General features: G+C 39.8%; 1 protein-coding gene across 20 annotated transcripts; it reads left to right on the forward strand.

Annotated features, from left to right (window-relative positions):
* The first annotated feature begins 176,680 nt into the window (after positions 1–176,680).
* LOC136879195 (modifier of mdg4) lies at positions 176,681–794,215 on the forward strand. Of its 20 annotated transcripts, none has more exons than XM_067152979.2 (8): positions 176,681–176,817; positions 206,354–206,541; positions 244,248–244,427; positions 244,508–244,600; positions 255,628–255,910; positions 298,330–298,470; positions 538,878–539,160; positions 730,422–730,554. In XM_067152979.2, the coding sequence occupies exons 1-7, from the start codon at positions 176,814–176,816 to the stop codon at positions 539,153–539,155; spliced, it is 1,167 nt and encodes a 388-aa protein (XP_067009080.2). In that variant the 5' UTR covers positions 176,681–176,813; the 3' UTR covers positions 539,156–539,160; positions 730,422–730,554. The 20 variants fall into 20 exon arrangements, with proteins under 20 accessions (XP_067009080.2, XP_067009081.2, XP_067009082.2 ...); XM_067152980.2 differs by lacking the exon at positions 730,422–730,554 and adding an exon at positions 690,559–690,613; XM_067152981.2 differs by lacking the exon at positions 730,422–730,554 and adding an exon at positions 654,992–655,010.
* Positions 794,216–1,153,433: the final 359,218 nt, after the last annotated feature.

The raw sequence follows: 1,153,433 nt of genomic DNA on the forward strand, positions 1-1,153,433 counted from the left end.
CAAAAGAATACCACTTCATTCTCGCTTTCGGTGACGTCAGGCGCTTTAGCCAATAGCAACGCTGCTCACCGGAATGACCTATCTGACCTGTGAATTATTCTATTTACATTGAAAAACCCCATTTCCAAGAAATACAAGGATTGTAAACGACAGTTTTGTATACCTACCCGTTATGAAACTCTGAAACGGTGCTGGTAAAGAACGCCACAGCTGAGGGGCACTGCAACTTCCCTCTGTAGGTGGGGGTAGTAAAATAACCCACAGTATCACCTGCCTATCGTAAGAGGCGACTAAAGCGGGCCCCATGGGCTCTGAACTTAGGAGTCTGGGTCGGCGACCACGGAGCCCTTAGCTGAGTCCTAGCTTTATTTCCACTGACTTGTGCTGGGCTCCTCACTTTGATATATCCCTCTTCATCAAGTGTCACCTTTTTTTTTTTTCTGCTAGTTGTTTTACGTCGCACCGACACAGATAGGTCTTATGGCGACGATGGGACAGGAAAGGGCTAAGAGTGGGAAGGAAGCGGCCGTGACCTTAATTGAATCGATTATTTCAGAAAGCAGTCAAGTGCCAAAAAATGGAAAAATGAGTTAATGGCAGAATATGTTACTAAGAGGGTATACGCACATTTTTCGTGCTGAAACCAGTCAAGAAACGTCCTATAATGGTCAGGCATTACATTGAATTTCGTATTTAGTTCAGAAACCAGTTAAGTGATACCGCTTGGTTGGTTTCTGCGGTAAACTGCTGGTACCTTTCCAGTTGGCGCTGCTGTTCTGAATCCAGAATAACCAGCTGTTCATCTGTTTTTGTTGTCATTGTTGTGTTTCTGGAATTGCATGTTCCTAGTTTTGTGAACAAATGATTCAAAAAATATTTCTTTTGTTTAGTGCAGTGTTTTTTATATTCTTAGTGATATGTCTGAAAATTCAGAAGCGGGTTCGAATCCCACTGTCGGCAGCCCTGGAGATGGTTTTCCGTTGTTTCCCATTTTCACACCAGGCAAATGCTGGGGCTGTAACTTAATTAAGGCCACGGACGCTTCCTTCCAACTCCTAGGCCTTTCCTATCCCGTCGTCGCCATAAGACCTATCTGTGTCGGTGCGACATTAAGCCACTAGCAAAAAAAAAATTTCAGAAGACGAACCTGTATCTAAAAAGCAAACGAGCAGTGGTAGACAAACAAACTCACATGCGTAATATTATTCGGAATGCAAGGGTAAAAGGAGAAGGTTACATTTCCTACTCAGACAAGGAAGTACCTGGTCTGAGCCCTACATTATTCTTTGTTACTGTTTGTTTTAGGTGCCCATCAATATCAAGAAGGTACGTGAATTAAATGTCTTAAAACCTTGCCTGATGGAATATGAACACTTTTATGACAGCATTTTACAATGGCCTAATACAGAGACAGAATGTGCTGTGGAGTTTGTTTATGAGGACTGATTACCTCTTGTCATGATGAGCAGGCATTGCTGATTTCATCCTTTTGTATCAGCAATACAGTCTAAACCTATTAAAATATGTATTTTTTAAAACAAATATGGGGTTTATGACAAAATCCCTTCAAAACTCAAGAATTATTCCATAAAAATATGTTTGCAACACTCGTTTATTTCAGAAACTAGTTAAATGGAAATATTTTCTGGTTTTTTATAGCAAAGTTAATAAGCACAAAATATTTTTCCTTGGATAGAAATTATTAAGAGATATAATACTTTCGTGCTAAAATATTAAAACCCCTACCATAACATTTTGTCTGATGCTAGACAGTTTTTTTTTTCATTTTCCAAAAAATAACAGACTTGGCGCTTGACTGGTTTCTGAAATAATCGATTCAATTAAGGTACAGCCCCAGCATTTGCCTGGTGGGAAAATGGGAAACCACAGAAAACCATCTTCAGGGCTGCCAACAGTGGGATTCGAACCCACTATCTCCCGGATGCAAGCTCACAGCCGCGCGCCCCTAACCGTACGACCAACTCGCCCGGTTAAAAGATGCTCGTTTGTTCTCGTTCCTGAATATGTCCCATGTGAGGTCTTGCAGACTGTTACGCGCATTGAACAATTTAATAAAATGCTCCATAAAACAAATGGCTTATTTTAAACTGTATTTTATGCTCTCGGGACAAAACCACCTCCATACTTTACAAACCAGAGATTGTTTCAGGAGAAAATACAATATTTTTAGCTCTTGCTACATTCATTTTCATGAAATTTGTTGGGCAAATTATTTTCCTCGTTGGTTTCCTAATTTAAGGATTTCTGAGTTTGAAGATGCCTCTCAAATGATTGCCGGTCACGGTAGCATAGTTTAAAAAAAAATCCAGTGACAAATTTTGGGATCGCCCGATTCTTATGACGGGTAACTCGGATCAAAACTTCGGAAATTCACTGGAAACTTGTGAAACGAAATTCCACTACCTTTAATTTCTCGTGAATAAACCATGACTGGAACTGTGAATGCTTAACATCAGACAAATACATAATACATTCACAACCAACTCAGTTAATGAACACGTTTAAAGGCGCGAGCCTGGTCGACATCAAGGCCTGTCTAGGGAGGTCTGGTCACGCTACCACAATCCTTTGCGGTGGCGGCCATACTGGGTCTCAAATATCGTTGTTATGTGGCGTGCACGATGTAATGATGTGAGTTATTACTTGTATTTTGAAATAAAATGGGATACTGTGCCGCTCCAAATTGTCAAAATAAGACAACTAACGGAATTAGAGTGTTTCGCTTCCCGAAAGTTAAGCAAAGGAGAGCTCAGTGGGTACAAAACCGTAGGCATGACAAATGGTAATCTACAGATAATTCCGTCTTGTGCGCGGTTTTGTGAACTTATACACTCGTATTATTCCTGAATAATACAGTAATATGTTTGTATGAACGATGTTTTATATTAATAGGTCTTATTATGTATTTTCTTCCAGCAAAATTTTGAAGAATGTTTGTATGAACGATGTTTTATATTAATAGGTCTTATTATGTATTTTCTTCTAGCAAAATTTTGAAGAATCGCTATTTGAACTAAAGAGGGCAGATGCACGGAAACTACTCAAGTGGAATTCCATCCCAACAATTTTCAACGTCCCTAATCCACCCAAGTCTTTGACATGTGATAGGAAACCTCCCAAAGAAAGGGAACTGTCTTTCAAAACAAGCAAGGAAAGTAACAGGAAATGTGTAATAGTAGTATTGTTGTTTATGAAAATTTCATTTTCATGCGTTCGGCTCCATGGCTAAATTATTAGCGTGCTTGCCTTTTGGTCATAGCGGTCCCGGGTTCGATTCCCGGCAAGGTCAGCAATTTTAACCGTAATTGGTTAATTTCGCTGGCCTATCTCTTCAAACCAACAATTTGTGTCCAGCTTGTCATCATTACAACAATAATTGTTAATAGCAGTCTTTTACGGTACTGTAGTTATTATTTACAGCTATATTTCATTCACCGTAAATGCTCTATGGAGTACATTATCTGGCTGGACAAATACTTAAAGATCACAACACTCGCACTAACCAACTACTGTAATTTAACGTACCGTAGCCTAACATAATATCCTAATGTAATCCCTAAAATAGCCTAACCTAGGTTAACTCAACTTAATAGTGACTGAATTTCTATTTATTATTATTATTATTATTATTATTATTATTATTATTATTATTATATGCATGAACGTTAGGACTCAGTTGAGAGCCCCGTGGTCGCCAACCCTCGCTCCCTAGTTAGGAGCTCCTGACGCCCCTTTCAGTCACCTCTTATGACGGGCAGGGGATACCGTGGGTGTTATTCTATTGCCCCCGCCCACAGGGGGAAATCAATCTGGGTTGTGACTACGAGGGCCTTAGCTGAGTCGTGACATTGCTTTCACTTGTGTTTGGCTCTCACCTATTCTATCCTATCCTATCCGACTTCCCCTGGTCAACACTTGTTCTTTTCCGACCGCGACGGCATTAGCGCATTCGAGGCCTAGGAAGTTTTTCATTTCCATGCACTTTGTGGCCTTCATCTTACTTTTGCCGATACCTTCATTTTTCGAAGTGTTGGACCCCTTCCATTTGTTTTCTTCTGATTAGTGTTTATAGATAACAACAGTTACCATACATCATTTAATGCACTCAACTCAAGAGGCATTCAGTGTTCGTCAACACACTGGGGTAACCCCTTAGAAACGCAGTATTGGTAATTACTTTCTTAATAAAGAAAACGCTGAAGGTAATTTATTACAACTGTCTCTTAGTACTTTAAGTATAGTACTTCAAGTTCAGTATTTCATGTACCGTTAATAATAATATGACACATGTACTGTACAGATTTCTATGTTTCTGTCAATAAGATTACGTATTTGAAAGATTATATTAATAGGAAACACAGTAAGACCAAGTTGTAAGGAAGTAAAAGAGTAGGACATGAGCTTTCCTGTTGATTCTTGTTTCAAAAAAAAAATCAGGCTCTGCTAATTATCTTCCTATTCAAATAGCTGTGAATGTATTCATATCATTTAAGTGTTATACAGTTATATATACATGAACAGTACATGCCCAGTTAAATTCTTTACGAAAAATAGTTGATGTTCTGTTATTATTTCAATGTACGGCACCGAAATCCTCTAAATTGCCTTTGGTTACGCTCGCTTAAAGACCCAATATGGCGGCTCCATAAGAAGCATTCGTGACTTGACCTCCCTAGACAGACCTTGGTCGACATGGGGCAACATAGCGATCCTAGCGGCCCGGCATTGAACTTCAGTGTAACCACTTCCCACCGCCGTCTCAATCCTATATACTGCCTGCTCTATGCTATGCGGTTAACATGCTTCTCAGCGTGAGCCGTTAGTATCACGAACCTCCGCTAGGGGCGCCAGCTAACGCACCCACGTTATTGTGTTCCAGTGCTTTTGCATCGAGCATTTATGTGTTTGTCTCTGGTTGCAAAATAATGAATTGTTGTGTTCCTCTCCGTATATCATAGCAGGGAATCCAAATTCTTCAGGTGTGAGGATTTCTGATATCGCCCCAAGTAAAGAACTTTGGGAAAATTGGCTTAACGCTATATCAAAGCAAGGATCAACCAAGGGTAATGGATTCCAACCGATTATTTCTGTGTTTGTAGCCTGAATTTTAGAGATGGAGATAAAAGATAAAACTAAAAGAAAAATATATTGAAGCCAGAGAGCGAGCTTAGTCGGTCTTAGAATTATCCCCATTACCTTCAAACCAGAAAAATAGCTCCACGAAAGACCAGACAACTACAAGATATTTCTTCGGAAGAAATCTGTCATGAAACAACCTCTTCAACCGCGGGAAATGCATTGGATGACGAGTACGAAATTCATTTGAACAACGATGTATCAATCCAAGTCAATAATCCAACGAGTAAGAATGACAGCAGTAATCAGAAAATCAGACATTAGAGGTTCTGATCAAGAATTCTGAGACTGCGATAACAGCTGATGAGTAACCATAATGAAGTTGAAAGGCTACAGAGACAATTCGAGGACAAGCCAGAAACTGATCATCTGAATAAAGTAAAGGAAGCAGACAAATATAAAGGAAAACCGACCGCCTTTTAAAAATGAAATCTATAATTTTCGCAAGACAAAATCCAGGTAGTCAGAACAGATCACGCGGTACTATGTGGCGTGGGGAATAGTATCCCAAACGGTTACGAATATGGCAGGACTCCTGGTCTAGTGTCAGCTCCGTCACGAAGTACTCTGGACAGGTAGCTAAATGGAAAATGTTGATAGTATTTGTCGAGATCTCCCAATTAGTGAAGGAAAGACTTCGAGCTGAATGTACAGAAAATTCCCAGACCAACAGAGAGGTGTGTAACAGTGATCGCCGAATAAATACTAATTAGGTACGGCTCCTCTACGACCGAACCAGTGACAAGTTCGTTTGCGTAGTGAGCCGAGCTAGGGAAAAATTTTCTTGCCATGAGTGGGCGACTACCTTTTTCCTGAATCGAACGCTTAGTCCCGCGGCGTCTTTCTCCTTTCGAGCTCTACGAGTGGGTGACAATTTTTTTTCTTGAGCCGTGCTACAGTGCCTATCTCACCTTTCGGTCCTCCTCAGCAATCAAGAAAATTCAATGTTCAAACAATATCTCAGGGAATAAGTTACATCAGCATTTTTTTACCGTGAATCCGACTGGGATTACCCTCTCTACCTTTCATTGTATGCGAACATCGATTAGAATATTTGGTCATGAAGACTCGGTTTCAAACTCAATTACCATCATCAGGTAAGATATTACCTTAAATTAATCTTATAATCTATAAATAATATAAAATCACTTAAATTCTAAATTATTAATATTTATTCAAAATTATATCATATTTTCAGATGAGCTAAATGTTTTCTAAATATTTTGTATGTACATTGGTATTTCATCCAAACAAAAAAAATCTTGAACTAGTCCTTGAAGTCCATGACAATTAATCAAAAAAACTGCCTCATTATTGCCTATGGTCTCATCCTACCAAATAATTCTTCTCCTAAAATTTTTCATGGATTAAGATTGTTTGATGGATTCATCCTGACTTTTCATGAATTACAATCTATCTTCATATTCTCATTCTCTTATTGAAAAAAAATTATAATTGTATAGTTCTTTATATTGACATTTAGAAATTAATTAGATTAATGAATTAGCTTGAAATTGTGTAAATGACACAAGAAGAGTAAAATAAAAGTGAAACTTTCATGAATAAAGTCAAATTCTCGTGAAATTCCAGCAGAAAGTCGAGTTCTGTCATACATCCAGTTTCGGTTATTGATATTTTACAAAGTTTCAAACTTAAAAATCCGAGAATATTTTTTTTAACTTTTGGTAAGTAAGCTTAATTATCTGTCTGGGCTCTTCAACTAACTTTATCTTTCAGAAAACACACGCAGAATAAGAAATGTTTCATGATTGTAGCTCGTAATAGCTACCTACGTTAATATATATATATAAACACACACACACATATATATATCGTTATTCATGACTAGATGTGATCAAAATATTCCTATGAAACCTGTAAAATCTTCAAGATAGACTCAACACATTTGCATTCAGGTTATAATATGTCGCACCGCTTAATAAATTCAATTATATGTTTGCAATAAGTCAAGGAATACCTTAGATGACAGTTCCTAAGCCATTAATAGTGATTAGCTAACATTACGATGACACTAATTTCATACCTGCCGACACTAATCTAGTGTTTCAGCTTAAATCAACTTAAATATCAAATAGGATGTAGAAATTTTCTTTGAGGTTGCCATAATAGCCTGAGTTGTAGGTTAATTGATATTAATTTCCGATGACCATACTTCATTAACATCCTGTAAACCCATCTTCAATTTGCCAATACGTCACATATAGATTATTCGAGGTTACGTCGCTTTAAGCATTAAATAAAACCTTAATTCTACACTACGTTACATACACTCTCATTAATTACTTATACGTGAGATTCTTTCCTCAAACGACCTTCCATTTATTATCATTCCCCAAACAAATATTCAAGGATATCTATTATTTATTATTCGCACTCCCTATCTCATATTTCCATCATATCTTACATCACCGCATACATAAACTTCATTTGATCTATTCAATGTAACGCTCGATTTGAATAATTCCATATCCCAATGAAATTACAATATTATGGATCGACAACATCTATTTTTGACAATATGCACTTGATTTGTCAAAATATATATGTATAAATATAACCCATATTTATTCACGTTTGGCAATAAGTTGGTATTAATGATGATCTAGGTAACCTACGATTCGATCTGCATTACCGGTATTTACTTACTCCAAGTACATTTGAACGGCTTGATTATGGCATAACTCTTTGAAAATCGACTGACAAGACGTTATTATAGTGCTTTATTGGCGAATGCGACATTTCCTACATATGGAAGTTCTTATCTGCTTTTGAAGATTACCAAACACCTTCATCTGAACAGCATTATCAATACGTTCGCGATGAAACTATCTTTATAAGTCATCTCTCGAAGATACATCGATCCATTCCTTACATCAACACAACCAACATATTACTACATGATACTACACAAATATCTACTTTTGAAAAATACAGCTTTTAAACTTATCTTATTCTGCCTGTGTTTTGGGCTGGGACTGCTGTGATTTCGTCCTCTTATGTGGCGATCATCTCTGGTTTATATCTGAGGCATCTCCGAGTCTTGATCGCTGGACTTGTGTTGTCGGGCAAGGCCGGTTCGGTTCCCGTCTGTCGCCAATCCCATCTCCATTTAGCAGGCCATCACAGCGTTTTCACGTACATGCATGAAAAACATAGATAAATATAACATTAATTCCACGGTCTCCATAGTTATAAAGCCTTCTTATATTCTTTAGGATCTTATGAGGAGAATATGATGACGTAAATTCAACTATTGCAGTTTTAACAACACGAATTGCAGTGTAATTTGCCTATGACCCTATATCTTTACGAGAAATATAACATTTGGACTTCGTATTTTTGTTAATTCTTCCGATAATGTTAGTATCTTCTCTCTAAAATCTGCTATTTCTTTATACAGTAGCTTCTTGAAATATTCTGTGTATATTCTTCCTTTTTACGATCTTCGAATGTTCCTACTGTTCGTAGTGATGGGTAGTTCGCGAACGAACTAGTTCTCGGGAACTACTTCACTCCCACGAACTGTGACGTGTTTACTCGTCTCTCGAGAACTACTTCTCGAACTGTAGAACTTCACGAGTGTGAAGGGAATGGGAAAGAACTTGTTCGCGGACGAACTACTTCAGCGGTTGCAGAGTAGTCTAGCGGGAAAGTTAAACATTTTGAAGTAGTTGGTGAAGTAGTTCATGAGGTAGTTCTTTCTTGGGAGCGAGAGTAAATGAACTAGTTCCCACAGGTGAACTGCTCCTTCCCATTACTATACTGTTGGTTTATAGTGAACTTTTCTTATATCACGGTTACCTGGATTCCGTTTGCCTGTATATTTTCCCTTATGTTAGCGGCCACATGGATTCCATTAGTCTGTATTTCATTACTTCGAACTTTCTGCCGCACGATTTACGGAACTTTACCGCTATTCTCGGCAAATGACGATTTCAATGTCGCGATTCTAAATGACCAGGGCAATGAAATGGTACATTTTTCTCCCCTGCTATGGGTAAATAAATGTACTGCTTGCAGTATATTTATTTCCATTTCATTTTTGTATATAAATGGAGCTTTCATTGACCTGTTTATATTATAGTGTCCTGCATAGTTCTAATGAAGCATTCTACATTCTATTCTCGGTCTTCTTCATAACTGACAAGTTTGGGTTTTCGTATTCAATTTCTGCTCTTCTCTATCTTTTCTTTTATCCTCCTGAAGTTCTAGACCCTCGGCTTCCTCTATATCTCCATTGATATGTCGACCTTTAATCGCTCCTTCCTATTTCTTCTTTTCTCTGGTTCGTTTTCTTTTATTTCGATAATCCATTTCGTTCTTCCTTTCCTTTGGAAATTTCCTTGTCCGTTTGACATTCGTTCTTGCCTGTTCTGCTTTTATTTTCACCTTTGGATTCGGTTCACCTCCTCCATGGTGATGTACTTGATTTACATCTGTTATAGTTGTAAGCTCTCTCACGATTCTCTTCATCATTATTTGGTCTGACTCAAATAAGTGTCTTCCTTCTTGGTCCTGTTCGTTGATTTGGTTCCTCTATAATTCGTTCTGCATTTGCCAAATTTCTGCTCGGACTATTCCAATTTCCACCTTTCTTCTTTTCTTCTGCCTCTCTTCCGTTCTTCTTATTTGTCCTAGCTGCTTCTGCCGCCATTCTTCTTGCTTCTTCTCCTGTTTCTCGGTTTCTTCATGTAATGATTTTTGTGGACTTATACGTTCTTCTTCATTTGTTTCCAATTCTTCACTAGCTTCTTGATCTTTCTCGTTATTTTCTCCTCTCAAATTTTTCATAAATTTTTGATGACGCTCATCTATTTGTCTCATGGATTCTTGATATCTCTCCTCCATCCGTCTCATGGATTCTTCCATCTGGTTTCGATAACTTTCTTCTTGTTTCTTCATCATTTCTTTTAACAATTCTATTATTCCCTTCTGTTCTTCTTTCCCTTCTTCTTCTTGCAATTGTTTTCTCTTTGTTTCCTTTTCTCTTTCTCTTTCTTCCCTTTCACTTCTTTCTCTTACTTGACTTATTTTTTTCATTTTTCTCTCGAATTTTATCTTCCACTCATCACTTCTTCTGTAAAGTTCTTCCATTCTTTTTCTTCCTTCTTCCGTCATGCCTTCCAATAATTTATCTCTTCTTCTTCTTCTTTCTTCCAACCATTCTCGCTCCTTATCTTCTAGTTTTCTATCGTCTTCTAAATCCTCGGTTATCTTGTTTATTTGTTCGTCCTTCTGTTTCTGTTCTCCTTTTGCCTTTTGTACATCCTCTATTATCCTATTTATCTCCTCATCCTTTTCCTGTAATCTCTCTTGCTGCTCCTTCTGATACTCCTCGAATTGTGAGCGAAGTTGATTTATATGGGACATTTTAATATTTGAACTATCAAGTTTCGCTAAAGTTCCAATTTCTCAATATATGTATAGATTATAATTACAATACTTATATCAATACTTCAATCCAATTTGGGATTGACGACCAGACATTCACCAATAAACCGACTATCCTATTGTCCCAGCCCTTCATAAAAAATATTCTCGGTATTTCTTAAATTATTGTCTAATTAACTATATCTATCTTAATATTAAATCATACCATAATCTAAAATAATACTATTAATTATCTTAGCCTATCAATTATTCAAATTATTATTGCAACTTTAATTAATATTTATTATTATCTATTTCTTCTTTTGTTTCTGTATGCATCTGCAGGACTTCTCTCTTGACTGTTGATTTGTCCTCCTTTTTTCACTCTTCTATACCGTAGTATTACATAATTTTTGTTCTTCTACTCTCCTTTTCCTCTCTTGACCTCAATCATGAGTGTCAAATTTTAGCTATCTTCGCATTCATCTCAGTTTCATTTCAAAATTATGTATCAAATTTTCTTATTTATTCTTTCTCTTGGTCATGTTATCCTCTTCCTACGACTTGCCTCACTGTTGGGCATCCTCCAATCTCTCAGTCCTGCTGTACTGTTAGGCATCGACTTTTTGTTGTCGTTACGCCCAACATTTATTTTTGTATCCACGTCGGGTATCCTCAGTCTTGCTCCAACGATGGGCGCCAATTTTTCTTGAGCCGAGCTAGGGAAAAATTTTCTTGCCATGAGTGGGCGACTACCTTTTTCCTGAATCGAACGCTTAGTCCCGCGGCGTCTTTCTCCTTTCGAGCTCTACGAGTGGGTGACAATTTTTTTTCTTGAGCCGTGCTACAGTGCCTATCTCACCTTTCGGTCCTCCTCAGCAATCAAGAAAATTCAATGTTCAAACAATATCTCAGGGAATAAGTTACATCAGCATTTTTTTACCGTGAATCCGACTGGGATTACCCTCTCTACCTTTAATTATATGCGAACATCGATTAGAATATTTGGTCATGAAGACTCGGTTTCAAACTCAATTACCATCATCAGGTAAGATATTACCTTAAATTAATCTTATAATCTATAAATAATATAAAATCACTTAACTTCTAAATTATTAATATTTATTCAAAATTATATCATATTTTCAGATGAGCTAAATGTTTTCTAAATATTTTGTATGTACATTGGTATTTCATCCAAACAAACAAAAATCTTGAACTAGTCCTTGAAGTCCATGACAATTAATCAAAAAAACTGCCTCATTATTGCCTATGGTCTCATCCTACCAAATAATTCTTCTCCTAAAATTTTTCATGGATTAAGATTGTTTGATGGATTCATCCTGACTTTTCATGAATTACAATCTATCTTCATATTCTCATTCTCTTATTGAAAAAAAATTATAATTGTATAGTTCTTTATATTGACATTTAGAAATTAATTAGCTTAATGAATTAGCTTGAAATTGTGTAAATGACACAACAAAGGTAAAATAAAAGTGAAACTTTCATGAATAAAGTCAAATTCTCGTGAAATTCCAGCAGAAAGTCGAGTTCTGTCATACATCCAGTTTCGGTTATTGATATTTTACAAAGTTTCAAACTTAAAAATCCGAGAATATTTTTTTTAAACTTTTGGTAAGTAAGCTTAATTATCTGTCTGGGCTCTTCAACTAACTTTATCTTTCAGAAAACACACGCAGAATAAGAAATGTTTCGTGATTGTAGCTCGTAATAGCTACCTACGTTAATATATATATAAACACACACACATATATATATATCATTATTCATGACTAGATGTGATCAAAATATTCCTATGAAACCTGTAAAATCTTCAAGATAGAATCAACACATTTGCATTCAGGTTATAATATGTCGCACCGCTTAATAAATTCAATTATATGTTTGCAATGAGTCAAGGAATACCTTAGATGACAGTTCCTAAGCCATTAATAGTGATTAGCTAACATTACGATGACACTAATTTCATACCTGCCGACACTAATCTAGTGTTTCAGCTTAAATCAACTTAAATATCAAATAGGATGTGGAAATTTTCTTTGAGGTTGCCATAATAGCCTGAGTTGTAGGTTAATTGATATTAATTTCCGATGACCATACTTCATTAACATCCTGTAAACCCATCTTCAATTTGCCAATACGTCACATATAGATTATTCGAGGTTACGTCGCTTTAAGCATTAAATAAAACCTTAATTCTACACTACGTTACATACACTCTCATTAATTACTTATACGTGAGATTCTTTCCTCAAACGACCTTCCATTTATTATCATTCCCCAAACAAATATTCAAGGATATCTATTATTTATTATTCGCACTCCCTATCTCATATTTCCATCATATCCTTACATCACCGCATACATAAACTTCATTTGATCTATTCAATGTAACGCTCGATTTGAATAATTCCATATCCCAATGAAATTACAATATTATGGATCGACAACATCTATTTTTGACAATATGCACTTGATTTGTCAAAATATATATGTATAAATATAACCCATATTTATTCACGTTTGGCAGTAAGTTGGTATTAATGATGATCTAGGTAACCTACGATTCGATCTGCATTACCGGTATTTACTTACTCCAAGTACATTTGAACGGCTTGATTATGGCATAACTCTTTGAAAATCGACTGACAAGACGTTATTATAGTGCTTTATTGGCGAATGCGACATTTCCTACATATGGAAGTTCTTATCTGCTTTTGAAGATTACCAAACACCTTCATCTGAACAGCATTATCAATACGTTCGCGATGAAACTATCTTTATAAGTCATCTCTCGAAGATACATCGATCCATTCCTTACATCAACACAACCAACATATTACTACATGATACTACACAAATATCTACTTTTGAAAAATACAGCTTTTAAACTTATCTTATTCTGCCTGTGTTTTGGGCTGGGACTGCTGTGATTTCGTCCTCTTATGTGGCGATCATCTCTGGTTTATATCTGAGGCATCTCCGAGTCTTGATCGCTGGACTTGTGTTGTCGGGCAAGGCCGGTTCGGTTCCCGTCTGTCGCCAATCCCATCTCCATTTAGCAGGCCATCACAGCGTTTTCACGTACATGCATGAAAAACATAGATAAATATAACATTAATTCCACGGTCTCCATAGTTATAAAGCCTTCTTATATTCTTTAGGATCTTATGAGGAGAATATGATGACGTAAATTCAACTATTGCAGTTTTAACAACACGAATTGCAGTGTAATTTGCCTATGACCCTATATCTTTACGAGAAATATAACATTTGGACTTCGTATTTTTGTTAATTCTTCCGATAATGTTAGTATCTTCTCTCTAAAATCTGCTATTTCTTTATACAGTAGCTTCTTGAAATATTCTGTGTATATTCTTCCTTTTTACGATCTTCGAATGTTCCTACTGTTCGTAGTGATGGGTAGTTCGCGAACGAACTAGTTCTCGGGAACTACTTCACTCCCACGAACTGTGACGTGTTTACTCGTCTCTCGAGAACTACTTCTCGAACTGTAGAACTTCACGAGTGTGAAGGGAATGGGAAAGAACTTGTTCGCGGACGAACTACTTCAGCGGTTGCAGAGTAGTCTAGCGGGAAAGTTAAACATTTTGAAGTAGTTGGTGAAGTAGTTCATGAAGTAGTTCTTTCTTGGGAGCGAGAGTAAATGAACTAGTTCCCACAGGTGAACTGCTCCTTCCCATTACTATACTGTTGGTTTATAGTGAACTTTTCTTATATCACGGTTACCTGGATTCCGTTTGCCTGTATATTTTCCCTTATGTTAGCGGCCACATGGATTCCATTAGTCTGTATTTCATTACTTCGAACTTTCTGCCGCACGATTTACGGAACTTTACCGCTATTCTCGGCAAATGACGATTTCAATGTCGCGATTCTAAATGACCAGGGCAATGAAATGGTACAGTAGTCAATCTTGAAGGTGTATGCGGCACAGGTATAGTAAAATCTCCTGCTCTCACGAATTAACAGTTGTGTTTTCTTGTAATCCGACTTTCAAAGAAGTTCTCTAGTCCTGCTGCCTACTTCCCCGTCAAAGGCTTAGAAGTCTCCGATCTATCCCTTTTAGTTCAGAAATTAATACTGTAATGCCTTTCGGCAAAAACAATCCAGATTGTGTGCATTTCTATTCACCAGCAGATAAAATACTTACAATGGTTGAATGATGATTCCATCGAGTACGTTAAAATAATTCGGTTGGAATCAAAACGTGAAAAACTGAAGTGTCTGACTAATAAGACGGCACATGCTGTCTCGCTAACTGCGAAATCTATAGTGGAATGTGTGTCTTATCTGTTAGAGAATCGGTTATTTTATGTTCTCACTAGATGATTTTATGGAGACGCATTAGAAGCTCTTTTTAGTGCAGTGAGATTGGGTGGTGTATTTAATGACATGACGAACGTATCCTGAAAACTGGTCATGAATAAAAGGGCCATCGAAATAGTGATAGAAATATTTTTGCGCCCACCACTGGTAAATTACAGCAAGAAAAGGACTCAAAAGGTGCTCCGTTACTCTTGTCGAGAAAATTCTGAAATTTGTATGTACCACGCAGCAGTGGGATGATCCTAATATACCTACTGTAAGTGGTAAGATTGTATACATTCTACGTATCTATATCTTAAGCCAAGCTCATATGTGAAATGTAAGTTTCTGTATGTGCATTATATTCTCAATTAGTGACATGTTAAGGATTATTTTTCATTATATATTGGTGTTACGGACCAACTCTCATTTAACCAACATGTGCTCTGGGTGCGGTAAGTGCTGCCATCTGCAATGTCGCCGTAAACGCAATTCTTGCGGCACAGAGCAGGCAGTATGTAGAGATTGAGACGGCGGTGCCACTTCCATAGCGTTTTACGGGCTCTATTTCCAGGCCTTGTATTATAACGTAGGCAACGGTTTCACCGCTGGAAATCTTCTTTCGGACACGTGGGCACGAAAGTAAACCTGATTTACCACCATCTCCACGTTCCGTAGGATATGAGTCACGTCCGGGTATTTACATTCTAGTAGGCCGGATTCCGACCGTGGAAATGTTATCGTATCTAAAACGGGAACTAATTGGACGGACGAACCAAGACCAACTACAATATCTCAGACCTTAACCGACCATCGAAACTGTACATAATGGCGGCAGCTGGAGTGCTAGCATGCGTTTGTTTTGATTTGTGAAAGTCGTGTTGTTACCAAATATTTACGGAACTTTGAATATTATTAATCGTACATTATATTTATTTATAGTCTTAAGAAGGTTATAGATCCTCTTGCAGTGCCGTAAGAAGTTGTTTGTTCTCAAAGAGGTTATTCATTCCAACAATATCGGTAGTGATTAGGTTAATGCTCATTCTCGTGTTGTTCTCTGAAAGTATTTTCATTTTTAGTTACCTATGCAATATGTGTATCGATGTGTATAGTTTAATGTGCTGTATGCCTGGATGTAAGTATAAGAGTTTCAGTGTTCCCGTTTCCAAAAGACCTAGTATTAAGGCAAAGTTGGGTTAAGAGCATTCGTAAGGAAAACTTCGAACCAAATCATAGGCCTAATAATGTTCTGTGCATTAATCATTTTATCATTTTTGAAATCAAATGTATTGTTAGGGAAGACATTATATACCCATAGAAGGTGATGATCTAATTCGAGTGCCGCGCAAACTTCCGAAGTTTAAACTAATGATGCCCTATCAGCCAACGTACCTTACTACAAAGAAAATTAAATCAGTCCCAGAAAGATCCGGAAAATCATGATCAAGATTTATGACTTAGAGACGAAATTAATCTTAAACGGTGGTGCAAGAATGATGTAATTAATTTTCAACGTTTTACAATGAACGTGCGTAAACTAAACCTAACCCCATTTCCCGTGAGTGAACATGAGGATTATGTTCTTTTTTATATAATATACAATTATGCCATCAATTCTGGTGAGTTTTAAGGTGACGAGTGCTTTAGATGGTCAAGTGTATCATACAAATATCGCTTGTACCTACTCAACAATACAGGTGGATTTTGGAGGGTTGAAATATTGTTGGAGAAATTTGTTCGCGTGTTTTACATAATGGGCTGTGGTTAATGGTGGTGTCATAGTATTTCATGTAAGGATAATAATGCTTTGTTGACATCTATATATCGTATTTGCTGACCGGAGATTCATATGTGAAATATTTTTATACAGTAGGCCCTACTCTGTGTCTTTTTCAACCTGACGTTGATACAATAATTCTCCCTTCGTTATTATTTTCCCCTCTGAAATTACATTTAGACTTACAATACGCATTACGCTACTTTTGGTGTTTAATTATTCATATTTCGAGTTAATGAGTTGCATTTTATGACGTTCGACTTGTGATCTTTTCTTTAGGTGACTCTGAATAAACATGCATAACCTTACTCTCAACCTCTCATATCGCCCACCGATGTCCGCCATGTTTTTCCTGGATTACGGTCTGATGTAATTGTAGTTGGTCTTGGACGAACCCTAGCCTATAAAACCAGATCTACAAACATGCCAGAGATACCTGGTCAACTCAAAGCTTAACTCAATATTTACATTTGTCAATACGACAATAACGTACGGGAAGGTTATTTATGATGCTCACATAATTATGACATGTGCTTCCGTGGGTTATTCCGCACATACTGCCAACTATCTCCCAAGTGGAGGACCAATGATGGTTCCGACCAATGACGACTGTCACCATAATATTATCCTATGATTATCATCATTTATTTTCATTATCACCTTATATTTGATTATTATCATTTATCATCCGGGATGATTACATGGTAACCTTCGCCGACGTTTCAACGAAGGGTCGTGTCTCCTCGTACTTAATCTGCACAATTTAATGATCAGTTTTACAATAAATTATATATATATATGTATGTATATAATTCGCTGGGGCCATTAAGGACCACGTTAATGGCCGGTTTCTAGTACACCACAGTTACCTGTGAGTTACCTAAATGCGCTTGTAACTTTAACTGCGCTGTTAACTTTAATGAGTTTCCGGAAACTTAAATCCAGATTTTTAAGCCCTGGTAATAAACAGTGCAGTTATCGTCATGTTTAGTATCTGTCGTCCTCCAATAGATGTCTCCACGCAAATGATTTTAGGGTTATTTTAGTAATATCTATTTACTTTTACTACCAGAAGTTTTCTACAATGAAAAATGGTTAGCAAATATGTGCACAGTCATCTCAATCAATCTGATTAGCATGTAATAATCTCTCATAATATGAATATACAGTATGTACGATCAAATAATGCAAACATTATATATATTTCCCGTTCATTCTTATTTACAGTACGCAGTCATCGTCTAAATTGCACCTTGATCGTTGTCGTCAGTAAAATTATAAAAATACACAGCAATTTCCAAACAGATCACTTTTGACTGATCGAGAACACAACAAGCGTAAACGAAAACAATATATAAATGAAAACGTGCAGCACACTTTGGAACCTATCATTCCAGCACTGAAGTTCTGCACTGATGGTGGGATATCCATTTGTTCCCGATGTGAACAGGCATTTCATACTGCATCGATATGTCGTACGGCAAGGTAAATAGGCCGTGCCAAGCGATCAGGTTCAGTGCGACATAAAAGTGACGCTGAAAACGACAATACAGAAACAAACAGGTATTGCAAACAAACCGAAAACTCCTACTTAAAGCACGCATATGCCGTTTTTCTCTTCAAGGATGCTGGATATGTACGGCAAGATTGCAGTTTCTTCAGTTTTCTTTCGCCTCTCGACGCCGAGACTTACGTACGAAATGTTGCTTATTCCTGTTCTATCTCCCTGGGAACTCTCTCATTTATCATTCATCTTTGACATGTAATTTCACCTGATCAGATGCCAAACCATTCAAGAATTAATTTTTTCCGGGCTTTCGTGGCACAACTGGGACAACACGAAAGCATTACAATCTGCGATCTCCAACAGCCAAAAGAAAATAGCCATATCACTCAATTTTTCACTAGTACTGTAGTTCCCTAATGTACTCCTCGAACTGAGAATTTGTAGTTCATAATAACTGCAACATTTGAGATGTTTTACTTACACTGAGCACGCAATATGCATTGACAAAAATACTCTCGTAACTGCTGACGTGAAGTCCACTTGAGAATTTCAATCAACCCTAGCGAGGTGTTCCCGACCTAGGGTGTGAAGTGTGTTGACACAGATAAAATGATGACATAATCTACAGCTCCCTGCAAGATTTTTAATTAAGTCCAGATGTTTTATGTTTACTGGGAGTCTATGAGACCTCACGTCACCGGTTAAAGAATATATTAACATTAAAAAGCAATGAAAAATCGATATTTATTATTCAGCAGGCTTATATTAAATGCATACGGGTACCTGAGATATTTATTATTTAATACAAATGTAAATATTCCATAATTTCAGACTGGGTGTTAACTAACTGTTGGTGGGACACATGAATAAAAGCCTGGCAAAAGAGATCTTAATATTCATTCTACTGTACACAGAAAGATCAATTTGAGCCTGATGAAAATCCATTTGATTCGAGTTCTATGTTAATTGATGATTAATTTCCTGTATTGCAAGATACATCTACATTAGAGGCGTCATACTCCGAGAAGACTATAACCTAAACAGATGACAGGGAATGATGACACCATTTAAGTGGAATCAGTGACTAAAAAATGTCGACTCCAGCGCACCCAAGCACGTTAAAACTACAATGAATGACTGTAAATATATTATAACCAGTTCATTATCACGTATTAATGTTTACTAAATTAATATAAGACCTTCTACGAGTGGCGCCTCATAGCGGTCTATGTTGGAATCAGTTCTAACATAGAGGTTACTACAGCACTAGCTGCAGTTACCATTCGTTGCGCAGATAACTGTGAAGAAGCCGATAACTGGTGTTTCGGAAACTCGTTTTAAACATATCACCATGTTAAGTCACTGATAACTACGCATCTACAGATAACTGTCATTCCAGAAACCGGCCATAAGTCTTGTTGCATTAGACACTGAACTTGGCCTTCTTTAGAGCCCAAATTTCCCTCATTCTTTGTGAGTGGGCCTGCTTACGCTCCTCTGTCCAAGGGGCACCGTGTCTTCTCTTCGGTTGCTCGTCTCGGTGTAGCCCGTTCGTCAATATTTTCTTGCTGAAGCTATCTCTCTTAAGGGCGTCTTCAGCTGAGATATGTAGCATTTGGTATTTCTAAACCAGGGAATTGTGGTTTTGGGGTTTGAATAAAAAAAGTGAGAGATTTCTTTAGTTAACTTTCTTCCGTCCATTCTTTTCAGATGACTGTAAAATCGTGCCCGTTTTTTTTACTGTGTCGGTAATTTTCTCTATTTTGCTGTAGACTTCCTCGTTGGATCTCTTTTGATGCATTCCATTTCTGTACTTTGATCCCAAGATTCCTCTCACAATTTTGCGCTCTTTTTTCGCCAGTTCTTCAAGGAGTCCTTTGTTGGCATTTAGAGACAGCGTTTCGGCTGCATATAGAACTACTGGCTTCAGAACTGTTTGATAGTGACGCAGCTTGGTGTTTTGAGAAAGGCATTTTTTGTTGTAGATTGTGCGGGATGTTTGGTAGGCTATTTCCAGTTTGCGTACTCGCTCCTGAAGTGCTTCTTTGTCAGTCCATTTTTCATGATGATCTCACCCAGGTATTTGAATTTATCTACTCGGGTGATGCCCCCGTATTTTGTATGGAGTTTTGGTGGAGCCTCTTTGATGTTAGTCATTACTTCTGTTTTCTCAAACGATATCTGCAGACCAGATTGTTCGGCAATTTCCTTGAAAATTTCAACTTGAGCTCTAGCAGTTTCTATGTCGTTTGAGAGAACAGCAATATCATCGGCAAATGCTAAGCAGTCTGTTGTGATCCCCTTGGATTTGGTTCCTATTCTTAATGGACTGTAGTTGGTTTCCGGTATTCTCACCCTCCAGGTTCTGATGATCTTTTCAAGAACGCAGTTGAAGAGTATCGGGGATAGCCCATCACCTTATCGGACTCCTGTTTTGATGTCAAAGGAATGCGAGAGACATCCGCGGATCTTCACCTTGGATTTTGTATTGGTCAGGGTGGCTCTAATTAATGCTAGCAGTTTCAAATCAACTCCAAATTCAATTAAGATGTTTAGCAGGACTTCCCGGTCAATGGAGTCGTACGCTTTCTTGAAGTCCAAAAGACAGACACGTACTGCTTGGATCTTAGTGTATAACATCTGATGATCGTTTTGAGATTTTGGATCTGTTCAGCTGTTGAGCGACCTTTTCTGAACCCTCCTTGGTATTCACCTATTTGATGTTCGACTTATGCTTCCAAAACTCCAGGATGGCAAGTGATAAAATTTTGTAGTCACGGGTAGCAAAGATATTCCTCTGTAGTTGTTGATGTTATTCATGCTGCCTTTTTGGTGTTATGGATGAATCAAAACTATTTTCTAATCTTCGGGTAGGGTCTCCTTGTTTCAAATTTCTTCCATTTGCATTTGCCACTCTGGGGCATATTTCCATAGTTCTGCTGCTACTGAGTCTTCCCCGGCGCTTTGTTATTTATGAGACGGCCAATATGGCGCTTGATTTCATCTCTGTCGGGTGGTCTGGAATCTGGGTACCTGAGTAAGGGTTCCTTGGTCTCAATGGGGCTTTGTGGTTTAGAGCAATTAAGTAAATTCTCGAAGTAGTCTGCCAGAATGCTGCTATTTTCTTCATTTGACGTCTCCAGTGTGCCGTCCTTTCTCTCAAAGCATAGATATGGTGGTTTATAGTCAGTGATTTTGCATTTGAAGGCTCTGTAGTACTCTCTGCTTTCATTCTTCCTAAAGTTTTGTTCTATCTTTTCAATGAGAGATTTTTCGTATTTACGTTTCTCAGTTCTGATCACCCTAGCTGCTTGGGCACGTTGGGTTTTGTAGGTTTCCCAATCATTTTCTGATTTCGTAGAGTAGTACTGTTTCCACGCATTGAGTCTTTCTTTGAGGAGTGATTCGCAGGTACCATTCTACCAGGCATGCTTTTTGTTTGTCTTGATTTCTGCAACGTCTTTGGTGGCCTCAACAAGGAGACTTTTGGTGTTGTTAAAGTTACAGTCATTTGGTCTAGCCTTCTCCTGGAACTCCTCGACCCTTTGCCGAAGTTTATCATTGTCGAAGCGTGTGATCTGTTTGGTTGTCTTCCTTGTGTTTGCAGGAATTGGTTTGAATTTGATCAGAGACATATAGTGATCTGAGGCCACATTGATGGCTTTCTATACCTTGACATTCATAATCTCAGGGCTGTTTCTGCTGGAGATTGCAACATGATCTATTTGGAACTCTCCTAGAGATTGGACGGGAGAACGCCCAATACATTTGCTTTCTGGGTAGATGGCGAAAGTGGGTCGATATGACCCGCAGGTTGTGATTTTCGCAAATGGACACCAGTCTTTTGCCGTTGGGATCGATTCTTTTGTGAGCAGGGCAATTTCCTATAACTTTCTTGTACTTCTGTTCACGACCTAGTTGGGCATTGAAGTCACCCAAAAGAAGCTTGACATGGTGTTTGGGGATTTTGTTTAATTTTTCATCCAGCAGGTCCCAGAAATTATCAACTTGGTCTGTATCAGACTTGTTCTTATCGTTTGTAGGAGCATGTGCGTTAACTAGGGCGTAGGTTTTGTTCACGCATTTAATTGTTAGTATAGACAATCTGCCATTCACAGGTTCGAAATTTGCAACCGATTTAAGGATCTTGGTTCTCACAGCAAACGCGGTTCCAAGCATCACAGCTCCATTGAGGATTCCTCTTTGCGCTTTGCTCTTGAAAGATCGGTAGCCTTCGGATTCAAAAATCTCTTCATCTGGGTACCTTGTTTCTTGTAGGGCCATTATGGATATCTGATTTTCGTGAAGAGCTTTGGTGAGTGTTTTCAGCTTGCCGGTTTGTGTAGGTGAATTTATGTTGAAAGTTGCTAGAAAGGTTTTAGATTTTGGCCTGAGTTTTTGATACTTCGGGGTATACCGAGACGCTCCGACTCGTCTCTTGCATGATGTCGAGTCTCCCCCAGAATCCGACCGAGACTCGTGCGCCGTGGCGTTCACGACGAAGGATTTATCTGAAGATTTGCCCCCTGGGACATGTTTCTTGAAACGTTGTGCCATCATGCTTCTTGACTTGACTTTGCCTTGGACGGATACCCATCCTTTTACAACTAGGGTTGTTAGCCCTAGAGGTTGCCTCAAGATGTTTTCTGGCTTGTAGTCATTTACCAATCTTCGCCGTAACCCTGGCAAGGGAACAGTTTTTTTCACGGTGGTATTTTATTTCGCTACTACCCTCTGATTCCGCTCGTGGCAGAGCCAGCGAGCTTCCCCAATTCCAATGGGACGCGCCCGATGGAGGTAACTGGTATATCCCCACACGGGATAAATTGTTATTATTATTATTATTATTATTATTATTATTATTATTATTATTATTATTATTATTATTATTATTATTATTATTATTATTTACACCAGTGGAGATTATCATTATCGTAACACTTTTCATCATTGATTTAATATTTTTATTTTCACTTCTCATCATTATTATTATACTCAGAAATAATATAAAAAATTCGTTTTATTATTGTTCAAATTATTATTGTGATAAATTAATTTCACTTGTTACAATTCAGTTCACTATTATTATGTTTAATGCATAAACTTTTACAATTTCGGTCTAGTTTGGCACTCAGCAATCAATTAAGACATGATTTACTTGGCTTAATATTATTATTGTCCGCCTCTGTGATGTAGTGGTTAGCGTGATTAGCTGCCACCCCCGGAGGGCCGGGTTCGATTCCCGGCTCTGCCACGAAATTTGAAAAGTGGTATGAGGGCTGGAACGGGGTCCACTCAGCCTCGGGAGGTCAACTGAGTAGAGGTGGGTTCGATTCCCAACTCAGCTATCCTGGAAGTGGTTTTCCGTGGTTTCCCACTTCTCCTCCAGGCGAATGCCGGGATGGTACCTAACATAAGGCCACGGCCGCTTCCTTCCCTCTTCCTTGCCTATCCCTTCCAATATTCCCATCCCTCCACAAGGCCCCTGTTCAGCATAGCAGGTGAGGCCACCTGGGCGAGGTACTGGTCATTCTCCCCAGTTGTATCCCCGACCAAGAGTCTGAAGCTCCAGGACACTGCCCTTGAGGCGGTAGAGGTGGGATCCCTCGCTGTGCCTGAGGGAAAAGCCGACCCTGGAGTGTAAACAGATGATGATGATGATGATTATTATTATTATTATTATTATTGAATATTGAATTTTCACGACCGCATTGTAATCGAAACAGACTTTCAACGTATTAGGTCGTGTTACGTATATGTAGTACGTGTTGAAGAGATATTAAGTACAGAACAAAAATGGCCAGCCGGACACCAGGGGGATCCGAAACCACAGCCTCCCGATTTCGCGTCGGTTGCTCTACCAGTTGAGCTATGGTGGCCTAGGCCATCTTTGCTCTGTTTGAAAGGATCTGAGCTACAGGTCTGGCACTGCTGATAGCACACTGTAGAGTGCGTTTAAGTCGCCCGTTGTGGGGCATGTCAATGAATATTGGATTTTCACCACCGCATTGTTGTGTTTCTGGACTCGCCTTCAACATAGCGTGACCATCATATACAAGTACCTCTACCGCTTCTAAACCAATATTTATGATTACTGTAGAGTCCAAAAAAAGTGAAATCAACAATTTATGTTAAAATCCCATTTACTGCCCGAATTAAAATCTTTTACGCCACAAGTTATCTCCACATTTAAATTACTTTAACCTGCAATCATTCTATTAAATTAAGCCCGTGTCTTTTTCACAAAGTATTATTATTATTATTATTATTATTATTATTATTATTATTATTATTATTATTATTATGTTTACTTTAACTTGCAAACTCACAAAGCATTATTATTATTATATTTTCCCAATACCTTCCGTACGCAAGCACATAATTACACACCCTGGCACTTTCATATATCTGGATGTCTGGTAACAAAATACGCATAACTACAGTACAAATAATCACCGCAGTGATTGAGAAATCAAAATAAACTGGGTTAGCATTCAGAAAAACCTGACACTTGAAATGAACTTAAATCAATGTACCAGTATTCGGGAGATAGTAGGTTCGAATCCCACTGTCGGCAGCCCTGAAAATGGTTTTCCGTGGTTTCCCATTTTCACACCAGGCAAATGCTGGGGCTGTACCTTAATTAAGGCCACGGCCGCTTCCTTCCCACTCCTAACACCTTCCTGTCCCATCGTCGCCATAAGACATATCTGTGTCGGTGCGACGTAAAGCAACTAGCAAAAAAAATCAATTTACTATTACAAACAGCATGAACTATTTGAAAGATATAACCCATATTAGCATTATATACAACAAACGAATAATCAATTAATCTAACCCATAATTAGTTTATGTAAATTAGTTCTTCCGTCTATCTTAATCAAATAATGGTGGATTCATGAAGCGATCCATGCGTTACGTTAGGTAACCCTGATTAATTTATCTTATCCCCGTCTTATCGCGATAACATCCCCAGATATATCCAATATATATGTACGGTGCTAATTCCTGTGTAGAATTCCATTGTCTCGTGGCTATTGAGGAGCCTCATGGCCCCATATATGACTTCTCATTTATCTTGCGGAACTTTATAACATTAACATAAAAAACACTCCTGGGCGATTACCCATTATTAACACCTTAATTATGAAGTTACAATAATTTATTCAACAAACAAGCTGCCTCTGTTGGTCCGTGGTAGAGTGTCGGCCTCCGGATCCCAAGATAGCGGGTTCAAACCCGGCAGAGGTAGTCGGATTTTTGAAGGGCGGAAAAAAGTCCATTCGACACTCCATGTCGTACGATGTCGGCATGTAAAAGATCTCTGGTGATACATTTGGTATTTACCCGACAAAATTAATTAAATCTCAGCCATAGACGCCCAAGAGAGATCCGGTTTACTCTAGGTCCGCTAGATGGCAGACAGAGTAAACCGGAACGTCGAAATTGACGAGCAGACAGCCAGATGGCGTCAAATCGAAATGTCTGCAAACGGTAGCTGAGGCCATACGATTATTATTATTATTATTCAACAAACACTTATAGGTACCTAAAACCCATTACACTTTCTTCGCTTGTGCCCGCACCACAAGCTTTGACACTTACGACGAGGTGTCGTTTTATTCGATCCGGCGCGTTTCGCGATTTTCAACCGGCATTTCCAGAAATCTTTCTAGGCCGTCTAGTGTTCGCCACGCTCCTACAGTTCCCTGCTCCGGATAATTGTTTTACGTCTATCTTGAAACATATTAATTCAGGCTCCGCATACTGCCTTCATAAAGTGCTATCGGCTCTCTCTTGATAACTTATTTTCAATCAAATGAAACTGTTATAAGTGTATAAAATCCATCATACAGTTATACTGATATTAACAATCGGTACTGCGAACAATATCACTGTCCGTCTTCTTCTTCCATAAGGACTCACGTACTTTCAGCCCTAACTGACTTAGAATGCGTCTCGAGGTACTGACTTGCAGTGTCCACGGGGCAAAGTATCAAACTGTTGTGAGGTTCCAGTCCCTCGTATTTATGAACGATGTGCCTTCCCGCGTGGGTCATTTGCGGTCATACCAGAGGGAGGGTTGTTGGTTATCCTAAATCGGAACTTGCACGTTGATTTGGATCTCTTAATTTATCCCACTTAATAAACTTAATAAATAAATAAATAAGACTGGCGATAAACATTCACGTGTCGTATTCTGATCTCATATCGTTCGGAGATCACGAAGATATTACTCGATTTCTGTCCTCTTTCCACGCGCTAAGTCGGCGTCTATGCTAGCGTGATCATTCTGACCAATAGCGAACCAGCGGGGGTCTATTCCTGGAATTCTATATTTTAATTCATCAAACTAACAATTTATTAACATGGGGATTATATCTAAAAATTCCCCTCTGTTCAATTCGATGGTTGGAATTTTTTAATTGTCATTATTTGAGAAAATAACTGGAGTTCATATTGTATTCTGTCATGTTGGTGCATCTGTGGACCCTTTAGAAATGTTGTCATTGGATGAAACCGCAGCGGGTACTTTATATATCTCTCCTCGACAACTTGACAACAATATGCCTGGAGGCACGGGAAAATGTATTGCGACATGTCTCCGTATTGGTGAAGCATGTGTAGCAGCCTTGTTCAGAAATAAACGCTCCGTTACTTCCTTGTAGCAATCAGCACTTTTGTTGAGTGCTCGATTTAATCCTCTTAACTTTTGACATGGAAATACATCACCCATTATACGAGCTTAAAATTCCTGGTGCCAGCCTGTCGCAGTACGTCTGACAATGTTGAAATCCTCCCGTCAACTTAAGACTTACAGTATGTATTTCAATGTTCTCATATCCCTGAATTTATTTTATAATACCAAATCATGATACCTTCGGTACGTCTCACCCGGGTACAATATAGCGTAACCGAAGCAAGAAATATCAAAGCGGCGGTGAAAAAAAATATTATTTATTCGTGTAGCACAATATAGATTACAGATGCAAATTAGATAAAATATATGAAGTTACAATATTACATAAAATAAAACAGTTATTTACAAAATATCGGCCCAGAATTTGGCCACATTAACAGCACTGATACTGGCCTGTGCCAGATCAAGTTCTGTGCATTTAACAGGGCATAGAGGGCAATTAATAAGGTGCCTTGTCGTTTGTACCACGCCGCATTCACATAGGGTCTGGCCGCCCTTCACGAGGCCCCATTTCTTCATATTGTCCTTTGATCTTCCAACGCCTGCTCTTCGTCTGTTCAGTGCCTTCCATGTAGTCCAGGTTTCTTCATGACCAGGGGGAAGCTTTTCCTCCAATTTTAAGTGTTCTGGATTAAAAGGGATCTTCTGATTCCTTGCATCTGCACTAGCGGGGGACGAGGAGTGCATAAAACTGTTCCTGGACTTCAATCGAGTTGGTGGTAGTTTGTGTCCATGTAGAGGGTGGGCTGAGATGGTGGAAACCCGTAACCTCTCCACATTTGCAGCTACTTCGTGCCTGATCTCCGGAGGGGCTCTTCCTGCAAGAGAGTACAATTTGTCTGTTGGTATTGCTTTCATACATTCTGTAAAATGGGTGCATGTTTCATTCAGTTCGACATCGACATTTCTGGCATGTGTAGATTTATACCAAACGGGACTAGCATATTCCCCTGCTGAGTAACAAAGTGCTAAGATTGTTGTCGTTACCATATAGGGTGAGCGCGCCACTTTGGAACTGTCACTTTACGGAGCAGGGAGTTCCGAGAGGAGACCTTTGCCTTGATGTTTGAACAGTGCTCCCTGTAAGTTAGAGAACGATCCAAAATAACACCCAAGTATTTCGGTGTGTAATTATGGTATATTATTATTACTACCACTTCTCGTAAAATACAGAAAACTAGAAGAAGCAAGGTACTAGTCGTGGCAAAATAAGCATATAATATGAGCAGCTGACTGAGATTTGAAGAGAATTATTATAAAATTTGGGAGAAGAAGATCAGAAATACAGAGTGCTACGCTGAAACGTGTAAATAAACGCCAATAAATCGAAGTGGCATATTGAGAAGAAGATTGCATTTAACCCCTACTTCGTTACACACGAACACAAATGTACGAGATGATACACGATAATAATAATAATAATAATAATAATAATAATAATAATAATAATAATAATAATAATAATAATAATAATAAAGGCAAACTAAAAGTGTTTAGACGCAATCAAACAAACGAAAACCGTATGCATATTTAGCACAAGAAAACAAACGGTAACGATCAGGTTAAGCAACATGACGGCTAAGGAAAGGATAGTGGAAAGCGGCTAGGACTATACTCAGGCGGTGAAAAGTATTGACAGTGCTGATGAAAAATTCAAATTAAATACAATTTACTTAATAATTTTGATTGAAATAACATAACTTGCAGAAGTGATCAAATAATATTACAATACGATATCGCAAAATAATAATAATAATAATAATAATAATAATAATAATAATAATAATAATAATAATAATAATAATAATAATAATAATAACGAAAAATTACCCAGAATGTACAAATTCAGTGACGCTAATTTACATTACTTTAGGAAGGAAAATCACACAGAATGTTCAATTTTCACAGGGCAAACTTTAAGTAACATTACACTGTAAGAAAGAATATACACGGAAAGAAGGGAAAATTTAACATTTGAAATTATAATCTTAGTACAGATCTTATTTAGGAGGCAGCCTCTTCAAAAACACTTCTGAGAAAAGGTGCTGGTCCTAGATGGGAATATCCTAAGATGAAGCAGGTCTACGCGAGACAACCCTGAGGGGGAAAACTCGCGATTTACATTTACAACCAAAAAGGGAATTGAACATTTTAACACAATTTAAGAAAACAAAAGGAAAAGGGAACTGTCTCTTAACAAACATGATGTGACTTGCCGCAAAGGCTAAGTCATATTATTTTAATTTTGGCGACTGAGAGAAAAAGGGGTAAGCTCCTGCGTTAAAGAGAAATTAAACTCAACACTTCATTGAAGATTACTACCAGAAAAATAAAAAAGCTAAGTTCTTACCTTATCGGGGGCCATAGAGACCCGTCACCTGGAGAAGGCAACCTCTCCCATCGCTGGTCCAAGAAACTAGACGGCTTGGAAGAACTTTGCTCTCGCCGAGAGTGCCGCTGCCTTAAATGGTGAAATTGTGAAACAACCAATGAGCGCCACGCATTTCTATCGTTCGTCAATCGCAAATAGTCTTATTATAATCAATACGGCCCAGAAAATAATGATGACATACATCGTGTAGCATCGAGAAATTTCCGAACTGATGCAACCGGAAATTCCTGGAAGCATCCTTCCCGATCTGGCACGTGTCCCACCGTATGTCCCACAAGTATTTCATCTTACCTTAAAACGTTCTTAATGCTAATTTTTCACGATAATTAAATAATTTTGAAGTAGTGTCATAACCAAATAATTCTAGATATCTTTACACACAGGAGACATAAAAAAATCAATAAATGAACACAAGAACATAAAAAATTCCCCACAGCTCAATCTTCCAAGTCCAAATCACCACAGTTTTTCAATCACTACATTCCTCACCGCCCTCAACTTTGAGCATATCTCAAATAAAAATAATTTTGTTACACCTTATTTAGCAGTCCAGTTTCTGCATTAGGTTTTTAAAAATTAAATAACTTAGTGTTATTACTGAATTTACAGAAAAAGACATTGTCACTTTCATGTCCACAAAAAACACAACACCGTGAAAAAGATATTACTGAATTTTCAAAAAATTAATTGTCCCCTGAAAATAAAAACACTGTGGAAAACAAAAATAAAGGTATCTTCTGCATTGGATTTTCAGTTCGTTCTTTATTTACACAGTAGGGCCACTAGTTTTCTCTGGCCATGTGACTGACGACTCGGCCGATGTCCGCAGCCTCCACATTATTTCAGTTCAAACAGGGTTCACAAACAAGTAGTTATGTGGTTCCTCCATACTTTGAACCAACGAAATAGCAAAACAGGGCACAGTCCAGCACGACTGGCGCCTTTAGGACACCTGGCTACTGGGTTGCGATGTCTGGTGACATGTCCAAAACATATGATGATGTGCCCCACCAATAGGCATGTCAGGTATAGTCTGGCAAACATGCATCAGTGTTATCTGGGTATCTGGTATGGGACGATGGTCACCAAAATGTAGATGGTGCCCCTCAACCAGGCACGTCCGGTTATCATTCAGGGAACGGTTGTCGTCACCTGGACATCTCGTCACTGGGTTGCGGTGTAGAACGGCAGAGCCCAAGACATCACGTACCTCTCCTCTAGGCACGACAGTAGAAACGGGGATTGCATCGCCCTCCGGCCACTGCAACATAAATTTATACGCAGCGGACACGGAATTCCAGAAGTTAAAGCCACCCTGGTGGACAAGAACTTCGAGGCACCCAACTGGTGTCTCCACGACCTCCATTGGGAGATCCCCCACGCACAGATTTGGGACTACCTTAGCCCCTCCCCCTTGAGGCAAGCACTATAAATAATTTAAACACAAAATTTAGAAAATGGTGAAAATCTAAAGAAAATTCTACCGGAGTTTACCCTCATTCTCTTTTTTTACCACAATCCCTAGTTATGAAGATCTTAATTCTACCCAAAACACATATTAAATTATAACTGACATGATTAAAATGACCATTCTTACTACAAATAAGGCAACTCTTAATTAAATTATTAACTATAAAACCCAGAAGATGGCTGGCCAGCCCATTAACTAGAATTTTGCTTACAACAAATTCCTTATAACTACCTAAATGCCCCAAACACTTTATATTATTATATTATTATATTTGCCTTTATTTGTAGTGGCGAAGTTAGGACTCATGGTCCTCTCTTACACTTAACCACACTTCATTAACATTGTACATCTGAAAGCAATATTCATATTCTTATCTTAAAACTACCATTACAAACTAGAAACAAAATATGAAACAAAATAACATAAACTCTATAAATATTCTTAGTCATCTCCTAAAACTATCGTTACAAATTAAAAGTTGAATGACACTAAATACCATAAGCACAGTAAACGTACATTCATACACACATTCACTCTACCAGATTCATTCAGCCTGGCGGCACACATCGAGGAGATGCTCACGGCAAGACAACTTGAAGGAATTTAAGGATTTTATGGCTCTAATGTTGTGGGGGAGAGAATTCCATATTCTAGCTCCATTTGCAACAAAGGAACGGCTAAATGCTGCTGACCTGCTGAGAGGGATAGCAAGTGTACTGCCAGAGCGTGTGTTATGCTGGTGGAAAGAGGATAGGAAATTGAGTTGTGAAGATAAGTAGTATGGGATATTCTCTTTTAATACTCGAAAGATTAATACTGCCACGTGGAGGTTTCTATATTGTTCAAATTTTAGAAGGGAAAGTTGCCGATAATAAGGAGGTAACATGAACATCATAGCGTAAGGAAAAGATAAATCTGATACACGAGTTCATAGCACGTTGTAATCGGTTTAGTTGTTCTCTCGTGGCATCAATTAGTACTACGTCACAGTAGGAAAATATAGGGAGGATAAGAGTATTTATAAGCCTAATTCTCATGTTTAGTGGCAGCATATTTTGATGATATTTTAGTGGGTGAAGGGACGCGTACACTTTTCTACAGATATTTGTAATGTGCTCTCCCCAGTTAAGATTCTCGTTTATAATTACACCAAGATTTCTTACCAAATTTTCGTACGGAATAATTTTACCAGATAAAGTTAGTGGAGGAATGTTTTTGTTTTTTGCCGCACTGATTTGTTTCGTCTGTCCAACAATAATAGCTTCAGATTTTGATGGATTAATTAAAATACAGTTTTCATGAGCGTATGCACAGATATTATTTACACTGACTGACAGAGCAAATGCAACACCAAGAAGGAGTGGTTCGAAAGGGATGAAAGTTGGGGAAAAACAGAGACGGCACGGACGAATAATTGATGTTTATTTCAAACCGATATGCAGGTTACACAATGCGCACGGCATCGACTCAGTAGGATGTAGGACAACCGCGAGCGGCGATGCACGCAGAAACACGTCGAGGTACAGAGTCAATAAGAGTGCGGATGGTGTCCTGAGGGATGGTTCTCCATTCTCTGTCAACCATTTGCCACAGTTGGTCGTCCGTACGAGGCTGGGGCAGAGTTTGCAAACGGCGTCCAATGAGATCCCACACGTGTTCGATTGGTGAGAGATCCGGAGAGTGCGCTGGCCACGGAAGCATCTGTACACCTCGTAGAGCCGGTTGGGAGATGCGAGCAGTGTGTGGGCGGGCATTATCCTGCTGAAACAGAGCATTGGGCAGCCCCTGAAGGTACGGGAGTGCCACCGGCCGCAGCACATGCTGCACGTAGCGGTGGGCATTTAACGTGCCTTGAATACGCACTAGAGGTGACGTGGAATCATACGCAATAGCGCCCCAAACCATGATGCCGCGTTGTCTAGCGGTAGGGCGCTCCACAGTTACTGCCGGATTTGACCTTTCTCCACGCCGACGCCACACTCGTCTGCGGTGACTATCACTGACAGAACAGAAGCGTGACTCATCGGAGAACACGACGTTCCGCCATTCCCTCATCCAAGTCGCTCTAGCCCGGCACCATACCAGGCGTGCACGTCTATGCTGTGGAGTCAATGGTAGTCTTCTGAGCGGACGCCGGGAGTGCAGGCCTCCTTCAACCAATCGACGGGAAATTGTTCTGGTCGATATTGGAACAGCCAGGGTGTCTTGCACATGCTGAAGAATGGCGGTTGACGTGACGTGGCGTGCGGGGCTGCCACCGCTTGGCGGCGGATGCGCCGATCCTCGCGTGCTGACGTCACTCGGGCTGCGCCTGGACCCCTCGCACGTGCCACATGTCCCTGCGCCAACCATCTTCGCCACAGGCGCTGCACCGTGGACACATCCCTATGGGTATCGGCTGCGATTTGACGAAGCGACCAACCTGCCCTTCTCAGCCCGATCACCATACCCCTCGTAAAGTCGTCTGTCTCCTGGAAATGCCTCCGTTGACGGCGGCCTGGCATTCTTAGCTATACATGTGTCCTGTGGCACACAACAACACGTTCTACAATGACTGTCGGCTGAGAAATCACGGTCGAAGTGGGCCATTCGCCAACGCCGTGTCCCATTTATCGTTCGCTACGTGCGCAGCACAGCGGCGCATTTCACATCATGAGCATACCTCAGTGACGTCAGTCTACCCTGCAATTGGCATAAAGTTCTGACCACTCCTTCTTGGTGTTGCATTTGCTCTGTCAGTCAGTGTAAGTCAGAGTTCATATAACCTCTTGCTGGATTGATGTCTGAAATTTTGGAATGATAATAGATCTGTAGATCGTCAGCCGTGTCTTAGCCGTGTCGATATATCGTTAATATAGATAACAAAGAGAAGTGGTCCAAGTACAGAGCCTTGGGGTACTCCTGAAAATTTCATTACCCATTCAGATGACCTATTCTGAATAATTACGCGTTGTTTTCGTTCCGTAAGATATGAGAGAAAGAATTCTAGAGCTGTCTGTCCAAGGTGAAACGATTTCAATTTAGCAATCAGTACGTCTATATTTACTGTGTCAAAAGCGCTGCTAAAATCAAGATGTGTAAGTAACGTCACCTGCCTTTCGTCCATAGCGCGTTTCATGTCGTCTGTAACTTTCATCAGGGCAGTAGCCGTACTGTATCCCTTTTTGAAACCCGATTGTAAAGGTTCAAGTAGTTTCTATTTATTTAAATAGTCGGTTTTATTGCACGTGTACTATGCGTTCAAGAGGCTTGGAGAGAGATGAAAGTATGCAAACAGGTCGCTAATCTGTTATAAGTAGAGGTGAGGAAGTTTTAGGAACAGGATTTATAATGGCATTTTTCCACATTTTTGGAAAGTGGCCACTTGTGAGGCACGTGTTGTATATATGAGTAATGGCAGGAAGAATAATGTCAATGACGTGTTGTAGTATGAGTATGGGTATTTCATCAGGTCCTACAGCAGATGATGTGATTGATAATACCTCGCGTTTCACGTCAATCTCTGTGACTTCGCGAAATTCAAAGAATGGCCTATTTGGTGGTGGCTGGTTCAGAAGAGATTTTATAGTCTGTGATATTGTGTGTATTTCCGGTTTAATTTTTACTTCAGAAAAATGAACATTCAATCTCTTCAGAGAGATGTCTGGATTACATGGCTGGGGCAAAGCTTTCCCAATTCCAATGGAACGAAGTTGTTTCCAAGTGTTTGACACATTTAAATTTCCAGCCAGCTGAGTGTAAAAAGAAAATTTCTTATTTCGAATTATTACTTTAATTCTATTCCGAAGTGTCCGATACTGTTCAAGCGCTCTGGAAGAGTGTATGCGTCTGTAGAGCCGGTGTAACGCGTCACGGTGAGACATCATTTGTTTAATGTCATCGGTCAGCCATGGAGAAGGAGGTCGGGAGACTTTGGCCGTACGCTTAGGTGCATGTTTATCAAGGAGACCAAGTATAAGTGAACTTAAAGTTTCAACTTTCTTATCGATACCGTTTATATTTTTTACGTAAACCCAAGGACTATTCAAGGCGTCAACTCTCAGATGATCTAAGTTTATATGTTTAATGTCCCTGAATGTCAACGAGCTAGAAAGAGGACTATAGAGTGGCTATTGGACCGCCATATTTGAATCTACTTGAAAGCCACGTCCACCATATTGTAAGCGATCAAACCGAGTGGGCGTGTCATGAAGCAAGTACAGAAGCTGCGGGAATAAATACAGTTTCACAGTTTTCTTTATTAGAGAAGCACTCAAAGATTCATAATGCCTGTTTAAAGGGACATTAAAAAATACAAGGTACAGACTACATACTTACATTTATTTTTTTGCTATTGGCTTTACGACGCATCGACACAGATAAGTCTTACGGCGACGATGGGACAGGAAAGGACTAGGAATGGGAAGGAATCAGCCGTGGCCTTAATTAAGGTACAGCCGCAGCATTTGCCTGGTGTGAAAATGGGAAAACACAGAAAACCATCTTCAGGCCTGCCAATAGTCGGGTTCGAACCCACTATCACCCGAATACTGGATACTGGCCGCACTTAAGCGACTGCAGCTATCGAGCTCCGTCTTACATATTGTATAAAGAAAGAAAATTAGTGCATTTCCAGTACGGTAGCCCTAATTACAAAACATATCACAATAGTACATTGCCATTAAACAAATTTAGACCTACATACAGGGAATGAAAATATAGAACAGAAAACCTTGAACAAAGTAATATAACAACACCGAGAAATAATGCATATAACTTTAATGAAAATGAAAACCTACAACCTGGTTTCCAGTCATTGACCGGGTCAGGAATGTAATGAATGAAGCAGATATAGGCTGTTAGTGCGATGGGGTCGCCACTCCCAACGTGATTTATTAATGACTGATGGATGCTATGAAATGAGAATGGAGTGTGTTGCTGGAATGAAAGATGACAGGGAAAACCGGAGTACCCGGAGAAAAACCTGTCCCGCCTCCAATTTGTCCAGCACAAATCTCACATGGTGTGACCGGGATTTGAACCACGGTACCCAGCACTGAGAGGCCGACGCGCTGCCGTCTGAGCCATGGAGGCTCCGATAACTTTAATAATAATAATAATAATAATAATAATAATAATAATAATAATAATAATAATAATAATAATAATAATAATAATAATAAATCCTGGTATTTTGCCAGTTACTTGGATTTGGCATTTGTATGGATTTAGCCTGATTCTACGACCGGATGCCCTTTCTGAGGACGACGCCAACCCTGAGTGGAGTGATGTATTTACTATTACGTGTTTCTGTGGTGGTTTGTAGTATGTTCTGTTGTGTGTAGATGAAGATTGTTAATCAGTCGCCGATCCAGAGGAATTAACTGTCAACTACCCGGTAAAAATCCTCAACTCGGTCGAATCCGGAGTCTTCTGAACCAAAGGCCAGCACGCTGATCATTCAGCCAAGGAGCCGGACACAAAGCAACTTGGCAGGTTCGATCCTAGCTCAATACGATGGTATCTGACGGTGCTCAAATCCCTCAGCCTCGTGTCAGTAGATTTACTGGCACGCAAAAGAACTCGTGCGGGTCTACATTCAGGCACCTCAGCTTATCAGAAAAAGTAGTTAGTAGGACGTAAAACTAATAATAATTTACGAAAAATAAGTATTTGTTCACATTACTTCTTTTTCAAAATGCTGGGGAAATGTGATCTGTAGGATACAATGTAATAATAAATAGTACCAACTATTTGGTACGGTTTTCGGAGACGCAGAAGTGGCGGACATATGTCCCGCCGGAGTTCCCTTACGTGCTAGTAAATCTACTGATAGAAGGGTGACGTATCTGAACACCTTCAAATACCAAATATGCCAACTTAGCTCAGAATACCAGCGCTCTACCGTCTGAGCCACTCAGCCAGGCAGGATACAGTTTATCGTGTCCGGCTGTCTGGTCAGTTCCTACAACAAAATAAAAGTAGGCCTACCCTATACGTGCTGGATTGTGCTACACAGGCAACGTAATTCTGCTAATCGCCCATAACTGTGTACTTTAGTAAAAAAAATCTTATTTGAAATATGATTACATTCTTCGTGTTTTTTCTACAATGTATGCATTAGCTTGCCACACACGTAGAGAGCATAATCTATTCGATCTAATCTATTAAAAGTAATGCATCGTAAGCGGAAGAATGGCGCTTAAATTATGGAGTCGCTATTTCGCCTTGGCACCACCCAGAGCGCTATAGCAGCCATTTTAGCCACTCTATAGTCCTCTTTCTAGCTCGTTGCTGAATGTGATGTATCTGGGCTTATACTTCGGTACTTTGAGCGAGGAAGATAAGCATAGTAAGTCATGTGTCGATATGCTAGGGGTAGGAATTTGTCCATGTGATTCTATTTTCTGTGGGTTGTTAGTAACCATTAAGTCAATTAGTGTATGTGAAGATGAGGTATGATTTGTCGGTTTTAGTGGAAGTATTGTCATGTCACACGTCTGGAAAATACTTAAGAGTTGCTTTGTATCTCCAGCCTGTTCCAGTAAATTAGTATTGAAGTCTCCAAATATTAAAATATGTTCATAAGCAGGTGATAGTCTCTGCAGGATATCTTCAATGTCTGAGAGGTGACCTACCCGTGGTGGCTGATAAACAACTCCTATTAGGGCTTTAAATGTTGTCACAGTTATCTCGGCAAAAATGAACTCAGGTCTCGCGTCAACACAGTGGGCAGATGTGCATACGATTTTACATTTAATATCATCTCTACAGTACAAGGCTACTCCTCCACCTCTTTTATCTATTCGGTCATGCCTGTAAATATTATAGCCCGTTATGTGTACCATACTACTAGGGATAGTTGCGCGTAACCAGCTCTCACTGATACAAGCTACGTGTACATTACTGTTTTCAAGGAGAGCTGTTAGCTCCTCATGGTAAGCAGGTAGGGATTGAGAATTTAAATGAATGCAGTTCAATGAACGTGCGTTGGCCTGAAATACTTTCACTAATGAGCCTTGCAGCGGGGTGTCTCCGCTCTCGGATAGGAGAGGTTAGGGGTAGCGGGACAGTCAGGTTCACAGCTGGTAGTGGTTATAACAGTACTCATCACACAAAGCAGAATACCAAGAAGAATACATGCTCCTTACCTGCGTATTTCCTCTGATATCGTGCCGGCTTTTCATGTACTCATTCACATTCACACTCAATAATAAAACACTATAATACAAACTTAAACTAATCCACATTGTCGTTACTTCACACCAGGGGCGTAGCCAGGGGGGGCTTACTGGGGGTTAGAACCCCCCCATTGAACTTTCACAAAAAGAAAATAAATAGAAACTGACAGTGAACAATAAACTTCTTTTATGTGATCAAGATAAACTCCCTGCAATCTACTGCTTGTTGAGAGTGTTTGCCACCCTACCTGTCACCACTGCAGCCAGTGAGAGATCATTTTCAACATTAAGACGCCTTAAAACCTACCTCAGAAATACCACAAGTGAAAGTCGACTCAACGGGTTGGCTCCGTTGAACATTCACAGAGACATAGTTGTAAAACCAACAGATGTGTTAAATTTATTTTCTAGGAAGCCTCGAAAATTAGATTTTAGATTGTAAACTGAACATACCGTTTGAGATAAAACTGCTGACCACGATCATATTGTTCTTGTTCTGTATTTTAAAGTAAGAATTTTGTAGTGTATTGCAATCTGAATATCACATACAGTAATTCACTCTTGTATCAGTATCCTTATGACAGTCATGCATGCGCGTACCAGACACGCACAAGCACAAGCACTTTCATTATGTTATATCTTAATTTTGTAACTGTAACCCCCCCCCCCCCATTGGCCGATCCTGGCTACGCTACTGCTTCACACTGTTTCACCCCCTAGCTGCTTGAATAACATTGTTAAAGTCAGCTCGTGTGGTCACTTGAATTTTCTTCCCATCAGAGCTTAGAATAATGATACGTCCATCCTTAGTCCATACAGATTTCTGACCGAAGTGGTCACGCCCGGCGTTTAGTATGTCCTTTCTCGTTGCTGTTAGCGATTCTGTTATCAGCATACCCGATCCCTTCAGCGATTTCTTTGCACGCCAGATACGGCCACGTTCGTGTTATCGCGTGAACTTTATTATGATGGGCCTCTTCCCTCCCGTCACTACCTCTGCTGTTGTTCTCCTTGGTTTCTCAATCCTGTGACAGCGATCTAAATTGTCCAATGTCAAGTCTATTCCTAGGTGGGATTTCACAACACCGAACACCTTGTCATAGACGTCCTCGTTCGGAGCGTCTGCCACCCCGTGGAGTAATAGGCAGTTTCTCCTGCTGTACTGCTCTGCTTCGTCGATTAGATCGTCCTGTTTGGAGATCTGGTTGTGCATTTGGGTAAGTTCGGACTTCACCTCCTTGAGCTCCGCGGTGACAGCAGCTCTGAACGACTGGAACTCAAGGACGAGTGCGTCTAGGGAAACATCGCCGGGGTTGGTAGCACTGCTGTTGGCGGCGCGCGTTGCTTTCTCGAAGCGAGCTTGGATGTCGTTTAGCTTGTCTTCGAATGAAGAAATCCGCTTGTTCAATGACTTAAAGACATTGTGAATGAATGTATGTAACCACTGAGTGTTATTTAGTTATGAAACTTGATCTAGTACACACGAATTGTAGATAAACTTGCTGATTTGCTAGGTGGTTTACGGAGCTCTCTCACATGCACTTCTTCACTGCCGCCATTGAGAAAGCATTATATGTTTCCCCCGTCATCAGGCCTTTCACAATTTAAAAGTGATTGAAATTTAAATCGAGAAGCACATCAGCACATCATCTCATAACTGGGGGATTATTACTTGAGACAAATGAATACGACTGATCCTCTTTCTTTCAGGATCACTGACTAACAATGACACAGGGGTTAAAAAAATTCAAAATAGTGCAGGACCTCGAAATCTGGGGGATAACTTACTAATTACATGGTCCGCAGCACTGCTAATGGGATGAATCATTACATAGACCTGATCACCCACAGACAGATTGTGAGGTCTTCGCCCGTGATTGCAGTTACGTTGAACTTTAGAATAATAAACCTTCAGATTTTTACGCGCACGATCGTTTCTGGATTAGCGACATGAGGCAGAAGATCGTTAATGGACCACAGATTGGAAAGTGGAGAATTAGGGGTGAACGCGAGCATCAACGAAGCAGGAGTTTGCTTATGACTTTCGTGAACAGCGGTACTGAAAGCAAATGATAGCAAATTAAGTGATGAATCCCACTTGAAGTGGTCAGAAGATTGGTAGGCAATAAGAGCAGATCTTAAATTCCGATTGACTCTTTCTGCATAATTAGGCCTGAGATAATAAGGGGTGCTAGTTACATGAGAAATAGATAGGTCAAAGCAGAAATTACGGAATTGCACAGATGTAAAAGCTTTAGCGTTATCACTCACCAGAAATTGACAGGGTCCAAATGAAGCAAAGATCTGTTTCAAGCAAGAAATGGTAGTATTAGCATTACTCATCCGAGTTAGGAACAGCCACGTAAATCGCGAGAAAGCATCAACACACACAAGTATGAAACGATGGCCGGTCCGTGATCGCGGAGAAGGACCAATGTTATCTATAAACAGTCTCTCCATTGGGCGAGAAGTATGCTCAGATGACAACAGACCTAGGCGAGTATTAGGAGCAGGTTTACTAATATGACAGGCTTTACAAGATTTGTCCATGGTGCGGATTTCACCATCCGTGGATTTCTAAATCAAAGTTTATGGATTTTCTCTCTAGATTTGAACAAACCAAGGTGCCCACCAACAGAGGATTCATGGAAATATTTGAAAAGGACAAAACTAAATTAGCTGGTACAACAATTTTGGAGTCTCTGCGGCCACGAGCAAGACATAACAGAACACCATTCTTAATGACATATGGTTTGATATGTTCACCAGATTTAATCCTATCAATAATAGCCTTCAGTTCAGGGTCGTATTCTTGATGTTTAGAAATATCTTTGAAAAGGAAAGGGGAATTGGTCAAAACTACGTAAACAAATGCCGAAACTTGTTCAGAAGAGGAATCTGCAGGCTCTAATTGAGGATCGGAACATCCTACTGAGACTGTAGCAACGACCTCGGGCTGTGGTGTATTGTTTTCTTTGCAAGCCCTTTCTTGAGGAGTAAGAACTGGTTGATGAAGTTCTTCAAGCTCCCAGAACCTTAGAGTTTAGTGTCAATTGAATCAAGTTTTACAAGATTGGCACGACGAGCCTTGGAATTATTCTTAATGCAAAACTCAGGGAAGGTGTCTGACAATACCTAACCAAATTCGGTATCTAACAAGGCAAAAATTAGAAGAGACAATTTCATAGTAGACCTCAGCTCCTAGCAAGATATCATATATATACATTCATTTATTGAATATAACAGGCGACTTCGCCCCTATACATGTTCACATGCAATAATAATAATAATAATAATAATAATAATAATAATAATAATAATAATAATAATAATAATAATAATAATAATAATAATAATAGTAATAATAATAATAATAATGATAAAATGAATAATAAATAATAATAATAATAAAATGGATAATAATAATAATAATAATAATAATAATAATAATAATAATAAGGATAATAATAATAAGAATAATTAGCAGTCATTAGCTGAAGCAGTTCACTCACTCAGTGTTCATCCAGTGTCCTTATTATGCTCTGTACTTGCGTCACATTCTTGTTACTGACCTACACCTGATCAATAGTCAAACAACAACACTCAGCATTTCAGTACTTGCATTCCAGCTAACTTTAAAACAAACAGACCATGCAATCCTGTCCTCTTACCCAACTCCACCTAACTAAGTACTCTGTCCCTATATTCCCTAATCCATTAGAATTCTAACATACTATCCCCTTCCCTTATACAGATAACTATTCCACCCCCCTATTCCCCTGCCCACCCTCTAACTCACTCTCCTTCATTTTACTCTCGCAGGCCTTTTTTGTCGCACAAAAGTACCTGTTCAATTCACCCCCTTTTTCCCATTGTTTAATAATCCATCTCAGTATTGCGTTCTCATCCCCTCTCCCTAATATTTCCCGATGCTCGGCACTCAATAATCCATGTCTTAACCCCCTCGTTACCTCACAGTCTCTTAGCAAGTGAAACTCATCATTCACATCTCCACAAAGTACACACCTTGTCTTATCCCTCCCCTGTAACCAGCCTGCATTCCTTGGCAAACCTAAAAGCCACCACATCATCCCATATCGTTTTGACCTATCGACGTATCTAATATTCAACCCTGCTATCTCCTCTATGTTCGTCAAAACAGTCAGCGAATTTCTTAGTCTGCTTTCCCCCAATAATTTCTGCCTATGGATATCTCTAATTCTCCTTTCCAGTATATTCATCCCTCTCACTTCTGTCTTTGACCAAACCTCCCCCCACAGGTGTCCTAATCCTATCCCCTCCAAATATCCCTTTATTTTTTCTAACCATCCACCCTTATACGTGCTCTTACATTGCTGTACATATGCTGCCTGTAATACTCTCCCACCTTCCTGTCTTTTTAAATTCATCCAGTTTCTAACTATTCTTTTCACACCCTCTGATTCCAAATCCTCCCCACACATTAATTCCGCCCCTACATTTGCTGTACACCTCGGTAAGCCCATCACTAACTTAGCAAAACTACTAACAATCCTTCTTAGTTCCTCTCTTTTCTCATCCAGCCCCCAAACTTCTGCTCCGTATAATACCCTCCCAACGATTACCGACCTGAACACGAGTCTCAGTGTTTTATAACTGATCCCCGGGTACTTGAGTAGCAAATTTCTGACTGAGGCTAAGGCTGCCAATCCTCTATATTTCACTCTTTTGATCTGGTCACTCCAAGTTCCTTTATCATTAAAAATAACTCCTAGATATTCCAACTTCCTTACCTGTTCCAATCTTTCTCCCTGAATTACCCAATTCCCTTCTATCTTTCTTCTTTTGTCCACCTGTACTACCAATATTTTAGACTTATTTCCATTAATTTTCAATCCCCATTTCCTCGCAAATAGCATCACTGACTCTAAGGCCCTATTCATCGCCCCTGAAGTTAGCGTCATCAATAACACATCATCCGCAAATATCAGTCCTGGTACTTCCAAACCATTAATTACTGGTACAGCCCAATTTTCTGCCCCAAACCCCTCTAAAATATCGTTGATAAATAAAATAAACAGTATTGGCGATAACTTGCATCCTTGTTTTAAACCCACCTTGGACTCTAATGGTCCACTCAGTCTCCCTTCTCCCAATTTTACACAAAACCTGACGTCCCTATATATTCCTTCCACTGCCCTCAACATCTTCTCCGAAATCCCTAACCTACCTAATTTCTCTAGTAGGGCCTCTCTATTCACCTTGTCAAAAGCTTTCTCAAAATCTATTGCTGCTACATAAACCGTACTTCTAGCCATATTCTTATACTTTTCTAAAATAGTCTTTACTATCATTATATTATCCACTGTTCTTTTCTTTTTCCTAAATCCCCCTTGGTAATCTGTCAAAATTTCATTTTCTTCCGCCCACCCGCTTATTCTGTTCGCTAGCACCCCAGTATATATTTTACTCAAAGAATCCAACAGAGATATACCTCTATAACTGTTCACATTGTTCCTACTACCCTTCCCCTTGTATATAGGGCATATAATTCCTGTTTCCCATTCCTTAGGGTAATTTCCTCCCTCAAATATCCTATTGAATAGTTTAACCATGCCCTCTATCATTATCTCATTTTTACTAATTTCCTTCCAAAACTTGTTATTTATACCATTACACCCCCCGGCCGACTTCGCTCTGGCTCTGCTTATCACTTTCCGGATTTCCTCTCTTGTGATTTCTTTATCCAGGTCATAAATTGCCACTCCCCTATTCCTCCAAATTACTTCTTCTCCCGAACCTCTCCATCTATCACCCCCCTTTTTTCCTAGTAATTCATCAAAGTGCCTGACCCATTGCACTTCCTCAATACTTTGTTTGTCTTGCAGTCATTATTTATGACTTCAATTTGTTCCTCTAACCACGTCTTTTTTGTCTCAGAGATTTTCTTTTTATACTCCTTCCTCAATCTACAGAAAAACTCCCTTTCTTGGCTCCCACCTTTCCTTCTATATTCCCCTAACGCGTCCATCACCTTCCTCCGCAATCCTTCACACTCCCTATTAAACCATTCTTCTCCCTCTTTCTTATTTCCTTTTCTAGCTTTCACCTTCTGCGCTATCATCTTTATTGGATGTAGCAACAATTCCAAGGCTTTATCAGTATTATTCTCTTCTAACGCCCCTTCCCACCCATATTTCAGAAGATGTAGCTCCTCCTTTACTACCCTATTCCAATCCCGGCCCACCTCCTCTGTCCATTTATACTTATTATAACCACTCCCTCGTTTATCATTTGTCTCATCTTCCTTCATTGTACACTTCTCTTCCTCCCTTTTCAGCATAACCCTCACCGGGAAATGGTGTGATTCAATACAATCTCCTATTTCCATCCTTACAACTTCCTCAATCATCCCTTCCGAACTTAAAACCATATCTATCACACTACCCCCCTTCTCCGTAACATATGTCAATTTCCCCGTCCTGTCACCCTCTATCCACCCATTCAGAATATACAAATTTCCCACAGCACACATCTCTAGGAGCTTCTCTCCATAACTATTTGTAATTTTGTCCTCACTCCTTCTACTTTCCAACAAACACATTCCATCCTCCCTACTATAAACTGGGCTCTGTTCTCCTATTCTCGCGTTCCAATCCCCAAATAACAACATATCCTCCTCACCTGGATACATTCCCCTTATCCTACCAATATCCACCAATAACTCTTCAAAAAAATATTTATTTGCATATGCTGAATTACTAGGGTGGCAGTAAACAAAAGCTAGATTTATTTTCTTCCTCCTTCCCTCACTCCCTCCCAAATTCAATCTCAGCCATATGGTTTCCATCATATCGGTCTCTATATCCTCTACTCTTTCACTAATTTCTTCCCTAATTAGAACTATCATCCCTCCTGGTGCTCGTCCCTTATTCCTCTCTTTTCTTCTATATTTATATTTTATCTCAAACCCCTTCCATGAAATCTCCCTCCCTGTTTCCAACCACGTCTCCAAGAGTGCCACAACATCAAAACTTTCAATTACTTCCCGAACTTTCTTGTTTCCTAATTTGTTCCTTAGTCCCTCAATATTCACACATCCTATCCTCCAATATAGTTATAACTTTCCCTCCCTCCCTTCTAGGTCTCCCCCTCTATTCTTACTTCTAGTATTTATCGACCTCTCATCCTCTGTATCCTCCATCCCTTTACGTACTTTTCCCCATATGTCTTTTAAGCTCTTACTTCTGACTTTACTCATAATTTTTTTTACCTTCTTGTCGATCTGTCTCCTCTTGACCTTTCTTGTTCACTACACCACTGCACCCTGCTCTCACCCCTTCTTGCTGCTCACCCCCACTCACCCCCTCACTGTTTTGGACTTCTGAATCCACCTTCCTTTGTCCTTTCTTGCTCACTGCACCTCTACACTCTACTCTCCCAGTTTCTTGCTGCTCACTCTCACCGTCCACTTCACTATCTTGATCTTCTGTCTCCCTGCTGCACTGCCCATTCTCTTCCGAGATGCTCTGCTCTCCTACCACGTCCCTCCTCCTCTTCTTTTCTTCTTTCTTCTTCCCATCTTGCCTTGTCCTCTCACCACCCTCAACCCTCTCGTTTTCGTCCATTTCCTTTAGCTTCGTCACTGAATGAACTCTAACCCATCGCCCGTTTGTCACCTCCAACCTCAGACCTCTTATTCGGGCCTTTAGCCCCTGGTTCTTCGCTCTCCATAGGTGCCTATTCAAGATCTTCATATTTTCACTTCCTTCTCTTCCCATGTCTCCTTTCACCCCTATTTTCAGTCCTTGTAAATTCTTGCTGTTACCCAACACAGTTTCTGCCATTAAGGTTGAGAACAATTTAACCCTAATTGGCCTCCGACCTTTGATTTTACCAACTCTCTCTGCATCATCTATGTCTATCTCACTAAAGTTTATCTTCATTGCATCACGTATAACTTCCACCACCTTATATATCAGCTCAATCTTGCTCTCTCTCGCCCCTTCCTCAACTCCATATATAAATATGGCTTTTTTCAATCTCTCCTGGCTGTACCCCTCCGCTTCTTTCTTCATCTTCATCACCTCCTCTTTCAGATGTTTCACTTCCCCTCTCAATAACTCGATTTCTTTCTCATTATTGACCACTCTCCTGCTCGATTCCTCAGTCTTCGTTTCAAGCCATTTCTTCATGTTCCCTATCTCCTTTCTCTGCTCCTCCATCATGTCCTTTATTTCCTGCACCTTATCCCATTGACACTTTTCCTGCATAACTTCACTTACAACCACCCTGAGTGCGGCCAAGTCCTCCGTACTATATTTTCCACTGGTATTTGGGCCTGGGTTTACTTCCACCCCCCCAATAACCAGTAGCACTGCTATCACTGTCACCACCAGCACCGCTTCACTCATTTTCAATCCGTCCGTACTTATCACCAATCCACTCCTGGTCTCCTTCTTCTGCCTTGCCTGCCATTTCCCAATAGCGGCCCGGTACTGTTCAATGCCGACCATGTTTACAGCACGCACTTCACTACGCAACCTCTCTCCTCGACCGCTCGAGCTAGACTGCGTCCTAGCAAGATATCAACAGTAGAAGCCTGATTGAATGTCCTATCATCAAAATAATATCATGAGGAATAATCTAATTGGAAATATCAATTTCCTGCTCAGGAAGTGCACAGTTCAACTTCAGTGTATAATCTGAGGCATTAGAGAACAAAACAAGAATACACGTGGACCTCACAGGCACAAAATAGGCATTGCCTGTACCAACAATAGGTAGACAACAAGCCCTTGTATGGATGCCAAGCTTCTTGACAAGATCAGAAGTCACAAAGGATAACTGACTCGCAGAGTCTAACAAAGCTTTAACTAGTACAATCTCTCCTGAACTATCTTTCACACCTACACAAGCTGTGCTAGGCAAACCATTAGAGCCGAGTCATAAAACAACCTTCATAGCAGTGGGTTAAACAATTGCAGACCTTGTAGCATTCATATTCTTCTTCTTCTTGCGTTAGGTCCTGCTAGGGACCACGTTCCAATGTATTCTTCATCGTTTGCTGTTGTTTCTTCCTTTTCTTTCAATATTTCTTCAATGTTTCACTCTGTAACTTTTTCATTTCTTCAGATCACTTTGTGCCAGTTTTCTTTGCCTCTCTCTCTTGGAATCCTTCCATCTTTAAAACTTTCCTCCTGAAAATTTCTCCTTCCATTACTTTTTCTTCTCTGATGTTTCTTTCCAAGTCTTTTTTGATCTCTTGAATCCAGGTGGTCGTTGACTTTTTCTTCCAAAGATACGTGAAGCTCTTTTTGGTTAGTCTACTGTCGTCCATTTTGTAAATATGTCCAAAAATAGCAGTCTCCTCTTCCGTACTGCTATATATATGTTTTCTATGTTCTGATAAATTTTGTTATTTCTTCTTAATTTCCAAAATTCTATAGTTTTTAGAGGGCCTAATATTTTTCTCATAATTCTTCTTTCCAGTAACTCAAATCTTTCAAGTTTATAACTGAGTACTAAGCATTCGCTGGCATATAAGCATTCTGGATTCACAAGTGTGTTGTAGTGCTTTATTTTAAGATTTTTAGATAAACATTTTTTGTTGTATGTATTTTTTGTTACACCATATTTTGCTGTTCCTGCGTCCAGGGCGGGTCGCGAAGAAATCCAGACTAGCTCGTTTTCGATTATGTTCCAAATTCCATTTCGTCCTGAGGTCGTGGATTCACAGAGATCATTAGATAGCTGCATTTTGCCGGCTGATTTCCTTTCAATGAAGTCGATGGACTTCTCCATCGCACCGATCAATCATTTTTACATAATATAATTCGTAATCCTGAATCTAAAGTTGACTACTACTGTCTGCTTATATTAGTGCAACATAAAATGCCATTAACTTTTGATTATTCTCATTTATTCTAATAGGAAACTCTAGAAAAGGAAAGAAAAATAAAGTATCTTTGGGAAGAAATATCTATCTTCATTAAAAATTAGTTAACTGTTGAACTGATTCATCAAAGATCTTTGATTAAAATATAATATTTACAATTATGTACCTTGAAAAGTAGAAAGTATGTATCAAATTATTTCATGAATTCTGTACCAAGAAATTAAAATCACATCTCTGATTCATTTCTTTTTGTGATTGAATGAGATTACTATCCCTACATCATTTATTGCAAAATTTACTAATCTATCTGGAAATGTTTTATTGAGCATCAATCCGTTGCCTTGAATTAAATATCCTAATCTTAAATATTCATATCTTCACACTTTCATCATATCATTAATATCAATAAAATCAATAATATCGAGGACATCAATCACATCAGTTTTTATATGCGGATACGTCAGGAAAAAGATAAGTGATAAGTCATTTACTACATCTGCACTCATCAAAATTATCGTCTATCATCATTACCAATAGCTCATGTGGATATCATCCCTCTCATAAATTCTATAACTTAGGTCAACTCTATAAATGTGTCACTTGAAACATGCCAACAGGTCATTTATGAAAATAGGTATCGTATATCATTTAAGAAGACTCTAACAACCATTATCTTTAGCAATTATGTGAGAGTAACTATTCCAATAGCATAAATGTGATAAAATAAATACGATATAAGTCTATCTATTAAGCAAACAGGACTCTGGTTGAAATCTTGGTTAATATTGGTTAATATTCTACTCAACTTTCCATATATGGATTTATCTCGACGGTTTATAAGTGCCTGCCTTCTATATGTGAGCTATACAACTCATATTCAATGTTGGATATGGAATATCTAAGAATTATAACTCATCAGGGAATTAAATATATGTTATCAACCTTAAATTGCGTCAATTTTATTATTATAACCACTACGATAAATCATTCTTCTTTATCGACGAAATAATAACTATCACAATCATTCTCCTTCTTCTTCTTCTTCTTCTTATTTACTCATTCTTCATATATATTCTCTGCGTCATATCTGATTATCATAGTTCTCCTTTCATATCGACTACCTTCATGTACACGTTGATTTGATGCAGATAATTACCTGATCATCATCTATTTGCTTGAATATTTCCTTTTCGTCTTAATTCACTTCTGTTTCATTTCATGTTATTCATATATCTTCTCAAATCCAACTATAACCTACATATGGCACCGAATTATTTCCAATTTATAAAATACTAACCCTAACTTACTCATCACATTAACCATTACGTCAACATACCTCTTATAATTCACATAATTCACACATTACGAACGCATTTACAGGTTATATATATCACATTCACATCCTAGCCAAAGATTTGTTATTTTGTTTAGATGACTACCTATCATCCCTTTGCATTGTCACATGTATATGTTATCTCACGAAAATCCGCTATTTATTAGCTAATTCGAAGATCTCACCGCTTCACTAACTATTTATCACATACGAAATTAACATTTCGTGCAAAAGAATCTTACTTTACTTACTGCATTGACGTATATGACTTCTCTTTTTCCCTCCGCTCCAATGACGTTGGAATTAGATGTACTGGTACATTTGTGATTTAGTTTGGCTGCTACATCCTCCTGGTCTCTGGGATGCTATGGGAGAGGTCATGCTTCCATCTCCATCATATCAGGCAAGCCTTCTCCGAACATTGGGCCATGGTCTCCTAAGCTCATGTTGACGGTCATCTTTTGCGCAAATGTAACAAAAATGCACACAAACAGAGTCAGTTTCGTTATCTTAAAAACTTCACTGCCTTCTAACATTAATATTGGTATCAAATGTAGCGTTTCTTTAAGTTTCAACTCTGATTTTTCTCCTAGATTACAAATATGTCTGCCTAAAATTCAATTACCTGTTACGATTTCTATTTGATACATTGATACTAATTGCCGTGAATTAAATATTTCTATCTGGTCAGCTATGAATGCTATCTGTTGCTCTTCGGGACTCGTGACGTAATCCTTCCCGTAATTGTAGTAATTGAAAAAATGTGGTGATTTGGACTTGGAAGTTTGAACTGTGGGGAATTTTATATGTTCATGTGTTTATTTATTGCTTTTTTGTTTTTATATCTCCTGTGTGTAAAGATATCTAGAATTATTTGGTTATGACACTACTTCAAAATTATTGAATTGTTGTAAAAAGTTAGCATTAAGAACTTTTTAAGGTAAGATGAAATACTTGTGGGACATACGGTGGGACACGTGCCAGATCGGGAAGGATGCTTCCAGGAATTTCCGGTTGCATCAGTTCGGAAATTTCTCGATGCTACACGAGGTAGTTTGTCAACATAATTTTCTGGGCTCTCATTGGCTATAATAAGACTATTTGCGAATGGCGAACGAAAGAAGTGCGGGGCGCTCATTGGTTGTTTCACAATTTAACCATTTAAGGCAGCGACACTCTTGGCGAGAGCGAAGTTCTTCCAAGCCGTCTTATTTCTTGGACCGGCGACGGTAGAGATTGCCTTCTCCAGGTGACGGGTCTCTTTAGGGCCCCCCACCCCCGATATGGTAAGCACTTAGCTTTTTCATTTTTCTGGTAGTAATCTTCAAATGTAGTGTTGAGTTTAATTTCTCTTTAGCACCGGAGCTTACCCGCTTTTCTCTCAGTCGCCAAAATTAACATAATATGACTTAGCCTTTGCGGCAAGTCACATCATGTTTGTTAAGAGGCAGTTCCCTTTTCCTTTTGTTTTCTTAAATTGTGTTAAAATGTAAAATGTTCAATTCCCTTTTTGGTTGTAAATATAAATCGTAAGCTTTCCCCCTTAGGGCTGTCTCGCGTAGATGTGCTTCATCTGAGGATATTACTATTTAGGACGAGCACCTTTTCTCAGAAGTGTTTTTGAGGAGGCTGCCTCCTAAACGAGATCTGTACTAAGATTATAATTTTAAATGTTGAATTTTCCCTTCCTTCCGTGTATATTCTTTCTTACAGTGTAATGTTACTTAAATTTTGCCCTGGGAAAATTGAACATTCTGTGTGATTTTTCTTCCTAAAATAATGTAAATTAGCGTCACTGAATTTGTACATTCTGGGTAATTTTTCGTTATTATTGTTGTTATTATTATTTTGCGATTTCCTTGTGTAATATTATTTGATCACTTCTGTAAGTTATGTTATTTCAATCATAATTATTAAGTAAATTGTATTTAATTTGAATCACATTGATTTCGCTTCATCAGCACTGCCAATACATTTCACCGCCCGAGAATGGTCATAGCCGCTTTCCACTATCCTTTCCTTAGCCGTCATGTTGCTTAACCTGATCGTTACTGTTTGTTTTCTTGTGCTAGGTATGCATATGGTTTTCGTTTATATTTGAGCGCTTCTAAACATTTTTAGTTTGGCTTTATTATTATTATTATTATTATTATTATTATTATTATTATTATTATTATTATTATCGTGTATTATCTTGTTCATTTGTGTTCATGTGTAACGAAGTAGAGATTACATAATGGTACCTGAACCTTTGGTTACTGAAGAAGTGAGATTGACGGTGATTATAACTTAAAATTTACTGTAATTAAAGTAACTTATTATCTCGTAGTGCCATTTGGTCAACATGTCTCGTGTTATCCCTGTCCCTTTCCATTTGAGGGAGGAGGAATTAATTTACGAATTTCGTGTTCGTAAATTGAATTCGACGGGAAGGGTTAGAGATGACGCGTGCTTGTTAAAACAATGTATCAGTATCCGTCCCGGAATTATCGACAGACGAAATGTGCGCATATTTGACAACCATTAGAGATAAAATTATTGAATTCAATGCTATGATTTTGTCCTTTTTCCTCTGAACCGTCTAGTGGTCAAATAACACGTGTGAAAGCCCAAGTGCAGCATTACGTGGACAGGATTCGCGACCAGTTAGCTCAAAATTTATCTGCAAACGAGCGACAGGAGTGTGAGTTGTTGTTATCACAGTTTTCTGGCATTTTCGATAAAATAGTTGGCTTGCTGGAAGGCAATGCGTCGCCTAGCACCAGTTCTGTAGTTAATGTGTCTGATCCATCTGATACTAGTGTCAATAATACTATCTCTGTATCAACTGCTTCACAAATTAGTACAGTGGTAACTTGTGATAATGTTCCCCTGCAATCTTCTCCTATTGTATGTACAAGTGCTTCTCTGCCCGTGCGTAATGCCAGTGATGGTTCTTTTACACGAGTTGGTATGTCTATCATTCCTATGGGAACAGTTAATTCAACTGTGTCTTTGTCTCAACCTTCTGTTGAAACCCAGGGTGTTTCTCTTCCAATAATGCAAAGATATCCCCTCGTCCATGTGTCATCTGGATCAAACGCTTCCGTGGTTTCTCAGATGTGCGAAACTGTTGCGCAGATGAGCGTATCTGCGCCAGTTTCGTTGCAATCGAACTGCAGTCCTAACCTCACATTCAGTACTCTTAACTTTTCCCAAGGACGTTTGAGCCAAGAATATTATACAACTGTGAGTCCTTTCCAGAACCTTCTCAGGTACCTACTACACCTGCTGTTCTCGTTTTTTCTTATTTACCTCACCCATTAACTGCTATATTTAAGGGTGTATCGAAGTCCACCGGTAATTCAATTGATGAAATCATTGCCTTTCTACGTTTCTTGATTGAATTTAAAGATCAGGGCATTGTATACTCTTTAAGTAGGGACAATTTCTTCCAAGTCTTACATCCACATGTATCTGGAGCTCTTCCTGAGCATGACATAGGAGCCATTTCCTAAAAGTGGTCTGTTGACCAATTCCATGCGCATGTGTATTTGAGTTCTTTATTCCTTTCCCTGCATTGTCTTCTTTGGTGCAAATGTATTTTTTCCGTGTGCGCATTTGAATGAAACATTGTCTGAATATATTCAGGACATTAAGTTCAATGCTAGGATCTTTATGCTCAACTATTCTGAAACTCAAATGGTTCTTAGCATTGTTGAGGGTCTTGCATAAAATTATCGGTCTACCTTGCTCTGTCACCGCGACCTGCTACCTTCGCTCAATTGGAAGCTATCACTGCTTCTGCTGGCGAAGGCATTAGGTATGCCGACCAGATACGCGTTGCGTTAGCTCCGCCCCCCATGAGCATATCTTCTCAGGTCGCTAGTACCGCTTCTACTTCTTCTAAGCCACGTAATTCACGTGCATGCTATAGTTGTGGCTCCACTGATCATTTCCAGCGGAATTGTCCTAAGACTGGGCCCTTAGGCAATTCAAAACCTGCCGTGGGTGGTCAACTTGAAAATTTCCTGAGAAATTGTCCTAAGATTGAGCCCTTAGGCAATTCAAGTCCTAATGTGGGTAGAGTTTCTTCCTCGACTAATTCTTGCAGATACTGTGGGTCGAATAGACATTTTTCTAGACAGTGTCCTCGCAATTCTTCCGGGTCTGGGTGTTCTGTAAATGGCAATTCCAAATGACTAGCCGCCAATTATTTTGCCAAACCTCATAGTGTAGCTTCATGTTTCGTCTGTTTTCGCTGTCAGTTAGATGATGACTTACCCAATCCTGTAGCTGATGATAAGCCTTTGTCTGACCCTAGTGTCAATTTCCCGCAATATTGTGGTATTTCTGCTATTCCTCCTTGTAAATTACCTTACATATTCCTAGAGGTGAACAATAAACCTTTCTGTGCTTTGGTTGATTCTGGAAGTAGCCTCACCTTGATGAGTGAATACTGGTATAATTCCATGAAATCTGTTTGTAAGTTCCCTTCCTTAAACCTGTGTCTTTAACCTGCCACACGGCTAATTCTAATTACTTGAATGTGATTGGATGTTTGAAAGTCAAAATTAAAATCCATAATTTCACGTGGAAAATGCCCGTGCTTGTGGAAAAAGATTTATCTTGTCCTTTCAATTTGGGTGCAAATTTTATTGCCAAAACTGGTATGATATTGGACCTCCAGTACAATGAGTTCCAGTTTCAATTTTCCGTTAGCAACTTTAACTTGTGTAATCGTTCCCCTATTCTTTCTCATCATGTCAATGCTGTCTCTGAGGACACAAGTGAACCCAAAGCTTTTGACTTTAATCATTTGCCTGATGACCAGGCCGACCAACATACGAATTTTTGTGATAAATTTCCTGATGTCTTTACAGATATGTTAGGTGTGCCCAATGGTTTGGAATATAAAATTGAAGTGACTGATAATGTACCTGTTCCTTCTCCTCCGTATCGGTTGTCGCCTCCAAAGATCAAAGCCCTTAAGGCTATCATCAACCAAATGCTTGCTGATGGTGTAATACGTCCCTCTAAATCTGCGTACTCTTCTCCCATATTTCTGGGCCCTAAACCACAGGGTGGCTTTCGCCCTGTAATTGACTATCGGATGTTGCATAAGAGAGTTGTGCTTCAATCTGTTCCTCTTCCGGACTTACACTCTTGTTTCTCTTGGTTTGCTAATGCCAACATTTTTACCACTTTCGATTTGAATCAGGCATATTATCAGATACCTCTTGCTGAGGAATCCAAGCACCTCACTGCTTTTGCCACTGACTGGAACCTCTATGAATTCGAACGCGTGCCGTTTTCTTTAGCGACGGGAGCTGCGGGCCTCACTCGGCTCCTTGATAATGTTTTGTCAGACATTAAATTCAAATTTGGCTATAATTATTTGGACGATTTGGTTAATATAAGTGAAACCATTGAAGAGCACCTTGTTCATCTCAAGGAATTCCTTGAAGGACTCCGTAAAGCAGGACTAACCCTTAAGGCTAGTAAAGTTACCTTTGCGTAGCCACAGATATCCTTCTAAGGGTATATTGTTTCTGAGAAAGGCGTCTCTAATGATCAATAATTTTATGGTCAACTGTGTCAGAAGTCTTTTTAAGATCTTTTAATAAACCAGCTGCTAACATACTTGAGTCTAAAGCTCACTGTAGTTTCATAATAATATCCTCAATAGCATTACTGGTACTCGAGTGAGGTAGGAAACCATATTGAAATTGATAAAAATGTTTATTATGTACCAAAAATCTAATAATCTTTTCTTTTAACCACTTATAATAAAATATTAGGTAAAGGAGGTGATACCGAGATTGGTCTGTAATTACTAACATTAGATTTATCCATGCCTTTATAGACTGGTACAACTCTGTCGATTTTAAGTTTAGCTGGTACTTTACCCTCTGATAGAGATTTGTTAACTAATTTTGTGATGTGAGGTATAATAAATTTAGAGAGACTCTTTATATGTGTATTACTGATACCAAACGCGTCAACAATAAAACTGTTTTTAAGGTTATTAATTATTTGTTAAATTTCATTTTCATTAGTAGGGGTTGAAAATAAGGAATTAGATGGGCCAGGTTAATGGGGAGGGTATTTAGATTGAGGATTATTCTTAGCTAAAGACAGCCCCAAATCAGTGAAACAGTCATTAAATATAGTAGAAATTTGACTTGAATCAGTCACCAACTTATCATTTACTTTCAATTGTATTTTTTCATTATTATGGTTTTTAGTTGTTAAAATATTGTTAATAACTTTAGGATGATTATTTGTGCTGTTTAATCTATTGATATAATTGTTACGGAGTTATCCGTGGAAGTCAGAGGTGAAAGAAGGTGCGGGCTGGAATGGGTATAACTACAAGTTCGAAAGATGAATTAAAATTTCAACAAAGGTTATATTTTCAAAACTTAACAACGGTGTCATAGAATTTTGAGCGTACAACAAATAACAACCAGTTAAATCAGGAACACGATCAAGAAGTCCAAAATTAGAGGAAAATTTAACCAGTTTCCACTAGGGGAAATAACAAAGAAAATTAGGTACAAAGCAACTTTACAAATTCTGGGCTACGAGCCCCAAAGTCTGAGCTATCAGCTCACAACCACAAATTACCAAAGGGCAGAAAACCCCTTCATTACATGGAGCTCTTGCTCCCGCTTAGTAATGTCAAGCCTCCTAGAGGCACCTTCCTAAATACCGGAAAGAGCTGACCTGCTCTCAGTTTTACAAGCCTATCAAAGGCCACAACAAACTTTACTTCTAACTGCCCTCAAGGCACACTTACAAAGAAACAGGAGTATCATGTACCCAACCTACAGGGCCTTCGCATGAAGAAAAAACATCAGGTTAAGTTACTGGCCCAAAGTATAGAAAGGACTGGAGGCGTGAACTTGCACTCCTAAATATACATTTTAAAACCTAAGTGGCTCTAGGCCGATACACAGGGGCTAATCCCAAGCTAGGGAGTTGACCCGTATGAGAAAACTTTAATACATTAAGGAAGAGAAGAAACGGCTATGAAAACGTAGTCACCTCAATTTCAAATGAAGGGGAGCTCGAGAGGGTAAAGCACTCTCTATCCCCTAATTACAGTTCAAGTTATGTAAAGTTTTTTACAAGGATTGAAAAGGGTTACATTTTTAAAGATATAGGTTACATATTAAAGGTATCGAACCATCCCCGGGAGTTAAACTTCTGAGCTGGCAAGAAATAAAGATGTTAAGAGGCCATTACCTTGAAGAAGAGCTGCTGCCTGAAGAACGAGACGCTTCCCGCCCCTGCTACATATTCACACACTGAGCAAGATGTTATAATAGTGGCCCGGAGACAAGAAAATCAGCAGTTTTTATACACTCGTGGAAAATTCGAGACCTTTCAGGAATGAGTAGATACACCCACTCAATTCTTATTTGTTTACAGCAAAAACTTATACACAAGGCAATGAAGAAACACCTTATTGGTGGGAAATTAATTACAGAAATTTAGGATTGGTTAAATTCAAAACAGGCGGAAAGGAAGCTTAATATTGCCAACCCTCAAATAAAAGAACAAAATTTTGTAAAGACAAAACTTATGAAAACAAAATTTCTTAAAGAAAGTTCATTCCTTCACACTAGAGTGCATAATCATAGTTTTTGGGTAGAGACCTCTGTTAGAGAATGTCCACACTTCTTGATCAATGAAATACAAAAGCAAATCAAAATCACATCATGACATCTTCTGATAAACAGTAGAGTTAGTTCAGTTGTGAAAGTTCCGGGTTTCTCCAGTAGAGAAGTTTCAATTGGCGCAAGATTTGAACTTGCGTCGTAGAGGCGTACTGCCCGGTACAGCCCTCCCCCACCCAAAAGTCCTTCCAAGGGGTGACACAGAAGAAAAAATCCATAACAAAGCCCAAGTTTGTTGCTGATTGGTTGATGAAGAATTTAGAAGAGAAAATACAATTTTTGCAGTCGGAGTTCTCTTAAGTTGTTTGATATATAGACGAGTAGGACTAGTTTAAGTCCAGCTTTAGAGTTTCTTTATTGTAGTAGGATTGCGAAACCAAAAACATTAATTCATGGGGTAATATTTTTCTAAGTCCACCAAAGGTTGATTGAAGCAAAAAATTATTAATTGCAGAAATAGAGTGCCCATGTAGCTGAAGAAGTACATTAGCTGCCGATTAATTTTGAAGGCAAGACCTGCCGCCGCTGCCTGTATCCAGAGGAGGCCGCTCGGACCCCTCAAGTACCCTGAGATAAACCTCTCCCACTACTATGAGAGGGGTAGTCGTGGTGAAGCACGCCGCAGATACGAAGTTTGTTTACAGTACTCGAGTAGCTTGCGGGTGGTGCGCCGCACGTCAGCCTTGGCCGGAAGGAGGGCTCCGGCTCGCCGTACATTGGTTGACCTCACTAGAGTGGAGTGGGCCCGTACCCCACCTCAGTGGCGGTACGGTGCCGCATGGCTGCGGGGGCACTGAAACAGTAAGATCTCGGCGGCAGAATTTGTGTTGGACATTAATGTTTTAGGGTACAGTCTTTGTGGTGAGGCTGAGGGGCCTGCGGCATGGAAACTTTATGTTATTTGCCACTGGTGTGGGTTAGCAGGAGACAGGAGAGTGGTAATGGCCGTATTGACAGGACAGCAGAGTACTATGGGGAAGGTTTTATAAGGTAAATGAACAAACACAGAGCAGAAGGCCTTAAAAATAAAACCCAAAAAATATAACCTTTGTGGTTCTTACAAGCTGTTAAAGATCCATTGAGCAAGTAATTTACACCGGTTTCACCTGTGACAGGTGAACCCTAAAGATCCTCTCGGTGGCTGGATTGCTCACTAACAATGTGACCGGCGTAAGAAAACCTAAAATAATGCACGGCCCATGAAATCCGGGGGCAAACTTGCCCGCGGGAACAAAATTCTTGACCATAACTTGGTCTCCTACCTTTAAATTGGTGGGCCTCCGTCCACGATCATATCTTTCCCTAACCTTATCATGAGACACTTTAATATTGGCCTTAGCCTTCTTCCAACGATCCAGATAATATTAATCTGGATCTATTGTCTCAGGTAGAATATCACTAAGAGACCAAAGGTTAGAGCGGCGTGTTGGGTACAAACTTGAACATGAATGAAGCAGGACTGAATTTATGAGATTCGTGAACCGCCGAGTTCAAAGCGAAGGCTAACCAATGCAAGGACGTGTCCCACCTAGAATGATCATCGTGATGATAGGCAATAACAGCCGACCTCAGATTACGATTGACCCGTTCAGCCAGAGATGGTTGAGGATAGTATGCAGAAGTTGTTACGTGTGAGATAGATAGATCAAAACAGAATTTACGAGAGATATTAGAGGTAAAGGCTTTAGCATTATCAGACACAATATATTGACATGGACCAAAAGAAGCAAAGATAGAATTTAAACAAGAAATGGTGGACTGAGCGGTAGCCAGCTTAGTCGGAAATAACCAAGAAAATCTTGTAAAACCATCTACACACACAAAGATAAATTTATTGGCATTCCCCTTTGATGGGGGGAAGTGTCCTACGTAGTCGATGTAAAGACGTTCCATGGGGCGCGACGCTTGGTGAGAAGCTTAGTGGACATGGTGGGTTTATTAAGCCAACAAGATTTACAAGCCTTTACCAATTCACGGATTTCTCCTTTCATACCCTTCCAAATGAACCTCTCTTTGATCTTTTCTCGAGTTTTAAAGATGCCTAAATGCCCCCCTAATGGGGTCTCATGATAGTACTTGAAGATCATGGGCACGAGAACAGCTGGAACCACAAGTTTCATCTTCTTATCATGCCCCGACGGGCAACATGAAACACCATTTCTCAATACATAAGGGACGACATGTTCCCCAGAAGAAAGGGTTTCCATAATGGGAGCCAGCACTGGATCTGCACGTTGATATTTTTCGATAACCCTAAATAACATGGGATCATCCGTTAGAATGACATTAACCTCAGGTAGAATGGACTCGGGAGGTGAAGAAGTGTCTTCCTGTTCAGAGGTCTCTACATCATTAGAAAACATACGGCTAAGTCCATCTGCCACAACATTTTCAGTACCTCTAATATGCCTAACGTCATACTGGAAGGCAGAATTTCTGATGGCCCAGCGGGCTATACGACCCGTACGACGCGGCCTAGCTAAGACCCAGCGTAAGGCTTGGTTATCCGTTTCCAAGTCGAATTTGACATGTTCCAGATAGAGGCGGAACTTTTCTAGAGCAAACAAGACTGCTAAACCTTCAAGTTCATAGATGGAATACTTGGATTCTTGGGCCGATAATGTCCTAGAGGCATAGGCGATGAGTCGCCTCCCTAGTTCAGTCTCTTGAAGAAGGACTGCAGCTACCGCCGACGACGACGCGTCGGTTTGGACGATAAATTTCTTCGAGAAATCCGGCATAGCAAGAACAGGGGCATTACAAAGAGCTAATTTCAGCTCTTCAAGAGCGGCTTGTTGAGAAGGCCCCCACTCAAATTTGACGCCTTTCCTACGAAGTAAGTTCAAGGGCCCGCTCTATTAGCAAAGTTAAGAATAAATTTCCTGAATTTCACCATGCCTATGAACCTGGCAATACCTTTGATGTCCTTAGGAGGCTTAAATTCACGGATGGCCTGTGTTCTAGAATGATCTACAGCGACACCATCGGGCGACACAATGTGCCCTAGAAATGACATGGAAGATTTAGCGAAGGCAACCTTGGACAACTTCACCGTTAACCCTGCCTTACGAAGGCGACTCAGGACCTCTTTCAGATGATCTAGATGTTCTTCAAAGGTCTCAGAAAATACGACTCATCAAGATAATGGTGTAGATACTCAAATTTGATATCGGAGAAGACCCTGTCTGGCAGTCTCGTAAGCACGGCTGCTCCCGTGGGGAGCCCGAAAGGCACGCGGTTGTATTCCTACAAGTTCCAATCAGTGGCAAACGCTGTCAGATGTTTAGATTCTTCCACCAAAGTTATCTGATTATAAGCCTGATTAAGTTCTAAGATGGTAAAGAACTTAGCTTTTCGAAACCATGAAAAACAAGAGTGAAGGTCGGGAAGGGGCACAGATTGTAACACCACCTTCCGATTGAGAGCCCTATAATCAATCACAGGCCTGAAGCCACCTTGGGGTTTCGGGACTAGAAAAATAGGCGAAGAATACGCCGACTTAGAGGGTCGAATAATACCATCCTTCAACATCTGATCTATGATTTCCTTCAAAGACTTCATTTTTGGTGGAAACAACCTATCAGGCGGAAACCGGACTGGAATCGAATCCGTAACCTCAATCTTGTATTCTATAAGGTCAGTAACGCCAAGAGTATCAGAGAAAACATCTGGAAACGACTGACACAACTTACGAATACTCTCTGCCTGCTCCTCAGGTAGATGTCTAAGGTCTAACAACATCTCATCCTGGGTAGGCGAAACAGATGAACATGATACAGAACTACATTTAAGTAAGGGGATTTTGATATTACTAGCAAATTTGAAAGTGCAAGACTTGCTCTGAAGGTCGAGCACTAGACCAGTGTGAGACATGAAGTCAGCCCCCAATATAATGGGGCAAGACAAGTGTTTTGCCACCAACAATTTAACTTTCCAAGTGAATTTAGAAATGCGAAATTTGTCATACAGACAAACTTAAATTTCTAATGGAGAAGAGTTTGCCGAAACGCATTGAACCAAAGACGAACCGTAATCGGGAAGTTTACAAACAGATTTCAATTTGGAATACCACTCGTCCGACATAATGGAACACACACTGCCAGAATCTAAAAGAACAGTTACAGGCTCATTATATAATTCAATTTTGAGATATGGGACCGGTGCCGGAGTATCCGCCGCAATCCTAAGACATTACTTGGGACCTTCAAATGATAAATTAGAGGACTGAGTTTTCACTGAGATTTCGGCTGGTTTACTTGGGGCTGAGCCTCGAAAAGGTGAGTTAGCCGACTCAGCCGATGCCACTAGTCACTTATGATTGTTGGTGGAAGTTGCACCCGAAGTTGAGCAGGAGGGAGTGCTATTCGAATTCGGGCAATTTTTGGCAATATGGGAGAAAGCGCCGCATTTAAGACAGCCTTGGGATGACCCTGCTCCATTCCTTGTCCCGCTAGATTTATTTAATGGACACTTGTTCCGAAGATGGTCAGGCGACCCGCAAGCGTAACATTTACGGGGTGTGACGGGTCGGCGAGGTGGAGGCCAAAAACTACTAGAGGATGGAGGGGTTCTTTCGCGACACGTAAGGTGTCGGCGTATCTAACCCCTTCGGCTGAAACAGCCATAGCTTCCAACTCGGCTAAAGTTTGCGGACGCGACGCAAAGCACAAATATGACCTGTACGATGGAGAAATGCCTTCCACAACGGCTTGTACAATTTGATCCTCAGGAAAATGGAGGGCAAATACTCCGGTGTAGAATTTGATGTCTTGGATGAAGTCGGCAAAATTTTCATCCAGCCGCTGTACTTGGTAATAGTACTTCTGAATTAGAGATGACCTAGCTCGAGCCGGAATAAAATTAGCTAACAAATGGAAGTGAAATTCTTCTATAGATGATTGATCAGCAATTGCTCTTTCTATTTTGTCAGATAAAACACCAATTGAATAGGGATAAATGATCTGCAAAATTTGACACGGAGAAATAGAAAAAACAAGAGCATGATCCTGAAACTCAACGAAAAATCTTAGAAAAGCAATAATATCACTGGTGGAATTCACGGAGAACTTCGAAATACCTCTGAGCAACATTGCTAAAGGATGGGGCAAACTGCTGAAGTCAGGTGACATAGTAGGTAGAGGCCTAAGTGGCGGAGAAGCTGTTTCAGAATGTGTGTTATTCAACGAGTTGCGACGTTCGGATTCATTGTCTAATGGGACAGAGGTTTGTTGAGCTCCTACGGATTTCCTACTTTCTTCTCCTTTAGAAGAGTCTTCCTCGCTAACTACGTTTACCAGAGTGGGTTGGTCAGTTTTGGGGGTACAGCTCCAGTTAACAATAGGGTAACCTTACTGGACAGTTTAGAAAGTTTTTCGAGAAGAGCACCAGCCTCCTTCCCTTGAATGTCATTCAACTTTAGAGACAACAGATCGTTAACTCTATTAGAAAAATGGTACAATCTGGCCTGTACTCTTTTGAGTTGATTTGGGGTGGATCCCCTAAAAAAAACTAACTACGGATGCTAGCTCAGTAGTGTTGTCAGTGATCGTGGAGAGAGAGTCATCAATCTCTTTCTCTCCCAAAGTTGGGGTGGTAATCGGCAAATGAAGAGAATCTTTAATCTTAGTGATATCGGCCGCAACCGTGCCTCCAGATTGCACATTTCTAATTGTGAATTCATAGATTAATTGCTCCTTGCACAAATAGCCGTGATGGAGGACATCGCGAGGGCCGGGCATGATGACAGACACTTTACAAATTTAGAAAAAAAGAAAAATTCCAGCGACGGAGAAAATTGTTAGAGTTCGAATCAAAAACAATGTTTAGCCGTCATAAGGGGCTAAATTGAGACCCATTCAACCACGCTCTGCTACCACTTGTTACGGAGTTATCCGTGGAAGTCCGATGTGAACGAAGGTGCGGGCTGGAATGGGTCCAACTACAAGTTCGAAAGATGAATTAAAATTTCAACAAAGGTAATATTTTCAAAACTTAACAATGATGACATAGAATTTTGAGCTTACAACAAATTACAACCAGCTAAATCAGGTACACGATCAAGAAGTCCAAAATTAGATGAAAATTTAACCAGTTTCCACTAGGGGAAATAACAAAGAAACTCAGGTACAAAGCAACTTTTCAAATTCTGGGCTACGAGCCCCAAAGTCTGAGCTCTCAGCTCACAACCACAAATTACCAAAGGGCAGAAAACCCCTTCATTACATGGAGCTCTTGCTCCCGCTTAGTAATGTCAAGCCTCCTAGAGGCACATTCCTAAATACCGGAAAGAGCTGACCTGCTCTCAGTTTTACAAGCCTATCAAAGGCCACAACACACTTTACTTCTAACTGCCATCAAGGCACACTTACAAAGAAACAGGGGTATCATATACCCAACCTACAGGCCCTTCGCATGAAGAAAAAACATCAGGTTAAGTTACTGGCCCAAAGTATAGAAAGGACTGGAGGCATGAACTTGCACTCCTAAATATACATTGTAAAACCTAAGTGGCTCTAGGCCGATACACAGGGGCTAATCCCAAGCTAGGGAGGTGACCCGTATGAGAAAACTCTAATACATTAAGGAAGAGAAGAAACGGTTATGGAACCGTAGTCACCTCAATTTCAAATGAAGGGGAGCTCGAGAGGGTAAAGCACTCTCTATCCCCTAATTACAGTTCAAGTTATGTAAAGTTTTTTACAAGGATTGAAAAGGGTTACATTTTTAAAGATATAGGTTACATATTAAAGGTATCGAACCATCCCCGGGAGTTAAATTTCTGAGCTAGCAAGAAATAAAGATGTTAAGAGGCCATTACCTTGATGAAGAGCTGCTGCCTGAAGAACGAGACGCTTCCCGCCCCCTGCTACATATTGGAGACAAGAAAATCAGCAGTTTTTAAACCCTCGTGGAAAATTCGAGACCTTTCAGGAATGAGTAGACACACCCACTCAATTTTTATTGGTTGACAGCAAAAACTTATACACAAGGCAATGAAGAAACACCTTATTGGTGGGAAATTAATTACAGAAATTTAGGATTGGTTAAATTCAAAACAGGCGGAAAGGAAGCTTAATATTGCCAACCCTCAAATAAAAGAACAAAATTTTGTAAAGACAAAACTTATGAAAACAAAATTTCTTAAAGAAAGTTCATTCCTTCACACTAGAGTGCATAATCATAGTTTTTGGGTAGAGACCTCTGTTAGAGAATGTCCACACTTCTTGATCAATGAAAAACAAAAGCAAATCAAAATCACATCATGACATCTTCTGATAAACAGTAGAGTTAGTTCAGTTGTTAAAGTTCCGGGTTTCTCCAGTAGAGAAGTTTCAATTGGCGCAAGATTTGAACTTGCGTCGTAGAGGTGTACCGCCCGGTACAATAATATTTATTTTCTAGATCTCTTTTCATTCTATTAACCCTGTTATGTATGTCTTTATTAGCCTTGAATTACCGAGCTCGATAGCTGCAGTCGCTTAAGTGCGGCCAGTATCCAGTATTCGGGAGATAGTAGGTTCGAACCCCACTGTCGGCAGCCATGAAGATGGTTTTCCGTGGTTTCCCATTTTCATACCAGGCAAATGCTGGGGCTGTACCTTAATTAAGGCCACGGCCGCTTCCTTCCCACTCCTGGACCTTTCCTGTCCTCTCGTCGCTATAAGACCTATCTCTGTCGGTGCGACGTAAAGCAACTAGCAAAACTTATTAGTGTAGAATTAACTGCTGTGAAATACAGCCACATCCTATACCAAAACTCGTCTGTTGCCTTTTAATTTTATAATACGGCCTAATTATATTTTTGTCTGATTAAATTTAACAGCTCTAAAGTAAACCATTGGCAAAAGGGTCTATCTTTTTTATTTCGATTTGGACTTTCATTTTTAACTAAAGCAGTACTTACTTTAAAATAATTAATTTATCTGTTATGATATCAGAGCTATCATCACCATTTATAGTTAATGGTGTTTGAGACATATATTTTTCCATAGATGGGACATGGTATTTTGTAGGTTGCATTACATAATTTATTTGTGTATTCATTTTGGGTGTAATATTAATATCCACAATTAATGAATTGTGATCACTCAGATCAGTTATTATGTTGTACATTTTATATTTGCAGACTCTGTTTACATAAAAATTATCTATAAGTGTACTAGAAGTCAGTTAAATTCTAGTAGGAAAGACAGTGTTACATGAACTCTGATTATAACACCCACAGAGATTCTGAAGCTCAATAGATATATGACTCTGTTCTCATTTATTTATATTAAAGTCACCAACAGTAATACAAAGGATTTTACCACCTTTACTCCAAATATCTTCTAAGAATTTTAGAAAATCTTTGGAGAATTTGGTATGAGTGTTATATACTGCCACTAAAAGAATGTCATTCACAAAACCGTTTATCTCGATTAATAATATACTATATGAAATAACATTACTGTAAATAGATAATAATACATTAGCCTTATATGGTTTCATTATGGAAATGGCAATTCTACCACCCCTATTAAGTGATCTAGAGCAAAATAGACCATCATATGCATTCATTTGAAAATATTTTTCTTCCTCAGGAGAAACTCATGTTTCAACAATTACAATGATTTCAGGATATTGTGGTTCCTGTATTGTATATTGTATATTGTATATTGTATATTGTATGGCGACGGTGGGACAGGAAAAGGTCTAGGAATGGAAAGGAAGCAGCCATGGCCTTAATTAAGGTACAGCCCCAGCATTTTCCTGGTGTGAAAATGGGAAATCACGGAAAACCATCTTCAGGGCTGCCGACCATGGGGTTCGATAGCACTCTCTCCCAGATGCGAGCTCAGAGTTGCGCGCCCCTAACTGCACGGCCAACTCGCCCGGTGTATAAAGTAAATTATTCCACTTATTATGAATGCTTCGGGAGTTGATGTATAGAATTATAATTCCATCTTTGTTTGAACCTCCTGTAATTCACTTATTTGGAATTCAAAACATTCCATAAAGAATAACGTGGATTATTCATGTACCTACAAGTAAATAGCCTACCTACGTCTAAGAGAAAGAGAGAGCTAAGACATCATGAATGTTTTTGGTATGAATAATGCTAGAAGTATCATTGCTCCTCACAAAAAATCTCCTTTTCCTTGACCACACGTACTCGAAGTCTTTTAGTCTATGTTCTTTAGCTGTCTGAAGACCTTTAGATTTAGCTGTTAGCTGGACATTGATATAAATAGTATGGTGGTGGCAGTAATATTAAGTGCGTTGGATGAAAGTTACCTAACATTTTTCTTTGCAACCATAAGATAGTTCTTCTTCCATCTGTTCACGAAACTAACCACAATAGGTCTAGGCAGAGATTTATTTGATGTTGGAATTCTGTGAGCAATGTCAATGTCTTTTTTATTGATTACACAGCCAACCACTGGCAGGGCCAAATGGGGCGGGGGGTGGTCAGGGCCCCTCCCAAAATATTTTCTGAAACTAGAGCGAGTATCAGCCCTTGTTTTCGTATGATACGAACAACTTAAAAACTTACGCTGAAATGTTATATTAACATAGCGACAAAGAATCTACTAGCAAGGCTCAATAGGGCCATATATAATTCTCCATATTTGTACTGCTTGAATGAAAGGAAAACACTTAGGATTGTGAGGTGCGGGGATATTTCCCTGTAAAGGTCTCAGTATTGGGAATGTAACCGTGTGTTGAAGACAGTCAAGTGATGACAAAAAGGGCAATTAGCAAGGGATTACTCAGTATGAGGCCGGAACATGACCACCGAGATAACGGAGATAACGGGGGCCACGGCGAGAAAGCTGACAACATCGTGTCAGGAAACAACAATGCCCTACCGATTCTGGGGTTGTACCGTGGTTGAGAGATGTGCTGTGTTTACGTTGGGAAGACTAAGACAGCATTATGAGCTGCACGTTAGTTCCTCATTTTGTGCCATATAAGTAACTTTCTTGAAACCAAAACTATGTGCATCCTCGGTAAGTTATGAAAACGTTTTTTTATTCTGACAGTAGCAAGACAGATCGCGTACCTAAGTTCTATAGGTAGACCTGTGTATTTTGTCAATGCCCGGGGACTGATTGGAACCTCAAATGGCACCATCAAAAGTGCGGGTAACTATTTTGTAATTAGCGTGCGTGATAACTCAGTTCATTTTCTCATCAAGACGGCCAAGGCTTCTATCGCGGTTGATGCATGAAACATTTTTAAAATGGGAAGTGACGTTCTATTGATTCGGATTCTACTTAAAACACTAGATCCCGTCCCTTACCTTTCTTTAGTACTTTTGAGCCATAACCGCATCATTTATGGTGCTGTATTTTGAGTATCCAACCATTCTTCGAGCTTACCTTGTACCTTAAATGGTGAGTGGATGCAGTGGCGTACCCAAAAAATAATTTCTATGGGTGGGGTATAAGTCCAGGCCAGTAGCATGGATACAACTTTTTCTTGGAAGGGGTTGTGAAAAGATTTTTTATTTTTATTTAGAATTTGCTTTACGTCGCACCATAGGTCTTATGGCGACGATGGGAAAGGAAAGGGCTAGGAGTGAGAAGGAAGCGACCGTGGCCTTAATTAAGGTACAGCCTGGTTTGAAAATGGGAGACCACGGAAAACCATCTTTAGGGCTGCCGACAGTGGGGTTCGAAACCACTATCTCCCGGATGCAAGCACACAGCTGTGCGCCCTTAACCGCACGGCTAACTCGCCTGGTGGATATGAAAAGAAAGTCGGTCCTACCGAGAGCAGTGACGGACCTTCAGTAGATAATGATGGTTTTGATTGTTATTATGTACAATAATAGCTTATGTACTCTTAACATAAACCGGCTGCATTATTGAAACTGTTAGTAAAATTGATAATATCGTTCTTTGTTTGTGAGGAAGTAGAATCTTAATTTATTCTGTCTTCTTAAAAACGGAACCACGTTGGTACTACGCCACGTGAAGGTGACTACCTTACAGGTCGTAGATATTTCGATTACGGGAGACTCAAGGCCAACTCTACTGCACCCACAAACAAGGCTGTATCTTCCCCATCCCATGCCTTTCTTAACTCTGTCAGTGCCGGGAATCAAATGCAGGATGCCTTCAGTCAAATTCTAAAATAAGAAGACCCAACAGTAACCAGCTGGCCTCGCAGTTTAGGGGTAGCGTGCCTACCTCCTACCGGAGACCGTGGGTTCGATTACCGGCCAGGTTAGGGATTTTAGCTCGATCTGAGGGGTGATTTAAGGTACACTCAGCCCGCGCGCTTATAATTGAGGAGATATCTGACGGTGAGATGGCGGCCCCGGTCTAGGAAGCCAAGAATAACGTAGAAAACACGTAGATTTTAAATTTCATGCGCCTACGTCGTTAAGATGACAGCTTCTATCTTAGCATGTCCTGTCTATGTGCACTAACTTAACTACGTAGAGCGCGGAATTTAAAATCCACGTGCTTTTTTTTCAAGTTCTAACCACATCGGCGTAGATTTTGAACTTCGCGTGCTGACGCAACATACCACGTGACCGTGACGCCGCGACCACGTGCTCTTGTTTGTAAACAATGCCACGTGCTTTTGTAACAGCTATCACGGTCACAGCTGTCATCTTGACGGACACTAACCTCACTTTTTAGGACATTAGAGCATCGCTAACCTCACTGCTGCCATCTTTACAGCGCTAAACCTCATTGCTTTCACCTTATGAGCATCGTGGTGCGGAATTTAAAATTCACGTACTTTTTTGACACCTGTCAAGATAACAGCTGCCATCTTTAACCACGTGGGCGCAGAATTTTAAACAACAGAACACCGCTAACCTCACTGCTGCCATCTTGACGGGGCTAAACCTCACTGTTACTACCTTGGTTATACGCTTTTGTGTTAGTTTACTGTTAATCGTTAAGCTGTTCGCATCATCGAAGTAGAGAGTAACAAGTTTCTAGTATATTTAACTTGTATCTTTTAAAGAAGAATCTGTTAGCAGAAGATAAAATTCCGTCATGGAAAACCTATTTCTAGCTATATTTGCTAAGAGTGTGAAAAAACATTTTCCCGAGGCGATCACAAGAAACGTCATGAGATATCATGTAGGGCAATATTTCAATGCAAACATTGTAGAAGAGAGTTCAAGAACGCATACAACGCTCAACGTCACGAAACCGCGTGTAATGCAGTTTCATCGAGAAGAAAGTACAAAGAGCTCAATCGTAGTCAAGCAAACACTGATTTATTTTTAAAAAGTACACCTCTGCGAGAGACTTTTAATTTTCCCTTGTTGTCTAGGCCTGCTACGTGTTCTGTTACTAAGCGCACATTTCGAGACAAAGAGAGTCAAGTTCATGATTATGATAATAAGGATAACGATGGGGATAATAACAGTGATAATAAAGGAAAAGGAGAAGAAAAGATGACCTCATTGTTTCATTGCAATTAGAGCTTGATGATTTTACTTCATTTTCTAAGCCTACTACACGTTCTGTCGCTGTGGAAACCTCATGCAAGATGAAGTAGAAGAAAATTTCAACGCTTCGTTGCTATCGATCATTGTTATTGGGTCCAAACTTATAAGGTTTATAAGAAAGAAGCTCACTTCGCACTCCACCTTCATGTGATTCCCCTGTGTTCATGATGTCTAGCATTTCCTCCATTTTGTTGTAGTAGCGTACAACCTAAATGTTGGAGGATCTGCTTGTTGAGACTTCGCAAACATGTAGTATGTCCCCGAAATGTACACCGTGTGTTACAGATTTTTTCATACTGGTTTAAGATGAAGTATGTAAGCTACGTGCGTGTGTCGATCTAAATTAATAAGCTGATTATGTTTATTCACAAGCCTAAGAGTGATGTTACTAACGTGTTTACAGACACAGGGTGGTAAAGAACTACTGCTGGTTTCTCACGAACAGTATAACCACTTTCCTTCAGTGTGTGATCACATGCACACTTGATATTTGTCTACTGTCCGGGCTTGATATAAGAACATAAGACATAATCGCCCGCACGTGCGTGTATTGAATTTTTGATGACGGTTTATTATGAACAATGTCTGCACTGCTTCCGAAGTAACGCATGAGCTCAAATATAGTAGGTAATTCACCATAGCTATCAAAATACCATACTTTAGTTTTACGTTTAACGTAGGCAACGTAATGAGTCCCAGGTCCACGACTGTTGTCTAAGTTATTTACGGCACTTTCACGTTCACGTGGGCATGCTGGTAGTTGATCGTGCATATACACACTCGAAAATAATGAATTGCTAGTTGTTTAGCAAACGTAAAAACTTTTTCGTGGGTTAGAGCTCGATGTGGCAGTGCATTCAGTAGACGTTTTTTGCAGATATGTATATGCCAAGCAATTTTTATGGCGCTAGCTTTATGTGTGCGCCTTTTCACCTTAAGGAAATTGCCTCCACTGTCTTGTTATGACGTTCACTCTCTTTCAACTGTTGCTTCGCTCCTTCTAAAGCCTTAATAGTTCTTGCTACAACATTAGCACCGCCCACTCTAAACCTGCTGGGCCAGTAAACAATGCAGGAAGAAATCCTCGTTTTGGTTCAAGAATAATTCGTGCGCGTTTAGAAAACATTGCTCTGCAGTTTGGAGAAATTCTCGCTCTTGCTGTGCGTAGTGCCTTAGTAATAGCTACACGTGGATTCTATTCCCCTCGAGTAGTTTTTCGTGCAGACTTTACAACTTATTTCCATCCAGTAGTTTTAGGTTTCTTCTTCATAACGTTGGGATATCATTGTTTCACCATTCTGTACTCGACTTTACTCGTCAAGAGCAAATTATGAACCGACAGTTACTTGTTCTTTCGTTTGATTTATATATATTACTATTGACTTCTTTATTACTCAGTTATTCAGCAGAAAGTCACACTACCTGTTAGTGACATAGTGCCACATCTCATACCTAGTTCTGGTAAAACAACAAAAGGACGTCATGGAACGTTGTTTCCTTTTACTCTTCGAAGTATTATATCTGGCCCATCGGCATGTGGGAAGACAAATCTTTTACTCACACTCTTTAAATTGCATGCGCTTCGAGAATATTTACGTTTTCGCAGTGACTCTATCAACCGCTATATACTATTTTACAAATTGTAATGCACGACCTGGTTAAAGATGGACTGAAATATTTTCAATTTAACCCCTGAAGCGGGGAGCTCGGTACACAACGGCTCACTCCCAGGTGGGGAGCGATTTCCCTGATTGAAAAAAATATTTAATTACTTGATAAAAAGCAATCTTAGACTAAAATGAACTATTGAAGGTCCATAAGAGAAATATTTATTTGAATATAATGAATTTAATTGTTGAAAAATTCTATTATTTTAATTTTTCAATATTTTGTGCAAAAACGTACTAATTGCTTTCACAATGTGATATCGAAGTTGCTTCTTCTTGATAGGAAAGGTCTGGTTTTCGTTTATACAGTAACTTTTACCTGAATATTTTAGGCAGTTTACTATAAATCTCTGTATGGAAATAAATGTTTCTGTATATGTAAATTGTAGATTTACAAAGTTTACATGTACTTAAAATATTTACAATGGAATAAATTATAATACTCACGAAATTTCTGTTATGCTGGTTAGCGCTTTCGAGGGTTCAAGTTTATATAGCCTACCTACAATTCATAAGAGACACACACGGACTATATTACACTACGATACAGGTAATATTTACAGTATTTACAGTCTTCACAATGTTATGTCTTTTACTGCTGTTCATTATGATACACACGGAAGCAGATCATGTTACATAACCTGTCTCGGCTTCGCATAATTTATGATTCCATTCCGAAACGCCACTCTTTCCGAAGCAAGAGTTTCTTATCAATTGGCATTTCACCATCAGGGGTATAAGCTTCGTAATATTTTGCTAACAGGTGGTCAAATACTGGATTTATCTTGTATATTTTGGGAGGAAGTTGTCCATTATTCACCTCATTGTCAGAGATATTACATCTACTGACAAGAGGCCGACGTATTTGAGCACCTTCAAATACCGCCGGTCTGAGCCAGAATCGAACCTGCCAAGTTAGGGTCAGAAGGCCGGCCAGCGCCTCAACCGTCTAGGCCATTCAGCCCGGCGAGAAAAAATCTCTTCTGTGTCATCAGCTCATAGAAAATAGGCGTAGTGAACAAGCGATTGCAAGGAATAGAGTGTCCTAATTTAGGTTCCTGTACAATCCCCTGTCGCAACAGTAGGCCATAAGAAGCTTTATTTCGTCCTTATTTGTTCGGACACAGTCTTGATCTCGACTCCTTCGTTTCATCTTACTAAACTGGGTATTATGTGCGATTACCTGCTCGGCATCTTTTATCTGTTGAGATATGTTCTGGCATATTTCGTCAAAAAAAAGGTAATTGAAGTATTTCGCTCAGTTTTCTTTGCCCTAAAAACTCTCCCTTTACATCACGATGGAATTTTGGATCAAAGTGGGACTTTTCTTTGCCCATTTTCAGTATAAGTTGACGAAGAACTTGCAATGGTTGGATTGTAATCAGTATTATTGTCACAACTGTTACTGTCATGATCGCTACTTGAACTGGAATCGAACACGTGATGTCCCTTTTGCGACTGCTGAAAATTCGCATCAGCTACGCCCGAACCCTGTTCATTCAAGCCTGCAGTACTTATTCCAGGTAAGTTCTTGTCACTTACGAATTCACTTTAGGCAGAACTTACTTCACTAATATCACTATTCTCCCCACATTCCAACATTTCGTTTTATGACCCGTAAATTATCTTCCTCTAACTGTGGGGGCCGGTAATTCGTTATATATAGTTTACCGGAGAAAATGTAAGAAAAAGGATCGAATAGAACCCCGGTCTCTGCAGTTTGGACGGAAATCATGAATTGAGCCTGTATTACGGATGCGTACGATAATAAATGATGTGTAACTCGCGGTAAACAGACACCCCGTCGTAAAGGAAGAACTCAAGACTGGGAATAATAAATCAGGTCACAGTTCTGATATGTCATTAGAGAGGTCTGTTCAGTATCATAATGTCTAGAAATCTCTTCTACAGCAATATTATAATATCCAAGGGACGATTAGACGATAAGCTAAAGCTTCAGTGCGAAGCTATTAGGCCTTAGGTCGTTCTTGCCCGGACGTAAGCTGGGTTCTTTATGATGGAACTCGTGGATGACACATTGGTATTGGGAGAATATAGTTGAAAAATTCACATCAGAGAGGAGACCCATCCAGAATACGCTGCTGAAAAGGAAATAAACCTATGCAGGCAGGCAACTGAGAAAAAAATATAATTTGAATCGGCGGATGTATACGCGTTCCCCGCCGAGCGAGCGACTTGTAGCCGCGGATGTCGCTCATCGTCCACCGAACGGGTTAATGCACATGAGCAAATGCCATCACCGCATGATGTGCTTCCCAATTCTCTTATGATATTTGACGATGTCGCAACGGAACAGCAAAACGTTATTCGTACATACTTTAATATGGGGCGACATAAATATGTAGATTGCATCTATTTGTGTCAAACCTATTCTCGTGTGCCTAAGCAGTTGACACGTGACAACGCAAATATTAATGTGCTTTTTTCGGAAAGAAGAGCGCAACATGCGACATGTGTATGATGATCATGTTAACAATGATATGGCATTCAATGACTTTAAAAGTATGTGTGCTACATGCTGGTCACCACATCGTTGCGGCTTTTTAGTTATTGATAAAGAAAGTTATGTTCACTATGGACGATATCCCATGGGTTTTGATCATTTTATATGCATTAACACAGAGTTACAGACACACTTTATCATAAACCATCATCATGTCAACATCCAGCAAAGAGATTACATAACATATAATCCGTGCACGAAATAATATTCGACGAAAATTTAAAGAGCTTAAACGTATTCAAGAAGACACTGGTTCATTTTTGAAAACGAAATTAGGTACGCCACTGAAAGGAATTTTTGATTCTACTTCATTGCCCCAGTCTACTACAAGTTTTGTTTCCATATGAACATCTTATGATAGAAGAAGAAGAGAAGCATGAACAAGAAAAGCATGAAGAAGAAAAGCGGGATGGGGAAGAGGAGAAGCAGGATAGGGATGAAGAAGAGGATGAGGAAGAACTTAACGAAATTTCACCATCTAAGGATGTTAAGTTTTAACTACATATGTTATTGCTGAAACACCTACTATATCAACACAAGATCTAATTTTTTGCCTGTGGTTATGCTCACGCCAGCGTATCGTAATCAGTTTAAGATTTTTATTCGAAATACCTATGGATTTCCCTTTGCTCCTTATATAGAAAACTCTGTACAGGACAAACTGACACAACCTAAGGTATTCGCTATGAAGACGACAGTTTCTGGACAGGTAATGTAAATGTTAAATTAATGTCAACAGACTCATCATAAAAGGAGTTACCTGTAAACCTACTAAAGGTCTCTTAGAACTTCTTTTCTCACGAATACTTGACAACGATATAATTTTACAAGATGATCTTAAAAATATACATCAGTACTTTTTGCTACTGACACAACACGACGTAATTACAGGAGGACAGAAACCGTAAATACAAATAAGAGTCACAAGTATCGGGAGAATATTTCTAAGCTGTTTCCTTCACATCAATCAAATGCACGTTGGTCTTAATGTTATCTACAAGCCTTTGTTGCCGTATGTAGACGAAAAGTACTGGAATGACACTAACTTACTCGTTGAACGATTACAACTTCCAAGAGCTTCGCAAGATATTGGTCACATAGGTCACAGATCAGAAATTGTAGAAATAGAGAGATAATTACGACATGCAAGTATTTTTCGGTAATAGCTCGTCAAGATAAGACATCACCCGTAAAGATAAGCATCGCACACGAGTTACATAAACCAGCACGTCTCACCTACTGTTGCAGACGCGTTACTACTCGCGGGAAAGATTATCTCTGGCAAGCAGACTTAGCAGAAATGATTCCATATGCCTCTAGCAAAAATGCCGGCCCCGTGGTCTAGGAGTAGCGTGCCTGCCTCTTACCCGGAGGCCCCGGGTTCGATTCCCGGCCAGGACAGGGATTTTTACCTGGACCCGAGGGCTGGTTCGAGGTCCACTCAGCCTACGTGATTAGAATTGAAGAGCTATCTGACGGTGAGATAGCGGCCCCGGTCTAGAAAGCCAAGAATAACGGCCGAGAGGATCCGTCGTGCTGACCACACGACACCTCGTAATCTGCAGGCCTTCGGGATGAGCAGCGGTCGCTTGGTAGGCCAAGAGTTTGGTTTGGTTTTCTAGCAATAAGGGGTATAACTATATACTTACTGTAATCGATGTGTACACCAGGGAAATGTTGAGAATTTCAGTCAGGCTAGCCTACCCGGATTTTTCCCTACCATTCTTTATAGAATGTGATGCCAGTTCTGTGGGAATAGGCGCGGTACTCTACCAATTGAAACCTGAGGATCCTGATCACAGATTTTTCATTTCATTTTTGAGTAGAAAATTGCGACCTCATGAAAAGTCCCACACCATTACGGAACTAGAAGCTTTGGCTATTGTTTATTCTCTCCAGTATTGGAAGAAGATCATTTATGGATATCCCATTACAATTTTCACCGATCATAAAGCTCTGACATTTTTACTGTTGTCTGATATGACGAATGAGAGCGTTACCCGATGGTCTCTCTTCATCCAACAGTTCAACTTGACAGTAGTAAACAGGCTTGGTCAGAAGAATATTTTAGCGAATGCGCTTAGCCGCAATCCTACTGACATCATTCATTTCCATCAAGTTGACACAGTTAATGATGATGACGAAGAATTTCCTCGCAATCTGCGCTATTTAGGCCTGATGCAACGAAGGGACGCTAAGTGGAGAGAACTGATTAGATTCCTCTCGGGTTCGATCCCCGTTGACGACGAAGATTTTCCAAGGCTTCAACGTGTATCTTCGAATTACTGCCTACAGGATGGACTCCTCATGAAATCTATTGATTTAGCCAGGACACAGTACAGGATTTATGCACCTTTGAAAATGAGGAAAGCCATCATGTGGCATAGTCATTGAACCTCTGGTTACGCTGGTACTGACAAAGTCGTAAGTCTTATTGAGGAAAGGTTTACCTCAGAAGAGATACGCGGTCTTGTGACCTTTGTCAGCGGGTAAAGCCAAACAATTATCCTTAACCGCTGATCCCGGAAAAGTCCGGAGAGGTCGTGGCAATCGACCTATACGGTTCACTCCCCAAGGCGACCAGGGGGAACAGACATTTCATTGTTGTAGTGGATGTCTTTTCTAAATACACCATGCTATTGCCCATCCAGAAAGCTAGCGCCGGCAATATCTTGAGGAGGCTGAAAAAGAACATCATTCCCGAGATGGGAAAACCTGTATACTTACTGACGGATCACGGAACTCAATTCACATACCTATAATTTCAACAGGCTCTAGAATAGAACATCTCTTTATTGCCCTCCGTAGTTTACACCATCGGCTTACAGGCAATAAAGACAGCGAAACGCACAGAAACAAAATTTTTAAAACAAAACAATATCTACTATCTATCTCTTAAAACTACTTAACTACATACTCTAACTAATTTGGTGTCGCCGCACAGGCGGAACGCCAGACCATGAGCTGCACCACCCTTCACTAAAACTATTATTGTACTAACTACAACTAACTAATAAAAAGGAAAAAAGAGACAACTGGCTGTTCGCGGTATCCCCTGATAAAGAGGTAGCCCTTTCCGCCCATGATACCACTATCAGCCACACCCGTGGGTCAGATGTCATCCCCACCAAAGCTCGTTGGCAATGTGCTTCCCTCCCATTCTTTGCGTGGCCAATCGCAGAGGCGGAAACCAGACCATCATGCGACTCGTCACGCTCTTATCTACTGACCCGCCTACTAATCCAAGTCGTCTTACATACACATTGCCTGCTCCCATCCTTGAATCTCCAGTATCTCTGTGTGCGGACATGCTTGTTCTTTTCACCTTGGGATGGGTCTATCAAACCCCATCCTTTCATCTTTTATCCCCCCTCCCTTTCCCAAATCTTTCCATCTCTCTTCCTCACTTACACCTTCTCAACTACCTTATAGTAACTTATCCATTATAGTTTTCACACTGCTTGCTTAATTGAACACTGTGTCTTAGAGTTAATATTTTAAATACCATTTAACAACATTGATCTTTTCAACAGTTCTACAGTTTCCTTATTCCTCGCCGATCTTTCATCTTATTTACGTCTCTTAGTCTAAAAAACCGCTAATTAATTGCACATTTCTTTACATTACCAATTTCAATACACCTGTTCATCTACCTTATTGTAACTTATCCACAGTCGTGTTTACCCATTGCTTGCTTATTTCCATCCACTGTGTCCTAGTGTTAATCTTTTACACATTTATTACAACACCTAACTTGCCAACAGTTCTACAGTTCCCTTACTCATCGCAGTTCTTTCCTTTTATTTATACCTCTTAGTCTAAAAAACCGTTCACTATTGCACATTTCTTTACATTACCAATTCAATTATTATTTCCACCTTGTGATGGGTCTACCCCACCCCATCTTTCCACCTCTTATACCCGCCCCCTCCCTTTTCCAGTTTTACCCATCTCTCTTTCTCACTTACACTTGTTCATCTACCTTATACTAACTTACCCACTATAGTTTCCACACTGCTTACTTATTTTCAACCCTATGACCTAAAATTAATATTTTAAACACCTTTCAACAACACTGAAGTTGTCATCAGTTCTACAGTTCCTTTTTCATCTTATTTAGATCTCTTAGTATAAACAACCACTAACTAATTGCACATTTCTTAACATTACCAATTTCAATACACCTGTTCATCTACCTTATTGTAACTTATCCACTGTCGTTTACACACTGCTTGCTTATTCTCATCCACTATGTCCTAGAATTAATCTTTTAAACATTTTTAACAACACCGTACTTGCCAACAGTTCTACATTTCCCTTACTCCTCACAGTTCTTTCATCTTATTTACGTCACCTAGTCTAAAAAACCGCTAATTAATTGCACATTTCTTTACATTACCAATTTCTATATACCTGTTCATCTACCTTATTGTAACTTATCCACTGTCGTTTACACACTGCTTGCTCATTCTCGTCCACTATGTCCTAGAATTAATCTTTTAAACATTTTTAACAACACCGTACTTGCCAACAGTTCTACATTTCCCTTACTCCTCACAGTTCTTTCATCTTATTTACGTCTCCTAGTCTAAAAAACCACTAACTAATTGCACATTTCTTTACATTACCAATTCAATTATTATACCATCTCTTTACAGGTTCTCTCTCAATTTACGTTCATCTTCTAATTTCTTTATAACAAGATTTTCCTACCTCAGTTTATGTAGCAAGTACCTACTCATCACTTATTAGAATCTTTTACTCATATTTACTGGCTTCTTCCATTATGTTTAGATTATCTATCTTTTAACATTTTTTCAACTCATCCTCGTCCCTATCTAACTACTTCAACTCTCTTCTTAATACTAATATACAATCCCTTCTTTTTGTCACTACATTAACTGAAATATAACACATTCAACAACGTAATACAATCTTCCTTCAATATCTACAATTAAAAAATAATAATTTCTTTTCCAGTATATTCAGATCTCTTATTTTTTACATTATATATAATCTAACAGTTTCGCCTACATGATTCCTCCCATTCCTCTGAAACTCCATTCTTCCTATTATTAATTTAATTTCTTAAAAATCTAGCTCTAACCAAATTTAAATATTTTGATATATTTGTTCCTCTTTCCCATTCTCTGCATAGCCATGACGTTATCTTATAACCCTTTTCTACTTTTCTATTTCTTATTCAACACTTTCTTTTTCATCTCCTCTAACTCACTCCATTGAGTAAATATATGCAGGTCCGACCATCCCTCTCCACATAAAATACATCTATCCTTATTTTCTCGAACTATCCATCCCCTATTTTTTGGAACTCCCATAACCACCAGTATAAACCTCTTTTACCCCTCCTACCCTCAAATTCGGTTCTCGGGTTCGTAGTTTCTGCCAATGTATTTAATACTGACAGCGAGTCTCTTTCCCTACATTCCATTATTAAACTCTGTCTTTCTATATCAGCCCCTCTCTTTTTCACCCTTCTCCATACCCATTCTTTCCTCTCTCCCCATCTTTCACACCTTTGTTCTCCTCACCCTAGCTTTCGTAATTTATTTTTGCACTTATTCACCCAGTACTCTTCATTCTCTATACTTTTCTGGAACCTATACACCTCTTGTAATAAATACCCTCCCTTTCCTTCTTCCAATTTCATCCAATACATTACCCTCTTTGCTATAGTAATATCTATCGATTCTTTACATACTAATCTAGTCCCCACATTAGCAGTACAGTCTGGAACCCCCATCATAATCTTACTAAATTTTGCCACCACCCGGTTTAATTCATTTCTATTCTCCTCCAATCCCCACACTTCTACCCCATATAACATTTTTCCTTTAACCATTGATTGAAACACCATTCTCTGAATTTTGTACTTAATATCCGGGAATTTATTTTCTAATACGCCCACTACTGCAAGTGCTCCCCTCCCCTTAAGTTTGGCTCTCCTGGTCTGATCCTTCCAGGTTCCGTTGCTACTAATTATTACTCCTAAATACTCGATTTTTCTCTGGTCTGATTTCTTCCTGCTCTACTATCCAAAATTCCTCTACTTTCTTGTTTTTCCTTTTCCCACATACCTTTATCTGCGACTTCAGTACATTTATTCTAAGTGCCCATCTTTTAGTATATTCCACAACCTCTTCTAGGCCTTGTTTCAATCCACTTGCTGTTAGTGCCAAGGTCAATAAATCGTCCGCAAATAGCAGTCCCGGTATCTAAGGACATTGCCAGACCTCGCCTCCATGTCTGCCTAATATATTATTTATAAACAATAAAAATAATATCGGTGACAGCTTACAGCCTTGTCTCACACCCCTCTTCGATTCAATACACTTACTCAATTCACCCCCCTGTAATTTAATCATCACCATCACTTCCTCATATATTCCTTTCATCGCCATCCTCATTTTCTTCGATAACCCAATATCCCATAATCTAGTAAACAACGCCTCCCTATTCACTGCATCGAAGGCTTTTTCTAAATCTATTGCTGCTACATAAAATCTTATCCCTGCTATCTTGACATACTTCGTAATTAAGGTATCCAAAATCCATATATTATCCACCGTATTTCTCTCTTTTCTAAACCCATTTTGATACTCCGATATCCTTCCATACTTCTCTGCCCAATTTCTAATCTTATTGGCTAAAATTCCTGTATATAACTTCGACAGCGAGTCTATAATTATTACGATCACTTCGACTCCCTTTATTCTTGTATATAGGACATAATATTCCTTTTCTCCATTCGCTAGGAAATTTCGCCGTTTCCCATATCTTGTTAAAAATTTTAACCATCACCTTCAACATCGATTCATTTGTCCCTACTTCCTTCCATACTCTGTTAGTAATACCTTTCGCCCCACCCGCTGCTTTCGTTTTTAATTTACTTAACACACTAATTACTTCCTGTCTTGTTATCTCCCCATCTAGTAACTGTACTCCTACTTGTAATTCTCTTAGAATATAAGTCATGCTGAAGTCCCCATGCCAGTCTCCCCTCCCACCCAAAAGACCTGTAAAATATACTACCAACTCATTTTCCTCTATGCTTGTTCCCTTCCCCGTAGGCCTAGTTCTCTTTAGTTTATTTATAGTTTCCCAAATCCTCTCAAATCTTTTCTCTTTGCAATATCTGTTCACTTTTTCCGCTTCCGCCTCTTTCCAGCATTTCTTTTTCTCCTTCAGTAACTTCTGGTGTTCTCTTCTTAATTTACAATATTTCTCTCTTTTTTCTTGCTTCCCTCCTTTCTTAAACTCTGCTAGAGCTGACATAACTACCTCACGTTCCCTCTTACAGTCTTCATCAAACCACCCCGTGACTCTGTTTTTGTCTCCCTCTTCTCTTACCTTCATTTTCTTTCCCACCTCCCATACTTGGCGTTCTATTATTTTTAAAACTTTATCTATGTCCTCTTCTTCCAGCGCTCTTTCATATTCTACCCTTATATTATCTCCCCTCTCACTTAGCTCTAATCTCAATTTCTCAACCCTAGTTTCATTCCAAATATACTTCCATCCCTCCTTACACCTCACCCTTTTTCCTACCCCTCTCTTCACTTCACCATTATCATCTCTTAATTTGATCTTAATGGGCATGTGATCTGTTGTCCCACATTCTACCACCTCAAAACTTATTATTTTCCTTATAGCTGTTTCCGTGCTTCCTCCTATATCTACCACACTCACTCCCTTCGATGTGATGAATGTCAATTCTCCCATACTGTCTCCCTTCATCCATCCGTATAAGATATATAGTTTTTCTATAGCACGTAGCTCTAGAAACCTTACACCATAACTATTTATATCTTTGTATTTGCTGCTTCTTCTGTACCCTCTCACTTCGGTATCCTTCCTCCCATAATCTGGTACCATATTACTCACTCTTGCATTCGAATCTCCTATTAATAACATTCCATCTTCCACACATGCACCTTTAATTGTGTTTATTTCTTCAGTCAGTTCTTCAAAAAAATTATTCGCATAAATTGAATCCTTAGGATGATTGTACAATAGAGCTAGACAAATTGCCTCTTCTCTTCACTTCCCATTTTGATTCTAAACCACACCACACCTTCTACCTCATTCTGTATTCTCCCTACTCTCCCTACTATCTTATTTTTTATTAAAACTGTTATCCCACCAGGGTTTCTTCCATCCTCCCCATTTTTTCTTTGTGACGTTGATTACTCTATACCCATCCCATTCAATTTCTACCCACTTCCCTAACCAAGACTCTACTAGGCAATGATCTCAAACTCCTTCAATAATTTCTCTATTTCTTTATTCCCTAGCTTCCCCATCAACCCCTCAATATTCCACAAACCTATCGTCATATCTAGTTATATATTCCCTCCCACTCTCTGCTTCTGTGCTTCTCCACTTCCACCCTTACTCCTTGTCACTCTTCCTTGCAAGTCTTCTCCATCTCTCTCCTCTTCTTCCTTTCTCTCGTCCTCCTTCCGTTTCTCCGTACCTACGCTTTTTTTTCTTTCCCCATAAATCCTTCAAGCTTAATGATCTTTCCTTATTTGGCACCTGCCTTCTCTCCATTTTATTTTCTGTATTCCTTTTACTTGGGGAGGACGAATCTTTACCCTGCTTCCTATTATCTTCATTCGCACATTTCACTTCACTCTGCACCACTCGTGACACATTACTTGCTTCCTCCACTTCTACGTTGCGCTGACTCTTCAAGGTCTCTGCATTCCCGATCATCTGGTTGCTGGCACTGCTGTCCAGCAGTTCTCTACTTTCCGCACCTGATATGATGTGGACTTCACTCATTTCCGTAATGTCACTTTCCTCTACGTCACTGCCACATCTCCTTGTGCCCTTCCTTGCTACTTCCTCTGCTGTCAAGGATTCATTCTGCTGTTGTTGGTGTTCCTCATCAAGTTTTTTTAGCCGTCCCACCCCAATATACGATTCCATCTGCCGTCTCCAACCACCAATTGTTGCCCTCTATTATATGCTTTAAGGCCTTGTTTCTTGCGTCTCTTAAATGTCTATTTAGGATCCTGTTCTTCTCGATGGATTCCCTGTTCATCTCCCTTCTTATCCACACTTTCTCTCCTTTTGAATTGCTCGAATTTCTTATCACAATATCAGCCATCAACGTGGATAATAATTTCACTCTGATGGGCCTCCTTCCCTTAAATTTCCCCACACGATGCACATCGTCTATATCAACTTCACTAAAGTTGATCTTCATGCTATTCTGGACCAGTTTCACCACTTTGCATACTAGTTCCACTTTTGACTCTTTTTCCTATTCTTGGACACCATATATAAAAATATTGCTTCTCACACTATCTTGCACACTCCTCTCTACTAATCTCTTAGTTTCTCTCAGGTCCCACTCCAAACTTCTTACTTTCAATTTCAAGAAGTCCAACTCATCTTTATTACACCCTTCCTCTTCTAACATCTTCTTTAAGTCTTCCTTAATACTTAACTTTAGGTCCATAAACTCCTTGGATAGCTCTCGAAACATTTTCCTTATTTGCTCCGTCTGACAAGCCTGTCTTATCATCTCTCTTATCGCTTCAAACACTTCCCATCCAATGGAACCCACTGGACCTGGGCCAGGATTAACTTCCACTCCTCCTATTATCAACAGCACCATCACCACCGCCGCCACCAGTAGAGTAGCCACCATCCTCCTTTTTTCGCCCTTCAGCTCCATTCTTGTCTCCATTCTGCTTCCCTTTTTACGGTTTCAGCTACCAGTCGCTATCCTGTACTGTGTCAACGTATTACCTATTGCTTCGCGCTCCACTCAGCACATCCGCACACCTTGCTGACTCAAAGACGACTGAACAGGCTCTAGAAGAACTAAACATCCGACACATTATGAATTCTATCAGGCACCCTGAAGCTAACCCAGCTGAGAGAATAATGAGGGAACTAGCGAAATTCTGCAAAATTTACTGTAGTGAACACCATTGGAAGTGGACTGATGTGTTACCTGTAATACAAAGAAATGTTAGTGCATGAATCCACTAACGATATTTCCCTCAGCCTGCATCGCGGAATCCAGAGAGACCGTGGGATAGAGTACTACCAGCTCTGCCTGATGTGATCGTGCCTCAGCAAGTCTAGACTGACAACGCACTAACCCGGCTGAGACATGCAGCCACTATTAGAGAACGGCGCCAGCGTAATAGGAGGTTCAGAAGGCCATTAAATTCTGGAGACTTAGTTTTAATCCGCAGACCGGCTACCTCAAATTCAGAGAGGAGAATTTACGCTAAGTTTTGTCCGCTATTTGTGGGTCCTTGTCGTGTCCACACTGTTTTAAGGAATGGAGCCTACGAAATAGTACAAATAGTACAACTCATTCAATCTGAAGCAATACATCCGACAAGAGGAGTAAGACCGATGAAAAGAAAATGCTGAGAATTTTCTTCTGCTCAGATCGGGAGGAATATGTACCAGAAAGGTATAGGCCCTTGGAATATCAGTGTTATGAAATCCTTAATCATGAAGAACGACTGAGTTGCGACATTTGAAACAGCTGTACGAGGGAAGGTTCTCCTCTCTACTACTCTGTGTAAGTGTGAGGGAGACAGCAAGAGAGAGGAGCAAGGTCGAGTGACGTCAGCGCCACATGTATCTCACCACCCCAGGGAAACGCCTAGAAGTAATTTTTATAACTTCTCAACGGCTTGACAGATAAATATGAGACGAACACGAACATGTAGCCCACATTTCAAATGTACAATGTTGAATATTTGAGATTAACCCACCTAGAAATTTAAAAGAAATGACGGGTAGAAGTTTGGAATGCATAACCACCCCTCTGTCGCCTGACCCAGTGAGCTCGCTTCCAGCAGAATATAAATAGATCTACGCCTCAGGGTATAATCAGTTGAAATCTACAACTCGAACATGACTAGATGTCATACTGCTCCGTCGCACTTCGTGAGAGATGTGAAAGTCATATTCTAGTACCTTGAATTTATGCGAGATCGTAGTCAGTGAAACTGCAACCGCGTCGTGGACGTGTGAGATGTTACAAAGTTATATTAAACTGAGTTTCCGTCGGATAAGATTTGCGAATTTCTTGAACGAATGATCTTGCAATAGAAACTGTGCATTGAGGTAGAATTGAGAATACCAGTGTTAAATTTACCATTCGACAGTATTATGGACTTCCTTAATTTCTCATATATTTGAACACTGTCGTGATCATTTACAGTGACCAGCATATTGGGGAATTGTGCGTGATAAACAGAACTTTCAATTTATGAGAATTTCATTAATTTTGACGCATTTCCCGTATACAATTACGATTGTGAACTATTTGAAATACTATTCCACTCGAATATTCGGTAATTCATAGGTCTGAATGTAACTGTTTTTCACCTATTTTCTCGAAATTTCGATTAGTGCCATAAGAAAAGAACTGAATATTAAGGACATTTTATGGTTATATTAGGTAATACGGAACTTCATTATGCAAGCTCATTCACAAAAATGCCTTAAGCAGTGATTCAAGAGACTGTTATAGAAGTGACCTAAATTGCATTTTCTCGAGTATTTTACGGACTGTGGTAGTTACTCTAATATTGAATTTAAGACATAATCAGTGATTATTATGAACTGTGACAGTGCCTAACTTCACATCTTATAAACTCTGAGTGAAAGACTGTGTGTTCGACTTTAAAACACGATCTTATTTAGTTACCACAGTAACTTGACTTATGATCCGAACTGTAACATAGTCAGTGTTATTCCAAGTCACGTATTGAATGCCATAGTACAAAAGTGCAGTCGGACTTATTTCAGTGTGAAATGCAACTCATTAATGATAATTAATAGTCCTACAACTCGCTGTATAGTTCCAATTGAACTTTCCCGTGTTTCAACATTTTAAAAAAATATCGGAAATCTTGGCGATGTGTCCTGATATCACACTACGTAGAACGTCTTATCCAGCGAGGGATTAAAACGTGGTGTCTTCGTGGGGTGGAACGTGGTACGCTGCTGATTCTGAGTTCGAGTTCAGGCCGTTCGCTGCAGAAAGTTCCAGTCACCAAGCTGCAGAGCTGTACTTTATCCATTCTTATGAGCAGATCACAGGTGACACAAGTGTATTTTACATTTTCTTGAGTGAGTAATTACACTTAGACAATAACTGACCTTTTGATGAAGCACTCAATCATTCAATAGTGCTACGTTCATCAAATGAAAAGTGCCTCGTAATTTTTGATCAAGTGAACTCTAATTCTCCTACTTGTAATAATTATAGGAAGTTATTCAGGAAGACTTCAGGTCTTATTTAGATGAACTGTAGGTTTCTCTTAGAAGTTTGTGGAAATTGAAGTCATTTTACAATAACTTAGATGAACTGTAGGGCTTGTCATATAACAACTGCACAATTTAACGATCTTGTATAATAATTTTTTAGATGAACTGTAGGATTTTTTCAGCAAGTGATTAAAAATATTTAATTTGAAGTATAAGATTGCTAAAGCAAGTGAAAGTTAATATTATGTTTAATAATTTAGGAAGACTTTAGGTTTGCATCACAAGTGATGGACTTAATTTTTTGGTAATCTAAAATCTTGGTAAATCAACAAGTGGTTGAATTAAGTTCTAAGTTCAAAGTGTTATTTTGAATTTGAGACTATATGATAGATCCTAGATTAACTGTAGGGTATATTGAGATCTTAGAAAACTGGTATTTTTCTGAAAATTATTAACATCGAGTGGATGTATCATAATATAACAGCGCACATATTTCATTTTCTTAATTGCATTCTGAACGGATCAATGGAAAATTTAAGTTTGATAAATCAGAAGCAGGGTGATTTACTTGAGATTATCAAAAAAATATTGTCAAACATTTTAATTACCATCTATTATTCGCCATCGAAATTATCCTCCTCTGTACCTGCTCCAATAGTAACCGCACACAACCAGATATACTTCCCATGCTCCGGCCCCATAACTATTTCCCGGTACAATATACTGTATGTATATTTTTTCTTTCTTGAAGTAAATCTGTTCTGTACTTTCTTACATAGATTATTCCTACTGTCTTCGCTGTTTAATGTCACCACGCAGTAACAGTTTTCCTTTCATTGCACCGGCAACGACAAATGCTGCTATCTTCTGAGCAACTGTAGCATTAGGTGACGACACACGCTGCATAGCTCTACGATACAGATTTTCAACAGCGACACGTCTTAATTTAGGATTGTCTTGACGATAAACAATGCCATGCTCTTTGCAGGCGGCATCTAACATACGTAATGCAGTCATTAAGTTCCTGAGACTTGACGCATGGGTGATAGACACTCACATATCTCTCTATGTTGCACATGATGCCGTATTACACGGCGTACACCTCCGTAGAACCACATCCACCCTCAAAATAGTCGCCGTTGGCCGTAATGCACGTTGGCATAGCTGCTGGAAGCACCGCTGAAAGCACTTGGCAGGGAGGTCCCGTATGGCTTCTCTTGTGGTCGTCATGGCCTGTTCGGACGACTGAAATCTGTGCCCACGTAGGAGTGCATTCAGGCAAGGAAAGAGAAAAATCGCATTGTGCGAGATTAGGTGAGTACGGAGGGTGTGGAAAAACTGTCACCTGTTGCCTCCTCTTGGACAAGGACAGAGCAATGTACAGGGGAGTTTTCGTGTAGCAACAGCCAATTTTTTGTACGCCAAAGCCCAAGTCGCTTACGGCGAATTGCATCGCGTAAACGGCCAATGACCTCCTTCTAGCGAGTTTTGTTTACCGTTGCACCGTCTGGGAGGAATTTAATGTGAACGATTCCATTTGAATAAAAACAGTTCCAGCACAACCTTGCCTTTTCGCCTGTTTTGTCGTGGTTTCCCTGTCGTGGTAATGATAGCGTTTTCCAGGTGGTAGATTGTCATTTCAGTTTCAGATCGCAAAGGAAGCACCCAGTTTCGTCTCCAATTATTATTCGGTTGAGATACGTCGGATCATCGTCAGCACTACCGCAAATCGTCATTAGATCATCACCTTCGCCTTGCGACAGGATTCGTGGCACACTGTGCAGGGTAACAGGAGACAAGTTGAGGTCATCCGTCAGAATTTTGTGGCAGGTACCATGGCTGACCACTATTTCAGCTGAGAGATCGTCTACCGATTGGGAGCGGTTAGCACGGGCCAATGTTGCAACATCTTGGATCTTGCATTCCGTTCGAACTGTTTGTGGCCGACCAGTAAGCAAATCATCTTCTAAACTGTCCCGTCCTTGCACAAGACGTCGGTGCCTCCTAAACACAACACTGCGACTCAATACTTTCTCATCGTAAACCTTCTGCGTCATTTCATATGTTTCGGCAGCGGTTTTGCCTCATTTCTGGCTGAACTTGATGTTTGCGGTTGCTCAAACTGTGACATGTCAAGGTCCGACTGGCGCATTAAAATTACCGTCACAACAACGACCTTCGTCTGCTTCCAGTGCATGCACTCAAATGTCTCTTGTAGGGACGAGATACTAACCGACATGGTACGATACCACGGTGCTATAGCGCACCAGAGCGCCAGCATGTGGTCAGTCTCAGAACTTAATGACTGTACTAAGTATTAATACCAGGATCGCCACTTGCCAAGCGGACGTCAATCGAGTTCCAGGGCCACAGTACTGGTAACTAGGAAGATGAAACCCGAAAGGAAGAAGATCAATCATCTTATTGATGTGTCCAGCATTCTTCCTCACCTTTCTCCCAGCACGTTTCTTCACCTTTATCTGTGACAGCTTGCTTACTCTTCGCAGCCATGATAAGTGTTTATAAGTGAAGACAACTCGTCAATTTTAGGTTCGTGATACAGTTTAATGAGCTGAATGTACGGCACTGTCTCACTGAATATCTCCTAGCTAAATTCACTTGTCCATGGTGTAAACTACACGTTTGAAGCTCTGACAAAACAGGATTTTGAGTCCACTCACGAGGCACCTTACCCCAGATATACTTTACATCATTCGCAGCTACATTAACCAAAATGCCTTTGGTAATGTATTCAGCTCTTCTTCAGTGAAAGTGTTTACTTCCTTTTTGCAAGCATAAAACTTTACGATTGCCTTTTTAACTGTGTTACACTTTGTATGAGATATAAATGACATGATGTCTTTACTCTAGAAATGTTTCTTTCACACTGACGTCATTTTGACACTGTAATTTACATATTTCGTTCACATCCCGGCATGCACTGTAACACAGCCAACCAAAGAGCATGCACACATGGCGTAAATACTGTTTAATTGTTTCTCCACTGTGCTCCTTCAGAAGAGTTTTAAATGATGGACATCCTAATTAATGCATGTCGATAATTCCACATGTTGATGGTAGATACTCACGCAACCATTCCTTCTTTTCACGACTTTTTAAAAAGCAAGATCTGCTCTTCATAAATTTGCGTTCATGATCATACCTAGAAAGCGATAAGGTATTCCTTTTTATTTCCACTGCAGACCTTATTTTTCTATCCATTGTGTCTGCTTTTGTCTTCATCTGTTTGCAAACAGTAAGGGAAAGGCGGGCTAAATATTAAACTGACGGGTCTTGGAGCCCACGACATCGTGCAATCCCAAACAGCCACCTCTTTGAACACACATATGTAACCGTTCAATTTAAAGCCTTGCAGATCATCTATTAATGTTCCGGTCATGATGGAATAAAGCTCTCTATTCTCTATCACAGTATCTCAGAGACTAAAGAAAAATTCACACTTATACTATCTATAAAGGCTTGAGTTTACTAGAGAGTGTCCTTGATAACGAACAAGTCTAAACATGCGTAACCATGTCGATGTAATCGCTGCATGTTATAACAGAATGACCTTAGTATGGCACGTGCTCAGTCCCTGCAGGAGACAACTCTAGCACAGGTGGACAACTAAGTAGAGATGTGATGAGCAGGAGGGAAGGGCATCTGACTCTAAAACTGGGCCAAACAAGAAAGAGGGAAGGGCATCTAACCGTAAAATTGAGCTAGATCAGGACACTACTACGATGAGGAAGAGGGAAGGGCATCTGACTGTAAAATTGGGCCAAATGAGAAGGAGGGAAGGGTATCAGACCATAAAACTGGGCCAGATCAGGAGGAGGACACTACTAGGGTGATGTTGAGGAGGAAGTAAGGTCATGTGACCGTAAAACTGAACCAGATAAGGAGGAGAGAAAGGCATCTGACCATAAAACTGGGCCAGGTGAGGAGGACGGAAGGGCATCTGACCGTTAAAACTGGGTCAAATCAGGAGAAGTAGCGTACTAGGATGAGGAGAGAAGGGCATATAGCCGTAAAACTGGGCCAGATGAGGAGGAGGGGAGGGTATCTGACTGTAAAACTGAGCCAGATAACGAGGAAGACACTACTAGGATGACTATCAAAGGGTAGGAAGGGTCAATACGGACCATAATGAAATTCATAACTACGAGGATGATGTTGAGGATGAAGAATGAGCATGTAATTGTAAAACGAGGCCAGATGGCGAGGAGGGCGTATCTGACCGTAAAACTGGGCCAGATTAGGAGGAAGACACTACTAGGATTATGATGAGGACGGATGAGCATATAACCGTAAAACTGGGCCAGGTGAGGAGGAGGGAACAGCATCTGACCGTTAAAATTGAGTCAAATCGGGAGAAGTAGCGTACTAGGATGAGGATGAGGAGAGAAGGGCATCTAGCCGTAAAACTATGCCAGATAAGGGTGAGGGAAGGGCATCCGACCGTAAAACTGGGCCAGAACAGGAAGAGTACACTATTAGGATGTTGGTGAGGAGGGAAGGGCATCTGACCGTATAACTAGATCAGATCAGGAGGAGTAGTCAGGTTAGGCCCCTCTAAAATTGTGTCTGTGAGGTTAAGCTTGCTCTCGTGCGCAAAATCCGTGAATCACCATACCCGTACTACTCAACTGGGGGTCAAAGTCTTCGGTGAGAACCCCCCTAGAACACCTACTCACTAGGGATCAATGACCTCGTGGGAAAATGTTGACTCGGCGCTGACTCGGTGTTTTAGAATCGGCCTTGCCCTGCTACTTACATTTATCATCTGCCTTGACGTATTTTGTAAACGAAGTCCACTGCTCTCTATTCTGAGCAATTACGTCAAGTTTTTCATAGGAAGCTCCATATTTTCAAATAATGAAGTGCGAGTCGTATACGGATAAACTATGAAATATATCCGGGATTAATTTAGGGGATTTATGCTTCATATTTCAACTATTATGAGCAGTACATACATAAACAGCATGTCAAGTGGCCATGATCAAAATACGCCTCTGTAAATATCACTCTTCATAGAACTTTCATGTTTTCACAACTCCGTTCCTGTTCCGTTGGAGTTTCTGCATATAAATTACGGCGAAATAAAAAATACTGCACGTATCTCAAGCGTTTTAAGAACACTTTAACAGCATTTGCTTCTCTGTAATGCTCAAAGTTATCTAGTGAGCTATCGTAACTACATTTTTTATTATACCCGCAACTATGTGGTTCATATCTGTGGGTAGTGTTGGTAGGAGATATGCTTTCATCCAGCGAACGTCACTTTAATATAGCCTCAGTGTAGGCATATACATCAAAAGGAACTCGCATCTGCTTTTTATAATTCTCAAACACTTTATTAGAGTTTTTAGGAGTGGGCAGGAATGTACGTTTTTGATTACAGTTTTGCTTGGAGTGTCTAATTAACAAGATTTCCTTTTGAAAATATTGGAAATATCTATCATATAACAACCTCTTACTACAATGTTTTGACAACTGACTGCTTACAAGTCTACTGAAATTATTAATCCAAAAATAACGAGTATCTGCATTATCCTCTGTGTACGGTAGATTGATGTGCCTTTCTTTCATTTCTTTCATGAAATACAGAGGACCGGCTATATTTATCTCATCTATCCTATACGCATTAATGTTAATATTATTATTCTGTGTTCCATACCGCTTAAAGTCTTTTGCGACAAAAGAAATTCTAAAATAGTTCGATCCAGCTTTGTTGAATACGGGACATACGATGATGTTTTTTGGCTGAGTTTGAAGGGTGTAAGGTAGGCCTGGTCAAAATCTGAGATTTATTCGGCTACGCAAGTCTCCAAAGACCCTATGACAGGATTAAATTTGGTCTTCTAATTCTTCATACCAAGTGCAGAAAACTGAGCCTCAATTTGAAGAAAACATACCTTTTCTCCAGACAGGTGATATTTCTACGGAGACTCGTCCAAGTTGAGCTTCAATGCTGGGCTGCTTGGTTTCACCGTTCTCGTTCAAAATCAGAGGCTGTTTGTTTGTCTCCAGTGTGATATAGCCACTGAAATGTTTTCTTGTATCACGTCGAGTAACGTAGTCAATGCACGAGCGAATAGAAATACTGACCCGCAACACATGTACCATTTGGAACGAAAATTCGTTGATACAGTTCATGCAATACGGAACCTTTCTGCTCAGAGTTCTAAACGGAAATATTATCACGTAGCGGTTTTTCTAAGCGCACCAACGACATGATTTATAATATTATTATTGAATTTCCCATTACAAACCCTATTTTACAAGTAGTATATTAGGGTTATAGATAGTGAGACTGAGTTAATACATGACAATTCAATTAAAATAGAGATGACTTATAAATTAGATGGAGAAATTTAACAAACACTTTATAACGACATCTTCTCTGAAATACCATAGTGAGGGGTGCTTGGTATTCTATATTACACATGTTTAAATGCATTAATAATTCATATCTACTCCTGTTAAAAATCGGACACTCAAATAAGAGATGAGGAACAGTTTGTTGCATTTCACAGGTACAAGTGTAGGGCTTCTGAACACTGATTCCAAACCTCTCGAAGTATGATCCAAACTTTCCACGTCCTGTCACAAACTGAGTTGTAATATGTTCATGTTGCAACAACCTACTTTGTAATCTGTCTTGGATATTTGGAAAGAACAACTCTCTTGTTAGGCGGCCATTATTGCTGGTGATCCATTGGTTGTTCCACATATCTTGGGTATACTCACTCAGTGCCTTTTTTACATGAGACAAAGGAGACTTTTCATATATCAACAAGGCGTCAGAAGAAGTAGTAGCTTCTTTGGCAAGTTCATCAGCTCTCTCATTTCCTTCTACTCCGTCATGACCTCGGACCCATTTCATGCAGATATGGTTACTGTAGCCTAATATGTGTGATCTTATATTAACAGCTACCGGATGAAAGTTATATTTTTCTTGGATTGCTCTCAAAGCTGCCTGAGAGTCACTCAATATTTGTGCAGCACAATTGTGTTTTTTAATCCACATAACTGCCTGTTGTATAGCGCAAAATTCTGCTTGAAAGACTGAACATGAGGGAGATAGTCTAAATTTTTCAGCATGCACCTCACTGTTATTCTGTAGCACTACAAAAGCACATCCTACAAGCCAGCCATCTTTTTCTTTGCTAATCCGGGATCCATCCGTATAAATATTGTAATGATGTGTGTTGCACACTTCTTGCAAAAGAATATTGGCAAATTGACTTGGGTGACCTGCTGTCAATGCATTAGCTTGTAGTTCAGGAGTGACCGTTAATATCCTATCAGGATAAAAAACACCTTTTTTGTTAATGTGAGCTCAGCTTTGGCAATGGCTGTTAAATACAGAGGTGGGATTCCCGCCACAAGAAGGGCTGCTTCCGTGGATATTGTGCGGTACGCACGAATAATTCTGAGTACAAAACCTCTTTGAATTTGGGCTAGTTTGGCTTGAACCCACTTCCTTTTCAATACATTACGATAAGCAGATGAACCATACAATAATAATGGTTCCACTGCTCCATGATATATTGTATTTAATAGTTCTGGATTAAGACCCCATGTCATTCCGGTAGCAATAGTAGACAGAGCATTGAAATGACCTCTGAATGTTAGTTTTCTATCTAAAACAATACCTAAGTATGACATTTGGTCCACCAATTTTATAACTTGTCCATTCATGTGTACTACAGGTGTTTCAGCTTTCCTCTTCCTCGTAATGAACATGCCCCTTGTTTTTTGAGGGTTGAACTCCAATTTATTTTCTAATCCCCAGTTGTAAATTATATTCAGCGCTGTATTAGCTCGAAAAATCAAATTTGAAACATCATCACTTTTAAGTAAGAGAAGGGCATCATCAGCATAAGCAATTATGTGACAGTCAGTAGGTAATTCCAAAGTCAGTAAATCATCATATAGAATTGTCCAGAATCCTGGACTACATTCACAACCTTGAGGACAGCCTTTTGTGATATTTTTGGTAAATGTAGTACTGCCCATTGTGAGCTTTGCCATTCGATTATTAAAGTAGTTTTTAATTATTATATACAAGTTTCTAGGACAGGATTTTTTCTTCAATTGATGTAATATTTTTGGCCACTAGGCATTGTCAAACGCTCCTGAAATATCTAGCGAGATCAGCAGAGCGGTCTTCTTTTCTGCAAAGACCTCTTCTATCCATTCGACTACCAGTCGTATTGCATCCTCTGTTGACTTCTGTGCTGTGAACCCAAACTGGTTGTCCCTTAAAAGATTGTTACTGCGGAGGTGGAACATAACTCGATCAATTAAAAGCTTTTCTAATATTTTTCCTAACACTGGCAATAGACATATAGGCCTATAAGATTTTTCCCTAGCCTTATTTGAAGAATTTGGTTTTGGAATAATTTTCACTGCAGCCACCTTCCAACAGTCAGGGAACACACCAAGTTTCAGGCACATGTAATATATATTTAGAAATAATTTTGGGCAACACTTTTGGTTATTTTTTACTATATTGGCTGATATTCCGTCTATTCCTGGGGATTTATTATCACATTGTTTGTTGATTACACGTTGAACTTCTTCAAGTGTAAAGGGAGAATCATTTACCGTGTATGGTGCAATTTTTGTGGAATTTCTGACATATTTCTGAAAATTATTATCTTGTGATTCTTCGGGGAAGAATTTTCTCAAACGTACCTCAGCTGTTTCTTGAATGGTTGTTGTGAACCCACTCGCTGTTTGTAAGGTTGTGATAGTATTATTGAAATTTTCAGGTCTTCGTGTCATTTTATATACAATGTTCCAAGGGTTACTGGTGTGTTGTGCAGAGCAGAAAGCTTTCCATGCCTCATTTTTTGTTTGAATTATTTTTATTTTATAATCCGATTTAATTCTATTATAAGCCTCTTCATAATGTCGACGAAGTATTTCACAAGTAGATCGCTTATATCTCCTGTATGATGCTAAGACCTTCTTTCTCATCCGATCTAGTTCCGAGTTCCACCAGTAATTTTTTGCAGGTTTCTGCGACAATTTCGGAAGATGCGCTTCAGAGATATTATAAATAGTTTGCGTAATGTCATTTATCATTATATTAAGTTGTTTGCTCGTAGTCACTTGTAGCACCTGCTCTGCTATTCTTTCAAGTTTCCGAGCAGCCATCTGAAAATGAGTCCACTGAACACTTTTTGTTTTAAAAATACGTGTGATGGATTGATTTGCACTAACCGTATTTATGTCTGTTTTAATTTTCATAGTAATAAGTCTATGATCAGAAAGACTAGGAGCTTCACTAACTTCCCATTCCACAATGTGTTTTAAAAGTGCAGGTGAACAGACGCTAACATCTATAAAGCTATTACTATAATTTCGACTGAAAGTTGGAATTCGTCCATCGTTAAGTATTATTAGGTTATTGGAGGAGCAAAAATCGAAAAACTGATTTCCACGACTGTCGGTCACAGGACTTCCCCATGCACTATGTTTAGCATTAATATCTCCCATTATTAAGAAGGCCTTGCCTTTCAAATCAATACAGAGTTCGTTGAGGTCATTTAAAACTTCACTTAAATCATCCTTGGATTCACAGTAAATATTACATATATAGAAAGTCCTACCATTTGAGTCGACACCTACTACAACTCTGTCAGGGGAACAGTATTGTATCAACTGAAAAACGGACGTTGAAGTTGTTACGATAGCGGCACACGGTCTATCACAGTTTTGCACATTATTATTGGTAATAACTGTACAGTTCGGACCAAATCCTACGACTTTGTTCCCTCTGGTGTTCGGTTCTTGTACACACAGAAGTTTTATAGCATGTTTCTCTTTTACATTATTAAAGTCCGATTTTTGTATGAGTTCCTGCGTTGGGACAACTGATTTATGTAAGTTTTGCTGATATATATTAATTTCAGCCATAATTGATTTTCGATTTGATAATATTTACAATTCTTTTATAAATGGGACAGTCAGTTGATGTGGCAAGATGATAAGTTTTCAAGTGTTCGTACTTTGTTCTGCAAGCCATTTTCCGATTTGTGTTCTTGCAGTTAATGCATTCAGTTTTACTTTTAGGACAGTCTTTTGTTTCATGTAAGTCAGAACATTGAGAACAGATTAAAGGACTTTCACATTCTTTCGCAAAATGATTGAAGCCGTGGCACTTGTAACAGCGTATCACACGTGTATACTCGTTGACTGGACAGCTACAATAGCCGATGTATAACCTCTCTGATCGCATTATGATGTTATAAACACTCGGTGACACTTCGAACACAGAGTATTGAGATCTTCCATTCCTTGACTTCCTTACAAAGCATTTCTTCAGGAACGCACTCGTATCTAGCAAGCTGTGCTTCACGAGAGGATTTTGTTCCAATATGGCTTCCGTTAGCTCCTCCTCCGGAAAATCCACCTCGATCCCGTGTATCATAATTCGAGGATTTAATTTCTTCGGAATTCGTGCAGACAAGCTAGATTGCGTCCCTTGCAGATGGTTTACAAAGGTCTTACACTCATCATTATTCCTTAATTCCAATATAACACTCTTATTTGAAGTTTTCTTGATGTTTCTAACTCCTACCTGCAGTGAAGCCAATTTTGTCTCAGATTGCAATATATTAAGGGTTTGCTGCGAATCTTTAACTTTAGTAGCGTCTTTTGGAGTAACCAGTACAGTATTAACTGTTTTCTGTGAAACTGATTGTGTGGACTGTGTAGTGGCCTGAAGAACATCCGAGTAGCTCTGTTGTTTGCTTTCAGCTGTAGTTATTCTTCCCGTAGCTTGAGTATTTCTTCTTTAAACGATTCAAGAGCTTTCTTGATATGATCTTCTGAATCAAGTACTTTGCTGTTCCAATGTTTGTTGGTCCTTTTGTCAGAATTAAGCACCTCCTTAATGAAATTTATGTGATTTTCAGCACTACGATATAATTCATGCACATCTGTACACTCCGCCATATGATTTATAGGATACAAATTAACATTAAATTGACAACAACATCGCTCCTTGTCCAGACGTAACATCATCTCGCAATTGATTTTACACTGTCAACACGTTACCAATACATATAAAACGGAATAACAAACACAGTTTAATGTTCTTTCACTCACAGAAACCTCCAGGGATATCCTGGTAACTTCGGCACCTTCCAAGGGGGCACCAGGAGCTGGAAACCTTGTAGTAGCTACCTTGGTATTTTTTGAGGTAACATCTGGTGTTACACATTTACGTGGGCTTATGGGAGAGAAACACGTCTCTAACGGGTAGATGTGTTGTATTGGCCGGATGAAGCAGTTTTTACCTTCACTACTCGTAGTACATCGTCCTTCCCCGGGAACACTTCTATCAATCTCGCTAAGGGCCAGTCTCTTCCCTCCTGATCTTCACATCTCCTTTCTTGACGTAGATACTCCCAACGGTTTTGTTATTGCGGGTTATCAGTGGAATCGAGATCTGGCAATCCCACCATTTTGATATGTTGTATGTGCATTAAAGGTGTCTGAGCCACTAGGTCATTCTAGTCATCTGATATGTATGTCAATAATCTGGAATTTACAACCGCTTCACATTCAATTAATATTGTCATCATTTGTTGATAGTTTAAAGAAGCATGACTTAGTACACGTCGCAAAATCTTTTTGACCATCTGAACGACTCGTTCGCACCAGTCACCCCATTAGGCAGCAATGGGCGGTTCAATCTCCATTAAATTTTTAAACTGCTTTTTCTTTGGTTATCTTCTTCAGTCAAGTGTCTTGAATAAATTCTCCGTTCCACGGACATTTGTTCAACTATCGCTGTATATAACATATATTCTACCACGATGCCTTTGCTGGCGAGATGTAGTGTTTACAGTGCACTATGTCTTCTGGTATAGGCTATATCAAATTTGTTACTTTCATTGACCTTTTTCAGTCTCTTGCTTGGCTTTGACAATTTGAAAGTGACTGAGGTATGAGTGATGCTAGTAATACCATTGTTTATGCAGCCAGTCCCTGTTATGAATGGTGTGAAGATATCGCTCATAGGGTCGGTTGGTGCATGCATTTTAGTGGGCTTGGCAGACTGATATGTAATAACAGCGGCTGGCTCGGTGAGGAAAGCAACTGGAAACTACCTCGCTCCTCATTTCTCTAGTACGCCTCTCCAGTGACGCCTAGGCTATCTATGACTGCTGTTGGCGGAGCTGCAGAGGATCAAACCAGCCTTCGGGCCTAATACCCAACATACATACTTAGTCTACCACGTCGTATCAATGCCAACATAAAACTGGACACACAGATCGAGGTGACTAGTTCAAAATGAACTGCCCTGACAACAACACTTGTAAAGATTGCTATCCGCGATTATGTTTTACTTCTTATGTGCAATGGACCTTTAGACCAATTCCGGCGACTTAAAATACAAAGGATGCTCTTACTCGAACTTATGGCAGTTCCATAGTTTCTTTGATTTAAACCTTCTACATCGAAGACAGTTCCCCAGAATGCTGCAAATTGTTTGCCTTGTCTTTATGATCCAAGATCGTTCTCTTGATCGACTGCCACAGGATTTCCCAACCTCACGTGCAGTAGAGCTTCGGGTACACAGGATTCCACTAGTGGAAATAGAAGTATTGCGTTCTTATCTGAAGTCATCCCGATTCATTGCAGTGCTATCAGGTGTGCTTTTAACTTATCGTAGGGATAAGCTACGTATTGCTTGGCTTTGGTCTCTGTTACATTCCTTATCAAAAGTTCTCCAGTACCTCTCTCACAGAATACTCGGTCAACAATTCTTCCTTACCGAATCTATTCCTTAAGCTTTCTATAGCTTTATTACAGTTGTCAGCAGTCGCGAAGAAACTTAATACAATCTCACTGGCCCGTGAACGTTTTACTGTAACCTGAAGTAAAAACTGAAATTTATCTGCATCGTACATGTCCCTGACTATATATGTTCTTTAGACTGGTTCCAAAATTCACAACTAAGATTTTTTTATTTTCCACCTTGTCGATTGGTTAAAAGTTAAAAGTGGTACATGTTTCGGTATATTATTAACATATTCAGCCATATAACACTGTTTAGATGTGAGACATGCTAATATACCATGTTGCTAAAAAGCGATGTTTCCCGTATTGCTAAGAGCTTGTATCAGCTTAAGCTTGATTGACTTAACTATTTCCAAGGTTGTACTAGAGAGGGCAGCACCCTCAGTTGTGAACACGGAGGGTCATATATTCCGGCGAGTCTGTAACTTCATCTCTTTGACTCGAATGTTTGTTGTGGTTATGAGAGAGGAATATAAAATGGACTCCACAGAGATCGGAGCGGCTTTTCTGAGCTATAGATGGGTATTTATTAGATTTAAACTCAGCCTATACTGCCATCCTTCTTTTTATTCTGACGGCTAATATTGCAGGTATGGTGACCCTTGTATTAATATTTTTTCCACGTTTCTGTAGCGATATTCTCCGCATTTAATCATAGCTGACTGATATGCATCTTGTGCTCTGCGGCGTGAATGGACCGCGTGTTTGTTGCTATTATTGTGATTGTGAGATGTTGGTAACTGGGCCTCCGATCAATTCTATTTATGCGCACTGCATTCTAATGTAATTTGCCATCAAATGAATGTATGCCCTGCGTGTCGACGCGGAGATCAATCAATCAATACTGATCTGCATTTAGGGCAGTCGCCCAGGTGGCAGATTCCCTATCTCTTGTTTTCCTAGCCTTTTCCTAAATGATTTCAAAGAAATTGGAAATTTATTGAACGTCTCCCTTGGTAAGTTATTTCAATCCCTAACTTCCCTTCCTATAAATGAATATTTGCCCCAGTTTGTCCTGTTGAATTCCAACTTTATCTTCATATTGTGATCTTTCCTACTTTTATAAACGCCACACAAACTTATTCGTCTACTAATGTCATTCCACACCATCTCTCCGTTGACAGCTCGGAACATACCACTTAGTCGAGCAGCTCTTCTTCTTTCTATCATTTCTTCCCAGCCCAAACTTTGCAACATTTTTGTAACGCCATTTTTTGTCGGAAATCACCCAGAACAATTCGAGCTGTTTTTCTTTGGATTTTTCCAGTTCTTGAATCAGGTAATCCTGGTGAGGGTCCCATACACTGGAACCATACTCCAGTTGGGGTCTTACCAGAGACTTATATGTCATCTCCTTTACATCCTTACTACAACCCCTAAACACCCTCATAACCATGTGCAGAGATCTGTACCCTTTATTAACAATCCCCCAATGAAGATCTTTCCATATATTAAAACCTAGATACTTACAATGATCCCCAAAAGGAACTTTCACCCCATCAACGCAGTAATTGAAACTGAGGACTTTTCCTATTTGTGAAACTCACAACCTGACTTTTAACCCCGTTTATCAACATACCATTGCCTGCTGTCCATCTCACAACATTTTCGAGGTCACGTTGCAGTCGCTCACAATCTTGTAATTTATATATCACTCTACAGAGAATAATATCATCTGCAAAAAGCCTTACCTCCGATTCCTCTCCTTTACTCATATCATTTATATATGTAAGAAAACATAAAGGTCCGATAATACTGCCTTGAGGAATTCCCCTCTTAATTATTACAGGGTCAGATAAAGCTCCACCTACTCTAATTCTCTGAGATCTATTTTCTAGAAATATAGCAACCCATTCAGTCACTCTTTTGTCTAGTCCAATTGCACTCATTTTTGCCAGTAGTCTCTCATGATCCACCCTATCAAATGCTTTAGACAGGTCAATCGCGATACAGTCCATTTGACCATTCGTGTCGTACGGAGTGCATAAGCTGGTGGACGTATGCGTGACCAATGGGTCCCTATTATCCTACTGATGATATATTTGCGTCGTGCACGCTGCTCTGACATATGTGAGACATTTGTTTGTGACCATGAGAGTCATACTACATGACTTTGTGATTAACTTATTGAATGGAGCTACTGCTCGCATTGTTGGCCGATACAGACAATGTCTGAATGTTTGGTGTCTGTTCGTGAGTGTGGGGTGTGAAAAGATGACGTATCAGTCAGTTTAATTTTTTCCTTTTGATCTTGTTTCCGTGCCTTGTGTTTGTTTTCGGTACGGTGTTTATTATCTTGCCTTGGTCTCTGCCTTTACCGTTTGCTTGCCCACGAGGTCGCCATGTTTGTTTACCTTTAATTCAGGTTATGTGTCTTCCTGTGATTCTCTTTGGGTTTGAATATTGTCCTTTGGTCCAGAGATGTTTTCTCTCTCTGCCATGCTGATACCTACATTCCTTTATTATATCTGCTCTGTGTTTCTTCTCCGGGATGCTTGGGGATCTTATCTTTCTATAGCTATTGTTGTCGAGATGATCATGGAGTTCGATGGACGCGTATGTAAAACAATGTAAAACAATGTAATTAATCTCGTGCAAAGAACGACCAAACAAATCCGTGTGGATTGCGTTCAGATTAGCTTATTATGTAGTGAAATTACAATTGGGACTGTGAGCAAGTCGTAAATTAAATGTTAAGGTTGGTGTTTTGAGAAATGCTGTGCTCACGCATTTACTTTACTACTTCGACTGAACCAAATGAACACATGTATGTATCCTTTTTATTCTTTCTATTGGTGGCTTCATTTTCTTTTTCTTTGAAATTGATTACATTAATAAACCCTCATTTGAATTTTATTTGAATTTTATTGCTAGTAGAATTAGTCTCATCCTTGTTGTGCATTGTTAATGAGGGACGTTTCCAGTTCAGGGCTGTGTCTTCGGCCTTTCCTAGTCGCGGTCCACGCCTCGAATCTCCCGATGTGAGTATTATATTATGTCATATATTATCGGTAAGGGAGGGGTGCGGTTCAAATTGTAGCAGGTGTGTGGTCGACTAGGATATCTCCTCTGAAAAAGACTCGGGCGAGATAGAACTGGAAATGGAGATTTATGTTTGATATATTAAATGAAGCCCTAATTTATCCTAGATTTAGCTTTGTGCAGCCAGTATATTCTGACCTTAATCTTGAGCATTATTTATAATTTATGTGTATTGTTGTGACCATTTGCATGTGTTTGTCGGGTTTGTTACCGTTGAAACATTGCCTAGAATATGAAAAATCAGAAAGCTTTAGAGATGAGTAATGATAGCGAAATTTTAACCGGGGAAATCTCCAAACTTGAGAGAGCAAAGAGGGAAGGTATTGAAGAGGTTAATGCATCACTCGTGTCTGGTAGCGATAGTGGTAAATGCCCTGACAGTAGGAATGCTATTGTATGTAGAAATTGTGCCCTCGACGTGAACCGCGTGGAGCCCATTTTCCCCAATTCTAGACCCGCTAGTGATCGTAACGCTAATGTTAACCCTGTTTTTGATGTCGTCAGGAAATGGAAGCTAAATTTTTCTGGAGAAGGGAACAGCTCCAGTGTCGCTGAATTTCTTGAGCGGGTGAATGATAGCGCCGAATATAGATCACTACCCCTTGATCTGTTCGTTCCTGTCATTTCGGGGATGCTGGAAGGGCCAGCGTTAAAATGGTTCAGGCTGATCAAAGCTAACATTCAATCCTGGGACGAATTTTCTACCCGTATCAAACAGCGCTTTGGGTTGTCCGACATGGACTACTGTTTAAAACAAGAAATGTTCAGAAGGCTCCATGAAGTAGGGGAAGGAATCGATGATTACACCACCGGTATTTCGACCTTGTTCAACCGTTTGTGTATCAAGGTGCCTGAATCTGAAATATTTTCGACCAGTTTTATAGAAATCTAGCCCCTGATTATAAACTATACATAAAAAGATCTCACGTTGAATGTGTTGAAGATATTATTAATTTAGGTCGTGAGTTCGAGTCGAGAGTCAGTCAGAATAAATTGTACCGTCCGCCTCCTACTCCGACCGATTATTCATTTCGCGACGTTGCCTGTCGTACGCCCGTCAGATCGGTCTCTTTTGGTGCAACCCCTTCCCCGTCTTGCCCCGCTGGTAGTCCCGATCGCAGGTCTAGCTTTGTATTTCGGCCTCGACGCTGTGTAAACGCCATTCAACCTTCTAACTAGCCAATAGTAAGCTATACTGCAGTAAGGAAGTGCTGGAATTTGGGAAACAAGGGCATATTTCAAAGAATTGTCGGTCTAAGCCTTCTCTGAAATGCTCGAAGTGTGGTCTAGCTGGTGTCACTCAGCACGTGTGTCCTCGGTGCAACTCTCGGCAGGGAAACTAAAGGCACACCGGCGTGATAGCCCGTCGTTGGCGCCTAATGTTGGTGTTAATAAAAGTATCTGGGGCCTTCCCTCGTCTACACCTTGGGCCAAGATTTATGTTGGATCGCGCGTACTGTATGCCTTATTGGACACCGGTTCTTGCGATTCGTTCATGAACCAATCCCTTGTGTCTTCTATGGATTTAAAATATCTCCAATCCTGTGAGAGCTTGGGAAAGTTCATGTCTGCTGATGGCCGTCAGGTATGTCCGGTGGGCCGAGTCAAGTGTCATGTTAAAATTCATGATCTTTCGTGGGACTGGACATTCAATGTTCTTCCCGATCTATCTGTCCCGGTTATTTTAGGAACCGATTTTATGCTGGCTACTGGTCTGCCTATTGATTTCATCACTCGTAGCATTGCCTTTCGATTCAAACCAGGAGTAAGTTACCCTTTTGAAGCCCCTTTCCAACGTGCTACCGTATGCGCCCTTTCAAAATCTCAATTCCCCAACGCCTAGTGTGATTTGACTGAGAACCAAAACTTGATGTTAAACGGTCTCTTGGAAGAATTTTCTGATGTTTTAACTGCTGATTTAGGTTTACTAAAGAGGGCAGCACCCTCAGTTGTGAACACGGAGGGGTGCAGTTCAGATGAAAAATTAACATATGTTGACAAAGTATCAACGCTTTGAGATAAAGTGTCCTTAAAATTAGCATAAGAAGATTAAATGACATTAAAAAGAAAATACTCTAGAAAAAATACATAAATTCTTTCTACAGTTGAAAGCAACTGTCAGTATATGTTAATTTTCATCTAAACAGTGTTATGTGGCTGAAGATGTTAATAATATACGAAACATATACCACATTTAACCAATAAGTTGCCTTAAGCAACTAATGTATCGACAAGGTGGAAAATAAAAAATACTTAGTTGTGAATCTGTTAATGTGCGATACGGACCATGAAGCTGATTTTATGTAATGGTTCCAAAATATCATTTCCACTGAATCGTTTAGGTCTACATTAGGATGTTTAAGTTTCCTCCTACTTGAGGTTATGGATGAACTAAGCGACAGGGCACCGTTGACTAGACCAACACGACCGAATTTTGTAATAAAGTTTTCCACCTTCACCTTAACACGATCCATTTTTTCTGTTTCAAAATCAGCATTTCCATCATCTAATATTGACGTGGACATTCGATCTTCTACTTGATAAAAATCGCAACATAGCCTATAAAGTTGAAAAATTATTTTCACTACTTCCTAATTCGGATTTTCAGAATCTATTTCTTGTGTATGTTTATAAAACATGCTCTCATAAGTACTGCCTCCATTCCTTTCGTTACGATAACAGACCTATGATAACCAGATTAGATCATGACAGGGTCACCATTTGATGTTGCAACAGCAATGAACTACCGTTTTACCGAGCTCGATAGCTGCAGTCGCTTAAGTGCGGCCAGTATCCAGTAATCGGGAGATAGTGGGTTCGAGCCCCACTGTCAGCAGCCCTGAAGATGGTTCTCCGTGGTTTACCATTTTCACACCAGGCAAATGCCGGGGCTGTACCTTAATTAAGGCAACGGCCGCTACCTTACAATTCCTAGGCCTATCCCATCGTCGCCGTAAGACATATCTGTGTCTGTGCGACGTGAAGCAAATAGCAAAAAAAGAACTACCGTTTCATTCTTTCTCTAAATTATCAACCGTATATTTAAAGATGAAATTAACTTTTATATGTGTCACAAATTACAATAGTAACATTCGTCTTATTTACAAACTTAACTCACAAGTTTACCGCCGTCTTGATTCATAACAATGTAGCTGCTTGTCTACTACTACTAAAATTTTTTCATTCCTCCCCTGAAGGGGGAGGCGGGCCTGTTAGGCGGTGACTCCGTCTCTCAGGCCGGGAGATTTGGTACTGTGAAGGAGATGCTCAGATAAGGTGAGGGGGTTGGCGGCCGTATCCTATACTAGGAACTGTACCGACATTCGCCTTAGTGCAGAAGAATGGAAAACCACGGAAAACCATTCTCAGGACAGCCGAGAGTTGGGGCCAGCCATGATGTCCAGCCCTGTCCCGTCTTCCGAATGCAGAGACGTAGAGCCACGGTAGAGACGTGGCCACTTATAGGCCGAGACCCACTCTGCATCTACCGACCGACTGCTTGTCCAGACTCAACAGACTCACCATCAGCAACTTCGTTCAACTTGCAGAAAGCTGGGTGGCATCCATTTATATTATAACGTGTTTTGGAAACGATATGTTTGCCTTAAAACATTGGTAGAAATTTGTGTCTGTAAACATTAAGATACGTGTTATTATGTGGTTGGCCTTAAGGCCATATTTTTCATTTTCCTGTAATTTCAGCCTACTGGACTCAAAAAACAATATGACTCTTGTTATTAGTACATGCGTAGCGCCAAACGACAGTGGATGTTTTCCGCTCACCGTACTTTGGCACTATCTGGCGGTTAGTCGTGCTACTTCCACAACAGTCATTTATCGAGTTCAAACTGCTCGTGACAACGGACTGATCGTTGACTGGCTTACCCCTCGGTGTAAGAGAAGCATCGCGCATTTGCTGCAGCTCCGAAGTTTTCTCTAAATTTCAAGATAAAAAGTGGGAGATGGTGCCTCATTTGGATCCTGGCTGACCAAATCACCATTGGGCAATATGCCTTGAAAACTGTTGCATGATTTTTAGTAGTAGGACAGGGCCAGTTCTGAAACAATGGGTGCTGCGTCAATATTTTCCTACGAGGTCATTGACCCCGGCCAAGTCCACTGACCCCATTACGTCATGACCATGCGACCGTGACGTCACGACATCGTGCTATTGTTTGTAAACAAAACCTCACTGTTGCCATCTTAATCACGCAGAGGGCGCGAAATTTAAAATCCACGTGCTTTTGACAGCTGACATCTTGGCAGGTCATAAACACGTGGGCGCGAATTTTGAAAAAGTGAACGTGGCTATTCTCATTGCTACCATCTTAACAGGGTGTAACCTCACTGCTGCCACCTTATGCATGTGGGCGTGCGGAATTTGAAATCGGCGTGCATTTGACAGCTGTCAAGATAACAGCTGCCATCTTGACACCACGTGCACTTGTTTTGAACGCGTGGCTAACCTCAGTGCTGCTACAGAACATAGCCAGGGTGACTAACTACAGAGGATTATAGTTATAAGGCTAGCTGCCCTTCTCGACAGCGTAACGTCACGGAGGCCAGGTAAATCCTTCATCCTCCTCCTCCTCCTCCTCCTCCTCCTCCTCCTCCTCCTCCTCCTCCTCCTCTCAGTTACTGAGGTTAGCTCAATCCTTCCTCCTCCTACTTACAGTTTTACGGACAGGTGCCCTCTGCGCTAGATGGTCTACCCCTAAGCTCTTTTGGTTTTGTGTAAATTTGAGATGAGTTCTAATTTGTTATATCGTAACAGTAAGATTCTAAAGGTATATGATTGTGTGCCAATCAGATGGTAGAGGGTAAGAAAACTGCCATTAACACTACTATGGGGTTTAGTCCCGGCCAACGGAAGTGTAGCACATTTCCCTACGTCCCCTCCAACATCAACCGATCAAAGCTTACAAAAAATTACAATACATGAAAATATAGAATTGAACGTCACATCACAAAAAAAAATCTTTTAGTGCGGATATACTTACGTTATTAAACTGGAAAGCATGGTGTTGTCCTCTTGTTCCTTTTACCTCCTGATAAGATGTGTCGCATAAGTTTTTGTCACTTTTTTATTTTACCCTTTTCGTTTGATAAAAGAAGAGGAAGCCCTTCTCGACGTTCCCCTTGATAAATCTATAGGGGAAAAATCTCTGAACTGACTATGAACCGAAGAAAACAGAAACACACTATAAAAATCGGAACATATAAACATGTAGGACCTAACCGCGTAGCCAATTCGCTCGGTATAGGTGTCTTGGAATGGCATTAACACATAATGCTACTTGAACTTTACATTATGAATATATAATGATTATTATTTCTCTAATTGCAAAGCTTACAGCTACACATCTCTAACCGCGTAGCCGATTCGCTTGGGGGATACCATGCAAAAATAATAATAATAATAATAATAATAATAATAATAATAATAATAATAATAATAATAATAATAATAATAATAATAATAATAATAATAATAATAATTCGTGCCTGGGGTGAGCAGCGGTCGCTGGGTAGGCCAAGGCCCTTTAGGGCTGTATTCCGCGAAATTGAAAGTCATTCTAGACTTCGCAAATATATGTACTGTTATTATTATTATTATTATTATTATTATTATTATTATTATTATTATTATTATTATTATTATTATTATTATTATTATTATTATTATTATTATTATTATTATTGTACCGGGCGGTACACCTCCACGCCGCTAATTTAAAATGTGCGCCAGTTGAAACTCCTCTGCTGGAGGAAGTCTGAACTTTATCTACGCTATTAATTCTCTACTTTCTCAGAAGATGTCACCACGTGGAAAACTTTGAGTTTTTGAACTGTGTCATTTTTGATGTGTTTTGTTTAGCTTGAAGTAAGAAGTGTGAACTTTCTCTTCTAGAGGACACTACTGAAGATCAACAATAGTGCAACCTAGTGCGGAGTCAAAGAACTATTTTGTTGGAGAAATTTTTATTTCAAATGTTTGTTCTTTGCTAAATTTCTTTCTGTTATTGTTTAAGTTGGCTGTATACCCCTCTCTTTCCCCTTGTTTTGCATGTGACCAATCCCGAATTTCTGTTATTAATTTCTGACCAATCATGGGTATCTTCTCCCAAATTGAATATGTTTCTGTACCCTAGCCAATAAAAACGTTGTGGGAGGGTATTTTCATTCCCCTAACGCCTAGAACCTTCCGCGAGAGGATATAAACTGCTGATTTTTGGGTCTCCGAGCCACTTCTGTTCCATCTTTCAGTGTATTAAGTACATAGCAGGAGGCGGGAAGCGCCTCTTTCCTCGGCAGCGGTCAACAACAAGGTAATGGCCGATTAATAAATTCTTTCTTTGCTAGCTTAGCAGTTTAGCTTTCGGGGCGGGTTCTAAGTGTTCCACTATGTAACCTTTTCCTAAAATGTAACTTCTCTTTTCTTCTATTCTCTTGTAAAGCTACATACTGGGATAGAGAGTGCTAACCCTCTCGAGCTCCCACTCACATTGTCTTGAGGTGAACTTATTTTCTCAACCAATTCTTCCGTAATGTAATGTAAATTGTTATTTTCTTAAGTCACCTCTGTAGTATGGGATTAGCCCTTGCACTAATGGCCTAAGGCCAAGTAGGTCTTAAACAAAGTGTATTAGGAGTGCAAGTTCGCCTCCCCTCCAATTGTATTTTAGAGGTCATGTATTAACCTTCTTGTCATTTAATAGACCTCAGTAGGTTGGGTATTTTACCCCTGTGTATATGTCCTTTGAGGACAGCTTAAAGGTGGAGTTTGGTGTGGCCTGGGAGAGGCTTAAATTTGAGAGCGAGTGGCTCTTTTGAAAATTGTATGTTGTATGCCTCGAGGAGGCTTTTCAGTGTAATTTGGAGCAAGGGCTCCTAGGTATGAATGGGGTTTTCTGCCCCTCTGTTAAAATTGTGTTTAGGGTAAAACTGAGCTGATTGCCCAAGAATTATGTTTCTGACTTTTGAAGCCCCAAATGGGGTACCTATGTAAATGTATTTTTCAATCGTGTTTCGGCTACTAAGTACCTGTTCTATTTGTTGTTACCTAATTTTGAAAAGAAAATATAACCTTGTTGAATTTTAAAATTAATTTCACTTTAGTAGCTTGAGACCTATTCACCACCCAGCACCTTCTTTCATGCATAACTACCACAAAAACACGGTAACAATTATTATTAATTTATTAATTTGCATTAGATTCTACCGAGTGTAATAGTACAAACCACGGACCGTCGCAGTATTATATTACATTACTTTATAAGTGACGGAACAGTACGGATTATATTCCAGAATAGTATAAATTGAATTATACAACAGCTATGACAGTACATAAGTACATAAGTAATACAAGACATTCATCTTTAGGAAGACAGCGAGGCGATAGAACAGTATTCTTCTGTGAGAACACAGCATTCTTCAAGATTTCAACTGCCGTGGATTCCAGAATGTTCTAGTAAGCGTCAATACGCAACGTAATTATTGATCTGGAAACTTCGGGTGTTTTCTACTTCGCTGGCGAACTTTGTTCGAGAAGGTATTTAACAAGCTCGTATTTTGTATTCGAAACTTTGGAGATTCAATGTAGTGGCATAGAAATTACAACAGGGTAACGATTCAAGTCTTTAACGAAGTCTTGAATCACATTGTACATTGTTGCACCAGTTGAGTATTTTAGTGCACAAATTAGGGGAATGCAACAGACGAAGAACGTATTCTAATATAAAATCTTAGTTGCAGCTATCTACGAGAGCCGATTTTCATCATGGATCTACCAAGCAGAAATTCCAAGGGAAATTCGGTAAATCGTCAGTGTGAATCCATATTATCTGGCTACACCGGAGCCACGAATTATTAATCCGAAGTTAGAGCCAGCACAATGAACCTGTTCATCTATAAACCGCCATAATTCGGGGAGAACCTGCAGCTACATCTATGTTCCTGATGCAGGGATTACAAGGAAACCATGGGTATTCTTTAAACATTATCCTTTCTTTCTGTAGATTACTAGTTAGATTGTATTCTTGTGTAAAGTAAATTATGATATTAGTTAGAGGAGTATTTAATTCAAATGTTTGGTGCTGGTAAAGTAGAGCATTGATTTCTTGAATAATTGATTTATTGATTCATTGATTATTAATTCATTAATTTATGAATTCATTGATGGAATGTGAATTAGTCAAGATCTTCGAAGATGGATTACTGGTATATGGAGCCCTAAATATTAATAATAATAATAATAATAATAATAATAATAATAATAATGAGAGTTGTTATTAAACATCAAGATGATAATAAAAATTCATCATTCGATCTTAAAGCAATGATAGATAGATATTGTGATATCTTGAACATAAATCTGACCTTAAATGGATCTTAGATAGTTGTCAGCCACTAGGCATTTATCGAGATAGTGCATTTGTAAGTAATAGTCATGGAGATAATAATAATGGTTAGAACGAAGTGTAATAAATTTGTTGAGATATGTAAATGTGAATGATGGTTGTTTGATTTTATAATGGTGATAATTGACAACGTAGTGACCGCTAAGGTACAGGTTAGTCTTGATGATGTTCGTGATTGTATGGATATAGTCATTATATTTAGGGAATAATAATAATTTGAAACTCAGCAACTAGTGTTATGTAATGTAGAGATTTAGAAATTTTTCCATGAAGTGAAGTAGATGTATTCTTCGAAGCATTCATAATGAGTGGTGGTGATGATTTTTTATTCATCTTATTGAGGTCATTTGTTTTCATGTTATAGTGCTATTCATTGCTACGAGCTATATGATATTTTGCATTAGTATATTTCCGATTTTAGTATTTCTATTGGGGGATTTTTACATACTCCTATTTTGAGTATTTGGATTTGAATAATTGTCTGTGATCGTGATATTTTTCACAGTTAATAATTAACTTAGTATATGAATGATAATTTGTAACTGAATGTAGGAATACAATCAAAGAGAATCCGAGAAAGAAGGGAATCAGCCAAAGAATTTGAATAAATAATTTAAAAGAATGTGAAAAGTTGTAAAAGAATATGAATGAATAGCTTAAAAGAATTTGAGAATTTGTGAAAGTATTTATAAAGGGAGCATATCGAAGAATTTGAGCAGAATTTACTTTTAAAAGGAAATATTTCAATTATAAATAATTATTAATTCGTAAATGAAATAGAGAAGGCAGGAGTATTACCTATAGCATAATTTGAAAGGAATTAAGAAATAATTGGATCCATTTAAGATGAAAATAAAGTAAACTTTTGAATTAATTAAAGTAATTAATGAGCAATAAGAGTAAACGCTCAACAAAAATGATATGTTAAATGCAAGTGGATACAGTGATTTCAATTTTAACGATCTTTCCACTAATGTTATTTTGATTTGTTCGATGTTACAGTCAAGTTAAATCAACGTTGAGACCGGAGGAAATACTTGTGGATAAGGAATCAAGAAATATTTTGATTGTAAATTTAAAGGAAAACAAAAGTACACAGTGTAAATAATTTTATTATTCGATGAGTCCAGGTGCACTCATATATGTTATATTTTTTATGTCCAGACTGTTGTTCAATAAATGTTTGTCGTTATTTTGGTTATGATTTTCATTATGCTATGTCACCTATCAAATCACCTACAGCCCTGCAAACTATAAATTTTAAAAGGTCTGTCCCGATATAGTGAAGGCGCCCCTGCTAACGTTCCACCAATGAGACTCTCTCTCCGCCGACTGAGCGACCCCGGGAAAGGGGACAGTGTATATTTCTGCATGCGATCGAATCTCCCCTCTCCGTTATTAAGTAGAAGAGCTTGCAACAAGTTCGGCTTTTCTCAAGGTAAATCATATACTATCGCTACAATGTTGAAGTCTCTCTTCTCACAATCAGCAACGCAGACTCCAGTAAAATAAGAAGTAACGTTACTTACAACATCACCACCACCATCACTGTTAGCTCAACAATTCTCACAAAACGTCCAGGACTTATTAGACAACTCGTCGAACTATGGCGTGTCCCCTACAGAAGAAGAGATTCAGTGCCTAGAAGATTTATCCGATATGATTCTTTTCAATCAAGAAGCTCTATCGAACAATCAAATGAAGCACAAACTAAATTTCAAGTGATGTTCGGAACTCTCAAAAAACTTACGACAACGCCACGACCAGTGTTAATACCATTAGCAACCTGTCTGACGAAGATGTTTAAATCGATTGCACAGAAATTTCAAAGGACGGACGGTGGATACTTGTTTGAGAATCTGTTACAGGGCCATGCTATTTTGAAGACAAAGAAGATACTTACTGGTTGTTCGGTGCCAAACGACGAGCAGAAGCACCTGATCACCGTCTTCCTACAATGTTTGCAGGAATGGTGGGAGAACGTCAAGGAGGGTGTAGAATCACTTCTATTATATCGCTTGAAGAGTTTTACGCAGCATGTGCAAAGCCTTACTTCATTAGAAGTAACAATCCCTATAATGAGAGTGAAGAAACTTGCTTTGTTGTGCGGACGTGGTTCTGCTTATGGGTCTGCAGTTCGACATGTATACGACTACCCCGAACGCAACGACATTCGACACATCCATGATTGGTCGTTCTACAGAGGACAATATATGTGTAACTAGATCAAGGGTTTCTGCATTGTTAAACGTTCAAAGGGCAGAAGTCGGTCAGTCCATGGCTTCTCCTACCTCAACTTACTTAGTCAAATTACGTACCTCAGTTCGTGGCCCGGACGGAAATAACATCTATTCTGTAGAAAAATACGAAGTTCAAATACAGGCTGTCTCTTCGCTTGTACGACAGAGACATACATTAGGACATCAAACCAGCGGAGGAATGGAAGAATTCATTAACCGATATAGCGATACATTTCGAGGAGTCAGATGACAAGATGTGGCGGGCTCTTCAACACCTCCTAGTAGTAGCGAACGGGTTCATTGAAGTAAAAGGAGGCAGTTCGTGTACCGTTAAGAGTCCAACACACTTTGTCTAGTAAATTTTATCACCAACGATTAGAAGTGCTAGAGTATCTTAATAAAATAAAATAAAAATTTCTACGTTCCACCAGAGTATGTTGTGTCTAGTACAGTCATAGTTTAAAAATATCAGCGATCAATGTTTTAGTGATAGATATATATTTCTTAAAGAAACATTTCTACTTTCTACGGGTGTGAGTTGTGTTGAGTAGGAAGTGGTTACAGACTCAGTTTAAATTTTTAAATACCAGTGATCAGGGTTTTCAAAAAGCTTTGCATGGTTTTTTCGGTCTAAACTTGTGTGTGTGTGTGTTATCCTGTTAAAAATTTTCATATTTTGTAGAAAAATGTAGAACAACCACATCGGATGGCAGAGGATGCTGTGGCTTAAGGATATTATTAGTTTAATATTGATAAAAATGAAAGTGTTTTCAGTGATTTATTCAATATATAATTTAATAATTTTATCAGAATTCAGTGCATTTACTTGATAAGACTGTATCAAAGAAAAACTGATTAGAGATAGTAAGTCGACCAGGTACTGGTAAGAATTTTTTTCCATTTCAGTGTGTAACTTTTGTATATCATATTGAACTGTTGGAACTGCTTCACAGCATAGTTCATTTCTATTAAATAATGCATACAACAAAGAAATTGCAACGTTTATAAAGCAGATTTGAGGTTATTTTTGGAAGAAGCATTCAAATTATTTGTCGGTAATCCATTAGCATTATGATTAAAAATGAAAATACGTGTGAGAGTGATTTTAAAAAATCGGTGTATGTTCTTAGCCTAAACTTATATGTTAAAGGATTTCATATTTTATTGAAAAACCGCATTCATGGGCAGAGGATGTTGTGGCTTACGAACATGATTTTTCAAATCTTCATAAAAGTGCCAGAAAAGCCGAAGTTGTTGCAAGTTTTATGAAGTAAAATATAGACATCAAATAACAATAATTTTATTTAACAACAACTAGACTTCTCTAAGATGGTGTCGGGGAGGATCATGTAAGGAGAAAAGAAGGAGAGACATCTAACTGCAAAACTGTAAGGAAGAGGAGGAAGAACGTGGCTAAGGCCCGTCAGAGGAGGAGGAGGGACTGAACTGACCTCCTTAAAGGTGCGTTTTCCAAGGTGCGACTGTAGCCACCACGACGGCCAGAGCCGCAACGACTGGGGTCGCCATATACGTTAGCGACAGCAGCCGCAAGCGACGGGCACGTGGGGTGTTTTCTTAGACACGACTCCAGCCGCCAGTCGCGCAGTCCAGTCCATCAGAAATGGACGAGAGCACGGGCGATTTCGTTAGTGGCAGGGCTTTCCTTGACATTTGAATGGAAGAATAAGAAGAAGAAGAAAAGTTAATGTAGTATCTCGGCCCGAAAAGAAGGAAAGTCAACAGTATATTTGCATTGCGCTATGAGGAAGGACGCTATAACAATTTAATTAATAGGCATCTTTTAAGTGATGAGACAAAGTTCAGGAAGTATTTCAGACTGAGTGTGTAGATATATTCTCTAACTTTTAAAAAGTGAAATTTTGAAAACCCCGTGCAATCGGTACAAGAAGCCCATCACCCCATCTGAGGAACTTACACTCAATCTCAGGTACGGATATTTTAATCTTAGTTTAGCAGTGTTTAGCTCAGCTGAATAAGTGTTTATACAGTAACACATAACGATCAGTAAATCAAGATTTTTTGCTAGTGCATTTATGTCGCACCGACACAGATAGGTCTTATGACGACGATGGCATAGGAAAGGCCTAGGAGCTAGAAGGAAGCGGCTGTGGCATCATTAAAATTATGGAAAACCATCTTCAGGGCTGCCGATAGTGGGATTCGTCCCCACTATCTCCCGGATGCAAGCTCACAGCTACGCGCTCCTAACAGCAGTCAACTGGCCCGGTAAACTTCAAGTTTAACAAACCCGCAACTTAATTGAGTGACAGAACATTAATTGCACAAATATGTCAATTATTTACATGCCATTCCATCGGTGTAATCTAGGGAATGAAAGAATCAACAAAAACGCATTTTATTTGATAGTGCATATTATACTGTATATTCATTCCTATAAATATGACCCAGTAATCCTGACAAGATATCAAGACTGTTTACATCTGAGCACAGCTTTTATCGGCCCTTGATTGACAGAAGAGAATACCTGAAGAGGTGTTGAGCATTAGCGACTGCGGCCACCAGCACTGCTCACTGCACCAGTGTGGCGGCTCAAGCCGAAATCGCAGCGAGTCGCAGACCAAATTCAAACTGCGCATGCGCAGAGGTGGAGACTGCTGTCGCCGTGCGGCTACAATCGCCGTTGCGGCTACAATCGCACCTTGGAATATGCACCTTAACTGTGAGGAGGAGGAGGAACATGGCTATGTCCCGTCGGAGGAGGAGGAGTAGGGATTTACCTGACCTCCGTGACGTTACCCCGTCGAGAAGGGCAGCTAACCTTATAACTATAATCCTCTGTAGTTAGGCACCCTGGCTATGTTCTGTAGCAGCACTGAGGTTAGCCGCGTTCACTTGTTTAACAAGTGCACGTGGTTAGCACCTGTCATGATAACAGCAGTGAGGTTAGCCATGCGTTCAAAACAAGTGCACGTGGCTAGAACTTGTCAAGATGGCAGCTGTCATCTGTCACGTATTCAAATTCCGTGCCCCCTACGTTGTTAAGATGGCAGCAGTGAGGTTAGGCCCTGTTAAAACAGTAGCAGTGAGGTTAGTGACGTTTATTTGTTCAACAAGTGCACGTGGTTTCAAGATGGCAGCTATTATCTTGAAAGCTGTCAAATGCACGTGGATTTCAAATTCCGCGCTCCACATGCATAAGGTGGCAGTAGTGAGGTTACACCATGTTAAGATGGTAGAGGTGAGGTTAGCCACGTTCACTTGTTCAAAATCCGCGCCCAAGTCGTTATGACCTGTCAAGATGGCAGCTGTCAAAAGCACTTGGATTTTAAATTCCGCGCCCGTACGTGCTTAAGGTGGCAGCAGTGAGGTTAGGTCCTGTTAATATGGTAGCACTGAGGTTAGCCACGTTCACTTGCCTAACATCCGTGACCGCGTGGTGAGGATCTGTCAAGATGGCAGCTGTCAAATGCTCGTGTATTTCAAATTCGGCGCGCCCTACGTCGTTAAGATGGCATCAGTGAGGTTAGTCCCTGTTAAGATGGCAGCACTGATGTTAGCAACGTTCACTTGTTCAAAAATCCCCGCTCACGGGGTTAGGACCCGTCAAGATGACAGCTGTCAAAAGGCCGTGGAATCTGTCACTTATTTAATTTCCGCGCTCGTACGTTGTTAAGGTGGCAGCAGTGAGGTTAGGCGGTGTTAAGATGGCAACGTTGAGGCTAACCACGTTCACTTGCTTAAAATCCGCGCCCGCGTGGTATCCTTTCGATACTTAAGCATTTAACCAAACGCAGTGTAGTGTAGTGTAGATACATTGTAGTATAGATACAGTAAATTTAGATAGTGCCGTATCCTGCCTGCTATATTCGTGTGTTATTTTTCGTGTGTATCTATTAGACCGTAATACTAATAATAATTTGTCTAAGCATTTAGCTTCGTTGGTAATCTTTGAGTACAGTAGTTCTTGCAAATTTCATTTCTGTTGTGCTTAGTTTTGTGACATACGGTTCAGTACCGGTATCGTAATTAGGATACGTCTGAAAGTAGTTTAAAATTTCTGTAGTGTACTGTACAGTAGTATACGAGTAATATCCTATTAGAATTTAGTGTGATTATTTTATTATTGTAAAATATTTGTGTAGTACTGGTGTAGTAGAGGTATCCGTAGAAACTCTTACTAAAATACTGTTGTTGTAATTAGAATAGGCCTAATTGCAGTTTGGAATTGTGTAGTTCTTGTGTAGGCTATTACTTTCGATATTCAGTAATTAACAGCAGTTTTTATCCTGTCAGGGGTTGTAGGATAAAAAACAAATAGAGCACGACTAAGTAATATTGTAGTGTAGTCGTATATTAATTAGGTACCTTATTGTTGTGTACTATCCCAGACAATATATCCCTCCGTTCATTTATATTTTGCAAATAAGTTATTTTATTTTTAATTTCATTTTTTCCTCGTAAAGAATGGCTAAGGAGCGCGAGGGTACTTACTGTGGGTGTAGCGAGGCATTGAGGGGTATGAGGGAGGAGTTGGAAAGTTTGAGGGAGATAATTAGGATTCTCACAGAAGACAGGAAGGAAGATAGGACTCCCTCAAACAATGTCCAGGTTACAGTAGGTGTACAAGACGGAGGGGAAGGAAAGGGAGGAGTTGTAGAAGACAGGTGGTCTAATGTTCTAAGGGGAAGGAGATTGCAGGCTAAGGGCTCTATTCAGGATCAGAATTCAGGACAGGTGTCTGTGCGAAATCGGTACGAGTCACTCCAGGTAGAACAACAGAGGGAAGATGAGGGACAGGGAACTGTTGGTGAGATGTGTGGAAGTAGGAGGAAGGGAAAAGGTAGGAAATGAAAACGTAGAGTAGAGGATAGGAAAAGACAGGTGGAACAGGGTCACGGGAAGGAGAAAAGGGAGGAGCAAGTAGCATCTGCAGCTATCAGGAAAGATAGGGCTGACCAGGAGGGGAGGAGATCAAGTGAGTTGGATAGGGTTGAGGCTCTGGTCATGGGGGATTCCATCGTCAGACACGTGGGGAAAGTGTGTGGAGGAAAGGGTACCAGGGTAGAGTGTTATCCAGGAATTAGGTTGAGGCAGATGTTGAGGAAAGTAGAAGAGAGGGAGGAGGGGAAGGAGATGGAGAAGGTGGTAGTGTTTCACGTTGGTACCAACAACGTAAGGCAAGCTGATATAAGTACTAACATAGTTGGAGATGTGTGGGATCTGGTAAATGCAGCACGGGTGAAGTTTAAGAAAGCGGAGATTATTATTAGTGGAATACTGTGTAGAAGGGATACTGACTGGAGGGTGATTGGGGATTTAAATGAGACTATGGAGTGGGTATGTGGGAAACTGGGAGTGAAATTTTTAGATCCTATTGGGTGGGTAGGAGATAGGGATCTGCGCTCAGATGGCCTTCATTTAAAAACCGCAGTGGTACGTATAAGTTAGGAAATTTGTTTGGAAGGGTAATAGGGAGGTACATTCAGCGAAACGGGATGGCCTAGGGAGCGGTGATAAGGGAACAGGGAACTGAAAATCAAGTAGGGATGACATAAAATTGTTAGTGTTGAACTGTAGAAGTATTGTAAGGAAAGGAATAGAATTAAGTAATTTAATAGATACATACACTGACTGACAGAGCAAATGCAACACCAAGAAGGAGTGGTTCGAAAGGGATGAAAGTTGGGGAAAAAACAGTGACGGCACGGACGAATAATGATATTTATTTCAAACCGATATGCAGGTTACACAATGCGCACGGCATCGACTCAGTAGGATGTAGGACCACCGCGAGCGGCGATGCACGCAGAAACACGTCGAGGTACAGAGTCAATAAGAGTGCGGATGGTGTCCTGAGGGATGGTTCTCCATTCTCTGTCAACCATTTGCCACAGTTGGTCGTCCGTACGAGGCTGGGGCAGAGTTTGCAAACGGCGTCCAATGAGATCCCACAGGTGTTCGATTGGTGAGAGATCCGGAGAGTACGCTGGCCACGGAAGCATCTGTACACCTCGTAGAGCCGGTTGGGAGATGCGAGCAGTGTGTGGGCGGGCATTATGCTGCTGAAGCAGAGCATTGGGCAGCCCCTGAAGGTACGGGAGTGCCACCGGCCGCAGCACATGCTGCACGTAGCGGTGGGCATTTAACGTGCCTTGAATACGCACTAGAGGTGACGTGGAATCATTCGCAATAGCGCCCCAAACCATGATGCCGCGTTGTCTAGCGGTAGGGCGCTCCACAGTTACTGCCGGATTTGACCATTCTCCACGCCGACGCCACACTCGTCTGCGGTGACTATCACTGACAGAACAGAAGCGTGACTCATCGGAGAACACGACGTTCTGCCATTCCCTCATCCAAGTCGCTCTAGCCCGGCACCATACCAGGCGTGCACGTCTATGCTGTGGAGTCAATGGTAGTCTTCTGAGCTGCTTCTGCTGACTGAATACTTCTGCCTTTTGAAGATCCTCACATACACACTCCCCTTGTTCATTAATTATTCCTAGAATGTCCTTCTTGGAACCAGTTTCTGCCTTAAAATACCTATACATACCCTTCCATTTTTCACTAAAATTCGTATGACTGCCAATTATGCTTACCATCATGTTATCCTTCGCTGCCTTCTTTGCTAGATTCAATTTTCTAGTAAGTTCCTTCAATTTCTCCTTACTTCCACAGCCATTTCTAACTCTATTTCTTTCCAGTCTGCACCTCCTTCTTAGTCTCTTTGTTTCTCTATTATAATAAGGTGGGTCTTTACCATTCCTTACCACCATTAATGGTACAAACCTGTTTTCGCATTCCTCAACAATTTCTTTAAACCCATCCCAGAGTCTGTTTACATCTTTATTTACCGTTTTCCACCGATCATAATTACTTTTTAGAAACTGCCTCATGTCTGCTTTATCAGCCATATGGTACTGCCTAACAGTCCTACTTTTAAGACCTTCCTTTCTATCACATTTATTTTTAACTACCACAAAACAGCTTCATGATCACTAATACCATCTATTACTTCAGTTTCCCTATAGAGCTCATCTGGTTTTATCAGCACGACATCCAGGATATTTTTCCCTCTGGTTGGTTCCATCACTTTCTGAATCAGCTGTCCTTCCCATATTAACTTATTTGCCATTTGTTGGTCATGTTTCCTGTCGTTCGCATTTCCTTCCCAATTGACATCTGGCAAATTCAGATCTCCCGCTACAATCACATTTCTTTCCATGTCGTTTCCCACATAGCTGACTATCCTATCAAATAATTCCGAATCCGCGTCAGTGCTACCCTTTCCCGATCTGTACACTCCAAATATATCAAGTTGCCTATTATCTTCAGAAATGAGCCTTACACCTAGAATTTCATGTGTCTCATCTTTAACTTTTTCGTACCTTACAAATTCTTCTTTCACCAGAATGAACACTCCCCCTCCCACCCTTCATATCCTATCTCTACGATACACACTCCAGTGCCGTGAGAAAATTTCTGCATCCATTATATCATTTCTCAGCCATGATTCAACTCCATTTACAATATCTGGTAAATACACTGACTGACAGAGCAAATGCAACACCAAGAAGGAGTGGTCAGAACTTTATGCCAATTGCAGGGTAGACTGACGTCACTGAGGTATGCTCATGATGTGAAATGCGCCGCTGTGCTGCGCACGTAGCGAACGATAAATGGGACACGGCGTTGGCGAATGGACCACTTCGTACCGTGATTTCTCAGCCGACAGTCATTGTAGAACGTGTTGTCGTGTGCCACAGGACACGTGTATAGCTAAGAATGCCAGGCCGCCGTCAACAGAGGCATTTCCAGCAGACAGACGACTTTACGAGGGGTATGGTGATCGGGCTGAGAAGGGCAGGTTGGTCGCTTCGTCAAATCGCAGCCGATACCCATAGGGATGTGTCCACGGTGCAGCGCCTGTGGCGAAGATGGTTGGCGCAGGGACATGTGGCACGTGCGAGGGGTCCAGGCGCAGCCCGAGTGACGTCAGCACGCGAGGATCGGCGCATCCGCCGCCAAGCGGTGGCAGCCCCGCACGCCACGTCAACCGCCATTCTTCAGCATGTGCAAGACACCCTGGCTGTTCCAATATCGACCAGAACAATTTCCCGTCGATTGGTTGAAGGAGGCCTGCACTCCCGGCGCCCGCTCAGAAGACTACCATTGACTCCACAGCATAGACGTGCACGCCTGGCATGGTGCCGGGCTAGAGCGACTTGGATGAGGGAATGGCGGAACGTCGTGTTCTCCGATGAGTCACGCTTCTGTTCTGTCAGTGATAGTCACCGCAGACGAGTGTGGCGTCGGCGTGGAGAAAGGTCAAATCCGGCAGTAACTGTTGAGTGCCCTACCGCTAGACAACGCGGCATCATGGTTTTGGGCGCTATTGCGTATGATTCCACGTCACCTCTAGTACGTATTCAAGGCACGTTAAATGTCCACCGCTACGTGCAGCATGTGCTGCGGCCGGTGGCACTCCCGTACCTTCAGGGGCTGCCCAATGCTCTGTTTCAGCAGGATAATGCCCGCCCACACACTGCTCGCATCTCCCAACCGGCTCTACGAGGTGTACAGATGCTTCCGTGGCCAGCGTACTCTCCGGATCTCACACCAATCGAACACCTGTGGGATCTCATTGGACGCCGTTTGCAAACTCTGCCCCAGCCTCGTACGGACGACCAACTGTGGCAAATGGTTGACAGAGAATGGAGAACCATCCCTCAGGACACCATCCGCACTCTTATTGACTCTGTACCTCGACGTGTTTCTGCGTGCATCGCCGCTCGCGGTGGTCCTACATCCTACTGAGTCGATGCCGTGCGCATTGTGTAACCTGCATATCGGTTTGAAATAAACATCAATTATTCGTCCGTGCCGTCTCTGTTTTTTCCTTAACTTTCATCCCTTTCGAACCACTCCTTCTTGGTGTTGCATTTGCTCTGTCAGTCAGTGTACTTATTTTATTTGTCGCATCGAAAAGTTCTGCATAACAAAAGTTATAGAGAATACAATTTCCTATCATTCATGTTTTATTCAGTTGTACCGTGCCGACTATGATAAGAGTGGTATTTCAGAGTCGGAAGAAAACTAAAAGAAAACTACAATATCGAAGCGCATAACATTAATCAACAATAACATTACACTGACCATTGTTTGTTGTGATATTCTTTGCCTCTTACGCTGCCGCTCAACTCCGATAGATGGGATTGCTGCTGCGTATCGAGTATAACAGCCTGACTGTATATCGGCGGGAAATAGCCGGGGAGTTAGAAAACTTTCTTCTTTAGCATGACATTGCTCCATACATTTTCTGATACTGCTGGTACGTAACACACTGGTTCATCATAATATTCCAGCTATTCGATCCCTACACTGACAAGCTGATTGAATGGGCAGTGTCCACACTTAGCGCAGAGCCTCACTTAGTAGTAGTAGTAGTCTGCCCATTAATGATGCAAAACGACACCTGTACACTTACACTAAAGTTAACTTACCTAAAGTTACAAGTGTTAGTCACTGCATTAACGAAGTTGGTTTAACCCTTGCAGACTTCCAAACGCAAACCAGGCGTGGTCAGTTCCTGGATGGGTGACAAGTCAGGACTACCACTACCGACACACACGTTATTGCTGTGACAGTCATCACGAAGCGAACTCTCAAACGCTCTGGTCACACGCACAAAACTTACATGCACTACACATACACTCAACTCGCACCCATACTGAATAATATAGTACACAGTTAAGCAATATCGGGCGCGGTCACCCATTGGATGGTATAAAACACAAATACAGTCACAACACACTACAGGCCGACAGAGGAGCTCGGAAGAGACACCGGTATCGGCACGTCACAAACCACCTATTTCCTCGGAGATGGGCGCAACATACAGATACCAGTAGTAGTAGTAGCAGCAGCAGCAGCAGTAGTAGTAGTAGTAGTAGTAGTAGTAGTATGACCTGGTCTAGAATTACAATTTAAGCCTATTCCAAATTATAGCACTACAATTCACTAAATAACCCAAAATTCAACCCAGAAAGTGCCGTTTCTTAAGAAGAGCTTCTTCCTCTTCACTTTTATTAAATTCTATATTCATTTTATTCCAAATTAGCAGTGAAGAGGACGTTTCACCTCTGGATTGGAGGAAAAATTCCCTCCAAGCCAGACAGATTTTTTCGCCGCCAGTGTAATGAATTGAGATTTTCCGACTTACCGGGTACTCCTAGGAACAGGTTAGTAAAAGGGCATAGTTACCCTGGGACTCTCCACTATTCGACCCTCCCCCCACCGAAAAAAGACGAAGTGTGTTCACGGATCACGACTGTCTGCGGCCTGGTCATTCAAGCTCTGGAACTTTGGACTGTTAGATCGGCAGCGTAGTACTGTTTGTTAAAAGTGAGAAAATGTGTGGTTTTTAATTTGATCGAGTATTTCATATGAAATCATTGCTTTTACTCTCGGCATTCCTACTGACGTCATTGTAATGACCTATGTTCATTTCAGTTGGGAAAACCACTAAGACAGTCTTTTTGAGGATGTAAAAAGGCAGGTGGAGGGTGAGTGTCTGCCATTATAATGAAATTCCCCAACCTGACTGTGACTGATGGTAGGCAATTGGGCCTACCATTACAATGAAAATTCCCTAATCCAGTCTTCATATGAGACAAGACGCTTGGTGATTTCCCCGTGCATTTCTAGGGCAATGTTAAGAGCTATACAATTTAATACAGTCTTGCTTACAACGTGTATATTACCTAACCCGAAATTCTGTATTACAATGTAGAATCCCGTAGCGAAGCACGGGTACATCAGCTAGTAAATAATAACCCAAATTAACTTAGAAAAAATATAATTTAAATAAAATAGGCAAAAGGGAATTGAATAAAAATGCCACCCATATAAATTCCTAAACTGTCAACTTGTCATAAAAGCAAATGGCATCTGGAATTAAAATAATACAATCTTTTAAAATAATAATAATAATAATAATAATAATAATAATAATAATAATAATAATAATAATAATAATAATAATAATAATAATAATAATAATAATAATGAGCCGAATACATAGAGAACCACCATGGCGGCACCGACTCAAATCACGAATTGAAGACCTACGACAGAATATCAATCGACTTACTCAATACACCAATGGTCATCGAAGTCCTCGGCTTTGCAATCACGTAAGGAAAATATTGAGGAGGGCCAAAAACCACTCTACTAAAGATGCAGAAAACTCCCTCATTACCGAATATCTAGATACAATGAAGCAAAAACTATCTGCCTTTCCTGAACGTCTCAAGCGCTACACCGAGGCAACAGAAAGAAAGGCACAAAACTATCTTTTTAATGGTAATGAGAAACTATTTTACAACAAACTTAGGACACCTGAGACAGCTAACATGCAGAATAGCAATGGGATACCATCTGCGGAGAGCATAAGAGAATACTGGTCAACTATATGGGACGAGTCCATACAACATCATGAAGAGGCACATTGGCTTAAAACTATCAAGAAGAAAGCTGAGAATATTGAACGCACGACCCAAGCAGATTTCACATTACAGAAGGTTATAATAGCGATTAACAATTTACATAATTGAAAGACCCCAGGAATAGACCGCATACACAATTACTACTATAAGAAATTTACCAGTGTTCACAGATTATTCACCTACCACATACAAATTTTCATCAGTAAACCAGATGCCCTCCCACATTTTCTCACTACAGGAATCAAGTATCTAAAATCTAAAAATAACAACACGGCAAATCCTGCTAACTGCCGACCAATCTCATGCCTACCAACTTTATACAAAACCATAACATCACTTGTAGCAAATAGAATCAAGAACCATTGCAAGGTGACATCATCTCTGAGGAACAAAAGGGCTGCAGACGGTTAACATAAGGCTGCAAAGAACAATTAATAATTGAGAGTATAATCATGGAACAAGCATACCATAACAACCGAAATTTGCACACTTGTTTCATAGATTACAGAAAGGCATTTGACTCAGTGCCACATTCCCGGCTTGTTGAGGTGCTTAGAGTGTATACAGTTGATCCTGAAATAGTGACATTCCTAGCAACTACCATACAGACTTGGAAAACTACTATTAACCTCCACAATGGAGAAGAATGTGTGATAACTGACCTCATACCAATTAAAAGAGGTATTTTCCAAGGGAATTCCCTCAGTCCGCTATGGTTTTGTCTTGCTCTGAACCCACTATCAGACTTACTGAGTTCAACAACATATGGATTCACTATCAAAAATAAGCAAAGAACAATCTACAAAATTTCACATCTACTGTATATGGATGATCTGAAACTGTATGCTGCATCACAAAGACAACTTGAACACCTTGTTTCAATTACCCACAATTTCTCCACAGACATCTGCATTAAATTTGGACTCGATAAATGTGCTACTCAGACAATTAGGAGGGCCTCTTTCTCGGCACAGGGCATCCACTCTGAAGCAACAGATATCTCACCACTGACAACAAATGAAACATATCGATATCTTGGATATAACTAATCAGCAAGGGTTCAACACAAGGACCCAAAACAGGCATTGAGACTGGCGTATATTGAACGAGTAAGACGAATCGTGCGTTCCAAGCTCACAGGAAAAAGTATCGTTAAGGCCATCAACACGTTTGCTATACCTGTTCTCACATACACATTTGGAGTCATAAAGTGGACTACAACTGAGTTGAAGGATCTTCAAACGAAAGCGAATGTGTTACTGACAAAACACAATATGCATCATCCAAAATCAGCCTCAGAAAGACTAACTCTGCCTCATTCCGGTGGTGGTCGTGGACTAATAGACCTTGAGCAATTACACAATGAACAAATTACATCACTAAAATGTTACTTCAAACATAAATCAGACACCTCTGCCCTACATAGTGCAATGGTTATAGCAGATAACGGTTTTACACCCCTCAATCTGAACACCCCGGCTTCATTTACAATGTCATTCTCCACAAATGAGGAAAAGATCGTTGTGTGAAAAAAGAAGCCTCTTCATGGACGGTATCCAAATGAGTTAAATCAGGCATATATCGACAAACAAGCGTCGCATGAGTGGCTGACACACTCGGATATATACCCAGAAACAGAGGGCTTCACGTTCGCCATACAAGATCAAGTCATTGCCACAAGGAACTACAGAAAGCATTATACTGCATGATCCATCTGTCTATTCAGATCTGTGCCGACGATGTAATACATCTCCAGAAACCATCCAGCACATAACCTCAGGTTGTCAATTAATGGCAAACACAGACTACAAGTACAGACATGACCAAATTGCAAAAATCATTCACCAGAAATTAGCCCGATAAAATAACCTAATCAATTGTACCACAGCATATTGGAAGTACAAACCCCAATCAGTCTTGGAGAGTGAAAATTACAAAATTTACTGGGTTAGAAGTATCATTACTGATAAAACTATTACCTGCAATAGACCAGATATAACTTTTGTAGATAAAAACAAGAAAATCTGCTTCATAATTGACATAGCATGCCCTAATACTCACAATATCCAATCAACACATACAGAGAAGATTTCCAAATACACAGATCTGGCCATAGAGATAAAAACCATGTGGAAACTCATCAATGTTGTCATAGTTCCAGTAGTGATTGGATGTAATGGTATTATGGGTATAGTGCGCATTGGTATCACCCAAATATCACTATAAAATTTGTCACAAATGGAACATAATAATTGCTTTTACACATATCAAGTGAAAAATCTTTGGCAGATAAAGAAATATTTGATTTTTTGGAGAATATTATGTATACGTACTTCACCACTTTACAAGTACATTTGGTGTTGCGCTCACAGTGACACACGTATGCCTTTTGTCTTACACTTTCAACAATTTCGTGTGTGATATCTGTGTTCACTGAAGTTCTTTGCTTTCGTTTCATTGCTTCACTTGTCAATGACATCATTTCATGAATTGTATCGCGATATACAATATTTAATAGGCGACAAAATGGTATGGCCAATGTGCATAAGAAAAATTCAGTGGACTTGTGATTTATTGGTCCAGGGATCGAGCTACTTTCGTTCGAACAGAAATAAAAATATTTATTTGTCCAGGGATCGTGCTATTTTTCTGTTGACCTCCATTTTGCTGTTTGAACTGGCCGCTCTACTCATAATGGACAAAGATAATGAGAATCCACAGACATAGCACTCGCATTCCTCGGTGCTAGTCCTGGACCTCAAGAAAGTAACAAAGACGGCATCAGCAGCGGAATACGACATAAACCATCCCTGTTTACAAGCCTTAAGTATGTTTTCGTATTTCTCAAATAACGACGGTATTTCTTAATTTGCCAGATATTTTTCACTTGATATGTGTAAAAGCCACTGTTATGTTCCATTTGTGACAAATTTTACAGTGATATTTGGGTGATACCTATGCGTATCATACCCTGGTATTATACCAAAGACACTACACAGGAGAATCGAAGCTCTTAATCTCCACCCTCTCACTTACAGACAATTACAAAAGCAGCAATCCTGGCCACTTGCCATATAGTAAGGAAGTTTATTGGCATGAACCATCCATCATATGCAGAGGACTAATGAAAATCGTCCAGTAATAATTTTGACCATTTATGTACGTTATAGTAAATATCTGTCAAGTTTAATTGTCAACAATGTAAGTATATACCGATATGTATGAATCATATGTGCGTATGTACTAAATAGTACTTCTTCCATGTACATTGTACCGAAGAAGCTCATAAACCCAATTATAAAATTGTGAATTATATATAATAAAATAATAATAATAATAATAATAATAATAATAATAATAATAATAATAATAATAATAATAATAATAATAATAATAATAATAAGTGTCTCTCTCGTAACACCGAATTTAGGCACTACAAGAGAATTATCCGCGCAGAGGCCCTATACGCTACAGAATGATTGATGCTGAACAGGAAAGGATTGTTGGACAAACTGGAGGTCCCGGAGAGGAAGATCTTCAGAAAGATAGTAGGGCCGATCAAAGTAGATGGCGAGTACAGAAGGCGACCAAACGAAGAGATATACAGTTGTACTGAAAAAATCATAGACGTAGCCATAAAGAGACGTCTGACCTTCGATGGACATGTCTCGAGGATGAACCACACTAGGATGACCTACCGGATTCTCCACTACTGGACAAACAGAAAGATAGGGACACCATGGCTTACAGAAGTGAAGAAAGACATGCAGGAACTGGGAGTAATTGAAAACGACCACAGAAACCGAGCACCTCTCAGAAGAATAATGAAACAAAAGAGGTTTCAGGACAGGCCATCATGCAAAAAAGAGGTGCCCTTTGGAAAAAGGAAAGAAGAAAGGAGCATGGCCAGAAAATGCGCCAATATTGGGTAAATATCATGTCGCTCTCCAAGCAGAAATGTTTAACATCGTGGTCATACGAAGAAGACAAAGAATAAGAAGAATAAGAATTTGAATGTTATATAATATACCAATCTTGGGATCTCGCAATATCTAATAAAATCTGAAATAGTTATCACAATATTTTGTTTTAGAAAGATAAATTTTATTTGGGTAAAATTCATTTAGTTTTATCCAAGTTGTAGTGAAGCAAAATTGTGGAAAGGCCATACAGGTCCATAACCCAAAATAAACATCAAACATACGAATAAAAGAATAAAAATTCACAAGAGGTGGGGATACCTAATGTATCTGCCACACGAAATGTAATGTACAAAAGACTTATGAGCATATCAAATGGTACTTCGGTGAAATTTACGTCATACTTAATAAATCAAAATAGGGGACCCTCGGATCAAATCGTATCTTCTACCTGAATCGACACAATCCGAAACCGAAGTGTCTCAAAAGAATTTGCAAAGAAACTTCAATCTAACACCTTCAAGAGAAATGCCAGTGACGCTGCTAACGAAGAACCAAGACAAAAAGCAAGGGGACAAAAAGTGTTGAAATATAGCAGTAAATGATTCTCTTCAAAAGGTAACGTGTCAGTTTAGTTATACTGTTCCCTCTATTCTTGAGTAATGGAACTGAAAGTTACCTGATTTTCTTATGATTATACCTTTAATTGAATTTTTAATAGGCACTAGGCTGTGAATGTGTATTTGTTGAGAATGTTCTTTCACGGTGCTGGGTAAAAATGAAATGAAATGGCGTGTGGCTTTTAGTGTCGGGAGTGTCCGAGGACATGAAGATGGTACATACACCCAGACCCTTGCCAGAGAAATTAACCAATTGTGGTTACAATTCCCGACCCTACCGGGAATCGATCACGGGACCCCTGTGACTAAAGGCCAGCAAGCTAACCATTTAGCTATGGAGCTGGACTGTCCTGGGTAATTAGCATTTATCCTGTAACATGTGCGTTGATGTGGTTTACCAACGAATAGTGGTTGAATGTTTTTCATTTTCAATTGTACTGGCTGTCGGGTTATGCTAGTGAGTCTTGTGCATATTTACAGAGCGTTCGTTGCTGAATTTCTTATATAGAAATTCCATGCCAAGATGGCGGCTATAGTAGACACGCGCAAGCTTAGTGTTGCCGCAGTATGTGTTGTTTGTGTTATAATAATCAGAAGTTGTTGCGCTTTACAGTTCTCGGCACGCTTCTATTCGAGTTAAGGAATCGATGTGTGCAAGTGAAAAAGTGAGCTCTGCTTTTGCATGGCTACTAGCAAAGAGAAACTACTATATTCCAGCGTTCTCTCTGACTGGATGCGCTATTTTCCAGACTTATAGGCACCTCCCTACTCGCTTTGAGCCAAACGACCTTAGGCCTAGTCGCTCTGCTTTGCTTCCTACTACTACCACAGTCCTACCACTTGTGACATGAAAACAGATCTAGACATCTGTTGCCAGAACATGCAAAGCCTAATAAACTGTCTGATTGTGAACTAGCTCTGCCAGACTGAAGAGAAGTTGATGTGATCGGACATACTGAAACCTGGCTCTCGTGGGCTAACGACACTGAACTACCACTCAGCAGTAACTGGCCTTGAACGCGCTACTCTGGGTGGTGATTTTAGCAGTGAACAGTGTGTTACCATGTAAACTAAGAACAGATCTCGAACAGAACTATGAGTTAGTGTGGGTGGAGGCACTCTTTCCTGGACGCCATTTACTTGTGGCATGTTACTGTAGGCCACCAAACAGCCCATTCGGTGACCTTGAACCACCAAACAGCCCATTCGGTGACCTTGAACAATGCCAGGACTCAGTCATCGCAGCTCTCCCTCACGATGAGGTAATTTTAATGAATGACTGTAACGTGTCTATAAAGTGGTCTTCTACATCTACAGGACTGACAGCTAACAACTGTGACACATGTTTTAAACAAAGTTTTATTAATGGCCTCGGACTGAGACAGTTTAATATGTACCGGTTCCCAACTCGTAGACCAAACACCCTGGACCTCATTCTCTCCTCATTAGAACTTAAAACAATAACCCCAGGCAGAAATCTTTTCCTATGCGACCAGCAGTCTTTCGATGCTACATCCCTCCTACCACACCCGTCCTCAAAGCCTCACAGCAGGGGACATCCTACCACCTTACGTACATCGGGCGCCATGCCGACTGGCCTGCAATGTGTCGTGCCCTGGAATGCCTCCCCTGGAGCCTTCTAGAAATAGCTGATATCGAATCGGCTCTTGATCTGCTGTACGAATGGCTGCAAGTTGCAATTTAAGACTTCGTACCTGCACAACGGACTACTACATGGTCAGAAGAGACTACAAAACACACGTAGACACTGTCACTATCACTGAAAACGTCCGCAGCAATCCCAAGCGCTACTGGAGTCTCATCGAAACACGGAGAAGGACGGAGCGGATTCCTGTCAGCGTGAACCACAACGATGCAACAGCAGACGGCGTCGATCGCAATGAAAATTATTTAACAAATGTTTTGCCGCGGGCTATTATCCTTTTACCTGGAAACAGGCAAATATTGTTCCACTTCTCTAATCAGGCAACAAATTTCATGTTTAATCTTACTGACCAATTTTTATTCTCCCCATACTATTCTTTATCTTTTAAAAAGTTATACACCAGCGTCTCCTCGCATTCACCTTGCCCTATATCTCAACCAGGCAGCATGGTTTTCTGCCTGGTGGCTCTTGTCTAAAAAACCTGGCCACTCTGCATAGTTTTGCATCACATGCCATTGCAGCTAAATCACAGCTGGTTATCTGTTACGTAGACATTTCGAAAGCTTTCGATTCTGTAGACCATACTCTGTTGCTCCATAAACTCTCCACGCGATTTAATATAAATGGCAGTCTTCTGACACTTCTTGCTGGCTTCCTACATAACCTTAGGCAGAGAGTAGTAATATCAGGCACTTCTTCCTCATGGTTACCAGTCACCTCCGGTGTTCCACAAGGTAGTGCTCTTCGCCCCATGCTGTTTCCCTTGTTTATGAGCGATCTGCCGTCCGAACTCAACGAAACATCGAATACCCTACTTTTTTCTGACGACTGCAAGATAATTAGGGAGATCAGGAATTCTAGCAGATACAGCTCTGCTACAGTCCTCACTTAATGTCCTCTCGAACTGGTGCCGTACGTGGAAACTTATACCCAATTCACAAAGATGCAGCCACATGACCATAAGACTACGTAAATCTCCTCTACCGACATCATATTACCTACTCGACAAGCCCATCACTGTAGTTACGCAACAGCGTGACGTAGGTGTAATATTCGATACAATATTACTATTTAAGTCGAATATAGATAACATATATAACCAAGGCTATGAAAATACTAGGCATTCTCTACCACTTCACAGAAATTTCTGACCCCATTGTTCTTCGTCACTTCTTCCTCACGATCATTCAACCTCTCTTAAACCACTGCTCTACGTACAACAGCCTCCCCCACCAATACGAACCATTTAGACAGAGCAGTAGTATATGGGCCCATACAGGACAATCCCAGCATTCACCGGCATGCCGATTTACAACACATAATTTTTTTCCTATTGTCCTTAATAAGCCCACGAAAAAATAAAATAACACTATTTTATTATTTTTTCTTTTTGTCCCAAACGCGCCACAAGGAAAAAATTGTGTAAATAACTAAAATGGTGAAAAAACTGTTTAAATACCTATAATTTGTCCTAAGTGTGCCCCTCGAAAAATATAAAATAACAGTCATTTAAGACTATTATTATTATTATTATTATTATTATTCCGATTTGTCTTGAAAAAATAAATAAAATATCACCAAATTGAAAGACAAATATATTAATATTATTATTATTTTCGCATTTGTCCTTAAACTCCTTACAAATGAAAATATACAAATATAAAGGAAAGACTTTAAATTAATTATTCTCGTTCTCGCGTTTTCTAAGAAACTTAACTAAGGATGAAAAACATACAGCAATCAACTCTAGAGTGCTTTTTAGTTTTTTATTCATTTAAATAGCTTAAAATTTTTCTGTAATTAGTCTATGCTGAGCATCGAAGATTAGATTCTTCTTTCCATACATGATTACATACATCGATGTATTACCAGGAATAGGTGCATTAAATGTTGCACACAACTTCATACTTGTTTTTGTAGAAGTTATAACATTTCTACGTTTACTGATATTAATAACATAAACAGGATATGATTTAATATGCTGACGACGACTAATACCAACATCTGTGCTTAATTGAGTTATTCTCTTGAAATCTGTAAATGCGTCGTAAGCTTTTAAGAATTTTCCTGGAGGGTCAAGATTCCAAGATTCTTCCGGAAATATTTCATCTCGAGCAGTTTTTACGTATATGTTCTGAAGCTGTACGTGGTCAAAGAGAGACGAATCTAGCAACTGATTCCCTTTCCTGTTTGTCTGGAATACTACAAAAATAAATAAAGGTTGATCAAACTCCATAGACTGATAGCAATTGGTAATATCTATCTCGAAGTTCCTTTTACCAACAATATCTGTAGGTCAAAAAATGAGATGAGACTTTTTGGATTTTTATATATTTGTTCTCTGCACTCAACTTCATAATTTGGTTCGTACTTGACAACAGGAGTGCGTATCTCTAAATGTGTAATAGTTACTTTTCCTTCCTCAGGCCGAGTTCCAGCGATATCACCTCCTGTTTCATCTTTACTGAACCATCTATATAGCACATCTCCTGCGTTTGGTCTCCAAGTGAAACTAATTGTATAATTACCTTCCCACTCAATATCTTGATAATCTTTGAAGAATCCACCTAACTTTTCTAACGGATACAGTACTTCGACTGATTTTGATTGCAACTTTCCATTGTTGACAATGTTAGATTCAAGTCTAACTTCCTCACTTAAAGACGAAAGGAGTTGATGCAATACAGAGGCAACGATACCTGGATTCTCTGTTCTAGAAACAACATTGTTACGTTTTTTAACGGTTACTGCAGAGAACAAGAATGCTGGATAATTATCTATGAGTCTCACGTTCGATTTTCCTTCGTAATGTGTATAGTCTGTGCCATTAACGTGAGTAACATTTAAATTCATGAATAGTTGGAATTTATCTTTTACCCATTCATCACCAACTTTGATATCTATTTTAGTGTCTTTGTTTGGAACCATGACATTATTTTTAGTTCTTTCATTCACTGGGAATGAATGCCACTGATAGCTTTCGATTTTCTCCATTTATATAAAAGAATATATCGTGTCTTTGCTTTAGCGTATGAGGCTATTTACGATATCTAAAATTTCACTCGGATTACTATTTCCTTCCGAAAACAGTTTCAAAACAAATAGATACAAGTGACCACAGATATATTCGTCATAGTTTTGTATTCTTTCAGCATTAAAGAATAAATTTTCGGGTTTATGATAATCAAAAATTATTTCGGAACATTACCACCGCAGGTATCGAATACAAATTTTTCATCACCTTTCTTGTAGTAGCAAATCCAGTGCGTACCAACATGATTAGAAGTATCTAGATTTACAATCCCTGACTCAATTTTTTTATTAGGTTTAGTTGGTAGTTCAATCTTAAATACACCTCTAAAATTTTTTATCTTTAAATTTTTAACTAATTTCTCTATGTCAAAATTACTCAGTGCCTGTGGGTATTGTTTGATCAATGAATTTAATATACCATCGTCTATTTCTCTAAAAAATCCCTCGACCAGATTTCTTTTTTAGTGCCTCAATAATTTTTTCTAAACCGTACTTGACTAAACGTGATCCGAGAATTGTTGGTAAACCAGAACCTTTTTTCTCTACAGCTAGATTATGTCTCTTTTGTTCTTCTAGTTCAGCGTCATTCTTTTGTTTATTGTGTACAGAACTTGTTATTGCTGCCGCACCTCCAGCTAATGCACCAAGAGCACCCAGAGCAGCAAATATAAGAGGCAAAATTCCTCCTTAATGTTTTGATAGACCTGAACCCTCTTTCTGTTTTATTAAATGTTCGTCAATTTTTTTCAGTACAGGTATAGTAAATATTAAGAGTAAATTACCACCTTTCTTTATTTGATTTTGTTTTCTCGTTTTCTGTGTAGCAGTCAAATAATCATCAATGCTATGGGTTCTTTTATCTTATCTTTTGGAAATTTTATAGAAACAGATTTGGGTTTGGGTTTACCATTTGGACAAGTTGTGTAGTTAATACTAATTGGACTCATTTATAAAGATAAAAATATATTACAATCCTAATCCGTCCTCATCAACTTCTATACCCATACCTAATTTTCTTTTAGAGTACATTATTCCTCTAACAGCTGCAGCAGCCAATCGTCCTTTCATATCAGCATCTTTACTATACATTCTCTCTTTTGCTGCTTGTTGTAATTGTTTATCAGCTACATGTCTATGTTCTAAATCTTTATAATCTCTGTATGCAATATCATGAGATTTACAAGCTTCATCGAGAGGGTTTATTCTTTTATCACCTCTCGCTAATCGTTCTTCTAACTTCGTGTAAGGGCCACAATAATTAAATCCAGGTATATGCATTTCTGGAGGAGGTAAATTATTTAAAGCCCAATATACAATTCCTTTTCCATGTTTTTCAGATTTCCAAAAAGAATGAGGAAGATTACTCAAGAACCGAATAAGATAAGGAATACCTTTAAGATGATTCACAATGAAGTCATTAAACTTACTCCTTAACATTTGTGTGATTCCAACCTTCTCATTTAAAGAATTATTATTACCAGCATTCTCTTCACCGTGAATGACAGCAAGTCTATCAATCAAATATCGAACATCATTCATCCAAACATATTCTACAGGCTTTTCTGTGTATTTTTTCACAAAACCTGTACCAGTTTTTACAGGGGACATTGCAGATTTTGGAGTAGTTAAAGATGCTGATCTTGATATTTTTCCTATTCCCCTCTTTACCTTAATGTCTTTCCATAGATCACTAAAAATATCTGTCCATTTTTCTCCTCTTGATGATCGTACTTTTCCTGTATCTGGATTATAGTCCTCGAAAATCAAATTCGTGTGTTCAGCTATCTCTTTGTAGTTATTTAAATCGTCTTCCGTATACTCTTTCTTGGATATCTTCTTCCTTGTTAGAATTGTTAGAAGACCTTTTGTCCCTGTATATTTTTACCTGTTTTCTGAACGATGAAATCATCGTGATCGAATGTAACTTTCGAATCACCAATATATCTCTCTTTTCCTTCAGGTCTAAATCCAAATATAAAATCGTCAGAATTGTTAATGGTTTCTAGTAATTCAGGCCCTACGTTTATGGGGTTCGGATTATCTTTTAACATACTTTTTCTAGCAATTCTATTTTTCTTTCTCTTCAACTTCCTCCTAGAGTGGTTCTAAATTTCTCCTTACTGGAGAAGAGATTTATTCATCGTCACTTTGTGATGCTTGGGACATCACTGAATGTTTTTAATTATTGAACTATATATTTAATTGATAAGATGTATATATTTAATCACTGATAGGTCACTTTTAAATTAATATGTATATATATATATATAGGGTTTTTATCATCCATTTCAATCATCATTTCATTTCTTTGTATCGCGGCTATAACGTATTCTGAACGAACAAATTATTGGGTAAAGTATTTCAACATCATGCATATTAATAACTTGCAGTAAATTTTCCAATAGCCGTTGTGAGGTGACCAGAGTCAGCAGGCTAATTTCAGCCCAATTCCAGGAAAAGTACGTCATCTAGGTTACGAGAGACCTTACCCTCTCTACCTAATGAAGAGACAGTTGATACATTATTAGCACCCACTTTTCAAACTCCGCTTCGGGACGCTTTATTTCAGCGGGAAAGTTCAGCCTATGTGAATGAACGTAATGAAGCAACGTGATGGATTCACAGCTATACATCGGAGAAGGGATGAGAACTCGAATCTTACTGGACCATGTGATATGGCTGATGGAAGGAGACTTTCGAACCGATATATACCACCGACAAGAGCTGGAGTATACATTCAGATTCTTATTAGCATCAGCAGTCGTTTTCACATTCATACTCGTATTCTTACTCGTGAGCAGATTGTCACTTGTATTCGGACATTCTGATTCTGATTCTCACGCTTGGAAGATACTCTTACTACGATTCTACGTCTATACATCGGAGAAGATTTTAACTTAGTTCACTTCGCATCTGAGTATATTCTACTCAAAAGTTACTCTCATTGGGACTTGTTATCTCAATGACGGGAGATAGTCAAAGGGAGACCGGTTCTGACTGGTATAGGGGAGGAGAGCTTTTATCATGAATTTAGCTACGCTACTGTTCCGTAATACGGAAGAATACGAATGTATTCTCTCCATGAACATAACCCATGGTGGTTTTGCACTTAGAATTAGGACTTATTACGACTTTATGTAAGGAGTACAGTAGGAAGTGTTAAGGACAGGAAATGTAGAAGTAGGACTGGAATCCAACAACAGAGAAGGCAGCCGGTACGAGATCCACATATCATCAGCTTCAAGACAACAGAGTCTACATATGGTGAGCTTATGGCATAAGTTACTGCAAGTCTTCGCGCAACAGTTCATTTTTAAAATTAATTTCATTCAATTTTTATTTTGCTTCCGTAAGTTCAGATGTCGTTAAAACGCCGTTACGTCACGTTTTTCATCTTAATAAATAGCTGTTTTAATTTATGTTTTATGAAATGATTAACAATGATCCTTAAATTCCAAGTTAGTGTACTTAATGATTTGTGTTCCGTTCACCTCACCCCTGGGAGTTTTTTGAGTCTCATTACGTATTATTATTATTATTATTATTATTATTATTATTATTATTATTATTATTATTATTATTATTATTATTATCTACTTTTGTTTTCAAGCCATAAGCTTGAAGACTGGCGCCCTTGGGATACTGTTTATGGAGAAACAATGACATATCATTTATTTATTTTAATATTAAAGTGACCCGACACGTTATAATTTTGTCATACATATGTGGGCCAAGTGGGTACGTCACAACTTAGGAATAACTTTCTCTCAAACGATGTTTCTTCAGGTGTTGGTGGTATCGGAAATAAATCACTAAAGTCATCGTGTTTGTATGGTACTAATCTTTTTCCAACCTCTCTGTTTTCTTCTATAGCTTTTACAACGCTATCTTCTAATGCCTCTAATTTATTAGTAACCATACTAATGGCATCTATAACAGGTTGGTCTTCTTTCTTGTACTTTTCATATTCTGTAATTGGTTGTCTCTTCCAAGCTTTGAAATATTTTTTCAATTCTTTTGCTTTTCTAATATTTAATTTTGCTTGTTTGACAGCTTCAGATTCCACCGAGTCCTTCGAAGTCTCTTGTTCTCTCTGTTTGGTTGTCTTCTTTTTCTTTGGCTTAGCCGTCATAGACTCGTAATGTGCTAACATTTATACAACGAAAAACAGTGTGTTTGTCTGTTGTGTCTGTTGTGTCTGTTGTGTCTCTTTACAAGAATGTTTGAATTTTATTTCTGTACTTTCCATCATGTGTCTTGCGTGTCAAATCTATAGTTAGAAATCCGAACGTATCTTGATTCCAACAATTACTACACATGTTTTTAAATTTATCGAATTTCATATCTCCGCCTTCTTTTTCGTGGTAAATGTGATTTAAGTTGGTGTCATCTTGTCTGAATATATTTAAAAAGTTCAAGTTATCTCTAACCAATTGTTTAGGAATACTAGAGTAAGTTTGAGCTAAATAAAAACAATCAATATTCTTGTGTCTTCCTCTCGTAAAGTATTCCCTAACAATGTCTTGATTTTCTAGAATAAAGTCGTCAAATAGAACTATAGAACAATCTTCACAATCGTCTAAAGGTATAGCATCTTCATTATTATCTATAAACGTAGCTATCGAAAGACCATTTTTATCTTCAATTTTCTTACATCTGCTGATGAGATCCTGATACTTTGATTGATCTAAGCTCTTTGAATAAACGTACAAGTGGTTGATTTTCTTCCAATTAACCCATCCTGGAGCTAAGATATAATTATCTATCATAAGTGTAGTTTTTCCAGATCCACTCGAACCAACGATAGCACAACGAATAGAATTCGGTAAAAGCTCTCCATGCTTAGTTTTTATCTCCTTTTCTGTAATCGTATTTTTGGATCCCAATCGATCTTCGTTTATTTAGCTATAATAAATGAGTACATTATTAAAGTTGAGCGGAGAGTCATCTAGCCTAGAAAAGAGACTAACAGTACCCTTGAGTAATGAGTTTAGAAAACTTAGGCTCGCTGGATTTTATTCTAGATTTTTGACACCAAATGTAACTTCAAAAAACAATAAACTACATTATGAAAAAGTTGTCCCTGGTACATAACTATGATGATTATTCCTCCAGGACAATACACATTAGAGAGTTTAGAAAAAAGTATTCAGAGTCAACCACCTTTCAATACCATCAATATAAGTATTGAAGCAAATAAACTGCTGAATAGAGTTGAAATTAAAAGTGATTTTAAATTGTACTTTGATAAAGAATAGAGTATTGGTTCAGTGCTGGGATTTAATGATCAAATCGTATATCCAAAAACAAAAACCCTTGCGCTTGACTTGCCAAAAATAATTTCATTCGAAATGTTCGAAGTTCACTTTAATTTAGCCGACGGAATGTTTGAAAAAGATGGACATCACTATCGCCGAGAAACAAACGCAATTGCTTGTTTTATGCCAGATGTTGAATTTGGAGGAGCGATAATCTACGAACCACAATACCCTCTATTTGTTCCGATTTATGACAGAATTCAAAATGTACATCTCGCGATTACAGAAGAAAATGATGACTTGATTGAATTTCAATGGTGCTATGACTAGCGTAATATTAGAATTACAATAATATTAGAGGTTGAGAATTTTTTAACACTATAAATGAGACATATTTGGTGCCTGAAGTGTAAGAAGGAAACAAACACAATTGATTCTCAACGAGTGAAAACAGTAAATGGAAGAGAGAGAATATCAGGTATATGTTCGGTATGTGGTGCAAAGAAAAGTCAATTTGTAAAAAAAATTGATCGGTGAGGGAATACGAGATGACATTATCGATGAAGTACACAAACCAGCTAGAAGAAATTGTCCTACTAGAAAAACTATCACATATGGAATCGATGATCTATGACAAGCTGATTTTGTAGAAATGGATTCTGGTAAATTGAAAGGAATTTCAAAAATCAATAAAGGCAATAAATATTTACTGACGGTCATTGATGTGTTTTCTAAGTTTGCATGGGCTATACCACTTAAAGATAAATCAGGTAAATATGTTAGAGATGCACTATACCATATATTTAAAACATCAAATAGATCTCCAAAAATATACAGACAGATAAAGGTAAAGTGTTTTACAACAAGGATGTACAAGATATCATGAAGAAATTCAACATCAATCACTACTCTACATTTTCAATTTTCAAAGCAGCTGTTGTTGAGAGATTCAATAGAACACTGAAAGAAAAAATGTGGAAGCAGTTTTCACTACAAGGAAATTATAAATGGGTAGACATGCTTCCAAAATTTGCACATGATTATAATAACACATTTCATCGCACTGTTAAAATGAAACCAGTAGATGTTAGTCTATAGAACCGAGAAGATGTATATAATAATTTATTTGATTCTGAACGTACTATACATGGAAAACCAAAATTTAAAATAGGTGATTACGTACGCGTAAGCAAAATAAAAGGCTATTTGAAAAAGGATATACTGGTAACTGGTCCACAGAAATATTTAAAATTGACAAAGTTTTTGCAACGAATCCGATTTACTATTTTCTTAAAGACTAAAGAGGAGAAGAGATTAAGGGCACATTTTACGAACAAGAGCTGCAGAAAACAAAACATCCTGATCACTACTTGGTTGAAAAGGTTCTAACAAAAGGTGATCAAGCCTATGTCAATTGGCTCGGGTACGATAACTCACACAACAGTTGGGTACCGAAAGATAGTGTTATAGGACCATAAATTTTGGATATAATAATTGGATATATTCGGAAATAAAATTAAAGAACACGATAGTATTATAATAAGGGAAGAATTGAAGAGTGTTTATGAAAAGATAGATATAGATGATAAAATTAAAGATTTTTTACCTAAAAAGAAATTTGACGATGAATCCAAAAAATATTGGAATTAATAAATAATACTAATGATAATGTAGACAGTAAAATGAAAGATTTGTTACGTAAAAAGAAATTTTATGACGAATCCAAAAAGATGTCAAAATTAATAAACAGTATTGATAATAAAATTAAAGATCTTATATCTAAAGACAAATTTGATGAAGAATTCAAAAATAAAATCTGGTATAGTGAGGATTATTTTGGAATCAGGAAAAAGGTATTAAGAAATATTGGCGATGGTGTTGAAGATAGTGATGCACTAAATTTGAAACAATTTAATACAGCATTAGAAAAAGTCACCAGTTCAAAAGATATATTTAAAGATGAGTTTAAAAATTATTATACAAAAGAAGAAATTGAAACAGTATTTCGAGACTATTGTACAAAATCAGAAATTGCTCCCTTAACAAATGATATTCATAATCTGACGCGGAAGGTAAATAAAATAAACAGGAAAGTTTTTGATGAAATTGAAATAGAAAAGAAATTTTCAACTGAATGCGATACTGAAATAAGCTACGTATTTTGCTATGAGCTATATATTAGAAAAATAGTTGTTTTAATTTTTGATATCCAATATCCCGTTCCAGAAATATATTCTGGTAGTGGTATCAATAAATTTTGTAATGGGTATCTCCAAAATAACCCAATGGAAAAAACTATCACTGATTTAAATTTAAGCAAGCCAATTAAATTTAATCCTTACAATAAAATAATATTTAAAATTAGTGAAGGTCTTAAGATCTTACCTGCTCAAGTGAAAATAATTATGTTCGGTGAAATAACACTTGATGATTCTATTAAAACCGAAATTGATCCTGATGAAGGTGTTTTTAATAAATGAATAATTATTAATATTTAAGTGAGACCGTCTTTTTAATATTTTTTCATTACTGATCATGGACTAGATTAAAAGTATTACCTTCAGTGTAAATAAAATAGAATAAAAAATAAAAAATATAATAAAAAATAAAATAAAAATAAAATAAAAAACAGTTTTAAATTACTTTTTCTGAAGTAAGTTTTTCAATGACGTCAAATAAATCTTGTAATGTTTTTTCATTTTTAATTTGAAAATGATTGTACTTACAATCAACATATTCCAAAGTATCTCTCATTCTCTCAAATAATTAAATGCATTGTAATCAAATTTCATTTCACCAACTATTTCCATATTTGGGTATTTTGCTTTAAGACGTTCAATACTTTTCTTGTAATTACTTCTTATTGTTCTTATAAAATAATATTCTCTTACAGGATTAATGCTATTCTTTCTAACAGTCGTAAAAGTGTGTTGTTTACTACTTTTTCGGGTTTTTGGAGCTACATCTTCTTTCACAGTTTCGAGTTTTGTTTCTAAATTTTCGTTTTCTATTCTTAATTGATCCATATTTTCTGTTATTTCATTGAGTTTATTTTCTAGCTCTTCATTTTTGGTTTCATATTTTAATGTGTATTTGTTTACAAAATAATCAAGAATTATATCCTTACATTTCAAATAAAACTCTGGAGATATCCATGAAGAAATATTTAAAATCAATTCCTTACACATATAAGTACCTCTAATTATTTCATCTAATTTTCCTCTTCCTCCAGTTATTTTTATTAGAATTTCTTGTTTATTTTCATCTCCCCGATTTCGTTGAGATGAAATATATTCCACCAATTCTTTTGAATTCTTTCTTTCCAACCATTTATCAAATCTCCGGCCTCCATTTTGGCACAGCTTCGTTGCATTAAAATATTAATTTAAAATCTCCAAACAATCCATAATAATAATTATCTTTAATTTGCTCGTAACAAACATCTGTATGTGATGCCATAGTTTTATTTAATAAAAATTAATTATTTAATAGATTTTATTTTTAGAGATTTTTTACTGATGTTTTTCGTCCTTAATAAATGGAAACTGTTTCTACGGTTATTTGTCCCTTGTGTAAGGAATGCATAAAGAAATCAAAATAACTAAACAGAAATATTTACCATCGAAGAGTGGGTGCTTTGAATGTATATAGAAGAAACAAAAAGATTATAGAGAGGAACATTCTGAACATCTTAAGGAACTCGAACGTAACTGGAAGCAGAAAACAATTACCTGTCCAGTATGTAATGAAGACATTAAAAATGGTAGCAGATATAATCACAAATGTGGTCAACCAACAACAGAAAAACGATGTTTAAACTGTACCAGCGAGCATAGGTGTAAAGATTGTGCGAAGGCTTATTATGATAAATATCGCCCGAAATTAACAGAGAAAGTTGAATGCATTTGTGGTAAGGTTCTCTCCAGATGTAGTATGAGTAGCCATCTAAAACTACCTTATCATGAGAAAATTACCACTTAAATTATGCTGAATATTCTTTTATTTTTCATTTTTTATTTTTTATTTTTTATTAAGAATTGTTTTAGTATATAAATAGAAAGGGCGTAGTCTCTTTCACAAGAAAATATTATTCATAATTTTTTCCTATATAAATGGGCAACTTTAGAAATCTGTCAGTGAGAGATTTAAGAGAACTAGCTAGAACAAGAGGTCTTAGAAATTATTCTCAATTAAGAAAAGCTGATCTAATTCAAAGACTTCAAAATCCCCCAGAGCCGCCACCAATTGATAATAAAAACTTGAACACTCTAAATGTAACAGAATTGAGAGCATTAGCAAGAGAAAATCGTATTAGGAATTATTCTCCATTAAGAAAAGCTGATCTGATTCAAATACTTCAAAATCTTATACAAGGAGAACAATTTGTAAGCAATCCATTCCTTGAGTTTAGTAATGATATCTTTGAAAAACCAAGACCTCCAAGACAAAAGCGTGTTCCGAATATAAATTACTTTTATCGGTTCGATGATGATTTATTTAGTAACAGTAGAGAGAGACCACAAAAATTAAAAGATATATTTCCCTTCAGCAATAAACTGTTTAAGAAACCAAGAGATGAAAAGAAAGAGTCCAAGAGAGAAAGAACAGATATTTTTAACATTGTAGAGTCAAAACCAAGGTTTAACGAAAAGTATAAATCCTAATTAATTACAGATTTGAATTCAATAACAACGCAAATACCACTACAGATGTTAACGTAATTGAAGACACACTGACCAGAATGCTAAAGTTGGTTGCAAAGAGGACTAAACTACGGAGAGACGATATAGTGTGTATTGTGGCTAACAATCTATCTTTTAATAATCCCATCCCTACAGGCCTTTACAAATTTCACAGCTACAAGGAATCAGTTCACTCATTTTCCGAAAGAATAGCACAGGTTTTAACTTCAAACGAAACTCTAGACTTTGCTGAAACTGGTTTTAGCATTCGAATTATTTCCATGCCTCGAGGTGCTGGTGGTGGAAAGAAAATTATAAATTTAAGTCAAGATGTTAGAACAAAAATGTGTGTAACTCAGATCAACAATACTGATAATTTATGTTGTCCGAGAGCTGTTATTATGGCTTTAACCTATCACACAAAAATGATTCTTGACCGTGAATTAAGTGATAATGAAGTAACATATATTAGAAAGGGTAGACAATTACAGGATCAACTTGCTGCAGAATTGTGTAACAGACTGGGTGAATTTAATGAAGAAAGCTTTACGTTGGCTGATATAAAAATACAGAAGAGTTATTAAATATTCAAATCAACGTTGTATGTGCCGAAAATTTTAACTCGATTATTTACAGCGGCAGAGATAGTGAGACAAAAATATACCTATATAAAATAAAAATCACTTCGATATAATCAACAGTATGCAGGCTTTCCTCGGTTCTTCTTACTTCTGTGACAAATGCAAAAAGCCATACAATAATAAAAATAAACATACGTGTAAAGGAAAAGAAGTAAGAAACAAATGTATATTGTGTTCTGGAGATGAACATGAAACGGAAGAGGATAAAATATATCGTCGCCAATGTAATAGATATTGTTACAATCAAGAGTGTTTAGATAACCATCAAGAAGTTTGTGACACGGTTTTGTAATGTACAGGATGTTATAAAATTATCTTCAGAAATCAAGAACAAGAACATAAATGCGGATTCGAATGGTATAGAAACTGTAAATAAGAGGTAGAGATTAAAAATCACAATTGGTACAGCACAGAAGAAAACAACGGGGTGGAATATGTACGAGATTAATTGATAAAGGTAGAAAACCTTTGATGGCAAGAGGATGTCCTAATTGCAGTAAAGATGGCTCGACTTTAACGAATGCTTTCGATAAGACAAAAATTGTAGAGCGTATTCCATATTATTATTTCGAGTGCTCAGAATGTCACAAAATTTTAAAATGTGATAATATCTCTGAATTCAAGTGTTGTAAGGACAAAAAAGGCAGATATTTAAAACCTAAGAACGACTGTGACTATACAGAAAAGTATATGTGGTTTGATTACGAGGCTCAGCAAGAAACAGGTATTCATATACCTTATTTAATAATAGTTCACAATTTCAGTGGTGATAAAGTTTACCGATTCAAAACAGATGAAGAATTCTGTAAGTGGATGATTTCTAAAGAACATAAGGGTTACACATTTATAGCTCATTATGCTAAGGCCTACGATTCACAGTTTATTTTGAAATACTGCGTTGAAAATACAATCACACCTTACACTGTTTACACTGGAACGAAACTTATGCTTCTTGAGAGTATCAGACTAAAAATTATTGACAGTAGTAATTTTGTACAAGCTGCTCTGAGTGCTTTTCCAAAAACATTTGGATTGAAAGAACTGAAAAAAGGATACTTCCCGCACTTGTTTAATACTCAAGAAAATAACAATTATATAGGTTCTATTCCAGATACAAAATATTTCTGCATCGATACAATGAAGCCAAAAGACAGAGAAATGTTTTTGAAATGGCATAAGGAAAGAGTTGAAGATAATTACGTATTCATCATGAAAAAAGAAATTAACGAATATTGTAATTCAGATGTTGATATTCTGCGAAGAGGCTGTCTAGAATTACGGAAACAATTTTTTGAAATTGTAAATATTGATCCTTTTTGTTATCTCACCATAGCTGGAGTTTGTATGGCTATATATCGTTCAAAATATCTACAAGAAAATACAATCGCTGTACTAGATAAAGAACAAAATGAAAGATACAGTAAAGAATCTATTTCGTGGTTATCAAGTCATTACAAGAAAAATATTCATCATGCTTTGAATGGTGGAGAAGTCAGAATTGCGGGTCGATGATTTTGACAGAGAAAATAATACCGTTTATTAGTTACACGGATGCTTCTGGCACAGTTGTCGAAGATGTTTTAAATCTGAAAGTATTAACAACAAAAATCAGGAAACTATGAGTGATTTGTATCAAAAAAACATTAGAGCGAAGTAAAAAATACGAGATGCTGGATACAACCTAATTGAGATTTGGGAATGCGAATGGAAAAATTCTCAAACGTATAAAACGATGAAAAAGAACAAAAAAACTGCCTGAAATTACTGAACCTCTTAATCCAAGAGATGCTCTCTTTGGAGGAAGAAAGAATGCCACAAAACTAAGAGTTACAATTGATGGAGTTCATGAAAAAATAGAATACATAGATGTTTGCAGTCTTTATCCAACTGTTCAGTATTATGATTACTATCCTGTCGGGCATCCAATAAAAATATATAAACCAGATTACTATGATCATACTTGGTACGGATTAATAAAATGCAGAGTTACAGCACCAAGAAAATTATATCACCCTGTTCTTCCTGCAAAAATAAAAATTGACAAGAATGAAAAATTATTATTTCCTCTATGTTACAAGTGTGCAGAGGAGCAAATACAATATTGTAACTATGCCGAAATTGAACGAAGTTTTATAGGCACATGGACAACAGATGAAGTCAACAAGGCTATAGAAGAGGGATATAAAATACTAAACATATATGAAGTCTGGCATTTTGAAAACAAGAGCAACACATTATTCAGAGGGTATGTGAAAGATTTTATGAAAACCAAACTGGAAACAAGTCTTTGGAAAGATGATTTCGAAAGCAAGGAACACTATATACAGGCTGTTAAGGAGAAATTAGATATTAATCTAGATTTAGACAATATTGGAGAAAATCCAGGAAAACGTAATGTTTCAAAAACATGCTTAAATTCTTTATGGGGAAAGTTTGGTCAGAGACAAAATATGAGTAAAAATGAATACGTAACTTCGCTAGATAGATTCTATGAAATTCTTCTAGATGACAGTTTAGACAAAATAAATGTGAATTTTCTCAATGACAATATGGTTCAAATGAAGTACAACTTTAAAGATTATTATATAGAAAATAATACAGCAACAAACGTCTTTATTGCTGCTTTTGCTACGTCAAACGCAAGACTACGCCTATATCACATGCTTGAAAAATTGGGGGATGCTGTGATATATTTCGATACGGATTCAATAGTGTATAAAAATAATGGTTTAAATACTATAGAAACAGGTTGTATGTTAGGTGAATGGACAAATGAACTGGGAAAAGGTATTTGCGGCGTTGAGTGGACTTCAACAGGTCCTAAGAGTTATTATTTAAAAAAGAATGATAGTTCCGCTATTACGAAAATTAAGAAATTCACTCTAAATTGGAGAAATTTACAACGTCTGAATGCTGAAGCTATGGTAAAAATTATTGAAAGCGAAGTAAGGGAAAATATACCATTACACTACAATCAAATATCCAGAGGCGCTACGATAAAAGAGTAGTTATGATACCGTTATTAACACATAGAAAGCATAGACGAATAATAATAATAATAATAATAATAATAATAATAATAATAATAATAATAATAATGTCTGAGAGGCAAAATAGTCACACAGGCTTATGCCTTCATGCTTTCATACAGCAAAACTCCTAACTTAGGAGAAACCCGGGTTAGGGTACTTTCGAAGTCCGACGTCGGTATTGTAATTATCCTTCGCTGTACCCTTTTTACCCGGGTTTTTTATTCGCTCCTTTCTCCTTCTCTCTTGCCTCCTTCTATTTTCCTATCCCGGGGCGGCCACCCCTCCGAAGTCATTGTAAACGCTGGAGAGCATCTCACCTCTTCTCACTTCTCAGAATTTTTGAAAGGAATGAATAGAGATTCGAACCAGTCAGTCGAGGCACCTTCGACCGAAAGAGGGCAAATCCTACCTAACATATAACCACCTGAGCTAACGTGGCAGACAAAGATTCTCGTTCTGTTAGGAATATATATATGAACTTAATGTTGAATAAATCTTAAAAATTCTTTCAAATACTCGAACCGTAGTCTTTACAGTTAACAGTCGCACACGTTACTCACTGCGCTACGATGGATTGTTGAGTGAAGGCCAGATTAACTTGGTATATAATGTTAATATTAATACCAGTATATTTCTGAAAGTTCAATCTGTACTCTTAAGAGTGCGCTTTTATAGTCTTTGTCTAAGTATGTATCATCGGTAGCTACTAGAGGGCATTACTAAAAGCATCTGGTAGTATCTAGTATTATCTACGAGAGAGAGCTGCATTCATTCGCTAACATCATTGTCTGCCGCTGAACGCGTGAAGGTCGTTTCAAGTTGATTGCATCACGCTACTAAGATATAACTTGCTTGCAATAACCATTCGCTGTCAGTGAGTGAAGAGTGTTGTTAAGAGCACGGACTTCGCTCGCTCGCTTATACAAGGTCGTTTCCACTACGATACTTACCTCCTCAAAACATCATGAGTACGGCTTTTATTGTTTATTATCATTGTCTCATATAGCTTAACTTAATAAGCTGTTTAGGCCTGGTACTTTATATCATAAAAATATGAAACAAGAATTAAATCATATTATTATTATTATTATTATTATTATTATTATTATTATTATTATTATTATTATTATTATTATTATTATTATAAAGGTCATAAATTGTATGTATTTATCCACTTTTTTATTTTCGTAACCCCCATCTAGGACAATTAGAAAATAATAATAATAATAATAATAATAATAATAATAATAATAATAATAATAATAATAATAATAGTCTTAAATGATTGTTATTTTATATTTTTCGAGGGGGTACACTTAGGAAAAATTATAGGTATTTAAACAGTTTTTCACCATTTTAGGTATTTACACAATTTTTTTCGTTGTGACGTGTTTGGGACAAAAATAAAAAATAATAAATATAGTGTTATTTTTTCGTGGGCTTATTGAGGACAATAGGAAAAATTATGTGTTGTAAATCAGCAAGCCGGTGAATGCTGGGATTGTCCTGGATGGGCCCATATACTACTAGCAGTGTCCTTCTTTGCTGCAATTGTAAGCGACAGAAACCCCAAATTCAGAAATACGTCTACGCAGCAGGTATGAGGGGCAATAAATGTGTCACCGTTGTACATCAGGCGACAAGTAGCTGACCTGAGTTTCCTCCACGGGATCTTAAATGGGAATTACCGCTCAGAACATACAGACTTCACATCCCTGGACCCTTCTGTTTGCCGATGATGTGGTACTTGCACAAGAAACCCGTCCTGAACTCCAGCATCAGGTTCAAACGTGGAAGGACAGACTGGCTGAAAATGGACTGCACCTCAATATCCAGAAGACAGAATACCTGGAATGTGGCCCCCAAACCAGAGGTACCATAAGTATCAGTGAAGAAGACCTGCAGAAGACCATGCAATTTAAGTACTTGGGATCCGTCGTCACCTCAGACTGTGACACCACTCCTGATACTCGGATGAGGGTAAATGCAGCTTGGCTCAAGTGGAGACAGGTCACTGGAGTCCTCTGTGATAGAAAGATGCCTCAATATCTAAAGGCAAAAGTTTATAAGAGTGTTGTACGGCCAGCAGCGATCTATGGGACTGAATGTCGCCCCATGACGAAACAACAGGAGCAAATGTTGACAACCATGGAGATGAAGATGCTTCGATTGTCCATGGGGCTGACCCGATGTGACCACATAAGGACGTCCGGCAAAGGTTTGCTGTCGCGCCCATCATAGACATAGTGAGGGAAGCCCGTCTCCGCTGGTACAGCCACGTCATGAGAAACAGGGCGACTCAGTTGCCAAAACAGCGCTCCACATCAACCCAGAGGGAACAAGACCACGAGGAAGACCGGCAAAGAGATGGACTGACAACATCAGGGCAGACATGCACAGTGTTGGCTTAACACCAGAAGATGTCAACGACAGACAGAAATGGAGGAGATGTAGCAAAGCAGCAGACCCTGCAAGTCGGGATTAATGCTAAGGAAGAGAGACCGCTCAGAACATCTTGTCTCACTTTTCTTCCTCCGTGTTCCTTCTCACTCCACAGAACCAATGATCTTCTCCACAATCCCCACACTCAGCACTCAATACTTCAACGATCTATCCTAAACAGGCTCCCAACACACTTTAGCAATATTAATAGGAGACATCAAATAAAAGCATATTCGAGAGGGGTGTAAATAGCCTCTTAAAGCTAAGTTGATGTGAAGTGTTTATACCGTCATCTTGACCCACGACGAGTTGGCTATGAACATGGACATTCTCATGGTTTTCGATTTAGACAGTTGTGTACCTGATCTTCTCATACTTTTTACGTTTGTTGTATTTTATTATGAAAGTTTACATTTGTTAATTAGTCTGTTGACAGTGCAAGTGAAATATGCTCAGTGTAGCTGTATTTTGTGCATCGTGAATAAATAAATACAGTGTACAGTATACCATTTGAGTGCTATGAGTGTTCTTCTTGTAATGGGATCTGCTTGACCAACGAAGGTTGTTAAATTATTTCATAATCAAGTGTTGTAGGGTTATATTAGTAAGTCATGTACTTTTTTAAATAGCCTTGGTTGCTGAATATCTTTACAAGTAATCATGCTCATACTGGTCGGTACTGAATATACTGTATAACTCAATCATCAAGATATGATTAAAACGGGAATGCCCTGCGAGCATTCGCGTTCATGTATTTTTGAGGAGAACTCGCTAGCACCCAGCTGTATGGATTCAAAACGAGCGCCGAGCGCACAGGCATTTTGGGGGACAGCATGCAAGCAAGCGCTGCTACAGAGTGCCAGTCAAGGCCAAGTGACGTCACACCGAAAGTTCTGTTCGATTCTATGGCATTGCATCACGAACGGAAGGTTAAATCGTAATTTCGAGAACGTCACCTTGTAGGCCTGGACAACAAATGCTACTACCCAAAATTTCATTAAAATCGGCGGAATGATGGCCGAGATATGAATTTTTTTAACATGCTCGTATTTCCAGTCTCGCCATCCGACCTTGGGCAATAAAAGGAGGTCGCCAGCCTAGAGTGTGTCAGTGTGTCACTGAATGTGTCAGTGTGTGTGCGAGCGAGCACATCGTCGTGAACCAGTCGCCTCGCTATGTGATACGGTTTGTTACTCTGTCCGGCTTAGGACCGGGGTTCGAAAGTACGTAATACTAGTGTTGAAATCCTTCTCTCGCTTGTAAGCAAAAGCTTATTCAATGATAATATCGCTCTGTCGAGCCGAGTAACATCATTTCGTTTTGTGAATTGTGCAATTGAAGGAACTGTACAGTAATCGCTTGATATTTTGAAGCTGTGCTTAAAGGACTAAGGCATAAAGACTGTGCTTTAGTTGTTTCCTCTACAAGATACTGTGTTAGGCTATTTCGTAAAAATTGTGCCCTAGTGAAAGAACAAATCTTTTATGGACAGTGTCACTTTGTTTCGTCAAGGACAGTGCTTACTTTTCTTTCAAAGACTGTGCCAATCACTCCGTGAGAAAAACAGTGTCGACATTTTCTTTTCATACAACTGTGGCAACTTTCATTTTTAAAAGACTGTGTCAATCCATTTCACAGAACTGTGCTAATATTTACTTTCATAAAACTGTGCCGATATTTCCTTTCAAGGACAGTGCTGATTCGTGGAATACGGTACCTTTTTTTCTTTTCAAGGGACTATGTTAAATCCCCTCATAAAGACTGTGTCTACATTTGCGTGTTATATTGTGCCTCTGAGAAATTACGTGATCTTTTTAAAGACTAAGTCGTAACGGAACTTGGTTCTCTTTCATAAGACTGTGTCATAAACTGTTTCTTCCTGTCTTCGAAGAAACTTTAATTTCTTTCTACGAGTGTGCGTTCTAGGATATTGCATGTACTCATTACAAACAGTGCAGAGACTGTGTCCGAAGTACTTAATTTATTTTCTTTTGCACTGAGATTGACTGAAGTGGTAAACCATCGTATCTCAAAAATCCAGATTATTTTCATTGCTTCAAGTCCGATAGTGACTATTGCATTATTCTCACAGAACTGTGATTTTGTATTCATCTCTTTTTTTTTTCAAATGTGCGTCCAACACCATTTATAGTGGAACCTATTCGGCCAGTAAACAGTGTCTCGCCATAATTTGCAGTAGAGAATTGTCGTATCAGATTCCATTGACATTCTGTGCGAAAGATTTACATTTCTCTGCTCCTTTCATGGGACATAGTGGAATACAAAACTCAACAACTGTTCCACGCTGCACTATCATCAGAAGACCAAAACAGGTTGGAGTCTCCTTCAATATCAAGGGCTAACTACAGCCGTGGGTCATCACCGACAACGTGGGCGACTTCGACGAAATGGGACGACTACAATCAATCAATCAATCAATCAATCAATCAATCAATCAATCAATCAATCAATCAATCAATCAATCAATCAATCAATCAATCAATCAATACTGATCTGCATTTAGGGCAGTCGCCCAGGTGGTAGATTCCCCCTCTCTTGTTTTCCTAGCCTTTTCTTAAATGATCGCAAAGAAATTGGAAAGTTATTCCAACCCCTAACTCCCCTTCCTATAAACGAATATTTTCCCCAATTTGTCCTCTTGAATTCCAACTTTATCTTCACATTGTGATCTTTCCTACTTTTAAAGACACCACTCAAACTTATCCGTCTACTGATGTCCTCCCAAGCCATCTCTCCACTGACAGCTCGAAACATACCACCGCATTTCGTCTTCTTTTTCCAAAGTCTTCCCAGCCCAAACTTTGCAACATTTTTGTAACTCTACTCTTTTGTCGGAAATCACCCAGAACAAATCGAGCTTCTTTTCTTTGGATTTTGTCCAGTTCCTGAATCAAGTAATCCTGGTGAGGGTCCCATACACTGGAACCATACTCTAGTTGGGGTCTTACCAGAGACTTATACGCCGTCTCCTTTGCATCCTTACTAACACCCCTAAATATCCTCATAACCATGTGCAGAGATTTTGTACCCTTTATTAACAATCATATTTATGTGATTACCCCAATGAAGGTCTTTTCTTATATTAACACCTAGGTACTTACAATGATCCCCAAAAGGAAATTTCACCCCATCAACGCAGTAATTAAAACTGAGATGACTTTTCCTATTTGTGAAACTCACAACCTGACTTTTAACCCCGTTTATCGTCATACCATTGCCCACCGTCCATCTCACAACACTATCGAGGTCACCCTGCAGTCGCTCACAATCTTGTAACTTATTTATTACGCTGTACAGAATAACACCATCTGCAAACAGCCTTATCTCTAATTCCACTTTTTCACACACATATACGTAAATGATTTCCCTTCAGATATGTTTATTTATACGCTATTAATCTTATTTAAGTATTTCTGTCCTGATGATGGCTGCAAGAGCCGAAACATGTGCACTTTTATTTGATAAAAATATTTATAGATTATATTGTGTATTGATTATGTGCCTAATGTCTCTCTATATTATTCTCATGCTGAATATCTTATTTACTGACTGCGGTTTGTCATTTCACTGTTATGGATGTTTTATGTTTTCCTTGTAATGTATTGTGCGTTGTTGTTTTACCAACGAATATTAATTACTAACATTTTGCAATTGTCATGGAAGCTGTATTGACAATCATTAACAAATACCAGTATAGTACCCGGTCATAAACTGGATAGTGGAATTACATGGTCCAGAAATGCTGCCACTGTTCAAAATAACCCCTCGGCAAGTGATTCCTGTCTGCTTTCTATGATCAACAAATTAATCTAAAAAGCCACCTAATCGATACTTTATTTCTTTTGCCTTCGGCAAACTTAAAAATACATTAACAAACGCAGTACATGTTTCGACCACTTAGTGATCATCTTCAGCTGTATATAAAAAATCTTAGATGATAATATTTAAAAGCAAGCACATTGGAACTTAAAACTATATCCCATGGGAATCCAAAAACTATTGTTCTAGATGCTTTAAATGAAATGGAAGGTGGGGTAGTGGGGTTGGGGGTAAGGAGAAATATGTGAATGATACTTAAATTACAGTATCGTTTACAATTGTGTTTTAAAACTTAAATGATGAAAAACATATTTAAAATATTTAAAAGCGTCTATGGTAAAATTCTTTTTGATAACATTAGGTGGCGTGAATAAAAAGTCCGTGTTTGTAATAATCTTCAGGCATTTGTGAGAAAATAATTACATAATTAAAATTCGCGTCTGTGGTGATGTTAAACACTTTGTTTTTAATAAACATACTTTAGGGTTTTAGCAAGTTAAACGACTAACACAATTTCTTTTATCACATTCCGAAAAGCAATTCTCGGAAATTAAACAGTCAACACGGCCTTTCAACCACAAGAATATCACTCAAGGAAGTTATTAAATATAAACAATAAATACCTGAAGACTGGTACATATGACATAAACTTTCATTCAAGCACAAGTTTTTTGAATAAGTGCCATCCATAGACACTTTAGAATATTTTAGGGTTTTAGCAAGTTAAACGACTAACACAATTTCTTTTATCACATTCCGAAAAGCAATTCTCGGAAATTAAACAGTCAACACGGCCTTTTAACCACAAGAATATCACTCAAGGAAGTTATTAAATATAAACAATAAATACCTGAAGACTGGTGCATATGACATAAACTTTCATTCAAGCACAAGTTTTTTGAATAAGTGCCATCCATAGACACTTTAGAATATTTTAAAGTATGTTTATTAAAAACAAAGTGTTTAACATCACCACAGACGCGAATTTTAATTAAGTTATTATTTTCTCACAAATGCCTAAAGATTATTACAAACACGAACTTTTTATTCACGCCACCTAATGTTATCAAAAAGAATTTTACCATAGACGCTTTTAAATACTTTAAATATGTTTTTCATCATTTAAGTTTTTAAACACAATTGTAAACGATACTGTAATTTAAGAATCATTCACATAAATCTCCTTACCCCCAACCCCCCACCTTCCATTTCATTTAAAGCATCTAGACCAATAGTTTTTGGATTCCCATGGGATATAGTTTTAAGTTCCAATGTGCTTGCTTTTAAATGTTATCATCTAAGATTTTTTATATACAGCTGAAGATGACCACTAAGTGGTCGAAACATGTACTGTGTTTGTTAATGTATTTTTAAGTTTGCCGAAGGCAAAAGAAATAAAGTATCGATTAGGTGGCTTTTTAGATTAATTTGTTGATTATACTCATCGATACGGCCATAAAGTGGACAGCTTGCAATGCTTTCTATGATTTATTTCTTCATCAATTAATATTCGAAGCTACGCCTATTACGCACACAACACGCTCAACACTTGATATTTTCCTAAGTATAATACCACAGTCCGTCCAATCCCTTAAAATCCTGGATTCTATTACCATCAGACAATTCTTACAACCTCCCCCAAAATCCATATCAAAACAGGTTATAATTTTCCCCGACAAAACTGGAACGCTCTATCCACTTTACTACCAAACCCCTTCCCTGTTCACACCTCAGATATCATCGTCAGTACAGATATAAGCAAGTTACGGCGAGAAGGAAGAACATTTTCTTCCAATGCATAGAAGAAACCACTCCAATAGTAAATATAACGGGCAGATGGAAATCCCCCATGGTTTACTAAAGAGAGATTCGAAGAATAGACAACCCGTATCAAAAATGGAAAAGAAACTCAACCGATTGTGAGTGGGAGAAATACAGGCTTGTTAGGAAAAATCCTAAACAATAAATTAGAGATTCCTACGACTCTTATATTCATAGTCTCAACACCAACTCCGAGGAACTAATGGAAAACAAACTATAGAGAATATGTGACAAACTGCGAGATATCGCACGACGTTGAATACCAGCGCACCTAGCGGGACGACCTTAAAACTGAGTGTAGTAGTAATACCGATCAGCTTGCGCAGTGTGAAATTTTAATCTAGGTTTTGCGTTAGGAAGAAGATTTTCGTGAAAATTAAATTCATCCGGTGACAAAAAGTTTTTGGAATTACAATCATACAAGCACCGAACCATGCTTGGTAAAGTTTGTGCTGTTTTGGGCTGAAATAACTTTGAACAAGTTCAGCTATAGAAATATTCCTTGTGCTTTCCTTGAGACAAAACATTGTAAGTAAATTACAGCATTGTAAAATATTAGTGTACGCATCACATTAGGTTTAATATTTACCTATATGGTATTCTTATCTCAGATAATTTCGTGAAGAAAATTAAAACAAAATACATAAAATATTCTTCTTTTTCTAACGCTCTCTCCAGAACTGTTGGGTCGATAGTGCGAGCTGTGTCGCACATGTGGATTTGGCCCAATTTTACGGCCGGATGCGCTTCCATACGCCAACCCTATCTGTCGGGATGTAATCACTAGACCTCAATGAATGTTTTTCTTCCCATAACAAAAACAGAAATAATGAATCACATAGCTGCACTAGAAAAGACTCAGCCAATGGCTATGACAATATCACAAGTAAAACACTTAAAACAATTAGTTCACATATTCTACTGCCTCTGCAGTATATTTTTAATCTGTCACTAATGAAAGGACAATTCCCAGACCCATTCAAAATTGCTATCATAATCCAAATCCATAAATCAGGAGATAAGATAGAGTTACTCAATTATCGCCCAATTTCTCTCACAACCCACCTTTCAAAATTACTGGGATGGGGAGTGTTGGAGGGGTGTGTAAGAGAGAAGCGAAGATTGTCGAGGAAGATGGTTGGTGTGGAACAATTCAGGGCAGTTATAGGAAGATCGCAGGAGAAAAAGAAGAAAGAAGAAGCGAAAAATGGAGGAAGCATGATGGAACTGCGAATGAACCGGGAGATGATGGTGGCAGCAGCGGTGATTACGATAATGCTATTTATCGGGGAAGTGGAATTGAATCCCGGGACGACCTCCAGTGGAAGCATGAGCTGGGAAGACGTGGAAGTAATTAGGAAGGTGCTAAAAGAGGTGGTAGAAGAAGTTTGCCCGTTTTAGCAAATTAAAAACATAATGCAGGAGCAAACGAAGGAGTTCGAGAATATGAAGAAATGGTTCCAGGTAAAAACAGACGATACAACAACCAAAGTGAGAAACAACGGGGAAGAAATTGCGTCACTAAGAGAAAAAATAAGAAAATTAGAAAAGGAAGCGTCGAAGCTGAAATCAGAAGTAGAAGGCCAGTAGTCAAGGTCGAAGAAATTAATGTTTATTTATATATGGTGCTCCGGAGGATAAGAGAGAGGACAAAATAAATACAACTTATAAAGTGGTGAAGCTAACCAGGGACAAAATGAAAATTAATTTTAGCGAAGTTGATATAGACGTTGCGGAAAGAGTAGGTAAAGTGCAAGGAAGCAGGCGCATAAAAGTGAAATTGTTATCTACTTTGATGGTCGAAATAGATTAGAAATGCGGGTAAAATCCATAGTGAAAAAAATTTGGTTTAAGAGAGAAGGGGGAAGTGAAGTGATTAAGAATTTAAGAATTTAAAAGTTCTTAAGAAACATTTGGTGAGGGCCAGACACCAAGGATTGAAAGCTTACATTAGAGGACAACAATTAGTAGTAACTAATGGCAGGTGGATAAGATTTTAGTCAGTGACAAAATTACTGAAACTAGAAGAAAAGATTAAACAGGATGAAGATACAGGGACGAGAGTGGAAGAAAGGATTGTAGCGGGAAACTTTCCCGGAGAAGATGGTCTTGAGGAAAGGGGAGGAACATGGACCAATGAGGTAGTAGAAACTGCTTCGGAGGTGACAAATGCAGAATAAATAAAGAGAGATGATCGCATTGATGGAGTGGTCATACATAGAGAAAAAGAGAGGACAGTAGTTAATAGAGAAGGAAGGGTATCACTTATGACAGCAGTCAGGGACTTTGTCAGTGAAGCACATAAGGAGTTGGATTTAGAGGGTTGTTTAAGTGTATTGAAGCCGTACCACGAAGATCAGGAAGAGATTAAGGAGATATTTAGTAAAGGGGAGATTTTGAGGAAAGGGAGAATCATGAGTCTAAAAGATCTTTGGGAAAGAAAGATAAAAATGTAGAGGGTATAGTAACGAGAAGTAGAAAGTTAAGTAAAGAGCGTCAGTAGATGATAGAGTAAAGTCATGTAGTGTTAGTAAGTGAAGTAGGTATTAATTAGTTTGGTAAGAGACCGGGCGAGTTGGCCGTGCGCGTAGAGGCGCGCGGCTGTGAGCTTGCATCCGGGAGATAGTAGGTTCGAATCCCACTATCGGCAGCCCTGAAAATGGTTTCCCGTTGTTTCCCATTTTCACACCAGGCAAATGCTGGGGCTGTACCTTAATTAAGGCCACGGCCGCTTCCTTCCAACTCCTAAGCCTTTCCTATCCCATCGTCGCCATAAGACCTATCTGTGTCGGTGCGACGTAAAGCCCCTAGCAAAAAAAGAAAAAAGTTTGCTAAGACAGGTGATTGGTCTGTTAAGGTAAGTTGAAAACTAATCTGTGATTGTGTTTATTTGAAATGAATAATGTACCTGATATGATATATAATCGGTATATTGTATTTGAAATATATAGTGTATTTAAGAGGGTATGTGTTTGTTTATGTTAAGTGTACTTGAAAAGTATGGTGATTTTGATGTTGATGGTGGCTAAGAGTAAGCAAGTGAAGGGTGGAAGATAAGAGAGATGGAAATATGGCTGGACAATTGAGGTATAAATATTTGAATGAGATGTTGGTGGCAAATTGCATTTGAAATGACTAGTGAATTGAGTGTAATTTAGGTCATTTGGAAGAGTGATTAGCTGAATGATAAGAGTTTGTTTTGTGTGGATATGTACATTCGAAGAATGTGGTTATGAGTATCAGGTTGATGTGTGAGAGGTAAAGAAAGTTGCTGCGTGAAAAATGATGGTTATAACGAAGTTTGGCTGTAAGGAGTGGATGTTGGTCACAAAGTGATCTGAGTTATTATATCTGAATGGTAAGAGAGGCAGTGAAGCCTAGTTGGCAATTACGGATGATGATTGGCATATGATAGTTATAAGTGTACTTATAGCCAGTTAATGGTGGATCTTTATGTAAAGAATGTTGTAGAGGTGAAATGATTGTTAATAAGGTAAGGGAGTGATTGTAAAAATGGCGAGATGATCAGGTTGGCTTTTGATGGTAAAATATGAGGGTAGAATTTATTAAGTTAATGGCAAGAGAGTAATTGAAAATATGGGATGTTAAAAGGTTGGCGGTTGATGGTAAAATGTAATGGCATTGTTTAACATTGTGAGTGGTTAAGGTGATTATAGTTGATTATGTAGGAATGGAAAAATGAATTCTGCAGATTTATTGTATGTAAATTACGGAATGTGAGTAGAGGGAGGTAATAATGACTAGGAACAATGAAGTAGTTCACGAGGTGATATAAGTAATAGATCGGGCACAGATTCAGCAGGTGACACAATGTGATGACGCATAACTAGTTCTAGTAGGTCTCGACTGTATAGGCAGTTATGGAATGTGCAAGGACTTGCTGTGCCAGTCAGGAAAGGAAAGTAGGGCATTGCCCTCTAGGTGTCAGGGTGCCATATTGTCGTCAATTAAACTTTATTTTATTTTATTGCTCTTTAGTATATGTCAGTTTGTTCATCAAGTTGCCGCACTAGTAGGGCTAACGGATCTCCAGAAGGGAGTAGACCGTGGGCCATTGCATGTTGTGCCAGAGTGCCGTTAATTTTATTTTACTTTACTTTATGTCCTCTGTTATTTGATCATTGCATTTAAGCAGAGTTTGGTATTACTGATAGGTTTTCAGTATATTGCTTAGGCTATTTTGGATTTGAACTACAGTATGTATTGAGCGAAAGCCTGTGGTGTTCAATAAATCCACTGCTTTGGCCAAGCTACTTATCAATAGCAAAACTTCACCAACAGTAGAGTAGGAAAGTCACTGATAATTTAAAAGTGAAGAAGTCTTATCTTCACAATATTTTCGTGAAAGTCTACAACCTAAGTTTTGGGCCTCCAGCAGTAACAGTTGCTCCAAATGCGTCCAATACCGACTCAGAATTAAAGAAGATGACACCTCCTGTGAAACAGGGTTAGCTGTGCACAAGCGGAAGAGTGAAGCATATGCCTCCTTTTTGAGGAATAAAGAGTCAGAAGAAATTACGTTCTCCTTTGACTGACAGAAAAACCCGGTAATACCTAGAATACCTGGCCAGGCAGCTTAGTATAGCCGCCAGTTGTATTTATACAACTTCACAATCTGTGAGGGCACTTCAAAAGATAAACAGGCTAAAGACAAAGTTTTTATCTATGCATGGACTGAGGCAGATTGTGCCAAAGTTTCAGCACAGAATTCTTCAGCAGTCTTCCACCGTTTACAAAACACAAGCATGGAAGGCTACAGTAAAACTAGGCTGTCCACAGGTGGGTGCGGGGGCCAGAACAAGAATTATTCCATGATCTGTATGCTTACGTACTGGTCGAGCGTCTGTGTCCCAAGCAACATCAAGGAGAAAGAGCTCATAATCCCCATACCGTGTCACTAATTCATCACACCGGATCGATTTTTCGGTAGAATATAACGTGAACTCCAAAAGATAGACACAATAATTCAACCTGACGACTTTCTGAAAATATTACATATTCATGGAATTGTTTTCAAGTTAGTGGATGTCTGTACAATTCATGACTGGAGAAATATCTAACTGGTTTACATGAAGAAACCTCAACAGTGGCAATCAGTTTCGCAACAACAAAGCGTTTTATCATAAGGCGCAGTCCGTTGCCTAAAGCCTCCATTCTTCTCATAGTTGAGCCATACTATAATAATAACATAGGAGCAGCGAAGAAAGACCTCAAGCCTGGTATTAATTTTCCTGATTTTTACCTTCCTAACTTCCAGGGATGCCTTGCACGAAGTCAGCAGGTGTCAAAGGCTCTGAGTTTTCAAACACATCTTCAGTGTATGTGAAATGTCGAGAGTTCATGATTGCATCACAGTCACACAGCAGAGTTTCTAGATCGTCGTAGGTGAGTGTCTCTCTTTTCAGATTTCTTCTCCGAAGCTGTTTCAAGGTTCTTACTAACCTGTCCCACCATCCTCCCCACCAGGCAGAAGTGGGAGGAATGAAGTACTATTTAATTTAATTTCGTGTACTGATGAGAAAGACATTATATTCTTCCAGACCACAGTTTCAAAACATTATTCGTACCAACGAAATTAATCCCGTTATTCGTGTACACATTGTCGATTCTTCCTCTCCGAGCTATAAATCTTCTGAGAGCGAGGAGGAATGAATCTGTGCTGAGGGATTTATGAAGCTCCAAATATACGGCTCTATAAATGGCATATGTAAATAAGACCCCGAGATATTTTCACCTGCAGTTAGATTCAATGGGACCCCTATGTCTATAGTTCTTGTTACCCGAAGAAACGCGGCGCACTTTGTGCCTCTTATCCAGTTTTCTCGCAGTTTTGACAAGAACGTCCGAAGCCCAGCGTTTTTAAATTCGATGTTTCTGAAAAATCATTCTCTGTACAATTAGATTCTTACCCGACAATACTAATGGACATTTGAAGTCATCACATTCATCTCCTAAGATAAGTTTTGTACTAACTCGCGTGAGCCCTTCATCATCGGTTAAGGTTTACATTTTCTTAATCACTTTCTTCTCATTTGGGTCAGAAATTTCATCCTGAATACACTTGAACAGTTTCTTCTCTGCCGTCTGGTTCTCTTCACACGCAATTTCTCCATATGTCTTGACAACCCTTCCGACAGTTGATTATAAATCTTAGCTTCAATCATCCTAACTATTTTTGAGTATTGTGAAAAATATATACCATTGACGATGTAAAGGCTGTTTCCCCGCAAAAGATGCCAGCTACCACTGTCTTCCTTCTTTCAGCATTTACTTCTTGATCTGGAGCTTCTTCATCTGAACAGGAACATTCGCTTTCTCTCGCCTTAATCATTTTGGCCCCTCTTACCAATGACCTTCTTTCATTAATTTTGCATTACAGCCTGTTGAAGGAACATCTGCAGGGTTCAAAGATTCTGGGACACGATATCAGTCAGTCGGATGGGTGTGCTGTTGAATTTCTTTGACGCGATTTCTAAGAAATGTTTTCCACCCACATACCTTCTCTTTAATACATGACAGTACGTCTGTAGAATCACTCTAGTAATTGGTCTCACAGTCTGAAAGACCCATTGCCTCCTTAACATGACATCCAATTCGAGTGGCTATATCAGCCCCCAAAAGTTCTAACCTCGAAATTGACAACTGTTTTATGGGAGCTGCCCCTGCTTTACATCATATAAACCGAACTAAAATTCTCTCACCAAACTCCGCTCGGAGAATGACACAAGCCGCAAATGACACACTACTCGCCTCACTGAATATATGAAGAGTCTTTTCGCAGTCCTCATAAGGTCCCTCCGTGTATCTCCTGGGATTGCGGCAGTTGCTCAGTTGGTTCAGATGTTTTAATCAGGGTAAGAATTGCTGAGTTATTCCTTCTGGGAGAAGGCCGCGGTTGTTGTTGTGGCTCTCCGTTCCTCGCCAGATACCCGACTGCCGCTCCCTGCATGCCGTGCACCCGTTATATAGTTAAGGGACGTCCGCGTGTAAAGTACCGTGCACTGCTCTGGAGGAGCGTCAGCCGGATTTTCGCGCGAGCAGACGGAACACGACGAGAGAGTAACCCCTTTCTCCGCTGCTCCCGTCATTAAATTAACTTAAGTATACAGGGTGTATCCAGAATAATGTAGGACAGGACCGTGGCCACGGCACTGTTCGTGTAAACATTCACATTATTTTATCCATATGGAGTGAGATCCTGTCACGGCGGCGGCGACGTATGCGACGTTTATGGAAGCACGTTGACGGATCCCCTGAACCCAGTCGTCGTTGCACGCTGGAGTGACGGCGGCCATAGACTGAGGCGTAGCGTCAGTGTAAATGTTCAGTTGTTGGCGGCGAGTTTGTATGCGGCGCGGGTACTATTATAATCTCATGTGAGTAGACGCTGCACTCAATACAAATCTCGGGAGGAACATCTAATGAGTCATCCAATAACCCATGCAAACCAGGAAAGATAACCAGCGGGCTGCTGCAGATGCAGGTCGGAGAGCGATGGTAGGTCATGAAGAATTGACATCAAGTGGGTCTGGGTAGCGTGATAGATCGTGATCTCTTGCGCTTGAATGTAAATGGTGACGCCTATGTACATCAGAATAGGGACCGGATGCAGCAGCGATTTGAAATGGTTAAGGGCGATTCCTAGGACTACAGAGAGATAAAGGTCAATCTGATAGGCCATGCCATCGGTGAGAGTTGTGCCGTGAATTAGCCAGTCATCGAGGTAGGCCACCATACGAACAGGAAACTCTTGGTGTATGACCTCGATGACGGCTAGTGCCCATCGCTCAATGATGGACGCTTTTCCGCTATTCCTGGTCCAGAAGGAGTCTAGAGCGGCGTGGATAATCTGCAATCTCAGTGGGTGGACGTCGTACATCATTCGATCCGAATTTTCTCTACAAGGCCCTGTCGAAGCGATGGTCTCAATCCCTCACCACCATCTAGCTATCAAGATAGGCTTACGTTCAGAATTGAATCAAATTCCTGTGCACCCAGTGACCCGCCACGCTTGTGGTATCCTTTACCACTTGACCCACTTGCTCGTGGCTCCTAGTCCCGCCCCGTCCATCATGCGGGGATGGTCCCTGTCCGCGGTCCTGTCCTACATTATTCTGCATACATTCTGTACACTTATGTTAATTTAATAAAGGAATCAGCTGAGAGAATAGTGGTGCTCCGTCTCCTCGCGGGACAATCCGGCTGACGTTCCCTCCAGAGCAGTATTCAGTACTTTACACGCAGTCCCTCGCCATGAAGGGAGCGACAGAGAGGTATATAGCGAGACACGGAAAACCACAACAACTGGTATAACATTTTTGCTTTCCCTGGAGGACTGACGTAGTTTAGGTGCCGTTATGCAATCTCTAAGCTCAATTTTTCCGGATGCCATCAACTGAGTGGATTCCTGGACGAACTTACTAACAGACTTCTCAGACTCAGGGCTGAGTATACAGGTGTCCAAATAAACCGCCTGCTTCGGAATATCAATAGCCTTCCTTAGTTCTTTCGGAGCAAGATTTAGATAATGAATGATGGTACCTGCTAACAGAAAAGGACTTGATGAAACCAATAGCGGTGATTAAGTGGGGCAAGGGAGAACGCGTTATATTTTTATTCCATTTTAGCCTGCTGAAAATAGGAATTACTAAAAACACAATTTGTACAAGCTAATTATCAGCTAATTCTTTCCTTATTTTCTTTAATTATTAACAAAATTACTGACGGTAATATGCAAAAAATGTCGTTCGTCGTGGCTAACAGATTTGTATAGCGCCACAGCAATTAGTGAAGCCTTTGCATGTACTGTGAGGAAGGATAGCAGGGGTGTTTCTTTTTTTCGCCAAGCTCATTCACCCGCTTGCCGCGTGCATTGGTCAGTTTGGCTGTCTCCTTAGTGTCTGTTAGTTTCTTAGTGTGTCGTCAAATACGGTACTAAATGTATAATCACACCGTACTTCTCTTTAATTCTAATACATGTGTAATATTGATCCTTTGGTGTGTTTTATTTTATAGTATTTAATCAAAATCTCAAAAAATATTATTACCGCACTTAATTTGGTTAACTGTCAACCTTTACCTCTCCGTGAAAATTCGCTCAGAGAGCATCAAAAACTTACCTACTTTTTCAGTTTTGATGTATATAACCCCCTCTCCCGGTCACTTTTTGTAGTCTGTACATGTTTGTCCCCCAATTTTAATTGTAGATGAAACACCAAATATCATGTGACGGTGTCTGAAACGTATCATTTCCTGTGCATCAACATTGCTCCACCATAGGAATGTTAAAAGAATCCCTGTCATTGGGCGATGGGCTAATTTACAAAAATACCATTTTAATGTCGGCACTTATACCAATGCCATGATTCCTGAACTGAATTAATAACAGACTTTCGAAATATCTCAATTAAATTTGAACCATTTTCTAGGCAATCATTTAACGATTTCCATGGTAACTGCACCTAATAGCTGTCTTCTTCATTGATTTTCACAGTTTCATTGAAAAACAAAATGGTAACGGTATCTAAATTATCTTTCAACATTTTTTAATTTCATTCATTTATTTAAATTAATTCCAACGAGCCTGCAGGATCACACATAGAAATTGTACAGGACATTACACACTGGCGGACACTTACATATCAAAATATAGTTTGTGTATATAAGATTATTAGTAAACGGTTGAGCATATAAACACATACAATATATAAAGTATGTACATCATCAATATGAGGATTACAGCTAATTATTTCTGACTGCATTTACATTTACATAACATGAAAGTTGCAAAGGTACAAGAATAGATTACAGAGTATTTTTTTACATGACATACGAGTTGCAGAAGTGCAAGTATAGATTTCAGATTATTTACAATTACATAACATAAAAATTGTGCTGGATATAACACGGTAGCATATTCATCTATTCCTAACATTTCTAAAGTTCAGATTTCGATTTCTAAACTGTCTTATAAATGGCCTATGTTCATAGTTTCTTTACCTGCAGCTTTAAGCATTAGTAAACCAAGCAATTCTCGTCATATATTTCTATTAAGATTTCATCACGGGCGAACCTTGCATTTAGCTGTTCGATGGCCTTACTGTTGTTAGCTCCTGAAGGAGGAAAACTTTCTAGTATTTCTTAGCACTAAATCCTGGTACTGCAGCCTAGATTAAACACTTGAATTTATCCTGATCATCTATAGAAATATAATCATTTATCTAATGAAACTCTCCCCAGAATCCTAATCAGTTTCGAATATTACCATCAAATGCTTTTAACTCCAGTTTAGGTAGTCGATGTTTCTTATTGGAGAGCACAAGTAAATGCCAACTACGACACTTTCAGATAATACTAATATAAATAGTCCGTTATTGAACGCTGGCCAGTGCATACCATTGGAGTCCGATGCACTATGAGAGACTTTGTCTCTTTACCAAACACTGATGCCTGCTTGGCCATGATATAAAATCTGAAATATTTGTCCCGAATGAGAGTAGTATAATGCAGGGATTCTGCGGCCTCCTCCCGCGGGAAATTTGAATTTTGGCATGAAATTTGAATTTTGGCGGGAAATGAGCATTCTGGCGGGAAATTTGAATTTTGGCGGGAGATTTGAATTTTGGCGGAAGATTTGAATTTGTAAACAAAGCCACGTGCATTTTGACGGCTGTCATCGACAACAACGCATCGCTAACCTCACTGCTGCCATCTTGACGGGCCTAAACCTCAGTAGTGCCAACTTAAACTAACTAGCGTGAGGTAAACAAAGCCACATGCCTTTTGACAGCCATGTGCTTTTTGACAGACAACAACGCATCGCTAACCTCAGTACTGCCATCTTGACGGGCCTTAACCTTAGTGGTACCAACTTAATCTAACTAGCGTGTGGTAAACTAAGCCACGTGCTTTTTGACGGCCACGTGCTTTTTTGACAGCTGTCATCCGCCATCTTTAAACTACAGAGCACTGTGCTGCCCTCTTTATCGTAGTAGATGTAAAATTCGTCACCTGTCATCGGCAGTGTTGCCATATTGGCGGGCCTAAACCTTAGTGCTACCAACTTAACCTCACTAGCGTGAGATAAACAAATCCACGTGCTTTTCTGACAGCTGTCATCCGCCATATTTAATCCATAGAGCACAGTGCTACCCTCTTTGTGGTAGCTGATAATTTGAAAAATGCTTTTTGACAGCAACCATCTTTGAGCACCGTGCTGCCCTCTTTAGCTACTTACCTTTGAAATGTGGTGGCAGTATATTCCACGTGCTTTACAAACCGATATGCTTTTCTGACAGCTGTCATCCGCCATCTTTAATCCAGAGAGAACAGTGCTGCCCTCTATGCGGTGGCGGCAAATTCCACGTGCTCTTGTTTGGAAACAAATCAACATGATTTTTGACAGCTGTCATCCACCATCTTTAATCACCGTGCCGCACTCTTGCGTCAGCTGTCATCCGCCTAGCAATTCTCTTTCTATATAATAAATTCGTGTGGCTATTTCTAGCCAAGTGCAGTCTAAAAAATCCTAGTCTTGTTACATCAGGAAGGGTAACTGGCTAAATCCTGGTCTTTCAGCGTCAGGAAGGGCAACCGGCCATACCGTGAAACAATAGTGTATGATGTAAGAGGCTAGATACTGCTTTGAGCATCTAGCTTTAAAACCCCGATTCTCGTGTTAGAAGTTGTAAAACAGATTCTTAATCCGAGTTCTTTGACTCAGGAAGGGTAACCGGTCGAAAACAATAGTGTATGATGTAAGAGGCTAGATACTGCCAGTTTTGCGTCAGGAAGGGTAACTAGTCTTAAAACAAATTCTTGCGATTTAAAATCTTAGTTTTGCGTCAGGAAGGGCATCCGGCTGTAAAACAGTAGTTCGTGATACAGCGATTTAAAATCTAAGAAGTGCATCTAGCTGTAAATCCCCGATTCTCGTGTTAGAAGTTGTAAAACAGATTCTTAATCCAAGTTCTTTGACGTGAGGAAGGGCAACCGGTCGAAAACAATAGTGTATGATGTAAGAGGCTAGATACTGCTAGTTTTACGTCAGGAAGGGTAACTCAACAAATTCTTGCGATTAAAAATCTTAGTTTTGCGTCAGGAAGGGCATCCGGCTGTAAAACAATAGTTCGTGATACAGCGATTTAAAATCTAAGAAGTGCATCTAGCTGTAAAACACCGATTCTCGTGTTAGAAGTTGTAAAACAGATTCTTAATCCGAGTTCTTTGACGTCAGGAAGGGCAACCGGTCGAAAACAATCGTGTATGATGTAAGATGCTAGATACTGCTATTCAAAATCCTAGGAGGGTATCCAGTTGTAAAACGGATTCTTATGATTTAAAATCTCGCGTCAGGAAGGGCAACCGGTAGTAAAACGAATTCTTGCGATTTAAACTCATGCGTCAGTAGGAGGCACTCGGCTTTAAAACATATTTTTAATCCCGGCCCTGCTACGTTAGGAGCCACATCTAGCTGTAAAAACGGGAGCTTCAAACATTTACAGTTTTAAGCTTTAGGAACGGGTTATGAGTTACATTTTTTGTTCTACTGCATAGAACACTATCTTTGAAGTTGTATCGGCGCAGTCTGAAGCGAGGTATGGAATGTATGTGTTAGCTGAAATTGTACACTTGGCTTCCGGCAGCACTAACCTTGAACAAAGACACGGTGTGCTGATGAGCGACTTGTAACTCATACAACGTCTTATTGCTAGATATAAGCGTATTAAGGTTGTAAAATATTCTGTTCTGTAAAACTGAAATAGTCCTCCTCTGTGGTGTAGTAGTTAGTGTGATTAGCTGCTACCCCCGGAGGCCCGATTTCGATTCCCTTCTCTGCCACGGAATGTGTAGCATTTAGCCTATGTAAGTTCCTAACGTAAAATATCATGATTGTACGGAGAGGTTAAAACACAGTGCCAGCATATAGCCTACTCCTATCGAAAGAGCCTGCACGGTGCCGGCATGTAGGCTTCTCCTGATGAAGGAACCTGTACAAGGTTTAACACCTCTCCATCAACAGCCCTTACTTAACGCTAGCTTTTTTGCACACCCGCCTCTTAGATCATACACCATAGTTTTACGACCGGTTGCCCTTCCTGACTAGGATCTTAAATCGCAGTATACGCGATAAATTTGTTGTAGCGGGTTTTATAACTAGATATCCTGGTACGGGCACATAGCCTACTCCTACCGAAGAAGCCTGCACAAGGCTTATTGCCTCCATCCGACAGATGAATCACCCTCAACGTCTTGTACTCAAAATCATTTTCGAAGGAGCCTGCACAAGGTTTAACGCCCCCTATCAACAGCCCTTACTTAATGCTGGCTTTTTTGCACACCCCGCCTCTTAGATCATACACCATAGTTTTACGACCGGTTACCCTTCCTGACTAGGATTTTAAATCGCAGTATACGTGATAAATTTGTTATAGCGGGTTTTATAACTAGATGTCCCGGTACCGGCACATAGCCTACTCCTACCGAAGAAGCCTGCACAAGGCTTATTGCCTCCATCCGACAGATGAATCACCATCAACGTCTTGTACACAAAATCATTTTCGAAGGAGCCTGCACAAGGTTTAACGCCCCCTATCAACAGCCCTTACTTATTGCTGGCTTTTTTGCACACACCGGGATTTTAAATCGGAGTATACGCGATAAATTTGTTATAGCGGGTTTTATACCTAGATATCCCGGTACCGGCACATAGCCTACTCCTACCGAAGAAGCCTGCAAAAGGCTTATTGCCTCCATCCGACAGATGAATCACAATCAACGTCTTGTACTCAAAATCATATTCGAAGGAGTCTGCACAAGGTTTAACGCCCCCTATCAACAGCCCTTACTTAATACTGGCTTTTTTGCACACTCCGCCTCTTAGATCATACACCATAGTTTTACGACCGGCTACCCTTCCTGACTAGGATTTTAAATCGCAGTATACGCGATAAATTTGTTATAGCGGGTTTTATAACTAGATGTCCCAGTGCCGGCACATAGCCTACTCCTACCGAAGAAGCCTGCACACAGCTTAACGCCTCCATCCGACAAATGAATCACCCTCAACACTCTTCAATCATTCCCGGTACTTCGGGAGATAGCAGGTTCGAACTCCTACTGTCGGAAGCCGTAAAAAATAGCAAATGCTAGGCGAGGGGGCATGCGCGATCGTCATAACGTGTAACTACATGATCTAGCTAAATGTAGTTTTAGCTCAATACCTTTAAGTGCCTACAGGTAAGGAATACCGCGGATGTAGCTTAGTACCCTCCCGTTTAAGTCTAGAAGTCGAGGATCGCGCGCTAACTTTCCAAGGCTCGATCCGCTGCAGAACTCTTAAATTCTGACACCTCGGCATCAACAGGAGGTTCGATTCCGGCTTAAATACGTCAGCCTGCTGGACTCAGTGTAAGACCCTCAGGAGAGCTCTTGTCCCATAAACACTTCGTTCCGACTGTACTGCAGTTGTCAGCGATTTTCACATCCGCTTGGTAACAAGCATCATATTTACTCGCTGCAGTCTGCGTGAAGCGCTCACAGTTCTCTGTATGCGTTTATTACGTACACACATCTCCCGTCTAAGTACTGTCTGCTGTGAATATTATTCTTCAGCCTTTATCTTAAGGTAAGCTAGAACTGTTAGTTACTTTTTGCAAAGCAACTTCTACGCTAGGTAATAGACATCTATATTCATATATGTTTGTTCTTTCCTTTTTTAGGTACCGTTCGAGTTATAGGCTTGAAAGTACGCATTTTATTCATCCGAGTAACAGTCTGCAGCACATGCATTGTTAAGGTATGTTTTCGAACTTTGAGTTGTAAAGATAGCTAGGTTAACTGATGTACCCTACACTACATTCATATATGTTTGTTCTTTTCTTTTAGGTACGACCAGAATATTATCATTCGAGTTACAGGCTTGAAAGTACGCATTTTATTCATCCGAGTAACAGTCTGCAGTGCGAAGATTTTAAGGTATGTCTGACCTCTATTCGTTGAAACTTGGTTTCTTCCGAACATCGTAACTTTATGCTAATCATAAATAGTTGTTCTCTTCAATCCTCATGCTATAGACGAGGTTAATCTTATAATTTCAAACACGCACACATAGCTATGTCTGTCTTCAACAGGCTGAAACTTAGTTTCTTCTAAAACATCGTAACTTTAAGCTGATCATAAATAGTTGTTCTCTTCAATCGTCATGCTATAGACGAGATTAATCTTATAATTTCAAACACGCACACATAGCTATGTCTGTCCTCAACAGGCTGAAACTTGGTTTCTTCTAAAACATCGTAACTTTAGTCTATTGATAAATAGTCGTTCTCTTCAATCCTCATGCTATAGACGAGGTTAATCTTATAATTTCAAACACGCACACATAGCTATGTCTGTCCTCAACAGGCTGAAACTTGGATTCTTCTAAAACATCGTAACTTTAGACTATTGATAAATAGTCGTTCTCTTCAATCCTCATACTATAGACGAGGTTAATCTTATAATTTCAAACACGCACACATAGCTATGTCTGTCCTCAACAGGCTGAAACTTGGTTTCTTCTAAAACATCGTAACTTTAAGCTAATCGTAAATAGTTGTTCTCTTCAATCCTCATGCTATAGACGAGGTTAATCTTATAATTTCAAACACGCACACATAGCTATGTCTGTCCTCAACAGGCGGAAACTTGGTTTCTTCTAAAACATCGTAACTTTAGACTATTGATAAATAGTCGTTCTCTTCAATCCTCATACTATAGACGAGGTTAATTTTATAATTTCAAACACGCACGCATAGCTATGGCTGTCCTCAACAGGCTGAAACTTGGTTTCTTCTAAAACATCGTAACTTTAAGCTAATCATAAATAGTCGTTCTCTTCAATCCTCATGCTATAGACGAGGTTAATTTTATAATTTCAAACACGCACACATAGCTGTCTGCCCTCAACATGCTGAAACTTGGTTTCTTCTAAAACATCGTAACTTTAAGCTAATCATAAATAGTTGTTCTCTTCAATCCTCATGCTAGAGATGAGGTTAATCTTATAATTTCAAACACGCACACATAGATATGTCTGCCCTCAACAGGCTGAAACTTGGTTTCTTCTAAAACATCGTAACTTTAGACTATTGATAAATAGTCGTTCTCTTCAATCCGCATACTATAGACGAGGTTAATTTTATAATTTCAAACACACACATAGCTATGTCTGTTCTCAACAGGCCGAAACTTGGTTTCTTCTAAAACATCGTAACTTTAAGCTGATCATAAATAGTTGTTCTCTTCAATCCTCATGCTATAGACGAGGTTAATCTTATAATTTCAAACACGCACACATAGCTATGTCTGTCCTCAACAGGCTGAAACTTGGTTTCTTCTAAAACATCGTAACTTTAAGCTAATCATAAATAGTTGTTCTCTTCAATCCTCATGCTATAGACGAGGTTAATCTTATAATTTCAAACACGCACACATAGCTATGTCTGTTCTCAACAGGCCGAAACTTGGTTTCTTCTAAAACATCGTAACTTTAAGCTGATCATAAATAGTTGTTCTCTTCAATCCTCATGCTATAGACGAGGTTAATTTTATAATTTCAAACACACACATAGCTATGTCTGACCTCAACAGGCTGAAACTTGGTTTCTTCTAAAACATCATAACTTTAGTCTATTGATAAATAGTTATTTTCTTTAATCTGCATGTCATAGAAGAGGTTAATCTTATAATTTCAAACTCACAGCAATGTCCGACCTCTATACGTTGAAACTTGGTTTCTTCCGAACATCTTAACTTTAAGCTAATCATAAATAGTTGTTCTCTTCAATCCTCATGCTATAGACGAGGTTAATTTTATAATTTCAAACTCACAGCAATGTCCGACCTCTATACATTGAAACTTGGTTTCTTCTGAACATCGTAACTTTAGTCTATTGATAAATAGTCGTTCTCTTCAATCCTCATGCTATAGACGAGGTTAATTTTATAATTTCAAACACACGCATAGCTATGTCTGACCTCAACAGGCTGAAACTTGGTTTCTTCTAAAACATCGTAACTTTAGTCTATTCATAAATAGTCGTTCTCTTCAATCCTCATTCTATAGAAGAGGTTAATCATATAATTTCAAACTCACAGCCATGTCCGACCTCTATACGTTGAAACTTGGTTTCTTCCGTACATCGTAACTTCCGCCTAATCTCTATTGGTCGTTCTTAACGTTTACAAGGCGTGATAACTTCATGCGCCATATGAAATCAAAACACCCTAGCATAACATCTGCTTTATGTAAAGTTTGTAGTGTGTATTTCACTAACGTAGAGCGATACGAGGCTCACTTAGTAGAGGTACACCAAATATCTACTTGCCCTCAGGTAGTAGTAAGGGAAAAAGCGTGCAGCTACTGATGTAGCTATAGAAAGTACTAGTAGTAAAAAACCTAGAAAAATCATGAACTTCAAACTATTCACTGCGAGCACTGTAACACTGATGTACGATCTTCGCATTTTCAGGGCACTTACGGAGTAATGCACATAAAAATAATGCGTGTAGAAGTGGTAGTAACGCAAACATCGAGGAAATTAATGCAGCATTTAAAAGTAGGATTGCTAGTTACAGAATTCGCACCAGTCATAAGTTTCAGAGCACTTCAAACTTTTTAAATTGCGTTCAACCGGATGTACAACAGCTTCTTGCTAAATCTTTGTCCAATCATAATTTATTTAAAGTTAATTTTGAACTTTTCGCCTTGTACATTAAAAGCACGGATGAATCCGAAATAACGGACATTAAATCATTTAATACGAAGAATTTTGTCATAAGTGAGTCGACTAATTTTGGTGATGTACTTAGGGATGTCTCTAACATTATTTCAACTAAGAGCGAGGAATTTCAGGAAAAGGATTCAGGGTGGGCTTTAGTTGAAATAATGTATCTAGAAGTTAACATCAATAAGTACAATCCCATGCGAGGTTCATCGTACATCGAGCTGCCGACATGGATTCAGCAAAGAAAAGCTGTTGTAAACATCCAAACCAATGATGAAGCATGTTTTGTAAGGGCGGTGATGTCGGCTTTAAATCCTGCGAAATCAGACGTAGCTAAGAGAACATCATCGTATCCACACTATTCAACGCAACTAAATTTCGATAGTATAGAATTTCCTGTGCAGATAAAGGATATTAAGCGCTTTGAGGAACTAAATAACATTAGCATTAATGTGTATGGTGTAGAGAAAAAGTCTGTAGTAGGTCCTCTGTATTATACATGTCATAAGAAGAGTACTCATGTTAACTTACTCTATATTGAAAACAGTGAGAATAGCCACTTTTGCTGGATTAAAAATCTGAGTAGACTTGTTGGTAGTCAGTTGTCAAACAGGTGTAACAAAAAGTGGCTATGTGATGGATGCTTGCAGTATTTTAGAACTGAAGATCAGTTAACGAACCATTCCAAGAATGACTGCAATCATGTACGTACAGAGATACCTACTACAGGCAATAATGTTTTAAAATTTACAAATTTTCACAAGCAGATGTGGGTACCGTTCGTGATTTATGCAGACTTTGAAGCTATCCTCACGCCATGCAACACATGCTCACCTAATCCTGACAACTCTTTCACTAATATTACGCACATGCATGTCCCGTATAGCTTCGCGTATTACATCAAGTGTAGTTACGATAGTACGTTTAACAAGTTAGAGCTGTATCGAGGACATGATGCTGCTAAAGTATTTTTAGAAAGACTTGAAAGTGATGCAGTTCGTCTTGGCAGTATTCTAAATAGTAATATTCCTATGAAGCCACTCACCGAAATTCAGTTAAATGATCATGAACGTGCTACAAAGTGTAGCATTTGTGATAGGGAATTTTCCGAAAATGACCCTAAAGTTTTTGATCATGATCATTTAACTGGTTTCTACAGATGTGCCGCTCATTATAGCTGTAATATTAAGTATAGAGTTCCTAAATTTATCCCTGTAATTTTTCATAACTTATCTGGTTACGACTCTCATTTCATCATTTCACAATTTGGAGCTTCAGATGAAAGAGTAGATATAATCCCTCAGAATAAAGAGCGGTACATTGCGTTTGCAAAGTCTGTAAAAGTAGATGCTGAGCATTCTATAAAACTGAGATTCCTTGACTCGTTTCGCTTTATGACGAGTAGCCTCGATAAACTTTCTAGTCATTTACAGCCTGAACAATTTACGGAAATTCGATGCGTTTTTCCCGAAGAAGCGCAGTTTAATTTACTTCGGCGTAAGGGTGTTTTATGTTATGAATATCTCGACTGCTTAGAACGCCTCGAAGAACGTGCCTTACCATCGAAACAATCCTTTTACAGCTCGCCGAATTCAGCAGATATTAGTGATGATGACTATTTACATGCACAACATATCTGGGAGCAGTTCCACATTCAAACGCTGGGTGAATACTCCGATTTATATTTAAAGACAGATGTACTTTTGTTAGCTGATGTTTTTGAAAATTTTCGCTGTGTTTGCAAGAAAACCTACAGTAGCTAAAGAGGGCAGCACGGTGATTAAAGATGACGGTTGACAGCTGTCAAAAAAGCATGTTGATTTGTTTCCAAACAAGAGCACGTGGAATTTGCCACCACCACGTAGAGGGCAGCACTGTTCTCTCTGGATTAAAGATGGCGGATGACAGCTGTCAGAAAAGCATATCGGTTTGTAGAGCACGTGGAATTTACCACCACCACATTTCAAAGGTAAGTAGCTAAAGAGGGCAGCACGGTGCTCAAAGGTGGTTGCTGTCAAAAACCATTTTTCAAATTATCCGCTACCACAAAGAGGGTAGCACTGTGCTCTATGGATTAAAGATGGCGGATGACAGCTGTCAGAAAAGCACGTGGATTTGTTTATCTCACGCTAGTGAGGTTAAGTTGGTAGCACTAAGGTTTAGGCCCGCCAAGATGGCAGCACTGCCGATGACAGGTGACGAATTTTATATCTACTACGATAAAGAGGGCAGCACAGTGCTCTGTGGTTTAAAGATGGCGGATGACAGCTTTCAAAAATCACGTGGCCGTCAAAAAGCACGTGGCTTTGTTTACCACACGCTAGTTAGGTTAAGTTGGTACCACTAAGGTTTAGGCCCGTCAAGATGGCAGTACTGAGGTTAGCGATGTGTTGTTGTCTGTCAAAAAGCACGTGGCTGTCAAAAAACACGTGGCTTTGTTTACCTCACGCTAGTTAGGTTAAGTTGGCACTACTGAGGTTTAGGCCCGTCAAGATGGCAGCAGTGAGGTTAGCGATGCGTTGTTGTCGATGACAGCTGTCAAAAAGCACGTGGCTTTGTTTACAAATTCAAATCTCCCGCCAGAATTCACATTTCCCGCCCAAATTCAAATTTCCCGCCAAAATTCAAATTTCCCGCGGGAGGAGGCCGCAGAATCCCTGCATTATACTATTAATGAGTAAATTTATAATACCAATGTCAATGGTCCGTTATTGGACATTATACATTTTCTAGCTAACTCATTCCTGATTGCCACCGGCACTGCCGGTGGCTCCAAGTAGCCTACGCAATGGCCTCCACGTTATCCACTGGCCAGCGTCTTGGTAGGTGTGCTAGGTACCAACTGATGAGCATAACCTAGCACACGATGGCGAAACGCTGGCAACCAGGAATGAGTTAGCTGGAAAATTTATAATGTCCAATAACGGACCATTTATATTGGTATTATAAATTTACTCATTCGGGACAAATATTTCAGATTCCCTATGGGAATCAACATCTATTTCAACCACTTTCAGGTGCAACATTTAACGATTGATCAAGCACACTCTCATACCCGCTTTTTGCTGCTATCCATTCATCTTTGTACTCTTCGGCTATTTCGTATTCTTGCTCAAATACCTGGTCGTATATATCTTCAGATATAAATAATAAAACTCGAATTTTTCTTCTATTACAAGAAGACGCGATGCTTTATCATCGGATCCCTTATACGATCTAACAACGTCGTCCTTCTCGAGTGAATCTGATTCCGACTGCTATTTAATTTCGTGAAGTGAACGTTTTAATTGACGTCGTACGGTAATAATATACGCTCTCTCTTTAAATTCTGCATAACGTGACCTTGAAGTTCTGTCACGGTCGTAGATGTAGGAGATTCGACAAATTATAGAGCAATCAAACTGAAACTGTTCGTCAAATCGCACCATTTGGAAAAAAACCAAAAGAAATTAAATAAAGGGTAAACAGAATAGTCCAACGTTACTATATCTACAACATCTTTATTTGTGTATAATTATGATTTTTCATGGTGAAATGACCTAAATCTTCTGGCGTTTCTGTAAAATTCAGGATCCTTGTGGTGAGACACAGTACGCGTACTGACGTTCTAATAAAAAACGTAATTGCAATTATTGTAATATTTCTCAGGTATCGGTAACTTTAATTCATCCATTTTAATTCTTCGTTGCACTTTTCCCATCACTAGTTAAAGTAATTATACCTACGGTATCGCGAAGGATTTACTAGATTTTTTAAAAGTAATCGCGATGGGTCTTGTTTGTAACAGGTAATTTTTGCACGTTTGAGGAGTCGGAGCAATGTCGTCGCAAATAAAAATTTGTCTTATTCACTGGGCTACAACCCAACAAATATTATCTTATGTCTATGATCCTGGGCCATGAAATCATCCGTTTAAAATATATCACTATTAATTAACAGCTGATGAATCAATCGGTTTCCTTAAAATGCTTAGACAACAATAGTTATAATCACTTTTTTCCTTTTTAAATAAATGTATCTCTTCTTGGCCGCTAAAGCTCGATGTGAAATATGGTTTTAATCGCACATTACGACAGCAGAGTTGCTGACTGGTAGATCTAGTATTTGTGTATTTTGACAGAGCAGTTTAAATACTTCCTGTTTCCTTGGTCTGTTTTATTCTCTTTGGTCTGTTTGTTCCCCTTTTGTCATTCTTTGGATTCGCAGTGTGAAAAAGTAAGAAAAAGTCGCTCGATTGGATGTTGAAGAAAATTTCTTTGTTATTTTAAAGCCAAGTGGTGTATATATGTGGAGTTGTTTATGGTCTCATTCGTCACGTTAATGTTTTGGAACTAAAAATGGGTGAGTGAAAGATTATAATTATGTATCTTTGCGTCAAGTACAAGAAACGCTTTGTTTACATGGATACACCTTTCAAAAGAATTGCGGCTTTTTTTTTTTTTAATGTTTATCTTCTGATGCTTGAGGGTGAACGAGGTTTGTTACCAGTTTGCTTTCAATTTTAGGATTAATTACCAAATTTCTTCGCAGTAGATTTTCATTGATATTGAAACACTTTCAATACATTTTTTTGTGGGTTCTGAATTCTTAAAATTACTTTCTTAAGTGGATGGAGATGATCGATGAAACCGAATGGAAACAGGTCGACACTCATTTTTTAAGTGGAAGATTATAGTGGTGTATCACGGTGGTGCATTATTCATGCAATACTCGAATTGCCGTTTAAGAGACGGTCTGAATCGTTGCATATAAGGAAAAGACTGATAATATCCATTGAACTGTCATTTTTTATTTTTGTCGAGCGTCTGTCTTGCGCTACGTGTGTATTATGAATTTTAATTATGCTACTATGGTATTGTGTATAGAGATTGTGGTTATTGTTAAGAAGACGACCAGTCTTTATTTTTTTAAACATTTCAATTTAAAACTGATGCCTGATAATATAATTGAAACCCCCTGTGGGTGGGGGATGCAGACGAAGAATACACCCACGGTATCCCCTGCCTGTCGTAAGAGGCGACTAAAAGGGTCGACCAAGGGGTGACTGTATTAGAACCATGAAGCTACTTGTGATTAGTACCATCAAGCGGGGGACACCATGGGTCGCTGTCACATGTGTGCATTACATTGCCTGTGAGTAGTACCGTAATGTGTGGAATATCGCGAGTCTACGCTACTTTTGATTAGTACGGCAACATGACCAATACCATGGTTCTACTTTTCTAGCAATACGTTCCATTACGAGGGGCTGATGACTTGAATTTTGGACCCGTTTAGAATAAAAGCACCATCGATTCAATATTATGCTATACACGCAGTCCCTTGGTCAGTAATACTATTGTTTCACGTCGGTTTCTGTGAATGCGAGACATTATGGGTCGGATCCACTGATTGTTTTAAATTCATATCCATCCATTCATTCTTTGTCATCACGTTTTGAATTCTAGTCAGTGGGCGATTTTGGACTTCTAAATTTTCATTACATTTCGTACCATTAGGGGCCGATGACCTAGATGTTAGGCCCATTAAAACAAGAAGCATCATCATCAGTATAATTGAAGGCTTCAAGAATAATATGTAGGTGAACATTACAGTGGGGAAAAGAAACCCTGAAATTGAATGAAAGCAGCAGTGGATTATGAACTTCAAGACAGTTGAAGCCAGAGTTTGAGTGTAATACAGAGGGTTGTTTTTTTTTTTTTTTTTTTAGTTGCACCGACACATGTAGGTCTTCTGGCGACGATGGAATAGGAAAGGCCTAGGAATGGGAAGGAAGCGGCCGTGGCCTTAATTAAGGTACAGCCCTGGCATTTGCTTGGTGTGAAAATGGGAAACCACGGAAAACCATCTTCAGGGCTGCCGACAGTGGGGTTCGAACCCACTATATCCCGGATGCAAGCTCACAGCTGCGCGCTGCTAACTGCACTGCCAACTCGCCCAGTAATACAGAGGTATGAGGTTGGAGATGCATTAAAGTAAGTTTCCTTAATAATGGGGTATTACTTCAGCCCGGCTGTCATTTTATTTGTAATGTTATATTAAGTGGGAAATAATGAAATCTTACTTGGAGAGCATGTCAGAGGGAAGATGTGTTCATTGCGAAGTCTAGGAACCCACCATCCCACCTGAAGAAGTATATTTACTTTTATAACCTAACGAAGACTGTTGCACGCATTTTCATTTCTGAAGTAGCTACTTGCATCCCTATAGGTCAGAGTGAAGTGCCATGCGATGTTGTTGCAGTCGGTAATGTTAATCATGATCTGTTACCAACCCCAGCTCAAGAAAATATAACATGTTAAAGAAACAATGTAGAATACACAACAGCAATAAAGTTATGTGAACCTTACCTCAAGTTAGAGACTTCAAAGAAGGTATTTTTTTTTTCCACTAGCAAACCAGTCAAGCTAGCATTGCTGTAACAACCTGACGTACTTAATACGCTCTGTACGAAAAATCCTGAACATTTCTTCCAACAAATGTTTCAACGGAATTATAATATCAACTTGACTATCTTTTAGATCCATTCGACTACCATAATTTCCGAACTCCACTAGCTTTGACATACGTTTTATCACAAGCAACGCCTCTACAGAAGTTCCATTTTCTTCTCGACTTTCAAATCCCAAACATATACATTTTAAACTTGTTTATTACATTCACACTTCCGTTTTAAATCACTGACAGTGATTTTACCACCTTGGATTCAACTTGGGAATTGAAGAAACATCCCCCTTTGATGATTGTGTTTATACTCAAGGCCATCACAGTCTTAATGATATTATTAAAATATGGATCCATTTTAGTTTTAGACTCTCAAAATTTCATGTTTAATCACGTTTTAATCTTCAAAACTGTTAATTTCACTCTCTTTTAACATACTTTGGTGCATTATCGTTGTTCTAGATGTTATTGTATAATGTTTTACGAAACCATTTTTCAACATTTTAACCTATAATTTATAAGTATATGTATTATTTTTAAGATTGATATAGGCTGATGATGCCCGTAAGGAGGGTGAAACATGTACCTTTGACTTTTATGTATTATGTATAAAAAATATTTGACCATATGAAATAGTGGATCATATTGTATTGTCCTCCTCTGCGAACCATGTGACCTTGCCACGGTGGGGAGGCTTGCGTGTCCCAATGATGCAGATAGCCGAGCCGCAGGTGCAACCATATCGGATGGGTATCTGTTGAGAGACCAGACTAACGAATGGTTCATCGAAAGGGCGGTAGCAGCCTTTCGGTAGTTGCAAGGGCGGCAGTCTGGATGATTGACTGATACGGCCTTGTAATAATACTCAACATGGCTTAGCTGTGTTGATACTGCTACACGGCTGAAAGCAACGGGAAACTACAGCCGTAACTAACTCCCGAGGACATGCAGCTCTCTCTGTATGAATGATGTACTGATGATGGCTTCCTCCCGGGTAAAATATTCCGGAGGTAAACTAGTCCCCCATTCGGATCTCCGGGTGGGGACTACACGAGAGGGGGCGATCATCAGGAAGATGGATACTGACATTCTGCGAGTCGGAGCGTGGAATATTAGAAGTTTGAATCGTTGTGGTAGGTTAGAGAATCTGAAAAGGGAGATGGATAGGCTAAAGTTACATGTAGTTGGCATAAGTGAAGTACGTTGGCAGGAAGAACAAGATTTTTGGTCAGGCGACTACCGAATTATCAACACAAAATCAAACAGAGGAAATGCAGGAGTTGGTTTAATAATGAATAAGAAAATAGGGCAGCAGGTAAGCTACTACGACCAGCATAGTGAAAGAATTATTGTCGTCACGATAGACACCAAACCAATGCCCACCACAATAGTGCAGGTCTATATGCCTACTAGTTCAGCGGATGATGAAGAAATCGAAAGAATATATGAGGAGATAGAAGATTTAATACAATATGTAAAAGGTGACGAGAATCTAATTGTGATGGGAGACTGGAATGCAGTGGTAGGCCAAGGAAGAGAAGGTAGTACAGTAGGAGAATTTGGATTGGGACGAAGGAACGAAAGAGGAAGTCGTCTGGTTGAATTCTGCACTGATCATAATTTAGTCCTTGCCAATACTTGGTTCAAACACCACAAACGACGGCTGTATACGTGGACGAGACCTGGAGACACTGGAAGGTATCAAATAGACTTCATTATGATTAGGCAGAGATTCAGAAACCAGGTGTTGGATTGCAAAACTTTCCCAGGAGCAGACGTGGACTCTGACCACAACTTGTTGGTCATGAAATGCCATCTGAAGTTGAAGAAATTGAAGAAAGGAAAGAATGCAAAAAGATGGGATCTAGACAAGTTGAAAGAAAAGAATGTGAGGGATTGTTTCAAGGAACATGTTGCACAAGGACTAAATGAAAAGGCTGAAGGAAACACTATAGAGGAAGAGTGGAGAGTCATGAAAAATGAAGTCAGTAGGGCTGCTGAAGAAATGTTAGGAAGGAAGGAAAGATCAACTAAGAATCAGTGGATAACTCAGGAGATACTAGACCTGATTGATGAACGACGAAAATACAAGAATGCTAGAAATGAAGAGGGCAGAAAAGAATACAGGCGATTAAAGAATGAAGTGGATAGAAAGTGCAAGGCAGCTAAGGAAGAATGGCTGAAGGAGAAATGCAAGGATGTGGAAGGCTGTATGGTCCTGGGAAAGGTAGATGCTGCATACAGGAAAATCAAGGAAACCTTTGGAGAAAGGAAATCTAGGTGTATGAATATTAAGAGCTCAGGTGGAAAGCCACTTCTAGGGAAAGAAGACAAAGCAGAAAGATGGCAGGAGCATATCCAACAGTTGTATCAAGGTAAAGATGTAGATAATTTGGTTCTGGAACATGAAGAGGCTGTTGATGCTGATGAAAAGGGAGACCCAATTTTGAAGTCAGAGTTTGACAGAGCTGTGAGTGACCTCAATAGGAACAAGGCACCTGGAATTGATGACATTCCCTCTGAATTACTGACTGCCTTAGGAGAAACCAGCATGGCAAGGTTATTTCATTTAGTCTGCAAGATGTATGAGACAGGAGAAGTCCCATCTGATTTTCAGCAGAATGTTGTTATACCTATTCCCAAGAAAGCCGGTGCTGACAGGTGTGAAAACTACCGCACCATTAGTTTAGTATCTCATGCCTGCAAAATTTTAACACGTATTATTTACAGAAGAATGGAAAAACAAGTTGAAGCTGAGTTGGGAGAAGATCAATTTGGCTTCAGAAGAAATGTAGGAACACGTGAAGCTATCCTGACTTTACGTCTGATCTTAGAGGATCGAATCAAGAAGGACAAGCCCACGTACATGGCATTTGTAGATCTAGAAAAGGCATTCGATAATGTTGATTGGACCAAGCTATTTAAGATTGGGATCAGATACCGAGAACGAAGAATTATCTACAATCTGTATAAAAATCAGTCTGCAGTGATAAGAATCGAGGGCTTTGAAAAAGAAGCAGCAATCCAGAAAGGAGTGAGGCAGGGCTGCAGTTTGTCCCCTCTCCTTTTCAATGTTTACATAGAACAGGCAGTAAAGGAAATCAAAGAGAAATTTGGAAAGGGAATCACAGTCCAAGGAGAGGAAATAAAAACCTTGAGATTTGCCGATGATATTGTTATTTTATCTGAGACTGCAGAAGATCTCGAGAAGTTGCTGAATGGTATGGATGAAGTCTTGGGTAAGGAGTACAAGATGAAAATAAATAAGTCGAAAACAAAAGTAATGGAGTGCAGTCGAACGAAGGCAGGTGATGCAGGAAATATTAGATTAGGAAATGAAGTCTTAAAGGAAGTAGATGAATATTGTTACTTGGGTAGTAAAATAACTAACGATGGCAGAAGTAAGGAGGACATAAAATGCAGACTAGCACAAGCAAGGAAGAGCTTTCTTAAGAAAAGAAATTTGCTCACTTCAAACATTGATATCGGAATTAGAAAGATGTTTTTGAGGACTTTCGTGTGGAGCGTGGCATTGTATGGAAGTGAAACATGGACGATAACTGGCTCAGAAAGAAAGAGAATAGAAGCTTTTGAAATGTGGTGTTACAGAAGAATGCTGAAGGTGAGATGGTTAGATCGAATCACGAATGAAGAGATACTGAATCGAATTGGTGAGAGGAGATCGATTTGGCTAAATTTAGGCATAGATATCAAGGATAATTAAATAAAAAACCACCTATTCAATACTTTCCACGTTTAATGTGGTTATTATCTACATGATTTTATGTAGACTCATTTGGTCAGGTACATGTTTCACCCATTATTTTGGGCATCTTCAGCCTGTAAACAACCTTTAGGTAAAGGTTTGGGACCTTTTTAACTAATATAAACATACTAATATATACACTATATACAACATATACATTATATACAAAATATACAAACATAAGTCAATACAGTAAAGTTTTTTGGTCCTAATCTATTTAATATGGAAAATGTCCAAAACTAAAATGGATCTTCTTTTCGGTGAAGAGGATTGCAAATCGGGGTTTATGTGACCCCTATATCATATTAAGTACTTGACGTATCGTGTCTGGTGACAGGATGTGTCGTCAACAATAAGTGGAGATTTGAACTGATTGTAGGTTGGTCAAGATTGAAAATATAAATTTAAATCGAATGTGTTTTAACTTGGCAGTTCTGGTTAACTCAAAATGTTCAAAACTAAAAATAAAATGAAACGGATCTTCTTTTTTCTTGAGAAGGGGTGATATTAAAACTGGAGCTTGTTTGACCCACGATTTTCATTTTCATGTTCTTGGCGTAACTAATATTTAAATGCGTTGTCGTGTACAAGTGGAGATTCAAAAGCCGATTGTTGTAGGTAGACTGGTCAAAATCGTTGTGAATGAAACTGTTAGCGTCTTGACTTTGGGTCTCATGTAACGTCAAGGAATGCTGAAGATGACAGTGGACATGTTGGCATTTTACTCACTGCAAAAAAATGCACCGTAGTTTACGTGGATAACATCTGTTGGAGTCAATATCAAGCCAGACGATCACTTTCCAGACTGGTGATGAACAGTTTCGAAGTACTCACACAATTTTGTTCAAAATATTCCCAAGGATAATATTATAGTCAGCTGCAGGCATCCGGAGTTACGCATAAAGTTGCATTCCAAATTTACACACAAGTTTAAATTAAAACACTATCAAATAAACAAAATTTAAAACTAAAACCATTTATTCAGACCTATGCCGTTCTTTCAATATCACCTTACGGTGGTTTCATGTCATTCTTGCCTGCCATAGCGAATGGCAGTAAGACAAGTGACATCACACCTTGCTCCTGTCGAGCGCTGGAACGGAAGTCAGGTTTTGAATAGCGGCCGCTATCGAGCGCCTTGCAGAACAGTTGAAGATCAAGCAGCAGAGCTACCCAATAGCAAGTTCATAGAAAATAATGTACAATAAAGGTCCAATGGCGAAGTGATTGCCCACATTTATATTACAATTTAGTCCAATCAGATCTTTTAAATGCATAACAATTAACTATTTATGGCCAATTGCTGCGTTGTATGACATGGCACCAAGTTAAATGATAGTTTTCTGTCTTCTTTTAAATTCCACATGTACTAAATTCAGGTGTAGTGATAATTCCACATATTCCCTACAAATTATACTGCTAAAGCCTCACGCCCAAAAGCACACACCGGGGTTAATATGGGTACATAGCACCTGGGAAACCTCAATCAGTCACAAGATTTTCGTGCCATATGGATACTATTCATCCACGTTTATTATACTGTTTCTACACTGCAATAGTGTTAACCCAACTACAACAAATTACAATTTCATTTTACAATAAGACTGAATTTAGATTAAACCTGAGACCACCACCAGACCAAACAGGAAAACAGAAAAAATGAAATACATTCATGCTTAGAAGCACAACTGATCCCTAGTCGCAGTACCAGTAATGACATAACACCATGACAATGGGGTCATTCCATTGTACAGCATGAAGCAGGTATCAAGACAACTGCTGACACACATGGGCACTAAGACAAGCTAAAATAAATTTACAATTAGCAATATTTACAGTAGAGAAGCCTGAAACGAGGAATGCCATTAGACACAGCAAATCAAATAGATCAGGAAATTGTATAATGAAATGAGTTCCACTGGACGTCAGTCAGATACCTAGCTGCAATAGATGACAGTATTAGATTAAAATATCACACATTCTCTAACAATGTGAATTACCAGGAAGCATAGAGTTTAGAAATAATCTCACAATGAATCAAGGCATTTATGAGATACACTGAAGACAATATATATATATATATATTTACCCTATTTACAATTACTGAAGGTCCCACGCTGACCTTATCCTAAAACCGAGAGATATACTGAGACTAAGCAGCACTATCCCAAAAGGACATAAAACTGATCGTCATTGACAACTTAACCTATTCCTCACCATGGGACTTCCAAGGTTCAGGAATGCACACCCACAAAAGGACAAGTTCCTCAGCACATCCTGCCTTAGCCCCATACGCAAAGACACAGCACAGCACAATACATGTTAAAGCATAAATGCACCTGATAGTAAATTACAAGCTAGAGGAAATCAACTACCTTACCAAGTAGACCCCATAATCTACTGTAACAAGCATGAGACACAAATGAACTAATCCCATACTCAGTCCAATTGGCCCAAACCTCGCTTAGATGACTGACATGGAGCACTCCCAAAACAAGAAGTTGCAATATAATCAACAGCATATCACTCAGGTGAAGAAGTAGTAAGCATAGGCACAGTAGAGTATGATGGAATGACAAGAAATTATTACAAGACATAATATTACAGAATCATTTACCAATTTTGATATATCTCGACCATCTCAAGTAAAGCAGACCATATGACACATAAGAGGAAAATGAACGGTTCAGATATATGGTAAATATGATGACCAGTACACATGGACTAGCAATAACCTGATAACCTTGAATGTCAAGAAAGGTAGTGAAACAAGCAGTAAAGAGACAGAATGTTATAAACCAAACTATCCGTAACATGAAAAATCGATCAAGAATAAAATTAAGAAGCAATGGTAATAACTGGAGACTTCACTAGCATAATAATAGATGGAGGGGAGTACTCAAAGTGTGTCCACAAGAAATTACCAAGCAAAAATTACAAAGGTCAACAACCACATGACAAGTGACAATAACGGTAAGGATAATAGGGAACAACGAATAAGAAGGAAAATGGTTTTACAATACCAAAAAGAAATAGTTCCAACACAGCATAAATAAAGGCCAAAATTAAAGCAGATACCACAAGTTATTAGGCACTGAAGTATGCTGATGAAAACATGACAACTACGAGACCCACAACAAAATACCAGGTGGAAAATGCAGTAAAAACAAAGCACCAGCAACGGTACGCAGATGTTGGAATAACAGGTGAGAATGATCAAGAATCAATACATGCAGTGACCAACCAGCACTAGCAATGAAAAAATCAGGAAGAATGAGAAATGCATTCAAGCACATGGCCAAGACTGACATCCATCAACCAGGACAAGATTACAATACATGCGTGACACCAGTCACTCATCATAAGTAACAGAGAAGAAAATACCAGAGGATAAATTCAGTACACAGACAGTGACTAGTAAGGATAAAACACAATGCAGAATTATATGGCAAGGATCAGAGACAATCAGGTTGAGGCAGGTTACAATTTAGATGAACTAGCTAAAGTGGACAATACCAAGGCTGAAAATAAAGGACAGGTAAATCATCTCCATATACAATCAATTTTATGAAGCACAGTCACAAGCACTTGTGTACAATCACAACCCATCAGGTACTCAACTCTGCATATACCAGGGCTAATAATATGGTGGCTTAACAAAGACGTACCCTATGCCATTTGGACAAAATGCACATAGGCACCCTTCCTAAATCTAGGAATACCAGGGATATAATAAGTAAACTAAGAGACAAGGCAAGGAATTGGTAGATGATGGAATAGGTGCAGTGGTTAATGAAGAATGATTTACAGTGGACACAGAAGATCCCATATTCACAGCTAACACAATATTTAAGCAGTAGATAAAAAAAAGAATGGCGTATGGCTTTTATTGTTGGAATGATGTCGAAGACGACACATACACCCAGTCCCCGTGCCAGTGAAATTAACCAATTATGGTTAAAATTCATACTCTGCCAGGGATCAAACCCGGGACCCCTGTGACCAAACGCCAGCACGCTAACCATTTAGCCATGGAGCCAGTCTGAGAGAGCAGAGTAATTCCACGGTAGTTGATGCATTTCTGTCTATTCCCCTTCTTAAAAAGAGGTACGATTATACCCTTCTTCCAGTCTTCTGGGATAGCATTTTCCTGCCATGCTGTGTCAAGGAGTCTATAATGACAATTAGAATGCTCAAGTTCCTGCTTCTCGCAATATATCTGCACTTAATTCATCCACTCCAACTGCTTTTCCTTTTCTCATACTTTTCAGGGTCAGGGTCTTATCTCCAAACATGTGAATGGTGGTTCTATGCTTCTACGAAGGTCAATCAAATATAAACAGGATTTTTGTTCCTCAACATCAACAGTTGGTAGAACTGGCCCTGCGCTTCTGCTATGCTTAGACGGGTCCTTTAGGAGTGGGGAGAGCTTGCTGTTAGATATTTCTCACCATTTCGTCAGTAACGTTCCGATGTCGGAGCAACAGATGCACCCCTCCACTGCGCAACGCATAATTATAAAATTTCTTACTCGTGAAGGAGTTAAACAGTGGCGGAAATTTGCCAGAGATTGACTGCACAGTTTGATGATCAAACATTGTCAAGGACACATGTGTTTGCCTGGCATAAAATGTTCAAGGAAGGACCGCAACGTGTAGAAAACCAGCAACATGATCACCGTACTCAGACCAGCATTACAAGCAAAAGCATTTGTGCGGTTAAAGACATTATTGACGATGATCAACAGGCGAGAGTATCAGAAATTGCAGAGCAAATCAGAATCCGTTATGGGAGCTGTCGAGCAATCATACAAATGACCTACAGTTCCGTAAAGTGTGTTTCAGATGGGTCCCTCCTCTTTTGACCGAAAATCTGAAGCTGAGACGTTTGGAGGCGTCAGAGGCTTACAGGAAGGTTTGCGGAAATAGGTGATGCATTTTTGAGTCGGATCGTCACATGCGACTGGACTGTCAGCTGGCAAGGTTCTTGCAACCGTTTTTTTGATTGGCAAGGCATTTTGCTGATTGAGTTTTTCCCGTGAGCAACGCACAATCATATCAGCTTACTACTGCGAGTTGTTGAACAAGGTGAGGGTTGCATATTGCCGCAAAAGATGAGACCAACCAATTCGACAGGTCATCCTCCACGACAATGCGCGCTCCCATACTGGAGCTCTAACTGTCTCCAAGCTACAGGAAATGCACTGGACTACATTTGATCCTCCTCCTTACAGCCCAGACTTATCACCCTGCGATTTCCATTTCTTTGGGTCGCTTAAAGAAGCTCTAGGAGGGCAACGATTTGAAGATGATGAGAGTGTGGTAGACCTGTGCGCAGCTGACTGGTGACACGACCCTGTTCTATTTACGATAAGGGCATCGAAAAGCTAGTCTTTCCAGATCAGTACCAAATTCTTCCTATGACTGCTTCTTGGATTCAACAGTTATTTGTTTTGCTCCATTTCTTTCATCTATGTGCAAGCATCAGCCCTTATCTGGAGCCGTTTCTGATACGCCTTCTTTGCATTTACAAGTGTTTCTAACTTCATCATTCCACCAAGATGTTCTCTTTTTCCCATCTTTACACACAGTTGTTCCTAGGCATTCTGTTGCTGTTTCTACTACAGCATCCCTGTATGCCACCCATTCTCTTCCCATAGCCTGGAGTTGCTTACTGTGTATTGTTTGGAACATTTTGCTTATATCCATTTAGTTCTGTCCAATTTCCTCTTCTTGAAGATTTTCTACCCTTATTCATCCGCAGACATCATAGGCCTGAGATACTTCACTAAAAATCAGATAGTGATCTGTATTATAAAAATTTCCCCAGAATACCTGCACATTCTTGACAGATTTCCTGAATTCAAAGTCTGTTATGATATAGGATATTATAGATCTATTGCCCCTATTCTCCCATGTGTAGCGGCGAATAGCCTTGTGCTTGACGAATGCATTCTTCTAACGGATACCAGGAAATGTTCTCCGCAGCGCCTACATGGTGCTGAGTAAGGGAGCATGAGCAGTTTTGTTGGCAGCTGTCGTAATCGTCAGTGTGTATTGCAGTGAGCGAACGTTCAGATAGATTACTGAAATAGTGCAACAGAATACAGGCAGTAATGAAGAGAGAGTTTTTTTGGTGGAATACGTTTTTCGTGAAGGCGATCAGTTTACAGAAAATTTAAACTAAAATTTCAGGCACGGTTTCCTAATTCAAAGTGGCAAACCGGGATACCGTTCTGGATTTTATAAGTAAATTTCGTGTGGCCGTCTCAGTCCACAATGTACCGGGAACAGGCAGGTGTACAAAACTAATCCAAAAACGATTGAATATCATTAATTATGTGCAGTCCATTGCGCAAGAAACTTTAGTGAAAGTCTTCGACAATATGTGTAGAAGTGTTGAAGTCTGTCTTCGAACATAAGGACAACACTTCTAGCATCTGTTATGAATTGCTGTGGTGAGTACAAAGTTTACTGTGTGTTGTTTGCTTGTTTTGATACAAGCGGCAGCAGCCGTGCTGCCAACTTAACTGCTGATGCAACCTCACGCAGCAGCACCTAGGCGCTGCGGAAAACATTTCCTGGCGCCCTGTATTTCCAACACTGCATTGAAATCACCCATTAGCACTAAAAAATGATAATAGTATGGCCTCAGCTACCGTGTGCAGACATTTCAATTTGACGCCATCTGGCTGTCTGCTCGTCAATTTCGACGTTCCGTTTTACTCTAGGCCGCCACTAGGTGGCAGACCGAGTAAACCGAAACTCTCTTGGGCGTCTATGGCTGAGATTTAATTCATTTTGTCGGGTAAACACCAAAAGTGTCACCAGAGATCTTTTACATGCCAACATCGTACGACATGGAATGTCGAATGGACTTCTTTCCGCCCTTCAAAAATCCGACTACCTCTGCCGGGTTTGAACCTGCTATCTTGGGATCCGGAGGCCGACACTCTACCGCTGATCCACAGAGGCAGCACTATCTTATCCTTACTGTTGACACTGACTACGATGTCACTCGTGCTTCATAAAACTTGTCAATGTCGTCCACATCTGCACCCTCACATGGTGAGTAGACGGAGACAATTCTCATGATAATTCCTGTAACTCCTAAATCATTTACATGCCTAACAGAAACTAAGTAATATTGTGATCTAAGTAGTTTAATGAATTCTTGACTTCAGAATCTGTGGTGAATTTAATATACATTAAAGTTATAATTATATTAGATTTTGAAGCCAACAATTTCTAAACTACGTAGATCTCAATATTACTACAAATAATAATTGTCTTATGAAATTTTCAGAAAGCCCATTAACAGAAACTTATGTTGCTTGCAATATTATTCCTGATGAACAGTCCTACCCCACATTGTGGCCTTCCTTTTTAACACCTGTTAAGAATAATTTATAATTTCTTTTTGGTTATCTCTTATCTGCATATCATTAACTCCTAACACATCCAAGCACATCCACCTTGTTGACTCAGCAATTCTACTTTATTTCGTTCTTCCATAAGTCCCATTAATATTGTTAGCTCCCCATTTAATCCAATTTTGTTTGCCAAGTTGTGTCGAAGGAGTACCTCGCCTGCCAAATGGAAGTGGGATTTCGTTACTATCATAAGTGTAAGGCTTGCTTAAAATGTTCTGAGCTGATAAATTCTGTGAAGCAGGATGTTACCCTACTTATGCATAGTCCCAGTGAGGATCTCTTCTTAGGGACCATCGGTGGATTGTATAATCCTAGCACCGAGCTCGATAGCTGCAGTCGCTTAAGTGCGGCCAGTATCCAGTATTCGGGAGATAGTTGGTTCGAACCCCACTGTTGGCAGCCCTGAAAATGGTTTTCCGTGGTTTCCCATTTTCACACCAGGCAAATGCTGGGGCTGTACCTTAATTAAGGCCACGGCCGCTTCCTTCCCACTCCGACCCCTTTCCTGTCCCATCGTTGCCATAAGACCTATCTGTGTCGGTGCGACGTAAAGCAACTAGTATAATCCTAGCTGCATGAGCACTACGGGTGCCATGACTCAGAATATGTCCTGAGATGCCCACTGTCATTCCACAGCACCTGGTTTCCCCACTCTCAGGACTGCTTACTAGGCCTCTCAGGCATTGCCCATGGTTTACAAGCCAACACCCTGATGCCTAGTTTATCTGCTAATGATAACAACCTGTAAAATCAGAGAATGGCTTGTTATTCTTAGCTACAGTATTTAGTATGCCATGTTAAACATATTCTTCAGTTATTGTAACATCTTTTTGTTCGTTTTCTCTGCCCATACTACCAAAGGATTCGATTTTGGCAAAGGTGATGCAATGTTTGCAGCAGAATACTTTTCATGTTGAAGGGATGTATCATGTTCTTTTTAGTTTTTCCTGTTTGGTCCGGCCAGTAAAACCTTCACAATCCTTGTATTGCTGTCTGAAAAGGAAGGAAACAAACCATGCACTTCAAATCTTGCTACACCTTCAATTGAATCAAATTTAAACCACTCCATTTCATGACACCATTCTTCCATAACTTTGTTTTTGGTTGAGAAGCTGAAGAGTATATTTTGCTAAACACTTAAAACATGACATGCAGTATCACAGCATACCATTCATTGGGAAAGCTTTGTTGTGAATATAAAACTCCATCTGTTTGATTACTCTAATTTATTTCAGGATGGCTTAATTAATGCACACATGCACACACACATATTTAAACACAAACAATTCTAAACCAGTTATATACCGAGCTCGATAGCTGCAGTTGCTTAAGTGCGGCCAGTGTCCAGTATTCGGAAGATAGTAGATTCGAACCCCACTGTCGGCAGCCCTGAAGATGGTTTTCCGTGGTTTCCCATTTTCACACCAGGCAAATGCTGGGGCTGTCCCTTAAGGCCATGGCCGCTTCCTTCCCAGTCCTAGCCCTTTCCTGTCCCATCGTCGCTATAAGACATATCTGTGTTGGTGCGACGTAAAGCCAATAGGGAAAAAAAAGTTATAAATGGCCACACTAATTACAGTCTATTTACAAATCTCTCTTCTGTACGCACAGTAAGGAGGTCTAGTCCGCCCGTCTACCTGCGGACGCTTAAGCCTCACTTGCACTTCCCCAAGTCCAATCAATCGACTCATATAGCGGCTGTGCGTAGATAGCTGGATTTGAACACAGTGTCACTGGCTATATAACACACGACGACTGTTCGTTGGTTCGACTCCAATGATAGTCCGGTACTTCACACAGTCACATGAAGTGAACAATCAGCAACAGCTCAACAATATCCAACAGCAGGACGATACTCACAACAGCAAATATTAACACACGTCCAATTATCCTCACACTAATGATAACTGCTTCAGTCGCTGATTCACGGCGGTCCTTAATCCACAGAAGTACACACACACAGTACTCTTAAGGCAGTACACAGTCTTCTGTCCCATATGCCATCTACGAAGCAATTACTCTCTGGACACTCCGAGTCCTAAACACAGCTCGCTTACAGGGGCCATGTATTTATGCCTTGATGTTAGGCCACTAGAAACATTCAGGGTTCGGATAGAGATCGAAACTTCCCGTCGTATCTTCCAGAAATCGCATGGAGAAACCAGATGAAGAGAGCAATAGAGGAAGGGCCATGGCATGTCCTCGTGGGAAGTTCCCTGAGCTGGTGTAGTCATCCCCTTTCAGGTAATACCGAAGGGGGTCCGACAATGCTGATAGTCGCTTGAGCAGGTAACATCGCTCCCCTTCGAGAGCTGATTGTCCCAATCAGTACCTTCTTCAGCTTCTCCCTGGTAAGGCGCCATTCAGTCCAGATGCACCAGCTTCATCTTGCTCCTTGGGTTCTGTTGTTTGCGATAGATGACTTCATTTATCCTCTTGACGGCACGGTAAGGGCCTTCCCATGCTGACGTAGTTTGGGGGACAAACCTCTCTTCCTTATGGGGTTATACAGCCATACCAGGTCTTCTTCCTGGTATCCGGTAGCATCTGCTCGTTGGTCGTATCATGCCTTCATTCGGTCGCTCTCTGTTCTCAGTCTCTTCCGGACAGCGGCATGTACGCACTCTAGTTTCCTTGCTAGATCGAGGCAGTACTGGTCGGTAGGGGCACGATGATCGTCAGGTCGACTGAACGTCAAATCTACCGTGAGGCGCAGTCCTCTGCCAAACATCGTCCTTGTTGGTGTGCATCCAGTGGCCTCATGCAATGCAGACTGGTACGCTAAGAGTAATGGGGTAAGATGATGATCCCAGTGTCTCTCTGATGTTCGCTGACAACTATACCCAGGCGATTTCTCAATTGTCCTATTGAATCGTTCCACCATTCTGTCTGATTGGGGATGCAGAGGTGTGGTCCTGGTCTTCCGGATACCCAACAAACGGCGCAGATTTTGGAAGACAGCTGACTCGAAGTTCCGTCCCTGATTGGAATGCAGCTCCATTGGTATGCCATATCTGATGAACTCGTTCACGAGGATTTCTGCCATCATAGTTGCCTCCGACCACTTCGTGAAATAATCAGTGACGACGAGTATGTGACGATGCCCATGTTGTAAGTCTTCATTCTTCCTTCACGTCTCTGACTTGGTCCCTTGCTGGCAGCACACTCGTTGCATCTAGTGCAGAAGTTTTCCACATCCGATCGGCACCCGACCCAGTAGAATCTCTCTCGGACCTTTTCCAAGGTCTTCATGATTTCGAGGTGCTCTCCCGAAGCTAATAATAATAATGCTATTTGCTTTACGTCCCACTAACTACTTTTACGGTCTTCAGAGACGCCGAGGTGCCGGAATTTAGTCCCGCAGGAGTTCTTTTACGTGCCAGCAAATCTACCGACACGGGGCTGACGAATTTGAGCACCTTCAAATACCACCGTACTGAGCCAGGATCGAACCTGCCAAGTTGGAGTCAGAAGGCCAGTGCCTCAACCGTCTGATCCACTCAGCCCGGCCCTCCCGAAGCTCCACCATGAATTTTTTTCAGGACTTCCCCTACCATACTGCGTGGGACTACCGTCTGCTCCCGGAGAGTCTTCGTGTCGCTGCTTTCCCAGACGCGCTTTAGCAATCCATCCGTAGTCACCAGCGAGTCTCATTGTGAGCAGTACGACTTAGTTTTAGGGCTGAGGACACTGACGTTTATCCATCCAGGCCTCGGTACATGGGCGATCTTCCACTCGGCCAGCAGTCCAATGTCCTCCTCATCCCTTTGAGCATTAGTCCAGGCTTCGCGACTCCAGCTTTCCTCGAATTCTACGGTGGTTCTTCGGCAGGGAATGTCGTGTTAACCTTCCCTTATGGAGCAGAGCTTGCAGTCTTCGCGGCAAGGCCTTTGGGACAGAGCGTCAGCGTTGGAATGTATAAAATGAATTTCATTATAAAGCCTGTATTGTCGTACGTGTACTTAAAAGGTATGGTCAACTGTTCCACCACCTTACGTTATTTAAATAAATTTTTTTTATAGTATTGTAAAGGTGGAACATTTGACCATACCTATTAATTTGGAATGTAGGTGACCCTTGTGGTGTTCAATCTCATAATAGTACTGCTGCAGTCTCTCCAGCCATTGTGTGAGCTGTCCTTCCGAATTCTTGACTTTTAGAAGCCACCTGAGTGATGTGTGGTCGGTTCTGATGAGGAATTCTTGGCCATACAGGTACGTATGAAAATGCTCGATGGTCTTCACAGTGGCCAGCAGCTCTTTCCATGTGTCGCAGTAATTTCTTTCCGGTTTGGAGAGGGCCTTACTGAAGTGTGTAACTACCCGCTCTTTGTTGTCCATGACCTGAGACAGGACGTCTCCAATACCAAATTCACTGGTGTCCGTGTCGACCACATTTTTCACCCCAGCTCTGGGATATACCAATACCGGTGCTGTACATAGTGCGTGCTTCAGGTGGTCAAAAGTTTTTTGGCATTCCTCTGTCCAGGTGAATCTCCGTAAGACGATGCAACAGATTGGCAATGTTAGCAAATTCCCTGATGAATCGACGGTAGTAGGTGCAGAGGCCCAGGAAGCTTTGAAGCTGAGACCTGTCCTTAGGTACCGGCCACTCCCTCACCGTCGTGGTTTTTTCAGGATCTGTTCAGGCTCCTTCCTCCGAGATGATATGGCAGAGGTACTGTACTTCCTTCCTGAAGAGCTGGCATTTCTTCAGGCTCAACTTTAGCTGGGCTGCTCTCAATTTTCCTAGAATCTCCCTCATATTCTTGAGGTGCTCGTTGAAGGTGCTTCCGAGATTGATGACTTCATCCAGGTAAATCAGGCAGGTCTTCCAGTGCCGCCCTCTCAGCACAGTCTCCATCAGTCTCTCAAAGGTTGCCGGGGTGTTACACAACACGAATGTCATTGCCTTGAATTGCCAGAGACCATTTCCAACTCGAAATGCAGTCTTCTCTCAGTCTTCAGGATGAATTTCTACTTCCCAGCAGCCACTCGTCAGGTCCAGCGTAGAGAACCACTTCGACCCTGATACCGTATCCAGAGTGTCATCAATCCGGGGTAGCGGGTGGCTGTCTTTCTTCGTGACATCATTTACTCTTCTGTAGTCGACACAGAATCGAGTAGAGCCGTCCTTCTTCACCAATACTACCATTGAGCTCCAAGGGCTTTCCAAGGGTTCTGTTCTTTCATTTCTTCGATCATCTGGTCTATATCATGTTGCTTCTCGAGTGGAATTCGTCGAAACGGAGCCTTGATCGGCGCGCTGCCACCCACATTAATCCGATGTTTTACGAGTTTCGTCTGTCTGATATAGTTGCTGTCCAGGGAGAAGACGTCTTGATACTCCAGCAGTAGGTCCTCCAGCTTTTCTCATTCCCCGCGTTGTAGGTTGTCGGTGGATTTTTCATACACTTTCCGCAGGGCCTCTGGCAGGTTCTGCCCTACTCTCGCTCCTGTGTCTGGCCGATCCGACTTCATGGCTTTGCAGCATGCCATCCGTACAATGGGCTCACAAACTCCAAGCGTTGTGCCTTGCTGGATGGTGGCGTCGTAGTCATTCAAGTTGGTCAGTCGAACGTAAGGCTGATGATAGGTGCTGATCAGGGTTTTGGTGATCAGTAATCCCTTTGACCGTTCTGATATTCCGGCTCCACAATGTAAGGCTGATGATAGGTGCTGATCAGGGTTTAGGTGATCAGTAATCCCTTTGTATGACCGTTCTGATATTCCGGCTCCACAATGGCCGTCACGCTTCCAGCAGCTCCGTCCATGTCCACCTCAGTCCTTGCTGGGATGGTCAGGTCCTTTCGCAGCTTAACCTGGCGTAAGGCAGTGCCTTCCTGTGCTGGTCGCATGGCAATTTTTCATTTCTGTACCGAAGCGTGTTGGCACTCATATCCAGGATGATTTTATGTTCGTTCAGAAAGTCAAGTCCAATGATTATCTCATCCACAATGTCCACAATGAGAATCCGGTGCTTGACTGTCCGCCGCCCTACGGAGAATTCCATCACTGTCTCGCCGTGGACAGGCGTCGTCTCTCCTGTGCCAGTAGCCAGGCTGAGGTTCACCGGCAGGAGTCGAATTCTCCACCATTTCACAACTGTTTGCTTCTTGATGGTCCTTGTTGCTCCAGTGTCAATCAGCATGCTCCGCGCTATTCCGTTGACGACTCTGTCTACCATTAGGTTGCTACTATCTGATCGCAGTGGGCATGGGCTGCTGGGGCTTGACAACTTTCCTGAGCCAACCATCGCACCCAAGTATGGCTAATAGTCGTTTCCCTGACTGGCGAATTTCTCGGCCATCAGGACGTCAGAATGAGGCTCTCATCTTCCCAGTTCCGGCTTATGTGTCCCTTGATACCACAATCCAACAGGTGACAGGTCTTCGAGGTACCCGATGGCTCGAGCATTGTTCCGCTTGGCTTGATAGAACCTTCCCACGGCTTCGAGGAAATCGGTCAGGGACTTATAATCCTTCAACCACGGAGTTTCGGTCACTTCCAGGCGGCGCACCCTGGTTTGTAGTCTCAATGCCTGCTTCGTGGCTGAGAGTATCTCCTAGGTTCTTGTGGCAGGCGAGGCGAAGGGCCTGATGAGTATCTGGGTTGCGTAATCCATCTATGATGGTCTGCCTACCCAGCTGTTCGAGGAACTCTTCTGGTGCTGAAGAATAAGTCAGGCGAACAAGACGGGCAACATCTGTTTTGAATTCCTGGAGTATGTCCGTACTCTTCTGAGCTGTGGTTCGAAGCTGGGTCTGGTATGCCTGTTGCAGGTGGCAACCTCCATAACGGGCTTCCATGTGGGCTACTAGCGTTGTTCTGAGCAGTGTTTCCAACACCCTAAGAGTGAAAACCGTTAATTGACAATGCCAGTTCCGCTAGAAATCCGCTAGATTCTTCAACATTTAATTTAATAATTAAAAAAAAGTGCCATCTTGTATATTTGTTCCTCGAGTTGGAATGAAACTTGATAGTGCATAGGGAATGGTTGCAATAGCACCACCGAGTTAAAAGAGAGTATGATTGATAATCTAGTGCTTAACTGCTTACCGCTTACTATTAAGCCATGCACTCTTAATTAACGCAATATAAATCCACTACTACAATCACCAGGCATTAGGATGCTATTACACCATACATTTTTCGCGGAATTTTAAGACCCCAACATCTGTTGATTCGTCAATGATGATACTGTAAGGGCTGTCACTTATGCAATTTTTCAACTCATTTATGAAATGAGAGCCAAGTCTGTTTTAATTATTGCAGTATACTTCGTTCTATGCATCTGCTGGCAACAACCGAGTCTGTAAACATCGTCTTTGCAAACTTCGGCAAAGTGATTAGTGGTATAAACTACTGTGTTCCAGATTAAATACACTTCATATTTAAGCACGAACACACAATAAGAACAATGAGTCATTAAGGCATAGGTAATATAAATTTATAAAGTCGCTTAAACATAAAATAACCCACACAGAATGCATGCACAACACACTGATTAAAGTCATTAAAATACTAAATACTTTTAAAAGTGACCCGTATGGTGTTGCAGTAGAATGACGTTGTCCCACATAGGCACCGGTGATGACCTGAACTAATATACACACTCACAAAGGAAAACAGATTTCGTCCAGTAATAAAACGATACTTGCCAATTACACAAAGATGATTTACAAGCTCTACCCGACGGAATTGAAAGACAGTTTTAGTGGTACTTCCACCGGGGACTAGGTACATTCTAATTTTCCCCATTAATTTGATTCAGTAATATTTATGCTATAAATGTGAGGCATTACGTTTACATTCTACAAAGCCACTACAAAATCCCCTGACACATCAAAATTCTGCCAAAAATTCCACTAGCCGCTAAATGCAGTTTTTCGTCGCTAGAAGGATTTAGAATCCGCCAGATTAAGCGGGAAATCCTCTAAGTTGGCAACACTGATTCTGAGCTCCTTCTGGTAATGCCTGTAGTACATTGAGGGCTTCCCCTCTCAGAGCCACAACGAGGGCTGTAGCTTTGTCCCCTTCACTCTGGTGGTTAGCGGAACATCCCATCCACATAGGTGCCATCTCGTACGTTATCGCGTAGCTGGGCAACTTCTCGCTTCAGGTCCTGGCAAATAGCGTTGCATTTTTTATCGTCCGTAGCTATTTATCGTCAACTGTCCCTATCCTTTCATCAATTTTCTCGTCAGTTCCCACTGGACAGTATTCATCTTGTCTTCAAGTTCGTCTTTCACTTTAGTTATTTCTGCCTGCTTCCATCTTCTTTTGCCTGAATTGCACCTCCTTTCGATTGTCTTCCATCTTCTCCATCTTCTTTTAATTTTGTTCCATCGTCTTTTGATTTTCTTCCAACTTCTCCTCAGATTTCTTTTGATTTTCTTCCAACTTCTCCATCTTCTTCATCATCATATTGAAGAGCGCGTTTATCTGTGCCTCCATTTTCGTGTGGCCGGTGGTCTCAACTGGCATGCAGTAATTAACAAAAGATGAAAAAAATATTTATATGAGTGTGCATTCACTGTACACCTCTGTTCTGGAATGTTCCCGATGGCAGTTGATACCTGCATTACCTGGTCCGCTGATTAACGCTGATTACAATTATGTATCACACATGGGGTCTAATTCTAACTTCTGACACCATTTGTTATGAATATAAAACTCCATCTGTTTGGTTACTCTAATTTATTTCAGGATGGCTTAATAAGCACACACACACACACACACACACACACACTCTCTCTCTCTCTCTCTCTCTCTCTCTCTGTGGGTGGGGGCGGTAGAATAACACCCACGGTATCCCCTCTCGTCGTAAGAGGCGACTAAAAGGGGCCCCAGGGGCTCTGAACTTTAGAGCGTGCGTTGGCGACCACGGGGCCCTCAGCTGAGTCCTGGCATTGCTTCCACTTGTGCCAGACTCCTCACTTTCATCTATCCTATCAGACCTCCCTTGGTCAGCTCTTGTTCTTTTCCGACCCCGACGCTATTAGGTTTGCAAGGGCTAGGGAGTCTTTCATTTTCACGCCCTTCATGGCCCTTGTCTTCCTTTGGCCGATATCTTCATTTTTCGAAGTGTCGGACCCCTTCGATATTTTCCCTCTGATTAGTGTTATATAGAGGATGGTTGCCTAGTTGTACTTCCTCTTAAAACAATAATCACCACCACCACTCTCTCTCTCTCTCTCTCTCTCTCAAACACAATTCTAAACCAGTTATAAATGGCCACACTAATTACAGTCTATTTACAAATCTCTCTTTTGTACGCACAGTAGGAGGTCTAGTCTGCCCGTCTACCTGCGGTTGCTTAAGCCTCACTTGCACTTTCCCAAGTCCAGTCAATCAACTCATATAGCGGCTGTGCGTAGATAGTTGGAATTGAACACAGTGTCACTGTCCATATAACACACGACGACTGTTCGTTGGTTCGACTCCAATGGTAGTCCGGTACTTCACACAGTCACATGAAGTGAACAACAATCAGCAACAGCTCAACAGTATCCAACAGCAGGACGATACAACAGCAAATATCAACACACGTCCAATTATCCTCTCACTAATGATAACTGGTTCAGTCGCTGATTCACGGCGGTCCTTAATCCACAGAAGTACACACACAGTACTCTAAGGCAGTACATAGTCTTCTGTCCCGTACGCTATCTACCAAGCAGCTACTCTCTGGACACTCTGACACCATAGCACAGATTTTTATGCCTAACCACAACACAGCTCTCTTGCAGGGGCCAAGAATTTATGTCTCAATGTTGGGCCACTAGAACATTCAGGGTTCAGCTGGAGATCGAACTTTCCCGTTGTGTCTTCCAGAAATCGTGTGGAGAAACTAGAAGAAGCGAACAATAGAGGAAGGGCCCTGGCATTACATCGGGCGTGCTGGGAAGTTCCCCGAGCTGGCTTAGTCGTCCCCTTTCAGGTAATACCGAAGGGGCTCTGACAAGGCTGACGGTCGCTTGAGCACGTGACAATATTCTTCAGTTATTGTAACATCTTTTAGTTCTTTTTCTCTGCTCGTACTACTGAAGGAGTTGGTTTTGGCGAAGGTGATGCCATGTTTGCTGCAGAATACTTTTCTTGTTAAGGATGTATCATGTTCTTTTTAGTTTTTCCATTTTGGTCCGGCCAGTAAAACCTTCACAATCCTTGAATTGCTGTCCGAAATGGAAGGAAACAAACCTTGTACTTCAAATCTTCCAACACCTTCAATTGAATCAAATTCAAGCCACTCCATTTCATGACACCATTCTTACTTAACTTTGTTTTTGGTTGAGAAGCTGAAGAGTATAATTTGCTAAATACTTAAAACAAGACATGTAGTATCGCAGCATACCATTCATTGGGAAAGCATCATACCAAATATCCAGAACTCTCAACAAGCAAAATATACTCTTCAGCTTCTCAACCAAAAACAAACTGAGTCAGATTCTACCACACTCTCACTACACCACATAAATTCAGACTGGTGTATAAAATATCACCTGTTATAGCTGTGAATTGTTTTACATTGGATTTGACATCAGTTTCCAGAACACCTGACAGTACTTCGGCTACATAAGCATGGAAAATCAGCAGTTGCTGCGCATTACATGACATAGGTAATGAAGTATCAAATATACAAAATTCTCTCGCACACATCCAAAAGGGATAAATCTCAACATTTTAGAAACTTCAGTGATAAAATTGAAAATTAATATTTAAAAACTTTATTAAGCTTTAATAGTGTAATATTCTTTGAAAACAGTTGTGTATTGTCCCCTAAAATGAATTAGGGATAGAAATGAGCATGGAAATCTTGGGTCGATATGGTTCAGTATAGAACAATGAGTTTGGTGGTTATAGTTAAATGAGAAAAACAACACATCCAAGAATACATATAATCCTAACGACAATGTGGAAAATGACATATCACAAATCCAGCTTGATCCCAAATTTAACAGATATTAGCCTGTCGTAATTCTACTGACACAAATTCAGGTAATCATTCATCTAAAATAAAAAGTAAGAGATGTACACATTGTGTTTTTCACCTTTTATCTTTCTTTGTTGTTGTTGTTGGTAAGTTACACTGTTTATAAACTGAATTTGTGCTTTGGCATTATCATCAGCGGGTAAGAATTTACCTTGACCTATTTCAATTGAACGACAGAACATAAGCTTCATAATCAGCTGTGGCTCTACAGGACCAGCAGTTTTTTAAAATCAGGAGTTTATAAGATCAAATGTAACACCTGTGGAAAAACCTACATCGGGCAAACCGGTAGAAACTTCAATATCGGATACCACGAGCACACTAATGCAATAAAATACAACAAGTTTTCAGCCATCGGCCAACACATGCAAGATTATAACCATAATTTCACCAATATCGAACAAGACATGGACATCCTCGTATTAGCAAACAAGGGCCCTTTACTCGACATAATGGAAAATTACTACATACACCTAGACCAATACTTTAACGCCAGTCACAATCTCAATGAAATCTCAGAGAAACCCAACATACTCTTCGATCTATTTATCACTTTCCTCAGAAACAATAATGCAACCAACCAAAACTCAATCCTAAATTTAATCAAAGGTACTTTTCCGAGACAATTACCCTTTCTCCCGCAACCTTCAACCCCACCTTAAGCCCTCTTCCCCTCCTAAACCACCTCCACTCTTCCTAAGTCATATATAATTTTATATGTGTCATTTCACATTGCATTCTTCATTATAAGGACTTACTGTTTTCCATGATTATATAATTTTTACAACACTAAGCCCCCTTTTATACTTTGTTCCAAACCTCTTATGTATATTCCTTGTATATTTATTAGCTATTACTCACCTGTCCCATACTAACATCTCTTTTCATTTACCACATTCACTTGTTATTCCATAATAATCTTTCTGTTGAAATTAACATGTTCTTAGGATTTCGTCAAGAGTGATCTTTGCTTTGATGTGGCTGATGATGACCCCTAGATGGGTCGAAACTAGTTCTGTGTAATTTTAAAATATTGTGAATATATTTTGTATTGAACAGGTGGAAACCTTTACTGTGTTGTTATGTGTTCTACTTCCTCTCCTGTTATAATTTAACTATTGAATTCTCTACTTCATTAACACTTGAGTTTTCTTTATTGTTTGATTTAAATATGTGTTAAGCTTCAAACCATATATTTTAGTACTCTATAGTCATCTTATGAAAATTAGGTCAATGATACTTAGATTATGGATACCACACTCATTCAGGTAATTCATAAATATTTAAATGTTAACCTTTTAAATGGTACATTTATTTTTGAGTAGCTACTAACACAGTAGCACATTTTCCATAAGGTACTGGGAAGAAACATATAGTGAGATACTCTTGTGTAGTATAGTATTTTTATCAGGTTCAAAAAGTATCAAGCTGTCAAAAATGATCATAGTACGAAGGGCAAGGCTTGCTGAGGAAAGCAACGGGAACTTACGGTGAGATAATTTTAATTAATCAAGTATTTTCATAAGTTTTAAAAAAGAAAAGTCTCACTTTCAAGCTATTAAAATGACTACAGTGCCGAGGGCAAGGAAAGAGAATCTGACTCAGACTACAGACTACTGATCGACCAAATGCAGACCAACTTCGCAAGGGTAAAACAATACCTAGACTTTTTATATAGGTCTTTTTACATATGTTGTTCATGAGAAGATAGTGAATTTAAATATCAGATTCAGGTTTCAATTTGACAATTGTCCTTAATCATGAGAAACAACACATTTGACGGTGTTATTTTCATGTGACATTCCTTGTTAGATTTAGTATTGTTTTACAATTGCATGGTATGTTAATATCAGATTGTGTGACCAGCTAAGGATGGCGTAAGAAAGGTCAAAACTGGTCCTGTACATTAAATAAGATTAAATAAAGTATTAATTAGGTGGAAGCCTTCTTTTCATTGTAATTGGATACAGTTTGCAACCGACAACAGTCTTTCCATTATGATAACCATGTTTAAACACTACAAACGTCGTCTCTTTACGTGGACCTCCCCAAATGGGCATTTTAAGAACCAAATTTAATTACATCCTTGTTGATTAAAGATTGAAAACCTCCTTCCGTAATGTGAAAACAAAACCTAGTGCCGAATGTGGATTGAATCATTGTCTACTCTGGGCCTACCTTAAAATCAAACTGAACAAACCAGTGATCAAGATAGTCGAAAATTTTAACGGCCTCTGAGCCAGTTACTTTCCAAGAAACACAACACTCCAAAGCACTGGACCATCTGACCTAGAGGGAAATTGTGACATGACTTGGAAGAGAATTGAAGAATGGATCACAGATGCAGTGGGCAAGGTCACAAAGATGAACACCGAAGTGAAGCGACAATATTGGATGACTGACGAAACTATGGCACTGGTTGAAATGAGTTTTAACATCTGGTTCACAGTTACAGATCCAGAACAACAAGGACGACTAATGAAAAAATGAACAATGACATCAAACAGGCTTGTAGAAGAGACAAGAATTAACATATTAAGAAACTGTGTGCAGAACTAGAGGCACATGCGACCAAAAATCACAGTGCTGAACTGTACGACAAGGTGAAATATTTAGCATGAGAATATATGCCTAAGATGCAGATTATTAAAGACGACCAAGGGAATATCATCACAAATGCAGCGGGCATCGCCAAAGTATGGAGAGAATACTGCATCAATCTGTTCACTGATGACTTACAACCAATGCCAGGTCACCAGAACCCAATAGATATTGAACCAACGATCCTTAGAGAAGAAGTGGAACATGCAATAAACAAGCTCTGAAACAGAAAGCACCAGGCCAAGATGAAATCACTGCTGAAATCCTAAAGAACATGGGTGACCTAGGTGTCCACATCCTCCACAAGTTATGTCAGAAGATATGGACATCTGGGCCGGACCAGTGGTGCCACTCCGTCTTCGTACCACTGTTCAAGAAAGGTTCTCCATTTGACTGTGCAAACTATCGAACGATAGTCCTCATCTCCCATGCTTCCAGTACTCAGGAGATAGTAGGTTCGAACCCCACTGTCGGCAGCCCTGAAAATGGTTTTCCGTGGTTTCCCATTTTCACACCAGGCAAATGCTGCGGCTGTACCTTAATTAAGGCCACGGCAGCTTCCTTCCCACTCATAGCCCTTTCCTGTCCCATCATCGCCACAAGACCTATCTGTGTCGGTGTGACGTAAAGCAACTAGCATCTCCCATGCCAGTAAAATCATGCTCACGGTGCTGAACGAGAGGCCGAAGACCTTCTACAAATATCAGAGGAACAAACCAGGTTGGTTCCAGGCAAAGGAACTCGTGAGCAGATCCTAAACATACGGCAGCTCATAGAGAACACAAGGGAGTACAATATCAAGATGTTCCTGTGCTTCATGGACTACAAGAAAGCCTTCGACAAGGCGAAATGGTGAAAGCTCTGGGCTATACTCATTGAGGATGGGGACACCGAGACATTTAGTGTACCTGATCCAACAATTGTACTCTTTGAACATTGCGGCAGTGAGAGTTAATAGCAACTTCTCAGACATCTTAGCTACTACTGCTGGAGTGCGGCAAGGTTGCATTCTCTCCCCCCCCTCCTGTTCAATGTATACAGTGAATACATTATGAGAGAGATTCTCGAAGATTGGAGTGACTGTATCACAGTTGGTGGCAGAAAAATTAACAATCTCAGATATGCGAATGACCCTATGATAATTGCAACAGATGATCAAGAACTACAAACCATCATGTGGAGGTTAGACGAGCAAAGCAGAGAATATGGTCTTGAAATCAACAATAAAACGACCAAAGAGAAAATTGTAGATAGTTTTAATAACAACAGACCTGCCATAACAAGAGTAGCTGATTATGAGGTTGTCAGTCCCTTCGAGTATCTGGGATCTCTTGTCACAAATACCGTAGACTGTGAACCTGAGATTCATAAGCGCCTTGCGATTGCGAAAAATTCAACAGCAAAACTTGCTCGCATCTGGAAGGACACCTCAGTCGGTTCCAAGACAAAGCTCACCCTCATTCGAACTCTGATCTTCCCTATCGCGACCTGTGCAGAAGAAACTTGGATGATGAAGATGGTGGATTCCCGCAGGATTGATGCTCTAGAAATGTGGTGCTATAGATTATTGCGAATCCAATGGACAGCACACCGTACTAATGAATCGAGACTGCAACAGCTCGGTATCAGAACAAGACTGTAGATCCTTATCAACCAAAAACAACTCAGATATTTTGGTCATATTGCCAGGAAACAGGAGGCAATGGAAATACTTATCATAGAGGAAAAAGTCGACGGCTGAAGACCTAGAGGACGTACACCGTTACGATGCAGATTACCAAAAGACTTGTCGTGTGATGCCACTACACCCTTACGAAGGGTTGGACTCAGAGAGATGTGTGTATGTGAAACAGAAATTAGCTCCTAAATGGCAAATTTGTAATTTTTAACTTGTAAAGAACAGCTTGAGTGTTTTAAGAAACAGGGCCTAGGAAGGATGAAAACAATGTTGTGTTCAGTGACTACAGTAGATTTTATGTTGGTGCTAACGATGATTGTTTGAATGTGTGGTGTCTTATCAGTTGTTTGATGCTTTCTGTATTGTATATGACAACTATACACTATGGCCTGGAATCATTGTGTTGGGAGCTGGAGACTACAATATCTTGTCTGTCTCTATTGTTAGTACAGGGAATATTAACAATGCATGGTACATTCCTAACATTATCTGATTTATTGTTCCACAATTCATGCAGTAACGGGGAATGTGCTGCACAATTATGGCCTTATGCAAATGGTAGGGATGGAATACTGCTTACAGTGTCTGTGAATTAAATATTCATCTCCTTGGACAGGTTTCATTGTGTTATGTATGCAGAGAATGCTTAGTTCTTAAAACATTTGATACTTTTGATGTGAGGTGAACATTAAGGTAGCCTGTTAGTCTCCTACTCAGAGGGGCTGATATTTTACATGTCCTTTAGATTCCAGATAGCTTGTGGTTTTCAGTCTGCTGTAAAAGTGAATATTAGAAGATTTCCTCTTAGGAAAAGATATAGCGAGATGTGGTGCTGATCAAGGCAACCTTAAATTTCATTACCCTCATTGAAAAGCTGATTAGGGAGTATTTTCTCTCCTCCATGACTTGAGTAAACATACATACATCTAAATGGAATAATAAATGATTTTTGTGTTTGCAGCGCTTGGTGATATGGAACAATTCTCACTGCGTTGGAACAACTTCCATTCCAACCTGACCAGTGGCTTCCAGTCCCTGTTGGCGGAGGAGGATCTAGTAGATGTAACCTTGGCTGCTGGAGGTGGTGTTGTACAAGCACACAAGATAATATTGTCTATTTGTAGTCCCTACTTCAAACAGCTTTTCAAGGTGAGATGTGTTACATTGATAAACGTCTTTATTTTTAAACTGTTTATAGAAATTACATACATTAATGTACATACATTGTTTTGATATTGGTTTTGACCACTTTCTGAAATTGAAAGAATCGATATTAGTTACGAATTCATTGAAAAATTAGAGCTGTAATGATAACTTGGCTTTTAAACTAACTTCCACCTTGTAAAATACAGCAGATAACTACAAATTGACTGTTACCTTTCTTATATCTTATGTTGACTCCCGTTTATGATTTCATCCACGAGAATACATAGTGCAAGTAACAGTTGAACTTATATATGTGGAAAGGCCAATCTTCAGGAAAGCTAGAACATGAGATAAGCCATCCATTCATAGTTCGGAAGTATTTGAGGAAAAGTAATTGAACTAATACTTTTCTACCTGTAATAGTTACTTTCACGAAATCTAATTTATTTATTACATAGTAACACTTCCTCAATTTAGGGGTTACCTAAAAGGCAAAGTACCGGGCGAGTTGGCCGTGCGGTTAGGGGCGCGCAGCTGTGAGCTCGCATCTGGTAGATAGTGGGTTCGAATCCCACTGTCGGCAGCCCTGAAGATGGTTTTCCCATTTTCACACCAGGCAAATGCTCGGGTTGTGCCTTAATTAAGGCCACGGCCGCTTTCTTCCCATTCCTAGGCCTTTCCTGTCCCTTCGTTGCCGTAAGACCTATCTGTGTCGGTGCGACGTAAAGCTATAGCCAAAACAAAAAAAAAGAAGCGAAGTATACTTAATACCAACTGATGTTGTGTAACAGAGAAAAATACATTGAAGTCTATTGAATGTTAAAGCAAATCACCAAAGGTGGTTTCTTAAAATGTTTATTGAGTATTTGCAGTGAGGATAGGAATTGTGCTGGCTGCCGAAGCCTGTTGCACGCTTCTGGGGCAATGATTATTGAATGACTTGCTAGAATGAAATATGGCAGGGAAAACCGAAGTACCCAGAGAAAAACCTGTTATGCCTCTGCTTTGTCCAGCACAAATCTGACATGGAGTGACCGGAATTTGAACCATGGAACCCAGCTGCTGCCTGAGCCATGGAGAAAGTTATAACCAGATAATTTTTTGATGACCAAAAAAATGTTTAAACAATGACCTATAAAATGACTGCAAATATCCCATAAAATGACCCAAAAACTTACTAAAAATTTGAATGAAACTGACAGTTTCATCACACAAAAAATTCAGACTACGTCATTGTATGTTGAAATGATATGATAGGTACCTAATATAATTTAATTATTATTTAATATGGTTCATGGTGTGGGTTACTGTGGTCACGTCCTAGTTCGTGAACCATGGACAACGGCTGAGTGGCCTAGTAAGTGGTCCTGAGAGTCGAGATACCAGTTGCTATGGAATGGGAGTGGGCATCTCGGACATAGTCTGAGTCATGGCCCCCTTTATGCTCAGACGGCTAGGACTATACAATCCACCGGTGGTCCCTAACCCGTTAGGGGAGAAATCCTCACTTGGGCTATGTGTAAGTAGGATAGCATCCTGCTTCATAATTTACCAAGCTCAGAACATTTTAACCAAGCCTCGGACCTATGGGAATAACAGAGTCCCACTCCCATTTGACAGGCAAGTGACTCCTTGGAAACAACTTGGCGAACAAAATGAAATTGATGAGGAGCTATCGATATTAATGGGGCTTATGGAAGAAAGTAGAACTGGCTGAATCAGCAAAGGGGATGCATATAGATGTGCTAGGAGTAAGTGATAATTCCGGTAAGGAGAGATAATGAGGAAGTGATAGGAGATTATAAAGTGTACTTGATGGGTGCTAAAAAGGGAAGGGCAGAGTTTGGGGTAGGGGTCTTTATCAGGAATACCATTGCACGCAACATAGTTTCTGTTAGGCATGTAAATGAGCGAATTATGTGGGTAGATAGATTTGCCAGTTGGAGGAATTAGGACGAGAATTGTCTCAGTGTATTCACCATGTGAGGGTGGAGATGAGGATGAAGTTGACAAATTTATGAAGCATTGAGTGTCATCGTAGTCAGGGTCAACAGCAAGAATAGTATAGTGTTAATGGGCGATTTCAGTGCGAGAGTTGGAAATAGGACTAAAGGATCCGAAAGGGTGATTGATAAATGTGGGGAAGATATGGAAACTAATGGGAATGGGAAGCGTTTGCTGGACTTCTGTGCTAGTATGAGTTTAGCTGTTACAAATACATTCTTCAAGCATAAGGCTATTCACCACTACACATGGGAGGCTAGGGGTACCAAATCCATAATAGACTATATATCTTTACCGACTTCGAATTCAGGAAGTCTGATAGGAATGTACAAGTTTTCCGGGGATTTTTCGATGATACAGACCCTATCTGATCTGTAGTGAACTAAGTATCTCTCGGCCTAGGATAGAGAGAGTAAAATCTGTCTGCGAAGGAATAAGGGTAGAAAATCTCCAGGATGAGGAAATTAGAAGAACGTGGATATGATTAGAGAGAAGTTTCAAACAGTAGACAGTGAGCAGGATCAGGATATACAGGGTGATTAATTTCAAAGTTCAGAGTGGAGTGCCAAGGATTACGCGCTGGGAAGCGGAGACAGCGAGCGCAGTGCCCACCATGACAAGCAGGCATAGTCGGCTCAAGGAAGTGGCATGATTACGCCTATAGAAACTAAACGAAACTGAACTCACCAGCTATATAGATGCTCTTGACAAATAAGTAAATGAATAAACAAATAAATCAACTAGGAAATTAAACTGAACTTACCAGTATTTACAGATGATGCTGAAAGTGATCTCCGTCAGCTGTAATGCAAGCTTCACATGTTGTAATGAGATTTCAAAACCCACTCTGCAGTACATGAACACCGATGGAACGCACAATGTTCCTAATTTCTTTTTTTAATTCTTGTGCAGTTCGAGGATTATTCCTGTAAACTTTTCCTTTAAGATTTCCCCATAGATAAAAATCACGTGCTTAAATCAGGCGAATGAGGGGGGCCATGAGCCTTTACTGATGATCTGATCATCATCGAACATTTCCCGTAACCGTCGCATAGAGCTATGCGCCGTATGGGCCGTTGCACTATCCTGCTGGAAATAGCCGTACCTGTTCTCTTCTTCAGTCAGTTCAGCAAACATTGGTTCCAGAATGTTGTGAATATAACAGTCAGAAGTAATCGTGTCCTGAAAAAATATCGGACCGATAATTCGTCGGGCACTGATAGCGCACCACACACCCACCTTCGTGCACAGGTCTCAGCTGTAAAATGTGCGGGTTGTCTGTATCCCAGATTCTATTGTTCTGTGAATTGACATATCCAGTCAAATGCAACCAGGCTTCGTCGCTCATGAAAAGAAAGTTCGGATCCACAATACCGTTGTGGGCACTATTCATTAGCCAATTCCAAAATCGTATTCTTGCATTGAAATCTGTAGGCAGTATGTTATGGACTGAATAAGTCCGATAAGATCGTAAATGTAACAATTTTGTTGCATTACGTGCCGAAGAAGGTGAAATACCACTTTCCTGAGCTACTGTCCGAAGCGACTTATGTGGACTGACCTGGAGTCTGGCCTCTATATCTTCTAACCTCTCCAGTGTGAGACCTGTTCTCCTTCGCTTCTTTTTCTTATTGCTTACAGCACCAGTACTATGCCACTGTCTTGTAAATGAGCTGATGCACGTAACGTTCTGATGGTACTGTCGCACTGGGGAATTGTCTATGGAATTTTCAAAGGCACCTTTTAACTGGTTTCTTCTTCTTGTGCAAATAACACTCGACCAAAAATATTCTTTGCTCTATAGCGTATTTAACCCTGGAACTGCGGACCGTCTTTCTGGAAGACGGTGTACTGTTTCGTCAAGTGCGATCGTCTTTCTGAGAGACGGTGTCGGTCTTCCGCCGTAGGTTTATAATTGGTCACCAGATGGCAATAATATAGATACCAGCTGAATACTTATACTTTTATCTTCAATATTGAAAGTCTTTGAAACACAAATATCGGTCTGGACAAGTTTGTTTAGCTGTAGAATTTAAAGTACTTTCACATGTTCTTAGAATCAAGATGGCAGCCCGCTTTGTTGACGATTCTGAAATCAAGCACTCGATTTTCAAAGATCTTAGTGACATACTGATGGTGACAGTGGTTATTGTTTTAATTCCGACGAGAAAATTATTCCTGAAAATAGTAAAAGTGACAGCGAAGTACAAGGTGCCTTGGAAGTAATGGGAATTTCCGATGACCAGAATGATGTTCAAGTGGGTGCAGGTTATGTTATTATTGATAGTACGTCAGTATTTGAAGAAATCAGCGAAGGGATAAGTGTGAACTGTTGATATTTTTGTAGATTGTTATAAGGAATTTGATCACAACACAGGAAAGAAGAAATTGACCTAAAGAAAACTAAGATAAGCTGTAGGTTCAAAATTTGTGAAAAGAACTCGAATTCGTTTCGATGAAAATTTGAGTTTTATTTTGCAAAATAAATGAACAGTGGATAACTGTGGAGGAATACGTAAGAAAATAATTGTTCTTTTCAGAATATCATGTTTCAGAAATAAATTATCTATCACAAATTCCTTTATTTGTGCAAAATATTTCAACAGTTTCCCTTGTCTAAAAAACTTTTAAATTGCATTTTACGATAGTTAGAAATCGTGGCAATATTTTTCGATATTTGTATTATCGTCATTTAGATCATTCTTTTAGCTTTCTGTTGGTGTATAATATGGATTTATTAGGATTAATGTCCGACTCGTTGGCTGAATGGTCAGCGTACTGGCCTTCGGTTCAGAGGGTCCCGGGTTCGATTCCCGGCCGGGTCGGGGATTTTAACCTTCATTGGTTAATTCCAGTGGCCCGGGGGCTGGGTGTTTGTGATGTCCCCAACATCCCTGCAACTCATACACCACACATAACACTATCCTCCACCACAATAACACGCAGTTACCTACACATGGCAGATGCCGCCCACCCTCATCGAAGGGTCTGCCTTACAAGGGCTGCACTCGGCTAGGAATAGCCACACAAAATTATTATTATTAGGATTAATATGTGATAACAGGCATGATTTTATTTTCATGGTGTATGTTGAGAAAAATAACTGCAGCATTTGACAGAAAAACCTGCAGCAGTTCTAGGGTTAACCATCGTGATAATAACCTCTCAACACAACCTTAAAAGTCCAATAGTTTCTAGCGAACTGAGGGACAGACAGCTGCACGCTGGCAGTGAAGACTTCTTATATCGCCAGTGCTGACAGAAGCCATATGGCGCTTGCTCGGGACTTCCCACAGCATACGAGGAGATGTCTGAACACTTAAATTATTCTCCCTGTAGAAAGAGAATGGGTGGCATACAGGGATGCTGTAGTAGAAACAGCAAGGGAATGCGTAGGAGCAACTGTGTGTAAAGATGGTAAAAAGCGAACATGTTGGTGGAATGATGAAGTGAGAGCAGCATGTAAACTTAAAAATAAGGCTTATCAGAAATGGCTCCAAACAAAGAAACAGGGCAAAACAAAGAGTATTTGAATCCAAAAAGAAGTCATGGGAAGATTTTGGTAATATCCTGGAATGACTAGTCATGTAGCAGGGAAACCTTTCTGGACAGTAATACAGAATCTTAGAAAGGGAGGGAAAAAGGAAAGGAACATTGTTATGGGTAATTCAGGTGAATTCATAATAGATCTCGGGGAATCACTGGAGAGGTGGAGGGAATATTTTGAACATGTCCTCAATGTAAAAGGAAATCTTCCTGGTGGTGTTGCGAACAACCAAGCTCATGGGGAGGAGGAGAATTATGTTGGTGAATTTACGATAGATGAAGTGGAAAGTATGGCAAATAAAATCCATTGTCATAAAGCAGCAGGAATAGATGAAATTAGACCTGAAATCGTGAAGTATAGTGGGAAGGCAGGGATGAAATGGCTTCATACAGTAGTAAGATTAGCATGGAGTGTTGGTAGGGTACCTTCAGATTGGACAAAAGCAGTAATTGCTCCTATCTAAAACGGATAGAAAGCTTTGAAATGTGGTGCTGGAGGAAAATGTTAAGGATTCCTTGGACAGCTCATCGCACGAACACATCAATCCTGAACCAACTTCAGATAAAAGTCCGTCTATCGTGTAAGGTCTCTTAGCGGATTATACGCTACTGTGGACATATAATGCGCCGAGATGGTAGTCTTACAAAAGCTGATTGTTGAGGGCAAAGTCCAGGGAACCAGACAACATGGACGAATACCAACACGATGGATTGACATGGTGAACGGCCCCCTACAGTGTTCTCTCAGAGTAACCACATTGAAAGCTTTAGGTAGGGAAGAATGGCGGAGTATGGTTCATCGGCTAGAGGGCTGAATATTATGATAGTCACGACGCCTCAGTCATGAGGCAAAACGAAGAAGAAGAAGAAGATAAGCAAGGGAACATGAAGGATTGCAGCATCTATAGAGGTATCTCATTGATTAGTATACGAGGCAAAGTATTCTCTGGCATCTTGGAAGGGAGGCTGCAATCAGTGGTTGAGAAGAAGTTGGATGAATGGATGAAAACCAGTGTGGTTTCAGACCACAGAGGTGCTGTCTGGATCAGGTTTTCAGTATGCGCCATTTAATTGAAAATGCTACGAGAGAAATAGACAGCTGTGTTTGTTTAGTTTATCTAGAGAAAGCATATGACAGAGTACCGAGGGAAAAAGACGTTCGCCATACTGGGTTACTATGGAAATTAGGGTAGATTATTAAAATCAATCAAAGGCATTGATGTTGACAATTGGGCTTCAGTGGGAATTGATGGTAGAATGAATTCTTGGTTCAGGGTACTTATAGGGTTTAGACAAGGCTGTTATCTTTCACCTTTGCTGTTCGTAGTTTACATGGTTGATCTGCTGAAGGGTATAAAGTGACAGGGAAGGATTCAGTTAGGTGGAAATGTAGTAAACAGTCTGGCCTATGCTGATGACTTGGTCTTAATGGCAGATTGTGCCGAAAGCCTGCAGTCTAATATCTTAGAACTTGAAAATAGGTGCAAGGAGTATGGTATGAAAATTAGCCTCTGGAAGACTAAATTGATGTCAGTAGGTAAGTAATTCAACAGAAATGAATGTCATATTGGGGATACGAGGCTAGAACAAGTCGATAATTTCAAGTATTTAGGTTGTGTGTTCTCCCAGGATGGTAATATAGTAAGTGAGATTGAATCAAGGTGTCGTAAAGCTAATGCAGTGAGCTTGCAGGTGCGATCAATGGTATCCTGTAAGAAGGAAGTCAGCTCCCAGATGAAACTATCTTTACATCGGTCTGTTTTCGGACCAACTTTGCTTTACGGGAGTGAAAGCTGGGTGGACTCAGGATATCTTATTCATAAGTTAGAAGTAACAGACATGAAAGTAGCAAGAATGAATGCTGGTACAAACAGGTGGGAACAATGGCAGGAGTGTATTCGGAATGAAAAGATAAAGGCTTATTTAGGAATGAACTCGATGGATGAAGCTGTACGCATAAACTGGTTTCGGAGGTGGGGTCATGTGAGGGGAATGGATGAGGATAGGTTACCTAGGAGAATAATGGACTCTGTTATAGAGGGTAAGAGAAGTAGAGGTAGACTAAGATGACGATGGTTAGACTCGGTTTCTAAGGATTTAAATATAAGAGGTATAGAACTAAATGAGGCCACAGCGCTAGTTGCAAGTAGAGAATTATGGTGACATTTAGTAAATTAATATATTATTTTGGGTCCACCTTTTCAATACAAAATGTAAATAGTTTAAATTACATAGGGACTAGTTTCGACCAATTAATTGGTCATCATCAGCCTGAAGTAAATTAAAGCGTAAATATCGAAGAAAAAATAAACAATGTAAACATAAGTACAGTCTTTTTAAAAGTACATACCATGTGGGATATTGAGCAGCAATATATTAAAAATAATCTCATCCAATTGACGAAGCATTGAGCGGAAGTTATGTTGTTTGTTATTATTTGGTATTATTTTTAATATATTGCTGCTCAATATCCCACATGGTATGTACTTTTAAAAAGACTGTACTTGTGTTTACATTGTTTATTTTTTCTTCAATATTTACACTTTAATTTACTTCAGGCTGATGATGACCTATTACTAGGTCGAAACTAGTCCCTATGTAATTTAAACTATTTACATTTTGTATTGAAAAGGTGGACGCAAAATAATATATTAATTTACTCTATTGTAATCACAGTTCAATACGGATCTATCATTATGAAACTTATTTCTTTTAATGACATTTAGTAAATTCACAGAGGCTTGCAGACTGAACGCTGAAAGGCATAACGGTCTATAATGATAATGTACATATATTATTTGAGAAATACGAATTATTTGCACACAAATACTGGTTATTATTTCAGTCTATCATTTGGCACTCCAAGTTCTGTGTTCTTTTCTTCAAAGAAAATAACATTTCATGGTACATTATTTCATCCAAACTGAATTTCCTCTTGCCATTTTATATGTTTTATTAAAATGGTCAAGCCATGCAAACTCAGAATAGTAGGCCAAGTTTACTGTCCTGTCGCATCTCATGGAAATTCTGTTAACCCATTCTACCTCCATCAGTAACAAAGAAAGAACAAATACGAGGCATTTCGAATACGAACAGTCTGATTTTTTTATTTTTCCACAAAGCCAAACAATTGGAGGAGGTTCACGACCTTGGGAAACTAGAACCACAACTTCCATCTTCTAGTAGCTAATGGTCTTACGCTATAAAAGTGCCATAATCACTAATGTTCTAGAGTGGGTATGCACCCAACTAAATGATTCTTTTGAATAAAATTATTATTATCATTGAAATGACGTATGGCTTTTAGTGCCGGGAGTGTCCGAGGAAAAGTTCGGCTCGCCAGATGCAGGTCTTTTGATTTGATACCCGTAGGGGACCTGCACGTCATGAGGAGGATGAAATGATGATGAATGCGACACATACGCCCAGCCCCCGTGTCAGCGAAGTTAACCAATTATGGTTAAAATTCTCGACCCCGCCGGGAATCGAACCCGGGATTCCTGTGGCCAAAGGCCAGCACGCTAACCATTTAGCCATGGAGCCGGACATTATTATCATAATTATTGTGTCAGAAACATCATAAATAAACATTTAAACAAATACTTAATAACATTACATACATTTAGACCAAAACTTTGTTACATCAAATGCATTCTGTGTGCCGTGAAAGAGTTCATATTCTGTACAGGAAGATGGGCACAGCGAACCTTGAAGCATGTGCTTCAGAGTAGGGTCCTCCTCACATTCTTCTTGTCAGCATCGATATAACCCCATCTCACTAAGGTCGCTTTGGATCTGCTTACTTACGATCTTAACTTCTTTAAGGATTTCTGCATTGTCCAGGGATGTTGGAAGACTTTATTTCCCATAGTTGTAAACTTGCTTTTTTTGGCTGATCTGATTAGTTCCTGGGGTGCTTGTAAAATACTTTTCGAAGACTTTAATCTCTGAGCTGCATGTCCATGTCGTGGAATAGCACTTACTCTTTCAACTCTGGTCTTCTTGTTCTTGTCACCTCTCTTGGAATATGTTCACCAAGGAACAGGTCCCATTGAAGGTCCACATCCACTTGTTTGGCATGAGATGACGAGTACCAAATTGGACGTGCATACTACAAAGGGCTATTGCTGATGTGCAGACCCCACTTAAATCCAGCCAGTTTGCACAATAGGTTATTGTGGGTGGTGACTTTGTTTACATTTCATACTGTGCAACTACCTAAACTCTTGAAAAAGTTTATTGAAGCAGATGGAGTGTACTTTGGAAAGTGAAATTTAGAAATAATTTGATTATCAAGTATTTTCTTGAAAAAATTGGTTCCCGTTATATTTTAATTGCTTTATAAATCTGTGGCCCTTAGAGCTCATAAAGGCCATTAAACCTGCCGACATGTTCAGATATTGGGAGCGTCACGTCATCAGCATGACGACTTCTCTGCTGTATTACTTGACATTCCTCTGCCTTTCATATCAGGCAGCTCCCTCATTAGACCTTGTGAGACTTGGTAAAACCTATCCCAGTCTTCAGAGAGTGATCAAAATCCTGGCATAGGAAAGAATCTGGTATTATAAGTTGGATTCCATATATATATATATATATTTATACGTACAGTAGAAGTCCGCTATAGCCAGTACGGCATATAACGAGAACCTTGTTATAACATCAGTTTATTATGTCCCTTCAGAATCCCCATATTGAACTGTGTACTGTATTACCCTTCGGTTACAGTGAGAGCCATATCACTGACGCATTCGTTATTACGAGCGATTTTACCAATATTTATGCACCCAGCCATTATATTGCATGCGATCGATCATCTTTGGTATCGTTTCCTCACTATGTCCACTAGCAAGCTGTCTCGTCGACATTTGAAGGCGATGTCGGAGTCGATTAGTAATACCCGTCGACTGCTGTTCCATAAAGAAAAATGGAAATGAAATAGGAGAGCATATTTTCATAATAAGTGCGTAAATGATGTGTCCAATAGCAGTTGTTAACTTGTTAAAAAAGGCTAAAGTAAATCATTGCTTAATTTTAATGCTAAATACTGCAGTTAATTAAAAATGGTATACACCTCAAAATATGACAGAGTGCTTTACCGATTTCATAGGTTATTTTTATATTTTCTCGTGTCTGGTTAAATTTCGGAAAGGCTATTATCATGTAAATTTATAGCGAGAAGGTTATTACTTTTCTACAGGCACTTGATATATTTTTTCATGGTACATATGCTGTTAAGTTAGGTTAGCTGACACTGTTTGAAAAAGAAAGCTGAAGCGTTTGCCACAAAATGTGACCTTCAGTATCGTTTTCTCGCTGTGTGCACTTGCAAGCTCTCTCGTCGACATTCGAAGGCGATATTAGAGTCTGTTGGTAATACCCGTCGTCAACTGCCGTTCCATAAAGAAAATCAGAAATTAAATAGGACAACATGTTTTCTTAATAAATACATAAATACATAAATAACGTGGTCGATAGCAGTTGTTAACTTGTTAGAAGTAAAGGCTAATTAAACGATAGCTTAATTTTAATACTCTATACTGAAATTAAGTAACAGTGCGATACACCTCAAGATATAGCATCACTGATTTCAGAGGTTAGATTGTATGTTCTCACATCTGGTTAAATTTTGGTAAGGCTATTCCCATGTAATTTTTAGCGAGAAGGTTGTCACTTTTCTACTGGCGCTTGATATATGTTTTCATGGTACATACGCGGTATACGTAAGTTAGCTGACGCTGTTTGAATAAGAAAGGTGAAGCGTTTGCCACAAAATGCAACCTTTGTTATCGTTTTCTTGCTATGGGCACTTGTGACATTCGAATGCGATGTCAGAGTCTGTTAGAAATACCTGTCAACCGCTGCTCCATAAAGAAAGAGAGAAAGAAAGAAGAGAACATTTTTTTGTATGAAATACGTAAATAATGTGGTTGATAGCTGTTGTGATCTCGTTAGAAATAAAGACTAAGTAAGCGATCGCTTAATCTTAATACTCTACACTGAAATTAAGTATGAATGCAATACACCACAAAATATGGCAGAGCGCATCACTGATTTCAGAGGTTAGTTAATATTTTCTCACGTCTGGTTAAATTTCGGAGAGGCTATTTCCATGTAAATTTATAGTTTGATGATATCAATTCTCTACTGGCGCTTGCAATATGTTTTCATGATACATATGGTAGGTCAAGTTAAGATAGGTGATGCTGTTTGAATGAGAAAACAAACATATGCTACTTACGAGCCCTCTTCGAAAGCGATGTTGGAGTCTATTAGAAATACCCGTTGACTGCTGTTCTTTAAAAGGGAAATTCAAAGTGAAAGAGGATATAATAAATGCTTAAATGACGTGGCCGATAGCAGTTGTTAACTCGTTAGAAATAAAGGCTGAAGCAAATGATCGCTTAATTTTAATGTTAGATGCTGAAATTAAGTAAGAATGTGATTCATCTCATGATATGACAGAGTACGTCACTGATTTCAGAGGATAGTTTATATTTTCTTGCGTCTAGTTAAATTTTGGCATATTGCCATGAAAATTCGTAGCAAGGTGGTCATAATTTCTCTATGTGTGCTTGAAATGTTTTCATGATGCATATACGGTTAGGATAGGTGATACTGTTTGAAGAAGAAAACTGAAACGTTTGCCTCAGAGGCCTCTGGAATGATGTTGTTGTTGTTGTTTGAGTCATCAGTCCATAGACTAGTTTGATGCAGCTTTCCATGCCACCCTGTCCTGTGCTAACCTTTTCATTTCTACGTAACTACTGCATCCTACATCTGCTCTAATCTGCTTGTCATGTTCATACCTTGGCCTACCCCTACCGTTCTTACCACCTACACTTCCTTCAAAAACCAACTGAACAAGTCCTGGGTGTCTTAAGATGTGTCCTATCATTCTATTTCTTCTTCTCGTCAAATTTAGCCAATATATCTCAAATATTATTATAATATTTATAGATCCACCTGTATTATGTATAAATTTTAACCACATGAAATAGTGGGTTATATTGTATTGTATTGAACAGGTGGATCTATAAATATTATAATAATATTTGAGATATACGTCAACTTCATTACGGAACCAAAATGAGAATAGTTACTTGTAAATTAGGCAAATCGATCTCCTCTCGCCAATTCGATTCATTATCTCTTCATTTGTGATTTGATCTATCCATCTCACCTTCAGCATTCTTCTGTAACACCACATTTCAAAAGCTTCTATTCTCTTTCTTTCTGAGCTAGTTATCGTCCATGTTTCACTTCCATACAATGCCACGCTCCACACGAAAGTCTTCAAAAACATCTTTCCAATTCCTATATCAGTGTTTGAAGTGAGCAGATTTCTTTCTTAAGAAAGCTCTTCCTTGCTTGTACTAATCTGCATTTTATGTCCTCCTTACTTCTGCCATCGTTTGTTATTTTACTACCCAAGTAACAATATTAATTTACTTCCTTTAAGACTTCATTTCCTAATTGAATATTTCCTGCATCACCTGCCTTCATTCGACTGCACTCCATTACATTTGTTTTTGACTTATTTATTTTCATCTTGTACTCCTTACCCAAGACTTCGTCCATACCATTCAGCAGCTTCTCGAGATCTTCTGCAGTCTCAGATAAAATAACAATATCATCGGCAAATCTCAAGGTTTTGATTTCCTCTCCTTGGATTGTGATTCCCTTTCCAAATTACTCTTTGATTTCCTTTACTGCCTGTTCTATGTAACCATTGAAAAGGAGGGGGGGGGGGGACAAACTGCAGCCTTGCCTCACTCCTTTCTGGATTGCTGCTTCTTTTTCAAAACCCTTGATTCTTATCACTGCAGACTGATTTTTATACAGATTGTAGATAATTCTTTGTTCTCGGTATCTGATCCCAATCACCTTCAGAATCTTAAATAGCTTGGTCCAATCAGTATTATCGAAAGCCTTTTCTAGATCTACGAATGCCATGTATGTGGGCTTGTCCTTTTTGATTCGATCCTCTAAGATCAGACCTTTAGTCAGGATTGCTTCACGTGTTCCTACATTTCTTCTGAAGCCAAATTGACCTTCTCCCAACTCAGCTTCAACTTGTATTTCCATTCTTCTGTAAACAATACGTGTTAAAATTTTGCAGGCATGAGATACTGAACTAATGATGCGATAGTTTTCACACCTGTCAGCACCGGCTTTTTTGGGAATAGATGTAACAACATTCTGCCGAAAATCGGACGGGACTTCTCCTGTCTGATACATCTTGCACACTAAATGGAATAACCTTGCCATGCTGGTTTCTCCTAAGGCAGTCAGTAATTCAGAGGGAATGTCATCAATTCCAGGTGCCTTGTCTCTATTTAGGTCGCTCACAGCTCTGTCAAACTCTGACCTCAAAATTGGGTCTCGCATTTCATCAGCATCAACAGCCTCTTCTTGTTCCAGAACCAAATTATCTACATCTTCACCTTGATACAACTGTTGGATATGTTCCTGCCATCTTTCTGCTTTGTCTTCTTTCCCTAGAATTGGCTTTCCATCTGATCTCTTAACATTCATACACCTAGTTTTCCTTTCTTCAAAGGTTTCCTTGATTTTCCTGTATGCAGCATCTACCTTTCCTAGGACTATACAACCTTCGACATCCTTACACTTCTCCTTCAGCCAGTCTTCCTTAGCTACCTTGCACTTTCTGTCCACTTCATTCCTTAATCGCCTGTATTCTTTTCTGCCCTCTTCATTTCCAGCATTCTTGTATTTTCGTCCATCAATCATGTCTAGTATCTCCTGAGTTATCCACTGATTCTTAGTTGATTTTATCTTCCTTCCTAACATTTCTTCAGCAGCCCTGCTGACTTCATTTTTCATGACTATCCACTCTTCCTTTATTATGTTGCCTTCAGCCTTTTCATTTAGTCCTTTTGCAACATGTTCCTTGAAACAATCCCTCACAATCTTTTCTTTCAACTTGTCTAGATCCCATCTTTTTGCATTCTTTCCTTTCTTCCATTTCTTCAGCTTCAGATGGCATTTCATGAACAACAAGTTGTGGTCAGAGTCCATGTCTGCTCCTGGGGAAGTTTTGCAATCCAACACCTGGTTTCTGAATCTCTGCTTAATCATAATGAAGTCTATTTGATACCTTCCAGTGTCTCCAGATCTATTCCACGTATAAAGCCGTCGTTTGTGGTGTTTGAACCAAGTATTGGCAAGGACTAAATTATGATCAGTGCAGAATTCAACCAGCCGACTTCCTCTTTCGTTCCTTTGTCCCAATCCGAATTCTCCTACTGTATTACCTTCTCCTCCATGGCCTACCACTGCGTTCCAGTCTCCCATCACAATTAGATTCTCGTCACCTTTTACATATTGTATTAAATCTTCTATCTCTTTGTATGTTTTTTCAATTTCCTCATCATCTGCTGAGCTCGTAGGCATATACAGTAGACCTGCACTATTGTGGTGGGCATTGGTTTTGTGTCTATCTTGACGACAATAATTCTTTCATTATGCCGGTCGTAATAGCTTACCTGCTGCCCTATTTTTTTATTCATTATTAAACCAACTCCTGCATTTCCTTTGTTGGATTTTATGGTGATAATTCGGTAGTTGCCTGACCAGAAATCCTGTTCTTCCTGCCAACGTACTTCACTTATACCAACTACATCTTACTTTAGTCTATCCATCTCCCTTTTCAGATTCTCTAATCTACCACAACGATTCAAACTTCTAACATTACACGCTCCGATTCGCAGAATGTCAGTATCCATCTTCCTGAGGATCGCCCCCCTCTCGTGTAGTCCCCACCCGGAGATCCGAATGGGGGACTAGTTTACCTCTGGAATATTTTACCCGGGAGGAAGCCATCATCAGTACATCATTCATACAGAGAGCGTTGCATGTCCTCAGGAGTTATTTACGGCTGTAGTTTCCCGTTGCTTTCAGCCGTGTAGCAATATCAACACAGCTAAACCGTGAGTATTATTACAAGGCCATATTAGTCAATCATCCAGACTACCGCCCTTGCAACTTCCAAAAGGCTGCTACTCGCCTTCCGATGAACCATTCCTTAGCCTGGTCTTTCAACAGATACCCATCTGATATGGTTGCACCTGCAGCTCGGATATCTGCTTTGTAACCTATACTACGGTGGTTACACCAACAAGTACTAAACACAACAAAAGGAGGGAAGTAAGAGGAGCTACACCACTATCAGGAAACACTATACACACAGAGAAACATCAGCTGGCCTACGCGGGTCTCAGCCAACAACAACATAATACGAAATATCAGTAGGGCCAACTAGTGGATAATAAACCAGGAAAGTGGAAACAGGCAGGACCTACTGAGGGCATGGACTTGGCTTAGATTGCAGACTCTGAAATAAATCGCCGTGATCCTTAAATTTGAAAAATATTATTTACAAGTGAAATTTTACAAATACATTCCGAACAAAATCCACCAGGTTACAACTTACGAACTATAATCTCCATGATACACATGTCTTTGAGTTTCTTTGATAATGGGCTTCACTACGAGTTTCAAACTTCAAACCAACTATACAGCTAGTTACAAATACAGTAGTACAATGCAAGTTAGTAGGTTAAAATGAATGAGAATTTACAGTGAAGTGAATTTACTCTCCTAAATTCGTGCATCAAGAGACACTGAACTACCAGAGGCAAAACCCAAGGTAAATGTTTTAAATTACAATCTACATCTTTAGGGAAGTAAGAAATGGGAATGCCTCGAAAACAAACAGGGAACCACAGCAGAAAAGCTAAGGCATCGTAAATAATTAATTTGGCAAATCTAGGTTAGGCTAGGGCAGACTCTCATACGAAATAGCAACTGACATTACGGAAATTTTAACTGGAACGGAAAGTAAGAGTGCTTACCCAAAGGTGCGCCATCCCGGAGGCGAAGAGTCGCACACGACGCAGACCAACACAGACTAAAGGCAGATCAGGCCAAGACAAGACCGAATTATTGCGAACGCTGCCTTGCTCACTCTATAAAGGAAAACTCAGGCCTTGGAGTACTCAGTCAGAATGCATGAGTCTGCCCATCCCCTTCTAGGTTCACCAATCACAATTCCTATTCCGTTTGCAAACTTTAACTAACATTCTCGAATACACACGTTCGCGAATCTTCCATTTTCAGAATAGTAAAAAAATTCCTTCTAGAAAACATAACCCACAAAAGGCACACACCCTGTTCAATAATTTTCTAGATACTTCCAGTAAGTACAGAATTGAAATCTACTATTTACAAATATATATGTTACAAATATTACACAGTACAGGTTAGGTCTTTATGAATAAAACATATCATACTTTACAAATAAAGTCTTCAAAAACACTTTCCGCTTCCACTATATTGATCATCTGTGACATGCTTCATTGGGACATGCAAGCCTCCCCACCGCGGCAAGGTCACATGGTTCGCAGTCTAATATACACAGTCACGAAGCTCCTTAGTGATGAAATGGCATCCTGTTGATAGGCAGAACGACGCCAGCATTAGCAGCTCCCAGCAAGCTAAAACTGTCAGGAACAAGTTGTCTACTCAACAGCTGATTGTACCTTCCCACGTAAATTATAAACTGTAACCACCTGAACAACTACATCAATCGTAAGTTTTTAAGAAAACACGTTGGTACACTAGACTACTTATTGCTGAAGCGTGGTAATAACGCCGAAGGACAGCGACAATAGTTTATTTTCGAAGGAGCAACTGATGATACCACTGTAGTTACGGTCTTAGCCAATTTTGAAATCGTGTTTTTGAACTGAATTTGGTAATAAATCAGAAAAGTAATAGACTAATGAAGTAAAACAATTTAAACAATATTCAGATCTCAGCAAACTAATTTTAGTTACTAGTACTTCATGTTTTTGATATGGCACTGAAAACCTTCATTGCAAAATTTGACAGTGTAATTATAATCTTAGTTTTACAAATAATTTTGGGTATTGACTTGGTACCTTCACAGCATTCATGTGAAAAATCAGGTAGTTCTGTTAGCAAATTTGCAGTGTACCACATCCAAGCTTGTGAGCATTCTCCTTAAACTTACAGGAAAGCCCTAAAACAGCCCTGTTCTCTCAATGCTTCTCATCTTCTTACAAGACAATTTCTGCTCCTCTTACACAGGTTGATCATCCCTAATCAATAACTTTCGTTTTGAAGAAATCTGCAGAGGTTTATTTGGAATAGAACTGCATTCCATACTAATTTCTCCTTCCCTGCTGACATAAGCTGACTGTCTTCTAAATGATTCAAACATAACTTTATATTATTGTATAAATAGTTCAAATTTTTCTTCATTAAACCAGCCCCCTACTATTTACAGGGTATTTTCTACATGTGGAATATTAAAACACCGCTACATGTTAGAGGTTTCAATTGCGTTAATTAGATGAATTTTTAATTGAGTTACATTTCTGGATCATTAACAAACGAAATACAGTGAAACTCCGTTAAGAAGTTCCCGCATAAGAAGTTTTCCCGCCTAAGAAGTGTGATATTCTTGGTCCCTTGATCAGTTGCATTAAGATATATGTATATTTTTCCGTTTAAAGTGTTCTGTTGTAAATATATTTCCCGGTTAAACAGTTCAGATTTTAGAGCTCCTTGAGATAGAAAACGTCCGCTCAAAGCAGCCCATGGTTAGAACCCTCCATCTCCATGCAAGTTGCACCGCATGTTAGACCGTTCGCTTGCGGTGTGTCTCTGGTGTAACGGAACCTGTGCGGGCTTGCCAAGGTCACATATGACGTCACACTATGACAACACGGACACCAGATGCTCATTCTCACCTTGTGGAATTGAATCAAACCCAACCCATCAGTCGAAATTTCCACTCCACCGTTCCATCTAGCGGAATAGAACGAACGGGATTCTACGTGGGAAACACAAAGCACGCAATGGATGGTTTGATAAAACTTTAATGCAGTAATTTGCGGGCCGCAACAGGGTGAAGTCATTAATCGAGGTGGCCTAAACATTAATTAAAAACTGTAAAGTGTATTTGTCCACAACATTACTGTTAATCTACCACAAAATTGAATATTCTGACCTGTTTGACTTTTCATTCCCTTGCTTATTTCCTTCCAGGCATTGATTCAACTATAATTTGGCATTAAAATTTGAGTCATAAATATAAATATTGGATGTTAATATATAGGAACCATAGTTTCTGAAGTGCGTTGGTTTCTAGAATACAGTAACATTTCAGTATTGAGAATTTTAGTTAAGAATTGTGCTCTCTAAATAATGTTATTTAAAAAGACTGTAATTTTGCATTATGCGTGATTAGTCATGATGATAATCTAGAATTGAAGTCTTGGGTTCGTTGGAAAATGGCTTCTAGATTTGATGAGGCTTGCTGCTGCAGATTGGCAATTTGATCAGAGGAAGTATTGACATATTTAATTCTTGTTTGTAGCGACCAGACTCTCCGTTGGAAGTTGATTGTTTTGATGTACCGGTAAGTTATGGTTAAAAGGGGCTTCATTCCAAATTTTGAGTATCTGATTATGTTTCTTTCGATTTATAGAATGGAAGAAGCATCTGGAACAAATGGAAATGAACTTAAGTAATATTCTGTGTGTGTTGTGCTTGTAATGTGAGTGTTGATGTTGCATTATCACTTACCCCTTTGTCTGCTGCTACAGAATCTTGTGGACCTTATTGCGTTACTGTGACTATTGTCTGTTGTGTTGTACGTATGAAAGAGCTGTTGTGAAGGGCAGGTAGGGGGTTGAGGGGAAGAGATGTTGGGCGGGGCATTTGCTATTGACGTGCTATGTGGTAGGGAATTCTTATCTGTTGTCGAGGTGGGAGTAGAGGACGGTTCTGCAGGCGGGGCGTTAAGCTTTGGCGTGTTATGTGGAGGGGGACTTTTTTTGCGTTGTTGAAATGGTTTCAGTTGTGAGTGTATTTAGATTGAATATTTTAAAGAATTTGCTTTTATCTGATTTGAGATTTCGTAATAATGTTGGCAACTGCTCTATTAACGGACTTTTTATTTCGTCCGTGTCATTCAAGTTTTTTCCTTTATTAAAGTATTGATCCAAATAAATATATATATTTTCGAATTCTGTCATTAGCTTCCCCTTTTCGATTCTTTTGATTATTGTAAGGTCTTTGTCTGTTGAGGTGTAATGGTGGCCGGTTTCTTTCATATGATTACTCATTGCGGAGTATTTATTGTGTTTTAAGGCGTTAAAGTTTTCCATGTATCTGGTTAGGAAACTGCGTCCAGTTTGGCCAACATATGAAGATTTACACTGTACGCATGTTAGTCTGTATATTCCGGAGCCTTGAAATTTGTTATTGTAGGCATTTACTGTGTTATGGTTAAAAAATAAGTTTTTGTTAGTGTTATATGTTTTAAAGGCTATTTGCATATCCCGTTTTTTGAGTGGGTTTGCTATTTGGTGAATCTTTGAACTGGTGTAAGTGAAGGTTGCGTATTTGGATTTTTTAGTCTTTTCCGGTGTGAGGTTGGTGGCTATTTTGAGCTTTACTTCGTTGATGATTCGATTTACTATGTCTGCTTCATATCCATTGGCTAGTGCTAGTTCTTTTTATAAAATTTATTTCTTTGTATAATTCGCGGGTGATAAGGGTATTTTGTAGGTTCTGTAGACCATACTGTAAAAGGTTGCTTGTTTGTGGGATTTGGGGTGGAGTGAGTCATTTCTTATTGTTATTGGCATGTGTGTTGGTTTTCTGTATATCTGATAATCAAATTTGGATTTCAAGCGTGTTACAGTAACATCTAGATAATTCAATGAGTTGTTTTTTTTCGTCTTCTTTGGTAAATTTTACGTATCTATCTATGTTGTTTAAAAATTCAAGGATTTTTTCGCTGTTATTTTTTCGGTTGTCTGTTATTACAAATGTATCGTCAACAAATCTCAGCCAAAGACAGATTCCTTCTATGTTTGGTTTTATTATGCTATGTTCTATGTTATCCATATAAATATCTGCTAATATTCCTGAGCTGGGGTCACCCATGGCTAAACTTAATTGGTGGTAAATTTTATTGTTAAAGGTGAAATAGTTGTTATTTAGTACGAATTTAAGTAGTGTAATAAATTCATCTACTTCTAGCTTACTTAAGTTGCTATATTTGGAAAGGTTTGAGTTAATAATTTTGATCGGTTCTTTAATGGGGATATTTGAATACATATTGGAAATGTCAAACGAGCTCATTCTGTGGTGGGGTTGTAAGTTGAAGTTTTTTAATCTTTCGCAAAATTCAATTGAGTTTTTAATTGAGGAGTTACTCTGGAACTTATAATGCTTTTTGAGGAACTGATGTATAAATTTTGATATTTTATATGTTGGGCTGTTTCTGCTGTTTATAATTGGTCGAATGGGTGTATTGTTTTTGCGTACTTTAGGTAGTGCCTTTGCCTTGGGTAATGTTGGGTTCATGTTGACCATTTTTTGTTGTTCTTGCTCGTTAAATAAACAAATTGAATTTTTAAGGATTGTTTTTAGATTCCTTTGAATTCTAGAGACCGGGTCAATGTGTTTTAGAATTAACACTAGAACCGCCGGAGCGGTGAAAATGACCGCTACACATTTTCAAAGCCTTATTTTGACCACATTTTCTGTCGTATTGCAAAGAGCTTCAGTGACTTTTCCTGATTACTGTTGTATGTCCGGCGCTCCCTTCTCGCTCCGCCAGCCAGCTACACGCGCGCCAAGTGTCATTCTTCTAGCCTCGACGCGCAGCCCTCAGTGCGCGTGCCTGGACCGTCGTGTGTGTACTATAAAGAGGAACTCCCAGCCTGTCCAGATGCCCACTTGCCCCGGTGTCCAGCTCCAGAATACACCCTACGTCGAGCACGGAGGCTACTCCTCTTGAAAATGTGCTTCGGCCAGGTGGACTGAATTTCTGGCAGTACGAGGTCTCACCTCTGGTCACCGCTCCTCTAGCCTATTCCGCTGCCCATATCCAGTCATACTATTACATACCGTTATATTTCCCTAATTAATGCAAGCTCCCTTGGTTTCGCTAAGTAAGAATTCTTCCAACATTGAACTTGCTTTTATGAACTCAGCAAGGAAGGACTTTCCAAAACATTTATGTCAGTACTTCCGATAGTTTTCGACTATCGACTTTCATATCACAAGGACTATCTTTTCGAGATAGTAGTGGATGTAAATACTGCAAACTTGTATATAGTGTACAAAAGATAGACTCTTTCTCAAGATTCCTAATTCATTTTGCTTCAAGTTAAATTTCAGTTTTATTTGTGTAAATAGTGTATTTTGCATTTGAAGCGAATAAAGAAGTTGTGTTTTGTAAATCTCAACCTTGGTTACAACAATTACCGGTCAGAATCATCCGTATTACATTTAATTAATTTTGCGTCATTGGTTAGGACGTAGGTAATGAGTATACCTAGAACCGCCGGAGCGGTCAAAATGACCGCTGTATTGATTGTCATAATAAAATGTGTTAGAATATGTGCTTATTTCTCTGGTTGAGATAACATTTGTTTATAATTATTCTCCTCGCAATAATGTAAACACAACTATGAAACTCTGATAGTCTATCTACGGCCCTTGTTCATTCCCTTCTTTATTCATTTTTCTAAAGGCGGCTAATGTGTCACTCTCCTCTGAGAGTAGCGAACATTCTTCCACTGTCACAATTTCCTAATGATATACATTGTTTTGATGTCAACATTTCAACTTTGGTACTGAAATTCAGCATCTAGACTGCAATTATGCCTGGTATAGGCCAAGAACTGAAAGTTTTCAATTGTTATATTGCTGCAGTAGAAAATGTCATACGAAAAGCTGGAAATAAGAAGGGACGCATCAACACAAGCCTCCCAGGACCAAGTAATACGTTGTTAGGTACAGATGGCATCACGGAGTGGACTGTAGGAGAGTTTGTGAAGACTACACCTGGCAGGATGGCTTGTTACAACATCTTGAAAGAAAATCCAGGACCTACTCCAGATTCAAAGCGGCATGTTTCTGACGACAGTGTAGCGTGTGCATGGCGTCTTTTTATTGATGAATCCATAGTGAAACACATCAAACACTGTACGGAAACTAAAGCAAAACGTGTTTTAGGAGATAAATTGTGGAGTGTAAGTTTAGAAAACTGCAGGCATTCATGGTCCTAGTGTATGCACATGGTGTTCTTGGAACCAGTAGCACTAAACTTGATGAACTCTGGTCCAAAACGTGGGGGCCACCATTCTTCAGTGAAACAATGGGGAGGAACTGTTTTCGAGAAATCCAAAGATTTTTGCGTTTCGACGTCAGAATTACTAGATTAGAACGTTTGAACACGGATAAATTTGCGTTAGTATCAAAAGTATGGAACAAAGTCATTGAAAATTGCCAATTGACTTATATTCCAGGTGAAAATCTGACTGCTGATGAGCAGCTTTTTCCAAGCAAACCAAGGTGTCCATATTTACAGTACATGCCCAACAAACCAGATCAATCTGGAATTAAGTTTTGGCTTCTTGTGGACGTTGACTCAAAGTTTCCGTGTAATGGGTTTCCTTACCTAGGAAAAGACGACCCCAGACCACGTGACGAGACTCTACCCGAAAGTGTAGTAATGAAGTAGTGGATCCGTTTCAAGAGAAGGGGCGAAAATTGACTATAGACAACTTTCTTTACAACAGTGAACCTTGGTAAGAAGTTAAAAAGTAATGTTACGAATGTTGTTGGAACCATTAGACAATCAAGGAGAGAAATTCCTAAAGCTGTGAAGGCTATGAAAGCTAGTCTTTACAACTCAACTCTCCTGAAGCATTCCAATGACTCACTTACTGTTTATAAAGGTAAACAAAACAAGAACGTCCTTCTATATAGTACTTTGCACTCAGAAGTCGAACTTCAAGCTAATTCCAAAAGGATTCCCAAAACAGAATAAATCTACAACAATACAAAATATGGTGTGGACATGGTGGATCAAATGGAAAGAAAATATACTGTTCGATCCGTTACACGAAGATGGCCTGTTCATGTATTTCATAATATTCTTGACTTGGCCGCTATAATTTTCTGGATCATTTTCAAAAAGTGACGAGGGAAGAAGATCAGTTGCAGAAATTACATCCTGAAGCTAGCAGAAGAGCTTCGTATGGGGTACAGGGGATCGAAACCTAAGTCTGTGGATACAGAACCCGAATTTAGGGAGCCTGTGGAAGGAAATGTACAGAATAGGCAGTGCCAAATGAAGAAATGCAGGAATAAGACAAGTTTTACCTGCCGAAAGTGCAAACAGCGAGTGTGTGGTTTGCTCAAAGTACATAACTAAGGTTATGGTATGTAGTTCCTGCTTCAAAAGACGCAGGATTGCACCAGCGTGTGCAAATACATTGAAGGAAAAGAAGGAGACAAATATGTTATGATACATGGATTTCGCAAGCATATATCAGGTCATAAATTGCACTAAATGAGATGTTACAGTAATTTTATTTTCTGATAATGAGTAATAAATATTTTACCGTTTAGACTAAGAGAATTTGAAGTAAAGACAATGTTTGTTTATTAGATAAATGTGTTTTATAGAAACGTTTATGTGTTTGTAATAAATGAGGAACATACTACATTTGCAATACTATTAAATAATTTGAATCTTTTCCGTGTTAGATCCCATAATTAATGTTTTATAAACTTAGTAATACATATTTGAAATGATGATAATGAGTTACTATACGTATTGAGAATAAACATAATAATTCCAATACAGCGGTCAAAATGACCGCATCGGCGGTTCTAGGTATACAGTATGTTCCGGCAGTCCTAGTGTTAAGAGTTACTCCATTTTAACATTGCAAATCATATTGTCATAATTTTTAATGTGTATATTATTCTTGTGTTTTAAATATTATCACTGAAATTAGATTTACATTCAATGTAATGAAATTTGTAACAACAATCCAAATATGACAAACCTTGAGGCAATTGTATAGGCTGATGATGCTTGTGAATAAAAGCGAAACATGTCCCGGTAAATTAGTGTTGTAACATTACAACTTAGCAACACAAACTGTAATTTGTATTGAAAAGGTGGATCAAAATAACCAACAAATTGTTAGTACATCACAGTATCCAGTGTTCGGTAGATAGTAGGTTCGAACCACACTGTCGGCAGCCCTGAAAATGGTTTTCCGTGGTTTCTCATTTTCACACCAGGCAAATGCTGGGGCTGTACCTTCATTAAGGCCATGGCCACTTCCTTCCCACTCCTAGCCCTTTCCTGTCCTATCGTCGCCGTAAGACCTATCTGTGTCGGTGCGATGTAAAACAACTAACAAAAAAATATATATATATAGGTATGGTTCCTCGAGTACCTAACATCAATCTGATTACAGAAATGGATGAGAGCTTATATTTTTGCTTATAGAAGTCCACCGTTTCTTCATAAATTCTTCCTTTTTCTGCATCGACCTCTTCCGGTTGGTTTTCGTTGGTCTCAAATCTAATTGTTGGATCAATGATGAAACCTTCAGAACCGGATGGCTTAAAAGCAATAATGTCAATGCGTCGGTTGCTTCCTCTGTTGGAGAGACTGTTTGCTGAGATCAGTAATGTAAGATCAGGAAAAATATCAAATGTCACATCTGAAGCCTGTCATTATTTAAAAAAAAAAAAAAAAAAATTCCATCATCAAATAAATGCTAGAAACCGGCAACAACCCAGAACAACAGGCAAGGCAAAATATAACGTACAGAAACTAGCCTTAAGGCAGCTAATAATTTTTGAGGTTTCATTTTCATTAGAAGAAATGAATGTGACGATATATTATTAGGCCTAACCTCGCATGTAAGAGGACTTCAATATACCTTGAAGAAACTTTAACCAAGAATTAGAATAATAATATAGCTTCTAAATCTTACTAGGAATGACATTAACAGAGGAAAGTTTTCGTTTTAGCACTTATTAAGGATTCCAAATTCAATAATTTATGAATTATTATTTATTTAGCGTATGGCTAGTACATAACTCTATATACAAACAATACAAAAATAACAATATAACACTTCAAACAATCAACCAATCTCAAAAACAGATCACAAACTCAAATCTAAACTGTCCAACCATTTATAACCCTGTCAGAAGCACACACAAACTCCTTCAGCTGACCGGAATATGACCTCCTTGGACATTCCCTGGCAATATGATGGATGGTCTGTTTCTTCTCACCACAGTCACACTCAGGGGAGGAGCGCATACCCCACTTATGCAGCAATGAACCACATCAACCATGATTGGTACGGACTCTGTTGGGAAGAACCCAAGTTGTTCTAGGGAGATTAAAACCAGGTGGTGGATGTTGAAGACTAAAGAGGATCTGCTATTCATCTGGAGCTGTGTTGGTCCACTCCAGTTGCCATTCATCAGAATCATTAAAGTTCCTATTGATGAGTTCCCTTGCAGTCTGAATGGCCGGAGTTCTTGATTTCAGACGTCCATATCTTACAACTATATCGTCATGAATGGGAAGACTTCGGCTCATTGTTATCTTCTTGAACTTGCGTATTAGGTTGTTATGTCTGCGTATTCTTGGAGGTGTTATTTGCCTCAAGACTGGCAACCAAAAAGGAGGAGTGTATTTGACTGTGCCGCTGATAATGTGGATCGTCTGATTCAGAACATCAGTATTCTTAACATAAGGGTTATTCAGCCAAACAGAAGAACAATACTCGGCTGTAGAATATACCAGTCCCAATGCTGATGTCCTAAGAGTGGATGCTGATGCTCCCCATGTAAAACCTGCAAGTTTCTGAATGATATTGTTCCTGGTCTTCAGTTTAGCAGTGGTATTCATTAAATGTTTCCTGAAGGAGAGTGTCCGAACAAGAGTTACTCCAAGGTACTTGGGGTTAGGATTGTGTGATAGAGGAGAGTTGTGGAGGGAAACATTCAAAGTAATGTTTGCCTGCCTGTTATTAAGCTGAAAGACACAGGTTTCTGTTTTACTGGTGCTAGGTATCAAACACCACTTATCAAAGTACTCACTTAAAATGTCAAGGTCTCTGTTCAGAATTGCTTCTATCTCATTCACATTGGATTGCTAAGTAACTATTGTTAGGTCATCTGCGTAAGCGAATTGGCGTGATGTAGTTCAGGGTATATCGGCAATGTACATATTAAACAGCAATGGAAAGAGCACAGATCCTTGAGGGGGACCATTGTTGAGCTTTTTGACTTTACTATGTTTGTTATCCATAACTACCTGGATCATTATATCAGATAGCATGCTGTTTATGAGTTGTGACATTACCCTGCATCCAACAAGTTTAAAAAACTTATACACAACTCCCTCTCTCCAAACTGTATCATAAGCGGCTGTAAGGTCTATGAACACTGCACCACTCTTCAGTCGTTTTTCAAAACCTGCTTCAATGTGGGTTGTTAATGCAAGAACTTGGTCTTCACAGCTACTGTTTGGTCTAAAACCGGCTTGTTCTGCTGGAAGTGATCGTAAAATTAGCGGGCTTATTCTATTGTAGATGAGCCGTTCCAGAAGTTTGTAACAAACTCTCATTAGAGCAATTGGACGGTAACTTCCAGGACAATCAGAAGGTTTACCTGGTTTTCAGAATAGCCAGAATCTTGGTTCGTTGTAACTCTGGAGGAAGTTTGCCTGTAATCAAAATATTTGACCAAGCTCGATAGCTGCAGTCGCTTAAGTGCGGCCAGTATCCAGTATTCGGGAGATAGTGGGTTCGAACCCCACTATCAGCAGCCCTGAAGATGGTTTTCCGTGGTTTCCTATTTTCACACCAGGCAAATGCTGGGGCTGTACCTTAATTAAGGCCACGGCCGCTTCCTTCCCATTCCTAGGCCTTTCCTATCCTATCGTTGCCATAAGACCTATCTGTGTCGGTGCGACGTAAAACAAATAGCAATATAATAATAATAAAAGAATATTTGAGAGAAACCGTGACAACCATTTCCTTGTATTCTTCCCTCAATGCTTGAGGAATTCAGGGTGAATACCATCACAACTGGGTGATTTGCAGTTCTTTGTTATCTTCAGAGCAGACAGGAGCTCTTCTCCGGTGAAAGGGGCAGACGTATTTGATGAACTAATATTTTGTCTTTTCATGAAGGTTAGTTCTTTTCTTATTAACCGATTGAGTTCTTTCCCGGGTTTCACTTTAGACAATCCAGCAATTTGTTTGACAACTTGATGAGGTAATACAGCAGATTTGGGCTGTGGAATGTGAGGTGATCTCCCCAACTTCTTTAAGAGGCTCCAAGCCTTCCTGCTAGAATGTTTGAAATCCATAGTCTCCATAGTTTCTATCCACTTGTTCCGTCTGGCTTCATCTAAGTTGTTCATGAGTTCATCAGCAACGTCCGTTTCACCATTCTTTTGAAAATCACTGTAGAGTTTTTCACATGTTTCATTCAATCCGGGTATATACTCCTTTCTGACTCCTAGGAACGTGTCTTTTTGCAGTGGCAAGTATTGCTTTAACAGATCTACAGTAATTGTTGACAACAGGAGGAATCCATCTTATGCTGCTATCAAGATCAGCAGAGAAACTGCTCCAGTTAGCTTTGACAAAAGAGGAGAAGATCTAATAATAGGGATCTGAGTGCCTATTTCTAAAAGAACAGGACGGTGCTGACTGTGTGGGAAGTTTGTGAGCACTCTACGAATAGCAGGTAAACTGTAGCCCTGATGATCTGTGGACACAAAACATAAGTCAGAATTGGTTTCTGTGTTCCACCTTGCTGATTTAAAGAAGTCTTTTTCCTTTGGGTTGAAGATGAGCTGAATATTGATCAAGTCTGACCATTCAGTAAGTTTCTCTCTACAAAAGTCATTTGATCTGTATGCCCATTGGGTGTGGTGGGTGTTAAAGTCACCCACATAGACAGCAGGATGTACAAAGTTTGGAAGAACATCATCAGGCCATGGGATGCCTGGAGGTTTATGTGTTCACAACTGTCAAGCTGTTAACCTGAGTCACGATGTTAAAAATATTGTTCTCATGGTGTGAAGAGACTAGATGAGCATCCGTGATGGAGTTGCAAACATAGGTCGCAGAACCGTACGATTGATGATAAGTAACTCCCAATAATCTGTAACCATGGATCTTTTGTCTTGAGTGCATTTGTGACTCATCAGAGATGTGAGTTTCTTGAACACAGATCAAATCAATGTTATTTTCTAATGACAGTTTGGACAAATAGTCGGCCTTAGATTTACTCTTGCCTTCTATGTTAATTTGAAGGACTCTTAATACAGGACCCAAGGGTTTGGTTGATTGGCTCTGAAAAGGGCTTCTGTGAGTTATTTGTTTGTGTACCATTGGTCAGGAGATCTTGAGAGACAGTCTGACCACCAAGTGCTGATGTTCAGTTCAGTAATGGAAATTTAATTCCAACTACCTTAGCAGGGCCACCATGGGCAAGAATCAGCTTAACCCCCATTTATGAATTACAAGTATAGTTTACCTGCTGATAAAATCGAGACAGGAATTAGTCATACATACAATTTTGATTTACAGTATGTTAATAACTTTATATAATTAATTTTAAGGTTCCAAAATCAACACTTACTTAGTTAAACTGAAATACATAATGAAATCAATCTACTACATGGGCATAAGAAAAATAATTTACCCGAACTTGAATAAACCTCAAAAATACCATTTCGGCGGCTAGCGCTGATGAAAAGGGATTTTCAACCCTGAAACCAATAGTGATTTTTATCCAGGATCATATTTTACTCTTCCAGACATTCTTTTTTTGCAAAGAACACTACCTTCCATCAGATTCCATCTCCATGTTAGTCCAGACTACCAAAGTCGTTTGTCTCTTGTCTGCCTCAATTATTTGCTTCATTGTTGCAGTTCAGGCTGGCAGCCGCAAGGAGTGCCACCAACTGGATAAAGCTTTAGTAAATAGTTATGCCAACAAGCAGTGTTGTGATACATATTAGCTCCGTTTCTTCGTAACTTAGGAAATTTGTGACACGGATTTCCAAATATTTCCTAAAGATTTTAAGTTCTTTAGTAATGTCACACATACAGGTACTGTGGATATCATCCGCGAAAATGCAAGTCTTGAACAAACTGATTGTCGTTTCATACCAATTTTAATGTGTATTGGTTTCCCCCCAACTTTTACAAAAAATCAGATATAATGACAATCCTTTATAACGAGTAAATTTTTCGCTGTTATGAATTCTCGCTGTAATGGACTTCTACTGCATGTTACTGTGTTCTGCCCCAACCCCGTTCATGATGTCACCTTACCTATCTTTACTTCAGCAGTAGTAAACCCTGTCCCTGGCTTTCATATCAGAGAACGAGGACCATAATTCAATTAATTTTCTCGATATTACAATCACAAGAACTTCAAATAAATTCAAATTTCAAATCTATAGAAAATCTTACTTTAATCCCGCAACCATAAAACAAAGTTCTCTACACCCACAGTCACATAAACAAGCTTCATTTTACAGTTTAGTGTACAGAGTGCTAAAAATTCCTCTTTCAACCACCAATCTAAAGAAGGAAATAAATACCATAAAAGAAATAGCCAGCTTCAATGGATACAATCCCTCAGTCTTACATAAAATAATTAGCAAAATGAAATTAAAACTAGCTACAAACCTCTCTCCAATAGATACAAACAAATCAAAGTATGCAACTTTACCTATACCATTCCAATCATACATCAATTTGCCAATCTTTCAAAGAAACATGAAATTAAAATAGCCTTTAAGGCCCAAAACTCAAATCAAAAGTTGTTTTTCAACCACAATACAATAAATTCTGACAGCAATAAATATTCAGGTTCCGGCATTTACAGACTTAAATGTGCCAAGGGCAATAGTTCGTATATTGGTCAAACCGGAAGAAGTTTTACAACCAGATATGCTGAACATTTCAATGCCCAGAAGCATAACAAACACTCAGCAATGCAGCAAGGATGCAGGACATACAGTAGCTTCACTACAATTGAACAAGATATTCAAATTTTAAAAAGAATTAAAAAAGGCAGACTCAGGACCGAGTTCGAGAATTTGTACATTTTCTTGGACCAAAAATACAACGTAAAAAAAACCTAAAGGATCCAATAGACAACAAAAGCCCTTTGTTTAATAAGGTACAAAAAATTCTTAGAAGTTTTTAAGACAATATCAATAGGCACACCCACTAAGCCGATAAACATATCACACCCCTCGTCCTCTCCCAATACACACAACTCCCTCCCATGCGCCAGCCACAAGCCCGCAGCCTCGCCTTCCCAGGTCCACTCCCCTCCACCAAGACGTCACACGTACAATACGAGGGACAGAATGTTAGTGACTGCCAGTATTCCAAAAACCACTTAGGCCCTAAGCTACAAGTTAACAGCCCAACAACACTAAAGTTAAGTGTTAACACCACAGACTCAAAATTTAATTATAAACCTTCTCTCTCTTCCTTCAATCAACTCAATTAATTATGGATTTCTCCTTCCTTTCAGAGCTTATATACGATCTTAAATCATACCATAGTTCGACAGCCCCTTTCAAGTAATTAAACCAACATCCAAATACTCCATCAACAGAAACACACTATCAACATTAAAATATTAGTCAACAGAAGAAGATATTAATGACACTTCAGTAGTCCTCATCCAGTTATTAATTCAATTATTCAAGATAGGTTCGATTTGAATTACGACATGAAACCATCATCTTTCTGCGCTAGGCACATCATTAATACAGAGAGTGCTCAATGGAGGTGGATAGTCTAATGAGCTAATGACATTTTGGCAAACTCTTTTGGGTGGTCTACAATAGATTTGCTCAACGTAAGTGCTCAGGTAGAACTGCGACGTGAAAGTAACGTCTTTTCGGGTTAGTCACAAACTGAAAAAAAAAAAAAAACCTTGTTCGCTATTTTTGAATAGACTACATCACGTACGACGTGCCAAAGTCAAACATTACGGAAATTGGCACAGTATTGGAATGCTTTACCTCATCATCTCGTACATAAATATTTGCATTGTTCTATACTCATTTCCACTATCTTATAATAATATTTTTTATACTTTCATTAATAGTTAGCATCGTCGATGGCTCCAGGCCATCAATATTATTAATTTTACTTATATGACGGCGTTTTTAAGTGATGTTTGTTCAGTGTATTATTGATGTAGTAGATCTTTGATCAATTTTATACATAGGTAGCAACATGGTTTGTAAGTTTTTTACTGTAATTTTCACTGCAGATTATAGAACAATTTTCAACCAGGTACCTGGTAGGATTTGAGGTATTGATACGGCTGATGATGCCCCATATGAAAGGGGCGTTTTAATAATGTTTTAACTCAAATGTCAACATTTTGAATTGTATTGAATAGGTGGAAGTGAAATAAATTTCTTACATTTATTATATAGTTGCATATTTGCCATGTTCTAATTCTTATTTCTATTGCTTTGTCTCGTGTCATTTCTCCATCTGTGTTTCAGTTTTCAAGGCGGTGTACCAATTTTCTGGGATGCCTTGCATACTGTATTATTTAGATTATTCCAGTCGGACAGGATATTTGATGGTACCTAAATTTGTAAGGAAAGTATCAGGGTTTAATTTTAAAAATTCTGGGTCATTTTTGGCGTTTTCAATGGACCTGTTGGGCCGAAACTTAACTTTTACTAAGGACAAGTAATTATCTGAATCTATAATTCCTTTATTGACTTTAACATTCATGGCTTCTTTTGGGTTTTGCTTGGTGATGGCTACATGATCAATTTGAAATTCGCCTTGATATTGATTGGGGGATCTCGAGGTAGTTTTCTTTCTGGGTAGGGCCGAGAAGTGTGTTGAAATTAGTTTTAAATTGAAGATTTTGCAGAAGTCTATGAATCTTTCTCCATTCTTGTTTGTCCTATTATATGCTGGATATAATCCTACTATGCTCCAAAATTTCTTTACCAATTTTTGCATTGAAGTCTTCTAACAGTATTTTGACATGGTGTTTTGGTATCTTATTTGAAACTTCCTCCATCAGTTCCCACTTTATGTGGATCTTTCCAATCGTGATTATTTGTGGGAGCAAGGGCATTGATTAATGTGCGCTTTGTTTTCCAATTTGATCAAAAGGAGTGAGATTCTTTCAGAAGGAGACGTGAAATTGAATATGCAATTGGTAAGGCTTTTCTTGACTGCTAAGGCTGTTCTGAACTGCAATGGAGTTTTGGGGAAGGATATTGCCGGCTTCCCTTGATAAATTCTGTACTTCCCCTATTCCATGTGATTTTCGTCTGCATATAGAGTTTCTTGTATTGCAAGAATTTTAATGTCAAATTTGTCCAATATGTCTGTTAGTTGTTTTAATTTACCAGTTTTAAGTCATGTGGTGTTGTTTAAAGTATATATAAAGTGCTTTCACTTCGGTGGAAGAGATTTGGAAAGCTCCGATTCATTTCCGCTTAAAGCTGTAAAATAACAACCAGGGAACATTTTGAAGCAACTTCTAAGGCTCAATACCCTCAGTACCCTGAAACTGACTTCGATCGATCTCCCCACTATCTTCAACTTGCTAACATGATGGACATGTCAGTTGAAAAAGAATTATTATTATTGTTACCGTGGTTGGTGGATCAGCAGAGGTGAAAGTTGTCGGGGTGCATGGGTCTTACTACCAAATCAAGGTTAATTTAAAACTTTAACAAGGTTATATTCTTTGAGTTTTAACAATCAATAACAACAAAATTTAACAGCTCTCGCCTAGGGAAATTACAAGGACATAGCAATCTAAGAACAAAACTTAGAAGGATCCAAGAATTTTAACTCTCTTGGGCTACAAGCCCCTAGTTTTACAATTTCGTGCTCCTAGCTCAACGCCCCAATCCGTTCAAGGGCAGAAAGACCCTAATAACATGGAGCACTTGCTCCCACATTACAATGTCAAGCCTCCCAGAGGCATTCTTACAACACTAGAAAAGAGCTGACACGCTCTTAGTTTTTCAAGTCTATTCAAGGCAATGTCAGACTTTACAGTTACTTGCCATCAAGGCACAAATTATATAAATGAAACGGGGGTATCTTGTACCCAACCTACTGGGCCTTAGCAGAAAATAAAACAGGTTAAGTAAATGGCCCGCAACACCAAGTTGAATGGAGGCGTGTACGTGCACTCCTAAATATGCATACTTAAAACCTAAAAGGTACTAGGCTGATGAAACAGGGGCCATTCCCAAACTATGGAGGTGACTCGTATAAGAATAATTTATGACATTACAGAACGGAAATAAACCAGTTACAAAACGTAGTCACCTCAAACCAATATGAAGGGTTCATGTTTGTGGGTAACTGTAGTCACGTCCTAGTTCGTGAACCATGGGCAACGGCTGAGTGGCCTAGTAAGTGGTCCTGAGAGTCGGGATACCAGTTGCTATGGAATGGGAGTGGGCATCTCGGACATATTCTGAGTCCTGGTCCTCCTTGTGCTCAGGCGGCTAGGACTATACAATCCACCGGTGGTCCATAACCCATTAGAGGAGAGATCTTCACTTGGACTATGTGCAAGTAGGGCAGCATCCTGCTTCATGAATTTACCGAGCTCAGAACATTTTAAGCAAGCCTCGGGTCTACGGGAGTAACGGAGTCCCACTCCCCTTTGACAGGCGAGGGACTTCTTGGAAACAACTCGGCGAACGAAATGGAATTCGATGGGGAGCTATGAATATTAATGGGGCTTATGGAAGAAAGAAAGTAGAACTGGCTGAATCAGCAAAGAGGATGCATCTGGATGTGCTAGGAGTAAGTGATATTCGGGTAAGGGGAGATAACGAGGAAGAGACAGGAGATTATAAAGTGTACTTGACGAGTGTTTGAAAGTGAAGGGCAGAGTCCAGGGTAGGACTCTTTATCAGGAATACCATTGCCCGCAACATAGTTTCTGTTAGGCATGTAAATGAGCGAATGATGTGGATAGATTTGTCAGTTGGAGGAATTAGGACTAGAATTGTGTCCGTGTATTCACCATGTGAGGGTGCAGATGACGATGAAGTTGACAAGTTTTATGAAGCATTGAGTGACATCGTGGTCTGGGTCAACAGCAAGGATAGAATAGTGCTAATGGGCGATTTCAGTGCGAGAGTTGGGAATAGAACTGAAGGATACGAAAGGGTGATTGGTAAATGTGGGGAAGATATGGAAGCTAATGGGAATGGGAAGCGTTTGCTGGACTTCTGTGCTAGTATGGGTTTAGCTGTTACGAATACATTCTTCAAGCATAAGGCTATTCACCGCTACACGTGGGAGGCGAGGGGTACCAGATCCATAGACTATATCTTAACAGACTTCGAATTCAGGAAATCTGTTACGAGTGTAAGAGTTTTCCGGGGACTTTTCGATGATACTGACCACTATCTGATCTGTAGTGAACTAAGTATCTCTCGGCCTAGGATAGAGAGAGTAAAATCTGTCTGCAAACGAATAAGGGTAGTAAATCTTCAGGACGAGGAAATTAGACAGAAGTACATGGATATGATTAGTGAGAAGTTTCGAACAGTAGACAGTAGGCAGGTTCAGGATATAGAAAGTGAATGGGTGCCATACAGGGATGCTGTAGTAGAAACAGCAAGGGAATGCCTAGGAACAACTGTGTGTAAAGATGCTAAAAGGCGAACATCTTGGTGGAATGATGAAGTGAGAACAGCTTGTAAACGTAAAAAGAAGGCTTATCAGAAATGGCTCCAAACAAGGGCCGAGGCAGACAGGGATTTGTATGTAGATGAAAGAAACAGAGCAAAACAAATAGTTGTTGAATCCAAAAAGAAGTCGTGGGAAGATTTTGGTAACAACCTGGAAAGGCTAGGTCAAGCAGCAGGGAAACCTTTCTGGACAGTAATAAAGAATCTTAGAAAGGGAGGGAAAAAGGAAATGAACAGTGTTTTCAGTAATTCAGGTGAACTCATAATAGATCCCAGGGAATCACTGGAGAGGTGGAGGGAATATTTTGAACATCTTCTCAATGTAAAAGGAAATCATCCTGGTGGTGTTGTGAACAGCCAAGCTCATGGGGAGGAGGAAAATGATGTTGATGAAATTATGCTTGAGGAAGTGGAAAGGATAGTAAATAAACTCCATTGTCATAAGGCAGCAGGAATAGATGAAATTAGACCTGAAATGGTGAAGTATAGTGGAAAGGCAGGGATGACATGGCTTCATAGAGTAGTAAAATTAGCATGGAGTGTTGGTAAGGTACCTTCAGATTGGGCAAAAGCAGTAATTGCACCTATCTATAAGCAAGGGAACAGGAAGGATTGCAACAACTATCGAGGTATCTCATTGATTAGTATACCAGGCAAAGTATTCACTGGCATCTTGGAAGGGAGGGTGCGATCAGTCGTTGAGAGGAAGTTGGATGAAAACCAGTGTGGTTTCAGACCACAGAGAGGCTGTCAGGATCAGATTTTCAGTATGCACCAGGTAATTGAAAATGCTACGAGAGAAATAGACAGTTGTGTTTGTTTAGTTTATCTAGAGAAAGCATATGACAGGGTACCGAGGGAAAAGATGTTCGCAATACTGGGGGACTATGGAATTAAAGGTAGATTATTAAAATCAATCAAAGGCATTTATGTTGACAATTGGGCTTCAGTGAGAATTGATGGTAGAATGAGTTCTTGGTTCTGGGTACTTACAGGGGTTAGACAAGGCTGTAATCTTTCACCTTTGCTGTTCGTAGCTTATATAGTAAGTGAGATTGAATCAAAGTGTCGTAAAGCTAATGCAGTGAGCTCACAGTTGCGATCAACAGTATTCTGTAAGAAGGAAGTCAGCTCCCAGACGAAACTATCTTTACATCGGTCTGTTTTCAGACCAACTTTGCTTTATGGGAGCGAAAGCTGGGTGGACTCAGGATATCTTATTCATAAGTTAGAAGTAACAGACATGAAAGTAGCAAGAATGATTGCTGGTACAAACGGGTGGGAACAATGGCAGGAGGGTACTCGGAATGAGGAAATAAAGGCTAATTTAGGAATGAACTCGATGGATGAAGCTGTACGCATAAACCGGCTTCGGTGTTGGGGTCATGTGAGGCGAATGGAGGAGGATAGGTTACCTAGGAGAATAATGGACTCTGCTATGGAGGGTAAGAGAAGTAGAGGTAGACCAAGACGACGATGGTTAGACTCGGTTTCTAACGATTTAAATATAAGAGGTATAGAACTAAATGATGCCACAACACTAGTTGCAAATTGAGGATTGTGGCGGCGTTTAATAAATTCACAGAGGCTTGCAGACTGAACGCTGAAAGGCATATCAGTCTATAATGATAATGTGTGTATGTATTTTGGATTTCTGGTAGAAACGTTTTGGTGTAAATTTCACTTTGATTCTCGTTAGATGATGGTCCGAGTCAATGTTGGCTCCTCTGCGGACTTGGACGTTGTGTACTTCTTTTTATTCTGGGAAGGAGATGGCAACATGATCGATCTGGTGTTTGCCGCAGCAGGTGTTGGGTGATTCCCATGTGAAGAGCTTATTGGGGTTTTTCCGTAGGGATGTTGACATGATTTTCAGGTCGTGTTGTTGACAGAGCTCGATGAGGTGTTTGCCATTTTTGTTGGTCTTTTCGTGTGCTGAGAATCTTCGTGCGGTTTTTCTGTAGCACTTTTCTTTACCAATTTTACCTTTGAAATCGCCGAGGAGAATGATTGTGTCTTTTTCAGGCATTTGGATGAGTGTGGTTTCAGGTTTGTTCCAGAAGTTTTCTGTTTGTTTCTGATGTTTGCAGTCATTGGTGGGTTGGTGGGCATTTACAAAGGTGTAGTGGTGATTTGCACAGCGAAGTCGCAAGGTCGTTAGTCTGTTGTTTATGGGCGTGATCCCTTCCACAGAGTTCACGATCTTTTTGTGTACGAAAAAAGGCCATGCCTAACATTGGTGTGGCTTTTCCTACTGTTCGTGTAGTTTTGCTCAGGGCAAGTGAGTGCCCTGAACCTGTACCCGCTCATCCGCCCTCCGAAGAGGCCGTTGGCACTTGGTAGAGAAGGACCCCTTTTACCCGTGGTCACTAGGTTTGTGGACGCAGTTTAACGTTGTTGTTGTTGTTGTTATTATTATTATTATTATATTTTTTAACTGTAACTCAGAAACTGGAACTGTAAAAAAGATGGTGATGTGATTTTTTTTTTTTTTGTTTCACAGGTTAACCCATGCAAGCACCCGATAGTTATTTTGAAGGATGTTCAGCATAAAGACCTGGTGGATATTTTGCAATTTATGTATCAAGGAGAAGTGAATGTACGCCAAGAAGACCTTGGTGCGTTTCTAAAAACAGCTGAACTGTTGCAGATCAAGGGGCTTACTGGACAAGATTCACCTACGGTTTGTACCCAACTAAGGATATTGTTTTGAAGGAGATATTTTTGTCTTGTAATGGATCTAAGGACTTGTTTTCGTTGCAGGAGCCATCAAGTGAACGTGAAACCCCTGTTCAGAACCAGTCGTTAGACCGCATTGTTCCTCGAATTCGTCCGCCTCGTCGCCGTATAGATAAGGTGGGTTAATTTCTTTTCTAATGCCGGGCTGAGTGGCTCAGACGGTTAAGGCGCTGGCCTTCTAACCCCAACTTGGCAGGTTCGATCCTGGCTCAGTCCGGTGGTATTTGAAGGTGCTCAAATACGGCAGCCTCGTGTCGGTAGATTTACTGGCACATAAAAGAACTCCTGCGGGACTAAATTCCGGCACCTCGGCGTCTCCGAAGACCTTAAAAAGTAGTTAGTGGGACGTAAAACAAATAACATTATTTATTATTATTATCTTTTCTAATCTTCCTGGGTAATGTTCTCGAGTCTAATCTAGTGGGTAGAACTGTGTGAGAAGTATGTTTAGAAAAAAAACACAGAATTTAGCATTCATTAAAAATATACATATGCCCTACATAATGTTTGTCATAATTAATTTCATTGTAAAGTCAGGATATCTCTCAGTCATAAACATAATACCAAAAATAGATTTTTAAAAGTTAATATTGGAATACATCCAAGAGAAACTGAATACAGTTGGGTATCGATTATCCAGCTGTCCGTATTATCCAGATGATCTTTTTTTATATTAAGGTTCTTTAAGTAAATTTTACAGTACCCTACTGTATTTAGGTTATGGATTGTTGTGCTTCGATAATTACATTTCCACCTGCGTGATTTATAGTCCTGTACATTGTTGACTGAAATCACTCCCTGCTTTTCTTTACAACTGATTCATTATAATCACTATGTAACAATTTAAAAATTGTCAAGTGAATTAAATTTTTTGCTTGTGAGTAATTAATTTTTTTGAAATTTTTAGGTTGTTAACATCCATAAACATTCTGAAAATATAAACCATTTATACCTAATTTCATTGGAACAGATTGCAGGCTTCCCTTTTTTCTTGAAGAAGTAAATGCCGAGCTGCCTGTTTTAGTGCAAAAATGGTCAAGGCTTACCACACAGCACATCACAAAACACTACATTTATTTTTCATACACAAAACTCAGCTGTGATACTTCATAATTCACTATCACTAATTCTAAAGTATAATTATTGAACATGATCAATTCATTAATACAGTAGATATGTACAGAAAAGTGTAACAGTACGGTATGAGCAATTCGTCACACGTAGATATTGACAAGGTCTTTATTTCCATGTTAAAACAACTAAATCATGGGAAACACACCAGCATACCACATGAAGTGCTCAAGATGCCCTTCGTTAGGATTAATTCCTGCCATTGCTTTGAATCTTTGTGTTAGTTTGTGAATGTACGTTTTTGGAGATTGGCAAGTTTTCTTGGCTCTCAAAAGCGCTTGAGAGGTCTGTCCTTGCTTTTTGAATTTTTCTGTTTCTTTGCATTACTGAACACGCAACAGTTCCTCGTTCTATTTCATTCTGGAGCTGCATATTCAAACGGAAAACTTCTTCCTTATTGTTGAGATAGGACAGTACAATTCCTGGCATTTATTTATTTAGCGTATGATGCATAATGACAACCTATAAACTATTTACACATCCAGTGAAAGATAAGTACAGAGTAAATACAAATTATCATATCTCAAAGTTTAAAAAAACAAGAAGAAAACACAATGGGCTGATTGCAGAAACGGTGTTTAGATGACATCTGCGGTTAAACAATGCTTAAGTATGGCTGCCGCATTGCAGAGACGTTATTTATCACTTAGACACTGTCTAAAACCGATGTTCAACCGGTCATGTTTAAATACTGCCTAGAGCACTGTTCAACCTCAAATGAGAGGAGTGAATCACAGAGGTTATGTACCATGAAACATGGAATTTGTATTATCATGTTGAGACGATTCCAGGAAGGAAGGTTAGTCCGACGGCCTCTCTGTGGGTCGCCTGCTGCTAAATCGCAGCAATTCATTTGACATATACGGGGATATAGATTTTTAATAAGGTTTCGCTTTTCAAGAGACTTGTTTCTTCAGACTGACAAAGGGACAGTCCGGTAAGTGACAACTTGAATACAATTCTCGACAACCGATATATTTTATTGTACACCTGGGGTAATTTCCATGGAATTGTAGGTCACTTAGACTATATACGTATCAGAATTACGTGCCCCGATTGTCAGAGGGTTGTCACATACATCAACCGGAAGGGATTCACTTATATTTACTGCCAAGTAAACACACATAATAGTGAAAACTAAAAAGTAGGTTTTATGTGGTTTTGATATTTATAATCGTATAAGTTTTCGGCAACTATCAGATAGGAAAATGCAATTGGTGGTGATGGTGGTGATTATTGTATAAAGAGGAGGACTAGGGAAGAAGAGCTGTGGCCATAATAACAGCCCTAGTATTGGCCTGGTGTAAAAATAGGGAAACTACAGAACACAATCTTCAGGGCTGCTGATGATGCGTTTCGAACCTACGATCTCCAGAATGCAAGCTACATCTATATGGTCTGTACAACACACTCGGTTGCACATTACTATTTCTTCATCTTCCCTTCATCGAAGCTACTGTATTATGAGTAGATTACACTCACTGTAACAACGCTATAATCAAAGCTACACTTCCTGTACAGTGGCGTGTCGCTTTATTGTCGATAATATTATTTAATTTCCACCAAAAGCGATACTTGTAAGTCATGCTCATGCTTTGCCATATTTGAGTAATGTGTTGGAAGATAAACAGCTGACTGGAGTTCGGCGTGCGCACCGACGAATTTCATTGGTTGCGACAAGCAAAGAGTTGCATGAAAGATACTTCTATTTCCATTTTCAAACCAATATGGAAACATTAAACGATGTCTAGTTAAACATCGGCTGAACATTGTTTATGCAATGGAAGATCATGCTCGATTTAGACGTTGTTTATGTAGACCAGGGTGCATGCGCGTGGTGCATGCACTGTGCACGGTGCAAAAGACGACTTGGCTTGGTTGACCAGAGTGCAGACCCCCACTCCTCGATTTGGAGCAATAGCGCTGTCTCTCTCTTTCCTCACGCCTGTCTCGCTCGCTCCGCCTGTCTCCCTCTCCCCCACTTGCGCCGTAGCGCTCCAAATCCTGGCTGAGTTGAGCCGAGTAGAGCCGAGCATAGCCGAGTAGCCCAGAGACGAAGCGTTGATCCGAGCCATACCGAGCGGCACCGATGCACAGTGCACGGAGCTCTTGCGCCTCGCTCTGCACGCGTGAGATTTTGGGCGTTTGAGAGGCCCTGATGTAGACGTTGTCTAAGGCATAAAACTAATCATCGTTTCTGCAATCGGCCCAATATATTTACATCACTATCTACCTATCAACTCTGACAGTTCATATATACACATTGAGTGCGAGTGATGTGCATCTCACTGAATGTGAATGTCCAAACCCGCCACCCACTTCACTGCTTCGGGTGTTGCTGAGTTGAGGCCTTCCATGGTGCCAGTGAAAGCACGGAGTGGACATTCCTGCACTACATGTTTCATTGTTTGGCGAACCTCCCCACAGTCACTGTATGGAGAAACTGACCAGCCCCAGGTGTGTAAGGTAGATACTGTTCTACCTACTCCACATCTGAGATTGAGTCTACTTCAGATGCAGCGTGACAGATCGAAGCCTGCCAGTTTTGTGGATGGATTATTAATATCCTCTATTGCACGAGGTAGGGATAAAGACCACTCTGTTGACCATTTAGAGGTGGAGTTGAAGTCGCTGGATGTTATCTTCACGGCAGTCTTCCAAGCAGGGTGGCGAGACTTAAGGCATGTGCATTTCTGTCTGATATCCTCATGAACAGGTAGATGTTCATTCTTCAGCATTCTGATCCATACCTGAAAAAGGGCCTTCTGTCTCCTGATATTGCTGAGTATCGGTAACCATTGGTTCGGTGTAGCACGAAGTGTACCAGTTATGATCCACATGGTTTGGCCAAGTTGTAAATCTACTAGCTGTGTGTGAGCACTGTTAAGCCAGACACCAGAGCAGTATTCTGCTGCATAATAGACCAGACATTCACGTGTTGTCCGTAATGTGTTTCCATCCGCTCCCCAAGAAGTTCCAGCCAGTCGTTGGAGAATGTTATAACGACTTTTTAGTTGGTTGGCGGTTTTCTGCAGATGATTTTTGTATTAAGAGACCTATCCAATGTTACTCCTAAGTAACTGGGATTGGCACAATATTGTAGTTCCTGACCATTGAAGGATACCCTTGGATTGTAGTTCGCTTCTGCGTTGTTCAGGTGGAATATAGATGTCGCTGTTTTCTGTGGATTGGGATGAAGATGCCTTCTTATTCCTGGCATTATTACTTGTCATACCAAAAGCAGAATAAGATGGAAATTACTGGAGAAATATCATTATATGAACACCAAAACAAAGCTGTCAATCAGAGTCTTCTTTCTGGACTTTGAGGAAATCATGCCAATATTGTCCTATTTTATGGCAACTCCATTTTTGCCAGGCTTGAATTCGAAGGTTTATGGCTTTGTTGCAGATCTCGTTCCATCATCTGTGTTTGCATTTTTGCGGAAGAACACCAATAATCTGGAAAGCACCTATGAGCGTATCTTTTCATTCTATCCAATTGGAAAGATATTGGTCAGAGATATTTGCAAGGAAAATGTTTGAATTATTTTTAAAGAAATTCTGGATCAGTTCTTGTGTTTGTGACTTTTTTTTTTTGAATTTGGGCCCATCAGGTTGAAACTTTACTTTGATTAAAGCTGGGTGGTAATTGGAATCAATGACACCATTTGACACAGGTTGCATAGAGAAAGAAAATGAAAAACATGTGGACTTACAGAAGACAGTCATTTGGACAATTATTATTATTATTATTATTATTATTATTATTATTATTATTATTATTATTATTATTATTATTATTATTATTATTTGGGTGATATTTTGTAACATTGAAAATTGTAAAGGGCTGGAGTGATCTTTGGTAATATTGTGAAATGTCTATTCTAGAAAAAACGCTCTACGTCTTTAATATTGTGAAATGTAAACGTCGATTCTAGAAAGACGTCCTACGTCTTTAAGAGTTTCATAAACCGAGTTCAATAGTTGCAGTCGGTTAAGTGCGGCCAGTATCCAGTAATCGGGAGATAGTGGGTTCGAGCCCCACTGTCGGCAGCCCTGAAGATGGTCTTCTGTGGTTTCCCATTTTCACACCGGGCAAATGCTGGGGCTGTACCTTAATTAAGGCCACGGCCTCTTCCTTTCAATTCCTAGGTCTTTCCTATCCCATCATCACCGTAAGACCTATCTGTGTCGGTGCAACGTAAAGCAAATAGTAAAAAAAAAAAAAAAAAAAAAAAGTTTCGTAAAAGGAAGATTCTCAACAAATATTTGCGTTTGAGAAAAAATAACCCCAGCAGTTTTGATTGGTGAGTCTGGGTGGTGTGAGGTAAGCTTCTGTGCTCTGGTTGGTTACCTGGTGATCGCACTGGGGCCAGCTGCGCCCTCCTTCAGAGAACGAGGAAAACTTTCATCGTCTTTCGTTTCTCACCTGTCCAGCGAGTCAGACGTACTTCTGCAATTCTTTGTTTCATTTGCACTTTAATTTAACTTCAATGCTTTTTCATTTTCTTTTCACATAGGAGTTTACCCCTACATGCCCAAACTCACCACTCAATTATAAATATGGCTTAGCTTTTCAGCTGGGTCTGCCAGTTTGATTTTAGAGGTATTCCCCTCTCTTTAAATTTGGTAATATAATTAAAAGATAAATTGTATTTCCCTCTGGGGTGGCCTCCAGTAAGTTGGCGTCTCTTGTTGCACGCTAGTTTTTCCTCTGCCCCGCACCAGAAGTGTTTTCAGTGTGGGAGTAAGTTGAACTAGTCTCTGCATCAAGTTCAAGTTTTTCTGATTTCCCCCTTGTTTCAATTATGTGGCGTGATTGACTGAAAGCGCCGTTAACTGTCACTTAATGTTGTATTTTTTATATCGTGTGTTTCCTTATTACCCTTACAGGTTGTATTTTGGAAGTTTGTGTTATGTTAGTGTATATATTTAACTTAGCCACTTTGATTTAAAGGAATAGCCCTTAGCACCTTGCATCTGATTTGTTGTTTTGTAGATATTGTAACTTGATTTGTATTAATGAAATTTATTCAAATTTTATTTTGGTGTAACTTTTATGTTGGGAAAATAATATCATAGATCAAGGGATCACCGTTGATTTTTCTTAAAATCCGCAACACACGCATCCCCATGGCCCTGGTAAGGTTTCCAACATCCGTTCCACATCTGTTGTTATAGTCGTCACGTTGTCCAACCTGATTTTCATTTGTTTATTTCTCGACGTAGTTTCAGCTGGTGTTTTTTTTGTCTTACAGCTGTCTAAAGTACATGTGGTTTAAACATTACTATTATTATCATTATTATTTCTTTATTATGTGTCATGTAGCCAGTTACCGGTTACGTATTGAACCGGAAGCCGGTTACACCATTTTTTACTTTAACATTCATAATTTCTTTCTGGTTTCTTTAGAAATTGCTACAGGGTCTATTTGAAATTCTCCTAAGTGAAATTTGGTGATTTCCAGGTTATTTTCTTGTGTAAAAGGGCCAGGAAATGGGTTGACATCAGCTTTAACTAAAAATTCTTGTAGAAGTAGGGTATAGTCCTACAATGGTTCTGAACTTCTTTTCTTTACCAATTTGTGCTTTGAAATCTAGCAAAATTTTAACATGATATTTGGGAATCTCTGCTGTAGTCTTTTCTAATAGCTCCCAGAATTTCTCTGCATTTTGTGTGCCTTTTTGGTTGTAGTTGTTTGTAAATGCATGTACAGTAGAATGTCATTGTAACAAACGCCAGTTGAACAAAAGATGGACGCTCGCAGTTAGAAAATAGTTCCAAATAGTGACATTTGGTACCGAGCCTGGTTGAGCTTTCTTCGCAAGCATCATGGACATCACAGAGCAATGCAAGACGCAAAATTATTTTTAGGGCCCCTTCCCTTTTCCTTATTTAACGTGTGGTTAAAATATTTCCTTGTAATGAATTTCGAACTTTCAGTATAACTAATTAAAATGTAGCCTTTTTCTTCAAAATATAATTGGATTTTATCCTGTTTTAATCGCCAGGATTTGGCACAACTACAGTTAATTGTGTTCCAGGCGACACACACTATACAATACACAGGTGAAATTACCCGATTACAGATCAGGGGAAAGTAAGCAAACGCCTTACAATTCTGACGGGCAGGTTGCCTACCCAACAGCATGTGAAGATTATCTTATTCAGTTTTGGCGTACCGGTACTGAACGTCATTACAGTAAAGCCACGTTAATTTAAAGTCGTTGGGACGCAAAAATTGGACTTCGAATTAACAGTCAGCTCGTAATTCAGAAATGCCAAACCTTGCCGCATCACAAAATATTCTAAGGCTCGTTACTGCATGCAGTTAATCTTGATTCACAGTTTAAACCTTTCAAATGTCATGGAAAAAGCTATTTCGAAAATTTATCCCACAGGGTGCATTTACAGTATTCAGATAATGCACTCAGATAAGTCACTGACAAACATAGCCTCACTCAACGAAAGAAAAACAAAGCATGATTCAGAGGCGAGGAGAAATCTATGCTGGCTCTCGTGTACAAGTTCTTTATTAATTGGATTACTGTGTTGTATGCATTTTATATGCACCGTGCTTGCATGGAAAGTGCCCGACGCCCTTCAAACATTGTGGCTTATCGAAGTTTCCTGTGACGAGGGGATAAAGTCTCTTGCTTCCGCATACATTGTAACACAGTACAATGACCTCAACCCTTGTATGATTTCCCGGCTAGCACTTCTCTTCTTTAAAATCATAAGTCCGTTTGGGCTCGGCATTAAAAGGAACAATGCAGTTACATCGGCATTGACAATATCGTTCGATACGTATGAATTGATTATACGAGCCATATTTTTCGCCAACTGTCGGCATCGCTAGTGTTTGCGGATTCTGCTTCTCCGCACACTGCTTGCTATGTGATATTGTGGCGTTCCTTAAAACACTGAATACAAAAGAATTACAATTTCACTTGAACCTAGCAAATGTGAAGCACACTGTAGACACACCGAAGTGAGTGAAAGTGCGGAAAGCTATCCTGTACATTCTGGAAGACGCGTTCTATCATGACACGGCTAAATGCTGAATTTAAGTTATTCAGTAAAAGATTTTTTTAATGTAAAGGTACTTTTGAAAAATTTTGTGTTAAATTCAACTGCAGTGGTTGCTGACTACCTTGAATATTCGTTTGTGTCTGGGAGTGTTCAGAATCACAGACTTATCAAAAAACAAAGTTGAGGAGATAATGTACCAGTACAGGGTAAAATCTGAGATGCTGAAAACTTCTTGCAATTACCTGTACTTTATAAAAATACTTCATGTAAATATAGGTATCCTAATTTTCCTCTCATTTAATAAATACAATATTAAGGTTTTTTATGTGTAAATTCATGTCAAAATAATGTAGATTCTTCAACAGGTTTAGCAATAGGCAAGTTCTTAAGAATTGACTTATTTCAGTACAACAAAATTCCACTATAACGAATTAATTTCTGAGGTCCCCAAAATTTTATTATACTGGTATTTTACTGTAAATTTTATTTCCTGATTTGATTGTGGGCATGGATATTCTTTCAGAAGGAGATGTAAAGTTCATTACTGAATTTGTGATATTTGTTCTGACTGGAAATCCAGTACCGATAATGGTGTGTGTTAGGAAGATGGATGGCCGGTTTACCTTTGTAGATTCTATAATTCCCTGATTCAAAGTGATTTTCACCACTGTGTCTAGTTTCTTAAGTGCTAAAGCTTCTCCAGTACATCAGTTCGCATAGCTTGCCTATTTTGAGAAGTGTGTTGATGTTCAAAGTACCAAGAAAATGTTTGGTCTTTGGGCGAAGAGATTTGGAAAGCTCCAATACATTCCTACATGACAATCTCAGTCCTCCAGAATCCGATGACCGAGATAACCTAGTGTGTATACTAGGCCCTGGGGTAGTTGCTTCGTTTAAAGATGACATCATGCTGGTGAGTTTAAGGTATTGGGGAGATTGATTGTAATCAGTCTCAATGTTACAAGTAGGGTATTGAGACTTAGAGGATGCCTCAAGATGTTTTCTGGCTGCTAATTTTTATGGCTTTAAACCAACCCTCCTCCTTTCTCCAGGCTTGGGACCAGCAACAGCAACTACTGAGCTACTCAATCCACCTACCAGGTACTGCAGGCAGTGTTTATTTATTTATTTAATTAATTAATTAATTAGTTTATTTATTTATTTATTTATTTATTTATTTATTTATTTATTTATTTATTTATTTATTTGTTTATTTATTTACAAAAGGAAAAATGTCTATTGACTTTAACAAAATAAAACTAGAGAAAATTAGAATGTCATTTTTTTTGTTTTTGTTTTTCAGGATTATAGTAAAAATAGTTTATGCGCTATCATAGTTTGAAAATTGTAAATACCAGCAGTTGTCTGTGCTCCATGTGTCAGCACTAACTTGAGAAAAAAAAGTGAATAAATAAATTCTTTGGATTCTGAAGAGAGAGAACTGGCCTTCAAAAGGGGTTGTGTTCAAAATGACTACTACCAGCTTCAATACAAGCTTCCATTCTGTCATGTGAAGATTGATGCACATGTTCTAGAATTTCATCAGAAATTTCAGCACAGGCGGCAGTAATATGTTGTCTCATATCATCTGGTGTAGTCAGTATGACCTTGTAAACAGCGTCATTTAGCTTTCCCCAGCAAAAGAAATCTAAAGGTGTTAAATCTGGTGAATAGGCTGGCCAAGGTACAGGTCCCCTTTGTCCAGTCCCCTGATTTGGAAACAGTCTGTGAAGACATGCTGTAGTACATTGTGCTGATACCACATGTTCCTCTTAGTCTGCAGTAGAATGTAGAATGTTTTTTAATCTGTGGAAGATTTTCTGTTAGGAAGTTCAGATACTTTTGAGAGTCTAGTGTTCCATCTATGAAAGAAGGGCCTATGAGCTAATGGTTCACTATTCCACACCACACATTTAAACTCCATTTCAGAAAATATTAGGGGTGCAAGTTGTAGGTGATTCACCCTGTAGGCCTACAGCAGATCTGTATCCTAGGTAACGTTCTGTAGGTAGTTCTTCAAACTCGCTGTTGTCGTCCCTTTCTCCCGAGTCTTCATTGAGCCGCATGTCCAATATTTCATTGGTTTTCAATCTTCCTTTGTTTATTTCACAACACACTTGCCAACACTTAGAACGCACACTGAGAAACACAATCGTGCTGCTTGACCTAGACTTTCATTCAAATAAAAAATAGCAGCCATATGGCCTTAGAATGCTGCCTCGCTTTGCTCTTTTATGTATGCAAGTGTTTCTTCAAGGAATTATAAGCCCTCTGTGTGAGATATGCCGATAGAGTTTTTTTCTTTCTCTTTTTCTTCCATTGGTGTAAATGCAGTCCCAAATGCTACGTCATTTGTTAACACTATCCGAGGCTTGCCTTAAATTCAGTTTATAACGGAACTTCTCCTCTCTTTTTTATTTAAATGCTAGGTGACTAAAATACTGCCATCTATGTGTTATACCATGAAAGACACAATTGGAGCTCACATGCTGCCAGAATTGGAATAGTGACCAAATCTGAATTCATTAGCACAGTGACACCAACCCCAGTATCAATCAATCAATCAATCAATCAATCACAAGCCACAGATTGGAAAAAGATCTTCAGTACTTATGAAGAAATTTCTGTGTATTTGTGACCTTGATGAAGTTTCATCTTTCACTGTCCAGGCCAGTACAGTTGGGAAATGATGCAAAGGCTGCACATAGAAGATGACTATAATTTCTAGTAGTACATTTTAACGTGAAAGACAGTGGCCTATATTCGGACCAGTATGGTAGTTCAGCTTCTTGGATTGGTTATGAAAGTATTTTTGGAAAAAAGTAAAGACATAATATTTAAAATGTGCATGTACCATTTTCTGATTACACTTCTTTGTTAGGTGGACTATATGTAAATCCTGTCTGAAGTTTTCTCACTTTTCAGATCATTGTTAATTTTCTTTGCCGCAACATTTTCATTTTACATTTCCTTCACAGCCACCACAATCTGCAATGCCTCGATTAGAAAAGCAGCTGTCACCACGAGCTCAGTCTCCTCTGCCACCCTACAAACGAATGCGTGCAGATACACCTGTCGTGTTGAGTGATGATACTTCTGGTGTAGAATGTATTGACCTTAAATCTCCGAAGGTGGAACCTGTTGATTGTGAGCCAAGTGCCGAACCAGAACCTCCCTCAGAAAGTAGTAGTAAGGACGGTATTATGGATGAAACATTGGGAGGAGAAAGCAGTAGACATTCTCTTCAAGACTCTAAACAAGGTAACAGTGAAATTGGCTTCCCATGGCATGCATGAGGTGTGTTTTCTACTGTTTATTTACATTTTAATATTAGAAAGAACACATGTTGATGGAGAAATAGGATAATGATTCATTTCATTTCATGGTATGGGAAGAAGTATTATTTGATGTATATACTCGTAGTTTGAGGTTTTTTTAGATGAACATTATAAGAAGGATACAGGGGCAAAACAATGAGAGTCCACCATTTTTAGTTTTATAGAAAATGAAAAATAAAGTTTCATGTCTCCTATGTGCATAAGTATCAACTTAAATACAGGTCTTTTAGCATAATAAGGTATGTATGGAAGTATGTATGGACCCTACATAAAGCACTTGTGACAGAAAAAATGTAGAAAATACATTTTATCTTACAAAGTTTCCTTCAGGCTAGCAACCCATCGGAAGGACATTTGATAGCTTTCAAGTCTTGCAAAATGTAAAATGCAAGACCGTAACGGGTCACATGGCCTATACTTGGAAGGAAGATGATGATGATCTTACAGAGTTTTTCAAAACATTGCATGTCACCTGTATTTTCAGGGAAAAAACAATGAGGCTCCATTAGCACAGTTTTTTATACTTTTTAGTTATGTAATTATCAGTTTCAGAAGGTTTTTGGAAGCTGAAATGTTTTATGCCTGCATTTCAAAGCTGTTGGTTAAGTTAAAAAGGCTACTCTCAAATTTGACCAAAATGTTTAATGCTGGATCCAACCAGCCTTTGGCCTGATGACTAAACATACGTATATATAGGCGTAATAACAAACTTATGTAAGTTGTAGTAAGTGAGTAAAAGTACAATATTTCCTAACATTAATACTTTATTATAGCCAGTTAAAAATGCAACTCAAAGTTAGTTTGACAAAAGGTAATACAATAGAAGTCTGCTATAGTGAGTACAGCATATAATGGTAGATTTTGTTGGTCCCTTCAAAATTCGTCTTAAACTGTGTATTATCCTTAGGTTACAGCGAGAGTCTGATCACTGATGCGTTATTACGAGCGATTAAGCGTGCACAATTTTTTCCATTACCAATATTTATGCATCTCAACGATTATGTTGCATGTGATCGATCACCTTCGGTTTCGTTTCCTCGCTATGTCCACTAGTGAGCTCTCTCATCGACATTCAAAGGCGACATTGGAGTTTATTAGTAATACCCGTCGACTGCTGTTCCGTAAAGAAAAGTTGAAACGAAAGGGAATGTATTCGTAATAAATGCGTAAATAATGTGCCCGGTAACAGCTGTTAAATCGTTGAAAATAAAGGCTGAATTTTAATGAATTTCAAAGCTCTTGGTTAGGTTAGAAAGTTTGATTAAATCATGGAAAAAGGCTACGCTCAAATTTGACCGAAATATTTAATGTAGGATCCAACCAGCCTTTGGGCTGATGACTAAACATATGTACATACAGACTTACAAACTTATGTAAGTTGTAGTAAGTGGGTAAAAGTAATATTTCCTAACATTAATGCCTAATTTTAATGCTCAATACTGCAATTAAGCAAGAATGGGTTACACCTCAGGATATGGCAGTGTGCATCATTGATTTTGAGAGGTTAGTTTATATTTTCTCGGGTCTATTTTGGAAAAGCTATTATCATGTAAATTTATAGTGAGAAGATTATAATTTCTCTACTGGCGCATTAAGTATGTTTTCATCATAGATATATTACGGTTAAGTTAGGTTAAGTGACGCTGTTTGAATAAGAAAACTGAAACGTTTGCCACAAAATGCGATTGATCATCTTAGGTAAGGTATCGTTTTCTCGCTATGTGCACTTGTGAGCTCTCCCGTCGACTTTCGAAGGCGATGTTGGAGTCGATTAGTAATGTCCGTCAACTGTTGTTCTGTAAAGCAAAATTGAAGTGAAAGAGGAGAACATGTTTTTGCAATAAATGCTAAAATAACATGGTCAATAGCATGTGTTAAATTGTTAGAAATAAAGGCTACATCAAGTGATCGCATAATTTTAATACTGAAATTATATAAGAATGCGACACACCTCAATGTATGGCAGAGCACATCATTGATTTCAGAGGTTCGATTATATTTTCTCGCATCTGGTTAAATTTATAGCAGGAAGATTATCTCTTTTCTGCTGGCGCTTGAATATATATTTTCATGTTATATATACGGTTAAAGTAGGTTAGGTGTCCGACTCGCTGGCTGAATGGTCAGCATACTGGCCTTCGGTTCAGAGGGTCCCGGGATTTTAACCTTAATTGGTTAATTCCAATGGCTCGGGGGCTGGGTGTGTGTGTGTGGCGTATTCAGCATTAGAAATCATCATAGGTAGGGCCCTCATCTTCACAGACATGCAGGTCGCCTAATAGGCCGTCTACGAGAAAAAGACCCGATCAGGCCTCTCCGGAGCCCATACGCCATTAAATTAAAGTTAGGTTAGGTGACTCAGTTTGAATAAGAAAGCTGAAGCGTTTGCCACAAAATGCGACCTTCGATATCGTTTTCTTATTATATGCACTCGCTGTAACGATGGGGTCGCCACTCCCAAAGGCATTTTAGAGCTATTGCCAGCCCCCAGGCCGCCCTTTACATGGGGAACAGAAGTCCTTGCAGCCGCCCCTAACATGGGAAACATGCTGCTCTTTCCTCCTATATACCTTAGCAGCCGTTATAACCAATGTAGACCAAGAGGTCCTGCTGCCTTTATCACTTTCACTCATATTTCATCCATCCCTGATGCTTTTCCCGTTTTCATTTTTGTTCCAGATAATATTGCCCAATAGCAGTATTATAAGAAGCGGTAGGCCTAGGGGCTGGAAAATAAGGCACCTTAAATTAAAATATGCCCACAACTTTATTTTACAAATAGAACAAATTGCCTTCCTTCATTTTCACAAGATTTGAAGTTATTTAACATAATTAAAATCACGCATATCTTGAGTAATACAAAGGAACGAGAAGATATTATAACCACTTTAAAACAATGAGGGAGCCAGCTCTCATTAGCAGGTACCATTCAGTTTACAACAAGTGAGAGAAAAGTTTCTTACTCCGAACACCAAGAGCATAACCAGGCTATCAGACCACAATAAACATCGTAATCTATAATCTTCATATCCGTATTGACAAACTACACAATTATAAATAGGATAGTATTGATAAGGTGGAATTTCTTTCCTATTTATAATTGCACAATAAACATTTCAGTTTAAATTAAAACACACTCAAAAGTAAGTGGAGAACACTTAAACAGCTTTAATACCAAGGGGAAACCAGAGTTTACACGGGATTAGTTAATAGCCTCCATAGTTCGAAACCAATTCTTAAAGGCATGTTAAGAAATGCCCCCAAATAATTAACAGCACCATGGAAAATACAACGTTAGATACAACCTTCAAGTACTTGCATGACTTAGCAGAGGCTTATTCCACCGGGCGAGTTGGCCGCGCAGTTAGGGGCGCGCAGCTGTAAGCTCGCATCCGGGAGATAGTGGGTTCGAACCCCACTGTCGGCAGCCCTGAAGATGGTTTTCCGTGGTTTCCCATTTTCACACCAGACAAATGCTGGGGCTGTACCTTAATTAAGGCCACGGCTGCTTCCTTCCCATTCCTAGACCTTTCCTGTCCCATCGTCGCCATAAGACCTGTCTGTGTTAGTGCAACGCAAAAGAAAAAAAATCTTATTCCTCTACATTGCCCATAGTTAGAGGCACCTGTTTTCCGCAAAGCCCGAAATCGCAAAATGTTTGCAAAATTTTACAAATTTGGCTCAAAAACACGAAACTATTTGGAATTGCATCATTTGAAGTTTACGACAGAGATTCGAGGCAAGTTGTGGCAATAAAACCCGATAATCGATGCCACAATCAACTTTATCGATTATCGCTAAAATATCTTCCTGTGAAGCGAGAAATTTATCGTATTCATCGATCCTTGGTATTCAATTACGTGTAACGTCACTGTGTATTTCCTCTTGCCTTTTGAAAATCCCTGCTGATCGGAGCTTTTAATTTCCTATTTTGTGCTCAGTTTATTAAAATGGTTGTGACAGTTTTTGATCGAGAATAATAATTTGCATCAGAAGGATTTTACGTCTTTAACAAAACTAGAAAGATAAAGCATTGTGTGAATTGAGTGGCAGAGAAAGGACACATGCCTGAAACATACTAATAACAGAGTTTCACCTAAGAAGAACAAGGAAAAGGCACTAACGACAACAGGCATCAGAACACAAGCTAGTCTAACAGACACTAGTTCAGCGGCAAAACAAGCGAAATACAATTAAGACGCATTCATTTTATCTACAACTCGAGCTTTAATGAAGGCAAATATTCCACTGGAAAAAGTTAATCATCCGAAGCTGAGAGAGTGGATGGAGAAATATATACCAGGTTTGTGCAATAATATAAATTTTTCTGAGGAAGAGATGCAAGGTTATGTTTTTCTGATAACTTTGTATGGTTATGATAGTTTTCTTGTTTAATCGTACTTAGGCCTAGATAATGCATGCCAGATCCCTCATTTACAATTATAAATCATTTAATTCATTCAAATGATGTTAAATAGCCCTCTAATATTAGGCCTATTGATTTTTTTAAGGTGCTGGAGACTTGCCCACAGCTGGATGACTGAGGGAAGGTTCTGTACCTCAAATTGTCAAAGAGGAGGAGGAAAGATAAAAGAAACTGTGAAAGATGAGAGAGTTTCAGTTCTTTGTCATGAAGCGATTGATAAAAAAGGGCAATGTGTATTTATGGTTCTTATAAAAGTGCTTAGTTGTGGCGATAGTACAGTTCAGAAGTTATTTGTAAGGGGGGGGGGGGGGGGGGGGGTGTGAGGTGAAAATTAGTGCAAATGCTACAGAATGTTCATAAGCAATTATGAGTGTAATTCACAAACTTGAAATTCGGTACCAGAATGTAGTTTCTATAACTTCAGATTCAGCACGTTACATGGGCAAGTGTATAAACGCAATTAGGATTCTAGTTTCAGAAGAGTTGGTACACATGCACTGCTGGGCTCTTTAACTGAATTTGGTGGGCAGTGTGTGGGCCATGGAACTTATTGCTTTGAACTAATGTGTTGTACAGGCAAAACACATCTTCCCTAATACACGAAAGGGAAAGCATGCATACATTCAATTCCTGAAGCAGAAATATGAAGACGAACCCACTAAAGCTAAACTCTTCCCTATTCCTGTGATCACCAGGTGGAACTCATGGTTTAAAAGTGTTGAGTATCTTGGAGGGTATCTTTATGATCTAGTAGACTTTGTTGAAACTATTGAAGACGAGAGTGTTGCTGTGAACTATTTCAAAGCTTTGACCCCAAATGAAGTAACAACAATTCATTACCTAGCTATTTTTCCTGTTGAGCATTGCTCAAAATGTTGTGAGTTGCTGCTCACATTAGAGAGTTCCAACATGCCGTTAATTCATGTACTTTAGTCTAAGCTTAGTGACCTTTCATCATCATCATCCTAAATCATCTCCAGTTTCCTGGGTGTGGTATATGAGCCTTCTCCATCTCATCCTGTCCTTGTACCATTCTTCCTCCACCAACTTGTCCCAATCATGACCTCTCAGCAGTACATCGCTCTTAACTAAATCTATCCATTTCCTTCGTGGCCTTCCCACGGGTCGTCTTCCTTCTACCTTTCTGTCAAATTCCTTCCTTGCAGTTCTGTTTATTGGCATCCTCTTCATGTGACCAAACCACTTCAGTCTTGATATCTGAATCTTATTGAGGAGAGAATCATCTATTCCTACTTCTTCTCTAATTTTCTCATTCCTAATCTTGTCTTTCCTGGTTTTCTGGATCATAGTGCGTAGGAATTTCATTTCAGCTGCCTGAAGTTTGGAATTATCTCTATTGGTCAGTGTTGTGGTTTCGAGACTGTACGTAAGAATTGGTGTATAATAAGACTTGTACAATGTCATTTTTGTTTTCATGGGTATTTGCTCATCCCACAGCAGGTGTCTTACCTGGTGGTAAAATTGTGTTGCCTTATTGATTCGATTGTTCACCTCATGTTTTGCTAGGTTGTCATTTGATATGACGCTACCCAAGTATTTGAAAACTGGCACGCTGTCCAGTTGAGTTTCATTTAACATGACTATTGGTTCTGCTCCTTCCCCATACACTTTCATCACCACCGTCTTGGTCTTGCTGATGTTTAAACCATATTTCTTAAACTCCTCATTCCAGCTTTGTATTCTCTCTCCCAATTCCTCTTCTGAGTCACTCACCTTTCAAAGGGCTTTAAATTACTAGAGGATGCATTTTTTTGAGACAACCTCGGGTAAACTTTCCAAGGGTTATGAACTTCATGTTGTTGGTCCATATTGAACTGAGATAACATAAGTAATGCACAGGAGAGTATTGAATAGGTGGAAAACTCTCCTGTGCATTATTTATATAAACTTTTCAGACTACCAAAACCAATGCAGACACAATTAATATCTTTGTTTCAATCTGTAGGTAGAGCAAGCCTGAAAAAGCTGAACCAATGAATATTTTCACCGCCTTGTCAATTCTTATACATTTTATTTTATTTAATTACCGTCCATGTACATGTTTCGAGAGCCACCGCTCTCTTCTTCAGTTTGAAGTTTATCTTTTCTTCTCTCGGTTAGCATAATGGAAGGGGATTTAGAAAATGATGAACTCTCTCGTCTAATAAAGTAAATTCCCATCTTACGAGAACTTTCAATGTCAGAATACCTTGAACCATACACTGTGTTTAAGGATCTAGTTACTAGTTCATGTAGAGCAGGTAGAGATATTGATGTGATTGCCATTCTTCTTTCCCTGAAACCAGAATATGAAGCTTTATGGATCCCTGTCAGTAATGTTGATAGTGAGAGGGCATTCTCAACGTATTGTAATGTCTGACAGGAGAACAGCTCTGACTCCCAGTAATATGGAACTCATGGTATCTCTGTCTTTTTCAGACTGATAGGCCATACTTGTTAGTGACAGCTGATACAATTTTTTCAAACTTCCATGTTTTGATATAATGTGTAATACTGTATGTGTTTTAAGCAGAAGCATAACTCGTGTATTTATATACTGTACCAGGAAGGCATAGGCCCTGGCACATCAGGTATTAAACCTTTAACCGGACGAGTTGGCCGTGCGCGTTGAGGCGCGCGGCTGTGAGCTTGCATCCGGGAGATAGTAGGTTCGAATCCCACTATCGGCAGCCCTGAAAATGGTTTTCCGTGGTTTCCCATTTTCACACCTAGGGCTGACTGAATTAGAACCATGAAACTAATTTTGAATCGCACCATCACGCGGGGAACACCATAGGTTGCCTGTACTTGCGAGTAGTACCACTAAATTCGTTACGAAATAGGTTTGTGATTAGTAGCAGTAAAAGCCTGGCCTGGTGGATGACAGTACCCGTGCGTCGTACCCATGTGTGCAACACCGGGGGTCTGGGCGTAGCCTGTGAGTTGTACCACTATATGAGCAGCACCGTGGGTCTGCGTTGCCTGTGATTAGTACCCACTATGTGAGGAACACCACGGGAATACCGGCGCCCGTGTTTAGTACACCTAGGTGGGGAACCTTCTCGGTTTGCGTTGACTCTGAGTTGGGCCATTGTGTGAGACACACCATAGGTCTGCGTTACTTGTATGTATTGCAATACTTGTGAGTAGTACCATCTTTTGTGGAACACCGTGAGTCTTCGCTACTTCTGATTAATACCCCAACATGACACATACCATGGTTCTATTTTACTCGCGACATGTACCATTCTGTGGGCCCTTAGACGTGGATTTTCCACCCCCTTTAGACACCAAGCATCATTGTGCTTTATAAGTGGTTCCTTGGTCGGTAATAATGTTATTTTCGATCTGTATTGAGTCCGATCCACTGGTTTTTGTTTGTTTGTTTTGTGTTTTGTTGAGTTCCTGTCCATCCATTCATTCTTCATGCCATATTTTATTTTTATTTTGGCAGTGGATGCCTTTGCAATTTTTGTTCTTTCATTTCGTACCATTAAGGGCCGATGACCTTCGATGTTTGGCCCCTTAAAACAACAAGCATCATCATCATCATCACCATTTTCACACCAGGCAAATGCTGGGGCTGTACCTTAATTAAGGCCACGGCCGCTTCCTTCCAACTCCTAGGCTTTTCCTATCCCATCGTCGCCATAAGACCTATCTGTGTCGGCGCAACGTAAAGCCCCTAGCATAAAAAAAACAAAAACAAACAAACAAACAAACCTTTAATAATGAAAGAATGGCCGAGTTGTGACATAAGGAACAGCTGTCCGAGGGAATGTTCTTGTCTCTACTGCTCCGTGTAAGTGTGAGAGAGAGAGCGAGAGAGGGGAGCAATTTCTGTGAAATATTTTCACTGCCTTGTCAATACTTATACATTTTATTTTATTTAATTACCGTCCATGTACATTTTTCGAGAGCCACCGCTCTCTTCTTCAGTGGTGCCAAACATTAATTGATCCTTGGACTATGGTACAATGGTATAATATAACAAGTATATATGAATTTTTTAAAATTGTTACAACAATTTCTCTTAGTTTCACCTTTCCTATTTACTATGTCATTTGTTTCAGATAGGGGCCGATGACCTTCAATGTTAGGCCCCTTAAAACAATAAGCATCATCATTCGTTACAGATTTTACTGGAAATTTCCTAACTAATGTAATCTATTAAATTAATCTCTATATGTTAATTTATGTCCTTATTTACATCTGAAAGAATACTTATTTCTTCTTGTCTAAATTTAACATTTACTTGTCATTTAGTGGAAATCCTTAAATAAATCAATTTGTAAAATAATAGATAACATCTATAAATAGTCTTTATCCTAAAATCGTAAAATAATAAATATCAATTCCTAAATTAATAAATAACATCTATAAAATTAGTTATCCTTTAAAATGTTTCTGCTCTCTTCTTTCTTCTTAAAGTCTGCTATAATTTTCTAGACCTCTCATATCAGAATATCTTCTCTTAATCTCGTCCAATTCCTTAAATAAATAAACCAAACAAACTAACTTTAGAGACCTTTTGCGAAAAAAGACGGTTACTCAGATGTCTGGAGAAATTATTTAGGCCTACTTACTTCATTCCATTTAATTTATCCAAAAATTAAAATGATGTGATATTGGTCTGAACCCAAACAATATGTCCTTCCTTCCTTCTTGTCAATCTGCTACTCTGCTACTGGTTATGCGATGACCGTGCTGGTCGCTTTCTAACCGTCAAACTCGTTTAAATAATAAACCCAAAACTAATCCTTAGTGACGTGTTTATAAAAGGACGATATCTCAGATATTTAGAGAAATTTGTATTTACTTACTTCAGCTCGACTGGTTGCCAAAATTTAACCTTGACCAAAGTATTCTTGTACTAGCTTGAATAAACAAACGTGTTCTGCTCTCTGCTGTCAATGACTTTGTTAGGCTCGCTGCTACCTGTTGTTGTGCTGCCGGTTATGTAATGTGACCGGAACTATTTTTTTCGCTCCTTTTTTCTCTTTCTCTTCTTATATAATTGTATGCCAATCGGTACATTGCATTTTCTTCATTCAGTGGTTCGTTTAAGTTATTTTCATTATCGTTTCTCTGATCAATATATATATTTATTTTCTCTAAAGCGTCAGCGTATGAGTATGCAACTACAGCACTTGACGTTGTAAACACCGTGCCGATCTTCTGGAGCTTGCAAGTTACTTCGGTTGAGCTGCTCGTCTTCGGCTTCATATTTGGATTGTGTTGTGACTTTGTGCCTGACGGTGTATGCAGTCTGGCTCATTTAACTGTTCTCTGCTTTTCGTGAACATTGTGAGACAGTGCCAAACATTGCATGTGCCGTGCTAATGCTTGGAAGATTACACATTACTTCTTTTATGTGACTTACATTCCACTTCGTCTGAATTTTACAGTGCCTACCCCTGTCATTTTTATATCGCCTCTTCAACTGATATTGTGTGGACTTGACCGTTAACTTCTTTCTTACTTATGCATTGTTTTTCGGGTTATAATCGGCTGATGATGACCCAGATTGGGGTCGAAACCGGTACGATTTCCGCTTTCAATTAAATAAGAATGTAATCTCTACATCTCTTATTTACTTGTATTGAATAGGTTGAACTACCATATTTATTATTTCAATTTAACCGGAAAGTATAATCGTGTGAACTTATGAATGCAGCTTGATACTATGATTTTAATCAAGGACATTCTAATAATTTTTATGTTTAGACAAACACCTACATTGATATCCTCTTTTTACGACTTGTAAGAACAATCAGGATCCTGATTTTTCACCATACAGGTTTAAGTTTTTAGGCTGTTGATGCCCTTATTATGGGCGAAACATGTCCTTTAACATTTTATACTAATATTTAATTTCTAAAAAAGAAGATCTCTTTGTATTGAATAGGTGGATATTAAAAAAATAACACTTGTAACGTACTTTGTATTTACGTACATTTCAATACGGACCTAACAAGAGAATTATAACGTGTAATCATGAAGAAGTCGTAGATCAAATACAAAATCAGTCAGGTGTTTTGACTCTTCAGCTAGCAGAATCTGATAATACGTTTGGTTCAAATCAAGTGAGGTATTAAATATAGTATCATGGAACCAGGAGAGACAAGTATGGATATCAGGAAGTGGTACAGATTGCGGAATTATCTTTTTGTTCAAGGCTCTATAATCCAAAACTGCTCTATTACCACCTTGAGGTTTCGGAATCAGGAAAATAGGGGATGAATAGGCTGAGGTTGAGGGACGGATGACTCCTTCCTTTAGTAAATCATCAATTATCCCCTTTAATATTTTCATACGTGGAGGTGTCAGTCAATAAGGGGGTGATCTTACTGGAATGTTGTCCGAAATATCAATTTTATATAATAAAAGATTTGTTAACCCGAGAGGATCAGTTAATACATTAGGAAACTTGGCACATAAGGCACGTATTTGATCAGCCTATACCTCAGATAGATCATTTAAATTGAATTTTGCCTAAAGTTCAGTAAATGAAGTTTGATTGGCTGTAACAATGTGTCTACCAATTAATGGAATCACAGAATAGGAGGTAATTTGAAAAATAAGATCCCTTCCTGAAGGTTAATTGTCAACCCATATGAGATAAAAAAAATCAGACCCTAAAATCATATCATAGCACAAGTCCTTCACAACAATAAGTTTAAATTTCCATGTGAAATTCTCAATGTGAATTTTGACATTAATACAACCTAAAACAGAAACAGTTGATCCATTAGCAGTGAAATAATTAATTTACATAGGTTGAATTGAAGGTAGCTTGCAGGGTGACTTAAAATGGTTATACCAATAAGACATTAAGTAAGGAGAAAGCACTGCCAGAGTCAACCCAATGCTGATACAGGTTCACTGTTAACCTCACTGGAAAAGGTAGATTATGGCACACATTAGCTGAAATTCTTTGACAATCAGCATGGCATATGGAATCAGCACTAGCAGAGAAACTATTTAGATTCATAGAATTTTTAAGTAGTGTATCAGTTTCTGGTTTTTCTACATATTTCTTCCTTAGTCACATTTGCAGCTTAAATGAGGAATTATTGGAACCCTTTTGGGAGGCCAAAGGACAGAATCTCTTCACATGTTGTTTAGATCCACATAAATAGCATGCAGCATTAGGATTTAATTTACTGGTAGGATTCCTCTTTACTAAGGGACACGTATTCCTGAGGTGATCCTTTGATCCACAAGCATAACATTTTCTTTCAGTAGGCACCACGGGTTTACTAGGAACAGAACCTTTACTAGGAGGAAGTAGTGGTGGAATGTCAACAGGACGACATAAATCATCATATGTAATACTCTCAGCATCAACACATGCAGCTTTCAAGTTGAATAAAATTTTGAGGTTTAGAAATAAAAAATAGATAAAACCTATACAATGGAGAAATACCACGTACAATATTATGTACAATCTCTTCTTCTGGCATAGGCACTTTAAAGACCTTGGAATAAAATTTAACATCTTGCACATAAGATGACAATTTTTCATTCAACAATTGTGGTCTATCACAACAACGTTGAATGAATGCCCTTCTGGCATGATTAGGGATATATTTCTTAAGAATCACTTCATGAAAATCACTAATGGGACAACATTGTGATAAAAAAACGAAACTTTGATATCTCACCTTTTAATACACCTATTGTATGTGGAAAGAAGACCCTAAAAATACTTGGAGGAGTTCAGATTAAAAACTTTAGCAGATTCTAACAGTTCCAAAAAAAATCTTAGGAAACGGATGGTTTCTTCTACCGATTCTACAGTAAAATCAGAATTCTTTTTAAATAAATCAGTAATTGAAGTAGGGATAGTATTTAGTATCATTAAGGCATGTTCATCTTAAGGAATAACACGGTCCTTAGCATCTGTTTTACAAGAACAACAGTCTAGAGACCATGAAGCTGAATTACCTTCCTCATCACACTTATTATTCTGGTCACGTAAGGATTCTGAATAAGTGATAGAGAAATTTTGCAACTTCACATTCAGTATTGCACCCGTAACATAGACATCAGTGGCAGAGCAATGAGACATGCCAGGGGTTCTCAGTAAGGATTTAGCAAGCCGGAGTGACAAAACAAAGGACGTGGCTCGCTTGGAAAAGTCATTAATGCTGTGACATGTAATAAGGAAAATATTGAATAAGATTCAAATTTTGGCATGGTTTATTTAACATGAAAACAATATCATTGTGTTGTCATCCTTTTTAACTATGATTATGAAAATGATCGATAATAAAAAGATTAAATGCTGTTCTTGAAGTACATAAACATAAATCAAATGGGGTGGTACATTAATCTTTGCCCTATCTCGCTTTAACAAATTCAGAATTACAGATTGTTTTCGATCATTCATTAAGCAAACAATTTTATTTAATTAAATGGGAAAGATCTGGGTTCGGATGATCCAATCCGAAATATTAGAGAAAAAAAATTAAACTTTGTATGACAATCATACTAAATTACAGTCATTTGTTCATCATCATCATCATCATCATCATTTCCCTTTATCCAGCTGTAGCCGGGTAGGGGCAAATATGGTTCCTCTCCACTTTCTTCGGTCTTTCCACCACTCCTCTTCCAACACTGTGTCCTAGTCCAGGTTTCTTTCTATAATGCTGTGTTGGATGGTATCCTTCCATCTCAATCGTGGTCGTCCACAGCCTCTCCTTCCTTGAATTTGCATTTCCATCACCTTTTTTTGGCATTCTTTCGTCGCTCATTCGCTTTATGTGCCCAAACCATCTTAGTCGGCTCTTCTGTATTCTATCATTCATTTTTTCCACTCCAATTTCTTCCCGGATTTTCTCATTCCTTATTTTGTCTCTTCTACTCTTCTGTATCATACTCCTCAAGAATTTCATTTCGGCTGCCTGTATTCGACTCTCATCCTTCTTTGTCATTGTCCAAGTTTCTGCTCCGTAAGTTGTTATGGGTACGTAATACATCTTGTACATAGTATCCTTTGCTTCCATTGGCACATCTTTGTCCCATAACATATTTCTTACACTATGATAGAAACAACTTCCAGCTTGAATCCTTTTACTAATCTCAGCATCCAGTCGAGCATTCTCCATTAATTCACTCCCCAGGTATTTAAACGTTTCCACTACTTCCAGGGACTTGTCTGCAAGTCTAATCTGACCTTTCCCTTCTTTCTCCCCTCTAGTCATAACAAGAGTTTTACTCTTTTCTACACTTATTTTCAATCCACATTCTTCAATCTTCCCATTCACCACATTCAACTGTTCTTGAACCTTCCTGTCGTCTTCTCCCCAAATCACAATATCATCTGCAAATAACATCATGTTCATTTCTCTTCCTCCATATGCTGCTTTTGCCATTCTCATGATGTCATTCATTACTATTGTAAACAGGATTGGTGATAGAACACTTCCCTGTCTCAGCCCACTAGTTATTTTGAACCAACTTGTCCTGCCAACTTGTGTTTGCACGCAACTACAACATTCCTTATACAGTGCCATGATCATTTTTATTAATCCCTGTCCAATTCCTTTTTGCACCAGACTGTCCCAAACTTTCATCCTAGGGACACTGTCATATGCCTTTTCAATATCAATGAATGTCATCACCATATCATTCCTGTACTCCCAATGCTTTTCCATTAGTTGTCTCATAATGAAAATGGGCTCTATTGTTGACCTTCCACTTCTGAAAACAAACTGATTTTCCTGTATCTGCTTCTCAACCCTCAACCTTATTCTACTTTCCAGTATCCTTTCCATTATCTTAGCAACATGGGATATTAGAGTAATTCCCCTGTAGTTCTTCAAAATTTTCTTATCACCTTTCTTGAAAATTGGGATGATTATTCCTTTTTGCCAATCCTCAGGGACCTCCTTATTTTCCCAGACATTCCTGAGAATCCGATATGTCCACTGCAGGCCTACAGCTCCAGCTGCCTTTATCATCTCCACTGAAATTTCATCTATTCCAGCAGTTTTTCCATTTTTCATCTTTCTTACAGCCATTTCAATTTCATTCATTGTAATTTCTTTATCCATTTCTTCGTCAACTAATTGCCTTTCCTGGTCGTCCATTGAATGACTGTCATCCGTTCTTATGTTCAGCAGCTTCTGAAAATACTCTCTCCATCTATTTCTTATTTCTTCTGGCTTTGTTAAAATTATGCCAACTTCATCCTTCACAAATCTGGTGTTTACTTGATCTCTCTTTTTGTTTCTTAAGATACCGTACAGTAATTTCTTGCTGCCCTGCGTATCATCTCTCAATGTCTGTGTGAATAAGGCCCAGCTTTTCCTCTTTTCTTCCTCCACTACTTTCTTGGCCAAATTCTTTGCCTCCACATATTTTCTTCTACTTTCTTCAGTCTTAGATGTTTTCCATGCTTTCCATGCCATTTTCTTTTCCTTCACTTTAATCTTTACCCTATCATTCCACCAGTGTGTTTCTTTGTCTTTCACATTTCCTGATGTTCTACCACACACCTTTTCTGCACATCCAACCAGTGCTTCCTTAAATCTTTTCCATTCCTCTTCAACATTCCCCACCTCTGTCCTGGGTACCAAGGGTATTATTTCCCTATGAAATTCTTCTTGTATGCTTTTCTCCTTCAACTTCCATACTTTAATTCTTTTCTCTCTTCTTAATTGGGGTTTTTCAATCTTTCCAACTTTCAATTTTCCTATCACAACTCAATGATCTCCACCAAAGGCTTCCTCAGGCATGGCTGTTACATCTACAAGGTTCTTCCGGTGTTCTTTCTCTACGATTATATAATCAATCATGGTCTTTGTCCGTCTGTCTCCCCAGCCATACCTTGTAATCTTCTGACTGTTCTTCTTCCTAAACCAGGTGTTTCCAACAATCATGTGATTCCTCATGCAAAAATCCACCAACAACTCACCTTCTGGATTTACATTTCCATATCCAAAAGGCCCTACAACATCTTCCTTTCCTTGTCTTTCCATTCCAACTTGTGCATTTAGATCTCCCATCAATAGCACTTCCTTATCTTCTATCTGTCTCTCCACTTCCTCTAAGAAGTCCTCTAGATGTTCATCTATGCAACCAGTTGTGGGGCATACAACTGAAATAGATGTTTCACGCCATTTTCAAACTGGAGTCTCATCATCATCATCCTATCGCTGACGTACTTTGTATATTCCAGATATTCTTGGATTTCTCTTCTAAGTATGATGGCCAGTCCATTTTTTGCTTCAGGTCCTCCGCTGTAATACAACCTGTATCCTTCTCTCAGAGGGATCTCCCCTGTACCCCTCTTCTTGGTCTCGCACAGTCCAAGTATGGCTATATCTTTTTCTATCATGAAGTCGACCAGTTCTTCTGTCTTTCCTGTCAGTGTCAGTACATTAACTGTTGCAATTTTGATGTAGTTTGGTGCTGGTTGCCCATTTTTCACAGTTCCCCCAGCACCTGAAGAGCTGCGCGTTGCTTTTAGCAGGGGACGCCCTAACCTTTTCCGAGGCACCATATTTGCTTTGTCCATATAGGCTATTGTTACGATGGGCTCGCCACACCCAATGGCATTTTATACCTACTGCCAGGTTCAAAATTAGGCCGCCCCTAACATGGAGACAGACGCCTTTCGTAGCCGCTCCTCTGGAGTACAGACGCTACGGGTATGCCCCTTCCGCCATCCCTGCTGTACCGAAGTCCACCTTCTCCGCCGTAGATGCCGTTGAGGTCTTCACTCGTAACCCTGAGCTGGGACCCATACCAGATGTTACACACCGGGTCAGTGTGCTCTGGGACTCACATAGGCAGGGGCGCCACTCCCTGGGTAAGGCTGCCTCCGAAGAGGGTCCCTACCTGCTACCTGTATTTGTTCAAAATCTGAATTTACTGTGACTGATTATGTACATAATTTGTTGCGATGATTTTCCATTAAATTTAATCGACACAATGAAATAAGTATCTTTTCATTTGACAATTCCTTACTAAATTAAATAAATTAAATACATAAATTAAAGTATTGAAATGCCACTTCAAATGGTCTACCTAACTCAAATAAAATCTAACTCCAGATAATGCCACATTATAATTCTTAGACACTGAAAAATGAAAGAAAATGACCCTGCCTAATCCGCATTATAACACGAGACATAATAAAAATATATGATGAACTTACTATAACTATCATACACCATGATTACAGTTCTACTCCAACACAGTATCTTCAGAATATTCTACAATATCTACAAGATTTGGCAACATGCGAGATGACCATTACGTTCAAATGCAGTCACATATTCATAGCTTTATTAGATGAGTATCTGCGTCATGTAAACCTAAGTAGTTGACCCGGATGAAAGTCATTGAATGTTCGGGAATAATCTCGAAGAATGATCCATAATCATCGTGAATAGACATGAAAATTAAAGTGACAATAACTCCCGGAGAATTCTGAATATAATACTGGACACAAATATACCGAAGACATAGTCCAAAATCAAATACGCGCAGTCTATAATTATCCAGTATCGTGCAAAGATTCTAAATATCTCAATGCTCAACTGAAATTTGCATAAATAATGATCTCCAATAATCATAGCGTGATTTTACTCTCGAAGAATATTCTAATACGCAGTGGCGTATCCTGGATTCGCCACCGAGGCATGCAACTAGTAGCGATGCAGTAGCACAATGTAGTACCGTAAGTAAATTCCAATTCCACTCACCCTAATTACATGTAGGCGAACTCCACCCTAAGATTCTCTTTGCAGAATTCCTTGGTGACGTCACTGCAGAAGTCCTTACGTGACTTCATTTCAACCAGAAGATCCTTTTCTATAGATATCATTCCTAATGCAGAGAGACAACTCTGACTTACAAAGTTCTAGAAGACCACTGTAGAGATCACTGGTCAATAGGAATTTCTGGATTTGAGCCACAGTCTTATCTTTGAACTGTTCAGAAGTAAACATTGCCCTCAATTTGGATTTAAGCCGTACTATATCAAAATATTTTCCATAGACTTCAAGAGATTTACTGAATTGCTCTTTAGGAAAACCGCCAGAAAAATAAAATTTCTTACACTCAACCATTTCAGTGAAGGACAAATCTCCTAATGAACGGAAGCGATATTTTAACTGTGCTAGAATAATATCATGCATTTCCAGGAAAACCCTCCTATACTAATCTTTAACCAAAAGCGAAGTTTTTTCCTTTCTTCTTTCCATTGGTGGATTAAATGTATCTTCTGTTCTCTCCCAGACATTAGCAAATCCACTGTTTTGCATTATTGACACTTTAGTTTCTAATGAATTCACTTCGCTGGTGTAAAATCCGTGATCTAGGGTCTTAGATTGAAGGATGTTAGGCCTATATGTGACATCAATCAATGAAAACATTTCATTAAAAATATTCAGAAGAAAATTGAATTGAAATTTCATTAACTTCGCAAGAAACCCGCTTGCCTCATTGATTGTAATGTTATCGTAGTTCCCAGGTTCCTCCAAAATACTGTCGTAAAGCTCTTGGAGAGGAGCACAATATTCCGTGATGGTCTGTATTAATCGGCTGGAATAGTTCCACCTTGTTGGAGCTAGCTTAAGGAAACCTTTTCTTGAGGACACTGTCCAGCAGGAAAGTTCTCTTAGAAGAATTGCTAAAAAATGTTGCACCGAGCGAGTTGGCCGTGTGGTTAGGGGTGCGCAGCTGTGAGTTAGCATCTGGTAGATAGTGGGTTCGAACCCCACTGTCGGCAGCTTCGAAGATAATTTTCCGTGGTTTCCCATTTTCACACCAGGCAAATGCTGGGGCTGTACCGTAGTTATGGCCACAGCCGCTTCCTTCCCATTCCTAGGCCTTTCCTGTTCCATCGTCGCCATAAGGTCTATTTGTGTTGGTGCGACGTAAAGAAAAAAAAAAAGTTGCAAAACCACTCATCGTTGCGAAGTATGTACGGACATTCTTTTGCGCATGAAACAGCTTGAGAAAGAATTAAATTAAGTTTGTGAACGTAGCAGTGGGTGAATACAGCCTCAGGAACCACTTCTTTTAATTTAGCTTGCACACCATTCAGGTGACCTGCAAGCAACGCCGCTCCATCGAAAGTCTGCGCTACTAATTTTTCATGGCAGTCAAAGTTATCCAGACACTCAATCGCAAGACACACTAATACATTCGCTGTCCTATCAGAAGCCACATTATAGGAACCAAGCAATCTTTCAACAACATGAACGTATCTGAGAGCCAAGCAGTTTTACTGTAAGTTTCAGTATTGAACGTGTGAACATATTTCTTGTTTTCAGTTTTTTAAATTTAAATTAAATTTTCATCAAATTAACGGGTTGTAAAAGGCTTTTGAGAGAACCTTTCTTTCTTTCTTCCTTAATCCGTTTACCCTCCAGAGTTGGCTTTTCCCTCGGACTACCCTCCAGAGTTGGCTTTTCCCTCGGACTCTGCGAACGATTCCATCTCTACCGCCTCAAGGGCAGTGCCCTGGAGCGTGAGACATTTAGTTGGGGATACAACTGGGAAGGATGAGTAGTACCTAGCCCAGGCGGCTTCACGTGGTATGCTGAACAGGGTCCCTGTGAGGGGAAGGAAGCAGCCGTGGCCTTAAGTTATGTTCCATCCCGGCATTTACGTGGAGGAGGGGTGGGAAAGCACGGAAAACTACTTCGAGGATGGCTGAGATGGGAATCAAACTCAGTTGACCTGCCGAGGCTGAGTGGACCCCGTTCCAGTACTCGCACCACTTTTCAAATTTCATGGCAGAGCTGGGAATTGAACCATCCGGGCCTCTGGTGGTGGCAGCTACTCACACTAACCACTACACCAAGGAGGCAGGCCGTTTTGGACTTATCCATCGTTAATACATAAAACATCGAACACGAGGAATAGCATAGAAAGAACACACAATTAATGAATTTACTAATCAACAAAACAATAAATGAACTCCCTTCTCAGCCATTACTCAAGCACTGGAAGTAAATCACCCCAGTGACAGTGGTCACTTTCGTCACGTTGGGTTCTCATTAGGGAGTAATCAGTGGTTCCCGCTCGCTGTAAGCTTGGGCATGCCGACTTTCTCCAAGATGTTAACAGATGGCAGAGGATAGCACATGGATGGTGACCAAATATGAATTGCAGCGACATCATTCGGAGGGTTTCAGAACTATGTCTGTGATCGAATGCAATTTGAAGATTGAATGCGTTACGTCCTTAACTTCTCCTTTGCTTTCTCTTTCTGTCTGCAGTGGAGTAGATGGCGAGACTACATCCGCACCACACGTAGTCAAGCAACGGAACTAGTGCAGTTGCACGGACCTTTTGAACTTCTGAGAGATGAAAGTGTCAATGCTTGACTTGAAACAACCTCGAATCGTTCTTCAGACAGTTCTTCGCCCTAACATAACGCATGCATGCAAGGAGAATACGCCCCTGCTAATACGTCATTATACAATACAACTTATTTTCTCTCGCAGACATAGGCCTAACACATTACCACTCGTAAAATATACTATAATGTCCCATTTAACATAGCCATACATTTGTAATCTGCCCAGGGATGTCATAAATTCAAAAATATAATATCACGCAACATGTCCTACGTGTACACGATTCTTAACTAACACATTTGGATTCTCGAAGATCCAACCCATCTTCCGGTTTCCATGTCTCGACTTAATATTATCTTTCCTCTTGTTTCCACGTTAACTGGTTTTGATCCAAAGGAATGGAATCATTTCCAAGACTTGAGTTTTAATATAATCCTCTCAATTTATATTCAGACATATATGATTTAAATTACAATTCGATTATGATGATTTTACACCCGAGAAAATCTAAGTTACTCATATGAAGATCCTGACACACTTCTCCACATATTCAGCTAATTAAGGTAAATCATAAGAATTATTATCAAATGATTTGCTGTACATGATTAAGAAAATCACATATACCATTCACTTTGATATCAAAATCTGACAGAAACAAAGTATATGAAGATCGTATGGTGAAACTACTACAGAGCAAAATACCAGAACTACACAACTATACCATAATACAAGACCATTTACCAATTCTAAATACATTAACTAACCCACTACTGAACAGATATTTACTGCAATATAGTGTCGACGTAGCTTTTGATGTCTTCTTTAAGCTGGATGGCTAGTTGTCCTCCATGATACAATTACATCTGGCTTCCTCCAATCCCATCGCCGTCAGCTGTGGTCTCAGGGTTTAGGCTTCCATGTTGAAACTATCACACACGGTACTAGGCAATATCTCCATGTCGAATTATCAGATGTACTCCTCTTGATTTAAAGCTGAAATTGTACAAGGGTTATTAATAATGTTGTCACTCCACAGATTTCAGAAAATATTGTCATGAAACAGTCTCGATTTAACTTGACGTCTGTTAATTTTTGTACATGTTATCAACCAGAATATGTGTCTCGGAACACAAATTTAATCAGAAGCAAGGTCTCGCTTGCCCAAATTCAGCTGGGAGAATGAATGTCAGCCGGTGAATGACGTATGGCGAATGAATGACGTCTGGTGACTGAGTGACCCATTAATCCACTGTGTTAACAGCTGGCGAGTGTGTGTCCTTGTAGAACTCCTACGCATCCCTTTCGCACATGCCGGAAGTATCACCAAATTCACGACTGTTTTGTTATCATCCAACATTCTCTCTACCTGTAATATTATAATTTATGATGATGATGATGATTATGATGATGATGATAATAATAATAATAATAATAATAATAATAATAATAATAATAATGGCGTATGGCCTTCGGAGAGGCCTGGGGCGGGTTTCTTCCTCGTAGACAGCCTATTAGGCGACCTGCATGTCTGTGTAGATGAGGGTCCTGCCTAGGATGATTTCTAATGCTGAATACGCCACAAACATGCAGTCCCTCGAGCCATTGGAATTAACCAATTGAGGTTGAAATCCCTGACCCGGCCGGTAATCGAACCCAGGACCCTCTGAACCGAAGGCCAGTATGCTGATCATTCAGCCAACGAGTCGGACAATGATGATGATAAAATGTAGTTATTATTATTATTATTATTATTATTATTATTATTATTATTATTATTATTATTATTATTATTGGAATGAATATTCTCTTTCAATTACACTATTTAATTATAACACCAGTCGTTTGCTAAGCTTAACATAGTCAGTGTCATAGCTTTCAAGCTTCTTGTACATTCGCTGGCAGTCATCTATTTCTTTCTTTTTTCTTCGCTCTCAGAACAGGTTTATGCGTCAGCTGCCGACACCAGTATGTAGTCTCATGGCGTAAATTAGATGACCAGAACTAAATAATGGTAAGGGTAACAACTCCTCAGATGAAAGCCATACATGTGCAAAGATCACTAACCCAAAGATATACCACTTGGTCTCATTAAAGCATGCCATCAGTCCTTTCAAAACTGTCACAATGTCAATATCGCATGATAGGGTAGTAACCTCACATAAAAGCATTGAAAAATTTTCTAGGTAGCTGGATTTGAGTTTCAATTTTAAGAGATCCCCTACTCTATTCAGGTAATGTGACGTATGGTCTTTTAACCCTTTCCGCTCGTGTGTCGACCTGAGGTCGACAGCCGTCATTCAGCGTTATAGCTCGTGTGTCGACCCTGAGTCGACACAATGTTTCGCCGCTCGTTGCTAGGTTACCTGGAATGACAGGGCTTTTGTACTTCGTTTCGTAAGTGCTGGTCCCTTCCGGAAACCGAAATAAACCAAATGGGTGTGTTTTAGTTTCTCTTTGCTTGGCAAAATTGCTCCGTTTCCTTGACAATGGAAAGCAGTCACGTGAAGCAACATGGCGGTGCACAGTCTGACCGAAGCTGAGATTCTTGCGTCTCTTTCAGCTGATTTTTTTTTATAGTGACCATGAAAATGATGAACATTTTGAATCTGGCGATGAAAGTGCTATATCTATTAGTGATTCAAATGACGATATTGATATCAGCATCGCAAGAAATCATGTGGAGGAGGCGATAGTATTTTGACTCGTCCCGGTCCCAGTCATACATTGCTGACTTCAAACATACCTTGGAGATCGCGGAGAACGGGTGTTGCAGGATTACCCAAATTTCCTTACAGATTAGTCAGTGTATTCTTAAATTGTAGCAATAGACTTAAAATAGAAGTAGAGTACTGGTAGCTATTTTTTACTGATCAGTTGACAACCTCTATTGTCCATGAGACAAACAAATTTGCCGAAATGAAGATATAGCAAAATACTCCACTTCAGAATAGATCTATCTGGTTTTCTTGGAAAGCTGTGACATTAGAAGAGCTGAAAGCATTTATTGGTGAATTATTAACATGGGGATGAACAGTAAGGCAGAAATGCCGGATAATTTTAGTGCAGACTGGTTGGATAAGCAAGCAGGCTCCATCCAAGCATTTGCTTTGAACGCTTCCACACACTCAAGACATACCGTTAAGAAAGTGAAAAACATGATTCTGTGTCATGTACAGACCATACATTCATTAATTTTGTAGTTTCTTCCTGTATATATTGTTACAACCAGTACTTAACACCATGTTTTAAAATATGAAGAATGCTGACAGAAATAAATACGAGTTGGGAGAAATCAGGACGTACAAATAATTTGAGTGGAAAGGGTTAATCGTTTCAATTGATTCACTGATGGGTTACTATCCTCTAAGCAAGAAATACAACATTTTATTTCATTCACAGCATCTGCAATAAAGGAGGTCGACCTGCTCACCTCTTCCTCAGAGAGATCGGTGATGATAAGAACCTGCATAGAATCCTTCAGCAGAGCAATATCTCCCTGGTTAGTGCCAGTGGATTGCAGTTTACAAATGGACAACTCATAACAGAGTTAAGTTTTTCTTAACAGATAAGGCTCTGGAATCAAGCGTGTGCTCATGGCCATTTTTACATGAAACAGAAAATAGATAGGATGAGACAAGTTACCTTTGCCGTACATAACAGTTTAACTACCTTATAATCTCAGTTCACAATTCATGGGCAAAGTGGGATGATAATATGAAAGATTTAAGGCAACACCAGTGGCATCTAAACAGTAGTACAAGGCAAGAAAATAATACAACCACGCCTACTGCTAACAAAAATTACTGTCACAAAAACAATACTATACTTACCAGTGACAGTAATTACATGTGGAAACGGCACAACCCACCCCGATAATAGATCAATTCAAAAGGCCAGGAACAAGTAGTAAATCAGGTTTCAGCTCTCATGAAATGAGAAACACCAATTAAAATAAAATAAATTCAATAAATCTACTCATAAATAACAGATAACATATATGAAATTAAATGATGAAATTTGTATGTTAAAATTAAAATAATAATTTTAAAATGAGGTACCCCAAATGTTTATTTAATTATACTAATTTCTGACAACTAATCAATTCATCATCATCATCTTCCTTCTAAGTGTTGGGCCATATGTCCCGTTACGGTCTTGCATTTTTCTTTTCGCAAGACTTGAAAGCAATCAAATGTCCTTCCGACAGGTTGCTAGCCTGAAGGAATTAAGACCATTGGTGGGCCTGCCACCTCTCAGCTAATGGACTAGCTGAAATTACAGCATTTCCTCCGTAATTATTGTAACGGTTATACTGCCGTGACTCAGTCCAAGTAATTAATTATTTATTAATTAATTAATTATCAAAAATATCTCTTGAAGGAAACTGATTACACCCAAATGAGTTATAGCACAACATCCTGTTTGATAAGCTCATAATAAGATCAGGAAAATACTGTGTAAATTCTTAGCTTTTAAGATTCAGGTATCCAGTGACAATAAATTAAAGGTTGAGCCAGTATTAAATGGATCACAATTTAGGATACCACCACGAAGTGACAAGCTTGAAGAATATGTTATAGTCATCTGGTAACCACCCTTCAAATCAGTACCGTCTGAAGTCTGTCATTATTTTTAAAAACAAGAGAAAGGGCAAAAAAAAAAAGAAAAATCATCAAATAAATGCCAGTATCCGGCAACAAAAAAGAACATTAGGCAAGCCAAAATATAAGGTACAGTAAACTAGCCTTAAGGGAGCTAATAATTTTGTTTTTTTGTTTACATTAGAAGAAATGGATGTGATGATATATTACTATTATTAGGTCTAACCTCACATATAAAAACACTTCAATAGACCTTGGAGAAACTTTAACCAAGACTTAGAATAATAACATAGCTTCTAAATTTTACTAGGAATGGTGTTAACACAAGAAAAGTTTTAGTTTTGGCTGTTATTAAGGATTCTGAATTGAATAACTTATGAACTGCAAGTATAGTTTACCTACTGACAAAATTGACACAGAAATTAATCATACATCAAATTTTGATGCAAGTGTGCCAATAACATTTTTAGATCATTAATTTTAAGGTTCAGGAATCGATACTTCGTTAAGTTGAAATACATAATGAAATCAAACTTCTGCATGGGAGTAAAAATAAACAATTTGCCCCAACTTAAATAAACCTGGAAAAAAATTTTTAGCAGCTAGCGCCGATGAAAAGAGTTTTTCAACCCTAAAACCAATTGAGATCCTTATCCAGAATCATAATTCACTCGTTCAGATATTTTTGGCGAGGAACACAAAATTCTGCCAGATGCCGGCTCCATGTTAGTCCAGACTACAGAAGTAATTCGTCTTTTGTCTGTATCAAATTATTTGCCACATTGTCGCAGTTATGGTGCCAGGTGCGCCTCCATCTGGATGAAGCTTAGTCACGCCAACAGGCATCGTTGAAATGCACTCCAGCTGCATTTCCTCGTAACTTAAGAAATGAGACGACACAAATTTCCAAATATTTCCTAAAGCTTTTAAGATCCTTAGTAACGCTGCAGTTCAATGACATTTTACTGTACTATCAAGCAGGATTCGAGTATTTGAAAGAATGTAACCAAAGGGGGTTTAACGAATACAACCGAAAACTTGTATATCTTCTTGATCAAGGATATGATAATAATAATAATAATAATAATAATAATAATCTATATGGTACAGAGTTCAAAAATCCATTGTTCGAAACAATACCTCAACTTCATAGAGTTCTCAGAACGAATAAAGAAATCGTATTGGCGAAAAAGAAACCGCCACTCTCCAATCAGATCATAGTCTCTCCTCCTACTAGTTCAACTTCCTCTACCACTCCTTTGTTACACAATGGAACCCAGCTGGTCACAACTCACGGGTATCTAATCAGATTTAAAATGCACACATGTGAAAAGAAATAACAGCAAAGGCGGCCGTTGAGGATGAGAGGCGGCGAGTACATGCTCTCTTACAATAACGATTAGTATGTTTTCAAAATGTATTACAGAACTATTTAAAATAGTTATATTTGAATCCGCCTTGTCAATACACTTATTAATAAAAGAAAACTATTTATTTAACCATACATGTTTCGGGAAGTCAACCATTCCCTTCATCAGTGATCAGTACAAAGAATAAAAACAATATAACACTATCTTTTGTTTTTACAATTCAAAGAAGTATTGTGTCCTAATTCACCATATCAATGAATAAAGAAAACTTACGAAATGTTATGAAAGTGATTAATCTTCTTGATCAAGGATATGATGATGATGATGGTGGTGATGATAATAATAATACCCGTGTGGGGATTTACCGGTTACCTCCATCGGGCGTGTCCCATTGGAATTGGGGAAGCTCGCTAGCTCTGCCGCCAGCAGAGTCAGAGGGTAGTAGGGAAATAAAATACCACCGTGAAAAAAAAACTGGTCCCTTGCTAGGGTTACGGCGAAGACTGGTAAATGACCAGAAGCCAGAAAACATCTTGAGGCAACCTCTAGGGCTAACAACCCTAGTTGTAAAAGGATGGGTACCCGTCCAAAGCAAAGTCAAGTCAAAAACCATGATGGCATAACGTTTCAAGAAACATACCCCAGGGGGTAAATCTTCGGATAAATCCCTCGTCGTGAACGCCATGGCGCACGAGTCTCGTTCGGATTCTGGGGGAGACTCGACATCATGCAAGAGACGAGTCGGAGCGTCTCGGTGTACCCCGAAGAGTCAAAAACTCAGGCCAAAATCTAAAACCTTTCTAGCAACTTTCAACATAAATTCACTTACACAAACCGGCAAGCTGGAAACCCTCACCAAAGCTCTTCACGAAAATCAGATATCCATAATGGCCCTACAGGAAACAAGGTACCCAGATGAAGAGATTTTTGAATCCGAAGGCTACTGATTTTTCAAGAGCAAAGCGCAAAGAGGAATCCTCAATGGAGCTGTGATGCTTGGAACCGCGTTTGCTGTTAGAACCAAGATCCTTAAATCGGTTGCAAATTTCGAACCTGTGAATGACAGATTGTCTATACTAACAATTAAATGCGCGAACAAAACCTACGCCCTAGTTAACACACATGCTCCTACAAACGATAAGAACAAGTCTAATGCAGACAAAGTTGATAATTTCTGGGACCTACTGGATGAAAAATTAAACAAAATCCCCAAACACCATGTCAAGCTTCTTTTGGGTGACTTCAGTGCCCAAGTAGGTCGTGAACCGAAGTACAAGAAAGTTGTAGGAAATTACCCTGCTCACAAAAGAACCAATCCCAATGGCAAAAGACTGGTGTCCATTTGCGAAAATCACAACCTGCAGGTCATGTTGACCCACTTTCGCCATCTACCCAGAAAGCAAATGACTTGGCGTTCTCCCGTCCAAGCTCTCGGAGAGTTCCAAATTGATCATGTTGCAATCTCCAGGAGAAACAGCCCTGAGATTATGAATGTCAAGGTAAAGAGGGGCATCAATGTGGCCTCAGATCATTATATAGGGTGTTTACAAATGAATATCGGAGTTTTAACACCTTATAATATTGAATACGTTAAACTTACAGTTATACATTATATGTCCAATGAAAGAGCAACTCAAACAGTTTTGTTTGTTGGCACCAGTGCGCATGTACGTGCAATGGTTTCGCCGCAATCCGCTAGACAGCGGTAGTAGTAAAGATGGGGACTAGTGAACAGAAAGCTTTTTGTGTTTTGCAGTTTGCAAAGACAGAATCTGTAGTTACTGTGCAACGTGCATTCCGCATTAAGTTCGGTTGAGATCCTCCAAGTGATAATAACATTCGCAGATGGTATCATAAGTTTGAAGACACCTGTTGCCTTTGTAAAGGGAAGAGCAAGGGACGACCAAGATTAAGTGAAGGAGACTGTTGAGCGAGTGAGAGAGTCATTCACTCGTAGCCCAAAGAAATCAGCCCGGAAGGCTAGTCATGAATTACAACTCCCTGCATCGACCGTTTGGAAAGTTGTAAGAAAACGCTTATAGCTACGTCCTTACCGTTTACAGTTATTACAGGCTCTAAAGCCGGCAGACCACAGATTACGTGCCAACTTCGCAAACGACATGTTACATGATTATGAGTTTATGAATCGTGTTGTTTTCAGTGATGAATCGGTCTTTCACCTTAGTGGACATGTAAACACTCATAATGTGCGCATCTGGGGCTCAGAAAATCCTCACGAGTTGGTACAAATGCAACGAGATTCCCCTAAAGTGAATGTTTTTTGTGCCGTATCCCGGCGAAAGGTTTATGGGCTTTTCTTTTATGGTGAATGTACTGTAACTGGTACTTCTTACCTCGATACACTAGAGCAATGGCTCTTCCCTCAGTTGGAAGAAAATGAGCCAGAGAACTTCATTTTCCATCAAGATGGTGCGCCACCTCACTGGCATAACGACGTACGCGATTGGTTGAACGTCACTGTACCCGAGCGCTGGATAGGCCGCAAGGGCCCCAATGACAGGACTTGCTTGGCATGGCCTCCACGTTCTCCTGACCTAACGCCATGCGATTGTTTCCTTTGGGGCTTCATCAAGGATCGTGTGTACGTGCCTCCGCTACCAGCTGACCTTCCTGAATTAAGAAACCGGATTGAAGCAGCTGTTGCTGAAATTACTGAAGACACAATAACGTTTGGGAAGAACTCGACTATAGACTTGATGTATGCCGTGTAACAAATGGTAGTCACATTGAACATTTGTAAAGTTCGTAATAAAACTGTTTGAGTTGCTCTTTCATTTGACATTTAATTTATAACTGTAAGTTTAATGTATTCAATATTATAAGGCGTTAAAACTCCGATATTCATTTGTAAACACCCTGTATGTCTCTTATCAAATTCAAACCAATTCCCGCAAACACGAGGAAGACAACCAAACAGATCATACGCTTCAATGTAATAGACAAGAAAAATGTTCCACCGATCTATACATTTATTGTGAATGAATTATTGCACTAGTACCGGTCTCGGCCTATCTTGGCCATCATCAGCTAGCACACAAGTTAACAGTCATTAGACAAAATTACAAAGATGTTACGTTAGAGCATCCGGATGTCTAATGAAAAATGGAAGTAAAATATATTGCAGTAGGTTGCGTTAAAATATCTCTGATTAAAAGTGGTGGTGGTTATAATAAACTAAAACCTATTGATTGAGCATGGACATGAGTACATAAACACATTAAAATATATATGCCACATCATAAGACACTAAAAAATATAGCACATTAAACACATTAAAACATGGTATATTTTAAAAACGTCTATTAAAATTTGAGTTCATGTTGCGTTGCATTCGTTCTTCAATCCTCTTGTAGTTCTTGTGTTGATTAAGTTGTATTAGGTGATCATCGAGAATGTTCTATGGCTGATATACTTTGTATTGGTATATAATAAGAACTCTTGTCATTAAAATTTGAAAATTGAGTACTGTGCAATTCAACTGTTGATGTAGTCCAGTAAGATTTATATATACAGCGAGATAGGGTTTAATTTTAGAGCAGTTGGTGGTGACACCTCTCTCGTCTATGCACGTTATATGGTTGTTATCTGTAAAGAAAAGCTAATATGAATATAGCGTATGTATGAAGGAATGCCTGGATGTATGTGTGAAATGAAAAGAGTACTTACTGTTGTTGCTGTGGAGGTTGTGTACCGATATGTTTGAAGATTTGTTGTGTTCTGCTACGAGTACGTCTGGGGCTCATGTTAGCTGTGTGGAGGGATGTTGGTGGAGGGGATGGAGGAGTGGCTATTGTGAAGGTAGGGGCGGGGTTAGGTTTGTGATTCGTCGGTTTGTTATGACGTGTGTTTACTAATTTGAGATAGTCATATTTTATTGCAGGAATGACTTTATCAAAGATGATACTGGTTTTCTCTGTAATGTCGTTAATGTTATGATTGGGGTTAGCGTATTGATCCAAAGAAATATAGAAATCTTCGGTTATGTTGAGCAGGGGGCCCTTAGAGTTTATGTTTAATATCATCATGTCATTATTGATGTCTGTGAAGTTGTGCTTAGATTCTTCTACATGTTGGCCTATTGATGAGAAATGGTTGTGCTTTACTGCATTTATATGTTCATTATAACAGACGGTGAAGTTTCTGCCTGTACGTCCAATGTAGCTTGTGTCACAGTTGTTACATTTGATGCGGTAGACACCTGATTGGTTGTATTTATTATTATTATTGACTGTTTTGGTGTTGTGTATAGTGTTGGTGCTGTTGTGTGTGATTTTGAATGCTATTTTCAGGTTGTGCTTCTTAAAGATATTAGTTATACAGTAGAAGGAAATGTTGAAAGTGATGTGATATCTATCCAGGTTCGTTGTTATCCTAATACTATGGGTTACAGTACATTGCACGTATATAAAAGACGCCACTTACAAACTTGCTCTTTATCCGCGAATTTCTGCGACCACAAAAGTCACTATTTTTCAAGAATGATGACATGTACACATGGTAGATTTTCTGACTGTGCTGTTTTGAACCTTTCTTCTGTCATTTCGAAGTTATTCGCGATCACAAATAATAAACAATCGGCTCTTAGCAACGGCTGATGCACAACGGCTGGTAGAGCTGCATGCGGTACTGGATCGTGACGTCACAGCGCGCCGCTTACGTCAGAGGCCGTTTCACTCGCCTTGCGGAAAGGCACTATTAAATATTTTTTAATGGTAGAAAACAAGGCAACTTACCACAATATAATACGTTTACGTACTATTTCATTGGCGTACTTTTCAACAAACGTATTTTTGAAAATGATGCATGTTCCCTATTTATGTTGGGAATTCTTGTTAAAATGAGAAGGATCTATATTTTTGGTTATGGTTAGTGGTTTCGGTTTGCTTTGTTGTTTCAGTGTTTCCAGTTTCTTTTAATGTGTTTTGTTTCTTTATGGCTAAATCTTCTATTTTATTTCTAGAAATTTGTTGAAAGTAATTCCAATAGCTATGTGGGACTTCATCGGATACTTTGAGATGTGTTGTATAAAGTTCATTATTGAGATGTTGTTTCTTACGATATAGGAATTTTATTTCTTCTTTTAACCAAATTTCATTAGTCTTGTTTAGTGTTTTGCGTGTCTGAGCAGTTCATCTATGTTTGTTATTGTATTTCTGGAGAAATTTCAGTGTTAAGTTGTTTGAAAGGCATTCCTTCAAGAAGGCAATGCTTTTGGTTGCGTTCATTAGCTTGATTTTTAGGTTTTGGTATTTGAATGCATTACGTTTTGCCTGGTTGGCTTCCGTATTATTATTTATAAGTTTCATATTCCGTATTGATTGGATTCAATGTAATAGACAAGAAAAATGTTCCACCGATCAATACATTTATTGTGAATGAATTATTGCACTAGTACCGGTCTTGGCCTATCTTGGCCATCATCAGCTAGCACACAAATTTACGGTCTTTAGACAAAATTACAAAGATATTACGTTAGAGCATCCGGATGTCTAATGAAAAATGGAAGTAAAATATATTGCAATATGTTGCGTTAAAATATCTCTGATTAAAAGTGGTGATGGTTATAATAAACTAAAACCTATTGATTGAACATGGACATGAGTACATTAACACATTAAAATATATATGCCACATCATAAGACACTAAAAAATATAGCACATTAAACACATTAAAACATGGTATATTTTAAAAACGTCTATTAAAATTTGAGTTCATGTTGCGTTGCATTCATTCTTCAATCCTCTTGTAGTTCTTGTGTTGATTAAGTTGTATTAGGTGATCATCGAGAATGTTCTATGGCCGATATACTTTGTATTGGTATGTTATAAGAACTCTTGTCATTAAAATTTGAAAATTGAGTACTGTGCAATTCAACTGTTGATGTAGTCCAGTAAGATTTATATATACAGCGAGATAGGGTTTTATTTTAGAGCAGTTGGTGGTGACACCTCTCTCGTCTATGCACGTTATATGGTTTTTATCTGTAAAGAAAAGCTAATATGAATATAGCGTATGTATGAAGGAATGCCTGGATGTATGTGTGAAATGAAAAGAGTACTTACTGTTGTTGCTGTGGAGGTTGTGTACCGATATGTTTAGAGATTTGTTGTGTTCTGCTATGAGTACGTCTGGGGCTCATGTTAGCTGTGTGGAGGGATGTTGGTGGAGGGGATGGAGGAGTGGCTATTGTGAAGATAGGGGCGGGGTTAGGTTTGTGATTCGTCGGTTTGTTATGACGTGTGTTTACTAATTTGAGATAGTCATATTTTATTGCAGGAATGTCTTTGTCAAAGATGATACTGGTTTTCTCAGTAATGTCGTTAATGTTATGATTGGGGTTAGCGTATTGATCCAAAGAAATATAGAAATCTTCGGTTATGTTGAGCAGGGGGCCCTTAGAGTTTGTTTAATATCATCATGTCATTATTGATGTCTGTGAAGTTGTGCTTAGATTCTTCTACATGTTGGCCTGTTGATGAGAAATGGTTGTGCTTTACTGCATTTATATGTTCATTATAACAGACGGTGAAGTTTCTGCCTGTACGTCCAATGTAGCTTGTGTTACAGTTGTTACATTTGATGCGGTAGACACCTGATTGGTTGTATTTATTATTATTATTGACTGTTTTGGTGTTGTGTATAGTGTTGGTGCTGTTGTGTGTGGTTTTGAATGCTATTTTCAGGTTGTGCTTCTTAAAGATATTAGTTTTAGTATATATATTGGTGTTGTTGAAGGTAAATAGGACATAATCTTTTTTCGGTTTGGCTGTTTTGTTTAATTTAGTTCTAGGTTGGGATTTTATTTTGTAATGATTTTGTTGACCATTTCTTTGCTGTATCCATTGTATTTGGCTATATCGTGGATTAATTTTAATTCATTATTTCGATCTTCTATTGTCATTGGGATATTCAAAGCTCTATGTATCATACTATAATAGGCTGCTCTTTTATGTGTGTTAGGATGAACGGAGTCATTTTTTATGGTATTTAAAGTGTGTGTGGGTTTCCTGTAGATCTTGTAAGATAAGTGAGTGTCGTGCCTGGTTATTGTTAAGTCCAAGTAATTTAAGGTACGGTTATTTTCTGTTTCTTTAGTGAATTTAATTTGGGGGTCTAAATTGTTAAGTTTTTCTAGTATAGTATCTGCATCAGTGAATCTATTATCTATATTTACGAAGATATTGTCGACAAATCTACACCGAAAATATATATTATCTATTTTATTAATTGACGTGTGTTCTAGGTAGTCGATATATGTTTCTGCTAATATTCTGGAAGCAGGATATCCCATAGGTAATCCTTGTTGCTGATATATGATATCATGAAATCTGAAGTAGTTATTGTTTAAGGCGAATTTAAGCAGAATCACGAATTCTTCTATTTCTAAGGTGCTCAAGTTACTATGGTTTTTTAGGTTAGATTCAATTATTTTGACTGTTTGTTTAATAGGGATGTTAGGGTACATATTTGTTATATCAAATGAAGTAAGGGTATGATGTTTTTCGATCTTTAGTTCTTTGGTTCTATATCCACGATATAGCCAAATACAACGGATACAGCAAAGAAATGGTCAACAAAATCATTCACAAAATAAAAAATCCCAACCTAAAACTAAATTAATCAAAATAGCCAAACCGAAAAAAGATTATGTCCTATTTACCTTCAACAACACCAATATATATTCTATAACTAATATCTTTAAGAAGCACAACCTGAAAATAGCATTCAAAACCACACACAACAGCACCAACACTATACACAACACCAAAACAGTCAATAATAATAATAAATACAACCAATCAGGTGTCTACCGCATCAAATGTAACAACTGTGACACAAGCTACATTGGACGTACAGGCAGAAACTTCACCGTCTGTTATAATGAACATATAAATGCAGTAAAGCACAACCATTTCTCATCAATAGGCCAACATGTAGAAGAATCTAAGCACAACTTCACAGACATCAATAATGACATGATGATATTAAACAAACTCTAAGGGCCCCCTGCTCAACATAACCGAAGATTTCTATATTTCTTTGGACGCTAACCCCAATCATAACATTAACGACATTACTGAGAAAACCAGTATCATCTTTGACAAAGACATTCCTGCAATAAAATATGACTATCTCAAATTAGTAAACACACGTCATAACAAACCGACGAATCACAAACCTAACCCCGCCCCTACCTTCACAATAGCCACTCCTCCATCCCCTCCACCAACATCCCTCCACACAGCTAACATGAGCCCCAGACGTACTCATAGCAGAACACAACAAATCTCTAAACATATCGGTACACAACCTCCACAGCAACAACAGTAAGTACTCTTTTCATTTCACACATACATCCAGGCATTCCTTCATACATACGCTATATTCATATTAGCTTTTCTTTACAGATAAAAACCATATAACGTGCATAGACGAGGGAGGTGTCACCACCAACTGCTCTAAAATAAAACCCTATCTCGCTGTATATATAAATCTTACTGGACTACATCAACAGTTGAATTGCACAGTACTCAATTTTCAAATTTTAATGACAAGAGTTCTTATAACATACCAATACAAAGTATATCAGCCATAGAACATTCTCGATGATCACCTAATACAACTTAATCAACACAAGAACTACAAGAGGATTGAAGAATGAATGCAACGCAACATGAACTCAAATTTTAATAGATGTTTTTAAAATATACCATGTTTTAATGTGTTTAATGTGCTATATTTTTTAGTGTCTTATGATGTGGCATATATATTTTAATGTGTTAATGTACTCATGTCCATGCTCAATCAATAGGTTTTAGTTTATTATAACCATCACCACTTTTAATCAGAGATATTTTAACGTAACATACTGCAATATATTTTACTTCCATTTTTCATTAGACATCCGGATGCTCTAAAGTAACATCTTTGTAATTTTGTCTAATGACTGTAAATTTGTGTGCTAGCTGATGATGGCCAAGATAGGCCGAGACCGGTACTAGTGCAATAATTCATTCACAATAAATGTACTGATCGGTGGAACATTTTTCTTGTCTATTGCATTGAATCCAATCAATACGGAATATGAAACTTATAAATAATAAGAACATACGCTTCGACAATGATAAACTTCGGCAAAGGGTCGAGGAGTTCCAGGAGAAGGCTAGACCAAATGACTGTTACTTTAACAACGCCAAAAGTCTCCTTGTTGAGGCCGCCAAAGATGTTGCAGAAATCAAGAGAAGCAAAAAGCATGCCTGGTGGAATGGTACCTGCGAATCAGTCCTCCAAGAAAGACTCAATGCGTGGAAACAGTACTACTCTACGAAATCAGAAAATGATTGGGAAACCTACAAAAACCAACGTGCCCAAGCAGCTAGGGTGTTCAGAACTGAGAAACGTAAATACGAAAAATCTCTCATTGAAAAGATAGAACAAAACTTTAGGAAGAATGAAAGCAGAGAGTACTACAGAACCTTCAAACGCAAACTCACTGGCTTAAACCACCATCTCTATGCTTTGAGCGAAAGGATGGCACACTGGCGACGTCAAATGAAGAAAATTGCAGCATTCTGGCAGATTACTTCAAGAATTTGCTTAATTTGTCTAAACCGCAAAGCGCCATTGAGACCAAGGGACCCTTGCTCAGGTACCCAGATTCCAGACCACCCGACAGAGATGAAATCAAGCGCCACATTGCCCATCTCAAAAATAAGAAAGCGCCGGGGGAAGACTCAGTAGTAGCAGAACTATGGAAATATGCCCCAGAGGAATCACTTGAGATCTTGCAAAAGCAAATAGAAGAAATTTGGAACAAGGAGACCCTACCCGAAGAATAAAAAATGGCTTTGATCCATCCAATACACAAAAAAGGCAGCATGAAGAACATCAACAACTACAGAGGAATATCTTTGCTACCCGTGACTTACAAAATTCTATTCATGAGTTGTATTTTTGGGCTTATGCCATGTAAATAATTATAAACACACTCAACGTTTCAAAAGGAACCTTGCCTTTCTTCATCAGGAGACAAAAGAGAAGAGAAATGACGTATTGATGGTTGCTAGGAGAAAGCAACAAGAAAGCTTCAAATGGTGCCCAAAGATGTAAAGGGGACGCCATTTTGGCCCAATGCTAGAGACAATGAATAGTAACAGCAAAGCATTACTCTCTAATGGTTCTGATTATAGGTAGCCATGATTCACTGAGGTTGTAACCTGTATCGCGGTTGAAATTATCTGGATGTTTACGTATTTCAACCGCCTCCCTGATAATTCTTGAGCGATATTGCTTTATACGGGCAAGAACATCCACTTCTTGGAACAAGACATCATGACCAGATGTTAGGGCATGGTCAGCAACAGCTGATTTATCAGGTTGGTTGAGTCTGATACATCTGGTATGTTCTTTGATGCGAGTACACACCGTTCTCGAAGTCTGCCCAATATAAACCTTGCCACAAGTACAGGGAACTCTGTAGATACCAGGTTGTTGTAATTTAGGCAAACTATCCTTAGTTGGTCGCAGGAGTTGCCTAATCTTAACTGATGTTCCAAAAACAGTTTGTACATGGTACCTACGTAAGATTTTAGCAATATGATCTGTCGTGTTATGTATGTAAGGTAGGTAAGCAGTTCCTTTTACATCTTTTTTCTTAACAGACGTCCAATTATGTGCCGATTTCAGAACCCTTGAGATCAAAGCTCTGCTGTAACCGTTGCTCTCAAAGGTGGTTCTCAAGGTGTTAATTTCCTCTTGTAGATCTGACGCTTCACAAATCCTCCTGGCCCTGGTAGTCAGAGTTGTAAGGATACCATGTTTCTGGGCAGGGTGATGGTGAGAATCTGCATGGAGTTATCTATTGGTGTGTGTAGGCTTACGATACACGCTGTGTCCTAAAGATCCATCCTCTTTCTTGGTGACGAGAACATCTAAAAATGGTATCTTGCCGTCAGATTCCATTTCCTAGGTGAAACAAATGGAAGGGTGCTGGCGATTAAGGTGATCCAGAAAGTGACCAAGATTGTCTTCACCTTCTGTCCATACGACGAACGTATCATCCACAAATCGCCACCAGATCTTCGGTTTGCAAGGTGCCGACGACAAAGCTTTCTCTTCGAAGTTTTCCATGAAGAAATTGGCCACAACAGGAGAGAGAGGACTTCCCATGGCCACACCATCTGTCTGTTCATAATATTTCCCATTCCATAGAAAGTAGGAGGAGGTCATGCAGTGATAGAAAAGCCTTGAGATCTCTTCAGTAAAAATATCAGTAATAAGAGACATAACACCGTCAACAGGTACTCTCGTAAACAGAGACACCACGTCGAGACTCACCAAGATAGCGCCTGGCTGAAGTGATATAGTTTTTAACTTCTCAATGAAGTGTGTGGAATCCTTAATATATGAAGGGGTGTTACCCAGGTGTGGTTGAAGAAGACTACCTAAATATTTCGAAAGGTCATATGTCGGGGAACCAATCGTACTGACAATAGGCCTAAGAGGAATACCCTCCTTATGTATTTTGGGAAGGCCATACAGTCTCGGAGGAATAGCATCTCCTGGAAGGAGACTCTTTGCTGTATCTTCTGGAATAGAAGATTGCTTGACCAATTTGACGGTCATATTTGAGTAACGAGTTGTGGGATCACGACTGTTGATCCTGTATATAGGATCAGCTAACAAGGACGAGATCTTGTTGTCATATTCATCTTTATCCATCACCACCGTCGCGTTACCCTTGTCAGCGGGGAGAACAATTACATCAGAATTGTCCCTTAGATCTTTTAGCGCCCGGATTTCACCTTGTTTTAAGTTGGACTTAGGTGGATTAGCGGTCTTGAGAACTCTGGAACATTCTTGTCTAACTTCCTCAGCCTCTTCAGGTGTGAGGTTATGTATCGAGGATTCTATAGATGAAATAAGTTCCTCAATTGGAATTCTTCTAGGCGCTACAGCAAAGTTGAGACCTTTAGCGAGAACTGCCTCTTGGGTTTCATTCAAAGGCATACTGGACAAATTCACGACAACTTTGTTGGAATCATGTCTAATGGCATGTGGTTTCTGCTTCTGACATAACCTTTCATATTTGGAAATATGCCTGCCCCTAACCTGATCTAGTATGTTGTTGGCTTGCACTGCAGTAATACGATCAAACACCTTCCATAATTCCTCATCTACGAAGTTCGAGAGGCGTAGATGCAGCTGTAGCAACTCCCTCGAGATTGAATCCAACTCCTTACGAGTCTGCTGTATCCTCTCGTTGAGAGCAACGGTTACAGCAGAGCTTTGATCTCAAGGGTTCTGAAATCGGCACATAATTGGACGTCTGTTAAGAAAAAAGATGTAAAAGGAACTGCTTACCTACCTTACATACATAACACGACAGATCATATTGCTAAAATCTTACGTAGGTACCATGTACAAACTGTTTTTGGAACATCAGTTAAGATTAGGCAACTCCTGCGACCAACTAAGGATAGTTTGCCTAAATTACAACAACCTGGTATCTACAGAGTTCCCTGTACTTGTGGCAAGGTTTATATTGGGCAGACTTCGAGAACGGTGTGCACTCGCATCAAAGAACATGCCAGATGTATCAGACTCAACCAACCTGATAAATCAGCTGTTGCTGACCATGCCCTAACATCTGGTCATGATGTCTTGTTCCAAGAAGTGGATGTTCTTGCCCGTATAAAGCAATATCGCTCAAGAATTATCAGGGAGGCGGTTGAAATACGTAAACATCCAGATAATTTCAACCGCGATACAGGTTACAACCTCAGTGAATCATGGCTACCTATAATCAGAACCATTAGAGAGTAATGCTTTGCTGTTACTATTCATTGTCTCTAGCATTGGGCCAAAATGGCGTCCCCTTTACATCTTTGGGCACCATTTGAAGCTTTCTTGTTGCTTTCTCCTAGCAACCATCAATACGTTGTTTCTCTTCTCTTTTGTCTCCTGATGAAGAAAGGCAAGGTTCCTTTTGAAACGTTGAGTGTGTTTATAATTATTTACACGGCATAAGCCCAAAAATACAACTCATGAATAGTTACACGGGCCGTGAAAGTCTAAATGATAATATTACAAAATTCTATCACTTGCCATCCTGGAGCGTTTGGAAGCACAAGTCGAACATCAAATAGGTGAATACCAAAGAGGGTTCAGAAAAGGTCGCTCAACAGCTGAACAGATCCAAAATCTCAAAATGATGATCAGATATTGTACACTAAGGTCCAAGCAGTATGTGTCTGTCTTTGTGGACTTTAAGAAAGCGTACGACTCCATTGACCGGGAAGTCCTGCTAAACATCCTAAATGAATTTGGAGTTGATTTGAAACTGCTGGCATTAATTAGAGCCACCCTGACCGATACAAAATCCATGCTGAAGTTCCTCGGACGTCTCTCGCATTCCTTTGACATCAAAACAGGAGTCCGACAAGGTGATGGCCTATCCCCGATACTCTTCAACTGTGTTCTTGGAAAGATCATCAGAACCTGGCGGGTGAAATTACAGGAAACCAACTACAGTCCATTGAGAATAGGAACCAAATCCAAGGGGATCGCAACAGACTGCTTAGCATTTGCCGTTGATATTGCTGTTCTCTCAAACGACATAGAAACCGCTAGAGCTCAAGTTGAAATTTTAAAGGAAATTGCCGAACAAACTGGTTTGCAGATATCGTTTGAGAAAACAGAAGTAATGACTAACATCAAAGAGGCTCCACCAAAACTCCATACAAAATACGGGGACATCACCCGAGTAGACAAATTCAAATACCTGGGTGAAATCATCATGAAAAATGGACTGGACAAAGAAGCACTTCAGGAGCGAGTACGCAAACTGGAAATAGCCTACCAAACATCCCGCACAATCTACAACAAAAAATGCCTTTCCCAAAACACCAAGATACATCACTATGAAACAGTTCTCAAGCCAGTAGTTCTATATGCGGCCGAAACCCTGTCTCTAAATGCTAACAAATGACTCCTTGAAGAACTGGAGAAAAGAGAACGCAAAATTGTGAGAGGAATCTTGGGATCAAAGTACAGAAGTGGAACCCATCAAAAGAGATCCAACAAGGAAGTCTACAGCAAAATAGAGAAAATTACCGACACAATCAGAAAAAGACGGGCACGATTTTACGGTCATTTGAAAAGAATGGACAGAAGAACGTTAACCAAAGAAATCTTTCACTTTTTTGATTCAAACCCCAAAACCACAATTCCCTGGTTTAGAAATACCAAAGAAGACCTGCAAATGCTACATATCTCAGCTGAAGATGCCCTTAACAGAGATCTCTTCCGCAAGAAAATATTGACGAACGGGCTAATCCGAGATGAGCAACCGAAGAGAAGACACGGTGCCCCTTGGACAGAAGAGCGTAAGCAGGCCCACTCACAAAGAATGAGGGAAATTTGGGCTCTAAAGAAAGCCAAGTTCAGTGTCAAATGCAACAAGACTTAACGTGGTCCTTGATGGCCCCAGCGAATTATATATAATAATAATAATAATAATAATAATAATAATCTAAATGACACCGTGAGGTCAAAAATCCGTTGTTTGAAATAATACCCCAACTTCTTATAGTTCTCGGAAGGAATAAAGAAATCGTATTGGAGAAAAAGAAACCGCCACTCTCCAATCAGATCATAGTCTCTCCTCCTACTAGGTCAACTTCCTCTACCCCTCAATATGGATCAAATAATGAATTTTGTAAGTGGTATGTTCCGAGCTGTCGAGGAGAGATGGCGTGGAATGACACTAGTAGATGAATAAGTTTGATTGGTTTCTTTAAAAGTAGGAAGGATCACATTATGAAGATAAAGTTGGAATTCAAGAGGTCAAGTTGGGGGCAAATATTCATTTATAGAAAGGAGTTATGGATTGGAATAAATCCAAGGGAGTTGTTCAATAAATGTTCAATTTCTTTGGTATCATTTAAGATAAGGCCAGGAAAATAACAGATAGGGAATCTGCCACCTGAGCGACTGCCATACAGATCAGTAGTGATTGATTGAAGAAAATAGGGGAGGACTGGACCTACATGACAACAGAGAGATAGTACGAAGACAAAAGACAATGGAGTGGCTTATATTCTTTATTCATTGATATGGTGAATTAGGACACAATACTTCTTTGAATTGTAAAAACAAAAGATAATGTTACATTGTTTTTATTCTTTTTACTGACCACTGATGAAGGGAATGGTTGACTTCCCGAAACATGTATGGTTAAATATATAGATTTCTTTCATTAGTAAGTGTATTTACAAGGCGGATTCAAATATAAATATTTTAAATAGTTCTGTAATACATTTCAGACTAGTCAATATGGATCAAACATCCATATTAACCTATCATAGTTAAGTATATCAACAGTAGTATGTTTCCGCTCACAGTTTCAACTGTTCACCTTTTTTTTTTTTTTTTTTTTTTTTTTTCGTTCTTTACAGACCTTTTTCTATACGATGCAAGATCTTGCTGCATTTGATATCTTTTTACTGACCGTTTTTTCAAGCCTTGCCTTTGAGAGGTCCACTCTCTCCCATATAGTCAAAACTTTGCCTGGATTTTAGCATGAAGAATTTTTAATGCAACAAGTGCTATGCAGTAAGTTTTTACTCTCTTCAAACTACAAGATTTTGGAAGAACTTTCTTAAATGGTAAATAGACCTATTTTAAATCTGAACTGTTTTTTAGTGGGCAAAATTATTTTATAGTAGCAGTTGCATGTTTTTTCTTTCTTTCTTATATTTGTTGATTTTATCTCTAACCAGACTACAGCTGAAGATGCACTTCAGGACGAAACATGTCCCTTGTGTTAATGTGACTTAGTAAACAAATAAATAAAGTATTTTGTATTGAGTAGGTGGACTCTCACAGGCCTTTAAATTCTTCACAATTATTGACTCTCAATACGGATCAAATAATGAATTTTGTAAGTGGTATGTTGTGAGCTGTCAGTGGAGAGATGACGTGGAATGACATTAGTAGACGAATAAGTTTGAGTTGTTTCTTTAAAAGTAGGAAGGATCACAATATGAAGATAAAGTTGGAATTCAAGAGGACAAGTTGGGGCAAATATTCATTCATAGGAAGAGGAGTTAGGGATTGGAATAAATCCAAGGGAGTTGTTCAATAAATTTTCAATTTCTTTGCTATCATTTAAGATAAGGCGAGGAAAATAACAGATAGGGAATCTGCCACCTGGGCAACTGCCCTACATGCAGATCAGTAGTGACTGATTGAAGGAAATAGGGGAGGACTGGACCTTCATGACAACAGAGAGATAGTGTGAAGACAAAAGACAATGGAAAGGCTTATATTCTAAACAGATCTGGCCACTGGCTGAAAGCTGTGTAAGATGATGATGAATTAGAACATTTTAGGCTTCTACACATTTTTTTTGTTACTGTGGTGATGGGTGCCTTTTTTGTTTTTTGTTTTTTGCAGCCCTGTTCTACTCTCTGTAACTGTCATTTCCCTGCTGCTCTTGAATATACCTGAAAAGACTCTGCAGGAGGTAATTTGTATTTCACCTGCTTTGTTTTTATCCTGCTCTTTGTAATATGACGTACTTACTTTTTAGGACTTACCTCAGAACCAGAATTAAAAGATCCATTACTACAACAGCACGCCACAATGTCACCAGACACCAGACCTGTAGGACTTTCTCCTAGTGTTTCTGGTGCTGCATCGGAAATGAATACCAGTCAAGACGGCGAGTCAGGTAGGGTCTCTCATTATTTTTGAAGTTAGAGTGAGTTGTCAGAGCAACAGCCACAATTTGCCTGCTAATTTTTCAGTGTAGCTCTCTCTTTCTCTCTCTCTCTCTCTCTCTAATGAGACTATATACTAGTGCGGTGTGTATGCAGCTTATTTCCTGTAGTCAAGACTATGGAATGAGGAACAGGGAGAAAAGGGGTGAATAGATTATCTTTTAGATACCAAATTCTTCAGAAGATAATAGTCGGTGTTTTGAAGCGTGACATTTAAGTACCCATATAATATTCCCTACTCATACGAGTTAAAGGCACACTCTGATATGCTGAGCTATTGTTATTAGTAGTCTTTTGTGGTTCACTGTGCTTCACGAGTTCAGCAGTGCCACAAACATTTTAGTTAAACCATGGAAAGAAGAGGCAACACCGAGGCTATAGATGATCATCTGAGAATGTTGGTTGATTTCCAAACATTGCTGTTAGAGGTTAGCTATGGGGAGGTCTCACATGAAGAAATGTTATTATTGTGATAATTGCATTACTGCTTGTTTACATTGTCTGATGAGTCATGAGTGAGCATGCTAACATATGTTTATAACCTCTCTTCAAGATCATTAGCCATAGGAATGTGAACCTATTTTTTATTTCGTTGTATGGGGGAGGGGTATTGTAATTACAATCCGGTTTACTTCAAGAACGCTTTAGAAGAGATTAATAAAGGCACAATAACAGTAAACGGGGAAGTTTATCCCGACAGGAAGGGGAAAGACGGTTCCTATTTTCAATGATAAATAGACAGATATCAGTTGACATGGACGATACACATTTAAGAACTTGATTGACGGCCCAGATATTTTCTAATTTAGAAGACAGTGTAATATGAGGACAGTCGACAAGATTGCTTCTTTTCCAACCTCCTTTTTTCTCCATACAATTGGGCTTTATGATTTTCGTACCTTTAATTTTTTATCTTTTGTACCATTACAAATATTTATGCAATGCAACATGTAATTTGTAATATCATACAATGCTTGTACGCTTAGGCTAAATAAAATAGTTTCTTCTTTGGGAAAAATGTGAATGTGATCACTATATATCTGTTTCACCACAAATCGTTTTAATTTGTTTGTGATTGTTGATACTGGGCGTTCTGCAGGTATTTAAAAAACATTAACCATGGCCGAAGTAATACTACATCTAAGGTTGCTTGCAGTGACAGGAAAGTTGTTGGAGGGAGGCGAGATACAGTCCACTTCTGTAAAACCTGTGAGACACAACCAGGGCTCCATTCAGGCATTTGCTTTGAATGCTTCCACACACTCATGACATACCGTTAAGAAAGTGAAAAACATTATTTTGTGTCATGTAAATACCACACATTCATTAATTTTGTTCTTACTTCCTGTATATATTGTCACAACCAGTACTTAATACCAGGTTTTAAAATATGAAGAATACTGACAGAAATAAATATGAGTTGGGAGAAATCAGGATTTACAAATACTTTGAGTAGAAAGGCTTAAAGACATTTGCCATACCACAGGACAAGTTCTTGTGGATGCTGGTCACAGAAAACAATTTCTGAATAGTTAATTTCACTTTGTTGTTATTGAGAATATCCTTGACGTTGTAATATGGACCTTTAGTTTCAGTAGCTCAGCTGCAAGGTCGTAACTAGTATAGAACTGGTCCGTAAAGACATGAAACCCAGTTTCGTTGGTGGCTTGCAAAACTTTTGTAACCAGATGAATAACTATCCTGTAAGCATAGCATATCCCACATCGTTCCATCTATACGATGGGTTGGCGAATGAAGCCCCTCCACCAACTTCTTTGTAATTTTCTCCTTCTTCACTGTCGTCCCAGCCCCCTTCTCGTTGCTGAATGTCGTTTTTCACCATGTCTATATCACATTCTTGTCCGCCCTCTTGGTCGTGAATATTTGGACTGCAGATCATATATTTTTCTGGGTATGTGATCAGGATCCATCCTTCGCATGTGACCATACCATTTGAGTCTACGCAGAGTTATGTTATCCTGCATTCTGCCAACCTGAGCCATGTCCCTGATGTTCTCATTACGAATTTTATCTCGTCTTGTTTTGCCAACCATCACTTGGACTATTCCTATTTCAGCTACCTGAATCCTTGCTTCATCCTTTTTCCTCGTGGTCCAGGTCTCGCTCCCATATGTCAAAATTGGCATGTAATAAGTCAGATAAATTGCTTGCTTGAATTTGGGTTCCATATTAGGTCTCGGACAACTCTATAGAATGCTCCTGCAGCTTGAATCCTGCTGGTAAGTTCCTCTTCAATGGAGCCTGTTATGTTGCTGATATCATGCTTCCTAGATATTTGAATTTGTTGGACATCTTGAGTTTTTTTACCCTTTGTTTCAATGTAACCTTCAGGTTGACCATTTCTCTGCATAACCAACACTTCACTTTTTTCCTGACTGAATCTTGGGCCGTACCCTTTAGCTGTTACTGTCCATGCATTAATCTGATCCTGAAGTTCCTCCTTGGAATCTCGCCATATACAGATGTCATCAGCAAATAGCATGACTTTCATTTTGTTGTCACCAACATTATGGCATACCTGTTGTTGAATCTCATTCGTCACAATAATGAAGAGAAGAGGTGACAGAACTCCACCTTGTCTTAGGCCTGTAGTTATTCTAAAGGGTTCCGTCATTCTTGATGGTGTTTTGATGTGACTACTGATGTCTTCATATAAATTCTCAATTCATTTTATTATGTCATTATTGATTCCACTGTTCTTCACATTTCCCAGACTTTGTCCCTGCTTACAGCATCAAAGACCTTTTTGATATCCAGGAAGGCCAGCCAAAGGACCTTATTATGTTCATAATACTTCTCCATTAGCTGACACAGTCCAAATATTAGATCAGCCTTTCCGGAACTGTTTTGTTCTTCTGATAACTTTAATTCTATCAATAGTCTTATTTTCCTTTCTAAAATCCTTTCATACAGCTTTCCCACTTCAGAAGTTAATGTAATTCCTCTGTAATTGGAACATTTCTTCCAGTCACCTTTCTTAAAAAGTGGAATGATGATACCTTTTTTCCATTCTGCTGGTATCTGCCCATCCTTCCATATCTTGTGAAAAAGTCTGTACATCCTCTGCTTTCCTGTATCACCCATAGACCTGATCATTTCACCACACACTTCATCAATGGAGATTTTCCTGTTTTGATGTATTTCCATGCATATTCCATATCATTCCATGTCAGATCTGTTATAGTGCCTTCCATCCTTCCATCATTAACTAATCTACCTAATGGAATGTTTGTAATATCATTCACATTTAACAGCTTATCAAAATAATTCTTCCATTCTTCTTTGATCTCTCTGTCATCTGTAATGAGATACCCACTATCACTAGTCAGATAATTAGTCTGTTCTTTGTCCGTCCTCCTATTCTTCATCATTCCATACAACATTTTTCCGTTGCCATCTACAGCCATATTTAGTTTTAAACTCCATTCCTTCAACCATTTTTCTCTTTCTTCTGTGACATCCTGCTTAAATTCTTTCTTCGCCAACTTATAGAGTTCTTTGTCCTTATCTGTTCGACTTTTGAAATATTTTCTGTAGGCATTGTTCTTTTTAAGGACTGTGTTTCTTGTTTTATCATTCCATCATGGTGTCTCTTTCCATTTCCTTTTGCCATTTGTTCTTCCACACGTCTCCTCTGTTGTCTTGACCAAGCATTCCTTGAAATTTTTTCATTCTTCTTCAACTGGTTCCAGTGTCTGTTTTTGGTATTTGCTGCTGGATTTTTTCTTGATATTCTGTGGCCTTCTCTTTATCCTTCAATTTCCATACCTGTAATATCTTGTCCTGGATGGTTCTTACTTCCTTCAACTTTTTAAACCTGAAACAACTTAACAAGGAGCCTATGATCACTCTCAAGAGACACACTTGGGATCACTTTCATATCCAGCAACATTTCTTGTGTATGTTCATCTACCATAATATAATCAATGATGGACTCCTATTGCCCATTCCATCCATATCTGGTGATTTTGTGACTTTTATGTTTGTGATACCAGATATTACCAATAACTATGTTATTTCTCAGACAGAAATCTAGGAGTGTGCTTCCCTCAGTGTTCCTTGGTCCCTATCCATGTGTGCCTATGATGCTTTCATAACCTTGCCTATCGGACCCTACCAATAACAATGGTTCCTTTACCTCTAACTTGCTCTTCCAAGGATTCTTCAAATAGGTCTTTCTCTGAACTATCACAACCTACTTGCGGATCATAGCACTGAATGATACTAATGTTCTGGGTAGTGTTTAATTTTAGATCGACTTGGATAATTCTGTCAGATTTGAAGTTTATGTATTTACATGCTGTTTAATTGAATGGTTCATTATAACACTCACTTCATTCTTAGCCGAACTTCCTCCTGACCAATATAGATGGTAACCTTCTCTGAGTTCTTTTGACCCTTGTCCCTTCCACTTGGTTTCACTCAGTCCTACTACATTAATTTTTCTCATTTTCATCAAATCAACACACACTTCTGTTTTCCCTGTCAAAGTAATGATATTCAGAGTTGCTACTCTGATTGTGGTCGTTGTCTTGTAGATTTTAGTTCTCTTGCTGGATCTTTGGAGCATCGAGCGTTGAGCTGTCACTAATATCAATACCAGGAGAAGTTGCATTGTTATTGGGTTTGTTTAACACTACAAGGCCTCTCTTGATTTTGAAAGCAATTAAAATTTTGCTCTTCCACTGACTTGCTAGGCCTAACATTTCAAAGGATTTTCTGTCGGGGGTTGTCTCCCCTTCATCAGTCCCCTGCTTCAATGCAAGGCAACAGCTGATGAGTTTGTGTCATTTCCTTCTAAGGGAAAACTCCTCTACCTGTAACTGTTGGTTTTCCCCTAGTTTGTCGGGTTTGGTATCTGCAACCTTACCAATTAGAAAACAAAACATCCAATTGAAAAGCACAAACATCAAGAAGAAAACAAGCACAATACTTACCGAAAGGCAGTAGCATAAAATATGAAGCGTGGAGGGCAAAAGCGAGAATAAAAAGGCCAGGGTCTTACATAACTTTGACAGGTTGCCAGGTAAATATTGCTAGCTACTAAATGACACACCAGATAAATTTAAAATGAAGAAAATTTACTAAGTAAATGTAATTTGAAAATGGTATAAAATAAGAACAATAAAAATATATATTTCTTTTTCTAAAATTTAAAAATGCAATCAAACTAGATGAGAAAAACAGTATTTTAAAATAAGGTTGAAATCAAGATGAAATGAAGCTCACATTAACATAGGTTTCCGCCAGAATTAAGGTTTGAAAATTCATTAATAACTCATTACCTTACATATAGAAACATTAAAATTGGTTGCAACCGATATGCGGGCCCGCGATATAAAATCACTTTAAAATTGAAATTTGCTACACTACTAAAATGCTAAATTACAAGACGCACACAAGGACACACGAAAAAGGAAAAAAAAATTAGTGGCTCCAACCGCGGATAAACATTACTCCAAGGAAACGAGCTAGATGAAAACACAATAAAATAATAGCGCACAGCAACCCCAACAAATGAAGTATATTAAAGGGAATTTACAATTAACGGTGCGCACATAAAAATAATTAAGGGACACAGAAGCACCCAACAAGAGCTACCCGTTACCGACGCGAAGCCAAGATCCCATAATAATCATCAAAGCCACCCAAAATATTAACGTATCATCAGATTAGATAAGAAGGGGTGACATGACGTAATAAAGACAAAAGCAAGGAATCCAAACAATGGGAGAAAAGATAATAAGACAACGAAAGAAAACTCCCATTATTAAACTTAATTTTGACCAGCAAATTTCAATTTTAAGATTTTAAGTTATTAAAATAATAATAATAATTATCATTTATCCAAGAGGTGATAGTACCAGTTTACATTAGCCTTACTTAATCAATTCACCAGCGCTTTACATACTTTAGAACAGAGGGGGCCGTGGAATGCGCTACGATGCGAATATGAGGTGTCATTAATTAAGGCCCGTAACAATGCGATAATCATCACGTACAGATAACCAGCCACGAAGGCAATAGGACAAAATCAGACAGCAATTACAACCAACCAGGAAAAAATTAAGGGAGAAAACACGCACCGAAATGAATTACAAAAAAAATAAAAGTAATAATAATAATAATAATCGTCATCATAATGAACATCAAGAAACACAGTTGGCAATAATGCACCCCGACAAAAACGTAAGACAAAATCACTTACACAAAATATCACCTCATAGATGCATAACTAGCGATCCCGAGCTCCCTACATTACATTAAATTTTCTTTTTCCAACGGGTTCGGTTCAAACAGATATCAAATTTTGCTTACACGGTTGCACTATACCAAAATTGTCGTTTATAATGTTGCTCATGTCCACGATGAAATTACTCACACTAGTGCCTGAACGAATGGGATCCCTTCAATAAATTATAATTTTCAGTACTTACTTGGAGTTAAGATATCCAAACTTACAAGACACTTGAAACTTTTAATACCGATAACGGTTAACTCACTGCACCAAGTTTACATGTTACATTAAGAAAATATTAAGGTTGGAGCACACTGGATAACTTTCAAAAAATAACAGGGCCTAGCCCTCACATTACTCTTTAACCGCCGGAGTCAAGCTCCATTATAATAGCTTTCCCTTCTCGCCAAGCCGTCCACTTGGGAGCTTCATACAACACAGCCATCTTGGAGAGTAACGGCGAGCAGACTGCTACAGACTACTGAGCTCACACCGAGCTAGGCGAGTAGCCAGTCCCATAATTCAATGCGTGCACCGCGAAAATGCGCAGAAGTTACAAATGATAATTCGGCTCATTACAGAGTCCAGTCGAATGCCTGACAATAATGGATAGATAACTTGAATTAAATTGGTCTGGTAACTTCCACAGTTAGGAAACAGTTCCAACAATGGCCGATAATACAGATAACGGCTGGATACACAAGTCGACATGACAGATGAATAAATAAATACTCTTAGATGCTTTGATGTAATAATTCAGTTATGTCCAGTAAATATTAGTTCCCATTTTCACAGTATCGGCCGCCTAACCCTCGGCCATGATGACGCAGGTAGTACCGTCTACTATAGCAGAGTTTTTCCTGATCTGACCTGCAAGTGAAGGGTAAATCAGACATAACAAGTGATTGTGTGGTTATTGAAGCACATATGTATCCAATATATTATATCATACGGCTTTACAAGTACACAAAAAATCTAAAACCAAATGGAAATGTCCAAATTTGACAACCAGTCCAGAGCACTCGGAGTCACTTGGTGTAGAAGCCTCAGATTATCGCGAAATGCTCGAAATGGGCACTCCTTAACAATGTGTTCCATTGTCTGTTCCTCCGCTCCGAAGTCGCAGTCAGCAGATGGACAGAAACCCCATTTCTTCAACGTGTAACCACACCTCCCTTGACCCATTCTAATTCGCTTCATCTTCGACCAGGTTTGACGTGGCAGTTGGAATCCTTCAACTTTCTTTGTTGGATCTTGAACCAAGTGAGCATTGTTGGGTGGATGTTCATGCCAACATTATTGCTACTCGGAAGTCATGTCGAAAGAACTGATACTTTTAAAATCAGTCTGGGGTGGTTTGCGTGATTTCAGATGAGTTGTTGGTGGGTCTCGTAGGGCATCGTACAAGGGAGAGTTCTTATGAGAAGAGATCTTCTTAAGCAAGTTTACCTTAGCTGCTTTCCTCCTTAGATCTTGCAGGGCAATATTAGGTAAGACAGGTAACTACTGAATGGGAGTAGATCTGACAGTACCAGTGATAACTCTCCTGGCTTCATTAAGCTGGACATTGATCTTTGTTGTGTGAATGCTATTTTACCATACAGGAGCACAGTATTCACCTGCAGAATACACAAGAGCGAGTGCAACAGAGCGTAGGGTATTGGCATCCGCACCCCAGCTACTTCCGGCAATCTTGCGGAGTAGATTCATTCTGGAGCCAAGTTTCTTAGATAACGTGAGGCACTGTTGTTTGAATGTCAAGGACCGATTCAGAGTGATTCCTTGGTATTTTGGATTGTAGTTATGCAGTACTTCGGTTCCGTCGTAAGTCACATGTAGCTTCCTATGGGCTTCCTTATTATTTAGATGGAATGCAGTAACCTCAGTTTTATTTGGGTTAGGTTGAAGTCTCCATTTATGGAAGTCGTCACTCAATTTCGTCAGATCACTGTCAGTACATTCTCACAGTGCGTAAGATCTTTACTCTGGAAGACGAACACTAGGTCGTCTGCATACTGGATTTTCAATGAATCAGTGTCTGGCATATTATGAATATACAAGTTAAACAGAATGGGGGCCAGAACTGATCCATGAGGTAGGCCATTGTTTAGATTCCTCCATATGATAGATTGTCCATTCAGAAACACCTTAAAGCGTCTGTCAGAGAGCATTTTGTTCACTAGAAACACCAGCTTTTGACATGGGATGATTTCGATAAACTTTGACATCAAGTCAACCCTCCACACAGTGTCGTAAGCTGCTGTAAGGTCCACAAAAACTGCAGCTGATCGGAGACCTTGTTGAAATCCAGTTTCAACTAGAGTTAAAAGCTCCGATGTTTCCTAAAGCCACGTTGTTCAACAGGGATGGTTTGATCAATGAATGCGATTTAGAATAAGCCTTTCTAGTAGCTTATAGGTCATGCTGAGTAGCGATACTGGCCGGTAGTGAGAAGGATCGGTTCCGTCTTTGCCTGGTTTCAGGATGGCAATTATTTTACAATAGAGTTAAACTAATGTATTATTAAGGTCCACCTTTTCAATACAAAATGTACAGAGTTTAAATTACATAAATGATTAGGGACTAGTTTTGACCTAAAGCAAAATTAAAACATAATTACCAAAGAAATGTAAAGGCACATAAGGTCCCGTAAATTTGCATAACATGTGAGATATTGAGAAAAGAAATATAGAGATGTGCAGCACAAAGTCAAAAAATAACTCTATGACAGAGATTCATAAAAAGTCCAGTGCGCATTAAAAAGAAAGATAGGGATCCTTGAGTTGCTGGATAAGGAGATTAGTATATGCTGGCTGCTTAAAGATGCTGTTATCCAATTGAAGAACAACTGAGCCTGCTTGAAGAGGTTTGGTAATCTTCTAGTTTGTAGAATTTCATTGAAGAATTCAATGAGCCACAATTTTGTTTTAGGTCCTATGGCTTTAAGAAACTCTGGATATACGCCATCAAAGCCAACAGGCTTTATTTACCTTTAAGCATATTCAAATTTATATCAAGTTCCTCAATGCTGAAGTCACCTGAGTAGTCAGGATGTGGTGTTGGATTGGATCTCTTTATGCACAATTCATTTCTCATGATTCGTGTCAATGTTAGCTTTCGAATTCTTCATTAGTCTGGATGTAACAGCATTGGTATAAACACGTGGGACTCTGCTTGACAGCAAGTTTTCTTATAAGGTTCCAGGCTTTGCGACTAGAATGTGTAAAGTTAAGTTCCGCCACTATTTTATGCCATTTTTCTCTTCTGTTCTTATTGAGAGCTCTCAAAAGGTCATCAGCTGTTGTACCATCATGAGATTCTTGATATTTAGCATGTAACTCATTGCATTCTTGAGACTATCCAGGGGTGTATCCCTTCCGAAACCCACGTGGAATATATTTTTTGGCATTAACTTTAATAGCATGCACAAATTGTTCATAATTGGATGGAATTGGGGAATCTACTGAACGGTGTTATCAAGACCTTTCTAAAACAGTTCTCAGTTTGCACGTTGAAAAGTCCATCGAGGTTGTGGGATAGAGGTGACTAGTGAAATTTCTGTACCATAATAAGTAATGACTGGCCTATGTTGGCTGTGTGGGAAAGACTTAATCCAGTCGCATCATTTGATGACCCTAGCTCGTCATAGATATTTGTAGCATATGAATCAAATGACGAGCTCTGCTCGCGGCAACGCACAGCTGTACATCAGTCCATGTAGTTCAGTCACTAACCCACAGTTGCCACTTGTATGCATTCTGAACTGAAGTTTACAAATGTGGCTCTGGTGTTTTCCCTTTCACCAGGTTCTTACACACTTCCAGAACAAGAGATAAGAGAATCTTTTTGCATATTATTTCGCTCTTGTCAGTTGCCATCATGGCGTCAAGCAGATGTGCTGGTGTTGATGAAGAAGGAATACGGAAGCTAATAGATAGTGTTGTAAAGAGTGATTTTGAAGGGAGTGATGTTTGTGATGACGAAATAGACCCTGAAGTCTTTAGTTTGAGTACTAGAGATGCGCATAATAGTTCTGATAACGCGGGAAGTGATGCAAATAACGATGGTGAACCGAGTCTTTTGAAACGAGCTTGTACCTCGGCACAGACTAACTTGACTGACTGGAACAGGACAAAAAGTGACAAACGTGTTGTACATAAGTTTAGTGAATACAGTGGGGTTAGTGAAAACTTATTGAAAAAGTTTGATACGCAACCACTATCTGAACTCTGTTTTTTGTGAATACATGAACCCTTTGTTTGACAAAATATCTATATAGAAATAATATGAGTCACCACCTTATCAATACACTATTTTATTTACCAGTTTGGTAGTAAATAAAATAGTGTATTGATAAGGTGGTGACTCATATTATTTCTATATAGTGATACCAATCAATACGGATATGAAGCTTATAAATAATAACAAAATATCTGTCGAGACAAATTCATATGCAGCAAAACAGTCGAGCAATCCTGACAGAAAAAAGTTGAAAGACGATGACAAATGGTTTGAGACTAAACCCGACGAAATTAGGGCATATTTTGCGTTAGTTATACTAATGTCACAAGTGCGAACGTCAAGAATACAGTTATACTGGAGTGAAAACAGGTGTATAAACACTCCTATTTTTCGTGAAACCATGACATTTTGTTGACGATGAACAAGTCGATAGTAGTGACAAACTAAGAAAGATTAGGCCTATAATACAACATTTCTGCTCCAAATTTTCAGAATTATATTTACCTTCACAAGACCTTGCTCTAGAGTAAAGTCTAATGAAATTCAGAGGCCGCCTTTCATATGTTCAGTGTAATAGGTCTAAACGTTCTAGGTTTGGAATAAAAATTTACAAAATTTGTGAATCAAGTTCTGGCTACTGTCTGTCTTTCAAAATTTATGTAGGGGATGATGTAACAGATCCAAGTCTGCCAGCAAGTACAAACGTTGTACTCAACATGTGTGAACCCTTGTTAGACCGAGGACATACATTGTTTTTAGATAATTGGTATTCTTCCCAAGATTTATTCAAAAGGCTACACGACAAACAGATGAATGTAATTGGAACTGTTAGACAGAACCGGAAAGACATGCCTCGCGATATCGGTAAGACGAAACTGAAACGTGGAGAGTATGAGACTGGGCTGCCAACAGTATGTTGTGTGTGAAGTGGAAAGATAACAAGGATGTTTGCTTTCTCACCACTAAACACAAATCAGCTGACATGACAGGGACAGGCAAACTCAGACAAAAGAGAGGACAAACCCCTAGGGAAGAAGTGATAAAGCCCAAGCGTGGCCTTGAATACCAGAAGGGGATGGGTGGTGTTGACCTTCAGAATCAGGTTACAGCTCTGTTCCCCGTCATGCGACGCACAGTGAAAGGGTATAGGAAAATATTCTTTTACCTCCTAGATATATATATATATTTTCAGTTCCTTCACTGTGTATCACAAGATCGCTTCTAACAGAAAGATGAGCTACACGGGCTTCAGAACTAGCATTGCACAGCAGCTACTAGAGACTGTTCAGTTGCCGGAGTACTCGGTTCGAGGTCGACCTTTAGCGAGCACCACTCCCACCAGATTACAAGCTAAATAATGGGCCCACTTTCTCATGCGTAATCAAAAGTCACAAGAAGGTGTGTTGTGTGCTACAGCCGGGGTAAAAGAAGTGAAAGTTGCTGGCAGTGCAAAAAGTGTGGCATAGCTCTTCACTTAGAAGAATGTTTTTAGGTCTACCACACCCAGCAGACGTGCTAAAATAGCAGCATTGGTAAGTTTATTACTTTGTTATGATGCATGCAAATTTTCAGAAAGGAATATTTACTGGTTGGTTTTGTATGATTTTCTAAATAATAGTGTGATGATGACGGCCATAGAGCGGTATTTAAATGTGATTTCTTGGTGCACTCCTATGGTATTTAAATGTGAGGCGAATTTTATTGTGTCATGTTGTTATTTCCAGATTTAGATACGTTGCACAGATCAGGGGAATAATCCTTTAACCATCTACTAGATGGTAACGTTCCTGGATCTTTAGCTTTGTTCACAAGCTGAAGATTGTATAGATCCATCCATTCATTTAGAATTGCCCCACTGCCGTCTACATTCTGATATCCTCATACATGACTATGGCTGTTGAAATCACTGACATACACTACTGGGTGACTGAAGGATTTTACAGGAGGATTTGGCCAACTGACTTGTGGAGGTTTGTAAATGTTTACTACAGTGATGCTGGCAATCTCTATAGGCAAAACAAAGGTCTGTTGTTCTGTCTTGATAAGTTACTTTGTAGTCAGTGAGATGGGACCTACCATATGTAGCAATACTGTATTGTTCATCATTTATTGCTCCAGCCAGATCATAACCATATATGCTTCCTCTTCTGTAAAGATCTGTGTCATCCTTGATGTGAGTCTCTTGTATTGCTATTACATCTACAGTATTCTGCGACATCATACGTGAGAGATATTGACTCTTAGCAGTTGAAATCGATTCGATGTTCAAGTGACATATCCGTAAGTTGTTACCAATGGGAATTGATGAGTGTTCCGTGTTTGGTTGGTCCTGACAAGGACTATGCGTAGATGAGTTCTCTTGCATACTTGTTGCTGTGTAGCAGCACCTTTGTGGAAGAATCAGCCGGTTAAACCATTGCCCAGGGAATGCCCGATTGCTTTAACCACAATCTTCGGGGAGGCTTCTTCCTTGATCCCCTATGTATCCAATACTCAAGTCTGACAGTACATAAATACAGATTCTCCACTTTATTGGTTTCTGCTTCTTGTAACACTTGAACACGACACAACCCTTGAAGCCTACAGTGCTTTCATCAACACTGAGATTCTTTCCTGGAATGAAGTGTTCTGTGAATTTCATGTCCAGGTACGACACTATTTCTGACCATTGAACCTCTAGATTGTGGGCCTGCCTTATCAGCATCAGGGGAAGAAAGGTGGAGATTCCAGAATATTTGTAGAAATCTGTCTCTAGAGAACACATCTTCGTAGAACACCTGCTTATCCAACCAGTCTTCACTGAAATAATCCTGCATTTCTGTCATTCTGTTCATCCCCATGTTGATAATTACACTAATAAATGCCTTCAGCTCTTCTAAAGTCACAGCTTTCCAAGAAAACCAGATTTATCTCTTCTGGAGTGGAGTATGTTGCTGTATTTTCATTTTGGCAAATTTGTTTGTCTTATGGACAATAGAGGTTAGCAACTGACCAGTAAAAAATAGCTGCCGGTTCTCTAATTCTATTTTAGGTCTATTGCCACAACTTATAAATCCACTGACTAACCTGTAAGGAAATTTGGGTAATGCAGCACCACCCATTCTCCACAATCCTCAAGGTATGTATGACTGGGACGGGGACATAATATTATCGCCTCCTCCATGATTTCTTACGGCGCCGATATCGATATCGTCACTTGAGTCACTCACGAATATATCACTTTCATCGCCAGATTCAAAATTTTCATCACTTTCATGGTCATTATCATCATAATCTGCCGAAATGGATGCAAGAATCTCAGCTTTGGTCAGACTGTGCGCTGCCATGTTGCTTCACCGCGACTGCTTTCCATTGTCAAGGAAACTGAGCAATTTTGCCGAGCAAAGAGAAACTAAAACACTCCTATTTGGTTTCTTTTCGTTTCCGGAAGGAACCAGCGTGTACCACATGAAGTACAAAAGATCTGGCATGCCAGGTAACCTAGCAATGAGCGGCAAAACATTGTGTCGACTCAGGATCGACACACAAGCTATAACACTAAGTGACGGCTGTCGACCTCGGGTCGACACACGAGTGGAAAGATTTAAACATTAAATTATGTGGAAAATTAGCTGAAGGTATGTTGAATGGTAAAAGAGGAATCAATAATATATACTGGTTTTTATTTTATTGACAAATGGCCCTTAAATAAAAAATAGCCCTCATATTTTAATCTACCTGAATATACAACTTCACACAGAAATATGGTATAGTATTGCCATAAACACGCAGCATCCGATGTAGAACATGTGTCGTAAAATGTTCATCTGCTGTGTCTGTCGAACTACGTTAAGGTCGCCGACTGTTACACTGACGATGTTTTATAGTTTTGTAAAGAAGAAAAATGAAAGGACTTAGAAGTGAGAAAAGCATGTGAAACATTTGCTAGGCACTGTGACAATGCAGATTATTCTTTTCAAACCAATATCTATCATGATTCTTTCAAGTTACTGCTCTACTAATACGTTACAGCACCAATACTTCATAATACTCCAAAAAAAGTTCAGAAATAATGTTGTCTTCTTCACACTCGATCGATGTTTACGTGGAGTTAGAATTTGAATTCAGTCCCTATTCCTTTTCTCAGACTGTCTAACAATGTTATGTCGTGACTCCTCACTTCTATGTAGAGCCTTTCAGGGACCTGTCTTCTTTTCTTCTGAACAAAAATTAAAATATTATAAATTAACTTTCTCTTTTGAGAATGGATCACTGAATAATTTTTTTGGAGGCATTTCCATTCTGTAAAGAGTTACAGTTCTGTTAACCAACACAAAAGTTAGAAAAAACAAAAGAAAGAACTGATCGCTGATATCAGTTTACTGTTCATGAACAACAAAAACACCATTCTTAAGACAATTCACTGTTCACTGGTGTTTTGCAAAGACGTGAGTGTATCACTTGCACTAAGATTACAAATTGTGTGTGCACTTTATCGCAGGTAATTCCTGTTGCTGCCACTGGTAATCATTCATCAGACACCCATTAGTTGGTAATGAAATATCGGTCCTATGTGGCAACTATCAGTGATATGGATAGTGGTTGGTCTATTGAGTATTGTAACCTTAAATAAAGTTAACTGCAGAGAATGTATTGCACAACAAAGGTTTCTGTATACAGATGAAAACAACTTTTCATGCACATATGGTGATGAAATTGATGAAATGCTGTGGAGAACAGGAAAGGTTCTCTCCTGACTGGTGGCACAAGACAACATATGCCCAGAATGACACACTGGCTACACAAAACAAAACAAAATACAAAACCATAACATTTCTGCTATACTCTCATGGCCTAGCATCCATTGTTATGCATCTGAAAACCTGTCGAATAAACAAGATCTTCAGAGGCAGGAAGGATGTGAAGATTCCTTTCCAGACTTTGTCTCAGTCAGAGGGTCAGTTTTCTTGAGAACTAACATGGAGTTATTTGAGCTGATGATGGAGGCATGTAGCAGTAAGCCAGGCAACCTTTTCGAGTGATCCAAGCTTCCATTCATGAGCCAATTGTTGGTGTTCATAATGGGTGACAATATTAGTGGTCAAACTGGCCTAAAATTATGCAGGCCTGTGTACCACAGTGTTGTTCAGTCCTCTACCACGCTGTTCAGTCCTCAGCCCGAAGGCTGGTTGGATCCTCAACAGCTCCACGATTAGCTGTCATAGATAGCCTGGGCATCACTAAAGGAGTGATGTAGTTTTCCATTGCTTTCCTCACTGAGCTAGAGGTTCCTATCACATATCAATCTGCCAAAGCCACTGAAATGCAAGCACCAACTGACCCTATGAGCAACATTTTCACATAGTTCATGGCAGAGACTGGCTGCATAAGGAATGGCATTACTAGCATCACAGAAGACAAGATGCACTGTAAATACTAGGTCTCACCAGCAAAGGGATGATTTACTGTGTGTTGCGATAGATTTCTTTACACAAGCTCTGTGTAATTAGGGAGTGGTAGCTGTTCTGTTAACTCATACTTCACATGAAAGCCTTTTTCTTGCCATTTGTGATTTTTTGATCTCCCATTAACTTACTGACTGACAATAGTAGCATTCAATATGTTTGTTCAACTCATATTTTAATTAGGACAATACTTTGCATATATGCTCACTTTTACATTTCATCAAGATTATGAATGATTTAAAGTGTAAAAGTGTATCTACGAAGAATATCAAAAGACTTCTTCTCTACTACAACAACATGAATGCATGTATGCCCAATTACATACCTCATCAAGATTGAATTTCAACTTGTATCTACATTCTTGAATACTACGAAGAATACTAAGACTTCTTCTTCTCATATATTCCCACAGCTAAGTGAACAAAAGTGTTTTCAGGAAATTCTAAAAAAACATTTCTTTCACAGTGTCAAACTTCTATGTTTTAAGACCATCTTTAAAACAACTGCGTTTCAAATACGTTGCTCTACACACAATATGGCTGAAGATGACCTTTAAATAGGTCGAAACTAGTCCCATTAAATGTTTATTTAATAAACACTATTTAATTTGTATTGAAAAGGTGGATTTAACTCGCTTATTTTAATTTGGTTTAATCAAAGTTCAATACGGATCCATAAAATGAAATTAATTTCTCTAGATGTCCTGTGGGACCTGGGATTTCCCTGAGTATATTTTGCTGTCCTCAACGGCCTGGCAAGCTTTGTAGGTGAGAACATGTTCCTTCGTAGTAAATTACAAACAATCAGAAAATCTAGTTTGAATGTTTGTAACAACTGAACACGGCAATTGACTGCTCATTATGATTGCACACCTTTCATTACTGAACAATTTTGCTGTCAGTGTACTTGAATCATTGTTTCAAAGGAGCCAACAGCTGCCCCATTGTAGTACAACAATACGTTCTATTTGATACTACGGTAATAAAATATACTGTTACAGCTTGTTAGAGTAGTATCTTGATCTAAATGAATGCCACAAAAGTCTGATATATATCTACTGCAGTAGCGGTCAAAATGACCGTTCAGTAAAAGTAGGTATATGACCTCATAGTACCAACTAGAAATGAATTACGGGTATTTAAAGCTATATGTCGAAAAGTACACTTAAAATTATTAAAAGCCACCAAAGTTCTTGTATGTCCTAACTGCAAACCAGAGTGATAGAGAAAACAGAACTGAAAACGGTCATTTTGACCGCTGCGGTAAACCTAGTGTTAATACAGTGGAACCTTGGATTGCGAGCATAATTCGTTCCGGCAACATGCTTGTAATCGAAAGTGCTCGTATATCAAAGCAAGTTTTCCCATAAGAAACAATTGAAACGCGGATGATTCATCCTCAACACAAAAATATTTATTCGCATACTATTTCTAAAACAAAATATAACGTAAAACAAAATAAAGTGTACTTTTCCTTACAATAGAATCATTGTTGGTGTGAGGGAGACGAGAGATGACAGAAGAGTTAGTGTGTAGCACGAATTTCACTAACGGAATCACTGCTATCTGTTGCCTCACTGGAATTGTTTTCTTTTTGTGAAACTTTAATGAGGAACCTGTCCAATGACTGTTGCTTTTGCCTCTTCTTGAGGATTTCATGAAAATGTGACATTGCATTGTCATTGAACTGATTTATTGCTCGCACTGCTACAGACTTATTCGGGTGGTGTTTTTCTACAAAATTGTGCACCGTTTCCCACATTTTGCACTTCTCCCAAATCTCAGTTGAAGTGAGAGATTCCATTGACTTTTCCTCTTCCCCGGATGAGATCTCCATAACCTCCTCCTGATGTTCGCGATGCAGGTCCATCAGTTCGATGGTGGTCAGTTCCTGGCTGTGTTCTTCCACCAGCTCTTGAATGTCCACGTCATTCACCTCCAACCCCATTGTCTTCCCTAAGAACACAATTTAATCGACAATCAGCAGCTCATTGTCACCAACAATCCCCTCGAGGTCACGTCCAAGAACACAGTCAGGCCACAGCGTTCTCTTGATGACTCCATCCCAGTCTTTATCGATGATCTTCAGGCAGTTCACAATGGGGAAATGATTTCTCCCAAACTCTCGGAGGGTAAGGTTTGTTCCTTCGGTCACTTTGAAGCATTGCTGAAATAGTGCTTTCGTGTATAGCTTCTTGAAGTTCGAAATGACTTGCTGATCCATAGGCTGGAGTAGTTGAGTAGTGTTAGGAGGAAGGAACTTAACCTTAACGAACTTGAATTCTTCCAATAAGTCGGCCTCCAGGCCTGGAGGATGAACAGAAGCATTGTTCATACCTAGCAAGATTTTGAGCAGCAGATTATGTTCTGAAAGGTATTTCTTCACTATAGGACCAAAGACCTCATTCATCTATTCAATAAACGAACAGGGGAGGCGAAAACATAGGCACACGCTACGCTCGTGTTGTGGAACCTCACTCGCTTATCAAGTTACGATTTATTTAAAATGTTTGCTCGTCTTCCAAACACTCGTAGACCAAGTAACTCGCATTCCAAGGTTTCACTGTATTGTGAAGTTGTGATGGTAGTGGGCCTGGATGGTTACCTGAGAGTCTTTCAGAATTGCAGTTTTGCTTTTCTCTTCTCCTGTAACTGCTACAGTAAATCACAGTGGAATAGATTATTCCAGTTTCACATACAGTAGATGTCTGTTATAGCAAGAATTTATAACAGCGAAAAATTGATTCGCTATAGCAGATTGTCGTTAGCCGATTTTTCATAGAAGTCGGGGAAACCCCATACACATTAAAATCAGTATGAAACGGCAATCAGTTCTTTCAAAGCTTGCGTTTTCACAGATGATATCCACACTACAGCTTACTCGTTTATTATTTTTTGAAATAACATAAGTGAAATTGTGTGTTTAATTTCATTCTTAAAAAAAAAAAAAAATCACTCCAGAGGCTTCTGTTCCTCAAACAGCATCACCTATCCTAACCGTAAATGTATCATGAAAATATATTTCAAGTGCCCATAGAGAAATGATAACCTCCTCGCTATAAATTTATATGGGAATAGTTTCCAAAATTTAATCAATGCAAGAAAATATAAAGTATCCTGTGAAATCAGTGATACACTTTGTTTGACATATCTTGAGATGTATCATATTCTCACTGAATTTCATTATATAACATTAAAATTACCATAAGCCACTGTGTACTTCAGCCTTTATTTCTACCGAGTTAGTAACTGTTATCTGTCACGTTATTTATGCATTACGAAAACATAATACCAATATAAATGGTCTGTTATTGGACATTGTAAATTTTTCAGCTAACTCATTCCTGGTTGCCAGCGTTTCTCCCCCGTGTGCTAATTTGGGCTCATCAGTTGGTACTTAGCACATCCACCAAGACACATGGCTAATGCATACCGTGGAGGCCACTGCATAGGCTACTTAGAGCCACCGGTAGTGCCAATGCACTATGAGAGATTTTGTCTCATTACCAAAAAATTGATGCCTGCTTGGCCATCAGATGATGTTGATTCCCATAGGGAACCTGAAAATTTGTCCCGAATGAGTAAATTTATAATACCAATATAAGTGGTCCGTTATTGGACCTTACTCTTGACCTCATTTGTCCAGAGTCACATTTGATGGTCGATTGTGATATCTGGGCTTTGTAATGCATAGATGTTCATGAGCAGCTGTGATGATACCTTTCATGAGAGCATTCCACGTTGTTTTGACATCATTAACAGGTGGTAGAGTGGTATTCGAAATGATGCTTGTTTCCTTCTCTTTGAATCACCACAATTTTATCCATGTCGGACCAGAGCGTGGTATATTCTACACCTGAGAGTGAGAATTAATGTAAATAAGTTCCTTGGACCATGTTATCTAATAATTGACAAAGAGGAATGTGATTTCCATTTCCAATAAAGAACTTAATAGTTTTTATAGTTTTTATTACTACAACTGTACTATATGGATGTAACCTTTCAAGTGGTACGTTTCTTTTGAGTAGCTACTAACACAGTGGCACATTTTCTGTAAGGTACTGAAAAGTAACATATAGTGAGATACTCTTGTGTAGTATAGTATTTTGATCTGGTTCAAAAAGTACAGAATATGTATCAAGCTATCAAAAACAATCATAGTACGAAGGGCAAGCTGAGGAAAGTAACGGGAACTTACGGTGGAATAATTTTAATTCTTCTCTCGGTGCCTAACCGTTTTGGATGTTGGTGATCATGTCTTGTTTGTGGCAGCGTGGAACAGTTCAACTGATGACATATTGCACCAGCCTCTAAGATTGTCTAGCCTAGATATTCGTCTTCTTTCAGGACCTCTTTTACTTTAAAAAACAAGTCTCACATTGAAGCTATTAAAATGATTACAGTGCCAAGGGCAAGGGAAGAGAATCTGGCTCAGTGAGGAAAGCAACGGGAAACCTACATTAACATAAGAGACTCATTTATAGACACATCGCTTTCAAGTGTGTACACACTTTAGAATCTGCTATTCAAGTGGTCCAGAATAGGTTTCAATTTGTAGAGTTTCTTTGGACCACATGTGGCTTCATCATATGCTTCATTATCGACAAAGTCCAAGAATTTGAGAAGGAGATGAAATCTTCTTACAGAGAACAACTCCGAAAATATTGGGGTCTCTAATATCTGTCTACGAGAAAAGTAGTTCTTGTTGTGAGGTAGCTGCAAGAGAAAGAATGCAAGTAAAGTCATAATTTCATCTTTATTCATGTCAGTCCACTGGTTCACTCTCGAATATAGTTTCAAGGTTGGTGTGCTTTCTAAAAACTGTTGAGCATACCGGTTTGTATCCCTACTTATTAGCTCCGCTAATTGAAAAGTGATAAACAATTGAAAATATACTAGCGGATTATTTACGTCTTCAATTTGTACATGTAGTCCAGGTTGCGCCGTAAATGTAAATCTCGGCCGTTCAGATCCTACCTTTGACCATACACTGAGCTGAATATCACTGCTAGTGCTATATCCATGTATTTAAATATGCTTATATTTTTCTAATAACACTTATATGTTACATTTCAAACGATTGTCAAATGAAACATCATACGCTAAATAAATAAATAATAGATGTATTTTGAAAGAAAAACTGGGACCAAATGACAAGTGTAAAGGAATAACAATAATAATAATAATAATAATAATAATAATAATAATAATAATAATAATAATAATACCTATATTTAACAAGGGGGACAAGAAGATTTGTGATAATTATCAAGAAATCACACACATCTCAGGTAGCAAAAGTACAGAAAAGGGAATGAGAAGAAAGTTCGAAAGATAGTTATAACACGCATGTCTTTCGAAATGGAAGACCAACACCAGACCCCATCCTCACTAGGAGTCAGTTAATGGAAAAGCGTTGGGAATAAGGAAGAGATGTGGTGATGACATTCCTTGATTTAGAAAAGGCTTATGATAGTGTACCCAAAGGCATGGAAAGTAAAAGATTTTGAAATCAAATTATGGAATATATGCAGGTAATGTACAAAAAATGGTTACAGCAGGGTTGAGATACATTCAGGGAGGACAGACTGGTTATGGAATTAAACTGGAGTATGACAAGGAAATATGCTGTCACCTCAGTAATTCTTTTTTTTTTTTTTTTTTTACAATTCATAATAATGTAGGAAATTTATTTAAACTTCAACCTATTCAATACAGTGCAATATGTTAATGAGTTAAACATCATTAAAATAGTTGAGACATGTTTTGCCCCTTTTGTGGGGCATCACCAGTCCTATCAATACCTCAAAATTCTACCAGACGTCTGATTGGAAAATTGTAAAACATGTTGCATGAGTGAATACATTAAGAAACTTTACAATATCTTATTATTAACAAAATGCCAAATTGATTAAAAATATGTTAGGATTGGTGAACATGCTTGTAAATTTTCACTTAAACAATGGCTGTCATATGTGTAATAAATGACAATAGTGATAGTCTAAAATCTTATGCAATGCTGAAGTTCGAAGACAGTTTACAATTTATATACAAATATTGAGAATGAATGCAGAATACAATACAATTACAAAATACTGTACACGTATTTTACATGTGAAATGATGTGGAAGAGCATTCCAAATTTGTGCTAATTTCACTTAAATTTGATCTTAATATTACATTCATGATGTGGTCTAATGGAATTAGCATCAAGTTGTGGAAGGTTTGTATATGGTTTTTGACCAGCTCATGTGAAACACGTTGCTGTACATCATAATTCAACCTAGATGTCTAAGTTGCGTAATTATATTTTAGATCCAAACAAGTTAGTTCGCTGAAGTATCCATGGGCTGTTCAACTCTGTTGGACACACTGTATGAGATGGAGTGTCTAGTGCATGTAAACAACAGTTGATATTTGATTCAAATTGAGCCTATGTTGAAACAGTTGAAATAATGGCTTGAATGAGGGCAGTTGAAGTGTCGTTAATGTCTTCCCATTTGACTTTTATTTTGAAGTTTTAACGGTGTGTTTCAGTTGCCGGAGTATGGGATGTTGCTATTATTAGTTGAATGGGTGACAGTCGAAATGTTGTGCGATGTAATTAATGTTGAGCCATGACGAATAGAATACCAAGTGTGATCACTCCGCTCTCTTAACATTGTAGTTAGTGGTCCTGCCGGAGTGTGGCGCTGCAGTCTCAACGATCCAACTGCAACGACACGTGCGCCCAATTGCCGGCAAATGTATAGCGAGCGTGCGTGAAGTCATGGTGATAATTTTAATGCCTATTAGTTTGTTTTAATATTTTCTGAAAGTCCGTGTTAGTATCTGTGCAGTGCTCTTTGTGTGTGCAATCAACTAGTTTTCTATTATTTCGAGAAAATGTCGTACTGTTTCGTTCCTGGTTGTAAATCGGGTTACGGAAGGAAGCGTGGTGGTAGACGATATTTTACACCGCCAAAGGGAAATAATGTGTTTGGGAAGTGGGCTAGAGTTATTCCGCACAAAGATAAGCAATTGTCGGCCAAAAGCAGAATATGTGACCTGCATTTTTCGGCAGATTTAAGTATAAAGGCGGACTGTTTCGTTGTGAATGGTGAAAACGTTTATCTTCCTCGTGTGAGCTGGAAAATAAAACCAGGAGCGGCACCTCATATTTTCATTTTTACTGAAATACCTATCCACTGAGGTAAAATCGCGAAAGGCACCCAGTAGCAAAAGGAGTGAGGACAGTATCAAGAGGATAAGGAACGAGAATCACGGAGTGAAGCAGTGATGACAACAGTAGGCGGTGAAGTTAAAGTTCAAGGTCAGCCTAGTTGTAGTCAAATTCAGGGTCAATCTAGTTCTCTTACCGATGCCGAAAATATAATATTATCTCTTAGAAAGCAACTAAAGAATGCAACTCGTAATTTAATGTGAGCTAAATGCAGTCTTTCCTCAGCCAAAGCTGGGATTAATGTCCTACAGGGGCAGATTAAGAACACTGAATTTCAATTTACAGATTGTAAATTTTTTAGTAAGAAGCAGACAATTATTGCACTGTGTAAAAGAAATGTCAAGTAAAATCTCCCAATGGTATGAGGTACAGTACTGATTTTCTTTTAGAGAGTTTATTACTTAGAATAACATCATATAGAGGATAGGATATAGGCATAATTTGTTATCTCTTCCCCCACAAAGCCATTTGAGGAAACTCTGCAAAGGACTTAAATGTCCCTATGGTGTAAATCCTCATTGCTTAAGTGCTATTTCACATTATTTTAAGGATGAAATGAACAAGAATAAACGGTACGGGATAGTTAAATTCGATGAGGTTAAACTAAGATAAGAGATTCAATTTAATGTGGAGCGATATTTTTTTTGAGTGTCTTGACTAGATTGAGGCGATTTCAGTTGTGCCATCAGGAGCTGGCTGTCGTATTGAACACACTTTGAACATTATTCCAAACCTGGTCTCCCACTATAGTGCCAATTCTTCTTCAGAGCGGGAGAAATCCACAGAGAAATGCAAGCTCGACAATCTGCTAAGTCCACTCGTAAACTATCGAAAGTGGCCTCAAACTAGTTTTGGTGAGCAATTTACTTAATTTATTTGAGTAAAGTGTCAGTGTTATTTAGAGTATGGTGTATGTTTAATTTGCTCTGTTTAAAAAAGGATTCTTTAAGTATGTAAAGCACAATATGCTTTCGCTTTTCGTAATGTTTCATTTTATTTCACGTGTTCTCTTATTACAGTTCAAAGATATTTCTTCGTGCGGACTGATAATATTATTTATAACTCTCTGACAGTGTTATTCATGTGTTGTATTTGATTATTTGCATATCAATGTAATTTCCATTAAATCAGCTGACCGTGTAGCGTTGGTGTTAGGCTCCACCAGTGCCGCTCTGCGGGAGAGCGCTTGAACTAGGTGAGTGATCTCACTTGGTATTCTATTCGTCATGGTTGAGCTATGTTACGTATGTGAAAATCTGAAAAGACTGACATCGCGAAAGATGGCTTCAGAATCACATGGCCAAAGTATCTCAAACAGATACATCCTGTCCAGTCCCTGGCGAAGATCTCAATCCTAGCAACGACGGGCAAATATCAGATAATTCATTTCTTAAAGTACAAACCAGAAATTCACATTTGGAAATCAAAATTTGAACAATTCAACGACGATCATGGCTATAATAAATTGGTTCAAGATTTTGCATCATTCCTCTTCACATCGATTAACCTTCTGCCTGGTACCAAACAGCCAGCAAGCAAATTTTATGAGGCTAGGAAGAAACGCTGTCTAGCTCTTAACAAAAAACACCACAGTCACTCGTCAAATCCACAGCGTGCAGACAAACGTGCCTCCGAAAAAGGAGAAACAAATATAACTATGAACTGACCCAATACCAGTTCTACAATCAGAGACGGAAGGCAGTGAAGCAGGTGTTGGAAAACAAGTTTGAGGTGTGTAAAATCGACCTTGGAAACATCCATAGCTCCTTTTCCGATACATTTTCCCATGAAAATTTACACGATAGGGAAACTTTCCCTTCAAAAATCACTGAAGTGGAGCGTGTGGAAATTAATGAAATGTTCATGCCTACTGTGTCGAAGGAGGAAATTACTGCTGCCGTCCATCATATCGCAGTGGATACTGCACCGGGCCCAGATCGCGTTTTGATGAGAGCCCTTGAAGACGACGACGTACAGGCTATCATCGCAAAAATAGCAACCAGAATGCTACAAACTGGCGAAATTCCCGAATGTCTGCGGAATGCACGAACAATTTTGCTATATAAGAAAGGCGATCCGAAGGCCACGTTGAACTGGTGACCCATCACTATCTGTTCAGTCATTAGGAGAGTAATAGAAAGAGTAATTGACAGTCGCCTACGTGGGTACATCCACTATAATGAACACCGGTGAGGGATTCTGTTCAACTCCAGGCACCGTTATAAATACTTCCATTCTCGGTGCATTGTTAAAATCTGCTAATCAGAGGAAAGAAGACATCACGGTAATTTTTTTGGACATTCGAAAGGCATTTGACAATATCAGTCACAGCTACCTTCTAAAAACTCTACAGTCGAAGGAATACCTTCAAAACTCAGGGACATAATTTCCGACCTTCAGACCGGGCACGTCACTCAGATTGAAATGCAGAAGGGTAGAACAAAACCTATCCTCATAAAGAGAGGTGTGATGCAGGGATCTCCATTATCACCATCCCTCTATAACCTAGCCGTAGATCATATCTTAGACGAGCTAAGCGAAGATAGTCTCTTGCGGCATTACAGGGCATCTCTGTCACCCGAACTACCATCTATAACCGTAATGGGCTTTGCCGACGACACTGTCATCATTGGGAAGAACAAATAAGCCACCTTAGATCTTACTCGACTAGCCTGCAGGAGGTTCGAAGAAATTTGTCTTGATATCAATCCACAGAAGTGTACAGGGATATGTGTAATCCGAGGCGAGTTGAAGCAAGGGTCGCTATCCATGGAGGAAGACTGTAGCATTGACTTAATCGGAGATTGAAATAATAAAGAGGTTCAACCTATTCAATACAAAAGAATAAGAAATGCAGTGATTACATTCTTATTTAATAATAAGTAAAAGTGGTACCGGTTTCGACCTTAGTCCAGATCATCATCAGCCGATTAAAACATAAAATCAATGCATAGGAAAAAGAAAATAAAAGATCAAGTTCACTCCAGATCATTAGAGGAGGCGATATAAAAATGACGGGGGTAGACACTGTAAAATTCAGAAGAAGTAAAATGTAAATCACTTAAAAGAAAACAGTGCTTAATTTTCTGAACGGCAGATTGGCACAAGCAGTGTTAGGCAAAGTCTTATAATGTTTATGAATAGCGGAGAACGGTTAAATGAGCTAGCTTTTATACACTGTCAGGCACAAAGTCATAACACAATCGAACACATATGAAGATCCATAATCGTGCTGAAGCTGAAGATGAGTAGATCAAATGAAGTAACTTGCCAGCTCCCGGTGATCAACACGATATATTCAACCTCAGGCACTGTGGTTTCAAACGTCAAAGTAAAATGAAGAATAGCTTAATGATCCAGTATTTGCTTTGGTTGCGGGAAAGTAAGTATATATAGATACATTTAATATAATTCAATATAATTGAATGAGTAATTGTGATCCTGTAGAATTTTTGGAACAGTTGACGTGAAAAAAAAAACAATTGTGAAGAGAAAAAAATATAGTAAAAAGCACAATACCGGAAACGAATGAAAACATATATGCACAGTGCGCTATTTTTTAAATTGTAAAAAATTCAGGTCGTGATTGAAGTAGTCTAAGTCGGCACAAGGCAAGAGTTAAATTTGAATTAGAAGAACGGAAATGAAGGTTGCGTTCTTTTTTTTTTTTTTTTTTGAGGTGAAAAGAATTGCTAGAATAAATTAATAGAGGAAGAGGAGTAGTGGAATAAGAGAAGAATAAAAGAGATTGATGTTAAACGGTGTCAGGAAGGATAAGATTAAGGAGGGGTGGTGTAGGGTGGGTTATTGGAGGTAGAAAATGTGGGTATGAACTTTGTAAGGCATGGAAAATAGAATTGGGGTTTTGAAATTTAGAATTTTTGAGAAGAAGAATTAGGAAGTCGAAAAGGATGTTGGGTTTTTCAGAAATGTCGTTTAAATTGAAATTATGATTAAAGTATTGGTCAAGGTGAATAAAGCAATTTTCGGTAGTGTTTAAGAGGGGGCCTTTGTTAATGATTTTAAGTATTTTCATGTCTTTTTCAATATTGGTGAACCTATGCTTGGAGTCTTGTATGTGTTGTCCTATGGCAGAGAATCTGTTGTATTTAATGGCGTTGATATGTTTGGAGTATCTGATATTGAAGTTGCGGCCAGTTTGTCCGATGTAGGAGGAGTTGCAGTTCTTACATTTGAATCTGTATACTCCAGATTTAGAAAAAGCATTAGATTTATTTAGTGATTTAGAGTTGTGTAAAATATCAAAATTTCTATTGTTAGTTCTAAAAGAAATTTTCATGTTGTGTTTTTTAAAAACATTAGTTTTTTTATAAGCATCTTGAGTGAAAGTAGAAAATGCCGTTGGTTTTGTTATGTCTTTAGATAAAGTGGTTTTAGGACGGTGTTTGAATTTGTTGATGATGCGGTTTATGAAGGAGTTGTTAAAGCCATTGAATTTAGCAATGTTACAGATGGTGTTCAGTTCATTATTCAAATCTTTTTAGACTTTCCCGCAACCGAAGCAAATACTGGATCATTAAGCTATTCTTCATTTTACTTTGGCGTTAGAAACCACAGTGCCTGAGGTTGAATATATCGCGCTGATCACCGGGAGCTGGCAAGTCACTTCATTTGATCTACTCATCTTCAGCTTCAGCACGATTATGGATCTTCATATGTGTTCGATTGTGTTATGACTTTGTGCCTGACAGTGTATAAAAGCTAGCTCATTTAACCGTTCTCCGCTATTCGTAAACATTATAAGACTTTGCCTAACACTGCGTGTGCCAGTCTGCCGTTCAGAAAATTACGCACTTTTTTCTTTTAAGGGATTTACATCTTACTTCTTCTGAATTTTACAGTGTCTACCCCCGTCATTTTTATATCGTCTCTTCTACTGATCTGGAGTGAACTTGATCTTTTATTTTCTTTTTCATATGCATTGTTTTTATATTTTAATCGGCTGATGGTGACCTGGACTTGGGTCGAAACCGGTACCACTTTTACTTATTATTAAATAAGAATGTAATCACTGCATTTCTTATTCTTTTGTATTGAATAGGTTGAACCTCTTTATCTATTATTTCAATTTCAACTGTAATACTTTTCAGTACGAACAATGAAATTTTTATCTTTAATCGGAGATGGCGAACAAATTTGTTATCTTGGAACTACCTTCAGGGATACTCTAGTATTCGACGAGACTGCTGTAATGAAAGACCTTCACAATAAGCTCCAACTTCTAACATTGTCGCCACTGCTTAAGGAAGACCAAAAGCTCATAGAACTAAAGTCCTCAATCTATTCCACCTTGATGTACCCTTTCCTGACAAGCAGTTTCAAGAAAATCGCACAGAAATTTTAATCCGATAGCGATAAAATGATTAAAAATGCAATAAAGGAGATATTGCAGGTGCTGACGGATACCCCAGATGGCATCTGTACACCAAAAAGGAATACAAAGGACTCGCTCTTTTTAAAACCTCATGGGAAATTTACCTACAATGCATTAATGCCTGCAATATCTTGCTGAAGATTAAACATGCATTTTGTGTCGCTTTGAGGGATTCTCATGCATAGAGTCGGGAATGTATAGAACGCCTAAAACTAAAAAACGCTGATACCCAGAAAATAACCGCCAAGAACGGCCTGTACGATACTAGAAGATCCGTCAAGAGCTACGAGAACGTGAATTCACCTCCTGGTGTTCACTACCGCAAAAAGGACTCGGAGTACAACTTTACAAAGAGTATACACCAGCAAACTCTTGGGTGCGAGATCATACCGGACGGTCGTGTAACGAGTGCAGAGAGGCTATAAAGATGACTGCTAATGTTTCTGCGGTGCGCTCGGTGCCAGGCAGATCCCTGGACAACAACCTCTGTCGGCATTACCATGGAGAGAAAGAAACTCTTGGTCATGTCCTGGGATTTTGCACACGCGGGGAGCTCCTAAGGAACACGCGGCACCACCAGATGAGATCCTTCATTGCCGAAGAACTGAGAAAGAAGGGGTTCAATGTACATGAGGTACACGGACTGGCCATAAATGGTAGTTCGCAGAGAATTTACATCATAGCCTTTAAAGACAACAGCTCTCAAGGATTCATATTAGATCCGACTGTCAGGTTTGAGCACCATAGCGGTCAACTAGAGGAGGTTAATCTAGATAAGATTAACAAATACAAACCCACTATTCCTTACTACAAATCTAAATACCGCCTTCAGGAAATTGAAATAATAGGTATAATGGTCTGAGCTCGCGGTACCATACCTCGTCACTTCGTCGCCACATGGAAGTGCTCCCAATGAAGCTCATCCCCAAAATCGCGACCCTCGTCCTCCGAGGCTCCATCAAGATCCTGAGACACCATCTCTACAGCTATAGCTCTGAAATGCCGCACTAATTATACTGTTCCTTTAATTAATAGATATGTACAAAAAAATTGATATGTTTTACCTTGTTCTTAGCAGCAGCCTGTAAATACAGGAGATCTTTCCAAAATAAATGGAAATTATATAAATCAAACAGTTCTTCTCGCAGATGTTTCCGAGCTGCACTTGGACCTGCCATAATGCACTATCTACCACTCTCAGCAGCCTGGTGGCGAGCTGGGCGCGGAACGAAAGCATGTCGCCTGGTCACGTAGTTTTAGGAGAGTGCTGCAGTAGGCAAGGCTTGAAACTAACATACACGCACAAAGGAAAGGGATCTCAGATCCTACGATGGAATAAGTCGTCATACCCGTCGCCAAAAGACATTTACAATGTGATGACAGAATATTCCATCATTACCGCTTGAAAGGTTAAGTTACATGAGCTGGACTTGCCAATTCCTAAACTTGGTGTAATGTGTTATTTAGATAGCAGTGCAATGAGTGGTCTTGCTCCTGACATCGTGCTCTTTAGCTGTACACAGGGATCATTGTGCAATGATGTGTATTGTTTTATTCTAGATTTGGCCACAGCCCTATCTGTTTTTTAATGTTGTGTGTGGAAAGCTTATAGAAATCCTATCTACATCACCTGTCTTTTGTTCGGTATTGTATTTTGTGATAAATTTTATGGTAATCTTTCCCTTTCCTTCATGAGATCAGTCATATTTTTTGAAGGTATATTTAGGTGCTTATAAATTATGCAGACCTCATTTTGGCAGTTACTTCTGATATAGTTGGTAACTTCTTGTTTACTCCTGCAATCAGGGTTGCCATATTTGCGAGATGAAAGTTAGGTATAAAAACATAGTAGTTCAACTTCCTACTGATAATCAGTTTCCTTTTTTTTTTAGTATGAAATTAGTTATAGTTGGGTATTTAACTATAAGGTTAGCTTTCCAGAAGCCTACATGGTTAAAGAGACCTCACTTTCTTCCTCATTTATTTCTTTTTTGATACATTCCTTTCTTTTGTAAGAGAAATATACATAGACTAACTACATGGCATTTAATTTGCACTTGTTACTACAGTATTGACTTCAGTGCGAGTAGAAAGAAAAACAAATGCTGCGGCATTATTATTGTGTCCAAGCTTTGAATTATTGTGTTAGCTGGTAATTGCAGCGTGTTGCGTTCCAATTCAAATAGATAATGGAAGAGTAAGGCATTGTCATGTCATTGTAGACTCACTGCTTTCACAATGAGTTTAGTGAGTTTCTTTGTGATAATCTGCTCATGCAGGTGCTTTATATAATTGTGAAGATTTTACTGTCCTCTAATGTGTTAGGATTATATCCTTAAGAATATGAAAGTAGTAGTAAGAAAGAGAAATGTGAGAAGGAAGGGCATTCTGAATTGCTAAATATCTGGTTAGGGCTTGTGACAAAATAAAATGAAACCTCAGAGCAAACAAAACATTGTCAGTTCAGAAGATTGTGTTCTAGAAAATCTAATTAAAAAACATTCAATCCAAATAATATTCTCAACAATTATAAAAGTTAGCGCAGATCAATTGGATTTTAGTTTGGGACTGCATCCTTCACCTAATTGTTGCTAGAAAACAAGTCTGTAGATTGAAATATTTTAACCCATTGCCTTGCAATGACGGAAATTTCTGTCATTGTCCGTGGATTGCCATAAATGCAATGACGGAAATTTCCGTCCACCCTCTTTATTGCTTTGTTGAGGTTTCCAAGGATACATATCGATATTTCTTTGCAATCCCAACATGTCTACGAGATGTTGGTAATCGTATTTCAGCTATCTTTGCCCTTCAGCTAAGTATTTCGCTGCCAAAGAGTCTAAATACGATCGAGTAAATTGCCGCGTAAAGCTTTAGTGAAGGCAAAGTCAACGTCATGGCCGAGTCGGATGAAGCTCGAATATTACGTTTTTTGGAGGAAAGCGATGTCAGTGACGGTTTTTCCGATGAAAGTGATACTGAATTACCTTCAAGTGACGTTAGCAGTAGTAATTCCGAAGAATTAGATGACATTATTGAAGAAAATGAAGGCGGGAACGCAGGTGGGCGTGTGCATAACCTAGAAAACTGAACGTGTACACAAACAGACAATGTACCGAATAATATGTGGTGTAATCTTCTTGCTACCACAGAGTTCAGTTCTCTAAGCCCCATAGTTTTTCTTCTGCTGAAAGAAGGTATTGATCTGGTTTGTCAGTCTTGTATTCATTATTATTATTATTATTATTATTATTATTATTATTATTATTATTATTATTATTATTATTATTATTTCCTTATGCCCAACTAATGAGCGCAATTAAACTTATTTAGCTGATGTCGTTGACTTTTCCTTCTCCCAAAATCTCTTCATCTTTTCACTGTGGCTTTTCTTGCGAGGTCTGCTATGACTGCAGAGGAAAAAATCTCAAGGGAAAGAACAGGGATGAATCCCGCTATGAATGTGATAAGTGTAAGGTGGCACTGCATGTATATGAGTGTTTTAAGATCTACCACACTGTTTTGAACTATTGTTACAATGTGGACTGTGTTTCAGTGTGTTAACTTGCTGTAGCAAAAGTGATCTCTTTTAGGTCAGATTAAATTGCAATCAATGTATATTTATTTTCAACAAAAATTGTAGTTCAATGGGTTAAGTCTTTCACTGTCAGCCCGAGTGCATACTCAGGCATGTAGCCAAATATGACTAGAAATGCCATCTTGCGTATTGTTGAAATTGGGAAGAAATGTTGAATGATATAACTAGAGACAAACGAACCTTCCTTGTTCAGGTAAGATAGCTAACAGGAGCAAAGGAAAGGGGACCTGGAGAGCAGCGACGTGTGGGCCGAGTGCACATAGAAACAAAACATGGATTGCAGCCTCCATCAGTGGAGGATAGAATAAGAATGGATGGTTATCATTGTTGACAAGTAGACTATAGTGGGGAGATGGCTGAAACAAGAGACTGGAGAAAAATTAAGGCTGGATGTTTCTCTAGACCTGAGCACCTGTTAATGTCCAACTTTGGAATCTCTAACGGCAGGAAAGTGCAAAGTTATGTTCAAGCAATAATGAAATGTTGTTTTTGATGGAGCAAGGTTTCAATGGGAATAGGAACATCCAGGTACTTCAGTGGCCATGTATTCATTTTGTGAGGGTATTTATAGTTAAGCCGATTAGAAAACTAAAATGACTTTTCAGAGAGGAGGTAAATTTTACTATTAACTAAATTTATTAAAACTACTACATACAGCTAGTATAAGTACACTCAAGTTAAAGTTTTCCACTGATAAAGATGTTGATTCCCGACCAGTGCATATCGCGGAGGCCACTGGGTAGGGTACTTGGAGCCACCGGCTAATGTTTTCCGCTTTCACATTTTTGTACTCCCTAACTCATCCAACTTCACAACCCTCTGGCCTCCAGCAAGGTTTATCTCAGTGCACTGTCGTCCCCAGAGCAATTTACTCGATGACTCCCACACCATACCTGCTCTGTACTTTTCTTAGCCAAGACCATCTGATGGACTCGCATCCCCAGGTTGGTCAACAGAAAATTCTTGTTAAAGCATCACACACTTTATCCTTCCATATCATTTTGGCCACTTCTCCATTGTTAGCCTGCATCTAGCATCTCTGAAGGACCTCAGCCAACTTCCTTATCATTAGTTCACTAGGGCTATTGTTTTGCCCACTCTTAGCACCACCCACATTGTCGTTGGACTCGTGTCAATTTGTCCTTATGAACTGTACCAGAAGTCTGTAGTTTATAAAAGACAAAGCTGCTAAATAAATTGTGAGTCTGTAGGTATTGCCTGAGAGTGTCCCATAGATTTCAATGTATATACTGGAATGCCAGCTTAAAAATATCTGGTGCTGGCTACACCAAAAGATCTGGTTGATTGTGATGACATGAGGAATTGTGGAAGAAAATTTTGTAGGGCTGGTATTACAGCAGCCCCAACCTTCTTTCTTCTTAATTCAATGAACTGGGATTTAATGCCTGTATTATTGTCGAGCCAAGTATAGGACGTGTTCAAGGACAAAGATGAAGTAACTGGAGTTTGTCATGATCTTACGTGAAGGTGAAAAGACAAGAGATGTGTCCATGCTCATGATTTATCTCTGGCAACACCTGACAAAGACAAACAAGCCTTGGATTATTACTGCAAGATGGGAAGGGTAGATGTGTCTGATCAAGGAAGGCAGCTCCTTCATAAGTTCACGCTAGCCTTCTCCAGACAGCCCCGTGCCCTAAGAGAAGCGAAGCGTTACAGTTCATGTCCATGCACATATACCACCAACAGCTGAAATCAGGGAGAAAGTGTGTGTGTGAGGAGACCAGGTCTGAGTGTAAGGAATTTAGCAATGTTTTACTGCATGTGCATAACTGCTTCAAAACCTTTCATCAAACTCTGCAGTAGGTGGTCCCTACAGTTGTGAACATTTCCTGAAAGTTGTATAGTTTTTAGTAAAACTGATTTGTTATCAAGGTCTGTATTTCTGAACACTGGGGCTGGCAGGGTAGCCCGACTAGGACAGTGAAGGGAATAAAAAATTATTCAGACATTATGAAATATCTAAGAATGACAATTTAGAAATCATGAACTTTGGTAGTGGGCCTTAAATCTCAAGTTATACTGTTGCTATTAGTCTAGCCTAAAATATGACTTACGGTATTGATGGATTGTTTACTCATTGTCCACCTCCGTAATGTAATGGTTGGTTTTGTTAGCCTGGGTTTGATTCCCAGTACTGCCAGAAATTTAAGATTGGCAGGAATGCTGATATGTAGTCAAAATAGTACTTGCAGCTCACCTCCATTGGGGGTATGCCTGAAAAAAGCTGCACCCTCTTGGGACGAGAACAGGAGCTTACTTTTACTTTCTCAATGAGTAGTGTTAGTGATCTAGTCAGAGGGTAGTTTAATGAAGGAACATTTGTGATATTAAATGTAGTTATTTTTGCAACAGTCCAATATTACGAACTAAGATGCTTGGAAGTTTTCATTTGTTGAAAGAATCACTTCTTAAATGCAGACTTGAAATGGCCAAGTGTGTACCAGTATTTAACCCTGAAAATGAAAACCTAGTCAGCCAGTCATTGACCGGGTCAGGGATGGCGAGGACAGGAATTGTGCCGGCTGCCGAGGCCTGTCGCACTCCTCTGGGGCAATGATTATTGACTGACAGGTGAAATGAAATGATAATGGAGTGTGTTGCTGGAATGAAAGATGACAGAAAACCGGAGTACCCGGAGAAAAACCTGTCCCGCCTCCGCTTTGTCCAGCACATGGAGTGACCAGGATTTGAACCATGAAACCCAGCGGTGAGAGGCTGACGCTCTGCCTCCTGAGCCATGGAGGCTCTACCAGTATTTAACCCTTTGGAGTCCAATTATACTTCCACTTGCATCCTGTGAAAGTTCAATTTGCATCTTGGAAAACGGTAACAGTAGTTAGTGGGATGTAAAACAAATATCATTTTTTAATTAATAATAATAACCATAATGATAATAATAATCATAATAATATGTCCAACCCTTGTCCCGTTTGTCTGTGGGGTTGGGTTATAATTCTTCATTGCGATTTTATTTTACGTAAATAAATATCACACGAGAACACGTTCACTTCCTTCTTAAATTACTTTATTTACACTGTTCGTCACAACACACAATTATACACAGTAGCAAATGACACTATAAACAACACTCAATAGCGAAGTACCCTGAAGTCGATTCTGGCAAGTACAGATATCAACAACACTGACGCGCGCACTATAACATACTCTCTCTTGAATTTCCCGCCTCACTCACTCACTTGAGTCCAATATTCTGACTCCGACTCAGACTGTCTCACCGACTTGACAGCTCGATATTTATACTACTCGATCAACCATCTAGAATGAATAATTTCTAGAAGAGTTCTTACAGCACTCTAATGGAACACACTCGAAACATCGATCGACCAGCTAGTCGAATGGGTACTCGAAGTTTCCTTCCTTATTTAAAAATGTACGTGGAAATATCTACAACATTCATAATGTCTCTACGCGTATCTGGATAATAAAACCTTACAGTAAGTTTCCAGAACCTTTCATATATACCAAATATAGTACAATAAGTCTAACACACGAACATTATGGAATTTTCTACTGCTTTCGACTCTATAGATTTGAGGTTAAACAATACGTATTTGAGGTTATACAAAGTTATACTACATATTTACAGAGGAACCATATACTAGTCATGTTTAACACTTAATAAAAGATAATTTAGCATTAAATAAACTATGATTAAAATATATTAAACATAATAATTGAAGGTTTTACACCAATTACAGCATCGTACGTACGACAGCGTAGGAATTGAGATGAATCTTTGTTGCAAATTTTGCCTTTGTGACTTCAACATCATCACATGAGTTAATGAGATGAAATGAATGACGTGATATATGATAGTAGGAAGGGAGAGGGTGAAACCCGGTGCTGGCACATAGCCTCCTCCTGTCGAATAACTCCAAGGGGTCTGCTCAAGGTTTATGTATGCCCTCACTACATACGAGTACTGCAGAGAGGTTTGGAATTTAATCCAGGCTTTTGGCACGCAATCTAGTGATTAGAAATTGTATACCTACTCTGCTAACCAACATTCTGATGGTGAAATTTTTTGACCAACAGGACTTGAACCAGCTAACCATGGTGTGAGACCTATAGATTTGACGCCCTAATGATCACGGCCACCAGGCGGGCTATTATTGTTATTATTATTACCAGTGTAAATATGTAGCGAATGTAAGAGAGTAAAAAAAAAAGCTTTTGACAATATAGTAAATCAGTACAGTATATGGATGGAGTCTTGGGTTCCTTGGACAAGTTCCACAGATAAATGTCTACTACCCCTTACTTTCCTATCTGAATGTACAGCAGAATCCTTTGTTTTCTTGTCTTTTAGGGCAACAGTGATATGTAGCTTACCATTGGGATGAAAAATCAACATTGGAATCGCTGCCTTCATATACTGCTTAAAAATATAATCTGTATTTGTGCAGCCTTGTCATTGCAGAATGTTAGCATTATTGCACAGATATCCCTTCTAATATGGAACAAATGAATCGTAGTTGTTAGCAGTGTACAGAGCAATAGTTAAGTTATATACAGGCTAAACTTCTCTGCCATTTTCATGCAAATATATAAGAAATCTAACCTTAAAGTTAGGTTGTACTATGATCTTTGATTGGGTTTTGGACTTTGGTCGAAAGCAGTAGGAATTAGCCATCAGATGTTAAAATATCCGATCTAGTCGGGAATCAAACCCAACGTCGTTTGAAGTGAAGGCCAGTATGCTTCAGTATGCTGACCATTCAGCCAGGGAGCCAGACTTGTTATCACTAGTATTTAGTATTATTCATTGTGGAATTCCTGAATTTATAGGTTGCTGCTATGGACAAAGTGAACTATTATAATATAGGCTTACATTAGCTCTGTAAATACATTATCTCGTGCTGTGTATAGTGGTGGGATTGTACAATTCCCAGTAATGCCTGGTATTCCATTTCTGGCGAGCCAAATGCTTCCAGAACTTCATGATGAATGCTGGTACCATATCGCATGCTCCAAGCATCAGTTACTTCAGTCTCTTGTAGATGGTATTTATTTTTGTAAGGATGTAAATGGTCCTTCTCTCAATTTCTGTATGGTCCATTATTGGACATTGTAAGTTTTCTAGCTAATTCATTCGTGGTTGTCAGTGTTTCGTCCCAGTGTGCCAATTTGGGCTTATCAGTTGGTAACTAGCACACGTACCAAGATGCATGGCTAGTGCATATAATGGAGGCTACTGCATGGGCTACTTAGAACCACAGGCAGTGCCAGTGCACTATGAGCAACTTTGTCTCATGTACAAAAATTGATGCCTACTAGGCCATCAGATAATGTAGATATTGTTTTCCTGTAGGAATCAGTATCTGTATCGTATTCCTTTTCTCAGCATCTACTTATTCCACTTGGCCTTTATGATGCTCAAACATGATGGTTGGGTCTATTATATATCCTATTTCCTTGTTGTCATAATAATAATAATAATAATAATAATAATAATAATAATAATAATAATAATAATAATAATACATCTTTCCACAAATTCAAGGACGTCCTTTCCTGTCTTCTGTCTTTCTAGAAGAAACTTGTGCTGTAAAAGATATCTTCTGTGAGGAGAAATCGGCAACATTGTGCCAATTCATTCAGTATTCCATGATTTCTTGGAGCAGTATGTTGCATGTGGTACACACAAAGCTTCCTGAGTGCAGCATTTTATTTTTGAAAAATAAATACCTCAGGGATGAGGATATACTTTTGCAGTAAATTAATAAGTGAATATTTTGAAGATGGAACTTGTTGCTCTGTGTTTTGCAGTGTGTTAGGGAGCTAATGAGAGGTGAATTAGACAACAGGAGCTTGAAGTAGTGTATTTGGGGATTGTAAATATATTTTGTCCAGATTGATTGCAATTTTGCTCCATAAATTTTATGTGGATGCACTGTATACATTCGAATCACATTATTTTGACCTCCTGTTAGTAACTACAGTAACCGTCCTTTGTAGCACAGACAACAGCTAGATGTGCTGGCAGACAGACAAAATAATGCTGATAGGTCTCCACAGGTATTTGGAGGCAGACTGTGAATTCGATGATTGAGTGGTCTCTGAGATGTTCAGGTGGATTGAGATTGGGGCTGTTTGGGGGCTGGGTAAAGAGAAGTCTTGAATTAGTCATTTGGCAAGGTGCATTATCATGCTAGAAAATCCCATCCTCCTGAGGAAAGACAATCTTCATCTACGGGTGGACTTGATCGCCGAGGATGGGGAGTGCCTTCCACACAGATGATGGGACTTGCTTGGAGAATACCACGAGAATATTTTCCATACCATAACACTGCCCATACTGCTGTGTGTTCGTTCAGCAGTCGTTGCAGGGTGTTGGTTTTCCAACATGCTGGCGTGTCCATCCATTCTGTCCAGCTGAAACCGTGACTCGTTTAACCCTTTGCCGTTCCCCATTTAAAGGATGCCCGGTCGTAAATTACCATGTTTTCCGAGAGAGTCCTTAAAATCCCAACAGGCACAGCAGAATAAACCTACCCTTTAAAAGAAAATAAGTAGAAGTCAAACGAATAAAGATAAAAATGTAATTTCTTTGGCATTTTGTTCCTAAATGATTATTGCATATAAATGTATACTCACCCTAATTCTGAATATCCACATTTCGCTCCTGATGTATTCCAAAAAAACACCCCGTCCTGCACAGTGGTAGATCGCACTGCTCACACTGGAATGTTGTTTGCCTCTTCAAGAAGCTGCCCTATTTTTCAGTTGTAAACACAAGGCACATACTTTGGCACGGCCAGGTATCTTCACAAGAGAATGAAATAATTTAGGGGATGGGCAGCCGATGGGTAAACTTCTTTTCCTTCCTGTACTTTTGCAGGATGTGAAGTTCCCGATCAACTGTTGCACCAAGTTGCGCCGGAAGTTCATCTGTCTGTTTCCCATGAGCTGTGAGAGCTGGTCAGTTAGTCATATCATAAAGAATGAAACTGTTCACAATGCACACATTGATCACAAAATGAAAAATAATTTTCCACCATTTTTTAGACAATCTCACAACCTTGTAGTATTCTCTTTTCTGATCACTGATGTCCACGCCACCCATATGTTTTGTGTAATTTATGTTAGCATGAGAACACGCAATTTCTATTTCGTCATTGCCTTTACCAGATTTTTGTTTCACTTTACCATCATGCACAGAATCTGAATTTGTTGACAGCTTAACAACAGTACGTTTATCTTGCCAGACCGTTGCTATTACACCCTCATTTTGCATTTTCCTACGTTCTCTCTGCTTGAGTTTCAACTGCAGGTTTCCTAAACTGATCAGGCCAACCCTTTCCCTTAACCCTCGTCACACAACTATAGGTGTTAATGGGTTAGCAATAATTTCATCAGTTTTTCAGAACTGAAAAAGTTATCAAAGTAAACGTGATGCCACTTTCCTCAGTATGACTCTGTCAGGTGTAAAACCACCCGCTTTTCCTACTAATAAATTCTGGTCTAGTGTTTCTTTCTTCCCCTTGTAAATCTCACATTTCAGAAGGTAGCCATTTCCACTGTCAGCAATACCTCATGCTTTGATACCCTATTTGGTGTGTTTCCCTGGGAGGTACTGTCTCAAGATAAATCTTCCCTTGAAATGTATCATAGCTTCATCTACTGCGAGTTCCCGGCCTGGTGCGTACAAAATTCCGAATTTTTCTGTAAGTTGCAGAGCTGGTCTTGCTTTGTACAGAATATTGTAATGTTCACCTTGTGGTGGTGGCCTGTTTACATAGCTCCTTAGATGTAAATATTGCCCAAGTTTCCTAAACGGTTTCAGTGTCATTGCCTGCCTTACTAATGGGCATACGCAAAAGTCTCCTAGGAAGTAATCGTCTGTTTCAGGTAAAACACCCAATCCTATATAAATTAGAACTCCTGCATACGCTCTTATTTCATCAGCGTTATTGTCTTGTCAGGTAGTATCAGTAGTGCCAGTTTTTCTTTGTAAATATTCAGCATGAATATTCGTCTGCTCTGCTACTAGCTCACAAAATTCCAATCCCACAAATAATTTTTAAAAAGTATTTTTTCTGCACTCCTGGAAGGTAATTTGTGATTTGGACTGGCGTTGTTTTCCCATATTTGCAGTTCATCAAAATGAATATTGTGACTCCAGATATCACTAGTAACATTTCTTTGTTGCATCCGGGAGATAGTGGGTTCGAATCCCACTGTCGGCAGCCCTGAATATGGTTTTCCGTGGTTCCCCATTTTCACACCAGGCTGAACCTTGATTAAGGCCACAGCTGCTTCCATCCAACTCCTAGGCCTTTCCTATCCCATCGTTGCCATAAGACTTATATGTGACTGAGCTCGATAGCTGCAGTAGCTTGAGTGTGACCAGTATCCAGTATTCGAGAGATAGTGGGTTTGAACTCCACTATCGGCAGCCCCGAAGACGGTTTTCCATGGTTTCCCATTTTCACACCAGGCAAATGCTGGGGCTGTACCTTAATTAAGGCCGCGGTCGCTTCCTTCCAACTCCTAGCCCTTTCCTGTCCCATCGTCGCAATAAGACCTATCTGTGTCGGTGCGACGTAAAGCAACTTGCAAAAAAAAAAAAAAATTCTTTGTAGCCCTGTCCCTCGATCTTCACACAATATTTGTTCACACTCATGATTCTTGGAACCATCATCACTACTACTGCTACTATAATCATCAGAATACAATTCTGGAACACAACTAGAAAGCTCATTATCTCCACAAACTTCTAACATATCTTCAATTTTGCATTATTTCATACTTTTCGACTCAACTCCGCGATTATACGACATGGTGTGAACTTCAACAAGAATAATATCTAACTAAAAGACGATGTTTATAAAGGTCTGCTTGGGAAATGCACACAGGAAATGCTGTCAACAAAGTCCTGACAGCTTGCTGAGTCAAGGGAATAGAGTGTGGTTTCACAAGACCCTTCAATATATCACTCAACACACTTCTAACGAATGCGAGTGTGACGAGCACTTTGGAGCATTTAGCACGGCAGGTGGATGATAATATTTGAGTGCTCTGGAGCGTTCGGGACGGCAAAGAGTTAATAGGGTTACTGTCGCCAATTAGCAGCGGTCCAGTCACCATACCGTTGAGCAAATTATATTTTTTGTTGTTGAACCTGTGTTCGTATGGGTACAGTCACCCTCCATCTACTCATAGAAGGGTTTGCCGAACTGTTGTGATAGAAACTGCTCTGGATGCCCCCCCCCCCTGTTCATTTGGATGGTTAGCTGTTCCACTGTAGTCTGTAGGTTGGCCTTCACGCACCATTGTGGTCCATGTTCACCTTGGACATGGTAGTGCGTGGAGCTCTACAGTTTCCACAACAGTGGTGCCATTCATCAGTACACCTTTACCACAGAGGCACGTGAACAGTTCACAAACATTGTTGTTTCCAAAATGCTGCTCCCCTTATGGCCCAAAAGCCGATGATCATCCCTCTTTGCAACTCTTGTGTTATCACTTCCCTTAACCATGATAGCAGAAAGTTCAATGTATAAAGCCAGCCTGTTGGTCACATTATATACCTGCTTCACCAGCTTACATCGTGGGCTACGTGCTGCAGTTGCCACTTTTAGCAGGTTGTTATAAAAATGTGATTCAACTGTAGGCCTATGTATGCGTTCTTAAGAAACCTATATCTAATACCATGTATCTTCCAAAATTGGAATATTCTTCATCTCATCATGCTGTACAAATATGAATAATAAAGAATTTTAATGAAATGAGAATGTTTAATAAAAATATATTTGTAACATTAATTCACTTGTGAATTCGATGGTGGGTGAATTGCTCTCCTACAGGGCATTTAGATGAGTATTATGATGGCTTAACACATTGTGCTTTTTAAAAATTATTATTCTAACAATGAAAAACTTTTGTTCTTAGTGTGTAATATGCTTTACGTTTGGTTGCCATTGCTTATTGCTAATTACGACTTGTGGAAGTTTTTGTGTTTCTGCTATTGAAACTATCCTGTAAATACCCTTTCAGAAGAAATGATAAGACCTACAAGCTTTTCATTCAGAGGTATTTCATTGTTCTTTTCCTGTCAGCATTATAATTCTTCTAGAAGGTGCATAGCGACCGTCATCTCTTACCAGCAGTCACTACTAAACACAGTCTAAGAGCTTTTTAATTTTATTGATACCGGGCGAGCTGGCCGTGCGGTTAAGAGCGAGCAGCTGTGAGCTCACGAGATAGTAGGTTCAGACCCCACTGTTGGCAGCCTGGAAGATGGTTTTTTGTGGTTTCACATCTTCACACCAGGCAAATGCTGGGGCTGTACCGTAATTAAGGCCACGGCCGCTTCCTTCCCATTCCTAGGCCTTTTCTGTCCCATCGTCGCCATAAGACCTATCTGTGTCGGTGCGACGTAAAAGCAACTAGAAAAAAAAAAGTATATAGTTATTGATACAGATATGTAACTGTAAAGAACCATTTCTCTCTAAAGCAATTTGCAGTGGTTGAGGAGACTAGATTACTAAAATTGGCAGACTAAGAAGTACGTCAGAACTGTGAGGTAGTGCATAACAAGAATTTGTAGGGAAGAGAATTGTAAATTAGCGTGATTCTAGAAATAAGCACTTGTGGTGAATCACTAGAACTATAGGCCTCAAATTATGATAACACCATGTACCATGCATGCAAATTCAGTAACTTATATTGATGTTTTTTCTTTTTCTAATCATCAGTAGTAAAAGAACACTGGGGGTTGAGATTAGCTCTGTGGCTTAGCTGCTGGCTTCCTGCCCAGAGAGTTGAGGTTCGATCAATTCTGGGTTGAGATTTTCATCTCAAAATTCACATGATACTGCCTTAACCCCTGGCCAAAACCAAAACGAGTAACTGGGATAAGCTGAAGAAAGTAAAACATCAAATTACCAATGCAGAATATTACTGACTTATTTTTCTACACTTGTTTTATCCTTTTGTCATGGACATATTATGGAGAACATATCTTGAAGAATTAGAAGAAATGAATCATACAGGTGTTTCAAAAATGAAAGAAATGAATTATTCTTGCAGTATTTTTACTTTTCGTAATCAACAGCATTACTTTCTGACATACATGTTCATAAATGCCGTAAGTTTAGTTTACATTATGCCATTTTGTACACAAGAGTGTTCTGAGACATGGCTCATCTCCTTCACATAAGCAAAATGCCTTTTTATTTCTCAACATTTTCTGATTTAACTTTTCCTACTTGCCAGATCTCGGCCACAGTAGGCTGCATTATAGACCATGCTGCTGTTTCTTCTGAACAAAATAATGTAATATTTAATATTTATTCCTGTAATGTTGTAATGAAGGAGTAAAATGATTGTAGACATCTCTCTAGTATAAGGCCAAACTGCTCTAGATCCTCTTTGTATTTGTAATTTCTGAAGATCCTTCATTGGAAATCTTAAAATAGGTGCAATGAGTATGGTGTGAAAATTAGCCTTCGAAGACTAAATTGTTGTCAGTAGGTAAGAAATTCAACAGAATGGAATGTCAGATTGGTGATACAAAGCTGGAAGAGGTCGATAATTTCAAGTATTTAGGATGGGTGTTCTCCCAGGATGGTAATATAGTAAGTGAGAATGAATCAACGTGTCGTAAAGCTAATGCAGTGAGCTCGCAGTTGCGATCAACAGTGTTGTGTAAGAAGGAAGTCAGCTCCCAGAGGAAACTGTCCTTACATCGGTCTGTTTTCAGACCATGCTTTACGGGAGTGAAAGCTGGATGGACTGAGGGCATCTTATAAGTTAGAAGTAACTAACGTGAAAGTAGTGAGAATGACTGCTGGTACAAACTGAAGGGAACAATGGCAGGAGGGTACATGGAACGAGGAGATAAAGGCTAAGTTAGGAATGAACTTAATGGATGAAGCTGTACGCATAAACTGGCTTCGGTGATGGGGTCATGTGAGACGAATGGAGGAGAGTAGATTACCTAGGAGGATAATGGACTCTGTTATGGAGGGTAAGAGGAATAGAGGGAGACCAAGATGACAGTGATATTCCTTGATACTGAGGTGTACTTTACCAGTAGTGTGCTGCTGTGTGCTACTGTTTTTACTCTTCGGATTTCACTTTCTCTATCCTAGGCCTACAGATCAGATAGTGGTCTGTGTCATTGAAAAATCCGTGAAAAAACCTTACATTCCTAACGGACTTCCTGAATTTTCCATAGCTTAGTAAGTGGTACTGAGAGTCAGGATACCAGTTGCTATGGAATGGGAGTGGGCATCGCGGACATATTATTTTCCCCACATTTACCAATCACCCTTTCGTATCCTTCAGTTCTATTTCCAACTCTCGCATTGAAATCGCCCAATAGCACTATCCTATCCATGCTGTTGACCCTGACCACGATGTCACTCAGTGCTTCATAAAACTTGTCAACTTCATCCTCATCTACACCCTCACGTGGTGAATACACCAAGATAATTCTCGTCCTAATTCCTCCAACTGCCAAATCTACCCACATCATTCGCTCATTTACGTGCCTAACAGAAACAATGTTGCATTCAATAGTATTCCTCATAAACAGTCCTACCCCAGACTCTGGCCTTCCCTTTCTAACACCCATCAAGTACACTTTATAATCTCCTGTCTCTTCCTCGTTATCTCCCCTTACCCGAATATCACTTACTCCTAGCACATCCAGATGCATCCTCTTTGCTGACTCAGCCAGTTCTACTTTCTTTCTTCCATAAGCCCCATTAATATTGATAGCTCCCCATCGAATTCCATTTCGTTTGCCAAGTTGTTTCCAAGGAGTCCCTCACCTGTCAAACGGGAATGGGGCTCCTTTACTCCCATAGGTCCAAGGCTTGCTTAAAATGTTCTGAGCTCGGTAAATTCATGAAGCAGGATGCTACCCTACTTACACATAGTCCAAGTGAGGATCTCTCCTCTAACGGGCTAGGGACCACGGTGGATTGTATAGTCCTAGCCGCCTGAGCATTAGGAGGGCATGACTCAGAATATATCCGAGATGCCCACTCCCATTCCAACACAACTGTATCCTGACTCTCAGGTCCACTTACTAGGCTACTGAGCCGTTGCCCACGGTTCACGAACTAGGATGTGACTACAGTAACCTACACCATGAACCATGAAGGCATTTTATAGTGCTTAGGAATAACCTAAAATGGTCACCTAATGAAGAGGGATGATTCCCGTGTCATCAAATACCAAATCCACCTCTGTTGTTTACATAAATGCCTAAAAGGGCCTAGATTTGACCATTCTTAAACCTTCTTCATGCTCGGAATAACTAGAATTTGTTTTTAATACTTCTCTTAAGACAGAAACTTTATTTTCCATTTTAGGTTACTCGCTATAGTGTGTATACCATTAATACTGATTTCACCCAAACAGCACAAAACTCATCATCATCACTTAAACTGCAGTGGTACGTATTAGTTACGAAATTTGTTTAGGAGTATTATAGGGAGATTCATTCAGGGAATCTGGGCAGCCTAGGGAGCGATGATAAGGGTACAGGGAAGTCGAGTAGGGATGACATAAAGATGTTAGTGCTCAACTGTAGAAGTATTGTAAAGAAAGGAATAGAATTAAGTAATTTAATAGATATATACTTACCAGGTATTGTAATAGGAGTTGAATCATGGCTGAGAAATGATATAATGGATGCAGAAATATTCTCCAGAACTGGAGTGTGTATCGTAGAAGGGGATGTATTCATTCTAGTAAAAGAAGAATTTGTGAGCTACAAAGAAGTTAAAGAAGACAAACATGAAATTCTAGGTGTAAGGCTCGTCTCTAAGTATAATAGGCAACTTGATGTCTTTGGAGTGTACAGACCGGGAAAGGGTAGCTATGACGCTGGTTCAGAATTATTTGATTAGATAGTCAGCTATGTGGGAAACAATATGGAAAGGAAGTTGATTGTAGCGGGTGATCTCAATTTGCCAAATGACAATTGGGAAGGTAATGCGAACAACAGGAAGCATGACCAACAAATGGCAAATAAGTTAATATGGGAAGGGCAGCTGATTCAGAAAGTGATTGCACCAACTAGAGGGAAGAATATTCTGGATGTGGTACTGGTACAACCAGATGAGCTCTAAAGAGAAACCGAAGTAATATATGGTATTAGTGATCACGAAGCTGTTATTGTAGTACTTAAAAATAAATGTAAAAGAAATGAAGGTATTAAAATTAGGACTATTAGGCGGTACCATATGGCTGATAAAACAGGCATGAGGGAATTTTTAAAAAATAACTATGATCGGTGGAAAACTGTAAATAAAAATGTAAACAGACTCTGGGATGGGTTTAAAGCAATTGTTGAGGAATGTAAAAATAGGCTTGTACCTTTAAAGGTGGTAAGGAATGGTAAAGATCCACTATATTATAACAGAGAAGCAAAGAGACTGAGAAGGAAGTGCAGGTTGGAAAGAAATAGAAGTGGCTGTGGAAGTAAGGAGAAATTCAGGGAACTTACTAGGAAATTGAATCTAGCAAAGAAGTCAGCTAAGGATAACATGATGTCAAGCATAATTGGTGGCCTTACAAATTTTAGCAGGTGATCTCCATTTACCAAATTTACCAAATGGAAGAGATGTATGGGTACTTCAATGCAGAAACAGGTCCCAGGAAGGACGATCCAGGAATCATTAATGAACAAGGGGAGTGTATATGTGAGAATCTTCAAAAGGCATAAGTATTCAGTCAGCGGTATGTAAAAATTGTTGGTTACAAGGATAATGTCCAGATAGAGAAGACGACTAATACTAAAGAAGTATTGACATTTACCTATGATAGCAATGACATTTACAGTAAGATACAAATTTGAAAACTAAAAAAGCAGCTGGAATTGGTACGGTTTCGGGGGATATTCTAAAGACAATGGGTTCAGATATAGTACCATATCTGAAGTACTTATTTGATTATTGTTTGAATGAATGAGCTATACCAAATGAATGGAGAGTTGCTATAGTAGCCCCTGTGTATAAAGGAAAGGGTGATAAAAGCTGAAAAGTACAGGCCAGTCAGTTTGACATGCATTGCATGCAAGCTTTGGGAAAGCATTTTTTTTCTGATTATATTAGACATGTTTGCAAAATTAATAACTGGTTTGATAGAAGGCAGTTTGGGTTTAGGAAAGGTTTTTCCACTGAAGTTCAACTTGTAGGACTCCAGCAAGATATAGCAGATATCCCGGATTCAGGAGGTCAAATGGACTGTATCGTGATTGACCTATCTAAGGCATTGATAGGGTAGATCATGAGAGACTACTGGCAAGAATGAGCGGAACTGGATTAGAAAAAAGAGTGACTGAATGGGTGGCTATATTTCTAGAAAATAGAACTCAGAAGCAAAGCTTTACGTGCCCCTTTAATAATTAAGAGGGGAATTCCTCAAGGCAGTATTTTTGGACCTTTATGTTTTCTTATATATCAATGAAATGTGTAAAGAAATGGAATCAGAGATAAGGCTTTATGCAGATGATGTTATTCTGTACAAGGTAATAAATAAGTTACAAGATTGTGAGCAACTGCAAAATGACCTTGATTATGTTGTGAGATGGACAGTAGGCAATGGTATGATGATAAACAGGATTAAAAGTCAGTTTGTGAGTTTAACAAATAGGAAAATTCCTCTCAGTTTTAATTACTGCGTTGATGGGGTGATAGTTCCTTTTGGGGATCATTGTACTGTAAGTACCTAGGTGTTAATGTAAGGAAAGATCTTCATTGGGGTAATCACATAAATATGATTGTAAATAAAGGGTACAGTTCTCTGCACATGGTTGTGAGGGTATTTAGAGGTTGTAGTATAGTAAAGGAGAGGGCATATAAGTCTCTGGTAAGACCCCAACTAGAGTATGTTTCCAGTGTATGGGACCCTCACCAGGATTACTTGATTCAAGAACTGGAAAAAAATCCAAAGAAAAGCAGCTTGATTTGTTCTGGGTGATTTCCGACAAAAGAGTAGCGTTATAAAAATGTTGCAAAGTTTGGGCTGGGAAGACTTGGGAGAAAGGGGACGAGCTGCTTGACTAAGTGGTATGCTTATTAAAATAATTAATTGTTTGTTGTTCATCTACCTATAAGAAATTTTAGGATTTTATCCTCATATTAGATGAAATGGGACATGTTTCACCTGTCTTTGAAGGCATCATCAGCCAATGTATCTCCTCAAGTTTAAATTAGGCACCTGATTTAAAGTTAACTTATAAGTTACTAAGATTATACATCTATACACTTAAAATTGGATAAGTGGTCATTATAGAAGAATTGAAACTTAAAATTATGGTAATGAATTGAATTTAAAAAATTACAGCAGTAGCTATGATTAAAGATTGATTGTATCAAATGCACAGTGATATTGATCACTTGACATAAGTGCTATGTTCCGAACTGTCAGTGGGGAGATGGCATGGAATGACATTCGTAGACGAATAAATTTGAGTGGTGTCTTTAAAAGTAGGAAAGAACTCATTATGAAGATAAAGCTGGAATTCAAGAGGACAAATTGGGGCAAATATTAATCTATAGGAAGGGAAGTTAGGGATTGGAATAACTTACCAATTTCCAATTTCTTTGCAATCATTTAAGAAAAGAGTAGGAAAACAACAAATAGGGAATCTGCCACCTGATTGACTGCCCTAAATGCGGATCAGTAGTGATTATGATTATTGTATCATCATCCATTTACCTTGTCCAGCTCCTGTTGGGTTAGAATGTTTATGGCACCTTTCCATTTTCTTATATCATTTCACCATTGTTGCTCCTTAACTATGTTACAATTGAATCGGTTGAAGCTAAAGGGTAATAAGTCAGTTTTTACAACTTTTCAGGAGAAGCAAAAAACATTCCACTGTTTAAACTGTTTTATATATTTGTATCAGAAGATTTCGATGTTATAGATAATGAAAAGACACTTCACTGAGACAAATGTTGACAGTGAATTGCTATATACAGTTGAGAAGTAAATATTAACAATTTTCGGACTTAATGACTTTTAGCTCTGTATAAATTAAATGACCATTGAAATGGATATTCAGAAACATTATGTAATGTAGATTTAGTCTTGAATGATGTTTATGACAATACAAACACTGTATAATGCACTGTCACTACTTTGATGCCATACTCAATAACTATTTATGCAATTCTGTCGAGTACTCCAGTCTTGGCCATTCCAATAGTTCATCATAGAAGAATCTAGCATCATGGCTAACATATTGCACCACCTTTTTTATGTTGTCAAGCTTTGATGTTTGGCATAGTTATCCCTGAAAAAAGTTTGGGTTTCCCTAAGAAGAATGTATGTTTAATGGGAGAGTTGATGTTCTTTGTTAAAAACCTCTTATTATGTATATTCCTTGTATTATTAACTATTACCATAACATCTCATTTCACTTGTTATTCTTTAAAATAATATTGTCTTAGGATTTCGCCACAAATGATCTTTGCTCCAATACGGCTGATGATGACCCCTAGATGGGTCGAAACTAGTACCGTATAATTTTGTAATTTTGTGAATATATTGTATTGAAAAGGTGGAAACATTTAAGTTATTATTATTATTACTATATATTGTTCAATACGGACCAAAAACATGAAATTCATAACCATCAATGATGTAGATTGCTGCTTCAACTACCCCTACCTTTGTGCAGTTTTATACGTAAACTGTTTAAAGCTTGCTGGTGTGAATTGCTGTTTCTGGTTTCTCTGCAGATTTTTAGTTTGCACAGACGGTACAGTTTTCTAGAAGAGCATCCACCAGTTATCGAAGTTAAGTATTTCTTCTGTTTTCACCATACGAACTTCAATGTTTTTCTTGCTATTTGCTAATATCTCTACGTATTCCATTGGAGTGTAAATACGATCACTTTTTTTTAATCTTCTTTTTGAATACTCCAAAATTCCTGTCGCATGGCAAAAATGAATGCCCGCGCTCGGGAAATCTATGGACAGTTGATTGCAATCTCCCATTGGCTGTCAAGGCCTTGCACATTCTGATCGTGTGTTTCTTGTTCTAATCTGGACAGCCATCAGAGAATAAGTTGACATGTTTAATATGTTTGGGCACATAATTTTCAAAGTAATGCGACAGGAATGAACAAACTTCGTTTGCACCCTTTTTCCCTTCTCCTTCATGATACAGGTAAATTACAGATTTGTCCGTCTTAATATCATGCACGTTGAAAATATTCACCCAGAGTTGCCGCAAATAGAATACATCTTGCACAGGAATGTTAGGGAGTGGAAGATTCTGCATGAAATCGAAGGCCAGTGCACATGTCCTATCGTTCACATTACATAAGATCTTCATGCTGTGTGGGGAACTGTAAAATTTCTGACTCTGGCGAAGATGTACTTCCAACTCTGCTTTGGCTGCTACTTTAACATTGTCACTTAAGTGAGGACTCTTTATTTTAGTATTAAGCTCTTCACATAAAGAACATGTGTCTATTTGCGGTCTTCCGAAACAATAATTAAAATTATCACGGAAGTACTGCCTGTAAAAATCATATTTGACTTGAATTTCTGGGTGTGTAGTGCAGTACATTTCATGCATTTGTTTAACATCCAATCTGGCATCTAAGTATTGCATTTCTTTCCCAGCATAATGCGAAGATTTCACCGGGAATGATCTGATGTTGTCATCAATGCTCTGAGTCACATTTGCAGGAATCTTGTTCACAGCTGGTGTTCTGCCTCCCTTGTCTATCGGTTGTTCACCCCTAAGCAGACATTGTCTCAAATTAAACACTTGTTATGTCCCTATAGCGTGTAAGCTACACAAAGCTTGATGACAGACCATTGTCCTAAACGCCCCATCCATAACAAAATATTGAAAACTTGCAGTGCGTCTGTTTTCTTGTAGACCATCTTTTACCCTAGGTCTGCGCTGTTTAACTTGCATCGCTTTGATGAGACCCTTTAAGTATACATCTTGTGCGCTTTTGCCTGGCATATTGTGAAAGGTCGTGAAAATACTATTCTTCATATCATCACCTATAGTTTGGAAACATTTCTTCCGACATCTGGAAATAAGATTCATAAAAATACTAACCATGCTGAAATAGTGCACTGTATTCATTACCGGAAATGTGCCTTAGTGACAAACCATGGCGTGATAAACTAACCAAACTACTTACCTGCAGTCGTCTCCTATTGTCTTTTCATTCACAACATTTCCACTATGATTTGTGTATTTTAAACCTTTCACTATAGCACGTTTGATTATATTCTTTTTATGGGAAGCGTCGTTCCTTTTCCGTTTTGGCAACATGACATACCTATCTTCCACGTTTTATCAATGTAAACAATGACAATATTATAGCACGAAATTGCCGAGGAGTTGCAGAGAAAGAAATGAAGGTCGTGCATGTCGGTGGTGCCAACATTAGATTCAAGATACGGCGTTATAAGGAATCAATTCAAAGAGTTAGTTCTTTCTTCCACCGTATAACAATTCATGGTATATGATTCAGGCAAGAGGGAGAAGTCTGACTTGATTCCTTCTTTCGCCGTTCGAAGCACATCACATTGATTATATATTTTGCTTAGAAAAATTTGAAAAAAGACATATTGTGACTTATTACCCTTTAGCTCTGACCGATTCAATTGAGGTTTCTTCCAATTATCGTTTAATCTTGATTGTTTTCAACCTGAATGTGAGAGCCACGAGTGTAAATCCCATGCCATAATTGGTTATCTCCTGATTGCCCCATTTCCGGCTTTGATTTGTTTATTTATCTTCAACAGAGTTATTAATTCTCCAATTACAAATGATATTGTACATGCAAATAATAACAATATTAACAGCACTTACTACTACTATTAATTGTAACTAAGCAATATATAATATATACATACTGTATATACAAAAAACATCAGGAAGAAAAAAAAAGCTTGGCCAGAGCCAAACTTGTTTCCATCGTCTTATTTGTGACCAGCGAAGGGAGCAGAGGTTCCCTCCGTCTGTCCTGTGATGGGACTACCGGCCCTCCGAGGTGAGCACTGTTTGGTTCATGTTTTGGATTTTAACTTTTAAATGTAAATTCTTAATTAAATTTCTTTGTGCGCCAGAGTTTGCCCGGGGTATTTTCCATTCGCCAATTTTTTACTTCAAATGACTTAGCCTTATTTTAACTCTATTGTAGTTACACCCCCCTTGTTTTCAGAGGTAATCCCCTTTTCTTGATCTGAACTTTCTAATCAAATGTAAATGTCACTTTGTTTTCACGTCTTTTAGGTTGTATATAATGTGTTATTTCCCGTGGGGATGTCTGCAGTAACTCTGTATCAAGTTAACATATGCCAGTTTGAAGCTATGCGCCTTTTACTGAAGGGCTTTAGGAAACGCTGCAACTGATCTGGCCTCTGCGTTAAATTTGATTATTTTGCTGCTATCTGTCGTTAGTAAAGGTTTCAACTGGCCCCTTCCATAATTTCACGTTATAATTTTCACGTTGATTTCAATTTTTAAAAATGTCCCTTGTTTTCAGAGGTAATCCCCTTTTCTTGATCTGAACTTTCTAATCAAATGTAAATGTCACTTTGTTTTCATGTCTTTTAGGTTGTATATAATGTGTTATTTCCCATGGGGATGTCTCCAGTAACTCTGTATCAAGTTAACGTATGCCAGTTTGAAGCTATGCGCCTTTTACTGAAGGGTTTTAGGAAACGCTGCAACTGATCTGGCCTCTGCGTTAAATTTGATTATTTTGCTGCTATCTGTCGTTAGTAAAGGTTTCAACTGGCCCCTTCCATAATTTCACGTTATAATTTTCACGTTGATTTCAATTTTTAAAAATGTAAATACCCTGCCATCACCTTTAATTCAATGATTGTCACCATTTTTGGTAAACATTGTTTCAAGAAGAAGTAAGGTAGAAATGTTTTTCGTAACTGATGTGCGCTAGCACATACATTATTATGTGTTATTTTGGCTGTTAATTTGTTTTGAGCCTTAACTTGAACTAATGATCAGTAAATTTGAGTGTTCAGAAAGGGATCACCGTTGATCTTGTTTTCCTCGCAACAGACTACCTTTCACAGACCTCGGATGGTTCCCAGCGTGCTTCCCATCTCTTTTTTTTAAGATGTCACGTTGGTTAACCTAGTATTTATTTCTCAACGCGTTTTAGGTATTGTGTGCGTCTTTCGTTTTACTCAAAGTGACAATAATGTACAACAGGTGATTGTTTGGTCCGCCCTGTCAATATATTATTATATTTGAATAATTTATACGTACATGTTTTGGGAGCCTTAACGCCCTTCGTCAGCGTATTTACATTAAAATCTACCTCACCCAAGTCTCAAGATACATCATCTTATTGACATTAAGCATTGTCCTGTATAACCTCAACTCTAGACCACTATATGTACACTTTTTGTATAATAATGCCTGTTGTAACCCAACACGTAAGACATAGAACATCTTGATTTACTAGTTTAATCTCCATATTGATAGTTTACATATGTATAGACAAGAAAGGGTTCCACCTTATCATTACAGTTTTTATTGTAAGGATTAGCTTGTAGGACCGGTTTCGACCTTAAATAGTCATCATCAGCTGAACATGAATACCTTTACATATGTGTCAAGCATTAATTGGTATTACCCTTTCTAAAGGGAGGTGCCGTAAGAAAGCATCATGTCTGAGGGTCCAAATTGGGCATATTAAGTGTAAAATGATTATATATTATAATTTTGGCATTCAGGTACTTGGGTATAAAGCTATCTTCTTCAGGACTAGAATTTGTCTATGAAACCTAACCTAAGCTTAAATCTAAGTTACAAATACATTAAGCACATTAAAATGCACAGTACATGTTAAAATCCATTAAAATAATGATTAAAATGCACGGTACATGTTAAAATCCATTAAAATAACGAGAGAGAATCATTGTACCTACAGATTAACTTGTTTAAAATCTTAGCAATTCACCTAAGCTTTAATAACAGCTGAGGATGTTCCTAAGTAGGAACGAAACATGTACTGTTGATAAATAAAAATTTGCTAAAAGGCAAATAAAAAAGTATCAAAACGGTGGAAGAATTTTAATATTGTAAATCTCAGTGATTAGATTTTGATACGGAAAATGAAGCTGATTACTTGCAATACTGGATACTGGCCGCACCTAAGCGACTGCAGCTATCGAGCTCGGTATTGATGCTATCTATTGTCCTTTTTCTTTCTCTTCACTTATTGGTTAGCCAACTTGAATAACGGATTTTCTTCTTTAATGTGTTCATTTAAATTGTCACTATTTTGTTTCTGATCTGTGTAAATTTCTAATTTCTCCAGGACGTCCATATATTTCCCTTTGTTTGTTGAATGTATTAATTTCATGTCTTGTTCGATGTTGGTGAATGAATGATTATTTTCGTGCATGTGTTCGCACATGGCTGAATATTTTCCATACTTTTTGGCATTTATATGTTCTTTATATCTAATGGCTATATTTCTTCCTGATTGTCCGATGTATTTTTGGTTACAGTTTTGACATGTCAGTGTGTATATCCCTGATTTATTGAATTGGTTGTCTGTGTTAATCTTGCTTGAATTTGCAAACATATTATTATTATTATTATTATTATTATTATTATTATTATTATTATTATTATTATTATTATTATTATTATTATTATTATTATTAGTTGGGTAAGGTAGATTTTGATGTAAATACGCTGACAAAGGGAGTTAAGGCTCCCGAAACATGTACGTATAAGTTATTCAAATATTAATAATATATTGACAGGGCGGACCAAAAAATCACCCGTTGTACATTATTGTTATTATGAGTCAATACGGACCAATTAAGGACCGATATGGTCAAGTTTGTCGACTTTACTCAAAGTGTTCAAATCTCACGAAGTCTAAATCTCTTTTATTATTAATATTTCTTTACCGTGTGTCATGTAACTGCGTAGTGGTTACAGTATCAAATGTACAAAGATATTAATCACTTTCAGAAAGTGGTATGTCAGTGGAGAGATGGCTTGGAATAACATTAGTAGACGAATAAGTTTGAGTGGTGTCTTTAAAAGTAGGAAAGATCAAAATACAAAGGTAAAGATGGAATTCAAGAGGACCGATTGGGGCAAATATTCGTTTATAGGAAGGGAAGTTAGGGATTGGAATAACTTACTGAGGGAGATACAGTATTCAATAAATTTCCAATTTCTTTGCAATCATTTAAGAAAAGACAAGGAAAACAACAGATAGGGAATCTGCCACCTGGCCGACTGCCCTAAATGCAGATCAGTAATGATTGATTGATTGATTGATTGATTGATTGATTGATTGATTATATCATCATCATCACCTATTTACCTCGTCCAGCTCATGTTGGTTTAGAATGTTTATGGCACCTTTCCATCTTCCTCCATCAAATCACCATTGTTGCTCCTTAACAATGTTACAATCAAGGTTTCTTCCAATTATCATTTAATCTTGATTGTTTTCAACCTCATTCCCTCTTGTCACACCTCCTCTTACTTGGGTCAACAATCTGCGTCAGCATCCTCTTAACATGTCCAAACCATTTGAGTGTATTTTTCTCCATTCTGTTATAAAGCTTTTCTACTCAAGTTTCCTTCCTGATGTCCTCATTTCTTACTCTGTCCTTTCTTCAAAGATACGAGTTTTATTGTTGTTTCCATATTGAACTGAGATCTTAGAGATTAGTTATTTATAAGGTTCAACCTATTCAATACTAATTACGTGTTGTATAGATGTTATTCACAACATTAATTTAACAAGGGACCGGTTTCGATATTTAAACATTTAAACAGCCATTAAACAAATCACAAACAAATGAGCAAGGACATATTAATTAAAACTGGTGTAGTTACACATTGAAATATGTACATTAAAAGTCTTTATACGTCTATTCACACCCTTTGTCAAACAAACCGTCAAAACAAAAGAGCAACGGCATAATAAAGCTGGCGCAGTGACACGTTGAAGTATGTACATAGCCTCTCACTATTCCAAGATTAAAAGAAGGTTCCTTGAAATGTAGTCAAAGCACAAAAGTCTCTCCCATTCATATCCCGTGTTAAACAACAATGATCAGAACCGGCGTAGTGACACACTGAGACATTTGCATGGTCCTCTCACCATTCCAAGTCAATAGAAGGCTCCGACACACTTCCAAAGTTAAAAGTCATTAAAACGCCCATACACGCTATGTGTCAAACAAAACGTCAAGAACTTATTGGGAATCACTTGGTATACAAGTTTTTACACTGATGTATATGAAATTATAAGAGATAGTCAGTGGTAATAGGTTGTCCTTCAGTATTTTCTTACAGTACAGATGAACAATTTTTTTTTTTTTTTCCCCTCAGTTCAGTTTGGAAGGATTTTATAAGCTTTGCAACAGCATGTTGAGTGTAACGTGATAGGATATTGTGTATCACGCTGAATAATGATCACCTACTTGGAAGATCAACATACCTAAAGACTTTAGTTAAACAATCAAAAAGAATGTTTTTTTTTTCTCTGAGTTATCGTTCAGGTTCAAATTAGAGTTAAAGAACTGGTCTAAGTGAATGAAGCAATTTTCTGCGACTTCGTGAAGTACAGCAAATCAACTTGGGTCTGCCATCGCCAAGAGGCGTTGGTCCGTTCCCACCTGCGTGTTCCTCTGCCTCCTGGTAGTCTGCGTCTTGACAGTAGACGTCCCCTGTGACGTCTGGGTGGCTGCCTCCTGGCTGTCTGTGTCGTCCAGCTACTCTCTTGAGTCCTGGTAGCTGGAAGTGTTGAGACACCAGGCTCTCGTAGGCGCGGATGCAGCTTGGGTCCTTAGGGCGGATGATGACCGCCCAGCCAAGAATCACCTCGTGCACGAGCTGGGTGATTGTCTCCTCTCCGAAGTGCTCTGCTATCGCTCTGAGGAGATTGATTATGACAATCCTTTCCCTGTAGGTGTACTTCCCCCAACGGTTGTACACTCTCAGCGCCGGGAGGCTAACGTCGGGAGCGGGCTCCGAGCACAGCCTCACTCGGAGATCATCGCTGCTGCGAAGTCGTAGTCGGCCGGTGTCACTGGGATGGATAGCTGCTCCATTCTTGTCCTGAAAGAAAAACCTGAAAAAGAGCTAACACTGAGAAGTGCTTCCTGACAATGCTCTTACTGAGTATTTAAAAGTACAAACAGTAGACATTGCTTGTTTGGAAGATGCACTATCAAGTACAGTTGCCTGGCTAGTACTTGGAAAGTACAGATCGCCTGGCGAGGAGAGATGAGTTAGTGGGAAGCACATACGTCCTCTCGCTGTGACTGCCAAACTTGTCCTCATTTGCCAAGAGATGGCACTAACATATATATTTTTGGAAAGAGGAATACTTGTGCTCCCTCGCAGTGGTAATTGTGTTCGATTATCTCAAACAGTTCGCATTATAATCAACTGTAAAATTCCCGGTTGTGTCTGTCTCCATCCATGATGAACAGATGAGTAGCATGGCACATAGCAGGCGGTTGTTCGCTAGTGGTGATATATCGGATATTCTGAAATAATGAAAGTGAGTCAGAGATTTCAGATTGTGAAAAATTATTTAGTGTCAGTGGTGATGGTGACAGTGGCAGATCTGGGAAAAGTGACAGTGAATCAGAAAATTCTGAAAGTGATAGTGTTGACTGTAATGTTGCAGGGCCGGGCAGGTCCTAGGCAAGATGACCACAAGAGTGTGTTTCCCAATGATATTGCAGGCTGCTAAGGGGGCCCATTTTGTTAGATTTATTCCACCCAACTCCATAAAAAGACGCCATCGAGACAGTGAGTGGTGTGCAGTGCAGAGAAAAAATGAAGCAACAGCCGTTATGAATGCAGCAAATGTCTCATAGCTTTGCACATCTCTGACTGCTTCAGAATTTTCCACACCATGAAAACCTACTGAAATGCCAAAATGTCCAATGGTAAGATTTATGATTTCTTCAATTCATAAATTAAAGTTTGCAAGAGATAGTTGTGAACTATTTTATTAAATTTCTCATGAATTGTGACCATCATCATCATCATCCATTCCCTTTTCCAGATTCTCTCTGGGTAGTGTAGTGTACCAAAACCCTCCACCTTACTCGTTCTTTCCACCATTCCTCTTCTAGTACTTTATTGCTATCAATTCCTCTATTTGCAATACAGTCCATAACACAGCTCCTCCATCTCATTCTAGGCCGTCCCTTAGGCCTTTTTTTGGTCTCTTTATCCATGAATGTTCTCTTTGGTATTCTCTCTAGTGGCATTCTCATGTGTCCAAACCATTTTGGCTTTGCTATATCAATCTCTTCTTGAAATTTACACACTTCCACGCTTTTCCTTATTTCCTCATTTTGTATTCTATCTCGTCTTATCTTTCCCTGTATGCTCCTCAAGAACCTCATTTCCACTGCTTCTATCTTACTTTGGTTCCACTTAGTTAACGTCCAGGCTGCTGAAGCATAGATCAGTATAGGTTTATAATAGGACGAGTATAAAACCTTCTTGCACTTCATTGGCCTACAATGTGTCTCACACAGTGGTAGAAACTTGCAGACTGCTGTATTCTTAAATCAATTTCTCCATTCAAATTTCCATCTTGTGACATCATACTGCCCAAATATTTAAAAATTTTCACTACTTCAAAAGGTTCATTTCCTATTTTTATCACTCCCCTGGATTTTCTGTTACCTCTCGTCTTACTTTTCGCAGTCTACTAATCTTCATTCCAAAATTTCTTATATCCTCATTCCATAAATCAACTTGTGTCTGTACTTCGTCTTCATTATCTTCCCAAACTACAATGTCATCAGCAAAGAGCATAGACTTTACTTGCTCGCCCATCATCTTCTCCTTGATATTATGTAGAATTCCATCCATGATGATAATGAAGAGTAAGGGAGACAATACACTTCCCTGTCTTAAGCCTGTCTCAACTCTGAACCATTCAGTTTGACCCACTTTGGTTCTAACACAGTTTTTGCAATGTTGATACAATGCTATTACCATCTGCATTGTTTCATTCGCAGTCTGTGCCTCTGGCAATGTTTTCCATACCAAATTCCTTGGACCACTGTCATATGCCTTTTCAGTATCTAGAAACATTACTTCCATGTCCTTTCCATATTCCCATTACCTTTCCATCAGTTTACGCAATGTAAATATTCGGTCAGACGTGGACCTGCCTCTTCTGAAAAGATACTGGTGTTCTGTCAGTGTATGTAAATTAAATACTAATCGCGTGCATGCGAAGAGCTAGAAAATGAATATGCCGAATGGTTAAACACATAAAAATTTCTTGCTGTATATTTTTAAATTATTAAAGAAAACTGTAGCATTCTGATTAGCGAATATGCTTGCCAATACCTCAAGGACACCTGAACTGTGAGAGCGCTGAGCAGGTGGCATGATAGTGAAGGTGGAAGGGGATAGGCTTGCATGTGCATTCAGATGTCTTCCTGGTCAGCTGTTAGTGCGACGTTAGAAATGAAAATGTACAAGGAATGTCGTATATAAGGAAATCCTTCAATAAATATGTACTTCATTGACTGTTGTGTCTTGACGGGTTTCAGCTTGTAAATTACTATAATAGCCTATAGATGTAAGTAGGTTAAGTGTATAGTTCATCTGTGTATAGCGTGACTCTGTAGTTTGGGAAAGACAAGCAACAAGAGATCAGTGGAGTGTTCCCTGTGTCAGCCATCAGCCAAGAGTAATTTGTTATTTCTTTTATTCTTAATAATATATTCTCATTTTAATGTTGGATGTTGTTAGTAAGCGTATTTATGTTTGAAGTTTTTATGAATTTGTTTTCACTTGTGATTCATTATCTTTTCTGGGTACTGATTTACATTTTTTTCAAGGGCTGTGTGTTGTGGTTGTATTGCAGCAGCAGAGCGCTGGCAACATACGTAAGGCAATGCTCATGTGCTTTGGAAACTGTCAGTTTAGCAGGAAAGCTGTACGGAGCGTTGTAGAATCCTTTTGCTGATATCCAGCCCTGCATCCAGCATCAGTTTGCTTCCCAAATACTTGAAGCTCTCCACAATTTCAAAATTCTGTCCCCTAATTTTTATAATTCCTTTCTCCTGCAGTCTACACCATTGTCTTACTCTTTTCCACGCTAGTAATTTTCAACGATCTCGTTCAACATGTCCAGTTGCCTTTGTGCTGCCTCTCTGTTTGCTCCCCGCACCACAATATCATCTACAAATAGCTCTCTGTCTGTGAGCTGGCTGTGCGGTTAGAGGCACACAGCTGTGAACTTGCATCCTGGAGATAGTGGGTTCGAATTCCATTGCTGGCAGCCCTGAAGATGATTTTCTGTGGTTTTACATTTTCACACCAGGCAAGTTGTATCTTAATTAAGACCAGGGCTGCTTCCTTCCCACTCTTAGACATTTCCAGTCCTATCATCGCCATAAGACTTAGCTGTGTTGGAGCGATGTAAAGCAAATTGTAAAAAAAAAAAAAAAAAATTACTGAGGTGACAGCATATTTCCTTGTCATACTCCAGTTTAATTCCATAACCAGTCTGTCCTCCCTGAATGTATCTCAACCCTGCTGTAACCATTTTTTGTACATTACCTGCATATATTCCATAATTTGATTTCAAAATCTTTTACTTTCCATGCCTTTGCTGTGGGTACACTATCATAAGCCTTTTCTAAATCAAGGAATGTCATCACCACATCTCTTCCTTATTCCCAACGCTTTTCCATTAACTGACTCCTAGTGAGGATGGGGTCTGGTGTTGGTCTTCCATTTCGAAAGACATGCGTGTTATAACTATCTTTCGAACTTTCTTCTCATTCCCTTTTCTGTACTTTTGCTACCTGAGATGTGTGTGATTTCTTGATAATTATCACAAATCTTCTTGTCCCCCTTGTTAAATATAGGTATTATTATTATTATTATTATTATTATTATTATTATTATTATTATTATTATTATTATTATTATTATTATTATTATTATTATTCCTTTACACTTGTCATTTGGTCCCAGTTTTTCTTTCAAAATACATCTATTATTTATTTATTTAGCGTATGATGTTTCATTTGACAATCGTTTGAAATGTAACATATAAGTGTTATTAGAAAAATATAAGCATATTTAAATACATGGATATAGAGTATTTACAGACCAACTAGGAGGTAAACACACATACACGCATACACACACAACTGCAGGTTCTGAGATTTCATCACAAGCTGATGTCAAGTCCTTCCAGCCAAGTGAGTGCCGTAGGTGTTACTTGATTTAGGTCCTCCATAGGCCCAGTGAATGCTCGGAGAGGACATTCTTTCATGATGTGGCTGATGGTTTGCACTTCAGCACCACAGTTGCAGAAAGGAGACTCCAACCACCCCCATTGGTGTAGTGTAGAAGCAGTTCTTCCAACACCGCAGCGTATCCTGTTTAATCTAGTCCTGATGGTGCGTGGGAGGTTGAACCCAGGAGGTTTTGCTGTTGGGTCATCAATGTTGATTAGACCATGTGGGTGTAATCTGGCCCATTCTTGCTTCCATGCTTCGTCAGGTCTAAAAGGTATGTCAGTTCCCTGGCCATCTTCCAGGCAGGTTTCCGGGATTTCAGCCTTGCAACGGCGTTTTCTGCTGCATCCTGGTGGATGGGAAGTGAGCTGTTCATCACCTTAGTCCATAATCGGACAAGAGCATTTTGTCATCTGATGTGAGGAGGTTGAATGTGGCTCAGTACGGGTAACCACTGTACAGGAGTGGAGTGCAGGGTGCCAGATATGATTCTCATTGTGTGGTGCAGCTGGACATCGACCAGACGAGTATGGGAACTACTCAGCTGTACAGCAGAACAGTATTCAGCTGAAGAATATACTAGTGCTAAAGCAGTTATTTGCATCTGCACTCCATGAAGTTCAAGCTAGTCTACCCAGAAGGTTGTTACGACTTTTCAGTTTTGCTGCCAGTTTCTGAAGGTGATGGCGGAAGGTTAGGGATCTATCTAAAGTTACACCGAGGCTTTAGGGGATAGCATTATACCGCAGTGTGTGATTTCTGAACCTGATTGTTGGTTGGTAGTTTGCATTCCTGTTACTGAGGTGAAACGTAGCTACTTCTGTCTTTAGAGGGCTAGGTTTCAATCGCCACTTTGTGAAATAACCGTTCGTCTTCTCAAGGTCCTGGGATAGGATTTCTTCAGCTTCACTGAAGTCTGCTCTTTGTATGGTGAGGTTGATGTCATCTGCATAGATAAACTTGCGAGATGTGGTTTCTGGAAGGTCGTGTATGTATAAGTTGAAAAGAATTGGAGACAGCACTGAACCCTGTGGCAAACTATTGTTGAGTTTGTGGAAACGACTGCAGACATGTTCTGTATGAACCTGGAAAAATCTATTTCCCAGCATATTTTTTTACTAGAGTGAAGATCTTAAGACATGGTATTGCTCTGCTAAGTTTCAGGAGGAGGCCTTCTTTCCAGACTGTGTCATAGGCAGCGGTAAGATCGAGGAACACAGAGACACTTTTCTTCTTCCTCTCAAATCCATTTTCTATAAAGGAAGTCGGAGCAAGCAACTGATCGCTGCAGTCACGGCCATGACGAAAACCAGCTTGTTCAATCGGAATGAGGCATTCAATCGCAGGAGCTATCCTGTTAAAAATCAATCTTTCCTGAAGCTTGTAAGTTACGTTTAGTAGGGCTATTGGTCTGTAGCTTTGGGGTAATTTGGGATCCTTGCCTGGTTTCAAGGTAGCGATAATTTTAGTTTTCTTAAACAGCGGAGGCAGTTGGCCAGACTGCATAACATTACTAATGAAAGAGGCAAGCCAGCGCTTGGTTGCAGGACCACAGTTCTTTAAAAGTTCTGGGAATGTGCTATCAAGTCCAGCAGCTTTACTACTACGAAGGGAGTCGAGACCATTTTGTATCTCTTCTGAGGAAAACGGACTTGAATATTGGTCATTTGGTTGGATTTCTTGTTTTCTCCGCCTTAGTTCCAACTTAACTTGCTTTGTGAATTTCTTATTCTCCTGAGCCCGTGATACAGAGACCAAGTGGTTTGCTATGGTTTCCACATTAATGAAGGTCTGCATCCTCACTGGTGTGGAAGTTGGATCTAGTTTACGGACGAGTGACCACGCTTTTCTGCTAGAGTGTGTGAAGTTGAGATCTTGTACTGCTGTTATCCACTTCTCTCTTCTAGCATTATCTAGAGATTTCAGAAGTTCAGTTGCTTTCTCTTGACTGTTTTCTTCTAAATATTCAGCAAACAAGCGACTTGTTTCCTCGTTCCAACCAGGTATCCTTCCGATAGCCACGAGGAATGGTTCTTTTCGCAGCTGATTTTATTAGCCCAACAAACCTCCAGTAATTTTCTGGCGTTGGAGCTATCCACCTAATGTTGGCATCTGTGTGCAAAGCATGACCGGGCGAGTTGGCCGTGCGCGTAGAGGCGCGCGGCTGTGAGCTTGCATCCGGGAGATAGTAGGTTCGAATCCCACTATCGGCAGCCCTGAAGATGGTTTTCCGTGGTTTCCCATTTTCACACCAGGCAAATGCTGGGGCTGTACCTTAATTAAGGCCACGGCCGCTTCCTTCCAACTCCTAGGCCTTTCCTATCCCATCGTCACCATAAGACCTATCTGTGTCGGTGCGACGTAAAAGCCCCTAGCAAAGCATATGACTTCCAGTCAGCTTTCTGGAAGTTCCATCTAGGTATGGGTACAGACCTAATAACAGGGATCTGAAGACCAACTCTATAGATTATGGGTCTTTGTTGGCTCCGAGGGAAATTGTTCAGTACCTGTCTGTGTATTGAGGTAGTTGTCATAAGGTTATTTTTTTTTTATTTTTTTTTTTTAAATTTTATTTATTTATTTGGGAAACCAAAACAGCGAGAAGCCGAATTACAGAGTTCCGCAATGAAATACATATTTACAATAGAGTAGCACAAGGCAAGCATAAAGAAAAGTGGAAGAATAATGACGAAAAAACATCTAACGATAAATATAGAGGAAAAAATTAAAAACTAACATAATTAGAGACACAACATACAAAAACAAAAAATAAAGGCTAAAGAAACAACGAGAAAAATTGTTGAACGTAAAACGAAGAGAAGAACTTATAGCTAGGCACAGTAAGATAAATACAGATATAACACTTAAGTAATGGTATAGTACAGTAAAAAATAAATATTATATTATGTACAAAAGAGAGGACAGCAATGAGAAGAGAAAAAAGGAATATGTAGAAAATGAACTAGGTTAAGTTAAGGAAGAATCGATTAAAGGAGGCATACAAAGAAAAAACGTCCAAGTTCCTGTCAGAAGATAAAGAGTGAAGGAGGGTTGGTATGCGGATAAATAAACTTCTTTGAACGAGCGAGAGGTGAGAATATGGAATATGAAGGGGCGTATTAATCCTGGTTTTGCGAGTTGGAACATGTATGGAAAAAAAGGATGCAGGTTCAGGAGAGCGAAATAAACCGTTAACAGCGCTATATAGGAATCTAAGGTCGGCTACTTTCCTGCGACTAGATAACGGATGAAGGTTTAACTTGTCTAGTATCTGATTACTGCTCAAGTTTCGACAATCAGATACTCTGGCTCTAACAATGGCACAGAAGAATGACTGCACGCGGTCAATATGATTCAGATTAGTGGGTGAAGAGGTAGACCAAATGGGAGACGCGAATTCAATAATCGGTAGGATGCAAGATACATAGTAGGCTCGGAGGGCGTGGATATCGGTGATGTCAGAAAATCTATACAACAAACCGAGAAGTGACATTGCTCGTGCGGTTATCTTTTGTATATGGGGGACAAATAACAATTTACTGTCAAACATCACTCCTAAGTCATTTTGTTCTGTTAGAGTTGGGAACGGGTTACTGAGGAGGGAGTATTTACTGAGAATAGGGGATTTACGAAGCGTGATCGAAATAGAGGAACACTTGGCAGGATTAGGCTTAAGACGCCATGTGGAGCACCGTTCAGAGAGTGAATTAAGCCCACTCTGTAAGGAGTTTACGTCTGATAAAGAATCGATTTTTTAAAAATATTTTACAATCATCTGCAAATAGTAGAATTTCACAAGAAACCGAGGATATAGAATTAATGAGATCGTCAATAAATAAGACGAAAAGAAGCGGACCTAGGACACTGCCCTGCGGGACGCCAGAATGTACCATAACAAGAGTCGAACTGAACCCATCAAGAACCACACGCCGAGTTCTGGTATTGAGGAAGCTCTGCAGGAGAGTTAGCAAGCGACGATGGATATTAAAACGTTCTGAGAGTTTATAGGAAAGAAGTGCGTGGTCTACGGTATCAAAAGCCTTAGCAATATCAATGTAGCACACGTCCAGTTGAGAACCGGCGTTAAGAGCAGATGTTGCACGATGGAGAAGAACAGCCAGATTAGTTAGGCAGGAGCTACCAGGAAGAAAACCATGCTGTTGGGACGATATATAAGGAAGTGTGAAAGAAAGAAGGCGCTGGTGGATAATCTTTTCACAGATGAGTGACAGAGTGGGTAATATAGAAATCGGACGATAGTTTCTGACATCAGACCTCTTTCCACTTTTAAAAACCGGAGTGATGTTTGCGATTTTCCAGTCGTCAGGAAAGTAGCCGGCTAAGAAGCAACGGTTAAATATAACAGCAATAGGATGGACAAGAGTCGTAGCGGTATTCTTAAGGAAGACAGGACTGAGACCATCCCGACCAGTAGGTTTATTTTCTGGGAGGAAGGAAAGTAACGAATAGACTTCTGACTCAGAGGTGGAAAGATTACTGAGACTATGAGAAGGAACAGAATCAATAGACGGAAAATCTGGGAACTGAACAGGTGCAACAAAATTAGACGCAAAGTAATCGTTGAAAATTTTCACTGGCTAAATTATCACCCCAAGTCACTGTGTCTGGCACACGCTTTGTATTTTTCCTACTGTTTATCAGAGACCAGAATCTTTTACTATTACTTCTCACTTCTAGGCAGGCAGAGTTTATGTAGTCCTAGTAATCCCGTTTTAGAGGCTGTTTATGGTGTTTGCGAAGGTCAGAAAAAGTTTTATAGCTGGCTTCAGAAGGTGACCTTTTCCAGTCTTTCCAGGCCTTCGTTTGATTAATTTCTGCAATTTTGGTGTCACTTTTCTTCCAAGGTGGGCATCTGGCGGATGTTTTACGAGTGGGAACAAGGTCACGGATCACAGCACGAGTCCAGTCATAGAACAGGTCTACTGCTTCTTGCACTTCACCCACTTGCAGCAAGTGCCAGGGTAGAAGAGAGAGGGTGTGGTTGACAGCCTGCCAATCAACCTTTCGCCACAAGGGTACACAGTTCCTGGGAGACAAAACAGAGATCTGGCGAATAGTCTTTTTTCCAACGACCAGAGTGGAAATTTCCTTTGTCCTTGGCATCGTACACTAGCTTAAGATCGCTTACATCCATCCATTCAAATAGTCTTGTCTCCATTTTCATCGTACTCATCGTATCCCCACAGCGTGTGGTGGCTGTTGAAGTCTCCAAGAATGATGCTGTTTTCTGGAGGTACCAACATTCTGTGCTCTGGCCAGCTGACGCTAGGTGGCTTATATACGTTAGTAATAACGACATTATCTACCTTTATAGATGAGGAGAAGAATGCTTCGTGTGTAACGTGTTCCATTGCTTCACAGTTTGCTATATCGTTCTTGACAAAGGTGGCTATGGCATACTTAGGATCATTCACTGCTACCGCTAGTTGGTATCCTAGAATTTACCCCTGTGTTTCAATTGCTGGTCATTTCAGTGTGAGTTTCCTGGAGTACAACCACATCCACGGAGAGTTCATGAAGGATCATGGATAAATATTCACTTTTTGCCTTACTACTGCCTTCTATGTTAAGTTGGCAGATGGTTAATACAGAGCCGAATGTTCGTGTGTGTGTGAATGTGAGTCCTCAGAAGGACTATTATTTAAGTTTGTTGCAGGATTGTCATAGCCGCTAGGCCCTGTAGGGCAGTACGGCGGCATCTTACTGTTGTTGCTCGATTAGCACCACCCTGAGGACACGTGTAGGGTACTTTAAGGTTAAAACCTACGGACGTTGAGCAACGCTGTCCCCCAAAATACATCTAAATAGCCTTTGAAAGCCATTGCCATCTGATCTACACCTCTTCTCACATTCAAGAGTTCATCAAAGTAATCCTTCCTTCTTTTCCTTGTCTCCTCTCGTTGTGTTAAGATCTCTCCTTTTTTTCCCTTTGACTTTCTTTGTGTAGCCTCTTTTTCTCTTCCTTCGTAAAGTCCATATTCTATTACACATCCTCTTCCAATTCTCATGTAAATCCTTCCCAGCTTTTCTTCTTTTCTGTAGTTATTTCTTTCTTGGACCTTCTTTTCATTTCCTGATACTTTCTTCCATTCTATCCCTGTTCCATACGTGCCATGCTTTCTTATTTTTATTCACTGCTTCCTTTGTGGTGTTTCAATTTATATTGGAATTTTTCTTTTACTTCCATGTCATTTAATTTCCATTATTTAAATTCTTCTGTCTGGCTACATGGTGTGCTGGCCGTTGATCCAGTGGGTGCTGGGTTTGATTACTTGCTGCGACGGGGATTTAAACTTCGTTGGCTAATTCCTCATTAGAATTCATCATAAGTAGAGCCCCATCCTCACCGACACGCAGGTGGCCTATATGGCGTCAACTCCAAAGACCTGCATCAGGCCTCACCGGAGGTTTTCTGCTGTTTTCTGGAGGTACCAACATTCTGTGCTCTGGCCAGCTGACGCTAGGTGGCTTATATTATTATTATTATTATTATTATTATTATTATTATTATTATTATTATTATTATTATTATTAGAGAGCCTCTGTGGCTCAGGCAGCAGCATGCCGGCCTCTCACCGCTGGGTTCCATGGTTCAAATCCCGGTCACTCCATGTGAGATTTGTGCTGGACAAAGCGGAGGCGGGACAGGTTTTTCTCCGGGTACTCTGGTTTTCCCTGTTATCTTTCATTCCAGCAACACTCTCCAGAATCATTTCATTTCATTAATCATTCATTAATCATTGCCTCAGAGGAGTGCGACAGGCTTTGGCAGCCGGCACAATTCCCATCGTGTTACATACTATCCACTTCATATCCGTATCGACTATATCATCCAATTAATTGAAGGAACAAGAATCCACCTGATCGATACTTTCACTTTTATTTAGCCTTAGGCTATTTCAATAGACATTAGATTAAAAGTTCAGAACATGTTTCGAATGCATTGCATTCATCATCAGCTGCTTACATTTGGCAAAAGTAAAAATTAGCTAAGAACAGTCTTACAATTTTCTTAAAACCTTAAAAACAAGTGTTAGTATTGCATGTGTGAATGGATGGGGGGGGGGGGTAGAGGGAGGGATGCATTGAAGGCGATTGTTAGTTAAACTATGACTTATTATTAAAAATCTTGATGTTAAAAACACTGATGGACTAAAATATAGTTCACTATAAGTCTTGTGAATTTTCCATAAGTTTGTTGATTACTGAAGAACTTGTATGCACTATGTGAAGTATTTCTGTTGAGCTATTGGTAAAAAGTTTCCTTAAGAAGGCATCCAGTGTTTTCACATCTCTTATCTCCTGTTGGGTGGAGAGGTGTGGCTTGTTTCGAATATGAAGTTTGCTATTTGTAGGTGCCACAAAGGAAGCAGTGAATAAAAATAAGAAAGCATGGCACGTATGGAACAGGGATAGAATGGAAGAAAGTATCAGGAAATGAAAAGAAGGTCCAAGAAAGAAATAACTACAGAAAAGAAGAAAAGCTGGGAAGGATTAACATGAGAATTGGAAGAGGATGTATATAGAATATGGACTTTATGAAGGAACTTTTTTCAATTCAAACTACAAATAACAAACTTCATATTCGAAACAAGCCACACCTCTCCACCCAACAGGAGATAAGAGACGTGAAAACACCGGATGCCTTCTTAAGGAAACTTTTTACCAATAGCTCAACAGAAATACTTCACATAGTGCATACAAGTTCTTCAGTAATCAACAAGCTTATAGAAAATTCACAGGACTTATAGTGAACTATATTTTAGTCACTCAGTTTTTTTTTAACATGAAGATTTTTAATAATAAGTCATAGTTTAACTAACAATCGCCTTCAATGCATCCCCCCTCTACCCCCCCCCCCCCCCCCATCCATTCACACATGCAATACTAACACTTGTTTTTAAGGTTTTAAGAAAATTGTGAGACTGTTCTTAGCTAATTTTTACTTTTGCCAAATGTAAGCAGCTGATGATGAATGCAATGCATTCGAAACATGTTCTGAACTTTTAATCTAATGTCTATTGAAATAGTCTAAGGCTAAATAAAAGTGAAAGTATCGATCAGGTGGATTCTTGTTCCTTCAATTAATTGGACAATTCCCATCCTCGCCGCTAGGCAAAGAATGAAAAGGGAATAATGACCAACAAGATCGGAGATGAGTAAGTGGATAAGGTGGGCTTCATAACTGATAGGCATTTTTAATTTACAGCTTAATATTGTCATCAGTGTTTAGTAATCTTGGTTTGTATGCAGCATGATTACCAAGTGGGTTCTTTGAGACTATTCTTAGGAGAAAATGTCACATAGTCACATATGAAATATGATCATGCCCCAAAAATGATGCTAATTTTTTCATGGCCCATATTTAGTCTGATGTACTTTTCGTGTGGTAAAGTGAAGTGTTCGTTCATGGCCCATATTTATTCTGATGCAGATTCTTTTGTTTGATAAAAGTGAATTTTGCTGGGCTTCTTATTAACCTCATGTCACAGACTTATTGTGTGCTTATATTATGATTAACAATGTTGTTTATGCAGTAAAATGTTATATTTATTACAAAATTTTAAAGTCTAATCTTAACTTGTAGGGTCTAATTTAGTATTTTTGTAGCCTATCTGAGGTGCCTGAAGCTTGATTTGTCAAGCCTAATATTCCATGGTACTTACCATTGCTAAACTCTTCTACTTTCTGATCATCGATTTGTTATGGATGTACCATGTTCCCTGTGATTGCTAGTTGAGCGTGGATTTCTGTCTTGAAATGATATTTCTAAAGAAGAACGATGCAAGAAAATAATAATCTGGCATTCTTACAAAAGGAGATTAGCGAAGAAGAGTGCTGCCATTGAATAGAATTTTGGTATATTTACTCAACTAGTAATTAACAGTGATATTGACTTTAGGTATTTAAAAGTTAGTGATTAGACATGAAATAGGTCCAAGTTCTGTCTTACAGAATTTAGCAGAAAGATTTTGTTATAAAAAATGTACACATTGTCAGTATTTTGTGACAAAAGGTCTCGTGCAGTTTGTTATTATTCAGTTTGAAGCGGACTGCTAACTTAAATATTCTAGAACTTCTGAGTTGGGTTGTTTGTTTTATTTTTGTGTTGATAAATTACAACTGTACAGCGAAAAGTAAAGCTTTTTACTTAAAGACGTTCTATAGGTCATGCAGGTAAGTTTCTTTTCGGTTGTTGCTTTAAGAGAAATTTGGAGTTTTAAGAATAAGGTAAATGTGGAAGAATGTTGTTTTCACTGATAGAAGCTTATAAGAAGATTTAAAGATGAAGATACGAAGATTTGCTGTGTGAATGGTAAGTCCTAGCTAATTGCTAATGTTATTTGTTAAGTAGTTGTGATTCCTTGGTTTAGAAGTTAAAACTGATTTGCTACTTGGAGCGGGCTTTTGGGTTGTTAAGTTGTGTCATACATTTGATGTTTACCAATCTTACTACTTTGCAAGTGCATTTAGCATCTGCAGAGTAGGTGACCCAGTCACACTGAAGTAGGCATCATTGTCTTGAACATTTTCCAATTTCCGACTGGGTCTGTTGGGAACATAAGCCTGTCTTCTGTCTGCCCACGTTCTGTTCTCTTCTGTCTTTCTCCGTTCAGTTCCTTTGACCTCTTCACCCTCCTTAACTCCTCTAGGTCTCCTTCCTTCTATTCTCATGCCAAACATGCATCTCGGCAATCTTTCCTCGTCCATTCTCTGCGTGTGCCCATACCATTATAGTATTGATCTTTTTATTCCAGCTGTTATGGGCTCCTCTTCCACTCTTCACTCCACTCTTGTCATAAACTCCTAGTCTTAGGAAACTTCATCTCACAGGCCTGTATCTCCTTCCATCATTACCCTTGTCTCTGATTTACAAGTCACAAGGGGAACATAGTAGAAATTATATTAAATCTGTTTGCACCTCTTTGGCACTTCTCTGCTCCATATTAACCCTCATAACACTTGAAGAATTAGTCTGCCTTTCTGTCCTGTTTGTTTATTTCCCACCTGTTTCTCACATTTTCCCCAATGATGCTTCCAAGATATTTAGAACTATCTTCTTTCTGTAGTTTTCTCCTCCACTTTTCCATACATAGTCTATTCTTATTTTGTGTTGTGACGACTACTTCATTCTTCTTTGCTGAGAACTTCATTCCCTGTATTTAGACTGCTTCCCATGCATCCAACTGTTCTTGCACTTCTCCCTCAACCATCACCCCATATATCTGCAAACAACATTGGTTTCATTTTGTCTTCTCCAGTCCTTCCATCTGTGCTATTTAGTTCTGTGTATGTTTTTGTCCTACAACTATACTGTGTCTTTTCTTCCCACCTTCACACTTCTGTCACATATCTGCCTTGTCAGAAACCACATTGCTCTTTTCTTAATCCACTCTCTGCTATCTTCTTATCGGTTTCTCCAGAAATTTCTCATAAATTTGGAATAGTCTTTTGACGATTGCATTTTCTCATAAGAAATGTTTTTGAGGTAGCTCTTGTTGAAATTTAAAATAGTTTTTTAAATCCACAAAACACATTTTGACCTAACTTAATGATGTACTTCATTTGAGGAAAGCTCCTTTGCAAATCTACAAAAATAATTTGTGGTTCACTTGTTCAGAGAGAAAGAGAGTGAGTGTTGAGAAATAGAGATTTCCATCCTGATTGGCTGAATAGCAGTTGTACGTAGAACTTTGTTCTGGCAGGATAAGAGAGTGAGTTTATTTCAAAAGCCTGTAAATACGGTCAGATAATAGATCAAGAGATGAGATTCTGATCCAGGAACTAGTCTTGTTGGATGCACTGAAGAACTGTCCACTCATCTTTTTTTCAGTGTCTGAATAATTCATCAGAGAACCTGATACATGCTGCATTTGAACTGTGCACAAGTACAGGGAGGTACAGTGTTGGATTGTGCATGGACAAAAGAACATTGTCACAGTATTTGTAAAGCTGGAGAACAAAACTGTATTGAATATGTCTATAAACTACGAATTTTCTGTAAACAAAGCTTATAAATAATTAGTGAATGTCTGCAGTACATTGCTTCAAGCCTTCTTCATTTTCACTGCTACCTACTCTTCATTAAATGTACAAGAAAACAGATTTCAAGATGAAAGTTAGTTCATGAGGAACAAAGGGAAGTTTGTAAGGGACCTGAAGTTCTTGGTTTCTTAACTGTCTTTCAGTACCTTCAGTCATATGTGACCTTCCTGGACTAATGAGATTCTTCTAAAGCACATTTTTCCTCTCTCCATTGAAGTGCCTCTTGTGTCAAATATTTTCTGAAAATATTGAGTATGTTTCCTTTGTCAGTTTTGTTTTGTGCATGAGTTCTTGATTGTTCTGTAAACTTCTATCAATTTGACTTGTATACTTAAGAGACAGGGATATGTTTATGCCGAGTATCCAGATCAGGTGGATGACAATGAAAAACTACTTGTCCTTCAGCAGTTTAGTTGTGTGTGTGTGCATGCATGCGTGTGGGGCCGGGCTAAGTGGCTCAGATGGTTGAGGCATTGGCCCTCTGACCCCAACTTGGCAGGTTCAATCCTGGCTCAGTACGGTGGTATTTGAAACATCAGCCTCGTGTCAGTAGATTTACTGGTACGTAAAAGAACTCCTGCGGGACAAAATTCTGGCACCTCGGCATCTCTGAGAAGCATAAAAGTAGTTAGAGGGACGTTAAGCAAATAACATTATTATTAGTTTAGTTGTGTATGAAACCTGACTATAAAAGCTGTATTCAGTAACAACTCTTTTTTTTTTTTTTTTCTCGAGAATACTAGTAAGCAGCTTTCTCAGTATGTTTATTTTAATAAGAAAACTATATTTAGAAGACAGGTCAGGACACTCTTGAGGTCATTTGTTGAAAATAGAGGGTAAGTATACTTTAGCCAATTCTGAACTGTATTTAAATAGTTTAAATAGTGTTTCAATGTATGAGGCCTGTTCCAAAAGTAACCAAACTTTTTAGGGTGCTGGCCTACATCCTTGTTAGCTTTACTTTGAGGTGCTCTCCTCCTCTGTTAATGCACTAATGGAACTGCACGTTAGTTAGTTGGGAGATCACATCTAGTTCTACCAGCGATTTTAATTTGATCTCTTTAGTTGACTGAGATTGCCGTTTGTTCAAGATGAATTTCAGTTTGGGGAATTGAAAAGAGTCGTCTGGGTAGGTTAGGTGGGTAGTGTTTATATTCATTAAGAAATTCATGTAAGAACATCAGTGCACGGTGAAGGGTTCAAGAAGTTGTTTCCTCACAAGTCTAGTCTCTTTTTCCTGGCATTTTGTCTCAGTTACAAGTAATATATGACATGTTATCTCAAACATTTTGGAACTTTGTGGTTATACTCGTGGTTCACCATTTGACCCTCGGGTAGGAATTAATGTTGCTCAACACCTTTGATATCAACAACGTGTAGGCTCTGCTATTTGAACTAGTAATAGAAGAGCGGCCGGCATATGTAGTGAATTGTTGAGGTGGTAAACAAGTGCGCAGAGAGAAGGTTATTATCTACAAGTCATGTGTATTGCAGAGATGAGATACATGTTTAATGAGTAACTGGCCTATTAATGACTTCTGATAGTGAATTATGCACACATTAAGAGATTTCACTACTCCAGGAAGGGGTGGGGAGTATTTCTTATTGAGTATTGAAGTATCACCCTGAATGTATTCCTGAACTATAGGTCATTTCATATGTTGTTTTTGTTCGACTTGTCTCACTTTCTTGTCATTCTGAAATCTTACTGCCTTCCACTCATCTTCTTTCCGATGAGGCCTGCTAAGGATCACGTGCCAATTTCAATTCAGTTCTTCATACTGTGTTGTTTTCTCTTCTGTTCCTTCCAATATTCTTTCATCCTTTCACTATGCTGTTTCCTTCTGTCCTCGGACCACTTCGCACCAGGCTTCTTGTTCAGGCTTTCTTGGAATCCTTCCATACTTATTTCCCTCTTTTTAAAAATTTCTCTGTCCATAGTTTCTTCTTCTCTTATATTATTTCTTTCTAAATCTTTCCTTACTTCTTGAATCCAGCTAGTTGTTACCTTTTTGTCCCAAAGGTACTGGAAAATCCTTTTTGTTAATCTGGAATCATCCATTCTGTAAATATGTCTGAAAAATTGCAATCTCCTTTTTCTTATGGTTTTTGTTATGTTTTCTATGTTTCTGTATATTTCATCATTAGATCTTAATTTCCATACTACTTTTGTTTTCACAGGGCCTAAGATTTTTCTCATGATTCTCCTTTCTAGTACCTCAAGTTTATCTAACCTATAGTTTAGTACCAGGCATTCACTTGCATATAAGCATTCTGGTTTCACCACTGTAGTGTAGTGCCTTATTTTAAGATTTCTTCTACTGCAGATTTGTCTAAACCATTTTCTTGAATTATTTCTCCAAGATATTTGAATTTCCTTACTTTTTCTGCTGGACCAATATCTGTTGCCAAATATTTTGGAGCATTCTTGATGTTTGTAATAAATTTTGTTTTTTCTATGGAGATTCTGAAACCTGTCTTGTTGGCTATTTCTTCCAAGTGATTGATTTGTGTTGTTTCACTTGTTAGGTTTTCTGACAATATAGCGAAATTGTCTGCAAATGCTAGGCAATTTATTTCAATGCCTTTGTTTTTTCTCCCCAAAGTTACCGGCAAAATATTATGCTCTTTAAGCTTTATGTTTCAAATTCTTACAATTTTTTCTAGAACACAGTTGAATAGAAGGGGTGACAAACAGTCACCTTGCCGTACCCCTGTATTTATCCTAATAGGTTTGGATATCTTACCCATAAATTTCACCTTTGAAATTGTGTCAGTAAGAGTGTCACGTATTAGGTTTGCCAACTTAGTTTTCACTCCAAATTCACAAATTGTTTTATTTACGGTTTCTCTATCAATCGAATCAAAGGCCTTTTTAAAATCTACAAAAGTCACAACAATGTCTTTTGAATTCAATATCCTATGGCGAATTATGGATTTTAAGTTAAATATTTGTTCTGAACAAGATATACATTTTTGAAAACCAGCTTGATACTCACCCTGTTGCTTGTCAAGTGATGTTTCTACTCTATTCAGCAATATTTTTGAGAAACCTTGTATGCAGTTTGCAGAAGAGAGATGCCTCTATAGTTTTCAACCTTTTGTTTGTCCCCTTTTTATGCATTGGGTGTATTAGAGTCACTTTCCATTCTTCTGGAATCCTCTCTGTTCTCCAAATATCTTCAAAGATTAACTGATGCTCTTCAATGACTTTTGACTAAGACCATTTCAAAAGTTCAGCTGTTATAGAGTCTTCTCCACTAGTTTTATTATTTTTCAGATTGTTAATTACTTCTTTAATTTCTTCAGCAGTGGGTGGTATATCTTCTTCCAGATTTTCAGTTGTTTGAGAGAATTCCAACTTATGGTCGGGTTCAGGGCAGTTTAAAAGTTTATCAAAGTGCTTCACAAGTATTTCACAATTCTCAGCATTGTTTAGGCCAAGTCTACCATTTTCATCTTTGAAGCATAAGCTAGGTGCTTGATACCCCTTTAACTGACTTAAAAGTCTGGTAGATGTTTCAAGAGTTATTTTTAACAAAACTGTCTTGCAGGTCAATAAGTTGTGATTTTTTGAAAGTTCTTTTAACTCCCCTTATTATTCTAGCAGTGTCTTTCCTTTGCTGTTTGAATTGGTCGTAGTGCTCAGTCTTTCCAGAGGATTTAAACTTTTTCCATTGTTTTATTCTCTCTTGTAATGCATTTTCACATATTTGATTCCACCAAGGTTTCTTTTTAGGTTTGACTAGCCCAAATGTTTTCTGGGCTGCATTAAATACTGTATAACACAAACAGACAAGAAACATTGGAACCATTTCAGGAAGAAATAAAAGTATCTCATCATGGGAAGTGGCACGATTTATCTAAAGAAATAACCAATGCAGCCTTCCACTCTTAGTGTAGAGTGCTTTTGACTTTTTGAAGATTTTTTTTTTTTTTCTTGTGTTCAGCTCATTAACCTAGCTCAAACAGGAGAACATTGTATTTGAGAAGCTGCAGCTCTGGAAGGATTAAGGGTACATGAAAGAGTTGGGAGGGTGAAAAATTTGATTTTTTTTTTTTTTACTATAAATTTGTTAGGTAAGGTGTTTAGGATGTACCAATTTAATTTCTTTTCTTCATACTATGGGCTTTTAAATGTCCAATATTTAAGACATTTAAAGATGACGCTCAACTGACGATACCTTCTAGCCAACAGGCTCATTGTGAACTGCGGACGATTTGAAAGTAGTGTTGTGTATTACATTGTATTTACCTGTTCACATGTCAAATTATGGACAGAATTGGGAAGTACCATCCTCATTCTGTTAACATTTTAAGTAGTGTTGTAGAAGTGAATCTGGGCATTTTTCCCCTCATGTGCAAGAAGACATAATGCATTGAAGAGAGAACTTGCATCTTTGGAGCCCAAGAATAATGTGTTTGATTGTGAATGGTATCCTTTTGAAATTAATAAACTCACTTGTTAATTGTGAATATTGTGATGGCACCGACTGTATAGTACTAAACAAGGAGCAGAACAGTAGGAGAGGATTAGTCACAAGAATATAGTAGGAATAAGAAGTTCACGTGTCTTCAAAAGTAGTACAGAAGAAATATGAAATAATTTTAAGATTTTTATGTGGCATTAGGCTTGTTTTAGGTTTGAAAGAAGCATATGATAGTGTTCCTCGAAACAAGATATGGGAATGTCTGGAAGACCTAAAGGTGCCAAAGTACTTAATTGACAAAGTCAAGATGCTATACCAGAAGTGCTACAGCTGTGTCCAGGTAGGCAACGGACGATCAGATAGGTTTGAAACAAAGAGAGGTGTCCAACAAAGAAGTGCTCTGTCACCACTCCTGTTTGTAATGGTAATGGACAAGGTCATCAAATCTATCAAGAAAATGGACAGTGAACCAAACACCCTGGTATTTGCTGATGTTGTGCTTTTATGGGGAGGGACAGAAACTGAAGTTCAGAAGAAACGTAATGAATGGTACAACACATTCAAAAATTTTGGACTGAAGATGAGCAAAATGAAGACAGTGGAAATGACCATCAACAGGGAAGGAACAAGCTCAAATATATTTCTGAAAGGAGCAAAAATAGAATCAGCTTCTCACTTCAAGTACCTCGGAAGCACAGTATCGAAAGACAACACTGTTAGGCAGGACATACTCAGCAGGACACAGAAAGCATCAAACTTCTACAGTCAAGTCAGGAATCTCCTCTGGGACTGCAAAATACCACAGAAAGCGAAAACAATCATGTACCACACTTACCTCGTACCAATCCTCATGTACGGTTTAGAGACATGTACCCTACTAAACAAAGACTTCAGTAGAATCCAAGCAACTGAAATGAGATTCATTAGAACCATGAACCAAACAACCAGAAAGGACAAGATCAGAAATGAAGTGAATAGGAAAGTAGCTGGTACTGAGGTTCCTATTATCAGTGTAATAAAGAAACGCAGACTTCAGTGGTATGGGCACATATTGAGAATGGACAGGGAAAGACCTGCCAGAAAATATTTTGACCTTAATCTCATAGGAAGAAGACCACAGGGAAAACCAAGAAAACATTGGATGGAGACTAAGATCAGATGTGGAGGAGAGAGGATACAAATGGATGTACTGGATCAGAAGATGTATGAAGACAGAAGGAGATGGCAAGCGCTTATACACCACATCTGGGAAATTGGAGTTGGGAAATGATGATGATGATGATATGTGGCATTAGATGCATCAATAAAGTTTACAGGGCTGCAGTGATGTGATGAGCTTGCCTCCACCACCATGCACTTCAGGAAGTGGCAGAAGAGAGCATGAAGCATGCTACTCAAGAAGCTATAGAAATTACTACTGCATTTAATGGATCTTGGCAGAAGCGGGGCCACATATCACAGAATGGTGGTGTGACAGCTACACATTAGAAAATGGCAACATTATTGATGTAGATGTTACAGCACAACTGTACAAAGAGTGTGTGATGGGGTACTCGCTATGTAAAAATGTGAAAGCAGCAAATGTGTATAGGAATGATGTTTTGGCCATTAAAAAAAAAAAATGGATCCCAGCCTCAGGAAGCTGTAAAAAAAGAATGATAAATACATACATTTAGGGATGGCAAACCACTGAGATAGTGTAATCAGTCAGCTTCAGTTGTACTATGGTGTGACAATAAGAAGACATGCTTGAGAAAAAGGAGGAAGGCAGCTTCACAAATGTTCAAGTGATGAAAGTCTTCAGCAGGGCGTAGGAACGAACAGCAGGTTGCCCATTTACACATGGCTGCTGTGGAAGGAATGAAGCCTATTTGCAGATAGTTATGCCATACCGATCTCCTCCTCCTCCTCCTCCTCCTCCTCCTCCTCCTCCTCCTCCTCCTCCTTGCCCCTTACCCAGCTCCTGCTGGTTCGGGGCATTTATGGCACTTCTCCACCTTCTTCTCTTCTTCCACCATTCGTCTTTCATCATTTTTTCCCAGTCCAGGTCTCTTCTTGCACTCCTCTTTATTGAATCAAACCACCACTCTCGCTCTCTTTCCCTCGAACTTCACCTCCATCATCTATTTTGATCTTCTTTCTTCCTCCATCCTCTTTACATGTCCAAACCATTTAGTTTACTCCTATCAATACTCTCATTTAGATTTTGCATTCTGACCTCCTTTCTCATATCTTTGTTTCTCAATGTCTTTCCTTCTCTTTCCCATAATACTTCTTCGGTGTTTCATTTCACTGACTTGAATTCTATTCTCCTCCCTACTTGTCGTTGTCCTGGTCTCAGCCGCATAATACATTTTGTACATTATCTGTTTACATTTCCTTATTCCAGAGAAGGTTTCTGACACACTGGTAGAATGCGTTACCCTATTGCATCCTCTTGCTAATGTAACCAGCCTTGTGTTCTGCATTAAGTCACCGGGTGAAACTCTGCAAATGAACACTGCCTAACCACCCAAAAGCTGGTTCTGTTCCCGAGATTTTAAGATCTGCGGCCGTGAAAGCCATTTTTGAAACTTTTTTTTCAGTTTGCTGCTTCTTGCATAATTCATCGCACAGTTGCATGTCCACAGTTTCATAGCAAGTGATGGCTTTTACCAGGCGAGTTGGCGGTGCAGTTAGGGGCGTGCGGCTGTGAGCTTGCATCCGGGAGATAGTAGGTTCCATGTAATTAATCTCATAATAGAACCGTATTGAGGATAATATATTAAAATTATATTGTATTGAGTAGGTGGTTGTTATTAAAAGAATTTTAAGATAGTAGGTTCGTTGTAGTCTTTGTTGATAATTTCATCTATAGTCTTATCTTGTTGCTGCTGACAACATTTCTTATATTAATGATTATATTGTGATAAGATGGTTGTGTATTGTCTAAGAACTTTCACGACCTAGTAACTTACAAGTTACTTTGTTTAAAATAATGTTTGATAACACCATCATTTTGCAAAGATCCTGAGAAGACTGAGATACATTTTCCGATGGAGATGAGCTGCTTTGTGGTTTCTGTGGCTAATTTTCTGTTTACACACTTTTTTATGTGTAGCCGTGCACTAGCCATGCAACTGTGTTGTTGCATTATGAAACATTTCTCAGTCATTATTTTGATTTCACACATTTTAAAATCTAAAACATCTCCGTGTGTACTAAAAGACGTCTCAACAAACTCTTTAATAAGACCATACAGAACACTTCATTTATCTACTCAATGGAAGAGACAAGAGGATACTGGATTATGTGTGATTAAAATTGTAGGAATAGGGAAAAAGAGAGAAGTAGTTGTTTATTTGTTCTCCTCATGTAATGCATCTTACTTTTGGCATCTCAAGCAGGCTCATGTTGTTCCAAGCAGAACATACGTTTGGACAGCACGTTACTTCCAAGTGAAGTTCCTCACCATTGGCTCTTAAGCATTCTGGAGAATTTTAACCCTAGACCGGGCGCGCCAATTTCTGTCACACTACCGGGCGTGCGGTTGACTTTGTCAACCAATTACGTTCTCATTAGTTTACAGGCTTTCAATCGCATAAACATTTCATTTAATGGCGTTTTATCTTTTGTTTCAATGTTATTCTTCAAATAAAATTAATAACTTGTATTAGTGATTAATATGAATGTACTTAAAATGGATAATCATGAACACATGAACTAATTCTGATATGGACATGAATACTGCGCCTGTTTAAAATGAGTTAAGCAGTAGATACATAATTAAATTAAAATAATGGTCATATTTCAATATTTGCACAATTATGTAATGAAATGATCAGATATAATAGCCAAAAATGACTGGATGAAAAATAAACTTCGTTACCATGTCCAAGAAATCTTTTCACTCCTTATCCCCCGAGTAAGGCCATAATTTCACTGTGGTTCGCAAATTTAGCATCGCCCTCATGGCTGTAATTCACCTCCTCCCGCTTCCTATAAATGTACAAATTAATCTAGTATAATAGTTCATCAACCATCTCAGTGTATATCAACTGAATGAAACAGTCAATTTCTATTGATATCTTCCTTGCCTCCCCTTCTGGTCCTGGCAGTATTTTTACAATATTCCTTGCTTTTATCCTCGAGTTCCTCCATCTCTCACGAAGATAAATTCCCTTTCGTTATCGTCTTCATAGATCTCACTGACCTAATCGGCCTCCTGCTCCGTATCACTGTTATGATCCTGATCTGATACTACCAATGTAATGGTCCGTTATTGGACATTATAAATTTTCCAGCTAACTCATTCTTGGCTGCCTGCGTTTCGCCCTCGTGTGCTAAGTTAGGCTCATCAGTTGGGACTTAGCACACCACCCAAGATGCAAGGCTAGTGCATACCGTGGAGGCCACTGCATAGGCTACTTGAAGCCACCAGCAGTGCCAATGCACTAAGTCCCAACTGATGAGCCTAACTTAGCACACGAGGGCGAAACGCAGGCAGCCAAGAATGAGTTAGCTGGAAAATTTATAATGTCCAATAACGGACCATTACATTGGTATTATAAATTTACTCATTCAGGACAAATATTTTAAATTCGCTATGGGAATCAATATCTGTATTATCTGATGGCCAGGCAGGCATCAATTTTTTAAAATGAGACATAGCTCTCATAGTGCATTGGCACTGCTGGTGGCTTCAAGTAGCCTATGCAGTGGCCTCCACGGTATGCACTAGCCTTGCGTCTTGGGTGGTGTGCTAAGTCCCAACTGATAAGCCTAACTTAGCACACCAGGGCGAAACGCAGGCAGCCAAGAATGAGTTAGCTGGAAAATTTATAATGTCCAATAATGGACCATTACATTGGTATTATAAATTTACTCATTCAGGAAAAATATTTTAAATTCGCTATGGGAATCAATATCTGTATTATCTGATCTGATACGTTTATAATTTCCTCCTCCCCATTCGAAAAATCCGAAGCAGAGTCCTCTATTTCATCAGACAACTGGCTCAAAATGTCACATATGTCTTCATCATTGACAAAACAATACCTAAAATAGAAATATACCACTTGTAATTACGCCTGACCTCCCCTAATTACCCGAAAAGTACAGAGGAAAGGAAATTTTAAAGAAATAATTTTACTTACATGACCAGGCGCGCGGTTGACTTTGTCAACCAGTTTCGGGTTCCAAGATTTCGCTTGAAATAATTACTCACGTATCTCTTCCACTGTTGTCGAAATTCGACTGAAATGAAGGTCAAGAGTGAGAGCAAAGGTATTAGTTGCGAGGTGGTGAAAGACTGACAGTTCTAGGAATTATGGCGTAAAATAGAGAACTGGTTGACAAAAACAACCAGTGCGCCTGGTGTAGGGTTAAAAACAACCAAAAATTCCTTAAGTAATCTGTTATTTAATGATGTGGCCAAAGTTTAACCTAACACTAAACTGTAGTCAAATATGCATTTACATAACCAGTGAAAACTGTGTCATCACATTTGCAAGCCTCGAAATGTGCTTAAGTTAACTTAGTCATAGAAAACCAGAGTAGGATAAAAATGACTTGTCATGAAACATTTGAGCTCTAGTTATACCTAATGATCTGCAATTTTGCTTTATTCTTTAATGGAAATCTGTGTTATCTTTAAAGCACTTCACATTGTGTTTAGAACTTTGATTTAAAACATTAATACAACTGTATTTTGAAGGTAGTCTATATATAATTTTTATAAGATTTTGGTGATACGACAAATTTAAAAGAATGTGATTTTTAGTGATTATTTTCCATTAAATCGTTAGCCTGTAGGTAGCACCACTTCCCTTTGGTGTGATGCGCTTCTCTCTGGCGCTACCAGATGGCCTCCGGATGTTCCCTGGCAGCTACGGTGTGTGTGGGGGTGTGAGGGAGGGGGGTGAGTGAGTGGGGGTAGCTCTGGACATGAGAGACGGAGATGTTATGTTTGCTTGAGAGTTAGTGGCAGCGGAGCCCTACACGTTGCAGCTTAGTCCTGCACCAGTGTACAAAGTATTAGCTACCTATACAGCATGTATTGATTGTTCACATGACAATGGTTAATATAGTTACTCAAGTTTACCGTACCTTTGCTGGTGGGACCTAGTGTTTACAGTGTCTTCTGGTATGGGCTAGAGCAGTTTTGTTACTTTCATTGATCTGGCTTTATCCGTGGCTTTGACAAAATGAAAGTGACTGAGGTATGAGTGATGCTAGTAATGCTATTCCTTCTGCAGCCAGTCCCTGCTATGAATAGTGTGAAAATTTTGCTCATAGGGTCAGTTGGTGCATGCATTTCAGTGGGCTTGGCAGACTGATATGTAATAGCAACTTCTGACTCGGTGAGGAAAGCAACGGGAAACTACCTCACTCCTCATTTCCCTAGTACGCCTCTTCAGTGATGCCTAGGCCATCTATGACAGCTGATGGCGGAGCTGCTGAGGATCCAACCAGCCTTCGGGCTGAGGACTAAACATACATACATACATACATACATACATACATACATACATACATATGAGTTTACCGTTATTTATCATTATCCTTCTTGCATCCTGTGAGGGAACCAGCCTCCTGGCAATACAGTCCACTTCACAATCCTTAAATATTTTCAGGTTTAATCATGGCCATCATGGGCCGGATGCATAGAAGGTGTACTTTAAAATTAATGGATTGTGCATACTGTGAACTAAATGTAGTCTCAAGAGTGTTGTGACTGTGATACAATATACGCTTGTGGCATATTGGCCAGTAGTTCGAACGTGTGTATGGAAGCAGCCATCTTGCGGCGTGACATCACATTCATTGCGCTGACACTGGATCCAGCACCATTGCGAATTCATCAGCAGAACCAACAACTGGTAAGCTCAGTTCATATACTTCCTTTCATTTGTCAAGTCCTTGCACACAATGGATCCCAATATTAGAGAGTCACTAATAAAGAAGTGTGGGATCGCGAAATCGAAGGTAACCAACATAAAGAAGTATACTGATTCTTTAACTGGTCATATTGACAAATTCAGTGTTAAGGTTAGACTTGATGCTTTACAACAAGCGTGGCAGGACTATACTGTCGTGCAAGATCAAGTAGAAATAGAAGATGATGACTCCCAACATCATGAAAGGGACAGGGAACAATTCTCAGAGTTGTACTATGATCTGCAGGCTCATATGACGAGATTAATCGAAGATCAAGAGGGCAGTAATTTTCCACCAAGTTTACATTCTGTGGTCTCAGGCAGGGCTAATGTAAAACTGCCGCCTATAAAAGTGCCTGTGTTTAATAACAATATTATTGACTTCAGACATTTTTATGACACATTCAGTTCTTTGGTGATCAATAATGACACTATAGATAAGATTTTTGCCGGGCTGAGTGGCTCAGACGGTTAAGGCGCTGGCCTTCTAACTCCAACTTGGCAGGTTCGATCCTGGCTCAGTCCGGTGGTATTTGAAGGTGCTCAAATACGACAGCCCCGTGTCGGTAGATTTACTGGCACGTAAAAGAACTCCTGCGGGACTAAATTCCGGCACCTCGGCGTCTCCGAAGACCTTAAAAAGTAGTTAGTGGGACGTAAAACAAATAACATTATTATTATTATTATAGATAAGATTCAGAAATATTATTATTTATTGTCAGCAGTATCAGGTGAAGCACATAAGTTAATTGAGAACTTGCCGGTCACTGCTGACAATTTTGATATTGCCTGGAATCTAATCTGTGAGAGATATGACAATCCACGCTTAGTAGCCAATACACATATAAAGGCATTGTTTTCTCCACCAGCAACAAATAAGGATTGCGCTCATTCCCTATGCATTTTATTAAGTCATTGTAAGGGTCACTTAAATGCTATTGAAGAACTAAAATTGTCAACTCCACTACATGAACTAATCATTTCTCAGTTGTATTTGGATAAAGTTGATGTCAATACAAGGAAGGACTGGGGACTCATGTTTTCAGGAAAACAATCTCCATCACTCGACGAATTTCTACAATTCTTAGAGAAAAGGTGCCATGTCTTAGAATTTATTAAATCTGACATGCCTATCATTATGAAATGAAATGAAATTCATAACTATCATTATCCAACGAGAGAAGACAAAACCTAAATTAAACAGAGATACTAAATACAGCTACGTTTCAACTAACAATGCATGTGTAGTCTGTAAGCTCTCTCATCCTATCAATAAATGTGGAAGATTTAAGGACATTAGTGTTCGAGAAAGGTTAGACATTGTTAAGGAACATCAATGGTGTTTCAATTGCTTGGCTAGTGGGCACAATGCTAATAATTGTTCGTCAGGTAATGTGTGCCGTCAGTGTGGCAAGGCACATCATACCCTTGTCCATCAGCACCATACACAGTCTGCCACGCCAGTAAGTGCCAAGAATAGTACGGAGTCGGATTCGTCACAAGACTCACACAAAGGATTCGGTTCTTATTGTTCCTTTAAACCTAAGCCTTCTGCTCATGTATTGCTTGCTACAGCCATTGTCATGGTTCGTAATCGCTTGGGACAACTTCAAAAATGCAGAGTTCTTTTATACTCTGCATCACAAACTAACTTCATTACAGAATCCTTGGTTCAGAAGCTCCAGTTGAAGAAGTCTCACATATCTTTTCCAATCCAAGGGATTAATGAGGTAATGTCCGAGTTGAAACACTCAGTATCTCGGCACTTACAGTCTACTGCAAGCAATTACAAGGCAACAGTCACTTGTGCTGTACTACACGTGTTACGGGAGATATGCCATCTGTGAAGCTTTGCTATGATGAGTGAAATCTTCCAGATGACATCCAACTCGCGGATCCTAACTTCCATCAGCCAGGAGGAATAGATTTACTTCTAGGTGCTGAAATATTTTTCAAAATTTTGCGTCGTGGGAAGATGACCAAACCAGGGAACTACCCAGTGTTGCGAGAAACAGAGCTTGGATGGATTCTGTCTGGAACAATAAATGCATCGAGCACACCGTCCTCAACTGTACAGCCACAATGCTCATTCTTTATCCATGAAGAAACCTCATTGGACGATCAGCTTCAACGATTCTGGGAACTAGAAGACCTCCCAAACAAACTTCGAACTCTTGAAGAGATGAGATGTGAAGAACACCTCACTCACAACACGAGAGATTCTACAGGTCGCTACTTTGTCCGCCTTCCTCGTTGCTCAGAAGTGGGTCCGGTGGGAGACTCGTACTTACTCGCAAAACAGAGGTCGCAACAGTTGGAACGTCGTCTGCATAGACAACCAGATGTTCGGCGTGCCTACAATGAATTCATGTCAGAATATGAGCAACTAGGTCACATGACGGAAGTTTCAGACAATGACAGTTCCGAAAGGGAAGTGTTCTACTTGCCACACCACCCCGTCTTCAAGGATGCAAGTAGCACCACGAAAACCCGAGTAGTTTTCGATGGTTCTGCACGATCTAGCAACGGACTGTCACTGAATGAAACATTAATGCTGGGCCCCAACATACAATTGGATATTTATACTATTTATTATTTTGCATTTACGGATGCAGCCTGTAGCATTTTTTGCAAAATGTACAGACAGGTTTACGTTCACCAGCTAGACTCTCCACTCCAGCGTTTCCTCTGGAGACCACTCCCAGATCAGAAGATTAAGATCTGTGAATTGATAATGGTAACATACGGTACAAGTTGTGCACCATCTCTTGCAACATGTGTTCTACAACAACTAGCCGATGATGAAATGAAACAATTTCCATTAGTATCTCAAATCCTGAAGAGGGACTTCGATGTCGATGACTTAATCACTGCAACTGGAACTGTTGAAGAAGCTGTACAACTACAAGAAGATTTAATTGCCTTGCTCGAGAAGGGCGGGTTTGAGCTTCGAAAGTTTTCAGCCAACCGTAGCGAGCTTCTGGAAAGAATTCCACCCACCTGTAAAGAGACTCAAGATTTGATTTCACTCTATACACATGATAGTGTCAACACCCTCGGCCTACTTTGGAACCCATCAGCAGACCATTTCCTGATAAGAAGCATTTCAAGAACAGTGGATAATAAAATCCCTTCAAGGCACCTTATTACTAAGCGTGAGGTCGTATCCATAGTTGCTTCTACATTTGATCTGTTGGGACTTATAAGTCCAGTTGTTATTACATATAAGGTGTTCTTGCAAGACCTATGGAGCTGTGGTTTGGGCTGGGAAGATCCTTTCTCAGATGAATTGCAGGATAAATGGCTCAGCCTAGTCAACCTTCTACAACATTTAAACTACATTAGAATTGAGCGTCTTGTGGTTCCACACCTCACTTCCAACATACAACTTCATGGATTTTGTGACGCTAGTGAAAGAGCATATGGAGCTTGCCTCTACCTTCGTGCCATGGATGTTCACGGCACAATCACTAGCAAACTATTATGCGCCAAATCAAGAGTGGCTTCAGTGAAACGGATCACTCTGCCCAGACTGGAACTCTGTGGAGCAGCATTACTCGCAAGATTAATTGACAGGGTAGTTCCTCGACATTCATAGCATTCATTTATACACTGATTCTATGATTGTGCTCGCCTGGATAATGGGCACACTCACCTGCTGGAAGACCTTTATAGCTAACAGTGTGTCTCAGATTCAGCAGCAGACCAACATGCAATGCTGGAGATGTGTATCGACGCACAATAATCGAGCAGATCTAATCTCTAGGGGCGCCGATCCTGCAGCACTAAAGTCAACGCCATTGTGGTTGAAAGGCCCGAAGTGGCTCGAAGAACAGAATGAATTCTGGTTAAATTCAACTCCCAGAGACTTTCCTCAAGACTTGCCTGAAGTACGACCACTCACCTCACTGCTAACTACTACAGGAGCCTCCGAGGATGTAACCGAAAGATATTCCTCTTACAGTAAACTAGTCCGAATAGTTGCTTATTGCAAACGCTTCATCCTAAACTGCCGCAGCCCTATCACAAGATCTATGAATTGATAACACAACACAAACACATCGCACCACTCTCTTCAACGGAGCTTGAAGAGGCAAGCCTGACCTGTATTAGACTGATTCAGCAGGTCAGCTACCCACATGAGATCGCAGCCTTAAGCAAGGGGCAGCCTATTTCCCATAAGAGCAAGATTTTATGTCTAAGCCTTTTTCTGGGATGAAATGCAAATTCTGCGAGTTGGAGGAAGACTTGTCAACTCAGACCTAGCCTACGATAGAAAGTATCAAATAATCCTCCCTCCTTATCACCATTTCACTTGTCTAATCATTCAACATGAGCAGCACAGACTTTTCCACACTGAGATTCAGCTGCTCCTCACATCCTTACGATCTAGGTACTGGATAACCATTCGGTCAATCATCCACAAATGTATGCAGTACTTTAGGCTTAACCCCTTCAGTCCTGAATTTTTCTGTTTAGAAAGAAAAATCATTTCTGACTGGATTTTGATTTTAGGTCATACTGGGGATGTACTTACAAAATTTGGTTGATAAGAGACCTCCCGTTACAAAAATATATCATGTACAGTATACTGTACATTTGGTCTCAAGTGTTGCTGAATCCTAAACTCTTACCTTGGGATGGCAACCTTCTTAGGACAGGATTTGGAGGTATACAATGTTTCTACTGTACTAAATAGTAAACCATACATTCCTATAGAACTGAAATTATCTATTTTTGAGATATTTTCATTGTTTACAGATAATTACTTACAAATATTCATATTTTGTTCACATATTACCGACAAAGAAATGCTTCATAACAATTCACATTCATTTCATTGTTTATGAAATGCTGCAAAGCACTTCCTGTTCCTATTTATACAAAGATGTACTCCACATTTTCTGCAGATAATGTGTGATCGCTGGGTGCAATTAATTTTCTTGCATCGAGTAGGTTCTTTATTGCCATCATGCTCTGGTAAGTGATCAACACTATCCTGCACTTCCCTCTATGGTCTCCTCTCAGTTGTTTGTTTTTTACTAGTTGAAGGTGATATTACAGGGCTTGTAGATAGCCTTCCTCTTTTGATACACTTGAATTGGTTATCAACCTTCAGAAAAGCTTCAGCTACCCTAAGCCTGAAATCTAACAAATCCATTATCTCCTTCTGTGCCAACCCAGCATTTCTAGCATTTTGACTGTACTCCATTACTCAGAGAAAACAAATATGTATGCACTTCAGAAAAACGTGACATACAAGCCAATCAAACGTGAGGAAAGTAATTAAAGTGTTGTTTGGTTTGCGCATTGTCATGGGAGCAGAATATCAGGCCTCTGTGTCAGGAAAATATCTTCAACAGAAAGTTCAGCATCTCCAGAAGTACCAATAGTATATCCATTGCCACTTGCCTCGGTTGGGCTGCTTACAGATATCATCTCAACATCAGCTCCTGAAATATATCGCAGAATAAAGCTGTATTTTAATAATTATTAGCTAAAAATTTGGGCAACTCAGTTTGCCATAAGAGTACTGGAGTTTCATAATGTGTAATAATACTGAATGTGATAATGTACCAATGCGCTGTATTTGTGGCTGGTTTGTGGTTCATCCTCACCATCACTGGCTAGTTCCTCCACATCAGACACATCTCCATTCTCCAACAACTTCAATATCATATCAAAGTTGCTTGGGTTCATTTTCATTCTTGATGTGCCTGAATTTCAACAAAAATATATTTTTAGGGAACTCAGAGAACAAAAACAAAGTTTCTTTTTACATTTCTAAGAGACAATCTAGAGTATACAACACTTAATCTTCTTCTATATTACTAGAAACTACCAGGTATATAAATAAAACTTTGTGAAAGATAATGAACTCAGTCACACTATTTGCAACACTTGAGACCCCATGTACAGTATACTGTACATGCTAATATACATGGATGTTATGAGTCAAGGGATATGAAAGACCAACTATAATTAGTATGCATATTCTATTCAAACCTTTATCTTTAACCCCCAAACAGAACTTTACCCTAAACAGAATAAAATGTTAAAAATAAAGAACAAAATTTTCCCACTTACCTCCACTAACAGCATGCTTGTCTGCCATGTTTGTTGTTTATCTTCATAATTCACTAATGTGTTGGTAGATGTAACTTCAACCAATTGAGAAACAAAGACAAAGCATAGAAGTCTCTAGCAGCATAGAGAACTCCTCTATTCACTAATAATTCTTGGTGCTATAAGCTAATGAATTTGATGTACAGTATACTGTACACCTGGACTGAAAGGGTTAAGGCAAATAAGGCAAGTCAACTCGTGGGCCAACTGCCAAAGGCTCGCATCCGGATGTCTCGTCCATTCCTGTCCTCAGTTGTTGACTTTGCAGGGCCAGTTGATGTTAAAATAGGATCCAGGAAAGGTAAATCGATCTACAAATGTTGTGTTGTGATATTCGTTTGCTTCAGCACGAGAGCTGTACATATCGAACCTGTCACAGGTTTGATATCTCAGGCATTCATCGCAACCCTCGGAAGATTCGTTTCCCGTCATGGAGATATTCAAGATCTCTACAGTGATAGTGCTACTCGTACAACATTTGTTGAGGCTAACAAGGAACTGCAGCAAATGATGGACGAACAATTCAACAAGGAAATAAGCAATCATGCTGCAGCATCAAAATTCAAATGGTACTTCATTCTGGCACGTTCATCACACTTTGGCAGAATATGGGAGTCCGCAGTGAGGGCGATGAAGTTCCACTTCCATCGGGTAGTGGGTCAAACAGTTTTAACCTACGAAGAATTGTTTACCTTACTCACGCAAATTGAATTTAGATGACTATGTTTTGCTCTCTCTGATTAAGTTTCTCTTTCATATTTTTAAAAACAGAAGAGTTGCATTCTTTTTTTTTTTTCTGAAAGCCCACATTTTCCATTAAAACAGCCTGGCTTTTTTAGACTTCACCTTTAAATTTTCACCTGGCATTAAAAAGTTCAACAGGGCGGAGGATGTTTAATATTCTATTCTCACACCTGGTCACTTTCTCATTGGAGCTCCACTCATGTCCATCCCTGACCCTGATATGACTGAGTCTCATCCGAACAGACTGTCACGCTGGCAACACCTTCAGCAGATTCAGCAGCACTGGTGGCGTCGATGGTCCAAGGATTATCTTCAAACTGCAACAGAGGAAGAAATGGTCCACGTCGCATCCGAATCTTCAAGCAAGCACTCTTGTTTTGCTGAAGGAAGATCACCTGCCACCTTTGCAGTGGAAGATGGGCATTATTGAGCAGGTGTTTCTAGGAAGGGACAATTTAATAAGAGTTGCCGACGTCAGATGCAATTCCAATATCTTGAGGCGTGCTATCACAAAGCTGGTGCCTCTATCTCCTCTTTAACTCTATGTGCATATTGTCATAGTTATGTTTTGAACAAGTTCAACAGGGCGGAGGATGTTTAATATTACAGTAATGTATATCTGTCATTAGCCTGAAGGTAGCACCACTTCCCTTTGGTGTGATGCGCTTCTCTCTGGCGCTACCAAATGGCCTCCGGATGTCCCCTGGGAGCTGTGGTGTGTGTGGGGGTGTGAGGGAGGGGATGAGTGAGTAGAGGTAGCTCTGGACATGAGAGACGGAGATGTTATGTTTGCTTGAGAGTTAGTGGCAGCGGTCACCACTTGACTCGCCACCCATCAGCTGTACGGCTGTTTTTCATTGTTGTCATTTAATTGGATTTACTTGTGTACCATTGTTGGTGTATTTTTTAAATATGCTAGATTTTAGAATTTCACATTTTTGACACCCCTGCAGATGTCTATCGAAGAAACAAAATGTGGTTCCTGTATTATGTCTGTGTGCCCTTCAGTATTCGTTTTTACTCCATTTATAAGCGTATGGTAACAGGAATAATAACATTTTCCAACTTTTATTTTCCTGAATAAATTATTTTAATTCATTAATTGAAAATGAATAATTTTCACAATCTAAAAGTTATCCTGAATTTAGATGACTATGTTTTGCTCTCTCTGATTAAGTTTCTCTTTCATATTTTTAAAAACAGAAGAGTTGCATTTTTTTTTTTTTCTGAAAGCCTACATTTTCCATTAAAACAGGCTGGCTTTTTTAGACTTCACCTTTAAATTTTCACCTGGCATTAAAAAGGTTAAGCTTGGCTGAGAAAAGTGGACTGAGGGGAGATGCATGGTCTTCTTTCTAAGAGTGTTAGTCATTGAAATATGGAGACAGAAAATGTAAGAAAAAGAAAAGGAAGCCAAAGCACCCTGATTTCATGCTATTACTTGTGTAAAGTTGATAATTTAGGCTTAGTTGTGTTTACTATCTATTTTGTTTTATTTTGGGAGAAAACCTACTTAAGTTTTGAAATTAATAACATACGTAATATTTAGAAGCTGTTTCCTAAGCGTTTTGGGATTTTTTGAAAGGTCTGTTTTAATGCTAATGTGAAAAACGCCGGCCCCTAATTATGTTCCTCGTACACAAGCTGTGTTCATACTTACACAAGCTGTGTTCAACTAGTATGGTTCATAATAAAGCAGAGAATTACAGCTGTGGCAAGTTTTTTCAGATGTTAATCCAGAATAAAGAAAGCCCTAAATGTTTAGTTATGAATAAAATGCCAGTTGTAGTTTTACAAGACTGTGGAGATATTCTGAAAACTTTTCATTTACTTTAGTGCGGGAAAATATTCTTCTTCTAGGAGCTACTTACTAAAATATACACAGTATTTTATTTGCAATAATATTTTTATTCTTAACCCTTTTTAAAATGTATTTTTATTTGTACATTAATAGGGAGAATTTATTTTTCGTTCTAAAACTTTGCACGATATTGATATTTTAGATCTTCACTATGCAGAGTGTATGAAACCTCTGGCAAAACTTCAGGAATAGATTGCTCATATAGAGAGAAGATCAAAAGATTACAGCAACATGGATCTGAAAATGACTTGGTCCATAGTGTACTCCAACACATCTTACTGTTACAAAAACATTTAACATATATCATGAAAGATGTTGCAATGAATATGTCTTTCAACATCCACCTCCTGCCTGAATACAGGTTTCTGTTATTCTTCACATTACTGTATGTTTTGAAGAGGGTCAAAACATCCCTGAGTTGTAAGTACTCTTTGACTAGCGGCCACAGTTCACTCGCTGAGAGTTGCTGCATCATCCATAGCAGTCAAATGCAACAAAAACTTTAAGTACTTCTGCAGGAAAAATCCATTGGTTTTAAATCGGGCGATTATAGGGGCCAAGCAGTTGGTCCATCTCTATCTGATGATAATGTGGGCTCAAAGACTGAAATTTGCAGGAGCACGTTAATAAACCTATCACATACAGCCGAGTATGATTCAGATTATGGCAATCATTTGTGTTCTTGTGTGACATGGTTACTTTTTAACAAACGTAAGAAGCACTCCAGCAACGAAGACGTGTTTGAGTGTATAGATAACTCAGCAATTGCACATTTCCGGATGCATATTATTGCAACATTTTCTTCTTTCTGTATGAGGACTTCACAGTGGTTTTGTTACAACCTTTATTTTTACTGTTTTCCTTTCTCTTCATCCACCTCTCCATTTCGGTAAATGCATGCTCTCAGCATTCTCTTTCTATCCCGACAAAGTCAGCCGCATCCATACTTTGGATAGACAGGACCCAGTTGGGAAACTCTAATCTTTAGCATTTTCCATATGCTGTATGTAGTATTTGTAAGTCATCAGCCCATGGCCAGCATGCACTGTGTGCTTGTAGGGCTGCTGCACTACGTGGAGAGCCGTAAAGGGCGCCTACAGCTGGTGCATGATGGCTACCTTTATGGCTTGCTCGAGCAGAAGGGTATAAAGAGATACTGGCGTTGTCTGGAGTATCCACGGACTGGCTGTCGAGGCTTCTGCAAGACTATGGCCGAGACAGACATAGCAATGACTCGACCCCATAATCATGTCCGCCAGCACGACAAGATTCGTGAGAGGGCAGAGCAGGCTCAGCGCAGGAATCAGATGTCAACGTGAGTTAATGTTGGATTAAAGAAGAAAAACAGAACTCTTATTTTTAATGTGATTATTGTTAAGTTTTAAATATTTATTCTAAGAAGTAATTAAAAATGATATACACTATACTTGCACACACAGGCACAAAGAAATTACTAAAGCTCTGTGAAAGTGTTTCCCAAGGGTGTAAGTCTTGTAAACTACTTGAAGGGAGTTACTTAAGAAAATTATATATACACAAAGATAATCCCAAAAATAAGGTCTCCTATTCTTTTTTTATAAATACAGAATTCTGTTCATGTGGCTGTTGGTCACAATATTGTGAAATGTGTTTCCCGCGCTTGCATATAAACATGCGTATGTCATGCTGAGGCACTCAGTCTTGGGTTGACAACCATTGAGAATGGAGCTCTCGTTGGATGTTACCGCCAAGTGCACGGATGTCAAAAATGTTCGTAAGTGGTGTAGAGAGTTTGTAGCCGGTCGGACTGAAATTCACGACGAACAACGGAGCTGGAGACCGTCAATTTCCGTCGAGACAGTCGTGAAGGTGGAGCAAATCATACGTGAAGATTGGCAGATCACCCTGGATGATCTCTGCACTTTGGTTTCTGAGGTTTCCCGAAGCGCTGCTCTTAGAATTTTAACAGAAAAGTTGAAATACCGGAAGGTGTGCGCAAGATGGGTGCCAGCACCGATGACGAGGTGAAAGTTGAGGTTCACAACTTCCTGAACAGCATGGCGGCGAGCTGGTATGACATCGACATACAAAAACTGTCACAGCGTCTACAAAAATGCATTGACCGAAATGGTGATTATGTAGCAAAATAGCTAAATGTTCAAGCTGTAAAATGATGTAAACCATTCTAGAAATAAACAGGTCTGTGTATTTATTAAAAAATAGGAGACCTTATTTTTGGGAATACCTTCGTATATGATGATACACATTTCCAATACGAGTCCTTTTAATTCCCTACTGTTCAGTACATGTTGCAAATAGGGGAGGTTTAGTGCTCAATAAAGAACTGTGTACCGTATCTGATATCATCAATGACATTTTACAAATACTTAGGTACAGAATATGAATTTCCGTTTTCTTGTTCAAATTTGCCATTCACGAGACAGCTAATGGATTCTGGGGAAAGAAAATATCTCTCCATCACACACGCGCGCGCACACACACACACACACACACACAGGGTTATCAAGATAATGGAAAGGACTGTTTAAGCAGGATTAATACGGTGTACCCAGTGGCCTTTAGCCTGTCGTACAGCTGCAGTTCATGACAGAATAGATGCTTACAACTCGTGAATTATTTCCAGAGAAATTTTGTTTTATTCATGATGCAGTGCAGCACTCATTTCCATTAGTGGTAATGGTGGATGAAATCAACACTGGATTCACTTCTCTAAAGTAAACCACAGAGGTTAGGTGGTGTTGGAAGTTCATCTATATGTTTGTGAAACCATGCCTGAACAGAGCTAACACTGAGGCATTATCACCGTGGAAGACTGCATCTGTACCATAGGATGCACTTTGCCACCTAAAATGACTATATAATCCTTGGCCATTATTAGCCCTGAGAGAAATAATGGGACCAATGGAATACTGTGAAATTAGCGCCCACGCCATCACAGAGCCTACTTCATATTGGTAACAGTAAGAAGTGGGCAGTCCAAATTAAGTTTCTTTAGGTGTCCACCATGTATAAACTCGATTTAATGGGAACAAGGGAAAGGATGATTCATAGCATTATATTACTCTTTTCAGTCATTGTTGGTCCATGTTGTATGGTCTTGGCACCGTTTGCAGCATGCCAGCGTGTTTTTGTTTGTGATCAGAGGTTGAAGATTGCCACCTGGGAATATATGTTCAATTCGGGCAAGTTTTTTGAGATAACAGATTAATTTCTGACGTCACTTGTTGCATTAAGTCAGTGGTTCTTTGTGGTAATCCTCTTCAGTGATCTTGATCACCGAGGATTGGTTTTGATGTCTTGCCACAAGTTCTGTGTGCTGTGATCATCTTTGATGCTGTTGCTCTCGATTCACATAACACACTGGGGATCTTCGATACACTTGCTCTGACTAATTGCACTGCAATGATCTGTCCTCATTGAAAATCAGAAAGCCTCGCCTATGTCTAGCTGATTGCAGATGTGAATACATACTAGCATACTGTAGACCAGTGTGTCTCAAAAGCCGTGCCATGGTCTGCTACCGGAGAACTTCGCTCTGCGTCTTCAGAAAAAAATATAGACTGTTCACTAGAAAGGCTTCTCAAAGAATGAGGTTTGAATTTAGACGTTATAATAGAAGTGGAAGTGGTACGTTCATTTGTCACCAGATGCCTCACCGGATGCAGTACAGTGCTAGGTTCGAAGCGGAGGCTAAAATGGTGAGAACCTCGAGCTCGATTAGTAGGTGTTATATTTATTATTATTACTTCTCTAATACTTCTGTAGTACTTCTGTATGGTTCCGAGACATGGAGTATAACCGAGAAAGAGCAGCAGCAGTTACAAGTCTTTGAGAATAAAGTTTATAGACAAATATTTGGTCCATGGTTCGATCCTATCTCTCAAAGCTGACAGAAAAGATCTAATTACGAGATTTACACCCTCTCCCAACAACACACTATAATGGGTGTGACAGAATCCAATGGACTGTGCTGGACTGGACATGTACTGAGGATGCAGGGTAACAGAGCACCAGTAGATCTATACAAGCCATCTCTTAATGGGAAAAGACCTTCAAGAAGACCCCGAAGCACCTGGAAGAAGGAGATCAACAAGATATGCCGGACCCTTCAAATTGGTAACTGGGAAGAGCAGGCTCAAGATCGAAAAGGATGGAAGAGGATTGTGAGATTGGAACTTCACGTACCTCAGAAGCCTACAGAATGAGTGAGTGATTATTATTATTATTATTATTATTATTATTATTATTATTATTATTATTATCATCTACATATTTATATATAACAGGTTATCAGTACAGACTTTATTTGGTATAAATTGTAGTCGTATCATTTATTATTCGTGTGTTGTATAATCTGTCTTGCGTAACAAAACATGTGAGGTTATGTCACGATATGTCTGCTGTATGTATATTAATAATAGGATTACAAATATCGTTTGAGAAAACTGAGATCATGCCAATGAAACCCCTTGACATAAACAAAGTCATCATAAATGATAAAAAAATTAACATAGTCCTACAATTTAAATACCTTGGAGAAATCATGCACAACTTAAGTGAGAAAGCAACATGGATAAATAGAACCAACAAAATGAAAAATAGCACAATTTCTAACCTGGTCAACTTATAACAAAAAATGCTTGTCAATAAACACTAAGATCCAACACTACAAAACTGCAATTTGGCCTAAAGCCACTTACACTTGCGAAACCTTGTTCCAAATTAAAAATGAAAGAAGAACTGATCAGCTTCTCAAAAATGAAAGAAGAATTATTAGAACTTGCATAAATAAAAAAGTACCACGTTGAAGGAGTCTGGAGAATCCTCCCCAGTGAAACTGTCTATCGAAAGATTGACCCAGTTACCAGCACGATGGAGAAGAAAAGAATCTCTTATTTCTTTCACATCTTACGATTACCAGAAAACAGGATTTTACGACAACTAGTGATGAGAAATCTGGGAAAGAAGACAGGGCATTGATCAAAGAAATTCAAGAGGATCTCCAGACAGTTGGACTCGAAATTACAGATGCAGAGAACAAGGATAAAATTACCACTCTTCTTAAGGATCACAAATTTTCAACTGAAATGATGCACAGAAAGCCTGTAGAGATTTCAGACCAATTAAGAACACTGTGATCAGAACAAATGAAGAAGTACTGGGCAGATAAGAAGAATCAAACAGTACAACCTTCAAAGTCAAAGTGTACATGGAAGATTCAAGTGGTCCAATGTGGCCAATAAAGTTAATAATAATAATAATAATAATATGACTTTATTTAATGCAAGAACACATAATTAATAGTATATAATTTATTACCTGTAAATATGATGTATAAATTCAATGTAATGTTGTGCAGCACAGGTTAATAGTCCAGAAGAACATCACACCTTTGTCACCCGAGTTTTAGAGAATGTTCTATCCATTTGTACATAGGTTACTGGAGACTCGAGAAGATACGAGAAAGCATGTTGTGTCGTACTTTTCTAGAAGCCTGGCCAGGCAAGGTACATAAAGAGGCGATCTTTGGTTGTCGAGTTGAGTTGTTGCTAGTGAATGTTGTTAGTCAAGTGTGTGAACTCGTGATTTTGTTTTGTTGGTAGGTGGTTGACATGCTAATTTGGCAGTATTCTTCTTCTTCTTCTTCTTCTTCTTCTTCTTCTTCTTCTTCTTCTTCGATTCATTAATGTGTGTGTATAATTTGTAAATGAAACAGTGTACACAACTGACAGCATCTCGTATGTGCGTCTTTGTGATTACGATAAGTGGCGACCATGACAGGACGTAAGAACAATTTTCGGTAGTGAATAAGAGTGTAATGGAAATCAGAAAAAATGAAAGTGATACTGGAAAATATGTCTGTAAAACAACTTCAAGACGAACTCGCAAAACAAAATCTTCTGACGAACAGCAGTAAGAGAACATTGAAAACATGGCTACAAGAACACCTCATTAAGAATGGTAAAGAACCAAAAGGTTTTTTTTATCAAGGTGGACGAACAACTGGACTCGTCATCGGAAGATGAGGTAGATATGACCACAATGTGTTCCAACATAATGAGCATGATACAGGCACTCAATAGTAAGATCTCCGAAGGTAATTCATCTTAACAGAACAGATTTCACAAGTTAAATCTGCCTTAACGGAACAGATTTCTGACAACATTTTGAAAGTAAATGACAAAATTTAAGACAAAATTTCACAAGTTAATTCCACCTTAATAGAACAGATGTCCAACAACTTTTCAAAGGTAGACGACAAGATTTCTCAAGCTAATACAGTTTTAACCAGACAAATATCTCAAGTGTACACGCATATTTACAAAGTAGAACAGTGCCTAGAATAAAAATTTTCAACCGTAGATGATAAAATTTCGCAGATCAGTTCCCAAATTAGCGACGTCACCAATCGATTACTACAGCAGATATCGGACATCAGGTCAAAACTGGGACAGGTTGAGCAGATCAATAGTAGGGTAAGCCAGTTGGAAGGGGACATCTCGAACCTCAAGCAGGATATGGAAATCCAGGTTTCCGACTTCGAACAACAGGTTGAGGGGAAAATTTCTACCGTCAAGGGAAACGTTGGAAGCCGTATCTCTTACATGTTGTAATTTTCATATTTTGGTCTGTATTGAAATGTACAATAAAGTCAAAGAAAAATAAATAAACATTTAATTTTCTTTGACTTTAGCCGTATCTCCGCAGTTGAGGGAAATTTTGGGAGCCGTGTACTTCTGCCATTGAAGGAACATTAGAAAACCAGATTTTGACCATCAGGGGAGATCTTCAGAATATGAGTGAGACCATCCTTCACGCGGTAGAAGATAGATTAAATCGAACAGGACCTATCACCACGCCTTCAACCCCCTCAAACCTAACTGGCAATACAGGACACCTAGACCCGAAGGTGATTAAAGAGAGCCTTCTGGAATTCCATGGGAGACTGGAAGAGAACACAACTAGCTTCATCGAGGGATTTGTCAGTCTACTAGGAAGGTCTAATCTACCGGAGAACATTTTTGTTCAACTCGTCACACCGCATTTAAGGGGGCAAGCCGCTATTTGGTGGAGTAACTTGAATGGCTTGAACTTAAACTGGACTGACTTCAAGTGGGAATTCCTTGCTAGGTTTAATTCCGAAGGAGTAAAGAGCTCTGTGAACAGGAAGTTACTGACTGATGCACAACCCACCAGCATGAGAGCTAGCATGTTCGTCCTCCAGAAGTACCAGCTCTTCAAGCGGCTGCATCCTGAAGGAAGCGAGAACGAGATCTTACCAGACATCGTAGAGCTACTCCACAATAAGATTAGACCCCTAGTGAAAGTATCACAACCAAGATCCTTTGATGATCTGCGTAGAATCATCGTGAATTTGGAAGAAGAACACAAGAGTAAAGCCACGGAAGAGACCAGCTCGGTTAGGAAATGCTACCGGTGTGGAAGAACGGGACACCTGAAGAACAAATGCCCAACGTTAGCATCGGAAAGCTAGGTTCGTCCCATTCTGCATTGAGGGGGGGGGATGGGACCGGGAACAGGAATGTCCCTCAAGACCCGATAGACAAGCAGTCCTGGACAAGTAGGAAAGGGATTGGTCAGATCGTGAGCAGAACAGGCCAACCTCGCCCAGCTATCATCTTGAGGATAGGCAACGAGAATTTTTCAGCCATACTCGACACCCAAGCAAGTCACTCATTTGTAAATAGGACTGTTGCCAGATTACTACTGCCTATGAAGTCTCACCGTCTTGGAAGGGGAGTGGGAGCAGCAGACGGGCAACCTATTCCATCCAAGGACAGACTAACCTAACTGCTAAATGCATGGACCTGCCTATTGTAGTTAACATTGCAGTGAATCAGAACCTAATACCTGACATCATATTAGGTCATGACATTTTGGTAGAATTATTACATGTTATAAACCTCATTTTACGTCCGTATTGAAAATTTTTTTACAGTTCAACAATAATAAAGGTGTTTTAATTTGTTCCACCTATTCAATGCTTATATTTTCACTTATAGTGGTTACATAAATAGATTCTTAGTTACATGGGACATGTTTCGCCCTCAATTAAGGGCATCTTCAGCCTAAACACAATCATCAAACAATAAAACTAAATTAAAAGTGGAAGTTAAAAGTTTAGTCAGTTATTAAAATTCGGTCCATAAAAATGTGAAAAGTGATACAATATATAAAGATGCTAGTCGGAGACTAAAACTTTTTCTATTAAAATTCTAATAAAAACAGTTCATATAAAATATTAGTGGAAAACCAAAGTGGTAATAATATAAAGCCAACGACATGAGGGCGTGAACACAAGCATAAACTTGATTGTCATGAATACAATCTTTCCAAGGCCGCTGATGAAATTCGTCAGCAAGTGAGACAGAAGCATCTGTTGAAAAATTGTAAGTGGCCCTTAGCACCGGTAGGTAATAAAAATGGCTGAAACCTTGCCAGAAAATGTCAGTAGATGCAGAAATAATGTTTGATGTAAGTGGAAGTTGTTATTTGTTATCTACTGTTGTGTTAGTTGCTAAAGACGATGTCTGTGGGTCACCTGGCACGGTGGAAGCCTCCGGACTTGCAATGATGTGGAAGTCGATGTAGACCTATGAGATATTCAGTTAACGCATCTTCAACAAAATGAAGAAGAGGAGCTGAGACATGCCTTAAAGGACTTTTCAGAAGTAATCACCAATAAAATAGGATGAATTACCACTGTAACGTACACCATTGTATGCAGCACCTCCTTATCCATCAAGTAACGCCCATATCCAATCAACCCAGATAAGCGCAACTTCGTCATTCAGAAGATTCAAGAGATGGAAGGGCAAGGTCTCATCGAACCCTCTACATCCTGTTGGGCTTCGCCTATCATCCTACCAAAGAAGAAGAATAAGAAGAATTGGAGAGTATTGACTGTGCGTGGACTTTGCAAGTTGAATGAGAAGACCGTTAGTGATACCTACCCCATGCCCGACCTGAAAGACTCACTGAAACAAGCAAGTGGATCTAGGGTTTTCAGCACACTTGATCTCAACTGCAGATACTGGCAAGTGGAGGTCGAGGAAAGTTTTAGACCACTGACCTTCTTCATGACACCGAGAAGATTGTACCAGTTTACAGTAATGCGTTTTGGACTGAAGAATGCTCCTGCAACCTTCATATGACTGATGGATAAGGTATTGTCAGAATATGTTGGAGACTTCTGTCAATTGTATCTCGACGACATCTTAATCCACAGCAACAATTTTCAAGAACACCTTGTACATCTGAAGAAAGTGCCGGAACGACAAAATTCATGGACTGACTTGCCAACTGGAGAAGTGCCACTTCGCCCATTCCCACGTAGAATATTTTGGCCATGTCCTAACGTCTGAAGATTTAGAAAGGCAACCTGAGAAGAATGAAGCTAGGCATAGTCATCTTCAATACGGAACAATAATGAGAGTTGTTACTTGTAATAAGAATGAAGCTATCGAAGAAGCTGAACGTCCATGGACCAAGCGACAAGTACGTCAGTTCCTTGGATTGTGTGGATGGTATAGCAGCTTCATGCCAAGACAATACCCCTCACGGATCTACTCCATAACAACCACCCGTTCCGATTGACCAGCAGGGAAGAGGCAGCATTCCAAGGCATTAAGGCTGTGATATGCAACACTCCCAGTCTAGCCCATCCCGACCCTCAACGGAAGATGTGCCTGCAGACGGACACCAGCGACTCCGGCTCAGGAGCAGTGTTATTCCAAGAGAGGAGTGACGGCAGAAGAGACATCATCGAGTATGCAGCAGAAAGCTTATCTCCCACCGAACAATGCTACTGCACTGCTGAGAAAGAAGCCTTAGCCATCGTGTGGGCCATGGGCAAATTTAGAGGCTACTTGGAGCTGTACGCTGATAATGCAGCTCTCAGATGGTTGAACTGTGTATCTGGCTCAAAATTTAAACTGATGCGATGGGCTCTGTTAATTGCAGAATTTGATTTTGATGTGTGTCACATCTCAGGATCGACGAACATAAGAGCAAATGCAAAGAGGAGAAGAATTCCACCTAATCAATACTTGTTTATTATTGTTATTAAAAATACAGGATCGGTTTCGATCCTAGCAGGTCATCCTCAGCTGGACATACATATACATATCATGCAGTTGCAAACATTACCATATCTAAAAAGGAATATCATGTGACGGTAACATGTCAGGTTGTATTCATGAGTAGGGCATTCATCAAATTGGAAGTTAAGTATATGTTGTCATGCGTGAATGTGCTTCTATGAGAAGTGAATATTCCTAAACTTAAAACTAACTTACCGTACAAGTATTCATAAAATAAAAACAACATATGTGTAAAACACTTTCAAGTTTGTGAATGTTTGAGTTTATGGCTAGCAATGTTTCTTAATTCTTCAGTTTGACTGCTATCATTAAGTGTAGTTAAAAACTCAATGGTTTAAATTGTAATATGAGTTATACTTTAAAATACCTTTATCTCATTTAAAAGATTTTTGTCACCATCTGTACGTGAAGGGTAAGAAACATTTTGCATCTTTAAATGGCAAAATATTGACGTAGTGTGGATTCAGTTGAGGTATGGACGTAAGTGTAGAAATTGCAGCTTGCCGTACATAAAATCCAGTTGTTTACATTAAAAGATGAGTCATAATGTCCTTTGCCGTATTAAGTAATGTTGTAATGCATTAAACCAGAGTGGTGGCTCCTTCCTTTTTGTAGTTGTGTGATATTGTAAGGATTATCTGTGAAAGATAAGAGTACGATGTGAGCGATATTAATGTATTGAAGGGATGTCTTAAGTCATGTGAGAGAATCTAGATGTGTACTTACTGCTATTGTGGTCTTGAGGTTGTATATGGTTTGGGAGCACATTGTGTACTGCTTCGTGTTCATCTTGGGCTAACACCGTTTGCTGTGAGGGGAAGGGGCGGAGGGGTGGGAGGAGTGCGTGTCTTCCGGTGATTCTCTGGCTTGGGGCAAGTTTTGTTTATTGATTCTCTTGAGATAAGCATTTTTTAGGGAAGGAGTGACTGTATTAAAGATACTTGTTTTTTCTCTGATTTCGTTTATATTTAAATTAGGGTTGGCGTATTGATCTAGAGAAATGTAAAATTCTTCTGTTATGTTGAGCAAGGGGCCCTTGGAGTTTATATTCAGAATTTGCATGTCATTTTCGATATTTGTGAATTTGAGTTTATAATCTTCAATATGTTGGCCTATGGAGGAAAAATGATTGTGTTTTATGGCATTTAGGTGTTCATTATAACGGATTAAAAAGTTTCTGCCAGTACGTCCGATGTAGCTGGTGTCACAATTGTTTCATTTTATCCGATATACCCCTGAATGGTTGTATTTATTATTACTGTTGATTGTTCTAGTGTTGTGTATGATATTGGCACTATTGTGTGTAGTTTTATATGCTATTTTTAAGTTGTATTTTTTGAAAACATTGGTTATGAGATATATATGCGTATTATTGAAAGTAAATAATACGTAATCTTTCTTGGATTTTTCTGTTTTTCTTAATTTTTATTTGGGTTGAAATTTTATTTTACGAATAATTTTGTTAATCATTTCTTTCTTATATCCATTGTGGTTGTCTATTTTATGAATTAGTTGTAATTATTTATTTAATTCTTCTGTTGTTAACGGTATGCTAAATGCTCTATATATCATGCTTATAGTATGCTGCTTTTTTATGTATAGTGGGATGAGTAGAATCCATTTTGATTCTATTAGAGGTGTGTGTGGGTTTTCCAAATATTCTGTAAGATAGGTGACTTTCATGTCTGCTTATGGATATGTCTAAATAGTGTAGGGTACGGTTGTTTTCTATTCCTGAATAGGAAACTAGAAGCACTCAAACAACCACTCAAACCAAAACCGCAAACCAAGATCCCGAAGATGAATCCTCCCACCCACCCTAATGGCGTTATTGAACACAGATTCTACCCACCTATAAAAAATCTGACAGAAACGGAATTCAATGAAACGGAAACTGTCATATTGAGCAAGGGACCCAAACATAATTGGAAATACATCAACTTTCCAGAACATAACAACCATCATCACGGAAACCGAAAACGCTATACAAAAAATCCCATTTGATTTACTCGATGAAGCCAGATACGAAAAGAAAAAAAAAAAAAAAAAGAGTTCCACAATGTATGAATAGAATTCACGACAATAGTCATAACAAAAACACTATCAACAGTTCACATATAAAAAAGCTCAAGGTGAAGATTAAGGCCCGGTTTCACAGTATACGCTTAAGCCTTGGATCGGGCTTAAGCGGCAGCTTAAACTCTGGACGAGTTTCACAGTGGGGAGTGCAAGTGGTAAGCCGAGCTTATCTGTGACTGGCTTAAGCTGTATGCAACTGAAGTTTAAGCTAAGGATTCAGTTCAGATGGTAGAGCGCTGGCCTTCTTAGCCCAACTTTGCAGGTTCGATCCTGTCTCAGTCCTGTGGTGAAGGTGCTCAAATTCATAGTTGGTGGGACGTAAAACCAATAACTTATATTTCTGAATATATTTCGAGGCTCGTGAAATAATACAGTATCCGTGTTCCGATATACAGTAAAAGAGACAAAAATGTTGGTCGGCCACTTGCTTTCTTGGCTTACGCTGCGTGATCCATCAACGATAGACCCCAAGTGTAAGCGTACGAATTGTAGAGCATAGAAACCTCTACAAAAAAGTCCAGGATGGTATATACCTATTTCCAACCGTTTGCCCTCTAGAAGCGATTTTATGCTATACTCAGTGGTAAAAAATATAACTCCTTAACATGAAATAAATATTTCGATATTATCCCCGAATTCCTCATCGAAATAAACTGTTTGACCTCCTCCAGTATTTTATAAGGATTACAATAACCTTGTCAGGACATTATTTGCATGAATGGTTCAGAGGTTATGGCCATTTTAGACTGTAGTGGTAATACGTGTCAGCAGGCCGGGCGAGTAACCTTTTTTAAACTTTATTTTTGTTACTATTATTGGAATCACATTTTCCATTCATTTTTCTCAATTATCTTGGCTGAAAACGATGTATAACCTACAAGTCAATCAAACATAGGCTACGGGTGTAAACAAAGATGAGAATTGTATCATTGCGCATGCGCAAGCATTACCAACGTTGGAGATGTTCAGCTTAGTAAAGCTGCACATGGTCCCCCTACTGTGAAACTCGTAGTGTTTAAGCCGAAGCGTAAGCGTTGCTTAAGCGGCGTGCGTAGCTTACTGAAGCTTCGGCTTAAACTCAAACTGTGAAACCGGGCCTAAACAGAACAACCTACTCATAACCAAAGCCGACAAAAGTAATACTACTGTTATCATCGACAAGGATGAATATATAACAAGAACTAAATAATGTTTTCAAGATAGTACGTTTCATATCATACGCAAAGATCCAACCACTAATATACAAAGAAATTTCAAAGCATTACTAAAAAATACACATTTTCTTTTAACGGAAGAGGAATCCACGAAACTTATCGTAATGAACCCACAGTTACCAACCGCTAAAGCTTACCCCAAAATACATAAATAACACATCCCAATGAGACCCATCATAAATTACAGATCAAGCCTGACCTATAAACTTTCACAATTTATTCAGAAATTCCTTAAAAAACACAACACATCCTTACCAAAAAAAAAAAAAACAGTACGGAATTCAATAGATTTTTGCAATATTACGAAAGAACTAAAGATTGAACAATACCATATTCTTGCATCATTCAACATAACAAATATGTATCCTAACATACCTACACAGAAAACAATAAAAATAGTTGAGTCCAATTTAAAAACTACAGTATTCTAAGCACTTTAGAAATAGGAGAGTTAATAAAACTACTCGAATTTGCCAGCAGTAACAGCCATAGATCATTTGGAGCATCAATCAATCAATCAATCAATCAGTAAAGTAGATAAATTTGCTAGTGCCGATTTGTTGATGACATTTTTGTTATCATTGATAATAGGTTTACCAATGAAACCAACATATTGAACCAATTGAATACAATAGACCCACACATAAAGTTCACTAAAAAGATAGAAAACAACCGTACCCTACACTATTTAGACATATCCATAACCAGGGCCCTGTTTCATAAAACTAACTAATAATATTAGCTAATAATATTAGAACTCATAAAAATAATTATTAGTTAACCAAATTCTGTTTCATAAAGATTTACACATGACTAATAAAATACCTTCACTAATAATATTAGTTCATTAGTCAGCTGATACAAATGGAGGTTAGAATTGTTGGGTTTGTTCCTAGCAGTAGGCTAATGCTTGACTACAACTGACTATTAATCCACATGTTCAAAAGGCTCACTTGATATTTTCATTATTGTGACTTCAATACATATGAAAATGGATAAAAGAAGTGAAAATAATGTGAGAGAAGAAAATTTCTTTGCGAAAAGTGATTGAGTTAAAGCATCAACTATTCGCAGCCTTCTGCACACTATAACTCTCCTTGTTCCTTTTACTTTTATTTCATGTGCTCTTCAAAATCTCTGTTGAGATGGACTAGCAAAATCTTTGGTTACTACCCCTGTTGGTGGGGGCAGTAGAATAACAGCTACGGTATCCCCTCCTGTCGTAAGAGGCGACTAAAAGAGGTCCCAGGGCTCTCAACTCGGGAGCGTGTGTTGGCGAACATGGGGCACTGAGATGAGTCCTGCCATTACTTCAACTTACTTCTGCCAGGCTCATTTTCATCTACCCTTCTGACCTCCCTTGTTCAACTCCTGTTCTTTTCCGACCCTGACAGTATTAGATTGCGAGGCCGAGAGAGTCTTTCATTTTCATGCCCTTCACGGCCCTTCTCTTTCTTTAGCCGATACCTTCATTTTTCAAAATGTCGGATCCTTTCCATTTTTCTATCTGATTAGTGTTGTTATAGATGATGGTTGCCTAGTTGTAGCCTACTTCCTCTTAAAACAATAATCATCACGAGCATCATCTTGGTTTACTGGTGATATAAGCCAAGATTTTAACAGATACTTGGAGTGTCCGAGCAGAACTGCACTAGAGAAACACAATGATACTGTGTATCACTGCTAACCGGTGGAGTGCAATGCGAAGCTGCTTCATTCCTTGCAGTGGAACGTTCTATTACCTACCAATCCTATGAAGCAAATACTCAAAAGTTATGTATAAGCTAAATCTCCCGTTGTACCGGTATTCATATGTTTGTTACATTTCAGTACAGGCTGTTTTTGACGTAACATTTATTGAACGGTGAATACCTACACTCATTCCTTATCACTATTTGAATCAGAGTTGACCATTTCTGTGATCATCATGATTTATGCCAAAATATTAAAAAAATACCGCTCACTTTGTTTTCACTAATAATATGAATTATGAGTCAAAGTACACTCATGGAAATAATCCTAATAATATGAGTAACTTTTATTAGTCATGTTGTCTATGAAACAATTTACTAATATTATTAGGAACATCTACTAATAATTTTGACTCGTATACTAATAACTAATATTATTAACTAATAATTTTATGGCATCCGGGAAATAGTAGGTTCGAATCCCACTATCGGCAGCCCTGAAAATGGTTTTCCGTGGTTTCTCATTTTCACACCAGGCAAATGCTGGGGCTGTACCTTAATTCAGGCCACGGCCGCTTCCTTCCAACTCCTAGGCCTTTCCTATCCCATCGTCGCCATGAGACCTATCTGTGTCGGTGTGACGTAAAGCCCCTAGCAAAAAAAAAAAAAAAATATGAAACATAATGCTAATATTATTAGTTAATATTATTGGTTTCTTACTAATAATATTAGTGAAAGATGTTTTATGAAACAGGGCCCAGACATGAAAGTCACCTATCTTACAGAATATATAGAAAACCCACACACACCCCTAATAGAATCAAAATGGTTTCTACTTATCCCACCATACATAAAAGAGCAGCATATTATAAGCATGATACATAGAGCATTTAGCGTACCGTTAACAACAGAAGAATTAAATAAATAATTACAACTAATTCATAAAATAGACAACCACAATGGGTATAAGAAAGAAATGATTAACAAAATTATTCGTAAAATAAAATTTCAACCCAAATAAAAATTAAGAAAAACAGAAAAATCCAAGAAAGATTACGTATTATTTACTTTCAATAATACGCATGTATATCTCATAACCAACGTTTTCAAAAAATACAACTTAAAAATAGCATATAAAACTACACACAATAGTGCCAATATCATACACAACACTAGAACAATCAACAGTAATAATAAATACAACCATTCAGGGGTATATCGGATAAAATGCAACAATTGTGATACCAGCTACATCGGACGTATTGGTAGGAACTTTCAAATCCGTTATAATGAACACCTAAATGCCATAAAACACAATCATTTTTCCTCCATAGGCCAACATATTGAAGATAATAAACACAAATTCACAAATATCGAAAATGACATGCAAATTCTGAATATAAACTCCAAGGGCCCCTTGCTCAACATAACAGAAGAATTTTACAATTCTCTAGATCAATACGTCAACCCTAATTTAAATATAAATGAAATCAGAGAAAAAACAAATATCATCTTTAATACAGTCATTCCGTCTCTAAAACATGCTTATCTCAAGAGAATCAATAAACAAAACTTGCCCCACGCCAGAGAATCACCGGAAGACATGCACTCCTCCCACCCCTCCGCCCCTTCCCCTCACAGCAAACGGTGTTAGCCCGAGATGAACACGAAGCAGTACACAATGTGCTCCCAAACCATATACAACCTCAAGACCACAATAGCAGTAAGTACACATCTAGATTCTCTCACATGACTTAAGACATTCCTTCAATACATTAATATCGCTCACATCGTACTCTTATCTTTCACAGATAATCCTTACAATATCACACAACTACAAAAAGGAAGGAGCCACCACTCTGGTTTAATGCATTACAACATTACTTAATACGGCAAAGGACATTATGACTCATCTTTTAATGTAAACAACTGGATTTTATGTACGGCAAGCTGCAATTTCTACACTTACGTCCATTCCTCAACTGAATCCACACTACGTCAATTTTTTGCCTTTTAAAGATGCAAAATGTTTCTTACCCTTCACGTACAGATGGTGACAAAAATCTTTTAAATGAGATAAAGGTATTTTAAAGTGTAACTCTCATTACAATTAAACCATTGAGTTTTTAATATAATGCACAGTTGTGGACAACTACACTTAATGATAGCAGTCAAACTGAAGAATTAAGAAACATTGCTAGCCATAAACTCAAACATTCACAAACTTGAAAGTGTTTTACGCATATGTTGTTTTTATTTTATGAATACTTGTACGGTAAGTTAGTTTTAAGTTTAGGAATATTCACTTCTCATAGAAGCACATTCACGCATGACAACATATACTTAACTTCCAATTTGATGAATGCCCTACTCATGAATACAACCTGACATGTTACCGTCACATGATATTCCTTTTTAGATATGGTAATGTTTTGCAATTGCACGATGTGTTATATGTATATGTATGTCCAGCTGAGGATGACCTGCTAGGATTGAAACCAGTCCCGTATTTTTAATAACAGTAATAAACAAGTATTGATTAGGTGGAGTGTTTCTCCTCTTTGGATTTGTGTGAATCATAGATACGGATATGAAGCTCATAAATTACGAACATAGGAGCAGACAGTTTATCTAGACACCCGGCGATGGAACCTAAAGTTAGGAGCACCATTGTAGAGAGGGAGTTTCCACAAAAATACCAGAGCAAACCTAATGAACCTGTACTTATGATCATCAAAAAAGAACTCGATCTGGGAGTAATCAAGCAATGGCAAGAACAAGACAAGCCCTGTAGGACTATGATGCAGTGGATTAGGAGACAGAACACTGATAGTTGACTCGTCCCGAGGGAATTCAATGTGTGCTACAAGAACTTCCGTGTTGATAGAGGACTCGTGTACAGAACTCATCTCTCCGATGTGCCTGCAGTACTGGTGATCCCTAGACAACACATGATGGACATCCTCGAGAAGTTCAACGACAGCTCTGAAGCTGGATATCCAGGAGGTGAAGAGACATATCAGTCTATAACATTTGGAAATACATTTTGATTATATGAAAGGGTGCTACATCTGTGCCTGCACTGAGGAGAGCAACAGGAAGGCAGATTCCAGTCAGCGAGGAAGACGGCTACAACGCCCTTGGGAGTTCATAGCCCTGGACTTGATTGGTCCTTACCCTAGAACACCAAGGGGTAAAACAGGATTCATAGTAATCACCAACCTCTTCACAAGATGGATTGAAGCCTTTCCGATTCCAGAAGCCATGATGGGATGCATCACCAGTCTTGTACAGGATGAGGTATTCAGCTGTTACGGTTATCCACGGTGCATTCTATCGGACAACGGGAGTCAGTTTACATCGAGAAAGTGGCAGCAAATGATGACGGCGCCTGGGTTTGGGAGATTCGTCCACCACTCACTTCTGGTCAAGATGATGCAGCTGAGTGGTCGACATATCAGCCTCCGCGTGGGGGAAGTTGTATTAATAATAAATAATCAAGGAAAAGCAAGCTTTGGCCGAGAAGAGATCCCTTACCCTGATCAAGGCTCAAGATGTCGAAGAGACCCAGACCTTCCTACCAGGCCAACAAGTATTGCGATGTAACCACTCGGTCAGTTATAAGATTGGAGGGTTTCACACAGGTCTCGCACCCAAGTGGTTTGGTCCCGTTGAGGTCGATAAACAGCTCAGCCGTGGTGTCTACTTACTGAAGACCAACCCTCCTGTCAAGGTCCATGCATCAGAATTGCGGTGAGTCACCCAATTGCTGCGCATACAGAGTAAGCCTGGTACTGCCACGGGTCCACCTGGAGGAGAAACGACTGATCACATGGCACAATCTGGTCATGGGGAGGAGAGCACATCCAGTGACGTCGAGGAAGAGAGAAGATATAATCTACGACCAAGGCAAATTCGACGAGTGTGATATAGACTGTTGAAATTGTTTCAGGTTAACAAAGGGATATTGATGCAAGTGTAATGGATTAATGTATCTTGGAAACAATTCTCTATAATAATAATAATAATAATAATAATAATAAATAACAATATATTATTATCTACATAGTTATGTATGGCAGGTTGTCAGTACGGACTTTATTTGGTATAAATTGTAGTTGTGTTATTTGTGTCTTGTATGATCTGTCTTGTGTACCAAAACGTGAGGTTATGTCATGATATGTGTGCTGTTCTTCGCGAAACGTAAAGAATTTCACCTTATTTTCTTGACACGGCATAAGCCCAAATGCCTATATCTTGTCTATTCCTGAGTACTTAGCAATTTTCACAAATAAATATTTTATAGTGGAAAATTTAGGATAATTTTTGTGACTGTCTAGAAAAATGCATATCCTGTTCATCTCTAACCTGTAAAATCTTACTACCGGTAACATAATTGTAGCAAATGGCAGTGACCAAGCCACTTAGTTTTGAATGATTGGGTAATTTTCGTATGATGAAATCTTTCAGCACTGGAGGTAATAGATGTAAATTATATGAATAAAAAAACAAGGGACTATGCTCATGGTGTTAAGAAATGGCATATTGAATGTGTCATTGTACTCACCTCAGGTGCACAAAGCATCTTATAGAAAAATTAATTTACAAGGCCACAGTCTCTTAAAGCAGTTCTCGCTTTATAGACCAACATTCCTCATTGCATTACTAAAAGACATTGTACGATATAGACTTCATCATGATCTGTATTGATGCATATTGATTCCGCTTGATCAGTTGTGTATGCTCCTGGGTATGTGTGCATAGTTTGGCATCATGAAGGGGTAAATCTCCAACAACTTTGATTAGCTACTTGTTCCTTTTTATCTTGTGCGTTTATTCCGGTTTTCTTCTCTTTTCAGAACTATTTGATCAGCACGAACCTTATTGACAAACACCTTGTCATTTACGATTTCAACTCAAGTCCTTTTTGATTTGCAAGGTCCCTTCTATCAAAAAATTAAACTTTACCATCTTAAGTCTACTCATTGTGTGTATACTTGTTTAAATACAGCTGTGTTTCATTTGATACAACTCTCTCTGATACATGTTATTCAGCAAGGCAGACTTTTACCAACTAAGCACACAAGATGGTTATTTTAATTTCCAACACCAGTGTAACAGCTCAGCTCCAATTTTAATATTTTAATTGTACATGTACAGGGGTTACTTGTTAGGACTGATCATTTTAGATTAATACCAGTGGCAATGTCCCACATGACAAAATTCGACTAGTAAACTTTAAATTCCCAAATTGTAGTATTATAGACTGAGAAATCTTTTACAAAATAATTTGTAATATGTACATAATAATTTTCAAAGTGTTAACTTGATTGTATTTGCACTATATATTGTCAATTTTAGTCCATGGCTGAAGATGACCCATAATGGGGTCGAAACCAGTCCCATTGTATAAGTGATTTGACATATTAAATGGTATTGAATAGGTGAACCTTCATGTTAATTTCTTGTCAGTGTTACATGCACACACTTCACACAGATACTGTGTTCTGGAACATTGATGTTTCCATTATTTTGATAATCATCTGTAGATACACACACACACACACACACACACACACACACATACATACATACATACATACATACATACATTAAACAAGACTGTTATGTCTCTGGGCAGTGGTATTTGAAGATGCTTAAATATGCCAACTTTCTGCTGATAGATTTACCAGCATGTAAAATTCTGAAACTTTGGCTTCTCTGAAAACCGTAAAGGCAGTTGGTGGTATGTAAAACCAGTAATATTAAATTTGAAATGAAAGAATTGAGTTATTCTTTTACTAAGTTAATTGAATTTGCCTTCAGCCAGTAGTGAATAAAACACTTTTGAAGACATTCCTTGAGCAGTACTTGTCACATTTTGAATACTACATCCCTGTTTTCTTTGCCGATATATCAGTTGTTGTTGTTGTTGTATCTTGTGGCTAGCCCGCATTCCAATCCATCAGTGTAGTTTCATGTTTTTTAAAACAATATAGTACTGTTATCTCAGGAGATATTGTCACTCAGTTCCATTATGAGGCCTTGTTGGCAGTACTGTAAATGAGAGCAGATGAATATTTTGCAAACTCACCCTGTATTTTGTTTTAAAGTGGTTTGTTTTAATAAGAAATGCCAGCAGAAAGGAAAGGGTCACATAGGCCATGAAAATGAAAGACTCTCTAGGCCTCGCACCTAACATAGTGGGGTTCGGAAGAGAACATGAATTGACCAAAGTAAGGTCAAACAGCAAAGATATGAGAAGACTGGCACAAATAAGTCGGAACAATACTAGACTCAGCCAAGGCCCTATGGTCACCAACTCATGTTCCCAATTTGAAAGCCCGTAGGGTTCCTTTTGTCTCCTCTTATGACAGGTAAAGGATACCGTGATGTATTCTACAGCCCTCACCCTCGTGGGTACTCGTGAATTCTGGTTATGAGTGGACACAAATCTCACAGTGGACCATTATTTTAACATTGCATAGTTTTTCATTTTACTTAAAGTCAAATACTAGGATAGTACCTCTTGTGATGGCCACTGCTCCTGTCTAGCCATTCCTTAATAGTATTAATTGCTAATGCACCATAATAATACTGCTGTCAGTCAGAGTCACTCAGAGAACTATATCAGACTATCTTAAGTCACCAAGTGTTGAAATCCTTATCTTATTAGTGAGGTAGAGTTTTATGGGAGTCCAGCTCCTTGATTGAATGGTCAGCATTAAAGTCTTCAGTTCAGAGGGTCCCGGGTTTGATTCCCGGCCGGGTCGAGAATTTTAATCACGTCTGTTTTAATTTCTCTGACTATGAGACTGGGTGTGTGTGTTTGTCCCAACACACTCTTCATATACACACAGCACCACTACCCTACCAACCACCCCAGAATAGTGAATACATCCTTCCACATAGAGTGATCTAACTAGGGAGGTGTGAAAAGCAGTGGTAAAAGAAGAAGGAGCTTCAAGGAAATGTAATTATGTAGACTTGTCACTTAGTGACGTAAATATATTAAAATGTCTACAATGAGTAGTCTCGCTCTGTGGCTAAATGGACTGTGCCTCTGTCTTTGAATCAGAGGGCCCTGGGTTTGTCAGTTCAGCCATGTCTTGTTAGTTCCTCTCACTTGGGGACTGGGTGTGTGTTTGTCTTAATACACACAAGAGGACCCAGAAAGCGTGGCTTGGCAACAACAGGTCCACTACCTGAGTTTAGCATTGCTTCCACTTACCTTCATCTTCCGTATCCAACCTCCCTTGGTAAAGTCTTGTTCTTTTCTGACCCCACCAGTCCTACCCCTTTGGGTGGGGGCGGTAGAATAACACCCACGATATCCCCTGCCCGCCGTAAGAGGTGACTAAAAGGGGCTCCAGGGGCACTCAACTTTGGAGCGTGGGTTGGCGATCACGGGGCCCTTAGCTAAATCATGGCGTTGCTTCCACTTACTTGTGCCATGCTCCTCACTTTCATCTATCCTATCCGACCTTTCTCGGTCAACTCTTATTTTTTTCTGACCCTGACAGTATAAGAGCGCTTGAGGCCTAGGGAGTCTTTCATTTTCACGCCTTTCATGGTCCTTGCCTTTCTTGTTCCGTTACTTCATTTTTCAAAATGATGGATCACTTCTTTTTTCTTTTTTCTTGCTCTCTGCTCCCTGTGGGTGGGGAGCGCAGACGAAGAATACACCCACGATATCCCCTGCCTGTCGTAAGAACCGACTAAAATGGGTGACCAAGGGATGATCACATTAGGACCATGAAATGACTTGATTAGTACCATCATGCAGGGAACACCATGGGTCGCTTTTACTTGCGTGTAGTACCACTATGTTAGGGACACAATAGGTTTGTGATTTGTAGCAGCGGAAAGCTGTGAGTTTACAATTTTTTTAAAGGTAGTTTCTGGGAAGGTGGAGCATTATGGCTTGGATCCACTGATTATTTTAAATTCATATTCATCCATTCATTCTTCATCACTATGTTTTGAATTCTGGTCAGTGGGTGATTTTGTACTTTTAAATTATCATTGCATTTCGTCTCATTTCGTACCATTATGGGTCGATGACCTAGATGTTAGGTCCCTTTAAACAACAAGCATCATCATTATCAGAATATTTGACAGAAATAATCAATTGCAAAGTAATTGGGAAAGGACCAGGAAGAAGATGACCTACGTGCAGTGGAAATGAGTTAATTGCGTATGTTGAAGGGTCATGAGTCTGTCTAGCAGTGATAACAATATCTGATAAAAATGGGCAACACAGCTAGCAGGAGGGGCCTCGATGTGCGTGCTAATTTGTTTCAGAAGGGAGTCATACAACAGCTATATTCTCTTGGAGCAAGTTGGTCTTTTTCGGCACTCAGTCAAATAATATCAAAGCTGATCCCAGTTTTATTGAGAGCAGGTCAGGAGATCTTGTTGGCTTCGATAATACTTGAACATCAGTTGATTTCCATTTAGAAGGGAGTTGTATAGCCATTGTGTTGTCTGTTGAAGCAAGTCAATCCGCAGGTGTTGTAACTGGCCCTTGGTGTCTTGTATTGGTTCAGGTCCAAGCTGATCTCACACATATTCTATTGAAGGCAGGTCGAGGGAGGCACTCCATGAACACACATCATGTTATCTTGTTGACAGTATGTACCAGGATGCTGTCTCATGAAGTATTGCATTAGCGTCGGGTGACTTGAATATATGAACAAAATTCTCAACTTTATTTCTGGGTCTTACAATATCAAATATTTATTAAAAATCAATAGTCATATTACATATTAGGACATGTTTCGATCCTCATTTAGACCATCTTCAGCTAATTGAGGAAAATCTTTAATAAATATAGATTAAAATGGGTTGCAAGTTATCTTGAAAGTTGCAAGTTGTGTTGTATACAAAAAAACGTGTTAACACGTGGGTGACGGGCCCCGGGAAATCTCGTAGTACGGTCGCCAGCAGTAGGTGACGGGCCCCGAGAAATCTCTTTTTTATTCACGACATTGTTTTCGGTCTTCCTGAGACATCTCTTGACCATATATTGAACTATTTCGGACTTGCACATTGAGTAGAATAAATCGTAGATATATACCTGCCACTTTTCTTTTATTCACGGCCTCTTTTATTCTTTGATTTGGTTTCGAAACGTCGACTTTCTTTCTGCCAGTTCAGTCAATGACAAGATGGAGCGCCCGCGGAATACGGTGTTAGCTGACGACGATAAGAATTATATGCCGATGATCGTTCAAATGGATACTGTGATAATGAATTCGTTGAAACTGAATGTGAGAGTGATAGTGGAAGTGATATTCAAGCCTCTACAGGCCGTAATTTACCTAGCGTGCTTTTTTATTCCAGTTACTCTGACGACAAACACAAGTTGGCAGGACAAGTTGGTTCAAAATAACTAGTGGGCTGAGACAGGGAAGTGTTCTGTCACCAATCCTGTTTACAATAGTAATGGATGACATCATGAGAACAGCAAAAGCAGCATATGGAGGAAGAGAAATGAACATGATGTTATTTGCAGATGATATTGTGATTTGGGGAGAAGACGACAGGAAGGTTCAAGAACAGTTGAATGTGGTGAATGGGAAGATTGAAGAATGTGGATTGAAAATAAGTGTAGAAAAGAGTAAAACTCTTGTTATGACTAGAGGGGAGAAAGAAGTGAAAGGTCAGATTAGACTTGCAGACAAGCCCCTGGAAGTAGTGGAAACGTTTAAATACCTGGGGAGTGAATTAATGGAGAATGCTCGACTGGATGCTGAGATTAGTAAAAGGATTCAAGCTGGAAGTTGTTTCTATCATAGTGTAAGAAATATGTTATGGGACAAAGATGTGCCAATGGAAGCAAAGGATACTATGTACGAGATGTATTACGTACCCATAACAACTTACGGAGCAGAAACTTGGACAATGACAAAGAAGGATGAGAGTCGAATACAGGCAGCCGAAATGAAATTCTTGAGGAGTATGATACAGAAGAGTAGACGAGACAAAATAAGGAATGAGAAAATCCGGGAAGAAATTGGAGTGGAAAAAATGAATGATAGAATAGAGAAGAGCCGACTAAGATGGTTTGGGCACATAAAGCGAATGAGCGATGAAAGAATGCCAAAAAGGGTGATGGAAATGCAAATCCAAGGAAGGAGAGGCCGTGGACGACCACGATTGAGATGGAAGGATACCATCCAACGCAGCATTATAGAAAGAAACCTGGACTGGGACACAGTGTTGGAGGAGGAGTGGTTGAAAGACCGAAGAAAGAGGAGAGGAACCATATTTGCCCCTACCCGGCTACAGCTGGATAAAGGGAAATGATGATGATGACTCTGACGACGACAATTATGTAAACATTGATGATGTGTTGTTGAATTAACTCGCATTTGCTTATCTTAGATATGTAGAAGTACTACTAGGGGCATTGGCGAGTACTCATACCAAATTTAAAGATAAAATCTTGATTGGTTTAATATTTATGTAAATTTTTATAATCAAGTGTACTCTAGTATGCTTAGTGTAAAAATGTCTGGTCCACAGGGTATGTGACAAGCTCGAGCATCCGGTCAGCAATGTGTTAAAACACAAAGACATTAAAACAGTCCTAAAACATCAGTAGTTTTTTTGTTTTTTGTGAAATTCTCCCACTTCAATTTCTTATGTAACATGGTGCTATTTTAAATTTGTGTAGCTGAACTATGAAGAACAAATCATGTCCTACGTTTTAAAATGACTTGTTATTTTTGGTGATTTCTATATATCGTGATTTGTATTTGAAAGGTGGATCAAATACATCTCTTAAAAAGTGAATACAAAAAGCATAGCATGATGTTTTTTAAAGGATTGTTTTAATGTGTTTGGTATCCAACCCAGTTTAATCAATATTTATTAAAATTTGCCTCAATTAGCTGATGAAGGTCCAAATCAAGATCAAAATATATCCTGTTATTTAACATGACTATTCATTTTTAATAAATAGTTGATATTATATTGATTAGGTGACCCAGAAATAAAGTTCTTTTCGAGAATTTTGTTCATAATATTGTAAGTCAGTACGGAACCAAGACGAAGTTAATCTGTTGCGAGGTGATTTGAACTCGTACATACCCTATGGCTTCATACACCGTGATGACAATGTGTTTCTACAACATTGGCTGGATGTGTCCTCTCTCCTGGACACTGCCATTACTGAACATGAGGTGACATGCTTGTCATTAGCCATATCTCTGGTTATGGCACCACTCCGAATAGCAGCTGATACCTAGTCAAGACATGCTGCAGGATGATGTGGAGTGTTATAGTTTGTCCAGTTACTGTATTCGGTTGGTAGATACAGATGTCTTCTTTAGTGTGGAACGTTTGTGACCCGTGGGAATCACTTCATTGGGCCATTATGGTATCCAAATGCCCACATGCCTGTCAACAATAGGATCCCTATCAAACTCTGTCAGGAGCTGATGATGCTGTCGAATACTTTTGGGACGTACTGTGGTTTTGGTGACCTTTCCTCTTTGTGTTGATTTTGGGATACTTTGTATATTCCTGATAATGCCATCTCTGTAATCATGATCGCACCACTTATGAATTCTGGTATCACTCCAACTTTAACCTTTTACGTATCCGAATTGATTATTTTCACCATGTTGGTCCGTATTGACTTATATTCAAATTTCTGTAAAATATTTTCACCGCCTTGTCAATACTTATACATTTTATTTAATTACCGTCCATGTACATGTTTCGAGAGCCACCGCTCTCTTCTTCAGCGGTGCCAAACATTAATTGATCCTTGGACTATGGTACAATGGTATAATATAACAAGTATATATGAATTTTGAAAATTGTTACAACAATTTCTCTTAGTTTCACCCTTCCTATTTACTATGTCATTTGTTGCAGATTTTACTGGAAATTTCCTAACTAATGTAATCTATTAAATTAATCTCTATATGTTAATTTATGTCCTTATTTACATCTGAAAGAATAATTATTTCTTCTTGTCTAAATTTAACATTTACTTGTCATTTAGTGGAAATCCTTAAATAAATCAATTTGTAAAATAATAGATAACATCTATAAATAGTCTTTATCCTAAAATCGTAAAATCATAAATAATAAATATCAATTTGTAAAATAATAAATAACATCTATAAAATTAGTTATCCTTTAAAATGTTTCTGCTCTCTTCTTTCTTCTTAAAGTTTGCTATAATTTTCTAGACCTCTCATATCAGAATATCTTCTCTTAATCTCTTCCAATTCCTTAAATAAATAAACCAAACAAACTAACTTTAGAGACCTTTAGCGAAAAAAGACGGTTACTCAGATGTCTGGAGAAATTATTTAGGCCTACTTACTTCATTCCATCTAATTTATCCAAAAATTAAAATGATGTGATATTTGTCTGAACCCAAACAATATGTCCTCCTTCCTTCCTTGTTGTCAATCTGCTACTCTGCTACTGGTTACGCGATGACCATGCTGGTCACTTTCTAACCGTCAAATTCCTTTAAATAATAAACCAAAAACTAATCCTTAGCGACGTGTTTATAAAAGGACGATATCTCAGATATTTAGAGAAATTTGTATTTACTTCAGCTCGACTGGTTGCCAAAATTTAACCTTGACCGAAGTATTCTTGTACTAGTTTGAATAAACAAACGTGTTCTGCTCTCTGCTGTCAATGACCTTGTTAGGCTCGCTGCTACCTGTTGTGCTGCCGGTTATGTAATGTAGGGGATGGAGGGGGCGCGTACTTGTGACCGGAACTATTTCTTTCGCTCCTTTTTTCTCTCTCTCTTCTTATATGATTGTATGCCAATCGGTACATTGCATTTTCTTCATTCAGTGGTTCGTTTAAGTTATTTTCATTATCGTTTCTCTGATCAATATATATATTTATTTTCTCTAAAGCGTCCCTTAATTTTCCTTTCGTTGTCGTGTCTAGTATTTCCATTTGTCTATTTCCGTAAAATTATGTTTGTGTTCTTCCATGTGTTCTCCCATTGCTGAGAATCTCCTGTGTCTCACCACATTCACGTGCTCCTTGTATACTAAGTTTTACAATATTTAAAATACTTCCACCGTTTTGATACTTTTTTTGCCTTTTGGCAAATTTGTCAACAGTACATGTTTCGTTCCCTATTTAGGAACATCCTCAGCTGTTATTGTAGCTTGGGTGAATTGCTAAGATTTTAAACAAGTTAATTTGCAGGTACATTGATTCACTTAAAAACTACTAAAAATACCAATTAAATTAAATGATATTAAAAACAATGTAGGGGTTAGTGTGTTAATGATATGAGAACGAATGATTACATAGTTGGTCAGCTTAAAAACTATGTCTATTCATTTGAATAGTTGTTAAAAATCTCATTTTGTTACATTAAAATGTCTGTTTACGGTTTAAAGTTTTAAAAATGTTTGACTTCGTATCACTGTTCAAATTATTGAATGTTTTTTCTTCTGTTCCTTCCAGGTAAGTTGTTATATATTATGAGTTTGCTTATGGTGCCTTTGATTGAGTCTAATGTGAAACTTTGAAGTTGATTGCTGATCAGTTTTTATGAAGGGAGCTTCGTTTCAATTTCTGAAATGAAATAAAATAAGGAAATGGGAGGGACAATAGTAGTTTTAGATAAGGAGGAATACATTAAAAAAACAGAAACTTTCTTCAATAATAGCACTTTTTCGGAAATAGATCGAGACCCTACAACTAAAACTCAGAAAGAGTTCAAAACGCTTAAGAAACGCAACCTTTATTTTAAGTGAACAAGACGTCCAAAAACTGATAAACATGAATCCTGGCCTTCCAACAGCAAGAGCCTTACAAAGTTACATAAAGAAGGAATTCCCATAAGACCTATAATAAACTTCTGCAATAGCCCTACTTATAAAACATCACAATACGTACACACATTCCTAACCAAACATTACGTTTTTCACAACAAAACACCAATAAAAAATTCAGTAGACTTTTGCAAAGTACTCGTAAACTTTAGATTAACACCATATCAAGTAACATGTTCCTTTGATATCAAGGACATGTATACAAATATTCCAGTGGATGAAACAATAAAAATTATCAAGAAGAATCTTATAGAACATAAACAACTCGGCATACCAAAAGTAGAATACACTTGATTCCAGAATAAAGTTTACATTAGAGAAAGAAAAAGAAAGCTCCATTAACTTTTTAGACATAAATGTAACACGGAAAAAGGACGAGTTTGTGCTCAAGATACACAGAAAACCCATTTTTACTCCCATTACAATAAAGAATTACTCATTACACCCAGAATCGCAAAAAAGGTCAGCTTATTACAGTTACATATATAGAGCGTTTAATATACCCCTTACACACACAGAAAGAGAAAAAGAACTGCTCTTTATTCACAGACAAGCCCAATACAACGGTTTTGAACCAAAAATAATAAACAAAATAATCGGTAAATTCAAACAGAAATTACAAACTAACCTAAAACCCGAAACAAAAAAGAAAGATAAATACGCCAAGTTCACGTTCAATAACCCTAACTTATACACAGTAACCAATTTGTTTAGAAAATATAATTATAAGATCGCATATTCAACCAACAATAACACAAAGCATAAATTATTTAATTACAATAGTGTTAATTCCCTAGGAAAAAACAAACATTCTGAATTAGGAGTTTATAAATTGAAGTATCACCAATGCAAAAAAAGTGTCGGACAAACAGGGCACAGTTTTACTGTAAGATACCAGGAGCATGTCAACGCTGAAAGACATAAAAAAAAAATCCGCGATGGGCCAACACGAGTTCAACCGGACATCAATTCACAACCATAGAGCAGGATTTAACTATATTGCATAAAATAAACAAAGGAGCTCTCCTTAATACATTAGAAAATCTATACATTTATTTAGAACAAAAAAGCAATCAGGACAACAACCTAAATGAAACTATTGACATTAGAAACCCTATATTTGAAGGGACACTATTAAGTCTTGAAACTTTAGGCAAAAGACGCAATACAAATAGTAAAATGATAAATAAGACCGAACCTCCGCCATTTTGTACATCCCCTCTCCCTAGCCCTTCTAAAGTTGATGCCGTGACAGTAACCGACACGCCCCCTCCCCTCTCCGCAACCTTGCCTCCCCATAAGGAGGAGCATACAACGGAACGCGCACACCATTACTATACAAGACGCAAAGCAGCAACAAACGTCCCTCCAGGGTCATAGTTGAATTGGAGTATAACAATAGCAAGGTAAAGAACTTTTTTATACATTTAGTTATTACGTAAAGACACATGTTTTTTGTTTTTTTAATTTTTAATTGTTTTATTTTTACTTTTTTAAAAAACAAATTCCCATTTCCTTATTTTATTTCATTTCAGAAATTGAAACGAAGCTCCCTTCACAAAAATTGATCAGCAATCAACTTCAAAGTTCCACATTAGACTCAATCAAAGGCACCATAAGCAAACTCATAATATATAACAACTTACCTGGAAGGAACAGAAGAAAAAACATTCAATAATTTGAACAGTGTTACGAAGTCAAACATTTATAAAATGTTTAACCGTAAACAGACATTTTAATGTAACAAAATGAGATTTTTAACAACTATTCAAATGAATAGACATAGTTTTTAAGCTGACCAACTATGTAATCATTCGTTCTCATATCATTAACACACTAACCCCTACATTGTTTTTAATATCATTTAATTTAATTGGTATTTTTAGTAGTTTTTAAGTGAATCAATGTACCTGCAAATTAACTTGTTTAAAATCTTAGCAATTCACCTAAGCTACAATAACAGCTGAGGATGTTCCTAAATAGGGAACGAAACATGTACGGTTGACAAATAAATTTGCCAAAAGGCAAAAAAGTATCAAAACGGTGGAAGTATTTTAAATATTGTAAAACTTAGTGATTAAATTTTGATACAGAAGATGAAGTTGATTACTTGCAATTGCTCCTTGTATCTCGTCTAAACTCCTCCCTGATTGTCCAATGTATTTTTTCCCACAATTTTGGCATTTGATGCAATATACTCCTGATTTATTAAACCTGTCGGATCTATTAACCTTATGCGAATTAAATAAAATTCTCTTATTATTATTGTTCGTCTTTAATGCCACGTCAATGCCTTTTTTATTAAATATCTTTTTTATTCCGTATGAGTGTCTATTATGAAATGTTATTGCCACTGCATTCTTCCTTCCTTTCTTTTCTTTTTCCAAGGTTGATGTCTGTTTATTTATTAATTTGTCCTTTATTTTATCTACGTATTTCTTCGTATATCCATTTCTCTTCGCGATCTCATATATGGTGGTCATCTCGTTTTCGAACGCTTGTATTTTTAAGGGAAATTTAAGTGCCCTGCTGATCATACTATAAAATGTTGCCTTCTTCTGTTGGCCTGGGTGATTGGTGTCCTTCCTAATAATAGTACTAGTGGTCGTTTCTTTCCTATAAACCTGATACTCTAATTCGCTATCATTTCTCGTTACTTTGACGTCCAAGTAATTCAGTGAACCTCCTTCCTCTGATTCCATTGTGAATTTGATATCTTTGTCTATTTCGTTCACCCTTCTTAATACTTCTATCGGGCTTAATTCTTTCTCATCTATGATAATGAACACATCGTCAACAAATCTCAACCATTTAATTAATCCTTTAATTTTCTCAATTATTTTATTTGTTTCCACATAGTCCATGTAAATATTCGCTAGAATATCTTAATCTTAAGAAATTTCAAGTCCTTGGATATTTTGGCTATTTTTATTTTTGTGTTTTTAAATTTATTCATTAATAAATGTATAAATAAAATGTATAAGTATTGACAAGGCAGTGAAAATATTTTACAGAAATTTTACGTATCCATCGACAGTGTGCACATATATCAAATTATGTCCAAATTGGGCCGTTCCTTCTGGATGTTAAACATATTTTGTCAGTGAGTGTTTTATGAGTAAAATATCTATGAATACAATGTGTTGCTCAAAACAGAATAGTACATTTAGATTCATTACCTTTCTAATCTTCAGATGTTACATCACAATTTTTTTAAATAAGGTTTCAGACTACTTCTTCTCACTCCCCCCCTCCTTTCCCCATTTAATGTTTTCTACTTTTTCATAATTATATTTTGGGCACCTTACACTCAAGGTGATCTGCCATAGAATTGGCAGCGGAGCAAACTGTGACAAGAGGATGTGATGCTTCCAGGTGTACCTCAGTTCGTGGAAAGCAGGAAGGGGAAGTTGCAGTTGGTGATGGATGGATTCATCTACAACCTTATAAATCCACGCGAGAGGCGCCAGTATTGGCGTTGCACAGAGTATTCCAAGAAAGGTTGTCGGGGGCATATCACCATGCTGGAGAATCGAATAGTCTCGCTGTCACCGCAACCTCACAATCACGAACCCCTGCACGATCGAATCCGTTCCAAGATGGAGATGACTCGTCTAAAGCAGCAATTCCAACTTGAGAAACTTCATCTTCAGCAACCACAGTTTGACACCTTATCCCCATTTAGTGTGCAGAATTATGGACCCATGAAATCAACTTACAGTTAGCTTAATCATTAATAATAAAGTATAACCATCGATTTGTTCTTTCGTAAATGTGATGAAATGTAAAAGAAAGTAGGCCTAATGTAGCATTCTTATAGCAGTTGAGTTATCAGGCTATGTTATATATACGTCGTGATATATATGAACTGTTTATATTTGTTTTTGTGTATCTGAAAACAGTTTTTAAAGTGTTTGTGGAAAATGTCTTTATTTTTAATCAATGATGAATTCTTTTTTCATTTTTAAAAAGAATTGATCAACTGATGTATTGCTTTTTTTGAAGCTTTTTTAAAGTGCGTAATAAATGCTTGTGGCAGTTACAAACACTTTTCATTGTAGAAGTTTCATTTTGAAAATATTTGTAGACTTATGATAGAGGGTAGTGAAATATGGTGTGCTGATTTAGCCACTCGTACAGGGTGGTCCGTCTGAGATGACAGAAAAGCAAACTGTTATTTACAAGAGGCTAATGTACATAACTCTGAGCATATTGTTGCAGTATGTGCAGGAAGGATGTTTCAGGTGAGTGGAGGTGTTCAAACGCAGCTTTGTGCTAGTGTGCATGATAAACATATGTGATGGTTACACCGCAACAGTACATGCAGCATGTTGTATGGCACACGAAACTTCCAATATGCCTCTTCACGTTGGAACATTATGAAATAGTACAACTGTTCCTTGCCAGTGGTCTGCCTGTGCCTTACTCAAGTGGAAGAGTGCATGGCAGGAACAGGGAGGAAGACATTTGGCAAGCCACAATTCAAGAGTCTACGGAAGTTGCTGCACCGCTTGTCAGCAGAGAATCACTTTTCTTGCAGTAGCCTGTGTGTCATAGCCAGCATACACAAATGCGGTGCATGAGCAGGAGATAGCAGATGATGTTCACGGACAAATCAGTGGGCAAGTCAGCACACACAATGCTCTCATTTGTGGAACTGAGAATCCACGCATCTGTGAACTGGAACGAACCTGCTCTAAAGTGACCTGTGAGAAAATCTACAGCCAGTTCTGGTTTTTATAAGGAACTGTTCGTGCTGTCAATTAGAGCAAGATGGGGTACCGGGCATCATTATCTTTCAACATGATGACACTCCGCCACATTGGGCTTTCGTAAGGCAGGAGTGTTTAGATAAGACATTCAACAGTCACTAGTGCTGTCATGGTAGAACCATCCCACTATCTACAAATAGCCCGAGCTTAACTCCTCCAGACTCTCTTGTGTCGGGGTGCGGATAAAGATCAATGGAACAAAGTCGATCTTCAACAGTCGCTTTTGCGCAGATCATTCCAGAAATGCTGCATGTCCCGTGGCGCAACCTGTTTGGGCGGTACAATCCATGCTGTGTCCGCAGTGGCTGTCGTGTTGAGTGCTAATGTGCTGGGACACGTACACGTGTACACACTGTTGATAGGCAATTCTTCTTCTGCCGGTTTTCCCACACCTGTTGGGTTGTGGGTGCGAACATTGTTGCACGTGATTTATGGCCTGATGCTCTTCCTAATGTCAACCCTATGGAGAGAGATGTAATCACTATTGCATGTTTCTGTGGTGGTTGGTACTGTGGTCTGAGTATGAGGAGGAGAGTGTTGGGACAAACACAAATATCCATTCTCTGAGCCAGAAGAATTAATCAGACATGATTTAAAATCCCCAACCTGGCTGGGAATCAGTCCTGGGACCCTCTGAACCAAAGGCCTTAACACTGACCATTCAGCCAAGGAGTCGGACACCATTAACAGGTAATAAATTTCAAATATTTTCTTGTATTTAACAATTTACTTTTTTGACATGTCAGTGAATCACTGTGTATAATGTCAAGATAGAAATATTATTCCTTCCTTCAACAGTCCTGATATTCTCGGAAGGATTTCTTGTACCTTCCAATCATGAGGGTGTTCCTAAATACCGAGTATAAATTGCTCCTTTGAAATTTTAATCCCTCTTGGTCTTGGAGGTTATTATTTGAGATATTGCCTAACTTGCTATATTATTACACTTGTCATAAATTAAGGAATAAATAGAGAAAAAAAATTACATAGATCATGAAACATGGAAAAATATTGCAACCAATAATTTATAACCTAGCATGGGAGCAAAAACAACAAATGCATTCTGAGAAGTTGTTTCTGACAGCAGGACTCTGACTGCATCTTTTAACGTAATGGGCCATGTAGTGAAGCACGCAGAGTTCAGACTTCATTGGAGAAGTTTGATGAGTTTCTTTAGCTAGATTTGTTACTCCAGTCAACTCATTGACTTGGTTTTTCATTTCAATGGCATATGTTTATGAAAATAATGGTGTATTATCAAGATATATTTCTTTCAGAAGGGAAATGGTAAACTAGAAATAGCTAAGTGCATGTCATTTTATTCTGACAATGATAGGAACAATTCTTGCCATGTATTCAGATCAGAAATGCATTTATTTAGATTGTGATTTTCTACATTAATAATGCATTCATAGGCAGCACTGGTGTGAGTAGGGCATTATTATTATTATTATCCTAAGCATTTCTCCAGTATGTATGTTGCTATGGAAATTGGTTGTCTTGTCCATGGAATAAAGGGTAGTTAGGATGAGGAAAGAGTTTGCCAATATCTTCTCCATACTGGGAATGAGAAACATGAGTGACCGTATTCTGTAAATCTGTCTTAGGCGAAACAGTTGAAAATGAAACTTCTGTAATGATTCAAACACAATTCTCCTCTTACAGAAAATCCACCACAAGACTTCATTTTAGGAAATAAGTTATGTAACTCAATGATGTATATCACAAAATACATTTTAAACACTTCTACTTTTTGTAACCTAAAATGTAAAATTAATTCTGAGGCACATCGTATGCCAAATGCTGGCCAGTGAAGTCTTGTTCAGTACATGGGCAATACATTGCTTCTCTTTGTAGCTGTAGGCCAGCCTACACATTCACAGCGGTTCACCAGGCTTGTTACTCAGAATTTCAGTGATGTCTAGTGAGAAGTCGCTGGTAATCAATCCTATAGATGTGAATCTGTTAATTGTGGTCATGTTTTGTTCTTGAGTTATTTCATAAATCACAGGTAGGTCATCCCAAATATAGCCAGACATTTGAGAGAAACATTCAGATATTTGAAACTTGTTAGTTTATTCCATTCCCCAAAAGATTATGAATTTGTCCTTTTCAGCATTAAGGAGGACTGGAAATCTATCAATTCATGTTCTGCATGAGCAAGCATATTATTTCTAACACTACAAAACGTAGAGCAGTAAATTAGATTAGCATAATCAGCAACTTTAATGCCACCAAATGCTAGAATATTGTAATGAATGTATAGCAACACTATTGTTCTGGTTTGTATTGCAGGATCTTCCGTGCTTGCACAAGGTTGAGGACATCTGGTTTAGAATAATATTTTATCCCAATTGGATGCATATAGATGAGACTGCAACAATTGAGGTTAAGTTTACGTGCTGCATACTTTTTACAGTTCATCTTGTTTACCTTCTTCTATTACCGCTCTTTCTACGTTGTGGGGTCGCGGGTTCGAACTATTAAACAACTATTAATTTTTTATTTTCCACCTTGTCGATACATTAGTTGCTTAAGGTAACTTACTGGTTAAAAGTGGTACATGTTTCATATATTATTAACATCTTCAGCCACATAACACTGTTTAGATGAAAAATTCATATATTGACAAAGTATCAATGCTTTGAGAGAAAGTGTCCTTAAAATTAGCGTAAGACAACATAACAAAATACTCAAGAGAAAATATATAAGTTCTTTCTACATTTGAAAGCAGTTGTCAAGGAAACACTTGTACAATAATCCATAGAGAATATGTCCTGATGAATATTCTTTCTTAAAAAGTTCATGTAAAAAATAAGCCAATTTATAAATTATGCATTATAAATTTACAAATGTATTATAAATTAAAACTTCTAAATTTTTTTTAGTAATTGTCGAAATGAAGAAATCTAAGTTTCATAATGTGGCTTTTATTACTATTGGAGATAATAATGTCACTAATTCCTAGTTGTCAATTCTTTTTAAACCTGCTTTCCTCTGGAACAGTATCTCTTGTCTTTCTTATGGTCTTGTGTCTGGTGTAGTAGTGATGTGTTCTTTCTTGTTTACGTACTTGAGGAGGTGGAGGAGCAGGGGATATTGGTGTGTCATTAACTTCCTTGTTGTTACCTTCTCCTTCGTAGGGCTATCTGGAGGTGGAGAGATTCCAATTATTTTTAAAAATCTTTTTCAAGTACTTAAGTCTCTGAGTTAAAGCAAACTATTTAAGGGAAGAACTGGGATTCCATTACAAGAAATTAAACAGCAGGCAAGTATTAACGGAGGGAAGTTATATTGTGATGTGGCCCTGCCGATTTTTAAGGGACGTTATGAATGAAAATTGTAACTCATATATGTGGCTGGATGAAATGTATCAATGCTAACCATACCGTAGGAAAAGGTTGGACAGATGATTCTGTGGAAGGTACATAGCAGTGGCCATCGGAAAGGGGGGGGGGGGGAGAATTATTGATCTATATGCCGGTACTGCAAATGGATTTTTATCTTACTGTTTATACGTACTGATGTCTAAGAAGAGTTGCAATTACCATGAGGAGATGAATAGTGTTAATTTTCAGAACTGGTTTGAATACGCGTTACTGACTAACCTGCCTGAGAATGGGCAACACCATCTACCAATCCATGTTTCAGGTCAAGGCTCTGACAATAGCAGCAAAGAAGCCGATTTTTAAGTGGTTAAGGAGGCACAACATTCCTGTGTGGGACGACATGAGGAAAGGTGCACAGTTGCTGTGTTAAAACAATCCACAATTACCAGTGTATATTGTGGACGAAATTTTAACACATCGTGGATTCGAATTCCACCTTATCATTGCCAATTCAATGCAATGGAGAAAATTTAGGTTCAGATTAAGGGTTATGTTGCATAAAAAAAGTAAGCGGTTTACTGTTCTTGAGTTGGGAAACGTGTTAGCTGAAGCTGTGGCAATTGTCATTGCCGATGACTGGAGGAAAGTTGTGCGCAGTACACAAAGATTAATACGGGAGGCTGAATCTTGTTGAAACCACCCATGTGATTCTTCTTCTTCTTCTTCTGTTAACTGATGTAAGAATGGCGTCAAAGTGTCATCTTGGTCCTATCTGCATTTACTGTGGTCTCGAAGAAAATAGGCTCATTTATTCATTTTGCACTAACAGCACACTAATCTTCCTATCATAATGAGGGACTTCATAAACACCATAGGATTTTCTGCACACCAATGACTAGAGTTATGACTGTTCACACGACCATTAAGATGAAAGTACAGTAAGTCTCATCCGAAAAGAACACAAGTGGTGGGTCGAATAAATGATCATTCAGTGATCCAAGATACCACTCTCAATATCTCACTCTTGTGGCTGGATCAGCAAGTTTTAAATAATGGGCCTATGTAAACCTATACGGTTTGATGTGTAATAGCTTTGTAGCTATGTGTGCAGAAGAACCTGAAACCCCTACTTATGCACATTTTTAAAGTGATTTTTTCGGTGACCGTTCAAGATTGGCATAAATGTGATCTAGATTGCTTATATGCATGTATGTTTTTTATTGAGCACTGAGCCAGTATAGCTAATAAAACAGGCATGAGGGAGTTTTTAAAAAGTAACTATGATCGGTGGGAAATGGTAAATAAAAATGTAAACAGGCTCTGGGATGGGTTTAAAGCAATTGTTGAGGAATGTGAAAATAGGTTTGTACCTTTAAAGGTGGTAAGGAATGGTAAAATCCACTTAAGAGACTTAGAAGGAGGTGCAGGTTGGAAAGAAATAGTTAGAAATGGCTGTGGAAGTAAGGAGAAATTCAGGGAACTTACTAGGAAATTGAATGTAGCAAAGAAATCAGCTAAGGATAACATGATGGCAAGCATAATTGGTGGTCTTACAAATTTTAGTGAAAAATGGAAGAGTATGTATAGGTACTTTAAGGCAGAAACAGGTTCCGTAGAAGGATATTCCAGGAATCATTAACCCTCTCATGCATGAATTTAAGAAAAGTTAAATTAAAAATATTGTAATGTGATTTTCCTGGTTAAAACGACCCTATTAGATGATACAAACATAAAACACAAAACGAAGTTACCATACTTGGCAGGAATTTGATGTCCTCATATGAGGACATCATGCATTTAGTGGAAAAATGTCAACAAGTCATACATTTACTACTTTGGTTTATTATACTAGTATTTACAAGAACATTTTACATCTGAGGCAATTGTATGAGTACAGCGAAATTACACTGGTCCTACTGGGGCATTTATATGTAAGTGATGTACTTCACACGTTCATATTTCAGGCAATGGTATGGAAACACTGAAAGCGCTCTGGACATAGTGGTACATTACATTTTCCACAAATATACTGGGTTTATTGCACAGTTTTTGTCACGGCACCTGTTAGCATTTCTAGCCTTTGTTTTCTGCGGATAGTGTACTATTCCATCCATCCTCTTTTCAGCAGGCACAGTATGTGTAGCCTGTTTCTTGAGTGGTGGTGATGGGCCATTTGCGCATGGCCGTCCCCTCTTCCGTGGTGCTTCTTCTGCCTCACCACTGAAGACAAGTCCTGTTGCCACTCGACTCTTGAAATCGAGCAGATCGATAGGGGTCTTACAGTCCATTTTCCATAGTAACCAATCATTTACAACTGTGCCATTGAGCATATGGTAACTATCCTGAGAAATACTGTGATAAGAGGCACGTCAGCACAAATCTTACACTGAGGTAATGCAATAATTTCTCATAATAATTGCTGTTACAATTTTAATGGCCGGCCCCATGGTGTAGGGGTAGCGTGCCTGCCTCTTACCCGGAGGCCCCGGGTTCGATTCCCTGCCAGGCCAGGGATTTTTACCTGGACCTGAGGGCTGGTTCGAGGTCCACTCACCCTACGTGATTAGAATTGAGGAGCTATCTGACGATGAGATAGCGGCCCCGGTCTAGAAAGCCAGGAGTGGCGGCCGAGAGGATTCGTGGTGCTAATCACACAACACCTCGTAATCTGCAGGCCTTGGGGATGAGTGACGGTCGCTTGGTGGGCCAAGTCCCTTCAAGGGCTGGGGTGCCATGGGGTTTGGTTTTTTTACAATTTTAATATATTCTTTAAAATTGTAAGTAAAAAACCTACTTGAGACAGCTTGAGACGGTGAAACAGCTCAAAGTAAATGTAGTATGTTGTTTGACACTGGAGAAACACGAACACTAATTATTTCATGCTATCAGTTAAATGCTGCTGTCTGGTGGGAATGTTGTAAACTACTATAATCTTATCCTACAAATATCACTTGTTCATCTGATAACATTATAAACCATTTGGAGAATCCTGGAAAATAAATATTGGCTGAAGCAATTGAGAATACAAGCTAACCTCAAAAATAACACATGGTAGTTTGTTGCATGATTTCCTCATATGTGGACACCCATATTATACCAATATTGTGTAAAGACTATAAACTAGATGAAGCTTAATTATATTGGTAACGATAGTAGAATATACAAAATGAAGAACTACACACTTACCTTGGGCATTTTCGAAACAGGAACAGCTCAAAACAATTGGAAACTATGATGACTTCTCAAAAAATGGCGAACCATGAATATCTTGTTTTCAATTATGCCAATTAAATGCTGCCACCAATTGGTTCTTTTTAAAACTGATGTTTTCCACTCTTACCAACCTAAAATAATATTTTAATAACTTTACCTCCATCTTTGGTAACTCCAGGGACTAAATAATGCCTAAAAATTCGGATGTCCTCCTATGAGGACACCATGCATGAGAGGGTTAATGAACAAGGGGAGTGTGTATGCGAGGATCTTCAAAAGGCAGAAGTATTCAGTCAGCAGTATGTAAAGGTTGTTGGTTACAAGGATAATGTCCAGATAGAGGAGGAGACTAATACTAAAGAAGTATTAAAATTTATCTATGACAACGATGACATTTACAGTAAGATACAAAAGTTGAAAACTAGAAAAGCGGCTGGAATTGATCAGATTTCTGGGGATATACTAAAGACAATGGGTTGGGATATAGTACCATATCTGAAGTACTTCTTTGATTATTGTTTGAATGAAGGAACTATACCAAATGAATGGAGAGTTGAATAGTTACCCCTGTGTATAAAGGATAGGGTGATAAAAGCTGAAAATTACAGGCCAGTCATTTTGACATGCATTGCATTAAAGCTTTGGAAAGCATTCTTTATGATTATATTAGACATGGTTGCAAAATTAATAACTGGTTTGATAGACGGCAATTCGATTTTAGGAAAGGTTATTCCACTGAAGCTCAACTTGTAGGATTCCAGCAAGATATAGCAGATATCCCGGATTCTGGACGTCAAATGGACTGTATCGTGATTGACCTATCTAAGGCACTTAATAGGGTAGATCATGAGAGAATACTGGCAAAAATGATTGGAACTTGACTAGATAAAAGAGTGACTGAATGGGTGACTATATTTGTAGAAAATATAACCCGGAGAATTAGAGTAGGCGAAGCTTTATATACCCCTTTAATAATTAAGAGGGGAATTCCTCAAGGCAGTATTATTGGAACTTTATTTTTATATATACCAATGATATATGTAAAGAAGTGGAATCAGAGATAAGGCTTTTTGCAGATGTTGTTTTGTACAGAGTAATAAACAAGTTACTTTTTTTTTTTTTTGCTTTGCGGCACACCAACACAGATAGGTCTTATGGCGACGATGGGGCAGGAAAGGCCTAGGAATGGGAAGGAAGCGGCCGTGGCCATAATTAAGGTACAGCCCCAGCATTTTAATTAAGGTACTCCCCCAGCATTTGCCTGGTGTGAAAATGGGAAACCACAGAAAACCATCTTCAGGGCTGCTGACAGTGGGTTTTGAACCCACTATCTCCCGGATGCGAGCTGTGCGCTCCTAACTGCACGCCCAACTCGCTCGGTTAAATAAGTTGGAAGATTGTGAGCAACTGCAAAATGACCTTGATAATGTTGTAAGATTGACAACAGGCAATGGTATGATGATAAACAGGATTAATAGTCAGGTTGTGAGTTTCACAAATAGGAAAAGTCCTCTCAGTTTTAATTACTGCGTTGATGGGGTGAAAGTTCCTTTTGGGGATCATTGTAAGTACCTAGGTTTTAATATAAGGAAAGATCCTCATTTTGGTAATCACATAAATATGATTGTAAATATAATAGAGTCACGTTTGAGCATTAATTAAATTTCACATTTCAGTCTTTGCTATAGTCTGTAATTGTCCTGGTTCTTTTTGTGCATGGTTTGATGTGACATCCACTACACTTCTGTCCACACAAAGTACACTTACAATCTTTGTCTGGCTCATGGAACTTCTTGTTTACGCATATCTTGTGGTGAAACCAATGTATGGAGAGTCGTGTTACGACATGGTGCTGCGTGTTGCACTCTCTAGTCCATATATTATCCGTCATCGCTGGTGAGGCATAGAAGTCGAGATCAGTTTAACTTTTCCTCCTTTCCCTGATGTTTACGAGTGCCCTGCTTGCTTCCGTTGATTGTAGATATAATTGTGATCGTATGTCTTCTATGAAATACGTCTCCTGCATCATTTCATATACCATCTGGGATAGCGCTGTCTTTCTAACTCGGGTTATCCTCTTCATGCACATTGCTTTTATTTTTTCTATTCTCATCAGGTCTCCGATCTTCAACTTTTCCCACACAATCTCAATTTCATATGTTATCACTGGCGCTATTGTTGTCTTGAAAAAGTCTCATCGCCGTGCTAATTGAAAGGTTTGATATGTTTTGGATGCTGTATGAGGCTCTGATTGCTGCTGCCATTCTTTCTTGAATATGTATACCAAAGGAAGCTGCCGTTGTCTGTAGTGTTATTCCCAAATATTTGTAATTTTGTACCTGTTGTAATGGCTTTTGGTGTAACGTTTTGTTGTCTTTGGACGTTGATTTCCCACCTTTTCTGAAGGTCATTTGTACTGTCTTTTCTTCATTTATCTGTAGGCTGTTTGCCTCCGCCCAGGTCTCTAGTCTGCGGAGTGCTCTTTGTACATCCTCCTTTTCTTTCGTTCCGATCACTATGTCATCTGCGTATAGGATCAGCTCTGCTTTTGATCCTTCCTCTACTATACGGTTCACATCTGCTGTGTAAATGGGATCCCCTTGCATAACTTCGTTTGTCTGTATTATGTCTTCAGAAATTTCTACGTTGTTGTTTATTCGGTTTATGTTCCTCTGTTGACATGCTTCAATTATTCTCACTAGTGGGTCTCTCTTGCCGATTGTCCATTTCATTTTCTCAATTAGCTTTTGCCTGTTGATTGAGTCATACGGCTTCTTGAAGTCAACTAAGACTGCGTGATACTTCCCTCCTTTGTGTCTCAAGGCTTCTTCTACCTCATTTATTATTTCACCGCCTGGACCATGCTCCTGCCTTTCATAAAATCAAATTGATTTTCAGGAATATGCCCACTGAAGGCTTCTAGTAATCTTTCATTTAGTATCTTCGTGAAAACTTTAAAGGATGCGTTTTCTATTGCTATGAAGTACTCCTCTAAATGCGTCTAGTGATGTTCTGCTCCCTTTTCCTTTGAACAGTATCTTTAGAGTCGCTGTGTTCCATCCCTGTGGTATTTTCCCAGTCTGTTTGCATTTGTTCATTAGGTCTTTCCACAATTCTTCCATCTCACTGAGTGAGTCTTTTAAGTGTTCCATGTAAATTTTGTCTGATTTCTTGTTTCTCCCTCCTTGTATTGCTTTCCTAATTTCATACGTTGTTATTGGCTCCAGAACATGTGTGGGTTCTGTTGTTTCTTTGTCATATGCTTGCTTCAGCCCCTCCTTATTCAGTATGTTCAAAAAATGATGTTCCCAGTTCTGCATATGAATTTCTCCTGTTGCGATTGATGTCTTCTTTTTCAGCGCTATGTATGGGTCTGATTTTGCTTCCTCGACTTGTTTCCTTCCTTGTTTCTCTGTATATTCTTGTTTTTTCTTTTTTATTAGTTCTTTATATTTTTCCCTTTTTTCTGCATATGTTGTTAGGTCTTTTGGGCGTCTGTACAATCTTGCTGCATTCAGGGCTTTTGGGGTTGATTTTCTTTCCTTGTAACACCCTTGGTCAAACCAGGCTTGTGCGTGTCTTCTTTCCTTTACTATTATGGCTTTCGTTATTACTTTGGTGGCTGCTTCTAGGGCTTCTTCTAGTCTTTCTTGTTCTGTTAAGTTTCTCACTTTCCCGATGTTTTCCTCGTTTTCTTCTATTGTTTCCCGTTGTATTTTCCTGGTATATATACTTGGGTCTTTTTGCTTTCTCCCTCTTTTGTTGGATTTCCGTGCGTATGCATGTCATTATGGGTATGTGTTTCCTTATTGGTGCTGCCGATGAGTTCCATAGCGCTTCTTGTCTACATAATTGTAGTTGTGCTCCTCTAAAAAATAGTAGGTCGATGGCGCTGTGACTGTTCTGTGCAAAGTACGTTGGGGTCTCTTTTTTGTTCGCTATTCTGAAGTCTTCTTCTTCTAGTGTCTCGAGAAGGATGCAAGTTTTGGTATTTTCTTTGTCTATCCTGCAGTTAACATCTCCGGCAAGTATTACATTCCTTTCTGCTTTCATTGGTTCTATGGCTATAGATATTTTATCCATTATGTTTTCTATAGGTGTATTTGGCTGAATATAAATTCCTATAATCGTAATTTCTGATGTGATTACTGTGACCATGTTTTCCTCGATGATTCGCTTGATACCTCCCAGTTTCCCTTTTATGAAGATTGTGACTCCCCCTGCTGGTCTTCCTTCCGTCGGGGTCACTAGCGTGTGTATACCATAGTAACCTTGCAGCTCCATAGGTTCCGTGAGGAATGGCTCTTGTTTCCTCTAATGTATTTTGTGCTGTCCTGTCCATGTGGCTTATTTCTGTTGTAGTTTTGCTTTTCAGTCTTTGGTTTATTTTTTGCTCATTTATTTGATCTAGCTTGTTTTCTAGGAATTCCATTGTTTTCTAGTTTCTCATTCACTGTCTTGACATTTATTGTTGTCTGCTTGACTATAGCGTTATTACGTTTCTTGCCTTTCCTTGGTGATTTTCCTCGTCATCGGCAAATGCTGTGCTATTCTGATTCTCAGTTGCACTTTCATTCATGCGGCTAAGTGATGTCCTCATGTTATTTCTTTCCCCAAATGTTTGCTGGGAACGATCTATACCCTCTATATCTATACCATCCGGATTGCTGCTCTCTCCGGTAGTTGGTGCCTTTGCCTGGTTGTCTTCCCCTCGTGTTTCTGTTGTTGCATCTATAGATGGCGCCACCTGTCTCGCACTGCTGCTATCATCCCCTTCTTCTTCTTCCAAGTCAATGCGATGTTTTCTAACCTCTACTGTTGTATTTGCTTTGAAAATGTCCACACTATTTCCTGTCTTCACTTTTTCCTCTATTGCTTTTGTATATTCTGTTATAGTACTCACTGCTTCCAGAATGTTGTCTTTGGTATCCTTCTTTATATATCCTCCTGTTTCAGAGATATTTCTTAGTTTTTGTAGAGCACTTTTTGCTTGCACTTCCATTACTTCCGCCATGTTGACCATGATTGTAAATAAAGGGTACATATCAGTAGCGTAGCCAGGATTTCTGTTTGGGGGGGGCCCATTCATCCAGAATTTTATTTTGATAGGTGTCCAAACTTCCATAGTTTAGGTGGTGTAGAATACCGAAAAAGGAAATGAGTGTCCTTGGATCCAAGTAAGAGTGGTGGATTCGTGCGGATTCCGGAAGCTAATAGTAATTTCCTTCTTCTTCTTCCCCACTTTTCCCACATCTGTGGGGTCGCGGGTGCGAAATGTGTCGCACATGTGGATTTGGCCCTGTTTTACGGCCGGATGTCCTTCCCGACGCCAACCCTATATAGAGGGATGTAATCAGTGTTGTGTGTTTATTTGGTGGTTGGTAATGTAGTATGTTGTCTGAATATGAATATGTTGGGACAAACACCCAGTCCCAAACCAGAAGAATTATTCAGACGCGATTAAAATCCCCGACCAAGCCGGGAATCGAACCCGGAACCGTCTGAACCGAAGGCCTCAACCCCTTCAGCCAAGGAGTCGGACTCCGGAAGCTAATATTAATGCACATTATATATAAAATGCTCAATAAAAGAACTTTCGTTAAAACTCCTGGGGTGTCTGGACTCCTTGGACGACAACCCCGTCCCCCGGCTACCTCTGTTACTCCCATCCCAACATAACTGCAGCATTTCATATATGCCGCGTAGAAGTGAAATGAATGTAAGAATAAACACTTTGAGTAAGGATGCAATATTCTGGTTTAGAACAAATACGGTAATGTTATAATAATAATGGTCATGTGATAAGCAATAAAGAAGTGACATTTTATACAAATAATGCGGCAAAGATACACACACAAACACACGCGCGCGCACTTGCGCGCGCTTCGAATACAGGTTTCTCGTCCTTCTTGTCCATGGCTAGATGATGAAGGCAAGAGAATGATGGCCCACCGTGACTCGTTATTTTGACATTATAAACAAACCCTAGATGACACAGACTTCGAATCTAACCGCATCTTAAGAAATCGCACAAAGCAGTTAATCAGAAATTTAAAAAATGCATATATTTTCGGATTTCAGCTAACAACTTAAATTCTAATCGCACATGGGACCAACTTAGAGCTCTGGGAATAGGAAAACATCAACAGAGACAGACAACTCCTGACATTCCACTTGACGAACTGAACGATTACTTTAGTAGAATAAATATTCAACCTACCCAAATTAACTGCACCGACTCACCGCCCTCCCCTCCAGCCAATCCGCTATTCACATTTCACAGTGTCACAGAAAATCAGGTTAAAAGGCTTTGTACTCGATTAAATCAAAGACTACAGGTGTATATGATATTCCTATTACTTTTATACATAACATTATGAGTAACCGTCAACAGCGTGTAACAGTAAACGACAAGGCCTCTAAATGGAAAATGAAACTTAGTGTTGCTCCACAGGGCAGTATTCTACGGCCCCTAAGTTTCTGTATTTATATCAATGACATACCATCTGTGACAGGAAATAACACACATGACCTCTGTGCTGACGATCTTTAAATAGGCTATATCGACACTGCAAGACAAGATATTAACATGGGCCTCCGACGACTCGGTGTATATGCACAACGAAGCTCTCTTATACTAAACTGCAAAAAAACTCAGACAATTATAATTGGATCACGAAAATTACTGAGCTTCTCAAACAATGTCGCAATCCCGCCTATCGTACTGAATGGTAACATTATTCCCTACAGTAAAACGGTTAAAAATCCCGGCGTAATGATGAATGTAACAGTTGATTGGTCTGATCAAACGAAAGAAATACGTAAAAAGATTTTTGGAGTACTTCACCCTCACAGAGGAATGCATTTCCATTTGAGCTACAGGCCAAACTAATACAGACACTCATTCTCCCTATTCTTGATTATTGTGACGTTGTTTTAGTTGACATGACGAGAGAAGAAACACTTAAACTTCAACGAGCACTGAATTCCTGCCTGCGATTTATTTACAATATCGAGTACCGTACGATTTTCATATCACCCCATACTATCAGGCTGTCTCATGGCTGATGTCTGATAAACGTCGGCAGCTGCACACTTTAACGATGGTGATCAGAGTGGTAGCTGAAAGTCAGCCAATGTATATTTCTTCTAAATTCGTCTTTTTATCATCATTTCACAACATTAATACACGTTCTAGATCCATTCTTTCTATTCCACTGCACCGCACAAATAAAATTATTAGATCATTTGTGGTGACTGTCGCCAGATTATGGAATTCCCTGCCAGTTCAAGTCAGAGAAACTAGCTTTTCTAAATCACGATTTAAGGTCACCTGCCGAGACTACCTGCTGAGGACAGCTGACTGAATTGTTGAAATATGAATGTGTGCGTTCCTGAGGAACAGCCATGTTTAAGAGTTTTTAATATTAATTAGTTCTAATATTAATTTACATACATACATTATCATTATAGACTGTTATGCCTTTCGGCGTTTAGTCTGCAAGCCTCTGTGAATTTACTAAACGTCGCCACAATCCTCGATTTGCAACTAGTGTTGTGGCCTCATTTAGTTCTATACCTCTTATCTTTAAATCGTTAGAAACCGAGTCTAACCATCGTCATCTTGGTCTACCTCTTCTTCTTTTACCCTCCATAGCAGAGTCCATTATTCTCCTAGGTAACCTATCCTCCTCCATTCGGCTCACATGACCCCACCACCGAATATTTAGTAAGTAATTTATTTAAATTTATTTTAAATTCTATTAATTTGTGTATTAACTATTTTAAGAATCTCAGTATTTTATTTAAGATTTTGATTAGTGTGTGGTTAAGTGTACAAGAGGGCCTGGAGCCCTAACTTCGCCACTGTACTGAAGGCACTAATAAACAGACGAATAAATAAATAAATAAATAAATAAATAAATAAATAAATAAATAATGTAAAGCGTATGGGTATAGATATTTTGTTAGTTGGTAAAGAAAACTACACGTTACAACAAATGCTATGTAGGGTTTACCTTGTCCTGTTAGTTTCCAACGCGGTTAGGGCCACGCAGCTGTGAGCTTGCATCCGGGAGATAGTGGATTCGAACCCCACTGTCGGCAGCCCTGGAAATGTTTTTCCGTGGTTTCCCCATTTTTACACCAAGCAAATGCTGGGGCCGTACCTTAATTAAGGCCACGGCCGCTTCCTTCCCACTCCTAGGCATTTCCTATCCCGACGTCGCCATAAGACCTATCTGTGTCTGTGTGACGTAAAGTAAATTGTTAATTACTTTTCCACGCAAGCGTGGGATACAGAATATAGTAGTATAAAGTTAGAGTTTTGTGACGCTAATATTCGTATGTATAATTTTTATTAACGTGCCAGAAATCAACGGCACTGAGCTGTTGCCATTTCAACACCGTTTTAAGGGTTAGCGATCCAATCCGGGATTTGAACCTGCGAACTCAGACACAGAAGGACAGCGACTCAACCAACCGAGCCACATGAAAAGGAGGCGTTTGTGATTATTGTTATAAATAGATGCAGCTAGTATTTTTACAAAGGTTTTATGAGGAGCATTTATTAAGGCGTACGTTTTCTTACTGTCCTAAACGCACGAGGCCGGACAGAAGAACTAGCTGGAAGCTAAGGAACCTTGCAGGGGTGTCGCTTCCTTCTCTGTTCACTTTTCCAAATTAAACTCCATGATGTAACAGCCCCGAAGCGCCATCGCCTACCAAGCGACGGCTGTTCAGCCCGGAGGCCTGCAGATTACGAGGTGTTGTGTGGTCAGCACGACGAATCCTCTCCGCCGTTATTCCTGGCTTTCTAGACCGGGGCCGCCATCTCACCGTTAGATAGCTCCTTAATTATAAACACGTGGGCTGAGTGTACCTCGAACCAGCCCTCAGATCCAGGTAAAAGTCCCTGACCTGGCTGGGAATAGAACCCGGGGCCTCCGGTAAGAGGCAGGCACGCTACCCGTACACTGTGGGGCCGGCTGGTACTTTTAGGTCTCCTTATTTTCGAATTTGACTTAAGACATCCTGCATTCGATTCCCGGCACTGACAGAGTTAAGAAAGGCATGGGATGGGGAGGATACAGCCTTGTTTTGGGGTGCAGTAGAGTTTTCCTTGAGTCTCTCGTAATCGAAATATATACGGCCTGGAAGGTAGTCACCTTCACGGGGTGTAGTACCAAAGTGGTTCCTTTTTTTTAAGAAGACAAATTAAATGAAGATTCTACTTCCTCACAAACGAAGAACGATATTATCAATAATGCAGCCGGTTTATGTTAAAAGTACAAAAGCTATGATTGTACATGGTAACAATCAAAACCAACAATATCTACTGAAGATCCGTCACCGTACTCGGTAGGACCGGCTTTCTTTTCATATTCACCGGGCGAGTTGGCCGTGCAGTTAGGGGCGCACAGCTGTGTGCTTGCATCCGGGAGATAGTGGGTTCAAACACCTCTGTCGGCAGCTCTAAATATGGTTTTCTGTGGTTTCCCATTTTCACACCAGGCAAATGCTGGGGCTGTGCCTTAATTAAGGCCACGGCCGCTTCTTCCCACTCTCAGCCCTTTCCTTTCCCATCGTCGCCATTGAAGTCCTACGGTGCGACGTAAAGCAAATTCTAAACAAAAAATAAAAAATCTTTTCACAACCCCTTCCAAGGGAAAGTTGTATCCACACTACTGGTCTGGACTACGTTACCCACCGAAATTATTTTGTGGGTACGCCACTGCATCCACTCACCATTTAAGGTACAAGGTAAGTCCGAAGAATGGTTGGATACTAAAAATACACCACCATAAATGATGCAGTTCTGACTCAAAAGTATAAGGAAAGGTAAGGGACGGGATCTAGTTTTTAAGTAGAATCCGTATCAATAGAACGTGACTTCCCATTTTAAACCTGTTTCATGTATCGACTGCGATTCAAGCCTGGGCCGTCCTGATGAGAAGATAGAAGCATTGGAACTGAGTTATCATGCCCGCCAATTATAAAGTATTTACCCGCACTTTTGATGGTGCCATTTGAGGTTCCAATCAGTCCCCGGGCATTTGACAAAGTATATAGGCCTACCTATCGAACTTGGGCACGCATCCGCGATTGTCTTGGCACTGTAAGAATTTAAAAAAAATTCATAACTTACCGAGGATGCACATAGTGTTGGCTTTTCAGTGACAAAACGGTCCCTTTTCAAAAAAAGTTACTTATATGGCACAAAATGAGGAACTAACGTGCAGATCACAATCCTGTCACAGTCTTCCCAACGCTGCAACTCAAACACAGCACATCTCTCAACCACGGTACAACCCGAGGATCCCTAGGACATTGTTGTTTCCTGGAACCGATCTGCAAAAGCTAACACGATGTTGTAAGCTTGCAGCTGTTTCTGGACGTGGCCCCCGTTATCTCGGTGGTCACGTTCCGGCCCCCTACTGAGTAATCCCTTGCTAATTGACCCTTTCTTCATGTCTTGACATTTGTTAATATATGGTTTCATTCCCAATACTGAGGCCTCTACAGGAAAATATCCTCGCGCATCACAATCCTAAGTGTCTTCCTTTCATTCAAGTAGTACAAATATGGAGAATTATGTATGTCCCTATTGAGCCCTACTAATAGATTCTTGTCGCTACGTTAATTTAACATTTCGGCCTACGTTTTTAAGTTGTTCGTACCGTACGTAAAACAACGGCTAATCCTCGCTCTAGTTTCAGGAAATATTTTGGGGGGGGCCCGGCCCCCCTGGGCCCCCCCTCTGGCTACGCCAGTGGTACATATCTCTGCACATGGTTATGAGGGTATTTAGGGGTTGTAGTAGTGATGTAAAAAAGAGGGTATATAAGTCTCCGGTAAGACCCGAAGTAGAGTGGTTCCAGTATATGGGACCCTCACCAGGATTACTTGATTCAAGAACTGGAAAAAATCCACAGAAAAGCAGCTTGATTTGTTTTGCGTGATTTCCGACAAAAGAGTAGTGTTACAAGAATGTTGCAAAGTTTGGGCTGGGAAGAATTGGAAGAAAGAAGGCTAGCTGCTTGACTAAGTGATATGTTATTCACAGCAATTATAATAAGTTATTTCTTGCCCACCTATTCAATACAATCCACCTTTGGTGTTTACAATTTCATACAATTAATTTCTCTAAGGGACATGTTTCGCTCACTTAATGAGCATCTTGAGCCTTAATTAATCTTAAAATGATGTTCTTGAACAGTCATAAACATACTAAAAAGTCAATAGTCAATATTAAAATTACAGTAGCCTAAAGACCCAACTTACTTTACATCTAAAAAAAAAAAAAACATTAAAGCACTTCTTAAAAACTTGATAACATGAATAATTAAAATGATCACATTGTCAATTCAAAACCTTGTGTCTGAAACTAATATTGAATCTTCGTCTTAAGAACAGTAGTAAATGTTTTTTATTAAACAACACCATGCTGAACACCAATCTTATGGAAAAACAAAATTGAAATGCAACTTGTGTGACATGGTGTATCCTGAATGTGTGAGAACACAATAATCCGTATTGCTTTAAAACATTACAGGCAGGGCGCAGAATATGTGCAGGAGTCAAATGTGGGATCCAGGTGAAAATGCTGATCAACTTGTTTACAAATGTAGGTTGCAAGTTGTATTACGCAAATTTGCGAGGTATAGAACGTCGGGCTTGACCTCCGACCAATTTAGACAGATAGTAGGTAAGTTATTCCAATCCCTAACTCCCCTTTCTATAAACGAATATTTGCCTCAATTTGTCCTCTTGAATTCCAACTTTATCTTCATATTGTGATCTGTCCTACTTTTAAAGACACCACTCAAACTTATTCGTCTACTAAGGTCATTCCACGCCATCTTTCCGCTGACAGCTCGAAACATACCACTTACAGGTCATTATCCTCATGGTTACTCTGTATTTTATTCACAGCAATTATAATAAGTTATTTCTTGCCCACCTATTCAATACAATCCAACCTTTGGTGTTCACAGTTTCATACAATTAATTTCTCTAAGGGACATTTTCGCTCACTTAATGAGCATCTTCAGCCTTAATTAATCTTAAAATGATGTTCTTGAACAGTTGTAAACATATTAAAAGGCAATATTAAAATTACAATGACAATAGTCTAAAAACCCAATTTAACAAGCACCACGAGAGCATCTCATTTTATTACTTTGATTGATGTCGAAAAAACATTTAGCAGTTCTCCGTCAGCTGCTGGTTATTTACAGTGGCGTCCAATGACTTGCATATGGCTAGCACCACTCAAATACATTTTGGTGATGAACTACGGGATCAACATTTAACAAATCTCACTTACAATTGAATTAGTAATGATTAGCAGTATTAGAACTAACAGTCCTGTGAATATTATTACATGAAAGAGTCTCGATGATGAGCATACTCAAGATGCAAGAATTTAGAACCTAGTTATTTTCATATTTATTCGTAATTTCATCCCAGTTTTTAATGTCAATTTGTATATATTTGTTTCATCTGTTTTATGTCAAATGTGTGCATGTACATTTATTTAGTTATTAAATGTTTTACATTAAGGCTGGAGATGGCTAGTCCCGGCCGAAACTAGTCCCTAATTAATGTAATTTAGAATATTGCATATTGCTATTACTCATACCAGAACAAAGTGATAGACCCATTACTCATACCAGAACAAGCCAGCTTTCGACCAGGGAAAAGTTGTACTTCCCAAATACTGCACCTCACACAATATGTAGAAGACAGCTATAAAAACAACAAAGTCACTGGAGTAGTTTTTGTTGACTTGACATCAGCCTACGATACAGTTAATCACCATATACTGCTTCGTAAAATATACAGTATAACCAAGGATTATAAACTCACCCAAATGATTGAGTGCTTTCTACAGAACAGGTTTTTTGTTGAATTCCAAGGCCAGAGGAGTAGATGGAGGAACTTAAGGAATGGCCTTCCAAAAGGGAGTGTGCTAGCACCTATACTTTTCAATATCTACACCAATGATCAGCCTCGCCCACAAGGGACAAAGAGTTTTATTTATGCAGACGATGTCACTCTGGCAGCTCAAGAGGAAACGTTTGAACTAGTTGAAGAGAAGATCTCCCATGCTCTACAAATTCTAAGTGGTTATTACCAAGAGAACCAACTAAAACCAAACCCATCAAAAACACAAGTCTGTGCCTTCCACCCAAAAAATCGACAGACAGAGAGAAAATTGCAAGTGATTTTGGAAGGTAAAATACTAGAACACTGCTTCACTCCCAAATATCTAGGAGTAACTCTTGACCGAACACTAACCTATAGAACACACTGTCTGAATACCAAAAGGAAGGTATTTGCAAGGAACAACATTATCCGGTAATTGTCGGGTTCAACCTGGGGTACGCATCCTCTCCTTTTAAGAACATCAGCAATAGCTCTCTGTTATTCAGCAGCAGAATACGCCTGCCCTGTCTGGTGTAGATCTAGTCATGCTAATCAAGTGGATGTCACCTTAAATGAAACTTGCAGACTCATTACAGGATGTTTGAGATCTACACCACTTGATAAAGTTTATTGTCTAGCAGGTATCCCACCTCCAGATATCCGCCGTGAGTGTGCATCCAGACTGGAGAAATCTAAAGCACTGAACCTGACGACCCATACTTTATATGGGTACCATCCAGCAACCCAACGGCTCAAATCAAGGAAAAGCTTTCTCCATACAACTGAAAGCCTCACTGAATCACCATCGAACTTCAGAGTGAATTCATGGCGTTCCAGATCCAGCCACGTTGCAGGATGGATGACTCCTTCCGAAAGACTTCCTCCAGGCCACGAGGAAAGCTGGTCAACATGGAAGACGTTCAGCAGGTTGCGTTCAGGAGTTGGAAGAACAAAGACCAACATGAGAAAGTGGAGTTTTGTCTGTGACTCCACTCTATGTGAATGTGGTGAAGAACAGGCAGTGAGCCATCTCCTTGTTTGTAACTTGTGTCCAACTACTTGCTCTCTCCAGAATGTGATGGACGCTACCAAGGAAGCATATAAAAAAGCCGCTTACTGGTCACACCACATTTAATTAATTTTGTATTTATGGAGAGCTTAAATCACATCGTTACCTGCCATCATCAGAAATGATTAATGATTATGGTACCAGATTTGTTATTGTCCTGTTATTATTATTGTAAGTATAATGTATGTTTCTGACACGATTAAATAAATATTGCATATTATAGTATTGAAAGGTGGACGATTACGGCATTAATTTAATAATTATATTGTAATTACAATTGAATACAGATCAGAACCATGAAGTTTATATCCAATGAAGGGAGATGTTAATTAAATTTCCAATTTCTTTGCAATCATTTAAGGAAAGTCTAGGAAAACAACAGATAGGGAATCTGCCACTTGGGCGACTGCTCTAAATGCAGATCAGTAGTGATACATTGATTCCAATTTATTCACAATTATATGAATCTGTTGTCGTGAAGGTGGCGTTTCAGCAGGAAATTTCTGAACAAATGCATTGCATACCCATTGAGCTGACTTGTACTTTAAATATCTTTTACATATGAAAAGGCGTTGTTGAAGTGATAACTGTCACACTGTGTTAACAGCTCAGATTCAAACTGGCTACTGATGCTTGCAAGGTGCTTGCAAGGTCGAACACGTGGACGCTGCTGGCTAGGTCAAGAACTATGTGCGCGCCTCTAATAAAAGCGGCGCTGGGACAGTCTTAGTTTGTACGGGAGACCCTGTATTTGTTCAGGCAAGGTAAACTGGAGGTGCAAATTGTTCCAACAGCTACACACTTACATTGCTTAGTTTGAGATTGGAGTTTGCAGTTATACCTTGTACATTCCTGCCCCCCTGCAATTGACTGAGAAGTTTTGAATTGGTGCTTTTTTTTCAGTAGATATTTTATTATGTCCTATGAGTTTATTGGTTCCTTGTAAACAGTTCTTTTACAGTACTATTCTTGTTTCTTAGCTTGAACAATCCTTTATTTCCATAACCATCAACAGAATATTTCCTAACTCTAACTCAGGAATTTGGGTACAGTCTATATCACCAGTATCTCTCAGTTAATTATGTCTAGGCCCGCCTTGTCAGTACAATTTAAAAAATGTTATAACTATCTAAACCATCAAGTACTTATACAGGTGAAAAAAAAAAAAAAAAATGCAGCATGTGGAGGTCAGCATGAGGTTCCTCCTCGAAATTCACAACAAAAGTTTATCTTGCAAAACCTAGTCCCACCAGTAGGTTTAATAGAAATGCGAGTTAAGAAACAAGGCTCTGGCAACGCTGTAATGGCGTGCAGCGTGGCCAAGCACAGGTCGCATGAACTCAGCGCTCTGCCGGCGCTGTCTCGTTAGCTCAGTGAGACAAGGTAATGCCGGTTGTGCGGGCGCAGCGATGTTTGTGTCGCGTTCGCGCCAATTTTTTTCCAGTTAATGTATCAAATTGTATCCAATGTACACCTCCACTATGCAATACGCTATGTTCTGTCTTACCATTACAGTTATCTTTATTTAAACATTCAAACATAATATGTTCTTACAGACGTAAATGACCACTTTGTTTCGTCCATGCCACAAATAAAGCCAATACGTAGAACATAATAGTGGATACAGTAACATCGTCTCAATCCAATGCGGTACAAGGAAACACAATACAGTACAGTAGGTAGGCTACACTGGATTGCTCATTATGCTACGCACAATAATTCCATAGTGTACGTGTGACGTCCAGTCTTATCTTCACAGAGCCGGTACGTACACTTACGAGCAACGTTGACTTCACAGCAGATGGTTCAAAGCGATCACCTTGCATTTGCAAACACTTCATCACTCGCTGGAGCATACTTTGCCGGACCCTACGCAACACACCTGCATCCACCATTGCCGATGCAGCATGCACGCGAGCTATTAGGTCTTGCACATCTATGGATGGAGTACTATGAACATGTTCCTTTAAGTGTCCCCACAAATAAAAGTCTAGTGGATTAAGTTCCGGGGAACGTGGAGGCCAGAACATTGGATCTCCACAACCAATCCATTTCCCTGGAAACTTTCATTTAACCAGTTTATTTATTTATCCGTGTCTGAAATCACTTCAATATATTTACAACTACTCTATTTACACTTTGTCTCTCCAGTATTCAACTGTCGAGATTGCACATTCATTGGCTTCCACCAAATCCTTCATACTACATGATTTAGGCAGATTTCTACAGATGAGAAGGTGTCCATGATCTTGCTTTTCACCACACTCACACAAATCTTGATTACCATACCCCCACATTTTCAGGTTGGTTTTACGTGTCACTCCAGATCGTAATCTGTTAAGTGTCTTCCAATATCCGTACTGAAGATGATGTCCTGCAGCTGGCTTCTCTTTCACGTCCCATAACCCTACAGGCGACTTCCTTCTCCAGAGTTCCTTTCGCCGAGATTCGGCTGATGATGGGATTGACGTTGTTGTTTGTAGGAAACTCTTCCTCGATTTCAATCTTGATGGGTGGGTGTGAAGTCCAAACATTGGATGTCTTGGATCTGTTTCTTGCTTCTTCTTAATCTATGCTGCAACTTTTCTCCTAACATCTGGAGGTGCTACTCCCATAAGTGGAAAGATCTTATTAACAGGTGTTGGTCGTAAGCAGCCTGTAACAATGCGACCTGTCTCATGGAGGGCAACATCCACTTGATTTATATGAGCGGAATTCCTCCAGACTGGAGCAGCATACTCTGCAGCAGAGAAACACAGGGCAAGGGCAGATGTACGGAGGACATTAGGCTGTGCTCCCTATGTTGTGTGTGTGAGTTTGCAAATGTGATTATTCCTGCTGCATACCTTCTGTTTGGTATCTATACAGTGCTGTTTATAAGTTAGGGCACGGTCCAACTTTACCCCTAGATATTTGGGTTGATCACAATGGTTTAATTTGTGTCCTTTCCAGGTCACATTCAACTCCTTTCTTGCTTCCTTGTTGCGCAGGTGGAATGCACATACCTGAGTTTTCTCCGGATTGGGTTTCAGGTTCTCATCATAGTAGACAGCTAGTTCTTCAAGAGCAGATGTCAGTTTTAGTTCTACTTCTTCAAATGTCACTCCTTGAGCAGCAAGAGCTGTGTCATCTGCATAGATGAAAGCCCTTGTTCCGGTGTTAAGTGGCTGATCGTTGGTATAGATGTTACATAATATTGGAGCCAACACACTTCCTTGGGGAAGGCCATTCTTTTGACATCTCCATCGACTTTTCTTATCCTTCAGAGTGACAAAAAGAACCGTCTGTTCTGGAGCAGGCATTGAATAAACTGTGTCAGTCGATATTCTCTGGTTGTTGAATACAGCTTTGTTGTCATTTTCTTACGATTCACTGTATCATAAGCAGCCGTGAGATCAATAAAAGCAACTCCTGTTATTTGTTTCCTCTCATATCCATCTTTGAAATGCTGGGTTAGATTAAGTATCTGACCAGAACATGACTTCCCCGGTCTGAAACCTGATTGTCCCTTTACAATCTTTCTGTCGATAGAATCAGAAATACGATTCAGTATCATCCTTTCCAGAATTTTGAAAAGATGACAGAGAAGAGATACGGGTCTGAAGTTTTTGGGGTCATTTGGCTCTTTTCCTGGTAACTTTTGCTTTGCGCCAGATCTTTGGAATCAGCATTCTAGTCACACACGCATTCATCAGTTTCAAAACCCAGTTGATAGTTATGGGGCCAAAATGTTTTATTTGCTCTGATCTTATGTCATCCAAGCCGGCAGCTTTGTTATTTTTCATACATTTGACGGCAGTTCTCAGTTCTTCTTCAGTGAATGGTGTGCCAAGGTGGTCATTCTCCTCTTCATACCGTTGGATTTTTATTTCTCTGAGTCTTCTCGTGGTTTTGTCATTAAGCAATAGTTGATGGGCTATTTGATCAGGAGTAACTTTACTCAACTCACAGGGTGAGGCTGTAAGATCACCGTTAAGATTCTTAAGTAATTTCCAGGCTTGTCGACTTGAGCGTTTCATATCCAAACTTTCGAGAAGGTTACACCATTTTTCTTTTCTTGATGTTGATATAGCTTCGAGGAGGTGCTCTCCTGTTTGTATTGTATCCTCTGCGAAGGGGTCAATTTCAAATAGCTGTTCATATTTATTAAGGAGGGATTTTGAGTTCTAGGTATGTAAATTGTTCTACAACCCCTAGGGATGTGTTTACGGGAGATGCTTTTTACTAACTCCACAAAATCTAGGTAATTTACTGGATCAGGCTTGATTTTTGCTACTTCATCATCCAGATTTTGAGAGAAAGTATTACACTGAGCTTTTTTGAAGTTGAACTGTCTTTTAAACATAACTTTCTCTGGTTTAACAACTGCCTGTACGGTACATATAAGAGCTCGATGCTGTGTTCTTGGAAATGGATCTGCAATTTGTTTCTTGGTTTGCGAGCATTGTGTTCTGTGACAAAAATGTTGTCTGGGTTGTAACATCGCCTCCATCGACCACTGTTAAAGGAATGGGGTAATTTTGGGTCATGTATTAGTTTAAGACCCATGCATTCGGCCCATTCTTCTAATTTTTGGCCATTTGTGTCAGTCTCTTTGTATCCCCAAGACGTACTATGACAATTGAAATCACCGATGACTAGCTTTGTTGGTTGAGAATGGAAATTGCAAGTTTCTATAAATTTATATTCTTTATTTGGTGGCTTATAGATAGATGTGATAGTGCAGGATTTAATTTCAATGGTCAGGATTCCATTGTCATCTACACAGGTCAAGTCTGCAGATAAAATGTTGGTGCCTTGTTTAATAAAAACTGCACTCCCATATTGTTCATTAGGTCTGTCCTTCAAGAAACATCTTCAGAATACGGCTGCTAAGTTACGATCAAGAAACAACATCTTACAGAAGCTGTGTGGAACCACCTGGGGATCATTAGCATCTACCCTACGGTCTTCAGCTCTTGGTCTTGTATACTTTGCTGCAGAATACTGCTCATCAATATGGCTGAACAGCAGTCGCACAAAATTAATTGACACTCAGCTGAATCACACTATGCGTATGATATCAGGGACAATTAGATCTACTCCCACTTTCTGGCTACCTGTTCTATCCCATATTCCACCACCTCACCTCCGCCGAGAAAATGCTCTCCTACGAGATTATAAGAAAATAACTAACAACAGTCAGTTGCCAATTCATGGCGACATGAATGATGTTCTTATTAACAGGCTAAAATCAAGACGCCCACCTGTTAGAACAGCCAGAAACCTAGCAGACGCTAACTTTAATCTGCTTCAGGCCTGGAAGCAAGTATGGATATCCAGTGCTCCATCAGAATATCACTATCTACCATGGCTGAAAAACAAACCAGAGGGTTTTGATCTTCCACGGAAGACCTGGACAACTATCAACAGGATTCGCACTGGCCATGGCAGATGTGGCGACTCCCTCCATAAATGGGGAATACTTAATTCGGCAGCGTGCAGTTGTGGTGCTGTGAAGCAAACAGTTCGGCACATTGTGGAGCAGTGTCCTCTCACTGCCTACCAGGGAAACCCAAGAGACTTTTTTCTGCTCTCACCCTTGTGTGTTGAATATGTAAATAATTTGAACCTGTAAATACTTCAAATTGTAAATATTATTTATTATTATTGTATCTATAATGTGATGTGTTAGCCATACGCTAAATAAATAAATAGGACAAGTTTCATTCCATTCACCTTTGGTCGGCAATCATTTGACCCTCTGTGTATCTCCTGAACCAGTAGGATATCACAATTATGTTTTGTGCAAATGTCAGATAATAGGGCTTCCTTCTCTGGTGAAATTCCCTATATATTAATTGAGATTATTACTAGGGCTGGCATTGAAAAATGCCGTTTGTAGTTCATAATAACTAATAAGTTAGTGTTTCGGTGATGGAGGAATCGGCCGCTGAGGATTCCTCAATGTTGCCCAGGATACGCCCGATTGTCTTTACAATCTTCGTGGAGGCATCTTCTGTGTACCCCATTTAACCAGTTACGCACAGTCATTCCAAAGTGTGGTGGTGCACCATCATGCTGAAACCATAGCTGTCGCCGAACACCAAGTGAAATGTTTTCTAAATCGTCAGGTAAATTATTGCCAAGAAACGTACGATAGTGGGGCACATTCAACTTGTCCGGCAATAGGTAAAGGCACTCCTCCCACGATTCCAGTCCACAGGTTTATGCCAAAGCGTGGCTGAAAGCCACGTTCATGGGTGACATGTGGGTTGTGATCAGACCAATAATGGCTGGATTGTTGAAAATACCTTCCCAAGTGAAGCTACATTCGTCACTCCATATCAAATTCTTTATAAAATGTTCGTTATTTTCAACTTATTGCAAAAGCCATTCATTGAACTGTACTCGTTGAATGCGGTCTTCTGGCCGCTGGTGTTCAGTTAACGTGTAGTGATATGAATGCTGTTTTTCATCGTGCAACACGTCAACAACCAGTGTTTGAGATACGTGGAACTGCCTTGCAATATCACGGGTACTTCGCCGAGGTGATCGGTGACCGGCTTCAAGAATGTAGTCCTCTGTTTGTGGAGTACGTCTAGTCCTTGGTCGACCTCTGTCCCCTACTTGTGAACGAAGATTACCGGTTTCCCACAGGCGTTGCTCAAGGCGACAAAAAACATTCTGATCGGGATGGCACCTTTGAGGGTAACATGCCGCGTACTCACGAGCAGCAGCAGAAGCTTTATTATCAGATGCAGCCAATACTAAAAGCATATCGACGTATTCGCTGTTTGTGTACTCCATCAGGAAGTCGCCGTACATGCACTTGACAGGACCAGTTATGGTTGTGCACTGCGTGGTTAGTCGACTCGTGCATTTAGTTGAATGAATCACACTGTCATGTGTTCGACTATTGTCATGTAACAACAGGATGTCATGCTTACAAACGCATTTACACGACGGGAACTAGGGACCCGATGTCACACACACACACAAGGAAAGAAACTTGTAGATTCGGGCCGTAGCTTGATGGTGCATGTGGGTTTGATAACCCAGCAGTCTACTCAGTGAGCTGCGACGGCGGGTACGGTAGGGCAGGATGATGCACGTTTCTCTATTACATTCCGATGCGCTGCAGGATGTGGCAGTGTTGCCAGCTTCTCGTTATCTACTTGTTTTCCAACAGCACCAGATCCGATTTGGGTATAGAAACTTTTGTCGTGCAGTGAGATGAGGAATCGCATGCCCACCTCCAAGTGCGGCATTTTTTGTTCAGCCTGTGTACACGCAAGTATATGTTTCGAGAATTTAAAATTCTCTTCTTCAGCTTATGGATAAAATCACATTCATTTGAAGACCTTACTTACAATTATTTAATGTGCAACAGATTGCGGATAAAATGACAATACAGCAACATTAAAAATTCAAACATGAAAACAGTTGTATGTGGTATGTTAAAACTGAGGTGGTTGACTGTTGATCTTTTGTATTTTGGTGTGGCATTATTTATGGTCTTTCATAGTCCCACCACCCTTCTTGGGTCTTAAGTGTTGACACCGTCTGCTTATCCAACACAATATCTTAACAGAAAATAATTCTATTATTTGTAGATCAAGTCTGCCAGGTTAAATTGGACATTTTCATTTGTTTTAGATGCAAAGTCTGTGCAGGTGTTGATTGATGTTTATTGTTTAAAGGGGCCTAAAATCGAGGTCATTGGGCCCTACCGTGCAGGTGTGTGGGCACTATAAGCTCAATTGGCCAATCTACAAATAATAGAATTATTTTCTGTTAAGATATTGTGTTGGATAAGCAGACAGTGTCAACACTTAAGACCCAAGAAGGGCGGTGGGACTATGAAAGACCATAAATAATGCCACACCAAAATACAATAGATCAACAGTCAACCAGCTGAGTTTTAAAATACGACATACAACTGTTTTATAGAACTTGGACGTAACATGAAATATTTTCATGTTTGAACGTTTGATGTTGTTGTATTGTCATTTTATCCGCAATCTGTTCGGACATAAAATAATTTTAAATAAGGTCTTCATATGCAAGTGATTTGATCCATAAACTGAAGAAGATAATTTTTAATTCTCAAAACATATTTGAGTGTATATATGTATTAAATGGTTTAGATATATAATACATTTTTGAATTGTAGTGACAAGGCAGACTTAGTCATAATTAACTGTAGTAATTAAGTCAATACAGACCATTAGTGGCCATCTTGGTTAAGTTAATAGATATTTACCAATATCTGCTGGAGGGAAATAGAATTTGACACCAATTTCATTTCTTTGCTCTGATTTGCAAGGGTTTCTTTCAATGCATATAAAGTTCCCTTCTGCAGCGAATTTTAAACACATTGCATAGCAGGGTTCTCAGAAGGAAATAACCCAGCATTACCCAAGCAGACATGGGTAGTTCACGCTTTAACCGGATAGAGTCTGAATGAAATTGAAATAAAATCGATTCCATGCTTTATCCTATATTATCAGGTAATGTCAGCTTTACCTGGGTAAAGCGCCGACTATCCAGTCTCCTTGCTTTACCCGTAACACATAATGAACTTTACTCTTTATTTGTTGTTTGTAGATTTTGGCCGCTACGTGTTCAGTAAGAAAGGTCACCGCCAGCTGGTGCATTGTGGTTACATCTACAACCTTTATCGGCAGAGCGACACCAAGAAACATTGGCGTTGCGCTAACTACCACACGTTTGCGTGTCGAGCTCTCTGCAAGACTATTAATGACAGAGTTAATTGTGTATTGAACAGTCATAATCATGCTCCTCAGTATGCAGAGATTCTAGAAAAGGAATCTTGGACCAGGATGCAGCATGAATACATTGCAAATATTATGTCAAGTACTCTTTAAAATTATTGGCCTTTTTTGGCTTTGGTAACAAAAAAATTATTTTCTGTTCGAATTTTGTTAAATAAAATGTTTTTATAAAGTTATTGAAGCATTTTATTAAACATACAGAATAATTAAAAACCGTCTTGCTGACAGCAATAAGTTACCTTATGAACGTGTGTATAGGCCGCTCGCGTGTATAAGCTGCACTTGAATTTTGAGTCAACTTTTGAGGGGGAAAACTTTTTTTCTGAATTACGTTGTAGACTTGAAGTATGCAGTTTTGTGCTGTGAAATGTGGCCTTGTTGTAGATTACCTAGAGTTCAGTGCTCACCTAACGGTATCAGGTACAGCCTTAGCTGAGGGGCTGAGGGTGGTGAAAGTACGGTGGTAGTAGTACTACTAGTAGCATTTATTGTTTGCATGGCAGTTGACCACTGTAAATTGAGGAATATGGGTCGTGTCATTGCAAGTTACACTTGGAAATTTAAATTACAAGCGGTGTGTTAGCTAAAAAAAATAGTAATGAAGAAGTGGGAGGGAAGTTTGATGTTGATGAAAAGGACATGTGGCGTTGGATTTTAATGAAAGATGCACTTAAAAAGAGTCTACAGAATCAGCACGCATTTCAACTAGAAAAAAGCGCAATATTCAGAACTGGAAAACGATCTTATGGTTTACGTATGTAAAACACGAGCAGATGGATTTTCTATTTCAGTTGAAATGCTACAGTTTGAAGGACGAAAAATTGCTGAAAGAATGGAAATTCTGAAAGTCAATTTGAAGCAAGTTAGGGTTGGGCATGGCGTTTTATGGCACGACATGAGTTGGTGATTCACAGAAGAATGCCAGTGGCTTAGCAGCTACCCGAAGCATACCAGGAGAAACTGCTCGCATTTCAGCAACATTTCTTGAATTTAAGGAAAATACATGATTACAACATGGGAGCAATAGGAAATGCTGTCGAATCTTGTGTATATTTTTATGTACCTGGGGAAACTATGGTCAACAATGCAGGCCAAAAAAAAAAAATCATTCAAGTACGAACTGCAGAAAAACAGCATTGTACTGTAATGTTCTGCATCGCTGCTGAGGCGGACAAAATACTGCCTTTCACCTTTTTTAAGGGAAAAACAATGTCAAAGGAAAAGCTCCCTCTCCTGGGATCCAAATGAGAGTGCAGGAAAAGTGGTGGATGAACGAAGATTTGTACATGGACTGGTTAAAAACAGTGTGGTTTCATCGTCCTGGTGCTCTGTTACGTCAGCCATCCATGTTGATGATCGACAGCCTCTGTGGTACTTGACAGAGAAAGTGAAAAGGGTAATGAGAAAATAGTGATGTGGCATGGTTGTGATTCCTGGTATAAATAATTTCGTGTGGCTATTTCTAGCCGAGTGCAGCCCTTGTAAGGCAGACCCTCCGATGAGGGTGGGCGGCATCTGCCATGTGTAGGTAACTGCGTGTTATTGTGGTGGAGGATAGTGTTATGTGTGGTGTGTGAGGTGCAGGAATGTTGGGGACATCACAAACACCCAGCCCCCGGGTCACTGGAATTAACCAATTAAGGTTAAAATCCCCGACCCGGCCGGGAATCGAACCCGGGACCCTCTGAACCGAAGGCCAGTACGCTGACCATTCAGCCAACGAGTCGGACGTGATTCCTGGTGGAATGACTAGAATGCTGAAACCCCTAGGTGTCTCCATCAACTGGCCTTTTAACCCTTTCAGACCTGAAAGAAAACTGGAGGTGTGAATTTTTGTTTGTATATCAAAAACTTACTAAAATGCTCCTCAATACACATATTGATAGTTTATTTTACAAAATAAAAACTAACATCTGTAAAAAAGGACCCACACAATTGTGCGTGTCAGGATTTAATTCTCACATTACACATACACACACAAAAATTCAGCTCAGTACATGTTCAAATGTTCTAATTCATAGTGTGAAACAACTTAAAACAGTTAAAATCCTTGTTCAAACACAAGTACACATTACACTTCATACATCGTGTACGAGTTCGACTCTTGCAGTCCTTTTGGCGGTAGCACCTTGCTGATTTTAATTCATCAACTACAGGCCAGTGGTCATAGCCATTGAGTCTCTTGTCCATAGCAGGGATTTTCGCGACTCTAGTTCTCGATGCATCAGTGCTGGAGCAGTCATCTTCTGTTGAATGTCTACGTTGTTGGTGCAGCAATTAGGGCTTCTGAGACAGCTGTTCGAAACCCAAACAAGTCCAAATTATCCTTGGCAGGAATATGAGCCTTTCTGCAATCCTCCTGATATTCCATCCATGCATTTACCTAGGCGAGGTCCAAGAAATGCCGGGATACCTTGAGGGTCCATTTCTTGGTTTTTATCCATGTACGGTAGCACTCCATTTGCTGGTCACAAATATCAACACCACCCATACATGGATTGTAACAGCGTACAACAAAGGGACATGGTACCTCATTATATTTTCTCTCTTTCTTAGACCATCTTTTCAAATTTGCCACTGGTTCTGCTCCACTACATGTTGACAAAAGTGTAACACACTTGCTATCTCGCCATTTCACTGCTACCAACTTCTCATCGTTTCTACAAAATTCTTCATAGTCACCCTGTCTAAGCTTTGAATCATGACTGAAATGTACCCCTTTCAACCTATTAACCATGATGGTGCCTGTACCCTCCAGATTAAGTTCTATCAACTTATCCATCAATCCCACAGTTGTGAAGAAGCAATCAAAATATACATAACTACCAGGTGGAAGAGTCTGTACTAATCGCAGAACTACTGAAGGCCCTAGTCCCAATTGTGTCTCTGGTAATGGTGTGGCTGTGGCCTGGTAAATTTCAAAGTCTACTGCTAATCCAAAAGAGGTAGTAATAACGAAATTCTTTAGTCCTACTGGCCTTGGTTTATTCCTCACATACTGTCTGAGCTTACATCGCCCAGTAAATGGGATAATTTGTTCATCGACCGAGTAGGACTTTGATTCACGTGGGATGGCAGGACATTTCTTACAAACAGTGTCAATAATTGGTTGCACCTTCTACAGTCTGTTAGTTGAAACTTCTTCAGAATTCACTGCAACAGTCTCCACAAAATGTAAACACTGTCTAAGATTGAAAAACCTGTCTCTAGCTATTGCAGATGCCACAATGTCCAATCGTATATCATCACACCAATACATTCTCATTCGTGGTTACGGAATATTCCCCATAACTATAATTACTCCAAAGAATTTTTTAATTTCAGATGCACTAGTTTTCAATTCTTTTCCATTCTTAGACAATGAGTAATTCTTGGTGTAGTAGGCAGTAGTTTCAAAACAATCATCTGGGAAGTATTGTGAGAAATATTCCAATGACCTCTTGACTGTGTAGTCCTGAAAAAATGAAAAAAGCCATCTGAGGCCATAGAATAATTTCTGTTAATCTACAAAATACAATTAAAAATAAAACTAGTGCTCACCACTGTTTCCACATAATTAAAGGGTGACGGTGTAGGTTTCGATAAAAAAAGGCTTCCGTCTCCAGAGTAAAGGTCTAGAATTTGGAGTGGGTGCTGGTAATTTTGGCGATGGTACTGCATCAGGTTCATCTCCTTCACTGTCACTTTCAAAATTGCACAAAACTGCTGGTCTTTCAAGAAGACCAGCAGAATTATCATCATCATCATCCGAAAGACCTTCGATTTCAGAGTCACTTCCTTCTAGCAATTCCAAAATTTTTCCTTCGTCATTTTCCAGTGATGGTATAGATGTTGATTCCCATAGGGAACATGAAATATTTGTCCTGAATGAGTAAATTTATAATACCAATTTATTGGTCTGTTATTGGACATTAAAAATTTTCCAGCTAACTCATTCTTGGTTGCTTGCGTTGGTACGTAGCACACCTACCAAGATGCAAGACTAGTGCATACTGTGGAGGCCACTGCATAGGCTATTTGAAGCCACCAGCAGTGCCAATGCACTATGAGCAACTGTCTCACTTCCAAAACTTGATGCCTGCCTGGCCATCAGATGATATAGATGTTGATTCCCATAGGGAACATGAAATATTTGTCCTGAATGAGTAAATTTATAATACCAATTTAATGGTCCGTTATTGGACATTATAAATTTTCCAGCTAACTCATTCTTGGTTGCTTGTGTTTCACCCTCGTGTGCTAAGTTGGGCTCATCAGTTAGTACTTAGCACACTTACTTACCAAAGTTCTTTTTTTAAAATCACATCAGATTCATTCTAATTATTTTATTATTATGTATTGTTTTTATTGAATGTAGCCTGTAACAAGGTTACAGACCTGGAAAACAAAAGCAAATATCCTCAAGTGGCACATGTAATGCAAGCAGTTTACTATTAACAAAAGCAGTGGATTGGTTATCACTTAATATATCTGCAATTAAGGATTGATATCTTACCAAGTATCCTCACACTCCACCTCACAAGCCTTCAGCAGCCAGTGCAATATTTCATTTCATCTTTAACTCCATGTGAAGTTCTAAGTTCAAGCCTGATAACCGAATTTTCCTAGTTAATGAAACCTAGAAGACTAATCAAGGAACCCTCAAGCGGCCAAGAGCTTGAAACTTTACTTAGTTTCACAGTAACTACAGTTCCTTTCTTGCGGGACAAAATTCCATTCTACTTCCAGCATCAATTGCGGCGCTACACTACTTTTCTCTTCCAACAAGGTAAAGTTAATCATCATTTTAGAAAATATGCATGTTCTAAAATGGTATATATACCTTGACTTAAACACTAATTTTTAGCATTGTGAGGCATGAAAATGTTAAGTTTAAATTATCCAGGTTCTACTGTATAACCACAGGCATGACAGAGGATCAGCTTTAAGAGAAGTCTTGGTAAAGTGAAAGTTGAATGCTGTAATGAAAAATGAAAGAAGTAAAGGAAATAGGAATGAAATAAAACCTGTCTACACCTATAACTTCAGCAGTCTTTGTTTTACTTCATGTCACAAGCAGTATCAGATTTCATCCCCCTCAGACTGAAGAACTGTTCCTGACCACTGGGACTTTCAAGTCTCACCGTTACAAATACACTGACAGCTCTGGGGCTGTATATGACCAAAGGGACTTGCTCATCTCAATTCTGAGGTTAAGCAGAATTCCATGTAGTTACCCACCTACTCACTGAACAGAGAGAATTAGGTAAGAAATGACCAAGCCAGAGACTCTACGAATCCTAACATACCCCTACAAACAAAAGTACCTCCTCATAAACTGCTGGAAACAGCGGGTGTCACCGGCCTGTATTTACACGAAGTCAAGGAAGATGTGAACTGTACAGCCTAAAGAGATCGAGCCTAGGCCTTATTCAGTTTGTTTGTGCTGCAACAACAAGAAGAAAAGGTGCTTTGTAATCTCTCGTAACATTAACAGAATTAAACGTAAGGAACTTCATCTTATTTGCCTGTATTGATCTGAAATTAACAAAAGCTAAAATAGAAGTCCACACAGTCTGGCAGGTATTTTCTGTTGTGATGGTGGACAACAAGGAACATAATCAAGCAGTATGCCTGAAATTATTCTTCACGACGACTATATACCTAATTATTCCAGTCTTAAGTGATTATGATGTACACGTTGCATGAAAGATACAGTACCATGCCGTGCCATTGTTGTGTCAGTCTGCACTTATCCCTCGTGTTTGATGTGTGTTTCATTTGCTCTTCCAGTTACTATTGTGGCTTTTGCATCTACTGTATTTCGTTGTTTGTTTTGTGTTATGGCATTTTTGTGTAACTTCGTGACTTAACAGTGGTATATTATGGCTGTACCTCAGAAACTCATCACAAGGCAGGTATTTGATTGCCCTATATTTGCTGCACCTAAAGACATTTCATCAAACAAGCTAAAGTTAAAGTTGTTATCCTTCTAGTAAAGGTAGCGATAGCGACCAAGATATTGGTCTTCATCATCAGTTTCATTTGAATGCGAGCACGAGGGTTTCAGATGAGATTCAGATTCATCATCCAGAGTTAAATGGCTATCACGCGATCTCCTTTCCAATGATTTAATACGTTTCTTTGTTTCAGACATGTCCAACCCTTCAATTTTTCCTATTCTGTGTGCTCGTAATAAGTGAACAAATCTTAGCTCAATAGCAGGTATTTTGTTTGATTTTGCACACAGTTGACAGTTATATCGCATTTACATAAATCAGGGGTTCTGTTACAAATGCAGTTAACAACAGTGGGGCATTTGCAAGCTGCTGCGTCAAAATGCAATGAGCATTTTTGCTTAAACTCGTCAATTTTCTACTTAAACGAATCTTTATTCTTAATCAGAGTATATAATTTCCGAATGCTGTAATATTTATCATGCAACGCTTTTGTAAGTTGCACAATTCTCTTCTCTGTAACCGTTGGAATGGATGCTTTCTGATACAAACCACTTATTTTGTTAGCTATTGTACTAGCAATGTGTGAAAAACTGACGCTCTTATTATTAACTTTAAGCGCCAAGTGGTATCTCTCCTGTGAACAACACCGAAAGAAGTGCTCACCAGTAGGAAGCTTGTTTGATGAAAAGTCTTTAGCTGCAGCAAATATAGGGCAATCAAATACCTGTCTTGTGATGAGTTTCTGAGGTACAGCCATAATATACCACCGTTAAGTCAGAAAGTTACACAAAAATGTAATAACACAAAACAAACCTCGAAATACAGTAGATGTAAATGCCACAATAGTAATTGGAAGAGCGAATGAAACACACAACAATGGCACGGCGTGGTGGCGAGAGTGGTAGGTGGGCGGAGCGTCAGGGTCTTTGACCCGAGCCACGGGTGGCGCAGATTGGTTGCGCAGTAGATGTTAGTTTTCGCTCGTCCTGCTCGTGACGTCATCACAGGAGCAACCGTGACTGTGTAGCATACAACCGCAGGTGTGTCTCATTTCGTTCTTTACACATGTCTGTCTTATAAAGAAAGGATTTCCACGTAATAACTATACGTGACTTCTTTCAGTATATTGCTGTAGGTTTATATAGTGGTCTACTGTATTTTGCGTAGTGTGTGTCGTAGTTCGTTTCTGTGAGATCTCTGTTAAGTTGCTGTGTTTCGTGCAGTGAGGTGCACTTATTTTCTTTTCGTTAGTTGCGTGAATAGTGTAATACTATCTGGAGTGAAAATGATGTGTTCGTAGTACAGTATAATTTAACCGTGCCGTAAATGAATCTAATGAATCTACAGCGACACCTGATTGTTCAGCAGAGGGATTTCGGTACCTCTCCGGCTACATCGCCTACCGTGAAAGAAAATATGACAGGTCAGTGGGAAGTCCCACTGGGGAAATGCTTTCCAGAAGTGTTATATCGGGGAGGTCTACTCGTTCCATCAGAAGAATGGTAAACCAAATAAAGGAATTTGAGTTAATTTTCACGGACAATCACGGACGTGCTGAACTGTGACGCATACTTAATATTATACGCAAAGTGTGTCAAATAATTAGCAGTAAAATCCCCGCTGTACTACCAGAAATAGTAAAAATGTATGTTAGAACGAGACTATTTATACGCATACGACAAATGAACATTCGGACAAGAACTGAAAAATCCATAGCAGCTCATCGGCGAAAGGCACGACAGTGGATTTCGTCTTCAAAAGCACCACTCCATGACATCTAATCTCACAGGTAGGACTGTGTTCTAATGAAGTGTTTTTCCCGTTCTTTCTCATTGTTCATTTTTTTAAAGGTAGACTATCTATGCGGAGCCTCCGTGGCTCAGACGGCAGCGCGTCGGCTTGTCACCACTGGATACCGTGGTTCAAATCCCGGCCACTCAATGCGAGATTTGTGCTGGTCAAAGCGGAGGCGGGACAGGTTTTTCTCCGGGTACTCCGGTTTTCCCTGTCATCTTTCATTCCAGCAACACTCTCCATTATCACTTCATATCATTTATCAGTCATTAATAAATCACTTTGGGAGTGGCGACCCCATTGTAATAATATCCTATATACAGTATGGTTCATTCATTACATCCCTGACCTGGTCAAAGACTGGAAAACATTTTGTAAGTTTTCCAGGCCTATCTATGCATGTTTTCGAATATGAACTTACTTCTGTTGCTGTTATAATATGTGTTAAGCTTTAAACTCGATACCTGCGGAAGTGAGTCAGTATATCGTATGTTCAAATACGGCAGTTCCATCACGGAAGTTCTGCTGTAAAGATTTAATATTACAAACATTTAATATCTCTAAATATTTATGTTTACAGATTTGAGAGCGCGTAACCTTCCTCAAACTAAATAGAGGAACTTGGAAAAGTTAATAAATTTCAAGCGTTGGTCACTGTGCCGTCACGTTACATTTACGCCTCATTCGTAATAGAAATAATGAAAAGTTGCTATGCTGTTTTTTCAATCTTATAACAGCAGTAATCTTTATGTCTGGTCTGCAATTAGTTCTGAGAAACTGTAATGTTTGCTGATATTATGAGATTCCTACTGATTTGCGCGCTCTGGGCTCTGCTGCTTTGCTCCTACTGTGACGTCATTTCGTTAACCAATAGCAGCTCGGCTCGCGTTGGGCCCAACCTTTAGTAGTGTTTAAGAACCTTGGACCCGAGCGAGTTACGACGAGCGCGAAAATTTGTTAGATGTTAGACGGCTGTTGCGCGAGCGGAGGACCTTAACGAATTTGAATCATTCTTTTTTTCTAAATCATTATTGGTTCGAGTAAGAGTCGACTAGAGCTATTACAATTAAATATTGACAAGTTAAGCAAGCTAGAAAATTATCGTAAAAATATACATTTTTCCGAATTTCGGCAAACTTTAGAGCACGTGCGCGACCTGAAGAAATGAACCTATTTTCTTTTTTTACCCCGTTTTATTCTCCCCAATTCACAACTTTTCCGCGGTATTACGACTTGGAGAAAAGTATTTGAGCTTTTTCAGCCCACCCTACTGTATAGGCTTTCAGGATTATGCCTTGTCAAGAAAATAAGGTGAAATTCTTTACGTTTCGCAGAGAACTGTGCTCTGGCGTCATCGGAAGAAAATCTCGACTGTCCATGAGGAAGGCTTCTTAAACAATCAATTTTCGAAATTTAGACATTATGATAAAAGTAGAAATGGTACGTTCATTCATCACCAGATGGCTCCCTTGACGTGGTACAGTGCTAGCGTTCGAAGCGGAAGCTGACCGAACCATCAGAATCAGTCTAAGAGGGTCCCATAATATGTGTTCATAGCATATGACATTGACAGGTATATGACTTTGACACAAGCCTGGAATGAAACATCTGGTGATGACGAACATACGAATTTGGAAAACACCGAGACGAAATAACAATAGGGAAGGGAACTACCTATGTAAATCCTTAATGGCTGGCAACCAGGTATTACTTAACTGATAGCCAGTGTCCGTGTTGAAATTGTTAGGATTTCTACGTATTTCCACAGCTTCCCGTATAATCCTGGACCTGTAGTGTCTTGCGTGGGTAAGAGTTTGAGCATCTTGGAATATGACATCATGACCCGACAATAGTGCATGCTCAGCTATTGCCAATTTGTCTGGCTGGTTGAAACGAGTATTACGTTCATGTTCCTTGATACGGGTACCAATGGACCGGCATGTTTGGCCGATATATACCTTACCGCAAGTACAGGAAATTTTGTATACCCCATGACGTAAGAGTGGGAACAATTTGTGCTTGGTTTTACTCAGACTGTGAGCAATTTTAGTGGCGGTGCCAAACACGGGTTTTATATTGTGTTTGGTGATGACCTTGGCAATTCAATCTGTGGTGTTGTGAATGTAAGACAAGTAGGCAGTTCCCTTCACTTCTTCCTTCTGTGAGCTTTGCTTGGTCATTTCTCTGGGATGCAGGGCTGTATGAGTCTGCAAACCGCTGTAATCATTACCCTTGAACGTGACTTTGAGCGTGTCCATCTCCACCTCGACATTTGATGGCTAAAATTGAAATAATTTATAAAGAGATTCAACCTATTCAATACAAAAGAATAAGAAATGTAGTGAATTACATTCTTATTTAGTAATAAGTAGAAGTGGTACCGGTTTCGACCCTAGCCTAGGTCGTCATCAGCTAATTAAAACATGAAAAACAATGCGTAGGAAAAGGAAATAAAAGATCAAGTACACTCCGGATCAGTAGAAGAGGCGATATAAAAATGAACGGGGTAGACACTGCAAAATTCAGAAGAATTAAAATGTAAGTCACTTAAAAGAAAACAGTGCATAATTTTCTGAGCAGCAGTATGGCACACGCAGTGTTAGGCAAAGTCTTATAATGTTTATGAATAGCGGAGAACGGTTAAATGAGCTAATTTTTAAACACTGTCAGGCACAAAGTCATATCATAATTGAACACATACGAAGATCCATAATTGTGCAGTTGAAGATGAGTAGATCTATTGAAGTAACTTGCCAGCTCCCGATGATCAGCGCGATATATTTTACATCAGGCACTGTGGTTTCAAACACCAAAGTAAAATGGAGAATAGCTTGATGATCCAGTAATTTTCTTCGGTTGCGGGAAAGTAAGTATATAGATAAATATAATATAATTCAATATAATTGAATAAGTAATTGTGCTCCTTTGGGTACTTGTCAATGGGTGCCTCAACTGAAGTAATTAACTCTTCAGTGGGAATTTTAGAGGGAGCGACAGCAAAATTAAGACCCCTAGCTAGAATTGTCCTCTGGTTCTCTTCCAAAGATTTCTTGGATAGATTGTCGACAGTTTTACTAGCATTCGGGTTCGTGCAAGAGACCGCCTCTTTCTGAGCTAGTTGGAGGAACTTTGATTTTGATTTCTGTCTGAATGACACCTGGTTGAATTTGTGTTCAGCCTGTATAGCAGTAATGCGATCGAAAGTCAACCACAATTCCTGCGAGCGAGTGTTGCTTAACAGCAGGTGTAAATGAAACAACTTTCGGGAGACTGAGTCCAGTTCCCTACGAGTATAATGCACTTTCTCGTTGCAAGAGCCTTCCTAGCGTGTTGATTTATTCTCCTGGCCTTCTACCTACGGATGAGGCTGAGGAGTTATGAGAGAAATGTGTGAGACTCATAAGGTCCGCTGTTGTACCCGCCCCCAATTTAACAAGAGGGGAAAGGAGAGCTCTGAAGGAACTTAGAGATGATTCGAGCTCTGAAGAAACTTAGAGATGATTCTGAACACACCATTCTCTCAGCTAAGGGTAATGCGACAGTGGTTATGGACACTGACGAGTATGAGAATAAGATCTTGGCTATATTGTCGGAGCCTGTTCACAGACTGAGCTCACGTGACCCTACCGCTCATGTGTCCAACTCCACCGTGAAGCTCTTAAGGCAATCTTCAATTCCAAAAGAGGAGGCTAAACATCTGTCCCCGGGGGATGCAGTGCCACCTAGATTATATGGACTGCCTAAGATCCATAAAAAAGATGTTCCCCTCAGACCTATTGTTAGTGTGATAGGTTCTCCTATGTTTGCTGTGGCTAAATACCTGAGCAAATTGTTTGAGCCACACATAGGACATACTGAATCATATGTCAACAAGCTGTCAACCCTAACCCTTCAACCTAATGCACTTTTGGTGAGTTTCGATGTGGAGTCCTTGTTCACTAAAGTGCCGATTGACTCGGTCATGTGTCTCATTGAACGTCTGTTCCCTGAGGACATTACTAAGCTATTTTACCACTGCACGACTTCCAGCTATTTCTTGTGGGGGTGGGAATTTTTACGAACAACGGACAGAGTGGCTATGATTTCTTTATGGAGCATTTTGAGGAGGAGGCTATTGCTTCGGTGCCCCTCAAACCTATGATCTGGTGGAGGTATGTTGATGCAGTTGTGGTCTGGACAGAAGATCCTGAGAAACTTCATCTATTTCTAAAGCACCTAAATTAGCAACATCCTTCAATTAAATTCACTATGATGATGGAGTCGGACGGATGCCTTCCTTTCTTGGATGTTCTAGTAAGAAAGAAACCGGACGGCTCCTTAGGACATGCCGTCTATCGTAAGCCTACCCACACAAATTGCTATCTTCATGCAGATTCTCGCTACCATTCAGCACAAAAAACAAGGCATTCTCACGACACTCGCCAAGAGGGCGAGACGAATTTGTGAGCCATTAAATATCCAGGCCTGTGTCGGTGCGACGTAAAGCAACTAGCAAAAAAAAAAAAAAAAAAAAAAAAAAAAAAAATTATATATATATATATATCCAGGTGAGATGGACACGCTCAAAGTCACGTTCAAGGGTAATGGTTATAGCAATATGTAGATTGATAGAGCCCTGCATTCCAGAGAAACGACCAAGCAAAGCTCACAGAAAGAAGAAGTGAAGGGAACTGCCTACTTGCCTTACATTCACAACACCACAGATTGAATTGCCAAGGTCATCACCAAACACAATATAAAACCCGTGTTTGGCACCGCCACTAAAATTGCTCACAGTCTGAGTAAAACCAAGCACAAATTGTTCCCACTCTTACGTCATGGGGTATACAAAATTTCCTGTACTTGCGGTAAGGTATATATCGGCCAAACATGCCGGTCCATTGGTACCCGTATCAAGGAACATGAACATAATACTCGTTTCAACCAGCCAGACAAATTGGCAATAGCTGAGCACGCTCTATCGTCGGGTCATGATGTCATGTTCCAAGATGCTCAAACTCTCACCTACGCAAGACACTACAGGTCCAAGATTATACGGGAAGCTGTGGAAATATGTAGAAATCCTAACAATTTCAACACGGACACTGGCTATCAATTAAGTAATACCTGGTTGCAAGCCATTAAGGATTTACGTAGGTAGTTCCCTTCCCTGTCCCTTCACTATTGTTATTTCGTCTCGGTGCTTTCCAGGCTTGTGTCAATGTCATATGTTATGTTCACATGTTATGTGACCCTCTCTGACTGATTCTAATGATTCGGTCAGCTTCCGCTTTGAACGCTAGCGCTGTGCCACGTCTGGGGAGCCATCTGGCGAGGAACGAACGTACCATTTCCACTTCTGTCATAATGTCTAAATTTCAAAGTCATTGTTTAAGTAGCCTTTCTTCTGATGACGCAGAGCACAGTTCTCTGCGAAACATGAAGAATTTCACCTTATTTTCTTGACACGGCATAATCCCAAAAGCCTATACAGTATCATGTATATAGATACAGGCCATGAAAGCATCAATGGCAACAAAATAAAAATATATTGGAAGGGAAAAAATAAAATTTTGAAAGGCCAGAAGAATTTGACAGTTACCGTTCAACAATACGCATATCTTTTACATGGTACAAACATGGCGCACAAACGGCATACTGAAAAGAGAATACCGACCTAGAAAATGTCACCACAAGAAGCACACAAAATAAATTAAATGACAAATAAAGAAAAAATTACATGAACAGATGAAGAATCTTAAAATGGGTAGTTACATCGTAGCGAAAGAAAGAAAGAAATCGGTTCCAAAGTAACTTATCGGTATCGACCTATGCACTGATAATACCCAAAAGGAAAGTTTAAAACAAATTAAACTGTTACATATTGCTTTAAGATATTAACATAGAAACAACAAATGACCAATCCCTAAACGGGATATACTACTACATTTTTAGCCGACACCGGTGGGATGGTCCTCCATATTAGAAGATGAGTACAGAGACATGGCCTCAAAACGTCCACACCCAACCAGTTCCAACAGCAGACAGTCTCTTTCCCAAGTAGCCCACGTGAGAGCGGTGATGTCTAGCGTTTGTTGTGCGCTCTAGAGATAAGAGTCCGTACAGAATACTAGTTATACAGTTCACGGCTGGAGGGCATCAGAGTTCGCTTTGCCGTCTCATACACAGCACATATTGGCAACACTGAGAAATGTTTCAGAGTAACTCGATGACGATATACTGCACAATAGTCTTATATGTAATGAGCAGGAGAAACGTGGGCAAATATTCCATGCGCCTTGTCATTTAAGTTTTACCGCGCCATACAGACATGTAATTTAATTATACGGCTTCTCGAATAGAGTCAGATCCTGAATTTTATATATATATATGTTACTCTAATATCGTCACCGCACCCCCGCCTGAAGGAGGACACCGGGGGGGCCAAGAGGTAGCATGTCGAGTTCAGTAACATGCACTAGAAGTTGGCACAGCATAACGCTGAACAGAGTAGCGTCCAATGTGCCTTGTGTAGTTTACAAGGAAAGTTCAATCATGTAGGGATCACAATCGTAGCATCAATGTCTATCCACAGCATTGAGTACAATTCATTTCACGCAACCGGAAATAACATTTAGGAACAGTCTTACTAGGCAGTAGATGTCGTCGATAGCACAAACACGGCATAGCACGGACTGTTCATTGTGCAGGAAGCTGGTGTACAAATGGCCAGTAAGCACAGCGCTCAACGCACCAGATGGTAAACAGACTCATGACTTGCGAGGATCCATCACCAAATGTTGACGGTGTGATGTATCAGTCCTCAGATGTTTCAAGTAATAGCAGCTTCAGGATGGGAATATGCGCACAAGCTGTAACATGAACAAGAAAGCAGAAATAGAGTAAGATCCCGAATTATATATATCGTAATGGTAATATCGGCACATCATGTAGTCCTTTACCTCTTGAAATAATTAGAAACCGGGTGTAAGCATCATCGTCTCTGTTGCCCTCCACTTCTCTCTCCCTCCATGATGTGATTTCATTATTCTCCTAGATGACCTATCCTCCTGCATTCGCTTCACATGAACCCACCACCCGAAGCCGGTTCATATGTACAGCCTCATCAGTCGAGTTCTTTTCTTTATCTCCTCATTCCGCGAACCCTCCTGTTTTGCTTTATTCCATCGTCGCCATAAGACCTATCTGTGTTGGTGCGATGTAAAGCCAATTAAAAAAAAGAAGACTCCTCTGTGCAGAATTATGTTTTCCAATATAAATGTCTAAAAATACAGGAAATATCTTGAAATTGAGCAAAAATAGTAAGAGATGTTATCTTAATGCAGACAGCTGGCAACAGAATTCCAGAATAACTTTCAGTTTTATTTTTTTGCACAGAGATTAAGGACAGAGAAAATCAGGGTTGGCCATGAGGGCCGAAAATGTATATATCCTGTATAAAGTTCAACATTCCTGTTTCACAGGTGCCAGCTTGCACAGTCTTCTTCTTTTCCTAATGCTTTTTCCCTACACCTGTGGGGTCGCGGGTGCGAACTGTGTCGCACATGGGGACTTGGCCCTGTTTTATAGCCTGATGCCAACCCTATATGGAGGGATGTAATCACTTTTGTGTATTTCTGTGGTGGTTGGTAGTGTGGTGTGTTGTCTGAATATGAAGAGGAGCCAGAAAAATTAATCAGAAGCGATTAAAATCTCCGACCTGGCCGGGAATCGAAACCGGGACCCTGTGAACCGAAGGTCAATATACTGACATTCAGCCAACGAGTCGGACGTGCCAACTTGCACAATGCTCTTTCAAAAATGGTGAGAGATTTTAGCTAAAGTGTACAGAGATCAGGATGACTAATTAATTCATAACAGACAGCAATCAAAGAACATTACATTGTTTAATAACGTTACAAATTTGAAATTTATGTCAGGGTTGATCAACATAAGAAATGTAGAGGAAAATACTAAAGTATGAACTCGCATTATTTAAACCAAATTGTTTTATTATTTACATGTGATCACAGCAGGGGTGATGACAGAAAACCATTGGCACGCGTACCTGGTCTCTTGTCTTTTCTGTTTGCCAGTTGTGTTGGAACAAGAGAAGGGCTTGAGAATTTAGAACGGTGATGTCCAGTTGGTACCATTTCTTAGCCTTCCTCACACAGTCGATGGAACTCTTCACCATGTCTGACCGGACAACAGGACCCATGTACTCATAGTGAATTACACAATGGGGTATTACAGGCTGTTTTGTCTGCCTGTCCATCTTTCCTGTTTCATGTTGTTAGTGTGTCGTGTAGTCATCATTCAAACATTCCTACAATTGAACCACCTTATGGCCATCATGTTATCTGTCACTGTTGATTCACTTCATCATTTCTCACATTTTTGAGTAAATTTTGGCATACCTCTCTGGTTTTTGCTGACTGTACCGCATGTATTAGTTATCTTTTTGTGCAGGTGGTTGTACAGTTGTGGACGTGAATACCTGTTATCTATCCATAAACCTTTCAATTAGTGTCAGGATAGCTGCAGATTAAGGAATTATTTCTGTAGTTGTCCCTGTGTATACAATGAAATCCAGCACATATCTGGTGCAGATAACATAACTGCAGATAACAAATGTCTTTATTCCAAATCTATGTCTCTTTGGGATAAACTAAATGAATGAAAGTGTTAAGCTTTTATCAATGCACATTTTTTCGAACATGGTGACTGTTATTTCTTGGATTTTGTTTCTGAGATGGTCAGTTACAGATTAAATTTTATACAACCGGTGACCTTCAGGCTGACTGTTGTCATAGAAATGTAATGACAGCATTAATAAGAGGTACCTGTCTCTACACATGAATTCTGAGAGAGGCTCTGTTCACAAATATTCAAGAATTGTAAGTTTCTTCATTCTTGCCATAAGCATGTGTAGCAAGTTGGCAGCAAGAGCAGACATGCGTTGATGCTGCAGTTTGTATTGTTACGCTTTACAGTTCTCTGTTCGGTTCTATTCGAGTTAAGGAATCAGTACGTGCAAGTGAAAAAGTGACTTCTCCTTTTACATGGCTACTAGCAGAGAGAAACTACTACACAGTCAATCTTGAGGGTAAAACCAATTTACACATTTTACAACTTCTACATCCCCCCCTTGCACAAACTCGAGCATAACTCGAGACAGATAACTTTCTTCACAGTTTGACAGTCACTCTACTGGCAGTCATTGTTGTATAACGTTGAATATCCCCAAAAAATGTTAAAATGTCATTATATTAAAGGTTCTTCATTAACTTGAGGGATTACTAGAATTACATATAAACACAACATAGCAAAATACAACCCTGTGAAAATATATTTATAATCTTAAACTTTTATGTCCACTGAAAATTATGTATATTCCTCGCTTCCACAATTAGTTAGTAATGCAGATCCCATTCACTTTCTGTAAGAAGGCATCCACTACCTCCTTCACGACAAAGTTTGAAATAAGTAGATCTTGCATTAGTTTTCACTCTAGTTAGATGATAGAAGTCGCCCCACTCGACCACTGGCTATCGTTGCATATGTGGCTGCCGACACTGCCGTTTGCCACCAGCCTCGCTACAAGTTCAGTTCAAATATGGGCACCAGGCAAGTAGTAGTGCAGCCGATCTGTATCCTGAGGCCGCGGGTATCAGGCCGCAACGTGGGGCGGAGTCTAGCAAGACTGCCGCCATCTGGACATCTGGCCACTCGGTTGCGGTGTCATACGATGGTGCCCATGACATACAGTGTGCCCCTCAACTGGGCACGTCAGGTTGCCATCAGGTAGCAACAGAGATTGCAGCCACTGCAACATAAATCCACACACAACAGACAGGGGAATACTAGAGCCAAAACCACCTGGGTGCACAAGAAGCTTCGAGTCACCCAACCGGTGTCTCAACGACCTCCACAGGGAGATCCTCTCCCATAGACCTGGGAATACCCCAGCCCCCCTGGGGCAAGCACTGTTGGTAAATTTCAAAAGAAAAAATTGTGAAAGACTAAAAGAAAATCTGCCAGAGTTTACCCTTGTACCAGAAAATTTTACAGAGAATCCCTAGTTATGAACATGAAAAAAGATCTTAATCTTACCCAAAATACATTATACTAATGTATACTTAGCATGGTCATAAACGACCATTCTCATTACAACTAAAACAACTTCTAATTAAATTATAAAATCCTAAAGGTCGCTGGCTAGCTTTTCTAAATAGAATTTGCTTACAACTACGATTCCTTATAACTACCCAAATACCTTATTGCTGAAATTCTCTTATAATTAAAGGATCAATGTAATCAATGAATAATCTCTCCTTAGGACGAGAAGCATGTTCTGATGACAACAGACCTAGATGAGTATTAGGTGCGGGTTTACTGATATTACAGATTTTGCAAGATTTGACAAAGGTATGGATTTCACCATCCATGGATTTCCAAATGAAATGTGTACGGATTTTCTCTCTAGTTTTGTAAACACCGAGATGTCCACTGACAGGGAATTCGTGGAATTGTTTAAAGAGAGCAGGTACCAAGTTAGCTAGAACGACAATTTTGGGGTCCCTGCGACCGTGAGCAGGACAACACAGAACTCCATTCTTAAGAACATAAGGTTTGACATGTTCACCAGACTTAATCCTGTCAATACTAGCCTTAAATTCAGCATCATCTTCCTGATGTTTAGCTTTATCCTTGAAAAGAAAAGGCAAATTAGTGAGAACTACATTAACAAAGGCCGAAACTTGTTCAGGAGGGGGATTTATAGGCTCTGATTGAGGATTAGAACTGCCAGGATAGAACATCCTACTGAGACTATCAGCAACAATGTTTTCAGTGCCATGAATGTGACGAGCTTCAAATTGAAAATCTGAGATTCGTACTGCCCAGTGCGCAAGACGACCAGTCCTCCTTGGTTTGGCCAGTACCCAACTCAACGCCTGATTATTCGTTTCAAGATCAAAAGGGAGATGTTCAAGGTACATTCTAAATTTTTCTATAGAGAAAACAACAGCTAAGGGTTCCAGTTCATAGATCGAATAGTTGCGTTCAGCAGGATTTAGACTACGGGAAGCATTCTGTTATACGGCATTGAGGCATGGACACTGAGACCATGTGCAAGAAGTTGCAAGCATTTGAAATGTGAGCGTACCGAAGGATGCTGAAGATACCTTGGACAGCTAAAATGACCAATATAGACGTTTTGCACCGTATGAACAAAGAACCGGAAATTCTCACTACCATCAAGAGAAGGAAGCTAGAATACTTTGGTCATATGATGCGGAACTGTAAATACCACCTTCTGCAAGTAATAGTCCCAGGGAAAATTAATGGAAAACGCGGTCCGGGGAGAAGTAGGACATCATGGCTCGGCAACTTGAGCCAGTGGTTTGGAGTGACAAAGCTTACTCTGTTCAGAACAGCTATGAACAAACAACAGATCATGCTACTGATCGCCAACGTTCTGCGAGGACATGGCACATGAAGAAGAAGAAGAAGAAGAAGAAGAAGCATAAGAAATTGGACTTCATCTCTCTTCAAATTCCTGAAGGAGAACACCCGATATACCTGTAGGTGAGTCATCGGTTTGAAGAATGAAATGTTTAGAAAAATCTGGCATAGCCAGAACCAGGAGTATTTCATAAGGCAGATTTCAAATCATGGCAAGCTTCAAGTTGGGCATCACCCCACTCAAATTTAGCATCTTTTCTTCTTAAAGCATTTAATAGAGCTGCTCTTTCAGCAAAATTGGGGATGAATTTACGGAAGAAATTGACCATGCCAACGAACCTAGTCTAGCTACAGCTTTGACATCTTTAGGGGTAGGAAAATTTTGGATAGCTGCAGTACGAGATTGATCAATAGAGACACCTTTCTTAGACACAATGTGCCCTAAGAAAGATTAATTAATTAATTAATTGCTAGGGGCTTTACGTCGCACCAACACGGATAGGTCTTATGGCGACGATGGGATAGGAAAGGTCTAGGAGTTGGAAGGAAACGGCCGTGGCCTTAATTAAGGTACAGCCCCAGCATTTGCCTGGTGTGAAAATAGGAAACCACGGAAAACCATTTCCAGGGCTGCCGATAGTGGGATTCGAACCTACTATCTCCTGGATGCAAGCTCACAGCCGCGCGCCTCTACACGCACGGCCAACTCGCCCGGTCCCGAAGAAAGACATCTTGGGTTGTGCGAAACTAACCTGCTAGCCTTAAGGGTTAGCCCTGCTTTACGGAGTCTTTCAAGGACTTCATTGAGATGGACAAGGTGCTCTTCAAATGTTTAACTGAAATTAACTAAATCAACCAAACAATTGTATACAAATTTGAATTTAATGTCTGACAAAACATTATCTAGTAACCGAGTAAGGACAGCAGCGGCAGTACTTAATACGAACGGGATGTGTTCAAATTCATAGAGGTTTCAATCGGTGGCAAAAGCAGTAAGGTGCTTGGATTCCTCAGCCAGAGGTATCTGGTAATATGCCTGATTCAAATCAAAAATGATAAAAATTTTAGCATTAGCAAACCAAGAAAAACAAGAGTGCAAATCAGGAAGGGGAACAGATTGAAGTACAACTCTCCTGTTTAGCATCCGATAATCAACTACAGGCCTGAAACCACCCTGTGGTTTAGGGACAAGAAATATGGGAGAAGAATAAGTAGATTTAGAAGACGTATTACACCATCAGCAAGCATTTGATTGATAATAGCCTTAAGAGCTTTCATATTGGGAGGCCGTGTCGGCAGGTTAAAGATACAGGTTTCAGTGGAGGGAACTTGCAAACAGTTTTCATCGAATTATACCATTTCTCACTCATCAGTGTGATGCTACTTCCAGAATCTACCAATGCACAGACAGGTTCATTATTCACCTCTAAGCATATGTAAGGTAATTTACAAGGAGGGATAGCAGAAAGGCCACACGATTGTAGGAAATTGAGACTAGGTTCAGACTGGAACTTATTATGAGCTACAGAATTTGGTGAATCATCATTTAACCTACAATTATAACAGATGAAACATGAAGCTACACTTTGAGGTTTGCCACAAGAATTGGTGGTTAGTCATATAGAATTACCATTACCAGAACACCCAGACCCGGAAGAATTGTGAGGGCACTGTCTAGAGAAATGCCTATTCGACACACAGTATTGATAAGAATTATTGGTGGAAGAGATCCTACCAACACCAGGTTTTGAATTGCCTAAGGGCTCAATCGTAGGACAATTCCTCTGAAAATTTTCAGTGGAGTCACAATTAAAACATGCACGAGAATTATGTGGCTTGGAAGAACTTAAAACAATAACCCCAGGCAGAAACCTTTTCCTGTGCCACCACCCGTCCCTCGATGCTACATTCCTCCTTCCCCACCCCTCCTCAAAGCCTCACAGCAGGACATCCTACCGCCCTACCTACATCTGGCGCCGTGCCAACTGGCCTGCAATGTGTTGTGCCCTGGAATGCCTTCCCTGGAGTCTGCTCGAAATAGCTGATATCGAAACGGCTCTTGACCTGCTGTACGACTGGCTGCAAGCTGCAATTAAAGACTTCGTACCTGCACAACGGGATACTACTAGCAGACATCAACACTGGATATCACAAGAGACCAGACTGATACTATTTAATAAGAAGAGAGCGTGGCGCCTGTGGAAAGACTTCCCTAACCCACACACTCACAATACCTTCGTTAAAATCCGCCGGCACGCGAGGTTTATGGTCAGAAGAGACTACAAAACACACTTAGACACTGTCACTGAAAACGTCCGCAGCAATCCCAAGCGCTACTGGAGTCTCATCAACACACGGAGAAGGACGGAGCGGATGGCGCCGATCGCAATGAACTGTTCAACAGGCATTTCTTCTCCAACTTCTCCCCTCCCTTACAAATACAACCGCTCCCTTCCGTTGGTACAGCTTCAAACAGAACCCTATCAAGCATAACTACGACACCAACTGAAGTTCATAACCTTCTTCAAACTCTTCGTACCAACAAAGCTACCGGTGCCGACACTATAGGTCCTCTTTTCCTAAAAAATACTGCCAGCACTCTTTGCGTCCCTCTCTCTAAATTATTTAACAGATGTTTTGCCGCGGGCTATTTTCCTATTATCTGGAAACAGGCAAATATTTTTCCACTTCTCAAATCAGGCAACAAATTTAATGTTTCATCTTACCGACCAATCTCTATTCTCCCCACACTATCCTTTATCTTTGACAAAAATATATACCAGCGTCTCCTCGCATCCACTTTGCCGTATATCTCTACCAAGCAGCATGGTTTTCTACCAGTTGGTTCTTGTCTAACAAACCTGGCCACTCTGCGTAGCTTTGCATCACACGCCATTGCAGCTAAATCACAGCTGGATATCTGGTACGTAGACATTTCGAAAGCTTTCGATTCTGTAGACCATACTCTGTTGCTCCATAAACTCTCCGAATGATTTAATATACATGGCAGTCTTCTGACCCTTCTTGCTGGCTTCCTACATAACCGTTGGCAGAGAGTGGTAATATCAGGCACTTCATCCTCATGGTTACCAGTCACCTCCAGTGTCCCATAAGGCAGTACTCTTGGCCCCTTGCTGTTTTCTTTGTTTATGGACGATCTGCCGTCCGAATTCAACGAAACAGCGAATACCCTACTCTTTGCTGACGACTGCAAGATATTTAAGGAGATCAGGAATCCAGCAGATGCAGCTCTGCTACAGTCCTCACTTAATGCCCTTTCGAACTGGTGCCGTACTTGGAAACTTATCCCCAATCCACAAAAATGCAGCCACATGACCATAACACTACGTAAATCTCCTCTACCGACATCATATTACCTACTCGACAAGCCCATCACCGTGGTTACGCAACAGCGTGACCTAGGTGTAATATTCGTTACAAAATTACAATTTAAGACCCATATAGAAACAACCAAGGCTATGAAATTACTAGGCATTCTCTATCGCTTCACAGAAATTTCTGACCCCATTGCTCTTCATCACTTCTTCCTCACGATCGTTCAACCCCTCTTAAACTACTGCTCTCCGATTTGGACAACAGCCGCCCCCTCCAATACTAAGCAGTTAGACAGAGCAGTGTCCTTCTTTGCTGCAATTGTAAGGAACAAAAACCCCAAGCTTAGAAATCTGTCTACGCAGCAGGTATTAATGGCAATTAATGTGTCATCGCTGCACATCAGGCGACAGGTAGCTGACCTGAGTTTCCTCCACGGGATCTTAAATGGACATTACCGCTCGGAACATCTTGTCTCACTCTTCTCTCTCCGCGTTCCCTCCCGATCCACCAGAACCAAAGACTTTCTCCACATTCCCCACACTCAGCACTCAATACTTCAACGATCTTTCCTAATCCGCCAATATTAATAGGAGACAAGAGCTTGATATAGCATCAAATAAAAGTGTATTCGAGATGTGTGTAAATAGTATCTTAAGGATAAGTTGATGTGAAGGGATTATACCGCCATCTTGACCCGCGACGACTTGGCTATGAACATGGACATTCTCATGGTTTTCGATTTGGACAGTTATTGGTAGGATGTGTACCTGATCTTGTTATATTTTATTATGTTTGTTATATTTTATTATGAAAGTTTATGTTTGTTAAATAGTCTGTTGAGAGTGCATGTGAAATTTGCTCAGTGTAGCTGTATCTTGTGCTTCATGAATAAATAAATAAATAAATAAATAAATAAGTAAATAAATAAATAAATACATAAATAAATAAAGAAGCGGTTTTAGCAACCTGAGGAAAAGACATGCTCATAGGAGAGGGAGCTAAAGCAATGCGCAGCTGGTCGGCATATCTAATACGTTCCGCAGAAACAGTGATAGCTTCCAATTGAGCAAAAGTTGCTGGTCACGGTGAAATAGCAAGATCATCATCATCATCATCATCATCGTTGACCAACTTCAGTTTCCCTGGTGTGGTATATGACCCCCTTCCATTTTTTCTTCTGTCCATGAATCATTCTTCGTTCACAATCTGCTCCCAATCCTGACCTCTCTCCTCTACATCCTTCTTCACTAAGTCTGTCCATTTTTCTCTAGGTCTGCTCACTGGTCTCTCTTCCCTGATTTCTCTTTCATACTTCTTTTTTGCAGACCTGTTGGCGCTCATTCTTTTCACATGACCAAACCATTTCAGTCTTGCCTATTGGATCTTCTGGAGTAAGGAGTCTTGTAGTCCTACGTCTTCTCTGACTTTTTCATTCCTGATTTTATCCCTCCTGGTCTTCTGGATCATTGTGCGTAGGAACTTTGTTTCTGCTGCTTGGAGTTTCGAGTTGTCCTTTCTTGTTAATGTAGCGGTTTCAAGGTTGTATGTGAGGATGGGGGTGTAGTATGATTTATACAGTGTCATCTTAGTTTTGAGTAGTACTTGTTTATCCCATAGTAGCTGTCTTACTTGGAGGTAAAAATGTATTGCTTTGCTGATTCGACTGTTTACTTCATACTTAGCTAAGTTATCCTTATACATTTTACTATCCAGGTACTTAAATACTGTGACACTGTCCAGCTTAGTGCCATTTATCATGATTTCTGGCTGATTGTCACCCTTCTATACCTTCAACACCACCGTTTTAGCCTTGTTGATGTTTAATCCATATCTCTCAAACTCCTGACTCCACCCCTGCAGTCTCTCTTCTACATCTTTCTCTGAGTTACCCCAAATTACTACATCATCTGCAAATGCAAATGCTTTTAAGTCTTGTTGTCCCCCCTTTTTTTAGCACCTGTAATATGGTATCCATTACAATGATAAATAATAGGGGCAACAAAGCACTACCTTGTTGCTACTCCCCTTTTTGTCTCAAACCAGTCTGACAGTCCAGAACCGACTTGTACACAGTTTCTGGTTTTTTCGTAAAAGCAAGATACGGCCGTTAATTTGGGGCAAGACCCTCAACAATGCTGGCCACCATGTGAGACTCAGAATAGTTGTGCAAAACAATTCTAGCATAGAACTTAATATCCTGAATATACTCAGACAACGATTCATTCAAATGCTGCACTCTGAAATAATGTTTTTTGCACCAACAAAGACAAGGCATGAGAAGGAATAAAGAATTCAAGTACATGTGCAGCAAAACTGGTCCACTGTCCCTCTATCAGAAATGGCTCTAATGATATGCTCAGGAAGAGTTAAGGCGCTGGCCTTCTGACCCCAACTTGGCAGGTTCGATTCTTGCTCAGTCCGGTGGTATTTGATGGTGCTCAAATACGTCAGCCTCGTCTCGTTGCACGTAAAAGAACTCCTGCGGGACTAAATTCCGGCACCTCGGCGTCTCCGAAAACCGTAAAAGAGTAGTTAGTGGGACGTAAAGCAAATAACATTATTAAGACTTGGAAGAAATGATCACTGCTTAAATTGTATACAATAGCCTGATCTTTAAATTCAATAAAAAATCGAAGGAAAGAAACATCATCAGTCGAGTTAGCAGTGAACTTTGACACACCCTAAATACAACAGTTAATGGGTGAGGTAAATTGGAAAAAATCTGGGAGGCGGCAGGTGTAGGAAGTACCTGAGAAGGACTAGAGTGGTTCTGAAAAGGAATCACGGCAGCATAGTAACCTTGATTCAAACGCCGTTGAGGAAAGGATGGAGTACTGAAGGTGAGGTTAGGATTAGCATTAGACTGCAATGAAACAGGCTTAGATATTCTCATCTGCGAAACATTCTCACACATTGGAGAAACCACCGAAGCATTTGATACAGGTGGCACTTGGACATGAGGATATTTCTGCATTATCCCATAAGAAACAGGTTGTGTAGCAACAGTAGGCTGACACAAAGACATAGTAGAATTACCAGGTGCCATTGGGATATTAAAAGACATACCAGCTTGTGTAGAAGAACCATTATGTACATTACTTACAAGCACAGAAGCACTTGTAAAGAGAGCAGAAGAAGATCCCAGGGGAACATTATCACTAGTGACCACAGTGCAAGTTTGAGAAGCGGTATATACAGAAATTGTTTCACTTTCACATGATTCAGACGGGCTAGACACTTGAACTTCAGAGCTGGAATTAGGCAACTTGTTCCTTTCAAGTAAGCCTACGATTTTATAAAAAATGCGAGAAAACTGGGTTAATAAAGATTCACACTCCTGTCGCTCATCTGCTGAGAAATTGAGAGATAACAAGTCGCGAATCCGATTTACGTAATGCTGCAGTTGGGCTTTCACACGTGTTAATTGACTGTGGGAAGGCTCGGAGGAACAGAAGGACAAAAGAATGGCGTTAAATTCTGACAATGTGTCTCTAATGATTGCCAAAGATGCGCACAACTTGTCTGTTGCGTTAATGACAGATGTAGAAGAGAGACTGCAGGGGTGGAGTCAGGAGTTTGAGAGATATGGATTAAACATCAACAAGGCTAAAACCTTTCCTGCTGAATTTCATTTACGAATACGAAGTTCATAAATTAATTCATCCTTCCTCAAATGGAAAGGGTTAGGGATGGCACGGGACATGTTGACAACAAGAAACAGCAACACGAGATAATTCTTTAGGTTATAAGTTAGTTATCACCATCACCGTTAATCTCCTTTTCATCAGCAACCAAAGGCTCAGCTATCATTTTGTAACCACCGGGATTACACAGCATCAAAAAATTTAAAAAATAATAAAAAATGCCATATAACTATCAGGTTAGCCAACATGACAACTAAAGGAACGGAGATGGGAAGCAGTTGGGACACTACCCGGGCCGTAAGAAGTTATTGTGTTGCCGGAAAAACGAAATTAACAGTGGTTCTATTTAAGTACTACATTTACTGAAATGATAACAACTGGAAAATAACATCAATGACGCAAGTAAAGGTTAACACAGCAAATTTAGAGAAATGAATAATTCCAAGAGTACAAGTTTCACAGCGATAATTTTAAACGAATATAAAGAAATAATTCAACCAAATACATTTAAGAAAAGGACTCACGTTAACAATCCACACCTACATATTAAGGTTTAAAGAAGGAACAGAAAGGGTGTTAACTATTAAAATCTTAACTCCAAGCCCGATCAGGCAGCTGCCTTTTCTGAAACTCTTCAGAATAAGGAGCTTATCCTGAACGGGAGTATGCTAAGATGAAACAGCGCTACTAGAGGCAAACCCGAGGGAAATTTGAAATTTACGTATTTGACACAATTAAGACCAATTAAAAGGGAATGAAATTTTACATAATTACTACAGAGTTTATAAAGCCAAAAGGCAAAGGGGAATGCCTCTACAACAAAATGGGTATGATAGCAGTGAAGACTAAGTGATTTGACATTAAAATTGGCGAATGGAAGAAATCCCGGGCAAACTCCGGAAGGCAAAGGAAATGTAAATTAAGAAACTACATTTGAAAGTTAAAACCCAAAATATAAACTAAATAGTGCTCACCTCGGAGGGTCGGGAGACCCATCAGATGGAGGAGACTACTTCTCCCTTCGCCGGTCGCCAAGAGCCCAGATATGGTGCAATCAAAAGATAAGTATTTCTTCTCCAAATTCTCCCCTCCCTCATAAAAAAACAGGTCCCTTCCGTAGGTACAGTGTCAAACAGAACCTTATCAAGCATATCTACCACACCAACTGAAGTTCATAACCTTCAAACTCTTTGTACCAACAAAGCTACCAGTCCCGACACTATACTGTAGTTCCTCTTTTCTTGAAAAATACTGCCAGCATCCTTTATGCACCTCTCTCTAAATTATTTAACAGATGTTTTGCTGCAGGCTATTTTCTGTTGACGTGGAAACAGGCAAGTATTGTCCCACTTCTCAAAGCAAAGGGGCTGCCTGGCCGAGGCGGTAAAGGCGTGCTTGGTTTGCCCGGAAGGATGTGGGTTTGAATCCCTGTCAGAAAGTCGTAAAATTTTAGAAACGAGATTTCCACTTCCGGAGGTGCATATGGCTCTGAGGTTCACTCAGCCTACACCAAAAATGAGTAACAGGTTCATTCCTGGGGGCAAAGGCAGCCGGGCGTAGTGCTAACCACTCTACCCCATCAGTTGCCAAGGTTACGAATAGTGGAAGCCTTTATTTTCCACCACTCCAGGGGCCATCATGGCCTGTACGGGGATGTCTCTAATCAGGCAACAAATTTCATGTTTCATCTCACTGACCAATTTCTTTTCTCCCCACACTATCCTTTATCTTTGAAAAATTATACACCAGCGTCTCCTCGAATTTACCTCGCCCTATATCTCAACCACTCAGCATGGTGTTTCTTGTCGAACAAACCTGGCCACTCTGCATAGTTTTGCATCACATGCCATTGCAGCTAATTCACAACTTGTTGTCTGCTACATAGGCATTTCAAAAGCTTTTGATTCTGTAGACCATACTCTGCTGCTCCATAAACTCTCCGAATGATTTTATATACATGGCAGTCTTCTGACTCTTGTTGCTGGCTTCGTACATAATCATTAGCAGTGAGTGGTAATATCAGGCACATCATGCTAATGGTTACCAGTCATCTTCGGTGTGCCACAAGGCAGTCCTTTTGGCCCCTTGCTGATTTCTTTATTTATGGACGATCTGTCGCCCAAACTCAATGAAACAGCAAATACCCTTCTTTTTGCTGACGACTGCAAGATATTTAGGGAGATCAGGAATCCAGCAGATGCAGCTTTGCTACAGTCCTCACTTAATGCCCTCTCGAACTGGTGCTGTACTTGGAAACTTATCCCCAATCCACAAAAATGCAGCCACGCCATCATAACACTACGTAAATATCCTCTATTGACATCATTTTACCTACTTGACAAGCCCATCATGGTAGTTATGCAATAGTGTGACAGGTGTAATATTCGATACAAAATTACAATTCAGGAACCACAGCCAAGACTATGAAATTACATGGCATTTTCATTCGCTTCACAGAAATTACTGATCCCAATGCTCTTTGACGCTTCTTCCTCACGATTATTCAATCTCTCTTGAATTACTGCTCTCCGATTTGGACAACAGCCTCCCCCTCCAATGTTAACCAGTTGGACACAGCAGTGTACTTCTTTGCTGCAGTTGTTAGGAACAGAAACCCCAAGCTCAGAAATCTGTCTAAGCAGCAGGTATTAAGGGCAATAAATGTGTCACTGCTGCACATCAGGCGACAGGTAGCTGACCTGAGTTTCCTCCACGGGGACTTAAATGGGCATTACTGCTCAGAAAATCTTGCCTTACTCTTCTGTCTTCATGTTCCCACTCCACCACACTCAGCACTCAATACTTCAGTGATCTTTCTTAACCTGCCTCCCAACCCTCTTTAACACTTTTAATAGGAGACAAGAGCTTGATGTAGCATCAGACGAAAGTACATTCCAGAGTGGTGTAAATGTTCTCTTAAGGACAAGTTGATGTGAAGTGATTATACTGCCATCTTGACTCACGACGACTTGGCTATGAACATGGACATTCTCATGGTTTTCGATTCGGGCAGTTAATAGTAGGCTGTGTACCTGATCTTGTTATGTTTTGTCATGAAAATTTACATTCGTTAATTAGTCTGTTGATACTGCAAGTGAAATTTCCTCAGTGTAACTGTGTCTTGTGCCGCGTGAATAAATAAATAAATTGTTACGGCAAAGGTTATTTTCTTCAGGCGTTGTTTCCCTCCATTTCTGTAGCTTTGAACTTGGTAGCATTTTTGCGTAACATTCTTGCTTGTTTCAACTGTTCTGGTAGAAAGCACTGAGAATTACACCAAGTGATATGCAGTGAACTAAACTAAACACATTACCCATACACCATCGAAGTAATGCAGGTTCAGAACAAATTATTTTTCTTAGTTTGTGAGGCTGGTTATTGAAGCGCAGCTCTATTATTGCCATCACTGGGATTATAATCACTTTCCAAATCACTGTTATCTGAATGCTCATGTTCCAGTTCAGTAAGTCCGAACTCTGAAAGCATGTTCTGTCCGCTATTTCAAGCCATTTTTACAAACCCTTGAGACAGGTGCTTCGCAGGGCTGCCAACCTGTGCGGAGTGCATAATTTCAGATATTTATCCTCAGATACTGTTAAAATGCATTGAGCACTTCGATTAATGGTCCATTATATTTATGTAGCTTGCTGTCTCTTAAGTTTAAAAAGCACAGAAAACTCCTTTTGGGAAATGACATACTACCTCGCACGAGGTATCTCAAGTCTAGCAGTGTAAAGGTTAATGCCATAATCGGAGAGATCTGTTCTTGTTTTAAATTATTTAAGTAATCCACTTCCTGTATTCTTACTGTATGTACAAAAGTAATTATTTTAATGACTACTGTATAATAATAGGAACAATTTTCTCACTCATTATAGGAATTAGAATAGAAAAATTGCTGTACCGTATGATTTTGTTGGTGGTGGAGATACAAATCTACAGTGAACGCAGGAATTGCCTGAAGGGACAGATTTGACTCGAAAGAACCGAACATGGACAGTCTCAGCTGGATCTTTCATATTCGGTTGTAATATACAATACTAGTTCACAGAAACGTTTGGTGATTTGTCGATATTTAACCTGTGGTCTTCATACTCAGTCATGCATTTTTAGGACAGACAGACATGACAGAAATTTGTATTTTTTTCTTGCTGTGGACGTTACGAACACAAAATTACAAATTTTTATTCATTCTGACCAAAATGCAGACAAAATCCACTGTACCAGTTTGCAAAACAAAAATATCTACATTTTTTAAGATCTCCACACTGTCAAAAGAAGTATAAAACACATTGGTTCCACCTGATCGATACTGTTTACAGTTTTTTAATAACTGCAATTTTTAACTTGCCTTAAGCAAATGAACAGTATCGATCAGGTGGAACCTGCTACCTCAGACTACAGGGGTAACACCAAACAAGGCACAAACACAGTTTAAACGCGGAAGGTAAGAGTACAATACACAATATAAGAAAACACTACACACTCGGAAAAACAGTAGCTGGCATTACGCGGATCTCCAACAAAACAAGTACGAAATATCAGTAGGGCCAACTAGTGAACAACAAACCGGGAAGATGAAAGGGCTGGGAACCTACCAAAGGCATGGACATGGCTTAGATAGCGGATTCCGAAATGAATCACCGTGATCCTTAGTTTTTAAAAATATTATTTACAAGATAATTTTACAAATACATTCCAAGTTATGAGCTATAAGTTCAGTGATATACATAGGTTATTCGTAGCAGTGTAAATTCAAATTTCAAATCAACTGTACATCCAGTTACCAATGCAGTAGTACAATGCAATTTACAGGTTATCCAAAATGTAGCGTACCTAAAGTGATACAGAACTATCAGAGGCAAACCCCAAGGGAAATCCTATTAAACTACAATATACATATTTTAGTGAAACAAAAAATGGGAATGCCTCGGAAACCAACAGGTAAGTCCAGCTGAAAAACTAAGGCGTCATAGGTAACTAATTTGGTGAATCTAGGCGAGGTTAGGGTAGACTCCTGTATGAAAAGCAAATCGGAACATTACGGAAATTTTAGCAGGAACGGAATTCAAGAGTGCTTACCCGAGGAGTGCGCCATCCCGGAAGCCGGGGGACGTCAACCAGATAGGCTGCTCGCAGTCAGATAAACCGAGACCGACAGAATTCAGGATACAGAATCCTTCTAACACTGCCTCGCTCACTATATATAGGAATTACTGGCCTTGGAGGCAGCCAATCAGCGTGCACGTGTTCCCTATCGCCACCTAGACTCACCAATCACAACCTTACTTTCGATCGCGAACTTTGACTTAACATTCTAGAATACGCATGATCGCGAAAGTCGTATTTTTTCAGAATAGACAGAACACACTTTCTAGAACACATACCAACAAAGTAACACACTCTGTACAAAAGTTATGTAACTGTCTGGATCTTTCCAGGAACTATAGACAGAATTCTACTATTTACAAATGGCTATGTTACAATGTTATACAATACAGGTTAGGTCAATAAAAATAAAACATCATATCGTATTTTTCAAACAAGGTCTTCAAAAAATACATTCCACTCGCATTACATAGTTCACCTGTAACAGAACCAATGTGTTTTTACTTCTTTTGACACAAAAAATGTATCAAATATAATAGATTGCAAATATTATTTTCTATAATGTTTGTTATTTACACTTTTTGGTTAGAACTAATATTTTCGGGGATATTTGGAAGTTTGTGTGAAATGTAATAATCATGTGCGGCTCCGTTTATTCCTCGTATGGTAAAATATATGCAACATAGTAGATTGGAAATAAAGTTTTGCACAATTTTTATCATGTACAGTTTTGTGTGTAGCTAATATTAACGGAGACATTTGACATTGCCTGTTCCCCTCTTAATATCACTAGACCACTATATACTAATCAAGTAATATACAGTATAGCCTATTGCACTACCTGGCTATCCTTTGACTTATATATTCCTAGTTTCTAGGAATTCTGTTTAGCTGGTTTCTCGTGATGTCATTAACAAACAGACAAAATTGAACTGATCCTACTTCCAACTTTTGATACCTCATCCGGAGTGAAAATGAGGCATGAGGGAAATACTTGAAGTGTACAGACCAGGTGCTGTGTACCTGTTGGTGTGACAGAGCTCGCTTCAACTGAGAACAGAAGTCAATCTGTTATTGTTGTTGATAAGTTTAGGGGCTTGAGACATATCTGGCCATCACATTTTGTTTCCTTCCAGCTCTGCAGGCCTAGGCTTTGAAACCCCCTCATTTGGCCCTTGGCCCTTTCATGTCTTTTACTGACACCTGCATTCTTTGAAGCGTTTTCGCTCTCATCAGTGTTGTACTTCATAAAACAGTAATCACTACCACCACTCTTCATGTAATTGTTCCTCTTTTTCTTATAGTTCTACACATATTATCAAGCTAGGGGTTGATGACCACCTTGTAAGACCAATTGCTGCCACCATTGCCAGTATGAGAACCGAACAATCAGCGATGCTCACCTTCGATGGCCTTGAATATCTGCACTATAGTAGCTCGTAATTTAACAAGCGTAGAAGATTGGAAAACAGATTTTCTATCCTTGTTGTTATCTATTCCTTTTAGATAGAACTAATATGGAGTGGGAAAAATGAAACAGGCCCAGAAAATATTTACAAGACTGCTGGAAACTGTGATTTTGATGTCAAGCATCTCCTGAGTACTTCGCTGTGTCATTACGTGTTCATTGTCGAGTTTTATGGGAACTGCTTGCCCAAGGGTTTAAGATTTGAAGTGTTTTGACAAAACCTCCATCAAAGTATGTAGCGAAATGACACGAAATGGGCTCTGTAGCGAATAAAAACCGCAACTATCCGAAAAGAGTTTGAACACCAGATAACGTCGCTTGAGCAAAAGAAAGCCTGGAAGGAAGTCCGACAAAATCTCGACGCCGTTTATATGTGCAAGAGATTGTCGTGTCAAAACATCTAAAAGGGCCTGCAACTGTTGTGCATCTCCCGGTGGTTTCTGAGTGAAGTGGTTTCTCGTGTTCATTAACGAAGGTTAGTCCTATTGTAAATATTTTCCGGGCCAGTTTTATTTTTGCCACCTGGTATTTATGTGTAAATTTGTGACAAATGTAAAACCGTAGAAGCCCGATATAACATGGAGGTTTGTTATAGCTTAACCGAGGTGATTTGCACAGTGATTTGGAAATTCTCGGTGGTAGTGCACTTTATAAATATTTTAAGATGGCAGGGTTAAATGACTTCTCACGGATAAACAATGTCTTAGTGGAACCGCTTACAGAAAATATCATCTAAGCCTAGATGCAAAAGGTAATGACGCCATGTTAACAGATTTGAAGCATCTTCAATTTCAGCTTTTTGCTGCACCGAGAGGTTTAGTTATGACTGCCTGATTTTATTTGCGACAAAAAGGAGGGTAACTCTGTCCCTTCTTTTTTTAAACCCAGATTTACTGAATTATGCGCATCCAGAGTTCTCTCCGAAGCAGTTGATAATACAGAGCAGTTGATAATACAGAGCAGTCTGATAACTTATACATTTGTTAACATTGATGCTTTCACGGCCCGTACTTGCAGACATGATATGCACTTATGCCAGGTCAAGAAAACAAGGTGGAACTCTTTAAGTTTCTCAAGAACTTTGCTCCGCGTCTTCACAAGAAAGCCTCCACGGTTCATGAGGAAGTCTCCTGCAATAATGAGGGTTTGAATTTAAGATTGTTTTATCGTTGGAACTGGAGTGGTACGCTTGTTTGTCACCAGGTGGCTCGCAGCCCTCCAAGCGGGAGCTGGCGACGCCATTAGCCTCCAATTGAAATGTTTTACCCATCTGTGAGGAGTAACAGAGAGGACATCAGACGAATGTGGTAGAAGAAATAAATAGAAACTAGTAAAATGCACAAATACACCATGATAGAATAGACCAGGGCTGAAGAATGAAAAGAAAGAATGTGGAGGAAACCGTAGCACGATGTGAGATAATGTGTTCATTCCAAGCTATGTGTTATGTGGAGCGCTGTGCCAGCGTACAACGAGCCACCTGGTGATGAACGAGTATACAACTACAGATCCAATGGTAAAACAATCTTAAATTCAAACCCTCATTATCGTAAAAGACTTCTTCGGGAGCAGTCGAGTTCTCTGTGAAACATAAAAGAGTTCCACTATATTTTCTTGACACAGCATACACCCATATCATGTCTACTGGTTATACATTCAATGGTCATTTAAATCACTCGCTCATTCCTTTGTTTAATAGTTCAGGAAAAAAGTGCTGCAGCTATACTGTCACGTGACTGTGCCTCCTGGCTTGTATCATGACAAGATTTCCACCATGTTGCCATTTAATTTCACAGGTTGAACTGTAATAATGTGTCCTGGCAGCAGTACCCCATCACCTAGCTCACTTTTGTGCAACCCCTCTTCACTTTCAGTAGAACTTCTAAGTTCTGGTATCCACCCTCTAATGATTCCTCCTGGGATGTTACACTCACGTGATCAAGTTGTGTTTGACTCCATGCTCTTCCAGCGATCATTCTCAGAATATGCTTTCATATTTTGCGATGTCACAACACGTGCAGTGAACATGGAATGAAACATATACAGTACTTGGCGAGTTGGCCGTGCGGTTAGGGGCGCGCAGCTGTGTGCTTGCATCCAGGAGAGCGGGTATGAACCTCACTGTTGGCAGGTCTGAAGATGGTTTTCTGTGTTTTCCCATTTTCACACAAGGAACATGCTGGGGCTGTACCTTAAGGCCATGGCTGCAGGCCTAGGAGTTGGTCTCTTTTATTAGCTCTCAGTCTCTTGTTTGGAGGTTAGTCTCTCATAGTCTCTTTTTTTCAGAATAAGTCTCCTCTCTAGCTTTCTTGCCTTTGGCAGGTGGAGAATTTAAAAAATGTGGAGTTGGAGTAGAAGAATTATGTGAGGTGTTATTCTCCCAATACAATTAAGGTATGTGGTTTGTCTTCTTATATTTAAAGCTGATCAGTATCTAACTTCCTTCTGAATTTTCATATGATAAGAATATCCGGGTAATGAACGCTCTTTGTGATACTCTGATAAAACTAATCTTGAGTTACATTTTTCAGTAGAATGGTTTAAAACAGAGTTTTTCTGTAATGTACTTATTGTACTTTTGTATTCCACCCCCCCCCCCTTCTTTTGCAGGATTTATGTTGGAATGGTTGGTCGCTGATCTGTGAACACAAGTTTTAATAATGGAAATGTGAATTTTAGAATCAGTTGGCAGCTTAAAAATCACATGAAATGGTCATTTGTTGTCAAACATGCGCATCAAGACACGGTGGAACTGAAGTATTTTGCAAATTTTGTGTGTGTGTGAAAAAAGATTTTCAATACAAGGGGTGTCATGCTGCTTTTCAACACTGACACTATGCTTAACATACAAAATTAGCGCCTGATATTCTAGGGTATAACGAGATAGTTTTAGTCGGAGCGTATCCCGGTGATTCTTCTGACACAATCCAAAGTGCAGATACTGAGTCAAGCTGTAGTTCTTCTATGCATGTTATTAATCTCTATAATAGAGTTCGAAGAATGTGTCAACAGTATCTGAACTAATTTGGTTTATAAAGTCTGTGTGTTGCAACTTGAAGATGTGAATTTAATAGTGATGCACTGACAATATTTTCAACAGATGATCTCATATGTATTCAGTCTGTTTTGATGAAACAAAGAATGTTGAATGCAAACAAGAGCTTCAGATATTGGTGAGACATTGGCCAGAGTCAGAGAGTACCTTCAAGACATTTACATATATTCTTCACCAAGAAAAATTATGCACAAACTCTTCATGGAAAAATTCATTCTGCAATCAGTAATTCAAACCTACCTGTTCACAGACTTATGATGATGATGATGATGATGATGATGGTTATGATAATGATAATAATAACAATCGTATGCTCTCAGCATCTGTGTGCAAGCATTTTGACGCTGTCTGGCTGCTTGCTCATGAAGTTTTGTCATTCTGTTTTGACCTAGGCTTATTATATGTCACAGTAAACCGAATCTCTGTTGGGTGGTGTCTGTGGCTGTTTTTAAATGAATTTCACCGGGTAAACACCAAATGTGTCACCAGAGATCTTGTACATGCCGACATCGTAAAACATGGAGTGTCAAAGATTTTTTTCCCGCCCTTCAAAAATCTGACTACCCCTGCCGGGTTTGAACCTGCTATCTTGGGATTTGGAAGCAAACACTCTACCACTAATCCACAGAGGGAGCTACAAACTCAGATGGTCAAGAAGTGGTTAAGAAAGTTCCGTAGACATTCAATGAGCTCTCACGGATTAGTTGATATCAGAACCTGTCCCTTTCACATCATTCGTTTGGTGAACATGCATCTTGCTTGTGACCAGCCAGGCTGGAGGAATATGAAAGGATTCAAAAACATCTCAACTCGCCTCAAAAGAAATTCTTGAAACATTCTCCGTCTAGGCGGCTTACATTTTGTCCCACTGCTGAGAAATTGCTTGAACTGTGGGAAGGATAATATAATTTCTTAAATTCTTGCCATCAGTAAAGAATCAGACTGTGAGGCAATCTACTTCTTACAAAAATATGACTAAACTTTTAGGTTGTTCAACAATCAAAGCCCAATTGTACTTCACTATATCTTCTGCAGAACGTTTTACACGCTTCACCGAAATATTCCAATGAGATGAACCTTAATTCACATGCTATAGCCGCAAGTACAAGATCTGTTAAGGAAAACTGGCTCGACATGTTTGCAAGTCTATATCTGTTGGTAACTGTGATCTAAATGTGTTACTTGACAGATATCGTTACTTCCCAGAAAATTAAAAATGAACTTTCACATTGTGTCCAAAAATAATTTTTGGTTTTCATGAACACTGTTAAAGAGCATGTTTTCGGATGCAAATATTTGATTGAAACTGCAATGAAAGATTGTGATTTGATTAAAGCACTGAGATGTTCAAACCCAAAAACTGACGAAACTATCGAGATGTAGTTTCAGTCGCCAGAGAGCTACCTATCCATATAAAAGGATATGCTCGTTGACGAATGAAAGATATTGCAGATAGAGACAGGGAGCAGCTTTCGAAGAAAGAATTGATGGTTATTGGGATAAACCTTTAAAGAAAACTAATGTAGCAGGCCAAAAACAATGTAAGGAACTGGCAGCTTTGAGGCTGCATTTGTCTATCAGTTGGGAATAATAATTACATTTCCCTCTTTTACTGTCTTCTTACAGTATGTATGTATGTATGTATGTATGTATGTATGTATGTATGTATGTATGTATGTATGTATGTATGTATGTATGTATGTTCAGTCCGTCAGCGATGCCGCTGGTGGGATCCTCGACAGCTCTGCATCAGCTGTCATAGATGGCCTAGGCATCATTGAAGAGGTGTGCTAGGGAAATGAGGAGTGAGGTAGTTTCTCGTTGCTTTCCTCGCCGAGCCAGAGTTGCTATTACATATCTGTCTGCCAAGCCCACTGAAATGCACACACCAACCGACCCTATGAGCAATATGTTCACACCATACATAGCAGGGACTGGCTGCATAAGGATTGGCGTTACTAGCATCGCTCATACCTCAGTCACTTTTATATTGTCAAAGCCAAGGATAAGACAGAGACAGATCTATGAAAGTAACAAAATTGCTCCAGCCTATACCAGAAGACATAGTGTACTGTAAACACTAGGTCCTGCCAGCAAAGGCATCTTCTTACAGTAATGTAACAAAATTTATTTCTTGACATAGGTAGCGTCAAGGTCCATAAACAAATGAAATTTGGCTTACAACATCGAATTAAATAGCTACTACTCTTTATCATTTGGTACTTAATGTGTGTATACTTGTACCTACACATTCAGTTTTTTCTGGTCTCCACTGGTCTTTTTTTTGGTTGGGATTACTATATATATTTATATTATTTAACATAATTTTCAATGTGAACACCAAACATTTGACCATATTGATCATTTGGCAACTTTGACTCTTTGTGGTAGCTTCTTCTGCCATTTTAGTCTCTCTTCCTCTTTTTATGGGGTGATCTACCACCCCTAGTCCTGCGTCCGCTTCCTTCCCACTTCTAGTCCTTTGCTAACCCATCATCGCCATAAGACCTGTGCCTGTGCAACGCAAAGCAGATTTGTCCTTTGACAGGCCTTCTCTATTTATCTGTAGAATGTGAGCGCTGGTTCCAAGCTTCCTTGTCAGTTGGCTCTGATAAGTGCCTTTGGTAGGTTTCATCTTCTGATGTAACTTTGATTGACCATGAGAGATCCAGGATCTAGTTTGGTCACCTATTTGTGTCGACCATCAGCTGCCCTGTATAAGCAGTCCGTTGCCCAGGGTACACCACGAGGAGGTTATGTACATATCGCTGCTTTAAACATACACAAAGAAGAGCCAGGAATAACACCAAATGAAATGGCACTACATATCAAATCAAGAGCTGACAAAATTCAAAATTCCAATACACCCCACTACGGAGTAACACATTGAGAGAGATGAAGAAATTGGACAACAGCCTCCAAAATGACTACTCTTGCTATTTCATTCAGCCATCAACATGCTAAAAATCAGTAAGGCCACAGGTTCAGATGGTATTTTCCCCAAATTTATAAGATATCTTGGGAAGCATGGGAAAATATGGCTCAAGAACTTCTTCAGTCACATATTAGAGACTGGAATCATTCCTCCGGAGTTCAAGATGGCCCGTTTTTCTCGGGCCAAGAACAAACAAACATTAAATATAAAATGCTACTTATCTTTGACTGTAGCTGAGCTATTTATCCCCTGTGGGAAGCTTGAATATCCCAAAGCAGCAGAAGTACTTGTGACTGTGTCGCATGGAGTGCCGATGTGGAGAGAGGTTTATCTCAGTCGGATCACAAAGCAACTATGTCAGTACAAATGTTAAATGCAGGGTGATTTAAAAAACTGTGAAAACGAACTGGAATTGATCACAGTTGCTAGAAAGCTACTGACAATAGAAAGATCAGCTCACCCTAGAAAAGAAAAAAATAAATAAATGGGGCATCAGATGAACCCAAGGAGAGAGGAAGAAGTACTAAAATGGAACAAGAAAACGAATTAGAAAATAAGAAGAATAAGTTAAATTTTGAAGAACTTTATAAAGATTTGGAGAAACTTAAAAAGATCAAAGTGGGAAGACAAGCAGAGGTTAACTTTTTGAAGTTAAAGACAGCTGTGGATGCAAAACTTGCTCAGGCAGTGCTTCAGGAATTGGAGTTTTAAAACTCTTGCGTGTATGTGTCTTGTCTTATTATAGATCTTTTCCAGAAAAAATAGCAGTTCAATGGTTGATTCTACATTTGTGTCCAGTTATTTTCATGTATTCGTTATTATTGTAACTTTCTCATAATTGCATTATGGTAACAAAGTACTTCTGATAAACATAAAAAGTAAAGGACAAGTGTGTAGATTGATTGGCTACAAGAGATGGTGTGAATGCCATTTTGTAAAAGGAAGATTCAGTGTGTTAATTTTGGGTTGCTTTACATAAAAGAAGGTTACTTTTTGATTTTTTAAAAGTTGTTACTGAATCCACGTCCTGAGGTCGTGCAGCTCTTTTCAGGCACCCCTCCCCCTGGAGTCCTGCAAATGTGAAGTATCTGACAGTACCAGGGCTGGAAAAATATATGAATCAAGTCATGTATAGGAAGATACGAACATGAAAAGGAACATATTAGATGAATGCAAGTACAGGTCAGGGTAAGAAGGGGAAGCAATAGAAAGAGGAGACAAGGGAGAACGAATAGGCCCTCTTCTCATTGATCCTTATACATTCATGAGGACGAGCATCAACATTGGAACACATCAAACTGAATGTGAGAAATAAGATTACAATCTAAAGAGCTTGAAACGCAGTGCAGTGGCTGTGGTATGAAAATGAGCATTTCGAACATTAAAATTATGACAGTGTACCCAGACAGTTGGTATGGGACACATTAAGGGAAAAAAACAAGTTAACAGAGTGGAAGGGGCCGATGACCTTCGACAACAAGCATCAAGCAGAGTGGAAGTGCAGTTGATAAAAGCTATGTACAAAAGTTGTGTTAGTAGTGTAAGACTAGTATAGGAAAAACAAAATGGTTTAAAATTGAAACTGGTCTCCAACAGGGAAGTGTACCAACATAGTCACAGATGAAATTCATTAAACATGAAACAGACATTGGGAAGACAGGCAACAAAAGCCATGTTGTTTGCAGATGATATAGTGATATGGCGTGAGGATGCAACGGAAGTGCAAAAACAAGTATATGTATGGACTCAACAGATAGAAACATTTGGGATGAAAGTAAGCATAGAGAAAAGTAAAACAGATGTGATGACAAGGGGAAGGAAGGAAGGCAGAGGAAAGATAAAACTGAATGATAAAATTCTGGAAGTGGTTAAAAGTTTCAAGTACTTCGGAAGCGTGATCACTAGAGACGAGAATTATAGGCACTAAAAACAGTTAAAATAGGCAGGCATATAGGCTCTTAAATTAGCCAAAATAGGCATGTAAATAAGCACTAACGTGTAAAATAGGCAACATAATAGGTATGAAAAAATACTTACAATTGAAATTGAATAACACGCTCAATTACTATAAAATGAATTTACAACAGGCAACGTTTCAATGTTTTCGGGCAACAATCTTGTTCTCCTGTCGGGCAGAATGTTTTGTAATGAGAGAAATCTCTTAACATCACAGGAAGTGATTGGACAAAATTTCAATGAAGCCACTTCATCTGGTTTTAGTTCAGCTGCTTCATCTACCTCACCTCGTAGCATCCTGGCTACTTTTACCGTAGTTTTCCATCATAGATTCTGCTGCAGGACTCTTATGGAACTTTTTACTGACAGCGGCTACCTTCTCAGAGGTTCGGTCAATATTTCTCCTGACTTCTTCCACTACCCTAAATAAGTCCACCGGGGGAAAGCCACTCGTCTCCTACTCGGTGATTGCTCCCGGCAGCTTGTCGAAGTCTGAAGATGTTCCAGTTTATGCAAGGGGAATATTAGCTCCCATCATTGCAGTGCACAGGTCTATAGAAAATTGTTGTTGGTCGCTGTTCACAGTGGACTGGTAGAAAAGCTGCGATGACAACGCTTTCTGTACTCGTGTCAAATGCATCGCAATATTTCTATGTTGATCTATATGGTATTTTTTCACATTTGATCGGAAAAATAATAAAATTGACTTATATTACAATGTTCTTATATTCCTAAAGCTGGGCTAATTGGCAATACTGTTTAGTATAAACATAATAATGGCTTATGGCCTCCGGAGAGGCCTGGTGCAGGTCTTTTTATCGCAGACGGCATGTCTGTGGAGATGAGGGCCCGTCCTAGGATGATTTCTAATGTTGAATATGCCACACACACCCAGCCCCGGAGCCACTAGAATTAACCAATTAAGGTTAAAATCCCCGACCCGACCGTGAACCTGAGGCCAGTACGCTGACCATTCATCCAACGAGTCGGACAGTATAAACATGCATTTGTTTCATTAAAAAAAGAGAAATACTATTAGAGGTGAAAACTTTAAAATAGGAACAAGAGAATTCGTAATTTACATGGAAATATGTCCTCAAAATGTTCAGTTATAATCTGGCAGTTTTCTGTTGAATTTACCGGGTGAAAAAAAAAACCCATGAAAATGACGCGATACGATACCTGAGTAGCGTAGAGGAGAGATCCTTCCTACATGCTTGCCAGAAACTCACCAAGCTGCCTCTAGCAGTATTCTTACTTATATAGAAAAATGAAAACGGAGGCACTATAAATCTCAGATTTGTGAACATTTTATATGTTGCTATTCGCCTACTTTGGTCACCCGGGTCAGCTGTCATGAAGACTATTTTCTGTTGCCTGCAATAGATCCTGCATCATGTGTGCCGACAAGACTGCCACCCTCGTAGAAAATTAGAAAACCGCGTGATTTGAAATTGTCGTGGCATGCGCCCATAAACTTACTTTTTATCACAATTTAGCAGAACTCTAGATGGGATGCTAGAGCTTACGCACGCCAGACTCTCTTTGATTGTCTCTGCCCCCTCAGCACAACGGGTACAAACCGGACCTCACCAATCCAGACCAGCGGTCTTTCCACTGGCCTGGTCTTGTAAAGATAGTCTTTGTAGCCTTGTTAAACACGCTGTGACATCGTCCAAGCCATGCCATCTTGTACGTCTAACCTCTGTGATATCGTCCTAGCTGCACCACATTCGATCTTCACCCTATGTTTCGCGAAAGCTTAGCGGAAGCGTAATAGAGTTCACTAGAGCCTACACATAGCGCTGGTGAAAGTTGCTCACGATTTTTAAAAATTACAATTCAGTTGTAGTCCGCTTCTGTGGTGTAGTGGTTAGCGTGATTAGGCGCCACCAACGTAGGCTCGGGTTCGATTCCCGGTTCTGCCACGAAACTTGAAACGTGGTACGAGGGCTGGAACGGGGTGCACTAAGCCTTGGGAGGTCAACTGAGTAGAGGTGGGTTCGATTCCCACATCACTGGGCGAGTTGGCCGTGTGGTTAGGAGCGCACAGCTGTAAGCTTGCATCCGGGAGATAGTGGGCTGGAATCCCACTGTCGGCAGCCATGAAGATGGTTTTCTGTGGTTTTCCATTTTCACACCAGGCAAATGCTAGGGCTGTGCATTAATTAAGGACACTACCACTTCCTTCCAACTCCTAGACCTTTCCTATCCCATCGTCGCCATAAGACCTATCTGTGTCGGTGCGACGTAAAGCCGCTAGCAAAAAATAAAATTCCCACCTCAGACATCCTCGAAGTGCTTTTCTGTGGTTTCCCACTTCTCCTCATGGAAATGCCGAAATGGTACCTAACTTAAAGACGTGGCCACTTCCTTCCCTCTTATTTGCCTGTCCCTTCCAATCTTCCCATGCCTTCACAAGGTCCCTGTTCAGCATAGAAGGCGAGACTGTCTGGGAAAGGTACTAGTCCTCCTCCCCGGTTGTATTCCCCGACCCAAAGTCTCACGCTCCAGGACGCTGCCCTTGACACGGTAGAGGTGGGATCCTTCGCTGAGTCCGAGGAAAAAACCTACCCTGGAGGTTAAACAGATTAAGAAAGAAAGAAAGAAAGACAGACAGAAATAAAATATTTCAGTTGTAAATCTCTATTTTCGCGGGAATTGAATCAGAGTTACCAATGTTTAATTTTAATCCACTCTGTGACAAGAGACCATCGGCGTTCTAACTCCTCGTTCAGTAATAAAATGACTATTTACATTTTAGTAATACAAATTATTGAAAATTCACGACTAATATAGCATTGCAACAAACAATACGTAAATTAGTAGGCCTATAAATGCTACAATGAAATGCGATCGTAGTTCAGTTTAAAAAAAAAAATATATAAGGAACAAACAAACTTACCAAATTTGGCAAAAGACTACCTTTCCATCCGTAGTGAAATTGGGATCCCCTGTGATCCACCGCTTTAGCCAGTAGGACTTCGACGATTTTTCTTCGCAATTACATTTTTTACGTCACGTTCTGAAGATAAAGCGCACGCGTACAACAGTTCACATCGAGAAGGAGGTATAAGGGTTCGACGTTGATTGGTTCTCACATGTGTCTTAGAATGTTGGAGGGGTTGAAGGCTTCGAGGTCAAATTGCTCCTTGTTTCTCCTGATGGAAATTTCTCAAGAACTATTTCTGGTGACTTCCAAGAATTCCCATTTTTGTTCCTGGGGTAAACAGATCTTGAGAAATGAGAAGATAATACTGTCGAGCACATCAGTTACAATATAATACACTGGAAGAAAACCGGCTTCTTTAAAATGGTTTAAAAAAGCATCAAATAGGCATCGAATAGGCAATTATACTCCAAATAGGCACAAACCCCTGAAATAGGCATGTATAGACACAATAAAACCAACTAAATCTAGCTTAAAGGAACCTGAAACGGATTTATATCTCAAAAGCCTACGTTTCTGAGCACAGGAATAAAATAGGCAAATTCCCGTCTTTGGTGATCACAGAAGATGGAAACATAACCCGACCCGGGAAGCTAGAAACGGTAAATGAAGCTGATGAGAAGAAATCTAGTAAGACAATTGAACGTGACGTAGGGAATACGAAACTGGAATTGGGGGATCATTTCAAGTATTTTGTCTACCACAGCCTAGGTCGTATATGTTGTGTCGAAAAGTCTGGCACGACTGTCGAGTGTTCACTGTGAGCCATTTCCAATGAATATTCAATTTTTAATAACACATGTTACTGGAAATAGAAAAATGTTTTAGTATGGCTGTTGCTAGCTTGGTGCAGGTTAAGGTGGGTGTACTAGTTGCAAGGATGTTGGAGACAGCACAAACAAGTAGTCAGCCACCAGGCCATTCTGCACTACGCAGGCAATAAATTGGAGGTGGTGCAGCTGAGTCCTGTAGTACCGGGACTGGAGAAATATTCAGTTGATTATGGATATCTTGCTCATAATCTGGAAGTAAACAGACATGCTTGTAACAAGAATGATTCCTTTGCTGGTGGAATCACGTGAGATGCACAGAGGATGATTGCCTACCTAGAAGAATAATGGAATCTCACTGGGGGCCATAAAATTCATCTATTCGGTTTCTGCTGTGATAAGCAAGTGAATGTTCCTGTTACACTTATGAAGTACTTTCTATGGAGTAAATACTATAATTTAGTTATTTTGCTTAAGGATTCCTTCAATGCTTAATATTCCTTTTTTCCCAAAATACTATACTGAAACTAAAATAAGAATATGCAGGGTAAGCCATATCAGATAACCTGTAAACCATTAACGATATGAAAAATCTGTTTTCACTTGTGGTAATGTTTATCAAAGAGCTGATAATCAAACTCAGTGTCAACTTCTGATGAGATAGCTGTACTACATAGTCCTTCATTGCACTTTATTGTACTTTATTATTTTTATTTCTGTTTATTTCTTCTACCACATTCTTCCCTGATTTGTCTGATGACCTCGCTGTTACTTCGTAGTGCACATACCACTTACAGGAGGTACATAAAGTGCCTGGAGAAATATCATCGCTGTCTGAGGAGGATCATTACGGTTAAATGGCAAGATCACCGAACTAGCATCAGTATCTTGGAAGAAGCCTGTACCAACAGCATTGAGGCTATGATCATGAAACATCAACTTCGTTGGACAGGTCGTACTGTTCGTATGCCTGAATTTTGCCTTCCAAAGGAAATTATGCATGCTCAACTGAAGGGTGGCCGTCGACACCAGGGTAAACAACAAAAAAGATTTAGGGACGTACTAAAGTCAGACATGAAGAATTGCAATATCAACGCCACTAACTGGGAAACAAAAGCAGTTAACCAACTGGTATGGCGTCGTCTAATCCACGAAGGTCTAAGAACTTCGAACAACTCCGGAGATTTGAAACTGAGAAGAGAATTGCTCGGAAAGAGCGTGTGTTCCTCAGGATAAATAACCCTCAACAAATGGATCTCAATGCTGGCGATGTTTGTGCCACCACCGTGGAAGAATTTGCGGCTTGGGGATTGGCGTCCACAGTCACCTAAGAACTCACAGGCTCACCAGTAACATCTGAGGAAGACAGTCATAATTGTCAGCGACTATCATCGCAGTGTAACAAGATACATCTTAATCGGAGCTTAGACAGTTTCATCAGCTTCCACTTGGAAGGCCTGTGTACAATGAGCCATCTAGTGACGAATGAGAGTACCACTTTCTGTAGAACAAGGGTCTTAAATCCAAACCTTCATTATTGGAGATTGTCTTCCTCTTCTTCTGAAGATGCGGAGCAAAGTTCACTGCGAAATGTAAAGCCCATGTCTACAAGTACAACTACACTCGACAATTAAAGCCATGAATGGTGAACCATGAAAGTTGTGATTATTTTCAAAATCCAACAAGAGCTTCGCAAGAATGTGCTTCATTCATCAATTGAATGCTGCCCTTATTGAATGGATCACTAACCACATATGTATGAATCCCGAGTCTGTTAACGTCTTCTGACACCGAAGTATTCGTTGTAATAACACTGTAACACTGTTTAATATCTTTAATATCATTGTAGAAAACAGTAAAGAAAAACTGAATGAGTTGGCTATTCAGTTTGGGTCACATAGTTGTTAGTTTTGCAGTGAGTTTGAACCCCATTATTGGCAGCTCCAGGTCATTACCAGGTCTGTCTATTTCAGTGCAACACATAGCACAGGTAAAGAACATATCCGACAGCTTCTAAGCCGTTTCTTATAATCCATGTTTTATTATTATTATTACAACTTCAGTTTAATTTTGGTTAAATTGCACATTTTAAATATGAAATATATTACTGCGCATTGCTGTGTCTTTGAAAAGACCGCGAGACGACAATTGAAGGATGAAGGACAACCTAAACAAATGGGGCTTCATGAAGGCCCCTTATGCGAATGTGGGGGTGGAGGAACTACACCCCACAAAACATCCAAAGATTTGATACACATGTAGTGAACTGTCATTTGGCTGTGCTGATCCCATCAACATTGCCAAATTCTAGTCAACTGTCTTGTAAAGAACTGATGTCTTAATTTGTAAATATGGCAGTAACTTTGTATATAAAGTGTCATCAAATAATATCATGCTGTGTTTATGTCAGACTAGGGTGAAGGATCTCTGTATGTTCACAAGCTCAGGATTCATTAGCAGCGCGTGCTTTGTCCTTCTGGTTAGTGGTTGTTTCGAATAGGGTGGTCCACTGCTGGTGAACAAATTACTCATATCTCGGCAGATACGGAAACTATGGAAAAATATTAAAAGTTCAATCACGAGTCACATGGTAATGTTACCAAAAGTGAAAAGAGGTTTTTGATAACTTTAGTGGTTTACAAGTTATTTGCTGACTTACCCTGTATAAACATGATATTCTCTTGGGTTTATATAATGTGAAGTGAGATTGAGCCATCTAAAACGAGACAAGCTGCCGATGACCTTGCTCCACTTCCTCAGAAGTAAACAACGACAGTCAAATGTTGGACTATTTACTTCTGAGAAAGTGTTTGTCTTGTTCAACACATTATAAAACCGAGAGACTAACGTATCTAGTATTCTGAGCCGTGAAAGCATGTAATTACCATATTAACAATCCCCTGTAGTATTAACATCATTAACAAGCTAAGAGTTCTCAGTCCTGACAGAACACTGTTTTTGTAGGTTCATTTCACTTCACGTGGAGCAGAAGGGGGAAGGTGCACCTCGTCCACGATGGCTTCAGATTTTACTTGCATCGCGACACAGGGAAGAAGAAATGTTGGCGCTGCATAGGACATAGGACCATTGGATGCCGAGCTTGGCTTTATACTGAGGGAGACAGGGTCTTGCACTTAACTGAAGAACATAGCCATGGTCGGACCCAGCACCCTCCTTACGATTCTTCCTTGGATCATTCATTAAGTTCCATGAGTTTCTTTCAGCCTGTTAATCATCCTTGGAACATGAGAACAGACTAGTAAGAGGATGTAAGAATACAGAGAGATTATATTCTATTAAACTTATTATTGTGGGCTTAAACTGGAAGAATAAATTTACTTTTGAAAACCTATTAACTCCCTCTGTCCAAATTGAGAGATATTAAAATAGTCTCAGGGTTTTTATACTATTGCTTGCAAATGGCTTAGCACTGAAAAATACACATTGTATTTATATGTATGTAAGTGTACCAGTGTTACCATAACTTCTGAAAATAACAGTAATCATTTTATTATCTCGACTTTTCTGAAAGTCTGCACACTGCTCTTTCAGCTCTGTATAAATAGATTATTCGGTCACATCTTGGGATGTTTTGTTATTAATTGCAGTTGCTTATGGGAGATTAAATTATGTATATTTTTAATATTTGGGACCGAATACAGGCAGTTATGCTATAGATTGTCCATGAATTGAAGAAAATTACTAGGAAAAAGCAAAAGTGCTTCACAGGGAGAAATAGCAATCTTGTAAAAGGCTTGTTTAAAAAATTAAAAACACAAAACTGAACTTTGAAAATACTGCACAAATACAAAGTCTCAGCAGTTTCTGTTGAGGATGCTTCCCAAGTAACTTTCTGTTTGCCTTGCATTTCTCAAGTAGTGTGCTGAGTACTATTGTGTTGTGGTTCCTGAACATTATGAGCAGTGTTTGGACATGTACTTCAAACTGAGAAAAATGTTTACGGGGTTACAGTGGTGTGGAAAGACTTTGCTGAGACCGAAGAAAGCATGGCAGGTTAGGTTGAGTGTTGTTGAGGTAGTTTTTTCCCCCCTTTTTTTTTGACGTCAGCAATGTCGTGGATCATAAATTCCTACAAAGGTGGATCAAATATAAACGGGAATTTGAATGTACCGCTCCTGTTAGTAATAATTCTGACGCGGGGCTTTGCCACGATGTAGGAGGGGGTATCTGGAGAAGGGGTACGCGTGCGTAAATGACGGTGTAGAGCTGGGCTATTTCAGTACGCCATGATTGAGCAAGAGGTGCACACGTCTGTTGCGCAATGCATCATCATCAAATTTCTCGCAAAAGAGGGCACCAAACCTTCTGAAATTTTGAGACAGCTCCGTGCACAAAATTTCTTATCTTCTCATTCCATAAATCAAATTGTGTCTGTACTTTCTCTTCACTATCTCCCCAAACTACAATGTTATCAGCAAAGAGTATAGACTTTACTTGCTTGCCCTTCATCTTTTCCTTGACGTTGTTAAGCCAGAAAGTGAAATATTATTTAAACTGAATACCCAATCAACAAAAGACAAACTGTAGAAAGTTGACAGAAGAATTTTTCAGACAATTATTAATAAAAAAACACCAGATTCATGGCCAGTGGAGACTTTTGCCAAATTCTGTACTTTACAAGGAATGTGAATCGATCATTGACACGATGCAAAAACGGAAGATTGCATTCTTTGGACACATATACCGCTTACCAAATACTAGACTCCTGAAACAACTTTTTTTTATTTCTTTTGGAATAGTTAAACAAAAAACACATGGTTTAAGGAAATACAAATGGATTTAGATGAATTGAAAATCACTAAACTTCAAATTGAAAATGGAGAAGAGAAACGGATTCTAAATAACAAGTACACAAAACTATCACTAAAATATTGCAGCGTAAGCAATATGTTTTATCTGCGGAAGAATGGGCTGTAAAATCTCCAGAATGAAGGAGGTTTGGGAAAAGAAAATGTTCTCAAGTGTTAAAAGCTGAACTTATTGATTGAAGACTTTGTTGTATAAGGTTTTTTTGGTGCTCCAATGTGGGCGTAAACAGTGTAAATAATCATAATCTTCATTTCCCGTTTCCAGCTTCCTGGTTATTATTATTTATAAGTTTCATATTCCATATTGATTGGATTCAGTGTAATAGACAAGAAAAATGTTCCACCGATCAATACTAGTACCGGTTTCGGTCTTTCTTGAATTCTTTTTGACCTATCCCCTTCCATTTTGTCTCACTCATTTCCATCATTTCTATGTCTTTCTTCTCCATAGACTCTATCAATTCTTCTACTTTGCCATTCAAAGTCATGACATTGATGATACCGATTCTTGTGATGTCTGGTAGCCCACTTCTCACAGTTTCCCCAGAACACCGGGAACTGCGCGTCACTTCAGGGTGACGCTTTTGCATTTTCCGCGGCCTCGATTCACTGGCACTCATTTTTTAAGCTGTTTGTACGATGGGTTCACCACTCCCTAAGGCCAGGTTCAAATTAGACCACCCCTAACATGGAGTCAGACGCCTTTTGTAGCTGCTCCTCTGGAGTACAGACGCTATGGGTTTGCCCCTTCCACCATCTCCACCGTACCGAAGTCCATCTTCTCCGCCGTAGATGCCGTTGAGGTCTTTACCCATAACCCAGGGCAATGGCCCTCCATATTTATGACCCCTGGAGAGAGGGTGTCCCAGTATTTTAAAGCCCCCAGGAATTGAGCTACCTGTTGGTTCGCGGGTTGTATTGAGTATTTCAACCATCCCTACGTACTGTAGGGAACCCCCATTTGCCACATGGGGACGCGCTCTGTAGAAGTCAGGTTCCCGTGGTTACTTATTGGAAGTTAACCCCACCCACAAGGGCTGCAGTTATTTGCAGAGAGTGTAAATAAATAAATAAATGACATGATTGCACACTCAGTTAAAATACATTACTACAAATAATAGTGATGTTGGTATATAAAATATTGTCCAGACTTAGCCGAAGTTTTAGATTATACATGCCAAATAAATAAACCAATGGGTAAAAATCACAGCACCCAAGGACGTTTCTATATTGAGTGACTAAAATTTCACCGCAATGCTGTTCTTGCTTGATACACTCAGCGTGAGAAAAAAAACAACAGCTAAATGAACTGAAGATATTTAATCAGTCTACTGTATATTTTTCAAGAATGATAGGTTATAGAACTATAATGCTGGCTGCTGAAGTCCGACTTGTTACTTTAGTAATGGTGAAAGCCCGAATTAATGCATTTTCTAATAAGGGAACCAATCTAGAAATGAATTGCTAAGGTGATTTGAGTGATTTCTGTTCATGTTCCTTGTTATCCTTGTACTATGAGTTACAGTATATTGCATGTATATAAAAGATGCCATCACTATTTTTCAAGAATGATGCCACTATGATGGCATCCACACATGTAGACAATGACTGTGCTTTTTTGAATTCTACTTCTGTCACTTTGAAGTTATTTATACAGATGATGATGGAGGGGTGGTCAGAATATACCAGAAGATTCCTGAGAAAGGTGATATTGTCCAATGAGGCTAGTGATTTCAAAGTCAGGTGACGCAAGGAGGTGAACAGCTAGCAGGCGAGTGAGGTAGCTATAATGCATTCCATGTTTTTTTTTAAAAAACAGTATTGCTCTTATAACAACAGGGTTGCCATATCGAACGGCTCTTTTCCACACCATCACGGCGGCACATACATTTGTGAAATTAAGCATTTAAGTTCAAGATAAAATATGGAAGAAACTAAGCTGCAAATTATTTTTATGAACTAAAGGGGAACAGGGGGTTTAGAAGGGCTATTTTAGGTTTGTACAGAATCAGAGGTAAACTACGGCACATAAAAAATCTCAGCATTGAAGTGTAAGGCAAATTGGGGAAGAAAATAGAAAACTATTCTTTATGGACTCGAGGGATGAGGGATGCATTTAATTGCATTTAATAAATTTCCCCAGGCAATGTGGGGCACTACTGTGCTGTCGTACCGCTCACAAAAACAATACTAAAAATTAAATGTCGTAAAAAAAGTGGTAAATTTAAAAAAGAACAGCCAAATAACAAAACCAAGCACAAATAAAACACACGGCATTTTTTTTTATCAGTACAAGTTACGGCATGACGTATCGCTGCATACAACACCAAAATCTTCAGTAAACCCTTCCGTACAGTACGAAAATAATAGAACGCACACATATACTATGCAATGTACAACCTACTCCCACTCAACACAAAACAATTACGCACTGATTTAAAGCCTAAATACACACACGCAAGAAAAAAAAATACTCTAGATGATTTCACTACAGAAGTGAGCTGACGGCGGTTCGCAGAGTGGGGGACTTTACGGTGCTTGTACCGGAGCAACACAGAAAAATGGCAATGAAGTATGGCTGTTTCTGCCATTGTACTTCCTTCCTTCGAATATATTTATGAAGAAGAAAATGTTATGTAGTTATTCTAATAACTCACGGGCAAAAATCCGTCATCCTTTTTATCTGTCTTTCATATAATAAATTACAAAGTACAGTATAATATTCCTTAATCACGAGGAAGGGTGTCTCAGATGGGGTGTGTTCACTCCATGTAGGTCCATAAGAGCAATACTGCTTTTTTAACGTGGAATGAGCCATAGCACGTTTCGTAGCTAGTTGAATTTTAACTCCTTTTCACTGTGAAACACCTCCGTACGGTGCAGTCATGCCCGCAGAAGTAGGATTTATCACTAGGCGTGTAATGGAGATGGACAATGCCAGCCGCCGATCAGGAGAATAAAGCTTACAGCAAGAGAAGAAGGCATTCATGGGTGAGTGACCATTACAGATGGATAGATTGAATTATGAATGAAGAGGTACTGAATCAAATCGGTGAATGATGTGGCAACATTTGACCAGAAGAAGAGATGGAACGATGGGACTTGTTTGGTTGGTTTTTGAGGGGAGTGTAGCGGCAGTGGTAGGCTTAAGTTTGAATATGATAAACAGTTGTAGTTGTTACATAGAAATGAAAAAGTTTAGCACAGTACAGGCTGGGATGGAGGGCTGCATCAAACCAGTCCGTGGACTGATGACCAAAACAACAACAACTTTGCTCCAAACACTCAAATATTGCAGGATCACCGTAAATAGTAATGTGAACGGAGTCAACCTGAACCCACAATAAGAATGGGATCTGGTTATCATTATCAAATATTATTTTCAAATAAAAATGAAGTTTTGTTGCTGTTGCAGGGCATAGACATTACTCACTTTCAAGGAATGCGAATACAGTGTAAGCAACTGAATTATGCATGTAAACCGTGTAATGAGGTTTATTTTACCACCTGGTCACTATTATATTTTGATTCGGCATCTTTAATATATTTGCCGTTCATATCATATTTTAATTGTGCTCACGTAGTAGGAATTTGTACCTTTTGTAGTGATGGGCAGTCTGAGACGAGGTCTCGAGATTTCTCGGGATTTCTCGACACTAGCGCAGGCACTATTTCTCGCGAGAAATTTCGAGAGATCTCGAGAGCGTTGTCCCCGCATTGTGCGGCGAGCAGCGTGTCGTAGGCTTACAGGTAGTCGAAGCTGTGTTGTTTGTGCCGAGTATGCGAATAGCCAACCACGGGCCTTCTCAATTTCGTAAATACATGTCAACAAGCGAGTAAGGCGTTCATTTCTACCGAGGTCTATTTTGACGGAGTATAACAATTATAAAGGAAACGCATTCTGGCATTGTATGCACTGGTAGGTACACGTACCTGGATACCAGAGGCGTGCATTATTCGAACTCGAGACGAGGCAAGATGCGCCTTGCTACATATGCAACCACCATTACGCATGAGTGGAATGTGTAATTAAAATGCTTCAGTTTGCTCCAATTCTTTCGACAGGTAGGTGTACATCGGTATCAGACCCCACATTCAATAACATATGACCACTGATTGTGTTTCCCGATATTTTGGTGACGAAGGAAATAATTCCTTACAATGTTATAGAGTATTTGCTTCATAATTAGGTACTTCGATATATGACGGTGCAATGTGAAATTGTGTCTAGTTGTACGCGAAAACTTGAAGACGATGTCCGAAACGCAACGTAAGTCGTGGATGTCTGTTACTTTGAAGAGATGTCACATGCACAGCCCGCTGTGTTGCTTATTCAAAAGAAGTAAAATACATCGGCAGAAATACTTTTGGGATGATCGGACACTTACAAAAGCATGATATCAATGAAGAGGAATCGTCACAGAACACCTCCGGCCCTTCACAAGAAACTACTCTGCCGACGATTGTGAGGCATCCAGGTAGGTTTACATCCTAATAACAATTATTAACAAATTATACGGGTTAATCAGCTAAGAAGTCCACCTGACATAACTCGTGAACAGTTTAAGACACTGACATTCTGTCTTCACTTTCGTTAATGGTATTAAGGAGCTCATAGTTCAACATGCAGTGCTTTCCTAGGCTATTGACAAAAAATTTCGTCACACGTTTCCATATGAGAACTGCTGATGATAACTATCAAGCTTACACTCGTAGTTACTGGGACGTCGCCCAGCTCGCAGCACACGAGAATCGGCCTCGAGAGCGTTGCCATCACCTCTGCTGAAAGAATTGGAGCAAAGTCGGGCATTTTAGATTACACGTTCCACTCATGTGCAATGGGGGTTGCATATGCAGCAAAGCACATCTTCCCCGTCTCAGCTTCGAATAATGCACGTCTCTAGTATCCAGGTAGGTGTACTTCCTATCTACAGTTATTCACAAATTATGCATTGTTATTCAGCTAAGATGTCCATCCCAAATAAGTCGTGAACTGTTCAAGATACTGACATTCTGTTTTCACTTTCGTTAATGGTATTAAGGGGTTCATAGTTGAACATGCTGTACTTTTCCAGGCCTTTGACAAAATATATTGGCTTACACGTTTTCATATGAGAACGTTATTTCATGCAATAACTGCCAATGATACACTATCATGTTTACAGTCGTAGTTACTGGTGCGTCGCACAGCTTGCACTACAGGAGGATCGGTCTCGAGAGTCTCGAGATATGCGACGTCATTCTCGAGCGAGAGCGTTGCCATCACTCCTTTTGTTTACATTTTAAGTGAAGGCTGGTTTGGTAGAAATGAATGCAGGTTTCAGCTGAAGTGAGTCCACTGGTGATCAATATGTTATAGAGACCACAAATTGCCAAAGTGGTACCCCAAATTGTCTTTCTTTACTTTTTATCTCTGATGTGTATAAATCTTCCGTTTTTTTAAGTGCTGTACTATTTTGTCAATTTGTTTGTTTTGTAGTTGTGTTCTCTTTGCAGAACCATTGGGTTTTTATTGAAATATTTCCACAGGCATTTTAATTGTTCTGTTGTACCTCCTAAGCACAGCACTTCCTTTCAATAGGGGTAATGAAGCTGGGCAGACCTCGGCTATAGTGGGAATTTCAAATAGTTTCCTGCCTAAATATGTAAAGTTATTATTTTATGACCTATGACAGTTATCCTGGCAGAATGTTGCTGGAAATTGTTATTCTTACACCTTCTAGGGAAGCCCTTTGAATAGGTGTTGAGATACATTCATTATTATTGTCTTATCCTATTGTACAAAACATCACATGTACAGCAACATCAATGTGAAATAAATACATATTTGTGAAACACTGAATTTTGTTAGCAAATACGAGGGTTAATCCATAAGTCGTGGCTACCATGTTTATCTTCCGACAGAGCAGCGTGATGCATTGGAGGACTTCTGGAATTTACCCCTCACTGGTAACAGCAAATTAGGTCAAGACAGGAAGTAATGCAAGGCGCAATCATAAGATAAGTAAATAGATGTCAGTAGAACTCAGGACTTTCAAGATTCCATCTTGAGTTAAATAATTATGATACGTTAAAGTGTCGTTCTAATTGGGACTGTCATATTTACAGAGAAACTCTATATGTGGTTCGACCTTTGTATAACATTTCATTTATGATAACACTTTTTATTTATTTGAGAATCTTACAGTTCTAAGTCGAACTCAATACTTTCAAAGTTCTAACTTGAGTGAAAAGAATTATGTTGTGTTAAGTGTCGTTCTAATTGTGACTTCAAGATTTTGAAATTGTGATTATTTGAAGTTTTCTCCAGATACTGTTAGGGACATCGTAAGTCTCATTTTAGGAGTGTTTATATGTGAATTGATATAATGATGACATGTTTATTTATGATTGCCTCTTCTCATATTTGGCTGCAGATGACCCTCACCACTATCGAAACTAGTTCCAAGTAAATCTTATAACTTATTTAGTTTAATATTAATATTGAAAAGGTGGATTTTTAATTTGACTTATCTGTTATTCTCGGTTCAGTACGGACTTAAAAATGAAATTCTTAAATTTGAATACCAAACTTGTCAGATCGAATCTCACAGATACCGAAATGTAAAGATGCTAGTGAAATTGAAGTTATGGGATGGATGAAGAGTGATGAACGGTTTGAGCTTACAAATGCATCAATCATTGAAATGTTGAATGAACCAATCGAAGATAGTGAGGAAGAAGTTTTAGTTGAGACAGTGCCAAATATATATATATCATAACAAGGATCTCACTGCATTGGAGGGAGCATTACATTACGTAGAACAACAACCAGAGGCAACTTCCACCAAATTAAAATTGTACAGAAAACGAAGTCAATTAAAAACTTTTACAAAATAACCTTAATCCATGCCATAACACTGTGAGAAATGACAATACGGGACCTTAGCTTCAATTGTTGCCATTTTTCTTTTCTTTTTTTCTTCATATTTCACGATTTTCCTTGTATTGCTAGATGTAGTTTGAGTTATTCCAAATCCGAGGTACCTTTCCCTCACCCCCGCAATTACCTCAGATTATTGGGACTCTACTCTAAATACATGTGAATGGGGTAATCTCAATAAATGTGAGAATATAAACAAAGCTGTTGATATCTGTAGTTGATAAATACGTTTCCAAAGAAGCATGTCAAACCTTCATGCCCTGTCTGGTTTACTCAATCCATAATATCAGATTTAAAACCAAAAGATAAATACAAGAAAAAAGAAAATAAAGTCTGAATACTATCTTAAATATTAACTTAGATCTGAGATTAACTCCAGTATTAAAAGTATGAGAAGCCGGTAGCATTAGGGCCTAGGGAAACAGGAACATGCCCAGAGAGGAAACACGGTGGACCGAGGTTAGTGGGCTTTCCATCCGTAAATTCACCCTTTTTATTGAACCGTAATAACATATTTACAATACCATAACTGAAGAACTTTTTCATAGTAATCCAGTAAACTCCTATTGGCCTCGTACATGCAACCGAGAACATAATATCCTTTACCCGTAGGTAATATAAGAGAAACACAAATAGTACTAGAGTATAACATTTGAAAATACATATTACAAAAAGAAACGGCCTTCAACTGGCCATAGGCCCCTGGACTACGAACCCAGCACATCCTTAGAGCACAGCACACACAGAAGCACAACTTTAATCCAATTAAACACCCATTCGCGGCCACAAGCATTAACCTTTCACTCAATATACACATGCAACATTCACTCACGACTTACGCTCTGATGTTCGCAGCCCAGAAGCCTCGGGTTCGAAAGGAAAGGAGCGACAAATAAATAATGAGGATCAAACTCTGGATACAACCCGCCACCAAGACTACGACTGAGAAGAGGAGGAGGGGAACAACCAATATAGAAACAGAAAATACACTCAACTCACAGCGCAGGCGCACTTCAAGTGTCTGTAAGAGTCTTTTGAGTCGGAGAGCGCAATTAGAAGTTTCTTGTTATACAATTTTTAAATACCTGAAAACATCTGTGATATCCTCCCCGCCTGAGACCGGGCCAAGCCCATACAACTCACTTCACAGTTTTATTAGTCCATTGGGGATGCAATATACACATAGGCGTGGCAGTGAATATTAAAGAAAATACTTCACACAGTAGCTGTCGACATGCACGTAGCAAGGCTTGTGGGAGAGAGAGTAGACGAGGTCGGTTACCCAACCGGTTTTTCCAGCACGCGACACACACACTACCCCAAGTGTGCCGACTGTCGATACGAGTTCATAGAAGGTAAACAGAGCGGGTAGCACACTCTGCACAGAGGAGACTAAAGTCTCCAACAACTGGACAGCAGTCTAGATCGCAGAGGTGACAAGCAGTGTCTCAGGACACCACACAGCATATCCTCGACGAGGCAGCGGGTTACAGGAATACAATAATGATGTCCCAACATCACTTAGCACAGCACCAAGCACCAAAGAGGGAGGCTGCAAACTTCTCCTAGTGGATCGACTGGCCATCTCGAACCATTAGGATCGGATTTCAGGATTCTCCAAAGTCTTGTTAACATCAAACTTGCTCCCGGAGGAATTCCTGCGACATAAATCACACAGCAGAAAGGCGACACCAAAATGGGGAAAGGGTTGAGGAACAAGGAATACTTCTCAAACGTCGTAAACAAGTGAACGACAGGACATTACACACACGGTACGAATACTTAATCTGATATGAGGCCTCAAAACAAAGAATTGATATGTCAAACTGAGAAATATATATATATTGAACCCTTTGGTCCACTATGAAGGATACCTACCTTCCTTACCTATCAGCAATTTTCATGAGATCTGTCCCTTGGGTCGTTTCGGGTTTTTCGTCACGTGCTGAGGTAAAAGGTAGGGTTCAGTAATCCTAATCTATCTACTCAAATGAAAGGTCTATTCATAAAATATTTGTATTTTATTTTGGAAAAATTCACTGAAGAAACTGATAATTTGAAATCTATGTATAATCCGGACTCTTATCTTGTCCAGTTGACACCACAATCATTTTTACCCAGAGGGGCCGAACGCTGGTTTGAGCCTTTGACATAACTGCCTGATGGGTATCCTTACTAGAAACCATTGTCTCAATGATTAAATAAAGAAAGGAAAGTCTGGAAATCCTTAAATTCGGCTTCCATGTGAGACTACATGTGCCATCATAATGATTATTGATAGTCCAGCCCTCGTAAAACGAACTCTGGACTCTGTGTATAATTAAGGCAGTCCAATCGGTGTATACCACACAGTGGTTATACGGCATGGACCCTTAATTGAATTGATGTGACCTGCGACTGTGTCATGGACCGACTTCTAAACTTCTTACTTTAAAGTCATAGTGGACGATAACCGCAAGGAAAATGATGCTACAGTGGCATATGGCCCTAATCTAAGTCACTGAGGTTGATGACCACATGGCCATCCAAGTTTCTAAGCTGAAGGCTAAACACAATTAAGTTATATCGGTTGATGACCAAAGTTTCCACTTCACTAACCCCGGCACATTTACTGCTCAATCAATCAAAGTCAAATAATGCAACAACAACAACAACGCTCACAATACTTTGTGGCAGTAAAATCCATTACCTTCGGGTATGTCCCCTTAATCGTTGCGTTTACATTTAAATATTCCTAGGAAAATAAACTAAGATTTCCAGAATGCATCTTCAAGTTATTCGCTTGGTTTAGAGTTATTTCATAAATACGGTTTCCACTGAATTTAATAAATTTAAATGATTTAATGAAATGTTAATGAACAACAAATTCTATCTCCACGTACGAATGGTTTCTTTCACAAGTCCCTACTCAAATTTTGATAGAATTAAATTTTAATTCCCTCATGTTTATCATCTGTTATCGTGCAGCTGGAAACAATTTACATCATTTATTTCCAGTATTATATCTTGTTTCATGACATCACACTTTAATCTAATCTAACACTAACAATTATTAATACTTGGACGAGCCTAATAATTAAGTACAAAACTATAAGTAACTCACCGTACAATGTAAGCCGATTACGATGTCACATCGTGTCATAACATTCCATAAAGCTTTGTGCACCCCTCACAAACAAATCAATCATCATTACCATCACTCTATATTTTGGACAACCCTGAAATTTGCTAACCTCGCTCATTATACTCTAACTTTGTGGTTTCAAATATACATTACGATCTCAATTAAACGAATTCACAGTATCTAATAACCTACACGTTATTCCCGGATGATATTTTCAACTAGTTCTCACAAATAATGATCTCTGTTGCCTAGAATGCAGTTTCATTTTAACACGTAGCAAGCGCACAACCCCGTTATCTCTAGCGGCGAACTCCGATCAGCTGGCGGCATTGAAAACAAACGACTCTCACCCTGTCAGTCAGTTTTAATATGAACCACATGTCTTTTGCCACGTCTGACTGGCCTCTCAGAATGAACCCTTTCACTTAGCCAAATAGAATAAAATACGATATTTCTGACCAACAAATATGCCCATATATTTTACTTTTAAATGTCCTACAATAATTGTACACGTCGCAAATTAATACCTGCGCGGATTCTCTCGCTCTACTCCATCCCAAACATTATACAAAATCTTCCTTGGGCTCCCACAAAAGTCCCGTGTTCACTACAGGCTTCCAATCACCTGATTCACTAATCCTTATCTCAACTCATACGACAAATCTAACCTCTTGCCTTCAACTCAACGACTCTCACTGACAAAGGAACTGAGGTTAACATACTAAGAATCCACGACGTACAAATACTTTAATAATGACCAATTTCGCATAAAATGATCTCGTATTTTAAAACTTGGATTTTCACAAAAATGAGTGACAAATTTTACTATTATCTATTGTCACATAGTCACAGTTTTTGGCTAGGGTCTTTACGTCGCACCGACACAGATAAGTCTTACGGCGACGATGGGATAGGGAAGGCCTAGGAGTTGGAATGAAGCGGTCGTGGCCTTAATTAAGGTACAGCCCCAGCATTTGCCTGGTGTGAAAAGGGGAAACCACGGAAAGCCATTTTCAGGGCTGCCGATAGTGGGATTCGAACCTACTATCTCCCGGATGCAAGCTCACGGTCGCGCGCCTCTACGCGCACGGCCCACTCGCCCAGTCAGTCACAGTTTAAACGGACATAGAATATCATTACACTTCGTGACAAAATTCACCGGTCTGCATTACTCAAAACTAAATACAGCGCTTCCACCCGATTGAAAATGAGCAACCACGGATCTTTTGCCGCAATTCCATCAAAATTCCAAACAAAAAATTTACGTCGAATAAAATATCTTAATTTGACATCACAAAATATAGGCAATAAATTCACGGAAATGACGATCTACTTTGGACGTGATATCACGTCGAAACCCTCACTAATAACTTTTTACAACATTTACACGTCACTCGCAATACTTTAAACATTTATGCAAGCAGAAAATAAAACAAACGACTTTCATCACATTTCTAACATTCACAAAAAACATATGGGTGACCAACTGCGTCATAAATACCCCTTTCAAATACATATAAGTTTGACATCATAAAACAAGATACAGTAGGCGGTAAGATGGTATGTCACCTACCTTATGTTACGTCAGCGTCCATCTTTGGGCTCACCTCTGACCCTCTGTCATTTATTTAGCCATTTTTACATGTCTGGCTGTACATAGAATTCTCTTAATGTTTCCTGGAAATAAAGCATTAAAAATGCCCTTTCACTCGGCGTCTTCGTTGATCGCACTCGACTGATTGTATTTATTACCCGCACACGAATTACTTCTATTCACAATGTTACAAATTTTACAAAAATACTTCGGTATCTTGACCGTCCTTTTTATCAAATTACTTATGCTCAAAAACCATCCCCACATGGATTCAAGACCCAGCCACATCGGCAGAATCTAGGTTTGTAGTACTTCCTCTTCTTTTGACGAACGATTTACTTGCACAGTTCAACCCACTCTCTCACGCTTCAATGATACAAATGCAGGGGGTTTCAACATGGTGTCCCTTCTTATTTATAGACACTACCCCCTCTCTCCAGGGATTTCCCCTTAGCCGTCAAGAAAATTTGCGACTATTCCGACTTAAATGAACTGTATTTAAAAGAGTTTTTCATGTACCCACCTACTTGTTACCTCGTTGGCAGTAGTGTTCATGAAACATTTCAAATTTATTAAATTAACCGGCTAAATGACCTCATTTGATAGGCACTATTTTCTGTCGACTTAACTTGGGTAAACTAGATACGCGCGTTCTTCTGAAATAATTCCACGGAAATAGCTTAGCAGTCTCAAATCCGTCTTACTAAAGACCATGTGTCTTATATTAAATACAGGACCCTCATTATACTGCGTTCACCACTAATTATTTATTTTAAATATATTTATTCAACCAAAACTTTCCTCTGTATCCTTCCACATTCGACGCGTGCGGATGACGTCACATCTCAGAGCGTGGGACAGAAGGTAGCCACCCCTCTTGCCACGTGTCGCCTCTAATCGAACTTCATTTTGCAATTAACAATTTAATACTTAAAATTCTTGGGGTACAAAGGTCATGGGTTCCATATATACAGTCCCTGGCCAAATTAATATGACCACCTAAGGAAACCTAGGAAAATAAACTTTAAATTGCCTTTATGTATTTCATTCATGTTTTATTTATCTTAATTGTGTGAAATGTGACTAGACTTCTACATATACACACAGAATAACACAACTAATCACAAAACTCAGATATGGACCCTCATTTAATTGTCAATACTAGTATTTTGGCAATCCGACTTTTGCTGCAATAACGGCCTGCACTCTGCGAGGCATGCTATCTATGCATCATGAGCTCATATCCTTCAATTGCTGGTTGTGGTACTAGTGGAATATGATCCGTTCAACTAAATGTATCCTCGTAGTGACATTGTCTTTTGCCACTTCCCTCTTTAACAGTTCCCATACATTCTCAATTGAGCTGAGGTCAGGAGAATTACCTGGCCAGTCCAACAGAGGAACTTCAGGGTGGCCACCCGTATGGAAAACCGGGAAATGTCAGGGAATTCGAAAAATGACTGGAAAACGGGGAAATGTCAGGGAATTCCGAAAAAAATCTGGAAATTCGTTCTGCCATATAAAATTGACATACCGTATTTATCCCTTAATAGAAGCACATTTTTCAGTTTTTATAACATTAATCTAGGGCATGTCTTTTATGCCAGGAATAAATTGTAAAGAAAACTGAACAAACATTTAAAAAATCAAGTGTGATCTCGAACGTGAAGTAACCAATAGCATCAGTAGCTATATGGATAGGCTATAACAAGCAGTAGTGACTATGATAGATAGATTGATCGATCGAATTTTCAGTGTTATGATCTGCTTACTATTGAATATGCTGTGTTGTTGGGGAATGGCGAGCATGTTGAATTAGGCCTATATTGCGTTCTCAGTTTTTCTAATCGCTTAAATACATGGCTTCCACAACAAAATATGCATATGGACAAAATTACACAACCCAATGGATGACTGTTTGTTTAGTGTGTAATGACGTGTGCCATAGTCACTACCTCGTAAAGTGTCAAAACAAGACAACAAACACTAACTGAATGCAGGAAAGTGCGAAATTCACTTAAACTTAATACTCATTGAGTGTTCATGATTATTATTATTATGATGAAATGCGCTGATGTAGGTAACACCGTTTGCCGCGCCATGTTGAGTTTCTAACCTAACTTTCGTGAGAGGGGTTCGGTAGTTTTCAGGCACGACTAGTAGCTTGTAATATCACGTGTAATTTTGTGAATAGAGAACAAGATTTAAAATAAAGTGCCATCACACTGTAGGATGAAGGTTGTTTGTTGGTTAGGAGATTTTGAGTTTGTGAAGTATATTTGTATGTATTCGTTCTTGATCCAGTCAATCCCAAACCACCATTCATATCGATTTATATCGGTTGAGCGCAATCTTGAAACCTGTCTGCCAACTGTATTGCCTACATCACCACGTGGTTAAGTTACCTAACTCGGCGTGTGTGGTATATAGGTTTAATAGTGTTCAGTGTAGTTGTAATTTTATTTACATCCGTGTGTTGGTAACCATATAGTTCATCTGTGTCCCATACCCCTGTATAGTTCGTGTAAGACAAGCGGCAAGAATGTGACTCGGCAAAAATTGACACCGTGGTATCGATTAGCCATAACCTCCTTCTTATGCCGGTCATTAGCCGCGAATAATTTATTTCTTTTACACTTTATAATAATGTACCTATTGTTGTTTTAGTGTATGATATTGTTAGGAAGTTTTGTGAATTTGTTTTCACTTGTGATTTGCGTGTGATTTTCATAGTAGGGTATTACATTTTACGAGTGCATCAACTGTTATCGAAGCAATAGAGTGCTGACAGCATAGGCAAGGCAGCGCTCACTTGTTTTGCGAACTGTCAGTTTACAAGAAAGTCGTGCGGAGTATAGGACTATTTAATTTTTTTTACAATATACGTACTTTTTTCAGCTAACAATGTCTTCATCAAAGCCAAGGAAAACTTCGTTTAATGAAAGGTGGCTGCTTGATGATACTTTCAGAACGTGGTTGAAACCCATGCCTCAGGACAAATTTTCAGCATATTGCATAATATGTAAAACATCATTTTCTCTTAGCAACATGGGGAGGCAGGCATTAAAAAGTCACATGGTAGGAAAGAAGCATGCGAGTAGTGTCAACTTCACCCAGTTCTCATCATCCCTTTCAAGTTATTTTAAAAAAGAACATTCGAATAGTGAAGTAAAAAATGACTTAAACTCAGTAGATAATACCCTGGCCGCAAACACAAATTGTCCTCTGCCTGCCACAGCTACCACAACGAACTCTATCACATATGACTCCACTGCTGTTGTTTCTGCTTCTTCTTCTTCTTCCATTAAAGAAGGTTCACCAGAGACGAGATGTCTACAGAATTATCTTTCAAGAGAGCAAGTAACCAAAGCTGAGATTATACGGTGCATGCATACGGTCATGCAACACCATTCTTTACGTTCCAGTGAAGCTAGTGTACGTTTGTTCACAGTAATGTTTCCAGACTCTGAAATAGCTTCGAAAGTTCAACTGCATAGAACAAAAATTGCATATACAATCACTCGTGGTTTGGCCCCCTATTTTCATAAGCAAGTTCTTGAGATGTGTCATAAGTGCACACATTTCACCGTTGATTTTGACGAGTCACTCAATCTAAAAAAAACTCTTACAAATTTCAATGGATGGTCCAAATGTTAATGAAAAGTTCCTTCAGGATATTGGTAATTTATTAAGTGATGATCCAGATGCTCCTATTTTGGTGAACATTGGATCTTGTGGCTTGCATACTGTGCACAATTCATATAAAATAGCAGTAAAAGAAACCCAGTGGAATATTGCAGAGTTTCTTCGTGCTCTTCACTTCTTGTTTTGCTACGTTCCTGCAAGACGTGCTGATTATACACATTATTCAGGTTCAAACGTATTTCCTTTGAAATATTGTGCTATAAGATGGCTTGAAAATTCGAAATTCATTGACCGTGCTATAGATATTCTACCTAATGTTGACAAATATGTGGAAGGAACAAACACAGACAAGAAAATCCCAAACTGTAACAGCTTCAAAATCGTATCAACTTCAGTTAAAGATGAGCTACTTAAGGCCAAGTTGTCATTTTTATTATCTCTTGTTGGAGATTTGGAACCATTCCTAAAACAGTTTCAGACAGATCTTCCATTTGCACCACTCCAGTATGAATCTGTCATTGCAACAATGAAAAATGTCATGACACGGTTTGTTAAGTCTGAGTCACTGCAGTCTTCAGGAAATGTCCTCAAAATTAATTTAGACAGTAAAGAAAATCTTCCGCCTGCATCTAAAATTGACATAGGTTATGCTGCTAGAGCTGCACTTCGTGGCACTCCTGGGTTAAATGATAGAGATATATTAGTATTTCGCACAGATTGTCTAAGAGGAATGGTAGCTTTGTGCAAGAAGATACTGGAACGGTCACCACTGGCATATAAACTGACTAAAGGAATTTCTTGTTTTGATCCAAGTGTAGCCAAGCAACCTCTAAGCAGCAAACGGCTAAGGGTAGCTTTAAATGTCTTTGTTGAAAACAAATGGATCTCGGGTAATGAAGCTGATCATATACAAAGGGAGTTCACTTCTGTGTGTGAGAATGATACTTTCAAAGAAGTAATGAATTCTTTGTCTTCTAAAAACGAGAGATTAGATCACTTTTGGCTCCGTACTGTCTTGCCAACAGTAAATTTGAACACAGAAAAGATAGCTTCATTTCTCAAAATGATACTAATATTGTTTCATGGACATGCTTCACTTGAACGTGGTTTTTCTCTGAATAAAGAAATTATTGTAGAGAACATGCTACAAGAATCCCTTGTAGCACAAAGAAGAGTATATGATGCTATCTCAAACCTTGGTGGAATTGAAAAGGTCTCCATTAATAAGAACATGCTCCATGCTGCAAGGAATGCTCATGCCTTGTATATTCAAAATCTAAAGGAGAAACGTGAAGCATTGGAAGCAGAATATTCTTTGCAAAAAAATAAGAGAAAGGCCACTTTGTTGCTGAAAGAATTAGAAGAAAAGAAGCGGAGGGTGATGGCAGAAGCTCGACAGACGTTGCTCGCTATAGATGAAGAAATTTCTTCACTGAAGCAGTAATGGTAATAACTTTTTTAAATCTTAAAGTGAATTAAATTGGACTAAATTAAACTTGCAAGTTTTGAAATTTAATATGTACATTAATTACTCATTTATTTTTTGCATTTTAAGGTTTTAAAATGTATTTTAATATTACGGCTATACCTGGAAACCTATTATAATTTAATTTTTTTGTCATTGTGTGTCAGGGAAAAATTGTTTTTATGTCTGGAAAACAGGGAAATGTCAGGGAATTTCAAAATCTGGATTTGGTGGACACCCTGATTCCTTTTCCTTCAAGCATCTTTTGACCGTCTTTGCCGTATGGCAGGGCGCACCATCTTGCATAAATATTTTCTTTTCACCTCCTTTGGACCAATCCCGGAGTTTTGGAAGAAGTTGAGTTTGCAGATCATTGATGTAATGTTGTTGTTTCATCTTACCTTCAACGATGTACAGCCTACCCAAACCTCTGACACTAATCACTGACCATCTCATCACCGAAGTTGGATGTTTGGTAGTCTTTATCACACAATTTTCATTGAATTTTTCCGATGGCCTTCTCTTAATAAACTGAGCCTTGTTCATTAAAATCTGGAAGGTACTTTCGTCACTAAAGCATACTTGAAACACAAAAGCACTATGTAAACTTTTTAAAACTATGGATAATTTTCAAAACAAAATGAAGAGCTGGAAAACATACTGATCTCCAGTCTTCTACAGTGAAGTGTTTGTGCATCTTAGACCATTCCAACCGTTGCTTCATCATCCTTGGATTAAGTCTTGGCTTGCGAGCAGGTCTGCAGGTTTTGTAGCCCAAGTCTGCAGTCTCCGCCGAACTGTCTGGTAGACACTGGAATTCCGACATCGTTTAATTTCCTTCTTATGTTGCTGTTCGTTGCCGCTCTATCATCTATTATTATTTTTTCTCAACATTCGTTCACCGCGAAGTGATAACCCTTTTTTCTGCCACATTTGCCCTTACGATTCGATGTCAGAGTGTTCTTTTCATGTAACCTACGAATGATATTAGCCACTTAAGTTTTTGAAACTCCAACTTTACCGGGCGAGTTGGCCGTGCGCGTAGAGGCGCGCGGTTGTGAGCTTGCATACGGGAGATAGGTTCGAATCCCACTATCGGCAGCCCTGAAGATGGTTTTCCGTGGTTTCCCATCTTCACACCAGGAAAATGCTGGGGCTGTACCTTAATTAAGGCCACGGCCGCTTCCTTCCAACTCCTAGGCCTTCCCTATCCCATCGTCGCCACAAGACCTATCTGTGTCGGTGCGACGTAAAGCCCATAGCAGAAAAAACCTCCAACGTTTTTTGCTATTTCTCGCTATGAAAAATTAGTTTCAGTCAAAAACCTTGAATCATTCCCCTTTTGGTTGGTAACAGGTCCATTTCTAAGCCCATTTCTGAAAACATAACGATTTGAGGTTAGAACTGGAAAATTTTGTTAATTTTCTCCCAAAGGAGCATAAAATCATCGTGAACGGGCGTGAAGTATATGTACATGCAAGCAGAAATGAAAATAATTGATTAGGTTTAACGTACTATTAGAATTTTATCTTTAAAAAGCAACTTGTGTGCAGAGAAAATGAATACAAGGGCGACACGAATTTCCCTCCGTAAGTATAAATTGGCGCCAACATGTAAATAGTGTGACCAACATACAATATTTTTCACAACTCTCTCATTTAAATGTTTCCTTGATATATAAATACACTTACAGTCTTCCTACAAACACTTTCCAGTGTCAAAATGGTTAAATGAATCCATAAAGAGAGAAAATATGAGGTATTCATATTAATTTGGCCCGGGACTGTATATATATACATACACAGAACTTACAATAGTAAGTAACCTGGAAATAAACTTTGCAGTATCCTAAATGTGACCTGACAAATCATAGCTCCAGGCACAAATTTAGGGGAATAGAATAATACATATCCCATTATTGACCTGACATACAGTGAGCGGTCCAAACATTTACTATCTCGGTCATTAGCTTCTGAATAAGTTACAGTATTAAAAGTCAGAACACTTCATACCTTTAGACGTTACCCAGAGACCAATAGTATATTACCGAAACTTGGCGAGAACAGCATTACCAAGACATTCTCTAAATAAAGCATTAAGTGGCCTTTACCTGAGAAAGATGTATACGAGTCAATTTCCCGTTTGAATTATCCCGAATCAAAAGAGTGACGGGCGTCAAATACTTCACAATTTCTCACGGACCTCGATATGGGGGAGCTAGCTTAGCAGCCTGACGATTGGCCTTAGAACTCACAGGATAATTCCTAATTAAGACAGAATCTCCAACTTTGTAATTACCAGCTTTGCGACTCTTATTATAATAACGCTACACACGAGGATGTGAAGCAAGCAGATTACGACGGGCTCTAGTCCACGTCTCACGGATGGAGGAGGGTTCAATAACCTCCGGCAAAAGGTCATTAATTGACCAGAGATTGGCTAATGGAGAATTAGGAGAGAACGCATACATGAGTCTGATAGGAGTTTGCCCATGCGATTCATACTTAGCTGAGTTGCAAGCCAAAGACAACCATTCCAAATTTAGAGTCCCATCGAGGGTGATCATTTGAGTGATAGGCAATCAAGGCTGATCTATGTTGCGGTTATAATGTTCCGCATAGGCAATCAAGGCTGATCTATGTTGCGGTTAAAATGTTCCGCATGTGAAGGATTTGGGTAGTGGAGAGAAGTAGTAATATGGGTTATCGCTAACCCAAAGAAGAACTTCTTAAATGCATGAGAAGTGAACACTGAAGCATTGTCCGACACCAGATACTGGCAAGGACCAAACGTTCCAAAAATCTGTTTCAAACATAAGACTACTTTTGGTTGTGGTATCACGCGTGGGAAATAACCAAACGAAACTGGAAAATGCATCAACACAAATTAGCACATATCTACGGCTAGACCGAGAACGCAGAAAATGTCCTAAATTGTCTACAAACAGCTACTCCATAGGGCTGTTAGCTAGTTCAGATGCAAGGAAACCTAATCGGGTATTCTGAGCTTGCTTACTTAAGGAACAGACAGCACAAGATCGGATGCACTTACGAATACCTCCATCCATACCCTTCCATATAAAATGATTTCTAATCTTCGCTCGTGTTTTGAAGATCCCAAGATGACCACCTAAAGGGGAAACGTGGAAATATTTGAAAATCATGGCAGATGGAAGAACGACTTTCAACTTACGATCATAACGAGAAACACAAAGCAGCACCCCATCATTGATGACGTATGGCTTGACTTCTTCTCCCTCAGAAATTCTCCGGATTATGCCAGCGAGAGTTTCATCTTTTTCTTGATGCTAACGCAATCCCTGAAACAATTCGGGAATTTCTAGAAGAACATAATTAGCTATCCCAACCTTTTCTTCTTCTAGCAGATCATCAGTACCACGGTAAAACATACGACTCAACGCGTCAGCAACAACATTCTCGGAACCCTTAATATGCTTCACAGATAACTAAAAGCGGAAATACGAACGGCCAAGCGAGCGAGTCTACTAGTCGAACGAGGCTTCCGTAAAACCCAAGAGAGGGCCTGATTGTCGGTCTCAAGGTCGAACTCAGAGTTCTCAATGTAACGGAGTTTTTCCAAAGCGAACAAGACAGTGAGCGCTTCGAGCTCGTACACAGAGAATTTTACTTCCGCAGAAGTTAACGTTCTGGACGCATAAGCAACCGGACGGTGCCCTAGCTCAGTGTCTTGGAGAATAGCCTCGTTCGACTGGTAGACTCGCAGAGCAAAATTGAGCACGAACTTCCTAAAGAAATTACACATGCCAATGAAACGGGCAACAGCTTTTACGTTACGAGGCGGAGGGAACTCGCTTATAGATTTGGTACGATCAGGATAAATAATTACTCCACTAGATGACACAATATGTCCCAAGAACGAAATCTGTGGTCTAGCGAACGAGACCTTGGTAGGTTTGACAGTTAAACCTGCCTTCTGAGGACGGCCATAAACTTCCCGAAGGTGATCGACATGTTGGTCAAAATCTTTACTGAATATAATCAGATCGTCCAAATAATTGATGACGAACTTGAATTTGATGTCAGAAAGAACTATGTTTAACAAACGAGTCAAAACAGAAGCTCTCGTGGTAAACCGAAAGGAATTCTCTCGAATTCGTAAAGGTTTCAGTCTGTAGCAAAAGCTGTTTAATGCTTAGATTCCTATGTCAGGGGAATTTGAAAATATGCCTGATTCAGATCTAAGGAAGTGAAGACACTGGCCTTACTGAACCAAACAAAACACGATTTTAAATCGGGCAATGGGACAGATTCAATAGCAATATTCCTGTTCAGTACCCTATAGTCAATAACAGGCCGAAATCCACCTTGTGGCTTAGGTACCAGAAATACCGGTGACGAGTAGGCAGATGTAGACCTCCGAATGATACCTTGATATGACAGCTTGGAATTGCTCCTTGAGGACTTTCATTTTGGGCGGTGCTAAACGATACGGTGGTGATTTAACAGGGGTGTGATTGGCAAGTTCGATCTTGTACTCGAGGACGTTTGTTAACCCAAGTTTATCCCTAAGGACATTGGAAAATTCCTTACACAAACTCTGAATACACTCTGCTTGCATATCAGGTCGGGCAACATCAACAGTCGTCAACGTAGTCTCATTCGACTTGACCTTTCCATTCAAAGGATATTGATGAAACACAGTTATCAATATCCTGGGCTGAAAGTGAAAATGAATAGATCCTTCAGACAAATTAAGAATGAGCAGAGAATGTGCAATGAAATTGGCTCCCAGTATGACTGGACAGGATAACTCGTTGACAACCACGAAGCTGAATTTCCAGGAAAAGGAAGCTGTTCTTACAGAAACTCGAAATCTGTCAAGAATCGACACAGGTTCTAGTCTATTAAAGTTATCGGAGCTCTTTGACAGTTCATAAAGTTCCTTATCAATTAAGGACACTGCTCTTCCCGAATCAACTACAAAAGACATGGGTACCTTCTTTACACTAGTTTAACATTCAGATAGGGCAGTTGAGGTCGATGAATGGCCTTTACCCTAGTCCAATCTCGCAAATTACTAGGAGACCCAAACAAACAGCTTTCAAACAAACTTGAAAGATTAGAACAACCTTCTTTTTCAGGAATGAACATCGGCAGATGACCGTTGAGTGCGTCCGGCACTCCTTCTGCCACTCTGTTATATGATAGCTTTCCTAGTCAACTCCTGTTGCCGCGATTACCTCTAGATGATTGGGTACAATTTCGCTGAAGTACAGGACAATTAGGACGTACATGTGTGTTAGACCCACACTCGTAACACTTACGTTCTACGGGCTGAGAACCGGAGTTACTACGGCTAGGTTTAGTAAACTGCCGCCGAGGACAAGCATTTCGTAGATGATCCGCCGATTTACACAGAAAACAACATCGTGTTTTGTCTACAGAATTCGAAACAGGGACAGAAGCGCTACTAGACCACGGTCTATCGATATTACGGAGCGAGTCTGCATACTTCACTCCTTCTGCAGCAACACAAGCGTTTTCTAGCTCAAGGAAAGAATTAGGCCTTGATGAAAATGACAAGTAAGACCTATACTAGGGCGTCAGACCTTCAACAATAGAACTGACAATCTCACCTTCAGAATATTTCAACCAGAAAACCCTCAAAAACATTTTAATGTCCCTAACATACTCTGAGGGTGATTCATTACTTCATTGTACTCGAAAGAAATATCGCTGCACTGGAGATGATAGTGCTCTGGTAGGAATACATTCATGTAACAGTTTTACGTGGAAATCCCCAAGAGAATCATGTTCAGACATAGCCACAGCTATGCGACTTGCTAAGTTTCCAGAAGCATGCGGGTAAATGATTTGAAAAATCAGATCATCTTTGACGCCATATACAGCACTGTACTCGATTAGAGTGCACAAGAACTCAGAAACTTATTAGATAAGGTCTATAGAATAAGACTTCATCCCTTTAATAAGTAATTGCAGCGGATGTGGTAGCTTTGTGAAATTAACGACTGAAGAAATATTCTGTGTCGCACATGAATCATCGCTGGATGAAATGGGGTGACCAGGCGGTGGTTGCGAAATTCCCTGTTCAGTAAGTTCAGCAACTTCAGCAGGCTTATTTTCAATGGAGACAGAAAACAAGCTATCTCCCATCCTCAAAAGAGACTCAATTTTATTCAACCACAAATCTAATAAGGTTTTCACATCATCGCCCATACTATCGCCAAATAATACCTGGAGATCAGACACACGGTTCCTGTAACGAAGCAGGCGAGCTTTAGTACGACGAATCTGCTTTCGTGTGACATCACTTTGACCTTGACTAAACTCGTCCAACGTGGACTCTATTTGAGGCAGAGAAACTCTGACACGACCTAACGCACTCTCAAGAACAATGGAAGGTTGACAGCTCAATAAACTAACAGGGTTACATAACGAGGAACGAAGTAATCTAATATTATCGTCTAATGAGCTGGCAGGAGAAACGCCCCTTAAACTCAGTTCATATCTCAGCTCCTCGGTTTGTAGCAATTCGAGACTGAAACATTCGCATATCTTATCTTCATTAACGGGTCCCATTGACCCTTGTGCATCTTTACTAGTATCCATCATATTTGCTCCTTTAATTATGAAAGAATATTAGACAAGATTGAATTTGCTGATGGAAACCACGCCATAACGCTACCACCTGAGAAGCTGCTAGCATTAGGGCCTAGGGAAACAGGATGCCCAGAGAGGAAGCTAGGTGGACCAAGGTTAGGGAGCTTTCCATCCGTAAATTCATCCGTCTTTTATTCAATGGTAACAACATATTTACAATTCCATAACGGAAGAACCTTTTCAAAGTAATCCAATAAACTCCTATTGGATTCATACATACAACCGAGAACGTAATATCCTTTACCCACAGGTAATATAAGAGAAACACAAGTAGTACTAGAATATAACATTTGAAAAATACATATTACAGAAAGAAACGGCCTTCAACCGGCCATAGGCCCCTGGACTACAAACCCGGCTCATCCACACAACGCAGCACACACAGAAGCACAACTCTAATCCAATTACACACCCATTCGCGGCCACAAGCATTAACCTTTCACTCAGTATATACATGCACCATTCACTCACGACTTACGCTCTGATGTTCGCAGCCCAGAAGCCTCGGGTTCGAAAGGAACCCCAAGTAGATGCTCTAGAGAGCGACAAATAAATAATGAGGATCAAGCGCTGGATACAACCAGCTACCAAGACTACGGTTGAGAAGGGAAGAAGGAACAGGAGAGGGAACAACCAGTATAGAAACAGAAAATACACTCAACTCATAGCGCAGGCACACTTCAAGTGTCTGTAAGAGTCTTTTGAGTCTGAGAGCACAATTAGAAGTTTCTTGTTATACAATTTTTTAAATACCTGAAAACATCGTTGATAAGTAGTTTATGAAGGTTATGTAGCTTTCGCATAGGTAAATAAAGGAAAAGATAACATCTACTTCTGAAATTTTATGAAGAGTAGAAAAGGGAGCAGGAATGGTATGTGATGGTAAAGAGTATTGTAAGTCACGGGATATAGCGAATACTTGCAGTCTATTCCCAGCTACAATACTGAAATATTTACATTAACACTAATGCTTCTCAATTTTCTAGATTATTGGGACATTACTAAAATGACAGAAGATATGGTTGTGGCAGCCATCAAAACCTCAAGGCAAAGAAAGTCATCTGGACCTGATGAACTGCTTTAAAGCATGCGTAGAGTACATACGTAAAAATGGTAATATATAATGTCATGCTGAGGACCAGTACATTTTCTGACAAATGGAAACATATGAAAATAATGCCAGTTTTAAAAGGTCGAAACACAACTCAAATTAATAACCAGTAAACCAGTTGTGTTTTCATCATCACCAGCAAAGAGCATAATATACTGCATTCTTTTTCAGCATGCTACGCCTGTCATCTCATTTTTTTCTAAATCATTATTCGGACTAGTGATGTCTTATCTCAAAAACTGAACTCGGGTTGTAATATATAAAACCGGGCGAGTTGGCCATGCGGTTAGAGCGTGCAGTTGTAAGCTTGCATCCAGGAGATAGGAGGTTCGAACCCCACTATCAGCAGCCGTGAAAATGGTTTTCCGTGGTTTCCCATTTTCACACCAGGCAAATGCTGGGCTGTACCTTAATTAAGGCCATGGCCGCTTCCTTCCCACTCCTAGCCCTTTCCAGTCCTATCATCACCATAAGACCAATCTGTGTCAGTGCAAAAAAAAAAAAAAAAAAAAAAAAGAGAGAGAGAGAGAGATAAATTACATCTTGATGTAACTGAATGTGTGCAATACTAATATTATTTCCTGGATTTCCTGGTTCGAACCCCACTGTTGGCTGCCCTAAAGATGGTTTTCTGTGGTTTCCCATTTTCACACCAGCCAAATGCTGGGGCTGTACCTCAGTCATGGCCATTTCCTTCCCATCCTATCCCATCATCGCCATAAGATCGCCTGTGTTGGTGTGACGTAGAGCAAATAAAAATATCCCCTCCATTTATCTATTTCATTTGTAATTATGTTCTGTTACAAGTTCAAACAATTTTTTTACTGTATTACTTGTTATTAATATTCAAGTAGAAGTGAACATTGTAATTATTGGGGAAACCTGTAATGTTCACTATACTTCCTAACTCACCCCATTTCCGCTCTATAATCCCTCTAAACAATCTCCTAATTTATGTTACCACAGTGGTTCAAGCGAAGGCTTTCTGAGCGCAGATCCGTATCTCACGCACCCACTCCATAGTCTCACTTAAATCCCCGATACTGATAACAATGTCCGTTCTTAAACTTTATTTATTCACAAAGCACAAGATGCAGCTAATCTGAGCGCATTTTACTTGTACAGTCAACAGACTAATTAACAAATGAGTTGACCAGTTGCAAAACCCGCCATTGTATGCAGCTCATCAACATACAGAAACCAGTAATGTAAAATATGAGCAAATTCCATTTAATCCATATGTTTAAAGGTGACAAATAAGTGGAACTGCTGCAGAAGTCGTTATGTCCAGCGTGTGTTATGCAGCAAAGCTCGTTATGTCCCAGAACCCTGTGAGAGGATCATACTTACTGTACACAAACAAAATCAGGCACTGTGTGATAAGAGGTGAAGTAAGCTATAACAGCAATTGTGGTGAAGTGAAAAGCATATTGAAGCATGGGAAACCCTTTTTTGCTATTGTGCCGGTACCAGTGGAGGAAGAACACATTGCTGGCCAAACATTATGGGAAAGAGTATATATGGGACGATGACCTCACGTTCTACGAGATACAGTTTGACCAGCGGCAAACTTTAAACAGTGAAATGCTAGACAATGACGCTGTTGTGGGAGATTTTGCTGAGAACAATAACAGATTGTTAATATAACTGTACAAAATGTTAAAGAACTTATAAAATGTTTTGAATGATGATTTCTTGGTATAATCATAAAATCAAAGAGCGGGGATTAGATATCAAAACATATCCTCACCTTAAAAATATTTCCATTCATTCTATTTTCATAGTGTAAGACGTAGCTAATAAAACATGTTTACTCTATTCCATATATTGCTGCACATACCTTTTTTATCTCCACAAAACTGCTGCAAAACGCATTATGTCCAAATGTTTTTTGCAAAAACATGGGTTTTATAAGTTATATTTTGTGGAGATTTTGTAGTATGATGAAGATGAACTCTTACTCTTTAATTACAAAATTTCAACCTCTTATCTTTGTTGCATTACAAATGACAGTTTTTTATGCTTCCTGAAAAATAGAGGATTCAAAACATAACGCAACCAAAAATCAATCAAAGAAATACCTTATGCAGTAGATATGAATTCGAACAGGCTATCTCACTCCTTCCTACTGATAAACAAGAAGGAAGAAGTTAGAAAGAAACTAGAACACAGGTTTAAACATAACAATATTCCTCCTACTAACCATTTCACTAACATCCATTTATCCAATTTGAAACAAAAAATCACACATAACAATCTTATAATAACTAAAGCAGACAAAAGATACGTAGACAAAGTCTCTTACATAAAAAAGCAAAACCTTTTTATTAATAATAATAATAATAATAATTTTCTAACAGTAAAAAAAAGGCCCTACTACTAAAAGCCAGAAAATCTTAAAAGAAATTCTAAAAACTCTACTTTCCTCCTAAATTACTAAGAATGTTGTAAGTTATTTATAATGAACCCAAGAACTCCGCCATTGTCCGGTCCCAAGTCCGGAATGAGAAAGGAGGAGGGTTTGCTGGTCTGGCACCCAGCTGTAAAATTGCCAACGCCGAGTGTTGGACGGCGGGAAATAACCTGACTCCCTAAGGGGGCCAACGGCTTCGGGCGAATGAGCCCCTTTGGGTGGGGTGATGGTCCCCACAGTGGAGGAAATGCCACTGGAATCCATTATGCAGTGTCTGTTCTCCAGGTTAGGGGCGGCTGCACAAGGCGTCTGTACTCCAGAGGAGCGGCCTCATTATCACCTCACTGGATCACATCCAGAGTTGTAATTCGGGACCTAGTCCCACACAGGTGACACCTTGACAGTCAACCATGGAAGGTCTTTTAAGGAATACTCCACCGGCTGAACTAAGAGTTCAGAGAAGGCAGCATTCGGATACAGTGGGCTGCCACCTGAAAGATACCGTGAAGTCGGAGGCACGGAAATACCCCAGTACTACATACACGAATGAGACAAAATCAAGAATCAAACCAAAGCAGATAACATACTTCTCTACACACAACATAAACTCACTCATGCAAACCGGTAAACTAAAAGTGATCACCAACATAATGGACCAACACAAAATTCTTATCATGGGATTACAGGAAATTAGAAACACTGACCAGGATGCCTTGGAATCTCAAGGGTACAGACTTTATAAAGGTATACCCGGGAAGAGAGTGATGAAGAATGTCCCACAATTTGGAACAGGATTTTTGATCAGCCTTAAAATAATAAACTCAGTTCAAGAATTCAGATCACAGTCTCCACGACTCTCAACGCTCACCTTAAAGGCATCTAATAAAATCTATACTATAATAAATGCCCATGCTCCCACTAATGATAAAAACAACTCCTCAAAAGACCAGGAGGAAACAGGAGAATTTTGGGACCTATTGGACCAGACCATAGATAACATCCCCAAACACCATATAAAATTATTAATAGGCGACTTCAACGCTCAACTAGGCAGAGAAAGAAAATACCGTGACATCATCGGAAAATGGCCAGCACACAAGAAAACAAATAAAAATGGAGAGAGACTAGTTGACCTGTGTAGAAACCATAATTTAATCTCAAAATCTACATGTTTTAAGAGAAAACCTCAAAAACTCAAAACATGGAAACACCCTGACTACACTAAAGGAGAATGGCAACTAGACCACGTCTGCATGGACAAATACCACCACAAAGAGATCTATAACGTCAAAGTCCTCCGAGGAATAGACACAGGTTCAGATCACTACGTAGTTAAAATTAAAATTAAACTCACTCCCCAGAGGAGACAACAAAAGCAAGCCCTTAAAACTAAAAGAAAAATAGATCCTACCCAGCTAATCAACAACAAAAATTACCAGAAAGCAACTGAAAAAATAAAAATCACAGACAAACTTGAAGACTTAGTACACAACCTTAAACAAATTGCAGAAGACCTAGCTTCAATTAAACCACGTAAAAAACACCAATAGTGGAACAGTGAATGTGATGAAACAGTGGAGAAAAGACATCAGGCATGGCTATTACATCAGTCCCAAAAGACAGAAATATCCTATCAAAAGCTAGTAAAACAGAGAAAAGAAACTACCCAAGTCTTAAGAAGAATAAAAAGACAACATCATAAGGACACCCTGCAGTTAATTGAAGAACAGTTCAGTAAAACTAAATCAAGGGACTACTACAAAACCTTCAGAAAGCAGCTCCAAAAATATGAACCCCCGACCCTACTGATGAAGGATGAAGATGGTAAGCTGGCCCATAACAATAAAGACAATGCAGAAATTCTGGCTAAACATTTCAACAAGCTTTTAAATTGTGAGGAACCTACAGAACTCCTTCATTTGGACACCAACACCCCGATAAAAACATCACCAGAAAACATCAATCCCCCACAATAAAGGAAGTCTACCAAGCTCTGAATAAATTAAAAAACTACAAAGCGCCAGGAGAAGATCAGACCTTTGCGGAAATCTGGAAATATGCAGGAACCTCAGCAACTTGTCTCTATCTGGATTAAAGAAGAACTACCAGAACACTGGACAACAGCCCTCATTCATCCTCTGCACAAAAAAGGGGACAAAACCGACCCTAATAACTACAGGGAAATCTCGCTCCTAGACATAACATACAAAATATTTTCAATAATCATCCTTAATAGGATAAGTTTACAACTTGAGAAAGAACTAGGAGAATATCAAAGAGGTTTCAGACCCTGGAGGAGCTGTCCTGATCAGATCATGAGTCTTAAGTTGATAATGGACTATAACAGGAGAAGAAACAGAGATATGGTGATAACATTTGTAGATTTCAAGAAAGCTTATGATTGCATCCATAGAGAATCTCTGTTTAAAATTTTAAGACACCTTGGACTACACCCCAAATTAATAAACATGATAAAATTGACTCTCACCAATACCAAGTCAAAAGTGAAGTTTAGGGGTGAAACATCAGAGACATTTGAAATTAAAACTGGACTACGGCGGGGAGAAGGGCTCTCACCACTATTATTTAACTGTGCTCTAGAAATGGTAATGAGGGAATGGTTTAGAAAATGTCCCCCCAAAATAAAGATTGGCCGAAAAATCAAAACAAATTGCCTGGGTTTTGCTGACGATTTAGCATTACTAGCAGTGGACATAAAAGAAGCAAAAACCCAGATATCAGAACTTCAAAACATTGCAAATAAAATTGGCCTCAAAATATCATTTGAAAAAACAGAAATTATGCCCCAAAAACCAACACAGCTAAAAGAAGTCACCATAAATGGTAATAAAATCAAAATAGTAACTCAGTTTAAATATCTTGGAGAAGTAATAACACATAACTTAAATGAAAAAATCTCAATCCAAGTAAGAACAAATAGATTAGCTAAAGCACAAAAATTAACATGGGATATCTACAAAAAGAAATGTCTATCAATAAATACAAAAATAAAACACTACAACACAGGTATAAAACCGGAAGCTACATATGCAGCAGAAACACTCTTTTACCTGAATAAACAATCAAAGACTGACAGACTTCAGAAAATTGAAAGGAGGATTGGAAGAACCTGTATCAACAAAAAATATCAGAAAGATGGACAGTGGCGGTTAATACCTAACAAAGTCGTGTACAAAGAGCTAGAACCCATTACAGATACTATGCATAAGAGGAGACTGGGATTCTTTGGACATATCATGAGGATGCAGGACTCGAGACTTCTGAAACAACTAGTACAACACAATCTCGTCTCAAAAAATACCACAACAGGATGTAAATGGATCAGAGAAGTAAGAGAGGATCTGAAGGAAATAGGCCTTACAACAGAAGACACCAAAAATAAGATAAAATTGAATACAAAACTCAAGAATACAAACCTCCGCTTTACCCTTACACAAAACAAACCAACAACACGCACATTTTCAACTGAGGAAAGGGCACGAAGATCGGAGCGTCTGAAGAAGTACTGGGAGGACCGCAAAGCCCGAACAATCCCTTCAAAGAGACCTGAACGACGGACTGACTAAAGTGATCCTATGTGGTCATAAAAGAAGAAGAAGAAGAACCCAAGACTCCCTACAGCTTGAGGATTCAGACAGACAGCTTAATATCCTTCTTGTTGTTGTCTGTCCAGCACTTTGCAGGCCTTTCAGGTGATTGATGTCTTCCTGGGTTGAAAAGGAGGGTCGGTTTTACAATGGAGTTGTTGTTGCTTATGACAACATGGCCATACAACCCTTCTTTCTTAACAGTAGGGGTATAGCAAGTTCCCATCTAACTTAGTCAAGTCAGTCTGGGTGTTCATCTGAGCATTTTTTTTATCTGAATGGTATGGAGAGCCTGCTTGTGTCTCGTAAACATTCTGCCCCGTAAAAACATCCTTTACCGGTACTTGTCTGCACTTGAGCTCTACTGCAGTGATTTTTATCCGGTTATCAGAAGTTTTGACATTATCTGAGGTGACCATTGTCTCAGGTATTTAAAGTGCGTAGTTTGCCACAAATCGTTATTATCGGCGGTGATGTTGTTGGTTTGAAGGCCACATTTGAAGTACATGGTCTTTAAGAGGTTGAGACATATTGTCTGGTGGTGGATGACAAGGTGGGTTTTCTGTCAAAAAACGTATTCTTTCAAATTGAAGAGAAGGCGTTCACTAGAGGACAGGTAATAAAGTACTACATTTATCTTTTAATGGTGTCTTCATATACAATCACAGAGTTCTAGCTTTGTCATACTGTATTTTACAGAAACAGGATTCCTTTCGCTTGTGACATTTTGACTAAATAGATTATTATGAACCATGCTCTATACTGATCACACTGTTATTCTCTACTAAATATTTTCTTGCTGATAACACAGACAAGATTAGACTCTCCAGGAGTTTGTTTACTCTCCATTGTCATATGCCTTTAAAAGCTGCCTCACTAAATTTTTCTTCGCACTGATGATAATACTAACATATTCCAGAGAATGTAAAGTGATGCACACTGACATGAGATTGCAGCAAGTTCCTTTCTCTACTAAGACATTAGTGCTAGCATAGTAAATTACAATGAAAACAAAAAGAGATACCAATTTCTCAACAAACAATCCCTATGGAAACATCATAAAAGGCTATGTAATTCCCACTGTCCTAGTTCCGATGGCATTTACACACATACATATAGACATCTGAACTGCAAGGTAATGAGTTTTGTTTCGGCTCATATTACATTCCTTACATTTTTTAATAAGTGGATGGCAGGGAGGGATTCAGTTAGGTGGAAATGTAGTAAGCTGTTTGGCCTATGTGACGACTTAGTCTTAATGGTAGACTGTGCCGAATGCCTGCAGTCTAATATCTTGCATCTTGAAAATAGGTGCAATGAGTATGGTATTAAAATTAGCCTCTCGAAGACTAAATTGATGTTAGTAGGTAAGAAATTCAACAGAATTGAATGTCGGATTGGTAATACAAAGCTAGAACAGGTCGATAATTTCAAGTATTTAGGTTGTGTGTTCTCCCAGGATGGTAATATAGTAAGTGAGATTGAATCAAGGTGTAGTAAACCTAATGCAGTGAGCTCGCAGTTGCGATCAGCAGTATTCTGTAAGAAGGAAGTCAGCTCCCAGACTAAACTATTTTTACATCGGTCTGTTTTCAGACCAACTTTGCTTTACGGGAGTGAAAGCTGGGTGGACTCAGGATATCTTATTCATAAGTTAGAAGTAACAGACATGAAAGTAGCAAGAATGATTGCTGGTACAAACAGGTGGGAACAATGACAGGAGGGTACTCAGAATGAGGAGATAAGGGCTAATTTAGGAATGAACTCGATGAATGAAGCTGTACGCATAAACCGGCTTCGGTGGTGGGGTCATGTGAGGCGAAAGGAGGAGGATAGGTTACCTAGGAGAATAATGGACTCTGCTATGGAGGGTAAGAGAAGTAGAGGGAGACCAAGACGACGATGGTCAGACTCGGTTTCTAACGATTTAAAGATAAGAGGTATAGAACTAAATGAGGCCACAACACTAGTTGCAAATCGAGGATTGTGGCGACGTTTAGTAAATTCTCAGAGGCTTGCAGACTGAACGCTGAAAGGCATAACAGTCTATAATGATAATGTATGTATGTATGTATGTATGTATGTATGTATGTATGTATGTATGTATGTATGTATGTATGGAAGCCATTTATTTTTAGTTTCAACCAATAGAGTGTAAATAAAATACCTGAAAAAGATGTAATTTAATTGATTCAACTATATCTTTTACAAATAGAGTCTTTAATTAATTTATAATTTTATTAATGCTGTATTCGTTTTGACAGTCTGAAAAATTTCACAGTTATAGACCTTATATGTCTGTCAATGAGTTATTTTCCTAGCTATAAATACTGTCACAAACTTCTGGCTTCGAGATTGTAGAACCAGTTTTCCAGGTAGCAACAAAATGGGTGTTCAACAGTTAAGCATGGAGTAGAGTGAATGTGACAACAGGATAGCTGTAATTGCCTTGCACAAGATTGGAAATTCACCGGTTGAGATTTTCCAAACCCTGAAACAGCTGTAAATCACAAGAGATTCATACATCAGACAAGTTACTGAGATGGGCAGTGTAGCCTGGTTGTCCTCGCAATGTGAGAACAGTGGGCGAAATCTCATCTGGAAGCAAAATATATAATGGCATGGGAGCTAGGGTACTTTCTGAAGAAGCTTATTGGCGGAGCAACAAAGATTTCCTGACACCGGATCTGAAGCAGCAGAGAAAACTAAAATCAAGCGGTACACCAACAGTGGAAGTCAGAGAATTCTTGTTACCGACAAGAAAGTCTTCGTCATCGAAGAGACCAAGTGCTTGGGAAAGTCGTGAGATAATTTTTTTTAAGGTTCAGAGAAGTCACCTCCCCACCTCAGTCGTGGTTTCGTTGGAGGTGAGCTATGTGGGCCTTACCAGGTTTCATTTTTGTGAAAAAGGTGTATAAACAAGTGCCTGAGGGTACGTTGAAACTGTTGCAGACCTCTTGTGAAGGACTTGAGCAAGATTCTGTGCCAGCACATAAGGCAAGGCTGACTCTACTATGGTTGCAGGCCATCTCCCATGCTGAGTAGTCAGTCTTAATCCTCTGGATTTGCTAGTGGGAATGGTCTGCAAAATAGGATGCCCCTTGCTTGATACCAGCCATCCTGTAAGAGATGACTGGCCAAAGAAACTTCAAGCCTGTGCATGTGGTAACAGTGGACATTCTCAACACATGATTGGTGGAAATTGTGAGTACTGTGTGTATCTTATTAGAAGAAAAATATAAAGTCTCAAACCATATCTTAATTTGCAGTAGTATTTATGGCTACATTAGCTTTATCATTATCATCATCATCATCATCATTTATTTGCTTGGTGTCACACCGACACAGATAGGTCTTATGGCCACGATGGTATAGGGAAGGCCTAGGAGTGGGAAGGAAGCGGCCGTGGCCTTAATTAAGGTACAGCCCCAGCATTTGCCTGGTGTGAAAATGGGGAAACCACGGAAAACCATCTTCAGGGCTTCTGACAGTGGGATTTGAACCCACTATCTCCCAGATGCAAGTTTTACAGCTGCGCAACTCTAACCGCACGGCCAACTCGTGTGGTATTATTATTATTATTATTATTATTATTATTATTATTATTATTATTATTATTATTATTATTATTATTATTACTGAATTTTCCTACCATATGATATTCTGCTTAGTGTCAAGAAGTACGGAAAGAAAGAACCATTTTCCACATGAAGACCTGGTGGAAAATACCAGATAAGCCACATTTTCCATTTTTTTCAAGAGAGCAAAAACAAACTTGTCAGATATTTCATAACATTGTTTTCAAGTTGTAAATAAGTTAATGTCTCTCACACATTACCTTATTAGCAAATGGTATGCTTGTTATTATTAAGGAGTTATTCAAGTAAACATGTAATATACTCAGGGAGAAGATGTCAGCCCCTGGACTTGTCAAATTTTCCATGCTTTTCGTTAAGCACTACTCCTTATTTTGTAGAAACCAGCTGCAAGCTTACATTCGGCAGACAGTAGCAAGCGACACTGCAACACTTAATAGCGGAGTACCCTGAAGTTGATTCTGACAAATACAGATACCAACAACACTGACTCGCGCACTATAACATACGCTTTCTTGAACTCACCGCCTCACTGACTGACGGCTCGATATATATACTGTTCGATCAACCGTCTAGAATTATAGATTTCTGGAAGGGTCCTTACAACACTCTAATGGAACACACTCGAAACATCGATCAACCAGCTAGTCGAATGGAGTACTCCAGTAATGGATCCAGCTAGAACTTTCCTTACTGTTTACCAATACACATGGAAATTTCTCCAATATTCCTAATGTCTCTCTACATGTATCTGGATAATAAACCTTACAGTACGTTTTCAGAACCCTTCATATATACCAAATTATAGTAGAATAAATCTAATATACGAACATTAGAGTTTTCTACCGCTTTCGTCTATATAGATTTTGAGTTTAAACCTGTACACAATATGTATTTGAGGTTATACAAATTTATAATACTTATTTACAGGGAAACCATGTATTAGTTATATTTAACATTTAATAAAAGATAATTTAGCACTTAATAAAATATGACCAACCACAATAATTGAAGGTTTTACACCTGTTACGATGTCGTACCTACGACAGGTTTTACTTATCAGGTAATTTTACTTAACAGGTTCCCAATGAGCCACCTGCTGGCATTGAAACCACAAAATTGCGATTGTGGTCTTATCAAGATTTTCCCCCCAGGCCTTTGTATGTTTGTTACATGACAATTCCTCATATATTTTTCTGTCTGTCATAGAATAAAGTGGGCTACAGACCAAATAATTATAGAACTTAAAATTTTATATTGTAAAATAAAGAAGCCTCATGGCCTAGTGCTGAATACTTTAAGCGAATAATGATATCGGGCTGTGCCTAATGAGCTGCGCTCTTTCTAGGTGCGCTGACGTACGTGTCCAGTATCCGTGGAACTTTGCAGCTGGTACACGATGGATACATATACAGTTTGAGTGAAGACTTTGGAGCCAAAAAATACTGGAGATGTACGGAATACATAAAGCAGGGATGTCGGGGGTTTTGTAAGACTCTAGACAATAAGACTGCTCATCTAACTAGACTGCACAACCACGATAAGGTGTTTGACAAGATCCGAGCTAAGCAGGAGATTGCCAAGAGGAAGCAGATGACCCTACTCCTCCTTCAAGCCAGACAGTAGAGATAGTGAGTGCCAACCATATTCCTTTCAGTGTGAGTGCATGGGTCCGTAAACAGTTTCAAGAATCAAGTGGCATGGCTTTCGTTACAGTGTTATGTCTAAAAAAGTATGCATTGTATGTAAAATCTGGCCTTGCCTAGCCTTGCTTTGTGAAGTGTTTAATGTCTCTCCCTTTATGGATTCATTCTACTTTCTTGGTTGTTCATTATGTGTGGAGTTAAGGGGAAAAGCATGGTATTTACAAACTCATCATCAGTTTCCCTTTTCCAGCTCCAGCTGATTTGAGATCTCAGTTACACCTTTTCGTCTTCCTTTATCCAACCACTGTAGATGCTCCTCAACAACTGTGTTTCAATCCAGGTTCCTTCTTATGTTGATGAAGCCCAGCTGTCTTAATCTGGGTCTACCTCCCGTTCTCCATTATCCACTTCGATATCATAACGTGCGTCTTGTCTATCTGTTTCCGTTCTATCTGACATTTCCAATCCATTTTCCTTCCTAACATCCTCATTTATTACCCTGTCTTTGTCTTTCGTGTCATATTTCTTAAAAATTCATCTCTTTGATCTGAATTTTACTCTTGGGTATTTTTGTTAGTGTCCAGGTCTCTGCCACATATGTCAGTATGGGGCAATAATAAATCTTATATATCGTCTCTTTATATTTCCTTGGTACTTCCTCCTCCCAGATCAAGTTTGTCACATTCTGGTAAAATGTTCTATCCTTTTACTGATTTTCATGTTCAGCCCTAGATCCTGCATCTGTTCACTTCCCAAGTACTCAAAGTTTTCTACAATTTCAAGATCTTGTCAGCTAATTTTTACAGTTTGTTTCCCTTCTTGTTCTCCTCCAGTCACCACTGTTTTTAGCTTTCCTCCATGCATTTCATATAGCCACTCAGCATGTCATCTCCATTTGCTACCCATACCACAAACAGTTCCGTATCTCCATATGTTTCTTCACAGTTTCAACCATTATCATTATAAACAAAAATGGCAATAAACTCATAAAAAAAAGTCCCTTGAACCACATCTCATAAAATGATCTGGAGATGATAATGTCCTATTATGCAGTTAAAAAAACACATTAAGTTTCTGTAGATACTATGACAAAGGCTCAAATTTCAATGTACAGTATTTCAATCCAGTATTTAATCTTGTTCTGAGACAAAATTCCTTCATGTGTTTTCTAAAGCAAGTTCCTGATTTGTTATCTTTACATTAGAAGGCAATCATTTGCTTCACGGAATTTAAATGACTATAAATGCTCTTGTGTTGTAGTGATAGTCGTCATCGTGTTCCACACTGTTCCTGACTACCTAGACAATGAACCTCCTCCGTTTCTCAGATGCTGCCTTTCTCCATTTCTGGAGATCACATCCTACTACATGCGCAACTCAGTTCCACTTCTTGAACCATACCTCTGTTTGTACATCTGTTAGTCCAGTTTTAAGACTTACAATATGAAAACATTTCCTCAGAAAAACACCCAGAAATCTTTTTTCCATCCTTTGCTAACATGCTAAAAGTTGTTTGACCTGTTTATAAGTATGTGAGAATGCAAGTGTCTATAAATTGCGTGCTCCAAAAGGCAGAATACCTAAATGAATTCTTGAGTGTATTCTAATGTCTCTTCTTATTGGTTCTTCAAGGCTGTTCATGATTAACGTGGTCTTCATGTACTGTGCTCGTACAGGGGTCATTCAACATAAATGGAAACTCGGAGTTATTCTCTGAAAATAGGACATCGCCTGCAAATTAAAGTTGGAAAGTTTTCTGTTTTAATTCCAATTCATATCTCAAAACACATCCTCCAGTAGATGATATAGTATCTCTTTGGCAGTAGGTCTTTTCATCTTGATTAATAACTTGACATACTGTAGGTCTTTTCAGCTGACTCCGGGTAGACTTTTGCATTACTTTGATGGTAGATATGATGAAGATTTTTATGTAGGGCTTTAGCACTCCTTGCTTCATTAAAGCATTCAAAAGACATAAATGTGCCATTTTTCTAAAGTTCAGCAAAGGATACATACAGTTTCTTGTATTAATCCTTATATTTCTTAGTGGCCTAGTCAATTGTAGAAAATCCATATAAAAAACCTTCTTGTTCAGCTTGCTGATTAGTATCCATCCATCTCAACAGTATCATAGTATTATATACTGACTAGCTCGTGTACCCGTGCTTCTAGGTAAAATGCTGTTCCCATTGCGTTGCTCTTAGCATTACCCGAGAAACACCCTGGGGAGGTCGCCACACGTTGTTTCTCATGCAAAGTCTGGGTTGTGGAGTTTTCATTATAATGACTGCCCCATTTCCTACTGCCAGTCTCAGTTGTGTTTGCCAGTTTAGTTTATAATGTCCAGCCACCTTGCCTACTGCCAGTTACAGTTGAGTTTGGCAGTGTAGTTTATAATGGCCGGCCACCTTGCCTTCTGCCAGTTACAGTTGAGTTTGGCAGTGTAGTTTATAATGGCTGGCCACCTTGCCTTCTGCCAGTCACAGTTGAGTTTGGCAGTGTAGTTTATAATGTCCAGCCACCTTGCCTTCTGCCAGTCACAGTTGAGTTTGGCAGTGTAGTTTATAATGGCTGGCCACCTTGCCTTCTGCTAGTCACAGTTGAGTTTGGCAGTGTAGTTTATAATGTCCAGCCACCTTGCCTTCTGTCAGTCACAGTTGAGTTTGGCAGTGTAGTTTATAATGGCCGGTCACCTTGCCTTCTGCCAGTCACAGTTGAGTTTGGCAGTGTAGTTTATAATGGCTGGCCACCTTGCCTTCTGCTAGTCACAGTTGAGTTTGGCAGTGTAGTTTATAATGTCCAGCCACCTTGCCTTCTGCTAGTCACAGTTGAGTTTGGCAGTGTAGTTTATAATGGCCGGCCACCTTGTCTTCTGCTAGTCACAGTTGAGTTTGGCAGTGTAGTTTATAATGTCCAGCCACCTTGCCTTCTGTCAGTCACAGTTGAGTTTGGCAGTGTAGTTTATAATGGCCGGCCACCTTGTCTTCTGCTAGTCACAGGTAGTTTATAATGTCCAGCCACCTTGCCTTCTGCCAGTCACAGTTGAGTTTGGCAGTGTAGTTTATAATGTCCAGCCACCTTGCCTTCTGCCAGTCACAGTTGAGTTGGGGTGTTTTCATTATAATGGCAGATCCCCTTGCCTAGTGCCGGTCACACTCAACTTGGGCAGTTCTCATTATAATGGCAGTTTTCCTTGCGTACAGCCAGTCACAGTTGAATTCTACTGCCGTTCAAAAAAACATTTCCTTGTTAAGTACATTTTTCGTTCCCCCGCCCCCGCTCCTTGGCTGCAGAATGACAAGGCTGTCATGAGAGCTTACATGTGAGCAGTCTACGTATAACTGACCATGGGAAAAACAATAATTCCTTAAATCCACACCAGTAGCTTTTAATGACTGCTCTCGAGCTTAGTTTATTGTCATTGTGAAGGATACTTTAATGGGAAATTCCTCTCATTTGAATAGACAGTGGTAATTGGAGGGAATCCTGCACTACATCCAGTGAATGGTTGCTTCAATGACTTCACTTGCAGCTTGGTGTCATTAAAAAGCTTAGGAGATATCAGATTCCGTAGCAGCATTATAGGTGCTCCAACTTTCAGATTGAGATTGTGAGATGGAACCCTGATGGATTTAAAGTGTAGGGAAACACCACAGGGTAAAAGACTATATCCTCTGTCTCCATCATGGAGTCCACAAACTAATATCTCAGCATTTTAGTAGAAATTTGTCCAGTGAGGAATCATTGATGCTTGCACCAATTTTATTCTTAGGCATGAGAATAGCTTGTTCCGTAAGCCAATTCAGCCAGTGAGTCACTGCTGTACACTAAGTAAGATAGAGAATAGTAAAGGCCTTACCCATCTCCCTTCGTGGGTACAACATGGTGAGGAACCATTATGCTGTGAATAGCAATGTGCTGTTACAGATATTCTGTTATGGATAGGAAAAGAAAAATAGATCTATGAGAAACTGGACTGCAGTATACAGGACCTGTAGGTAAACAGAAAGGGAACCCTGGTAGAACAACTACAGTATTGTGACCAAAATTAAATGTGAAAATGTGGAAAAAATTGAAATGAGATGTCGTATGGCTTTTAGTGCCGGGAGTGTCCAAGGACACGTTCGGCTCGCCAGGTGCAGGTCTTTTGATTTGACTCCTGTAGGCGACCTGCGCATCATGATGAGGATGAAATGATGATGAAGACAACGCACACCCAGCCCCCGTGTCAGCGAAATTAACCAATGATGGTTAAAATTCCCGACCCCGCCGGGAATCGAACCCGGGACCCCTGTAACCAAAGGCCAGCACGTTAACCATTTAGCCATGGAGCCAGACTGAAAATGTCGAATATATTAAGAATAAAAGAAAAGAAGAAAATATATGAAGATATGTATGCCAAACAAAAGTTACTTCAGTGAGCTGACGTCTGATCATACTGCTGTAAATGAGGTGCTGCACGTAGAAGCTCATCAGGTACAGAAGGTAGGTATGGGAAAGAAAAGTAGTGTCAGCTATGAGTAACAGAAAAGCCTGGTGGAACAACTATAGTGCTTGCACGGTTTGGGCGACGTAGGTATCAGCTTGCATTCGGCAGCCCTGAAGATGGTTTTCTATGACTTCCCGTTTTCACACCTGGCATATGCTTAATTAAGGCCATGATCGCTTCTTTCCCCCTCTTAGTCCTTTCGTACCCCATCGTCGCCATGTGTTGGTGCAACTTGCAGTAAATTGTAAAAGAATAATAATAGTGTTATGAGCAAAATGATTCTGAAAAGATGTGTATGCTAACAAAAGTCGGATCATACAGCTGTAAATGAGACAGCAGTGTGCAGATCCTCGCCTGATAACTGTAGTGAGCAATATTTCTGCACATCTTATGCAATCTGTCCAAGCAGAAGCTGTAATGCTTCTGATCATGTAATTTGTGAGTGCCCACATCTGCTTTCAAGCACTTGGACCTAGAGCGGTGGCAGTTGGTTTTAGGGTCTTAAAATATGGTTTTTGGCATAAAGGGACTTGCAGAGGTTTGTTCCTTTCATCCTTAGACTTAAAATAACTTTTGTTTCATCCTTATACAACAGATTTTATTTTTGCCTATATTAGTCGATGCTATTGTGGCAAAGGGCCTAAATCTTGGGCAGAAGCTGAATTTTGAACAATCCTTTCTTAGTGCAAATCTAGGGAAAAGGGTGAAGCCATATTTCTAATTTCTGGATCTGTAGATTTCATGATCAGTGAGGGTATTTGAATTTTACATATATAGATGTACAAGTAAAACTAGGAGCTAAGAGTGTTCTATTCTTTTGCAGCTTGTACATAAAAGCTGTCTATGAGAATTATATTTGCTTATGAAATGGCAGAAAACACTCCTTTTGAGAGTTTTATTCTTGGAATGTAGTATATGATTTTGAAATCAGCAGCGTAATCTGCTCATTCTCTTGCCCAAATAAAGCACATGTAATATAGAGTTTCCATTGCATCTTCTCAATGGGAAAGTGTCCAATTTTCAATTGCTGGGCCCATTGGAATGCGGGAAAATTATTGAAGTTTTATAAAAATATATGTAATCCTTAATTCTTGGATTATAATTTATTATCCACTTGTGGTACCCTTATGCTTCGCTACATACACAAATCAGAAAGTGTTAACACATTCACTTTCTGCTACCTGTTAGCCTTTCAGAGAACCCCAGGCGAGGCATTTTAGAGGCTTCCAATTGTTACATTCATGTCCAGTTTTTTATAACTTCTGAAAGAAACTACACAAAAAAATCTACAAATTTTCATCCTACGTTAAGGATGATCTCTAGTAGATCTTATATGTGTGGAATGTTGTGTCACTCATTCAGTGATGAAAAAATTAAGTATCCTGTGGCAGTCACTTATTCTGTGTATAAGTTAGTTGTCAAGTATAATTAAACAAAAAAATTATTATGGCCCAAAATATATTTATATGACATTAAAACTTCCAGTTAGATTTGTTGTGCATGGTGCCAGCGTTTTGTTTGTTTCAACCACTTTATCAATACAAGTCACTATTGACGAACAATAGTGGTAGATGAACAACTGCTGCGGCCCACCACTTGCTTGTTCACTGCTTTCGTCCGATACTCAAGGTTCTCTTTGGAACCTTCCAGTTACAACTTTCAGCTGTTTGTGGTATGTGAGCTTCCAATAGAAAGCAGATGATTTTAGCAAAATGAACGTAGACTTCTTTATAAGCTCATTGAGAGTTCCTTACGAGTCTAACCATTATTGCCTTGGTCTCCCTCTACTTTTCTTACCCTCTATGGTTGAGCCCATTGCACTTCCCGTTGACCCCACCACCAAAGCTGGAGTATTTGTACAGCTTCATCGATTGAGTGAATTTCTAACTTGGTCTTTCCGAGTGCCTTCACCTGTATTATTCTCATTACCTTCATGCCCGTTGCTTCCAAGTTGTGAATAAGATATCCTGTGTCCACCGAGCTTTCACTCCCATAAAGTAACAGACCAACATAAAGATCGTCGTCCCAACTACGAGCTCACTGTATCTTGTTAGTACAGCCTACATATCCTAAATACTTGATATGATCCACCTGTTCCAATTTCATATTCATGCCACTTCCATAAATCAGACCAAGTCTGTATCCAGTCACGAGTTCACTTGTTTTGAAGACATTGTGTTGCAAAACATGGTTATACTCAAAGTGAGAACTGAAGCTAAACTATAGTTAATGAAATGTAACCTTGTTATTGATTTTGTAAAACTTCTGTGAATGATCGTAATGTTCGGTAGGCTGGTCTCAACAGATGATATTAGCTGGGATTCAGATGTGACCCATTTCCATAGTTGATTTAGTGAATGTCAAGCCCTAAGTATTTTGAACTGCACCCAATAGCCTGCTGTGTTGTGAAGGCTGTTTCACTAGCTACTGCCCTGGCCTCTGCTACTGTCAATACTCAACACCAAAGCGGCTTTGCGGCAAAATGAATGGAATGCTTGTCTTTGGACTGATGGGCCCGGTTCAATTCTCATATTCAACCCTCTCATACTCTAATTCCTGCTTATGACATCTTCGGCATTCATTTTATCCTCAATGTCACCACCAAGCCTATATAGATGCCATGCATTATTATTACTACTACTATTATTATTATTAGGTTCGTTACGACCCCTGAGGATCACGAATGACTTGTTTGGTAAGTCTTCTTTCTTCCCAATACCTCTTCATTCTCTCACTCCTCCTCTTTCTCTCGGCTTCCGTGATCTGAATCTGGATCCTGGTGTCTGTCCATCCGTGACCTTCCACAAGCTTTTTGTATTTGGACCTATCCTGTACTGTCATCAGTGGATATTTTTCCTTTATGCCAATAGTCTCCCAATCTTCTCTGACTTCCTTCATCCACTTATTTCCAGTTAAGCAGGTTGCATTCCATATCTTCTTCGTCAGCCTACTGTCATCCATCCTCGTGAGATGTCCAACAAATCCTAACCTTCTCTTTCTTATCACACTCAAGATTGGTTTTATACTCGCATATAGTTCCTGCCGTGATCTTTGTACCCAGATTTCACCTTGCTTTTTGGTGCCCCATATATGTCTCAAGATTCTTCTTTCCTCCTTCTCCAGTTGTATGCAAGCTCTCTTGCCCAATGTCAGCGTTTCAATTGCATATAATGCAGCATTCCTGATGGTTATCATGTACTGTCGCAGTTTGGCATTCCTCGAGAGGTTCTTCTTTCCATATGTAGTCATGGCTGCATATCGTAGTTTCAGCAGCAGTTGAGCTCTGTCTGTGGTACTTTTGTTGCTTTACCCGTGATGTTCTCACCTAGGTACCGGAAGCTGTCGACTCTCTCTACCACTTGGCCTTTTACATTCCAATCGGTCTTCGTATTCAGTACCTTCGTCTTGTTGTAGGCTATTTTCAGACCAACCTTTGCTGCAGTCTCTGCTAGATTTGCTAGTGCCAACTTTGCTTCTTCTTCCTTCTCATGTAACAGCACCATATCATCTACGAAGGCAATGCAATCCACTATGACATTGTTTTTGATCTTATATCCAATCTGTACACCTTCAATTCCCATAGTTCTATTCAACTGTCTTCACTGCTTCACCACTTCATCCAAAACTAGGTTAAATAATATTGGCGACAGCCCATCCCCTTTACAGAAAAACAATATATATACAAATCTCCACCTTATCAATACAAATTTATTTTACATAAGTATAGTCAAATAGTCAAGACTAGTTTCGACCCCTAGGGGGTCATCCTCAGTTGACATGCATTAAAAATTGTATTGTTCACAAAAACATCACATATAGTGGTAAAAGCTTAGACTAATTTAGACTGATCATTAATGTTGGTATGTCTAATGCATGACTAGTGTGCATCGTTTATGAAGACACATATCACCTTACTGCTACTACCATCCAATTTTTAGGTTATATAATATGGAACACACATATGTTTGTGTAACTCATCAGTGGCAAGTTCAACTATATACACAATTGGCTGTTGATTAGTCACATGAAAGTACAGAACACTGGCTTGAACATTCTGTTTGAGATATCAATGCAACACCTTACTTGCATACATCCTAGAAGCTAAATTCAGTTTGTAAAGCCCATTACTTCTGATTGAAACTTAGTATGAAGTTAAAATTTGAATAAAAATATCTGCTTAATGTAGACATTAAAATATTGTTAAAATGGGCATATAGTCAAAAACAGTGGTATGTATGCCACACATGTCTAGTTAAAAATACATTACATTGATGTTGTTTATGTATGGTACAACATGTACATTGATTTGGAATAAATGGGGTTTGTATATATAGTGTTCCAACAAAATGGATCCGTAAAAAATATTATATGTAAAGACAATTGGTATTATAATGATCCGCTGCATATCAGGTAGTACTAGTTATTTATCTGGAGATATTTTTTGGCAGCTACAGATGTTGGAGTTATTAGAAATGTTAATGGAGCATATTTTCTTCCGTAGTCGCGATGTTTATAGTTGGTGGCATTAGTCAAATATGTTGAAAATTATGCGTCTTGGTACATGTTGATTTTGTCCTGGAAGCTTATATGTTGTAAAAAACAAGGTGGAGTGTGTAAAGTGTTGGAACCGTGCGTTCTTTGTAGCTGCCTGTTGGGATCTGATACGCATAATTTTCAACATATTTGACTAATGCCACCAACTATAAACATCGCGACTACGGAAGAAAATATGCTCCATTAACATTTCTAATAACTCCAACATCTGTAGCTGCCAAAAAATATCTCCAGATAAATAACTAGTACTACCTGATATGCAGCGGATCATTATAATACCAATTGTCTTTACATATAATATTTTTTACGGATCCATTTTGTTGGAACACTATATATACAAACCCCATTTATTCCAAATCAATGTACATGTTGTACCATACATAAACAACATCAATGTAATGTATTTTTAACTAGACATGTGTGGCATACATACCACTGTTTTTGACTATATGCCCATTTTAACAATATTTTAATGTCTACATTAAGCAGATATTTTTATTCAAATTTTAACTTCATACTAAGTTTCAATCAGAAGTAATGGGCTTTACAAACTGAATTTAGCTTCTAGGATGTATGCAAGTAAGGTGTTGCATTGATATCTCAAACAGAATGTTCAAGCCAGTGTTCTGTACTTTCATGTGACTAATCAACAGCCAATTGTGTATATAGTTGAACTTGCCACTGATGAGTTACACAAACATATGTGTGTTCCATATTATATAACCTAAAAATTGGATGGTAGTAGCAGTAAGGTGATATGTGTCTTCATAAACGATGCACACTAGTCATGCATTAGACATACCAACATTAATGATCAGTCTAAATTAGTCTAAGCTTTTACCACTATATGTGATGTTTTTGTGAACAATACAATTTTTAATGCATGTCAACTGAGGATGACCCCCTAGGGGTCGAAACTAGTCTTGACTATTTGACTATACTTATGTAAAATAAATTTGTATTGATAAGGTGGAGATTTGTATATATATTGTTTTTCTGTAAAGTAATATCTATCAATACGGAAATGAAACTTATAAATAACAGCCCATCCCCTTGTCGGACTCCTTTCTTAATTTCAAAGCTGCCACATACTCCGGTGTCTTACTCTAGCAGTTGTATCCTTCAATGTTTCCCCCACCAATCCATGTGTCGTAGAATCCAATCCTCTGTCGCGTAGGATGTTCAGTAGTGTGTTCCTGTCTATTGAATCGTAGGCTTTTGCGAAGTCTACAAATGTAACTATTGTGTCTTTTCCTTTCCTGTGTCTGTGTTCTGTGATTCTCTTGAGTCCAAAGATCTGTTCTGCGCAGTTTTTCCCTTTCCGGAAACCACCCTGGTATTCTCCTATGGTTGATTCAAGCTGTGCTTCCACTCTGTTCAGCAATAATCTCGAGAGTATCTTGTACCCAATATTTAGCAGTGAGATACCTCTGTAGTTATCCAGTATTCTTTTGTCTCCTTTCTTATGTACTGGTATAATTATGGCTTCTTTCCAGTCGCTAGGTATCTTCTTATTTATCCAGATGTCCATTATTATTCTGTACATCCTTTCTTCCATTGCAGGACCACCCCATTTGATCTCCTCGGCGCATATACCATCATTACCTGCCGCTTTGTTGTTCTTGAGATCCTTGATTGCCTTCACAACTTCTGTTTTGGTGGGTGCTCGTCCTTGGTTGATGTCTCTGCTATACTGTAGAGTAATACTCCCTGTGGGTGCTTCTGTGTTCAGTAGATCTTTGAAATATCTTGCCATTTCCTCGCATACATCTTTTCCTCCTATTTTCAACTCGCTGTCTTGTCCTTTCACAAAAGGTTCTCTCGCCTCATAACCCTTTATCCTGCTCTTCATCTCCTTAAAGAAGGATCGTGATTTGTTTTTCTTAAACGCATGATCAGCTTCTTCCAGCCTCTCATTCCACCTTTTCCTTCTGGCATTCCTGATCGCCTTGGCAGCCATCCTTCTCACTGTCTCGAAAGTTGACAGGTCCTCTTCCTTCTTGGTAGTCTGCCACCTTACCCACATCTTCCTCCTGTACTCTACCGCCTCTTCACATTCTTCTGTCCACCACTCATGCTTCCTTCTCTGGGCTAGGAGTGGGAAGGAATCGGCCGTGGCCTTAATTAAGGTACAGCCCCAGCATTTGCCTGGTGTGAAAATGGGAAACCACGGAAAACCATTTTCAGGGCTGCCGATAGTGGGGTTCGAACCTACTATCTCCCGAATACTGGATACTGGCCGCAATTAAGCGACTGCAGCTATCGAGCTCGGTTAACCTTATCCTTTAAGTTTTCCCATTTACTCTCCACTGTCAGGTTCTTCATGTACTGATCATGGTTTTTGTTCAGCAATTACTACTACTACTACTATTATTATTATTATTATTATTATTATTATTATTATTATTATTATTATTATTATTATTATTATTATTAAAATTTTGAATTTTACAGCATTATCAGCGGTTGTACCCATCGTTCACTGGTTTATTAGCTTCTTTGGGAGATCAGTGGTGGTGTCCGACCCATGATCACAGGTTTGATTCCAACCAACCAAAGAGAATACTAAACCAGAAAGAGTGCATTTCATTCTAGCAGATCTATATATATAAAATAAGAGTTTTGTTTGTACATTGCTCAAAACTTGAAAATAATGGTATTTCTGTATCAGTCATGTCCATAGTAACAAGGAAATGCATTTTGTAATTTTCTGTAATTTCTGTCTGTCTGTATGTATGTACACGCATCACGAGAAAACGGCTGAAGAAAATTTAATGAAAATCGGTATGTAAAGTCTGGGAATAAGTCGCTACAATCTAGGCCATAAATAATCTTTTTTCACGCTGAGAGAAATGGTAGTTTAGGGGAAGGCCTAAAATTTAATTCTCAAATATTTATATTATTAGTGGCCTTATCTTAATGAAAACCGGTATGTAAAGTTCTAAAATAAGTTGCTACAATATAAACTATAAATAATCTTATTCACTCTGAAAGAAATTGTAGTTTAGGAGAAGGCCTAAAATTTTATTTGCAAATATTTATGTTATTAGTGATCCTATCTTAATTAAATTAGGTATGCAAAGTCGGCGAATAAGTCGCTACAATCTACATCATAAATAATCTTATTCACGTTAAGAAAAATGGTAGTTTAGGGAAAGGCCTAAAAATTTAATTCTCAAATATTTGTTATTAGTTGTCCCATCGTAAATAAAATCGGTACGCAAATTCGGGGAATAAGTCGCTACAATCTAGGCCATAACTAACTTTATTCACCCTGAGCGAAATGGTAGTTTAGAGGAAGGCCCAAAATTTAATTCTCGAATATTTGTGTTATTAGTGGTCTTATGGACAATTACTATATAAATAAAGTTACATAGTATTAAATTTCCGATCATTTATGCCTTATACATTTTGACCTGTCGGTTATGATGACGGAGATATTTATGAATATGGATTTTTATTACTAAGATCATATCAGTGCCGTCACGAGAAAATGGGTAAACAGAATTTAATGAAAATCGGTATGTAAAGTCGGGGATTAAGGAACTACAGTCTACGCTATAATTAATTTTGTAAGACGGCCATATATTACAGAGTCGAAAGAAAACTGAATGTGAAGGACTACAATACAGAAAGCTCATATCATTGATCAACAATAACATTACATTGACCATTGTTTGTTGTGATTTGCTTTGTGTCTCTGTTGCCATTCATCTCCGATAGATGGGATTACTGCTGTATACCGAGTTTTTTAAAATTTGCTCTACGTCGCACCGACACAGATAGGACTCGCGGCGACGATGGGATACGAAAGGGCTAGGAGTGGGAAGGAAGCAGCCCCCACGTTAATTATGTTACAGCCCCAGCATTTTCGTGGTGTGAAAATTGGAGACCACGGAAAACTATCTTCAGGGCTGTCGACAGTGGAGTTCGAACCCACTACCTCCTGGATCCAAGCTCACAGCTATGCGCCCCTAACTGCACAGCCAACTCACCCGGTCGTACCGAGTATAACAGCCTGCCTGAAAATTGGCAGGAAGTAGCTGGGGAGTTAAATTCCTGATACTACTGATACGTAACAAATTGGTTCATCATAGCACTCGAGCTATTCAATTCCTACTAAGAGGCACTGATTGGAATGAGCAGTGTGCATATTTAACAGAATAATGGCAAAGAAGTGTTCACAGCTGTCTGCGGTCTGGTCATTGCAGCACTGGAACTTTGGATTGTTAGATCGGCACCGTAGTACTGTTCGTTAAAAGTGAGAAAATGTGCGGTTTATTAATTTGATCAAGTATTTTATATAACATTGCTTTTAATCACTACATTCCTTCTGACGACTTCAGGTAGGAAAACCACAAAGACAGTCTTTGTGAGAATCCCGTAGCGAAGCACGGGTACATCAGCTAGTCTACCTATATAACTCGTACAACAGTAGCAAAAGGGAGTGAAACACTAGCACTCTGTTATCAGGAGCGCATGTGTCACTTCAGAAACTTCCAGAGAACTTCAAGTCTTTTGACTATCTCTCCTTCGTTAGCAGTGGCGATCTGACTATCCCTATCCCCCCGGCCCCCACACCATTCGGGCATTCAGCAGCAAGCTGCGTTCAAGCTTTGTAAATGGAACAATGTGCCAGATGCTTACAATATAACATGTTTTAGATTTCCATCGTTCTCATTTGAGGTTAGGGCTTCACCGATAGCCTACGCCACTGGATAATACCATGTGTTGTAGCCTCACACAGATTCTCTGCTTGGACATTTTATAACTGGAATGCATTGTTATATTCTAGCAGGCACATAGAATTTTATCTGGGATTATTGATCAATCAGTCCACTGGCTTACTAATTCTTTAAGGATAAAACATGCTGAAAGAAATCATTTTTCATGAAAAGTTCAGTTAACTACCCATGTTACAACATGGCATGCTTGACGCTCTCACTACCAGACCATATTTATGTACATGTCCTTGAAAACTAGACAATTTGTATGATAATGAGATTGATTTTTTCTTGTAATTATGCTCCAAACATCAATGAAACATTTACAGTTTCAAAGACCTATTCTTCTGCAATAATGCATGAATAAACAAGTACAATTATTTCCAACAAATCTCATATCTTATGGTTTTCTTTTTCCAACCATGTAAATGTCACAAAAGAAAAGTCAAATAATGGATCTCATTTCATAATATTGTATCATTTCACTTATTACCACTGTGGATTGAATTTATAGCACGTTGGACATCATTATTGTTAGTTTTAGGTAACTACTTCCTTACACAGAATCACATTGTTTCTTTGTATGATAAATTTTGAAGCATGTCTCCATACACAATGTGACACCACACTGCTCACAATGGTAGCATGTCTCCTTATGAGAAGCTTTCCCCCTTGATTTCTTACTTCTGTGTTGCAAATGTGGCATAACCTAGCAAAATAATTCTATAACCAGATCCGTTGAAATACTGCTTAGCAAAATAACATTTGTTCAAATGAGCAACTCCAAGGAAAGTACGGGCTTGGCTAGTTTCAGGAAAAACATGGCCTGTAAAGACTATGGGTCAGGTAGCGAGAGCGATAATATTGTTCCAAAATTTGTTGCGTTAACCTTAAAAATCAGCTGTTATAGAGAAAATGTTGTCACTCATTATCTCACAAATTGAAGTTGATTTGTTCAGTTTTATATTTGAAATGTCAGACTTCTCCCATTTTTTTTTTTTAAATGCTATTTGTTCGGGGCGTTGACCCATGTGGATCTTTTGCCCCTACTGGCACCATATTGTATGAATCTGCGTGTAATTGGAATGACGGTAGTGTGGAATGTTGTGTGGGAGGAAAGGAACATTAAGGAATCACAAACACCCAGTCCCCAGGCCAGGGATATTAATCATTACAATTAAAAACCCCTGCTCCAGCCAGGAAACGAACTCGGGGCTGCCTGGTGACAGGCGGATGCGTTGCCCCTACACCGCAGGGCCAGACACTTCTCCGATACTTCTTCACTTATACCACTCTCACCCGTAAATAAAATGTTCTGAATCACATTGACAGTAGGCCAGCTAGCAGCTTTCCTTCCACTCACGGTGCCATTTTCATCATTTCTGACATCAATATATGTTTTGATCATCATCTGTAGTCAACAGTCTGCGAAGGAAGTGCCATGGTCATTCTAAGGATTTGCTGCCTATTGGTATGCGCACGACAATATGTAGATCAGAGAGCATGCACGGAAGAAGTTTGAAACAAAATAATTAATTAGTTCCCTGTACTGAGCAGTCTTTAAAACTTCTCCCGCTTACTGGTGGTAGTTTGAAACATATGACCAAAGAATTTGCTGCTATATTAAAATTATAAAATTTTATTTACAACCACCTATTCAGTACATTACAATCTACTCATTGGATTATAGTATAATCATGAAGTATCTTAAATAATGGGACATGTTTCGTTCGGCATAGCGAACATCATCAGCCATTAAATGCACAAAGACTAGGTCCGGGCCCTGAGTTTAAAAATGATCAAAATAGTATCCTCATGTCAGAAGAGTAACCGTGTTGTAATAAAAGATTGATCGTCAATGATCAACACAATATGAACAGTAGACTTGAGATTGTAACAAAATATGTGCAAATTAAAAAAGTATTTATTGTGAAATGCATTAACAATAAACATCTGTAAATTAAAAACAATCATGGGGTTGTTAAAGTATGACATTAGACATTGTGAACATTAAAATATACATGAATGTGTGAAGCGTGGATTAAATAAAAAATTATGAGGGCCGGGCTGAGTGGCTCAGATGATTAAGGCCCTGGCCTTCTGACCCCAACGTGGCAGCTTTGATCCTGGCTCAGTCTGGTGGTATTTGAAGGTGCTCAAATACGTCAGCCCCATGTCGGTAAATTTACTGGCACATAAAAGATCTCCTGCGGGACTAAATTCCAGCACCTCGGTGTCTCCGAAAACTGTAAAAGAGTAGTTAGTGGGATGTAAAACAAATAACATTATTATTATTAAAATTATGAGGTTGGAATTCCTTCATATTAATTAAAAAACAAGAGTTAAAAGAGGGTTTCTTAAATCATCGCAAGGGCCAATGACCTCGATGTTAGGGCCCTTTAAACAACAAGCATCATCATCATCATCATCAAATCATCGCCAGTCCAAGTTGAACCAGTCAAAAGGCACATAACAGCAATACTGACTAAGGTTTACATATGACGTGAACACCAGTAGTTGTGAATTCCATAGGAGATACACGATCTCGATACCAAAAGAGAGTTCAAGTTAAGCAAGTCAATATGCACGTGCTAGCAGTAAGACTCGGAAACTGTATGTAACGTGGAACACCAAATAGTGGACTCTTTATAAAGTAACGACAATCTTGAACATAGTCTTTGTGCATTTAATAGCTGCTGATGTTTGCTATGCTGAAGGAAACATGTCCCATTATTTAAGATACTTCATGATTATACTATCATCCAATGAGTATATTGTAATGTATTGAATAGATGGTTGTAAATAAAATTTTTGTAATTTTAATATATCAACTTCAATTCGGTTCCATTATGAGATTAATTACATGGAATATGCTGCTTCCGCTCATCAAATAATTACCACCACTAGTCAAAATCAGCCAGTGGGTTAGCAAAAGGGAAGACCATTAGATAATCCAGTGATCAATTAATCGAGGTTCACCACCTTTCGAGACATGACCTTTGTACAATAACATACAAAAGTTGAAAACTAGAAAAACAGCCGGAGTTGATAAGATTTCTGGGGATATGCTAGAGACAATGGGTTGGGATATACAGGGTCTTTTTCTGGCTCGCTCTGCAGCACCACTCAGAGCACGATACGGCTGGTGCAATGACATTCTGTTGCTAGCCGGTATAATGCGCGCTTTTCCTCCCCACTACTCACAGCAATTCACACTTAGAGAAATCCATTTATAATGAAACTATTAGTCTAAAACCTACCTGGCATTACATTTGATGTTAAAAATGTTATCTCTCAGCTGTCAAACACATCTGACACCTCGTAAATAGGTTTGCAGACACTCGGCGAATCTCAGTCCGTGTGATGTTTGAAATGACTTATGTAATGTTCTTTTATAGTTCTTCTCTTGTGTGAGGGTTGGTCACATTCACTTTTCCCTTAGCATCCCCCACATGTAATAATCACAGGGATTTAAATCAGGAGATATAGGGAGAAAACTTCCCATATTACCTCCATAGACCAATTAGCAGTGTGTGCCATCACATTATTTTGCATAAAGTAACCATTCCTCATTCCTTCTTCGATCAGCTCTTAAAAGAATGGTCTGAGAATGAGGTTTATTTATTGTTTATTGTTTCATGGAAAAATGTAGGCCTATAATTCTGCAAACACTTATTGCACACCAAACTCCTATCTTTACATCATGAAGTGGATGGACATGCAGCTGGGGGGATTTTCTGCACACCAGTAGCGATTGTTTTGACTATTTACATAGCCACTTAAGTGTAGCCATGCTTCATCACTATTCTGGGTCAACATACCCATCGTGAACTGACTGAAGCAACGAGTTATAATATCGAACCCTAGCAAAACTGTCAAGTCCTCTTAAATATTGGGTGCCGGGCTGAGCGGCTCAGACGGTTGAGGCGCTGGCCTTCTGACCCTAACTTGGCAGGTTTGATTCTGGCTCAGTCCGATGGTATTTTAAGGTGCTCAAATATGACAGCCTCGTGTCGGTAGATTTACTGGCACGTAAAAGAACTCCTGCGAGACTAAATTCCGGCACCTCGGCGTCTCCGAAAACCGCTAAAGTAGTTAGTGGGACGTAAAGCAAATAACATTATTATTATTTTCTTAAATATTGGGCAGGGGTGGGTTTGTACGGATTTGCTTTTAACGGTTTTGTTGCTTTGTGGGCAGAAGATAATGACATTAGCTTGTACGGCGAGACGTGACAGGGATTTTGTTGGAGTTCTTTCCAAGAGAGCTCCTAATTCCTCAAGCCTTTCCTCTGTTAAAGTGGTTTGTCTCCTGTGTGATTTCTTGTTAAGAATGGACCCGGTGGTGCGGAACATCTTTACTAATTTACTGTACATACCGTACTCCTATGGGGAGGATGGCAGGAAATTTGCGAATGAATCGAAAGCGGCACTCTGTATAGGAAGAACGCTTTGCATAGCACAACACAATGAATACACGCTGTTCTACTGTATACATCACTTATTAAACACACAATTAGTATTCCTACAGAAACTACGCTATTTTAAAGCAAACACATTGAACACGCTAGCAGTACCACAGATCTTAAACTAAACGATTACTGTGAGGCAATGGTTATCGCTACCATACTGCATTAGGTCATCTTAGCGGGTCATGAAGCAATATATCTTTCGGAAAATGAGTCACCCAGATGCGCTATCACCTTTGATGCATGTTGCCCTGACACACGGAGCCAGCCGGAAAAAAAGACCCTGTAGTACCATATCCAAAGTACTTATTTAATTATCGTTTGCATGAAGGTGCTATACCAAATGAACAGAGAGTTGCTGTAAAGGAAAGGGTGATAAAGCCAAAAATTACAGGCCAGTCAGTTTGACATGTGTTTCATATAAGATTAGGAAAGTATTATTTCTGACCATATTAGACTGTTTGCAAAATTAATGACTGGTTCGATAGAAGGCAGTTCGGCTTTAAGAAAGGTTATCCCACTGAAGCTCACCTTGTACGATTCCATCAAAAAAGAGCAGACATCTTAGATTCACAAGGTCATATGGACTGTACCATGATTGACTTATCTAAGGCATTTGATAGGGTAGATCATGGGAGATTACTGGCAAATGTGATTGCAGTTGGACTAGGCAAAAGAGTGACTGAATGGGTGGCTATATTTCTAGAAAATAGAACTCGGAGAATTAAGAGTGGGTGAAGCATTATCTTAAGGCAGTATTATTGGACCTTTATGTTTTCTTTTATATATATAAATGATATGAGCAAAGAAGTGGAATCAGAGATAAGGCTTTTAGCAGATGATGTTATTCTGTATAGAGTAATAAATAAGTTAGAAGATTATGAGCAACTGCAAAAAGACCTTGACAATGTTGTGAGATGGACAGCAGGCAATGGTATGGTGATAAACAGGGTTAAAAGTCAGGTTGTGAGTTTCACAAATAGGCAAATCACTGCGTTGATGGGGTGGAAGTTCCTTATGGGGATCAGTGTAAGTATCTAGGTGTTAATGTAAGGTAAGATCTTCATTGGGGTAATCACATAAATGGAATTGTAAATAACGGGTACGGATCTCTGCACATGGTTATGAGGGTGTTTAGAGGTTGTAGTAAGGATGGAAAGGAGAGGGCTTACAAGTCTCTGATAAGACTCCAACTAGAATATGGTTCCAGTGTATGGGACCCTCACCAGGATTTCTTGATTCGAGAAGTGGGAAAATTTTATATGAGCAATAATTGTAAACAGTCTTAATTGTAATTATTTGTTTTAAGGTTATCCATTGTGCTGATGATGCCCATTAAGAAGGGCAAAACATGTTCACAAACTTTCTATTTTTTATAATTATTTAACCACAAAATGTGGTATTGTAAGTATTGACTAGGTTAACATTAAACAAATATTTTGTAAATTGTATGTAATAAGTGGGAAAAATCCAAAGAAAAGCAGCTCAATTTGTTCTGGGTAATTTCCGACAATTTGAAGAATGCACTTCACAGAAAACTAGGAAGAAAACTGAGACTTAAGACCTGTGATCATGATGAGTATTTAACATCCAAATCTTTACTTGTCTTGCACTGAATATCAACAACACGTGCTTGCTCCATAAATTTTATCTATAATTCATGTCTTACCTTAACTTTTATTGATTTTGACTCATGACGGTCTCTAGCAGGACCAAAAGTAGTTTTATCATATATGTAACTTTTTTTACGGTTACAATAAATAATATTGAATAGGTGGAAACATTATAAGAGAGTAGTGTTATGAACAGTTTGGAAAGTTTGGCTGTGTAGGCTTGGGGGAAGGGAGACGAGCTGCTCGACTAAGTGTTACGTTAAGAACTACTGTTAGCTTTAATAGTCCACCCAATCAATACACTTCACTTTACAATTGAAAACACATTCAATATTAAAATATATTAAACATTCTTTGGTACATGTTTCATCTAATTTAAGACTTCTTCAGCCATAGCGTCTCGTAACAGATTTAGATACATCATTGTTGCTGTCTGATAATTTTAAAAAATGGATGAACCCATGTCCTTCACGAACTGTTTGAGAATACACTTAGACAATAAACACTCTTTTTCATAAAATTGTCTATCACTTCCTTGTAAAAATTCTTCACATGTTAAAATTTGAATGATGTTTCTTTAAAATATGACATGCAGTGCTGGTAGCCAGTAGCTTCAGTGTACTGACTGAGGGAGATTTGAACTCTGGACTTGGAATAGTAAAATGGGACCTTATCCACATCAGAATACAAAAAGCTTTAATTCTTATGAAGATTCCTTTCAAAATAAAAGGTATTTCTGGTAGTAGGAAACTAATGCTTTTGAGATAGCCTTTGGTATGGCATAGATCTGGATGCGTGACCACCACCATACTAAAAGCTTTAATTCTTATGAAGATTCTTATGAATAATTCAAGAGGACAAATAGGGGCAAATATTCACTTATAGGAAGGGGAGTTAGGGATTGGAATAACTTACCAACGGTGATGTTCAATAAATTTCCAATTTCTTTGAAATCATTTAAAAAAAGGCTATGAAAATAACAGATAGAGAATCTGCCACCAGGACAACTGCCCTAAATGCTGATCGGTATTGATTGATTGAAGATTTGTTTCAAAAAACAAGGACATCAAAGTTGGCAAATCTCCCTATAGCCGGTTCTCATCCGAGCCTCGCTCTGACTTGGTTCTTGCCATGCTACTGTATCAATGCAGATCTATATGATGAAGTTTGTAAGTTGTAATAAGGGTTATGTTCCGAGCTGTCATTGGAGAGATAGCGTGGAATGACATTTGTAGACAAATAAGTTTGAATGGATCTTTTAAAAGTAGGCAAGATCACAATAAGAAGATAAAGTTGGAATTCAAGAGGACAAATTGGAGCAATATTTGTTTAGAGGAACAGGATTTAGGGATTGGAATAATTTACCAAGGGAAATGTTCAATAAATTTCCAAATTTTTTGCAATTATTTAAGAAAATACCAGGTATACAACAGATAAGGAATCTGCCACCTGGGTGATTGAACTAAATGCAGATCAAGGGGTGATTGATGATAGTCTTCCAAAGGTTCCTGAGGCTTTGTTATTGACATTAATAAATAAATATGTTCAGAAACTAACACGAAGCTTTATTTGCATTGCTCGTTAAAATATTATTAGTGAATTTATTTCTAGTCAGAACCTAATATTCAGTTTCTCCTGCAGGGCAGCTCCAGTTCCTGGATAGTTTACGTGGAGGCCAACAATTGATGCATGATGGATATCTCTACAATTTGCACAGAAAGTATGGAGAAAGAAAGCAGTGGTGTTGTGTTGAGTATCGTCACCACTGTCGTGCTTCTTGTGAAACACTGGACAATAGCTCAATTATATTAAAGAAACCACACAACCATGATAGGCAGTATGACAAGATACGTCTTAAAGAAGCGCAAGTTAAAGTGAGGCAAATGATTGACTATTGTTGTACCAGAAAAGATATATAAATATAGCCTTATTGTGAATTTTATAGTTTTATCTGTTTGTTGAATGTAAACAACATAAAGTCTTAGCTTTCTCGGGTATCTTCTTCAAGTAGAAGAAATAACGTAAAATGCTTTTTGTAATTTATACATTTTTATCCATTTTTTAATGTCTTGTATTTATTTGAGAATGTGCCTCGTTCCTTTTGACAGAGCATTGTATACTAATGTATCTGTACATATTTAAAAATAAAATGCCTTCTGGACATCTGTCTGTATTTGTATGGGCTTATCTGGGGAACTACTTCTTCTTCTTCTTCTTCTTCTTCTTCTTCTTCTTCTTCTTTTTCCAGATTCTCTCTGGGTAGGGTAGTGTACCTTACTCGATCTTTCCACCATTCCTCTTCTAGTACTTTATTGCTATTGACTCCTCTATTTGCAATACAGTCCACAACAGAGCTCCTCTATCTCATTCTAGGCCGTCCCCTTAGGCATCTTTCCAGTCTCTGTATCCATGAATGTTCTCTTTGGTATTCTCTCTCCTGGCATTCTCATCATGTTTCCAAACCATTTTAGCTTTGCCATATCAATCCCTTCTAGAAGTTTACACACTCCCACGCTTCTCCTTATTTCCTCATTTCGTATTCTATCTCGTCTTGTCTTTCCCTCTATGCTCCTCAAGAACCTCATTTTCACTGCTTCTATCTTACTTTGGTTCCGCTTAGTCAACATCCAAGCTGCTGAAGCATAGGTCAGTATAGGTTTATAATAGGACGATTATAAAACCTTTTTGCACCTCATTAGCACATCTTTGTTCCATACAATGTCTCTCACACACTGGTAGAAACTTGCAGACTGCTGTATTCTTAAATAAATTTCTCCATCCAAATTTCCATCTTGTCACAGTATGCTGCCCAAATATTTAAAATTTTTCAATACTTCAAGAGGTTCATTTCCTTTTTTTATCACTCCCCTGGATTTTCTGTTATCTCTTGTCATGATCACAGTCTTGCTTTTCGCAGTACTAATGTTCATTCCAAAATTTCTTATCTCCTCATTCCATAAATCAACTTGTGTCTGTACTCCCTCTTCATTATCTCCCCAAACTGCAATGTCATCGAAAAGGGCATAGACTTTACTTGCTCGCCCAAAATTATTCTCTGTGCCCCTTCCCTTTCCAAAAGAAGGTGTATGCTATACAGGCTTCAGATTTTTCTGATAACCTTCATACCAATTCTTAAGTGATATCTCTCCTGAACTTACTCCCCAGGGAGAAAGCTTCCCCTTAAAACATTTACCCACCTGTCTTCCACATCTGCTCTTCTTGCCAGGGAGACCTACCTTGTCTGTTAGTGTTGTCCTTCAGAATCTTAGATTTCTTTGACCACAAATTGTGATGTTTCCCAGCCATGTTCAAGTGCAACTAACCATGGTTAACCCACATTTGCGGAGTTGATAGCAGTGCAGGACCGGATCCTTGATCATTCGCAGGATCTCAGCAAGGCAACCGTAACATATCAACTGCCAACATGTAGGTCTAGTTACACCTGTAACCGGCTTCTGTCATCTTTATCTCATTACCGTTGGTCTTTTAAAAGGAATGATAGCAGCGAATGGCATAGGCATGGTTTTGTTTGAGGTGGATCAGAGTTTGTACTGTGATTTTGGACCCTTACCCTGCGACCGTGTATCATAAGACATGCTGGATCATACTAGAGACTCAACTGTTGGGAGCTAGAACAACCTGTTTAGCCATTGAGCGTTTCTACAAGCTGGCTGTTCTGCCTCACCATGTTGAAGTTCATCTTCTCTGCCTTGAGGTCTTCACTGCACCCTGGCAAGGGGCCTGTACTGGCCAGGTGGACCTGCGTGACATTCCTGCTTTCCTGTTTCTTGTGAAATGGGGAACCTTAAAATCTGAAACCATATCAGTGTTCTCCCCAGAAATTTTCATCATCTGGGTGGCAGGAATGAGTAACCGGGCAGAGAATACTACGTAGAAAATAAATATGATAAAATCTCATTGTATCCCCCCTCAGAGCATTAATATCAGACAGGTAAACATTAATGTAAAATTGAACTATTTTAGTGTTATTTTCACAAACAAGACGAAAAAAGCATTTTAAACTTCTAGTGTTCTACTGCTCATTTATATTGTTCCGGGGTATCTGTGGAACGCAGAAAGGTGAAAGAAAGTGTGGGCTTGAATGGGTCTAACTACAATATCAAAATTGAATTAAAAGTTTAACTAAAGGTTATATTTCTTTTAGAATATCCAACTTAAAGGAGAACACCACACAAAAACATATATTTCGTTATTCATTGCTAAATATGTATTATGGGAATGTAATAACAGTGCCGTTAATCCGGTGCCTCTACGTCCAACCATTCTCAAGTTATGTGCGGAAGTAGTAACTGGTCGTGACATCATTGTGCTGTAGAGTCTACCTGTCAGTCTTGTCGCTGGGAGTAAACTCGCACAGTCTTTTCCCGCACTGCTACTGCCGTGTGCTTCTGTTACCAGTGTTAGTGGGCTTATTTTTATTTATAATGGATGTAAATATCATTCGTCCGTATCAGTATGAGCCAGAACGAACAACGTTTGCTGATGTTCATTCAGATAGCGATCTTGACATGGATATGCTAAAACACTACAGGCCGTGCCGGCACACAAATTTGGTGTAAATGTAATGAGTATACCATCATGGATACAGATGAAGAAAGTGTATACTGTTGTGAATTAGACAATGTAAAAGCAGTGAAATCTGAGAAATTTATTTGTATAACAAGAAATCCCTTGTTTACAAGGCTTATTTTAGACCATGAAGTATTGACAATGGCAATGCATAACATGAGCTTAAAAACAAAGAACAGGGCAAGGAAACATTTACTGTCAGCTTTAAATCCATCAAATAGAACTTGGCATTTTATTTGTTACAAACAGTTCACTTTGTGGGTAAATTCATGGACTGCAATTGGTAAAACGAACAGAGTTGTCGTACCATCATGTGTTGTCAACACCGTAAGGAACACATTTCCGGAATCTGATGGCACCTATGTGGGCTTCAAGCTGTAAATGAAAAAATGAAATTAAACCAGTAGAATTATGTAAGAGTTTCCTAAGCTTGTTTCTATGATAAATATTGGTAATGTATTGACATGAAGTATGGTACCTCATTTATTGTTACAAGCGAAATCGTGAGCAGTGCTTATTGATCAGGTCGTCATTGGAAGGTCGAGGTATTGGAGCGATGTTTTTAGGCAGTGACAAATCCATTTCTGTTTTATCACCCAGGCTCCTGTTGATTTTATTTACTTACTTGCTTGCTTGCTCACTCACTCACTCACTCACTCACTCACTCACTCACTCACTCACTCACTCACTCACTCACTCACTCACTCACTCACTCACTCACTCACTCACTCACTCACTCACTCACTCACTCACTCACTCACTCACTCACTCACTCACTCACTCACTCACTCACTCACTCACTCACTCACTCACTCACTCACTCACTCACTCACTCACTCACTCACTCACTCACTCACTCACTCACTCACTCACTCACTCACTCACTCACTCACTCACTCACTCACTCACTCACTCACTCACTCACTCACTCACTCACTCACTCACTCACTCACTCACTCACTCACTCACTCACTCACTCACTCACTCACTCACTCACTCACTCACTCACTCACTCACTCACTCACTCACTCACTCACTCACTCACTCACTCACTCACTCACTCACTCACTCACTCACTCACTCACTCACTCACTCACTCACTCACTCACTCACTCACTCACTCACTCACTCACTCACTCACTCACTCACTCACTCACTCACTCACTCACTCACTCACTCACTCACTCACTCACTCACTCACTCACTCACTCACTCACTCACTCACTCACTCACTCACTCACTCACTCACTCACTCACTCACTCACTCACTCACTCACTCACTCACTCACTCACTCACTCACTCACTCACTCACTCACTCACTCACTCACTCACTCACTCACTCACTCACTCACTCACTCACTCACTCACTCACTCACTCACTCACTCACTCACTCACTCACTCACTCACTCACTCACTCACTCACTCACTCACTCACTCACTCACTCACTCACTCACTCACTCACTCACTCACTCACTCACTCACTCACTCACTCACTCACTCACTCACTCACTCACTCACTCACTCACTCACTCACTCACTCACTCACTCACTCACTCACTCACTCACTCACTCACTCACTCACTCACTCACTCACTCACTCACTCACTCACTCACTCACTCACTCACTCACTCACTCACTCACTCACTCACTCACTCACTCACTCACTCACTCACTCACTCACTCACTCACTCACTCACTCACTCACTCACTCACTCACTCACTCACTCACTCACTCACTCACTCACTCACTCACTCACTCACTCACTCACTCACTCACTCACTCACTCACTCACTCACTCACTCACTCACTCACTCACTCACTCACTCACTCACTCACTCACTCACTCACTCACTCACTCACTCACTCACTCACTCACTCACTCACTCACTCACTCACTCACTCACTCACTCACTCACTCACTCACTCACTCACTCACTCACTCACTCACTCACTCACTCACTCACTCACTCACTCACTCACTCACTCACTCACTCACTCACTCACTCACTCACTCACTCACTCACTCACTCACTCACTCACTCACTCACTCACTCACTCACTCACTCACTCACTCACTCACTCACTCACTCACTCACTCACTCACTCACTCACTCACTCACTCACTCACTCACTCACTCACTCACTCACTCACTCACTCACTCACTCACTCACTCAGGGTATGAAGCATGCTATTCTGCCCGACCATACACACACCTACATGAAGAGTTAAATATACACTAAATTATCTATTTAATATCTTATCTAATAACTTAGCTATGATCTAATCCTACTATGTTATAAGAAATTATTATTATTTATTAATGAGGTTTGACAGAGTTTCTTAAAAACGGAGGTGGTTTGACATGCTTCTAATTTCAGCAGGTAGAGAATTCCAAATTGGGCTGGCGGTGACTATAAATGATTTACTGTAGCCAGTTGAGCGGTGAATGGGAATGCATAGTACTGCGGTGGGTTATGATCTGGTAGGAATACTGGAAGGTGATGCTAGGTAATGGAATTGTGTGGCAAGGTATTCAGGTGTGTTGAGGTTCAGAATACGATGTAACGGGGAAAGAGTGTGTAAATTTCATCGCTCTCTTAAGCGTAGCCATGAAAGCCTACCAAATGCGGGAGAAATGTGGCTAAACCTTGGAACATCTGAAATAACTCGAACGCATGTGTTATGTGCCGTTCGGAGCTTGATGGAAAGTGGGGCGTTTAGGTTACTGTATACTATGTCACAGTAGTCTAATATTGGCATTACCATATTTTGGATAAGCAGTTTTCTTACACTTTGGGGGAGTACTCTGAGTTTTTTAAGAGAATGTAAGGAATAAAACACGCGCTGACATATACCTGTTACATGATCGTTCCAACTAAGGTTTTTATCCATTATCATCCTTAAGTTTTTAACTGTGTCTTTGAATTGTAACTGAGTTCCTCTTAATGTTACTGAGTGGGTATGGATGTCTGTAAGTCGTGCGTGGGTTTTTTGGGTAGCTAAAAGAATACAATGTGATTTTTGGGCATGGAGTTTTAGTGCATGGTCATCGGTCCACCTACATATTCTTCCTAGGTCGTCATTCATATTATTTATTGCAGTCAGTAAGTCACGAGGATGTGCATGTGTATATATCTGTATGTCGTCTGCGTACACATGATATTGACAATGTTTAATTACTTGTGTTAGTCCTGAAATGGAGATCGAAAATAGGAGTGGCGCTAGCACTGACCCCTGTTGTATTCCAGTCTGTACAGATTGCCATGAAGAGAAATTTTCACCTGCAGATACACACTGCCAGCGATCAGAGAGATAGGAATACATCCAGGATAGTGTGCTTTGTGAGAAATTAAGAGCACGTAATTTTGCTATTAGTATGTCCGTATCAACGCAGTCGAAGGCCTTACTAAGGTCTAGAAGAGTTAAAACGGTAACTTCTCCCTTATCCATAGCTACTCCTATGTCGTTTGTAATTTTAAGCAGTGCAGTAGTTGTGCTATGATTGCTTCTAAAACCAGACTGGTATTTTTCAAGAAGCATATTGTTATTTAAATATGCGGTTATTTGTCTGTGAACTATTTTCTCCAAAATTTTGGACAGAAATGGTAAAATGCAAATGGATCGAAAGTCTTTGGGTTCCACGGGATTGTTGGTCTTGGGGAGTGGGCGAACAATTGCATATTTCCAAAGGGAAGGGAATATGCCAGTTATCAGTGAGGTATTTATGATGTGGGTTAGAGTTGGTAGGATTACGTCTAGAGTTTTTAACAGTAACTGTGGAACAATCTCGTCACATCCTGTCGCAGTTGTCTTTATTGATCGTGCAATTTGTCTCACTTCTGCAGGAGTTACGAGGGAAAAATATAACTGTTCTCCTCCATTGTTAGTATTGCCATTGTGTAGAATTTTGTTAATTGTCTGTTCTTTTGTTGTCTTGTCAATGTTAACAGGTCTTGTAGTAAAGCATTGGTTTAAATCATCCAGTGATAGTTGAACGTCTTGTCGCCATAAGACCTATCTGTGTCGGTGCGACGTAAAGCCCCTAGCAAAAAAAAAAGTTTAACGTCAGCAGTATGTATTTTATTTTCGCCTATGCCCATTTTTAAACGGTTTTCCAGATTGTTGTCGTGTTTCGGGTTAGTAAAATGTTCTGTGAGTGTCTTATTTTAGCATTCCTTACGGCCTGGGTGTTCCTGTTACGAAGGGTGTTGTACAGGTCAAAATCATTCGGTATTTGGCTAGTTTTAAATTTTCTGAAAGCTTTATTTCTCTCTGTCATTAAGTCTTGTATTTCCTGCGTCATCCATGGAGCCGCAGGGCGTGTTACACGAGCAGTGCGTTTTGGCGCATGTTTATTAAGAAGAGCTAGCAGTTGTGTGTTTAAGAACTCCACTTTATCATCTATATTATCTAAAATATGGACATTATGCCAAGGTATGTTTGCAGCATCTTCTAATAGGGCTTCGTTATTTATACTTTTTAGGTCTCGGAATGTAATTAATTTAGGTCTGTACTTGGGGCATTTAAGTGAATAAGCTAACTAAATTAAGTCGTGATTGGATAGTCCGCAATCAGACATTTGCCCGTGGGTCAGTACGCTGTCAGGGTTATTCGTCACAATTAAGTCCAGTAATGTATGTGATGTAGCTGTGTGATGTGTTGGTTTAAGTGGCAAAATCGTCATATTACAAGATTTAAATATGTTGATTTGTTGGTTAGTCTCAGTCATTTTGTCGTTAAGGATGTCAGTATTGAGGTCTCCTAGTAATAAAACATGCTCATACCTGGGTAAGAGGTCACGTAAGATGTCTTCAAGGTCGGTGATATATCCAATCTTCGGTGGGCGATACACAACACTCAGTAAGCACTTTACACCTAAAGCCTCAATTTCAATAAACATGAACTCAGGCCTTGCACAGTATTCACTAATTGTTTTGTAGATTATTTTATATTTTAGCTCGTTCCTAATATACATAGCTACTCTGCCGCCGTCTTTACCTGTGCGATCATTTCGGATCAAGGTATTATTTTCGAGGTGGACAAGAGAATCTGACAACCAAGGTTTCATCCAGGTTTCCCCGTTCATGACGATGTGAGGGTTGACATTAACAATTAAGTTACGGAGTTCGTGGAAGTGAGGAATTAGACTTTTAACGTTAGCATGTACTACCTGTAAGGAATTTGCAAAGTTGTTAAAAGCATTTGTAAGGGGATTAGTATTAGGGGGCTGTGTAGGTATGGGAGCGGAGAGTCCGCTCAGCTGACCACCAGTAACCTTGCCGAAAATAGAAGCATGTTCAGCACTCTCGCTTTGAGTTGAGAACCTGTACGCTATCTTGCCTAGTTATTATATGTAAATCTAATGCAGATATAATCTAAAAGTAATAGTTTGAATAGTAATTATAGTCTAGTAATTAAAAGTCTAGTGTCTAAGTTAGTTAAAACTGTAAAATGTGTAGTGCCATGTTAGTTTCGGTCTGTCGGTTTATTTAATCCTGTCCAATTCCGCTCGGCTCGACACACGATATTTCACACCATTGTGTCTCACAATAATTGTACCGTCTATTGTCCAACAATTGGACACAGAAAATCTAGTGATCGCTTCTTGCAACAGTTTCATCCTGATTGCCGTGAGGTCTTCTCTAATTGTATTGCCCGTTCCTTTCAGTTTCTTTTTAGATTTGAATAGTTCGTTCCGTTTGCGGTACGACACGAACTTCACTATTATCAGACGCGGCTTATCTGTACTCATCTTGCCTACCCTGTGACTTCTGTCTATGTCCTCATGCGTTAAATATACTCCAATACTGTCAGCTAGCTCGATGACAATTTTGTCCGTGTCCTCACCACTCGATTCCCGCACCCCAAACACACGTAGTGAATGCCGCCGTTGATATTGTTTGAGAGCATCGGTCTTAGTTTCGAGCTGCTCCGTGAGGTCTGATATTGTCTTGTCTCTGGCCTCGAGCGCTTCCCTCATCTCCTCGATTACTTTCATATTTAATCTATCGTAGCTTTAAGTTGGTCTATAACGGCCCTGGCTACCTGGTCTTGTATGATGTTTGCTAGCGTGGCGAGTGTTTCCTTGTATCTCAGAGCTTGCTGTAGGGTGCGCTTCTCTGGGCTGTCTGTTGTTACTACCTTTCCCTTTCCTGGCATGGCTGTTTACAAGACGGATTATGTTCTTAATTAGTTGTGATACACTTTGAACTGGCTGTTCGTAGCATGGTAGTTTTACTTATCACTTAGTTGAAAGTTCTACACGTAAATGACGTGGAGACTGAAACACACGCTACTAAGCAGTGGTCGCCATTTTGAGTACTGAGGTTTGATACCAGCTTTCAATTTATTGATGTTCCAATTATAGTCCAATGCAGCAATTATAGTCCAATGCAGCAATCACTGACCTGAGCTTTAAGCCTCTGTACGAGAAATGAACTCTTTTAGGAGCGTATTTCAAACGAAGGTTGTGATAACTTTCTAGGCTTCCGGTGTGAACGTAGTGTTTTATATGTTCCACATCTCTTAAAAAAGATTTGTCAAAAACTATTTTCTTCAAGGCTTCATATGAACTTCCTTTAATCCATATTTTCTTTCTCTCTTCCTCCTCCATTAATGTATCCTGCTCACAGGATTTCCATTCATCGTTTTCTAACCACTTATGCTCGTTTTTTACGTGGTGAAAAATTGACGTAAATTTCTCGATTAACACAGAACCTTTTCCATTACATGTTTGTGCTGCCCACCATAAATGATTATTTATACTGGCCTTCCACGCTTGAACTTCTGGATGATTTTTATCAAGAGCTTTCATCTTTTTCATTAGACTTTTTGATATGTTCCAAACATGAAGTTCATGTTCAATATCAGGGTACTGCGTTCTCAGTAAATACCTTACTCCTTTGTGTCTGTCGGAAAGGAAGAGTTTTATATTACAATTTTCTTCCTGTACAATCTTCCTCATAGCGATTTCACACGCAGCCCTTTCAAGATCACCTTTCACCATCACTCTGAACAAGTTCCAAATGAGCTGTGTAGCCTGTATTTATATCCATTAGTGAATACACTAAATATTTGGCTGAAAAGCCGGGAGAATCGTACTGGCCATCTCCAGCTAACCAATTGGGTTTGGCACTGCTTTTCAAACAACCAATAACATTAGTCCATTCTTGATCCCAATCACCCTCCACTATCAGACCAGTTACTCTATGAATAATTCTATCATATACAGTTCGTGACATCATATGTAAGTTAACGGACTTGCAGAATGACAGAAAAGGTTCAAACAGAATGCCTGACAACAATAATGCTGATGATATTAGGACATTTGTTTCCAGTTTTTTTCCTTCCATAGGTTGAGAATACCAACGGACTTTATGACCACAATTGCAAAGTGATTTTAAGCACAACATAGTTCCTTTAATGTAAAGTGAAATGTTTTTCACTTTACAAATGTAACAAATTTCAAAGAGTGTGAGCAAACTTGTCCCCGCTACAAAGAAATATGAACCCGTAATATGTTCATCGTCCTGAGTGTGTTTGTTATCAGTATCACTAATATAACTTTCACTGTCACTTTCATCTGGTTCATAGAAACTGTCATTCAACTGTTCTCCCATTTACGTCACTGTTCAAGGCTGTGCCGGAAGTTGCAACGTCGAAGTATTTTCTAGCTATTTCACTTCCTAACTCACAATGTATTTCTACACTACATTTGTGTCTGTCTGGTGAAATATTTTCACTCATATCATTCTGAACATTGTGTACATCATTATCGTTATCAGTTTCGTTTAATACTGTGTCAGCAAACTCCCATCGTCTTTTAGCCTCATACCTTTCCGTCCTGCTCTTTTTAGTTTCTGACGAGTACTCCCTCAGTGTATTTTGTGAAGCGGCTTCCGTATGAATTAGCATTCCTGCCTGAGAAGTATCTCTATCTGTTAATAAACTTAACCATGATAGGTTAATATTGTGTTTGGTCCGTATTGACTGGTCTAAATGTACAATATAACTATTTATAATAGTTTATTTAAATCCGCCTTGATCAATACACTCATTAAATGAAAGAAACATTATTTATTAAACCATACATGTTTCGGGAAATCTCAACCATTCCCTTCATCAGTGGTTAGATCAAAGAATAACATAATGACACAATCTTTTGTTTTACAATTTGAAGGAGTATTGTGTCCCAATACATCATGTCAAAGAGTAAAGAGAACTTACGAAATATTATAAAAATGATCAATACATACAATTTTGGTTGAACTGAATGAGAAATACTATACAAATTTATGATCTTCAAGTTTTTCTTCTTTTCTTCTTCTTTTTGTTCCTTAAATGATTATATGCTAGCCTAAACAGTGGGTTATCTTCTGTACTTTTCTCATTTAAACTTGATTCAGAATTACATTTTTGTGAAAGGTAAATTTCTAAATTTTCCAAAACATTCATTAGTTTTCCCTTTTTGGTCGAATGTAATAATTTCATGTCATTGGAAATGTCTGTAAATTTATGATTCATTTCAACCATATGTTCTCCCATTGCCGAAAAAGGGAAAACTAATGAATGTTTTGGAAAATTTAGAAATTTACCTTTCACAAAAATGTAATTCTGAATCAAGTTTAAATGAGAAAAGTACAGAAGATAACCCACTGTTTAGGCTAGCATATAATCATTTAAGGAACAAAAAGAAGAAGAAAAGAAGAAAAACTTGAAGATCATAAATTTGTATAGTATTTCTCATTCAGTTCAACCAAAATTGTATGTATTGATCATTTTTATAATATTTCGTAAGTTCTCTTTACTCTTTGACATGATGTATTGGGACACAATACTCCTTCAAATTGTAAAACAAAAGATTGTGTCATTATGTTATTCTTTGATCTAACCACTGATGAAGGGAATGGTTGAGATTTCCCGAAACATGTATGGTTTAATAAATAATGTTTCTTTCATTTAATGAGTGTATTGATCAAGGCGGATTTAAATAAACTATTATAAATAGTTATATTGTACAATTATCTCTATCTGTCGATGCCAGACATCTTATTGAAGGAACAGACCCTGGCTTCAATTTTGGACCTTGCAGCTTTTCCGTAGGCATCACCTTCATTTTCAAAAGTTGTGTTTCATTGTAGTCTGTATTTTTAAAATGCACTGAGCACACAGTAGCTCCCTTACCGGGAGAAAACTGTTTCCTCTTGCAAAATTGTACGCAACCTTCAAGGCAACTTACCTCGATTTGGAAACCTATGGAAATGTATTTCTTTCTCTCTACATTTTCGGTTTCTACTCGTTGTGTTGTTACAACCGTACACACTACAGGAAGGCTTTTCGACAAACAGTCACCGCATGATTATAATAAACAACACTTCAAGTAAACGGAAGATCGGCTGAGCGCGTACTGCAATAATCAACTGGATGGCTCGCTCAGCGCTTACAGCGCAATGATGTCACAGCTACTCGTGTTTCGTTACTCCACCGGCCTGTGGAGCGACGCACAGCAAAAGCTAATATGTAGTTGAACACTGTCCGATACACTCTTTGATTCTGAGGCAACTTGATTTTTGTGTTGTGTTCTCCTTTAACAATTTTCTTCACTGAGTGAGTAATAACAAATTTGTGGATTAAAATAGAGAATCCCAGTATAGGGCATGTAACAATTTTAGGCTTCAAGCCCTCGATTTGTAATTTCTGAGTTACAAGCTTAAGTTTACAAAATTTACAAAATGAGGAATAATTTAGTCAAGGGCAGAAATCTCCTAATACAAGAGCACTTGCTCCCAAAATGACAATATCTAGCCTTCCAGAGGCACCCTTCACTATTACAAAACTTTGAAAAGAGTTCACATGGTCTCGATTTCTTACAGCCTGCTCAAGGCAACATCACATCACAATCTTACCCACTCTGGTCTCATAAGGCATGAATTACAAATGGAAATAGTTTTACACAGGGATATTAGTACCCTACCTACTGGGCCTTTGCGGAAAAAGAACAGGTTAAATAAATGGCCCAAATACAACCAGAATGGAGGCATACACTGCGCTCCCAGATAATGAAATATAAAAAACCTACAGGGCTCTCGGCCGATGAAACTGGGGCTAGTCCCAAACTACTGAGGTGGCTTGCATGGAAATAACTCTAATATATTACAGGAAAGAAAGGTTGTGAAATCTTAGTCATCTCAAACCAAGATGAAGGGGAGCTCAAGAGGGTAAATCACTCTCTATCCCCGATTTACAGTTAAAGACTTCATGAAATTTTACATGAAAAGGAAGAACTTTACATTAAAACGGTTACATAGTTAGAAATTGGGACCTTTCCCTCGGATAAGTATGCGGAAACAGCAAGAAAGATAGAATTTACGTGGCCATTAACTGGTAGATGTTCTGCCGGCCGAAGAAAGAGGCGCTCCGCCTCCTGCCTTAACACACACACTCAGAAAGAGGACAATCAATTGGCAAGGAAATTAGAAAAGCCACAACTTATATACCCTCAGGGAAGGTTCGAGACGATTCTGGGCTAATCCATATACACCCTCTCATTTTTATTGGTTGAACCCAAAAGTTACGCTCAAAACTGAACAAGAAGCCTGTGATAGGCAGAAAATTAATTACAGAAATTTTTCATTGGCTAGATTCAAAACTGGCGGGATGAGACAGAAGTGTTGCAAACCTAGAATTACATAGAAAAACAAATGAAAGTTGAGAAAACCTATAAACACAAAGTTTATTTCAATAACACTTCCTTTACCATGCACCAGAGTGCATGACTATAGTTTTTTGGTAGTGACATCTGTGGAAAAACGTCCAAACTTCTTCATGTAAATAACCACACAGCAAAGAAAACCAGTCAGTTTAGGCAATTTCGGAATAACACAATTACTTAATACTTCAGTAGTGACATCTTCTGACTAAAGTCTCAACTTTATGTAGTAGCAATTTCACATTTGGGTTAGTAGAAGAGTTCATTAAGGCGCTTATTTCGAATATGCAGAGTTGAGGTGTACCTCCCGGCACAGACCCCCTCGCCCCCTCCCCCAAATGTCCTTCCTTGGGGTGATGCAGAAGAAATTTAAAAAAAAAAAAAAAAAAAAATTCCATTCAAGGGGGAAAAAAAAAATTATAAGTCTCTTTCTGAAAGTTGGTTTGTAGAAAATTTTGACCAACGCAGATTAAAGCCTTCTTGGGATTGCGGAATTTAAATAGATGGTGATTACTTTTGACTTCAAGACCTGCCGCCGCTACCGATACCCAGGTCGCCCGGACACCCCCCTCCCTTCCCCCCCCCCCCCCCCCAAGTAATCTCAGATACACCTCTCCTGCTACTATGAGAGGGGTAGTCGTGGTGATGGTCGTCTTAGATGAGATGTAAATGAGCAGCCCCCAGATGTGTTGGCGGTAGGGTTACCACACTTCAGCCTTTGCCGGGAAGATGGGCTCCAGCGCGCCGTCGAGAAGGAGACCTCACTGGAGCGAAGTGGGCCCATTCTCCACTCTGGTATCTCTCACTAGATGTTGCAGCACAGCAGCTGACTGCTGAGGGGGTACTGAAACAGTAAGATCTGGGCGACATAGAAGTGTTGTTGGAGTCTTGAGAGCACGATCTTTATCGGTAATGCAGAGGGGCGGGCGGCATAGAAGGGGAGTGTGTGTCGAAAGTGCAGAGATGCAGGAGACGGGGGCGTGGTAATGGCCACCAGGGAATTGACCACAGGAAAAATCAGAGGGGAGGATCGTACACAACAGTTAATATACAAACATAGGGCAGAAGGCCTCCAATTTACATAATAAAGAAACATAACCTTCATCTCCTGCCAAATTTTAATGACTAAAGTAAACACCAATAAAATTACACACCTGAGAGAGGTGAACCCTAAAGATTCTCTCTGTGGCTGGATTACTGACTAATAATGTAACCGGCGTTAAGAAATCAAGAATGACGCACGGTCCATGGAATCTGGGGTGAAGCTTGCTCGAAGGAACAAAATTTTTTACCATGACCTGATCTCCGACTTTTAAATTGGTGGGCCTCCGTCCACGATCATATCTTTCCCTCACCTTTTCATGTGAAGCTTTAAGATTATATTTAGCCTTCTTCCATAGATCTCTAAGATTATCGGGATGTATTGTCTCTGCTAATACTGTATATAATTAAGTGACCAAAGGTTAGATAGCAGCGTGTTAGGAACAAATTTAAACATAAGAGAAGCTGGAGTGAACTTATGGGACTCATGAACCGCCGAATTTAAAGCAAAGGCCAACCAATGCAGCGATGTATCCCACCTGGAATGATCTTCATGATGAAACGCAATTACAGCAGATCTAAGATTATGATTGACCCGCTTAGCCAGAGATGGTGGAGGGTAATAAGCTGAAATAGTTACATGTAGTTACAGAATTTACGGAATAGGTTGGATGTGAATGCCTTAGCATTACCAGAAACTATCTATTGACAGGGGCCAAAAGAAGCAAATGTGATGTTCAAACAAGAAATAGTGGACTGAGCGGTTGCCAGCTTAGTCAGAAATAACCAAAAAAATCTAGTGAAACCATCTACACATACTAGAATGAATTTATTTGCGTTTTCCTTTGATTGTTGGAAAGGTCCGATGTAGTCTACGTTCCACGGGCCGAGACGCTTGATGAGATGACAATAGACCTAGCTTAGTGGACATGGTGGGCTTACTAAGCAAGCAAGATTTACAAGCTTTTACAAAATTATCGAATTTTGCCGTTCATCCCTTTCCAAATGAACAGTTCTTGGATCTTTTCCCGAGTTTTGAAGATGCCTAAATGCCTCCCTAATGGGGTCTCATGATAGTACTTGAAGATCATAGGGACAAGCACAGCTGGAACTACAACCTTCATCTTTTGATCATGCCTCGACGGGCAACACAAAACCCTGTTTCTCAATACATAAGGGACGACATGTTCCCCAGAAGAAAGCGTTTCCATAATAGGAGCCACCACTGGATCTTCACGTTGGTATTTTTCAATATCCCGAAACAACATGGGGGCGCCAGTTAGAATGGCATTAATGCCCGAAGGAATGGGCGTAGGAAGAGAAGGACTATCTTCCTGTTCGGTGGTCTCCACGTCCTGAGAAAACATGCGGCTTAGTCCATCCGCAACTACATTTTCGGATCCCCGAATATGTCTCACATCAAATTGGAAGGCAGAAATTCTGATGGCCCAACGGGCTATATGACCATTACGATGCGGCCTAGCTAACACCCAACTTAAGGCTTGGTTATCTGTTTCTAAGTCGAATTTGACATGCTCCAGATAGAGGCGGAACTTCTTGAAAGCAAAGAAAACTGCCAAACCCTCGAGTTCATAGAAGGAATATTTGGCCTCTTGAGCCGACAATGTCCTAGAAGCATAGGCGATGGGTCGCCTTTCAAGTTCTGTTTCCTAAAGAAGGACAGCAGCCATCACCGATGACGAGGCATTGGTTTGGACAGTGAATTTCTTTGAGAAATCAGACATAGCTAAGACAGGGGCGTTACAGAGAGCTAATTTCAGATCTTCAAAAGCAGCTTGTTGAGACGGCCCCCATTCAAATTTGACACCTTTCCTACGCAGTAAGTTTAAGGGCGCCGCTCTGTTAGCGAAGTTAGGAATAAATTTCCTGAAGAAATTCACCATGCCTATAAACCTGGCAATACCTTTGATATCCTTAGGCGGTTTGAAATCACGGATGGCCTGTGTTCTAGAATGATCAATTGAAACACCATCGGGCGGCACAATGTGCCCTAGGAACGACATGGAAGGTTTAGCAAAAGCTACCTTAGATAATTTTACAGTCAACCCGGTCTTACGAAGGTGACTGAGCACTTCCGTTAGATGATCAAGGTGGTCTTCAAAGGTCTCAGAAAATATGACATCATCAAGATAGTGATACAAGTATTCAAATTTGATGCCAGAGAAAACCCTATCTAGCAGTCTAGTGAGAACGGCTGCCCCCGTGGGGAGCCCAAAAGGCACGCAGTTATACTCGTACAAGATCCAATCCGTGGCAAAAGCTCTTAGATGTTTTGATTCTTCGGCTAGAGGGATCTGTTGTACGCCTGATTAAGATCAAGATTAAGATTAGCTTTCCGAAACCATGAAAAACAAGAGTGAAGATCAGGAAGGGGCACAGATCGTACCACCACCTTACGGTTTAATGCCCTGTAGTGAATCACAGGCCTGAAGCCAGCTTGAGGTTTCGACACAAGAAAAATGGGTGAAGAATATGCCGACTTTGAAGGTCGAAATATACCATCCTTTAGCATTTGATCGATGATCTCTTTAAGAGCCTTCATTTTAGGCTGGGTCAGTCTATAGGGCAGAAATCTAACTGGAATCGAATTCGTAACCTCAATCTTGTATTCAATAAGGTCAGTAATGCCAAGAGAAAATACAGCAGGAAACGACTGACACAGTTTACGAATACTTTCAGCCTGCTCCTCAGGTAGATGTCTAAGGTCTAACAACATCTCATCCTGGGTAGGCGAAACAGATGAACATGACACAGAGTTACATATTAGCAAAGGAATTTTACAATTATTAGCAAATTTGAAGGTGCACGACTTGCTCTGAATGTCGAGCACCAGACCAGTAGAAGACAAGAAATCATCCCCCAATATTACAGTGCTTAGCCACAAACAATTTTATTTTCCAGGTGAATTTCGAAATACAAAGTTTGGCAAAGATGAATCCCAAAATTTCTAATGGAGAAGAGTTAGCCGAAACGCATTGGCCTAAAGACGAACAATAATCAGAAAACTTACAAATATTCTTTAATTTAGAATACCATTCAGCTGCAATTATAGAACGCACGCTCCCTAAGTCTAATAGAGCACGGACAGGTTCACTATTCACTTCAATTTTGAGAAATGGTACAAGTGTGGGGGTCTCTGCCGTGATTCTGAGGCATTCTTTAGGGCCTTCAAACGATAAATTAGAAGAATCTTTACCCTTACCGGAGCTTTCGCTGGGTCTGACAGGGGTTGAGCCTCGGGAAGATGAACCTGCCGACTCAGCCGATGACACTACTAGAAGATGGAGGGGGCTCCTTTGCAACTCTTAAGGTGTCGGCATATCTCACTCCTTCAGCTGAGACAGCCACAGCCTCTAATTCTGCCAAAGTTTGGGGACGAGATGCAAAACATGAGTAAGATAATGAGGTGGAGAGATACCTTCAACAATAGTTTGCACTATTTGGTCTTCAGAGAAATGCAGAGCGAACACTCGGGTATAAAGCTTGATATCTTGGATGAAGTCCGCAAGATCTTCGTCCAGACGTTGTATTGTAAAATAGAAATTCTGGATCAGAGATGACATTGCTCTAGCTGGAATGAAATTTGCCAAAAGGTGAGCATGGAAGTCTTCTATGGATGAGCGATCAACAATGGCCTTAACTACTTTGTCCGAGAGGACGCCTACGGAATATGGATACATAATTTGAAGAATTTGAGAATGAGAGAGGGAAAACACTAGAGCATGATCTTGAAATTCAACTAAGAATCTGAGAAATGGAATGCCATCATTAGTGGAGTTTACTGAAAATTTAGTGAAATTCCCCTAAGCAACATAGCCAATGGATGAGGCAAACTACCGAAACCGGGTGACGGCATAGAGGGTTGCGAGGTCTGTAACTCAGCATTGTTCAAAAAGAAAGGGGGAATTTGTTTAGGGTGACCGTACTCAGTATCCAATGGGGCAGAAGTTTGTTGAGTTGCCAAGGATTTTCTACTTTCTTCTACTTTGGAAGAATCCTCCTCACTTGCTATGTTTATCACAGGGGCTTGGTCGGTTTTGGGAGGAGCTGTCCCAGTCAACAATTGATTAACTGTATTTGACATTTCTGGTAGATGGTCAACTAAATTACTAGCCTCCTTAGCATGATCTTCTTTCAACTTTAGAGACAATAGGTCCCTAGCCCTATTATAAAAATGGAACAGTCTAGCCTGTACTTTTTTAAGCTGATTAGCAGATGGATCACTTGACTTCAAAAAAACTCACTACAGATGCTAATTCGGTGGTGTTGCCAGTGATGGTGGATAGAGTCTCATCAATTTCCTTTTTCCCCAAAATTGGGATATAAATTGGCAAATCTAATGACTCAGTATCTGCCACAACCGTGCCTCCAGGTTGAATCTTTCTGATGAGCAACTCGTAAATCAATTCCTCCTTGCGTAAGTACCCGGAAGCGAGGACTTCGCGAGGGCCAGACATGTTGACAGAAAGTTAATAATTTGGAAAAATTCCCAGCGACCGAGAACATTCTTAGAGTATAGATAAGAAATGTGTTTTTCCACCATTCAATACACAATTTATTTTAGTAGATTAAACTAGTACTGGTTTCGGCTCTTTAACGGCCATCATCAGCTAGTACATGTTTTGTTTTAGCCATTAGACAATTCACAAGTTGTTATTGTATTAGGCACCCGCATGTCTAATAGGGGATGGAAATGTATACAATAGCATATAATTAAAATATCAGTAGTCAGGGTAAAAAGTTACAAATAGAACATGAGTATGTAAAACATATTAAAAACATACAGGCCACAATATATAACATTTAAAAAGTTTCAACACATTAAAATGGTACGTATAGGTAGACACTTGTTAAAATTTTCAATTCTAAAATCAACATAACTTAGAAGCAAAGGAACTGCACAGAGGACAGAAGAATGGAATCTATATAGCATGAATTGAAAATTTTAACAAGTGTCTACCTATACGTACCATTTTAATGTGTTGAAATGTTATATGTTTAAATGTTATATATTGTGGCCTGTGTGTTTTTAATATGTTTTACATACTCATGTTCTATTTGTAACTTTTTACCCTGACTACTGATATTTTAATTATATGCTATTGTATACATTTCCATCCCCCATTAGACATCCGGATGCCTAATACAATAACAACTTGTGAATTGTCTAATGGCTAAAACAAAACATGTACTAGCTGATGATGGCCGTTAAAGAGCTGAAACCGGTACTAGTTTAATCTATTAAAATAAATTGTGTATTGAATGGTGGAAAAACACATTTCTTATCTATACTTTGAATCTATCAATACGGAAAATGAAATTTATAAATAATAACATTCTTAGAGTTCGGCGCGGATTCGGTTTTAACTGTCAAAAGGGCTTAATTTAGACCCATTCAACCACGCTCTGCTACCACTTGTTCCGGAGTATCTGTGGAACGCAGAGAGGTGAAAGAAGGTTTTGGGAATGGGTCTAACTACAATATCAAAATTGAATTAAAAGTTTAACTAAAGGTTATATTTCATTTTGAATTTCCAACTTAACAATTTTCTTCACTGAGTGAGTAATAACAAATTTGTGGATTAAAATAGAGAATCCCAGTATAGGGCATTTAACAATTTTGTGCTTCAAGCCCTCGATTCATAATTTCTGCGTTACAAGCTTAAGTTTACAAAATTTACAAAATGAGGAATAATTTAGTCAAGGGCAGAAATCTCCTAATACAAGAGCACTTGCTCCCAAAATGACAATATCTAGCCTTCCAGAGGCACCCTTCGCTATTACAAAACTTTGAAAAGCGCTTACATGCTCTCGATTTCTTACAGCCTGCTCAAGGCAACATCACATCACAATCTTACCCACTCTGGCCTCATAAGGCACGAATTACAAATGGAAATAGTTTTACACAGGTGTATTAGTACCCAACCTACTGGGCCTTTGCGGAAAAAGAACAGATTAAATAAATGGCCCGAACACAACCAGAATGGAGGCATACACTGCACTCCCAGATAATGAAATATAAAAAACCCACAGGGCTCTCGGCCAATGAAACTGGGGCTAGTCCCAAACTACTGAGGTGGCTTGCATGGAAATAACTCTTAATATATTACAGGAAAGAAAGGTTGTGAAATCGTAGTCATCTCAAACCAAGATGAAGGGGAGCTTAAGAGGGTAAGTCACTCTCTATTCCCGATTTACAGTTAAAGACTTTATGAAATTTTACATGAAAAGGAAGAACTTTACATTAAAACGGTTACATAGTTAGAAATTCTGACCTTTCCCTCGGATAAGTATGCAGAAACAGCAAGAAAGATAGAATTTATGTGGCCATTAACTGGTAGATGTTCTGCCGGCCAAAGAAAGAGGCACTCCACCTCCTGCCTTAACACACACACTCAGAAAGACGACGATCAATTGGCAAGGAAATTAGAGAAGCCACAACTTATATACCCTCAGGGAAGGTTTGAGAGGATTCTGGGCTAATCCGTACACACCCTCTCATTTTTATTGGTTGAACCCAAAAGTTACACTCAACACCGAACAAGAAGCCTGTGATAGGCTGAAAATTAATTACAGAAATGTTTCATTGGCCAGATTCAAAACTGGCGGAATGGGACAGAAGTGTTGCAAACCTAGAATTACATAGAAAAACAAATGAAAGTTGAGAAAACCTATAAAACAAAGTTTATTTCAATAACACTTCCTTTACCATGCACCAGAGTGCATGACTATAGTTTTTTGGTAGTGACATCTGTGGAAAAACGTCCAAACTTCTTCATGTAAACAACCACACAGCAAAGAAAACCAGTCAGTTTAGGCAACTTCGGAATAACACAATTACTTAATACTTCAGTAGTGACATCTTCTGATTAAAGTCTCAACTTTATGTAGTAGCAATTTCATATTTGGGTCGGTAGAGGAGTTCATTAAAGCACTTATTTTGAATGTGCGGAGTTGAGGTGTACCTCCTGGTACAATAATCATGTAACATCGGTTGCTGTGGAGTGTGACTTCATGTGGTATCAAGCTTGTTTGAACCCCACTGTCGGCAGCCCTGAAGATGGTTTTCCGTGGTTTCCCATCTTCACAGCCGGCAAATGCTGGGGCTGTACCTTAATTAAGGCCACAGCCGCTTCCTTTCCACTCCTATTCCTTTCCTATTCCATCGTCGCCGTAAGATCTGTCTGTCATCCCGACAGGCAGGCATGCAGAGCATACAGCGTCAACATAGATCAAGACAACTTCATTACGAATAGCAATTTATAAATTATAACAGATGAAAAAAGCCTCAGTGGCTCAGACGGCAGCGCGTAGGCCTCTCACCGCTGGATACCGTGGTTCAAATCCCGGTCACTCCGTGTGAGATTTGTGCTGGACAAAGCGGAGGCGGGACAGGTTTTCCTCTGGGTACTCCGGTTTTCCCTGTCATCTTTCGTTCCAGTAACACTCTCCATTCTCATTTCATAGCATCTATCACTCATTAATTTTTTTTTTTTTTTGCTAGGGGCTTTACGTCGCACCGACACAGATAGGTCTTATGGCGACGATATCATAGATAATAATAATTTTATTGTACTGGTGTCAACAAACGTAGACCTAACGCACAAAAATGGACACATAAGGTACCATATAACAAATGTTTCTAGTCTAAAAGGTATCATTTTAACAAGCTTTTTCATGTTTGTTTGTGAAATACCTCAAACCTCTAAAAAGTGCAAACAGTCCTACTGACATTTTATAAAAACAGATACAATGAAGTGAGATACCTCAAGCAATAAAATATTTTTAGGACTTCATAAGAGACTCGCAATTAATAATGTGTTTATAAAAATTTTTACTTTGTATTCTGTAATATAGGTGTCATGTGACGTTAAGGTTCAAACCAATTAGTGCTATTCAAACCAAAGATAGACACATTCTTTTACAAGCAATTTTTAATGTTTTAATCACTATGAAACAACTATACTGAATGTAACATCCTAAACAATGATTGAGAACAAATGTAAGATCTCCTCAATGTATATTAGCTTAGACATAGTGTGGTCATGTGCCACACACATACAAATACTTTCTCGCTAACAACCTAACAACTTTCATATTTAATTTAATTGAACTAGTCTTACCAGATACAATCTTTTACATTTGATGTTTTTGTAAATATTTCAACGTGTGTCAACTGAGGATGATCCCATAGGGATCGAAACCAGTATTGAATGATTTTACCACTTTAGAGTAAATAAATTAAAGTATTGATAAGGTGGAAACTTCTCAATTTTCCTTATATTGTAGACCTATCTGTGTCGGTGCGATGGAAAGCAAATTGTAAAAGGAAAAGGAATCGAGTTTGCATGCGATTTCACGCTAATTCAGACATCGCTCGCGCACATTACGTGATTGTCAAGCTAAACATTTAAACTCCGATATAATTGATGCAATTTTGCTGACAGTAATGAAGATTTATCATTTAAATAAACAATTGTACAGTATTTACATTTTAATTTGGAGCACTCAGTGACTCATATGTATTAATATTATGTGACTAGCACGTATCTAGGTTGTGTTAGCCGGGTGGTCTGTAAAAACAACAGGGCGGAGCGCCCATTAAAAAAGTCCTAGGGAGAACACTGCATATTTTGAGATTAATTACATCGCCCTTGTCAAAATAAATTGTTTATTCACCTCGGTGATTTTCTTTTTGCTGGTGGGTTAACGTCACACTAACGTGGTGATGCAAGAATGAACAAAGGCCAGGATTGGCTGTGGCCTTAATTAAGGTACAATCCCAGCATTCACTTGGTGTGAAAATAGAAAACCACCTTCAAGATTACCGTTAGTGGGATTCAAACCCACCAGGTCACAGCTACGTGATTCTAACCGTGCGGCCAACTTGCTTGGTCCTCACTTATATTATTGGCAAGGTTCTGGAGTTTCATTGAAGCTTTTAGCCTGCACTGACCATGCGGGACGTTTGTTCAAGAACATTTTTCCCGGTTCGTAAATAGCTTCAAAGTATGGTTGTGCGAGAACAAAAACGGAAGCGCTAGTTAAAACTTTCGCTTTTACAGTTTAGGGAAAGGTCCCAGCCTTTTGCCCTGGCAACAGACAGCAGTGACAGAAGGCTCTACCCGTTAGTTGTGACGCTTTTCCATCGGGAATCTACGCAAATTCAGGAATCCAATGACAATACAAGCAAAGGAGTATTCAATATTTTGGATGATGAACTGAAGAAAAGGGGGATTCCGCAGGATAATTGTGTAGGTTTTGCATGTGATAATGCAAGTACTATGACTGGTGTTTCCAAAGGTGTGAGCTCCTTCATTTTTAAATAAAATTCTAATATTTGTGTGCAAGGCTGTGCTTGTCATCTTGTGCACTTAGCTGCTCAAAAGGGGTGCAGTGTTCTTGTAAATGTTAACCCGGGAATGGTCGCATGGGTTTGTCAGTATTAATGGTCGCACTGGGTCTCTCAGACCCATTTTTTCTCAGTGTTTTACTATTAGATTTTTATACTTTATTTCAAATTACAGTATCATAAGACATTATTTAGTTTACTTTAATGCAGTTTACATGGCTAAAATATTTAACTATCCTATTTCTTAACAAAAAAGTGTATTTTTATAATTACACTGAAAAACTGATTGTTTTCTGTTAACTAGTGAAAGGTAAGAGTAAAATCTAATTTCAATCTTTTTTTTTACTTTTTCCTGCATTTACATGCACAAAGCAACACTTTCATCTATTTTCTACACCGTCTTAATAAAACATATTTTTGAGAATTTCACACTTGAAATATTGGTCAAAAATATGGATTTTGTTTAGGTATGTGTGAATTATGTGTCATAATTCATAAAATAAAATTCAAATTAGTTTTAGAAATACATCCAAGTACAGAGAAACATCACTTTAATCAATTTCTATGCATATTCTGCAGCCTAGTTGTCCATGTTTTCCGCAAATGAAATTTTGGCACGTGGGGCAGATGCAGGATATCTTCCTGTCTTTGTTTGTTGTACAGAAATGACATCTCTTTCTTTTCTTGGGAACTTCTGTGGCAGGTGCTTGCACAGGGTAGTTCTACCCAGAATTAGCTTCATCCATTGTTACACAGAAGAAAAAGTGCACTAAAATAATAATGCAAAGTTTGACAACAAAGATTAACGTTAACAGTCGCACCGGCTCTGCGAGACCCTGAACAGCCTGTTCGCTCAAAGTTTGCAAGACAACTGAGAGCGGGCTACTGTGTTCGGTTGAAGGTCGGGAGCCAAGAAGCTACCAGGGAGGCGGAAGCGTTCGGTGCACTCCAACAACAGGAACACCAATAAATATGTCCGCCCGGGTCTTGTAGACCCATCGCGAGCACTCCAGTGTTAATATTGAACAGTTTTTCATTGATGTTTATTACTATTTGCTGAAGAGTTCAAAGAGGCAAAATGCTTTAAAGGTATGCCAGGAAGTCTTTGGTTTGGTGAAAAGTCTCTCAAAATTTTGAAATATGTTTCTACTAGGTGGTTATCTCGTCTACAGTGTGTATCAAGGGTCTTAGAACAGTGGTACTCTTCAAAAATGCTGTTTTGTGAATCAGATTCTGACAAGGTCAACTCAAAATTTCTGAAAGTTAAGGAACAATTTGAAAATCCATCTACTAAGCTTTACCTTTTGTTTCTCAGGTCTGTTCTTCCACTTTTCAACTCCTCAAATGTATTCCTCCAACAAGAGACACCACTTATTCATAAACTTCATTCAAAGTTAAATGAATTTTTCAGTGATCTTATTGTCCGACTCGTTGGCTGAATGGTCAGCGTACTGGCCTTCGGTTCAGAGGGTCCCGGGTTCGATTCCCGGCCGGGTCGGGGATTTTAACCTTAATTGGTTAATTCCAGTGGCCCGGGGGCTGGGTGTTTGTGCTGTCCCCAACATCCCTGCAACTCACACACCACACATAACACTATCCTCCACCACAATAACACGCAGTTACCTACACATGGCAGATGCCGCCCACCCTCATCGGAGGGTCTGCCTTACAAGGGCTGCACTCGGCTAGTAATAGCCACACGAAATTATTATTATTATAGTGATCTTATTGTTCGCTTTGTAGGAGCACCCTCTGTTCCAGAGTCCGATACTAATTTTCTTGATGTGAAATTTAGTTCTACTAAGTTACAGAAAAGTGACAGGGAATTGGTCATTGGGGCAAACACAAGGGCCTACATAAGGGCAGTTTCTCTAGATGAAACTACTTTGAAAAACTTTTATTCTGATGTGAGACTGTTCTATACAAAAACATGTGAGTACATTGTCAACAAATGGCCAATTAGGGAGAAGTTCCTCGAGCATACTGAAGTTGCTGATGTTTTCCAGTGGAAATCCAAGAGTTTTTTATCGGTAGAATTAATGATTGACCGGTTTCCTAAAATTCTGTCTTCAGAAGAAATTGATTCTTTGGAAACCGAGTTTAGTCGTTTCCAATTTGACGGATTCCCCTTTGACAAGTATGACAGACAGACCTTGGTTCAAAATATCGAAGATCACTGATGCTTCATGTAAAAGGAAGTACCCTTCACTTCTTCTTTTTCAAGTGCCATGTCCTCGCAGAACGTTGGCGATCAGTAGCATGATCTGTTGTTTGTTCATAGCTGTTCTGAACAGAGTAATCTTTGTCACCCCAAACCACTGGCTCAAGTTGCCGAGCCATGATGTCTTCCTTCTCCTCGGACCACGTTTTCCATTAATTTTCCCTTGGAGTATTACTTGCAGAAGGTGGTATTTCGAGTTCCGCATCATATGACTGAAGAATTCTAGCTTCCTTCTCTTTATGGTAGTGAAAGTTTCTGGTTCTATGTTCATACGGATCAAAACGTCTATATTGGTCATTTTAGCTGTCCAGCAGCCTTCGGTACGTTCACATTTCAAATGCTTGCAATCTCTTGCACATGGTCTCAGTTAGTGTCCATGCCTCAACGCCGTATAACAGAATGCTGAAAACGTAGCGCCGGAGTAGTCGTGTCCGTAGTAATGCTCCAGTGGAAAGAGTGAGGAAGAACAAGACTGAATTCCGTGCTAATATGAACACCAAACTGTTGAGTGCTCTGTTAGTGCAGAGGATGCATATGATATCAAAAGAAAAAGCATGTCACCAGTGTATGTTTACCAAACAGGAACTACAAGCTGCTAAGGGATAACTACAGTACTCAACAAAAGAAATGATCCTTCAACCTCCACTCAGATATGTACTGCAGAACACTTATTGCTCTAGCAGGTAAGAATCATACACTGTTTATATGCCAGTCTTCGAATATGTTACATCTGGTTGAATTGTATGTTGTTCATTGATTTTTCATGCATTACTAATTGCCTTTCTTGAAAGTTGGCATCTCTGCTAATAGACACAAGATGTACAGTGGAACCTCGATTATCCGTTCCCGGAAAATACGTTTTCCCGGAATATGCGTTCAAATTGCGTGGTCCCGCGAGCATCGTAATTAAATCACGTTGTAAAAGTCCCGCATTATCCGTTCCTCGAAGAAACGCTTTCCCGGATCAACCGTCCAGAAATTCCAGTCCCATCAATGCTAAATCCTCGATCAATCGTTTTTTAATAAACTGTATCTGACGAAAGGACGGCTATGGCATATTTATGGATCTTGGCGTTAACGCCCCGTCACTGCGATAATTAAAGCAAGTACTGTACCGGTAGGCCTACTAGAAAAGCGATCGGCGGTGAACTTGCATAAGAGACCATCTTAGCATCGCATTCGGGTGGTATTGTTTAGAGAATATCGGAAAATCATAAAGCAGAGGGTGCCCACAACAATTGCAAGGAGACACGGCGCATTTCGACAGCTCTGCTTGAAGATGGAACGAGTTTCGTCATATGTTCGCACTTATAAAACGTCCATACATTTTTTCGATCATACTGCCGAAGAGGTTTTCGGCACTTTGCTCAGGGCACTGCAGAGTAACTGGGCTTTCAGGCAGGAATCGAAACTGCTCCTTCTTAACACAATTTCAGTACCTTTTGATATTATCGTACATGATATGTTAGCGAGACCAAAACAGATGTTGCACCCTACATAAAAAAAAAAAAAAAAAAAAAAAAAAGCCATGGGAGGTCTTGGGATTGCTTATTACTGTTTAGGTCCTGATGTAAGACTGGGAATGTTATGTTTTCATGTTAAAATACGGTACCAAAAACTGCAGTCGTTTTATTTGCGCACGTTACATTTTAAATGGTTGGTATCATTTCAAACTCGTACTGACATGTGCAGCGAGTGCGCTTTCCAGATGACCTCAAGGTCACGAATAACCGTAATTTCTGAAGTTTTTACATTTCTTTTATCTTTCCAATTTGATTGGATTTGTGACGCGCAGAACTGAATACAGTATAATGCATTCGAGAACTTTTAAGAATCGATACTTATATTCGATACCATGTTTTCGAGTTCAACATAACCTTTAAAAGTCGATGTAGGCCTAATTTGTGCGGTACGAGATTTCCAGAAACTGACTACGAAGAGTATACCGGAGACCAAATTACAATGAAAGATTAAGAAATGAACGGATTTCGCCATCATTTTGGGTGCTTTTGTATCTAATGTGCTTTATTTTATTAGATGAGAGAATTAAAAACTACTTGTGGTCGATTGTCGTTTGGCTTGGCGTTATTAGATTTTTCGAAGTTTGGCTAGCCTAATCAAAGTTGCTGAACTGAAAGAAGTTTTCACGGGAAACTGACTAAGATTCCCCTGTAAAATTGAATATAAAGTACCGAGATTTTGAACTCGCGTACCGGTAATTAAAGCGGTTTCGCGGTCTAACATGCCCGCCTCTCATCCAGAGGGCCCGGATTCGATTGCGACCAGGTCAGGCAATTTTACCTGGATATAAGTCTGGTTCCAGGTCCACTCAGCCTACGTGAATACCTTTAATTGTGGAGCTATCTAATGGTGAGATGGCGACCCCGATCTACAGAGCTAGGAATATTTGCCGAGAGGATTCGTCGCACTGACCATGCGCACCTCGTAATCTGCAGGCCTTCGGGCTGAGCAGCGGTCGCTTGGCAGGCAAAGTCCCACTGGGGCTGTAGTTTGGTTTGGTTTAGGAGTTTTTGTAAGATTATAATTATACATATTTAATTTTTGTGATGTTTAGCCAAATTGTTGATGGTTTTCATTCATTCCCGGATATTCCGTTTTCCCGTGTTGTACGTTTTATTTTCATGGTCCCTCGAAAAACGGAGAATCGAGGTTTCACTGTATTCTGCTATGAGTGTCCATATGGGAGATTCTTGTCAACAATATACCGACATAACTAGAGGCTTGACCACTTTAAAAAAAGTGATCAAAGGGAACCTGATGAACAATTAAAAAATATTTATATAAGTTTGGACCAGAGTATTAACGCAAACAAAAATTTGAATGATGTTCAAGAGAACAAAAATCTGTTCTATGAACAGATACCATTGCTCCTATCATTGCGAGAAATTAATAATTTGAAGTTACTCCCCTAAAAGAAACATCCCACCCTCCCGTTCTCTCTCCGTATAGTTATAGCTGTTTCCCCTTCCCCTCCTACCACACCTAGCCAAGTTCCGCCAGATGAGAAGAACCATAATTATAACACACTCAGTAGCATGGTGAAAAGCAAGTCAGAGCGAGGCTCAGATGTTAACCAGCTGTAGGGAGTTTTACCAACTTTCATGGTAAGCATTTACGTCACGCATTCATGATGGAAACTCATTTCTTAAATTTCCAAGGGTTTTAAACCCATTAATTATATGTATCTCTTTCTTTCCAGACCTTGCCTTTTGAAAGGAATGTTCATAAGAATTAAGCTGTCAATATGGTGGTCATGCAGCGCACATCTTTGCCATATGACAAGCTTATCTCAGAAGCATTATATTCTTTCTACTGGATATAGCTTATTTTTTGAAAGGAATTTTCATAAGAATTAAAAGCGTTTAAGTATTCTGATGTGGATATGGTTTCATTTTTCTATTCTGAGACTAGAATTCAAATCTTCCTCAGTCAGTACACTTAAGCTACCAGGACTGCTTGTCATATTTTTAAGGAATGTCATTCATATTTTAACATTGAAGAATTTTTTTTTAAAAGCAGTGATGGAAAATTTTAAGTAAATATTACTTATTGTCTTTAGTGTATTCTCAAACAGTTCGTAAAAGACATGGGTTCATCCATTTTTAAAATTATTAGACAGCAACAATGAGTATCACAATCTGTTACGAGACGCTATGGCTGAAGAAGTCTTAAAATAAAACGAAACATGTTCCAAAGAATGTTTAATATATATACATAATTTTTTTGCTAGTTGCTTTACGTCGCACCGACACAGATAGGTCTTATGGTGACGATGGGACAGGAAAGGGCTAGGAATGGGAAGGAACCGGCCGTGGCCTTAATTAAGGTACAGCCCCAGCATTTGCCTGGTGTGAAAATGGGCAACCGCGGAAAACCATTTTCAGGGCTGCCGATAGTGGGGTTCGAACCTAATATCTCCCAAATACTGGATACTATTTGATATTGTATAGTTTTCACTTGTATGGGGGTGACTCGACTGTTGACCACTAGCAGATAACATACACGGCTGTCTGGGGGTGACTGGACTGTTGACCAGTAGCAGATAACATACATGGCTGTCTGGGGGTGACTCGACTGTTGACCAATAGCAGATAACATACACGGCTGTCTGGGGGTGATTCAACTGTTGACCAATAGCAGATAACATACACGGCTGTCTGGAGGTGACTCGATTGTTGACCAATAGCAGATAACATACACAGCTGTCTGGAGGTGACTCGACTGTTGACCAATAGCAGATAACATACACGGCTGTCTGGGGGTGATTCAACTGTTGACCAATAGCAGATAACATACACGGCTGTCTGGGGGTGACTTGACTGTTGACCAATAGCAGATAACATACACGGCTTTCTGGAGGTGACTTGACTTTTGACCAATAGCAGATAACATATATGGCTGTCTGGGGGTGACTCGACTGTTGACCAATAGCAGATAACATATACGGCTGTCTGGGGGTGACTCGACTGTTGACCAATAGCAGATAACATATACGGCTGTCTGGGGGTGACTCGACTGTTGACCAATAGCAGATAACATATACGGATGTCTGGGGGTGACTCGACTGTTGACCAATAGCAGATAACATACACGGCTGTCTTGGGGTGACTCGACTGTTGACCAATAGCAGATAACATATTCGGCTGTCTGGGGGTGACTCGACTGTTGACCAATAGCATGCTTGCTTCGTAGTGAGAGACTCCACGTGGCCCGCAGCGTGGACCTCAAATGCATGCTGGGCATTAATGAGGAAATTTCATGGAGCTGTGGCAATCATTCATTCTTTGTGTAAGTTAGTTATTAGATATAAATAAACCAAAAAAAAATTTGTGGTCGAAAAAATATATATTTATATGACATAAAACTCCAGTTAGGTGCCAGACCTTTATTTGTTTCAATCACTTTATCGATACAAACAATAGTATAGGTGCTGCGGCCCACTGCTTGCTTGTTTGCTGCTTTCATCTGATACTCAAGGTTCGCTTTGGGACCTTCCACTTAAAACTTTCAGCTAGTTTTGGTAAGCGAGCTTCCAATAGGACGTCGATTATTTCAGCAAAATGTCAAGCTCATTGAGAGTTTCGTACGAGTCTAACCATCATCGCCTTGTTCTCCCTCTACTCTTCTTACCCTCTATGGTTGAACCCATTATACTTCCCGGTAACTTATTCTCCTCCATTCGCCATCGAAGCTGGAGTATTCGTACAGCTTCATCAATCAAGTTAATTTCTAACTTGGTCTTTCCGAGTGCCTTCACCTGTTTTTACCTGCATTATTCTCGCTACTTTCATGTCCGTTGCTTCCAGGTTGTAAATAATACATCCTTTGTCCACTCAGCTTTCACTCCCATAAAGTAACAGACCAACGTAAAGATCGTCGTCCCAACTACGAGCTCACTGCATCTTGTTAGTACAGCCTACATATCCTAAATACTTGATATGATCCACCTGTTCCAATTTCACATTGATGCCACTTCCATAAATCGGACCAGGTCTGTATCCAGCCACGAGTTCACTTGTTTTGAAGACATTGTGTTGCAGAACATGTTTATGCTCAAAGTGAGAACTGAAGCTAAACTAAACTTGTTAATGAAATGCAACCTTGTGATTGATTTTGTAAAACTTCTGTGAATGTTCTTAATGTTCGGTAGGCTGGTCTCAACAGATATTAATGCCATGTGTTGTAGCCTCACACAGAGTCTCTGCTTGGACGTTTTATTACTAGTCTGTAAGATCATATTCTAGCAGGCACATAGAATTTTATCTGGGGTTATTGATCGGTCATTCAATCCACTGGCTTACTAATTCTTTGAGGAAAAAAGGAATAATTTTTAATGAAAAGTTCAATTAATACCTACATTACAATATGGCATGCTTGACGCTCTCACTACCGACCATATTTTTGTACATGTCCTTGAAACATAGGCAATTTCTACGATAATGAGATAGATTTCTTCTTGTAATTATGCCCCAAACTTCAATGAAACATTTACAATTTAAGCCCAAAAGCCTATACAGTATCATGTCTATAAGTACGGGCAGTGAAAGCATCAATGGCAGTTCTTTCTAATTAACCTATCAGTTTTGTATTTTATTTTCTTATGATAATGTTCTTATTATCCCATGTTCTAATTACCCCGGGTTCTCCTACAGGCCAGTCAGTTTGACATGCATTGCATGTAAGCATTGGGAAAGCATTCTTTTTGATATATTAGACATGTTTTCAAAATTAATAACTGGTTCGATAGAAGGCAGTTCGGCTTTATGAAAGGTTATCCCACTGAAGCTCAACTTGTAGGATTCCAGCAAGATATAGTAGATATCTTAGATTCAGGAGGTCAAATGGGCTGTATCGTCATTGACCTATCTAAGGCATTTTATAGGGTGGATCATGGGAGACTACTGGCAAAAATTAATACATCTGGACTAGACAAAATAATGACTGAATGGGTGGCTATATTTCTAGAAAATAGAAGTCAGAGAATTTGAGTGGCTAAAGCATTATATGAACCTGTAATCATTAAGAGGGGAATTCCTCATGGTAGTATTTTTGGACCTTTATGGTTTCTTATATTTATAAATGACATGAGGAAAGATGTTTGCAGGTGATGTTATTCTGTATAGAGTAATAAATAAGTTACAATATTTTTGAGCAACTGCAAAAAGACCTTGACAATGTTGTGAGATGCACAGATGATAATAAACGGGGTTAAAAGTCAGGTTGTGAGTTTCACAAATAGGAAAAGTCCTCTCAGTTTTAATTATTGCATTGATGGGGTGAAAGTTCCTCATAGGGATCAGTGTAAGTACCTAGGTGTTAATGTAAGGAAATTTCTTCAGTGGGGTAAACACATATATGGGATTGTAAATAAAAGGTACAGATCTCTGCACAGGGTTATGAGAGTATTTAGGGGTTGTAGTAAGGATATAAAGGAGAGGGCTTGTAAGTCTCTGGTAAGACCCCAACTAGAGTATGGTTCCAGTGTATCCTCAGCAGGATTTCTTGATTTGAGAAATGGAAAAATTCAAAAGAAAGTAGCTTGATTTGTCATGGGTGATTTCCGACAAAAGAGTAACATTATGAAAATTTTGCAAAGTTTGGGCTGAGAAAACTTGGAGACGAGCTGCTCGACTAAGTGTTGTTTTCTGAGCTGTCAGTGGAGAGATGGTGTGGAGTGACATTAGTAGACGAATAAGTTTGAGTCGTGCTTTTAAAAGTAGGCAAGATCACAATATGAAGATAAAAGTTGGAAGTCAGAAGGACAAATTTCGGCAAATATTTGTTTATAAGAAGGGGAGTTGAGGATTGGAATAATTTACCAAGGGAGAGGTTCAGTGAATTTCCAAATTCTTTGCGATTAATTAAGAAAAGACTATGAAAACAACAGATAGTGAATCTGCCACTTGGGCAATTGCCCTAAATGCAGATCAAGGGGTGATTGATGACAATCTTCCAATGGTTCCTGAGGCTTTGTTATTGACATTAATAATGAAATATGTTCAGAAACTAACACGAAGCTGTATCTGAATTGCTCGTTAAAACATTTTTAGTGAATTTGTTTCTCGTCAGGATCTAATATTCAGTTTCTCCTGCAGGGCAGCTCCAGTTCCTGGATAGTTTACGTGGAGGCCAACAATTGATGCATGATGGATATATCTACAATTTGCACAGAAAAACTGGAGAAAAGAAACAGTGGTACTGTGCTGAGTATCGTCGCCAGTGTCGTGGTTCTTGCGAAACACTGGACGATAGCTCGATTTTATTAAAGAAACCACACAACCATGATAGGGAGTATGACAAGATACGTCTTAAAGAAGCGCAAGTTAAAGTGAGGCAAATGATTGACTATTGTTGTACCAGAAAAGATATATAAATATAGCCTTATTGTGAATTTTATAGTTTTATCTGTTTGTTGAATGTAAACAACATAAAGTCTTAGCTTTCACTGGTATCTTCTTAAAGGAGAACAAATAATGTAAAATGGCTTAAATTTTTTTACATTTTTATCCAGGATTAGGTCCTTTATGTATTGTATTTGTGTGAGAATATGCTTTGTTCCTTTTGACAAAGCATTGTATACTAATGTATCGCTACGTATTTTAAAATAAATCCCCTAGTAGACATCTGTCTGTATTTGTATGAGCTTATCTTGGGAACTGCTTGATGTATTTTAATGGGGGGTTTCACTGTTGTATAGAGCAAGTATCAAGGAAGATTTATGTGATTGAAACTAATCCTTGACAAACAGGAGCTGTGCAGGGGCATTTTTGAGAAGGAAGTTAAAGGAAAATCTGCTATTCTTACACATACTTGCCTTTTGCTGGTTAAATTGTTCTCTGTACCCATTCCCTTTCCAAAAGAAGGTGTATGCTATACAGGCTTCAGATTTTTCTGATAACCTTCATACCAATTCTTAAGTGATATCTCTCCTGAACTTACTCCCCAGGGAGAAAGCTTCCCCTTAAAACATTTACCCACCTGTCTTCCACATCTGCTCTTCTTGCCAGGGAGACCTACCTTGTCTGTTAGTGTTGTCCTTCAGAATCTTAGATTTCTTTAACCACAAATTGTGATGTTTCCCAGCCATGTTCAAGTGCAACTAACCATGGTTAACCCACATTTGCGGAGTTGATAGCAGTGCAGGACCGGATCCTTGATCATTCGCAGGATCTCAGCAAGGCAACCGTAACATATCAACTGCCAACATGTAGGTCTAGTTACACCCGTAACCGGCTTCTGTCATCTTTATCTCATTACCATTGGTCTTTTAAAAGGAATGATAGCAGCGAATGGCATAGGCATGGTTTTGTTTGAGGTGGATCAGAGTTTGTACTGTGATTTTGGACCCTTACCCTGCGACCGTGTATCATAAGACATGCTGGATCATACTAGAGACTCAACTGTTGGGAGCTAGAACAACCTGTTTAGCCATTGAGCGTTTCTACAAGCTGGCTGTTCTGCCTCACCGTGTTGAAGTTCATCTTCTCTCCCTTGAGGTCTTCACTGCACCCTGGCAAGGGGCCTGTACTGGCCAGGTGGACCTGCGTGACATTCCTGCTTTCCTGTTTCTTGTGAAATGGGACCCCGGTTTGGTGGGGTTTTCATGTATATTCTGCATAAAAAATCAACCTTAAAATTTGAAACCATATTTTGAGATTAATCACATTGCCCTTGTCAAAATAAATTGTTTATTCACCTCGGTAATTTTCTTTTTGCTGGTGGTTTAACGTCAAACTAACATGGCGATGCAAGAATGTACAAGGGCCTTGATTAAGGTACAATCCCATCATTCACTTGTTGTGAAAATGGAAAATCACCTTCAAGATTATTGTTAGTGGGATTCAAACCCACCAAATCACAACTACGTGATCCTAACTGCGGCCAACTTGCTTGGTCCTCACTAATGTTATTGGGAAGGTTCTGGAGTTTCATTGAAAATGAGGAATCGTAAGAGAAAGGAGCAAGCCGCAGTCTGCAATGTATAGCTGCTAGTCCCTGATATTGTACGTACTTCGCACGCGGATATATACAACAAAATTGGGAGTCATTTGTTTCCAATGAAAGCCTACCTGCATAGAAATTATACAGTACTCTGCACTCATACTATTTTATACTGCTGTCCGTACATTGCGAGGAAAACAAATGTCATCTGCATCTTTCTCCAGGTCACGAGAAACGTGAAAATCACAAGGTGAAATATCCGGGCTGTACAGAGAATGTTGAAGAGTTTCCCATCAAAATCACACTGAAGTGTAGCCTTTGCCAGATTGAAGTTTGGCTGGTAGTATTATCGTCAGCATGCAGGGCATTCCACAATTTCTGCAAAGTATCTTCATATCACTGCGCATTGATCGACAAGCTGAGGGACCCTGCAATGTAAGAAGAAGGTCATCATGACTTTTACAGGACTGGAACTTCTGTGAACAGCTTGGGATTTTTTTGGTGGGGGAGAATTGCGACATTTCCATTGTTGGGCTTGGTGTTTGCTCTTGGATTCGAAAGGTGGCACCACGTGTCGCTGATACGGGAAAGAAACGCATACTCTTCCACATGGTACCTCTGCTGCAGATGACTTAGACATGACGCTATTCTGTCAATCTTTTGCCCCTCCGTCAGTTGATGGGTGTGACTCAACTGTTGACTAACAGCAGGTATCATATACGGCTGTCTAGGGGTGACTCGACTGTTGACTAATAGCAGATAATATTAACATATATGGCTCTCTAGGGGTGACTCGACTGTTGACTAATAACAGATGACATACGGAGTCTAGGGGTGACTTGACTGTTAACTGATAACAGATGACACATGGCTGTCTAGGGGTGACTCGACTGTTGACCAAAAGCAGATAACATATACAACTGTTTGGGGTGACTCGACTGTTGACAAATAGCAGATAACATATAGGGCTGTTTGGAGGTGATTCAACTGTTGAAAATAGCAGATGACATACACGGCTGTCTAGGGGTGACCCGACTGTTGACTAATAGCAGCAGACATATATTGTTGTCTAGGGGTGACTCGACTGTTGACTAATAGCAGATCACATATTTGGCTGTCTAGGGGTGACTCGACTGTTGACTAATAGCAGATGACATATACGGCTGTCTAAGGGTGACTCGACTGTTGACTAATAACAGATGATATATACGCCTGTCTAGGGGTGACTCGACTGTTGACTAATAACAGATGATATATACGGCTGTCGAGGGGTGACTCGACTGTTGACTAGTAACAGATGAATTACATGGCTGTCTAGGGGTGACTCAACTGTTGACTAATAGCAGATGACATTTACGGCTGTCGGGGTGATTCAACTGTTGACTAATAACAGATGACATATATGGCTGTCTAGGGGTGACTCGACTGTTGACTAATAACAGATGACATATATTGCTGTCTAGGGGTGACTCGACTTTTGACTAATAGGAGATGACATATATTGCTGTCTAGGGGTGACTCGACTTTTGACTAATAGGAGATGACATATATGGCTGTCTAGGGGTGACTCGACTGTTGACTAATAACAGATGACATATACAACTGTTTTGGGTGATTCAAGTGTTGACTAATAGCAGATAACATATATGGCTGTCTAGGGGTGACTCGACTGTTGACTAATAACAGATGACATATACGGCCGTCTAGGGGTGACTTGACTGTTGAACAATACCAGATGACATATATGGCTGTCTAGGGGTGACTCGACTGTTGACTAATAACAGATGACATATACGGCCGTCTAGGGTTGACTCGACTGTTGACTAATAACAGATGACATATACAACTGTTTTGGGTGATTCAAGTGTTGACTAATAGCAGATAACATATATGGCTGTCTATTGGTGACTCGACTGTTGAACAATACCAGATGACATATATGACTGTCTAGGGGTGACTCGACTGTTGACTAATAACAGATGACATATACAACTGTTTTGGGTGATTCAAGTGTTGACTAATAGCAGATAACATATATGGCTGTCTAGGGGTGACTCGACTGTTGACTAATAACAGATGACATATACGGCCGTCTAGGGGTGACTCGACTCTTGACCAAAAGCAGATAACATATACAAGTGTTTGGGGTGACTCGACTGTTGACAAATAGCAGATAACATATAGGGCTGTTTGGAAGTGATTCAACTGTTGAAAATAGCAGATGACATATATGGCTGTCTAGGGGTGACCTGACTGTTGACTAAGCAGATGACATATATTGTTGTCTAGGGGTGACTCTACTGTTGACTAATAGCAGATCACATATATGGCTGTCTAGGGGTGACTCTACTGTTGACTAATAGCAGATGACATATATGGCTGTCTAAGGGTGACTCGACTGTTGACTAATAACAGATGACATATACGGCTGTCTAGGGGTGACTCGTCTGTTCAGTACGGACCAACAACATGAAATTCATAACCCTTGATGATGTAGCCTATCATGCAAAACAGAAAGCCTTTCAATATATAGGTCTAAAATTAAAGATAGCCAAACTACGAAAAGACATCGATTTCCTAAAACAATGTATATCACTTAACTTGACACTTAATTTTCTAAGAAGCAATAAAAAGAAATATCGGATTTCACCTCAAACCTTCAAAACTCAAAACGAAACCAACAAAATATGGTTAAGAGACAAAATTAAATTCTTGCATAGAAAGAAATTTTTTTTTGATTCAGAAATGATATGACGCTCACCTCGCAGCGACTAAACTACTTTCAAATGCACAATGGACACTTTTCTATCAACAAGTAGAGAACAAATTATTCCACGAACTAGCCAGAAAACAGTCAAATTTGGAGAATAAACTCAACAGGCTGTTACCTCTTCTACAGTGGTAACACAAAACAAGGCACAAACAGGGTTAAAAGGGGAAGGTAAGAGCAAACTACACAATATAAGAAATCACTGCACACTCGGAAAAACAGTAGTTCCGCGGATCTCCAACAAAACATGTACGTAAATATCAGTAGTGCCAACTAGTCAACAACAAACCAGGAAGATGAAAAGGCTGGGAACCTACCAAAGGCATGGACATGGCTTAGATAGCGGATTCCGAAAATAAATGCCCGTGATCCTTAGGTTTGAAAAATATTATTTACAAAAATTTTACAAATACATTCCAACACAATTCCAAGTTACGAGCTATAAGTTCAGTGATATACATAGCTTATTTCGTAGCAGTGTAAATTCAAATTTCAAATCAACTATACATCTAGTTACCAATGCAGTTGTACAACGCAATTTACAGTGATGTGAAAAAGGTTATCCAAAATCTAGTGTACCTAAAGTGATACAGAACTACCAGAGGCAAACCCCAAGGGAAATAATATTAAGCTACAATCTACATATTTTAGTGAAACAAGAAATGGGAATGCCTCGGAAACGAACAGGTAAGCGCAGCTGAAAAACTAAGGCGTCATAAGTAACTAATTTGGTGAATCTAGTCGAGGTTAGGGCAGACTCCTGTATGAAAAGCAAATTGGAACATTACGGAAATTTTAGCAGGAACGGAATTCAAGAGTGCTTACCCGAGGAGAGTGCCATCCCGGAAACCGGGGGACATCAACCAGATAGGCTGCTCGCAGACAGATAGACCAAGACCGACAGATTTCAGGATACAGAATTGATTCGAACACTGCCTCGCTCACTATATATAGGAAATTCCGGAGGCAGCCAATCAGCGTGCACGTGTTCCCTATCGCCACCTAGACTCACCAATCACAACCTTACTTTCAATCGCGAACTTTGACTAACATTCTAGAATACGCCTGATCGCGAATGTCGTATTTCCAGAACAGTCAGAAATATTTTCTAGAATACATTACAAACAAAGTAACACACCTTGTACAAAAGTTATGAAACTTTCTGGATCTTTCCAGGAACTATAGAACAGAATTCTACTATTTACAAATGCCTATGTTACAATGTTATACAATACAGGTTAGGTCAATAAAAATAAAACATCATGTCATATTTTACAAATAAAGTCTTAAAAAAAATACATTCCACTCGCACTACATAGTTCACTTGTAACAAGGCTAAAAAACTCCCAACTACATAACATTCAAACTAGAAACTCCAATAGAAACACGTTCGATTGTTCGCAGTTTCATCCAGCGGTCGTAAATCTATCAAGCACGCCCTTAAGTGAAATTGAACACTCAACTTTATCCAAAGGATCGAAACACAACTGGCCCAATTTGAACAGTCTCAACATAGCCACTACTATGATCACAGAATCAGAGCTAGCCATTAGCAAAATGCTGGAAGTTACGCAAAATGAGGTTAGAACCGATGTTAAAAGGAAACTGAACAATATCCTCTCCAACCTAACCAACCCCGCAAATAACCTCAATAATAGAGAAAAAATAGCTGAACAAAAGCGCATATACGCCCTCAAAAAGAAAATTAAAGACAACAAACTCATCGTAACCAAAGCTGACAAAGGCAATGCAACAGTTATCATGGATAAAAAAGTATATATTGAAAAAACAGAAAACTTTTTCACAGACAGCTCATTTTCCATAATCAAAAAAGACCCCACCCAAAAAATTCAAAGACTACTTGAACAAATTCTTAAAAACACTTCATTTTTATTTACTGGACAGGAAAAATCCAAACTCATACATATGAACCCAGGACTACCCACTGCTAAAGCTCTCCCCAAGATACACAAAGCTGGAGTTCCCATCCGCCCAATTATCAACTATAGACCAAGCTCCTTATACAAATTATCACAATTCATCCAATGTTTCTTAAGAAAAAATTATCAATTTTTATCCAAAAAGTCTATTAAAAACACACCAGAGCTAGTAGAAAAACTTAACAAGTTCAATTTGCAACCGGATTACTCTATCCACTCTTTCGATATTGTGAATATGTACCCAAGCATACAAGTATCAAAATTAATTCCAATAATTAAAACAATTTAAACAAAAACAGCCACTTAAGCAAACTAGAGATACAAGACTTTATCACAGTATTTAAACTAATCGTCAACAATAGCTTCTTCACTTTCGACAATGTTATATATCAACAAGATGGTTTGGCAATGGGGTCACTGGCCTCAGGCATCTTGGCAGAAATATACCTGGACTTCCTCGAATACACCAAAATTGACAATGAATTTGGAAACATTCTCTTTTGGGCCAGATATGTCGACGATGTCTTCGTAATCATGAATGAGAAATCAATTAACGCCTCCACCACCCTCTTAAGACTCAACACTATTGATTCCCATATCAAATTCACACTAGAATCCAAATCAAATCAAAAAATCAACTTCCTAGATTTAACTATCACTAGAAACTCAGATTCTTTCAGTTATAAAATATTCAGAAAACCTACTCAAACAGCCTCCACCATTAGCCAAGATTCAGTGCACCCTCAGTCCCACAAACGGGCCACATACAATAACCTAGTCCACCGAGCCTTCAGCATACCTATGTCCAAGAAAGATCTAAAGAATGAACTTAACACAATCCGCGGAATGGCAAAATTCAACGGCTTCAGCAATCATTGTATAGAAAGGATAATCAATAAACACAAACATCGCCCTAAAACTACCCTCAAAAAAGAAATAACTAAACCTCTAACATTTTCCACCTTTACGTTCAACAGTGATATCTACAAGTTAACCAATATCTTCAAGAAACAAGGCGTTAAAATAGCCTTCAAAACCAACAATAAGAAAACGAACGTTTTGCACAATACTTCACACATCAACAAGACCAGCAGTTTTTTTAAAATCAGGAGTTTATAGGATCAAATGAAACACCTGTGAAAAATCCTACATTGGACAAACCGGAAGAAACTTCAATACCAGATACCACGAACTCACTAACGCAATAAAATACAACAGGTTTTCAGCCATCGGCCAACACATGCAAGATTATAACCATCATTTCACCAATATCGAATAGGACATGGACATACTCGAATTAGCAAACAAGGGCCCTTTACTCAACATAATGGAAAATTACTACATACTCCTAGACCAATACTTCAACGCCAGTCACAATCTCAATGAAAACTCAGAGAAACCCAACATACTCTTCGATCTATTTATCACTTTCCTCAGAAACAATAATACAGCCAACCAAAACTCAATCCTAAGTCTAATCAAAGGTACTTTTCCGAGACAATTACCCTTTCTCCCGCACCCTTCATCACCGCCTTAAGGCTCCCCCCCTCCCACCCCCCCCATCATCCTAACCATCCCCCTAACCCGCATGCGCCTGCCCTCCTCTCTGCCCACATTTCTCTTCCCGCCACCAGTTGCACACCATCAGCTAAACTACATACACCGCAGTGCGAGGTAAGCGTCCTTTCACTTTATGTTAACCTTTTCCTATCTTCGTGTTGTTTTTTTTTTTTTTTGTTTTTTTTTTACCGGCTTTCTCCATTTTAACAGGTCCAATTTGGTTTCTGCTAAGAACTGAGAATTAATATATCCACGCGCAGTATCCACCTTCTTCTTAACCAGAAATTCAAAAATAACTTCACGTCCAATAATCAACAATGCTGCCGGTCAACACAGCTTTAATACACTAAATGCCTAATTTCTCCGCTTAAGCTCATCAGTGTCAAGCTGACTCGGCATTAAAAGACTATCACTTTTTACGCTCCAGACTTTGTACATCCTTGTATATATGTTTATATGTGTTATTTTACATTGTATTCTTTAGTACGAGGACTACTGGTATCCATGAGATTATAATGTTTACAACACTAAGCACCCCATTTGTACTTTGTTCCAAACTTCTTTGTATGTACATTTCTCATATTATTATTAATTACTACTCACCTGTACCATACTAACATTTCAATCTCAATACCACACTTCACTTTAAAAAATTATAAATCCATAAGATTATTACAGTTAAAATAACATGTTATAGGATTCGACAAAACTTGCTTTAATATGGCTGATGATGACCCCTAGGTGGGTCAAAACTCGTTCCATGTAATTTAAAATATTGTAAATACATATTAGTATTAAATAGGTGGAAACCTTTACTGTGCTGTTATTCATATGGTATTCTCAGTTCAATACGGACCAACAACATGAAATTCATAACCCGTTGAGTAATAACAGATGACATATACGGCTGTCTAGGGGTGACTTGAATGTTGACTAATAGCAGATAACCTATATGGCTTTCTAGGGGTGACTCGACAGTTGACTAATAACAGATGATATATACACCTGTCTAGGCGTGACTCGACTGTTGACTAATAATAGATGACATACGGCTGTCTAGTGATGACTCGGCTGTTGACTATTAACAGATGACATGTAAGTGTGTCTAGGAGTGACTCTACTGTTGACAAGTAACAAATGACATATACCTCTGTGTACGGGTGACTCGACTGTTAATAACAGATGACATATACGGTTATCTAGGGATGACTCGACTGTTGACTAATGGCAGATGACGTATACAACTGTCGGGGTGACTCGATTGTTGACTAATAGCAGATAACACATACGGCTTTCTGGGGGTACTCGACTGTTGACTAATAACAGATGACATATACGGCTGTCTAAGGGTGACTCGAATGTTGACTAATAACAGGTGATATATACGGCTGTCTAGGGGTGACTCGACGGTTGACTAATAACAAATGACATGTGTGTCTAGGGGTGACTCGACGGTTGACTGATAACAAATGACATATACGGCTGTCTAAGGGTGACTCGATGTTGACTAATAACAGATGACATATACGGCTGTCGAGGGGTGACTCGATTGTTGACTAATAACAGGTGACATATATGGCTGTCTAGGGGTGACTCGACTGTTGACTAATACCAGGTGGCGAATGCAACTGTAGAGGTGACTCGACTGTTGACTAATAACAGATAACATTATGGCTGTCTAGGGGTGCTTGACTGTTGACTAATAACAGATGACATATACGGCTGTCTAGGGATGACTCGATTGTTGACTAATAACAGGTGACATATATGGCTGTCTGGAGGTGACTCGACTCTTGACCAATAGCAGATAACATATACGGCTGTTTGGGGGTGACTTAGCTGTTGAGAAATAACACATGATATATACGGCTGTCTGGGTGTGACTCGACTGTTGACCAATAACACATGACATATATATGGCTGTCTGGAGGTGACTCGACTGTTGACCAATAGCAGATAACATATACGGCTGTCTAGGGGTGACTCGACTCTTGACTAATATCAAATGACATGTGTGTCTAGGGGTGACTCGACGGTTGACTGATAACAAATGACAAATGTCTGGGGGTGACTCGATGTTGACTAATAACAGATGACATATACAGCTGTCTAGGGGTGACTCGACTGTTGAACAATACCAGATAACATATTCGGCTGTTTGGGGTGATTCAACTCTTGACCAATAGCAGATAATATTTGAGGCTGTTTAGGGCGACTCGACGTTTGACCAATAGCAGATAACATATACGGCTGTTTGGGGGTGTCATAGCTGTTGACAAATAACACATGATATATATGGCTGTCTGGGTGTGACTCGACTGTTGACCAATAACACGTGATATATATGGCTGTCTGGAGGTGACTTGACTGTTGACTAATAGCAGGTAACATATGGCTGTCTAGGGGTGACTCGACTGTTGACTAATAGCAGATGACATATACAGCTGTCTAGGGGTGACACAACTGTTGATTTATAACAGATGACATATACGGCAATCTAAGGGTGACTTGACTGTTGATTAATAACAGACGACGTATATGGCTGTGAAGGGGTGACTCAACTGTTGACTAATAGCAGATAACATATACGGCTGTTTGGGGTGATTCAACTGTTGACCGATAGCAGATAATGTATACGGCTGTTTTGGGGTGACTCAGCTGTTGACATATAACAGATGACATATATTGCTGTTAAAGGGTGACTCGACTGTTGACTAATAACAGATGAGATATACGGCTCTCTAGGGGTGACTCGACTGTTCACTAATAACAGATGACATGTGGCTGTCTAGGGGTGGCTCAACTGTTGACTAATAACAGATGATAAATGTAGCTGCCTAGGGGTGACCCGACTGTTGACTAATAACAAATGAGATATACGGCTGTCTAGGGGTGACTCGACTCTTGACTAATAACAGATGACATATATGGCTGTCTAGGGGTGGCTCGACTATTGACTAATAACATATGACATATGTGGCTGTCTAGGGGTGACTCGATTGTTGACCAATAGCAGATAACATATACACCTGTCTGGAGGTGACTCAACTGTTGACCAATAGCAGATAACATATACGGCTGTCTGGGGGTGCCTCAGCTGTTGACTATTAGCAGGTACCATATACGGCTGTCTGGGGGTGCCTCAGCTGTTGACTATTAGCAGGTACCATATACGGTTGTCTGGAGGTGACTCGACTTGACTAATAACAGATGATATATACGGCTGTCTAGGGGTGACTCAACTGTTGACCTATAACAGATGACATATATTGCTGTTAAGGGGTGACTCGACTGTTGACTAATAACAGATGAGATATACGGCTCTGTAGGGGTGACTCGACTGTTCACTAATAACAGATGACATGTGGCTGTCTAGGGGTGGCTCGACTGTTGACTAATAATAGATAATATATGTAGCTGCCTAGGGTTGACTTGACTGTTGACTAATAACAGATGAGATATACGGCTGTCTAGGGGTGACTCGACTCTTGACTAATAACAGATGACATGTGGCTGTCTAGTGGTGGCTCGACTGTTGACTAATAACAGATGACATGTGGCTGTCTAGGGGTGACTCGATTGTTGACTATAGTGTTTTTCTACTCTGATGGCGGGCGGCCTACATGCTGTCAGGGGAAGCGGGGAGCATGGGGCCGACCAATCCAGCACGACGTGAGAGGCCGTTACGGGAGAGAGACAGAGGCCACTACTACAACGTTGCCAGGAGCGCCCGCGCGCTTTATAGTTGTGTTGAAATCCACATAACAATAAAATACAGAGCTTCGTATGTTACAGTTCGATTATGGTCCGTGGATGAGTTTTATTATTTTTATTTATTTATGTATTTTTTAAAATTATTTTCTTATATCTTCGATGTAGTATGATACGAGTTAGTTAGTAATGCATATAACAAGTGCATGGACAACAGACCGAAAAACAATTCGTTCAAAAGTACTGAGTTGGTAATGCATATAACAAGTGCATTGACAACAGACCGAAAAAAATTTGTTCAAAAGTACAGAGTTACACAACACATTTTCTTACTTTATCTTGCCTTATTCCAGCTGAAGGATCCGTGTTACAGCACCCCGACACTCGCCATCATCACCAGAGCTGTCACCGGAAATATCCTCGTCACTCGACTCCTCACTGTGGCTGTCGTCTCGCAAATTTATGATGATATCATCCATGACTGTGTCCAATACCACGTCCCTTTTGTAATCGTCCTCTTGAAAATTTTCAGCGTGACACACAAGCCTTCCACTCCTGTTCGGTTACTTTATCCAGCTCCTCTTCCATTAAAGATTGGACGTCTGTTAGTTTGAACGTTTTGTTCCTTTTCCCTACAGCAGTTTTAACGTTTCCCCAAACCAGCTCTATGGGGGTTATATTGACAGTGATAGGGTGGCAGGCGAACAACGGTATGACCCTTTCTGTCAGCAAGTGTATCAATTTCGTACATTTTTGCCTTTGGCTTGAATTGTTTCACAAGAGACAACAGTTCGAGTCTGGTGTGATTGCTGTCATGGGGAATATTCCTAGCAGATAACCACGATATAATATCAGCTTTTCGTGTGTTCGTTGTAGGAATTCGTCTAGCTGTACTGAATGGTAGCTGGCATTGTCCATTGCAATCACTGCGTCTTTGATGTTCCTTTCGTCAAGAGCATCTAAAAACTTCAGAAACCACTCTTTAAAAACCATAGCGTTCATATCAGTGTGGTAGTCATCACTGGTCGATTTCACCTTTGGCCTGAAAACCAATTTACATTCCTGTAGAAAACCAGTGCGACTGGAACCTACGTGACAAACTATAATTCGTCCACCTTTCCCTACAGGAACTTTTTAAACCTCCTGTACCCTCTTTATCTTGCCAGATTTTCGTTGGAGCGTAATTCTGATGAATGTAAGTCTCATCTAAATAAAATATATGGGGCGATGGGTCCTTATTCCTCAGGAGATGCATTTTTCTCAAAAACGTTACTCTGGCTGTTACTATATCAGCTCTCTCCATTAAAAATCTTTTTCCATCTTTTCTTTTTTTTATACTTGAACCCCATAGACTTTAGTATCCTCCACAATGAAGTAACTCCCCATTTAAATTTTATATCTCCTTCTAAATCATCACATAATTTGTTCAGTGTCGGGTATTCACCCTTTACGTAATAACTGAGGAGAGTTCTTCTAATTACATCTTTATGGAATCTGTCGATTGCCTTTGTTATACAGTTCCTTTTGATTCGTTTGCGCGGTGATTGAAATGAGATGGAACCAGATGACTGGGTACTGTCTTTACCTTCCTTTACTATACGCTGAACGGTTCGCGTACTAACTTGACAAGCTTCCGACACACTCTGCTGCACTTTATACACACTCACTAAAGGGCCATTATTTTCTGCTTCCTTTTGAAAATATTCATGAACATTGCTGATCAGTTTTCTACCCCGGCTCCTTATCTCCTTCCTCTTCGCCATTGTACGATATACGTATAGTGCAATTATTATATTTTAAAAAAACACAGAGCAACACAAATAGAAACAATAGAAAAAACTAAAGTCACATCACATGCCACGAAAACGTTAATTGAAGAATGCAGTAAAGTACGCGGCAAGAATTACTCATAAAACAAACTCGTCAAACAAGCTCTTTGTAATACCCAACGCACACTGTAAGACTACTCAACAACACAGCATTTCTTGGAGCGAAGTGAGCGCGGCAAAGTCTCGAGGCGACTGAATAGTTCTCAGCGCCACCGCTAGGCGATCTTTTGTCTGATTGGGCAGTGACATACTGCCCGCACCCCACTTCCCATCACAGCATGTAGGCCGCCCGCCATCAGAGTAGAAAAATACTATAATAACAGATGACATATACGGCTGTCGAGGGATGACTCTACCGTTGACTAATAACATATGACATATATGGCTGTCTAAGGGTGACTCGTCTGTAGGCTAATAACAGATGACATATACGGCTATCTAGGGGTGAATCGACTCTTGACTATTAATAGATGACATATGGCTGTGTAGGGGTGACTCGACTGTTGACCAAAAGCAGATAACATATAGGGCTGTTTGGGAGTGGTTCAACTGTTTAAAATAGCAGATGACATATACGGCTGTCTGAGGGTGACTCCACTGTTGACAAATAGCAGATGACATATATTTCTGTTAAGGGGTGGCTCGACTTTTGACTAATAGCAGATAACATGTACTACTGTCGGGTGTGATTCGACTGTTGACTAATAGCAGATAACATACGGCTTTCTAGGATTGACTCGACTGTTGAACAATGGCAGATAACATATTCAGCTCTCTAAGGGTGACTCAACTGTTGACTATTTGCAGATACATATTCGGCTGTCTAAGGGTGACTCGACTGTTGACTAATTGCAGATAACATGTGGCTGTCTTGGGTGACTCGTCTATTGACTAATAGCAGATAACTTATTTGGCTGTAGGGGTGATTTGACTGTTGACTAATAACAGATCACATATATTACTGTCTAAGGGTGATTTGACTGTTGACTAAATACAGATGACATATACAGCTGTCTAGGGGTGACTCAACTGTTGATGAATAACAGATGTCTAAGGGTGGCTTGACTGTTGATTAATAACAGATGACATATATGGCTCTCTAGGTTTGACTCAACTGTTGACTAATAGCAGGTGACATATATGGCTGTCTAAGGGTGATTCGACTGTTGATTAATAACAGATGACATATATATGTCTGTCTAAGGGTGACTCAACTGTTGATTAATAGCAGGTGACATATATGGCTGTCTATGGGTGACTCAACTGTTGACTAATAGCAGGTGACATATATGGCTGTCTAGGGGTGACTCAACTGTTGACTAATAGCAGGTGACATATATGGCAGTCTAAGGGTGACTCGACTGTTGATTAATACCAGATGACATATATGGCTGTCTAAGGGTGACTCAACTGTTGATTAATAGCAAGTGACATATATGGCTCTCTAGGGTTGACTCAACTCTTGACTAATAGCAGGACATATACGGCTGTCTAGGGGTGACTCAGCTGTTGACTAATAACAGATCACATATACGGCTGTCTAGGGGTGACTCAGCTGTTGACTAATAACAGGTGACATATATGGCTGTCTAAGGGTGATTCGACTGTTGATTAATAACAGATGACATATATATGTCTGTCTAAGGGTGACTCAACTGTTGATTAATAGCAGGTGACATACATGGCTGTCTATGGGTGACTCAACTGTTGACTAATAGCAGGTGACATATATGGCTGTCTAGGGGTGACTCAACTGTTGACTAATAGCAGGTGACATATATGGCAGTCTAATGGTGACTCGACTGTTGATTAATACCAGATGACATATATGGCTGTCTAAGGGTGACTCAACTGTTGATTAATAGCAAGTGACATATATGGCTCTCTAGGGTTGACTCAACTCTTGACTAATAGCAGGACATATACGGCTGTATGGGTGACTCGACTGTTGACTAATAACAGATCACATATACGGCTGTCTAGGGGTGACTCAGCTGTTGACTAATAGCAGGTGAGATATATGGCTTACTAGGGGTGATTCGACTGTTGACTAATAACAGATGACATATACGGCTGTCTAGGGGTGATTCGACTGTTGACTAATAACAGATGACATATATGGCCATCTAGGGGTGACCTGACTGTCGAACAATAGCCGATAACATATACGACTGCCGGAGTGATTTGACTGTTGACCAATAGCAAATAACATATAGGGCTGTGATGGGGTGACTCAACTGTTGACTAATAACAGATCACATATATTGCTGTCTAAGGGTGAATCAACTATTGACTAAATAGAGATGACATACGGCTGTCTAGGGGTGACTCAACTGTTGATTAATACCAGATGACATATACGGCTGTCTAAACGTGACTTGACTGTTCGTTAATAACAGATGACATATATGGCTGTTAAGGGTGACTCAACTTTTTATTAATAACAGATGTCATATATGGCTGCCTAGGGGTGACTCAACTGTTGACTAATAACAGATCACATATACGGCTGTCTAGGGTGACTCAACTGTTGACTAATATCAGGTGACATATGTGGCTGTCTAAGGGTAACTCAACTGTTGATTAATAACAGATGACATATATTGCTGTCTAGGGGTGACTTGACTGTTGAGCAATAGCATGTAACATATTCGGCTGTCTAGGGGTGACTCGACTGTTGACTAATAACAGGTGACATATATGGCGGTGTAGGGGTGACTCGACTGTTTACTAATATCAGATGACATATATGGCTGGCTAGGGGTGACTCAACTGTTGACTAATAACAGATGACATATATGGCTGTCTAGGTGTGACTCGACTGTTGACTAATATCAGATGACATATATTTCTGTTAAGGGGTGGCTCGACTTTTGACTAATAGCAGATAACATGTACTACTGTCGGGTGTGATTCGACTGTTGACTAATAGCAGATAACATACGGCTTTCTAGGATTGACTCGACTGTTGAACAATGGCAGATAACATATTCGGCTCTCTAAGGGTGACTCAACTGTTGACTATTTGCAGATAACATATTCGGCTGTCTAAGGGTGACTCGACTGTTGACTAATTGCAGATAACATGTGGCTGTCTTGGGTGACTCGTCTATTGACTAATAGCAGATAACTTATTTGGCTGTAGGGGTGATTTGACTGTTGACTAATAACAGATCACATATATTACTGTCTAAGGGTGAATTGACTGTTGACTAAATACAGATGACATATACAGCTGTCTAGGGGTGACTCAACTGTTGATGAATAACAGATGTCTAAGGGTGGCTTGACTGTTGATTAATAACAGATGACATATATGGCTCTCTAGGTTTGACTCAACTGTTGACTAATAGCAGGTGACATATATGGCTGTCTAAGGGTGATTCGACTGTTGATTAATAACAGATGACATATATATGTCTGTCTAAGGGTGACTCAACTGTTGATTAATAGCAGGTGACATATATGGCTGTCTATGGGTGACTCAACTGTTGACTAATAGCAGGTGACATATATGGCTGTCTAGGGGTGACTCAACTGTTGACTAATAGCAGGTGACATATATGGCAGTCTAAGGGTGACTCGACTGTTGATTAATACCAGATGACATATATGGCTGTCTAAGGGTGACTCAACTGTTGATTAATAGCAAGTGACATATATGGCTCTCTAGGGTTGACTCAACTCTTGACTAATAGCAGGACATATACGGCTGTCTAGGGGTGACTCAGCTGTTGACTAATAACAGATCACATATACGGCTGTCTAGGGGTGACTCAGCTGTTGACTAATAGCAGGTGACATATATGGCTGTCTAAGGGTGATTCGACTGTTGATTAATAACAGATGACATATATATGTCTGTCTAAGGGTGACTCAACTGTTGATTAATAGCAGGTGACATACATGGCTGTCTATGGGTGACTCAACTGTTGACTAATAGCAGGTGACATATATGGCTGTCTAGGGGTGACTCAACTGTTGACTAATAGCAGGTGACATATATGGCAGTCTAAGGGTGACTCGACTGTTGATTATTACCAGATGACATATATGGCTGTCTAAGGGTGACTCAACTGTTGATTAATAGCAAGTGACATATATGGCTCTCTAGGGTTGACTCAACTCTTGACTAATAGCAGGACATATACGGCTGTATGGGTGACTCGACTGTTGACTAATAACAGATCACATATACGGCTGTCTAGGGGTGACTCAGCTGTTGACTAATAGCAGGTGAGATATATGGCTTACTAGGGGTGATTCGACTGTTGACTAATAACAGATGACATATACGGCTGTCTAGGGGTGATTCGACTGTTGACTAATAACAGATGACATATATGGCCATCTAGGGGTGACCTGACTGTCGAACAATAGCCGATAACATATACGACTGCCGGAGTGATTTGACTGTTGACCAATAGCAAATAACATATAGGGCTGTGATGGGGTGACTCAACTGTTGACTAATAACAGATCACATATATTGCTGTCTAAGGGTGAATCAACTATTGACTAAATAGAGATGACATACGGCTGTCTAGGGGTGACTCAACTGTTGATTAATACCAGATGACATATACGGCTGTCTAAACGTGACTTGACTGTTCGTTAATAACAGATGACATATATGGCTGTTAAGGGTGACTCAACTTTTTATTAATAACAGATGTCATATATGGCTGCCTAGGGGTGACTCAACTGTTGACTAATAACAGATCACATATACGGCTGTCTAGGGTGACTCAACTGTTGACTAATAACAGATCACATATACGGCTGTCTAGGGTGACTCAACTGTTGACTAATATCAGGTGACATATGTGGCTGTCTAAGGGTAACTCAACTGTTGATTAATAACAGATGACATATATTGCTGTCTAGGGGTGACTTGACTGTTGAGCAATAGCATGTAACATATTCGGCTGTCTAGGGGTGACTCGACTGTTGACTAATAACAGGTGACATATATGGCGGTGTAGGGGTGACTCGACTGTTTACTAATATCAGATGACATATATGGCTGGCTAGGGGTGACTCAACTGTTGACTAATAACAGATGACATATATGGCTGTCTAGGTGTGACTCGACTGTTGACTAATATCAGATGACATATATGGCTAGCTAGGGGTGACTCAACTGTTGACTAACAGATGACATATATGGCTGTCTAGGTGTGACTCGACTGTTGACTAATAGCAGGTGATATATATGGCTGTCTAAGGAGTGACTCAACTGTTGACTAATAACAGATGACATATATGGCTGTCTTTTGGTGACTTGACTCTTGTCTAATAACAGATGATATATACGGCTGTCTAGGGGTGATTCGACTGTTGACTATTAGCAGGTGACATATACATGTGTCTGGGGGTGATACTGAGCTGGTGGCTTCAGGAGGCCTGTGCAGTGGCCTTCACGGTATGCACTAGCCTTGTGTCTTTTGAGGTGTGCTAAGTCCAAACTGACGAGCCCAACTTAGCACACGAGGGTGAAACGCAGGCAACTAAGAATGAGTTATCTGGAAGATTTATAATGTCCAATAATGGACCATTGTATTGGTATTGTAAATTTTGCTCATTCGGACAGATATTTTAATTTCCCCATGGGAATCAACATCTATATCATCGATAGCTGCAGTCGGTTAAGTACGGCCCGTATCCAGTGTTCGGGAGATAGTGGATTTGAACTCCACTGTTGGTAGCCCTGAAGATTGTTTTCTGTGTTGTCACATTTTCACACAAGGCAAATGCTGGGGCTGTATCTTAATGAAGGCCACGGCCGCTTCCATCTCATCCCTAGCCCTTTCCTTTCCCATCGTCGCCGTAAGACCTATTTGTGGCAGTGCAACGTAAAGTAACTTGTCTGGGGGTGACTGAATATTGACCAATACCAAGCTTACTTCGTAGTGAGAGTTTCCACGTGGACCACATCGTGTATTTCGGAAGCGTGCCAGGCGTTAACATGGAAATTGTGGAAACTATAAGTGTATGAGTCCCAGGAGCTGAATCGGTCTGAATTGAGCGATCCGCATGTTCTATTTGGTGTTTGCTTAGACAAGGTTTATGGTGACCATCTACCTCTGTCGCTTTTTGCTAGTAACATTAATCCAGAAAATCTTGCGTTACTGGCGTGTATTACGAACAATTTTATCCTAATTAGGGAAAAGGGCGCAATAATAATGGCAACATTGCACATCAAATGAAGGACAGACCTTTTAGGAATCATTCAGTTCAGTACAGTTAACATGTCAGTGTTATGTGCTGCGTTCAATCAACAGTGCTCCGTATTTGCGCGTTCTTGATATGAAGCGATTGTGGCTGCTTGTCTGAGGTAAGTAGCATTATTGATTGTAGAAGAAAGTGTAAACAAACATTGTAATGTGTTAAATGTGTTTGTAATAAATGAATGGAATGTCAGAAATACGAATGCATATTATAACTTCCCATTAGTTTGATATGGGAGCAGAAGGAACATGTTGGTAACGTACGGTACCACAAGTTCTTTACAGTAGCATTTCATGATGTTATGTTTTTTAAAAAAAATTATTCTAAAAGGTGGATTATTGCAGATGTTAGGTTTCATAAATGTACGAGGTATTTATTACATATTTTAAAGGCTAGGGTACAGTGTGCTCAGATATTGGTAACTTGGTAATTGGTTTCCCTCTCCAGTGGCCTCAACTTGGAGGATCTACTACTGGAAAATATATACCGTTCAGTGGAGTGAAGTTGATCAAAATAAAAATATTTTTTGGCATATTACAGGATGAAAATAGAGGAAAGAATTCTGAAAAAGAAAAGTACATATATGTAATAAATCTTAATCTTAACAACATACCAATCTCAATAAATTACGAGGTTATTACTGTCTAAAGTGTGATTGACTGCACCCCACCATTTATTTCAGCCTAGAAACAACTTTGTACATGATGTGGGGTGACGTCGATCATCAGCTCAGTTTTTGAAATATTTCATTAAAGATTTAACATTTTAAAAATGACATAATGACTACATTTAACTAATATTTAACACCTGTAGGCCTAATCTCTAAAGTATGGAATATAAATCATAAAATAAAATCCCTATTTAATTTAGATTAATGTTCGGTTCATTTCTGCGATATCATTCAATACTGGAGACATCTATGTTTGGAAAGATATAGCGTCCCCTTTTCAAACTTTTTGAGGGCAATTTCATTATTATTTGTCTACCAGATGTTTCTTGAATATCGGGTACATCTGGAAATGAGAAATATATTTGCTTGACACATCTTTTTCTCAGATATGATATCTCGTAGCCATTTTACAATTTGTCCTATGAAGTTTCTGTCTCTTTTCTCAGTGGGAAATGAAACCACAATGAAGTCATCAACACAGAAAAAGTCTAGTTCACCTTTGACATCACTTTGATTGTTTAGAACTCCAATTGTATTCACATTCATGTCAGAGTGACTTTCATTAACTTTGGCATAATGAAGATCATCATCGTAGTATTCCTCCAATACTGCTGTCTCAACTAGTTCTTCTTCATCAGAATCAAGGAGGTCATTTACCACTATTCCCTTACCAGCAGCAATATTCATTCTCTTTCCTCTTGCAAGACATCTTTCACTAGGTCTTGTTCCTCCATTTCCTGCCTGCTGCAGATGTTCCACAAGTGTATCGCTCCATCTCTTTTCTGCTCCTCTTAGCAAACCTCCAGGATCCTGGTTAAGGCTTGGCAAATTCTTCTAGACCATTTCTCGATTTATTGGAACAATCCCACAAGCCTTGAAACCAGAAAGAATAGTTGAGCTGTCATGGGCACCCACCTCACTGAATGCTTTCTTGAGCATGAAAGGAAACTCACACTTGTGTAGCACACCTTTATTCTTCATCTTCCAGTCTTCTAAACATTTTGCTCCATGCCCTTTTCATTGGACAAAAAAATGCCACATCAAGGGGTTGGCAAATGTGACTGGCGTTAGGTGGTAAAAGAATAAAAGTAATGTCATTCTCTTGGCACAAACAAATGACATTCAAAGGCAAATTGTCTCCAATATTAGCCTTCCTTCCCTCTAATTTTCTCACATAGGGATTCAAGATCTTTTCTACCCAGTCTTCAAACATTTCTAAATCGAACCAACCACTACTGTTCCTGTTGTAACCAGCTCTGGGTGTTCCACCCTCCACCCAAGTAGGATACATGTGCTTAGCTTGGTAGACACTATAAGGTGGCAATATTACACCACTGGCTGTAGCTGCTACCATTACACTGACACTAGTTTTCGAAGAATCCATAATTCTGTCAATGTGTTTTACTCCTCTCTTGACAATAACTTTGGATTCACCAGGATCATCTGCGAAATTTGTCTCATCGTAGTTGATGATATTACTTGGAAGTATGTCTCGTAGAGAATCCTATAAGTGGTTGAAATATTCATTCACTGTGTCATTGTTGATACTTGCTCTTACTCTCTTTATGTTCTATGACATGTTCTCAGAAAGAACTGGGTTTCTTTTAATTAAATTCATAAACCATTCCGTCCCATGTTTATTGTCTTTGATTTTCCTGACTACTCTGCCTGATCTATTTAAGTAACACTGGACTACATTTCATACATCAGTACATTTCAGAGGAAACCCCCACTCAGAACACTTAATTAAACCTTCCACCAAACAATTTTCATCTGTGGTGTTCAATGCAGGTTGTCCTCCAAACTTTTTTGTATGTTTACCTTTGATCCAACCATTTAGGGTAGAGTATGGTACTCCGTATGCTTCAGAGGCTTTCCTAATGCTCATTTTCCCCTTTTTTACTTCATCCACAGTGTTGAGTTTGTAACATATTTGAAATTAAATGTAATATGATGGGGTTGGCAGTAGAGAGAGATGTCTGGGTTGGAGAGTGTGTGTGGGTGTTGAAAAAAAATGTGAATGGCTGACATAGAGAAGTGCTTGTTTTTTCTTCTGAATAAAAAGTAAAAATATATGACTTCGGCGGGGTGTTTTCTGATTTTTAATTGGTGAACCTAACATTTATTGGCGACCGTGACAGGACATCATTAATAAAGGAAGACCCCCGTGAAAATAAAAAAGATGGAAAACCTCACGAAAGCAAGGACCGTAAAGCGGCGGTTATTTACACGAGTATACAACGAGGTTATGTCGTCGTTACAAGACGGTGAACCAGACACAGAAGAAATTCAGGTACAACTAGAAATCCTTCAAGAAAGGTATGATACTATCGCTAATTTAGATGGATTGGTATTTCAACAGATGATAGATGATAATTGTGAGGTTGATCAAATAGCAGATGAGGAAGAATCAGCTGATGAATATAGACGTAAATTCTTGAGCTGTAGGGCTAAAGCAACAAGATTTTTGAATACCACTGTGCCGGCTTCCTCTACCCAAAGTGTAGTAAATGAAAATGTAGCTGAAAGAAAGAAATACAGGCTTCCAAAAATAGAATTGAAGAAGTTTTCTGGGGAAATAATTGACTGGTTATATTTTTGGAGTCAGTTCCGTAAAATACACGAAGATGAGGACATGGGGGAGGAAGATAAATTCCAGTATCTCATTCACCGGGCGAGTTGGCCGTGCGCGTAGAGGCGCGCGGCTGTGAGCTTGCATCCGGGAGATAGTAGGTTCGAATCCCACTATCGGCAGCCCTGAAAATGGTTTTCCGTGGTTTCCCATTTTCACACCAGGCAAATGCTGGGGCTGTACCTTAATTAAGGCCACGGCCGCTTCCTTCCAACTCCTAGGCATTTCCTATCCCATCGTCGCCATAAGACCTATCTGTGTCGGTGCGACGTAAAGCCCCTAGCAAAAAAAAAAAAAAAAAAAAAAAAAAAAAGTATCTCATTCAAGCTATGATAGAAGGTTCTAGAGCGTACGAGTTAGTCACAAGTTTCCCTCCGACAGCCGACAATTATCATAAAGCGATAGACAGTCTTCAAGCTCGATTTGGTAGGGAGGACTTACAGGTAGAAGTTTACGTTCGTGAACTACTGAAGCTAGTTTTAAACAATGCAGTAAATTCTACAGAAAAACCAACACTTAGTAGTTTATATGATAAATTAGAATCACATCTCAGGTCTCTGGAAAGTTTAGGAGTTACTACAGAAAAGTGCACTGCAATGCTATACCCCTTAATTGAATCATCCTTGCCAGAAGACTTACTAAGGGCCTGGCAAAGGAATACTTCTTTCAGATGTGATTCTGTCTCCAAAGATCGTTTGAAACAGCTCATGGCTTTTCTCCAAAGTGAAGTTGTTAGTGAGGAAAGAATTTCATTAGCAATGAAAGGGTTCAACATTAATACATCCCAAGGGCTCAAGATTAAGGGAGGCAAAAAACCAAGGGAAGCTGCTGAACCAAATATCCCCACTGCTTCTGCCTTGTTATCTACTGATATTTCTAAAAGACAGGAGTGTGTATTTTGTCTTAAACTTCATTCAAGTTCAGAATGCATTAAAGCTCAACAAATGACTGTGGAGGAAAGAAGGAAAATCTTGAGTAACAAGCACTGTTGTTTTAATTGTTTAAAGAGAGGTCATCAAAGTAAAGCTTGTAAATCCATTATTAGATGTATTGTTTGTGGTGGGAAGCATGTGGTACTAATGTGTTATAAACTTGGTAACAAAGACAAAGAAAGTGTTTCAAAAAATAATTTTGAGGGAGAAAGAAAGTCGATTAGTGAGGATGCCACTCATGTAGATAAGTCTATGGCTAACGTCTCTTGTTCTCCTGAGGTATATTTACAAACTCTGGCGGTTGTTGTTATGGGTAAGAGTAAACAAAAAACAGTGCGAGCGATCATTGATACCGGGTCTACTAAATCTTACATTGTGCGTGGCTTAGCTGAACAAATGGGGTACCAGTCAGTCGGAAAGGAGACTCTAATACACTCTTTGTTTGGGGGAGTACGTTCCCAAGAGGTAAAGCATGATTGTTACAACATAAGTTTAAGAAGATTAGAGGGAAACTATTCCAAGGAACTGCAAGTTTTGAGCCAAGAAATAATTTGTGAAGATGTTCCATATGTTAGAAATGGTGCTTGGAGTAATGAGATAAAGGATCTGAAGATTTGTTTAACAGACGTACAAGACCGAGGACCCATACAGATTCTACTGGGGGCAGATGTCGCAGGTGAATTGCTTACTGGAAAGACACATCAACTAAAGTGTGGTCTAGTTCTAGTAGAGACTGTTCTAGGGTGGACACTAATGGGAAAAATTATAAGTAATAAACCTAGAAGGGATGCAGCGTCACTGTTGGTGACATCATTGTTTTCAAAACAAACAAAAATTTGTGATCTCTGGGACTTAGAAATTCTTGGAATTACTGATCCTGCAGAAAAGGAATCTACCGTCGAGAAGAATGAACGAGTTAGGAAGAATTTCCTTGAGACTGTGAGGCTGAATGAAGACAACAGATATGAAGTGTGTCTACCTTGGAGCGAGCAACATCCACCTCTTCCGGACAATAGCGAAATAGCTCAGCGCAGATTGGAGACAGTCACAATGAAACTACAAACTGAGCAACATTATGGAGGATACGATGGTGTCTTACGAGATTGGATGGGGCAAGGAATTATTGCAATGGTATCCGAAGAAGAGCTGGCGAATGGCGGACACTATTTACCACATCGACCTGTCTTGAAAGAGAACAGCACCACCAAGATAAGACCTGTATTTGACGCCTCTGCGAAACAGAGGAACGCTCCTTCTCTAAATGATTGTATTGAAAAAGGACCTAACCTTATAGAGTTGATTCCTAGTTCATTACTCAAGTTCAGAGAAAATGATATTGGAGTCATCGCAGACATAGAAAAGGCATTTCTCCAAATAAGCGTCCATCCTAGAGACCGTGACTTTCTAAGATTTTTTTGGTGGGATAAGGAAAGTACAGAAAAGATGAAAGTGTTTCGTCATAATAGAGTTGTTTTCGGTCTTGCATGTTCTCCTTTCTTGCTGTCGGCAACAATAGAATTCCATTTGAACAAGATGAAGAGAGAAGCAGTTGATAACAATCCCTACTTGGTTCCGACAATAGAAAGACTGAAAGAATGTTTCTACGTAGATAATTGTACTACAAGTGTTAACAATGAAGCTGAGCTCAATTCATTCATGAAAGAGGCAAAAATAATTATGGAGAAGGCATCTTTCAACCTGCGAGGGTGGGAGTATTCTCACGACAAAACAACTGAAAACCTATCACAAGTGTTGGGACTCGTTTGGAATAAAGAAAACGATACTATGGAGTTGAATCTGGCACATGTCATTGATATCATACCTGATGTAATAACAAAGAGGACAATACTAAGAGCTGCTCATAGATTATTTGATCCTATTGGTTTTTCATGTCCTGTATCTCTCTGCCCTAAATTAATTCTGCAGGAACTTTGGGCTTCTGAGCTGGACTGGGACACTGAGGTAAATGAATCGACAAAGAAAAGGTTTCTGAAATGGTTGGCAGAACTACCTCTCCTGGCTGAGATTAAGATTCACAGATGTCTGATTGGAAGGCTGCAATCGGTTGAAGATATCTCTATACATATATTCTGCGATGCTAGTCAAACCGCATATGCAGCAGTTATATTCTTGCGAGTACAGAGGATTGATAACGTGGATCTACGGCTTGTACAAGCAAAGGCACGAGTGGCACCCAAGAAGAAGATCACCATACCACGTCTGGAATTATTAGCAGCTACCATAGGTGTTAGACTTGCCACATCAGTGTTACCATCATTAAGGTCAAAGGAAATTATTGTTCATTATTGGAGTGACTCATCGACAGTGTTATCCTGGATAAAATTAGACGAACCTTGGGGAACATTCGTATGGAATAGAGTTCAAGAAATCCGAAGATTATCCAGAACTGAACAGTGGCGACATGTTCCTGGAACCATGAATCCAGCTGACCTGGCATCAAGAGGATGTGATCCAAAGCATTTACTGGAACAGAGATGGTGGGAGGGTCCGAAATGGCTGAAACAATCCCCTACTCAATGGCCCTGCTCCGAAGTTACAAGAAACGATGAAGAAGTGTTCGAAGAAAAAAGAAGAAAAGTCAACACTATGACCGCAATAGAAAATAAGTCAAATACGCAAGAGTGGCACCTCGACTATTTCTCGAGTTTTCGGAAAACAGTTCGCATGATGGGGTGGATCTTGAGATTTCTGCACAATTGTCGACAACAAAAATTAACTAGGATATACGCAGAACTATCAGTTGAGGAGACGACCAGAGCGGAGAAAATTGTGATGAAGTTCATACAAAAGGAGTGTTTTGTAGATGTAAAGGACGAGAGATTTAGCACACTCTGTGTTTTCACTGATGACGAGGGAGTGATGAGACTGAAAACAAAGATAATAGCACGTCGGGATGATTACGCTTTCCGCTGTCCTATTATCCTTCCTGCAAAACATGCTTTAGTTCGTGCTCTCATTAGGGAAAAACACAAAGAGTTATGTCATGCTGGTACACAGATTCTGCTCAGCGGGCTCCGACAGAAATACTGGATCCTCGGTGGAAGAAGAACTGTGAAGAGTGCAATTGCATCATGTGTTGTCTGCCGAAGATACCATGGAAAACATCTTGAAGCGGAACAGGCTCATCTACCCGTTGACAGAGTGAGAGAGGCTTCGGTTTTTGAGATATCAGGGGTAGACTTTGCAGGACCTTTGATTTTGAGAGGAGGAGAGAAAGCCTGGGTCTGTTTGTTCACGTGTGCTGTTTTTCGTGCGGTCCATCTGGAGCTTGTGACATCTTTGGCTACCTCAACATTCCTAGAAGCCTTTCGACGCTTTGTATCCAGACGTGGAAGGCCAGCGATAGTCTACAGTGATAATGGGACGAATTTTCATGGCGTCTGTAATGCCTTGGAGACGATTCAGTGGGATAAAATTATTGAATATAGTTCTGCAAATGAAATTGAATGGAAATTTAATCCTCCCGCTGCACCATGGTGGGGAGGTTGGTGGGAGAGATTGATTGGTGTTCTCAAACAAATGCTCAGGAAAGTTCTGGGAAGTTCGTGCTTGTCGTACCAAGAAATGATGACAGTCTTGTGTGACATCGAAGCTGTGATGAATTCTCGGCCGCTTACCTACCTGTCCAATGATGGAAGTGACCTGATGGCAATAACCCCTGCAATGTTTCTGCAAGAGGTCAAGGAGGTTGGAATGCCCGATATCGACATGATAGAAAATGTAAGATTCGACAAAAGATACAGATATAGACAGAAAATAAAAGAAACTTTAAGGTTGAGGTTTAGGAATGAGTATCTTGGACAACTAATTCAGAAGAACCACCATACAAAAAGTCAGTACAAACCCTTCGTGGATGAAGTAGTACTAGTAGACAATGACAACCCCAAGAGACTGAATTGGCCGTTGGCAAGAGTGATGGAAGTTATCCCTGGCAAAGGTGGTGTTGTGAGACTTGTTCGTCTGAAGACTGAAAGAGGGGTACTCGTGAGACCGGTGCAGAAGGTATACCCACTCGAAGTGACATCTGCAGAAGACCATGTCTTCAGACAATTTAAGCTGTGTGAAAAGAAAGAAAGTGACCGAAGGACAATTAAATCATCGACCGATAGCTCCAAACTGAAAACTAGTAGTGGGAGACTGGTGATTAAACCCAAAAGATTTGAGGATTGAGTGATATTTTTTCACAAGTGTTCATTTATTCTATGTGATATTTATCTCAAGTGTTTTTATTTATTTTGAGTTCCAAAAGAGACAAGAAAAGGGGAGAGGTGATCTTGCTGTTTTGTATTGTGTATAGTAAATTCAGTTTTGTATTGTTATGTGGATAAATGATGTGTTGAGTTGTTCCCACAACTCAAGGTGGGAGGATGTTGAGTTTGTAACATATTTGAAATTAAATGTAATATGATGGGGTTGGCAGTAGAGAGAGATGTCTGGGTTGGAGAGTGTGTGTGGGTGTTGAAAAAAAATGTGAATGGCTGACATAGAGAAGTGCTTGTTTTTTCTTCTGAATAAAAAGTAAAAATATATGACTTCGGCGGGGTGTTTTCTGATTTTTAATTGGTGAACCTAACACACAGCATTCTTCAAATATTGGATATTATAATTTTGTTTCCTGGCAGGACCTGGCTTCTTCTGGTATATTCGTCCCATGATCGACTTCACCCTACAAAATGTAAACATTAAGTACATTACATCATTGCCCGAATGCAGAGAAAATTAGATGTGATCCAAAGTGCAGGAAAAGAGCACAACACATCAACTTACCAAATGAAGTCAGTGATGAGGTTAGGTTATCTATTGTACCAGTGGATGACAGACTTTTTACAACATTTTTCAAACTATACTAAACACGGACACGTATTGAATAAATAACCACACTTTACTTGTTATCATTATAACATCCAAAGAATATCACATAAATAGCATGGAGCTTCCACATTCCAAAGAAGCTCAACTTGTTACTTCTCCATCTACCCACCAGATGCCATCACTAAAAAGAACATCGAGATGTCACAATGATCGACTTCACCCCATTGTACGGTACTGAACCACTGGATACAGCTGTAGACTCTGCAGGGGGAATGATGCAGATTAACTAGACAATCTTACAAAATGGCAGTTGCACGCACTAACCAAACTAGTTGTTAGCCATGAGCGTGGTAAACAGTATGATGTTCCCCTGACAAGAGAAATGTCTTGAGTCCCTTCAACATAGAACCACGATATTCTCCTTATTATATCCCAAATTGCACAATTCCTCACTCTGGTATGTCATCACTGAAATATTTGAGTGCTCCTTGACGAGAGTAAAATCCCATGAGTGTCGGTGCTACGTAAAGCCCCTAGCAAAAAAAAGAAAAATCCCATGAATGGAAAAATAAGTCACTTGTTGAAGTTGACTCCACAGAGCAGACCTGTGTAATGTGCAGAAACAACCTTCCACTTATTTCCTGGTGACTGCAAACTCAATGCAAACGGTTGTAAATAATAGTGTATGAATATACTATTTTAAAATTTGATGCGCATATAATTTTCTGTAAATACATTTTTAGGTTATTTTTCATCCAAATAAAAGATGTCATGGGGTCACATTCAATAATCATGCAACTAAAGTGTATTATCAAACTTTGCACAAATTTGCTCTCATAAGGGACGTGCGGTACTGTATGATACCATGCTATTGCCGACAACCCTAAGGCCAATTTACATGAAAGTAGCTTTTTCTCACTTTCCATCATTGAATACCTTCAGGCTTGATATAATAAACCAGTTAAAAGAAAAATAAATCTCCATCCTTCCGATTTAATCAGGTAACCTGTACATTCTGTTTTATTTTCCTTTGAAAATCTTGTGGAAATCGTTTCGTATAATTGATCTTTGAGAACTGTAGACTGTAGGTTCCATCTCACAATACGATACGAACTGCTTTTTGATACTGATTATAAAAATCATACTGTACTTTTTCATATGCATACTTTTTACTTCTCTTCTGTCACATTCTTCTATACTCAGTAGCAGGATTACTGTATGTTTTGGTAGTGTTTTGTTGCTGGATGTTTTAGACCAAGCAGAAGTTTAATTGAGTGGGACAAGATTGTACTAACATTGTTCTACTTGCTTTCTAAAGCGGTCAGGATCAGGACAAGATGAGACCGCATGTTACGTAAGGTTTCCAGCTCAGTATCTTGTTTCGACATGTCTTTGGTGTTTCTGTCAGTGTTTGAACATGTGCTTTTTCATCCTTTAATGACAAATCAGAATAAGAGCAGCAGGTATTGTCTGATGGATTATATTATCTCTTCGTTGAGAGGGAGGAGCTTTACTGTTGTGTATATTCACTGAACAGTAATGACAGGTACATATCGGACATGGTGTGATATGGGCAAAACAGGAAGATCTTCTAATACTGAATTCTGCATTATGTCTGTCATAGATATACTATATGCATACTAAATTCCAGTAGAGAAGTTACATGTTCTGATATCTGATGCTACTGAGCAAATAGCAATCTCTGCATAAAACATAATATGTGTATATTATACATATAACTTTAAAGTGAGATTGCACACTGTTTAAAAAAAAAGCTATACTAGAATGGTTTATATTTTTCTTGCAGGTTTTAAGCATAATATAGCATCCGTTACAGCATCTCAAGACAATGATATAAAAGAGAACCCATGATAAATCTACCACTCAGAGTGCTGCAACGTTTTCAGAAAATTATGGGCATCCTGTCTTTGTTAAGAATCTTTTCGATCATTCTACAGTTATACAACTTTCTTCATCCTCCAGGGCCTTAGTTATTCTTCTTGCTTTGTCCCACTTCCTGAACCCCCCTGGAGCGTGTTTATAGTCTACAAGATATTTCTCAATTATTCTGAACACTTCTCTACTACTCTGATTGTACAAAGTGATTTATCACGTTGCATCGATTTGTTCTAATTTTTTATGCATCGATTTGTTCTAATTTTTTAAATCAATAAAGACAGTACAGTACTTATGTACCTTCCAGTCAAATCTTTCCACACATGCCCATTTAAACTGCCACAAGAAAATTCCTTTACCACTGAGTCAACATTGGAAAGTGTGGTTTACTTCTTGACACACATATATGTCAAAGTGGTATAAGTTATAGACATAAAAGAGGTGAGGAATTCTATAAACATAAAGAACATACAAAAATCTTACAGTTATGTCACAATATTATTCTTGAAGACCACTTCACTAAAGAAATCCTTCCAAATTCATGAAAAGATCTTCAGACCATATGAGACTTATCAAGCTGCACTAAATCCTTAAAAATTCATTCGAACCGGATAAAGCACTAGAAAATGAAAGATCAGAAAAAGAATTCACTCACATATAGCAGCGATTAAAAATGTGCATGTAATTTCCCATTACAAGTGATAAACTTCATACTGACTAATAGATGGTTGTACAAAATTATGCCCTATACCGCTATACCGTATAGAATATAGAAGGGCTGGCCTCGTGGTGTATGGGTAACATGCCTGCCTCTCACCCAGAGGCACTGGGTTTGATTCCCGGTCAGGTCAGGGATTTTTCTCTCGACCTGGGGGCTGGTTCAAGGTCCACTCAGCCTACGTGATTAGAATTGAGGAGCTATCTGTCGGTGAGATGGCGGTCCCGATCTCGAAAGCCCAGAATAATGGCCGAGAGGATGCATCGTGCTGACCACACGATCCCTCGTAATCTGCAGGCCTTCGGGCTGAGCAGCGGTTGCTGGGCAGGCCAAGGCCCTTTCAAGGGCAGTAAGTGCCATGGGGGGAATATAGAAGGAAAAGTGTGTATGTCATCTACTCAGCAGCTATGTAAACAAGCTGGAAGATCTTGTACATAACACATTATTATCACAAATGCTCATTAACTATTGAAAGACACATTTACCGCTGCACAGCAGCAGTCTTAATACAACAGTCGATTGATTGTTTGATTGAACTTAAAAACTAGGGTAACAATAGTACAACGTCTAATAAAAGTCATCATATACAAGAGGGTTTACTCACGATCTCTTGATCATTCTACAGGCTACTAAAATATGTCTCTATGAATGAGAATGTGCTTATAAGAGAAATTTTTAACGACATGAAGACTAACCCCAACTTGGCAGGTTCGATCCTGGCTCAGTCCGGTGTATTTGAATGTGCTCAAATACGTTAGCCTCATGTCGGTAGATTTATTGGCACGTAAGAGAACTCCTTCAGAACTAAATTCTGGCACCTCGGCATCTCCGAAAACCGTAAAAGTAGTTCGTGGAACGTAAAGCAAACATCATCACCTTATTAACATGAAGACTTTGGAAGTGATACATTTTCAATGAGATGGAGGGAGGAAGGAAGGAAGTTAGTTAATTAATTTCATTCATCCTCATTCATTTCATTTTCATTAGCTCTTCAACTGAGGTGCGTGGGGCCGTAAAAATATATCTCGTCTTGTCCGTGACCCTGTATCCAGAAATGGGACTAATGTTTATACACATAAATTGTACAGACCATTTAAATCTGTTCATGTTCAAGGAACTGCTGGGCAACAATGTATTTCTATGTACAGGGTCTTTATTTATGCTTGGCCAGGACTTTCTCGCTCGACCTTGGCCGCCAGTTTAAAGACGGTTCGGTTGCCGGCTACCGCGCGTGCGTATGTACGGCAGAATACGGTGCTCAAAATCATTATCATGCATTTTACTCACTATTTTTACAGTTTATGCTGAAAATGTTCCCCATGCGATGCCAAACATAATTGGCATCTCCTAATGAAGTTTTTGGTTACTCTACCAAGTTCTTCAGCACTGACAGATACAATTGCAGCTCTTATATCGCCTTTAAGTTCATCCAGTGTGTGAGGCTTGTTCCCATAAACTACATTTTTTAACATTCCCCACAAATAAAAATCACATGCCGTTAAATCTGGGCTACGAGGGGGCCACTTATGATCCTTGTACCAAACACGCAGCATAATTCAGTAATTCATGTCTCAGCTGTTTGAGCTGTGGCAGAATCCTGCTGAAAATATGCCAAAAAACATTCTGCGTATGTCAGTTCTTCAAAGAATTGGTCAAGGATTTCATCTCTATAACGCACATTGTTTATTGTGCCCTCATAAAATATCGAGCCTATAATTCTATGCCCGTTCAAAGCGACCCAGACCTCGATTTTCTCGTCGTAAAGTGGTTGCTCAAACACTATTTCTGGTTTTGTTGCACTGTAGTATCTGTTATTTTGTGAGCTTACGTGACCATGCAAATGGAAATTAGCCTCATCTAAAAAAAATTAACTTGGGGTCAATTTCACCTGAGTCTATCTTCCCTATAACCCAATTGCAAAAATTCACTCTCTTAACGGGATCTACTAGAGGTTGTAATTGTTGCACTGCGCTAATCTTGTATGGTTTCAGTTTTAATAATTTTGTTGCCTTCCAGGCAAAAGTATGAGATACCTCATTTTCCTGCGCCAAACACTTAAGTGATTTTTGTGGTGTATGTTCCAGTCTTTCACCAATGTCATCTAATTTAGCTTCAGTAAGGAGATAACGACCTTTACGTCTATTTTTATTGTTTTCTGAACCTGTACGTTTGAATCTCTTGGCCAGTTGTTTTATTGTCCGATTCATAGGAATGGGTCTCCCTGGAAATTTCGCTCGAAACTTTTGTCTAGTCCTAGCGCACGATTTTCTGCACTTAATGTAAGTATTGTGCAGATATACATGTTCACGTAACGAATATTTCAGATACATTACAGCACTATACACAATCACAATAAAACACTATACAATATGACATACAATACACAGTAGCTTCATTGAACACCCTACTGTCTCGGAGCTCAGCTCTCAGCAACTGCAGGAAGTGCCGGAAACCACGCATGCCAGTGGCCGGTAACGGCCTGTCATAGGTGGCCAAGGTTGAGTGGGAAAGTCCTTGCCAAATAAATAAAGACCCTGTATATGCTGTCGTATACTTACCTGATCTAGGAGTTAACATTCTTAGCTGAATGATTTGTGGATCCGGAGTGGGGATTACTCAGCCTCAGGAACAGAAAGTGCGTTAAATTTTTCTTATTTGGTCGTCCTGGAAGTAGTTCCAGTCTTCGGAGATAACCAGAATATCGCAAATTTTATAGGATTCATCCATAACATTATCACGAATACCCAGGTTATCAGACAGTCACCTTATGCTTGAGTGGTTTCTTATCAAAGTGATCGTGGTTTGAAACCCAGCCTCATCTCATTGTGTGTGGCTGTGAGCTTGCTTGCTATAACATCTCAAATTCCAGTAACTCCAGAAATCACATGGCAGTATCGAGAAATTATTCATCCAAATGCTGTCTTCTTAAAGTAGTTTTGAATACCGTCTTTTGGCATATAACAATCTTCCACTTCTTCCTGAGACTCTGTTGTTGACATTAGTAATGAAATAGTTTAATAACAAACTAGAAGCTATATTTTCATTGCAAGATAAACATTGAGAATGTGTTTTATTTTTGTAAATTTCCTGTGAAGAATTGCAGGGCAAAGTGATCTAAGTGATAAAATGTGTCAAATCCAGCCTTTTCTTCCAAACTGAACAGAAGTTACCTCATATATCCAGATGACGCTGGTGCACGTCTATGCCATGCAACTGTCAGTTGTAGTTTTCTGCATTGTCTTGAACGCTTCCCAGTTTTGGTGTAGTAAGGCGAAACTTTCCAAAGTAGTGAGAATTGTCTTAATAAATGTATACAATATTGGAGAGTGATGCTACGATAATTAAAAAAATATATATAACTATGAAACACAAGAAGATAATACTGAAGATAATTTTGTTCCATTGCATGTATCAGGCAATTAATGGTATGTTTGACACAAATGAACACAAATTTCTTATCTCACGACACTGTTCACTATGATTCAGAGTGACCTCGAGCTCGGTAGTGGCGATTAGGAGTTGGAAGTTGGGAAGCAAAATTTTTTATGGACAAGATGAGTCTGAGGCCTATAGCAGGAGGAGTAGGTGGGTGGGTGGGATATCAAAATTGAAAAAAATCTACAAAATAGTACCTTTTTTTGTTGTTGCTCTGAACGAATTTCGATTGAGACAGCTTATAAATCTAATTTTTTTGTCCCATATTGGCATCAACTCAACTAAGGTTAGGTTGAATGGAGAATCCCACCTTCCAGTACTTGTTTTTTTTTTTTTTTTTACTGCTAGTCTGTGTAATAATGTAACATAATCCAACTTAACATCTAATTACATTATTTAAAAAGTACATATTTCATTCCGAATGTGGAACATCTTGAGCTAAAAAAGATACAAAAATTGGCCTAAAACACTTATAATGATGATGATGATAAGATAAAATGTTGGGATAAAAGCTCAACAAGTCAAAGTTCGAGTTTGAGATAGAAAAATCAGATGTGAGGAATCTTCTTTCTTCAAAAGCTGGAGAGATATATACTTTCCTAAAAATAACCAAAGTTGAGGTTGATTTTTTTTGTTTTTTAAAGTTTTAAGATGGTGAAGGGAGTCTAACGAAAGAAATTAAAATTTGTTTTAAAAAAAGTAAATAAAGAAAAAACCTTGTAAATATACAGTGGTCAAGAACAGTGAGAATGCTTACCTTCCGGCCCGTATTTATACAGAGACTAACTAATGGTATTGTATTTTAAATATAAGAATAAAGTTTTAAAGTTTCAAACTCAACAAATAGTCATATTATTTTCAGTAAGACGACACAATATATAAATACTTTATATTTAAGAGGTTTTTAAAAGTTTATTACCGATAACTTCTTAAAATGGCGGCAGTGAGTATGTGATATATTAAGTGAAGTGACGAAAAAACAAATTTATGTGAGTAATATCCACAATTCTTCAGGAATATACTGCAGATCAGTAACATCAATAACTCAGGAAACCATTAAAACAAAATCTAATTAGCACTCAAACAGCTACAACTAAATAAATAAGATAAACAACATCATGGTGTTCGTGTGCTCCCCGTGTGGCAAGAAAATAAAAAACAATCAACAGGCTGTAGGCTGTGATGGTAAATGCCAAAGAGAATGAGTAAGAGATGACTCTCAACGTTATTTTTCACTTCTGTACGCAACGGCTCCGCAAAGATCGCCAGGAATAGCACAATAGCGCCTCTAGTGAGCACAGGGCTGAACTAAAATTACCGGGCGGGCGATTTAAATCGTTTAGCGCGCGCAGGGTCCCCAGGTTCTCGCCACCCCCCGACCCCTCTTAAATATTATATTAAATATATTTTTGTTCTTTTTTCCCCCTCATATTTTTTCTTTCATTTCCTTTTCTTTCTTTCCTTCTTTGTTACCTTTTTCTGAAATACTGCATTCTGAACAACAATACACCTGGAGGTTGGCCTGTGCTTTATTATTATTATTATTATTATTATTATTATTATTATTATTATTATTATTATTATTATTATTAATTTTTTGCTGGAGAAAAGAAGCTTACCAGCTTGTGCTGCTTATTATAATTATTTGATTTATGGAGTTATATTTTACTTTTACTAATTCACAAAGCCATGAAGGATGGGAGTGACTGGCCTTGCCTGTGCTGCTTTTGTTTGTTTCTGCTGAGGAAAATGGAAGCTAACTCTCAAAGGGAGGAAGGAAGAGACCAGAAGGTGAGTGGGATTGGCAATTCCTATCTCAGATTAAGACCTATGATAGAAATAGGCACTAACATCCCCTCGTACATCAGTCCTCTTTAACACTACTTAAGCCAACCGTAACAGTCAATAGTATCAAGATATGCCACTTATGCAGGAAATAAAATATAAATACAATGTAAGAAAGAAAACCATACACAGGAACCACAATGATGAAAGGAAACTCATATGATAAGGAGGGAGTTTGTAGGATTCAAAGATAAATTGAAATGAAACATGATCTTTTGGTTTATGGAGCTATATTCTACCTACTATCCACAGTGTTACAGGTATAAAATTGTGTAGAAATTTGCACAAAATAATCTAATCTCATGACATTACATTCAGCAGTGTTAATCATCAATTAATATTCATCAGCCAGAAAACTATGCAATACAACACAAATACACAATCATTCATTTAGGAAAGAAAGACTGGAACTGACAAGTTACAACATAATACTTTTCTCTCTTATTGCAGTCTAACGTTGCACTGACATTGCAAAAGTTTTCAGCAACACCATTTGTATTTTCCCAAGGAACTTACTATATGATACATCTTTCAGTCTGTCAAAAGAGGCACCTAGGGCCACACACTGAGAAATATTGAGATTTGTACTTCTTTTGCATCTACTAGAGGATGGCAAATCTCTGGCAGAGTAGTGTTTGAAGAAACCAAGACATGATAGCACATACTCTGTTCCTACATACTGCACCAAAACACAACATATCATTCAATCAGTCATCTGCATTTAGATGATAAACAATGTCAAGCTACAAAATTGTATGCATCCCGTGTATTCATTGATCTGCACTATTTACAATACTTAAAAATGTTCTATTTTATGTGACAGTAGGATATATCTAAATTTTTCTGCTACATGGAAAAAGATGAAATCATGAATATGTTTGTGGGTTTAAAAGACAAGAGAGCGCTTACAGATTCTGTGATTGTTCCCTCTTACAACATGCAGGAGGTACAAATGCTTCCTTTCAGTCCATCCGCAGGAGAGGAGTTCCAATAAATGGACAGAAATATGTAGCATCAGGATCTACGTACAATAATATGGCAGCTGATCCAGCACAAAACATTACCATGCCAAGTCACAACATAGCTCCGCCTATTAAGAGCTATGTCCAAGGAATTGTATGCTAATTTAGTACAGTATTATGAACAATATGCTGCTACTTCCACAACATTATGGTGTGTAAGGGCCTTTGCTGTGATCTAGACGAAATGCCTGTTGAAGACAGTGGAAACTCACTTCAGACAGTGCCATTAGTACCTACTGTATATCGAAGGCGGAAATCTATGTTGGTGGTTGCAGAGTAGGCTGATCTGTGGTCTGACAGCATGCACTCCACCCGGCCAACCAAGTGGGGAGCCTGGCACAAGTAAGCGGAAACAATGCCAAAATTCAATTAAGGGCTGCGTGGTTGCCCACCCCCTACCCACAGGGGGACAATTATGATAAGGCTAGTTTCTTTACGTTGCACTGACACAGATAGGTCTTATGGCGACGATGGGACAGGAAAGGCCTAGGAATGGGAAGGAAGCAGCTGTGGCCTTAATTAAGGTACAGCCCCAGCATTTGCCTGGTGTGAAAATTGGAAACCACAGAAAACCATTTTCAGGGCTGCCGACAGTGGGGTTCGAACCCACTATCTCCTGGATGCGACCTCACAGCTGTGCGCTCCTAACCGCATGGCCAACTTGCCCAGTACTATGATAAGGAAAGTTTGTAGAACTGTTACCATCACATCAAGTGAATGGGTTACCAACATCTCAAAATTCACAAATATTAATTTAGTTACTTGGACATTGCATACATACCAGTACATACTTCTGTATAGGAGGATGTGCATACAAACTGCAAATAAGAGAGGAGAGAGCATAATATATTTCCTGTGTTCTGATGAGAAATGTTCTCCAAAATACAAGATTTTCAGTGAAACCTCCTTTGGTAGAAATGGATGCTTAACCAAAACTATGACTTCTTTACACAAATCATTCACACAATATCACACGACACTTCCACTTCAGTATTTGAATATTATCATACAAATGATGATCTCATATACAGGAACAGACTATGAGTTCAGTAAACCACATGTTTGAAAGGTTCATTGCTCTTGAAAATAACTCCACATCACAGTTTTTCACTTCCCATTTAGCAGATATATTTCATGCTGTACTTAATCTCCCTATAATAATATTAATAGTAATACTAATATTAATGATAATAATACATGTCCCATGAAGTTTAAATAAAGTGTTTGATTATATAACAACTGTAGGGCAGGAATTTATAAAAGTCATTATGAATGCAATTAAGACAAATGGGGGTCTGAAACATGCAGATGTATGGCATATTTTGAATTACAACACTGAACATGAACTTAACATTTTTCCACCTTTATGAACAATTATAATGATGTTCTGGGCTTCATAATGATCTCATTTTTTTGCCTATGAGGCTCATACACCGATTCATGGCAACGATGGAATGGGCCTCAGAAGGATGCAACTGTGGCCTTAATTACGGTATGGCCTTAGTATCTGCCTGCCTATTGCAAAGAAGGGAAACCATCTTCAAGATAGCTGACAGTGGGGTTCAAGCCCACCACTGCCCAAGCGCAATTTCATAGATACATGACCACACTGCACAGCCTACTTGTTGGGTGTTTTGTAATACAAAATTAAATATATTGCTAAACAATCATTAGCATTCATAAACTGAAATTGCTTAATTTGAATGTAAAATTAACAATAATAACATTAGCACCAGTGTTCTCCCCAGAAATGTTTGTCAGGCGGGTGGCAAGAATGAGTAGCCGGGCGGGGAATACTACGTAAAACTTCAATATGAATATAAATTTCAATTCGTTCCCCTCAGGGCGTTAACAATAATATCAGACAGGTAAATATTAACTGCACAATTGAACTATTTGAATGTTATTATCATGAACAAGTTATAACAGAGTACGTTGAACGTCTAGTGTTCTATTGCTCCTTCCAAATCATGTAACACTGGACTTAGGCCTCCCACTCGGTTGCTGTGGACATGTGGACTGCCATACAGGTTTGTGATGTCATACGGAATAGAGGGCTCGCATGCGATTCCACGCTAATCCAGACCCCTGCTCGTGACTACATAGTGGTCAAGCTAAACATTTGATCTCCGATGTAACTGATGCAATTATGGTAATGATTTATCATTTAAATTGGCAGATTTACAGTATTTATAGGTGAATTTGGAGCACCCAATGACTCAAATGTGTACCTATTAATAATATTATGTAATTAGCATATATCTAGGTTTAGTCAAGCGGTCTCTAAAACCGGCAGGGTGGTGCACCCATTAGAAAGGTCCTAGGGAGAACACTGAGCACATAAATACCAATTAGTGAAACAACAATTACAGTCCACAGGCTGAAGAGAATAAGAAATTACCTCAATAGTTCTTCATAATAACAACTCTTTACAATGAACGACATCCACTCAGGAAGGGAAGATTTCTTTCTAAGGGTTATATATCACTGTCAGCACAGACGAGCGATGACTCATTAAAAGTTTATTCGTAGTAGCAGCAGGCGTAGAGATGGTGGTGGCAGCAACAGCACCGGTGATAGTAGTAGTAGCAGTAGCAGAGGCAGTAGGAGTGCAGGTGGTGGGAGCAGCAGTCATAGCAGCTGAAGGCCTTGGCCGAGGACCAGACTCGTGTTCAGGCACACCTACATGCACAAGAAAAAACAATAAGAATGGTACCATTTTTTTCTCCTCTACTACAGTGAATGCAGGGTATTGATTTTCAAATCTCATAATGTCATTCATTCATAAACATGTATTATGGTTCTTATGGTCCCTCTATGGTTCTTACAGTAGGCAAAACAGCAATAAAATTACATTGAGCATATGATATTGTCCACCTAAATATTAAGCACATGAATACATTAACAGTAACTGTATTGAGAGATGTCATACAACTGTTTTTGCTCCATTCATGTTCAGTTGAACTTAAGGAAGAAAACCTAATTGTACTTGCACATTTTATATTCACTGAGTCCAGAAAAGATCCCCTACAGGCTGAGAGGATGTTGGAAATAAATTCAAAATGGTACATTCAAATGTTAGAAATTCCCCATCCCCTCCCCCCATGGGCCTGGTTCACCTCTGCTTAGCCAACCCGGTCACTCCAAGCACCCCCAGGGTCACCTGTGCAGACACCAAGTCAACGTAGATCACTGACCAGAACTCCTGACCTCAAACCATCCTCTAAATGAAGAGTGGACACTGCAGTTCAGCACATAATGAAAGCCATCAAAATAGTGAAAAATAAAGAGCCTGTAGTTCTGGGAGGTGACCTAAGTTGTAGAGTTAATAAACCATATCAAAAGACAATGATTATACTATAATTAATAAATGATGAAGGATACAAAGTAATCAACAACTCAATGGAAAAGATATATATAGCCCTAAACAGTACAGTACCACTGACTTAGTTTTTGTGAAAGGCGCCATTGTATGGATTCTAGTGCAACAGATTATGTACACAGATCCGGGAAACATGATGGTAACAAGCAGCTAAATACTAAACAATGTCTTGTCACAAAATAAAGTAGGAATTCATGATGGCAAAACAACTTCAGATACTATTAAACAGTGGGGTGGAGTATTACAGGGTGATCTATCAGTCCGCTTCTATTCAATATCGCCACAGCAGACGTTACAGAAATAATTCTTAACGCAACCAAATTGTACTTATACGCTGATGACCTAGATATAGGTTCTAACAACAAAGATTATCTTCAAGCAACTATAGTCAGCCTTGAAAAATATTCTGAAGACAACAAACTTAAACTTAACCTGGACAAAACGGTACAAATCGTTTTCGGATAAAGAGGCAGTTAGGATAGTGAGCTCATTTAAATACCTCGCCTTCACAATACAGGCAACGTAAAGCCATTGATGGATTATAACAAGGAATAACATTTGCACATGTGTGCACTATTTTGTGAATAATAAATGTTAGGTATTTCAGCTACACTCTGCCTCAAAGAAATGTACACATTTCAACTTACAGGTAAGGCAAGCTCAGGTATGACAGGCATTATAGTCAATTTCATTATGAGAAGCGAGGTTCCTCCTCATCTGGCACTGATGAATTTATGATCATTACCTCTGGAGAGCAATTTGAAATGAATCGCAGGAAAATGTGATAGGTCACAGTACCGGTACTGTGAACAATAATAATAATAACAACTACTTACTTCTTTCCGGGACAGCATCTTTATACAGCATCTTTGATAGGGGTCCTGGATAGCTGGAGTGACGAACGTGCCTCGAACACACAGTGCGGTTCCTCAGCTGCTTTGGGAGAAGCTGCCGCAACCGTTCAACCCTCACAACGTCCAACCACTCTCTGCAAATGTTAGGTCTAGCAACAGGGAAATGATGAAATAAGATTCCCTGTTGCCGGCCTTCTTCGCTATCTGTGTACATTCCACAGATCTGACACCTTTCGTGCATGGTCTGAGACATGAAAAGAAATAGAAGAAAATAATTAAGGACACTGTAATCAGCTTATATTTTTACTGCTAATATCAATACTATCAAAACGATAGTGGCTTATCAGACATAATATAACATTACATCAACTGAATTTTAAGGTGTCTGTTTCCAGTAGGCTTATGTAACTATCATATCAACCACAATGCAAAAAGGTAATAAAAAGGTGACAGTCAAAATAATAAAAATACATTTTCGGGAACAGAAGCAACTATCAATCATCAACTTATTAACTTACTTAAGGATGCTTACCTCAAATATCTTGTACTTTTTCTTCAAACACGCAAACGAAGATAATAGATATACGCATCCAAATCAAAGTGAAGCAAAATGTCACAAACGTCAAAAACGTGGTCGTCCCACGTGGTCCAAGGTGTCAAACTCAAATCGACCAATAGCAATCGGAAGATGTTTCTACCAATAGGAGCTACCGTATTCGTCACGTGGGCTATGGGTGAGTGACGTGATGTACAACAGCGCGCTCACAAGAGTGGAGGGCGAAAGTATTCAGTCTGAGCTGGGCCCTCGGAAGGGTAGGACCTATGCGGGTGACATACCCATGGTAAATGCGAACGTTGGTTCCACGTAACATGTGTAAAAATGAACAAAGAAACTCTCCAAAACTTCCGTAAGGAAGAACAATTCCAATGGTCGTGTAAACGTGAAGACTGCATTGCACAACCTAACATAAATGAGGTTATGGCGAACTTCTCCAAACAACTGGAAGAGTCCCTCAAAGTACTAACAGAAGAAAACAAAGAATTACGGAAATTAGCGACCTTTCTTTCTGAAAAATATGATGACCTCAAGAAAGAACTAGACACTTTGAGGAAAGATAAGAAAAATGCGGAAATTGCGACAACGGCAGCCGTGAACGAGCTAGAAGACTTGAAGCAGTATCAACGCAAAAACAATTTACTAGTGTATGGAGTTCCTGCTGAAAAGGATGAAAAAGTGTTCCAGAAAGTAACTGAAGTTGGCAAGGCGCTGGGAGTCGATATAAAGCCCGAAGATATTGACGCTGCACACAGACTTCCATCCACGAAACCTGGACCACAACCTATCATCGTGAAGTTTGTTAATCGATGGAAGAAAGAAGAAATCCTCAGTAGCAGACGACAAAAAAAGACACTAAAAACGAACGAAATCGGATATAGCTCGGTAAATAACATCTATATCAACGAGCACTTAACGCCTAGGAATGAGACCCTCGCCAAAAAATGCCGCGAGCTACGGCAACAGGGGAAAATATTTGGCACATGGGTCAGGGACTGTAAAGTGTATATCCGTAAGTTCCAGGACGGTCCTTCGAGGCTAGTGGCAAACCCTGAAGTTCTGCATGAACTTGCTCACTCCAGCTGATCTGGAAACAATGAGGTAACCTTTCCTTGTGTTGTGCCCGCTTCAATTCCAAGCTTTCTTTACTTAATTTCAAATTTTTGTCCTTACATAACCAAACCTGGATCCTGAAAACAAATTTCTTGAAGTACACGAATTTAAATGTGAAACCCTCTATAATTATATTAAAGATAGAGTTTCAGAAAGTAGATCATGTGAATTGAAAGGCCTACACATAAATGCACAAAGCATGAAAAATAAATTTGATAATATACAAATTATCTTAGATCAGATTAAAGAAGTAGATATTCTTGCAATCTCTGAAAATTGGTTAACCAACAAACTAACCCACGCTTTTGAAATAAAAAACTACACTTCTCATCATGTGGTAAGAGAGCAGATAGGTGGGGGTGTTTCGCTTTATGTTTCAAACAAATGGAAAAGCAATGTCATAAATGAAATAAATAAATCTCATAGCATACTGCAAGTCATGATTACAAAAGGAAATCAAAGATATGAAATCATTACCATTTATAACCCACAGGATAGTAACTCTTCAAGTTTTTTGTTTGATCTAGAAAATATCCTAAATAGCAGTTCAGGGCATACTTCAATAATACTTGGAGATACAAATATAGACTTGCTTTCTACCTCCAGAAACAGAACTTTGTATGACAATTTAATAACAATTTACTTGTAATAACAAATACCCAACTAGAGTAACAAAAACAACCTCCACATTAATTGATCACATACTTGTCACAAATAGTAGTAAAAAATGTCATGTATTCAATATAACAAATAACTTAAGCGATCACTACCTACTGGTATGTGAAATTTCTAGTGAAAAATCAGTTCCAGCAGTACCAATAATCAAAGATAGTGGTAAGCAATTTGTAAATTACAACAAATTAAATCAGTATATCCTACAAAATAAATTTAAATGTGAGGAAATAGATATAAACACTTATTATAATAAATTTATTGAGTATATCAGCACAGGAATTGAAACCAGCTCAATTTCAATAAAAAGAAAGAACCCCAAAGACATTCCCCTAAAACCTTGGGTTACCCAAGAATTACTAACACTGATTCACATCAAAGACTCACTGTTTTCAAAAACTAAAGTAAAAAACCCCTCTGCAGAAGTAATTGAAGAATACAAAAGAATCAGTAATAAAATAACCAAATTGAAGAGAGAGTTACAAAAAAGGTATTATGAACACAGATTACAGAATTGCAAAAACCAAAAAGAAACATGGTATGTAGTCAATGAAGTGTTAAATAGGAAGCTTGGACATAAACATGAAATCAGCCATCTGGTGGTAAATGATGTCAGCATTACAAACACAGAGGACATATGCAATAACCTAAATGAACTATACGTTAATGTAGCTGAAAATATAAGAAAAGGTCTTCCTGAAGACGAGCAAGTTCATGGCAGCACAACAGCTGAAAGTCAAACTAATAGTATTTTCATGTCTCCTACTGATGAATGTGAAGTGCTCAAAATTATCACTTCTCTAAAAAATAAAAATAATTTAACTGAAGATAAAATAACCAATGTCATATTAAAAACCTGTGTTGAAAGTTTAGTACCATATATTGTGGAAATTATTAACCGTTCAATTCTCAGTGGAGAAATACCCCAATTACTCAAATGTGCCAGAATTGTACCTATCTTTAAATCAGGAGATAACACAGATCCATCCAATTACAGACCAATTAGTATATTATCTGCAATTGGAAAACTCATAGAAATGGTAGTAAAAATTAGATTGGTAAATTTTCTGTGTAAAACTAATTACTTCTCCAATAATCAATATGGGTTTCTCCCAAATAGAGGAACTGATAATGCTGTATTTGATACAGTAATAGATGTTCAAAAGACCTTAGATGAAAATAAATTAGCAGCAGGGCTACTCATAGATCTTAAAAAAGCATTTGACCTGGTTGACCACAAAATACTTCTGAACAAGTTAAAATTAGCAGGAATTAGAGGTTTAGCACACAAATGGTTCCAAAATTATTTATCAAATCGAACACAATATGTGATGATTAACGATACTAAAAGTTTTAAGCAGCAGACAAAAACGGGAATACCGCAGGGCTCAGTACTAGGTCCAATTCTATTTCTGATTTATATTAATGACATACAATCTCTAACACTAAAGGGGAAATGTAAAGTATTTGCTGATGATATCTTAATAACTTACAAAGGACTATGTGAAACACGAATTATGGAAGACATAAATTGTGACTTGGACAAGTTATCGGAATGAGCTTTATCTAAAAAAATGATCATAAATGTGACTAAAACAAAATACCTAATCTTTCATAAAACAGCCCATAAGATAACAGCGGCTAACACTGTTAACCTAAAGGACCAAGTAATAGAGCGAGTCAACTCAGCTAAGTATCTTGGTATAATATTAGACTCAACACTTTCCTGGAAAAGCCATATTGATTATGTAATCAGCAAAATTACCCCTTTGATAGGAATAATGCACAGATTAAGATACAGTAATTTTTCTCATCAACAATTGAAGTGTATATATTATGCAATAATCCACCCACATCTAACATACGCAAGCTTTATTTGGGGAAGATGTAGGAAAGATTACATTAATAATTTGGAAATCCTACAAAAAAGAGCCATCAAAATCATGTATGGATTCCCCTTCCTCAAACCATCACATGAAGTTTTTTCAGAGTCAAATATTCTGCCATTCCATAAACAAATTGCATTTTCATCAGCAGTCTTTATGTATAAGCTAGACAGGAAGTTAACCCATTCTACTGTTAACTTCTCCCACTTTAGTGAAGTTCATGGATATGAAACTAGAGGATCATTAAGGATATATCCCTCTCATTCTAATTCAGTAAAGTACGGAGTGAAAGGCATAGAATCATCAATGTTTAGGGAATATAATGTGTTGCCTCCTGTTATAAAGAACTCTAAATCGATTATATGTTTTAAGAAAAAACTGAAGGAATATTACTCTTGTACAGATATCTTAATATAATCTCTATATAACTTGCTTTAATTAATACAATAATATATATATTGTCCATATTTAGTATATTACAGCCATGCAATATCTGAATATACTTCTGAAAAATTATGATCCTAACATGTAAAAAGAAACTTCTGAAAAATTATGATCCTAACATGTAAAAAGAAAGAAAGAAAAAAGTACTTGTCACTTTACAGAAAAGCCATTGTATATGAAATGTAATTATTGTGTTGCCTTAAAAAAGTATGTACTGTATTGTCCCTATCACGAGCCAGAGGCTCATGGGACCTTTTATCACCAATAAATAAATAAATAAAAGTTTGTTAATGGCAAACCATAAGTGTAAGTTCTAGAACAATGTTACCAATTTAACCTTGTAAGAATATTTATAGTTGAAGATGTTCAAAATATGAACGAAACATGTCCTATGTTTTAACAATTAGGCAATAAAATAAGAGTTTTGTTTGTACATTGCACAGAATTTGAAAAGAATGGTATTTCTGTATCGATCATGTCCACAGTAACAAGAAAATGCAGTTTTTACTTTTCCGCAATTTCTGTCTGTCTGTCTGTCTGTCTGTCTGTATGTACACGCATCACGAGAAAACGGCTGAAGAGAATTTAATAAAAATCGGTATGTAGAGTCGGGGGGTGAGCCTCTACAATCATCATCATCATCATCATCTAAAGGCTTCGCCTTGTCGCTGCAACCATTGATCTCTTCTCTCTGCGATCCTTTTCATCTCTCCATAACCTTGGCATCCCATCATCTCAACTACCTCTTCAATGATCTTCTTCCGTGGTTTTCCTCTGCCTTTCTTTCCCATCACCTTGCCTTCGAACAAGTTCTTTATGAAGTTATTATGCCGGAGAATGTGACCGAAAACTGATGCTTTTCTCCTTTTTATCGCTGTTATTAAATGCCTCTGGGTGTTTATTTCTCTGAGCACTGCTTCATTAGTTTTCTTTAAGTGCGGCCAGTATCCAGTATTCGGGAGATAGTAGGTTCGAACCCCACTGTCGGCAGCCCTGAAAATGGTTTTCCGTGGTTTCCCATTTTCACATCAGGCAAATGCTGGGGCTGTACCTTAATTAAGGCCACGGCCGCTTCCTTCCCACTCCTAGCCCTTTCCCGTCCCATCGTCGCCATAAGACCTATCTGTGTCGGTGCGACGTAAAGCAACTAGCATTAGTTTTCTTCTCAATCCAGCTAGTTCTACTCATCTTCCTCCATAGCCACATTTCCACTGCCTCTAGTCGTTTCACGTCCTCCTTCAAGAGCCTCTACAATCTAGGCTATAAATTATTTTATTCACGCTGAGTGAAATGGTAGTTTAGGGGAAGGCCTAAAATTCAATTCTCAAATATTTATATTATTAGTGGTCATATCGATAAATACCACATAACTAAAGTTATATAGAATTAAATTTCTGATCATTTACGTCTTATGCATTTTTACCGTACCTGCTATGATAACACAGATATTCATGAATTTGGATTTTTGTTGCTAAGTCCATATCAACACCAAGCCCCGACAAAATGGGTAAACAGAATTTAATGAAAATCAGTATATAGAGTCGGGGAATAAGAAACTACAGTTTAAGCTATAAACAATGTTATTCACCCTGGGTAAAATGGTAGTTTAGGGGAAAGCACTTAAAATTTAATTTTTAAATACCTATGTTCATGGTCCTATGGAAAAGTACTACATAACAAAAGTTATAGAGAATATAAATTCCGATCATTTATGTTTTATTCAGTTTTACCGTACCGACTATGATAAGAGTGGTATTTCAAAACCAGAAGACAATTAATAATGTGAAGGCCTACAATTTCGAAAGCGCATAACATAGATCAACAATAACATTACACTGACCGTTGTTTGTTGTAATGTTCTTTGTCTCTTATGCTGCCACTCAACTCCGATAGATGGGATTACTGCTGCGTACCGAGTATAACAGCCTAACTGAATATTGGCGGGAAGTAGCTGAGGAGTTAGATAACTTTCTTCTTTAACATGCCAATCCTCTGGTTAATACATTTTCTGATACTGTTGGTACGTAGCACACTGGTTCATCATAGTATGCCAGCTATTCGATACCTACTCTGATGCGCTGTTTTGAATGAACAGTGTGCGCACTTAAGTCAGAGGCTCAGTTAGTAGTAGTAGTATGAACTGGTCTGGAATTACAATTTAGCCCTATTCCAAATTCTTCTTCTTCTTCTTCTTCTTCTTTTATGACCACATAGGATCACTTTAGTCAGTCCGTCGTTCAGGTCTCTTTGAAGGGATTGTTCGGGCTTTGCGGTCCTCCCAGTACTTCTTCAGACGCTCCGATCTTCGTGCCCTTTCCTCCGTTGAAAATGTGCGTGTTGTTGGTTTGTTTTGTGTAAGGGTAAAGCGGAGGTTTGTATTCTTGAGTTTTGTATTCAATTTTATCTTATTTTTGGTGTCTTCTGTTGTAAGGCCTATTTCCTTCAGATCCTCTCTTACTTCTCTGATCCATTTACATCCTGTTGTGGTATTTTTTGAGACGAGATTGTGTTGTACTAGTTGTTTCAGAAGTCTCGAGTCCTGCATCCTCATGATATGTCCAAAGAATCCCAGTCTCCTCTTACGCATAGTATCTGTAATGGGTTCTAGCTCTTTGTACACGACTTTGTTAGGTATTAACCGCCACTGTCCATCTTTCTGATATTTTTTGTTGATACAGGTTCTTCCAATCCTCCTTTCAATTTTCTGAAGTCTGTCAGTCTTTGATTGTTTATTCAGGTAAAAGAGTGTTTCTGCTGCATATGTAGCTTCCGGTTTTATAACTGTGTTGTAGTGTTTTATTTTTGTATTTATTGATAGACATTTCTTTTTGTAGATATCCCATGTTAATTTTTGTGCTTTAGCTAATCTATTTGTTCTTACTTGGATTGAGATTTTTTCATTTAAGTTATGTGTTATTACTTCTCCAAGATATTTAAACTGAGTTACTATTTTGATTTTATTACCATTTATGGTGACTTCTTTTAGCTGTGTTGGTTTTTGGGGCATAATTTCTGTTTTTTCAAATGATATTTTGAGGCCAATTTTATTTGCAATGTTTTGAAGTTCTGATATCTGGGTTTTTGCTTCTTTTATGTCCACTGCTAGTAATGCTAAATCGTCAGCAAAACCCAGGCAATTTGTTTTGATTTTTCGGCCAATCTTTATTTTGGGGGGACATTTTCTAAACCATTCCCTCATTACCATTTCTAGAGCACAGTTAAATAATAGTGGTGAGAGCCCATCTCCCTGCCGTAGTCCAGTTTTAATTTCAAATGTCTCTGATGTTTCACCCCTAAACTTCACTTTTGACTTGGTATTGGTGAGAGTCAATTTTATCATGTTTATTAATTTGGGGTGTAGTCCAAGGTGTCTTAAAATTTTAAACAGAGATTCTCTATGGATGCAATCATAAGCTTTCTTGAAATCTACAAATGTTATCACCATATCTCTGTTTCTTCTCCTGTTATAGTCCATTATCAACTTAAGACTCATGATCTGATCAGGACAGCTCCTCCAGGGTCTGAAACCTCCTTGATATTCTCCTAGTTCTTTCTCAAGTTGTAAACTTATCCTATTAAGGATGATTATTGAAAATATTTTGTATGTTATATCTAGGAGAGAGATTCCCCTGTAGTTATTAGGGTCGGTTTTGTCCCCTTTTTTGTGCAGAGGATGAATGAGGGCTGTTGTCCAGTGTTCTGGTAGTTCTTCTTTAATCCAGATAGAGACAAGTTGTTGATGGAGGGCAACTTTTGCTGAGTTTCCTGCATATTTCCAGATTTCCGCATATTCCAAATTATAGTACCAGAATTCACTAAATAACTCAAAATTCAACCCTGAAAAGAGCCATTTCTTACGAAAAGCTTCTTTCTCTTCACTTTCATTAAATCTACATTAATTTTATTCCAAATTAGCAGCGAAGATGTGGTTTCTTCTCTGGCTTGGAGGAAAAATGCCTCCACGTCAGATAGTTCTTTCCCCCGCCAGTGTAGTGAATTGAGATTTTCCGACTCATCGGGTACTCCCAAGAAACAGATAAGTAAACGGGCATAGTTTTTGCCCTGGGACTATCCACTATTTGAAACCCCCCTCCCCCCGCCGAAAAAAGGACGAAGATTGTTCACGGATCACGGATGTCTGCGTCTTGGTCATTCCAGCTCTGTAGCTTTGGACTGTTAGTTTGGCAGCATAGTACTGTTCGTTATAAGTGAGAAAATGTGTGGTTTTTCATTTGATCGAGTATTTCATCGAGTATTGCTTTTAATTGCGCCATTCCTACTGACGTCATTGTAATGGCGCATGTTCATTTCATTTGAGAAAACCACTAAGAGGGTCTTTCTGAGAATCTATAAAGGCAGGCGGAGAGTGAGTGTCTGCCATTATAATGATATCTCCCCAACCTGACTGTGACTGACGGTAGGCAAGCTGGCCTACCATTACAATGAGAATTCCGTAACCCAGTCTTCATATGAGAAAAGACGTTGGTGACTTGCCCGTCATGCTTCTAGGGCAACTTTAAGTGCTATGCAACTTAATACAATCTTGCTCACAACATTTACACTACCTAACCTAGAATTCTGTATAAAATTTAGAATTCTGTAGCGAAACACGGGTACATCAGCTAGTTAGGCAATAAAATAAGGATGAGATCCTGATTTTATAATTACTTTTAATGTATTGAATAGGTGCAAATCAAAGTTTTATTGTTCTCCTTTTAACTGTTACTTATTGCTATTTTGCAAATAAGGCTAATTTCTTTCGGAAAATCGTTCATGGACAAGGCAATATTAAAGGCTCTATTTAACATGCATAGAAAAGAACTTCCTTTATGTGCTTCAGGATGGTGTTAGTGTTTCTGTATAGTATTTATGGTTTGAGTTGGCTTTCTGAAAATCGAAAATGATAGGTTTTGTAGCGGTGGTTTCGGGACAACGCGTACACGAATAATAATAATAATAATAATAATAATAATAATAATAATAATAATAATAATAATAATAATGTGCATAAAACCACAGAATAATAAATAATAATAAAGCAAAAATAAAAATAATAAATGTAATAAAGATAAATAATATTGACATAAAATGTGAATATAGGAAATAGTAAAATGATGCAGTTGCGGTGAATTCACATCAGAACATGGAAACGTGACGAGTATCTTTCGATACGCAATATAAAATCATATACAGGCCTAAAAATGACAACTAAGAGAGGAGAGTGGAAGGTGCTTGGAAGCCCTATGAGGTCTTTGGGAACATATGACGTTATGGGGGAGAAAAGACTTACAAGAAACACCCTCTAGCTCAACTATATTAAAAATAACAAACGAAAAATTACGAAAACAAGGTTAAATCACAAAGCAGCTGATACTTAACGCTTTTGACAAACTGATACAATTACGAATCCAAAAACACAAATGAATGGATAGTTGAATTTAAAAAAGGTGAAAGACTTGAAATTATAAACAGCGGGAATCTAGAGCAAACTCGGACACGTTAAATTTAAAACTTTAAAAATGACATTAAGCAAGGAAATACCGAAATCCCAAAATAATTAAATTAAATTAAACAAAACCAGAAAACATTGAGAATAACATTGAAATAACACTTACCCAATAAAACTGGGGTTACCGAGGGCAGCCCCCGAGTACACGCAACTGGACTCGAGGACGGCCTAAGGCCGGAAATTGACAAATCACAATCCACCAATGGGAAACAAATTCCACTAGATTCCCTATCTTTTCGCCAATAGGAAATCTCGTTATTCTAACGAATGAAATTGCATGACCAGATATGGTCATATTAAGATAGTTAGCAACTTCTCGAGATTTCCTATTGCGACACCAATTTCAACAGCACATGCGGTATAGGATGTTCCACAACTAAAGCACCTTTACATTTTCATCAGCCACTTTGACATATAGAATTACAAAACATATAATTTTCAAATATTTCTTCAAGAAATTCTTCAAGTTAAAACATCCCAAGTGTCTTTTTACATGTTTGCTGACATTAATTTAAATTACCAATTACAAAAAAATTTACATACAAAAAAACACTTCACAACAATTGTCATATCTTGCAATGTTCATTTACGGTTCCATATTATCTTGATGTTTCCCTAAAAAGAAGTATTACACACATATTTAAATTAATATATCTTGCTGTTACATAAAATAATTCCAGCAGAGTCCAGAGTTACAAAAAAATGAAATCCTTCAAACACGTTAAATAAAAAACTTTGAAATGATATTTCCCATAGTTCCAGTTCTCCGTCTCACTACATATTACAGGTTTCCTTCTTTTCTTTCGTTAGTCAGATCTAGAAAATTTAGTTCAGTTTCTAAAGTAATTTTTATAAAAGGGTCTAAACTATTGATTTGGTCTATTAAATTGGCACTACTATTGATTTGTTCATCCACAATTACAAAGATGTTGTCAACAAACCTCAGCCAGACGACTGTAAATTTCAGCTAAGATGACCGATGCTGGGGCTCCCATCAGGAGACAGTTTTGTTAGTACACTGTATCATTGAAAGGATAAATAATTGTTGTTGAGGGTAAATTCCAAAAATAGCATGAATTCTTCAATTTCATGGTTACTAAGTTTTTTGTGGGTTCTTAACCCGTTCTTGATTATCTCCAGGGTCTCTATGGTTGGGATGCTGGAATACATATTGGCAAAGTCAAATGAATTCAAGGTGAAATATGGTTTCATTTTTATGTTCTTAGTAGTTTTGCAAAATTCAGTTGAATTTCTAATTGTCGCTGAAGATGTTCCACATTGGGGATGAAACATGTACTTTTTAAATAATGTATTTAGATTTTAAGATTTAGATTTTGTGTTACATAATTTCCTAGACTAGCAACTAACCTTAGTTTCGATAGAGACGTAAAGGTTGAGTGTACCAACTCTAGTGCGGTAATAATTCAATACTATACAATAAAACTCTGACCAAAGGAAGAATAAGTTTGGTGTGATTATTATTTGACTAGACAGTGACAGACTGATGAATGCACGCGGATGGCTGCACGAGTCTCCACCACTTGCTTTGACTCTGTTAACCGCAACCAGCGACATTTTGTGCTTATTTTTCTTAATACAGTAATTTTAAAAAAACGAAGGAATTAACTGAAAGAGCAGTAGGGATTGCTTGTTTTATACTTCCTAGTTTCAGGCAATTTTTTTAATAACTTCAGTCTGCCAAAACAAAAAATCAGGAGGATAAAATGGAATATTTTTTCTCCATAAAGTGGGGGGGGGGGGATTACTGCTCCCCCCCGATCACCGCTATTGCTTGCGCTGATGTAGAAGCAGGCAAAATACTGTAAAGTACCGTACACAATGTTGAAGACATCAAGAATGCTGTTACTATCTTCAACAACATTCATGGTGATGGACAAGAGGAAGTTTTTTAAAATTTTGATAGTGCCCTATCAAAATACATTGGCACATCCATATTAGGAATTAGTTTGTAAGCGAGAAGATCTTGGTGTACTATAATCTGTCAGCTTCATTGGGCACACAAATATAAAGAATGAGAGTTTTCCACGTAATCAATACTTTATTATATAAAGTGTCTAAAATATTTCAATCACATTAAAACACAGCACCGGTTAGGTCATCGTCAGCTGCTTATTTAATAACGATTGTACTATGTAAAACATTGCTTACACTAAACATGAATGCCACACATTCCATTAAAATATTATGCTATAATGTTAAAATCAGGGTACAGTTCTTAAAGTCTAAAGAGTCTCTGACATCCTTGTGTCAAGTTTAAATATCTTGTGCTGTAATGCCAACATTATATCGAATGGTTGTACAAGGTAAATTCAAAAATGGGCTGCGAATTTGCAGAAAAACCTTATGTTCAGTAGTATATGGGGTTCTGTTCTTGCTTTATAGGCACTTATGCTCATCCTCAGTCCATTATTCTTGTTTTTACTAAGACTTCTTGTTGAGATATAAGTTGCTGTTTATGAAGTACTCGTTTGTACTTGTTTTCCACTTGGGTGGCATTCATGTTTAGTGTAAGCAATGTTTTACATTGTACAATCGTTATTGAATAAGCAGGTTCATGACCTAATTAACCGGTACTGTGTTTTAATGTGATTGAAATATTTTAAACACTTTATGTATTGATTAGGTGGAAAACTCTCATTCTTTATACTTGTGTATCCTGGTGTATTTCTTTTACAAGGCAACCTGTAGTGTGATAGTCATCATCATTTTCATTTCCCCTTGTCCAGCTCCTGCCTCTCCTTCCACCACTCCTCTTCAATAATTGTATTCCAGTCCAGTCTTCTTTTTCTTATACTGTCCTTGTCAGAGTCCATCCATTTTGCTCTGGGCCTCCCTCTTACCCTTTTTCCTTCTATCTTGGCCTCCAACTCTTCTTTTTGGTATATTTCCCTTCTCCCTCATAACATGTCCAAACCATTTCAATTTAATCTTCTCCATCCTATCACTCAGTTTTTCTACCCCTATCTCTTTTCAGATCTCAGCATTTCTTACTCTGTCTCTCCTCGTCTTCCCTACCGTACTCCTCAGGAACTTCATCTCACTGGCCTGAATTTTACTCTCGTTTCTTGCTGTCAAAGTCCAAATCTCTAGTGCATACGTTAATATAGAGGTATAGTACATCTTGTACATAGGAACTCTCTGTTCCACACCAGGTTCCTTACATTCTGGTAGAACGTATTTCCCACTCGTACCCTTCTGCTGATCTCCTTATCCAACTATTTGAAATTTTCAACAACCTCAAGGTTTTGTCCCTCTATACTAACAATTACTTTTCTTTCTGTTTCTCCTCTTGCCATCACCACTGTTTTGCTCTTCTCCACACTGATTTTTATACCATATTTCTCAACATTGTCATGTAAAGCCTCTAGTTGGATTTGCCCTTTTGTATTGTTGACCTTCCACATCACTGTGTCATCTGCAAACAACAATATTTTCATATCCCCTCCATATGTTGCCTTTGTTTCCTTTAGAATTTCATCCATAATTGTTATAAAAGTAAGTGTAGACCTGTCTTAGTCCAGTTTGATTTTGAAACAAATCTCTTCTCCCCACTGGAGTCTGGACACAACTGGAACAATTGTTTTATTTGCTATCACTAGTTCCTTTGATAGTCTTCCACATCCTCTTCTTTCCACCCTTCCTCTCATCCTCCTTTATATTATATATATATATTTTTTTTTTTGTTAGGGCCCATCTATGGACCACGGTGCTTGTGTTTTAGCTGTTTCTTAATGTCATCGTCGTCGTTTGCCACAATTGGTGTTTAGCGGTTGGTTTGGCAGCTGTTTTCTTGTTGGTACCTCAAGCTTTCCTGATGGCCCAGTAGTCCTTCATTTTCCGGCTAAATTCAATCTTACGTTCCCCAGACCATTTCCTGGTCTCGTCTTTTGGTCTGTGGGTAACTTCTGAGAGGGATGTTATAAAGGATTTAGTTTTAAGAGTTGTATGATAGTTACTCTAATCAGCTATGTCATTTTGATTTATATGGAGTTCCAAAAGGTCCTTCTCCACTTGCTTCATCCATACAAATCCTTGTTAGCAGCCTTGAAGATCCTATGGGATAACCTTTTGAGTCCATTCTGGATAGGTGTCCGTAAAAAGCCAGACGCTTTCTTCTGATGGCATCTATGAGATATTATATTATATTATATTATATTATATTATATTATATTATATTATATTATAGTATATTATATTATATTATATTATATTATATTATATTATATTATATTATATTATATTATATTATATTATATTATATTATATTATATTATATTATATTATATTATATTATATTATATTATATTCCAATATTTTGGCTACTAGAAGGACTAGAAGAATCCTTACTCCAGAAGATCCAAAAGGCAAGACTGAAGTGGTTTGGTCATGTGAAAAGAATGAGTGCCAATAGGTCTGCAAGAAAGGAGTATGAAAGAGAAATCAGGGGAAAGAGACCAGTGGGCAGATCTAGAGAAAAATAGACAGACTTAGTGAAGAAGGATGTAGAGGAGAGAGGACAGGATTGGGAGCGCATTGTGAACGAAAAATGGTTCATGGACCAAACAAAATGGAAGGGGCTCATATGCCACACCTGGTCAACGATGATGATGATGGTCTTGGCTACTTGTGACAAGAGTGTAATTCCTCGATGATTGTCACTGGTATATTACATCTTAACAGCCTTATAGAGCCAATAGGTCCTACTGTCTGTATCATTTGCACACATCCTTGTTTATCAAAATTCCACCTATTCCTTATCTCCTCTGGGTCTGAGATGGTAGCCTGGGAAAAAATGTCATGTTTAAACTAGACATCACTGTCTTTTGAAGAGACCAGTAATTGTAGCTTCGTCAGATATTTTAGCTCTGTCTGAATCTAACATTAGCACTGTGCTCAAATTTCTGAGTGAAGAAAATAAATATTTTGTTAGTTGTCAACAGTAACTGAACACGTTCATTTAGGTCATTAGGTTATACCAGCAACTTGGGCTGGACTCCGAACTAATATGTTTATAAAAGCTTTAGCCTTCACACTGCTACGCCCGAGATATCTCGGGCGTGGTAATGCGTCACGTCCTTGCTGCGCCCGAGATATCTCGTCGGTAACTGTAGCTAAAGTTCTGAACAGGAAATATATACCTTTGGAGTTTCCTTTCTTTTTCAAACTTGAGAGGCAGCAGCCTATATCTTTTAGCAGCACAATGGACCATCAGTCAAAACGGAGACTGCATTTTAACGCTATCTACGGTCAAATATCTGAAATAGTGCACTCAGCCCAGCGCGCAATCTAGGTTGGCAGTCCCGCAAAGTACCTGTATCCAGGGTTTGTAAAAATGGCTTCAAGTAGCGGATGGCGCGTTCTTTCCGAGTTCGAACTTGTAGAAGCTGTGAATACCCTTGAATCGGAAGATGAGTACTCAGATATCAGTGATTTGGGTAGTGATTACAGTCCTAGTGACAGTGATAGTGCTAAGCCTCAAGTACCAGCTCCACAAACCAGGAAAAGAATTCGTTCCGAACCTGATTTATTTCAATGGCGCACGGGTATTATGTTTAGTCCTGTAATACACAGTTTTGATGACAGTTCATCGGGTATATCATTCGGTGTTATTCATGATGAACCAGCAGTTTTAGACGTATTTCAGTGCTTCTTTTCACGAGAAATTATGGAGCATATAGCAGTTGAAACAAACAAGTACTTTGTATTTGTTACGCAAACAATGCCACAGTCTCCAAGTTCAAGGCTACAGAAATGGAGGGAAACCACGCCTGAAGAACTGTACGTCTTTTTCGCCGTGACAATGCTTATGGCAAGATGAAGAAACTTGCAATTCTTGAATACTGGTCAATAATGACCCCGCAGTTCTCGGATTTCATGTCTAGAGACGGGTATCTCTTGTCGTTACATTTCAATGACAACAACAGTCAGCCTGTAATTGACCATCTCAGAAACAAGTTCAGAGAAACGTTCACCCCGTGTGAAAACATTTGCATTGATGAAAGTTTGATGCTTTTCAAAGGCAGGCTTTCATTCATATAGTTTATCCCATCTAAGAGATACAGATTTGGAATAAAGACATTTGTTATCTGCGATTGAGAGACCGGATATGTGCTGGATTTTATTGTTTACACAGGGTCAACTACAGAAATAATTCCTGCACGTGAATTTGGGGTATCAGGTGCAGTTGTCTTGACGCTAATTGAAAGGTACTTGCAGAAAGGACATACACTGTGGATAGATAACTGGTATTCACGTCCATAACTGTACGATCACCTACACAAAAACAAAACCAACACATGTGGTACCGTCGGGAGAAACAGGAGGGGTATGCCGAAATTTACTACAAAATTGAAGAAAGGACAAACTGAATCAAAAGCGACAGAGAACATGATTGCCATCAGGTGGTTCGATCGTAGGGAAGTTTGTATGCTGACCACGCGACATACAGACAAAATGATACCTACAGGGAAGACGGACAGACAGACAAGACTGCCTGTAGAGAAACCCCATTGCGTTGTTGACTATAATAAGTATATGGGTCCTGTTGACCGGTCAGACATGATGATCATTTCTATAGAGTGTGTGCGGAAGTCAATGAAATGGTACTGAAAGTTCTTTTTCCACCAGCTGGACATCACTGTTCTAAATTCTCATGCCCTCTTCAATGTCAAAACTGGACAGAACATATCACTAGCAGATTTCCAGCTACAGCTCATAAGGGAACTCATCCAGAAGTACCACGTGTCTAGACAAACCAGTAAAAGAGGACGTCCTACATCTGGTGACCAACCACTCAGACTAACGGAGAGACATTTCCCGTCCCCTGTACAGCCTACTCCAAAGAAGAAATTTCCTACAAGATGCTGCCATGTCTGCTCCAACACAACAACTGGCGAAAACAAGAGGCGAGAAACCCGGTACATGTGCATAAAATGTGACGTGGCCCTCTGTGTTCACCCCTGCTTCGAAATATACCACACATTAGTGAAGTTTTGAAGACGGGCACATTGGAGTGTCTGTTGTAAATTATGAAACAATTTGGTGTAAATTAGGTGTTGATATTTTAGAACTTGGTGTTTTCACTACATTTCTTATTTTGGCCAACCCTGGCTTAAATTTAATTTTTGTTACATTACTGTAATGTTCCTTGAGCTTTTTATTATGAAATAATTAGTCATAACCAATCTATTCAAGGCGATGACCAGTGAGTACTTTGACTATTATGGACAACCCTGATTTGAAAAATAGCTAACATGTCTCACATTCGTAACTGTTGAAAAAGCGTTGTCTAATTTGGTGAGAATTTAGCACTTGTTAAAATGGAATATAGAATTTTTTATAGGAAAGTGTATTTTTGGCTCACATGGACAACCCTAATTTTTTTCTGTTGTTATTTTTTGTGAAAAAAATAAAACGAAAGCTGTTCTGGAATTATTTGCCAATTCTTGTGAAATATCTTGCACAATTTTCATATTTTTCATGTATTTTGAGGCATTTTATTTTTTAAAAATAATTCAGCACCGAGGGTTCAGATAGTCGCTCACAATATTAGCAGCGAAAAGGTTGAGGAGCCATGTCTTTCGTACCTAAGCGATTGTTATAACACCCCATGATTACAATGGAAGGTATATGGATTACTCTTCAGTGCTAGAGGCAGCTGAACAAAATTTGTACGCGGCAGTCTATCTGATCAGGTTTTCTCTGCAGACTTCCTGCATTATGTCATCGTGTCTGTGATGAGGGACTCCCTAAACCTTTTGCATTTGTAGTTTTAGCAGTAGAGAATGTTTTACTTACTTTTAATTGATTTGGCGGTATATATCATGATTTTTATTAAATTTTGTAGGTATTCTGGATCTTTGTGGTTAGTTATAAATGGAGTCAGATGAATACAATTATTCTATCTCTTTCTTGATTTTTTTAAAAATTTTCAATCTCTCTTTCTTCATTAATACTAATTGTTTTTAAGGAGAGTGCACAGTATGTAAATAAAATATTGTTTAAACATTTCGGGCAGACAGTCTTTTAAATTTTCCTACAAAAGACTCCTTTTGCTTTGCCACTCTTCATATTCCAGTCAGAACCTAACATTCACTTTCTCCTGCAGGGCAGCTCCAGTTCCTGGAAAGTTTGCGTGGTGGCCACCAATTGATGCATGATGGATATCTCTACAATTTGCACAGAAAAACTGGAGAAAAGAAACAGTGGTACTGTGCCGAATATCATCGCCAGTGTCGTGCTTCGTGCGATACGCTGGACAATAGCTCAATTATATTAAAGAAACCGCACAACCACGATAGGCGGTACGACAAGATACGTCTTAAAGAAGCGCAAGTCAGAGTGAGGCAGATGATTGACCGTTGTTGTACCAGAAAAGATATTTAAACTTTATTGTGTTGAGTGTGAACAACGTACAGTTTGTCATGTTAATGAAGTCATTTGCCTTTCTTTTGATCCACATTTTATCTAGGATTTGATCTTGTGAATGTTTGTGCTTCATTCTGTTTGATAAAGCATTCTTTACTAATGCCCGTAGTAGATGTCTGAGTGTGCTTGCGTGGGCTAATCTCAAGAACCACCAAACAGAGCTGAGCAGTGACAATTTAGGAAGTCAAAGAAAGAATGGTTATCTGAGTGATTTTTGCTTGTACTGTCTAAACCATTATCGATAGACCACAGATGTGTGGCAGAATGGATGAGCATAAGAAACTTTACAAAAAACTCCATATGAGCATTTTCATGGTACAGTTGGCAGTAAAAATATAACCTTATTTTGAGATTAATCATGTGATCCTTGTTTATTCACCGCAGGAGACACCTGCGCATGAATGATTTCAGAGTTATTGTCTTTTTAGTGTAAGCATAGGAGTTATTTAATTTTCACGTGAGGGGAAAAGAGTGAGATAAGGAGTAAGTGGTTGCAAGTGATAGGTCTTATGATGATGATGGGAGCGGCCATGGCCTTAATTGAGGTACAGCCTGGTGCGAAAATGGAAAATCACGGAAAACTGTCTTCAGGGTTGCCGACAGTGGGGATCGAACCCACTATCTTCCGGATGCAAGCTCACAGCTGCCCGGTGCAAGTGATCTACATACATATATACAAACACCAGGAGGAAAATAACTAATATCACGTACCTGCTCCTGTGCCGAGATGTAACAGAGGAGGTTTGCTTTGCCATGCAAAAAGGTCTACAGGTAATGTCCTGTGATGAATCTAGTCGTGTATAGAAAGAGGAGTCACCTTCTCCACTTTTTCAGCAGTGGATCTAAGTACCTTCGATGTTCAAAGCAAACTTCCTTGACTTGAGCTGTTCCAGCAGCAGTTCTTGCCCGTGCAGGGGGTAGGTTCTTTCCTGCTCCACAGCTATTTGTCTATGAACATGTGAGGGTGCTATTCCTGCAAAGTGAAAAAGCCATTCGATTTGAGTGGATTTCAAACAACCTGTAATAATTCTGCATGTGTCATTTAGAACTACATCCACCTGATTGTTGTGTGACAAATTATGCCAGACATGGAAGGCATACTCTGCAATGAAGTAACACAATGCCATTGCAGAAGTTTGGATGATTTCAGGTTGACTGCCCCACTGTCATCCTATTCTGAGTCATTATCTGACATTGCCCAATTACTTTTCTTATTCTGAATACGAATTGTCACAATCTTCTTTTGCATACGTCATGAAAAGGAATGAGACAAATTGGTGGTAAAGACCAGAAAAACCCAAAGGAACAAACAAGTCAGCTTATTCGAGTGGCATTTCAGGCAGGAACTGTCTATAGCACCCAATAAATTTCAATCTAATAGCCAGTGCATTGGATAACTGGCAGAGCTCAGTTTTTCGCTGATGATTCTGAAATGGCCTGTGTATTACTGTTCACACCGCGGATCCCTTCAAAACAGAATACATCAGCTGCTAGTAGCTGCATAAAAAGTGCGCTTACATCAATCTCAAATATTTCAATAATACCAAAAGAATTTAACAGAGATATATACTGAAGTCTGTCATATTCATTGAAAGGGTTGCTGCATCTCTGTTTTCATTTTGGCAAGTAGTGTGGCAGTGGCACAGTTGGCTTAGGTAGATAACTGACCTTTACTTGATCATCTTACTGTGACTCAACAAGATTATCGTCCATTAAAATAATTTTGCATTTACGAAGGTGGATAAAATATAAACAGGAATTTGAATGTACCATTGCTGTTAGTAATAATTCCGAGGCGGGGCTTTGCCAGGATGTGATGATGATGATGATGATGATGATGATTTTTGGTTTAAAGGGGCCTAACATTGAGGTCATCGGCCCAGGATGTTGGTGGGGGTGTCTGGAGAAGAGGTTAGTGTGCACCAACGACGGTGAAGAGCTGGGCTGCTTCAGTACGCCGTGAGTGAGCAAGAGGTGCACACGTCTGTTACGCAACGCATCATTATCAAATTTCTTACAAAAGAGGGCACCAAACCTTCCAAAATTTTGAGACAGCTCTGCGCACACTTTGGGGAAGAAACACTTCTGCAGAATTTTGCTGAAAAATTTGTGGCAGGAAGAGAAGCTGTGGAAAATGACCTCATGAAAGGAGACCACGGACAAGCATCACTGCAGACAACATTGTTACCATTTATGACATTATTGGTGAAGATTGGTGAATAAAATTTCACAAATTGTTTTTCATTGCTATTTGTTTTACGTCGCTCCGACACACATAGGTCTTATGGCGACGATGGGACAGGAAAGGCCTAGGAATGGAAAGGAAGCCGCCGTGGCCTTATTTAAGGTACAGCCCCAGCATTTTCCTCGTGTGAAAATGGGAAACCGCAGAAAACCATCTTCAGGGTTGCCAAAAGTGGGGTTCGAACCCACTATCACCCGGATACGAGCTCACAGCTGAGCGTCCCTAACTGCACGGCCAACTTGCCTGGTAGAAATGGTTTTAGCCATAGGAATAAGTTATGGAAGTGTTCAAACCATCACCTGAGATGAACTCCATTTCAGAAAATTGTCTGCCAGGTGGATTCCTCATCTCCTCAACCAGGAACAAAAAACTCCTGCATCGCTACGAGGAGGAAGGAGAGGATTTCTTGGATCGTATTGTGACTTGTGATGAAGCTTGGGTGCATCATTACACCCCAGAGTCAAAGCAAGCAAGCAAGCATGGAGTGGTGGCGAAGAGATGAAGCAGTTGTGGTCAAGGCCAAAACACGCCCTTCTGCTGGAAAGGTGCTTGCAACTGTTTCCTGGGACTCCATGGGCATTTTGCTGGTGGATTTTCTTCATAAACAAAAGAAAATTAATGCAGCATATTACTGTCGCCTTTTGGATGAAGCAAAAGCTGCATATCGCAACAAGAGGCCAGCAGCTGATCTGAAATATCATTCTTCTCCACGACAATGCAAGACCGCATACTGCCACTTTAATGCGGGAAAAGCTGGAGGAAATTCACTGGACACCTCTAGAACATCCTCCGTACAGTCCAGATTTATCGCCCTGCGACTACCATTTGTTTGGACCACTGAAACAAGAGCTAGGAGGACAGCGGTTCGATGATGATGCAAGTGTAGAAGATGTTGTGCGCAACTGGCTCTACACAAATACCTCTTCTTTCTATCAGGATGACATCAAAAATTTACCAATCCGATAAAGAAAATGTGTACTGAATGCAGGACACTATGTAGAAAAGTGATCTCTATATGTGTACTTTTTTGGTTGATGCAATGAATTTAAAAAAATAATTTCCGTTTATATTTGATCCGCCCTTATATTAGCCTGGTAGAGCGCTTGTAAGTCATCCATGAGTCGTGTAGGTGCAATGTTATGGTGTTTGAGTTGCAGGAATGTTGAAGACAGCAGTTGCAACTTAACCACTTACGATCAAAATCTCACGATTTGGTTGAGGGCCATTCAGCTATGGCATTGTAGCCGTTATTAGCCTCGTACAATCCTTGTAATTTCTGTGAAAAAGAATAAATTTAAACAAAGTGGTTAAATGATTGAAACATACATATCTTCATTAATAGCCTGTTGCGGCTATCAGTGTCCAGTGTGAAGGCCTCTGAGTCTGGGTCTCACTGCACCATCTCTTACTCCACCATCCATCAACTTAGTGTTCGCCATTTCTTTGCAAGTGATCTCGCCACCTCCAGTTTTTCAATAAGTTATCTTGAGTGCACTCAGATTTCACCTGCTCATCGCAAAGCCAGAATAAAAACAGAGCTGGGAACTCGCCATGTGCTGCACTCAAAATGATCCACCTGTTCCAATTTTGTGTTTCCTACCTCTTAGTCTTCGAAATGCCAGTTTTTGTAATAAACTCACTGCACTTCTTTTTAAGCTCTTAGATACTAGATTACAAGATTTAAACAAAATCTGTTGTCAGGGCCACAGTAATGTGATCTCAAATGTGGATGTATTGCAGACACATCACCAACGAGGAGGTGCCCGAGTTCAACACGATATGATGTCCTATGCAAGAGGCATCCCACTCATGTTTATGAATTTGGGCCATGGAAGCTTCATTCAATAATTATAATTTGTCTTAATTTCATATGTACTGAGCAAATTGGTTGCATGATACAGATCACATAACAGTAAGCTTGCATTTGGAGGATGATTTTCTGTGATTTCCCATTTTCACACCAGATAAAAGCTATCTTAGTCATAGCATTCTACATGTGTTAGACTGATGTTGATGGCTACAAAATAAAAATAAAATTGTGCGTGTTCTGATGGAGTATTTTGTGTACCACTGTATCTGCCGAGTTGATTACGACTACCTCCTCCATAATTAGAATCTTCTTGTGAGAGAAGCTTGACTGTGAATATTTACAGTAATAACCCTATGATAGAGGAAACCAGTTCAACCTGTACTTCTTTTCCTGAAAAAAGTTTTGATTTTATTACTATTTTCATGATTTATGAGGGTTTTAAAAACAAATGGCAATATTGTTAGAACACACGAACTAACAAGTACAATGGCGTTACATTCCTTCAATGTAGTCACACGCAAAGTCTTGCCAATTGTTGGGAGGCGTTCTCTGTTGATGACGGCAACAGAGCGCACTACTGCGTGGAGTACAGATGCCACGTCAGGAAGCCATTGGCAATGCGTTCTCTGTTCATAGCGATGGAGCACCCTACTGCGCAGAGTACAGATGCCACGTCAGGAAGCCATTGGCAAGGCGTTCTCTGTTGATGACGGCAACAGAGCGCACTACTGCGGGGAGTACAGATGCCACGTCAGGAAGCCCTTGGCAAGGCGTTCTCTGTTGATGACGGCAACAGAGCACGCGACTGTGCGGAGTACAAATGCCACGTCAGGAAGCCATTGGCAAGGCGTTCTCTGTTGATGACGGCAACAGAGCGTGCTACTGCGCTGAGTACAGATGCCTCGTCAGGAAGCCATTGGCAAGGCGTTCTCTGTTGATGACGGCAACAGAGCACGCGACTGCGCTGAGTACAAATGCCACATCAGGAAGCCATTGGCAAGGCGTTCTCTGTTGATGATGGCAACAGAGCGCGCTACTGCGCTGAGTACTGATGCCTCGTCAGGAAGCCATTGGCAAGGCATTCTCTGTTGATGACTCTGTACGTTGGGGAGTTGATGTGGAACCCAACAGGATGCAATTTTTCCTCATATTAAGACATTTCATTAATATGTGCCACACCGTTTGATGTCTGAGACCAACCCCTATGGATAATTCCCAGACACAGAAATGAGCCCACTCACAATGTCAATCTGATCTTGAGGAATGGCAATCGATCTGTGCAGTCTCATTCCGACCCAGACGGTACACCTTGACCTATCGTGCAATCGTCTTACACAGTAATGTATCTGGCCACAGGCTTCACATAATCCTTGTTAACATTCTGATGCATTCTTGCCACGGGCAACTTCGATTTTGATCCATGAACGCTGATCACCTTTTAGAAACATGCTTTAGAGCAGTGAAATGGACACACTTCACTTCAACACCACACAGCAACTGGATGCCCGATCTCCTGCGAGTACTTTCTTTACAGCCCTCATATATTTTGAACTGAATATGTGCAAGTTCAAGGAGCATGTCAAGTACATTTGTGAAAGTTGATCAAATTCTTATGGAACCTGTAAAAATAACCATATAGTTACTTTAGTCTTGAATTCATCCTTTTGTTATTAGGGATTTGTATAACTCAGCTACAGAAATTTTGTAGAGGCACTTGTGAGTTGGACACTGATTGCTCTCCCCGTCCGAAGTGTAGAAGTCAAAGTGCGCATTTGTACAGTTTTCAAATTTTGAGTCTAGTTCTTAGTTGAGATAGTGACATATTTATTTGTCAAACCAACAGTCAGACGGCCATCTCGTTGAGTGCTCGTGTGTGAAGTGTGCTGTGAAATGTTTTGATAGTTTTGTGGACATTTTTGTGAAGAATGATCCATTTAATTGAATTAGAATGAATCCTAGATGCTTTTGTACCCTACAGGGCACATTAATACTGCAGGATGATACCTACTTGCTCTTCTGTTCTTGCATACGGGCACCAGCTCAGCTGCAGTCGGCAGAAATGGTCAATAGTTGGGTTCTTATGACGAGAGGATCATGGGGAACTCATACAATTACATTAAACTACGAAATGAGGAACACTTTCGCTGTGATCAGAATTTTGAGCATAAGTTTGTATTCATAACTCAAATTATTTACAATGATTGCACCTAGAGTGCCCAAATAAATGCCCCAAAGGCTCACATCTACAGTTTAAAAGGAAAACAAAGAAAATACAATCTGGATGATGACGTTATGCTGAAGTTTGTCGATCTGTGAACCAAGAAAGACCGGATGTGTTCCCCCACATGGAAACCGCATCCCTATGCCTGCGACATAAAATGATATAATGGTAGAATTAAGGATACCCACAGAGATTACCGCTATTATGAAAGTTTCCTCCCATACCGGGATATTTATATACACAAAAATAGCAGCACAATAAGTAATAAAAATCATCTCAGATAACCTACTCTAGCGCCCTCAATTTCATATTTACACGGACGTGAACCCACGTCCACCAGGCAGAACTTTGTGTCAACAGGGCAATCATAACAGTAGCATAGTGCCAAGATCACATTAGTAAAATACGCAACCCGAAGAATGCGAATCAAACAAGAAAGGAACAGGAGGTAAAATGATTAAAATAAATGACGCTCTGTGTTTGCAAAAGGCTTCTCTGCCAAAGGAGAATGACCTACCTTCAGAGCGATTTAAAAATGGCCGAGCTCACCCCAATACAGAGCAGGCGAACATTGACCTGCAGTCAGGTCTGGAGCCTCCCCCTACATAAAAAAAAACTTGTAAACAAACTACCGCTAGACGTCTTACCCTACATTCTTTCACAAAGGGACTTTCAAGCTTCTACACATAGCAGCAAATGGCCACAAAATAAGTGAGGAAAGACACATCTCACATACGCACCTGACTTCATTTAACCACCCACACGGGTCGCAGTTAAATCACATAAAGTGTTCTACCATACTATCACATCAAACCATCACCATCAATATGCGGCGTGTTAACAGTAACCTTGGGGGTCAGAGGTTCAAACCCAACGTTTGGCAGAGTAGCACAGAGTCGAATAGCGTTAAAACCTGCGCCTCCGCTATAGTTTACGCCCGTCTAAGGCACGTAAATAGAGCCCCTTAACTCAATAAATACCATCAGCATGCATACCTCTCATTACGCAGGTATGTCTGCCCTTCCCCTGGAATATAATGGGAATTACACATAGTGATCCTAATCCTACAAGGAAAATGTATTTAACGACTGACCCAAAGGAAAATATCCGGTCTATCGTACTCAAACAATACGTATCAACTAGGCACACTGTCTCCTGCCGTGTTAACAAAGTTACATCATTGTCTGCTTTACCTAGAAAAAAAAATCTCTCTACCCTTACCCTTGAGATATATCCAAACTATCTTAATATGCAGCCTGATGGACCACAATCAAATCCTATGTTAATATTTACAAGCTTAATTCTACTATCTCTGCGTGACACCCCAACTCTACCATATGTCTAGTATCTCATGGTCCACTTATCTCATCATGATGATCTCCTCCTCTCTCCCTCCGGGTAGGCTATCGTGATTTAGCCCATCGTAGTAGAGGTCTCAGCCAGGGTCGATTCTTGGAGTCCGGTCTTCCTGCCCCGCTGGCCCATGGTGCTGTCTTCTTCTTGAGGGATGCCTCGTTCAAGGTAGCGTCTTCGAAGCCACGTTCTGAAGTTCTTGCACCTCACTTCCCTCGGAATGTCTCGACTCCTTACTACAATGAAATATTCACTTTAAACACAACGCAACATTCTGGACATTTATTTAAGTTGAGCTAGCACACAGCGCTAACACTTTGCAATATACACTCCTCGTCCTCCATTCTCGTATAACTGCATACTCGCTAACTTGTGCACTGTGCCACAAACTATTTTCTGCTCTAAAGACTATCCACTCGGTTATTGTGTTTTTATGCCCGCTTAATTTGGATTCAACAGTCTATCAGAGGATAGATAAAGACCTCCTTAGCCTATTGTCCACACTTCCTTGTCACCTCAGGAGCTTCGCACCTACCGCTATTTATCAGAGTCTATAAGTACGGCGTTCTTTGTTGCTGATACAATTAACCACACGCAATCTCACTGATAGGTATCTGAACATCGCGCCACCTATAAATCCACCACCTGTAACTCTGTAAGTCACCGATCCACTGGATCAAAGTTATCGCACTGTAATAATTACACACTGTCTTTGTTCTGAATAAAAGGTTTCTGGCGCAATCTAGGCAGACGTGCAACGCGTACTGGCAGCAATATTATCGTCGACTGGATGATCTCCCCGCATATCACTCAGCTTTTATATGAGGCAACACACCAAAGGACGCCAGGGAAAGTCCCGAGAAACAACTTTAGTCTGGAATGTGGCCACTACAGAGCTTCCCACGGTGGTTCTGCTTGGTACATATTTATTGATCTAATTCTATGTTAATAAACCTAGAGGTATCCATAGCTTCGTAAAATTCTGGCCTTCATTTCCATCTTTTTATTTTCCTGAGAAACCTTTAATTACGGGAATTACGACTCAATTTCCGTAATGTGGTGGGCCTGTCTGCTCCCGCTAAAAATCTCAGTTAAGATGGCAGGTCTCTCCCCCAGACAAAATCCCATCTCTCTTTCTCTCTTTCTCACATATTCTTTCTTCGTCACACACGACCACGCCTTGCCTCGGGAAATCACCTTCTCGATTCCCGCGCTCTATATAGCATCACGCCCTCACAAGCGGCGTCCTACTGCAAAATTTTTTACTGCGTTAAATATCCATTCTCGCGGTTAAACATAATGGTACATTTTCATGGATTTGCCGTGTTTGTTGCTCCATTGAAAAATGGCTATAGAAACTCCTGCAATGATAATTACCAAGTCTTCATGAGGCAATGAAGTGGAAGTAGAATTGTTTTGGACTGTGCATAAGCAATAAAGACCAGTAAGATTAAGATGATGATAATAATGATGAAATAAATAATAATAATAATAATAATAATAATAATAATAATAACAACAACAACAACAACAACAACAATAACAATAATAATAATAATAATAATAATAATAATAATAATAATAATAATAATAATAATAATAATAATAATAAAATAATAATAATAATAATAATAATAATAATAATAATAATAATAATACAGGTTGTGCTAGAAACTATTGAGAGAAATTCTCCTGCTGTGGGTGATCAGCAGGTGAAAGGCCCTGCATGGAGCTGCTCCATCCTGTACTTTGAGATGCACCACATGCCAGGGCCACTCGCTTCATGCTTATACCTAGATCTTTGATAGACCGATCAGGCGTACGAGCAACTCTCGCTCTTCCTCGATCAACAATTTGTGGTTCTACGGATCTTGTCCCAGCAATGCAATGATAAATGGCAGCAAAGGTTGGATGTCTCGGATGCGACCTCTGATATAGCTATGCGGTGTCGTGTCCGTTGCTATAAAGATGAATATCATGCCATGGTTGAAGATGTACACAGTTGAAGAGTTAACTCACTACATGCACACAAGTCTCCATGACAACACAAAAAGTCAGTGCCTCAGAGAATGAGTGGATAGATTAATAAAGTTGTTGGGTTGGACCTGGAAAGCTGTTGAACGTAAATGTAAACTTTTATTAATAAAGAAAAAAATAATGAATAGATAAATAACATGAAAATGGAACAAAGGATTTTTTTCCTTGTTTCAGTGTAAAGGACCCATCCCCAAAATTTGCAAAGGTATTTTAGAATCTCCCTGGACCTCTGAAGACTGGTCAGGCTCAGTAAAAGTCAAGCTATCTTGACGGCATCACGGAGCAGAGTGGCTCACACGGTTGAAGTGCTGGCCTTCTGACTCCAACTTGGCAGGTTCGATCCTGGCTCAGTTCGGTGGCATTTGAAGGTGTTCAAATACGTCAGCCTCGTGTCGGTAGATTTACCGGCACATAAAAGGAATTCTGTGAGACTAAATTCCAGCATCTCGGCATCTCCGAAAACCATTAAAGTAGTTAGTGGGACATAGAGCAAATAACATTATTATTATTATTATTCATCCTCATCTCTTCTAGAAATTTCTCATATTTATTCACTGCTACTACCACTATTCCAAGGATGCCATAAAAACATCAGTAACTTATAAGAAGTTTAACATGGCCCATCAACCCAAAAGCTTGCTTGAGTGAGTATGTACTGATTATCTTTAAAGTGGGAACCCTATTTTATAGGAGTATATTAGGGTTATAGCTGAACAGTCAGTTACTTAATTATTGGTCCTTGACACAAAAGTTAGGTGACTAAATTACTCAAGATGTGCTGAGTGAATGTTAGGAACGGTTTATAGCAATAGGATCTTTTGAATAGATGTTATAACAACTTTGAAACTGCCACATTAGAACTCTTCAGGTGACACTTGTCCTTCCAGAAATGGCACACTCAAACTGTAAGAAGTTTGAGAAGATCTAGGCCATGGCCAGAGAGAGAATAAACTAGGGCACTAGAGTTGACTGTGTAGCTCTCTGTAATTGAAGACCAACGTATTAAGTTTGTTTTGATTTGAGCTTTTGCATGGCTTGGGGGTGATTTTTTGTGGGTTTTTTGTTTTTGTGATATCATTTAATCAGACTGTATGCAACAAGATGCATTCCTTGCAATTTGGAGGACAACTACATGAAGTGTTTTGCTTATCTGTTGTAAACTGTAATGTTGGAACTAATTTCTGTTATGAGTTGTAAGTGTCCTGTTTGTGAAATATACTGTGTATTTATGCATTTATTAAATTGATGCTTCATTTTGAGACCCACTTCACCTTGAATCTAGTGAAAGTGAAATTGATAGAACCAATTTTTTCCATTTTGTACAACTCATTGTGCAGTGACCCTCTCATACAAGTCACCTATAGGAAAAAGGATTAGCTAATGTGGGGAAGAAATAGAAACGTAGAAGGAAATTGTATGGAGAGGAATCCCCCAAAGTTTCCAAATTTGCGTAATATTCACAGAAAACAAAGGTGTGATACAACTGGATATTTTTGTTTGTTTGTCTTGACTATCTTAGCTATCAAGTGTGTAAATATAAAATTCCTATGACAAGTGAATCATGTTAGTTTAGACTGCGAGTAGAAAAGGTACCAAAAAGTTGTTACTTATTTGCACTTACATTTATTCAGTTTTTGATCTGAAACGAATTTCTACTCCTCCACCCTTCTCAGTCACATAACATATTTTAGAGATTTAATTTAATAAACCATGTCTTCAGTGATGTTCTTCTCCACTGTAGCCTGTTGATTGACCCTCAATCAATCAATACTGATCTGCATTTAGGGCAGTCGCCCAGGTGGCAGATTCCGTATCTGTTGTTTTCCTAGCTTTTCTTAAATGATTTCAAAGAAATTGGAAATTTATTGAACATCTCCCTTGGTAAGTTATTCCAGTCCCTAACTCCCCTTCCTACAAATGAATATCTGTCCCAATTTGTCCTCTTGAATTCCAACTTTATCTTCATTTTGTGATCTTTCTTACTTTTAAAGACGCCACTCAAACTTATTTGTCTACTAATGTCATTCCACGCCATCTCTCCACTTACAGCTCGAAACATACCACTTAAATACAAAGTATGTTACAAGTGTTATTTTTAATATCCACCTATAGGCGGATTTACTTACATTTCAATACGGACCTAACATGAAAATTATAACATATAACATACCACTTAGTCCAGCAGCTCGTGTGTTATTTCTCCCAGTTCTTCCCAGCCCAAACTTTGCAACATTTTTGTAACGCTACTCTTTTGTCGAAAATCACCCTGATCAAATCAAGCTGCTTTTCTTTGGATTTTCTCCAGTTCTTGAATCAAGTATTCCTGGTGAGGGTCCCATACACTGGAACCATACTCTAGTTGGGGTCTTAACAGACACTTATATGCCCTCTCGTTTACATCCTTACTACAATTCAGTTTCCGGTGTCCAAGAAAAAAGACGCTTTCTGAAGTGGACTGCGGCCTAAACACCTTCATAATCGTGTGCAGAGATCTGTACCCTTTATTTACAATCCCATTTATGTGATTACCCCAATGAAGATCTTTCCTTATATTAACACCTAGATACTTACAATAATCCCCGAAAGGAACTTCGACCCCATCAATGCAGTAATTAAAACTGAGAGGAACTCACAACCTGACTTTTAACCCTGTTTATCATCATACCATTGCCTGCTGTCCATCTCACAACATTAAGTTGCTCACAATCTTATAACTTATTTATTACTCTGTACGGAATAACATCATCCGCAAAAAGCCTTACCTCTGATTCCACTTCTTTAGTCACATCATATATATATAAGAAAATATAAAGGTCCAGTAATACTGCCTTCCTCATACATCTTGCACATCATTGATGTCATTTGCCCGTTCAGAAATTCTGCCACCCTTTTACTCAGAACACCAAGAAGTGATAGGTGCTCGTATTAATGTGACTCAGCAGCGTAGTTTTCAAACATCTTTCTAAAGTAAAAATGAGCCTTCAGTGCTAAATGTATATGTAATAATTTCCATATATAATCAATTTTATTGACTTGATTTGTTTGTAAGTTGTCAGTTTTATGACTCAGTAAATTAAGTAAATTAAGAAAATTGGCCAGTGAGAGTTATAAAGTGGATGTGTCTAGCAAAGGAATTGCCATGATATGCAATCCGCATCTATATCACACGCACTTAAACTCAGTTGAACATTATTGGGTCGCAAGTTTGTATTACAGAGTATCAAGGAATCAACGTGTCCAGGTTTTCTGTAATTATACTTGTTGTTCCTGTTACCGTATTTTTGTGGTAGGTAGAGGTGAAAGAAGGTGCGGGGGTGAACGGGTCTCAAACTACGAAATTAAAGTTAATGTAAAATTTAACAAGGTTATATTCTCTTTTCAAAATCAAGAAATAACAAGCATGGAAGGTACAGAGTAGCAAGGCAACAAAAGAGCAACAACAGTATTTACAGGCTTTGGGCTTCGAGCCCCGGACTCACAATTCTTGAGCAGTTAGCCCAAGCTTACATGTACATAAGGTTTAACAAAGGGGCAGAAAACCCCAATCACGTCCAGGAGCGCTTGCTCCAAATTACACAGTAAGACCTCCTAGAGGCACGCAGAAACAAATTCCAAAAGAGCGATCCGCTCTCAAAATTTTAAGCCTATCAAAAGGCCACACCAAACTCCACCTTCAAGTTGTCCTCTAAGGACATAGACACAGGGGTAAAATACCCAACCTACTGAGGTCTATTAAGTGAGGAAAAGGTTAATTACATGACCTCTAAAATAACAATTTGAGAGGAGGCGATCTGCACTCCTAATACATTTTGTTTTAAAACCTAATCTGGCTCTAGGCCACTAATGCAAGGGCTAATCCCATACTACAGAGGTGACTTTAGAAAAGAACAATTTACATTACATTAAGGAAGAATCGGTTGTGAGAAATAAGTTCACCTCAAAACAATATGAGTGGGAGCTCGAGAGGGTTAAGCACTCTCTATCCCAATATGTAGCTTAAAAGATAGAATAAATACAAAGTGTCTTTAGATTTTAGGGAAAGTTACATGGTGGAAACGCTTCGGACCCGCCCCGAGAGTTAAACTGCTGAGCTAGCAAGAAAAGAAGTTATTAAATGGCCATTACCTGGTTGTTGAACTGCTGCCCGAAGAAAGAGGCGCTTCCCGCCCCCTGCTACGTACTTTACACACCAAAAGCTGTTACTGGAGTGGCCCGGAGACCCGAAAATCAGCAGTTTATATACTCTCGCGGAAAGTTCGAGGCGTTTTTGGAATGAGAACACCCGCCCACAAAATCTTTATTGGCTAGGGTTAAGCAAGATATTCAAGTTGGGGGAAGATACATCAGATTGGTCAGAAATTAATTAAAGAAATTCGGGATTGGCTAAATACAAAACAAGGGGAAAGAAAGGGGTATACAGCCAACTTAAACAATAACAGAAAGAAATTTAACAAGAAACAAACTTTTGAAAAAAAAATTTCTCCAAAAAACAGTTCTTTCACTTCGCACTAGGGTGCACCATTGTAGTTTTTCAGTAGTGTCCTCTAGAAGAGAAAGTTCACACTTCTTACTACAGGTAAAACAAAAATACATAAAAAATGACCCAGTTCAAAAACTCCGAAATTTCCAAGTGGTGACATCTTCTGAGAAACTTGAAAATTAATACATTAGATAAAGTTCAGACTTCCTCCGCCAGAGGAGTTTCAATTGGCGCAAATTTTAAATAAGCGGCGTGGAGGTGTACCGCCCGGTACAGACCTCCCCCCCCAAAAGTTCCTCCAAGGGGTAACACAGAAGAAGAACATAAACTTTTGTTTGAAAACAAGGTCCAAGTTATGATGTTGATATGGAGATTAATTGCAGAAGCATTTATCAAAATTGTTGAAATTTGATTTGATCCAGTTTCAAAAATTCTCGTAGTAACTGCTGAAGTAATGTCTTTATGTTTGTAGAAGTTAAATTCAGAAGGAAATCTTTAGTTTTTAAAGTTGAGGAAAAATTTTCTAAGTCCACCAGGTAATGCAGTAAAATCCAAGAAAAGGTAGTAATGTTGAACTGGAATGTCCATATAGCTGATTAATATTTTCAAGGTTGATTAAGTTGGATGGCCAGAGCGGCCGCTGCAGCTTGTGTCCAGAGGAGGCCGCTCGGACCCCTCAAGTACCCTGAGATACCGCTCGCCCGCACTATGAGGGGAGTAGGGGTGTTGAAGCACGCCGCGCCCGCGGCGAACATATACAGGCTGCGGGCAAGTAGCAGGTCGTGCGCCGCACATCAGCCTTGGCCGGGAGGAGGGCTCCGGCTCGCCGTACACTGGTCGACCTCGCTGGAGTAGCCCTTCCTCTATTCCAGTAGCGGTACGGCGCTGCGCGGCTGCGGGGGCACTGAAACATTAAAGCTCGACGGCATCATCATTTTTTGAGGGCACAGGCTTTGTGGAGAGGTTGAGGGGCCAGTGGCGTGCAGATATTTATGGCATTAATAAGCCACTGTGTGTTGTGGAGCAGGAGACGGGAGCGTGGTAATGGCCGTGGCAACGACAGGATGGCAGTTTAACGGTTCGGGGAAGGTTTTACAAAATGCTTACATATAAAACAAAATATTATAGAAGGGGCAGAATGCCTTAAAAGTGAAAACTCAAAAAAATATAACCTTCATATTCCTTTCAAGATTATATGAGGCAAGTTAGCACAGAAATTATACAGGTTTCACCTGCGACAGGTGAACCCTAAATATCCTCTCGGTGGCTGGATTGCTTAATAACAACGTAACCGGCGTAAGGAAATCAAGAATGACACACGGCCCATGAAATCTGGGGGCAAGCTTGCCCGCGGGAACAAAATTCTTGACCATCACTTGGTCGCCTACCTTCAAATTGGTGGGTCTCCGTCCACGATCATATCTTTCCCTAACCTTTTCATGAGACACTTTAAGATTGGCTTTAGCTTTCTTCCAAAGATCTTTAATATTGTCCGGGTCTATTGTCTCGGGTAGAATGTCACTCAGAGACCAGAGGTTAGAGAGCGGCATGTTGGGAACGAACTTGAACATCAACGAAGCTGGGGTAAACTTGTGAGATTCATGAACCGCCGAATTCAAAGCAAAAGCTAACCAATGCAGGGACGTGTCCCACCTAGAATGATCCTCATGATGATAGGCAATAAGCGCGGACCTGAGATTACGATTAACCCGTTCAGCCAGAGATGGTTGAGGGTAATAAGCAGAAGTCGTCACATGAGAGATGGACAAGTCAAAACAGAATTTACGAAAAAGATTTGATGTGAACGCCTTAGCATTATCAGACACAATATATTGGCACGGACCAAAAGAAGCAAAAATAGAATTTAGGCAAGTAATGGTGGACTGAGCAGTAGCCAGCTTAGTCGGAAATAACCAGGAAAATCTTGTAAAACCATCTACACATACAAAGATGAACTTGTTGGCATTTCCCTTCGACTGGGGGAAGGGTCCTACATAATCAATATACAGGCGTTCCATGGGGCGCGATGCTTGATGCGAAGACAAAATGCCTACCTTGGTGGACATGGTGGGTTTACTAAGCAAACAAGATTTACAAGCTTTTACTAGTTCACGGATTTCACCGTCCATACCCTTCCAGATGAACCTTTCACGAATCTTTTCACGAGTTTTAAAGATTCCAAGATGCCCCCCTAATGGGATCTCATGATAGTACTTGAAGATCATAGGCACAAGAACAGCTGGAACGACAACTTTCATCATCTTATCATGCCTCGATGGGCAACATAAAACACCATTCCTCAGTACATAAGGGATGACATGTTCCCCAGAAGAAAGGGTTTCCATTATCGGAGCCAGCGTCGGATCTTCACGTTGGTATTTCTCGATATCCCTAAAGAGCATGGGAGCATCTGTTAAGATGGCATTAACATCAGATAGTATGGACTCGGGAGGTGATGAACTGTTGACCGGTTCATGGGTCTCGACGTCGTTGGAAAACATACGGCTGAGTCCATCGGCAACAACATTTTCTGTCCTTCTGATATGCCTGACATCGAATTGGAAGGCAGAAATTCGGATGGCCAACGGGCTATACGACCAGTACGACGCGGCCTACCTAAGACCCAGCTTAAGGCTTGATTATCTGTCTCCAGGTCGAATTTGACATGTTCCAGATAGAGACGGAACTTTTCTAAGGCAAATAAGACTGCCAAACCTTCGAGCTCATAGATGGAATACTTGGCTTCTTGAGCCGATAGAGTCCTAGATGCATAGGCGATGGGTCGCCTCCCTAATTCAGTCTCTTGAAGAAGGACTGCAGCTACTGCCGACGACGACGCGTCGGTTTGGACGATGAATTTCTTCGAGAAATCAGGCATAGCCAGGACAGGGGCATTACAGAGAGCTAATTTAAGATCTTCAAAAGCGGCTTGTTGAGAAGGTCCCCACTCGAATTTGATGCCTTTCCTGCGAAGAAGGTTCAAGGGCGCCGCTCTATTAGCGAAGTTAGGAATAAACTTCCTGAAGAAATTCACCATACCAATGAACCTGGCGATACCTTTAATGTCCTTGTGAGGTTTAAAATCACGGATGGCCTGTGTTCTAGAATGATCGACGGCAACACCATCAGGTGACACAATATGCCCTAGGTATGACATAGAGGGCTTAGCAAAGGCAACCTTGGACAACTTGACAGTTAACCCAGCCTTACGAAGGCGATTGAGAACTTCTCGCAGATGATCTAGATGTTCTTCAAAGGTCTCCGAAAATACGACATCATCCAAGTAGTGATGCAAGTACTCAAATTTGATGTCGGAGAAGACCCTATCTAGCAGCCTAGTGAGTACAGCTGCTCCCGTGGGGAGCCCGAAAGGCACGCGGTTGTATTCATACAAATTCCAATCCGTGGCAAACGCTGTAAGATGTTTAGACTCTTCCGCTAGGGGAATTTGATTATAGGCCTGATTCAAGTCCAAGATAGTAAAGAACTTGGCCTTACGAAACCATGAAAAACAAGAATGAAGGTCAGGAAGGGGCACAGATTGTAACACCACCTTCCGATTGAGAGCCCTATAATCAACGACAGGCCTGAAGCCCCCTTGGGGTTTCGGAACTAGAAAAATCGGCGAAGAATACGTCGACTTAGAGGGCCTAATAATACCATCCTTCAACATCTGATCGATAATTTCTTTCAGAGCCTTCATTTTTGGTGGAGATAGCCTATAAGGTGGAAAACGGACAGGAATCGAATCCGTGACCTCAATTTTGTATTCAATAAGGTCAGTAACACCAAGAGTATCAGAGTACACCTCTGGAAACGACTGACACAACTTACGAATACTATCAGCCTGCTCCTCAGGTAGATGTCTAAGGTCTAACAACATATCAACCTGGGTAGGCGAAATAGATGAACATGATGCAGAATTACATTTTAACAAGGAGATTTTACAATTGGAAGCAAATTTGAATGTGCACGACTTACTCTGAAGATCGAGCACAAGACCAGTGTGAGAAATGAAGTCCGCTCCCAATATGATGGGGCAAGACAAGTGCTTAGCCACAAACGGTTTGATTTTCCATGTAAATTTAAAAATATGAATTTTGACCTGTAAAGAACCTAGAATTTCTAATGGAGATGAATTAGCCGAAACATATTGGATCGAAGAGGAACAATAGTCAGGAAGTTTACAAACAGATTTCAATTTTGTATACCATTCAGCCGAAATAATAGAACAAACACTGCCTGAATCTAATAGAGCTGTTATAGGCTCATTATTTAACTCAATTTTGAGAAAGGGGACCGGTGCGGGGGTATCCGCCGCAATCCTAAGACACTCTTTGGGGCATTCAAAAGATGGATTTGCAGATTGAACGTTTCCTGAATTTTCGATCTGTTTACCAGGGGCTGAGCCTCGGAAAGATAGATTAGTCGACTCAGCCGAAGCCACTAGTCACTTTGTATTATTGGCATTGGTGGAATTTGCACCAGAGGTTGAGCAGGAGGGGGTGCTATTTGAATTTGGCCAATTCTTGGCGATATGTGAGAAAGCCCCACATTTAAAACAGCCTTGTGATGAACCAGCTCCATTATTTGCCCTACTAATTTTGACCAATGGACATTTATTCCGAAGATGGTCAGGCGACCCGCAAGCATAACATTTACGGGGTGTGACTGGTCGGCGAGGTGGAGGCCGAGTATTACTAAACGAAGGTGGGGGTTCTTTCGCGACACGCAAGGAATCGGCGTTTCTAACTCCTTCCGCTGAGACGGCCAATGCTTCAAGTTCAGAGAAGGTTAGCAGGCACGCCGCGAAACACAAATATTACCTATAGGATCGTGAAATGCCTTCCACAATAGCTTGTACAATCTGATCCTCAGGGAAGTGAAGAGCAAACACCCTAGTATAGAACTTAATGTCTTGTATGAAATCAGCCAGATTTTCATCCAATCTCTGTACTCGATAATAGTACTTCTGAATCAGAGATGACCTCGCGCGAGCAGGAATAAAATTTGCAAGCAGATGTGCATGAAAATCTTCAATAGATGACTGTTCGGCAATGGCTCTTACTATTTTATCTGAGAGAATACCAATTGCATAAGGATAAATTATCTGTAAAATTTGACACGGAGAAAGAGAAAAAACAAGGGCATGATCTTGAAATTCAACTAAAAACCTTAAGAATGAAATAACTTCACTGGTGGTATTAACAGAAAACTTAGAGATACCTCTGAGCAACGTTGCTAATGGATGAGGCAAGCTGGTGACATAGTAGGGAAAGGTTTCAGTGGCAAAGAAGTTAGTTCAGAACGTACATTATTCAACGACGTACGGCGTTCAGACTCGTTGTCCAATGGGGCAGAGATAGTTTGAGCTCCAACGGTTTTCCTATTGACTTCTCCCTTAGGAGGCTCTTCCTCGCTACCTACATTCACCGTAGCGGGTTGATCAGTTTTGGGAGGAACTTCCCCAGTTAACAATTGAGTGACCTTACTAGATAATTCAGAAATATTTTCAAGCACCGTACTAGCTTCCTTCCTCTGTACGTCATTCAACTTCAGAGACAACAGATCGTTAACTCTATTTGAAAAATGAAATCGCCTGTCTTGCACACGCTTAATTTGATTAGGAGAAGGATCATTTTCGTCAAAAAAACTAACTACAGATGCTAGCCCAGTAATATTCTCGATGATCGTGGAAAGAGAGTCGTCAATTTCTTTCTCTCCCAAAGTGGGGATGGAAATGGGCAAATCAAGGGACTCTCTAAGCTTGTTTGTGTCTACCGCAACCGTGCCTCCAGATTGCACATTTCTAATAGTCAATTCATAGATCAACTCCTCCTTGCGCAAATAGTTAAGATGGAGAACATCGCGAGGGCCGGGCATGATGACAGCACAATTTTGAAACAGGACAAATCAAAAATTCCAGCAACTGAGAAAATTGTTAGAGTTCGGATCAAGCAATGTTTAGCCGTCAAAAGGGGCTAAATAGAGACCCATTCAACCACGCTCTGCTACCACTTGTTACCGTATTTTTGTGGTAGGTAGAGGTGAAAGAAGGTGCGGGGGTGAACGGGTCTCAACCTACGAAATTAAAGTTAATGTAAAATTTAACAAGGTTATATTCTCTTTTCAAAATCAAGAAATAACAAGCATGGAAGGTACAGAGTAGCAAGGCAACAAAAGAGCAACAACAGTGCAACCTTACCAATTAGTAAACCAAACATTCAAAAGAAAAGCACAAACATCAAGAAGAAAACAAGCACAATACTTACCGAAAGGCAGTAGCATAAAATATGAAGCGTGGAAGGCAAAGCGAGAATTAAAAAAAGGCTAGGATCTTACATAACTTTGACAGGTTGCCAGGTAAATACTGCTAGCTACTAAATGACACACCAGATAAATTTGAAATGAAGAAAATTTACTAAGCAAATGTAATTTGAAAATGGTATAAAATAAGAACAATAAAAAAAATATAATTCTTTTTCTGAAATTTAAAAATGCAATCAAGCTAGACAAGGAAAACAGTATTTTAAAATAAAGTAGAAATTAAGGAAAAATGAAGCTCACATAAACATAGGCTTCCGCCGAAATTAAGGTTTGAAAATTCATTAATAACTCATTACCTTACATATAGAAACATTAAAATTGGTTGCAACCGATATGCGGGCCCGCGATATAAAATCACTTTAAAACTGAAATTTGCTACACTACAAAATTCTAAGTTACAAGACGCACACAAGGACACACGAAAAAGAAGAAAATTTAGTGGCTCCAACCGGGAATAAACATTACACTAAAGAAACGAGCTAGATGAAAACACAATAAAATAATAGTGCACAGCAATCCGAACAAAATGAAGTATATTAAAGGAAATTTACAATTAACGGTGCACTCATAAAAATAATAAAGGACACCGAAACACCAAACAGAAGCTACCCGTTACCGACGCGAAGCCAAGATCCCATAATAATCCTCAAAGCCACCCAAAATATTAACGTATCATCAGATTAGATAAGAAGGGGTGACATGACGTAATAAAGACAAAAGCAAGGAACCCAAACAATGGGAGAAAAGATAATAAGACAACGAAAGAAAACTCCCATTATTAAACTTAATTTCGACCAGCAAATTTCAATTTTAAGATTTTAAGTTATTAAAATAATAATAATAATAATAATTATTATCATTTATCCAAGAGGTGATAGTGCCAGTTTACATTAGCCTTACTTAATTAATTCACCAGCGATTTACATACTTTAGAACAGAGGGGGCCGTGGAATGCGCTACGATGCGAATATGAGGTGTCATTAATTGAGGCCCGTAACAATGCGATAATCATCACGTACAGATAACCAGCCACGAAGGCAATAGGACAAAATCAGACAGCAATTACAACCAACCAGGAAAAAATTAAGGGAGAAAACACGCACCGAAATGAATTACAAAAAAATAAAAGTAATAATAATAATAATAATAATAATAATAATAATCGCCATCATAATGAATATCAAGAAACACAGTTGGCAAAAATGCACCCCGACAAAAACGTAAGATAAAATCACTTACACTAAATATCACCTCATAGATGCATAACTAGCGATCCTCGAGCTCCCTACATTACATTAAATTTTCTTTTTCAAATGCATTCACTTCAAATATATATCAGATTTTGCTTACAAGGTTAACCAATACCAAAATAGTCGTTTATAATGTTGCTCATGTCCAAGATGAAATTACTCACACTAGTGCCTGAACGACTGGGATCCCTTCAATAAATTATAATTTTCAGTACTTACTTGAGTTAAGGTATCCAAACTTACAAGACACTTAAAACATTTCATGCCGATAACGGTTACTCACTGCACCAAGTTTACATGTTACATTAAGAACAAAAAAGGGTTGGAGCACACTGGATAACTTTGAAGGAATAATAGGGCCTAGCCCTCACATTATGTTTAACCGCCGGAGTCAAGCTCCATTATAATAGCTTTCCCTTCTCGCCAAACCGTCTGCTTGGGAGCTCCATACAACACAGCCATGTTGGAGAGTAACGGCAAGCAGACTACTGCAGACTGCTGAGCTCACACCGAGCTAGCCGAGTCGCCAGTCCCATAATTCAATGCGTGCACCGCGAAAATGCGCAGAAGTTATAAATGATAATTCGGCGCACTACAGAGTTCAGTCAAATGCCTGACAATAATGGATAGATAACTTGAATTAAATTGGTCTGGTAACTTCCACAGTTAGGAAACAGTTCCAACAATGGCCGATAATACAGATAACGGCTGGATACACAAGTCGACATGACAGATGAATAAATAAATACACTTAGATGCTTTGATGTAATAATTCAGTTATGTCCAGTAAATATTTCCCATTTTCACATTACAGTCCTCCCCTCCCGAAGCTAGAACACAGGGGAGGCGCAAGTCCAAAATAATGGATAGCATGCCAATGGTATAATTTCAATGTCCAAACAAATCTTCATACGTTGGATACAGGAAGAGAGACACCAAAAAATTTTTTTTTTCAGGTTCAAATAACAAGGAATGGTCTTACTTGGTTGCAGGAATGTTGACCTTCACACAATACTAGCAGATTACATGTTGAGTGTGAGCAGAATGGGATGCAACGTGGCCAGCGTCTCATCACACACCACACAAGTTGACAGTACATGACACAGAGTAGGATTATCATACCAGTACAGAGCGTAGTAGGCAACCATAGGTATCATACATTCTTGCTCTCTTAAGGTAGTTGCATGGTTGGAAAAGCGCGCGCAACATAAACTGCAACATAATATGTCGGAGCACAGAATAATTTTCTAAAGACCGTAAATAATTTTGCAGGTCGAAATACACAACACAGGCATTAATGGCGTCGTGGCATGGCACATAACTAATCACTCGAACAACCGAAACGAAGTAGCACACGAAAATGTCTGATGGAGGATACCGTTGAAAATTTAGATGTATAAGTTTTGATGTCACTTGAAGTTTATAATCATAATAATTTACGTAGTCTGTCATCGATAGTAATATCTGACAATGTATCTTGCGTGTGAGTAAGTTACATAATTTTGAAGAAAATAATAAACGCTATTTTTTAAGGAATTCAGTTTACATGACCATAAATATGTTTACAAAATTTTGTTGATTAAGTAGGCTTAATTTGACTCAAGTGTACACGTCTAATGCGTTTGGCAATAGGGTCGTTAACTAACAAGGATACTGGAGTTAAGAACTCTAATACCGTACAAGGACCGTGATAACGAGCTGCTAATTTAGCAGAAAATTTATTTACAGCTTTACTACTAGGATAAGACTTGACAAAAACAGTGTCACCCACAGATAGATTGGTAGGCCTGCGTCCTTTGTCATACTTCTTTTGCACATTATCATAGGAAACAACAAGTTTAGCTCTAGCTCTGTTCCACATTTTACGAATCTCCTCCGGATCTGGATCATCAGGGAGGAGAGAATCAATGTTAAGCACATTAGAGATGGGGGAAAATGGGGTAAATCCAAGCATTAAAGACATGGGTGTTTGGCCATGAGACTCGTGAACAGATGAATTAAACGCATAAGTAAGCCAATGAATACAAGAATCCCATTTAGATTGTTGGTTATGATGGTATGCAATGAGGGCAGCACGTAAGTTGCTGTTAACTCTTTCAGCAAAACTGGGGTTGGGATAGTAAGGAGTAGTGGTGACGTGAGATATCGAGAGATCAAAACAGAACTTCCTAAACAGGTTACATGCAAAGGATCTAGCATTGTCAGACACAATAAACTTAGGAGGACCAAATACAGAAAAGATCGAATTGAGACAAGATATAGTGGTCTGAGCATCCATCTTTCTCGTCGGGAAAATCCAAGTAAAACGGGTAAAACCGTCAACACACACTAGTGCAAATCGATTTCCTTTAGAGCTTAATGGGAACGCTCCGACATAATCAATGAACAGTCTCTCCATTGGTTTAGTAGGGTGAGATGAGGACAACAACCCAACACGGGTATTCAAACTAGGTTTACTTATACTGCACAGTCTACAAGCTTTGACCATTTCCCTAATGTGAAAATCCATATTCTTCCATATGAAATGCGTTCGTATCTTTTGTCGAGTTTTGAAAACACCTAAATGTCCTCCCATGGGGGAGTCATGGTAATACTTAAAGATTTCAGGGATGAGGATTTGAGGACACACAATTTTGTATTTATTGTCATGTCTGGCCTTGCAGCATAGGACATTGTTAACAAGCTTATAAGGCTTAACAACGTTACCATCTTCAAGTTGTTTAACAATGGAACTAATTTCAGGATCACTAGCTTGCAATTTTGACATATCATGGAACAGCAACGGAGAGTCAGTCAAGATAGCATTAATGCAATTGGATTGGCATGCAGAATGGTTAGGAAGGGAATTGACATCAAAATCAGGAGGGTGAAGAGGCTTTTCACCAAACATCCTACTCAGTCCATCAGCTACAACATTTTCAGTACCACGGATGTGGCGAACATCAAAATTAAAGGCGGAGATGCGGATTGCCCAACGGGTCAACCTACCCGTGCGCTTAGGTCTATTTAATACCCAACTAAGTGCCATATTGTCAGTTTCAAGAAGAAATTTAGAGTGTTCTACATACATGCGGAACTTTTCAAGGGAAAAAATAACGGCCAAACATTCAAGTTCGTATATGGAATACTTCATTTCATCAGAATTCAGGGTACGCGAGGCATAAGCAATGGGTCTTCTACCTAGCTCATCTTCTTGGAGGAGGACACCAGCAACGGCAGAGCCAGAAGCATCAGTTTGAATAATGAAAGGTTTTGAGAAGTTAGGAATAGCCAGGACAGGGGCGTTTGCCAGAGCAGATTTAAGTTTATCAAAAGCAATTTGTTGAGGTTCCTTCCAGACAAATTTAACATCCTTACGCCGAAGGGCATTAAGGGGAGCAGCAATTTGGGCAAAATTTGGGATAAATTTTCGGAAAAAATTGGCCATACCAACGAAGCGGGCTATTCCCTTCTGATCCTTTGGTACTGGAAAATCATAGATGGCTTGGGTTCTACTCTGGTCCACAGCTACACCATTAGGTGATACGATATGACCCAGGAAAGACATACGAGGCTGCGCAAAGGAAACTTTAGATCGCTTGACAGTGAGACCAGCTTGCTTAAAGCGACGAACCACTTCCCTGATATGAGAGAGGTGTTCCTCAAAGGTTTCCGAGTACACGACGACATCGTCAAGATAATTGTACACAAACCTGAACTTAATGTCAGACAATATGGAATCTAGTAGTCTCGACAACACAGCTGCGCCCATACTGAGGCCAAACGGGATTCGTTCGTACTCGTATAAGTTCCAGTCCGTGATAAATGCAGTTAAATGCTTACTTTCCTCGGCCAGAGGGATCTGGTGATACGCCTGATTGAGATCAAATACAGAATAAAATTTAGCACCATAGAAGAATGAAAAGCAAGTATGCAAGTCAGGTAGCGGAATTGATTGCAAGATAATCTTCTTATTGAGAGATCGGTAGTCGATCACAGGCCTGAAGCCACCTTGGGGCTTAGGGACTAGGAAGATGGGGGACGCATAAGCAGAAGTTGAAGGCCTGATAACTCCTTCCTCAAGCATCTTATCAATAATTTCTTTCAGAACCTTCATACGTGGGGGAGATAGACGATAGGGAGGAGATCGAACAGGGATGGTGTCACTCACATCAATTTTATACTCAAGCACATTAGTTACCCCTAGCTTATCCGTGAATACCTCAGGAAATTCATCACACAATTCATGTATCAGTTGAGCTTGTTCACTAGTTAAATGACTCAGGTCACATTTTTCCTCAGTAACTTGGTCGTGTGCATCAATAGAACAGAGATGTTTACCAGAACAAGGGAGATAATTGACCAATGGCAGAGCATAGTCTGTACAAAACTTGAAAGACAGACAACGATTATGGGCATCAAGAATTAATCCTACGTGAACAGCAAAGTCGTAACCAAGAATTACATCATGCGATAATCCCTCGACCACAATGAAATTAAATTTCCAGGTGAAATGATTAATACGAATTTTGACCTTTACATAACCTTTAACATCCAAGACAGAGCCGTTTGCGGCATGAAACACAGTTGAAAGGGGCTCAAGGTTCGGAAATTTACAGACAGATTGATTTTTAGAAAACCAAGACCAATTAATAGCAGAGGTAACACTGCCAGAGTCCACTAGTGCAAATGTAGGCTCATTATTGATTTCTACAGGAATAATCGGAATTTTAGAATGGACACTCCCTGAAATACTTTTACAGTCACCGGGACAAACAACATCATTACCATAGACATAAGTATTATCATGGTCATTCAAATTACTCATGAAGGGGCTTGCGTTATCAGTACTTTCACCTAGTCAGATGCGCTGATTAGTATTACTCAAGTTGAAATTAGCAGAGGGAGGTGGATAATTTGGCACCGGGTAAGCAACGCCTTGAAATTGGGGGCTAGGAAAATTACTAGCAGGCAAATTCTTCCTCTTTACCAATGGGCATTTGTTCCTCAGATGGTCTTTAGACCCACAAGCAAAACATTTTTTTGAAACAGCACCTAAACTACTGGCGTTCAGGCCAGACGACTGCCTAGGAGAAGGACCAGTTGGAGGGGGTACATTAACAGGTCTACAACTATCACCATGTTTGGCTTCTTCAGCCTTAATACAAGCCACTTTCAGCTCACTAAAGGTTTCAGGACATTTCCTAAAGGACAGGTATGAACGGTACTCAGGGGATACACCACTCATTATACTATCTACCATATTTGCCTCATCAATAGATAGCCTGAACACATTACAATAAAACTTAAGGTCATTGACATAGTTAAACAGGCTTTCAGAATACAACTGTACCCGAAAACAATGTTTCGCTGTTAAATCCTTGAGCGCTCTGAAAGGTATAAACTTCCTTAAAATTCCATCATGAAATTGGTCCAAGGTAGTATCACCCGAACAAGCTTCTAAGATCTCAGATTTAAGGATACCAACACAATGGGAAAATAGGGTTCGGAATACACTGGAGGAGCTAAGTTTAAAACAATTTGCGGTCTCTTTTACCTCGACCAGTAATCTCAAAAAGGACACTGTTTCCTCAATTGAATCAATGGACAACTTGTTAACCCCTTTAAGCAAATCACAAACAGGGTTCACATTATCGCACCTTAGCATGCCAGGATTATCAACCAATAATACAGGTTGGCCATGAAAAGCAGCTAATGAGTGATTACCCAAAACAGAGCTAGAAATGGGTTGGTTAAAATCATGAGCAGCAGAAATATTGGGGTCATTATCTTGAGAACCAGCATTAATATTAATACTTCCCAATTTAAGAGTTTGCATGATGACGTTCAAATCAGCAGATATGTTAACAGCCCTAGTTAGCAACACAGTACATTGGTTCAGAGTGGACCGATCCATTTTTAAGGTAAACAGATCCTGGAGGCGACTCGTGTAATGCGTTACACGAGCTATTTGTCTCTGTACCTGGTACTCTGAAGGTTGAGATGTTTTAAAGGCTTCAGTTAATTCACTTATTTCATCTAAGGCATCAGTAATGAACAAAACAGACTCACCAATCTCTGCTTCTGACATGTCAGGTACAACAATGGGGAGATCAGCAATTTCTGAAAGCAATTCTACGTCACCCTGGATAGTACCGGATGGCTTCCTACCACGAATCTGCACCTCATAGCTTAACTCCAGCTTCCGCAACATTCTAGGAACTGGCAAGGGGCGAGACTCCATGATTGACATGAAACAGACAACAGTTAGATTAGACTTTACACTTGGTCTTACAAATACAAGTTTAAATACCAGTTATTTTATTTTGAGCAACTAGCAATGTTGGCCTGGGCAACTTATCAAGGTGTTAGAATAACAATAACAGAAACCACAGCGAATTGCTACCACTCACTACTGCAACCTTACCAATTAGTAAACCAAACATTCAAAAGAAAAGCACAAACATCAAGAAGAAAACAAGCACAATACTTACCGAAAGGCAGTAGCATAAAATATGAAGCGTGGAAGGCAAAGCGAGAATTAAAAAAAGGCTAGGATCTTACATAACTTTGACAGGTTGCCAGGTAAATACTGCTAGCTACTAAATGACACACCAGATAAATTTGAAATGAAGAAAATTTACTAAGCAAATGTAATTTGAAAATGGTATAAAATAAGAACAATAAAAAAATATAATTCTTTTTCTGAAATTTAAAAATGCAATCAAGCTAGACAAGGAAAACAGTATTTTAAAATAAAGTAGAAATTAAGGAAAAATGAAGCTCACATAAACATAGGCTACCGCCGAAATTAAGGTTTGAAAATTCATTAATAACTCATTACCTTACATATAGAAACATTAAAATTGGTTGCAACCGATATGCGGGCCCGCGATATAAAATCACTTTAAAACTGAAATTTGCTACACTACAAAATTCTAAGTTACAAGACGCACACAAGGACACACGAAAAAGAAGAAAATTTAGTGGCTCCAACCGGGAATAAACATTACACTAAAGAAACGAGCTAGATGAAAACACAATAAAATAATAGTGCACAGCAATCCGAACAAAATGAAGTATATTAAAGGAAATTTACAATTAACGGTGCACTCATAAAAATAATAAAGGACACCGAAACACCAAACAGAAGCTACCCGTTACCGACGCGAAGCCAAGATCCCATAATAATCCTCAAAGCCACCCAAAATATTAACGTATCATCAGATTAGATAAGAAGGGGTGACATGACGTAATAAAGACAAAAGCAAGGAACCCAAACAATGGGAGAAAAGATAATAAGACAACGAAAGAAAACTCCCATTATTAAACTTAATTTCGACCAGCAAATTTCAATTTTAAGATTTTAAGTTATTAAAATAATAATAATAATAATAATTATTATCATTTATCCAAGAGGTGATAGTGCCAGTTTACATTAGCCTTACTTAATTAATTCACCAGCGATTTACATACTTTAGAACAGAGGGGGCCGTGGAATGCGCTACGATGCGAATATGAGGTGTCATTAATTGAGGCCCGTAACAATGCGATAATCATCACGTACAGATAACCAGCCACGAAGGCAATAGGACAAAATCAGACAGCAATTACAACCAACCAGGAAAAAATTAAGGGAGAAAACACGCACCGAAATGAATTACAAAAAAATAAAAGTAATAATAATAATAATAATAATAATAATAATAATAATAATAATCGCCATCATAATGAATATCAAGAAACACAGTTGGCAAAAATGCACCCCAACAAAAACGTAAGATAAAATCACTTACACTAAATATCACCTCATAGATGCATAACTAGCGATCCTCGAGCTCCCTACATTACATTAAATTTTCTTTTTCAAATGCATTCACTTCAAATATATATCAGATTTTGCTTACAAGGTTAACCAATACCAAAATAGTCGTTTATAATGTTGCTCATGTCCAAGATGAAATTACTCACACTAGTGCCTGAACGACTGGGATCCCTTCAATAAATTATAATTTTCAGTACTTACTTGAGTTAAGGTATCCAAACTTACAAGACACTTAAAACATTTCATGCCGATAACGGTTACTCACTGCACCAAGTTTACATGTTACATTAAGAACAAAAAAGGGTTGGAGCACACTGGATAACTTTGAAGGAATAATAGGGCCTAGCCCTCACATTATGTTTAACCGCCGGAGTCAAGCTCCATTATAATAGCTTTCCCTTCTCGCCAAACCGTCTGCTTGGGAGCTCCATACAACACAGCCATGTTGGAGAGTAACGGCAAGCAGACTACTGCAGACTGCTGAGCTCACACCGAGCTAGCCGAGTCGCCAGTCCCATAATTCAATGCGTGCACCGCGAAAATGCGCAGAAGTTATAAATGATAATTCGGCGCACTACAGAGTTCAGTCAAATGCCTGACAATAATGGATAGATAACTTGAATTAAATTGGTCTGGTAACTTCCACAGTTAGGAAACAGTTCCAACAATGGCCGATAATACAGATAACGGCTGGATACACAAGTCGACATGACAGATGAATAAATAAATACACTTAGATGCTTTGATGTAATAATTCAGTTATGTCCAGTAAATATTAGTTCCCATTTTCACATTACAAACAGTATTTACAGGCTTTGGGCTTCGAGCCCCGGACTCACAATTCTTGAGCAGTTAGCCCAAGCTTACATGTACATAAGGTTTAACAAAGGGGCAGAAAACCCCAATCACGCCCAGGAGCACTTGCTCCGAATTACACAGTAAGACCTCCTAGAGGCACGCAGAAACAAATTCCAAAAGAGCGATCCGCTCTCAAAATTTTAAGCCTATCAAAAGGCCACACCAAACTCCACCTTCAAGTTGTCCTCTAAGGACATAGACACAGGGGTAAAATACCCAACCTACTGAGGCCTATTAAGTGAGGAAAAGGTTAATTACATGACCTCTAAAATAACAATTTGAGAGGAGGCGATCTGCACTCCTAATACATTTTGTTTTAAAACCTAATCTGGCTCTAGGCCACTAATGCAAGGGCTAATCCCATACTACAGAGGTGACTTTAGAAAAGAACAATTTACATTACATTAAGGAAGAATCGGTTGTGAGAAATAAGTTCACCTCAAAACAATATGAGTGGGAGCTCGAGAGGGTTAAGCACTCTCTATCCCAATATGTAGCTTAAAAGATAGAATAAATACAAAGTGTCTTTAGATTTTAGGGAAAGTTACATGGTGGAAACGCTTCGGACCCGCCCCGAGAGTTAAACTGCTGAGCTAGCAAGAAAAGAAGTTATTAAATGGCCATTACCTGGTTGTTGAACTGCTGCCCGAAGAAAGAGGCGCTTCCCGCCCCCTGCTACGTACTTTACACACCAAAAGCTGTTACTGGAGTGGCCCGGAGACCCGAAAATCAGCAGTTTATATACTCTCGCGGAAAGTTCGAGGCGTTTTTGGAATGAGAACACTCGCCCACAAAATCTTTATTGGCTAGGGTTAAGCAAGATATTCAAGTTGGGGGAAGATACATCAGATTGGTCAGAAATTAATTAAAGAAATTCGGGATTGGCTAAATACAAAACAAGGGGAAAGAAAGGGGTATACAGCCAACTTAAACAATAACAGAAAGAAATTTAACAAGAAACAAACTTTTGAAAAAAAAATTTCTCCAAAAAACAGTTCTTTCACTTCGCACTAGGGTGCACCATTGTAGTTTTTCAGTAGTGTCCTCTAGAAGAGAAAGTTCACACTTCTTACTACAGGTAAAACAAAAATACATCAAAAATGACCCAGTTCAAAAACTCCGAAATTTCCAAGTGGTGACATCTTCTGAGAAACTTGAAAATTAATACATTAGATAAAGTTCAGACTTCCTCCGCCAGAGGAGTTTCAATTGGCGCAAATTTTAAATAAGCGGCGTGGAGGTGTACCGCCCGGTACAGTTCCCTTCATATTCAAATGGTCTGAAGTATGAGGAGTGTTGATGTCATGGAAATATGAAGAAAAGATGTCTGCAGCAAGTGGAACCTTTCTATGCATTCAGTGCATTCGTGCCAAAATGTTTTGTTGAAAATAAAATGTATCCATTAAACAGGGATTTTTTTCAAAATTTTAAGGGGAAAATTTGAGTGCATCAATTATATGAATCTATATATATATATAATAAGAGTTTTGTCTGTACATTGCTCAGAATTTAAAAAGGATGGTATTTCTGTATCAGTCGTGCCCACAGTAACAAGGAAATGCACCTTTTACTTTTCCGTGATTTCTGTCTCTCTCTGTCTATCTGTATGTATGTACACGCATCACGAGAAAACGGCTGAAGAGAATTTCATGAAAATCAGTATGTAGTGACCGGGAATAAGTCACTACAATCTAGGCCATAAATAATTTTATTCACGCTGAGTGAAATAGTATTTTAGGGGAAGGCCTAAAATGTAATTCTCAAATATTTATGTTATTAGTGGCCATATCTTAATGACAATCGGTATACAAAGTCGGAGAATAAGTTGCTATAATCTAGGCTATAAATAATTTACTCACGCTGAGTGAAATGGTAGCCTAGGGGAAAGCCTAAAATTTAAATTTAAATTTAGACTAGAACGTTTGTAATGACAACGTTTTTACCCATATCATGTGACATTCTTATTGTGATGTTTTAATTGTATGTTATCATTGTCAGCTGAAGATGACCTTCACAAGGTCGAAACTGGTACTGTAGAACAATAATATATAAATATATGTATTGATTACGTGGAAGCTTCAAAACTTCATATTTGTGAATATAATCAATACGGAAATGAAACTTATAGATTATGATGGTCATATCTTAAAATAATCGGAAGGGGAAGTCAAGGTATAAGTTGTTACAATCTAGGCCATAAATAATTGTATTCACGCTGAGAAAAATGATTGTTTAGGGGAAGGCGTACAATGGAATTCTCAAATATTTATGTTATTAGTGGTCATATCTTAATGAAAATCAGTACAAAAATTCGGGGAATAAGTCGCTATAATCTAGGTCATAAATAATTTTACTCACGCTGAGTGAAATGGTAGTTTAGGGGAAGGCCTAGAATTTAATTCTCAAATATTTGTTATTAATGGCCGTATCTTAATAAAAATCGGTATTAAAAGTCGGGGAATAAGGTGCTGTATTCTAGGCCAAAAATAATTGTATTCACTCTGAGAAAAATGATAGTATAGGGGAAGTCCTATAATGGAATTCCCAAATAATTATGTTGTTAGTGGTTGTATCGATAAATACTACTTAACTTTAGTTATGTAGTATTATTATAGTTCCGATTATTTATATCTTATATATTGTTACCATACCGGCTATGATCAGAGATATTCATGAATTTGGATTTTTGTTACTAAGTCTTTATCAGCGCCGAGTTACAAGAAAATGGGTGAACAGGATTTAATGGGAATTGGTATGTAAAGTCAGAGAATAAGGAACAACAATCTACGCTATAAATAATTTTATAAGACGCCCTAGTATCACAGAGTCAAAAGAAAAACTAAATGTGAAGGCCTATAACATTAAAAGCTCATAAAATTGATCAACAATAACATTACATTGACCATTGTTTGTTGTGATGTGCTTTGTCTTCTGTTGCCACTCACCCCCAATAGATAGGATTACTGCTGCATACCGAGTTTTTTAAAAATTTGCCTTATGTCGCACCGACGCAGTTAGGTCTTATGGCGATGATGCGATAGGAAAGGGCTGTGAATGAAGGAAGCAGCCTTGGCCTCAATTAAGGTACAGCCCCAGCATTTGTCTGGTGTGAAAATGGGAATCCACAGAATAACATCTTCAGGGCTGCCGATAGTGGGGTTCAAATCCACTATCTCCCAGATGCAAGCTGCGCGCCCCTAAACACACGGATAACTCACCCAGTCATACGAGTGTAACAGTCTGCCTAAATATTGGCGGGAAGTAGCTGGGGAGTTAGGTAACTTTCTTCTTAAGCATGCCATTCCTCACTTTTATAAATTTTCCGATACTACTGGTACGTAACACACTGGTTCATCATAGCATTCGAGCTATTCAATCCGTACTCTGAGGCACTGATTGGAATGAGAAGTGTGCATATTTAATGGAATAATGGCAGAGAAGTGTTCACGGTTGTCTGCGGCCTGGTCATTCCAGCTCTGGAACTTTGGACTGTTAGATTGGCACCTTAGTACTGTTCATTTGATCAAGTATTTTATGTAATAACATTGCTTTTAAGCGCTACATTCCTACCGATGTTTTTGTAATGAACTATGTTGACTACAGTTAGGAATAGCACAAAGTCAGTCTTTCTGAGAATCCCGTAGCGAAGCACAGGTGCATCAGCTAGTAAATACATAAATTGCTGAATCCGTCAAGTTCTGGGATTTCATTAACAGCTTGAAGTTCAGAGCACCGAGCAAGTGGCCGTGTGGTTTGAGTCACGAAGCCATCTGCTTGCATTTAGGAGATAGTGGGTTCGAACCCCACTGTCAGCAGCCATGGTTCACCATTTTCACACCTTCATTAACGCCGTGGTCACGTCCTTCCCACTGCTAGCCCTCATGTATCCCATCATCATCTTTGTCGGCGTCCGACTCGTTGCTGAACGGTCAGCGTTCTGGTCTTCTGTTCAGAGGGTCCCGGGTTCGATTCCTGGCCGGGTTGGAGATTTTAACCTTAATTGGTAAATTCCTACGGCATGGGGGCTGGGTGCATGTATTGTCTTAATCATCATTTGATCCTCATCACGACGCGCAGGTCGCCTACAGGCATCAAATAGAAAGACCTGCACCTGGCGAGCCGAACCCGTCCTGGAATATCCCGGCACTAAAAGCCATACGACATTTCATTTTTCATTTCATCTGTGTCGGTGCCCACCTCTGCAGCATTAGCTGCTGTCCTCGGAGTCCCAGGTTCGATTCCTGGTACTGCCAGAGATTTCAGAATGGCAGCAGGGCTAGTACAGGCAGCTCATCTCCATTGCTGGTGAGCCTCGGTATGAGGACATGTCTTCATGGCTAAATTGTTAGCGTGATGGCCTTTTCTCATGGGGTCCCGGGTTCCAGTCCTGCTAGGGTCAGGAATTTTAACCATAATTGGTTAATTCTCCTGGCACGGGGACTGGGTGTACGTGGCCTGCACCAGGCCTCTCACCTGTGTGAAGCAAATTGTAAAAGATGGAAAGAGCTTTCTGCTGTCCTCGTCATTGAAACTTTAACGGAGAGCTTAATTATAAGTAGTTATTGTCTTTTTCCAACCAATTATATCATTCTCATTGATAACCAATCACAAATCACATTGAGGACTGGAGTTCTGCAAGTTATATGGTTACCTAACAGAGGAGTACGTAGAGTGTGTGCTTACAGTAACTGAATTTCACAGCACCATTGGAATTGTGGCTTCATTCGTGAAAAGTGAATGTATTCTCACTGACTACTGGGACAGTTTCCAAGGTACAATCTCTTCCTTAGTTCATGTATAAATTAGAGAAAGTCTATCACTAGTGGAACGAGGTAACGAGGCAATTTCTTTCTGTGTTGCAGAAACCCGCTTTGTGGAGAGCAGTCGTGGCAAGCCACAGCTTGTACTAGATGGTTTCTTGTACACGCTCAACACACAGGACAGAACCAAGAAATATTGGAAGTGCTTCGAATATCCTCGACGTCGATGTCTAGGACGAGTTGTGACCGTAAACGATACCGTCGTCATGGAACGACGTGAACATAACCACGAACGTCAGTACGATAAAATCCGTCAGAAAGAACGGCAGGCCCATATCCGACGTCTGGCTATCCTCAATCCTTTGAAATGTAAAAGGACTCTGTATCCTGCTCCTGATAATGAAACGTCTAAAATTAGTCCGAGAAGTGAAATGGCTTAAGCTGGATTATAGTATACCATAGTTCAGTATTTGTTGTTATAGATTATAGTGGAGATAAATGAAAATAATTCAAGTAATATATATATTACCCATTTCACGAATCATTGCCGGTGAACACAGGCAGAAAAACATTCTTGTTCATCTCGCTGGGAGGAGGTTCTGTGCTCTGCAATAGCACTGCTAAGACTATGGGATTTGGGATGCGCGACTCATCTAAGCTATACATGAGAGGGAGTGCACAAGCCCAGCAAATTCATGTGCATTTTGTTGATTTTAAGTGTTTCAGATAGAAATATACCATCTCCTCAATGACATGCATAAGTACCTCTAGAAACAACTGTACTGGGTAGTTTAGCCAAGTTGTAATTTGCTGTGTAGTGGATGATGGAGAAACATCTCGCAGGACATTTTGTATTTATAACATGAAGCGAGTGCAGCATAAGCGACGAATGAGAGAGGGCTATACAGGTGTGAAGCAAACATCTACATCGCGATCAATTTGTCGTTTTATGAAGAGAAAACAAGAATCCCAAACTGTGTGGAAATTATTAAATTCCATGAAGGAGAATATTCACTTTCCTTGAACGTAAATGCCATTTTGAGAATAAAAGGAATGGGAAAGAGGTATTGCTAATTGCATTTTGAACATTTTGTGAAATTACACATTTTTCAGACTGACTGCATTTGAAGCAGATAAGTACTAGATTATAAATGGATTATTGTATGTGCTGGCTGACTGTCATTGTAGGTGAATGCCTAGTCCCTTCCTTGCCACACTCTGATGAGCATCCGTTCCGAGCCCATATCGTATTTTGTGCCTTCTTTGCCATCACTTGGAGATCACACCACTACCGACAATGATTCATGAAACAGGTAACATTTATTATTGTCTTTTGACAACTGCAGTTTACGGCCTTCATCGCTGTCCGCTATCCATATACAAGATGGACTTACCGGTACTTCAAGTGGTAGAGTAGTGTCTTTCTAACAAATTATACCCAATAAAGAAGGACTGTCTCATTGCAAGAAGATTCTGGATGTCAAATAGAAGTGCCATCTGTTGACAACAAAGGAAATTATTGAGCTTATATGATCCTATATTCGAGTGCATTACCTTTTCTTATTACAAAAGAATCGTTGCGACTGCTGGTGGTGTGTTATACTTATTTCTCAATTTCTGTTGTTTCTTGTTGTATTATTATTATCACCATATGCCATTTGCAAGCATAGCAAGTACAATAATATACATACATATAAGGTAAAATATATACATAAATAATTAAACTGTAACGTGCAGCTTCGACAACCAATCCACTGTACTCAGTCAATCAATCACTACTGATCTGCATTTCCTAGCCTTTCCTTAAATGATTGCAAAGAAATTGGAAATTTATTGAACATCTCCCTTGGTACTGTAAGTTATTGCAATTCCTAACTCCCCTTCCTATAAACAAATATTTGCCCCAATTTATCCTATTCAATTCCAACTTTATCTTCATATTGTGACTTTCCTACTTTCAAAGACGCCACTCAAACTTATTTGTCTACTAACATTATTCCACGCCATCTCTCCACTGACAGTTCGGAACTTATGATAAAGATTTTTATTCCCATAGGGAACATCAAATATTTGTTCCGAATGAGTAAACGGGTATCAGTCTTGTCTACTCTGCAGCGGAATACTGTGCCCGGTATGGCTGGAAAGTGCACATGTGCATAAAGTGGATACTAAGCTGAATGATACCATGCGCTGCATAACTGGTACTGTAAAGTCAACACCTTGCCACTGGTTACCCGTACTTAGTCATATCCCACCACCCCACCTGAGGAAAAAGGAAGCTCTGCTGAGAGAAGGAATGTAGATCTTGTCATCTCCCTCATTACCAGTTCACCAGGAATTTTGTTACCCATCACCACGATGACTTCAATCTAGGAGACCAGCAAGTGTACTGGCCGGCTAGCTCTTGAGGGATAATTTTAATCTAAACGAGAGCTGGCGGGACGAGTGGTCAATTTGAACATCTGGAACAAATGCTCACGACCTAAATCCAACCCAGAAAATGAAGGGATTCGATCTCCCAAGAAAACTATGATGTCGCCTCAACAGACTGAGAACTGGGCATGGACACTGCAATTTCTTACGCCATAAGTGGGGTTGGATGGATTCTCCAATGTGTGAATGCAGTGAAGAGGAGCAGACCATGGACCATGTCATCCTGCGCTGCCCTCTTCATGCCTACTCCGGAAACCCCAGCGACCTGTTTCATCTTTCAGAAAGTGCTGTAGAATGGCTGAAACACTTGGACCTGGACTTATAAATATGTAGTTATAATCACCATACAATTAAAATAAAAAATAAATAAATTTCTTGTTGCTTTCCCACCAGTTTAAAGGTAGCACCGGCCAGTGTTTTGTTTGCTAACCGTTAGTGTGGTGTGTTAACTGCGCTGGCGGATTAACGTAATCAGCACAGAGATGGTGAGAGTATCACAGGACATGGCTGTTTCGAGTAACGAAAGTAGTGTGGAAGACTAAACTACAGAGGAGTCACAATGATGTTCCACTGTGTGAAAGGTTTAGAAAAGATCCTGAAGAAAAGAATCAAGGTCTGAGTTGAAAGAGAGATGAGGGAAGAAAAGTATGGCTTTCAACCTGGGAGGTCAACAGTGGTAAAAGAGTGCCATTATGAATATGGGAAGGATCTGCTGGTGACATTTTTAAATACAGGGTGTACTCGACGGCAAAAATTTAGGAATGCATTTCCCACATAGAGAGAAGAAAAAAAAAAGGTTATAACAACATGGGTTCGGAAACATATACTTATAGATTTATACAAACTTTGTGACACAAATTAATTTTAGTAATATTTACATGTCCTCATGCAATCATTCAATCATCTCATCAACAGAGGTTCGCCATTAACATTTGGGCAGCCATTGTTGGTGATTCCTTGTTGGGACCCTACGTTTTTCTGAATATGCTTACTGGACAAAACTACATGAATTTCTTGAATAATGCATTGCCTGATTACTTGGAAGACATGCCACTTGCACCCCCTCGATAAATGTTTTTCATGTATGATTGTGCTCCCGCACATTTCAGTCTGCTGCCTGCAGGTACCTGAATACCCATTTTCCTGAGTGCTGGATGGGTAGAGGAGGACCGATTGCTTGGCCACCACCACGCTCTCCTGACTTGAACCCCCTGGACTTTTACCTGTGGGGACACATTAAGTCTCTCGTGTATGCGACTCCTATTCCTGATGAAGCAACTTTATGTGAGTGCACTGTGACAACCTTTCAGGCAGTATGCACTACACCAGGCAAAAATTTAGGAATGGATTCCTCACATAGAGAGAAGAAAAAAGTTTATGACAACATGACACATACTTGCAGATTTATTCAATCTTTTATACTTTTACACCATACGTCTGTAACGGCAGCTGAAACACCTTGAGGATGTATCAGAGGAAATGTTCAAAGTGACGACCCTCAGTCTGAATACAAGCCTCCGCTCGTCATCGCATGGAGTTAAGCACGCGATCAAAAATGTGGCGTTGAACCACTCAGATAATGAAAGAAAACTCATGTTTCAATCAAATAAAATTTTCATTAAAAAACGAAAAACTTAATCATGAAACCAAAAACGAACATCGTCCCATCTAAGAAAATAATAAGTAACTTAAATAAATTGAAAACAATGAGTTAATAAGAGAAAATATCACGGTTTGAAAACCATAGTCAATTACAGAAAATAATACGGATTGAAAACTTTAACTCAATAACAGAAAATAATACAGATTGAAAGCATTAACTTAATAACAGAAAATTACACGAATTGTGAACACTAAGTTCATTACAAGAAATAATACGGATTGAAAACATTAAATTAATAATTGGGAAAGATGAACTTGCCTAATCCTTTTAGCAATGTGGTCAATCACCAACACCGAAACTGGAGAGGGACCTTGATACCTAAGAGCAAGCTTAGCAGAAAATTTGTTAATGGCCTTACTAATGGGATAGCACTTGAAAAAAACTTGATCACCAACTTTCAACCTAGTTGACTTGTTATATTTATCTCTGGCTCTCTCATAGGATACCGACAACTTCTTTTTGGCTTCATCCCAAATTTTTCTGAACATCGTTGGGTTTTGACATGTCCGGAATAAGATCATCAATACCAAGAACGTTGGACATAGTAGAATACGGGGTGCAACAGAACATGAGGGACATAGGGGTTTTACCATGTGATTCATGTGTGGCAGAGTTGAACGCATGGGCCAACCAATGTAGACAAGAATCCCACTTGGATTGATTATTGTGATGATACGCTATCTGGGCAGATTTCAAGTTCCTATTCATTCTCTCGGTGTAGGATGGGTTTGGATAGTATGGAGTTATAGTAACATGGGAAATGCCCAACTCAAACAGATATCTTTTAAACAAATGGCTGGTGATTGCACTGGCATTGTCAGAAACTAGAAACTTGGGAGGACAAAAGCATGCAAAAATAGAATTTAGACAGTTTGTAGAAGTTTGAGAAGTAATAGATCTAGTGGGAATAATCCAGGAAAATCGAGAGAACGCATCAATACACACAAAAATATGAGTGTGACCTACGAAATCAATGAATAACCTTTCCATTGGGCGAGAGGCTTGTTCAGGTTAGGTTTACTGATAGCACAAAGTTTACAAGATTTCACCATGGTTCGGATATCACTATCCATCTTTTTCCAAATGAAGAATTGTCTATTTTTTTGCCTGGTTTTGAAAGTGCCTCATCCAGGATCTGTACTCCAACATGACGCCAACAACTTGCGAGTCCAACAAACACAACCGTACGCCATGACTTCCACTCGCGTTGTGCTCTCACTAAAAATGGCGAGGCTCACTCCTCCAGGATGTGGCGACGCTCCCATTGGTTGAAGAGCGCGGTGGGGGAGGGGCGATTTATTTGGGTAACTAGCGGAAGATCGCAGCACTTATCAGAAGGGAAACGAAACAGTCCGCACAATACTAACATGCAAGAATGCAATGAGATTGCCATGAGTCCACAATAAGAGTATCTCAAAGTCACTGAGTAGTACGAGGGGTCGCGTCAAAAGAGTTGTGCGATGGGTTGCGAACGTTTGATTTAACCGGGGAGTATAACATACCAGTTTTTGTAGCAAAACACATTGCATTTTTAAGTCTAAAAGACCGTAATGTGACCCCTCGCGGGTCCTATTATCATTGGTGTTTTCTTCCATTCTTGCCGTCCACTTATCCATCTACTTTCTCCATTTCTCTGCAACTACCCTCTTTGCTTCCTTCTTTTTGGCTCTTCTTTTCTTTGCTGAAACCACACCCTGAATGTCTTGTTCTTCCTTCATAATGCCTAACCCTTTACAAATGATAAACCATTTGATTTATAACCCTGTCATTCCACCGTGGTGCTTCTGAGATTTTCCTGTTCTCCCTTGTATTTTTTCTTGTTTTCCTGCTCTTTGAGCTTCCAAACCATTATTTTTATGTTCTCCTTCTCTGTATGTGTAGTCTGAAGTCCATACCAACAATCGATGGTCACTCTCCAAGGCCTGTACATCAGTATGCATCTTTCATTTTACCCATCAGAGATCACTACAGTATTTATGACCAATCCCTGCTGCTGTGTTTCAAGCTAATTTGTTTCCATATCGGTAGAAAATATCACTTTCTTTCTTTGTGTGTGGGATAGCAAGATCCAAAATATAAGAAATGAGCAAAGTTTGATGTCTCACTCCGCAAGCCAGTGTTTATCATCGCTGTTTCTGGCAAACTATAAGGGATAAATTTGATATTGTGATATTGCTAGGTAACTCCAGGCCTCAGCTAAAGGCCACAGTGATGCAGCCTTTCCCCACGGGGGCCTTGTGCTTTGAGTACACTTCACAGCACCATAGTGAGTGAACACGTGGTTTGTTTACAATGAATTTTGGTCTCGCTTTGTTCGCAAGTAGACAGACATCATAGAGAATACAAGTACATGAACTGTGAACATTGAAAATTTATAACAAAATGTTCAAAAAAATTATTTCACTGTCTGAATATCCATTCCTTCATGTGGTACCATTAGCAAGGTCTCTCTGATCCGGAGAGGATACTATGACCTTAGGCACCAGATTGCATGGATTCAAAGATTTGAGAATTTCTTCATCGAAGCACACCACCGAACAATGCTGTATGGCAATTTTATCAAAATGCACATGAATGAAGAAAAGCATTTCTCATCGCACATATATTAATTTTAGACTTTAGAGAATTAAATGTAATTATTGGTGAATGTTCCACCACCAGATGCTCCAATGTGACAGCATTTTTCTATAGCAAACAGTGAGGTACCTCATTACACAGAAAACACAATGATTACATCGACATAACACACATTACACTATATTTATCAGTTAATATTAAATATATCCGGTATAGTTATTGACATTACTTTGAAAATATAATCATACTTCAAACATAGAGTCTAACAAAAATGGAAAAATCAGATAGATGTGACTAATACACCATTAAACTGTCATTAAAAATTGAGAAGAAAACCAAATGCAAATAAAAGAATGCAACCATTTCAAGGTGTGAAATACTCCACGAAGTCAAAAGAGCAATGCCAGGCTAAAGGAAGGAGATGTTCCTTCTGGGCTCAGATACTTGCACATGTCTAGTGGTGGGAAGTGAGGAAGATGCTGTGGCAGAGTACGTGCTGGAACACTCTTCATTAATATTGCCTTGTTGTTTTTTAATATAGTGTATCTTACCCATGAACAGAGAAGTTTATGAGACTCTTGAATACTCAATGCAGTTGGATCATCAGTGGACAACTTTAACCACATAACCTTTGTGATTTTTAGTCCACACTCTCTGTTTATGGATGCTTCAATCTCACTTAAATCCTTGAAGTCAGTTCATTGGTGTTCAGTCACTGTAAGTGTTTTGTTCAGAGACGCTTCTCCTATCATTTCGTATTTCCACTGTATAGGAACCATCACTTGAGAAACCACACAGTTGCTTGGTTTAGAGGCTGTTTAGCAGGGATATTCTCCTGATGGTGACAAGTGCTTAGTAGTGTGTGTTTCAGTCTCCAGCTTTATCAGTGATTTGAAAGTGTAAGATCGGCATTTACATGTGGAACTTTCAACTGAGTGATAAGTAAAACTACCGTGCTACGAACAGCCAGTTCAAAGTGCATCACAAGTAATTAAGAACATAATCCTTCTTGTAAACAGCCATGCCAGGAAAGGGAAAGGTAGTAACAACAGACAGCCCAGTGAAGTGCGCCCTACAGGAAGCTCTGAGAGACAAGGAAACACTCACCACGCAAGCAAACATCATACAAGACCAGGTAGCCAGGGCCGTTATAGACAAACTTAAAGCTACGATAGATTAAATATGAAAGTAATCGAGGAGATGAGGGAAGCGCTCGAGCCAGAGACAAGACAATATCAGACCTCAGGGAGCAGCTCAAAACTAAGACCGATGCTCTCGAACAATACCAGCGGCGGCAATCACTGCGTGTGTTCGGAGTGCGGGAATCGAGTGGCGAGGACACGGACAAAATTGTCATCGAGCTAGCTGACAGTATTGGAGTACAGTTAACGCACGAGGACATAGACAGAAGTCACAGGGTAGGCAAGATGAGTACAGATAAGCCGCGTCCGATAATAGTGAAGTTCGTGTCGTACCGCAAACGGAACGAACTATTCAAATCTAAAAAGAAACTGAAAGGAATGGGCAAAACAATTAGAGAAGACCTCGCGTCAATCAGGATGAAACTGTTGCAAGAAGCGATCACTAGGTTTTCTGTGTCCAATTGTTGGACAATAGACGGTACAATTATTGTGAAACACAATGGTGTGAAATATCGTGTGTCGAGGCGAGCGGAATTGGACAGGATTAAATAAACCGACAGACCGAAACTAACATGGCACTACACATTTTACAGTTTTAACTAACTTAGACACTAGACTTTTAATTACTAGACTATAATTACTATTCAAACTATTACTTTTAGATTATATCTGCATTAGATTTACATATAATAACTAGGCAAGATAGCGTACAGGTTCTCAACTCAAAGCGAGAGTGCTGAACATGCTTCTATTTTCGGCAAGGTTACTGGTGGTCAGCTGAGCGGACTCTCCGCTCCCATACCTACACAGCCCCCTAATACTAATCCCCTTACAAATGCTTTTAACAACTTTGCAAATTCCTTACAGGTAGTACATGCTAACGTTAAAAGTCTAATTCCTCACTTCCACGAACTCCGTAACTTAATTGTTAATGTCAACCCTCACATCGTCATGAACGGGGAAACCTGGATGAAACCTTGGTTGTCAGATTCTCTTGTCCACCTCGAAAATAATACCTTGATCCGAAATGATCGCACAGGTAAAGACGGCGGCAGAGTAGCTATGTATATTAGGAACGAGCTAAAATATAAAATAATCTACAAAACAATTAGTGAATACTGTGCAAGGCCTGAGTTCATGTTCATTGAAATTGAGGCTTTAGGTGTAAAGTGCTTACTGAGTGTTGTGTATCGCCCACCGAAGATTGGATATATCACCGACCTTGAAGACATCTTACGTGACCTCTTACCCAGGAATGAGCATGTTTTATTACTAGGAGACCTCAATACTGACATCCTTAACGACAAAATGACTGAGACTAAACAACTAAGTTAATCAACATATTTAAATCTTGTAATATGACGATTTTGCCACTTAACCCAACACATCACACAGCCACGTCACATACATTACTGGACTTAATTGTGACGAATAACCCTGACAGGGTACTGACCCACGGGCAAATGTCTGCTTGCGGACTATCCAATCACGACTTAATTTATTTAGCTTATTCACTTAAATGCCCCAAGTACAAACCTAAATTAATTACATTCCAAGACCTAAAAAGTATAAATAAGGAAGCCCTATTAGAAGATGCTGCAAACATACCTTGGCATAATGTCCATATTTTAGATGATATAGATGATAAAGTGGAGTTCCTAAACACACAACTGCTAGCTCTTCTTAATAAACACGCGCCAAAATGCACTGCTCGCGCAACACACCCTGCGGCTCCATGGATGACGCAGGAAAAACAAAACTTAATGACAGAGAGAGACAAAGCTTTCAGAAAATTTAAAACTAGCCAAATACCAAACGATTTTGACCTGTACAAGACCCTTCGTAACAGGACCACACAGGCCGTAAGGAATGCTAAAATAAAACACTCACAGAACATTTTGCTAACCCGAAACATGACAACAATCTGGAAAACCGTTAAAAAAATGGGCATAGGTGGAAAAAAAAATAACATACTGCTGACATTAAACTATCACTGGATGATTTAAACCAATACTTTACAACAAGACCCGTTAATATTGACGAGACAACAAAAGAACAGACGATTAACAAAATTCTACACAATGCGAATACTGACAATGGAGGAGAACAGTTATATTTTTCCCTCGTAACTCCTGCAGAAGTGAGACAAATTGCACGATCAATAAAGACAACTGCGACAGGATGTGACGAGATTGTTCCACAGTTACTGTTAAAAACTCTAGACATAATCCTACCAACTCTAACCCACATCATAAATACCTCACTGATAACTGGCATATTCCCTTCCCTTTGGAAATGTGCAATTGTTCGCCCACTCCCCAAGACCAACAATCCCGTGGAACCCAAAGACTTTCGATCCATTTGCATTTTACCATTTCTGTCCAAAATTTTGGAGAAAATAATTCACAGACAAATAACCGCATATTTAAATAACAACATGCTTCTTGACAAATACCAATCTGGTTTTAGAAGCAATCATAGCACAACTACTGCACTGCTTAAAGTTACAAACGACATAGGAGTAGCTATGGATAAGGGAGAAGTTACTGTTTTAACTCTTCTAGACCTTAGTAAGGCCTTCGACTGCGTTGATACGGACATACTAATAGCAAAATTACGTGCTCTTAATTTCTCACAAAGCACACTATCCTGGATGTATTCCTATCTCTCTGATCGCCGGCAGTGTGTATCTACAGGTGAAAATTTCTCTTCATGGCAATCTGTAGAGACTGGAATACAACAGGGGTCAGTGCTAGCGCCACTCCTATTTTCGATCTTCATTTCAGGACTAACACAAGTAATTAAACATTGTCAATATCATGTGTACACGTACGACATACAGATATATACACATACACATCCTCGTGACTTACCGACTGCAATAAATAATATGAATGACGACCTAGGAAGAATATGTAGGTGGACCGATGACCATGCACTAAAAATCAATGCCCAAAAATCGCAGTGTATTCTTTTAGCTACCCAAAAAAAAACACGCACGACTTACAGACATCCATACCTCTCAGTAACATTAAGAGGCACTCAGTTACAATTCAAAGACACAGTTAAAAACTTAAGGATGATAATGGATAAAAACCTTAGTTGGAACGATCATGTAACAGGTATATGTCAGCGAGTGTTTTATTCCTTACATTCCCTTAAAAAACTCAGAGATTTACTCCCCCAAAATGTAAGAAAACTGCTTATCCAAAATATGGTAATGCCAATATTTGACTACTGTGACGTAGTACACAGTAACCTGAACGCCTCACTTTCCATCAAGCTCCGAAAGGCACATAACGCATGCGTTCGATTTATTTCAGATATACCAAGGTTTAGCCATATTTCTCCCGCATTTTCATGGCTACGCTTAAGAGAGCGACGAAATTTGCACACTCTTTCCCTGTTACATCATATACTGAACCTTAACACACCTGAATACCTTGCCACACAATTCCATTACCTAGCATCACCTTCTAGTATTCCTACCAGATCATCACCCACCGCAGTACTAAGCATTCCCATTCACCGCTCAACTGGCTACAGTAAATCATTTATAGTCGCCGCCGGCCGAATTTGGAATTCCCTACATGCTGAAATTAGGAGCGTGTCAAACCACCTCCATTTTAAGAAACTCTGTCAAACCTGGTTAATAAATAATAATTTCTTATAACATAGTAGGGTTAGATCAAAGCTAAGTTATTAGGTTAATTAAAACATTTAATTGATACCTTAAGATATTAAACTGTAGATAATTTAGTGTATATTTACCTCTTCATGTAGGTGTATGTATGGTCGGACAGAATAGCAGACTTCATAGCCTGAGTCCCACCATATAAAACAAGACAATAAATAAATCAATCCCTCAATGTCCACTTTACGTTTCCTTGATCTATTCAGTTGGTTTACACTACTGGGACTCCCGTGTTGTAGACTCCACTGTGCCAAACATCGTTGTTCTTGCTGGCGCCAAACTTACAGACTCGCAACGAGGGAGAGTACTTGTAAATAACATCCTACCATATTTCTGTACATCAGTAATTGGCCATAAACTCAACTTGACCAAAAATGTGCCATACAGCATTGTTCAGTGGTGTGCTTCAGTTAGCTTCATGTTGATTTGTGACCCATGACAAGTATATCATTACTATTAAGAGCTAGGGTTTAGGTTTAATGGTCCACCCAATCAATACACTTCACTTTACAAGTGAAAACTATTTAATATAAACATATTAAACATACTTTGGAACATGTTTCGTCTCATTTGAGAATTCTTCAGCCATAGCGTCTCGTAGCAGATTACAGTGCTCATTGTTGCTTTTTAATAATTTAAGAATGGAAGACCCATGTCCTTTATGAACTGTTTGAGAAGACTCTAAAGACACTAAAGACAAAATATACACACTATTCCTTTCTTCTCTGATGGGAATTGAAGAGAATGTTCCTCCATGTTCAGTGTAAACAGTCTGCTTCTTGGATGATGCAGAGCAACTGCAGGCATAAATCATGAACAATGAGAAATGTATTGGACATGTTATTGTATACCTAATATTGGAATGAATATCACACTTAAACTTACTGGATTGTGTTCTTCCTGGTTAACATAACATACTGTTTGAAAGTTTACATTTCGTGAATTATCTTTGTAACTTTTCCATTCTCATTTTAATTGTTAAGGAATAGCATCTGTAAAATACAGTACAATGCAGTTGATAACTGAGCAGCATACATTTCTTAATGTATTTTATGTTCAGTTTTTTATAAATATTTTTAGATTGTAAATATTGCGGTACACTACACCCTATCATATCCGTCACTTACGTAACCAGACACGATCCGTTCACAAACAAATAATTGGGTAATCCCAGGAACAAATAGAAATCTTTAATAAAAGATAGAAAGAAATGTAAAATCTTTTACAGTAACTAAAAACAAAGTTTCACATAATGCTGTGAAAATAATAACAGCAGACTTTAAAAAATTCCTAGTTGTAAGATTTATTAAAAAATAAATCACCCGTCCTCCAGCGAGGGTGACCGTACTGCATGTTTTTGTAATGTGTTGGGACTGCACCCAGGACCTCTGAACCGAAAGCTGACCATTTAGCCAAGCTGTGTTTGGTAAAATATTAAAAAACGTTCAGTAGTTTATAAAATAAAATAAAAAATTTACAGAAATTAATTCTCTTGACAAAGTTCTTCTGTTTCAAATTAATTTTGTGGATGCATCCCTTCATTTCTTTAGCCACAACACGTCTAATTGTTGTTGCCGGATGTCGTTTGCTGCATGACCTTCAGATTGATGGTGATGTCAGAAAGGTCGGATATCAGAGGTTCTACTGTCAAAAGTAGTGAGGTTGTTTAAATATAGGATGATTGTGTAGTAGTTAGAATGAAGTGTTTGTGCAACTAGAAAAATAATATTAGTAGAAAGTAGATGGTACTTATGATGTTCTCATATGAAGATATAAAATACATGCAGAATTCTTGCAGTTAAAAAATAGTTTTAATTGAGTGACAGAAATTATGTACTTACCAGATGCTGTTTATCAGGCGTTCTGCCTGAATAGATTTACAATTTCCTTCAGCTCTCAGAAATTGATTCCTTAAAATTTTTCTTCCAAGAAAAAATTAAATCTAATTTATATTCAGTGAGTTATAAGTTTGTACGTTATATAGTTGTTATTGTTACATTATTATTATTTATTTATTTAATCTCCAAAGTGCTGTGAACCGTATTTTACCATAAGGTATATTAGGGTTGTAGTTTATACAAAATATACAATTTCTCTGATAAAGTTCAAAATACATAAACAGCAAAATAGACATGCACAGAAATGGAAAGATAAAAGTATGATATATACAATCCTTAATACTAAGAGTACTAATATTTAAAAATACCAGATCATAATATATACAATACATATGTTAAGCGGCTAATAAGCAGACAGTATCAAATTATATATGTTTAAATACATAGTCAATAAATTCTGAAAATTGAGAAGTGCAGCATTTTTTATAAAATATGAAATTTAGTGGTTTTTCAAAATAGCAACTGCAAGTTAACAAATGCATCTTAAGTTTGAATGTCTTCTGTGCAGAAGCACAGTGAGCCATTTTGTGTTGGAATTTTGAATCGCTCGAAGTAAGCATTGAATTTCCCATGACCTGATAGCACTTGAGTTAAATGAAAGTTGCACACTATATATTAACATCCCACCCTACTATATACATTTGGAAAAAACAAGTCTTTGGTTACTGAGCCATTTTTACTTGCTAACCACAGTTCATTCCAGCGAGAGAGCATTTCATCCTTTACAGTTCTTTTGACAAAAGAAATTGGGCATTTAGTATAACTCTCTGACAAGTTAGAATTACAAGCTTCTTTGGCCAATTGGTCAGCTCTTTCGTTCCCTTTTATGGCGGAATGAACTCGCACCCAACCGAAACATATATGTTTATTGTACTTTGATATATTCTCTCTTACATGTACTGCCAAAATGTGTAAGTTATATTTATCTTTTATGGAGTTTAGCGCCGCTTGTGAGTCACTGAGTATAGTCGCACGCATATTTTTGTTTATGCACCACTCGACTGCTTTCAATATTGCAAGCAGTTCGGCTTGAAACACGGAACAGTATTCCTTTAGTTTTAGTTTCATTATTGTAAATTTGTTCAATAATGTTTTTTTCCATCATTGTCTTGTCTTTGATATAATTTTGAAGTATAATTACCAAGCTACTTGTATTGAGGGTAACTTCACAGTAAACAGAGGTTGAGTGAATTGGAAACCCTCTTGAGTCTCAAGATTGTCTGATCAGAATGTATGACATACAATACAAAATGGTATAACTGTCGGCTCATCAAAACTTAAGACCTTGAATTACACTGGAACACTTTCTTGTATATTGTATAAGTTTTAGCTTTTATAGCATAGAACAATGGAAATACTGTAGTAATATATAACACAACGTTGATTACAGTTTGAAAGAAGGCACCAACAAGGGGAAACTGAAGCTGTGCGATCAAACTTTGGGAAGTTGATCTTCAAATCAAATAATAATATTAGATTAAAAATTCCACCTGTTCAATACATAAGTGCTTTTTTATTTAAATTTAAGATATAGTTCTTAAGATATTACATACAGGGACATGTCTCACCCATGTTGAGGGCATCATCAGCCTAAAAATCTCAAACCTAAAAGAAAGATAGATCAGGATCTTGATTGTTTTTATACTTAAGTAAGAGGTACAATTTGTATAGATTTTTGCGAATGTCTTGTTTTTAAAAATGTGGTAACAAGTGCTTAGTTAGAAGTTTAAAAATAATACGTAAAATTGCTGCGCTGAATTAAAATTTGGTAAAATATGGTGCCTTATTCTGGAGATGGCATAAGTAGCTTATAATAGCTTAATAAATTAGGACCAGGCGAGTTGGCCGTGCGCGTAGAGGCGTGCGGCTGTGAGCTTGCATCCGGGAGATAGTAGGTTCGAATCCCACTATCGGCAGCCCTGAAAATGGTTTTCCGTGGTTTCCCATTTTCACACCAGGCAAATGCTGGGGCTGTACTTTAATTAAGGCCACGGCCGCTTCCTTCCAACTCCTAGCCCTTTCCTATCCCATCATCGCCATAAGACCTATCTGTATCGGTGCGACGTAAAGCCCCTAGCAAAAAAAATAAATAAATAAATTAGGAATAAAAAAACACTCTTAGTGGTAGTAAGTTGTTCAAGTGCTTAGGAGCAAAGACAGGTTAGCTTGTAGATAAAATTGCTGCACTGAAATAAAATTTGGTAAAACATGGTGCCTTATTCTGGAGATGGCATAAGTAGCTTATAATAGCTTAATAAGTATTATGAATTGAGTGGGAATTGTAATCATCCTGCCGTCACACAGGAGGAAAGGATCAGTACTACATCACAGATTATTTTACATTATGGTACTTTTCTTTGACAACTGTTCCCTTGATTTCATAATTAAATGTTATCTATGTCTATGTTTGGAAGGGTTAGGGAGTATAAATGTAAGACTGACGTTCTTCAGTTGAGCACCCCAGTTGTCATGTGTTGCAGGAGTTCGCTATGTAGAAAGTGCAAGAGGAAAACCACAGTTAGTGCACGATGGCTTCTTGTACACCATGGAGAAACAAGACGGAACCAAGAGATACTGGAAGTGTACAGAATACTTTCGACTCCGATGTCCGCAGCGTGTTGTCACCATCGGTGACGATATTGTCAAGGCGCATAGCTTGCACAATCATGAACGTCAGTATAATAAGATATCTAGGAAGGCTGAACAAACTCGAATTCGACGTATGCATTGTGATGAAATGATGAGAGGTGAAGTAATTCGACCAGATAATTACCCTGCGTGGAATTGTGAATGGTTTGATGAGAGGTTGTAGAAAACTTCCAATGGCAAGGATTCATTTCAGGTGTTGTCTTAGTATACTTTATTATTCAGTGATCATTATGAGAATTATGTATTTCCACTTGTATGTTACAATGTCATTTCTTTTGTACATGAAGTTGTCACTGGGCTGTACAGTAAGTGGAGGTGAGAATTTAAAAAACCTTTATTCTCATATACATGTATTGTAAAAAAAAATCATGCACCAAGAAGCAGTTGTTGGAATTGGATGAACCTTAATGTAAGTAAATGATTACAATGTCAGAGAAAAAGGAGAGTTTATTGCATAAAACTGAACACATGAAGGGGACCACCACAAGTCGACATGGAGACAAACAAGTTTTAAATGGTATTCTGCAGCATGTTAACTTCTAGGCTGCTGAAGCTGACACCCCAAGTGTTCCCAGACACACTTGATGGCCAATAAATGTGGTAAACACACAGGCCATGGATGTGTGGCAATATTGTGAATGTGTTCCTACCTTACCCGTACTGTGTGTCTCCGAGCTTTATTCTGCTGGAAAATACCTCTCTGAAGTCGTACCATGCCCTGTCTATCAGTGTTCCTGACCAGGGATGACCAGTACAGCAGCATGCCACACCGCAGCAAAAGCAGAATTGAGGTCCAGGCCTCGAGGTTGCCATTAACCCTAGAGCGGTCGGGTGGAAAACGTGACGTGAAAAGTCTGTTCGACCCAATATAAAAACAATTATGTAAACCTTTTTAGCGATTGATTTTTACTAGAAAAGATATTTAACAATAAAATGGGATAATATCAATAACCTGAAAACATTGTTTGCCGGCCCCGTGGTGTAGGGGTAGCATGTCTGCCTCTTATGCGGAGGTCCCAGGTTCGATTCCCAGCCAGCTCAGGGACTTTTACCTGGACCTGAGGGCTGGTTCGAGGTCAACTCAGCCTACTTGATTAGAATTGAGGAGCTATCTTACAGAGAGATAGCGGCCCCGGTCTAGAAAGCTAAGAATAACGGCCGAGAGGATTCGTCATGCTGACCGCACAGCACCTCGTAATCTGCAGGCCTTTGGGCTGAGCAGCGGTCGCTTGGTACGCCGAGGCCCTTCAAGGGCTGTAGTGCCATGGGGTTTGGTTTGAAAACATTGTTTAGATTCTTTGACTACATAACAAATTCAAAAATATCAATTGAAAATTAGCATAACATTTAGGGTTCAAAACGTACAAAGATATGAACATTTGTGGCAAACAGTGTGTACTTAATACATGTTTGTTTTCACCATTTTTCAAAACTAAGTACAATAATGATTCTCAATATGCCGAGCAAAATGTGACATGAAATTAACACTTAAGGAAGTTCCAGCCAGGTCAGGTGAGGAGAACTACAGTACATTTGAATCCTCTGTAATCACCACAATACTGGAACTGGCTATAGTTGCATATCTTGTCCTTCACTAAATTAACTGTTGGATTCATCATCACTGGTTATCACAAGATCCGGGTCAGTGTCTGAACCGTTAAATTCATCATCGTACAACATTTTCTATATTTCACATGTTGAAATCCTTCCACTTGATGCTGCCATGTTCAAAACTTCATGGAAATACTAATGTTGAGATATGAACATGTAAGAACTTTGAAACTAACCTTGTCAGCGTGTTGGACAGAATTGGCCATGTTAATGGCCGGGCCTGAGAGACCCACTTTTACTTTGTGCAAGTGACAGAAGCAGGTCCTAAATAAGAACTGCATGACCATTACAGGAGCCCTCTGAATGCTAGAGTCTTGGGGTAATTGCTGGGTCTCAGAGGCCCAGCCCGACCATTCTAGGGTTAATGCACAAAGAGAAGCTGGAATTCTCACTAAAGACAATCCAGTTCCAGTCAGTAGAGTTCAAAACACCACTGTAAACAGAGATTGACAATGACAGGGTATCTAATGACCACCATGAGCCAAGATTTCATGATTCAGGCCGACACAGGCGCCTATAACGATAGTGCTACATGTTCCTGGATGGCAGACACTTTAACAGTTGGATTTGTTTGTTCTTGTTGGAGAGTCACGTGATCCTCTCTCCTGGTAGTCAGCCGAAGGCATCCCTAGCCTAGGTGACAGGCAGTTCATCAATACAACCATCAGCCTCATCCATTCCGGCAATGCATCCCCTTCCAAACTTTGATAACTGGGCAAAATCTCTTGGATTGAATCATAGAGTCACGTGGAGGGGTCGACGAGAAGCAAGTAGCTTCTGCGAGCCTTTAGATTGGCCACAGGTGGCAGCACATCACTGTGCTAATCATTTGACTATCCCGTTGAGCTGTAACTGCATGCCAAGTTTTGCAGGAAAATGAAAACTCCTTCTTAGTGTGCAATTTCTTTTGTTGATGAGTGTTGTTGCATAAGGTGTGTGTATTGCTCTTTAACCCAGCACCTCTCCAAGTGTATAGTGTTGTATTGGTTTACATTTTTATGAAGAAAGATTATCATTGCCTTGAGAAGGCTTGCTCCTGTATTGAATGACAGCTTTCAATCATACCAACATGGCATTTCTAATTTACATCCTTCAAGACATTCTTTTGTCATTTTTCATTAGTGTTTTTCTGAATTCTCTAGACCAATAACTCCCCTATTCGTTTACTTCATTTGCATTTTAACTACCTCTCTTATTTGTGGATAAGAAAATGCTGGAAGTTGAAGCAGGAATTGTTGGTCAAACACAATTTATAAATGTAATTCTTCTTGTTCATCAGTGCTTGCCTCCGCTGTAATTAGGTCCTCTGTCTTCATTTATTAAGTTCTGGGCTCTACCAGGGAATAGCTCTTCATCTCATTCTGTAGTACATTTGTCCATTGTTGTTTAGGTACTCCCTTTGTTCTCTTACCAGTATTATTAGCTCCTGGTCGTCCAAACTATTGTGGCCAACTTTGTCAGCACAGCAGATGCTTGGTTAACATTCTACCTCTCTCATAGTCTTCAAAAACCTACACTGTTGAATGTGATAGGTCTTTGGTTTGAGGTGATCTTCCATCTGGCAATTGTAGGTATCACCTGCCATCGTTCATGACTTCATACAGATTGCATTATTTCTTGTGCGCCTGGCATTAGGTAATCAGTTTACTTTTTCTTGAATCACAGGCCATATTGTGACAATAAATTGTTCCATTTTCGGGTTTAGTATTGAGGGAACATGTCTGTTCTCACAAAATTCTAGGCAACACCAGAAAATTTGACAGAACTTTATTATTACGAGGATAAGTCAGTTATAAACAAGCCTTTTGTTGTAACTATTTTATTTAGCACAGTTACACACATTTTACATTGTTCTTACTTTTCAACGTAAGTCCTGATCCTATCTATACACATTTACCACCGGATCGGCAATTTCTTCATCCCATCTCCAAGAAGGTAGTTGGTCGTGTCTGAAGCCAGTTGCGCACAAACTATTTCACCTACTCCGGTGGCCTCTCACTGTGCCTCCAAACAACCATAATAATTTGGCTGAAGATGGCGTAAATTTGAGGGCCAGAAGTTATACCCTGTGTATATTTACAGTAATATACAATTTGAATTGTATTGATTGTATGTTATATTAGTACATCATCAGTACGGATCATGAAACTATACATATCACTCCATTGCTCCCTAAAATTCATTTGGTTGCCAATTATGTATGCCATCATGGCATCCTTAGTTGATTTTTTTTGCTAAATTCAATTTTCTAGCAGGTCTAACTTCCTTCAGTCTTTCCTTACTCCTGCAACTATTTCTTTCTAAATTGCAACTCCTTCTTAATCTCTTTATTTGCCTGTTATACTGTAGTGGGTCCCTACCATTCCTTGCCACTTTTGAAGGTTCATATCTGTTTTCATGATCACTTATACCATTTATCACTTCACTTTCTCTTTAGAGCTTGTCTGGTTATATGACCACCACGTCTAGAATATTTTCCTCTAGTTTTTCCATCACTTTCTGATTCAGTTCTCCTTGCCATATTAACTTATTCGCCATTTGTTGGTCAAGTTTTCTGTCGTTTGCCTTCCTTTCCCAGTTAACATGGGTAAGTTCAGATCACCCGCTACCGTGATGTTCCTTTCTATGTTGTTCCCCACATAGCTGATTGTCTTGTCAAATAATTTGACATCAATGTCAACGCCTGCCTTGTCGAGTCTGTACACCCCAAAAACATCAAGTTGCCTATTAGACCTGGAATTTCATGTTTCTCATCTTCTTCTTTCACCAGTATGAGTACTCCCCCCTCCTGTTTCTCTCCAGTGCCATGTCCTCATTGCGAACAATGTCTGTGCTACTGTCCAGGCAATGATGTGTACCTAGAACTTAGCACATTATTATCAGCAGAATGGCACAGTATGTTTGTTGAATCAATTTCTTTTCATGCAGGAACTCTTAGATCTTAACTCATACTGTAATTTTTAACTTGAAATGAAGGAAAATTATAGTTTTTGTCCCAATGACTGGCAGTTATGATTCGTAAATCAGCTGAACAGCTGTGGCGACAAGGGGGAAGAGGGCCTTTCTTTCATTAACAAACAATGCAAACTTGTGCAAACTACACAAAGTGTGTAGACCTTAACAGAGGACGAGCATAGAGGTGATAATAGTGATTTCCATTGTCTCAAGTCATGTTATACAGTTATTCTTATGGATGTGTTCAAATTGTTTACATTAATAAATTACAGTTTATGTACTGTATTAGGAAGAAAAAAGGAAAAGCTTAAGGGTTGAATCTATTTTATAAATGGTACCTTTTGTAATTATTTAGTTATATATAAGTTTGAAGGGAAAATGTCTTGTTGAATTCCACATTGATATCACTGAACATACTGTAGTACAAATTGTAATAATTTACAAGATGTGTACTTAATTAGGAAATTATCAGTGGTCTGTGAACGTGGATCATGATTTGTAATAACTTGTTACATCAAGAGAGAATTGGTGCCGTCTCCTCACTTTGCCTGCATCGTGCACTTCTCTGCACACGTTCACGTTTACCTTCCATCTTGCCGTCTGTGATCAGTTTTATCTCGTGTAACTTTTCAATTCGGAAGATGTGAACAAAGTGGGTACTTTGTTGTGAATTGCGAGGGTTAACACTTTACATGATTTCCTGGCACATGCATCCACATCCAGAGGTTTGCAGACAAGGGTTTTAGTATCAATCGTTCAACACCATGAAAAGCAGCAGCAGGACCACACAGCACTTGACGGCACAACGTTTTGCAAAGCCAATTCTACATCCGAATCCTAGGTTCTTGGACAAGCAGCATTGGTGGTTGTTGTTTGTCACAAATGTTTTCTGAATACACTTCAACTGGGTAATTACATATCATTATAATTGGATTTTAGGTTGTCAAAATGTTATACAGTGGTATTGCTGGCATTTTAAATGTTATTTAACAAAATAAAGCTGTGAAATTACAGCCAGAAAGTAAACATCTTGAGGCAATAAAGGGCACAACGGTTCCACATGTTAGTGGCGGCTCAATAAATATCCTCTGTGGCTAACAACCGTAGTTTTAAATTGGAGCTTGCTCCACTTAAGGTTGATAACCTTTGATAGTCAGATATGGAAAAGTTTTTTAGTAAAAGAATTCCACCGTCCAAACACTTAAAGATGGAGAAGACTACATCAGATTCAGTGGGTAGTCACCTAAAAGACAAAAATGAATATGAACACTCAAACATACATACATATAACCAAACATAAAAACATAGAATCAAACATAAGCATATTAACTACATTGCGGCGCGCAATGTAAACTCCTTACTGGAAACTGGAAAGCTCAAGAACTTCACAGATGAATTAGATAGGCAAAATATTCTTGTGGTAGGGCTCCAAGAAATGAGAAATTTAACTGAAGATCCGTTTGAATCTCAAGGTTATATGGCCACACCGAGGTTCGCAAGCCACATCCGGCTCTTGAGTCAGTCTTCTGCGGCTCTTGACACCAAGCTTAGAGTAAAATGAATTGATGTAATTAATGGAAACTAAGAACATCTCACGGCCGGTGGCAATCAGTAGCAGCGATGTGCGGCTTAACGTTAATAGTGCTGTAGGTCAGTGGTGAGAGATGGGAGGTGAAGATTGTTCCGGAGCCTTCCATTAGATAGTGCTTTGAGCACGAGAGTGCGTCAGTGAGGCAGTGTCGTGAGGTGAGGGCAGTAGCGAGTGCCGATACTTTTCTGTGTGCAGTTGTTGTGTGCTGTTTGAGTACTGTTGTGGCCTGGTGCCTGAAGAGTTACGATGCATCCTATAAAGCGTAAATATGGAGAGGAGAATTGGGCTTTTTAATACCGACTGGGAGGAGGAATTCCTTTTCGTAGAAAGAAACGGTAAGCCAATGTGTCTTTTGTGTCAAATAACTTTGTCGCAGTTCAAGGCCAGTAATCTAAAATGCCATCATGGCACTAACCACAGCGGTTTCAATAAAGGTTTTCCTGTTGGCTCTCAGTTGAGGAAAACCAAACTGAAATCACTAAAGGAAAAACTTCATGGTCAGAGTAGGGTTATGTCAGTTTTTACCAACGAAGCATATTTGACAACCGTCAATCTTGGCTTTTAATATTGAAAAGCAAAAATGCCTTACACAGAGAGGGAGTTTATTAAGAACAGGGCACAAGTTATTTCTGTTTTAGAACCCAAAAATAAGAAACTGGAGAAACTGATCAACGAAATGCCCGCTGCTAGATACACAATAAAGAAACAATTAAGTTTACTGAAGTGGTCAACCTATTCAGTACAATACATTCATGAGAATGTTTATAACTTAAGCATGACACTTAAATTGGGACATGTTTCGCCCTTGTTGTGGGCTACGCCAGCCTTTCTCTCAGCCTCAAAATCAATTGTCATCGGGAACCCGATACATTTGTATTAAACCATCTTATAACTAAAATAATAGTATGGGTTAAAAATACAATGTGACAGTCCTTTACGGACAGGTAAACAAGATTTAGTGGAGTTCTTGAAAAAGTCTTTGAAATAATGATTCGTGAGATATGTGGTGTTGGCACCTATTAAAATACACTGACTGACAGTGACAATGCAACACCAAGGAGGAGAGGTTTGAAAGGGATGAAAGTTGGGGAAAAAACAGAGACAGCACGGACGAATAATTGATGTTTATTTCAAACCGATATGCAGGTTACACAATGCGCACGGCATCGACTCAGTAGGATGTAGGACCACCGCGAGCGGCGATGCACGCAGAAACACGTCGAGGTACAGAGTCAATAAGAGTGGGGATGGTGTCCTGAGGGATGGTTCTCCATTCTCTGTCAACCATTTGCCACAGTTGGTCGTCCGTACGAGGCTGGGGCAGAATTTGCAAACGGCGTCCAATGAGATCCCACACGTGTTCGATTGGTGAGAGATCCGGAGAGTACGCTGGCCACGGAAGCATCTGTACACCTCGTAGAGCCTGTTGGGAGATGCGAGCAGTGTGTGGGCGGGCATTATCCTGCTGAAACAGAGCATTGGGCAGCCCCTGAAGGTACGGGAGTGCCACCGGCCGCAGCACATGCTGCACGTAGCGGTGGGCATTTAACGTGCCTTGAATACGCACTAGAGGTGACGTGGAATCATACGCAATAGCGCCCCAAACCATGATGCTGCGTTGTCTAGCGGTAGGGCGCTCCACAGTTACTGCCGGATTTGATCTTTCTCCACGCCGACGCCACACTCGTCTGCGGTGACTATCACTGACAGAACAGAAGCGTGACTCATCGGAGAACACGACGTTCCGCCATTCCCTCATCCAAGTCGCTCTAGCCCGGCACCATGCCAGGCGTGCACGTCTATGCTGTGGAGTCAATGGTAGTCTTCTGAGCGGACGCCGGGAGTGCAGGTCTCCTTCAACCAATCGACGGGAAATTGTTCTGGTCGATATTGGAACAGCCAGGGTGTCTTGCACATGCTGAAGAATGGCGGTTGACGTGGCGTGCGGGGCTGCCACCGCTTGGCGGCGGATGCGCCGATCCTCGCGTGCTGACGTCACTTCGGGCTGCGCCTGGACATCTCGCACGTGCCACATGTCCCCGCGCCAACCATCTTCGCCACAGGCGCTGCACCGTGGACACATCCCTATGGGTATCGGCTGCGATTTGACGAAGCGACCAACCTGCCCTTCTCAGCCCGATCACCATACCCCTCGTAAAGTCGTCTGTCTGCTGGAAATGCCTCCGTTGATGGCGGCCTGGCATTCTTAGCTATACACGTGTCCTGTGGCACACGACAACACGTTCTACAATGACTGTCGGCTGAGAAATCACGGTACGAAGTGGGCCATTCGCCAACGCCGTGTCCCATTTATCGTTCGCTACGTGCGCAGCACAGCGGCGCATTTCACATCATGAGCATACCTCAGTGACGTCAGTCTACCCTGCAATTGGCATAAAGTTCTGACCACTCCTTCTTGGTGTTGCATTTGCTCTGTCAGTCAGTGTAATTATCATGTGGTTATGCACTCCCTGTCTTATGAAACAATGTTTGACGTTTAAAGAATACATAAACCCCACGTTAAGACACTATGTACAGTCACAGTTGTCTGAATGCTAATTAAAATGTTTGGTGTCTGTTAATCGTACTCGAAACCTCTTGATGTTACTACAGTATAACTGTAGTTGTATTTTTCTAAGTTGAAGTCTTCTTTACAGAAGGGCCAAGGGCCTTTTGATAAGAAGTGTTAATGTATTCTTTAAATGTCAAACATTGTTTCATAAGACAGAGACCGAGCTCGATAGCTGCAGTCGCTTAAGTGCGGCCAGTATCCAGTATTCGGGAAATAGTGGGTTTGAACCCCACTGGTGGCAGCTCTGAAGATGGTTTTCCATGGTTTCCCATTTTCACACCAGGCAAATGCTGGGGCTGTACCTTAATTCAGGCCACGGCCGCTTCCTTCCCACTCCTAGCCCTTTCCTCTCCCATCGTCTCCATAAGACCTATCTGTGTCAGTGCGACGTAAAGCAAAATTCACAATGAAGTATTTATTTATTTTCCATCTAGTCGATACAATGATTGCCTAAGGCAATTTTTATTGGTCAAAAGTGGTACATGTTTCGTATATTATCAACATCTTCAGCCACATAACACTGTTTAGATGAAAAATATATAAAATTGACAAAGTAATGCTTTAGAGGAAGTGTCCTTGAAATCATAAGTCAGGGAGTGCCTAACAACATGATAATTATTTTAATAGGTGCCAACACCAGATATCTTACGAATCATTATTTCAAAGACTTTTTCAAGAACTCCATTAAATCTTGTTTACCTGTCAGTAAAGGACTGTCACATTGTATTTTTAACCCATACTATTATTTTAGTTATAAGATGGTTTAATACGAATATATCGGGATCCCAATGACAATTGATTTTGAGGCTGAGAGATAGGCTGACGTAGCCCATAACAAGTAATTAAAAGAAATAAATTTCATTATGATAGGTCTGTATTGAACTGTGATTACAATAGTATTTAAATAATACATTATTCAGGTCCACCTTTTCAATAAAAATTGTACAATGTATTAAATTACATATACTTTCAGGTACTAGTTTCGACCTAACAGTAGGTCATCATCAGCCTAAAGCAAATCAGACACAAATGCATCGAAGAAATTAAACAATGTGAAGACATAAAGGTCTTTAAAATGTACATTCCATGTAAGATATTAAGATAAGAATTTGAGAGATGCGCTGCACTATGTTAAAAAATATGATAGAGATTCATAAAAAAATCCAGTGTGCCGTACAACATTAAAAAAGTTGTTTAAGAAAGAGATTCTTAAATTGCTGGTCAAGGATATCAGTATAGGCTGGCTCTTAAAGATGCTGCTTTCCGTTCAAAGATCAAACGAGCCAAAGTCATGCTGTCTTCTCAAGATGTTCATAAATTCAGTACACATGGATGTGAAGCATGATGTTAGAAAGTCTCTTCTGTTTTTAGAATCTTAGAAAGAAAACAACAAATAAAATCTTTACAGGAAATAGCTCAAAATATTGGTTTGAAAATTTCATTTGAAGAAAACAGAAATTATGCTAACTCAACTTCCGCTTGCAAACAAAATTAAGCTAGGAGACCAAGAAATAAAAATTGTAGAAAAATTTAAATATTTAGGTGAAACAATCACATATAACCTGAACGAGAAACCAGCAGGGCAAGATAGGATAGATAAAGTGGTTACAGCAGGAGCATGTTACCAAGAATACATATAATAAAATGTGTCGCTCAATAGCGACCAAATTGAAACACTACAAAACAGTCACCCAGCCACAAATTACATATGCAAGTGAAACATTATTCAAAACAACAAACACAGCTGCAATAGATAAGAGTACTCAAGTTAGAAAGGAGAATAGTGAGGACCTGTTTAAATAAAAATTATCAAGTAAACGGAGTCTGGAGACTAGCTTCCAATGAGACAGTTTATAAAGAAATAGAACCTGTGACTAGCACAATGAAAAAGAAATGAATATAATTCTTAGGGCATCTGATACGGTCACCAGAAGATAGAATCAGTAGAAAAATAATAGAAAAACTATGGAAGAGTAAGAATAATATTAGATGTATCACAGAACTTGAAGAAGACATGAGAGAGTTGGATATTACAATAGATGATTTAAAATACAAAACCAATACACTCAAAATATTGAAAGATGAACACACTAGACTACAGACAAAAATCAACAAGTAGAGAATAGGAAGAGTGATTCCAGAAGCAGAGGGAATATTACATTCAGAAAGGATGAAACAGTATTGGGCTGACAAAAAGAAGATAAACCTCCATAAAGTAGTCCTATGTTGGCTAAAAAATTAAAATAAAATAAATAAATATATATACACATAAAGCAAAAAGAATATAAAACGGGAAAGTTAATCACAATACTCCCGTTATCATGACTCATTCCTCATGGGAAGATGGTGGTGGTCTCTTCCTCGGTGGAAATGAAAACACTATCACCTCACAACTCAGTAACAGAAGTTGCTCAACACTTGTTTGAAACATTGTAACAAGAACACTCTCACAGATGACTGTTCTAATAAAGGAACTTCTTTTTTTGCTATTTGGTTTATGTCGCACCGACACAGATAGGTTTTATGGCGATGATGGGACAGAAAGGCCTAGGAATGGGAAGGAAGCGGCTGTGGCCTTAATTGACGTACAGCCTAGGCATTTGCCTGGTGTGAAAGTGGGAAACCACGGAAAATCATCTTCAGGGCTGCCGACAGTGGGGTTCGAACCCACTATCTCCCGGATGCGAGCTCACAGCTTCGCATTCCTAACCACATGGCTAACTCACCGGTAAAAAACTATTTAAACAAGTCAATACAGGATCAAATAATACACCTATTATGATTAAGTTTATCAACAGGCGACTATTATCAACGAGCTTATGTTAAGATGGAACTGAAGAAAAATGGGCAAGCTAATTAACACAAACTTTAGATAATAGTAGGCATTATATGTTTAGGGAGGATTAGCTAAAATTTGGGACATTTGCCCATCCTTCGTTAACAGCTACACTGATATATGGTGACCACATCTGTGCAAATGTTGCTTTCCCCTGGTATTGTTCATGGAAACCACAGAAGTCATAAATCAGAGTGGCAACAACAGTCAGAAAGAGACAGTGCATTCTGACAGCTCTGTTTGAAGATGGAACAAATTTAATCAACTGTTCAAACTTTAAAAAGACCTCCATTATGTCTGGGGTTAGATTTCATTTTTGACAGATTTTATGATTGTATTGTTGGGCAGGTTTTCAGTACTTTTCTCAGGGCTTGCAGACAGAAATCAAACTTGCTCCTAGTATTTTAAAGTGGTCGTATACCTTACTCGAGTCTGAGAGACTGCAATATGCTTGGTAGCTTTCTCGTGTCTCATGACTTCAGATATTGTTACTTCTGTGGTTGGTCGTGGTTCACTTTTGAGTCCTTGCACTTTTACTCATTTAGACATACCGTTGCTACAGTTTCTATTGGTGCACTGAAAATCTTCTGACACAATCAGGTATTTTATGTTCTCGTGACCTCAGCAGATGCTGCACAAAGCCATGGGAAGTCTTGAGATATTAGTGTATTGGCCTGAATATACGATGGGGACTTTTATGTTTTTACGTTATAATGTGCTTACAAAAATTGCAGTTGTTTTCTGTGCACAGCGTAATATTTGAAAAGTTTTCATCGTTTCCTATCTGTCCTGGCATGTGCCGTGAATGTCTCAAACACACTTCACAGCCGAGCTCAAAGTCACAAACGAACTGAAATTTCTTGAGTTTTCATGTTTTTCTTTTTTTTCCAATTTGTGGATTGTTATTTAATATAATGCGTTCGAGAACGTCTGAGAATTGATACTTGTATCCAGAACTATGTTCTTGAGTGCAGCGTAACCTTTAAAAGTCTAGTAGGCCTAATCATAATTTATGTGGTATGCGGGTATACCGGTTATCAAATAACAAGGGAAGATAACAAAAAATAAAAAAGAGAGAGAAAGGCTTTTACCATCCTGTTGGGCACTTTTGTATTGGAAGTGGTTTATTTTCTTAGATTAGAGAAGTAACAAATTACTTGTGATTGTGGGCTTGGTGTTATTTAGTAGCTTGGCTGATCAAACTTGCTGACCTGAAAGCAGTTTTCAGGGGAGAGTAATGAAGCTTCCCTGGTAAAACTTTAATTTCAAGTATTGAAATTTTTAACTCATGTAATTTATGTAGGAGTTTTTGTAAGATCATAATTATCCATATTTCATTATTGTGATGCTGAGCCAAGTATTTTATGGTTTTAATTCTTTTGTGAAAAGTACTTAGAGTATAAGTCAAAATGTTCCCATTTCTTGATTATGGTAGCTTTGAGTTAATCTTTTTGTCTTTTATAATCCTAGGGGTACAAGTCAATGTTGTGTACAATTATAGAACTATATTACGGTACAGTATAACAAGCAGCTTCTGATGACGAATGGCTCTCATGTAAAATCAACTTTTTTGACTTATACTCGTAGTACTTTTCACAAAATAATTCCTTCTCAGACAATATACATTCTCAACAAGGTTTCACTGTATTTATTTTAACCTGAAACTCCTGGTTGATTCTGTTCAAAAGGAATTAATTGTCAGCTAGTATTCCGATGTTCAGCTTGTTTTCTCTTTCTGTTTCTTCTTGATTGTAACAAGTTATGATGAAGTTGTGCATTTCTAAACTTTTGTTAATTTCATAATAAATACAGATAATTGTCATTATTATTGCCCTATTCTAATATTTTCTATCACCAAAGTCATTGTCTTGCCTATCTCATAAACTGTTAACTAAGGTCTGTTGGGTTAAACTGATGTGGAGCTCAAGAGTCATTACAATCATGCACATTATACTTTGTCTCCCCTGTGTATTGACTTGAGAATAGACTCTTAGTTTATGAACTGTGGATCTCAGAATGTCAAATTTAGATTCTCACTTTACTTGGTCTTGAATTACTGACAGTATGATATTCTTTTCAGCTAATTTGTTAGTATTTCCTTGTATCTATTTATCAGGTAAATAAATATTATTTAGTAGGAAATTGTGGTGTTTGATTTTCTGTTCTGAAGGCACACATACAGGTTTTTTCTTCGTAAAGGTATTACATCAAAACTTGTCATTATTGATTTGATATCTCTCTGTCCCGAGTATCATCATCATCATCTCCTCTTAACTTCTATAGCTTAGTACTAGGAGAACAATGACTTACTGTTTTCATTCTTCCCCTGAATGGTGAGGTTGGCCTCCTAGATGGTGACGCTCTCTCTCAGGCCAGGAGATTTGTTTTGGAGAAGGAAATGTGTGGAGAACATGAGAGGGTTGGCGGCCGTGGCCTATACTAGGAACTGTACCGGCATTCGCCTTATTGCAGGAGAGTGGAAAACCACATAAAACCATTCTCAGGAGAGCCAGCGGTGGGTACCAGCTCCTCCCCGTCTCCTGAGTAAGGTGTAGAACCTCTGTTTGGTTAGAGTGCAGAGCTGTTGGACCACGGACCAGTCGTGGCCACTCTGGATCCACTGACCGGATGGACTATACATAAATGAAAGACAAGGGTCCAAAATTTTCAGCTGCATCCATCGTCAGTGGGGGATGGAATAATACAGGCGGTGATCATTGTTGTGAGATAAAGGGAGGGGGAGAAGGAACACCAGCTGATGTCCAGCTTTGGCAAGCGGGCGAACATCCAGTAACCAACCACTTCCCTTGTCTTGGCTATCTCCCCCTCCCTTTATTTCACTTTTCAAAACCTATCACCACAGTTCTCCATTAGTGAAGGCTGCAGCTCACATGCTTACACAGTATGTCATTGCCGTCGATCTGTTTCCTTCGCAGGGGGCGATAAGCTGACCAGACGTTCAGTTTCATTACCATGGGTCTAAATGATTAGTTACAGTTAGTTAATATTGAATGAATTTCGAAACTAATATAGATCTTACCTTTCATGGAAGCAGCTGTTGAAAATGATATCACCAAATGTTGCCTCAGAGTAAAAAATTCTGAAACCACTTGTACCTGCACCTCTGAAATTTCACGTACTCGTCTGATTCCGTTCTCCAAGGCTTCAAGAGTACGTGAAGAAAACTCACAGACACTTAAATTGGAAGGAGGAAGGGGGATAAATCTACGGGTAATTATTCGCTTGTCGAACACATGTTCTCATGCATGCACTGACTGATGAGCTGTATGGGAGTGACATTTTCCTGCTGGAAGTAGCTTTCCTCCCTTAACTGAACATTTCAAAATATAGTGCAGTATGTTCTGATTTAACTGTGTCATAAAAGAAAATAGGTCCAAATATTTCTGTGTGCAGTATTGAACTTTCTGATTGTGAAGAAGAGTTTTGTGTACTACATGAGGATTGCCTTGTATTCCGAGAATTCACAGACCCAATTACATGGAAATAAGCCTCACCCGTTACAATTAAAAGAGAAGGATTGGCAATACCACGACGGAGAGATGCAGCATTCAGCGACAGGAAATTTTTGTGAGCACCTGCAACACTCCACCAATCAGTGTGAAGATTTCCTTGGGCTGATATCCCCTCTTGCTTGAATATCTGCAAACTTCTCATGTGTTAATACCCTCTTCTGTGGTTGTCTCTGTTTATTTAAAACATACCTCGTTTCTTGTCATTTCCTGAATAACTTGGTTATATATTGTCTCAAATATATTGTAGCATGACGGACATGATATAGGAATTTGTGAATGATTCTGTCATGTGATATCTTCTTTAGGAGAAATGTTTTGGCTAGAAATGTCCCTTTTTCCCCCTTACTGATGGTTAACACAAACAGTGTTGAGCGACAAGTGTAGGAATGCAACACTAACAACAAAACTAGCTTACCACTAACCAGGCAACACCAGCTAAAGTGCTGCCTCTCTCTCTTCTTAGCTTTCGTACCCATAATGTAGTAATTAATTCAGTTTGAATGAATAAAATTGTTGATATGATTTTTGCTTTCTCTGGGAATGGATCATCTTATTATTATTATTATTATTATTATTATTATTATTATTATTATTATTATTATTATTATTATTATTATTATTATTATTATTATTATTATTATTTTCTTCATGGGGCCTCTAAATATTAGTTCCTAATTAGCGTCAACCTCTAAGATCTTTTGCTACCATGTTTTTCCTTCATTCCCACCTAGATATACCTGCTCCGTTTACAAAACTGCAGGTTGTTCTTATTGGGTCTTCTTGGACTTTTTCTCTCTCTTCACCTGGTAGTCCTAGCGTGGAGAGTCTGATTCTACCCAACGCCTCACATTTGAAAAGTATGTTTTCAGTTGATTCCTCTGCTTCATTGCATTTCCTGCATATGTTGTCTCTTATTACTCCAATTCTCTGAAGGTGTTTTTTCAGATGGCAGTGTCCTGTCCTCAGTCCTACTACCCATCTTATATTTTCTCCGCTGAGTTTCAACAGTTCTTTAGTATGCTTCTTGTTTGGTACTTTTATCAGTTCCTTTTCAAGTCTGCATTCTGGAGTATTTTTTCAGTTTTCCATTTGTTTCTTTTGTACCCATTTTCCTATGTAGTATCGGGCTTCTCCATAGGAAATCCTGCATACAGGTTCTGGGCCTACAAAATGTCTTTCTGCCCCTTTCCTGGCCAGTTTATCTGCCTTTTCATTTCCTTCTATACCTGCATGCCCTGGTATCCATATTATTTTGACAGTGTTGTACTTTGAGAGCTTCAGGAGAAGTGAGTGGCAATACTGGATAATTCTGCCTTAAGGGTGCTTGGCTGTCTGTAAAAATGAAAATGTTCTTATTCCTATAGTTCATTTTCAGATTTTCTTCAAGACATGTTGTGATAGCTATCAGTTCTGCTTGAAAGACTGTAGTGTGTCTGCCCAGGATCATCTGGACTGATCTCTCAGGTCTTACCCCGTTAATCCCTCCTCCTGTGCTATCCCCAGTCTTTGAGCCATCAGTCCACCACACTATATCTTCTTTTTCAGTATTCCATTTGTTGATATCCCAGTCTTCCTTTTTTTATTATCTGGGTCTCAAACGGTTTTTCAAAGTTGTACTTTGGTATCATATGATCAGAAGGCATGTGTAGAACTTCCTCTGTTATTACTCTGTTAATTTTACAGTGTCCTAGATTGGGTCTTTGTGCGTTCCAGCACTCTGATTGTGCCAGTGTAAATAAACTCATTCTAGCCTGTTCTTTTATGAAATTGCATAGTGATGGGAGGTCTAGTAAAGTATTCAAGACTTCTGTCGGCATAGTTCTCATAGCCCCGATTATGGCTATGCATGCCATTCTCTGTAGGCTATCCAATCTACTGCCAACTTTTCCTTGACTTACTTTCTGCCATCAGAAGATTGCAGCATAGGCCATCAACGGTTTAATGGTCATTGTGTATATCCACATTACCATCGATGGTCTTAGGCCCCATGTCTTCCCAACGGCTCTTTTGCATGCATACAGCAAGTTCTTGGCCCGGGTTATGTTCCTTTCTGAATGTGGATTCCAGGTTAGACTTTTATCTAGCACTACACCTAGATGCAGTGCCTGTTCTTCCATATGTATATCTTGCCCAAGGAGCTTCAGTGATCTCTTTCCTTCTAATTTTCTCCTTCTGTAAAAGGGACCAAAGTTATCTTGTTCGGGTTGACTGATAGTTGTTCTTCCCAACACCAGTTCTCCACAAGGTTGAGTGTTCTTTGCATGAGGTCCTGGGTAACACTCATCACCTTACCTCGTACCACAATCACTAGGTCATCTGCGTATCCTTGTGTATAGAAACCCTGTTCGTTGAGCATAGCTATGATTTTGTTCACCACAAGGTTCCACAGCAGAGGCGAAAGAACTCCTCCCCAAACACAATCTCGGATGGCCCTAACCATCTGCATTTCTTCAAACAGGTTTGCTTTTATCTTCTTTCCATCTAACATGGATTTAATGTATTTGATGATGGTTTTACTCACCTTGCTCTTTTCCAGTGCTTTGATCAGAGAGTGGTAGGTTGTATTGCTGAAGGCTCCTCCTATATCTAGATGTGCTGCCAGTGCAATTTCTTTATATTCTAGGCTTTCCTCCAGTTTACAAACCAACTGGTGGAGTGCTACTTCAGTGGATCTGCCAGGTCTATATGCAAACTGATTTTCATCTAACGTTGAGTTCAGTTGCACCGTTCTTCTGATATATTTATTGAGAATTTTCTCCATTGCTTTCTGCATGAAGGAGGTTAAACATAATGGTCTGTATGCTTTGGGTTGGGCCCAGATTGCCCTTTCAGGTTTAGGTATGAATAGTGCTTTAGCTTCAGGCCATGATTTCGGCACGTACCCTAAAGCTAGACTAGCTCTGAAGAGGTCCGTTAGGGCATTGACGAGTATCTCCCATCCTTCCTGGGGCCTATTCCACAAAAGTATGGTCTTGTACATTACAAGTTACTAGTGTGGGATCTTGTAATGTATGGAGTTGTACATTTCTGTTCCACAAAAGATTGTAAGTCTCTTGTATATTACTAGTGAATTGTTACAAGTTTTACAAGTGACGACATATCAATAAACACACCACGTCATAGCATGAATCAGCTGTTTATCTTCGTATTCCATTCGTTGAATTAGGTTATGCTTGCTGCATTTATCGTAATATCGTATTTTAAGGTAACTTATGCAGCAAAGATTCAAAGAAATAATATTCCTGTGAATTTCTTAATGCTACGACGTTATTTTTCAGTTTATTTCTTTGATGATACGAAATTACTCCTGTTCTTCCATGATCCTCGCATATGTTCCACGATAGTCTGACATACCTTGGTCTGTCATTAGGAATCAGTTGCCGCTAATAACGATATTCGGCCGTCAAACTTAATTGTTACGAAATTGCAAACTCTGCATGAATTGTTAAAATGATGTCAAGAAAAACGAAGTTATTCATTTTGAAGGAAATAGAAAAAAGGAAAGATATTCGTTTCAGTGCATTCAGCGAGATTCTGAAAAAACAAGACAAAATAAATGGTTGGATGGAAATATTTGACTTGGGAAAAGCTCATGGAGCTTTTGAGGGGAAAAGTTGGGCGTATGTAAGAGGTATTCTGCTCATTAATGATTCCAAGGATGTCCTTCTTGGAACATGTTTGTTCAGTATTTTCAGGCCAACGAACAATTTGAGGAAATTTTACATCATTTATTGCAGCTACCACAGAATGTATTGACCTACAGACCGAAGATTTTTTAGTAACTGTTGTTTAGCAGAGAGAGATTTATTTCTGTTCGTAGGATGTTTTAACCTATGCCCAATATCTATCAAAAGTTCTTCCACTTGTATTGTGCTTAACCTAAAATGTTCATTGTATTGAAATACATTGTTAAACTGTAAGTTTATTCTTTCCCTGTACAGGGGGTAGTTTTCATTTTCATCACCATCACTATCACTACTGCTAGATCACATATTTATCAAAATGTGTCTGAAGCATATTTAAATAGCACTAGTACATTTACGTATTAATGTCCTTTCACTGGTAGAGAATACTTCTCAATTCACTAGTAAGTTACAAGTACTAGTACTTTCGTGGAACACACCCTTAAAAATTCACTGGTAATTTGTAAGTATGGAGTAGTAAAGTACAACTGTAGAAAATTCTTTTGTGGAACAGAAAATCTGGTATTTGTACTAGTTACTAGAGAATTTATTTGTAATGTACAAGACCATACTTTTGTGGAATAGGCCCCTGTAGGAGTATCGGAAGTATCTCATCTGGCCCCGAAGCCTTTGCAGGGTGAAGTGTCGATTTCCCATTTTACGTGGTTGTGTTTTATTATTCTGTTGGCACTGTTCCAGTCTGCTGTTCGAGCTCCGGTCTCTGTTCCAACCGTTTCTTCTTCTGTCATCTCCTCAGCCTCAGAAAAGTGACACGCCATTAGCATCTCCAGCGTGTCTTTCTCCGCCTGAGTAAACATGCCATCTGGTTTCTCCAGTGTCCCCACCTGATTTATACGGGTTGCTTTAAGAACCTTCTGGAGCCTTGCTGTTTCAGTGTGTGATTCCACTTTCTCACAGAACAGCCTCCAAGATTTTCTTTCTGCTTTCCATATCTCTAGGTTATACTCAGTGAGTTTCCTATGATATACGTCCCACATACCATTTCTTGATGATATTCTATACAATATCCTAACCTCTTTTTTTCATTTTTGCTAGTTTGTTGTTCCACCACCTTACTTTTTTGGTGTTTTTCTTTTCTTTGAAAGGACAGTTTTCATGGAATGAGTCTATAAAGGCCTCTTCTAATAGTTCCACTGCCTCATCCAATTCTTTCTGTCTTCTCACGTTAGTTGGAATTTTTTTGTACAGCCTTCCCTAGAACTTCTCTGTATCTATCCCAGTTAGTTCTTTTTAGGTCTCTGTACATCTCAATCCCACATGGTTTCGCATCTATTGCAAATTGGATGTGCTGGTAGTCTGCCAATGATGGTTCCTCCAGCACCTTCCAGTCTTTAATAAAGTTTTCAATATTTGTAGTGCTTAGTGTAATGTCTATTACCACCCTACAATTTTTATTTATAAATGTAGACATGTTTCCTAGATTTAGTATCGTCAACTCAGTTCCAATAATAAGCTCTAGTAAAGACTCACCTCTTGCATTGCAGTTCGTGCTGCCCCATGCCATGTGGTGTGAATTTGTATCTGCTCCAAGGACTAGGTGTTCGCCTTTCCTCTTTGCGTTGCAAATTAGGTTCTCAACTTCTTCTGATGGGGGCAGATTAGTTGAGTCATATGGGAGGTATGCAGAGCCTATGGTTATTTCTCTAGGACCTTCCCAATTTCCAAGTTTTATCTTGGCCGCCACTAAGTCCTTTGAACAATGTTCCTGCAACATAAGGCATTTTAGTTTTCTGCTCACAAGAAAACATGTTCTAGGCTTATTCGATGTAGTATCATACATTAGCTTACCTCCAGATTCTACCAGTCCTGCTACTCTGCCCTTAACTACCCATGGCTCTTGTATAAGAGCCACATCGATAGCGTCGGACTTGAACTTCCTGACAAAATTGGCCACAGCTCACTTTTTATGTTGTAGGTTGGCCTGTAGAACTTTCAGTACCATCCTTGCCAACGCTGGGTTTTGTTTTTCCCTTAATTACTTGAAATTTGATCTGCCCAAGTCCAAGCTTGGCCTTAAGACCTCTCTTCTTGAGCTCTTCAAAATCTCTTTCATTAAGAGCCAAAACAATTGTCCTTCCTGTGTCATCAGTAGTTGTTGCATTCAGCACTCTCCACTCTTTCATCGGAAGTTTGGTGTCATGCTAATGTATCCTAACAAGCACATCATCAACCTTCATCTTGTCAAATGGAGGAGGAAACTTGGTGATGACCTTTGTAGTATTCAGCACCTTTTTGGCTTCTGCCGCCTCCAAATTCTCCCCTTTCCAAAGGTTGCAGTTGGCCACTGTCTGTTACAGCCAGCTTTTAATTTCTGGATTTGCACAGATCAGTACCATTGCTCCACTTTCCAGCCTTGGACACTCGAAGAAGCCTGGAAGGCATCCGTCCAACAGGGGTTTCATTTGCGCTATCAGAACAGATGAAAGTTCCTTCACGTCTTCCTCCTTCAGTTTCCCGCCTGGAAAGGTTTTAGGTATTATGGCTACCTTGATTGAAGTTAGTCTTTCCAGAAAGGACATGACCATCTCTTCTTTCTGTTTCTTGGCAGGCGGTTTTGTAGCCGAACTTGACAGCGTACTATCCCCCGACCTTGGCCTTTTGGGCGTAGTCGGAGGGATAGCCTCTTGCCGATCCCTGTTCCTTGGCTTCTTCTCCGTTCAAGTTCCAGCCGCTATTTTGGCTTCCTTCCTCGCTCTCTTCCTTTCCTTGTAATGTGCACTGTTGTGAGGTGGTCTATTGATATGTAATCTGTTGATTTTCGATGCAGAAATCTTCAGTTCTATCTCTACAGACATTCCTGGTTTGCTTGTGGTAGCAGTCTGCTCTACTGGAGCTTCTGTTGCCATTTCTTGTTTTGAATCGATGACAGCCTGTCCAATTGGGACTTCTGTCTCCATATTTTCATCTTGGGCTTGCTCCTGGATCTGCTCTGCTGGAGCTTCCATGGCTTCCCTTGATGTAGAAGTTTTTGAAATTGGTTCTTTATAACCATCCACATTTCAATCAATCATAGGGTTTTTGCCACTTCTAGGGTCCTGAGCGTCATTCTCACCATCCATGGTGAGACATACAGCCAGACATTGTCCTCTCGCGACTCAGGCTCTCCGTAGCAGAGACCACGCCCCTCAGTCCTCCATCCAGCGGTCCGCCCCTGGCTCGAATCTAGCCAGGTTTGTTCCGCCTTCAGTAGGCCTACTCAAGTGGTTTCCACTTGGCATTATCATGACTGAGTTCACAGCCATGACTTTCCCACTAGGTTGGGATTGCCCCTTTCCCAACCCGCGGCTCGTCTAAGCTACGTAGAGCAAAGTGATGTGTTGGTTCCAGCACCCTGCTGTGAGCCTTCACTTCAATCACCAGCACCAGTTCACCTGAAACACCGTATCACCCATGTGGAGGAACCATGGATGCCTCTCTAGCATGTGTGGGCGAGGCCTCCACTTCCAAGCCTTGACTTGGGCTAGTAACAACCTGGGAACTGATATTGTTATTCACATGAATTGAATCAGTGCTGAGGATGAATTTGAAATGTTAAATTCAAGTTATATCATCCATATTAAGAAATGTACAATCCTAATTCTATTTTGAAATTAATTTCAAGTTTTCAGTATTCTATAGACATATGACGTGTTCTTTGTACTGTCTCAGGTCTCCCAGATGTTAGCAAGTTTACTTCTGTTTACACTGCTTTAAGAATTTGTTCTGCCCAGTCCTTGATGTTGTGTAGCTTCCTCCATCCACAGGGAGTGAGTGACCGAGACATAGTTCACAGTACCCTTTGCCTGTCCTAAGACCCAGGCACTTTCAACTGGCATTGCCCCCACATACTTCAGCCTTTCCTGTTTGACCTTGCTTGGTCAGCTCTTGTTCTCTTCCTATCCCAATGGTGGAGCATAAGCTTTGCAAGGCCTAGGGAGTCTCTTCATAGCCCTTCCCTTTCTCTTGCTGATATCTTCATTTTTTGAAGGGTCAGGCCTCTTCCTTTTTTCCTCTAATTGGTGTTAATAGAGGATGGTTGCCCAGTTGTACTTCCTCTAAAAAAATAATCACAACCACAACACACCCTGTATGACCGTGTCTCTGCTCCATAAAAACACTAACCACGCAGTGAAGTCAAGGAGTGACCTCATTGTAGAGAATGTCTACCTGGATCAGTCTAATGGTCCTGGCCAGATACTTAAACTTGTTCGTATAGAGAGATATTTTCCTATTGGTGGTGAGGCTTAATAGTTGTGGAAACTTTGTTCATAATGTTCAGTATTGTCATCTTCATATCTTAATCCCAATTTCTGTTCAGCCTAATGCTTCCTTGAACTCCCTATTAGAACAAAGGGACTCCTGTCTGGATGTCAGTTCTCCAAGTCAAACATCTGTCTTTTGTGTCAAATACAGGTTCAGTTGAAGAACAGTATTGGGAATTTTGTGTCTTATCCAAACTTGTACGTGAGTGACCTCGTCATTGCAGCAGGATGGCCAGTTCCTTTCCAACCGTCCTAGTGCTGACCACATCCAATATTGCTTAGCGGCTTTGGAGATTTCACGGGATCTTGTGTTTCAGCATCATCATTCCATTGACAACATGTGTAATGGATTTCTAAAATTAAATATCAGTATTGTGTTATTAAAAGAAATTGATACAGATTTCTGTATTAGCTGTGATCATGATATCAACAGTCCCAGCTAAAACATTTGCCTCTCAAGATTTCTATATTTAGTAAAATACATATTTCTGTTGCTTATGTCCTAAGAGTATATCATTGGTTATATTTTTGTACTCGTATTCATGCTGACATTTTGCTGAAAAATAGAAATATAAACTTCATTTTAAACTTTCGGTGTTCAGTCTGCCAGCCTCTGTAAATTAACTCTGCATCTCCACAATCCTCTGTTTTGTAGTCTCTTTTCTGAACCTGACCATCATTCCCTTGCTGTCCTCCTACTTCTCTTACTCTCCACCATTTGTCTCACTAGACTTCACCATCATTCTGAGCGTCATTCTGTCTCGCACTTCCAGCTTTTAATGTGCATTGTGAGAGAAGTGTAGTTGATAATGAGAGGAACGCAGTGCTGTTTTCTGAGGGTGAAAATGAACTGATGGTGTGTACAGGCAGGCTGCACTTTGTGGAGAGCCGCAGCGGGAAGCTTCAGCTGGTTCACGACGGTCATATCTACCACCTCAACATGCAGCAGGGTCCGACCAAGTACTGGCGCTGCATCGAGTACGTTACCGTGGGCTGCCGGGGTCGCTGCATCACTACTGGCGACCGGCTGACCGCATGCCCTAGAGTTCACACCCACGATCGCCAGTACGAGAAGATCCGTGAAAAAGTAAAATGCGCTCTGATGAGAAAGGAATTTGTGCGTAGAAGTCAGACTGAAATGACATCAGCTCCTCTTGGGCACATAATTCCTTAAATGAGTTCACAGAGGAAACATCTTCAAATGAATAAATATTGTCTGTTTGTGTTATCCATTGTCGAGTGAAACCTATATTAAAGAATCACTGACATTTCCATGATAAATTGACCTTTTTTAGGAGAAACACACACATTCTGTTAGTGAAAAATACTTTCTTTTCATTTTTAAATCAAGTTGATCTGTGTTTTATCACTTTGAATTTCTGTACCAGCTTTCTTCCTGATAAGCCTTCCAGAAATCCCTTTGACTCGATCCTCCTTTAAGACATGGCAACAGGTGATCCTGGAATGTGCTAAGTGGTTTGTTCATTTCAAGATGATAAAAGTGGGCAGTACACTTTCCTGTTTAGCTTGTTAGGGAACTTGTGGCTACAGACTATATAGATATCGTATCCAGTATATAACTCTGAAATTCTTACTGTATAAATATGAATTCATATCTAGGAAATAACTGGAGAGAGGGTTAGTCTTAAGAGGAGAGGTTGTTTAATAGGAGTCGACTTTTTGACAAGTTTCACTGTAGTTATATTACAGCCAGACAGAAAACAACAGAACTTTGATATTGTGAATAAGATGTGAGATCTTATGAGTTAGTGATACTCTTGGTTCAGTGATTCAGGAGATCATTGAATACTATATTGTGGTACTTAAAGTGATTGTTATTAGAGACTAAACAGCATGCCACTGCTACATGCAAGATTCAGTTGAAATGTTTGTTCTGTTTATTGCTACTTAGACATCGATTATGAAATATCTAATTATGTTACCTTAAAATTCAAACCGATGTCCGACTTACAAAAGAGATAGAATGAGTTTAATTAGGGAAAAAAACTATATGTGTCCATAAAATGCATAACGTTACATTGCAAAGGTAGTGTTAAGTTAAGTCAAAGTTTTATGGTTATACTTTTGATAGGATTCAACTTTTAAAACAAGAGAGTGTCTATGGTTCAGGTGGCCTCTCATTGCTGGATTCTGCAGCTCAAATCCCAGTTGTTCAGTGTGAGATTTATGCTGGACAAAGCAGGTTCGGGACAGGTTTTTCTCTGGGTACTCCTGTTTTCCCTGCCATGGTTCATTCCAGCAACACTGACCAGTATCATTTCATTTCATCTGTGAGTCATTAATCATTGCCCCAGAGGAGTGTGATAGGCTTCGGCAGCCAGCGCAGTTCCTATCCTCGCTGCTAGATGGGGACTTCATTTGTTCCATTCCTGACCCAGTCAAATGACTGAAAACAGGCTGTGGAATTTTTTTTTTTTTTTTCAGCTGAAAAATACTTTGATACCCTGAAGACTTAAACAGGAGATGTTGTCAATTCTGGACAGAGGTGGGGCAGGTTATCATTTTACTGTTCAAATTCTGTCATACATAGAGAGATAAGAACAACAGTGTATAAAAATTAAGAGATTGCGTGTCTCTTTCCCACACCGACTTGTTCTGTAGTCTCTGTATGTATGACATGATTTCACACTGGTCTATTACTGACCTCTTCCTATTCCTTGTCCTTTATTGCCTGTATTCACTTCCATTTTCCTTTCTTGTTACCATACACTTCTCAAATCAAGACCAAAGATCTGTAATGAGTGTTGAAGCTGATGAAGCTCACAAGGGCTGAAACTAAGAAGAACTCGTATTTCAAGACAGCAGTGTATAAAGAAGTAGATGTTGTCCGTATCCTCTGCATTTGACACCAGTATTTACAGGGATGGGTTAGGTTCACCGCAAACTGTGTTTCCTGCTCTCCGAAGAATTTGGATCCTTGTTAGAAGTTCAAATATATTCTCAACTCATACATAATTTTCAAGCTGATGTTTTTGCAAGAAGGTAAAGTGTGAAACTTCTTGTGATGACAGGAGGGAAATAATGCCCTGTTGATTTCACTTCATAATATTTAAAATAATTTCCAGATTTTGAATTTTGTTGAGTTACCATTTTAAGTTTCACATTATTTTACTGTACATTATTTGAACCATATACATAACTGAGTTAGAAAGTAGTAGAATGAATTTAAAAACCAAGTAGCTTTACACACGTACTTCGCTAAAATCCACCCTGAAGAACCTTACGAGGCTACTCATTCTTAATTCTGGTGATAACTCTCAACCTGGAAATTATTTCCATCAAAATTATAAATATCCAAATTTGGATTCGGACAGTGTGATTCCTGCTGCAGCTGCTGAAATAAGCAATCAAACACTGAGTAACCCATATCCACAGCAATAATGATCATATATCACGGGCCCATCCCAATTTCTAAAGGGCCAATATCGCTCAAAGATGCAGTTCAGAAAGAGCTGGTACTGTGAATGTGGCTAAAACTGTTCAAAACCCTCCCGTTCAGGTTACTGTGAGTGATGAAATAAAGAACTAGAAAACAAATTTCAATCATTAATGGGTCAACATAATGATGTGCACAGTTTTGACAGGCTAATAATTGAATTTATCCCATTTTTACTCGAAGCTACACCACATTGCAAAGGCCCTAACCATCTGACCGTTAAATATTACAGGGCTAGGAAGGCATGACTGCCAAATAATAAATGGTCAGATGATTATCTGAAGAAAAATCCACAATGTCACGATAAAAGATTAAGAGAGAATAGAAAGAATAAATATTGATATGCAACGCTTTTATTACTACACATGGGAGAAAGTAGTCCAGAATATAATGGGCCTCTGCGAGATTAAAAGATGGAACGTAGGAAATGAAGATGTTTTTGAATTCTCTTAAAAGTCAGCGGGCATAAAAAATCCCCATTGCTTGGTGTTCTGTTAACCACAAGGTTGATGATGAACAATATTGTTAATAACACAGAAGTTTACCAGGCTAGGAAAGGAATGAATATTGACAGTGTTTCTGGGTCTGACCAAGTTTTATTGAAAGTTGTTAAGAAACTAAAATATGCCGGAGTCATTAGTTTTATTGCTAATATAATCCTAGCTTGGGGATATGTATTACAAATATGCAGGAAAGGACGCACCAATTTGAGACACCAATGTATTAGGGAACTGGCCCCCCATTGCAATATTTTCAGTACTGAGAACGATCATAGAGAGGACACTTAAAAGAAAGCTTCAGCCGTACATAGATTAATCAGAACAGCAAAGAGGTTTTGTTTCATTCATTAACTCTTCACTCGTAAACACCTGCCTGCCAGATACAATTTATGTTTTGCTGTTTTTATTATAAACTAGTGTGTATCATCTGTACTATTTAGTGTATATTAGTAACAGTTACACAAATCTACTAAGAACCAGAATGTATTTGGTATTTATTGTGCATTGAGAGTCCTGCAGACTGTACCTCCCCTGGACTTTCTCCTTTTCATTTACAAATAGCTAAAAATACAGCTTGAATAAATATTTCCTAGCAGTTTTCACGGACTGGAATGTACAATATATTTACTGCTTGTGTGTGCTTTTAGAGGGGCTGCCTGGCCGAGGCTGTAAAGGCGTGCTCGGTTCGCCCGGAAGGACGTGGGTTCGAATCCCCGTCAGGAAATCGTAAAATTTAAGAAACAAGATTTCCACTTCCGGAGGTGCATATGGCCCTGAGGTTCACTCAGCCTACAACAAAAATGAGTAGCAGGTTAATTCCTGGGGGCAAAGGCGGTTGGGCGTAGAGCTAACCACTCTACCCCATCACGTGCCGCGGTTAACAATGGTGGAAGCCTTTACCTTCCACTCCTCCAAGGGCCTTCATGGCCTGTACAGAGGTGTCTTTGTCTTTGTGTGCTTTTAGAAGTATCACTACAATGTACAGAATGTTTCTCATGACAGAAAATCTGTAGTGCTGTGTTTACCAACCTTTAAAATACTATAGTACAGTAGCCATCACTGCAGAAATAAGTTAAGAGCATAGAGATTTAATTTTACAATATTCAGGATCATTATTTTATAATAATTGTTACACTAAAATCCCGTTCACAATCACTAGCCAGTGGAAACTTGTCACTGAGGTCAAGCACTTCAAGACAGGTGTTGCAGCACCTCAAAACACATTTTAACATGTAACTTTGTTTCCAAAATGTTGGGTATTTCTTCTCATGGTGTTCTGCAGTCTGTCTAATTTTAGTTGATTTTCCATCCTTTTTTCACCATTACTGATTATTTTCCATGGACTGCTGAATGACCTAGCGTATGACCAGTTGGAAATGCTGCTGTATTGGAATAGTTCATGACGTTAGGTCACTGCAGTAATATTAGCTCATCATAACATATCTATGGGATGTTTTGAGAAGATGTACTAACTTCAAGCAAGGACCGATAGTGAATCTGTTGGTAATTGGTTTATTTGCATTTTATAGATGCCTGTACTCTGTAGGCCAATAATAAATCTTTAAGTCTAAAATTATTCAGGTACCAAACAAGTGTTTTGATCTACCATTCAATATTCCAGGGTGTTATGATTAAATTGTGAAATATGTATAATTTATTTAAAAACTGTTTAATAATTAAAATATCAAATGTCATTCTCTCCTGCCAAAGACTTATATGAAGGCTATCCAGAAACGAAGGCTATACAGAAGCTAAGTTCCAGTGGGCTGTAAGATAAATCATGAATTTATTTCCAAATCATTAAACAAGGTGAGTCTCACCTCTAAGGCAAAACACAAAAAGATGATGATGATGATGATGATAGTAATAATATTAAGAATACTGTGATTGAATTAAATTGAAGTTTGCAGATAATTGAGGTATTCTACAGACACTACAGATACTGCAACAGAACAAATCAAACTTTTGAAAGAGAGAGCAGAAAAAGTAGGGCTGATATGGGTGCAGTGATGTAGTTAAAGAATAATATCATTACTATTACTGACTACGCTAATAGATGGTGTTAGGGGTATACGTGCAGATATTTTGCTAGTCAGTAAAGAAAAGTACATCTCAAAACACATGCTATGTACGTTTTACCTTGTCCTATTAGTTTTCCTATAAACAAGCCAGGACCTAATGTGTTTTGAATTGCCATAGTAGGAAACGCCGGTTATGTCATCGGGTCACAGTACCAGAGTATAGGGGTTTTGGTGTGCTCTTCCCCTAGTTGCACGTACGAGACGAGTCTTGCTGTAGCTGTAAACGGGTCTAGCTTTCATAATAATAATGTTATTGGTTTTTACGTCCCACTACCGGTTTTCGGAGACATCGAGATGCCAGAATGTTGTCCCATATGACTTCTTCTACATGCTACTAAATCTACCGATGTGAGGGTGACATATTTGAGTTCCTTCAAATATCACCAGACTGAGCCGGATCGAACCTGTGAAGTTGCGATCAGAATGCTAGCACTCTACCATCCAGCTAATCAACCTGGAATTAGAGCATCTGTTTCACCCTATTTAGGACATTATACACCCGGTGAGATCTATACTTATACACGTTGATAATTGTTTTCTAGGCGGAGCATTAATTACGAGTAGTCAATTCTTCTTCTTATTATTAATACATATGACTTCAGTCCATTATTCGTTCCAAAATGTATTCTTATTTTAATTTTAAATACACTATGTTTTAATCTCAAGACAAATGTTAACTCTGCGTATACAATCAGATGAAGAAATGAACTGACGCAGCTGTTATGCAAGCAATCCGAGTCACTCAGTCGTGGTGCGTGAACAAGTGAATGCGGCACTGGATGTAGGCTCCACACTACCTGCCCCACTGTCATTGCTGGCAAGTTGTTGTTGACCGAGCTCGATAACTGCAATTGCTTAAGTGCGGCCAGTATCCAGTATTTGGGAGATAATGGTTTTGAACCCCACTGTCGGCAGCCCTGAAGATGGTTTTGCGTGGTTTCCCATTTTCACATCAGCCAAATGCTGGAGCTGTACCTTAATTAAGGCCACGGCCGCTTCCTTCCCAGTCCTAGCCCTTTCCTGTCCCATCGCGATAAGACCTATGTGTGTCGGTGCAACGTAAAGCCAATAGCAAAAAAAAAAAAAAGGTGTTGTTGCCTGTCCCGCAGTCGTGGGACAGTTGTAGAACTAACATCACTGTAGCCAATTGATTACATAATGGAAACCTTTACATGCGCCGAATTACCTGATATTCATCACGTTTACGGAGCAGCTGGATAAACTGCACATGCGACGAGCAAGCTGTATAGACAACGATTTCCAAAGTCGTATTTCCAATAGCCGAACGTTCGTCGCTGTGTACCGAAGGCTCCGAGACTCAGGCTCGCTTCATCCTTGGAGTGAGTGCCGTGGATCTCATCGTGATCCCTCGGAGCTTCGTCGGGAAAAAGGATTTTAAAAAAAAAAGCTTGTCGAAGAGGGAGCATCTATAAGCACAAGGAACTTGGCAAGACAAGTAGGTACATCTAACTAGACTGCTCATCGTACATTGCGTGAACAGCTGTTGTATTTATACTACTATGCCAGAGTTCAGCAAGTAGCCGCATGGTTTGGGCCACGTAGCAGTCAGCTTGCATTCGGGAGATAGTGGATTCGCGCCCCACTGTCGGCAGCCCTGAAGATGGTTTTCCGTGGTTTTCACACCAGCTAAATGTTGTACCTTAATTAAGGCCACAGTTGCTTTTTTTCCCATTCCCAGTCATTTCCTATCCCATCGTCGCAGTAAGACCTATCTGTGTCGGTGCGTCTTAAATCAAATTGTAAAAAATAAAATTAAAAAATTGAGCTTCTCCAAGAAGTGGATTACCTACCAAGAGCTGAATTCTGTACCTGTTTCTTGCAACAGTGTGAACGCAATGCAGACGTTCCACGCACTGTGTTGGTTACAGATGAGGCATCCTTTACCTGGGAGGGTATAATTAATTTTCACAATGCCCATACATGGGCAGAAGAAGACCCTCACGCCATTCACCAAGGTCATTTCTAAACTATTAGGTCTGTAACTTGGGGCGATCAGCTTCTTGGACAATTGGAACTGCCTGCACGACTGACTGGCACTAGGCCTAGTTATCTCCATTTCCTGCGGTCTTCTCTGCCAGAGTCTCTGTCCCACTACAGATACCGAGCGTATGTGGCTCATGCACCTCCTCACAGCAGTATGTACAGTATGTTCGTAGATCGCTAGAACGCCGTTTCCCCAATCGGTGGGTTGGTCGATAGTCCCGTCAGCTGGCAATCCACTTCCTCAGATTTAAATCCACTGGATTTTTATTTCTGGGAGCACCTCAAAGACTTGGTGTACCAATACCGATGAAGTAAATTTAAGACAACGTATTTGGGACGTCGTCGGAACTGTAAGAGCTGACGTGGAGGTGTGGAGGCGGGTGGGGGTGTCAGCACTTGGAAGTCTGTCGTCGAGTTAACGGACGACATTTCGAGCATTTCCTGTGAAGGAATAAAACAGTAACTTCAGACGTTCAAGTACATGTTCCAGTAATTCGGAGTCATGTTCAGAGTTATGATCAATAATTCGGAGTTGTTGACAGTTCACTATTTTCTTTTTCATGTATTCCAACGAATTAAGAGCTACAAAGTTTGAGTGTGATGGTTAACTTTTATTTCAATAATAATAATAATAATAATAATAATAATAATAATAATAATAATAATAATAATAATAATAATAATAATAATAATAATAATGTTATTTGTCCCACTAACTTCTTTTTACGGTTCTCGAAGACTCTGAGGTGCCGGAATTTTGTTACACATGTATTATTTAACGTGCCACTAAGTCTACTAATAGGAATCTGACGTATTTGAGCAGGTTAAAATACCACCAGACTGAGCCAGTCAGTCCATAAACTTTTATTTTGATACAGTTAATAAGTTGTAATGCTTTATTTTATCAATATACCTGTTCTTTTTTTTTAAGGACGAACTGTAGGTACATTAATGTATGTAGTTTAATAACATGTAGATTATCAGTTTGAAATAAAAATTTCCTTGACGCAAGGAACATTGTTAACGTATACTGCGCCATCTCATGCGTCCAAGATGATTAGCGTCGAAGAAAACTCCAGCCAGGGTCGGTAGGCATCTCAGTGTAAAGATCGAGGTCAGCTTATTTTTAAAATCTTTTTTTATTTTTACGTGGATTCGAGATGATGCAGATACGCAAGTACGCATTTCTTCGATCCCCCCACCCCACCCCACAAAAAGTAAGATTGATGGACGTGTCCACCAAACGTTTAGTAGTGATATCGATTATCATAAATTGGGCTACCTTAACTCTAACTTACGTACTATTCCAGCTAACTATAAATGATATTAAATTTTACCTTATTTGCTAATATTTATTCAAGAAAAGGAAATATGATGGATAAATTGTGAAGTATCTGCTAGAAAATCCAAAAATTAATCAATTGATTCTGATTACAGTCTTCAAATTGTTTTTATAGCCTAATCATTAGTCGTCGTATGAATTAATATAATTGTCATTGGAATGGATAGCCGCTTCATATTTGTCTAATATTACACAAGAAAATAAAATAAATAAGTTATTTACAAATTCACGTGAGTTAGATTATTTGTTCAGTCTTGCTCACACGTAACATTCTTCATTTTATCGTAAGTTCATCTTTGATTTCAAGGACAATGACTTTCGTTGTTCATATTAAAATTTCCATAAACTTGGTATAAAGAATAAGATGAGTTTCGTACCTATGTAGCATTCATGGGCTACAATTCATTCAAAATTAAAATACTACTAGTGATTATCATTCCATTAAAACATCTATTATGTTTGAAAATCAAATAAACATATCATAAATAACCAAATAACTTCTCAATTGAATTGGAAATCCAATGTATGACCTCATGAAGTTCAACTTTTAAGTATAGGGAATTCCATGGATGAAGATTTGAAATGACTATCAACCTCTCAATATTATAAATAAGATGTATTAATGACTATACATGCCAGTAAATGCCTGCCATACTTGATATACTATCAAATACAACCTATAAGTAGGTATCTGATGTTGAAATATTCATTTAAACGAATGATCATGCATATTAGGGTTTATTTTGATGATCAATTCCTGCCATATTATTCAAAAGTATCGTATTATGCTGCCATTTATTATGTGATATGGATTATCTGTCTACGAAACATCTTTATTGCTTCAATAAATATTAATGATCCGCGTCTGCGCCAATATTTTATACTTTCTCTTCTCATATTTAATTCACTTCAATTATATCCTCGCAGCATTAACATCTTTTCTCAATTCCTTCCCATCTTCAAATAACATCATCTCATATCTCTATTCTCCCATTTCACTTCATATCTAACGCAGTGGCGGCAGGTGGTTTAAAAGTTCAGTGGTGCACAATTTTTACCAATGATATAATATGATTACAGGCTAATTTTCAAATCTAGATACATCAACAATACTTTTTTATTATTAAAAATAAAACAAACAATTTACATTTCTATTTTCACGAATATTACTACAAGGCATTAACATTTTTTTCATTTAAAAACTCTTTTACCATATTGAAATGAAACACTTTGAGGTAGCCTAATTCCGGTATTTAAAAAAAATATCCTTTTGTAATGTATCTGGTTTCGTAATTAAACGTCGCGTGGGCCTACCCATTCGTTTCACTTCGGATTTTTCCTCGGCAGTCTGTTGCGAAAACGGCCTAGACATTAAAGACTACACCGAATTCATGATCTGGCAAAATACCACTAACTGATAAAAACGCACAATAATAAAAACACACATGCTGATACGAATGTTTACACAATGAAATCAATAAGCTACTTAGCTTGTAGGCACATAACAAAGCTCACGACTATACTGAAAGAAATGGCGGTGTTTATTATCAAATTTAGAGCCATTAGTTATAACTCCACCAGGGAATTGTTAAGCCCCATTCACAATGCAAACGTAACGTAACGTAAACTTAAAATTAACGTTAACTTACAAGTTAGCGGCCATCTTATCTAATGGAACCATTCACAATGCGCCGACGTAAACTTAACTGCGAGTCCGTAAAATTAAGGGATTGCAAACTCCAAGCTCTTGCGGTTAATTTTACGTTAACTTTAAGAACCAGCCAATCAGAACAGAGGTAAACATTGTGTGTTGTGCACGATATAATGACTTCTTTCGACGAAACACTTGTAATTCTCTTTCAAAATAATCTTTGTGTATAGGCTATGTATGATAGAAGGAAAAAGAATTACAAATACGCTGTACCGAAAAATAATACGTGGAAATAAATATCCTGTAGTAATGAAATCTGACGGTAAATGGCGGGAGACAAGCTCGCAGCGCTGGCGAACGGACGAGAGACAATCCCTGTCATAAATAAAACAGTGTCCCTGTATATTTCTTAACATTATACGGACTACTAGTTTACGAAAACGATATCATCCAAACAAATAGATCCAAACATCTTATCGGGGTGTGATAGATAGGGTCATAGATGTCGGTAAAGGAGACCTTACATTTCTTTTTATTACAAAAGGGGAAGCAAATCGTAAGAAAGGCAAACAGTCCAGGTTTCATCCGCATGTCCAAAAATCGCCCTGACATAACCTTCTTTGATTCAAGGGATGAACCCATTTTCTGCACCGTTGTTTAGATCGCCTTTTCAGGTACCGTAGGCCTACACAGCTCCCAGGAGCAAAGCAATAGATGTTTGAAGTAATATGAATTCCGCTACCACGTTGTTTGATTCCATCGAGGTACTGAAATATAAAACTGCGAGATAGCCCAAAACCTGACTTCCGTACTAAATAACATGGCAGTGTTTTGATTGGCTGCTGTGTACTCTTTACGTTAATGTTAACTTCCTCCATTGTGAATACCACAAATTTTACGTTAATTTTACGGTTACGTTACGTCGTTAAGATTACGGTTACGTTTGCATTGTGAATGAGGCCTTACCGCTAGACATGGAGCGCGGCTGTTGTGTATACATTACGTCAGCTCGCCACGGTATGGCTGCCGTGGACGGAAGTGGGGCAGGAGGGGGAACGCATGTACAGTCGTACAATGAAACAGTACCACTAACCTGCTTGAAGTTACATTGTACTATAGTCCATCTTCGTAGTAAGCGTCTTTCTGGACGACCGGAGGTGTGGCCTAGCCTCGTGCGCGAGGAACTATGGGAGCGTTCGCGCTGGTGGTGGGGGGAAGAATTTGAACCTTTCCTCCAGCTGACACAGTCGAGTTCAGGCAGCGGACGTAGCCCTGGGAACTGACTGAAATAGCGTGGAAAGCTTAGGCGCGAAACGTTCCCGGGTCGGGGTGGTCATTATGCAATGGCTCATCGGTGTACATACATCACACTAACTCAAAGGTGTAGGAATTACTTAATATGGTAAACTAGTGAAAATAAAATAGTACCGTACATTATACAAATCAAGTCTTACATTTCGATTGTCTGCGTTAAACCTTGTCAATTAACTACACAGGCCTTTGAGCATAACATTCTAAAATTTAAGTTTTATTCCAGTACGGAAATACTTCGTGACTTTCGTCGTAAATGTTGGTGACATCGAGAAATTAGAGGGTCATGCCTAAAAGAATTCATATCGGATGATGTTTTCGATACAACGTGAAATAAATCTCAGTGTATAGTAAAAGAGGAGGTCAATATTTTGGCACTCTGTAGCCTTTAATTTATTCTTGTGCCATTTATTATTATACATTCTTACGAATATGAAATCTGTTATATAAAATTGAAAGGTTTGCACCATTTAGTAGAAAATCAAGTGAACATAAGACAGTAACTTGCAACTGGTAATACTGCGAATAAAGGAAGTTCGTTTGAAACTGTACTGTATACCAAGGAAAGGCGCATCGGTACGCGCTATCAGTTCATCAATCGCCTAACGAATAGGAGGAAGTTGTTTCCACTGACAGCCCGGAGATATAATCTACTTAACGTGATTTCTAGTGAAATACGTATAAAAGAGATTAATTAATGCGAAATTGTCGGGAAAACGCAGAGAAGAAGCATTAGTAGAAATACTTCAGCTACTTTCGTAATAACATTAACAATGTCTACTTTTCTTGTCCATCAGAAGAAATATAATAATATATAAATACTCTTGAATAACCTGCTATTGTTATGACTGAGAGAACAGGTCTCCTACAGCAGCAACAACAACAACAACAACGACGAAAACAGCAACAAAATGCTCCGGAACAATAGACAATATAAATCTGTCTCATAAAATCAGAGCGAAAATATTATCGGACTTCTTACGTGTTCTATGATCACGTTTGTTTAATATTCGGAGTTCAGGGATCTTATTTACAAATTATTCAGAATAATCTTTACTCTCGTCTGAATCAGTGTCACCGAGCTCGATAGCTGCAGTCGCTTAAGTGAGGCCAGTATCCAGTAATCGGGAGATAGTGGGTTCGAGCCCCACTGTCGGCAGCCCTGAAGATGGTTTTCCGTGGTTTCCCATTTTCACACCAGGCAAATGCCGGGGCTGTACCTTAATTAAGGCCACGGTCGCTTCCTTCCACTTCCTAGACCTTTCCTATCCCATCGTCGCCATAAGACATATCTGTGTCAGTGCGACGTTAAGCAAAATAGAAAAAAAGAATCAATGTCATCTGAAGATTCACCGAGGTTGACGTCGGACTGGTCTAATTCTAATTCCTTATGCATGGTGTTGTCACGCTCCCAGTATTCCTGCTCAGTGTCTTTTACGTGGTCGAAAGATTTTTTCCGTTTGTCTTGCGAATACTCTGCAAGCAATATCCGCAAACAGCTTCCTTTTTGTCGAGTGTGTCTGCTGTCAAGTCACGAGTGATCTATAAGACAGAGAAATATTTCGTACAGAATAATCATTTTTATTTATATTGGGAATAGGAGCGCCTCATTTATGAACAGTGAAGGCATTAGAGATGCTATGGCACACATTTTTATACTAAAAATCTAATTAGGCCTATGCTGTATTACTATTAATTGAGATATATTCTTATCACGGACCTCTCCTTTGATATCTCCCCAAACCGACTCAGTGTGATTGAGATCTGGATGATATGTTTCATATGTTCACTCATTGTATAAACACTTTCAAGTGCCTAGCCTCGCAGTGGTCTCCCAGATTTAGAAGAGGACCTAGAAGCCATGCTCGTCACTTCAGTTATTTCAACTTAGCCCGCACGTAACAACACGCGCCGCTTGAGAGACGTTTTCACTTCAGCGCTAGCCTGGCGACTGGACCTGCTGTAGGAGTGGGGGGACGATAGCTCCCACCACTGCATGCGCAACCATTTCTCGCGCAGGACGCTTTCAACCAAAATGGACTATAGACGATGAAGGTCCTGCACACAAAGGATAGATACCAGGTTCTTTATCAGCCGTGTCAGTCTCACTATTCTCACTATTGTCCATACCAGGTTCACTTGCAGTATCAGTATCCATATCACTTTGTTCCGTGTTGTCACGGCACTTATTTTCAATTGTATTTTCATCATCACTGTCAATGCCAACATTTATGATGATATTTTCTATGGCTTCCTCCATTAACCCATCCCTGTATCAATAACTTTCCTCAATTCATACTTTTTCGCAAGCTTTTGCCCAGTCCTGTTGAGTGAGTTCACGTAAAGAAGTGTTGGTCAGTTCCTTTAGGGTTTTTAAGCTAATAGCAGAGACACTTTTAGCAGCGATCTTTTGTTTTAACAAATTCCAAATAAGTTCAATCGGATTAAGCTCACAATGCTATTGGAGGGAGCCTTAATACAGTAAACCCCTCTTGTTCTAACATTGTATCCACTCTATATGCCGGTTTTGGCTTATTACGTGTTATAAGTTTAAAAAGTTAATCTCGTCTCCAAGTGGGATCACAGTGTATGTTATGCTGAGTAAGCCAGTCTACCATTTCAGCCTTACGAGCTGCATTAGTGGGGGCTTTATTGACTTGCGCAGTATGATAGGGCGCGTTATCGATATCAACTATGCTCTCGGGTGGAATATTTGGAATAAGCTTATCTTCTACCCATTTCTGATAATTGCAGCTATTCATTTCATCATGGTAATCTTGTAATTTGGATTTTGAGTCATAAATTAAATCTGCTCCCTCTATGAAACCCATTTTCCCTCTCGCATGGACAACAATATCTCTTTGTCCTGGACTGTGATTCGTCATAACCCCTGCGACGTCTTCATGTTGCCAACACTTTTTTACAGTATAGTGTGTGTGTGAACCCACGTTTCATCCGTGTACACTACTGGTTTATTTGGACCCTTCGCGTTATTTCTTATAGCTCGTAAGTAGTCCGCACGTCTAGCAACAATGTCTGACCTTTCCGCGAGGATAATTCGTTTATTTTTACACTTCCGGAAATAAAACCCCATTTCTTTTACAATTTTCCGGAGAGTTTCCTTTCCTCCCTTAAACTGTAGTTCATGTTTTGAAAATACAAGCAGTTTCCGCAGTGTTGGAATTTCTTTCTTTTGTTCATAATACTCTAGGAATTTTCTGCGAATACGACATTTATCAAAGTCATCTATAGAAATCACTTATCTTTTAGACCGTTTTTCTCGTGGTGTTGTAACCTTTCCGCCGGTTTGCTCCACCTTTTCAGTGTCTTTCAAAATATTTCTTACGGTTTTTTTTGGACTTACCAACCATATGTGCCGCCCTTAAAATTGCTTTTTGAAGAGGTATAATTACTTTTTTCTCTCGCTTACAAAACTGCACGACATTGTATATCATTTTCTTCTCCGTGGAATGAGTCCATTTCCCCCCCTTTTTCTGTTTCGGAGTTTCCATTATTATTATTATTATTATTATTATTATTATTATTATTATTATTATTATTATTATTATTATTATTCGTACTATGTACTGTGTACTATATGTTAAAATACATCTACTCCACTGCTCAACGAACAAAAAAGGATATTAACTGTTTTCACTTACGTACACGGTTTCACTCATCTACAACGCACAATGCACGACCCAGCACGAATCATTCACTCACACGACATGCGATGAGGGTTTAAAAAAAAATAATTTATTGGCTTTAGGTGCCAGACCAAACAGCCAGCTAGATATACATTAGATAACAAAGCATATACATTAAATATACACTTAGAATACATATACACCTATGAATCTTCCATAGTATTATAATGGTATTACGTTCCGAGCCCGTACAGAATGCGCGCACACACATACGAAGAGAGAAAAAAAAGAACAAATTGGGACACTGCAACTGTAGTATGTTTACGTAGTTTTTCTGAAGTAGTATCACATCAAACTTTATAATCTTAAATCGGTGTCTTTTAAGAATAAGGCGATTGCATTATACGCTTCTGGTTGTTGGGATGATAAAATGCACTGGATGTTGAGTGGTAGTTGGAAGCTCAATGAAAGTAAAGTTGTTATAAATTTTTCCTGCTGTACATTATAAAGATGGCACGAGAAGAAGATGTGGTTGAGGTCAGCGATTGCTTGGCGGTCACAGGAACAGTAGGGCGAGTTTAGGACTCCTATCCGATAGAGATGATTTGCAAAACTGCCGTGGTTGAACCTCATGCGAATAAGAGAAGTGATGTATCGGCGACAAGCATTCCATTTGGAGAACCAAAGTGAGTGAGGAGGGTATGGTTGGACTGCAGCGTATTGTTTTCCCCGTTGCCCTTTTGTAATATACCATTCTTCTTCAATTTGCGTCCAGGAACGCTGCTTGATACGTGGCACGTAGTCTCGAATAGACACTGGTGAATCTAACCGTTCGCCCAAATGCGTTGCTGCTCTAGCGAGCCGGTCAACATACTCGTTGTGTTTGATACCTTTATGACTAGGTATCCAAAGAAAGTGTACAGCAATATTGAGGCGAGTAAGTTGTCGAATTCTCTGAATGATCTGAATTTGATGAACCGTTAGTTTGTATGTAGCAGGTGACTGTAAAGTCTTCAAGACACTGAGAGAGTCAGTAATTATAAGAACTGCAGAAGGTTTAACTCTTAAACTGTATGCTAGAGCTTCGGAAACAGCGACAGCTTCTGCTGTAAAAATAGACCAGTCATTTTGTAAAGTGAATAAACGAGATTCTTCAGTTGCGGGACAGTAAAAAGCGCATCCCACTGCAGGTGGTGAGGGTATTTTTGAGCCATCAGTGAAGATTTGAAGAGCATTGGGCCACTGTCTTTGAGTATATTCCACAAAGTAAAACTGAACTGTGGTTAGAGGAAGTAAGTCTGTTGTAAAAAGATGTATTGGAACAGAAAACAATAAGTAGGAGTACGGAATCTCAAAAGCAAGGCAAGACTTGTGGGCTGTTGACGATGGAAGTATGGGGCGTAGAAACTGAAGACTGTTCAGAAGGCATATATTTTTCATCCATTTTCGGTGTCCGTGTTCTCTCATAACTGTTTCTAAATCATCCAGACTGCTGCAGATTGGTGGTTCATTGTTGTACATCCTGGATAATACAAATTTGTCTGCTAAATATTGTCGACGTACAGCAAGAGGAGGTTCGACGCACTCTAGTAACAACGCATTTGTTGGGGTCGAAGCCATTGCTCCAATGCAGGTTCTGACACAGCTAGATTGTATTCTGTCCAGCTTGCGCAAAGCGATTTTGCTTCCGTTATGATAAAACATACTCCCATAATCCATTTTTGATCGGATCAAACTGCGATATAGGAGAAGGAGGACACAGGGATCAGCCCCCCACCATGTTCGGATGAGAGCACGAAGAATATTCATAGATCTTTCCAGTTTTGGTGTAAGCTCAGATATATGTGGCGACCATGTCAGTCGAGTGTCATATGTGAGATCTAAAAACCTTGCCTGAGGTTTGACTCTGATGTTGTATGGACCCAAGTTCAAGGTTAAGGGTAGGACTCTCAGGTATTTTCGCGTAAATATCACTACTTGAGACTTGGAAGGCGATAGGGATAAATTATTTTCAAGGAGCCAATGGTCTAATTGATATACAGCTAAAGCCATGTGGGCTTCTACAGTCTGGAGAGAGCTTGCACTAGTATATACACACACATCGTCAGCATATTGTAATATTTTAATCCTGGGTGAAAATATGGTCTCTAGATCACTGGTGTAAATGGTGTAGAGCAGGGGACTAAGCACAGCACCTTGAGGCAGACCTTGTGAGACTTTCCGTGGGCCAAGTAGTTTGTCATGATAACGCACATATATCCATCTGGTGTGTAGAAGATTGTAAATGCCCTTGATGAGCGGATGAGGAAGGCCGAGGTCCATCAATTTAGATAATAATCTTGAGATATCAACATTGTCGTATGCAGCAGAAATATCCAGAAAAAGTGCAAGCATATAACTGTTCGAAGCAAATGTCTTATATATGTCCGTAGTGAGCAGTGCATGACTATCATAGGTACTTCTTCCTTTTCGAAAACCATTCTGAGTTCGTGGTAGAAGATTGTGAAATTCTAGCCACCATTCGAGTCGAAGTTTAATCATACGCTCGAGGGTTTTCAGTATACATGAAGACAAGGCGATAGGACGGTAAGCGTTCGGATCCTCTGGTTCCTTTCCGAATTTGAAGATGGGTATCACAATCTGTGTTAGCCAGGATAATGGAAATTCTCCTTGAGACCATATTTCGTTTATGATCCGAAGCAGCCACTGTAGAGCATTGATTGATAAATGGGCCAGCATCGGGTAACAAATATTATCAAAACCTGGAGCAGTACTGGAGGACTGTTTTATTGCATTTTGCAGCTCAGCCAATGTGAAGGGAGAGCATAAAAAGTGAGTACTCGGGTTCGTGTTGAAATGAAGGGGTTGAGAATCAACAAACGGTGGAGCTATTTTGTCAAAGAATCCCTCTATACAGGCTGGTGAGATCGTATGGGATCGTGGACTATGATCTTTGTGGCGGAAGGCTTTGATTTTGTTCCAGACGTCGGAGATGTTGGCATTCCTATCTAATGATGCACAGAATTCCTTCCAGCTGTGTCTTTTCCTTTCTTTCAAAAATCTCCTTACTTGAGCTGTAGTGTGCAGACATTGCTGGTACCTCTCAAAAGTGGGTTGTTCCCGGTATTGCCGAAGCGCTGTCCGTCGTCGTGCAACAGCTCGAGAGCAGTCTGGGGTCCACCAGACAGCTGGTTTTCCCGTGTGTATAGATCCAACTTTCTTCAGGGGAATCGAATCGGATGCAGCTTTCTTCATAGCGGAGATATAGAGGTTGTAGCTGACACCACTAGGATTTTGCAGTGGAAGGCGTAATATCTCTTCATCCATATTGGCTGTAAATACTGGCCAATTTGCTTTAGAGCAGTTCCATTTTCCTGTTGACACTTTCTGCTGATGAGGTGGAGGAGAAGTCTCTATTGTGATCAAAATGGGAAAGTGGTTGGAACCCCCAGAATCGGTAAGGACGGACCAGTTGGTGGACAAGGATAAAGAGGGGTTGGCAATAGTGAGGTCAACTGCCGATTTCTGCCGATTCGGTGAAGGAACCAATGTAGGGGAATGATCATCCAGGATGACTAAATTATAATGTTCGACCATATTGACTATATCATTGCCGTAGCGATCGGTGGTTGGACAACCCCATGCTGTGGAGTGAGCGTTGAAGTCTCCACAGATGATCTGTGGGGGAGGAAGTTGCGACATGATTTCTTGCCAAATATCCAAGGTGACTGCTGTTCTCGGTGGGCAATATCCAGATGCTATCGTAAGAGTTCTAGAAGGTAGTTGTATACTAGCTGCAATCAGTTGAAATGGCGATGGTACACTACGTTGGATAGTTAGCTGTCTGTAAGATAATGTCGTGTGTACCAGAATAGCAACGCCACCATATCCATCATCACGGTCTTCCCTTAAAATGGTATAGTTGCGAAAATGTATATATCTTTGAGGTTTGAACCATGTTTCTGACAGGACAACAACGTGAGGGTTTATATTGTGAAGTGTATTATCTAGACTCTCTTTGTTTGAAATAGCCGATCGTGCATTCCATTGAAGAATTTTAAATGCCATTATGAGCTTGGAAAATCTGTCGCAGAATATACTTGATCGCCATGAGTTGTAGAGAGTCAGATGGTTGAGACGAAAATAGTTGGATCAGTAAGGTAAGTAGCCATGTCCCAGATAGTGCGATTATGGATGCATTTTGGCTTTGAATCTCACGCTGTAGAACACCTCTGTTCGAGATCACCGACCGGCCGTTCCACTGTAAGATTTTAAAGGCCATTTTCAGAGGCGAAAATATTGGTAATCATGTCGCGGATTGTTGTTGGATGAATGTTGCTGGATGCTGAAGATTGGAGCTGACCTACGATGAGCATAATAATATTGAATATATGCTCAATGAGTTGTTCGTTGTTTTGAGCAGGATTTGATGTTACGCGATGGGGTTGGGGAGGGTAGGGATTGTAAGTAATCGGAGTAACAGGTAAATGTGGAGGAATATAGGCCAGTTGAGAAATTGGGGGAAATGGGGTTTAAAAGGTTGTACCGGACGTCTTGACGAGTTTACAGGAACTGAAATTTTACGCTGAGAGGCGAGTGGATGGTCGAGTTGTTGGTTAAATGTTGAGTGGGGAGAGTTCTGTTGTGTGATATTCCATGAGGCATCTTCCTTCATTGGTGGCTCTGCTGTAACCCTATGTGTCAAGGGCTCATGTTGTCTTGGAACGTTTCTTGCTGTTGACATGTTAGAGGTTGCAGAAATATTAGGTAGCGGGGGAAATTCCACCTGATTTTGATAATTAACTGGTGGGCGTGCCGCTGAGTCCGCGTACGCTCTGTTGTTATAAATATCAAGCGCAGCCACTTGAGAGATATTGTTAAATGCCATAAGTTCCCGAACAGAAATCCACTTTTTATATTCTGTACAGTTTTTATCAGTGGAGAGATGAGCTCCTTTGCAGTGAACACAACAGGGAGTAATTAAATCTGAACACTGACTAATATCGTGAGGCCCTGAGCAGAGCACTTCGGCATTGCAGGCTAGAGTGATTGAATCTGAGGCATCGTTCACATAATCGCACAGACATCACAAATGGTTGCACTGGGCACCTAGTTCCGAGTAAGTGTATATATGCTGGCAGTTGTTGTGCACGAAAAGTTAACAGACAAACTGGGATAGGCCTTCTCTCCCCGCGAATAACCTTACTGAAGCGCTTTACACGAACAGCTGGTAACGGGGTTTGTATCTCCCGTAATATTTCATCTTCAGTAAGTGAGGGGTCGACATTTTTAATTAAACCTTGTCTTTGAATAACACTAGACGGAATGTAAGCTTCTAGTTTTTGTTTACGAAAAAATTCTGTTTCCACTAGTTGATTCGCCACTGCTCCTGAAGTGGTTTCGACTCGAAGTCTGTTTCGCCCTATGGGTTTTATGTCCAGGATGTTTTGACGGCTAACGACCTGCTCGTTAAATAAAAGCCTACCAAGCGCCATTGGATGGAGACTACCTACGTCTTTGTTTACACTTTCAACGATAACAACGAAAGGGCCATGATCATTGGGATTGTATCTATTTTCGCTACTATCGCGATAAATAACTCTTTGATTAGTGTTGGGCTGATTTGCAGATGAGGATAAAGTATGTATTTCTCCCACATCTGCACCATTAGAACTATTCGTGGTATGAGTTGAACCGGACCTGTTTGTGACATCAAGGATCATGTCAGACTCCTCAGTAGGACGGGGTTCACTTCCACTAGGACGCATTTTTTTGCACTGGGGATTGAATTCACTTAAAAATTCAGGGTCAGAATTACCTGATTTGTTGGCTGGTTGTGCTGATGCAATGGATACTGGTACCTGACCTCCTTGAAGTAATGCGGCAGATGCTCCTTGCATCTCTGTTGAGTAGGTGTTGACAGGTTGTTGAGTCGACAGAAGTTGATGTGGATTCGGAGGAATTTTAGTAGGGCTTCCCAGCACGTTCCACATCCTGTCCTCAAATGTAACCGCTGTTCGGGACAATTTACGGTTACCATCATAATAATAACATTAATATAGTAATAACCAGTAATAAATAATAATAATATAAATAATATGTATCATAATAATTATGAGATAATAATAATAGTAAATAAGATAATACTTAATAATATGAATAAGGAGGTAGAAATATGACGCAGTGGCGGAGAATTCATATAAACCAAATACAGGGAACACTTACAGGCCTAAAAATGACAACTAAGACAGGATGTGGAAGCTGCGGGAAGCCCTTATCGAGGTCCATGGGAACGTATGACGTTATGGGGGAGAAAAGACTTGCAAGAAACACCCTCTAGCTCAACTATATTAAAAATGACAAAGTTTTACAGAATACAGTTCCACGACACGGAAACAAGACATACTGTACTTAAGTAACTTAACATAAAACTTGATTTAACAATGAAGGTGATGCTACATTAAAGGTATAGTTTAAACCGAAAGTATTTAATGGATGAAAGACTTGAAAGTACGGCAATTGGAACCTAGGGTAAACTCGGAAACTTTAAATTAACCTTTAAAATGACATTAAGCAAAAAAGTAATGAAACGCAATAACATTGCAAAACACTGAAATAACACATACCTCGGAAAGGCAGGAGTTCCCGAGGGCAGCAGCCCTCGAGCGCGAACGCTCGCTTGGGCGGTCGGATGGGAAAGACGCCGAGCACACGCATCATTATTCGAAGCCGGCCACAAGGCCGGAAATGGCCCGATTACAATTAGCCAATAAGATCAAACTTACCCTAGATTCCTGGACCTTTTAACATCGTTAGCAATTGCACAAGTTCTGGAACATTACGATTACAACACCCAAAATTTCATCATAGGAAACCACACTTGCAGTACAGGTACAGGATGCTCCAAAATAAATCATCTTACAAATTTTACATCAGATTACAAAAAACTACATTTAAAAAATCACTTTAAAACACTTTTGCATGTTGCAATGTTCATACAGTTCAATGTTTCTTGATGTTTCCATATTTTAAAAAAATTTTACGTACATATTTCAGTTACACAAAAACTTTAAAATTTATATTTCTAAATACACTGTAGTTCCAATTCTCCGTCCCACACACCGGTGACAGTCTGGAATCATCGATGGAGTGTTGCTGTAGCATGCTTGTAAGGCAGCGTTAATTACCTGACCCGTGTCAGGAGGATCGTTCATGGCGCACTCACATAAACACACACAAAAGGAATTTTCAAGCTGCTGTTATTCTATTTACTGCAGTTGAGATGATAGTAATTCCTCAAATTCGCGTAACTTCTACTTTCCCGTGAAAATGGATTAATATTCTTCAAGCTTTCGATTATTTCGTTTGCAGAAAATGAAACTTCTCTCTTCTACAACTCCAAGGAATAAATGATGTGCGATGAGATTTCGCTGGCGACAACTGCACTTCTATCGCAGGCGTATGGCTGGGCGGAGCGCATTAGTTCCGATTTCCGCCACCGGCAACAATTCGCTGGCTGGGTTATATCCAGCCACGACCGACTTGATGCGTCGCTCTAGCCGTCCTGCTCTAGCTAGCTCCTTACGGAGCGCAGCGAGGGATCCAACCGGCCGTGATCCAGCAGATGAACTTCCATTCGGTGTCGCTAGATGACACTCCTGTTCTATAACAGAATCACCCGGGTGAAAGTCTGGGGCTTATGGTTCCAGTCTGTAGTTAGCTTCAGGTAGTTTTAGTCTCTCATTTTAGATGGCGCTGGAGGTCATTCATAACGTGTAGATAGTTATATACAGGTTCTGTAGATGGCACGCAAGTGAGCATGAAATAAGCGATGTTAGTAATTAAAGGCAGTTTGTTTCGAAGTGAAGTATTTCAAGATTTCAAGTCTGACCTCAATCAGTGGGCATTTCTAACAAATTAATTAGACATATAACGTCAAGCATTGTGGAGATAACATTGCTGGATTGCATCGAATTCGACTTTACCCAATCGATTAACCTTGTTCGAACTTATATCGATTTTAAGCGATAGTTCCCATGATTGTTGTTGTATTTGTGTTGTTTGAATTCCATTTGCTTCTGCTGTAAATCTTTGTTCCTTGTGTGCTTGTTTATTTGAAATATATCTTCGCCAGTCCTGTATTTCCTGTTTAGTACACATCAGGGGCTGAAAGCTGAATGGTTCTATTAATGTAGTTCTATATATTTCCTGTCTCAGTGCATTTAATTCTGTTATTTTTATTTTCACGTGGTACTTGGATATTGATGTGATACCCCATTCTCTTGCATATGGTGTGCTCTGCTGTCTTGCTTTCGAAGGGATTTCTTATTTGTTATAATATCAGCTTTGTGTTAATGTGTCAATCATTCATTTGAAGTTGAAGCTGCTTTGAGGTGTGTGGTTATGTTCTCAGTAACATAGTATGCCATACGAACTGGGGGATCAGATCATTATTTACAACATAGTAAGTACTTGGAAATAAAAATATGAATTACAATGTATTGGGCATGGAAATAGTAGAACTGCATTATTATCGACAGGCGGTGGGGAAATGCCAGGGGCAGGGGAAAGGCGGGGGAGGGGCAGGGGAAAGGTGGGCGGAGGAGCTGTAAGCATACCCGGATGTGCGTCACTGCGCCGGATGTCGCTTCTCTGTGCTATCTGTTGATAATAGCAGTAAGATAGAGCACAAAATGCGCACTGTGGCGCTATCTCTGATGGGAGACTGAAACTACTAGCGCCGAGAGGCTTGGTAGCGAAATTTATCATTGAGTTTCATATCTGTTCTATTCTATCCTCTTTGAACAGAATCTCACATTGAGCAGCAACGGTCTCTAGCGACTTTGCTAGTAGTTGGTTACGTAGGAGCACGGCCGATTTGATGCTTCGCTCTAGCTAGCTCCTTAGCGCAGCGAGGGATCCAGTCGGCCGTGGTAGGAGGAGCCAGTTTTTTTTTGCATTCGGGTCGAAGCCCACTCAGCCAGTGAATTATGAATGGAAGGGATTTTTATAGGAACTTATGTTTTAATTTATTTATTGCTCGGAGACAGGAGAGATGGATTCGTCTTCTCATCATAAGGCCTATGAGGACATCCAGTGGTACGCGTGACTAGGCCGTGGATCAGAAGAAGGTAGGAGTGTTGTAGTACTGATAGGGTAAGTTCGATGCTAGGTGAAGGACTTAGATTCGCAGTCCAATGTCAGAAAGAAATGCATATAACTCAAAGTAAGCAGATTGGTCACTTTTGTGGAGAATTGACGAAAGAATAGGGGGTAATTGGTATTCCAGTGCCAATAAATTTTGAAGTAGGCAAGTAGTGCGTACAAAGTGGTGTAGGACTTAGATTCGCAGTCCAATGTCAGAAAGAAATGCATATAACTCAAAGTAAGCAGATTGGTCACTTTTGTGGAGAATTGACGAAAGAATAGGGGGTAATTGGTATCCCAATGCCAATAAATTTTGAAGTAGGCAAGTAGTGCGTACAAAGTGGTGTGGACATCCAAAGAATATATGATTAAGATCGGCAACTGTATCAGCTGAACATGAACAGAAGGGAGATCGTAGTACTTGGATTTTGTGGAGATGCTGAGGGAAACAACCATGATGAAACTTCATTCTTGCGATTGCTCTGATAAATTGACGCGAATAGGGACGCTGATGGTGCCAAAGAACGTTTGGAATATCTCGATGGATAGTGGCATAGTGTTTTCCGCGTTGTTGGGAGGTATCATGCCACTCGTTGTTCCACGCCGTCAATTGCCGTCGACGAAGCAAGGAGGTGTAATCCGATGCTGGAACTGTCGTATAAGTCTGTTGGCCTTCAGTGGCAGCAGATCGTGCTGCTTTGTCTGCTAGCTCATTGCCTGGGATTCCTACATGGGATTTTACCCACACAAATGAAACTTTCTTCCCCTGTGTCTCAAGTCGATGTACCTGTGCAATAATCTCGTGTTCGAGAATCAAGGATGATGTTCGTGAGTTAATGGTTTGTAGACACTGCAGTGCTGATCTAGAATCAGATAACACCACAATCAACCGCTCAGGAAGATTTGCAGCGTATTCGAGGGCCCCCAAAATGGCTGTAAGTTCAGTCGTAAATATAGATGCTGTCGGAGGTAGCTTGAATTTACCACAACTGCCGGATTGAACATCGATATAGGCGCTACCCACTGTATTACAGTCCTTTGATCCATCTGTGTACATGTGTCGGGCGTGTGGCCATTCTGCCAGGTAACGTTTCAGGCTGACATCGTTACAGTTCACAGTGATCTCAAATGATGTTTCTAGTCGAATATTCAGTTTCTTAATAGTAGTTTCAAAAGAACAGTTAAAACTGGGATGGGTATCTGTAGTGCTTATAATACGTCTGCAACCACTGAGATTGGTAAATTCATCCACTAGGATCGGTTGACGTTTCTTTCTCCAGTAGCGTGAAGTCAGTACCACGGTAGTCAGCTTGGATATCTTGTGAAGTATTGGAGACTTCCTGTATTGAAAACGTTTGAAAATATATTTCCCCGCTAGATACTGCCTTCGTAGATGGAGAGGAGGTTCGAGTGTTTCAAGTAGCAGCGCATTTGTAGGTGTAGTCTGCATTGCTCCTATGCGGAGTCTAAGGGCCTTATACTGACATTTGTCTAGTTTAGTTAACAAGGTTTTGGAAGCCGTAGCAAAGCATCCACTTCCATAATCCAGGAGAGGTCGAATCAAAGTTCTGTACAGTCGCAGCGCAATTTTCGGGTCACAGCCCCACCAAGAGCCGCTAATGGCTCGTAAGATATTGACTGAAATATCACACTTACGGAGCACATGATGAATATGTGGAAACCATGTCAATTTGTGATCGATGAGAAATCCTAGGTAAGGCACCACCACCTTGTAAGGAAATAAGTAGGAACCCAGATGAATCGTGTCCAGTGGGGGTCTCGAATGTCGAGTGTAGATAGAGACTGCTGATTTTCCTGCAGATATCGTTAATCCATGGTTATGAAGCCAAGGAGTGAAAGTCCTCATGGCAACCGTCATCTGTTCTTGACACTTGTCCAAGGATTCAGCTTCTGTATAAATGCAAATATCATCAGCATACTGAAGAACTTGAATCTCAGGAGAAAATATAGATGTGAGGTCTGCTGTGTATATGTTAAAAAGCAACGGAGACAAGATAGAGCCTTGTGGAAGACCTTGGGATGTCATTCGAGGACCAATTGTAGTGCCATTGTGAAACACGATGAGATGTCTATCTTGTAGAAGGCAACTGAGGTTCCCAATAAAGTCCTCTGGGAGATGTAGGAAGCGTAATTTGTCTTCTAAGACGGGAATAAGCACGCTGTCATACGCAGAAGACAGATCAGTGGACAATGCCACAACGTAATTATTACTGCTCAGACCAAGTTGGATGTCTGTAATTAGATGTACAAGTGTATCTATTGTACCTTTCCCACGTCGAAAACCCATTTGCTGAGGTGGTAGCAGCTTGTGATGTTCTACCCACCATTCTAATCGATGCTTAATCATCCTTTCCGTAGTCTTGTACAAGCAGGATATCAAGGACAGTGAGCGATAGGATGAAGACAGTCGTGGATTTTTCCCATTCTTCAATAATGGTACCAGACGAATAAGTTTAAATGACGGAGGATGCACTCTTTGAAACCACATCCTGTTCATCAGCTTAAGTAGTTTCTTATGTCCATCACTAGACATGTTGAGTAATCGATGTTATCTGGGCCTGGGGAAGTATTATTACTCGTTTTCAAGGCTTTAATAAGTTCTTGAAATTCAAATGGACGAACTAGTGGATGGAAATTATCTTCATGGCCATTGCGTGGTAAATAACCTATATGAGCTGAAGGAGGGGCCATTTTTCTCAGGATGTCCTCTTTTATTGGTATCGTACATGTAGATGTAAACTGAGGGCAGTTCTGTGAGTTTCGGAAACGACAAATATTCCGCCACATCGTAGCAGGAGAGATAGATGAGTTGAGAGAAGTACAATACTGGCGCCAACCCTGACGCTTTTTAAGCTTGATTAAGCATTTTGCTTTCGCTTGAGTTTGTTGTACGGTGAGGAAATTAGCTTCAGAAGCATCCTTTTTATAATGATGGAGTGCCACACGCCTGTCATGCAGCGCTGCTTGACATTCGTTATCCCACCAGGGAGTTGGAGGTCGTTTGCTGTATGCATATGGTCTGTTTTGTGGAATTGTAAGGCAGGCTGCTCGATTATTGGAATTGCAGAATGTTTCGTAGAGTCTGACAATGTCATTCGTTTCGTGGTATTCTTCCAGGATGAGATCTATTGCCTCCTTGTAACTTGCCCAGTCAACTTGTCCAATTTTCCAACGATATGTTGGGTAGATGGTATGAGGAATGGTTGATGTATTAGTCGATGTTAATAATATTGGAAAGTGGCCAGATCCTAGAGTGTCCTGTAGAACCTGCCAGGAGAAGTCGAGTGCTATTGAAGGAGATGCAAAAGTAACATCTACTGCCGAAGGAGCTTGATTAGGTCGGGAAATTCTGGTAGCGCGCCCATCATTCAGTAACACTAAGTTTGTATTCCATGTGAGTCAGTAGAAGAACTCCCCCAATTCAAGTGGTGTGAGTTGAAGTCTCCGAAGATAAGTACAGGCTGTGACAGTTGGGAAAAGAGTCGACGCAGTTCGTGTACAGATACCAGTTGGTTAGGTGATCGGTATACGGAAACAATAGTTAACGGTGAACCCCTGTAGTTAACCTTGATGGCACATGTTTCGAATTTAGACCCTCGAAGATTAAGAGTTACTTGATCATAAATGATGTTCGTCTGGAGGAGAATTCCAACCCCTCCATAACCATCACCACGATCACTTTTTATAAAATTGTAGCCTGGAAGCTGAAAGGGGGTAGTATCCTTCAGCCAGGTCTCACTAACTACACACACTGAAACGGAGTAATCTCGCAGTAGAATCTGAAGGCTAAGTTTATGCACTCGTATTGAGTGACAGTTTCACTGTATTATTTTATTCAGTTGAGATGCGGTATCCATGGTTATTCTGATTCAAAAGTGACGAAATAACGTCACGTATATGAGAGGGATCAGTTTCCGAGGAGGGCGTGTTTTTAAGCGTCAAAATAAACTGGACAATGTTTTCAAGCAGTGGAGTTGTAGGTAGAGCCTGTGGTGTTGTTTGAGGCTGTTGACTTGGTGGAACTTGTTGTGTAGGATATATAGGTCCAGTGGAATTGGCAGCAGAACGCTGTCCATTGTAGTATGTTTTCCACTGGTTGTGAACTGGAACTCTAGACTTTGGGGTGGAAGGACGTTTGGGTGTAAAACGAGAGGACACCTTAGAGGTACTAGGGAAAGAAGAGTTGGAAAGGTTATTGGTGGGAAGTGGCCCACGTGCAGGGAAAGGAAAGGATGGAAATTCCTTGTGATAAGATGTACTTGCTGGAGGAGTGTTATTTTGCATCACAGTATTAGCATATGTGCTTGTAGATTTCATTTCGAGTGCTTGCTCAATGGTGATATTTAAATGGGCCATATTATATTTAATCCTACGCTGTCGTTCGTATTCTGGACAGGATCGATCATCTGCACGATGAGGGCCAGAGCAGTAAATACATTTAGGCGGATCTGGAGTAAGGCAATCTGCAGTGATGTGACTGTCGCCGCAGCATGCACAGCGTACTTTGCTACGACACTGTTTATTTACGTGGCCGTATTTAAGACATTGGTAGCAAAGGGTTACATTCTGGACGTAAGGTTCTACACCACACCGAGTGTTAAATATATACACGTAAGGAGGTAAAGTGCGACCTTCAAATACAACACGCAACAGTTGCCGAGGCACTAGTACAGTCTGACCATCTCGCACAAGTTTACGGTGAAAGCGATGTGCTTCTAATATTTTCTTATCTGACTGAATTTCTGAAAGTAATTCTTCCTCCGAGAAGTAATGTATAAGAAGCCATGCCTATCTTTTCCTCTCCCCGCGCACCCCTCAAGCAGCCCAGGTTTCATCCTACCTCAGGTTGACTTCCCGCTGCAAACTTTTCGGCTCCTGCAGTAGAAACAACTAAGAGTACCGGCTTGTAAAGTCTCCTGTAGTCAATATTTGCTCTTTCAAGCTCTTGAAAGGTTTGTCTTGTTGAATGAAAATTCAGTACTTGAGTAATCCAAATTATAAAACTTTACCTAAAATAAACATAAAACTTTAATGGGGTTAGCGCAAACCTGCAACCTTATGGAGAAACCGCACCTGATCTAACGTACGGTACCGTAACACATTTCAGTATTCATCTCATATAACCCACATCGCCGCTAAAATTATCTTCATCTTTAAAATAAATCAATCTCCGGATCAATATTTACATTTTCAATATCAACATGCTTTCCGTCTATCTGTATATCTATATCTAACCTTATCTCACTCATTTATGGCAACAGGTAATCTATATTTGTTAAATACGATATCTTACATTTCCCCTAACTTCCTATGGCATTCTATTCTTAAAATATTTCACACATGTTATGGCACGATATATTATAACTGATTGATATAGTAGAAATCACACTATTGTATAATATAGTCTCTTCCCTAATTGGACATGATCTTATTTTCTTAAGAAGACTGCCTAATTCCTTCCTTAAAACGACACACTATTGGGTCACTCGCGAGAAAATAGCTTACATGGATATGTCTCGAAGATATGAACGATCTATCACATGATAATCAAAATACAAACAATCTACAATGCATGAAAACTATGGAATTCAATTGATATTGCTCTGAAACTCATCTTATTCTCTGCCTGCCGGGATTGCTTTAATTATGTTTAGCCATCAGTTGCATTGGTTAGCCTTGTTGTTCCGCCGGCAGTCATTGGGCTTTCCTCGGGAATCGTACTCTGCTTTGCCCGTCAAATCGGCTGGGTTTCCTCCGGACAGCTCCCCCATATTCTTCTCTACAGGTCCATGACGTAGGTGTCTTGCGCAATCGGGAAATACGAAATCATAGAAGAGATTAGTGAAAACATATTGACAAATGCAAAGCCCATAGGACAGTTTGTAGGGGGTGGGGCGCTAGACCGCTGGACGGTAGAATACCACACACGGTATCCCCTACCACTTCCACGTAATACCGATTTTAAAATAATTTTCTTGAAAAAAAAAAAGCCCCTCAATATATTAGATTTTTTCCTTTCCGCGAGAGCTTAGGGGGAGGGGGGTAGCTGCGTCCCCACCTTGCCCCCGGGCACGGGCGCCCATGTTCTTGTATGATAACGGTCGTAAATATCGGCTTAGATAGATATTTGTTTTTTAAAAATTCTCTGCAGACTACCAATATGTCTGCTTTAGCTTCACGTATTTATCTCAGTTGTAATAGCTAGTTATATTTGTTTAGCTAAAATTGTGTATTCTAGTCGAATCTTTCTTCCTGTTCAGTGCCCTCTTCTTATGATTTGGCTAGGTGAGTCTTGCCGTATTTTTCGTATTCAATGAAATTCTTTTAATGTTAATATTAAAATTATACGTATTTTACATGTATGAGCGTACATATCTTTCTTCTATTTATTTTATCACCTTCCGAATCGCTCTTCTTGCAGCTAAATTGCGTGCGCTTTTTCTTTCAATGTGCATTAAATTCGATTTTATTTTTCTAAGCAAGACCGACGCAATCCTCAGACCGTAATATAAAAAAAAACAGGGCGCCCGAAGTAGCCGGATTGCTGGTATTGGCTAACACGAAAATATCACGTACACATTATACTAGCGGCGGTAATTTAACATGATAAATGTAACATCATAGGGAAAATCACTTTTTCACGCATGAAAACGCTTCGCCAAAAGGTACGCAACACATATAACATATAACTTATTCTACTAGAAAAGAGAACAACGAGCTGATTATTTAGAAATTTCAATTAGTCAAGTAACGTTTTCCCTTCGCTGAATAGATAAAAATACATAATAAAACTGTTAAAATTATATTTATGACATCATTTTGAATGTTTCAAAATAAATTAAAGTTCGAAATTCCTCAGTTTGTTCGCTGTCATAAGAACTATGAAATAAAATTGGTTGGCGTAGTCATGAAGTGGTGGACAATTTTTTATATTCAGCACCCAATGAAAGGGAAATACACCCAACCCAAGATGATAATGTTATTGGCTTTACTTCTCACTAACTACTTTTTACGGTCTTCGGAGATGCCGAAGTGCCAGAATTTGTCCCACAAGAGTTCTTTTACGTGCTAGTAAATCTACCGACAAGAGGCTGATGTTTGAGCACCTTCAAATACCACCGGACTGAGCCAGGATCGAACCTGCCAACTTGGGGTCAGAAGGCCAGCGCCTTAACCGTCTGAGCCACTCAGCCCAAGTACATCCGAAATAATGATTATGTTAACCCAATGAACGGCCCTAGTAATGCTAACATAATGTTGACATATGGCATAGCAGCACTTCACACGATGATGGTAACCTTTGTAATGTAACGTTCAGACACTAACGATATAATACGTTTTTACCCATTAAATAACATGAGTGCAAAAACTCTACTCACTCTAAACATTAATATTTGACCTACATGGACGAGCTTCAATTTGATGTAGTCTTCTTGATAAGAGATAACCACAGCATGAATCGGAAGGTGTTGATAGTGTAAGTACAGATTGCTCCATCTGTCACATTTATAAGGTTGGTTTCTTACATTCCAAGATCCAATCAGTCATTTCCGCAGACAAGCACAGATTATTGTAAAATACACTTGCATCTAAATCACTCGACACCTTGAAGCACATAGACACTGACGAAATATCACAATACCTAAATTAATATTTTTCGAGGAACACGAATAGGTTCACCGTTTGGAATTGGAGAAAAGTCTTCCCTAACGTCAGACATATTCTCAAAATGGTGTATGCACACTACAGTTTTGTATTCGACTACAAAATATTCACGATGTATATTCCTAATCCATTTCTCTCTTAATGTTTTATTCCGTAGACAAATTAAGAAGACTTAAACCTGGTTCACAACACGATCAAAACAAACGCATTCTCACATTACTGCGTATAATTACAGATTCTGAGTGTCCACTGACTCATATAAATACACTCGCACACTTATTTTCTACAAAGAAACTAACACTTATCGTCAACTTTAATGAAATTACACCGACTACATACGATAACAACAAACCAAAACACACCCACATTTCCAACATCTCCGGCTACTCGATTCGTTATCTTTGAACGATCGAGAGTAGCATTAAGGTCTGAGGATTGGAGTCGGTCTTGTTCTAAGTGTTGGCGTTAACAATTCGACCATTACTTTGTTTCGCTCTCGTAGTGCGCACTAGATTTTGTGTTCTTATTGGTGTTTATTTTCTACCTTACGCCACTTCAACAGACATTATTGATGAAATCAGCCGCTGTTTGCAAGTGACAAAAATAGAGGATACAGTAATCCTTGCGGGAGATCTTAACTGCCATATAGACATTCCACTTCAGAAAACAAAAGAGGTCATTTGTTACTTAGAGAAGGAGGGTTTTCGTCTACTCAATAATAAGGATCAAAGGACATATATTTGCTACAATGGCATGAGTACGATAGACCTTGTATTCATTAACTCAAAATTAACTCTAATCAGTCAAGTAGTTAGAGCAGAAACAGAAAAAAAAAAAATTTACCAGTTGAGACGAGATTGAAACTAGTTAACTTTTGCTCATGCCAGAAGTACTACTAACCAAAGTGAGCAGGCGGATTGATTTGTCCTTAATTGGTGACTCGGACAATAGGATAGTTATTGGAAAACTACAAAGTGGGACTCTGTCAGAGGCAGCAACAAAACTAGAAGAGATCATTAAAAAGGCTGTCATCTCCATCGACATCCGTCAAAGAAAAGCGAAGCCTTGGTTCACTATGGAGTGTTTCAATGCAAGGAAAATTGCTTTACAAGCCTTACAAGCCTTACACGATGCAAAAGTGCAAAGGACAAAGCAACGGTTAGCAGTTTACGCTAGGTTAGGAAGAGATTATAAAGTCATGGTCGCAAAAAAGAAAAAAAAACAGTTCAGAGAGGAGGAGGAGAGACTCCTAATTGAGGAAGCGAAACAGAATCCATATAAAGCCCTTCGCCCAAGGCAACCATCGTTCCCAAGGAATATATCAATGAGTGTGTGGGAGACACATCTAACTGCAATCCTACAGGAGAGAGATACGCAGCCGGTTAACCTTCATTTATCCCACACGGAGGCCAGCGTCCATTACGAGGAATTCACACTTGATGAAATATCAGATACCATCCATAGCCTGAAAGACAAGAAGGCATGTGGCCCTGATCTCTTATTTAACGAACATGTGAAAGCTACTTTCCCAGTGCTACAAAACTCGATATCACTACTGCTAAACGAATGTTTGCGTCAAGGTAGAATACCAGAAAGTTGGAAACGATCCACAATTAAGATGTTATATAAAGGGAAAGGTGATACAGCAGATCCCAATTCCTACAGAGGTATTGCACTGGAGTGTATTCTCTTAAAGACCCTGTCTACTTTAGTTCATAAACGCATTACAGAGTTCATTGCGGACAAACTTACAGATTCCCAATTTGGTTTCAGGAGTGATAGATCAACACTTCAGGCAGTTCAATGCCTTCAACAGGACATAGAGGAAGCCTTGAATCAACCTAGAGGAAAACTTCATGCAATCTTCATTGATAATTCAAAGGCCTTTGACACGATTGACAGATCTGTTCTTTTAAGAGAGATTACAGAAAATCACCGACCAGAGTTTCTATCTTCTTCCACTAATCAAAGATCTGCTCACCAGCAATTGGATAGAAATCAGTGACGGCATTACCATATCAGGCCCTATTTTACAAACTATTGGGGTACTCCAAGGTCACCCGCTGAGTCCTCTGCTCTTCATTATTGCATCGGTTAACATGACAAAATCGATAACGTCTAGTAATGTCAAAGTACTCATGTATGCAGATGACATGGTCTTAACGTCCATCTCAGAATCTGACCTACAAAATACTTTTAACAAAGTGAGTAAATAACTAAGCTGACACTGAATGAGGATAAGACCGTCTCGAGATGACTTTAAGGAGGGGAGGCAAGAAGGGAACATTCTACTATGGGGACCGGCAAGTAAAATCAGTATCAAGTTTCCGGTACTTGGGAATAACATTCCAATCAGCTGGAAAACAATTTTCCCTTCATGTCAAAGAAAGACTAAACGCGGCCATTAAAGCAATGGGTGACATCAAACTTCTCAGCAGCTTGTCGCTGACGATGGCCATAGAGTTATTTCATCTCAAAGTTAGTCCAGTTTCGTCCTGCGGGATAGAAAACATATGGGTGTATCTTATCAAGGCACAATTGCAAAGTTTAGAGAATGTAAAATCAGCATTTCTTAAGAGATCACTTTGTCTATCCAAGTACACTCCTTCGCGCTTCACTTACGTGCTGACAAGAGAACTGTTCTATGTAGAAGAGCTGCGTCTGAGGTTCCTGCTCCTCACCAGCACGGCGTATAAGGTACTACTGCAGGAACTTCAACAAAAGAGGAACAACATATCGGACGATTTTTACCTCAGTGACGCAATGATTAACTTAGATTGGATGCAAGGAGGTTATATATTAAGACATATAGTAACAAGGCTCGCCGTGCATGGATTTGTAGGCCGCCCCTAGTGGACTTTGAGTGAACTAAAAACTGTAGATAACTCGTCTTTGCCGAGAGAAAAGCGGCAGAGTAAAGATGGAGTGAGCTGTTTTTGTACATTTGTGTAGCGATAATTGTGGTGTAAAATAAAGTGTAGTTAAAGCAGATTCAGTGTGTTGTGTACTTCACTACATAATTGGTGACCCCAACGTGATTCAGTGATGGAAGTACGCAATAAATATCGCGAAGTGCATAAGTGTAGTGTAAGCGTGAAGAACAATGGATGAAAACAACACAACGGGTACGCCAACGGCAAACGAATCTCATTCAGGACACATTGTGGGTGAAGCTAACAAGGTAAGCATCAAGATCCCTCCTTTCTGGATAGAAAAACCCGAAATATGGTTCTTTCAAGTGGAAGCTCAGTTTTCTATCTCAAGAATTACCCAAGAGGACACTAAATTTAACTACCTCGTGTCTCAGCTCGAACCTAAATATCTCGAAAACATTTGGGACATTATCAAAAGTTCGGAACTGAATAAATATTCCGCGGCTAAAGAACGCCTTCTAAATATCTTCAAGGAAAGCGAAGATAAACAAATAAAACGGTTGGTAACAGGCCTAGAAATAGGCGATCTGAAACCTAGTCAGCTTTTAAGGAAAATGCAGTCCTTAGCAGGCGTGAATGTTTCCGAAAAAGTGCTTCGTACCTTGTGGCTTGAGAAATTACCGGACTCTATCAAACATGTTCCAATCGTATCGGACGAAAACTTGGAAAAAAATCGCAATTATGGCCGACAAAATCATTGAAATGAATCCCTGCAGTAAACTTTACAGTGTGGAAAATAGCGGTACTGATGCGTCCGTAAGTAACGACGCTATCTCGAAACTCTCTGCACAGATAGCCGCCCTAGAGCAACAGATAGCTTCAATGCGCACTTTTAGGCCCCGCAGTCGAAGTTCGAGCCGAAACCGAAGCAAAAAGAAGTACGACCCAAACGGAAAGTACTGTTACTACCACTTCAGATTTGGTAATAAGTGCTTCCCTGACAAATGCAAGCCTCCATGCTCGTGGAAAAATTCGGAAAACACCAAACAGTAGTAGAGTTGGCAGCAAGCTCCACTACTGAAAGTATTAAGGATTGCTGTAAACCCCGTTTATTTGTACGTGACAAAAACACGGGTTTGCACTTCCTAGTGGATAGTGGAGCCGATGTTTCAATAATCCCTGTCACTTCCAGTAACAGAAACTGTGACCCAGATTTTAAATTGTTTACAGCTAATGACACAGAAATCCCAACTTATGGACTTAGAACACTGAATATTGATTTGGGACTACGTCGACAATTCCAATGGCCTTTCATAGTAGCTAAAATTGGCAAGGGCATATTAGGTGATGATTTTCTGAAGAAGTTCAACTTACTAATTGACCTAAATAAAAAGCAGTTAATTGATGGCGAGACTAAACTCTCTGTCATGGGTGAAATAACAGCCATCACAGCTGATAATGTTGTTAGCACAATGTCAAATGTACAAAAGTTTGCCGATCTCTTATCCAGTTACCCAGATTTAACGAAACCTAATTTACTACCTACTCAAATCAAACACGACATTCAACACTTCATCCCAACTGAAGGCCAACCAGTTTATTGCAAGCCCAGACAGCTGGATCCTCGGAAGCTACACATTGCTAAATAGGAATTCCAGTTTATGCAAAACAGTGGAATTATTCGACCATCAAAGTCGCAATGGGCTAGTCCTCTCCAACTGGTCCTCAAAAAGAATGGAACTTTTCGACCACGCGGTGATTACAGACGACTGAACGCACAAACTATCCCGGACCGATATCCAATTCCTCGGATTGAAGATTTTCAACATATTTTGAGGGGTAAGAAAATATTTAGCAAGCTCGACCTCTTCAAGGCATATTTCCAAATCCCTGTAGCAGAGGAAGACAAACCTAAAACCGCTATTATCACTCCATTTGGCTTATATGAATTTAATGTGATGCCGTTTGTACTCCGTAATGCACCAAGCACCTTCCAACGTTTCATTAATGAGGTATTTAGAGGCCTAGAATTTATTTTTCCATATTTTGATGACTGCCTAATTGCTTCAGAATCAGTAGAGGAACATCGTGGGCATCTTAAGATTGTGTTTGAGAAGCTACATGAATTTGGCCTCCGAATCAATGTCTCAAAGTCTGTACTTGGTGTAGAGCATGTGGAATTCTTGGGACACTTAATGACCACAGAAGGCTCCAGACCCTTACCAGATAAAGTGAAAGCGATTGATGACTACAAACTACCACAGACAGTTCATGACCTTGGTGTATTCTTAGGTACCATTAATTTCTACAGACGTTACCTCAAGGATGCAGCAGAAACGCAGTCTCTTTTGCATGCTTATCTCAAAGGTGCTAAAAATAAAGATAAGCGACAAATTAACTGGACACCAGAAGCTATCACAAAATTTGAAAAATGTAAGCAGGACTTGGCAAATGCAGCACTGCTTACATTTCCAGACCCAACATACCAGCTGGCCCTGGCAGTAGATGCAAGTGACTTTGCAGTAGGAAGTGTCCTGCAACAGTATGAAGAGAAAGGATGGAAACCTATCGGATTCTTTTCGAAGAAGTTAAGCGATACACAGAGAACGTATAGCACCTATGACCGTGAACTGTTAGGAATCTACCTCTCTGTCAAGCAGTTCAAACATTTTCTTGAAGGAAGAGACTTCATAATATATACGGACCACAAACCACTCACTTTTGTATTTAATCAGAAAAATGAGAAGGCATCTCCACGGCAGCTGCGACATCTTCAGTATATCTCCCAGTTTACAACAAACATCCAACACATTAGTGGCAAGGACAATATCGTTGCGGATAACCTGTCACGGATTGAATCTATGACTGTCATCGATTACGACACAGTCGCTGAAAGCCAACGTCAAGACAGTGAACTTAAACAACTTCAAGAGGAAAGTCAGTCACTCGTGTTCAAGAGCTACCCACTGCCTTCTGGAAAGTTACTGTGGTGTGATACCTCCACAAACAACATAAGGCCATACATTCCAAAAGAATTTCGCAAACAATTCTTTCTTCAGATCCACAACATGGCGCATCCGGGGAAAAGACTACTGTTAGGCTGATGACTTCCAAGTTTATCTGGCCTGGTATCAAGAATGATGTCAGAAAATGGACGCAAGCTTGCATGGGATGTCAAGAAAGCAAAATAACAAGACATACCAAATCGCCAGTCAGCCATTTTCAAGAACCTGATGAGAGGTTCAGCACTGTTCACATAGACATTGTTGGCCCCCTTTCACCTTCTGATGGCTATATCTACTGCCTCACATGTATAGATCGCTTCACCAACTGGTTGGAAGCAATACCATTGCAAAATATAACAGCAGAGACGGTAGCAAAATCATTTTATGATCATTGGGTGACGCGGTTTGGAGTCCCAGCAAATCTAGTTACTGACCAAGGCCGACAGTTCGAAAGTCAGCTCTTTAAGAATCGTTCCGAATTGTGTGGTGTGAAGCTTAAACGTACGACACCCTATCATCCGCAGAGCAATGGTAAAGTTAACGTCTGCATCGAACAATAAAAACTGCTATCAAAGCCCACAACTCTATAAAGTGGACAGACACCCTTCCGACTGTGTTGCTAGGTCTACGCGCATCACTCCGGGAGGACTCGAACAGTTCAGTTGCACAAATGGTGTATGGCACGCATATTAGGCTTCCAGGTGAATTCTTTGATAACCCTCCATCTCATACCGAACCAGAAACTTTTGTCTCCAAACTTCAACAGCACATGCAGCAACTCAGGCCTGTGGAAGTTAAGCACAAAACTTCCCGAACTGTGTTCATCCATAAAGACTTGAGTAAATGTACTCATGTATTTCTGAGAATCGATAGAGTGAAAAAACCTTTGCAACCCCCATATGAAGGTCCTTTCCTGGTAACTGCCAAAACTGATAAATATTTCACGGTTACCATAAAAAATAAATCTGTGAATGTCTCCATTGATCGCCTGAAACCAGCCTACTTCATAGCAGCAGATGATGAAACTTCTACAGCTCGTCATGAAAAATGACCGGGTGTCTTGCAAGGACTCTGCCCCCCTGATGGATCAATCGCGGATTCCCCGGACAAACCCAGCAAGAAGAAAGTGGTAACAAAATCACGTAGTGGAAGGACTGTCAGGTTCTCCACTCGCTATTTAGATGATGTTGTATATATTTAATATTCTTGTGATTATGGTATATTTTGTTTATGTTTATATTGTCTTTGTATCGTAACTTGGTTACTGGAGGGGGAGCGGTGTAGGCTGCCCCTAGTGGACTTTGAGTGAACTAAAAACAGTAGATAACTCGTCTTTGCCGAGAGAAAAGCGGCAGAAAAAAGTAAAGATGGAGTGAGCTCTTTTTGTACATTTGTGTAGCGATAATTGTGGTGTAAAATAAAGTGTAGTTAAAGCAGATTCAGTGTGTTGTGTACTTCACTACAGATTTCACCATAAACTGTGTGAATCCAAGCAATTCCATGACCCCTGCCATGACTGTAAGTGCAAAAGATGTGGCGAACGTTCCATGTACTAAAGTGCAAATTGAGAATAGAATCTCTGAGAAACTTTTGTGTGTCAGTGTAATAGTATACTTGTATGTATATTCATGCACATTGTGCGCAATTAAATATTTATTATTTGTTTCTCTCACGGCCACTGGGATTCTGATCGTGACTGTTCCGTGCAATTCCATATTTCCTTGATGTTTCAACATCTTATGCGTACTATTTAATTTCATTAGCGGTAATCGCATGCAATTCGTTTCTGCGTAATTTCTCTCAGAACAATTAAACGGCACAATACGCTAGCATGATTTTGCCTCGATCATTCTCCCTTTATGCAACGCAAAACGGGGATAGTAGCATACTTCATGTCCTGGAGTGCCTATCCTAACCCTACGCTCGAATAATACACAATCTTACAGGTCATTTCCACACTCATTAGAGCACGGGGCTGATGACCACAAATATCCCAATCCCCTAAAGGATCTAACAGCAACAGAACCCACATTAACACCGGCTATTCGGTACATCTCCATTAACCGAGATCGATGACCAAGGGCGTCTGAAGATCTTGAAACGGAAACGAAATACCAACAATTCATCGTGGTCCGTAAATAAAGAAAACTGGTTTGGGAAGAATGTTACGTAACATATCATGAACAGCAGCATCAGCCTTCAGGTATTTTCGTGTACAGGATGCACATACACATAAACAAAGCAAAGCTATCCCTTCACATCAGAGAGGAGTATTAACTACACTAAAAACATATCCCATTGCTCACGAAAGTAACGACTACTAAAAATGTATACCGTATATATTGGTTCGGTACATCATCTTTGATTGCTACAAGAAATATCTGCACGTATACCCCTAACAATCTATAAATACATCATGAATACAGTATAATAACACATCGTACACTGTAATTTACTGTCGATCTGCGAACCAGTGTCAACCGATCTGCAATAGCTCGTTACATCAACAATTGACTGTCGCTCACTGACCGATCACATACAAAATACACTGTACAACAAAAGACCCGTCTTGCAGTGTCAACAACACCGCTCCATAACTCTCTTCATATATATACACTGGCTATGATTTTAGATTATCCTGTTTTCTTACAAAATAGTATTACTACAGGATACTGAGAAGATTCTGTAATAACATCGAGAAGTCCTTGGTGAGTACCAGTTCTGGAATTGTTGGTCACTACGGTACGGTGTCTAAAACCCCTTGAATACAGGCTGTTTCAAAAAGAGTATATGTATTGTCAAAACTATCGGTCGCCGCGTCACGGCTCAGTTATTGGAGAAACGAATACATTTTCTAGTTTATATTCATTGCCGCTAGATGTGTTTTGCTTGGTTACCGTCGCATGTTTCATTTCGATGTATAATGACTACTCCGCAGCAGAAATCATTTTATGTTCTCGAATTTGCGAAGTGATTACAGTGCACTGACGTTGGAGGTTGAGATACCAAATTGATGCTCCGAATGGATAGAACATTCACAGATGGTATCGACACTTTGTAGGCCCAGGATAACGGAAAGACTTCTGGCCACCCACGTGTTTCTGATGAAAATGTCGTACGAATTCAAACCCCTTTCCAACGTAGTCCTCAACTCGTCGTACCAGTCGGGAGTTAGAACTGCATACAACAATTTGATGTGTTTTGAGACGTCAGTTGGTTATGAAGCCATACAAGTTACAGCTGTTACTCGCTCTGCGTCCTGATGACAAACGCAAACGTGTGGCATTTTGTGACGAGATCCGTAATGCTATTGACAATGATAACACTTTCGCAACACGCACCGTGTCCAGTGATGAAGTGACTTTGCGTGCTAGTGGCTACGAGCTAGTGGAGCGTACAGGACCCACATACATACATTGAACATGTACGTGATTCGTCCAAAGTCAGTGTGTTGTATGCGATATCTCACTCATCTGTTTACGGCCCGTTCTTCTTTGATGGAATCATGGTTAATGGTCAGCAGTTGCACGAGGACACCTTCATTTTTCAACACTATGGGGCATCCCCTCACTGGAGTCGCAAAATGACTTCTTCCTGTGGCGTTTCGTTAAGGACAACGATTATATACCACAATTAAACAGAAAACGAGGAAGGGGAGGGAGGCGATATCAGTTATTAGACAGCAATAGAAAAATAAACGAACATTATGCAGAAGTGAACAAAAGGGCACAAGATCGAGAGATATGGAGGTCACAGCCATGGGATGGCAGAACAACCTATGATGTTGATTACCACATTATCTAGAAAAGTTGAAGAATCAGATGCGTACTACCGTAACATCAGTGACGAAGGACACGCTCCCCGGGTATGGGAGGACTTTGAGTTTTGATGTGATATTGTTCGTGTCGCTAAGGAGATTCGTAAATAAGTGTGCCGAGTTTTATAGTTGTATATCTTACAGTTTAATGAATATGTATGTATGAATGTATGTATTTATGTATGTATGTATGTATGTATTGTACCAGGAACCGCTTACGGTCTGGAACATTATTTTATTCAGTGTCAAGTACTGCAACGGCACGGCCCTGGCATGCATTTTGTGTGCAAGGAACTGCAACGGCACGGCACGGGCATGGATTTAGCGAGCAAACTACGTCACAAGCCCCACGTTAGATGTTGACCTCGAAGTGGCGCACCGATCACGTGCACAACTCATGGTGATATGGAAACTTCTAGAATATATTCTGCTAACCTTCGATCCCGATAAGATATCAATTAATAAAATATATCAACTTGTAGCCCGTTATTTAAAGGCCAACATACTCAAATTTCGTAAAAGTCGGCCTAGGGACTTGCGAATAACTCCACTATAAAGAAATTCAGTTCTGCCAAGAGGGGAGGAAGTCGAACCTGGCTGAACCATATAAAAGAGCCAAAATTTTCTGAGTAGAGAACAGTTCTCAACTTGCAGCCGACGTGCAAACGTGATTACGTACGCGAATGTATACGCCGAGACTCGAACTCAGTCATCGCGAAGTACAACTCTACGGTAACTATCGTCAACGAACTTGCAATACAAGTGTTCGTCTTGAAATTATAAACTTTCAATCACTACGATACTAACTTAGATTTCTCACACTTTTCAAAAGTGTTTACGAGAACTTGTGACATTAACTCACTTTACGGAACTTCATATTTGTGAGCTTAAATGGTTAAAACTTGTACTCATCTTAAGAGTTAGATTAATTTGGAACATTCGTGGTTGATAACGTGTGCATATTAAGACAATTTCCTGATTGACTAATTAAACACTCAGTCTATCGAAACAAACGATTTCATAATAGTAACTTAAAATACGTGTTTAATGACAATTTATAGAACTTTTAATATGTCTAAACTTTAATCGCGAGTGTAAGATTGTGCCGCATTCGACGCTTTATAACACTAAGGCTATCGGAACTTATAAATATTCAGGAGTTAGAAGATTTCGCCATTGTGAATAAACTTTTGGTCTTCGTGTGAAATACTTGTAAATATATTAGAACTGTGCTAATCAAATGATCTTTAATAATTACACTGCCAGTGGTTAGCCATTGTACGAGTGCACTTAAGCTCATCTTACGATTTTCAAATATGAGTTATGCTAGATAGGACACTCACAAATCACTATAGTCAGTTGGACTTTCTCATGTTCGTACATTTAACAGTAACGCATGAAATCCTGACCGAGTGCCTACCATCATATCTACCTGCTGTTATCTCAAGTCGATGTGCGAGTTGGAACGTAGTTTTGACGCGGGATATGGAACGCGGTTTCTACGTGGTAGTTGAACGTCGTACCATGGGTATGACATCACGACACCACCTACCTATGGTTTCAGCTTGCTGTTTACTTAAGCGCATCTCTGTATATTCCAATCCTGAGTTCCATAGTATACAGGTGATATGAGTGCATTTCAAACCATCTTAAGATTCCACCAGACTAACTTTCTTGTAAGTGGCACATTAGAATCAGTGACTTCGTTGGCAGATTTACAGACAATTAACTAATGCTCATTGGAAATCATATTACTCTTGCCATATTCTCTAAGTGTTAAATATGAATCCTTAAAGAGACTATAGGACAAAACTCTGTAAGAATATTAATTTTTGCAATGTTTTTTCTAAGTGTTAAATCATTTAGAAATACTTTAGTAGACGTTCGTAAATTTTTCAAGTGGAAAAAATACGTGTTTTGAAACAAACTTTAGGAAGACCTTCGTGAACTTTACAAGTGAAATAATTATTTTTAAAGAGAAATAATATTCATCTAATGTTAGAATATAGGAAACATCTCTGATATTATGGCATACTTTCGTTGCCATTGATTTAATCTCAAATATCAAGACGATATATAATCTGTTCATAAGATATTTTGCTTTAATGGAATATTTCGAGCCAGAAATAGTAGGAGATATACACGTCAAATTCATTGAAATTAGTAAATTAAGTTTTAATCTCATCTATTATTTCGCCCTGCGTATACCTCTCTCTGTACCTACTCCACAAGAACCGTCCACCCTTAAGTGTGGATCTCATGCCTTCATGAAGTTGAACTGCGCTCTCATGGGTGACGGACATGGATAAGACCGGCTCCTCAGTTTAAGTGATTTACAAGGTGTTATTCTAAAGGGAGCTATACAATAAGTGGCACACGAGTGTGTGTTACAGTGTTGAATCAAACTAGCGAGTATCAGTCATTGTAACAATCAGTTCACTAATATTGAGTAGTGATTTCTCAGGCAATATGGGCCGCAGCAAGCGCAACACCAGTGACCCGAGCAGTAGTGCCAACCGCATCAGTGCCAACCCCGTTGAAGAGGCAGTCACCAGGATACTAAACGAATCCATCGGCTCTGGTAAGTTCCTTGAAAAGATAGTAGCCACCATATCGGAGCGTGTGACTGAACTCGTCATAAAGGAATTAGAAAAATCTCTCCAGTTCAATTCTGAAATTGTGGCAGAATTGAACGCAAAACTCGAGAGCAGGGATAAAGAAATCCGCGAGGTGAGGGAAGACTTTGCTGGAACAGTACAGTGCAAGAGCTAACGTCAGAATTTTTGGGATACAGGAAAGTGTAAGTGAAAATACGAATGAACTTGCGGTAAATGTTTTAGGGATATAGGGGTCAATGCGAATTTGCAAGACATTGATAGGAGTCACCGAGTCGGACCTAAATATCCAGGGAAACCTCAGCCAATCATTGTCAAATTCACATCTTATCGAAAAAGGCAGGAAGTGTTTCGCAATAAGTGAAAATTGAAAGGTACCCCAGTAACAATTCACGAAGATCTAACCCCCACCATATTGTCAATTCTTTAAGCTGCTATTCTCCGCTTTAATCAGAGCAATATTGTTGGACTTCGAGTGGAGACATCATTATTAAGAAACCAGATGGCAGTAAAATTACAATTAACTAACTGTGCGACATTCCTAAGGACAGTGACAGCAGCTAAATGTAACAATTCACTGAACTGAGTGTTTTATATTTATTTCTCTCAAGATCGTTAAATTTTATCTTAGAATAGTTTAGTTAATCATCATTTATTTTCGTTTAGCGTAGTTAAAATTTCTTTCTGCATCTATATATTGTATTAAATAATTGCATTTGCTTTTTTATTTGTTTATGATTAATTATTCATTTAACAACTTTCATTTTTAAATACTTTTAAATTTTATTTTATTAATTGAGACGCAACACCCTTAATTTAGTCGCACTTTAAAATAATAGGTAATTCTAGGCACCTGCACCCCACTACTCCTAGCCCTTCGTGTTTATCTGTGCATTTTGTTAACTCTCACCCTTCCAAGTTGGCAAGAGTTACTAGTGATAAAGTAAATTCCTCTGACGTCACTAGTCGATTTCAACAGCTGCCTTATGTCGCCTCAGACCAGCTACCCTCTCCCGTCCTTCCGCTGTCCCCACTCCCCTCACACTAGCACCAACCTGGACCAAAGTACCGCTAATATTCTTAAGAACTTCGTATCGCAACATCCCAGAGCCCTACACGTATGCCATATAAACGCGTGAAGTATATTAGCAGCCAACCGAATGGACGAGATTGTAGAAATATTTACCCCACCTGTTTTCCATGTCCTGCTAGTGTCTGAGTCATGGTTAACAGATAATAGCCAGTCTGCTTTGTGTCATCCTGGAGGCTACTCGCTTCTGAGAAATGACCGCACTCACAAAGGGGGTGGAGGGGTATGTGGCTATTTCCTAACCAGCCTCAAACCTAAGTTGTTAGGTCATTCACCAGGCAGATATGAGAGAAAACCAGAATACATGTTCGTAGAAATAACAACGAACGGGATTAAAGCCTTTGTAGGAGTGTTTACAAACCTCCGAATAAAGGCCACTTAGAAGATTTTGAAGCTGATTTAACTACTGCTAGGCTACCTTCACACAATAGTTATGGAAGACTTTAATACGGACTTAATTGACGCAACTTCTTCCGAATCCACACGACTCAAAACATTGCTTCAAGCCTATAATATGAAAATCTTACCTCTCTCTCTGACTCACCGTACATCTCATTCGCACACACTATTAGATCTTATAGTTACCAGCAACTCAGACAGAGTTCTCAATGTTGGTCAATCCTCTGTACCTGGTATATCTACAAATGGCGCAGTATACGTCTCGTATAACCTCCGGCCACCGAAACTCTCACAGAAATTTATCACCTATCGACCATTGAAAAATATAAATACAGATAGACTCTTGGAAGACGCAGGCAAAATACTCTGGCATGACATAACGAACTGTAACAATATAGACGACAAAGTTGACTTCTTTGATACCAAAGTAACGGAAAAATTTGACAAGCGTGCCTCAAAGCGGCGAGCGAGAGTATCGAAAGGACACTCCCCCTGGTTAAATGACGAAATTAGACAACTAATGAAACAATGAGACTGCGTTCACAGACAGTAGAAAAATGACCCTACCGTACACAACTTTGACGAATATAGGAAGTTACGAAATAAGACAACGCAACAAATACGAAATGCTAAACTGCGACACGCTTAGAGTTTAATTACGCCTGACGGTATAGCAGCGACGACATTTTGGAAGTCAATTAATAAGCTTGGACTTACGAAGGACAAGAACAGAGAAGAAATTACAGTACTTCTCGAGACTCTTAACGAGTACTTTACTGCTAATTGCTCCGCAGTATGACCTGACGACAAACAAAGACTTATGAATTATTACGTTACACACCCTACCCCTGACACAAAGAAATTCTATTTCAGTAACGTGACGTCCCTCCAAGTTAGAAAAGCAGTCCTTAGAATAAGCACGAATGCAAAAGGAATCGATGACATTGGGACTGACATGGTCAAGCTGATTCTTGATTGTATATTACCAACCTTAACTCATATAATCAATTTCTCTCTTCTATACTCGACATATCCATCTCTCTGGAAGAAGGCCATTATGCTACCTCTTCCGAAAAGTCAAACGACTTCGAACGAGGGAGACTATCATCCAATCTGTATTTTATCAGCTTCATCTAAAATCTTAGAATATGTCGTCCATACACAAATGTATGATGACACGCCCCCTCCTACAAATGATATCAAAATGGCGTCCGGCTAGTGACACCATGGGAAGGCGTCTCACTACAAGGAAGCAACAAAATCAAAATGCCACCAAAACACAAGAAAAAAATTAAAATAAATGTGAACACAAGGGACCCATTTCCCAAAGAACTAAAAGGGGTGGGATCAACAAGGGATCCAGAACAAGCACCTACAAGAAAAATTTCTACACCCTTTTCAAAAAATAACTATACTATAATTAATTCAAAAATGAATACAAACAATTACATCTTTAGCCGCAAATAAATAGGTGAAATAAATCAATTTTATCCAGTTCAAAGACATATTTGGAGTTTCAAGTAAATGAAAATAAATGCATAGGCCTAAGTCATATCTACAATTTTTTTAAAAGGAAGAGAAATTAGAACAAATTATTTATAAGTTCTGAGGTGAGGTTTTGAACAAATAAATATACCATCTCTTAATTCGAATAAATAAATAAGTAATTTATGTAAATAGAAAATTTTAAAAAATATAAATTTTTCAAACCAAATACTAGCCCTAGCGACCTAACTAAGAAAGGAGCTCCTTGAATAAACCTAAAATATATCATATAACATGCTATCTACACTTAAAATAAATAAATTGTCTAAGGCCCATTCTTAATGGAGGGTTCACTACACCGCACGCGTAGCAGAAGAAGATAAATGCAAAACGCGTCGCACGAATCAATCACCAAGACATATCTGACGAAAAATATCAGTCACATAGCATACCCCAGAAATAGAACCGAATAGCATAGAAAATTAAGCATCACCAATATAAAACCACAAAAAAAACGACAAGTCATCGTTCATGTGCCGTACACTTCAAGAGAGAACCGGTCAGGTAATTCCAAAGTGTTAGTAATTACATACTCAAACGCACACTCGTAAGAGACCAACAACAATTGAGAGATCCGTACACAACAGCATCCAGAGGCAGACTCCACACGCGATAAGATAATAATAATAACAATACAACAGCTAAGTAACGACCAGGAAAAGATAAGGGCAGAAAATCGATAATGGCAGACAGGCACGGTTCGACGAGAACAGCCGACTCAACAATGCAAGAATGATGACGCAAACGTTATAAAGCCCTCCATTAACAACGTCCTTACATTCTGCAGAAGCACTACACGTAAAATGAATAATACAGAAATTTACTGTCACCAAATAGCCCAAAATATAACTATCTACCTGAAATTACTTTTAATAATAATTATTATTATTATTTAGGAAAATTAGTGTCAACAGATTGTTCGGTGCACAATTCAAAATGTATAGTAACCGAGGAGAACTAACCCGTATTAAAATAATGAAAATAAATAGAACAAGATGTCACAATAAAATTTAACGTCACACACCGGCAGAATTTACAAGTAAGGGCAGCAATAAATCAAATGAAAACACCAGGATGAAGGGAACGTCACGAGAAACACACACAAATTTAGCAGAATAAAACTAAATAAGATGAAAAAATAAAATGGGAAACGATCAAAACACACCAAGTGTTCAGCGGACATCACAGTGCACATACGGCGGCTCCAAAATACAAGTCCACATGACGAAAATGAACGGACATAAATTACGCCACACAAAAATATGAACGCCAAACTACGAGGCGCATACAAAATTTAGAAAAAAACATATCCACAAATAAAGAGAGGCGCTATTTACAGAAATGAAGAAAATTACATTACCAAATAATCCATAATGAATTAAGCAACCGAACAATCACTATTACCCACAAGTCAACACTACACTTTAAAACAAATACCTCACCATATTCATCTTATACGCTAATGCTATACATATTATTTACAATTCCCAATCTCTGATACAGAATGTTGTTCACCCAATGCCTGAACTAGGCATGTTGAATACGCCAGCTGGCATGAGAGACCCAGTTCTCAGCGTCATGCTCCTGCGAGTTCAAAATGCAGACAAAACGACAGTCGTTTCGAGAGCGCTCGGCGCGACAGCCGATAGTTCAGAGAGTGAGGCGCTATCTGTCTAACAGTGTTCAAACTGCGCGCGCATAGATGGCGTTAACGTACACATTTCAGGCAGCTGAATACATTATGTTACCAACATAGGAGTGTAAAATGTGCCATGCAAATGGTGCAACAACACATACGAATGCAGATATACGAAGATGTACACCGTCAGATTTCAAATTTATTAATTATAACGCCTCAATGAGTACTTTCGAACGGACAATCTCCTTAATCCTCTCCCGTCCGGTTTCCAACAAGGACATAGTACAACTACATCCTTACTTAATGTGACTGAGGAGGTTTTTACAGTTCTGGTACTACTAGATTACAGTTAAGCTGTCGACAGCGTAGACATTGACATTTTACTTGTAAAACTGAAGGCTCTACATTTTTCTCAGAGTACGATTGCTTGGATGCATTCTTATCTTCACGGACGTCAACAATGTGTGAAAGGTAATAATGGAATCGTTTCCTCGTGGCGCCACGTGAACAGAGGAGTCCCTCAAGGCTTTGAACTTGGTCCTCTTCTTTTCGCACTCTTTGTGAACGACATATCGTCGAATTTAAGACACTTCAAATACCATATGTACGCTGACGATATTCAACTCTACACATACTCTACAGCACGAGCCCTTCAGGAAAATATCGACTTACTAAACATTGACTTACAGGCTGTTAGTGATTAGTCTGCTGCGCACGGCCTGAAATTGAACCCTGCAAAGTCGCAAGTAATCCTTCTTGGCCATCAAAGTCAAACAACAAGTATAACTAAACGTCCGTAGCCAAGAGTAATGCTTCAGGATGTTCCAATTCATTTTGTATCACAAGTAAAGAATCTCGGTGCTATCATGGACGAACGCATGACTTGGGCTGCACATGTCTTACATATCTGTCAAAAAGTTTACTCAACTTTACATTCTTGATATAAATTAAACATATATTTCCAATTATGCTTAAAAAATTAATCGAAGCTCTTGTAATGCCCCATTTTGACAATTGTGATGTTGTTTTCAATGACGTGAGGCCGCAATTTTCTCTAAGGCTACAGCGCTCTCAAAATGCATGTGTGAGACATATATGCAATTTAAGAAAATATGACCACGTGTCTTCTTTCCTAAAACTAGAGTTCGTCGTAACCATCATACATTGTCTCTCCTCCATCGAGTCCTTACTGCAGCTTCCCCATCTTACCTTTCTTCGCGTTTCCATTAGTTCTCAAATGTTCATGATAGACATACAAGGGCTCAAACATCCAACCTGCTCATCATCCCTCACCATCGAACTGCCGCATATAACAGCTCATTACTGGTGTTTACTGCACGAGAGTGGAATTATTTACTGGACGACGTCAGAGGAATACCAACTACGGGGTCATTTAAAAAAGCGTTAAGAGGTACAGCAGGATACGATTGAACTGTGCATTTCTGATCTTTCATTGATCGTGCTACTACAATAACATTGCAAGCTATTATTATTATTATTATTATTATTATTATTATTATTATTATTATTATTATTATTATTATTATTATTATCATTATTATTATTATTGTTGTTGTATGTATGCCTCACAGTGGTGGAATGTTATTTCGGTTATATTTTGATTGTGTTTAAATTGTGTCTTTTCTAGTATTAATTACGGTAGTATTAATTATGACTTTAATGTATACTAATTGGTTTAGTGTATGAGAAGGCCCAATGGCCTTAACTACGCCAGTGAAAACATTTATCTATCTATCTACCTATCTCTCTATCTCTCTCTCTCTCTCTATCTATCTATCTATCCCTGATCATTTCCCGGTACAATATGTATGTATGTATGTTCAATCCTCAGCCCTAGGGCTGGTTGGATCCTCAACAGCTCTGCCATCAGCTGTCATAGATGACCTGGGCATCATTGAAGAGGCGTACTAGGGAAATGAGGAGTGAGGTAATTTCCCATTGCTTTCCTCTCCGAGCCAGAAGTTGCTATTACATATCAGTCTGCCAAGCCCACGAAATGCGTGCTTGAACCGACCCTATGAGCAACATTTTCACACCATTCATGGTAGGGACTGGCTGCGTAAGGAATGGCGTTAGTAGCATCGCTCATACCTCAGTCACTTTCATATTGTCAAAGCCAAGGGTAAGACAGAGACAGATCAAGGAAAGTAACAAAATTGCTCTAGCCTGTACCAGAAGACATAGTGCACTGTAAACACTAGATCCCACCAGCAAAGGCGTCTGAAACACGTATATTCTTCTTGAAGCATCATGTATTCTACAACATGCCCATGTTATATAAAGGTTCCAGAGCTCACATACTGTGACATCAACACGCAAGTGACTGGGGATTTCCTGAACAACTTGAAAAATATGAAGAATAAATGACCCTAACCAGATGTTTACTCAATGACTTTGAACACATGATAGATTATTTACAAGTGGAAAACATAGCCTAATTTATAATATATAAGGTTACTAAACATGGCTAAATGCATAACCTATAGTAAGTTACATGAAAAAGTTGTTTTCATTTATATACATAACATAACTTCATCGGGGCTACAAATTTTTTTGACAAGACAGAATTTATGACAAACATTAAAGATGCTCCAAAATTTTTTAAGATGAAGTGACCACCATTGGCAGCCTTGAAAATGATTTTTGTGGTTTCCCATTTTCAGACCAGACAAATGCTTGTTTTGTGCCTTAATTAAGGCCACGGCCACTACCATCCCACCCTTCCATTGACGAAACCCTTTAATGAGTTAATGCAACGTTAAACCACCCTTCTGTCATTTGTGTTTGTTATTTCTGAAGATTTAACTAAAACAGGCTGCTTTTAATGTTTTAAATACGTCACATAACTTTCTGGCATGATGGAATAATTGCTCATCGGTGATGTAATCTCCTACATTCAGTGGTACATCCACATATTAAATGCCTGCATTCGGTTCATTGACAAAGCTTTTGATGTCGAGCCTTCGTTGTTATTAGTAGCACCGCTACCACTTAACATTGGAGGTCATGGGTCTTTCATGTTCTTCTATCATCTGATATCACTTCATCAAGGGTGATCGGAACATTAGTTTTAGAGTATAAATTAAATAAGGTACATTGGTGTGATCATAGATAAAGGGAAGATGTGCTGAAGTAGGTGGTGGTTTGAAATAAAGACAGGGTACAGCAGGACATTTTGTGGTCTCGCCTTCTATTCTCATCATCATGATGGATGTCATAATGCCACTTCAGCAAGACAAAGATGGTGGGGATGGCGATGCAGAAGGAAGGAGATGATCCAATTGTCTGACGAGATGGAGGGGGTTCGTACACCACACACAAACAACTGGTGATGGTTGATAATCATGATTATGATGACGTTTATACGACTGTGACATATTTCAAGTACTTGGGAAAAATTGTCTCAAAATACAATAGTCTGCCAAAACAAGCAAATCAACGAGGCAACCATTCTACCCTCAAGCAAGGTGGCTGCTGTGGGATGAAATCTGAGACGACACTCTACAAAACTTATTATATACCGATACCGCCACAATGAGGATCAGGATAATTGCAAACTCCAGGCAAGTGAAATGATGTTTGTAATATATTGTGAATAACTATTAAAATAAGATTTATTAACCATAGCTGTAAATGTTTAAAATAATCAAATATGAATAAAACAAAATAATCGCCTCACGCTTGGGTCTAAATTGTAATCTAATTCAAAATATCTGAATAAACAACTGAAGAAATACTAAATTAAATTAAATTAATAAAAATAATTGATCGAAATGTCCGTAGTATGGGCGCAGAGTTCACGAGAATGGATTCTTCGAATTTAGGTACAGCATGATAATAATTCGTCCTCCCCCAGGGCGTGTACATAAAAGCTGCGTACTGGTACATATGCTTGAGGCCTTACTTAACCTTCTCAAAACGACTAAATAGGTAGGAACTGTACCTAGGTTCATCAATAACTGCACTGATTCTAAAATAACTAACTATATTCTCAATAAAATCCGTGCATGAGCACCTCATCAACACACCAAAATATACATATAATACACACAAAATATTGGTGGAAGACTCCATATTTACAACAACAATGAAAACTGTGAAAACGAAAGCGGGGACCAAGCCACCATTTACAGTTGGTCCGTTGAACAACGCACATATATGTAGATAAGTACCGTTCACTGTCTCTGTGTACCAACACGACTTGTAGATTCTCATAATTGTACTATTGTCGTATGGCTTTTAGTTCCGGGATATCCCAGGACGGGCTCGGCTCGCCAGGTGCAGGTCTTTCTATTTGACACCCGTAGGCGACCTGCGCATCGTGATGAGGATGAAATGACCGAGCTCGATAGCTGCAGTCGTTTAAGTGCGGCCAGTATCCAGTATTCGGGAGATAGTAGGTTCGAACCCCACTGTCGGCAGCCCTGAAAATGGTTTTCCGTGGTTTCCCATTTTCACACCAGGCAAATGCTGGGGCTGTACCTTAATTAAGGCCACGGCCGCTTCCTTCCCACTTCTATCCCTTCCTTGTCCCATCGTCGCCATAAGACCTATCTGTGTCGGTGCGACGTAAAGCAACTAGAAAAAAATGAGGATGAAATGATGATGAAGACAACACATACACCCTGATTCTCTTGCCTAGAATGACGGAAATTCTGATTATTTCTATCTCCCCTTAGCTGATAACCTTGTCTCCCTCTACCTCCATAATTCGTACCTTCACTTTGCCTAGTCCTCCCCTGTACTTCCAAAGCATCAAACCTCTCTAAAAGCTTTCTGATTCCTTAATCGTAACGATATTCTGCATATTTGTAGCTAATCCGACCTTCTCAGGAAAATGACTCTACATCTGACGGACTGTATCTCTCTCTTCGATGCTAGACCTTCAATATTCTGCTCGATCAGAACATGCGCCTAGAAATACTCCGCCATAGACACACCTTCCTAAGGTCTATATTTGCCAAATAGCACGCGATCATTTTTCCTTCCCTGAATAGCTTCACTCCAAAATTTAGAACTAAATTTCTTCCTAAATTCCTCCAAACTCGAAATACCCTGTCTATAAACTTGAAACCAATATCTCACTTCTCCAACAAAAGCAACATCCAACATCTCATCAACCATACTCCACTCAATCAAACCATGGTCAAGATTCTTGGAAAACCGTTTCTCCACCGTTTTCAAGAATTCCTTCGGAATAAACTGCCGACCATTAAACTGGGGCAATTCAGAGTCCTTCGTACGAGATACGTACCTACTGTCTGTACTGCTACCTACTTGGACTTGACTGAACTCCTGCTTTAATTTCACATGACATGCTTTAATTCCTTCTTCCACTACCATTCTGGCATTTCCTTCTACTGACTTGAGGTCTTTCTCCAATTTCTCAGTCTTCTCATCTGTTAGCTTCGCTAAAACATTCTGACTAGTTTTAATTCTATCTAGTTCTTCGACTTTATCTTCCACTATTTTTATACTTTTATCATATTCCTTGCTGGTTTTAATTCTATCTAGTTCTTCGACTTTATCTTCTACTATTTTTATTCTCTCAACACATTCCTTGTTGTTTTCAACAAATTCATTCCTAACTACATTAAATCGATATTCAATTTTCTCAGTCAGTTCCAAGCTCTGAGCTTCCACCTTATTGTTGATTTCTTGAATTTCCCTGCTTTGATGGTCAAACTTCTGGTTTAATTCATCTATTCTACTATTCATAGCACTGCTTAAACTCTCAATTTTACTAGGCAATTCAAAACTTACTGAATTTAACTCCTTATTCTAACTCCGTTTTAACTGAATTAATACTGTATATTTCATTACTTAAAAATTCAGTTCAATCCTCAACTTTTTACTCTGACTATCAATCTTACTGGACTATTCAACACTCTTACTATCGATCTTACTGGACAGTTCATCAGTGTTAATGTTAACAACACTCTGATTATATCTTTTACAGTTAACATCATTTAATTCACCCTTGAACTCTTCGCTGTTACTATCGATTCTACTGAACAATTCACTCTTCAACTCTATACTGAACTGATTAAATAGCGATTTTAGCATATCAAGAGTTAAAGCCTCCCCTTGATCCCCTACATGCTGAGCCTGAGACGGGATACTCGGTTCCTGAATTATCATTGCCGATTGACCTTTCCTACTCCATTTCACTACTCTCACTTAAATTACATAGACCCGATGCGGTGGAATTCTTTTGACCTCTCTTATCCTGATTCATAGTACCAACAACTTTAACAACCTCTTTATTTCTCTGTTTTATAATGCTCGACTCACTAAAATATTTCTTCATCCTCCAAAATACATATCACGTACTGAAATAGTTTGTAGAATTCCAAGTACACCTGACAAGTGCACCTACGCTTATAAGCCTAACTCAGCTCCTCATTGCCAAGCCATTTGTGACATATTGAGAATAACAAAATATAAATTAATAACCATAGCAATAAATGCTTAAAATAATCAAATATGAATAAAACAAAATAATCGCCTCATGCTGATTCAAAATATCTGAATAAACAACTGAAAAATTACTAAAATAAGTTAAATTAATAAAAATAATTGATCGAAATGTCCGTAGTATGGACGCAGAGTTCACCTGAATGGGTCCCTCGAATTTGAATAGAGCATCATAATAATTCCTCCTCTCCCAGGGCGTGTACATAAAAGCTGCGTACTGGTACATCTGCTTGAGGCCTTACCTAACCTCAAAACGACTAAATAGGTAGGAACTGCACCTAGGTTCATCAATAACTGCACTGATTCTAAAATAACTAACTATATTCTCAGTAAAACCCGTGCATGAGCACCTCATCAACACACCAAAATATACATATAATACACCCACAAAATATTGGTGGAAGACTCCATATTTACAACAACAACAACAATGAAAACAGTGTGAAAACGAAAGCGGGGACCAAGCCACCATTTGCAGTTGGTCCGTTGAACAATGCACATATATGTAGATAAGTACCCTTCACTGTCTCTGTGTACCAACACGACTTGTAGATTCTCATAATTGTACTTATTGTATCACACAGATACTGTACCTTATAATACTGTGTTCACTGACTCTAACAATTGGTTTAAAGATACATTCACTTGAGCAACACGCGCTTGTCGTTCCTGAACATAAATAATTAAAAATGTAAGGTAGCTTACACTAACATATAATACCAAGTGCCTAGGTCAGCCACGTTCCACAAACATAAAAGTACTATGTTCCACAAACGTTGGAAGCCCAGTCCAGTATAGTGCAGCAGTGTCACTCCAGTACCGTGTTGTCAAGTTTCACTCCCGTATCATGTCGCGCCGTAGTTTGAACACATGCCTATATAGACCTCAGCCTTTCTTTCCTCTCACATGATACTCTTAGATTGAACCTGGTCAGCCAATCATGAGTAGATCCTCTTGTCAAGACGACACCCTGAATCTCTTCCTGGCCCCAAATAACAACACCATCAACGGACTCCGGGGTGTTTCACATGAGTCATCGGAACGTTCCGACTACAACAACAAGTCCACCTTGTAAGAGTCTGGGCTATACCATGACTCATCCAAATATTCCAGGTTATGAATAGCAATGTTTTCCCAACCGTTGTACAAAACAAATTACTCATACCACATATGGAGGCCTTCCAAATTAAAATATTAGGAATAAATGTACAAATTAAATAATGATAATAATAATGATACATCGAATACAGACAATAATATGTCTCACTTCTAAATACGTTGCGATGGTGTGATATATGTACTATGCCAGTTCATTCGCACCATGGCTTAGGATACCGAGAAGGACAAGTTTGGGAATGAAGATATTACAGAAGTGGAATGAGGAATAGAGATTGAAGATAAAAGGCTGTCAGTGGACAGAACTGCAAGGAGAGAATTTGAAAAAAGGTAGAAGGGAGTTTACTTGTTGGAAGACTCACAAGGAAATGAACTTATTTTGTGAAGAAGGATGTACTGCAGAGATTGGAACAACTTAGTGGATACAAGGACAGGACGAGATGGAGGGGCTCATACACCACATCCAGACAACTGGAGGTGGTTGATGATGATATCTGTCATAAATCCTCAGCAAGGGATGTTTTCTAGAACAGTGTACCGTTTTTAATTTGTTCTTAACCAAAGACAATTGCGGGTGATCACAAGGATCCGGACATAATACAACTTTATAATGTTCGCTGGCGAGATGTAGTGTTTACAGTGCACTATGTCTTCTGGTATGGGCTACAATAACTTTGTTACTTTCATTGACCTGTCTCAGTCTCAACCTTGGCTTTGACAATATGAAAGTGAGTGAGGTATGAGCGATGTTAGCAATACCATTCCTTACGCAGCCAGTCCCTGTTATAAAAGGTGTGAAAATGTCACTCACGGGGTTGCTTGGTGCATGCATTTCAGTGAGCTTGGCAGACTGATATGTAATAGCAACTTCTGGCTCGGTGAGGAAAGCAATGGGAAACTGCCTCACTCCTCGTTTCCCTAGTATGTCTCTTCAGTGACTCCTAGGCTATCTATGACAGCTGTTGGCGGAACTGCGGAGGATCAAACCAGCAAACCAGCCTTCGGGCTGAATACCCAACATGCACACATCATAATAGTAATATAATGAATCATGGTTATCCAGTGTCAAGAATATAGATTAGTATTGTCAACAAATCCTTTAAAATGTTTAATGGAAGATTTTGTGCATCTGTCAACGAGAGGCCCAGTTTCTTGAGATACAGTAGGATCTCGTGTCCTTAAACGTAGTTCCCCTGGCTTCGAAGTCCCGTAACTTCCCATGCGTAACCAACTGAGTTATAGCTCTCACGTAAGTAAGAGACGCATGGGCAGTAGATGGCACTCTTGGTTATTCACCACCTATGCCTGCTCCAAGTAGACCTCAAAGCGTATGGTGGGGTCCGATAGGGGTTTCTTTTCCGTATGGTTGATGGCGGTAATATCCACTCGCCTGGTCGATCCATCTTGTGAAAGGAGAAAGGCAGCGCACTTCTTCGTAAAACTTATTTGCCCTCCGTCCCCACTTCCGTTCCAGCAATGTGAGGACCACTGTGCCTCCCTCTGGTTTAGACCGCGTGGGTGGTAAGTTGTTAGTATTGGGATCCTGATTTGATTCCAACTTGGGTTGTGAGTGTTTAATCGTAAATGGCTAATTCGTTTGGCTCAGAGACTGACTGTTTTAGCTGTCTCCAGTGTTCCTGAAGCTCTTGACCCCTGTACAATACTAACACACATTCTAACACCATGCCCGCTGCTCTGCTGGTTGCAAGGCAACACTGTCAGATAGCTGCGGAGTTGTCCTCACAGAGGCTGAGTGCTTGTGCTGTCACCAGTGTTCCTGAAACTATTGACACCCTGTACAACACTAACACACAGGCCACCCCCTAGCCGCTGGTGTGCAGATTACAAGGCGACACTGTCAGATGGCTCCTGAGTTGTCCTCACACAGGCTGAGTGTTTGTGCTGTCTCCAAGGTTCCTGAAACTCTTGACACCCTGTACAACACTAACACACAGGCCACCCCTAGCCGCTGGTGTGCAGATTACAAGGTGACACTGTCAGAAGGCTCCTGAGTTGTCATCACACAGGCTGAGTGTTTGTGCTGTCTCCAAGGTTCCTGAAACTCTTGACACCCTGTACAACACTAACACACAGGCCACCCCCTAGCCGCTGGTGTGCAGATTGCAAGGCAACACTGTCAGATGGCTCCTGAGTTGTCCTCACAAAGGCTGAGTAGACGTCTAACCATTCCTCAGATACAGTTAAAAATCTCTGACTGGCCTTGAGTTGAGGCAGGGTCACGCTAGTGATAGCCACACAGCACAGATACCTGATATAGAGTACTTGTTACTGGTAATGAAGACAGGGTATTTCAGATAACCCATTTTATGTGAAATATCAAAGTGAGCAATATGCTAGTTTAGTAATATTTTTATTATGGCATATTGTGGAGATTTTGCTGTTTCTACTACAACATCCCTGTATGGCGCCCATTCTCTTTCTGCATTTTGAACGTGCTTACTCTCTACTGTTTGGAACTTTTCGTAACCATATCCACGTACTTCTGTCTAATTTCCTCGCCCTGGAGATTGTCTATCCTTATTCGCGTGCAGAAGGATTTCACTTTCTCTATCCTAGGCCTAGAGATACTTAGTTCACTACAGATCAGATAGTGGTGTGTATCATCAAAATATTCCTTGAATACCTGCACACTCCTAACAGATTTCCTGAATTTAAAGTCGGTTATGATATAGTCTATTATGGATCTGGCGTCCATTCCCTCCCATGTGTTTCAGTGAATAGCTTTATGTTTGAAAAATGTATTCGTAAACTCTAATCCCGTACTAGGACAGAAGTCCAGTAAACACTATTAGCTTCCATATCTTCCCTATATTTACCCATCACCTTCTCATATCGTTCAGTTCTATTTCCAACTCTCACGTTGAAATCGCCCATTAGCGCTATTCTATACTTGCTGTTGACCCTGACCACGATGTCACTCAATGCTTCATAAAACTTGTCAACTTCCTCCTCATCTGCACCCTCGCATGGTGAATACACTGAGACAGTTCTCGTCCTAATTCCGCCTACTATCAAATCTACCCACATCATTCGCTCATTTACATGCTTAACAGAAACTATGTTGCGTGCTGTGGTATTCCTGATGAAGAGCCCCACACCGCACTCAGGCTGTCCTTTTCTAACACCCGTCAAGAACGCTTTATAATCTCCTCTCTTTCTCTTACCCAAATATGATGAACTCTTAGCACATCCAGATTAATCCTCTTTGCTGCCGCATCCAGTTCTACTTTTCTTTCCTTTATAAGCCCCATTAATATTGATAGCTCCTCATCGAATTCCATTTCGTTCGCCAAGTTGTTTTCAAGGACTTCCTCGCCTGTCGGATGCAAGTGGGACTCCATTACTCCCATTGGTAGGAGGCTGGCTTAAAACGTTCTGAACTCGGTAAATTCTGTGCAGCAGGATACTACCGTACTTATACGTAGTCCCTGTGGGGAAGCCTTCTCTAATAGGTTAGGGACCACCGATGGATTGCTGCCTGAGCACAAGGCGACCCATGACTCAGAATATGTCTGAGATACCCACTCCCATTCCATAGCAACTGGTAACCCGACTAGGGCACTCAGCCGTTGCCCATAGTTCATTTCACGAACTGAATAACCCACGCAATGAAATACGGTAGGTCGGATTCACACATGAAAGGATTTTTAAAAAATATACTGATAGGACACATCTTAAAATAACTCATTAATAACAGAATGCCATGTTTGTTCATGTATGTTTACATTGCATACACTTGTAATAATTGCGAATGGCTGATATTATCAACAAGTGTGACTTTTAAGGCTATTAAACAGAGAATGGAAGAAACCGGCAAAAATAACAAAATTATTTAATTTTATTGGAGGTATTTGGGGGAAAATGTAAAGAAAACAGAGATAGGCCTAACTACATGTAGTTACGGAAGAGGTATCCTGGACTGTACAACTTAATTAAAATCCAGGAAATACCTCATAACGATAAGATATACTGTATTTATGTAACTATTAAAGAATATGTCTGTGGTAGTAAACTATAATTGAATGCGGTATTAGTCGCAAGTGAGCTGCATTTGGAAATTGAAGAGAACCAGTGGCATGTGATAGAGATGGATGCGATGATCCCCCGGTTTGGTGGGCATCCGTGACTGGGGGAGGGGGATGTCCGTTGTTTGTTTCCAGTCGGTCGTATGGAGTTAAATATATTTAATTTACCGTAATTAATAATTCTGGTTGCATGTAAATGCAATGGTCGCGGCGGGCGGACCTTCTCCCACCCCCTGCGGGCGGTTCTTCCTGACTTGGGTTGGGGGTTCTGTCCGCTGTTTTTATAAGGATGTATGATATGTATGGAGCATGCAGCATATACTAACATTACCTAACTGTTAACGAATTTGAATATCTTTGTATTTTTTGTATCTTGCTTTCGTTTGTTGCTTTGTTTGGAGTAAGTTCAAATTTAACTACATGTAATGTCTTAGAATACGCTCTCCCCAGTTTGTGGTCATCCGTGACTGGGAGAGAAGTGTATTAAAAAAACAACAAGTGTAACAAATTATATGAATGTTTTCGTCATTTAAGATACAGTCATACACAGTGCTTTTTACATCATTGCTGCATAGTAAATTCTTCCAAAAAGTCAGTAGCAGCCATAAAGACAGATAGCCACATACCACCGCTGTGTCTTCCCCTACTGACAGGTCACGACAAACTTAGCCAGAGTTTTCTTTAGGTTTAGAACATAAATCAGTGTTAATAACAGTCCGGCTCCACCGCGTGCTGGCCTTTGGTCCAGAGGGTCCCGTGTTCGATTCCCGCACGGGTCGGGGAATTTAACCTTAAATGGTTAATTCCCTTGGCTCGGGGTATGGGTCTCTATGCTCTCACCAACATCCCTGCAACTCACACACCACACACAACACTATCCTCCACCACAATAACACGCAGTTACCTACACATGGCAGATGTCCCCACCCTCATCGGAGGGTCTGCCTTACAAGAGTTGCACCCGGCTAGAAATAGGCAGACGAAATTATTATTATTATTATTATTATTATTATTATTATCTTAATAACAGACTTGTCACACTTGTTCGTAGTATCACAACATAAACAATACTGTTTACAGATGTTTACAAGACAGTGATTTGATAGAATGTGAGAATTTTCTTTTAGATCAGGGCAAATCATTCTGTTATGGTGTTCCACATGTTAGCCAACACTGGTAAAGAATGAGAGCTGTTGCTATCAAGCAGTAATAGTCTATTTCCTCAGCTCTTTATCAACCCAACTACCAACATTTCAAAACATTGTTTACATACAAAGTATTCCCACTGGCCCAATTTTTTATATTCCCAATATGTACATTGTAAAAATGATCCTGTTTTCTCGGTATTGGTAAAAATAAAGAAGAATGTAATGGAGTTGAGTATTTAACAAAAAAATGAAGTAGAGTCGTGACAGCCAACATGCATTCTGTTCTGATATTTATATCTTTTGCTCTCTTATACCTGGTGATAGCGGGTGAATGCTTTGTAAAATAAGTGTAAGAGATGAGCTTGTTCAACCGGTTTCACTTCAGCGATTGAGTCGGTACAATTACAGATGGATCGTAGGAGGCAAATACAGAAATTCACTCCTAGCTAACTAATGCTCCATTTGACAGAAGTGGTATAAATTTCATTTTGTGAGTGTTCTTACGTCCTAGTAACTTCTAGGCACTGGTTTCTATGTTATAAAGGAAACAAGTGCCCCATCAGAGTTGAGAGAAACCTCAGAAGCTGATGGTTCTTAGTGCAACGAGTGTCGGAGGGCATGTTCCGCCAGGCTGATGCTGAGTGTCCGTGGGTCTGAGGGTGAAACCCCCTCACCCCAGATGAACACTGCGGAGAATGACTCACAATGTACAACTCCGACGGTCAACATTGAGATAGTGGCCAACTGAAGTCTTGGAGGGGACTGGACTCAAATGGGCTGAGAATCAGTCAAAAGAAGACAGAATGTGTGACCTTGAACAACTTGGACCGTTCCCTTGGATGGCAAACCACTAACAATGACAGAGAAGTTCGAGTATCTGGTGTATGTCATCACTGCTGATTGTAAACGTACACTGCACGAAATGACGTGGACTAGCTCGAGTCACGTGCAACAAACAAATGCTGGTCAAATTGCTCTCTTGCGGGATCTTGAACTTGTACATGAATATTTTTATGTAGGCTCAGTTCTAGACTGTGAATATTGTGCAGTGGAAATGTTGAAAATCATCTGTAAGACTTGGTGCAGACTCTCATGTTCGTGTACAGTTGTGAAACTTGGACTAAACATCAGCGTATAGACAACTTTGAAATGTGGTGCCGGCAGAGGATGCTAACAATACCATGGACACAGAGACAGACGATTGTACTATGCTACCAGGAGCCGAAACGACAGCACAGTGATTGAGGAAGAGCGCCAAGCATCACCTCGATGCCTTTAAGGAAGATCATACAAGAAGCAGAAAGTGGTGAAGAAATGCATACAACATGTACGAGGTCACGATGCATGTTGAAGTATCTTGCCCAATCAGAGAGCAGTTTCGCTGCTATGTTCATGTACATCGCTCCTTGAATGTGGTAGAACCGAGCAGAGGAAGACGAAGGTAAATGTGGGAGCGTGTAGCTAAAGGCAGATTTGTTTAACATCCTTGCTTTCTGATTTTAATATTTATTCATGGATTTTGCTCTTTATGCCTGTGTTAAGTAACTGCTAGTTGGTGCCCAAAACTCTTGAAATACTCTACTTAAAGTTAAACAATTTAAACGGACAGCCAATGAAATTTTCTCCAAAATGGTTAAAAAACAGCATTTTATTTTTAAAATTTTTCTTATGTGTATATGTTAATGAAGAGTTATTATTGGTGTGTGCAGGTGGATTGCATTTTGTGGAGAGTCGCAGCGGGAAGCTCCAGCTGGTCCATGACGGTCATATCTACCAGCTGAACATGCAGCAGGGCGCAACCAAATATTGGCGCTGCACGGAATACGTGAGTAAGGGCTGCCGAGGTCGCTGCATCACGACCGGAGATCGACTCACCACTCGCACCTCTCTTCACACCCACGAGCGTCAGTACGAGAAGATCCGTGCGAAAGAAAAATGTGCCCAAATGAAGAAAGAATTTGTTCGTAGAAGTCAGTTGGAAATGGTGATGGCTACGTTCGGTGGAGACTTGCTTCCTTAGAACGTTGCCTACAAACAGTTGACTGATCGAACGCTGTCTACAGTTTCAGCTATGCAACAAAGGAATTTATTTTGCGTCCAACTTTCCATTAATGTTCCTGTTTGTAGATCGCAGTATTATTTGCATGTTTAGTGACCTCAAGGAAAGGGAAAAACAAGCAGGTGATCAATAAACATATAAAATTGGACTGGTACGCACATTTAGATAAACAATTTTATTTACTTTTGTCAGAAGTGGTACATAAAAGAAATCAAACTCAAACAATACCTATAAAAGACACAAATGAAATACGGTGTATAAAACAGATACTGGTGCTATACACATACATTAAAAAGAAACTGCTATAGCAAGTGTAATGCTAATTTTGTATTCATACTTACAACAAACACATCATTTTAATTATCGTAACAGTAAAAAAGATGAACTAGTGGCTACATTAAAAGAATGCACATGTAATTTCTATCACAATGTCTTCGTGCAGAAATAGGCAACAGAACTCCCTCTCGTTGCAAGAACAGATACACATGTATGGACATAGCATTGATTTTCCTGGGCATTTCGTTAAATGACCTTGTTTCCGGTTCCGGCTTCATCAGGATACTCATTAATCTTCACAGATACACAGTCTTGATCCTGGAAGTACAGCCAGACAAATGCAGAAAAAGAAGGAAATACAGTGCTTTATTGTATTTATCCTAATGTGTGTTCCAGTCTAGGTTCCTATCTTTTTAATATATGACATAATTAAAGGATAACCTCAATCCTGTGAAAACCCCATTTCTGCGCAAGGATATTTCTGTTCTAATTTATAAGCTAGGACGTAATATATTATTTAAAATGTTATAAAAACAATAGATTGATTGATTATTTTATATGTTATTTCATACAGTGCAAAAGAAAGCGAGAAAATGATTGCACACATTTGTGTGCAGTGGGCATTGGAGGGCAGGGGTTTTCTGTGATTGGAAGTATAACATTTTTACCATTTATATGCAATTATTTAGATGGGAACCACAAAAGAATCACTTACACTAAATCAGTTAACAAATGAAATTGAATAAATCAACACTGTTATTGAAATAGTTAGCCTGAGAAAGATAAAGTCACTATATCAAGTAAATAACACTACACTGCCATCACAAATGTTAGCCTGAAAAAGATAAAGTCACTATATCAAGTAAATAACACTACACTGCCATCACAAAAGTTGGCCAGAAAGGGAATTATGAATGAAAGGCCGCAAAGCAATGAATATGGCAACCTACATTGCATACCACACAGTACTTGCGAGTATTTTTGCCACATTCTCCACAACGTTTGATGGTGCTACTGGTTTCCAGCACATGAAGGACACTTGTACACAGACGCACTTCGGTTCCAATCTTCCATTTCCCTGAAATAGGCGACCGCTCAGCCCTATGACGAAGTGTTTTGTACTTAGCCAGGTATGTCCTCACAACATTTCTTGTGAAAGAAAGGAGATCTAGAGGTTCTTGTATTCCTTTTGCTGTAAGCCTGTAGATTTGCCAGGCATTATTCATTGAGACATTCAGGAGATAAGCAATAAGCGGCCAGTACCAATTCTTATTTCTTATATCTATATATATATAAAATAAGAGTTTTGTCTGTACATTGCTCAGAATTTGAAAAGAATGGTATTTCTGTATCGGTCATGTCCACAGTAACAAGAAAATGCATTTTTTACTTTTCCGTAATTTCTGTCTGTCTGTCTGTCTGTCTGTCTGTCTGTCTGTCTGTCTGTCTGTCTGTCTGTCTGTCTGTCTGTCTGTATGTATGTATGTATGTATGTATGTACACGCATCACGAGAAAACGGCTGAAGAGAATTTTATGAAAATCGGAATGTAAAGTCGGGTGATGAACCGCTACAATCTAGGCTATAAATTATTTTAATCACGCTGAGTGAAATGGTAGTTTAGGGGAAGGCCTTAAAATTTAATTCTCAATATTTATGTTATTAGTGGTCGTGTCTTAATGAAAATCGCTAGACAAAGATGGAAAATAAGTCGCTAAAATATAGGCTATACACGCTGAGAAAAATGGTAGTTTAGGGGAAGGCCTAAAATGTAATTGTCAAATATTTATTTTATTAGTGGTCGTATCTTCACGAAAATTGGTATGCAAAGTCGGGGAATAGGTCGCTATAATCTAGGCTATCAATAATGTTATTCGCACTGAGTGAAATGGTAGTTTAGGGGAAGGCCTGAAATGTAATCTATGTATAAAATAAGTGTTTTGCCTGTACATTGCTCAGATTTGAAATGAATGGTATTTCTGTATCTGTCATGTCCACAATAACAAAGAAATGCATTTTTTACTTTTCCGTAATTTCTGTCTGTCTGTCTGTCTGTCTGTCTGTCTGTCTGTCTGTCTGATTGTACACGCATCAATAGAAAACGCTGAAGAGAATTTAATGAAAATCGGTATGTAATTGTAATGTCGGGTGATGAACCACTACAAGCTCGGCTATAAATTATTTTATTCACGCTGAGTGAAATGGTAGTTTAGGGGAAGGCCTGAAATGTAATTCTCAAATAAGTTATTTATGTTATTAATGGTCGTATCGATAAATATATATATATATATATAAAATAAGAGTTTTGTCTGTACATTACTCAGAATTTGAAAAGAATGGTATTTCTGTGTCGGTTATGTCCACAGTGACAACGAAATGCATTTTTTACTTTTCCGTAATTTTTGTCTGTCTGTCTGTCTGTCTGTCTGTCTGTCTGTATGTATGTATGTATGTATGTATGTATGTATGTATGTATGTATGTATGTATGTATGTATGTACACGCATCACGATAAAACGGCTGATGAGAATTTAATGAAAATCGGTATGTAATGACGGGTGATGAACCACTGCAATCTAGGCTACAAATTATTTTATTCACGCTGAGTGAAATGGTAGTTTAGGGGAAGGTCTGAAATGTAATTCTCAAATAAGTTATGTTATTAGTGGTCGTATCGATAAATACTACATAACTAACCTAACTTTAGTTATGGCGTAAGTTAGTAGTAGTTATGTAAGAAGTTATTAAATTTCCGATCAGTTATGTCTTATACATTGTTACCGTACCGGATATAATCGGAGATATTCATGAATTTGGATTTTTGTTACTAAGTCCATATCGGCGCCGAATCACGAGAAAATGGGTAAAGAGTATTGAGTGAAAATCGGTATGTAAAGTCTGAGAATAAGGAACTACAGTCTACGATATAAATAATTTTGTAAGACACCCTAATATCACAGAGTCGAAAGAAAACTAATGTGAAGGCCTGCAATATAGAAAGCTCATAAACTTTATCAACAGTAACACTACATTGACCATTGTTTGTTGTGATGTGCTTTTTGTCTTCTCTTTCCTCTCATCCCCGATAGATAGGATTACTGCAGCGTACCGAGGTTTTTTAAAATTTGCTTGACGTCGCACCGACACAGGTAGGTCTTATGGCGACGATGGGATAGGAAATGAATAGTGGTGTGAAGGGAGCGGCCTTGGCTTTAAGGTACAGCCTGGTGTGACTGGTGTGAAAATGGGAAACCACGGAATACCATATTTTTTTGCTTAACGTCGCACCGACACAGATATGTCTTATGCGACGATGGGATAGGAAAGGTCTAGGAAGTGGAAGGAAGCGGCCGTGGCTTTAATTAAGGTACAGTCCCGGCATTTGCCTGGTGTGAAAATAGGAAACCACGGAGAACCATCGTCATGGCTGCCGACAGTTGGGCTCGAACCCACCATCTCCCGAATACCATCTTCAGGGTTGCCGGCAGTGGGTTCGAATACACTATCTCCCGGATGCAATCTCACAGCTGCGCGCCCCTAACCACACGGCCAACTCGCTTGGTCGTACCGACTGTAACAGCCTGCCTGTATATTGGTGGGAAGTAGCTGGGGTGTAAGATAACTTTCTTCTTTAGCATGCCATTCCTCTGGTTCATACATTTTCTGATATATCTGGTACGTAACACACTGGTTCATCATAGTAATCGAGCTATACAATCCCTACTCTGAGCCACTGATTGGAATGAGTAGTGTGCATATTTAAACGGAATAATGACAGAGGAGTGTTCACGGCAGTCTGCGACCTGGTTATTCCAGCTCTGGAACTTTGGACTCTTAGATCGGCACCGTAGTACTGTTCGTTGAAAGTGAGAAAGTGTGCGGTTTTTCATCTGATCGAGTATTTTATATAACATTGCTTTCAATCGCTACATTCCTACTGACGTTTTTGTAATGACCTATGTTGAATTCGTTTAGGAAAACCACCAAGTCAGTCTTTCTGAGAATCCCGTAGCGAAGCACGGGTACATCAGCTAGTTTATTCTATACGAAGAAACATTTTGGTCAACCCTGTCGACGCCACCTATATTATACTTAACGAAACATGCTGGAGTGTCAATATGACTGTATTTCTTTGCTGAATTACTCCACCTTTTTGATTCTCCCAATGGATGGACACCACAGTTAGCTGAAGCTACTGTAACGACATTGTTGTCGTTGAATCTGACAAGCGTGATATTCCGTTCTTTATCTGTCACTTGGTCATATGATCCACAGCACTTGTTTCTTGAAGTGGTGCATTTTCTACTCGATTCGCATGGATAGTTCCTGTCGCATCATGACCCAGATCATTTAAGTGCTCTAGCAGCTTTATGGACGTAAAAAAGTGTTGAAATATGAACTGTACTTTCCTGGTAATTCACTGAGTAGATCCAAAACTACTGACCCACCAACTCCTTATCTGGAATGGTATTTTCTGTAGACGCTCCCTGATATGGTTCACTTTGCACCATGTAGCCCAGCCTTGTTGAAATGCACCATATCTTGTATCCGAACCTGATAGGTTTACATCCATGGCGACCAAAGTATGGACACATTGACTCATCAATGCTCAGATTTGCTTCCTGTCAAAAAGCAGACAGCCATCTTTCTTTGAGCATGGACCATAGAGGACGTATTTTTGCAAATTTATCATTGCGATCAAGATGTGCATTGTTGCAAGCGTGAAAATAACGAAGAATTTGCTCAAAACGATTTTTTGAAATCGCTTGTGCTATACCCGAATGGCGAGTATCCTCTGCTGTCTCCCAGTACATTCTTGTGCGGGAAGCGGTGAGATAACCACTTAAAAATAGGATGGCTATAAATATCCTCATTTCTTCAGTACTCAGTGAAAAAGAAATGTTACCGAATTGATGAGCATAAGCTATTGTACTGTCTACAATATATGAAATAACCTCGTCATCAAAGAATATTTCAAATAAATCTGGAGGTTCTTTATCATGGTGTATCCAGTTCGGCAATTCCCAGGTACGTTCAGTCTTAGCAGCTATGTCTGCATGTTCCCATTTGAACCCACCTCTGCTTCGTTTCTGGCTAGAACCCACTACATCGTAACTAGAAGGCAAATGTGGCACACTAGCTGTATTAGTTACCTTGTCATCAATTACACTGTCATGTAATCCGCCACATTCTATCTCAACTTGACCTTCTTGATTTACTCTCTTCCCAACGAACTCTGCTCCTTCACGCAATTGATTTCCACATAGATGATTTACATTTCCTCCTGGGTCTTCATCATCACTATTTCATCGCTCAACATATAATTTTCTGGTGGCTGTATAAATATATCAGCCTCTAACAAAGCATCATCATCTTCTAGAATTTGAAGCACCTCTGCCGTGGTAAGACTCTTACAATACCTAAAGCACGATGGAACACTAAAACCGTTTATATAAAAAACACGCATCCCTCCCATGCCCATTGCACACAAATGTGTGCGCTAGTGATGTTATAAGAATTAACACCTCATAACTAGAAGATATCAATAACATAGCATATCTGAATACGAGTTAGGACTCTCAAGTTTATATAACACAAACATTCTTAATTGAAAACAGCAAGAATAAATGAAAAAATTACTTACTTTTTAGGACCCGACATGACGACAGAAGACTCTACTATTTACAACTGCATTGTTGTTATATAGAACATGAGCTGAGACAACAATGGGTTCCCGCCTTTTGAATGGTACCAACCTGACATGATGACATCACAATTTGAGAAATATTTGAGCATATATAAAATATATTTTCAAAACAAAAATGCACACAAATGTGTGCACTGGGCAGATTCTTCTGTCAGTAGGGGCTAATGGTCACGTGACTTGGCTAAATTCACGAATATCTCCATTATTGTTCCTTGCACAGTAAAAATGGATGGGGTATAAAAGATGTAAAATCAAATCTTCTATCATTTTCGTTATGTCGTTGCTAGAAACTCGATGCTCTGGTGACACATGGTTATCCGCACCGTGCTGTTCATTTTCCTCTACACATAGGGAAATGAACACAACAAGAATGCGGCTGGGAGGCCTGACCACACGACAACTGTAGGTTCTCCTTTAGATATAATGAAGTTTTTCGGAGATATTTGTGAATATCTTCCTCGCAGAGTTAAAATGCATGAAGCACACAACATTTTCTGTTCTGTTAGTCGAATAACAACGCAACCATGTCTGAACTTAAATATTGAGTTTCGAGCCAATTTCTTGTAACAAACAAACAGACAGAAATTGAACCGAACTGACTTTCAGCGTTTCTGTACCTAAATGAGATCAAAGCCAAGACAAGTGATTTGCAGTGAACAGACAAAATTATAATATTATTTATACTTTTGACCCTTATTTACCTGAGGTCTGTCTTCTTCCACTTCAGCTGCTCCATGACGCCCTCCCCACTCCTCCTCGATGTTGGCAACCCTCAACTTTCAGTTCAACAGGAGTCTTCGTAACTGAGATTTCACATTCCCGTACCATTAATTCACAGACATGATTCCCACATTTTCTCTGTGATTAGGACAACCTTGAATTTCTTCTGCGCGTCATTATTTCATATATGGTCAAGTCAAACCAGGCCAACGGACCTTCACAGCATTTTCATCTCCATTTCAGAAGTGCCTGTTCATGGTTTGATGTTGTAGGCCAGCATAAAGGGTCACCGGTCTGATCACTGTACGCTAAACTTTAGATTTTAGATGCGATGGAATTTTCCTACTGTACCAGTAACCTAGCCCCATTTTGTCCATAATGCACTGTGGAAACAATAGTGCATTCAGGTATTTCATTTGGGTCACTTTATTAATTTGAAGCCCACACACAGTGATTGTGCCGTCCGTTCGGACACCGCATTGCGGTCACTCCATTTTCTTCAGATTTAATTCTCTCCCGAATTCTTCGAGACATACCTCCACTCTTCTACTTACTATTTGAGACCCTTACGTCTTCCATTGGCTTTAATAACATCGACGGATGCCTCGTCTCGATGCCATTTGTGATGGCGTTCATGCAAAATATGAAGAGCAATGGGGACAAGGCTGATCCTTGATATACGCGAACAATCATGCTGTGCACCGTGCTGAACTTGTAGATTTGTAGGTTTCAAGTTCATTATGTAGTCTTATTGCCAACTAAACCTGTCAAACTCTTTTGTTAATCAAGAAAGGCCGAGTGAACTGTCTCCCTTTTTATAGTGTCTGTCGATCATTAGATGACGTATATGGATGGCGTCCGTTGTTCTGTTGTTTTTAACAAAGCCATCCCGGGTAGATGAGACAGTTTTGTACCCTCGCATTCGAACATGTTAACATTTTTTGTAATATGGCACAAAAAGCAGAGCTTCCGTGGTCTCTCACCGCTGGGTTCCGTGGTTCAAATCCCGGTCACTCCATGTGAGATTTGTCTTGCACAAAGCGGAGGCGGGACAGGTTTTCCTCCGGGAGCTCCGGTTTTTCCTGTCATATTTCATTCCAACAACACTCTTCAATATCATTTGATCTGTCATTCATTAATCATTGCCCCAGATAAGTGCGACAGGCTTCGGCAGCCGGCACAATTCCTATCCTCGGCGCTAGATGGGGCTTCATTCATTCCAATCCTGACCCGGTCGAATGACTGGAAACAGGCTGTGGATTTTCATTTTTCACAAAAGAAAGCGGATTAGTGCATAATTTGAGCGTTCACGCATGTCTCTTTTTTATTTCCAAATTCCGAGGTCTACCAGATCTTGGGTAATGTGTTGTCCTTAATGATCTTGTTCAAGACGTCAGTACACTTCGTTCTTCAAGAAAATTCCATACTTCGGATGGGATATCATCTGTACTCGGTGCTTCCTCAGGATTCACTTTGTTGATGGCAGTGAACACCTCTTCCATAGCGATAGCGGGCATTGGACGGTAGATAGAGGTGGATGTATCCTCGAAATAGTCCTTTCAGCTATGTAGTATGTCATTTCCCCTCTGTAGCTGTAGCCATGTTTTCATGTTTGATGTTGTTAACATGAGCTAGATCGCGAGTATCTGCAGAGTCCTGGTGACTCTTTCATGTGAAAAGGGAAGGCTGCTAAGTGTATATGATCATCTGTAACATGTAATTCTATGCAATTTGAACTCTACAGTACAACAAATAATCAAATTCTAGTTATAATCCTTTGCACCCAAAATAATCCATTGAACAGGCAGATAGCAATAAGCAATAAGCGTCGGAATTAACTCCATTTGTAGAGTTCCATCAGACACTTTTAATTAATCATCATTGGTATTTCAAAATATTGTTTTTTTATTATTAGTCCTTAGATATACCTCAAACGTATATATTCACAAATATCAAAAAATATTTTCAACTATAGCAATTTATACTCAAAGATTTCACCTATTACCCCATTTTATGGTATTAGTTTTGAACCTCCGAATATTCTACAGCACCATACAACACTAGCATTCCTTTCTGGTTCTGTCGATGAACGTATCTGTACCTGTCTGAGATCTGTCTGGGGTGATATTGCTATTATTTTATTGCTAGAATCGTAAAACCTTATTAGACTTTCTTTTATGTCAGAACGTCAATGTTTTGTCATGGTATGTGATTCTGAAACAAGATTTATGACACATTTTAAGATTGCTACATCTTACGCTTGTGTTCATCTTGTGTTGCTACAGTGCTGAAGACAAGAGGATGTCCGACACTTCGGAGAATGTGGGCCTTGTCAAAAGAAAGGGAAGCGCCATGAAGGGGCTCACAAACATAATCTCATCAGAATTGAAAGAGAACAAAATTTGACCAAGGGAGGTCGGATACGAAAGATGAAAGTCAGGAGTCTGACACAAACAAGTGGAAGCAGTACCAGACTCAGCCATGGGAGCGGTGGTCGCCAACCCACATTCCCTCGGGTCTCCTTTCAGTCGTCTTTTATGACAGGCAGGGACAAGGGATACCGTGCCCCCACCCACAGGCAATAGCATCAGCACGAGTTGATTCTTGTACCATATCCTCAGCAGATATCAACTGTCATAAGGGCGATCTGATTCCTGTTCTCGTCAAGGAGTGGGGATACTGAGACCATACCGTTCTTGTAGATTCCGTAGCCAAGATATTGTGCTTCTTCTCCTTCCTTCAGTTTTACCTTTTAACATAAACTGAAGGAGTTCTGATGTTATGCATGACCTCTAGCTTTTCGTTCAGGTATCGCTAGCGCCGCATCAATGAAGCCTGGAGGAGTTAAGCTTTACTTCTCAGAAACACAAACTCGGTGGGAACTGTAGCGCGTCTACATAATAATAATAATAATAATAATAATAATAATAATAATAATAATAATAATAATAATAATAATAATAATAATAATACAAAAGGATGAAAATAGAATTATATGAAATTAAACTAAATTACGCCAAGTTAGCGTTGCGACAACTTTAACTTACAGGTCTAACGAACGACAACTACGGAAGGATGGTGGAAACGTGGAAGGAACCCTACTAGGCTATGAGATCGTATCTCGTTATGGGGAAAGGGAAACACGCTGCGATCACCCTTAACCCAAAGTACAATATCAAAACAGGAAAAGAGGCCAGCAAATAATGTGAAAAATAGAAATAAAAACTTAACACAGAACAGAAATACATACTAACGGACAATTGAATACTACAGCAATTCAGATAGTGGGTTATATAAACTTTAACTCAGGAATTGTCTCAGAATTACTGGAGGCGAACACAAACAAAGTTACATGGGTTACAAATTTAAAAGAAAATAAGAGTTGGCTCCGAAAACACAAATGCTGCTATGACTGTCCATCGAAGCCCAGCCATTCAAAACTTAAAATTGTGAATGTGGAACTCTCGAGGAAAACTCCGTTACGCGAAGCAAAATTTACATTACCACGAAAGTTACATTAAATAAGATAGGCCGAAACACAAGAATGAATTTAAATTAAGTGAAAAGCAAAAGCACAGCGCTTGCCTAGGAAGGCTGGCGCAGAACGCGTCCGGACGCTAAGGCGATCAGGACACGAGGAGCCCAAAACCGAAAATCGAGCGATCACAAGTAGCCAATAACAACACTCCAGATCTCCATATTCACCAATGAAAAAGGCCGTTACTTCGACTAATTAAAATGCACTTCCTTATATGGACTAGTTCTAGAGGTTTCGATTACGAAACATAGCAATTTCGTTATCAAAACATCCACGTGTCAGTACAAGCTGACACAAAAGTTGGTTATGAATTTTGGATGCAAGTTACAACAGACCGATGACACAACCACAAGTACAAGGAATTTTAAATACCCAGATCTCTTTGAACATAATTCTTCTTCATACTCATCATTGCCACGCGCTGTTGGTGGGAGGTAACGGAATGGAGGACCGCAAAGGAACTGGCCATCATACCGTACGTAAACTCCGGCTCAGGCACACGTCTGCGGAGTTCGGACCTGCCTTCGGGCAGAATACACCCTTACCTTACCTATACCCATCAGTTATAATAATTAAAAAATAACTTTCAGTATATTCTTCAGTAATGTCTTTGTGGAGATTCCAAAAACCTCATTCTAATTAACATTTTCTAATTCACATAAATTCTCAAAACATTTTTGTTTTGCATAAGCTCTTCAGTCTTCTTTCACAAACAGCTGTTTCACATAAAATTTTAAAATTATGATAGGGCCAACATTAAATAACATTGCATGAAAAAGGATTTCTGTGGCTTCACTGATTTCTGCACACGGCTGTTCAACGTTGGTCACACCTTCATAGATTGAAAATTCATCATTAACGTCCCACCACAGGCGACAGGAATCATCACATTAATTTATCTTTTCATGTTTGTTCTTATATTTTGTTTCTGCTGCTTCCTTTTCCTTCATTGTGCTTATTCTCATATATGCGTGCTCTCTTTACTTGTTGGGCTTGTATTCCCCTGTGTATCTAGTCTTTGCCTCTCAGTTCTCCTTACCCTACACATTCCACAACGAGACCAACGGTCGGTCGATGACTATAGATGCCCATCCTCCTGATCAAGCTGGTAAGCAGAAGTGAGCCCGTTGGGTGCTAACAGGTTATAGATGTTCAAGAACTGCAGTTGATGAGAAGTTGCATGTAGCTCGGCTCGTGCACCTTAGTTACAAAATTGTTTAGATAATCAACTTCACATTAAATCGTTATACTAATATGTTTGTGAAATGTATCTCCCACTTTTTCCCCTCAATTTATCCTGTAATAATTTCTTTGAGTATTTAGTTGGTGAGGAATCATAAAGATCACTTTGCTCTTCCACTAGTCTGATATTAAATTGAGGTTCGTTTCTTCTCCGCTGTAGTGTACGTAGAAAGCTAGGTGCTGTAGAAACACATGCACTGGCTCTGGTGAGAGCTTTGTGCTGTCGTACGACCTGTGTAAGATCATCTTTGTGCTGTCATGTACGACCTATGTAAGATCATCTTTGTGCTGTCATGTACGACCTATGTAAGATCATCCTTGTGCTGTCATGTACGACCTGTGTAAGATCATCTTTGTGCTGTCATGTACGACCTATGTAAGATCATCTTTGTGCTGTCATGTACGACCTATGTAAGATCATCTTTGTGCTGTCATGTACGACCTATGTAAGATCATCCTTGTGCTGTCATGTACGACCTATGTAAGATCATCTTTGTGCTGTCATGTACGACCTGTGTAAGATCATCTTTGTGCTGTCATGTACGACCTATGTAAGATCATCTTTGTGCTGTCATGTACGACCTATGTAAGATCATCCTTGTGCTGTCATGTACGACCTATGTAAGATCATCTTTGTGCTGTCATGTACGACCTATGTAAGATCATCCTTGTGCTGTCATGTACGACCTGTGTAAGATCATCTTTGTGCTGTCATGTACGACCTATGTAAGATCATCTTTGTGCTGTCATGTACGACCTATGTAAGATCATCTTTGTGCTGTCATGTACGACCTGTGTAAGATCATCTTTGTGCTGTCATGTACGACCTATGTAAGATCATCCTTGTGCTGTCATGTACGACCTGTGTAAGATCATCTTTGTGCTGTCATGTACGACCTATGTAAGATCATCTTTGTGCTGTCATGTACGACCTGTGTAAGATCATCTTTGTGCAGTCGTGTACGACCTGTGTGAGATCATCTTTGTGCTGTCATGTACGACCTATGTAAGATCATCCTTGTGCTGTCATGTACGACCTATGTAAGATCATCTTTGTGCTGTCATGTACGACCTATGTAAGATCATCTTTGTGCTGTCATGTACGACCTGTGTAAGATCATCTTTGTGCTGTCATGTACGACCTGTGTAAGATCATCTTTGTGCAGTCGTGTACGACCTGTGTGAGATCATCTTTGTGCTGTCATGTACGACCTGTGTAAGATCATCTTTGTGCTGTCATGTACGACCTGTGTAAGATCATCTTTGTGCTGTCATGTACGACCTATGTAAGATCATCCTTGTGCTGTCATGTACGACCTGTGTAAGATCATCTTTGTGCTGTCATGTACGACCTATGTAAGATCATCTTTGTGCTGTCATGTACGACCTGTGTAAGATCATCTTTGTGCAGTCGTGTACGACCTGTGTGAGATCATCTTTGTGCTGTCATGTACGACCTATGTAAGATCATCCTTGTGCTGTCATGTACGACCTATGTAAGATCATCTTTGTGCTGTCATGTACGACCTATGTAAGATCATCTTTGTGCTGTCATGTACGACCTGTGTAAGATCATCTTTGTGCTGTCATGTACGACCTGTGTAAGATCATCTTTGTGCAGTCGTGTACGACCTGTGTGAGATCATCTTTGTGCTGTCATGTACGACCTGTGTAAGATCATCTTTGTGCTGTCATGTACGACCTGTGTAAGATCATCTTTGTGCTGTCATGTACGACCTGTGTGAGATCATCTTTGTGCTGTCATGTACGACCTATGTAAGATCATCTTTGTGCTGTCATGTACGACCTGTGTAAGATCATCTTTGTGCTGTCGTGTACGACCTATGTAAGATCATCTTTGTGCTGTCATGTACGACCTATGTAAGATCATCTTTGTGCTGTCGTGTACGACCTGTGTAAGATCATCTTTGTGCTGTCATGTACGACCTGTGTAAGATCATCCTTGTGCTGTCATGTACGACCTATGTAAGATCATCTTTGTGCTGTCATGTACGACCTATGTAAGATCATCTTTGTGCTGTCATGTACGACCTGTGTAAGATCATCTTTGTGCTGTCGTGTACGACCTATGTAAGATCATCTTTGTGCTGTCGTGAACGACCTGTGTGAGATCATCTTTGTGCAGTCGTGTACGACCTATGTAAGATCATCCTTGTGCTGTCATGTACGACCTGTGTAAGATCATCTTTGTGCTGTCATGTACGACCTATGTAAGATCATCTTTGTGCTGTCATGTACGACCTGTGTAAGATCATCTTTGTGCTGTCATGTACGACCTATGTAAGATCATCCTTGTGCTGTCATGTACGACCTGTGTAAGATCATCTTTGTGCTGTCATGTACGACCTATGTAAGATCATCTTTGTGCTGTCATGTACGACCTGTGTAAGATCATCTTTGTGCTGTCATGTACGACCTGTGTAAGATCATCTTTGTGCTGTCATGTACGACCTATTTAAGATCATCCTTGTGCTGTCATGTACGACCTATGTAAGATCATCCTTGTGCTGTCATGTACGACCTGTGTAAGATCATCCTTGTGCTGTCATGTACGACCTATGTAAGATCATCTTTGTGCTGTCATGTACGACCTATGTAAGATCATCTTTGTGCTGTCATGTACGACCTGTGTGAGATCATCTTTGTGCTGTCATGTACGACCTGTGTGAGATCATCTTTGTGCTGTCATGTACGACCTGTGTGAGATCATCTTTGTGCTGTCATGTACGACCTGTGTGAGATCATGTTTATAAAGATAGAAATGTTTCAAGGTGTTGAGTTTGTCCATCCCATTCTGACCTCTCATCGTTCATCAGCGGAGAGTAAGATGGTGGATGCTCCCACACGTCAGTTAACTTGGTCTTGATGTGTTTTTGTGGTGCATTATCATCCAGCCCCCAGGCATGATGATGTGGTTAAAGTCCTCGACAGAATCCGGGACCTCCTCTTCACTATTTAGCCCAGGAGCTGCATAATGAAATACTTAAATATCACGGCTTGGTTTGATAATGTGAGTTAGCAGTGATGTAGCTGTATGCATGTACCATATGAACTCGACACAATCTAACAAGCAAAAACAATGTAGACATTCAGTCTACAAACTGCTGTATGTTGAAATCATTCAGTTTCTGAAAGTAATTGGAAACATTTTTGAGCGCACTGTCACATGGTACGTTGTGTGACAACACAAACCTATTGGGTGATCTCTCGTCGGCTAAACTAAAGTACGAGCCTTGTACCATAGCCTACAACAACTTGATGCTGCCATCCTATAGGGGGGTCACAACCCAGCGAGTGGCTACATAGCTGTGCCTTTCATTCGGGAGAGGCTGGGAACACAGTCGCTTCCTTCTCTTCCCTATCCCATTGTTGCCATAAGATTTATCTCTGTTAGTCCCGCAAGTTGGTTAGGAAGCTGGTTTTTTCAATATCACTTGTAGCTTTCACCAATATCATTATAAGTATTTAATTGTAATTGTATGGGGGTGATATGCATAACAGAAGAATAGGTGAGTAACCATGTCACACACATTTTGCAGATATTCTGTTACCCTTTAGAAAGTTGTGTACTCTAATTGCCCTCTTTTTAAAAAATACGTACCTTGTACTTTAAGTATGTTCTCTTGTAAAGTATTTGAAATATAATTAATGTATATTTCAGTGATGGACTTTAGAAGTGGATATTTGATGTTTGTGGAGACATACGGAGTTTGATGCTAATATCTACCACATACCTTTCATAATTTATTTTAGTTGTTAGTTATGAATCTGTTCTTGTAAAAACATTGTTTTCAAAATAAATTGTACTTTTCACGAATGTCGCTATAACTATTTAATAAACACTGATGTCATCATATTTCATATCAGTCAGTGGTTTATGAAATACCTACATTAAAATTTGTTTTTCTAGCACCTATGGTTCTTTTTGCTAATATACTCTACAGTGGCTGACTGACCATCTCCTTGTCGGTGTGCCGGCCTTCGGATCATTCGTCTGGCTCCAGCACTGCTGTTGGAGTTCATCTCATATGACATGCTGTACTGCCAACCACACAGTGGCTACCGTTTATTTTAAATGTATAAGTGAACGTTTTAAATTCTGGAGATAACACGAAGGAAGTTTCTCCTTACACAAAATATAAAACAATATCTACAGGATCAGTTGTTGTAAGAGTCATATCAAAAATTCTAAATACATAATACGGTACTGCCATTGCTGTCCGTCAAACTTCAAGCGTGTAAAACAGTACATCAAATTGTTCTTTTCTCAGCCACACACCCAATTATGTTTATACAAACGGATGAATTAAGTTGCGTGTTACTTCTGTCTGTTTAGTGCTGTTATGGGATGTCTTAAGTTTTAAATTTCCGGCTTCTCTTCTGGTGAATGCAAGCTGAAGAATTTATTCAGCAAATTGGACGATAAACTCATTGTTGACATATGAGTAACAGTAGAATTGAAATAGCAGCAACACTACGCACTCCTCACTGCTACCCGCAAGGACTGCAAGTCTATGTTCTACCACACCAGCAGAGCCGGAGTTAGTGAGGTCAACGTACATTAGAATATGAGTTCCTGCAATGGGAATGTGAAAACAGTTGGTAACAATAACGAGAGATGGGAAGTAGTTAAGTAGAGTTGAACTTCATTATAACGTCATGTTTTCTGTGGTACGGACACGTTTTTCAGCCTTGTTTAATACGACAACTCATCTACCTTGCATACAACATCATTTTCAACCTCAGTTTGGTATTTTCTAAGAAACAAAGTATTTTAAGAAATCTCTTCTTCTACCGCCTTTCCCACTTCTGAGAGGTTGCGGTTGCGAACGGTGTTGCATATGTGTACTGTGCCTTTTCACGGCCGGATGCCCTTCCTGACGCCTGAGGGATGTAATCACTATTGTGTGTTTGTGTGGTGGTTAGCAGTGTAGTGTTTTGTCTGAATATGAAGAGGAAAGTGCTGGAAAGTCCCCGGGTCAGAAGAATTAATCAGACACGATTAAAATCTTCGACCTCGCCGGGAATCGAATCCGGGTCTCTCTCAAACGAAGGACTCAACGCTGACCATTCAGCCAATGATCGGCCAAAGTATTTTAAGAAATATTTTGCTGAAATCTGGCAGCTTGGGGAATGCAGGCAGATTCGTTGCGCTGTGTGCGGGCGGTTTAAAGCAGTATGACTAACAAAAGGAAAGTTTAACGTTCGAAGGAAAAGTTAAAGTGATTCACCAAGTTTAGAATGGAATTAAGAAAGCTGACGTGTATCGTGAGTTTCGACATGTTAATTCCACAGTCCAGACGATTTGGAAGAGCAAGGATGAAACTGTTGCTGCATTTGAACAGAATGGTTCAAAAACTAAGCGACTACGAAAACCTGAATGGAGCTTAAACTGGTTTAAGCAACAGAGAACCTACAAGGAACCCATTAGTGGACCTCTCATTGTGATGAAAGCAGAAGGATTCGGCAAGAAATTAAAAGATCAAAACTTTGTGTGCAGCCGTGGCTGCATTGACAGATTAATGCAGCATCACAACATTAGTTCAATCAATCCATCAACAAATCACTTCTGATCCGCAATAAGGGCAGTCGCCCAGGTGGCAGATTCCCTACCTGTTGTTTTCCTAGCCCTTCCTTAAATGATTGCAGAGAAATTGGAAATGTATTGAACATCACACTTGGCAAGTTATTCCAATCCCTAATTCCCCTTCCTATGAACGAATAATTGCCCCAATTTGTCCTCTTGAATTCCAACTTTATCTTCATATTGTGATCTATCCTACTTTTAAAGACACCACTAAAACTTATTCGTCTACGAATGCCATTCCATGCCATCTCTCCATTGACAGCTCGGAACATAGCACTTAGTCGAGCAGCTCGTCTCCTGTCTCCCAAGTCTTCCCAGTCCAAATTTTGCAACATTTTTGTAACGCTACTCTCTTGTCGGAAATCACGCAGAACAAATCAAGTTGCTTTTGTTTGGATTTTTCCAGTTCTTGAATAATGTAATCCTGGTGAGGGTCCCATACACTGGAACTATACTCTAGTGGGGGTCTTACAAGAGACTTATATGCCCTCTCCTTTACATCCGTACTACAACCCCTAAATAAACTCATAACCATGTGCAGAGATCTGTACCCTTTATTTACAATCCCATTTATGTGATTACCCCAATGAAGATTGTGACGAGAATTTACGGTACCCTCATTTGTTGGACATATGTATTTGTGTGTGGGGATCTTATCTGCCATTCTCGGCCATTGTTTGCATTGCCGTTAATTTATGTGCCTGAACTATGCCTATTTAAATGCATATTTTGCCATTATCACATCAATAACTTCGATTTTCCTCATTGGCTCAATAAGCAAATCTTTGACTTGAACATGCGCAGTCTCTCTTGAGCGGAGCGCTCTGCAGTTGTTTTCGGTCTCGCCAGCTAGCGAGGAAGTAGTCTTGTTCTTACTGAGCTGTGAGATGGACGCTATCAGCCTTGTTCCTTAGAAGACTTTGAAGACTGGCGAAATGGGGTTGGATACTCCTGGTTAGGCGGGAGATAGAGTAGGCAATATGCCTAAATACGTTTTCTGTCTTATTATGTTTCTCTAGTGGTAGTAATTTGGTGTTTTGGTGATTCTTGTATTTCTACTATGTGAGTGTTGACAGCGGTCTGCGTGCCAAGCAGGCTGATTACCTCTGAAAACATGTTTCTGGTGTATGTTTGTGATAAAGGATTACACTAATTTGGATACAAAACCACCAGCATGTAAGTAATATTTACTCAAAAATTCTTTTGGAGCAACGCCAACTTCAATGGATTACTTGGAGGAGACATTATTTACAACCGTCGTCTTGGAATTTTCAAAAACATTAACTTGTCTGTTTACGAACCAACGTTGTCACCGTTATTTAATTTTAGGCCTACCTCGAGTTATCGCCAATGTTGTGGGAATTGAATCTGGACTCTATACCCGGTATTTGGAAATTTAGTAGCCGACTGAAAAATTAAATCACTATTGTAAAAAATTGCTCATGTAAGTGATATGTAAATTTAATTACGAGGTGAATTGGAAACTCGCGGTGTTAGCATATGTGCATTATGTCATTCTAACCTTGTTGTTATTGGGATTGTTGTACGTTTTTTGTTTTCTGCTCCATATTCGGTGTGCGTATTGTTTTGGTTGTTCGTATTATTATTATTATTATTATATTATCTGGGTGTGTTTCTCGCACTGCCAGTTTTCCCTGATTTTGATATGCGTGCTCTGATTTGTCTGATTTCGTGTGATTTACCACTTTGTGTCTTGTTGCTATGTATATTTTACTTGCCGTTATCTTCCGCGTTTGGTTTTATCTCATGTGCTCATTGTCGTGCTTCCAAGGCTACCTCGTAGTTAACTTAATAACGACCATCTTGGTCTGTTGCAAAATTATTCCTTATATGAAATGCCACATCCTAAGAATTTAAATCTTACGATACATGTAATTATATTTTTATTATTATTATTCATGTCGGTAACTCCTCGGTTGTAGAAATCTGAAATTCCTTTGCCCGGTTCATGTACTTTGAGGTGGTTAACGCTCACATACCTTATTCTTACGTAGTTTTGTTTTCTTCTTGCTTTGTTACGTCACTAGCCTAAATATTTATTATCTGGCGAACGCTAAATTTTTGGGGCAGGCTTTGGCTATTATTAATATAATTTAATAGCTTGGGTCGTGAGTTGCTAGTTGACCTTTAGCGTGTGTTGTTGTTCTGTTTTCATTGTGGAACATATTTGTTTTCCTCCCCTTGTAATATTGTATGAATTTGGGGAATATTTTTCTGCTTACTAGTTATTAACATTTGGTTCGTTTTATTAATTTATTTTGTAATATTGGTACTGATTGCCACATATTTCGGGTTCGTGTGTATTGTGTGTATTGTCTAGTGATTGACAAAAAGGAAGATTGAAACCTTGTTGCAACAAGTTCATTATTAATGGCCAGTAATTAATTTACAAAGGTATACCTTAAAGTTTAAAGCCTAAAATTAAAAATTAACATTTTTAAAGGGGATTTGTTCACAATAAGTTTATGCAAGCTTGTAAACATTTTCTGTACTATAATTTAGCTACTGGTCTGGCTTAGTACAATTTAGTGCTCTAATATTAATTTATTTACCTTAATGCTTCCTTAACTTATTTAAATTTTGAAAGTAGGAACCTTTTATTATAAATTTCATTCATTTATTTAATTGTTATGTATTTTGAAAGGAAGTTATTTACCCTTTATAATTTAAAAGAAGTATAAATGCAACGAATTCTTTTCTTCTCTCTTTAAGTAAACATCTTATTTACATTTTTATTTCGTGTAGTATTTGGTAGTTAGTAATATTGACCTGGCAACCTGTCATCCGTTAATGATAAGATCCTGGCCTTTCTCCATTCATGCTTTGCCCTCCACACTTCATATTTTGTGCTACTGCCCTTACGGTAAGTATTGTGTTTCATTTCATTTTGATGTTTTGTGCTCTTCTTGGTAAGGTTGCAAAGATCTTTCCTTATATTAAGACCTAGGTACTTACAATGATCTCCAAAGAGAACTTTCACCCCATCAACGCAGTAATTACAACTTTTCCTATTTGTGAAACTCACAACCTGACTTTTCACCATTGCCTACTGTCCTTCTCACAACATTATCGAGGTCATTTTGCAGTTGCTCACAATTTTGCTACTTATTTATTACTCCATACAGAATAACATCATCCGCAAAAAGCCTTCCCTCTGATTCCACTTCTTTACACATATTATTGATATATACAGGGTGTTTCAAAAAGGACTTTACAACTTTGACAGTTCATAGTCATTTATTCATTTCAGTTACAGGCATGGTTTTGGTGTGATCTTGAGGTGATTTGAGCAATGTGGTCTCTACGATACTTCTTCGGTTCAATTAGTGATGTTATTTTGTGATATTAATTATTTTCGGTGTCGTCAACCTGTAAATGTTCTTGTTTCCTACTCCGTTTTCTGCCATGCATGGCATTTTGAATTTGTTGTTGGACATGTTTCACCTTCCCTTTATTTTCTTTATTTTATTTCTGGTGTGATCTTTTAATTGAGTTGTTATTTTTATGTACTTCAATATTCTAGTAGAAAAATTTGTCAACTAAAAGGGGTACCCTGTTTAAAAAAACGTTATTGAGAGGCCTCAAACTGGTATAGGCATATGACCATCGATTTAAGAGTTTTTTTGAAATAAAAGGAGCTGCTGTTCGTGTGCATGTATGAGGTATTGAACGATTTGTGATTTAATATTGTCTCAGTGAAAGAATTGATTTCTTATTATTCTTTATGTAATTTATTTAGTTTGATTTCGTTGTTTTTAATTTTATGAATTATTTATGGGTGTTACTATCCTTTTTTAAATATTTTTATTTATTAAATTTCATGTGGTTTAAACTATTTAGTGTTTCAAGGTATTTCACATTAATTGCCCTACCCTATTGCTCTGGATCCACCATCTGTTAAGGTTCTTTTTAACCTTTGGTTTGGTCCAGATTCCATCGCTTCCCAGTCCTGTGTCTGTGTTTTCATCGAGGCCTACCCTAAGTAGTTGGCGTGATTTCGCACTAGGGTGGCATTTAGTCTCTTGTGGTAGTACTGGCAATCGAAACTGAGTGTTTTGCGGTGTCGTGCCGTCAGTTTTTTCATCGTCCTTGTGTTTGATTGTGGGAACGTCGCAAAGAGTAGTTGGTAGCAGAGCGTGGAGGAGCCATACGAAACGCTTTTGATGAGTTGAAAATGGTTCTTTCTAACGCTCCAATTTTGGCTGTTCCTGAATTTTCAAATCCTTTATTATTCAGACTGATGCTTAAGCTGAAGCCGTTGCCGCTGGTCTTAGAGTAATCGCCTGTGCTTCGCGATGCTTGTCACTGTTGGAAAGTAAGTATTCCGTCTAAGAATTGGAGAGATTAGCAGTCCTTTTTGCCCTCGATAAGTTCTGCATTTATGTCGAATATGTCCACCTTGAGCTTGAAACCCACAATATGGCATCGTCATGGGTACACGTCAATTTGTCCCCAGATGCCATTACTCATCAACTTTTGATCAATGGAAAAATAGGGGTTATATGAATAAAGTTAAAATAGAACGCCAAATAGACAAGGAGTCCAGCGACCTCACTAATAATATCACCCTAGAGGAACTAGAGAAAGCCATAAAGAAATCCAAAAATGGCAAGGCTACAGGTCTGGATGATATGAGAGTGGAGGAAATAAAAAATTTCGGTTCCAGAGCAAGGAAGTGGGTTGTTGATTTTCTAAACAATTGCCTGCAGAGTAAACAGATACCTAAGGTGTGGAGGAAGTCTCGAGTGATGGCTATTTTGAAACCAGGTAAGGTTCCATTAGATCCTAAGAGCTACAGGCAAATATCATTACTTTGTCACCTATATAAGATATTTGAGAGGATCCTACTTGAGCTCAGTAGATCAACATGTTATTCCAGAACCGGCCGGCTTTTGATCCGGTAGGAACTGCACATCACAGGTGCTCAATTTAATTCAGCACATAGAGGATGGGTTTGAAAAACGTAAAATCACAGGAGTGGTATTGTGGACCTTACAGCAGCGTACGACACAGTGCATCATAGAACTTTGATCACCAAGCTCTATAACTTCACCAGATACTATAGTTTCACGAAGATTGTTGAAACTCTCATGCAAAAACGCCGGTTCTTTGTTGAGTTTCAAGGAAAGTACAGTAGGTGGAGGGGTCTACGGAATGGACTTCCCCAAGACAGTGTCATCTCGCCAATCCTCTTTAACATCTACACGAATGACCAGCCAAGGCCTTCCTACACAAGAAGTTTCATTTATGCCGATGACCTGGCTTTAGCGGTCCAGTGCGACGACTTTCAGACCACTGAAATGCAGCTCTCAAATGCACTTAAGGGACTTTCAGTGTTCTATCAGAAGAACCGGCTACTTCAAAACCCGACTAAGACCCAGGTGTGTACATTTCATCTTCCAAATCGAGAAGCTACTAGACAACCGTGCGTGACATGGGAGGGTAAGCAACTGAAGCATTGTTTTTCACCAAGGTATCTTGGTGTCACCTTGGATAGGACCTTAACATACAAGAAACACTGTGTTAACTCTGGACAGAAAGTCTCAGCCCGAAATAACATCCTCCCGTAAACTTGGCTCAAGCAAATGGGGAGCCCATCCAACTTTGTTAAGAAGCTCTTGCTCTGAGTTTCTCTGCAGCTGAGTATGCATGCCCTGTCTGGTTCAGGTCAGCCCATACGAAGCGGGTGGATACAGCCCTTAATGAAACATGTAGAATAGTAACTGGGTGTCTGAAACCTACTCCCACTGACAAACTCTACTGTTTGGCTGGTATTTCTCTTCCAGACATTCGGTGAGAAGTGTTTGCAAGGCAAGAGAGGTCGAAGGTGGATCTCACAAGCAACCACCGGTTATTTGGACCTCGACCTTCACCCAGAAGACTGAGGTCCAGGAAAAGTTTCCTCAATGTCTCCGAGGCTCTGGATAAACCAACAAGAACAGCACGTTGTGATATGTGGCGAGCAAAAATGGAGCATCTTTCTGATTGGATGGTGCCTTCTAAATCTCCACCCGCTGGTCATCATTTGGAATGGACAACCTGGAAGGTACTGAATCATTTGAGGAGTGGAGTGGGTAAATCCAAGCATAACCTAAAAATGGGGTTATTTGAAAGATCAGTCAGACTTCTGCGATTGTGGGGAGCAACAAACTACCCAACACCTGTAAGACTGTCAGTCCTGCCCTATTCGTTGTTGTAACACTTAGAGCAATTAAAGGCATAATTACCCCAAGTGACAGCACCAAGGGTCTGACCGTGTACCAAAGGCACGGTTCAGATACGTGGAAACGTGCTAGACAAAGACAAATAAAAGGAAAAAAAGGCACTTACCATTAGAAAATAAAACAGGGCCCCCAAAGGAACGGATAAAATACACCTGGTCATATCAAATTATCACCCCTTTTAAAGGAAAACACCAACACCTTGGGGAACAAAGATATTTAATCAGCATAATTAAGTAATAAACAAATAGGAAGGAATATCCTCGCTGGAAAAAATAAAATTAAAAATTCAAAAATTTTAAACTCAAACCCAAACCCTACGGTCGACCGTTTATAAAGAAAATAATTATTTAGTTTTTAAAAGACTTAGTAAGATAATGTAGATTTATGAAACACCTCATCAACTCAAGTTTTCTTACAAACAAAAGTTTTCTTGGTACAGTACCAAAGTTTTTTTTAAACATCCTTTCAACCGTGAGAAACAACCTTGACAGAAACAGTTTTTAATATTGATACTGAAAACCCCTTTTCAGGATGTGTCAAACGACCCCCTGCAAGGATGGGTAGGTATTACGTGCACTTTTCACGAAATAAAATAATAATAATAATAATAATAATAATAAGCACCGAAACACCGGGAGGAAAATTGAGCAGAAGGAAAAATTAAAATCTCAAAGAAAAATTAAATGGACCAAAGTAATTCGCGCACAAGGCAGATTTCATCACAGGCACATCAAATACAAATCATCAATACCATCACAACAACATCAACAACATTAGCATTCCCATGGCAACGACCAACAATGGGTCAAGGGAAGGAAGGGGCCAATCACAGGCCGCAAACAACAATAGGCGAAAGCTTACAAAGGACCAAGAAAACGGACGCAGAAAATAACCCAAAAAGAAGAATAAATTAAGTTAATTAAAAATAAAAATTAAACAGAGAAGCAAGAAGAAAAGGTACCGGGGCAGACTGTACACGTAACACCAACATCCCTGAAGCAACTCGCTTGTTAAATTATTCCAGTTAAATAATAGCCTTTTACCACAAAACCTTTAGGCCTAGAAAAGCCATTAATAAACACTAGGTTTCCCAATTACGATTTCGAAGAAACCAAAACGTTCTTTCACACAGTACGCAAGCCCCAATTAAACAGACATAATTACACATGCTATAAGTTCCAATTAACAAGCCGAAAATTTGAAATTCCACAAGGCAAGACTTAGTTTTTAGATGACGCCAGTTACATAGTGTCGCACGCACTTTCTTCACATAGGAAAATTTTCAGGTCTTTCACCAAAAATCAGTAAAGGTTTAGTTGTAACCACACTTACAGTTTCATCCAGATGAAGTTGTGAGGACGGCTTCGGTAGTCTATGCTACTTACTTAGTTTGAAGGAAAACATAACATGCAAATTCCAGACGAGGAAAAATAAACCAAAACAACTTGCAGAATTCACCAGGGCAAAAGCCCTACGTATGTAACCTTAACCAGGCTCGAACATTTTCGGAGAAATCATCTCCTTAGGGAGAGAGAAGCCACACACGTCCATCTCTTCCTTTTCACCAAACAGCAATGGCGACTTCCCGAGATTCCGCAGTGCACGGCCCCAACGATCACATGTGCACAGAGGGTAAGCGCCTGAATGGTAACGTAGTTCGCGAGGTAGTACATACCTACGCCACTAGAGTGCAGGAGAATACAGTCAGGCACAGACAGGACGTGCATACGATCGGCTGGACAACAAATAACCTTCTCAGCGGCGAAGTTTCCAGCAATAAGTTTTGAAAAGAAGAAATAAAGAAGCGGCGAACCACTTCTAAGAACACAGTTTTTCCACAGCCATGAGGCTAGTTCGAAAATATTTCCCAAGAGGGAAAAATTGTTACGCAGGTAACAGTCTCCCTCCCCGAAACTTGACATGTCCAGCACATGTTTTCCATCATAAGGCGGTGGTCTTGAAGCAAACAAAGTTTTTGGTAGAATAGTCCGAATGTGAAAATGGCCACCAATCGCCAGCCCCAGTTTATGCACCACCAGCAGAACGAGTCCAACAGTCACTAATGACCCAAACACATGTGATTTAAATTAAAGAAACAGTACAGTTCACTTAGACGACACCAAATGTCTAGCCACTTTCAATTATAATGAAGTTCCATGCACCAAACTGTGCAACACCCAAGTCGCAGGCAAATTATTAATGGTCCATATCACAGGGAACACTTATTCTCTAGATTTCTTGCTAAACTTTAATGCGAACTATTAACTTCCGCAAGTTCATATGCGTCATCTGATCGGAGGTTACGCTACCTTGTGGTACATACACACCTTTAGGTAAAGTTCATAACTATTTGCTTTTAGAACATTAGACCTTCTAGGTCTTAACTGCACCCGATCACATACCTAGACTTAAATCACTACATGTTTGTCAAATTTGTAATTTTATAGGACTTGCGTTAGATAAGAAACGCCTTCATTTGGTTTCCACCCTTTGGTTTGGATGGTAACGATAACCCCAAAAAAGAAAAACGCCCAGAAAGGGAAAGGAAGAGAGAGAACAACATTGGTGAGCGTAAAACACAATCATAAGGTCCAACCGGAAAATACTTAACCTAACCTTAAACTAGATTAACATGACTTAAGATTACGGTATGGCACAGGAACAGAATACGATAATTATTTAAACAATCCATACCCAAAAACCAAATTACATTACATTCAAGGTATCATGCCAACTAAAATATATGGCCAAGGATACAATTTTCAATACACAAGGAAAACAATAACCTAGGAAACCAAGATAGTTATCTCCATTAAACACCTACCAATACATACAACCAATCCTACCAGGATGGCTACACAATAACGTCACCATTGACCAACAGAAACCAGGAGGCTAACGTTACATAGCCAAAAAACTTACAGACAAGCACCAACTCAAGGGTGCTGAATGATTCCCATAACAGAAATGGTAAGAGAAACTCCTTTCCATACATAATATTACGAAACCAAGACCCTGACCAAGGAAAAGGATGTTGAAAAACGTTACACAGAACTACAAGTTAACTAAGCTTACAACCTCCCTTAAATTAAATTAAAAACGGAATAGAACCACCAATCAGTGAGCCAATTAACAAGACTTAAACCCTTTAAGTACATGCCCAAGGTCAAGAAATAAATTTAGCAATAAATCAATTTTAATTACACGTATACATCCCATGCAAAACCCAAATAAACAAGAAACAGGATTGGATATAGTTTACCCTTTTTTTATTACCATTAAGAGAAACTCTCAGAAATGGGATACTAAGTAAGGATCAAAATTTCATGGGTCACAGTAAATAATTACTCAAGACAAGATGAATGTAGAGGCTGCAGTTGGAGACTTCAAGATCTTTCAGATGGAGGGTACGCGTATAGTTGGTCATCAGCAACGAGCCAAAAACAACACCAAGCAAAGAGTAAAAGGAGGGTAGCAGAGGTTATGAAACACAGTCTTTAACACCATGATGAAACGGGACAGAAATTGGCCGAAAGGAAATAGGAGTGTTACCCAATCTAAAATCATATTTCTCCAAATTTTACTACACATACAAACATATACCTTAACAATGGGCGATTCAATCAATTAAAAGGTTCAATAAAGCACCTCAACCAAGCCAACGCCTTTGAATATGGGAGCACAGATCTGACAAGATTCCCTACCGGCTATCTACAAGAAACCTCGGACAAATCCTGACTAGAACAAAGTGATATCCGAGACTCACACTGTGGCCACTCAGTCACAGGTAGCTCTCCAACAATTGTACAAGGGAAATAAGATATGAAAGGAAGGTCACGAACCAGGTAACTAGAAAACACTCCAAATAACAGAGAAATAAGAAACACAACTAAACAAACACATCACCAGATAGTGGGAAGGTTTCAGTGCCGCCTATGAAGCACCAGCTGATCCCATACTCAACTGGAGCACCGTAGGACGGCAAGATAATAAACGATAGCCAAGGTTTTCAAACACTCCAGAAGGAAAAAGGACCAATAGGCCGGCAGGTTATTTCGAGAAGAACATTATAGTATAGGATAATTGCATAATGACGTCAGATTACAAGGGTATGCAGAGAATTAAAATAAAAAATAGACCAGGTCATACAGAAATCACACATTATATGCAAACAGATAAGACACACCTACAGAGAGTAGTAAATCCATGCCAGGGTTTATTTCCCAATCTACCGGGACACAGGGTAAATTAAAGGCAACACCGCCCATACCGAGGCGCCATAACAAGTAACCTATACTACACGACAACAATACAACTATAATGGACCCCAACGGACATGCGTTAACTAAAAAGGGAGGAAAACAGCAACTACCCTCAACAACATGTCATGAAGCCATCATTCCACCTCACCAAGGTAAACCTAAAACCAAACCACGGTACCGTTTACAACTTTACTAAGACAGGACCGAAACCAATACCTACAAGGCACGAAAGGAGACCGCACTCCTCAGGTTCAGGATCCATTAGTGCAATACGTGCAAAACACCACAATAACAAATAGACTGGGCAGGACGACATGGAGCTACAACTCGTTTAAATAACATACTACAAGAATAATACACCACTTAGAGACTAAAACCAGGGAAGTAAGGACTTCAGAAGAGGTTAGAATTAATACCACTTGCAAGCAGAAATACAATAAGTAACCACCTCGTTAACTGCCACAACCAGGAAGGAAAACGCAAAGAAAAATTTACCAAATAAGGTTAGCCGGGGCAGGATTTTTTTCACCAGAAAACCATCGGTACAAAAATGATTAGGAAAGGATAACTCAGTAAATCGGGAATTCACAACAGATAACAGAAATGCCCCAGAGAAGGACATCAGAGCACTCGCAACCTAGGGAATCGTGTCACCAGAAGTTGGAGACAGAAGGCAGTGAAGACTGTGAAATCCATGCCGTAAAGGCAAACAACCAACCACCACCAATTCCGATTGACAGAGTTCCGCCATGGCCATAACCCACATCCAATCCAAAACATAACCAACAGGACCATAACACCGGGTATATTCAGATCCTAGTCAACTTACACCAACAAAATAACCAAAAGATAATTCTTTTCAACAAAAGCACACCTAACAAAACCACAATAGGAATAGATAACTGAAATATTACCCGCAAGGAATCAGATAACAAGAACTGGGACCCAAAACCAGGACAGGGCAAGATAAATAGGGGTTAGGAGACTAACAGCTTTCCTACCGGATTAACAACAACGCACAGAGCAGAAATTGCCTACAATTTTCCAAATGAGTACCAAACCAAGGCAACAGCAGTACAAGAGCCAATAAATAAATTTATGATCAAAATTATGCAAACGTAAATGATCAGGATATAATCGAATTATGATAGACGGAGTGACCTGCACCCAGACCCAAAGAGTAGTTAAATATTAACAATTAAGAAATTGGGTGCCAATAGAGCAAGAGAAGGTACACACATTTCTCGCAAACCACAATTACCTTTTCAAAATACAATGATTAGAACAAGTACACGCTAGAAATTACTACATGGTCATGCCAAGAATCACCGGAGGCGTGAACGCAGCAGATAAGGTACCAAAGCTTAAACACGTGGTAAAAATTCTCACCCAACTAAGCAACCATGGTCGACAGGAAAAGAAGTTAAGTACGATAAGCAACACCAAAACGCCTCAAAATAAATACAGTACACGAGAAAAGGGAGAAAAGTATTACATGATTAAATTCACACTAGACCAGAATAATTACATAATAACCCACGGAGACCAATCAAATTTGCTCACTGAAAGGTAGCTCTCATCCGCAAGTCCAAACATGCGTTAACCTGTTTTTACCTGGGACAAATGAACCCGTCTAATCCTCTTGGCGATGGGGTCACTCACCAGTACCGACACCGGAGATAAAAACTGTAAAATAGTACAGGGACCATGATACCGAGGAGCAAGTTTGGCTGAAAACTTGTTAATAGCCTTGCTAATGGGATAGGTCTTGACAAAAACTTGATCTCCAACCTTCAGCCTAGGTGACTTTCTACCCTTGTTATACTTAACCCTGCCTTTCTCATAGGATACAGACAACTTCTTCTTTGCTTCATCCCAGATTTTCTGAACGTCATTTGGTTTAGACAAGTCTGGAAGAAGATCATCAATGCCCAGAACATTGGAAATAGGAGAGTACGGGGTGTAGCAGAACATAAGTGACATGGGGGTTTTACCATGAGTTTCGTGTGTGGCAGAATTGAAGGCATGAGCCAACCAGTGCAGGCACGAGTCCCACTTGGATTGGTTATTGTGATGATATGCAATTAGAGCAGATTTGAGGTTCCTGTTCATCCTCTCGGCGTAAGAAGGGTTAGGATAGTATGGGGTAGTGGTGACATGGGAAATGCTTAGCTCAAAAAGGTACTTCTTAAACAAGTGACCAGTGAAAGCACTGGCATTGTCAGAAACCAGAAACTTGGGGGGCAGAAGGATGCGAAAATAGAATTAAGGCAACTTATAGTGGTACGAGCAGTAGTAGATCTAGTGGGGAAAATCCAAGAGAATCTAGAAAACGCATCAATAGCAACGAAGATATGAGTGTTTCCCAAGGTAGAGCGAGGGAGCGGACCAACGAAATCGATGAATAACCGTTCCATAGGGCGAGAGGCTTGTGAAGAAGATAATAGACCTACACGGTTGTTCAAACTAGGTTTGCTGATAGAACAAATTTTACAGGATCTAATCATGTTTCGGATATCACCACCCATTCTTTTCCAAACGAAGAACTGTCTAATTTTCTGCCTAGTTTTAAAGGTGCATAAATGGCCACCAATGGGACAAGAGTGATAGTACTTGAAGATGATTGGCACTAAAACCTTGGGTACGACAATTTTGAAATTAGTGTCCCTTCGACCTTTACAGCATAAGACACCCTTCACCAGAGAATAAGGTTTAACCACAATACCTTCACTAATTTTGTCGATGATTTCTCTCAAATCAGGATCAGCCTTTTGATGATCTGCATACTCATGGTACAACAAGGGTAGGTCCGAAAGAATGGCACCCACACTAGCAACATTAGTTTCATCATATTCTTCAACCTTAGATTTTGCATCAAGACCAAAACTCCCGTCAAACATTCTACTAAGGCTGTCAGCGATGACATTTTCCGACCCCCTAATATGCTTTACTTGAAAACTGAAGGCTGAGATCCTAAGCGCCCATCTAGTGATTCTGCCCGTTCTTTTGGGACGGTTCAAGACCCAAGACAGAGCCTGATTATCTGTTTCCAGATCGAAATTTACATGTTCAATGAAAGGTCTGAATTTTTCAAGAGCAAAGAGCACGGCCAAACATTCTAATTCATAGATGGAGTACTTACTCTCCAGATCATTGAGGATCCTAGACGCATAGGCAACCGGTCTACGACCATCCTCATATTCCTGTAAGAGTACACCAGCAACTGCTTTTCCAGAGGCATCGGTTTGTACAATAAAGCGTTTACTAAAGTCGGGTATAGCCAACACAGGAGCATTTGACAAGGCAAGCTTCAGGGTCTCAAAGGCTTCTTGCTGGGAGGGGCCCCAGATGAACTTGACATCCTTACGTCTGAGATGATTTAGAGGAGCTGCTATCTCTGCAAAATTTGGAATGAACTTCCTGAAGAAGTTCACCATGCCCACGAACCGTGCGATGCCTTTGACATCTTTAGGGGGTTGAAAGTCCCTAATAGCCTGAGTCCTAGAGTGGTCGATGGAGACACCATCAGAGGAAACCACATGTCCAAGGAAAGACATACTCGGCTTAGCAAACGCTACCTTAGACAACTTAACAGTTAGTCCAGCTTTTCGCAAGCGATCCAGGACTTCTCTAACGTGTTCGACATGTTCTTCAAAGGAATTTGAGAAAATTACCAGGTCGTCCAGGTAATGAAAAACGAACTTGAATTTAATACCCGAGAGTATCGAATCTAACAGCCTCGTAAGAACGTCCGCACCACAAGAGATCCCGAACGGGAGCCTCAGAAATTCGTAAAGGTTCCAATCAGTAATGAAAGCAGTCAGTGGAATAGATTACTTAGACAACGGGACTTGGTAATACGCCTGATTGAGATCTAACACAGTGAAAAACTTGGCTCCTGAGAGCCACCCAAAACAAGTGTGCAAATCCGGTAAAGGGATTGATTGCAAGATGACCTTGCGGTTCAAAGCCCTGTAGTCAATTACAGCACGATAGCCCCCAGAGGGTTTAGGTACTAGGAAAACAGGAGATGCATAGGGAGAAGTGGACGGTCTGATGACCACATCGGCAAGCATCTGATCAATAATCTTTTTGAGTTCTAACATCTTAGGTGGTGAAAGACGGTAAGGAGGAGATCGAACAGGGGTGTTATCAGATAGCTCAATCTGATACTCAAGAACATCAGTAACTCCTAACTTGCTAGTGAAGACATCGGGAAATTGGTGGCACAAGTCACGCACACGATTAGCCTGCTGATAATCCAAATGACTAAGATCCAACTGATCTATTTCGTTGTTCTCCCTAGGTAGCGGCCTACCTACACAAGAAACACTGAAGGTACCCAAAGGAGCATCAATAATATCGAATTTACAATTTGGAGAATATTTAAAGTGAAATTTCCTAGCCTGGAGGTCCAAAATTAAACCAGTTATTGACAAGAAGTCCGTACCTAGCTTTGGAGTTACCAAGCAAAGAACCTTCCAAGTAAAATTACCAATACGCAATTTCACATCAACGGACCCTAAAATTTTCATATTATGCTTATTAGCCGTGACACATGCAACATTGACCTTCTTCAACTCAGGCAGTTTACAAGGGGACCTCATTTCATCATACCAATTAGCATCAATTAAGGTGACGACGCTACCCGAGTCCATAAGAGCAACAATGGGTTCATTATTCAGTTCCACTTTCGCGAAGGTACTTTTAGACTCAACCAAAGCAGAAATCTTATTGCATTCCCGCGGGCAAATAACATTTTCGGAATCCACGTAAAATTCTGGCGCAAGCGATTCACCAGAATTACCATTAGGCCTTAGTCATTGACTGCGTTTTCGGAACGAAGTAGGGCAATTACTTTTAAGGTGATGCCTCGAGCCACACAAATAACAACAAGGACCAGAGCCACGCTTGACTGAGGGGCAAGCATTCCTAAGGTGATCACGTGACCCGCAACTATAACATTTTTTAGGAGACCCACTATCCCTAGTTTGAGGCGAAACAGGGTTCACAGTAGGAGGAGGGTGGCAGATAGGTCTTGCAGCATCCCCGTGCTTTACATCTTCAGCAAAGGTACAAGCAGCTTCCAATTCAAGAAAATTAGTCGGACTCTTTGTGAGGGAGAGGTATGAACGATAGGCAGGGGAAATACCTTTCAGAATACGGGCCACCATTTCCTCTTCTGGCACCGAAATTCTAAATACCTTGCAATAAAACTGCAAGTCTAGTACATAGTTTAAAAGGTTTTCATGGAGCAATTGAGTCCGAAAGCAATACTGAGGAATCAAACTTTGCAATGCCAAGGAAGGAATAAACTTAGACAATACAAGTTCATGAAATTCCATAATGGTTAAATTATTTGAAAATGCTTCAGAAATTTCACGTTTCAAAATTCCCTCACAATGAGAGAATAGGGCTCGGAAAATTCCCAAGTCATCAACAGAATACACACTACCTGACTCTGTCATTTCTACCAGGAACCTCAGAAACCTGGTACTTTCTTCAATAGAATTGACGGAGAAATTTTTAACTCCGTTGAAAAGATCCTTCAGTGAAGAGTGAGAGGGAGCACAATTTAAACGGGCTAACAAATTTTCAAGAACTGGGGAGGCGGCACAACATGAAGCTTGATTATTAAGTGAGGCATCAGCATGACTAGAAGGAAATGAGGTTTCCCTCTCAACAACTGATAAATTCTCCATATCCTTACTTGCTAGCATTATATCTAGTTCAGCAGAAATAACTTTCAGAAACAAGACTAGGTTGGGGACACATAGTAATCAAATCTTGGATGCGGCCTAAATAATGCCACACCCTAGCCTTAAGTCTGTTAATCTGCCCCTTAGTGGGGGAAGTTTCAATGAATTCTTGTCTGACAACCTCTATTTCAGTAAGGGAATCCGTAATTAAGTTTAAGGACTCACCAAAGTTGCAGCCCATCTTTACAGAATCAAGATTAATAGGAACCTGGACATGGGATGTCAGCAAAGAAGCGCACTCGGCAACAGAGTTAGCAGGATTGATACCCTTGATAGTGAGCTCATAAACTAGCACTGATTTCCTGAGTTGGAATGGGAACAGCACAGCCCTCGCAATAGTTGATGTACATGAAACAATAAATCAAAAAGAATTAATCCAAATAAAAGCGTTCCTTTCACAGTCAGATACTTTACAAGTTTCAGTTTTTACACTCTTTGAAACCTCAAATAATTTAAAGTTCCCCAATGACCAGGTTTTTTAAAGGGACAATGCAAAAAACCCAGGTGGTTGGCACAAACAAAATAGAAAAGCTTAATGAAAGGGAGATAAAGCATATAGTTCACAGTGTAAAATAAATTTAACGAGGATGCAACAAACCTACGAGTAGATCCAAGTAAGAGGCACACAAATCAATTAACTAGAGCTCTGCTGCCACGAACTGTAACACTTAGAGCAGTTAAAGGCATAATTACCCCAAATGACAGCACCAAGGGTCTGACCGTGTACCAAAGGCACGGTTCAGATACGTGGAAACGTGCTAGACAAAGACAAATAAAAGGAAAAAAAGGCACTTACCATTAGAAAATAAAACAGGGCCCCCAAAGGAACGGATAAAATACACCTGGTCATATCAAATTATCACCCCTTTTAAAGGAAAACACCAACACCTTGGGGAACAAAGATATTTAATCAGCATAATTAAGTAATAAACAAATAGGAAGGAATATCCTCGCTGGAAAAAATAAAATTAAAAATTCAAAAATTTTAAACTCAAACCCAAACCCTACGGTCGACCGTTTATAAAGAAAATAATTATTTAGTTTTTAAAAGACTTAGTAAGATAATGTAGATTTATGAAACACCTCATCAACTCAAGTTTTCTTACAAACAAAAGTTTTCTTGGTACAGTACCAAAGTTTTTTTTAAACATCCTTTCAACCGTGAGAAACAACCTTGACAGAAACAGTTTTTAATATTGATACTGAAAACCCCTTTTCAGGATGTGTCAAACGACCCCCTGCAAGGATGGGTAGGTATTACGTGCACTTTTCACGAAATAAAATAATAATAATAATAATAATAATAATAAGCACCGAAACACCGGGAGGAAAATTGAGCAGAAGGAAAAATTAAAATCTCAAAGAAAAATTAAATGGACCAAAGTAATTCGCGCACAAGGCAGATTTCATCACAGGCACATCAAATACAAATCATCAATACCATCACAACAACATCAACAACATTAGCATTCCCATGGCAACGACCAACAATGGGTCAAGGGAAGGAAGGGGCCAATCACAGGCCGCAAACAACAATAGGCGAAAGCTTACAAAGGACCAAGAAAACGGACGCAGAAAATAACCCAAAAAGAAGAATAAATTAAGTTAATTAAAAATAAAAATTAAACAGAGAAGCAAGAAGAAAAGGTACCGGGGCAGACTGTACACGTAACACCAACATCCCTGAAGCAACTCGCTTGTTAAATTATTCCAGTTAAATAATAGCCTTTTACCACAAAACCTTTAGGCCTAGAAAAGCCATTAATAAACACTAGGTTTCCCAATTACGATTTCGAAGAAACCAAAACGTTCTTTCACACAGTACGCAAGCCCCAATTAAACAGACATAATTACACATGCTATAAGTTCCAATTAACAAGCCGAAAATTTGAAATTCCACAAGGCAAGACTTAGTTTTTAGATGACGCCAGTTACATAGTGTCGCACGCACTTTCTTCACATAGGAAAATTTTCAGGTCTTTCACCAAAAATCAGTAAAGGTTTAGTTGTAACCACACTTACAGTTTCATCCAGATGAAGTTGTGAGGACGGCTTCGGTAGTCTATGCTACTTACTTAGTTTGAAGGAAAACATAACATGCAAATTCCAGACGAGGAAAAATAAACCAAAACAACTTGCAGAATTCACCAGGGCAAAAGCCCTACGTATGTAACCTTAACCAGGCTCGAACATTTTCGGAGAAATCATCTCCTTAGGGAGAGAGAAGCCACACACGTCCATCTCTTCCTTTTCACCAAACAGCAATGGCGACTTCCCGAGATTCCGCAGTGCACGGCCCCAACGATCACATGTGCACAGAGGGTAAGCGCCTGAATGGTAACGTAGTTCGCGAGGTAGTACATACCTACGCCACTAGAGTGCAGGAGAATACAGTCAGGCACAGACAGGACGTGCATACGATCGGCTGGACAACAAATAACCTTCTCAGCGGCGAAGTTTCCAGCAATAAGTTTTGAAAAGAAGAAATAAAGAAGCGGCGAACCACTTCTAAGAACACAGTTTTTCCACAGCCATGAGGCTAGTTCGAAAATATTTTCCAAGAGGGAAAAATTGTTACGCAGGTAACATTGTGCACTTCAAGACTTGATTCAAACCACTCGAGAGGGAATTTCTGTTGCCAGTTTCTGGACAGACATTGTGTGAAACATGATTTGTTACATAAAATGTACTTTGTTTTGTTTATATAATACCTTATTTATATTTTAAGTTTTTCAACACTCTGATACGAAATAAATAAAAAAATGGGTTCTCAGTCGACCCCGTAGACCCGGTAGATTGACTCCATGGGCTATTAGGATATCTTCTTTGAAATTCACTGTCCAGCACATCAGAGGACTAGAAAAAGTTGTCACCGACAGCTTAAGCTGCATGTTTGACTTTCATCAAGGTAACCCTGATTCGGCTCCGATTCTCCTAAATTTGCCTTAATCTTGTTCAGGCGCAATCGTCGCTATTAATGCCATTCTTACTGATTTTCAGGTTGTGTATCAGGACATTAGTAAGTGTCAGGCTAATGATCCTGAAATCAAGAGTATTGTTGATCAATTTTCTGCTGGTACTATTGTTAAACCCTATTCCATTGGCAATGGTGTTTTGTGTTGCAAGTCTCGAAGTGACAAGGAATTAAAAAGTGTTTTTCCACCTGATCTCATTCCTGTTATCTTCAAATATTACCATGAATCTGTTTGTGGAGACCACCTCGGTGAATTTAAAACCCGTCAAAGAATCAGATCCTATTTCATATGGAAGCGTATTGTACCCGTAAAAAGTGTTCATATCTTTAAGGCGCTTGATATTAAATTAACGAGCATGGTTCTTAACCTAGAGAGTGGATTTATCATTGAGTTGGTACAGAGAGGGGTATTGTTATCAATATTAGAGATTCTTTTGATAAATTGAGTTTATTGGTCATCAAAAGCAAGTTCATATCACCTTCGTACAGCAGCATGGAAGTGTCGTGGCTGGTTGGTACCTCCAAGTCCTGGGATGGCGTTGGACATTGCCTGGGCAGGGACCACGCCTGCTCGGATGAGGAGTTCTGGAATGTCTCGAGGTTCTGGAATGTCTGGACGTTCTGGAATGTCTCGAAGATTGGCACACGTTCCTGGGTTCGATTTGAGACGTAATTCACACTTGAGTTTTCTGCACGGCACTCCACACATTCATGGCACTGTCGGAACAGATATGACCTTTTCATTATGGTCACTGCACTCTAGATATTAAATCAAAACGTTCTGGAATAATCACTCGAAGGACAAGATGATTTTGACTTTGTACAGGTAGAAATGCAAGTTCATAACACAAGCTTACTGTAAGTCAGAATGTTCTAGAGGATTACTGTCACTACAGTTCTAAATGCATAGTTCTGAAGATTTAAAACACATTGGCAATGAACTGAATAAATATCACTCGGAAACTGTCTTGTTCCGTCGATAGGCGACGTGAATAGCCATTAAAGAAAATACTATTTGAAAGAAAAAGTCTGACTTCATAAATTATGGATTCACTCAAACTACTGGAAAGTTCTAGGCTTTCTGGGAACGCGACATGCGTATTCTGAATTGTCACAGTCTTTAATGAGGATAAGAATCAAAACACAAGTCCCAGTGCAGCACTTGGAAAATGTTGCATATTTCACAATTAAACGTAATATTGAACGTCCCCTAAGTTACACAGTTTTTACAAGACGTAGGTTCAATGAGGCACTTGGGAAAAGTCAAATCGCTCACACGAAAGTTTATCTCGGTAGGGCATAAGTTCATCCTACACGCTCGGAAAATTTCAATGTTCCAGAAATTGATTCACAAAATACAAGTTTGAATAAGTTCGAAATGCAAGTTCAATGTGGTACACAACACTCGTGAAAATTCAAAGTCCTTTCAATCGTCGTCGGATAACTAAGTCGTTTCAAAAAATAACAAAGTTCCAATGTGTAGAAATAACAAAGTTCCAATGTGTCAAAATACTGAAGTCCCAACAGGACACTCGAAGAAAATAAAGTTCCGATGTGTCAAAATATTAAAGTCCCAACACGACACTCGAAGAAAATAAAGTTCCGATGACAATGTTCCAGTATGTCACCTTAAGAAAATAATAAAGTCTTACCGCGACACTTGGCGAAAATAACTAAGTTACAATGAGACACTTCAGAAAAATAACAAAGTTCTTATATGGCACTTTAAGAAAATATCAAAGTCCAATCACGACACACGAAAAATAACGAAGTTCCAATGTGTCAATATGACAAAAGTTCCAACACGATGCTAGCAGAAAATAACAAAGTCCCAATCAGGCACTTCAAGAATATGATAAAGTCCCGAAACAACACTTAGAGAAAATACCGAATTCCAATACATGGATTTCGAAGACTGTCAACTAGAAGTTCGACACACACAATACTCCTCCTGTCACCCGTGTCACAGAGACGGCGGAGTGACAGATACTGAATTCGTAGGTCGGGTGGCCCTCCTTTTATACACGTTCGCATGGAAGTGTCTAGAACCCGGGTATTATCTACCCTTATAACTCCTATGATACTAGGCGGATTTTCTTGAAATCTTGACAGATGACGTCCATTGTAAAGTATTTTAAGATGGCAGTGTCGAAATAGCGATAAAGTAGCGCAAAATGTACTTTTGAGAGTAAACTGGAACATTACAATATATGGTAGCGGATAACTGGCTTACGGCGGCCACGTCACTCGCTGGGTACGTCACTGCGTTCGGCGGGCTGCCTACCTTCCACCTCGCGCGTAGTTCAACAAACATACTTCGGACTTCTCTCGTAGCGGCGTTCCCGGTACAGTATGGATGTTGAAATTCGTAAAAGGGTCAAATCTTGCAAAATTTGTGCCATAAGCAAACCTAATTTGAATACTAGTTTTGGTTTCCTGTCTTCTTTACCTGCTACACGCCTTATGGAGAGGTTATACATAGATCACGTTGGTCCGTTCCCAAGGTCAAAATTGGGTCATCAGTTTGCTCTCGTGTGCCTAGACGGCTTTACTCGTTTTTGCTGGTTCTTTCCAACTCGCCTTGCTAAAGCTCAGACCACTATATCTAAGTTTACGTCCATATTCTCTTGTTTTGGCCCTTGTAAGTTCATTGTTTCTCATAACGCTAGAGCTTTCGATATAATACATTTAAGAAATTCCGTTTCGACCTGTCAGTGTCCCATGTCACGACTACCGCCTACTACCCTTGTCCCTCCCTTGTGGAGAGTGTTAATCGCAATTTAAGATCAGCACTCATTGCATACCATCACTCCGATCAATCTAAGTAGGATACCAGTCTTCATTGGTTGCAGTATGCATTCAACACCGCTGTTCATGAATATCACATGCAATCTCCTGTTACCATGAAGTTGAGTTACGAATCATACTCACCATTGTCCAATGCATTGAAACTCGATGAGGTTCTTCCTGAAAATATGTGCGCTCATGTCATGTGTAAGGTATGGGATTGTACCAAGACTATTTTAACAGTATCATACGAGAATGTGCGTAAACAATATGATAAAGGTCGTAAGTCATTTGGTGTATCAGTAGGTGAACAAGTGTTTGTTAAGACATCCTTATAGCAAGGAAATTGACAAGTTTGCGGCCAAATCGGCTCCTCATTTCAACGGTCCATCCACCGTCTTACAGTTTTTGACCCCCGTCTCTTTGCTTGTTGCTAGAAGAATAAAGAGGGTTCATCTGAGCTATTTGAAGACTATGTACAGATTTGTAATTTCATTAGCTTAATACAAATTCTAATATTTTGTAAACACACATTATAAACTTCGTGTTATATTTACTACTGTATAATTGTCAGGGAATATCGGGATCACAATATTTTCAAAGGTTCAATACTACAGTAGTGAACTGACATTAATGAACAATATCCGTATGGCACGCAAATATTGTAACTGATTGATGTTCCCCAGTGCAACATACCTATGTTACCCTAGTGCTTCTGCTCTCATAAAAACGTTTCAGTAACGTGCGCATGTGACTCGATTGTTTCGAGGAAAACTCCATCATCTATGCTGTAATTTGAACGAGGTAATCCTTCTATTATGCTGTGTGACAGTTGCGATTGCTAGTGCTCGCATCGACTATGTAAGGACAACATCTGAATGGCAGTATGAACATGGTACTGGCCACACTGTATTCATTATTTCTGTGCTACTACTACTACTTCTGTCGACGTCCCAAAATGTTACGAAGAAACTTTACAGAGAATTCGGGCAGTATTTGATACGGAAGAACTGTGGGTGAGCATTGACGAAACCACTGATTCAAGTGGCAGAAAAGTAGGAAATGGTGTGTTAAATAATGACAAAACTGCTTATTTGCTAGCGTGCTTGCTAGAAACCATGTCACTGTTGCTAGGTTATTCAATGAAGCCATGCACTTACTTTGGCCAAAAGGTATAAAATACAACAATGTATTGCTTTTCCTTACTGACAGTGCAACTTACATGAAAAAAGGCAGCCGAAGTCCGTTCTGTGAGCTTTCCGAAAATGATACACGTAACTACACAGGTTATGTGAAACTGTGCGGGTTCAGTATCCTCAAGTGGATCTATTAGTGTCTAATGGCAGAAAAGTCTTCGTAAAAGCACCCTCAAGAATCAATCTATTTAAAGAGAAAACCCGGATCTTGCGCTTCCTCCTCTGCCTATTGTTACGTGGCGGGGTACCTGGCTTAGCGCTGTGGTATACTACGCAGACAATTTCGAAAGTTTTGCATCCGTTGTGAATGTACTAGGCAAAAACGACGCGTCGTCAATCGAGATTCTTCAAGAGATACTGAAAGGCAGCTCTTTGAAAAATGATTTGGCGTTTATATCTGCCAATCTAAGCTTCTTGTGTAAAACTATAGACATACTTGAAAAATCCACTAACCTGTTGTCCGAAACAGTGAAGGAAGTGCGCGCTGTTGAAAATAAGTTAGCTTCACTCCCGGCTTCGCAGGAACAGGGATTGTTAAAGGTCAAATATCAAAATTCGTTCAGGAAAAACAGAGGATTTCAAACAATGTGTTATATTTCTAATGTATTAGTCGGTACTCATGCTGGCGAAATTGATGGAGTTAGTGTTGGTGACATTCCTCTCTTTAACTATGCTCGTCTGACTTCCTGTGATGTGGAGCGATCGTTTTCGCAGTATAAGGCGTTCTTTAGAGATAATCGGCATGCATTTGTGATGGACAATTTTGAGATGACCTTTGTTGTTCACTGCAATTCTGAGACTACTTCGAGCAACTAATATTCCAGCATGTAATGGGTGAGTACGAACTGGAACCTTTTTTTTTCAAAGATGATAGGTTTCTTTTGCCATATTTAAACAAAACATTACCTTTAAAAAAATAACCACTCATATCTATTCTGGCATATCAAAAGTGAATATACCATACTGCACGTTTCCATATACAGACACCAATTTGCCTTAAGGAACACGTTTAGTATTCTAATACAAAACGTTATACATATTTACTTCTTGAGCGCGAGTAGTTGTGTGATATTTAAAAGGAAAATCATTTTAATTTGATATCACATATTTTAAAATTTTCAGCATATAAGAAATAAATATTTTCCAGATTTTTAGCACATAAAAATCCGCTCCCTAATCATAACCATGTGCAGAGATCTGTACCCTTTATTTACAATTCAATTTATGTGATTACCCCAATCAGTATTGTTGTGAACAGGAATAAGGTTTACAAAAACACAACTTATTTATTTGCTTCACATATAAATTTACAGGAATAAACATAAAATTGTCTTGAAGCAAAGTAGATAATTAAGCTTGGGAGAGTTTCTGTCACTGTACACTATATACACTTGGAATGTATTTACACTAGCTTCTATCTTGAAAAGATAGTTCGTAGGAATGTTCAGTTCGTGATAGTCGAAAACTATCAGTTTCACTTGCATGGATTAGTGAAGAGAGTTCCTTCTAACTGGCAGTGTTTGAGTTTATGAGCTTGCACTGAAGGAAAGCTAAGTCACAATTAGAGAGTCTAATGTGTGAGTGTCGGAGCGTGAGGGAGATAGGGGATGTGTAGAGTACAGCATCGGGGCTCGACTTGGATGAAGGAACGGGAACTTGGAACAGTGACCTGAGGTGAAACCTCATACTACCAGAATTCCGTCCACCTGGTCGAGACACATTTTTAAGAGGAGTAGCCTCCGTGTTCGACGTACAATGTATTCTGGAGCAGGACACTAGGGAGAATCCTGGAGAGTGGTAGGCAGGGAGCTCCTTTTATACAGCACTCGACGGTACAGGCACGCGCACTGAAGGCTGCGCGTCGAGTCTCGAAATCTCCACGCTTGCGTGCGTGTGGCTGGCTGGCGCTGAGAGGAGAGAACGGAGGACATACAACAAGTATCTTTCCTTATATTAACACCTTGATACTTACAGTGATCCCCAGAAGAAACTTTCACACCATCAACGCAGTAATTCAAACTGAGAGGACTTTTTCTATCTGTGAAACTCACAACCTCACTTTTATCGCCGTTTATCATCATACCATTGCTTACTGTCCATCTCACAACATTATCGAGGTCACGTTGCAGTTGCTCATATTCTTGTAACTTATTTATTACTTTGTACAGAATAACATCATCCGCAAAAGCCTTACCTCTGATTCCACTTCTTTACACATATCATTTATATATATAGGAAAACATAAAGGTCTAATTATACTGCCTTGAGGAATTTCCCTCTTAATTATTACTGGGACAGATAAAGCTTAGCTTAGCGTACTCTAATTCCCTGAGTTCTATTTTCTAGAAATATAGCCACTCATTCAGTCACTCCTTTGTCAAGTCCAATCGCACTCATTTTTGCCAGTAGTCTCTCATGATCTACCCTATCAAATGCCTTAGATAGGTCAATCGCAATACAGTCCATTTGACCTCCTGAATTCAGGATATCTGCTATATCTTGCTGGAATCCTACAAGTTGAGCTTCAGTGATCTTACCTAAACCCAAACTGCCTTCTATCGAACCAGTTATTAATTTTGCAAACATGTCTGATATAATCAGAAAGAATGCTTTCCCCAAGCTTACATGCAATGCATGTCAAACTTACTGGCCTGTAATTTTCAGGTTTTATCACCCTTTCCTTTATACACAGGGGCTACTATAGCAACTCTCCATTCATTTGGTATAACTCATACATGCAAACAATAATCAAATGAGTACTTCAGATATGGTACTATATTCCAACACATTGCCTTTAGTATATCCCCCGAAACCTTATCAATTCCAGCTGCTTTTCTAGTTTTCAACTTTTGTATCTTACTGTAAATGCCATTGTTGTCACTTCTTTAGCGCTAGTCACCTCCTGTATCTGTAGATTGTGATGAGGCGAAGTGGTTTGCTGGTTTCAGTCTCTTTGGTGAAAACATCAGGCAGATTTTGAGAGGTAGTGGTTGCGTGCCAAAGCCTGGGTTCAGTTAGGAACCTCTCTGTTGTGTTGATATGGAGTGAGGCGTTTCATAGTGATTCGTCCGCCGGATGGAGCTTTGAGCAGACCGACAGGATTAGGCTCCCTCTCCCTACCACCTCCTCATCATCACCATCATCTGAGGCACAGGTCGCTCAATGGTAAAAGGTCTTTCCGGAAGGCACGCGCTGTTAATAAAAAAATCAATCAGAACATTAATGGTCGAATTAAGTTTTTGCACTATCATCTCACTTCTGTTTTTCTTTGATTTATTTAGTTATGGATGGTAGAGTGTCAAGTACGGCATAATCCTTAACATGGTGCTCCTTTTACAAATCCCTAACAGACACTAGTTGAGTCTTGTTTGCCGTTGTACAACACTGTGACCTCAGGTGTATCAAGATTTACTTTAACTTGAGAAATGTAAACAAAAACGCTACACATCCGTCGTGAGACGTGTACATTGTAATTCTCGAACATATGCAACCGGTTAGGAATAAAATGTCTCTTAGTCGTATCTTACGCAACATCTTAAGAAATCAGAAAATATATAAACCAGAGGAATGGCATGCTAAAGAAGAAAGTTTTCCAACCCCCCAGCTATTTCCCGCCAATATTCAGTCAGGCTGTTATAATCGGTACGCAGCAGTAATCCCATCTATCGGAGTTGAGTGGCAGCATAAGAGACAAAGAACATCACTACAAATAATGGTCATTATAATGTTGATCAATGTTATGCGCTTTAAATATTGTAGGCCTTTACATTTAGTTTTCTTCCGACTCTGAAATACCACTCTTATCATAGTCCGTACGGTAAAACTGAATAAAACATAAGTGGCCGGAAATTGTATTCTCTATAACTTTTGTTATGTAGTACTTCAATAGGACCAATAACATAGGTATTTAAAAATAAAATTTTAGGCGCCTTCCCCTAAACTACATTTTCATCCAGGGTAAATAAAATTGTTTATAACTTAGACTGTAGTTTCTTATCTCCGACTCTATATACCGACTTTCATTAAATTCTGTTGACCCTTTTTCTCGCGGCTCGGAGTTGATATGGACTTGACAACAAAAAATCATGAATATCCGTGTTATCATAGCCGATACGGTAACAATGTATGACATAAATGATCGGAAATTTAATTCTATATAACTTTCCTTACATAGTTAGTATTTAACGACAGGACCATTAACAATATAAATTTTTGAGAATTCAATTTTAGGCCTCCCCCTAAACTACCATTTCACTCAGCGTGAGTAAAATTGTTTATAGCCCAGATTGTATTGGCTCATCCCCCCACTTCACATACCGATTTTCATTAAATTCTCTTCAGCCGTTTTCTCGTGATGCGTGTACAGACAGACAGACAGACAGACAGACAGACAGACAGACAGACAGACAGACAGACAGACAGACAGACAGACAGACAGACAGACAGACAGACAGACAGACAGACAGACAGACAGACAGACAGACAGACATTACGGAAAAGTAAAAATTGCATTTCCTTGTTACTGTGGACATGACCGATACAGAAATATCTTTCTCATCAAATTCTGAGCAATGTACAGACACAACTGTTATTTTGTATATAATACTGTATATAGACATGCCAAATCATTAAACTAAAGGGTTAAAGTGACAGCACGTGATCAAAATGTCACAAAGACACTGTTCTTGCTTGATGCGCTCAGCTTGTGAAAAAGAGAAAAGAATTAAAGATAATTAATCAATGTATATTTTTCAGGAGTGATCGGTTGTAGAGCTATAGTACAATAATGCTAGCCATATTTTTATATTGTCCACCTCTGTGGAGTAGTGGTTAGCATGATTAGCTGCCACCCCCAGAGCCCCAGGTTCGATTCCCGCTTCTGCCACGAAATTTGAAAAGTGGTGCGAGGGCTGGAACGTGGTTCACTCAGCCTCGGGAGGTCAAATGAGTAGAGGTGGAATCGATTCAGACCTCAGCCATCCTCGAAGTGGTTTTCCGTGGTTTCCCACTTCTCCTCCAGGCAAATGCCGGGATGGTTTCTAACTTAAGGCCACGGCCGCTTGCTTCCCTCTTCCTTGTCTATTCCTTTCAATCTTCCCATCGCCCTACAAGGCCCCTGTTCAGCATAGCTGGTGAGGCCGCCTAGGCGAGGTACTGGTTCTCCTCCCCAGTTTTAACCCCGTCCCGAAGTCTCACGCTCCAGGACACTGCCCTTGATGTGGTAGAGGTGGGATCCTTGGCTGAGTCGGAGGGAAAACGAACCCTGGAGGGTAAACAGATTAAACAAGGAAAGAAAGAAAGACAGAAAGAAAGAAAGACAGAAAGAAAGAAAGAAAGAAAGGAAGATTTTTATGTTAGTATTGAAGTCCGACTTGTTACTTTAGTAAAGGTGAAAGCCCGAAAATTTAATGTATTTTTTAATATGGGAACCAATCTAGAAATAAGTTGTTAAGGTTATTTAAGTGGTTTTTATCCATGTTCCTTGTTTTTCTAATACTACTAAGAGTTACAACACATTGCACGTAAGCCTATACACAAGATGCCACTTTCCAATTTGCTTTTGATCCATAAATTACTGCAGCAACAAACCAGTGGCTCATTTTCAAGAATGATGTCACCGTGATGGCATCCAGACATGGTAAATGAACCCTTCATCTGTCATTTTGACGCAGAATGGCTGGTAGACCTTCATGCGGTACTGGATACAGCACGCCGCTTACGTCAGAGGAGTTTTTAGTCGTCTTGGGGAAGGAGACTTCTAAATATCGTTTGTATGGTAGAAAACAAAGCAACATCACAATGTAATATGTTTCTTTAGTGTGCTTTCGAAATAAAAGGTATTTTTGAAAATGACTCATGTTCTGTAATCGCTACGTGCGCGAGTGTACAGACTAAAGTAAAGCAATAGAGTCTCGATAAACCATTTTACTAAGATTTATTTGGTGGGGGGCTCATTCCCGATCCTCGCTGACGTCACGTGGAGGGCTCCTGTCGGCAGCTGTCGCAGTGAACGATAAGGAACTCGCCTCCTTTTCGAAGAAGTCTTTACGTTTTCTAAACAACTATACATTCATTATTTTCGCGGTGTATATGCGCGATCAACTACAGCATGCCCACGTGAACGTGAGGGTGATAGACAACAGTCGCGGACCTGGAACTCATTAGGTTGCTGACGTAAAACGTAAATCTAAAGTATGGTATTTCGATAGCTATGTAGACTTACCTCCTCCATTTGAGCTGATACGTTATTTCGGGATCGGTACAGACATTGTTTACAATAAAAACCGTGTACAAAAGTTCAGTACACGCATGTGTGGGCGATAGTGTCTTATGTTCTTATATCAAACCGAGACAGTAGACAATCAGTGTGCACGTGATGACCAACGGTGTAAGATTGTTCGCTGTACGCGGAGAAGGACCTGAAACAACCGTCTACTTTAATCCACCGATCGAACTCGGTCATCAGCCACGTAGTCTTGGACTTGTGTCGTTTGAAAGCTACAATAAAATCTATAATGTGCGTGATGGTGTAAACAAGTTCTATTACGATGATTATGGGCTAACGCTACCATCAGGCAGTTATTCAGTAGACGATATTCATGACTACATTAAAAGTACGTTAATTGAACAGTTTAGTGAATTACCAGTTCTCAATTACTGTGAGCACCATCACACATAAATGTGTTATTGAGACTTCATTCAAGATTGACTTGAAGTCACAAGCTGGTTCTATTCGACCGTTGCTTGGATTTTCACCAAGAGAGCTCGTACCGAACGTACATGATGAGTCTGACCAACCTATAACACTCTTATATGATCATCATATAAACATCACTTGTAATATTATTACAGACTTGTATAGTGATCAACAACATTCACACGTCCTGCACGACTTTATTATTACAGAGGAATGCAGTTATACTATTCGTGAGAAACCGTTAGTAATTATTTATCATCCTGTGTCTGTAAAATACATTTTTAATATCACTCTTTCGCCTGTGAATGAGCATAATCGATTCATTAATGTAGATCGACACACGTAGCTTACAAAATTCATCTTAAACCATTATAAAAAGCTATAGAACACGGTGTACGACATACTTGCACGTGTTTGCACATAGACTCTACGAGTTAACAGATGACCATAAGTATATTCTCCAAGATTTAGGTTATATGCTACTACAACAAAATGGAAGAACACAGTAGAAACTCATGAAGGTGTAGTACGAAGTGAGCTTCATTCTTATCAACCTTTCACGTTTGGACTCAATAACAATGATGAAATTCGCTGTATCATTAATCAGCAAGATGTATACACCCTACGGCACGAAAGCTACCTCTATATTGAAGGACGCCTAGATAAGGCAGCTGGAAGTGGACCAAACCTATCTCAAACAACCATGGGCTAGCTTTTATCTTTTCTGAAGCGTGTTAAAGTAAATAGTGTGGAAATAGGCAGCTCGAAGAATGTTGGTATTACATGTGCAATGAAACTCTATCCTTCTTATAGTAATGAAGAAAGTAATATTTCACGGATGGCAGGGTGGTGTCCGAGAGCTAATAGCAACGGGATGATTAATCAGGACGGTAATTTTTCTGGCATGTTACCATAGAAACATATTCTCGGCTTTGCTAATGATTTTAGACGTATTATACTCAACGCAAAACAAGAGCTAATTCTGATCCGAGATAAAAGTTATTACAATTCCCTTAAACCAGCAATCTCACCAGTAGACTCGAAAATTACTCTTCATCGTATATTGCGGAGGATTCCACATGTAACATTATCTGAACTAGGAAAATTTCTATTGCTCAAGATTGTAGAAAATGATACACCATTACCTATACGTTTTCGAAGTTTGGAGCTGAATGAGTATCCTGTGTTACCACTTGCAAAAAAGCATAGTTGGGCTGTTAAAACATCACGTTTTACTGAAAAGCCAATCAATTAAGCCTTTATTGAACCTTTATTCAACCCAGGTGGTTCATATCATTGGCATATAATAGTAAAAATGGTATAAAATGATAGTATATGAGGCAAAATTATATGGGAAGCCGGATATATGTTGTAATCTCGCTTGCTAAATTTATAAGTCCAATAGCGCACGTGTCAGGTTTAGCGGATATTGCACAGGAGAGAAGGTAGTGGAGTCTTCCACTCTAGAGAGAGAACGTAGAGTATGTGACAGAGATACCCCGAATTTAAGTTGGCATGACTTTTGAACCAGCGAATCACAGGATAGCGCGCGAGGAGCTGAGTAAGGCAGGAGCATGGACACCAATAAGAAAGCGCTACGATATTAGAGATATTGTAAAAGACAATCTAGACCTCTACATAGTGGGAAAAATTAAGATGAATTATCCTGGTAAATTTTTGTAATGTAAATATGTGGCTGCTGAAAGAAGGATATTGTGAAACTGATCAGGGGATACCCAGACGCTATGCCACGAGGCTAAGCGGTCAAGAAGACACTCCCTCTGCTACTTACTTTGGAACGGTTCGGACGTGTGGGTGTGGTCGTCGTCGCAGAAACGTGGACCTGAACATTTCTCAACCTAATGAATACTAACTTGCTAAAGTAGAACTGAATCCGCGGGATTTGTTCTAATCAGAGAATCTAGATTTTAAATTGCCATAAATTTGAGATATTATGTATCACGCGCCTATAAACCTGTTTATCGAGCAGCAATAACTGAAATTGTGTGAAGTCGCGGGACGCTTTGGAGTGCTACGTATCGTGAAATCGCGGATGTTGCAGAGAGATAATATTTATCAAATTGTTGCGGGAATTTTGCGCGAGTGACAAGATTGTAAATGGTGTGTGTAATTGTATATAAGTAATTTGTATTTTCTGTGTGTATTCTCAGCGTTAGACACGTGCGGATAACGTGTGTGATGTACGTAGAACGTGTCAAGAAGAGCATTTGTATGTACGGTAATGCTACAGTTATGATGGAGTGAGCCCAATACTGGTGGGCCGACCTGACGGCCAAAATGCTGTGTCACTGAACATTGAAAGGTACCGGACTTAGATAAGTACATTCTGATTTTATTTTACTCCTATATGCATGAATCACTTGCATTTAAATTTGTAAATTATTTTCTTGCATGTGATGGTTAAATTCATTTTATTTTTCAAAGTAGCAAGGGTAGTTAGGGATAGATAATTCATTTCAGTACTAATGCCTTGGGGAATGAGTATTTTGTACATATGATTAGCGTGTGTTGAGTTACGATCTATAAAAAGCGTGTGATCTTCTGAAGCAATACTCGTGTGTGTGTAAATATAGTGATTAAGACAGATGGTATTCAGTACATGTTTGTAGTTATCGGGGCATGTTAATCATAGTAAATGTCATGTTGCTTGAATAGCCCTAATCGTCGAGAGAGTTCATGGATATTCTGAGGCGGATATGAACCAGTGACCAGTTACGGACATTACAATAAATATTTAGAGTTTTGTTCATCAACAAGTAAACTATATTTGACAAATTAATGATAATGTGCTGTGAGGTAATTGATATTTTGTAATTTGTTTCGAGCTTAGTTTGGGATAGGATCTTTAACATTCAAACGTTAGTAGCAGGCAGTGAACCAATGACATTATGGAACGAGATATTATTAACTATATTGGCGGCAAGGAAAATAAGTGTTTTTCGATGAATGATGATGAATCCTGGTGAGAGTTGAACCAGTGGATATGAGAATTATACGTTATATAATGTGTATCTGAAATGCTGTATGCAAAGGAACAATTGAGGTTATAGCCCAGGGAAGCCTAAGTTGTATGGAGGATGATTTGAGAGGAACATATGAGTTGCCGACAACGCAGATATATTAGTTTGTGTTGACAGATATAATGCCGCAGGCGTGAAGTAAATGAATGTGTTTGAGTTTCCAGATAAGATTTCTCCAATGCTCTGCGCTTATGTTAAAGAAATAAACCCCGTTGGATAGGGTCATCAAAGGATAGTACCAATGTTTTTTATTAGTTAATTCAGATTGAACAATTAGGAAATAGCACATTGAGATTTAAAGATTCAACAATATTATTTGCGAAACTCCATTTAAGGGTAGGGATTTCTAGGCCACTGTAATGTCGCGATATTGATGGTCGGTACTTCGGCTCCCGACCAGGTCAATGAACATGGTATCCCTGGTGATTATGATTGATGGCTGATTTATTCTGTTGCATTTGTGACTTGTGTTTATTGTACATTTTGGCAACGCAAATTCTGATTTGTGATTGTAATGTTTTGATTTTATGGATGAATTTCATGTAGTTGTTTTTGTTCAAGGCAGAGGTTCTGTCCTACTGCTATAGACTCAGTGTAGATTAAGCTTTTGGGGGAATTTATGTTAGTTTAGGTCCCTTCGCTACAAGTTCATGTTTATTTAATGCATAGAGAATCAGCTGATTATGAATATGTGGAGTTAATATTTTCTTTGTAAATTCAGAATTGTAGTTCATAATATTTGCGTCAGAAGTACTTATCGGTCCGTATGCGTTTCACGTTAGGTGTTTGTAAATGAGAGGATGAACCCACGATATAAAAGAATGATCTAGTATCTTAACTAATTAATCTGCATAAGTAAGATGGATATTAATTTAAATAATTCGTGCATAAAGGAATGTCGTATACAATTCTGGATTTAAATGTCGATCAAGTGACGGTGGTGTATGTAATAATGGTGAACTATATTCTTTCTTTTGAAAAATATTGGTAAGCAAATAATAACAAAATCCGATATATGGTAATTAAAGGAAAAAATTAGTGAATTTGACGTCGGCAATATTTATGGTAATGAAGTTGTAAAAAGGAATCTGCTAAGAGATGTAATAAAATTTAAACTAGCTGATATGCATTTGGATGGATTTGAGTTTAGTAAAGAAGAGTGCTGTTTTATGGTAACAGTTTATGAACGGAATTGAATTGATTGAACACTTAGGCCGACTTATAAAATTCAATAAAGAAATATTGGTAATTGATTTGAATAAATAATTGAGTGGATTAAACCAATTTTTATAATATGAATCAAATTAGTATATGGTTTTAGTTGACCGGTATCATGAGTGACGAATTTGTACAGAGAAATGTTATTCATTTTAAATATGTTTAGGGTTGTACTTTGCCAAAGTTTATTTCTTTTTCTTCAATAAATTTGTTTTATTACCAAAGGTTCTCATTCATTTCTTTTATTTAATTTGAACTTTTTCCTTCTTTACAGTACCTGATAATGATTCTGAATGGAACTTAACACATGGATGACATCAAGGTAAGAACTGCATCAACTTCTTTGCGAAGCATAACATGCATAGTATAATATATTTTGCAAGGTTAGTTATTATGCTCGAGGATATCTCTGGGTATTACCCGTTTAGCGACCCTGGGATTTATTTTTCCGGTGCCATATTTCAAAGGCCGGAAGGGTAGAGGGTTGAGTATATTATTTGTCTCTTTCAAACCCATCGAAATTCAACCATGAAAAAGGTGACAATGTGATCACTGTAAATTAATAAATATTAGGCTATATCACAACGGAATTACGTATCCCTACGAAATCATGGACATTAACTTTGGGAAAAATAAATTTGAGTTGCTCTTTATGACATATTTTGAAAGTTCCAATCATCGTATTATCAGAAAGAAGATCGTCCGCTATTTTCGCCTGAAGAATTTTGAAATAAAGCAGCGATTGTAGTTATAGACTGCTGTTATAATGAAAATCTATAAAAGAATCTCCTGTCGATATTCATTTAGAATTTGAATCATCTGAAAATATTCCTGTTAACACAACAGCCTATTGTCTTATTATTCATATGAGTGATGTCATTTACCATTCACTAACGAATATCGTTATAAGGCCACAATTAAGGATAGTCCTTCGTCATGATCATTAGTGTGTGTTTCTACACGGCACACTATGGAAGGGTTACAGACAATCATTTTGATAACAAACAAAACTGTGATGTGCATCCTGTTCGCCTGCTAGCGAAACTATTACGCTTCATCTTATTTACTTCACTGAAGTAAGTGAGGCTATTAAGATGTTCTATAGACATAGAACCTTATATCAGTTGCCAAAACATCTGATTCAGTTTTTACCACCAGGATTTTTATTTACGTGCGCTGCTCCCTTCGTAGATGCTTTTTGGGTCATCCTACCTCTCCACAGTAAGATGTCAATCGATGTAGCTTTATGCAGACGGTGTCGACGACAATACAAGCATCGAAGTGAAAATCACATCGAATGCGATTGCGATGGATCTAATCCGAAGATTGTAAACTGTAGACCGTGTATGGATGAACTTTTTCCTTCTTTACAGTACCTGATAATGATTCTGAATGGAACTTAACACATGGATGACATCAAGGTAAGAACTGCATCAACTTCTTTGCGAAGCATAACATGCATAGTATAATATATTTTGCAAACTTAATTTCATAAACAATACATATTTTGTTTAATTTGAATATTGGAGGGGGGATTAAATTTTGGAAACCCGCTACCTCTTCACAGTAATATGTTAATGAGTACAGCAAATTTGTGGGCAGCATAACGAAGACTGTAGTACAACCGGTGGCGGTTTGTTGAACTTTTGTAAATAATTACACAATAAATATTTCATTAACATTAAAATGTTCTTCTTACTGCATTCCTTTTGCCTCCTCAAGCCTATCAAATATTTTCCTAGTCGTCGCCATTTTATTTTTATGAAAATGTAGGCTGAAGAACTTCTAGGTCTCTTTTTATCACAACTGTTGTTCATCTCTTACCACGCCCCTATCCAGCCTCCCTTAGTCATCTCTTGTTCTTTCCAATGTCGACCGCACAGTATCCCCTTGCTTTTTAATACATTCATACAACAGTTTAAAATTAGCGCCTATGTTATCCGTCATGCATACATGCATGCGACACCTATACGAAAGATGGAGAAATGCTTGTCATTTCTTTAAATAGATTAGATAGCACCAGCCGCAATCCTACTCTCTCCCATGGCTAACACAGTGTGTGAGTGATCCGTTTTACAGTAACTTGCAAACTCGCCGTCAGAGGGTACCCCAGGCTGATGTTCATGCACACAAAAGGTTACTTGTAACATACTATATCTTGCATAAGAAAGATAGATTTTAAATGAAATGCGTTAATACACGTATTCACGTGACAATCAGTTCTACTTTTAACAGTGGATAAGTTGTTTTTCTACCGCCTCAGTAAGTCGCCGTAAGAGCGCACTGTTATGTCTCTAGCAGGATATTTGTTTACAGTAACTCACCGAGTCGCCGCATGAGTGCACTTATATGTCTCCTCACCCCCTCCCACCCAGTTGAGCCAGGATCGAACCTGCAAATTTTGGGATGGAAGGCCAGCGTCTCAACCGTCTGAGCCATTCAGCCTGGCAGGTAAGATAGATTGTGTGCCCCAAAAAAGCCTTGATTAAATTCCAATCCTCTCCGCAGTGCTCATTTGGAGTGAGGGCATATAACGCTGTTGATGGTTATTTGTCCGTCGGATGGGGACGTAAAGCCTTGAACTGACCTCTCGATGCTATTCGACAGGAGAAGGCTATGTGCCCCTCTCCCTTCCTACTATCATATATCATGTCATTCATTAAATCTCTTTATCTTCCCTGATGTGGTTGATGTTAGAAAGGCCATCCGGTTACAAAAATCCATCTTAAAAGATTCAACTCACCACAAACCCAACACTGCACAGAAACAGGACAAGGAATGGACGCACGTTAGGTTACAACGTCGTGTACCCTTAGCCAGCAGTTCGCATTTCAAATCACCCACGTTGTGACGTCACACCACTGTCAGAGAAGGCCTGCGCGTTCGATTACGTAAAGATAAGCATGCATTTTTAAATCGCCCGCATTTATTACGACACAGCTCCGTCACTACTCCCAGGGGGAGACAAAAAAGAGCCTGAGTGAGGTTAGGTTACCGTTCATGGCCAAAGTTAGTTTAGCACATTTGTTAACAACACCTACAAGTCACCTCACTAGTTCAGCTCCTCCAAGGAGAACCCGTTTACGGTTCGGTTAGCGTTCCTCGTAGCGAGGTTAGGTTTACACATCACCTCATCTACCAGTCACCTAACCTACTGGACACCTCCATGGGGACCCTGTGTGTGTGAGTTTAATAATGGCACCTTAACCTCATCTGCAGGTAACCTAACTGATTTGTGACTCCTCCACTGGGCTGAGTGACTCAGACGGTTAAGGCGCTGGCCTTCTAACCCCAACTTGGCAGGTTCGATCCTGGCTCAGTCCGGTGGTATTTGAAGGTGCTCAAATACGACAGCCCCGTGCCGGTAGATTTACTGGCACGTAAAAGAACTCCAGCGGGACTAAATTCCAGCACCTCGGCGTCTCCGAAGACCTTAAAAAGTAGTTAGTGGGACGTTAAACAAATAACATTATCATTATTATTATTATTATTATTATTATTATTATTATTATTATTATTATTATTATTATTATTATTATTATTATTATTATTATTATTATTATTGTGACTCCTCCATGGGCGCCCGATTTATTCGGCTCCTCCAAAGGGGTCTGTGATCTTTCCGACTCGGCTCCTCCAAAGTGGCCCGTGAGGTTAGCATTGCCCTCGTGCGTAAGGGTGTGACGTCATAACCTCACCTAATGGTCAGAAAAACTCCAGGTTGGCCAGTGAGGTTAGCGTTGCCCTCGTGCGTATGCGTATGACGCCATAACCTCACCTAGGGTGTCAAAAGCGAACCATATCATTCCCTGAACAACCGGGCCCCTTCAGTGGAGTCTGTGAGGTTAGAATTGCTCTCGTACGCAAGGTTATGACGTTATTCCGCGTTTAATGATTTAGAACCTTCATTGCCTTACTACTTAACTAGGTGTCAATGACCTCATCCCAGAATCGACCTAGCCTTACTACTCAACTAGGGGTCAATGACCTCGTGGGAAAAAGCTGATTCAGCACCCATTATTTAGAACATACTTACATACACCAATCCACCATATACCAATAAAAGGAAGGTGCGGGTGTTCTGGGATGTACCACAGTTCTTGAAATTATTGAGAAACCAGTTTTTAGATGAAGGCTTGACGTTAGAACACTTGTTACAAACTCAAGCAGGGGACCTATCAACTACACAGCATATTAATGAGGCCCATTTGAGTGTAAATGGCAGATCCCGTCAGAATGTTAAAATGGCTGACCAGGCGCACAGTACTTTAAACAAGGACTTCATCGAGAGCTAGTCAATGACACCTTTGACATCATGAACCCCAGGGCGCCTAAAGATGAAAAGACTCTAGTTAAGAGTGGACACTGCTTAAACTTAAAGAGCCAGGAAAATACGCTGAAGCGCTTTCTGGAGGTGATTACACAAGCGAGTGTTGGTAAACGGAAAAGGTTACTTCCGTTTCAGAAAAGGTTCGTAATTTCTATAAACTCTCTCTTGGGACTTCTTGAAAACATGAACAATGCTAGTACCGGTATGCCTTACCGGGAGATTAAACCAAGACTGCTCAAAGAAACGTTTTCACGTGTCCGTGGCCTAGGAGTTTGTTTTATACCAGTCCGTCCCCGTTTGAAGTTCTTAACCGAATTTGACTTTTATTACTTACAGCCAGTAAGGACATCCCTCTCTCCAGCAGTGTGTCGCCGACTAGTACGGGTATTTATGATGAGGAAGATTCCTTGAATTTCCGTGAACTTCGTAAGAAATGAACTATAGATGTTGTTGAGGGGCCCTTAACAAGTGGACCTATAGATGAAACGTCAGATTTGTTAAGCATGGACGACTTGAGCCAAGACTTCGAAACTGAAGGCGTAAACAATTAAATAACTTGCAGGCTACTTGGCATTGGAATCTCACTCTGTAGACGACAGCCTGGGTTACAAAACTGCCGCAGGAAGTGTCTCACGACTGGTTATCAATCATTTCGAAGGGGATCCTACTCGTTCAACCAAATAATAGTGTCATAAATTTATGCAGTTTGAGGTAATGTTTCGCGGTTTTCACATGATTTATATTTATAAATGCAAAAGAGAGACCGTGAATTGTACAATTAAGTCAAAATTTCCAGAATTTGACGAGAATATTAACTCTCTGTACGTCAGAACTAGAACTTTCATCAGAATACGCCAGTTCAACAAAAGTATCAACTAGATGCTATGAAGAAGTATTCAGCGAAAAAAGTCGAATGTGGGCAGTTTGAGCTTCTTCAACAACTTCCTAAGTAATCAAAATGTGAGTTCAAAATACAGTGCAATTAAACCAACAATGCTATTGTACTACCAGTCGGCTTTAAGGTGTAATTACTCAGAGTTTCTTCTATTATCCATTTAGGTGTGATGTAAAAGTACCAATTTATAAGGCCAACAGTTTAATAATTTATTAGAACTTGAACTAATTATCGGGGTTTATACTGAAAATGGAGGCGCGCGCTCCCCCTCCAGCCTGACAGCAAAGACTCGTAATCGAGTCTTCCAGACAGGATGCCTCTTAATCTATGCGTTCGGAGTTACACCATTTGCCACAGTGATGACAGGCAGTCCTAGGTGGAGCTGTCAGGATATTTCTATTTTTTCCTCAGCACTCCTTTTTCTTTCCTACGTTGCCTCTTGTCATTCGCTGTACGTCGGCGGTTTTCTTCAAAAGACAGTGTGCCGTAATGGACTAGTGATCTCCATGATGAACGGTCAAGCGCTAAGTTCTCCTGGTTATCAATATCAATGTTACATCTCTTCAAGTTAGCCTTGATTACATCTTTAAATTGCTTCCTCAGACCGCCTACACAGCGTTTACCTACTGATAGCTCAGAGTAAAACACTTGTTTCGGAATGCGATTATTGGGCATGCGAACTACGTGGCCTGTCCATCGTAGCTGGCGTCTTAAAACCATCAATTCTAAACTGGTGGTGTGTGGCTCTTCAAGAACGCTGATATTTGTGCGCCTGTCTTGCCAAGTTATTTGCAGTATTCTCCTCAAGCAATGTAGATGATACTGTTCCAGCTTCTTAAGGTGTCGACTGTAGCATGTCCAGGATTCAGATCCGTAGAGTAAGGTTGGAACTACAACAGAATTGTACACAAGAATCTTTGTTGTGATATTGACATCATGATTGTCCAAAACTCGAGATCTTAACTTGGCAAAGGATGCTCCTGTGTTGGATTTCTGAATCTATATTTGCGCTTGATGCGAGGGGCTGCCAAGGTACGGGATGGTGTTTACGACTTGAAGGCTCACTGCATCAATTGTGACATTGATATCTTTTTAACGTTCCCTAGGAGCTGGTTGGTATAAGATCTGTGTTTTGCTGGTGTTCAGTTTGATTCCGGTCTTGTTGTACGCAGAGGAAAAAGCATTCAGGATTATCACAAGCTCTTCTTGTGTCTGAGCTACGACAGCATTATTATCAGCGTACTGTAACTCAACTAATGCTGCAGACGATGTCCGAGTTCCTGCCTTTAAACGGCTCAAATTAAAAAGTTTACTATCCATCCTGTAAGTTATATGAATTCCTGGAGGGAGATCATCTTTGATAAGCTGCAACATATAAGGAAAACAAAGTGGGGGATATAACACAGCCTTGCTTAACACCGGTATTGATATGGAATGGCTCTCTAATGGAGCCGTTGCCAATGACAGCTGCCATCATATCAGTGTAGAGCAATTTCAAAATGGCAATACATTTCTGCGGAAAGCCATATAGAGCTAAAATTTTCCACAAAGCTTCTCGGTTTACAGGGTCAAATGCCTTAGTAAGATCAATAAGGGCAATATAAAGAGGTCTATTTTGTTCTCTACATTTTTCCTGAATTTGACGAGCTGTGAATATCATATCTGTGGTTCCTCTAGAAGGCCTGAAGCCACACTGACTCTCTGGAAGTATTTTCTCCACCAGGGGTACAATACGATTTTCCAAGATTCGAACAATAGGCTTTCCCAGGCACGACAGTAAGGATATTCCCCGATATTTATTGCAGTTTGTTCGATCCCCTTTCTTAAATATAGGAACTACCAGACTGTCTCTGAAATCAGGAGGCATTTCTTCAGTGTTCTAAATTTTGACAATCAGTTCATGTATATGTCCTTCTTTGAGAGCTTCCTCTGGTATACCATCAGGACCAGCGCTTTGCTTGATTGACAGCATGCTTAACTTCCGGGGAGCCACGTTCTTCATTGATGGGAGCTTGATTTAATATATCATACATCTGTTGATCAATAATCGATTCCTGGTTCAAGAGGTCTTCAAAATGCTCTTTCCACCGATTCATGATGGAGTATTGATCTTTTAAAAGCGTACTCTTATCGCTTGACCAAAGGGGATTCCTTCCAAATGCGGTGGCACCATAAACTGCTTCTGTCGCTTGGAAGAACTGTCGTGAATCTTTATCTGCTAGATATTGCAACTCTTTTGCCTTTGCTGTCCACCAAGCATTCTTGAGCTCACGGTTTTTTCTTTGGACATTTGTTTTGGCAATACTTACGGTTTGTTTCTTAGAGTGGGAGTTCACGTCCCTTTGCCATGCTTGCAAGGCTTTTCTCTTCTCGATGCTTCAGTTTCTTCATCATTTTCATCAAACCATTCCTGATGTTTTCTGGTCTTATATCCTACTGTTTCTTTGCAAGCATCTTGAATAGTGGTCTTCAGACTCTGCCAGTATTCTGTTGCATCAGGCTGATATTCCTTCGGCAAAGTCCGATGAAGGAGATCTCTGTATTTTGAAGTAATTTCTGTATTTCCACACTTCTCGGTGTCAAAAGTATGTCTGCAGCTCTTCTGTTGTTTCCTCGTCTGGGTGCACAGTGACAAAAGCATCACTGATCTAATAAGTCGGTGATCTGTCCAACAGTCATCAGGTCCCGTCATTGCGTTGGTGATGAGAACATCGCGTAGATCTTGCTTGCGGACGATTACATAGTCAATGAGGTGCCAGTGTTTCGATCTGGGATGCTGTCATGATGTTTTGAAGCGATCCTTTGGCGAAAGATGGTGTTGGTAATTATCAATTCATGTTCAGCACATTTTGAGAGGAGTCTAATGCCATTGGAGTTTTCACTGCCAAGTCCCTCCCTGCCAATGACACCATTCCATACTTTGTGGTCCTTTCCCACTCTGGCATTAAAATTACCAAACAACATGATTTTGTCTAGGGGATTGATGTTTGATAGGGTGCCACCCAGATCTGAATACGTAGAATGTTTCTTTGATGTCATAATCAGAGTCTAATGTGGGGGCATATGCGCAAATTACTGTGGCATGCTGGTCGTCATTTAATCGAAGTCTTAATGTTATGATGCATTCATTATGTCCAATTGTAAGCTCCAGCAGGCTTCTGACAAGCTTATTCTCGATGGCAAAGTGTAGTTCGTTGGTAGGTTTACCCTACCAGAAGAAAGTGTATCCTGCACCGTTTTTATTCAACTGACCTTCTTCAGCGAGACGGGTCTCCTGGAGTGCTGCTATGTCTGTATTATATCTCCGTAACTCTCTACCCACTAGGGATGTTCTCCTTTCGGGTCTCTCATTCGAAGGGTCACGTGCGGTCAACCAATGAGAGCGCTGTGAGCGGGAATGGCCTAGTGAACCACTCAACATATCGCCACTGAGTAGGTCCAATCTACCCTTTTCTTTTATCGTAGCTAGAACAGCTTGTAAAGCACAGCCTATTTCCAGTCATTTGACTGGGTGAGGAACGGAATGAATAAAGCCCCCATCTAGCAGCGAGGATAGGAATTGCGTCGGCTGCCGAAGCCTGTCGCACTCCTCTGGGACAATGACTAATGGCTAATGGAGCGTGTTGCTGGAAAGAAAGATGACAGGAAAAACCGGAGTACCTGGAGAGAAGTATGTCCCGCCTCCGCTTTTGTCCAGCACAAATTTCACATAGAGTAACCGTGATTTAAGCCGCGGTGAGAGGCTGGCACGGAGTAGCGCGGCAGAACGTACCATAGTATTTGGCGTAGAGAGAAGTCACATTATTTCTCATTTATTTTTATACTTACATGCGTTCCAGCAGGTGGGGACACCTAGGCGAGGTACTGGTCCTTCTCCCCAGTTTCATCCTTCGATACAAAGTCTGAAGCTCCAGGACACTGTCCTTGAGGCGGTAGGGGTGGGATCCCTCGCTGAATCCGAGGGAAAAGCCAACGCTGGAGGGTAAACAGATTAAGTAAGTAAGTACTTACCTGCGTTAAATTAGACACATTACTGCTTAATGCACAAATTATTAATACATCGCTACATTAAGCATAATGGAAACGGCTTCTTCTTTGATTCATATGGTTGAAGGCAAAAACAAAGAAGGATTTTACCTGTATTTCAATAGAAGTATCTGATTTGTCTGAGGGCTGCCCTGTGAACTAATACCTCCTCCTGTAAAACATCAGATCGTAAGCTCAAGGTAGTAGTCTTAAAACTACTGATTTGCTGCTGCAGTTTTAATGAGAACATGGCTGACGTAGTTCAGCCGTTTAACATTGCTGTACATAATTTTGTTTCGCTTCTATTATAAACACTACAGAAGTGTTTGATATCATTCACTGTACGTGTTAGGAAGATAGGTTCTGGAATTCATTTTTATATAATTTTAAAGTAGAACTACCACTTAACATTGCCTTTGCTTTAATGACGAAGTATTACCATCAAATGTAGGATAGATATTCAGGTTCTATTGTCTTGCAAGTGTTTGAGGGCATGACCGGCCTTTCCTTGTGTTTGGTTTCACCCCGCACCTTGTGGAATATGAAATCATCTGTTTCCGAGCCCTGAATATTCTAGTGACCAGTCTTCAAGATAAAATACAAGACCACCCTGAACGAAGAATTGTTGGAGTGTTGGAGGGTCGAGTGTGGGTTGGAGTTCCATAGTCGGACTGAGCGACAGTAACCCACCGGTGTCAGGGTACCTGAGCGGAGTACGGTGACTACTGTACGTGGAGTGCTCCGCCGGAGTCTGAGTATTGAGCATATGGTGGAACTGTCGTGAGTGTAAGTGGACAGGCAATGCTGTGGGGGATGGGCAAGGAACAGGGAAGAAAGCAGCTGTGGGCTTAAGTTACGTACTCTTGAGCTGTTTCTGTTTGATTGTCGCTGTCAAGAAGTTCATTGTGTTTGACTGTGTGAATGACTAGACTATGTCTGAAGTCGAACCATGGGACAGTCATCGTGTATTGTCGGGGTCAGCAGCCCTGGTTCTTATCTGTCCACCTGAAGCTAATGTGCGGGGTGACTGAGCGTGTGAAAGTAAGACCAGCCAGTGATGGACCGCCTACTGTGTGGAGAGGACGGAGACTTGTAAATAGGAAGCAGTTATTTAGTGTGCGTGTGCATTCTGAAATAAATCAGAGCGATAAGGCAGAGTGTGTTTTACTCGGAACAGTACTGGAGCGATTGAGGAAAGGATATAGCTTGAAATCCCGAGTCATGCAAGGGATACTTTTGAACTGTTTTGACCTAGTGGGGGATTATACAGGGGTATGTCCCGAGTTAGGGTTGGCCCTATCGAAAAGTAAAGTGCACAATAGACGTCATATACATTTTCTTCGCAATTCGAACGAGTTTCGAGAAAAATCAGCTGTCATGTTTTTTACTGAGGTCGCCTTCACTACTGAATAATTTCGTGTGGCTATTTCTATACAGGCGGGTGCAGCCCTTGTAAGGCAGACCCTCCGATGTCCTCATACCGAGGTAGTACACCCCCACTGCATGTACCAGCCCTCCTGGCAGTACCGGCAATCGAACGCGTGCCCCTGACGTTAGAACATTATTATTGTTATTTAATCCGTTTACCCTGCAGCGGACTCAGCGAGGGATCCCATCTCTACCGCCTCGTGGAGCGCGAGACATTTGGTCGGTGATACCAAGTACCGTCCTGGCAATAGCCTGGAGGAGAAGTGACAAACCACGGAAAACCACTTCGAGGAGGGAATCGAACCCGGGGGTGGCAGGCTCCTCCCTCGGGGACCACTTTAATCTTCGCTCATAAATCGATTAAGAAACGGTTGCTTTAGTATTTCTTATTCATTGTCGGCACTTCATGAGAATCTGGCCCAGTTTTACGGCTGGTTTCCCTTCTTCAAGCCAATTGAATATGCTTGGAATGTTCAAGGAATACAAAGTTGGAACAGGTAGGTACTGTAATTTCAAGAGTGTTCTCCCAGGATGGTAATACAACAGTGAGGCTGCATCAAAGTGTAGTAAAGCTAATGCAGTGAGCTCGCAGTTGCGACCAGCAGTATTCTGTAAGTCAGCTCCCGAACGAAACTATCTTTACATCGGTCTGTTTTCAGACCAACTTTGTTTTACGGGAGCGAGAGCTGGGTAGGCTCAGGATATCTTATTCATAAGTGAGAAGTAACAGGCATGACAGTAGCGAGAATGATTGCTTGTACAAACACGTGGGAACAATGGCAGGAAGGTACTCGCTATGAGAAGACAAAGGCTATGTTAAGAATGAACTCGGTGGATGAAGCTGTAGACATAAACCGGCTTCGGCGGTGGGGTCATGTGAGGCGAATGGAGGAGGATAGCTTGTTCAAAAGAATCGTAACAGCTATGGAGGGCAAAAGAAGTGGAGGGAGATGAAGCCGATGGTAGCTGGACTCGATTTTTAATTATTTAATCCTGAAAAGTGCGTAATTATAGAAAGCCACGACGCTCGTTGGAAGCACTAGGACTTTGGAGGCGTTTAATTAAATCACTGAGGCTTGCAGACTAAATGCTGAAAGGTACAACAGTATCTGTTCAACCAACAAGTCTATTTATAGTGTAGTTTGCTGGAGTGAGTGGCTCAGTCCGGTGGTATTTGAATGTGTTAAAATACTTGCGCGTAAAAGAACTCCTGCGGTACAAAATTCCCGGCACCTCGGCGTCTCCAAAACCCGTTAGAAGTACTTAGTGGGATGTAAAAATAATAACATTATTATTACATTCATTTAGTTACTGTGAGCGAGTGTAGTGGCCGCGCTGCGTCTGAGCCAGCGTTGTGAGCCCAACTCAGCATTCGCGAGTCGAAACCATCAGGTGCTTTCACTTGCAGACAAATCTCGATGCCTCAGTCTCCTTACCCTTTTTCATTCATTTCTTCGGCGTTCGCTGCTCAACTGTGGTTGCAGTCATCTCACCTTAGATCTGTGCTACGTATACGCTACATGAAAGGTTTTTCAGTTCCCGTCGCATATTCGTAAATTATCAATAAATTCACTTAATTCAGCCCCAGGTTTAAAATAAACCACCGGGCGAATTCGCCGTGCGCTTACGAGCGCGCAGCTCTGAGCCTGCATTTTCGTACACTGTTGGCAGCCCACAGTATGGTTTTTCGTGGTTTCCCATTTTCGCACCAGGCTGTGCCTTAGTTAAGGCCACGGACGCTTCCTTTCCACACCTAGGCCTTTTCTATCCCATCGTCGCCGTAAGACCTTTCTGTGTCGATTCGACTTGAAGCAAATTGTACAAAAATAAAATAAAAAGATAAACCGAGAAATTTTGTTAAGCGTCTTCAAAATAACTTGGTTAACCAAGGATTCCATAAAAGTTTTGTACTCTGATTTATCTATTTATTATTATTATTATTATTATTATTATTATTATTATTATTATTATTAATTTAGGCTTATTATTTATTCAATCAGTCACTACTGATCTGCATTTAGGGCAGACGCCCAGGTGACAGATTCCTTACCAGTTGCTTTTCTAGCCTTATCTTAAATGATTGCAAAGAAATTAGAAATTTATTGAATATCTCCTTTGGTAAGTTATTCCAATCCCTAACTCCCCGACCTATAAACGAATATTTGCCACAATTTGTCCTCTTGAATTCCAACTTTATCTTCATATTGTGATCTTTCCTTCTTTTAAAGACATGGCTCAAACTCATTCGTTTACTAATGCCATTCCACGCCATCTTTCCGCTGACAGCTCGGAACATACCACTTAGAAGAGCAGCTCGTCTCCTTTCTTCCAAGTCTTCCCAGCTCAAACATTACAACATTTTTGTAACTCAACTCTTTTGTTGGAAATCACCCAGAACAAAATGAGCTGCTATTCTTTGGATTTTTTCCAGTTCTTGAATCAAAGTAATTCTGGCGAGTTTCCCATATTCTGGAACCATACTCTAGTTGGAGTCTTACCAGAGACTTATATGCCCTATCCATTACATTCTTACTACAAACCCTAAATACTCTCATAACCATGTGCAGAGATCTGTGCCCTTTATTTACAATTACATTTATGTGATTACCCCAATGAAGATTTTTCCTTATGTTAACACTTAGGTATGTATAGTGATTCCTATAAGGAACTTTGACCCCATCAACACAGTGATTAAAACTGAGAGGACTTTTCCTATTTGTGAAATTCACAACCTGAATCTTAATCCCATTTATAATCATACCATTGTCTGCTGTCCACCTCACAACAATGTTGAGGTCTTTTTTGCAGTTGTTCACAATCTTGTAACTTATTTATTGCTTTATACAGAATAACATCATCCGCAAAAAGCCTTGTCTCTGATTCCACTTCGTTACTGATATCATTTATATATATATCGGTAACAATAAGTTCCAAGAATACTCTCCCAAGCCTGGTAAAGGACGAGAGTCAATGGCTGGTCGTAGAGCCTTGGGGGCTGCACTGATGTCGAGTGAGTGCTGCCATTAAATCTCAAGAAATGCTTTAGTTGACAGTCCAGCAAATCCTACCCCTCATGGGGATGAGTGAGGGCGAGTACCTGGTGCCTTAAAACTGGGTCCCTCGGCTAAGGTATGGTAACCCCGACAGAAGAGTCCCTGGTCCTCCAGGCTGGCAACTCGTCCACTCACCCATAAATCTCAGATGAATAACCGGACCGATTCTATGATGATGAAAAAGGCAAGATCAAAGGACAAACGATTTGGAATTAGAGATACATTAAAGTTGGGAACTTGAATGTGAGAGGCACAAAAGGCAAAGAAGAAGAAGTGGATAGAGAACTGGCTAGGAAAGAAATCAATGTCGCTGTAATTACTGAGACAGAAAATAAATTACAAGGGACAAAAGAAATTGATAAATACACTATGATTTATAGCGGAGTTACACAGGATAAAAGAGCTGCAGCAGGAGTCTCAATATTAATAGACAGGAAGAGGAAAAACGAAATAGAAAGTTACATCATTACAAATGAAAGGATTTTAGCGCTGAGGTTGAAGGTAGATAGAGGGAAATTAACCTTGGTAGCCGTGTATGCTCCTGAAGAAAACAAACAGGAAGAATCTCAACAGTTTTATGAAGTTTTTCAATCAGTGTTAGATAACATATGTAAAAGTGACTTTGTTTTTCTGGCTGGTGATCTCAATGCTCGAATAGGGAACAAACCAATTGCAGAAACAGTGGGAAATAAAGGTGAACCAACCTTAAATGAAAATAGTAAATTATTGATAGAATTTGCATCCTATAATCAATCAAAAACTACTAACACCTTCTTTGAAAAAAAAAAGACATACAAAAATTAACATGGACTGCAAGAGTACAGCGATCAATTATTTACTATATAATGGTCAATAGAAAGCAGGCCCAGGTGTAATAGATGTCAGAGTACATAGCGGCAGCGATTTATACACAGATCATTATCTGGTCATTGCAAAAATCAGAATTCTTGCTAAATGGAGGAAAAGGCTCGATGGAAATATACAGATAAACTAAGAAATCTATAAGGTATATTTACTACAGAATGATGAAATAAAATACTTATATCAAAATCGGCTGCAACAGTATTTATTTCAGATTCCGACAAGTATTGATATTAACTAAGAATGGGAAATCATAACCTCAGCAATTCAGAGGGCAGCAGATGAAGCCATTGGAATGAAGAAGAAATTTAGAAGAAAATCTGGGCTTAAAATATGGAATAAAGAAAATTTTAGAAGCTGTCAAGCAAAAACGAATATTATACCTGAAAATGATACAGCTTCGCACCCCATAAAATGAGAAAGAATATAAAAACAGCAGGAACAAGGTCAAGTCACTAACGAGAAAACTCAATCAAGAATCATGGGATAGGTTAATCCATGGTAGGCAAGCACACCAACAGCGGTGAAAGGGAAACTGTTACTATAAATGCAATCGAAGAAGAATCATGGATACAATACTACAAAGAATTGTGGCACAATGGAGAGTATGGAGAGAGTCAGGAAGATCAAAATACAGATAAAAACGTTGAAGTAATTGACTTAATAGATATAGGAGAACTTAACACTGTTCTGAAATCCTTCAAAAATAGAAAAGCACCACGGTCAGACAATATAAATATGGAGTTGTTCAAATATGGTTGGATCATTCTTAAATTTAGATGGTTACATTTAATTAACCTTTGTTGGAAAATAAGAAATATACTCGAAGAATGGAGGTATTACTGCTTATAACTCTTGGTCACTAATCAGTATTTAATGCATTTATTTAGTCTGCTGTATGTACGGCAATAAGACTTTACAAGCAAAAACACATCTTAGTGAATTCGCAATATCGGGTTTCTCCTTTCTTTTTTTTTCTGTTATTTATTTTGTCTCTTGTCTTTCACTGCCTTCTAAAATATGCTACATCACTCTCCTGCCAGTAACTAAGTTACGTTAACAGAAGATTAAAACTTTTATGAACTGTACATGACAAAGGCTAACCTAACCTAACCTAAGAAGTCATTAACTGAATTCTGTCCCGATATCTGGTAGGAAATCTTATCACTCTACCACTATGTGTAGTCTTGACTCGTTCACTGTTCTGGAAGGTATTTTCCTGTTTCTGGTTGGTATGGTATTTTTCGGAAACAGGGGGTGTTATAGCAGGTAGATTAGGATTCCTCACTGTATCTCGTTCTGTTTCTTCATCTGCTAGTATATAAGCAGGTTTGGGTCTATCAATGGAAACGTTAAAATCTTTGCCCTTGATACTGATGGTGAAATATTTGTCCTGCCTCTTTACCACTCGGAACGGTCCTTCATAAGGTGGCTCGAGGGATTTTTTTAACTTTGTCTGTCCTCAAGAACACATGTGAACTACAAGAGAGGTCTTTGTGAATAAATGTAGATCTGGACGTCACTGTTCTAGATTTAGCGGGCTAAAGATGCTTTATGTGATCCAAGAGTTGGGTCACAAAGGTATCTGGATTGCACCGTAACTGCACTGACTGTTCGAAAAACACTCCAGGAAGTCTGATCGTGGTTCCATACATCATTTATGCAAGTGAATAGTTGGAGTCTTCTCGAATGGCTGCTCGTAGACCAAGTAGAACTGTCGGTAGGCTCTGAGGCTGTGCGCTCTGATTGCTGCTTTGAGAGTACGATGTAGTCGTTCTATTTTTCCGTTTGCCTGGGGATGGTAAGAAGTGGTATGTTACACCTTCGCTCAGCAGAGCTTTGCTAAGTTTCTAAATAATTCCGATTCAAATTGTTTCCCTTGGTCCGTAACAATTACTTCTGGAACTCCAAATCTACTTATCCAATTGTTGTCGAAAGAACTTGCTACTGACTAGGCGGTGATATTGGCCATTGGAATGATTTCCATCCAACTGCTGAATCGATCAATGCAAGTAAGGCAGTAAATGTTTCCCTCTGATGGTGGCAAGGGTCCAATTATATCTACATGAACCACTTTGAATCTATCATCTGGTTGCTCAAAATTTCCAACTGGAGACTTAGTGTGCCTTGTCACTTTGTTTTGTTGACAACTAATGCAGTATTGAGCCCATTTACGCACATTATTTCTTATTCCTGGCCATATAAACTTGGCGACAACGTTTTTGACAGTTGCTTTCACGCCAGGATGTGCCATATCGTGAATCTGTTTGAAAATTTTTGTGCGAAATAACTTTGGAACAAAAGGGCGAATGTTATTAGTAGAGACATCACACCACAACATGTACTGACAACCCAACCGACAATGTTTGAATTTCAGTGATGTATTGTCTTGTCGCAACTGCTTGATGCTTTGCTATGACTTCATAATCAATTACTGAAATTTCATCAAGTCTTGACAGAGTATCGACTACCACATTATCTCTGCCACTGACATGACGTATGCCAGTCGTGAACTGCGAGATGTACTGCAGATGCCGTAGTTGCCGAGGGGATGCCTTCTCATTCTTTTGTTGGAATGCGTAGGTGATTGTTTTGTGATCCGTAAAAATGTTAAATTCTCTACCTTCAATGAGGTGCCTGAAATGTTTCACGGCCAGGTATATTGCAAGCAATTCTTTATCATATGCACTGTAATTCTCCTGCGCACTGCTAAGCTTTTTGGAGTAGAAAGCTATGGGTTTCCAACCAGCGTCTTCATACTGCTGTAATGCTGCTCCAACAGCCTGAAACCGATGAATGTGCGTAAGTCTCGCATGGTCCCAGGTAACTTATAATCCTTGATTGCTTGTACCTTCTCACGTTCTCAGGAAGTGGTCTCGAACCATCTGGTGTAATCAGGTACCCTAGAAATTCAAGTTCTTTTGCAGCTATTACAGATTTAATCATGTTGATACGGAGGCCATACTTCGACAACCGTTCTAAAACTAGCTGTAGGTGATGCTTGTGTTCTGCAACTGATTTGGAGGCAATGAATATATCATCCAGGTACGGAAATACGAAATTTAACCCATTCAACACACCATGGATGAACCGCATGAACGTCGATGAGGCATTCCTAAGTCCAAAACTCGTGACATTAAATTCAAAGTGTCCGAATGGTGTGATAATGGCAGTTTTGTGCTTGTCTTCTTCTGCTATTGGGATCTGAAAATACGCCCTGAATAAATCGATTTTAGAAAAAAATCGTTGCACCATTCAAGATGTGATGAAAGTCTTCAAGTCTCGGAATAGGATACCTGTCTGGAACTGTTCGTTCATTCAGGCTCCTATAGTCTCCACATGGACGAAGAGATCCATCCTTCTTGTTTACCAAGTGAAGAGGACTAGCCCATTCTGACTGTGATGGCCTGATGATTCCATGGTCCAGCATAAATTGAAATTCTTGTTCTGCTTGCTGTAACCGATGAGGTGCTCATGGTCTTGCTCTAGAATAAACAGGAGGTCATTGGGTGTTGATATAATGTTTAATATTATGCGGAATCTTTTCTGGTACCAATTTCGGTAATGTCATTTCAGGATAGGACCTGAACAAGTCGGCAAATTGCATACTTTTGTTCACTGTACTTATAGCTTCATTTTCCGAAATGGACATAACCTCACCCTTGCTTTTAAGTTTGTTACGAATATCGACACATATATGAAATTCGTTTAAAATCCGCTCCTAATATACCCTTGTTGACTTTAGCAATTACAAATGGCCACTGAAATTGTCTGCGTAAACCTAAATCCAAAGTTAGCGTTTTGATACCACACGTTGGAATTACAGTCCCATTGGCAGCATACAGTATAAACGAATTATCGATTCGATCACAGTTCCTTGGTGGAATTATTGACACATCTGCCCCCACTGTCAACTAGAAACCGCAGGCCTGTTTTATTATCTGTTACGAATATCCGGTGTTTGTGGCTTCTATCATGTTTCTCGCAGGTGAACTAGCCGCTAATTCTACTGCCCGTTGGAGTTCTCCGACGACTTCCATGAGCAAGGCTGTTTACATTTCTCTGGAATGCACTGTTGACCAAATCGGAAGTGATAATAGCAGTACTTGCCTTTTGGGTCGTATCTTCTTCTACTTCGGCTACGGTTACGACTAGAACTTCGCCGGCGAGGACTACGATTTCGACTGCTGTGTTGTCCTATGGACATCGTAGCGTTTTGTTGTTCTAAATGAGCAATCTTAGTAACTAGCTCATTAATAATAGCACCTTTTGGATCTTGGGTATCAACCTTGAATACGTTATTACGGGGGTTCATCTCCAACATCTTATCAGCCATCCCTGCGACACGCTCCAGGCACTCTTCGCTCACGACTAGGATATTTTTTATCGAATCTGGACGCTTATCTAACCAAAGGGTTCTAATAACCTTATCAGTCACATCCTTTCCAGCTAACGACTGCATTTTTCTAAGAAGCTGACTAGGTTTGTAATCTCCTAACTCTACACCAGTAAACAATCTTTTGATTTTCACATCTTCACTCTCTTTGAAAATATCCAGGAGTCGTGATTTGGCGGCCGTATATTTAGCAGTTCCTGGTCCTGTTATTATATCCCAAATATTCTCGATATATTTTGGTTCGAGTTGGGCAATTATGTAATTAAGTTTGGTTTCTTCGGATGTGATTCGATTAATGTTGAACTGGGCTTCTACTTGGAAAAACCAAATTTCGGGCTTCTCAGACCAAAACGGAGGAATTTTTATGCTAACCTTATTAGCTTCGCATCCTACGGTTGGAATATCTTTGTTTTCCTGGGTTGCCATTTCGGGGTTAGTTCCTATTGTATATGTCCCTGAATACACAATTTGCAACACAGGACGATGAAATAAATGCGACTGAGAACTTCTACTCACGTAACAGTGTGCTGTTGTTTAATTGGTGGCTTCTTTATGTTTCACTTCTACTACACTTCGAAAACTTGCCGTTATTCTTATCATGTCGGAGGTCACCAATGTTACTGCTTACAACTCTTCGTCACTAATCAGTATTTAATGCATTTATTTACTCTGCTGCATGTACAACAATAAGACTTTACAATCAAAAACACATCTTAAAGAATTCGCGATATCGGGTTTCTACTTTCTTTTTTTTCCCCTGTTATTTCTTTTGTCTCTTGTCTTTCACTGCCTTCTAAAATCTGCTACAGAGGAAAGCTAAAGTAAAATCACTTTTCAAGAAAGGAGATCGAAGTTTTTGCAGTAACTATCGAGGAATACGTTTATTAATTGTTGGCTATAAGATATATGCTAATAGAATAAACAATAGACATAAAATTATTGCACACAATTTCTTACTGGAAGAACAATGTTTGCAGATCCTGTACATTTAGCCTCAAACAGATACTGGAGAAGAGAATTTAACTTGAATACTTATGTCTCTTTTGTCGACTATGAAAAGGCTTTAGATAGGGTAGATAGAGAACAGTTATGGAATATAATGGTAAAAATGGATACCCTAAACATCTTCTTCAAGTTATCCAAAGTCTGTACAAAAGGACGAGAATTGTGTTACATCTAAGATACAAACTAACGGAAGAAATTTTAAATAATCAAGGTATACGACGAGGATACAGCCTCTCTGAGGTAACGAGAAACTGGAAACGAACTGTGCACTGAGGAATACAGACACAAACATACTATGCTCTTTGCAGATGACGAATATAAACTCCAGAAATCAATACATCAGTTAACCACCGTTTGTAAAAGTTATAATCTTCGGCTATCCAGAAAGAAAACCAGAGTTATGGCATGACAAGGGAAGTATCCTATCAGAGCGAAGATAGTAGTTGGCAGTAGAACAAGTCTCAAATTTTAAGTACCTTGTTTGTGAAATATCTTTTAATTATGATGACGAGGTGAAGAAGAAGCTTTATCGATTTCAACATATGTTTGGGACAATTCGCCGAATACTGAAAGGCAAAGTAAGAGAAGATACTCAACTTGTATTAGACTATGACTATACCAACTTTGTTATATGGAAGTGAGTTATGGGTAGAATAAAACAAGCTATAGGAATAAAATACAATCATCTGAAATGAGATTCCTAAGATCAGTGAAGGATACTCTCTAAAAGATAAAATACGAAATGAAGAGAGAAGCCAGCAATTAAATACATTGTCAGTGAAAGAATATTCCAAACCACGTTCTGATGGTGGATAATAAAACAATCCCAAAACTTGCCCTGGAATACCATCCTACGGTAAGAAGAGATGGAATGAAATCTGAGGTCGGAACAGGCTAAGACGAAGTAAGTAACAGAAAGTTCCAATAATATTGCCCTACAGGACCGTCCTCTTAATAGTCTAATTTTCTGAGTTATATTTTCTAGAAACATAGCCACCCATACAGTCACTCCTTTGTCAAGTCCAACTGCACGCATTTTTTTCCAGTAGTGTACAATGATCTACCCTATCAAATGCCACGTCAATCGCGATGCAGTCCATTTGACCTCCTGAATCCAAGAAATCTGCTATATCTTGCTGGAATCCTACAAATTGAGCTTCAGTGGAATAACCCTTCCTAAACCCGAACTGTCTTCTATCAAACCAGTTGTTAATTTCGCAACATGTCTAATATAATCAGAAAGAATGCTTCCCCCAAGCTTACATACAATTCATGTCAAACTTACTGGCCTGTAATTTTCAGCTTTATGTCTATCAGCCTTTCGTTTATACACAGTGGCTACTATAGCAACTCTCCATTCATTTGGTAAGCTCCTCCATGCAAAGGATACTCAGATAAGTACTTTAGATATGGTACTACATCCGAACCCATTGTCTTTAGCACATCCTTCGAAACCTTATCAATTCCAACCGCTTTTCTAGTTTTCAACTTTTGTATCTTTACTGTAAATGTCATTGTTATCATAGATAAATTTTAATATTTTTTTCGTATTAGTCACCTCCTCTATCTGGACATTATCCTTGTAAACAGCAATCTTTACATACTGCTGGCTGAATACTTCTACCTTTTGAAAATCCTCGTATACATACCCCCCTTGGAATGTCCTTCTTGGAACCTGTTTCTGCCTTAATGTATCCTATACATACCCTGCCATTTTTCACTAACATTTGGATGACTGCCAATTATGCTTGCCATTAGGTTATCCTTAGCTGACTTCTTTTCTAGCTTCAATTTCCTAGTAAGTTCCTTTAATTTCTTCTTACTGCCACAGTCATTTCTAACTCTATTTATTTCCAACCTGCACCTCCTTCTTAGTCTCTTCACGTTTCTGTCATGATATAGTGGGTCTCTATCATTCCTACCACCTTTAAAGGCACAAATCTGTTTTTACATTCCTCAACAATTGCTTTAAACCCATCCCATAGTATGTTTACATTTTTATTTACCGATTTCCACCGATCATAGTTACTTTTTAAAAACTTTCTCATGCCTCTTTTATCAGCCATATGGTACTGCCTAATAGTTCTACTTTTAAGACCTTCCTATGTATCACATTTATTTTTAACTACGACCAAAACAGCTTCGTGATCACTAATATCATTTATTAATTCGGTTTCTCTACAGAGCTCATTTGGTTTTACCAGCACCACGTCCAGAATATTCTTCCCCCTGGTTGATTCGATCAGTTGCTGAATCAGTTCGGATCCCACTGGTGTCCGGCTGGCCATTTTTGTTCTGTACTTAACATATCTTCAACACGTACTACATGTACGTAACACGACCTAATACGTTGAAAGTCTGTTTCGATTACAATGCGGTCGTGAAAATTCAATATTCATTAACTTATTTGCTTCCTGTTGTTCGCATTACCTTCCCAATTGACATTTGGTAAATTGAGATCACCGGCTACAATCACGTTCCTTTCCATATCGTTTCTTACATAGCGGATTATCTTATCAAATAATTCTGAATCAGTGTCAGCCCTACCGTTTCCCGGTCTGTACACTCCAAAGATATCAAGTTGCCTATTATCTTTAGAAATGAGCCTAAGACCTAGAATTTCATGTTTGTCATCTTCACCTTTTTCAAAGCTTACAAATTCTTCTTTCACCATAGAAAATGACCCCCTCTTACCATTTCCATCCTATCTCTACGATACACACTCCAGTTCCGTGAGAAATGTCTGCATTCAATATATCATTTCTCACCCACAATTCAACTGGAGTGAGTATGTACATCTGCTATCGTAGACCAAACCTTTTCTTTGCGTCAGGAGCTTTTGCCGTCTTTACAGTTACTTGCTTGTGATGATTCAAATCACCTTGATGTCGCTATGGATTGGATGGGACGCGCACATCTAGTGAAGCAGTTGAGAGGAGAATATATCTTGGGGTAGACCATATTGTGAAGAGACTCCAATTCGTAGCGCTTAGCTTCCTAAATGCCTCGTTACGACCACTGAATTCCGTAACACGTCGTTGTGTGTAAGCCTCCCTCAGAAAACGCATGTGCGTGAGATGATTCAATGCAGAAATACACACGGCTCTTAACAGGTCTAAAGTCCGATCCAGTCGCATATGACTGGAGCTCGTTACTGTACACTTACAGTAGAACGTGGGTGAGGGCCCAAAGTAGAACAACGAATTAAATTAATAAAATTTACCCGAATTTCGAATTCAAACCATCGCTACTTCACAATTTAAATAGGTTGCGCCGGAAAGCGCAGCGCACTGTACTGCAAGCGCTTTACAGAGCAAATTAGTTTCGGGTCTGTAGCAAAGCCTAGTCCTTGTCACTCTTCTGAACCTTCCAAGCCATCAAGGGCCATTTGAAGAACTTATAATATACAACTATAGAACTAATAATATACAATAATACAATAATATACAATAATATAGCTATGCAATTAAAAACAACCTTAAATTAAATCCCCATAAAACGCAAGCCATATCATCGGTACATCAAAGAATCTTCACATTTTAAAACAAAATTGCATTCCTCCCGTAACTTTAAATAATACTGTTATACCTTATTGTGAATCAGTTTCTAACCTTGGTGTTATTATAACGGAAACTCTAAACTGGTCAGCGCAAGTTAAGAATATCTGCAAAAAGGTTTATTGTGGCTTGCACCCCTTAAAACGTTTTAGAAATGTATTCCCTCGATCACTAAAAATTCAACTTGTTCGGTCATTATTATTTCCCATTTTTGACTACTGTGATGCAATTCTTACGGATATAACAAAATAATTAAGCTTGAAACTACAACGCACTCATAATGCTTGTCTTAGATATGCTATGGATTTACGGTATGACGCTCGAGTTTCTCCCTACTATAAACAATTATCTTGGTTACGACTAGACGACAGACGTAAACTACATGCAAATACTCTTATGTACCAGGTACTTTCGGAAGACATCCCTGCTTATCTCTCCAGCAATTTTCGTCACCTTGGTTCTTTACATCTCCATGATACTCGCTCTGTGTCCCTCCTAGAAATACCTGTCCACCGAACAACCACATACCATCGATCACTTACTATCACCGCTTCGGGATGGTGGAATGCTCTTCCCAAAGACATCAAGGATGCTGCATCAAAAAGTATATTTAAAACCTCCTACCAGCAGTTCCTCGTTAAGTGCTTCCAGCAAGGTACAGTACCTGTATGAGTGGAACGAGTGATTGTGTGTGAAAATGATATGAGATTATTGCACAATAAATTAAATATTGGTTTAATATAATAATTTAAATTAAATTAAAAACATCCATATTGTATTTACGAAGTAGAAGTAGTCTAAAAATAGCTGGTAGTAAGTACAGTATTTAACTTCGATCTAGTCTTGCAAGGATACAATTAGTTAAATTTTCATTTAGTATTTTTATTAAGCTTACTAGTATTTTTACATTCTTATTTCTTTTGTTGTGTATTGATTTTTTTTCCTCAAACCTGTATTATGTAGGCAGTTACTTTTCATTCTTCTTTGCATGTATATATTCATATTTTTGTCTTAAAAATTAGTGTTATTTGTAGTTCTTCGTATTTTAAGTTAATCAATGTCATTGTATGGAATAATAATAATAATATGTGTGTGGTTAAGTGTAAGAAAGGGCCAAGAGCCCTAACTTCGCCACAGAAAATAAAGGCTTTATCAATCTACCCCACAGCCTCTGTCGGTCGAGTGCTTGAACTTCTCAACAACTACACTACAAATCCTCTTCCAGTACCAGCAGCACTCCATGATCATTTCTGAACGTATGAAAGTTCTAATATGGTAGTTTTACTTCGAATTCAACAGTATGATATTTTAATTTGATCGAATTTTTTAACATTTGGTTCTATGGGTATGCGCGCGGACCGCGACAAATGTTCGAATTAACCAGGTTCTATTACCATGAGAAAATACGTGGTAGGCACACAGAATTGTTCTTGTACCTCTGAAAATTGTTTTCACATCAAGCAAGTGGATCAATTGTAGAGTATCGGGCTCCGGAACCAAGGTGCGCTGGTTCAGACCTGGCAGGGATAATGGGCTTGTTGGAGGGCACTGAGCTCGCACGTCGTACGGTACGAGATATCCGGTGAAATTAGCCCATCCGAGAGGTGTTCTTCTGCCATCTCGTAGAGTAAAACTGAAAGTCTAAATTGTCAAGTAATTGCACTAATTTAATTAACACGCACACAATGACAACACTTCGCTAATAGTGGCTATTTGTCTTCACTGCGGGTGCCCGGCTGCCTAATACGAGTATTTACCTGAAACCGCCGGTCATTCCATAATCTTGATTGACAGGTCTCACTTCGCTTCACTCAGCAGCTCCATGCAGCCAGGTTCGAACACACGTCTGTCGACTGTGACAGCGCACAACTAATGCTCACTTGGTTCTTGTTCAGACAAGACCGATAATCCGCTGCATACACTGGACTACCCAACACCAACTCAACTAGAGCTAAACACCCCAACACTCTTTGTTCGCGGCGAGCATGCTGATGGAGTTCTTGTGCCTTCGGGATGCGTCCTACTTCTAGTTTCACGTTCCTGAAGGACAGGCCGTTAGGGCCGGCGTCGCTCACTGCAGAGGGCTGACACCACATAACATTATTATTATTGCCGAGCGAGTTGACCGTGCGCAGCTGTGAGCTTGTGTCCGGGAGATGGTGGGTTCGAACCCCACTGTCTTCTGCCCTGAAGGTGGTTTTCCATGGTTTCCCATTTTGGCATCACGCAAATGGTGGGGCTGTACCTTAATTAAGGCCACGACAGCATCCTTCCCACTCCTAGCCTTTTCCTATCCCATTATCGCCAAAAGACGTACATCATACATACATACATACATACATACATACATACATACATACATACATACATACATACATACATTATCATTATAGACTGTTATGCCTTTCAGCGTTCAGTCTGCAAGCCTCTGAGAATTTACTAAACGTCGCCACAATCCTCGATTTGCAACTAGTGTTGTGGCCTCATTTAGTTCTATACCTCTTATCCTTAAATCGTTAGAAACAGAGTCTAACCATCGTCGTCTTGGTCTCCCTCTACTTCTCTTACGCTCCATAACAGAGTCCATTATTCTCCTAGGTAACCTATCCTCCTCCATTCGCCTCACATGACCCACCACCGAAGCCGGTTTATGCGTACAGCTTCATCCATCGAGTTCATTCCTAAATTAGCCTTTATCTCCTCATTCCGAGTTCCCTCCTGCCATTGTTCCCACCTGTTTGTACCAGCAATCATTCTTGCTACTTTCATGTCTGTTACTTCTAACTTATGAATAAGATATCCTGAGTCCACCCAGCTTTCGCTCCCATAAAGCAAAGTTGGTCTGAAAACAGACCGATGTAAAGATAGTTTCGTCTGGGAGCTGACTTCCTTCTTACAGAATACTGCTGATCGCAACTGCGAGCTCACTGCATTAGCTTTACTACACCTTGATTCAATCTCACTTACTATATTACCATCCTGGGGAAACACACAACCTAAATACTTGAAATTATCGACCTGTTCTAGCTTTGTATCACCAATCTGACATTCAATTCTGTTGGATTTCTTACCTACTGACATTAATTTAGTCTTCGAGAGGCTAATTTTCATACCATACTCATTGCACCTATTTTCAAGTTCCAAAATGTTAGACTCCAGGCTTTCGGCACAGTCTGCCATTAAGACCAAGTCGTCAGCATAGGCCAGGCTGCTTACTACATTTCCACCTAACTGAATCCCTCCCTGCCATTTTATACCTTTCAGCATATGATCCATGTAAACTACAAACAGCAAAGGTGAAAGATTACAGCCTTGTCTAACTCCTGTAAGTACCCTGAACCAAGAACTCATTCTACCATCAATTATCACTGAAGCCCAATTGTCAACATAAATGCCTTTGATTGATTTTAATAATCTACCTTTAATTCCATAGTCCCCCAGTACAGCGAACATCTTTTCCCTCGGTACCCTGTCATATGCTTTCTCTAGATCTACGAAACATAAACACAACTGCCTATTCCTCTCGTAGCATTTTTCAATTACCTGGCGCATACTGAAAATCTGATCCTGACAGCCTCTCTGTGGTCTGAAACCACACTGCTTTCATCCAACTTCCTCTCAACGACTGATCGCACCCTCCCTTCCAAGATGCCTGTGAATACTTTGCCTGGTATACTAATCAATGAGATACCTCGATAGTTGTTGCAATCCTTCCTGTTCCCTTGCTTATAGATAGGTGCAATTACTGCTTTTGTCCAATCTGAAGGTACCTTACCAACACTCCACGCTAATTTGACTAATCTATGAAGCCATTTCATCCCTGCCTTCCCACTATACTTCACCATTTCAGGTCTAATTTCATCTATTCCTGCTGCCTTATGACAATGCAGTTTATTTACTATCCTTTCCACTTCCTCAAGCATAATTTCACCAACATCATTTTCCTCCTCCCCTTGAGCTTGACTGTTTGCAACACCACCATGATGATTTCCTTTTACATTAAGAAGATGTTCAAAATATTCCCTCCACCTCTCCAGTGATTCCCTGGGATCTGTTATGAGTTCACCTAAATTACTCAAAACACTGTTCATTTCCTTTTTCCCTCCCTTCCTAAGATTCTTTATTACTGTCCAGAAAGGTTTCCCAGCTGCTTGACCTAGCCTTTCCAGGTTATTACCAAAATCTTCCCATGACTTCGTTTTGGATTCAACAACTATTTGTTTCGCTCTGTTTCTTTCATCTACGTACAAATCCCTGTCTGCCTCGGCCCTTGTTTGGAGCCATTTCTGATAAGCCTTCTTTTTACGTTTACAGGCTGCTCTCACTTCATCATTCCACCAAGATGTTCGCCTTTTCCCACCTTTACACACAGTTGTTCCTAGGCATTCCCTTGCTGTTTCTACTACAGCATCCCTGTATGCCACCCTTTCACTTTCTATATCCTGAACCTGCTTACTGTCTACTGTTCGAAACTTCTCACTAATCATATCCATGCACTTCTGTCTAATTTCCTCGTCCTGGAGATTTTCTACCCTTATTCGTTTGCAGAGAGATTTCACTTTCTCTACCCTAGGCCTAGAGATACTTAGTTCACTACAGATCAGATAATGGTCTGTATCATCGAAAAATCCCCGAAAAACTCGTACATTCCTAAAAGATTTCCTGAATTCAAAGTCTGTTAAGATATAGTCTATTATGGATCTGGTACCCCTAGCCTCCCATGTGTAGCGGTGAATAGCCTTATGCTTGAAGAATGTATTCGTAACAGCTAAACCCATACTAGCACAGAAGTCCAGCAAACGCTTCCCATTCCCATTAGCTTCCATATCTTCCCCACATTTACCAATCACCCTTTCGTATCCTTCAGTTCTATTCCCAACTCTCGCATTGAAATCGCCCATTAGCACTATTCTATCCTTGCTGTTGACCCTGACCACGATGTCACTCAATGCTTCATAAAACTTGTCAACTTCATCCTCATCTGCACCCTCACATGGTGAATACACGGACACAATTCTTGTCCTAATTCCTCCCACTGACAAATCTACCCACATCATTCGCTCACTTACGTGCCTAACAGAAACTATGTTGCGTGCAATGGTATTCCTGATAAAGAGCCCTACCCCAGACTCTGCCCTTCCCTTTCTAACACCCGTCAAGTACACCTTATAATCTCCTATCTCTTCCTCCTTATCTCCCCTTACCCGAATATCACTTACTCCTAGCACATCCAGATGCATCCTCTTTGCTGTCTCAGCAAGTTCTACCTTCTTTCTTCCATAAGCCCCATTAATATTGATAGCTCCTCATCGAATTCCATTTCGTTCGCCAAGTTGTTTCCAAGGAGTCCCTCGCTGTCAAATGGGAGTGGGACTCCATTACTCCCATAGGTCCGAGGCTTGCTTAAAATGTTCTGAGCTCGGTAAATTCATGAAGCAGGATGCTGCCCTACTTGCACATAGTCCAAGTGAGGATCTCTCCTCTAACGGGTTATGGACCACCGGTGAATTGTGTAGTCCTAGCCGCCTGAGCACAAGGAGGGCCACGACTCAGAATATGCCCGAGATGCCCACTCCCATTCCATAGCAACTGGTATCCCGACTCTCAGGACCACAGCCGTTGCCCATGGTTCACGAACTAGGACGTGACTACATTAACCCACAAACATGAACCACCTACATGAACCACGTGCATCAAATTATAAAATATTATTATTATTATTATTATTATTATTATTATTATTATTATTATTATTATTATTATTATTATTATTATTATTATTATTATTATTATTATTATTATTATTATTATTCCAAGCAAAGACCCAGACCTTAATTATGGACTTGGTTACATCCTATGTTACTGTAAACATACGTGAGTTAAGCCAGTAGCAAAATGAAGAAAGTATCGGGCTGATAATTTCCGTCATGAGCTGACGGAAGCACTTGTAATGTACTCAAAATAATAGGCTTTGTTGTTTAGGTACAAGCGTTCCTCTCAAGTGCTTTCCTCTCAGCCGTACTTAACAAACTCTCTGATAATGAACTGCTCGAGTTTGAACGTATCACAAGTACTTCGTGGACATTACGGTAGAAGTACCATGCCATGAGGCTCCAGATGTCGATCTTACGAACTCACTGGACATGTTGCCTTTATACACCAGAGCGCAGCACCAGGTAGATCATCTCCTATTACGAACAGATAGGGTGATTTAGAAATAATCGTATTATCATTAAGATTGTTATATTATTGTTTATAAATTTATTTAATAATAATAATCCCTCGGAATTCTGTTGACCTCTAGAGGGCGCGTCCCAGGTGGCGGATAGGGGGCTCACAGACACACGGGTTGGTTCAAATACCTCGGAATAGGAACCCGCAGACCAACAGGCAGACCAGTTCCTCGGGGCTTCAAAATACTGGGACACCCTCTCTCCAGGGGCTATAAATATGGAGGGCCCATACTCAGGGTTAAGAGTGAAGTCCACAAGTCATCTACAGTGGAGAAGATCTCACAAGTGGAACTCTGAGCGTAAATCGACTGAAACCCCAGTCAAAAAATTCAACCAAGTATATCAACATGAAGAAAGCACCTTCTAAACTCAGGGGATCAAATCCCTCGGTTGAAGAACTGCGTGTGGTCTATTCGGATTCTGAGGAGACCACAAGAGTGTGCATGGAGGTAACTCGTATCCCCGTCAGAACAAAATTAAACCCAAATCACGAATATGGCTAATGATATTTAATGTCAATTCCCTTTTGAAAGCTGCAAATATAAAAATAAAAAAAATCTAGAGAGCGAAACAATAAATTACTGGATTTTAAGAATGAGGATATACAGATGAATGTTTCTTCGATTCAGGAAACTACAGGATATTTAAAGAGAAACCTGGCGAACGAGTTATGGCGAATTGTCCACAATTTGGAACTGAATTTATAGTGGATAAATCAGTACTGGACTCAGTTGTGACATTTAAGTCCTACTCCATCCTAGCTATAAAGTCAGAAAATAAAATATATACTCTAATTAATTGGCATGCACCAACAAATATTACTAACAAAGAAAAGCCTGAAAAAACAGAACAATTTGGAACCATTTAGATCATATTTTACAAAAAGTTGCAGCAAATCATCTTAAAGTACCCATAGAGATTTCAATGCCTAAATCGGTAAAGAAAAGAAATATAGTGAACGCAGTTGGTTCATGTCATTGGCATATAATTGTAAAATTGTATAGAAGTAATATTATATAAGGCAAAGTCTGTATGGGAAGCCGAGTGAATGTTGTAATCAAGCTTGCTAAATTTATAAGTCCAATAGGGGCGCACTTGTGAAGGTTGGCGGATATTACATAAGAGACAAGGCACTCTAGAGGAAGAAGTGTAAGAGTTAGGCGATTGAGATATCCAAATTTAAGTTGGCGGAACTTTTGAACAGGCGAATTACAGGATAGCGCGGGAGGAGTTAAGTGTTAGCAGGGACAGCAATTTGAACGCGCTGCGATATTAGCCTAAATCCGCAAGAAGATATTATCAAAGATAAATAAGGCCTTTAGATAGTTGGAAAAATTAAGTTGAAATATCCTGGCAAACCTTTTAAATTTAAATATGTGGCTACTGAGAGCAGGATATGATGAAACTGGTCGGGGGATTCCCCAGACGCTGTGCCTCGAGAAATGCGGACGGAAGAACACACTCACTACTCTAGTAGTTCGGACGTGTCTGTGTGATCGCCGTCATACAAACGTGGGCGTAATGAATACTAACTTGCTAATGTAGAACTTAATCCGCGGGATTTATTCCCATAAAGGAATTTAGATATTCAAATTACCATAGATTTGAGAGATTAAGTATCGAGTGCCGATAAACCTGTTCGCCGAGCAGCAACAAACGTAATTAAATGAAGTCGTGGGACGTTTTGGAGTGCAGCTTATCATGGAGATATAATTCTAATCAAACTGTTACGGGAATTGCACGCGAGTGAGGAGATTGCAATTTGGGGTATAATTTGTAATATAATTAACTTGTATCTTTCTTTTTGTATGCTCAGTGTATTAAACGTGTGCCGACATCGTGTGTGATGCCGTAAGTAAACTGTGTCATAAGCCTGGACCTCAAGAAGAGAGCCCAATATCGGTGGGCCGACCTGACGGCCGAGATGGTGTGTGGCTGAGCATGGAACGAAACCGGACTAAGATGAGTACATTCTGATTTTATATAACACAGATATGCATGATCAGTTGTATATAAATGTGTAAGTAATATTTCTTGTATGTGATGGTTAGCCAAGATTAGCTACGGTTAGATAGTTCATTTGTAGTACTAATGCCTTGGGGGAGTATTTTGTATATATGATTTGCGTGTGTTGATATATTTTTCATAAACGTGCGTTGTGTTATATGATCCTCTGTAATAATATAAGCGTGTGATCTTCTGAAATAATACTCGTGTGTATGAATATAGAGATAAGGGTAGATGGCATTTAGTATATTTTAGTGGTTATTGGGGCATGTGAAGTATAGTAAATGGCATGTTGCACTAATATTAATTATTTTCGAGAAAGTTCATTTATATTACGCTGCAGATATGAACCAGTGACCAGCTACGGACATTACAGTGAATATTTAGAGTTTTGTTCATCGATAAGTAACTTGATTTTGTCAGGCTAACAATGTGCTGTAAGGTGCTTTATATTTTTTTATAGTCTTCATTTTGTAATTTGTTTCGAGCTTAGTTTGGGATAAGGCTCTTTAACATTCAAAACGCTTGTGGTAGGCAGTTAACCCGTGATAATATGGAACGAGATACTGTTAAGAGTATTGCCGGCAAAGAAATTAGGTGTTCTCGATGAGTGATGATGTGAATCCTGGTGAGATTTGAACCAGTGGATTTTATGTTAGGCATTGTGTATTTTGAAATGCAGAACGCAAGGGAAAAATTGAGATTATAAACAAATGAAGGCTACGTTATGTGGAGTAAGATTTGAGAGGACTTAAAGGGATTGCCGAGGACACGGAGATATTGGTTGCATTGACAGATACATTGCTGAAGGTGCGAAGGAAACAAATGTGCTCGAGTTTCCAGATAAGATTTATCCACTGCTCTGAGTTGTGTGTTAAAGAATAAACCCCGTTGAAATAGGGTCGTCAAGGATAGTTACAATGTCATTTATTAGTTAATTCAGATTGACCAGTTAGGTAACAGCACATACAGATTTAAAGTTTCTATATTATTTGCAATGCTCCAATTAAAGACAGGTATTTTCCGGCCACTGTAATGTCACAATCCTGACGGTCGTTACTTCGACCAGGTCAATGGATCTGATATTTCTTGATGGTTATTATTGATGGATGATTTATTCTTTGGGTATATGTGAATTTTGTTTATTGTACAGGTTGGCAACGCAAATTCTGATTTGTAATTGTAATGTTTTAGATTTGGGGAATTAATTTCATGTGGCTGTCATTGTTTGAAGCAGAAGTTCTGCCCTACTGCTATAGACTCAGTGTAGATACAAGATATTGGGGGACTTTGTTTTAGTTGTAGGGTCCTTCGCTACAAGTTTGTGTTTATTGAATGCAAAGAGAAACAGCTGATTATGTATGTGTGGAGTTACTATCTTTCTTGTAAAAATCAGATTTCAGTCCGTAATAGTCGCGTCAGATGTACTTGTCTGTTTCATGTTAGGTGTTTGTAGACGGGAAGTATGAAGGCACGAGTGAAGAGAATGATTGAATATCAATTAAACAATTCATGAATAAAGAAATGAAGTTGTATTTTTGGATTGAAATGTCACTCAAGTGAAGCTGGTGTAGATAACACAGGTCAACTATATTTCTGGAAAATGTTAACAAGGAAAATAATAACAAGACCCGATAGGTGGTAATTAAAAGAACGATATTAATTAAATTGACGTCGGTGGTATTTCTTGTGATGAAGCTGTTAAAATGAATTTGTTAAGAGATGTAATAGTATTTCAACCACTTGATATGCATTTGTCTGGATTTGGAGTTTATGAAAGAAGAGTGTTGTTTTATGTTAATAATTTATTAATGGAATTGAATTGGTTTGAACATTAGGCTGACTTGTAAAATTCAATAAATGAAAGCATTGGAATAAGTAATTAAGTGGATTAAATCAACTTTATAATATGGATCAATTATTAAGGTTTTCAGTTGACCTAGTGCGTGAGTGATAAATTTGTATAGCAAAGTTTCATTCATTTTAAATTTATTTTTCGTGTTCTACTTTGCCAAAGTTTCTTTCTTTTTCTTTAATAAATTTGTTTACAACAAAGGTTCTCATTCATGTCTTTTTATTTATTTTTCAGCTCTTTTATCCTTCCTGCTTAATAATTTAAGGTTAGTTATTTCTACCCGAAGATATCTCTGGGGATCACTCGTGAAGCGACCCTGCGATTTTTACCGGAGCCATATTTCAAAGGTTCGAAGGGTAGAGGGTTGAATAGATACTAGGGAGGTAAATATTCTTGTCATAAACAGACTAATAGGAATGACATCCGACTTACTGGGATGTGCATAAGTCATGATTTATTTTTAAATTAACTTTCTTCAAGAAAAACCCTCCAAAATTAAGAGTTGGGTCTCACCTAACCCTTTTTAGGTGAATATCAACTGGACCACGTCCTAATCTCTGGCATGGATACAACAGATATCATGAAACTCAAAGTTCTCAAAGGACTAGACTTGGACTCTGATCATTATCCTACTAAATTCTCAATCGACATGATTCCAAGACAAAAATTTACAAACCGAACTCCTAAACGAACATATGACATAGAACACATTAAAGGTAATAAAAACTTTAAGATATCAACAGAAAAATTGAATCCGTAAAATTGGTGACAACTCCAAGCAGAACTTCTACAAACAGCAGAAAACATAGCACCACTAAGGAGGACCAGAAAACATGCTTGGTGGACAGACGAATGCGACAAGCTCATACAAAAGCTTGGAATAATTGGTCATGCAACAAAAATGCAACCACATTTGAAAATATTAAAAATGATAGAATATCAGTAACAAAATATATAACAAAAATTCGAAAACAAAGTGAAGATATACAACTAAAAACGATAGAAGAAGACTTTAAGAAACACAATTTACGAAATTATTACAGAACTTTTAAACGGAAGTTAAACAAATATTCGCCACCATCACTCCATTTTGCCAATGAACATGGAGAAATCGTCTGCACTAACAGTGCTAATTGTCAAATCCTGGCAACATACTTTTCTAAATTACTTAATTGTGAAACACCGCAAGAGAAGTTTATGTTCAACTTTCCCCTAAGTAAACCTGGAAATTAAGGAAGTACTTAAAAACAACAAGGCTTCAGGGAAAGACCAAATAGTGGCAGAACTATTGAGAAATGCAGGAAAGAATGTTATCATGAAAGTATGCTGACAGTATGGCGAACCCAAAAAATCCCTACAGATTGGAAAATAGCAATCATACATCCAATACATAAAAAAGGAAGTAAGAATAATTATCGGGTAAACTATCTTTCCTTCAGGTTATCTATAACATCCTTTCAATCAACATTCTGAACCGTGCAGAGCATCAACTGGACCAAGAATTAGGTGAATACCACGCTGGATTTAGAAAAGGAAGGTCGTGCGCTGAGCAAATTCTTAATTTAAAGAATACAATAACATACTTCCGTACCACAGCAAACAAACCTATGTGATCACATTCGGTGATTTCAAAAAGCATATGACAGTATAGATCACTGAATGTTTTATCAGAATTTAGACTAGATCAAATAACAAGAAATATTATCAAGGAACGTTCACCGAAAGTACAGTTAAGTAAAGTGTATGGGTCAATATAGTCGTGAATTTCAAATAAACACAAGAGTTCGACAAAGGGATGGGGTATCTCCATTAATTTTCAATTGACCTCTTGATAAGTTTATCAGAGAATGGAGGAAAGCAGGTGCACCATCTCACCATTTAGGACCTAATAATGAAGGTACACAGAGTGACTGTCTAGCCTTTGCTGATGATATGGCACTTATAGCCAGAAACATACCAAATGCACAAAAGCAACTTGATATTCTACAAGAACAAGCGGAAAAAATCGGATTTCAAATATCATCGAAAAAACTAAAATATGACTGATATAAGAAATGCACCACAAGAACTTATCATTGGTGCGAACAAAATCTCAAGGGCGAATGAATTCAAATACCCAGGTGAATGGATTACAGACAATTGTAATGAAAGACTCAAGTTTCTTGGACAGTCTGTTATATCGGCGTGTGGACAAAATAATCATCAAATTAAGGGAGAGCATTGATTTTAACACAAATGTTATTAAGGACTTACAAGAGGAGCTCTCCAAACGTGATCATACTCCAACAAGAGTTACAAAATGACAATGAGACGGAACAACTACACCAGTATCTACGGCGGAACAGTGTTGAAGTACAAGGTGTTCCGGAAGTACAAGGAGAAAATGTGTACACCATAATAGAGAACATTGATGAAGCTGTTGGATGTACGATTGAAAAACAAGATATTGATATTGCTCACAGAATTCCGTCGAGTAATTGCTCCCAACCAAGATCTATAATTGTAAAATTTGTTAATAGATAGAAGAAAGAGTTATTCATAGCAGGAAAGAAGATTTCTAGACTACTTTCATCCTCAACAATTGGCATCAACGTATCAAACCAGGCAATGCACATCATCGATCACCTGACTCCGAGAGCAAGAGGATTACTGAAGCGAGCAAAGGATTTAAGAATGAAAGGGTTTAAGTATGTATGGTCTAGGGAGGGAAAAATATTAGTAAGGAAAGATGACACATCTAATGCTGTACTTATCAGATGTTTTGATGATGTGTGTGTGCTTGAGTCTTAAAGGTTTAACATCCCCGCAAAAGAAAAGTCAGTTGCCTGTTCAAATTTTAATTAAAAGATGGAAGCTAATGAATATCAGTTAGTAAGTTAAAGTGAGCTACTGGAAAGAGGAAATAACTTACGAATATTTTATGCAAATGCCCAAAGTATTTGTAACAAATGGAGTGATTTTTCTATATTAATTAATGATTTGCAATTTCCAGACATTACAATAATTGTTGAAACATGGTTATTTCCGGATGAAGAGAAATATTACAACTTAAAGGGATGTGATGCTTATTTATGTTCTCGAATACGTAAAAGAGGAGGTGGAGTAGTTATTTATATCAAAGAGCCTTATAAAGCAAGAGAAATCTTGTCTATTAATAGTCTTGAATGTCCATTTAACTTACTATTACTTGAAGTACCGTACTTGGTCTAAAAGTTGTAGCATGTTATAACCCTCATGTACAATATTCTAAAGATTTCATAACTTTACTAGAAGATGTCTGGAATTAACATAGCAAACATCTATGTATTACTATGGGTGCTTTTAATATTGATAAAATAGAGGAGACTCCAATTAGTAAATATCTAAAGAACCTCTGTGGCAGCTTTAATCAGAATGCTTGCAATTCAATTTTTCCCACTAGAAACGCCAATAACAGTAAATCTCTCATAGACCAAGCATCTATAAATAAACCTTGTAAATGTAATTTGTATAACATCTTCCATGACTGTAGTGACCAAACATGTTGGTTTGTGACTTAGACATTAAGGTTAATATAACGAGAAATCTCATAACAACTAAGAAAACTGATATTAATAAAGTGGATGAGTATATGTCCAAAAATCCATTAATAATTACAGAAGACGATTGTTGTGATACCATAGCTAACAAAATTGTTGAGTATGTAACAAAAGCTAATATAGAGGCTACAAATCAAAATAATAGGCAGAAAAATATTAAAAGAGCAAGACGTTTTACCCATGGATAACTCCTGAACTTTTAGAACTTTTCACCAGAAAAATAAATTATACAGTAAAATTAAGAGGCAACAAGTTAGATTAAAAATGGGATGTGGTTATGCATCACAACAATTGAATATAGATTACACATTGGCGTGTAATAGGGTTACCAAACTTAAGAGAGAATTAGAGAAGTCGTACTATATTAATAATTTGAGGAACACAAGTAATCGGTGGAAAGTTATAAATGAGATATTAACAGGAAATGCTAACATAAGCAATGATATTCATTTGAAAATACATGATAAAATAGTTACAATTCCAAAAGACATTTCTAAAACATTCAATGAATATTTTAGTAGTATAGCGAAAGATATGGCCAGCAATATACAATTTAATGATCTTCCTAATTTAGAGAGTGGATCGAGTAATTCTTTGTTTTTAAGTCCAACCAACGAAAACGAAGTTGTTAATATAATAGGAAAATTAAAAAATAGTCGTAGTGAAGACTGCTATGGTATTAGCAACAATACAATTAAGAAATTGGCATATAATTTAATTCCTCATATAACTAAATTAATAAATAAGTCTATACAAGAGGGTAAAGTCACTAAAAGACTTAACCTAGCTAAGGTCTTACCTATCTGTAAAGGAGCGGACAAATCTGAACTTTATAATTATAGGCCTATCTCTATTATTCCTACTCTGCTGAAAATTTTGGAGCATATAATTAAAGATAGATTATTGAAATTTCTAGATAATAATAATTTCCTTTATAAATAACAATATTTATTCAAGCACTTACAATGCTGTTGAAGATATTGTCATAAATTACAAGAAGCTTTAGATTTAGGTCAATGAGCATCGGGCATATTTATAGATATCAAAAAAGCTTTTGGTATTTTAATCAATAAATTGGAAGCAGCTGGCGTAAGGAATGTTGCTGTAGACTGGTTGAGAGACTTTCTTACAGATAGGGAACAATTTGTGAATTGTATGAATACCAACAGTAATTACCAAACTATGTCAGTCGGAGTCCCACAGAGCTCAGTGTTAGAACAGTTACTTTTTCTTATTTTTATTAATGATATTGGTAACTTACATGTCAGAGGTAGACTATCAATTTTTGCAGATGACACCAATATATTCTGTACCGGTGATAACATTCAAGAACTTGAACAAAATATGCGGCATGATGCAAATTTAATTGAAATATGGTTCTGTAAAAATCGATTTTCAAACAATCTGACAAAACCAATTATATTTTATTTCATAAACCTAAAAATAATTACTTTTTATATTTACATTTGACGTTTCTTGGGCAATCAGTACCTTGAGTAAAGGCTGCTAAATATCTTGGACTAATTATTGACGAATCACTAACATGGAAGGATCATATTGAATCTATCTGTGACAAACAGGTCCCAGCTATAGGCATTCTAAACAGACTGAAATACAAAGTTTCTCGTGATTTATTGAGAGGTGTTTTCCAAGCGCTAATTGAGAGCCATGTTAGTTATATGATGTACTAAAGAATTATTCACTAGAGTTGTAAAAGAGCATTGAAAATACTTTTTAAATTGCCTCCGTTAACTCCTACTGAACAATAATGTTCTCTCACTTGATGGTCTAGGACAGAAAACTTCATTGGTTATAATATTTAAAATTATTCGTAATTTGGCACACTCAAATATGTCGTGTAAAACAAATTAAGTATTATATTATAATTGTGAAAAAATGTAAATTTAATAAATTTCAAAACTGACTGTTACACTTTCCTTCTTGTATATTTAGTAGTTGCCGTGTCTGATTGTTTACTATTACAGTGTATCATTATGAAACAGTTCAATTATATAAAACAAAACATATAATTACATTTATAGGATATGACGTAACTTACGTGTGATATGTAGTACTTAGATGTATTCATGTAACCAAAATTACTATTAACTAATTTGATGTAACAAACTTTTTTTACTGGAGTGTATTAATTTACTTTTTAAATGCTCTGTAGCCATGATAATATTAGAATGTACTGCACCACAGTGAGCTTTAGCTCAGGTGCCTCGGATAATAAGTAATAAAAAAAATTAAAAAAACTAATAGTGAAATATCAAACACATTTCCAAAATTACAGATGCAATTCGAATGAAAGGGATCCAATTTGCAGGGAATTTGGAACTCTAACAGACTTTCACATCAAATTTACACATTTCTACAAAACAAGGCCACTAGACCAAAGTAGTACACATTATTAGAGAAACACCTGATGATCGCCAAATCTACAAGATCGAAAGGAAATACAAAACATCATTCAAACACGCGGATTTGAGGAGCAAGAAAGGAAACCCACACAATCGGCACGGTGGGAGGAGCGGAGAAGTGCACAATCTTTGAAGATTAAGGACTACTGGGCAAAATAGAAGGCCGAAAAATGTTGATTCCCCGTGGTGCTAGGTGAGCCATTCGCAAATAATAATCTGTTTGTTTGTTAAGTCATCAGCCCAGAGGCTGGTTGGATCCTCAAATAGCATCACCAAACGCTATGCAGTAATAATAATAATAATAATAATAATAATAATAATAATAATAATAATAATAATAATAATAATAATAATAATAATAAATGTATCGGAGGTACACCCGCCCCGTGCACTTACAACTAGCGCCTTGTAGAAGGCCATCTAGATCAGGAAATCTGAAACTCATTTTTGAAATAAGGTAGTTATGTTGCGCACTCTGGGGTGAGGATGAACTATTAATTTTCAAAGTAATTTTGTATGTCAAGGTTTCCTAAACTGAAGTGTTTATAGTTCTTTTTTGGTGTTCAAAACTTATCTACACTTCTATCTCTTCCCGCCATCTTAAAACTTCTACCAATGAAGAAATTTGCACATTTATTTCAGTAACTAATCACGGTTTTTGATATTTGCTTGATTGTCTAATTAAAATTGTGGGTATGTCAGGGTTTCTACCCAGAGAGCCTTCCTCTCCGCTTTGAAAGCTGGCCATGTCGTCTTTGTGATCGCTCCAGCCTAGAGTGTGTTCGTAGGAAAGGCAGGGGGAAAGGGCTCCCTCGTCCATCTTCGGAAGGTCCACCAGCTGAAAGTTATGACAGATTCTGCTTAACAACGTAAGCTAGCTCGAGAGGAAAGTTTCAAATTTCTTTCGCAATGTAAAACAAGTCTAAATAACTTTCTCGAATAAGGGAATAAAGAGTCAGTTACCCTCTTGTATTCCCTCTCAACTTGATATTGAGGTGACTGTAACCTTTAAATCTATCTCTCTAGTCACCTCCGTACTATAGGAGCTCACATAAGGTTTTAGTATTCTCATGTGAATTTCAAACAGTGCAAGTGTTTGTCTGCTAACATTGTAACATTAGGCCATTTAGAATGGGTATTTGTTACCGCTGTTCAATGCAATCAGACTGTTGAGCCGATAAGAGAGTGTAGGTTGTGCCTGGAGTCTCCTAAAGCAAAGTCGCTCTTCCGCTGATTCGTCCCCTTTACTGTTGGTAGCGCTCATGTAGGGAGCTTCAAACTCAGGTTGTTAATTGGTTATTAGTTGATTATTATGATCTTTTTAACATTGTTCCCAAAGCTCACGAGTCAGTTTTGTACCTGATTTGTTATTTGCTTACCAAGGTATAAAGTTTAAAATGGAAAAGAAAAAAGAAAGAAGAGAAAGCAGTAAAGTTTTAAATTAATATCGAGCGCACCAGCTCTGTAAACCACGGCAGGCCGTAGTGCTGCGCAATATCATCTCTCGTGTGTTTGTAAGGCTGAGAAACATGAGGATGAAGAAGATTCGAATTGGTGCCTTCGAGATGTCGGAGACGAGAACAAAGAGCTTGCGGGTATTTTGACGAGTACGATACGTCAAGTCGGTCCACAAGGGAGAGCTGTGAGTAGAGTGACTCCATTACCACTAAACGCATTTGATATCGGAAGAAGAATGGGAAGGGGCACCAACGGCCCAAACCTAATACCGTTCGGGTCGGAAGACAACAGGAGCTGACCAAGGGAGGTCGGCACAACTAAGAGGACTCTGCAAGGGAACCCACTCTCCTAAGTAGAGAACCCTTGACAGCTTACCTAGCTCGTCTAGTTTTCACGATAGCCAGGAGAGGAGGTTAACTTGTAATTCCAAAATCGGACGAAGCAAGTTCACGCAGATTTCTTTTGAGACGACTAACAATGAACAGGCTCACTCAACACTACTGACTCTGACACGTTTTGAGAAATAATCAGTAAAATTGTCATGACACATCAAAGTACTATTTTTACAAATGTTGTAGGGCGACCTGTAGTACTCGGACGCAGAGGCGCAGGCGATGAAGGTCCTTACTGGACACCTCGTTTCTAAATGTTCCAAGTCGTTGCCGGTGAACCACCTCGCAACTAGATCAGGCCTCAATTTGTTAGAACTGAAAAAAGTTGACTTCAATCATGCGATCGTCCAAAGGAACTTAAACGTTTTTATTCACAAATCCACATCACACGGTATTCGGGACATAGCGGGCTCTGAATATCGCTTTCCGTGGTTTCCTATTTTCACACCAGACAAACGCTGGTGCTGTACGGTCACTACCTTCCCACTCTTAGCCTTTTCCCATCCTTCCGCCCTGTAAAACTTCGACACCGTTTAGCAGCTAATTGCGTATCTCCGATCACTTCTTGATTCACTGGATGTCGAACCTGTAACGGTAACGACTTCTTGTGACTGCTCACACGTAGCTCTCTACGCCACCCCATCCTGTACTAACTACTACATGTAACGGTAACGACTTCTTGTGACAGTTCACACGTAGCTCTCTACGCCACCCCATCCTGTACTAACTACTACATGTAACGGTAACGACTTCTTGTGACAGTTCACACGTAGCTCTCTACGCCACCCCATCCTGCCACATCCCCATCAGCATTCTTCTGTAACACCACATTTCAAGAGCTTGTATTCTCTTTCTTTCTGAGCTTTACTTCCATACATCGCCTCATTCCAGACAAAAGTCTTCAAAAACATTTTTGTAATTCCTGTGTCAATGTTTGAAGTTTCTTGCTCGTGCTTACTTATTCTACTTCCTGTATCACCTGACCTTGGTCGACTCCACCTTGTTTTAGACTTTTATCTTGTACTTCATATCATTCTTCAGTTTCTCTTCTTAGACTGTCATTCCTCTTTGACCACTTTCTGCTGTTCCTCTCGCAAATTCCCTATCAAACGATTTCTTATCACTGCACACTCGTCTTTCCTTCGCTGTTAACTTCAGGATCACGAATAGCTTGAGGGCTTGTCCTCCTTACATCTAAAATCAACATTTCTTCAAGTATTCCTACATTTCTTCTGAAGCCCAAGTGAGCTTCAATCCCTCGATTCTCCTTTAGATAGCACATATTAATACTTTCTAAGCGTGATATACTTGTCGGCACCCGGAGTAGGTATAACAACATTATGTTTTAAATTGGATGACACTTCTGTATCATAATACTTCACCATGCCAGGTTCTACTAAGATAGTCAGTAATTCGGGTGGTATATAATTAATTCCAGGAGCCTTGTTCCTACTCAACTCTGATGTATTCTGGCTTCAAAAATGAGAATCCCCATTTCATCAGCATCAACGCCCCATTTTCTTTTCAGAACGTTATAATCTACTTCTTTCCCTGGTAGTGGTTTTATTCTCGATCTCGTTGTATTCATACACCTAGTTTCCCTTCCTGCAAAAGTTCCATTGCCTTTCTTGTATATAGCATTTACCTTTCTTGCAACTATACAACCTTCAACACTCTTGTACTTCTTTTTCAGAAATTCTTCCTTAGATATCCTGAATTTTCTATCCACTCTGTTCTTTAGTCACTTGTATTCTTTTCTGCCCTCCTCGCCTTTCGCATTTTTGCACATCGGCCGTTCATCATTCAGGTCTCTCTTACTTGATCTTGACTTTATTCTTAAGCAGTCCCACAGGACTGTCCGCTACTGAGTTTAGTTCAGCATTTTCATTTAGTCCTTGTACAACATGTTCCTTGAAACAATACTCTACTCACTTTTCTTTTAACTTATCTATATTCCATCTCTTTTGGTATCTTTCTTTCTTTCTTTCTTTCTTTCTCTCCCTCTCTCTCACTCTCTCGAATTTCTTCAACTTCACATTGTATTTCATGATCACCAACTTACGGTCACAGTCCACGTCTGCTCCTGGGAAAAGCTTCCTATCCAGCACCTGGTTTCTGAATCTCTGCCTAATCATAATGAAGTCTATCTGATACCTTCCAGTGTCTTCAGGTCTTCTCCATGTATACAGCCGTCGTTTGCTGTGTTTGAACCAAATATAGAGGACTAAATTATGATCGGTGCAGGATTCAATCATCTGTATTATACCTTCTCTTCCTTGGCATACCACTACATTCTATTCTTCTAGCGCAGTTCGAATTTCATCTCCTTTTACATATTGTGTACCTCTTCGTATATTATTTCGGTTTCTTAATCATCGGCTTCAGCGGATGAACCAGTGGGCTTTGGCTTAGTGTCTGTCTTGACAGCAATAATCCCTCCACTATGCTGGTCTTACCCGCTGTCCTATTTTCTTATTCATTGCTTCTGCATATCCCCTGTGTGATTTTGTGTTGATAATTCTGTGAACTGGTGAAATCAATGTACAAAACCTGTTCCAGTTGTGTTCAGAACAGATTGGTTTAGAAATCAAACAGGGAAGTGTATTGTCTCCACTTATATTTATAATGGCAATGGATACAATTCTAAAGGAAACAAAGGAAAGATATGGAGGGGATATAAAAATAGTGATATGGAGAGTCAACAATAGAGAAGTGCAAATCCAACTAGAGGCTTTACATGACAATTTGAGAAATATGGTATGAACATCAGTGTGGAGAAGAGCAAAACAGTGGTGATGATAGCAGGAAAAAGGGAATGAAAAGGAATGGTTATATCAGGGGCAAGACTTTGAGGTTGTCGAATGCTTCAAATACTTAGGAAGTGAAAGAATGCAACATACAAGGTTGGATAAGACCAGCAGATGGGTACAAGTGGAAAATACGTTCTATCAGAATGTAAGGAACCTGGTACAAGATGTACTATACCCCTACATTAACATATGCATCAGAGACTTGGACTTTGGCAGTAAGGGATGGGAGTAAAATTCAGGCCAGTGAGATGAAGTTCCTAGTAGGGAAGACGACGAGAGATAGTGTAAGAAATGTTGAAGTCAGAAAAGAAATACGGGTAAAAGAACTGAGTGATAGGATTAATTGGCATGGTTTGGACATATAAGGTTGGATAGACTCTGTCCAGAGGACTGGAATGGAATACAATTTCTGAAGAGGAGTGGTGGAAGGAGAGACCATCAACACTTCGAGCTGAACAAGGGGAAATGATGATGATGATGATGATGAATTCTGTAGTCGTCTTACCAGAGAACCCGCTCTTCCTGCCAACGTATTTAACTTATACAAACCACTTCCAATTTTAGTCTACCCATTTCTCTTTTCAGATCCTCTTAACATAGCACAACGATTCGAAGTTAATCAGAATCTACGCAACCAACTCGCAGAATGTCAGAATTCATCTTCCCCGTCCCGTGTAGACCCCGTAAGAATAAATAAATAAATAAATAAATAAATAAATAAATAAATAAATAAATAAATAAATAAATAAATAAATAAATAAATAAATAAATAAATAAATAAATAAATAAATAAATATGTTGTGGTTCGTTGTAGTCTAAACATAATCGTAGTCTTTTCAAGGGTTACCTGGACATAACTGGTGCACTGGCAGTCCAATAGCGGCTGTTATGAAGTAATTGAGTAAAAGTACTCGTAATCACACATCTCATCTCACAGTAATGATGGTGTATAGTGGCTGTAGTAAGAATGTAAAGGAGAGGACTTACAAGTTTCTAGTGTATGGGACCCGGACCAGGAGAACTGGAAGTGATCGCTTTGTTCTCAGCAATTTGAGTTGTGTTCGGGCTGAGTAAGGAGATGAGCTGCTCGACTAAGTGGAGACATTCGCAGTTTTAAAAATAGGAAAGATCATATTAATATGCAGATTTGAAGAGGGGCAAATATTCATTCATAGGAATAGGAAGAGCTCGTGTTTAGTGGCTGCGCTATTGACCTGTGGCGCAGGCGTGCTGTGGTGCTCTGAGCCGCCGGCAGAGCTCGCCCTCACGCTAGACGTTCAGTGGTCGAGAGCGAGCGGCAGTGTTCAGTGGTGGTGTGTAGACGGCATGGCGCTAACACTGAGAGTCGCGCACGTTCAGGGGTGCGGGGACAGGGGCGACAAGCTGCTCCGAGTCGACTTCAGGGGTGAGTTACAACATTCACACCTTAATCTCTCATCTACGCTAAGGCGATGCTGAATGCTTGTAGGGAAAATAAACTTGAGGCTTCAGTTCTCGTACTTTACAAACCGGTCCTGAGATGTCAGAAGCGGGAGCGGCCTTCTCAGAGCCACTTCTTTTTTCCAATGCAAGACTTAAAAAATTACTTTGCTAGTTAACTGTTTTCCGTTACTAGAAAAGTAACGCAATAAGACTGGTTTCCACGAGTAAACACACAGTCAATCCTCCCCATCCTCTTTAAAGTATTAAAAACCTGCTTTGTCCCGCTAGTTCCAGGCAAGTTTGCGGAGAGGGAGGGAGAGGGGAAGTATATGACCCTCAACTTTCTTTGGCGACTTGAGCTTTCCTTAAATCCTTTTTTTTTTTTTTTTTTTTTACTATTTGATTTACGTCGCACCGACACAGATAGGTCTTAAAGAAGCGCTCATAACGTTAATTAAGGTACAGCCCCGGTATTTTTCTGGTGTGAAAATGGGAAACCACGGAAAATCATCTTCAGGGCTGCCGAGGGTGGGATTCGAACCCAGCATCTTCCGAATGCGCGCCCCTAACCGCACGGCCACCTGCTCGGTTTTCCAGCGGCTACTCTTTGGAGAATGAAGTGTGGGATGAACTGTCTGAAGCTCTGTAAGCCAAACACTTCAAATGTTTTAGCACAGAGTAGCCGGTCCTGATGTACAGGGGGCGCTGGTGTCTTTCCAAAAGCTGAACTTGTGTGCTGGCAGTGGCCTTGTGTTTGGTTAGTTTAGAATTATCTAGTGGCACAATAAAGTTTGAAGGTTTCGCGAGCTGTTTGTAAAAAAAAAAAAATGTTAGGAACGTGGTAAGTTTTCTGCTGGCGGGACTCCCTTCACCCCTCCCAAATATTCCGTGTTAAGTGGTGGTTTTCGCGTGTTCTTGTTTCCGTGGAAGCATTAAGAGGGCGCGCAGTCCGCAGCCACATCTAGCGGCGGGGCCTGTCACACTCCCCTGGGACACTGATACTGGAGAGTGTTGATGGCAGGGAAAACAGGAGTATCCGGAGGAAAGCTTGTCCCGTCCAGCACAATTCTCACATAGAGTGACAGGGATTTGAACCACGGAACCCAGCCACGGATTTTTCCACTGTGGTCAATAAGGAAAATAATTGAATTTTAAATTCTTTTGCACCAAGTTTTCATGTTACATTGTGGTGTAGATGCATTTTCTGGGTATAAACAGTTGTAGACCAAAATATTTCCTAGTTTAAAGTTAATTTTAAGTGTTTATTTCAGCGACCGTTCGTTGTGTATTGTGCTTTAATGGATAAGTGGAAGTTTTAAATTCTGGAAATAAGATAAAGTTTCTCTTTACAACGAACATGCGAATAAAACAAGTGTCGATAGGATAAAGTAGGAAAGATTCAGCAGGACAATTTTATTATTATTATTACAAGCTGCTTTACGTCGCACCGACACAGGCAGGTCTTACGGCGACGATGAGACAGGAAAGGGCTAGGAAGGTACAGCCTGGCGTGAGAATGGGAAACCACCTTGAGGGCTGGGGTTCGAATCACGAGGGCAAACTGAAGCAAATGTTCATTTATAGGAGGATGTGATATGCCTGCTGTCATTTCTTGATGGATACAGTACTTTTTGCATCCATCTCTTGGCACAGGCCAGAGTAAAGTGTAGCTTCCACCGAAGTCCCAGTCAACATCCATGGCTGTGACAATATGGAAGCTGCTGGGGTATGGGTGGTGCTGAGTAATGACATTCAGAGCATGACTAGTGCATCTGAGTGTTATGAAAGGTACTGCTCATAGGGTCAGTCGTGCTGCAGTAGTAATTTCTGACCCAGTGAGGAAAGCAATGGCAAACAACCTCACTCCTCATCTTGCCTAGTACGCCTCATTTTGGTGCTGCCATTGTATTTTGGGGTTTCCTTATAACCGCATAACCTTTGGTGGTGCTATTTGAGGATCCAACCAGCCTCTGGGCTGATCACCTAACAGACAGACAGACAGACAGACAGACAGACAGACAGACAGACAGACAGACAGACAGACAGACAGACAGACAGACAGACAGACAGGAGGAGGTGACAGGGATGGGAATAATTCACGAAGGGAGATCTTCGACAAATTTCCAAATTCTTTTTTAACTATTGAAGAAAAGACTAGGTGAAGAACACCTGATTGCTTTAACCTTCTCGTTATTCCCTAGTACGCCTCTTCAGTGATGCCTAGGCCATCTATGACAGCTGATGGCGGAGCTGTTAAGGATCCAACCAGCCTTCGGGCTGATGACTAAACATACATACATACATGTACACACATAGATTTTCTGTATCCACTGTCTAACAGTCTTCATTTTCCCAAACAATGATAAGCTAAAAGTCTTGGAGGTTTCGTGCTTTTTGCCCTCTCCGCCGCCAAATAAGGAATGAATTGTTCTTTTCAAAGCTAGAAATCTAATTATGTTTATCTTAAGCAGATAAATCGAACTTACGTTTAAACCGTCTGTTTTTATTTTCTACAGTCTTCTGTAGTTTCAGGGATGCGGGACGTTATACATATTTTATATCCAGCTTCTCTTCTGCTGGATGAACGAAGGATTTCATCAGCAAAGCTGAACATTAAAATGCGTTACTTGTGTGACACTGCGCACTCCTGACTGCGAGTCAACTGCGACATGCGCGCGCAGTGGGCACTGCTCAGAAAGAATAACTAGTCGGGCTGAGTGGCTCAGAATGTAGAGCGCTGGACTTCTGGCTCACTCCGGTGCAGTGGCGGCTCGTGACAACATTTCTAGGGGGTTCACAACAACATTTTTGTTCATGTCTCAAATCAGCAGAAAAGTAACATAGGTACATAAATCATTTCACTAACAGTTCCTTGTACGGTTCCTTCTTCACAAATAATTTAGTAGAACCCCTGTAACCGAGGATAAATTGTATACGAAACTAATTTGTTAATGTAGAACAAAAGTAAAATTCACAATAACTTTACTACACTGCGAATATTGAAGGATACGAGCACTATTCTTGGTATTTAAACAGCACGAAGTTCACCTGGGTGTTATTGTAGAACCAAACTAAACCCCATGGCCTACCAAGCGATTGCTGCTCAGCCCGGCGGTCTGCAGATTACGAGGTGTCGTGTGGTTAGCACGACGAATCCTCTCGGCCATTATTATTGGCTTTTTTGACCGCCATCACACCGTCAGATAGCTCCTCAATTGTGATCACGTAGGCTGAGTGGACCTCGAACCAGCCCTCAGATCCAGGTTAAAATCCCTGACCTGGCCGGGAATCGAACCCGGGGCCTCCGGGTAAGAGGGAGGCACGCTACCCCTACACCGCGGGCAGGCTGCCTTAGTGTAGAACAATAGTAAAATTCATAATAGCTTTAATGCACTGCGAACACTGAAGGATGCGAGCACTATTCCTGGTTTTTAAACAGCACGAAGTTCACTGGATATGACGAGAAGCATAGAAGGAATGTATACCACATTTATCGGTAATTTTTTTAAATAATTATATCCGAATTGACCCCAATAGTCTCCACATTATCTCGGTTAGTCAGGGTTCTACTGTATCACATGGTAATTATTCTTATTTTGCAAGTTATAGTCACTGCTCTAAACAATTTATAGCATGCAGTACAACCAACAACACTAGATCATGCTTATTTAAATGATAGCATTTAGATTAGCAACTCACGTAATGCTGATTATTTGTACAGGAAAGCAATCCTTCTGTCCTTCAATCGCGCAAATTTCTCAATCACTTTACGATTGAAGTCACTGATGTTGTTGACAAATCTCTTCTCAATAGCAAGCATAGCCAGCGCTGACAGTCTTTCTCCAGTCATGGTGTTCCTCAGAAATGTTTTAATTCGTTTCAAAGTAGAAAAACACATCTCAGGCTCCGCTGTCGTCATTGGGGTTGTGACAACAATTCGGAGTAATTCGCATACTTGTGGAAACGTGTCCCTATCTAGTTCATTGTCAAGCAGAAACTGCAACATGGAGATGGCCCCATCATACTTCTAGTTCAGTCTTCAGCTGTGTCTTATTTAGGCAGGGATACGTATGCGCCACTGTATTTAGTTCTCTTTCTGGAAAAGAGTCTGAATAGACACCAAACGCACGCACATCAACCAGACTAGAAGCCAGTAAGTGAGAACGGAATGAAAATCGTTCTTCCATGTGAACAGTTATTACATCACACACTTCTTTAGCAGCTACTGAACGATCTGAGATTTTTCGCCTCTTTTGAGAGAGCTGATCATTGGAGGATATATCAGCGTCCAAGTCCGTGGTGCAGTCCCTGACTTTCTCAACATACCTTCGGAATTCTGAAATATGTTCTTTCACTTTAACTGCATCGATTTCTGTGCTGTAGTAATTCGAAAAGAATGTCTGCATGTGGCATCAAACGGTGAAAGAATTGTAGCCAAAACATAAATTCCGTATCTCTCAAACTGTACAGAAGCCCGGAGCTCTCCCGCCTCGTAACATCGTCAATATGAGATGAATTTCGAATTTCTTCGAGACATTCTATTAAATTGTCCGTGTTCTCATATACGGTTTGGACTAAACGAGCTGAGAAATTCCATCTGGTGGTTATGGTCTTCGGAAGCCTCTTCTCTACCAGCGAATCCAAAACTTTCGTTCTCTGTGCTGATCGAGAAAAGAATGCTGGGAAGGCTGTTAAGTTGAAAAAAAAAAGATCCTACACGAACTATTTATAGATGCCGCTTTCCGTAAAATTAAATTTAACTGATGAGCATAACAATGGATGTAATAAGCTTGAGGGTAAATCTCCCTTCTTCTGGCCTGCACCCCGTTTCTACCCCCACTTGGCGTTCTAATTCTGCATGAACAGTTCCAAAAATAGACTCCGCGTCTTGAGCTTTCGGGTTGACAAAACCCCAGTACCTTTCAACCGGAACCCCTCCAACTTCATATCTATAAACAATTACCATTTGTTGCAATGTATAAACATCTGTCGTTTCATTAGCCATAACTGCCAAATAATGAGCGGCATGAATCTCATTAGATATTTCATCTCTGCACACGCTCAACATGCAATCAAGAAGTTCATTTTGAATAGTGTGGGAAGTACCTTTAAAAAACGGTAGCACTTTCTAAATGCTCTTTCATTGCATTGTCAATAGAGCTTACAAAGTTTACTAGTCCCCTGAAAATCCCAGGATTATCAGAAGTATCGCTTTCATCGTGGCCACGCAGTGACAGTTCGAAAGCTCCACAAAACTTAACACAGTCGATTAATCTAGACAGTATATACCTATTTGCATCGACTTGCTCGTTATGTTTCTTAATCGATTCACGGTAAGCGGAATCCAGTTGCGTGGTGATATTGACACGGCCTAGCATAGAGAATTCAATACTCGCGTTTTTGTGTGCATGAGAATTTTCATGTTTATTTATTTTTCCACTCAAATGAGCAAGGTCTGTGCACCCAGCTGAATTCCATACATTTCTTTCTTTGCTGAACAATAAACAGGACAAACAAAACAACTCATTCCTAGATCTACATCCACAGAGCCACTTGCGTGTTTCGTACACTTCTCTCTTAAACTTACGCCTATACTCGCGTTTGTCAGTTTTTGTAACTTTTTCAATAATCAAATCTGGTCTGTCCGGTCCAAGCCTTTTAATTTCTAACTTATCCTGATAGGTTAATATTTCACTGGTTAAAATTACCTGAACCGAATTCATTTCCTCTTACACAAAGAATACCACGGCACGGTCACAAACCATACAAACACAGAAGCAAAATACAACACATGAATTAATTTCACTTGAAAAGATTTTCCAGTCACAAGGTAAAGCAAACTTCTTCCCGCGATTACAAACACCCGTTCACAACGAGCTAGAAAATGTCTATTCAGAATTAGGGTACTAGCGAAATCTGCCGGTAACGTAATGCAATAGTAGCTCCTGGGAGGCTGTGGCTAACAGTAATAGGGGAGGTGGCGGACCCTTGTGGTCAACTGTAATACTGCCTCTAGGTTGAGGGTGGCTCTAGACGACAAGGCACGTACCTTACCGTGCTCTTCGCTAATGGGAATATCAGTGCAGAAAACCATGACGTCATCTGCTTTGCGCATGCGTATAGTCTTCAGCACAATAGCGCATTACCCAGTGTGCTCGCTGCACTGTCAGTCAAAACGAACAACTGTCGGTGTAACGGAGCTTCGATATAAGTCGAATGCTTTCGATCGATTGTCGAAATCAGGTCGAAAGAAAGGAAAGTTTTAAATTATCCATGAATTCGTAAATATGTATTAAAACTGGGTGTTCACGTGCTCCTGTGCTCCTGAGAGCCCACCGCCACTGCTCCGGTGGTATTTGAAGGTGCTCAAATACGTCAGCCTCGTGTCAGTAGATTTACTGGCATGTAAAGGAACTCCTGCCGGACCAAATTCCGGCACGTGGTGGAACGTAAAACGAATACCATTCTTAATTACGACAATATAAAAAGATGTGGTTGAAACCAGGACAGCAATTGCCACTAACTTAAACAGCTTACATAATTTGACATTAAGCGGAGTAATCACAGCTCTCAGACCGAGATATTTTCTTTGATTTGGAAGCCGTAGGTACGAGAAAATGTTATTTCATGGAATTTGAAACAAATCGGATTCTTGTAACATGTTTTCAACAACAAATTTACCTGGAGTCTTCAGCCTACGAACTGTTCATGTTTGAGGAAATCGTTTTAACGCCAGGCCAATTCATATACGTGACGTTAGGATAAGACTCGGAAGGAAGCGACCGTGGGGTTCAGCCCTAACATTTGCCCGTGCGAAAATGGGGAACCATGGAAAACCATGTTCAAGGCTGTCGATGGTGCGATTCGAACCCAGGATGTCCGGAATGATGCCACGCAGCCAACTTACTTAGTAGGAGAGAGAGAACAAGACATGATCATATTACTGCATTCGCTATTTATGGCCCTTTTATGAAAAATGGGACATTTTGCGCCCCAGATAGACTTTGTTCGGAACGCTGGGATAAGTGATTGCTGTGGGTACTCTAATTAATGATCCAGATGTGAGAATAGAGGCCTACTCTTCAAACCATCTGTACGTTAAACTTGTACGTGATTTGTTCTACATTTAAAAAAGAATGAGGTAGGCAGTGTCGGTAATATCGATGTCTACACAGAATGGACGTAACATCTGTCCCGCAGCTTTTTGGGATCGCCATCAGCTGCTCTCCATAATATTTGTTGTTTCTTGACATGCCACCATCTACCTCGCAAGCATCTTCCAGCTCTTTAGAGTTCTTCACAAAATGGTTCTTATTTCACTTACACCGGTGAAGGTCTGCTCGCTGCCAGGGACCGACCGCTCGTGGCTGACGTGTCGCCACGGTGCGCCTCCCACAGTCCTCTCTAAGACTGGTCTGAAACACAGTTCATGAGAACAACGTTCCTTGTGTTCGGCTTCCTGTGCTAACAACACCCCGTCTCCCACAGTCCTCTTTAAGACTGGTCTGAAACACAGTTCATTAGAACAACGTTCCTTGTGTTCGGCTTCCTGTGCTAACAACACCCCGTATCTCACAGTCTTCTCTAAGTCTGGTCTGAAACACAGTTCATTAGAACAACGTTCCTTGTGTTCAGCTTCCTGTGCTAACAACACCCCGTATCCCATAGTCCTCTCTAAGACTGGTCTGAAACACAGTTCATGATAACAACATTCCTTGTGTTCGGCTTCCTGTGCTAACAACACCCCGTATCCCATAGTCCTCTCTAAGACTGGTCTGAAACAGAGTTCATGAGAACAACGTTCCTTGTGTTCGGCTTCCTGTGCTAACAACACCCCGTATCACACAGTCCTCTCTAAGACTGGTCTGAAACACAGTTCATGAGAACAACGTTCCTTGTGTTCAGTTTCCGGTGCTAACAACACCCCGTATCCCATAGTCCTCTTTAAGACTGGTCTGAAACACAGTTCATGAGAACAACGTGCCTTGTGTTCGGCTTCCTGTGCTAACAACACCCCGTATCTCGCAGTCCTCTTTAAGACTGGTCTGAAACACAGTTCATGAGAACAACGTTCCTTGTGTTCGGCTTCCTGTGCTAACAACACACCGTATCTCACAGTCCTCTTTAAGACTGGTCTGAAACACAGTTCACGAGAACAACGTTCCTTGTGTTCGGCTTCCTGTGCTAACAACACCCCGTATCTCACAGTCTTCTCTAAGTCTGGTCTGAAACACAGTTCATGAGAACAACGTTCCTTGTGTTCAGCTTCCTGTGCTAACAACACCCCGTATCCCACAGTCTTCTCTAAGTCTGGTCTGAAACACAGTTCATTAGAACAACGTTCCTTGTGTTCAGCTTCCTGTGCTAACAACACCCCGTATCCCATAGTCCTCTTTAAGACTGGTCTGAAACACAGTTCATGAGAACAACGTTCCTTGTGTTCAGTTTCCTGTGCTAACAACACCCCGTATCCCATAGTCCTCTTTAAGACTGGTCTGAAACAGAGTTCATGAGAACAACGTTCCTTGTGTTCGGCTTCCTGTGCTAACAAAACCCCGTATCCCATAGTCCTCTTTAAGACTGGTCTGAAACACAGTTCATGAGAACAACGTTCCTTTTGTTCAGCTTCCTGTGCTAACAACACCCCGTATTCCATAGTCCTCTTTAAGACTGGTCTGAAACAGAGTTCTTGAGAACAACGTTCCTTGTGTTCGGCTTCCTGTGCTAACAACACCCCGTATCTCACAGTCCTCTCTAAGACTGGTCTGAAACACAGTTCATGAGAACAACGTTCCTTGTGTTCAGTATCCTGTGCTAACAACACCCTGTATCCCATAGTCCTCTTTAAGACTGGTCTGAAACAGAGTTCATGATAACAACATTCCTTGTGTTCGGCTTCCTGTGCTAACAACACCCCGTATCCCATAGTCCTCTCTAAGACTGGTCTGAAACTCAGTTCATGAGAACAACGTTCCTTGTGTTCGGCTTCCTGTGCTAACAACACCCCGTATCCCATAGTCCTCTTTAAGACTGGTGTGAAACGCAGTTCATGAGAACAACGTTCCTTGTGTTCAGCTTCCTGTGCTAACAACACCCCGTATCTCACAGTCCTCTTTAAGACTGGTCTGAAACAGTGTTCATGAGAACAACGTGCCTTGTGTTCGGCTTCCTCTGCTAACAACACCCCGTCTCCCACAGTCCTCTTTAAGACTGGTCTGAAACACAGTTCATTAGAACAACGTTCCTTGTGTTCGGCTTCCTGTGCTAACAACACCCCGTATCTCACAGTCTTCTCTAAGTCTGGTCTGAAACACAGTTCATTAGAACAACGTTCCTTGTGTTCAGCTTCCTGTGCTAACAACACCCCGTATCACATAGTCCTCTCTAAGACTGGTCTGAAACAGAGTTCATGAGAACAACGTTCCTTGTGTTCGGCTTCCTGTGCTAACAACACCCCGTATCACACAGTCCTCTTTAAGATTGGTCTGAAACACAGTTCATTAGAACAACGTTCCTTGTGTTCAGCTTCCTGTGCTAACAACACCCCGTATCACACAGTCCTCTCTAAGACTGGTCTGAAACAGAGCTCATGAGAACAACGTTCCTTGTGTTCAGCTTCCTGTGCTAACAACACCCCGTATCACACAGTTCTCTCTAAGACTGGTCTGAAACAGAGTTCATGATAACAACATTCCTTATGTTCGGCTTCCTGTGCTAACAACACCCCGTATCACACAGTCCTCTTTAAGACTGGTCTGAAACACAGTTCATTAGAACAACGTTCCTTGTGTTCGGCTTCCTGTGCTAACAACACCCCGTATCCCACAGTCCTCTCTAAGACTGGTCTGAAACACAGTTCATGAGAACAACGTTCCTTGTGTTCGGCTTCCTGTGCTAACAACACCCCGTATCCCATAGTCCTCTCTAAGACTGGTCTGAAACACAGTTCATGAGAACAACGTTCCTTGTGTTCGGCTTCCTGTGCTAACAACACAGTTCATGAGAACAACGTTCCTTGTGTTCGGCCTCCTGTGCTAACAACACCCCGTATACCACAGACTGGTCTGAAACAGAGTTCATGAGAACAACGTTCCTTGTGTTCGGCTTCCTGTGCTAACAACACCCCGTATCCCATAGTCCTCTTTAAGACTGGTCTGAAACACAGTTCATGAGAACAACGTTCCTTGTGTTCGGCTTCCTGTGCTAACAACACCCCGTATCCCATAGTCCTCTTTAAGACTGGTCTGAAACGCAGTTCATGAGAACAACGTTCCTTGTGTTCAGCTTCCTGTGTTAACAACACCCCGTATCTCACAGTCCTCTTTAAGACTGGTCTGAAACAGTGTTCATGAGAACAACGTGCCTTGTGTTCGGCTTCCTGTGCTAACAACACCCCGTCTCCCACAGTCCTCTTTAAGACTGGTCTGAAACACAGTTTATTAGAACAACGTTCCTTGTGTTCGGCTTCCTGTGCTAACAACACCCCGTATCCCACAGTCTTCTCTAAGTCTGGTCTGAAACACAGTTCATTAGAACAACGTTCCTTGTGTTCAGCTTCTTGTGCTAACAACACCCCGTATCACACAGTCCTCTCTAAGACTGGTCTGAAACAGAGTTCATGAGAACAACGTTCCTTGTGTTCAGCATTCTGTGCTAACAACACCCCGTATCACACAGCCCTCTTTAAGATTGGTCTGAAACACAGTTCATTAGAACAACGTTCCTTGTGTTCAGCTTCCTGTGCTAACAACACCCCGTATCACACAGTCCTCTCTAAGACTGGTCTGAAACAGAGTTCATGAGAACAACGTTCCTTGTGTTCAGCTTTCTGTGCTAACAACACCCCGTATCACACAGTCCTATCTAAGACTGGTCTGAAACAGAGTTCATGAGAACAACGTTCCTTGTGTTCAGCTTCCTGTGCTAACAACACCCCGTATCACACAGTCCTCTTTAAGATTGGTCTGAAACACAGTTCATTAGAACAACGTTCCTTGTGTTCAGCTTCCTGTGCTACCAACACCCCGTCTCCCATAGTCCTCTTTAAGACTGGTCTGAAACACAGTTCATTAGAACAACGTTCCTTGTGTTCAGCTTCCTGTGCTAACAACACCCCGTCTCCCATAGTCCTCTTTAAGACTGGTCTGAAACACAGTTCATTAGAACAACGTTCCTTGTGTTCGGCTTCCTGTGCTAACAACACCCCGTATCCCACAGTCCTCTTTAAGACTGGTCTGAAACACAGTTCATTAGAACAACGTTCCTTGTGTTCAGCTTCCTGTGCTAACAACACCCCGTCTCCCATAGTCCTCTTTAAGAATGGTCTGAAGCACAGTTCATTAGAACAACGTTCCTTGTGTTCAGCTTCCTGTGCTAACAACACCCCGTCTCCCATAGTCCTCTTTAAGACTGGTCTGAAACACAGTTCATTAGAACAACGTTCCTTGTGTTCATTTTCCTGTGCTAACAACACCCCGTATCCCATAGTCCTCTTTAAGACTAGTCTGAAACACAGTTCATGAGAACAACGTTCCTTGTGTTCGGCTTCCTGTGCTAACAACACCCCGTATCACACAGTCCTCTCTAAGACTGGTCTGAAACACAGTTCATGAGAACAACGTTCCTTGTGTTCAGTTTCCTGTGCTAACAACACCCCGTATCCCATAGTCCTCTTTAAGACTGGTCTGAAACACAATTCATGAGAACAACGTTCCTTGTGTTCGGCTTCCTGTGCTAAAAACACCCCGTATCTCGCAGTCCTCTTTAAGACTGGTCTGAAACACAGTTCATGAGAACAACGTTCCTTGTGTTCGGCTTCCTGTGCTAAAAACACCCCGTATCTCACAGTCCTCTTTAAGACTGGTCTGAAACAAAGTTCACGAGAACAACGTTCCTTGTGTTCGGCTTCCTGTGCTAACAACACCCCGTATCCCATAGTCCTCTTTAAGACTGGTCTGAAACATAGTTCATTAGAACAACATTCCTTGTGTTCGGCTTCCTGTGCTAACAACACCCCGTATCCCATAGTCCTCTCTAAGACTGGTCTGAAACACAGTTCATGAGAACAACGTTCCTTGTGTTCGGCTTCCTGTGCTAACAACACCCCGTATCCCATAGTCCTCTTTAAGACTGGTGTGAAACGCAGTTCATGAGAACAACGTTCCTTGTGTTCAGGTTCCTGTGCTAACAACACCCCGTATCTCACAGTCCTCTTTAAGACTGGCCTGAAACAGTGTTCATGAGAACAACGTGCCTTGTGTTCGGCTTCCTGTGCCAACAACATCCCGTCTCCCACAGTCCTCTTTAAGACAGGTCTGAAACACAGTTCATTAGAACAACGTTCCTTGTGTTCGGCTTCCTGTGCTAACAACACCCCGTATCTCACAGTCTTCTCAAAGTCTGGTCTGAAACACAGTTCATTAGAACAACGTTCCTTGTGTTCAGCTTCCTGTGCTAACAACACCCCGTATCACACAGTCCTCTTTAAGATTGGTCTGAAACACAGTTCATTAGAACAACGTTCCTTGTGTTCAGCTTCCTGTGCTAACAACACCCCGTATCACACAGTCCTCTCTAAGACTGGTCTGAAACACAGTTCATGAGAACAACGTTCCTTGTGTTCAGCTTTCTGTGCTAACAACACCCTGTATCCCATAGTCCTCTCTAAGACTGGTCTGAAACACAGTTCATGAGAACAACGTTCCTTGTGTTCGGCTTCCTGTGCTAACAACACCCCGTATCCCATAGTCCTCTCTAAGACTGGTCTGAAACACAGTTCATGAGAACAACGTTCCTTGTGTTCGGCTTCCTGTGCTAACAACACAGTTCATGAGAACAACGTTCCTTGTGTTCGGCCTCCTGTGCTAACAACACCCCGTATCCCACAGACTGGTCTGAAACAGAGTTCATGAGAACAACGTTCCTTGTGTTCGGCTTCCTGTGCTAACAACACCCCGTATCCCATAGTCCTCTTTAAGACTGGTCTGAAACACAGTTCATGAGAACAACGTTCCTTGTGTTCGGCTTCCTGTGCTAACAACACCCCGTATCCCATAGTCCTCTTTAAGACTGGTCTGAAACGCAGTTCATGAGAACAACGTTCCTTGTGTTCAGCTTCCTGTGTTAACAACACCCCGTATCTCACAGTCCTCTTTAAGACGGGTCTGAAACAGTGTTCATGAGAACAACGTGCCTTGTGTTCGGCTTCCTGTGCTAACAACACCCCGTCTCCCACAGTCCTCTTTAAGACTGGTCTGAAACACAGTTCATCAGAACAACGTTCCTTGTGTTCGGCTTCCTGCGCTAACAACACCCCGTATCTCACAGTCTTCTCTAAGTCTGGTCTAAAACACAGTTCATTAGAACAACGTTCCTTGTGTTCAGCTTCCTGTGCTAACAACACCCCGTATCACATAGTCCTCTCTAAGAATGGTCTGAAACAGAGTTCATGAGAACAACGTTCCTTGTGTTCAGCTTCCTGTGCTAACAACACCCCGTATCACACAGTCCTCTTTAAGATTTGTCTGAAACACAGTTCATTAGAACAACGTTCCTTGTGTTCAGCTTCCTGTGCTAACAACACCCCGTATCAAACAGTCCTCTCTAAGACAGGTCTGAAACAGAGTTCATGAGAACAACATTCCTTGTGTTCAGCTTCCTGTGCTAACAACACCCCGTATCACACAGTCCTCTCTAAGACTGGTCTGAAACAGAGTTCATGATAACAACATTCCTTGTGTTCGGCTTCCTGTGTTAACAACACCCCGTATCACACAGTCCTCTTTAAGACTGGTCTGAAACACAGTTCATTAGAACAACGTTCCTTGTGTTCGGCTTCCTGTGCTAACAACACCCCGTATCCCATAGTCCTCTTTAAGACTGGTCTGAAACGCAGTTCATGAGAACAACGTTCCATGTGTTCAGCTTCCTGTGTTAACAACACCCCGTATCTCACAGTCCTCTTTAAGACTGGTCTGAAACAGTGTTCATGAGAACAACGTGCCTTGTGTTCGGCTTCCTGTGCTAACAACACCCCGTCTCCCACTGTCCTCTTTAAGACTGGTCTGAAACACAGTTTATTAGAACAACGTTCCTTGTGTTCGGCTTCCTGTGCTAACAACACCCCGTATCCCACAGTCTTCTCTAAGTCTGGTCTGAAACACAGTTCATTAGAACAACGTTCCTTGTGTTCAGCTTCTTGTGCTAACAACACCCCGTATCACACAGTCCTCTCTAAGACTGGTCTGAAACAGAGTTCATGAGAACAACGTTCCTTGTGTTCAGCTTCCTGTGCTAACAACACCCCGTATCACACAGCCCTCTTTAAGATTGGTCTGAAACACAGTTCATTAGAACAACGTTCCTTGTGTTCAGCTTCCTGTGCTAACAACACCCCGTATCACACAGTCCTCTCTAAGACTGGTCTGAAACAGAGTTCATGAGAACAACGTTCCTTGTGTTCAGCTTTCTGTGCTAACAACACCCCGTATCACACAGTCCTATCTAAGACTGGTCTGAAACAGAGTTCATGAGAACAACGTTCCTTGTGTTCAGCTTCCTGTGCTAACAACACCCCGTATCACACAGTCCTCTTTAAGATTGGTCTGAAACACAGTTCATTAGAACAACGTTCCTTGTGTTCAGCTTCCTGTGCTAACAACACCCCGTCTCCCATGGTCCTCTTTAAGACTGGTCTGAAACACAGTTCATTAGAACAACGTTCCTTGTGTTCAGCTTCCTGTGCTAACAACACCCCGTCTCCCATAGTCCTCTTTAAGACTGGTCTGAAACACAGTTCATTAGAACAACGTTCCTTGTGTTCGGCTTCCTGTGCTAACAACACCCCGTATCCCACAGTCCTCTTTAAGATTGGTCTGAAACACAGTTCATTAGAACAACGTTCCTTGTGTTCAGCTTCCTGTGCTAACAACACCCCGTCTCCCATAGTCCTCTTTAAGACTGGTCTGAAACACAGTTCATTAGAACAACGTTCCTTGTGTTCAGCTTCCTGTGCTAACAACACCCCGTCTCCCATAGTCCTCTTTAAGACTGGTCTGAAACACAGTTCATTAGAACAACGTTCCTTGTGTTCATTTTCCTGTGCTAACAACACCCCGTATCCCATAGTCCTCTTTAAGACTAGTCTGAAACACAGTTCATGAGAACAACGTTCCTTGTGTTCGGCTTCCTGTGCTAACAACACCCCGTATCACACAGTCCTCTCTAAGACTGGTCTGAAACACAGTTCATGAGAACAACGTTCCTTGTGTTCGGCTTCCTGTGCTAACAACACCCCGTATCTCGCAGTCCTCTTTAAGACTGGTCTGAAACACAGTTCATGAGAACAACGTTCCTTGTGTTCGGCTTCCTGTGCTAAAAACACCCCGTATCTCACAGTCCTCTTTATGACTGGTCTGAAACACAGTTCACGAGAACAACGTTCCTTGTGTTCGGCTTCCTGTGCTAACAACACCCCGTATCTCACAGTCCTCTTTAAGACTGGTCTGAAACACAGTTCATGAGAACAACGCTCCTTGTGTTCAGTTTCCTGTGCTAACAACACCCTGTATCCCATAGTCCTCTTTAAGACTGGTCTGAAACACAGTTCATGAGAACAACGTTCCTTGTGTTCAGTTTCCTGTGCTAACAACACCCTGTATCCCATAGTCCTCTTTAAGACTGGTCTGAAACATAGTTCATGATAACAACATTCCTTGTGTTCGGCTTCCTGTGCTAACAACACCCCGTATCCCATAGTCCTCTCTAAGACTGGTCTGAAACACAGTTCATGAGAACAACGTTCCTTGTGTTCGGCTTCCTGTGCTAACAACACCCCGTATCCCATAGTCCTCTTTAAGACTGGTGTGAAACGCAGTTCATGAGAACAACGTTCCTTGTGTTCAGCTTCCTGTGCTAACAACACCCCGTATCTCAGAGTCCTCTTTAAGACTGGTCTGAAACAGTGTTCATGAGAACAACGTGCCTTGTGTTCGGCTTCCTGTGCTAACAACACCCCGTCTCCCACAGTCCTCTTTAAGACTGGTCTGAAACACAGTTCATTAGAACAACGTTCCTTGTGTTCGGCTTCCTGTGCTAACAACACCCCGTATCTCACAGTCTTCTCTAAGTCTGGTCTGAAACACAGTTCATTAGAACAACGTTCCTTGTGTTCAGCTTCCTGTGCTAACAACACCCCGTGTCACACAGTCCTCTTTAAGATTGGTCTGAAACACAGTTCATTAGAACAACGTTCCTTGTGTTCAGCTTCCTGTGCTAACAACACCCCGTATCACACAGTCCTCTCTAAGACTGGTCTGAAACACAGTTCATGAGAACAACGTTCCTTGTGTTCAGCTTTCTGTGCTAACAACACCCTGTATCCCATAGTCCTCTCTAAGACTGGTCTGAAACACAGTTCATGAGAACAACGTTCCTTGTGTTCGGCTTCCTGTGCTAACAACACCCCGTATCCCATAGTCCTCTCTAAGACTGGTCTGAAACACAGTTCATGAGAACAACGTTCCTTGTGTTCGGCTTCCTGTGCTAACAACACTGTTCATGAGAACAACGTTCCTTGTGTTCGGCCTCCTGTGCTAACAACACCCCGTATCCCACAGACGGGTCTGAAACAGAGTTCATGAGAACAACGTTCCTTGTGTTCGGCTTCCTGTGCTAACAACACCCCGTATCCCATAGTCCTCTTTAAGACTGGTCTGAAACAAAGTTCATGAGAACAACGTTCCTTGTGTTCGGCTTCCTGTGCTAACAACACCCCGTATCCCATAGTCCTCTTTAAGACTGGTCTGAAACGCAGTTCATGAGAACAACGTTCCTTGTGTTCAGCTTCCTGTGTTAACAACACCCCGTATCTCACAGTCCTCTTTAAGACGGGTCTGAAACAGTGTTCATGAGAACAACGTGCCTTGTGTTCGGCTTCCTGTGCTAACAACACCCCGTCTCCCACAGTCCTCTTTAAGACTGGTCTGAAACACAGTATATCAGAACAGCGTTCCTTGTGTTCGGCTTCCTGTGCTAACAACAACCCGTATCTCACAGTCTTCTCTAAGTCTGGTCTGAAACACAGTTCATTAGAACAACGTTCCTTGTGTTCAGCTTCCTGTGCTAACAACACCCCGTATCACATAGTCCTCTCTAAGACTGGTCTGAAACAGAGTTCATGAGAACAACGTTCCTTGTGTTCAGCTTCCTGTGCTAACAACACCCCGTATCACACAGTCCTCTTTAAGATTGGTCTGAAACACAGTTCATTAGAACAACGTTCCTTGTGTTCAGCTTCCTGTGCTAACAACACCCCGTATCAAACAGTCCTCTCTAAGACAGGTCTGAAACAGAGTTCATGAGAACAACATTCCTTGTGTTCAGCTTCCTGTGCTAACAACACCCCGTATCACACAGTCCTCTCTAAGACTGGCCTGAAACAGAGTTCATGATAACAACATTCCTTGTGTTCGGCTTCCTGTGCTAACAACACCCCGTATCACACAGTCCTCTTTAAGACTGGTCTGAAACACAGTTCATTAGAACAACGTTCCTTGTGTTCGGCTTCCTGTGCTAACAACACCCCGTATCCCACAGTCCTCTCTAAGACTGGTCTGAAACACAGTTCATGAGAGCAACGTTCCTTGTGTTCGGCTTCCTGTGCTAACAACACCCCGTATCCCATAGTCCTCTCTAAGACTGGTCTGAAACACAGTTCATGAGAACAACGTTCCTTGTGTTCGGCTTCCTGTGCTAACAACACAGTTCATGAGAACAACGTTCCTTGTGTTCGGCTTCCTGTGCTAACAACACCCCGTATCCCACAGAATGGTCTGAAACAGAGTTCATGAGAACAACGTTCCTTGTGTTCAGCTTCCTGTGCTAACAACACCCCGTATCCCATAGTCCTCTTTAAGACTGGTCTGAAACGCAGTTCATGAGAACAACGTTCCTTGTGTTCAGCTTCCTGTGTTAACAACACCCCGTATCTCACAGTCCTCTTTAAGACTGGTCTGAAACAGTGTTCATTAGAACAACGTGCCTTGTGTTCGGCTTCCTGTGCTAACAACACCCCGTCTCCCACAGTCCTCTTTAAGACTGGTCTGAAACACAGTTCATTAGAACAACGTTCCTTGTGTTCGGCTTCCTGTGCTAACAACACCCCGTATCCCACAGTCTTCTCTAAGTCTGGTCTGAAACACAGTTCATTAGAACAACGTTCCTTGTGTTCGGCTTCCTGTGCTAACAACACCCCGTATCCCATAGTCCTCTTTAAGACTGGTCTGAAACACAGTTCATGAGAACAACGTTCCTTGTGTTCAGTTTCCTGTGCTAACAACACCCCGTATCTCACAGTCCTCTCTAAGACTGGTCTGAAACAGAGTTCATGAGAACAACGTTCCTTGTGTTCAGTTTCCTGTGCGAACAACACCCCGTATTCCATAGTCCTCTTTAAGACTGGTCTGAAACACAGGTCACGAGAACAATGTTCCTTGTGTTCGGCTTCCTGTGCTAACAACACCCCGTATCTCACAGTCCTCTCTAAGACTGGTCTGAAACACAGTTCATGAGAACAACGTTCCTTGTGTTCGGCTTCCTGTGCTAACAACACCCCGTATCCCATAGTCCTCTTTAAGACTGGTCTGAAACACAGGTCACGAGAACAATGTTCCTTGTGTTCGGCTTCCTTTGCTAACAACACCCCGTATCACACAGTCTTCTCTAAGACTGGTCTGAAACACAGTTCATGAGAACAACTTTCCTTGTGTTCGGCTTCCTGTGCGAACAACACCCCGTATCACACAGTCCTCTCTAAGACTGGTCTGAAACACAGTTCATGAGAACAACGTTCCTTTTGTTCAGCTTCCTGTGCTAACAACACCCCGTATCACACAGTCCTCTCTAAGACTGGTCTGAAACACAGTTCATGAGAACAACGTTCCTTTTGTTCAGCTTGCTGTGCTAACAACACCCCGTATCTCACAGTCCTCTCTAAGACTGGTCTGAAACAGAGTTCATGAGAACAACGTTCCTTGTGTTCAGCTTCCTGTGCTAACAACACCCCGTATCTCACAGTCCTCTCTAAGACTGGTCTGAAACACAGTTCATGAGAACAACGTTCCTTGTGTTCAGCTTCCTGTGCTAACAACACCCTGTATCCCATAGTCCTCTCTAAGACTGGTCTGAAACAGAGTTCATGAGAACAACGTTCCTTGTGTTCGGCTTCCTGTGCTAACAACACCCCGTATCTCACAGTCCTCTCTAAGACTGGTCTGAAACAGAGTTCATGAGAACAACGTTCCTTGTGTTCAGCTTCCTGTGCTAACAACACCCCGTATCTCACAGTCCTCTCTAAGACTGGTCTGAAACACAGTTCATGAGAACAACGTTCCTTGTGTTCGGCTTCCTGTGCTAACAGCACCCCGTATCACACAGTCCTCTCTAAGACTGGTCTGAAACACAGTTCATGAGAACAACGTTCCTTGTGTTCGGCTTCCTGTGCTAACAGCACCTCGGACCGCACAGTCTGGTCTCCCACACAGTTCATGAGAACAACGTTCCTTGTGTTCGGCTTCCTGTGCTAACAACACCCCGTATCCCATAGTCCTCTTTAAGACTGGTCTGAAACACAGTTCATTAGAACAACGTTCCTTGTGTTCAGCTTCCTGTGCTAACAACACCCCGTATCCCATAGTCCTCTTTAAGACTGGTCTGAAACACAGTTCATGAGAACAACGTTCCTTGTGTTCAGCTTCCTGTGCTAACAACACCCCGTATCCCATAGTCCTCTTTAAGACTGGTCTGAAACACAGTTCATGAGAACAACGTTCCTTGTGTTCAGCTTCCTGTGCTAACAACACCCCGTATCCCATAGTCCTCTTTAAGACTGGTCTGAAACACAGTTCATGAGAACAACGTTTCTTTTGTTCAGCTTGCTGTGCTAACAACACCCCGTATCTCACAGTCCTCTCTAAGACTGGTCTGAAACACAGTTCATGAGAACAACGTTCCTTGTGTTCGGCTTCCTGTGCTAACAGCACCTCGGACCGCACAGTCTGGTCTCCCACACAGTTCATGAGAACAACGTTCCTTGTGTTCGGCTTCCTGTGCTAACAACACCCCGTATCCCATAGTCCTCTTTAAGACTGGTCTGAAACACAGTTCATTAGAACAACGTTCCTTGTGTTCAGCTTCCTGTGCTAACAACACCCCGTATCCCATAGTCCTCTTTAAGACTGGTCTGAAACACAGTTCATGAGAACAACGTTCCTTGTGTTCGGCTTCCTGTGCTAACAACACCCCGTATCCCACAGACTGGTCTGAAACAGAGTTCATGAGAACAACGTTCCTTGTGTTCGGCTTCCTGTGCTAACAACACCCCGTATCCCATAGTCCTCTTTAAGACTGGTCTGAAACACAGTTCATGAGAACAACGTTCCTTGTGTTCGGCTTCCTGTGCTAACAGCACCCCGTATCCCATAGTCCTCTTTAAGACTGGTCTGAAACACAGTTCATGAGAACAACGTTCCTTGTGTTCGGCTTCCTGTGCTAACAGCACCCCGTATCACACAGTCCTCTCTAAGACTGGTCTGAAACACAGTTCATGAGAACAACGTTCCTTGTGTTCAGTTTCGTGTGCTAACGAACATGAACCTTAAATGCTGTAGGAGTGCGAGTACTGTACAATAACGTTCATTTTCGTTTACGTATTGGCATAGGAAAATAAAAGCAACGACATTGTTCCGATGGACTGCATATCACTGTGTTGCTGGGAGGCGTGACTAGTCTTAATGGATGGGAAGAACATTGGGAGATACGAGGTATCGCGTGCGCACCGTCGGTATCTTCCCTATATTCGAGTCCCTCAACTTTTCAAACTGGCCTTTCCCTAATCAAGTATATGACGTATTTACGTCAAAAGGAAATATATCAGGCAATTAAGATATAACTAGATGAAGCTTATTAAAAATGTCAGCTGAACAAGTGTTGAAATAGTGATAGTGTGTACTTGTTCCAAGTTGTTATTAATTTCAACGCCTCCATAAGTTTTAATTTTACATCTAGCGAGTAATATTAAATATTTTACTGCTAGATATTGTCACTCAAATAAGAAGTCGAAAGAAAAAGTCATTGATTGTTAGTTTATACGCGAGTTAGGATTAAATTAACTAAACCGTGAAGAGGAAATGTTAATGAATTAATAGTTATCTTTTGCAAAAAGTGGAATCCCTCTACTTTTATAGAGGCGACCACCTCTAAAACAATAGAAATGCGTGATGATGGTGGTGGAGATTATTGTTTTAAGAGGAAGTGCTACTAGGCAACCATCCTCAAAATATGCATGAAGAAACAACAACAAGGGCATAAGAGCATACTAGCAGGTTAGTTCACGATCCCCATTTGGGAGTTCTGTTGCAATGGCTTGTTCAAGTTGTGCTCGTTGAATTGTTGAGAACCGGCCAGGCGTAGCCAGCCTCCTCCTTTCCCGACTTGATGAGGGACTTTTGCTTCTGTGTGAGAACTGAAAAAGCGAGCAACTGTCGCTTGGGAGACCAAGGCTCATCAGGGCTTTCGCGGTAAGAGTAAAAGAGGATTTTCAAGGTTTATTCACCACTGTGTTTAATCATAGGGATCAGGGGTTTGCCAGGGGGCAACATTAGACACGATCGCGGGCCACGCTTTAATAATAGAAAAAAATTCGTAAAATTCCGAAAATAGAACAGAGGCATCGGTATGAAATACTATGAACTCTGATAACCCGGAAGAAGAGCACCCACCAACGTCACTACATTTGACAAAAGACAGAAAGACAAACTGAAATTAATGCCGTAGTAAAATCAAAACTTAAACTTAAAGGAGGGAAAGGATATACAGTTGTAGAATCCCAGCAAAGTGCTGCGCACCAACGCCAATTAAAGTATGTCTTGGTATTCATTGTAAGCTACTTTGCAGAAGATGTCCACAGTGAGGTTGGTATGGAGTTCACGAACTGGTATAGATCCCATGCCCATTTTTATAATGGCAATTGTGAGGGCTCATTTTCCGCCGAAGTTTGGATTTTAATACCGGTATATTAAATAAAAAATAATCTATGCAGACCAAGTGAATACTAAATGGGATATATTATTAAATAGAGAAATAGTTCTGCCTTGGGTCTATAAAGCGTATAAACATTAATCCAGTTTTGAACGGGCTATGAAATATTTATTTGTAAATTTTCTTCATATTTCTTAAGATATTTCTTTTAAAGCCCTCTCGGGCCTCCATTTGGCGAGGGCTCAATGCAGTGAGTTCGAACCTCGCTGTCGGCAGCCCTGGACATGCTTTTTCCTCCTTTCCCATTTTCACACCAGGCGAATGCTGGGGTTGAACCTTAATTAAGACTAGGTACGATTCCTTCTCACTTTTAGCCCTTTCCTGTCCTATCGTCGCTGTAAGACCTATCTGTGTTGGTGCTACGTAAAACAAGTTTAATCTGTCCACACTCATGCTGTGAACAGCCAGCAATGCATTCGCTGTGGTCAATCTGCGCAGAAAACATCTCATACACTTACAGCAGTCATCCTACTCAACAGGTGAGTGTTTATGACGCTCAGTTTTACACCGTGCGAAGCTGAAAAATTGGTCCAGAGGAGAGACAAGAAATTGTAAATTACATTCTGAAACAAAGTATGAACTATCAATAAGATTTTTAAGTAATTTATAAATGACCCTCGGAAACGTTGTCAGCAATTTACTCTGTGTCATTTCAATAGCTGCTCTATATTTCGAGTACCAAGGATTCCAAATGACAACAGTAGGATATTCTGGCCTGGTTATTACAATTGAGCTGAGTAGTAGCATCATGGCCATCCTGGCAATATCTTCTGATAAAATCTAACTGTATATATGGAACAGCAACCAGTTCATTTGTGCGATAACAGAAGGTCCATTATAACTTCAGTAACCACTTCATGTGGTGATAATCGTGTCTAACTCAGATCATTTGCATAATTAGGCTGATAATATGTCGCCGTTTCTTGGAATACAATTATGTTGTTTACTAACTTATGGCCTGTTTGTAACTAGATTTACTGATAGAGGTTTGTGCAACGAATCTTGGATTACACAGTCTAGCCTCAGCAAGCATCGGGTGCACATGTGCTGGGTCGAGTGTGCCGGTAGAGCGGGAGTGGAGTATGAGCGGTGAGTGGAAGAGGGAGATGATTGGTGTGGGACAATATCGGATGGTTATCGGAAGATGGCAGGGGACAAAGAAACAGCCAAAAGAGGAGGAGGTAAAGTGGAAATAAGATTGAAGGGTGAGATGATATTGGCGGTAGCGCCGATTATGGTACTGCTAGTTATAGGGCGCGTGTAAGTTAACTCCGGCCCGACTTCCAGTGGCAATATGAGCTGGGAAGATGTGGACGTCATAAGGAGGGTGGTAAAGGAGGTTGTGGAAGAAGTATGCCCATTTGAAGAGATTAAAAATATGATTCAAGATCAATGAAAGAGTTGGAAAATATGAGACAATGGATCCAGGGGAAAACAGGAGAAATAACGACCAAAGTGAGAAACAACGAGAAAGAAATTGTGTCACTCAAAGAGAAAATAAGGAATATGGAAGAAGAGGTGGTGAAGATGAAGGCAGAAATAGAAGACAATACCCATGACATACATACATACATACATACATACATACATACATACATACATTATCATTATAGACTGTTATGCCTTTCAGCGTTCAGTCTGCAAGCCTCTGAGAATTTACTAAACGTCGCCACAATCCTCGATTTGCAACTAGTGTTGTGGCCTCATTTAGTTCTATACCTCTTATCTTTAAATCGTTAGAAACAGAGTCTAACCATCGTCGTCTTGGTCTCCCTCTACTTCTCTTACCCTCCATAACAGAGTCCATTATTCTCCTAGGTAATCTATCCTCCTCCATTCGCCTCACATGACCCAACCACCGAAGCCGGTTTATGCGTACAGCTTCATCCATCGAGTTCATTCCTAAATTAGCCTTTACCTCATCATTCCGAGTTACCTCCTGCCATTGTTCCCACCTGTTTGTACCAGCAATCATTCTTGCTACTTTCATGTCTGTTACTTCTAACATATGAATAAGATAACCAGAGTCCACCCAGCTTTCGCTCCCATAAAGCAAAGTTGGTCTGAGAACAGACCGATGTAAAGATAGTTTCGTCTGGGAGCTGACTTCCTTCTTACAGAATACTGCTGATCGCAACTGCGAGCTCACTGCATTAGCTTTACTACACCTTGATTCAATCTCACTTACTATATTACCATCCTGGGGAAACACACAACCTAAATACTTGAAATTATCGACCTGTTCTAGCTTTGTACAACCAATCTGACATTCAATTCTGTTGGATTTCTTACCTACTGACATCAATTTAGTCTTCGAGAGGCTAATTTTCATACCATACTCATTGCACCTATTTTCAAGTTCCAAGATATTAGACTGCAGGCTTTCGGCACAGTCTGCCATTAAGACCAAGTCGTCAGCATAGGCCAGGCTGCTTACTACATTTCCACCTAACTGAATCCCTCCCTGCCATTTTATACCTTTCAGCATATGATCCATGTAAACTACAAACAGCAAAGGTGAACGAATACAGCCTTGTCTAACTCCTGTAAGTACCCTGAACCAAGAACTCATTCTACCATCAATTCTCACTGAAGCCCAATTGTCAACATAAATGCCTTTGGTTGATTTTAATAATCTACCTTTAATTCCATAGTCCCCCAGTATAGCGAACATCTTTTCCCTCGGTACCCTGTCATATGCTTTCTCTAGATCTACGAAACACAAACACAACTTCCTATTCCTCTCGTAGCATTTTTCAATTACCTGCCGCATACTGAAAATCTGATCCTGACAGCCTCTCTGTGGTCTGAAACCACACTGGTTTTCATCCAACTTCCTCTCAACGACTGATCGCACCCTCCCTTCCAAGATGCCAGTGAATACTTTGCCTGGTATACTAATCAATGAGATACCTCGATAGTTGTTGCAATCCTTCCCGTTCCCTTGCTTATGGATAGGTGCAATTACTGCTTTTGTCCAATCTGAAGGTACCTTACCAACACTCCACGCTAATTTGACTACTCTATGAAGCCATTTCATCCCTGCCTATACTTCACCATTTCAGGTCTAATTTCATCTATTCCTGCTGCCTTATGACAATGGAGTTTATTTACTATCCTTTCCACTTCCTCAAGCATAATTTCACCAACGTCATTTTCCTCCTCCCCATGAGCTTGACTGTTTGCAACACCACCATGATGATTTCCTTTTACATTGAGAAGATGTTCAAAATATTCCCTCCACCTCTCCAGTGATTCCCTGGGATCTGTTATGAGTTCACCTGAATTACTCAAAACACTGTTCATTTCCTTTTTCCCTCCCTTCCTAAGATTCTTTATTACTGTCCAGAAAGGTTTCCCAGCTGCTTGACCTAGCCTTTCCAGGTTATTACCAAAATCTTCCCATGACTTCGTTTTGGATTCAACAACTATTTGTTTCGCTCTGTTTCTTTCATCTACGTACAAATCCCTGTCTGCCTCGGCCCTTGTTTGGAGCCACTTCTGATAAGCCTTCTTTTTACGTTTACAGGCTGCTCTCACTTCATCATTCCACCAAGATGTTCGCCTTTTCCCACCTTTACACACAGTTGTTCCTAGGCATTCCCTTGCTGTTTCTACTACAGCATCCTTGTATGCCACCCATTCACTTTCTATATCCTAAACCTGCTTACTGTCTACTGTTCGAAACTTCTCACTAATCATATCCATGTACTTCTGTCTAATTTCCTCGTCCTGGAGATTTTCTACCCTTATTCGTTTGCAGACAGATTTCACTTTCTCTACCCTAGGCCTAGAGATACTTAGTTCACTACAGATCAGATAATGGTCTGTATCATCGAAAAATCCCCGAAAAACTCGTACATTCCTAAAAGATTTCCTGAATTCAAAGTCTGTTAAGATAGTCTATTATGGATCTGGCACCCCTACCCTCCCATGTGTAGCGGTGAATAGCCTTATGCTTGAAGAATGTATTCGTAACAGCTAAACCCATACTAGCGCAGAAGTCCAGCAAACGCTTCCCATTCCCATTAGCTTCCATATCTTCCCCACATTTACCAATCACCCTTTCGTATCCTTCAGTTCTATTCCCAACTCTCGCATTGAAATCGCCCATTAGCACTATTCTATCCTTGCTGTTGACCCTGACCACGATGTCACTCAATGCTTCATAAAACTTGTCAACTTCATCCTCATCTGCACCCTCACATGGTGAATACACGGACACAATTCTTGTCTTAATTCCTCCCACTGACAAATCTACCCACATCATTCGCTCACTGAATGCAGAAATAAATGCTTATATATACATGGAGTGCTGGAAGAAAAAGGAGAGGACAAAGTGATGACAATTCACAAAGTTGTGGAAGTCATCCAAAACAGAATGAAAATAAACTTCAGTGAAGTTGATACAGTCGATGTGGAAAGAGGTAAAGAACAGGGTAACAGCCCGATAAAAGTGAAATTGTTATCCACCCTGATGGCGGAAATAGTGATCATAAACGCTTGTAATCTACAGAGTACAAACATTTGGATTAAGAGGGACATGGGAAAAGAAGAGATTAAGAATATAAAAACCCTAAAGAAACATTGAGTGAGGGCCAGCAATTAGTGGTAACCAATGGCCATGGACCAGATTTTGATCAGTGACGAAATTACAGGAATTAGAAGAGAATCCTAAGCAAGATAAAGCAATGGGTAAGAGAGTGGAAGAAAGGCAAGTTATACAAAGCAATGTCGGAGAAGACAAACGTGGTGATAAGGAAAGAACCAAGGGAAACACAGGAACTTGAGTGAGGAAAGGCAGGGAGATGAACATAGTGAAAGAGTGGTCGTGCATACTGAAAAGGAAAGAGCAGTGGACAACAGGGTGAGAATAGCAATGTTTACGGAAGTAGCTATGGACATAGTCAGGGAAGAGGAAAGGCAGAGAGGTGAACACAGTAAAGAAATGGACGTGCGGAGTGAAAAGGAAAGGTCCAGTGGCGTATGCTGGTGTCAAGACGTGGGCTACCACTAGACTTAGGTATCCGTTGTATATAGTTGAGCTGCAGCCAATAGCCAACGAAGAAGCTCGCTGTGTTGTCAAGGCTCCTTCGCGAGCTACTGCCCTGACCTCTGCTACTGCCAATACTCAACAACAGATCTGTGGAGATGGTAGCCTATGGTTTGGCAAATTAAAGTCCGGGTTTGTGGCTAAATGGATATAATGCTTGCCTTTGGCCTGATAGGCCCGGTTCAATTTTCAGAATCAATCCCTTCACACTGTTAATTCCCCTGGCTTGGGGAATGGGTATTTATGATGTCCTCACCATTCATTTTATCCTCATTAGGTCACCCCCAAGCCTATACAGATGGCATGCACCATTATTATTATTATTATTATTATTATTATTATTATCATTATTATTAAATGAACATGTTGAATTTTACAGCAGTCGTGTCCATCGTTCACTGGTTAATTAGCTTCCTGGAGATCAGTGGTGGTGTCCGACCTATGATGACGGGTTCGATTCCAAACAACAATAGAGAACACTAAACCTGAAAGAATGCATTTCATTTTAGCAGATCTGCCTATAAAAAGAAAACTATATTACAGACATGATACTGTATAGGCTTTTAGGCTTATGCCGTGTCAAGAAAATAAGGTGGAGATAAGGTTTACAGACTGAGCTCACGTGACTCCACCACTCGTGTGTCGAACGCCACCGTGAAGCTCCTAAGGCAATCTTCAATTCCAAAAGAAAAGGCTAAACATCTGTCCTCGGGGGATGCAGTGCCATCTAGATTACACGGACTGCCTAAGATTCATAAGAAAGATGTTCTCTTCAGACCTATTGTTAGTGCGACAGGTTCTCCTACGTATGCTCTGGCTAAATACCTAAGCAAACTGCTTCAGCCTCACATAGGACGTACTGAATCATACGTCAGGGACTCTCGGTATTTCGTCAACAAGCTGTCAACCATAACCCCTCAACCTAATGCACTTTTGGTGAGTTTCGATATGGAATCCTTGCTCACTAAAGTGCCGACTGACTCGGTCATGTCTCTCATTGAACACCTGTTCCCTGAGGACATTACTACGCTATTTTAACACTACATGACTTCCGGATATTTCTTGTAGGGTGGGAATTTTTATGAACAGACGGACGGAGTGGCAATGGGAAGTCCACTTTCGCCCGTAGTGGCTAATTTATTTATGGAGCATTTGAGGAGGAGGCTATTGCTTCGGCGCCCGACAGACCTATGATATGGTAGAGGTATGATGATGATGCATTTGTGGTCTAGACAGAAGGTCCTGAGAAATTTTATCTATTTCTAAACCACCTAAATCAGCAACATCCGTCAATAAAATTTACTATAGAGATGGAGTCGGACGGATGCCTTCCTTTCTTGGATGTTCTAGTAAGAAAGACAGACACCGGACGGCTCCTTAGGACATACCGTCTATCGTAAGATTACCCACACAAATAGCTATCTTCATGCAGATTGTCACCACCATCCAGCACAAAAACAAGGCATCCTCACGACATTCGCCAAGACGGCAAGACGAATTTGTGAGCCAACACATATCCAGGTAGGAGATGGACAGTCTCAAAGTCGCGTTCAATGGTAATTTACAGATTTACAGCGATTTACAGCGATTTACAGATTCATAGAGCCCTGCATCCCAGAGAAACGACCAAGCAAATCTCAGAGAAGGAAGAAGTGAAAGGAACTGGCTAGTTGCCTTACATTCACAACACCACAGAGCGAATTGCCAAGGTCCTCCACAAACACAATATAAAAACCGTGTTTGGCACCGCCACTAAAATTGCTCACAGTCTGAGTAAAACCAAGGACAAATTGTCCCCACTTTTACATCCTGGGCTATACAAAATTGCCTGTACTTGCGGTAAGGTATACATCGGCCAAACATGCCGGTCCATTGTTACCCTATCAAAGAACATGAACGTAATATTCGTCTCAACCAACCTGACAAATCGGCAATAGCTGAGCACGCTCTATCGTCGGGTCAGGATGTCGTGTTCCAAGATGCTCGTTTTCTTACCCACACTAGACACTACAGGTCCAGGATTATACGGGAAGCTGTGGAAATACGTAGAAGTCCTAACAATTTCAACAGGGACACCGGCTATCAATTAAGTAATATCTAGTTGCCAACCATTAAGAATTTACGTCCTTTCACTGCTGTTATTTCGTCTCGCTGTTTTCCAAATTAGTACTTTCCTCATCGCCAGATGTTTCATTCCAGGCTTGTGTCTATATCATACATCTGTCAATGTCATGTGTTACGTACACACGTTTATATGAACCGCTTAGACTGATCCTATGGTTCGGTCAGCTTCCGTTTCGAGCGCTAGCGTTGTGCCACGTCCTGGGAGCCATCTGGTAGCGAATGAACGCACCATTTCCACTTCTATTATAACGTCTAAATTTTAAGAAGTCATTGTTTAAGAAGCTTTCGCGTGGACAGTCGAGATTTCTTCTGATATAACAGAGCACAGTTCTCCGCAAAACGTAAAGAATTTCACGTTATTTTCTTGACACGGCGTAAGCCCAGTATCATGTCTGTAAGTACAGGCCGTGAAAGCATCAATGGCAAAACTATATTACTCCTATAACAGCAGCCCTGCAGTGTCTTCCTACAAGGATGTAGAAGTAAACGGGAGTGAAATACCAGCGCTCTGTTATCTATATACACTGACTGACAGAGCAAATGCAACACCAAGAAGGAGTGGTCAGAACTTTATGCCAATTGCAGGGTAGACTGACGTCACTGAGGTATGCTCATGATGTGAAATGCGCCGCTGTGCTGCGCACGTAGCGAACGATAAATGGGACACGGCGTTGGCGAATGGCCCACTTCGTACCGTGATTTCTCAGCCGACAGTCATTGTAGAACGTGTTGTCGTGTGCCACAGGACACGTGTATAGCTAAGAATGCCAGGCCGCCGTCAACGGAGGCATTTCCAGCAGACAGACGACTTTACGAGGGGTATAGTGATCGGGCTGAGAAGGGCAGGTTGGTCGCTTCGTCAAATCGCAGCCGATACCCATAGGGATGTGTCCACGGTGCAGCGCCTGTGGCGAAGATGGTTGGCGCGGGGACATGTGGCACGTGCGAGGGGTCCAGGCGCAGCCCGAGTGACGTCAGCACGCGAGGATCGGCGCATCCGCCGCCAAGCGGTGGCAGCCCCGCACGCCACGTCTACCGCCATTCTTCAGCAAGTGCAAGACACCCTGGCTGTTCCAATATCGACCAGAACAATTTCCCGTCGATTGGTTGAAGGAGGCCTGCACTCCCGGCGTCCGCTCAGAAGACTACCATTGACTCCACAGCATAGACGTGCACGCCTGGCATGGTGCCGGACTAGAGCGACTTGGATGAGGGAATGGCGGAACGTCGTGTTCTCCGATGAGTCACGCTTCTGTTCTGTCAGTGATAGTCACCGCAGACGAGTGTGGCGTCGGCGTGGAGAAAGGTCAAATCCGGCAGTAACTGTGGAGTGCCCTACCGCTAGACAACGCGGCATCATGGTTTGGGGCGCTATTGCGTATGATTCCACGTCACCTCTAGTGCGTATTCAAGGCACGTTAAATGCCCACCGCTACGTGCAGCATGTGCTGCGGCCGGTGGTACTCCCGTACCTTCAGGGGCTGCCCAATGCTCTGTTTCAGCAGGATAATGCCCGCCCACACACTGCTCGCATCTCCCAACAGGCTCTACGAGGTGTACAGATGCTTCCGTGGCCAGCGTACTCTCCGGATCTCTCACCAACCGAACACGTGTGGGATCTCATTGGACGCCGTTTGCAAACTCTGCCCCAGGCTCGTACGGACGACCAACTGTGGCAAATGGTTGACAGAGAATGGAGAACCATCCCTCAGGACACCATCCGCACTCTTATTGACTCTGTACCTCGACGTGTTTCTGCGTGCATCGCCGCTCGCGGTGGTCCTACATCCTACTGAGTCGATGCCGTGCGCATTGTGTAACCTACATATCGGTTTGAAATAAACATCAATTATTCGTCCGTGCCGTCTCTGTTTTTTCCCCAACTTTCATCCCTTTCGAAGCACTCCTTCTTGGTGTCGCATTTGCTCTGTCAGTCAGTGTAATTAAGTCAGAAGAATGAGGTGAGGAAGTATATACGATGAGTAACGCATGGTTGATAGTTAGCAGTGGCGATCTGACGGAACGAAGCCTAGCACAGCTATCACCCTGGTCCTAGCACCTATCGGACATATGCCAGCAACCTGCGCTTGGTGGGTCGAGGGTCTGGGCTCCAATATCAGTCTTCAGTGTCTTGCTTCGACGTTTCTTCTCACTGCTTTCAAGTTTTGTGAATGGAACAATGTGTCAGATGCTTACATTGTATGTATGTATGCATGTATGTATGTATGTATGTTTGTTTAGTCATCAGCCCGAAGGCTGGTTGTATCCTCATCTGTCATATATGGCATAGGCATCACTGAAGAGGCGTACTAGGGAAATGAGGAGTGAGGTAGTTTCCCGTTGCTTTCCTCACCGAGCCAGAAGTTGCTATCACATACCAGTCTGCAAAGCCCACTGAAATGCATGACCAACCGACCCTATGAGCAATATTTTCACACCATTCATAGCAGGGACTTTCATTTTGTCAAAGCCAAGGATAAAGCTGAGACAGATCAATGAAAGTAACAAAATGGCTGTAGTCCAGACCAGAAGACATACTGTAGTGCACTGTAAACACTAGGTCCCGCCAGCAAAGGAACATGCTTACATTATTATGTTCTTTAGATTTCCATCATTCCCAATTCAGGTTTGGGCTTCACCGACAGCCTTGGTAGCCATCAGTATACGCCACTGGAAAGGTCAATGGGGAACAGGGAGAGAATAGAACTGTTTATGATCAAAGGGATTAGCAGGAGCTTAAGGGACCTGTGGGGAATGGAAAAAAATGATGAGGGCACAGTAACAAGAAGTAAAAAGTCAAGTAAAGTTAGTAAGTAAGGCAATAGTGGATGAAGACATGGTAGTAATATAAGGAAAGATGGTTGGGTTGGTTAAGAATGAGGAAGTTATAGTGGCTGTGAGGATTCGAAATGCAGAGTGAATTGGATTTGAAATGTATAGTGAATTTAGTTGTAAGTGTGATTTTGTTAGGAGTGTGTATAGTTAAATAGTTTTAAGGATTAAGCTGTGACACCACAGATCTCGTAATACACTGAAGAAAATGGAAATTGCAACACCCAGAAGGAGTGGTGCTACATTGCTGCAATTGAAAACGCAGGACGAGTGTTCGGTTGTGATTTGATGATTACACTTGCAGATCCCTCTGACCGCAAGTTTGGACAACAATCAATACAGGATGTGCCCACCACGAGCTGCAATATATTGATGAATTCGGCAAGGCATGGAGTCAATAAGGCCCTGGATCGCTTCCAGAGGAATTGTTGCCCATGCTTTCTGCACTGCACGGGTCAGTTGTTCCAGAGTTTTGGGTGGCTAAGGAAGGTTGGCCAGTTGTCGACCCATCATGTCCCACACATGCTCAACAGGACTGAGGTGCGGGGATCTGGCGGGCCATTCTAAGGTTATGATGTCGTGGAGAGCTTCTCTGGAGATGCGTGCAGTGTGAACCCGGGCATTGTCCTGCTGAAACATCCCATTAGCAAGGTTCGCCATCATAGGGACAACCACTGGATTGAGTACCCTATCAAAGTACTGTCGAGCAGTCATAGTGCCCTCAACAAGCACTAATTGTGATTTCACATTAAAGCCAATAGTTCCCAAGATCATAATGCTTGGTGTTAGCCCTGTGTGCCTCTCGACAATAAGATCTGGGCGGCCTCTCTGCCCGGTACGTCGGCGCACAGGATTCCGGCGATCACTGCGGGCAAGACAGAAGCGCGATTCATCACTAAAGACGACCCTATGCCATTCGTCGACCCACGTCGATCTTTCTCGACACCAGGCCAGCCTTACACGTCGCTGTTGTGGGGTCAATGGAACACCTTCTGCAGCGACATGGGCTCGTAAGCCAGCTGCACGCAGGCGATTACCAACTGTTTGTTGTGTAACGTGGAGTGCCACAGCTGCTCGAATTTGCGCTGCTGTTGCATGGGGTTCCATCCGGTCCATCCGAATGATGCGGCGATCCTCTCTCACAGTTGTCTGTCGCGTTGGGCCTGGGCCAGGTCTACGAGTGTGGGTACCTTCATTTGACCACTGATGCCATACACGTTGTACCGTAGACGCCTGTCGGCCAACACGTGCAGCGACAGTCCTTAGCGATAATCCAGCCTCACACAGCCCAATTATCCGAGCCCTCTCAAACGGCGACAGTTGTTTATAGCGTGCTCTTTTCTGACGTCGAGACATGTTTGACGGGGAACACTTCACTGCATAGACTGCAAGTCAACTACGCTACACCAGAGTCCGTATACTGGAGTTGATTCCTCCGCGATCAATCACGTGGGGAGACCTGTAGCAACAATCCAATGGGTCTGAAACTTTGATCGTTTACATATAGATGCGAGCTGAAGAGAAGACTAGCGGGACGTGAGGTGGGACACGGGGGAGCAGCTTTCTCTCTCTGTCGTCTCGGCTATGGCTCTTCCTGAAAGTATCGTCAGTCCGCCAGTCTCCCTTTGATGATACAACAGTTCGGTAGTGTTGATCTTGTCTGTGTTGAACAGCGATTTGTATATTGAGGCTTAAAACAGTTATGTTATTATAGTGCTAGTTTGTATTACTATTATGGAACCCTGTCGGAAGAGAGGAAAGACTATCCACAGCGAAGCTAGGGAGGTTATCAGACATGTTATCCAAGAATGTGATGAAGAGGCACGAGAAGGGCAACTGAAACACTTACTGAGGCAAACTAATCTGCGTGTATCTAATTACACCGGCATTTCAGTCAGCACAGTGAGTAGAATTCGCAAGGAAAGTACAACAGCTGGCGATACGTCACTATCAACACCAGCTAATTGGGCCTACATTCTATTGTTTTAAATGTTATTTTATTTCATGGGCCAACGGCCGTAGCCGTGTTGAAACACCGGATCCCGTGAGATCTCTGAAGTTAAGCAACATTGGGCGTGCTCGAGAAGTGGAAGGGTTGCAACGCGCTGTTGGCGGGGGGTAAGGTAATGGAGGAGCGGAAAGGAACTGTTCACCCTACCGCACGTAAACTCCGCCTCAGGCACACCTCTGCGGAGGTTCGGACCTGCGTTCGGGCAGAACACACCCTTACCTTACCTTATTTCATAGTTTTGTGTAAAAAAGTGACATGGGGACAAAAGGATTGATGAAGCTGATTTAGGCCTACAGACTGTTGTTTTAAATGTTATTTTATTTCGTATTTTGTTTATCAAGAAAAGTGACATAGAGACACAATGATAGATGAAGCTAATTTAGGCCTACAGTTTTTCTCTTTCTTTCTTAATCTGTTTACCCTCCAGGGTTGGCTTTTCCCTCGGACTCAGCGAGGGATCCCACCTCTACCGCCTCAAAGGCAGTGTCCTGGAGCTTCAGACTCTGTTTCGGGGGATAAAACTGGGGAGGATGACCAATGCCTCTCCCAGACGGCCTCACCTGCTATGTTGAACAGGGGATGGGAAGATTGGAAGGGATAGACAAAGAAGAGGGAAGGAAGCGGCCGAGGCCTTAAGTTAGGTACCATCCCGGCATTTGCCTGGAGGAGAAGTGGAAAAGCACGGAAAACCACTTCCAGGGTGGCTGAGGTGGGAATCGAACCAACCTCTACTCAGTTGTCCTCCCGAGGCTGAGTGGACCCCGTTCCAGCCCTCGTACCACTTTTCAAATTTCGTGGCAGAGCCGGGAATCGAACCCGGGCCTCCGGGAGTGGCAGCTAATCACACTAACCACTACACCACAGAGGCGGACTAGGCCTAGAGTCTATTGTTTTAAATGTTATTTTATTTTATAGTTTTGTGTAAAAAAGTGACATAGGGACACAAGGATTGATGAAGCTAATTAGGCCTACAGTATTTTTAAATATTTCGTGATTAAATAAAATTCTATAAAATTGAGTTCTTCAGTAAACTAACTCGTCGAATAATGAATAAATTCCTTCCTCTCTCTCCCTTTTCAGACGGTACAGCACTGGCTTTCTGAACTTAAGTTGGTGGGTTCGATCTCGGCTAAGTGCAATGGTATTTGAAGGTGCTGAACTACGTCAGCGTCGTGTCGACAGCTTTATCGACACGTAAAATAACCCTTGCGGGACAGAATTCGTGACGCAGAAGCGATAACACTGTGATACAGAATAGTAGAATAGAATACTCCCATTCCCGATTTACGGATCGCCTGGAACTGGGACAAAGTAATCATTTATTGCTATTTTTGATATGAATGCTTTTCTTGTATCTATTACTACATTAAACATTATAATTACTCCTAATCACTAAATTTCAGTTTACAAGTTTTATTTCTCTTTATTTCTCTTTGTCCTAGACATTAACAGTGTTATATTTCCAAGGACAAATTCTTTCTTCGTTTCGGCCTGCTGTGGACCACGTTATTTCAACCGTTTGCATCCTTGAGCTTTAATTCTTCCCCAGTACTCACGCATTCTCGTTCTGTGAGCCTCCTTCCTTTCATCAGTCCACTTCTTGCCTGTTTTCAACTTTGGCCTTTCTTGGAACCTCTTGTATCCCTGGAGCTTTTTCTGGAGAGGAGCACGTTTCTGGATGTCTTCGAGTGTGATTCCTGTTTCTTTTTCAACTTCGATAAACCAGGGTCCCTTGGTTTTCTTGTTAAGAAAGTAGGAAAAGATCCTATTGGTTTGTCTCTGTGTGCTCATGCGTGCTATATGGCCATAAAAATTAATCCTCCTTTTCCGAATCGTGTCCGTTATCCTCTCCATATGCTGGTACAGATCGCTGTTGTGTCGTCTCCTGTACTCACCATTTTCTTTGATTGGTCCAAGAATCTTTCTCAGGATTTTTCTTTAGCTTCTAACTTCTCCATCAAACCTTTTCTGTTCATTGCAAGGCATTCTGCTGCGTACAGTGCTTCCGGGCGTACAACCGAACAATAATGCCTAAGCTTGGCGTTCATGGATACTGATCTTTTGTTGTAGACATTCCTAGACAGCTGATATGCCACCTCCATCTTGTTGATTCTGCACATGATTGCTTCTTTCTCAGAGTTGTTAGGTACTATCCACTCGTCTAAGTACTTTAACTTTTCCATCTGCTTGATTTTTCCCTGTTCCACAATGAGCTCTCTGGGGGCTGGCTTGATGTTGGTTATAAACTCTGTTTTTTGGGAAGAGATTTGGAGGCCAGCTTTTGCTGCTTGGATTCTCAGTTGGTTAATTTGTTTTTCAGCAGTATCCAGGGAATCAGAAAAGATCGCTAGGTCATCTGCAAAAGCTAGGCAGTCTATGATAAGATCATCTTTCTTATATCCTATTCTAAGGCCATTCTCAACCTCTTCCTTGCACATCTCCTTGCGCCATTCCCGAATGATTTTCTCCAGAGCGCAGTTGAAGAGAAGCGGTGATAGTCCATCCCCTTGCCTAACACCAGTCTTGATTTCAAAGACGTTCGAAATTTCTCCCCTGAATTTCACCCTGGACGTAGTGCTGGTTAAGGTCTGTTGAATGATAGCTCTCATTTTGTTGTCTAAGCCCATTTCCTTCAGAATGCGAGGGAGTGTGTGTCGGTCTATGGAGTCGTAGGCTTTTTGGAAGTCAACAAAAGTAACTACAAAATTCTTATTCCTGGATTTTAGGTACGACAGGACAGACTTAAGGTTCATGATCTGCTCTGCACAAGATCGTCCTTTTCTAAAGCCTCCTTGGTATTCACCCAACTGTGAATCAAGTTGCTCTTCTGCCCGAGTTTGAAGGGCTTTGGAGAGAATTTTGTATGTTACTGCGAGAAGGGAGATGCCGCGATAGTTGTTTACATCTGTTTTGTCACCTTTCTTATGTAGGGGATGAATCAGGGCTGCTGTCCAATCATTTGGGATCTTCTCTGTTTCCCAGATCTCGCGAATGATCTCAGTTAGTTTATCGATCGCCTTTTCACCTGCAGCCTTCCAGAGTTCAGCAATTATCGCATTTTCTCCAGGTGCTTTGTTGTTCTTTAATGATGTAATTATCTGTTTGATTTCCTCTTTTGTGGGGGGAGAAGAGTCTGGGTTGGGATGTCTGGATTCTTCAAAGGTGAATTCTGATTCTGGTTCTTCGCAGTTAAAAAGAGATTCAAAATATTTAGCCAAGATTTGGCAGTTATCCTTGTCGTTGTAGGCAACTTCTCCATTTTGATCTCGGAAGTGTAGACTTGGTGGGGTGTACTTGGTGAGGTTGTGTTTGAAGGTTCTATAGAAATCCCTAGTATTATTCTTATTGAAGTCCTGCTCGATCTGTGTCAGTTTCTTTTTGTCAAATGCGCGCTTTACTTGGCGGATCACTTTCGCTGCATGTTTCCTAGCCTCCAGAAAGTCTTCATATCTTTCTGGATTCTTCTGGGAATTCCATCTTTGCCAAGCGGTTTGTCTTTGTGTTATGGCTTCATCACATTCTTGAGTCCACCACGGATGCTTCTTTGGTTTCTTTAGCAATACTGTCTCCTCAGCCGTTTCAACAATGGCATTTTTCAGTTGTTCCCAATTTTCTGTGTCCAAAGACTGAAGTTTCTGAGTGAATTTTTCGCTGGTTTTCAGCTTTTCTGTATCAAATTTGCTAGTTTTCTTTATCTTAACTCTTTTGGTGTTTCTTGGATGAAGCTTAATTTTGATCTTGGATAGATAGTGGTCTGAGTCAAGGTTAGCACTTCTCAGGACTTTAACATTTTGGATCTCTTGTGTTGCTTTTCGTGCAATGGCAACATGATCTATTTGAAATTCTCCCAAGTGAGGATTTGGTGATATCCATGTCTTTTGTTTTCTTGGTAGATGTTTGAAGGCTGTTGACTTAAGAACAAGATTGAATGCCTTACAAAGCTCTATAGCCTTTCCCCATTTCGGTTGGTTCGTCTGTGGGCTGGATAGTTTCCAACGATATTTTGGAATTTCCTTTCTTTGCCAATCTGGGCATTGAAGTCTCCAAGCAAAATGATTGTGTGTTTGTCAGGAATTTTTGATATAACATCTTCCAGGTCCTCCCAGAATTTATCTGTTCCTTCTGGGTCTTTCTTGTTTGCCTGGTTAATTGGTGCATGTACGTTCACAAGCGTGTGTACGTTGTTCATACTCCGAAAGCTAAGCATCGTGACCCTGCTGTTAGGAGAGCTGAAATCGGTGACTGAATCAATAATTTTCCTGCTGACAATAAATCCTGTGCCGAGGTGTGGAACAGTTTTCATCACAAGTTTGCCAGTTTTCCCTTTGAAGATTCTATAACCTTGTGATTCAAACGCATGTTCATCAGTAAACCTTGACTCTTGAATTGCTGTAATTAGGATTTCATGATGGGAGAGGGCATCCGTAAGATGTTTGAGTTTACCAACTTTCAAGAGGGAGTTGGCATTGAAGGTAGCAAAAAAATTTTGTTGTTTGTGGCTGATTTTGTTCCTAGGAGTCTCCGATACCTCCTTGCATGTAGGTGCAGGCTCCCCAGAATCCGAAGGCCTGCTTGCGTCCCTCAAGGCGACGGTGGATTGGTTACCACCTGGGGTACAATTTCCTGTTGAATTTTCCTCCATGCTTTGCAGTTGAAAACTTGTAGTTCCTCCATACCCCATGCTTCGGTTCTCCCGCCGGTACTTGGGTGGCTGATTGCAGTGGTTTCTCACTGGGCGATGGGGGCGCCACGTCCCTACGCCACCAAGGACAAATAATAATATTATTATTATTATTATTATTACTATTATTATTATATATACATAATTCGATGGGGCCATCAAGGACCACGTTAAGTCTTGTTGCATTTGACACTGAACTTGGCCTTCTTTAGAGCCCGAATTTCCCTCATTCTTTGTGAGTGGGTCTGCTTACGCTCCTCTGTCCAAGGGGCACCGTGTCTTCTCTTCGGTTGCTCATCTCGGTTTAGCCCGTTCGTCAATATTTTCTTGCGGAGGAGATCTCTGTTAAAGGCGTCTTCAGCTGAGATATGTAGCATTTGCAGGTCTTCTTTGGTATTTCTAAACCAGGGAATTGTGGTTTTGGGGTTTGAATCAAAAAAGTGAAAGATTTCTTTAGTTAACTTTCTTCCGTCCATTCTTTTCAGATGACCGTAAAATCGTGCCCGTCTTTTTCTGATTGTGTTGGTAATTTTCTCTATTTTGCTGTAAACTTCCTTGTTGGATCTCTTTTGATGGATTCAATTTCTGTACTTTGATCCCAAGATTCCTCACACAATTTTGCGTTCTCTTTTCTCCAGTTCTCCAAGGAGTCCTTTGTTGGTATTTAGAGACAGGGTTTCGGCTGCATATGGAACTACTGGCTTCAGAACTGTTTCATAGTGACGTATCTTAGTGTTTTCGGAAAGGCATTTTTTGTTGTAGATTGTGCGGGATGTTTGGTAGGCTATTTCCAGTTTGCGTACTCGCTCCTGAAGTGCTTCTTTGTCCAGTCCATTTTTCATGATGATCTCACCCAGGTATTTGAATTTGTCTACTCGGGTGATGTCCCCGTATTTTGTATGGAGTTTTGGTGGAGCCTCTTTGATGTTAGTCATTATTCTGTTTTCTCAAACGATATCTGCAAACCAGTTTGTTCGGCAATTTCCTTTAAAATTTCAACTTGAGCTCTAGCGGTTTCTATGTCGTTTGAGAGAACAGCAATATCATCGGCAAATGCTAAGCAGTCTGTTGGGATCCCCTTAGATTTGGTTCCTATGCTCAATGGACTATAGTTGGTTTCCTGTAATCTCACCCGCCAGGTTCTGATGACCTTTTCAAGAACACAGTTGAAGAGTATCGGGGATAGCCCATCACCTTGTCGGACTCTTGTTTTGATGTCAAAGGAATGCGAGAGACATCCGTGGAACTTCACCTTGGATTTTGTATCGGTCAGGGTGGCTCTAATTAATGCCAGCAGTTTCAAATCAACTCCAAATTCATTAAAGATGTTTATCAGGACTTCCCGGTCAATGGAGTCGTACGCTTTCTTAAAGTCCACAAAGACAGACACATACTGCTTGGACCTTAGTATACAATATCTGATGATCGTTTTGAGATTTTGGATCTGTTCAGCTGTTGAGCGACCTTTTCTGAACCCTCCTTGGTATTCACCTATTTGATGTTCGACTTGTGCTTCCAGACGCTCCAGGATGGCAAGTGATAGAATTTTGTAAGTCACGGGTAGCAAAGATATTCCTCTGAAGTTGTTGATGTTCTTCATGCTGCCTTTTTTGTGTAATGGATGAATCAAAGCTATTTTACAATCTTCGGGTAGGGTCTCCTTGCTCCAAATTTCTTCTATTTGCTTTTGCAAGATATCAAGTGATTCCTCTGGAGCATATTTCCATAGTTCTGCTACTACTGAGTCTTCCCCCGGCGCTTTGTTATTTTTGAGACGGGCAATGTGGCGCTTGATTTCATCTCTGTCGGATGGTCTGGAATCTGGGTACCTGAGTAAGGGTTCCTTGGTCTCAATGGCGCTTTGCGGTTTAGAGCAATTAAGTAAATTCTTGAAGTAATCTGCCAGAATGCTGCAATTTTCTTCATTTGACGTCGCCAGTGTGCCGTCCTTTCGCTCAAAGCATAGAGATGGTGGTTTATAGCCAGTGAGTTTGCGTTTGAAGGCTCTGTAGTACTCTCTGCTTTCATTCTTCCTAAAGTTTTGTTCTATCTTTTCAATGAGAGATTTTTCATATTTACGTTTCTCAGTTCTGAACACCCTAGCTGCTTGGGCACGTTGGGTTTTGTAGGTTTCCCAATCATTTTCTGATTTCGTAGAGTTGTACTGTTTCCACGCATTGAGTCTTTCTTGGAGGACTGATTCGCAGGTACCATTCCACCAGGCATGCTTTTTGCTTCTCTTGATTCCTGCAACGTCTTTGGCGGCCTAAACAAGGAGACTTTTGGCGTTGTTAAAGTCACAGTCATTTGGTCTAGCCTTCTCCTGGAACTCCTCGACCCTTTGCCGAAGTTTATCATTGTGGAAGCGTGTGATCTGTTTGGTTGTCTTCCTTGTGTTTGCGGGAATTGGTTTGAATTTGATGAGACATATAATGATCTGAGGCCACATTGATGCCTTTCTTTAGCTTGACATTCATCATCTCAGGGCTGTTTCTCCTGGAGATTGCAACATGATGAATTTGGAACTCTCCGAGAGCTTGGACGGGAGAACGCCAAGTCATTTGCTTTCTGGGAAGATGGCGAAAGTGGGTCGACATGACCTGCAGGTTGTGATTTTCACAAATTGACACTAGTCTTTGGTTCTTTTGTGAGCAGGGTTATTTCCTATAACTTTCTTGTAGTTCTGTTCACGACCTAGTTGGGCATTAAAGTCACCCAAAAGAAGCTTGACATGGTGTTTGGGGATTTTGTTTAATTTTTCATCCAGTAGGTCCCAGAAATTATCAATTTCGTCTGGATCAGACTTGTTCTTATCGTTTGTAGGAGCTTGTGCTTTAACTAGGGCGTAGGTTTATTATTATTATTATTATTGCTATTAATATTATTTGTTTTATTTGTATTCGAAACTACAAGTTATGTAAATGTGGTTAAGTGTAAGAGAGGGCCTTGAGCCCTAACTTCGCTACCAATAAAGGCATTATCTATCTATCTATCTATCTATCTATCTATCTATCTATCTATCTATCTATCTATCTATCTATCTATCTACCTATCTATCTATCTATCTATCTATCTATATTACCGGTGCTCCTATTATTAATTAGTGTAAGTTTTTTAAGAGTTCGAACAGATTTCTTCATAGCTTACAATAGACATTATAAATTAGCTGAATGGCTGAGTGAGTGAATGACTGCATGCCTGGATGAGTTGCATGATCGGATCGTAATCATAAAATTGTTATACGCGGACATATTCAATCTGGTTCATTATTATTGTTATTATTATTATTATTATTATTATTATTATTATTATTATTATTATTATTATTATTATTTTCTTCACCTAACGAACACGCCGGGACATGTGTGTGACAGGGAATGCATTCGTAACTCGGCACACTGACGAACGAAATTGACCTGCCTGTAGCTCGCTTCATATAACTTACTACATCTGAAATATAGGAAATAAATATCGCCTTCTTCTAGTACTGTAACCGTCATCGGACGTCGGCGATCATTTTATAAAAATATGTAAAAAATTAATAATTAATACAGTATATATTAAAATAAAAATAATAACAGAAGCTCTTTCGATTTGCACCTTGAGGATGGACTCTGGATAAAATCGGATGTTGAAGATGGCATAAATTGCCAGTGTCAGTGGAAAATAACCTAGATTACTATTAGTTGGAAACTGCCTTGTCTTAATATTTTGCTGGTCAGATGTAGTCTGTTCGAGTGCCTTGCAGATAGGACCACCTGAAGACAGTGCGACTGCGAGGGCGAACGTTTTCAGAAACGCACGTACATACACCAGCTTGGTGACGTGAAGCCAGGGACGAGGGGGAAAGCGAGGGCTAACCAATTCCCGGCCACATTCCTAGCGAAACTCTTCTCTTAAGCTCCCATCTATACCTACATGGCATCGTTCCATATCTTGAAAATCAACACAAACGAGCAATGCCTTCATGGTGTTGCAATTTCCATCCAGCCGTAAAACTGGGACACAGTGATTGCGATCGTGACGGAATACAGAACAAGACTTTATTTTTCCCATTTCCAGAAAGTTAAAGTAGAAACGTGTTCTCCGTATAGAATGAAAACCTACCCACTGAAGAGTATATGACTGTCGTATCACAGATGGACTGAAAAGGAGGATAATATCAGAAACATTTTCTATGTGGTTTCGAACAAACACTTTTTTCTGAAGTCTCTCACCACAGTTTATTACCAGCTGAGTACATGAAAAATATAGTTCAACAAAGAATGTGATAAGCATGTGTCTATTTGTAAATGAATCTGGATTTATTGTTTAAATATACGGTAATGGTCAAACATATTTCATTAGATTTTCGAGTCCTACAAGTGATGGATTTTAAAACTAGTCGAGATAGAACAATTTGTAACATGTCACACATTTCATGCTCCGTTGACTTCTTGAATCAAAATGTAAAGTCTTGAAAGTACATACATACATACATACATACATACATACATACATACATACATACATACATACATACATTATCATTATAGACTGTTATGCCTTTCAGCGTTCAGTCTGCAAGCCTCTGAGAATTTACTAAACGTCGCCACAATCCTCGATTTGCAACTGGTGTTGTGGCCTCATTTAGTTCTATACCTCTTATCTTTAAATCATTAGAAACCGAGTCTAACCATCATCGTCTTGGTCTCCCTCTACTTCTCTTACCCTCCATAACAGAGTCCATTATTCTCCTAGGTAACCTAGGTAACCTCCTCCATTCGTCTCACATGACCCCACCACCGAACCCGGTTTATGCGTACAGCTTCATCCATCGAGTTTATTCCTAAATTAGCCTTTATCTCCTCATTTCGAGTACCCTCCTGCCATTGTTCCCACCTGTTTGTACCAGCAATCATTCTTGCTACTTTCATGTCTGTTACTTCTAACTTATGAATAAGATATCCTGAGTCCACCCAGCTTTCGCTCCCATAAAGCAAAGTTGGTCTGAAAACAGACCGATGTAAAGATAGTTTTGTCTGGGAGCTGACTTCCTTCTTACAGAATACTGCTGATCGCAACTGCGAGCTCACTGCATTAGCTTTACTACACCTTGATTCAATCTCACTTACTATATTACCATCCTGGGAGAACACACCACCTAAATACTTGAAATTATCGACCTGTTCTAGCTTTGTATCACCAATCTGACATTCAATTCTGTTGAATTTCTTACCTACTGACATCAATTTAGTCTTCGAGAGGCTAATTTTCTTACCATACTCATTGCACCTATTTTCAAGTTCCAAGATATTAGACTGCAGGCTTTCGGCACAGTCTGCCATTAAAACCAAGTCGTCAGCATAGGCCAAACTGCTTACTACATTTCCATCTAACTGAATCCCTGCCTGCCATTTTATACCTTTCAGCAGATGAAAATCTGATGCTGACAGCCTCTCTGTGGTCTGAAACCACACTAGTTTTCATCCAACTTCCTCTCAACGACTGATCGCACCCTCCCTTCCAAGATGCCAGTGGATACTTTGCCCGGTATACTAATCAATGAGATACCTCGATAGTTGTTGCAATCCTTCCTGTTTCCTTGCTTGTAGATAGGTGCAACTACTGCTTTTGTCCAATCTGAAGGTACCTTACCAACACTCCACGCTAATTTTACTACTCTATGAAGCCATTTCATCCCTGCCTTCCCACTATACTTCACCATTTCAGGTCTAATTTCATCTATTCCTGCTGCCTTATGACAATGCAGTTTATTTACTATCCTTTCCACTTCCTCAAGCATAATTTCATCAACATCATTTTCCTCCTCCTTATGAGCTTGGCTGTTTGCAACACCACCATGATGATTTCCTTTTACATTGAGAAGATGTTCAAAATATTCCCTCCACCTCTCCAGTGATTCCCTGGGGTCTATTATGAGTTCACCTGAATTACTCAAAACACTGTTAATTTCCTTTTTCCCACCCTTCCTAAGATTTTTTATTACTGTCCAGAAATGTTTCCCTGCTGCCTGACCTAGCCTTTCCAGGTTATTACCAAAATCTTCCCATGACTTCTTTTTGGATTCAACAACTATTTGTTTCGCTCTGTTTCTTTCATCTACGTACCAATCCCTGTCTGCCTCGGCCCTTGTTTGGAGCCATTTTTAATAAGCCTTCTTTTTACGTTTACAGGCTGCTCTCACTTCATCATTCCACCAAGATGTTCGCCTTTTCCCATCTTTACACACAGTTGTTCCTAGGCATTCCCTTGCTGTTTCTACTACAGCATCCCTGTATGCCACCCATTCACTTTCTATATCCTGAACCTGCTTACTGTCTACTGTACGAAACTTCTCACTAATCATATCCATGTACGTCTGTCTAATTTCCTCGTCCTGGAGATTTTCTACCCTTATTCGTTTGCAGACAGATTTCACTTTCTCTACCCTAGGCCTAGAGATACTTAGTTCACTACAGATCAGATAGTGGTCTGTATCATCGAAAAATCCCCCAAAAACTCTTACATTCCTAATAGATTTCCTGAATTCAAAGTCTGTTAAGATATAGTCTATTATGGATCTTGTACCCCTAGCCTCCCATGTGTAGCGGTGAATAGCCTTATGCTTGAAGAATGTATTCGTAACAGCTAAACCCATACTAGCACAGAAGTACAGCAAACGCTTCCCATTCCCATTAGCTTCCATATCTTCCCCACATTTACCAATCACCCTTTCGTATCCTTCAGTTCTATTCCCAACTCTCGCATTGAAATCGCCCATTAGCACTATTCTATTCTTGCTGTTGACCCTGACCACGATGTCACTCAATGCTTCATAAAACTTGTCAACTTCATCCTCATCTGCACCCTCACATGGTGAATACACGGACACAATTCTTGTCTTAATTCCTCCCACTGACAAATCTACCCACGTCATTCGCTCATTTACGTGCCTAACAGAAACTATGTTGCGTGCAATGGTATTCCTGATAAAGAGCCCTACCCCAGACTCTGCCCTTCCCTTTCTAACACCCGTCAAGTACACTTTATAATCTCCTATCTCTTCCTCATTATCTTCCCTTACCCGAATATCACTTACTCCTAGCACATCCAAATGCACCCTCTTTGCTGACTCAGCCAGTTCTACCTTCTTTCTTCCATAAGCCCCATTAATATTGATAGCTCCTCATCGAATTCCATTTCGTTCGCCAAGTTGTTTCCAAGGAGTCCCTCCCCTGTCAAATGGGAGTGGGACTCCGTTACTCCCATAGGTCCGAGGCTTGCTTAAAATGTTCTGAGCTCGGTAAATTCATGAAGCAGGATGCTGCCCTACTTGCACATAGTCCAAGTGAGGATCTCTCATCTAACGGATTATGGACCACCGGTGAATTGTATAGTCCTAGCCGCCTGAGCACAAGGAGGGCCATGACTCAGTATATGTCCGAGATGCCCACTCCCATTCCATAGCAACTGGTATCCCGACTCTCAGGACCACTTACTAGGCCACTCAGCCGTTGCCCATGGTTCACGAACTAGGACGTGATTACAGTAACCTACAACCATGAACCATTTGAAAGTACACTCTACATTATTAAATATACGGTTTCTTGTCTTCCGACGAGGTTATGATATTCTTGAATTACAGGGTTTTAACAATAGCAGATTCAAATTTCGAAAAGCGAGTAAATTTTCAACCATTAATTCTCCAACACACCTTTCCGAAGATTTTTTGCATCTTTAACTCAGATCCTTTTGAGAGTTCTTAAATTTGAATGCGAACTTGAATCACACCGAAATACAAAAGCAGATGGAGGCAAACTTCATGTTTTTCCAGTGAATCAGCATTTTATTCCAGCAACAGTTCTTTTTAATTCTATGTTTTAAAAATGTGATACATCAGGTTGGAAGTGATCCGTTGCGCGGAATGGGACCCAAAGTTGCCAATGCACAGAGCTGAACAGAAGTGTGCTACCTACGGGTCTTCTTAAACTAAGTTAGGCGGCAGTTCGAGTCTTCAAGACTCGATATCATGGAAACTTTTTACAGTTGGTAAGAAAATTAGTTAAAACTATCAACTGTGCTTTTCTGAAAATACAGTTTTCTTAGTTGCAACAGTCAATAACCAATATATTCTGTAGTATTGCACCGAGAAGGATGAACAGTAGTAGGAGAATGCGGGTTCTAAAACAACGGGTACTGCGTCAGCATTTTCCCACGAGGTTATTGACCCCTAGTATAATAGTGCGGCAATGCTGATTTGCGGATTTTGCATAAGAGAGCAAGCCTAACCTCACAGTCGCCATCTTGGAGGGGCCTAACCTCACTTTTACAGTTAGATGTCCGCCCCGACGCCAACAATCGCCATCTTGGAGGAGCCTAACCTAACTTTTACAGTTAGATGCCCTCCCAGACGCCATCTTGAGTAGTAGGGCAATAGGGATTCTCGCGACACCATCTCGAGTAGTTGGGCAATATGGATTCGCATAAGAGAGCAAGCCTAACCTCATGGAGGAGCCTAACCTAACTTTTACAGTTAGATGTCCTCCCCGACGCCATCTTGAGTAGTAGGGCAATGGGGATTCTCGCGACACCATCCTAAGTAGTTGGGCAATGTGGATTCGGCTAAGAGAGTAAGCCTAACTACATGGTGGGGCCTAACCTTACTTTTACGGCCAGATGCCCTTCCCGACGCCGTCTTGAGTAGTAGGACAACGGGGATTCGCGTGACACAATCTTAAATAGTAGGGCAATGTGAATTTGCGTAAGAGAGCAAGCCTACCTACGTCGGGAGCCTAACTACACAGGACATGTTTTACGGTGGGATGCTCTTCCCGACGTCATTTTGGAGGGCCTAACTACACAGGGAACAGTTTTACGGTCAGATGACCTTCCCGACTCCATTTTGATCCTGCCACCAGAGGGGGCACATATGGCCTAACCTAGTTTTATGGCCAGATGCCATTCCCGACGTCATCTTGGAGGGACCTAACTAAACAGTTGTTCCAGTTTTACGGCCAGATGACCGTCCCATTGCCATTTTGGAGGGGTATAACTACACAGTCGCCACCTATGATTTTAAAAGAGGTCAGCTTAAGGCTTTATGTCTCCATTCGACAGACTACTTAGTTGTACACCTGTGTTATCGAGTGGTCAGCTTCTGGCTTTACGTCTCCATCCGACGGACAACTAATGGGATGTTACAGTTATATCCTTGCGTACGAGAGCATTTTGAAAGGGCTTATCCTCACATACACTATTTTATTGGGGTCTGGCCCAGTTTTACTCTGCGTAAGGCTTTACGTCTGCATCCGACAGTGACGAACAAGTCTAAACATGCATAACTATGCCTACGTGATCTTATGTTCAACTCTTTAGGCCCCCATTCAACAGACGGGCCTGAGCACATGGACGTCGACATGGTTATGCATGTTTAGACTTGTTCGTCACTCTCCAGTAAACGCAAGCCCATGACTGTGAATATTTTCTCTAGGTGTAAGGAGACAAAGGGAATGCAGTAATTAGTGCATTTTGACTTTAATGAAATATTTATTGTATAATTATTTACAAAATTAAACAAACTACTATCGGTTATACAACAGCCTTGGTCATGCTACCGACAAGCTGCTAGGAGGTAGCAACATTCAAATAAACGAAACGTTCATTGTTTGTAAAATTAAGTTTTTAAAATATATTATAATTTGTACGTTATGCTTTACGAAGAAGTTAATGCAGTTATCTTGTTGTTATTCATGTGTTTTCTTCCTTTCTAAATCATCACCATGTACTGTAATAAAGGGAAAAAGTTCATCCATACACTGTGTACAGTTTTCAATCTTCGGATTAGGTCCATCCCAATCATCCGAACCATTTTTACCTCGATGCTTGTAATGACGTCAACAGCTATGTCCATTGACATTTTACTGTCGAGAGGAAGGATGTCCCAAAATGCATCTACGAAAGGAGCAGCGTACGTAGATAAAATCCCTGGTGGTAAACATTGAATCAGATGTTTTGGCATCTGATATAAGGTTCTATGTTTATAGAACATCTTAATAGCCTCACTTACTTGTGTGAGATAAATAAGATGGTGTGTATTAGCATGCGAACAGCATCCACATTGACAGTTTTGTTTGTTATCAAGACGATTGTAAGTGTGTTGTCTTTTTCTTCTTTCTCTTCCACAGTGTACGATGTAGAAGCACACACTAATGATCATGATAAAGCGCTATCCTTCTTTATAGTTTTGTAATAATCTCTAATTTGAATAATAAGACAAACAACTGTTGTGTTAGCAGGAATGTATTCAGATGTTTCAAATTCTAAACGAATGTCGGCAAGAGATTCTTTTAGAGATTCTTCATGATAAGAGCAGTCTATAACTGCAATCGGTGCTTTATTTTTAAATTCTTCAGACGAAAATAGCGGACGAACTTCTTTTGGATAATACGATGATTGGAATTTACAAAACCTGTCAAAGAGCAACCCAAATTTATTTTTCTCAAAATAAATGTCCATCTTTTCTTAGGGATAGACCTACCTAATTCCGTTGAGATACAGCCTAATATTTCTTAATTTAAAGTGATCAAACTGTGAGCTATCTTTTCGTGGTTGAATTTACGATGGGTTTGAAATCCAAAAATAATATACTAAAGCTTTTCAGTAAAACGTGATGTTTTAACAGCCCAGCTATGCTTGTTTGTAGGTGCTAACACGGGATACTCATGCAGCTCCCAACTTCGAAAACGTATAGGTAATTGCGTATCATTTTCTACAATATTGAGAAATCGAAGTTTTTCTAGATCGGATAATGTTACATGTGGAATCCTCCACAATATACGATGTAGTGTAATTTTCAAGTCTACTGGTGTTTCCGCTGTTTGAGAGAATTGTAATCACTTTGAACACGGATTAGAATTACCTCTTGTTTTGCGCTGATTATAATAGTCTAAAATCTTCTGCAAAGCCAATAATATTTTTCAATGATAACATACCTGTAAAAGTTCCGTCTTAATTAATCATCCAGTTGTTAGTAATTTTTGGACACCATCCTGCCATCCGTAAAAGATTACTTTGTTCAACACTAAATAAGGGTAGAGTTTCATTGCACTTGTAATACCAACATTCTTCGAAGTATCTATTTCGACATTATTTACTTTATATAGCGCTTCAGAAAAGAGAAAAGCTAGACCGTGGTTGTTTAGTTGAGATGTGCTTGGTCCACTTCCATCTGACCTATCTAGTCGTCCTTCAATATAGAGGTATATTTTGTGTGGTAGGGTGAATACATTTTGCTGATTAATGATAAAGCGAATTTTGTCATTGTTATTCAGTCCAAACTTAAAAGGTTGATATGAATGAAGCTCAGTTCGTACTACACCTCCATGAGTTTCTACTGTGTTCATAATGTATAGCATTTTTTTCATTTTGTTGTAGTAGCGTATAACCTAAATCTTGGAGTATCTGGGTATCTGTTAACTCGTAGAGTTTTCGCAAACATGTAGTATGTCTTCGGAATGTACACCGGGTTTTATAGATATTTCATTGTGGTCTAAGATGGAGTTTGTAAGCTACGTACGTGTGCCCATCTAAATTAAGAAGCTGATTATGTTTATTTACGAAGGTAATCCCAAAAAATCAGGCGTACTATTTTTTATAAATGCATAGACCTGTTTATTTCTACAATGGTTTACATCATTTTACTGCTGGAACGTTTTGCTGTTTTTCTACATAATCACCATTTCGGTGGATGCACTTTTGTAGACGCTGTGACAGTTTTTGTATGCCCATGTCGCCATGGTGTTCAGGAAGTTGTGAAGCTCATCCTTCACCTCGTCATCGGTGCTGACTCGCTTTCCAGCCAAATGTTCTTTCAACCTGGGGAACAAGTGATAGTCACTGGGCGCTAAGGGTGGGTGGGTGGTGATGTTCCACTGAAACTGTTGCAGGAGAGCGAACGTTGTCATGGAGAATGTTTACGCTCTTGCTCAACGTTCCTCTTCTTCGGTTCTGAGTTTTTTCAGGGTCTCACAATACCTTGTCAGCGTTAATTGTGGTAGCCTACCAGCGGGCATAAGGTCGGTCAACAATATCCCTTTTCTATCTCAAAACACAGTTGTCATGACTTTACCGGCAGACTGTGTTTGCTTGAGTTTCCGCATCTTTGGCGAGAAGGGATGTCACCACTGGTGTGGTTGTTGCTTGGTCGCAGGTGTAAAGTGGAACGCAGAGGTTTCGTCACCGTGACAATTGAGTCCAAAACGTTGCCCTGTTCGACTGCAAAGCGTTGAAAAATGCGCAGGAAGAATCAACTCGTTGCCACATGTGGTCTTCAGTCAGCATGCGTGGCACCCATCTTCCAATACTTCAACTCTTCCGTTAAAATTGTGTGAGCTGCGCTCCGGGAAACCTAAGCAACCAAAGTGCAGAAATCATCCAGGGTGATCCGCCCATCTTCACGCATGATTTGCTCAACCTTCATGACTGTCTGGATGAAAATTGACGGTCTCCCGCTCCTTTGTTCGTCGTGAACTTTAGTCCGGCCGACTACAAACTCTCTACACCACTTACGAACATTTTTGACATCCATGCACAACTCACTGTACACTTCCGTAACTGGCGATGGTTTTTAGTCGGTTCAATACCTTTTGCGTTCAAAAACCGCATAACTGCGCGCACTTCGTACTTGGCGGTAACATCCAACGGGAGCTCCATTCTGAACGGCTGCCAAGTCAAGACTGAGTGCCCCAGCGCCGCAAGCGCATGTTAATATGAGAGCGCGGGGAACACTCTTCACAATATTGTGACCAACAGCCACACGAAGACAGTTGTGCATTTATAAAAAATAGAAGACCTTATTTTTGGGATTAACATCGTATAAGCCTAAGGGTAGTGTTACTAAAGTGTTTTACAGACACAAGGTGATAAAGAACTACTGATGGTTTCTCACGATTAGTATAACCACTTTCCTCAGTAATAATATTACAGGAAATATTTACATGATGATCATCGAAGAGTGTTATAGGTTGATCAGACGCGTAACGTACGTTCATGAAAATCCAAGCAATGGTCCAATAGAATAATGTTGTGATTTAGTCAATCTAAAATGATGACTCAATAACACATTTATGTGTGATTTTACTTACAGTAATTGAGAACTTGTAATTATGATTATTATAACTCTCTTCTCTAAACTGTTCAATTATGGTACTTTAAATTTTGTCACGGACATATCGTCTACTGAATAACTGCCTGATGGTAGCGATAGCACATACTAATCGTAATAGAACTTGTTTACACCATCACGCACATTATATATTTTATTGTAGCTTTCAAACGACAAAAGTCCAAGACTGTGTAGCTGATAACCGAGTTCGTTCGGTGGATTAAAGTAGATGGTTTCTTCAGGTCCTACTCCGCGTACAGGAAACGTTCTTTCACCGTTAATCATCACGTGGACACTGTTGCTCTTTGTCTACTGTCTTGGTTTGATATAAGAACATAAGACATAATCGCTCGCACGTGCGTGTATTGAATTTTTGCACACCGTTTTTATTGTAAACATTGTCTGCACTGCTTCCGAAGTAACGTATGAGCTCAAATGAAGGAGGTAAGTCTCCATAGCTATCGAAATACCACACTTTAGTGTTACGTTTTACGTAGGCAACGTAATGAGTTCCACGTCTGCGACTGTTGTCTAAGTTAATTACGGCACTTTCACGTTCACGTGGGCATGCTGGTAGTTGATCGTGCATATACACACTCGAAAATAATGAATTCCTAGTTGTTTAGCAAACGTAAAAACTTCATCATGCGTTAGAGCTCGACGTGGCAGTGCATTCAGTACACGTGTTTTGGAGAAATGTATCTGTATTTGTATCTGTACGTTTTACCTCGTAATGCGATTGCCTCCATTGTCTTGTTATGACGTTCACTCTCTTTCAACAGTTGCTCAGCTTCTTCTACACCCTTAACAGTTCTTGCTACAGCAATAGCACCCAGCAAAGAGTATAAAGCTGCTAGTCCAGCAAACAGCTCAGGAAGAAATCCTCTTCGTTCTGGTACAGGAATAGTTCGTGCACGTTTACTAAATATTACTCTGCACTTTCGAGAAATTCTCGCTCTTGCTGCGCGCAACGCCTTAGTAATAGCTACACGAGGATTGTATTCACCTGGAATAGCTTTTTGTGCAGCCTTCCCATCCAACAGTTTTAGTTTTCTTCTTCATAACGTTTGGATATCGTTCTTTCACCATTCTCTACAGACTTTACTCGTGAAGAGGAAATTATGAACTGACAGTTACTTGTTGTTTCGTTATATATATATATTACTATTGCCTACCATGAAGATTATTCAGCAGCAAGACACACTACCTGTTAGTGACATAGTGCCACATCTCTTACTAGTTCTGGTACAACTACAAAAAGACGTCATGGAACGTTGTTTCCTTTTACTACTCGATGTATTATACCTGCCCATCGGGATGTGGGAAGACAAATATTTTACTCACACTCATCACCTCTTTAAATGGCATACGCTTCGAGAATATTATGTTTTCGCAAAGTCTATCTAGCAACCGCTATATACTATTCTACAAACTGTAATGCACGATCTGGTTTAAATTGGATTGAAATATTTTCAGTTTAATTTACGTGAGCAAGTACCATAACCGGATGATGTGCTTCCCAATTCTCTTGTGATCTTTGACGATGTAACAGGAGAACAGCAAAACGTTATTCGTGCATTCTTTAGTATGGGGCGTCATAAATATGTTGATTGCATCTATTTTTGTCAAACCTATTCTCTTGTTCCTAAGCAGTATTATTGTGCTTTTTTCGGCAAGATGAGCGCAACATGCGGCATGTGTATGTTGATCATGTTAACACGGATATGGCATTCAATGAATTTAAACGTATGAGTGCTTCATGTTGGTCATCACATCGTTACGGCTTTTTAGTTATTGATAAAGAAAGTGATGTTCAGCATGGACGATATTGCATGGGTTTTGATCATTTTATATACATTATATGCATTAACCACCATCATGTCTCAACATCTATCAAGGAGGTTACAAAACATATAGTCCGTGCTCTAAACAACATTCGACGGAAATTTAAAGAGCTTAAACGTATTCCGGCAGACACTTGAAAACGCAACTAGGTACACGACTGAAATTTTTTTAAAATTCTACTTCATTGCCGTAGTCTAATATGAGTTTTGTTTCAATGCAAACGTCATATGATAAAGAGAATAATGAACAAGATACGCATGAGGGAGAAGAAGAGAAGCATGAACAAATAAAGCATAAAGAAAGAGAAGCAGTATGAGGAAGAGGAGAAGCAGGATAGGAATGAAGGAGAAAATAAGGAAGGAGAGGATGAGGAAGAAGAACTTAACGATACTTCACCATCTAAACGTGTTAAGTTTTAACTACAGATGTTATTGCTGAAACACCTGCTACATCAACACAAGATCTACCTTCTTTGTCTCAGGTTATGGTCACACCAGAATATCGAAATAAGTTTAAGACTTTTATTCGAAATATCTATGGATATATTTGCTCCTTATATAGAAAAACTCTTTACAAAACAAACTGACACAACCTACGGTATTCGCTATGAAGACGATTGTTTCTGGATAGATAATGCACATGTTGAGATTAACAGCATGAGACTCATCGTAAAAGGTGTTACCCGTAAACCTACTAAAGGTCTCTTAGAACTTCTTCTCTCACGAATACCTGTCAAGGATATAATTTTACAAGTTGACCTTAAAACTATAATACAATATTTTCTGCTACTGACGCAACACGACGTAATTACAAGACGGCAGAATCTGAAGTGTCACAAGTTTCGAGAGTTCATTTCAGTCTCATCAACCAACTGCTCGTTATTAAAAGAGTTTGTTGCCGCATGTAGACGTATGATATCGGAATGACCCCAACTTACTCGTTGAACGATTACAACTTCTAAGAGCATCACAAGTTGCTGGTCACACAGGTCACGAATCAGAAATTTTAGAAATAGAGAGAGAATTACGACATGCCGGTATTACTCAGTAATGGCTCGTCAAAAGGATAAGCATCGTACACGAGTTACATAAACCAGCACGTCGCACCTACTGTCGCAGACCTGTTATTACACGTGGCAAGCAGACTTAGTAGAAATGTTTCCATATGCCGCTAGCAATAAAGGGTATAAGTATCTACTTACTGCCATCGATGTGTTCTCTAAGTTAGCTTTTGCACATTCGGTGCGTTCTAAGACAGAAGCTCAGTCAAAGACGCATTTAAACATATTGTTGAACAATCGAAACGCTGCCCAAGGCTCCTTCAAACCGATCGAAGTAAAGAGTTTTACAACAAGGATTCTTCTTACCTCAAGTAACTTGGCATTCATCACTACTCTACGTACATCAATCTCAAGGCAAGTGATGTAGAACGCTTAAATCATACACTCAAAACAATGATGTGGCGAGAATTTACAGCCCAAGGTTCATATCGTTAGAATGAACTGCTACATTGACTCGTGTCTACCTACAATGATACACCTCATCGAAATATCGCGACAAAGACACGTCTTGTTACAAAGAATACACCACTCTTAGATGCTATTCATCTTGTAATCAAAACGCCTGATACGCGGCGCCATCGCTTTAAAAAGGTGATTTCATTCGCATCAGCAAACACAAGGCTATCTTTGCAAAAGATAACTGGAGCACAGAAATATTTCAAATCAGGAGTGTTAAGCTTACTAATACAGCTACATATTTACTTCGCAATCTCAGACGACTGCCTATTGAAGGAGGTTTCTACATCGAAGGGCTGCAGAAAACGAAATATCCTTATCATTACTTAATCGAACGTGTTATTCGACGCCGTGGAAATAAACTGTATGTAAAATGGCTTGGTTTTAATAACATCTTCAATTTATGGATTAATAAAGATTATGTTAATATTATCATTTAGACTTTCACGGCCCGTGTAACTATTCATGAGGTATATTTTTGGGCAGATGCCGCGTAATTAATTATAAAAACACACTAAACGCGTTTCGAAAGGAACCTTGCCTTTCTTTATCAGGAGACACAGAGAAATGAAACGACGCATAAGAGGTTGCCAGGAGAAAGCAACAAGGAACTTGAAATGGTGCCCTAAGATGTAAACGGGACGCCATTTTAGCCCCGGCTAGAGACAACGAATGGCAACAGTAAAGTATTACTCTCTAATGGTTCTGATAATAGGTAGCCATGATTCACTGAACTTGTAGCCTGTATCGCTGTTGAAATTATCTGGGTGTTTACGTATTTCAACCGCCACCCTGATAATTCTTGGGCGACATTGCTTTATACGGACAAGAACATCCACTTCTTGGAACAAAACATCATGACCAGATGTTAAGGCATGATCAGCAACAGCCGATTTATCAAGTTGGTTGAGTCTGATATATCTGATATGTTTTTTGATGCGAGCACATACCGTTCTTGAAGTCTGCCCAATATAAACTTTGCCACAAGTACAGGGAACTCTGTAGATACCAGGTTGTTGCAATTTAGGCAAACTATCCTTAGTTGGTCGCAGGAGTTGCCTAATCTTAATTGATATTCCAAAAACAGTTCGTACATGGTACCTACGTAAGATTTTAGCAATACGATCCGTCGTGTTATGTATGTAAGGTAGGTAAGCAGTTCCTTTTACATCTTTGTCCGTAACAGACGTCCGATTATGTGTCGATTTAAGAACCGTTGAGATGAAAGCTCTACTGTAACCGTTGCTCTCAAAGGTGGTTCTCAAGGTGTTAATTTCCTCTTGTAGAGCTGACACTTCACAAATCCTTCGAAGTTTTCCATGAAGAAATTAGCCACAACAGCAGAGAGAGAGGACTTCCCATGGCCCGATGGTAGAGACGGAACCGCCATCTTAGACAGATGTGCCAAACTCAACGCATCATACTAACTGTCGTTACAACAAGAAGTCCATTTCCAAGACACCAAAATATGTCGCTTTGTCGTCGGCACCTTGCAAACCGAAGATCTGGTGGCGTTATGTGGATGATACGTTCGTCGTATGGACGGAAGGTGAAGACAGTCTTAGTCACATCGCCAGCACCCTTCCATTTGTTTCACCATGCAAATGGAATATGACGGCAAAATACCATTTTAGATGTTCTCATCACCAAGAAAGAGGATGGATCCTTAGGACACAGCGTTTATCGAAGCCTACACACACCAGTAGATATCTACACGAAGATTCTCACCATCACCCTGCCCAGAAACATGGTATCCTTAAAACTCTGACTACCAGGGTCAGGAGGACATAGGAAACCACGAAAAACCATCTTCAGGGCTGCCGACAGTGCGGTTCGAACTCACTATCTCCTAGATGCAAGTTCACAGCTGCGCGCCCCTAACCACACGGAGAACTCCCCCTGTAGCACATTTTACGAGATATAGGAAGAATGACATAAATGTATACAGTTAAACAAAACTGTACGTTTTCTACATTTAGGACGAAAGCTGACATTTCTTTCATTTTACCAACAGAGAAAATTGTTTTAGCAGGAAGAATCCGTAACGTCACTTCAAACGCGACATGAGCTTCAATAGTTCAACTCTTTTATTCTAGTGGCTTTACGTCGCACCGACACAGATAGGTGTTATGGCGACGATAGGGTAGGAAAGATCTAGGATTTGGAAGGAAGTGGCCGTGGCCTTACTTAAGATACAACTCCAGCATTTGCCTGGTGTGAAAATGTGAAACCACGGAAAGCCATCCTCAGGGCTGCCGATAGTGGGATTCGAACCCACTACCTCCCGCATGCAAGCTGACAGCCGTGCGCCTCTACCCGCACGGCACTCTCGAGCAACCCAGTGCGTGGATAAGTTACAAGGAGGTCGCCTGGAATATTCTAACACCTCTCTGTGAAAAGTTCTCTTTGAAATTTGACTGGAGTTTGCTCAAAATTATAGGAAAGAGTGTTTAATTCAGGCGACATTTCTTTAATATTGTCGAATTGTTCTGCGCTACAACACGCATGAATCTTTATCGGTTTTGAACAACGCAAGTTTAATTTTAAAAGCACAAATTGTGTCCCGCAGCAACACGTGCAGCCCGTGTCTTTATGTCCAATGCGAAGAGAGACTATGTCTGATAATTTTACTCCAGAATTGAACCCCGAATAATTCAAATTACTTAGGTATTTACTAAATAAATTTTGCAGTATCTGTATAGAAAGTTACATTCAAATGTATCAATGGGTTATCACTGTCAGATTCATCTTCATTATACAATTTCAGCTTCAAATTTACGGCTCTCAAATATCTGAGTACACCGATAGTGGTCACAGTTCTTAACGGCAGAGCCTGTAGCAGGGGTGGCAAACGCTTACCGACTTGCGAGTCACTTTAGGTTGTACCATCGAGTGCCATTGTGACCCCTCCCCCTCCCGCCGCATTTGATTTCCTTTAGCTATTAGATCGCATTACATATAAATCCATTCGGCAGAATATTTCATGGTTTTAATTTTGAAAATTACATTTAAAATACAGGTATATTTTAAGAATAACATATATTTTTGCTTTAACCACCTAAAATTTTTAAACAATATGGCCAAACAATTAATTGTGACATACTTAAAGCGCAAGGTGGCTGGCTTACACAGGTTTGACTTTTACGTACTTCTTTTTTAAGGCATAGGTTTGTAATTTTTGTGTGTGCTGTATCTAATTGGGTACTTTTAAAACGGTTCCGAATACATTTTCCTGCTTTATTAAAGCCATTGTTCTCTATAAAAAATTGTCCTTTCTTTCGTTTACATTCTGCGCAGCAAGAAAACACAACAGAGATGGATGAACATCTTAGAATATTTAAAAACCAGGACCGACAGATTACGCGGTAGTCCTAGATTTTGAGTTGGGTGCCATAAAGACAGTATTTTCTCAAGTGCTCTATTGCCGAAAGGAGTGGTTGCGCGTGTTATGCAGCCAAGCTTTGGATTCGGGAGACGCGTAGGTTCGAACCTCACCGTCGGCTATCCTGTGGTTTTCTATTTTCATTTCTCGGCAGTTTCATTCACCAGCTCCTTAAGTGATGTTGGCGTCAGAAAGGGTATTCAGTCGTAAAACCATGCCATGATGTATGTATCAAGAAGCGGGACTAAGAGGTAGATCAGGAAAACGAATTCTTTACCATTTGTTTCCTATACATGAAATATTCGAGATTCTCTTGTCGACCTCAGGATCGCTATGCCAGAGCTTCACGGCGAAATGTTCATAGCCACGTTTGAACGGAGCGCAAAGAACCAACAACGCTGAAGAGACTTGCTGGAGCAGTTACTCAGGTCTATTTTCCTCCTTTCTCGTATCCCATTGAACAAATGATACTGTCATACGGAACAAGTTCTCCTCGATCTTGTGACGTCAGAGGTCTGCGGACAATAACACTGCAGAGATTTGTTTTTGAGTTATGCGTCGATAGGAGCAGTGCGTTCGGCTCTCTGGATTCTCCTGGCCGCTTCGTGTACTTTTATGCTAAGATATTCATTTTCATGGGTGTGATTACCTGTCGTCAACATTTGTTACGCATCTTGCTGAGCTCCTTGTCCCCCTTCTCTAGGGGGCGGCTATGAAGTGAGGTAAATCTTCTAGCAAGTTTTACGACCGGGTACCCTTCCTGACGTGAACCTCATCACAGGAGTTAATGAGATGAAGGGAATGAGGTTAGTACGAGGGGAGAGTTTAAAACTCGCTGCTGTAACATAGGGGTCTGCTCACGGCTCAACGTCGCCATCCAACGGACGAATCACTATCAGCAACATCACTCCATATGAGCACTGCAATTTATTCGAGGCTTTTGTCACGCAATCTGTTGGTTATATCTCCTCCGTTACCCTGCCGGCCAGTATTCTGATCGAGAATCTTTTTGAACAACAGGCCTCGAAGCAGTTAAGCAGTCATGCCAGCAGGCGGGCTCTTAAACTTGTACACTTTAATTTGTACTTACAAATCAAGCAATTCCTACAAACAACTATCAACATTGTTATAATACAGGACGAAGTGTCTCTAGCTCTGCAGTAGTGGGGGTTGAACATTGCAGTCTATACTTACTGGATTGTCTGGTCTGTCTCTCCGACCCCCCGGTTTCTGTGTCCACGAGCGAACCGGCGGGCTCTGAGTTAGTGCTGAGCCGCGCTCAGTGGCTCATTGGGTGCATTTGATCCCGGTTCAGATACGTCAGCCCAGTTTATCGGTTTACTTGGAGCTCCTCGGCGTCTCTTAAAAGTCGTACAACAAACAAACCGCTAGAAGAAGAACAAACTCCAGCTTAATTAATATAGGGGACAGGTCATACGACATACAGTGCAGCAGAATGCAGTTAACTTGTTCGTTTCATTTCTAAGATACAGTACATCTCGTTAAAGGGGACAAGATCTCCATTCCTCACGGAGAGCTGTGCGAGCTCTGGGGGGCTGCAACTTGTCTACCTACTGGTCACACCATGCAGTGCTTATACCAACCTTCATCCATCAGCTTGGGTCGATGTGCAAATCCATTATCTTCCGTGAAAATGACGTGACGCCTCCTGCTGTTGCAGTACCTGCGGGCTGTAATAACGACCGAATGCCTATTATTGAATGATTATGTCGATATGAATGGATGGCCTGTTCAAAAATCCATCAGCTGTGGCGATCCTGGGCACTGGTGCAGTTGAATGGTTTGCTACACTGGTGGTCGTAGTGGTAGTGGGGAATGGCGTTTCTGTAAACAACGAATAGAACATCTGTGTGCAATTCTGTACATTGAGCGGTAGAGACCTTCCTCTGTAATACCATACGAGGACAAGTAGGCTTTATGTGAGTCGCACTATTGTATTTGCAATAAATAAATAAATAAATAAATAAATAAATAAATAAATAAATAAATAAATAAATAAATAAATGTACAAGACCTTAACGCACTTCCCTTTCCGCCACTCTTCTCTCTTTAGTCCAACTTCTTTATCTCCGTCCTCGATTACCTTTTGGACGTGACAAACCTTTTAACGTGCACGTTCACGATCTACCTGATGCACCGCCTCATGGAACTTGCCGACTCTTTGCTGTAATCGCGTGCGCAACTTGATCTGATATAAGGAGTACATGAAAATGAATTACAGCGCCTTAAAAGACCGGAAATGGATCCAACAAGTCACGACATGGCCCTTACAGATAATGTGATCGAATAGGACGTTTATATTAATTAAGTTCTGGTGAATAGCGTGGTTCGAATGAAATAACATGCAAATCGTTACATGATTTTTAATCTCACATAATCCTCGGTCCTGTACTTTACGGGAACAGCCTGCAGAACTCAGAGGCTCTCCTAATGCACATCTGCTTCTTAACTAATGTAAACTCATTTTAAACCGCTACAGTGTCTGTGGGAAGAGCCGCTCGGTCGCGCCACTAGATGAACAGACGGTAGCGACATTTCGTGCCAATGAACGCGTACGATGGTTTATGGTACAGCTGAAACCTATTAGAGTTCCTCTTTCCAAACACGGTCTACTCTAGCTGGCGCCCGCAGGACTTCTCCAGTTTCTTTCTTCGTTAAATGCAGCATTTCGACCTCCGGAAGTGACGCAGTATGGCTCAGAGAGAGATTCTAGCTGACAGCTCTTAAGTGATATGTAGATGATCAAGTTGTCCACTGTTTGATCTTGAAATACTGAGCACCTTTTGTGCTCTGTTATTCTTCTGAGATTCGAGATCATTTTGTTGCTCAAATGTAACGCGGCAAATACTCTAGTTTCACATATATTTGTTAGTTTCGAAGGTGATAATCGCAAATCCCTCCACTTCCCAAGTATTTAACCGAGTGTCCTACAGTTTCAACCAAACGGTACGTTAGTTCCGGAGCTGAGCTTGTTGTTTTCACATTAGAGTGGCTTTATGCTTCGCATTCGTTACAATGAAAGATTGTAAGCAATGGTTCGTAACACTCCATTCTCTATCAGCTTTTCCATTCTTTTACAAAGTGGCCTGTTAGTTCCTGTTGCCTAACTGTGGCGGACAAAGTCGTCTATTTAGGTTCTCCTTCCTCTTATTCCTCTGGTCGGAGTCTTCCGTTCTTCTATACTTGGTCTATCGAACATATACGGTGTTACCTGTTTTCTGTGCGTTCACTGCAGTAAGTACGCGCTGAATCTACGTTCTGAAGAGGATGCATTCAGCAAAATTTGACAGCACGTGCTCTTTAGGACTTCACATCGAGATTGTTCAGTAAGTGTTCACTTCGGCCACCTCAGAGGGAGCTGTAATCGCAGTAGGGGAGGGTCACCTGCGGCTGAAGGAAGCTACCGTGGCCTAACTAAAGGGACAGCCGCAGCGTGGGTCTTCAGGACTGTCGAGGCTGCGGTTCGAATGCGAGAACCACGAACCAAGTAGCTAACGCGCTCAGTGATCTATATCGCACCTATCGATTGTTTTGACAGGTCACATGGCATTGTGCTAACTGGCAGAACAACACAGTGTCAAATTTCTCCGTCTGGTTAAGAGACACTGAGGGAAATAGAATTTTGTTATGCCCTATTTTACCGAAGGAATTTTTTAAAGTTGTTGATCGTGAAGAGAGAAATGGCCTCTTGGCGACGTGAGTAGTAGGTCTGGCTGAAGCGAAACTCGGCAGCGTAAACAGACGAGGGAACACATCTCCCGTGCTATTCCCCTGGCCGGGGTGACGGACGATCTCCGATCAACAAGTGTTGTGTTGGTCTGTTTAATGTCCCCATGCGACGGACAACAGTATCATATGAGCGGCTTGGGGCTGAAGGCACGCACTCTCCTCTCCTCAACGTTCAAATGTTCTGCCAGTGGGACTCAACCTTGGGGTTTGAACCTCACCAGTGCATTTCGCCCACACGTTCACAGTACCAGTATATCTCCGGTCTCTATACTCCTGTGTTAGAGGATGTGATATCTTCAGTAGACTATCGCGCACTCATCCCGCTCCGAGGTCAGGTGGGGCAGCGAACGAACCCGGGCTGTGTGTCTGTCTGCAGTCTCACTTACGTGTTTGCCTTGCACCGTGTGTGCTGTGTGAAGGAACTGGGATGTCACATTTAGTACAGTAAGGTTTGTGATATCTGCGACTTTTGGAGTTACCATAGATTTTCTGAAACTGTGAGGTGGCGTGAAACCCGGAACTTAGATATTTTATTTTATAAAATTGTTCGAAGATGATTAGCACATGAAAACCTAAAATACTTCTCACTTTTTATGAAACTTAAAAACGAATTTGAAGAGTTAAGAAGCTTATTAACCCCAAAATGACGTTTAAGACATACCATCCAGATTTATAAAATAAGAGGTTTGTCTGCACACTGCTTAGAATTTAAAAAGAATGTCATTTCTATATCGGTCCTGTCCTCAGCAACAAGGAAATGCACTTTATAATTTTCCGTAATTTCTGTCTGTCTGTCTGTATGTCGGGCTTGACGAGAAAATGGCTGAAGGGAATTTAATGATAATCCGTATGTAAATTCGGGAAATTAGGCACTACAATCACAGTCTAATATATACAGTCGCGAAGCTCAGATGATATTTTTCATCCGAGGCGACTACAGCGCTCCAAGCGGCGAGGTAGAGGCAACTTGCTAGCAGACAACAGGGAACGAATTACCACTACAGTCTAAAATGGTCATAACTTCTGAACCATTCATGCAAATAATGTCCTGACAAGGTTATTGTAATCCTTATGAAATAGTGGAAGTGGTCAAACAATTTATTTCGATGAGGATTTAGAGGATAATATCGAAATATTTATTTAATCTTACGGAGTTATTTTTCTTTACCGCGGACTATAACATAAAATCCCTTTTAGAGGACAACCGGTTCGAAATAAGTGTATACCATCCCGGACTTTTTTGTAGAGGTTTCTATGCTCTACAATTCGTACGCTTACACTTGGGGTCTATCGTTGATGGTTCAGGCGGCGTAAGCCAAGAAAGCAAGTGACCAACCGACCGACATCGAACCTGCCAAGATAGGCTAAGAAGGCCAGCGCTCTACCGTGGTCGGTCACTTGTTTTATTGGCTTACGCTGCCTGAACCGTCAACGATAGACCCCAAGTGTAAGTGTACGAATTGTAGAGCATAAAAACCTCTACAAAAATGTCCCGGATGGTATATACCTATTTCGAACCGGTTGGCCTCTAGAAGCGATTTTATCTTATAGTCCGCGGTGAAAAAACATAACTCCTGAGGATTAAATAAATATTTCGATATTATCCTCGAACTCCTCATCGAAATAAATTGTTTGACCTCCTCCACTATTTCATAAGGATTACAATAACCTTGTCCGGACATTATTTGCATGAATGGTTCAGAAGTTATGACCATTTTAGAGTGTGGAGGTTATTCGTTCCCTGTTGTCTGCTAGCAAGTTGCCTCTACCTCGCCGCTAGGGGTGCTAGTGTCGCTCCAGCTGTCAAGTGGATGAACCTTCCTCTTATTAGAGCTTCGCGACTGTATATATTAGACTGTGCTGCAATCTAGGATATATTTTATTAATGCTCAGTAAAATGGTAGTTTAGGGGGAAGCCTGAAATTTAATTCTCCGATATCTATGTTATTACTGGTCTTACCGAAAAATACTACATAACTAAAGTTATACCGAATTAAATTTTCGGTCAGTTTTACCCTAGCGACTATGATAACAGAATTCATGCATGTAGTCCAGATCAAGGCCGAGCATTAGTGTTCAGTCTTGTCACGATCACTAAAGGAGTAAGACAAGGGGGAGCCCTAATACCACAGAGTCGGAAGAAAACTAAACGTGAAGGTCTACAGTATCGAAACTGATCAACAAGAACATTACATTGAACATTGTTTGTTGTCATGTGCTTTGACTCTTGTGCTGCCACTCATCATTACTGATCTGCATTTAGGGCAGTCGCCCAGGTCGCAGATTCCCTATCTGTTGTTTTCCTAGCCTTTTCCTAAATGATTTTAAAGAAATTGGAAATTTATTGAACATCTCCCTTGGTAAGTTATTCCAATCCCTAACTCTCCTTCCTATAAATGAATATTTGCCCCAGTTTGTCCTCTTGAATTCCAACTTTATCTTCATATTGTGATCATTCCTACTTTTATAAACGTCACTCAAACTTATTCATCTACTAATGTCATTCCACGCCATCTCTCCGCTGACAGCTCGGAACATACCACTTAGTCGAGCAGCTCTTCTTCTTTCTCTCAATTCTTCCCAACCCAAACTTTGCAACATTTTTGTAACGCTACTCTTTTCTGGGAAATCGCCCAGAACAAATCGAGCTGCTTTTCTTTGGATTTTTCCAATTTTTGAATCAGGTAATCTTGGTGAGGGTCCCACACACTGGAACCATACTCTAGTTGGGGTCTTACCAGAGACTTATATGCCCTCTCCTTTACATCCTTACTACAACCCCTAAACACCCTCGTAACCATGTGCAGAGATCTGTACCCTTTATTTACAATCCCCAATGAAGGTCTTTCCTTATATTAACACCTAGATACTTACAATGATCCCCAACAGGAACTTTCACCCCGTCAACGCAGTAATTAAAACTGAGAGGACTTTTCCTATTTGTGAAACTCACAACCTGACTTTTAACCCCGTTTATCAACATACCATTGCCTGCTGTCCATCTCACAAGATTATTGAGGTCACGTTGCAGTTGCTCAGAATCTTGTAAATTATTTATTACTCTATAGAGAATAACATCATCCGCAAAAAGCCTTACCTCCGATTCCACTCCTTTACTCATATCATTTATATATATAAGAAAATATAAAGGTCCGATAATACTGCCTTGAGGAATTCCCCTCTTAATTATTACAGGGTCAGAGAAAGCTTCACCTACTCTAATTCTCTGAGATCTATTTTCTAGAAATATAGCAACCCATTCAGTCACTCTTTGTCTAGTCCAATTGCACTCATTTTTGCCAGTAGTCTCCCATGATCCGCCCTATCAAATGCCAGGTCAATCGCGATACAGTCCATTTGACCTCCAGAATCCATTAGATCTGCTATATCTTGCTGGAATCCTACAAGTTGAGCTTCAGTGGAATAACCTTTCCTAAAACCAAACTGCCTTCTATCGAACCAGTTATTAATTTCACAAACATGTCTAATATAATCAGAAAGAATGCCTTCCTAAAGCTTACCTACAACGCACGTCAAACTTACTGGCCTGTAATTTTCAGCTTCATGTCTATCACCCTTTCCTTTATACACAGGGGCTACAATAGCAACTCTCCATTCATCTGGTATAGCTCCTCCGACCAAACAATAAGCAAATAAGTACCTCAGATATGGTACTTTATCCCAAACCATTGTCTTTAGTATATCCCCAGAAATCTGATCAATTCAAGCCGCTTTTCTAGTTTTCAACTTTTGTATCTTATTGTAAATGTCATTGTTATCATATGTAAATTTTAATACTTCATTGGCCTTAGTCTCCTCCTCTGTCTCGACATTTTCCTTGTAACTAACAATCTTTACATACTGCTGACTGAATACTTCTGCCTTTTGAAGATCCTCACATACACACTCCCCTTGTTCATTAATTATTCCTGGAATGTCCTTCTTGGAACCTGTTTCTGCCTTAAAATACCTATACATACCCTTCCATTTTTCACTAAAATTAGTATGACTGCCAATTATGCTTGTCATCATGTTATCCTTAGCTGCTTTCTTTGCTAGATTCAATTTTCTAGTAAGTTCCTTCAATTTCTCCTTACTTCCACAGCCATTTCTAACTCTATTTCTTTCCAGTATGCACTTCCTTCTTAGTCTCTTTATTTCTCTATTATAATAAGGTGGGTCTTTACCATTCCTTACCACCCTTAAATGTACAAACCTGTTTTCGCATTCCTCAACAATTTCTTTAAACCCATCCCAGAGTCTGTTTACATTTTTATTTACCGTTTTCCACCGATCATAGTTACTTTTTAGAAACTGCCTCATGCCTGCTTTATCAGCCATATGGTACTACCTAATAGTCCTACTTTTCTCCTTTCTATCACATTTATTTTTGACTACGAAAAAAACAGCTTCATGATCACTAATACCATCTATTACTTCAGTTTCCCTATAGAGCTCATCTGGTTTTATCAGCACAGCATTCAGGATATTTTTCCTCTGGTTGGTTCCATCACTTTCTGAATCAGATGCCCTTCCCATATTAACTTATTTGCCATTTGTTGGTCATGATTCCTGTCGTTCACATTTCCTTCCCAATTGACATCTGGCAAATTCAGATCTCCCGCTACAATCACATTTCTTTCCATGTCGTTTCCCACATAGCCGACTATCCTATCAAATAATTCCGAATTCGCGGTCTGTACACTCCAAATATATCACGTTGCCTATTATCTTTAGAAATGAGCCTTACACCTAGAATTTCATGTGTCTCATCTTTAACTTTTTCGTAGCTTACAAATTCTTCTTTCACCAGAATGAACACTCCCCCTCCCACCATTCCTATCCTATCTCTACAATACATACTGCAGTGATTTGAGAAAATTTCTGCATCCATTATATCATTTCTCAGCCATGATTCAACTCCTATTACAATATCTGGTAAATATATATCTATTAAATTAATTATATTCCTTACTTTACAATACTTCTACAGTTCAATACTAACAATTTTATGTCATCCCCACTTGATTGCCAGTTCCCTGTTCCCTTATCACCGCTCCCTAGGCCACCCTGTTTCCCTGAATGTACCTCCCTATTACCCTTCCAAACAAATTTCCTAACTTATACGTACCACTGCGGTTTAAGTGAAGGCCATCAGAGCGCAGATCCCTATCTCCTACCCACCCATTAGGATCTAGAAATTTCACTCTCATTTTCCCACATACCCACTCCATAGTCTCATTTAAATCCCCAATCACCCTCCAGTCAGTATCCCTCCTACACAGTATTCCACTAATAACAATCTCCGCTTTCTTAAACTTCACCCGTGCTGCATTTACCAGATCCCACACATATCCAACTATGTTGGTACTTCTCCGATAAATGGGATTACTGCTGCGTCCCGAGTAAAACAGCTTATTTCAATATTGGAGGGAAGTAACTGGGGAGTTAGATAACTTTCTTCGTTTCGTTTTAGCATGCCATTCCTCTGATAGTTATTGGTGCATCATAGTATTCCAGCTATTCGATCCCTAACCTGGGGCTCGAGCGGTGTTCAGACTTAACGCAGAGTAGTCTGCGGAGCGCTGGTAGTCTTTAATTCAAGTTTAAAATATCGTTTCTAAACATCTGGTCCCCAGCAATGTCTGAATGGCGCTTACCTGGTGTTCCTGACTGGCATGTACGTCGCTCAGACGCTACAAGTAAAAAATGGCTAAGGAATGTGGGTATGGCCAGGCATTGAGGGGGATATTAAGGCCACCCCACAGAGAAAGCTAGGCTAAGCTAAGCTAAGCTACGCGGTGTTATGAAAAATATCGCTCCCAATGCATTTAAGTACGATGACACACACAGGCCGCTATGCTAAGCTATACTATGCCAAGCTAAGCTAAGCTAAGCTACAGTAGACAGATCGCTAGGCAGGCGATTTTCTTGGCCGTAGCTGGCCTGGCGCATGCGCTTTTCATTTCTGAGCAGTTGGTCTGACGGGCTGTCGTGCGAGTCTCTTCTGGTAGTGCTTCGATATTTGAATACAATGGATGACGGGCCAAAAGAAGAACGACTAACTGAGGAGGTAAAAATATATCCCTGCCTTTATAATATGTCAGCAAATTACTACAGAGACTTGATAAGAAAGGAAAACTGTTGGCAGGAAATAAGTTCAGTACTTTAAATTGATTGTAAGTAGGCTATCATTTATAAATTAACTATGTAATCAAAATGTTGACACTTCTAATTGTTTGAAAAGAATACATTTTTCACATGGCTTTACATACATTTACAATTTAGCAGATACTGTTGATGCGCCTGTTCTGCAACTGTATGCCGTATTCCTAAATATATCAACAGTTACTAAGAACGTGAAAGGTAAAATAATAGCATATATTGTTTTAGGTAAGGAGCTTAAACGCTTATGAAAAAGACTGAGAGACTGTTTTAGGGAGGCACTAACGAGACAAAAAGAGAATAAAGTGGGCAACAAGGGAAAAAATGGAGTGGAGATTCTACAAACTAATGCCTTATATTTCTACAAGAAGGTGAGCTGTCATTTTAACGCACGCAGTATCACCAATGTTTAAAATATTAAAAGTTGATTAAATTATAAGTGAATGTATATGTTGAGTATATTATAAATTAAAACGCAAGCAATTCATTTGAGGTTATAAGAAAATAAGACCGTCTCGATTTGTTATGTTTCGCAGCTATTATAAACATTTTACTAATAAAATGAACTGCGTTTGAAGCACAAGAACTAGGACAGTTCAATAAACAGAGCTCCATGTGTCATTTCTTAATATATGTTTGGATGTGCATTTCCTTACAGCACACGTTCAAACATTGACAGGCAGGAAACATATCGACGTAAAGAGGTAACTGAAGTAGCCACCCAGATGAACGTGAGAGTCCGGAATGTGATGACCTACACTCCCTTATCACATATATCTGATTCATCTTCTGTTCCGTCCGCCCACACACCTACACAATCTCAGCCAGTCGAACCCCTTCGAAAAAAATCATGTCACCGAGCAGTAGTGCAGAGAGAGTAATTGATTATTTACAACATTGAGACAATAAAAGTGCTGCCTAGCATAGTTTAGCTTAGCTTTTTATTGGTGTCATAGCACACCACAGCTTGGCATTGCTTAGCGTAGTTTAGCTTAGCTTTTTATTGGTGTCATAGCACACCACAGCTTGGCATTGCTTAGCGTAGTTTAGCTTAGCTTTTTATTGGTGTCATAGCACACCACAGCTTGGCATTGCTTAGCGTAGTTTAGCTTAGCTTTTTATTGGTGTCATAGCACACCACAGCTTGGCATTGCTTAGCGTAGTTTAGCTTAGCTTTTTATTGGTGTCATAGCACACCACAGCTTGGCATTGCTTAGCGTAGTTTAGCTTAGCATTTTATTGGTGTCATAGCACACCACAGCTTGGCATTGCTTAGCGTAGTTTAGCTTAGCTTTTTATTGGTGTCATAGCACACCACAGCTTGGCATTGCTTAGCGTAGCTTAGCTTAGCTTTTTATTGGTGTCATAGCACACCCCAGCTTGGCATTGCTTAGCGTAGTTTAGCTTAGCTTTTTATTGGTGTCATAGCACACCACAGCTTGGCATTGCTTAGCGTAGTTTAGCTTAGCTTTTTATTGGTGTCATAGCACACCACAGCTTGGCATTGCTTAGCGTAGCTTAGCTTAGCTTTTTATTGGTGTCATAGCACACCACAGCTTGGCATTGCTTAGCGTAGCTTAGCTTAGCTTTTTATTGGTGTCATAGCACACCACACCTTGGCATTGCTTAGCGTAGCTTAGCTTAGCTTTTTATTGGTGTCATAGCACACCACAGCTTGGCATTGCTTAGCGTAGCTTAGCTTAGCTTTTTATTGGTGTCATAGCACACCACAGCTTGGCATTGCTTAGCGTAGCTTAGCTTAGCTTTTTATTGGTGTCATAGCACACCACAGCTTGGCATTGCTTAGCGTAGTTTAGCTTAGCTTTTTATTGGTGTCATAGCACACCACAGCTTGGCATTGCTTAGCGTAGTTTAGCTTAGCTTTTTATTGGTGTCATAGCACACCACAGCTTGGCATTGCTTAGCGTAGTTTAGCTTAGCTTTTTATTGGTGTCATAGCACACCACAGCTTGGCATTGCTTAGCGTAGCTTAGCTTAGCTTTTTATTGGTGTCATAGCACACCCCAGCTTGGCATTGCTTAGCGTAGTTTAGCTTAGCTTTTTATTGGTGTCATAGCACACCACAGCTTGGCATTGCTTAGCGTAGTTTAGCTTAGCTTTTTATTGGTGTCATAGCACACCACAGCTTGGCATTGCTTAGCGTAGTTTAGCTTAGCTTTTTATTGGTGTCATAGCACACCACAGCTTGGCATTGCCTAGCGTAGCTTAGCTTAGCTTTTTATTGGTGTCATAGCACGCCACAGCTTGGCATTGCTTAGCGTAGCTTAGCTTAGCTTTTTATTGGTGTCATAGCACACCACAGCTTGGCATTGCTTAGCGTAGCATAGTGTAGCTTTTTATTGGTGTCATAGCACACCACAGCTTGGCATTGCTTAGCGTAGCTTAGCTTAGCTTTTTATTGGTGTCATAGCACACCACAGCTTGGCATTGCTTAGCGTAGTTTAGCTTAGCTTTTTATTGGTGTCATAGCACACCACAGCTTGGCATTGCTTAGCGTAGCTTAGCTTAGCTTTTTATTGGTGTCATAGCACACCACAGCTTGGCATTGCTTAGCGTAGCTTAGCTTAGCTTTTTATTGGTGTCATAGCACACCACAGCTTGGCATTGCTTAGCGTAGTTTAGCTTAGCTTTTTATTGGTGTCATAGCACACCACAGCTTGGCATTGCTTAGCGTAGCTTAGCTTAGCTTTTTATTGGTGTCATAGCACACCACAGCTTGGCATTGCTTAGCGTAGTTTAGCTTAGCTTTTTATTGGTGTCATAGCACACCACAGCTTGGCATTGCTTAGCGTAGCTTAGCTTAGCTTTTTATTGGTGTCATAGCACACCACAGCTTGGCATTGCTTAGCGTAGCTTAGCTTAGCTTTTTATTGGTGTCATAGCACACCACAGCTTGGCATTGCTTAGCATAGCTTAGCTTAGCTTTTTATTGGTGTCATAGCACACCACAGCTTGGCATTGCTTAGCGTAGCTTAGCTTAGCTTTTTATTGGTGTCATAGCACACCACAGCTTGGCATTGCCTAGCGTAGCTTAGCTTAGCTTTTTATTGGTGTCATAGCACGCCACAGCTTGGCATTGCTTAGCGTAGCTTAGCTTAGCTTTTTATTGGTGTCATAGCACACCACAGCTTGGCATTGCTTAGCGTAGTTTAGCTTAGCTTTTTATTGGTGTCATAGCACACCACAGCTTGGCATTGCTTAGCGTAGCTTAGCTTAGCTTTTTATTGGTGTCATAGCACACCACAGCTTGGCATTGCTTAGCGTAGTTTAGCTTAGCTTTTTATTGGTGTCATAGCACACCACAGCTTGGCATTGCTTAGCGTAGCTTAGCTTAGCTTTTTATTGGTGTCATAGCACACCACAGCTTGGCATTGCTTAGCGTAGCTTAGCTTAGCTTTTTATTGGTGTCATAGCACACCACAGCTTGGCATTGCTTAGCGTAGCTTAGCTTAGCTTTTTATTGGTGTCATAGCACACCACAGCTTGGCATTGCTTAGCGTAGCTTAGCTTAGCTTTTTATTGGTGTCATAGCACACCACAGCTTGGCATTGCTTAGCGTAGCTTAGCTTAGCTTTTTATTGGTGTCATAGCACACCACAGCTTGGCATTGCCTAGCGTAGCTTAGCTTAGCTTTTTATTGGTGTCATAGCACACCACAGCTTGGCATTGCTTAGCGTAGCTTAGCTTAGCTTTTTATTGGTGTCATAGCACACCACAGCTTGGCATTGCTTAGCGTAGCTTAGCTTAGCTTTTTATTGGTGTCATAGCACACCACAGCTTGGCATTGCTTAGCGTAGCTTAGCTTAGCTTTTTATTGGTGTCATAGCACACCACAGCTTGGCATTGCTTAGCGTAGCTTAGCTTAGCTTTTTATTGGTGTCATAGCACACCAGAGCTTGGCATTGCTTAGCGTATCATAGTGTAGCGTAGCTTAGCTTAGCTTAGCTTAGCTTTTTATTGGTGTCATAGCACACCACAGCTGGGCATTGCTTAGCGTAGCTTAGCTTAGCTTTTTATTGGTGTCATAGCACACCACAGCTTGGCATTGCTTAGCGTAGCTTAGCTTAGCTTTTTATTGGTGTCATAGCACACCACAGCTTGGCATTGCTTAGCGTAGCTTAGCTTAGCTTTTTATTGGTGTCATAGCACACCACAGCTTGGCATTGCTTAGCGTAGCTTAGCTTAGCTTTTTATTGGTGTCATAGCACACCACAGCTTGGCATTGCTTAGCATAGCTTAGCTTAGCTTTTTATTGGTGTCATAGCACACCACAGCTTGGCATTGCTTAGCGTAGCTTAGCTTAGCTTTTTATTGGTGTCATAGCACACCACAGCTTGGCATTGCCTAGCGTAGCTTAGCTTAGCTTTTTATTGGTGTCATAGCACGCCACAGCTTGGCATTGCTTAGCGTAGCTTAGCTTAGCTTTTTATTGGTGTCATAGCACACCACAGCTTGGCATTGCTTAGCGTAGTTTAGCTTAGCTTTTTATTGGTGTCATAGCACACCACAGCTTGGCATTGCTTAGCGTAGTTTAGCTTAGCTTTTTATTGGTGTCATAGCACACCACAGCTTGGCATTGCTTAGCGTAGCTTAGCTTAGCTTTTTATTGGTGTCATAGCACACCACAGCTTGGCATTGCTTAGCGTAGCTTAGCTTAGCTTTTTATTGGTGTCATAGCACACCACAGCTTGGCATTGCTTAGCGTAGCTTAGCTTAGCTTTTTATTGGTGTCATAGCACACCACAGCTTGGCATTGCTTAGCGTAGCTTAGCTTAGCTTTTTATTGGTGTCATAGCACACCACAGCTTGGCATTGCCTAGCGTAGCTTAGCTTAGCTTTTTATTGGTGTCATAGCACACCACAGCTTGGCATTGCTTAGCGTAGCTTAGCTTAGCTTTTTATTGGTGTCATAGCACACCACAGCTTGGCATTGCTTAGCGTAGCTTAGCTTAGCTTTTTATTGGTGTCATAGCACACCACAGCTTGGCATTGCTTAGCGTAGCTTAGCTTAGCTTTTTATTGGTGTCATAGCACACCACAGCTTGGCATTGCTTAGCGTAGCTTAGCTTAGCTTTTTATTGGTGTCATAGCACACCACAGCTTGGCATTGCTTAGCGTATCATAGTGTAGCGTAGCTTAGCTTAGCTTAGCTTAGCTTTTTATTGGTGTCATAGCACACCACAGCTTGGCATTGCTTAGCGTAGCTTAGCTTAGCTTTTTATTGGTGTCATAGCACACCACAGCTTGGCATTGCTTAGCGTAGCTTAGCTTAGCTTTTTATTGGTGTCATAGCACACCACAGCTTGGCATTGGTTAGCGTATCATAGTGTAGCGTAGCTTAGCTTAGCTTTCTGTGTGTGGTGGCCTTAAGGACTCTGTCGGAGAGCGGGAAGGCACGTAGGCCTCTCTCAAACAACGTACAGCATATGGCGCGTGAAAAGACATGGTCTAATGTTTTCAGGGGAAGGTAGTTGCAGGCGAGGGGCTCTATTCAGGAGCAGAATTCAGGACAGGTGTCTGTGACACTGCAGGTAGAACAGTGGAGGGAAGATGAGGGAACTGTTGCTGAGTAGTGCGGAAGTAGGAGGAAAGGGAAATGCAGAGGAGAATAGTAGAGGAAACGAAAGGTGGAACACGGTAATGGGAAAGAGGAAAGAGAGGAAGAAGTAGTTTATGCAGCCGTCGGAAAAGGTAGGAGAGACAAGGAGGGGAGGGCATTAAATGAGATGGATAGGATTAAGGCTCTGGTCATGGGGGATCCAATTGTTAGACATGTGGGGAAAATTTGTGGAGGAAAGGGAACCAGAGTAGAGTGTTATCCATGAATTAGATTAAGGCAGGTATTGAGGAAAGTAGAAGAGAAGGGGGAGGGAAAGGAGAAAGTATCAGTTTTTCACGTTAGTACCAACAACGTAAGGCAAGCATGTAAAAGTACCAACATAGTTGGGGATGTGTGGGATCTGGTAAATGTAACACGGATGAAATTTAATAAAGCGGAGATTGTTATCAGTGGGATTCTGTGTTGAGGGATACTGACTGGAAGGTGATTGGGAATTTAAATGCGACTATGGAGTGGGTATGTGTGAAACTGGGATTGAGAATTCTAGATCCTAATATGTGGGTAGGAGATAGGGATCTGCTCTCAGGTGGCCTTCATAAACCGCAGTGGTACGTGTAAGTTAGGGAAATGGGGTGGTCTAGGCAGCGGTGATAAGGGTACAGGGATCTGGAAATCAAGTAGGGATGACATAAAAAAGTGAGTGTTGAACTCTAGAAGTATTGCAAAGAAAGGAATGGAATTAAGTAATGTAATAGACATATACTTACCAGATATTGACTAATCCTAACATTTTAATTGTGTTTGTAACCTCCTAATAAGAAAGGTTACAAGTAATAGTTTATAATACTGTAATATTTGCTACCACTGTGCAAACACTTCGTTACACAGAAATACATTTTGACGCAAGGAGGAATGATAATAAATTGCACGAAATTAAAATCATAACGAACAGGTTAACAAACATGACGGCTAAGAAAGTGTACCGGTTACGACCTGTACATAAGTATTTTTTGAGCATAAGTTACGTTTATTTACCACGCGTAATGTTCCGAGCGCGCCTGGTTTGTTTAGCAGCAGCGAGGACCAGCTAGCGAGTGTATGACGACTGTGAGCTGTGGCGTAGCCACAGGGGCTAGCTAGACCGCCCGCTCGTCTCAACACGTGTTGCCAGCCTTGACTGGTATTTTCTGGATTCCACGTCACTTGTTCTAGAGAGTTCGATGGAGAAAATTTTGAAATTTCTATAATAATGGTGCTAGCGAATCGTGCGATATGTCATCTTGTTTGGGATCACCTAAACGTCCCAATGCTCGAGTTTCAAGCAAATCCATCGAGGGATTCGGGAGATATTCAATCAAACCGTATTATGACGTAGACATCCCGGATTGAATAAAAGGAGGACCTACTGTAGCCTATTCACACAGTCTCAGCTGAGTAGTCAGCGGGGACACTCTTGCTGCTACTATCATCGTGGAACTCTGTCATTATACAAGTGTGGGAAGACGATTCTTCCAAGTACTATAAGTGGACTCATAAGACTTCGAGTGTTGTAGAAAATTTTCTAAGTGATCATTGAATGGACTTGTATTATTTACGAGTATTCGAGATTGGAATTTTTCTAAGTGTTCGTGCAATGGACTTGTATTATTTACGTGGAATATTTGCGACTGTTGAGGATCTCATCCTTCTAATAGACAGTGATTGATTAACATTGCTAGTGATGAACTTCAACTTTCCAACGGCTCTAAACAAAGTTAGGATTTCACTTACATTTACTCAAAGACTTGTACATTTGCCAGTGTTGGTTTAAAAGACTTATAAATTTCGTCAGTGAATTTACTTATGTGGAAGGACTTGTGTTTCCGTCAGTGGTCACTCAAAGACTTTATGAATTTCACCAGTGATTAACTTTAAATATATTCAAACTTCCAAGTGAATGGACTTGTGTTTTCATTCGAGTTTAGGCAAAGACTTGCACCTTCGCCAGTAATGAACTTTGAGTTTAACTATAATTTCACAAGAAGGGACTTGTATTTTTCGTTGCCAAAAGTTATACATAGAAGGGGATTATCCTAGTGATGAACTCTAAAATTATTAATATCACTCATATCGTTTTAGGAGTGTTGGAAGTCTTGATGTACAATTATCAAGAACTCTGCTTATAAGTTGATCATCCAAGGTGTTCATGGACTCAGTGCTACTAGTGACCTTGGGAACATCAATCCTCTCAGTCTCATTGGGCTAAGGTTGTACATGACTATCTACATCATCGCCTGGATCACCGGGGTTCAACCCGGGCCTCAGAGTTCGAGACATCTCTACTTGCCGTCAATCCAGACAGTCCAGCTGCCTCTGTCTGGAGTATCTGGAGTCCCTGGAATCCCAGGAGTCTTCTGGAACGTGCTTCAACCAGCTTGGCTTGGTGAGCTGGAAAACCCGAGCCATACTATTGGAATACGAGGAAGACAATCCATTTCTACTTAGAGGCGATGTGCCAATTCATGACTTATTTGAATAAACTCTTGTGCAATCAGAGTCAAAGTTTTTCTGTAGATTGGACCTACCTCCTGTACCGAGCCCTAGCTACAATTAATCCAGTTTTTCGCCCTGAGAACTATAGTCATGCTACTTTAACATTTAATCTGAGAGTCGGGCTCTTTTACCGGTACAAAAGGATAATGTGGAAGGTGGCTGGGAACCATATCCAGGCGGTGGAAGGTATTGGCATTGCTGAAGAAGCGAAGTCAGTGATGATACAAAATCAATATAATTTACTTAAAATTAAATTGAAATGAAGGCTCAAATGATCCACAAAAATACACCTTTTAAAATCTGAAATAAATCAAACAGTAATTACAGTGATTACCCAGAAGGTTCCAATTCAATTAGGTCGGAACATGTCACACATGGCGTAACATTTAAATTACATAGAACTGTCTGAAGGAATAAAATTTAGGTAAGATAATACCGTTAGAAGGCTATTCACAGAAAATAAGGAAAATACAACATTTAAGATAATTATCCTAGTGCAGCGCATCTTTAGTAGGCAGCCTCCTCAAAAACACTTCTGAGGAAGGTGCCTGTCCTAAAAGTGAATACATCTAGGATGACGCAGAACTGAGAGACAGCCCCAAGGGGTAATTAATAGTTTATCATTACATCGAAAGGCGTTGAACGCACAATTTATGAAAACAACAAAATGGGAACTGTCTCTTTACAAAAGTGACGTGACTTACCGAAAAGGCTGTCATTTTAATAAAGTTTGGAAGTTGAAGGAAAACACGGGTAAGCTCCGGCGAGAGAAATTAAAAGAAACACTATATTTAAAAATAAATACCTGAAAGATGAAAAAACAATTAAGTGCTTACCTGGTGGAGGGGCCAATGAGACCCGTCTCCTTGTAGAAGGCAACCTTTCCCTTCAATGGTCAAACAGAAAAGACGCCTTGGAAGAGCAAGGCTCTAGCGAAACGCTTCTCTCCGGAAATTAGGAAACCTTACAACAGCCAATGAGCGTCCGATCTTTTTCCTTCACCTACCAATCACATTTACGTTTCTTTTCTCCAATTAGGGCCCAGAAATTAGTGCTGACAAAGAAAATTGAGAAGCATCGAGAAGTTACGAAACTGATGCAATATGGTGAAACCGGAAATATCCCATGCCGATCTGGCGCATGTGCTACAGGCTGTTTCCTAATACATCTTACTTTAATCTTACCCACGACAAAGAAACAATCTTGAAGTCATAATAAATACATTACATACCAAATTAACACATAAACATATACAATTCCTCGCCGTCTTCCAAGTCCAAGTAATCACTACAGTATTGTATTGTATTGTATTGAATAGGTGGTATTAAAATTACCCCTTGTGTAAACTTTGTGATTAGCTATTTTTCAAGACGGAATAATGACAAGAATAAGGGTTTGTAATCCTAACGAAGTATTGAAATTTACCTAACAACGATATTTACAATAAGATACAAAACTTGAAATCCAGAAAAGCCGCTGGAATTGATAAGATTTCGGGGGATATACTAAAGACAATGGGTTGGGAAATACTACCATATCGGAAGTACTTATGCTATAACTGTTTGCATGAAGGAGTTCTACCAGATGAATGGAGAGTTGCTGTAGTATCTCCTGCGTATAAAGGAAGGACTGATAAACATAAAACCGAATATTACAGGCCAGTTAGTTCGGCACGTGTTGCTGTAAACTTCCGGAAAGCATTCTTTCTGATTATATTAGACATGTTTGCGAAATTAATAGCTGGTTCGATAGAAGGCTGTTCGGTTTTAGGAAAGGTGATTCCAATAAATCTCAAATTGTAGGATTCCAGCAAGATATAGCAGAAATATTAGATTCAGGAAGTCAAAATGGACTGTATCGCGATTGACTTATCTAAGGTATTTAATAGGGTGGATCATGGGTGACTACTGGAAAAAATGAGTACAATTGGACTCGTCAAAAGAGTGAATGGATGGGTAGCTATATTTGTAGAAATTGGAACTCAGAGAATTAGAGCAGGTGAAGTTTTATCTGTCCCTGTAATAATTAAGAGGGGAATTCCTCAAGGTAGTATTATTGGACCTTTATGTTTTCTTATGATATGTGTAAAGAAGTGGGATCAGAGATAAGGCTTTATGCAGGCGATGTTATTCTGTGCAGAGTAATTTATAAATTACAAGATTGTGTGCAACTGCCACATGACCTAGATAATGTTGTGAGATGGACAGTAGTATGTGATAAATGGGATTAAAAGTCAGGTTGTAAGTTTCAACGATAGGAACAGTCCTCTCAGTTTTAATTACTCCGTTGATGGGGTGAAAGTTCCTTTTGGGGATCATTGTAAGTACCTAGGTGTTAATACAAGGAAAGATCTTCACTGGGGTAGTCACATAAATGGGATTGCAAATAAAGGGTACAGATCACTGGACATGGTTATCAGGGTATTTAGTGGTTGCAATAAAGATGTAAAAGAGAGGGCATATAAGTCTCTGGTAAGACGTCCACTAGAGTATGGTTCCAGTGTATGGGACCCTCATCAGGATTACCTGATTCGAGAACTGGAAAAATCCTAAGAAAAGTAGCTCAATTTCTTCTCAGTTATTTCCGAAAAAAGAATAGCGTTACGAAACTGTTCAAAAGTTTGGTCTAAAGGAGACGAGCTGCTCGACTAAGTGGTATGTGCCCCAACTATCAGTGGAGAGATGGCGTGGGATGCCATTAGTACACGGATAAATTTGAGTAAAGTAGGAGAGATCCCAATATGAAGGTAAAGTTGGAACTCAAGATAATAAATTGGGGCCAATATTTGTTTATAGGAAGGGGAGTTGGGGATTGGAATAATTTAGCAAGGGAGATGTTCAATAAATTTCCAATTTATTTTCAGTTATTCAAGAAAAGACTAGGTGAACGACAGTCTGCCCTACCTTCAGATCAGTGGGGCGGGCTGGGTGGCTCGGACGGTCTGGCTCCAACTTTGCAGCTTCGATCCTGGCTCAGTCCGTTGGTATTCGAAGGTGATCAAATATGTCAGCTTCGTGTCGGTAGATTTACTGGCACGTAAAATAACTCCTACGGAACTAAATTTCGGCACCTCGGCGTCTCCGAAAACCAAAAAAATAGCTAGTGGGACGTAAAGGCCTATTGCAGGTCAGTGGTGAATGAGAGAGGCTCCGCACTGTCATCTCAAGGAGCAGTCGACATGGACGTAACGTACCCGGACATGTGACCATGTTGTGTCGCACGACACAGCGACTGTGGGACAGGAACTCTGTCTCCTGAAAGCGAATCATGCTCTCCCTGCTGCTTCGCTCTCAGCCGTCCTCGTACGAACATTTTTGTTCCCATTTCACATTGTGGACAATGATTGGTACCGTGACGTACTAAGTTCAAGAGCAATCAGCAAGAAATACTTCGTTCAGTGGCAAGAGGCAGAATAGAACATTTCGTACCCCAAAAGTAAACATTTTATTTTCTCGAATTGTTTCTCTGTGTCATAAAATATGCTGACCATACACCTCACTCACATTTCCCAACCTCTGAGAGCCGCGGTTACCACGGGACAATGATGGTGGCTGCTTGGTCAGAGTGGCGGATCCTTGGTGGTGGTGTATACCTTTACTTAACTTTTGTCCATTCAACTTCTACCGTCTTTCTCATTGTTGTGTTCTGTCAAACTGTCCGTCACGTCAATCTTCAAATAAACACCTGCTATTCTGAACACTTCCGAATTTGAAGGTTGTTTTCCACTCAAGGAGGACGGTGATGCGGGAACTCTTCTCCCTTACAGTCTGATCCATGACCTAGCCCGGTATCGGGCAGGCGCGCTACCCAGTAGGCACGAGATTAGGCACTGCTTAGCCAGAAAAATGTAACGCATTGCTAGAAATACACATACAGTACAGCAGCGGACCTATTTGCTAGGTGACACGACTATCCTTGTCTCGGAATGGGCAGCACAGCTTACGACGAATGCTTGTGAACGTAACCTAAGCGTTACTGATAAACGCTCAGTCTGATAATTTTGTACATAACTCGTGATTTAAAAACTTCAAACAACCTATTAAAACTATTTATACTCATTCGATAATACTGATTTTTTACGAGTATCTTCGCGTAATTCTGTAACTTAGAGAGCTGTCATTCCCTTGAACTGAGGTGAAACAGAAAGCGCCTTTGCGTCGTCGTTTACTTCTCGAATGGAGGAAAAGAGCAATCGCATGATGCATTAGTAGCAGTACGCGCATTGCAAGAAATTCCCGGGTCAGAGAAGCGCGCGCCTAGCCTTGCGCTGCGACAGGACTGCGCGCAGGAAACAAATCCACGCTGTCTGGCTTGTTGCTCCATCACTTGCAGTTCTTTTGTTTGGACATTGTGGTGATCACTTCCTTGGTAGCGCGACCAGAATTACCAGCCAGCGGCTTTCGGTGTGGCCAGACTATACGTTACTGTTGTCTACGTCTGTCACGCAAAAACCAAATCGAGGTCAACCATCTCACTAATAATGTCGGAGGAAATATAACCTAAGTTAAGGATTGTCGTAATCTTCTGCTTATTCTGTGTAATTGTTTCTTTCATAGCATGCTGCGAGTTTGTGCTTATTGTGTTTTACTGCGGCAAGTTGTAAATGTTCGTTCGATTCAGCGAGATATGTCGTACCGATCGTGATATTTTATGGCAGGAAGGCGAGCCACTTGACACGCTATATTGTTAAATGGGGTGATAAAGCGCTCGCGGTAACGTCATCAGTCGGCTGGAAAGAACAACTTCCCTTTTCCCCATCGCCCCGTCTTCATTATACACTGTCATCTTCGAGCACGTCTCTTTGAATGAATAAACAGGGTTCATACTCTGTGGCTTCATCTACTCCACGGCCGACTGCATTATTCTCCTCCGTAACCCATTCGCTCCACACGACCCTGTCATCGAAACCATTGGGTTCATTCCTAATTACTACTACTACTACTACTACTAATAATAATAATAATAATAATACTATACTAGCTATACAAGACCAAGTCATTCCAGCTAGAAGGTACGTGAAAAAGGTGGTGAGAGACCCAACAGTCCCGAGAGGGACTCGCCCCGATATGGATACCAAACGCAAGAAACCATTCATCATGTTACATCCGGATGCTGACACTTCACAGGAAGGGAGTATATGGAACGCCACGACTCGGTTGCCATGATTTTGCAACAAGAACTTTCTATTTAAACACAGACTGGTTGATGAAAGACTTCCCTACTTTAAGTAGAGCCCTCAAACTGTACTCAAAGACGACGAGATAAAATGAACTGGGAGCGAACAATGAACACAGAGCGGATATAGTGCTGTTAGAGTACAGTGCCGCTCTGATCGACGTAGCTGTCCCCTCCACGAAACGTGTAGAGAGATGGAGCATATCGCCACTGTGAAGAGGTGACAATTGTACCAGTCATCCTTTCGAGTACACCTGCTATACCTAAAACTCTGGTGGAAGGACAGAAGAAGTTGGATGTCAACGCCAACATCTACAAGAAGGCTGTGGTCATAGTCACAAGTGGAATAGTTCGGAAATTTTTTGGGTTGAAGTTCTGCCTAAAAGGTAGTGTAAATGAGAGTTTAGTGTGCTTTGATTTCGTAAAATCCGTACAATTGCTTAAATATCATTACTACGAAAGTATGCAAAATAAATAAATAAATAAATAAATAAATAAATAAATAAATAAATAAATAAATAAATAAATAAATAAATAAATAAATAAATAAATAAATAATAACAAAAGTGTTTATCTAAAAACCTGAGAATACAACAGTACAGCACGGTAGCCTATACGCGAGTGAATGTCTAGTACTGAATTACAAGCTGAATCAGTTAGAAGTGCTGGAAAGAAAACTGATATGGAAAGTACTCGGCCCGCTAAGAAGTACAAAACTCTGGAAATCAAGAAGTAATAACGAAATATACCGGAATACAGAAAATCTAACAGAAACAATGCGGAAGAGGCGATTGTTACTTTTTTACATTTGTAGAGAATCGATGACAACAGGTTAACGAAACAGATCTTCAAATATCTTGGAAGAAGAAGTCAACAACGACGTGGATTCATGAAGTGAAGAAAGATTTGGAGAGAAACAGCATAAGGGAAGAAGCAGCAACAGTGGGAGATGTTTAGAAGGGAAGGATTCAGGCTCAAAATGGACCGAGGAGAGGGAGTGAGCAGGTGAAGCTCATGATCGCATGGCCTTTGTGCAGGCCACGTGGGGGTCATGTCACTGCACTGCGCGACATCGTACGACGTGAAGTGCGCAATGACGTTCTTTTAAAACTCCAACTACCTCTAAGGAGTTTGAACCCGTAGCCTTAAGATGCGAACGGCGACACTCTACGACTGTTTCTTACCCTCCTGCAATTGTGGCCATTTGTTCGTACCAGTAATCATTGTCTCTACCTCCATGTCTATTACTTCACTCCCGTACTCTCACTGCTCCGAGGTGAGGAGACCACTCTGCTAATGTCTCATGTGCGCTCTATTAAAACGTTCGGCTCCTTGGCTGAAACGTCAGCGTTGAGACCTTCGTTCAGAGGGCCTTGTGTTCGATTCCCGGACGGATCAGGGATTTTAATCACACCTGATTCATTCTTCTGACTCGCTGGCTGGGACTTAGTGTTTGTTCCAACACTCTTCTGAACCATCTAACTACAGAGTCATCTGCAGACTTTCTGCTTTATCCAAAGCGCTAGAGTTCAACGCTCATAGACAAATAACAGAGTACATGACGACTTACAACTTACTTGAACCACTACAACCTGGTTTTCGTCAAGCACATAGTACTACAACGGCACTACTGAATGTCACAGAAGACATTCGAGAAGCAGTGGACAACATAGAAGTGACAATTTTAATACTTCCAGACTTGACATTGACGTTTCGCTCCCTCCATTTCTCCCACAGTGCCCTCTTTTGGTTGCATTACTACCTGCGATGGCATTGGCAGTGTGTTACATATCCGTGAACAAATCGACTTGGCGATCCGGGCAGTGAGGTGTGCCCCAAGGGTCCGTGTTAGGACCCCTTATTTTTCTATTTACGTTAATGATGATCTCCAGACCTAATATTTTCAACCATTAGACAAAATCAATCAGGATTTAATATCGTTTTCATCTTGGTCTTTGAGATACGGTCTTACGTTAAACCCAGCAAAAACGCAAGCCATCACCTTTGGATACCCGAAATTACTCGCGAAGTTCAATCGACCAAAGATTCATCTCGTAGGCGTTACTAGCGATGATAACACGTCATGGAAAACCCACATTACGAACATATTCTCTGCATTGCACATGCTGCGCTCTTATTTCTTGGAAATTAACAAAATGTTGGCAGAAGCTCTCTTTTTTCCCCATTTCTACCATTATAACGCTGGGTGTAAGTTATTGAACAGATTAGAACGTGGTCAAAATGCACATGTGAGATATGTCTGTAATCTACGGTGCTATGACCATATAACCACCTATCTTGTCCCCGACTAGAAACCCGTCTCACTGTGCATACACTATGCCGTCTCCATTCATTCTTCACAGCCATTTTACCTTACTTCATATTTCAAATACCTCTCACCTTATCACACTAGATCTGCGGCTGATGACCTTGGATGTTAGGCCCCTTTAAACAATAAGCATCATCATCATCATCAATAACACTAGATCTACTAATAATTCCATCCTTGCTTTACCTACCCGTAGAACTGTCATTTACGACAATTCATTCGCAATAATTGCCTGCCGTGAGGATTAAACACTTTTCTCACTTTCAAGGTAGCACTTTGGAGACTATTTATGCACCAGTAGGGATGAACTGTAAACTTTTCTCACAACCATTCTATTGTCATGGATGGCCTGGTAGAAGATTAGTTTAAAATTCTTACCCGATCCGTTTTTCAAATGTTAATAAATTTTGTGTACTACCTCGTTTATACATGTTGGATATTAGTTTGAGGTGTTATTCAATTTATTATATCTAATTTATTTCATCTTAATTTAATCTCATCATTCCTGTATTATTATTAATTTAATTTGTATTAATCTAGTTATTGTAAGTAATACAGTGGAATGTATGTGCAAGGTTAGATGGAAGAGAAGGCAACACCAAGGAAGGATCACTTAGAACTCGTTAACTCAGGGTGCAGAGTGTGATTGACTACTGGCTTGCAGGCCGTCAAATTATGTCCCCAGATGTAATGAAGCTTTACACTGGTCAACAGTAAAAATCTTTTCGAATTAAAGGCAGCAATTTTGGTGTGAAATAAGCAAATATGATGTTTGAAACGCTTAGTTACCTGTCTAATCTTAAAAAACAGGAACTTGTTTTATGAGAGCAGAAATTGTCAAATTTTGGTCAATACCTTTTGTTACAAATATAGGTTATCCACTTGTGAGTTAAGTGCACTTTATTCACATAAAGCTCATTTGTTGTGCTTAAGGAGACCAATATGCTGTTATTTAAAAAAATATACCTTTCTGCGTTCGGAGCTCTAAGACGACTCAATTTTCACGGTGAATTAATAAATGAAAATATCTAGCATAAACTCTGATTTATTTTCACCGGTGCATAAGCGGTAATTATAATATACATTATCTTCAGCTAATTTGTTATTTAGTTTTCAAGCCAGACTTTTTAGATTTCTAGATACCGCGTACATGTGTAGCTCGGTCGGTAGAAGTCAGAAACCTGAATTAACCATATTACCATTACTTCGACTGTAACATGTATGACTGCCGCACACTTTGTTCACTCTCATCTTGAAATCTTTCCAAGCGATTGCGGCGTTTTGACTGACAGCCATGGAGACATTGCAGCGAGTGTAATGACAATCTATGTCGTTGGGACGTGATGAGAGATGCCTCAGAAGTAGAGTACACATGAAAATCCATGAAGGAGAAACGCTTCAGAGAACAGGTTGATAGGCTGAGAGCTAATGAGAGTGTTCTGATGTCAGATACTTGGAATTGACTATTTTTGTTAAGGTAACGGACCACGTTGTTTTGTTACCAGTGTTATAAGCGAGAAAAGGATAGCGTTTGGTGAAGTGCGACTAAAACACTGGCATTAAGTAGGAACAGCTCGCTGAGCAGGGGCGACTGTATACCAGTCTCACCTACAACGAGATAAATACAAATTACATAATATTATAGCTTAGTTTCTTTCCGCTTATATCGATGCGGTCTCTTGGACAGCGTCTTATCGAGGTTTTACTATTGTTAGTTACCTAAACTGTTTTATCGTCCCTGAAAGCTTATGGAAGTTTATGTAGCGACCGAGTTCCTGCCACACGTCCACAGCGCCGAGCAGGGGTTTAGCAGTGGCCGCCAGTCGCAGAGTGAATCAACTGTGTTCACTGCACGCAGCCACACCATCATTCACTTCATCTTTAATAGAGGCTGGCTTCAGGGAGGGCAACCGGCCGTAGAAACCGACCGCGTACCGGAGCTCAATCTCAATGCATTGCCATGGGACTGAAGACAACAGACTGGAATAAGGTGAGATGGCTCCCGCTCGTGTACAGGCTCCACGACAGGTGAAGAACAAGAGGAAGGGGACGATCGATAGGAAGATACGGTGGTTCCCCAGCTCACGCGAGCGGCATCTCCTTAATATAGAAATGATTTATTTTGTGATACTGTACCTTAAGTTTCCACTGAAACATTCATTTCTCATCAAGGAGGACTGCTTTGTTCCTAAAGTAAACTCGTATATCATACTTTACGAGGAGAAAGATTTCAACCACGTTCTTCAAATTTAAAGAAGGTAGATTGTGTGGGTTCAGTCGCCTAGTTGACCCCAAGGCCCCGTACTGCATGTCATGGCTGGGGGCCTCTGAAAATTTGCGTTATTGAAGTTAGATGGTGGTGATTATCGTTTTAGGAGGAAGTACATCTGCTCAATTATCCACTATTAACCCTAATCAGAGAGACAAAATGGAAGGGCTCAAAGACTTCGAAAAAGGAAGGTATCGGCCAAAGGAAGACAAGATGTGCGTGAAAAGCATAAGACTCCCTAGGCCATGTAAACCTAATACCGTCGGGGTAGGAAAAAAACAAGTGTTGATCAAGGGAGGTCGGACAGGATACATAAAAGTTAGGAGCATGGTACAAGTAAGTGAAAGCAATGCCAAAACTCAGCTAAGGACCGTGTGGTCTCCAACCCACTCCCCCATGTTGAGAGCCCCTGGAGACCCTATTAGTCGCCTTTAAGACATTAAAGGGATACCGTGGGGTGTTATCATACCGCCCCTTCCCACACATGTTACGAAAGTGAGCGTTTGAAAATATGTGACGGAAGTGTAACCCTAGCAACAGGTAAGGTAATCTACCCTTCCAGCACCGGCAGGGTCGCTATACCGGTGATCCCCAGGGATAACTAACCTTAAAGCAGGAAGGATAAGAGAGAAGAAAAATAAATAAAAAGATATGAATGAGAACCTTTGTTGCAAACAAATTTATTAAAGAAAAAGAAATAAACTTAGGCAAATTAAAACACGAAAATAAATTAAAGAAACAGCACTTTGCTATACAAATTTGTCACTCACGCACTACGTGAACTGAAACCTTTAATAATTGATCAACGTTATAAAATTGATCTAATCCACTTAATTATTTATTCCAATCAATCACTAATGCTTTCATTTATTGAATTTCACAAGTCAACCTAATTTCAAACTAATTCAATTTCAATCATAAATTATTAACATAAAACAACACTTTTTTCATAGACTCCAAATCCAGATAAATGCATATCAAGCGGTTGAAATATTATTACATCTCTTTTTTTTTGCTAGTTGCTTTACGTCGCACCGACACAGATAGGTCTTATGGCGACGATAGGACAGGAAAGGGCTAGGAGTGGGAAGGATGCGACCAGGGCCTTAATTAAGGTCTTTCTTGTAAAAATCTGAAAATGGGAAACCACGGAATACCATTTTCAGAGCTGCCGACAGTGGGGTTCGAACCTACTATCTCCCGAATACTTGATACTGGCCGCACTTAAGGGACTACAGCTATCGAGCTCGGTATTACATCTCTTAACAAATTCATTTTTGGAACATCACTACAATAAATACTGCCGACGACAATTTAATTAAAGCGTTCTTTTAATACCACCTGTCGAGTTTCGTTATTGTTTTCCTTATTAACATTTGCAAAAATATAGTTGACCTGTGTTATCTATACGAACTTCACTAGAATGACATTTCAATCCAAAAATACAACTTCATTTCTTTATTCATGAATTGTTTAATTGATATTCAATCATTCTCTTCACTCATGGCTTCATACTTCCCGTCTACAAACATCTAACATGAAACTGATCCGGACCGACAAGTACATCTGACGCGACTATTACGGACTGCAATATGATTTTTACAAGAAAGATATTAACACCACACATACATAATCAGCTGTTTCTCTTTATATTAAATAAACACAAACTTGTAGCGAAGGGTCCTACAACTAATACAAAGTCCCCCAAAAGCTCATATCTACACTGAGTCTACTGCAGTCTTCAAACAATGACAACCACATGAAATTAAATCCACAGATCAAAAACATTACAACCACAAATCAGAATTTGCGTTGCCAAAATGTACAATAAACACAATTCACATGTACCAACAGAATCAATCATCCATCCATAATAATCATCAGGGAATCCCAGATCCATTGACCTGGTCGAGAGTCGAAGTAACGACCGTCAGGATTGTGACAATACAGTGGCCTGAAAATCCCTATCTTTAATTGGAGCATTGCAAATACTACTCAATCTTTAAATCTCTATGTGCTGTTACCTAACTGGTCAATCTGAATTAACTAATAAATGACATTATAACTATCCTTTGATTTTGACAACATCACTACAATAAATACTGCCGACGTCAATTTAATATTTAAGCGATCTTTTAATACCACCTATCGGGTTTCGTTATTATTTACTTATTAACATTTTTCCAAAATTATAGTTGACCTGTGTTATCTACAAGAACTTCACTTGAGTGACATTTCAATCCAAAAATATGGCACCGGCAAAAATCCCAGGGTCGTTATTTGGGTGATTTCCAGAGATATCTTCGAGTAGAAATTATTAAGCAGGAAGGATAAGACGCAACACAACACAACACAACACAACACAACACAACACAACACAACACAACACAACACAACACAACACAACACAACACAACACAACACAACACAACACAACACAACACAACACAACACAACACAACACAACACAACACAACACAACACAACACAACACAACACAAACAACACAACACAATACAACACAACACAACACAACACAACACAACACAACATGCAGAGCAGTGGAGAAATATTATCTGGAAACTCGAGCACATTTATTACCTTCGCACCTTCAGCAGTATATCTGTGAACACAAGCAATATCGCCATGTCCTCGGCAATTCATATAATTCCTCTGAAATCGTATTCCACATAACTTAGCCTTCACTGGCTTATATTGTTATAGAAGATCGTATAACACAACACACGCTTATAAAAATATATTAAAATCACAATAATATCTATTTGCTATGCTTTACGTTGCACCCACACAGATAGGTCTTATGGCGACGATGGGACAGGAAAGGCCTAGGAATGAGAAGAAATCATCAAGGATGCCGACAGTGGGGTTCGAACCCACTTTCTCCCAGATGCGCTCCCCTAATCGCATGACCAACTCGCCCTAGCTAACTCTTGCTACGTTTAAAATTAAAATAAAATTAACCATCACATGCCAGAAAATATTACTTACTAATTTATATACAACTGATCATGCATATCTGTGTTATATAAAATCAGAATGTACTCATCTTAGTCCGGTTTCGTTCCATGCTCAGCCACACACCATCTCGGCCGTCAGGTCGGCCCACCGATATTGGGCTCTCTTCTTGAGGTCCAGGCTTATGACACAGTTTACTTACGGCATCACACACGATGTCGGCACACGTTTAATACACTGAGCATACAAAAAGAAAGATACAAGTTAATTATATTACAAATTATACCCCAAATTGCAATCTCCTCACTCGCGTGCAATTCCCGTAACAGTTTGATTAGAATTATATCTCCATGATAAGCTGCACTCCAAAACGTCCCACGACTTCATTTAATTACGTTTGTTGCTGCTCGGCGAACAGGTTTATCGGCACTCGATACTTAATCTCTCAAATCTATGGTAATTTGAATATCTAAATTCCTTTATGGGAATAAATCCCGCGGATTAAGTTCTACATTAGCAAGTTAGTATTCATTACGCCCACGTTTGTATGACGGCGATCACACAGACACGTTGCGAGCATCTTCTTCATCGCTTGGCGTTCATCTGTCCGCGTTCCTCGTGGCAGAGCGTCTGGGGAATCCCCTGACCAGTTTCAACATCTCCTGCTCTCAGTAGCCATATATTTAAATTAAGAAGGTTTGTCAGGATATTTCAGCTTAACTTTTCCAACTATGTAAAGGTCTTATTCATCTTTTATTACATCTTCATGTGGATTTAGGCTAATATCGCAGCGCGTTCACATTGGTGTCCCTGCTACTGCTTCACTTAGCTCCTCGCGCGCTATCCTGCCATTCGCTGGTTCACCAACTTAAATTTGGATATCGCAATCGCCTAACTCTTACGCTTCTCTCTCTAGAATGGAACATTCCATTGCCTTCTCTCTTATGCAATATCCGCCAACATTGACACGTGCGCTATTTTAGCAAGCTGGATTACAACATTTATCCGGCTTCCCATACAGACTTCGCCTCTTATAATATTACTTCTATACAATTCTTACAATTATATGCCAATGACATGAACCAATTGGGTTCATCATGGATGGATGGTCAGGCAATGTTACCTAACAACCTGCAGGCTGTGATGTAAGGTATGGATGGATGGCCACACAATGTTACCTAACAACCTGCAGGCTGTGATGTAAGGTATGGATGGATGGCCACACAATGTTATCTAACAACCTGCAGGCTGTGATCTAAGGTATAGATGGCCACACAATGTTATCTAACAACCATGCAGGCTGTGATGTAAGGTATGGATGGATGGCCACACAATGTTACCTAACAACCTGCAGGCTGTGATCTAAGGTATAGATGGCCACACAATGTTACCTAACAACCATGCAGGCTGTGATGTAAGGTATGGATGGATGGCCACACAATGTTACCTAACAACCTGCAGGCTGTGATCTAAGGTATAGATGGCCACACAATATTACCTAACAACCATGCAGGCTGTGATGTAAGGTATGGATGGATGGCCACACAATGTTATCTAACAACCATGCAGGCTGTGATGTAAGGTATGGATGGATGGCCACACAATGTTACCTAACAACCTGCAGGCTGTGATCTAAGGTATAGATGGCCACACAATATTACCTAACAACCATGCAGGCTGTGATGTAAGGTATGGATGGATGGCCACACAATGTTACCTAGCAATCGTGCAGGCTGTGATGTAAGGTATGGATGGATGGATGGCCACACAATATTACCTAACAACCATGCAGGCTGTGATGTAAGGTATGGATGGATGGCGACACAATGTTACCTAACAACCATGCAGGCTGTGATGTAAGGTATGGATGGATGGCCACACAATGTTACCTAGCAATCGTGCAGGCTGTGATGTAAGGTATGGATGGATGGCCACACAATGTTACCTAACAACCATGCAGGCTGTGATCTAAGGTATAGATGGCCACACAATGTTACCTAACAACCATGCAGGCTGTGATGTAAGGTATGGATGGATGGCCACACAATGTTACCTAACAACCTGCAGGCTGTGATGTAAGGTATGGATGGATGGCGACACAATGTTACCTAACAACCTGCAGGCTGTGATGTAAGGTATGGATGGATGGCGACACAATGTTACCTAACAACCTGCAGGCTGTGATCTAAGGTATAGATGGCCACACAATGTTATCTAACAACCATGCAGGCTGTGATGTAAGGTATGGATGGATGGCCACACAATGTTACCTAACAACCTGCAGGCTGTGATCTAAGGTATAGATGGCCACACAATGTTACCTAACAACCATGCAGGCTGTGATGTAAGGTATGGATGGATGGCCACACAATGTTACCTAACAACCTGCAGGCTTTGATGTAAGGTATGGATGGATGGCCACACAATGTTACCTAACAACCATGCAGGCTGTGATGTAAGGTATGGATGGATGGCCACACAATGTTACCTAACAACCTGCAGGCTGTGATCTAAGGTATAGATGGCCACACAATATTACCTAACAACCATGCAGGCTGTGATGTAAGGTATGGATGGATGGCCACACAATGTTATCTAACAACCATGCAGGCTGTGATGTAAGGTATGGATGGATGGCCACACAATGTTACCTAACAACCTGCAGGCTGTGATCTAAGGTATAGATGGCCACACAATATTACCTAACAACCATGCAGGCTGTGATGTAAGGTATGGATGGATGGCCACACAATGTTACCTAGCAATCGTGCAGGCTGTGATGTAAGGTATGGATGGATGGATGGCCACACAATATTACCTAACAACCATGCAGGCTGTGATGTAAGGTATGGATGGATGGCGACACAATGTTACCTAACAACCATGCAGGCTGTGATGTAAGGTATGGATGGATGGCCACACAATGTTACCTAGCAATCGTGCAGGCTGTGATGTAAGGTATGGATGGATGGCCACACAATGTTACCTAACAACCATGCAGGCTGTGATCTAAGGTATAGATGGCCACACAATGTTACCTAACAACCATGCAGGCTGTGATGTAAGGTATGGATGGATGGCCACACAATGTTACCTAACAACCTGCAGGCTGTGATGTAAGGTATGGATGGATGGCGACACAATGTTACCTAACAACCTGCAGGCTGTGATGTAAGGTATGGATGGATGGCGACACAATGTTACCTAACAACCATGCAGGCTGTGATGTAAGGTATGGATGGATGGCCACACAATGTTACCTAACAACCATGCAGGCTGTGATGTAAGGTATGGATGGATGGCCACACAATGTTACCTAACAACCTGCAGGCTGTGATCTAAGGTATAGATGGCCACACAATATTACCTAACAACCATGCAGGCTGTGATGTAAGGTATGGATGGATGGCCACACAATGTTACCTAGCAATCGTGCAGGCTGTGATGTAAGGTATGGATGGATGGATGGCCACACAATATTAACTAACAACCATGCAGGCTGTGATGTAAGGTATGGATGGATGGCGACACAATGTTACCTAACAACCATGCAGGCTGTGATGTAAGGTATGGATGGATGGCCACACAATGTTACCTAGCAATCGTGCAGGCTGTGATGTAAGGTATGGATGGATGGCCACACAATGTTACCTAACAACCATGCAGGCTGTGATCTAAGGTATAGATGGCCACACAATGTTACCTAACAACCATGCAGGCTGTGATGTAAGGTATGGATGGATGGCCACACAATGTTACCTAACAACCTGCAGGCTGTGATGTAAGGTATGGATGGATGACGACACAATGTTACCTAACAACCTGCAGGCTGTGATGTAAGGTATGGATGGATGGCGACACAATGTTACCTAACAACCATGCAGGCTGTGATGTAAGGTATGGATGGATGGCCACACAATGTTACCTAACAACCATGCAGGCTGTGATGTAAGGTATGGATGGATGGCCACACAATGTTACCTAACAACCTGCAGGCTGTGATCTAAGGTATAGATGGCCACACAATATTACCTAACAACCATGCAGGCTGTGATGTAAGGTATGGATGGATGGCCACACAATGTTACCTAGCAATCGTGCAGGCTGTGATGTAAGGTATGGATGGATGGATGGCCACACAATGTTACCTAACAACCATGCAGGCTGTGATCTAAGGTATAGATGGCCACACAATGTTACCTAACAACCATGCAGGCTGTGATGTAAGGTATGGATGGATGGCCACACAATGTTACCTAGCAATCGTGCAGGCTGTGATGTAAGGTATGGATGGATGGCCACACAATGTTACCTAACAACCATGCAGGCTGTGATCTAAGGTATAGATGGCCACACAATGTTACCTAACAACCATGCAGGTTGTGATGTAAGGTATGGATGGATGGCCACACAATGTTACCTAACAACCTGCAGGCTTTGATGTAAGGTATGGATGGATGGCCACACAATGTTACCTAGCAATCGTGCAGGCTATGTGTTATGACTGGAGGTTATATTAAATTAGAAGCCGTTGATGGGCGACCATGGCCGAGAGACGTATTTAAGATTATTTGATTTTCGCAAAGGAGAAGTGGTTTGTTTTGTTGCATTGTGGGCAAGCTCCTTGACCAAGCAGGACTATTCAAGTTGCCTGGAGTATTTTGTGATTCTATTAAGGGAACCATTAACGTGCGAATGTTCTGAACGCACCATTGAAACCATAGTGAGAGTTTTAAATGACATTGGGGAGATTTTTGAAGAATTTTTGTATGATGGCTTCTCAGGATCTCCCTAATAGTAATGTAGAATCGAAGATACCTATTTCAATTGAAGAGCAAAGATATTTTCATATTTTACTGTCGAAGAATGTGCGAAAATTCTCCGTATTTTAAGTGAGAGTTATAGTCATTCCGAATGTGACGATGTAAATGAATTTTATTATAGCTTAAATGATAGAAATGTACCAAACACAAAAGACAAAAGAAGGTCTTCCTCCACTCCGCCAGGTGACGCTCGTTTATGTGTGTTCTCACCATTTCTTTAGAAGTTTTCATCTGTGTTGAATTCTCGGAGTGACATCTTCTGTTAATAAACATGAGATGGTGTCTGTTTGTTGCGAACTGACTCGAAAACTGCCTTGTAAGTGTCTAGATTGCAATAGCGAGCCCCGCATGGGATGCTTTAGATTTCACTATTTCGAACTAGTGGAGATTGTAACAGGAATATGTCCAAAATCTGGGCAATCTTTCTCCCACATTAACTAAAATAACTGATATACTGTTGGCCCTGTCGGACACCGCGTGGCCGTGAAACGTCATTTGTATTTTCTGTAACAGTTTTTCAGAAAATTCAGCTTTCTGGTGTTTTTGGCTATGAGCGCGCCACGAGGCTGCAGCTAACATCATCATCGCACTGTATTCCTACCCTATCTTTTCTAATATTCTTCAGGTTTAGTATTTACATGTAGTACGTATATACCTGTATTTCACATTTCATTTTGCTTAGTCTTAGAATTCACATTTTTATACATTAATTTTTATCGTTATATTCCTTACAATCTCCCGATTTTATTTATACTCAAATCTTTTGAAATATTTTGTTGTCAGACGTGGTATGACGAGCAACGGTCCCGAGTTGAGTCCGGCATTGTTTACACTTACTTGTGCCCCCTGCGACCTCCCTTCACTAACGACCTCATTGTTATTAGAACATTGGAAGCCTAAATAGTCCTTAATTATCCCGCCTTTTACGTCTCTTTGCCGATACCTCCATTTGTCCAAGATTCCTACCTTTGTTCGTCCTCCTTCTAGATTTCCATTTATTATTAAATTATTCGAGAGAGCATAACCCATATATTGCATGAACCTGATCAGTGGGTCGTAAAAGGCCGTGTTCTAAGACACACACAGACTTGCGGGCCACATTCAGCTTAATCCTTGCTAATAAATCCGTACGAAAACGTATTTCATAAATATCAACCAGTGTCTTCCTTAGCATAAATCACATTATTTTTAATAATAATAATAATAATAATAATAATAATAATAATAATAATAATAATAATAATAATAATAATAATAATAATCATCATAAGATACACAAGAGTGCGAAATAGATGTAGGCGATGAACAATTTGGTTCTTGTAGGCTCTTGGTATACGACAGGCCTTGTTCAATCGACTGACCCCTTTGCGAAATTGCCCACACCAAACAAAAATGTCCACGTCTGCTTTATAAAGTACCCGTGCTTCACTTTGGTATTCTACATTCTATACGGATTTCTACTTAAATTACTGTAAAGGCAGTGAATACGCGGGAAGGACTCCATACCTTGGTGCACGTTGGGGAGTTTTGATGATGACCGCAGGCCACGTTTCCTACTGTCTTATACAATCGAGTTCGGGAGTTGCCATTATAATGCTAGGCTCACATATTTACTGGCATTCACAATGGAGATGGTGACTTTTCATCATAAAAACAGGCCTCTTTTCCTAATACCAATCACAATCGAGTTGGGGGGATTTTATAATAATAGAGAAATGCAGTTCTATCTAACCTAGAAGGAATCGAGATACAAAAAGTCATAGGACAAAAGTTGCAGATCTATCCAAACTGAGGTGCGATATTGCTATCTGTTTTGTGATACGACTTACCGTTTAGCCACCAATAACCCCGAAACGAAGGTCTGCATCGCCATTAAAATTCCCTCCATATATTGATATTTTCTTTCGGGCCAAAAGGTTACACAATTCAACATCTTGCAATATTTGCAAAAAGGGGGTGGACTGCAATTTACGGGACTAGCCCTCGCATACCTACATAGGGAGAAATTAAGGAAGAATGTTGATATTAATTGAAGATGGGATAATAGCTGAGAACAGCCGGATAGGACAGATGTTTAAATACGAAGTGGATGTATTAGAAGAATGAAATGTCCCTCATTAGTTAGGAATTCAGGGAAGCGGTAATAGAGGAAATTCCATGGTGAACAGAATATTTACGTTCGTAGAACTCCCCGCTGAAGTAGAAAGTCCTTCGTCGCCTGGCTGTGGTCGATCGTTCTGCACTTGCTTCAGTGTACCGGAGTGCCACAGCGAACTGTAACAAGTAGTTTACTTGAGGGACAGGTGCTATAGCGTTCATGCCACTAACTGCGAATCACTGCCATATATGTCTTCAATGGTGTCAAGCTAGAGCTCATTGGAGGGTGGAGTGGAGATCTGTTATGTTTCCAGGTGAGAGCCATTTCGGTCTTAGTGCCAGTGATGGCCGTAGTTTTGTGGGGAGGAGGACCCAGCATGTCATTGAGCTCGATAGCTGCAGTCTCTTAAGTGCGGCCAGTATCCAGTATTCGGGAGACAGTGGGTTCGACCCCCACTGTTGGCAGCCCTGAAGATGGTTTCCCGTGGTTTCCCATTTTCACACCAAGCAAATGCTGGGGCTGTACCTTAATTAAGACCACGGCCGCTTCCTTCCCACTCCTAGTCCTTCCTTGTCCCATCGTCTCCATAAGACCTATCTGTGTCGGTGCGACGTGCAGCAACTACAAAACCCCAGTATGTCTGCGGCGCCGACACTCTGGATGTACACAGGAGTTGTGGTCTGGGGAGCGATACTCTTGTCGTTACTCTGATAGCGAACCGGTTGTGCTGCCATTCTCCAACAAGATAATGCTCGTCCTCATATCGGTGCTGTCACCGCCCATTGAGCATCACGGGACGACAAATCCAGCGTCATCCAATACTATTTGATTGCCAAGTAGAACTCCATCCCACAAAATGACATACGGCGCCTGTATGACACAATGCATGACGACTACAGCGGGTACCACCATGTCACGTGTATTCTTGATCCCGAGACATGGAAACTAGACAATTGCTTAGCCTAAATTGCATTCCTCAAAACTCATCTCTTTTTGGTGTCGGGATTTCATTTTCCGCCAGTGTATTATTATTATTATTATTATTATTACTATTATTATTAGCGAATTATCCCAATATTCAAAGACATTATGCAAATACATCAATCAGTTCTTCTTGTTGTTCCAATGGGCCGGGCCTGTTTACCACTTTGCTTGCAGCTTCCCTCTTGTTTACTTTGTGTCTAAGATGTCTCTTTCTAGAATGTCTGTTGAACTTGTTTTTGCGTTTTTGAGGTCCTTTCGAAGTTCGTAAAGCCAGGGTGTTGAGTTCTTAAGTGAGGTTACATAACCTGTTATCCTTTTTGTCAATAGATTTTCTGGTAATCTAGTCACATGGCCAAAGAATTTAATTCGTCTTTTCGTAATGTTATTTTCGATGTTTGAGAAGTTTTCTGTTGTTTTGATTGATTGTCTGATGTAACCGTCTTGTGTGTATCTTGCTCCTAATGATCTTTCTCTCTTATTTTTTAATTTCTTCAAGTTCTTGTTTTCTGTTGAGCGACAGTTTTGCGACCTGGGGAAAGAACAGAAATGAAGTGCAAAAACAAGTAGAGTTAATGAACTCAATATGGCGTGGATATCAGTATAGAGACTACTGTGATGTAGAGAGAGGAAATTGGAAGACAGAGTCTGGAAATTCTGGATGGCTTTAAATACCTACGACGTGAATTAATGCTAGGGTGGACATAGATATTAGCAGGAGGGTACAGCACAGTAATGCATTCTACCAAAGTGTAAGAAAACTTGTACAAGTACCGAGGAAAAGTAAAGAGAGAATGTACAAAATGTACTATGTACCGTTACTTATGCAGCTGAGACCTGGACTTCGACTAGCAGGTAAGAGAGTAGAATTCAATACAGTGAGATGCAGGAGAATAGAATTCCATGACAGATGCTGGAGGCAAAGTGCGAGGGCCACAGAACAAGAGGAAGACCTAGAACAAGGTGAATTGAATCAGTGAAGAGTGGCATAAGAAGACGAAATTTAGATTGGGACAAGATCGAGTATGAGGAGATGGACAAGGGCCACTTGCGTACAGGACTTTTAATGCCGAATGTTTGTGTGTCTTGTTGTAGATGTTTTGGACTGTCCCTAATTCTCTTTTAATGTTTTGGAGACGAGTTTGTTGTGACATCTTTTCAAGCCCTGCCGGTTCGATAAATTGTCCGAGGTATTTAAAGTAAGGGACTCTGTCAATTCTTCCATATTTTGTTCTCACACTCTTCATATCTGTCTATTATTATTATTTTTATATGTTATTGGGGAAATATTCATTAAAATAAATCAAATTCCAACCGAGGAGCACAGTGGCCGGATGTACGGGGACTTATATGTCGTATCAGTGAAGTGTACGTGAAGAATCAATAAGCCAACGGTATCTTTTTAGGTTATCGCTGCGATGAAATGCCACACGACTATAGCGCAGTAGAGACAGTTCGTTAATGACGTCAAGAGGTGGCGTGTGTGGGGTCGCACGCATGATCTGGACACGACTTCGTGCGGTACTGGTCTCACACTTTTAGAACAGCCCATGAATATGGATTACAAGCGTGGCTATACATAACTGCGGCAATCTACAGCAATTGTAAGGAAAACATTTATAGGATCAAGTGCAAACCCGGAAGCTCTTTCACCATTAGAAAATATTAATTTGAGCTGTTCAGAATTAGTATAGACTTCGCTCCTCAGCCTCGCTTTGCTAGGTTTTAGGTTTGGTACTCAACTTCTTTCTCCCGGTCAGATATAAAGTGGCCACCCACGCATTTCTTGTTCTACTTATAAATGTCCAGCATGCACTAATAATGAATGAAATGTCTAATAACTGACTTGTCACTGCGTGCGGGAAGAATACGTGCGCTACCCGTCTAATGCGCCCTCTTGCGTCAGTAAGCTGAGTAGTCGGCTGGTATTTGACTCAGCAACGGCTAGTACATGCACATAATTGCAGCCGAAGCAGGTGGTACGCACGGTGTAGTGCTCCTTTGTAAACTAGTGAGTAGGCATCCCATTCATCATTAGGGCATGCGGGACACTAATAAGTTGAAGAGGGGAAAGCCGCCTGGTATATGTAAGGAGTTTGACAAAATGTTCATTCATTATTTCTACAGCCTGCAGTACACAAAATTTATTAACTATGACGATATGTAGTCTATGATTTCCTGAGTCAAGATTACAACTGCATCTCCTCTTAAAAATCCATTGTTTTAGTTCGTAGTTGTGAAAAATTGCTACCAAATAGTAGTTTTATGTACTGAAGGAGAATTTCAAGGACGTGTCCGGAGTAGGCTGAAAATGTATTTTTGTATCTATTAGTCCGACGATCGTCATGCTTTTTCACTCACCGAGATCGATAGCTGCAGTCGCTTAAGTGCGGCCAGTATCCAGCAATCGGGAGATAGTGGGTTCGAGCCCAACTGTCGGCAGACCTGAAGATGGTTTTCCGTGGTTTCCCATTTTCACACCAGGCAAATGCCGGGGCTGTGCCTTAATTAAGGCCACGGCCGCTTCCTTCCACTTCCTAGCCCTTTCCTATCCCATCGTCGCCGTAAAACCTATCTCTGTCGGTGCGACGTAAAGCAAATAGCAAAGAAAAAATATTGCTTTTTCACTCTGGGAGAGAGACTTGTTGAGATGGAAGGAGCTGTCTAATCTACTGACTACACACTGCTTATGAGACGCGAATACCAATACAATCACAAGAACATAATACTACTTTGATCGTCTTCTGGATTATGGTAGTTACACACTCCAATCATTCATTCTGTATTTCGCTGATGTGCGGGCTGAGTGGCTCAGACGGTTCGATCCTAGGTCAGTCCGGTGATATTTGAAGGCGCTCAAATACGTCAGCCTCGTGTCGATCCATTTACTGGCATCTAATAGAACTCATGCGGGACTAAATTCCGGCACCTCGGCGTCTCCGAACACCATAAGAGTACAGTAGTTAATGGGAGGTAAAGGAAATAACATTATTATTATTGTTACGGAGTTATCCGTGGTAGTTAGAGGTGAACGAAGGTGCGGGCGGGAATAGGTCTCAGCTTACGAAATTAACGTTAATTTAAAACATTAACAAAGGTTATATTTTCTTTTCAAAATCAACAAATGACAACAAATAACAAAGATGTAACAGGTACCAAGTAGCAAGTTAACAATTTAAGAATTTACAGAGCCCCAAGATTAATTTATGAGCTCTCAGCTCACCACCACAAAAGTTACAGGGCAGAAAACCCCTAAGTACAAGGAGCACTTGCTCCTAATTACAATGTTAAGATGAAAAGAGCAGGCCCGCTCTCAATTTTACCAGCCTGTCAAAGGCTAAAACAACCTTCATTCCTAACTGCCCTTAAGGCAAACATACAGTGAAACGGGGGTATCTTGTACCCAACCTACAGGGCCTTTACATGAAGAAAACAAACACTGGGTTAATTAAATGGCCCAACAAACCAACTTGAGTGGAGGCGTAGCTTGCACTCCTACATGAAACTTCTTAAAACCTAGGTGGCACTCGGCCAGTTATACAGGGGCTAATCCCATACTATGGAGGTGACACGAAAAGAAAATTTTATTACATTACGAAGAGAAGAAAAACGGTTATGAAAACGTAGGCACCTCGAAACAATATGAGTGGGAGCTCGAGAGGGTTAGGCACTCTCTATCCCAATTTGTAGTTAAAGAGACGAAATTTTACCAAATGTCTATTACATTTTAAAGATAGGTTACATGAGAAAAGTTTCGAACCTGCCCCGAGGGTTAAACTGCTGAGCTAGCAAGAAATAAAGTTATTAAACGGCCATTACCTTGTGGATGAACTGCTGCCCGAAGAAAGAGGCGCTTCCCGCCCCCTGCTATCTATGTTCACACACTGCGAAAGATGTTACTGAAGTGGCCGTGAGACAAGAAAATCAGCAGTTTATATACCCTCGTGGAACATTCGAGACCTTTCATGAATGATAACAACCCGCCCATAAATTTTTATTGGTCGGCTAAAGATTACAAGTCAAAACTGAAGAAGACATCTAGGATTGGTGGAAAATTAATTACAGAAATTACTAATTGGTCAAATTCAAAACTAGTGGAAAGAGAAGGGTTATACTGACAACCCAAAAAAAATGAATGAAAGAAATTTAACAAAGAACAAACTTATGAATACCAAATTTCTTCAAAAAAAGTTCCTTCACTTCGCACTAGGGTGCACAATTGTAGTTCTTAAGTAGTGCCATCTAGAAGAGAATGTTCACACTTCTTACTACAGAGCAAACAAATGCAAATCGAAACAGACATATTTCAGAACACTTCAAAATGTACAGTAGAGACATCTTCCGTGAAACCTTTGATTTAATACAGATTTTAAAGTTCAGAGTTTCTCCTGTAGAGAGGTTTCAACTGGCGCAATATTTGAATCAGCGGCGTGCAGGTGTACCGCCCGGCACAGACCTCCCCACCAAAAGTCCCTCCAAGGGGGTGACACAGGAGAAAACAAAAAATTGTTTCTAAAAAGAAGTCCAAGTTTTGTTGAGGAGTTGAAGAATTTAGAAGAGAAAATCAGAAGTTAGTTTGATATGAGTGGGATTAAATAAAATCCAGTTTCTAAACTTTTGTAGTAGATTTGATGAAAAGGTCTCTATGGTTGTAGTAGTTGAATTCCAAAGGAAAACTTTAATTCTTGGAAGAAGAGAATTTTTTTTTCCTAAGTCCACCAGATGTTGATGTTTAATCCAAAAACGTACTAATTGTGGATATGGCATGTTCACGTAGCTGCATAAGTACATTAGTTGCCGATTACTTTGACGGCCAGACCAGCCGCCGCTGCTTGTGTCCAGAGGAGGCCGCTCGGGCCCCTCAAGTACCCTGAGATACACCTCTCCCGCTACTATGAGAGGGGTAGTGGTGGTGAAGCACGCCGCACACGCGACGATTGCTTACAGTCCGCGGGCAGTTTGCAGGTGGTGCGCCGCACATCAGCCTTGGCCGGGAGGAGGGCTCCGGCTCGCCGTACACTGGTTTACCTCACTGGAGTAGAGCGGGCCCGTACTCCACCACAGTGACGGTACAGCGCCGCACGGCTGCGGGGGCACTGAAACATAAAGATCTCGGCGGCAGAATTTTTGTTGGACAGAAATGTTTTTTAGGGTACAGTCTTTGTGGTGAGGCTGAGGGGCCAGCGGCGTGGCAGTTTTTACTTCATTTTAATTAGCCACTGGTGTGTTTGAGCAGGAGACGGGAGCTTGATAATGGCCTGGGTGGACAGGACAGCAGTTCAACTATGGGGGAAGGTTTTACAAGGTTTATACAAAACAGATTAAACCAAATGTAAAAATATAAGGGCAGAAGGCCTTAAACTGAAACAAAAATATAACCTTCAGGATGGTCACAAGTTTATACGGACAAAATTAGTACGGAAGTTATACAGGTTTCACCTGCGACAGGTGAACCCTAAATATCCTCTCGGTGGCTGGATTGCTTATTAACAACGTCACCGGGGTAAGGGAATCTAAAATATTGCACGGCCCTTGAAATCTGGGGGCAAGCTTGCCCCCGGGAACAAAATTCTTGACCATAACCTGGTCGCCTACCTTCAAATTGGTGGGTCTCCGTCCACGATCATATCTTTCCCTAACCTTTTCATGAGACACTTTAAGATTTACCTTAGCCTTCTTCCAAAGATCTTTAATGTTCTCCGGGTCTATTGTCTCAGGTAGAATATCACTAAGAGACCAAAGGTTAGAGAGCGGCGTGTTGGGAACAAACTTGAACATCAAGGAAGCTGGAGTAAACTTATGAGATTCATGAACCGCCGAATTCAAAGCAAAAGCTAACCAATGCAGGGACGTGTCCCACCTAGAATGATCTTCATGATGATAGGGAATAAGAGCCGACCTCAAGTTGCGATTGACCCGTTCAGCAAGAGAAGGTTGAGGATAGTAAGCAGAAGTAGTTACATGAGAGATGGACAGATCAAAACAGAATTTACGAAATAGATTAGATGTGAAAGCCTTAGCATTATCAGACACTGTATATTGGCAAGGACCAAAGAAGCAAAAATGGAATTCAAACAAGAAATGGTGGACTGAGCGGTTGCCAGCTTAGTCGGAAATAATCATGAAAATCTAGTAAAACCATCTACACACACAAGGATGAATTTATTGGCATTCCCTTTGGCTGGGGGAAGGGTCCAACGTAGTCAATATACAGGCGTTCCATTGGGCGTGACGCTTGATGAGAAGACAAAAGCCCTTGCTTAATGGACGTGGTAGGTTTACTAAGCCAACAAGATTTACAAGCTTTAACTAGTTCACGAATCTCACCGTCCATACCCTTCCAGATGAACATTTCACGGATCTTTTCACGGGTTTTGAAGATGCCTAAATGCCCCCCCCCACTGGGGTCTCATGGTAGTATTTGAAGATCATAGGTACAAGGACAGCTGGAACTACAACTTTCATCTTTTGATCATGCCTCGACGGGCAACATAAAACACCATTCCTCAATACATAAGGCACATGTTCCCCAGAAGAAAGGGTTTCCATGATAGGGGCCAGCGTCGGATCTTCACGTTGATATTTCTCAAGATTCCTAAACAACATGGGAGCATCAGTTAAAATGGCATTAACCTCGGGTCGTATGGACTCGGGAGGTGAAGAACTATCGACCAGTTCATGGGTCTTTACATCATTGGAAAACATACGGCTTAGTCCGTCTGCCACAACATTTTCAGTACCTCTGATATGCCTAACGTCAAATTGGAAGGCAGAAATTCGGATGGCCCACCGGGCTATACGACCAGTACGAAGCGGCCTATCTAAGACCCAACTTAAGGCTTGGTTATCGGTCTCCAAGTTGAATTTGACATGTTCCAGATAGAGACGGAACTTTTCTAGCGCAAACAAGACAGCCAAACCCTCAAGTTCATAAATGGAATATTTGGCTTCTTGAGCCGATAGAGTCCTAGAGGCATAGGCGATGGGTCGCCTCCCTAGTTCAGTCTCTTGAAGAGGGACTGCAGCTACCGCCGACGACGACGCGTCGATTTGGACGATGAATTTCTTCGAGAAATCCGGCATAGCCAGAACAGGGGCATTACACAGAGCTAATTTAAGATCTTCAAAAGTGGCTTGTTGAGAAGGTCCCCACTCAAATTTGACGCCTTTCCTACGAAGTAAATTCAAGGGCGCCGCTCTACTGGCGAAATTTGGAATAAATTTCCTGAAGAAATTCACCATACCAATGAACCTAGCAATACCTTTGATGTCCTTGGGAGGCATGAAATCACGGATGGCCTGTGTTCTAGAGTGATCGACTGCAACGTCATCGGGCGACAAAATATGCCCTAGGAATGACATGGAAGGCTTAGCGAAGGCGACCTTGGACAACTTCACAGTTAACCCAGCTTTACGAAGGCGATTGAGAACTTCTCTCAGATGATCTAGGTGTTCTTGGAAGGTCTCCGAAAATACGACGACATCATCAAGATAGTGGTACAAGTACTCAAACTTGATGTCGGAGAAGACCCTGTCTAGCAGTCTAGTGAGTACAGCTGCTCCCGTGGGGAGCCCAAAAGGCACGCGGTTGTATTCATACAAATTCCAATCCGTGGCAAACGCTGTCAGGTGCTTGGATTCCTCTTCTAATGGTATCTGGTTATAAGCCTGGTTGAGGTCCAAGATGGTGAAGAACTTAGCTTTACGAAACCAGGAAAAGCAAGAATGAAGGTCAGGAAGGGGCACAGATTGTAACACCACCTTCCGATTGAGAGCCCTATAATCAATCACAGGCCTGAAGCCACCTTGGGGTTTCGGAACAAGGAAAATAGGCGAAGAATACGCCGACTTACATGACCGAATAACACCATCTTGTAACATTTGATCGATGATCTCTTTCAGAGCCTTCATTTTGGGTGGAGATAGTCTATACGGTGGAAATCTCACAGTGATCGAATCAGTAACCTCAATCTTATATTCGATAAGGTCAGTAACGCCAAGAGAATCGGAGAAAACATCTGGAAACGACTGACACAGCTTACGAATACTCTCTGCCTGCTCCTCAGGTAGATGTCTAAGATCTAACAACATCTCATCCTGGCTAGGCGAAACAGATGAACATGACACAGAACTACATTTAAGTAAAGGGATTTTACAATTAGAAGCAAATTTGAATGTGCACGACTTGCTCTGAAGATCGAGCAATAGACCAGTATGGGACATGAAGTCGGCTCCCAATATAATGGGGCAAGACAAGTGCTTTGCCACAAACAATTTAACTTTCCAAGTGAATTTAGAAATACGAATTTTGGCATTTAAGGAACCTAAAATTTCTAAAGGAGAAGAATTAGCCGAAACATATTGAACCAAAGTCGAACAAAAATCAGGAAATTTGCAAACAGTTTTCAATTTAGAGTACCATTCAGCCGAAATAATAGAACAAACACTGCCAGAATCTAATAGAGCAGTTACAGGCTCATTATTCAATTCAATCTTAAGAAATGGAACAGGTGCGGGGGTATCCGCCGCAATCCTAAGACATTCTTTAGTGCCTTCAAAAGATACATTTGAAGACTGAGTTTTCCCTGAAATTTCGACAGGTTTACTTGGGGCTGAGCCTCGGGAAGATGGGTTCGCCGACTCAGCCGAAGCCACTAGTCACTTATTATTATTGGCCTTGGTGGAAGTTGCACCAGAAGTTGAGCAGGAAGGGGTGCTGCTAGCATTAGGGCAGTTCTTGGCAATATGTGAAAACGCCCCGCATTTAAAGCGGCCTTGGGATGAACCTGCTCCATTGTCCTACTAGATTTGATCAATGGACATTTATTGCGAAGATGGTCAGGCGACCCGCAAGCGTAACATTTACGGGGTGTGATGGGTCGGCGAGGTGGAGGCCGAAAACTACTAGAGGATAGAGGGGGTTCTTTCGCAACACGCAAGGTATCGGCGTATCTAACTCCTTCGGATGAGACAGCCATAGCCTCTAACTCGGCAAAAGTTTGCGGACGCGACGCAAAACATAAGTATGATCTGTAAGGTGGTGAAATTCCTTCCACATTAGCCTGTACAATCTGATCTTCAGGGAAGTGAAGAGCAAACACCCTGGTATAGAATTTAATGTCTTGTATAAAATCAGCAAGATTTTCATCCAGTCTCTGTACTCGATAATAGTACTTCTGAATCAGAGATGACCTCGCACGAGCAAGAATGAAATTTGCAAGAAGGTGTGCATGAAAATCTTCAATTGATGACTGTTCAGCTATTGCCCTAACAATTTTGTCCGAGAGGACACCTATGGAATACGGATATATAATCTGAAGAATTTGTGAAGCAGAGAGAGAAAACACTAGAGCGTGATCCTGGAATTCGACCAAAAATCTCAAAAAAGAAATTACATCAATGGTAGAGTTGACCGAAAACTTAGAAATACCCGTGAGTAACATGGCTAATGGATGAGGCAAACTACTGAACCCAGGTGACATAGTAGAAAGGGCGGAGAAGCAGATTCAGAAGGAGGATTATTTAACACGAAGGGTGGAATGGACGTGCGACGATCGGACACAGTTTCTAATGGGGCGGATGTTCGTTGGGTAGCCTCCCCAGTACTACCTCCTTCCTCTTTACAGGAATCCTCCCCACTTACGATGTTTACTACCATGGGCTTGTCGGTGTTTGGAATAGCAGATCCAGAGAACAAATGGCTAACTTTACTAGACATTTTAGACAGGTTTTCAGCAACAGCACTAGCTTCCTTACCCTGAAGGTCATTTAACTTCAAGGACAATAGATCACATACCCTATTATAAAAGTGGTACAATCTGGCCTGTACTCTTTTGAGTTGATTAGGAGATGGATCACTTACTTCAAAAAACTGACTACAGATGCTAGCTCAGTAGCATTATCAGTGATCGTGGAGAGAGCGTCATCGATCTCTTTTTCTCCCAAAGTCGGGATGGTAATAGGCAAATCAAGGGAATCTTTTAACTTATTGGTGTCTATCGCAACCGTGCCTCCAGATTGAACATTCCTGATCGTTAATTCATAGATCAATTCCTCCTTGCGCAAATAGCCGGGATGGAGGACGTCGCGAGAGCCGGACATGATGACAGAAAACTTTTAGAAAAATAAAAAAAATTCCAGCAACCGAGAAAGTTGTTAGAGTTCGAAACGAAAACAATGTTTAGCAATCAAAAGGGGCTAAATTGAGACCCATTCAACCACGCTCTGCTACCACTTGTTACGGAGTTACCCGTGGTAGTTAGAGGTGAAAGAAGGTGAGGACGGGAATAGGTCTCAGCTTACGAAATTAAAGTTAATTTAAAACATTAACAAAGGTTATATTTTCTTTTCAAAATCAACAAATGACAACAAATAACAAAGATGTAACAGCTACCGAGTAGCAAGTTAACAATTTAAGAATTTACAGAGCCCCAAGATTAATTTATGAGCTCTCAGCTCACCACCACAAAAGTTACAGGGCAGAAAACCCCTAAGTACAAGGAGCACTTGCTCCTAATTACAATGTTAAGATGAAAAGAGCAGGCCCGCTCTCAATTTTACCAGCCTGACAAAGGCTAAAACAACCTTCATTCCTAACTGCCCTTAAGGCAAACATACAGTGAAACGGGGGTATCTTGTACCCAACCTACAGGGCCTTTACATGAAGAAAACAAACACTGGGTTAATTAAATGGCCCAACAAACCAACTTGAGTGGAGGCGTAGCTTGCACTCCTACATGAAACTTCTTAAAACCTAGGTGGCACTCGGCCAGTTATACAGGGGCTAATCCCATACTATGGAGGTGACACGAAAAGAAAATTTTATTACATTACGAAGAGAAGAAAAACGGTTATGAAAACGTAGGCACCTCGAAACAATATGAGTGGGAGCTCGAGAGGGTTAGGCACTCTCTATCCCAATTTGTAGTTAAAGAGACGAAATTTTACCAAATGTCTATTACATTTTAAAGATAGGTTACATGAGGAAAGTTCCGAACCTGCCCCGAGGGTTAAACTGCTGAGCTAGCAAGAAATAAAGTTATTAAACGGCCATTACCTTTTGGATGAACTGCTGCCCGAATAAAGAGACGCTTCCCGCCCCCTGCTATCTATGTTCACACACTGCGAAAGATGTTACTGAAGTGGCCGTGAGACAAGAAAATCAGCAGTTTATATACCCTCGTGGAACATTCGAGACCTTTCATGAATGATAACAACCCGCCCATAAATTTTTATTGGTCGGCTAAAGATTACAAGTCAAAACTGAAGAAGACATCTAGGATTGGTGGAAAATTAATTACAGAAATTACTAATTGGTCAAATTCAAAACTGGCGGAAAGAGAAGGGTTAAACTGCCAACCCAAAACAATGAATGAAAGAAATTTAACAAAGAACAAACTTATGAATACCAAATTTCTTCAAAAAAAAGTTCCTTCACTTCGCACTAGGGTGCACAATTGTAGTTCTTAAGTAGTGGCATCTAGAAGAGAATGTTCACACTTCTTACTACACAGCAAACAAATACAAATCGAAACAGGCATAGTTCAGAACACTTCAAAATGTACAGTAGAGACATCTTCCGTGAAACCTTTGATTTAATACAGATTTTAAAGATCAGAGTTTCTCCTGTAGAGAGGTTTCAACTGGCGCAATATTTGAATCAGCGGCGTGGAGGTGTACCTCCCGGTACAATTACTATTAAAAGCCCGACGTGGACTGGAGGTGATCTCGAATGTACTGTTCCAGTTTATCGAGTCTTCCCTTCGAAATTACCTCGAGATCCAAGCTCCAGCCGATTGAGATTTACGACTTCGTTATCTTTAACGGCTTGCACCTTCAGATAAAGAACGTTCTACCCCCGGCTTCTCCTCATTCTGAGCAGGTTTATTGCTTCTCCGCTTTTCTAAGAACGTTTTTGAAACAATTATCATATTTAAAGTCCATTCCTTTTCACCACGAAACAGAACGCACGTGCACCGGATAACAAAACCACGAATATCTTGTATACCAAAACAATTGAAATTTTCTAGCTACTTTACCTTCAAAATACTTAATATCTAAATTAGGCGTACATGTTTTGATTTTGGCTTCACACTTCTCTTGGTAAGTCCAAAAAGGGAACGGATTACATTTTAAAGCGTTCAAAAGACTTGTCGAGTTCCCGGAACGCGAGTTTCAACCAGATGATGTCAGCGAGAAACTCAGAAGATGAACTGGTTGTTTCCGTGTCTGAATTGTCACCAATAATGCACTGATTGCGTGCGCCCTCACACACTTCATTGTCGCCTTCTACACACTCGAACAGCAGAAGTCATGCCTCATGGCGGAAAGGGGGGTGGGGGCGGTAACCTAACCTTCCGCCTGCCCCCGCTCCCAGTCACCAGGGTAGCGAAACAAAAACTGGTGGGTGAGACAAGTTATTTGCTGCCTCCCTGTCAGAACATGGCAGCAGACAATATTTATATAATGTAATCGTGTTTCTTAGGGTAGGCATCACTCCGAGCTGCTACAGTTCAGATGTTTGTAGTAACCGACGCGTGAACAGAAACGTCCCGGGCTTACTCTCAATTTCTGGCGGGCTCAATTTTACGACCGGATGGCCCTTCTGACTCCAAGCGTATATGTTTCTGTAGTGGTTGGTAGTACACAAGCACCCACTCCCCGAACTAGAGCAGTTATCATCCTCGACCCGGCGCTTGGACTTCTGCATCTGAACCAAGGGGCCAGACTTTGAAACCACTGTACATAAACGTTATAAACGTACATTTCTGCGACTTTATCTTCTTGCGTAAGGGTGGAACCAGGACCAATGAACCACATTTCTTTCAAAACTTCCGTCCTGTGACCCTCCCCTGTATTTTGCTCTTGTCAAAGGGAAAGCGGTTAGCCGATAACGATTACCTCACGTGCGCAAATCGCGTGACGTTTCTTAAATCCACCTTGACTCACTATAATGTCAGTAATTGTAGCGATAATAGTAAACCATTGCTTAACCGGCCTAACAAGTTAAGGTGCTTGGCGTTTTGTTTCCATGAATACCACAAATTTGTCGTGCAAACTGTTTCAACTCCAGTCAACAGGGTCAGGGGCGCACCAAGGGTTTTTTTTCCTCGAGTGATCCAAAGAACAGCACTTTTCTATATTTATGAATACTTCACGTGAACATGAAACGCAATACAGAGATAATTTCAGATACTGTACTTTATCACCAGACTAAGTGTAGCCTATTGGCTATTACGTAATCAATAAATACGTTTTAAACCAGTAAAACGCCTTACAAACAGACTATAGATAACGGAAGGAGGGAGGTGGTCACGTAGCTGTGAGGCTGTGAGCTTGCATTCGGGAGATGGTGGGATCGAACCCCACTGTCGGTCGCCCTGAAGGTGCTTTGCAGTGGTTTCCCATTTTCACAGCACTTGGAGAGTGACTTCCTCCTCCCATAAAGTAACTAGTACACTCTTCACCTTCACCACATTGGGGCGTGTTGGTTCAGGCTGCAGGCGGTACCTACACGTGGCCACATTCAGAATGATGCCACTCTAGAAACCACCAGCTGATGAAAAACACAAATAGCAGACTGGATGGACACCCCTCTGTCGCCAAAGTCTGAGGCAGCGGAACTTGGGGAAGGCAACCAGCAGCGTCTTCATGAACAACCTGCAAGAAGCTCACAGCAGTGAACTACGTTCGTCGGCAGAGTGAAGAATAACACCATGCCCCGGTCCTCTTCTGCTACTCTTTAGTCTTATAGGCTATATTGTCTGCGATTTTCATTCTGACAGGTTTTGTAGAGAAAAGTGTGTTTTATTTGGACCGTTTTGTACAGAAATAAAAGAGAAAAATGTGTTGCATTTGGACATGTAACTATGGCTTATCATTACTGTTAGGTGATATTCTGGAACATTGCGAAAACGTCGCGACTTGGACTTTCGGAACAGGGAGTGTCTGGCCTTGTCGATTCTAGAATGTACTGAGTTCGTAAGATGGAAAGTTCTCGAAAAATATTTCGGGTGGAGAAAATAACAGGGGTTATTGGTGGATGTGGGTGGCGACAGGTGGGCGTCTGTGGCCTAATTGGTTGCCTGGTGATCGGACCGGGGCCAGCCTTGGTTTTTTCGGTTCTCGTCAGTCTAACGAGCAGACGCACTTCTGAGATCCTCCCACCTGGGATGGGCTGCCTTGGGGTAAGCCTTGTTGGCGTCATTTCCATCTTAAATTATATTTAATGTTTGCGCTCCTTCTCGCATGGGAGTTTACCCCTACCGCCTTGATTCGCCACTCAGTTATTAAGATGCCTTAGCTATCCAGCTGGGCCCCACCGTTTGGCTGTGGAGGCAATTCTCATTTTCTTTGCTTTGGTAACTGTGTAACTGATCGCATGCCTACCATGACTAGTTGTTCCTCTACCCCAAGTGCTTTTGGTTGGGAGTAAGTTCAAGTTTTCCTGTTTCTGTTTTCCCTCTTGTTTATTGTAATATCATGTGGTTCCTATTACCTTTAATCATTGTATTCTGAAGGTTTATTCCGTAAGGTATCTCTTGGTTAGCCTCTTTCAAGTAGGGGAACAGCCCTCGGTAAATTGCTCCTGCACTCGCATGTTTTGACCTATGCTAACTTGAATTTTGCATTGATGAATATTGTTTGTAATGTTATTTTTTGGAAAAATATAGTAACAGATTAATTTTTCCTAAAATTCCGCGACGTACCTATCCCCATCACCCTGGTAGGGTTCGCATAGCTACTCCACATCCTTCCTTACAGTTGTCACGTTGCCCAACCTGATGTTTATTTGTTAATTTTTTGATGCAGTCTATCTGGTGTTTTGGCTTGTCTTAAATGTGTAATTTAAGAGTTGTGTCGTGTAACTGGAGCCCAGTTACATTCATATTTAGAAACATTCTTCTTAGTAAGTTTATTTTTAAGTGCATGTCCGGGAAATAATGCGTTTGTTAGGAAACTGTAAAAGTGTTCCATGTTAGTTTCCCTCTCAAGAGGAAGAGAGAGGTGAATGAATGAACTTCCTTGTTTTTACAAGCATTTTGCAGGCTGGGTACTCGACGTTGTACGATATCCGGATATTCTTTGGGCACTTGTAAGGAAAAATATCATCGAAACTCAAAGATAAGTCGCTCCTATAACTTTCACTTTCTCTGCTGTCTGGAGTCTTGTTTTCATGATCACGACTAAACGTTGCAGTTGATCCATTCACCGCAATTCAAGTTGCAGTGATGGCCCTCACGTGAGTCACGTACAACTGTGGGCTGTTGTAATGGGGAGGGTCACGTGGCATGAGGCAGGGAGTTCTCTGCATACTTGAGCCAGACAAAAGGAGTCAGGAATATGACGTGCTATATCACTGTTCTCGTTACGCTGAGCTTCACGGAGAACTGTTTTCGCTGTTCAGCCCAGGTGGGAGTTATTAGGGGAATAGTTTCTCATTGCTTTCCTCTCTGAGCTAACAGGCGCTCTTCCAAACACTGTATGACTGACACATTCCGAAATAACCACTAATCTCGATTACTATCGACAAACATCAAGCCAGATTCTGTGTCACTCATGCTGAGTCCTAACTAATAAAGGACAGCGTACCATCCCGATAATTAAATGCTCATCGCGGGGATCGAACCATGGCAGTCATGGAATACGGCATGTTATTGAGTGTCCCATGACTAGGCCTAGAGGCATATTATGTTAATACAACGTTAATATACGACAAACTCTTGTGCGCATGTCACTGCAGGGTTCTGAGGGTTTCCTGCCAGTCAACACAGCGCCATCTTGCAACAGAGTAGGCGTGTGACGTCACAAAGTTTGCCTTTGAAAACTACATTTCAGATTTCCAACAGGCAGCCTCATAATTGAGACATTAAACAACATCTTGAATACTCTCGGGTTCTAGGTATTCTGCCTTATGGCAGGTCCTGTCATGGGATGAACCTCTTCCACTGTTGCCTGTCCTGCACCAAGTTTTTCATCTACGAATATTTATTTCCTTGGATATTGTCCAATATTTGATATTTTTTCCTTCCTCTTCCTCGTTTGCCTTTCACCATTCCTTCTATTCCTTCTTTCAGTAAGTAGTCCCTCCTCAAACAATGTCCTATCCACTTCATTTTTCTCCTTCTAATAATTTGCAACATACTTCATTCTTCTCCAACTCTTCGTAACACCTCCTCATTCCTTACTCGGTCTTCCCATTTCACTTGTTCTATTCTCCTCCACAACCACATCTCTAGTGCCTCCAGTCTTCTCTCATCTTCCTTTCTCAATGTCCAAGTCTCTGCGCTATACAGCGCTATGCTCCAAATGTAACACTTAGCAAGTCTTTTCCTCAAATCTTTGTTTAGTGGTCCACAAAGTAATCTTGATTTTTTCTTAAAGTCTTCTTTTGCTATGGCAATTCTTTTCTTAATTTCTGTTGTGCAATACATATCATCTCTGATCATACTTCCCAAATACTTAAAGTAACTGACTTGCTCTATTTCTTCTACCCCCTATACCAATATGACAACTTCTACCTTTTCCTCCAGTTATCATACTTTTGGTTTTCTTCTTATTAATTCTCATTCCATATTCTTCTAGTTTCATGTTGAGTTCATGGAACACTTTTATCATTTCACCTTCGCTTTCTCTCATCACAACCATATAATCTGCAAATCTTATACATTCTACTCACCTACCTCCAACACAAACTCCATTTTTTCCATTAAAACTTTCATTGGTTATTTCTTGGAGATAGATGTTGAATAGTGTCGGTGATAAAGAGCAGCCCTGCCGTACACCTCTCACTCCTGCTCTTAAAATATTTCCTTTCATGCACCTCTTGTCCAGAAACATAAATCTATATTAAAATCAATTTTTGTGTTTATTGCCTTTTTATGATATTGCTTTATATATTCCGATGTATAAAGCCATTTAACCACGTACGGCAATGTTAAAAAGTTTGTTTAAATGTAGGATAACTTAACATTCATCACACAGATTATTCAAGATAATGAGCATACTTCTTCATGCCCCATGTATCCATATATATATATAATAAGAGTTTTGTCCGAACATTGCTTAGAATTTAAAAAGAGTGGTATTTCTGTATCGGACGAGTCCACAGTAACAAGGAAATGCACTTTTTAATTTTCTGTAATTTCTGTTTCTCTGTCTGTCTGTCTGTCTGTCTGTCTGTCTGTCTGTCTGCATGTGCACGCATCACGAGTAAACGGCTGAAGAGAATTAAATGAAAATCTGTGCTGAAAGTCAGGGAAAAACCACTACAATCTGGGCTATAAATTATTTTATTTTACCCTGTCTGAAATCCCGCTTTAGGGGAAGGCCTGAAATGTAATTCTGAAATATTTGTTATTACTGGTCCTATCAATAAATACTACGTAACTAAAGTTATATAGAATTAAATGTCAGTTAATTTATGTCTTAGACATTTTAACGTACCAGCTTTGATAACATAGATATTCACGAATTTGTATTTTTGTTACTAAGTCCATATTAACGCTGAGCCAGGAGAAAATGGGTAAACATAATTTAATGTAAATCGATATATAGAGTCGGGGAATAAAATATTACAGTCTAGGATATAGATAATTTTATTCGCCCTAGATAAAATGGTAGTTTAAGGGAAAGCGCCTAAAATGTAATTTCTAAATACCTATCGAAAAGTAGAGGTACTACATAATAAAAATTGTAGAGAATACAATTTCCGATCATTTATGTTTTATTCAATTTACCGTACCGAGTATAGTAAGAGTGGTATTTCAGAGGCGGAAGAAAACCAAATGTGAAAGCCTAAAATGTCGAAAGCTCATAATATTTCTCAGCAATAACATTACGTTGACCATTGTTTGTTGTGATGTTCTTTGTTCCTTATGCTGCCACTCATCTCCGATAGATGGGCTTACTGCTGCGTATCGAATATAACAGCCTGCCTGAATATTGGCGGGAAATAGCCGGGGAGTTAGATACGTTTCTTCTTTAGCATGCCTTTCCTCTGGTTCATAAATTTTCTGATATTGCTGGTACGTAACACACTGGTTCATCACAGTATTCCAGCAATTCGATCCCTACTCTGAGGCGCTGACTGCAAACTTAACGGAATAATGGCAGAGGAGTGTTCACAGCTGTCTGCGGCCTGGTCATTCCAGCTCTGGAACTTAGCATAGTACTGTTCGTTAAAAGTGAGGAAATGTGTGTTGATCGAGTATTTCTTATGATAACTTTGCTTTTAAGCACGACATTCGTACTGACGTAAATTTTAGTTGGGAATCCACTAAGATATTCTTTCTAAGGATGTAAAAAGGCAGGTGGAGACTGAGTGTCTGTCATTATAATGAAAATTCTCCAACTTAGTTGTGACTGATGGTATGCAAGAGGGCCTACCATTACAATGAAAATTCCCTAACACAGTTTTTATATGAGAAGGGATATTTGGTGACTTTTCTGTGGTAACGGTAAGAGCCCAACCTTACCCACGAGTATAGTACCTAACATGTAGAATTCCGTAGCGAAGCACGGTACATCGGTTAGTTTATATGTATATGAAGCCCCTATTCCGTCTGTCACTCACAGGGATTATGGAACAATGAGACGGTTTCAACAGGTGAAATTCGCACCAGATGCTGAATATGCTGTTGCGTCTCCTTTACAAGACAAATACAACGAAACTCTCGCAACCAGGAATTTGGCACTTTTAAGGAAAATTACGCGTCTGAAGCTTCGCTGTAGATGACCTCTTTAAAGTAAAGGTTACGAAGCTTGTTAATGCAAAATGATTGTAACGTGAAAATGGACCGATTGCACAACGTCGCAGCTTGCCTTTCATTTTATTCAGATTTTCTTGCTGAGTGCTTAGCGTCATTTCTTTTACGAGTCAGTTTCTTATTTTAACCTCATTTATTTTTGATTTGTTTTGCTTCGATGCTTCAGAGGCAGTGTACGTCTCGGGGCTTAAATGTAAATTTAAATAAGGGTTAAAATTAAATTCGGGAAGGACTAATTTAAATTATTATTAATGAGAGCTCAAAGTCTACTGAAACATGCCGTCACCTTGCATGACGTGTGAATGAGAATGTGTGAGACGGCGGAGTTTGGATCCACAACAATCTTCATGACTATTTGAATATCAAGATGAGTGTAAATTACTGTTTGATTCACGAGTTCCGCGAACGCAGTTTCGTATTTCAACTTCCGAATATTAAATTCAATTTTCTGTAAATTTATTATTATTATTTATGCGAGTTTCTCGAGTGGTAAGAATTGAGATATTTCAGTAATTTTCAGATATTTAGACATGATCGATTGTCTATGTTTCAAGTTATGGTATTATTGCCGAGATGGCCACTGTATTATTCACGCGCGAGTGCTGTGATTTGTGACAAGCGAGCGAATGTTAGACGACGTCATGTCATATACAACTTTAGGACATGTGACGTGGTTTCGTGTGAGAGGACGCTTTCCTCATTTGAAAGGCCTGCATTTTATGGTTGTGTAACTTGCCTCGGGTAGACTGTTGAGCAGCGTGTGTAAAGGGTTGGACCCTGTGGTTTTGGTATTTGCTGCTTTATTTTGGGAGACTAAATCTCCGCTTTTAGTCACTCCGCCGTGTGTTGGCGAGGGTGATATGTTTATCTACCGAGGAGAGTTTTATTTGAGCGGCCTATGCTTCGTGATGAATCTGTTGTTTTTTGTCCCTGTTACTACGGTTGTTGCAGTAGACGAGATTTTCATATCGCGACGTTTAGTTTGGATTTTCCTTTGTGATATAACCGTGCTGAGGAATATTTTTGTGTCATGTAATCTATTTCAGGAATCCACGTTGGTTTGTGCGTGTCGTTATAAAGTCCACCAGTTGATTGATTTTGTGTCATATAATTTATTTCAGGAACCTACGATGAATAGCATGTGTTGCTTAAAGTGTAAAATTAGGTTTCCTTATATTTTCCATCGAGACTTTTAGTGGATGAGAGTTGCGTGAATGCCGCATGATTTCTTGGTGAGCCCTAGAAAATGAGACGTTATGTTTATGTGTGTTTGATTGCGTATATTTGCCATTTATGTGATTTTGTAGTGTGTGGTTCGATCCACTGTATTTTGTTGTGATCGTGAGATTGCTCATGATTGAAGTGTATATATTTCTACGTACGGTGTTTTGCCACTGAGCGTGTTATATACTGCACAGTTTTCGTCTCCACTTTGCGCATTAAATCACGCTTTTTTTTAAGGTTGGGGACCCCCAGTGCAATGTCAAGTGGGCAAGAAAGGCGAACGTACTTATCTAGTGTTCAAAGTGTTCCCACGTCTGCTCACAACGATCGTCACTGGCGTATTCTCTGCATGGCAACGAGTTTCTGCGGCGAGTCATCACAGGGAGTGAAACGCGCGTCCCTCGAAACAAAGAGAACATCGATGGAATGGGTGCACACCACATCACCACCACGAAAGAAGGCTAAGGTCGAACCTTGAGCAGGAAAGGTAATGGCGACATGGAGGGTGTGGTGACGTGGCACGATAGTCAACTCGGCTTCATATTTTTAAACGTTAAACCGGTTGCGTAAGGCAATTAAACAAAAGCTTCGGATAAAATTGAGCGCTGGTGTGAATTTGTTGGCAATACCTCACACGGCCCGCCAAACGTGCGAACTGCTGCAGCCATTCAAGTGTGAGATATGGCAACACAGCCCAGACTTAGCGCCATGCGATTATCATGCGTTCGGTAAGCTGGAAAAGCATCTCAGTAGACGACGATTCCGAAACAATGAGGGGACGAAAGCAGCTGCCTCCAGGGGGTTGCATACTGCGTGTTGCCTATGTGTAGGCCATAAGTTGGAAGTAAAATTTACTTTTGGATTCGCCCTCGTATATTGATAATAATAATAATAATCATTATCATCATCAAAACATTTAAATGCGCAGTGATCCATTTCATGCACTTTACGAGGGGGCGGCATAAAGAAAGAGAATCCACAGCCTCTTTGCAGTCATAGACCGGGTCAGGAATGGAATGAACCACCACATATCCAAGCAGGCGGAGATATGAGTAGTGATAATGCATATATGAAACACATTTTAAATTTATGTTTTTGAAAATTGATGTTTTTATTATTTTATTATGCTTTAGTACCTATTTATAATAAGGAGTACAAGCGCCTCACGGTGGGGGTATCCGCCTTTATCTACGCCACTGCAGGCAGATATCCTTTCCTAAGTTCCAGACTTTCTGGACAGCCTTTATTACTTGTCCAGTCAGTGGCGGTTTCTGGTATACTGCAATGGAGCAATGAACCTCCAGTTTATATAAAATGGTACTCAACTACTTAATTTTCATAACTCCCTTGTCAATCTCGAAGCTCTTGCAAAGCCCATATATCTGTAATATACTCGTACTGGCGTTCAATTCACGTGAACTGCGCACGTTCCGTGGCTGGATACTTGTATGGAATGAACCCCCTTGGAAGACGATCTCTCCGTCCATACCTGGGCGAAGGGAGTGGCGAGGTGCGAGGGGACATCGGACGGCACGCAGACTGCAGAAACAGATATCCGTGGTTTACGCATGCGCAATATGCCACTCTCTCTAGTCGTGTTGTCGGAGGTGTTGGGGTAAGTAGGCGCCTGCCATCGGTTGCCCTTACAGCAATTCAACTACGTAGCAGAAAATAGTGCACATAATTAGCGCTAGTGTTACTACCAGGAGTCACATTAAGCTGCCAAGGTATTTTCCCAAATACATCAATACTTACTAAACATATATTCATTGCCTTCTTTAGAATAATTACTTTTTGGAGAGAAAATTAAAAATCACCGAGACAAAGAGTAGCGGGAATGTAGTACTAATTGTCTAGCCATAGGATTCCTTAAAATTAAGTTACCAACATTGTGAACATACATCCCTAAAGTTTACTCGTGTTTTTCAACTGTGATGCTAGTGTTTACAAAAGTTTGCAATAGTTATCATAATTCGTAATATTATTGTACGCTGTGCAAGCGTGTGAGTGTTTTTCTGCACGGTTGTGCCGTTCAGAAACTTAATTTTTAGGACATAAAGAATTTACAATATTTTGTCCGTGTGTGTATTTTTGTGCACTGCAGTTGCGTCCATTATCTTTGTTCCCGGGAAAGGTAAGGAGCTACATAATGAGGTTGAACAGTGATATGATACTTAAGAAGACAAACTTTTCTTCTCTCTCTCTTTTGAGCGTAAACTTAAGATTAAGATTAAGGGTGCCGGACGCCCAATGCGCGATCTTGATATAACGAGGCATCCTAAAAGTAAAAGTATTGAAATCGTGCGTAAATTCAGAATAGATATATAAAAGAACCTAGTGGATCTGTGGGTGCGAAATTACTAACGTGTTGATTTGTTTTCCTTTTTTATGATTCATGAGTGATGAAAGCGAAGGGACTTGGACCAATGCCGGAGTGGTAGATTTAGGACATTTCCCCCCCCCCCGAAAAAAAATTAAAGAAACACAAAAGTTCTAAATCTCATATGGTTGCCCAGTTACAATTCGATCTCCTGTGAAGACACAATAACCGTCAGTAATTTGACTGCGCTTACGGGCAGTCTGTGGAAAGAGACAAGGATCAAAGAGGGAAAAATCGTTATGTGCTGTGAAAAGTTCCGTGGTGCGTTTGAGATGACATTGTGTGAGCATGACGAAACAAGTGAATCTTCGAATCCTGGCATATTTCGAGGCCTCGTTAATTTTAATTCTGAAATTGACGATGCATTAAGAGACCATCTGTCCAAAGCTACTGTTTTCAAAGGCACCTTGAAAGACATTCAGAATGATTTGCTTTCGTGCATGTATGAATATGTCGTGAGAAAAGAAAAAAAGAAAGAAATCAGCACAGCGTACTTCATTTCGGTAATCGCAGATGAGACGACCGATATATTAACAACAGCACAATTTGTTATCGTTCTTTCCAACAGTAAGCCAGTTGGAAGATTCTGGGCTTTCCTCTCACCCTCTAGTCATGATGCTAAGGCAATAGCAGACTGTTTAAAATTTTCTTTGAGCGAAGTTGTGTATAGTCCAGATAAGTTGATTTCACAGGGTTACGATGGAGCAAATATAATGAGTGGTCACCATTCAGGGTGCAAGTTCTCATCAGGGAAGATTTTAGGCATGCACATGCCCATTCATTGAACTTAGTCATGGCACAGGTGACAGTGGGGGAGGAGATATTGAGGGGGGGGGATTTTCCTCCTGTTGACCCCCAGTGACGAAAGTCACGCGCCGCCACTTAGTCCAGTATTTCTCTTTTGTATTGTAATTAACTCAGTGTTATTCACGCTCCGTTAGCCTTCAGAGTGGTGTCAGTGCAACTGTATTGTATTGCCATGCTTTGAATTAACAATGTTTAAACAAGGGGACTATTTGCTTGCAAAATAAAATAGCATACTGTATAATAAATATTTAGCAGGAATGTGCTTGTAGCTCAAATCATTAGCGCTGTTGCTGGAAATAATTGTTCGACAGCAGTAAATGTGCGAACTGCTGGTTGCCAGCCGGAAGTGTTCGACGATAAGACTGTAGCTGCTGATATGTAAACAAAGACAGAGCGGAATGAGTACTTTGATATTGCTCATCAAGAATTATGTTCACAACAGGTTAACTTAATTTTATTTCACCGGTTGCAAATAATATTGCTCTTCACACTGGCGGCATGTTCCTGAAACGAAACTATCACTATAATGCTGTAAAGTGAGCTAAAATGTGACAAGAGATATACTTCATTAGTAGGGTACATGTGACAGAGGTAACGATGACGACATCTGTTATGAGCCTGTAGGTACTGACAGTGACAACACTACACTGTCCTCGCTGTAGACAATACAGAGAGTGATGACGAATACCGGTACTTGAATTGGTGAATGAATGCAGAAATAAAGCAAGAATTAGGACATAGAGTTTTTCACGCATGATCAGCTTCGGCTTTTTGTCTACAGTGGGTTTCACTTGCACACACTGTTCTCTAGTAGACAAGTGTAAACGTGGGCTCTGGCTTCATTTCCTTGCAAGTATTCTCTACAATTCAATAGGTATTGTGTTAATCTAACGAAACGGGCGTTATTAATAGCGACGTTGAAGATAGATACAGGAATAATGGAGCGTTGTAGAACGTTAATGTAGAATGTATTGAGTACTAACTCATGGTTCGGTAGCACTCATAAAAAAATGTTTTTATACAATCGAGTGTCTAAAAGTCTTGCACGAGACATGAAATCTCCTGTATAATGATTCACATTTTTATAGGACTGATTACTGTATTGCAAGATATTCTTCTGTACTTGGGAAAATACACCATATACTTTCCAGAAACAACCACTCCAACTGCTTAAAGGTATTTTGCAGATTATCTTATGTTGGTATGATAAGTGTTTGAAGAGGAATGTACTGAAAATTTGGATCTTAGGTGATGTTTTCGGATTTTAAAGGTAGGTTATGTTTTTGAAAAGACTTCAGTTACAATCCCTCTCGTATGTGACAAATATAGTTTTAAATTTATCTATTTATTTATTCAGTTCATTCAGAATGTATGTTGTAATTGTAGGATAAAGACTGGTGGTACAAAATTAAGCACTAATGCAACTTAAGAAGGGTGAGATACATATATAGAACTCTGTCAACGTCTAGGGAAAAGTATATAAATAATCATTAAAGAAAAAAAGTATAATTTTTAAATTGGGCTAAAAAGATGGCGATCAAGTAAAGTTTTTGACATTCCTCATTAAAATATAAAAGTCAGGAGTGCGATGAAACTGAATATAATTTCTCGTCTACGGATGAAAGGAATTGAATGTAACACTTTGCAATAATTCTAAAAGGATTGGAAGATGGCACTTGAATCACTGTGACGTACCGAAAATCGAACGCAACGACGACGAAACAACACCGCAAACACTCAGTTTCGATTGCCAGCAATTCCACAAGAGAGACTAGAGGCCACCCCAGCGCGAAATCACGCCAACTACTTAGGGTAGGCCTCGATAAAAACACAGAAACAGGACTGGAAAGCGATGGAAGCTGGGCAGAACCAAAGGTCTAAAAAGAACCTCAACAGAGAGTGAATCCAGGGGAATTGGATAGAGCAATTCATGTGAAATACCTTGAAACACTAAATCTTTTAAACCACATGATATTTAATAAATAAGAATAATTTTTTAAAAAAGCAGAGCAACATACATAAATAATTCAAAACATTAAAAAAACGAAATTTAACTAAATAAATTAAATCCCGGCGGTATTAGGATTACGAGATCTTTCCTTGCCGATACCTGCATAAGTGTCGGACCTCTTCTGTTTTTCTTCTGAACAGTATAAACAGACGTTTGTTCTCGTCTTAGAACAATAATCACCACCACACCGACCTCAGACTACTCCTGTGAATAATAATAACGCGTCATGTGCAGACATTTTAATTTGATGCCATGTGAACTGCCTGGTCGTCGCTATAGATGGCGGAATAAACCAGAGACCTGCCGACATCGTACGACCTGGAGCGGCCCGAGTTAGTGAGGCCATGACCAAACTTTATAGACGTGTCGGGCTTCCGCAGTCTTGTGTCAATCGTAAAAACATACCACCTCGGCGTCTCCGTAAACATGAACGACTACTGCTGCTTGCTGTGTGCAGCACAAGTTGTCTGCTGGTACTCGCCCAACTGTTGTCGCTGTGACAGCACACTAAGAGGGTAGGCCTACGCTATAAATGTGCAGTGAGCGCCGCAATGCAAGCGGCTGGAAGTATCTGAAATGCAGATGCTGAGATGGATGTGTGGGGTTACGAGGAGAGAACACGACGCAGCGTTAAAATGACGGACATATCGGTAAAGGTCCAAGAAAGACGATTGTTCTGGCATGGTCACTTAACGCGCAGGGATGGAGGACGGAGGGAGAGAGGTAGACCCACAAGAAGAGACCTCAGAGAAAAACAGTTAATAGAAAATGGCATTTGGAAATTCTCAGAAACGTCGACACCACATGAAAAAGAAGAAGAAGAATTATCACGTACGGCAGCTGAACAAAGGCCCTTGATCTTTACTCGCTAGCACCGGATCGAACTTGTCAAGTCCTTTGTACCGCACGATACTCGACGTCACGTGGGCAGTGAGGAACTAACCCCCACTGCTATATCTCTTCTGAGCTACGTGAGCGCGATGTTTTCTTCTGAAAGGACGCCAAATTGTCAGAATTTCATAGCATACAAGTTGTTTCAGGTGGCAGAAGTCAACACCTTCAAATATTATCGGACACGCCGCGAGCTTAGACACAAGTCTCCACGCAGTCACACAATTTACATCCTGTTCGACCCTGTCGGGAATGGAATGCGCCGGCTGCCGATAACTACTTTTACGGTTTTCGGACAGGCTGAACTCGCACAGGAGTTATTTTACGCGCCAGAAAATCAGACGTGTTTGAGCACATGCAGATACGACCGGACTGAGGCAAGCGCCTCAACCGCCTGGGCCACTCAGCCCGGCAAGGTGAAATGATATAGAGGAGCGCTCTTTGAATGAAAGATGACGGGTAAAACCGGAGTGTTCCGCCACCACTTTGTCCAGCACAAACCTAACATGCAGTGACCAGGATTTGAACCACGAAACTGAGCGTTGGGAGACCACACAGCTACTATTACTTCGGCTCAGAAACCCTGAAGCAGTCAGCCCGATTTGAAATTGTTCGGGTGCCGATTAAGAGGGGCGCTAGTTCGATTGAAGGACAGGCCGGGATTTTAACTGAGTATAGTTAATTCTTCCAGCTCCGCGACTGGCGGTGGTGGTTATTGTCTTAAAAGAAAGTGCAAGTGGGCAACCATCCTCTACTAACACACATCAAACAAATCGATAAAATAATGGTGCCTGAGCGTGGGAAACCTAATACCCTCGGGGTCGGAAAAGAACAAACGTTGACTAAGGGAGGTCAGACAGGGGAGGCCTGGTACAATCCTACACTCAACCACAGGTGGAGGCTCGGGTATTGGGTGTTTGTCTTCATCTACGTTAGGAACCACCGGAGTGAAACTCTGCCGCTGTCAAGAAACTAGCGACAATGCCAAGAGAAACAAGACTGAGATATGCCGCTCCATTATTCTGATTAATTCGAGCTCTGACGTTTAGTATTTGACGTCTCCTCTCCTCTCAATAAAATATTGATTCATTATTGTGAACATAACAAATGGTTCTACGTCATGCTGGTGACCAGAAACAATATTTTCAAGCCGACAACAAGCCGTACAATTATAATAAACAGTTAAAACAATAGCCAATGAACTACAAAACATAATTCAACATGAAATATTTACATTATGTATCACAGAGTTTCATCCATTACAAATGACAGGTCTCTTCCGGGAGGGTGAACCCACTAACACACGTCTCATAGAACTTATCAGACGTCAGGAGAATGAAAGTATTCCAGCGTAGCGACCGTTCTTTTATCAACCAATGTCAAGACTAAATGGCGTCTCTAAATAATAAAACAGAAAACTTCATTAGGAAGACTAGGCGAACTTTGGGATGGTCAAGCGTAGGCATGCAGAGAATGCAGGTGGTACAAGTTGACAGAGAGATTCAGATACGTAGAGACTAGTATTTTCGAGAAGGAAGCCTCTTGTCACGGATCTGTAACATGTGAATTGCATATCAGTTAACCAAGTGCGTCTACATTAGTTCAAAATCCCTCAGCTCAGACACAACCACACAGCCATCCGCCCGGAGGCCCTAAACTCTGCAGATTGCCTTGCGATGCATACGGAAGTGTTGGTGGAGAAGCTAGGAGTTACCGAGGGAGCTCGGTCACGTAGCTGTCAGCTTCAGTTCGAGAGATGGTAAGTTCGAACTTCACTCTTGTCAGCTTTTCTACTCCAACACCAAGCAAATGCTTGGCCTGTACCTCCGTTAAGGCCACTGTGACTCCTTTCCCTGCCCTATCCCATCGTCACGATAAGACATGAGACAGAAATACAAAAACTGGAAGGTTCTGAGGAAACTCTCGATACTGGTGTGACGTCATTCACAGGAGGGAGGAGGAGAGGGCACACATGCCAGCGAGATTGTGTTTACCTACTTTCTGGAGAAGAAAAACCAAGCGGGCGTGGATGACTAAGTGGGGATTACTCATGGCCATCTTGAATCACACCGGGGCTTACATCAACAAGAATACTGTACAAAATAGTCAGGTCATTTGTTCTCAGTGGAGGTGGAAAGCCTCATGAGAGTGGGGTGGGAGGCGACCCACGTTCCCCCAGCTGAGTCCGGCCTTGTGGCCTTTTATTTCTTTCAGGTTCCTCGCTTTCATCTTTGCTATCGCACCTCGACGATGCCCAACGTCTTTTTTATTTTCACCCCCTGTGCCCCTTCCCTTCCTTTGGACGATACTCACCGTGGATTAGCGCTAATAGAAAATGGTTGTCTAGTTTTACTTCAACTTAAAAACAATAATCACCATCGCCACCTCGTCACCGAATAGTCTTGCTTTTTGCAAACACTTCAGTTTTCCCTTCTAGACAGCAGCACACTTCAAGGACAGCCCCACTTCAGAAGGTCTGCAACTTGGCAGCTGTGGGCTTTACAGTTAAAACTCATGTCTTATTAATCTTGATAAAAGGGGGTCCAGGACAAGCGTGGAGCAACTGCAAAAGTCAGAGTTCGGACAATGTTTTGAAAGTAGTTTAAGTTTGAATCCTCTCTGACATATAATATAAGTATCTGCTGTATTCTTTAATAGGAATTAAATATATATCCTGTCCGACTCGTTGGCTGAATGGTCAGCGTACTGGCCTTCGGTTCAGAGGGTCCCGGGTTCGATTCCCGGCCGGGTCGGGGATTTTATCCTTAATTGGTTAATTCCAATGGCCTGGGGGCTGGGTGTTTGTGCTGTCCCCAACATTCTTGCAACTCACACACCAGTCTTAACACTATCCTCCACCACAATAACACGCAGTTACCTACACATGGCAGATGCCGCCCACCCTCATCGGAGGGTCTGCCCTACAAGGGCTGCACTCGGCTAGAAATAGCCACACGAAATTATTATTATTATTGTTACCGTGTTTTAGCGGTAGGTAGAGGCGTAAGAAGGTGCGGGCGTGAATGGGTTTCAAACTACGGAATCAAAGTTAATGTAAAAGTAATTTAAAATTTAACTAGGTTATATTTTCTTTTCAAAAACAAAGCAATAACAGACATGGCAGGTACAATGTAGCAAAACAAGGGGAGATACAATATTTACAGGTTTTGGGCTTCACGCCCTGACTACTGCGATCAGCTCAGTTTTACCACAAACACAAGTTTTAACAGAGGGGCAGAAAACCCCATTCATCCCTAGGAGCCCCTGGCTCCGAATTACACAGAAAAGCCTCCACGAGGCATATGACACTCCATTTTCAAAAGAGCGATCCGCTCTTAAAATTTAAGCCTCTCAAAGGCCACACCAAACTCTACCTTCAAGCTGTCCTCTAAGGACGTATTCACAGGGGTAAAATACCCAACCTACAGAGGTCTATTACATGAAAAGAAGGTTGATTACATGACCTCTAAAGTAACAATTTGAGAGGAGGCGATCTTGCACTCCTAATACACTTTGTTTTTTTTTTTTTAAACCTAATCTGGCTCTGGGCCGCTAACGCAAGGGCTAATCCCATACTACAGAGGTGACTTAGAGAAGAACACTTTACATTACATAAACGAAGAATAGTTTGAGAAAATAAGTTCACCTCAAAACAAATGTGAGTGGGAGCTCGAGAGGGTTAGCACTCTCTATCCCAATATGTAGCTTTACAAGAAAAAGATGAAAAGAGTAATTACATTTTAGGAAAAGGTTACATGATGGAAATGCTTCGAACCCGCCGCGAGTGTTAAACTGCCGACCTAGCAAGAAAAGAAGTTATTAATAGGCCATTACCTGGTGTTGAACGGCTGAAGAAGAAAGAGGCGCTTCCCGCCTCCTGCTATGTACTTAATACACTGAAAGATGGAACAGAAGTGGCCCGGAGACCCCCAAATCAGCAGTTTATATCCTCTCGCGGAAGATTCTAGGCGTTAGGGGAAAGAAAACACCCTCCCACAAAATCTTTATTGGCTAGGGAAAAGAAACCCCTACAAAGAGGAAGAAGAAACACATTATTGGTGGAAAATTAATTAAAGAAATTCGGGATTGGCTAGATCCAAAATAAGGGGAAAAGGAGGGGTATACAGCCAACTTAAACCATGACAGAAAGAAATTTAACAAAGAACAAACTCTTGAAATAAAAATTTCTCCAACAAAATAGTTCTTTGATTTCGCACTAGGTTGCACTATTGTAATTCTTCAGTAGTGTCCTCTAGAAGAGAAAGTTCACACTTCTTACTTCAAGCGAAACAAAAACACATCAAAAGTGACACAGTTCAAAAACTCAAAATTTTCCACGTGGTGACATCTTCTGAGAAAGTAGAGAATTAATAGAATAGATAAAGTTCAACCTTCCTCCAGAAGAGGAGTTTCAACTGGCGCAACTTTTAAATAAACGGTGTAGAGGTGTACCGCCCGGTACAGACCTCCCCCCCCCCAAAAGTTCCTCCAGGGGTGACACATGAAATCAGTTTGAAACAAAGTCCAAGAAATGATGTTGATACGAAGATAGATAGCAGAAGCATTTACAAGATTTCTTAATTCAGTTTCAAAATGTTGTTGTTGCAGGTGAATGAAAGTCTTTATGTTTGTAGAATTTGAATTTCTGAAGATAAACTTTTAATACTTAAAGGTGAAAAAAATTTTGCAATGTCCACCAAATATTGTAGTTGAATTCCCAAGTGTAGTTATTGCTTATGGTGACTGTCCATGTAGTTGATGTAGATTGAGTCGGATGGCCAGACCGGCCGTTGCGGCTTGCGTCCAACGGAGGCCGCTCGGACCCCTTAAGTACCCTGAGATACCGCTCGCCCGCACAATGAGGGGAGCAGAGGTGTTGAAGTACGCCGCGCCCGCGGTGAACAGGTACAGGCTGCGGGCATGTAGCAGGTCGTGCGCCGCACATCAGCCTTGGCCGGGAGGTGAGCTCCGGCTCGCCGTGCACATGTCGTCCTCGCTGGAGAGGAGGGGGCCCATCCCCCTCCCCAGTCGCTGCACGGCGCTGCGCGGCTGCGGGGGCGCTGAAACATTAAAGCTAGGCGGCAGAATTGTGTTGGACAATCATTTCCTTTGAGGGTACAGGCTTGTGGAGAGGTTGAGGGGCCAGCGGCGTGCAGATATCTATGGCATTTACTATTATGAAGCCACAGTGTAAGGTGAAGCAGGAGACGGGAGCGTGGTAATGGCCGTGGCAAGAACAGGATGGCAGTTTAACGGGTCGGGGCAGGTTTTACACAAGGCTTACATCTAAAACCAAAATATTACAGAAGGGGCAGAATGCCTTAAAAGTGAAACTCAAAAAAAAAAAAAAATATAACCTTCATATCCTTTCAAAATAATATGAAGCAAGTTAGCACAGAAATTACACCGGTTTCACCTGGGACAGGTGAACTCTAAATATCCTCTCGGTGGCTGGATTACTTAGCAATAAGGTAACCGGCGTAAGAAAATCGAGAATGATACAAGGCCCATGAAATCTGGGGGCAAGCTTGCCCGCGGGAACAAAATTTTTGACCATAACCTGGTCACCTACCTTCAAGGTGGTGGGTCTCCGTCCACGATCATACCTTTCCCTAACCTTTTCATGAGATACTTTAAGATTGGCTTTAGCCTTCTTCCAAAGATCTTTAATGTTATCCGGATCTATTGTCTCGGGTAGAATGTCATTCAAAGACCAGAGGTTAGAGAGCGGCGAGTTGGGAACAAACTTGAACATCAAGGAAGCTGGAGTAAACTTGTGAGATTCATGAACCGCCGAATTCAAAGCAAAAGCTATCCAATGCAGGGACGTGTCCCACCTGGAAGGATCTTCATGATGATAGGCAATGAGTGCGGACCTGAGATTACGGTTAACCCGTTCAGCCAGAGATGGTTGAGGATAATAAGCAGATGTAGTTACATGAGAGATGGACAAGTCAAAACAGAATTTACGAAATAAATTAGATGTAAAAGCCTTAGCATTATCAGATACAATATATTGACACGGACCAAAAGAAGCAAAAATAGAATTTAAGCAAGTAATGGTTGACTGAGCGGTAGCCAGCTTAGTCGGAAATAACCAGGAAAATCTTGTAAAACCATCTACACATACAAAGATGAACTTGTTGGCATTGCCCTTTGACTGGGGGAAGGGTCCCACATAATCAATATACAGGCGTTCCATGGGGCGCGACGCTTGATGAGAAGACAAAAGGCCTACTTTAGTGGACATGGTGGGTTTACTGATCAAACAAGATTTACAAGCTTTTACGAGTTCCCGAATTTCACCGTCCATACCTTTCCAGATGAACATTTCACGAATCTTTTCACGAGTTTTAAAGATACCCAGATGCCCTCCTAATGGGGTCTCATGATAATACTTGAAGATCATAGGTACAAGAACCGCTGGAACAACAACTTTCATCAACTTATCATGCCTCGACGGGCAACATAGAACACCATTCCTCAGAACATAAGGGACAGCATGTTCCCCAGAAGAAAGGGTTTCCATTATAGGCGCCAGCGTCGGATCTTCACGTTGGTATTTCTCAATATCCCTAAAAAGCATGGGAGCATCTGTTAGGATGGCGTTAACCTCGGATAGTATGGACTCGGAAGGTGATGAACTGTCGACCGGTTCGTGGGTTTCGACGTCGTTGTGAAACATACGGCTGAGTCCATCAGCAACAACATTTTCGGTACCTCTGATATGTCGTACATCAAATTGGAAGGCAGAAATACGGATGGCCCAACGGGCTATACGACCAGTACGACGCGGCCTACCTAAGACCCAGCTTAAGGCTTGATTATCTGTCTCCAGGTCGAATTTGACATGTTCCAGATAGAGACGGAACTTTTCTAAGGCGAATAAGACTGCCAACCCTTCGAGCTCATAGATGGAATACTTGGCTTCTTGAGCCGATAGAGTCCTAGATGCATAGGCGATGGGACGCCTCCCTAGTTCAGTCTCTTGAAGAAGGACTGCAGCTACAGCTGACGACGACGCGTCCGTTTGGACGATGAATTTCTTCGAGAAATCAGGCATAGCAAGTACAGGGGCATTACAGAGAGCTAATTTAAGATCTTCGAAAGCGGCTTGTTGAGAAGGTCCCCACTCGAATTTGATGCCTTTCCTACGAAGAAGGTTTAAGGGCGCCGCTCTATTAGCGAAGTTAGGAATAAACTTCCTGAAGAAATTCACCATACCAATGAATCTAGCGATACCTTTGATGTCCTTAGGAGGTTTAAAATCACGGATGGCCTGTGTTCTAGAATGATCGACAGCTACCCCATCGGGAGACACAATATGCCCTAGGAATGACATAGAGGGCTTAGCAAAGGCAACCTTGGACAACTTGACAGTTAACCCAGCCTTACGAAGGCGATTGAGAACTTCTCGCAGATGATCTAGATGTTCTTCAAAAGTCTCGGAAAATACGACGACATCATCCAAGTAGTGATATAAGTACTCAAATTTGATGTCGGAGAAGACCCTATCTAGTAGCCTAGTGAGCACAGCTGCCCCCGTGGGGAGCCCGAAAGGCACGCGGTTGTATTCGTATAAATTCCAGTCCGTGGCAAACGCTGTAAGATGTTTAGACTCTTCGGCAAGGGGAATTTGATTATAGGCCTGATTCAAGTCCAAGATGGTGAAGAACTTGGCCTTACGAAACCATGAAAAGCAAGAATGAAGGTCGGGAAGGGGCACAGATTGCAACACCACCTTCCGATTGAGAGCCCTGTAATCAATGACAGGCCTGAAGCCTCCTTGGGGTTTCGGGACTAGAAAAATAGGCGAAGAATACGCTGACTTAGAGGGCCTAATAATACCATCTTTCAACATCTGATCGATGATTTCTTTCAGAGCCTTCATTTTAGGTGGAGATAGCCTATACGGTGGAAAACGGACAGGAATTGAATCCGTGACCTCAATTTTGTATTCAATAAGGTCAGTAACACCAAGAGTATCAGAGAACACCTCGGGAAACGACTGACACAGTTTCCGAATACTATCAGCCTGCTCCTCAGGTAGATGTCTAAGGTCTAACAACATCTCATCCTGGGTAGGCGAAATAGATGAACATGATACAGAATTACACTTTAACAAGGGAATTCTACAATTGGACGCAAATTTGAATGTGCACGACCTACTCTGGAGATCGAGCACAAGACCAGTGTGAGAAATGAAGTCCGCTCCCAATATGATGGGGCAAGACAAACGCTTGGCCACAAACAATTTGATCTTCCATGTAAATTTAAAAACCCGAATTTTGACATGTAAGGAACCTAGAATTTCTAATGGAGATGAATTAGCCGAAACATATTTAACAGGAGATGAGTCATAGTCAGGGAGTTTACAAACAGATTTCAATTTAGAATACCAATCAGCCGAAATAATGGAACAAACACTGCCTGAATCTAAGAGAGCTGTTATAGGCTCGTTATTTAACTCAATTTTAAGAAAAGGAACAGGTGCGGGGGTATCCGCCGCAATCCTAAGACACTCTTTAGGGCATTCAAAAGATGAATTTGAAGGCTGGTCGTTCTCTGCATTTACAACCTGTTTACTAGGGGCTGAGTCTCGGGAAGATGGATTAGTCGGCTCAGCCGACGCCACTAGTCACTTTTTATTATTGGCATAGCTGGAATTTGCACCAGAAGTTGAGCAGGAGGGGGTGCTATTTGAGTTTGGGCAATTCTTGGCGATATGTGAGAAGGCCCCACACTTAAAACAGCCTTGTGATGACCCTGCTCCATTCCTTGTCCCACTTGACTTGCTCAGAGGACACTTATTCCGCAGATGGTCAGGCGACCCGCAAGCATAACATTTACGGGGATTGACTGGTCGGCGAGGTGGAGGCCGAGTGTTACTAAAGGAAGGCGGGGGTTCTTTCGCGACACGCAAAGAATCGGCGTATCTAACTCCTTCCGCTGAGACTGCCAATGCTTCAAGTTCCGAGAACGTTTGCGGGCACGCCGCGAAACACAAATATGACCTATAGGATGGTGAAATACCTTCCACAATAGCTTGTACAATTTGATCCTCAGGGAAGTGAAGAGCAAACACCCTAGTATAAAACTTAATATCTTGGATGAAGTCTGCCAGGTTTTCATCCAAGCGCTGTACCCGATAATAGTATTTCTGAATAAGGGAGGACCTGGCCCTAGCCGGGATGAAGTTAGCTAGCAAATGGGCATGGAAATCCTCAATAGAAGATTGCTCGGCAATGGCTCTAACTATTTTGTCAGATAGAACACCAATAGCATAAGGATAGATAATTTGCAAAATTTGACATGGGGAAAGAGAAAACACGAGGGCATGATCCTGAAATTCCACTAGAAATCGTAAAAATGAAATTACGTCACTGGTGGTGTTGACGGAAAACTTAGAGATACCTCTAAGCAACATTGCCAATGGATGAGGCAAGCTGCTGAACCCAGGTGACATAGTCGTTAAAGGTTTCAATGGCAAAGAAGTTAATTCAGAGCGGATGTTACTCAATGACGCACGGCGTTCAGATTCGTTGTTCGATGGGGCAGAGATAGTTTGAGCAGCAACGGTTATCCTATTGACTTCTCCCTGAGGAGGCTCTTCCTCGTTACCTACATTCACCGTGGCGGGTTGATCAGTTTTGGGAGGAGCTTCGCCGGTTAGCAATTGAGTGACCTTATTAGACAATTCAGAAATAGTTTCAAGGAGCGTATTAGCTTGCTTCCTCTGAACGTCATTCACCTTTAGAGACAACAGATCATTAACTCTATTTGCAAAGTGATACAGCCTGCCTTGCACACGCTTAATTTGATTAGGAGATGGATCGTTTTCATCAAAAAAGCTGACTACCGATGCAAGCCCAGTAATATTCTCGACAATCGTGGAAAGAGAGTCATCAATTTCTTTCTCTCCCAAATTGGGGATGGAAATGGGCAAATCAAGGGACTCTCTAAGCTTGTTAGTGTCTATTGCAACCGTGCCTCCAGATTGAACGTTTCTGATAGTTAACTCATATATCAACTCCTCTTTGCGCAAGTAGTTAAGGAGGAGAACATCGCGAGGGCCGGGCATGATGACAGAACAATTTTGAAAAACTCAAAAAATTCCAGCAACTGAGAAAATTGTTAGAGTTCGAATCAAAGCAATGTTTAGCCGTCAAAAGGGGCTAAATTGAGACCCATTCAACCACGCTCTGCTACCACTTGTTACCGTGTTTTAGCGGTAGGTAGAGGCGTAAGAAGGTGCGGGCGTGAATGGGTTTCAAACTACGGAATCAAAGTTAATGTAAAAGTAATTTAAAATTTAACTAGGTTATATTTTCTTTTCAAAAACAAAGCAATAACAGACATGGCAGGTACAATGTAGCAAAACAAGGGGAGATACAATATTTACAGGTTTTGGGCTTCACGCCCTGACTACTGCGATCAGCTCAGTTTTACCACAAACACAAGTTTTAACAGAGGGGCAGAAAACCCCATTCATCCCTAGGAGCCCCTGGCTCCGAATTACACAGAAAAGCCTCCACGAGGCATATGACACTCCATTTTCAAAAGAGCGATCCGCTCTTAAAATTTAAGCCTCTCAAAGGCCACACCAAACTCTACCTTCAAGCTGTCCTCTAAGGACGTATTCACAGGGGTAAAATACCCAACCTACAGAGGTCTATTACATGAAAAGAAGGTTGATTACATGACCTCTAAAGTAACAATTTGAGAGGAGGCGATCTTGCACTCCTAATACACTTTTTTTTTTTTTTTTTAAACCTAATCTGGCTCTGGGCCGCTAACGCAAGGGCTAATCCCATACTACAGAGGTGACTTAGAGAAGAACACTTTACATTACATAAACGAAGAATAGTTTGAGAAAATAAGTTCACCTCAAAACAAATGTGAGTGGGAGCTCGAGAGGGTTAGCACTCTCTATCCCAATATGTAGCTTTACAAGAAAAAGATGAAAAGAGTAATTACATTTTAGGAAAAGGTTACATGATGGAAATGCTTCGAACCCGCCGCGAGTGTTAAACTGCCGACCTAGCAAGAAAAGAAGTTATTAATAGGCCATTACCTGGTGTTGAACGGCTGAAGAAGAAAGAGGCGCTTCCCGCCTCCTGCTATGTACTTAATACACTGAAAGATGGAACAGAAGTGGCCCGGAGACCCCCAAATCAGCAGTTTATATCCTCTCGCGGAAGATTCTAGGCGTTAGGGGAAAGAAAACACCCTCCCACAAAATCTTTATTGGCTAGGGAAAAGAAACCCCTACAAAGAGGAAGAAGAAACACATTATTGGTGGAAAATTAATTAAAGAAATTCGGGATTGGCTAGATCCAAAATAAGGGGAAAAGGAGGGGTATACAGCCAACTTAAACCATGACAGAAAGAAATTTAACAAAGAACAAACTCTTGAAATAAAAATTTCTCCAACAAAATAGTTCTTTGATTTCGCACTAGGTTGCACTATTGTAATTCTTCAGTAGTGTCCTCTAGAAGAGAAAGTTCACACTTCTTACTTCAAGCGAAACAAAAACACATCAAAAGTGACACAGTTCAAAAACTCAAAATTTTCCACGTGGTGACATCTTCTGAGAAAGTAGAGAATTAATAGAATAGATAAAGTTCAACCTTCCTCCAGAAGAGGAGTTTCAACTGGCGCAACTTTTAAATAAACGGTGTAGAGGTGTACCGCCCGGTACAATTATTATTATTATTATTAATATATATCCTTAAATTTGAATGGATTTTCTCAAATTTTCTGTACACTTCAACTGTCCCCAAGAAGACCATTGACAGGTGACGGGCACTTGGTGCCTACAGATCGTTCCGCAGCCACACAGTAGTTCCGGCTGACCCAGTGTACTTACAGACCACGTTCATGACTTTCTGTCACATATTTACTCAGCTATATTATGAAAGAGAATTTGGAGATTACCTTTATATTTCTCCCTGTTTCTAGGTTCCTTAAAGTTTTCGTTTCTTCTTATTTAGGCAAACAAAAAATATCGTAGGCTTGTCGTCTGCCCGCGACGATAGACTAATGTGATCATTTCTTACTCTATTTTATAACATTATGACAACTTCTGTAACCGTAACATATGATGCGGGTGAACGTACATGAGATCGCAGCAAGTCGCTCGAGCTGTACGCCACTACTAAACTCATCGTGGCACATCATTTGATCAAATGGAGATATCTTCGCGATTATTTCACTATAGCTCTTCTTTTATAGAATTCCTTTCATAATGCATGATTTGCTTGGCAAATGTTGAATGGTTACAGATAAAGAAACCGTGAAAGACAATTTTGTTGAGAGTGACCACTCTCTGCGGCGCCCCAAACTGTACTGATACAGCCATTCGTTTGCACAGCAAAAGCGTAACATAGTTGTAACCTGCAATATTTCTCAGAGCGTCGGTAGATGCAGACTGGATCTCGGTCCTCCAGTGGCCACGGCTGGTCCGTGGTCCAACAGCTCTGCACTCTGGTATAGGCCTCGGCCGCCAACCCCCTCATCTTCTTCACCGTAACAAATCTCCCGACCTGAGAGATGGCGTCACCGTCTAAGAGGTCATCCTCCCCTTCAGGGAATAAACATACCACTAATATTTATAACGATAGTGCGTATTTCATGTAACATATGTTTGTGTTATAAGTAGAGAGGGATTTTTGGTCTGCCAGTAAAACACATCGTACTTAACGACTTTATTTCTGTGAATGTGGACAGGAGTAAAAGGGCTGAACCGCGTCACGTTTGAGAAGGTGGCTGTACGCTCTGTAATTAACTCTGCTGCAGTTCTTTTCATTGTATAGGCTTCAGTGTGAACAATGGGCAGTGTAGAGGCTAAGGGAGTGTGTAATTAACCCTGGCTGTGTGTGAAGTGTCAAAACTCACATATGAAGGACCTGGAGGCCTTGTGGGATGAATATGACCCAACTTCTCTGAGTCTGAATTAGTTCATATTTAGAGGAACCGGCCGACCAGTCGCTGCTTGTCTTAGGAGAATATTTCAGCGAGAACTATTCATCGTGGAGTGGGCCTGTGGGTGGATTAACACCCAACTGCCTGTCGTACGAGGCTCAACTTGGGAGCGTGGATTGCCAACCACGGGGCTCTTAGCTGAGTCCTCGCATTGTTCCCACTTGCTTGTGTTAGGCTTCTCACTTTCATCTCTCCTCTCTTAGTGAACTCCTGTTGTCCTTCAACTCCGAAGGTAGGGAGTCTTTCTTTCAAATCCCTTCCCTTCCCTTTCTTTGAGCGGTATTCTGAACCTTTCCCTTGAAACATTCGGGACATATTGGGTTCGAACCCCACTTTTGATAGTCCTGAAGATGTTTTTCTGTGGTTTGCCCATTCTCACACCAGGCAAATGCTGGGATTGTACATTAAGGCCACGGTCGCTTACTTCCCACTGCTAGCCCTTTCGTATCCCGTAGTCGGCAAAATATCTATCTGTGTCAAAGCGACGTAAAGCTACTTGTAAAAGATTAATAATAATAATAATAATAATAATAATAATAATAATAGTAATAATAATAATAATAATAATAATTGGTTTTCCGTGGTTTCCCATTTTCACACCAGGCAAATGCTGGGACTGTACCTTAATTAAGGCCACGGCCGCTTCCTTCCCATTCTTAGCACTTCCCTGTCCCATCGTCGCCATAAGACTTATCTGTGTCGGTGCGACGTAAAGCAACTAGCAAAAGAAATAATAATAATATTACGGTAATAATAATAAAAATAAAAAATTAACGTACCCCGGGAGAAAACACCAAGACCTGGTAAACTGTTTGCAGCCATGAGCTGAATGTAATCCTTTCAGAAGTAGGAGAATACGGGTTGTAAAACAATGGGTGCGGAGTCAGCATTATCCCACAAGGTCATTGACCCCTGATCCAAAGACGTCACGACCACGTGCGCGTCATCTTGACGGGTCCTAACCTTACTTTTGACCACGTGGTCGTGCTTTGGCGCGGTATTTGAACAAGAGGACGTGGCTAACCTCACTTGACGGGACTTAGCCACGTGCTTTACAAGAAAGAACGACTGGGGCCTAACTACACACAACCTAGTTTTAAGGCCAGATGCCCTTCACGACACCATCTTGTCTGATGCCCATTCCCGACACCATGTTAGAGAGACTTAATCTCAGAGGACCCTTGTTTTAAGGTTAGCTGCCCTTCCCGACAGCATTTTGCCGGATACCCCTTCCCCGACACCATCTTAGAGGAGGGTAACCTCACAGAGTGGCCAGATGCCCTTCCCGACACTCATCTTGGAGGGCTCTAACCTTACAGCTCATAGTTTTATAGCGAGGTGCAATTTCCCAACACCCATCTTGTGAGTTGCCCCCCTTCCAGTCACCATCTTGCGCAAGGCTTTACATCGCTTTCCGACGCATGATCTCGCCTCCATATCGAACGTGAACAAGACTAAACATGTCGAGAATCAATCCTGTTACCGGAAATGCATTGTGTTGTGACCTCTACCGAGAGCAACAATTGTTCGTGTTTAGAACATACATAGTCTGTTGTTATTCTACCTTACTCATAAATTTCAAATATAGAGATATTTTGTAAAGATGTGAACAGTCAGCATACACCCCTTGTGTTCTAAACAGAAACACTTACCCTGATCATAAATATATGCTAGGTGAATGTGGAGGAGCGGTGAGGGGGAGGGGGAGAAATAACATTCGAAATTGACACAAAGGCAAACTGGATTGTGACGAGACACGATCACATAGTCACCGAGCGAGAATAAGAAAAACAAATCTCTCTCATAGACAGGGATTCGAACCTTAAAGTGAAGAGGGAGAGTGTTTGTACACATGCTACGGGGAAATCACTGTTCCCAAGCAGGTCTAATTGGCACGAGCCATGAGTAAAGCGTCCGAATATTCCTACATGTGAAAGGAGTACTGTTTTCGTCAGGTACTTGACGAGAAGGCGGTGGTAAAGAAGATTTATTATTGGAATATAACATTCGAAGGAGAACCTCATCCAGAACTACTCGAGAGGAAGAACAATATCGTCTAGACGAAGTTTAAGACATTAGATAGATAAGGGTTACTGTCCACGAACTATTTTACGAGATATCGGCGCTGAATAATATTTCACTTCGAAAATTGAAACTGTCCCTACAGAGTAAAAAGACTTCCGTACTACTACGTCACGATATCTTTATAAAATGACGTGTTAGCCGGTATGATTGATTTTGAGCGGTCACATAGCGAAAGAGAAAAGAAAAACATTTACTACCAGAGCTCAATTGAAATATTCGTAGATACATTACAAGTCTTAGAATAGCCCAAAGCGGTATTCTCATATGATATATAGATTATAGGAGACTATATGTGTAAGATGACGAAATTAACCATGCTGACGTATTGTTCTGTTTGGATTGCGCAAGAGAACAACAACATCATGCACTAAGGAAGAGGAGACGCAGCTACCTAGATTATGGCGACACGAGATGACGATTCCAGCCCACGATGACCGGTAACCGACCGAGACTGTCCCAGGAGTTCCGAAATAGATGGGAGAAATGCCGTGAACCAAGCCTGCATGTCTAGCCACCGAGACATGTGATGACAACGAGGGAATACAGAGAAAAATAAGTCATTGAAGTTACTGTTGTAAATGAAATTCATTTCTTTTGAAAGCGCTATCTTAATTGATATCGTAGGAGTAATAACATATGAGAAGACGACTTCTATAAACAGGTTAGAGGTTGGTAGGCAATTGTCTGACATAGCCCTCAAATCCATATACAGGAGGCAGTTAACCAGTGATAATTAGGTATTCCGTTCGTAATGCTGTCAATATTAAGTGAAAAGAGGTTAAGTTTCTCTTTTAGGTGAATGATATACGAATTTGTGGAAGTCACTAGGTTTGTAGAAGAACATGTGACATGAAATTGAGTGGAAATGAGATCGTATATAGATTTTGAGGGCTTAATAGTAAAATGAGGTGATATTTATTAATTTATTCAAGATTGAGAATACAGCGGAATAATCAGGTGAATGGTCAATGATGGAATAATAATATACGTCAGGTTAAAATGAATTGATGTGTTTAAGGTAATTTAGAATGTTATATGAGATGAATACTGTGAAGTGATGGTTTTATATGCGAGTAATGGTAAGAGATTATGATGGATAATGTTGATCATATTTATTGTTTCATCGCAAGTGAAGTTTTAGTTAATTTAGCGATGATATTGTTTCAATTTGCGTATTTTTGAGATGATGGATGATTACAATTTGTTTTCAATCGACCGTAGATACTTGAATAAGCCACATATAGCGTAGAATACGATCTCAGTAACGGTATGTTGATATTCAGTAGGTAGATCATCCAATAATTCCTAATAAGAGGGATAACGTAGAAATAGCCTATTTTCATGTGTTTCTTCTAAGCACAAGAATTCTTACGCAGGTTAGCAAAGCTAGGAAGCTTATTTTACTGCATTGCCCAATATCACTGGTAATTTTTCTTCGCAATTGAAGATTGTTAATAATCGATAGAGTCTTCGTACAAGCTAGATCACCTGAAAACAGCATGATCTGGTTGAATGACTGTCAGATATAGATAATAGTACCATATTATAACATAGATAAGTACTTAATTAAGACTTACAACTAAGAGAAACATTTGAGTAATTTTCAGGCATTATATTTTGATCATATTTTTCTGAAGGATATAATAACCAAATGGATTATCTTTCTCTACAAGAAGAAAGCACTAAGAATCTTGAAAGAATGTTAGAAAAGTGTAATACATGTTGAATATTTTTATGGTTTCTGAAAACATTTTCTCATGAATAACCTGTTGTCCATAACTGAACATGAACAGTTACAATCAAACGGAATAGTTGCACTGTGATGGAATTAACAAGTGTTTGATGAAGGCGACATAGATTGTAGGAACATTTCGCACAAGAGTTAATAAGATGAAAGATGTGATTCTAATTTGTGTTTGTAATTCAGTCGTAAAAATCAGCGTCCAATGCATTTGATAACTCTCAATCGACGACGTTGTAAATAATGTAATCTGATATATTTCCCTTCATTCAATTAGATGCAACTAATATTTTCAATCTAGTATTTGCAAGACATTTCCGAGATATTATATTTTTTTTGTTTAATTAGTATGACATCAAGTCAGTTATTTCTTATCTACTTTCTCGCAGAAGAATACAACATTTAATTATTCTCCTCAAGTTTTATTTTCATTTTCAAATAAATATTGTTTTGTAAAACTTAAGCACTCTTTCAATGACTTCTTAGAATAAGTATTAGATGTAAGTGACGATTATTTTATATTTTCATGAGCCAAATGAGGAAACTAATCAAATTACGGGTAGGAGACGTCCACTACGTTCCTGCAAGCATAAGCCGGCGATCTTTTTACGAATGCGGAACCCATAGCCCATAAATTTTGAGAAACGAGAAATTAAGATATATCCGAGCTAGCGTGGAGGTGGGAACGGCGCATTACCAAACTGCTGCATTACACAACAGATTATATGTGAACTGTTCTAAACGAGTAAGATAACAACAAATGCACTACACTGGAGAACTACTCCACTTCTTACAGCACTGCAGGCATATGGAACGAAAACATGGTGTGTCAAGCAAATGCTGTGAGCTGTCCCCACACACGCAGTAAAAAACTTAGACAAAGAATACACACTCCATTTCACATATTTCCTTACTTCAGATGTACAATTATAGGTACTTACATGTAAAATTAAAAAATAAGGGGAAATTGATCATAATTAAGATATGTCTGCATTCAGTCCTTGGGGGCACAAGAAGAAATGGATGAGACTTTCGTAGAGAATAGCGCGTCAGCTTGCTGACAGGAAAGGGATGTGTGTGTGCCGAACAAATATATCTGCTGTTCGTTTTAATACAATGCAGTAAGGAAATTAACTATCTAAAATATTGGGCTGCGGTTTTAGGGGTTGCGTTCCTACCTCTTACTCCATTGTTTCGTTTTATACTGAGTAGACATACAGTTGTGAGTTCGTATTTACAAGATAGCAGGTTCAAGATCTAGATTGCCTGTGAATCAATTTTGAATGTTTATTTATCCCCTCTCACCACGCCCCTCCACATTCACCTAGCATATACTTATAATCAAGGTAAGTTTTCTGTTTAGAACACAACTGACTGTTCATATCTTTACTGTTTATTACAAAATACATGTATAATTTAACATTTGTAAGCAAGGTGAGATAACAACATACCATGTATGCTGTAAACACGAAAATATATATAAATTAAAAAAGATTGATGTCACGTCGCCATCTTAACAGGTCACAACACAATGCTTTTTGCTCCTCTGAAACGGATTAGAACCTGCACAGTTTGCTTGAGCCTTGTCGTCATATTTAGACTTGTACGTAAGGAGGAGGTGGCAGGTCACACTGCGAGGTCACGTTATTTGTCCGTCGGATGGAGACGTACAGCCTAAAAACATGTCATCAAAATAGCGACCAGGATAGGTACAGCTAAGATAGTTTTTTGCGTCATTCATTTCATCTTTTTATCTTCCCTGCGTCATCAAGGGCACCCAATGTCCTATCCGTAAAACCGTCACGGCGGCTATGTGTTTCCGTTGTGTGTTCAGAACACGAGGGAATGAATGCTGACTATTCAAATATTTACAAAATATCTCTGTATTTGAAATTTATGAGTAAGGTAGATTAACAACAGACTATGTATGTTCTAAACACGAGCAATTGTTGCTCTTGGTAGAGGTCACAACACAATGCATTTCCGGTAACAGGATTGAATGTCGACATGCTTAGGCTAGTTCAGGTTCGATATGGAGGGGAGGTCACGCATCGGAAAGAGATGTAAAGCCTTGCGCAAGATGGTGACTAGAAGGGGGGCATCTCACAAGATGGGTGTCAGGAAGGGCATCTAGCCTTAAAAGTAGAACCCTGTGAGGTTAGGCCCCTCCAAGATGGTGTCGAGAAGGCGATCTGGCAAGATGGCGTTGGGAAGGGCATCTGGCCGTAAAACTAGGTTCTGTGTAGTTAGGTGCAAGTCATTCTCTCTTTTAAGGCACGTGGCTAAGTCCCGTCTAGATGACAGCAGTGAGGTAAGGTTCGTTCTTTTATTCAAATTCTGCGTGAAAACACGAGCACGTGATCAAAAGTGAGGTTAGGACCCGTCAAGGTGACAGCTGTCAAGATAATAGCTCTCAAAACAAGCGCACGTGGTCTTGTTTATAAACAAGAGCACTTGGCCGGGGCGTCGTGGGGTCAGTGACCTTGGCAGGGGTCAATGATCTCTCGGGAAAATGTAGATTCAGCACCCATTGTTTTTAAACCGTATTCTCCTACTACTCCTTTCGCCTGAAAGTTGCCTTTATACTTTCTCTGTTGACAATTCACACCTGCTCTCTGCTCCATAAATACGCCGTAGAGGCAGGATGAATGACGCCTCTCGTGACGGTCTGGTTGGCGAGTCCCAGCAGTGCTCATACGGAGCTTCTTTCCTGTGTTTTTTTCTTACCTGGTGCAGCCGATCCCTTTCAAGGGGGTGGATGACACTGTGTGCTGTTGTTGAAGGTGTTGGTGTTGTGTGTAGTGTTTGAGTTGCAGTGGTGTTGCAGACAGCATAAACCCCAGTTCCTGAACCAACGCAAAAAAACCCACTTATGATTAAAATCCGTGAGTAGGCCGGAATTGAACTCGGAATATTCTATTTAGCGAAGGAGTCGGAGCTGATATGTAGTGATGGAGACCTTAAGCCACGCGACACGAGACATCACACAGAAGCCTCTACTTCACCAAAGATGGAGCACACAAGCCGCCCATCGTCGTATCTACACTCTGGGTCTTACTAATAAAAAGTCCTTATACCGTTGTTTAACTCTTGTTTAGTTATACAGTGAATAAACCCTGTATAAGCGTTTTACATTTTTCTTACTAATAAACGAGGTATACGCATTGTATTACTACACAGCACGTATACACTCGTTCCAAGGAGTAGGAATCTCTTCCTGCAATTCACTGACGTATTTCGCACGTTCACCGCCTTTATGATCGCTTCTGCTGGTTATCTACGAGCAAAACTTTCCGGAAAGTCGCACAGTAGCACGGCATATCGAAAAGGCAGTGGCAACACTAAGTGAGACAGCTGGAAATTCGCTTATGCTGATATCAACATTTCTTCAGCTTGCTTGTGTAATGGACGCCAAAAAAAGAAATGGAATGGCTTAAGAAAAGATCAATAGCTCCTAACTGGGATAGTATGGAAAACGTAAGCAATTGTAATTGAATCGGCGGGTTGAAAAGGGTACACATTCCAAAATCCTTACTTTTCAGGAGAAAGGAAAACCTGTTTTGTAGCTAAACGAGAGGTTAGATCAAAAAAGTTTCTATTAGGCATTTATACACCACATTTCTACGTATTCAACTACAAAGTATGGAAATCATATTACGTACGGTTTTCAAGTTATACCATTTTTTATGTCAAGGAATATGTCCCTTTTTATACTCAAATTTGAGAAAGATCTAAGATCTTTGTAGAGGCAGATAATGTATAATAAACTCGCAATTTAAAGTCTATTAAGCAGTAACACCTTAATACACAAACATACGCCCAACCACAATTTCTTTTATAGTTATTCATTGTCATTCCGTGAGACAGCTGGAAATTGACTTATATTGATATCAACATTTCTTCAGCTTGCTTGTGTAATGGACGCTAAAAAAGAAATGGAAAAGCTTAAGAAAATATCAAAAGCTCCTAACTGGGGTAGTTCGGAAAACGTGAGCAATTGTAATTGAATCGGCGAGTTGAAAAAGGTACACATTCCAAAATCCTTACTTTTCAGGAGAAAGGAAAACCTGTTTTGTAGCTAAACGAAAGGTTAGATCAAAAAGTTTCTATTAGGCATTTATACATCACATTTCTACGTATTCAACTACAAAGTATGGAAATCATATTTCGTATGGTTTTCAAGTTATGCCACTTTTTATCTCGAGGAATATGTCCCATTGTATACGGTAGGTACCTACTCAATTAAGAAAGATCTTTGTAGGGGCAGATAGTGTATAATAAACTCGCAATATCAAAGGTCTATTAAGCTGTAACACATTTTTACACAAAAATACGCCCAACCATCATTTCTTTTATAGTTATTCATTGTCATTCCGTCTCTTTAAAGTGTTTTACTTGACGAAGATGTCTAGCTTCCATAACTTCTGAATGGTGTACGGTACCGTATGTCTTCTATGTTTAAAATATCGTGAAGATCATCAACGTTATCGTCATTCTTTCAACGTGTGTTCAATGTTAAATGGATAAGTCGAATATTTTACAACGATTATATTACTGTCGACAATAAATACCACGAAAATAAACTGCTCACTCGTTTCTTTTTTTCCGCTACACGCTGCTATACACTGCTTATACTAGGGTCCTGGACTGTATAAGCAATTCAGTGAATAACTATAACAGATGTATACATAGGAGGCTTATACACGGTTTATTAGTAATGAATTTCGCGTAAACGGTGTATAAACCTTGTATAAAAGTTATACACCGTTTATTAGTAAGACGGTCTCTCTGAAAATGCAATGTTACAGAAATAAATGTATAGAAGAAAAACTGTGCTCACTTCGCCTGTTTCAGTGCTTGTGCCGCAGAGCAGCGCTAGCTGCGCGACAGGATCACATATTGCGCTCTGTAATGTAAGGTACTATGTAAAAGAAGTTGTTTGTACAAACACTCGATCTTTCTTAAGTAGCACCCACTGATCTCTATACATGGATGTCTGGGATCTTGGGTAGCAGTAAGCCGAATAGAAGATGACTGGCGTAGTAAGATGGCAGCGAGCGCACGGTGCAATAGATCACGAGGAGCGCGCTTGCTTTGTTTATGTTTAGTTCAGCAACGCCAGGTCTCCTGATTGTAGTTCCACGGGTGTTCTGTGCTGTGTTATTGCAATATCGCACACATTTACAAAGGAATTAAGATGAAATACATCAATGAAAAATCACTAGTTTAGATATTTCACTCGCTGAATTGAAACCACATGTTACTTTTGCATGTTAGTAAAATATAAACAAACAAGGGAGCATGCTTGTACTACTACGATTAACACAAGTACGAATTCCTAAATGTAAATAATACAAATACATAAAATATTTAAACAATCAAATTATACATGTGTGGCAGATATAAATAGAGTACTATTTGGAAAAGGTACAACATTCTCTCCGTCACTTCAAATTAAAATATTTCCTAACATAACGTAATTGTATTGATTACGTAGGAAACAAGTGACTGTCAGCATGCCCAGGTGTACTTGTACGCCAAATACGCCGCGAAATACTTGAATATCCAGCGAAAAACACACAGTAAACTATCATTATGCCGTTGCAGGAGAAGTGGGTGTGGTTCTGGACTTTTAAAAGTCCTGCGGGCTCATATTAAATGGCTTCTACAAGCTTTAAACAAGCCGGAATTACTAAAATAAAAACATTTTTGAAAGAGGAAGAATAGGGCTATTTTTGTATGAATAAAAAGAAAAATCGAGTTTTTGGCTCAAAATACGAAAACGTCAGTCATACATCCACTTAAGAATGCATAATTTCGTGGCATACATGTATAAAATTTACAGCGTTGTTTCGAGAAACTGTTTCTCACTCTATTGTATTACCGACCGCTAATTCCATGAATTCAGCACCTAAGTTAATATATGTCGGCCGTTATTATACACTCATTTTTATTGCTATAACGGAGATTTACTGCCCTCGGAACGACGTCTCGGTGTTCCCAATGTCCTTATGCTTTTTTAATTATTCCAATGCGCTATTAATTGCGATTTAAAATTGATTATATTATCATTGCTTCCCCATAAGGAGAGCTCTAGGATGGGTACACCAACATGGCGGACCGCGCGCTCAATTTGGCGTAGCGGAGAGCTGCCACCAGCGATCCATGTATAGAGATCAGTGGTAGCGTCCTACTCAATTTCCGTACACATAATGGACACAGAGAAAATAAAAACCCAGCGTTCATAGTATTATCTCGCTAACGATGAGGGACGGGCAACAAGAGTGTTAATGTACTAAATTACTCTTAACACCACACCCAGCGATAGTGTTGTGGAAATAAATTTGCGCAACTTTTGGTCCAGTCCCAGCTCTACTCGGAATGCGTCGATAACATGAAGTGTGGATTCATTCATCAGAACATAGTCGTTTGTTCCTCATGCTTCAGATCTATGACAGTGGTCTCAATCTCCGTGCCCTTAATCACAAATTGATCAGCCTTAATTGTGATGAAAATGGACATCACACACTACATTTAGCGCTTCTCCACTTCAAAAGCATGTCGTTCTTTTTGGGTGGTATAAAGAAATGGCTCAGGCGGCAGTGCGCCGGCCCCTCACCGCTGGGTTTGATGGTTCAAATCCCGGTCACTCCATGTGAGATTTGTGCTGGACAAAGCGGAGGTGGGACAGATTTTTCTCAGGGTACTCCGGTTTTCCCTGTCATATTTAATTCTAGCAACACTCTTGAATACCATTTCATTTCATTTGTCATTCATTAATCATTGCCCCAGAGGAGTGCGACGGGCTTCGGCAGCCGGCAAAATTCCTATCCTCGCCGCTAGATGGGTACTGCATTCATTCCATTCCTGACCCGATCGAATGACTGGAAACAGGCTGTGGAGTTTCATAAAGAAATGTCTTACGTCATTCATTATAATGGATAATGATTGATCTTGTAATCCGGCACACAACCCGTTACAAACAACAAGCCATGTCTCCGTGACAGCAGTAGCAATGCTCGCCGCCCTGACAAAGCGCCGTACCTGGTGCTGAGTCCTGTTTAAGAGGTACACTTTATTCATCACCACTATTATTGATGAATCGGGAGGGTTTTGAGTGGTGAGCTGCTGATCAAAGTGCATATTAAACAATACGCAACCTTGGGATTGCCTTCGCTTTATTCTGCGCGCGAGGTCCGGAGCATTATTTTCAGTCAATCGAATGTCACACTTGCACATTCATGAACGTTAAAAATTGATTGAACTTGGGCCCACAATGCGAGGTACTGCATTAGCACACGCGTGTTAGCCGCCATAGTCTGCGAGTTCCCCACAGCATTTCCGTGTTTCGGATTTAAAATGGACTTAAGAACAAAAAAGCTGTTAAAATTAGTTCTTTGCCTTTGACTACATGTAGTTAATAGTTTCACCATAACCTACGAATTGTGAAATAATGCTAATTTATGTATTTTATCATCTATAAGACCTCGGTTTTCACATAGTGAGCAGTTGGAATGGCATTAAAAACATAGGCCTACTATATGACAATATCATAATCAGTTTTTCAGCCAGTAGGCTATTCTAAGGTACCTAAGCATGAACAAAGTAATGTAATAATGATCAAAGAAGTGTGAACAGTAAAATTAAATAATTACATATAGGCTAAAGCCTAACACAACATTAGGCCTATCATGATAAATTTGGCTAAATTTCTCGTAACAGGGATACACGGTTTGCCGCAGCTCACATCTACCGCCACGAGTTTAATGCAATACATTTCATTACAATTAGGTCTTATGTCGACGATGTGAGCGGTAAGGAAACGGTAAACCATCCTCAGTGGGGTTCGAACCCACTATTACTGACCCAAGACCCGCAGCCGCTTGCTCGGTCACATACATTTTATAATAATGGTAGTAATAATATTAATATAATATCGATTAAGTTATGCAAATTTTACCTTATTATTTCTTAATCCGTTTGCCATCCGGGGTTGGTTTTCCCCTCGGACTCAGCGAGGCATCCCACCCCCACCACATCAAAGTTAGTATCGTCGAGCGTGGGACTTTGGGTCGGGAATAAAACTGGGGAGGAGGACCAGTACTTCACCTAGGCGGCCTTCTCGGGGGATGGGAAGATTGAAAGGGATGGACAAGGAAGAGGAAAGAAGCGGTCGTGGTCGTAAGTTACGTACGAACCTGGCATTTGCCTGGAGGTTAAACCACCGAAAACCACTTCGAAGATTGCTGAGGCGGGGATCGAACACCCTTCTACTCAGTTGACCTCCCGAGGCTGAATTGACCTCATTCTAGTCCTCGTACCACTTTTCAAATTTCGTGCCAGAATCGGGAATCGAACCGCGGCCTTCCGGGCTGGGAGCTAATTACACTAACCACTACACCACAAAAGTAAATAGAATTAAATTTGGTGATTATTTATTTTTCTCTATCACACAGCTGCGAATTTTGAACCCATTTTGCCTTCCTGTTCTTACTTTCCGGGAATGTTAATAACCTCGTTCCTTTACATGAATGACTTGTACAGTGCATGGCCGCTGCCGCTGGGAGGGTGACAGCACAGAAAACTGCGTCACTCCACAAGCCGCATTAGATCAGACCGCAGTGCAGCCCGCTCCGGAAGTCGGTATCGCGGCGAGCCACAAGACTTCCTTTTAAGGCTCTCTCATATCGAAGTTGTTGGTAATCACTGGATCCTGACCAAGGTGGCCTTACCCTATGCATGTGAAGTCACGACCTCGTGCCTCGCCACTTTTGGCGCTCTCTGGTGAGTATTCTTCGTACTTTCCTTTAATAATCCCAGTTACTGCAGCCGCCTGATCTCATTTCACAATAACATCTATATACACCAAGCCTTTGAAATCGGTATTTCTTTTTTAAGATTTGGCTTTCGTCGCAGCGACACAGGCAGTTCTAATAGCGACGAGAGTCGCTCCTTTAAAACTCGGACTGCCATTTTCTTGTATAGCTTCACAATAGACCACCAATGACTTTCCTGCATTCAAAAAGACCAAACTACCTTGATATATCGCTGTGACGTCCCCCTGCTTTTGCCGAAAAGTGATGTCGAGAGTTCGAAGCCTTCCATAATTGTGTTATAGGTTTTATATGGAGATGATTTTCAGAGAAGCCCAGGTCTCGAAGTAAGTTTATCCCCCAGGGCGTGCCGGTAAGTCTAGCGAGAGGTTGAGCCCGGAACCGAGTTTCAGTTATGGACTGTAGATTTGTCGCTCGGGCACTGACGAGATGCAGAGGCCAACGCTCTTCATAAAGAACAAGAAATGAATGATTGCACAATGAAGGTAAAGTGCGTATTTGTTACCAGCACCATGGTAGTCAGGTGTTTTGTTGGAAGAGACGGTCACAACCAAACATGCCTTAAAATAATAATATTCTACTTACAAGAAGGCAATTCCGTTGTAATATTCTTGAGTTAGAATTGACCACCACACTAACTGGCTTGTATTTTCTTCAAAATTTTGCTAAATATGTATATGCGGGAATGTGCCGCGTGGTTGTGGAATATTGGAAGTAATGTTAATATGTGTCCGACATGTTTGAGTTTGGAAACAAGCGCAGGCGCGATGCTAGCATCATCTGAACTCTGATTGCTGGAGAACCTGTATCATGAAACTTGAAGTATAATCAGCCTCATTAAGATTCAGTTTTCTAATATGTAATATTTATATTTCGGCATCCTCGAGCATAAACATTTTTACGAATTATTTCAATAGACAGAATTTGTTAACAAGGAAATTAATAGAATATTAAAGAAAAAACTGAAATTTAAGCAAAATTTTGCGTTACGCCTTCGAATTGTAAAACTAGAAGATAATCATTTAGACTAGGCTGTACGAGGAAGCACTGAATATAACAAACAGTAAACGAAACGTGATTCAATAAATGATATTACGTAAATTTTCTTTAAATCTGCACGATCTGGCTCACTCTTCTCCGTCCCATACATTTAAAGGGAAGTATAAACTTCAGAAAGACTGTCTTGGAAAACTATTTAACTCTCGCTCCCACCCTCAAGTAAAACATCTTACCGCCGTGTGATGATGAATAATGTCAACCGTCTTGTTCGTTACGTTTGGAGGGGTCTTATTGGAGGATCGACTGAAGAGGGGGAAAATGACAGATCATAGGGAAAAGTTTGACAAAATCTCAGAACCTCAGCTTTACATTATTTAATTTTATTTGCAAAACCTTAAATTGCTGAATTAAATAGAAGTTTGATTGAATTGAAATAGAAAATTAGGCCAGTGCCTATCAAAAGACAACACTGTTACATGGTAGTCGTGTAACAGTAAATTTGTGTAAGTTACACAATAAGGTAGTACTAATTTAAAAACAAAAGCAACTGCAGTTGCGATTCCGTAAAAGTTAGCAGAAAAAATACAAAATAAATCACCATTATTAGAAAAATTTCTTACATTAAAGGTTCACAAGAAGGCACAGCCTTGCAAAAAATTGAAGAAATATCAATTAATTATTTAGCTGATTACAAGCATTTTACATTGAAAATTCAATAGATACAGCCTAAATAATTCCACGGACTGGATTAACGAAGTCGTAAATTGCCGTAACCAATTAATAAATAGTTGAATAAATTTCTCCTGAATGTACGAACAAGATTAGGTATTGCAATATTAGCTGGTTGCCAGGCAATCCACAAAAACCCTTCTAACTATAATGAAGGCCTGCCCCGTGGTGTAGGGGTAGTGTGCCTGCCTCTTACCCGGAGGCCCCGGGTTCGATTCCCGGCCAGGTGAGGAATTTTTACCTGGATCTGAGGGATGGTTCCAGGTCTACTCAGCCTACGTGATTAGAACAGTGAGATGTCGGCCCCTTTCTAGAAAGGCAAGAATAACGGCCGAGAAGATTCGTCATGTTGACCACACGACACATCGTGATATGCAGGTCTTCGGGCGCAGCAGCAGAGCCCTCCAAGGGCCGTATTGCCATGGGTTATGAAGGTGAAGAACATGAACTTTCTTGAAGTGAAATGACTTGTAGTGGCGGTGTTTGTTGGTCCTGACGCTTGCGCTGTAAGTGTATGGTCACTGCGGCGATACACGAGTTCCAAATGGAAACAGAAAGTCACTAGTTTGTAAGCAACTCATAGTAGTTGATATATTTTGACCAGGGGCCCACAAACTCAAATATTTTATAATGTACGTAATGAATTACATTTCGACAGGTGATTTAGAAGCATTTCTAATATAATATGCACAAGCTGTGACTAAATCACCAACAATCCAGTCATGTTTACCGGAATTAGGTTGTTTATTTGAAGGCGTACCGTACAGCTTCATGTCCTCACTCGTAATGAAACTTCCTTGGCATTTAGAGGCTAGCTATTATCGTCGGACGCCTGAGAAGTTTTGAAGACTATTTTCAAATTTAGTGAAAAGAGAAATTCAAACAAGACAACACTGTGCAAAGTCAAGCAGTAAACTTGTCGAATTATTACTTTTTGCTGAATGAATAAGAGGAATTTTACTTTTTAAGAAATGGAAATATTGTCATTCCCATCCTTGTAAACCGCAGCTTGTACCGTTGTAATACAACTAGTTTTCTTTGAATGTAGACTATAAATATAGGAGAATGAAACTATTTATACCGAGCGCAGTATCAATCAAACAGTAATATCCTGAAAAGGTCGGTTTTCATGCGATTATTCAGTAATCCGCTGACTACTGGAGGAGCGAGACTCCTTCACTCTGACGTATACCCCTCACCGGGCGTGCAGACAGAGTGACCATCCAACGCTAGCCGGGAAGAGACAGCGACGTACGAGCAACTTTTCATTTCCCAGCCTGAAGGGTTGCGGCGGGCCACCTACAAGGGTATACCTTCTCTCTGGCCAGGAGATTAGGCCGGTTCGAGAGGATGTGTAGGATGAAGGGAGGTGGTTGTGAAGAGGTTTCAGTTTTGGCGAGGGGTGGGGCGGATGACCTTCAAGAAGGGGGTTTATGTTTATTGAACATAATGAAATACAGAGCAAAGTGTTATGTCATACGTGACTCGTGCAAATAGACGCCTTGACATATACAGTAGTTTTGATTGAAATGGCTGATACATAGTTAATCAACTGATGCTGTATATAAATAGACACACATACTTTATAAATGTGTAGTACAGAGGAACACATTTGTTATTAATGCAAGATAAAATTGAAGTGTTCGCATGTAAATACAAATTAAATTTCCGGTAAGGAGTTATTACTAGGCTTTTCTTTTCAATACAAGTTCAAAACCTAGAAGAAGGATACGATAATATGAAGAGAATACAACATTCTGCTGTGCGTCCAATGTTGTATCTTATAACAGTGATATAATATTGAAAATGGGCGATATGTATATATGATTTAATATCTAACAGATAGGTTACGAGGCCGAGAATTGTAATTTAGGAATTTCTTTAGATATTAGCTTACATCTAAACTTATGACTATTTTTAGACAGTTACATGAGCTATATGACGAACAGATGGGGTTAATTACATGTAATAAATATACACATATATACACACACCGTTTTACACGCATATCTCCATATACATAATTAGTACAAAGGAACATATATGTTAAAGACGTACACAAGTGTTTTGAATAGTGTAATGTTGGTATGTAAATACAATTTAGCTTTCCAATAAGGAATTAATATTAGGTTTATTTCAATTTTTAACATGTTTCTGCTTTATTGTTTCTTCTTTATTTTTTTATTAGTAAAGATTTTTATTTTTTTAAATAATCTTTTCTTTTGTGTTTTAATTTTTGTTTTTTTCACGCTTTTGCTCTTCTTTTTTCAGTACAATAATGTGAAAAAATACATAATTCTGGTGTGCCAATCTTATAATAGGAATATAGATATTGTCATTAAATCTGGTGGCTAAGCGTTCCGATCCTACGACTACTTTTGGACATTTACATCAACTACAAAGCAGAAGCAGGACGAGCAGGTAGATATAATAAACATAGAGGAGTAGTGAAAGAGTTACGTAGACCGTAGAAGCGGGATACTTTTATTCATGGCAGTGGATGGGCTGAAAGACTTGTTTAGAATTAGCTAACTGAAATAATCTAAAACATCATTAAAAATTCAGACATGATCTTTAAACAAACATTGATATACAATTTTAATGACAAACGGTCGAGAATGATATTAAATAAAACAGCCAATCAGTTGGTAGAACAGAGAAACAAATATCTTAGGTCATCAGACGCCAACGTGAAACAAATTTGCTGTTGACGCATCGGTGTGACGTGTAGAAAATCCTCCATTGAGAAAATTAGAAAAATAAACAAGAGGAGAGAGAGAGAGAGAGAGCAGCAGTGAAGTAAACAAATGATAAAAGGAGATGTCGTGAGGTAGAAAGCGAAGAACTAGGATCTTGCCGTACAGCACACACACAAGCATTGTGTACCCACCCCGTTCATTTAAATGCAGCGCCTTGCAAAATTCCATCTTAAATCTAAAACTCCCAACAACTAGCTCAAGAAGTCTGGACTTTTCTCTACAGATGTCTCTACTAAAAAAACTTACGTTATGTCGTCTAGTGTGAAGAGGAACTATTAAAATCCTAAAGTATTCTGTATTTTAAGGTTTAGTACACTGAGTTGATTATTCTTTGTTTTTGGTATGTTGAAGTTGTCAATACTTCGATCTCTTCCCGCCAACTTAAGATGTTCGCCATTAGAAAATGTTGTGTATTTATTTTTCAGCCCATTACATTTACCTTGTAACTATTCAATTATCCAATGGAAATTGGTGTTGTGTCGGGCCTTAGCCCAGAGCTCCCTAGAACCGTCCTCTCGGGTATAAAAGCTGGCACATTTTCGTTCCGGTCTAGTGTATGTGTTTACAAAGGAGGCGGGCTGCCTCGTCCATCACTGAGCAGTCCTATAGAAATGATAGTGTTTGGAAGCTAGCTCGAGGGGAAGGTTTGCAAACTTTACTAACGTAACTTTCAAACTAGTCGAAACAACTTAGCCGAATTTCGGAAAATAGAGAGTGTGACACCCTCTCGAGTTCCCTGAGGTGACTATGTCTTTGTAAGCGTTTTCTGTCTGTAACGTTTGTAACTTAAATTTTCTCCATCTAATCCCTTCAGTAGTATAGGATTAGCATCTCTAATTTCGGACTAGAAGCCCAAATAGTGTTTTAATCTTTTAATTGCAAATTTCAAGGAGCCGCAGTGCTCACTGGAGAATGTTTAATTAGTGAGCCTCAAGCTCAAGGTTGTTGTTATTCGATGTTCTGAAACTGTTACCCTGTCTTATGATCTTTTGTGCCTGAATTTTGGAAAGTCCTATTTCCGAAAAAAGAAAGAGAAATGAGATATAAATATAAGCAAAATTTTAAAGTTTTAAATCAATTTTCCTATCTTGACCCATTCGTGCCCGCACCTTCCTTCACCTCTCTCCACCACGGAATCCCCGGAACAAAGATAATATTGGCAGAGTAAGGTAGGTTTTTCATTACATTTCGACTTGAAAAGACATTACAGTCGTATAAAAGATAAATTCCAACTCATGAGTGTGAGATAAATCTCTACTAGGGGCCGATGACCTTCGATGTTAGGCCCCTTAAAACAACAAGCATCATCAAAACTCTAATATGCATGCTTAAGTCACAAAAGTGCGCGTCTGTAAAGAAGCAAAACACACCATTAAAAAGTGAAATAATTCAGGAGGTTTTTCATCTTCCAAATACGCGAAAGTTGTTTGTGTATCATCATTTGATAGATATTCAAATACACTAATATATCGAGGGATTTTATACCACCGAAATTACACTCCAATACTACACGTTAATACTATTCCACTTCACTAAATATAACTTATAATATTAATTTGTTGAAGTAACACGAGCGATACATACAGACGCTATGCAGTCAAATGAATCAGAATTTACGCTTACCAGACGAGAGCGCCACAGCCTATCTAACCCGTGAAGCATGGACTAATCCCATATGACGAAACTTTTCAGCGACAGCTAACATTGTTCTGTTATTTGCTGCCTCCTCATTAAGTCGCTCCTCGTACTGTTCTTTAACGCGAAGCACACTCGGCACATTCTGACGCCTCTTTCCGTAGGACCGGAAATTATATTCCATCATCAACACCTTCTGTTGTGTTGTGAGAAATTACTTCAGTAATCTGGATGATAGCTACCTCTGTGTATACAGTACCAGCTCCACGCAGCCCCCGATAATCTGCAGCGCGGTGTTTCTTAAGAGAAACGAACTTTTAAATATTATTGTACCGGTAGGGTACAGCCGCCGCACGCATTCAAATCAAGCGCCTTGTAAACCGACATCTTACTCCTAAAACTTGAAACAACTACTATCACATTAGCATCCACACGCTGACTAATTATTGCCAGATCGTCGGCATAAGCAAATTGACGAGAGCTTGTGACAGTATGTCTGCAATATACAGGTTAAACAGTAATGGGGAGAGAACAGATCCTTGAGGTAGACCTTTATTTTGCTATGGTTTGTATGCATGACTACCTGGATAATTCTATTTGAGAGCATATTGTTAATCAGACTACACTTTGCCAGTTTAAAGAACTTATACACAATACCTTCTCTCCACACTGTATCGTATGCAGCTGTTGGATCAATAAGCACTGCTACACTCTTTAATTTCTTTTCAAAACCTGTTTCAATATGTGTTGTCAGAGCAAGCACCTGGTCTTCACAACTACGTTGAGGTCTAAAACCAGCCTGTTCGATTGAAATGATTTTAAAAATCAGAGGACTTATTATATTGTAGATAAGCCGTTCCAAGAGCTTAAAGCAGGCACTCATTAAGGCAATTGGTCTATAGCTTTGGACAGAATCCGTAGGTTTACCAGGTTTTAAGATAGCTAGTATCTTAGTTCGTTTAAACTCTGAAGGGAGTTGACTTGTTCGGAGTATGTTTGAGAAAAACTGCACTAGCCAGTTCCTTACATTTTTTCCACAGCGCTTCAAAAATTCTGGGTGTATACCATCAAAACCCGGGGATTTTCCATTTTTCAATTCATTTTGGGGCAAGCAAAAGCTCGTGCTCAGTAAAAGGAGCAGAAATGCTGGAAGAAGTAGTGTACTGCTTTCTCAAATGAGACAGTTCACTTTTAATAAACCTTTTGTGTAATTTGTCTGCCTTGGATTTGGACAAACTGGCAATGCAACTGGCAATATGATTAGGTGAAACCTCTGGTTTCAGCTGGGGACTGTGAGGTATTCTTCCTAGCTTCTTCTACTTGAGTGTCTGAAGTACAGTGTATCCTTGGTTTCCTTGCATCTGCTTCGTCTAGCTTCATCTAGTTTATGAAGGAGCTCGTCAGCTACATCTCTTTCACCACTCTTCTGGAAATCCTCATAAAGTACTTCACAACTCTCATCCCACCCTGGAATAAAGTCCTTTCTCACTCCACGGGGAGTACGTCTTTTAGCACATGTTAGAATAGCTTCCACAAACCTAGAGTAGTTACTAACCTCAGGAGGAATCCATCGTTTGGTACTGTCAAGATCAGCTTTACTAAAGTTCCAACGAGGGAGTGGAGAAGATCTTATAATAGGAATCTGTATTCCAATTGCAAGTGGAAAATAATTTGGAAGTGATGGCTACGAGTTTGTAACTGTTTTCTCTCTTGTAAACTGTAACTTAACTTCTCCATCTGTTCACCTCAGAAGAATGGGATTAGCCCCTGTGACTTGCGGCCAGGAGCCTGAAATAGGGTTTTGTCTTGTGTGCAAATTTCAAGGAGTGCAAATGTCTACCTCCACATCATTTTGATTTTTGGGCCAGTAACTTTAACCTGTACTTTTCCACGAAGGCCCGGTTGAATGGGTACTCGATACCTCTGTATCATTTCTTCTTTGTAAACTTGTTATGTGTATGTCGTGCGTGAGAGGCCAGGAAGTGTACATTTTATTGAACAAAGACGCTCTAATCACAAAAGTAAAAGTTAAAGGCTGCCTTGAGTAGGCTTTGAGGGTGTTGGAGCGCAGACTCCAGAGCATAAGCGCTCTTTCTTGTAATTTGTGGTGCCCTAGGAAGGCCGTACCTTGTAACCTTTGGAGCGTGAAAATTGTGTGATTTAAATTGGGAGATACGTCTCCTTGAGTATCAAACTAAGCGCAAATGTAGTGACGTATGGACTTTTGTAACTAACTTTACTGCGTTCTGCTTTTGTACCTAACAAGCTCTGTACCTGTAATCGTGTTCTTTCACCAAGCGATTTGTTTTGTTAAAATGTAATATCTGAAAAGAAAAATAACCTTCTAAATTAGTCTTTGACTGTCATAGATACACCCAGCACCTTCTTTCACCTCTCTGTTCTACGAAAACTCGGTCCGTGAACAGTGCAGGGTTGGTTTTTCCCTGGTACTGAGCGAGCGATACGACCTCTCTCGCCTCAATGCAGTGTCCTGGAGCGCGAGACATTTTGTCGGGAGGATACAACTGGGAACTAGGATCAGAACGTCGCCCAGATGGCCTCACCGGCTATGATGAACAGGGGCGTTGTGGAGGGATGGCAGGACTGGAAGGGATAGACGAGGAAGAGGGAAGGAAGCGGCCGTGGCCTTAAGTTAGGTACCATCCCGGCATTTTCCTGGAGGAGATGTGGCAAATCACGCAAAATTACTTCGAGAATGGGTGAGGTGGGAATCGAAACCACCTCTACTCAGTTGACCTCCCGAGACTGAGTGTACCCGTTCCAATCCACGTACCACTTTTCAAATTTCGTGGCAGAGCTGGGGATGGAACCCGGACCTCCGGGCGGTGGCAGCTAATCACGCTAACGACTAAACCGCAGAGGCGGGCCTTAATATTATTATATCCTTTTCCGTGACTAATGGCGTTTGATCCAGAGTTCTATTAGCGGACTCTGTGCAGACGCGCAACTCTCCTATAGGCGTCGTGCACGGCTGGTAGTATCGCCATGCATTACGGGGCTAATCTGGGCGACGTCCACACCTGTGTATTGGACGTAGGTTGCTGACCCACATCTGCAATTTATATTTACATTTTTAGAGCTTGAACCTGTTTTAGAAACTAGTTATAATATCTACTGTACAATCCAGTATTTACAACCCAGCGACTTGACCGTGCCCGCAGCTGTGAGCTTGCATTCTGGAGATAGTGGGTTCGAACTCCACTGTCCGCAGCCCTGAAGATGGTTTATGTGGTTTCGCATTTTCACACCAGGCAATGCATCAGTGGATCAATCGCTGCACCAAGTCTTTAACGAGATCATTAGAGCACACAATGAACGAAGTCAGTCTCATTCATACGAATGGACATTTTCGTACCGTAATGAAGGCCATGGCGCTTCCTTCCCACTCCTAGCCCTTTCCTATCCCATCGTCGCCATAAATCCTACCTCTGTCGGTGCGATGTAAAGTAAATTGTAAAAACAAAGAAAGAAACCCAAAAAAACAAACAAACAAACAAACAAACAAACAAACAAACAAACAAACAAACGAACAAACAAACAAACAAACAAACAAGCAAACAAACAAACAAACAAACAAGCAAACATTATTTACATCCGTTATCGTGATCACAGCTGGAGGGTGATGAAGTGTCTGTGCGTTGATCCGAGTGAAGACGTAAGGGGAACGTAATGTAACTGCGGAAGACGTTGGCCATGTTAGTTCTCTTGTCGTGAAAAGAAAGTTTTTGGGTGACGCTTCCATAACTACTTATGTGGGTTTTGGAGACGACACTGTATGGAGCACGAGTTCTTATGCATATTTATAGACACCTACAAATGAAAACCTCGTAAGTAGGATTGTTCCTGAAAATGAGTTATTTGGACGAGACGTTGAAAGCCTCGTTCGTCAAGCTGCTTAGTGGCGTAGAATAGAACAGCTGAGCGATAAGTGTGAAATACCTGTTGGTCATTGATAATTGTGAATCATTTTAATAATGATCATTTAATCAAATGAATTAAATAATGAAAGATTAAGGTGCCAAGTAACCAGTTGAGCACAAAGTAAATTATTTCCACATTTTATACAGCATGAGTTACATTAGAGTTTCTGAAAACTTATTTTTAAATATAACTCTTAACCTCGTCTGCGATGTTGAAATGTGGCTCGAGCGTCTGAACAGGAAATGGTCTTTAAATCTCCAGCAATTGAAGAGTTGTTAAATAATAATAATAATAATAATAATAATAATAATAATAATAATAATAATAATAATAATAATAATAATAATAATAATAATAATTAGTAGTAGTAGTAGTAGTAGCAGTAGTAGTAGTAACAGTAGTAGAAGAAGATCGTAACAATATTCGGGACTAGAACAAGGCTGGAACCTGTCCTTCCTTGACTGACTGTAGGTAGCGCAACAGGATGGGACTGATGACCATGTTATCCCTCTCAATCTATTAACGCCCATAACCGGCCGTGTAGCTGCATATGGGTGACACTGAGTTCGTATCCCACCATCAACAACCGTGAAGGGTATTTTTCACATTTTTACATCAGAAAAATGTTGAGGATGTCCTAATCCATTGCTGACGTATCACTATCTGAGTTAGTTTGACGTTAAGGAAGGAAGGAAATGCAAACGAAAATCACATCTTTTGAGCACCAAGCGACGACCGTGGGGCCTTCAGCTGAAGCTGACATTCATCGAAATAATTATACCAGGATTCTCCCTTAACTCTTGACATTAGTGGTGTTAGGACCCGCTTGAGCGCTGGGTCGTGAGTGTCCACATTTCTCTCGCTTCTGATTTTCCACCCGGACATTATTTCCTACCCACGTTCGTCGCACAGCCTGTCGAACTTCTTCTTTCCAAATCGGTCTCCACAGCACAAATTTCCTCTTCAAGAATAATACGTGACACTCGTAGTTTCCACTTCCAGGTCATTCTGGGGCGCCTTGTTTTAACGAGCTCGATCCTCAACAGCTCGCTAGCTGCTCGCCCTCATGGCACGTAAAACAACTCCTGTGGGGAAAAATTCCGGCATATCTTCATCTTCGAAAACCGTAAACGTCGTTAATGGAAGAACAAGGATAATAACAAGAACATTATTAGGTTTGAGCAGATAATAAATATTATCTTATTAAGCAACAATCTAAAAATTGATTTAGTTAACATCAAACCTGTAAATGCTAAAGTCGTTGATATGATTGATATAGTTCAGTTAGAAGCGAGAACAGCACCTCAGAGAGTAACGTTAACATAGAATCCCTATTCGATAAAATACATTTATCGACTTACGGCCAGCGAAATTTAAGATTATGAAAGACATTTGATAAATTCTGGAGCGTATGGTTGTACGGGAATGGGATACTCAAGATTCTCAACGGAGCCTTCGAAATTTGCCTTTGGAGAAGGATATAAAATTCGGGAATGGTAAAGAAATCAAAGGACGCAATTTTGAAGGTTACAGAATTGACTACTGAGCACTGCTTCGTCGCAAGGATCCTCAGTAGTAAAATAGTATAATAGTTTTTTAGTTCATGACGATGAAATTAGCAACAATCAAAAATTCAGAAAATACACTACAATTCAACAGAAAAACAAACCTACAAATATGAAAAAAAGTCGACACAAAATCGTGAAAAGGAGATATGATGATGCAGGGAGTGGTGTCTCCAAGGTGTTCCGAGGATATTTCAGACCGATTCTCTGGTCATATGCTGTTGTGCTCGCAGAGGCGGGGTACGCGTGGTTTTCTCGGTGTCGGCTTCCGTCGCCTACTCTGTATCCCTTTTACAGAGTATCGCAGGACCAAGTACGCGATATGTAAAGAAGAGAAAAATTAAATTTGTAGACCACTTCATGAGTCACATTAACAAAATTATGGATTGTCCAACTCGTGGACAGATAGCAATCAACGAAGAGGAGTGATTTAGGTTTCTGAAGCCTGGAGGCTGGCTGTTCTCCTTCCTTACTTAATACCTCCTTTCGACGAGTAGTTGGACCTCTTACGTTTTATTTTTGACAACAGAAATGAAGAGTGGCTTTGGCCGTTGAAACCACATAATCATCTCACTCTTAAGCTCTGTGCTGTTCATGTTCTAACTGATAGGACGTGTATTACAAGCTCCACTTTGTACTTCAATTAGCTCGAACAGAGTGGATGTTCTCTTGTATTATACATGCAACATTCGTGAGTTAATTTGCAATTAAACACTCCTCCCTAATGCATGTATTAAAATGAATTCAGTTTGTTAGAGCCTAGACTCTAGCTAGGGTGTTGTGCACTACGCCACGGAGAGGAGGAGTTTCAACTTGGATCATGAATATTATTCAACCGAGACAAGTGAAGTGAAGTACTTTCTTTTGATTTAGGGTGAGGCGAGATAGATGAGTATAGGCAGCCGGAGCATTGTCCTCAGGTCGAACTTATTTATTTACGTAGCGTATGACGTTTTGGATACGTTCTGAGAAACATAATTACATTCGTCACTATAAACAAACATCTTGTTCTTGAATGTATCTGATGGAATTCGCGGTTGCCATGCTCTTCTCTGTAAACTAAACTCTATTTCTTCCCTAATATGTTGAATGGTCTGCCGTCGTGCCCGCAGTCATATGCGGGCCCCACTTGAAGAGTGAGTCTCCAGATCTTCCATGCCCTGTTGTCAACCGGTTAACTTTTGTCCATACTTTGCGAAATAGATCAAACCCAGGGACCGTCTCAGAGATACAAGGTAACAGCCGACATGTTTCTGGAACACTTTGTAGCCAATTTATTGTCCAAGAATCAATTATGTTAAATCTAGTGAGGAGGATGTCTTTAAAGATCTCATTGTATTCACTAATCAATGCTGCTTTTCTTCGAAGATTTGGCGGCGGTATGTGACTTAGGGTAGATGGTGATTGTTCCTGAAATAATACGCATAGTTAGATGTTAATTTTGTTTATATGGGCACTGTTCAACCATACTGGTGCACAATATTCCGACACAGAGTTTACCAGGCTCAATGCAGAAGTCCGCAGATGATCCCCACGTGATTCCTTTTCCAATGATATTATTTGTTGTTCTCCTACACACAACCTGAGACAGTATGACAACTGTGCGACGTGCTCCTAGTAGAATACTTGTTATGCTTTCCTTGGGCTACCATAGGGCGGAGTGATCCGCAGTAGTACCAACAGTCTAGAGACATTCCACGCTATTTTTGTAGGAAACCAACAGTCACCGCATCAGCTCACTTCTAAACTGTGTCCAGCACGTGCTGGCCGTTTGGTCTATAGGGTCCCGGGTTTGATTCTCGGCCGGGTCTGGGATCTTAACCATCATTGTTTAATTATGATGGTTCCAGGACTGCGAGTGGGTGCGTGGGTGTCATATTCATCTTTAGAATTCATCATAATCGCAGGTCATCCGTCAGGAGTCAACTCGAAAGTCCTGAATCACACGTGATAAAAAAGGCGCTTCTAAGTTTATTCGAAACTAGAAGGATTCAGGACAGCTGTGCTGTGGCTAATTTATTTTGTTAGCCCACCCCCTTTATTTCCACTGTCTATATGACCTGGCCTTGATCCACAGTTCAGTGACATGACATTCGCTTTCTGCCGTACAGATATAACGACAAGTCTCGATATTCTCAGAGAACTGTGAATCAGTCGCTGTATGAAGTCCATGCGATGTTAGTCTTATTCATACGAATGGAAATTTTCGTCGCATAATTATATTATTCTCATTATTATTAATGTTTTGACGTCACAATGGCTCATCCCGCAGGCTTGTATGTTCTAGAAGTTGGAATTCTGTTTAAAAGAGGAAGTTTTGGAAAACTGCAAGGGCGATGTCGCATCCACTCCAATGTGGAATGAACGTGTTGACCGATTTGAACGATTCTCGTGCCGCTTATACAAGTACAGTTTGTAAATAAGTCACAGTGGACACTGAAAACTTGCAACAGAGTGTTTAGAAATGGGCAATTTGACCGTCAATTCCAGGCTCTCTCTTATTCATATTGACTTCTGAGCTATGCCACAAATAGGTCACAAGTTACATGTGCTCGTGTCTCAACACAACAGCAGTAAAGATGAAATCAGACGATCGGTTTCTATTTATTTTGACGCGGCCACTTGTAACGTGACACTCCATGCGCCTGCGCATTTCTTGTTTAGCGTCACACAAACAGTGAGTAATGTTCATGTCTGTTCTTGTGAAATGAGATGGTTCATCACGAGATGTTGTTGTTGTGAAGTGGCTGATGCAAGTGAAGTACGAACAAAACAGGGAACTGTGATTGGATTTCTTTGTGTGGAGAAGGAGACCGATCCAAACCTTCACTGGCGCTTAAAGAAGTCTAGGAGTACAGTCAGTCGTTTGGTAACAAGAGTATCGGAGTCACAACGGGATAAAGAGAGATTGTCAGATCTTAAACTGTAACTGCGACTGTGCCTGTTCAACGTGTAGACGAGCGGCTACTCTCTGCGGGTATTGGCAAAGATTTCTTCCAAATTGACTCCTCGCTGCCTAACTCACGACAAAGGAGAACAATTTGTGCAGAACTGCTTGAACATCAAGGGGCTCTCTTATTCAAAATCGTCACATGGATTCATCATTTTGAGACCAAACGACAATACTTGGAGTGGCGTCACGCGAATTCCCCTCGGAAAAAATCAATTCAGGCCACTCAACTGGTAAGGAGTGATTCTGATTGACACACTGCCAGATGGTCACACCTCAGAAGTTTACATTACTAATACGATAACTGAAGACAATTTCTGTGCGTTTCCATCCATGAGGATGTTAACAACATCCTCCTTCAACATGGCAACACGCACCCGTGAAGCAATCGCAACACTGGAATGGACTGTTCTTCCCGCATCTTGAATTTTATTTCATAGGCCCCCTTAAGTATGCAACAATGAGCAGGTCACTGCGGTGTATAGGCTCTTGCGTGTCACTCGAGGAAAGTCGAACGGACCTTTCGAATATAAAGGTATTCATAGCGAATGAACTGAGGAATAATGTGGTATATTATCTGTTGAAAATTAACAGATCTCTAATGAGAAAAAATGATGTGTATTAATTACTGAACCAATTATTATTATTATCATTATTATTATTATTATTATTATTATTATTATTATTATTATTATTATTATTATTATTATTATTATTATTATTATTATTATTATTATTATTATTATTATTATTATTATTTCATTCACTCATGTGGTATTGGCCAAATTTGCACCACGTCATTTTCCTCTAATGCGTCCATGCCTTTCCTGTTTTTAATTTTGTCTTTTCTCGGCAACCCTGGAATGGTTAAGTGGGACACGCTCTTTGTCCACATCAGCGAACCAAACTCGTTCGGTTTTCTTGTGCTGAGAGAAGATAGTGATGAGGTTGGGTGCATTCCTGTCACGTGCCCATCCAAGATCATTCTTCTTTCGGGATGGTATCGCTGTCTTCTGTACTACCCGTTGTCTTTGACGCGACCTAACATCTTTCTCAATATCTTCCTCTTTTGGCCCCCAGTTTCTCGATCAAGCCTTGAGACGTCTGGACGGATGACATTTCCATTCTCTCCATCCCAAATGTGAAGGCTCCCAGATACTTGAACGTACTGTACGACGTTCACGATGTTCAGTCATTTATTTTACAATGATTACAAAAAAATGACAGATTCCTTGGTTGAGCTGGATCGTGTCGGTTCTCCAGTTTAGTTCTTTAATCTTAAATGGATTGCAATTGGTCGTCAGGGGTTACTTAACTGAAGAAGGGAAGGTGAATCTGCCCTTCCATTGCCCTTCGAATAGGTCAGAAACGCAACTTCCCCTGCTAGAGCTGCAACCTGTAATATTCCATAGGTAACTTACAAGTTGTGAGGCAGTATGTACAAACGTAGATGAGTCGCCGTGACGTAGCTCATGTCGGCAACCTATTCAACACGCTTACTTTCCGGGTCTGTATAAGCTGCCCCTGCACTTTGTAGTTGTGACTGCAGTGACGATTTAGGTTCAGTTGATTGTTGTAACTTCAAAAGAGACACTAGTTGACACAATTTCACGATTACTCTTGCTATACATTAAAGTGATTTCATAAGCTAATAATTGTTGGAGCTTGGCAGTTTGTGTTGAAATACCGGAATTATTGTTGTGTTTACTGGCATATAGTGGCTCAGGCGGTTGAGGCGCTGGTCTTCTGACCCCAACTTGGCAGGTTCGATCCTGGCTCAGTCCGGTGGTATTTGAAGGTGCTCAAATACGACAGTCTCGTGTCGGTAGATTTACTGGCGCATAAAAGAACTCATGAGGGACTAAAATCCGGCACCTCGGCGTCTTCGAAAACCGCAGAAGTAGTTAGTGGGGCGTAAAGCAAATAACAACTTTCCGTTCAGTCATTGTACTACATGGGAGGGGGCAGCCGGGCGCTCAGCTGCAGCCTCGAAACCTGTTCGAATAATTTAAGCCTTCATTTTCGCATGAAGCCCGATATTATGCAGCTTGTTGATGCGTAATCGGAAAAGTTAGCGCTTTATCTGGTTCCGAGAATCTTTCCGGTTGTTAATACCGGGTATTCTGAACCATACAGTCACTCTGGTTATTGTAGGACACACTTTCCTTTACATCTTCAGCTCTAATCTGTTCTTCTATCCTGTTGCACTTTATTATCTTTTTATTCTTCACTTCATTTAATTTTTACTTATAATTTCTTCTAGCGCACTAGTCCCTGATTCGTCTGATGACCTTGCTGTTTATTTCGCACGCACATACGATGAAATAAGAAACACTTACTGGAGCTCGGAACGAAAGCAAAGCATTCTTAAATTCAAAACTTCATTATTAGATAAGTCTTACTGTTGTCACGGCACAAGCTTCAATTAGGATCTGTCTAAATACTTGCCTTTGCTAGCAGGACCTGATGTTTACACTGAACTATGTCTTCTGGTGTGGGCTAGAACATTGACCTGTCTCAGTCTTATCCTTGGCTTTGACAATATGAAACTGACTGAGGTATGAGCGATGTTAGTAATGCCATTCCTTGTGCAGCCAGTCCCTGCTATGGATGGTGTGAATACGTTGCTCACACGGTTGGTTGGTGCATGCATTTCAGTGGGCTTGGCAGACTGATATGTAATAGCAACTTCTGGCTCGGTGAGGAAAGCAACGGGAAACTACCTCACTCCTCATTTTCCTAGTACGCCTCTTCAGTGATGCCTAGGCCATCTATGACAGTTGATGGCAGAGCTGTTGATGATCCAACCAGCCTTAGGGCTGAAGCCTGAACATACATAATTACATACATAATTACATACATACATACATACATACATACATACACACATACATACATACATACATACATATTATTATTATTATTATTATTATTATTATTATTATTATTATTATTATTATTATTATTATTCCTTTCGTCTTGAGCTCCTTGTTGATATCATGGTACTGCAGTAGGATGTTTGAACTATCAGCTCCATGTTCTCATCTGCTCGCTACACTCCTCGGTAATGCGTCAGTTTGTTCATGAATCACGGCTGATTTCGGTCCGCGGTTCGTTCAAACATCCGTAATCCCACACCACTTTGGTGTGTGTGATCCACTGAGAAAGCTTCAATACATCCCACGTGTTTCACTCAATAATGGCTAAGTTAACCCACAAAATATGCAATGCTTGATAGATGACCTAGCTGTTAGGCCCTTTTAAACTACAAGCGTCATCGTATGACCAGGACTACAGTGCGTAGGTTGTTTGTGTGTCAATTTTAACATTCGTTTCTACTCGATCGGATGGCAGACCAAATCGGACCCAGAGCTCGAGGAGTCTTGCCAGTAAGGAGGCTGTGGGTGTTTTCCCAGCGTGCTCTGGTCTGAGCTGCTGGAACCGTGGTGTGCTATGGCCTGTAAGGAGGCTGTGAGTGTTTTCCCAGCGTGCTCTGGTCTGAGCTGCTGGAACCGTGGTGTGCTATGGCCTGTAAGGAGGCTGTGAGTGTTTTCCCAGCGTGCTCTGGTGTCAGCTGCTGGAACCGTGGTGTGCTATGGCCTGTAAGGAGGCTGTGAGTGTTTTCCCAGCGTGCTCTGGTGTGAGCTGCTGGAACCGTGGTGTGTTATGGCCTGTAAGGAGGCTGTGAGTGTTTTCCCAGCGTGCTCTGGTGTCAGCTGCTGGAACCGTGGTGTGCTATGGCCTGTAAGGAGGCTGTGAGTGTTTTACCAGCGTGCTCTGGTGTCAGCTGCTGGAACCGTGGTGTGCTATGGCCTGTAAGGAGGCTGTGAGTGTTTTCCCAGCGTGCTCTAGTGTCAGCTGCTGGAACCGTGGTGTGCTATGGCCTGTAAGGAGGCTGTGAGTGTTTTCCCAGCGTGCTCTGGTGTCAGCTGCTGGAACCGTGGTGTGCTATGGCCTGTAAGGAGGCTGTGAGCGTGTGATTTCTGTGCGGCATTTTGTGGTGGGTGGTCAATATCTAACTTTTGGTCAAAGTCTTTCTTTAAGTTATGTACCATGCGACCCCTTCTCTTCTTTCTCGGAGCAAGCCTGGTACCAAGAATTATTGCTGTCACAATCGTATGAAACAGCCTCATGACTTTGGTAAGTCCAACTCTCTCGGCAAGATACTAGCGCGTCTCTTTGTGGAAGCTTACTTGTGGAGCGTATCCAACATGTCGGCTTTCACCTGAAGGGGACATTCGTCTTCCGACACCATAAGGTAAAACAAAGATACCTTTTGGTGACTGAAATTGTGTAATTAGAACTGCTGTTACAACTGTTAGCATGTGGCTTTCGATCATCTAAACTTTTTGACAAGATTTGTGATAAGTTAAATTGCTGTATTGGATGTTGTTCATTTAAATTCTTCCCCGTGGAAAAAAAAAAAAAAAAAAAAAAAACAGAAACTGAATATATAGTTTTACGAACCGAGTGGTCATAATGTTTGAGTGATTACTGGAACGTTTTGCAAATTCTACACCCGTGTGAATACTCAAGTTTTTCTTTACTTACTTACTTACTTACTTACTCCATGGCTCTACGGTCCTTTAAGGACCTTGGCCTCCTTGACCACAGCTCTCCAGTCATCCCGGTCTTCAGCACGCCTACGCCACCTCCTGACTCCAACGGTCCTCAGATCAGTCTCCACATCCTCCAGCCATCTCATCCGGGGCCGACCTCTCCTTCTCCTGCCCCCAGGGTGTCCTGTCAGTGCTTTCCTTGGAAGTCTTCCCTCCTCCATCCGTTGTACATGCCCCAGCCATCCAATTCGTCTCATTTTGATTGATGTCACCAAGTCCGGCTCCTTATACAATAATCTTATTTCTTCATTTGTTCTGATTCTCCATAAATCTCCCTCCTTCACCGGTCCGAATATCTTCCTCAGTACTTTCCTTTCCCACACATTTAATCTCCTCTCTGTGGCCTCAGTCAATACCCATGCCTCACTCCCATACATAAGCACTGGTTTAATTGGTTTTTCTTTGCCTTATTTGATTTTCATTTGCAGTTATTATTATTATTATTATTATTATTATTATTATTATTATTATTATTATTATTATTATTATTATTTTATCTCTTGCTCTTGTTTGATGGCTACAGCTTCTGAAGCTACCCTCCATTTATAGCATTGTTGTGGAATGCTTCCTTCTTTTGTTATCTTGATAACGGTTCTGATTAGTACGTATTGTCGTTGTGTGAGTTGGTTGTTGTGATTACGCAATGTGGTGTCCGGATTCTGGTTGTTGTGTGATGATTTTGTGCAGTTGGTGTGATGAACTGGGTCGCGGAAAACTGTTTATTTATTTTAAAATTATTGTTTAACCTTATGGTTGGTTCTTAAGGTTAAAATTAATTCATTTTGACATGGGCTTTACACCTTATTCTTGATAGTATCGTCCTGGTTTGAGGATGCGGATAGATTGTTTCCTTTAAAACGCTTCCGTGTTCACTAGGGTATCTTAAACCATGTTGTAATTATGTGCGGTAGTTGGGCCTGTTGGCTTTTAATTGTTTTCTAAGAAGTTGGTAAAAGTCTAGTAAAGCGGCCGTTCCCAGGAATGTGTACATAATGAGTACTCATTATATCCCCACTTAAAGAAAGCAAAGGGAACCGAACTCGGACAATAATATTGTAATGATGTTCAACTTCAGTTACAACTTGAGTTTGAATTTCAAACCTTCTTGTGCTCTGTTCATTGGTTAAGTTCGAAGACTTGTAGTTCTTTGATCACGCTTTTAGTAGTAGTTGGCTTTAAAAACAGAACCTTGTTTGAAGCTATTTAATTTGCCTCAGTTTGAATTCTATATTTTATGTTGGACGACCCAGCCTATTTCTCGTTCTTAAATTGTATTAAATTTTGGCCCTTAAGTGTGACGGAGAGATGTTATTGTAGTTAAATTGCTCTATCTTTTGACCTTTTTCCACCCTGTGTTATGGTCCTTGACTTACTGGTAGTGCCCAGATTCCACCGCTTCCCAGTCCTATGTCTTTAATTATTAAGGCCTGCCCTAAGTGATTGGCGTGTTTTTGCGCTGGCTTGGTGGTTGGACTAGCAATCGCAGACCTGGGCTGCGGTGTTATGTCGCCAGTTGTTTGATGTCCTTTACGCCACAGCCCAAGTGGTCGTAGGGTCGTACATTTGACAGTTGGGTTCTGACAACTTCATACGATCGTGGCAAAGGCTATGAATACCTGATACACGACTGGCGGCTCCTTCTACTTCGTCGAACTCTTTAATATATGGTAATATCTATTAAACTGCCATTGGAAACATCGAACATATTTCTGGACAAGTGAAAAGAGACGTGGGTTCAAATTTTACTCCCAGAAATCCTGAAATTGTGTCGCCAGTACTTAAACGAATGCAGCATTGTTAATAGTAGCTTTACTTAATTTTGTATTACAACGTTCTTAGCTACAATCTAGTCACATTATTTCCATTATTATTATTATTATTATTATTATTATTATTATTATTATTATTATTATTATTATTATTATTATTATTATTATTATTATTATTATTGCTATCTATTCATGTTGGGCTGGCGTCAGGAATGGCATCCGGCAGTAAAACTGGACCAAATTGACATGTGTGACCTCACCAGCGTGCGGGAAGGATAAAAATAAGAATAATTTCAATGAAATATGTGTTTAAATTGAAGAATGGTTAAAAATTTCCAAATTATACTTTATAAAAGTATTCTCGTTTACGAATAAAGCCTGCAGTTGCCCCCCGGCTTATCACAGAGGAACAAGCCCAGAGGGAAGTTGAGCGCCTGCAGACGGACGGTCGTGTGGAATTGGATCGCCCTGAAGCGACATTTTCTAAGTGTGAGCAACGTTTACGATTTAAAATGTAGGTATGTGGGGTGACAGTGTACTGGAGATGGAATGACTTAGCCACCCACACAAGTGGTCCCCATCGCCTCACCGAGTTTCACTCCTCTTTGCTGGACGGTTCTCAGCAGAGTGTAATGATAACTGTCAAGGACTTGCGATATTGTATGCTATCTGAGAGTTAACAGAACCTTGATAAAACAGGGCCAAACATCCACATGTAACACGCAAAATCGTGATTTCGAGCTTCAAAGAAATTGCGTATGACCATATTCGTAGAAAACCAAACTTTAAGTACACATCGTTTTGTGATCGGAGTGACCATTCGTCCAATAGTTTGGGTCTTAGCGTGTAAAATATGCGCAGTTCAATCTGCATATTAATGACCACCACTTAGGAAAGGTCATGGCAATATGACAGGAGCGTAGGGACCTCACGGGCGACACGTAAACCCGTGGTGTTAGTCACATACTGGTACTTCATATCTGATTTATTTACATATAATAGTTAATGCATGAAACTATTTTAACTGTTCAACAAATGAACATATAATTAGAGAAAAACACAAACAGAAACCGTCTTTACAGCTTCTTATTGCCTAATGTTTATGAATTATTTGAAGTCTCAGAATATCACAATAATTCCCATCTGTAGATGACAACAATTGACAAATAACAAATGAATGAATCACACAGATGTATATCACACGTTTATACAGTCCATCTTGATTTCTTTTTATTTACCCTTGGCTCTGCCAGGACTTCACACTTACAGAACACTAGTTAGCTGCTCTACATATTCTCCCAACCATCTCTTCCTTTTCGGACACTGAATGCACATTAAAACATAGTCACTTATCTCGGACTGACTGTAAGTCTCAGAAGATTTCAGCACACAACAGCACTGCTCAGTTACGGTGGTTGTAAACTAAATACAGGGCGGATCACCCATTCAGGTGCAATATATGTGTTTGGATGTCCGATGTTCATTTCAACATCTGTTTAAATTTATTCCATGTCGGTCGAATCTTCGCACAAGTTGTACGTCGGTATTGGATTGTTACACAAATCTCTCTCCATCATATGAATATGATGAAGTCTGCTGTTTGTCGGTGTAATGTCATGGATTACTTTATACCAACTTCCTCTTACTGCGGCTAGAAATATGCGATTGGAGATATTCCTCTATACTCGATTCCACTTGATTATGATAACTACTTTCGTTATGTTAGGGGATAAATACTGTTGAGACATCTGGAAATGTGACGACGTTCTTTGGCATATAACTTAACTCGACTCTCAGATATCTTGCGTGAGGTGCATGATGATGGATGTCATAATAAGCTGGCGGGTTAATGCACTGTTCAAGACTCTTAGATGTATGATCCCCTGCTCTGTTTAAACAAGGTTTTGTATTTCTTTTTGATATCGATTAGTCCCAACCCACTCTGGAATTTAGGCAAAGGTAGTGTACTTCTTGTAAAACCAACCAACAACTGAAATTATACGTTTACCAATCATCCTTGGCATGCGAAGGATTTGGCTCAGACACCATATTTTGCTTAAGCAGTGCATATTTGAAAGGAAAGATCTATACATAACCAGTTGCAATATGGCCCTTACAGAATGCAAATAATCGGCCAAGTTCTTTTTGATCATCTTGTGCACACAGTTAAAGCAGGTTATTCCTAGAATTTTAATTTCTTGTGTTAATGTTACACACTCTGGGAGTGCCCGTTGGACACGGCTTATTTTCCCAATAAGCATTGCCTTTGTCTTCTGAGCCCCGAGAATATCCCGTAATCCTCGATTACCTTAAACAAATGCTGGATATCAATGGTTTGATCTAATACTAGAGTAACGTCATCTGCGAATGCGACAATATCTAGATCGCTAAGAGGGGGTTCTAGGGAGAGAACAAAGATGAGCATGGACAGCGGACACCCTTGTCGTACTGTTTATTGGCCTAGTGAAATAACCATTTATGTTCATCTTCGAAAAGTCTCCATTAAGAATTTTAACCATGAGAGTCTTGAATCGGGTGTCAAAGTCAAGGGCATTTAGTGTTTCAATTATTTCAATTATATATTTGTCAAATGCGTGGTCAAAATCTAGTGATATTAGAAGTTTCTTTTTATTGTTGACCAATGACTCGCTTATCATATCCCCAATTACACGTAGAGAATCTTCCTGGTATCGCACCGGACTGGTGTTCGGATGTGGCATCTATTTTTCATACATTTAATTAATAGGTTGTAGTCAAAATTTAAGAGCGTTATGGGCCGAAAGTCAGGTAGCTTGGTTGGATTTGTCATTTCTCATCTTGTCCATGTTCCTTTCTGGATTATTATTATTATTATTATTATTATTATTATTATTATTATTATTATTATTATTATTATTATTATTAATTTTGCTTAAATTGTACATATACAATTTAGGGGTGGTAGATGGAGAAAGGGCAAGCCCCACATACACGGAAGTGCCTCCATCGCCACATGTGTAGATAAACTCTACTGAATATTTACATACAAAATTATGTAGACAATTTTAAATTTACATATTTACACTCCAAACACTGTACCCTTAGAATAATAATTATCTTGATTTATCCTAAAAATATTAGAGTAAGAACACCCAGCCATTTATACTCTCACTCAGACACCTGTATACACACTCATTCACAACCACTCCCACACGCGCACGCATACACATTCGCCCACATACACCTGTACTTGCACCCATCCTTCTTGCAATTCTAATTTATACAAGTTATATACATCACATATAGGTTTATATTTACATATACATTTTCTTTACTTCGCGGAGGAAGTGAGGAAGAGGAAGCAGCTTTACCTCAGATGGTAGAAGGTTTCAGGTACGAGCAGCCCTTGAATAAAACCCATTTAAATATGAGGTTGTTCTAGCGAAGGGAGGGACAAGAGTAACTCCTTGGGCTCTTTTAACAGAGCAGTAATTGAGCTGCAGGCGGTGGAAAGGGGAGAGGTGTGTGTTATCTGTCAGGGATTTCCTAAGGAAGGCTACATCTATTTGTGTACATAACGAGTTCACTGGTGGCAATGACCTGGCTGTGTTTAAGGGGATGTGTTTGTTAATTAAACGTTCTGCTCGTCGCTGGATTCCTTGCAGGCATCATTCATTGCTGCAACAATTTCATCTTGTCACGTATCGAAGAATAAAGGAAACAAGAGCGCAGCTCCTAACGATACAGCGAAGAGATATGGAATGGTTGAAAATTCAAGCGCAAGATCAAGTTCTTGGCAACGAGTCTCCTTCCAGTTACCACCTTATAAGGAATTGCAGGAAAGGACGTTATGTCACGTAAAAGACTCTTTCTAGACCGTCGAGACCAGGAGATTTGTTCGGTGAGCTTTGTAGTATTGCCGGCCGGATTTCTATTAAAGTGATGTCTGGGGTCAAACTTTCTTGGTCCCTATGCTGAATTCTTTATCTTATACCGTCAAAGGATGGGTGCTGGTGATTTATGATTGGGCGACTCTCCTTTATACAAGAACTAGAAAAAGCTCTCCGCCATTTCTTTTATTATTTCGGGGCTATTCGTTATTTGTCCATTAGTTGTTGCGATGTGATGGATGTATTTTTAACGTCCTTTCCTGCAATTCCTTATAAGGTGGTATCTGGAAGGAGACTCGTTGCCAAGAACTTGATCTTGCGCTTGAATTTTCAACCATTCCACTTCTCTTCGCTGTATCGTTAGGAGCTGCGCTCTTGTTTTCTTTATTCTTCGATAGGAATCAGGGTTGGTAGAATTCTGTCGTGTGGTTTAACTGCCTTCTCCTCTCGGGACTGTATGTCTTCAATAGCCAGATCGTGCGAGATTTAGCATATAACAGCCACCAATCAAGATTCTTTCTTTTTTTTTTTTTGCTAGGGGCTTTACGTCGCACCGACACAGATAGGTCTTATGGCGACGATGGGATAGGAAAGGCCTAGGAGTTGGAAGGAAGCGGCCGTGGCCTTAATTAAGGTACAGCCCCAGCATTTGCCTGGTGTGAAAATGGGAAACCACGGAAAACCATCTTCAGGGCTGCTGATAGTGGGATTCGAACCTACTATCTCCCGGATGCAAGCTGACAGCCGTGTGCCTCTACGCGCACGGCCAACTCGCCCGGTAAGATTATTTCTATATCTGGGTATGTATAGTTTCCATTTTTGCCATTCAGCGAAAAAAAAATTCTTTTAAGTCCATGTTCTTCAAAATAGATTCATTTAACCTCCAAATTCCTCGTCCGCGTCTTGGTCCCCACTGAGGTTGTCGGATCTTACAGGTAAACGCACAATGGTTTGGAAATTCCTCTGAGCATACATCTGTTTCCCTCACTTGGTCTTTCAGTCCCCCGCTGACATATATTCTGTCTAGTCGAGAATTGCCACCTTGGTAACAATACATATATCCAGCTGTCCTCTGTTGCTTCACTTCCCATGTGTCTTTAAGGCGTGTCCTGTTTGGTCTTTGGGTGATAATACTGCGTTAAAATCACCTCGAAAGATCATATTGTCTCCATGTCTGTAAATAAGTGGAAGGATTTCTGTGGTATATGCCATCCGTCTTTGCATCCTTGCTTGTGAGCCTGATGGGGCATAGATGTTTACAATTAGTAAGTCATGACTCCTCGAGAATTTGGCAGGACGGCATATTGTACATAACTCTACCGCGTTTGTGCTTGTTAACATATCCACGCCCTGGTCACGAATAATCGTTTTAAGAAGCTACCGTTTACTTGCAGTTTGAATGCAATTTATATTTAGTGTCATCAGTGTGTATGTTAACAGCATATGCGTGAAAATGTGCTTGGCTCTTCTCCTAATAAATTGAACGGAGATGAGGAGAGCGACTCTATCGTCTATCTCCTACTCTGTAGCCGCGGGTCTTCTGTGTTTCCTCCCTCGACAGTCGATGCATTTTTACTTTTGTGTTGCTTTACGAAATGGCAACTTCTTGGGTTGGTGTTTAATTTTGTCTTCAAGCTTTCGTAATCACCTGACCCCGTGTCTTGTGTTTCCATAAGATTCTAAGTTTCTGCTTCGATCTCATCGGCCCATTGCATGCTATTTGCCGTAGTGTCTTGACTAACGCTCTTGTTCAGTGGTTGAATACTTGATACTTGATACTTGATACTTATGTCTCTCTCTCTAGTGTCCTGGAATTTATTATATTCTCCGCTTCAGTGTTGAGAGGTGTTTCCTCTTCGTGGTTGTGTATTCTGTTCTGTTCCGACATGACGTTCATTCTTGTGTTGACTATATCGGATGTTTGTCGTTCGTTGAGGTTGCCTGGCTGACTTGTGTTGGCGATAAGGCATTTGAGTGAGTAAGTGTTGTTCTGCAGCCTGTGTTTGTACTGGGACAGGTTTGTCCGTGTGAGGTATAGTATCCATATCTAATACAGCAGGTGAATCAGGGTGTTCGCAGCTATATCACTAAGTAATCTTGGTCGTGTTTTGTTGTCGTTCTCACCTCGCCGTATGTGATCCCTAGCGCTGCAGTAAGAGCGCTTCATATCCCTCTATGGCCACGATTGGTGGTTTGGCAGTTTTGAGTTCTATTCTGATACCACTGTAGGTTGAAGACCATGTTTCATTTCTGATTTCCCTTACTTTACCATACTTGCTAGAAATGACATTATCTTGTCGTTCGGCATTTCTATTGGTAGGTTCATTATTCTGACCAATTTACCATCAACATTTGCACATGTTATAACAACATCACAGGAACAACCATTAAATTTTCGTACCCGTGAATTTCCGTTTGTAGTTAGTAATATCCTCTCTATTAGTAGTTCATTGGTGAGTTTGATATAGACAGCGGTTTCCACATTGTCGAGTTGAATGGCTTCCAGTTTGAAGGTTCGCTGAATCCACTCATGAATTTCTGCTGGCCCTGGTTTATTTGTCTTGTCGGTAAATTCACATTTTATTGTATTCCTCCTAATGCCATTGGTTGCCATTGCCACTTTATTTTACTGGAAAATATTAACGCACAAACGTCACACGCAATGAAGGCGAAGCGCTCAAACCGGACCAATAATTCTATATTGTCATTTTTGTGATATATTTCTCTTTGTCGAAAATAAATTACATTTTCCAAAGAAGCAAAAATGATCATTAATTGAATTACTGATTTTTAAGAAGGCCTTAAATTTGGTGTTTGCTAATCTAAAAATGTACATATGTGCTGCTGCAAATTACCGCGGAATTACTGAAATACCAGAATAGCCCCTGTGCTAATTTGGCAGAAGCACATATGTACATTTTCAGTTTAGAAAAAAAGTTTGCCCTCAGAATATGCAAAATGAAAAATTCCGCCCAGCGACACTTGAGGCGGATTAGTAAATCTTGACGACAAACCGACCTTTCACCTGTTTTAACGGTTCATGTACGGATCAGAATATCGACTTCAGTTTTGTGTTCTTGAGGATTCCACACGCAGCCATTACAACTAACTGAACAATGTATTGCTCTTGCATGTGGTATGAATATAGTTGTGACGTTTCAGACGTCACAGTGTAATTATGTTATTTCTATTATGTGTAGTTAATTCAGGAATGGCATATTTGACGTCATGATATTCATTTTCGTACGTAATTTTATTATAATTCATGTTTGATCATTTGGTCACTATTATTTCATTACTTTGTAACTACGACTTGTAAACGAGGGCTGAAAATCCTAATATTAATTTAGATTCTTGCGACATTCGTTTAAATTAGACTTGCAGTAGATTTTCCTCTATCTTGCCACATCACCGAGGAAGAAGGATCAACAAGTTTACGTGTCCAGGCGATGTAACCGCAGCTACTGTGTTCGGAGCTGAGTAATTCAAACTGGTCTCCGCCTGTATTTTCAAAGGAGCGTCATGTTGCCATGGATACTGAGTGAAAGGGCTAATAGAAGAACAGTTGATATCATCGTTGGGACCCATCAACTTTAATATCTGGAGTAGGGAGAGACGTGTCACCTGATTGGACCACGTGTTTCGACTATTAATTAGGGCCGCGTGTTGGAGCTCTTGGCATCATCTTCTATCTCGTATTTCGCTTTAGGTCTGATAACTTGTTTTATGGTTGATGTACCATAATGGACTAAGTTTAATAGTTTATCACTTCTTCAGTCTTAACTTCGTCACCACGACGAGGTACTTAGGAATCTCTGAATGACGGGTGTAGAGCCACTCTCATCAGGAAGTATAATAGGGAGTGTTAGTGTCGAAGCCATCTTCCAAGTAGTGGTCGGTGCACTTGGCAAGGCTGGAATGGTACTTGGCGGTCGATGGAAAGACCTCAAAGACAACCGGCAGTTTTCCAGCTACAAGGACGGAGGCGTTCTCAGGACAAGCAGAACAAGACTACATGGTGAGCAAGCGAGTTAAAAATATTGCAAGTTTTCGCGAAGTAGAGTCATTCAATTTTTTGTTAAATTAATTTCCTATTTTAAATTCAGTTCTCGTCAAACCGTCGTCATTTTTATTTAGCATAATAAATGTTATTCTCTTGGTTCATTTTAATCAGTCTGCCTTAATTAGCCTTTTGATTTCTAATTCTCCTGCTTAATGATTAGTGCACTGTGATGAGAGTCAGTCCAAGCTTTATTATAAATTTTTGTTTTTAAGTCATCAACTTAAAGACTGGCGCCCTTAGCTTGGATAGTTGCATTTCTCGTTCAATTATTGTTCTCCAAGAAGGGTAAGTCACATAGTTATTTCTTTGTTTCAGGTAAGTGAAGGCCTTGCTTGAGTAAGAGATTGACATTGGAACGGCCCAACTTTGCAGTGCTGACAATCATCAATCTTGGGAGTTTTAATGATAACGTTAGAATGGTAAGTGTATTATCTCAGCCGCAATACGTAGCTCAAAGGGTAGAGCGCTGGCCTTCTCAGCTTCATACCCACGTCAATCCAGCGATGCCTGGATGTGCTGGAATACACCAACCTCGCCAAGTGGAACCTACAAAATTCTGGCTCCTTGCCGTGTCTGAAAACCAGAGAAGTAATTATTATTATGGGAGCATCAGCGCGCCGCCCCCTGATCAGCCTGCACATGATCTGCTGTCCTTCACGTGGCACTTTCCCAATAGTTCCTTTACCTGGACTTAAATTATATTAAAGGAGTTTATCAATCGTCTCGCTTGGTAAATTGTAACGTTCACTGGCAAAGTACCGTATAGACGTCCCACTCTTTTCGGGGACGCCGAGGTGCCATAATTGTGCCCAGCAGCAGGTCTTTGGTAAATGTCCCGGAACGAGGCTGGTGATTTTACCAGCGGACAGAGCGAGGATGGAAGCAACGTGAGCCGCTTAGCGACGCGGTCAGGGAGGTAAAATAGAGAGATCACTCTAGGGGAAGTCCGGGCAAAGTGAATAAACTAATTTTATATCAATTTATTTCTGTAATTACGAACGGCAATGTAACTGTTCCTTGTTATCATTCCATTTATTTGATATAAAAAGCAGAATCAATTATTAAGCTATTCATAGTTAAAATTTGGTATAAAGTAATTCTAGCAAATTATTCACTTTGCCCACATAGCCAGGCAAAGTGAATATTCACATGCGGGCAAAGTGGATAACGAAATACATTGTTTAAAAGTCGGAAAGTTATTACTAAGAAAATATATTTTTGATATTTGCATACAAATGGAGTTCAGAAATTTGTTTTCAGTAGTTTTTATAGCGTTCACAGTTTACTTGTAATAGCTAATTTCACAAAAAAAAGAGAGAGCAAATAAGCTCACATTCAATACACTGAAAATTAATCATTCTTATTCTGTTCCTTTACGTGAAATCTAAACATTATATCACAAGGTCCATATTGAAAAGAGTAATTGCTGTTATATTGTTTCTGTTTATTTTTTCCCACAGAATACTGTAGAATCGATCATCTTGAGGACGATTAAACCTGTGAACCCTTGCAACTGATGTTGGTTCTGGTATCCGCAATACAATTTCGGGATGTCAACTTTGAAACCCCTTCAGACAGTAAACCCCGCATCATGAAGGACAAGGGATTTTATTTCTATTGGCAAAATCATATGCCAATTTCATAAATTCCCATCTTGTAAGTCCATATAAAAGACTGTCCATTTCTCTCAAATAGTCAACCAGCCAATTTCATAAATTCCCATCTTGCAACCAGTTCGAGTTCTTATCGCTCACTGGAAACTATTCTAAATTTGCCTGACTGCTTCTTGCTAGAGCCGGATTTGTAGTGCCGGTACAGCGTAGAAAAAGGCAGACCGTATTTTGTAGCAATGGAGTTAATATGATTTGTCCTACATTCATCCAGAGCTTTCTTCATCGTTCCTTCGGACCAGCTGCCCTGATCACTGGTTCGTCTGCAATTGTAAACCATCTGCAAAAAAATTACAATATCCAGATTTTTATTGATACACTTGATATGTTAATTTTTTCGTGTTATTTGGTAATTGTTAAAAGTAATCTGCTTTGAACAGGTTACAATCCTACTGGAGCTACCAGTTTACACTGGTCTGCGCGGTAAAATAAATAAATAAATAAATAAATAAATAAATAAATAAATAAATAAATAAATAAATAAATAAATAAATAAATAAATAAATAAATAAATAAATAAATAAATAAATAAATAGTTCGATATTTCTATGAAGATAAACTATTCACTCCAAAGTAATTATGGAAAAAGTATTCAACAATATTAACCTGCCCGGGCAAAGTGAATAAATATCCGCTTTGCCCTATCCACTTTGCCCAGCTGTGCTCCATTAAGGAAATCGTGACTGAACGCTTAAATATAGTGCAGCAAAAAGTAAGCAAAGTGTGTCCATAAGAGGTTGTCAAGAACACTAAAATACAATGTAATCACTTTTAAAATAGTTATAAATATCTATGAATAACAGCGTGTTTCTTACCTTGATAAAATTTTAAGAAATATTGGAGAAATCTTCTAACTCTTCCAGTCTCACTCTGTTTACCACTGCAGTCTTTGTACCACTAATTCTTATGTCTCCAGCAGATTGCAGAACTTCCTGCAGAAACAACTCAGCGACACCTAGCGTAATTTCCCGTAAATTTTGCTTATTCGCTTTGCCCGGTCTTCCCCTAAACACCAGATCTTCGTCTTTAGCGCGAGAGAGTCTCAGACTTTGTACACTTGTATCGCAGGGCAACTGCTGGGGTTCGAACTTGGATCAAATACAAAGTTACTTCATAGTTTTGCCTCATTCTTGGGTCTTACTCGGATTAGAAAAGTCGAACGAGGGCACGCGAAGACAGCTCGACAGAAACTCGCTATTTCATTTCGGGAAGTGCGTAACATTCGTTGACAACATTAGCTGTGCACGTTTGCGTTATGATTAGTTACGGGTATCCGCACGCAGCAAAAGTTACGTGGTCGTTGTTTCGGTGAACGTTGCAAACCGCGTCACCATCAGGCCGCATTGATCAGGGACACAAATGAAGAGGAAAACAACGGGAGAAAAGGGAGTCGAAACTACGTAGAGTTAAAAATGAAGGATTCCGGTGCCCTGATATCTCTGAGCATAAATAAAACTGAATGTGATGGTCTACATTACACACTCTGACCCGTCAAGGACAGATAATAATGGTTTTGCCATAAAATAAGTTCTTGTGTCGTCAGCTCGTGGCAGTTAGCTGCAGCCCGCTCGTCAGACATGTACAGCAGGCCCGTTGCATTCGTGAGCGAGCGGATTTGTATGTGCTAAAAAGTGAACATTATTTTTTATGTCCTAAAACATAAAAGAATTTGGTAAAAATTCAAAATTATTCTGATTTAAATATCACATAATCACTCGCGTTCAAGAGGTAAATAATTATGAAGTTTTGTATTAAAATATGGTGCTACCAAACGTACTTCTTAACGCAAATGGATGTTCGTGTATCGAAAAGTACAGAATGTTATATTAATTTTTGATGTGTCCGAGTAGATATTACTGTATTAACAAAAAAAGATACTGGTTTGTTTACACATATCAAAAACAACCTATAATCTTTGAACAAATTGTGCTAGTCCACGTTGAGCAATCACACGCTGGAAGTGAAGAACAAATTGACTATCACAAATCAATGTCGATTATCTCTGAAGGACGCCACATCACAGGACAACACGAGCCCCTTGCACATTTGTTTACACCGTCTGTTTCTCCAGAACAAATGCTTATATTTGGTCTTTAACAGTCCCTGTACTTGCGAAGTGGAGAGTGAATCTAATTTATCTTCAACAGCACGCACTTCCTTCACTGTTTCGGACAACAGATTACTGGATTTTTCAAGCATGTCTATGGGTTTACGCAAAAAGCTCACATTGGCACATAAAAACGCCAAACCATTTATTCAAAGAGCTGTTTTTCAGTAACTCTTGAAGAATCTCAATTGACGACATGCAGTCATTACCTAGTGCATTGGCTGTGCAATACACCACTGCGCTAAGCCACGTACATAGGAAGAGGAGGAAGTGCAAGATCTTTAAAGAGATTGATTCTTGAGGGTGCTCTTTTGCCATTAGACAGTATTTTATCCACTCTAGAATACTGAACGCTTACAGCTTTACATTGCCTGTGTAGAGCATGAACTGCGCAGCTTACGTGTACCATATTCGGAAAGTTTTCAGAAAGGTCTTCGGTCGTGTAAGCTGCAGTATCAGGAAGTAGAAACAATATACCGTCGTATTTCACACCTTTTGGCCAAAATAAGTGCAGGGATACATTAAACAACCGAGCTACAGTGACATGATTTGCACCAGGTATTTCTTTAAGAATGTTCACAAGCAGTTTTGTTGATCTTCAACACACCAGCAACAACTTTTCCTACTTTTCTGCCACTAGAATCAGTGATTTCGTCAATGCTCACCTACAGCTTTTCTTTATCCCATACTGCCAGAATCCTTTGTCGAGTTTCTTCGTAACATTTTGGTAGATAGATTTTCCTTAATGTGGATTCGTCTGACGGTTCGAAATTGATGTATTTTGTTAGGAAATTTCTCAGTCCCGGATTATTTATTTTGTCAAGAAGGATATTGGCGGAAACAAATGATCTGCATAAATTAAATAATACTGGGAGTATTTGGATGGGATAATAGCTAGTTCATCTGTTAGTAATTGTCGCAGACGCACACGGGAAGCAGCCGCAATGTACAGACAAATGTCGCGTTACGTGAGAACGTTGATGTACACTTCCCGTTTTGAGTAAATAATGCTTTTCCATCGATAGTGAAAATATTTCAAAAATTTTCTAGTTGTTGTTGAAGACGCGATCTTGTACTCGACTTAACTGTCCGCATTGTTACGCACGCATTAATGGTGAAAGAGTAGCACACATCGAAGGAAATGTTTCTTCTGTGTTAGAAATTCAGACCAAATCACACGAACACGGGAATGATATTTGGAACCGAACACCTAAAGTGACACAATCTTCCCAGTCCGCAGAGCGCATTCCCCGTCACCTTATCTCCCTGTGATTGCTTTCCGGTGACATTCTATAAACAAAGTCCGAGCGAGCTAACTCAATCAGGGAGGCAAACAACTTGTGCAGCAAATCCAATCGATGTCTAAAGGTAGCCAGTGACCAGCAAATGTTCGAACTTCCGGATGGAACCCACAACATTAAAAATATGAGTGTATGAGACAGCAGCATTTTAAATTTTACTGAGTAACAAATATCGCCGATGTATTTACATAAACAGTTTGTGTTTTTATGTGAAAAAAGATTAGGATTTTCCGCTTGGGGATGCACAGTAGGAATAATTCACTTTGCAAGGTGTTAAAACATACGCAAAAAATACCTTATGATATAAAAATCCGCTCCCTACTGATAACTGTGCCATTTGAAAACTTCCCTCCTTGATAAAGTTTATGGTTCTCATTTTAGTTTTTATGGAGCTCGATGGCTGCAGTGCGGTCAGTGGGTTCGAACTTCCCCTCGAAACCAAACTCACGGGCTTTCTTAAAAAGAGAAAAGAAATAAGAAGCATTAAATCTACCTCAGGTACGGAGCTTTGAAATGATCCCACGGTATACAAAACCGCTTGATTTCTTGACTGAAAAAAAAAAAAAAAATTTCAGAATTAACCAAGTTCATAATTTTATGACTGATATTAGAGCAAATATACAACTTTTATAAACAAACGAAAATAAATAATAAATGAATAAATAAATACATAAATACATAAATAAATAAATTGATAATTACTCATTAAAGTGTATAGTTAGCCATATGAATCATGCTCATATTTAAGGAGGTACAGCAAGGTCACAGCGGCTGACAGTGGAAACCTGTGCGTGTGTTTGAATGCACCGAGCGAGTTGGTTACGCGGCTCCCGACGTGTAGCTGTGATTTTGTATTCGCGAGGCACTGGGTTCAAACCCCGCTGTCGGCTGCCTTCAAGATGCTTTCTGTGGTTTCCCAGTTTCGTACTAGACAAATGCAAGTTAGTTTTTCCCAGTTCTACACCTGCCCTATTCCGTCTTCATCATGAAACCTGAAGGGAAACCTGAAACTTTCCCTTGTTCACAGGCAGACATCCTTATTAGCCTTGTCCGCTACATGTCATTTACAAGTGACCAGAAAAAAAATCCGATTATCTGATCTTATCTTGTTCCAAACTTGTCACTGAGTGACACTCTCACTCCGTGTCATTCCGTACAGTGGACACGTGTGTGAAGTTCTGTGGTACACCTGCCCTAATTGTGCGACCGTACGACTTCACAAGTCTGTGAGAAGTAAGTCTCACGTTTTCCATCCTGCTGTTACTTTCTGCCAATAATCGTGAGATTAGCGATGTTTCAAACTAAATGATGAACCTCCCTGGATGCCTACAGGTGTCGTAACCATGGTAACGTGCTGCACCACGGCTTGTCCTTTATTTCCGTGAAGGAAGCAATTACTGCTCCCTGCTGTGGGTAGTAGCGTGTCGCTACTTGATGAGGGGATACAGTTTTGAACCTCGTCATGTCGGCACATATACTCATAGTCACAAACCGCGGCTCGAATTTCTGAAATGAAAAGTCACACGGGATTGGTTCGAATTCCACGTCAGATTGGAGGTCCCTAGCTGTGTTCATATCTTACTTTACCGATATCGCATTCTGTACGATGTATAGATCAGTCAGTTGTGACTTGATGGCACCTCATATAACGACGATTTGCGACGTTAAACCGCTGGGATTGATAAGATTTTTGAGGACATGGGATGGGATGTGGTACCATATTCGATTGTTTGCATGAAGGAGCTATGCCAAATGAGTAGAGAGTTGTGCAAAGTAAGGGAAGCTCTGGAAATTTGTTTTTGTGATCGTATTTAATAATTATAACTACTTTTTCGGTTTCCGGAGACTCCGAGGTGCCGGAATTTTGTCCCACAAGAGTTCTTTAACGTACCAGTAAATCTACCGACATGGGGTTGGCGTATTTGAGCACCTTCAAACCTGACCCAGGATCGAACCTGCCAAATTGGGGTCAGAAGACGAGGCACTCGGCCCGGCCTGATCGGTTTGACAGAAGACAGTTCAGGTTTAGGAAATGTTGTTCTCAACTTGTAGGATTCTATAACGTTAAAGGAGATCAAATCGAGTGTACCGCTATCGACCTATCCAAAGCTTTTGATAGGTAGATCATGGAAGACTACCGATTAAAATGAGGGGTACAAGACTACACAAATTAGTGATTGTGAATAGGTGGCTAAATTTCTCGAAAATAGAATTCAGAGAATTCGAAGAGGACAGCAGGTAAATGTCAGGTCCTAGCACTTTTCTGTCCCATCAGCGTCTGTGTGACGTAAACAAGTTGTAAAACAATTAAAATGGAGAAAGCAAAGCGGGAGGTCCCGCAAGGGTCACGGGGAATCCTACTTGTGCAAGAGGAGGCGATACGTTGCAGGATTGTGAGAGGTCGACAGTGGTGTGAGATGGGCACGAGACCATAGCATGTTGGTGAGTCAGAGGCGAAGTCCTCTCAGTTTTAATTACTGGGTTTTTGGATTGAGAGTACTTGTAAATACTTAGGTATTGATGTAAGAATAATAGTGCGGTGTGAACGAGACCCTCTTAATCTGAGAACTGGAGAGGAAAACAGCATTCTTTGTTTTGCGACAAAGGGGTAGTGTGAAGAAAATGTTGCAAACCTTGGGCTGGGAGTAAGGAGATGAGCTGCTGGACTAAGCGGTATGTTCCAAGCTGTTGGTGTGCAGGCGAATAATGCTGAGTGGTATTTGTAAAAGTAGGAATGGTCATAGTATAAATATAAAATTGGAATTCAAGCGGACAAATTGGAGAAAATATTAATTTAGGCCTATATGGAGAGGAACTTCGTTGAATTCATTTAAGAAGTTAAACAAGTGACAGGATGACACGATCAAGGCTGCTTGTCGTAGTGTCCTTCAGTTTAGAGGACCCCGGTTTGACTTCCAGGCAGGCGGAGTGCTTATGCTCGGGGCTGGGTGTTGTGCTAACCTGAACCAACACCGGCACGCAGTAGTGAATAGGGCGGCCGACTGTAAATGCACAAGTGCCGAGCGCAGCACGTCACGAAGAAGAAGGGAAATGACGTAACAAGAACGTATCGTACGAAATGAGCGTGCAGTCATTGAGTGGAGAGATCAGCACTCGGGGTAGAGCCCCAGTTCACTGTTCAGCCACGGAGGCTGGAACAAAGAACATAATCGCCAGCTGCTGAAAGCGAGACCTTATGTGCCCTACATTTCCCCGAACCGCGGGAGGGCACGATGTAGTTACCTGGCAACCAGCCACTGCTTGTCGCTGTCGGTTTTCGTGGCACTTGGCACTGACTGTTGTTCAACAACATGGCGGCAAAACACGTGCAGCTACTTTGACACGAAACACATGTTCAGATGTCACGTGACGCATGCATGATGTGAATTCAGTTTCCTACGACTGGACACTGACTGCATGCGAGAAACTTACTGCTTCATACCAGCCTACGTAAGTCGTATGATAGCGAGCCGTTGTAACTGAGAAGAGCTACAGCGTCATCAGCGGCGTAACGTTACGCCCCGCAGACTCTCACTCTGCGATTTTGTAGAATCAGTGGAAATAATTCGTTTTTACAAATTGCAATTTGGTTGCATCTAGCAGCAGTAACACAGCACTGCGAGACGACCTGCAGCCAGTTATTGAAAAATAATTATAGCAAACAAAATAGATACCAAAATACCACATTTCAGTTCTAAAATGATACTGTATTGATGTGCAGTGCACCTGAGATCGTATTATCCACAAAGTTTGCTGAACTCAGTTTCGAACGAGATCTCTCTGCAGGAGAGGCTTATCAGTAATGCGGTTTGATCTTCTCAAAGTTTTTAAACAGTTTTTGGTGTAATTCTGTTGGTATGTTTTATAATATTATAAATAAGAGTTCCGTATCTGCTGCAGATTCACCCCTTTGTGTGTATAACTTGAGACTATTTTGTACCTCCCGTTATACTGTGTTGGTTATTTGAGGGGGCATTTAGGGTACACGTTACGCCCCTGTTTAACATTGACATTGAACATAGATATTTTCTGCTGTTTGCTACACACGTGATAGGTTGGAATTCAGATGGTGAAGTCGCTGTCTTGACCTGCGCATAGATCGCTTGTACGAACAATACCCGACACGAGAGTCGAACTTGATATTCAGATGGCCAAGTCACATGTTTAAGAGAATGCTGGGATTCTGACCGGTTTGGGCGTCATCACTTTGCTTTCCGCTTGGCTGAAACTTTACCGCGAGGAAAAGCTAACATGGTGCTAAGAATATTTATTGTGTTTGGAAGACAGTGAATATTTCTTGCCACTTTCAAGTTGTATCGTGACTACTCCCATCATTAAGTGAAGCCCATCGACTGTCTCTCAAATTTCATATTTTCAAGTATGTGAGGACTTAGCGTTTATCTCGCCATTCCACACCCTTCCCCTTGTTTCTACCGCCAATCATTCTTGTAACTTTCATTTCTGTTACGTCGTGAGCGCACAATGTTGGTCATACTGGCGAGAGAAGAACGTCACGGAACTCTAACTTGCAGGCTGAACACTGACATGAACATTATTGTATTACTATTATCATCAGCAATTGATACGACATTATGAATTGTTGCAATTAACGAATAGACTCGTAGTTTTACAGAAGGCACCATGGAGTTCCTTGACTGACTTAGAGCTTGTTTAGCCACATTCGGTACATCTAATTGCTCAGCTCTGCAGCTCGTTGATTTTAAAGGAATAACTCTTATCATTGCGCATTCAGCACCTTGTTTCAGGGACTGACTCGCTCATCCTATCAGTGGTTTCTTAAGTCAAGGCAAGGGTTGGACTAGTACGTGATGTACAGGATCAAAGTAATGTGGAGCATATCTAGTGCTTCTTTTGTGTTGTCTTCACTTTGTTCGAAACTGATATCGCCAGTGAGCAGCGTGACACCACTTTGTTATATATAATTCCAGAAGGTAAAATAATTGATAGAGCCAATTTAATAAATAACAATAAATGAGGTATTGGAATCCAGTTAATCATCTAACTATAGATCTCATCAGACACACTTATGTAGTTAAAATAATTTGTACGATTTATAAGATAAATGTAATCCATTTGAGCCGATATGTCATATTAGATATAGCGCATAATGTGGTTGACTTAGTACTTATCTTTTTCCTGAAGCATCCATAAAGCAGAATACAAAAATTATAAAAATCTTACCTCCTCCTAAATAAAGAAATAAATCAAAAAATAATTACAACAAGAAAATCGATGCTAGAATGTAATATTTCCCAAGAAGATTTGTAAATATTTAGAGAAACTTAAGTGAAGTTTGGGGAATTTTCTTTCATACATATAATGAATGATGTGCAGAATCACTTTCATTTTTCTGTTGTACATAATTACGATTGCAATTTAATCAAAGATCCTTGATACTACAATGAAAGTTAATTAATGAATTTTCAAAGGAAATGATGATTCTTTTAAACTATATTTCCTCCTTTTCCTTACTTTTCTCAGAATTTGAATAAATAGATGAGATAAAGGTATGTTTGGTATTTATGCTTTTACTCTAGCATAAGCATTATATTCGTATATTCATTTTCAATTTAAGATATATGCGGAATTAATTTTTTTTAACACAGTTGATAATTGGATGGTTCATGTTTGTGGGTTACTGTAGTCACGTCCTAGTTCGTGAACCATGGGCAACGGCTGAGTGGCCTAGTAAGTGGTCCTGAGAGTCGGGATACCAGTTGCTATGGAATGGGAGTGGGCATCTCGGACATATTCTGAGTCGTGGCCCTCCTTGTGCTCAGGCGGCCAGGACTACACAATTCACCGGTGGTCCATAACCCATTAGAGGAGAGATCCTCACTTGGACTATGTGCAAGTAGGGCAGCATCCTGCTTCATGAATTTACCGAGCTCAGAACACTTTAAGCAAGCCTCGGACCTATGGGAGTAATGGAGTCCCACTCCCATTTGACAGGCGAGGGACTCCTTGGAAACAACTTGGCGAACGAAATGGAATTCGATGGGGAGCTATCAATATTAATGGGGCTTATGGAAGAAAGAAGGTAAAACTTGCTGAGTCAGCAAAGAGGATGCATCTGGATGTGCTAGGAGTAAGTGATATTCGGGTAAGGGGAGATAAGGAGGAAGAGATAGGAGATTATAAAGTGTACTTGACGGGTGTTAGAAAGGGAAGGGCAGAGTCTGGGGTAGGGCTCTTTATCAGGAATACCATTGCACGCAACATAGTTTCTGTTAGGCACGTAAGTGAGCGAATGATGTGGGTAGATTTGTCAGTGGGAGGAATTAGGACAATAATTGTGTCCGTGTATTCACCATTGTGAGGGTGCAGATGAGGATGAAGTTGGCAAGTTTTATGAAGCATTGAGTGACATCGTGGTCAGGGTCAACAGCAAGGATTCAATAATGCTAATGGGCGATTTCAATGCGAGAGTTGGGAATAGAACTGAAGGATACGAAAGGGTGATTGGTAAATGTGGGGAAGATATGGAAGCTAATGGGAATGGGAAGCGTTTGCTGGACTTCTGTGCTAGTATGGGTTTAGCTGTTACGAATACATTCTTCAAGCGTAAGGCTATTCACCGCTACACATGGGAGGCTAGGGGTACCAGATCCATAATAGACTATATCTTAACAGACTTTGAATTCAGGAAATCTTTTAGGAATGTACGAGTTTTTCGGGGATTTTTTGATGATACAGACCATTATCTGATCTGTAGTGAACTAAGTATCTCTAGGCCTAGGGTAGAGAAAGTGAAATCTGTCTGCAAACGAATAAGGGTAGAAAATCTCCAGGATGAGGAAATTAGACAGAAGTACATGGATATGATTAGTGAGAAGTTTCGAACAGTATACAGTAAGCAGGTTCAGGATATAGAAACTGAATGGGTGGCATGCAGGGATGCTGTAGTAGAAACAGCAGGGGAATGCCTAGGAACAACTGTGTGTAAAGATGGGAAAAGGCGAACATCTTGGTGGAATGATGAAGTGAGAGCAGCCTGTAAACGTAAAAAGAAGGCTTATCCGAAATGGCTCCATACAAGGGCCGAGGCAGACAGGGATTTGTACGTAGATGAAAGAAACAGAGCGAAACAAATAGTTGTTGAATCCAAAAAGAAGTCATGGGAAGATTTTGGTAATAACCTGGAAAGGCTAGGTCAAGCAGCAGGGAAACCTTTCTGGACAGTAATAAAGAATCTTAGGAAGGGAGGGAAGAAGGAAATGAACAGTGTTTTGAGTAATTCAGGTGAACTCATAACAGATCCCAGGTAATCACTGGAGAGGTGGATGGAATATTTTGAACATCTTCTCAATGTAAAAGGAAATCATCATGGTGGTGTTGCAAACAGTCAAGCTCATGGGGAGGAGGAAAATGATGTTGGTGAAATTATGCTTGAGGAAGTGGAAAGGATAGTAAATATACTCCATTGTCATAAGGCAGCAGGAATAGATGAAATTAGACCTGAAATGATGAAGTATAGTGGGAAGGCAGGGATGAAATGGCTTCATAGAGTAGTAAAATTAGCATGGAGTGTTGGTAAGGTACCTTCAGATTGGACAAAAGCAGTAATTGCACCTATCTATAAGCAAGGGAACAGGAAGGATTGCAACAACTATCGAGGTATCTCATTGATTAGTATACCAGGCAAAGTATTCACTGGCATCTTGGAAGGGAGGGTGCGATCAGTCGTTGAGAGGAAGTTGGATGAAAACCAGTGTGGTTTCAGACCACAGAGAGGCTGTCAGGATCAGATTTTCAGTATGCGCCAGGTAATTGAAAAATGCTACGAGAGGAATAGGCAGTTGTGTTTATGTTTCGTAGATCTAGAGAAAGCATATGACAGGGTACCGAGGGAAAAGATGTTCGCTATACTGGGGGACTATGGAATTAAAGGTAGATTATTAAAATCAATCGAAAGCATTTATGTTGACAATTGGGCTCCAGTGAGAATTGATGGTAGAATGAGTTCTTGGTTCAGGGTACTTACAGGAGTTAGACAAGGCTGTAATCTTTCACCTTTGCTGTTTGTAGTTTACATGGATCATATGCTGAAAGGTATAAATTGGCAGGGAGGGATTCAGTTAGGTGGAAATGTAGTAAGCAGCCTGGCCTATGCTGACGACTTGGTCTTAATGGCAGACTGTGCCGAAAGTCTGCAGTCTAATATTTTGGAACTTGAAAATAGGTGCAATGAGTATGGTATGAAAATTAGCCTCTCGAAGACTAAATTGATGTCAGTAGGTAAGAAATCCAACAGAATTGAATGTCAGATTGGTGATACAAAGCTAGAACAGGTCGATAATTTCAAGTATTTAGGTGTGTGTTTTCCCAGGATGGTAATATAGTAAGTGAGATTGAATCAAGGTGTAGTAAAGCTAATGCAGTGAGCTCGCAGTTGCGATCAGCAGTATTCTGTAAGAAGGAAGTCAGCTCCCAGACGAAACTATCTTTACATCGGTCTGTTTTCAGACCAACTTTGCTTTATGGGAGCGAAAGCTGGGTGGACTCAGGATATCTTATTCATAAGTTAGAAGTAACAGACATGAAAGTAGCAAGAATGATTGCTGGTACAAACAGGTGGGAACAATGGCAGGAGGGTAGTCAGAATGAGGAGATAAAGGCTAATTTAGGAATGAACTCGATGGATGAAGCTGTACGCATAAACCGGCTTCGGTGGTGGGGTCATGTGAGGCGAATGGAGGAGGATAGGTTACCTAGGAGAATAATGGACTCTGCTATGGAGGGTAAGAGAAGTAGAGGGAGACCAAGACGACGATGGTTAGACTCTGTTTCTAACGATTTAAAGATAAGAGGTATAGAACTAAATAAGGCCACAACACTAGTTGCAAATCGAGGATTGTGGCGACGTTTAGTAAATTCTCAGAGGCTTGCAGACTGAACGCTGAAAGGCATAACAGTCTATAATGATAATGTATGTATGTATGTATGTATGTATGTATGTATGTATGTATGTATGTATGTATGTATGTATGTATGTATGTATGTATGTATGTTGATAATTGGTGCGATGGAGACGTCCATCTGTGTTGGCGATAAATGACTTATCCGTATGTCAGAAAGGTCATCACAACTTAAACGAATCCACGAAAAGAAGATAAACTTTCATAAGCAATTGAACCTGAGCAAGCTAGTCTGCATTTCTTCGCGACCCGCCCTGGACGCAGGAAAGGCGCAGAGAAAAATTAACGTTCAATATTGCAGCTAAAATGAGAGAAAAGAAGGGTGAGCAAAGAAAAAGTTGGTGTTCCAATGTAAAAACAAGAAAAAGAGAATGTAAGAATACAGAAAAATTGACGAACAACAAGAAAAAATGAGAGTAGAAGGAGAAGGCAAGTAAGAGAAAGTAAGAAAAAGAAGGCAAGAGAGAGATGACAAACAAGATAAGTGGCAAGGAAAAGCAAAGAAAACATTTATGCGTAACATGAATATCGCGAGGAAGGTAAAAGAAGAATTGGAAATAAACGTTGGAGTTAGAAAAAGAAGAGAAGGATGGAGCCAATATTTACAAATTAATTGCGAAACCCAGCGTAAAAGGAATAAGAAAAAGAGTATGACATTCAGCAATAAAAATGGGTGATAATATAAAAAAAATTATTACTATGATAATGGTTATAGTTGTTGAAGGATATATTTGCCAGAAATATATATATAGAATTTAGATATTATAGAAATTATAGAATAAAATTTGTGAAAATAATGATATGAAATTTTAATAATTATTTTGAAATGAAATCAGATGATGTAGGACGAGAGAGGTCAGCTGTTGTACAAGCAGACTGAGAGCATTTATAATGTATTAGAGAAACAAAGGCAATAAGAGTACAAGTTGAAGATTATCAAGAGGAGTAGGAGGGGGAAATACAGAAAATGGAGGAAGCGATAAGAAATAACAAGAATAAATAGAGAGAGCAAAGGAAGAAGAAAGAGAAATATTGGAAATTCTGAGAGAAATGATGGGGGAGCAATAAGAAACGATGGAGCAAATGAGCGGTAAACAGGAAGAAAAAGAGCAAGAAATTAATAGAAGACAGGAGGAGAGACAGCAAAAACAGATGGAAGAAACGGTCAGAAATATACAAGGAGGACAGAAAGAACAAATAGCATGGATTAGAAATATGGAAGAAAGACAGAGTGAGGTAATGAAGACAGAAGTTGGAAAAATTGGATCAGAAATAGTCAAAATCAAGAATGATATAATAAATTTGAGAGGAGAATATGATTGAAAGAATGGAAAATAAAAATAGAGAAATACATGAAGAAGTTAATAGGCTTAGGGAAGAATTATCAGAGAATAGAAGTTGTATCCCAAATTTAAAGGAAGAGGAAATTAAGAAGTTAGCTGAAAATATAGAAACTGAACATTGACTCACAAGAAAAATGGGAGCAATGTCAAGATGAATCTAAATAAGATGAATGAGGGAATAGCGAGAGGCCGCTGTTCATAGTTATTTGTTTGTCCGATGGGGACGTAAAGCCTTGTGCAGACTGCTCGCTTATTCAAACCTGCAGCACGTCGTCGTGTTGACAGCTGTCAAACAAGACCACGTCCAGTGAGGTTAGGGTCGTTCTCTTATTCAAATTCCGCTCCTAACACGTGCTTATGTTCGTAAATATTAGCACGTGGTACTAGGGGTCAATGACCTTGCCAGGGGTCAGTGACCTCATGGGAAAATCTGATTCAGCACCCATTGTTTATGAACCGCTGTTGCCCTACTACTAAAACTGGGCCAAAGATGGCGACTGTGTAGTTATGCCCCTCCAAAAATGGCGACGGGATGGGCATCTAACTGTAAAACTGCGGCGAGATGATGACAATGTGGTTAGGCCCTCCAAAATGTCGTCTGTAAGGAGAGAAGTGCAACTGACCGTTAAACTGAGCCCAAGATGGCGACTTTGTAGTTATGCCCCTCCAAAATGGTGACGAGATGACACCTGACCTTAAAGCTGGACCCAAGGTAGCGACTGTGTTGTTAGGCCCCTCCAACATGAGGTCGGTAAGGGCATCTGGCCGTAAGACTAGGTTAGGCCATATGTGTCCCCTATGGTGGGAGAATCAAAATGGCAACGATAAGGTCATCTGACCGTAAAACTGTGTCTTTTGTTCTTAGGCCCCTCCAAAAGGGCGACGGGATGGGCATCTGACCGTAAAATTAGGCCACGTGTAGTTAACCGCTCCATGAGGTTAGGCTGCTCTCTTATGCGAATCCCTCATTGCTCTACTACTCAAGATGGCGTCGGGAATTGTATCTAACCGTAAAAGTGAGGTTAGGCCCCTCCATGAGGTTAGGCTTGCTCTCTTATGCGAATCCACATTACTACTATACTAGGGGTCAATGACCTCGTGGGAAAATGCTGATTCAGCACCCATTGTTTCTGATCCGCAGTTGCCCTACTACTGACACGTGTCCTCTGCTACCGCATCGCCCGTGTCTCGCTACCATGCCCGCTTTTCCTTCAGTGGAGCTGCATGCTTTAGAGGATCCAAGAATTGTTCGACGATCTTGTGCTTCCCAGAGAGTGACGTGGTCAGCTTAACGATGCCGCTGCGTGTCGTGTCAAACACAACTCCACCCATTAGTGCTGCCAGCCTAGGATACCTCGCTCGTCCAAGGACCGAGTGAGGTTGTGAACCAAGCAACACAACACCTGTGCGCCTGATCTCTGTGTTGGAGTGTAAAGTGCTGTTAAGATCTCCAAGGATCGATCGACGTTCACTAGGTTCAAGGTCCAGGAGATAAGATCAGAGAGCGACACGCCAAGCTACCGCCCATTTCGCTGGTTAATGATAAGTCTCGTCAAACAAAGCACATGCTATGTCACGGGTGTGTTTATTTGAGTGTCACGCCACCGTTATGGACTGTCACTCTCAACCTGACTGGCTTGAAGAGGAGTCTCTTACCTTGAGGTGCGGAGCGCCATTCCTCCATTACCTACAGAGTTTTCATAATAATAATAATAATAATAATAATAATAATAATAATAATAATAATAATAATAATAATAATTAAGAAAGGAAAATTTTACGAAAAACTTTGGCCCAGTTTGTATAGATGGAATATGGAGAAAAAATCATCCCAGGAGATATATTGTCATTCTAAAAAAATTCTCACACTTTTCGGAAAAGAGGATTGAAATTTTATGGGCACATTATCAGAATAAACACTAACAAGCTAACTAAAAGAATTCTCAACCTGGCCTTTTCATTAAAAACCAAGAAATTGAAATTGAAACAGATCTCCAGGAAATCAACATCTCAGAAGACATTGTACAGGACAGATGTAAATTCAGAACCAAAATCGACAATCACCACTTTGAAGACAAACCCAACACCAGGGCTACTATTACTCGGACAGAAGGACGAAGGAAGAAGCTCAACGAGGGGATGAAGAGATTTTGGGAGGAGAAGAAGGCCAACAAACAGCTAAGCAAGTTCAACCATGCTTCTGAGTAGGGCATAACGATGTAAATAATAATAATAATAATAATGATAATAATAATAATAATAATAATAATAAAGACAAATAGTGGAGACAGAACCCAAAAGCTTCGCCAGAGAAGCGGAAGATCGGTGGGCTCGAGAGATACTGGCAGCATGTGAAAGCCGGCAGACGAACAAGACACAAACAATGAAAATGAGATTGGTTGTTCATAAAGGCTGAGTTGACGCGTGGTGGCCGTGGACCACTATCCAAGCTGACCTGTCCCAGGTCGAACTCCGGCTCGCTACTCATAGACCGCGCGACTGGTTTAATAAAAATGAAACAACCCATTGTCGGAAAGGCCTTTTAAAATGACGCCCAAGAGCATAGGCCCTAAGTAGTACGACGACGACACACTACCCTCAGACTCAGCAGGTAATTGAATCCAGGACCCCTGCATGCTAACAGGATACATCCATTGAGTGAGTCAGTCAAGTGATGTACATTCGAGATTACGTAGGTGTGAATCCCGCTTTCTGTGCCTCTAAAGATAGTTTTCACCAGCTTCTCAGCAAAAAATAAAAATAAGAAATAAATCCGGGACTGTACGTCAACTAAAGTGAACTTCCCACTGCTGTTTCACTAACGATGTTATAGTGACGCTCGCGAGACTGAGGAGCAGAGTGAAGCGGCGGCTTGATAGAAATCAAAGTGAAGAATGAATTCTGTTTTGTACAGATTTAGCTACCGTACAGCACAAAAGTAATATGAACTAAAGTTCGATTACAAATATTATGCCACAGTGTTTTAATGTTTGAAGTTACTCTAAACAAGAGCAGCTTTTCCGCTCTAAATTATTTTATAAAAATTAGAGCATGACCTCACTCGAAAAATGAAAAATTAATTTTTTACATCCTTACATTATTTCCTTTAGTTTTTCTGTTAAAATTACCGCAGCGGTTGAGTGGTTGGCTGTTTGGCAGTACGCCGGTTTTCCTGGCTTCTGACCTACACACTGAGTGTTACATCGAAACCGATTGAACTCTAAGATGTTGGCGGCAGGTATTCAGAACCTCCTCTCAAATATCTCCCTGGTTTAGTTCTCAGGTCTGGCAGAATTTTTTTTTAAATTCACGATGCACAAGATACAGGTACACTCAGCAAATTTCACTTGCACTGTCAACACACTATTTAACAAACGTAAACTTTCATAATAAAACATAACAAAATATAACAAGTGTGGTTCATAGTCTACTATTAACAACTGTCCAAATCGAAAACCATGAGAATGTCTATTTTCATAGCCAAGTCGTCGTGGGGCAAGATGAGGATATAATCCCTTCACATCAACTTGTCTTTAAGAGACTATTTGCACCCCTCTCGAATATGCTTTTATTTGATTCAATATCGAGCTCTTGTTTCCTATTAATATTGTTAAAGAGTGTTGGGAGGCGGATTAGGAAAGATCGTTAAAGTATTGAGTGCTGAGTGTGGGGAATGTGGAGAAGATCTTTCGTTCTGGTGGAGCGGGAAGGAACACGGAGAGAGAAGAGTGAGACAACATGTTCCGAGCGGTAATTCTCATTTAAGATCCCGTGGAGGAAACTCAGGTCAGTTACCTGTCACCTGATATTCAGCGGTGACATATTGATTGCCATTAATACCTGCTGCGTAGACAGATTTCTGACCTTGGGGTTTCTGTTCCTTACAATTGCAGCAAAGAAGGACAATGTTCTGTCTAACTGCTTAGTATTGGAAGGGGCGGCTGTTGTCCAATTGTCCAAATCGGAGAGCAGTAGTTTAAGAGAGGTCGAATGATCGTGAGGAAGAAGTGACGAAGAGCAATGGGGTCAGAAATTTCTGCGAAGCGATAGCCTAGTAATTTTATAGCCTTGGTTGTATATGTTTCTATGTGGGTCTTAAATTGTAATTTTGTATCGAATATTACACCTAGGTCACGCTGTTGCGTAACCACGGTGATGGGCTTGTCGAGTAGGTAATATGATGTCGGTAGAGGAGATGTACGTAGTGTTATGGACATGTGGCTGCATTTTTGTGGATTGGGGATAAGTTTCCAAGTACGGCACCAGTTCGAGAGGGCATTAAGTGAGGACTGTAGCAGAGCTGCATCTGCTGGATTCCTGATCTCCCTAAATATCTTGCAGTCGTCAGCAAAGAGTAGGGTATTCGCTGTTTCGTTGAGTTCGGACGGCAGATCGTCCATAAACAAAGAAAACAGCAAGGGGCCAAGAGTACTGCCTTGTGGGACACCGGAGGTGACTGGTAACCATGAGGATGAAGTGCCTGATATTACCACTCTCTACCAACGGTTATGTAGGAAGCCAGCAAGAAGGGTCAGAAGACTGCCATGTATATTAAATCGTTCGGAGAGTTTATGGAGCAACAGAGTATGGTCTACAGAATCGAAGGCTTTCGAAATGTCTACGTAGCAGACATCCAGCTGTGATTTAGCTGCAATGGCGTGTGATGCAAAGCTATGCAGAGTGGCCAGGTTTGTTAGACAAGAGCCACCTGGTAGAAAACCATGCTGCTTAATTGAGATATACGGCAAAGTGAATGCGAGGAGACGCTGGTGTATAATTTTTCAAAGATAAAGGATAGTGTGGGGAGAATAGAGATTGGTCGGTAACATGAAACATTAAATTTGCTGCCTGATTTGAGAAGTGGAACAATATTTGCCTGTTTCCAGGATAGGAAAGTAGCCCGCGGCAAAATATCCTGTAAGTAATTTAGAGAGAGGGACGCAAAGAGTGTAGGCAGTATTTTTTTTAGGAAAAGAGGACCTAAACAGTAGTGTCGGCTTCAGACACGACAGTGACTGAGAGTGATGTACGAGATACCCGTCCGTTGGCAGGAGGGGACGAAGTGTCACGGCACTCTTAAGATAAGGATAGAGTGAATAGGGAAGCGCAGCTGTCAGAGTGCATTCGAGAGATAGTGGATTCAAATCCCACTGTCGGCACCCTGTAAGATGGTTTTTCGTGGATTCACATGTTCACACGAGAAAAATGCTGGGGCTGTACGCTTCCTTCCCACTCCTGTCCCATCATCTCTATCTGTGTCGTTGCGACGTAAAGCACATTATGAAACAAAAAAGAATTGCAGACACATTCTCTGATCCAAAACAATTTTAGGGAAAGTGATTCTTGAAGGATCGTCAGCGCAAGGTTTGACGCTCGCACCAACTCAGGCCACATTAGTTGTGTGCTCAGCAATTCACTGAAATACACTGTTCGTTAATACATTACTGCGAGTTTCCATTAGAAATATTCAAGTAAAAATAAAGCTGCGTTTGGGGAAATCACCATCTTCCCACTCATGTTTAGTAAACTTGGCAAATGTTCTCATATTGAAAAGACAAGTCGTAAGAAACTGTAACAGTAAATATGACGAGCATGAGTTGGACGCAGGGCGTGTACCGTTCAGATTGAAGTGCTTACAGACGAAAAGGTTCTTTTTGATAAATTTATTTTGTTCGTTTTTAAAAAAATTCTGAATTTATTAACAAAGTTCAAATTATATCACCTTCATACAGCAATATCCAGGCTCGTGATGTACGCTCTCCTCGTACTGCCATCAGTCTCCTCTCGGCACCATGGAACCACGATTTCTCACACGATGGAGGTTCTAGAAGTTCTGGAATATCCATACGACGTCCGGAAGATCGGGATAACGTAGAAATGTGAGCGTTGAGATTTGGTTGCACGGAGAATGACTTATGACTTTACACATTAACACCTAGAGTTTCTTGAGTAACAGATTTGAATGTTGAACAAAGGCATCATTCGTAGTGTAACGTAATCATCATCATCATCATCATCATCATCATCATCATCATCATCATCATCATCATCCTTCCAAGTACTGGGCCATGTGGCCTGTTACGGTCTTGCATTTTCTTTCCATCGCTTCATTGGACGTCCTATAGATCTCTGTCCTCTTGGTTGATAGCGTAGGATCTTCTTTGGTACTCTTCCAGATTCCATCCTTTGAACATGACGTTTCCAGTTTTCTTGGTAACCATAGATGTAATTGATTACTGATTTCACATTCAGTCCCTTAAGCACATCTTCATTTCTTATACGATCCCATTTCGTATAGCCTGCTGTTCTGCGCATGAATATCATTTCACGTGCTGTAATTCTGGAAATGTCTTGAGTTCTTATTGTCCATGCCTCACTGCCGTAATCAAATGTCAATAAAACTGACTAAAGAAAGTGTGATACATGAAACAGTTTGAAATTAATCACACACGAAATATTTGTTTAGGGTTACGTGCAATTTTAACTCAGTCACTTGAAAAAGAAAATGTTTCATTTGTAAACCGATTTGGTTCATTAATTTGAAATTAAACGAAATAGGTTTCACTCTTCCACAGTCCGTGGTTTGATAACACACACACACAAATACTGTCTGTTGAAAACCCATAGTTCATTGCTTAGTCATGAATAAACAGTTTAAATTCATGGTAAATGTACACCTTAAACACAGTGTAATGTCCACTATGAATGTACGGCCTAAATAAATATCCATAGTCAGCCATTAACACACGGCTCATTGTCTATAGCGAATGCACAGTTCAAAAAGCGTTCACAGTCTGTCATTTACTCACAGTTCAATTATATGCGTAGTACACGGATTGGAACTAGTCACAGTCGAATGTCTACTCTGAATGCACGAGATTTTGGAAAAATCCCACGGTTTCTATAAGTCCGATGGCACAGTCATAAATTGAAATTAATTCATTAATTAATCACTTCTCACGTACTGAAAAGTTCTGACACACAAAATTTGCGAAATATTTCAATCAGTTGGCAATGCGAATATCGTTCACAATTTATCACTGTTCGGATTGTTTCATCAATCACGGGTTATGAACACTTGTAAGAAATGTGAGTTTGAATCATCTGTCCGAATGAATCTCCATTAAAGTTTAAATTAGTCTTAAATGAGGCTAGATTCTCACTCGTGAAACACGGAAAATTTTCAAGTGCACACACAGTGTTATAAAGTTTACGTCGGAGACACGGCGAAATGAGACTATCACTCGCGTAGCGTCGCAGTCCCCACGAGCCGACCGCTGCTCGCCGCACGAACTCCACACACACTGATCTGCTTAGGGAAGCAGCTCTCAATTTATACACGATCCAAGCCAAAATATGTCTTTACATTTTCGTCAACAACTTTGTTGTCTCTTGCCAGATTTTTACCAAACCTTGTAGGAATGGAGATAAAATATGGAGCTACATGATGATGTAGTTGATTTTACCCAACTATTACTGTGATGAAGGCTATTAGCCCAAGAAACGTTTCGAACATTCCATACCGAGGCAGGCTGTGACGTCAACCCGCTCTACGTCACACGCACAGGTTGCTCGCTGTCTGCTGCTGAGCCGGCGCCTTCCCGGTACACGCCTTTATAAACAAGCAGTGTAATATCGCTGTTATGAGGAAAGAAAGGAGCCTCCGTGGCTCAGGCGGCAGCGCGCCGGCCTCTCACCGCTGGGTTCTGTTGTTCAAATTCCGGTCAGTGCATGTAAGATTTGTGCTGGACAAAGTGGAGGCAGGACAGGTTTGCCTGGGTACACCGGTTTTCCCTGTCATATTTCATTCCAGCGACAGTCTACAATATCATTTCATCTCATCTGTCATCCATTAATCATTCCCCCGGAGGAGTGCGACAGGCTTCGGCAGCAGGCACAATTCCCATCCCAGCCGCTAGATGGGGCTTCATTCATTCAATTTCTGACCCGGTCGAATGACTGGAAACAGGCTGCGGATTTTCATCTTCACGAGGTAAGAAGGCAATTTTAAATAACGAGGAAAAATGTACAAAATGAAAAACAATAGAAATAAAACTTAAAGAATACTTCGACGAAATACAGAATGCTTCATAAGCATGGGCGTCTGCGGTAGACATTGCACATTCTTGAGTTGTATGCCACCTTCTTGAGCAATCAGTTTCCCATCCTCCCCTTGTGTATCCAAATATATACGGCAGAAGAAATATTTTTGTTGCTACCCTACTGAATGTATTTTTTACCTTTACTTTGAAGAACACGAAATATCAGGTTATTATTATTATTATTATTATTATTATTATTATTATTATTATTATTATTATTATTATTATTGTTATTATTATTATTACTATGTGAAGTGGCCTGTTACATTGAAATCACTTGTGTTTTAAACGGGGAGTGAAGCGGATGCTACTGCTCACGTGGTCCGGAGTGGAAATAATTTGCAGTACGAGACTTTAAAAATTGACTTCCATCCGACCACAAGGGTGACCGTCGTTAAGCTTTGGCTTGCAGATGTGCGAGAGCGCAAATTAAGATTCACTCCAGAAGTCTCGTGTAACGCAGACCTGAGCTAGTCGCCAGTGATATCACAACAAAGTGTGATGGCTCCATTTCTATGGCTGGGATGTCCATGCCAATTACAACAAGTAGAACCCTTCTTCCATTTCTCGGCTTTAATGACCATTTTAAAATTTAGTGAACAGTTCAAGCAGTTTCTTAGGATACGACAGCTCTATAGGATCCTGTATTTAGGCCGAGACGATGCTGATGACACTGACCAGCGCTCTGTCAACCCATTTGTACATTTCTTCTGTTGTTTTAAACATCAAGTCACGTGACTTTTCAACACGGTCAATTTCATTTCATTTCCAACATTCCCTGAAAGAGGTCAACTGCGCTCAAGCGTTCACCTTACGAAATAGGATAGTCTTTATGTTGGTGAAATACACTCTCGCCACTTTGATCACGGATTCAAGGTAGATACGGTACAGACCAACAGACTCCAAGGACTAAAATAATCGTGTATTTACACAGCCTTGTATTCTCGCATGTAGACGATCATGTCCTGCACTACAGGGATCCGAGCCAGTTGTCTCAACTGTGCTAGCTGTCCGTACAGACTGAATCAAACAGGTTCAATGGAAGAGACATCACCAGCAGCAGTATGTGCACGAGCAAGTTTTCAAACACACCAAAGGTGAAATTTACTGCGCCTTACCGCTCTCATTTCTCGATCGATACAGTACCTTTGTGTCCGTCTCTTAGCACAGGCCAGAGTAAAGTGTAGCTTCCACCGAAGTCCCAGTCTCATCCATGGCTGCTGGGGTATGGGTGGTGCTGAGTAATGGCATCCAGAGCACGACTAGTGCATTTGAATGTTATGAAAGGTGTTGCTCATAGGGTCAGTCGTGCTGCAATAGCACTTTCTGACCCAGTTAGGAAAGCAATGGCAAACTTCCTCACTCCTCATCTTGCCTAGTACGCCTCATTTTGGTCCTGCCATTGGTTTTTGCGGTTTCCTTATAACCGCATAACCTTTGGTGGTGCTATTTGAGGATCCAACCAGCCTCTGGGCTGATGACCTAACAGACAGACCGCTCTTATCAGTAAACATAAAAAAGCACCATTCTGTTCTCCCGACACTACAGTGTTGTGAAAGAAGCGGAGCCAAGGGGACACCTGTTCGTAGTCCTGCTGCCAGTAGATGGTTCCCACTGGTATCTGAGCACATTCTGGGTGCCGCAGCCACTCTCATCTGCCCTGTGAATGAATTACGGGCATGTGGCTGAAATACGTCGACGGCGTACATTGTTCGAACTTGAGACGGGTAACCAAGACGGAGCAAGATGAGCCTTGCTGCATATGCAACCATCATTGGCCATGCATTGAGCATGTAATCTAAATGCCCGAGTTTGCACCGATTCGTTCGACAGGGCATGTTCGGAACAGAGTTAGCTGACTAAGTTTGCTGGTACAAGTCGCAAGCAATGTGGTCCATCCAGAGATGAGAAGACCAAAGACCGGGAATTGGGAGACATGAAAGGATGGGTGACTTAATAGTTAGTTTTGAGCTGAAGTTCCATTTGCCACGTGAATGAACGTACAGCGATCGCCATGGCCGAAATTCAAAACAGTGAATATAAACCAATCAAGAGCGATGGGCTCAGCTTGGAAGAAGGTACTGATGGGGGTCAATGCAGACAGTGAGAGGGCGTGCCATGCACTCTTAACATACAACTCATTAAAGGAAAACACGTTTGCAACTTTAATGTATGTGCTTCTCGCAAATAGGAAGCAAAACAGTGTCGTCGGAGATCCTCCGCTACACGGAGATGCACAGAAGCATGATTAGTTTATTTCCTGTCATAAGATGACGCACTCTGGTGGGCACGGTTTCAATGTGTGTGAAATCTGTCCAGCCCAAAAAGCTGTCCATGTTAATTAGGGCGAGACATGTTTAATATCGCTGCCAATTTTGGCAAGGTAGATGTTGTTGATATGTTAGCAAATTCTTCCACCATTAGTAGAAAAAAGGACGGAGGGCGGGGAACACTTGTAACCGTAACTGAGATAGAGCGTGAAGGAACGTACTACGCGCGCTCTCGAACTGCCTGCTGCTGTGATCATACGACATTAGGATATCCAACCCACCTCTCAGGGGATATATGGTTATAGAGTGACTGCTTGGCTGGGTACGTAATCTGCTGGTGGATGTTCTTGAAGTATTGTACCCAAGTTCCTATCCCCCGGCAGAATATATGACAGTTTAAGATCGATCAAAATAAACTTGTAACCGATACGACTTTTGTTACTAATTACTTTTAGATATGAAATTGCACAACAGCTTGTATAACTGAATGTGAGGCTTACAATGTTGCAATAATAGAATCAAGTTAAAAATACAATTAAAACACGGAATGGTGCTATTTCACTTGTCACGCATCCTTGGTCCATCCTGATGTCAACCCTCTGTGGGGATGATGCACTCTGTTCCTCCATCTTTGATCCTGCGATGACGGAGGAACTGCGATGTTTGAAGGGTGGAATGAAGATCATTTCACACTACCTATTGTCGGCTGGTAAAAGATCTCTGGTGACACATTTGATGTTCAGCGACAAAATTTATTAAAACTCAGAGATGTGTTGAGTGAGACGAACCGTAGAAATTGTTGAGCAGGCAGCCTGGATAGCGTCAAATTGAAATTTCTGATTATTATTATTATTATTATTATTATTATTATTATTATTATTATTATTATTACTATATTTGCGTGGCTCACAGACGAATAGGAAGCGCTTGGGTTGAATGGGCAAACAAGCAATATTCGAAGTATAAGATAAACTAGCAAAATTCCAGAAATTCTATTTCTTTCTTCTCTACTAGAACTTCAATTTCATAACCACAACTTAACAACTTTTAGAAGAGCAGGATTGCCAACAGTGCAACCACTCAGGAGCTCGTCAGCTCCATCTGACGCAGGTACCAGAATGAAGGGAGTAAACTCCCCTTTGACAGTAACAGAGGCTGGCCTACTTTTAGGGAGACACAACCCACTTCATAAAACAAGATCATCCCCGTAATGGGATACTGATACCCTCTCTAGATTTACAAATTCCTCTGTTAGTTTGAAGAACACAGATCTAGTTGACTTACTAAGGCTACCCTTCAAGAAACTTATATACAGAGACCAAAGGCCTGTAATACTTGGCCACAGCGTAACAAATTTAGATAAGGAAATCCTTAAAATAGGCCGATCAGTAATTAGAAGAGCCGCACATCAAACACTCCAAAATGAAAAGGTTAGAACCCTAATTGCGCTGATAGCCGATGAAACAGAGGCGTGGTCACTAAGTGGGAGAAACTTTTAAAGACGAGAAACGTAAGTTCAGTTTTAGAATTACAAAATCACAAAATTTATTTTAATGGGAGAATTAAGAGGGTAACCACCCGTGCTCCGTTACAGACAATCAATTTCCTATTAGGGAAATAATAATTTAACTACGGGGAATACCCTACATTACGATGAAAAATAAAGCCGCAACGGTTATATTTTAAATGAAAGTTGCGAACATTTTTCCTACACTTCACACACAGTTAGACACACTTCGATAAGTTTATTCCGCGATATCTTATTAGTTGGAACGTATTTCACGCTGAAACCGCCTTGTCCAGCGACTCCCAGAGAGGAACTCTTTTTCACGACGCGCACACATTAACAAGAGCAACTCAAGGCGCTGAGGGTAAACATGCCTCAACGTATATAGAGAGAGACCTAAAGATCTACATGTTTACAATCCAAGGTTTCCATTCACCAACAGAGACTCAGATTGGTCAGAAATATTACATCCCAGCTTAAGATAGGCTGATAGAATGAGAAGGGATGGTAGAGGAACTATCTGCAACTTCGCAGCTAAATAACAACAGCATGCAACATAATTTACCAATCTCTAAATACAAACTTTCTTTTAGGATTATTTCGGTTTTTACCCTCAAGAAGTCGCTTTTATATCGATGGCAGAGACATCTAACCATTGAATTCAAAACCGATCACAATATCTCAAAGTTCAGAGTCTTAAGCAGAGATGGACGTAGTAGAGAACAGCGTCCGCTCCCAGCCACGACTCCTGGCTACGAGCGGTTTGTTGTTGATGACTCTCATTTCGTCTGAGAGAAATTAGTTTGCTATTTCTGGTGCTACTTGTATCTCCCCGAGGCGAACGAGCCCCACTCCACCGTGACCCAGAAAGTGTTCTCGCCTTCACAATTTTTCCCGGAACATGTTCAAGTTTCAAAGTCTTACAGATAAAGACTAGAGGCGAACATTTTCCAAAGTGCCATACACATGTGTGAAACGGTGGCATGACTGAAAAACTAAGCATGGGTTTTCTGAATTCTTAAGTCATGCAGTAATTTGAAGTATTTATCAGGAAAAAAGAAAGTGCCGAGAATAGTGTTCAAGAAATTCGGTAGGATATAGTGAACTGTATCATGCAGCTCCCCCTCTCCTTCGGCAGTTGTTTTCAATATTTTTCTTGCATGTTTAATAATAATAATAATAATAATAATAATAATAATAATAATAATAATAATAATAATAATAATAATAATAATTGTACCGGGAGGTACACCTCTTGCGCCAATAGAACTCCTCTACAGGAGAAACACTGAACTTGGAACTGGACCAAGTTATACATTTTCTCTGAAGATGGCACTACTAAAATTAGTTATTGTGAACTGTGCGAATTTCTACTTGTTTTTGTTCTTCATTCATCAAGAAGTTTGAACATTCTCTCATAGATGTCATTACTAACAAACTTTGATCATGCACCCTGGTGCGAAGTGAATTAACCCCTTTGAAGAAACTTTGTATTCATAAGTTTTATCTTAACTAAATTTCGTTCATTCTTTTTTTGGGTTGGCAATATTTCTCTTTTCTTTCCGCCAGTTTTGAATTTAGCCAATCAGGAATTTCTGTAATTAATTTTCAGCCCATCACAGGCTTCTTTTTCGATTTGGTGTGTAACTTAAATTTAACCAATAAAATTCTGTGGGTGTGTCTTGATTATTCATGAAAGGTCTCGAACCTTCCCCGAGGATTTATAAACTGCGGGTTTTCACGGCTCTTCGCCATTTGTTTAACATCTAACTTTGTGTGTGTGTGTGTGTGTGTGTGTGTGTCAAGCAGGAGACGGGAGGTGCCTTTTTCTTCAGGCAGCAGGTCTTCAGCAAGGTAATGCCCAATTAACATCTTTATTTCTTTGCTACCTCTGCAATTTAACCTTAGGGAAAGGTCCGAAACCTTTACTATGTAACTAGCTTCTCTAAAATGTAAGTTCTCCCGGCTAATGTAAATTTCATCAACCTGTAACTGTAATCGGGGATAGAGAGTGATTTACCCTCTCGAGCTCCCCTTCATCTTGGTTTGAGGTACCGCATTTGTTTCTACTATTAAAGTTATCTCCATCCGAGCAACCTCAGTAGATTGGGATTAGCCCCTGTTTCGTCGGCCGAGTACCCTATAGGTCTTTATATTTTTTGTGGAACTCTATCTCCGACTCCACTCCAGTTGTATTCCGGCCGTTTATTGAAGCTGTTCTTTTCCAGTAAGGCCCCGTAGGTTGGGTACTAGATACCCCTGTGTAATAAGATGGCTTTTGTAAATAGTGCCTTGTAAGGCCAGTGATTATTGGATTTTCATAATGTGTTTCCTGGAATAGGCTTGAGAACTGTGAGAGTTTGAGCTCTTTTTCAAGTGTTGTAAAGTTGCCTCTGGGAGGCCTGATATTGCAATTTTGGGAGCAAGTGCTTCAGGTATTAGGGGATTTCTGCCCTTTGTGTAAAATTGTAAGCGTTTAAGTTAAGCTAGGAGCTCAAAATTGTAAAACTATAGCCCAAGTGTGTTAAAATTCTGAAATCTTGGATCTTTCGAAGTCTTGTGTCTAATTTGCTGGGTCATTGTTATTTCACTAAGTTGTTTAAATGTTGTTGTTTCAAGAAAATATAACCTTTGTTAAAAGTTTAAATTAACTTTGACTTTGTAGTTAGACCCATTCATCCCGGCACCTTCTTCACCTCTGCTGATCCACGGGTAACCCCGTAACAACAACAACAATAATAATAATAATAATAATAATAATAATAATAATAAATAGACAAGAAGGCTTATGTGCTTCGGAGATCCTGCGGATGAACAGTCAATCATCTACACAGAGTATTACGGCAAGACAGAAATCCAGTAAAGAAGTATACATCAGGACGGAACCGATAGCAACAATTAGAGAGGGAAGCATATAACCTTCTCTATTACTATTATTATTATTATTATTATTATTATTATTATTATTATTATTATTATTATTATTATTATTATTATTATTATTATTATTATTACACATTCAAGAACAATATTGAAAGAAGAGATACTGGTAGGATGTCAAACCCGGCAGACACTGAGAATGAGATTGGCAGTCCATAGAGGATTAGTTATCTTCAGAGTTGCACGTTTCACTCCTAGGACCGGTCGTGTCAGTCATTTCCCGGCTCGTGGCCCACACCTTTCGCGATACACCCACAATGATTATACAATTATCAGCTTAGATGACAGCCGCAAACGTTTAAGTGAAGGATTCATCGTAACTCTAGAAATAACAGTCAGAAGTTATAGGTACGGTAGGGGTGTATTCTGCCCAAAGGCAGGTCCGAAACTCCGCAGAGATGTTATAAAACATTTATTGCAGCAAAATAGCCATACATTAGTGAAAGGTGTTATAACAATTTAACACTTGCACCATTGGTCGCATAGTCTCTGATTGATCTAGTCCTCTTGTTGTTGATATCGTCCACATAATGTACACATGCAAGAGTTTCACGGTTGTGTTTTCGCAGATGACATGGTGGAATCCATGTACTGCAATCTTGTAAACACGTGCCCCGTCTCAAAATTTGCTGCTGTCCATGTACGATCGATCACGGCCCCAGTTCCATAGAATTCCGTGGGAACTTCTTCTCTTTTCCTTATTAGTGATCTTAGTAGGTTCTTCGATGCCATTGTGTTAGGCAGGGGGTACATTGTCCTTAAATCCTCTATGAGGAAAGTTTCCCGCGCGAGAAGGTAGACTAATCTGGATCTTGTTGTTTTTGCCACTCCGATTGCTCTTTTGATGTATGTTGCTTTAACTCTTTCCAGTGTTGCTAAGTTCTTTTCATTCAGGTGTGTCCATATAATTTCAATCCCATACGTAAGTATCGGAACAATTTTCGATTTGAAGAGCGCCATTGCTTTGTTCTGATGAAGCTTATGTCGTTTGTCGCTCTAATTGCTTGTGTCGCTTTCTCTATTGTGTGCTTAGTGAAGCATTTTGCAGACGGCTGGAGTGTTATCCCTAGATATTTGTATTCTTTGGTGATAGATATTATTTTCCCTTCTAAGGTGATTCTTGTCGATTTTGGTATTACCCCTCCTGATCTGAACACCATCATTTCCGTCTTCTCGGTGTTAATTTCGAACTTGTGTTCAATGCACCATTTTTCCACTTTGTCTATAGTGTTCTGCAGTTTCTTTAAGCTTTCTGAGCCAATCACAATATCATCCGCATAGGCGTATGCAGCTACATCTTCATCTTGTGCAATTTCCATAATGTCCTTCGCTGCCAGGATGAACAGCAGAGGGCTTAGTGGGTCGCCTTGGAGTACACCATTTGTTTGAACTCTTGGTTCTGAAATGTCTAGGCTGTCCGAGATCCGTATCTTGTTCCATTCAGTTATGGAGTTTATGATTCTTGTCCAGACGCTATCCCTTCCTAGAGTTTCCTCGACCTTCCTTTGTACTAATCCTCGGTGCAGGAGATCAAAGGCTTTTGTGAAGTCTATAAAGATTGTATAGTATTTTTCCTTCCTTTCGATGGCTTCCCATATGTTATTTAGCAGTAGTTCTACCGCTGCGAGAGTGGATCTTTCTCTGCTAAACCCGAAATGAGATCCTGGGAGGTGCTCTTCTACTGTGTCCCTTATTCTTTCTGTGATTAGTTTTGTGAGTACCTTAAAAGGATTGTTTCCCAGGGCTATTCCTCTGTATTTATTTGTGTCCTTCGGGTCTCCTTTCCCTTTGAAAATAACCTTTACTATTGATTGTCTCCACTGATCTGGGATTTTGGCTGTTTCTATGCACTTATTATAAAGTTTCGTCCAAATAGGAGCTGGTAGATGAGTCGTGTCTTTCAGGTATTCATTGTATATCATATCCGGTCCTGCAGCTTTTTTCGTTTTTGTGGATTCAATAATGTTTTGGACCTCAGTTGTAGTAAGTGGAGACCTTGCTGCCGTCTCATGCGTTGTATGCACTTCGTTGGTTTCTCTTCCTTCTTTCTTGAGGGTGTCTTTGAAATGTCTCATCCATTCCTCGATGCTGATATAGTGGGTCTGTGCCTGCTTTCGAAGGCGGAGTGCTATGAATGGGTCTCTTCTGGCTTCCTCAACTATTCTTCTTCCTTCTTCTGCCCTGCATGCCGTTTTCTTCTCCCGTGTTAGTGTTTTGTAGCATCTTCTTTTCTCGGTGTATGTCTCAAGGAGTGTATGATTCTCGATGTCCGATTTTAGTTGGTGTAGAGCTTGAAGCACCTCCTTTCTTAATAGGAAGCACTCTTGATCGAACCATGCTTTTTCTCTTCGCACTTTTCTGGGGCTAGCTGCTTGTGTTAAGAGTTTCTCCTGTCCATGCACTGCTTCCTCTACATTTGAGTTGTCGTTTAGTGTTTTGATTTGTTCCATCTGTTCTTTGCTTTCTTCCACTTTTCTAACATCCAGTCTCCTTGAGAGTGGTCTCCTTTCTTGTTTGTTCTTTGCCTTTCATTCACTTTGTATGTTGATGCTCATTGGAATGTGTTTTCTTATTGGTGTGGTTCGCGCACCAAAGTGGATTGATATCCCCTTTTATTTCTCCTCTTACGAGGGCGATGTCTATAGTGCTTTTGCCGTTGTAGCAAATATATGTAGGGACATTGGAGTCGTTTAGCAGGTTGAAACCTTCTTCTTGCAGTGAATCTATTACTAATTTTGTTTTGTGATTTGGTATGTCCAACCGACAATTTAAATCCCCTGAAAGAACTAGAGGGATGTCTTTCCTGCTCTGTTTTATTTGTTGGCCCAATTCGTCCATTATATCTATAGCCGTTGCATTTGGCTGAAAGTAGGTTGCTAATATTGTGATGTATTTTGTCTCTATTAGAATGGAGTGGTTCTGCTCTGATGCAATACAATTGGTGTTACCCACGGTTTAAGAAGGACTGTTATTCCTCCTTGGGGTCTTCCTCTTTCTCCTTATTTCGCTAGCAGGTGTATGCTATAGTATTCCGGGTGCTGCCAATGGTCTGTGAGAAAGGTTTCCGTGAATATAGCTGAGTCATATCCTTCAAGAAAGCCTGGTGGTGCTATGCATGCTGCGCTCTTTAATCCTTCTACGTTCCATAACATTATTTTCATGCTTCTTCTCCCATCGATTTCTCCAAGTCTTGTAATTTCCGAGAGTTTCTGAGTTGTTTTATTCAAGTGATTCCCCTGTTTCTCTTCGAAAAGACCGAATAAAACGGTAGCGTCTAACTGTTGCTCCTGTTGCCAGAATTCCCTCTTGTTTGCACTTTCAAGGAAGTTGAAAGGTATTCCTCTCTTGAAAGCTTTGGTGCTGTATCTTGTTTCTATCTGTTTGCAAGTAACGTTCTCTGTGATTCCTTTTTGGCTAGGAATCCTTTTACGGCGTCTTTCGTCGTCTCCTGTTTTAGTCTTCCCACATACAGCCAGGCCCTCCTTTCTTCTGCTTGTAAGTCATCGTCCTTCGCCCCTGTACCGTTCATAGTCTGTTGCTGTCTCTCCGGGCGTCTGTGCCTTTTGTGGGTTTGTCTTGTCCATTTTTCCTCTTCTTCTTCACCCCTTGTCTGATTTTGTTCTTGGTGTTGATGCGATACTTCTGCATACGGCTGTTGTTCTTGCTCCCGGGTGGAGTGGTTTCCCCTTCCACTACTCTCCTCCGTGAGACGGTTGAGAGTATATCTGTTGAGTATATTCAGAAGCTGAGGAATGAAGCAGATAATAGTATTCTTCCATGATCAGAGGAAGTGTATACTCCCTAGGTAGACAGGCAGTAATCAATCATGGCTGACATTACTAAGGAGGAAAATCACTTGTATCAGAATATTAATGAAAGTGTTAGTCGCTTAGCAACCTGCTTAGTACAGAATGTGTTGCGGGTTTGGGTAAGCCTTCGCCTGCAGTTATTGGAGTTGTCTGAACTTAGAGACCTCACGGGCAGGCAATAAAGAATAAAACAAAAGTGAAGAAAATCGGTGCAGTAGAATGTACGGCCAATTGTCTGTTGTCCTTTGTACTCAGTTCAGATAAACGAATCCTCAAACGTTAGAAGTCTGAAGATGTCTACAAGCTCCCACCTCTCTGCTTCCGTCCGGAAGAACGTTCGCTAATCAGCTGCGAAGTAGACATGAGCCGCCCACTGAATCTCAATATTTAAATACAGAACATTATGACCACCTACCTGCTATCGATATAAAGCCGCCCAGGCGATAGCAGCGTCACCTGACGAGGAATGGCTGCTAGTCGGACACACGCACGGTGGGTGTAGTGTGATGACCCGGAGGCTCGGCTGTTCGAGGAGTGTCTCCAACAAGTGCCGAAACCAAGGTGGAGGGGTTGGGGGCTTCCCTTCATTACAGATGTTGGACGTCGCAACATGGGCAGACTGGTAAATCAGCACAGGGGGAAAACTGTGGCTGAACTAACATCAGACTTTAATGCTGGGCAGAGTACAAGTGTGTCTGAATACGCAGTGCACCGAACACCCTTAAGGATGAACCTCCGCAGCCAATATTAACACCACCATATCGGCAACTTCGACTAAAATGGGCACGTGGCCATCGGCACTGCACGTTGGCGCACTGGATTCCCGGTTCCTTCTTCATGATGCCGATGGGAGAGTGCGACTCCGTCGTTTTCCAGGGGAACAGCTCGAAGACAAGCTGGCGGCGGCTCAATGGGCACCATGATGACTGGTTGCAGGCCACGTACTCCCCTTCCTCGCGATCATGTTTCCCAACGGCAGTGGCAGCTTTCAGCAGTGTGATGCTGTGGTTAGAGGAACGCAGTGGCGAGTTGCAATTGAGGACCGTTTTTTCAAAACTCGCTCCTTACAAAATCATAATTTTTCAGGAGAGACAAAAAAACTGGTTAGACAATAGAGTAAGAAGGATAATTTGACAAAGTGCATCTTAAACAGTTTATTTGTTAGTTACAATCTGATATAAGTATAGCCAAAAGCACAAATTTGAATACTTTTTACAAAAATAGGTAGGGAAAATGTTCGTTTTTTTCAAAACTCCTTCATTGCATAATCATATTGACTAGAAATTTCCTCCACAGCATATATGACAAATTTAAAAAGTCAGAATTTACACACAGAGATTATCACAATGCTATAAATGAAGAATGGTAGTGGTAATAGTATATACGATACCAGTGTTTCAAAATTTAACAAACATAAAATTAATGAATCTCTGTCTTTATTGACTAGACCTCTTTATTTCTCAATCAGTTTCCCCAACTTCTGTATCCTCCATCATATCACTTACACTCAACTTGTTCTTGGTATGTTTTCCCTTAAGAACCGCTTCATAGAACTCCTTAGCTTCCCCAGGTATTTGTATGAATTTCATTAATTTTGCCATATTTTGGCTCTTCCTTACTAACGTGATTTACTATTTCCATTTTTGGAGCCAAGTCCATTTCTCTGAAGGAAATCCTTCCTTTATTGAGTATTTCTACCACTGTATGTGAATCAAACAGCGACTTGTACCTTCAAGTTTTCATGTTTCCTGTATTGAATGATGCGGGTTTTCGTGATGTTGAGAGGTAATTTCCCTTTCAAAATCATTCTTGATTTTGCCTTCAGATCATAGATGTTCCAATCTTTTTGCAGTATTCTCACTTGTCCGTGACCACTGAGTAAGCTATAGGCGATACAATCTCTTCTTTCTCTCTGTATTTTTCTCTACGTTCCCGAACACTCGATCTGGCGGCAAAAAGCTATGACCTCGAATGGGAAAATAATGTTCAACTGATGTGAAAACTTTAGACTTTTCGAGGAAACGTGCCACAGATGCTAATAAATACTATTCTCATGTTGGGATACACAAGAGTCTGAAAGTTTTTTTATATCTAGCCCCTTCCTTGTGAAGTGCTCAAGATAGTCTTTTACACCCGAAGCTATTCCATTCGCTCCATGACCCCCTTCCGTCTCCAACCACGTATAAAAGAAAACTTTACTTTTGTCCAGTCGCTTTTCATTTGTCATGACACAAAGATTATATTACCATGTTTGTCTCAGTAAAATGGTTCCCCTATAGATACTTTAGGAACGGGTTGATTTTGTTGCATGTCAAATATAACATCAACATGACTCTCATCCTTTTATTTAAGTATGGCACAAAAATTATTAGCTCGTGCTTTGTGTATTTTATAATCAATTCGAGCCTTGTTCCTTACAACGTCATTTTTCGTATCTTTCATTATCAATAAAAGTTCTGTACACGTCGAACATGTATCTGAGGGCCGAATTCATAGACAGCACTTATACATAAGTGCCCCTTATAAGCCAGTTTTCATTTCATATTGCCCACTTAAGTGTTCCACTTATTGCTATAAGTGGACCTCCCACTCACACTTAAGGGACTCACTTATGTCGTTGATAGCAAGATGGAAGATAATGATTTTGCTGAATATTTTGCATTTCATGCACAGAATGCTTTCCGTGCACCCAAAAGATATTTGAGAGACATGGAAAATCCTGTAGAAATGTATAGTGACCAACAATTTAAAAGCAGGTTTCGATTTAGTAAAGTAACAGTAATGAATATTCTTGTACTTTTGGTTGAGGGAGTGAACATAACCTCTAGAGGACTCCCTATCTCACCATTAATGAAGATATTAATTGCTTTGAGATTTTATGCCACCTCTTCATTCCATGTGAGTTATCATTAATTTATTATATTTCTTGGCTTAATTGATTGGAAAAATATTACAAGTTGACACATTATCAAAACTATAGGCTTACTGAATAGTAAAGACTTACCTGGAAAATTAACTTAAATATGACATGCTACAGGATTCTTTTTTTTTTTTTATGTTTCAGTTGGTTTGTGCTGATTTATATCAGGTTAGTCAATCGACCGTATGTCGGATTATATCAGAAGTTTCTGAAATCATGGCATCCCACATCAAAAGGTACATCAAATTTCCTGCAGACCAGAATATATTAAATGGAATAGAAGTTCAATTTTTCAAAAAGGTGGCTTTCCAGGAGTCGTTGGTCTTGTTGATGGAACTCATATCCCTATTAAAAGTCCTGGAGGGAACAATGCTGAAGTATTCAGCAACAGAAAAACATTCTTTTCACTAAATGTACAGATAGTTGCACGACCTAATGAAGAAACCTTCGATATGGTTACAAGATGGCCAGGTTCTGCTCACGATAGCCGAATTTTTGAAAACAGTGGTATTAGAGTGAGGTTAAGTCAAGGGCACATACCTGGACATTTGCTAGGGGACAGTGGCTATCCTCAGCGTGATTACATTTACACACCTGTTCCACATCCAACTACTCGTGCTGAAATGAATTACAACACTGCTCACAGGAGAACTAGGAGTACCGTTGAAAGGACCATCGGGAGATGGAAGAGAAGGTTTCCATGCCTATATTTCGAACTTCAAAATAAATTGAGAAATGTCACTAGGATAATTACAGCTTGTGCATTTTTATACAACATAGGAATACAAGCTGGAGATCTCTGGGAAGCAGAGGAGTTGGAGGAAGGAAGAGAAATTATTGAAGTTCCCATTGTACATGTTGCTGAAAACGTTAGGGGCAACGTAATTAGACAAAATTTTATAGACAGGCATTTCAATAATTAATTTATTGCACTTCCATTAATTACATTAATTTTTTAAATTCCAAGTCACGTTTCAGTTTATTAAACTGTTCTTCATGTCTCGCCGCCTCTAATTGCTGCTTCGCTACGTCTACTTGAATTTTGATTAATTCACATTTTAGTGACTGATCTTCTCTTCTCATCTCTCCTATTTCTTTTTCGAGTTTTAATAAATAGTCTGCTTTGTCTATTCTTAATAGAGCCTCTTCAGAAAATAAATTCTTCTTGCTACCTTTTCTAATTTCTGAAAGGAAGGAATTTCCATTATAAAGTTATGAAGTGCCATGTAATACAATGTCCATATTATAACATGTAATTAATCAAATACAAATGGATAAATGTACCTGGTGTGCTTGATTGCTGAATTTGTCTGTCACCATTTATGTACTCTAGACACTGAGAATTCTCTGGAAATATATAACAATAAAATTTTATCATAGTATAATTGTAACAGAGCAAAAATGGTTTTATTTGTTTATCGAAATTCTTGAATTTCATTTGACATTTTTATAGATACTGTATATCAGTATTTTGATGCAGCAAGCAAATATGTACATCTAAAAAGTAAACTATATTTTAACTTTTAATTAATTGGTGACGTGAGGTCGAACAGATTCCCAAGAAAAATAAATCATCTGGGCTCTTTTAATTAAATCGTGCAGGGAGCTGTTGTTTATGTTACCTTCTTATCTGGGTCAGCATATGGTACTAAACACCCCAGTCAGGAATATTCAGTGGCCTTGGTTAACTCGCTACGTTCGGTTGAATTTCTTAAGTGGACTGCCAGACCTCACGTCTCCAGGTACGAGAGTACTTTTTTTCAATGCATGTTGAATACTCAGTGTAAGTAAAATGTCACAACTGGTTGGTCCATTGTGGTAATTAATATCTACAGAGCCTGAGTTCGAGAAGGACACTAGGGAACTATTAAATGAGGTATGTAGTGTTGCTGATGACAAATAATTGAAAGGGAACACAATAGTGATACACAGGAAGTAAAGGTGAATTGTCGGGTACTAATGAAGGTGGGGAAGACGACGTAGGAACTCGGAGATAATTTTATGGGGGAAAAAATCGGTTCAAATGAGCTTCAGATGAACCCACAAGAAACGTCCGAACACCAAGTTGCGCTTACGTCTCACAGCAAGAGTCAGTGAAAGTGTACAACCACGCCCTCTGTGGGTTTTAATATTTAGCGAAGCCCGGAAACAAAAATGTTGGAATTCCGTACATGACCAGTTCAAGGTTAATATTTTTTTCTTACAATTTGCTTTACGTGACACCAGCACAGAAAAGTTTTACGACGACAATGGGGTACGAAAGGGGTAAGAGTGGGGAAGGAATCGACCGTGGCTTTATCAAAGTGCAGTCTCAGTATTTGCCTGGTGTGAAAATGGGAAAGCCACAGAACACCATTTCCAGAGCAACCAACAGTGGAGTTCGAAACACCCTATGTCCCGAATGAAAGCTGACAGCGTTATGTGACCCGCACCTCGGAGCCACTCGCTTGGTTTTAAGGTTAATATTAATGATATGATAATAGATCATATAGTATTTACCTTCATTGCCGGATGTAGGTGCTTTGATTATACCACCTCCTCGGTTTGATGCTGGCTGAGAATCAGCCTCACCATGTCCTGATAGGAAAAAAACATAAAAACTGATTTGAACTCATAATAACAGAATTTCTGTGAAGTATGAAAATATATTATTATGTTTATGAGGTAGAGTGAGTATATAATGCTAGCATGCTAAATCCCTTTATAGTTGAATTTCACAGTTATTAAAAATAAAACAAATGTTTCAGAAATATAAAGTTAGGCCTACATTTTGTTCAGAGAATTTCGTAACCCTCCCCCACCCCCTTGGACCTATCTGTGACAAAAGAATCTTGGACTTGGGTTAAATTCTTAACGTGGAGTAAAGCCTCTGAGAAACGTGTAGTGGAGTGAATATTTTATTCAAACTTGTGACTGGTAGCAGTTTTTACTATTTCATTAAAATAATTATCAATTAATGCATCATATTCTTACCTTCGGTACTCTGTGGAACGAGAACATTGTCTACTAGCACATATGCTCCAGATCTATTCTCGGCCAACATCAGCGTATCACTATCAATTACATCTTTCATTTCAATGTCAATATTGCAGCAAGAGTCCAGATCAGGATTATTTACTGCTGAAGTTTTTGGAGGTGGACCTCCTCCGGTCTTCATGACAGCTCTTTTCTCCGCAGCCAGCTCAGCCTTTCTGCGAAATTTAATATTCTCCTACAGTTTTTTCAACTGTACAACATCCTTCTGAAAAAAGAAAATTTTTAAAATAAAATAAAATTCAGTACCTATATAAAGAGTAAAAATATATCAAAGATCTATGCCGTGTGTAGTCTGCTCGCATCTAATGCTCGCTCTGACCGTAATAACCGTTCTTAACCTATATCAGTAAAATAATGCAATATTACCACGAATGGAAATATTTCATCAGTTACGCAGGTAAAAATGGCAAACGAAATTGTCGGGTTGGCGTGTGCTTTGTGAAAACATACTCTTTTCAGTTTATTAGGGAAGTAAATAACTAAAACATAAGGACTGTGGATGTATTTGTCAAACCATCAGAAGTATTGTAAGGCTAGATATTTTACATTTGTAAACAAATTAAGAAGAAAATTGTACTGCAATGTTTACCTAGGCATTCTCGGAGTTGGCGTTATATTCCACAACAAGTTTTCTGCAGAGAAACGGCGTCTGTCTGCTTGTTTTGTACCTCGACACAAGTTCTTGCAGGTTCCGTCTCTCCAGCTCACTGTATTGTTTTCCTTTAGGCATTCTGATGACAAAATACACATACGCAAATACAAATATGATCTTCTAACCTTAAAAATGACAGCGGATGATAAACAAAACGCAATAGATCATTCCACTGTTCAGTAGCCAGAACTATACGATCCAGGAAGCACGAGCAAACTATACAGCGTTGCCACATCTCCAATGAATTCTTATTGGGTAAATGTTCGTACTCTTTAAGTGTTGTCTATGAAATGTAAACTGAATTGGGCCCTGAGTGTGGATTCTCAAAACCTAAATTGAATTTCGTATAGAAAATTTGCTTGTACTTTCAGATTGAACATTTTGATTTCCCTTCTAAATCTCTTTCTTTGCAGAACTGAACGTACATTTTATTGATATTAAGGTCCGGAGGCAAATACGCTCGTGTACACTTATTGCGACTATAGTGGCTTTACCTACACTTATATTTCAATATGTGATGATGATGAATAACTGCGTCCGTAGTTTCCTTACATGTCAGCAAAATATCCAGCAGTCTAGCGACGTTTGCTGTAATGAGCGAGTTTTGGGAAAACGACCCATATTTAGCGACTTGTTGTGATGACAATAAACAACTTTTGCTAAAACCAGTTTAAGGACATGTGACCTAACATTCACGTCCTGTATATAACTCAATTCACCCCATTTTTGCAATGAGCGAGTTTTGAAAAAACGGTCCTCAATTGACGTACTGGCCCCCCCATCTCGCCAGATCTTCAGAACTCATCGCTCCCTCCCTGGAGTTACAGGAGTTAGGTGACTTGTATGTGCAGGTGTGATGCAAACTCCCTCCGGTGACCTACCAAGGCCTCATTGCTTCCATGCCAAGACCCGTTGCAGCTGTTATCCGGCTATTGGGCAGGTAGTCATAATGTTCTGGCTGATCAGTGTAGTGCTGGTCAGTGAGGGACTATCTCCACAGCTTCAGATAGACTGGCTCTCGCCTCATCAGTCCCATCTCTTGTGAGTTTCTCTGTCTACATTTATGAGCTAATTTGACAAGTTCTTCTTTCTTATATTCTCACATCTTCAGACGTCATCTTAGAAGAAAGAAAGAGACTTTCAAGACTGATTTATGTGATACAGTTCGATAAGGAACTACCAGCTCCATGGCAGACGGAAAGGCAGTCCATGGACTGTGTGCTTGACGGCTACAGTACGTACTGCCGACGCACGTAGGCAGCTGGACAACCAGCTATCTGGTACCCTGCGGGGTGTAAGCTTTTCTGTTTTATTTCGTAATGTTTTGTTTTTCAATGCAGAATTTCGCAGATTCTCTAGGTTTTCTGCAATATTGTATGAAATTAGGTTCCTTGAACATTGTGACAAGTAAACACACATAACTTGGACTTATATTTACTTGCTCAATTATCGAAATCTTCTTTCATACCTCATCTTTCCGTATGTCTACTAACAATAGGTGTCTTCTAATGTAGCGCCAAGACAGGAGATCTTCCGTAACATACCCCAAATTATAAAATAAGTCTTTTTCTTTACACTACGGAAGTCGACTTCATATGCAAGGACCACGTGTAAGAAAATCTACGTGTTCAGTTTGGAATTAACAGTTTCGTGCTGGGGCGCCATACGAAAGGGGTTCCAAACGTGTAAATACTCTCAAAGACCGGAAGGTCTAAAAAGACCCTAATAGGAGTACTTGGTGATCTCATCAAATGGTTTAAAGAAAGAAAATCGAAATTTTAAAAATTGTTCTCTCTGTTCTTACGAGATGACAGGATCAATGGACGGCAATGCGCAGACAAAGTTCAAACACAATATAAAGATTGTCATTGAAGACAGCGATATCTCCAGGTGATAGCTATCTGTACGGGAGTGCATTTCTCCATACACGGGAGTTAACTGTGAGGGCCAAGCTCTAAAGCTAAGTTAGGAATGAAATCAATGGATGAAGTGCTGATGTCATGTGAGGCGAATGGAGGAGGATACGTTATCTAGGAGATAATTGGACTAGGTCATGGCGGGAAAGAGAAGTAGAGGGAGACCAAGGTGACGAGGCTTGGACTCAGTTTCTAAACCAAAGGAGGCCACAGAAAAAGAGGATTGTGGAACGTTTAGTAAATTGACATAGCCATGCAGACTAAACGCTCTAAGTCATAGCAGAGGCTATAATGAAGATACATGTATAATAATAAAAACATTACATTTACGTCCCACTAACTATTTTTACAGTTTTGGAAGAAGGCGTGGTGCCGAAATTTTGCCTCGGAGGACACTGAGCCGATATCGAACCCAGGAACTCGAGATACTCTGTCCGGAACTGCTACGTAGCCCAAGAAGAGGATCCCCATCTCATTGTCACATCTGTTAAAGCATTTTTGTTTTACATTATGAAGAAAATGATAATGATTTTTGATGACGAAGACGATAATGCGGGTGATGATGAGTTAGGGAGGCGAAAATGTGTTCTTTCAGTTATGGTCTTAAACGCGAATCATAACGTATATTTTGTACTACATTTTCAGGCAATTTCAAGAATATGGTTCTAAAGTATAAAATGTAAGTCGGTTTGCAGTGAATAAACTTGATTTTAAAAATAAAAATAAAACAGTTCCTAGAATTTAGTCAACATATTCAAATGGTTTACACGAACCGAAACGCAAGCTCACGGATGCTCTGTAGTCTCTTGCGCAGCGGTTTTTAAATTCTGTTTTATATTTCTGAGTCATAATCTGCGGTTTGCCGCAGGAAAGGAATACAATGATGTATTTTATAACATCGTCCAGTACGTCTCTGACAGATGTTGGCGACTAGTGACGCTAAAGAGCTTCAACAATTTAATTTAGACACGTTTCTATTTTACCTAATTCTTTTTTCACTTTGAAGCCATAGTTTAAGCATTAATAACAACCATAATAATAATAATAATAATAATAATAATAATAATAATAATAATAATAATAATCGTATGGCCTCAGCTCAAACATTTGACGCCATCTGGCTGCTTGCTCAGTTTTACTCTACGCGCACTAGGTGGCACAGTAAAGCGAATCTCTCTTGGGCGTCTATAATGAGATTTAATGAAGTTTCTCAGGTAAACACCAAATGTGTCACCAGACATGCCGACATCGTACACATGGAGTGTCCAATGGGTATTAACCTACCCTTCAAAAATTCGGCTTTTCTGCCGGTCTTGAACCCGCTATCTTGAGATACGGAGCCCGACACTACCACTGATCACCGAGGCAGCTGTCATTAGAAATAACGACTGCTATTGTATTTTAATAAGCTGAGCATTTTAAATTGATTAAAAATATTTTTAATTTGAAGGTTTCCTCGTTGATTTAATTTACATTATAATTCTCAGTTTGTTTCAATGTAATGAGATAGAATGTGAGTTCTCGTCCCTTCATTTCACTAACATCTTCATGGTTTCGCTTTCTTTCTTTCTTTATTCTTTTCCTTGCTCATTTTCTGCATTTTAGATGAGATCGTTCCACAAAGTGAGCCGTGTGCCGCGCATCCACATGCGAAAAAGACCAGCATAGTACAAGTGATAAGGTAAGATATCGAAAAGAAGGGGTCACTCCAATCTGTTTCTCTGTTTCTTTGTTTCATCACGGGAAAATAGCTGGACAGAATTTTCCAAGAGTAGATGTTGAAATTGACGGAAAGCCGGCTTGTGCAGTTGGCTGTACAACAAAGTGAACCGGGTTTATGAGCGTTGGAAGGTTGGTCACACTGATAAACAACGTGTCCAATTACAAGTTATCATTTAAAATAGAAACTTTTCCCTTTGCGCTGCAGAGGGAGGCCATGGCCCACTCGATGTAGCGTAGATCTAGTTGGCCGTGGTACTACACTACACTAGTGCCTTCTACTTCAATACACTCTATTTGTACAAATCTACCGCCCGTGCACCGCTCAAGGTCACTATTACTAGGTAAAATGTCACTCCCGTTACAGATTTGGTCGCGTCAGGTGACGCTAATTTTCGGCTGACTCGCAGCCTTTGTCAAATACAGCTAGAGGAGTTACATATAGTAGAGCACTTGATTACAAGAAGAGGTGGGAATGTTGACCACAAGTCAAAGACGGAGTTGTGTGCGAGTGTTGAGTAGATGGCTCTCGTCAATACATGTTTGACAGAGTTATGATCCCCATTAGCGCGCTCTGTACTAGAGTATGACATATTGGACGGAGATGACAAAGGATCTTCTCCAGAATAGTTATATATTCCCTTATCTAATACTCTGACTTATATTTATATTAACTGATATTTATATTATTAGGTGAATTTACGGTATATTGCAGCGTTTGTCATTAAATGGAATTTATAAACAAGAATATAGCAAGATAGCAATTGAAAACATAATAAAATAGTGCTTTAATTCGTTCAAGTTGCTTCGCAATACCACATATTGTGGGCACACAATAAAACATTCACAACTTTGAAACATAAATTTAAAGTATGAATGAAGAGATTTTGTAGATGAATGGTGATGAGTGTGCTGTGTGCCTTCCGCAACAGAGTTTAAGCAAGTATTTATAACAAGAGTAGAGTTTTGTGTGGCGCACGATTTGGCTGACATAATGTGTGCTACTGCAAATTTGACTACATTACAATAAATACAGTATTTCTACTGCTCCTGCACTTCACAGGTCTGCCTCATCAATATCTTGTCACCTTCGCTCCCTCTTCTGTAAACCCAGACGCCATTCACCGTTGTGAAATGGAACATCTAAGGAATACACTAACGTTAGCTCGGCTTTGGCCGTTGCTTTCGAACACGCCTTCTCCAAGACGTGTTGAGGGCTACAACTATCGCGCCTATTCGACTGAATGATACATTTCTGTCCATAGGACGCCGGGTTCGATTCCCGGAACGTTCTTGGTTAATTCATTTGCACTGGAGGCTCAGAGACACGCAGTCGTTCCACGGTAAAACTTATCTTAATACACTTAACAGATAATGAGAAAAGTGCAGGAAGCAGAAGAAAGAAGAAACAAAGAAATAAAGAAACAAAGAAAGAACAAGAAGAAGACGAAGGAGAAGAATAAGAATAAGGGTGTAATAAATTTAACTTGATGCTCGTGGTTCAGAAGGTGGCTGAGTCGTTCGCCTTCCTGTACCATATCGCCATTGGATGTCGGGTGTCATCGGGACGATCTGGTTGTTGTTCTCAGCAACTCACAAAAGAGTCTGGGATACTGACCCTAAACTATTCTCGTAGATTCCGTAGCCAAGATTCCTTCAGTTTAAGCTGAAGGAGTGTCTATTTACCATTTCGAATGATAAAGTAGTCACGTTTCTTGGAGTACTTGTCCGTCAAGCCAGCAGGCGACTGTTCTCTGTTAGGGTCCACATAACACGGAGATGGGGATTGTCCTTGACCTAGCTGTGCTGCCGAGAGACTTGCTCCAGTATGTGCCAGCAGACTGCCGCTACCGAGCGAGTGACCCGTGCGCATAGTTATGAGACTGTATTCGGGAGATGGCGGGTTGGCCGCTACCGAGAACCCCTAGCTTCGTATTTCACTCACAACATCGGAGGAGAGCTCTGCTGCAGCACGTGTGGGCGTTGCCAATGTTTGCTCATTTATTTTCGTCATATCTTGTGTTTGTAGCGGCGCTCAGCGTGGAGTTGAGGTTCGACAGAACAAATTCCACATCTAATTCTAGTATGTGTGCACTGTACCTGCAGAAAAAACTGCTATGTAGGTCATAAGAAGTATTTCTATGTTTCCTTATGAGAAATTTACGGTTCGTTCCACTAGTGAGAATAAGGAAGAACAAACTGAAACTTCTCTCTCTAGTGCAATCGTTAGTTCATTAGCTTCCATAGCGTAAGCACGGGCAGCTGCTGCTCTGTGCTACGATATTGGTGAAATGCTTCAAAACATCCAGTACCAGACTCATAGTGGAACTGACTTCACTGAGGAATGGATACAGTTGCAAAGACAGAGTGCAGTGTTCAAGTTTACAGTAGGATATCGGCGAGTCTCAAGTATTGAATATTCCGAGAATGAGGAACGAGTGCGGGGTGCAGCTGTGGCTAGCCCCTAGACGCACAGATCCTTGAGATCGTGGGTTCGAACCCCACTGTCAGCAGTTTTGAAGCCTACGGTGCTTCCATACCACATCTAGCCCTTTCCTATCCCATCGTCACCATAAGTGTTCTTGCGAAGTACAGCAAATCGTAAAAAAATAAAATGAAATAATGATCTGGAAGTGGAAACAGCGGCCCTAAGTGCCGTGTGTATCGGTCACGAGGCGACTAAGCGGTGTTTAGTAGTTGTCAAGTGTTCTCGAACAATGGGCAAGGTGCCTTGGCACGCCGGTTTGTACATTATACATTCCTGACGGGCCCGTGTTTAGGAATTTTGTTTCAATCTTCCAACAACGTCTAACTGGGTCGCCTTTCTTCGCTTAAGTAGCTTAAATCTCCTACCGAGAGCATTTTCTCGAACAGTTTGCAGTAAAATAGACTAAGACTGTGATATCTTCTGAACTCAAACTCCACTCTGCCTAATATATTCTAGGCCTTCATCTTCAAATAAATAATTTTATCTGAATTTGAGGGCTGAAGGAAGAGTATCATAATTTTCGTTAAATTGTATGTAAGTAGTTTTACGAATTATGAGCTAAATTTGGAAATACACTCTTAAAATGAGCAAACTGTATTAATTCGTTAAAGAAAATATGCTGCACTTGCTGTATCTAAATGTCAATGAGCCTCAACTCGAAACATGCATGCAGTAGTGATGAACGGGCACTACAGCCATGTTACGTCAGGCGGCCGGTCGCATAGTTCTAGGCTGTTACTTGGTACAGCAGCACAACATTGTTCAGCAACAGCGAACGCACAGACATCATTTTATTCGTCGCAATTTGGTCGGAAAGCCACGAGCGAGACGCAGACGTGCTAGCGGAGAAGTCGAGAATAGAGTGCTGGAATGGTGCAAGATGGAGTTGGAAGAAAGCTGCTGGTGGTAGGAGTGGAAAAGAACCCGGGCCCAAATATGGGACCATTCGGGTGGGTGGAGTTAGAAGCACTCAAGAGTGTGGTAAAGGAAGCGAGCAAAGGAGAAGAAATCAAGGAACTATTGCAAGAACACCGATCAAACCAACTGACAGAGATGAAGCACTTACAAACCTTATTAAAGAAGAGATTGGGGAGGGGGTAAATGACAAGTTAACGCACTTGGAAGTGGAAGTAGGAAGTTTAAGAGAGAAGGTGGGTGCATTGGAAGAAGAACTGACAGGAATGAAGAGAGAGCAGCAAGCATCAAGGAAGAATGTGTTTATTTATGGTGTACTTGAAGTGGGAAAGGAATCGGAAGTGGAGTTAGTGTCGAAAGTGGTGGACGTAATGTCAAATAAAATGAAGATGGACTGATATCGACCCTGCTAGCTGATATCGACCCTGAATGGTGGGAATTTGAAAGGATCTAATTTATACTTGAAAACCGAAACAGGAAGGAGGAGAGGAAATAGACGGACATTTTAAAGAGACACGCATGGAAGGCAAGAGTGGAGGGATTGCGAGTCAGGATAGTAGGGAAATGACATCAAACAGGAAATTGACCCGATCGAGGACACCTGATGGAAATAAGAGAAGAGGAAATGAGTCGCGGAGAGAAGAAGGATAGGAGTGTCAGCAACCAGATGGCCGCCAATGGAGGGAAAACAGGCGCTAAATAAGGGTAGAACGATAAGTTTGAAAGATTTATGGGGAGAGAAAAAGGTTCTAGCACACTGAAAGGAAAGAAAGAAGATGATAAGAAAGCGAAGGAAGAGGAGAGAGGGAAAGGATTAGAAGGAAGAGTGGCAAGAAGTAGGGGTGGAAGAGGAGAAACACAGAAGCAGAGAGGCGAGGGAGAGGGAATAAATAACTAGATATGGCGATAGGGCTGTTGAATATTGAGGGGTTGCTGGAGAAGCTAGGGAACAAAGAAATTGTATAATTAGTGAAGGAGTTTGAGATAATTGCTTTAGTGGAGATGTGCTTAGGGAAAAATGCGGAAGAAACCAAGGGAGTATAACAGTTTTAATAAGAAATGAGATAACGGGGAGGGTAGAGAAGATACAGAGTAAGGTAGAGAGGATGGTGTGATTTAGAATTAAAATGGCAAGAGATGCACAGGAAGGCATGTGTCTGGTCTTATTATATAACATCCTAAATATTCAGTTTATGCAAATACATGTTTTTGAGGAATTTATTGAAGAAATAAATACGATTAAGGGGCAGTATATGGAATATGGAATGATTTTAAAGGGGGATTGGAATGCAAAAGTGAGTAACAGAGTACCAGATTATGGGAGAGAGGACACCGAAGTGAGATGGTACTGAAGGAGTAAAGGTTATGGTGTAAGTACTTATGAATAAGGCTGTTAGAGTTATATGCGATAGAAAATTTATATATTTTAAACGAGTGGATAAAGGGAGATAATAAGGGGATCTGACGTACATCACATCGAATGGAGGGAGTGTAGTGATAGCTCGGGGATAGCGTTGAGGAGAATGATAAGTTTCGATGTCTTAGAATGTGAAGCAACAGAAAACATGCCCACTATGGTAAAACTAAATGGTGAGGATGATGAAGAGAGGAGAGTGTTGGGAAGTATGGCGTTTGGAGGAGGATAGGAAAAAAGTAAACCAGGTGCAACCCTCTTGCTGTTAATGCCAAAATCAATAGATCATCTGCAAATAGCAGGCCCGGTACTTCCCACTTCCCTATCCAAGACATTGCCACCTCTCTCCTCCATGCCTCTCTAAAGTATTATTCATCAACAATTAAAATAATATCGATGATAGCTTACATCCTTGTTTCACCCCCTCCCCTCCCCGCTGTAATTTAATCGTCAAAAGTACTTTCTCATATACTACCTCTACACTGCAAATGCGGGAGCTAGATTAATGTGAAAGAATCGATGGAGACTGCAATAGCCAAGAGGGTGTTTATGTATTAGGTAAGATTGGAAGAAGAGAAGCGAGAGGAATTACTACAAGAAGCGTATAGGTTCCAGAAAAGTATGGAGAACGAAGGGTACTGGGTGAATAAGTGTAAAGAAAGGTTACAAAATCTAGGTTTGGGTGAGTTAGGGTGCTAGTGGTGGGGGAGAGCAAAGAATGGACATGGAAAAGGGCAAGGGGAAGATTATTAGATATAGAAAGACAGAATTTAATTATGGCGTGTAGGGAGAGAGACTCTCTATCAGTATTAAACAAATTGGTGGAAGTAACGAACCCGAAAACGGAGTTTGAGGGCAGAAGAGCTAAAAGAGGTTTGTATTGGTGGGTAATGGGAGTTCCGAAAAACAGGGGATGGGTAGGACGAGAAAATAAGGATAGATGTAGATAGAGGATAGATAGAGGGTTGGTCGGACCTGCATATATTTAAGCAATGCAGAACCTTAGAGGAGATTAAAAAGAAATTGCTGAATAACAAAGAGATGGAAGAGGTAGAAAAGAGTTATAAGATGACAGCATGGTTGTGTAGAGAGTGGGAGAGAGGAACAAATATATCGAAATACTTAAATGTGGTTAGAGCCAGATTTTTAAACAAATTGAGGGAATAACAGGAAGATTGAAGTAAAATGGGCCAATAAAAAGAGGAAAGAGATAAGATGGGGAGAAGAGGAAATGGAAGAAAGAAGGAGCAGGGAAGGATGGAGCAGGTGAGAAGAGCAAGGAGAGTTGAGGAGGAAGATAGAAGGAGATACGTGAAATGGCGAGTTGAATCTAAAAATGGAGTGCTCAAGGGAAAGAGATAGCAAGATTTAGATAAAAGAGGGCAGCATCTTGCCCAGTGGAAGGTTATCCACCCTGAGCAGTATGCTGTTAAGTAAAACGAAAGAGTTGTATATGTACAATGAAGATATTGTTGTAGTGTACTGTAGTGTAGTAGTGTAGTGAATTGAAGGAGGGGCAGTTGGTAGAGAGTTAGTGTAAATGGGAGTAAAGGAGAGTGGGAAAGGATGAACTGCGGTAGTTGACCAGGGAGATGGATTGAACAAAACTTTGATGAATGAGGGAGAGCATCTTGCCCAGAGAAATGGTTATTCACTCTGAGCAAGATGATGGTCAGTAGAATGAGTGTAGATATACCAAAAATACATTTGTATATATTGGCAAGCGAATATATTAAGAGACAAGCAAGGAATATCCAGATCGATGGTGATGGTGAAAGACGTTGTAAATTAGGTAGGAGAAGGACGACTGAGAGAATAACTGTAAAGAGGCTGTATAAATATCTCAAGTTTGTGCCCCTGTTTAAGAAAATGAACAATTAGTGAGTGGATATAGAGTATTAGATGTAAATAAAGTGGAAATGTATGAAGATGGTGTGAACTAGTAGAGTGGCAAGAAAACTATTGGTATCTTTGTAAGGTTGGTGTTGTGGACTGTGGGGAGGTGACGAGGAATGTTGGTAGTTTATCTAGAGCAATAGGTTAGGGTGTAGAAAGGTATGTGTAAGTGAGAAAGAGCAGACTGAAAGATACGGGACATAAGGGGTGAAAGGGTGGGTTGGGAATGATCCATCCAAAATATTAAGCATGTCCGCACGTGAGGGAAAGAGGAGAAGTAAAGATGGGTGCTTCCAATGTGAAGGAACGGTACAACAGGCTGGACAGAGTGTGACGGGTCACATTGTCAGCAAGTTGCCGGGTAGGCTAGTGGTATCTACGGGTTGGAAGGGCAGTTTTCCTTACCTGGGGAGATACCGCGACCAGCCAGCTCTTTTAACTTAGTCTTAAGCAGTAAAAGAACTTAGTTAGGGTGTTAGCATCTTGCATATGGTGCTGGATATCCGCGCATGTGTGAGATGCTACAGAGTATATTTAATACATAGTAAACTTAGACTTAGGGGACAGAAGTGCCTTGTTATCTTTATTACCTAACTGATAGTATGTACTATGGTGGAAATAAAGAAGCTCTCACAAGGAGGTTTCTAAACACATATTTCTCCAAACAGAGCTGCAGTTAACAGCTAATGGATCGTTCAAGGCCCAGTAGGTAGTAGGGACTGATCCGTCTGTGAAAATACTGACATTGTGCAGAATGTACTACAGTACTTTTAACGCAATGATTCACACGGTAAGTTGAATTTCACCTAATTAACATTTAAAATTATTAATAACTATTATTATTATTATTATTATTATTATTATTATTATTATTATTATTATTATTATCCCGTCTTTGTCTGCCCAGGATAGTACAGTGGGTGCATGCAGCACAGGCCAGTGGACGTTTTTCTCCCGGTACCTTAAAGAACTCCTCCGTGACAAATTTCTCACAAGTTAGCGTCTCGTTCAATCGATAGCCTTTGAAGGGACATTGAATTATGACCTGTAATGGAACTAACTCTCTCTACCCTGACTAATTTGTCCTCGTTATGGTTTACTATAGGCTGCCTCTTACCGCGGATACAAAATTGAGTGGAATATTGAAACAAGTCCCGTTGTTCAGTAATAAGTCGAACGGATGGGATACGATGATATTAGGATATGGACAAAAATGATCGATTATATATTTACTAAAACGTGAAACTATTTACACTGTATCGCTACGAGGGTGAACCATAAAGCCTGTGTATCCGATAGTCACAGCGTTGGATTGCACACAGGTGTACAAGAAACATTGCGCATGGTAAAGTCACCGGACACTTGCTTACCGGAGGAGGGATCAGCATTCACTGGAGGATAATGTTGAGTGGACAGGTAGAATGTGGTGTCTCTCCATCAAGTGCTGCGAATTTTCGAAGCATCAACTGACTTCTAAAGACGAACAACAGAGAGGTCGTAACTGATCTGACCGCTACGAGATAACAGACAAGCAGGGCACATGAGTCTGGACCGTACAAACTTCTTCGCTTTCCCTCGCACCAGAGACTCCTTTATTTGCACTTTCCTCAAGCAAATTCTCATCCACAAAGCTGTTTTTTCCAGATATCCCACGTAGAGACAATGCCTACCCAGCCATGGGAAATGACTCACAAAACCGGAAAGGGACGTCACCTGTGAGCCAATGTGAGAGGAATTCTTCCTCTGAACCGATGCAAATATCAAGCCGTAAAGACCCCCACACACCTCTAGCAGGTATATGAATCGCTTGATCTTGAAAGGGGACTTCTGCAGGTTTTACGTTCTTAATGCGATACTGCAGATGGTAGGTAGGGCCACCGTTTGGTGCTGAAAGGAGACTTCTGAAGTCCACACCACGGCTGTGCTAAGCTTCTGAAATCTCCGTGTGATTGTCAACGGGGACATCTGCTGTAGATGAATTGCGCTGATCACCACTGCACAGCAGTGTTACTGTGTGGAGAGTTACCGCGTTGTTAAGTCATGCTGTTCTGCGATTAGAAGTGAACAGTCATAATCTCTTCTAGCGAAACTTATAGCGACGGAAACGTGTCAAGTAGGAAGAGGAAGAAGGGAGTAATTAATTCTCATCTCTACCCTCGCAAGATCGGAAAGGAGACTAGGCGTTCTGAAAAAGTCTTCCAAAACAGCAAAAATTAATCTCTACCTGCCAAGGTTGTTGCTATAACTTGTTCGGGAGAACTTGTTGTTTTTATTCCTACCTCCCTACATATATGTTCTGATACAGTATTCAATAATGATAATAATATAGCATTTTAGAGGCATGTTGATAAATATTTCAGTAATAGAATTCCTCGTCCTTTGATTCAGGTTCAAAACTGTTAACTGCCTCGACAACAGAAGAAAAAGGAGGTATGCTTCATTTCTTCTCTGAACTGAAAACGAAAGATGAGCAAGACATATTCCCTTAAAAAGTTGTGAGGTGGAAACTCCTAAAATAATGTTGTCTTCAGACATTAACAAGCGTCCAAACGGAGTTTCTGCCAACTATTATCTTTCAGATTGTGCAAAGAGAGCAGCTGTGTGTAAAACAGTGTTTCTGGCTGTGTATGGAATTACAAAGAAACGAATGAAAAGGATTTCAAAATTACTACTGAATAATAATGTTCCGCGAGATAAGAGGGGTAAAACTGCCAGTGATCTTCTTCCAGATAATTTGGCAGCTGATATGAATGCGCATATTGCTTCTTTTCCGTACGAAATCGGGCACTATACTTCAAAAGAATACCGTTGGTTAAGTTCTTCACTGAACGTCAAAATCACGTTTGAACTCTCCAACAAAACATTTTCGCACCACAAAGGCAAAGCCTCGTATATTTACTTGAAGGAAAAGTTTGATTTAAAGTTTGGACAGCACCAGAAAGACGCCTGTTCAAAATGTGAGTAGGGTAATGCTTCAAACAATCTGAATCTGCGTATGCCAATCACTTGCAATATGCATCGATGTGCTTTACCTGTACAAGCTTTCCACTATTTCAGGCAACTCACAGTCAAGACCTTTGGAGAACATGACTTGCTGCGTTTACCATGAAGGTGAAGGTGGGATCGCATCTCCAACACTGTATCGATACCTTAATTCATCCCGACGTCGAAGGACTCATAATTTTTACCCACCGAGCTCGATAGCTGCAGTCGCTTAAGTGTGGGCAGTATCCAGTAATCGGGAGATAGTGGTTCGAACCCCGCCAGCGGCAGCCCTGAAGATGGTTTTCCGTGGTTTCCCATTTTAACACCACGCAAATGCTGGGGCTGTACCTCAATTAAGGCTACGGCTGCTTCCTTCCCACTCCTAGACCCTTCCTGTCCCATCGCCGCCATAAGACCTATCTGTGTCGGTGCGACGTGAAGCAAATTGAAAAAATACAACCCATTATTGTGCTGGGGGAAACAAGAACCAGATCATCTACACTTTACGAGGGAAATCTTTCGTGCCGTGTGACAGGGATTTTGCTGTCGCTACGAGGGCTCTGAGGCTAATTGAGAGATCTTATATGTATGCATGTTGCATTTATTAAAGGTGCATTTACTAATCGTAAATAATAATAATAATAACACCACATGATTACAGTGTGTTCGATTTCAGCAACTGGTGCGGCCAGTATTACAAGAGGAGCTGTCTAAGTGTTGATTGTATGGCAGAAACGTGCCGAAAGCAACGAAACTGTTATTTAAACTATCTCAGTCCAATGAATAGCTCCACTTCTGCCAAAACCTGGCGTAGTCAGGCATTCATTCACACTAAGAAATACCCAACACACTCAAGGAGCATTCACTAAGAGACCAATTATGGCAAGTAAAATGGATTACATTTGAAAACGATAAAATTATTCCTTACGGGGACCTGGACTACTGGCGTAGAATTCTTGTCTATCCAATCAGACAGGAAACCCAAAACGAACAGTATGGTTAATAGTTTGGTGTTCTGTGTTTCAGTAATTCTGGCGAAGAGCAATCTGTACTCTTTGCGCATAATATCAGTGTTATTTTCGCATTTTTTCATTGCATTGAATAGCTTTAATTGGAATTATTGCTTCCTGTGTTTCAATCATTCCTGCATTCATGTTGAACTTCAGTTTCATATTACTATTAAGTTAGGTATTGTTTCAGTGTTCATGCCGAGAATTGTATTGATCCATTTCAAAAGCAATAACAATACATTTTGTAATTGTTTCCGGATTTATGTGGAAATTGGCATTCAAAGTTCCAAAGTTCAGTCAATTTGATGTATCAAGGGGACTTCTGAAATACTGACATCTATCATTTTTTCATTATCTATGAATTTAATTTGTAATTTTGTTCAGTGAAGTGTTCTTTAGTACAGGCAATATGCACTGGCAAAAGCATTAAACATAGATCGACATTTTCCATCCCCTTCTCCTTCCATCCTTCTCCTGTAAAATGTAAAAATTATCAGAAGTCTTCTTTCAACATGAAGGGATTCATACATTTTCCTCAGCAAAATTATTTCCAATTCCAGGACAATCAAGGTTTTACATGAAATGCATCAGACTCTAAGTGAATGAGAAGGATCAGCCTAAGTTAACAAATGTAATTACATCTTCCATACGTAATAAAAATCCCGCGATACACAGAAACAACACACAATGCATGAGACTCTTGGAGTAATTGGAAGCAGTTGTGGGCGCAACGAGTTCACCGAGCAAGTAGTTATCAGCGCACTAGGAAAGTGGTCGGGTTGTACTTCCTCCTCACTCCTTATCTGTGTTCGTGCCGTGAAAGGAGATACGTTCCTAACAAATACGACTGGGCAATAAATATTACAATTTAACGGAACGCAGTTCCTTTCTTACAAGGATCCACTGAGCTTTTGCAGCAAGAAATGTACAAATACTTTTCTTGCTAGTTGCTTTACGTTGCACCGACGTTCGACGAGGGGATAGGAAAGGCCAAGGAGTTGGAAGGAACTGGCCATGGCCTTAATTAAGGTACAGCCCAACAATTTGCCTTGTGAAAATGAGAAACCGCGGAAAACCATCTTCAGAGCTGCCGACAGTGGGATTCGACCCCACTATCTTCCGGATGCGAGCTCACAGCCACGCGCCTCTAATCGCACGGCCAACTAGCCCGGTCCGGACAAATGGATTTGACGTAGGGTTACCAACCGCCCGGCTTTTGCCGGACATGTCCTGCTTTTCAATCATTTTGGTTATGTCCGGCCGGCATTTCTAATTTATCGACATTGTCCGGCATTTTTCGTTCCAAGATTGCTCACTTAGGTTTTAGACTGAAGACAGCACGTTATTGTATCGTACATCAACTCCATGTGCTCAGGGCGCTACTTCCGAGGGTGGAAATAAGTAATAGTAATATTCGATATATTGAACTCGAAATCCAGACATCGAGCAACCAATCAATGCGCTTCATTTCCACGTTTATGTTGAGAGAAACCGGAAGTGTCGAGAGCTACAGTTTACATGTGCTTGCCATATGATTTGCAGCTATCGTGTTTAGTTATCTGGTTGTCGCCGTAAATTATAGTGCGAGTATTCAGCAAGTGGAGTGAAATATTAATCTCATTGCATCCTATTACGTACCGGTATGTCATCTTTGCAACCTGAAAGGAGTGAATCTAAAAAAAAGACAGTGTAAATTTTCCGATAAACTAAAACATAAGTATCCTTGCTTTACTCACGGACGCAGTGAAAGTGAAGCGAAATGTGCAGTGTGTGATAGTTATGTCAGTGTCGGATACAAAGGTGTTGGTGACTTGGAAAGACACGTTAACAGTGAAAAACACAAGGAGACGGTGAGAACTAGGTCAATATCATGTTCAATGTTATCATTTGTCACTCCCAAATATTCACTAGATGATAAAAATGTTCAAGCCGCAGAAGCTACAATGTCATTTCATACAGTTTTCCATCACCAGTCGTACTGCACAGCTAGATTTAATAAGAGTATGTTCTTAGGTTCTGAACTAGCACAGAAACTGACCTGTGCAAGAACTAAAACAGAAGCCATAATAAATAATGTTATTGTTCCTCACTCGACAGATTATTATTGAAACTCTTAACAATAAAGTTCCATTTTTTTAGCCTAGGAACAGATACAAGCAATCATGGTGCACTGAAGTTGTTTCCAGTTGTCATCCAATTCTTTGATTACAAAAATAATGGCATTCAGATAAAAGTTCTTGATTTACAAGCATGTCCAAATGAAAGTTCTGAATGTAATTCCTCCTATATTTCAGATACTCTCAAAAAGCATAAAATTACTTCTAGATGCATTGCATTTTCTGGAGACAATGCCAATGTTAATTGCACGCAGGGAAGGGAAGAATGTATTCTCTGCTCTCAAAAAAGACTTGAATGAAAACATAGTAGTTGTTGGATGTCCTGCTCACATTCTGTTTGCAACATGGAGCTGATGCTCTTTCTGTTGATATTGAGTCTGTGGTGATGAAAACTTTCAACTTCTTTCATATATGTATGCAGTGCGCACTCAGGAACTGAAAGACTTCTTGCCTTCATCAATTAGAAACTTCCTTGAAAATGACTTTTCAGAGCTCTATCTTTTGCTTCTTTCCTCAACCAAGCACATTTTTCACTATAAAATGTTGTCACTTGGTAAAGAACATAATTCAGTTGTAGAAGTGCTTGAACTATTAGAATCTGTCCAGTCTTCATTGAAAGGCAGACTTGAAGGTTAATTCATTCCCCTTAAAGTCAGACAGATCTTAAATACATTTTCAGAAGATGTTTTGGATAAAGAATGCAAAGTGCTTATGGAGAATGTATCTTGTTTCTACGAAACCTGCACTGAGTACTTGGATAAATGGACGCATCCTATAGAGGAATTCAAGTGTTTCAAATGGTTGAAACTTCAAAACATTAAAGACCTCAGCTTTGACGATATTGTACGATGTATTCCGTACTTACAGTCAAAAGGTGTAGAAATAAATGATTCAAAATTATTCGACCAGTTCTGCAACGTAAGGGCTTATTCTAAAACTTCAACTTTGGATAAAAATACAAAACTAGACCAACAATGGTCTGTTTTTTAATAAGTGCCAGAATATTGAGGTATTTTCTGAACTTTTGAACATTTGCCATACCAGGCAGCAATGCCTCCACTGAACGTGTGTTTTCGTTCATAAATGCTCAATGGACAAAGAAAAGGAACCGTTTGTTGGTAGAATCAGTGAAAGGAATGTTACTTGTGAAGTTCAATTTCAAAGATGTGTCGTGTGAAGATATATGAAAATATGTACTTCAAGAAAATAACTCGCGTCTTCTTTCAAAAGTAGGTACTGTTGAAAAATACAGCTTCAAGGAAATGAACTGCAGCAAGGACTGATCATTAAGTAAGGTACTTTCTTTTGTAAAATGTTGTGTGTAATATATGTATAATTTTGTTATCGATTGAAATTGTCAGGCATTTTTCTTAAATGTCCTGCTTTTTGCTAAGCAATGTCCTGCATTTGGAAATTTTCAGTTGGTAACCCTAACTTAACCGTGGAGGATTACAAAAGCAGAGGGGGCCCAATAAGTGGTTACAAAGGAAGGCGGTCGTGTTTCGAACGCCAGCCAAACGAAAAATCCCGTACTAGTGGTTCAGATTCCACGTATAAGTTGAAGCTCCGCTGGCTGTGACGACTGCAGAAATCTTAAAGTTTTAAAGAAACGGATTGTTTTTGGTAATAATGAGAGGAGAAAGACGTCTGACCAGTCAATGAACGAGGGTATTCGTAAAAGGAAACAAAGGACCAAAGATGTTTTTTTTTTGCTAGTTGCTTTACGTCGCACCGACACAGATAGGTCTTATGGCGACGATGGGGCAGGAAAGGGATAGGAGTGGGAAGGAAGCGGCCGTGGCCTTAATTAAGGTACAGCCCCGGCATTTGCCTGGTGTGAAAATGGGAAACCACGGAAAACCATCTTCAGGACTGCCGACAGTGGGATTCGAACCTACTATCTCCCGAATACTGGATACTGGCCGCAATTAAGCGACTGCAGCTATCGAGCTCGGTAAGTGCCATAGAAATACATATTGTAGGCCTGCATGTTATTATTATTATCAACTAATCCAATAAACCATCAGTAAGGACAAAAGCTTCAACGTGGAGATGTATAGCTGGTATTCTCTGTATTTCAGAGGTGGAGTCACGAGTCTTGAGAGGATCAAGATGTACACTGACCGTCTATTGACCAGTGCTCTGTGTGCAGACTGAGCCGCTCGTCTCGTGATAGACGCTGCATAATGGATGGGCACACACTTCTGATGTAACTCCTAACCGAGGATACAATTAAATCGTCGATCCGAATGCCACAGAGTAAATTGCATTTCTTGAAGAAGAGAAGAAAGTTCATTCGCATGACTTCTTCTTGGATTCAACAATTATTTGCTTTTCACATAATTTAGCCAGGTATACTGTCTTGTTGCAATACTTCCTGTTCCGTTGCTTATAGGTGGGTGCAATTACTAACCACATTACAACTATATGAAGCAAAAAACTTCATGATTGTTCCATATTGAATAGAGAAATAAGAAGATGTACAATATTATAGGGAAGGATCCACCTTTCAATACTCCGTAGTAAGTTGAACTAAAAAGTAGTTACAACCTGTTTATTGGGACCGGTTTCAACACATTTCAAGTGTCATCATCAGCCAATTAGCGAAGATCTTAAAACAACTAATACATTGAACACAGGCAAAAAATTAACATTGTATCATATCGTAGCAATTCAGTTAATGTTCAAAACACAATAATCACAGTCAAGAGAGTAAACAGAACATCACTATCTTGCGCCGAAAACAAATATAGTTGAAGTTCATAAGCAGATCAAGTATGCACTTATGTAAAGTCGTTGCTAGGCAGGTCTTGTAGGCATTTGTTTCTCCGGCCGAAGAGTAAAAGGTGACGTGAATGAAGTCTTAGGAAAACAGTGTAGGATTTAATTTCGTCAAATTCAAAGTGGATATATAGGTTTTAAAATAATATAAAACGTTAAAAAAGAATAAAGCCAAATAAAATATATTAAAAAATAGGAAGAAATAATGAAAGAAATACGAGGTTCAACTCGAAACAACTTGCCGTAGTAATTGATAAAGAAATGATAAATAGAGAAAGGGGGTGGGGAACGTTTATTAGAGGGTGGTGATGGTGGTGGTGGTGGTGGTTATTCTAATTAGAGGAAATACAATTGGGCAACAATCCTTTATATAACACTAATTCGAGGAAAAAAGAGGAAGAGAACTGACACTTCGAAAAATGAAGATATCGGTTAAAGGAAGACAAGGGCCACGAAGGGCGTGAAAATGAAAGACTCCCTAGCCCTCGGAAATCTAATAGCGTCGGGGTCGGAAAGGAACAAGAGTTGACCAAGGGAGGTCGGACAGGATAGATGAAAGTGAGGAGCCTGGCACAAGTAAGTGGAAGCAATGCCAGGACTCAGCTAAGGGCCCCGTGGTCGCCAACCCACGCTCCGAAGTTCAGAGCCCCTGTGGGATGTAGGGTGGGAACTAAAGAAAAATGGAAGGGATCCGATACTTCGAAAAATGAAGATATCAGCCAAAGGAAGACAAGGGGCACGAAGGGCGTGTAACTTTAAATGATAACGCTTACCAAGCAAAATCTAAAGCCTATAACTATTTAGGCCTTAAAATCAAGATTGCTAAGCTAGGCCAAGATATTAATTTTCTCAAACAGTGTATCGCGCAAAATTTAACCCCCAATTTTCTTAAACCTACCAGTTTTAGACATCGCAATTCTTATGATTGTTCAAGAACACAAAAGAAAGTTAACGAGATTTGGTTAACCAATGAAATTAAATTCCTTTATAGGAAGAAATCTTTCCTAAACATTCGTCTTTACGAATCTCACCTCGAAGCAACTCGCCTACTATCAAGTGCTCAATGGGACTTATTTCAATCCCATATAGACGATAAATTATTCTTCACACTTTCCAAAAAGCAATCAACTCTAGACAGAAAACTTAACAATCTCAAAAATATCTCTACGACAAGGAAACCTTTTACTAAATTACCTAATGAACCAAAAAATCATGACAATATAATTAGTAAGTTCCACCCCCCTGTTGTAAACTTATCCAAAACAATCCTAGATGATAATGATAACTTAATCCTATCAAAAGGCCCTAAACATAACTGGCCTAACTTAAATAAAAATAACAGTGTTTTTAATACAATCACTGAATCTAATTAGCTATCAAAAATGCCTTTAGAACGACAGGACGAAATTAGACTTGATGTAAAAAGAAAACTTAATAAGATTTACACATCTAATGATAATAGCAACACTGTTCCCTTCGGTGAACGTAAACACCTTCTTAACCTTAAAAAGAAAATTAAAGACCAGAACCTCATTATCACAAAAGCTGACAAAGGTAACACTACAGTAATAATGGATAAAGTTGATTATATCGAGAAAACTAAAAAATTTCTTCAGTAATAATTCCTTTTCTATAACAAAGAAAGATCCTACCCAACAAATTCAACGTCTCCTAAAACAAACCCTTAAGAAATCTTCTTTCTTATTTACTATACATGAAAAAACAAAATTATTAAGCATGAATCCAGGCCTACCAACCGCTAAATCTCTCCCTAAAATTCATAAGACTGACGTCCCTATTCGACCAATTATTAATTACAGACCCAGCCCACTTTACAAATTAGCACAATTCATTCATAAATTTCTTAAGAATAATTACACATTTTTATCGAATAAGTCTGTAAAAAACACCATAGAACTAGTTGAGAAATTAAATAACTTTAAAATCCAACCGCACCATTCTCTACACTCTTTCGATATTGTCAATATGTATCCCAGTATTAATATCAAAAAATTATTTTCCATTATTGAAAATAACTTAAATACATATAGTTGCTTAAGCAAACTTGAAATTAATGATTTTATGACCCTCTTAAAATTAGTAGTTACTAACAACTTCTTCATCTTCGACAATATAATTTATCAACAAGATGGTTTGGCTATCGGTTCTCCAGCCTCGGGGATCCTTGCAGAAATATACCTAGACTTTTTAGAACACAATTTCATTGATAACAATGACGACTTTAAACATGTATTATTTTGGGATAGATATGTGGATGACACATTTGTTATACTGGATGATAGAGTTTTCAGTGCAGCTTCTACTCTTATTAGCCTCAATAAAATTGATCCACATATTAAATTCACTCTTGAAACAGAATCAAACAAATCAATTAATTTTCTAGACATAACAATAAACAGATTACCTTCCTCATTATCATATATGATTTATAGAAAACCCACACATACAGCTAATACAATAAAACAAGACTCTTTTCACTCACAGTCACATAAACGTGCTTCATACAACAGTATGGTTAACCGCGCCTTCAAAATTCCGCTATCAAAGGAAAACTTAAATAAAGAACTAAACATCATCCGCTCTATTGCCAAATTTAACGGTTATAATTCTTATTTTATTGAACAAATCATTAACAAATTTAGACACCGCCCTAACACAACACTCTTAAAAGATGTTCCCAAACCAGCAGCTTACACCACATTCACATTCAATACAAATACCTCTAGTATAGCTAATGTCTTCAAAAAACACAATACCATGATTTCTTTTCGAACTAATTATAGAAACCTTGAATTATTACATAACTCTCACTCCTTAAATAGAACAAGTGTCTTTTCTTAATCAGGCGTATACCGTTTTAAGTGCCACAACTGTAATTCTTCTTACATAGGTCAAACTGGTCGCAACTTCAAAATTAGGTACTTTGAACACGTTAATGCAATAAAGCACAACAGATTTTCGGCAGTGGGACAACACATACATGACACAAAACATGTTTTCACTACATTAAACCAGGATATTGAAATTCTCAGCACTCTAAATAAAGGCCCTCTCCTAGACATCACCGAAAACTGTTTTATACACCTTGACCAGTTTTTCAATCCAAATCTTAATCTGAATGATATTTCTGAGAAACCCAATGCCCTTTTCGATTTTCTCATCTCCTTTTTAAATAACCTGAAGTCAACAAATAAGGAATCAATCTTTCACAATTTACACAATACCCTCTCATGCCACTTCCCACTTCCGCAACACCCCCCTTGATCCTCCTTAGTTCTCCCCCCTCCCCCAACCCAAGGGGCTCTGAACTTCGGAGCGTGGGTTGGCGACCACGGGCCCTTAGCTGAGTCCTGGCATTGCTTCCACTTACTTGTGCCAGGCTCCTCACTTTCATCTATCCTGTCCGACCTCCCTTGATCAACTCTTGTTCCTTTCCGACCCCGACGCTATTAGGTTTCCGAGGGCTAGGGAGTCTTTCATTTTCACGCCCTTCGTGGCCCTTGTCTTCCTTTGGCTGATATCTTCATTTTTCGAAGTATCGGATCCCTTCCATTTTTCTTTCCTTCCCACCCTCCATCCCCCAGGGGCTCTGAACTTCGGAGCGTGGGTTGGCGACCACGGGGCCCTTAGCTGAGTCCTGGCATTGCTTCCACTTACTTGTGCCAGGCTCCTCACTTTCATCTATCCTGTCCGACTTCCCTTGGTCAACTCTTGTTCTTTTCCGACCCCGATGCTATTAGGTTTGCGAGGGCTAGAGCGTCTTTCATTTTCACGCCCTTCGTGGCCCTTGTCTTCCTTTAACCGATATCTTCATTTTTCGAAGTGTCAGTTCTCTTCCTCTTTTTTCCTCGAATTAGTGTTATATAAAGGATTGTTGCCCAATTGTATTTCCTCTAATTAGAATAACCACCACCACCACCACCACCATCACCACCCTCTAATAAACGTTCCCTACCCCCTTTCTCTATTTATCATTTCTTTATCAATTACTACGGCAAGTTGTTTCGAGTTGAACTTCGTATTTCTTTCATTATTTCTTCCTATTTTTAATATATTTTATTTGGCTTTATTCTTTTTTAACGTTTTATATTATTTTAAAACCTATATATCCACTTTGAATTTGACGAAATTAAATCCTACACTGTTTTCCTAAGACTTCATTCACGTCACCTTTTACTCTTCGGCCAGAGAAACAAATGCCTACAAGACCTGCCTAGCAACGACTTTACATAAGTGCATACTTGATCTGCTTATGAACTTCAACTATATTTGTTTTCGGCGCAAGATAGTGATGTTCTGTTTACTCTCTTGACTGTGATTATTGTGTTTTGAACATTAACGGAATTGCTACGATATGATACAATGTTAATTTTTTGCATGTGTTTAATATATTAGTTGTTTTAAGATCTTCGCTAATTGGCTGATGATGACACTTGAAATGTGTTGAAACCGGTCCCAATAAACAGGTTGTAACTACTTTTTAGTTCAACTTACTACGGAGTATTGAAAGGTGGATCCTTCCCTATAATATTGTACATCTTGTGTGAAGCAGTTATGACTGTGTACTTTATAAGCGTATTGCCGTTCTCCCCACACCCAGAGCCGAGCACTATGGTCAAACTGTTTTCAATCCAGACGACTTTTCCCCGGGGGGAAATAAAGTATAGAATGGTGACCACGGGGCAACGAGCTGTGGCGTGGATTCCTCCAGTATGCTCTTGCTCATCTGAGTAACCTTCCTCCGATCTCGGAAGTATAATTCTTTTGAGGTCCAGTAATGATCTCTACGTTTCGAGGGGTCAGACCTTTTCGTGTTTCTTCGCTGATTGGGTACATTTCTATTCGTACCTCGCCGGCCTCTTCTCAGCAGTGGAAAGCGCCAATGAGGTGCTACGTCATGACGTCTTACACTCATCTCACCGGCCCATACAGTCATATTGTGTGCCTTCGCAAGGCCGAGGTGGCGGAATACCGTCTATTGAGGACGGCCTGCAGACAGGAATGCGTTCATTAAACGCCAGTCAAGAATTTTACAGAGAAGAGAGGAACACTCAGTGTTCAGCAACCCTGTAATGTTAACAAAGGCGACGGGCCAAATTCTAAGTCGTGATGTTGGTTAATTGGTCTTAAGCTTGTTCGATCCCCTCTTAACCCTGCGTCACATGTGTCCGAGAAAGTTTTAAAATACGACTTGTACGGAGTAATATAATGAATGCTCGGGTTATGACCATTTACTAAATAATTACAATATGAAAATGTTTAAATGTAAAAGAAGCAACTGATACACTTACGGATGCAGAGTGTTCAGTCTCTCATGGGAATATCACAGCTGAGTGTGCGATCTGTGGCGCGCTATTCTGACAACCGCACGTTTGTGTGATAAAATGATGGTGGTAGCACGAAAACGATAAAATTATAGCGATAGACAAACGGAACTGTGAGCTCCTCGCCACTTTGACATTCCGTCTTCTGCACCTCTGTCTAAGCATGGTTGCCTCTCTTTCGGTGCAACCTTAGTTGGTGCTTGGCAGAAGTCAGTCGCTGCCCACGCACCGGGCGAGGACTCAACTGGTAAGTTTGGCCCAGGTGTGCAGTCACAGGGACAACTGAATGACAGATGTTCAAGTATATGGATCACGAATGTCAGCAGTTCACTTTAACAGCCTTCTGAAATCTCCAGGAAGGTCTGTGAAGAACTTCCTCTCCGCCTTCTAGAGCCGTATCCTCACGCCAGGTCAACACCTATCAGGGAGTAATGATTCGTAGTTTGCACTCTCCGTATCATTGTTGTCGTATCGTGAACCCTCAGAGGTTCCTGTGAGACTGACTTCCAAGGTAATACGCCATTCTGTTGTAAGGCCATTGGAGAAGGAACTTAGCCTGGTCCCGGTCGCAAGTGACGTCACCGTCACGTGACGGACGCCCCCTCTGCGTCACCGCCCTATAGTCTCACTGGCGGCATCTCGTATTCGAGTGGACTTTGGGGGCTTCTCCTTTCGCGAGGTAATCCCCTGCCTATATAAAGCGTACCGGAAGAGCTCGAGTTCTGGCAGAGAGTGAGTGCTGGGCCAGTCAGTGCGTGCGTGTGTGTTTTCTGCCCCTGGAACTGAGTCCTGTCTGTCCTTGTCGTCGAGGAGTAGTATCTCCTGTCAAGCTGTGTGTGGACAACGACATAGAGGACTGTGAGGCTCTGTTGTGCGCGGAGTCTGAACCAAGGGCTGTGATAACGAGAGTGAGAATAACAGCGGAACTGACTTAGACTGTAGCTGACAGTTGTAGAAGTGTGTGTATTGTACTTTGTAACCAGTAGTGAGAGGCGCTGAGACTGTGTGTACTGCGAGTTGTATTTGCTACCAGATACGTGTACTTTAGTCAAGTATCAGCCTTCAGGTTACAACTGGCGCCACAAGTAAGAGCTGGCATGAGGGGAACTTGTAACCGTGATGGATGAAAGAAACTGCTTGGAAAGGCCATGTGTAAACAACTTGTAATGTAACAGGACATTTTGTTTTGAGAAGGTGGAACCAATAGAATATAATTCATTCTTAATATAATAATCAATTCCCTAACACAACAAAACTGCGAGAGAAGAAGTCCACGTCTGGCGTCCACTGACGGCGTTCTGAGCGATGCTAGTAATGGCAGTCGCGCTGATGGATGGTGTCAGCTTGTCTGAGTGCGTTTCCACAATGCAAATCTACCTGATGCGGCTGTGAAAGCTTCAGTAAAATAATGATAATAATAATAATAATAATAATCATCATCATCATCATTATCATCATCATCATCAAAGTGTACTGGGCCAAGAAAAAGCAGAAGACCATAGCTAGGAGTTAAGACGAGCTCTGTGGTCCTTAATAGGCCAAAACGAACAAAAAAGTCGTACGGCTTCAGCTACTGTTTGCAGACATTTTAAATTGACGTCAATATCTGGCTTGTATTTGTATGCCGGCGGTTGAGTTTTAGCTCAACGCCGACAACGTACGGCATAAAGTGCGCAATAGACTTCGTAACGCATGACCTCATCTGGAGGTCGACTCCACTCCTCCACGGATATCCATTAGCTTGCATCATCATATCATAATCATCGTCGTCATCAAGCCTGAATACTTCTGTTATTTCCCGTGGTTTCTCATTTTCACACCTGGCCTTATTTAAATCTACGGCCGCTCCCTTTCCTGCCCCATCGTCGCCTTAAGACCTATATCTGTCGGTGCGACGTAAAAAACTTGTAAAATATAAAACTCTTCGGTCGAGGCTACAGAGTGGCAACAGGCGGAGGACGATCTAAATGTCTACTGTATGTTGGAACTGGGAGTATAAGAATGTAGTTAAGCTTCGGAATATATTTTCCTTTAGTCTCATTAATGAAAGGGTTATGTTTTCAATTTTAAAAACCATTGTATATTTAAATGTTCTATAGGTCTAGTATTGAATTTGTGAACGTAAATGTTACACATTTACTGAAATAGCTCCTTCCAGGGGGCATCAAACCTTTCTTTTACCAGCGGACTCATTTAAATGGCTTTTGTTTGTTAACAATAATCGTATGATTGAAATGGGCTTTGTCTTTAGCGTTGGAAGTTCTAAGCACAATTAGATCGGTCCCGCTGAAGAATCACGGCGAAGCTTACACTTTGTTTCTTTCATAGTTCTCTGAAAAGTGTTAAATGGCAGGGAGGTGAGCCGAAGATTGACTGAACAGGCGAACCGGTACAAGTGACGTACTTTCCTGTTGCTTTCCGCACCGTGCCAGAAGTTTCTATTACTCATGTATGTGCCACGTGGGCGACGTTCAAACATACACTGGGTGCATATCTCGGTCAAGGCCAGGGATGAGACTGAGGCAGTGACAGCAGGTGGTGTGAACACAGGATAGTAACAAACATGAGAGTAGGCAGAATATTGGTGAACAGGTGAGAACAATGGCAGGAAGGTACTAGGAGTCAGGAATGAAACTGTATTTATAAACCGGCTCCGGTGGTCAAGTCGTTGGTTACTGACAAAAGTAGTGCAATCGCTGATGAAGGGTAAGAGAAGTAGAGGAAAGTGAAGATGCGTTGTTATTACTAATTGATAGGAAGTGTGGGACGCCATGGAGCTAGTTCACAGGGGCTTGCAGACTGAAAGCAGTAGGCCATAGTAAGGGGGCATTTCGAGCTGACACCTAGCTCTGGGGTCCTGCCTAGAATGAAAATTACAAGCACGTAATCTCCGAGCCACACAAATTGGCCAAGAATCGAACCCACAGTGCGTTGGAGCTTAGTCCAGCATGCTAACCAGCTAGCCACGGAGGCGAGCTGTACGTGTCTCCAAGAGCCATGTTCTTCTTTCATTAGCGACTACACGGTACGTAATGTGTTGTTTGCTAGAATGTGTTTTGAATATCCACTGTGAGAGCAAGGAAACGTGGCGGTGTTTTCTCTTATCTAATGTTGGCAGCCTCGTGTGCGTCTGCTCGCGGGTAATTAGGGAGATAGCGGCTTCCAACCCCATTGTCGGCATTCTGTTCTTCTCTGCCTTAATTTAGCCTTCGTTTGTCCCCATGATAGCCTGAACATGGCGTTACAATTGCTGCCTAATATTGAAGCGTTTCCATCGCAGTGGTATTGATTGATCTGCTGTGTACTGATACGCACGGGCGACCTGCGGGTCTCAGTGTGTGCCGACACGTAGCCTACTCCTGTAGAACAACACCCACGGTCAGCTCAAGGCTTAGCGTCTCCATCTGACATGCGCACTCAGTCCATATGAACACCGGGGTCAGCTCTGGAACTGAATCCAGGCTTTCAGCACGCGTTGCTCGAGGCAACACTCTATTGGTGGAAAATTTCGTTGTCATTTCACCACTGGGCAGAGTGGTTAGTTCCGATTATCCTTTAAGGTTTGCAGATTGTTCTGAGCTCGTTAGCCAGCAGAGTTAAGGGTAGGCATCGTACTGGCAGTTGCGTCCATCAGGTGTACACGCATGGGGTGTATTCCGGAAAATAATATTCCAGTCTGATATTTCAGAAATTACCACTTTAATTTCTGGTCCATGCAGTCCGACCTCTTAGCTCAGTGGTCAGAGTTGAGACCTTCGGTTCATAGAGTCCCGGCTTCGATTGCTGGCTGGGTTGAAGATTTTAATCGCTTCCGATTAATTCTTCCGTATCGGGTACTGGGTGCTTGTGTGTGTCCCAGCACTTCTCTCTTCATATTCAGACAACACACAATAGTGATTACATCCCTCCATACAGGATTCGTGTCAGGAAGGTCATCCGGCAGTAAAACAGGGCCAAGTTCGTAACCGCTGTGGTGCATTTGGCTCCTCGACATAGGAGAAATCAATCCTGCATTGGCTGTGCAGCAAGTAAGAGATCTAATGTCATTCTCGAGAATATGAAGAACTTATAAATTGCCTCGTCATTCGCACACAATGCTAGAACGTTCTTACAGATAACTGTCCAATCATAAAGGACGCATGCGTGTCTGTAAAGAGCAAGGAAATTCAAACTGTGTTCACCGCCGGCTAGTGCTCGACTTGGCTTCTGATGAGACAACGGCCGAGTTTCAATGGACGTGTGAACATCCTCCCTTAACACGTATTGTTTGGCAAATCATTAATGTTACGAAGAAAATTCATGTGAACACTCGTATAGGGAATTTTATAAAAAGTCGTATACTTACAGCCTTTCAGTACTTTAACACAGAAGCAGTGCACTCTGACCTGCTTATCAGAGTCAACACATTCAGTTTAAATATTTACAATTCTGTTAAAGAAAATACTTGGTTTATTATACTTTCCGTGTGCGCGAGACACACACAACTGAGCATCTGTTATCCCTGCGTCTGTAGCGTAGTCCCACTTCACAAGATTGCTTCAACACTTGGACACAATCGTCCTCATCCGCTTTAAGGTGACTGATTCTCACTACTCTGTCCTTTAGGAAGGAAGCTCTTCCCTTCCAGAGCGACACACCCTCGATCTGATCGTGGATCTGCTACAGAATGCAGTCACAATTTGGTTGAAGATCGGGTGTCTGTGATCCTTTTCGCCTCTCTACCCCCCTGCTACTACACAGCCAATGGTTGGAGGCACAAGGCCGCACAGAGGCTAGATAATCTGCACTGGAGTCGGCCTCAGAGCTTGATTCCCAAACTCTCCTGCCGCGAAGCTGATGAAAGGAGGACCCGGCCGACCTCTTAACTGGGCGTGTCAGAGTCTGCTAGGGTGAATCCCCTCTAGATGACATTCAACTTCAGTTAAGCCTTGCTGTTGCGAAGAGGATGAGTGAAAACTTGTGATGTCCCTGGGTTAGCCTTCAGAAATTTCCAGTCGTAAGTCATAACTTGCTTGTCGAGAGCAATCCACTTCTTCGAAAGTCCCTTCTTGCACGTCTTGCCTTTGGCTGGTCATTACATAATGTCGGGGACCCTGAGGTAGTCCATTTTTGTGGTTTCTCCAACGTAGTTTCTTCCCTTGCAGTGTAACGTATACCGGGGATAAATGACATTTCAGCGCCAACAAGACGTTAGTTTAGAGGAATGCAATTTAGGCAGGTTCAAGTATGCGCGAGAAGAAATATGACGTGTTGGTACAACGTCGCCACGTACAGGTGCCGTGGGAAAGTCACAGTTATTGCATGACGCTGGATTTGTCTTCCAATAATACGTGCTTAGTGGGTGAAAGGTCTGGTGATTTCGCAAGGCAAGACAATTGGTCGACACTCTGTAGAGCATGTTGAGCGACAACAGCGATATGAACACGAGTGCTGAAAAGCAGTCCAGGTTCTTGGAATAACGAAGAGAGTGCTGCTGTTGCCGAGGCCGTAACTCATGGTGCAGGCCCAGTGTGTCGACGCTGCGGACAGCTTTTGGTTCCAAGCGGTCACCTAGCCTCCTTCTTACCGACTTAGAGCCATCAATGGCACCACGACAAGAACGGATCTCATTTGAGAACGCAACACATCTCCAATTCGCCCTCCATTGACTTCTAGCTTTACGCCACTGAAGTCTCAGATGGCAGTGATTCGGAGTTAGTAGCATAAATGCTAGAGGGCGTCTGGTTTGGATCTGTCCCTCTGGGGCCAAATGAATCTCTAATGGCTGTTGAAGATGCAGTGGCGGCTCGTGTGCCAAGTAGCCTCAGTGTGCTGCCTGCTTCGTCTGCTGAAAGAGACCACCTCAACAGACGATGACTGACTAGCTGCGCAAGGTCGTAGTGGCGCTGTTAGCACAACTGTTCATCGACTAGCGGGCAAATCTGAATAGGCGACGTGTTTCAGATGTGCAAACATGCCTGTAAATTTCGTTTTATCTAAGGCGACACCTTCTTGGTGTTGGGATTTCATTTGTCGTCTGTGTAGAGCCTTCTGTTGTGTTATGGAAAAGCAATAATGATCTATTAGTTATAAGTATACCGTCCGAGCCTGCTGGTAAAGTCTGATGTTCATTTCCACGTTTCTAGTGTTTCACATGAAAACATTTAAGTATCATTCCTGTGAAAGTGCTTTTCCTTGGAAATATAATTATAAGTAGAGTTGTAAGGTGTGGACATCGTATTCGCTTTGGGGGTTGCAGCGTACATTTGACGTTTCCTTTCGAGACAGAGCGACATCGTGAAGAGCAGTGTCATCAGTCCCTAGTAGACAAGTGGAAGTGTGTTCCAGTCTGTACAGTGCCCACTCAGTAAACGTATCTTGAGTCTGAACCAGCCATTTTACAGAGAGAAGAGCAGGGCTGATGGGGAGGCTTGCTGATCGGAAGTGCAGTTAGGCGCTGTAGCCTACAGTCTGGCTTAGTTTAGTTCCACATATCTTATGATTCGAAACTGTGCATCTCATACCCTCCATGTTTGGTAACCTATTGTCCTCCATTCGCCTCACATCAACCCACTGCCATCTCCTGGCATTGTTCCTACCTGTTTTTATCAGCACCACTTTCGTGTACGAGACCTTCAACTTATGAACCTGAGTCCACCCGGCTTTCATTCCCGTACGGAAAACTGTTGATCGCTCACTGTGTTAGCGTTGCTGCACTTTGATTCCGTCTCACTTACCGACATATTCTAAGTGATCTATTCCTGACCCCGTCCTGTCAGTCTAACTCAAGCTGTATGTCCCACAGGCCGGAGCTGAATTAGCTGAGATTGTTTTGTGGTGCACAGCTGTGACAGCAGCGCAGGCTCGCGGTCCAGTATCGACCTCAGCAGGAGCACTGGGTCACGGTGCGATGAATGGTGACCTCATGCCTCTCTCTAATTAAGACGTCTGCTCAGTGCTTGGGGAGATTCCCTTCTTACGACCTACCTTTTGCAAAGTATATAACTTCCTTAAACTGCAAGAACAGAGAACTTTCGATGTTCATTTTAAATTATTTATTCAGAAAAAATGAAATTCTTGAGCCGGTCTGAGTGGCATTCTCATCCCAACTTGGCGGGTTCGATCCTGGCTCAGACTGGTGGTCAGCATCGTGTCCGTACATTTATACTGAACTCCTGCGGGACTAAATGCCGGCACCTCGGCGTCTGCGAAAACCGTAAAAGTAGTGGAACGTAAAGCAAATAACATTTCGTTAGTTGTTGGTCTTGCGGTTCTAAAATAACACCTTCGATCCTATTTTTTGGGGGGTTTCAAATGCAACATTGCCATGTCGTTCACCTGCGACCTTAAGGGACTAAAATATCCATCGTATATTAACAGCTAAACTTATGTTAAATACTGTATATTATTATTGATCTTTAACGCACTCTGTAGAGAAAGACTGAAAAGAAATGTTTGTTTTATCTTGCTTTGAAAAGCGCTGGTGCGAACATCGGATTCAAGATTAGGAGGACTGAATGTCAGGTAGGAGCTACGAAACTAGACCAGGTACCAAAGCTACTGCAGTGAGATAGGACTCAACGTTCGGACGAAACTAGCTTTACATTGGTCTGTTCCAGAGCGAATTTTGTCTATGGAAGTGGTGCGGTGAATACTGTTTTAAGAGGAAGTACAACCATGCTCTATTAACACTGAGGTCTGCCACTTAGAAAAATGAAGATATCGCCAAAAGGAAGGAAAGGACTACAAACCACCCCATGCCATCAGAGTCGTTAAAGGGAGGTTAATGCCAGGCATGCTCCCAAGTTGAGAGCCTCTTTTAGTCGCCATGGATACCGCACCCAGAGCGGTAGTGAAATTCAAGTGAACTCACGACATCTAAGTAATAAACAAGATAGTAACGACATGACTACTTGTACAAACAGATGGGAACAATAGCAGGAGGGTAGTGGGAATGTGGAGACATAGGTTACTTTCGAAGTAAGATAGCTTCGCTGGTGGAGTTGTGTGCGGTAACCCATCCCCCTCCAAAATATTGAAATATTTAGAAAAAAAGTGCAGTTTTCAAGGGGGTCTACACTAAGTTTTCAATACTGAACAAACACAAAACATTCGCGAACTTGGTGTGAGCGCGCAGAAACAGAACTTCACGAGATCATTGAAATAAAAGTAGCAATGTCGTAATGCAAAATGACATGCCATTTGGTAATGAAATAAAATCACAATATCATGTCCTTAAACTGTACAATGTTCATAGTTAATCGATTTACAAATGTGGCTGTGGAGCAGGCAAGTTGGGAGAATTAAAAGAACTGGCGGGAACACGTGATGGCTTCTTAACCACTCCCTCTTAAATACTACCGCTGAGTCCAGGCGAAATGCAAGTGTGACTCAGTCGTCCGGGACGGCGAATCGCCGTGGCTGTGGTTTCCGCAGCACATCGGAGAGGGTGGGCACGCATGCGCAAAAAGCAGAGTTTCTGGCAAAAAGCTTAGAAATTCTCGCACCGGGCGAGTTGGCCGTGCGGTTAGGAGCGTGCAGCTGTGAGCTCGCATCTGGGAGATAGTGGGTTCGAACCCCACTGCCGGCAGCCCTGAAGATGGTTTTCCATGGTTTCCCATTTTCACGCCAGGAATATGCTGGGGCTGTACCTTAATTAAGGCCACGGCCGCTTCCTTCCCATTCCCATGACTTTCCTGTCCCGTCGTCGCCACGAGACTTCTCTGTGTCGGTGCGATGTTAAGTAATTGTAAAATGCCAATGCAGCCCTGTTATATGGCCGTAACGGCCGTCGTCGTAACCCCTCTGTCCAATCTCACAGGTAACTAACGCCAAATACTTTAATATGATAATACCGGACAGCTTGCTATTTTCAGTGAGAAAGTCGATAGTGCTGCTACCTACATGGCTTGGTGTGACCAACTCTTCAATAACATATTGTCATCTGTATGATTCTTGGCGCACTGCCGTGTTGTTTATAATGTATCAGTGTTTGCCACTAAATAATCTTACATTGCAGTTATATTCCAAGAAAGGTGTTATGCGCTGAACAAATTACCCACAAGATAATGTGCATGGGAACTGATAAGGACAGCAAGTATTAAAAAAGTTATGACCTCGCATCTGTGTTGAGTTACATTCTATGACCCTTATATTAAGAAAATCAATCAAATACTCTACTGAAATGTTAGTGGGACGTAAAAACAATAAAATTAACATATATGGAACTCTAGTATACTCAAACTTGAGGGTCCACATTGTTAAAGAGTACCATAAATTTCACAAACGAAAACTTGTGGGCGTGTAGCGTAATGGTTATCGCGGTAGTCTTGAAATTGAAAATTAAAGGCCATGAGTTTCGAATCCAGTCATTCTTTTACTGTAAGATAATAATAATAATAATAATAATAATAATAATAATAATAATAATAATAATAATAATAAAAATAATAATTTTCTTTACGTCCCACTAAGTACTTTTACGGTTTTCGGAGACGCCGAGGTGCCGGAATATAGTCCCCCAGGAATTATTTTACATGCCAGTAAATCTACCTATACGAGGCTGACGTATTTGAGCACCTTCAAATACCACCGAACTGAGCCAGGATCGAACCTGCCAAATTTGGATCAGAAGGCCATCGCATCAACCGTCTGAGCCACTCATCCCGGCGTAAGAAAATTATTCTTCTTCTTTATCTGTTTATCCTCAGGGTCGGTTTTTCCCTCGGAATCAGCCATGGATCCCACTTCTACCGCCTCAAGGGCAGTGTCCTGGAGCTTCAGAATCTGGGTCGGGGGATATAACTGGGGAGGATGACCAGTACCTCGCCCAGGCGGCCTCACCTGCTATGCTGAACAGGGGCCTTGCGGGGGCATGGGGAGGTTGGAAGGGATAGACAAGGAAGAGGGAAGGAAGCGGCCGTGGCCTTAAGTTAGGTACCATCCCGGCATTTGCCTGGAGAAGAATGGCCACTTCCAGGATGGCTGAGGTGGGAATCGAACCCACCTCGCTTCTCATTAAATGTTCTGCCTCGGGACTTGTATTTGTGCTTGTCCCACCACTCCCCTTTTCATATTCAGACAACACACCACGTTACCAACCACCACAGAAACACGCAATAGTGATAATATCCCACCATATAGGGTTGGCGTCAGGAAGGGCATCCGGCCGTAAAACAAGGACAGGTCACATGTGCGCCGCAGCTCGCACCACTACCCTAAAATGGGGAAAAGCGGTATTATTATTATTATTATTATTATTATTATTATTATTATTATTATTATTATTATTATTATTATTATTCAGCGCAAGATCCACTAAGGACCGCGAGTTACCAACTCTTTGTCTTGAGATCAACCACGTCTGGACATATTTCAGTCGAGTTGGGACTTTTTCTTGGTGAACCTGCCCAAGTTTCTTTTGAGTGATACTCGGAGTTGAATGTCTTTTTCTGAGATTCCTTACTTTAAAGAATCCTTATCAAAATCTATTAACCAAGGAGCAACCATTTTGAGACTTCTGAAGTAAGGTAACAAACGTTTACACATTCTTTCAGCTGAAGAGATGAGCTTAAAATGTTGTGATAGTACATGTATCACAACCCCGAATTATATGTAGAAGTTACAGATATTATTGTCAGTATTCGATTTATTATTATTATTATTATTATTATTATTATTATTATTATTATTATTATTATTATTATTATTATTATTATTATTATTATTATCTGTATTTCATTTGTATATTTTGTCATTTATATTTGTAAGCTGGGAGATATCCACATATGTAGTACGAGTAATTTGGTTTGCACGAGTGGGAAAACATTGCTATATTGGACTCTGGTAATTTGGATGACTCATGCGGGCATCCCAGTGTCTGATGAGATGTGTTTGTTGATGTTATTGTACTAGGAAAGTTCTATGACTCATGTGATATACCCCAGCGTTTGTTTATGTCTTGGGAGCATAAAGAAGTTCAGGGCATGGTCTTGAATTGTGGATCACTCATGATTCGCTGGCAACGACCAATCCGGACGTATTATGTGAGAGGAAGGGGAATGCTGATGCCTATAAAGGTTGATCAAACGGCGGGAACCACAACTGACTCAGTACGGACAGGAAGGAGTACTGACACACTGTACGAGAAGGAAGTAGTGCGGACAGACTGTACGAGAAGGAAGTAGTACTGATATATGGTATTCGAGTGACACGGCTACAATGGACTGGACTTCAAACGTTCGTGGAACGTAGTCTTGTTATGTTCATGGAAATTGGATGATCAACAAATTGCGGAGGGCGTACGCATTAAGTGTTGTAGTACTTGTGGAGGTCTGGCATTATATGTTGGTGAAAGCTATCTCAGACTTTCCATAATTTATGTTGAGGATCGACAGACGTGTGTATATATTTTTACAACAAGTGTTAAAATATGTGAACACAGTAGTACAAGGTACAGATCTGTGTGATGTGATAACTGCCGATTATGAGAATCGGCAAGTAGTATTGATATAGAGACAGTGAAGGGTATTTATCTTCATACATGTACATTGTTCATCGGACTATCTACAAATGGTAGTTTAGTTCTCGCTTTCGTTTTCCCACTGTTTTCATTGTTGTTGTTGTTGTAAATATGGAGTCTTCCAGCAATATTTTATGTGTGTATTATATGTATAATGTTGTGTGTTGATGAGGTGCTCATGCGCGGATTTTGTTAAGAATATAATTAGCTATTTTACAATCAGTGGAGTTATTGATGGACCTAGGCGCAGTTCCTACCTATTTAGTCGTTTTCAGGAGGTTAGGTAAGGCCTGCAGCAGATTTACCAGTACGCAGCATTGTGTACACGCCCTGGGATATAAAGTTGATCATGCTCTATCTAAATTCGAGGTATCCATTCTGGTGAACTCTGGCGCCCATACTACGGATATTTCGATTAACTATTTTTATTAATTTAATTTTTTCAAGTATTTTATGAAGCTTTTGAGTAATGTTATTTATTTACATATTTTATTTATGATATATTTTATGATATTCAAGAAATTATTTATTGGTAGTCATCAAATTGTTACAATGTTATCTGTAATACAATAAACCAAACGACTAAGTAGTCACTTGGCGAATAGCCCTAATTGTATTACAATTTCAACCCAGACCGGAGTAAAACAAATGTGGAAGACGCTGGGCTCCAGAGAGCGGATAAAAAATACCACGGAAGCGCGAAAGTGAAGTTACTGTGCTAATGTACTTGAATTAATCCAGGTATTCAAAATTAATCAAAATATATTTATAATGATAATTTGTATACAATCATTAGGCGGAAGATATGTATAGATTAAACAGGGTATGTTAATAAGGTAGGTTTGACAATCTTGAACTCTAATGCCAAAACAATACTTCAATTCCTTTTGTAGGTTATGAAATAGTGATAAATGTAAGAGTTACCAAAAGTAGGAAAACACATTTACCAGAAGGAAATTAAAATTCGCGTAGCTTCACACTTCAGAGTATGATATTGAGTTACCTTACCCATACTGGAATTTGAAGAACACATAGATGTTAAATAAATCAAGAAGGTGAATGAATAAATTACTGACAAACAGGGCACATATGAGGTAAGGAAACAATCAGCAATCAAGATGAGAAATGCATAATTAACCGAACAAAACTTTGCTTGCATTGCCACACCAATCAGCTGATGAGCAACATAAAAATACGACGTAAGTAATCGGAAGTGACGTACATTAGGGACAAGGAGTTAGTTAAACTGAGAATGCACTTCGTGGACAACCCATCCTTGAAATCAATACAACATATATTGCTTAAAGCCGCAAATAACTAGACATACTGTACCAGTAAAATAGCCCGACTTTATGGATTAACTTTAAAGTTAGCACGAAGTAGGTCTCGGGGCAATACTGGGCGGTTTCTAGCTGGGGCTTGGTACAAGAGGCAGGGTCCAATCTACAAGAAAATTTTAAAGTAGATTGAATAGTAGTTTTTATTCAGAAAATGCATTTTAAAGTGCTCATCACCTTACTGTTGATAGTCACTGTCTTCAATATAGCCTTTTGATGACCCGTGCTCACAGTTCACCAGGCTGAACGGGATTAGAACAAATTCTTCAAGTTGCCAATATTACGTTGAGATAAGGCCGGAACACCCAGGTCGGTTTGATATAGGTCTGAGTCTCGAACTTTCGACATTTTGGACGTTCTCCGACGTTCTCCGACGTTCTCCGACGTTCTCCGACGATGTTGCGGGGTAATCACTCGTCACATAACTTACACGAGTGTCCACAATTACAGTCCCCCGACACTTTGGTTTAACAGGACTGTTTCATTGAATAAGGTTGTGATATGCAGTCAAATTCACTCTTAATCTTGTAGACAGAATTTAAAAGTTCACTAAACATGAAGATGGGGATAGCATCGAGATTGGAAGAAAATAAGCACAGTTCAGGAATAGAAATAACTAAACTGAAATTTGTTCACGCACTTGGCACAGTTCGTGGTGATTTTCCACTAAATAAAGAAGCACTTGACATTGAAAGACATGTATGACTGCTCTAGAGTTCATCAAGGACACTGCTGTCAGTCACACACAGATAATTTACACAATGTTCAGAAGAAATAATACACAATTTTGTTTGAATTGGATAAAGAACACAGTTTGAGTTCGGAGTGAAACACTGGTGTCGTAGCACACGATTATGGTAATCACTTGCATTAACATTCATGTGAAAGTTCGAACACACCCTTGTTTATTAACGAAATCATGCTGACTGAGATTTAACAAAAATGTCACAGTCAATAGTATAACGTAGTAGTGTCACATTGTAATTAGAGACGTGTTTGTTCAGGCTAAGTTTCACACAGTGAACGTGGTAATAAACTCAGTTCCACAAGAACGAAAGTAAGTTATATCGAGAAGTCTCTACAAGCGCACAGAATATAAGTTCGACTTGATTGTTGTCACCTAAGTCCAATACACGACTTGTCTTAATCACAGTTCAAACACGCGCACAGATGATGAGTTCAACTTGATGGATATAATCCAAGTCTACTATAAAGGCTTTGAATAATTTGATCTTCAACACGCGCAAAGTTCTACTTAACTGATGCACTCAGTGTTCATCATAAAGGCTTTGTTATACATTAGAGTTCACACGCGTACAATTTATAATTTCAACATGACTGTTAGAGTTTAAGTCCCACATGATGACTTTGAATATTCGAAGATAGCCTCTGTCAGCACTTCGACGAACACTGCAGCGTGGAGAGTCAGGCTGAACACCCAGCTATGACTGTCTGATCAGGGTCGTGAGCTCAGTTTATATTCAATTTGGGGCTGCTACGTCATCACATAACGCGATCTCTTTGAAGCGAATTATCTCGTGAATCCCTCGACAGATTTTCTTGAGATTCATAATTTGAGAAGTTTATATTATCCTCTTCAAAATGACGTATCGGTTAAGTCACTGTGATTACTATTAGATAAGTTTTAAAAATGTTCCACATTGAATGTTCGCGAAGGCGTGACGTTCATATCCAGAACATACCAGGCCATGCAGGCTACACGTGGCGCCAGGCGGGTAGTCTATCCTGTCCCTGTAACTACGTCACACACACAGCTGTTGCTGGCTCGCCTGCTCGCTCCTCCCAACGTAAACAAACCAAGTTCGCTCTGAACGTCTTGCGTGATGATGAAGTGCAATTAATAGCCAAAAAATACGGCATGTACAAGTCGTAACCGGTACAATAGATCATAAGGAAAAGCGATAAGCAACTAAAGTAAAAGGTTAATATTATTATTTTAAAAGACACGACCTGTTGCCCCTGCATCTGTCGCATCATTTGGTCTCGACAAGAGGTTAAAAGACGATGAAAGTTGTGAATGTCGCAGACGAGGAACGGGAAATCATTAATTCTCATATTCATGGGCTTTACCCTCTCCTTGGTTGACTTAGCGTGATGCGTTACATCAAAGTTACAGAAAAAATTTACCTTAGTAGGAAATGTAATTACTTCTCGTGTCTGTCAAGTAATATAAGCCCCGGTAGCAACTCCTGTGAACCATGCTACCCCACAAGCACTGCTTTATGAGATGAACGTACACTTCCTCCTGAACACGTTACCTGCGCCAACAATGTTATGAGACGTGCCATGCTGCTGTCACAGTGAGGACAGAATAAAATACCGTACAATGGGAGATGATGACATTCATTGCTAACATTATGAATGATGTGTTGACGAATATTGCTGAATTATGTAATATCTGTCTGTCTCGCGGTTATTTCCCGAAGAAGTGTACTGTACAAGTAAAAGTTCTTTCAGTTACAAAGGAAGTCACTAGCTAGTAAGGCATCTGGCTTTCGTCCTGTACTAATTCTTTCAGCTCTGGCTAAACCTCTAACGAAGTTGATTGTAAGAAACTTGCACAATACTTGCGTGACTACATCCACTCTGGTTTCAAGAGACGACACTGTTAGGACGTTAGTGTGACTGTACTTACTTTATTTGACTTCATTTGACTTATTATTAGAGAAACTGTAAGGAGCCGCTGCTGTTCACTTCATCGGCCATCAACGTGTTGTTTAAATCATTGTGACCACGGACTGGAAGACTAAGGAAACAGGAGATCGTGCTGGCTTCTCTTATTTTCACTCTGTATACTAAATCTTCAGCAACTATAGCGACCATATATACGCAGATAATCATCAAATTTATTGCTAGTCTAAAACTGTTCACAATGAGTTTGGAATTCATGTGATTAGATCTATTTTAAACCTCATTAACTCCTTTTTATTTATTAGTTCTAAAAAAACACAATGTACCATAACAGGGCGGTAAATGCCCTAACCAATACACGCTGCCTTCACACTTGTTTTGTGGTGTAGTTGAATCATTTCAAAAGTCCGTAAAAGTTAGAGCAAAATTCACTCCGCACTTCAGCCTTCGCCAATCTCTTCTTCCACTGAGCATGAAGGTTAAATTCTTCCAGAGTCTCATATTTCCCACACTCAATTACGGAGATGTTGAATGATGAATGATGAAAAACCACCGGAACTACACAAGTCAATTTAACTTATGTATAAGGTTTATATTTCCAGATACATTTTCATCTCACGTGTCTTCCTGTTATATTGAAAAACATATCTACAAACCACAATATCTTCACATTGCAACGTTTGTATTTTGCCCGCTTAATGAATCAACACAACTAGGATCTATCCTCTGCTCCTCTCATGAACGTAACACACTCTCAATACCTGTGCTTCGTTCATCAACACGTAGTGCAAGGCTATGGAATTCCCTTCCAGTGAGTGTTAGGAATTGTACCTCTTTAGACCCTTTTACGGGGTCTTGCCGAGATGCCACCTTGTTTGAATGTCAGTATGTGAAGTTAGTTTAATTGTATCAAATTCTGTAAGAGCAAGGAATATATTTTCTTGCAAAGGAAACTCAATTTTTCAAACTATGCTAATTTATAGAAAACAACATGTTCCATCGCTCACATGTAGCTTATAACGACGGGAGTTGAAGACTTTACTTCCACTTTTTTAGAAAAAATGAGGTAATGGCGGTGTCAATCTCTCAATAATCTCTTCTAACAAATCTCATGGCTAAATTTGTTCTTTCCTGGCTAACTTAGCTTCAAAGTTGATGTAATTTTTCAAAACTCTCTGCTTCCAGTACGTGTACGTCTTAATTTCAGAACCTTTTCAATCCATAAATAAGATTACTATTATTTGTTGTTTGGGTTCGAAAAATCTCTCTATATTTCTTTTAATATTTCCTAGAAGATCAATTTAAGTTCATATTTACAACAATTACTTGCACTGTTTAAGCTGCATTGCTATCACCTCCTTGTAGAAGTCGAAATAAACCGAAGGATCCGTCAAAATGGGGAAAAACAAGGTGAGATATAAGAGACAAGCGCGCGAGTCCTAATGCTTTAATAGTTGGTATAAATAATAGAAAATAATGCTACTGTAAACATTGTAATGTATTTCCTTTCAATAATAGTTACAATAATAATAATGTTATTGGTTTTACATGCCCCTAACTACCTTGATTGTTTTCGGAGACGCCGAGGTGGCGGAATTTAGTCCCACTGGAGTTCTTTTTCATGCTAGTAAATCTACCGACAAGTGACTGACGCATTTGTGCACCTTCAAATAGCACCGGACTGAGCCAGGATCGAACCTGCTATGTTTGGGTGCGAATGCGAGCGCCTCAGCCGCGTGATCCGCTCAACCCGGTATTTCTTGTCAGATACAGGCCTGCTTCAAACGGCACTGTGTTTATCTTTGTGCTGACTTGACAATGCACGATATACAAAAATATCATGCACCGTTTTACGACAACTGTTAAAAAGTAGACCAAGATAAATTCATAATGAAGCACATATCTCAAAATATTCCTACAAGAAGGCGTTCGACCGGGAAATTCAGTTGTTATAGGTTATTTTCTAAGGTATGACTTCAATCTGTAGTACTGCCTTTCCGAATATATGTGGAATCTCAAGATTTTGTGTACAGAATCTGAGTCGGAAATTTATGAACACGGGTAGCATTTCTAAAGAAATAGAGGCGATGATAAAGGTAGTAATGTTTTCAGGAGGCAGTTATTACTTTCATTTTCAATCCAAATAATTGGATACGCACTGTGGTAGAGAAAGGTCTGCTCGCCAATATCTTCCCAGTGACAGTAGCATTAAAAAGTTGTGGAAAACTTATTGCACAGAAATCAAGAATCTGTCGGTTAAATGTGATTATTTTTGTTACATCCTTCAATATTGGCATCACATCTCCAGCAACGGATGCCTGCTCTGAGTGCATCACACTTAAAGACCTAATTGTCGCATGTAAAATGTCCCATGAAAAACTGAAGTCATCACAAAGTGTAGGGTGCATACGCAAAAGAGTTTCATAAAGACCTTCAAAATTCGGAAGAAAAAGAAGTTGAATTTCTATTGGATTGTCAGCGGAATATGCTTCTTTCCCGCGTTCCTCATCAATCTGCCAATCTTTCTAGACAGTTGTATTTCAGTGGTTTATGGATGTGTATAATTATAATATTACCTGATAACGTCATTTCCAAATCTCTCTCAGTCTAATGTACAATTTCAAAACCTTTGTACATCCAAGCAAAAATGTTTAATAACTTCGCAAATATCGAGCCTTGATTTTCATAATTATGACCGTAGTAAATGCGTGTTCAGCCGGCTATAAAACTGAAAAATGTTGCGCACTGCCACCAAAGGGAAAGGAGTTATTACTTTTACGCGATTTTTACAAAATTCTTTATTAAATATGTACGCTGTTTTGGAAGTGGAGTGTTTAGTTGTTAACTATCAGGTAGCGTCCGATAGAGAGGCACAAGAAATTCTGAGTAATATCATTTTCGCAAAATCGTTCAAAAATAAATAAAAACATATAATGTGTAAAATTTTAATCCCAGTATTCATGGTCGATGATATTTTGTGCAGTTTAAAATACGTTTGCCATCTCTTATTGACCAATGCCAACATTTGAGATACTTCCTCTCCTTGTATAATTTCACCTTGAACTTTGGTTCCTACAGGAATGTACTCGTCTTTCTCCTTTAAGGTGTCGATTGCCCGAGAAGGAACCTAGGTGCCAAGAGCGACTCACTTACCGCAGAGTGCCTCTCGCAAACAATGTGTTCACACGTCCTACGACCTGTTGTTGCCGGGCGGACATTCTGAATTTATTTAGGAATCACTTTATTGTTATGCCTCTCTATTGTCTCTGTATTTACCTCATACTTTGTTTTATCTTGCATTAGGTATAGGAAGTCAAAAGTCTGTCTGTTTGTGACAAATCAAGGGAAGAAAGTGAAAATGGTGATCAGGACAAGAAATGTGAGACTTTTGCGTTAATATTAGCCAAATCGAAAAAAGTGTGAATAATACAAGTTGTGATAGCGTCCACGACACCGGCACGTGAGCATTCATCTTCTCTGTTATTTCCAGAGTAAACATGAAGTGTTTTGGGCAAGAATGAAAGTAAACGGGCGTTTCACAGAGAATG

This window comes from Anabrus simplex, chromosome 8 (genome assembly GCF_040414725.1).
Source record: "Anabrus simplex isolate iqAnaSimp1 chromosome 8, ASM4041472v1, whole genome shotgun sequence".
Taxonomy (NCBI): Eukaryota; Metazoa; Arthropoda; class Insecta; order Orthoptera; family Tettigoniidae; genus Anabrus; species Anabrus simplex.

Bases quoted from the DNA above. Each gene is read 5' to 3' on its own strand.
- LOC136879195 (XM_067152968.2), top strand. The intron at 244,601-255,627 runs GTGGGTTAATTT...TTTCCTTCACAG, and splicing joins CTCGTCGCCGTATAGATAAG to CCACCACAATCTGCAATGCC. The intron at 298,471-392,179 runs GTAGGGTCTCTC...GTGTGCTTGTAG, and splicing joins CAGTCAAGACGGCGAGTCAG to GGCTGCTGCACTACGTGGAG.